This window comes from Mustelus asterias, chromosome 3 (assembly GCF_964213995.1).
Source record: "Mustelus asterias chromosome 3, sMusAst1.hap1.1, whole genome shotgun sequence".
In the NCBI taxonomy this organism is placed as follows: Eukaryota; Metazoa; Chordata; class Chondrichthyes; order Carcharhiniformes; family Triakidae; genus Mustelus; species Mustelus asterias.
Window position 1 is genome coordinate 108699459 of NC_135803.1, and position 1153433 is coordinate 109852891.

General features: G+C 42.6%; 1 protein-coding gene and 4 pseudogenes across 3 annotated transcripts; all 5 read left to right on the forward strand.

Moving 5' to 3' along the window:
• The first annotated feature begins 66008 nt into the window (after nucleotides 1-66008).
• Nucleotides 66009-66213, forward strand: LOC144492019 (U2 spliceosomal RNA; annotated as a pseudogene).
• A 22016-nt stretch (nucleotides 66214-88229) lies between these two features.
• On the forward strand, nucleotides 88230-642365 carry LOC144491523 (neural cell adhesion molecule L1-like protein). 3 transcript variants are annotated; one of them, XM_078209436.1, is made up of 28 exons: nucleotides 194414-194501; nucleotides 194791-194989; nucleotides 196730-196747; nucleotides 211862-211967; nucleotides 215132-215325; nucleotides 244527-244649; nucleotides 246791-246961; nucleotides 254367-254420; nucleotides 268340-268451; nucleotides 270256-270440; nucleotides 279961-280092; nucleotides 283009-283152; nucleotides 284638-284749; nucleotides 284914-285080; nucleotides 345212-345377; nucleotides 347370-347494; nucleotides 384799-384900; nucleotides 392772-392963; nucleotides 401538-401608; nucleotides 455693-455915; nucleotides 479064-479179; nucleotides 513353-513557; nucleotides 520157-520279; nucleotides 564747-564926; nucleotides 600311-600472; nucleotides 602121-602252; nucleotides 608924-608996; nucleotides 639287-642359. In XM_078209436.1, the coding sequence occupies exons 2-28, from the start codon at nucleotides 194908-194910 to the stop codon at nucleotides 639504-639506; spliced, it is 3690 nt and encodes a 1229-aa protein (XP_078065562.1). In that variant the 5' UTR covers nucleotides 194414-194501; nucleotides 194791-194907; the 3' UTR covers nucleotides 639507-642359. The 3 variants fall into 3 exon arrangements, with proteins under 3 accessions (XP_078065563.1, XP_078065562.1, XP_078065564.1); XM_078209437.1 differs by lacking the exons at nucleotides 194414-194501; nucleotides 196730-196747; nucleotides 600311-600472 and adding an exon at nucleotides 88230-88431 and having other exon boundaries at nucleotides 639287-642365; XM_078209438.1 differs by lacking the exons at nucleotides 194414-194501; nucleotides 194791-194989; nucleotides 196730-196747; nucleotides 211862-211967; nucleotides 215132-215325 and adding an exon at nucleotides 219510-219635.
• Nucleotides 296674-296828, forward strand: LOC144491524 (large ribosomal subunit protein eL39-like; annotated as a pseudogene).
• LOC144485552 (small ribosomal subunit protein uS9 pseudogene) lies at nucleotides 368990-369410 on the forward strand (annotated as a pseudogene).
• A 701-nt stretch (nucleotides 642366-643066) lies between the features above and the next one.
• On the forward strand, nucleotides 643067-643227 carry LOC144491955 (U2 spliceosomal RNA; annotated as a pseudogene).
• Nucleotides 643228-1153433: the final 510206 nt, after the last annotated feature.

The following is a 1153433-nucleotide window of genomic DNA, read 5'->3' on the forward strand; positions in this document are numbered from 1 at the left end:
GGCCACAACGGATGATATTTAATCCAGGCAGCGGGGTTCTTGACAGGTTGGGGTTGCCAGGAGGCTGAGCCAGGGCACTGCCCGAGCATGTCCCGCAAACCCTGGGATTATACTTACCTGTACACCCCTGGCATGGTCATCGTGACTGGTTTTTGTTTATGAAAGCCAGTAATGATTCACCAACTGGATGGGAAGATACGCTGAGGCTGGAGCTAGCGGCATCAAGGCCACTAATTATATTATAATCCTTCCTGGGTGTGAACCTAATCGCATCATTGGAGGGGGTGGGGAAGATCCCAAACTGAAATCCCCCCAGTGCAAATCACGGTCTTTTTTCTCTCGTGTGATTTAGCAGCCATTGCAGGAGTTGCAACTGTGGTTAGAGCAGCCAATAAACCGCAGCCAAGGATCTGAATTGGCAGTGGGGTGACAAGCTGTCCACAAGCTATCCCACCTCATATTCAATTGGGGACAGAGGTGGGAAGGCGGTGAAGTTTCCACCTGGCTCCTTCTTCCTCAATTAAATGCTCACCCCCGCCCTCTTCCCACCCGCACTTCCAAACCCAGCTTGGCCGAGGGCATTATATTGTACCCAATATTGCAGCTGGTTACAAAATAGCATTTTATGTCGGTTTAGCATAAATTTCTGGTTTTTGTCATCTGTGCCTCTCATTGAAATCTCAGGGACCTATATGCTTTGTCAACCTCACACTTTTCTGAGTTGATTTTCATTTGCCTGCACATTCCACAAGCCTGCCTATGTCCTCCTCAGTGTCCATTACACTTCCATATTTTGTGTCATCTGTCATCTGAACATTTCAAAATGGTGCCCCATACCCCCAAATCCAAGCTAGTAATGCCTATCCAAAACAGCAGTCGTCTCTGTACTGAACCGTGGCAAGTTCCACTATAATCCTCCTCCCGGTTTGAAAATAAGTTTCTATTCCATGACCAATTTTGTATCTATGCTTCCAATGTCTCTTTTATCCCATGGATTAAATTTTGCTCAGAAGCCTAATAAGTAGTTTTTTTATTGAACGAACACCTTTTGAAAGTTCATATGCACAGCGTCAATAGCACTGTCCTCATCACCCCATCTCTGCTCACTCATCAAAAAAATCATTCAAGTCAATTAAACTGTATTCGCCCTTAACAAATCTGTGATGGCCTTTTATCAATCCCTGCTTGTCTAACTGGATGTTAATTTTCTTCCGTTTTATTGTCCCTAAAAGCTTCTCCGCCATCGATGTTAAATTGACTGACCGTAATGTCAAGTTTTTCCTTCTCCCCTTTTTTAAACAATGGGTGTTTAATCCTCCAATTCTTTGGCAACGCCTGTCAAAGATTGGAAGAGTAGCCAGAAGCTCTGCAGTTTTGAACTTTATTTGCCTCCACAAGCTATGATGCATTCCGTCTGAACTTGGTAAGGTAGCTACTTTAAAGTATCACCAGCTTTTCTGCTACCTTTTCATTTTCTATTTTTAAATTTTTTTTTCCAATATCCTGCTGGCCTCCTTGTTTACCACAGCGTTAGACATTAAGACATTTGACATACACTTCAATGATACAAGCCTTTGTGAGCCTTTACAAGCTTCAGTACTGAGAATCACAAACTTCCATCTACCCAGCACACAGTTCAACATATGGAGAGTTCTACAAAAACTGATTTCTTCCAATTGTCTCACTGCAGACTGCTACTCATCTTTGGTGTAGAGAGCATAAATTGCTGCAAGTCTTGGCCAAGCTGACTAGGAGTACTACTTCAAGAGAAAACAAATATAAATTTTCCTGCTTGGTGTAGTGTAAATGATTGTTTTGTGGCTGATTAGATTCAGCTACATTGCTGTTTCAATTTGTAAACCAGCTGCACGGCCTTAACACTGCGAGATGCCAAAATTGCTGTTGTGTTCCTATCGCTCATTGTTGTGAAGGTATTCAGCTTGGAACATATTTGATGTTACATTTATACGACTACTGTCTCTTCTGATTATGCCCACCTCTATCTGCTATTACTTCATGGGGAAACTCTCAGAATACGAGCAGAGATTGGAGAGCTAGTGGAAAAGCTCACTGCTGCATTCCATGCACCCACCTGCCCAGAACCTGTCAAACGTGGATGGTAAATGTTTGGGACCCCTACATCTGACTCTGACCACTGGGTGATGCTGGGCTAGTGTGACCAAAGGAAAATTTAGGAGCACTTTTCACTCCCTCCATTGTCCATGATTGAGACAACAATGTGAATCAAGTTAGGTAAAATATTGGGCAGTGTTTTCTCACCTTGCCACGCCCGTCGATCGGCATGACAGGCTGAGAAATAGAGTACCAGGCTAAAAATCCGATTCGTGCCCGACGCAAAATGGATTGTGATCTTCCCAGCCCACTTTCTGGGTGCGAAGCTTATTAGCATCAGATTGACTTGATTTCCACATGATTAGGGAGTTTGGCACACATTCTTCCCCCTCGCTCTCAGATTCTTCCCACCTTTACGGCGAGATGTCATGTCAACGCAAATCATTACTGGTCGCCACTAGCAGAAACCAAGCACCATGCCACACGGGGATGATCGGAGACCACTGAAGCACCCAGGTGGTCAGGGCGATAGCCGGGCAGTGTCCATTGGATAGTGCCCACCTGGCACACTGGCACTGTCTGTCTGGCACACTGGCAGTGCCAATTGGGCACTAAGTGTGCCAGGGACAGTGCCAAGGGGGTGGAGCCTGTGTGGGTGTGGGGGTTATGATGGGGGAGGTATGACAGGGGTGCTATGATGGGTGCCTATGCACTTGGGGCTATGACGGGGAATCGCGCGGGGGTGGATTGCGAAGGTTGCCATGATGGGGGTGGGGGGCATGTTGAGGTCCATCAGGGGACCCATTTGGAGGGCCCAGATGCCCCAGTTCGCTGGCATACAAAGGTACCTAAACGGAACCCCCCCCTAGTAACTCCAAGCTCCCAGCTGTCCAGAAAAGTGATTGGATGTCGAAAGATTGTGATCCAAAGCATGCTGAAAAGACAAGCAGGGAGGACTCTAATTTTTTCACTGTTATGACACTTACCTCGAAACACATAGATTATAAGAATTATGGGCAGAAGTATGGCAATTCAACCCCTCGAGTCCACTCCACCTCAGATCTCTTCCTGGTCTCAAATCCATCTCTCTACCTGTTACATAAGAACATAAGAAATAGGAGCAGGAGTAGGCCATCTAGCCCCTCGAGCCTGCCCCGCCATTCAATAAGATCATGGCTGATCTGACGTGGATCAGTACCACTTACCCGCCTGATCCCCATAACCCTTAATTCCCTTACCGATCAGGAATCCATCCATCCGCGCTTTAAACATATTCAGCGAGGTAGCCTCCACCACCTCAGTGGGCAGAGAATTCCAGAGATTCACCACCCTCTGGGAGAAGAAGTTCCTCCTCAACTCTGTCTTAAACCGACCCCCCTTTATTTTGAGGCTGTGTCCTCTAGTTTTAACTTCCTTACTAAGTGGAAAGAATCTCTCCGCCTCCACCCTATCCAGCCCCCGCATTATCTTATAAGTCTCCATAAGATCCCCCCTCATCCTTCTAAACTCCAACGAGTACAAACCCAATCTCCTCAGCCTCTCCTCATAATCCAAACCCCTCATCTCCGGTATCAACCTGGTGAACCTTCTCTGCACTCCCTCCAATGCCAATATATCCTTCCTCATATAAGGGGACCAATACTGCACACAGTATTCCAGCTGCGGCCTCACCAATGCCATGTACAGGTGCATCAAGACATCCCTGCTTTTATATTCTATCCCCTTCGCAATATAGGCCAACATCCCATTTGCCTTCTTGATCACCTGTTGTACCTGCAGACTGGGCTTTTGCGTCTCATGCACAAGGACCCCCAGGTCCCTTTGCACGGTAGCATGTTTTAATTTGTTCCCCATAACCCTTTAACCCTTTTTTAAAATCAGAAAAATATCTACTTTTCTGATTTGGAGAGACCGCCCTCTTGATATTAGTGAGGCAGAGTAGGACCCACAATTGCACTACTGGAAGAACCAAGAACCTACCCAATTCCAAAGTCCATATTGATGGCATGTTGCCATTAAACATTGCACTGTGTGGTACACAGAATATTAAAGGAATTAAATTTGACATGACCAGATGCTGTTTAAAGCTTATCATTGTGTTTCTGTGACTTTGTCAGCTGGTTTACTGTGAGTGGTTGCATTCTGCTTCCTTCCTTCATTTAGTCAAAGCCCAGTGGATTTCCCATTGGGGATTCTACTCCATCTTTGGTCCTACTTCCAGAACGTACTTTGATGAGACCAGGCTGGTGAGACTGCTTCAGCGGTTCATGGCACCCAACTGTCAGGTCCACCGCAGGCAGCTACATTTTACCCCATTACCAGTGGGCCCTGTGGTCGTGTTAACACCTTTTATTAATGCAGCTATTTCCTGATGCAAACACACTGTTCATCCAGTCAGTAAGGCAAATGTTTTAAATGTATCACAACATTCATCAGCCCTAAATCCCATCAAAAATAAATTAAGATTATTTTTCCTTTTCTTCTCCTTTCCCTGCCCTTTGTATAGTGTACTGCATCTGTTTAAATCTGACTGTGTCTGTATTTGATAGGTAAAAGTTTCAAGTTTATTTATTTGTGTCATAAGTAGGCTTACATCAACACTGCAATGAGGTTACTGTGAAAATCCCCAAGTCATCACACTCTGGCATCTGTTCGGGTGCACTGAGGGAGAATTTAGCATGGCCAATGCGCCTAACCAGCACATCTTTCGGAGCACCCGGAGGAAACCCATGCAGACACGGGGAGAATGTGCGAACTTCACACAGACAGTGACCCAGGCCGAGAATAGAATTCGGGTCCCTAGTGCTGTGAGGCAGCAGTGCTAACGACTGTGCCACCGTGCCACCCCTAATTTAGGTAATTTGAATGGCTCAGTTGCACCTCTGGCAAGTTATGTGCTAATGAATTCGTTGTCATGATGGCCTTGATTTTCAGAATAGCTATGCCTACCTTACAAACATAAACTTGATGTAACAAATCAGAGAAAAATGTCATAATGCAAAATCTGCAGTCATTTGATGCATAACCTGTATTATAATTTGCGATGTGATGAGTGCGGGAAATTAATTTCAATCTGTTAATTACATCGTTTAGATGCCAGTGGCATTTTCTGGTATTGTTGTGTGCCTGATGCTGATTTATCTACCATCTATTTAAATAAAATGATCATGCAAGATTATTTAGAGCCCTGCAGGAAGAATCTTCTTTCAGTTTGCAGCCCATTCCTCAAGCATTTTTCTTCATTTTTAAAAAATGTTATCACAAAGTATTCAGGGCCTATGTACCAGTGGTCATGACTTAGCAATGTTTTTCTTTCTAAAAGGTTGTGAAAAACCTCAATGTATTTCCATAAATAAATCCTCATAAATCTGGGCTTTTTTAGAGAGAAGATAAAAACTAAAAAGGGGGGAGTGGGGGGAACAAGACAGACAGGGCTGCCCAAGAAGTGTTTTGTAACCACCAGATCGCAATTTACAGACTGAGCTAAGTATACCTGTAACTGTCAAAAGCAAATGTAACCCTTGTGCAGAATGCCTCTCAAATAAGTTTTGAAAGTGTGATCCCTCCCATTCCAAGCAGCTGTGGATATTTAACTCCTGCAGCATCACCTGGTTCCCCACACACCAGTTGGGAAGTTGCCGACCATTGGCATTTTTCAGATGAATAACTTGCCTCCATTATACAGGTGAGCCTGATTTCTGAAGGCCATGCGGAGTGAGTCTATTACATTTCTGGTGAGTAGGTGCCCTTCTCACACTGCCCATGTTTTGGGTCGGGCATGCTCATGATTGTAAAGTATCAGCTTGGGTCTAATGTGTCGATTTTACAGAGGCAACTCCTCAAGGAGTTGGAGATGTTAGATTAGAAACCAAAGAACGTTGAAGAGTGAAGACTACTAAAGCTTCAGTAAATAGCTTCCTATTCCCTGAAGTGCTAAATTATGCTCAGAACTGGACTGTTAATTTCCAGTTTTATCATATTAATGTCTCATTTTGTACTTGGTTGTAAAATCATGATGAAATTTCTTGGATCAGAAAAAATAGCTTAGCCAGTCTCGATGGGTGATAAATAGGATATCAACAAGACTGCCTTACCAATGAATCGACATACATGACTTCATCATGCTATGCTATATGTCACTGACCATTTCTAATGTAAGTCATCACAACTGTCGACCTCAGTGACATTATAACTGCTTTGCATGAATGCTATGTGTAAATTAATATAATGAGGGAACTAGATAAGATAACATGTCACAAGATTCCTGTTCATACTCATCATTATTTATTATATATAATTCGCAAGGTACCTTTTCAAATTTCATGACCTGAAGTTTGAAGATTGAAAATAAAAATATGTAGATAGGAACTAATTAGGTCCAACCTCATAAATTAGCAGCAAGAACATTTTGCTGCAGTTAAATGTTGCTGTTCAGAATAGTTAAATAAAATGGATATTTAATGAAGCCATTAAAAGGTTCTTGTTGTTCACTTCAAGACTAATTACTGTTAATCAGCCTCCAAATCCTTTCAGCGTTTCAAATTTTATGCCAAAGAAATAACAGATTACAATCTCATTATATTTTAAAGATTCTATTTAATCAGGTCGTGTACCTAGTTTTAGCTACTCCAAAGACTGAGATGTAGCTGAAAGGTTTTGGGTGGTATTGTTACTGACTGCTAACTTAGAAACTAATAGACAAGAATCGGAGGAAGGGGTTTGTTGATGGGTGGTTCACCAATATATTCTGGCATTGAGATATTGTGAGCAGTGTGTAAGATGTGTCGTTACCTGTCCATATTGACAGTAAGTGGTGTATGAGCTGGGAGACTGGAAGACTGAGAAGGTATATAGAAGAATTTTAGTTTGTAATAATTATTACTTAAAAATGCTTAATTAAATCCATCGACTTAATTAAAAGACTTCCATCACGCACATGCTTGTAATGGACAAGAGAGTGCACACCAAGCTTTCTGATTGATTTATAGCTATGCTGATTTCCATGGCCCAGATGGTAATCTCTCCTCTGGTTCACAAAGTTCCTGGTTCAAGTCCCACTCTAAGGCTTGAGCACTAAAATCAGCCTCAACACTTCAGACCAAGGCTGAGGGAGTGCTGCACTATTGAAGGTGTCATCTCTCAGAAGATAAGTTAATCTGCTTCTCGGCCTTTTGGCTAAGATCATGTGTAGTATGGATAGGATGCTGCGCTTGGTTGAGGTCATTAGGTTACATTGAAGCTTCATATGTTTCATATGAAGCAATTTTTAAAAAGCGGCATCTCGGCCTTTTGGCTAAGATGCAAATGAACTCAAGTCTTGGAGGAGGAACCTCCCCCTTCTCCAATCAGCTTGGCTCATGTAGATCAGGCCCAGGACAGGGTGGTTTGGTCGCTCGCCCTGTCTTGTCAGCCTGGATCTGAAATGTCTCAACTTGTTGAGACTCTGAATTGGATTTGATTTGATTGAATTGGAAAAGTATAAAATAAAATAAAAATAAGTTAATCTGCCTGCTTCTCGGCCTTTTGGCTAAGATCAAGTGTAGTATGGATAGGATGCTGCGCTTGGTTAAGGTCATTAGGTTACATTTAAGCTTCATTTTCATATGAAGCAATTTTTAAAAGTGGCATTTCGGCCTTTTGGCTAAGATGCAAATGAGATCAAGCCTTGGAGGAGGAAGATCTGCGCCTACTCCAATCAGCTTGGCTCATGTAGATCAGGCCCAAGACAGGGGTTGCAGACCCTGTCTTGTCAGCTTGGATTGGAAATGTCTCAACTTGTTGAGACTCTGAATTGGACTTGATTTGATTGAATTGGAAAAGTATTTAAAAAAAATAAGTTAATCTGTCTGCTGGGTGAATGTAAAAATCCCATGGCACTATTTTGAAGAAGAGTATAGGAGTTATTCCAGGGTCCTGACCAGTATTTATCCCTCAGTTAGCATCACACAAAGAGGCAGATTTTCTGATCACTATTATATTGCTGCTTGTGTGAATTTGCTGTGTGCAAATTGCTACATTTTCTGCATTGCAACTGTAAATATACTTCAAAAACACTTGCTGTAAAACAACTTTAGATGTTCAGTGGTCCTGAAAAGCTTTCCATAAATGTTAGTCTTTATTTTCTTTTCTTGTGATTTGTTCCAATCTGGAAGGATAGAGAAATATCATCACAAAGCACACAATTCTTATTTCAAAGCTACGTTTAGAAACTAGCAATTGTTCTTTATTTTCTGATTTTTCTCTAATTGTGTTGTTCTCTCAGTAAACAAGATATTTGGATGTAAATTATGCAGTTCATAATATAAACTTTTACATTTACTATTACATTTACAAAAGTATTTAATTTTTTCTTTAAAGTCTAGTGGGCAATCAACCAAAATGTATCCCACCATCCCACTAAGTAGCCTACTTGCTCTAAAGTTTAGGATTAATGTTTGTGCCTTTTCTATGGGTGGATTATCCCCACTGCCATTATTTTATTTTTTCAGTCAGCATGCAGCTCAATTAGAGATCAGCTTGGAGCATTCTCAATTTGGGAACATGACCACTATGTAATTTATGAATTGCATGGAACATTTCTTGTATAGATGCATCTGTCCAGGGAATTAGATGTAAAAATATAACAATATAAATGTGCAATTTGAAAGACTATTTAATATTATTTTTTTCTATTATTTTTGAATTATTCATAGAAACCCTACAGTGCACCAACCCTACAGGCTGCACCAACAACAATCCCACCCAGACCCTACCCCTGTAACCCCATGTATTTACCCAGTTAATCTACCTGACGCTAAGGGGCAATTTATCATGGCCAATTCACCTAACCCGCACATCTTTGGACTGTGGGAGGAAACCGGAGCACCCGGAGGAAACCCACGCAGACACGGGGAGAATGTGCAAACTCCACAGAGACAGTCACACGAGGCCGAAATTGACCCAGGGTCCCTGGCGCTGTGAGGCAGCAGTGCAAACTACTATGCCACTGTACCACCCCAAATTATTACACCTATTTCTTCTAATCCCATTTTTCAGCACTTAGTCCATAGCCTTGTATGCTCTGGCAGTTCAGGTGCTCATCCAAATGCTTCTTAAATGTTGTGAGGGTTCCTGTCTTTACCAGCCTTTCAGGTTGTGAATGCCAGTCTCTCGATACCCTCTGGCTGAAAAGGTTTTCCTTCAAATCCCCTTTAAATCACCTGCCCTTGACCTTAAATCAATGCCCCCTGGTTATTGATCCCTCTAGAACAGCACAGGAACAGGCCCTTTGGCCCACCAAGCCTGCGCCAACACATGACACCTTTCTAAAGTAAAAATCTTTTGCCTCTACGTGGTGCATATACCTCTATTCCCTGTCTCTTCATGTAATTGTTAAGATGCCTCTTAAACATTGCTATTATATCTGCTTCTACCACCTCCTCTGGTAGCAGAATCCTGGCACTTACCACCCTCTGGGCCCAATTTTTTCATTGCGTTGTGCCCGTTTTCAGGCGCGAAAACTTGGTAAAATCGGACATGAGACAAGCGCGATCCACACCTGCCTCCGCACCGGTTCCCCTTTTACCAAGGTCCAAAAATGGCCACGATCGGGACTGTGCCTGAAACGGGCACGACGCACTTTTAAATGCATTTGCATGCATTTAAATTGACTTAATTATCTGCATGCCCAACTTTACCGGCATTTCCCCCTTTACCACCATGTTCGTCCATCCAGAATCGACGTGAAACAGACATGCTCTATAGAAGTCCAAGTTGGGCACTCCAGTTAGTGAAAAGGTAGGTGCCTAGCATCCGCCAGCTCTCCGCTTGAGATCGGTGGTTGCGGGGGGGGCATGGGAGGTGGGTCTGCTGCTACTCTGCTTGAGATCAGTGGTGGGAAGGGGGGTCCGCTGACACTCTGCCTGAGATCAGTGGGGGCAAAGGGGGAGTCCGCTGCCACTCTGCCTAAGATCAGTGGAGGGAAAGGGGGTTCCGCTGCCACTCTGCCTGAGATCAATGGGAGGAAGGGGGTCCACTGGCACACTGCTTGAGATCAGTGGGGGGTGAAAGGGGATCCACTGCCACTCTGCCTCAGATCAGTGTGGGGGGAAGGGAGGGTCCGCTGCCACTCTGTCTGAGATCGGTGGGGGGGGGGGGGGGAGGGCCGCGATCAGTCTGGGTGGCGGGGCGGGTGGGGGGGATAAGGGGTCAGTAATGTTGTGGGGGTGGGGCAATGTCTGTGGGGGCCAGGGGGAGGCATTATCGAGCCCAGGAGGGATGTGGCAGGGGAGCAGCATGCTACCATTTTTTATTCTGCGCATGCGCAGTTGGAGGCGCCGATTGGGGCTGCAGGGTTTCGGGTGCATTAAGTCCTGCCCATAGGTTTCTGCAGCTCGATTCAGACTCACTGATATTTTTGCAGGCAGAATGTGTATGGGGGCGCCTGAGAACGGATCTAAAAGTCGGATCTGAAACACTCCTAGTTTCAAGTCAGCCCAGCACCTAGGACCAAAATGGTAAAATAAGGCCCCTTTGTGCAAAACAACTTGCCTCCCGCATCTCCTTTAAACATTCTCCCTTTTGCCTTAAACTTATATCCTCTATTAATTGACATTTCTATCCTGGCAAAAAGATTCCAACTATCCATTCTATCCATGCCTTTCATAATTTTGTAAACTTCTATCAGGTCGCCCCTCAGGCTCCGTGGTTCAAGTAAAAACAAACCAAGTTTGCCCAATCTCTCCTCATAGCAAATACCCTCTAAACCAGGCAATATCCTGTTCAACATTTTCTGTACCCTCTCCAAAGCCTCCACAAACTTCTGGTAATTTGGTGACCAGAACTGCACACAGTATTCCAAATGTGGCCTATCTATAAAGTTCTATACAGCTGCAACATGACTTGCCAATGGTTATACTCTATGCCCTGACTGATGAAGGCAAGCATGCCATATACCTTCTTCACCACTTTATCCACTTGTGTTGTCACTTTCAGGGAACTGTGGACCTGTATGCCTAGATCCCTCTGTATGTTAATGCTTCTAAGGGTTCTGCCGTTTACTGTATATTTCCTCCTGCATCAGACTTTCCAACTTGCATCACCTCCCATTTGTCTGGATTAAATTCCATTTGCCATTTCTCTGCCCATGTTTCCAGCCTATCCATATCCTCTGGCAACCCTCCTCACTATCTGCAGCTTCCCCAATCTTTATGGCATCTGCAATTTTACTAATCAGACCACCTACATTCTCTTCCAAATCATTTATATATATCTATATTACAAGCAACTGGGGTCCCAGCACTGATTCCTGCAGCATACCACTGGTCACAGATCTCCAGTCAGAAAAACACCCTTCCACTGCTACTCTCTGTCTTCTATGACCAAGTAAGAAGTCTCACAACACCAGGTTAAAGTCCAACAGGTTTATTTGGTCACAAAAGCCACTAGCTTTCGGAGCGCTGCCCCTTCGTCAGGTAAGTGGGAGTTCTATTCAAAACAGGGCATATAAAGACACAAACTCAATTTACAAAATAATGTAAAACAATTTACAAAACATTATTTTGTAAATTGAGTTTGTGTCTTTATATGCCCTGTTTTGAATAGAACTCCCACTTACCTGACGAAGGGGCAGCGCTCCGAAAGCTAGTGGCTTGTGCTACCAAATAAACCTGTTGGACTTTAACCTGGTGTTGTGAGACTTCTTACTGTGTTTACCCCAGTCCAATGCTGGCATCTCCACATCATGACTTCTATGACCAAGCCAGTTCTGCATCCATCTTATCAGCCCACTGCAGATCCCATGTAACTTAATCATCTGCATGAGTTTGCCATACAGGACCTTGTCCATGTAGGCAACATCCACTGCTTTACCCTTATCAATCATCTTTGTCACTTCCTCAAAAAAATTAATCAAGTTCGTGAGACATGACCTCCCCTGCACAACGTCATGCTGCCTATCACAATAAGTCCATATTTTTCCAAATGTGAGTAAATCATATCCCTAAGAGTCTTCCCAATAATTTCCCTACCACTGACTTAAGACTCACTCACCAGCCTGTAATTTCTACTGAAGGAAAAGTTTCTTCCTATCTACCTTATCCAAGTCCCTCATAATTTTGTACACTTCAATCATGTCCCCTTCGGCCTTCACTGCTCTAAGGAAAACAACCCCAGCCTAACCAGCCTCTCATCATAACTGAGCGCTTCAATGAAGATGTTTGGGAGCCATTCCAATAACCATATAAAAAATAAGTGCTAGATACCTATGTTCGCTCTGCTGAAATTTACTGCCTTAACCTAAAATCAGACACAAACTTAGTTACTGAAGATATATAAAATCTACTATCGTACTTCTGACTGCAGAAGCCAAAAGATGAACTCCACAGATCCAGTCCTGCAAAAGATGAGTACATTTAATGTTCCCAGTTGATTAGCCCCTGCGGATTTCTATTTTCAGATTTTTCTCTTTATCCCATTATCCCCAGGAAACTCGTTTCTCGACTAGTCTGCAAGCTGGTAGAATTTTAATCTCTCCTCTGACAGGAAAGCACAAAGCAGAGGAAAAGACTGGAAGAGCCAGGATGATTAAATACTCAAAACCATCAACCAGTTTACTCACGTGTTGCATTGTTAATCGGAATACACTGCACTCTCGCCATTTGATGAACATCAATAAAGCACAATTCAACTCCCAGACATCCTTGTTCCGCTCTCCAGCTCTTGCGTCTCCACAACATTTCACTCTCTTCTCTCCATGGGGGCGGGTTTCTGGCTCTCAGGCTGAGAAAATCTCCCTGGAATAAAACATCCAAAAATACATTTATCTCTGGAACAAAGAAAACTCCTCTTTGCGCCAGTATCTGGATTTTTACTGCTGTTATTTGGTAATATTCAGTGTTGTTAATTAACACAATTATTTTGCAAGCATTTTAAGATATGAGGCCTGTATAGAATGAAATTATTGAGCTAAAAAATATGACTAGTGTATTTATGCTGTTAGAATCTGTTAGCAAGTATTCCTCATAGGTAAGATGGAGAGAGCAATTAATAAAGCAGACAATATCCTGGGCTTCATTAATAGGGGCATCGAGTACAAGAGCAAGGAAATTATGCTGAACTTATATAACATACCACTGAGACCTCAGCTGGAGTGTTGTGTGCAGTTCTGCACACCACACCATAGGAAGGATTGCAGAGAGTGCAGAAGAGGTTTACAAGAATGATTCCAGAGATGAGAAACTTCAGTTATGAGGATAAATTGGAGAGGTTGGAACTGTTCTCCTTGGAGAGAAGAAGACTAGGTGGAGATTTGATACAGGTGTTCAAAATCATGAGGAAGATGGAGAAAGTAGATAGGGAGAAACTGCTCACATTCCTAAAAGGGCACAGATTTAAAGTCATTTGCAAGAGAAGCAAATTGCCATGAGAAAAAACTCTTTCATACGGCAAGTCGTTCGGGTCTGGAATGCACTGCCTGGAAGTGTGGTGAAAGCAGAATCAATCGAGGCAATCATGAGGGCATTTTATGATTATTTGAATATAGAAATAATGTGCAAGGGTCTGGAGAAGAGGCAGGAGAATGGCACTGAGTCAAAATGCTCATTTGGTGAGCTAGTGCAGACGTGATAGGCCAAATGTTACAATTTTGTGATATGTCTCAAAATTTATTGTTGACAAATGTGGTCGATGTTGAATGCCATTAGTGTTTTAAGAAATAGCATATGGGCGGAATTTTACAAATTTTTTTCAAATTGTTGTCTTGGGCGGGAAAAGCGGAGGGTAGCCTGTTGGCTGCATTGCCGGCCTTTCTCACTATGCATTGAAACTGTTTGAAAAAAACTGGAAGGGGCAGGTCCCATGGCATCATGCTGGCCGCCAACAATTTAGGATGCCTTGATTAAAAAATAAATAAATGATAACACAGATACCCCACAGAGTCCCCTGCACCCCCCTCCCCCCACCCTCATGGACATCCTAAACCTACCAACTGCCAGGGTGCTGTCTGGGCACTTCTCTCTTTTCCCTTTGAGCTGTACTGGCTGTGGGCCCCCAGTGGGGGTCTACTCAGCAGTTCCCTGCTTGTAAACCCTGCTGATGTGACATTACGCCACTGGGGGAAGAGGGAATTCCCTCTGTGTGAGATCATACAGTGGAGAGGCTCACTAAGTGTATGTTAATATATTTAAATTGGGATAGTGGAACCCCGTTAAGTTACTGAACAATCAAGCGGGGAAATCCCACCAGACTGAAACCCATTTTAAGACTCCCATTGATTCTCTGCCATCGCGGCCATTTCCAGCTGCTGAAATGAAGGTGGAAAACCCCCACCAGTGACTTCATGCTCATCATCCAAAGCATCATGTAATGAGTTTGCACATTGGGATATCGGGTGCAGAGGATAACATGTCTCTAGTGCATCCAGGTTCACTTTTCCATTGATTTATTTTAATGATGTGCATCGTGACATGGTTCTGATACATCTGGCTTTTGGTCGACCCTAGGTATCTACCTGTGCATGCGCAAAAAGTTTGACTAGTCTTAACGCTGTGCATCATCCTTTCCCTCGATAGAAAGGCAGCATATAGGATGCTACATCCTATGAGTATTGTCATGTTCTTCACACTGGAAAAGTGATACGTTGCAGCTGCTTAGATAAAGTAGGTCAACAACATAGGTTCTCTGTGAGGGGAAGGAAAATGCCAGCTTTGAGACCAATTGTAATTTATCTTCTGTAGCAGAAAGCTGGTGAGACAATTAGCTTACAGATTTTGGCCGGAATTCTCTGACCTCGCCCATGGCTATCCTGCTGCACTGATTTGGCGTGTGCCAATTTCTCCACTCTCGGTGGCAGAGCATCTGACATTGGAGAATTCCAGTCTTTAATTGGGGGCAGGGGAGGCCCTGACATGAGGGGAAAAGATCTGGGTGGGCTCTGACACTAGGGGAACAGATCAGGGTGAGCTCTCAAACTAGAGGACAGATTAGGGTGGGCTTAATTACTTATCGACATTGTATTCATTCTAGTGCTTAACTTGCAATGGAAAATAATTTGAATATTAGAACTGATTTTGTCAATGCGCATCAGTCAACTCATAACTTTGGCACATGTGAACATTGTCATAATCATTGAATCATAGAATACCTGCAGTGCAGAAGGAAGCCATTTGGCCCATCGAGTCTGCACCAATGACAATCCCACCCAGGCCCTATTCCTGTAACCCCACATATTTACCCTGCTTATCCCTCTGACATTAGGGTCAATATAACATGGCCAATCAACCTATCCCGCATATGTTTGGACTGTGGGAGGAAACCAGAGCACCCAGAGGAAACCCATGCAGACACGGGGAGAGTGTGCAAACTCCACACAGACATGTGACCCAAGCTGGGAATCGAACGCAGGTCCCTGGTGCTGTGAGGCAGCAGTGCTAACCAATGTGCCACACAATGGATCAGGCTGTGTCTCAGTCAATAAAAGCCAGATGTCTGTGTGGAGTTTGCACACTCTCCCCGTGTCTGCATGGGTTTCCTCTGGGTGCTCTGGTTTCCTCCCACAGTCCAAACATATGCGGGATAGGTTGATTGGCCATGTTATATTGACCCTAATGTCAGAGGGATAAGCAGGGTAAATATGTGGGGTTACAGGAATAGGGCTCCACTGTATACACTTAGTGAGCCTCTCCACTGTATGCTGGAAATTTGAAATAAAAACAAAGTGCTGGAAATACTCAGGTCTGGCAGCATCTATGTAGAGAGGAACAGAGTTAGTTTCTCTCTCTGTGAATGCTGCTCAACTTGCTGAGTATTATTAACAATTTTACTTGGATTGCATACATGCCATCCCAAATGTCTATTGTCACTGCTTTTTGCTCATACTTCTGCATTTGCATATATCATTGTAAGTTGTTTTTTCAACATTACCATTCATTTTTTTGGTATGCTAATTGTCACAACACAGCTGCATGTTTTCTTTGCGAGGTGACTGAGGAGCAATCCCACCCCACCCCAACCCCCATACTCAAAAATGTCTCTCTCAATTGTATTACCATTCTGTACATGCAAAACAAAACTTGTATTGCTCAATGGACTGTGGGCAGTGTCACAGGCAATTTAGTACATTGTACATCAAAGGTTCAATGGATAAAGAAAGAATTATAGTGCCTGGAGATACTTATGTAGTACATAATGTAGTCAAATAAAGACAGTGCCATAATGTTGATGAAGTTCAGATGCACCCGAGTACAGTATGGTTTTAATATGCTCCGCATTTGAATTTAACATGTGAATGCTGCAACCTCGGTAAATTATACCTGTCATAGTTAAGCGGTGTCCATACTTTGGAGAAAGATACTGTGAAGTAGATTTTAATCTTTCTGGGCAGTAATCTGAATTGTTAGTTTATCATCCAGGCCATGAAGAAGAAAATTAATCACTGTGTGTTTATGTGTCTATCACAAATTTATAGAGTAGAGATTCATATATCTTCACAGTCTTCCATACGATTATCCGAACAAAATTAGTTTCCAAACTCTGTGGCCTAAGGCTTGGCTCCTCCCTCTGGGAGTGGATCCTAGACTTCCTAACCCATAGACCACAATCAGTAAGGATAGGAATGACACCCCCTCCACGATCATCCTCGACACTGGTGCTCCACAAGGCTGTGTCCTCAGCACCCTACCATACTCCTTATACACTCATGACTTTGTGGCCAAATTCCACTCCAGCTCCATTTTTATGTTTGCTGATGATGCCACCATAGTGGGTCGGATCTCAAACAATGACAAGATGGAGTACAGGAAAGAGATAGAGAATCTGGCAATATGGTGCAGCGACAATAATCTCTCCCCCAATATCAGCAAAACGAAGGAGATAGTCATCAATTTCAGGAAGCGTAGTGGAAGACATGCCCCTGTCTACATCAATGGTGGTGAAGTGGAAATGGTCAAGAGCTTCAAGCTTCTATGTGTTCAGGTCACCAACAACCTGTCCTGGTCTGTCCATGCTGACACTATAATTAAGCAAGTCCACCAACGCCTCTACTTTCTCAGGAAGCTAAGGAAATTTGGCATGTCCGCTATGACTCTCACCAATTTTTATAGATGCACCATAGAAAGCATCCTTTCTGGATATATCGAAGTTTGGTATAGCTCCTGCTCTGACCAAGACCACAAGAAACCACAAAGGGTTATGAATGAAGCCCAGTCCATCAAGCAAACTAGCCTCCCAGCCATTGACTCCGTCTACAATTTCTGCTGCCTTGGAAAAGCAGCCAACATAATCAAGGACCTCTCGTACCCGGACATTCTCTCTTCCACATTCTTCCATCATGAAAAAGATACAAAAGTCTGAAAACATGTACCAAATAACAGCTTCTTCCCTGCTGCCATTAGACTTTTGAATGGATCTACCATATTTTAAGCTGACCTTTCTCCACACCCTAGCTATGGCTATAACACTATATTCTGCACCCTCTGTTTTCATTCTCCACTATGCACTCTATGAATGGTATGTTTTGTCTGTATCGTGCACAAGAAACAATACTTTTCACTGTATCCCAATATATGTGACAATAATAAATCAAATCAAATACCTTTGCTGTTCTTGTGTGTGTCTTTCACATTTTATATGCCGTTGCTGCTCAAAGAATATTTTTCTTGTGAATGACAACAAAGTTGGTCAGTGTTTTGTCATGCACAGATCAGCAACACTGTTTCTGGAAGAACCTGATCAACAAGTACTTTGTCAATGTGCATGGTTCTAATTGAAACAAGCAAGTATAAGACCTCAGTAGTCAAACTGCATTCAGTAAGAGTAACCTGATCTGTCTTTGGACTATGTCTGAGAGCAAGTTGGTTCATTTAATTCTGTTCAGACTGGAAGTGAACCCAATACAAGTACAGACTACTTGTTACAATTGCAAAATGTAGGTTGAGCTTTATTGTTCATATTGTCACACTGTAATGTTTTAATGCCTAGGGCGGCACGGTAGCACAGTGGTTAGCACTGCTGCTTCACAGCTCCAGGGTCCCGGGTTCGATTCCCGGCTCGGGTCACTGTCTGTGTGGAGTTTGCACATTCTCCTCGTGTCTGCGTGGGTTTCCTCCGGGTGCTCCGGTTTCCTCCCACAGGCCAAAGATGTGCGGGTTAGGTTGATTGGCCAGGTTAAAAATTGCCCCTTAGAGTCCTGGGATGCGTAGGTTAGAGGGATTAGCGGGTAAATATGTGGGGGTAGGGCCTGGGTGGGATTGTGGTCGGTGCAGACTCGATGGGCCGAATGGCCTCCTTCTGCACTGTAGGGTTTCTATGATTCTATGATAAATGGAGTGACCTGATGAATGTCCTTTCTTTCTACCAAGTTTTTGGATTCATTAATCCAAGTTAACTCAGTATGGTGCCGTCTGCACCATCTAAATTGCTGAAATAGTTTTAAAGTTGGTTGAATACCCTGGGTGGACATCCTGCATAGAGTGCTTTCCTCACCTTCTTCCTCTTCTACCTGGCCTCTATTCATTCTCTAAGTCATCCAAGGGAAAGGGCTACTAGTGCACCCAGGTCTGGGAGCAATTGGTTTGTGCAGAAACCTTGAAGCTCCCCTTCCACAACACTCCTCAAGAACATTGGTAACTTTAAACGTGTATAGAACACACCAAACAGCAGTAGAACTGAAACAATAGCCAGAAGAAATCAACCAGCAACTAACCTGTCAGTAACACTCGTGGTGGTGGGGTCCTTCCTCCTAGTGAAACCGTGCACACGATTAAGATGTAGAAAGTGCATTAACTGGAGTTTAGAGCTCCAAGATGGCACCACTGATATCAAATCAGCACAGATTGCCTTGTTGTGCCTGCTCTGCACACTTCCAGCAGCTATTCACTGTCTGCCTGAATGTCTTCTCCGGTATGACATTTATTGAGACTTGCCACAAAATTATGCAAGTGCACCACACCCATCTTTTGGATACCGAACAGCACCTGTGGTGCCCAAACAAGAGATACTTCCAGGCCGAATTATCTACTGAATGTTTTTACAGTGCACACAAAACTTCCTGAAAATTAACTTTGTTCAAACCAGATCAGATGTCATTGCAGCTGAAGACTGCAAGCCTCAATCTTTACAGTTGGTGCAAAGTGCTTCAGGAAGAAATAAATGAGTTATTCAGCAACCAAGCATATTGACATCTTGGAAGTAATCGAATTGACAGACTTGTTTCCGCAGATATTGGAATAAATTCAAGAGTACACATTCTTTCAGGCAGGCTCTTTTTTTTTGTTGCAACTGCATCCATTCTTCGTATCATTTTAATTAACTTATCCAGTTTAGCCTTTTAACATAGGGCATTCAAGTTGTACGACCTAATACTGAATGTGCAGAATGGGGCTTCAAGATAGAATGATGTTGTGATGGTTAGCTTTCCCCAATGTACATTTCTTCCCTTCCTCCTGTACTGCCACAGGAACTGCATAATTCCTTTCTTAGAGCAATTTCCAGTGCATGGAATTTATTTTCACATAGTGATGCTTTACTGTGTAGTGCATGGACTCACCCACCAAGTGATTTGCATGGTTGGTGTGAGATAATTCATGCAACTCAGCATAAACCATCAATTGAGAGTGGAATTTGTTTTGCTTTTAAAGAATAAAGTAGTTTTCATATGGTCCTGATGCAGTATATTTAGTTTTTAAGCAGGAAAAAGTTGTGGGATCTTAAATGGGGTAATTGTTTCACCATTGAGCAAATATAGTACACAATCATAGAACCATAGAATCGCTACAGTGCAGAAGGAGGCCATTTGGCCCATCGAGTCTGCACCGACCATGATCCCACCCAGGCCCCATTCCCGTAACTTCACATATTTACCCTGTTAATTCCCCCTGACTAGGGGGTGAGGGTTAATTTAGCATAGCCAATCAACCTTACCCGCACATCTATGGACAGTGGCAGGAAACCAGAGCACTCGGAGGAAACCCACGCAGACACAGGCAAGGAGGAATTGGTAGGGCTAGGGAACCGTGGTGCACCAAAAAAGTTTCTTTGTTGGTTAAAAAGAAAAAGGAGGCTTATGTTCGGATGAGACGTGAGCACTCGGGTAGTGCACTAGAAAGCTTTAGATTGGCTAAGAGGGAGTTGAAGAGCGAGCTTAGAAGGGCTAAAAGGGGACATGAGAAGACTTTGGCGGATAGGGTTAAAGAGAATCCTAAGGCGTTCTATAGGTATGTCAAGAACAGAAGGTTGGTTAGGGCAAGTTTAGGGCCAGTTATAGATGGCAGAGGGAAGTTATGTGTGGAACCGGAGGAGATTGGTGAAGCATTGAACCAATATTTCTCTTCGGTGTTCACGCAAGGGGACATGAATATAGCTGAGGAGGACACTGGGTTGCAAGGGAGTAGAATAGACAGTATTACAGTTGATAAGGAGGATGTGCAGGATATTCTGGAGGGTCTGAAAATAGATAAATCCCCTGGTCCGGATGGGATTTATCCAAGGATTCTCTGGGAGGCAAGAGAAGTGATTGCAGAGCCTCTGGCTCTGATCTTCAGGTCGTCGTTGGCCTCTGGTATAGTACCAGAAGATTGGAGGTTAGCGAATGTTGTCCCATTGTTTAAGAAGGGGAACAGAGACTTCCCCGGGAATTATAGACCGGTGAGTCTCACTTCTGTTGTCGGCAAGATGTTGGAAAAAATTATAAGGGATAGGATTTATAGTTATTTGGAGAGTAATGAATTGATAGGTGATAGTCAGCATGGTTTTGTGGCAGGTAGGTCGTGCCTTACTAACCTTATTGAGTTTTTTGAGAAAGTGACCAAGGAGGTGGATGGGGGCAAGGCAGTGGACGTGGTATATATGGATTTTAGTAAGGCGTTTGATAAGGTTCACCATGGTAGGCTTCTGCAGAAAATGCAGATGTATGGGATTGGGGGTGATCTAGGAAATTGGATCAGGAATTGGCTAGCGGATAGGAAACAGAGGGTGGTGGTTGATAGTAAATATTCATCATGGAGTGCGGTTACAAGTGGTGTACCTCAGGGATCTGTTTTGGGGCCACTGCTGTTTGTAATATTTATTAATGATCTGGATGAGGGTATAGTTGGGTGGATTAGCAAATTTGCTGATGACACCAAAGTCGGTGGTGTGGTAGACAGTGAGGAAGGGTGTCGTAGTTTGCAGGAAGACTTAGACAGGTTGCAAAGTTGGGCCGAGAGGTGGCGGATGGAGTTTAATGAGGAGAAGTGTGAGGTAATTCACTTTGGTAGGAATAACAGATGTGTTGAGTATAGGGCTAACGGGAGGACTTTGAATAGTGTGGAGGAGCAGAGGGATCTAGGTGTATGTGTGCATAGATCCCTGAAAGTTGGGAATCAAGTAGATAAGGTTGTTAAGAAGGCATATGGTGTCTTGGCGTTTATTGGTAGGGGGATTGAATTTAGGAGTCGTAGCGTTATGTTGCAACTGTACACAACTCTGGTGCGGCCGCACTTGGAGTACTGTGTGCAGTTCTGGTCCCCACATTACAGGAAGGATGTGGAGGCTTTGGAGAGGGTGCAGAGGAGGTTTACCAGGATGTTGCCTGGTATGGAGGGGAGATCCTATGAGGAGAGGCTGAGGGATTTGGGATTGTTTTCGCTGGAAAGGCGGCGGCTAAGAGGGGATCTTATTGAAACATATAAGATGATTAGAGGTTTAGATAGGGTGGATAGTGATAGCCTTTTTCCTCTGATGGAGAAATCCAGCACGAGGGGGCATGGCTTTAAATTGAGGGGGGGTAGTTATAGAACCGATGTCAGGGGTAGGTTCTTTACCCAGAGGGTGGTGAGGGATTGGAATGCCCTGCCAGCATCAGTAGTAAATGCGCCTAGTTTGGGGGCGTTTAAGAGATCCGTAGATAGGTTCATGGACGAAAAGAAATTGGTTTAGGTTGGAGGGTCACAGTTTTTTTTTTTAACTGGTCGGTGCAACATCGTGGGCCGAAGGGCCTGTTCTGCGCTGTAATGTTCTATGTTCTATGTTCTATGTTCTATGACACAGGGAGAACGTGCAAATTCCACACAATCAATGACCCAAGGCCGGAATTGAACCCAGGTCTTTGGCGCTGTGAGGCAGCAGTGCTAATCACTGTGCCACCATGCCACCCCTAAAACTGGAAAAAAATATTTTTCAATAGGATACCTCATTCACAGTCAATGGTAAAACTAAAACATGCATACATTATTACGTTAAAAATGTAGGGATCCAGAAATAGAGGGCCCATGCATTAGGGGTCAGATGCAGATTCCAACCATACATTATGTTGGGAGCAGTTGCCTCGTAGTGATTTACTTTTTGCTTGCTTGTCCAGTTGGCGGGTGCCCTCATCATAAAGTATTTTAGAAGTGCGGAGAAGGCAACTCAAGATGGAGATGGTATGGAAAATAGGCTGGTGGTGGAGGCAGAGAGGTTAAGTGATGCTGAAGCAATGGAACCATCCCCCACCCCCCTCTCACTCCCTCCAGTTCCGCCTCTCAGATGCTGCCTCAAGGCAGCTGCTGTTGTGCCCCCAGCACTGTGGAGGATCCATAGGTCAACTGGAAAATTCCAGTTAGCCTCTGATCAATGGTTTTTATTGGCCTTTGCAATTATCTTAATGAGTCACCCATTGTCTGTTGGCAGGTAGCTATTATCTGGCATTCCTGATAGTGCCTTGGGGATGGTATCCTGCTGGTAAACTGGCTACTGGCCATCAGCAAAGAAATTGCGCACCTACATTTCAGTTCTCGCCCCCACAGCCTCCAGAAATTCTGCCCAGAGTCTTCTATACACTGTCACCTCGTGCCGTTAAACCAGAAAAATATTCAATAAACAGAAGTGATCTCAGTAAAATAGAGTTCTGTGCTTTAATTATGCAAATAGAACAACAAGGAGTACATTTTTTACCAAGCCTAATGTTGTAATTTTGAACTAGTAGTGTTTGAGGAGTAGCCAATTTTAACAATGCATTTTTTTTTCTGCAAGATTGTTTGAAAGGAAAGTAGGCCAGCTTGCTTGGGTAAATACCTCATCCGAACTTTTAGGGAATGCACAGCAGTTTTGGAGCTAATTGAATGAATTGAGTGAGGGACTAAATGGCTGGCTGAAGTAACAGTCGGTCAAATTGGAATTTGTCATTTGTAGTAAATGGCCTTGCTTGTAGCAATCTAATGTAGTTGTCCTGATATATTTTTATTCATACAGTGCCTAACGTTTTATAAATATGCATGAGATACAAAAGAATGCAGCTACAGTTACACAATTAATGGATTAATTAGTAGATAATAAATTAACTGTTCATACTAGACCATTAATTGGATTTCATTCCACACATTAAGAATCTGCTCAAAGCAAAGCAGTCTTAGAACATTTTAAGTACGAGATATTCTTCACATGTAATGTTTACATTTGTTGAAGAATAAAAGATTAGTACAAAGGGCCCAATACTAAAAGATATATACTTCTCCTGTCTCAGTAATGACAACCCTGTGATGCCATGTTTCTTTTATTCAGCTGTTCCCATTATGTAAACATGGCAGAATGTCTTGTTTAATTAATTGATCAATTTTATTTATGCTCCATCTCTCAGATACATAAATTTAGCCAGAATTCTTAAGAATGCAGGAACTTTATAACAACAGGGCAATGCACAAGGCAGTGGAGAATTTCATGTCTTGCTGTTGACCCTGATGAGAGGGTGAACAATTTACTTTGCTATCCTGAATGCACATTGTGATTTTTTAGGTCACATACCGCAAATTCATGGCACTGTGTGTAAATGGGATTGCTATTCACCATTACTGTCTTGCAATCTCTGCCTACACCTTTGGTGTTTAGGCCTCCTACCAAAGTGCCACCATTTCCAGCAGTATCAAGTAAGCAAATTAATAAGCTGTCTATTTTTTTTCTTTGAAGTTTATGATGCATATGGTTGTAGTGTGACGATATTGTGCCTTTAAGAAATATATTTTAATGATGTTTCTCTGCAGTTTTTTTTAAGCTGGCCTGGCCTTTTTGTTTTGTTGCCATAATGTTTGAGCTGGTGACCTCTAATTGTTACTGAAGTATTATAATGGACATCTTGTTTATTTTGAATCTGGTCTTAAGCAGTGTCTTGGAGTTTTATGACCCATTTTGGAATTGATGGGTGGAGAATGATTGACAGGTAGGGTGATGCCTACATGGACAATTTTTATTCCCGCAGGAAAAATCCGAGGTTTTAGTTTCATTTTAGTCAGAAGCTGTTTGGACTGCAGACTGAAAGCAGTGTTTTTTGTCTCTTTCCCTGGTATTGAAAATTCTACTGTCTGTGAGTTGCTAGCTAGAAACTAGAGGCAAATCGTGTCTCTATCTCTCTCTTGAGGTGTGCTGAAAGTTCCAGGCTTGGGAAGTCTCAGTTGCAATCCAACATTTCAAAGGACCAATTTGCAGCAGGTATTACAAAGCTGCAAAATCCAGCATCACCTGAGCATACTTGTTGTTCTGTGCCAAGCCTAGAGAGGAGTGTATGTTTGTAGGTGTTGTTTGATTTGGAACCATATAGTTAGCTGTTAAGGTTTATATAACATCATGATAGTTTTTCTGTAATTGGTCAAAGTCATGCTATCTTTTCTTATTATATGTTAACTGGTACTCTTAATTAAAATTTGTTTGATAAAAGCTCCCTAGTGGGTCACTTGAATCACACCTGGAATGAAACACCTTATGCTCACCCGTGTCAAATTCAAGGTACAAAACCTATGGTCGAGGTTAACTTGACAAAACACCTTGGAGTTTCTGGCCTGGATCGTAACAGTGGAAGCAATCCTGTCTCTTGCCAGAGCAATTTAGCTAGTCCCACTCCCCACTCTATTATTTTTCCCATAGCCCCACATGCTTTTCTCTTCAGGTATCTACTTATATTGAATTCCCTTTTGAAAGCCATTCTTATAGGCAGGGCATTCCAGATTGTAACCACTCATTGCATGAGGAAGATTTTTCTTTCTTGCGCTTCCTTTGATTCTTCTCCCATCCACTGTAAATATGTGTCCTCTGATTCTTGACCTTCCACAACGAGGAACAAATTCTCATAATCTAGCCTCTTCAATCTACCCAGTCCAGACCCTTGTCACTTGGCAATGCCCCTTTGCTTTTGAAAATATGTTTTCAACTTTCAACTGACTGGAAATTTTGCAATTTGAAAAGAGACTGAACAAACTACTGAAAAATGAAAGGTCGCCTTCCAAGATAAAGGAGAAAAAGCAAACAAGGCACATTCAGGGGGTGTGAAGAGAGGGAAATTTCCTTTAATTCTGTGCTTCAGTTGGGACTAAACCAATGTTTTATAGAATTTCTTCGCTTTTATATTCTGTGCTTCTATTAATAAAACCCGGGATCCCATATGCCCTTTTAATTACTTCCACAACCCACTCTGCCGCTTTCAAAGATTTGTGCACACATATCCACAGATTTCTGTTCTTACACTTACTTTTGAATTGTACCCTTGAGTTCACATTGCTTCAAAACACTGGACCTACCTATAGATCTCTCTGTTACATTCCCTTTTGAACCGTTCCCTTCGGCCTTTATTGCCTGAAAAGACTGCACGTTATCCTTTGGCTCTTTTTGTCCAATCTTTCAACTGAGAAACCAACGATTGGATTCTCTTTTAAGTGTCTATTATGTTTGTGTTATGTATTCATTTTAATCTTCACAATTGACTTTGTGCTTAAAAAATCCAAACAAAAACACTCTGGCCTTTTGTTCACTTAATAGGTCTTCTGTTTTTGTGTGAAGCAACAATATTTTTGTAGTCCGACGAAAAGAAATACTTGCGGTAAATACTTAATATTGAATATCTCTGAAAATATGTTTAATTTATTCATATTTATGAGACAATATGAATTTAATGTATTTGATTAAAATTATTTATTGAGAGTATCGTGCTCAGTGCTTTAATATTTTAACTGTTTAACTTGTTTTGTAAGATGCTTAAGTTGTTTGCCTACGAATGCATATAAGACAACTAGATGTTTGTTTTCTTTCTTTACAATTCATCTAGGTCTAATTGTGAATTGTGAAGTAATTTTGAATATCACACCACAAGTAGCACTCTGTGTTTACCCAGGTTTAAACCAGTGTTGCGATTTTTCTTCCATCCCCTCCTTCCAGTTCCCTTGCATCAAATCGTGCTGGTCAAGGTTCACAGTGCATGTCCTCCAGTGCCCTGCACCAAGTGACAGTTACTCATGTGTGGGCCCGGACAGGGGTTATCGGAAGGTCATTGGCTCTTGGGCAGGGAACATTCTGTTGGACCTGATTTTAGAATTGCCTTGTGCTTTTGAGCACTTTCCATCGGAAGTCAGTGAGTCATTGGTGAACAGCTGCCGAGCGATGAATTATGTTCCCAACTCCACCCTACTTCTTTGCCCAAGAATTGCTTGTTATGACTTGACTGCTACCCACACAGAGAACATGCTGTTCAGCTCACATTTGAATTAAACATAACCACTTTGTGGTCTCTGGTTCAGCAGTATTTTCATCAATTAAAGCTGAGTTGCCTTATTTCTCACAAAAATCATGTTCTAAGTACATTAGTGCAAAAGGTCAAACATCTGGTTGAGAAACAGATCAGGCAGGTGTTTTATTGGAAGCATATTTGACTTTCAGGCAAAAGTTGTGTTCATAAGTTTGTGTGTGTGTGTTGATGTTAGTTTTAAGATATGGATATCAGCTTGTTACATACTGGCTGTGTACGTATGTTCCTTATGAACCAAATAGTTTCTGGGAGTGAAACTAATATATCCTGACACATCTATTTATAATTTCTGTACCTATGACCAATGTTCTATTCCATAAAACATATAGTACCATCTCAAGCTAAACTTGGTGAAATCCTTGCAAGACTGACAGATAGTTCTGCAATTATACCCTTTTGTGTGAACTGCTATCTTGCAAGAAATGAATTTCCTAAACAACGGCCCACCTCTGATCAGCCATTGTCCATTGTAAGTGTATTTGAGTTTAATTTTAAATCTTATTTCAGTCATCTCTTTATAAAGGGTTGGCACTTGATGATTATCAGTTGAGTCTCCAGTTTAAAATACAAGTATATTTGCATTTTACTGTTACTCCACTGTTATCATAGATTAAAATCCTGCTAAATAGGAAAAATAAGTGTCTGGCAGTGGGAAATAGAACTTATCAGAAGCACAAAAGTCAATTTCTCCCCTTTAATCATCAATAAGACCATGTCAGAGAGACCTAAATTTTGTGTGGTCTGTAATGACTCCATATAAATTCCTCTGGACAAAGACCTCTGTAATCCTCCTTCCTCGTCAGAACAAGGGAAAGGCTTAGAAATATTAATGAAGCAATAAATTTTTAAAAACTGCATCTTTCTTTCCAATATTAAACTCACGAAGCAGATTCTGCATGTGTGATTAGAAGTAATTTAATAATGTCAGCCAACAGTTCCAACTGGCAATAAACAGGTTCCAATATGGGAAAGTCCCTACAACAGACACGCAGACAAATGCTGCCAGAGCCTATTCTGTATATGGACACCTCCTGCTAAAGTTCTTTCCTTATGTGTTACAGTTGCAAACCTTTCTATACAACTATGTTCACACACGTACACAAAAAGAACAAATACAAACTGTACATTCCAAGAAAATAGTCTGTAGACTTGGATACAGTGACATCAAACCCCCCCCCCCAACAAGCCCTGGCAAAGTCCATGTGGGTGGTCTTCCTGAAATCAGTGCAAACATTTGACTTAGTGGAAGGGGATTCATTTTCATTGTACTTGGGGAAATGGCATCTATCTGAATACCTGAAAAGGCAATATGTTACATTTGGAAACTTGTACACTGAGATGTGTTGTTGTTTTGAACGTCTTGACATAAGAACAGCACCCAGCATTGAACTAAATTCTAAGGCTGAAACTGGGACATTGTCCTATCTCTGACCCTTCTTTAGCTTTCATGAGGTCCAGTGCTGACAATATTGCCTCATAATCTCAGGCTTAAGGCATTCTCCGACTGTTGAACAATGTTAAATAATTCACTACTATCAATGAGATCTTTGAAATGATGCTTTGCTTCAAATGCTTAAATAATGCATCAGCAAAAGATGTTAGTTTGTTCTTCTCCTGATCCAATATTATTGCACATTAATACACCAAGCAGCGGGGTATATATATAGGACATGCTGGTGTATGGCATATATTATTTGAAAGTGAAACTTATTGGGGGCGATTCTCCCAGCCCGCTGTGCTGCTCTGACAGCGCAGTGAGCCGAGAGACATACCCGGAGGCTGTTTAGCGGGTTGTGCTACAGCCTCCGCATGTCTCCAGCTCCAAAATGTTTGGAGTCATCAGCTCCACGCCGGAAATCAGTGAGGAGCTGATTTAAATATTAAAATTTGTATTTTAATTTCATTAGCGGGCCTGGGACTGAAGTTTCCAGGCCCACTAGCGTCTCCCTCCTGCCCCTCCAGGAGTGTAACACTCTAGTGGGGTTTACAACAGTGACCCATTAATGGGGAATAGGCGGCCCGATCCTGCTGGAGTGAAGAGAGTCCATAGAGGACCCTCAGGATGTTGGGGGTAAGGGGGCATGCCCCCTGGGCATTGCCAGCCAGGCAGTGCCAATTTGGCCCCCTGGCACTGCCCAAGAGGCACATTGGGGGCGGAACTAGAGGGGACTGGGCCTATTGGGGGCAGAGCATTTCGGGGGGGATTGCTGGCACTCCCTCCTGGTTACCACGTATCGTGGCAGAGGGAGAGAATGGGGTAATGGGGGTTGCCCATCCAGGTTGGGTGGAGCAGTGGGGGCCGGGGCTGCCGAGGGTGGGGGGGGGGAGAGATTGGGCCAGGCTAGTGGGTGGGGAGGGACATCAGTGCTAGTCCGGAAAGGTCTGGAAGGCCAGTGATCGGGGGTGGGGGGGGGGGGGGGGGGGGGGTGGGGAGGGTGTTGCTTGCCAAGGACAGTGATGCGGGATTGAGGACTGGCCAACGATCGGATGTCCGGCAGTGCGGGGCCACTGCACATGCGCTGACCTCCACTCTGACAGATTGGAGCACACGCAATGGCCTGCTCAGCGCTATGCTGCTGGCCTCTTGGGTGGGAATAGGCCCTGCCCATAGATTTTCAGCATGAATCTCTGAGGCACTTTGCGGTGCTCAGTGTGTGGGGGATTCATTTTGAAAATCCCACTAAAAACAATCAGTGGGAGTTACTCTAGTTTTTACGCGAATTCGGGACTCAGAATTTCTTTGGGAGAATCATCCCATTATGTTTGATTTAGATTCTTTCCTTCAATATTGTTACTTTTGAAGCATGCCTACTTCATTAAGTATTTCACTTGCATTTGTATCTTTTTGTATTTCAGTGAAACCTAAGTTGATTTGGCGAGAAACATAATTAGGGTAAGTTATTTATTCTTCATTTTTCAGAACTGTGGACAAAATTTTTACTTGTAAGTGTGGCCATTCAATTGTTGAAGTAAAAAAACATTTCCAATATTTGGTAAAATTGTTTGTTAACATTATTTTTAGAAGATGGTGACTTATTTTCTATGGAGTCAATTCTAAAGCAAATTTGTTTCTTTTGAACGGTGTATTATTTAAACAACTAATCTCTATTAACTTTCATGGAACACATTTTTATATTACATGCTGCTTAGGAATTTAAAATTCAACACATAATTGTGTCACACTCTAGGGAGCATGTATTATTCGAGTTTGTTTCAGAAATAATTCTGAATTCCTCTTGCCATTAAGTGAATCCGGACTGGAAAAATCGAAGCTTTTCGTGTGAAGACAAAATATTATTCCCAACTGTATTAAAGGAATGCGTTTGTTAACACTTCCTCCACCCCTGCAATGTGGTTGACTCTTAACTGCCCTCTGAAATGGCCTAGCAAGCCACTCAGATGTATCAATCGCTACAAAGTCTCAAAGAAATTAAACCGAACGGACCAACTGACATCGATCTAGGCACCAGAAAAGACAACGGCAAATCAAACAGCCCTGTCGACCCTGCAAAGTCCTCCTTACTAACATCTAGGGGCTAGTGCCAAAATTGGGAGAGTTGTCTCATCGACTAGTCAAGCAACAGCCTGACATAGTCATTCTCACGGAATCATACCTTACAGATAACACCTCAGACACCACCATTACATCCCTGGATATGCCCTGTCCCACTGGCAGGACCGACCCAGCAGAGGTGGCGGCACAGTGGTGTACAGTTGGGAGGGAGTTGCCCTGGGAGTCCTTAACATTGACTCTGGACCCCATGAGGTCTCATGGCTTCAGATTAAACATGGGCAAGGAAACCTCCAACTGGTTACCACGTACTGTCCTTCTTCGGCTGATGAATCAGTATTCCTCCATGTTGAACAACATTTGGAGGAAGCACGGAGGATGGCAAGGGCGCAAAATGTACTCTGGGTGGGGGATTTCAATGTCTAGCACCAAGAGTAGCTCGGTAGCAGCACTACTGATCGAGCCGGTCGGGTCCTGAAGGATATAACTGCTAGACTGGGACTGCAGCAGGTGGTGAAGGAACCAACAAGAGGGAAAAACATACTTGACCTCATTCTGATCAATCTGCAGGCTGCAGATGCACCTGTCCATGACAGTATCGGTAAGAGCGACCAATGTGAAGTCCCGCCTTCACATTGAGAATAACCTCCAACGTGTTGTGTGGCACTATCACCGTGCTAAATGGGACAGACTTCGAACCGATCTAACAACTCAAGACTGGGCATCCATGAGGCGCTTTGGGCCATCAACAGCAGCGGAATTGTACTCCAGTGCAATCTGCAACCTCATGGCCCGGCATATCCCCCACTCAACCATTACCATCAAGCCAGGGGATCAACCCTGGTTCAATGGAGAGTGCAGGAGGACATGCCAGAAGCAGCACCAGGCATACCTAAAAAATGAGGTGTCAACCTGGTGAAGCTACAAAACAGGACTACTTGCATGCCAAATGGCAAAAACAGCAAGTGATAGACAGAGCTAAGCGATCCCACAACAAATGCATCAGATCTAAGCTCTGCAGTCCTGCCACATCCAGTCGTGAATGGTGGTGGACAATTAAACAACTCACTGGAGGAGGAGGCTCCACAAATATCCCCATCCTCAATGATGGAGGAGCCCAACACATCAGTGCAAAAGATAAGGCTGAAGCATTCACAGCAATCTTCAGCCAGAAATGCTGAATGGGATGATCCATCTTGGCCTCCTTCAGTGGTCTGCAGCATCTCAGATGTCAGTCTCCAACCAATTGGATTCACTCCCCGTGATATCAAGAAACAGTTGGAGGCACTGGATACTGCAAAGGCAATGGACCCTGATAACATTCTGGCAATAGTACTGAAAACTTCTGCTCCAGAACTTGCCGTTCCCCGAGCCAAGCTCTTCCAGTACAGTTACAACACTGGCATCTACCCAACAATGTGGAAAATTGCCCAGGTATGTCCTGTACACAAAAAGCAAGACAAATCCAACCCGGCCAATTGCCACCTAATCAGTCTACTCTCGATCATCAGTAAAGTGATGAAAGGGGTCATCAACAGTGCTATCAAGCAGCACCTGCTCAGCAATAACCTGCTCAGTGATGCCCAGTTTGGGTTTCACCAGGGTCACTCAGCTTCTGACCTCATTGCATTCTTGGTCCAAACATGGACAAAAGATCTGAATTCCAGAGATGAGGTAAGAGTGAGAGTCCTTGACATCAAGGCCATATTTGACCGAGTGTGGCATCAATGAGCTCTAGCAAAACTGGAATCAATGCGTATCAAGGGGCAAACTCTCCGTTGGTTGGAGTCATACCTGGCACATAGGAAGATGGTTGTGGAGGGTCAGTCAATTCCGCTCCAGGACATCTCTGCAGGCGTCCCTCAGGGTAGTGTCCTAGGCCCAACCATCTTCAGCTGCTTCATCAATGACCTTCCCTCCACCATAACGTTAGAAGTGGGGATGTTCGCCGATGATTGCACAATGTTCAGAAACAAAAAAAAACAACTCCTAGCAGTGCTTGATTCATAACATAGAACACAACTACTTTATAATATGATCATGGGACATCCAGAGAGTATAAAACAATGCTTGTTTAAACCATGTTTAAATGTTTCATTGATTGTCCTTGAATCTTCCCGCCACATTTGCCATCTTCTCTCGCCGCACCAGTGTGGCGCGCCGCACCCTTTGGGAACGACTGACATAAACACAGTGACTACAAGAGCAGGTCAGAGGATAGGAATACTGTGGCAAGTAACCGACCTCCTGACTCCCCAGAACCTATCCACCATCTGCAAGACACAAGTCAGGAGTGTGGTGGCATACTCCCCACATGCCTGGATGGGTGCAGCTCTAACAACACTCAAGCAGCTTGACACCATCCAGGACAAAGCATCCCACTTGATTGGCACCACATCTACAAACATTCAATCTCTCCACCACTGACGGTCAATGGCAGCAGTGTGTACTATCTACAAGATGCACTGCAGCAATTCACCAAAGATCATTAGACAGCACCTTCCAAACCCACGACCACTTCCATCTAGAAGGACAAGGGCAGCAGATAAATGGAAACACCACCACCTGCATATTCCCCTCCAAGCCAATCACATAAGAACATAAGAAATAGGAGCAGGAGTAGGCCATCTAGCCCCTCGAGCCTGCCCCGCCATTCAACAAGATCATGGCTGATCTGAAGCGAATCAGTTCCACTTACCCGCCAGATCTTCAAATGACCTTTGATAAGGTACATGCACAGTGGACTCATGACCCACATCAGAGCATGAGGAGGGATGGCTAGGGAGCAGAATAGATAGCAAGCTGGCTATGAAACAGAAGACAAGACCAGAGGTTAAGGTGAATGACTCAGAATGGCAAATGAAGGAAAATGGTGATCCGCAAGGGTTAGTACTGGAACAATTTTCATAAATAATTTGGAATTGAAGATCAGAAGTACAATTTCAAGATGTGTGACAAAACCAATTTGGAATGGTTTGATTAACTTAAAGGAAGGAGGTGAACATCATCGTTGCTGATTAATGCAATGACAGCCAGAAAAATTTGGACCTGCCATGGTACAGTATTCAAATATGACTTTACTTTTCAGAAGATGTGATGTGACAAGACTCTTTATATTCTCAATGGGAGAATAGGTTATTTCACCTCTCATGTCGAAGAAGTTGCAAAATAATGTAAAATGTTGTTTCGCCCATTCGTTTGAACACTTTCACTGCATATAAATGCAACTAGCTTCACCAAGGATTGATGAGCTAGAACATCTGTTGTTGCAGTGTTTAACACTGCATATGACCCACACTTGTACTACTGGTTCCCACAGCCAGCTGCAATCAAGATGTAAATTTGATCAGACCTACTGAATAGCAGTTGAAAACACCTGCCAGTCTTTGTGAATCCTGCCAGTTTTATATTCAGTTTGCAGCTGTTTACACAAGGATCACTCTTAGGAGTTGGCAGCCCTAGTGTGAATCCTTTGCAGTGCGGTATCAGCTGAAAAATATTAATTCAAGGATACAAACCTTTTACTGGCTGGATGTGCTTGTAGGTTTACTTAAGGGAAAGGAAGTTGATAAGTACATGTGAGAAAAAGGAATGGAAGGACTTGTTGATGAAGTAGAGTGGAAGGAGGCTTAATTGAGTGGAATATAAACATCGGTGCAGACCTTGGCTAAATGGTATTTCAGAGCTACAAATTCGATGTAATATTTGGCTGTGTTTTAGATGTACAACAACCTCACAGTCTCATAATTAATTTATTTCATTCCCGTAAAAGGCTGCCTCTGCAGTTGTTAATAGTCAGAGTCAGATTTAGTGTGGGATATTTGAAATGTGAAACTCAATGGAGGTTGGAATTAACAATTTGCTGCAGCACATCAAAAAACTAACAGTCAGATCAGTTGCCTTTGTGGCACTGCAAATGAATTGAGAACTGCACCAGGAATATTATGCAAAACATTTATTACCAGAGTAAGACTGATTATTACATTTTGATTTATTATTGTCACATGTATTAGTATACAGTATTGTTTCTTGCGCACTACACAGACAAAGCATACCGTACATAGAGAAGGAAAGGAGAGAGTGCAGAATGGAGTGTTACAGTCGTAATTAGGAATTTTGTATCTTTTTCCTGACGGAAGAAGTTGGAAGAGAGTATATCCAGGGTGCATGTGGTCCTTGATTATGCTGGCTGCTTTTCTTGAAAATCAAATATAATGTGAGTATTAATGACTATTGTCCTGCTTGCAGGCTATCTTTGACAATTTGATTTGTCCAATCTATATGTAGATTAAAGGTACCTGTCATTAGTGCCATGTCTTTCTTACAAGCAGGCAATATTTCTTCCTGTATACCCCATTCTATAGTGTAGTTACTATTAGGGGACCTATGTACCACTCTGACCTTTTATCTCTGCTGTTTCTTCTCTCTACCCAAACTGATTGTACATCTTAATCTTCAGTATTAAGGTTATCTCCTACTATTGTACTAATTTTAATTAACTGACCTACCAATTGCCCTTTTCTAGCTTTTTGTCCTTCTCAAATGTCAAGTAATCCTTGAGGTCCCAGTCTTGGCCACCTTGCAGCCACTTCTCTCATATTACACATATTTTTATTTAAACTGCCAATTAATCCATTTTGTTATGGCTGCTATGTGTATTCAGACACCAAGCCTTTAGTTCTGTCTTTATACTAATTTCGCAAATTCTAGACTTACCTGCTGATGCACTTTTAAGTTTGTACGCTGTCTCCATTCCTGCCATGCTCTGATTATCATTACCCTTATTGCAAACTTGTTCTCTTGCTTTGTCCCTTGCCTTTAATCCACCACACCTTCCATCACACAATCCCTTCATTCAACTATTTTGTTTAAAGCCCCCTACTGCCCAAGTTATTAGATTCCCACAACATTGGTCCTGGCCCAGTTCAGGTGAAGACCATCTCAATGGAACAGCTCCCACTTTATCCAATACTGGTACCAGCGCCCCGTGAATTGAAACCTATTTTTCCACACACCAATCTTTGACCAGCACATTCACTTCCCTGATTTTATTTATCCTACACCAATTTGCCCGTATCTCGGTTAGTAACCCAGAGATGATTACCTTTGAGGTTCTGTTTTTTATTTAGCCTCTGCGAAAAACATCTTTCCTAGTTTAGTCTATGTCACTGGTACTTCCGTACACCACGACAACTTGATTGTCCCTCTCTAAACCCTGGCACTAGGCAGGGCAACACAACCTTCAGTCCTCTTGCTCTTGGCAACAATGAAATGTGTTTGTCCCCCTAGTCTGCACTGTCCCGATACATTCCAATTTACTGCTCCCACCTGAATGGATTCCTGTACCATTACCATCCTGACAAGGTCAATTCACTCATCCACCCTGCAGACTTCCATTTTCTAGAAACCGGTAATTTATGCTCTTACGTCATTACTTTCTTCAGCGTGAAATGATCGCTGACTTAATTTGAATATTATCTTAAAAGTTGGGTACTCCAACAATGAGCAATTTGTTCAATACTTCATAGCTTGGTAAGTTTAAATGGTTGGAGCATGATCATTGATAAAATTGCTTTTATCACAGGCAGGAGAAAAGCGGTGATGTTGTTTACGCAACCAGCCTTTGACTGTCTAAAATTTTCATTTTATACTAATAGATTTTGATTTACTGTAGTATACTAGATTAATCGGTACCTGAGCATTTTGTGTTTTTGGCGGAGGTGTACTAATAGGTTTACCATGGGAAGATTGATATTGATCACACTTGCGTCAGTAGATAATAGTACATTCATCACTCAAGTTACCATCTTTGCAACTTTTAAAAAAAATCACCTCTCAACCACTCAGTTTAAATTCCTTATCTGGACTTTCTAATGTAACTTATAAATTGATGGTTTCTTTTTCTCTTAGTATGAATGTAATTAATAACAAACATTAGGACATTGCTATTCATATGTTAATGAGTATCTGGTTGTGTTAATATTGTTTTTAGGTAGCCGTGACATGTATCTTAAGAAACCATTATCATGAATTACACTGATATTGTAGAGTTGTGTGAAACTGTATTAATGCAAAATGCTCAAAGTTGTATTGTATAACATTTTTGTATGAATGCTAGTATCAATTTTTTCTTGTAAACTATTTAATCTAATTTATTTGAATTAAGATTAGTGACTTAGGGAAGAAATTTCAGACCAATGTGTTAGACTTTTGTATGATATTTGACATTATATAGGGGGCGATTCTCCCAGCCCGCTGCACTGCTTTAGCCTTAGTCATCAGCCAGCCTGATGTAACCTACTTCAATGAAAGCAATGAGGTACAACAAAGTGACTCCACGAAAGTTAGCAATACATGCTGCGAGATTTGGTAACCCCAAAAAGCAGAGCAAGGATTGTGAATTGCAATTAACCTGTGCTGTTGCTTCGGATGCAGGCACCATGTATTGCCTGGTAACGTAAATGATTATAGCTTGCAGCCAGCACCAAGCATGCTGCCTGAACTGTGGCTGCAAAATGGTAAGAGGGGAATATGACTCAAAATTAGCCTCCATGATTTAAAACCATCCTGTATCATTTAAAGACGAGGTACATTCTGTCTGAAGAAGATGTTAAAAGTCATTCTATAACTGATCCTGACCTGTGAAAGGTACAGTAATGACATAAGATGGTGGAGACAGGACTCAAAAATCTTCTGCACTGCAGAGGAGATCTTGGTACAGGGGAATGGGAGGAGGAGAGATGTCACCATCTGTAGATATCCAGGGGACCCTCCAGACAAACTTTGGAAAATCAGTTGGCCAGGGCAGACAATGGCAACACTAAAGCTTCAAGGACTTGGATGCAGTGCAACAAGTTGTTCAATGATTTCAGATGCGTGGTTAAGGTCAGTGAACTTATCTTTAGGTGTCATATCCCAGCAGCTGCATCACACACCTCTCAGAAACTGCTGAATCTTCTGCAACCCATTACTTGCCTAGCAATCTCTATCAATCATGCCTCCTACCTAACATTCAAAGGCACCTCACTCTCGCACATTTAGCATTGCTGCAAGCTTCATATTCACATCTCACACCTTTCACATAATGTCCACGAATTAACCATAACAACGATATTACTCTAACACACTGCACCATACACATGAACACTACTTTCTCTCTCTCTTGCAGGTTAAGGTGATACAATGACAAACAGTTGCACCTAACTCGCAGGGTACAGATGTGGTCACATGTTATACCCTCATAGAGGAGATAGTGGCTGCCATCATTGGAGCAGTGGTGACTGAAGCCATAGCGAGCAGTGCAGCTGTAACTATCAAAGCTGATGGTACCCTCATACCTAATCGTCTTCCTCATGTCTCTCTCATCCCAGAACCATCTCCGATTTAGCAGCTGCAGATATTGTAAAGATGCACCTTATGTCTCCACCCCTCCACCATCCTCTGCATCCTGTGCCTTCACTACATGTGGTGAGAATCAGCTGGCAACTTGTGTGCATGGAACAGGATTGTCCATTATCCCAAAATGTTTCAGAAGAATTTGGTTTTGATTTTTGAAGTGCCATTCTAGACCATTGGGGTCCTTGAGCACTTTAAAATATAACTTTGCATTACAGTATAGTTATCTTCCATGCATCACAATATGCAAAATAACATCATTGTGCTCTGGAGTACAGTTGGTATCAGTTATACAGTCACATTTACATCACTGCAGAGTTAAAGCTGCTGTGTAGCAATGTAATTGTGATTGTACCATTACACTTCTAGATTGCTAACAATTTTAGGGGAAACTCCTATTTTGTTTTCAATTCACATTCTAATAATGTTGCAATGGCTCATGGAGGTGTTTATTAATTAAAAATAATAGTTATACTGAAACAATGAATTCAGCAGTATATAGATTAAAAAAACAAAGACTCGCATTTATAGAGTGGCTTTAATGACCTTGGGACATCCCAAATTGTTTTCGGGCCAATTAAATACTTTTGAAATGTAGTCGCTGTTGTAATTTAAGAAACATGGCAGCTAATGTGCATAGAACAAGTTCCCACAAATAGCACTGTGATTATGACCAGGTAATTTTTGACTCTTATTATTTACTTTAGCCTTTCACTAATGTTGACTAAGGGATAAATGTATGCCAGGACACTGGGGAGAACTACCTTCCTCTTTTTCAAAATAATATCTTGGGGTGTTTACGTCCAACTGAGTTTAGTATACTGCCTAAAAAATGTTGGGCAGAATTCTTGAATATTGAGACAGAATTCTTCCATTTTGAGACCAAGTGCCATGGTGGGGATAAGAACGTGAAATGTTTCCCACTCCGGAAGCTGGCAGGAAACATGCCAAATTTCTGGCCCCAATCTCATTAATTAGGTACCCAGATGTTTTATCCATATTCAGTGTCTGGGCAGGCCTGGTTCGCACATAGTCCATCATTGTGACTTGGTACCATATTGAAAAGGGGTTCAATGTCTTTGACCTACTACTGAAGAAAGAAGGTAGGCCTTCTGAAGATGAAGATAGATCTCCAGGAACATTCTGAGGCTGGATGATCGATGCCCTCCAGGACACCAATCTGAAAGGTTCACTTGCAGATTCTCCCTCAACCCAGTGCTGTGGTTCTTCAGGTCCAAGGATATGGGCTGCCCCACACTAAACTCTAGAGACAGCCCCAGGCATTGTTCAGATCAGTCCTGACATCTGCAAAGCACGTTGTCCCAAATGTTTTTCATGCCAGCGTGTTTTCCTGTGGGCATCACATACAATTGAAGGGTGGTGAGATGCAAATGAGGTTCACACCTGCCTCTGGCGGGTTTTCCGGCCCGTCATGGCATGCACCAGCAGAAGATCCCAATGTAAATTCACGACATGAAGCCAATTTCTGAGCTTCCTGCCATATTCACCCCCCTCCTCCATGCCCACCATTGCACCTACTGGTGGGGGTATGGGAGAATTCCAGCCTTGTCTCCAAAAGTGCTGGCACAAATTGCACTGGTTTTCTGAGGTGTAGTTATCATTCAAGTTTCATCCAAGCTCATTTACATAACCACAAATGTTGCAATCACAACACAATGTAATGGAACATATTCATTTTTCCTTGCATATAAATAGATTCAATGATATGTTTATGAGTGGTAACCCAATGCAGTTTTATTAAAACAGCTGGAAATGGGCTTATCACAGAAATGAAAGTTTTTGATCAGAATGTCTAATTTTCCATTTATGAGTGATATAGGGCTGCCAGGATGTTTTTCTTGTTGTATTTAAAACTATCAAGTAGACAGACAAAGTCACAAAGTGGTCCAAGCTGATTTATTGACAACCGTAGCATGACAGGACTCCGACTAAGTTATTCAGACCAGTCAGAGTGCACAATTCAAAAATGCACAAGCGATTATGGTTCCAAATTCAATTATAAGTAATTAGCATATACTAATAAAAGTAAAGAAGTTATCCCTATCAAAGTTATTGATTAAGGTTTCATTGTGCATGCATAAGGGTATAGTGTCCAATTATAATTTGTGCATGTTATATCATCAAGAAATGATACCTATGTCTCTGACCAATGGTATATCAACCTCCCTTTCCATTTTCTGTGTTCCAATGGGCAAACCTAAGTTGCAGCTGCACATCGTTCAATTAAATGGTCCTTGACTCTTATCTGGGTCTTCTTTAATCAAGACCGATGGTTTTTACATAGCTTTCGCTGTGTGACTGAGATTTTTAAACTTGAGTAACTTGGTTTTTTCAATGAGTAACTTGGTTTTTTCAATGAGTAACTTGGTTTTTTATATCTGAAACAACTTTAATATATCTACTGAACCATTTATCTGTTTCATTGGTGCACATGGTCACTTTCTCAGTAACTTAAACATTTTAATATTGAAAAACAGTTATAACATACCTCCTCGTGCTCATATGCTCATTTTGAAGAGCCTCCTCGAATGGTCACAGATGGGCAAAATCAGCAGAAACATGCCACGCTCATTATTTCAATCTAGGGATATGACCATTTTGTAGGTGAGGCATGATGTTGCTGAAACAGTGTTATTGATCACGGACATCTTTGTTAAATCTCTCCTGGCTCCCACCTACCCCTGACCTTCAAACAGTTTAAAATCCATTACATTTTTCATGCTCTTTATCTCTGAAGAAGAGTCATACGGATTCGAAACATTAATTCCGATTCCCCCTCTGCAAATGTTGCCAAGTCCTACTGAGTTTTTCCAACATTTTCTGGGGTTTTATTATTCATTCATCGGATGTGGGCATCACTGGCTAGGCCCATCCTTAATTGCCCTTGTTCAGAGGGCATTTCAAAGTTATCCACATTGCTGTGGGTCTGGACTCCAGGTAAAGATGGCAAATTTCCTTCCCCAAGGAGCATTAGTGAACCAGATAGATTTTTACAATAATCGACAATAGTTTCATCATCTTTATTGTACTTTTAATTCCAGATTATCATTGATTTCAAATTTCACCATCTGCCATGGTGGGATTCGATCTTGGGTCCCAGAAGATTACCTTGAGTTTCTAGATTACTAGTCCAGTGATATTACCACTACGCCACCATCTCTTTTATATTATGGAAACTTGATTTATACTCAACTGAATTTGCACTTAAAATTCCTTGGTATTTTATGTTGGGTAGACCAATTTCAGATAAATTACCAGTGGAAATTCTAGGCCATGGTGAATAATTCAGCGTGCTCCAGCTGCCTTTTTACTAAATTTAACTCCCTCCTACATTCTGCAGCATGATACATCAATCTGGATTTCACCGTCAGTGTTGAAACAATTTGCATGTCACAGAACTTGGAATAATCTACCACAAAGATCTAGTGATTGCTTTGGCGGGAATTTCTCCTTTTCTCACGGTAGTTTAAATCTGGCATCAACCCAAGGGAATGTTTTGGTTTGCAACAGCAGTGACATCAGCAAGCATGTTGGAAACTGATCAAAGTGATGCATTCACAGTCAGCGGCCAAGCAAGCTAAAAATTCTTCATGTTTAATTTACATTTTCACTTCAAGAAATATATGCATGACTGAGCTAAGATAGAAGCTGAAATAAAAATCAGCAGTCATTTTTAGAAAGTCCCTTATTTTTAAAAATATACAGGATCTTTTTTGTGAAGAAATTTGAAATTCCATAAATATCAAATTGGCTTTTCAGAGCCAGGAAAGAAGTCTGACAATAATTATGTAGTTAGTTAAAAATGTTATTCTGGATTATTTTTCAATGGGGTGAACAGTATTAGAGTGAGTTCTGGTCAGTTCATGATTACAATGGAGATATCTAGAACACCCTACGGAGGAGAGTTGTCTTGTTGACAGCAACCTCTGGATTTCCACATTACTCTGCACTGTCTGAACTTTTTCCAAAGTTACTGCCAGTTTCAGTGGATGAATGGAGGTTAGAGTTGACAGATTCAAAGTCATTACCACAGCAAAATCCAGGTCATGAAGCTGCCAGGAAACTGCCATGAGAAGGAAGCAACATCAAAAAATGCTTCTTAATTTGAACTAACCACAAATAATTTGCCCAAGCTTGTCCGGAAAGTCTTTTGTATCTGAACAGTGATGCAAATTCATAAATTCCTGAATTGTGATACTCACTATCCGTGAAGTGAATGCAAACTGGGACATGTTATGATCAATATCGTCAAACTACTTCTTGTGCTCTCTGCCAGAAGGCAGGTCCTTGCTGATTATTTGCCAACCTGTGGCAAAGTGTTGCGATTTTCTTTACTACGAATAGGGCGATGAGGCAGGCCCTTAGTCTACTTCAGCCGGAACTGGCATTGAACCCCATGCTATTAGCGTTAATCTGATCCACAAACTAGTCATCTAACCAACTGAGCTAACTGGATTTGAAAGGAGTAAATGGGGTAGTGATATTGTTGTAATAATGCTAAGACAGTAAAAGCAATAATGTAATAATAGCAATAACATGGTAACAGCAATGTAAAATGCAAGAGACTGATAACAAAGTAAGGCACAAAGTAAACTTGTGTAGCTTCATATACGTTGGATGGGGAGGTGTTGTATAATGGTCTGGCACATGCAAGGTTAATAAGCGGCACAGTGGCACAGTGGTTAGCACTGCTGCCTCACAGCGCCAATTTCAGGCTTGGGTCACTGTCTGTTTGGAGGCTGCACGTTCTCCCCATGTCTGCGTGGGTTTCCTCTGGGTACTCTGGTTTGCTCCCACAATCCGAAAGATACCATGCTAGTTAGGTGCATTGGCCATGCTAAATTCTCCCTCAGTGTAACCGGACAGGCGTCGGAGTATGGCGACTAGGGGATTTTCACAGTAACTTCATTGCAGTGTTAATGTAAGCCTACTTGCGACTAATAAACTAACTAACTAATATTGGACTGAGTACAGTACTGCCATGCCATGATGTAAGAAAGCACATGACCCAGACCCAGGGGTCAGCTAAGGAGAGGTAGAAAAAGACTTAAACATGGAGATAGCTCCTCGCTTGTACTCTTTATACCTTTGTAAATAGTTGTACACAATTAAGTATTTGTTGACTACTGGAGACTATGAAGACTCCTTTAAGAAATGTCATTCTGTAACTGACACCCTCCCAACACCCAGTAACTTGTAGCTTACCTGGTGGTTGTGTGTGTCTCATTGAGTGAGGCGGGGGGGGGTTTCTTCTTCTCCTCAAGGACTTTAGCTCCCTGCGCCGCTGACAGATGAAATGGCAGGGTTGAGGTGAGAGAAAAGGGATAAAGCAAGAGATGCATGGAAACACCATCTGCAGATTGTGGGCTGAGTGTGAAGTAGGAAGTGAGAAGGTGGATAAAGCAGAAACATGGTTATGTTTTCAACACGGATACAGGCCATGACGTCAGCGAGGAGCACTCCAGTTATTTCCAACAGCATCTCCCCCCTTGGGCATGATGACATGCCTGTTGCCTGCTTGTTAGGTGCTGCTGCCTCTGATCATGGGCCACTTCACCCTGCAAGAGAAAAGTGCCTATGAGCGTGGTGAATGTGTTTGGGTGATGTACCTGCCACAATTATACAACTGGCAGTGTGTCCAAGTTATGAGATGCGATGCTTGCAGCAGTGCTGAGCAGGTGAGGATGAACTGAGACGATGGTGTATGTTTTGAAACAAATTGTTAGTAAGTGAACATGTCAGTATGTGAGGTTGATAGAACAGGTGTCAACAGAAAATACATAAAAGTGCATTTAGTGACTGACCATTCATATAGTCACTAAGCCCTTTGTGCTGTAGTCAAGTTCTCGAGGCCAGACTGCTGGCATTGATCACAAAGGCTATAGCTCCCACTGCTTTCTTAGTATCTGCCTGGGGCACCCCTGAATCCCTGAGGGAAGAGATTCTCTCTCCTCCTGTGCATTTCCTGAACCACAGGCTCCAGCTCTGCCTTGGAGAAACTGTGGGCACCTTCTCAGGCCTGCTACACCATTTCAGTGGGTTTTTGCTGCTCTTATCACTTTCATCCCCGCTGCATCCAGAATGCAGTCTGCTTTCCAAGGCCCAGGCAGGTTTTAAGTAGTCCAGGTAGCCTCACATATACTTGGAAGGCTGTATGCTTCAGCAGGGAGCCCAACTGTTTATCTGCTGCATGCATCATTTTGAATAGGTACATCAATTTTGGTGTTAACTAAGTTAGCCCCTTTGCTTTTATGTTCACTATGCTTGGGACTTAGCAAAGCCCTCTTAGTTACTTGTATTTAAAGAGAAGACTTTTGGTATTTTGGTGATGAAGTGAAATGAGGAAGTATGGTTGTTAGAGTGCATTCCCTTGTTACTCATTTGTGTGTAAAGTTCTCTGGAGGTCAAGGTTTAGGTTTTCTACTTGATACCTGATTATCTTTTTGACTTTTCTGAGTTAAATGTCCTTTCCCAATATTTGCATAGCAGCTACAAAAGGGATAAAGCAAGAGGTGCATGGAAACACCATCTGCAGATTGTGGGCTGAGGGTGAAGTAGGAAGTGAGAAGGTGGATAAAGCAGAAACATGGTTATGTTTCAACACGGATACAGGCCATGATGTCAGAGAGGAGCACTCCAGTTATGCCACATGTTGTTATCAAAATTTGGCCAGTACCAAGAAGAAATTTTTGGCAACAGAGGTAAAATTGCAAGAGTTTGGGCTTTCCTCTTTTTAAAATTGGTATTACTTCGATATGGCCCCAATGATGTATGAGGGATGCTTGAATGATTTGGAGGGTTAAGATTTCCTACCTTGAAAATGTTTCATTTTTTGAATAATAGCAACCCATGTACTCCAAAATTACCAACAATCATGCTTTCAGACCTTACTGGGTTCACTTGTTTTGTTCGATGGATAGGGACTATTTAACAAATGACATTACAGGGTAGAATCATAGAATCCCTCCAGTGCAGAAGAAGGCCATTCAGCCCATCGAGCCTGTATCAACAACAATCCCACCCAAACACTATCCCTTTAACCCCAAATATTTACCCTGCTAATCCCCCTGCCACTAAAGGGCAATTTAGCATGACCAATCAATCTACCCCACACTTCTTTGGACTGTGGGAGGAAACCGGAGCATCCAGTGTATACCCACGCAGACATGAGGAGAATGTGCAAACTCCACAAGGAGAGTCACCTGAGGCCAGAATTGAATGCAGGTTCCTGGCGCTGTGAGGCAGCAATGCTAACCACTGTGCCGCCATGCCGTAGTGTAGGTCAAAGAAAGATTGAGCTATCTCACATATCCCGGTCATTGTAGAAGAAGGGTTTATTTGGGAAATGAATCTGATGAAAAAGGGACAAACAACGTTAGGACTGGAAAAGTTCCAACAGTGAATGAGGAATACTGTAAGATAATATGATTTCTCTTGTGCTTCTCCTGCATCCATTAATCTTATCAAAATGCTAAATTATCATGCCGCTCCTATCATGGTGAGCAGCAGACAGCTGCTTTATTCAAATTATGTGGCTGTTCTAAACAGTGTGATAGGAATCAAAGGGATGTGGATCAATTAAATGGATAAACCAAGGAATGCTAGTTACATTGGAACAGGAATAAATGATGAAGAGCTGTCCATTAGCAAAGTTGGAAAGAGGTTTAGCAACAGATCAATGACTATTCTTTGAAAATATTCATGCATTGTGAAGCTGTTGTCAACAAAATTAATTATACACTGGGACATTTCCCAAGGATATTTTAATATGAATTGAAGCTATTTATTTTAATCTTGTATGGATCATTATGCAATTTTGGCCACCTTATCTTCAAAAGGATATTGATGTTTTAGGAAATGCTGTGGGTTATGGAATGTGACTCAGCATTGAACAAAACAAAATAAAATTGAGAACAGAATATGATACAAATTTTTAAAATGCTGAGAGGAAGCGACACAGATAGATGATTTCACTTGAATTGAATGCAAAGTTACAAAACATAAGAACATTACAAATCTTAAACCAAGACTGAGATTAAAATAAATGTTTTGTTCTAGAAAGTTGTGAACATATGATATAAAACTTAGAAATAAACAGAGAGAATAATTTGATAAGGATACAACTATTGATTGTAAGAAAAAATACAAGTAGAGCATAGTGTGAAAAATATTCATCTTCATTCATGCAGCACAAATCTATGGACCATTTATGACATTAAAATGCATGTCCAGCAACTTGCACATATCTCCACCTGCTAATATTCACAGTTATGAATATTCAGAATTATCCCACCAGTGAAGCATTGGATGAAAATAGAATCTTCCAAATCACCACCCCAGGAAATTTAGACAAGAAAACCAGTGGAGTGATCAATTTAATTCTATATGGTAACTGAAATATCTGGACTTGTCAGGTTGAATAACCAGGGCTCATGAACAACTTGGCACTTGAACCATAGTTTCAACATCCTAAATATGGAATAGTCAAATACTCTCTGCAGCATAACAGTTCAAATGCTTCTAAAACTACAGAAGTGTTACAACTGATCAATGAAAAAAACAGCTTGTATTTCGATTCCACTTTTGATGTCTTAAAATGTCACAAGGTGCTTCACAGGAGCATTACAAAACAAAGTATTGCACTGAGCCACAAGAAGATATTAGGTCAGATGACTAAAAGCTTGGTCAAAGAGGTGTGTTTTAAGTCTTAAAGGAGGAAACTAATTAGAGAGTCAAAGAGGTGGAGGGAAGGAATTCCAGAACTTGGGGCCTCCGCAAAATAAGGCATGGCCATCAATCATGGAAAAATTGTGATTGGGAATGCACGAGGTCGGAATTAGGGAAGCGTGCATATATTGCAAAGGATTATGGGGCTGGATGAGATTACAGAGAAAGGAATGGTCATGGAGAGATTTGAAAACAAGGATGAGAATTTTAAAATCAAGACGTCCCTTGACCAGGAGCTCACTGAAGGTCAGTGAGCACCAATCTCCACAGAGGACAATTATTTTATAAAAGATATGTGAATGTCAGTGACAGAAAATGTCACACAGCAAGATTTCAAGTTTTAAGACTTTTACTGTGATAAAAAAATACAAGCAACATTGACTAACACTGTTTTTATACCAATTTATACTCCATACTATAGAAGAGACCCCTTTATGATTCTTGACATGACCAGCAACCCGACACTTTAGCCACAATTTTAACAAAAAGAAACTAAGGGTACGATCTTACGAAAAATAGTCTAAATGCCGAACGAGCAAGAAAACAGGAGAGAATGGCATTGGTTATTTTGGCCAGCTGCGAGTCAGAATCTTATGGCACTCGGGGTGGGGGATCCTAAGCTTGCCGGTGAAGCTGGCTACAACACTGGGTGTGATCCGGTTTGCGCCATTAGAAAGAGACCGGAATGATTGTAAACTGTTCAGCGCCAGGCGTGAAACCGATTTTTAGATCCGCACTCTATTTTCTGGGATTGGCACGATTTGTGCCAGGTGTGGTGAGGCCGGAGAATCACTTCCTTGGTCTCTTAAGTGAATACTTTATTCTCCCGGAATTAGTCCAAAGCTTTACTTTGCTCCCAATAGCCTACTTCATTTTTCCTTTCATAGACTGGTAACCTTTAATCCCCAAACTGACTTTCATGTTATGGGTTATGCTGGGTGTTCCTCCCTCTCGCCATAACTAGGCAAATCTTCCAGCCTCTATTTTAAATCATGGTAAACCTAGTCTGTTCAATCTGTGTGTGAGCTCCCACCTGCCTTCTGTTGGTTAATAATAAATACAACATTTTATCCACATCAGGTGCAGAAATGTCTGTCTATATCTCTCTGCTATCTCGCTCCCATTTGCACTTGCTCTGTCTTGCAGGCTGACTTGTCCCTGTCAGGTTCAATGATATCTTCAAAACCATTGTATTACAATGGCTTTCTATGGACTCTTCCTCTCTCAAAGCCTATCTCCATGGCAATATAAATCACATGGGCCTTATACACAACTAGAAATGCTAATCAACTATCTTCTAAACCCCCAATTTGATTATACCCTGGAATTAAATAGGCAGTTTATAACCTTTTATGCAACCTGATATTCCTAATGCCCCCCTGTAAAAATTGAAAGTTGGGAAATTCCTCAGCTCAGCATGCAAAGCTGGGATTTTCATTCTGGTGAGGGGGTGAATGGAGGAAGGACTGGACAGCCAGTGGCGGGTCCATGCTGGAGCCAGGCTCATCACCTCTAATACTGTGGAGTGCTGAGGTGGGCTGGTTAAAAGGTAGAATTCAGTGCTCTGGGACTTTGCTTTAGTTGTTTTAATTATTAGGCTCGCATGCCACCATCTCTCTCACCCCTGCACACATTTTTCATTCTCCAGCAATGCTATCCCATTCCCTCTGATGGTCCTTGATACTCTCCATGCCAACCTCCAAATTGCTGCTCCTCCATCCACCCCCACAATTCCCACGCCAACTCATGGCACTTCCATGTCAATTCACCCAATATGCACTTCGCACAGAATCAATTAACCCTATAGTAACAACGGCATATATGGAAAAGCTTTTAAAAACAGGAATTCATCCATATCATTTTTTAAATAAAATGTCTTTTAATACAGCTGAGCCAAAAAGTGTAAGTCACGCAATGATCTCCCTTTGGTGCAGCTGTTTCAACAGACTAATGAATGCCTGGGTTTTCAGCCAGGCCTCATTATGCATAGTGGAAGAAAATACAAAACACACTTCCCATAAAATTCCCACCTAACACAAATGAATTTTAAACTATTATCTGAAATTCAAAATGGGATAGGTAAATAAATCTGTAATTTTGCTTTATTTTAAAATTTTATTTGCAAAGTTCCTTTTCATTTTAATATTTTTCAGTAAAAATATATTTTTGATTTTTTTCACCTTCTGACTATAACCGGGAAAAGTACATGACAAAATGGAATGTGAAAATATAAAAATTTTAGCCATGTGCTGATATTCTTAGAGAATACGGGAGAATTATTTGAATTAGGAAAAATATCCATATTATACAATAAAAAAACAAAATTCCGCTAAAAAATACGAGTAATTCAGTCCGTTTCTATAAGCTTGCAGAAGGCTTCTGTAAGACTGTTTAATTTTGCTGATATATTTTGCTGTTTAGAGTTTCAGAAAACCACAGTTAGTAGTTCATGGTTTAACTTTAACATCTTTCATCTTTTTAATTTCCAGGCTTTATATACAGATATGAAATTGAAAGAATGTTCAGTGTGAAAGATAATGTTAGGATATTACTAACATTTCACAATAACTGTGAACAATAGAATCCTGACAAACTCTTTAAACTCAACATGCTTAAGAACAGAAAAAATACTTATTCAATAAGCTATTTCACTGGTATAATTAAACTTAAAAGTGGGGAAATCAGGATATGAAAATAGATGAAAGCCGTTATAAGGAGCAGTACTGTATTAATTATTGACAATAATGTTTTCTGTAATCATCTTCTTAGATATGTATTCAAGAAGAATATATTCTCAATAACAGACGGATCTTTGAAAGTTGAATTTAAGTAGGTGCTGGTTGCAATGGAAGTGGCTGCAGTACATTTGCATTTCAAATCTTGACTTTTCTCCTTTCAGCAATAATTTACATTCTTAATTTAGAAAATCCAAGCGTACAAATGTCTAGTGAACTGCCAGCTCTGGGAACTGTGAGCTAGCAGTGATGCCAAGGCAGTTCTCCCTCTATACATAATAAAATTGGACCCCATTTGTCTATTAGCGGTGCTGCTCTCACACATTCACTGAAGATCGATGTTCGTCTATTCCTGGGAGACCTAACTACTTGGACAGGAATCAAATGTTGATTGCAAATTGTGGACTCAAAGGCAGAAATAAAATCCAATGGGCTTTATATGTTTACACCTTATTACCAATTAAGAACTTAAAGTAGTGGAATCAATTCTGAATGAAGAAGGATAGGCATAAGTGTATTAAGCAAGACACCATCAAAATTTTAAGTATGAAAGAGGTCACTTGAGAGTTGGTGGTTAGTCGAGACCAATTTATTTAATTTATTCTTGAAATTTGGGCATTTGTGAAAATGCTGACATTTATCACCCATCCTTGGTTGTCATTGACGAAGTTCTGCTCTTTGAATGGCTACTGTTGATGTGGTGAAGGTGTTGGATGGGAAATTTCAGTGATGAAGGAACAGTTATATATGTCCAGTCTGGTTGGTGTGTGACTTGAAGGTGATGTCCCATGAACCTGTTGCCCTTGCCTTTAAGGTGGTAGAGATGGCAGAGTTTGAGATGCACAGTTGAAGAAGCCTCAGTGACTTGCTGCAGTGCATCCTGTGAAGTATGTACATATTAATACTGCAGCCACAATATGCTAGTGGAGCAGAGAGTGAATATTTAAACTGGTGGATGGGGTGGTGATTTTGCAGCTGCACCCACCATTGCAAGTAGTGTGTATTCTATCATGGTCTTGTCTTGTGCCTTGTTGCTGGTGGGAGTGGCTTTGGTGAAACTGGAGGTGAGCCACTCGCTGCAGAATACCCGGCCTCTCACAGCCCAACTAATGCAAAAGGGCGATTGTTGAGCTCTCTCTTGTTGGAGATTGTCATTCAAATCTTTCTTGCTATTTAGCAGCTATTCTCTGGATATTGACCAAGTCTTGGTGCATGTGGGCATTCATTACCTGAAGATTTGTGAATGGGGCTGAAAATTTAGCAGTCATCAGACAACAGCATCACCTCTGACATTATGTTGTGGAGAAAGACATTGATAAAACAGTTGAGGGTAGTTAACCTTGGGTGACTGCTCTTAATAACTCCTGCACTGATGTTATGAGTTTGAACTGATTTGCCTTCAACACCTATTAGTTACCTTAATTTGAGCTAAACAAGACTATCAACTGCAGACTTCCTCCAATTCCGATTGACATCAGTTTTATTAGGGGACTTTGATGCCTCACTAGGTTGAATGTTGCCGTCACGCCATGGACAGTCACAATCTGTGAATGAATGATAGAGAGTGAAGATATGGAGCCAACTGATCCTGGCAGAACCCAAACAGCATCTGTGAGCAAGCTTTGGTGAGGATATGCCAGTTAATTGCACTGCTGATGATTCTTTTCATCACTTTGCTGATTGTAAGTAGGTTGATAATTGGCTGGTTAGATTTGTCTCTCTTATGTGGTCAGGCCAGATATCAGCAATTTTCCACATCGTTGGGTCAATGCTTGTGCTGTTGCTTTATGGTTCAGCATAGCCAAATGTGCGGTTAGTTCTGGTGTGTTGATCTATAGCACTGCATGCAATCTGGAATCATAGCTTTTGTTCTATCAGTTGTTTATTGATTTTGTGTAGAATGTGATCAAAGACTGGCATCTGTGATGGTGAAGGATTCAGGAGGATGCCAAGAAAGCTCATCTACTTGGCACTTCTACCTAATAATGATTGCGAACACTTTGACCTTGCCTTTTGCACTTATTTTATGTTCCGCTGTTATTGAGGATGGGAATCTTCATTGAACTGCCTCCTGTTATTCATGATGTGGTTTACACTGTTTCAACATGACCTGTTAGTTGTGAAATCATTTTGCTCTGTCGATAGCATGCTGCTTTCACCGTTAAGCACTCCTGTAGTCCTTTGATATAACTTGATAAACTGGCATCCCAGTTTCAGGTATGATGTAGTGAGGGATATGCTAGACCATGTGGTTACAGATTGTGGTGAAGTACAATTCTTTTGGCGCTGAAGGTTGACAATCCTCATTGCTACCAAGTTTAGAGGTGATAAATCTCTAGTCATTATCCCACTTGGCACAGTTGCCACTCCTATCAATACCATCATGGGTAAATACATCTCTGGCAAGTAGATTGAAGAGGATGTGGTCAAGTAAATTATTCTTTTATGTTGGTTCTTTCATCACCTTCCACAAATCCTGTGATTGTACTACTGATTAATACTTGATGATGGATATTGAAGTCCTCAACCTGGATTATACTCTGCAACTGCCTCCAATTAAGGCTTCTTCTAAGTGATGTTCAACATGGAAATGTATTAATTTATCAGTGATGTGATAAGCAGGAGGTTTCTTTTCCCTTGTTTGACCTGAAGTCATGAAGCTTCATGAAATCTGAAGGCAGTGTTAAAGCCAACTAGGGCTATTGCCACCCACTACACTGTACATTCATCTCTGGGTTCTGGTTTGTCCTGTTTGTTGGACTGTGTAAAGCTAATGTGATTTATGCTGTCTATATATAAACAAATGTTAGTAGTTTCTATGAACTTCATTAGACCAGAGGCTGCCCAATCACATATTGTCATACTTATGTTTAATGTTTTTGTATGTAATTCATCTCTTTGTTATTTGAACAGAGGCATTAATCTATTGTCATGTGCAAACCTTACAAGTTGTCTTCTACTGTCCGTGATCAATATATTTACATGCAAGGAAGTGTGTACTTTCTTGCCCTTGTGCGATTGTCCCAATTAAATTATCCTACCAACAGGTTTGAGAGTTTTAAAAATAAAGGTTATTTATTATCACAAACTTGCCCCAGATGTTTACAACACAATGTCACACGCACTCATCTCACACACTCTATCACACGTACAAAGATTAGGTACAGATGAAGGTGAAACAATACAATTATAATTTAAAGGCAAAATACTGTAGATGCTGGAACCTGAAACAAAAACAGAAAACAGAGCTCTGATGAAGGTCATCCAGACTTGAAACGTTAGCTGTATTCTCTATCCACAGATGCTATCAGACCTGCTGAGTTTTTTCAGCATTTTCTGCAATTCTAATTTATGATTGTCTCAGTCTCTTTCATCTTGGATGAGTTGATGGTTTAGTTAAAGTGAATTTCCTGTAAAGCAGATGACTCTGAGTTAGCTGTGATGCTTCTTGTAGTTGAATATTCAGGAGACTAGTTTTTCAGCTGAATTCAAAAGTTAGAAGAGGTTGGGGATATCCTTTTCCCCACATGCAAGATATTGTTGTTTATTACCTTGGCAATTAGTTGATGGCTTCCTGTTAGAACCCTGTTTGCAGAAAACAAAATGGCTTCCTCACCATGTGACTTGTACAGGTTCAAGGTCCTTTCGCCAAAATTGGATGGTGTGTTGATTACACAACCTGTACTGTCATTTGACACCTTGAAATTCACTCAGTATTGTTTGCATAAGGGACCATCATAACACAATGGAAAGTTAATGGGATCTATTTTCATGAGCCTAACATACATTTATTTTTAGTGTTTCTTTTGTCCGTGGTGAAACCGAAATGTTGCTATTAGGAATGCAACATTTAATTTGTTGTTGGTCCATCCTTAAACAAAGGGATGTGTGAATTTCCCAGATGGCCGTGAGTATCCATATGTAATTCGATATTTTCTTGAGACTCGGGACTGTCTGAAGTCAAAATACCGAAGATCACATGATTTGTAGCAGCCATTTTAATAGTCTGTGTTCAAAATGTTAAAGTCTTAACTGAAGGTTCTAGAATATATACTGGAATGTGACAATATTTAAAATAAATATGTTGATTCCATTGAAAAGCATACAAAACAAATACATTAAGCATTTGCACAATAATGCACAGTGTAATTTCCCTTCAGATGGGTGACATAAAATGTGAACTCCCATTATTGGATCATTGTTTGGCCAATGGAACATTGCAGAGAAAATATTAAATAATAACATGAATTCTAGATTTTAATCATTCTGATCATATATCTCACTTCATTACTAAACTAGCAAAAAAAATGCTTTGCTTTTTGCTGTTTGTATGTGCTGGTACTGAAAACCTACAATCTGGATTTCAATCCCCAAATTGTAATGATTTTAATTATGTATGTCAATACCACATGTTGTGCTTTCAAGTATAAAATGTGCTTCATCAGAGATGTCGCACCAACAATTTCAGGCTCAAATGTTGATGGGCAAAGTCGAACCAATTTCAAAATTTGCTGGAAAATATTTTCTCACATGCCAGATGACTGGCAAGTACTTGTACTGGTTCTGGCTACTTTTGAACAACATCTGTTATTTATGCTCCATTAAACTATACACATTTGAGGGAATCAGCTGAATTCTCTTTCGGGTGATAAATGTGGCTTGTAATTAGCCTTGCTAAGTCTAAATCCAAAGAAATTTCCTCCAATTCCAGTACTCGTTTTTGGCCTGTTATGAATGGCTGACAAACATATTGACAAGATCCTAAATGTAGCCAGAATGCCATGTGAGGGGGACATATGCCAACCACCTTGCGCAGGATTATCTGTAAAGCTCTTGTGAAACAAAGGAGGCAATTAATATCAGTATCATTATAACTAAATGCTGAAGTAACAATACTACTCACTAGGATCAAAACTCCAGTTGTTACTTATTCATGGTTATCTTTACTAAACCATACTGTATAGGTTATATTATACCAACTATGTAAAAATGTCTGACTTTGGGGGTTACTTTTGTGTGTGTGCGCGTGTAGGAGGTCAGTCAGTTGATGACCTTCTTGATGGGCAAAACAGTTAAGAGAAGAAAAAGATAGGACAGAAACCCAGAGCAAGCGTGAGGAGATTAAGACAACAAAAACCTTGGTAAATATCAAACACAGTAAGAAGTTTAACAACACCAGGTTAAAGTCCAACAGGTTTATTTGGTAGCAAAAGCCACACAAGCTTTTGGAGCTCTTAGCCCCTTCTCTAAGCGCTCCGAAAGCTTGTGTGGCTTTTGCTACCAAATAAACCTGTTGGACTTTAAGAAGTTTAACAACACCAGGTTACTGTGTTTACCCCAGTCCAACGCCGGCATCTCCACATCACAAATATCAAACAAACAGAGACAGGATGCAAAATAACAACCAAAATTTCGGACACATCGAACCAACCTCTATGAGGCTGTTGAATTCAAGTACACACAACAAAACAACAATAAAACGAAAATAAATCCAAAGAAATACGCACCTCTGCCTCAATAATAACATGGTCGCCTAACAACAGAATATAAACATTTGACAAAGGGTCGTCTGGACTCGAAATGTCAGCTCTTTTTCTCTCCTTACAGATGCTGCCAGACCTGCTGAGATTTTCCAGCATTTTCTCTTTTGGAATATAAACATTAACGAGCAGATGAAAAACTCACAGGTTGAGAGAAGAGACACGCCAAAGGTGGTCAGTGGAAAAACGCCGAGCAGTAAACCTGTGCTTTTTCTACACTTATACCTCATCCTCCTTCTTCCTACACAATAGGCAGTTTTATAATGATCTAATTTCCAATTTCCTGGTCACAAGTTTGTCACAGTGTGAAGTTGAAAATGATTTTTCTTTTACTAAACTGCCATTGCTTTATCATGACAGTTTAACTAAATAACTTCTGTTTAACTTCACTCACAAAGATGCTTCCATAATTGAACTTGAAAATACTGAGGCCTGGATTTTCCACTCCCTTTCACATGAGTTGGGTTGGGCAGTGAGAATGGAAAATATCACAAGGAGGCCTAAGATTCATTTCACGTTGACATAAATGCAGGACGCGATCATCCCCTCCCCTCCATCAGTGATGGGTCACTGTCAGAAACCGCATTGTAATAAATTAGCATGTCACTATCGGACCCACACTCCAGGATTATACCCCCATGTCCCGACTGCGCTGCATATCCGGCACTCGGACATGCACGCGCGGCGGGAACGCATGCACAAATCCCGTGAATCGGCCCACACGCAATTCTCCCGGCCCACCGTGCTAAAAGTTTAGCGCAGCACAATGGAGAATCGCTCCCTATATCGCCGTTGGCGGGCTCAATGCCACTCTTCCCGCCCGACATCACAGACGAACCGGCAGAATATCCCGTCCTTTATCTTTCTATATTTTATGATTCTGCTTTTTAATATCTATTTCTTGTATTCCTCTCTGTTCACTTACCTTTATTTCAATCTTTTTTCATTTTCTGGCACTTTCTATTTTTAATTCCTGTTTTTCCTCTTTATATCCTAAACTTATCTTATATCTTAAAATTTCCCAATCTAAAGGTACAATTCCTCTGAAGTTCTAGAAAATTATGACAAATGAACTAGTTTATTTGAATACCTTGGGTCGAAACCCTGAGGTCCTGCAGATTTGTCCATCCCAAGTAACAATTATCATCAAAATTACCACGTTGTCACTTAAAGTTTCTATTTTCCACTTTCTTTACTTATTTTCTCTTTTCTAGTTTTGACTTTCCTTTTTTTCCAATCTCCTTTTTGGCCCTTCTGCTTTCCTTTGTCATGTCTTCTCAAAGCCTATAATAGGCAACATCCTGAGACAGATCTCAATCCACCATGCTGGTGACCTCTTCATAAATTTAACTAGACAAATCAGACATGATCTGCCTTACTTAAATCCTTGCAGACTCTCTTTGATAAGCACATACATATCCAATTGCTCAGCCACTCTGCTTCAGATGGCAGTTATCAGAATCTATCAAATGTAAAATTGTACACAATTGATATCAAACTGACAAATCTTTAATAATGGAGTGACGCTTGCAATTTTCCAACCCACAACTGAATCGTAAGGCTTCAGAAAATTATGACAAATGAACCTGTTTATTTTAATACCTTGGCCAGAAACCCTAATGTCCGACAGATTTGTCCATCCCAAGTAACAGTAATCATCAAAATTACCATGTTGTCACAAAGTAATTCCACCAAGTTCCTCCCCTTGACTGACTTTTTGTTTCCATTGTATAGCTGGTATTTTCTCTTCATGTTTCATTGTGAAAACAGACGGAAAGTATTCATTTAACACCTGCCATTTCCTTTTAATGGATATATCCAAACCAGCATATGCCAGAGTCCTGTTTATTAGGGCTGATGATATTGCTGCTTTCATTAGTGCATTAGCCAACTACTTACTGGCTAACTATAGATTGTGCAATAGTTTCCTGCACTATAGTTTGGGAGATAGTCTGTACTTGATGCAGTCTAAAACACCCCAGATAACTCTTGTGCTCCTTACTCCTTGTTCTGAGTGGTTGGAATCAGGCAGAAAAGTTCCATGTGAACAGGCCTGGTAGGGCAGTCAGTACCTTTCTTATGCCCCAACTCTGGATCTCAGTACATAGCTGGTGTCACAATAAGTACACCAAGCACAGGAAAGCCAACAACCCTCAAACAGTTAGATACTGTAGAATCTAACCAGCCAGAAACTTGGCAGTAAGCAGCAGTCCGCATCATAGAACAGAAAGGCAGATTTACAAAAAAATGTACATTTGCTCTAAGATATTCAGTCTCATTTTCATTTTTTTGTAAATGTGTTGGAGGCGGTCAGAGGAGCTTTACTATATTAATATCTGGGTTGTCTTATGAGGATAGGCTGGGCTTGTTTCCATTGAAGTGAGGGGTGACTTGATTGAAATATAGAAGATCTTGAATGGTCTTGACAAAGTGGGCATAGAAAAATGTTTTCTCTTATGGGTGAGTCCAGAACTAGGGGGCACTGTTTCAAAATCAGGGATCACCTGATAGGACAGAGACGAGGAGATTTATTTTCTCTCAGGGAATTGTTCAACTTTGGAACACTGGCTTGAGAAGGCAGTGGAAGCAGGGTTACTAAATATGTTTAAGGCAGAGGTGGATACATTCTTGTTAGGCAAGGGAATCAAAGCTTACTGGGGGCAGATGGGAATGTTGAACTCGAAACAAACTGATCAGCTATGATTATAATGAATGGCAGAACAAGCTAGAGAGGCCAAATGGCCTAATTCTGCTCCTTCGTCATATGTTTTTATATTTGAATGTTCATACTTTCAAAGCTAAGAGAGTCTGTAATGATGATGCATCTCAGTTACCCATGTAAAACACAGGCAACTTGGATTGAATGACTTACAGTTCTTGGACTCAGGTTCTTTATTACCAGGTCGGCAAACAGGTGATTGATGGCTTAAACAATTTGAAAGCAATTTATGGAATTCAACTCTAATCTATAGCGCATTAAATTACCTTTTATTATGCAATACTATAAAATTCAGCTCCTGGCATTAACTCATCATTTTTATAGAGACCAATAACCTTTAAAAATAAATTTGAACTTTCACTTAATAGCTGAAAGGATGACACAAAAAAATTTCACATTTTAGGACCGTTATTGTAACAAAACATTAAGAGATTCTCGACTAAACACTATCTTTGGAGGCAACTTGTACTTTAAACCACAAAACAGAATGTTCCCCTTTTCCTTTTAGTCCAATTGAAAATACACTTCAAAAATATACTTTACACCGTCCTTTAAGTAGACATTCAATTATCTTGAAAGCAGTCCAGGGTGATTTTTAGCTCCCGAGGTTTACTTCTATTCTTTTACTTTCCCAGCCTGGTAGCTTTTAATCTCAGAACCGTCTTTCACGCTTTTTTTTCCCCTTGGAGATTCTTCCTCTTGTAGCAGGCAGGCAAATTTTCCAGCCTTGTTTTAAATGCTTATGAATTCGGTCTATTTATCTTACTGCCTAAAGCTACTCTCCCTCTCCCGAATCCCGGTAGACTAACCTTGTCTTGTGTGTTTTCGGGGGCTATCTTAAACCCTTCCGCTCTCAAAACCCATTTCCGTGGCAATGTAATTCCCAGGTATCCAGATAGAAATGACAATCAGCTCTTTTTGAGGCCCCCCAACTCTCTTTTATTTTGGAAGGAAATGGATAGTTTAAAGCACAAATTCATACAACTCAACATTATTAACACTTTTTAGGGACTTGAGACTCACAGTCTATCCCCCTGTTACCACACTAGCTAAACAATGTAAACAATGTGCATCTTCCCAGTAAAACAATCTGGGCCCTCTTTAATCTGTAACAAGCAACCTTCCCAGCCTTGTTGCAAGGCTGGCTTCAGAACAAGTCACATGACCCCTTTCATTTGCTCTTAAATTAAATATACTGTCCCAAAATATCTTTTAAGTTTCACAATTGTAATAGCTCCCATCTGCAAAACTGTTGAATGTTACCCGTCCTCAGTGGAACTATCCCCAACTGTTCCTCTGCTGGCAACAAACAAGTAGTTTAAACTGGTTGTAATATTTTGCAAATAAGTCAAACAGGAACCCATCACAATTCTGAGTGATGCATTACACAAATTGAGTGCAACAAATTTCATTAAAGACGTATTGTAATATTTGTCGCTCACTTACAAATCACGCTGCTTCAAGAATTTTCAACCATTAAGAAGGTAAGTGAATGTTCACAGTCTCAAGTGCGAACTGATTAAAGCATTATAGTGAGTTGAATTTTTTTTCTTATAGTAGCCACAGAAATAACAAAATATCTATATCTAAGTCAGATATCTGGCCAAGGCCTCAGATGTAACAGCGTGGATATCTTGTGGGCTAACTGCAAATTTTCTCTAAGAGTAGTCTTTGATACGCTTATGATTTGAATTGGACCTCCACAGACACGTGAGAATGCTTTTATTTTTCACCTCTGGACAAGGTGGCAATGTCTACCGTGGCTGGTTTTGAGGCCATTAATGTTTATCTGGTAATTGCAAGGAAGATTTGATTGTTTAGATTGTACCAAACTTATAGAATCCTTCTTCAAAGTTCTTCAAAACATTATTGCATTGGTCATCAAGGTGGTTGGGGAGGCGGTGGGGGGAGACAAGTCACTGAATGGCTTTGGCAATGCTCCAAAATGGTCTTCCATGATGACAGTCTTTTCTTAGTTATTTGATCTTGGATCACAATTAAACACTGCTTCAAGTGGATAAATCATGACAGGATACATGCACTGTTTCCAGGAATGAAAGCACCTTAAATAATTCTACCATTATTATTAATCACACATAATGTGTGATTGCCTTTTCATCCTGAGTAACAATATTGAACTATTTTGAGATGCAACTGTTACATTTTAGGTTTCACAATTCACATAATCTCAAAATCAACTTCCCGTAGCAAATCAAGTTGAAATAATGCAGTATCAGAGTGGGGATTTTCTGCGTTGTTATGAGCCTGGACCAGCCTCCCTTGTTCTGGATACAATCTGATAGCTTTGTGTTTAAAGTAGACAAAAATTGTGATTCAAGACAGTTGCTAAGGGAATAAAGCTACAAAATTCCACGGATTTTGCATAAACAAAAATAAACTTTACAAGGTCAGCAAGATAAAACAATTTATAACATCCATTTTATACTCTAACATTCCGTGTTAATAGGAGGTATTTGTGAATAACAGGTAAACTGTGGTTGAACACAAGACATTGCACATTAAATGATAGATGCAACCAAGAGAGATTCCACAGATTTCTCAACAATCCACCCAGACATCAGTAAACACTGAGTCAACCAATCTCATTGAAACTCTGCCACTTTTTAGGGCAGCACGATGGCACAGTGGTTAGCACTGCTGCCTCTCAACACCAGAGACCCAGCTTCAATTCCGGCCTTGGGTCACTGTCTGTGTGGAGTTTGCATGTTCTCCCCGTGTCTGTGTGGGTTTCCTCCAGGTGCTACGGTTTTATCCCACACTCCAAACTTGTGCGGTTTAGGTTGATTGGCCATGCTAAATTGCCCCTTAGTGTCAGGGGGATTAGAAGGGTAAATAACTGGGGTTGCAGGGATAGGACCTGGGTGGGATTGTTGTCGGTGCAGGCTCGATGAGCTGAGTGGGCTCCTTCTGTACTGAAAGTTATTCTACGATTCTCAGATTCCAGTCTTTTCCTTTGAAGATCGCACCTGGGAATTCTCTCCAAAAGTCCCGTCAACTTATACAGCCTGAAGAACAGCCTACCTTTAAGGATTTCAATCACCTCTTCGGCTTTGCTCCCCAGATTCCACATCTGTACTCCAGCACCAACTCACAAGCACAACTTCATCTCTCCAACTGCACTGAGCAGAACACTGCTGCACGAGAGGGGTACCTTTGCCCCAACGCCTTGCAATGTGGAATCATCAACCTTCTGCTGCCTTTTTAGGTCTTCATGGTTTCTCCCAAGACGCCATCACTAAAGTGTGCCAATCTTCCCTATTGTGTCTACTCCACCATTTGATCATAGCTGATATGTTTCTCAACCCCGTTCTCCTGCCTTTTCCCCGTAACCTTTGATCCCCTTTCCAATCACAAACCTATCTATCCCTGTCTTAAATATCCTCAATGAACTGGCCTCTGCAGCCTTCTGTGGCAATGAATTCCACTGATTCAGCACTCTCTGGCTGAAGAAATTCCTCCTTAACTGGGACCTCTCCTTGTCCCCTCTCCCTTGTCTGTTTCGGACTCTTCTCAATTATGGTGCACCACTCCCAGTCACATGATCAGGGGTCTCCATGCTGTTTTCTTTCCACACAGGAGCACTGCGTCTGTGTCCTCAGCCCAAAGAAACTTGAAATGCTGTACTGTGCATGCATGGAAACTCCTGAGGCCTGTTGGGGCTTGGAGTCCCTGACATTCGTTCACTGATAAAGTAAGTCAGATCCCATAACAAGGGAAGGAAAATTAAATCAAAATCTTTGGTATTCTAATCAGTTTTCATTCATACTGTCTACATGTCTACTACAAGTACGGAATTCTTCACTTTTTTCAGTTTTTTAAAAATTTGATCGCATCCTTTGCCAATGCCATTCACCACTCCTTGGGCAGAAAGGGATCATTATGCAACCAGCTCTCAGTTCACTCTGAGCATTACTCTTCAATCAGGTAAAATCAAATTGAGTTGTCCCTTCTGTATTTCCCCTCAAAAAGAAAGCCTTTACTAATGGTTTCTCTGTTATAGAGTCATAGAGGTTTACAGCATGGAAACAGGCCCTTCAGCCCAACTTGTCTATGCCACTTTTTTTTTAAAAAACCCCTAAGCTAATCCCAATTGCCCGTATTTGGCCCATATCACTCTATACCCATCGTACCCATGTAACTATCTAAATGCTTTTTAAAAGATAAAATTGTACCCGCCTCTACTGCTACCTCTGGCAGCTTGTTCCAGACACTCACCACCCTCTGTGAACAAATTGCCCCTCTGAACACTTTTGTATCTCTCCCCTCTCACCTTAAACCTATGCCCTCTAATTTTAGACTCCCCTACCTTTGGGAAAAGATATTGACTATCTACCTTGTCTATGCCCCTCATTATTTTATAGACCTCTAGAAGGTCACCCCTCTGCCTCCGACGCTCCAGAGAAAAAAGTCCCAGTCTATTCAGCCTCTCCTTATAACTCAATCCACCAAGTCCCGGTAGCATCCTAGTAAATCTTTTCTGCCTTCTTTCTAATTTAATAATATCCTTTCTACAATAGGGTGACCAGAATTGCACACAGTATTCCAAGTGTGGCCTTACCAATGTCTTGTACAATTTCAACAAGACGTCCCAACTCCTGTATTCAATGTTCTGACCAATGAAACCAAGCATGCCGAATGCCTTCTTCACCACTCTGTCCACCTGTGACTCCACTTTCGAGGAGCTATGAACATGTACCCCTAGATCTCTTTGTTCTGTAACTCTCCCCAGTGCCCTACCATTAACTGAGTAAGTCCTGCCCGGGGTTCAATCAACCAAAATGCATTACCTTTACGAAACTGTGAACTTTTGCACAAAATCGCAAGTCGTGTGTTGTTCAGTGTAACACATTGCACTGTTGCATCAATACATTGCTGCCTCAGCATCCCTATGATAAAATAAGTAATATTAAAACGTGCTTTAAGTAGTTATGTTGTCCTCTTTGGTTCAGCTGGTTTAAGGCAGTTACAGACCTGATTGGCTCTGGTTATTTGATCACAGTTGAGGTGTAAATGATGCCATTGCCCGAAGTGACCTTGGGTTAGGAATGGGGGAACAAATCAGTTTTCTGCCCTGATTGCTTTTTAGCTTGCCTACCAGAAAGGTGCATAGCAGACATTAGATGAAGACAAGGTCAGGCCCGAGTGTGAATGATCCTAATGGTTGATAAGGCTGCAGGCAATCACCATCTAAACTCACATAATCAGAAATGATTAATTGGGTGAATTGCTGGAAGATGAATGGCATAATCCAGTGTAATCCAATCAAAGGAGGCAATAATGGTGGTGAAAGATTAGAATCAGCTCTGTGAATAGATGTCTGGAAGAAAATTGTGTAACATTGTAAAACATGTGCCAGAATGTAACTATGGGAAAACAACTATGAATAAAAAAGCTCTTTGAATATGTCAATTCCAGTTTTAGTGTAAGGATAGCCATAGTTTGATTTTGAACAGTTTATAAATTGTCACAATTAACAATGTGGCTCACTAGGAATAGCCATAATTATGGCACCATGCAAGGAAAACAGAATGAAATCAAGACAGAAAACAAAAACTTGCATTTATTGCAGTACATTTTGTGGCCACCAGACATCTCCAAGTGTTCAAAATAAAAGCAAATTACTGCAGCTGCTGGAATCTGAAACCTAAAGAGAAAATGCTGGAAAATCTCAGCAGTTCTGGCAACATCTGTAAGGAGAGAAAAGAGCTGACGTTTCGAGTCCAGATGACCCTTTGTCAAAGCTAAAAGGCATAGGAAATGGGAGATATTTATACTGCAGGGTGAGGGAATGAAAGATGAGCCATAGCCACAGAAACCAAGGGGAAAAGACTGCTAATAGCTGTCCACAGGGAGAATAAAGGGTGCGAATGGCCAAATGGAGAGAAGCTGTAAACTGCGACAGATGAAGATGTTGGGGGAGGGGGGGAGATGGGACATAGGTAAAATGTAGAAAAGGGGAAGTGGGGGGGAGAAAAAGTAAGGGGAGGGGATAAAGTAGGAGAAAGAGTGGGGGGGGGGGGAAGAAAAATGAAGAAAGACAATAAAGAAATAAAAGGTAGAGAACAGCAAAAAATTAAATAAAATAGAATGAAAACAAAGGGGGCCGAGGTGGGTTAGAGCAAATCATCTGAAGTTGTTAAATTCGATGTTGAGACCGGAAGGCTATGAAGTGCCTATACTGCACTAAAGAATACTGCACTAAAGTGCAGTATAAATATCTCCCACTTTCTATGCCTTTTAGCTTTGACAAAGGGTCATCTGGACTCGAAACGTCAGCTCCTTTCTCTCCTTACAGATGCTGCCAGACCTGCTGAGATTTTCCAGCATTTTCTCTTTTGATCTCCAAGTGTTCTCTGCCAAATGAAGTACTTTTGAAATGTAGTCACTGTTGTAATTCTAGAAAAAGCAACAGTCACTTTCAGCACATCAAATTCTCACAAACAGCGATATGATAATGATCAGATAAACATTTTGTGATGTCGTTGAGGACTAAATATCGATCAAAACACTGGAGATAAGAATGCCATGGGATCTTTTACCTTCACTGAAGCAGGCTAGTGGGGCCTTGGTTTAATGTCTCATTCAAAAGATAGCATTTCCAATTGTGCAGCACTCCTTCAGTACTGCACCGGAGATTCAATCTGAGTTTTGTGTTTGAGCCCTGGAGTTGAACAACCAATCTTGACGAAAGGTCATTGACCTGAAAGGTCTCCCTCCACAACTGCTGCCTGGCCTGCTGAGTATTTCCATAATTTTCTGTTTTTCTTTCCAATTTCCAATGTACACAGTATTTTGCTTATTTATCAGGAAGCGGAATCAATTGACATTAATTTGTTTTAAATTTGAGAATGTGGGTGTAATTTCTGTTGCTTGCCTCCAGATGTTTGACACCCATTAAACCACTGGATTACTGTGATTTTCACTTTCTGTCAGCAAGTAATCAATTTTTAACAGTAGTCAATCAACCTTGTTTCTGCTTGATGCTAAATTTACCTCTAATATTGTTTGTAGAGGCTAATAGAAGGTAGCATCGGTTATGAGCAGAATATAACTGAAAAGATCTTTGACCATGCATTATCAATCCCTGCCTGTGAGAAGGGATACTTGAATGATACAATCTATGAACATTTTTCATGTATTTAGATCTTAGTATCAACAGGATATTGTTGTACAAGAAAGGGAAACTCCATTGCACTTTCTGAGCAACATTATAATTAGTTTCAACATAGCATTTACTTTGCCCTACTAAAAGTGCGACAGAAATTGCTCCTGTTTTGTTATAATTTTTGTCTACATTCTTGAGCAGTATATTCAACAAGTAATTTTAAATTTAACTGGTATATGTGGACTGGAGGTGTAGAAGGTTTTAATATTGTAGTAGCATATTCAATGAAATCATATTTATGGTATTTGGACATAATTATTTACTGAAATTAGACCTGAATATTTTATCTATTTATTAAAATGGAAGACTGAAGGCCTTTATTTTAAAACGTTAAGCTTCTTAAATTGATAAGCTCGATTGCTTTTCCAATTTGGTGTAAGGATGATTCACATTATCACCAGTTACACGAGTTTTGTTGCTTTGCAAAGCATAATTACAAACTAGTATATGAAATATGTGTAAGTTAAATTTCCTGTGTTGTGCAACCGGCTTTTCTGAGTGGTGGAATCGTGACTGGAGTGGCTATAAACTATAATGAAGGCAACTGAAATAGTTCTACCTTTGTTATCAATCGCGCACGAAAGATGATGTGATTGATTTTCTTGCCCTTGGTGACAATATTGCATAATTTGGCGGGGTAGGGGGGGTGGTCAGTTCATGGTAATACAAGTCAACTGATGGATGTAAATAGGGTAGAACTTTATCATGTCTCATTAAAAAAAACAGTAAAATATACCTTGTGTCTTTAAGATTAAAACATGTTTTAAAATTGACTAATTGTGTCTTGTGTCTTTAAAATTAAAACATGTTTTAAAATTGACTAATTTTATTCTTCAAAATTATTTTTTACTTTAACGAAGTAAAATCATGAGTAATCTGTTCGAAGATAGCTGTTGATTTGGGAGGAGGTAGCTAGTCAGTTTGCAGTAGTACCTTTTCTTATGTGTACTTAAAAGTTAATTGCATCAATAGTTACCACACTTTTCTAAAAATAAATGAGAGATACAGACGATTTTAAAACTGTCGGGTCGTTCTCAATCAGTTTGATATGCAGTTCAAGTGTGAAACGGATGTGAAACCAACAATTAACAAGAGGATGTTGTTTCTACACTTCAGTAGTACACTGAATAGTAGAAGTGATTAATAACGTAATTGCTTTCCAAGTGGGAAATCACACTTTTGACCTTGTGTGATATATTCTGCTGTACTGATGCAGAAAGATAGATTTTCCATGTTTTGTCAGCTTAGCGCTCAATCTAGCTTTTAGCTATGTTTCAATTTTTGTAGTTGACACTTTGATGTGTGGCAGGCAGGAACATCATCTTAGCCACACATTACATTACATCATGAAATTTATTTACAGATATTTGTTTCCTCCAAAATATTTGTAAATCATTGGACTCATTAGGTATACATCGGGAGAAGATATTTATGTGTTTGTAGTTTTACTCAATCCATTTTGTTTTATAATTATTCACAGGATGAGTATATTGTGGCAGCATTGTGCTCCTTAACAGATGTATTTTAAGAGTGGACAGGATTGAATGGTGAGCAGGCCATAAAATTTCTGATGCACAATATTGTGATTTTAATATGTTGTGATTTATCGCTTCTCGGCCTTTTGGCTAAGATCAAGTGTAGTATGGAAAGGATGCTGTGTTTGGCTGAGGTCAGTGGGTTACATTTAAGCTTCATTTGAAGCAATTTTTAAAAGCGGCATCTCGGCCTTTTGGCTAAGATGCAAATGAGATCAAGCCTTGGAGGAGGAGGACCTGCACCTACTCCAATTAGCTTGGCTCATGTAGATCAGGCCCAAGACAGGAGTGGAGACCCTGTCTTGTCAGCTTGGATCGGAAATGTCTCAACTTGTTGAGACTCTGAATTGGACTTGATTTGATTTAATTGGAATAAAAAAAAATATTGTGCTTTCAAAATAGTTGGTAATATTGTGGCGTGATACACATTCCCTGCCTGCACAAAGATGGTAAATAGATAGTCGCTGTCTGAATACTCCTTCCATATTCTAAAGGGCAATGTTACTGCGTAGGTATGGGAGCAGGGAGTGTTTCCAGCTGCAGAGGCTGATAGGAAACCATGCCATATTTCCTGGTCCTGACCTCATTAATTGTGCATCCAGGGGTATAGTGGAGGGGTGGGCTTGATTGTGTGTCACTGTCATATCTAGGTACCATATTTAGAAGGTAACCAACATCAGGACCTCATGGATCTCTAAGAACACTGGAAGCACTGGAAGATGACTCTGAAGTTGGAAGGTTGGTCTAATTAATGCTCTCTTCCCCACACACACACTGTTGTGGTGTTCCAGGGTCGCTGGTGGCCTCCATTATGAAATCTAGAGGCAGCCCCAGACATTCTTCAGGTAAGTCCCGACTGCCATGTTTTCCCACTGGCATCACAGACTATCAGGTGTGGGAGGAGGATTGGGCCTTCATGTATATCGCATTAGCGGGGATGTAAAGCAGTTTCACGATGCCCTTCAGTCGGTCTCTGGTCTTCCGTTCTGGAAGCACATTTCTCCTCTATTCTGGATGCACACTGTTCCAAGCCAAGCTAAGACACACCTGCTGATGATATTACAGGTTTATTTTAAGTTTATTTATAACTGTCACAAGTAGGCTTACATTAACACTGCAATGAAGTTACTGTGAAAATCCCCTAGTCACCACACTCCAGCGCTTGTTTGGGTACATTGGGGAAGAATATAGCACAGTCAATAAACCTAACCAGCACATCTTTGGACTGTGGGATGAAACTGGAACACCCGGAGGAAATCCACGCAGACAAGAGGAGAACGTGCAGACTCCGCACAAACAATGACCCAAGCTGGGAATTGAACCTGGGTCCCTGGTTCTGTGAGGCAGCAGTGCTAACCACTGCACTAATGTGCCGCCCTGTACTATCTTGGACATCGACGTATTGGAACAAAGGGGCTGAAACCTGATCCTTGAGTTTGTTAAATGAACTGTTGCGGTGCTCCTGATAACACCATTTCACATCCTGGTGGAGAAGTTAGCGGAGGAGTGCAATCACTTTGCTGTAGCATGGAATGAACTTTGATAGGCCATTTGTTATGCCGAGGAAATTCTGCAGCATATGTTTGTCACCAGGAGTGGGGATTTGCCATATAGCCTTTGTTTTGTCTGGGTCTGGCTTCACACCATTGGCAGTCAGCAGGTGGCCCACATTGGGCACCTCACTGACTGCATCTGTGTTTGGTAGAATTGAGCTTCAACTGCATAGTTCTGATTCATTAGAGGACCAAGCACAAATGTTAATCATTGTCCTCCACTGTGCACCCCAATTTAGAATGTCACCAACGATGATTTTGCAAAGTTGTCCTGTGGAGAACTGTTCCACAGGGCTTTGATGACCTCACTACCAGTGGAAATGCCATAGGGCATGTGCAGGAATCTCTGTCTACCTACTGGAGACATGAACATCGTAAGCTTTGAGGATTCTTCTTCAAGCAGGATTAGCCAAAATCTGCATTTGCATCCAAGATGCTGAACACCTTAGGCATGCCTGCTATGATCTGTTCAGCTGCCTTCATTGAATGATGAGTTCTCAGAAGTGTTTTGTTTAGGTGAACTGGGTTGATACAGATTCTGATTGTGCCATCTTTCTTCACTGCAGCTACTATCGCAGAGACCCATTCCGTGGCCTCATGTATGGGGGCTATTACATCCTGTCTTGTCATCCTGTCTTGTTCATCTTCTGTTTCCATAGAATTCCTACAGTGCAGAAGGAGGCCATTCAGTCCACCGAGTCTGCACCGACTCTTCAAAATAGCATCTTATCCAGGCCCAGAGTTTAGCCAAGGCTATTTCTAAATCTTAGCTTTAAATTTATGTCTCCTCCAGACCCTCAACATGACTGTTTCTAGTTTTGTTTCCCATCTTCTCATTTTAAAAGGATGTGCAAAATTAACTGTTAATCTATTTCAACAAAAATAAATGAATTTTGCAAGTCTTCCTTCTTGCTCATGTTAACTGGTACTTGTGATTTGAACATAAAAAAGGGTCATTCATTCCCTCGAGCCTGCGCTACCATTGAGTAAGACCATGACTGAATTCTGCCCTGAACCTTTTTATTACATGAAACACAAAGATATGCCACTAGACACTTCTCCAATTACTGACTGCTTGAAAGCTAGTTAATAGTTATTTTCAGCTAATTTTGCACTCTGGGGCTAAAACCATTTGGAGGTGAAACAACATTTCGTGAATGACTAACAAGTCCCCACTAATTGTGCTCTGCAATACCGCATGAGAGCTGTCTAGTGGCCACTCTTCATCTCATTTTCCTTTTGTGCAACAGCAGTGTAGCTGAGATTAGGAACACGAGTGAGTTGAAAACTAGACATGAATCTCACCATTCTGAAATATGCATGTGCTCATTGACTTTTAGTTCATGTGAACAGCAGTGCCCTGCATCATCTTTACATTCACGGTTAGTCGAGCTTAGTGGTGCTGTTGAGGCAAAATTTGAACAACATTGTTTCACAAAGAATAAAGTTGGTGACATTCCACATGCACTTAATTCTCTTTCAAGAAGCACAATAGCATTATCTTGCTTTTCAGAGCCATGGTGAGCTGCATGGAATTGACTCTTGATATCAGGCAACATCACTACTTAAGGGAATTCGTCAACCGTAATATTATAGTTGTAGGTTCCCCTGTGCAGTCATATTTACCTGATAACTCTGTACGGAATCAAGGGTGGATGAAGTAGTCAGAATCATCATTGAGGGTACAGAATTTGACAGAGATCTGAAATTAACTAGAATCCTCATGCTTAAAGATTAATTGATAGATGGAAGGAGTGAGGGAAAAGGCTGAGCTTTGAGGAGTTGTAAGATGATGGGTTACATTGCGATTTGCACATTAATATTCCTCTTTAGTCATTGTTTGGAAATTTTGGTAATTCGATAAATTGGATAACATGAATTACAGAATCATGATTTTAAAAATCTAAAGTATAAAAATGCTCAGCCTTTTAAGAATACTTCAAGTCAATGGCCTGTCTTACTGTATTCAGCTAGAAATAATATCCAAGCTTCCAATTTAAAACAAAAGAGTAAGTGCTGGCTGGCTTCCCAATTGGGAGTGTTAACTTCCTGTTGTCTCTGAGGCTTCATGCAAAAAAAATGTTTTATTTATTAACTATGCATTTTAATAACCCCATGCTGATTGTATTTTAATGCTATTTTCATATGAATACTGAAGCACACAGTCACAATTGAGCCTTATTGTAGGAGGCTCAAATATTTTAAAGAATTGAGTCAATTTTGCAGCAGCCCTCTTTTCCATTTGTTGGATTGATGAAACTTGCAGTTGATGATGTGAATATTTTCACTGCTGAAAAACAATTAAAGCCAGATCCAACTTACTGTAACCATTAAAAAAAAAACTATCATTGGCTTTTTTCATGGGTTCTGTTCATTATTAGAATAAGAATAAATTAAATCAATTGTTGTGTTCTTAAAATTTTTAATTCCATTTTATTTCTATTTAAGCGTCACCAAAATTGCTCTTTTGCAAGTTGCGCCACAAATTCTGTTCTTTTCCAGATGGCAGATCGATTTTCATTTAAAAGAAATGAATTCTTCCCACATTTGTCGAAAACTAAATTTATTATATTAGTGTTATCTGAGAATCAGATTCTAAGTTATGCATACAGAGCTCGCCAACATCAGTATGCATATTGGGTGCTGTGCGCAGAGAGATAACATTGTTCAAGCCAATGCACACATGTCTGGGCATAGCTTTCATCCAGAAATCTTAGAGGTTGGCTGTTTGTATGGTAATTGCCATTCACGGCAGGTTGCTGCTGGACTGGACAAGGCAGCATTGACAAATTTTTGTAATCTACCTGACATATCTACAGCATGGTGGAGTCACATTGTAAGTCCATGAGTAATACATTGGAATTAGCTGGGCGCTGCAGCTACAATAAAATATGCCGCATAAGCATCAATTCTTCTGTCGATTATATGGTTTAATCATTGGATTTTTTGAAATAGTTGTTTTAAAGGAAATGGTCAGGATCTGTAAATAATTGCAAGTTGTATTTTCAACTCTGTCCTTTTCTAGTCATTTTTTTTTGGATTTGAACAATGTCTAAAGTGAATTATTATTTTCTTCTTCCAATTTTATCTGAACTTTGCTCATCTTTTTTAGGGTGGAGATTTTCCCCCTGATTTTCTCCCAATTTATGATAGACCAAAAAAAAAATCCTTACAAAACCCATAAAACATCCATAGTTTTAAACTGGAAATAAAAAGCAAATGTGGTGATCCATATTCATGGTACATGTAAACTTTGACTATCGATGTTTCATTATGGGTTATTTTTAACTTTTGCAATCGTGACACAGATACTTCACAAGATGAGTGTGTTGATGACCACATCTTGTAACAGTTGATGGGATGCTGAAGGGATTAAGATAAATGTATTACTCTCCCAAACTTTAGCGGAAAATACTTTAGAGTTTGTTTGTTTCGCATATCTTCACCCCCATACTGTTTTTTACCCTTTGGGGAATAGTGGTGAAAGGATTTCTGAGCTGATTATCAGCCTGTTGAAATGTATCAAATGCTCATTCTGCCTTCATGACCAACAAGTCCTGACATTAGACTCGAACCAGGACTTTCTGTTCAGCGATAGGGATGCTATCACTGCGCCACAGGGCCTCCTATACTTTAGGGTGCTGAGATACTTCAGTGCTTCAAATGGTTTTAAGTAGAACCCTAACCCTAATGTTGATTCCCAATTTTCAAGTTGGCCTCCAATGTATACTGCAAGTGTTAATTTGTTGGAAATTTCTTCTGCACTAGAGGCATGTGGTTCAAGTGTGACTTCAGAATTCCATCAGAAATGTAAACTTAAAATTTAGTATAACACGCAAAGCATGCTCTACTATCAGAGTGGTCACTCTACGGATGAGGTGTTATGTTTTGTTTGCTTGTTCTGATGCTACAGGTGAATATTACACGAACTTATATCATTAACACGAACACGTAGCTAATAGTCATTTGTTTTCTGGTGTTCGAGAATTCACAGTACAGAAGAAAGCCACTTGCCCACTGTGGCTGTGCCAACTGTTCAGTTGGAATGGTTTATTCAATTCCATTTCTCCATTCTTGTTCTTCCATCCAAATATGTTCTTTCTATCCAAGTACTTATCCAATTCCCCTTTGAATTATGTCCTGGCCTCACCTAATGAAGGAGCAGTGCTCCGAAAGCTCGTGATTCCAAATAAATCTGTTGGACTTTAACCTGGTGTTGTGAGACTTCTTACTGTGCCCACCCCAGTCCAACGCCGGCATCTCCACATCATGACTATCTTTGAATTATGTTATAGTTTCCGTATCAAGTTAAATCTGTTAGAATGCGTTCCATCTTTCTTGACATGAGCAAAATTATTTGTAATTTTTCCTGTTCTGGTGATGACATGGAGTTCGCTTGTTATTGATTGATTAACCATGGAAATTGATTTCTTTCATTAACCCTCTGAACATTCAATCAGTTTGAAAACTTGTCACAGGCCTTCCTTTAACCTTTTCTGTTCCAGTGTAGTAGAGAATTATTTAGCCTTTTGTTATAATTCAAATTTTAATTTCAAAATAGGAATTTATAATTATCTAGCACTTCCTATCATCTCAGGACATCCCAAATTGCTTTATAGTTAACAAGGTATTTTTTGAAGTATTCCCACTTCTGTAAAGTAAATAAACATGACAGCCAAATTGCACAGAGTAAGCTCTTACAAACAGCACTAACATCAATGACCAGGCAATCTTTTTAATGATAAAAGCAAAATACTGCGAATGCTGGAATCTGAAATAAAAACAGAAAATGCTGGAAAATCTCAGCAGATCTGATTGCATCTGTGGAGAGCGAATAGAGTCAACATTCCCAGTCAGGATGACCCTTAGTCATTGCTAGGAACTGAGATTTGGGATCTTCGAGAAGCATTTCCTTCAAATTTATTGGGAAGTCTTCAAGAGGCTTCTGGCACCTTTTACCTGTGCTCAGGTGGTGTAGTAAATACCTTGCTGGATTTAGCAGGTTGGCAGTAGTGAGCAACTTCAATTGGGATATCACTAAAATCACAGCTTCTATATTTAATAACCCCAACCTAAACAAATGGGGAGGAGTTAGTGTTGGAAAACTAAGTCTGACTGTTTCTGGAGTATTCCCTTTCTTTGTTATTTTTCCCAGTACTAATCTGGTCACTGCACTGACCTGTTTACACTGTCATTTAATTCCCAACATTCATCTTTACACTTTTGAGGGGTGTGGCAAACTTCAATATAATTGTTCCTCCATTTATATACAAAACTGTTCTACAAACAGTGGGGCACACTATTATTCACAACCTGCCAATCTCAGAAATATCCTGTTCCCCATTTCATTGCTTTTTGCTCCCAAGACATCTCCTAAATCATGCTCTGACGTAGGGTCATCCAGACTCAAACCATCAGCTCAATTCTCTCTCCACAGATGCTGTCAGACTTGCTGTGATTTTCCAGCATTTTCTATTTTGGCTCTTGATTATGCGCCTATTTTTCCTTTAATATGTGTGCCTTACTTTTCATAGAGGGACTCTTGCATAAAAGCAACAAAAAACTACAGAAAATACATACATTCAAAACCCATTACATTGTCTTCATTCCATACACTGCATGATTTTCTTTAAAATTTCAATTAAGTATAGCCTGCACACTCTACAAAGCACCAGTTTCACCCTGCATTATGAACTCCAGAGTTTAGTTCCTAACAGCCAAGGTAAAACTAATAGGCACGTAGATCCCTGTTTTAGTGAGCAGGTATGTACAACTTGTTATTCTCTATTCCTTTAGTACAATTCCCATTTACAAAAATGTTCATAAACTCTGATTTGTGCCTCTGTGAACTCATTCAGTATCCTGAGATGTATGTTATTTGGTGCTGCTAACTTGTTTTTCAAACCGTGTTCTTTTGCATACATATCACCAATCATGCCTCTTCCTCACCTTTTCGACTGCCCCGTCATCCTATTTTTACCTTCTCGGTAGAGACTGATGCAAAATACTTAATAAGTATTTCCTCCATTGCCTGACTCAAGTATAAGATGCCTCCTTCATCTTTAAGTGGTCCTGTAGACCAGGTGGTCACGTGGATACTGGCATGGGACACAGGCACGAAGGGGGTGATGTGTTGGGAGTGTAGGAGTTCTCCCCAGACGGTGGGCAGACATGCAGTATGTAAGGGCTGCTCAGAGTTAACAATAAACCTTTTTGTTCTAAGGCCTTGGTCACCATTCATTGCAACCTTGTATTTCTATAGATCCAATCACTTCATTAACAAAAAATTCAATTCTTCTGTGCTTATAAAAACACTTGCTGTTTTTGTTTATAATTAAGTGGATCTCCTTTCATTATTCTTCTTTGCTTTCACTTAGACGTTGTCTGATAGTATTTTTACCTCACATCTTTATCATATTCATCTTTTAGGATGATATTTTTATTCTAACCTGCAACTTATCAACCGCATGTTAAGGTTTACCTCACTGCTGATATGCTGTTTGATGTGCCATTCTTTCAACTAATTAATTTGGGTTGATGCCACTTAAATCAACTAATTGGTAGTCCAAAGGTTGTTATGTTCATTTATTTCCAATGCAAACCTAATTAGCTGATGGCCATTATTTCTGAAATGTTCTTGCTTCGAGTAATTTACACGTCCTGCTTCATCATCCAGACCAAGATGAGGAAAAGCAGCCTTTTTTGTTGTACATGCATCGCACTGATTGAGGAAACTAGGTTAATTAAATCCCCCAATAATTCTAATTTTATCACAGTAAGCCTCTATAAATAGCATGCATCTAACATCATACCAGTAATTTTACCTATTCTTATCCATATACAAGCACACTTGTGTTCTAAGTACCATCAATAAAAGGGCATCTTTTCTTCATTCACCATCACTCTGAAGATTTTATTGCTGTTTATTGTAACAATGACTTGCATTTATATGGCAGTCAAACATTTCTAGTGGTTTCACGGGAACATTATCAAAGTTTAACACCAATCAACATAAGAGATCAGAAAGTGGAAGCAGTAGGTCACAGAATCACATAGTTGTTACTTGCATAAGGACAATTTGGCCCATCATGTCTGCACGGGCTCTCCAAATGAGTATCATGACTTAGTGGCATTCTTCTGTCTTTTCTCCGTACCCTTGCTCATTGTTTCTATTCAAATAATCATATAATGCCTTCTTAAATGCCTCGAATGAACCTTCCTCCACCATACCTTCCAGGCGGTGCATTCCAGACTCAAACCATTTATGTGAAAAAAAAATTCTCATCACATTTGCTTCTTTTGCAAATCACTTTAAATCTGTGCCCACTTGTTCTTGGTCCGTTTACAAGAGGGAGCAGTTTTTTTCTATCTGCCTTGTCCAGCCCCCTCATGATTTTGAACATCTCAATAAAATCTTTTCTTGGCCATCTTTTCTATAAGGAGAACAGTCCCAACCTCCACAATATATGCTCAACTGAAGTTTCTCATCCCTGGTTTAAATGAAAACATTCTGAAGAAGGAGAGAGTGGCAGAGAGGCTTCAGCAGGAGATTGTGAGACTAGGTTGTAAGCAGCTGAAGATATGGCCGCCAAAGGTGGAGAGCTTAAGACCAGAGATGGGTTCTTTGCCACAATCTGAGGACTGCAAAGATCTGTGAGCTTCAGCTCGTAGGGAGGTAGGACCGTCGGGAGATGTAAAAACATTGATGAGAATTTTAAAATTGAAGAGTTGCCAGAAAGGGAAGCACAGGGGTAATTAGTGGAAGGCACTTGGTGTGAGCTGGAATGCAGCCAGAGTTTTAGATGAGGTGAAGGATATGCACAGTGAAAGATGGAAGGCCGACTAAGAGAGCTTAGAATAGTCAAGTTTAGAGGTAACACAGGCATGGATTAGGGTTTTGGCATTTTTTTATTCATTCAAGGGTAGTTGTTGGCTGGGCTAACATTTATTGCCTATCCCTAAAAGCTCTTGAAATGGTGCTGATTAGCTGCCTTCTTCAGCTGCTGCAATCCTTATACACTTTATACTCCTTATGCACCTATGACTGTGTGTGCAAATTCCCCTCCAATTCGATTTTCAAGTTTGCTGACAACACTACCATAGTGGGTCGGATCTCAAACAATGATGAGACCGGAATGAGATAGAGAATCTGATGAACTGGCGCAGTGACAATAATCTCTTCCTCAATGTCAACAAAATAAAGGAGATGGTCATCGACTTCAGGAAGTGTAGAGGAGAACATGCCACTGAAGAAAGAGTCGAGAGCTTCAAGCTTTTAGGTGTTCAGATCACCAACAACCTGTCCTAGTCCCCCCATGCCGACACTATAGTCTAGAAAGCTCACCAACACCTCTACTTTCTCAGAAGACTAAGGAGATTTGGCATGTCAGCTATGACTCCCACCAACTTTTACTGATGCACATAGAAAGCTTTCTTTCTGGTTCTTTCAGAGTTTGATATGGCTCCTGCTCTGCCCAAGACTGCAAGGAACTACAAAAGGTCATGAATGTAACCCAAACCATCACGCAAACCAGCCTCCCATCCACTGTCTCTGTCTACACTTCCCGCTGCCTCGGCAAAACAGCCAGCAGAATTAAGAACCCCACGCACCCTGGACATTCTCTCTTCCACCTTTTTCCGTCGAGAAAAAGATACAAAAGTCTGAGGTCACATACGAGTCAAGAACAGCTTCTTCCCTGCTGCCACCAGACTTTTGAATGGTCCTACCTCGCATGAAGTTGATCTTTCTCTACACCCTAGCTATAACTGTTACACTACATCATGCACTCTCTCCTTTCCTTCTCTATGAATGGTATGCTTTGTCTATATAGCATGCAAGAAACAACACTTTTCACTGTATGCTAATACATGTGACAATAATAAATTGAATCAAATGAATCCACCTGGTGTAAGTACACCCACAGTGCTGTTAGGAAGGGAGTCCCAGGATTTTGACCCAACAACAGTGACGGAACAGAGATATATTTCCAAGTCAGGATGGTGTGTAGCTTGGAGGAGAACTTGCAGGTGGTGGTCTTTCCATACATCTGCTGCCCTCATCCTTCCAGGTGGTTGTGGGTCTAGGACCCTTAAAAGGTGAAGGGAGAAAAGTTTGTGCGGAACCGTTAGAAATGGCGGAGCTGCTTAATGAATACTTTACCTCGGTATTCACGGTGGAAAGGGATCTGGGTGGTTGTACTGCTGGTTTGCGGTGGACAGAAAGGATCGAGCATGTGGACATAAAGAAAGAGGATGTGTTGGAACTATTGAATGGCATCAAGGTTGGTAAGTCGCCGGGACCGGATGGGATGTACCCCAGGTTACTGTGGGAGGCGAGGGAGGAGATTGCGGAGCCTTTGGCGATGATCTTTGCATCGTCGATGGAGACGGGAGAGGTTCTGGAGGATTGGAGGATTGCAGATGTGGTCCCTATATTCAAGAAAGGGAACAGGGACAGCCCGGGAAATTACCGACCGGTGAGTCTAACCTCAGTGGTTGGTAAGTTGATGGAGAGGATCCTGAGAGACAGGATTTATGATCATCTAGAGAAGTTTAGTATGATCAAAAGTAGTCAGCACGGCTTTGTCAAGGGCAGGTCGTGCCTTACGAGCCTGGTTGAGTTCTTTGAAAATGTGACCAAACACATTGACGAAGGAAGAGCGGTGGATGTGGTCTATATGGACTTCAGCAAGGCGTTCGATAAGGTCCCCCATGCAAGACTTCTTGAGAAAGTGAGAGGGCATGGGATCCAAGGGGCTGTTGCCTTGTGGATCCAGAACTGGCTTGCCTGCAGAAGGCAGAGAGTGGCTGTGGAGGGGTCTTTCTCTGCATGGAGGTCAGTGACCAGTGGAGTGCCCCAGGGATCTGTTCTGGGACCCTTGCTGTTTGTCATTTTCATAAATGACCTGGATGAGGAAGTGGAGGGATGGGTTGGTAAGTTTGCTGACGACACCAAGGTAGGTGGTGTTGTGGATAGTTTGGAGGGATGTCAGAAGTTGCAGCGAGACATAGATAGAATGCAAGACTGGGCGGAGAAGTGGCAGATGGACTTCAACCCGGATAAGTGTGTGGTGATCCATTTTGGCAGATCCAATGGGATGAAGCAGCAGTATAATATGAAGGGTACCATTCTTAGCAGTGTAGAGGATCAGAAGGACCTTGGGGTCCGGGTCCATAGGACTCTTAAATCGGCCTCGCAGCTGGAGGATGCGGTCAAGAAGGCGTACGGCGTACTGGCCTTCATTAATCGAGGGATTGAGTTTAGGAGTCGGGAGATAATGCTGCAGCTTTATAGGACCCTGGTTAGACCCCACTTGGAGTACTGCGCGCAGTTCTGGTCACCTCATTACAGGAAAGATGTTGAAGCCATTGAAAGGGTGCAGAGGAGATTTACAAGGATGTTGCCTGGATTGGGGGGCATGCCTTATGAGGATAGGTTGAGGGAGCTTGGTCTCTTCTCCCTGGAGAGACGAAGGATGAGAGGTGACCTGATAGAGGTTTACAAGATGTTGAGAGGTCTGGATAGGGTAGACTCTCAGAGGCTATTTCCAAGGGCTGAAATGGTTGCTACGAGAGGACACAGGTTTAAGGTGCTGGGGGGTAGGTACAGAGGAGATGTCAGGGGTAAGTTTTTCACTCAGAGGGTGGTGGGTGAGTGGAATCGGCTGACGTCGGTGGTGGTGGAGGCAAACTCGTTGGGGTCTTTTAAGAGACTTCTGGATGAGTACATGGGATTTAATGGGATTGAGGGCTATAGATAGGCCTAGAGGTGGGGATGTGATCGGCGCAACTTGTGGGCCGAAGGGCCTGTTTGTGCTGTGGCTTTCTATGTTCTATGTTCTATGTAGGAGGTGCTGTCTAAGAAGCCTTGCTTAGTTGCTCCAGAGCATCTTGTAGATGGTACACACTGCTGCCATTGTGCATCAGTAGTAGAGGGAGTGAATGTGTGTGGAAGGGATACCAACAAGTGTGCTGATTTGCCCTGAGCCGAAGCAGAGAAGTGCAGTGAGTGAGGTGGAAGTAGGTGATTTTGGTGACAGAATGGTTATGTGCTCAGAAGCTCATCTCAGGATATGATGTCAAGGTTGCAAATATTATAATGCAGCTTCAGATGGTTGCTGAGGAAAAGGAATGGGTTTGTGGCCACTGAATGGAATGTGTGGTAGGAAACTGAAAATAAGTTCTTTGATTCATCCAATATTTTGTTGGAGAAAATATTTGTCCATCCAGGTCTGCGTGTCAATCCAGCAATCTGACAAATAAGAAACAATTCAGTTTGCAGAATTATCCTGACTGGAGCCAAGTTTTGATCAAGGTTATAATATCATATTCCTTCATTCTTAATTGCGTTTTTGGTTCCCTGACTTTATTTCTGAACTTTACATATTCTCAATATTCCTTTGCATAAGAACCTATCATTAGAAATAGGAGCGAACAGTAGACCTTACAGTCTTCAAGCCTACTCCGCCATTCATTAGGATGCCTGCAACCCTTGACTCTCCTGGTTCAATGACTCAATCCACAGATTCCAGTGGGTAGAGAATTCCAGAGATACGTGATCCTCTTAGAAAATAAATTCCTTTCCTATCTCTGCCTTGAATAGGAGGCCCCTGATTAAGGAACAGTCACATTGCTGGGAGTGTTCTACGGGTCCCCTAAAAGTCCAAGAGAAAAAGAATGGAGGCAATTTTCAGAGAAGCGTAAAAGTAATAGGTTAATGATGGTGGGGATTTCAACTTCCTCAAAATTAACTGGGGTAGTTACAGAGTGAAAGTTTTAGAGGGAGTGGCATCCCTTCCACAAACATTCACTCTTTCTACTACTGACGCACTGTGGCAGCAGTGTGTACCATCTACAAGATGCCCTGCAGCAACTTAGCAAGACTACTTAGACAGCCCCTTCGAGACCCACGATCACTACCATCTAGAAGGATGAGGGCAGCAGATGCATGGGAACACCACCGCCTTCAAGTTCTCTTCCAAGCTACACATCATCCTGAATTCTTACAATACATCCAAGAGAACTTTCTAACACAGTACGTAGAAGGTTCTGGACTTAATTTTAGGTAACAAAGCCGAGTAAAAGGTTGAAGTATCAGTGGGGGAACATTTTGCAGACAGCAATCATAACGTCAAAAGTTTCAAGATTGTTATGGAAAAGTACAAGGATGGATCTGAAATCAAAGTTCTAAACTGGGGGAAGGCCAATTTGAATAACATCAGATATGGGCGGCACGGTAGCACAGTGGTTAGCACTGCTGCTTCACAGCTCCAGGGTCCCGGGTTCGATTCCTGGCTCGGGTCACTGTCTGTGTGGAGTTTGCACATTCTCCTCGTGTCTGCGTGGGTTTCCTCCGGGTGCTCCGGTTTCCTCCCACAGTCCAAAGATGTGCAGGTTAGGTTGATTGGCCAGGTTAAAAATTGCCCATTAGAGTCCTGAGATGCGTAGGTTAGTGGGATTAGCGGGTAAATATGTGGGGGTAGGGCCTGGGTGGGATTGTGGTCGGTGCAGACTCGATGGGCCGAATGGCCTCCTTCTGCACTGTAGGGTTTCTATGATTTCTATGATGATTTAGCCAAAGTGGACTATTGGCAGACACTTTTAGGTAAATCTATGACAGAATAGAAGGAAATAGGGACAGTACAGTGTCAACATGTTCCAATGAAGAAAAAGGGTGAGAACAATAAATCTAGTGAACTTTGAATATTGAGGGGTTTACAGCACTGGATAGAGAGAAAAAAGGAGGCTTATGGCAGATATTGAGGGCTAAAAATAGCAGAAATGCTAGAGAAGTATAGAATGTGCAAGAGGGAACTTAAAAAGAAAATTAGGAGAGCAAAACGGGGACATGAAAGGATACTGGCAGGTAAAATAAAGGAAAATCCGAAGTTGTTTTACCAGTACAATAAGGGTAAAAAGATTGCTAGGGAAAGAGTCGGGCCCATTAACGACCACAGTAGTAATGTGTGTGGAGCCGGAGGATTCTAAATGAATAGTTTGTATCAGTGTTCATGAGTGAGAGAGATGATGTGGATATATAAATCAGGGAGAAAAACTATGATACAATTAAAGAAATTAATGCAGGCTAATGAGTGGTATGGCAGGCTTAAAAGTAGATGAATCTCTAGGGCCGTTTGCTGGTCGACCAACAATCTTCACATTTTATGGCATTTCTTTCAATTGATACCATCCCTCCATTGCTTAGTCAGCCACTGATGATTCATCCTTCTTGTAGAGTCTTTCTTTCTCAACTGAATATTTCTTTGTTACCAATAATGAAATAATTCCTTAAATATATACCATTACTTATCTACCATCCAGCCTTTCAATTTATTTCCCAAGTCCACATTAGACCACTCTGTCAATTCCTTGTAATTGCCTTTATTTAAGTTTAAGACATTAGATTCAGACCCAAACCTCTCACCTTCTATCTGAATGTGAAATGTTACCATTTTACTAGAGTATCCTTTACCATAAGAGCTTTGATTAATCATGTCTCTTTGCGCATTACCAGGTCTAAAATAGCCTCTTAATTTGATTAATTCCACAGTTTGTTCTAAGAAACAGTCCCCAGTTTGCAGACTCCCTTCCTGATAATTGGTTATCCTCACCAACATCACGACCTTACTTTGTACTTTCTCTTGAACTTTCCAAATTTGCCCTCCCCTGAATCCTTCCCCCCACAACTATTTCGTTTATCTATTGCTGCAGAATCTTTCTTATATGTCCCTGTTATTTCTTGATTTATACTCTGCCCTGCAATGCAGCTACTATTGGAGGCCTATAGACTGCTCCCATCGGTGACTTCTTTCCCATGTATTTCTTATCCCTGCCCAAATTGATTCCACATGTTGATCTTCGGAGCCAAGTTCATTAGAGTACTGTATTGATCTCATTCTTCCTCGAGAAAGCCACTGCACCTCGTTTTTCCTTTCTGCCCATCTTTTAAAATGCTGAGTACCCCTGGATATTAAGTTTCCAGTCTTGGTCATCTTGCAACCATGTTGCTGTAATGGCTAACAGATCATACCCATTTATTTCTATTTATTTTAGGCGGGATTTTGACTTAGAGGCGTTCAGTCATAATCCTGTCTCTTTTGTCATTCCCACTCGCTCCCTTCATCTCTCCCCTGACCCTTCTGTTTCCTCCTATCACTCCAGCTTACCCCTGTCTTTACTTTATTATTTTGTGCTAGTTTGTACCTGTACTATACCTATTCTGTGCCCCCTTCCAGTCATTTGCAAAACAGCTGTTGCCATCAATTCATCTATCTTGTTATGCATGCTGTTGCATTCTGATAAAGAGCCTTTAATTTTGACTTTTTACTATTTTTCCCTCCCCGATCCTATTTGCAGGTATTGTTTTATGTTTGTACATTCTGCCCCATTTTGTGATTCTGGTTATCATTACCAATATTGCTACCTTGCTTTGTCCTTTCTCTTTTAACTTTCCAAATTTCCACACCTGAATCCGTGTATAGCTCTAGTTATTTGATTCACCAGAATGGCAGTTTTGGCATGATTTAAACCCTTCCCAACAGAACAGCTGTTACTTTTTCCATCTAAATTTCTAAATCATTTCTTCAGTATCTCCTGTTGGCCTTTCTGTGGCTGGCCCTCCCCTGTTTCTCTCTGGCCCCACCCACTCTGCTCCCAGTCCCCACCCCTTCCACCCCACCCCACCCCATCCGCCCGGCACTCTGCCCCTTCCATTTCTCCCCCTCTCCCATTTCTTTTCTCCTCTTCATCTCTTTTGTCTCTCCCACTCGCTCCCTTCATCTCTCCCCTGACCCTTCTGTTTCCCCCTATCACTCCAGCTTACCCCTGTCTTTGCTTTATTATTTTGTGCTAGTTTTCACATGTACTATACCTATTCTGTGCCCCCTTCCAGTTGTTTGCAAAACAGCTACTTTGACCTTTTACCAGTGCTATATCCAGTGTCTACTAAGTTGCTTCTCTTATTTTTTTCTTCTTTGCTCTCTGTCCTCACTCCCCAATAGCAAAATACATGAGGAGTGGAAAATAGCATTTCAGTGGTATTTCCCATGACCCATTTTAAACGAGAACATCCAAATGAGACAGTATGCATTACAAATTAAATGAATGAATCAATCATAGGTTTATGAAAAATAAAGAAACATGTCTGGTGTAATGTTATTTTCCCTTCAACCCATTATTGGGTTTGTAATTTATATTGTCAAGTATTACATGGGTTTATATCTCATAAACTAGTAATCCCCATTTTTCTATTTACATTGTATTCACATTCTGGAGTGTCTTCAGTTCTGTTTACTTGAGGCTTTCATTGAGACTTTTTGTAACAGATTGTCTACACCCATATACTACTAAAGAGATAGATTTGCACTGTGATGTTGAAGAGATGAGAAAGGGATGATTGAAGATACTAGTCTATTCAGGTGCATTGCCAGGAAACCACACAGGCTGAGAGATAGGTGTAAGGTATGACTTTGGATTCCAGTTTATAGTCTATAACCGCTTAAAGGTGGTAAATGAAGAAATCCAAGAGGCACCAAAGATTAAACCTGACAAAAAGTCACTGAAGCAAACTTTGGCTCTCTTCAGTTGCTTTTTGTGGAATAAACCTATCTTGCTTAGCCAAAATTAGATTGCAGTATCGATGTCCAGTCTTTATAAGTGCTTCCTTGATATGTTGCTAAGTTTACTGGTGACAAGTTAGCATTACCTCTCAAATACACCCTTCCCTCCAAAAGGACGGGCAGATTTACACAATTGTGCCAGCTTTATTCAGGAGTTTTCTTCCTGAATAGTTTCACAGAAGTTAACAATGTCCTCTAAGATCTGAAATCACTTGGCATTTCAATAATCTGCCGTGTACTCATCAGTTTGGTGTTGCGTTAAACACAAATCGTCGGTCTCACAGGCTAAAGCAGCTGACGTACTTATTTCAAATTACACGTAATAAGAAAGTAAACAAATTGATTGATACCGCAGTGCAATGATAAAATGTGGTTATGGTGAGCATTTAAAGTTAATGATTTGTTTTATTAACTGCGCACTGATTTTGAGAATGTCCTTCAGCGTTAATGGCCTCCAAATGGGTAAATACTGCTTGATGTTGTTGTCTTCCATCTTTTGTGATACAGAATGGATTTTGAAACATAATCTATAAAGCACCAGCTTTATCATGATTGTGTTTGCCCTCCTGACTCAGCCTTAGAATTCAAAATGAACCTCAAGCGCAGCAGAATAAAATCAATTTTAAAATCTGAAATACATTTATTGTGAAGTGATGGCTAACAAAACATGACTAACAGAGGATATTGTTTTTGGATTCTTGAAGAGCTCTTTCCTGGACGCAGGCATGTGACAACAACAACGTAAATTCTACAGCTTGTACACCTTGGGTGTTTTATAAGGAAAGGAAGGATTGTTGAGCACACTGCAGCAATACATGGAGATTGAAAGATAATCAAGAAAAGAGTGAAAAATACTGGATTTTGGGAGACTGTTAAAGTTAGGGAGAGTAGAGAGCAAGTCATGTAAGTTCCAGATAATTTGCTAATGTAGGGATGATCATTTTAACAATCAGAATAAATACATATAAATTTGTCAACCTGTAGAAAACTTAACACGTTCCATCCAACAATTTTGTTCTGCTTACTAATGTTTCTTGCTTGTGCAGTCTTTTTTGTAGAGTGTGTCTCGCCCTTTCATTCCCACTTTCTATCATTGCCTGACCAAAATTGCTTGTGGCTCTCAGAATTTGTTTATTTTTGTGGTTCCTTCTCTGGCATGTCATTTCCTTTATTTTGCATTTTGTCTATGTCTTTTGCGTTGCAAGTAATGGCTGGAGCCCAGGGGATCAATCCAGACGAATCCGCAAAGGTCATAGGTAGGGGCAGATTCTGGCCAAGGTGCAATGGAACATTGGAAAGCAATTTGAAGAAGGAGGCTTTCAAATGGTTTTGCTAAATGTCTGATCCTCCAGTCCTGCATTGAATGTCCTCCAATTTAATGATGGAAGCTACCTTCCCAATGTGCCCACATGGTTGTCTTTTCCTTTTGATTTTGATTTGATTTTTTATTGTCACATGGATCAATATACAATGTATTGTTTCTTGTGCGCTATACAGACAAAGCATTATGTTCATAGAGAAGGAAAGAAGAGAGTGCAGAATTAATGCTACAGTCATAGCTAGGGTGTAGAAAAAGATCAACTTAGTATGAGGTAGGTCCATTCAAAAGTCTGATGACAGCAGGGAAGAAGCTGTACTTGAGTCGGTTGATACATGATCTCAGACTTTTGTATCTTTTTCCTGATGGAAGTAGGGTCCTTGATTATGCTGGCTGCTTTTCCGAGGCAGTGGAAAGTGTCAACAGTGTCAATGGATGGGAGGCTGGCTTGAGTGATGGACTGGGCTTCATTCACAGCCCTTTGTAGTTCCTTGCGGCCTTGGACAGAGCAGGAGCTATACCAAGCTGTGGCACAACCAGAAAGAATGCTTTTTATAGTGCATCTGTAAAAATTGGTGATGCTTCGAAGCTGCTGTCATATTCTGACTGATCTGATCGCCTGTCTGTACCTTGCTCCTTGTGCCCCTCCACTGTTCACAAATCACTAGATCTCTTTCCCAGTTCTGACTCTGGGGATTCAGGATCTCAGATCCTGGAAACACTTCATCTGGTTCCCCTGAGCCCATCTTCCTCTGTAATTTAACATATTCTGTGCTATTTGATACATTAAAATGTCCCATCAGTGCAGAAGGAGGCCATTCAGCCCATCGAGTTGGCACCGATTTTCCAACACAGCATCCCACCCAGGTCCTTTCCCTGTAACTCACACATTTTATCCCGCTAATCCCTAACCCATACATTTGGGACACTAATGGACAATTTAGCATAGTCAATTCACCTAACCTGCACCTCCTTTGGACTGTGGAAGCAAACCAGAGCACCCAGAGGAAACCCACAGAGACATGAGGAGAATGGGCAAACTCCACACAGACAGTTACTCAAGGCTGGAATTGAACCTGGGTCCCTGGTGCTGTGAGGCAGCAGTGCTAACCATTGTGCCATCATGCAGCCCAACTCTTAATCATGCTCTTTTTAAGATTAAGTCAACATAGGAGTGACAGTATTTATTATACAAGATAATCAAAGGATCTTTTGAATGACTTTGTGCATTTGGATGATTGTTGTTAAAGTAAAGCACAAAATTGTGAATGCTATTGATTGCAGATTTCATTTCCTTTTTCAAAAGGGCTCCCAAAGAAGTCATCAGTTAATTAAATTGCCTTTTGTGACACTTTTGGAAGTCATATGTATACAAAAGGTTCCTTTGAAGATTATTTGGCAAAATATCTAGCATGTGCATAAAGTCACCTCCAAGATTACTTCTTCACCATTCCTGTGGCAGACTCTGCAATTGAGACAACCCTTGTCTGATGTTGTGAATTCTATCTTTCTGGTCAATGTCAGTTAAGACCTGATAATAAAGTATCAGATTACTGGTAATAACATTGCCAATGAACTATAGAAGCAGCCTTTTTATCTACTCTGTGAAGATGTGTGTGTGTACGTGATGGGATTGCATTTTAGATGGTGTACATACACTGATATTCTGTTACGCAATGTTTTGAGAAAGATCCTTTTATTATCTTCCATTTTTTTGCAGTCATTCAGAAATTGGCGTCATTACAAAGCAAAATTGCCAGCAATTATTTTAAAAATGTCAAACAACTCATCGTTAATTGTAGTTTCATGTATATATTTTCATTGTCTCAGAATGAACAACTTGCATTTACATGGTACCTTTAACATCTCCAAGAACAATTGGAGGAGTGAAATGCTTGAAAATTCTCTGATCTTTTTTATTTTGGTTCGTGGTCCAAGTTTATTTGAATGTACAAAACCACAGAATAATTCAAAGCCCGTATTATTTGTACAAACTAACCTAGTGAATGAAAAAGCTTTGGCTTTCTTAAAAAGGGAAGAAAAAACCTTAAACAAGAATCAGTTTTAGAAAGCAAGGAATATTTAATGTGCAGCTGGTCCTAAAATGATACATTTTCAGAGCACCATATTGTCCACAAGTACAATTTTAAGTCATACTTGAACATCTTTTCCTGCTGTATAACTTTTGTTAAATTTGCAGATAAAGCAGTCAAGTAAAGTGGGTGCAAAATATGCTTTGAAATATATCGTTTATGCCAGTGAGCAAACATTTATAAGAAAGGATTTCAATGCATCAAACAGGTTGCATCGCTGAACAGTTCTTTGTGTTGTGCAATGAATAGCAGTTCAAGGAGAATTAAAATAAACATGACTGAATACAGTGTGACAGTGCTCTTGATGAATCGGGGATGTGATGCTCCCTAATAAGGGTCCACTGAGCTTTGATAGAAAACATGCCACCTTGTCGAAGAACAGTCTGGTATCATTTCCTCCCCAGCGACACAACTTCTATCCCTCTCAGTCACTGATGCCAACCACTTGAGAGTTGTGTGTACTTGCCTCCTCCCAGCCTCCAAACAGAACATTAAAGCATTTTCTCTGCCAGCTGCACAACAGTGTGATTGTTGTGTTGTTTTTAATCTTCTTTATTTCCTGAGTCATTATGTTGCTGAAATAAATTGAGTTTGACTATCAGAAGTGGATGGCTGTCTGCCACTTTTCCTCTCCCTTCACTTCTTTCCTATATTCCACTCAGCCACCTTTTCCCTTTAGCTCCCTCTTTCTCATTTCTTCCTTCATGTCTCTTGTTCCCACTTTTCCTCCTCTTTTTCCCAATGGTGTGTTATGATCACCATCTACTCACTATTCAGGGAAAGGATTAAGGGAGGGAGCAGTTCGAAAGGAAGGGGGTTTTCAACCTCAGCAGAGCTGCTCTGCAATCGGCAAAGGGCAGCCCACAAAGGTTAACTCCCTCCTTTTTTTTCTCCCTTTAATCATTTGAGATTTTTAAAAAAGCAGGTTTCCTGCTCTCACACTTCTGCCCACACCAAACATTTTATGGCATGGGCAACATATTATCAGGGTCAGTTGGCTTTATAACAAGCCTAATTGACCCTTAATTGTTCATTTAAATATGGTGGGTAGGTGCCAAAATCAGCAGCGCACCAACCCATTTTATGAGGGTGAGCTCGGGGATGGCTGGGATGATAGTGGGATGGATGACCACCCAGTAGTGGAGAGCTAGATTTGTGTGCCATCTACAGATATATAGAACATGGCACTAAAATAATGTTGCTAAGGGGCAGAATGTAAGTGGGAAAGCTGAAGACTGATCTTTGGGGGATTCTTGAGTTAATGGCATGGGGGGTGAGAAGAGGTTCTCTCGCTATGATTGAATACATACAAGTGGGAGTATTCCATTCAGCTGGAATATGGAAGTGAAGCACTGGAAGATTTTGATATGCTTGACCAAGTCAAATGCTGTCGAGAGGTCGAAAAGGACTTGTAGAGATGGAGTACTATGGTCACAGACACATAAGGTATCATTTAATTTGGTCTGTTTTAGAGTTGTGATGGGGTACACAACAAATTATTTTCATCTCCAACAAATATAGTACAGTGCCTTGCCAATTTTTCTTTTAAATCCCATTTAGGTAACATAAAATGTGCTTTGACTGGTGACTCAAAGGTTAATCTTGCACGCTACACCCGTCCATAACATTTGCCCAATTGTAGATTCTTAGACTGTGTTGCCAACACCCATTTTCCAACATATAATGAATTCATTCATACGGAAATGTTTTCTCACTCAGAAGCATGAAGCACAGTTGCAGAGCTTAGTGCAACTTTCAGAGGGATTTTACATTTACGGCACTATAAATTGCAACACATCTCCAGAGGAGGCAAACAGCAGGAGGAAGGAAACAATCTCAGTTTATGAGTCTCCTGGTCTTTTTATCTGGTTGCGTACAGATAGAGGAAAATTGATTTTACAGCAGTCTTAAGGTAAATATTTATTAAGTGTACTTTGCAGTATTAGACATCGAATCTTGGCAGCCTTATCTATTTTCAAACTATGTGTATACAGAGGCTTCAGTGTAATAATCAAGGTCATTGCAAATAGCACTTACTACTTAAAGGTATGTAGTAATGATCAAACACTCATTGTGGTGTCTGGGCAGGCCCACATTCGCACTGCTTTGATATGTATGACACTGTTTTCCTTTGTTTTATTTCACTAATTTCCCCACAGTGGTCGACTAACCACCTCATGTCAAAAACTTCTATCTTTACAAGACCTATCCTCATCAGTATCCTTCTAGCAAGCTTCCAAGAGCAATAAAGCCCACCCAACCTATTTTCCATGTTGAAAACCATCACTGTCTCCCACACCAGTGCAGTTGGGAATAGAAACTTGGGGAAATGCAGTGATCTAACCAGCATCCCATCACTACTTCATGTCAGATGAACATTGCTATTCCAATACTTGCTAAGGGGAAGAACTTTATGCTAACATTGGGGTATCTGAAGGAGAGCCTGCTTCTCGTCAAAATTCAGTTTTGCAACATATATTAGTTGCATTCACATTCTGGTCCGTAGAATTTTGTTGAGCATTTTAACAAGCTGCAGGGGAAATTTAGTCACTTCAATAACATTTTCAAAATTTGTTTTAAAAATAAATTTCACAATTTAGATTTTACATCTTATCTGTTAAACTTTGGAAAACAAAGTTAAAATGCTACATAAAATAATTTAAGAACAAGTGGAATAGAATACATGATGACCTAATCCTATATGAATGAAAATCTTTAGAAAGTTTAAAATTAGCCTTCCAAAGTGGCAATATACAACACGATAAAGAATTTCCTTTTTCTGTTCCAAGAATTTCAGATTGATTCTGCATGGGAACTGCAGAATGGTGGGTTGGCTAGGTATTTGCTACAGCTGATCTAAGAAATATTCACAATAATTGTCGGTGATGTATGAAATGTACCAGAATGTTCATGTTCATTTAGATTTTATCCAATCAGCCTTGTATGATAACAATGACTTGATAGACATTGCAGGCATGCCATCCTAAATGTCTGTTCTCTGCTTACAATTCCAATTCTGATGAAGGACATTGTACGCAAACATTAAGCATACTTGCTTTGCCTTATTGAGGAATGGTTTAATAAGAGCTGTCGGAGATTTCGTGACTCAGTAATTGAAAGAAGCACACAACAAGAGTACATTTTGTATGAAGGACCGAAACGCTTGATATTAGTGTGACTGCTGCAAAAACCTATAATCTGTTAAATCCCATACACAACTGGAAAGAGAAAATAGTTGGGGTTGCTTCATTTGCAGAGATGTTCCACAGCTTGAGGCAGTTCAAGCTGTAACAACAGTACATTTGGCATCATAAACAAGTGCATACTGTGCCTTCCACTTGTGCTGTGCTTCTCTTTGTGTTACCCGGCATTCCCATGAGTGCATTTCTACTATAGGAGTTCAACTGTTAAATCTTGTCCACAACAGCCTTGCTTTGAATAAGGTTAAATTCAAGTATTTTTTTTCAGCTGACATGGTGACTGCTATTTTTGTATAGCTGAAGGTTACAACAATAAGAAACCCTTGTGACGAATCCATTCAAGAAAATGAAACTTCTGGAGTTAAAACTGTTTGCAACATTTAAAGTGTCTTTAAAATAATATGCCAGCAAATACATTATTTCCCAAACTGTAATTAATGTATAGCTAATGTTAACATTTCCACATGCATGTGGTTTGCAGTGACAAATTTAATAAGTTTTAACAGAGGGAACAATTAGAGCTTATTAAATTGGTCGTTGACAGGTGCTTTTGAAGCTGGTATAACAAGTTTAACATATTTTGTATTTGAAAGGATTTAAAAACTTTTAGATTAATCTCACTAATCCAGGCCTCGTACTTGTAACAAACAAAGACTGGAGGCTTACAGTGGAGCAGACCTAATGCTGAAACAGATTCTCTCTCTCCCTACAGATGCTGCCAGACCTGCTGAGTTTTTTCAGCATTCCCTGTTTGCTTTAATGCTGAAACCAATCTGGTTTTAACCAGGACAGTCTGCATTAACTGGTCATTGCACATCACTCACTTCTGACCTCTGTTGATCAGATTATACAAAACAGATTGATAAATGACAAATATCAGAGTAACAACTATTACGTGATTAATAAACCTCGCCCAAAGCCAAATTTTGTGACATCATTTGCTGTGATTTTGTAAACAGTCCTCTCAAGTCAGAAGATCACGCATGCCTGATTTCCAGGAAATCCAATTGTACCAAGTGATTTGAGTATAACAAGGCTGCACTATTAGGCATGTGCGGCCTCGTTTGAAATCTACTTTTACAGTTGGGGGATGTTGAATTTTGCATCTATTGGATTGTACCCAGCGTGTGCATAGTAGAAATGGATTTTAAATTGCACATGCCGTGTCAGAACCTGATCTACTAAAATTGGTGTCACGGTGGCAAAAATAATGTTAACTCCTTCTTTTCCTGATCCATTTGGTTTTCTTGGAATTTCATTGGGTTTTGTTGTAATTTCATTTTTAAAATCTTCCAATAATACTTTGCTTCATTATAGCCGGTCATTGCTGGCTTTGTCCTTGAACCTTGCTTAATGCTGAGGTTAGGTATTTTAGCCCTATGACTCCTGCAGCTTTAATTGATATGAGGAAGATTAATATGTAATGGTTTAAGAAATATAGACGCAACATCCTTTTGAGTGTGTTAGCCAAACCCATTACTATCCCAGGACTTGTACTTGTGTGTATCATAGCAGATCCGTCTTTGCGACTTGATGAGACAGGCTGCCATTGAGTTATGCATTCTGCTGGATAATTATTTGTATCTAGCATCTTGATCTGAGTTGCTTATAGAACCTTGCAGCACAAAGGAGGCCATTCAGCCTCTTATGGCTATGAAGGAGCTCCTTCTAATGTAATTAAAGGCTACAACAGCAGGAAGATTGCGTCCTACTGGATCCTTCAGAGCCACTCAGGAAACAATTAGACTGGCAGTATGCATTCGAGAAGTAATCACTGCAGTGTTTGAAAGAGGAAACACCTTCCATTGTAAAAACAAGGCAGCAGGAATGCCAGTCTTCCCTTTAGGACAAGCAGTCATAATTGGGGATCCCAAATTACTGGGAGTCTTCATTAATCACCCCATGGCCTTCACTTACTAGGTAGTGTAATTTTCAGGTGGTTTCTGCAACATGACTTTATTATGCACATCATGTGCTATCATTGTGAGGCAATAGTGTGCAGCCTATTTGAAAAAAATGAAGATCAAATGAACTTTATCCAATATAAAGTGAATGAAAAGAATAAAAAAGGCACAAAAACAACTGAGACATTTGTAAAGAGAGCAGCCAGAAAGACTGATTTCTGTGCAGATGACCCTTTGTCAAAGCTTTGACAAAGGATCATCTGGACTCGAAATATTAGCTCTTTTCTCTTCTTATGGATGCTGCCAGACCTGCTGAGATTTTACAGCATTTTCTCTTTTGGTTTCAGGTTCCAGCATCTCCAGTAATTTGCTTCTTTACTGATTTCTGTAATGTGGTCTTGCTGTTTTTGGTGTTTCTATCACTGGTAAAATCATCTCTGAACAAGCCCTTGGATCAGTTTCTAGCCACACTCCGTCTCTTCCGAAACTCACTTCTTTCTGTCACCAAACTTGGAAAAACTCTTGTCCAAGTAATTTACCTGTGCACTCTCAAATTCCTAGCTATCTACTTTTTGGCTGTTAATTCATCCTGATGGTCTGGCAACTATTAATTCAGATAATTATATGCTCTTTGCCATCTTTGTACTTGTCCCGACTAGAACGATTACTTTTGCCACTCTAATTGTTGCCCTGATGTATACCCCTTATCCCTGCCCTCTTCAGTCCAAGGGACCCTGACTTGGACACCTTTGATGAACATGTTTGCTAGAACAGCTAGGTCACTGAAAGCATTAGTGGGCTATGATCTCCTTTTCATTGTCCACTATTCAAAGATATTGAATGCAAAAATGACACTTGGCTTCTTTTTTCAGTGCTAACTGTCTTCTTAAACCACCCACCTTGCCTCCTCCACCATAACCTCCAATAGTAAGTTCAGTGAGATCATGGACTTTGATACAAAGATTGAGAGCCTGCAATATGGTGCCTCTGCATTTTTCCTTAATGGATCTCACTCTTCAGCTACTGCCTCCCTTTTTAAAGAGAATCATCATTCTCTTAAAATAACACTTGGCTCCTCCTTCTTTGCAATCCATTATCCGTTCCAAATCCCCATTTTCTTCTCCAAAGTCCTTGAGTGTGTCGTCACCTGCCGAATCTTTGCCCATTTTTCTGGTAACTTCTGGTTTCAATCCCTCCAATTAGATCTTTTACCTGGTCATGGTTCAGAAAAGGCTCTTTCCAAAGTCACAAATGACATACTGTAACTGAGGAAAACTATGCCTTCTTGGATGTCTTTCATGTTCCCTTTCATTGTTATCGTGTATCACAAAGGCATTACCCTCCATCTCTCCTCAGAAGATGGCTCTTGTCAGCCAAGTCAGGTTTTATACTAAAATATTGAACAGGTTTTACTTGCAGATGGCACTATTTACGGAAGTGAGAAGTAAAAGTTGATAATTTGCAATAAACATAACCGGGAGTTAATTCATTTGAGATTAAAACAAAAACCAAGAGTCCTTTCAAAATGTATTTTTTACAGGACAGAAAATAAAACAAATGGTCTTGAGAGACTGGCGATTGTGTGCTTCCTTACGGACTCAACAGGATACAGGATTGGATTTTTAGACAGGTGTGAAGGTGGGACTGGAGGTGAATGTGCCCACTATTTCCACCACCAGTGGACATGTTTCCGCCATTGGGCCATTTTCAACCAATCAAAGTGGGACAGGGGGTTCATGCTTACAAAGGCTACTGTGCAGATGTCAACTGAAATGTTCCATTTACCCGTCAGCCCTCCCCACAGTTGAGGCTGAATCACAGCCGATGAATGGGGGCGACCATCTGTCAACAGATTGGGGTGCTTCAGGCCCCATTTTTTTTTAACCTCTGCCTGTGGCCACAGGTTGAGCTGTGACCTCTTTTTATTTTTGAGTTGTTGGAGTGTTCTTGGAGGGTGCCTTCATCTGGAAGTGCTCCTTTTCTCTCTCTTTCCTACATTGACAGCAATAACTTTGACGGTGGACACAGTAAGAAGTCTCACAACACCAGGTTGAAGTCCAATAGGTTTATTTGGAAACACGAACTTTCGGAGAGCTGCTCCTTCCTCAGGTGAGTGCAAGTTAGTTCACAAACACGATATATATAGATAAAAAAGACACAATTGCAAGATAATTACAGATTGGAATGTGAAGAATGGTTGGAATATGAGTCTTTATAGGTTCAAACAGTGTGTGGAGAGAGGGATAATCACAGTTAAAGAGGTGGAAACATCAGTTTCAATACTAAAGGGTCTCCTATTGGCTCTCCAGCTTCAGCACTCTGCCTGCCTTCCTTTGTTGGATGGCTGGTCTGCCCTTCAAAACATCATGTCAGGTGTTAGGTGCAAATGTGACATGCATTCGGGTAAATGCACTCCATTTCAGGACCCCATCATACAGAGATGTATTCGGTTAAAGCTGCAGTATTCCTTTTATGTAATTCTGTGGGCAGATTAAATAAACTGACCAATTATGGACAGTTTTCAGCCATGCATGTCCATGGTTGAGCACTGGTCTAAAAGTGGTTCATTGCGCGTGATTCTCAGCAGTGAATTCTTATGAGATTAGAAGGCGAAAACATTTATTGAAAACCAGCCAAACAAGATTTCAAGTAACATCCTGACAGATATAATTGGGCTACTGTGCAAATAGAAACTAAGAAATATTTTGTAGGGCACCAACTCTTTGTAATTAAGATGTTGTAGATATATCAGTGCTCCTGTCTCTGGCATGGCACTCAACAAATTAACTCTTAAAGAGTGAAGAGCAGTCATTTAAAGTATTGGCAGTTTAAAATAACCTATTTTAAATTAAGGGACAATAAAATAATTCAGACATCAACAAAATATTCCATTTCAACACAGTTGTATACTTAGAAAGTAGTGTACAATTTGGGACGGTGTATGTGTTGACCGTGCACATTTTCAAGTTGTTTTTTGTGCAGCCAGTTTAGAGTATGTGGTGAAAAGCAACATTGTTCGGTAAATTTTCAGTTTAAATCCCAAGGAAAAAGTTACAGAACAACTTAATGTGGGTTGCAGTCTTCAATTAGTTTTGAAAATTGTACATAGGTGGTGAAATAACAAATCAATAATTTTAATCCAATTCTCAACCTGATCTCTATTTAACTGTGTATGGGATGCATAAAAACACTAAGGGCAGTTCATTTGCCTCTCTGTGTGAACTGTGACAGGAGAAGGGTCTGCTTTGCTTCAAGTTGCAAAATATCAGTTATATTTTAATCCTATTAATTTTAAATGAATGGAGAATATTTTAAATTATGTTGAGGGGACTTAGGCATTTGGTAATATTGGGAGGCAAACAGCTCTGAGAGGCGTTCTGTAGTTTAATATCACAGAAAGGGAGCTTTTAGCCAAGAGGAATTCTGAGATTTCCAAAATACATTTTAAATGAAATGAAATTTAAAATTACAAATTCCACAATAACCCGATGAAATTTACTCAACTGAATTACCATATATGCCTTTTATACCTGCAATTCTTTTCTAAACTTAAAGGCCCCAACTGTCTCAAAGTCAATGTTCTGACAGCATATTTTACCCAAAAAACGGAGAAAGATTTAAATAACTTTAATGTATGCTGACTATGAGCAGCTTGCAAATTTCCCAGCATACTGACTGTGCATCAAATGAAGTTGAAGGTTAAAAAGTTATGTGTGTTCACCCTTTGAAGATTTAAGAGTCTCTTTGTCCTTTCCGTGAATATTTGGAAAAGACTGGAAAATTAGTTTTTCAGATTTTATTTCAGGCAAATAATGACACATCTATCACAGTGAAAAGCAATGAATTAATACCAATTGCAGCGATTGAAATGTGGAAGAGATAATTGATCCATTTCCCGGACAGAGGAAGGGGTTAGAGTAAGAGAGAGAACGGAGAAGAAGGGAAGGGTGGGGTCAATATGGGAGATGGAGATGCCGGAGTTAAGATGGGGAGTAGAAGGGGGTCTGGAAAGCTGTCAGAGATTGGGTTGGGGTGGTTCCTGCTCTCCTTACTTCGATATGAACTGGAATTCCAGCTCACATGGGGAGGGGGCTTACAGTGAACTTCTCTTAACTCCTTCAGATTCAGATTTTAATGACATTCCAAAGCACTCAGTGACAGCATGGAAAATGAAAGCAGTAAAGATTGCATAAAATCAAGAGGGCCACATTTACATTTACACACGTTGGCCTGTGATTGCTGAAGTTCTGTAATGATCCTCAATGAAATAGTCAAACTGCATCATGGTGGGTTTTAAATGGATGAGTGTGATGAGTGCAAAACTTCTTGCTACCCTGGCCTGTGATATTTTAACATCCCCTTTTATAGCTGCATTTTTAAAAAACTTCAAAGCCCCATGGATGTGTTTGCCGATGGATATTGAAACCTGTCCACTGCTGGAGTGCATTTTCCAGCAGGTCAGACAGAGACCTATTATAGCTTGAATTCATTTTTCCCTACAAGATTACTCCATTTCATTGCTCGAAAAGGAAATTGCTTCAAAATGAATTGTAAGGCCCAGGTTCCCTTGAGACGTTTCCACAGATCCTACTGGAGAGTGAGGAGGCTTGTTCTCTTTCCAGCCAGTGCTGGAGGGTCGCAGCACACCAAGGCGACAGGGTCTGGAGAGGGATTGCTAAAATTGTCTGCTTCAGAAGCATCACTTTCAGAACTTAGATTCAGTGTAAGAAATGCTTCAGTTATCTGCAAAAGTGGCGTGACTTTCCTTCCATTCTCTCAATAACACATGGCATCAATCCTCCATCATGTTTTTCACATGCCTGCAAAAGGCTGCACTGTTCACATTATAAACACACACTCTGCTCATTCTTCCTTCTTCCACTGCAGCAATAAGCACCATTTTCTTCCCACTAACTTTGCACAATCACCAATTCTGATTAGCGTGCTACATGTGAAGCCACAAAGAGTATTTTTCCCATTTTCCTCCATGTCTCCTACTTCAATATTAAAGGTCAAAATGTACTTCCCATAACTGTGTCATTTTACTGTTTTGAAAATTAGTTCAATCCAAATAAGTTTATTTGGGTAATTATTGCCTTTGTGTATCTGTCATTTCCTCGATTAACCCCATCAGTGGTGTATGGTATTTGAGAAAAAGCAATTAACAAAAGGGATTAACTTTATCATTTTAGCTGAATTTAAACTGAGCCATATCTGGGCAATTTTGAAAATCATGAATAAATTCAGAGGGGTCAAGTTCAAACCACTTTGAATTTCAGTCCCAATTTATGCTCCTTCAGTTACTGCCTGTATGATCGTAGCTACTTTTAAGTATGGGATTTTCATGGTATTTTGAATAAAACAAAACTGCTTTATACATTATAGCCTTCTTGGCGCAATCATCATGGAAAAGTGTTTTCAAATGTTTTCTTTTCTGAAGGAAGTTGCAGTGTTATTAGGTTTTAGTAATGTGGTTTGATACGATTTGTGACATTTTAACTTAGTTATAAAAAATAAAATTTGTCAATTTTTATTTATGAAGACAATACCCCTTTGAGGTTTCAGTGCTGAAAATTATCATAGAAAAGAGAATAAGGAGTTCAGTAATGAGGTTTCTTTTTGCATCTTAGTCTTTGAAAAATGTGATGAATAAGATCTTTAAAATAATTTATGCCATAGTGTGGAAATAGGCAACCGTGTTCTCTTAATCTGCCTTTGTGACATCTCTGTTGCTTTCTCTTTCTCTGTGTGTTTCTTGTTATGTCTTGCTATCACCAGGATTCTATATTTGTCACTCTTTAGGGTAAATTTAACATATATAATGCCACCCCCCCCCCCCCCCCCCCCCACTCACCACACCACTGTCCCCTGTGGGAAGAATGTGGGAGGGGGTTATGATGTATAAACCTTGCCTCCAGACCCCACCACCCCAACCCCATTTATCTTTGGATTTAAATCAGCCTGAGCTGAGCTCCGCTATGTTTACAGTTAATGCCTCTTTCCGACTGGAGCGCAATCACATAGTGGGTTGCTGGTTGGCATTTACGGTGTAATATTACGGTATGCATTTTCTTGTATGCATGATGTGGATTGAGAAAGACAACTTTCAACAAGGGTTATAATTCAAATGTTCTCTGTGGTCCTTACTTGAAGAGTAGTATCTAATCTGAACTAAATGATGGGTCCTCACTGTGTTTGTAATTCCGGTCTTGAAGTGTTTCAGTGACATGTAAACATGATGCTACATATCAAACTGAATCACTGTAAACTTTGGCACCTTTAAATTGTTTTGAAATGATAAATGTTTTGGACTATAATTCTATTAACAGATCCATTAATGAGTAATGCATGATAAAACAAGATGAAATGAATGACCTGAGAACCACCAAGCATGAAGTAAAAGCCTATCAATTACAGTATCGGTAATAAAATATAATTAGATAAGCATTAAAATATTATGTGAGCAATAATGGAAAATATAATTATTGCAGAATATACAATGAGAAGCATCCGATTTTTCATTTTCACTGAGGGACTGTTAGAGGAAATTGACTGAATTGGATTGCATTGGAATTCCAAAAGGAATTCCCATAATGAGAAACTGATTGTAACATTCACAGTGGTCCACTGAGAGTCTTTTAAGACGTAAACTGGAAAAAAAGGAAACTGAGACTTTGATTTGTAGCTCTCCACTGAAGAGATACATTATGTGATGATGAAAACTGACTTAGAACCCAATAGCTTTTGAATGTAGGCATTTGTGTTCTGGCCATGCTTCAGACGGGTTAAACTTAACCAATTACATGGTGGGGAGTCATGCATCAGAAGTACGCTCGAAATGTGGCAGTCACCAAATTGGTTAATACAAACCAGGTGGCTACCCGAAATTAACACTATCTAACTGAAATTAACACTGCCTAATGTAAATAGATGTAATAGGGTGCTGCACATGTAGTAGGACCTTTTAGGAAATTGGTGCCTCGGAGTATTTGCTTCACTCATTCTTAAGCCTGTTTCGAAAGACATGGTGCAAACATTTAGCAAGGAGGTGGAAGCAAGTGTATTTAAAGGGATTAGTTCAAACCCCATAAGTTTAATGGGTTAATTAGTACCTTTGTGTATCTGTCATTTTCTTGATTAACCTCCATCAGTGGTGTATATTGAGCTTTGACAAAGGGTCATCCAACTCGAGAAGTTTCTCTCTCCACAGATGCTGTCAGACCTACTGAGACTTTACAGCATTTTCTGTTTTTGTTTCAGATTTCAGATCCCCATTTCAATTAAGCTAAGTCTCAGTGTAATCATTCTTGGTGGCTGGAGATTTTGGCGCCAATTTTTGGTTGCTTGGTTGAATTTGAAAAGTTTGGCAGACTGAATAGCTGTTGGTTAATTGCTTTTTGGCTGCAATTTGCTATGTCACTTCAGTGGCTGCAGTAGTACTAGAAAAGATGGCAATATTGCTTGGATTGCCATTGAACCTGCAACAGCAGAACCCAACATGGCAGCACAGATCTTCATAGGCCCCAACAGATGACAAAGGAGGATTTGTGGATTTTGGCTTATTTTGCAACAGGATGTCTTATTTCAACATAGTAAGAAGTCTCACAACACCAGGTTAAAGTCCAACAGGTTTATTTGGTAGCAAAAGCCACTAGCTTTCGGAGCGCTGCTCCTTTGTCAGGTAAGTGGGAGTTCTGTTCACAAACAGGGCATATAAAGACACAAACTCAATTTACAAGATAATGGTTGGAATGCGAGTCTTTACAGGTAATCAAGTCTTAAAGGTACAGACAATGTGAGTTGGGAGAGGGTTAACTCTCTCTCAACTCACATTGTCTGTATCTTTAAGACTTGATTACCTGTAAAGATTCGCATTCCAAACCATTATTTTGTAAATTGAGTTTGTGTCTTTATATGCCCTATTTGAGAACAGAACTCCCACTTACCTGACGAAGGAGCAGCGCTCCGAAAGCTGGTGGCTTTTGCTACCAAATAAACCTGTTAGACTTTAACCTGGTGTTGTGAGACTTCTTACTGTGTTTACCCCAGTCCAACGCCAGCATCTTCACATCATTATCTCAACATGACAGAGGAGCAATGTATAAGAAAAGAATGCTTCAGCAGGTTGGGTAGCCATGTCCCTATGTCACTTGTTGCAGCAGAAATTGGAGACATGCACCAGGGCACACAAAACACTGTTTGTGAGAGGTATGGTGACACTCCTCATCCAGGCCGCAACAGATGACGAGCAATATTTGTCAGTTTTTTATCCACAAGACCATTGAAAGCTGAGAAATTAATTCTCCTGTGGTTCTTGTCACAGTGGGTTGTGTTGCTCCTGCAATATGACTTCCATATGATACCAACTTGAGTTGTTTCACATGTCAAACTTTAATATAGATGTTGACAAATAAAGCTATTACTCTGAGCCAAACATATTATGTATGTTAAATGAGATACAAATACTGTGGGTGTACCTACATCACACTGACTGCAACAGTTAGAGAAGATGAGGACAATAAGGAATTGCCAATAAATGCCAGCCTCACCAGTGACACCCACATGAACACAAAAAAAGTACAATCTGGTCCTAAGGCTCAGAGCAATCAGCTCTAAATCTTTTGACTGGCTGCTTGGCTATGATTTTCATAGAGTCATAGAATCCTACAGTGCAGAAGGAGGCCATTCGGCCCATCGAGTCTGCATTGACCACAATCCCACCCAGGCCCTATCCCCATTCCCCCATGCATTTACCCTAGCTAATCCCCCTGACACTTAGCATGGCCAATCCACCTAACCCGCACATTTTTGGACTGTGGGAGGAAACCGGAGCACCTGGAGGAAACCCACACAGACATGGGGAGAATGTGCAAACTCCATACAGACAGTGACCCAAACCGGGAATTGAAGCTGGGTCCCTGGCGCTATGAGGCAGCAGTGCTAACCACTGTGCCACCCCCTTTTCAACTGTCCCAAGATTAATCTAACATTCAAAAGAGAAGGAAGTTCTATCTTTATATTATTCATCCAACTTAGGCTGCATGTACACATCCCTGCTCTTGTGTGAATGATCCCATCTGCATTAACTAACTGATGCACAGCTTCAGCTCTTCATTTGCCTGGAAGTACAGTCTGTGGCCCTCTGGAATGTGTAAGACTATGTTAGCAAAGTATTCAGTACTTGATGAAAGTCAAATCCCACAAGACAGAGTAGTTTCCCAAGTCAGGTGCGTGAGTCTACAGGCTTTCCCCAGATAATAATTACTTCTTAACATGGGAATTATAGCCAAGCTGCTTCGAAGTTTCCAAAGCAACAAGATCAAAATTTCCCACTCCTTCCTTCATGTTTGCCCTAGCTAAAATGCAGCAGCAAAGTATGCTGGAGTACTTGACTATTTAAACCATGTTAAAATATTAAACCAGCCATCAGCAGGTGATGACTACTTTCTTCACAATGAAACAGCTAATATCTGACCTTCCAAATGCAAGTTAATGATCAAGAGGAAAGAGCTTTTGAATTTTCCCATCACTGTTATTTCCCGGGTACAAGGTATCATTGTCTGCATTTACATTGTCTTGCATTGTCCCCAGCCTTAATCCCCCATGTTTGGTAACAGGAAGTGGTTCCGGTCCCTGAAAGCTCAACTGCTCTGTGAACACAGGCAGTGAATAATATAGGTCTGTGCCTAGTTTGCTGGCAGTAGTCTTGATGCCTTTATACTGTGCCAACCTTAATCCGCCTTGTCTTTTACCTAGACCAGCATGTGGCAGGCTGGTTCCTGGGAAACAAGGGGTATTCCCTCTACACTTGGCTCATGACTCATGGCTCTGACCCAGGCACAGATGCTAAGTGCTGATATAATGAGGATCTCACACAAACCAGAGCTTTCGTTGAACAAGCTGGAGGTGCCCTTAAGCAGAGGTGAAGTGGTTGGCCCAATCTGGAGATATATTGCAACATAACCCAGTGCAGACCTCTCCCTCCTATACTCTAAAGTACATGTCATGCCAGTGTCTGTGCTTGTGCTTGTTGAAGTAAGGTTGAGTGAAGTTGTTGTCTTTTAAATCTTTAGTTGTTCAGCACTTTTCATAAAAAAGAGGCATTCAGCAATAACGACTAACAAATACGGATGATTGGCTGCTGAAAGCAGCTGCACTTTGTCAGATGCAGTGAGAGATAGCAGTTAAATGGGTTAAAGTCTGAGATGATGCATCCTCCACCTTGCCACTCCCCACACACTTGTTGTCTCATGCCACTTAAACTCCTGTCAAAATCATGTTCAACTCCTGTGCAGTGTCAGAGCAAATTCAGAAAATTCCTCTGGGCATCCTGGGAGTTTTATGGACTTGGGTAGAATTTCAGACTCATATTTTGGGAAAGCAGACACAACTACTGGTGCAATCTGAATATTAAAATTGTACTAGTTGGGAGCAGTGATTTGCCTGTACATAAATCATATATGCCTGCTGCCCTTGGACTGCCAATGCACTGGAATTGCAACATGAGATACGTTACTTGCTGTACACCTATTGAACTGTCAAGGCTTAACATGATGAAAAGTCAAAAGTTATGATTTATATCCCACAAGGAGATAATTCAAATGCTGAAGTTATAACCCAGTTATGTTCAGAACCATAAATCAGGTAGTGATCATATCTCATGACTGCTTATCAAATGTCATGCCTACATTGCATAACATATTCGTAGTCAAAGTTGAAGAGACATGTTCGAAGCACGTACAATGTAAACAAAAACTTGGACGATGTGTAGAATGTATAATGGTTGGTATGAAACAAGGTTATTTCGTAGTGCCATCTTTAATCAATTATAATATTAGTCCCATGAACAAAGGAAACTATTTTCTAAACATGGCTCCAAGCAAATACTATAAGGTATATGCATTTAACTAGTTCACTTAACAAATCTATTATAAGCAGTTTAGAGCAGTGCTAATTTGTTATTGTAGGTTATTAAATTTTAATTTACAAATGTTGATGTGGGCAATACTGATATGACCAATGATATTAATGCCTTCAAAGTATTTGGCTTGAATCAGTATCCATTTTGTGTTTAGTGGTAGTGCCAAAATACATAATAATGATGTGCTTTTGGCCAAATACTGATTTTTAATCCAGAAGCTGGAATCCTGAATTGGACTTTTAAAACAGACAACACAGACTGACTTGAATTCACAGCCGAAGATGGATAATCCCAATTAGCATTACAAATATTCCATATCTTAATTAATTGGAGTCGAGTCAGTCTGTCTGCCAAACCCATCAAAGACAATGGCTGGGATTTTCCAGTCTCGCCCAGACAATCCTAGCAGCAGGCAGGATTAGAAAATCCCACCCAATGGCTTGAAGGGATTGTGAATGACTCGCCTTGCTAATGAGATAGGAGATGCATCCATGGTGATCACCAGAGATATCCAACTGTTGGGGATGAACCATTAAGACTAATCGCTTGGGCAGTGGGACCCTGGCCAAATTAACTTCCGGGCACTAACCACTCAAGTCACCTTTTGAATACACGGACAATGTATTTTGTTTTTGAATCCCTGGTAGGTGTGGAAAGAAGGTCACATGACAAGCCAACCCTTTGTACATCTTAAGCAGATGTTTTCTTAGCAGAACTGGGAGCAAGCAGTTTAGAGAGAAGACCTAAGTGGGGACCCTCCTGCCTTGTTTTTATTTCTCCACCCCGCCTGGTAAGCTTCCAGCTCTGTCTGCATACTGTGATCATCCAGGGATGTCCTGCTGCGGGGATTTATTTAAAAATCCTACCCACCACTCCTGTCTCCTGAAGAACAACTAACTTAAGTTATCTATATTGTTAAATTGGATGCATGGAGACCATCAAGTTCAGCATGAAGCCAGTTGAGTCACCAGGTGACAGACTGTATACTTTTTCATGGTCTCTAATTTGGCCAACCTACTCTTCGCCACTCTGTAATCTGTATTTGCATGTGTGTGTGGACATCGAGTGTATGTGTGTGTGTAAGTCGGTTTACATGTAATTAAGCTAACCTTTTTTTTGATAAACTGGGACGGTATGGTGGACTCAGTGGTTGGCACTGCTGCCTCACAGATCCAGGGACCTGGGTTCAATTCCCGACTTGAGTCACTGTCTGTTCTCCCTGTTTCTGCGTGGGTTTCCTCTGGGTGCTCCGATTTCCTCCTACAGTCTGAAAGATGTGCTGATTAGGTGCATTGGCCATGCTAAATTTTCCCTCAGTGTCCCTGACCAGGTCCCAGAATGTGGTGACTAGAAGATTTTCACAGTAACTTCATTGCAGTAAGCCTACTTGTGACAATAATAAATAAATCTAAATCTGTCCTATTGGTTCTTTTCTGATCACAGCGACTATACAGTTAAGTACTTACTCATTTGGCAAGTATATCCTCTTCAATCAAAAAAATCTGTAGGTATCAGAAGAGGAGAGAGCAAAATGTGTGTCCCCCTCATCTAATCATAGAAATATGGCGGGGGGGGCGGGGGTGATTCTCCCAGCTTGCTGCGCACAATGGGCCAGGAGACATCAGTGGAGGCCATTTTGTGGGCTTCCTGCTGGGTGCCACAGTCTCCGCGCATCTCTGGGACCAAGATTTTTAGCATCATCAGTTCCGCGCCAGAAATCAGTGTTGAGCTGATTTCAATATTTAAATCTGGATTTGCATTTGATTAGCGGGCCCAAACATATGTCCCAGGACCCGCTAGTGTCTCTCCCCCACGCCAGGAATGGTCCATTCCAGCGGGGTTTACAGTAGCTCTACATGAATGGGGAACATATGGCCGACCCCACTGGAGGGAACAGAGGCCACTGAGGCCAACACCGCCCACCCCCCTCCTCCCCCCAGTGGGTCGAGAGTAAGGGGGGTAGTCTCCCCGACACTGCCCAAGGGGCAAACTAGCAATGCCCAAGGGGCACCTTGGCACTGCCCACCGGGCATCAGGCAATGCCAAAGGGGTGGGGCCAGAGGGGCTGGGGCCCATTGTGGGGGGGGGGGGGGGAGGCGATCTTTGGGGATGGGGGAGTCCTGCTGAAACTCTGCCAGAGGATCGTAGGTTGGGGGTTGGTGGGGGGGGGAAGTACAATGATCGTGGCTGGCCATTAGGCTGGGGTGGGTGTCAGAGCTGCAGGGGAGTTCGGCCTGCCGGGGTGGAGCGTTGGGAGATCGGGGCTGGCCAGGGGGTGGAGACATTGGGGCAAGCCCGGAGAGGTCCGGGAGGACAGCTTTTGGGTGGGGTTGGAGGGGGAGGATGGGGGGTTTTGGGGGCAGGCCAGCGTTCGGGAGGCCAACAGTGCAGGGCCACTCTGCATGCACTGATCTCCGTGCTGTACTCTAAAGTACAGCACTGTTAAAAAAAAAGCGGGATTTACTCCCATTTTCACGCGAACTGGGGGCTTAGAATTTTTTGGGGGAGAATCCCAGCCATGATCTGAGAAAGAAATAACACTTCCAAGTTCAGATTAAATATTTTCTTCAACCTTCACCTTCCTCCATACACATTCCTTCCATGTGTGTCATGGATAGTTGCATGGGTTACCTGACTTCTGCTGATGATGATTTTAACATGGCTGTTCGTGCACAAGACTAAGGCAGATTGACTTGCATCTCATCCTCTCAAGTTTTTTCTACCTCCCCCTATATGTAGGAAAGGAGCTCATCCTGTTTGTCCATTTGGCAAAGAGTGGGCAATGATTGTTTTGGGAGTCATGGATGCAGATTCATAATCCATTTTTCTTTTCCATGAGTCACCTTAATCAAGAGGGTTTTCCTCAATTAACATTTTAATAATTCATTTTAATAAAACAAATGAGGAAACGCAAAAGATCTGCGTGAATTTGGTCTCCAATTTGTTTGGTGGTAACCTAAGGCTGAACACTACATATACAATGGTGTATCTCACACATTAGTTAGCAATCAACCTTAGCAAAGGACAAAAGGCAAGTTGAAAATTACAGTTACAATAAGCTATACATTATCTCTAAATTGTAGCATGAGTAATTTGGAGTTGTATCACTTGACAAATGTTTCAGAGGTCTAATGGCCTTTTTGAGGGCCAGTTAGTAATTAATTTTGTGGCTTTACAAAACAATGTCAAGTGAGTACTGAACAATCAAGCGTGCCTTCCTTTTAAATCGGGAATTGAATTGAGTATATGGGCGGGATTTTATGGCCTCGCTTGCCCCGAAACCATAAAATCCCGCCCAAGGTCAACGGACCTTTCCATGATCTGCCCTTCACCTGCTCCGATTCCCATGGCGGGCGGGACAGTAAAATTCTGGCCAATGTCTCTTTGTCCTGGTGAATGCTAAGCAGCACATCTCTGAAAGTAATTGTGAAGAGTGGTGTAATGGACATCTATCGCATTTTGGCATACTATTCCCCCAAAATGAAGTTTTAAGTTGCTGTATTTTTTTGGCTCAGCATGATGTGTAAGAACATTAATCGAAATGGGTCAAAATCCTCAAATAAGTAAAGGAAAATATGCTAATTTTGTGATCCCAAAAATCTTAACAGCACACTGATATTATTTCCCGAACCACCATCTGTGGTTGGAAAAGGAACAGTGTACAATGATACTGGAATGAATAGAACTTTCCTTATTTTCCTTTACAATGATTAAAGGGCTGCTTGTTTTGCCAGCATGGTGTGTAAATAGATATTGATAACATTTACCCGGGATGATATTTTATTGTCAGGCATGCGGCAGGTTATATTGTATTATGAGTTACTGATGAGTGAATTTACATTTATTGCCTTTTTTAAAAACTATTTACCTTATGTTAGCAATTTGTTTAACAAGGTTGTTTGCACATAATTGCACTTGTAAATGATAGCACCTCGTTAAACTATGACAATAAAAGTACAACATGGAAAAACAGAATATTCTCAGTCTGTAATAATTAGCTTTTCAATTGATTTGCTTGTGCGAATTAATAAGCAGAAATGTCACTCGTTCTGTGACTGTCCAGTGAGTCAAGGTCCTGCCTGATGTGTGTCATTAAATGAAAACCATGAGGTTCCAGGCTCAGCGACTTTGGTGCTGTGTTGTCTAATCTCAGTTGCTGTAATAATATAGAGACCACAGCAGTGCGGCCGAGGCTCCCCTAACCCCGGAAAACAGGAATGAGGACACCAACAACGTCCAAGGCGGAGACCGGCCTGCAACCCCGGCACCAACCGAGGGCTACAAAACACCAACGATGTCATCCAGTCGTGGTGGGGGACCAGAGCCAGGGTCGGACTGCTACCTCAGCCCTGCAGAATTTTGTCGGTGCCACAGGAATGCAGCACCTGGAGCAGGCTGACTGAAAGACGTGTAAGAACTGTCAAATCTTTTAAATTTTAAAATGTCTCTAAAGTTTGCTTCTATAAATGTAATGACGTGGAGATGCTGGCGTTGGACTGGGGTAAACACAGTAAGAAGTCTAACAACACCAGGTTAAAGTCCAACAGGTTTATTTGGTAGCAAAAGCCACTAGTGGCGTTTGCTTCCAAATAAACCTGTTGGACTTTAACCTGGTGTTGTCAGACTTCTTACTCTATAAATGTACACAGCATTAAAGACGGTTTGAGATGTGCGGCCAGCTTATCCTACCTGGCCAATGTCAACGCTGACCTGCTGTTCCTGCAGGAGTGTGGGATACCTCACCTCAGCAGCGACAAGCATCGGTCGAGTGTGTGGTCCCACGGACCGTCCATCCTGGTCAAGTGGGAACGACTGCCGTTCCTCCGGCCTAGGCATTCTGCTGTGAGGAGGCAACTTCACCATCACCGAAGTTAAGGAGGTGGTGGGAGGACACCTCCTCGTAGCAGACGTCACCTACAAGAACTGCCCTCTCAGGCTGATTAATGTGTATGCCCCAGACGTCAAGACCGAGTGACTGGCACTTTTTGAACAGCTGCCACTGCTGCTCACCACCTCCAGGTCAATCATTCTGGGTGGGGATTTTAACTGCATTATTGACAGGGCCGGCCGATCCAGCAGGACTGAAAACAAACTGGATGCTACGTCCAGAGCCCTGCTGGAAACAGTCAAAGATGCCAAGCTGCTCGACGTCTTCAGCAACCCAGCAGATGGAGGGCAGCGTAGATACACGTCGTCGCGGCCAGACAGGTCTCCAGGATCGACTTCATGTTTGCATCCCGCGCACTCACGGTCAGGTCCACTGATGTCAAGCTGGTGTTCTTTTCTGACCACTGCCTCCTGCTGGCCGACTGTCAGCTGAAGGAAAACCAGAAAGTGGGCAGGGGGTCCTGGAAGCTAAATGTAAAACTGTTGACCCCAGAGAACCTCGAGGAACTCAAAAGGGTTTACCACGGTTGGAGAACCGTGAAACCTTCTTTGAGTCTCCATCGCTCTGGTGGGAAACCATCAAGGGCAACATCAAGAGGTTCTTCATCCGCAAAGGGGTTCAGAAGGCCAGGGAAAGACGGGGGGAAATGTCCCGACTCCAGAAAAGGATACAGGAGCTACTCCAACTGCAGTCGATGGGGGTTGATGTCAAGGAGGATCTCCGGGAGGTGAAGAGCCAGCAAGCCTCGCTCTTTACCTCGGAGGCCTCCAAGGTTATCTTCCGGTCCAGGGTCCGCTCCGTGGAGCAGGACGGAATGTGCTCGCGTTTCTTCTTCCAGGAGGTGCACCGAGAAACCTCTGTGATCAGCAACCTGAAGGAAGAAGATGGCTCTGTAAGGTCTTCGCAGTCTGACATTCTGAGGATCTGCAAATCCTTCTATGCTGGACTGTATGACCTGAAGCCAACAGACAGCACGGCCTCCCAGTCTTTCCTGTCGTCTATCACGCAGGTCTTAGACGGCGGCGAGCGGGAGAGCCTGGACAGACTGGTATCTCTGGATGAGCTGACAAAGGCCATCGAGTCCATTCAGAAGGGTAAAACTCCCGGAAGCGACAGCTTACCGACTGAGTTTTACTCGGCGTTGTGGGACTTGACGGGCCCGGACCTCCTGGAAGTATACGAGAGTATGCTTCTGGAAGGCAGCATGTCAGAATCCATGAGGAAAGGCATCATTACCCTCATCTACAAGCAGAAGGGGAAAAGGGAAGAAATTAGAAATTGGCGACCCATTTCACTATTGAACGTGGACTATAAAATTCTGGCCAAGGTCATTGCCAACCGGGTCAAGTCTGCTCTGGGGTCAGTGATCCATCCTGATCAAACCTGTGCTGTACCCGGCAGGAAGATCTCTGATAGCCTCATGCTACTCAGGGATACGATCGCCTACGTGCAGGACAGGCAGGTGGATACCTGCCTCATCAGCCTAGACTAGGAGAAGGCGTTTGACAGAATATCGCACAGCTACATGATGGATGTGCTCTCCAAAATGGGCTTTGGGGAGGGAATCCGCAATTGGATCCAACTGCTCTACACCGACATCAGTAGCGCAGTTTCAATCAATGAGTAGGAATCAGATAGGTTTCAGATCAGGTCTGGAGTCAGGCAGGGCTGCCCTCTCTCCTCCGTCCTTTTTGTGTGTTGCATTGAACCCTTTGCCGAGGCAGAAGCGACCCAGGCATCAAACGGGTTACAATCCCAGTCAGCGGAGGGACGCAGGTCAAAGCCTCCCTGTACATGGATGACGTGGCTGTCTTCTGCTCTGACCCCTCGTCTGTTCGCAGGCTCCTCCAAGTCTGTGAGCAGTTCGAGCTGGCCTCGGGAGCCAAAGTCAACCGGGGTAAGAGTGAGGCCATGTTCTTTGGGAACTGGGCTGACAGATCCTTTGTCCCCTTCACCGTCAGGGCAGACTACTCAAGGTGCTGGGGATATGGTTCGGAGCGGCAGGGGCATGCGCCAAAAACTGGGAAGAGCGCATCGCCAAAACCAGGTAAAAATTGGGCTTGTGGGAGTAACGCTCCCTCTCGATCACCGGAAAAAACCTGGTCATCCGGTGCGAGGTACTGTCCGTGTTGTTGTACGTGGCACAGGTGTGGCCTATCCCAAATCCTGCGCAGCAGCAGTGACCCAGGCCATCTTCAAATTCATCTGGGAATCAAAGATGGATCGTGTTCGGAGGGAGGCGATGCACAAATCTCCAGAGAACAGAGGGAAAAGCGTTCCCAACGCCACCCTCATCCTGATGGCCACTTTTGTGTGCGGCTGCATCAAGCTGTGTGTAGATCCTCAGTACGATAACAGCAAGTGCCATTACTTTTTGAGGTTCTACCTGTCCCAAGTGTTGCGGAGGATGAGTCTGGCCACACTGCTGCGGAATGCTCCAAGTAGTTGGACCGTACCGTAACACCTGTCCTTCATGGAGAAATTTTTCCGCAAGCACACCTTTGACCACATGGCGATCAAGCAGTGGTCAGCACGTAATGTCCTTGAGGCCCTGAGAGAAAAGGAGATGGCGGATCCTGTCAGATGGTTCCCTGAGCAGACTGTCAGTGTCATCTGGCAGAATTCCTCATCACCAGAACTCACAAACAAGCACCAAGACCTGGCTTGGCTGGTGGTGAGAAGGGCACTCCCCGTCAGATCCTTTATGCACGCTCAAGGTCTCAACATCACCGCATGCTGCCCTCGAAGCGGCTGCGGGGGTGATGAGACGGTCGCACACCTCCTTGTGGAATGTACCTTTGCAAAGAAGGTCTGGAGTGAGATGCAGTGGTATTTGTTGAGGTTCGCCCCGAGCAGCTCGGTGACGCAGGACTCTGTGCTCTACGGGCTGTTTCTGGGGACGCACACCGAGACAAATATCAACTGCTGCTGGAGGGTCATCAACTCGGTGAAGGACGCACTTTGGTCTGCCCGAAACTTGCTCATCTTCCAGTTGAAAGAATTGTCCTCGACCGAGTGTTGCAGACTGGCACATTCCAAGGTCCAGGACTACGTGCTCAGGGACGCGCTCAAGCTTGGGGCAGCCGCCGCAAAGGCACAATGGGGAAAGGCCACCGTGTAAAGCCTTTCAACCGAGGCAGACCGAGGGCCGGGTAACTGCAGAATACCCTCGGCCTGCGTAACTGTGTGCCAACCTGAAAAATAACAGCACACAGTAAACTCTGATGTATGTACATAGTTTAAGTACTGAAATGTAATTAATGTAATGTGTAAATAAGCATAGTATTGTACTGTAAAAATGATTCTTTTTTGCACTGTTTGTAATTTTAGGATCTGTCATTTTGCAATGGTTTATTTGAGAGTTTTTTTAATGAATAAAGTATATTTTTGAAATAAAGAAATATCGCGACCACAGTGGGCTAAAGTCATCCAGATTTTTTGTACTTTGTTGCTATCCTATGACTGCTGATGGAAAGTAGAGATGTTGGGCCAAACTCAGTGGACCATGTCCAGCATAATTTGACCAAGTATTTCTGTGCACTATGTTAGACATAAATTCATATAGCTGGTTAGGTGAATCTGTAGATAGACCAACACATTGTGATTTTGAAAATTGAGGATGGTCAAGCGAGGTGAAACCACATCCCTTTTTAACAGTACTCACTGCTGTATAAGCTTAAAAGTCCCAGCTAGGAAGAAGGTAAATGTGTAAGGTAAGTCGATGTGGGGTTATGGTGGTTGAGGGGGCGGAAATTTGCGAAGTTTTGTGTGTATGAGTTGCGGGGGGTGGGGTGGGTGCTGGAGGTGTGTGCGGGGGGTCGGATGGTCAGGGGAGGGGGTTGGAGTGGTTGAGAGTGCGGGCAGGTGGTCGGGGGTCGGGAGGGTAGTCGGCAAGGTGGGGGGTTAGTGGTGGGGTAGTTGTCAGGGGGCTGTGTATTGGGGTGTGGGCGGGCGCGGTGGTGAAATCCAGTGGGACTAGTAGTATTGTTACCCAGGAGTTAAGGGTGGCTTTACTCCTTCTAACCTTTCCCAGGTAACTATTCTTCCAAGATATTCAGACCATTCAAGTTCTGTATGGTTCATGGTGCAGGGTATTTGACCATTAACAGGTTAAACTTCATGGGCGATTTTTGTGTAGTAGTCCTTGCATGGGTCATTCTCGGGGCGGGGGGGAGCGATGGAGGGCAGTGCATCATCTGGGGCACCTCCAAAGTATAACCTCGGAGGAACACAAGTTCTGGGCCATTGGTGAAGTGTCCATGAAGTTCCTCTGTTGTTCTCCAATTCTCTCAAATCTTTTCATTATGTGATTCTCTTTCTCTTCCCAGTAGCTCTCACATGCATTCTCATGTTTAACACTGCACCTATTTTTTAATGTTCTCATGCTCTTTCTGCTTGCTCTTTCTGTAAGCCTGATCCATGGCCTGTCCCCTTACTCATCTGCATGTTTAATGTTGTTTATGGATGCACTTCTCATGATCAACTAATTATTACCTAATTTCTAAGTCGTGCTGCTTTTGAAAAAGACCTGTTGCTGCTTGTTTATATTTTTAATTTTTGTCTTCATGGTAGTTCAGGTTTGGTTGCTGATGTCAGATAATGTTTAACAGTGGATTCAGCCACAGATAATTTGAAGACATATAAACAGCACACATTTCAGTCTTAAATGCCAGCATCTTTAAGGGGTGATTAATTTTGAGTAATTGGCTGGTGATCACACAGTAGGTATTGCAATTAATGACAAATTGCTTAATTAAGCCATGAGTTATGCTTTCAATTTAATGCAACTGCTTATAACCTATTGTACTATTGTTCAATACTGTCCAACTTGTGAATGCTGGGGACCAATACATCATTTTGTGTTATTATAACCTGACTGTAACCACAATTGTTATTGACTACATGAAGAGCTGCCCATAATTTCTATTGTGTTGCCACAGATAGAACAGAACATAGAACTGTACAGCACAGAACAGGCCCTTCGGCCCACGATGTTGTGCCGAGCTTTATCTGAAACCAAGATCAAGCTATCCCACTCCCTATCATCCTGGTGTGCTCCACTTGTATTCTTGTGTTATACTGATTTTTATCATTATTTTGTGTCTTTTCAAATAACTGAAAATCAGTTTGCAAACAATTTATTCTGTGATAAATGGACCCTTAAAAGATTGTTCTTAGTTTGAGAATAGAATCAAATACATTTACTTCAGCAACTCAGGGGCAGCATAGTGTACATTGGGAAGATTATTTCACAGCAGTATTTAATGATAAGATGGTCTACAGTCTTCCCAATGCACATGTTTGGAAGATGAAACAAAAAGATGGTTTTATTGGAATAAGTTGCATAAATAACAACATTTTGAAGATAAGAGGGCTGAGTTAACACAAACAAAAGCTGAAAATGCTGGAGAAACTCAGCACATCTGACAGCACCTATGGAGAGAGAATAGAGTTAACGTTTTGAGTCAGGATGCCTTTCTATCAGAGCTGACTGAGCTAGCTGAATACTCCACAAGCAATGGTGAGACAAAAGGAGATGCACAGAGCATTTACCTTTGGGAGATATCCTAATATGTCGATATCAATTAAATCAGATTTCAAAATTTCAGTGGCTGCTTGTATGAACCTAAGCTAAACAAATCTTCAATGGCAACCAGGCATAACTGTTGCATGTTTAAGCAGGATACTCCCTGCTAGGACAGCAGAAATGATGATCTCATTTTGGATATTTTGCAATCTTTGACGCATGTTTGAGGGCAATTTCCAAAGCAAAAGATCGCTGTTCTGATGATAATCATTAACTTGATGTGCAGAGTTGAAAGGCAACCTGGATTTACAAACTGGTTTCACATATCATGGTAAAAAAATAATAATTGTTTTTCTTGGGAAGTTGCTGCCCTGAAGCTATTTTAAACACCCTGAGGCATTTTAACATTTTATTTAAAAATATTATTACAAAAACAAGGCAGTGATACTAAAGATGTACAAGATACTAGGCCACGGTTTGGAGTTCTGTGTATGCTTGAAGGCACCCTGCTATGGGAAGGATATTCAAGCAATAGAAAAGCAGCAATGCAAACTGAATCCTTGAATTAACATCATGGATGACAGGATACAGTTATGACCGATGAAGACAATGCATCCTTCACTGGTTCATCACTATCAATGGTAGTCATGATGTGGAGATGCCGGCGTTGGACTGGGGTGAACACAGTAAGAGTTTTAACAACACCAGGTTAAAGTCCAACAGGTTTATTTGGTAGCATCGATATCATTTGCTCCATCTGACGAAGGAGCAGCGCTCCGAAAGCTTATGGTATTTGCTACCAAATAAACCTGTTGGACTTTAACCTAGTGTTGTTAAAACTCTTCCTGTCATCACTATCAAGCCAGGAGGGCAACCTCTGTTCAATGTGGATTGTAGAGGGAATATCAGGCAAAGCATCAGGTATATTTAAGAATGAGGTATAAGCCAAAGAATGCGACTACGCAGGATGCTACTACCTGCATGCTATGTAAAAAGATACCAGGCTGAGTAAAGTGATCCCACAATAAATGCATCAAAACAAAGCTCGGTAGAACTGTAACATTCAATTGCAAATAGTCATGAATAATTCAAAATTATAAGAGTTAGAGCTTCCACAAGTATACTTAACCATGGTGGAGCCCAGCATGTGAGTTCAAGAGGCATCTTTGCTAGTGTATTCAACCAGAATTGCTGATTGTCTGCTCTTAATCTTGAGGTCCTGGCAATCATTGATTCCTGTGTCTGCCACTTCATGTGATGTTAAGTGTCTTGAGTACACTAGCCTCAACACAGTCTCTGGGCCCTGATAACCCACTGTCTACATGCGTGCAGCAGGGTAGCCGTTGCCGAGCTGTTTTGAAACAATCATGATAGGGCTTCTGTCTAATTATACAGGAAGCTTCCCAGCCATGTCCTATTCATAAAATAATACAGTATGACCTGGCCATTTAGTAGGCTAACAACCTCTTCCCAAACATCAGTAAAGTGTTGTAATGAGAACTTACGCATTGACACCATTAAGCAATATGTAGCTATCAATAATCTACTTATTGCCCTTGACATCAAGGCAGGATTTAACTGGGTATAGCATTGAGGATCCCGAGCAAAAGTGCAGTCACTGGGATCCAAAGGGCCACATCTCCAGTGACTGCTGTCATGTCTGATACAAAGGGAGACACTTATAACTGTCAAATGCTCGTAATAGCAACGCAAGAATAACACTGCAGAACTTCCTCAGGGAAGCATCCTCAATCCAACCATCATCAATAGCATTCCTTCATCATAAATTGAGTATGTTCAGCTCCATATCAATATGCGGCAGGACTTAGGTAACATCAAGACTTGGGCTGAAAAATAACAGGCAATATTTATGCCAAATATGTGCCAGGGAATGACCATTTCAATAGAAAACCCAGCCATCTCCCTTTGGCATTCAACAGTGTGACTATCACCACCTCCCTCACCAGCAATATTTTAGTGGTCTAATGACTAAAAACACAATTGGAACAAACATAACACCAAGAGGCTTGTGTCTCGGTGCACTGTGATACAAGATTGATTTCTCTCCATCGGAAATTGATGACAGGAAGGCTATGGCAGGTGAGAACGTAGAAACTATCATTATCACGAAAGAGGTAGTGTTGGGCAAGTTAATGGGGCTAAAGGTAGACAAGTCTCCTGGTCCTGATGGAATGCATCCCAGGTTACAAAATGGAGATGGCGAGAGAAATAGCAAATGCACGAGTGGTAATTTATCAAAATTTGCTGGACTCTGGGGTGGTTCCCGCAGATTGGAAAACAGCAAATGTGATGCCACTGTTTAAAAAAGGAGGTAGACAAAAGGCGGGTAACTATAGGCCGGTTACCTTAACTTCTGTAGCAGGGAAAATGCTTGAATCTATCATCAAGGAAGAAATGGCGAGACATCTGGATATAAATTGTCCCATTGGTAAGATGCAGCATGGGTTCATTAAGGATAGGTCATGTTTGACTAATTTGGTGGAATTCTTTGAGAAAATTACATGTGCAGTGAACAATGGGGAACCTGTGGATGTGGTGTATCTGGATTTCCAGAAGGCATTTGACAAGGTGCCGCACCAAAGACTGCGACATAAGATAAAGGTGCACAGTGTTACGGGTAATGTATTAGCATGGATAGAGGATTAGTTAACTAGCAGAAAGCAAAGAGTGGGGGTAAATGGGTGTTTTTCTGGTTGGCGATCAGTGACTAGTGGTGTGCCTCAGGGATCAACAAAGACCAAAGAACAATACAGCACAGGAACAGGCCCTTCGGCCCTCCAAGCCCGTGCCGCTCCCTGGTCCAAACTAGACCATTCTTTTGTATCCCTCCATTCCCACTCCGTTCATGTGGCTATCTAGATAAGTCTTAAACGTTCCCAGTGTGTCCGCCTCCACCACCTTGCCTGGCAGCGCATTCCAGGCCCCCACCACCCTCTGTGTAAAATATGTCCTTCTGATATCTGTGTTAAACCTCCCCCCCTTTACCTTGAACCTATGACCCCTCGTGAACGTCACCACCCGACCTGGGGAAAAGCTTCCCACCATTCACCCTATCTATGCCTTTCATAATTTTATACACCTCTATTAAGTCTCCCCTCATCCTCTGTCTTTCCAGTGAGAACAACCCCAGTTTACCCAATCTCTCCTCATAACTAAGCCCCTCCATACCAGGCGACATCCTGGTAAACCTCCTCTGTACTCTCTCCAAAGCCTCCACGTCCTTCTGGTAGTGTGGCGACCAGAACTGGACGCAGTATTCCAAATGCGGCCGAACCAACGTTCTATACATCTGCAACATCAGACCCCAACTTTTATACTCTATGCCCTGTCCTATAAAGGCAAGCATGCCATTATAGTGTTGGGACCGCAATTGTTTACGATTTACATAGATGATTTGGAGTTGGGGGCCAAGTAAAGTGTGTCAAAATTCGTAGGTTACACTAAGATGGCTGGCAGAGCAAAGTGTGCAGAGGACGCTGAAAGTCTGCAAAGGGTTATAGATAGTCTAAGTGAGTGGGCGAGGGTCTGGCAGATGGAGTACAATGTTGGTAAATGTGAGGTCATCCATTTTGGTAGGAATAACAGCAAAATGGACTATTATTTAAATGGTAAAAAATTGCAGCATGCTGCTGTGCAGAGGGACCTGGGTGTCCTTGTGCAGGAATCTCAAGGAGTTGGTTTGCAGGTGCAGCAGGTAATTAAGAAGGCAAATGGAATTTTGTCTTTCATTGCTCGAGGGATGGAGTTTAAAAACAGCGAGGTTATGTTGCAGCTGTATAAGGTGCTGGTGAGGCCACACCTGGAGTGCTATGTACAGTTTTGGTCTCCTTACTTGAGAAAGGATATACTGGCACTGGAGGGGGTGCAGAGGAGATTCACTAGGTTGATTCCGGAGTTGAGAGAGTTGGTTTATGAGGAGAGACTGAGTAGACTGGGGCTATACTCATTGGAATTCAGAAGAATGAGGGGAGATCTTCTTGAAACACATAAGATTATGAAGGGAATAGATAAGGTAGAAGCAGGAAAGTTGTTTCCACTGGCAGGTGAAACTAGAACTAGGGGGCATAGCCTCAAAATAAGGGGGAGCAGATTTAGGACTGAGTTGAGGAGGAACTTCTTCACACAAAGGGTTGTGAATGCCTTCTTCACCACTCTGCCCACCTGTGACTCCACTTTCAAGGAGCTATGAACATATACCCCTAGATCTCTTTGTTCTGTAACTCTCCCCAACGCCCTACCATTAACTGAGTAAGTCCTGCCCTGGTTCAATCTACCAAAATGCATCACCTCGCATTTATCTAAATTAAACTCCATCTGCCATTCGTCAGCCCACTGGCCCAATTGACCAATCGGAGATAACTTTCTTCACTGCCCACTATGCCACCAATTTTGGTGTCATCTGCAAACATAGGAAGGAACTTGTTAGTTTGAACACTGAGGGTGGAGAGAAGGGAATGAATGATGGCCATTTTGAGTGTTACGGGGAGCTGTCCCCAGTGGAATGGAACCATTGATAATGTAAGCTGGAAGGAGCCCAGGAAGGGAAAAGGATTTAAAAACAAAATTATTCATTGGGATGTGGGCTTCACTGGCAAGGCCAGCATTTATTGCCCATCCCTAATTGCCCTTGAACTGAGTGGCTTGTTAGGCCATTTCGGAAGGCTTTTTAAGAGTCAACCACATTGCTGTGGGTCTAGAGTCACATGTAGGCAAGGAAATGCTCAGCAGTTCAGGAAGCATTGCTGGAGAAAAACAGTTAATGGCTGGAATTTCCGGTCTGGCCCAGAATTCCCATTAAAGGACAATGTGCCAGATTTTCTATTTGGTCCGCGATAGCTCCTGTCATAGATAGGATCGGAAAATCCCAGTCAACGTTTCAGCTTGAGGTGACCTTTCATCAGAACAGGAAGGGAAGTTGGACTAGAAATTTAGTGATCACCAGATCAAGGGGAACAGGATGTAGGCAACATGGACGTCATGAAACTCAGAGAGGAAAACAGGAGAAATGTGAGAGTTCAGGATTTTGACAAAGAGATGGTGAAGGAATGGTGATACCTCTCTCTCGCAGATCCTCAAAGTAAGGAGGACACTTGCAACAGAGCTTGTGTGAATGGTGTCTTTTAATATGGAGATTTTGTTGAGTTGCAGCATCACATGGTTCTGGTTGACCAGAAAGCTCTTACCCTTGGTGTATCAGAAAGATTTGCAGTTAGACCATCAACCTGCTTGGTCATACCATGGGTGGCACAGTGATTAGCACTGCTGCCTCACAGCACCAGGGACCCAGGTTCAATTCTGGCCTCTGGCCACTGTGTTCATGTGGAGTTTTCACATTCTCCCCGTGTCTACGTGGGTTTTCTCTGGTTGCTCCGGTTTCCCCCCACGGTCCAAAGATGTGCGGATTAGGTTGATTGGCCATGCTAAATTGACCCTAGTGTCAGGGGGATTGGCAGTGTGAATATGTGGGGTTACAGGAATAGGGCCTGGGTGGGATTGTGGTTGGTGCAGCCTTGATGGGCTGAATGGCCACCTCCTCCATTGTTGGGATTCTATGATTCTATGAATGATGGAGCAAGCTCGAAGGGCTGAATGGCCTACTCCTTCTAGTTTCTATTGAGCACACTTTCCATGGGCACCAAATTCTGGAGTGGAACTCAAACCCAGAGCCTCCTGGCTCAGAGACAGATGTTACCCCATGCACCAGAAGACCTCCTGGAATGGTGATATATATTTCAAGTCAGGATGGTTTATAACATGGAGGGGAACTTAAAGGTGATGGTGTTGCCATGCACCTGCTGCCCTTGTTGTTTTTGGCGATAAAAGTCATGCAGGGGTGGCAGGGGAGTGTGTTTTGGGGTTGGGAGATGTGTGGCAGCAGGGAGATTTGGTTCAGTGTGTCAGTGGCAAGAGGAAGCAGTAGAAGCAACAAGATAAGTGAACTCCAATTTAACAACCAAGAAGTTCATGAGCTCCCAGTCCAATGCCGTCATCTCCACATCATCTCCTCACAATTGTCAGAGGTTCAGGGGAAAGTGGTCAGGAGGATAGTTGATGATGCAGGAAAGAAGCCTGGGCCCATCAAATTGCAAGACAAAAGACTTGTGAGCTATGGGAGCAGCCAGAAAAGTGGACCAAAGTCAGTCTTGATCTTATTGAATAGTGGAGCAGGTCTGACAGGCGAATGGTCTGCACTGATCCTATTTCTTATGATTCTATGTTTTGAGATGCATTAGCTGATATATTACATATTGAAACAGGAGCAAGAAGAAAAAAATCTTGGTAACACAGGCAAGGAAGCTTCATATAAGGATGGTGCACAAACTGCTGTTTCTACCTCCCTTTGTGTTCCAGTAGAAATTACAAATAGATGTTTATCGATTGCAAAGAAATACATCCTAACTGTTGAGTACAGAGAATCTAGGTCCAGCTTAAAAAGAGAATGATGCTGGTCCCTTAGTGACAGCAGCTTCAGTGAGATTAATATTGCCTCACTTCTCAATAGCTTCACAGAAGTTGTGGGTGGGGGGAATGGATCAGAATGAATCCCTGACATCCTCCCGCTTGAGGGCAATTCTCCAAATGGCAATCAGACAGTGGGATTGGGATCACACTGGCCGACGGCAGGCAGCTGATCGACCATGATAGACGCGGGTTTTACCATTTGCCTCAGGGTGCATGGGTTCCACAGAGTGTCAGCAGCTCACTTGCTCAAAGGTGGTGAGAGCCCATCAGCAGGCAAGTGTTGGCTGCAAGTAGCTGTCATTTTGTTCTTCAGCTTGCAAGTCGACAGGCTCAGGTCAGGGAAAAAATGGTTGGGGCCTTTTTTTGGATGGCAGAGTGTGAGGCCATAATGGAGAACTCTCAGTGAGGAGGTGCCTCCCAGGTCCGCTGCATGGAGTGCAGGAAAAGTGGAGGGAGGTCAGCATTTGTCTTACCATCAAGCAGTTGAGGCTGTCCATCAAGTCGAGGATTATTTTGAGACAAGCCTCCAGAAACTTCAGACATGTATTTCTTGACTGTTTGAAGGCCCACATGCCCTCCCATTTTCTGGAGTGAGCCAACACTTGGAAATTGTTTTTCTCTATGCCATTTCGCCTACCCGTCACTCAGTACAGCCCAAAGGTGAGGCTAAACTATGGAGATTGCACAACACCTGCATCCACTCAGTGGTCTGCTGCATGCATCTCTCCACTCTCTCAATGGAAGAGGCCATGTACTCAAATGCCAGGGACATGGCATTGATGGACTCCTCCATTATACACCCATAGGAGCCAACAGCCTCTGGGAATTCTGACTAATGTCTGCGCATTTCACACTGCTGCTCCAGGATCTGCCACTTCAATGAGTACTCATGAGGCTCAGCTTCTGCAGGAAGCTGAGCACCATAAGGCTTCAGTACTCCGATGGGGAGCGGCTGGCAGTGTCACTGCCTGTCACCTGCTTCCATGCACGTTTGCTGTGCTCAGAAGCTGGTGCCACCCACTGTAAAAGCTAATTAGTGTCCCCTGACATGGGAGTATCTGTGCTGCAGGAGGTGCTCTGGATTGACATGATACTGCTTCCTCAGATGGAGGCTCCCCCTCTGTCTCATTGTTCAGAAGCTGTTGGTGGATCCTTATCCTCTATTGGCACTAAGGGGGTGATTAATGCTGCTAACAGCTTCTGCATCCACCCATATCTTCCTGCCTGTACTTAAACTGTAGCTTCCTGTGGAGCAGGGAGCAGAAAGGTGCCAGTGCTAATACTCCATCAGAAGGTTTAGTGCTTGTAACCATCGCTTTTTCCACTTTATGGGCTTCACAGCTGCCTTACCTTCTGCATTAGGCTCGCATGCTGCAACCCATCCTATCTTCATTGTGTCCTCCTCCAAAGTGTCACCATGGTGAGCAAGGCACTCCAGCTCCTGTGCATCTTGGCTGCCTTGCATTATGAGCTCCCTTCTCCTGGACAACAGAAATACCATGTCTCACTTATTTCATGGCCCAGTTGTGCTTTAAATGTCCATTGCTGCACCACTCATAGGGCGGCTAAAGGCAGCCGTTAATCCTGTTCACTGTGGCAAACATCTCTGACAGATCATGGTCCCTCGGTGTGAGGCTACTTTGCTGTGGTCTCTGGTCATTCCCTATGCAAGGGGCAGTCACTTTGTCTCACGTTTCAGGGACACTATGTAAGATTTGCAGACTTTGCCACTTTGCCCTTATGCATGCCCACAGCTTGTCCAGGTCCAGCATTGCACCAGTTTCGTACTGCAGACAGCCTTAGCTACCTCTAGCCATGCTTTCTTCTCCTCCTTGTCCATTGGGAACAGAACTGTTTCTAGTCCCTGGCTGCTTGCAGGTACAGCTCCAGGGAAGTGCTACTGAAATGTGGAGGAACCCTTTCTCCCACTGTAACCATTGTCCACACTTCTGCTGCACCCCTTTCCTCCGTCTTTATGCATGTAGGCTGGTTGAAGATTGCAGAGTGACCTTTAAATATGACAACAACTAACTACATGACAGCACTAGCTCCCACCTGCAGCCTTTTATTGGCTGGCCTGGCTCTCATTGGCTGCATAGCAGGAGATCACTGGTGAAGGCCTGACACTGTTCATGGACCTGCAAATGACCCCAGCATCATTACATTGACTTGTTTGGTAAAATCTAGTCCAACATGATAAAGTAAATGTTAAGAGGTCATGGCATGTCACAAAATGGTATTTTTTTTTGCAGTGGGGTTGCATATGCCCAACTTTACTCTTTATATGTAAAATAGATAGTGTTTAAAAGACAGGTTGGAGCCATCTTCTCTAGTGAGCAAAAAGACTTGCGTGAGCAATACGATCCCTAATATTAACAGGTCAGTAAGTGGGAGGTAACATCTGAAAAAGGTAGAGATTTACTGGGCCTAATGATTATCTTATCCCTAAAAATTCTTATTTGTCAAAGTTTATGGATTAGGATGTCCAGCTAAGAGATTAAATTGGGAATTGAGGGGCAAAGTTTAACATTTTCCCTCTATTAATTTTAATCTTCGGAAAACAGTGCTGATCTCTGCACTCAAACATCTAAAATTTACCCCAGTTTGCACATTCACTCAATTATCTTTTACACAGTAGGAACACCTAAGTGCCAGCAGGCTTATGACTGAGAAAGCTGCATCAATACACACTGAAAATGGTTGATTTTGTTTTTTTGCTTGAATCATCCAAAATTAATTCCTTTTTTAAAAATCAATGTCCTCATGTAATTTTAGTGAATTATACTTAATATCAGGTTTCCATTCTCAATGCTTTCAAATGTTGACTTTCATGATGGTTATGTGACAGTGAAAAGTGTTGTGTTCCTCTAATTGTTACTCCAGCTTTCATGAAAGGCTAGATTATAATGCTTAGGGAAGATGTTAGTTAATTTAGGAAGGTAATAAGGGTACAAACCTGCAGAAAAATAATGTAGTTTGACATATCTGAGATTTTGAGGCTTTTGTGACAAAATACAAGAAATAAGATAAAACAATGCGTCTTAAAAGGGAAAATAATTCTCATAGTTGTCGACTGTTGCAGAATTTTAATGTCCATTTGAAGAATAACAGTAATACAATTTTTCATCTCTTACTATTGTTGCGCATGCATGTCATTGTGATTGGCAGCCCAGGAAAGGATATGAAAGTGGTTCTTTTCAGTGCTTTCAGAGTGCAGAAACCAATCTATGGTTGAATAAATGTATATTTCCTATAATATGAAATAAAAACAGAAATTGCTGGAAACACTCAATGTCAGGCTGTGGAATCTGAAACCAGTTCAGCATTTCAGGTCGATGACCTTTCATCAGAACAGAAAGATGTTGGAGATGAAGAGCTTTAAAGCAAGGAATGGGTGTTGGGGGGGGGGTGGTGGGGGGGGAGGTGGGGGGGGGGGGGGGGTGGGGGGGGTGGGGGGGGGTGGTGGGGGGTGGGGGGGGAGGTGGGGGGGGGGGGGTGGGGGGTGGGGGGGGGTGGGGGGTGGGGGGGGGGTGGGGGGTGGGGGGGGGTGGGGGGGGAGGTGGCGGGGGGGGATGTGGACACAAAAGAACAAAGGGGCAAGATTTGTGATGACGCTGATGGGCAGTCGTACATAAAAGAGCAAAGGAAGGATGATGCAAGGCGAATTGAGAAGTTGATGGTACAGATAAAGAAATAACGATAGGCCTAAAGGACATTTAAATGGTTACTTCAGAAAAGCAGCAAGGAAGGGAAGTGTGGAAAATTTGGCAAAGCAGAGAGGGCTTATGTGGCCCAGTATTGAGGTGGAAGAAAGGCAGGTAGACCCCAGGAGTGTGGACCATTCCTGCTAACCATGTACTATGGGGGCTCACAATACCAAACACTGGCCCTCACCTCCTCCACTCTCAATGGTTCTGGTACAGCAATCCTCAGTTATTAACACCTTTTGTCCAAGAGAAAATGGGAATAGTGATTAACAAAACCTTCTCTCTGATGGAATCGTCATTTGACTCTTTTAGTTATGTAGCTATTTCTTTTCTGAGCACACTAAATGCCGTTTTTACAATCAACAACTGAAAATTGCACCTTTTCTTTTTGCTGAGCTCAGAAATTAAGCCATTTTTGTTTCCTCAATAGCTGCAGTACTGAACCATTTAGTGCTGAATAGTGCAAAAAAAAGTCAATGCTTCGCGAAGGTTGAAATTATTCCTTGTTGTCGTATGTGAATAAAATTGTTGGGTTTAATTAGCTGTTAAGACCTGTAGTTACAATAATGCAGTTTTGAAACAAATTACAGTAAATGCTTGTTACCTCGCGCTTGATGAACCATTTTGTTAATCACCCTGCCAGATGATGCTTGGAGGGATAGCAGTTATTTAAAGAGTTAAATGCTTTACTGGACATTCTGTGTAAACTGATGGATTCGGATTTTGATTAGCTGATTTTGTTGGTAGATTCGCTGAGAATTGTAAGGGATCCAAAATAGTCTGTCTTGTTGGTCAAAGATGTCATTTGCACATAGTTGATAGAGACTGTTCTCCTGTCAAAAACCCATCATGGAACACCTGTATGTAGATTTTGCTGAACCGCATCCTGTGTTTACTGCGGTTTTTTTACTCTGGTGTCATTTTTAATCCATGAGTAAGATATGAGGGTAGATATTCTGACAGCTGTTCTGCCACTGGAGGTGTGATGGAGTGGTACTTCTGACTGCTTATGTCACCATGAACCTATTTTAAAATCCTGAGTTCAAGATTATTACCATAATGAGACAGAACCCTGCATCCTTAACAGTGCCATAGCAATGTCTAGTATTAGAGTCGGTGGCACAGTGATTAGCATGTTGCCTCACAGGGACCCGGGTTCGATTCCCTGCTTGGGTCACTATCTGTGCGGAGTCTGCACGTTCTTCCTGTGTCTGCATGAGTCTCCTCCGGGTGCTCCCGGTTTCCTCCCACAGTCCGAAAGATGTGCTGGTTAGGTGCATTGGTCATGCTAAATTCTCCCGCAGTGTGCCCGAACAGATGCCGGGGTGTGTCGACTAGGGGATTTTCACAGTAACTTCCTTGCAGTTTTAATGTAAACCAACTTGTGACACCAATAAATAAACTAAACTAGGGTCAGTGGGATTTTTAGAGTGGTGCCTTGGCTCTCCCTCCAAGAACGGGAGCAATGGACAATGTTCGACAAAATAAATAACATGTTGAAAGACTCTTTGAAGAGTTTGCAATGCTGGGAAAGCCTCAGAGCAGGCAGCAGTTGATCCCTCTGCTGCTCAGAATGGCATATGAATCTACTTACTGTATATCCTATGGGACTCATAGTGAGCCTGGGCAAACCCGCCTGTTTCTCTTTCCAACCACCCCCACCCCCTACCCCTTCCCCCCACCGCAATCCTCCACTTTTCAGGCAAGTATTTTATAAAGATATTTGAGTCAGATGGTTATAAATTAATTCGCCTTGAAACAAATATTAGCCTATCAACAAATATGTCAGGTCATGGGAGGCATTTGTGGTTGAATGCAAAGTCTGCTGTAAAGCCAGCAGATGTGAACTAATGGAAACTGGGATTTGCTTGTCCATTCGTTTGCTTTAGAGTATCTGATGTCCAGATGTCAGGGTGGGCAGGCACTGCGTGCACCCTTCTTTTGTTGCAAATTGTTGTTCCTGAATGCTGGAGCTGGCTTCCAATCCAACTATTGATCCCTCCATCAGCCTCACACTGAATACTGCCCCGAAAAGCAGCAGATTTTAAGGATGCTTTTAATGAGATTATTTCAAGGAGATTCAAATAAACAATTTTACATTGTTAAAATAATCTAGCAAACTCAGTTTCCTAATATTTTCATAATTTTGTAAATTTTGCAGATGTTTGTGCAAAATAACAATGAAACCTTGAAATATAAAGGTAAAATAATTATCTTAACTTTTACCGCAATAGCCATTCACAGATCCAGAAAGCACCAGAATGCTGTCCGTTCCATTTGCTAAAATGTTTAATCTGGATTCTAGTCACACTTAAGCAGCTCTAACTTGGCTGACACCAAGCTCCGAGATTCATCATCAAAGTACTTTGCTTTGATTTTTCTATCTCTATTTCTTACATATTGGTGGCAACTGAGAGTCATGTGCGTGAAGCGAATTGAGAGGCTACAGTCAGGAAATAAGGGGCTGTCTTGTAGTATTGCTGCATGTGGAGAAGAAACCATGTCAGACATCACTGAAAGGGAACAAATCAGCTGATATGACAAATCTGGCAGATAGTAAGGTTCCACAGCTTGCTCGAGCGGGCATCTCATAAAGTCTTTGAACCAGATGGGTGGAAGCCACTTTTGTGTTTAAACGAATAGTCGTCTGTCAGCAAATATGCTGGGACCAGCAATGCATTTGTAGAAAAACCTAAATCTGTGGTGATGCTAGCAAATGTGAGATAATATGCACTGGATCCTGCTTGTCCTGTTCTTCGGTAGTGGAGCATATGTGGAAGATTGCAAGTTAAGTGTATGCATATCTTGGGGATTGAAAAGCTTTTTTCATTATATTTGGTAAGTCAGCCTAAAAATACCATGCAGTGTTGTCTTTTTTAATATAAACAATACAATCCAACAAGCCCCAAGGCTTAGATACAGTAATATTACGACTCCCTGTCCAAGGCATTTGTGATATTTTGCAGATAAGATTACAATATTCCACATTGAAAAAAAAACCTCTCAAACCCAGTTATGTGACTGTATGTCAAATGTTAGCTTTTACTTGAAAACTGCTTGGACTGTTCTTTGTACGAACCATCCATATTTCACAATGAAAGCCAATTGTGGGGCATATGTACGTAAGATGCAAAAAAGTGCCATTGAGACTTGAAAAAGTGCGTTATTCATTAAAGTGTGAAGTGCATTATACGTTTTTATATGAAAATATACGTCTCATCAATAAACAAGCGTGCAAACATAAATAACATAGACAAGTGTATTAATCATTTAAGAGTTCTGAATTTAAAAAAGTAATCTTTCTAGATTACATTTTCACAATGTGATAATGCCATTTGATAATGTCATGAATTTGGACTTTAATTAGCTGGAAACTGGCCTTTAGATGTGCATGTTGGCTCTGATTCTCCGGCACATTCTAGCATGTTTGACAGGTTAGTGTGAAAGCAGCATAAGAATAACAATAGTTGTCATAAATTTAGTATCACGTCCATTTTTATACTTGAGGTGAAAGGAATTCCAAATCACAATGTTTGCTGCGACCTAATTGTTGCCACAGAAGTGAACAAAAACTGTAGAGCATTTGATTATAATCACTTTGGCATTCACTCATTATTAAATGTATTTATTATTTAAATTTAATGTTTGGTGTTTTCTAGCATTTTCCACTCAAAATGTTTTTTGAGAAAAGAAACAACTCCTTCATACAATCTGTATGGTTCTATTGAAAAATATTGTGGCAATCTGTGGTTTATCAGATGTTAAGCAGTCAGTAATTGGATCAAATTGTGGCACAGAGATATTTAACAATATGAACTTTTAATTAAAATTTGATGATCTATCATTACAAATGCCATGTCAATTTCTAGCAATATTTTTCAGCAATTTAAAGTGTAATTAAAATGTAATTTATAATCTTGATCTTTTGATGGCTCGAGAGGGTAATGATGACTGAGAACAGAATTATGCTAAGTTGTGTTTCACATTGGTGCAAATTTTATTATTTTCCAATGAAACCTTGAAACCTTTGGTGCTCGATGTTTGCTGCCGACATGGGCAGCTCGAGTCAGGACAGTTCCTGGCTTGGCACACCTGCCGAGGGGAATAAAGTGCCCAAATGGTGCATTTTCACTCCGGGAGGTGAATATTTCAATACACAATGTTTTGTGGAGTGAGAATATAAAATCAGGATAGAAAGCAATAAAATCCCAACAGTGCAGAAGGAGACATTCAGCCCATCGAGTCTGCACCAACTCTCTGTAAGAATATCTCACCCAGTCCCACCTCCCCACCCCAACCACGTAACCCCACACATTTACCAAGGCTAACCCAGCTAACCTATATACCTTTGGACATGAAGGGGCAACTTAGCGTGGCCAATCCACCTAACTTGCACGTCATTTGGACTGTGGGAGGAAACCGGATCACCCAGAGGAAACTCAAACACAGACATAGACAGTCGCTCAAGGCTGGAATCAAACCTAGGTTCCTGGTGCTGTGAAGCAGCAGTGACAACCACTGCGCTGGCCACATATTGCCAATAGGTTTTTCTTTGTACTGAATGCATCCAATTTCAGAAACTAAGTACCCTGGAACTGACTAATAATAGATGCATGGGAAGCCTCACCTTCTGCACATTGCCAGCATGAATCCATGTCGCGCATCTCATCTCTTTAAATTAGCTGGATTAAAACCAAAACTATTCAGATTTTTTTATGTTCAAAGAGCTTTAGAAGCTGAGTTTCACTGTCTTCTTGTACAGCGTCAATGATCATGTTAAATATCAGTTGAATGATTGACGGACTATACTGCCTGATAACTGTGAATGCAAACTGGTTGTACCCTGCAAGGAATTTATATGGGAGGGATGCAGAGTAATATTTCCTTTCCCTAAAATGTGAGGAATGATAAAGATCAAACCCAGAGCTATCCTTGAGGGAACATTTCAGTTACAAATAATCAGGACCTTGGGATCTGAGGAGGTCAGTATCCCACTTTGAGTTCAACTGTGCAGAGCTCATTATTAAACATGCTGGCAATTTTTAGTTGCACTGCTACTCCAATTTTAATGCGACATTCTCTGTTCCTCCCTCCCAGCCACACTGCGACCTGATGGACAAATCGTTTTCATCAGATCTTTCAGAGAGAACTGAATTTGCATTGACTGGTTGAATGGAAATGCTTCTGTCTGACTGACTTGTGAACTTTAATTCAAAAACTCTTCCTAAAGCCATTGTGGATTAACTGTAGATACAAAGCCCAGACCATGTAAGTTAAAAATGTTAACAGTTTTTAGATACAATGTTGTGTTGTTTCAGCTCCTTAGTGGCTTTTTTTTATCACTGTAAATGCCATTTTGATTCCAAAATGCTTCTGCAGAATGCACACATTTTGGGTATTTCACTAATCTGCCAGGGATGGGCTGGAGTAGGGGTGGGGGTGCGGGAGTGGGGGGGCACATCTGTAAAATGGCCAGAGAAGCTGGGGATAGAGTCCTTGCTTTCCCGTTGTCATGACATTTCACCAGCAGCTGGGAAGGTGACGGATGACTCTCCTGTCCACAGGCAATTGAGCCATTTAAGTGGTCAATTAAATGCCTCTTCCCACCACAGCTGGCATTTCACCGATGGTGGATAGGGTCCTCTACTGCCTGGTAAACCTGAGTGGCCTCCCTGCAGGCTCTGTGGTGGGGAGGGAGCATATTTAATTCTCTATTGCCAGTGGGATGTAGCAGCTTAGCCAGGATTGTAGGATTCCCTTTGGTGCAGGGTGCCATCCATTTGATTTGTGGGTACCACATATCAACTCTGAGATGTACCTCAATCGAAACAGATCCCACTTCCTCAGTGTGCAATTGATGTGTGGTCACATGCAATGTATCATTCAGATCAATGACCAGTATCCAGGCAGCAGTTATGATGCCTTCATTCTGTGACAGTTTACCGCACCATGTACATTTGAGATATCACCACAAACCAGAGTGGCTAATGACCGACAAGGGTTATTCACTTGGATCAAAACTCCGGTGTGCAATCCATATGGTCAGCAATGCATCTGATGAAAGTTGTGCCGTCACAAGGAACATGGTTGAGTAGATCTTTTGTGTGCAAGAAACAATGCTTCTGCTGCCTGTATTCCTTTGGAGCATTGCTGTTGTACACTGCAGAGTTCAAGTCAAAATTCATCATGATCTGCTGCGTATCTTATTTCCGATTGCAACGGGATCTTGATCAATTGGGCCAGTTGGCTGACGAATGGCAGATGGAGTTTAATTTAGATAAATGCGAGGTGATGCATTTTGGTAGATTGAACCAGGGCAGGACTTACTCAGTTAATGGTAGGGCGCTGGGGAGAGTTACAGAATAAAAGAATTCTAGGGGTACAGGTTCAGAGCTCCTTGAAAGTGGAGTCACAGGTGGACAGAGTGGTGAAGAAGGCATTCGGCATGTTTGGTTTCATTGGTCAAAACATTGAATTCAGGAGTTGGGACATCTTGTTGAAGTTGTACAAGACATTGGTAAGGCCATACTTGGAATACTGTGTGCAGTTCTGGTCACCCTATTATAGAAAGGATATTATTAAACTAGAAAGAGTGCAGAAGAGATTTACTAGAATGCTACCGGGACTTGATGGTTTGAATTATAAAGAGAGGCTGGATAGACTGAGACTTTTTTCTCTGGAGCATAGTAGGCTGAGGGGTGATCTTATAGAGGTCTATAAAATAATGAGGGGCACAGATCAGCTAGATAGTCAATATCTTTTCCCAAAGGTAGGGGAGTCTAAAACTAGAGGGCATAGGTTGAAGGTGAGAGGGGAGAGATACAAAAGTGTCTGAAGGGGCAATTTTTTCACAGAGAGTGGCGAGTGTCTGGAACAAGCTGCCAGAGGTAATAGTAGAGGTAGGTACAATTTTGTCTTTTAAAAATCATTTAGACAGTTACATGGGTAAGATGGGTATAGAGGGATATGGGCCAAATGCGGGCAATTGGGAGGAGCTTAGGGATTTTTAAAAAAGGCGGCAAGGACAAGTTGGGCCAAAGGGCCTGTTTCCATGCTGTAAACCTCTATGACTCTACCTTCATTATCATGAGGGAATGGTCTTCATCAGCAGTTCTGTGGTGATTTGCTGAGAAGAATGAGGAAGGAAGGACACAACCAAAACAGTTCGTTTCTGACTGGCTGTCCCTGACTGGCTCATTCGATTGCCTTCCCATTAAATGTAACCCCAATTTGCCATTCACCAACACTCCCACACCTTTTCTTTGTAACTATTAAAGTGTCTATTTTCTGAATCCAAAAATAAAAGCCAAAAAAAGTTACAAATTGATGAAGTAATCCAAACCATGTTGCAGTACAAATGTCAACTAATCACATTTGTGCATTCCGTTAGTGCCTGTGTTCTGTGTAGCTTTACCTAGTTAGCTGCACAGTATGGCTGATGGAAGGATGTTGACTGTTAGTGGAAAAGACTGCAGATGGTCTTTGAGGATGTTCTTGAAAAGCTCTGGACCTGGAAGGCCTAGCAGCAGACTGCACCATCGGAGCATGAGCAGCATCAGTCTGGGTAGTTGGTTGATAGGCGGGCACTGGCAAAGGGCAGGAAGATGAATGTTGTCATCCTGAGAGCACTTCTTTGAACAGTTGTATTCCTTGCTGCTGTCAAACTTTTGAATGGACTTAACTTGCATTAAGTTGATCTTCGTCTACACCCTAGCTAAGACTGCTACACTACATTCTGCACTCTCTCGTTTTCTTCTCTATGAACGGTATGTTTTGTCTGTGTAGTGCGCAAGAAACAATACTTTTCACTGTATGTTAATACGTGTGACAATAATAAATCAACTCAAACAGCTGTGAAGACAATCATTTGAGCTTGCAGTGCAATAAGGTGACCGGACATGACATGCTTGAGCTTGACTGGGGTATTGGTTGGGGGTGGGGGGGGGGGGGGGAGGGGGTGGGGGGCATCTGTAAAATGGCCAGAGAAGTTGGGGGCAGAGTCCTTGCTTTCCCGTTGTCATGAAATTTCACCAGCAGCTGGGAAGGTGACGGACGACCCTCCTGCCCAAAGGCAATTGAGCCACTTAAGTGGTCAATTAAATGCCTCATTGTGTGTCTTTTGATTGCTCATTTTCCAGGACGATCAAAATGAGTTCCCAAGGTTCAGGATGGGGGATACTGATGGAGAAATAGGTACTGTTATCGCAAATGAGTATTATGCTTCCAAAGTCATTAATGGCTAATTTCAAGTCTCTTATTCCACCACAGAAAATTATGTTACCCTTACAAGTCTCTGACATAATTAGGATATATTGTCCTCCACGGTGCTCACAATTTCAGCTTGTTTGTCAAGAAGATTGTAAAGAAACAGCTGTGTGGAGGATTAATGTCGTTGTATCTGGGTGGTGAATCAATAATTGAAGTGTGTGTGATTTGTATGTAACTAATTGCTGTTGACAAATTGCCATTAAAGGAGCCAGGATAAAGTGATTGATCTGACTCCCTTCTTGGATGAGGGAAGTATGTAACAGGGAGTCACTTCATATGGGATAGGGAAAGATTTCTAATATCCAGTCAATGAAGAACACAGGGCAGAATTTTCCAGAATGGATAAAGTTAACCAACATCACCTTGTGCAGAGGAGTGAACGGCTGGTATTGCTGCTTCTTCTTGAGAGAGAGTGAGAGATATCAGTCAGACTTCTTGCTGCCAATCACTGTCAAGTACGCCCTTCTCATTGTGTGAGAAGAAGATGAAGCTTGGTTGTGAATTGATCCAGAACAGACATAATTTAAGTGAGTTGTAGATAGGTCAGAAACGGCAACCACCATTGCCATGTGTCCAGTAGATACTCACAGTCAAGATTCAGATGAAGAACGCTCGAATAGGTACGCTTAGAACAGTGCACTTTCGGGTTGGATGGGGAGAGAATTGGTGAAATAATGAACGATAAAGGAAATTACAAAATAATATACATTTTTATAAAGTATTACAAAAAACTTAGGGATTGTTTGAAAATGGAAACAGGTGAAATAACATTTATCTCTAGTTTGGGTGAGCACTCCATGAAATGGAGAGAGATAAATTATTACAATATCTTCAATTGATGCTCTTCAAATTTCTTGTGGGAATAAGTAGGGATATGAGGAATCATGTGTTGATAGCTTGCACCTTAAGTTAGCAAATATTTGAGTAAATCCAAGTGCATAGTTACTAGAATGCTCTCTGCTTCTCTGAACAGCCCAAAACTCTGGTATAACGAAGAAATGCCACTTCCACAAAAGGGGAGGATTCTTCTGTCCTGGGACCCATGTCTGGGCCTTGTGTTAAAAGGCAAGGCAGTAAAGAAAAACCCAGCTGCTAACAACTAGCAACGAGGCTTTCTAGCTACTGATGAAGAACAGTGCCTAGAAAGGCTTGAGGACTGCCAATGATTCAGGTGCTGACACTCTCCTGTCTGGTTTCTTCAGGTGCTCCAAATGTGTCCAGTAGTTACCCAGTGAATCAAATGAGGCCAGAATCGAGGCTAACTCCCCAACCCATCTCATGGCCATTGCATTATTGAACCTGTGTAGACACTATGGAACAGGCCCAATGGTGCACTGTTGAAGCTGTAGGGGAAATTTCTAGAGATCTAATGTCATGGGCCAAAACCTTCAAGCTGCAGGGTGCTGTGTTGGAGGTACCCCAAAGACACCCAATAGACCAGCTGGGGACCCCCCCTCCGTCCCCCTCTCCCCCGGTCAGATGGTTCTGACTGTGTTACATTTTGAGGCGGCATGGTGGCATAGTAGTTAGCACTGCTACCTCACAGCGCCTAGGAACCCGGGTTCAATTCCTGGCTTGGGTCACTGTGCGGAATCTGCATGTTCTCCCTGTGTCTGCGTGGGTTTCCTCTGGGTGCTCGTTTCCTCCCACAGTCCGAAAGACGTGCTGGTTAGGTGCATTGGCCGTGCTAAATTCTCTCAGTGTACCCGAACAGGCGCTGGAGTGTGACAACAAGGGGATTTTCACAGTAACTTCATTGCAGAGTTAATGTAAGGCTACTTGTGACACTAATAAATATACTTTTAACTTTAAAAATAGTGACCCAGAAAGGCAAAAACGTAGAAATATGAAAACCTGTTTTAACTTTTGGGTAACTTTTCCACAGACCCAACCAAACTCACACAGGGCACTCCTCTGACTATCCCCACCATCCAGCAAACGGGGACACTTCCGCCCCCTCCCCCTACCAACTCAGGGCTCACTCCCCCCACCCCCATCCGCCAAAAGATTCAACCCAACCCAAACCCCCTCACTCTCAAATCTTAACCACTTATCTTCTCCTTGGCCTGTCTAGAATCTTTGAACTTGGCTGGACCTTGAACTTAACAGGTTTACAGAGGCTAGTGCTGTTTTTTTAAAAAAAGGACATGACCTCCTTACCTCCAACAGCTGTCCTCGATGCTAGAGCCCAGGAATATTCTGCACTATCCACATCTTGGCTGGCCTCAGTCGGAAAGTCAAGTGACATAAAGGTAACAAACTAAGTTCAGAGTGACAATGCGATTCGTGGGAGTGGGGTGTTCTCATGAGGAGGGGGTAAAAGTCCCATTGGGATGGGGAATCCCATGGCAGGGGTATTTGGGCAGGGGTCGTAGTTGGGGGACTGGGGGACCAATGGGTGTGGGTAGTCGGGCGATGGGGTGGGATTCCCTTGGGGTAGGTAGTCAGGGGTGGGTGATTCTCTTGAAGAGTGGTAGTCAGGGGATGAATCCCCTGGTGTTTGGGCATGGCGGGAGGAGTCCCCTGGGGGTTTGAGGTGGTAGTGACAGGAGTCCCATGGCAGGGAGCCAGTGTTGGTCTCTACAATAGTCACCCAGAAGGTTGAAAAGTTTGAATTCTTCTAAATCATTTGGACGGCGCGGTGGTACAGTGGTTAGCACTATTGCCTCACAGCGCCAGGGACTTGGGTTTGATTCTGGCCTTGGGTGACTGTCTGTGTGGAGTTTGCACATTCTCCCCATGTCTGTGAGGGTTTCCCCCAGGTGCTTCGGTTTCCTCCCACAGTCCAAAGATGTGCCGGTTAGGTGGATTGGCCATGTTAAATCGCCTCTTAGATGTGTAGGTTAAGGGTATTAGTGGGGTAAATATGTGGGGTTATGGGGATAGAGCCTAGGTAAGATGTTCTGTCGGAGAGTCGGTGTAGATGCGATGGCCTGAATGGCCTTCTGCATTGTAGAGATTCTAGGTAACTATTGCTGTAACACTGTCAGAACCATCTGAAGTTTGTGATTTAAGTCACATTTTCAAATGGTTCCTTGTGAAGGGCAATTGCCCACTGGAAGTTTGCACCTCTCGGCAATTAGTGAGCAAACCTTTGCACATCCTGTAGATTAATTGCATTGCTGCCACTTTGAAAAAATGGTCGAGGGAGTGAATGTTTAGGTGGATGGCTCAGATGCTGATCAAATGGACTGCTTTGTGTTGGATAGTAACTAGATTCTTCAGTGTTGTTTGAATCAGGCCTTATCCAGCTAAGTGGAGAGTATTCCATCATACTACTGACTCCTGCCTTGTAGATGGTGCGAAGGCATTAGAAAGTCTGAAGATGAGTTACTCACTGCAGAATATTTAGCCTCAAACCTGCTCTTGTAGTCACTGCATTTATGTGGCTGGCTCACTTGAATTACTGGTCACTGATCGCCCACATCATGTTGGTGGTAGTTGATTTGATGATGTCAGGCAGAGGTGACGAGGCTCTCTCATGTTGAATATGTCACTGATTTACATGTGCATGGCATGGATGTTATTTGCAAATTATCAGCCCAAGTCTAAATTTTGCCCAGGTTTTGCTGTGTGCAGTCATAAGTGGCTACATAATTGAATAGTTATGATCGTAACAGAATGCTGTGCAATCATCAGTGAACACCTTCACCTCTGCTTGAGCAAAGGTCACCCATGAAATAGCTAAAGGTGGTTGGACCAAGGACACTGCACTGACAAACTCCTACAGTGATCCCTTGGGGCTGAGATGATTGGCCACAACATCTTTCATTGTGCCACGTATGACTCCAACCAGTGGAGAGTTCTTCTCCTGATTTCCATTGGCTTCAACTTTACTGATGCGATATTTGACCAAATGCTACCTTGATATCAAACGCTTTCACTCTTGCCTCATGTCTGGAATTCACCACTTTTGTCCATGCTTGGACCAAGCTGTAATGAGTCTGGAGCTAAGTAACCCTGATAGCATCCAAATGAACATTGGTGAGCAGGTTAAAGCTTATTGGCATTTTATCGCACTGTCAATGACACCTTCCAACACTTTGCTGATCTTTGAGTGTTGACTGGATGCAACAGAACTGCTGAGTTTTGATCTGATCCATTGGTTGTAGAATTGTTTAGCTGTTTTGAATGCATGTGATCTTGTGTTGTAGCTTTACCAGCTTGGCACCTCATTTTTAGGTACGGCTCCTGACATGATGCCTGTACTCCTCATTGAACCAGGATTTATCCCTGACTTGACAGTAAGAGTAGAGTGAGGAATGTACCAGGCCACAAGGTTTCAGATTATGGTGGCAAACAATTGTACCACTGTGGTTAGTCTGCAGTGCCTTGTGAATGGTAAGTTTGAGCTGCTGGATCTGTTCTGAATCTATTCCATTTGTCATGGTGGTAGTGCCACACAGCACAATGGAGGCTGTCCTGTGTGTAAAGACGGGATGTCGCCTCCACAAGGACTGTACAATGGTCATTTCTGCAAATACTGCTATGGAAAGATGCATCATCAGCAAGTGGATTGAGAACAAGGTGAAATAGGTTTTTCCCTTCATGTTCGTTCTCTACCTGCAGTTGTGGCAGTCAAGACTTGATCAGCAGTACACCCGGAGCTGATTTTGTTTCTTGCTGCTATTAGTGCTTCTTCCAAGTGGCAGTCAACATGGAGCAGCACTGATTCATACAGGATGGCGGGCGATAAGTGGTAAGGAGCTGGAAGTTTCCTTGTCCTTGTTTGACCTGGGTCCATGAGACTTCATGGTGTCTGGAATCAATGTCTGGTCTCCCAGGGCCACTCCCTGTGCTGCTTCGGCTGGTTGTCTGCCCTACCAGTGAGACAGGACATGCCCAGCGATGATGCTGGAGCAGTTTGCGACATTTCTGTGAGAAAGACTATATGATTGCTGCTTGACGACACTGTGGGATAGCTCTCCCAATTTTGGCATGCATTACACGTTCCAAGAAATTAGTGAGAAGGACTGGGAAGAGAGAACAATTACAGGAACTGAATCTGATGCTTAGGTCAAAAAGAGTGATGTATCTGGTTTAATTCTTATCATACTCTGTCTTATATGTTTGGTTGAACCAAGTTGCTTTTGTTAAGTCATCTTGGAGAACAGTTGAGAGTCAACTGCATTGCTATGGCTCTGGAGTTGTATATAGACCAGACCTGATAAGAAGGACAGATTTCCTCCTTGAGAGGACAATCTGTGAAGCAGATGGGTTTTTATTACAATCCAATAGCTTTATTGCCACCACCAGTGACACTGGCTGCTGTGATTTAGATGACTTTGTCAGTAGCCAGTTAGAAAAACTGCACCATTTATAAAAGTCCAATGATAACCTAAATGCAAAGAATGTTTGTACTGATGATCTAAATGAGTAAATGACAATTCAGAAATGGTATCAATCATTTTTAACATTTGGCAGAAGGTGATTGTGAATGCTTCAGTCTTGTCTTCAGTGTTCATGCTGGACTCGGCTAATGTTGAAAATCGGAATCTTCTTTTTGCCACCTCCTTCCAGTAATTGAATTGTTCTCCACCATTCGCAACTGGATGCATTTATTTATTTAACATCAATCTAAATTTAATCAACAATAAATAATAAAGCTTCTTTGATAGATCTTCTATTTAGAATTTTCATATTTAAATTGAGAAAAAATACCTATTTAGCTCCACCCCCTCTCTTCAACAGCATAAAACACGTCACATTTCTACCTCCCTTCAGGCTCTGATGAAGAGTCATTTGGACTTGAAATGTTAACACTGGGGGGAATTTTCCATTCCAGGCTTAAGTCCTGTGGCAGGGTGGGGTACTGGGAGTGTTTTCCGCTGCAGAGAACGGTGGGAATTTGCGTTGAATTGTGCAATACAGGCCTAATTAATTATGCAGTTGGGAGTTTTCCAATGCATTGCATGGCAGGGTGAGCTCAGTGACATGCCTTCCCACTGTCATATCCAGATCCCATAATCGAAAGGTGTCCGGACATCAACCTTTTTTGTCTATCCACCATTGAATGAGGAGATGGCCCGCTGATCCCAGGGAGCTCCAGCCGATCTTCAGTGGTGCTTCCCTCAAAATTGCAGTTGAGGCCAGGAGTGGGTGTTCTGTACCCCGAAGATGGAAGAGGAGACTGGGCCATGTGACCAGCATTGCATGGGAAAACATCACCAGGCTGGTGGTCAGTGCCCACAGTCTTCCCTGGAGGGCTGCACCTTCCATTAGCACAGAGAGACATACCTCGGTGCATACTAGACACGGTATAGGCAGGGTCTCATAGTCTGGGGCACCTCAACCTCATTTCAGGTGCCCCTTCTCCCCAAGGAGTCAGGCAGGGTCTCTCAGGAGGAAAAGAGGTTGTTGGGCACCCCTGAGGCCTCCACTAAGGGCTTCCAAATCCCATTTGCCTGTAACCCCTTCAGCTTTGTTCTCTGTGACCACAGACGGAACAGCTACCCCATAACAGAACAGCTAAAATCAGCTGGGGTTCTCCAGGCCTCTGGCTCCCAAGGGTCATCCAAAACAACAGAGCAATTGGTCAGCAGGCTGCCTCCACTCTTGCTGTGAACACTGGGAGAGAATGCAAGATGAAGAAGATATGATATCACATGTGCGGTTCACCATGATTGTTAATTATATGATAAATAGACTATACTTGCAATTTAATGAGGTCTGATGTTGTTTAATTATGATTCATAGTCTTTAAGCCTGTGCACTGCCTCCACACCCCCTCAAATAATCTTAAGCAGGACACCCCAGGCTGGGTCTATGACCTCCAGAATCATGCAAGTGCAGGGAGGCTAGAACATTTTGCTAGGGCCCTTGTGAACCATGTGCAAGAAGCCCCCCGCACACTGTTGAAATGCTTTAATATTGTCAATACTACATGCTGGGGTTCCTCTTCAGTTGTCCAGTTGAGCTGACGTGCTTTTCTGTCCATCCCTGTTGACTCAACTCTCATGCAACATCTCGTGATCTCCACCTTGAGGTTCTGGATAGTTGCAGGTGGCTATTGTGTGTGCGACTTTTCAGATTTAGTCTAACACCTTCCTCCCATTGACCCTCCTGCTGTGGCCTTGTACCTCTCCACAGTCTCCATCACCCTCCATCTGGTGCAGGTGAATGTCCATGTCCCCTATCTTCCCGAAGAGCCCAAAACCTGTGCCAATGGACATGCCTCCCCATCTCATCCTCTACTTCCAGAACCTGGGTTTACTTCTATGACCCCACCAACAACCCTCAATGTTCCTTTATCTTTCATCACAGGACCCTTACCCTTCCATTCCAGGGGGAGAGTTTTCCCATCCTGCCTGCCAGGTGAATCGTAATGGGCAGGGGGGCCAGGGGGGTGGGGGGCTTTGCGGCCCATGCAAAGGTCCGTTGACCTCTCGTTATGGGCCAGCATGGCTGGAAAATCGCGTCCTAAGTCTCCCATTGCCCTTTCACCCTCACTGACCCTAACTCTCAACAGTTCCCCCAGTATGTCCCCAGGACTCATCAGTTGACACCGCAGACCTCTCCTTTGAACTCTTTCCTCCTCTTTCCTCCTCTTCCCCCCCCCCCCCCCCCCCCCCCCAATGTCCACTTCCCCTGCATGCCCGATCATAGCTGCACAACTGTCATGGCCCTATCTGCGCTCCAACTCCATACCAGCTCACCCATTCCATCACCCCCTGCAGCATCTCTTCCCCCCCCCTCCCCCGCCCCCCTCCACTCCCCCGTCACCAATACAGACCATCACCACCCAACTGTACCTCAGGCAGCTAGCCACCTACAGCTTGAAGATCCACTTCACCCACCCATTGCTGCAGGTGTTCTAGGGTTCAAGGTTGCTGGAGGTTTCCATCTTAAAATCTCTGCAAGCTGCCCCAAATCTTCTTCCACATGGGTCCCAACATGTTCATGCCATGTTGGTGCGGATGTGTCCCGGAGCAGTAAGGTATCCCACTGGCAGAGTGGATAGTTGGATAGCAGGGGGACAGTTCTGGCCAGGGCATCATCTGTATCCCATTATTGGGATGCAAAACAGCTTCATGTCAGCCTCTTGTGGAAATGGCGCATGTTCCCATTGTCATTTTATGTCGGCAGGAAAATTATTTTTTCGCTCCTGCCATAGTAGGGGTGGGGACGGACCAGGAAACCCTGGCTTTGTTTCTCTCAATGTGGAGATGCTGGCGTTGGACTGCGGTAGACACAGTAAGAAGTCTAACAACACCTGGTTAAAGTCCATCAGGTTTATTTGGTAGCAAAAGCCACTAGCTTTCGGTGCGCTGCTCCTTCGTCAGGTAAGTGACGACAGTCCTGATGAAGGAGCAGTGCTCTGAAAGCTCGTGGCTTTTGCTACCAAATAAACCTGTTGGACTTTAACCTGGTGTTGTGAGACTTCTTACTTTGTTACTGTCACCACAGATCTTGCCAGAGCGACTGAGTTTTTCCAGAATTTCCTGTTTTTATTCATAATAAAGGTCAGTTGGCCAACTCATTGATCCAGGCCTTCTGTTGCTTGGCCACCTTTTGTTCAATACAATGTCACATGAATCTTCATGGTTTTAAAAAGGTTTATTTAAATGGTACCCAAATAACACAAAACTTTTAATATTTTGTTCTAAATTTACAGAACTGCAATTTGGCAGGATTATTTTTTCAGCTGACAAAATATTGACAGAATTTTGCATGAAACATGATGATAGGGTATTAAAATATTTCAGTTCTGTTCAAAAGCTATAATGTTGAATTAATCCAGCATCAAAACCTGGCAGTCAGAGTGCTTTACCATGGACCCTGAATAGATATTTAACCATTGGCTCTTGACCTTTAGGGAACAAAGTTGATGCCAATCATGGGAAAGGTTAACAGTGACTTACAATTTAAAATTCCCATTTAAGATCCAATGCAACTGAGTCTACAACACAGACTGTCCCCAATGAATCGCTTTCCCTCGGGGAGCTGCTGGCTAAAGGTTTCAAGAATTGAAATGTCAGATAATGTTGCTGGGGTGTCCTTCCAATATATGATTTGGGCTGGATGAAACTACACGTATTATCAGGTGGCCTTAGAGAGGTGCTGGAGGAATGTCTCATTCTTGTCATTTCTCTGTCAGCATAGAATAAGCTCAAAGCAACAGCAGCGGGGCTGTGCAGCATCTGTGTCTTAAGGCCATAAGATCTGAAAGGTGAAAATTATTCAGCACTCATCACTGCTGAGAGTGAAGTTACGGTTGAATCTTGTATGATATTGCTGACATTATGTAAGCTAACATGAACAGCACTGTCACAATCAAGTCAACTCAATCTTTTTTAGTAACTATTCTTTCTATTGAGCACAGTTTGTATGATAAATAAGGTGGAAACAAGGGTGTTAACATACCAGATGGAAAGCATATGCTTTTTGGTAAAATGAACTTAGATAATTAAGGTATTTGCTTGTAGTTTACCTTGATTTATTTTTTGCTAAATTATTTATTTTCTCTTTGCTACCTTCAAGTCAGTTCCTCATAACGACCGTCACCATCCTCATTAAGTGAGATGGCTTAAGCCATTGACATGTGGAGAAATGCCATCAGAGCCACTTTTTGATCACTCTACTGTGACATGTGCCAGAAAGTTGTAAATAGGCATCTCTTTAGCAATCACCATTCATTTCTCCTGAATAATCCATCAAGGGTTGCCATAATTCAACTGTAAGTGGAGCCTTGTGTGATCTTTCCATTTAAATTTCAGAAATCTGTTGTTCTGGCAGTGCTGTTGCTTATATTTCAACAAAGGCTAGAATAGCTTTAACCATGATGTTATTGGAATTGTGTATGAATTAATTCAGTTTAATTTGCCTTAAAGGATGTTCCATTCATGTAACACAAACTTTCTATTGCACCCTCAACATGGAAATGTCCCAATGTTACTCATTTAAAACAAATGGATGCCAAAAGATGGTCAAAGAATTAGGAGTGATAGTGTGTTTGAAAAGCTACATTTTGAGAGAACTTTTGAAAGTAAATGAAATATAGCACAGTGCACAGTTTTATGAAAGAAGTTAGATAATTGCGGAGGTAGTTGAAGTTTCTACCACAAGTGATGGTAATAATGCTCTTGATACTCTGTCATCTTCTGTATATACATCAATCTAAAGAAGGTCTGATCTTGGAAAAAGCCATCCAAGTCGTCGGATAATTGGAAGTCCACCAGCAAAACCAATCCATTTTGCGTGGTGAAGTTAAACTCTGATACAGAGCAACCCCTACAGTCCAACTCATAAAGCAACAAAAGGGCAAGGAGACTCCAGGGTAAGGAAAGCAATATCCAAGCAAACAAGATGGTGGCAGATTATATCTATGCTGTTGTGCCAAAAGACCTCATAGGCAGGAGTACTGTTCACCAATGCTGTGCAGACCTTTCACTGCAACCGCCTGGGACACTTTGGAAAGGTGTGTAAGTCCAAAACCTGAAGACATACGGAGGATCATCAACATGTCCATGAGATAGATGAGTCACGCCAAGAAGCCCAACAATATGAGGGAGAAATTATGGATCCCAGATTCACATTTCGGAGTGCTGACGTATTTGTAAATGGTCACTTGATGAATTTCAAGTTGGACAGAGGAGCCAGTGTGATGGTCTTGTTGGAACAAGAACCATGGCTAAAAGAGCTCTGGCTGCGGACAGACACACCATAGTACAGTCCCAGAGGGATCCCACTACTGGCCGTAGACATGATTTAAGAGCCGCTCTGGTATGGGCAACAAATATTCAAAATCCTGTATGTCGCCCATAATCACCCTCCTGAGCAGAGATGCTTGTGTTGCCCTCAACCTCTTGAAGATGTCAAAACAACCACTGTAGTCGACTGCGCCGAATTGGAGACTCCCAAGCATTCAATCAGCACTGGTGATCTCGACTGAGACTTCAGTTCAGAATTTCTTCCCTTTTGCAGGGGCAGACATTCCAGTTCCTTTGCAGATGGCAGAAAGTACTCTTCTTGGTTAAGACCTGTCAAGCTTCCAGGTGAGCACCAACATAATTAAAACATAAGGAGCAGCAGCAGAAAGTTTGAACCTGAGCTTCAAACAGTTGCTGTCACAGAAGCAGGAAAACAACAGCAATGCAGCTGGATGGAGCTTCAAGCTCACGCGCACAACATGAAGCTGATCCTGGAGCAGGAGGGAGAGCAGCCATTAACTCGCCAAGACAAAACTCAGGGAAGCACAAGTGCACACGAAGAAACCGAGTGCAGCATTCGAAACTAACTGCAGATTGGGCTCAAAGATGAGGAACATACAAACATATAGGATGGAAACCTTCAACATCCAGGAAGAACCTGGTGAACCCCATTGGAAAAGAAAACCTGAGTCCACTCTATGAATAGAATGGATAAGTCCATGATATCAACCAAGGAAGAGAAATTATTGACAAAGATAAACACAATGCTAAGGAACATACGAAGCAAACCAAGTGTTGATATCTGAGTATTTGAAACACCAAATACTACAACTTCAACTCCAGATCAACAAAGTCAGCCCAGGGCAGTTGAGACAACCACTCCTCCAAAAAAAACAACATCTGGAAGAGTCATAAAGCATTCAGACTGTCTGAATATGCAAAGTCAGAAACTTTGGGGAGAAGAAGTAACAGCATGTAAATATTATTGTAAATACATTTGGGAAAAGATTGGACAGTATTGTATTCGGGTGTTTGGAACTGTATGGGTTAATGTGGGACAGGGAATATAGTACTGCCCACATTATGGTGTGAATGGTCACGTGGGAGTAGTAGAGTGTAGTGTTGAGTCTCACAGATGTCAGCATAAGAGAGCACCTTGTCAGCACTGTATAATTTTGGTTATGTATTATTAATAAAGAGTTATAGTTCCACCATATGAGCTTCCAGAGTTCTTCATGAGCCAAGTACAACCGTACAACAGTTACAACATCCTCAACTTAGGATCAAAACACAGCATAACTGTGTACTGCAAAGACATGAAGTCAGGATCGAGGGTAAGATGTTACTCATGTTTCCAATTTACAGCAAAAGAAAAAACATACAAAGTGTTGAGGATTAGTGGGAAACCAGAGAATTGGGAAGCCTTTAAAAGCGAGCAAAGGACAACTGAAAAAGCAATTAGGGAGAAGATGAAATATGAGTGTAAGTTAGTTAGTAATATGAAAGAAGATTGGAAGAGTTTTTTTTAATATATAAAAAGTAAGAGAGAGGCAAAAATAGACATTGGACCACTGGAAGAGGGGGCTGGAGAAATAATAATAGGAAACAAAGAAATGGCAGAGGAACTGAATAGTGACTTTGAATCAGTCTTCATGGTGGAAGACACCAGTGGGATGCCAGAGCTCCAGGAAAATCAGGAGGCATAGGTGAGTGTAGTGGCCATCATTAAGAAGGTTCTGGGAAAACTGAAAGGATAAATAACCTGGACCGGATGGACTACACCCCAGGGTTCTAACAGAGGTAGCTGAGGAAATTATGGAGGCATTGGGTGGTGATCTTTCAGGAATCACTGGAGGCAGGGAGGGTCCCAGAGGACCGGAAAGTAGCTAATGTAACACCGCTGTTCAAGAAGGGAGGGAGGCAGCAGATGGGAAATTATAGGCTGGTTAGCCTGACTTAGGTCATTGGCAAGATTTTAGAGTCCATTATTAAGATGAGATTGTGGAGTACTTGGAAGCGCATGATAAAATAGGACTGAGTCAGCACGGCTTCGTCAAGGGGAGGTCATGTCTGACAAATCTGTTAGAGTTCTTTGAGGAGGTAACAAGGAAGTTAGATAAAGAAGGACCAGTGGATGTGATCTATTTAGATTTCCAGAAGGCCTTTGACAAGTTGCTGCATAGGAGACTGTTAAATAAGTTAAGTGCCCATGGTTTTAAGGGTAAGATCCTGCCATGGATAGAGAATTGGCTGACTGGCAGAAGGCAGAGAGTGGGGATTAAGGGGTCTTTCTCAGGATGGCAGCCGGTGACTAGTGGTGTGCCTCAGGTCAATGCTGGGACCACAACTTTTCACAACATACATTAACGATTTGGAGAAAGGAACTGAAGGCACTGTTGCTAAGTTTGCAGAAGATACAAAGATGTGTAGAGGGATAGGTAGTATGGAGGAAGCAGGGAGGCTGCAGAAGGACTTGGATAGGCTAGAAGAGTGGGCAAAGAAGTGGCAGATGGAATACAATGTGGAAAAGTGTGAGGTTATGCACTGCGGAAGGAAGAATGGAGGCATAGACTATTTTCTAAATGGGGAAATGCTTAGGAAATCAGAAACACAAAGGGACTTGGGAGTCCTTGTTCAAGATTCTCTTGAAGTTAGCGAGCAGGTTCAGTCGGCAGTTAGGAAAGCAAATGCAATGTTAGCATTCATGTTAAGAATGAGCTAGAATACAAGAGCAGGGATGTACTTCTGAGGCTGTATAAGACTCTGGTCAGACCCCATTTGGAGTATTGTGAGCAGTTTTGGGCCCCATATCTAAGGAAGGATGTACTGGCCTTGGAAAGGGTCCAGAGGAGGTTCACAAGAATGATCCCTGGAATGTCATATGAGGAACAGCTGAGGACTCTGGGTCTGTACTCCTTGGAGTTCAAAAGGACGAGGGGAGATCTTATTGAAATTTGCAGGATACTGCGAGGCCTGGATAGAGTGGATGTGGAGAGGATGTTTCCACTCGTAGGTAAAACTAGAACCAGAGGGCACAACCTCAGGCTAAAGGGACGATCCTTTAAAACAGAGATGAGGAGGAATTTCTTCAGCCAGCGAGTGGTGAATCTGTGGAACTCTTTGCCATAGAAGGCTGTGGAGTCCAGGCCATTGAGTGTCTTCAAGACAGAGATAGATATGTTCTTGATTAATAAGGGGATCAGTGGTTATGGGGAAAAAGCAGGAGAATGTGGATGAAAAAAATATCAGCCAGGATTCATGAAGGGGAAGTAATGTTTTACTAATTTACTGGAATTTTTTGAGGATATAACGAGTGCGGTTGACAGAGGGGAACCGGTGGATGTGGTGTATTTAGATTTCCAGAAGGCATTCGATGAGGTGCCTCACAAAAGGTTGCTGCATAAGATAAAGGTACACGGAGTTGGGGGTAAAGTGTTAGCGTGGATTGAGGATTGGCTATCTAACAGAAAGCAGAGAGTCGGAATAAATGGGTGCTTTTCCGGTTGGCAATCAGTGACTAGTGGCGTGCCGCAGGGATCGGTGCTGGGGCCTCAACTATTTACCATATACATAGACGATCTGGAGGAGGGGACTGAGTGTAGGGTAACAAAGTTTGCGGATGACACAAAGATGAGTGGGAAAGCAAATTGCGTGGAGGACACAGAGTCTGCAGAGAGATTTGGATAGGCTAAGTGAGTGGGCAAGGATCTAGCAGATGGAGTATAACGTTGGTAAGTGTGAGGTTATCCACTTTGGAAGGAATAATAGTAAAATGGACTATTATTTAAATGGTGAAAAATTACAACATGCTACTGTGCAGAGGGACCTGGGGGTCCTTGTGCATGAATCACAAAAACTCAGTTTGCAGGTGCAGCAGGTAATCAAGAAGGCAAATGGAATGTTGGTCTTTATTGCGAGAGGGATGGAGTATAAAAGCAGGGAGGTCATGCTGCAACTGTACAGGGTACTGGTGAGGCCGCACCTAGAGAACTGTGTGCAATTTTGGTCCCCTTATTTAAGAAAGGATATATTAGCTTTGGAGGCGGTACAGAGAAGGTTCACCAGGTTGATTCCAGAGATGAGGGGGTTAGCTTATGAAGAGAGATTGAGTAGACTGGGCCTGTACTCATTGGAGTTTAGAAGGTTGAGGGGAGATCTTATGGAGACATATAAGATAATGAAGGGGCTAGACAGGGTAGAAGCAGCGAGGTTATTTCCACTTACAATGGAAACAAGAACTATGGGGCATAGCCTCAAAATACAGGGGAGTCAATTTAGAACAGAGTTGAGGAGGGACTTCTTCTCCCAGAGGGTAGTGAATCTTTGGAATTCTCTGCCCAATGAAGCAGTAGAGGCTACCTCGTTAAATGCATTTAAGTCACAGATAGATAGATTTTTAACCATTAAGGGAATTAGGGGTTATGGGGAGCGGACGGGTAAGTGGAACTGAACCCACTATCAGATCAGCCATGATCTTATTGAATGGCGGAGCAGGCTTGAGGGCTGGATGGCCTACTCCTGCTCCTATTTCTTATGTTCTTCTGATTGAATGGCAGAGCAGGATTGATGGGCCGAGTGGCCTAATTCTGCTCCTATGTCTTACGGTCTTAATGTTGAAAGTTGACTGCAATCAAAATCCTTTTTTAAAAAAAAATCACATTTTTAAGTTTCAACTGAAATCTATGATGGGAACCTTTCACTGTGGAAGATAAATGGGTCGAAAGGATGATGCACAGTGCAGTAGTAGAATATTCCCAATGCAAGTGTCAATAATAATGACGTTTGCAAAATAATTCCACCATGCAATTAATCAGAAAAAAGGATAGAATTTATTGAATCGAAACTTCTGCTGATAAAATGGTTCTGGAAGAGCATGAAATGGAACAGAAGCCATTAATGTTTGTATAAAAGAGAAGTACAGCTCAATTCATTGCTTTCCAAAGTCACCAAGCAGTTTACAAATAGGTCTTCCCTTTCGCGCAGAGCATTGCTGATTTGGTATGATTCATTACTTTGCTAAGGAGTCATGTACGCAATTGCTTTTTTCCATTTTAATTAAAGAGACAAGAGTCTTGTATTTTTTTGTAAGGCAATGAGATGTAATTAATGAAGAAAAGCTGCCAAATTTTTCTTCAGTGCCAGGGTGCAACTGTTTCTATGACGACCAGTTTTAATTGCTGGTAGCTGGGCCTTCTGCACATCTGACATGTGTCAACATGGTATTATGCGTCAGGTCTTACAAAATCTACTTAATTTCTGATGGCTGGTCATATTGTTTGATGTGGCTAACATACAGAAGATTTTTATGGTCCCACAGAATTAATTTTGGTTGAGTGAGACTGATATTCAGTGCTGAAACGTTGCTGGTCTTCTGTGAAATTTGAATGACTACAGGAGTTAATCATTTTAAAAATGAGGGAAGGAACAAATGGAAAGTACAGGAGATTTAGGCACTGGCCTTCACCTCCAGAGCAAGCTTGACTCTGCATAGCGCTAGTAGATTTTCATGGAGGCAGTGGGAATTGGAAAGAAGGTTCATTTCCGGGTCGTGGACCTGATGCAAACTGGGAACTGATTGGCAAGGGGACCAGCCTGCTGGCCAATTAGTGATTGGTGGGGTTCAGTGGGGAAGGGAAGAACAGCAGGGAAGCAGGCCATGCTCTGGCTCGACTCAGCAGCTTTTAGTATGGCTGCCACCTATTAATGATTCGTTATTAACATAAATGTGCCCAATTTATGATGATGGGGACTTCACTTCCTCATCCTCGACCCCACACACATGACTGTCAGCAGGGTCAGGAACCGGGATTGCATACCATCAGTGCCATTCTTTTTAGTCATCTGTCTCCATGATGACCTAGTTTGACATCCAAAAATCCAGCTGGGAGTGTCTGAATTAAGAAATCTCAATGCAAACACCCTTCACCTGGATGAAAACCAACAAAAAAAAACATACACATATGAAATAAGCATTAGAATCTGTGTAAGGTTTCTCAATGAATTCCTTCATAAGAATGCACAACCTATTGGATTAATTTTTTAGGTGACTGTGATTATTTTTCATAATGTAAAATAAATGCAAAGTCAATATTGTTTGAATAAAATGGAACTACTACTGTGTGAGGTCTAATGGATTAACACTACGGCCTTGGTTATAATGATAGGCGATTGTAATTTTCCAGGCATAAATCAAGACTTGCAGGTGAAGACAATTTATAGTCATACATGGACTTATTAAAGTACGTCAAGGATCTTGGCTTAAGATGGTGAGGGAACCCAGAAACAAAATGTATTATTGAATTTTCAATGAACTAGTGGACAGTGAGGAAGGTTTTCAAAGCTTGCAGAGGGATTTGGACCAACTAGAAAAATGGGCTGAAAAATGGCAAATGGAATTTAACGCAGACAAGTGTGAGATATTGCACTTTGGAAGGACAAACCAAAGTAGAACGTACAGGGTAAATGGTAGGACTCTGAAGAGTGCAGTTGAACAGAGGGACCTGGGAATACAGGTACAGAATTCCCTAAAAGTGATGTCACAGGTGGATAGGGTCATAAAGAGTGCCTTTGGTACATTGGCCTTTATAAATCGGAGTATCGAGTATAAAAGTTGGAGTGTTGTGGTAAGGTTATATAATGATGTAAGGTTATATAAGGCATTGGTGAGGCCGAATTTAGAGTATTGTGTACATTTTTGGTCACCTAGTTACAGGAAGGATGTAAACAAGGTTGAAAGAGTGCAGAGAAGTTACAGAGAGAGATTAAATAGGTTGGAACTTTATTCCCTGGAGCGTTGAAGAATGAGGGGAGATTTGATAGAGGTGTATAAGATTTTGATGGGTATAGATAGAGTGAATGCAAGTAGGCTTTTTCCACTGAGGCTAGGGGAGAAAAAAACCAGAGGGCATGGTTTAAGGGTGAAAGGAGAAAAGTTTAAAGGGAATATTAGGGGGGGCTTCTTCACGCAGAGAGTGGTGGGAGTGTGGAATGAGCTGCCGGATAAAGTGGTAAATGCTTTTAACATTTAAGAAAAACTTGGACGAGTTCATGGATGAGAAGTGTGTGGAGGCATATGGTCCAAGTGCAGGTCAGTGCGACTAGGTAGAAAAATGGTTCGGCACCGACAAGAAGGGCCAAAGGCCTGTTTCTGAGCTGTAATTTTCTATGGTTTCTATGGTTCTAATGAGGTTGGAGGATAAGCCATATTGAAATAAGGGAATATTTGGGGTCTCATAATGATTAGTTTAATTTGAAGCTTGACATAAGGACAGAGCAACTATAGCAGTAAGAAATTTTATATCAGGAGAGCAGATTCGGGTTAAAGCGCTGCATAAGTCAAATGGAAAGAATTACTTATCGGTAACAATGTGAAAGTAAATGTGCTTGAGATAATTATTTGCAGTCATTTTGGACCCGATTCAAGGCCAAGGGCAGTGAAAAATCTGGAAGTATGTGTTTCTCAGGGTAGCCTTCTAGAGTAGGTGCATTGTTTCAGCCTGTAAGTGGTCTGTTCTATGACAATTGGTGTGTGGCAGCATAGCTTTCACTGTATGCATGCTGATCTAATGTTACACTTCAGAATCATTGGCTATCACATCAGCAGATCGCCTTTTTTTTGCCCAGAAGCTAACCCTTTCTTTGGTGCTTCAAATGCAGTGAACTGTGGCAGAATGAGGGCACTGTGGCTGTGTAGGTTAGGGGGACTAGTGGGGTTAATACGTGGGGATATGGGGATAGGGTCTGGGTAAGATGCTGTGTTGGAGTGTTGGCGCAGGCTTGGTGGGCTGAATAGCTTCCTTCTGCAGTGCAGGGATTGTATGGCTACTGTCATAAATAACCTGCATGATTCTCTCTGTGTATGATCACACATCAGCTGGATCTAGAGGGTGTATACTCCCTTTCATTTTGATATAGGACAGAGTTGGCATGAAGAGCCCACAAACAATGTATTTGCAATGGCACCCTGCACCATGGGAGGCCTGCAATTGTTGCCAATCTACAAGCTCATTTCACCCACCCATTTCCAAGAGAAAATGAAACGTAATTAGCTGTGGCTGAGTAGACAGTCAGCATCCTCCCATACATACACTTGTGGATGAGATGTTGCAAATATTTCCAGTTTAAACTTGGAAGGACCAGGTACATAAAAGTTTATGGCCATGGTCACCTTCACAGCCATTGACAATGCAGTAAATGTCTTTTTCTGAAGTTGCAATTGTGGCAGCAGCAACTGGCAGATTTAAATGAGGACTTTGCTATTAAAGTGCAGATGATCACCTGTTGTTTTCATTGAGATTCAAGTAGGAGATTTGTTCCCTGGACACCATGGGCAGGTACGACCATTTCTTAAGATTCCTTCTCCTTTTCCCTCTCCTCCCTTGCCCCAATAGCCAGTCCTGTTCTGCCAGCCCTTTGTTCATTCTCAATATCATGCTGTAATCTAAGGGGACTGACTGACTGCAGCTATGCCTGGGAGCAACTGGCTTGTATGAAAGCCAGGAAAAACATCCTTTAGCACCTGCACTAACACTCCCTGTTATATTTTGCAACTTGAAGCAACTAGACACAGCACCAAATATTGATTTCTTCTGGCGATTGCTTAAATTCTACAATCAACATCTAACTTGTAAATAGTTGACAATCTTTTAAATAGTGCTAGCCGTCCTGCTACTGAATGCATGTTCAGCTCTGTGCTGAATTTGCTGGAGCATTCAGCTCCAAAATGGCATCACGAGCATCAAATTCGCACCACATAGTAATTGATATCACCATCTTCCTGCTCCCCATGCATGTCACCCATTAACGCATAAATGTTAATTACCTCACCAATCTAGTGCCCACAGTGATTCACCGTAAAAATATGCACGAATGTCGAAGCTGGCATTTTTGTGGCTCTTTGAAAACTTTTTGCACCCAAAAACTAGTACAAATGATCTTAATTTTTCACCCACTAGCATTAGTTACAGTGGTGTCAGGTAGAAGCTGAAAAGAACTCTTGTCATCTGATGACAAAGATGAATTTAATTTGTCTTTCAAATCTTTCTTAAGAAAGCTTAACAAATAAAATTCTGTAGCATTTCCTGTTGTTCTTTTGGAAGGTGGAGAGCTGATGGAGGATTCAACAAAGCTTAAGTGTGCTGAAACCTTAGCATGGTTTATAAAGCACTTTTGTGTCTGAAGAGCAGTGAAGGAACGTAAGTGATCGCCGTGGGAGGTAGTGTAGTGCAATAAATATTTCACATTGGTGCCCAGGGGAGACTTGCAGATTGGGGAAAATGAGGAAGACTATTTTAAAAACATTTGCATCTCCCTGGTTCTGTGTTTGAAGTATTTTTCGTATGCTGTTGTATTTCTGTTTTTTGGCTTTCAGAATTTTCTTCACTTATCTGAATCCAATTTATTTTACCTTTTAAGTGCATTAATTTGCAGAGTTTATATTTGATTGGATTGTAATTGCTCAAACTCTACAATCAGTAAAGGTATCCTTGGCAGGCTCCAGACATGTGCAGCATGCTGGAAGTATGGTCAACTGCATCACTCAGCTGTCCCTCTTCTCCTGATCTATCGTCGGATAGAATCATTACAGATGAAGTGGAAACACAGAAGGTCTGAGAGGTGTTGATAAAAACACTTGTAAAATAGTCCTCAGAGAGATCTAATTTATCACCAGCTGGGGATTGAATTTGAATGGCTCACTGATTCATTGAACAATCGTAACTTTGGGCGATAGTGTACAATGAGATCAGATTGACCTGAAAGGAAATTAGGTGTGATATAACCTTAGCTAATTTTACACCATAACTCAATTTACTCCATTTCCCAAAGCTTTCCTCCACTGATATTTGCAATTTAATAAGAAATAATAATCAAAGTAATTCTTCACAAGTATGTCTGCTGCTATATCGAATGCATAAATGTGTTGGTAAGTGACAAGATATGATCTGCAACATGAAATCTCCACAATAAATTCAAGGGAAACAAATTTATTTGCAACCTAATTGCAAGACAACATTTGACCAATAAGGATTCAAAGAACCTTAGCAAAATTGAAGTCAATGGGAATTAGAAGGCTGTGGGTAGGTGGGAGTGGAGAAACACACTGTCTACCTGCTGGAGAGATATTTAACACAAATGAAGAAAGTTGTGGTAGTTTGGTACCAATGATCTAGGTCATTGCTGCAGGAGTTCTGCAGGTAGTGTCCCAGACCCAACCATCTTCAGCTGCTTTCATCAATGAGACCAGAAGTAGCGATGTTTGCTGATGATTGCACAATATTCAGTATCATTCAAGACTCCTCAGATGCTGAAGCAGTCCATGCCTCTGAGTGCAACTTAGGAGCAAAGAGAACAAAGAACAGTGCACCACAGGAACAGCCCTTTCGGCCCACTGAGTCTGCACCAATTACATTGTCCTATCTAGACCAACCGCTTATATCTCTCTATTCCCCGCCTGTTCATGTGTCTATCCAGATAAGTCTTAAATGTCGCTAACCTAACTGCCTCACTTGGCAGTGCATTCCAGGTCCCCACCACCCTCTGTGTAAATATCTTCCCCGACACATCTCCACTGAACCTTTCCCCCCCTTATCTTGAATTTGCAATTATCATTTCTGCCCTGGGAGAAAACTTCCAACTGTTCACCCTATCCATACCCCGTATAATTTTCTAAACTTCTATCAGGTCGCCCCTCAGCCTCCATCTTTCCAGGGAGAACAATCCCAGTTTATTCAATCTCTCCTCATAACTAATACCCTCCATACCAGGCAACATCCTGGTAAACTTTTTCTGTACTCTCTCCAAAGCCTCCACATCCTTCTGGTAGTGTGGTGACCAGAATGGGACACAGTATTCCCAATGTGGCCTAACCAACGTTTTATATAACTGTAATATAATTTGCCAACTTTTATACTCAATGCCCCATCCAATGAAGACAAGCATGCCATATGCTTTCTTCACCCCTTTTCCACCTGTGCTGCCACTTTTAAGGGTCTGTGGACCTGTACTCCCAGATCTTTCTGTGTGTCTATGCTCCTGATGGTGGACAGGAGTGGACAGCATTCAGGTTAGGGTGATGATGTCAAGTACCATGTATGCCTCATAGATGCTAGGCAATAACCACCTCGAAGAAGCAAAAATCTAATCACCACTACTTGATGATCAAATAGCATTGCTATTGCTGAATCCTCCAGTATCTACATCCTGGGGTTGATAAAAAACTTAACTGGACTAGCCATGTAAATACTGTGGCTACAAGGTCAGATGCTGTGAATTGAGTGGTTAGCAACTCGCCTCCAGACTCCCCAAAGCCATTCCAAGGTAAAAGTCAGGAGTGTGTTGGAATTTACTCCACTTGCCTGAATGAATGCAACTCCAACACTGATGAAGTTTAACATCATCCAGGACAGAGCAACCCATTTGAGACACACCCCATCCACTGCCTTAAACACCCATTCCCTTTACCACCAATTTACAGTGGCAGCAGTGTCTTGCAGAAAGTTACTAAGGCTCCTTTGACAGCATCTTCCAAACCAAAGAACTCTGCTACCTACAAGGACAGGGCAGCAGATAGATGGATTCACCATCATTTGCAAGTTGCCCTCCAAGCCACACAGCATCCTAACTTGGAATTATATTGTTGTTCCTTCATTGTCGCTGGGTCAAAATTTTGGAGCTCTCTTCTTAACAACATTGTGTGTACCTACACCACATGAACGTCAGAAATTTAAGAAGGCGGCTTTTCACCACTTTTTCAAAAGGCTATAAGGGATAGGCTACAAATCCCGGCCTTGCCTGCAACATCTATATCCCATAAAGAAAAGTTGACCCCATAGAGCACATATCAGTCTTATCCCACTCACTTTCACTTTCTACCACACAAAAACTCATTAGTGTGATGATACTGTACCTTGAAGAAATATATTTGCGTCATGTTTCTTGTGATGGATTTTTGTCAGTTCTATTTACCCGGTGCCACTTTGTCTATAATCAGCAGCCCACATGTTGATACTGCAGAAGCATAATTAATCCTAATTGTTGTTGGAGTGTTTGTTTTAATCATTTTTGTTATTTTAATGTTTTCCTCTTCAGGGTAGGGTTTGATTAGGTTGATTGACAGGAAAATTGTGACTGGGCTGAACTAGGCTTACAGAGAGAACCAAGCACCCAATTATTGTTTTTTATCTTTACAGCACAGTACAGCTCTCTCTCTCGCTTGCTCTCTTGCGCTCTCTTTCGCGCTTTCATAGGAGATTGGTGTCTGGAATCTGCCTGAACATCGGTCCCTTTCTCTGAAGTTCTGCTGTTTGATGATAGATATTTCTCTGGAGGCTGCTACCTGGAATCAAAAGACAGGTATCTCTTTGTATCTCTGTCCAGAGGTGTTAAGAGGCTGGGAACCTAGCACCTCACATAAGCCTGTGTGTTTTTGCTAACTGATTCTGAAGAGGGGTTTATGTCTCTGAGGATATTGCTTAAATTGGAACTATATAGAGATAGCTAGCACTTAAGAATTGTATCTTGTCACGTTTAAGTACTTCAATTGGTAAAGCTTATGCTAATTCTTCTTGTTATATTTTAATGGTGCTGTTAAATAAAGTTTGTTTTAATAAAAGCTTCCTAGTGAGTCAATAGAAATACATCTTGAGCAAAACACCTTATGCTCGCACTAATGCCAGAATCAAAAAGGTGGGGGACTCGGCTAACTTCATAATATATCTTAGAGTTTCTGATCTGGTCCCTATCATGAGAATAAATGAGAACTTATGGAACCTACAAATATTTCACTGCCTTATCATTACTAAATGTGTTAAGATACCAAAGTCTGAGATATGTACCAACAGACTCAAGAACAGCTTCTTCCCTGCTGCCATTAGACTTTTGAATGGACCTTTCTCGTATTAAGTTGATCTTTCTCTTCACCCTATGACTGTAGCACTACATTCTGCACTCTCTCCTTTCCTTCTCTATGTATGGTATGCATTAACTGTATAGCGTGCAAGAAACAATACTTCTCACTGTATACTAATATATGTGACAATAATAAAGCAAATCAAATTTATATGTCAATTATTTTCTTAACTTATAACTAAATTATTAATTCATGTCAGAAACAAAAGTATCTATATTCTAAAATTAATAGATATTGATACTACAAGAGTACCTGTTTCCTTGAACCATTCTAATGGCATAAAACAATCACAATAATAGTCTTTTAAGAAACTAATACTTTGCTGCATCTATGTTACCAAACAAAATCAACAGTAACATAAATCTTGCCTATAAAACTACATTATTGTTGCTGTGTTTATGATAGCTCATGCCATGGATGCAGGAGCCAATCTGGTTGTCTGATGTCATGGTTGTGATGGTGTGAGGGGTCTGGCCTGTTTGTACAAATAGCCTCAGCTGCGGCATTGCACATCAGTAACTTGCATTTTAGACCAGCCCGCGCATTGCACTTTGAGAACCACTTTTGTTTCTGACAAGGTTAGTCATAGCATGAATCAATTCCAGCCTCCTGGATTGCCTGGCTCCACTACAGTTCGACTACCACCGCAGTAGGTCCACAGGAGATGCCATCTCCCTGGCCCTGCTCTCAACCCTGGAACACCTAGATAACAAAGCCACCTATGTCAGACTCCTATTTATTGTCTACAACTCAGCCTTCAACACCATTATTCCCACGAAATTCATCTCCAAACTCCGTGACCTGGGCCTCGGCTCCGCCCTCTGCGACCGGATCCCGAACTTCCGACCTCACAGACCACAATCAGTAAGGATAGGCAACAACACCTCCTCCACGATCATCCTCAACACCGGTGCCCCACAAGGCTGTGCCCTCAGCTCCCTACTGTACTCCTTATACACCTATGACTATGTGGCCAAATTCCCCTCCAATTCGATTTTCAAGTTTGGTGACGACACCACCGTAGTGGGTCAGATCTCAAACAATGACGAGACAGAGTACAGGAATGAGATAGAGAATCTGGTGAACTGGTGCGGCAACAATAATCTCTCCCTCAATGTCAACAAAACGAAGGAGATTGTCATTGACTTCAGGAGGTGTAGTGGAGAACATGTCCCTGTCTACATCAATGGGGATGAAGTAGAAATGGTCGAGAGCTTCAAGTTTTTAGGTGTCCAGATCACCAACAGCCTGTCCTGAGCCCCCCATGCCGACACTATAGTTTAGAAAGCCTACCAACGCCTCTACTTTCTCAGAAGACTAAGGAAATTTGGCATGTCAGCTACGACTCTCACCAACTTTTACAGATGCACCATAGAAAGCATTCATTCTGGTTGTATCACAGCTTGGTATGGCTCCTGCTTTGCCCAAGACCGCAAGGAACTACAATCCATTATGCAAACCAGCCTCCCATTCATTGACTCTGTTTAACTTCCTGCTGCCTTGGAAAAGCAGCCAGCATAATTAAGGACCCCAAGCACCCCGGACATACTCTCTTCCACCTTCATCTATCGGGAAAAGATACAAAAGTCTGAGGTCACATACCAACCAACTCAAGAACAGCTATTTCCCTGCTGCCATCAGACTTTTGAATGGACCTACCTCCCATTGAGTTGATTTTTCTCGACACCCTAGCTATGACTGTAACACTACATTCTGCACTCTCTTCTTTCCTTCTCTTTGAATGGTATGCTTTGTCTGTAGAGCACGCAAGAAACAATAGTTTTCACTCTATCCCAATACATGTGACAATAATAAATCAAATCATACCAAACCACTGGTATAAACGACTCGAGCTTTTCTATCATGGGACAAGCTCCCGTAACACTTGAAATGTCATCCGCTGACACATTCCCAATCATGATTTCCTCCTTGTTCTTATTTCAATGTTTGTTGCAAAATTATTTTTTTAGCATGTTAGTAGTGATGAGCTACCACTAGCTGCCAGCACAGAAGTGGGAACACGGAGTACACTGATGTAAAGGGCGCTTATTGAAATGTATCAATATGTATGGTTGATTTCTCACAATAAACTGAATAATTTGAATAGCTGTCTGATTTTTCTTTGCTTGAATGATTGCCAGGGGTATAATGTACTTTCATTAGGCAAGTGGCATGCAGAGAACATATGTTACCTGATTGAATTCCATCCCTGTTGACTAGTCATGTGGTGTTGTTCACTTGAAAACTGGAGTCTTTGACCAATTTTGGCTGCTGTGGCTGGGGCTGAATATTTTATGACAATAGAATTGCAATTGAAAATCAAAGGGAATTTTAAATCAATGTATAGTGAGGTATTGAAGACTTAAGCTGATGTTCTGACAGCATCTGTTGGCGAGTTTACTCAGTAAGATTTTGAGTGCAGTCTATATTTATTTTGAGGCTACTTAATCTGATACTCCAACCAGGAACCATACAAATTCGCAATCAAAATAGCCTCTGTATTTCTGGGACTTAACCACTGTAAAATGAATCCGATCTGATAGCAATAACCCAAATTAAAACAATTGCTGAAAAAGAGACCTGCTGTCAAAAGCTTTTTGTCACAGTGTGGCTCTCTTAAGCAGGCTAGAAGCCACATACATTCATACACATGGTCCCGTCCCTATCAGACAAAAGAAACATGTCCACATATTGTACCTTTTTCAACTAAACAGAAGCTTAGGTAACAGTCATTTCCTCCTCGTCAATGCCTTCACCAGAGTCGACCTGCCTGGTTTGAATTTGAACAGAGCTGGGCTGTTAACTGTTCCATGCTGCATTCTCCATGGCCACGCCTCCATCAAACAGAGTCCACTTGCCAACCTATCAGCACTCTCATGCAGTATAAATTGTTATTTTCCACGTTACTGTTGGAAAAGTGCAGGATGAAAAGTTTTGATCACATCTCGCAGTAAGTTCTGGATGAGCAAACAACTAATTAAAACAATCCTTTCCAGGCCAGATAGATGAAGTCTCAAACTATTCATTACCTCTAAGTGTGAGACTGAAACAAAATTGGAATGAATATATTGAATAGAGGGAGGATAATACTGCATAAACTGCAATGGCTATTATGTGCAATATATAGGATGAGAGATGTGGGCCGTGATTCTCCCATTGTGACTACAACTTTTCTGGTAGGTCACGGTGGGAGACGCGCGTCGCTGGCCTTGTTCTGGGATTTGCGCATGCACTGGGAACGCATGCGCATCTCCCAGAGCCGGCGAACAGTCGCCGGTCAGGCCACGCTGGAAACCGGCGGGAAGGCATGTAAGTCATTGGAATCTTTTTTTAATGTGTTTTAAATGTTGTTTAGGAGTACTTCATTCCGGCGGGGTTTAGACTAGCTCCCCAAATTCGAGGAACTAGCGGGAGACCCGGAATGAAGGGGAGGGGTCGTGCCCCCTGGGCATGGGCACCATGGCAGTCCCCTGGCACCGCCCAAGGACAAAGCGCCCATGCCCAGGGGGTACCTTGGCACTGCCCACTGGGCATCGGGCAGGGGGTGGGGCCTACTATGGGCAGGGCCTAGTGGTGACCGGTGGGGTTGAGAGGTCCCACTGCTATTCTGCAGACAGAATCGGTCTGGGATGGAGGGAGGACAGCGATTGGGACGGGCTGGGGGGCGGGATGGCCTACTGGGGGGGAACCTGCCTCTGTGGGTGGGGGGGGAGGGGTTGGTGGTGAAGGGGGGGGTCTGATCCAGGGGGCGTTAGTTGGTGGGGGGGGATCACCACTGCTGCGGGGTGGTGGGCTGTACATCAGGGCGCTCTGGGACAGGACGAGGGGGAGAGGGAGGGGGTGGTGAGGGGAGGTCAGGGCTGGCCCGGGAATTCTTGTCGGGGCCGCAATCGGGCCGTGGGGGGGCACTGGAGGGGCAGCACTGCGGGGGTCCCGGGCTGGCCAGCAAGTGAGCTGGCCTGTAAATGGGGGGTCTGACAGATCGGGGCCTCTGCGCATGCACAGAGATCCAGAACTATCCGACTCCTGCACGAATAGGCGCCGCCACCCTGGGTTTTTAATGAGATTCACGACTGGGACCTCTGCAGTGTACAGAGTGCGGAGACTCAGGTCTGAAGCTGCACTGCCAAAACAGTCAGGATCTAGAACAGTTTTCCCACCAATTCAGTGCTTTGCGGCAATGGTTCTGATTGTGGAGTTGAAAGTAAGGTTTTAAGTTCTTAGTGATCTGCATTGTTTGCACCTTTTGGGAACGTGGAAGCTTGCACCGACTAGATGTGTCTATCAATAAGAATAGATAGAGTAGGTGTGCACACAAATAAGCTGAAGGTAGGCTTGCAGTAAAAGTGTACAAGAAAATCAGGAACATTCAGAGGACACAGCAAAATCATGTACATTTTAATTGTGGGAAGATAATGCTTAAGAAATCACTGTTAAGGCAAGGAAGATGCAGTAGAGGAAAATAAGTTGAGAGTAAAGATTGAAGGGTACTGTTTGAATGCTGGAAGTCCAAGATCACAAATGGCTAAATTAGAAGTAATAGTGCACACTGACTGTATGGAAATAATAGGTCTGATGGCAATTTGGTGGGAAGAGCACAAACCAGGTACGACACTGTAATGTTATAAACTAACTTGAAGTGATAGTTGTGGATGTGCAGGGCCACATGAGGGATAAAGTAGAGATTTGCAATTAGTGTACTGGAAAGGAAACAGGATAGACAAAATCTTTCTGGATACAGCGAAACAAGAGTGATAAAAGGAAAGTGTTGGGAATTTGCTACACAATTTTCAGTGCCTACATCAAGAGTAAAAGGCCAAGTGTTTCTGTATTTGTCTTGTAACCTGCTTTCCTAGATACATTATACACAAGATCATAAAGCGAGTGCTTAGCAAGGGAAACTTATGTTGCATTCACCTCAGAAACGTAGCTGGAGTCAGTCCCAAATATGACAATTCTAAATTTGTACATTCTGTGAAAGTGTTATGCAAATTGCAGCAGAAACATCTCCAGTAAGCTAGTTTTGTCAAAAGCTAATTGTCAGCAATTAAGCCTATGATGATGGTTGTGGAGTGTATCGTGAAGTATGTTCTTCATTAGGATATCCTGAAAGTGGTGAATTAACTTATAATGAAAGTATGATGTTGATGAACAGTAAAGGAACAAAGAAAATTGACTCACGTGAATTTACAGATGATCACATTATTATGTTTAGATTCTCAGTATTAATGCAACTTATCAGATTTGTAACGACAAAAAAGTTTCTGAACCACTTTCCAATTTTGAGTTATGAACTCCTGTGCTTTTCGACCTATGAATTTCTATCCCTAAAGTAAATGGGAGATTAGTTCTAACGAAGAGTCACCCAGACTCGTAACGTTGGTTCTATCCTCTCTCCACAGATGCTGTCAGACCTGCTGAGATTTTCCAGCATTTCCTGTTTTAGTGGGAGATTAGCCTCAGGTTAGGATTAAGATACATGTGTAATTTATTCTTTTTGCATGCATATCTTGGCTGTCAATCCAGACCTGAGACCTGTACTCTTATTCTTTTTATTGGCCATTCCTGGACTCAATTTGACTCAATTTTTCTCAGTTTTCCTCTTCCACTCACCTGACCATGCTACCTTCAATCTCCCCTTCAGCAGGCTCTCCTGAATCACTTATCTACCTTTTCTGATTATACGTCAGACTAAATGTCTGATGAATGTTCACCAGCCAGTGTAGACTCTTTGTCCCTGAGAACGTTCAATTAAAGATCCATATTAATATCTTTAAATTCCTCCACAGTCTTGAACCCACCCAAGGATTGCAATGTTATCCACCCTTATATTTAATGCCCTAGCCATCCCGCTTTCAGCTGTTGTCGTTTTTATAATTATGGATTTTAGTGGTATTCATAACTCTTTGAGTTGTCGAGTGGAATTTTCCCATCCCGCCCATGGCAGGTTTGGTGGCGAGGACGAGTGGAGAATTTAGTGGCAGCCAAAAAGTTGGAAACCTGCCGGCGTAAAATCACATTGCAGTTCTCCTAATGGTGGGTCAGTCTTCCCGCTGGTTGGTGGCGCGAATATTCATTGTATTCATTTGCATCTCATGCATGCTCATTAAAACAGCTGCCTGCCAGAATCCCATAAGGCCAGTAGGAAATTGTATTGGTCTAAAGCCAGATTGTTAATGAGTGGCGTGCACAAGACGGTCCTCAGTTTGCCTGCGACTTCGGGATGAGTGCAACAACTTTCTGCCATGGTGTTGCACTGCTCCTAATTCACCACTCTTTCAGGGCAGTCCGGTTCCAATCCTCCATCTTCATGTCAAGCTGGTCTTGATGGACAGCATCATTGTGCTAGACCCATGGACCCTCCTGTGTCACTGTCTTGGTTCAATACTGCACCTGGGGTTGGGAGTTCAGGGGTCTCCTTCCCCTAGGTACAGATAAAAACAGCAGTGTTTATCTGGAAAGCACTGTGTTGTGGGACTCAGGCAGCCCTCGCAACAAAGGTCCAAAGATTGAACTGGGATGGAGTATGAGTCAGGGACAATGACTAATGGAAGGCAGAGGGAAGACTGATGGGAGGGAAGCTGAAACCCAATTAGGCTGCATGAAAAGATCACAAATCAGATGGTCAAAGGGATACCACATCGTTTACTGGAAGGGGATGCACAGACTCCAGATGTAATGGGTGGAGGTCAAAGTGGGGCATGGGCACTCTGCAGGTAATGGGCTCAGGAGGACCATGGTTGAATCAAGGAACAGATGTCCTCTTGAGGCTGCTAGCCTTTTTTCTCTTGGTTGTTGACATCTTGCACAGTCTGGTGAAGACAGATGAGCTGGAGAGAGTGAGATGTGTGTGCTAGACTGGTATTTAAATAGGGTGCCAGGACCTTCAAACCTTCCAGTTGAGGGCAGGCAGGTGAATCAGTTGCCAGCCTGTCAGGTGACCCTTGGGTGGCATGGTGGCACAGTGCTTTGCATTGCTGCCTCACAGCACCAGGGACCCAGCTTCAATTCTGACCTTAGGTGACTGTTTTGGGTGAGTTTGCACATTCTCCCCATGTCTGCGTGGGTTTCCTCCAGGTGCTCCAGTTTCCTCCAACAGTCTAAAGATGTGCAGGTTAGGTGGATTGGCCATGCTAAATTGCATCTTAGTGTATGTTAGATGGATTAACCATAGTAAGTGTGTGAGCTTACGGGGATAGGAAGGGGAGAGGGCCTGGGTAAGATACTCTGTCAGAGAGTCAGCGCAGACACGATGGGCTGATTGGCCTCCTTCTGCACTGTTGGGATTCTATAACATTCTCTGTACACAATGAGCTTCCAAGTGCAGGATCTAGCACATGATCCTATCATTCTAGCCAGTGGAAAAGGCACCATTGGATTAGTTTCCAAATGGGACCAACTTTGCCATTTGTAAATGACAAAAAACTCATGACATCAAATTAATGTGCAGTATTGCTTCTACTTTCTTTGGCTGCTCATTCTGTTTGTTCTGTCCTTTAATTCTGAATGTTTTTATCACTTTGCTCCTGTCATTTTGTTGAAGATAACAGACTGCGGAAGTGGTGACATCTTAAATTCCATAAGAATCAGGATTTTGAATCAGTTACAAATCCAGAATATACCCAATTTTACGAAAGCAAACACTTGGGTGCAGCTGAGAGGTTTTCACCATGTAATATTTATTCCTCCCTTCCCCCAGTACACAGACAATAGAAATAAAATGGCCAGCCTCGTCTTTTATTCTTGAGTGACATCTGTGCAACAAGTAATCAAATTGCCACAACCCATGAACCCGAAGGGAGAATTCAGATCAGCAGGCTTTCGCACTAGATAAAATAATTCCTCAAGAAGTGTGTCTCCTTCGACTATGTGTCATTTACTAGAATCAAAATGAGCTAATGTTCTCAGAGCAACATTATTCAAGGCACCAGAGAATAGCTTTCTGCTAATGCCCCAGGTTATTCAAAATGCAGACTCTGGCATCAGAGGCTGCGCTAGGGAGGTAACTGCTTGATCAACCTGCCTGAAATATCTGTGCTAAATGACTGAAGCTTTTGCATCTAACAGTAGTAGAGAGAACAAAGGGGGGAGAAAATCATGGGTTAGAAACCAATACTTTGTTTGATGGTGGACAGTTTGCACTTCAATATTTTGGTTCCTTTTATAAAATGTGTACTAAAATAGTTACTTGGATTATAATTGATCACAATGCTTATTTTTAATTAAAAAGGAACTAAATTTTATGCTAAATTAATTCACCAGAACACAAGGTAGATACTAATGAATGCGGCCATATAGTATTTCATGGCTCATTCTTCAAAAATATTCCACTGCCTGCCCCCTCCTCCCCCATCACATTATTGAACTGTTTCTTCAATCAATCCAGAGTTTGAAGCATTCTGCATTACCCTTGATCACATTGGTAAAAAGAAGAGTTTCCTAAAATGGGTCCTGAAGTCTTCATAGTTTGAACCTGTGCCTGGTTTTCCTCTCATCATGTTTGCACAGCTGTGCATACTTTTCCTTTTGATACAGTGATTATATACGAGATAATAAACACTCCTTTCAAAACTAAAAAGCTTCTTCAGTCTTTCCTCATAACCCAGTTTGGTAATGCCATTGATTAGTCTTGCGATTCGTCAATACATGCAAGGGTTTGTGAGCTTGTGGCTTGGTCAAAACTAGGCTCCGTATTCAATATGGGATCTGAATACGCGTAACTTCCTCTAATTTGTACTTTGCTAATTTGGTTTGGTTGAGTACGTCTTTACAGTGATGGGACAAATTGAGTGAAATTTTTAGAATGCTTCAATTTCAATGTTAGCTATTTTGACAATAATCATAGTATGCACATGCCTCTCTTCCCTGTCTGCAGTAAGTGCACAGTTGTTTGTATTAATTTTCACCTACCATTCCTCTTACCTTTATTATTTAGTTCATTTCCTTTCAGGCATGAACATCCCAGGTTTTCCATTTGTTTTTTCATCCTCTTCTCTTCTGATACTCAAGTTCAGTTTGTGTCCCTTTGAATACCTTCTTTCTGCCTCAGTAATCAGAACTAGATGCAGTACTCTAGCTGTGGTCTGATTCAAGTATGATATAGTTTCGCCATCTTTCCCTCTCTCCCACTTTGGACTCCATTGTTTCCATAGTTCAGAATTCTGTTTTTTTTGGTGATACTACAAAAGGCCGTGAATGTAGCCCAATCCATCACGCAAACCAGCCTCCCATCCATTGACTCTGTCTACACTTCCCGCTGCCTCGGCAAAGCAGCCAGCATAATTAAGAACCCCATGCACCATGGACTTCTTCCATCGGAAAAAAGATAACAAAAGTCTGAGGTCACGTACCAGCTGACTCGAGAACAGCTTCTTCCCTGCTGCTGTCAGACTTTTGAGTGGACTTACCTTGCATTAAGTTGATTTTTCTCTACACCCTAGCTATGACTGTAACACTACTCATTCTGCACTCTCTCATTTCCTTCTCTGTGAATAGTATGCTTTGTCTGTATAGCATGCAAGAAACATGTATGTTAACACATGACAATAATAAATCAAATCTAATCAAAATTAAATCAAATCAAAAAAGATTGCTGCAGTGAATAGGCATATTGTGTGTCAGGAAGATTAATGCCTCTAAATCTTTTAACAACATTTTGATTCTGACATTAGAATTCTGCCAGTTTAAATATTACATTTATACTGTTTGTTATGGGAAAACAGCAAAATTCTAAGGCAAAAAATATTACAAGTTCTTTAGACCTTGAATGTGGTGGCATTCATTCCATTTTTTGAAAAAACTGAGCGTTACTAAGAAAACATTACTGTGCTATATTTCTAGAGGAAGAATTGAAAAGTTGGGAGGTTATACTAAACTTGTATTGAACTTTGGTTAGACTACACATAGATTACTGCGTGCAGTTCTAGTCATTATATTACAGAAAGGATATAGAGACACTGGAATGGGGTACAGAGAAGATTTGCAATGATAATGTTAGAGACGTGTAGGTATCAATATCAGGAAAGGATTTGCAGACTGAGTATCTTTTCTCTTGAAAAATGAAGACCGAGAGGTGACCTTTAAAGTTAGGAGAGGCTTTAATGGAGTGTATACAGAGAGAATGTTTCCACTTGTAAGCAAGAGCATAACTAAAGGCCATTAATATAAAATAGTCACCAAGGATTCCAAGAAGGAATTCAGATGAAACTTGTTTACACTAAGCATGGTGACAATAATGTGGAATTCATATTTAAGGAGAAGGTAGATAAGCATATGGTGGAAAAGGAACTAGAGGGTCATGATGACACATTTAGATGAGGACAGATGGGAGGAGGTTCGAGTGGAACATTAACAGTAGCATGGACTGGTTAGACTGAATGGCTTGTTTCTGTGTCAAGTATGCTATGTAAACCCCTGTATATAAATGAAAAAGGTATCAGTTGAAGCGTTTATTTGAAGGGAAAGAGTGAAGTTTACATATGTTAATAATGACATTTGCTTAAATATTAGACATAAATGAAGTGTACTATTTACACTTGATGATGTATGGTTTGAAAAGTGTGGTGGCAAAAATAAAACACAGCCAAAAAAATCAAAGAAAAGTGAGATGACACATCACTAGATACATTCTGTTCAATGCTGTTGTTTCCGGTTTTAAAATGAATATCAGTTCTTCTTGATATTAAATCTGTTGTGATAATATTTAGCTAAGGATTTTAAATAGAAATCTGTGTCAATCAGATACTGATTGGCAGAGGTGTTACACATTGTAGCAGGCTCATCCATTAACAGTGCATTCCTATGAGTCTCATGAAATATTCATGCAGTGTGATTGAGTTGTTTTACCAATTTAACACAGGAAAATGTGTAAGTGAATACTGAACAGCTATGAAGCTTCATGCTGAAAAGAAAGGTTAACACTCTGCATTATCAACTTAATGTTTAGATATTACTGCAATGTGCCTGTGTGTACATATAGCTTGGATATATAACAGGGCTATTTATTACTTGTAGACCAGTTTTATTTTCAATGATGTTTACCTACCATTGAGGATGCTTGTGCTCCATTTCCTTCAGTTTCACCCCTCGCCTTTCTGCTCTTCTTCCTCTACGTTGTATTTTAAACCTCTGTCAATGCCAGTCATGGCTAACCACTGCAAGGTATGTGGCAGCAGCCAAGTGCTGACTTCTCATTCGATTACCTCTAGTCCATAGGAAATGACAGCTTCTGCCTCGTCCACATTGCAAGAATGGAGAATTGAATCTGATTTCCAACGCTTTTTGCTGGCATGCAATGGTACATTGGTGCACAGTGCTACTGCTCTATCTATTATGCCTCATGTTTTTCAACAGTAGTTACTACTGCATGAAACATATTTGCACATTTTATAATACATGCAGAAGTTCTAAATTTGGATAATTTCACTCAGTAGAGCGAATGGAAGATAGGACTATTGTAATGTAACTAAGACATTATTTATTTACCCATAACCTAAATAATGTCATATTTTCCAAATGTTCTACCTTTAGGTCAGTTTCTTGTATGCTTTTTATGTACCCTTGTTGGACACATGATGTCGTCCCATTTGGAGTATTTTTTTATCTTACCTTAGATAAGTTTAAGCTTTCCATTATTACTAGCTTAATGTCATTGTAAATATAAAAATAGATTTTTTTTTCTTGGTCTAACCTAACCAAAATCCATCTGACCATTATCATTAATAAAGATTGGAATTTCTATAGCTTGATAAAGGTCTTAATAATGCCATTCCTCTCTTCTCCATCTCTCTTGGAAATGTTATAGTCTGGCTTGATTCGACTATTTCCATCAGAATTATATTATGCCCCCCCCCCCCCCCCCCGCCTTATAATTAATGTCCTCAATCCCGTAATATTACTTCTAAGCATTGCATGCTTCATTCTAAGCATCATTCCACTTGTATACTTTTCAATACTTTCAATACTTTTCACTTTTTCTTCCTTTATCTTCACTTTCCTTCTCCCCAACTCTTCTTCCATCCATCCTTCAGTCTGTCTACATTTTGATTTGATTTGATTTATTATATTGATTTGATTTAGTATATAGTGAAAAATATTGTTTCTTGCATGCTATACAGACAAAGCATACTGTACATAGAGAAGGAAAGAAGAGGTTGCAGAATGTAGTGTTACAGTCATTGCTAGGGTGTAGAGAAAGATCAACTTATTACGAGGTAGGTCCATTTAAAAGTTTAATGGCAGCAGGGAAGAAGTTGTTCTTGAGTTGGTTCGTACGTGACCTCAGATTTTTAATTCCTTTTCCCAGTGGAAGAAGGTGGAAGAGAGAATGTCCAGGGTGCGTGGGGTCCGTGACTATGCTGGCTGCTTTTCCGAGGCAGCAGGAAGTGTAACAGAGTCAGTGGGTACATCACCTTCATCTTTCGATTTTCGACAGATTTTCCTTTTTGCACCTCTTAATTCTTGAACACCCACTTTCCCATATGCTTTAACACTTAGCTTGCTTATCACGCTGTTAGTTATTAAAATACATATGGAATTTTAACTCCAAGCCAATTATTTCAAATCCTCTCTTCTTGAAAGAAAGGAACAGACTATCAGTTGTGCTCCCTGGTTACTGTGAGCCATAATTTTCTCCTGTCTTTCACTGGGACATAAATAATCTCTGCCTCCAAGGTCGGTGCAAATTGTTCCTGATTGACATTTACAGAAGAGTCTATACTTTGTCTGAAATCTGTCAGCTAGTATTTTCACCATTCTGTAATTTTAGCCAAAGAAATGTTCTTATTTTGCATGTATCTAAATGCTATGTCAGGAATCAGAAGAAGCTTTAAGTGATTTATGTTTGCATTAATATGGTATAGATGTAAGTGAGTTTAACTTTGTGTTCCTGTGCATGAAAGGGGAAACCTCTGGTTAGACTCATGTTAAACAAAGGTGTTTGCTTGGGGGTTTTTGGTTTCATTTTAAACTATGTCTCTCTTGTGATAGAAAGTTTATGAGGTGAAGAGCCAACAAGAGCTTAAAGAAATAAGGAGCCGTTGCTTAGTAACCACTGGGCACCTTTAGGGAAAAAAGACCTTAGGGACAACCTTACCAAAAAATTTCTAAGTGCCAAATGAACGTAAAAACAGAAGATAATGTGTCCTATGTTCTGTACAACAGAACAAAGAGAGCTGTCAGTCCCCCACTCCCACTTTCCTTCAGACACCTGCCCCGACTGATCCACCACCCCCACACCTGCCAATCCAGGGCTGGTGAGATCGTGGGAGGCAAGAAACCAGGCATGAACCCGGCTCCTTGCATCTCTCATTACCTTACCGGCTCGCCATGCCGATCAACTGGTGGGATGAGCTGATAAGATTGGTCCTTTTGAGTTTAGTTTAAACTGAACGCAGGGCAAAAGGAGCTTAACAGCTAGAGAGAGAACAGCTCTCTCAGCTCTGCCAGAGCATAACAATGGAGTAATGGTAAAGAATGCAAGTCCCAGAAACTATAGGACAGTGAGTTTCAGAAACCAGGGAATGAAATCAGGAATTCTAGGAAGTTCAAACTTAAAGGAGCAAAGGAACTGGAATTGGGACAGGGTATTGTTCATTGAAGTTAAGGACAGAGCTGAAAAATACAGACCCGGTGAAGTTGGCTAATGGAAAGCCAGATATCTGAAGAAGTCATAAAGTTGGTGATATTTTGCTACAGTCTCCCTGGAAAGATGGAGAATGAGGGGAGATCTAATAGAGGTGTACAAGATTATGAAGGGGATAGATAGGGTGAACGGTGGGAAGCTTTTTCCCAGATCAGAAGTGACGTTCACGAGGGGTCATGGGCTCAAGGTGAGAGGGGCGAAGTATAACTCAGATATTAGAGGGATGTTTTTTACACAGAGGGTGGTGGGGGCCTGGAATGCGCTGCCAAGTAGGGTGGTGGAGGCAGGCACGTTGACATCGTTTAAGACTTACCTGGATAGTCACATGAGCAGCCTGGGAATGGAGGAATACAAACGATTGGTCTAGTTGGACCAAGGAGCGGCACAGGCTTGGAGCGCCGAAGGGCCTGTTTCCTGTGCTGTACTGTTATTTGTTCTTTGTCTGTAAAGCAATTGGTGGCTGGATCCCTGAGAGATCATGTGAAAGCTTTAAAGCTCGTGGCTATTCAAGACAAAGGAATACTAAAAGGAGAGTTAGAAATCCTGGAAGTAAATCCTTGCTGGGAACAGTTGAGGAAAGACATTTTTGAAAGAAGATTCTAAGTTACATCTTTTTGAGAGTGGAGTGTGGAAATGTTCATGCTGGAAACTGGAGTCCAGTGAGATCAATTGGCTTGTGGTGTAATAATCATCTGGGGGCAGCAGAGTAGATTGGGTGCCATCTACCACTTGGTTTCAGAGTGGAGTGTCAGGTTACGGGAACTGTGTGTTAACTGAGAACATTATAGCATAAGATATATTTTGCACCATGTTATCTTTAAAATCTCTGTACGTTACTGAAGTTAAGTGGGGGTGAAACAGTATTGTATTCTCGTTACACTTGTCAAGTTGAATAAATGTTATTTTTGTTGTTTAAAGCTATTTGGCAGCCCTGTGATTCTGTTCATCCACATTTTCTAAAAAAAAGTGAAATCTATGGTCTTCTGAGACAGGGTTCCATTCTGGGATTTTCCCATCAACTGGGATTGAAACAGTTCACAAATATGAAAAACGGAATAGAATATATCTCTGTATAGCTCAACATGTATCACTCATTGATAATTCTTTGGGTTTAGATTTTAAGTCGCTGTCAGGAAACAGGTAATTTTAAGTACAGAGGTAGAAAAAAAAACAGAGAAAGTGCTCTGAGTTTAAAGTTTTTTTTAAAGTTTACTTATTAGTGTCACAAGTAGGCTTACATTAACACGGCAATGAAGTCACTCTGAAAATCCCCTGGTCGCCACACTCCAGCGTCTGTTTAGGTACACTGAGGGAGAATTAAACATTGCCAATGCACCTAACCAGCGTGTCTTTCGGACTGTGGGAGGAAACCGGAACACAGGGGGAAGCCGGGTGCTCTGGGTGCTAACGTTTCAAGTCTGGATGACGCTTTAAATATGAATCATCTGGTTCAATGGGGGCCATCAGGTTCCTATCTGCCCTGCCTTGATTTAATGATAAAACTCTCAACAATTGTGTTTGTTAGTTTGCAATGTTTGTATTGGCGAATTCTTCACATTGATAAATGCATTTTATAATTCCAGCAAGGGGTAACAATCAGAAGTTTGGCGTCAAATAGAATTCTCCGATTTTACACAATAAATAAACAACATATGTTTTTATTATTGAGCTGCTGTTTATGGCCCTATTTTTAATATTAACATTTTGATTGGAATTTATTCTGAGATAACAAAGGCATGGTTATTCAAACGCCATTTTTGGGATCAGCCTTTGGTTAATCCCCAATTTGTAGTTTGAGGCTAAAAAGGTATTAAAATATTTTATACTTTCATGCCATTGACAGTAATTTAGGAATTGGCTGGAAAATGTAACTGTGTTAATCTTATTGTGAGCATTTTCTGGTTCTCCAGAAATAACTAACCGCCTTTCTGCTATGAACCAAATCACAGCCCAGGCTTTAGGAGCAGTTTAAGAGGTCGCTGCTGTGATTGACACTAACATATTCACAGAGTACAGATACTCTCCTCACTGGGTAGAGCAGCGAATGTGAAAAACAAATTGGTACAAGGGATTTGGTTGGAAACCTCATGACATTGTGATCAGGCCAAAAAGGAAAGTGATTAGTTTGCTGACTTTTAACTTATTTTTCTTCCCCTGCTGATTGTTCCAGTGCTATTGTGAAGTTCCTGTATGCCACGCCAGTTCTCACTTTCCAATATCCTCGGCCTACTTTCATTAGACTGGACTCGGCTTCTATTCTCCACAGCTTAAACTAATTTTCCAATTCACGCTGTTCCTCATTAATTGGCAATTTTAGAATAATAATAGTGATTTGATTGATGTAGAATGCTTTGGGATTCCACCACCCGCCCCCACAATTATCATTGACTCCATTGGCTGTATTTTTGTAATTGGGGCGACTCAGTGCAGGAATGTAAATGGCAGGTGGGACCTGAATCCCAGAATCTTGACCCCATTTTTCACCAGTGTCATTTAAGGGTGTGCACTGGTTCGATTCTTGAACTCACATCCGATGCTCCTGGCCTGGCTGGCCCTAATCCAGGCTTAGACATGTCCTAGTCCTCTACAATTTTCATGGAATTGGACCAGCTTTTAAATGACTCATGGTCCATGGCTCCCCAGAGTTGGCGTGAACCAGAGTCTGAAGGAAAAACCTTTCACAGGTACTTTCGAATTGTCTTATTCATGTCCTCCATCGCCATTCATACCCTCCATTCCAAACTATGCTCCTCTATTTACCCCATGGCCCAAATAACCTCCATGCCAAGCTATGGGCACTTCCAGGCCCATTCACCCACTAGATAGTCTGTATAAAACCAATTACCATTTATTACTTTTGTTACATCCCAATAAAAATGTTAATTATCCAAATCCTTTAAAGCATCAATTGCAGAAACTGAAAGCACTTGAAACCTTTTTAACATGTGCAAAAATAAATCAATAGAATAGACCAGAGATCAAGATCTGCCAATCAGATCCGGGGCGCAGCTACTTCAACAATCGAAGATATGTCTGGCCTTTCCACCAAGAATGCATAACAAGACTTGCGGGATATGACAGGCCTTGAGGGTGGGTGGGGAGAGGGATGCATACCATGACATGGGGGACAATGAACTTAAATTTGACATTAGTTGTGATTAGGGTTAGGGAACAGAGGTGGGCCTATGAAACAACCTGCCTCACCTCTTGCCAGCCCCTGTGGCTGCCTTTGATCTGTGTCTGGAGGTGGCGGGCGTGATTTCCTCCACCCCAGAGCGAAAATCACAAAATTCGGGGCACTTTTTCCTTAGGCAAGTGACATGAGCAACCTGCTTTGATGGTGAAAATCCTGCAAAGTGTTTTAGTTAGAAATTCAAATGTTTAGTAAGGGGACAGAAACTGCTCTTCAACTTGTGGCAAGATAAGTTTAAAACGCACACCCTGAAAATTTTGCATAACGAGGTTTGACACTGATCTTAAATTTGATGCAGTATCAAGACACGTTCCTTTTCTTTTTGGAATGCACAGTAATTTAAAAAGGATGACTTGTGTGTGGCCCAGGTGTGGATTTTTGGATTGCCATCCACTGCCTGGCAGCGTAGAAGAGATGTTGGTATCAAATCCAAGTGGACTGAGGTTGTCCCACTGGAGATGGCACTTTGCACCATAAACACGTCTGGGACTGGAGAAAAAAACATGAGTTTTTCTACTTCAGAATGTCCAAAATCATCATTAGTCAATCACATACTTTAAAAGTATAGTTACTGTTCAGCAAAAAGCCAATAATAAACTTGATTTGGAATCAAATCTCATTTCATTTTTAAAATGATTTATGGGCCAGTGTGTAAAAAAAATCCAAAAGGATTGTCCCAGACCTGAGAGTATGTATTTAGCACCAGTCTTTTCAGCCTTTTCTGATTTCTTCTCTTGAAAAGAGAAAATTGTAACCTAATAGTTGTTATGCGACACAGTGGCACAGTGGTTAGCACTGCTGCCTCACAGCGCCAGGGACCAGGGTTCGATTCCCGGCTTGGGTCACTGTCTGTCCAGAGTCTGCGCATTCTTCCGTGTCTGCATGGGTTTCCTCCAGGTGCTCCCAGGGCCTGGGTGGGATTGTGGTCGGTGCAGACTCGATGGGCTGAATGGCCTCCTTCTGCACTGTAGGATTCTATGATTTTATGCTCAGTAAATACATATTGGCTGGGATTTTGCATCTGTTTACCACAAATGGTGACGTGTAAACAATATCCAGCAATACTCAAAAAAATGTGAATCTTGCAGGCAACATCTCACGGCTCGATTGTTCCCATCCCTCGCCATTGGCATGATGAGGGTCTCACTCAGAAAGGTCGGGAACCACATTTAAATAAATTATAATATCAATTAAGGACTTCCCCACAGCATCGCCATTGAAATCTCCCGTCACTTCAGCAAGGCTTACAACACGTTATTAAAAATGGGAACCAGGTGAAGGGAACCCATCAGGTTGCGCAAGTAAGTATAGCTCTGGAGCGGGGGAGGGGGTGGGGACATGCCAGGACAGTACCCTGGAACTAGCCGCGTGACATTGCCCCAAAGCACCCTGACTGCCCCTGGCACACTGGTAGTGCTGGGGGTTGGGGGTGGGGAGAAAATCCATTGACGGGGGGGCTTGGTGGGTTTCCCGTGAACACATGGGGGGGTCTCACCCATATGCGTAGAGGGGAGCTGTGTCTCTTTTATTGGAGGTCGAGTCGTCGGCTTTTCCTGATTACTCCCTACCAGCACGGTGATGTGGGCCATGCCTCCCAATTTGTTTTCATTCAAGTGCGCATAATACGCCCAGAAACGTTAGCTTTGCAGCTGGTGAACTGCACGCATCTTTTCTCGCCTGGGCTATCACTTGGATAGAAAGAGGGAAAATTCCACCCATCATATTACAAACTTTCAAGATACAAACTTTTGTTTTATTCATTCATGGGACATGGGCGTTGCTGGCTGGCCGGCATTTATTGCCTATCCCTAGTTGCCCTTGAACTGAGTGGCTTGCTAGGCCATTTCAGAGGGCAATTGAGAGTCAACCACATTGCTGTGGCTCTGGAGTCACATGCTGGCCAGACCAGGTAAGGATGGCAGATTTCTTTCCCTAAAGAACATTACTGAACCAGATGTATTTTTCCAACAAGTGACAATGGTTTCATGGTCATCAGTCAATTCTTAATTCCAGATTTTTTTTTATTGAGTTCAAATTCCACCATCTGCCATGACGGGATTTGAACCCCGGTCCCCCAGAACATTGGCTGAGTTTCTGGATTAATGGTCCAGTGGTAGTACCACTAGGCCATCGCCTTCCCAATATTTAACACGGACTGTTTAAATTTGTCCACTTTTTCAAAGAGAAAGGAAAGTTAATGTACTGCAAATACCTGTAAATTCAAAAAACTGAATCACTGGCAGAATTCTCCCATTTTGAGACAAAGTGCTGTGGCTGGAGCAGTAATGTGGAGTTTACCATTAACAGGATGCAAATGAGACTCACGTTTTCCTCCGGTGAGTTTTCTGACCCCGTCACGGGGGCACCAGTGGAAGATCCCATTGTAAATTCATACTGGCATGAAATTGATTTCTGGGCTTCCCACTGTATTCTCCCCTATGACCGCCATTAAACCCACTGGCAGCGGCTTGGGAGAATTCCACCCACTGTCTAACAGAGGCAAATGCTTAGATTTGTGTCCCCAGTTTGGGTTTGCCGAATCCTGACCTTTAAATATATTTGCCCACAAGTGGGATTGAGGTTGAGGGCTGGGGGATGCAGTGGGGTGATGTTTCGGGGTTCTAGTGAGCGCACTGAAAAATCAGTTATGGTGAGAGAATGAATGAATCCACAGGCTGCAGGGTGTAGAGGTGGGCTGTATGCAATGCATACCCCTGTGCTTCAGCAATGTGTTGAAATATATTTAAAATAATAAAAAACATACAACTCCCCATCAACCCTCACACACTCCCTATGCCAACCCATTCCCTCATGCTTCATATTGCCCCCACACCCCTATGCCAGTTTAGTTACCCGCCACCCCATACCAACTTGATGTCAATTCATGCCAACGCATGCACACCACCACCCTTTTCCCTTACCCCTTCTGTGCCAACTCATCCATATCCCTGGACAGTTCTTTGAAAGCTTTGATGCTCACTAGGTAATCTTGACTTGGCAGCTTTGACATTTGCTCGATAACTTTGTCAGATTTGACAGCTGTACAGTCAGAGTGTTCTTGGACAGCCGTACAGTTCCAATGAGTTTGTGCATAAAACATACATAATGATGTTCACGTTTAACAATTCCAGAGGGCGCTTTATCTCTTGTAAATGGTGTCTTACCTCTCTCTGAGATCTACTCAGACCCTATCTAAAAGGGTTATCCATAATAATCCACCAAATTCAGACCTCCTCTTAGTTTTTCTAGATTGCACACACTCCAGATTCCACACTCCTGCTCTTTCAATAGTCCCACTTCAGTGAAGGCAGCTGGTGATCTAACAGGCCAGCTGCCTCTGTGAATTACACATGATTGGACCCTGGCCCAAATCCAGTATCATATTCCGCGTTCGGGGGCAGGATTTAGAATTTTTGATAATTTCCCGGAGAGGCTGTCCGCTGTGGGAAGAATCCAGGCCTAAAGAAGACATCCCAGATGAAAAGGTGTCAATTTACATGCATTTGTGAAAGCTTCAGAAGACATCCCTGAATTGAAAGGTAATTGTCTTAATGCAATAACTCAGAATGTGGCCAATCAACCCAAAACCACCACCATTTTTGAAAAAGGAACTATGAGAAGTCACATGGTGGCACAGCCATGTTTGTCTTTTTGTTTAATCTTTAAATGTTGACTGCAGAAAATAGAGATGCAAACCCCCAATTCCTTGAAGAACAGTTGGATGTAACATTGTAACATCTCCCAGTCTGTTTCTTTTTGAGTCCACCAATGCAGCAAACTAACCAGCATGTACAGAGACTGCAAGTAACTAACTTGTGATCTGCAGAAGGTCTATGGGCAAATTTTTAAAATTGTATCAACTAAGATGGAAAAAGTGGGGTGAGCCTGTTGCCTTCCCTGCCAACATTTCCTGTTACTTTCTTTTGAAACTTAGCTTGAAAACATTTCTGAACGCTCGTCCCATAATGTCACACTAGCGGGTCAGGCTCTGAATGTACCCATTCTGTCAGCAGCCTTGACCTTCTAACAAAAATGAAAACAAATATTCCCCCCTCCACCCCCACCACGGACCTCCCCAATGGAGGAGGCAGTGTCCTGCCTGGGAATGACTCTCTCCCCCTGGAGGCTGTACTTGCCTATGCACTCCTTGTGGGGATCGTTTGTTGGGTTCCCATTTGACAAAACCTGTTGTCAGCCCTTCCGCCGTGGGTGGGTGGAGGGACGGGGGGGACAATACAACAGGGAGGCCCGATAAGTATTTGATCATGTATGGGGGGAACCGGGGACAATTGAGTGGGGGTATCACACCAGCATGAAAGCCATTCTGGGACTCCACTTAGATTCTCCCTCTCCACTACCATTCCTGCCTGCCAAAAATGAAAATGGAAAATCCCCCCCATGTCTTTGAGAGAAATCTGAAAATGACTGGCATTTGACTTTGCCTGTTAAATTCACCTAAACTTCCCTTCAGTAGTGAAGTCGTCATCTTCATCAGGTCTACAACATGTGTTTTCCAGAATTAAGTGAATGATGAACAATTCTTTTGCCTGTCATCAGTAGAAGTATGCTATTTTCAACTGTACTTTCCATGAGTGTATTTATGTGTGTGTGATTTATGTGGGTGAGTTTTATAGTGTTTGATTTGGGGCAAGTGCATAAATAAACAATCCCTTTTCTTTATTTAAACCCACAAAATTTGCTCTCAGTTCTCAAAAGCTTCCTGATTACAGACAGTTGGGAAGGGAGCAAGGATTTCAGTCGTTCTCTCCCACTGTATCTGTAACACAGTGATCTTCAAAATTATGAAAGTGTTTGATAAGGACATAGAAAGCTGTTTCCACTTGTCAGGGACTCCAAACGGAGGGTCATAAGTAAAAAGTGTTCACTAATAAATCACCATTGATTTCAGGAGAAACTTCTTCACCCAAAGCCATTATGAAAGTGGAACTCACTACCAGAAGTCATTGTGGCCAATGATATTTTTCATTTTAAGGGGAAGCTATATTTATTATAGGAGGGAGAAAGGAAAAGAAAGTTATTCTAATTGGATTAGATAAAGAGATGTGGGCAGTGACTCATCACCATCTGCGTAGGTTGGCTGGGACAGGTGGCCTGTTTGTAGATGTGTACTTAATCCTTCTGCTTAACATTAAATTTCATAAATATATGCTAAATAATGTCAATCATTTAATGCCCATCCCCCAAAGTAAGAACCAATTTCAGAGACAATATAGCAAATAAAATACTCTCCTTCCAAGCAAAGTTGCCAAAATCAGCAAGATTGGTTGCCATTGTTCGAGAAATCTGTTGAATTAACATTGCTGAGGGAATTTGGGCTGTTTAAAAAAAAATGCAGAAAATATATTTCCCCCTCAAAATGTTCATTTAGAATTAGATCTATTTCAGAAAAGTGAAATCATCATGAATGTGTCCTCACCTTGAAACATACCCGATAACAGCGATGAATGGTTAATATATTTCCACTGACTGAAAATAGGGAGGTTAACTGGGTCAGAATGAAATGAAGATTGTTTGTTTGTTTATTATTCAGTAACTCTCAGATGGAAGTGAATGTGTGGGCAGGAAAGATAAAGCATTCAAAGAACTGTACTTCAAACGCAAAAGGCTTGTGGCTCTTGAGATTTCATTTGGCTAGCTCTGGCATGAGTTGTCATTTTCAGCATTGGGCAGAAGAAAAACCTTTGGATAGTTCTTGGAATTCTGTGCCAAAAAGACCCATCAAAAGCATACTTTTTGGTAGCATCAGCATCAGGGTAAATGATAGCATTAATCTCAGTTCATTTGGAGTCTGACCTTCCTGAACAAGGATTTAAATACTGAAGAAACGTAAATGCTCTTTAGGGCACTCGGTCAAAGGTACTAAGTGGCAGATCATCTAGCATACCTAGAACTGAATTTCTTGCCAATCTAGCTGGGAAAAGTCCTCACGGGCTGTTGTAAAGTTATTACACAAGCAGCTTAATTACTGTAACATCACAACTGAGATGTAATTCATTCTGATAACATAGCTCATTGATTCAAATGGGTTATGTACTCCATGCAGCCTTGAAATGATAGCAGTGTTGCTGAACATGTTTTGATGATAGAGGGAGGATCTACATACAATTTCCTCTCATTGTTCATGGGATTAATGGAGCAGTGGCAGAATGGTTGTGGAATTGACTGGGACAGAAAACAACGTAGTGTTGAAGTGGAGGAAAGTTTGCAGTCGTGCCTCTAGGGGTCAGTGTTAAGACCACTGGTCTTTTCATAGGTATTAATGAAATGGACCTAGATATAATTTTACCATGAACCTCGGAAATGCAGTAAATAGTGAGCTGGAGAGAACCAACCTGAAGGAAACAGTATGACAGGAAAACAGATAGAAGTGAAGAGAACCCGTGCCAGAGTAAGGGTGGGGAGGGCAGGCTTGAGAGAAAATAGTGTGAGAGGACAACACATTGAATTGGGAGATTCAGCTCAGTGAGTCAGTGAGAGAAAGCGTGAGGGGAAACAGAGTCAGATTGCAAAGAAGGCGGAAAGCTGGGAAAGAAATTTGAAGGTGACATTACTGTCGTGAAGTGAGTGGATCAGTGAGTCACAGGAAAGTGTATGTTTTGTTAAACTATCCATTTTTCACTGTTGAATTTCATTTGATTGTAGGGTGCATTGTGTTTGAGATGTAATTTCCAGTGACTTTAGTGCACCGTTTGCTATTTTAGTATCTGTCTTTTGGAACTGAATTTCTTTGAATTTCGTTGGCCTTAGATGTCAATTTCTTACATTGTAAGTGTTCAGTGTTAGGTCTTTTAGTGGTCAGGATCTCGGTGACTTGGAGCAGTCCAGCTGGAACCCTTTGCCTACACATCAGGTTCCATGTGAAAATTCCAGGACACATACATCCTGGATAACAATGTATGCAGGAAGTGCTGCCTGTTACTCGAGCTCAAGCTTTGAGTTTCCAAGTGTGAGGAGTGACTGGAGTCACTGCAGGGCATCTTGGAGTCAGAGTTTCCTCAACTCTATGTTTTGGGATGTGGCTACTCCACAGCAACAGAAGATGCAAGAGATGAGGTAATGGGTGCCCACCAGAAATGGCAGGAAAACGATGCAGATAGTGTAGCAATCCCTCAAGCCAGTGGAACTCACTGACCACTTATTAATTTTGAATACGCAGTAGGACGAAGGCTCTTTTAAGGAATGCTGTAAAAATCAGACATCCGGCAGTATGGGAGATTAACTGCGCCCAGGGCAAAAAGAAAGAATAGAAATGCAGCCTTCAAAGGGGATTCAGAAGACAAAAGTTTTTGGAATCACAAACATGATTCAATGCATGAACTGTCCCTGATGCCAGGGTGGAGGGTACCATTGAGCAGCGATAGGATATTCTGCGGGCAACTAGATCATGATCCAATGGAAATAGATTAAACAAGTGTTGAGGTCTTTCAAGCAGCATTTTAGGAGTTAGGAAAAAAATGTATACTGACACAAACCTTGGCTCACAGGCACAATTTCAAAGTTTGCGATAATAGGAAACTTGACAGCATTGTGCAGTGTGAGGTGGATAGTGAAGAATTTCAAAAGGACATAGACAAATTGGTGGCATGGGCAGACCGGTGGCAGATGATGTTCAATCAGAGAAATGTGAAATGATTCATTTTGGTAGCAAGAACATGGAGAAATAATATAAAATAAAGGACACAATTCCAAAGAGGGTGCAGGAGCAGAGGGATCTGGTGTATATATGCATAAGTCATTGAAGTTGGCAGGGCAGGTTGAGAGTGCGGTTAATAATCTATACAGTATGCCAGACTTTCTTAATAGAGAGATTGTGTGCATGAGCAAGGTGGTCATGTTGAACTTGTATAAGACACTAGTTCAGCCTGAACTCAGAGTATTGCATCTAGTTTTTAGGAAGGGTGTAAAGGCATCGGAGAGAGGGCGGAAGACATTCATGAGAGTGGTTCCCGGGACAAGGGACTTCAGCTATGAAGACAGATTGGAGAAGTCAGGACTATTTAAGAGAAGGTTGAGAGGAGATGATTTGATGGCAGCTTTCAAAATAATGAGTGGCCTGGACACAGTAGATGGAGAGAGAGGATCAAAAGAGAGGGCACAGATTTAAAGTAATTGATAACAGAAGCAAAAGTGACATGAGGAAAAGCTCTTTCACGCAGCAAGTGGTTGAGTTCTGGAATGCCTGAGAGTGTGGTGGAGGCAGATTCAATGGATTTGTTCAGGCAGGAATTAGACAGTTATCTGGAAAGGAAGAATGTGCATGGTTATGGAGAAAAGGCAGGAAGATTGCACTAAATTAATTGCTCATTCAGAGAGTTGGTGCAGACACGATGGGCTGAAAGGTTTCCTTCTGCACTGTAACATTTCTGTGATTCTTTGATCTTGTGATGAGTAAGCAAGACCCCAAAGTTACTAACACAAGAACACAAGAAATAGAAGTAGGAGTACGCATGCCACCAGGCCCTTCAAGCCTGCCCACCAATCATTCTGATCATGGTTGATCTAAACCAGCCTCAACTCCTTTTTTGTACCATTTCCATGTAGCCCTCTACTCCTCGATCTATCTAATATTTATCCACCTCTATTTTAAATACTTCCGCACTTTAATCTCAGGAATACTCCGTGTGATAAATATTGAGTATACCGTCAGAAAGACAGTGCAGATGAATATGTGGCTGGAACAGTAGAGATGTTTACAAATTCTTCAAGTATTGGGGCTGTTTCTGGGTGGAAAGGGACTTGTACAAGTTAGATGGGTAACTCATACTGTTAGTGAAGATTTGAACTATTTTGGCGGAGGTAAGGGAAATGGAGATGAGCAAAAGTGAGATCAGACAACAGAGAGATATAAACAGAAGTAAAATGAGAAATGTCTTCACCTGGAACCTTTCTGATTGTGGAAATAACAAAAATAATGAAGGAGCTAATAAATTGCACACATGCCAAAGATTGTAGTATCACTAGAAGGTTGGTGAACTTTGGGTGTAATTTGCTATGTGAGATTAAGACAGCGCTCAAACATGGTCAGGAATGGGGGGTTATTAATATTCCTGATCATCAATTATTCAAGAATGATAAAGAAGGAAACAGAGAAGTGTGCCAATATTGATGAAGGATTTAACTATTTTGAATAGAAAAGATTTAGAAGACGGTTTGAGATCGAATCTATTTGATTTGATTTGAAGAAGAGTGGGAGTTGTTACATTGTTGGCAGCTTTTTTAGAGCTCCAGAAGTGAGAAAAATGAGTACATTACAGTAGATAGTCATATTAGGAGACTTTAATTATTTTAATAAAGATGGGGGGACAAAACATTGTGCTAATTGTAGGGGCTGGGGGAGTGGATGGAGATGTGTGCAAAGGAGGACTTTTAGAATCTGTTTTCTGAGATTGGTTCCAAAAGTAGGTCCTGACTCCACTGGTAATGCCTGGTCACATTTGTGTGATCTTGAACAAAGGTGGCCAATTAAGAGGCTGCCTTTTGGATGACTGTTAAGTATAGCAATTAAGGACAGCAGATGGAGCAGGTACCCATCTGAACCAGTAGGTGGGTTCTCATTGATTTCCTGCCAGCAATCCCACTGGGAGAGATAGGTGCTGCTGTGGCAAACAGGAGCATGCGAGGGTGTCCACGGAGGATGTGTGAAATTAAAAATAACTATTTGAGGAGCAGCTTCCAGGTCATTCTTTCAGAGGGGAGTCACCTTTGAAAATATGGCCTGTGACCACAGCTGTGGCCCTGTGGTAGAAGAAGTTCCAGGGGGAGGTTGTGGGTGGGTGGGCGGGGGCGGGGGGTTGGGGGGACAGATAACTAGAAGAGGCTTCACATACCCCCAGTCTATAGCTGGGAAGGCACCATCGGGGATTGATTCATAGACTGTTTCATAGAATCCCTCGAGTGTGAAAGGAGGCCATTTGGCCTATCAAGTTTGCACTGATCGTCCAAATGAACATTTATACCGAGGCCCACTCCATCCCTGTTACCCTGCAAGTTGATTATGGCCAATCCACCTAACCTGTACATCTTTGTACTGTGGGAGGAAACCGGAGCACCCAAAGGAAACCCAAGAGGAGAATGTGCGAACTCCACACAAGGCCGGAATTGAACCTGGGTCCCTGTCGCTGTGAGGCAGCAGTGCTAACCACCATGCCACCGTATCACCCTGCCAGACTTTGTTCAAGCATGAGAACTTTCTGTCGCTGGTAAATTCCCAGCAGTGTCCTCAATCTGACCCAATGTGGCCAGTTAATTGGCACAAATTGGCTACCTGCTGCTGCCAGGTGGATAGTTGTTTCTGTTACTCAACTGCCTCCAGCAAGATCTCCCAAGCATGGGAATGTGTCAGGTGGCTGAGCCAACGTGCTATTCTGCAAATTTTTCACCCCTCCCCCGCTCACCTCGAAAGCTGCCTCTGTGCAGATGGTAAGATTCTGTCCAATATTTCTCCAGTCTAAAAGCAGTTTTGGATCTGGTTCTGTGAAATGGAAGAGGACAGATGGAATGTGTTACAATCGGAGATCACCTTCCCAACATTGGCCACAACATAATTTTGTTTCTATTTGGGAAAGAGACTTGAAAATATCAAATGTAAAAATGCTGAACTGGAAATGAGCACTAATTTCAGTGATCTGAATATAGGGCTGAACGCAGTAGATGTGGGAAGGCAATCTCAGAGTAAAGCAACAACAGAGCAATGGAGGGCATTCAAGGAAGAGATAGTTCAGGTACAAAAAGTTGTGGTAAAAAGTTGAAACCACCCAAGTCTGTCAGTTGCCGTAACTGAGACTTTATTCAGAAACACAATTGAGAGACATAGCCCTACAAAGATATAGCTGTTTGTTCGTTCCTAATTTCTGTTCTCTGTGGAAACCACCATGTTATCATATGTTTCAGATTAAACTGAGGATATGTCTTCCTAAGATGTTAAATTAGATAGAGGCAAAAATACATTAGACAAAGTAACAATATAGTACTTGAGTTACTATTTCAACTGTTTTTCTGAAAGCAACATATTGGCGATCTGATTCCAAGTCTTACGAGTAGCTTCATATTGGAAGCTCATGTCTCAGTGGTCAAGTTTTGCTTGACCAGATTCATCTGAAAATACATGAAATGAAATGGACACCAAACATGCAGGATGAAAGCTCTAATATTCCCATCAAACATTTTGCAGTAGAGGCTCTTTAAGCTTCTCTCCCTCCTCTAATTCCAAACTGGCTTCCTGTGTCGCAGGTGCTAATCCTTCCTGGCAGTATACCACCCAATGAGTCAGCTCATCGAGATAATGATGATCTCATTCCAATGGTGACAGGGTTATATGGATTATCCAGGCTAATCAATCATTTTTGAACTTCTTGACAGTGAAAGTAAGAGAACTTGCATTTATGGCTTTCAGATGCAGCCAATTATGCTCTTTGGAAATGTGGTCACTCTTGTAGTAAAGGACATACTGCAGCTAATTTGTGCATAACAACGTCCCACACAACATCAGTGAGATAATAACCAGCTCATCTGGGTTATCTTTTTTTAAAGTCAATTTTGGTTGAAGAATGAATATTGACAGGAATGCCTACTCTATGTTTTGACATACTCTCGCAACAAGATAAAAGACCAGATCATTTATTTTTTCATGTTATAAGTTGAGGGATAAATGTTGACCGGGACAGTGGAAAAACACTCTTTTTGAATAGTAGCTGAAAACCGTTCATGCTCACATGAGAGGGAAGGTGGGCCACCGTATAATAACTTAGCTAAAAGTTAGCATCACCAACAGTGCAGCAATCAATCATGAATGCAATGACATTGGATTATGTGCTTAAGACTGTAACGTGGGACATTAACCCCATAACTTGTTGCGTGCTGCCATTGAGCCACAGATGAAACAAATAGATCTATTCCTTTCGCAATAAAGTTGACACAATTGTTTGGTTTGCAAGTTGTTTCTGTTTCGTGATGATATATCTGACTTTAGTTTCATTGTGCAGTATTTCCCTCTGGCATGCTCAGACTAAGAAAATCACCAAAAAGCTGCAATCACTCCAGTCCCTGCCCTCCTTTTGATTCTTCTTGCCTCAGAAGCTGATACAGTTAAAATTGTCTTTGTGTACTTTTTTCTTTAATACTAAAACTCTGAGGCCATAACCTATATTACAGCCTATGGCTGGAGTTGATATTCTTCCTGAACCTATCATTCAGTCAGCTGTAGAAAGTTGTGACTCAGGTGCTTGCAATTTCCAGGATGTCAGTTTAAGCATGTGCACCATGGCTTTACCCTGTACCTGCAAGACCCTCTTAATGTAACACATCAAAGAACATCCTTCCTGAGGCTTTAATGGTTTGTTTTCCCACAGGATTTCGAAACAATTTGGAACATGAACTTTGGAACTTTTTTCTGAGGTGAACTTTGAGAAGAAAGCAGTTTTTAGATGCATTGTTTTTGGCTTCAAAAATGCAAGTTGATTTTAAGTGTCTATATGAGCTAAGCATCCTTTCTGTTTATGTTGGGAATTCAACATGAAGCTTTCTTGACAAGAAAAATTATTTACCAAACTTTCATTACAAAGTCCTTGGTTGTTGAATCTTCTATGAACAGCAAGAACAAAGATCATGGAATCATCCTCCACTTTCAGTGACTTCCTTTCTCACAGCAGTGACTTATATTTATATAGCATCTCTAAGAAACCAGAAGTGTCGGTGCATAAATCAATCTTTGAAACCTCAAAATATCCCTCCAAAAAGGGGATAACTTATTAACAGAGAATAAAAGTGATTGGTGGATATATGTGGCTGTCAGTTTGAAATATCATTAATACCCAACACAAAGAGTGGGCAAGTCTTAAACTCCCATGCATTTCTTTTCTCTTTATTCTTTCATGGGATGTAGGCATTGCTGACAAGGCCAGCGTTTGTTGTCCATCCCTAATTGCCCTTGAACTGAGTGGCTTGCTAGACTATTGCAGAGGGCAGTCAAACACATTGAAATGGATCTGGAGTCATATATAGGATAGACTGGGTACGGATAGCAGATTTCCATTCCTAAAGGACATTAGTGAATCAGATGGGTTCACTAACAATCAAGGATATGTGTTGCCTTGGTCACCATTACTGAGACGAGCTTTTGTATTGCAGATTTATTAATTGCATTTGAGTTCCACCAGCTGCTGTGGGGGGACGTAATCCACCCCCACCTTCTCTCTCTCTCTCTCTCTCTCTCTCTCCCCTCCCCCCCCCCCCCCCGCCCCGCCCCCAGCATTAGCCTGAGCCTCTGGATCACTAGTCCAATGATAATACCTCCATGACACCATTGCTTCCTGTGTTGCATCTTCACAACACAGTCCCTGTTGCCTGTTTGACCCCTTGTATCCAGTTTTAAGGAACCATGCATGGGTGGGGTGAAAAATTGAGGTTGACTACTAATGCGAGTATTGCATGTTGTGGTTGAAAAGAGGGAATCGGGTTATATACTGAGTATGTGCAAGAACATAATTTTTGGGGTTGGAAAAATTGGGTCATCTTATCTGCTAGGTTGACTTATTTATTGTGCTTTACAGTAATGAAATGTTCCAAGAAGCATTACAGAATATGACACAGAGCCACATGTGTAGATATTAGGTTGGAAACCAAACATTTGGTCAAAAAGAGAAGTTTTAAGGAGTGTCTTCAAGGAGAAAACATGAAGTGGAGAGGTGCAGGAAGTGTATTCTGGAGCTTGGGGCCGAGGCAACTGAAGGCACAGCCATTAATGGTGATTACAGTGGGGGATGTTCAAGAGGCTAAAATGAGATGAGTACATGCACCCTGCTGGATGGAGTTTACAGAGATAGGAATGGATAAGACTGTGGAGAGATTTGGAGAGTGTTGGCTGATGAAGTGCAATGTGGGAAAATGGGAGGATACTCACTTTGGCAGGAAGAATAAAAAAGCAGAATTAAAAGAAATGGAAGGAGACTGCTGAATGCTGTGGTACAAAGGTATCTGGGTGTCCTTGTATATGATTCACAAAAAGTTAGCATGAAGGTACAGCAAATAATTAGGAAGGCAAATGGAATGTTAGTCTTTATCGCAAAAGAGATGCAGTATAACAGTGGGTAAGTCTTGCTACAGCTGTACTGGGCATTGGTGAATATGATGAATTTTGGTCTCCTTACTTAGGGAGGGATACACTTGCATTGGCCTCAGTCCAGAGAAGATTCACTAGGCTGACTCCTGGGATGAAGGGTTTACCTTATGAGGAAAGGTTGAGCAAGTTGGACTTTTCAGAAATCTGTGCTGGCTATCATTAATTATCTCAAAGCTCTCCAAATGCCTTTTTTTTCTTGAATTATTGTTTCTTAAACATCACCCACCACTGACAATAAACTGACTGACCTGTTGGTACGAGGGTGGCCCTTCCACCCTTTCTTGAATAAGGGTGTCATATTTGCCACTCCAATCATCTGGGACCACCGCTGTGTGTGCGGAAGATTGTGGTGTGCCCTTCCACTGTCTTCATCCCCACTTCCTTTAGCAACCTGGGATTCAAGCCACAATAAGGATATTCAGCATTTCCAGTACATGCTTCCTCCCAATTTTTACTCCATCCATTAACTCACAGCCATCATTATTAGCTCAATAATTCAAAATACTTAAACCCACCTTATACCTAATACCTTCTTAGGAAACCATGTAATTCAGTCATTTTTCTGAGAAGGATAGGATAAAATGCTGATTTTATTCATTATTCCCTCCTCCTATTCCCTGTCTTCCATTGAGTTCACCCTGTCAGCCATGAAACATGAAGGGGCCAGTTTGTTTATTTGGGATGAAACGATTAAGAACCCGACAGACTCTATAACGTGTCTGTTCTATTTCTGATCAGCATTGAACAGATTTATCTTAAAAAGTTATCTTTTTACAAAGCTGTTTCTGTTTGAATTATTGATAATCAAACAATTTGATTTATGATCATATTCCTGGCCATTTAACTTTAATGTAAGTTGAATTTAGATAAAGCTCCTCTTCTTCATCCAGTCACATGCAAAATTAACGAAGAATAGTGGAACTCTGACATCTGTACATGAGAACCATCCCTTCTATATTTATTTTAATCCTTATGTGCATTGTTCTCAGACCTTATCTATTACAAGACTGTGCACAGTAGTTAACATCAGTGCAAAGCTAAATGGGAATCTAAATACTGTGTAAATCCTGTAACTGTCTTGCATCTCAATGTTTATGATGTCGTATGTTTTGTGTGTGAATGCATTTGAAGACAAACTTAAATGTAATGAATAGCTTGATAATGTCATCATGAGCAGATACTGAAAATAACGATGTGGTCATTTAAATTCCTTCTGATAGGTCTCAGTAACCTTGTATTAGGGAGAGGTAAATTAGCTAGGGATCTTAGTCCTGATTAATATTCAGCAACCTAGCTGAAAGTGTGCCAGTATAGTTGTCAGATGAGAACAGGATTGAGCTTGACAGTAGAGTGTTTGCAAAACCTGCCCACACATATGCTGGGTAAGATCATACATGAGTAATGGCCCTTGAGTGGGGCATCAGCTAGGCCACCTGTACTTGAAAGCACTGAAGTATTTTGGGGAGAGGTAGGGGAACTCGCTAGAAAAAGATGAAGGAAAAAAACAGTTACTGACTTTTCTCCTGCTTCCTCTCTCTTCCCATTGTGAAACATGAGGGCAGATCCTTGTCACTGAACAGATCTTTTTCCTTTGACAAATAAAGCTTTATGGTTTTTTAATTTAAATTTATTTATTAGTGTCACAAATAAACTTACACTAACACTGCAATAAAGTTACTGTGAAAATCCTCTAGTCGCCACATTCTGGCACCTGTTCGGATACACTGAGGGAGAATTTTTAGCATGGGCAATGCACCTAACCAGCATATCATAGAAGTCATAGAAACCCGACAGTACAGAAAGAGGCCATTCGGCCCATCGAGTCTGCACTGACCACAATCCCACCCAGGCCCTACCCCCATATCCCTAAATATTTTACCCACTAATCCCTCTAACCTACACATCTCAGGATACTAAGGGGCAATTTTTTTAGCATGGCCAATCAACCTAACCCGCACATCTTTGGACTGTGGGAGGAAACCGGAGCACCCGGAGGAAACCCACGCAGACACGAGGAGAATGTGCAAACTCCACACAGACAGTGACCCAAGCCGGGAATCGAACCCAGGTCCCTGGAGCTGTGAAGCAGCAGTGCTAACCACTGTGCTACCGCGCCGATATCTTTGGGATTGTGGGAGGAAACTGGAGCACCCGAAGGAAACCCATGCAGACACGAGGAAAATGTGCAGACTCGATGCAGAGCTTAGAGATGCTCCCATTTTCTGAAGGCAATATAGTGAATGCATAAGCCCTAACGCCAGTGATATTCCACAATAATAAAGCAGGAAAGGCGATAATTACACAGCAGATCAATCAGCTTCCCAGAAAGAAAGTGAGTTTAATCTTTTAGCCACGGTGCTGTGAAATTCCAGCCTTTTCCACTTTAAAAAAAATTTCTGATTCTCATTTGATCTCTGGTAATTGCATGGCACTGTCAGATCTGTGCAATCATTACCACTATCTTAGCTCAGAGTGAAAATAATCCTGGAGTCCAGTGAATTTTAAACCAGTTAGATTTTGAGAAAATATTTCAACAGCCCATCATAAAATTACAAAGAGAAAATGGTGACAGACTTCAAAAAGACAGACTCTGGTAAGATGTTCCATGAACTGACATGGACACTTACACCCCATGTCATAAAGGAGCTCATTATCATAAAAGGATGGAGAATAAACTGTGCCGAATAATAAAACAGATTATTGTGAAAATGAGTTTTTATGAAGGTCTTTCTCACGAGATTTGAATTGCCTTGTGGATTTAAATGTCAGTATTTCTGAATGAGTTTGAGTGCTGAAAAATGATAATGCAGCTTGTGATATTAGAGCAACATACCAAATTTATTAAATTAATTATTCAACAGTATTATAAAGGACAGAGCTGGGAGAGTTATGTCCTGCAGAGAGACATGGTGACTCTGTAAGAAATTTGTTTTTTTTTTAGCCCCTTTATACTTTAGATCTTTTGTGTATTTAATTGAATCCAAATTACATAAAAAAACAAATAATTATGTAACTAATAGGATTAAGAGCTGTAACAAAAACAGAATATGCTGGAACACTCAGCAGATCAGACAGCATCTGAGCGAGGAAACGTTAATGTTTCAATGTTAATCACTCATCAGAACTGTATGAAGGTACTACAAATGTTAAATCTTGGACGCACAACAATAATATGTCATCAGTATAGGTTTGAGCAGTAAATCTATTGCAAATGCTTTGATAATTCCATCTTAGTCTTATCTATAGTGTGTTATATTATAGAAAATAAATCATGGACTGGAACTAAAATCTTGTGTATGAATAAGTTACGCACATATGGACATTTGAATTAGAAGCTGTAGAAGGCCATTCAGCCCTTTTAGCCTGTTCTATCATGCAACAAGATCATAGCTGATCTGATTTTAATCTCAATCCCACAATCCTCTCCCCTGATAAATGTTCATCCCTTTGCCTATCAAGGATCTATCTATCGCTGCCTTAAAAATATCCAAAGATTCTGCCTTCACCACATTTTGAAGAGAGGTCCAAAGAGTCACGACCCTCTGAGAGGAAAACAATCTCCTCAGCTCTGTCTTAAATGGGCGACCCTTTATTTTTAAGCAGTGACCCCTAGTTCTAGATTCTCCCACAAGAGGAAACAGCTTTTCCACGTCCACCCTGTCAAGGCCCCTCAGAATCTAATATGTTTTAATCAAGTCGGCTTTTACTTGATGAAACTCCAGCAAATACAAGTCCAGCCTTTCCTCATTAGACAACCCACCCATTCCAGGTCTTAGTTTCGTCAGCTTTTTCTGAGCTGCTTCCAAAGAATTTACATCCTTCCTTTAAATAAGTAGACCAACTCCAGATGTGGACTCAGCAATGCCCTGTATAACTGAAGCATAACCCCAATACTTATGCATTCAATTTCCCTCACAATAAATTATAACATTCTATTTGCTTTCCTAATTATTTGTTGTACCTGCATACTAACCTTTTGTGATTCATGCACTAGGACACCCAGATTCCTTTGCATCTCAGAGCTCTGCAATCTGTCACCATTTAGAAAACATGTTTCTTATTATTCTTCCTGCCAAAATGGACAATTTCCCCACATTGTACTCCACTTGTCAAATCTTTGCCCATTCACCTAACTTATCTATATCTTTTTGTAGCCTCCTTATATCCTCTTTACAAATTACTTTCCTACCTACCTTTGTATCATCAGCAAATTTAGCAACCATACCTTCAATACCATTATCCAATTTATATAAATTGTAGAGTTGAGACCCCAGTACTGATCCCTATGGCACAGCTCTCATTACATCTCACCAATCAGAAAATGACCCATTTATGTCTCCCCTCTGTTTCCTGTTAGCTAGCCAACTTTCTATCCATGTCAGCATGTTACCCCTGACAACATGAGCTTTAATTTTGCATAATAACCTGTGATGTGGCTCCTCATCAATTGCCTCTGAAAATCGAAGTACAGCACATCCACTGGTTCCCCTTTATCCACAGCACATTTCAATTCAGCATCACCACTGGATTGAGTACCTTGAAATGGAGTTTTACATGCTAGAGAAGGAAAGACTGTTAGAGGTAGAGATTTTCATGGAGAAAACATACTAGCTGGATGGCCATATGTAGATATGGAAGGAATAAAATGGGATGTGAAAATAAGATTGAAAGTAGAAATGCAGGTGTGATTGAAATTCTTTATGTGAAAGCAGTCTGCGAGTTGTAAAGCAATTATGTTATTCTTTGTTTTTTGCAACTACATCCGAGATGTGGGCTGGGATTTTATGTTTGCTTGGGACTGCTATTGCCCACACATGTATAAAATCTGGAATGGTGATGTTGGGTCATGTGTCCCATGTCAGCACAATGATTTGCCATTGTGCGATAGGAAGGTGGGCTGCGGATTTTGGTGCCTACCTGCCATTTAAAGAAAATAATGAATGGATAATTGAGCTTATTCACAAGTCTATTGACCAAAGTATTACACAACCCATGCCACAATGCTGTTGGTCTGCTGTTTCAACATAGGAAGTTAAAAATGGGAGAGAAGAGAGGGTTACATGTTCTTGGGGCAGGAGGGAAGGGGCAGGGTGGAGTGGTGAATGAGGTGCCCTGTGTGCATCTAGGACATCTCCTCCATGATCATTGCCTCTCCGCCTGGCCTCCCGAACTTTCCCATCCATCCCCTTACCCTGATCCCTCCCCACCCAAAGATCCTGAATCTACCCGATGCCAGTCTCCAACTTCCCTCCACCATGGGACTGCCTGTAGTCCCAGCAACACCCATTACTGAGCTCTGGTGCTGCTGGGATTGTTGGAGCTGAGGGCTTGATGTTCCATTCTCAGCTTGTTTACACCACCTGCAGTATATTAACGTTAGTTTGCAACTGACTTTTCCAACCAGGTTATGAACAATCCAGCCCGTAGAATTAAAAATGTCTTACAGTTGGACACATTACTGGTCGGACTGCATTGTTCTGTTTCCAAATACGTGACCTAACAATGATTTTTTAAAAAGCAAAACACTGCAAACGCTAGAAATCTGAAATAAAACAGAAAATGGTGGAAACGTTCAGCAGATCAGACAGCATCTGTGAAGAGAGAATTAACGTTAATATTTCAGGTTGAAAGTGAATCTGACAATGAATTGGTTATTTGCGTTGGTTAGTTTGTCAACTTCTGAATGTTAATCATTTGTTTTGGTTTGTGAAACTTTCATTCCTTTCCCTCCTCCCAGCAATAAACATCACTTTCTTTTCCAACCTTGAATCAAATCAATTATCGAGATCCACGAACAGTTGATGAAACTGAGGTGTTGGAGATAGCAACACATATATAAGTAGGAACTGATCATGTTAAAAATGACAGGATTATTGTAACCTTAAAATATGTTGCCTGAAAGAAATTGGCGACTTCCATACTATTTTGATTTGTAAGTTATTGGAACAGACCCAGTGTGAGTACAAAAAGAGAATAGAAATGGGGCAATATTGCAAAATGAACAATAGATATCAAGAACTCCCAACCAAATGGTGAGCAGCACAATTTATGATAAAACATGGTGCTTCTGACTGCTGCGTGTTCGGACAATGTGCCAAGGAAATGTTGATTCCACCAATGGGTGCAGAGTTTCAGCAGCAATGTAACCTAATGATTGTGGGCATTGAGCTTCAGCCAAATGAACAGGTGTCCTCGTATTCCTTTCTAGGGTGTTGTCTTGGAGTAGCTGATGACCCAATTCTCAGAATTTTCCTCTTACCTATACAACCATCATCTGTTGCCAGCATGGTGTCAGGGCTGCATGCTGTTTTTTCTGATGTTCTACATGTCTGATGATGTGTACATAAGCTAACTTATCATCAGCTGTTTAAGATTGTCGTGCCAAGTGGCTTTGACAAACCTGCAAACTGCCAAGGTGGTTGACTTCCACTTCCATGGAACAATCCATTTGGTACAAACTGCCATTACCCTTCCTGGAAATATTTTAACTTAAAATATACTTCACAGCCTGGTCCTCGATCTCTCAAATTAGCAAAGGAGTGCCCTCCCATTGCATGTCCAGGAGTTCTGAACCTTTGAGGAGAACTGTTTAGTTCCCAGCCTCGTCACCTGTACATGTGATCTGCAATGTGACTTTGCTATTGTTGAAGTAGGATATTGAGACCAAAAAACCCAACTGGACCTTTGTTGAAGCATGAAAAAGAGAGACTTAATTAAAGGGGCAGAAGTCCTCTGATGCTCATGTGAGAAACCAAAACCATAAATATAAAACAGTTAACAATAAAATCAAATAGGGAATTCAGGAGAAACGTTTTGACCTCTTTTGAATGTGGAATTGAGTACCACCAACTTATTGAAATGAACAGGACAGATGTATTTAAGGGAAAAATAAGATCAACAGATGAAGGCAAAATAAATGGGAAGGTATGCTCTGAGGATTAGATGAAGAAAGATGGAAAGCTGTTTATGTAGGGCATAAAGTTAAAGTTTATTTATTACTGGCTTACATTAACACTGCAATGAAGTTACTGTGAAAATCCCTTAGTCGCCACATTCTGGTGCCTGTTCGGGTACACGGAGGGAGAATTTAGCATGGCCAATACATCTAACCAGCACATCCTTTGGACTGTGGGAGGAAACCGGAGCACCCGGAGGACATGGGGAGAATGTGCAAACTCCACACAGTGACCCCAAGCCGGAAATCGAACCCAGGTCCCTAGCACTGTGAGGCAGCAGTGCTAGCCACTGTGTCATTGTGCCAACCCCGTGCCGTGCCGTGCCGCATACAGGCATGGACCAGTTGGACCTAATTATTGTACATTCTATCTGAATTTGTAAAAAAAAACACATTACTGGTCTTGAAAAAACCCCCAAAAAGAAATAGGCAGCCTGAAGAAAGGAGAAGTACCCACAACTAGATCTTCCCTCCAATCAACAAAAATAGAGCTCGGAGCAATGTTATTGGTTAGGATTTCCCCAGCAGCATTGAACCAAAGCACAGTCAATGTGGTGTCGGCAGTTGTGGACCCCTGCCTTGGTGGAAGCATTGTAAAGTTTATTACAGCTTTGGTGAGATGAGGATGCAGCAATAGGCCTCTGTGTGAGATTTTTCTTCATTTACTGCTGGTGGACAGCACAATTTTGTTTCATAGCTTGTGATCACATTAAGATGTCCTCACTCTGTACACAATACAATTTTCCAGCCCCCATGCAAATGGGCCTCTTACCATAACCTGACAGGTCTGACACCAACTCATTATAATTCTCTCTCCAGAGCCCAAGGAGGTTGTTGAGGAGCACCAGACTTGTCAGTCATGGCCATTAGCCCCAAGGAACCTTTTTAACCATGACTGATGGCAGATTTTAGCCAATTGTAAATTGATTTCGGATTATTTTTTCTGTAATTGCTCACCATCGTGGATGAACCCACTGATCCTGCTTCATTTCCCTAATGAGCTTCTTAGCCTGACAACGTGCTGCATCATAATCTACCTTTGGAGCAGCTTTTGATTAGTGTAAAGAGGTTTCAAGTATCATTCTAAATATCCTTTGTTTCATCTAACAGTTCTCCTTGGCTTGTAAACTGAATACTTTGAATACTAATCACATTACTTTCATAAATTGCGACCAAAGTTATATTCCTGATGAAGAAAATTATAATCCAGCCATAAAGAATGTCGGGTGTCCACAAAGAGTTTGAACTATCATTCTATGAACTTCAATGAAAAGTCCATCAGGTGCAGTGGAAAATTGGCTGCTAATTCGCTACAAGCCTATTTTATGCTGCTATAGTCGATCAGTTCCACCCCCTCCCTTATGTCAAATGTTGTTCTGGTAATAGTGATGAAATGTTTGCCAAGGGCAATAGGAGGCATCAAGTGTTTGTTGTGGATCATTTTTTTGAATAAACAGTTCCTAAAGCCCTTCTTTCCACTTGTACATAAAATTTATTTAATCACCTTTGTGAATCTTTTGTTCAGAACATCTGAAAAGTGGGATCCCCTCCAGTAATAAAAACAAATCCCAGAAGGACCAATGTGAATTATTTTCCTTATGGTATCACTCTGCTGTCACAGTAATCCGATTGCATAAAGTTCAATGTTCTGTTTGTCTCCATAAAATCAGAACACGCAGAAATCTGGACTTGCTTTTACAGATCTCCTGTGGGATAAAGTGGATGTGAGAGACACATACTGCATCATATTTACTATTCTAAAATTATGTATCTCCTGAAGAGAGAAAGCACTGTTCGGATTACATCATGTCTTTGAGTTTACTTCAATTTAGTTGTCTTGTAGTACATGTAGATTTAACTGATTAATTTTTACCTTTTCTACCTCTCCAGATTCTGATCAATGACTCATGGCTGCGCGCTGATTTAAACTGAAGCTCAGTGAAATCACACAGAAGAAATCTTAACGTTTCCTTTTGGGTTGTGTTTGATCTTCCCCCAGTGCCGAAGATGGCACTGAGCACGAGAACTTTGCTGTTATATTTGCTGTGTTGGGCCAAGTGGAGCTCATCAATGGAGATTCCAGAAGAGGGTAAGACAAGATGATTTGAAACTTTGTTTTGTACGTTATGTTCAGAAGATTTGCTTATAGTTATATGGGCTCGAATGTGATACAGGTATTATTCCCCTTCCCATGCGCTCAAAATAGGTCCGACCATATTTAATTTTAGAAAATGTTTGCAAAATTGAATGCTGTCTGTCTGTATCTCTATTATCTAGGGCAGCCCCTTAAATGGTGCATCTGGAAATTATTTACATGAAGAACTGGTTTGAATTTGCATTCACTGACATAATAGTAATTGTCTAGCCTTTTGCACATACTCAAAATGTTTGTAAATAGATGTAATTGCTACATTAAAAATCACTGCATGTATGAAATAAAATTTATTTAGTAATTAGAAGTTAAAGTGGTTTAAAAAAATCCTCCCATTTTTGCAAAGAATTTTGCTGCAGAATCCTATCGGGCTTTTGTCATTTTGTGATCCAGTTACAACCAGTTACTGACATGCAATAAATTATTGATGAGACTTGATCCATTATTCAGGCTTTTTAATGCAGCTGCTGGGCATGGCAGAATAAATGTTCATTAACAGGTCTCACCGTATATGCAGTGTAAAAAAAACAAGCCATTTATAATGCGAAGAATAACTGATCCAGTAATGAAGTGGTGGTTTCATAGATATAATGTTGCCATTGAGTCATTCAGTGTATTACATCCAATACTAATTGGTGGATTTGCTACTAATAATGTTTGAGTTTCTTTTTACCTATAAAGATGCAAACATACGAGAGAAAAATAAGAAAGCCAGTGCTTTGTAGAAATGGTTGAATAAAAAAGATGGCATATGAGTGAAGATGCCCAACTTTTTTAAATAATTTACTTTTTAATTTTAATAAATTAATGTTTATGATAGGAGCAAACCTGTGAAGAGTGTCAAGTGGATTAATCACTCAGCTGCTTGCAGCGTTGAGTCTGATGGATCTAATATTTGTATGAAGTGGTATTATAATGTAATTAGAGGAAATTAAATTAAATTTTAGCTGTTAAATTATCAGATTACTTTGAACTGCCAACCTAAATTTTACAGCATTGGTCTACCTTCCATTCCACAAAACAAGGATTTTTGACTTCACTGCAACATATTTTTCAAAGTAGCTTTTAAGGGGGGAGGGGTTCCACCAGAAGCCAAACTGTTGGCACCAGACTTGTCAATTCTGTCATTTCATGTACAACATGTTTTTATATTGTCATTTGTCAGGTCTCAGAATGCAGGCTACATGCACTTACTTTCCCTGGAAGTAAAATAGTGAACCAACAAATTCTGATAATGCTTTCCACCAGAAAATAAGGAAAATATAAGTCCTTGAATAAGCTTTGTTAAAAATCAAGTTCTATTTACAAAAATAATTAAATTTTAAAATGATTGACAATAACCATTGTATTTTAAGCAGGAAACCCTTCACAGATTTCATATGAATTTACATGAAAATACAGGATTACAATAATTGGTTTAGTTGCAGCTTGAAGTAACTGTATCCAATGGGGACAATAAACCTGCCTATTACCATACAAGTTTCCATTAATTTTAGGGGTAGCACATCACCACGTGCATCTGGGATGTAGTCTTCAATTAATCCATTGCCTCCTTACTTTTGCATTTTACAACTGGATATGATGTTCATTGGTTTGAAATGCTACATAATATGTAAATTGGTGATAGAATGTAACATTCTTGTTTCCATTTTCCTTTTGCTTACTCTGGATCTAAAGCTTTTGTTCAAGAAAGAAGTAAGTTCACCAAGTGCAATTACCATGTTGAACATTTGAAAATGTGATTGTGTTTTGCCTGTAGCACTTCCAATCCCTTTATCTGCACACAAGTGCTGAATTTGAGGGGATTGATTTGTTTTCTCTAATCCAAAAATTGTTCTGAATAGAATTTGTGTATAAAATGCAATCCTTTAATTTATAGTTAGATTAAAAATTATGAAGGTTAGGAGGTTCAGATGCATACAGAGTGAAGCTGAAACAATTTAAGTGATCTGCATCCCAAAATGAAGTCATAATTACCTCATGGCACTGTTCAAAATCCCTGAAATTGGGATTGCACAACACAATACACTTCTTCTCTGATAATCGATTCCCCTTCTACCTCTAATCTTTTCCACTTTGTTCTCTCACTTTCTCTCTCAGCATCCTCAGTAATTTGAAATCAAAAGTCAGCACACCATTTCCTTACTGCGACTCTTTCCTTCAAAACAGCTCTGATTTCTGAAGTTCACTATCTCTGTCAGCTTTTACTTTTGCTAGACTTGTTAACCTTAACTTGATAGCACCTAAGCATGCTTCCTGATATACCACATATTCAGTCTGTTTCAACCTCAGTGGCTTCCTGTACCATAGGTTTTAACCCTCCAGTTGGAGTCTAAGGTATCTTAGTGGTGACTAATGTGAAGGATTAGTAAGTGCCAATAACCATGCACTCACATCACTCGTCACAGATCAATAAAAGATTCTGAAGTCATCACCCTAATTTGGTTGTAGATTGTAATGAGCACCTATTTAAATACATGGTGAGCAACAAAAAAAAACAGAACAACTCCACTGTGTTCAGCAGTTGTTTGAAAAATTCTCCTAGAAAGTGGTCAAATTACTTCTCAGTGAAGAATTGCAGGTAGAAAGAATTCTTCTGTCAATATTGATCTGTGTAACCCTTCGTTCAGGTTAGCAAGGTATTAGTGATGCCTTGCAGAAGGGAGTTCTATACCAGGGTGCAAGAATTGGAAGAAACCAAATTGAGGTTGGGATACCTGCCATGAAAATTAGAAACTGGAAATGGACATGTTTTGCATTGCTTTATGAAGTAAAGCTGTTGAGAGCCCTGTAATCTTACCCATCAATATTTAAGAGTTGTATTTATTTTTGAAGAATGCCAAACTTCAAAATGAAGTGATTATTAAGCCAAAATGAATGACTTTCATTCCTGATGATTGACATTCTGAATCTTTGTAATGCTGATCACAAACTGCAAAAGTCAAAGACTGAAATACTTTGCTATGTTCCGTGAAACTGCACTTAACAATTTGAATACAAAGTTGTTGCTTTTGTATCTGCATCACAGAAAATTGGGAATTAAAATAAAATTGACTAGATACTGCTGCTATACAATAACTGAAAATAATAAAATTTAAGTGTATTCTTTCTATGTTTGAAAAGTATTGGATAAGAATGACAAGATGTTAGACCCAAATGGGAATTATCGAAGATCTCTGCAGTTTTGGAGGTTTTTTAAAATTCCTTCCCCATTCCCAGGAGGTAAATGGTGATTGAGTCTGTTACTTTGGTAGAAGTGGAAGTCCATCAGCTTTTGGGGAGGTTGATTTCCGGTAAAGCACCTGGACTCGACTTCCTGTAAATGATTATGTGTCTCCGAGATAAACAATAGAATAGCAAAGGGGCAAAAATAAGTTAATTATACGATGAGTGGATTGTGGGTGTGGTTCTGTTTGTTAAAGTTCTGACCTGAGTCTTGGAGATGGTGGAGAGGCTTTCAAGGATCAGAATGTGAGCCTTTTGTTTTAGTCTCTGCCCTACTCTTATAGCCATTGTTATGGCGTGGCTAGTCCAGTTAATTTAGTTTATTTATTAGTGTCACAAGTAGGCTTACATTAACATTGCAACTAAGTTACTGTGAAAATCCCCTAGTCACCACACTTCGGTGCCTGTCCGGGTACCCTGAGGGAGAATTTAGCATGGCCAATGCACATAACCAGCACATCTTTTGGACTGTGGGAGGAAACCAGAGCACCAGGAGGAAACCCACACAGACTCAGGGAGAACATGCAAACTCTGCACAGACAGTGACCCAAGCCGGGAATTGAACCTGGGTTCCTGGTGCTGTGAAGCAGCAGTGCTAACCACTGTGCTACCCATGGTTAAGCTTTAGTTAGGGCTATCTCCTTTCTGTACCTGTCATACCCCTCTCCTGACCCAACAAGATGATAGCCACTGGGAACTTGGTGATGGTGGTGCCATTGAAAGTCAGTGGGAGATGGTTGGACTTTCTCTTCTTTGAGATGTTATCTATCTTTCTGTGATGCCAATGTTACCTGTCAGTTGTCATTCCAAGCCTGAATGTGACTCAGATACCTCTGTAAGCTACTTCAGTATTGTCTAATATGTATTAGTATCATAGCTGGGCCAGCTTGGCCAGGGGGATCGCTAGCTCTGGTTCACAACCAGTGTGTTGTCAAGGCCTATAGCCTTTTGCTGTCTCTGGTGCACTAGATTGTTTGTCATGTGGAACAAACCTCCTTGGTCAGGTAACGGAATATATGATGATAGGGATTTTGGAGGAGGCTCAGTATAATCATCCACTCTACAATTTTGGTTGAAGACACTTGTGAACATTTCATCTGCAGGTTCCACACTCACATGCTGCACCATGGTTGAAGATTGAAATATTCACTGACCCATCTCCAGCTATTAGTTGCAGCCTGGCGCTTAATTCTGTCTTATGCAGCTTCAGTTAGTATCTTCCATGCAAGTAACCCTGAGTGGTAGCATTATTAGATACACACCAAATTTTAAGATTGATTCTGTTGCTGTTGGCATGCTCCTCCGTACTGCATTGAAGAATGGTTGATATCAAGGCTTGATGGTGGTCAAGGAGTGTGGGTTGTGCAAGGTTGAGATTACATATAGTTCTGTTGGTGTAAGCCATAGTGGCTTATGAATGCCTGGGTTTGGGCTGTTAGACGTTGGTCCATGTCATGTAGCAAGATGGTAATAAGATGCATGATGGTGAATGTGTACAGAGCGGGGAGAAGACTTTGGGCAAAATTTTCCCATTTTGCGAATAAGTGCTGTGACAGGGTGAGCACATGGAGTGCTTCCCGCTGCAACGGCCAGTGAGAAAACACACCAAATCTTCTGGCCCCGACCGCATTGATTATGCACCCGGGTGTTTTACACCGTAATGAGTGGTAAGCTGGACTTGGATGACACAAATCTGCCGTTGTGTTATGGTGCCATTTTAAAAAAGGTGTCTAACATGACTGACCCACTACTGAAGAATGAAGTGGACTGCCTGAAAATGAAGATAGATCTCTGGGAACATTCTCAGGCTGGCAACTGGATCCCTTCCAGGACACCTAATCTGGAGGTTCCATCTTCAGATGCAGCTATAGCCCAGTGCTGTGATGTTCCAAGGTCTAGGTGACCTTCATCCTCAACTCCGGGGACAGCCCCAGGCATTGTTCAGATGAGTCCTGACATCGGTGTGCCATTTTGCTCACGAATGTGTTTCACACTGGCGCCTTTTCATAGAATCATAGAATCCCTATAGTGCAGAGGGAGGCCATTTGGCTCATTGAGCCTGCACCAACAACAATCCCACCCAGGCTATGACCCTGCCAATCCCCCTGACACTAAAGGGTAATTTAGCATGGCTATTCAACCTAACCTGCATATCTTTGGACTGTGGGAGGGAACCAGAGCACCCGGAGGAAACCCTTGTAGACACAGGGAGAATGCGCAAACTCCACACAGGCAGTCACCCAAGGCCGGAATTGAACCTGGGCCCTGATGCTGTGAGGCAGCAGTGCTAACCACTGTGCCACTGTGCTGCCCTTTTCCCACCGACACCATGGAGAATCTGGCAAGGGGAGTCAGGCCTTTATCTGCAACCCATAAAACCGATGCAAATGAGGGTCACAGTGACCTCCAGGGTTTTTTTTCCCACCATGGTGGGTACCAGTGGAAGATCCCAGTGTAAATTCATGCCGGCCAGAAACCAATTTCTGGGCCTCGCACCATATTCTCCAGCCATGAAGCGCATTGGCAGGGCCTTGGGAGAATTCTGCCCTTTGTCTTCATGCAAACTGTGTTGTGCTCACATCTACTGATGCTGTCATGTTTGCAATAAGTTATTTTGAAAGAGGTAAAGTAGGTTGCTTCTTCTTTAGTTACTTCACCATCTGATGCAGACTCAGTTAGTGGATATTCAGAGTATGTTTTGTGCCCATTTGTCCTCCCAAGTTCAACATGAAAGAGCATAACTCAAGTGAGTCATCAGTTGAACGGGGAGGGAGTAGATGGTGACCATTACGACTTTATATTTTCCCCTAGGTTATGTTGGGAGGCCAATCTCCATACTGGAAAATTTCTTGCTTGTTTATTTTGCTGCTAGCTCATAAGTTAGCAATTGAATTCATTTTCACAAGTTCCTGATATGGGACTTGAACTCATGACCTCTGGATTGTTCACCCAGTACCATAACAAGTAGGCTGCCATATCGTGCGTTCCCGTCATGACACGCATTTCTGATTGGATATGATTAGCATAATGGTGACATTAGTTTGTGTGGCAAAAAAAGAAAAAATTGGTTTAGTCATGGTATCCTATAATTATAATGTGGAAGATTGTGTTCTCGCAATTTTTTGATTGGTTATTATGGCGTCACCAGTATATTATAAGAACCAATTGTGCATCTTGATTTGCAACAGTCAATGAATCAAATGGTTTGAAATTAGATTATTCTGAATTTTTATTCCTTTTCCTTCAGCTGAAGGCAGCTGCCTTTGTACAAAGTTCAGCATTACGGCACTGCAGACTGAGCTCCATTGGTGCCATCTCTGAGCTGAATTTAAACATTAGAATTACTGGTGCCATTAATGTGTGAAAATTACAGCAACAGATCTCCAATATATTTCCTTTTTCCAATAATTGCACCAACCAATTTCCATAATTGGTACCGGTATGGATTGAATATTACCACACTCTATCACCACATGTATTATCCATACTGCATGTTGTTAAAATGCTGGGAAAATTTCGAATGTGAAATTTCACCTTTCCCCGAACAAGGCAAATTAGTATCAGGTCTTCCCCGTGAAGGACAAACCTTTTATCTAATGAATGCCTGTTTGGAAGTTGCATGCTGGAAATTGGCCTTTCTCCACAGCTAGAAATACATCGGATCTGGGGCAAAATTCAGGTACAAGTTTTCAGTTTACTCGCGCTACATTCCTCTGGCTTTAAGCCCATGTTAGTCCTATATATGGTGTAGTGTAAACCTTTAAGAAATGCACTGATTGCAGAATTGCACATTTCTCTCTTTGTGCAAGATTTGTTAATTGCCCTTGTACATTTTAAAAGGGTATTTAACAAATTTAGACTGATTTAACTGAGTGGTGCGTGGACTAATTACCGGAACCCATGTTGCCCCTTTAAACTGATTGAATCTGACAGAGGTGTAACCATCAGAACGCTGCGCCATCCCAAGATCCAAAGTGACAGAAATTTGCCTCTGTCCCTGGCCCAGTGGAACTATCATGATCTCTGCACTGACTGGAATCTTGTCTCTGTCCCCGAAGATCTAGACTGGTTTCCCTTCACTTGGTATGCATAACAAGATAGTTCCCGTAACCTTTTTTTTACCAAAAAAGACGTGCCACCCTACCTTAGCCATGTTTTTGGAAATGGCTAAATGGTCAATAATATTGCAACCAATTTCATTAGTTCTGGCGAATTGCATATATTGCCTTACACTTAGCACAACTGGTCATTTTAAGATGTATTCCTTTTCTTAATGCCTTTACAAGTATCCCATCGATCAGACTAAGACTGAGCCAGCCAGTGTGTTTTTGATAGAAAGAGACCCACAGTTCAAATTCTTTCCTTCCCAGTTTCTCTCCAACAGCAGTTTTACACTCTACAGTGAGGTTCTAGGGGAAATAATGAACTATTGATCATTAACCTATCCTTCAATTTACAGTGCAACTGGAGGTACTTCTCATACAAAAAAGCATATTCTGCAAAGAACTAACATGATCAACGCACCATGTTATGTACTAATAAGTGGACATAAAATATGCCAAGTTGATGCTGTTAATAATTCTACCTCAACTAAACGAACCCAAATATAGTACAATATACTACGGGAGCTATTTTCAACCCGGGTTAAAATTCATCCTGTAGTCTATAAGTTTTAAGTTTATTTATTAGTGTCACAAGTAGTCTGACATTAACACTGCAATGAAGTTACTGTGAAAATCCCCCAGTCGCTACACTCCGGCACCTGTTCAGGTACACTGAGGGAGAATTTAGCATGGCCAATGCTTCTAACCAGCATGTCTTTCGCCCATCTGGCAAGGGGAGTCAGGACTTTATCTGCAACCCATAAAACCGATGCAAATGAGGGTCACAGTGACCTCTACAGGTTTTTTGACCCACCATGATGGGCACCAGTGGAAGATCCCTGTGTAAATTCATGCCGGCCAGAAACCAGAGGAAACACATGCAGACACGGGGAGAACGTGCAGACTCCGCACAGACAGTGATCTGAGAATCGAACCTGGGTCCTTGGCGCTGTGAGGCAGCAATGCTAACCACTGTGCCACCGTGCTGCCCTTTAGTGCATAACATGGTGAATTGATCATGTTAGTTCTTTGCAGAATATGTTTTATTGTATAAAAAGCATCCTGATGATAGAAGTGGTCAAATTAACCGAGTATACCAAACCCTACTAATAGAAAATCTATAATCTAAGCCAGTTTACTCATGTGACTGAAATGTATTCCTGGAGCTGGAGTAGCCTTTCAGAGACATCTCAATGAGGCTGGATGTTGCAAGGAAATCGGATTCCTTTACAATTACATTGGAGCATGTTTCTAATAAACTACTTTGAAATTCCCCTTTGTGGTTCAATAAAAACTGCAATCTGCAATTTCTTCCCGTATAAACAAGCAGAATGACAGTCTTTTCCAGTTAAACAATCACCCACTGCTAACAATTCAATTGCTATATTCTGCTTTTGCATCATCAAATCCATAAAGAATGGAATATATCCCAATTTCATGTGCTGTGCATCTTCCCTCAAATCACTGATGTCTGCAGTGATGGAACTGCATAGCAATATTTTTAAGATATTTTTGATTATAGAAAATAATCTTAGAATTATTATCCTTTTTTAAAATCACCCTGGAGAACAGAAGAATCCATGAGTGCAGCGTTTGTGGCATTAATGAACCAATGTATTTCCTTGCTGCCTATTCCTCTTTTACTTCTTTCTACTCTTTATCCTTTCATTGATCATCTTCTCCTCTCCCTTTGCTCCTCTTTCGTTTCCATGCCTACCTTCCCTTGTTCTTCCTCTCTTTGTCCTTGTCACTTCCTTTGCCTTTCCCTCCCTCTTCCTCCTCTTCCACTTTCTCCCCATTCTCTAAATATTTCTGCCTTATGCTTCAACCGCATGGTCAGGATTCTCCCAAAAAAAACCTAAGTGCCCAATGGACGGGAAAATGGGAGAGTTTCCCGACCGTTTTTTGGATGTACTTAGTTTAATGATCTCTGGCACTGTGCAGCACAGAGTGCCTCAGGTAGTCGGGTTGGGCCTTGCCAGGGTAGGGGGTGTAGAGTTTGGGTCAGGTTGAGCCTCAGGGGTTGGGTGCTAGTTGGGCTTTGGAGAGGTGAAGGGATTGAGAATTGGGAGCTGACCGTCTGCTGGGGTGGAGGTAGAGGTCAGGTCTGGGGAGATGGGCTGAGAGTCAGGAGTTGGACTTTGGGAGGCTTGGAGCTGAGATTTAGGCCTGATGGGGATGAGGGTAGGGCTGAGGGGGGAGTGGGTAAGTGTCCAGTTTGGTGGGGGGTAGTCACGGAGCAGGAAGTTATGTGGGTGGCGAATCCCTGGCAGGGATAGTTGTCAGGGGGAGTGGGGGTGGGGGTGTCCCGTGGGATGTGGGTAGTTCCCTGGGGTTTGGGAATGTTGGTGGAGTCATGTGGAGGGTCAGTGTTGGTCTGCACAATAGTTATCCAGAAGTTAGAAGTGGCTTTAACTTTTCCAACTTTCTCTTGGGATCTATTGATGCAACAAAGTTAGAACCATCCAAAGTTTGAGATTTAAGTTGCATTTTATGATGATTCCCAGGCAATTACCAGGCTGATTAGATTTACCAAGTTGGTTCCGGGGATGGCGGGCCTGATATATGAGGAGAGATTGACTCGGTTAGGATTATTTTCGCTGGAGTTCACATGAATGAGGGGGGGATCTCATAGAGACTTATAAAATTCTAACAGGACTAGACAGAGTAGGTGCAGGGAGGATGTTCCCGATGGTGAAGGGAAATTGGGAAAAGAGCAGAGGCGTTAAGTAAACGGTCTCAATCTTAGTGATTACAAAATCAATGAGTGTTTAAATTTGTCACTGAATGCAAGGGTGAAGCAAAAAGAGCGGGGGTGGGGTGGGGGGGGAAGCGGGCACAGGGAGCTGTCAGGAAGCAGTTACTGATTTTATTTCCATCCCTAAATACAGTTGAAAAGGTGGCGGTGAGACGGTTTCTTGAACCGCTGCAGCCCATGTGGTGTCACTACACCCACAGTGCTGTTAGGGAGGGTGTTCCAGGGTTTTGACCCAGTGACAGTGAAGGAACGGTGATATATTTCCAAGTCAGGATGGTGTGTGGCATAGAGGGAAACTTGTAGGTCGTGGTGTTCCTATGCGTCTGCTGCCCTTTTCCTTCTAGGTAGCAAAGGTCACAGGTTCGGAAGGTGCTATCAAAGGAACCTTGGTGCGTTACTGCAGTGTATCTTCTCGATGGGGCACACAGCTTCTATTGTGTATCGGGGTGGAGGGACTGGCTTTTGAAGGTGGCGGATAGGGTGTTAATCAAGCTGCTTTGGATGGTATTGATCCTTTTCAGCGTTGTTTGAGCTGCACTCATCTAAGCAAGTGGAGACTATACATCACACTCCTGACTATAAAGCGTGAGACTTTAGCAGGGAGTGTAGGACATAAACACGCAGGACATCGTGTGTGTAGGACATCACACTCTGAGTGCCCAGAACCAGGGGTCACAGTCTGAGGATTCGGGGTACATCATTTAGGACAAAGATAAGGTGACATTTCTTCACCCAAAGAGTGGTGAGCCTGTGGAATTCATTACCACAGGAAGTAGTTGATGCCAAAACATTGAATGTGTTCAAGAAGCGGCTAGATTTAGCACTGGGATCAAAGTTTATGGGGAGAAAGCAAGATTAGCCTATTGAGTTGGACAATCAGCCATGATCATGAGAAATGGCGTAGCAGTCTCGAAGGACCAAATAGTCTCCTCCTGCTCCTATCTTCTATGTTTCTATGTTAAACCTTAGCCGGGAACAATGAGGGGTGGTTTCCCCAGTGTATCTTCAGGCTACCTCCCCAGTTACACTGCCATGGAATTGGGTGCTATGGTTCATTATCTCTGTAATAGTTCAGAAAAAAACTGGCACAAAACCAGTATAAACATATTGTAAATGCTAATTTAAATTGTGAGCAGATGCACATTTTCATTTTTTAATTATTTTACTGAAACACTTAGGAGATTATTGCCAAAATGACAGCACAATCATTAATTGTTACAGGTGAACATCACTTTTGAGAATATTACAGTTAAATAAAGTGCTATAAAGGCAAGTGACCATTACAGGTGGGAGCTCAATTATTGCAGACCATTAAGTTTCTTTACAAGTGACTTAATTTCCAAATGTACTTCTAGGGGCATCTGCTGTTGAGCTCAACTATTTCTTAACACCACAAGGAACATGAGACATGCTGGATTCTGAGGCTGGAGGAAGAACTGTGTTTTACCACTAGAGAGACTCTTAACGCTTAATGCACCCCTTCTATAGCCACTCACTTGCTTTCCATCTCACAGATCCTTGTTTGTGTTTATTTCTTAGCCGTTTAATCTTACCCAAGAAGAAGCAGCTTAATTCTGGCGACTGTGAATTTCCTGAAAATAATTATAGCCCCACTTCATCTCTTTTAGCATTTGCTAATTCGACGTGTCCTCCCCCCAAAGGTTCTGTTGATCTCGCTCTCTTTGTTGGTTTGATTTATAATTAATACTCCAGTCTTTTCTGTTGATAAACATGCCTACCCTCGTTATGTGCTTTGAGGTAATTAGCTAGTCTCCGTGGCGAGAGCAGAACTAAAGTGTATTATTTTTATTATTTGTTTCATTGCACAAATGCACAGATACAGAATAATGGAACTCTGTCACTATGAAATATAGGGGCCGATTTTGAGTCCACTCGGTGTGCAGGAATGACAGTGTGTGCTCAAAATCCAGAGAGTGCGATTCATGCCAGCAAGTTTCCGAGTTCTGATCTTCCCATCCCTCACCGGTGGAGTGGCGTGAAATATGCTGCGGGACCACAGAAAGCTCATTTTAATACATTAGCATGTCATTAGTGGGCACGTTCTCCGCGATGTTTCCTCCCACCTCCTTATCGGATATTAAGTGGGGTGATGGTGTGATGTCACACCGGTGCCATTTACAACAGCTCTACATAAACATGAACCTGACGCCTTCATCTCTGGGGGGGCTGGATTTCGAAGGTGGGCACTGAGGTAGCCAGCTTCCTCCACTGGTCTGCATTGGTCTGTGACAGCACCATCTCTTTGGATAGAAGGCAATGGTACTTCTCCAATTGGATTTGCTGAGGAGGGATGCTGTCATCCCTTCCTTATACTCGTGACCCTGCCTTTGCAGCTCCAGCAGCTGTGGGATGACCTGGCCTAGGGGCACATCATTGGCAAGGGGCTCAGCAGAGTCCTGGCCTCTGGCATTCCTCCGAGTGCTGGTTCCCTGCTTCCACTTGCTGTGGGCCTTCAATTGTGAGGTGCTCACCAATGACTGACTCGGTTGTGGGTGACAGCTGTGTTGTCTCTTCTATGGTGGGGTTGGAGAAGTCCCCCTCAACTGCTGGAGTCCAGTGGATTCGGAGGGTGCGAGGATGGCCTGGCCTGTTCTGCTGGTCAGCTTGCAAGAGAAGGGACGCAGCATCAGTGCATTACAGGCGATATGCAAGCAACATTGATTACTCACTTGAGATTTGAGGAATGTCAGCATATGTGTTGAGGATTCTCACGTTTCTCTGCTGCCCCCACACCACCAGCAGCACCAGCTCAGTCTTTCTCCTCCCTGGCCAGATCGAGGGCTCGCTTCTCAAAAGGGTGAGGGTTCAGAGCTCAGGCATGAATAATTTTTGAAGGTAGGATGTTGTGAAGGCATTCCTGAAATGAAAATACCTAGATTTAAGCAATCATCAACATAGATGGATTAACAAACAAATTAAAAGCAAAATGAAGAGTAAAGGAAATGTCCTGCTCCAAACCAGTCAGAATCAATGTTGGAAAAAGTGGAAACAAATTGAAAGGGAATGAGATGGAATTCCTAAACAGTCTCATTGGGCTGAAGACAAATAAATTAGTGGATAATCCACTAGTGTTATTCTAATCCACTAAACAAACAGATTTTGTCAATCCCATGATTTAGATTACGGGAGAGACAATCATTAGGAAGAGGTCATTAGACACTGGAAAGTTACTAGAAGAGTAGGAACAATAAAGTATCCATAATAAAAATAGTGATGAAACATTCCTAGTCAACTAGAGATCATGGGCAGACTTCTCCCATGCCCCACCAGTGTGTTCGATGATGGAGTGGTGGGGGGAGAATATGGTGGGAGGCCCAGAAATTGGTTTCACACTGGTGTGAATTTACCGCGGCATTTTCTGGTGCCCGCTATAGCAGGTCAGAAAACTCACCGGTTCCCACCTTGAACATCATTTGCATCCTGTTGATGGGATGCAGATGAATGCCTGACATCCCATGTCAGATTCGCCATAATGCCGGTGGGAAAACACGTCAGCTTGAAACACGTTCACAACAATGTGGTGTGCGGATGTCAGGACTCATTTAAAAATGCCTGGGGCTGCCTCTGGAGTTTAGGATAGAGGCCTTCCATGACCATCGACCCTGGAACACCACAGCAGTAGATTGGGGGAGCATCTGCAGATGGACCTTCCAGATTAAGTGTCCTGGAGGAGGTCCAACTTCCAACCTCAATTTTCCTTGAGATACATCTTCATTCAATAGTTGGTCAGTGATGTTGGCTGCCTTTTCAATATGGCGCCCAGACATGATGGCAGACTATGCACCATCAGGCCTACCCCGTCACTGAATATGGTGAAAACAGCCAGGTGCACAACTAATGAGGTCAGAGCCGGAAGATTTGACCCATTGCACCTGATGGAAATGCTCCATGTTCCTGCCCTGCCACAGCACTTGGTCTCAAAATGGGAAAATTCCACCCATCAGCCTGACTTCCATTCAATGGAAAATAATAGATTTGATTGTTGGAGTAAACTGATGTAGCATCAGTGAGTCAGTGTGGGTTCACATGTGGAAATTCTCCCTGACCAGCTTCATCAGGTTGAGGAAGTGACACTCAAGTGGACTGTACTAAGCTTCAAGATATCATGTAGCTCAACATCCAAAAGGTTTTTGACAGAGATCTGCACACAAGGCTATCCAAAATGTTAGCATGTAAGCTGAACCCTGGGAATGGGTACAAAATTGCTTGGAGAGTAGAACAACATGCGTACTTGTGAAGAGTTCCACTCGTGTTACGGGTGCACTCAGTGGGATGTCCCAGAATTCAGTGCTGGGGCCACGACTGCTTATCATTTACACACATGACACATAATCAGAAATTCATGGTCTTCATGGACTTGACACTAAACTACATAACCAAAACAATGGAAGATAAGCAGATGATCGTGATCAAATTTTACTGAATTCCAATCAAACCAGACCCAGAATATTGCCTTCAGTTATGATTGCCAAGAAACGAGAGAAATTCAGTTACTGAAGGTCGTGCAGGGAAAAGTTACAAAGGTGATCTCCCAGCTCATCAGTATGAATTATGAGAAAAAGCTGTAGAAATCCACACCTCAGCCTGGAAGATGAGGTGACTGAGAACTGACCTCGTAGCAGTGCATGAGGGTACAAAAAAAATTAAACTACTGGAATAGACCGAGCAATTCAGATGAGGACATCTATCAGGAAAATCTTCCTTGTACAAAGAATGATGAACAGATAGAGCTGTGGAAGCAAAAATTCTGGAATCATTTGAAAAAGTTTGTTACAATGGGGGATGTTCTGATCTCTCTGGATGAATGAATCAAGTTGGGCCAAGTGGCCATCCTAATCAGTAATTGCCTTGTGATCTGCTGAATAAAAATTTTCAGTATTAATTCTGTTGCTCATATTTGCTCAAGGAGAAGTATGAACTTGAAAAGCCTGTGTCAATTTTAAATCTTGTTTTATTTGTCCCATATGAACCAGAATGAAGCTGTATCTTTATTGCAAATGCTGCAATATTTCCTTTCTGGTGGCTACAAAACTGTACCTTAACACTAAGAGCACCAGTCTAGTTTCCATTCTCTAAACATGGAGCTGGGATAATCTTTAACACCCAAATCTTTTAATCAGTTAATTAAATAAACCTTTACCACTGCTGTCTCACAGCGCCGAGGACCAGGGTTCGATTCCCGGCTTGGGTCACTGTGCGGAGTCTGCACGTTCCCCTGTGTCTGCATGGGTTTCCTCCGGGTGCTCCGGTTTCCTCCCACAGTCCGAAAGAGGTGCTGGTTAGGTGCATTGGCCATGCTAAATTCTCCCTCAGTGTGCTCAAACAGGTACCAGAGTGTGAAGACTAGGTGATTTTCGCAGTAACTTCATTAATGTAATTGATAATGTAAGCCTACTTGTGACTAATAAACTTTAATTTTAACTCTACTTGAACCTTTTGTTGTGAAAATTGCAAATCCTATTTTCTAATCGTCACCTCTTTTCAATTCAGATGTAAAAAAAAAACTGATTCACTTTTCAGCAATTTAGTGATACAACAGCAGTAGTAAGTCATGCCGGGTGTACATGTTAGCGTACAGTTATGGGGCTCTGTCATTTCCTCTGTCAAAATGTAGCTCAAATAACAGTACAACTAATATGAGACTGGACATTTTGAATACAATGAATATCCAGGGAATTGTTTGGTGGTCCAGAACATGAGTATTGTTGAAAAACTGTCCTCTTTTATTTGTTGAGGCTTTAACTATTCCAATCAGAGCCAGGCTGCTGGGTTTAAATTTCAAACAATGCTTGGCAGTCAACTATCAGTCACCATCAACTGGTGCATTCTCCATGGCAATGGAGAGTCTACTTGCCAAAAATTCAGCACTCTTCTCAGACAATATAAATTTGTTGTTTCCTCTGACATTGGTATCCTTGCGAAAGACCTGATGGCCAGAATCTTACCACCGCTCACACTTCTGGGATTTTCCCATCCTGCCGCACTGAACGGAGATTTGGCTGGCCACCAGATTCTCTGACTTCGCTGCAGCGGGAGTGTGGCGTGAATGGCAGATAAGATCACGTCCGATGAGTGCAAGACCGAAAGCTTTGCCAAAATGTCTCTCTTTTTCAGCAATACTCATTCCTGACTTGTTGGTATTCTAGAAGTATGAAATCAGTTCTTGTACAAAAACAGATGAAATAAAATTGTGATAATAGGTCAGACTGGTCTATCAAGCTCTCTTGTATTAAGCTACTGCAGTGTTTCATGCTACAAGTATTATGTAGATCATGTTCAGACACTAAAATTGAATATTCCCATGAATCTTCCCTACCATAATCTTTGGTTTTAAATTTAAACCCAAGAACTAATCTTCAACTTTGTCGTCACTCCAAGGAATAGTTATGAGAATTATAGTAGTAATCTTACAGGTAGCTGCTTCAAATTATTTTTGCGCATCTATAAGATAACTCTGGGAAATGGGATGTTGAAAATGTTCATTAAAACTTCATGACTCCATTCCAGCCATGAAAGCAGCTTGCAACTTAACCTCTAATACCTCAATTATATCCATGGTATTTAAATTCAGTTCACGTAAACCTTCTTAGAGAAGAATTATTTCGCTGTTAATGGAACCGGTTAACTGATTTTGAATTATGGTTGATCTATTTATTTCATTATGGCAATGTGATAATTACATACTCGAAAATATTTTTACAGTTCAGCAGCCTCCAACTATAACAGACCAATCGCCCAAGAGGCACGTTGTATATCCAACAGATGATTTTGTTATCAAATGTGAAGCCAGAGGAAATCCAGCACCTCAGTAAGTATTTCCATCAGTGCATTTGAGTTTTGGCTGTTATTTAGAACGTTGAATTACCAGTAAACAAATTTGCGCTGATTTTGCTGTTAGGCTTTTATCCAATTAAAGGCTTTTTGTACCAGACACATTCCCAGTAGACCTGGAAAATTGTCCCACCTAAATATCAGCAAGGTTTTGAAGCATGCGAATTAATTAAATTTAACATTCAGTAAAGAACAACCCAATAATTAAAAGTGAAAATGCCCTTTTTTAAAACATTCCTTCAAGGATATTCAGTGTTGTTTCTGTTTTCTTGGTCGCTCTCCATTTCCAATTTGATATCAACACTGCTCTCATTGCAGTCAGTCCTAAACTTTACAGTTCAAAATCTCTCCTCCCTTCTTGTCATATTAAATGACTAATATGGCAAAAAAAGGTTTTGATACCTAATGTTTTCATTTCTCTCCATGTCTTATTGACTTCATATGACTTCAATATGTGACTTCAACAGAGAGAGATGAAGAGAACTAATAAAATGATGGAATATGAACAGTAAGATTGAGAGGGCTGCAAAAAATTGGGAATATGGATAGAACGAGAGATGACTTTGGGAGACATACTGACACATCACTCTGTGAGGCAAACCTACAAGCGATTAAGGTGCCAACTCAAAATGGTGTCATTTTCCTCAGTTAATGGAGCTCATATTGGGCTCTGCATTTATTGGATTGTACTTGCACATAAATTACATGAGAATTCATGCCAGTTTCCCTGTTGAAATTTCTGGTAGAGTTGGTTTATTTGCCCACAAGTGTTAAACCAGCATCCTAAAACTGTGCCGCCAAAAGTGGTAATGAAAGTGGGCTGCTGTCTTCTGTGATGTCTCTTTTATTCTTTATTCTTTCAGGGGGTATGAGCATCACTGGCAAGCCCAGCCTTTGTTGCCCATCCCCAATTGCCCTTGAACTGAGTGGCTTCCACAGATCTGTACATTCCACAGAATCCCTAAATGCAGAAGAGGCCATTTGGCCCATTGAGTCTGCAGCAACTCCCCAAAGGAGCATCTTACCCAGGCCAAGGGCACATTACCATGCACCACACTATTTCAGAGGGCAGTTAAGAATCAACCACATTGCTGTGGGTCTGGAGTCACATGTAGGCCAGGCTGGGTAAGTTTTGGCAACTTTCCTTCCCGAAAGACATTACATTGGTGAACCAGTTTTTGCAACAATCAAAGATAGTTTCATTGGCCGTAACCTCCCAACACCCCAGCGTTGGATTTGGGGGAAATACCCCAAAGATGCGCTGGGGAATCCCTCTTGGAAGTTCCCAGGTAAGGGTTTACCCGGCAATTATCCAGAAGGGCTAACTTCCCCTGGATAATTGCACTGCACTGGGAATCATCCAACAAAATAGTTTAAATTGCTAACTTGTAATGGTTCTGCTAGTTTTACATTCATAAGTATTCAGAAAGAATTAGAAGGGAAAAAAAGCACTTCTAACTTCAGAGAAACTATTTTAAACACCCAGGCCGAGGCCACCTGGGACAAGACCCTACCACACTGAGCCCCCCACCCCACAGAGGACAAACTGCTTTAAACTCACCTGCATTACAGCAACCAGTGTTGTAAAACAGCGGAGTGTCCTTCTTAGCTGCACTTCTTTTATAGTAAGAAGTCTCACAACACCAGGTTCAAGTCCAACAGGTTTATTTGGTAGCAAATACCACCATACAGTTTATAGCCCACTGCTGGAGCTCCTGAGCCGCTTTGCTGCTTCACTTTCACCCGGCTGGTATCAGGAAGTTGGTTCTTAGCTCTTGTTGCACTGTAGCCATCATGAAAATTCCAATTCACGACAAAATAGGTTCAGCTTTTCTACTGCCAACATTAAAAGCCTGCTAATGTTCACAGGGCTTCTGCAGGGCTACCAACACTGGTGGAACTGCATCGCAACATGAGATATTAACTTTAGAAAAGGAAGAATTTTCTCTTAAAGGCAGAAATTTATATCTATAAACACTAAGGGGGCGGCACGTGGCACAGTGGTTAGCACTGCTGCCTCACAGCGCCAGGGACTCGGATTCAATTCCTGCCTTGGGTGACGTCTGTATAGAGTTTGCACATTCTCCCCGTGTCTGCGTGGGTTTCCTCCGGGTGCTCCAGTTTCCTCCCGCAATCCAAAGAGGAGTAAATTAGGTGGATTAGCCATGGTAAATGTGCAGGGTTGTGGAGATAGGGTGGAGGGAAGGCCCTGGGTGGGATGCTCTTTCGGCGAGTCAGTGCAGACTCGATGGGCTGGATGGCCTCTTTCAGTACTGTAGGGATTCAATGGTTCTAAGGTGAAATAGTTGTTTACTCGGTGAATCAAACCAGTCAGGGGAAGGATAAGCTCTCCAGATTTCCTTTCAGGTCTGTTACTGACATTTTTGTTTTTATAATTTGGCCAATATATTTGTGCAATTTGCATGAAAATTGTTTTCAAATATATGTTTACTTCTACATGTTTAGTGTCAATGGAAATAAATGTAATTCTGCTGTTTGAATGGCTTTAATTACTCTATCAAAGATATTTTTAGCATCAGGCTTGAGCAGAAAACAAATCCGGGGATTATAAATTTCCTTGGAGCTGTAACAGTATACAAGCCAGGAGCAGGAGTAGGCCACCAGCCTTTTGAGCCTGCTCCGCCATTCATTAAGATCATGGCGGATCTACTGATTACTTTTCACTTCCTTGTTATTCAAGAATCTATCTAGCTCTGCCTTAAAAATATTCAAAGACGCTGCTTCCAGGCTGGCAGTGCCAGGGAGTGGGGCCAGGGTGACAATGGGTGGGAGAAGATTGCCGGGGAAAATCGATGGATGGGTGGGATGGGGCTGAGATTGCCAGTGACTGTGAATGGATGGGGGTTGTCCTATTGTCCGTTGGCGGAGGAGGGCCTGTCTCTTAACATTGAGATTGGGGCGCCCTTTAAAGATGGCGACCTGATCTCTGTGGAGCTGGCCTTGCCAGTGTCTTTTAAGTCCTGCCCCTCAAGAATGATGGTACATTCTATGCTTACTATGCTTTCTTTTAACAATATGCCAGAAGATCTAGAGTGAAAACCTGGTTGTGTTTCTGGGGAAGACAATTCCGCCCAAAGTGTATACATCAGAAAATTCAATAAATGCTTCTTTTTATTTTAGGTTTACATGGACTAAGGATGGCAAAGAATACGATCCGTCACAAGATCACAGAGTGACCATAGCCAGTAACTCAGGAACATTCACAATCAAAAACAGTAATGGAAATTTGAAGGCTTTTCAGGGACGATATCGTTGTTACGCCAGCAATGATCTGGGGGTAGCAATATCTGAAGAAATTGTTTTTATTACTGCAAGTAAGTTCTTCATGATTTCAATTGTTTGGTTTAGTTATTGTGTGAAAACCCAAGAGTTGAAAGAATTGCTTGGAATTTGTGTTGTGATCTATATTGACATACAAAAAATTATTTGACAACCTATAAGTAATGTCACTTTGTGCCCGAAATGGCTCTGAAACTATGCAATTGGTGAAAAGAATTTGGAAACAAGTCAAGCCTCTGCAGTAAATTTGTTAATCTGACAATCTGAATCAGGTTGGTCTGCAGTATTTTAGGGCACTGTTAATAATAGACCACCAGGTTAAAGTCCAACAGGTTTATTTGGTAGCAAATAAACCTGTTGGACTTTAACCTGGTGTTGTGAGACTTCATACTGCGTTTACCCCAGTCCAAGGCCGACATCTCCACATAATAATAGACCAGCCATCCTAGCCAATTAATGGATTTATTCCACTCACTTTGAATCTTGAGGAATGCACCCATCCTCAGTGTATTCCTAGCTAGAGAAGCAACAAAAGCAGTTCTGATAAGCTGCATAGCTTTAGTGATTAGAAACCAGGACACACTGGAAAGGTTCCCAAGCCTTGGCCTTTGCTTATCTTCATCAAAGTTTTCTGAACACGGGTAAGTTGAATTACCCAATGGGAATCAATGTTAAGCAAACAAAATTTTCCCCATAGCTGACGTGCAAACTTTCATTGTTTCTGCATATGTCACACACCTGACCAAAAAGAAATTGATAACTTATATCACTATTTGAACAAATATGTACGTCTTACATGTGCTTAATATTGCCTCTTGAAAAAACCTTTGAAAACACAAGTCTGTAAATATCTTGGAACACATTTTTCCAGTAATCAACCAAAGCTATCCTGATTTTGCTTGACAATCTTGCCTGTGAAGCTTGTGCTTAAATTTTCTGCTGAGCTCATTTACTTGCATTGAAATTAAAAAATAACTGGGATAAAGTAAGTGCAAATGCAGTGTTACCAATAGTGGTGCTGGCAAATGGTTGCTGTCATCTGCCTTGTACGCCCTTCTCGGAACTGCTTGCCTTTCTCTATGCCTCCTATTATCATTCGGAACAGCGGTACACTCATTGGGAAGACCATTCATGCTGCTTAGTTCTTCTGAACATGCTAAGGGTGAATGAGGGTCCAAATGATTTTGGCTGCACGGGGCTGAGGTAATTTGGTTAAATCTCGGATACTTACATGAACAAATCTCTTGAATGCGGAACTGAAATTTGTAAATAAACAGCAGAGGTTTTCGGCAAACTTATCTCAGATAAAACGTAAACTGTCAAAGAAATGAGTGTGTAATGGTATTTCAATATAAAACCAATAAAACTCAGTCACATCAGTATATTTTAAGAAAAGAATTCTGCAGTACCACTCTTTTACATAAAATTGTGCTTAAACTTTCCAAGAAATTCTGGACCAAAATAATATTTTATGTAAATTATCTATTTTAGTACTGTGCAAACTTTTCAACAATTTGTTGTTCAATAGCAGCTACATGGATTGACATGCAGTATACCAATTCAGAAGCACAGTGTCAGTCTGAAATGTCACAATGAGTATCCATTGGGCTAGTTAAATCCCAAAATGTGCATTAACGAAAAGTAATTTTGTTTCTACATCTAATGAATCTTCATGGACCACCTGGGAATCTCCTAAACCAAATGTTGGATTTTTGATATGAACAGTGAATTTTGTTACATTGCGTGCAATGTGTGTGTGTCACGCCATCGGCCACTGGGGGGATCTGCGGGTCTCACCAAATACAATGGCCATTTGCGTTACTTTCAGCGGGATGGGAAGATCCTGCCGGCGGGAACGAGTTTTCCAGTCTTCCCCTGACAGGGGTTCTGGAGTTTAAGTTGGCTCACACTTTAAGTAACCACGTTATCACACGACCACTCCGAACACATCCTCACCATTTCAACTGGGACCACCTGTGGTACTGAGATGTAAGAAGTTTAACAACACCAGGTTAAAGTCCAACAGGTTTATTTGGTAGCAAAAGCCACACAAGCTTTCGGAGCTCTAGGCCCCTTCTTCAGGTGAAGAAGGGGCTTAGAGCTCCGAAAGCTTGTGTGGCTTTTGCTACCAAATAAACCTGTTGGACTTTAACCTGGTGTTGTTAAACTTCTTACTGTGTTTACCCCAGTCCAACGCCGGCATCTCCACATCGTACTGAGATGTAACAGTGTGCATGAACATTAACTGTGTGCAAACAAGTTTATACCATACAGATTGAACATGTTAACAATACATAACTATTTACATAGGGTGAAACACAGAGGAAGCTTTTGCAACTGCTGCATAGCTCCCCCCCCCCCCCCCCCATTTTGTTGTGTAAAGCAGAAAGATGAAGGTCAGTTGTAGACTGGTCCATTATGTTGTCCTAGAACCTGTGTTTGCTTATACGTCCTGAGCGGATGTCATCAACAATGATTTTGCGGGGTTGGCCTGCAAAGAGTTGCTTCATGCACTGCTGGAAGACCTTACTGCCAGTGGCGATCCTATAGGGCATACAAAGAAAATGATATCTGCCTACCAGAGATATGAATGTGGTAAGTTTCGAGGATTTGCCAGAACCTGCATTTCTCATCCAGGATGTTGAAAACCTTAGCATTGGGCATGTCTGTTATCACCTGTTCCACTGTCTTCAGAGGGTGAAGAGGCCTGAGCAGTGTCTTGTTCAAGTGCATTGGGTCAGTGCATATCCTGACTGTGCCACCTTTCTTTACTGCAGCCACCATTGCTGAAACCCACTCTGTGGCCTCATCTATAGGAGTTATGACACCCAGTGTTGTCATCCAATGCAGCTCATTGACTACTTTCTGCTTTGTGGCTATTGGTATTCCTTTTGGACCACAGATTGTTGGTGATACTCAATCACCAAACCTCATGTGCTATATTACTGATAACTTATAAAAGAATTCGCAATTGAAGAGGTCATTTCTGGGGCCTCGTGTTGTAAACAGTGTACTTCTGGACCAAGGTGGATGGGCCCAGTGTGATGCAGTCCCAAAGACCAAGAAGTGACCTTATGTTTTGGTCAACTCTATGAAACTTGAAACTGTCCTGTGTGCAATGGAGCATGGCCACACCTTTGGTGTGGATAGTTTGGCTGCCATTAGTCATGAAGTCCACCTGGGTATCCGATGCTGCATATGGGTCTAGTTCCTGCAGCATTTGCCCGGACAATATATTATGCTTTGCTCCAGTATTAGTCTTTACCCTTAGTTTTGTGTTCTTCAGGGTGGTGAAAATCTTACTTTTCTCTGTGATGATGTCGACACCCCCACAGTGTTAATGGAGGCACGGTGGTTTGGTTGCACTGGTTGAGTTCATTTACCTTGCTCACACTCTTAAACTTGGAGGACTGACTGGCTGCAATGTGGCTGGTAGCAAAGAAAGGCTCTTGCGGTTTTGATCTGCAGGATTTTGCAAAATGGTTCCACTTGCCACATTTATTGTTGTGTTTACAAAATGCCAAACATGCTTTACTGTTCAGAGGGTAATGACCGTCGCAGTGGGGACAGGTCATGCCCTGTACTGTGAAAATACCTGTTTCCAGCCTAAACTCCTTGCTGCGTTTTTCAGACTGTTCATTTAGCATGCAGACACTGATGGCTGCTTGCAGTGTTACATCTTTCTCTCATAGCAGCTACTTGCAGAAAAGATCACTGTGGACCCCACAGGTCACACATCCCTGACTAACTAATTGGTAAGGGTGTCAACACACACATCATTTTCTAAAACTTTTAAAGTTGCAGCATATGACTGTATCTATTGATCAAATCTTTAGTTTGTAGTGTTAAACATATGCCTGTCAAGTATTATGTTCTTCACTGCCAAGCAAATGTTCTCAAATTTTATTAACAGCATCCCTGAATCTTCCTCCTCCATTTGAAAGGCAACGTTTCAAACTTCTCGATGGCCTTGAGGCCTGTAGATTTAGTAAGGTGCAAGCTTGTACCTTTTTTAATTTGTCTGATAATCTGGCACTGCAAAAGATATGCCACTCCTTTTCAAACTTGGCCCAGTTGTTTGCATTGTTTTTATCGATCACAACCGGGTCGGTGCAGTGAGATTCTTGTGTTATACTGCCAACTCCTGACACTTTGTTGAAGTGCTGTGTTCCAATGACTGATGACCAAGGGCTAATAACAACAATAGTTTATTCAGTACTCTGAGCAGTTCTTACATGCTTCTACTCTACTCGCAGTCTGTGGAGAACTTCGCACTACCGTCACGTGACCCTTTAAGGAGCTGCACCATCACATTATCACGTGACAACTCGGTCCCCAAAAGAAGGTCAGAATTTTATGCTCCCAACCTATCTACTCACCTTCACTTGGATTTGATTCATGGCCGGGGAGATATCAGGCTAGTGGTCTGCCAGGCCAGTCCTAGTAAAACCCGGGCCTAACTTTATGCCGAGGTCCATGGTGTTGCTGCGCCTGCCGCACAGTCTGTTTTAACCCTAATACGGTGGACAAAGAATTGCGAGTAGACTTAAAGTAAGGTTAAAAGTAAAATTTATTTATTAATCACAAGTAGGCTTACATTAACACTGTAATGAAGTTACTGTGAAAATCCCCTAGTCGCCACACTCCGGCGCCTGTTCGGGTACACTGAGGGAGAATTTAGCATGGCCAATTCATCTAACCAGCGCGTCTTTGGACCTTGGGAGGAAACCGGTGCATCTGGGCAAACTCCACACAGATAGTGACCCAAGCCTGGAATTGAACCCAGGTCCCTGGAGCTGTGAGGCAGCAGTGCTAACCACTGTGCCACCATGCCGCCCTTTCTTGTTAACACAACAATATTTATTTTTACACAATTATTAATCACCCACCTAATCAACAATAAGTTATCTTACAGAATACTAAAGTTCAAATCCAATACTAGACCCTGATTTAACTTTTGCGTGACTGGCAAGTACCCAGGCAGATATTGGCCTTTATCCGCGTGTTGGTCTCCGTAGACCCCTGTGTAGTCTGGCCCTTTGGTCTGGTCTGACACTCTGGCTCTGGTCTTCCTTCCTTCTTGAGTGTGGTGGTTCTCTTCGTGCTGTTCGTTGCTGGTGATGGTCACCATTGTTGGCGTTCATTTGTTGGGGGAGAGAGAGAGATTCTTCTGTTGCGCAGCACTCTTATTGATTTTTGCACCCTTTTTGGCCATCGCCAATCCATCGATCACTCTGATCGATAAGGTCCAATCAGGTGTAGCCGCACTGATCTCTGGGTGTGTACCCAACAACCATGCCTGTTGGCGCTGGAGGCACTTGGGTCACATACCTCCTTCCCAAATAGGTTAAGGTGCCCCTATGTCTGGTAAACAACCCAGTTTGACCAGAAAGTGTCCTTTGTTCTGGAGATGGCCTAATATCCTGTGTATTACAGCGCCTGCAGCTGCAGACTGTTTATCTCTGTCAAATTTCTTTTGAGGCTGCAGCTTGCCTGTGGCCCATTTGGCCACAGTCCCTCCTGTTGATCCTGAACGCCAGGTGTGATGGATCACAGACTCAGGACCAATATCTTTCAGGAATTCCCCAGTCACTCAACAGTCAAGCAAGGCCCAGGCATTGGCATACACAGTAACAAATCCCTACAACATATTTACATTTCAGAAGCCACACACAGCAAACATTCTATTGCTACAAACAACCACACGTTCTAAAACACCATCGTTACAATAAGCCAATTACAAACCAAAACATTCAAAACAAACATTACAATAAAGCATTCATGAATCCAGGGTACATTTCAACTGTCCATTAGTGCAAGTAGTAATCCGGCAGGTTTCCTATAAACATTGCTCTACTGAATTAGAGGGAACCACGATTCGAGGGCTAACCCTATGTCCTGCCTCCGGGTGATCCTCATTTTCCATCGGCTGAATTGAACTGTGAGGATGATGAGATATATCAGGGTGAACAAAATCAGCAATACCGCTAGGTGTGACATTATGCGAACGAATGGGTAGATTTGGATGTTTGAGCCCCAGTTCCAAAGATCATTCCACCTTAATTTCTTTAATTTTCCTTTTCACCTCTTGGGTCTGCTGTATTACTTTGGTGAAGGTTCTGTGGGCTGTAGCCAATTTTATCTGAATCTAGTTTAACTCCTCTGGTAGGGGCTTTAGGCTTGTGTCATATTTCTCATAGTACTCCCCTAGAGTCTGCCGGAGCTCGTCAGTGGTGTTCAAATCTATCCTCTCCCTCTTATGAATATCTATTAGTTGAATAGACCCACCCTGGCTGGTATGTCTGATTTAAGTAAGAGTTTTAACAACACCAGGTTAAAGTCCAACAGGTTTATTTGGTAGCAAATACCATTAGCTTTCGGAGCGCTGCTCCTTCATCAGATGGAGTGGAAATGTGCTCTCAAACAGGGCACAGACACAAAATCAAGTTACAGAATACTGATTAGAATGCGAATCCCTACAACCATTCTACTCCATCTGACGAAGGAGCAGCATCCGAAAGCTAATGGTATTTGCTACCAAATAAACCTGTTGGACTTTAACCTGGTGTTGTTAAAACTCTTACTGTGTTCACCCCAGTCCAACGCCGGCATCTCCACATCATGTCTGATTTAATGCAGAATTTAGTGTTAGTGATGTCGCAATGTGTCGTGCCATACTGATATTGTTTCAGGGAAGTGGTGAGTCAGTATTTCCTTACTCCATTGTAAGCTACCCGAGTTATGTCTGTGTCCAGGCAATGAGCGTCTACTGAGCAATTAAGCTAGTGTTTGTTCTGAAGCCACGTAGTGCATGCTTATTTAAATAAACTGCGTATGGGCGTGCGATTATTACGTCAGTTTGCTGAAATCTGTCCAGAGTGGTGCCTTTGAGTCTCCCTTCTTTCTCCACTGCATATGTGGTAAAGTGCCGTGATACCCTATCCAGATATCCTCATGGATAGTCCCTATATTCTCTACTTCAAAAACCCTCAGTCCAACCTGGTTGTCAGTGATTATGGGGAGCCTTAATATCATTCCCAGAGCTTTCCCTGGAGTCCCTTTGCAGTCGTCATTGAACCAGACATTGGTCAACTGTCGCATCTGGCAGCTAGATAACTTTGGGTGTTTCTTATGCGGTGAATAAGTGTTCCATCTGCTCGTCACTAATCCAAGACGGAACGTGTCCACTGCAAACCTGCTCTAGGTTTCCCTCAGCTGCTCTATCATCCACTGTCCATATGTACTGCATAAAGTCTGGTTCTGTTGTCGGTCATTATCCTCCAATTTTTCCCTCATAATTTGCTTGATTGTCTTAGCAGGTCCTTCTAATACAGCGACCATGTGGCTGCCGGCTGCTTTTCCAGTCAGCTCCCCTTCAGCGCCTTGCTGATTGTCCTCATTAATGGAATTTAGTGTCTGTTTAACCTGTTGGGTCAGAATCCTAAGTTTATTGTCCAGGTCGGCTAAATCAAGGGCGTTGATGGTTGCTACTCCTGTATGCTGTGGCCATGTCATTAACTAATGCTCTCTTGGATCTTTTCTGTCTCTCATCCATTCCTATCTTCCGTCCTAACAGTCTCCTAGTCAAGTGGATGTATAGTCTCTTAAGTTGGGGAGAGCACCACTCTGGCAGTTGGGCCCCAGCTATATCCAGCACCATAGGTACCAATTCGTGGTGGATGTTGTCATGTCGGGTTTTCCCTGTGTTTTAGTATCAATCCATTCTGTGGTCCAGGGGTGCCTACAGGACAAATAGAGTGGGATGGTTTTGGGGTTGGCTTCAGCCCATTTCTTATTTCATGCAGGGCAAAATTCCCTTCTATGAGTGTCCCGGGGCACTGCTGCCCGAGCTCTAATCCTTTCTCTGGGCTGTTAGCCAGACATCCAATTTCAGGGCACCCATTATTTGAAAATCCCCACCAATCCCCTGCTACAGTGACACTTAGATAACATTCAACTGAACTGCCATTAGGTTTTTTGTATATCAGCCGCTGATTGTTACTCCAAACATTATGCTCTTATCAGGATGCACCCATAACACACCATCCTCACATTCCCCCGCGTCAGGTGGGGCAAACCATAAATAGCCGGGATACAAAAAGTTAATCTTGCTTGGGGTGGCCTGCGTGCTTATCCTGATGATGAGTCCGATGAAGTAGATCCCAAGCTGCATCTTTGACATTGTCCGTCGTTGTCCTGAGGAGATCAATGATTCTGCTGTTATCATGTCTAATATTTGATGTATAGACATGTATTTAAACTGTCCATGCCCCCCCCCCCCCCCACCCCTCACCCCCGTTTTTTTTTTAACACTATCGACAGTGGTGTGGTCAGGAGGACCCGAGTGTATCAATTTTCACTTACGTTTGTTTTTTTTTCTTCCAATTGCAAACCACTGCTGAGCAAACTTTTGTTCAGATCGAGACGTGTATGAGTTGTGGAGTGGTCGGAAAAGAGCTTGTTAAACTGGCCAGCAAAATCAAAGCGGCCTGTTTTATTTTAGCAGCAGTCACCATTGGCCCTAGGGATTCAAATAGCATTGGAGTCAGTCTGTCATGACTTGAAGTTGGCATCGATATGTTCTGCGGGACATGGATCAGATAAGATATCCGTTCCATGAGTGCCTTGCGGGTTTGAAGGCAGAATGAATTTAAAATTTAGCACAAGTGCCTGTATGAATTTAAAATGTAGCTCAGTTGTCTTGACGATTTTAAAATATAGCACTGTTGCCTTGATGATTTTTAGAATTTAGCACCATGGCCTTGATGAATTTGAAAGTTTAGCGTCGTTTGGCTGGAAGTCTTGTCTTAACTAGAGGAAGATGGCCAAAGAACATGGCGTCAGACTATGTAGGTAACCCAGTTAATCATACTAGCATTATACGGACGGCATGGGGATGAATTGGTTGCATTTAACCATGGACATTTTGATGTAGATCGATCACGGTGGACCTGCAGATTGAGGGATTTGTAAGTGGGCGTTTCCATCAGAGATTCTTGTACCTTGCACTGGTCGCATTGTAGGCTGAATTTCATCATTTGGAGCACCTTAGATTTCATCATTCAGCATTTCCATTAACAAATTGCCCAACAGTGATTCATCCTCTGAATCATTGGTCTCATGGGGCTCCATCATTACCTCCTCACCTGGCCTCCATACCCGTGTCTGTTTGTTGGACTGCACTGTGGGGTCTGTTTTGGTTCTGGGTTTGGGGGTCCTTTATCCTCACCTTCCATTCTAATCAATCTGTGTCTGGTCCCTTACCCAGATGGGGGGTGCAGCATCGGGTGTACCCATCAAAATAACCCGGTGTCTTTAGTCAGGGCCTCTCTGTTGGGTCTGGGACTAGTAAGGCTTACGTTTATGGGGGAATCCATAATGCTGCAAGGGCTGATATCTAGCGAGTCGCGCCAGTCCTCTAGGGTGCGCAAGTCTCCTGTGATGTCCAGGTCAATCAGTATACCTAGGGGCACTTCAGGTGTGGAAGAGGGTTTTGGCTGTAGCGTGATGGGATAAGGGTTTGGTTTGAACCTGGAAGTGGATGAGAAGGTGTCTGGGGAAATACATTTACTGCGTGAGGCCATTCCGGTTGCCAAATGTCATCCTCCCTTATCTCTAATGTGAGATGGTGGAAGTGATTATTCTGAGTCCCGTAAGCTTTTAGTTGATTTACGTGGAACTAACCAGTTTTCCCCTTGGCAATCAGGACCTTATACACTGAGGGGCTTATTTTGTCAGTGATGGTGTGCGGGCCTGCATATCTTGGGGCAAGAAAGAACTGGGATTGTAGAGGGAAATCATTACCTGCTGGCCAACTGTATATTCTATGGGGTGTACTCTTTTATCAAAATATGCCTTGCTTTGTTTCTTTTTAACTCCAAGCCAGTCAGCTACAGCTAACTGGGCTACTTTAATGTTTTCGGTTATCTGCTGGACGGCTTTCTTGTGGGTGAGTGCTGTGATAGCAGGCTCAGTTAAATCAAATCCCAATAAATATTCAGCTCCCCTCATAGGTCGGCCAGTAATTCATGTGGGGGGGGTGAATCCAGTCGAGCTGGAAAAGGTGTTGCGTACCAGCATGAGAGCAAAGGGAAGCACTGTGTCCCATGTCGTGTTGTTTTGCTGCACAGTTTTCCTAATGATCCCTTTCAGTGTTCGGTCCATGCGCTGTACAATTCTACTGGATTGTGGATGGTAGGCGATGTGGAATTTCTGCTTGATGCCAAACCTAGCCATAGCGTTCTGCATCACCTGCCCAGTGAAATGTGCCTCTTGGTTGGAATCTGTGTGGTGGGGAAGACCCCATTATGTAAATACTTATTGGGCTAATATTTTCACGGTGGCCTTAGCTGTGTTGGATCTAGTGAAGAATGCCTCCACCCATTTGGTGAAAGTGTCTATTATTACCAGGACGCTGGGTAGTTTGAGAGCGAGTTATGTTAGTGGCTGTCCCTGTTGCTTTTCCGCATAAGTGCCACATCCTGTGATCCTGGTCCCATCCTCTATGGTGGATGGACCGTCTACATAAATTCTTATGGCTGAGTCTGTCTGTTGGGTGGCTATCTTTTTTGTCCCTGACAGTGCCTCCTGTTGTTCCGGAATAAACGGACCTGTGGGGTCCTTTATGGCTATAACCTGACACTCATGTGGATCTCCCCCATAACTTAAATTATCTGCCAAGAACGTGGACACTTTGGTTCGCTTTACTGTGATGTCCCTACCCTGCAGTAGTAATGTCCAACAGGCAGCATGGGCCTGGCTTACCGAGCCATCTTTAAGCTGGGTTGGGGTGTGTTTGGTGAGAACTGTTATTGTGTTTAATCCGGTAATATATGTGAAATGCTGCACAGCCCAAAGTATCGCGAGCAGGTGTCATTTAGATCCGGAGAAGCCTTGTTCCACTGCGTCTAATACTCGTGAGGTGTGGGCTACTGGGCCTGGTCTATGATGTCATTCCTGTAATAATACTGCCGAAAGTGTGTGGCTGCAACCTCTAAGGTATAGATCTGGGTCGGGGACGAGTAAGGCTGGCGCTGTGGGGAGGGTGCTTTAAATCGGTTACTGCAGCTGTGTGCTGCGTAGTCCATTTCCAGGTCGCCTTTTTCTTTAACAATTTGGAAAGTGGGGCTGCTTTGGTGGTGAAACCATCTATATGATTCCGACAGTACCCTACTAGACCTAGGAAAGTTTGGAGGGCACTCACATCTTGGGGCAGTGGGAGGTGCACTATGGAGTCTATCCTTTTCTGTTCGATCTCCCTCTTCCCCTGGGTAATCACTGTACCTAGGCATATGACCTTGGGTTGCAAAATTTGGGCCTTTTTCGGGTTGACTTTGCAGCCTAATGAGTGGAGCAGTGCAAGCAATTCATCTAATAATGTTACATGCTCCTCTTTGGTGTTAGTCTGTAACAATGCGTTGTCTACATATTGGACCAGACACTCAGGTTGGGAAAACTTTCCGAGTCCGGTAGCTATTCATCTGTGGAAGATGGACGGGGAATTATGGAAACCCTGTGGTAGACAGGTCAAAGTATATTGCTGTCCCTGGAAGGTAAAGACTAATCTGTACTGACAGAAGTGATTTAAAGGGATGGACCAGAAACTGATATCCAGTACCATGAAAAACTTTGCCTGTTCTCCTTGTCTCATTATGGTGATGGGGCTTGTAGCTACAGTGGGAGCTGTGAGTGGGGTAACTATTTAATTCCCGATAATCAATTGTTAATCTCCATGATCCGTCTGTCTTTTTTTACAAGCCATATCGGCGCATTGTTTGTTGATGCCACCCGTCTCAACACCCCCTGCTGTAATAGACTATCAATTACTTTGGCCACCTCCCCCTTTGCCTGTCTGCGGAAACCGTACTGTCTCTGTGGTTTCAGATCCGGCCCTTCAATTGACACCTCCCCAGGTATCTGGCCACAATCATGCTTGTGTTGCATAAACACCCCTTTGTTTCTTTGAAGCACCTCCCTGATGGCTGGATCACTGCTAATTGTTAAGGAGTCAACCAGAATTCCCCTATTGTGCTAACCCTATTAGTATACATCCCAACTGGAATGATTGATGGCGTTCTGCTAATCATAGCCATCTGCCAAATGCATTGATTAGCTGGATCAAATGAAAGATTACATTTGTTCATGTAATCGGACCCAAAAATGTGTTCAGCGTTTGGAGGAACATAAGAACTAGGAGCAGGAGTAGGCCATCTGGCCCCTCAAGCCTGCTCCACCATTCAATAAGATCATGGCTGATCTTTTCATGGACTCAGCTCCACTTACCCGCCCGCTCACCGTAACCCTTAATTCCTTTACTGTTCAAAAATGTATCTATCCTTGCCTTAAAAACATTCAATGAGGTAGCCTCAACTGCTTCACTGGGCAGGGAATTCCACAGATTCACAACCCTTTGTGTGAAGAAGTTCCTCCTCAACTCAGTCCTAAATCTGCTCCCGCTTATTTTGCGGCTATGCCCCCTACTTCTAGTTTCACCCACCAGTGGAAACAACTTCCCTGCTTCTATCTTATCTATTCCCTTCATAATCTTTTATGTTTCTATGAAATCTCCCCTCATTCTTCTGAATTCCAATGAGTATAGCCCCAGTCTACTCAGTCTCTCCTCATAAACCAACCCTCTCAACTCCGGAATCAACCTAGTGAATCTCCTCTGCACCCCCTCCAGTGCCAGTATATCCTTTCTCAAGTAAGGAGACCAAAGTCAACCACCGGATGGTCACACGCCATGTTGGCTAGGCGGATCTGTACAGGGGCTGTAATGCGTCCCCCCTGCATGTATCCTGTGAATCCACTGAGTGTGATTGAACCCGTAGTTAGCCAAGAGATGTCTGTCTTCAATTTTAATATATTCAGGGTAGTCCGGGAGCCTCCAGTATCCCAAAGGAATTCCACGAGGTGGCCTCTTACTTCGCCGTTAGCTAGGGGTCTCCCTGCGCTATCCCACCTGGTGCTACAGACCCAGGCTGGAGAGGCCAGACACCATCAATCGAAGGTTCCACAGGCAGGGGCAGTTGGATATAGTGGTGGGTTAGCGCTCACGGTATGCATGGGGTGACTGGGACCTTCTATTGGTGGCTGGTGGTGTTCTCTCTCGTACCTAGGAGCTGGCCTAACTGGTGGAACCGGTGGTCCTGCTTGTCTCGGGGACCGTGTATAGGGTGGTGGGGGTCTCCTACACTCTTGGGCGAAGTGTCCTGGCCGCTTGCAATTAAATCATGTCCTTCTATCTCTCCCGGGGCTGCTGTGTAGGGTGGAGCTGTACCTCTTTGGTGTTGGTGATCCTCTCTACCCTCGTTCCTCCATACTGGACCCTGGTTAACCCTCATTGGAAGCATTCTCACTTCCCTATCTGACCGTGTCGTTGGGGGTCCCTGAACTTCCTGTTCCCAGACTCGAGCTAACCATCAGAGAACCCATGCTTCACTGTATGTGGTCTCTGCGGGGTCAAAATTAGCACAGGCTTACTTGCCTTCCCCTGTGGTGTGTGACACTAATGTCCTAGCCCATCTGGATGAATCGGCTTCATTTAATCTAGCCCAATCTAATTCCCCATACACTCCCGTGAAGTGGATCCATAAATGACTGGCAAAAGCAGTCGGATGTTCCTCTTTCCTCTGTCTACATTTATTTAACCCATCTACAGGGTCCCCTTTATTAAACCCTACCACAGTCAATATCTCTTCCTTGATCTCGCTGAAGGCTCCTTCCCCGACATTTTGAGGGGCTGGCAGGGCAGAGCATACAGACTTGCTTAAGCACATGACTATTAGCTTTACTTCCTCCCTTTCATCTAGCCTATGCATTATCTTTAACTGCATAACCTCCTCAAAGAAACTGTGTGGGTCAGCCGATGGCTCAAAAGTTGGGATTTTATTTGTGATTTGGCCAATTGTGCCACCGTAAACGGGGCCGTGTATGTAACAGCTGGGCCCTGAGCTTCTCCTACTCGACGTTCAGTCGTCACTGGGTGCTTCGGTACTGGAGGTGAATCTGGGGGCGTGGAGGGTACGACTTCCCCTGGGAAAGATGGTGGTGGACCCCAATCCTTGGTTCGCATAACGTATAGTTTAGCATTCTCTTTTAACTCTCCCCAATCTGCATTCTCTATCTCCTCTTCCTCTACTGTCCCGAAGGTTCACGTAAATCCGTTTTGAACCGATAACAGGGATTCCAGCCATGAAATTTCTCACTGGCATTTGGAGTGGTCAGCGGTTGCCTGTCTCTGTTCTTTACTGGCTTGATGTAGCGCTTTTATTGCCGCCTGCAGATCGGTGCACTTAGCTTCCAATCGTGCTACTGCCTGCTCGGCTTCACCTTTGGCCAAGACAGCATCTTGGTAGGCTCTCTCATACTGGGTCTGAAAATTGCCCAGATGTAATAAATTTGCCTGGTTTGTTCTTTTTAGTTCGTCTCCCTCTCTGTCCTTCTCTGCTTTAATTTGTTCTATCCTTACCTGCTGCTGTTCCTTTAGTTTCTTTACCTCCTTCTCCTTTTCCTCTCTCCATTTCCTAATCTCTTGCTCTTTCTCCTCCTGTACCTGCTTCGATTCCTCCAGTTCCCTGCGAACTGTGTTTAATTCTTTTTCTGTTCCTAGCAACTGTCCTAAGCAGCTCACAATGGCAGTCGCTTTCTCACGTTTGACTGCCCGCTTTCCCTGAAGTTTCCTCAATTCGTCCCAATACTTCTGTCCTAGGGATCCCGGTCCCGTCTCAGCATTGGTACAAAATTCTGCCCATAGGGGCCACCCTTTCTTCTTAATATATTCCCTGATTTTCTTTCCCATATGGGACACTTCTCTGTCTCTTACTGTTTCCTGCCATTCTATATTCAACAACAAGAGCTAGGGAGTTGATCGGATTGCGGGTACAGCTTTGGTCTACATTCCGTTCCTAATCCCTCCGGATTCTCATGTAAACCTACGGAGTTTACCTTGTCCTCTTGTCAGTAACAACGCATGCACAATAAACAATTTCCCGAAAGCAGTTATTTGTCCAATAAGGAGTTTACACCTGTTGGCTCTGAGTTTTAAGTAATTGTTCAATATAGACCTTCCACTCCCTTCGATTTACTTGAAATCCTGGCCGTCACGTGGAGCATTTGCCATCTTAATTCAACCTCAGGCTAAATCTCCAGGAATATTAGGTTCTGTGGGATTCAAGATTGGAGCAACAAAGTTATTTCTTGTCGATGTCCCACCAGAGTTGCCAGTTTGTTGTTGCGCCTGCCGCACACAGTCTGTTTTAACCCTTATACAGTAGACAAAGAATTGTGAGTAGACTTCTTGTTAACACAACAATATTTATTTGCACACAATTATTAATCACTCACCCAATCAACAATACGTTATCTTACAGAATACGAAGATTCAAGTCCAATACTAAACCTTGACTTAACTTTTGCGTGACTGGCAAATAGTCAGGCAGATATTGGCCTTTATCCGCATGTTGATTTCTGTAGTCCTCTGCGTAATCTGGCCCTTTGATCTGGTCTGACACTCTGGCTCTGGCCGGCCTTCCTTACTTCTTGGATGTGGTGGCTCTCATCGTGCTGGTCATTGCTGGTGATGGTCACCGTTGTTGTCGTTCGTTCGTGGGGTTAGAGAGAGTGCGAGCTTCTTCTGTTGCGCAGCACCCTTTATACCTCATTGGTTTTCGTGCCCTTTTTGGCCATTGCCAATCAATCGATTAGGACTTGATCACCCTGATCAATAAGGTCCAATCAAGTGCTCTAGGTGATCTCTAGGTGATCTCTAGGTGTGTATCCAACAGTCATGCCTGTAGGTGCTGGAAGCACGTAGGTCACATACCTCCCTCCCAAATAAGGGGTTAAGGCGCCTGATGTCTGGTAAACAACCCAGTTTGACCAGAAAGTGTCCTTTGTACTGGAGATTACCTATATATATCTTGTGTATTCTGTCTCCTGCAACTGCAGCCTTTTTATCTCTGTCCAATTTCTTTTGAGGCTGCAGCTTGCCTGTTTCAGTGCTTGTCCCCAGCGTGCTCTTGCAAACCACCATCCTGGGTGGCCCGTTTGGCCACAATGGCACCTTACCTTGTCGGACTGCCAGTATTCCCAGTAATGGCCAACATTCCCGGTGGCACCAATGGGGCTTTAGAACTGCCAGCCATTTGATTAGGTGGCAGAATTTCCTTTTTTACAAGGGCGTAAGTCCCAACCCAATAGCTGTTAAATGGCTGTGGAGCACCCAGGCAAGGTGGAGCTGGGCTCGCCCCTGACTTTACAGCTGGGGAATTGCAGGGCAGGGGTGAGTGGGCAATAGGGTAGGGGAAAGGTCCTCGGTAAGCTACTCTGTCAGATAGAGTTGGTGCAGAGTTGATGGGCCAAAAGGCTTCCCTCTGTGCTGTAGAGATTCTATGAGGCAATGCCACTGGCTGTGCATAAAATTCTAGCAATCCGTTACCCTGATGTCGGCTTAACAAAATGCAGATCGTAATATGTTAGAAATACACTTGAAATATAAGTCTTCAGATAGCTTTCAGGAATAAAATGCACTGAGGTATATACTCGAGTAAATAGGAAATAATATTTGCTCTGCTTGATACAAGAAGAACATTGCTGTGCTATCTATTCCTGAATATGTTTCTTAACAAGAAATGTTTAATGTTGGATAACACCCTGCAGGGCACAAAATTACATTTTTAATCTAATTTGAGATGACTGAAGCGTATTTGATTTGGCATTTTAATTTCTTTGGACAAACATTATCATTAGGTTGAACCGATACAGATGCGTGTATTTTAGTTTCTCGACATTCTGTTCAATATCTTATGTTGTTTAAGCTGCAGAGGGTTGTAATAACAACAGCTTGTATTTGCATATTGCCTTCAACATAGGCAAACAGCCCAATCTACAGCTGGACAATTAGCAGAACGCAATAAAAACAGAAAATGCTGGATAAACTCAACAGGTCTGGCAGCATCTGTGGAGAGAAGCAGAGTTAATGTTTTGGATCTAAATGATGCTACTACAGAAAGGTCATTTCGACTTGAAACATTAACTCTGTTTCTCTCCACACATGCCTCCAGACCTGCTGATTTTATCCAGCATTTTCTGTCCTTATTACAACTTCCAACATCCGCAGTATTTTGCTTTTATTAGCAGTCTGCGTTTGGTAGTAATTTTCCAGACATCCCTTGACTTAGCATAATTTGAATGTCACCAAATTGAGAAGTTCTTAGTTTATGTACTATAACTAAGTGTAATAAATGCACTAAAATATAGTTTTAAGAATCTGGATTGCTCTTCTTTCTTCTTCATGGTTATAAATCCAATATCTATAAACAGTTATAAATCCAATATGTAGTGCCATACTAAGATGTTCGAAAATTTATTTCTGGTCTCTGCTGTGATGACCAACTTAAATGACATGGTGCGTCATTACAGTTACATGGTGCATCAGTGTACCTAAACTGGGCTGGGGTTGAGATTCCCGTTCCTGATTTCCCTTACTAAATCAAAATGGTTCCTCTCTATGGGGATATCCAGTCAGGGGAAACTGCTCTTGGTTCTTTTAGCCAGTTTCAGTCATGAAGAATGGCAAATTGGGAGAGAGACCAACTAGTTGCATCTATCTATTGGACGTTAGCTTTCCACCATTCATGATATTGAGCAATCGAAAGGTTAAGAAGTGGGGGAAAAAGATCAGAGGAAACATTTATGAAGCAGTCAAGGAAAGCTGGAGCTTCAGTGATGCTATAAATAACTCGGCCAGAGCCAATATTTGAATAGTTTGCAGTCACTTGAATTAAGGCATGACAGAACATCTTCAAACTCAGTAAGTTGGAAAAATCCAAGTTTTGAATTGAGGAGTGGCATGGTTAGAATGCAATGTGATAAAGAGATTATATTACACTCATATTAATCATTCCTATGCAGGAGGCGGTTAGTTAGAATACAACGTGAATGCAATAATTATATGATATCTTTACGACATAAGTCTATGGATTTGTCCTATACAAATCAGTCTCTGAATGTATTTTTGGTATGTGTGTGACATTGGCAAAACTGCAGTTGTTGCCCATCACTGGGTATTCTGAAAAGATGAAGGTGGGCCATTCATTGAATCCTTATGGTGATGGTATTAGGTAAAAATTCCCTGGATTCTAACCTAGTAATGATGACGGATTGATGGATGTCAGGTGTCCAAGTCAGAATGTGGAGACTTAAAGGCAATCTATGAGAAGGTGACGTTTGTACACATTGGTGCAAATGACGTAGATAGGAAGAGCAGGGGGATCCTACGAGAGCAATTCAGGGAGTTGGGAAATAGACTAAAAAGTAGGGCCTCCAGGGTGGCCATCTCTGGGCTGCTCCCAATGCCTCGTGCCAGTGAGGCTAAGAATAGGGAGTTAGTACAATTGAATGCTTGGCTAAAGGACTGGTCCAGGAGGGAGGGCTTCATTTTCCTAGATCAATGGGAAGTTTTCAGGAGAGGATGGCACCTGTACAAGAAGGACGGGTCACAACTAAGTTGGAAGGGCACGAATATCCTGGCTGGCAGTTTTGCTAGTGCAGTTCGGGGGGGTTTAAACTAGTATGGCAGGGGGGTGGGGATCAAAATATTAGATCTACAAGTGTAGAGGCTGGGGACGAGCTTGGGGCTGGGACAAGGCTGGCAAAGAAGAAGAGCACTCTGGGGGAGGATGACCTCACTGGGCCTGGAGGTCTGGAGTGCTTATACTTCAGTGCAAGGAGCGTAGCAGGTAAGACAGACGAACTTAGGGCCTTAATGCTCACGAGGAATTTGGATCTGGTTGCGGTGACAGAGACTTGGTTGAAAGAGGGACAGGACTGATAGCTGAATATTCCGGGGTACAAGTGTTTTAGGTGAGACAGAGGAGGGGCCAAAAGAGGTGGGGGAGTAGCAGTATTAGTTGGAGAGCATATTACAGCGGTGCAGAGGGAGGACAATTCAGAGGGGTCGTGTAACGAGTAATTCTGGGTGGAGCTTAGAAACAGGAAGGGCGCAGTCACTATGTTGGGGGTATACTACAGGCCCCCCAGCAGCCCAAGGGAAGTGGAAGAATGGATATGTCAGGAGATACTGGATAGGTGCAGGAAAAATAGGGTTGTTGCCGTGGGAGACTTCAATTTCCCTGGTATAGACTGGAAATCGCTGAGAGCTGGGACTCTGAATGGGGAGGAATTTGTAAAATGCGTACAGGAGGGTTCTTTGGAACAATATGAAGATAGCCCGACTAGAGAGGGGGCTATACTGGACCTAGTACTGGGGAATGAGCCCGGTCAGGTCTTCAAAGTTTCGGTAGGGGAACATGTAGCAAATAGTGACCACAATTCTGTTAGCTTTAGGATAGTGATGGAAAAGGATGAGTGGTGTCCCAATGGTAAGGTGTTGGATTGGGGGAAGGCTAACTTTAGTGGGATCAGGCAGAAATTGGCAGCTCTTGACTGGGAGAGGCTGTTTGAGGGTAAATCCATATCTGGCATGTGGGAGTCTTTTAAGGAACAGTTGTTAGGGCTGCAGGACAGACATGTGCCTGTAAAAAAGAAGGATAGGAAGGGTAGGATTCGAGAACCGTGGATAACCAGGGAAATTGAGGGACTGGTCAAAAAGAAAAGAGAGGCGTATGTTAGGTCCAGGCAGCTAAAAACGGAGGGAGCTCTGGAGGAGTACAAAAAAGTAGGAAAGAACTCAAACGGGGAATTAGAAGGGCAAAAAGGGGTCACGAAATGTCCTTGGCAGACAGGATTAAGGAGAATCCCAAGGCATTTTATTCGTACGTTTGGAACAAAAGGGTTGTCAGGGAAAAAAATCGGACCTCTCAGGGACAAAAGTGGGGAATTATACTTGGAGCCCAAAGAAGTAGGGGAGATCCTAAATGAATACTTTGCGTCGGTATTCACAAAGGAGAGGGGTGTGTTGACTGGGAGTGTCTCGGAGGGGAGTGTTGAACCGTTGGAGAAAATCTCCATTACAAGGGAGGAAGTGTTAGGTTTGTTAGAGAATGTAAAGACTGACAAATCCCCAGGGCCTGATGGAATCTATCCAAGGCTGCTCAGGGAGACGGGAGATGAAATCGCTGGGCCTCTGACGTAAATCTTTGTCTCGTCACTGGACGCAGGTGAGGTCCCAGAGGATTGGAGGATAGCTAATGTGGTCCCGTTATTTAAGAAGGGTAGGAATGATAACCCGGGTAATTATAGGCCGGTGAGCTTGACGTCCGTGGTGGGGAAGTTGTTGGAGAAGATACTTAGAGATAGGATATATGCGCATTTAGAAAGGAATAAACTCATTAACGATAGTCAGCATGGTTTTGTGAGAGGGAGGTCATGCCTCACTAACCTGGTGGAGTTTTTTGAAGAGGTGACCGGAATGGTTGACGAGGGAAGGGCCGTGGATGTCGTCTATATGGACTTTAGTAAAGCGTTTGACAAAGTCCCTCATGGTAGGCTGGTGAAAAAGGTTGGATCTCATGGGATAAAGGGGGAGGTGGCTAGATGGGTGGAGAACTGGCTTGGTCACAGAAGACAGAGGGTGGTAGTGGAAGGGTCTTTTTCCGGCTGGAGGCCTGTGACTAGTGGTGTTCCGCAGGGCTCTGTATTGGGACCTCTGCTGTTTGTGATTTATATAAACGATCTGGAAGAAGGTGTAACTGGGGTGATCAGTAAGTTTGCGGACGACACAAAATTGGCAGGACTTGCAGATAGTGAGGAGCATTGTCAGAAGCTGCAGAAGGATATAGATAGGCTGGAAATTTGGGCAAAGAAATGGCAGATGGAGTTCAATCCTGATGAATGCGAAGTGATGCATTTTGGTAGAAATAATGTAGGGAGGAGCTATACGATAAATGGCAGAACCATAAAGGGTGTAGATACCGCAGAGGGACCTGGGTGTGCAAGTCCACAGATCCTTGAAGGTGACGTCACAGGTGGAGAAGGTGGTGAAGAAGGCATATGGCATGCTTGCCTTTATAGGACGGGGCATAGAGTATAAAAGTTGGGGTCTGATGTTGCAGATGTATAGAATGTTAGTTCGGCCGCATTTGGGATACTGCGTCCAGTTCTGGTCGCCACACGACCAGAAGGATGTGGAGGCTTTGGAGAGAGTACAGAGGAAGTTTACCAGGATGTTGCCTGGTATGGAGGGGCTTAGTTATGAGGAGAGATTGGGTAAACTGGGGTTGTTCTCCCTGGAAAGACGGAGGATGAGGGGAGAGTTAATAGAGGTGTATAAAATTATGAAAGGCATAGATAGGGTGAACGGTGGGAAGCTTTTCCCCAGGTCGGTGGTGACGTTCACGAGGGGTGATAGGTTCAAGGTGAAGGGGGGGAGGTTTAACACATTTATCAGAAGGACATATTTTACACAGAGGGTGGTGGGGGCCTGGAATGCGCTGCCAGGCAAGGTGGTGGAGGCGGACACACTGGGAACATTTAAGACTTATCTAGATAGCCATATGAACGGAGTGGGAATGGAGGGATACAAAAGAATGGTCTAGTTTGGACCAGGGAGCGGCACGGGCTTGGAGGGCCGAAGGGCCTGTTCCTGTGCTGTATTGTTCTTTGTTCTTCTTCTTGTGTCCATGACACTGCTGCTGTTGTCCTTCTTAGTGATAGAGGCAAGAAGGATGAAGTTCCTGTCAAATTAATCTCAAGTGAGCTGCTTTATTGTGTAGATTCAACATTTTACAGCCACAAGGCGTTATTGATGGAGGCAGTGAATATTGAGTTAAGTGGTGGGGACATTGATTAAATAAATTGCTCTGTCCTTGATGATATTGAGCTTCTTGAGTGATGTTGTCACTGTGCACATCCACACGTGTGCTGAGTATTCCATCATAATACTTATTAAACCCTTGTATGTCAAAGAGAGCAATTTGGAGTAAAAGTCAAGATGCTAATTCTAGTTTTACCCAGCCTATCCTATGCCCTTGTAGCTAGTGCTAATATGCCTTGTCACTGAATGCTGATGATGTGGGTCTTAGTGATGGTGGTATCACTGTAGGTTAATGGAAGACATATTGGCTGCTTTTTTTGGTAATGATCATTACTTGGAATATTTCTGGCACAAATATGATGCCTTTTGAGAGCCCAAGCCTACTGGAGGAATGCAAATGGAGTGAACACTATGGGAATATTGACAAATGTTTAAAAGGCATTTAGAAAAGTACATGGATGGGAAAGGATTAGAGGGATATGGGCCAAACACAAGCAATTGGGACGAGCTGGGAGGGCACCATGGTCGGCATGGACCGGTTGGGCCGAAGGGCCTGTTTCCATGCTGCATTGCTCTATGACTCTAAACAGCACAACTGCTGACTTTCATGAATGAAGGAAGGTCATTGATGAAGGTGGTTGAGTCAAGAATGCCTGCCTTATGAGCTCTTGCTGGATGACTGTGCTCTGAAAGCCACAAGAACTTTTCATTGTGTCAGATATGACTCCTTCTACTGAAAGGCTTTCTCTTTGGCCTTCAATAATGGTCTCAGTTTTGCAAGGGTTCTTCAGTGCGATGTTCAGTCATGGGTTGTGCCAATGTCCAGGGCAACTAATGGCACCATTGCTCTGGCATTCAATTCTCATTCTGGGTGAAGGCTGTGATAAGGTCTGCAACTGAATGGTTCTGATGAAACCCAAACATCGGTGAGCAGGATATTGAATGAAAAACTATCACATGATGGCATTATTAAAGACTCTGTCAAGTTGTGTGCAATGTGACAAGATATGTGGTAGAGTAACTTTGTGCCAGTCATGGTTCACAACTCACCAAGGATGCCTTGGTTTGAACTGCTATGTCGATCTTTAATCTGTTCCAGGATGAAGGATGTTCTGAAGGTGGTGACATCGGGAAATATAACCTGGTGGAGTGTACATTTGAGTATAGATGTCATATAGATGGAGGGTTAAATCAGCAAAAATACAAGCATGCCGTGTGCCAGCTCTAACCTACTGACTGTCACCATCAATATGTGGTGAGCTGGTTGTATACGATCACCTCAGGAGAGTCAGGTTGCCTAATAACAAATGGTGATTATTAAATTGCAGTGGTGTTTTCAATATACTTTTAAGTTCAACATTGCATCCATTGGTTTCTTGCACTTCCTGAAATTTCCCATTGTAGATGTAGAAGGATGCTTTCTTCTGCCTGGGTGCATGTTATTCAATATAATTATTTAATATCAGAGGTGTAATTGGATTCTATTTAATTAGTTCGGTTAGAAATATCTAACTACTGAGCAACAAAGTGGAATGATTAATCAACAGAGGTCTTCACTGTCAGTGAGGAGTGTTGGAGTCCTCAGGTGTCTCTGTGCAACACCACTTTTAAGAGGCTAGAGGGCAAGTACTGAATGGTTCACAGTTGTATCTGTGTTTAAGTCTGAATATTCTGCCACTTTCTACTCACTACAATATATTTTCAATGTCTACAGTGCAATACAACTTAATCATATTTCAATATCTCAAAAAACTCATAAAAAGCACTAAGGTAGGGTGGATAATAGGTAATTGGATAAAAGGACAAAATTGAAGTCAATGGAAAAGATTCTTGAGAATCATGTGCTACGTAAAACAGATTACTGATTCACTATGAGCCCATTACACATTTCCATCACTTGTCAGTTTGATTACATGCTCAAATATGTAGTGAGCTTTGCATATACAAGCTTCTGACTCGAGAGCTAATAATACTGCTCTTGAGGTAAGCTGTCACTTGGAATGCATCTGTTACAATAAAGTTTTGGACTAAAATCAAATATTTTTTGACGTAGGGAAATGTTTCTAACATCCTAATATGCTAAACCTTTCTGATAAACATTGCCACTTTAATTGTAATATATATTATTTGGTGCCAAATTCTTTCTTTACATTTTTTAGGTGATTGTTGTTTCAGTTCATCAAGTTGTGAGATAATAATGAAAAATATAATACTTGTTTCTGACAGTGTGACAGCATCAAGTAGCTCAGGCCAGCAGGAGAGAAATCGTTTTCCCTCTTCCAGAACGAAATACTTGAATGCTAACCTCCAGAGAGGTTCACATTCTTCTGCTTCATGATGAGTCCCGCAATAATTTTCTCCCCCAATTCCCTCACTAAATAATCTTGTAAGGTGATCAACTAAGTGAGATTTGGTCTTACATGTAACATGGGAACCTTATCCTGTTGTGTCACAACTACTGGGAACTGGATTAGGCTTCGTGGAGGCAATTTTACAGATAGTATTGGGAAACAAAGAACAACTTAGCAAATGTTTGGGCAGGATTTAATCAGCATTTCAGAGATGAAAGCATAGGTTGCAAATGCACAGCTACTGATGTCATAATTCTCACTATTTAATATAATGCTTATTACATTCTTGTATAATGAGAAACATGATAAGTTCCAAAATGCCTCCTCAATTAGGAGCTGATAATTGTCTCTGCACTTGTTTGTACTGTTGGAAAAAATGCAGCAGAAAGACTTACATTGAAAGTAGCTTATATTCTCAGAAATTTCTAAATCATCTTGTATATATTGCAGTACTTTTTTTGTAATGATAACTCAACTCAACAACAACCCAAGTGTAATAAGTCCTCGGACGCGAAACTCTCATCACCATAATTCCTTTATTTACAAGATCCAACAATACTATACAGAGTGCTCTACCCCACCTCAGCCCCCTTTGTTTTCATTCTATTTAGTTTAATTTTTCACTGTTCTCTACCTTTTATTTCTTTGTCTTTCTTCATTTTTCTTCCCCGCCCCACTCTTTCCCCCTACTTCATCCCCCTTCCCTTCCCTTTTCTCTCCTCCTGCCGTTTGGCCATTTGCACCCTTTATTCTCCCTGTGGACAGCTATTAGCAGTCTTTTCCCCTGTTTTCTGTGGCTATGACTCATCTTTCATTCCCTCACCCTGCAGTATAAATATCTCCCACTTTCTATGCCTTTTAGCTTTGACAAATGGTCACCTGGACTTGAAACGTCAGCTCTTTTCTCACCTTACAGATGCTGCCAGACCTGCTGAGATTTTCCAGCGTTTTCTCTTTTGTTTCAGATTCCAGCATCCACAGTAATTTGCTTCTATACAGAGTGCTCTCAGTCTACATCAGGAGTGCAAAAGAACTGACACTTCTGTTTAACTACAGAGCCTGGGGCTCCCTGATTGGATCATCAATTAGGCCCTTTAAATAGGACCATCTTTTTGTGTTCAATCAGATAAATAAAATCAACTTAACCTCGGGACAACTCAAAAAGGGCAGCTCCCTAAAAGGAGGGGAACCGCCCAAAATAAAAGACAAAGCGGAAAGGAAACTTAAAACATCAAATTCAAATGTGATTAAAGAGGTCAGTAATACACCCCAGTCCCTGCGGTGCCCAGCGGGCTCGGAAGGCGTCAACTCATACTGCATGCTCCCTTTCCAGGGACACCTGGCCGCGAATGTAGCTTCGGTAGAGGGACAGACAGTCAGGTTGGACAACCCCTTCGATCACCCGCTGCCTGGGCCTGTAGATGGCATGCCTTGCCAGGCCTAGGAGCAGGTTCACGAGGAGGTCCTCCTCCTTCCCTGCCCCCTTCTGCACCAGGTGTCCCTTTAAATAGGGAGTTCATATTCAAGCAGGCTAACCTCAATTGCCTGGTTAAAGTCATTACGTGGACACAACTCCCACTCACCTGATGAAGGGGCAGCACTCCGAAAGCTTGTGCTACCAAATAAACCTGTTGGACTTTAACCTAGTGTTGTGAGACTTCTTACTAAAGTCATTACACCAAGTAAAACCAGGTGAATCCCCCATGATTCCTTCAAGGCACCCATGGGGCTTTAACATTCACCAGAAAATAGAGTTGGGATCTTTAATTAATGGGGGAAATTTTATCAGTTAAAAATTAGTACGTTGGGCTTAAGTGAGGTGTTACTTTTTTTTCAATATCTTCAACCCGACGACAATTCACCTCCACCTACTTGACAAGGTTGTGATAACAAATGGGAGCCAAACATATCCCAGGAGGAAGATTGGGTTTTGAATTGTTGAAGTAAGGCTGGCAGCCTGAGATTTAACCTGTTTTTGAGGATGTTCGATGACCTGTCAGCTCAAGTAAGGTAAAGACACTTTTTGGGAGAGGTTAAGGTGTCAAAGGACGGCACGATGACACAGTGGTTAGCACTGCTGCCTCACAGTGCCAGGGACCGAGGTTTGATTCCCGGCTTGGGTCACTGTCTGTGTGGAGTTTGCACGTTCTCCCTGTGCCCGCGTGGGTTTCCTCCGGGTGCTCCGGTTTCCTCCCACAGTCCAAAGATGTGCAGGTTAGGTGAATTGGCCATGCTAAATTCTCCCTCAGTGTACCCAAACAGGCACCGGAATGTGGTGACTAGGGGATTTTCACAGTAATTTCATTGCAATGTGAATGTAAGCCTACTTGTGACTAATAAATAAGCTTTTTTCAGCACTGCTTATGGGCCAGAAGGAACAATAGTGCTTTTCCCCCTGAGCTCAAAGCCTGCCTACCTTACTTTGGTTTAACACCCCCTATCAGCTCTTCCTTCTAAGTGAAGAATACCCTCTCCTGGGGTTTGGAACCACCATCCACCCTACCTCCCTGAGCCAGGGATCAGACTATCCTGCCCCCAGCAATCTTACTCCCACTGGCAGCTGCAGGCTTTTTACATGCATCTGCAGCCTTGTCCAGAATGCGTCCCACCAAACTGGAAACTAAACTTGATGGGTAAGCTGCCTTTCCAGCTGGGGGATCCTCCTGCAAAAGAATGCATTTTAGATGCCAACCCTGCAGATTATCAAACCTGCCCCCATTTGGGGCCAATGTCTTCCGTAGCACTGTAATTCGCATTCCAAATTAGTAACATCAGCTAAGATTATATGCTTTGACTACTCAACTTGTGCTCAACAAAACCCAAGTATAACCAAATGAATCCTCCATGATTCTTTAAAGGCATCATGGGGTTTCAACATTGACAGACACCTCGACTGGTGACTGTGAACATGAGAGCAAAAGTTTTCTTCATTACCACTGTCTTCCACATCTTCCACCTCTTTCTTTTCCACAATTGCCTGCCAAGTTGCAGTTTCCCTGTATCCAGAAGGAAAAGGCACAACAGTGCCAAAGAGAAAAGATCAATGCAAGAAATGCTTTTTTTTTTACACTGTAGCTTCGAGATCGGAAGAAATTGAGGGCTGAAGGGGAATTAGAATGTGAAGAGGATTCAATATAATATGATCTTTTTCAATAGTTTCAGTCCCAGCACTGGCCCCAGTGATGGCCACTCGTAATGGTGGCAGTCATCTTCTCCATTGGAGTACAGACATGCATTTGTGCCTGTCCTCTGCCAGTTAATACCTGATGCCTCCATTTATGTGCCAACTTGTCGTGAAAGAGTGAGGAAAGTATCCTATTGAGTGTGGTGCAATGTGTTCCGATGATATGGCTGCCCTGGTTGAACAGTTAGCAGTGCATACAATCTGAGAGATGTGGGCGCGAGACTTGCAGCTTTGCTAGTTATAAGATGAAGTTACAAGTATTCAGTTAAATGATTGTTGGGAGGTGGTTAATGAAGATGTGATGCATTGAAGAATGCTTCAGCATTGTGATTCAGTTGGCGGAATATTATATTTGGAATTTACTGATCTTAACTGCTCATGTGAGTTCTTTGACCTTTTTGCAGCATGCATCTAGGTCTTCAGGGCTATATTTCTGGCATTGACTAACATGGCTATCTTGATCCACTGTTCAGAAGGTTTGTTTGCAGAACTTCATGGCCCTGTGGGGAGATCACATCTCTCCTCTTTGCCCCCTCATTCACTAAGACATGCAATACATCCATGGAAATTGTCGCATCTTAATTAATTCTCCTTCCTGCTGGCATTCTCTTCCAGAACAATATTCCAGCATCTGTCCAGCTGTAATGCTGTCAGATGCAGGCTAGCTTTAAGTGGTGTGTCTCGCACAAACTCGAGCCCTCTGCTAAGCTGTACATCCACTCAAATAAGTGTTTCCTTTATTATTTTGTGAAAATGGGCAGCATTTGTTACCTGTCTTGTCTTGTCCTTGAAATGAATGGCATGCTCGGCCATTTCAGAAGGTAGCTAAGAGTCAACACATTGCTGTGGGTCTGGAGTCGCATGTAGGCCAGATCAGGTAAGGACGGCAGATTGCCTTCCCTAAAGGTCCTCATTGCAGTAGATGGGTTTTTATGGCAATCGATGATAGTTTTGCAGTCACTATTGTTTTTATATTCCAGGTTTTTATTAATTGAATTGAAGTTCCACCAGCTACCATGGTGGGATTTGAACCCCTGTCTCCAGGGGCCTCTGAGTTACTCATCCAGTGACAATGTCACTATGCCACCATCTCCCCGGAGCAGATCTCAGGTAGCAATCGTGAGATTAACATGCAGCAACAAATTTTCATGCTGCCGGCACCAGAATGCACAGGTCAATTGTGCATTGCAGTCCCTGTGCCTTTTTCAGGGGCTGTCCAACCTAATCCCCTCAGTGTCTGGAACAGAATTTCTAAAGAAAATATTGCATGAATATAAGAAACCAATTTGCAATTTACATCTTAATTCTTCACTTATTCTGAAAATTAACCTGGGATTGAAAACATTTAAAATTATAATTTTCTAAAATATGAAGCTATTACAGCAAGGCACAGTGCTGATATTTAATATGTTGAACATTGACTGATGGATGAGTGAACAATATATTCTCTGCTTTTTCACTTTGTATTTTAAAAATTATAGCATGAGGAATAATTAACAATTAAAGTAAATAAGAAAGTGTTGAGCGTCAGGTAACTCTATTCTGGGTTACCAAACTGCATGAGCCAACCATATATTTTGTGACAACTAGGTATTACTTTAGTGTGCAGCAGTGAATCTAACTTGAACAGCTACTCTTAAAGTTAACAGTCAATAGTTTTCTTTCTCTTGAGCAGTTACCTTTGATTTGGGTTTATGTGTTAACTTCGGCCAAAATTTTCCTGTCTCTTCCACCGCGGGAATCATAGCAGGCAAGACAGAAATTTTGGTGGATCATTTAAAGGTTCATTGAGCTCGGGTGGAATATCTGGTCTTGGGAAGCGCATGGATGGAGAATCCTGCCCTTTGTTTTTCAAGTTTTATGCTCTCTTGCTGAAAATTTTCTGTCTGGCTTGTGCTCTTATTCCATTATTTGATATCTGGAGAGAGCATGTTTCATTTGTTCTAACTTTACGTATTATGACTGATGTTCTTGTTCTTTTTCCAGCTATCCCTCGATTTCCAAAAGAGAGTGCAAAGCGTATTGAGGTTGAGGAAGGGGATCCTGTGGTGTTACCATGTAATCCTCCCAGTGGGCCACCTCCATTAAATATTTATTGGATGACCAGGAGTAAGTACTGCCTATTATATATTTATGATGGCCGATTCCATCTAGCTGTTAAACTAAATTGTTAAATTCAGTCTGTATGACACTTGGCAATTACCCTTTATCATTATTGGCCTTGATGGTGTTTGCTCATTGTGAGATTTTCACCAACGCCCGATAAAAATACTAAAATGTTAAGGGAAAGGTCACGGAAGGTAATCACTTTTATATTTTGCAGCCCTTCTGCTGTAAAAAGTGTCATTGTAAAATTGTATTGATGACTTAATAGACTCTGTTAGAGTATGTAAAATATTACAGTGTAGAGGCAGGGTATACACAGATTCTTTTGTCAAGTAAATCTTGAAGGTGTGAATGCAAGGACTGAGACAATATAACTCTAAAATGTAAGCACACTTTCCACAAAATGTTAAATTTAAATTGAAGATTGACTTTAGTTAACCAGAAATATTAAGGAAAATGGAGCGAAAGTGGATGCATGCAGGCAGGTTGCCGATTAGCTATGATCACATTAAATGGTGGAACAGGCTGGAGGAGCTGAATATCCCTACCTGCTCCTGTGTTCCAATGTTCCAATTTAAAAGGCAATACCTATTTCGGGCACAGTCTAGTTCACACGTCATAACATTATAGTTATTTCAATGACAAGATTCTGGAAGCAACTGGTAACAATTAAGAACATGGGATTTAGGAGCAGGAGTAGACCACTCAGCCTTTGGAGCCTGCTCTGCTATTTGGTGAGATTATAGATTATATCATTTCAACTCCCCTTTCCTGTCCACTCCTCCATATACCTAAACTTCCTTGTCTATCAAAAATGTATCTAACTTGGTCTTTAATAGATTCAATAACCCAGCCTCCACTGCTTTCTGGGGAAGAGCATTCCTCAGACTAAATTAATGACCCTTTGAGAGAAAACATAATCTCCTCGTATCTGTCTTGAAATGGGGAGCTCTTACTTTGAAACTCTGCCCCCAACTTCTTACATCCCCACAACTTCAACATCCTCCTGGTGTTTACGCTCTTGAGTCCCTCCCAGGATCTGATGTGTTTCAAGATCACCCCTCATTTTTCTAACCTTCAATTCTGCCAAGCCCCAGTCTGTTCAACCTTTCTGCATAAAGTAAGCCCTTCATCCCAGGAATGAGTCGAGTGGACCTCCTTTGAACTGCTAATGCAGTTTTTTTAAAAAAACCCTACAGTGCAGAAGGAGGCCATTCGGCCCATCGAGTCTGCACCGACCACAATCCCACCCAGGCCCTACCCCCACATATTTTACCCGCTAATCCCTCTAACCTACGCATCTCAGGACTCTAAGGGGCAATTTTTAACCTGGCCAATCAACCTAACCCACACATCTTTGGACTGTGGGAGGAAACCGGAGCACCCGGAGGAAACCCACGCAGACACGAGGAGAATGTGCAAACTCCACACAGACAGTGACCCGAGCCGGGAATCGAACCCGGGACCCTGGAGCTGTGAAGCAGCAGTGCTAACCACTGTGTTACCGTGCCGCCCCTTATATAGTTATATATCTTTTTCAAATAAGTAGACCAAAACTGCACACAGTATTCCAGAAGTGGTCTCGTCAAGGCCCCAATACAGCTTCTGTAAAACAACTCAAGACAATTGAATACTGTGATTTTCTATTTGATTTAAAAAGACATTGGTTACCTACTTTTTTGATCTTGTCATCCATTGTATATAACAAGCAAATTGTGTTTAAACCAACATGCTCATTTGGAGCTTGGCTTCACCTAACATAATCATTGGAGTTCTTCAAAGTGTAGCTGTATGCCATGATGAGAGCGTACCAGAGGGATGAGCTTAATTGACCAAATGGCATTTATTGTTGTTGACTTTCTTTTAACTGTATAACTAGGCACCAGAATAAACAACGCTAGATTTGTATAAATATTGTGTTTTAGAAAATTAAACTTAACCACATCCATAAAAATGAGTTACTTTTCATGAATTTTGGTTGTAATTCATTGATATTATTTGTATAATTGTATGATCATTTATTGAGATGGAAGAAATAGGTATGTTATAAATTGTCGAAAGGAAGTTAGAAAATGTTGCACTTTGTTCACAAATCACTGTTTTCAGTAAAAATTATGATTTCATAGAAGTTCTTTATTTTTCAGAGATACAACGCATACAGCAGAGCAGCAGAGCTTCCCAGGGACTTAATGGAGATCTTTACTTTTCAAATGTTCAGTCCAGTGACAGCCGGAATGACTACCTTTGTTTTGCACATTTTTCCAGAACAAGAACAATTGCACAGAAAGAACCCATTAGTCTGATTGTTAAACCATGTAAGTTTACATTATTTTCGTAACTAAACATAAATAAATAACAATACATAGATCTATCATCTCAAAACCAAGTATAAGGATATAGCTGTGGTTATTAGGAAATGAACATTAACAAAAAAGTTACAAGGCGGAGATATCAGAAATGCCAACTTAGTCAAAGATAATTGTTAATAAAACATTGTGCTCTCCATGAGTTTTCATGCTATCGGTTCTTGATGTCTTGTAGAACTGCATACATTCTGTCTTGAATACATTATTTTCCTTCCATCTAGACCATTCATGAAACCAGTTGACACTTACATTCTATTGTATTTCTTGAACCTGCCCAACACTCAGCACATCTGCTCTCTTATTGAGTCATCCTGAAACTCCTTTTAGCACATGGCTATGAGAATGATTTTCAGTTGTTGAGAGTTATTTATTTTAGACTCAAATGGACTGATGTCTTAAGTGGGCATAAATGGTCCCTAGGACTACTTGGGGCAGGGATTGGAAATTACACTATTTCCACAATTATTTCCAGTCAGTTCTTCCAGACCTTTGAGATACAAAGGCAAGCTTTTAACATGCAAAAGGGTGACTTCACCATCATTATATTGCCTGTGCTTGTGTGTGCAATCTGTGTTTTTCTATGCAACCTATTGTCCAGCATACCTCTCCACAGTACCTTCTACGCGATAACTTCAGGACAACCATCACACACTAAAGAACTTATTGGCTCACTGGAATCACTTTTTCTTTGCTCTTGTGTCATTGGACCATCCTCTTCCTCCAAATGATCCCTGTGTAAAATCCCATCCACTGCATAATGACGAATGCTTTGATTGTCCCAGTTTTTAGACGGTTTTTAAAACTTCTACATTGCTTTTATCCAGTTGTTATCACTAATTTTAGGATAGGTAAGTACAGATTTTAGCCTCATCGCTATATATAACATATTTATTATATGTATGTGTGTGTATATATATGAGCAATAGAGATAACTTCTCCCTGCTGTGACTCCAGGATATTAGTCTTTTTAATTAACCCGGTAAAATTGTACGTTTGAAAGTTACTATTAAGAACACTGTGATCTCTCATCTTTAGCAAGTCAGCCAAAAATGCGGTAAAACTTGGGATTAACAAGCAGTGGAACTTTTTTGCTTCACCAAATGTCACTTCCAGAATATAAGTTTTATCTCTTGAAAAGAAAACATCCAAGCCATTAGTGGTTGCTTTTCCCCACCATAAGTGCTCTCTGCATCTCATTTATTCCCAGGTTCCCACTAAGCTGTACAGGTGCACAGCCCCCCAATAACCTAAAGGTAACACACACTGGAAGAAATGGGCTGTGCAGAACAATTGCTTTTTATTGGGAACATTGGTGAGGATTTCCTTTCATGCAATATATTCACCAATTTGCAACTCCGGCTATTTGAAAAAAATCAGGTAGCAGATGAAGGATTTTCTTCATGGGTTTTTTTTTCGTTGCCCTTAAAATGCAATAATTTCCCTCAATTCTGTAAAGCAGGATTCAATTGACTGAATTCTAAAGAACCAGATTGTTTTAATGGTTTGTTCACCTCAAAGTAACCAATCATTAGAATATAGCTTTTCTCTACATGTCTACTTAAACGCAGCTGGAGATCTCCGGCCCCCACACATAGATTACAAAAGAGCCTTTCCAGTCACATAGTGACGTGATCAACTTCATCCAAGAATGTTTTACACTTCCACCAGGGAACATTACACTAACCAGTATGTCTTGCTGCAGCCTGCAATTGCAACATGTCCAGCTTTGCATATGGAACAGTGTGACATGCGTCGTGTGCACTGTGAATAAACTAGAGATGTTTTCAGCATTTAGACCTTCTTTGTTCCTTCCTACCCGCTTCTACTCCAGGGACACAGAGAAGAGAATATCTTATCTGATACTCTCTCAATCTTTTATCTCACTCTTTGTCTGCATGTAAATGCTGGGCATCTTGAAACCAATTCTAATCCTTAGGGGAAAAAAGGGGCTGTCCATTTTAAAGGCATCTGCCGCTAGATATCATGCAGTTTATTGACCTGTTTCACTTGAGGACTGAGAATCATTACAACAAAAAATATTTGGTACAATTACATTTGATTTCTCTAATCTTTGAATCTGAAGTACTCAGTAAAGATTTCTCTTTCTTGATTTAACATACTTCCACCTTGAGGGGGGAGAAATCTCAGGATCTTCGATCTTTTTCTTCTTTTTCAGCCAAATAATTCTACAATTGATCAAAGTAGACTAAATCCAGTTGTCTAACATTGTACTTTTATTGCTGCATTAGCTTATAAGTCTTCATTCTAGATTTTCCGTTGGAGTCTTGTGCCCATTAATTTGCTGAAAATAAATTTTCCTTTTGTAGCCTTACGTTTTAGAATATGTTATCCTGTACTTTCCCTGTGCCCTGTATTGTTGCCTCCCTCATCAGCACAATTACCCTGCTGCTAAACGGACACCACAACAAAGGTTGTCATATCCTGCTTCTGCCAATAATTGGCATGAGAATTAACCTTAATTGCTGGAAATAAAAGTATTTCTCCTAATATTTCCATTGCATGATTGTAATGAAATTTCATATCTGTAAAATAATTATGTCCATCTTATCAACTCCCTGTTTTCTTCCGTTACCTTTCCATCCTGACAATACATTAACTTCTGCCCTCAAGCAAGTCTGTCCCTGGAGGGCTTGCGACTTGAAGTATTAATCTTCGACACCATGCACAATTGGTACATCTATTATCTCACAAATATGAAATGTGTTAGTCCAGGATAAGATGTGGCCTTTTCCATTTGGGTGGTAAATGTTTCTGCTGGCTGGCAGCTGCACGGAGGAAACTTCATCAAGAACGTTACAGAGAATCAGACTAATCAATACAGAAAACAATCTTGTTCAAACAATAAACCATTAGGTCAGCTATGTTCACTGGTTCAGTGAGCTTCATTTAAATCTGTAAAATTTAATTCCCTGCTGAAACTCTAACAAGTTCCTTCAGACTCTGTTCTCACTCAAGCTGTGTCAGTGCCCCCAAGTATCTGTCGCATATCCTGCTTCAAACATTTTCCTCTGTTGCAAGAGATACAGTGCTACAGTTCTGGCATGGCAGCCAGAGATGCAATTAGAATCCTCTTGAAATGCTGGGGAAAATATGGAGATCTTGGGTGATTTAATGCACCAAATATATTTAGAGGATTGCTGCTTGCTTTTCAAAACAGACATTTGGTGAGGAAACCAACCGTCTTTTCAGCTTTACATGGTGACTTGTTTTTTGAGGTCACATGGCTTCACTCCAATAATGTGATCATCTTTGTCAGAAATGCACTCTGTCATGGGGCAAAATCAAATGATCTGACTGTTCAGAAGTTGATTGGTTTAGTTTCCCAAGATACCTCTGCCATGTTTATTTGAAGCTCTTTATTGTCACCGCTGGTTGTTTTAGCAATTAGCACAATTTAGATAATCTGCATAATTATTTGCATTTCACTGATCACCATATGAGGCTTGCTATATTGCTCAGTAACAACGAGACTGGGAATATCAGTGGAGAGATCGGCCTCTATGTTTCTCTCTGTACAATGCACGTGTATTGCAGTGCGAAAATGAGGTCTCAAGTTCATAATCAGCTTCTTCACTTCTCATGCAGCATCATTTTCCAATAGAAAATCAGAAACATAATACAGGGTGACATTTTACCTGGAAAACAATGATGAGACCACCAGCGCTTACCTGATTTGTGCAAATTCCTGATGACCGCACGTGTACTTAAATATAAAAATCCAGAAGTTGCAAGTACTACTTGGTGCTAGAAATGTCGGTCAGTGGGGTTAAGTGCTACACTTGTGAGATGTGGGAGATCCGTGACGCTTCCAGCATCTCGGACGACCTCATCTGCAGGAAGTGCACCCATTTGCAGCTCCTTACAGACTGCATGGATAGATTGGAGCAGCAGTTGGATGCATTTAGGAGCATGAAGGTGGCGGAAAGCATCATAGACAGGAGCTTTAGAGATGTGGTCACACTCAAAGTGCGGGCAGATAGATGGGTGACTGCTAGAAGGGGCAGGCAGCCAGTGCAGGAATCCCCTGTGGTCGTCCCCCCCTCTAACAAGTATACAGTTTTGGATACTGTTGGGGTGATGGCCTATCAGGGGATAACAGCAGCAGCAGCCAGAGCAGTGGCACCACGGCTGGCTCTGTTGTTAAGCAGGAAGGGACAAAGAGGACTAGAGCATTGGCAATGGGGGACTCTATAGTTAAGGGTGCAAATAGGTGCTTCTGTGGATGTGAAAGAGACTCCAGGATGGTATATTGCCTCCCTGGTACCAGGGTCCAGGATGTCTCTGAATGGGCAGAAAGCATTCTGAAGAGAGAGGGTGAACAGCAAGTGGTTGTGGTACATATTGGTACTAACGACATAGGCAGGAAGAGTGATGAGGTCTTGCAGGAGCAGTTTAGGGAGTTAGGTAGAAAATTAAAAAGCAGGACCTCTAGGGTTGTAATCTCAGGATTACTCTCTGTGCCACGTGCCAGTGAGGCTAGAAATAGGAAGATAATACAGCTTAACGCGTGGCTAAACAGGGAGGGTTTCAGTTATGTGGACCATTTGGATCGCTTCCGGGGCAGGTGGGACCTGTATAAGAAGGACGGGTTGCATCTAAACTGGAAGGACATAAATATTCTGGCCGGGGGGGGGGGGGGGGGGGGGGGGTTGCTGCTGGCAAACCAAAGCAAAGGTGAATTAACTGAAGGGGAACCAGAGAGTAGGGCCAGTAAGACTCAGAGGAAGAGCAGGCAGGGTGTGGTTACTAATTAAAGAGGGTCAGGTGGACTGAAGTGCATTTGTTTCAATGTGAGAAGTGTAACAGGTAAGGCAGATGAACTTAGAGCTTGGATTAGTACTTGGAACTATGATGTTGTTGCTATTACAGAGACCTGGTTAATCGAAGGATGAGATTGGCAGCTTAACATTCCAGGATACAGATGTTTCAGGTGGGATAGAGAGGGATGTAAAAGGGGTGGGGGAGTTGCACTACTGGTTAAGGAGAATATCACAGCTGTACTGCGGGAGAACACCTCAGAGGACTCATACAGCGATGGGTGTTTACCATAGGCTGCCCAACAGCCAGCGGGAGATGGAGGAACAGATATGTAGACAGATTTTGGCAAGGTGTAAAAATAACAGGGTTGTTGTGGTGGGAGATTTTAACTTCCCCTATATTGACTGGTACTCAACAGTGCTAGGGGTGTGGATGGGGCAGAGTTTGTAAGGAGAATCCAGGAGGGCTTCTTGAAACAGTATGTAGATCGTCCAACTGGGGAAGGGGCCGTACTGGACCAGGTATTGGGGAATGAGCCCGGCCAGGTGGTCGACGTTTCAGTAGGAGAGCAGTTTGGGAACAGTGACCACAATTCAGTAAGCTTTAAGGTACTGATGGATAAAGATAAGTGTAGTCCTCAAGTGAAGGTGCTAAACTGGGGGAAGGCTAATTGCAACAATATTAGGCAGGAACTGAAGAATGTAGATTGAACTTCTGTGGTGCATAGATGTATAGAGTGTCGGATATTCATTCTGAAAATCACGCAAATTGGGGATTTAGGATTTTTTTGGAAGAATCCCGGCCAATATCTCAGTCTAGCGTCCAATTCAGTTGCATTCAACAATATAAATTTCCTGTACTGACATTGTAGATATGGGGTAAAATTGCCGTACAGCATTCCTGCCTAAAATCCTGGAATAAGTCTTAATTACCGCCAGACCGCCTTTCTAACACTGAATATTAACTTTTTCCAAGTTCAGAATCTCATCCCTCTGTCTTTAAATTAAACTGGGGATTTAAAAAATGAGTTGAAAAAAAAATCAGCCTCTTTTAGTTTATTCTTATTCAATCTTCCCTCAATTTTTGGCTTTCTGTACCTGATTTGACATTCAATTAGCTATTTGAATTTAAGTTCCCTGGTTCAACTTTAATCATATTTTGCAATTTGATGTTTAAAGGAGATACACAGTTACATGCTGTGTGTTCACATAGGCCCTGGATGCCCAGTATAGGGTGTCATGTCATTTGGATGTTCTGCTCACAGTAACTTGCACTGAAAAACCTACAGGAACTCTGGGTGCAAGTGCAGGTTGAATGAATGGTTGTTGTTGTTCATTCGCTGCAGAGATTCCTTCAGTTATTACTTGATTGATGCTGTTCTGCATTATTGAGAAGCCACAAAGGCTGATATTGGACCCTGCTGTTAGCTGTGAAACCTGCTATCCATTTTGGAGAGGCTTTGCAAGGCCTTCATGTAAGTTTGTTATTCTGCAAACACCCTTCCATTCACATTGACACCCTGATATCATTCTTCAAATGCTGTAGAGCCAAGGGTTGTCATTTACTTGGCCTCCACTTGGGAATACTCTTCACTTTCACTTTTTTCTTTGGTTTCCTTGTATGTTGTGCAGTGTTAAGTTTCCCACACCACATCAAAACTATCCATATCCCTCCATATGATAATTTGGGCTGTTCAGAGTGAAGATAAATGGTAATGGGGTGAATTTCAGCTATTTGCCCATTCCATTAAAGACTTTGGTGTTGACTCATTCTCTCCTTCTGCTGTTTCTACCCTGTTTAAAAATCCCTTGGAGGGAAAAATAATTTCATGCTAGCTGATGTTTCCTTACTCTTGTAATGGGTGAAAATGTTCAATTAATTTGAACCCTGCTGTAGGTCAGTATGCACAAGATCCTCTTGTGTTTTTCCTGCTGGTATTATTTTGCTTTCTGGTTGTAAAAGAGTGATTTTCAATGGGTTTAAATAGTTAAATTTATAGACAGTGCAATTATGAACCAGCCTTCCCAAGACATGATCTGGTACTGACCACAACGTGTAGAAATAGGTCCTTATTCTTTCTAGTTTTAGTTTTCCAAGCTGGAATGACTATAGACACGTGGCTTCTGTCTCAAGATTATTGAGGAGATAAAAATCAGTTCCCATTCCCACTTTTGATCACTATTCAGTGATCTCTTTGAAGCATAAGCTAAGGTTTAATGATAATATTCATCGCAACTTTGACATTCGTATGATTCTGCAGTTGCTGATATTCATTTGCTCAGTTTATAGGTAACGAAAGACCGAGCAATATGACAAGGATTGACATTGATGCAAACATTCTCTAGCCTAAGCCATTAGGAGAGACACATTTGAAATGTTGATAACCAAGATTTATTTTACAAAGTCTGCCTTTACAATGAGCTTTATATGTCTGTAGTCATGCATGTTGTGTGTACAAATCATTTTTCTGTTAATCATTTTTATTCCCTACTTAAGTTTTTAATATATTAAAATTACTGTTTTTTCTGTTACCTTTTGTTTTTATTTTTTGTTAATATTGTTTTATTTGTTCCAGTTGTTCTTCCCAATGACACAGAGTCACCTGGCAGTGACATTGATTTGTCCGCTGGTGAGTTCTATTAAATATTGAGTGAGGCCGCTTGAACACTACTTCTAATAACTGCATACTAACAGCTGCTTATACTTCCAGCTTTGTACACTGTGCATTAAATGTTATGACTATATCCGTCACTGAGAATTCAGAACTCGCCATCAGGAATAATGTCATCCATCTGGCTTTGAAACTTTGATTTAAGCTAGGTTTAACACAAAATCAGGCATACTCAAAACATAGAGGCAGTACAAGTAATGCCTGTTGAATTATAAATCTGGAAAATAGACTGTGATGGTGCCATTCCAGGGTGTTTTTTTTTTTACTACAACTGTTCTACATTCTGTGCGTTCCCAATTTATTGTCCCACTTTATAATAATTTTCCATAATGGTTATGGACGGTCCTCCTTTTTTTAATTCTTGCCTTATTGACATTTATCAATATATTCAGAAAGCGTACCAACTATGTTTTGGTAACAGAGTAGCTCTTTAATGCAGCACACTAACTCCTTCTGTACCACATTGGACCAAGAACACGGAATCTCAGCAACGTTCACAAGGCATTGCTAAATATTTCATGAATGTGCCTCTCCGATTCCTGTGTTCTCCATCATTTAATCGCCAATATAAATAGTTTCCAATGACCTCATCTTCTTCTGAGAAATTAATATAATAGCAAATGGCAAGTAGGTTTTCATAAACGTTTTAAACAAAGATTACAAAGATACTTGCAATCTATTTGGTGACTTTGTTCAGCTGCTAGTCCAAACTAACCTGGGATAATATTCCATTATATAATGTATTCCCAATTATTCATCACTTGATGTATAATTGTAGTACTTGAGAATTTAGTTGAGAATAGTAATAATTGAGAATGACCAGAATAATAACTTTTTTGTCTAACCACTCTTATCACTTGACTGATTTAACCAAGTATGTTAATAACATTTATTGTCATTGGTGATAGGATGTTCTCCCAATAACATGCACCATTTTTGTATTGTCACTAAGTTTGGTTGATGTTTTATGTTTTTTTGTGCGTGAAATATCTTACAAAAATATTTAACTTTAGGCTGCTAACAAGTAAAGCCCTTAACTGTTAAAAATGCAAAAATAGAATGTTATCTTAAATATTCAACACAAATACCATCTGTCTGTGAGTGTCTCTGCTATCCATGTTGAAAGTTATACATCTCATTCCTAGAATTTAACATCTTTTTGCAGGAGATAACACATTTTGTGTTTAAGATTCTGCATAGCCTAGGGAATGCTTTAAACAGAATTAGAATAATTACAATCCCTGAGTGTGCATGTAAGATGCTTTCGTATGAGCATGTATAGCCTTCGGCTCAGAAACGATGCTTGCATTTGCCAGGGTCTTACACAAGGAACAGTAGAGGGGAGAAGCGAGTTACATTCTTACATTTTTTAACTTGTTCATCCAGTAACTAGCGTGTTTCTTGTGTAGATCTGAGTATTTTTAGAGAGCCATAGAACATTACAGCACAGAAACAGGCTCTTTGGCCCTTCTTGGCTGTGCCGAATCATTTTTCTGCCTAGTCGCACTGACCTGCACCTGGACCATATCCCTCCACACCCCTCTCATCCATGTACCTGTCCAAGTTTTTCTTAAATGTTAAAAGTGAGCCCGCATTCACCACTTCATCTGGCAGCTCATTCCACACTCCCACCACTCTCTGTGTGAAGAAGCCACCCCTAATATTCCCTTTAAACTTTTCCCCCTTCACCCTTAACCCATGTCCTCTAGTTTTTTTCTCCCCGAGCCTCAGTGGAAAAAGCCTGCTTGCATTCACTCTATCTATACCCATCATTTTATACACCTCTATCAAATCTCCCTTCATTCTTCTACGCTCCAGGGAATAAAGTCCTAACCTATTCAACCTTTCTCTGTAACTCAGTTTCTCAAGTCCTGGCAACATCCTTGTAAACCTTCTCTGCACTCTTTCAACCTTATTAATATCCTTCCTGTAATTAGGTGACCAAACTGCACACAATACTCTAAATTCGGCCTCACCAATGTCTTATACAACCTCACCATAACATTCCAACTCTTATACTCAATACTTTGATTTATAAAGGCCAATGTACCAAAAGCACTCTTTACGACCCTATCTACATGAGTTTTGTCCAGGTTTAAGGACATTAGGATTGATTTTACAGCTTGCTGTCAACATATTTGAAGGCGGCGGGCAGTGAGGAGGTTTGCAAAATTAAACAGGTCTGCCCACCATCATTCTGTCTCCCATGTTACTGTAGGCCAGGAAAATGCCAGGCAGCCTGCCTGCCCTTGGGCCTATCAAAATCCTTAAGTGGTAAATGAATGGCCACTTAACGGCATTGTTCTGCCTCCATCCTATATTACATGCCGCAGGGGAAGGCGGAGGCAAGGGAGGCAGCCTGGTAGCTTTCACTCAACAGGCTGCAGCCAGGCAGGAAGGTTGGGTCCCTAAGAGCCAGCCACCCACTCTCTCCCCTCCCCAGCCACCTCGCTGCCAGGCAAGTCTGTTTCAAAATCCCTGAACTTGCTGGTGCTTCCTCTTTCGGGCCTGCCTGTAATCCCAGCAGTGGCCACTACTTTATTCATGGTGCTGCTGGAATGGGACTGGATGGAGGCCAAGGTCCCAATTTAAATCTTGCTGCAGGCCACCTGGGTTTCAGGGAGGTGTGCTGCTGACGAACGTTACAGTCGGGGAGGCAAAAGACCAAGTTGCTCTGTCAAATTCAGCCCATTGTGTAATTTGGTGTAACATTGCAATTTGTTTTGATGTCAACACATTGAATGAAAAAGAAACATCTGTTCACCAAATTCACTGTCTTTGTGGTAGTTTTAATAACATAATGATATTTCTGGGGTTTTTTTATGCATTATTCTGAACCTTCAGAAATGATCTTGTAATAGGTAAAACATTTTTAAATTAGCATAGTCTTGCAGCTATTCTGTTAAGCAATCATGCCAACATGCATGCAAGCATAATGATGCTCAGCACACCTGCTGTTCACATTCACCATCTCTCTAAATAACAGCTTTTAAAATATTCAAAGGCAAAGTCAATTTACAGGAATACTCTAACTTCCAGTAAATTGATGTTATCATTAATGATTGTCTGGTACAAAAATTAGGAACAACACAAACACTTTATTTTTAAAAAGCCATCCCACAATGCAGCTAAATATTGCTGTGCAGTGTCAGATTATTGTGTCATTGTGAAACACTGTCTTAGAATGTGAAATATTAGTGGTGAAGTACTACTGACTCAATATTTTCTTTGCCCTTGTAAACTATTTGCATTGTGAACAGTGCACGATAAGGTTAATTTTCTTAGCCGTTGTTTTTATCTATTTTAATCAAACATCCATTATAACATGAGTAAAAAATCTAAAGAACCACGGGGGCGATTCTCCCCAAAAATGTCGAATTCGGTAAAAACGGGAGTAAATCCTGCTGGTCTTTTCAGTGTGATTTTCAAAATGAATCTCCCACACTCTGTGCACTGCAGAGAGCACTAGCATGAATTTCACAAAACAAAATCAGTGAGCGAAGCCTGTTTCCGCTGGAGAGGCCGGCAGCATAGCGCTGAGCGGGCCACTGGGCATGCGCAATCTGCCAGCGCCGAGATCAGCGCATGCGCAGTGGTCCCGCACTGCCAGCCTCCGATCGCTGGCCAGCCCCACAAGCCCACAACGTTGTCTCTCTGACCCCCCCCCCCCCCCACCCTCCCCCCCCCATGGCCCAATAACTAGACCTCCAAGCATGTCCGGGCCAGTCTCGACACCCCTCCCCCCCTTACCCTCAGCCCACCTTGATTCCCCCCCCCCCGCCCCCAACGCCCTGCGCGGCAGTCCTGATCCCCCAAGCCCGCTAATCAGATGTAAATTACATTGAAATGAACATTTAAATAATTTAAGCAGCTCCACGCAGATGCTAAAGCAGCGCAGCAGGCTGGGAAATCACCCCCACATCTTTGTTATTGCTGAAAAGAGAGACATGTCACTGACATTTTTCATCTTGCACTCATCAAAACAAATGCAAAATGCCAAATTTCAAATGATTATAACAATTTATACGATAGGAGAAAAGGGTGATGATTGGCTAGTCAACTCTGATTGACTAAGGTGTTGCCATGGAGAAATCAATGGTGAACTATAGCCTTCTCAAGCTCCCCACTAATTCAAAAAAATGCAAGGCGTGAACATATTCCTTTTGTTTTCAGAAAACGGGTCCCTGCTAATGAATGTCTATTGCTTCCAGCAAGTGTATATGAGCCACATTGTGAACTTGACTGATTATCTTTCATTTTTTGACTCTCAAAGTAACTTGATTTATTGAAATTCCTTTGAACAAAATGCTTGACTCACAGAAGAGCAAGGACGTTGTTGGCAGTGACTGTGAAGTCACCATGGCAAATTTTTTAATGTCTGGCTCCTTCCGTTCCTGGAGCTGGAGATATCGGTAACATCTCCCAGTTTGCCATCCACTGTTGTTCAGGGAAGTTCACTGAGGCTTTTTAGTAATTGAGAGCTTGATGCAGATCAAGTGAATGGCTTCGCTTAGATTGCAGGCTTTGCCTCGACAGAGGGCGTGCACATGTTACTTTGCGCAGGCAGCGTGGCAACTCTGCCCAACACAAGAACCGAAAAGGATTGGACACTCTCAACATCCAGGTTGTGTGTTTCCCAAAGCATTGGTGGCATGTAAAAGGGATAATTAGACATGGGGATACCATTATCTTTGGTTCAGCCCTGCCTTAGCAATGGGCACCTCAGTAGTGAGTAGTACTGACCTCTCCTTAGAGGTTCAGACCAATCAGAGCTGTATCTGTCCCACTCTGATTAGCTCCAGCTGCTTCCAGTTGTGTAGTGCCTCATCCTGCAAGCAGAGGGAAGTGAGAGTTGTGTAATTTATTTGGGAAATATAAGTGTCCAAGTTGAAAATAATTGTACAAGCTGTCACTTATGCATGTGTGGGACACAGTGGGTGCGATTTTACCCCAAAAATCAATGTGCCAACGGGTGGGAAAATGGGAGATCTTCCCGCCCGTCTTTTGGGCATACTTATAGAGTCATAGAGGTTTACAACATGGAATCAGGCCCCTTGGCCCAATTTGTCCATGCCGCCCTTTTTTTTCAAAAACCCCTAAGGTAATCCCAATTGTGCGCATTTGGCCCATATCCCTCCACACCCATCGTACCCATGTAACTATCTAAATGCTTTTTAAAAGATAAAATTGTACCCGCCTCTACTACTACCTCTGGCAGCTTGTTCCAGACACTCACCACCCTCTGTGTGAAAAAATTGCCCTTCTGGACACTTTTGTATTTCTCCCCTCTCACCTTAAACCTATGCCCTCTAGTTTTAGACTCCCCTACCTTTGGGAAAAGATATTGACTATCTACCTTGTCTATGCCCCTCATTATTTTATAGACCTCTATAAGGTCACCCCTCAGCCTCATACGCTCCAGAGAAAAAAGTCCCAGTCTATGCAGCCTCTCCTTATAACTTAATCCATCAAGTCCCGGTAGCATCCGAGTAAATCTTTTCTGCACTCTTTCTAGTTTAATAATATCCTTTCTATAATAGGGTGACCAGAATTGCACACAGTATTCCAAGTGTGGCCTTACCAATGTCTTGTACAACTTCAACAAGACATCCCAACTCCTGAATTCAATGTTCTGATCGATGAAACCAAGCATGCCGAATGCCTTCTTCACCACTCTGTCCACCTGTGACTCCACTTTCAAGGAACTATGAATATGTACCCCTAGATCTCTTTGTTCTGTAACTCTCCCCAATGCCCTACCATTAACTGAGTAAGTCCTGCCCTGGTTCAATCTACCAAAATGCATCACCTCACATTTGTCTAAATTAAACTCCATCTGCCATTCGTCAGCCCACTGGCCCAATTGATCAAGATCCCGTTGCAATTGGAGATAACTTTCTTCACTGTCCACTATGCCACCAATCTTGGTGTCATCTGCAAACTTGCTAACCATGCCCCCTATATTCTCATCCAAATCTTTAATATAAATGACAAATAACAGTGGACCCAGCACTGATCCCTGAGGCACAGGCCTCCAGTTTGAAAAACAACTCTCTACAACCACCCTGTGGCTTCTGTCAAGAAGCCAATTTTGCATCCATTTAGATACCTCACTCTGGATCCCGTGAGATTTAACTTTATGCAACAACCTACCATGCGGTACCTTATCAAAGGCCTCGCTAAAGTCCATGTAGACAACATCAACTGCACTGCCCTTATCTACCTTCTTGGTTGCCCCTTCAAAAAACTCAATTAAATTTGTGAGACACGATTTTCCACTCACAAAGCCATACTGACTGTCCCTAATCAGTCCTTGCATCTCTAAATGCCTGTAGATCCTGTCTCAAAATACCTTCCAACAATTTACCCACCACAGATGTGAGGCTCACAGATGTGAGGTTTTTTCCAAAACCGAAAGTAGGCTCAGGAGAAGCCTGGGAAGGTTTTTGGAGGGTTTAAAAAGGGCTTACCTTGGAGGTTTCAGCCTCATTGTTCCACAGGAGCAAGCTGAGGGTAAGAGAGTTTGTTTCTGCATTTGATTTATTTATTTATTTTTCAGTGATTTTTGTGTTAAAAATCGGAGGTTTTTCCCAAAACCGGAAGTAGGCCCAGGAGAAGCCTGGGAGAGTTTTTGGAGGGTTTAAAAGCAGGCCGCACTTTTGAGCAGGCAGCGTCGGGAGCGGGCAGTGGAGTGAGCAGGGAGCAGAGTGTGAGCTGTAAGGGCTTTGGCTCACAGGGCTTCGGCGGATACGAGGAAGGTTGTTTGTTTTTCTTCTGTTCCCCCTCTTTTTGTTTGATCTTCCAAAAACTAAAAAGGAAATGGCAGTTATGAGTGGGAGGCCAGTATACTGCATTCGGTGTGAGATGTGGGAGTTCCTGGAGATGACTTGCCTCCTGGAAGTCCATATCTGTGCCAGATGCGTGGAACTGCAACTCCTGAGGGATCGTGTAAGGGAGCTGGAGCTGCGGCTCGATGACCTCAGTTTAGTTAGGGAACATGAGAGATTAATAGATAGAAGTTATAGTCAGGTAGTGACACCAGGGTCTCGGAAGGAAGACACGTGGGTCACAGTTAGGAGGGGTAATAGTCAGAAGGGTGATGTGCCAGAAAGTACCCCAGTGGCAGTCTCCCATAAAAGAAGGGGATGGGCAACAGATGGGATAAGGGAAGGGAGTGTGAGCAGTCTGTGGAGGGATCCCCTGTGGTTGTCCCCCTCCAAAATAGGTATATTGTTTTGGATACTGTGGAGGGGGATGACCCTCCAGGGGTAAGCCACGAGGACTAGATCGCCTGCACGGAGACAGGCTCAGGGGTCCGGAAGGGAAAGAAGGGGTTTAGGAGAGTGATAGTGGTGGGGGACGCAATGATTAGAGGCACGGACAGGCGGTTCTGTGGGAGCGAATGAGAATCCAGGATGGTAGTCTGCCCCCCTGGTGCCGGGGTACTGGATGTCTCTGAGAGGGTAGGAAGCATATTAAAAAAGGAAGGTAGTCAAACAGACGTAATTATACACATTGGTGAAAATGATGTAGGTAAGAAGAGCAGGGGGGTCATACGAGAGAAATTCAGGGAGATGGGTGCTAGGCTAAAAAGTAAGGCCTCCAGGGTAGAAATCTCTGGACTGCTCCCGGTGTCTAGTGCAAGTGAGGCTAGGAACAGGGAGATTCTACAGTTGAACGCATGCCTAAAGGACTGGTGCAAGAGGGAGGGTTTTAAATTCATAGATAATTGGGAAGTCTTCAAGTCAGGATGGCAGCTGTACAGAAAGGATGGGTTACACCTTACCTGGAAGGGAGCAAATATCCTGGCTGGGTGTTTTGCTAGAGTGTTTCGGCAAGATTTAAACTAGTGTGGCAGGGGGGTGGGGAACAAAACAGTAGGTCAGTAAGTACTGAGGCTGGGGTTGAGCTGGGAGCCAGGGCAAGGCTAGCTAAGAAGAGGTGCTGTCTGGAGGAGGATGACCTGAGTGAGCCTGGAGGTCTGGAGTGCATCTGCTTCAATGTGAGGACGAACTTAGGGCCTTAATGCTCACGCGGAATTTGGATGTGGTTGTGGTGACGGAGACTTGGTTAAAAGAAGGACAGGACTGGCAGCTGAATATTCCGGGGTATAAGTGTTTTAGGCGAGACAGAGGAGGGGCTAAAAAAGGTGGGGGAGTAGCGATATTAGTTAGGGAGCATATTACCGCGGTGCAGAGGGTAGACAACTTAGAGGGGTCATGTACTGAGTCACTGTGGGTGGAACTCAGAAATAGGAAGGGTGCAGTCACTATGCTGGGGGTGTACTACAGACCACCCAACAGCCCACGGGAAGTGGAGGAAAGGATATGTCAGGAGATTCTGGATAGGTGCAGAAAAAATAGGGTTGTTGTAGTGGGGGACTTTAATTTCCCTGGTAGAGACTGGAAAGTGCTTAGAACTGGGGTTCCGGACGGGGAGGAATTTGTAAAATGCATACTGGAAGGTTCTTTGGAACAGTATGTAGATAGCCTGACTAGAGAGAGGGCTATACTGGACCTAGTTCTGGGAAATGAGCCCGGTCAGGTCGTCAAAGTTTCGGTAGGGGAACATGTGGCAAATAGTGACCACAACTCTGTTAACTTTAGGATAGTAATGGACAAGGATGAGTGCTGTCCTATGGGCAGGGTGCTAAATTGGGGGAAGGCTAACTATAGCCGGATTAGGCAGGAATTGGTGGACGTTGATTGGGAGAGGATGTTCGAGGGTAAGTCCGCGTCTGGCATTTGGGAGTCTTTTAAGGAACAATTGATAAGGCTGCAGGATAGGCATGTGCCTGTAAAAAGGAAAGATAGGAAAGGTAGGATTCGAGAGCCGTGGATAACCAGGGAAATTGAGGATCTGATTAAAATGAAAAGAGAGGCGTATGTTAAGTCCAGGCAACTGAAAACAGATGGAGCTCTGTAAGAATACAGAGAGAGTAGGAAAGAACTCAAATGGGGAGTTAGAAGGGCAAAAAGAGGTCACGAGATGTTCTTGGCAGGCAAGATTAAGGAGAATCCTAAGGCATTCTATTCGTACGTGGGGAACAGAAGAGTTGTCAGGGAGAAAATCGGACCTCTCAGGGACAAAGGAGGGGAATTATGCTTCGAACCCAGGGGAATGGGGGAGATCTTGAATGAATACTTTGCATCGGTATTCACAAAGGAGAGGGATTTGTTAACCGGGAGTGTCTCGGAGGGAGGTGTTGACCCGTTAGAGAAAATCTCCATTACAAGGGAGGAAGTGTTAGGTTTTTTAGGGAACATTGGAACTGACAAAGCCCCAGGGCCTGATGGCATCTATCCTAGACTGCTCAGGGAGACGAGAGATGAAATTGCTGGGCCTCTGACGGAGATCTTTGTCGCTTCTTTTGATGCAGGTGAGGTCCCTGAGGATTGGAGGATAGCGAATGTGGTCCCATTGTTTAAGAAGGGTAGCGGGGATGGCCCGGGAAATTGTAGGCCGGTGGGCTTGGCGTCCGTGGTCGGGAAGTTGTTAGAGAGGATTCTTAGAGACAGGATGTATGTGCATTTAGAACGGAACAATCTCATTAGTGACAGACAGCATGGTTTTTTGGGAGGGAGGTCGTGCCTTACAGATTTGGTGGAGATTTTTGAGGAAGTGACGGGAATGGTTGGTGGGGGAGGGGCCGTGGATGTCGTCTATATGGATTTCGGTAGGGCATTTGACGGAGTCCCACATGGCGGGTTGGTTAAGAAGGTTGGGGCTCGTGGGATACAAGGAGAGGTGGCTGGATGGGTGGAGAGCTGGCTTGGCCATAGGAGACAGAGGGTAGCAGTCGAAGGGTCTTTTTCCGGCTGGAGGTCTGTGACCAGTGGTGTTCTGCAGGGCTCTGTGCTGGGACCTCTGCTGTTTGTGATATGTATGGATGATTTGGAAGAAGGTGTGACTTGTGTTATCAGCGGGTTTGCAGATGACACGAAGATGGCTGGACTTGCGGATAGTGATCAGCATTGTCGGGCAATGCAGCGGGATGTGGATGGGCTGGAGAGTTGGGCGGAGAGGTGGCAGATGGAGTTTGGTCCGGATAGATGCGAAGTGATGCATTTTGGAAGAAATAATATAGGGTGGGGTTATACGGTGAGTGGCAGAGCCATCAGGTGTGTGGAGACACAGAGGGACCTGGGTGTGCAGGTCCACAGGTCCTTGAGGGTGGCAACACAGGTGGAGAAGGTGGTGGAGAGGGCATGTGGTATGCTTGCCTTTATAGGACGGGGTATGGAGTATAAAGGCTGGAGTCTGATGATGCGGCTGTGTCGAGCGCTGGTTGGGCCGCATTTGGAGTACTGCGTCCGGTTCTGGTCGGCGCACTACCAGAAGGACGTGGAGGCGTTGGGGAGAGTGCAGAGAAGGTTTGCCAGGATGTTGCCTGGTATGGAGGGTCTTAGCTATGAGAAGAGATTGGGTAAACTGGGGTTGTTCTCCCTGGAAAGACAGAGAATGAGGGGAGATCTAATAGAGGTGTACAAGATTATGAAGGGGATAGATAGGGTGAACGGTGGGAAGCTTTTTCCCAGATCAAGAGTGACGATCACGAAGGGTCACGGGCTCAAGGTGAGAGGGGCGAAGTATAACTCAGATATTAGAGGGATGTTTTTTACACAGAGGGTGGTGGGGGCCTGGAATGCGCTGCCAAGTAGGGTGGTGGAGGCAGACACGCTGACATCGTTTAAGACTTACCTGGATAGTCACATGAGCAGCCTGAGAATGGAGGGATACAAACGATTGGTCTAGTTGGACCAAGGAGCGGCACAGGCTTGGAGGGCCGAAGGGCCTGTTTCCTGTGCTGTACTGTTCTTTGTTTTTTGTTCTCACTGGCCTGTAGTTCCCAGGCTTTTCCCTGCAGCCCTTTTTAAACAAAGGCACAACATTTGCCACTCTCCAATCTTCAGGCACCTCACCTGTGACTATCGATGATTCATATATCTCGGCGAGGGGACCCGCAAGCTCCTCCCTAGCCTCCCACAACGTCCTGGGATACACTTCATCAGGTCTCGGGGATTTATCTACCTTGATGCGCTTTAAGACTTCCAGCCGGGATACTTAGTTGGATGAATTTGCAGTACTCTGTGCATCATGGAGTGCTGCAGGGGCATTCACGCTGGTAAGATGGGGGTGGGCGGGGGGGCCTTATCCCAACCGAAAGGCTGGAATTAGTGTGCTGAGTGGGCCACTGCGCCTGCGTCGATCTATCAGTGGGGAAATCGATGCATGCTCAGGCCCCCCATGGACGGCCTCCTAATCACCAGCCTCCACGATCACCTGCCTCTCGATTGCATCCCTGCCAACCCACCCATCACCCCAACCTCATTCCATGGCAAGCCCCGACTCCCCTTCCTCTCCCATGACCGATCCGATCTTCGATCCTTCATCTCCCACTGGTCCCTAATGCAGAGTGCTTAGCGCCACCCCCCCCACCCCCCTCCATACCACCATTGATTGGCCCCTCCCCCTTGGCTGCCCATTGGGCAGTGCCAGGGTGCCAGGCTGGCACTGCCTCAGGGGCACCCCCTTACCTCCAACATCCTGGGGCAGGGGCTTCAGTGGCCTCTGTCCACACCAGTTGGGTGATGACGCCTGATCCCCATTGATGGGGACCAGCTTTAATCCCGGCTGGTGGGAACCTCTCCTGAGGGGGTGTGGGGGGTCACATTAGCCTACTGCAGTTACAGGACAATTCTCCTTTTTACCTCCTCCGCCAAGATGTCCAGTGCAACATTTGAAAATGTTGGAGCCTGATCTCTGCTATGTTGTGTCCCTGATCAGATACACTTTCTGCAATACTGCTGGCACCTGCGTCAGCCACAATGGACCTCCTTTAAGAGGTGCTGTCTAGATTAAAGTGGTGCAGGTTAGCTTTAAATGGTGCTAGCCTCTCACAATATTAGCCCCTGTCAATATGTCGAGCTAATAAGCAGCAGAATCAATGCTGACTGTACACAGCAATTGTTGATATAAGCAGACACAACGAGGTTACCTTCCAGCCTGAGTTGTGATCGAATGCTGCAGGTTAGTTGTGCATCATGTTTTATGCACACATTTTCAGGGGCTACCAAATTTACTGCCACTTAGTTAAAATAGAGACAAAGTACGATTAAAGGTTTGAAACACAAAATGGTGGAACGCAATGCTGCACATGGTTTCAATTGACATCTGAAGGTACTTATAGGAAAAAAGATACATTATAAAGCGTGGGTTAGTTGGTCTGAGGTCATTCCAATGATGTTGGGCTGGTTGAGGCGAGTAAACTTAACCGCTTTCAGAAGTGTACGTAATCTTGTGAAAGATGTAAAACTGTTTTGTTGCGGTAATATACCTGAATGAAATCATCATTAGTCAAACTTAGCTCATCATTTTAAAATGGCATGTTTGTTGTTTAGGAAGGAAATCAGGATGTCCTTTTCCACAAATCTAGAATTCTCAACCATAATGGACTGTGGATTGGAGCTTCAAGACTGAGATTGCTTATTTTTCTTTTAGTAAGGGATACGGCGCTAAGGCAGGTAAACAGGATTAAGGTACAGATCAGCCATAATCTGATTGAATGGCAGAACCAAGCGGCTGAGTTGCCTGCGGTGTTTCCTACTTTCCCATCCTTTAGCTGAGGTGTTAATCCAAATCCGCCTGTTCCAGTAGTTTGATGGGTGTTAAAGAAACATTTGTACCGTATAAATATAATCATAATTCATAAAGCTCAAAACTTGGTATTTTAAAATGTATTCCTATTTTTGTCCTCAGTTATATTTTCAAGATAATGGGTGCCATTTGCACAATGCATCACTCATTTGCCAAGAAGGAGAGCATGTGAAAGTTTTTCTTATGATTCTGATCCTGCTTTTTAAAGTTGATTTGGCATGGTGTGCATGGCTAGCTTCGTCATTTGAAGCCTCAGCTCTGTTTTTACTTGGATATTTCTGTACATGGTCAGAGATTCACCGCAACAATAAGTCCAGGGAGATAATTTATGTCCCATTTTTTCAGGGCACGTTGCACTTCAGAATTATTATATACCAAAACACCAAGACCACTAAAGCTGCCTTTATTTTTTCAATGTAAGAATATGTTCATGCTTTAGCTAATGGTCCAACTGTGACAGAATTTATTCCTACTTGTCAGCGTATATATGGAGCCTGACTTTGTCCTGTACCTTGATTAGTGGTCCCCTGTTATTGACTGAATGTACTGACATTGACCGGAATTCTCTGGCCAGCTGTTCACACCTGGCTGCTACTGCTGGCGAGACCGGAGCGAGACCGGAGAATTTTGTGCTGAGCAGAACCTCTGTTTACTGCAGCAGGATGGGAGAATCCCAGCTGTGGGTGAGGTGGGAGAGGCCAGCCCATTATAATGATACCCCTTGTGTCCCACTCTGAACGCTGTGAAGCAGGGATGTTCTTCTTTTGTAAGTTTAATGTAACACTTAACTGTGGGAAAAGGCATATAATACTGCAGGTTGACTTTTGCTGGTATAGTATGCATCTGGTAAGTGTCCTTTATACAATGACACATACACTGTTTAATTGTAAATTCAAAGTTAGTCAAATAAAATTATTCCGCTACTTTTGAGGGTGATATATATAAAAAAAAACAATATTCTAATACCATACAAATTTGGCAGAGAGCAAATTAATTTTTAACATAAGAGCCTCAGGTTGTATTGATTTATTTTCATATCTGTTCTTCTGAAATTCTTAGTCAAGCACTAACCAAATTAACACACATGACTTGCCACCTGCTTTGACTTTTGTTTAATTTGTTGAGCTTCTTGTCCAAGTCTTGCCATGGCTATCAATAAAAATCAACATTTATCTATTCACCCAAAATCAAATTCAAATTCAATTCCCTTTGTTTTGTAGCAAATTCAATAAAGGATCGGCCGCCAAGATTTCTGACACCTTCTGGCAGCAGCTCAGAGATTATTGCACTGCGAGGTGAAACTCTTGAATTGGAATGCATTGCTGAAGGCCTGTGAGTAACAAAGAAATAACACTTGAAGCAATTGATGACCCAAATTGACAGTACAAAGCAAACAGAGATATTTTAGTCTCCAAAAAAAAGGTCTTGAGTGGAAATCTAACACATGGAAAGTATGAATGCAAAGCTGAAAATGTATTTGATACAGTGAAACATGCCTTTTCTGTTACAGTGAAAGGTAATGGACCAAGTCTGCCCATTTTATTTCTGTCTAATCTACTACTGCGCAGCCAGTCAATGCTGTTGTTGGCAGAATTTCTGCACTTGCTTATTATTTGCATTTAAAGTTGTTTCTGTATTAGGTAATTGCAATATAAATAGTTGTCTGGTGGTACAAAACTTGAGTATTGCTTTTCATCATGCACTCATCAGGCCAATACACAAGAATACCAAATCTAAAGGGAACAACAATTTATTTGGTATGAGAAGAGAGTGTGATTGGTTGGCGAGTGGATTCTGAATGGTAAAGGCATTGCCATGGAAAATGCATCGGTCAGTTGACTAACAGTCAACTGCCAAGCATTGTAAGAAATTTAAACCTAGCAGCTTGACTGATTGGTCAAATATTGCCCTGAGGAATGAGCCTGCGAATGGCTGTCACTTGTTTTGTTTAGCGGAAACCAGTGCCAACCAATCAGCACTTTCTCCACATATAGAACATAGTAGAACATAGTACAGTACAGCACAGAACAGGCCCTTCAGCCCATGATGTTGTGCCGAGCTTTGTCTGAAACCCAGATCAAGCTATTTCCTCCCTATCATCCCGAAGTACTCCATGTGCCTATCCAATAGCTTCTTAAATGTTCCTAAAGTTTCTGACTCCACTATCCCTGCAGGCAGTCCATTCCACACCCCAACCACTCTCTGAGTAAAAAACCTACCTCGGACATCCTTCCTATATCTCCCACCGTGAACCCTATAGTTATGCCCCCTAGTTACCGCTCCATTCACCCGAGGAAATAGTCTTTGAACGTTCACTCTATCTATCCCCCTCATCATCTTATAAACCTCTACCAAGTCTCCTCTCAACCTCCTCTGCTCCAAAGAGAAAAGCCCAAGTTCCCTCAACCTTTCCTCATAAGACCTACCCTCCAAACCAGGCAGCATCCTGGTAAATCTCCTTTGCACTCTTTCCAGTGTCTCCACATCCTTCTTGTAGTGAGGTGACCAGAACTGCACACAATATTCCAAATGTGGTCTCACCAAGGTCCTGTACAGTTGCAGCATAACCCCACGGCTCTTAAACTCAAACCCCCTGTTAATGAACGCCAACACACTATAGGCCTTCTTCACGGCTCTATCCACTTGAGTGGCAACCTTTAGAGATCTGTGGATATGAACCCCAAGATTTCTCTGTTCCTCCACATTCTTCAGAACCCTACCTTTGACCCTGTAATCCACATTTAAATTTGTCCTACCAAAATGAATCACCTCGCATTTGTCAGGGTTAAACTCCATTTGCCATTTTTCAGCCCAGCTCTGCATCCTATCTATATCTCTTTGCAGCCTACAACAGCCCTCCACCTATATAGCATAAAGTGTTGCACCTTTTACCATTGTGTATTCTTGCAAATTGTCCTGGTGATTGCAAGACAAAAAGCTTCAACAAAAAATGTTTTTTTTTCAACAATAATCAAATCTAATATCTTCAATTATAATTCAGTAATTAGCATAAAAAAGATAATTAGTACGCTGGGTGAATTGTTAATTTAGTCCGATATATTCAGACTGTTTAGGACCATGGAATTCTGGTTTGCATGATCAGATTACCTCCAACCACTTGCTGTTTTCTCCACAGCCCCACACCGCAAATCTCCTGGACTAAGATAGATGGTGACATGCCTAAACGAAAAGCAACTGAAGAGAACTTCAACAAAACTTTGAAAATAATTAATGTGACAGAACTCGACGACGGAAAGTATGAGTGCAAAGCTGAAAATGTATTTGATACAGTGAAACATTCCTTTTCTGTTACAGTGGAAGGTAATGGACCAAGTCTGCCCATTTTATTTCTGTCTTAGCACCTTCAGTTTGATCACTTTTCAATAGGACAATGCTGTTTGCAAAGCATTTCCTCAGCAAATAGTACACCAATCAAATTGAATAAGATTTTAACTGTAACCCATTGAAAATATTTAACCTTTTGTGGTGAACCATAGATGGTTACCACTATGGGTACTTGTACATATGTTACTCTTGTTACTGTTGGGGTTAGGGTTTGGGTGTTCCACCTGTTATTATTGTTTATGTGGTACACTCCGTTCGGCTCCGCCTTCTTACAGGAGTATAAAGGTCACTGCTACTTCCTAGTAGCCCTTAGTCTGGGATAATATTGTTAAGTAGTGTGCTCCAATCTTGTTGTGAATAAAAGCCTTTATTCCCGGGTACGTCCTAGCCTCCCATGTGAATCAATCGCGCATCACCTTCCTAGAAACTTGCATGATCTAATGTGTAGTGTCAGCCATGGTTCAGTTTGTAGCACTTTTGCCTCTGAGTCACAGGGTTCTGGGTTCAAGTCCCACTGTAGGTTTTGAGCACAAAATATCTTCACTGACACTCCGGTGCAACACTGAGGGAGTGCTGCACTGTTGAATTGTGCCATCCTTCGGATGAAATATTAAATTCTCACCATCCGCCTGTTTGGGTGTTTGTCAAAGGTCCCATGGCACTATTTCGAAGAAGAGCTGATAATCATCCCTAGTGCCCTGGCCAAAATTTATCCCTCAATCAGCATCACGGTCATTATCGCATTGCTGTTAGTGGAAGTTTGCTGTGTGCAAATTGACAAATGCAAAAGTGCTCCATTGGCTGTAAAACTCACTGGGAGGTCTGGTAGTTGTGAAAAACTATATACAGGTAAGAAGTTTTTTGCTGTATGTTTGCCTTCTGAATAACTTCTAGTACAAAAACAATCAACACACTCCATTCAATTAATTCTTGTGTAAAAAATAGGCAAATCTTTGGAAAATGAAGCAAAACCACACAATTTCTAGATTAGACCACTAACTAAGTTAATTCTGTTTGGACTTTGTTTAAATGCTGTGAGAGCTGCTCTTGAGTTCTCTGCCTGCAGGCAGGACCAACCACAATGCCACAACATCCACCATGTGTAGGGTCAGCAAGCAGATCCTGAATCCACCCCACCCTAGCCAGAATGGGGATCGAACCCCATGCCATTGGCATCAATCTGATTCACACTGGCTGTCCAGCCAATTAGCCCACTGAGGAGTCAGAGTTGCTGTGGAAAACATACACATTTACCCGCGTGTTGTAGTTGTAATTAGTGATGATAGAGGCTCCAATTTTCTTTCTATCACATGGCTGACCAGGAACCCCTCTCACTCTTATCACCTGCCATTGGTGTAGGAAGGAATTTCAAGTTAACATGGCCAAACAGGTTGAGTATTAGCAAGGCATCTTTCTTGGCCATCAAGTCCTGGAGCTGGACTTGAACCGGAACTTCTGGCTCAGAGGCAGAGACAATGCCCATTACACCACAAGACCTCCTTCTTCCATAGCTGAGAAGATACAAGCTAAATCAAAAATGAGGACAGCTCATTAAGGTCCAATAAGGTCAATTTTGCCTGATGAGCCAAGTATTAATGATATTTAGAAATAGACATGTTACTTAACAAGATCTATTATTTAATTATTTTTGATGCATTATGCAACTGCATAAATTTGTGTATATGCAGGTTAAAGATGATCAGATAGTCCACAATAATAACGTAGATTGCACAATTAACATGGGTGCAAGTATCTTATAGCTCAATTGGTTTGAGTAAGTCTTATCTCTCGTACTTAGCACTAGTGAAAGGCCTCTGCTGTAATGGTTTCAGTATATTTAAGAATCATGGGTATGAAGTGTTTTTAAGATTTGAGAGAAGAGGAGAAGACCATATCTTAGATATTCTGTTCTGCTGATACGAAGACATGGGATAGAATTATGTCATTAAAAAAAATATTTATGAATCACATGGGGAATTTCAAGTTCAGTTTTGACTTGGAATCATTCACCTGCTCCAAGTGTTTGGTCACACCTGACCTAGATCGCAGCATTACCTATAAATATCAATATGGAAATGCAGCTCAAGTTCTGCCAGTTTCTCTTGTAAATCTCCCGGAAATATTCAGGAAACAGGAGATCAGTGAAAATGAAGAACTGAAAGAAATTTGCATTAAGAAAGAGGCAAAACTCAAAAATTAATTGGATCATGGTTGATAAATCTCCTGGACCAGATGAGTTGCATCCCAGAGGGTTGAGGTTGGTGGCTATTGAGATAGTGGATGCATTGGTAGTTATCTTTCAAAAGACTCAGCAATGGTTCCTGAAGACTGAAAAGTAGTAAATGCATTCCCATTATTTAATTAAGGTGGGAGAGAGTAAATGGAGAACTGTTCAAACTTGCTAGTTTGACATCAGCAGGAAAGAAAATGTTAGAATCTATTATAAACAATGTGATAACTGAACACTTGGAAAATAATGATATGATTGGTCAGAGTCAATATAAATTTTCTGAAATGAGTTTTTTGAGGATGTTGCTTGTTGCATAGATAAAGGAGAATTGGTGGGTGGCACAGTGGTTAGCACTGCTGCCTCACAACGCCAAGGACCTGGGTTTGATTCTGGCCTTGGGTGACTGTCTGTGTGGAGTTTGTACTTACTCTTCCCTTTGCATGGGTTTCTTCCGGGTGCTCCAGTTTCATCCCGCAGACCAAAGATGTGCAGATTAGGTGGATTGTCTCTTAGTGTCCAAAGATGTGCAGGTTAGGTGGATTAGCTATGGTAAATGTGCGGGGTTATGGGGATAGGGCAGAGAAGATATTGTTTTGGAGAGTCAGTGCAGACTGTATGGGCCAAATGGCCTCTTTCTGTATGGATTCTATGGATTTTATCAGTGAATATGATTTATTGGGATTTTCAGAAGTTTTTTGATAAGGTTCTACACAGAAGATTAGTAAACAAAATTAAAGCACATGGGATTGGGGTAACGTACTGGTATGGATTAAGAATTGATTGACGGAGAGAAAACAGAGGAAGAATAAACAAGTCATTCTCAGGATGGTAGGCTGTTACTAGGGCGCATTGCAAGGATCTGTACTTGAGCCACAGCTGTCACAACCTATGTAAATGTCTTGAATGTGGGGACCAATTGTAATATTTCCAAATGATGACACAAAACTAGGTGGGAGTGTAAGTTGTGAGGAGGATGCAAAGAGACTCTCGGGGGATTTAGGTAAGCTTAATGATGGATGATGCAATATACTGTGAATAAATGTGAAATTATCCACTTATAAAGCATACAGAAAAGCAGAGTATTTATCAAATGGTGAGAGTTTGAGAAGTGTTAATGTTCAAAGAACCTGGGTATCCTTGTTCAAAAATCACTAAAAGTTAGCATGCAGTTGCAGCAAGCAATTTTGAAGTCAGCGGTATGTTAGCCTTCATCACAAGGGGATTTGAGTACAGAATGTCATGCTTCAATTGTATAAAGCCTTAGTGAGACCACACCTGGAGTCTTGTGTACCACTTTAGCCTCATTATTTAAGGAAAGATATACTTGCCTTAGAGGGATCCCTGATATGTGAGGATTATCTTATTAGGAGAGATTGATGAATCTGTGCCTGTATTTTCTGGAGTTTCAAAGAATTATCTCATTGAAACTTGCACAATTCTTACAGGGAATGACAGGGTAGGTGTGGATATGCTACCTTTGGCTGGTGAATCTAGGATGACGGGATACAGGCTGGAATTTTAACGGCCTGCCCGCCACAGGAGCAGGTGAGGGGCGGAGCATGGGAATGCCCATTGATCTTGGGCAGGATTTTCCAGTTTTGGGATGAGCGAGGCCGTAAAACCCCACTCACAACCTCAGAATAAGGGGTAGACTGAGATCAGGGGAAATTTCTTCACTCAGAAGGGTTTAGTCTTTGGAATTCTCTGCCCCAGGGGACTGTGGAAGCTCAATCATTAAGTATGTTCAAGACAGAAATTGAAGGTTTCTGGATACTAATGACATCAAACGATAGTGGGAAAAAATGGTGCAACAGGTAGAAGATCAGCCACGATCTGTTTGCAGGGTATAGAAGTCACAATGGGCCAACTAGCCTATTCCTGCTCCCATTTCCTGTGTTCCAAGCTACAAGACAGTAGTGGGGAGCAATAAATATGCCAGTTAGCTCAAAAGAGTTCTCAGTCATTGAATGAATATGATTTGATCCTTTCCATTATCAGGTAGACAGTGGTAGGAGTAAGATGGGAAGGGAAATGGACCTGACCAAAGCAGTTATTTCCCCCAAAAACTGCTGATTGACCCTTGAAATACTGACTGTCAGTGTGAAATGCTGGGTTAGGGTTAGGAAGGAGGAAACCCACACAAACACAGGGAGAACATGCAGACTCCGCACAACAGTGACCCAAGCTGGGAATCGAACCTGGGTCCCTGGCACTGTGAGGTAGCAGTGCTAACTACTGTGCCACTGTGCTGCCCCAGAAGACTATCATCAAATCCATTCTAAAGACCATAGGCCTGCCGTATTGGAGACTAAAGATCATAAATCAGAGACTGAGATAACTAATCTTTAAAAGTGCAAGAGATTTATTTATATCCATTCTTTGTAAGTGTGGACTTTCTGTTTAATTCAGAGTAGATGAATGAGAAGAAATAACCTTATTTATTTTTAAACTCAGCAAAGCTTGCTGCTGAATTATTTAATTTTAATACACATTCCAGGGTAAGGAAGGACACATACAAAACAGATATTGAAAAAGTAAATACATTCTAAGGGTGACATTCAGTGTATGACTTTGGTTTTCAAAATCCTTGACTTCCCTGATTTTAAGTTAAAGTGCACCATCTAGTGGAAGTCTTTGAGAATGGTTTCGTAAATCTATTTCAAGACAGTAAAATTAAGTTTATTGATTACTGTCACAAGTAGGCTTACTAAATGTTGATTTAGTCAATTCAAATGCAAATCCATATGAGCTTCCCAGGCATAACTACTTGTAGGCTGTAAAATCTAAACCTGTCAGAGAATAACATGATATTAATTGATGGTTTACCAGAAAAAACAGTATAGTGGGAGCTCCTTCATCACATAGATGGTTTACTTGGTTGTGGTTCCTACAGTCCTATATGGGACAAAGGGCAACAAGACTCTGCTATCTGCCCTAGTCATTGCAACCTCTTATGCTAAGGCTAGGTGGTGTCTCACTATTAGAGGTTCTCCTTATGTGTACATCACTAGTCTTCGTTGGCTGGTGCCATTGTCTTCTGTCTCGTAATGACCATTCTACTGCCACGCAAATGGGGGATAGGTCCTGGAGACAAAATATATGTTCTTTCAGCCACCATCTCTCTATCTCAATGTCCCATCGGTGCCTCTGATCAGTCCTCTATCGCACTTCTCCATTGGTGATGCTGTGTCTATGCATGTAATGCCCAGAGTTTTACATATGCAGCGCTGGTGAAAGGCATCTAATTATGTGATCACACATTTGCTGTTCTCTTCCATGTCTTGCTGGCATAGATTGTAGTTAGTACCACTGTGGACATATAGAATCCCAGGCTCACAACCGTGTTGATGGTATTGTTGGATAACTAGATTGTTTTGGAAGACCAATGCTGCTTTGTTCATTTTTGTGTGGACTACATACCCTTCATGGAGATGTTGCTTCCTAGGTAGGCGAAGTGGTCAACGTTCTCAATTACTCAATGTTGATGGGTGGGCCTTGTTGCCATCCAGAGTCTTGTTGGAGCTGTGGAAAGGTCCATGAGCTCTGTGTGATGGTGTCCTTGTCATGTTTCAATAGCTGTGCTGGTGTTGCACCAATCTCAGCTGCTTTGTTGTTCGTTAGGCTCTAGATGGCTCTTGCATAATCAATTTTGAACATGGAGCTGTAGTTGGGATGGTTGAGGATCTCCTGAAAATGTTCCACCCAACTCGCCTCCTGCTCCTCATCAGTCAGTAGCATCCAGTCATCCTTGCCCTTGATTAGGTTTAAGTTTACTTATTAGTGTCACAAGTAGGCTTACATTAGCACTGCAATGAAGTTACTATGAAAATCTCCCAGTCGCCACACTCCGGCGCCTATTCAGGTACACTGAGGGACAGTGGCGGATTAACCATTAGGCTGAGTAGGCTTAAGCCTAGGGGCCCAGAAGGGAGGGGGCCCCGAGAGCAAAACAAATCACTAACTGTTCAGGTGAGTGTTCATTTTCAGGGAGGAGGAATGTGCAGACTTCACAGACAGTGACCCAAGCCAGGAATCAAACCAGGTCCCTGGCACTGTGAGGCAGCAGTGCTAACCACTGTGCCAATTGATTGATGCAATGGTGTTATGGTGTTGCTTCCCACACCAGTCAGTTCTCGTATGATCCTGTGCAGCATCTTGGAGTCATTCTGATTTGGTGCTTCTTGTGCCTCTCTGTTTTTAACTTGATCCATTCTTGTTTGGCTTTACTGCAGCTATTCTTCATAGCCCTATCCAGTCCTCAGGACTTCTTATGGTCTTCTTGTCTTTGTTGAATGTCCTTTTCCTGGTCTCTGTTGCTCTTTGCCAACATTCTTTCATCTATCAACTTCCACATTGAATCAGTGATCTCATCTTCTTTGTTGGTTCCTCTTCTCTGCCCAATGTTGAGTTCTTCACTCTCGATAAACCCTCTCTTTGAAGATTTCCCACTGCTACTCAATGTTACTTGATCTCAGTAATACTTCAATTCTGTTGGAGAAAGCCAGCCAGAAACTGTCCGATAAATCCTTGTCCATCAGTTTCTCCATTGCAAGTGTCTGTTGTGACATTGTCATCATTGCCTTCTTCAGCTTCAAGTGGATCTTGCCTAACACAGGACGGTGGTGATCCTACTTCAGCACCTCGACGAGTGACATCTTGTACCCCTTCTGCAGCTGGTACAGAAATATAGTCAATCTTGTTCATGGTTTCATCATCTGGGATCTCCATGTCTTTTTATGGATGTCCTTGTGCTTGAAGAATGCATTCCCAATGCTGAGCCCATTGCTGTTGCAGAAGGCCAGCAGACATTGGCCTTTCTGTTAACCTTTGGGGCCCAGTCATACTGGAAAGTCATTGCTAGTTTTCTTTGAGTTTAGTATGGAGGTCACCAATCGGTAGCTTGATACAACTGGGTGCCTCATCAAGCGTGAACTGTAATTGGTGGTAGAACTATTTTTTTTGTTGTGCCTGTTGGTGCATAAACTTGCAATGACTTTGGTGTGCCTTGAGTGAAATCTGGTGACGATGCAACAATTTAATGGCTTCCACCCAACTAGCACTTGTGCTGACCATCTACTGAGTATGAGTCCAACTCCATGCATGTACTGTTCTTCGTTCCGAGGGTACAGGATCATTGCACCCTCATCACTGTTTGTCCTGTCCACTGCATCTTAGTGATGCTGAACATGCCAAGTCGATTGGTACCAAAAGAGAAAATGCTGGAAAATCTCAGCAGGTCTGGTAACATCTGTGAGGAGAGAAAAGAACTAACGTTTCGAGTCCAGATGACCCTTTGTGAAAGAGTCATCCGAAATCTGGTGTTCGGAGACGCTAGCGGGCTGGGACGCCGAGTGCAAATCCTGCGCATCGGGCACTGCTGGAATCTCCCAGCCCGCTGTGCTAAAAAATTAGCGCAGCGGGTTGGGAGAATCACCTCCGATATCGTTTGGAGTCAATGTCAGTTTTTCATTTGAAATAGCTTTGCTCCAAAAGTTACTCATTTATTTTGTATGATTTATTTTAAAACCTTTTTTTCCTTTAAATACCTTTCGCTGTCTTTTATTCTAGATATTGCTGTTTGTTAATAAATTAGCATTGATGTGAAGGAAACACCATCTCCAAGATATTCACATCTTATGCTTAACTCAGATGGAAGTTGAGCTTCACTTTACAGATATTTTAAGCCAGAATTAATGGTTTATATCGGATCGGATAAAACAACTCATTCCTGACACTGATCTTTGTATATACAGAGTAGATTTGGATTCAATGTTATGAACATTTTCAGCATTTTGACAGGTTTACAAGAGTTCCTAATTTCCGAGACCAACCCTAAAGCTGTCAACAAGACTTTGACAAATAGCTTCCAGTCAGCAACAGTCTCATTGCCTCTAACCTTTATAAGAGATGGATTTCTGCTTTTGAAAATGTACGATTTTGCATTTTATTAGTCTCAGGGTGATGCTTTCAAATTGACGCATCTTCCCATCTGGAGCATAGTCGCATCAGATTTAGGATTGAACAGTTTGCTGTCAGGAAATTAATTTAGGCTTGGTGCCTGGATTCAGCAACAAAGGAATTGGAGCCAATTCCAGTGATTATAATGACCTCAGCACTAGCTCATGCGGTTATGTTGCAGATGTCCTGTTCTGGTCATTGTCAAATGTCAACTGCTCTTTCTTGGGGATTATATTAAGACCCCAGAGCTTTTAAATCTGAGTCATTGGTGAATTCTGACAAATTAATTAATGCTGGAAGAATAGCAGTAACCTACATAGAAAATAGAAGCAGGAGTGGGTGGGACATTGGTTAGCACTGCTGCCTCACAGCGCCAGGGACCTGCGTTCAATTCCGGCCTCGGGTGACTGTCTTTGTAGAGTTTGCACATTCTCCCCGTGTCTGCGTGGGTTTCCCTCGGGTGCTCCGGTTTTCTCCCACTGTCCAAAGATGTGCGGGTTAAGTTGATTGGACATGCTAAATTGCCCCTTAGTGTCAAGGGGAGTGGCAGAGTAAATATGTGGGGTTACTGGGTTAGGCCTGGGTGGGATTGTTGTTGGGAGAGGCTCAGTGGGCCGAATGGCCTCTTTCTGTGCTGTAGGGATTCTAAGATTCTATTCTGTGAGTAGACCATTTGGTCCTTTGAGCCTGCTCCTCCATTCAATTTGATCATGGCTAATCATCACATTCAATATCCTGATCACACCTTCCCCCCATATCCTTTGATCATTTTTAGCCCCAAGTGTTACATCTAATTTCTTCTTGAAATCGCACAATGTTTTAGTCTCAACTACTTTCTGTGGTAGTGAACTCCACAGATTCACCACTCTCTGGGTGAAGATATTTCTTCTCACCTCAGTCCTAAAAGTTCCTTATCTTCAAACTATGATCACTCATTCTGGACTCTCCCAACTGTGGCTGAAGTTGCAAATATTCAACCTTGTCCACTTGCCTTTAGCGTAGTAGAAGAACATCCAGAGTGTACATGCCAGGCTCAGTCTGTGTGAAATGAAGTGGAGGGAAACTAAATCAGTGGTTAGGATAGAGTGCCTGGACAAAACTGGACAGGGTTAGGTATCAAAGCAAAGAAATGGAACCTAAAAAAGAAGAAATGCATTGAATCTGCAGTCTTATTTGGAGGGAATTCTGAGTTCTCGACTGTTCTCTTGCTCTTTCCAATTGATGCAAGTTACAATGTTATAAATGGAGAATGAGAATAACTATAATTCTTCAACACTTCTTTTAATTTGCAACTTTGTTTTTAAACAGCTGCCCCTTACTGGATCAAAAAACCCAGAAGTAAAGTATATTTCTCGGAGGAGAATGCTGAATTAGAGTGTGAAGTAGGTGGTCAGCCACGGCCACAGGTTCAATGGAAGGTGAATGGGAAACCTTTGAATGGTAAGAAACATTTGCAGACAAAAGAAAAGAATTATTTAGATAAATAAAAAGCATGGTCTAGTATCAAGATTAATATTAAAAGTAATCTATCATTATGATTGGAAAGCGGTTAAAGGGGGGATTTAACTGGCCTTGTGCATAAATAATTTTGGAAAAATGGGTGGGTTGGAGTTCATGAGATCAGCGATACGCACTGACTGGAATCACAATCTGTCTACTCTGTATACGTCTGGCACATGCTCTCTGCACCTTTACAAAGATGCAGATCAGCAAGGAACGCACCAGAAGTGTTGCACATGATGCAGACATTGTTTGCGATCTGAAATGACACCCAAAGCAACAAAACTACATGTGCTATGCAACCAAGATGTGCAGTGCTTCTTTGTTACATCTGGCTGGATCCAATCTCTAAATATGCAAGAGGAAAATAAATGTTTGCTTAAAAATAAATGCTTTCACAGATGGAAAATTACAAGACAATCTCTGTGTACAAAGCTTCTGCCCGCCCCTTTCCTCCCTTTCCCATTTCCTTCTCCTCCCCATTTCATTCCCTTCCCCATCCCCTCCTACCTCTCCTTCCCTTCCCTCCACTCCTCTTTGCCCCAAAACTCCCTCTCCCAACAATTCTCCTTCCCTGTCTCCACCCTTCCCTCTCACTCCCCCATTGGTCCCTCTCCATCCCTGTCATACTCGACCTTGATAACAATGAGCCTGGCTTTCCTTCAAATTGCTTGGCTTTATTTCATAAGATCATAGAATCATACAATGCAGAAGAGGCCCTTCGGCCCATTGAGTCTGCACCAACACGCGATAAACAACTGATCTCGCACCTAATTCCATTTATCAGTCCATAGCCTTGAAAGTCATGATGTGCCAAGTACTCAACTAGGTAGTTTTTAAAGGGTGTGAGGCAACCCGCCTCCACCACCCCCACAGGTAGCAGATTCCAACTATCACTACCCTCTGGGTAAAAAAGTTTTTCCTCGTATCCCCCCTAAACCTCCTGCCCCTCACCTTGAGCCTATGTTCCCTCATGACTGACCCTTCAACTAAGGGGAACAGCTGCTCCTTATCCACTCTGTCCATGCCCTCATAGTCTTGCACACCTCAATCAGGTCTCCCCTCAGTCTTCTCTGTTCCAACAAAACAAGCAAAGTCTATCCAACCCCTCTTCATAACTTAAATGTTCCATCCCAGGCAGCATCCTGGTGAATCTCCTCTGCACCCCCTCCAGTGCAATCACATCCTTTCTATAATGTGGTGACCAGAACTGCAAACAGTACTCTAGCTGTGGTCTCTCAAAGTTCTATACAACTCCAGCATGGCTTCCCTTCTTTTGTAATCTATGCCTCGATTAATAAAGACAAGTGTCTCATATGTCTTTTTCACCACCCCACTAAAATGCCCTTCCGCCTTCAGATATCTATGGGCAAACATACCAAGGACACTTTATTCCACAGAAGTTCCTAGTATCATGCCATTCATTTACTTACCAATCCTACCCATTCAAACTTACCAATCCTACCCCTCACATCGTCATCTATGACGTTTATATAAATGACAAATAATAGGGGACCCAGCACAGATGCCTGTGATATGCCACTGGATACTGGCTTCCAGTCACTAAAGCAGCCTTCTGTCATCACTGCTCTGATGAAGGGTCATCCAGACTCCAATTGCTGTCAGACTTGCTGACATTTTCCAGCGTTTTCTGTTTTTGTTTCTGTCATCACTCTCTGTCTCCTATTTTGAACCCACTTTATCAAATTACCCTCTTACCCCCTGTGCATTGCCGCCTTTGAGTCTCCCCTGTGGGACCATGTCAAAGGCTTTGCTGAAACCCGGATAAACTACATCAACTGCACTATCCTAATCTACACACCTGGTCACCTCCTCAAAAAATTCAATTAAATTTGTTCGGCATGACCTCCTTCTGACGAAGCCATGTTGACTATCCCTGATCAAACCTTGCCTCTCCAGGTGGAAATAGGTGTTCTCCTTCGGAATGTTCTCCTACAGTTTCCCTACCACTGAAATTAGACTCATTGGTCTGTATTTTCCTGGTTTATTTCTACAACTCTTTCACATGCGATTAAGTGCAGATATTGTATTGACTCGTACTTTTCTCTGCTTAATAGCCTCAAGGAGGGCAGTGGATTTCCTTGAGATTGTTATCATCCTTTAACCTGTTGTTAATGTGGCCAGTCACTGTGATTCAGATGGATCATTTTCCTTTGGCACCAGATATGGCAGAGGCTAGATAAGGCAATACAGATTATCCTGTAGAATTGCACAAGGAATTTTTCAAAGCACTTTTCAAAACAAATGCCAGTGAAAATCTGGCTAACCTGAGGTTACTATTATTTCTGCAGGATTGTTTCAGGGTTCCTGTATCATTAAATGTGGCAGGATCCTAGTGATTGATCTGTATGATTTCAGCAGAGGGAAGAAACTACACTGTATGTTCAGATATGTGGTGGGAGGGTGTTGGAGGGATGGTGGGAATGTAAATTCATTTGAAAGCTAGAACCTGGACCTGACTTACTACATGGAGATTTTGTTCTGAGTTATTTTCTTTTGTGATGAATCAGTCTTCTGATTCTGATTTATATCACAAAGCAAGGAAAAGTACTTTGAAAGCTTGAACAAAATGTGTTCAATAATTGAGGGCTGCAGTGGTGGATAGGATTCTGGAGGTAGCTCTTATGGATTGAAACTGATGAACGAAGATGAACTGCATTTACGTTTCAAACATACCACCTTCTTGACACCTTCCTGAGAAATAATTGAAGTCACTGAATGCAGTATATTTCCTCGCCACTCTTTGTCAGCAGAAATCAATAGCAGTATAAAATGAAAATTGCATTGTAACAAAATTGGTAACTGTTAATAAGGAAGACATTTTGTATATTACAGAGACAAAGCCTACTTTTAATCGCAAGATTTCTCAAGGCGTTATCACTCTTACAAATCTGCAGCTGAATGACAGCACCGTCTATCAGTGTGAAGCTTCTAATGAGCGTGGATCCATTCTTGCCAACGCGATTGTCAATGTCCTGAGTAAGTATCAATGTTAAATAATTGATTTGTTTATTGTGCTTGTTATGGCACAAGCATGGGCCCAAATGGGATCAGAACCTTTATTCCCAACTCTAATCAGACGAAAAAATTACTCACCTCCCTCCCTCCGATTTTTCTGGATAATCTTCCGATGGATGATGAGTCCAAACTGACTTAGTGCAGGAAACCTCAGAGACATCAGTGAATTGAATCCATGCAGAAGTCCCGCCCCCCGCCATTTTTACAGCACTAAATGTAGCATTCCCAACACTTTGCACCTTGTTTAAGAGGTAAAAATGCATTGTTAAAATTTTATGAATTAATCTGATGTATGATCTTTAAAGCTAATTTGAATGGTACGTGTGAAATTATGTAATACCTATAATCCTCAAAGTTGCTAATAGGTTAAATTATTTCAGTTTACTGGAAAAGTTACCTCATTTAAATGTGCCTTGTGTTTCATGGAAGCTGAAAATTGTGACCAGTCACTTTAATGTCTCAATAGCGTCATATTTCAGTGATCTTTCACACATTTTAATGAATGAATAATCTTCAGAATAGAATTGGAGCAACTAAACACAGCCATTAAATAACCTGGGACCCATTTTGAAAATCTACATTGGGTTTGAGCCATCAAAATAAAATGGGGATGGAGACAGAAGGCATAGTTGGGCAGTGGTTTGCTAACTTTAACATCCTTTAGAGTCAGTATTGCAGTGAGTGGGAGCAGTTTAGAGTTTTCAAGCTTCCAATCACAATTCTCCCATTTGAACTGTTCTGACTGCAAAAATAAAACCTTTATTTGGTAACACGAAACTGTTGATGTGTCCACCTCCTGATATCTCAACTTCTATCTCACTTCTATTAAATGATTGATGCATGGACCCGCAGTGTGGTTTTCTGTTAGACTGAGTTGTTGTTTCAATGGCACTTCACAACAGTCACTGTAAACGTATTTCTACTCTTCTGTGCAGGGAGGATGAAGCAGCATTGAGAAAAATAGATAGATAGGGATCTGTCTTTCCATGAATGCAGTGTATGATTGGATTCCAATTTCTTGTGATTCTATGAAGTTCGTGTTTAGCAAATCAGCTGATTTATGTGTGCATTGCTGTTGACATCTGAGTAGTCCACCCCATTGCTTTGCCAAACATTGCTCTTACTTCGCTGACAGGCACGCCATCAAGTTAAAAAACTATGAAGTCATTGGATAACCACCCCCCCTCATTGTCAACTGAGTTGCAAGTTCCTAAAACTGCATCACAAATTTTTTTTAACCATACATTTTAACTGTCGCAGTATGTGAGCTGTAGCCCTGAAGACAATACTAATTTGGCCTGGCAGAGTGTCAAGCAATATTGGCATGATAAATTATCAGCAGAGTTATTAATGTAAAGCCAAGCATCAAACATTTGAAGTCCCCGACACCCACTGAATAAACAGAATCATACACCGTGTTTAATTTTTACTGATATCCATCAACAGATCTCGCGCCAATGATGCTGACTCCTGATGATCAGAAGTACATTGCAGTTGAAGGAAAAATAGCTCACCTGCATTGTAAAGTATTTGGCTCTCCTTCGCCCACAGTATTTTGGTAAGAATGTGCTTAATCGCAAACAAGATACATATTGCACTAATCCACTCTCAATTCTGCTTGGAAATCTATTATGGATTATAACCTCAAATATTTACGCGGCTGCATTATACAGTTTATATGTTCTAAGTTAAAAGATAATTTCTCGTTTTGTTTTTCGCTAGGTTAAAGGAAGACATGGAAACTGCACTTGAAGGCCAGAATTACTTTGTGCATAAAAATGGCACTTTAGAAATAAAGGATGTCCAGAGGGAAGATGGAGGATTCTATACTTGTTGGGCAACCAATATATTAGGCAATGGCACTACGACCAGTATGTTAGAAGTTAGGGGTAAGTTGATCCCGTCTTCTCACTGTGATATTTTTTTCCAATTCTATGATATGAGCAAAATCATTCCTGAAAATGATTTTAAACAACAATGAAACTATTTTAAACAATAATGGAACTATTTGCACTGATCTTGGTTCCAATGATATTAATTAAGATTTTGCTTATGATGCTTTCCCAGTTCTATTGATAACAATGAATTAATTATAAACTGCTTGTGTAATGTTTTAATTAACCCATGCACTGAATTATATATGGCAACAGGTATTGATAACATAATTATAACATCTGCTCTAGTGTCTGGTGCACTTTTACACTTGTGGAATGCCCTTCTATTTTCTTCTAAGTGCAATTCATTTTGTCATAAATTCAGTATTGGTAATATTTTCTGAATGGAGAAACAATATACATGACAGCATTCTTAGTCAAGCTCTGCTACGAATCTATACTAAGTATTTAATTCTTCTATATAAAAAGGTTAACTGTGATCACTATTGCCTACATGATTTCCAATTCTTACTTCTCCAATCTGTGCTGGTTCATTCACCAGGACACAATCCAACAATTAATCTTTTTTTGTTGGACTTTTATATAGTGAACAAAAAGGAGTTCCATGCACACCATAAAAACTTAATCCTCTTTTCTCCTTCCCTACTTGCTTCTGTCAGTTTATTTGGAGGATGGTTTAAATTTCCCATGATTATTGTTCTATGCCTGCTACTGACTTCAAAGATTTGCCTGCATACTTCTTTCTCCAATTTGCTTCCATAACTGTGTGACCCTGCCGGAGTGATGGATCCTTTGTTATCATTTAATCTATAAGGATTGCGTATTGATCTTACTGCTGCTTCTATCCTTTCTTTCTATCACTATTATGTTATCTTTAACTAATAAGGCCTTTGACATTCAATGGCAATACCATCGCTGAACCCCCACTATTAACATTCTGGGGCTTACCATTGACCAAAAATTGAACTGGACTCGCCATATAAATACTGTACAAGAGCAGGTCAGAGGCTAGGAATCCTGCAGTAACTCACCTCCTGACTCCCCAAAGCCTGTCCACCATCTGCAAGGCACAAGTCAAGAATGTGACAGAATACTCTGCACTTGCCTGAGTGCAGCTCCAACAACACTCGAGAAGAGTGACACCATCCACTTGGAAGTTCCCCTCCAAGCCACTCACCACCCTGACTTGGAAATGTGTTGCCATTCCTTCACAGTCGCTGGTCAAGATCCCAGAATTTCCTCCTTAAGAGCACTATGGATATGCCTGCACCTCATGGACTGCAGTGGTTCAAGAAGGCAGCTCAGCACCACCTCTGAAGGGCAACTAGGGACGGGCAACAAATCTTGTTCTAGCCAGCAATGCCCACATCCCATAAATGAAGTTTTAAAAAAAACTACATGTCCCCTCCTTCCTTTCTGTTCCTTAATAAATGTATTATATCAAACAAGATTTAGTTGCCAATCTTGTTCAATACCTAAAATGGACAGTTCTATTGGTTTGGAGAAAACTCCCAACAAAACCTTCAACCTCTCCTGTTCTATTCATTTACCACAGCTAAGGGTGGCAGGGTGGCACAGTAGCTAGCACTGACTTTATAAACCCTTGCAAAACTTGGGTCCATGGGAACTGAGGCGAAAGCTATTAGTAATTGGAATCATTCTGAGCACAAAGGAAGATGGTTGTGTTTGTTGGAGGACAACCATCTCAGTCCCAGATCATTGCTGCAAGTCTACAACTAGGGGACATGGTCTAAAAGTTAGGGTCAGACCATTCATGAGAGTTGTTAGGAAGCACTTCTACACACAAAGCGTGGAAGAGGTTTGGCACTCTCTTTATATCTTGTTGTCCTCAGTGAAGTCTCATTCTTTCTGCCCCACTCATTTCAATGAAGTCTCGCTCTTAATATCCCACTGTTCTCACTGAAATCTCGCTCTCTCTGCCCTACTCTCTTCACTGAAGTCTCGCTCTCTATACCCGACTGCCCTCACTAAAGTCTCACTCTGTATACCCCAGACCCCTCACTGAAATCTTGCTCTTTATACTCCACTGTCCTCACTGAAGTCTCACTCTTTATACCCCACTGTCCTCACTGAAGTCTCACTCTTTATACCCCACTGTCCTCACTGAAGTCTCACTCTTTATACTCCACTGTCCTCACTGAAGTCTCACTCTTTATACTCCACTGTCCTCACTGAAGTCTCACTCTTTATACCCCACTGTCTTTATTGAAGTCTCACTCTTTATACCCCACCATCCTCACTGAAGTATAGCTCTTTATGTCCTACACTCCCTGCTAAAGTCTCACTCTTTATAGTCAGGAGTGTGATGTATAGTCTCCACTTGCTTAGATGAGTGCAGCTCACACAACGCTGAAAAGGATCAATACCATCCAAAGCAGCTTGATTAACACCCTATCCGCCACCTTCAAAACCCAGTCCCTCCACCCCGATACACAATAGAAGTTGTGTGCCCCATCGAGAAGATACACTGCAGTAACTCACCAAAGTTCCTTTGACAGCACCTTCTGAACCTGTGACCTCTGCTACCTAGAAGGAAAAGGGCAGCAGACGCATGGGAACACCACGACCTACAAGTTTCCCTCCATGCCACACACCATCCTGACTTGGAAATATATCACCGTTCCTTCACTGTCACTGGGTCAAAACCCTGGAACACCCTCCCTAACAGCACTGTGGGTGTAGTGACACCACATGGGCTGCAGCGGTTCAAGAAACCGTCTCACCGCCACCTTTTCAACTGTATTTAGGGCTGGAAATAAAATCAGTAACTGCTTCCTGACAGCTCCCTGTGCCCCCCCCCCCCGCTCTTTTTGCTTCACCCTTGCATTCAGTGACAAGTTTAAACATTCATTGATTTTTTTATCACTAAGATTGAGACCGTTTACTTAACGCCTCTGCTCTTTTCCCAATTTCCCTACAAAGCCACTGCTTTTCTGAGTCCCATTCCTGATCTTTCTCCGGTTTCTCCCCACATCTCATTAATGTGACCTACTTTTTGTACCTTCGACCCAATTGTGTTAAAATTATCATCGACCAGCTTCCCTTCCTTTCCCACGATTAGCCAACAGACTCAATGGTTACCATTGCGCAGGCATTTTCCTGTACTTTCTTGAACAAATGAAAAAGATTGATGAAAGGGAAGTTGGTTGATGGAATTTGAAAATGCATTTGATAAAACATCCACATAGAAGACTTGTTAGCAGAATTGAAGCCCATGGGATTAAATGGGCAGTGACAGCATGGAAATGAAATTGGCTGGGAGACAGAAAGCAGAAGGTAGCGGTGACCATTATTTGTCAGACTGATGGGAAGTATGCAGTAGTTTTCCCCAGCAGGCATGACTAGGGTTATTGCTCTTTATGATCTATGAATAATTTCAAATTCTGCAGATGATACAAAACTCAGAAATGTGGTAAACAAAAGGACAGTAATAGACTTCAGGAGAACATAGACAGGCTGGTAAAACATACAGTCACAACGGAGATGCAATTTACAGCAAAGAAATCTGAAGTGATTCAATTTAGTAGGAAGAATGTGGAAGAAGCAATGCAAACTAATTGGTACCATTTGAAACAGTGTGTAGGGACAGAGGCACTTGTGGTTTGCTGTCATAAATTTGACATCCCTTTGGGCTACTTTTCAATAGTTCAAAGCTAATTCCATGGATCAAATTCTCTGCTCTCCACATTACTGGAGACATGACCCAAAGATGTGAGTCGGAAAGTTATGATGTACGGATCTAAGTGAGAATTCTCTGGGAAGTTTAAATTCCAGATGGAGAATTTTCCACTGTTTGGGACCGGACACAAATGTCCCTGATTCTGAGTTAGAGCTGGAGGCTTGGAATGAATCCACGCGGCTTACCTTGATAGTTACCCTGAACTGGTTAAACAGATAAAACCTGGTCTAACACCTGGATAACTCCACAACTGACCAGTACCTCCCTACCCAATCAACACACACTCCTACCCACCTACATGTTTACTCACTCACCCATCCATTCATCCACTCGTACATTCATTCACTCATCTGCTCACTAACATTTATTAAAAGATTGCAACTTCAAATATCTGAATATGACAGCTAGTGCCATTAAAAGGGGGCATTTTTATCTCCCCCACCGACTACTACATTTTGATTGAGTTCCCCAGGGGATTATGTGCTCTAGGTTTCTTTGACAATGGGATTGACAATGTGCAGTAGCATCGGACAATTTTTGCAGACAGCATACCAGGAACCGGACGATTCAGGCCCATATTACTAACTGTTATAAATTTATTGAAGTATAAGTGAGACTAAATATATTAGAACATGGGAACAGCAATTTACAAAGAACAAGTGAGAATTGCATTCACCATTACTCTACTTTGAGTACTAGGCATGCTCATTTTCAGTTCATTCTATAAACAGAAACATCTACACCTGTCTAGGATTCTTGGTCCCACTAGAATGAGAATGACTCGAGCCATCTAGGATATCGTCAGAAACTGGAACTGTTGGGAAGTCTATTCAGTCATTGGCACAGCAAGTTCGGATACAGGCTTTGGACCTCTCCTTATCTGCTTTTATCCTTAGTGTAAACCTCCTTAGTGACTGTTTTCTGTTTCCACGGTGATTATGATAACCAGCAATTTGTGTTCAATGAATTCTAATTGTAATTAAAATCTAGTTTTTCTTGCAATTCTAATAGAGGAGAAATGAGACCAAATGAATAAAACTATACTAAAAACTATCAATGCAATCAAGAATTAGTTAAATAAATTTGTTTGGTTATGTTTCAGTGACTTTTCAGAGTTCAAACATTCCCATTGACGTAAGGAGATGAATGATAAAAGTAGAAACAGCTTGTCTTCTTTCCCACACTTTGCTAACAATAACAGAAGTGTTTTTGTAAAACATAAGACCATTTGTGACGCACCTAGCACCTCCAGTCATTATAAAGGCATGTCTTTCTTTAGAACTAAGTTCTTAAAGAAATATTTAGGGCCATCTATTTTTTTTATTACTCTGAGGAGCTCCTGCAGTGATATCCTGGTGCTGAGATGAGTGACCTCCAGCAACAACAACCACGTTCCTCCGTGCTAGGTGCAGAACTTCCACCCACCACCTCCCCCTCCACCAAATCCCATTGACTTCAATTTTGCTCAGCGTCCTTCATACCCTCAGTCCAGTCATATGCTGCCTTGATGTCAAATGCAGGGACTTTCACCTGACCTCCGGAATTCAGCTCTCTTGTCCTTGGTTAGACCAAGGTTGGAATGTGGCCCGGAGCCGAGTGGCCCTGACAGAACACAAACTGAGCATTGATGAACAGGCTATTGCTGAATAAGTGCCAATTGATAGCACTTCCAATGATGCATTCCATCACTTTGCTTATGATTGTAAGTAGGCTGGCGGGATGGTTATTGGCTGGATTGGATTTGTCCAGCTTTTTATGCACAGGGCACCTGGGCACTTTAACTTTTCCACATTGTCAGGTCAATGCCAGTGTTGTAGCTGTGTTGAACAGATTGGCTTGTGATGCAACTAGTTCTGGAACACAAGCATTCAGCACTACAGCTGGGACATTGGCAAGGTCTGTACCGTTTACTGCATCCAGTGCCTTCAGCCGTTTCTTGATATAACAATAAATCAATTTGTCTGTGATGCTGGAGTCTTTAGGAGGAGGCTGAGATGGATGTCTAATTGGCACTTCTGGATCAAGATAGATACAAATGTTTCAGTCTTATCTTTTGCACTAATGTGCTGGGCTCTGCTAATGTTGAAGATGGGGTTACCTGTGGAGCTACCTCCTCACATTAGCTGTTAAATTGTCCACCACCGAACACAATTAGATTTAGCAGGACTACAAAGCTATGATCTGATCCATTAGTCATGGGATCGGGTAGTTCTGTAGCTCGCATGCTGCTTTTGCTGTTTGGTATTCACGTAGTTCTGTGTTGTAGCTTCACCATGAGCAATAAGTGAAGACCTAGCCAGCAACGCCTACTTCCGTTGAATGAGTAAAACATCTCATTTTTTTGATATGCTTGGTGCTGCTCCTACCATGCTGCCCTGCATTTTTCATTCAATCATGGTTGATCCCCTGGATTGATGGAAATGGCAGAGTGAGGAATATACCAGGCCACGAGGTTACAGACTGTGTTGTAAACAATCTTACGGCTGCTGATTGCCCACAGTGGCTCATGAGTGCCAAGTTTTGAATTGCTCAATTTGTTCTGAATTTATCCCATTTAGTATGGTGGTGGTGTCACACATTGTGATGGAGAATGCCCTCAATATGAGGTGGGATATTGTTACCACAAGGACTGTGCACTGGCAACTCCTACCAATGCTGTCATATATCACACCGCTTGCTGCAGGCCCAGTCTGGCAGATATGTCCTTAAGGATTTGGCCAGTTAGGTCAGTAGTGCTGCTACTAAACCATTCTTGGTGATGGACCTTGAAGTCCCATCCCAGAGTACTTCTGTGCTCTTGTCACTCTCATTGCTTTCTTCAATTAGTGTTCATCTTTGAAGGGTACTAATTCATAAGCTGAGGAAGAGTGGACAATTGAAACTTTCCTTGCCCCTGTTTGACTTGATGCCATGAAACTTCATGGAGTCCAAAGTTAACTTTAAGAACGACACCCTCTTCACTATTTCTTGTTCTTCTTGCACTCCAGACTCCAGCACTAGTTTTTGACCAGATGGCAATTCTTGATTATTTAAAAGGATAAAAGCAGGAGGATAGTGTTATCATGAAGGAAGGGGTGGAGGAGCATGGTTACACCATCTGTAACTCGTAAATCACAAGGAATTAGGGGATGAAAGGAATCTGGGTGTGAAAAGGTGGATTGGGTAGGAAGATACTGTTGGATAGGAACATACTGTTATTCTCTATGGTTTCTGCCACATCACTGGGCTGGACCTCTGATGATTGTCTCTTTCACTGATGTAAGAACATGTCCCTGCTGGTTAGCTGCTGCTGCACCTGATCATGGGTCATCTTGTCGCGCATCAAAAGAGGGAATTCTTGAACCAATTCCAACAGCTACTCTGGCCAAAATTCATCTCACCTTTCAGAGGTGCCAATTGACTTTTAGTGGTGTGAACTTCACACACATGGACGACCTGCTGTGAGATGTAGTTTCTTAGCAATTTCACCCATGCTGGGCTGCATGCCACTATAATTTAAATCAGCAGGCAGCACGAAGTCTTCATGCTACCTGTATCACCATAAGCGAGTGCAGGTTAATCGCACATTGTGATCCCTATGCCTGATTATTGGCCTCATCCAAATCTTTAATGGTTATGATCCTTTACTTGATTGTAAATCCAGGCTAGTGATGTGTTAAAAAATGAGATTTCTTGTCATATTAAGTGAGACAAGCAATAGGATTGTGGGAATGTATCAGCATTTTAAAAATAGAATGAGATTCGCATTAACTGAGTGGGATTTGACAGATATGTAATCTTAGTACCTAAAAGTGCATAATAAACTGGCAAGTGCACACTACAAGAACATAAGACATAGGAGCAGGAATAGGCCATTCAGCCCATTGAAGCTGCTCCATCATTCAATAAAATCATGGCTGATCTAGTTGTGGTCTTAACTCCACTTTGTGCACCCCGCTCCCCACAATAATCCTTGACTCTTGTATTGATCAAAAATCAGCCGAATTTAGCCATGAATATTTTTAGCAACCAACCTCCTCTTGCTGTCTGTGGAAGAGAATAGTCTGAGAGAAGAAATTCCCCCTCATCTCTGTCTTAAATGGATGACCCCTCATTTTGAAACTGTGTCCTCAGTTCTAGATTCACCACATTCTTGCAAATTTTACCCTGCCAAGCGTTCTCAGAATCTTATATATTTCAATAAGATCAACTTTCATTCTTCTAAACACTAATGCGTATAGGCCTAACCTGCTTAACCTTTCCTCATAAGCTAACCCCTTCATCCCTGGAATCAGTCCAGTTAACCTTCTTTGAACTGTTTGCAATTTAAATGTATTCTTCCTTAGGTAAGGAGACCAAAACTATACATAGTACTCTAAATGTGGTCTCACCACTGTCCTGTGCAGCTGCAGCAAGACTTCCGTACTTTTATTCTCTATCCCCATTGCAATTTAAGCCTGTGGTGTAAAAGGTTAATGTAAATATGTAAATGAGACAATTCACATCATCTTGGGGAGGTGATGTAAGGTACCATCATGATCACATTTTCTCTTGCAGCTTTGTGGCAAAGTTGATGTTAAACCCTACTCTAACAATAATAATTAACAACCCCTCAAACATAAGCATGTTAGAAAGCTAACGTTCCATTTGCCTTCCTAACTACCTGCATGCTAACCTTTTGTGATTCATGTATGAGGACATCCTTGGTTTGGTAACATTTTACAGTCTCTCTCCAGTTAAATAATATTCTGCCATTCTATTCTTCTGCCTAAGTGGGCAATCTCACATTTTTTTCAAATTATACTGCATATGCCAAATGTTCTCCCACTCACCTAGCCTATCTATGTCCCTTTGCAGATTATTTGTGTCCTCTTCACAACTCACCTTCCCACCCATATTTATGTAATGAGCAAATTTGGCTACATTGTATTTGGTCCCTTTATCCACTTCATTAATATAGGTTTTAAATAGTTGAAGCCACTATTGGTGAGCAGGTTATCTTATTTCAAATAAATTTGCATCAAAAAGCAATTAGTTGGAATCACAACAAATGAATGTTGTTTCTTACAGAAACCAGTGTCCTTCTATTCCAGCTCTAAATTATTAATGATTAAATAGACATAATTATGTTGTATTTTAAGTAACTGAACAAAGATACTCATGGTGGGTAGTTAGTAAATGGCATTCTGTGTCCGCCTTTAAAATACAAATTTGTCAAGGGTCACTTTCTCCAATTTTGTCATGCACCATGCAAGGTGGCACAGTGGTTAGCACTGCTGTCTCACAGTGCCAGGGACCCGGTTCAATTCCCGGCTTGGGTCATTGTCTGTGTGGAGTCTGAAGATTCTCCCTGTGTCTGAGTGGGTTTCCTCTGGGTGCTCCGGTTTCTCCAACAGTCTGAACGACGTGCTGGTTAGGTGCATTGGCCATGCTAAATTCTCCCCCAGTGTACCCAAACAGGCACCAGAGTGTGGCGACTGGGAGATTTTCACAGTAACTTCATTACAGTGTTGGTGTAAGCCTACTTGTAACAGTAATAAATACATTTTAAACTTGAAAAAGCACACAGACAAGTGTGATATCTGGCTCCAATAGTCTTGCCTGTGAGATTCCTCCAGCTGGTTTATATCCAGGAACCATCTCCATCATAAGAACAGTGCGTTACTTTGTTTATTAGAATTAACTCAAATGGAAAAATCTCATTTTGAGAATGACCTTCAACAGCGCATGACAAAGCTGCTGTTACTTCAGTACATGTGCAGTTAACAGTAATGCAAATGAATTGGAGCAACATGATATCCTGTGATAAATCCTGTTACCTTCTGCACTTATTGTACCTGTTGGGTTTTGCTGTCCAAATGCAAAAAGGAAGGGAAAGTAAAGAATATGATTTTAGCAAGCAGAAATATAGGGAACATTAATGTCCCAAGGGGAGCATTGAAATTTCAGGAAATCCTCCGTAAGAAGTGAACTAAGTAAAGGAGCTTGTGTGGTTAGTTCTTGTGTGAGATGGAGATACTGATGTTGAACTGGGGTGGGCACAGTAAGAACTCTCACTACACTAGGTTAAATTCCAACAGATTTATTTGGAATCATGAGCTTTCGGAGCGCTGCTCTGAAAGCTCTGAAAGCTCGTGATTCCAGATATACCTGTTGGACTTTAGTGCGGGTGAGACTTCTTACTAATACTTGTATGTAAGGCCTGCAGAATCACTAGAAACCTGTAGATGGTGCTGTTGTGTTAAATAGACAATGCAAATGCAGCAGAGAATCTGTGGCACTATAGTGCTTCATAATACATTGACAGGAATTAATGGAAAATGCTGATTGTACACAGGTGGTCTGCCTTCCTCCAGGAAGATAACAAAAGTTGTCTCCATTTAGGGAAAGATGATATATCGTCACTCCGATAAAGATAAATCTTATTTCTAACATGCCGTGATTGCTTAAGAGAGTATCTACTTGTAGATTCTAATTAAGGCAGCAGCACATAGACAAAGCCTCTCTTGAACTTTCTCTAAAAAGTGTAGGGAGATCTTGGATTTATTTTTTGGTCAAGCCCATCCATTCAGCTGCTGTTACTTCCCATCTTCTGTGCATTAAGCCAAATGTCTCCCAGTTTCCCCCTTCGACCCTAGACATGATCCTACATCCTACGTGGGGTTATGCTGCAACTGTACAGGACCTTGGTGAGACCACATTTGGAATATTGTGTGCAGTTCTGGTCACCTCACTATAAGAAGGATGTGGAAGCGCTGGAAAGAGTGCAGAGGAGATTTACCAGGATGCTGCCTGGTTTGGAGGGTAGGTCTTATGAGGAAAGGTTGAGGGAGCTAGGGCTGTTCTCTCTGGAGCGGAAGAGGCTGAGGGGAGACTTAATAGATGTTTATAAAGTGATGAAGGGGATAGATAGAGTGAACGTTCAAAGACTATTTCCTCGGGTGGATGGAGCTATTACAAGGGGGCATAACTATAGGGTTTGTGGTGGGAGATATAGGAAGGATATCAGAGGTAGGTTCTTTACGCAGAGAGTGGTTGGGGTGTGGAATGGACTGCCTGCAGTGATAGTGGAGTCAGACACTTTAGGAACATTTAAGCGGTTATTGGATAGGCACATGGAGCACACCAGGATGATAGGGAGTGGGATAGCTTGATCTTGGTTTCAGATAAAGCTCGGCACAACATCGTGGGCCGAAGGGCCTGTTCTGTGCTGTACTGTTCTATGTCTATGTTCTATGTCCATCTCTTCTGTCGTCTCTCCCATTTCATCTTATATTCTTTCCAAGCTCAACTTGCTCATGCGACCTTTCACTCTCCTATTAAAATGCTGACCCCTCATCTTCCATCCCAATCTGTTACTCTAGTCAGCATTGAAAATGGTTTCCTCCTCTCCTCAGACGTCATCATCCTTTCCTTTCCGAGACTGTTCAACATCCCTTTGCTGCGAAGACTTAGGGGGAGTTTTACCATTTTGAGTCTAAGTGCCGAATCCGGGTGTCAAATAGATCCGAGCCTGGAATCCTCTTTCCAGCGCCCCCATACGTGTTTTGCCGGCTCCAGCCCGATCCGCGCTGTGGGCGGGGCTTAGCGCTGGCGGACCGATCGGAGCTCTGAACTGTGCAAGCGCAGTTCGAAAAAAATCTGACAGCGCGCCCGGGCGCGAAAAAAAGGAAAAACAGAAAGCGGAGAGAGTGGCTCTCTGATGATCATCCTCTGGGTCGGGGGTGGGGGGTGGGGGGGCGCCGGGGGGGGGGGGTGACCAATCATCCCCTGGGGGTGGGGGAGGAGAGGGGGTGTGACATCTCATCCTCTTGGGAGGGGAGGGGGTGTGACGTCTCACCCTCTGGTCGGGGCGGGTTCTGCTGTCAGTCTGCGGCCGATCCCTCCTCCCGGAGTGGATGTGCGGCCATGCCATCCCACAGAACCTTCAGGAAGAAGCGATTCCTCACTTAGAAGATGAAACAGAACCGGCTGATTCCACAGTGGATCCGCATGAAAACCGGCTACAAGATCTGTACAAGTCCAAGAGGAGAGACTGGAGAAGGACCAAGCTGGGCCTGTAAAGGGATACACCATCGCTGGTACACTACCAGCCACAGATTACTCTTCCCTGCAGGGGCAAGAGACGTCACACCCCCTTTCCTCCTTACATCCCCCCCCCCCCCCCCCCCCCCCCGCAGTCTCTGACCCCCCCCCCCCACCAGTCTCTGACCCCGCTCTTTGGAGGCTGCAGCAGCGACTTTGGACTTTTATTCGGCAGGTCTATTACAGCGCGGACGCGGATCGGGCCAGAAGACGGTAAAGTGGGATTTGGCGGTAGAGATGGGCGCGCGGTTCTTTAAGTCGATTTAAATGCATGCAAATACATTTAAATCGTCGGGCCGCCCGATTCGGGCGCAGGCCGGACCCACGCCCGAATTGGGTGTCGGTAAAGCCGCGATCTGCTCGGATTCGGGTGCAGATCGCGTTAAAGGCCCGACGCCCAACTTTACCGTGATTTCGTGCCCGAAAACGGGTGCAAAGGTTTGATAAAATCAGGCCCTTAATTTTGACATCTCTCTCTTTGCTATACAGCCCACATCCTTGAACACGTTGCCATCTCTCTCCTTTATGTTGAAACATCTACAAGCAAAGCTAGAGAAAGTGACATGGTAGAGGAAGGAGCAGCTTTAGCTCTCGACGATGAAATCATTTCAATGATAAGGGAGGATAGGGTGTGAGATAATCAGATAATGAGGAGAATAAAGGAATTAAGACTGTATTGGGAACTGTGTATCAGTGCACTGGTAGTTACTGAACTGTGAAGTAGGTTCTTTCATGAGTTGTGGGCATTGCTGGCAGGGACAGCATTTGTTGCCCACCCCCAATTGCTCTCAATTAAGTGGCAGTTAAAAGTCAACCACAATGGTGTGGTCCTGGAGTCACATGTAGGCCAGACCAGGTAAGGGCAGCAGATTTCCTTTTCTAAAGGACATTAGTGAACCAGAGGCGTTTTTAATGACAATGATCAATCGTTTCATGGTCATCATTCGACTTATAATTCCAGATTTTTATTGAATTCAAATTTCACCATCTGTCATGGTGGAATTTGAACCTGGGTCCCCAGAGAATTACCCTGGGTCTCTGGATTACTAGTCCAATGATAATACCACTGCGCCACTGCCTCCCCCTGTGTAGAGAATATATGCAAAGATTAGGTAAGGATGCAGTGGAGGTAAAGTGGTTCTAACAGGTGATTTTAACTTGTATATTGATCGCGATAAACCAAAGTAGCACGTCAGAAAGACAGTGAATTTCTTGTGTGTGTTCAGAATAGTTTTCTATAACAAGAGGTCATGCAATCATAGAATCATGGAGTCCCTACAGTACAGGAAAAGGCCGTTCGGCCCATCAAGTCAGTACCGACCTAATTCCCAACCAGGCCCTATTCCTGTAACGCCACACGTTTACCTACTAATCCCCTTGACACTAGGGTCAATTTTAGAATGGCCAATTAACCTAACCCGCACATCTTTGAATGGTGGGAGGAAACCAGACTACACGCAGGAAACCCATGCAGACACGGGGAGAAACTGCAAACTCCACACAGACAGTGACCCGAGGCCAGAATTGAACCTGGGTCTCTGGCGCTGCGAGGCAGCAGTGCTAACCACTGTGCCACCATGTCACCCCAATAAGCATGAGGCATGACAGTAAGTTGGGTAACAGCTGAATGGTGAGTGAATGCTTATCTCAAAGTAATCATCATCATAATATAGAATTTGAAAGAAAAAAATGCAAACGCACTCCTGAGATTCTGGTACTTAACAGTGATGAAACAAAATGTTCTCTGAACTGGGTCCGTCTGCTAATAAATACAGTGACAAAGTATCAGTGTCAGGTGCTCATAAGATAATTTATTGTGACACAGAACCAGTTTATACTATTAAAGGACAAGAACTCTATTTACAGGGGAGTCGAGGGTTATGGAGGGCAGACAGGAAAGTGGAGTTAAGGCCACAATCAGATTAGTCATGATCTTATTGAACGGTGGAGCAGGCGCAAGGAGCCAAATGACCTCCTCCTGCTTCTATTATGATCCTACAAGATCATAGAAGATTAAAGAAGTAGGAGACAAGATAAAACATACAAAGTGCAAAAAACAACATATCCTGCGGAATGGCGGGGGTGGGGGTGGGCGTCAGATACAAAGGTTAGCAATCGATGATAAAATAGTTACAGCAAGGAGTATGAAACTAAATTCGCAAGGAATATCAAAATCAACACATTTTTTGCAATCATGTTAGAAAAAAGGATGGTCAGGAGGGAACTAATGTTGAATCAAGGAATACTCACCAAATATAATGTAAGAAAATTAACAGTAATGAACAAAAGAATGACACTAAAGAATATCTCATCCCGAGGAGCAGATGGTTTCTATCATTGGGCTTGAAGAAAAGTCAGTGAGAACATTGCAGATGAACCTGGAAATGTTGTAAATTGTGCAGAGACTAACAAAACTAAGGAGGTCTCAGACAGAGTGGCCTGGTGGCACAGTGGTTAGCACTGCTGCCTCACAGCGCCAGGGACCTGGGTTCGATTCCCAGCTTGGGTCACTGTCTTTGTGGAATTTGCAAATTCTCCCCGTGCCTGCGTGAGTTTCCTCTGGATGCTCCAGTTTGCTCCCACAGTCCAAAGATGTGCTGGTTAGGTGGGCTGCCCATGCTAAATTGCCCCTTAGTGTCAGGGGACTAGCTAGGGTGAATGCATAGGGTTATGGTATAGGGCCTGGGTGGGATTGTTGTTGGTGCAGACTTGATGGACCAAATGGCCTCCTCCTTCTGCACTGTAGGGATTCTATGAGAGTGATGAATGACTGGCACATAATAGAAAACATTTAATGCAGAGGAATATGAAGCGATTAATTTTCGTCGGAAGAATGATGAGAGGCAATACAAACTCAATAGTACAATATTAAATGGTGCACAGGAATACAGAGACATGAGGGTGTATGTACCCAAGTCTTTGAAGGTTGTAAGGTGCATTGAGAAAGCTGTTGAAATCACATATGGGATCCTTGGCTTTATAAATGGAGGCATGGGGGTAATTTTAACCCGAGAAACTGATCTGTTTGGGTTGGGGTGGAGGGCCTGATAAATTTGTTTCCTGATCCAAGCAGCTGCCCGTTTACTGCTTTCCTTGAGGCTGGGAATGGGCAGATAACCAATCTGCTCATTGATGTTAGGTTGGAGCCTTAAATATGATAACGAGGCTGTGAGCTACATTACCTTTCAAACTTTCAACGAACATCGGGAAAACTGGCAGCCTCATCAAGGGGAGGACTTGCTGGATACAGGAGGTAAATGTTTTCAATACTTACATCATGGAACTATGTGCCTGCCTTCGGAGCTTTATCAATTGGGTAAGCCTTCTGCACCCCAACAAGTTTCCCCGAGGTCTCTGATCCCACCAAGAAGCCTCAGATCTATCCCCACCCAATCTGATACCATCTGCCAAGCCCTGTTCACTTTCCCACTCATTTCCAGGCCTGCAATTCTTGCACACCCGCTGAGGCATCTTATCCAATGATGCCCCTCCCTCAGGTTTCCCATCTCCTTATCGACCCAGGATTTACAGTGCACCTGATCAACAACCACCTTCTTCGAACCCCCTCCCCCCAATTCCCCACACGGTTTCCAATAAGGGGCTGGAACCAGAGGACAAAGATTTAAAATGGTTGTTAAAAGAATGAGAAATTACACGCTGAAACATTTTTTTAACTCAGTGAGTTGTTGTACTCTGGAATGAAAAGGTGGTAGAAGTAGATTTAATAATAACTTTCAAAAGGAAATTGGATAAATACTTGAAAATGAAAAATTGTGGGGGTTTTAAGTAAAGAACAAGGGAGTAGGACGTTATCTATTCCATAAGTGTAACTGTGTCAGGCTGTTGCTTGACTAGTTTGTGGGACATCTCTCCCAATTTTGGCACAAGCCCCTTGATGTTAGTCAGGGGGACTTTGCAGTGTCGACAGGACTGTCTTGCAGTTGTTGTTCCTGGTATGGGAGGCGGCTTGTAATGTGTAATGTTCTGAGACTGTGACTGAAGCAAGTTGTAGCTACAGTGTGGAGTGTGTTGGCAGCATTCCGTCTATACAATCCTTTACCCAATCAGGACTATATAATGTTCACACTCACTGGTAAAAATTTAGATGCCTTTCACCCAGTAAGTAAGTTCTTCCATTCATCACCTTGATGAAATAAAAATGGTTTTGGGCAGAAATTAACTGTTATTTAAATAATGAGCTAAAAACAAATCCACAACTGCTCCTGTCCAGAAATCTCCTGTTTGGAAACAATAGTTGTCCAGAAATGTTTTGAGCAGAGCCCAGCAACTCAGGGACTCAGAACTCGACTGTCAAGTGCAGTACTTTGGCAGTGGAAACATGGACGATACAGTATCCGGATGAGTAAACACTTTTTTTTTACTGCTTTGTAATGTTTTATCACTTTATGTTTCAGGTAAATATGAGGTTTGGGGTTTTCCAGTTCTCGCGCTTCTGATTAAGCATTTTAATTTCATTCTCTAATCCAGAAAATGCCTTTATCCCAAGTCACCCAGACTAGAGAGGTTATGATGTATTGTCCTAGCAATAGTAGTCTGAGGTTGTTGTCATTCAGAGTGAGGATTGGTTATGTTTAAGGGTATGTGTGAAGGCAAGGAGGTTGCTTTCCTGAAAGTGTTGCTGACTCAAATGGTATGACATATAAGTTCTGACAATGCAATTTAAATGTAAATTCGTCCATAAAATAATACAGTATTCAGCATTTCTGGACGAGACTCAGTTGACATATTCCTGAATGTAACTTTGGACAATGGTGATGCTTTTTCTTGACAGTTTTCCTCACAAGTTATACTTTAGGGTGCATTTTCACTTCACAGTGATGCTGAAGTTGCAATATAGCTGTGAAAATGGGGATTTATATACTCGGGAGGGAAATGATGTGACAATCCCTGAAGGAGACTGTATCATGCAGATTTGATGCTGCATGGATTATAACTCAAATGCACTATCAAACCTAATTTACGTAATCTCAGAGAGGATCCTTGGACCTCTTCGACTCCAATTAACCTGCCTGCAGTTAATCTAAATATTCAGAGATACAGACACCGTTTCCTCTGGCTCCCAAATTATTCATATTGTAATGACAGAGCTTCCTTCTGGGCAGCAGTTCCAACTGGGCAGTGCAAACCAGTCTCAACTCTAAGTGGAATGTAAATGAAGCACACAAGATATATTTTATCTGGAGCATGTTTTGCTTTTCCTTGGTTGCCTCATTTAGAATCTGTTCAAGGCAGAACAATAAAACATCGGACTGAATGATAACACGGTGAAAATAGGCCAGTATCCCATCCACACTGACATATTGTTAGGTGCAATGACGTTGGGTCACATTCCCAACGTTATCATGCCAGAGTGTAATAGTACACTAGGCAGCCAGCCCTAGACATTGGGAGCCTGCCACCATATCCAACTTGTTTAACATTGGGTTGTTAAGCTCAGGCTGACTGTAGTAATACACACTGGGCGCAATAAAACTGTTAGGGTAAAACATGCCAGGTGAGAATATTGTTTTTTGCACTGAAAAAGGGTGGGTTTAAAAGCAGCAGCTAGGTTCTTTGTTTGACCTCCGCAGCTCAGGTGCTGTGAGTGCTGTTATCATTCACTATTAAAGATGTGGTTCCAGGGCATCGCAGTGGTTAGTACTGCTGTCTCACAGCACCAGGGACCTGGGTTTGATTCATGGCTTGGGTCACTGTTGGGTCAAATGGCCTCCTTCTGTGCTGTAACAAGTCTGTGATTCAGTTGTGCCTCCCCGACGTCCTATGAGGTTCCAGGGCCTGGCTTAGTGTCCAGGCTTCCAGGCCACCTGTCACCCTGGCTCTGGTGCTTGGTACAGAGATAAAGGATGTACACCAGACCTTTCAAGCTTCCCCTTCCTTCTTGGAGGCTGGTGTCGGTCCTTCAGGGCTTGAGGTGTAGCAGATGAAGGTTCACAGAATCAGAACAATCAGAACAATCAGAACACAGGCATCAGGGCCATGAATGGTGACTTTTGTGCATGATGCTGTCTCAGACTTCAGAGATACCCACAAGTCCCTTATCGAGCCTTTCCTATACTTTCCATCTACACCAATAGACAGAGAGTGCAGACTGACTCACCCTTGCAGATGTTAAAAAGTCATTTAGCCTCTTCTACACTGTGTCCAGCTTCAAGGCACCATGCCAACACTGTTGACCTCTGCAAACCAGGCAGTTTGGGACTTTTTCTGCTTCCTCTCCACACATTCCCTTCTCTTGGCCACCTGTGGAGGAATACACCACTCTGTCTACCTATGACTCCACTTTCAAGGAACTAAGAACCTGTACTCTGAGATCTCTTTGTTCTATAATCCTCCCCAGCACCCTACCATTAACTGAGTAAGTCCTCCCCTGGTTCCATCTACCAAAATGCATCACCTTGCATTTATCTAAATTAAACTCCATCTGCCATTCGGCAGCCCACAAGCCTAATTGATCAAGATCCCTTTGCAATCCAAGATAACCTTTTTCACTGTCCACTATGCCACCAATCTTGGTGCCATCTGCAAACTTACTAACCATGCTTCCTATATTCTCATCCAAATCATTAATGTAAATGACAAATAACAGTGGACCCAGCACCGATCCCTGAGACACACCGCTGGTCACATGTCTCCAGTTTGAAAAACAACCCTCTTCAACCACCCTCTGGCTTCTGTCAAGAAGCCAATTTTGTATACATTTAACTACCTCACCCTGGATCCCGTGAGATTTAACCTTATGCAACAACCTACCATGGGGTACTTTGTCAAAGGCCTTGCTAAAGTCCATGTAGACAACATCAACTGTACTGCCCTCATCTACCTTCTACATGATTTTCTACTCACAAAGCCATGCTGACTGTTCCTAATCAGTCCTTGCGTCTTTAAATGCCTGTAGATCCTGTCTCTCAAAATACCTTCCAAAAACGTACCCACCACAGATGTGAGGCTCACCGGCCTTTAGTTCCCAGGCTTTTCCCTGCACCCCTTTTTAAACAAAGGCACAACATTTGCCACTCTCCAGTCTTCAGGCACCTCACCTGTGACTATCGATGATTCAAATATCTCTGCAAGGGGATTTCCTCCCTAGCCTCCCACAATGTCCTGGGATACACTTCGTCAGGTCCCAGGATTTATCTACCTTGATGCGTGCTAAGATTTCCAGCACCTTCTTCTCTGTAATGTGTACACTCCTCAAGACATCACTATTTATTTCCCCAAGTTCCCTAACGTCCATGCTTTTCTCAACAGTAAATACTGATGAGAAGTATTCATTTAGGATCTCGCCCATCTCTTGTGGATCCACACGTAGATGATCTTGTTGATCCTTAAGAGGCCCTACTCTCTCCTTAGTTACTCTTTTGGCCTTTATGTATTTGTACAAGCTCTTTGGATTCTCCTTTACCTTATCTGCCAAAACAGTCTCGTGTCCCATTTTTGCCCTCCTGATTTCTCTCTTAATTCTATTCCTACACCCCCTATACTCTTCAAGGGATTCACTTGGTTCCAGCTGCCTATGCATGCCATGTGCCTCATCCTTCTTCTTGACTAGGGCCTCAATATCCCGAGTCATCAAGGGTTCCCTACTTCTACCAGCCTTACCCTTCACTCTAAGAGGAATGTGCTTATCCTGAACCCTGGTCAACACACTTTTGAAAGCCTCCCACTTACCAGACGTCCCTTTGCCTTCCCACAGACTCCCCCAATTAACTTTTGAAAGTTCCTGCCTGATACCATCAAAATTGGCCTTGACCCAATTTAGAATTTTAACTTTTGGGCCAGACCTATCATTCTCCATAGCTATCTTAAAACTAATAGAATTATGGTCACTGGTCCCAAAGTGATCCCACACTAACATTTCTGTCCTTGCCCTTCCTCATTTCCCAAGAGGAGGTCAAGTTTTGCCCCCTCTCTAGTTGGGCCATCCACGTACTGAATGAGAAATTCCTCCTGAATACACTCAACAAACTTCTCTCCATCCAACTCTCTAATACTATGGCTGTCCCAGTCAATGTTGGGAAAGTTAAAATCCCCTACTATTACCATCCTATTTTTCTTGGAGCTATCTGTAATCTCCTTACGTATTTGCTCCTCAATTTCCTGCTGACTATTTGGGGGCCTATAGTACAACCCTATCAAAGTGATTTCCCTCTTATTTCTCAGTTCTACCCATATAGACTCAGTGGCCGAACCCTCGTATATATCCCCATGATGTTTTCCCTAATCAAAAGTGCAACTTCCCCTCCTCTCTTACTTCCTATTCTATCTTTCCTATAGCATCTGTACCCTGGAACATTGAGCTTCCAGTCCTGTCCCTCCCACAGCCATGTTTCAGTAATTGCTCGAATATCCCAATCCTACATACCCATCCATACCCTGAGTTCATCTGCCTTGCCTGTCAGGCCTCTTGCATTGAAATAAATGCAGTTTAATCTGGACTTCCCTTGCTCTCTGCTCTGCTTTTGCCTGATCTGTCTGGTACTAGGATTACTGACACTGCCTTTACTACTTAATGTGCTCTCTTAAACTTCTGTGCTGTCCTCAACCTTCTCCTCTGTCTCCCTACTGCTCTGGATCCCGCCCCCTGCCAAACTAACTTCAAGGCAGCTTCAAGGCACCATGCCAACACTGCTGACCTCTGCACCCACCTCCAACCAGGCAGTTTGGGACCTTTTCTGCTTCCTCTCCACTTATTCCCTTCTCTTGGCCACCTGTGGAGGAATCCATGTTATAACTATTCAGCTGCTCAATACTCAGACCATCACAATATGCAGATGATAAGAATGCCTGCCATGTGTGTTACCTGCCAAAAGCACTTACTTTCTAAACCTCTGCAGAATTCCACACATCATTCAGCTGAATTAAATTTACTTAAGTCAATGCTGCACAATTCAAAAACTTCCTGCTTGATTTCAAGTGCAGTAAATCACCTGACACTGTCCCATGCCAGCTACCCTTTTAAATTAGGAACCACGATCTCTTTCTGGATCAATGTCTACAAATTAGGCCACTGGACATCCCACGCTCTGACTCCGATCGGGCAGGGAAATGACAATTTAGTGACGCTGCAGTCTGCAAATCCACCCTGCGGCTATTAATTGGATGATTGCCGTGTTATATGGCGGAAGATGATGGGGGGGGGGGGGGGGGGGGGGTGGGAGATGGGGAGCCACCCATTTCCAGGTGTGAAGCCTGCCCACCGAAGTGTGTCGCAATATTCAGCCCATAGTTTTAAAGAGCATATTAGGTTCATAATATAAAATGCAGCAAATTGGAGGAGTGTTATTGTTTTGAATAGAATTTGACTTTATCTTGTGAGGGACCAGACCAGAAACTCTAAGGTATGTTATGCAGTTAGCCTAGACCCCAACTTTCGCATTTGATTTTGGCATTAGGGTGAGCATAAGGTGTTTTGCTCCAGGCAATTGACCCACGAGCAAGCTTTTATCAAAACAAACTTTATTCAAGAACACAGTTAGAATATAACAAAAAGAATTAGCATAATTTTTACCAATTAAAATACTTAAATATGTCAAGTATAATTCTTAACAGCTAGTTATCTTTCTTGTTTGAATTTAGCAGTATCCCCCATAGACGCAAATCCCTTCCTCAGAATTAGTTAGCACAAAAAACATGTATGCTCACATGGTGGTAGATTTCCAGCCTTTTAAGTCTTCTGGACAGAGATCCAGATAGCAGTTTCCAGAGAAGGATATATCCTCAAAACAGCGAAACTTCAGAAACGTAAACCTAATCTCTGGCAGCTCCCAGTCTCCAAACTTCAGAGGGGTGAATAGAGAGGCACTGCTCTCTCTCAACTCAAAAGCAGCATCTAAGTTTGAATATTCTGTGTAAGCCTAGCTCCACTCAGTCATATGACCCTACCTGTCAATCAACCTAATCAATTCCTACTCTGCAAAACTCCAGGGGAATTCTCAAAAATAACAACCCTGTACTAGTCCAGATTAAAATGAACATTGTAGCAATTACAATCAATTATGCTGCTGCAGTAACAATCCAGGATGTCCTCAACCTTCTCTTCTGTCTCCCTACTGCTCTGGGTTCCACCCCCTGCCAAATTAGTTTAAACCCTCCCGAGTGGCTCTGGCAAATCTCCCCACCAGGATATTAGTCCCCCTCCTGTTCAGGTGTAACCCGTCCCTCTTGAAGGTCACACCTTCCCCAGAAGAGATCCCAATGATCCAAAAATCTAAATCCCCGTCCCCTGCTCCAGCTCTCAAGTCCTGCTCAAAAACATGATGAAAATATATTTCTTAAATGCACAGTATCTTCACAGTTTTTGAAACGGACACTGGTTTAGCAAGAATCTCATTTATTATCTTATACGATTCCCGCCTACTCTTAAAGACTTTCTTGATATATTCATTTACCCAACATTTGGCTCAACTTCATCATTCTGAAGTAATCGAGCATAACACCAACTGCAAATTCAAATGCCACAACTCTCACATAGCTAACTTTCTTTTTTATTCATTCGTGGGATATGGGTGTTGCTGGCTGACCAGCATTTATTGCCCATCCCTAGTTGCCCTTGTTCAGATGACAGTTGAGAGTCAACCACATTGCCGTAGCTCTGGAGTCACATGTAGGCCAGACCTGGTAAGGATGGCAGATTTCCTTTCCTAAAGGACATTAGTGTACCAAATGGGTTTTTCCGACAATCGCCAATGGTCATCAGTAGATTCTTTTTTCCAGATATTTTTTATTGAATTCGAATTCCACCATCTGCCATGGCGGGACTCCAACCCAGACCCCCAGAGCATTAGTTGAGTTTCTGGATTATTAGTCTAGCGGTAATACCACTAGGCCATCACCATCAAAGTTAAACAAATCAATATCGTCCGGATGAATGTTAAGTCTTTTCAAGAGCACAACTGGAAAAGATTTGCTGACCAGGTGGCATAGGTGCAATGTCTCTCCAACGAACTAGCTTTTCCAATGCATTTTATCTTTTGGAAGTTGTGCAACTTTGATTTGATTTATTATTGTCACGTGTATTAGCATACAGTGAAAAGTATTGTGTCTTGTGCGCTATACAGACAAAGCATACTATTCATAGAGAAGGAAATGAGAGAGTGCAGAATGTAGTATTACAGTCATAGCCAAGGTGTGGAGAAAGATCAACTTAATGCAAGGTTGGTCTATTTAAAAGTCTGACAGCAGCAGGGAAGAAGCTGTTGTTGAATTGGTTGGTACTTGACCTCAGACTTTTGTATCTTTTTTCTGATGGAAGAAGGTGGAAGAACGAATGTCCGGGGTGTGTGGGGCCCATAATTATGCTGGCTACTTTTCTGAGGCAGCGGGAAGTGTAGATAGAGTCAATGGATGGAAGGCTGGTTTGCGTAATGGATTGGGTACATTCACGACCTTTTGTAGTTTCTTGTGGTCTTGGGCAGAGCAGGAGCCATACGAAGCTGTGATACAACCAGAAAGAATGATTTCTATGATGCATCTGTAAAAGTTGGTGAGAGTCGTAGCTGACATACCAAATTTTCTTAGTCTGCTGAAAAAGTAGAGGCGTTGGCATCAGTGCAGCTCCTTTGCAGGCAATTTTATCAGTTGTTACTCAGCTTTGGTTAGAAGCCTAAATTCAGAGTTAACAATCACTTGCTGAAGCAGTGCCTTAGGCTGTGAGAAATCTGTTCATTTGCTTCCCCAGGACAGTATTTTCAATTCTTTATGTCTTCACTGCAACTGTGAGGATTAATTTTCTGAGACAATTGGAATGGCCAGAATGGGTTCCATCTGCACCCTGTTGTCATATAACCTAATTAAAGAAAGGCATTTTCGACACGCATTCTAAAATTTTGACAAATATTTTAGCTGTTTCCTTGTATTTGGCTCTGGGGAGTATGATTACCCCAGAACAGTTGGACTCATTAAAAATAGATGAGACATTCAAGCAGAATTCTGCTCTTCATTAAAGGTAATTTTAGTGCAGGGTAATATACGAAGAATGATAGCATTTACCTCCATATCATTTTTGTGCAATTAAACTGCTTCCCTCCATAAGGGACACCTTATGTGTCTAGTTTAAGTGCAGTGAACAACTGGGATGAATTGTGGCAGGTGGAATCTATTTCACTTTCATTATTGACGAGTTTACGGCCTGTCCTTGTGCTGCACATGCTATCATCCTAGCTTACCGCTTCTGTGGCCCAGAATATGAAATATTTAAGCAAGGTGTTATTTAGGTTTGTAGCGATAACAACATTTTATTACAAATTGAGTGGGAACTGCCTTTGAACATTGGAACGGTCTGCCCAAGCAGTAGGCTGGCTCAATAAAGGACTCGACTCATTTTCTGTCCTCTGACGCTCAGTGAACTGCAGTGGAGCAGCCAGTTCACTCTGAAGCTATATTCACTGAGGCACGAACCAAAGAATGATTTCTGATGCCCGCAGGGGGTGGATGGCAGGAGCACTTTATGTTCATTTTGAGCGGATGCGGAATATCTCCCATGTAATCATGATGCTCACTCTGTTACGCGGAGTATATGTAGCAATAGAGCTCATTTGTGGTCCCATTCCTTTTGAAGTTAATTGTAAGCTGATGTGCACCACTATTCCAAATATGTCAGAAAAGTATATCAGTGATTGCTCAGGAGAAGCTTAAATCATGTGTACAATGTGAAAATAAGAAAGGGCATAAAGATGAGCTTGCGCAATGCAGGCTAGTGAGTCAGAGACACGTACAAGCTTAAAAACACAGAAGGTCATCCTGAAGGAGGTCATCATGCTCATATGGGAAGAAATGTATTGACTGGAGTTTTGCAGGGAAACAACAAATATGTTGAACAAAGAAGAGACTATAGGGGGAATTTTTCCACCCCGCCCGCCATGGGAATTACAGCGGGCGGGGGGGCGGACCATGCAAAAGTCAGCTTACCTTGGGCGAGGTTTTCCAATTTAAGGGCGAGCACACCCGGAAAATCCCGACCTTTGGGTGGAATTTTCCCAAAATTTGTCAGACTCCGCCTCTGAATGAAAACTGGTGTGTATCTCTCCAGATGCACTGCCAAGTTTTCAGACAGGATCTTCAACCAGGGTGGTTTACTTTGGCAAGGCGGGGCCTGATAGAACAGGCAAGGCTGGCTCCATACAGATCAGGGCACCATCTTTAAATTGTACCTCGACGAAAGCTAAACTTTCTGACCGCACAAGTATAGGGATCTCTCTTCTCCTCCCACAACGGTATCATGAGCACCCTCCCCCTCACAGGCAAATCATCCACCGCCCCATTCACTGGAAAGTTCCCCCTTCAAACGCATCAGCCTTTTCTCTTAACCCTGGCACCATACATAACGGGAACTTCCCCAATGGGGCTCCCCAGAGAGACCACCCCGGCACTGTCCCACGCACATGTTGGCACTGCCAGATGGGTACTGTCAGGTTGGGGACAGTGCCAACCTGTGTCGGGGACAGTGCCAACCTATGCCTGAGGCAATGCCCAGGTGTGTCCCTCTCCCCCCGGGATCTATATTTACCTCGGCACCCCAAGTGGGAGCCCCTCGACTGAATCTCGTTCTTCTGAAGCTGTTGTAAATCTTGCCAAGGTGACCTCATGTCAGCGAGATTTGAATATTTAGGTAGGGGCAATCATGCATCAGGAAGGCCCGTTAATAATATTAAAATTTATTAAAATCCATTAAAATGAGTAGGAACTTTGTTATGTCACCGACGAAGGGCAGGGAAAATTGTGAAATGAGATCTCACCGGTGAGAATCTCATCTCCCATTTCTTGCAAGATTTAGAGCCTGCTTTGCTGTTTACACTTGCAGCGAATGCAGGCACAATATCGCCCCCTACAAGTTTTGAATTAAATGCATTTCAGGATCAAAGAGCCAGTGTAGGTCAGCAAGGATTGAAGTCATAGACAAACTGAATTATGTGAAAGACTGAAAGCAGCCTGCTGAATTTTGAACAGATTGGATTTATGGAGGATGTAAAACCAGCAATGAGGGCATTGGAGAAATCTATTAGCATGGTAAGAGATTGGCGTCAGTGAGGTTGGAATGTAGGCGGATGATATTGCTGAGGTGGGAGTTATCTGCCTTGCTTATAGATTGGATGTATCATTAGCAGTCAGCTTTGGTTTATAGAGGATGTAAAAGTTCAATGAGAAAACATAGATGAGGAAGAGGATGAAAGGGGCCAAGGAAAGCTCCTCTGCAAACACAGAATAACTGTACCGGGAAGAGACGAGAAGCTGTAATTTGAAACAATAATAGTGACCATGGTGAATTGTCCCTTCATAGAATCATAGAATCCCTACAGTCAAGAAGGAGGCCATTTGGCCCATCAAGTCTGCACCTACCACAATCCCCCCTGGTCACTATCCCCATAACCCTCACGTATTTACCTCGCTAGTCCCCCTGACACTAAGGGTCGACTTAGCATGGCCAATCAACCTAACCCTCACATCTTTGGACTGTGGGAGGAAACCGGAGCACCCGGAGGAAACCCACGCAGACACGGGGAGAACATGCAAACTCCGCACAGAATGCGACCCAAGGCCTTAATTGAACCCGGATGCCTGGCACTGTGAGGCAGCAGTGCTAACCACGGTGCCACCCCATGATCTCCTCAACCTCTCAGTGATGTTTGATATAGTCAGCCACACCATTGCTTCACCTCCATTGTCCAGTTTGAAGGGACAGCTCGCTCCTGCAGTATTTAACCATTTAATTCAGCAACAGCTTACAGTTTTAAATGCCATTTGTGTGGAGAAGTAAAAAGTGACACGGGGTAAGAGGGATCAGCAGTGGGTACTAAGGATAGCTGATAGTCCCTGAGACTTGTGATACAGGACTTGCAATAATTGATCAAACCCAGCAATATTAGAAAAGACAAATAGAACTTGGTTTATAGAGATGTAAAAGCAGAGCACAGCTCTCAGGAAGCACTAACAACCTGCCTCAGTACGCAGAGGGCCCGATTTTACCATTGCGTCATGCCCGTTTTCGTGGTAAAGTCGGGTGTGAGGCCATTAATGCGATCCGTGCCCACGTCTGCGCAAATGGACACATTACCGAGACCCGGGAATGGCCGCGATCCGATTCGCGCCCGAAACTGGTGCAACGGCGATTTAAATGTATTTGCATGCATTTCAATTGAATTAATGAGCTGCCCGCCCAACTTTATCAGCATTTCTCCCTTTATCATCGCGTTCGCCGATCTGGAATCGCGCCGAAATGGACACGCTGAATAAAAGTCTGATTCAGGCGTTCCAGCTTCTGAAGAGGTAAGTTAAGCGCTTCCAACGGCTCTCTGACTCAGATTGGTGGTGGAGGGTGGGAAGGGACGTGGGTCAGATCATTCTCTGGCGGGGGGAGGGGGGGGGGAGGAGGGAGGCCCGATTGTTGTCTGGTTGGAGAGGGGGGGGAGGGGGGCAGATCGTTGTCTGGTTGAGGGGGGGGAAGGGGGCAGATTGTTGTCTGGTTGGGGGGGAGGGGGCAGATCGTTGTCTGGTTGAGGGGAGGGGGGGCAGATCGTTGTCTGGTTGGGGGGAGGGTGGCAGATCGTTGTCTGGTTGAGGGGGGGGGAAGGGGGCAGATTGTTGTCTGGTTGAGGGGGGGGGAAGGGGGCAGATTGTTGTCTGGTTGGGGGGAGGGTGGCAGATCGTTGTCTGGTTGAGGGGAGGGTGGCAGTTCGTTGTCTGGTTGAGGGGAGGGTGGCAGATCGTTGTCTGATTGTGGGGGGGGGAGGGAGGCGGGCCAGATCATTCTCTGGTGAGGGGATGGGGAGGGAGGAGGAGGCGGGTCAGATGTACATTTGGGGGAGGGGGGGGGGAGGGGAGTGAGGCCAGATCATTCTCTCGGGCGGGGGGGGGGGGGGGGGAGGCCAGATCATTCTCTGAGGGGGGGGGGGGAGGGGAGTGAGGACAGATCATTCTCTGGGGGGAGGGGGGGGGTGGAGTGAGGCCAGATCATTCCCGGGGAGGCGGTGGGGGAGGGGGGGAGGAGGGAGGCAGGTAAGATGTATCTCTGATGGGGGGGGAACGGGAGGTCCGCTCTGTTGGGGGGAAGGGGGTCGCGATCAGTCTGGGTAGCGGGCTGGTGGGTTGATAAGGGGGACAGTTTTGTTGTGGGGGTGGGGTGATGTCTGTGGGGGGCCATCGCTCCCGTTTTCGCTCCCGAGCTGCTTTCTCTGCTTTCTGCGGCCTGGGAGCGATCTGACACGGGTGCGCTTTTTCAAATTTTTTTCTAACTGCGCATGCGTAGTTCACAGCGCAGATCGTTTCGCGCGTGCCAAGCCCCGCCCACAGCGTGATTCAGACTCGCGATTGTTTTTTTCAGGCTAAGTGCTAATGGGGGCTCCTGAAAGCAGATTTCTAAGTCGGATCTGAATTGCGCCCAGATTCAGCACTTAGAATGAAAATGGTAAAATCGGGCCCAGTGTGTACTGCACTCGAGATGTAGGCCCTGATTCAGTGGTCAACAGAAAAGTGATGACATTCGCCTCTGACCTCGACTGAAGCTTCACAAAGGGATTGAGTGATTTTTGTCATGAGAACTTTACCCCTTCGCAGTGTAACTGAATGCAGAGCTAGGCTGCAATTATGTCATTGAGCTGTCCAAGCAGCCAATCACATGAAAGAATTTTCATTGGTAGTTTTAAAGATTGGCGTACACAAACAGGATTAATATGGCAGCTAAGGTTTCATTTTTTAAGAAGCAGCATAGCCGAGGTGAAACAGTGAATGACAGGCCTCAACATCAGGATTTTCGCATTAATCTGCGCTTGTGCGAAATCCTGAAATTGTATGCAGATTCCGAGGAGTAATGATGTAGAACAATAACAATTCACTGTCAAAATCCTGAAAACCTTGGCTCATCCTGTTGGAGATGACACTGCAAAGGGCAATTAAATCAATTTCTTCAATTTGGCATTTGAGCTACAGAACCGGCAAAAATTTAAATTCTAGAAAGTGAGGCTCAGTTATAATTTTACCAAGGTGTTCAAGATTTGAAGGACAAAGATACACTGAATAGTGGGATAAAGTCTAGATGTAATGCTTTAAAAACTGGCCTTTCACCTTGCAAGAATTTCCCAGCTTGCTTTTGGAGTTTTACAGGGTTTCTTGCCAACTTAATTTATATTCTACTTATTTTAAAGTATGTTCCCTCATCCGGTAATCTCACTGACTGAATGGGAATCTAATGCCTTCATTACTTTAACAGTCATAGTCATACGTCCTCTGAGCCTATATTTCTCTCATGGAAATTATCTCAACTGCTTGAAACTATCCTGAGGGTCTTATATAGTTTAAGTATTGCGTTCCTGGTTTTATATTGCATTGTCCTACAATACCCACTGGCCTCATCACATTTCTTGTGGACCTTCAGTAAGTTGCCACTTATGATGCTCAGGTCTTTTACTTGTTCAATAAACGTTAGCAGGAATTCCTAAAGTCTCCCAGGCCCACATGCAGAGCATACTGAAGGCTGTCTGCTACACAGGCCCACTCTCCTAACTAAACCCTGAGGTCAGGCCACAGAAGAATTATGATCTCACTAATTGAAAGGCTTAGAGGGCCCATTACTGTTCCTATTTTCCAATGTTCATAGTAATGATCCTACTGTAGAACCCTGGAGACTGCCAATCAACTCCCACTGATAATGCACCTCTGCCTGTGAACTTCCATACAATGATTTTTCTAGTCCGATCACAAATGTCGTCTGATGAAATCTGTCTTCAGCAGTTGTCCATGTGACAGTTCACTGAAGGCTGTTTTGAAATCAGGATAAATTATTTCTACTGCTGTCCAATTGTTCAGGGTGGCACAGTGATTAGCACTGCTGCCTCACAGCACCAGGGACCCGGATTTGATTCCCAGCTTGGGTCACTGTCTATGTGGAGTTTGCACATTTTCCACGTGTCTGCGTGGGTTTCCTCCGGGTGCTCCAGTTTCCTCCCACAGTCCAAAGATGTGCGTGTTAGGTGGATTGGCCATCTAAATTGCCCCTTGGTGTTGGGGGGGGGGGGGGGGGGGGGAGGGGTCAAGCTCAGGTAAAATACATGGGGTTATGGGTATAGGGTCTGCATGGGATTGTAGTCGGTGCAGACTTGATGGGCCAAATGGCCTCCTTCTGCACGATAGGATTCTATGATTCACTAATTTGATCACTTCCTTGAAGAACATATTCAGTTTCTGAGACAGTGGCTGAGAGCTTACTAGCTCACTGGACATGGGTTGGGAGGTGGAAGGGCTAGTAAAATTGTGATGGAAGGTATTGGGCTAGAATCCCAACTTCTTTCCACTACTCGGGAAGAATTCAAAAGCTGGGAATGACAGCAGCCCAGTCACCAGCTGGCTGGAGGTGGGCAGCCATTTACTTCAGCTAACGGCCCCTTGCATGGCTAGTTACTACAATGCCAGGATTTTGTACTGGCCTTGGAATGGCCCACTGCCAGGGGAGGCTTTCAGCTCCATTGAGATGATTTCTCAGGGAAGGCAAAACCATCCTTCCAGCAAGGGTGACATTGGCTGCCTTTATGTTCTGACACTCCTGCTGGAGGGCGCGACCTCTGGTCACTGGCCGCTGCTTGCCTGGCCTCAGCACATCAGGAAAGTTTCTTATCGGCCATCTCAATTTGGCTAGACCTCCTTCTTCTTGCAGCCTCAGTGGTGGCCACTCTTTCGGTGACACTGCCAAGGATGTTGAGCTGCCAGCCCTCTGGGTCAGAAGCTTGGAGATGCAGGTCACCATCTTTAATTGGGCGGTCATCTCAGTGGTGGCTTCTTAATTGGCAAAATCTTCTCCACAGCTGTACATCTGTGCTGTCTTGGGAGCTGTGTTTGCTCCCTGTGGCAGAAACCACAGCCTGCTGGTAAAGTTCCAGCCAATATCTCTGCTTCCTAAAGCAATGCTGCAAATGTCTAATAACTTCTAAATCTCCTAAGGTGATTACCAATCACATCCCTTACAACACTTTCCAGAATCTTCCCTACAAAGGCCACCAACTATACAGGACTACAATTAGTATGGTTTCTTCAAAAGCATGGTTTCTTTCCATTCAGTTTTGAGACCGCATGAGCCTTCCTCGGAACTGATGGATTTCAAAGAGTTATTAAATATATGAAGTAAATAAGCTTAGAAAATAACTCATCCATTTCTATCAGTAGTTTTGGTAAGTATCATTGAGCCCTATAGACCAATCAGCCTTATTCTTTGCTAAGACCATTTGTCACATTTAGTTGTATATATTTAATATTAACAGCACCTCAAAGCTGGCACTTAAGGATCACATTTTAAGGATTTTTAAGGATCGCATTCAATCATAAAAACAGAACCAAAATATCCATTTAGCACTTCAGTCCTTTTTTGATTTTCCCAATTATTATGTATAGTCCGCAATCATTTTATGATTTCTGATATAACTAGAAAAGAAAGTTACCACTTTTTGCTGGAGTCAACCACAGTGCCTTTTGTCTGGGTGCCATTTTAGCATTTCTAATAATGGGTTTAATTTACCTTCAACTATATTTTGTCTCTATCCCAATTTGCTGACTATTTTCTCCAAACCCACCCCCCGTATCATAAAATGTGGGCTGAAAATTATTTTACTAAGTGTCCTGTCTTTAATCTATGTTTAATATTGCTTGAATTCATAGTTCAACTCTAAATTTATTTATTTCCTTCAGGGCTGGTTGGAATAAAATTATTTTACTGAAGGAAAATTGGTCTCTGAGGTGTCTTGGAAGAGGAGGATTTAGTTTTAGGGAGGAAGACAATTTGTATTTTATGGTGTGGGGCGTATCAGAAAAATGTTTCAAAGAGCTAGTGATGAAGGAAAGCTTGTCTCCCAGCACGTTGTGACATTAAGGAACGGTGTTGCTATTCTTTATTTCCCAGAACTAGAATTCAAACTGATGAATGTTATAGACAAAGAACACTGAAGTTACATGTTTCTGATCTTAATGAAGATACCATCAGCTCACCTTTCTCGTGGACCAATAATGTCAATAATTTCACCTGGTTGGGGATGTGATTTTTGCTCAGTATTTTTAAAAAACCACGAGCTCCTAACATGTGACTCTCTTCTCTCACCACACTGGGAAGAATATTTTAATTGTGGAATTTTTCTTTATTCAAGTTTTTTAAAACAGCAATTGATTAAAGATTTTGGATGGAGTCAGTTTTGAGGATGTGACGTCTTTGTTACCTGTAAATTCATATAGTTGTCTATCTGTGTCGTGTGTCTATTTTCCCCTTTCTCCTCTTTTCATGCAGGAGGTGAGGGTTATCACAGCATAATATGGTGGGAAAAGGAGATGCAGAGAGCCTCAGGTCACAGTACTCAGTAGCATCTACTGAAAATTGTGGTCTAGAACCCTCAACACATCACTTCCCAACTTCTACCTCTACCATTTTTGCATTCACTTCATTTAGTTCCAAAGACGCCACATCCTCAAAACTGACTCCATCCAAACTCTTTAACCAATGGTTATTTTTTAAAAAAAGCTTTTGATGTCTTGAATACTTGAATAAAGAAAAATTCCACAATTAGACAATGGCCAAGGCAGGATTTTCTGTGACTGGGATGGAATGCAAGACCAGGCAGGCACCTGACAAAGTCTGTTGGACTGACTGCTGAGCCTTGTACACCCTTAACTGGCAGAAGTAACTGGTTTTATTTTCAGCTCTTGCACTCTGATGCTGAAATGAGCATCAATAACAGTATTGATCAACTCCGCGGTGGCTCCACAAGCAGTGACTGTTAATTACAAATGGCATTTTAACCCTTGTGTGTAGCTTGTATAATTTATGCATTTTTAGAAAATGCTTAAGAAAAGCCACTTATGAAAGATCCTTGACAGTGTAAACTTTAAACTGAATTAGATTGAACGAATCAGCCCATGCGTGCTCTATAATCTCGTGCATGAGTTTAATGAAATGCTGTTGCAGCTATACTTAGCTTCAAGGATTCTCTGCATTTAAGTTGGAGTGTCCCATGGTAGCCATTTTTGTATAATTTTCATTTGCCCTTGGTTATGTCCGATCTGTCCTATGAAAACTCATCTGAAAATCTGAAGGTCATTTATTGCTGGTTTATTCCATGATGTGGAGACTAGGTGGCTGTTACTATTTGTTTTTTTCTAAAAATACATATAATCTGGCAAGAAATTTATTGCCAAAGATTTAAAGGTATTGCCTTCCAGTAAAAATATAACACTAATTTGTTTAACTTTAATGTTCATTACATTTCCATTTCATTACTTGGTTAAAAAGCCTAATAAATCCATAATTAAAAAAAGAGACTAATTATAACCATATTTTGACCGAGGGCACATTGATATGCATCAAATAAGTCATATGTGAATTATTGTAAATGCATAATAAATGTATTGCTATGTACAAAAGCATAGTTTCAAAGTAAATTTTGCTAGAAGAAAAAGGCTGAAAAAGATGTATAAGAACATTCGAAGTAGGAGTAGATGATATAGCTCATCTTCCCTACTCTACCATCCAAATAAATCACACATAAACTTTCCCATCAACTCTACTTCCCTGCTGTATCTCATATTCCGAAATTCCGTTTTTTTTAATTCATTCATGGGACATGTGCATCGCTGGCTGCCAGCCCAACCCTGGTTACTCTTGAGAAGGTGGTGGTGAGCTGCCTTCTTGAATCGCTGCAGACAGCGTGCTGTGGGTTGACCCACAATGCCGTTAGGGAGGGTATTCCAGGATTTTGACCCAGCGACTGTGATGGAACGGCAATATATTTCCAATTCAGAATAGTGAGTGGTTTGGAGGGGAATTTGCAGGTGGTGGTGTTCCTATGTATCTGCTGCCCTTGTCCTTCTAGTTGGAAGTAGTCATGGGTCTGGGAGGTGCTGCCTAAGGATTGTCTAGGATGCTATCAGTAATGCTCAAAAGATTCTCAATCTTAGTCTTTACTATACTCATACTTTGAGCATCCCAATCCCTCTGCTAGGGTAGAGAATTCCAATGATTCACAACCATCTAAGTGAAGAAATTGCTCCACATCTCAACCTTGAATGGTCTAACTGTTCAACCTGAGCCTAGTGGCCCAGTGGTTAGCACTGCTGCCTCACAGCACCAGGGATCCAGGTTCACTGGATCCCTGGGGCTGGATCCTCGGGTCACTGTCTGTGTGGAGTTTGCACATTTGCACGTTCTCCCTGTGCGTGCGTGGGTTTCCTCTGGGTGCTCCGGTTTCCTCCCACAGTCCAAAAATGTGTGGGTTAGGTTGATTGGCCATACTAAATTGACCCAAGTGTCAGGAGGATTAACAGGGTAAATGTGTGGGGTTACGGGAATAGGGCCTGGGTGGGATTGTGGTTGGTACAAACTCAGTGGGCCGAATGGCCTCTTTCTGTACTGTAGGGATTTAATTATTCTATCTGACTTCTAGTTCTACACTCCCTAGCCCAGGGAATAGCCTCTCAACACCTGCCCTGGGAAGCTCCCTAAGAATGAGATCTCCTCTCATTGTTATAAGTTCCAGAGAATCTTTCCTTTTCTCCAACCGCAATATATTTATCTCCTGCACGTTTCCAGATTTGACTATTCTTCAATGTCTTGTGAAAAGTAAACTTATTTCACTTCACTCAGCAGTGTTGTACTTGTCAGATCATTTTAAAGATTGTTTGCAACACCCTGCCTGGTTCTGACAATTATTAATGATGGTGACATTTTTCACAAGGCATTCCGGACTGCATTTCACAGAGAACAGAATGGTGGAATAAATTATTTTAGCATCACAGTATCAAAGGCATAATCAACTAGTTTCCAAACATCATAGCGACATTCCTCAAGAATGAGGAAGCTAACTTAAAGAGCAATTTAACAGACTGCACAATAACTTTGAAAGAAGAAACGAATGTGGCCCATTTGATTTAATTATTTGACAATATCCTATCATTCCATCCTGATGAACATATAGCTGTTTCTTAAATGACTCTATTCTGAGTCTGTGATACCATTCTTGAGAACCCATTCTGGCCACTGAACACCCTCTTCGAACCTGTTGCCCAAGCATGCTCAAAAGTATTGTTCTGGGTTTCCTTACTTCATTCTCTTAAATAGCACTCATTTCAATAAGATTGTGTTGGAGACATTGGGGGCAATTCTCCCAGCCTGTTACACTGCTCTAGCAGCGCAACGGGCCAAGAGACATCAGCGGAGGCCATTAGTGGGCCGTGCATCTCTGGAGTCAGGATTTCCGGAGTGGTCAGCTCCACACTGGAAATCGATGCAGAACTAATTTCCGCATTAAAATTCCAATTTGCCTGTCATTAGGGGCCTGGGACTGAAGTCTCTACTAGCCCCCCTCACCCCTGCCAGGGGTGCTTCACTCCAGTAGGGTTTACAACAGCTCCCCACTAACGGGTAACTGGCGGCTAACTCTGCTGGAGTGAACAGAGACCATTGAGGGCCCTCCAGGAGGTAAGGAAGGTTGGTCCTGGGCATTGCCAGCCTGGCAGTGCCAACCTGGCTCCTGTCACTGCCCAAGGGACACCTTAACACTACCCACTGGGCAGCAGGCAGTGCCAAGGGTGTGGGCAGGGCCTGTTGGGGCAGGGCCTACTGGGGGCAGGGCCTATGGGGGGAGATCAGTGGTGGTAGTGAGGGGTGGTCCCAATGCCACTCTGCAGTAGAGATCAGAGGGAGGGAAGAGGCTGATCGGGCCTAGCCATTAGGGTGGGGTTGTAGAGGGATCGGGGAGATCGGGATTGCAGGTGGGGGGGGGAGGGAATCGGGAGATCGGGACTGGGGGGGGAGGGCATTGGGGTTTGCTTGGAAATGTCCAGGAGGCCAGCGATCAGGGATGTGGGGGGATCGGAGGGGCAGCGATGTGGGGTCCTGGGGCTGGTCAGCAATCGAGCTGGCCAGTGATCGGGGGCTGGCAGTGCAAGGCCACTGTGCATGCGCGATCCCCGCTATGACAGATCGGCTCATGTGCAGTGGCCTGCTCAGCACTATTCTGCTGGCCTTTCCAGCAGGAATCGGCCCATCCCCGAATTTTCATCGTGATTCATGCTAGGGCACTCTGCAGTGCTCAGAGTGCGGGAGATTCATTTTGAAAATATCGCTTAATAAACCAACGGGAGTTACTCCCATTTTTACGTGAATTCGGCACTTAGAATTTTTTTGGGAGAATCGCCCCCATTACTTTTCAAGGATGTCAAACCTCAGGTAATTTTTTTTTTGTATATAATTTATCTCCAAAATCAATTTATATTTGCTGTGTTCCACCCAGGACCTAGGTGGCTTTTTATGCCACAACAACCTGAATTGCAGTTCTTGATGCAGCAAGTGCTGCACAACTTCAGTATAATTGCTTGGCATTGAATCTACCTGCTTTGGACAATCTTGCATCCCATTCAGTTTGTGTATTTCTGCTGTGTGTACTTAGAAAATTCTATCCTACTCATGGATGTCATATGACTCTTATTTTTCTTTCCATTAATTTCTTGCATTTGTTCCTATAGACCTTGATTGCCTACTTCTAAGCCCAAGGCATCCTTTAAATCCACAATCTCCTTTGTGTGGTGTTATTGATGGATTTAATTGCCTTGCATAAAGACTAGGCCATTCCAGAAAGCCAACTAAGTAGTGGAGAATGATAAACGCAAAATACTGCGGATGCTGGAATCTGAAACAAAAACAGAAAATGCTGTGAAGTCTCAGCAAGTCTGACAGCATCTGTGGGAAGAGAATAGAGCCAACGTTTCAAGTCTAGATGACCCTTCGTCTCAGCCCAATTCAGTTCTGACAAAGGATCATCTAGACTCGAAACATTGACTCTATTCTCTCCCCACAGATGCTGTCAGACCTGCTGAGATTTTCCAATGTTTTCTGGTAGTGAGGAATGATATTGGAGCCAATCTTTACTCAGTCTTACATTTATTTACAGAGTAAAACATTACAAGCACACATGTGCTAATTTAATCACAGCACAGTTTCAGTAATTGATTTGATTTATTATTGTCGCATATATTAGTACACAGTGAAAAGTATTGTTTCTTGTGCATTAAACAGACAAAACATACCATACACAGGGAAGGAAAGGAGAGGATACAGAATGTAGTGTTCCAGTCATAGCTAGGGTGTAGAGAAAGAAAGTTTAAAAGAGTTAGAATAAAGTTTTAGAAGCATAGAACGAGAGAATAAGAAAGAATTAGAAGATGTGTTGGGCACAGCTTGCAAGAAGTCGCCAGTGGCGCCAGTTTACTATATGTGCTTGTATGGAAATCCAATTCATGGTCTCTTGAATATAACTAAACACAATTGATATCCAGTTAACAAGTACTGACAGTGATGTTTGTAGTAGTTTACTGAGTAATTAATCTCCATCTCCATTTAAATTAATCCCCTGAACGTTTGGGAATTTTTTACACCTGACTGGTAATCTGGCAGAGTGGATTGCATTGGTCAATGTGGAAATCACTGCACTTTCATTCCATTGATGTGAAAACTGGAGGAAGCAAGATGAGACTGCCAGGGGAAAAGTTGTTTGGAGAGATAGAGGGGGAGAGCAAAAGAGAGTCAAGGAGAAGGGAAGGGAGGATAGGGAAATGGGAGGTGTACAGCAGATAGTAGTTGAGTGAGAACTGCAAAGTTGTGACTATGTTTGGCTGGGAGGGGGAGGCACTAGAAAGCAGCAGGCAACAGCCATAGTTCTGCTTTCTGGAGCAGTGGGGTAGGAAAAACACAGGGGTGATGATGGTATGGTCAGCATTAGGAAAGCTGAGCCTTGCTGCTATGTTGGGCATAATGTTTGTAATTGGGCTGTGATGAATGAGCTCATCTCCGGCAGTGGAGTGTTGGAGGTCAAAAGATTCTCATTGGGGAATCATTGATTTGACCAACAGCAGTGGTTAGAGATTGTTTGCTATCCAATGGGACAGGGACCTGTTTCAGCTCTAACTTCTGAAATTTTAAAAAAGTATTTTTGGAATTATGGCTGCGATTCTCCCATCGCGACCCGCAACTTTTCTGGCGGGTCGCAGTTGCGCATTGCCGGCCCTGTGCTGGAATTTGCGCGTGCACCGGGAGTGCATGCGCATCTCCCAGAGCTGGCGAACAGTCGCCGGTCAGACCAATCTGGAAACCAGTGGGAAGGCAGGTAAGGAATTTGAATCTTTTAAAAATGTATTTTAAATATGTTTAGCAGTTCATTATCGGGAACTTTCAGCTCGCGATTGAATCTCCCACCCCGCCAGGAGTATTTCATTCCAGCTCCCCACGTTCAGGGAACGAGCAGGAGATCCCACTGGAATGAAGGGGGGCACTCAGGGCCCCTCAGGGGGTCGGGCAGTGGGGAAGGGGGTGGTGCCCCCTGGGCATGGGCACCTTGGCGGTGCCAGCCTGTTCCCCTGGCACTGCCGAAGGGGCACTTTGGCACTGCCCATCGGGCAGTGGCAAGGGGGTGAGGCCTATTGTGGGCGGGGACTAGGGGCGATGGGTGGGGGTGGGGGGCCCTGCTGCCACTCTGCAGACAGGATCGGTCTGGGATGGAAGGAGGGCAGTGATTACGGCGGGCTGGGGGAGGGGTGGTTTGCTGGAGGAGGGGGGGGCTGCCTCGAGGGGGGGGTGAGTGGGGAGGGTGTCTGCCAGGGTGAGATGGATGGGGAGATCGCCACTGCTGGGGGGGCAGGGGGGGGGAGTGGGCTGTGCATCGGGGCGCTCTGGGATGGGGAGGGTCAGGGCTGGCCCAGGAATTGTTGTGGTGGGCCGCAATCGGGCCATGGGGGAAGGGCTGGAGGGGCAGCACTGCAGACGTCCCGGGCTGGCCAGCGATCGGGCTGGCCAGCAAACGGGGAGACTGACAGTTCAGGGCCACTGTGCGTGCACAGAGTTCCAGAACTGTCAGACTCCGGCACGAATAGGCCCCGCTCCCCTGGGTTTTTAATGATATTCACGACTGCGACCTCTGTAGTGCACAGAGTGAGGGGATTCGGGTGAGAAGCTGAACTGACAAAACAGTTGGGATTTAGAACAATTTTCCCACCAATTCAGCACTTTTGGGAGAGTCACGGCCCATGTTTCTGATTGGAGTAACATTTACCTCAAAATAAAAGTGATTTTGGATGCTCAGTGGGGTGTGTGCATTCAGGATCATGCTGGATGTGAGTACATGGAGCTTGATGAGGGAAGCTTTATTTGCTGGGTGGAGAACACAGTCAGAATGGAGGATGGGTGACAGGAAGCCTTATTAAGTCATAACTTCATTTACTCATTGATACAAACATAATTTCTAGCTCAGAGAATGTTACTTCAGAGAAATGGGGTTTTCCATAGATTCCAGCTTATTTTAACCATTAATTCCAATATTATAGCTGTGGTAATTAGTGACATAGGTGACATTTAACAAAATGAAAATGGCACGGTAGCACAGTGGTTAGCACTGCTGCTTCACAGCTCCAGGGACCTGGGTTCGATTCCCGGCTTGGGTCACTGTCTGTGTGGAGTTTGTACATTCTCCTCGTGTCTGCGTGGGTTTCCTCCGGGTGCTCCGGTTTCCTCCCACAGTCCAAAGATGTGTGGGTTAGGTTGATTGGCCATGCTAAAATTGCCCCTTAGTGTCCTGGGATGCGTAGATTAGAGGGATTAGTGGGTAAATATGTAGGGATATGGGGGTAGGGCCTGGGTGGGATGGTGGTCAGTGCAGACTTGATGGGCCGAATGGCCTGTTTCTGTACTGTAGGGTTTCTATGATTTCTTTCTATGATTCTAAGCCAATATCACTTGTCAGTCTAACTGCAATCACAAGTTCCTAAATCCATTTTCCTATTGACAAAGCATTTTTCATTGGGTTTTCAAATGGAGTGTGTGTGTACTTGCGTACATGTGTGCGTGCGTGTCAGGCATCTCATTCACCCATACACCAACATACATACACAGTCACCCACACTCGCAGGGTGAATGAGGCAGCACCTTTTCACACTTCAATGATCATCTATTTATTACTCATTTGTAAAAAAAAGATTATCAATTTATTGCTGTGACATTTTTTTCTCAGAATGTTGCTTCTTTTCATCCCTCAGCGTTTCAAAAAAAAAATCATATTTAATATTGTACCAAACCTTATCTTTCCAAAATTTGCTCAGTACTTCAAGTCGGGTGGCACGGTGGCACAGTGGTTAGCACTGCTGATTCACAGCTCCAGGGACCTGGGTTCGATTCCCGGCTTGGGTCACTGTCTGTGTGGAGTTTGCACATTCTCCCCGTGTCTGCGTGGGTTTCCTCCGGGTGCTCCGGTTTCTTCCCACAGTCCAAAGATGTGCGGGTTAGGTTGATTGGCTGTGCTAAATTGCCCCTTAGTATCCCAAGATGTGTCGGCTAGAGGGATTAGTGGGTAAATATATAGGGATATGGGTATAGGGCCTGGGTGGGATTGTGGTCGGTGCAGACTCGATGGGCCGAATGGCCTCTTTCTGCACTGTAGGGATTCTATGATTCCATGATTCAATTACTTGAATAGTGTTTAGGTCACACCAAAAACCAATCTAGAAAGGAGATGAATCATGAGACTCCACAATCTATTAAGTTAAGTTGAAAATTAGTGCTAAATTAACAAACTCTGGGTCTTTGCACTTAGATATTCCTAATTTATTTTCAGAAATGTCTTCTTGGGATTACTTTCATATTCTTTAACACTCTTCAAAACTTGTCATAAGGTAAAGAGACATTCTTATTTTAAAGTAAACAACTTACTTTGGTCTGCCTGTTTGCAGAAAATCCCACTTACTGTCTTGGCCGTTTTCCAGTGAAATACCCACTGAGAGAATTTGATGTTATGCTGGCTCACTAAGCAAGTCGCACAAGTGTCTTTTAAATGTAACAGAGTGTTCACCTCTCCCCCTGCTCTACCTCGCCATCCAGCTGCTTCGCTCTTACATAGGTTTCATGGGTTATTCAGATATCTGTCATTGCTACATCTTAACTATCAGTGGTCAATCGTGTCTGCAGATCAGCCAGTAAGACTGGAATTGTCCGGCTGTTCACGCCAGCGGGATCTTATGGTCCCGCCGGTGGCGCATGCCCATCACGGGTTTCCGGTAGTGTGGGGTTCAATCAATGGGAAATCCCGTTGACAGCGATGGCACAGGAAGATCTTGCCACCAGTGAATAGCCTGCCACCATGGCGGACCACGAGAAATAGGTTGCGGGCAGGACAGCGAACCCTTCTGCTAAACGTACATGCGAGAAGCAATCAAAAATGTCAGGAACAAAGTGTAATCTTTGCTCTTTTAATCATTTTGAACTCCTGCTCTTATGTTTAGCTGACGGAATAGTTCATCTGATGATGTATTCTTCACTCTGTCATGTTATGTCAGTCATTCCATTTTATCTAACCCCATCTACCCTCCTCCCATTGAATTTAAACAGCGCTCGAGGTAGCAATGTCTTTGTTCTCAAATAGCTGTTGAATGTTACGCTGTTTAGTCAAATCCAATCACTCGTGTACCAGCTCTTATTCAGAAAACAAGTCCCAAATCATTTTTTATTATTCTTGCACCTTTCAGTTTGTCAGTTGCTCATATTTTCAATTTCCTTGTCAGTTCCATCTGCCCTCACACTTGTCTAACACTGGAAGGATTCTAGAGAAAATAATCTCTTCTGTATTTTATTCTTAATGTGCTGGATTTGGAGATAAGAGTCCCTTCTGAGTTACGCTGGTATCCCCAGAACAGTTCATCCAGAATTGGCCGAATCAACACAAAAGCTTGTGGAGTTTAGGGGCGGCACGATGGCACAGTGGTTAGCACTGCAACCTCACAGTGCCAGGGATCCAGGTTCGATTCTGGCCTCGGTGGCTGTGTGGAGTTTGCACATTCTCCCCATGTCTGCGTGGGTTTCCTCCAGGTGCTCCAGTTTCCTCCCACAGTCCAAAGATGTGTGGGTTAGGTGAATTGGCCATGCTAAATTGCCACTTAGTGTCAAGGGGATTAGCAGGGTAACTATGCAGGGCGATGGGGATAGAGCCTGGGCGGGATAGTTGCCGGTGCAGGCTCGATGGGCTGAATGGCTTCCTTCTGCACTGTAGGGATTCTATGATTCAGGCTCAAGCCCACAAATTGTGTTCTTTTCTGGCATTGGTTTTACAAAAACATTTTATGGGAATCTTACCCCGTCCATGCCCCAGATCGACTTAGTCACCATGTCAGGTTTCTGAAGTTGTGTTGGTTGCAAACCTCCAAGGGAGCTCCTGAATTAAATTTTTTTTTCTTAAGTGCAAGAACATAAACAGGAACTTTTATAGAAGCTTTCAAATTTCAATATAAATGACTACTGTACACCAATGAAACCAACAAATGTTTCTATAAAGGGAGGCAATGGCATAGTGGTATTATCACTGGATGAGAAATTGAGGGACCCAGGGTAATACTTTGGGGACCCGAGTTCAAATCCCACTATGGCAGATGGTGAAGTTTGAATTCAATAACAATCTGGAATTAAAAGTCTAATGATGACCATGAAACCATTGTCGATTGTTGTAAAATCACATCTGGTTCACTCATGTCCTCTTCCTTTCGGGAAGGAAATCTGCCATCCATACCTGGTCTGCCCTACATGTGACTCAAGATCCACAGTAATGTGGTTTACCCTTCACTGCCCTCTCAAGGGCAATTTGGAATGGATAATAAATGCTGGCCTAGCATACTGGGTGGCATGGTGGCACAGTGGTTGGCACTGCTGCCTCACGGTGCCAGGGACCTACGTTCAATTCCGACCTCAGGTGACTGTCTGTTTGGAGTTTGCACATTCTGCTCGTGTCTGCATGGGCTTCCTCTGGGTGCTCCAGTTTCCTTCCACAGTCCAAAGATGTGCAGGTTAGGTTGATTGGCCATGCTAAATTTTCCCCAGTGTCAGGGGATGATCAGGGTAAATATGTGGGGTTATGGGAATAGGGCCTGAATGGGATCATGGTCAGTGCAGACTCGATTGGCTGAATGGCCTCCTTCTGCACCGTAGCGATTCTATTATTCTAGCTGGAGATGCCCACATACCATTAATTAATTTTTAAAAATGATTTTTAAAGTCATTTTCTTTTATGCAAAATCAGATTATTCATCAATTATGAACTAGAGATTTGTTAAAAAAAAATCTTTTTTTATGATAAACCCATTTTCAACGACATTAATGAAAGTTCACCAGTTTCCAACTGCAGGCTATCTTCACTGGATCAGTGAGTACCCAAACCCTTGGTAACAAGTCTATCTTCCAGATTTCATTATTGAGGGTGTGGTCAACTTTAGCAGAAATCAAAAATCTAAAAATGCAGAAGATGCACAACTGTGAAAAATACTACACAATGTAAAGTGGTAGATGTGAAAGCAGTTATAGAGTTATCTCTTGAATTATCTTGATTACTGCTGTGTTCAAAAATTAATGGACAATCACAAATAGGAGCAAAAGTGAATTTCAGGATTATGAAGGAAACAGTTCTTCAATTCGCTGAGAAAACTTGTATCAGCATATTCTTGACATGTAGCTGTAAAGAACTCTGCAGTTTTTCCATATTTGCCATATTTCCCAGTAAATTGGATGTTGCTTGAAGAGTGAGACCACGTGAAGACACAGACTGTCTCTTTACTCATTGTCTGTAGGGTACGTTACTGCTGTGATTTCAATGTGTGACTCGAACTTGCAAACTTTAAGTGTGTAACATATACATAACATTTTAAGCTCATTACATTCGTTTCTTCAAATGCATTGCATTTTTCAGTCGAACTATTGTTGCATGCTTGTTAACTAAGAAATTATCACCGTGTTCTGTGTAGATTATTCATTTCACCTACAAGCTACAAATCTGAAACGCAAGGTTGGCATCACGTTATTAGTATTTTCCAATCTGACTTGTATTTTCAATATTAATGGTGTCATGTTCTATGAATCATATTCCTTCACCTAGGTTTCTCAATAATAATTTAAACAATTGCTTGTACAAAACTTCAGGTTGCTGACTGCTTCCTCACTCACACAAATCCCATTCACTTGTGTTCACTGATCTAGATTGGCTCCCCCCATCCTCCAACCACCATCTCCGTGAACTCCTCCAGGCTGACACTTCTTAAGATATTTCTGCTCCTTGAATTGCAGCATTCTGAGTATCCCCAATTTTAATCACTTCACCATTCGCAGCCTTGCTGCCAAGGCCCCACCTCTGGAATTCACTTCCTAAACTTTGCCACCTCTTTTTTTCTTCCTGTAAGACACTCCTTAATTCCTAACCCTTTGACCATGCCTTTGATCACTTGCCTAATAACTTCTTATATGATTTAGTGTCAAATTTTGTTTGATTTTGCTCCTACGAGACACTTCGAGATGCTTTGTTACATTCAAGATTCAATATAAAAACAGTTAAAAAGTTCCATATTTTGGCTGGGAAAACCAGATTCTGAATCTATTTATAATTTTGATTTGATTTATTATTGTCACATGTATTAGCATACAGTGAAAAGTATTGTTTCTTGCGCGCCACACAGACAAAGCATACCATTCATAGAGAAGGAAACGAGAGAGTGCAGAATGTAGTGTTACAGTCTTAGCTAGGGTGTAGAGAAAGATTAACTTAATGCAAGGTAAGTCCATTCAAAAGTCTGACAGCAGCAGGGAAGAAGCTGTTCTTGAGTCGGTTGGTACGTGACCTCAGACTTTTGTATCTTTTTTCCGACGGAAGAAGGTGGAAGAGAGAATGTCTGGGGTGCGTGGGGTCCTTAATTATGCTGGCTGCTTTGCCAAGGCAGCGGGAAATGTAGACAATGTAATTTATTTAATGCATGAATTTTAACCTTGCTCACCCTATGTAAACAGTACGGGTGGAGGAAGTGGGGTTTAAAATTGCAGTTTGAGACTCCATAGGTCACATGTCCAGATGTCTCATCGATATTCAAAAGTCTGGGCCCTGGGACACAATTTTAATAAAGAATTAAAGTTGCAACAAAAATTCTAACTGATTTAATTCGACTGACCATTCCCATGGGCCTCCTTGTGCCCAAAAGTGTACTCCCATCCTCTGGCCTCCTACAGTCATTTATGACAAGTTCAGGTGGGAGCCAGAGCCAATGAATTTAAATGAGGCGTTAGAGTTAAAATGGTCCAGCCCTCACACTGACCCTGTCATGGACACTGCCCATCTGTCCCACCTCCTGGATGACTACTGTCTCAGGTTAAAATTAGGCCTTCTGATTGTCAACAAGCTTTTGAAGCAGAGCAATAAAATAATGGCGAGATCTTACCAAAAAATGGTAGTGTTGTTTTTAGTGAGAAAATAGGCGTGTTTCTCTCCAGGGAAACAGGTCAGTTTTCTCTCTGGGTCTTACAACACACTGCGAAAAAAAAGTCAAGGGGAGCTCTTTCACGCTGTCATATGGAGGGGACAGGGCCTTAATATGCTGGCAAAACCCCACCGCACAGAGATCAGGGTGCCATCTTTAAAGGAAGCCCTGGTCAGAACCTGAGTAAAGCCATTCCCCCAGCCCACCATAGTGGTCTCAGGGACCCCCTTCCCCACCGCAATTGGAGTCGGCACTTCTCTAACCCCCCACCCTGATCATCGTCCCTTTCTCCCCCGCCCAACCCCCCCCAACCCGCTGCCAACCTGGCAGTGCCAACATGTACCAAGGAGCAGTGCCAGGGACATTGCCAGGCCTGACCAAGTCCCTCTCCTCCAGGGCTGTACTTACCTTTACAACCCCAGGGAGACCCCCACCACAGGTTCACATTGAGGTGAACCTGTTGTAAAGGGCTCTGGCATGAAGGCACAGTGACGCCCACTGAATATCCAGTAAGGCAGGAGCAGAAGTACTGGAGAGAGTGCTCACTAATATATTAAAATCAGCTTTCCGCTGTCCAGCAACATGTTTTACGCAACTGCACTGGTGAGGGGCCGCTAAGATCGGATTTCGGAAACTTGCTGCCGCAAACTGCACTCGCCAGATTTTGAGCATGCGCTGCCATTCCCCCAGATTGAGAGTGTGGGCTCAAAATCGCCCCCGTGGCTTGAAAACCTCAGACCCAGTAAAGGAACCTGTGATACATCAGCTTGGCCACTGGTTTGTGCTGTTGTCTACCTTATCTTAACTGCCTTGAATTTCTGGGCTGTAATTATAAACTGAAAGTTATGGTAGCTATGATATTAAATACATCCTAAACATTGTTTTTATTTTAACCAGTTCTATGTTAAAGCTAAAAAGTTTAATTTACACAGAGGGGAAATTGCATTCTTAGATTTTTTTTATTTGTCGCTTTAATGTGGTGTTGCTGGCATCTTTCATTTCTGTAAGGTGATGAAAATAGAGCAAATCAAATCTGTTGGGCATGGGGTAGCTTCATATGGTGTACCTCAGCTGATTGCTGAAGTGACCAATCCATGTGAGGCAGGTTCTGCCATGAGTGCCGCGTATGACGTGGTTATCAGGCGTCATTGTGGGTTCTTGTCTTCAGTGTTGGTTATTGCCAAGACACTGTAGCCACTGATCAACATCGTGGAGCATGCCAGCCAGCTCACAGGTGATGACGCCGTTTTCCTTTGTCACTTAATGTCTCCCAGGTGCAGAAATCGATTTTAGGGCCTTCATGTCAGGCTTGCAAGGATCCTTGAAACAGAGTTTTGCGCAACCCAGTAGTCTTCTGGCTCCAGCCACCTCACCATACAGAAAATCCTTGGATGCATGTCCATCTTCCAGTATGTGCACTTGCCCAAGCCAGCAGTGCTATCTTAGGTCGGTTGAGTGCCAACATCCCTGGGAGATTTGCTTTTCCCAGAAGAGAAAGCAGTAAAATGGGGAGATGGAACACCAGTAAAATAGGGGAAGAAGGACACTGATTCCAACTGTTTCTTTCCTTCTGTGTTGCAATGGCTTTCCTGATTCTGTCCTTCCATGAGATGCCCAGAATGCATTGCAAACAACAAAGGTGAAAGTTGCTGGGGCGGCATGGTGGCACAGCGATTAGCACGCTGCCTCAGAGTGCCAGGGACCCTGAACCCGGTTCAATTCCTGGCTTGGGTCACTGACGGAGTCTGCATGTTCTCCCCGTGTCTACGTGGGTTTCCTCCTGGGGCTCTGGTTTCTTCCCACAGTCTGAAAGACATGCTGGTTAGGTGCATTGGTCATGCTAAATTCTCTCTGTGTACCTGAACAGGCGCCGGAGTGTGGCGACTAGAGGATCTTCACAGTAACTTCATTACAGTGTTAATGTAAGCCTACTTGTGACACTAATGAATAAACTTTAAGCTTTAAAATCTTTATCCATATTTCACAGCCATACAAGGTGTTGAGAACACAGGTCTCATAAGCCAGCATCTTGATCCTAAGAGTCAGCTTGATGTTTATTTATGCGCATTTCGTGAGTCGACCAAAGATGGTAGCCTGCCAAGAGACAGACTGTTTGTCACTGTTGACCCAAGGTAGCAGAATTTGCTAATCACTTCAGTGGGGTGTTATTTAGAGTGATTGAGGGTGGAGATGCGGCATCCTGCCTCATAAACACATTTTTCTTGATGTTTATATGAGGGGAGAACAAGTTACAGGAATGGGAGAAACAACCCATGAATATTTGTGGCTGAGTCCCATGTAAGCACCTACTGCAGAACCATCAGTGTAGAGGAGTTCTCTGATCAGGACATGCTGTCCTTTTGCCTTCGCTTTTAGTCTGGACAGATTCAAGAGCATGCCATCTGATCTAGAATGCTGGTAAATTCCATCCCATGTCTTCAGGGAAAGGAAAGGTCTGGAGAACAGAGAAGAAAATACCAAACAAAATGGAGGCTAAGACACAAGCCTGTTTCACTCCATTCTTCACCTGAAACAATTGGAAATTGTGCCGGCAAATTGTACAGTACAGTGCATGTTGGTCTCTTATAGCCATTGATGCACCATCAATCGAGCAAAGACTAGTTTGTATGCAAGAACAAATAAGCTTTTATTAGCAAAAGACTTGGAGCACACCCATGCCGATGAACTGGTCCAAACTGAGGCAGCGGGGTGGGGAGCAATCGCCTTTATACCTGGACCGGGGGGGGGGAGGAGTCTCGGGTAGGGCCGGCAGGGATGTGTCCAGGCATGTCACATATACAGGTTATAAGCTAACAGTGGTTTACCACAGCCATCCTATTTATGTTAAAAGTCCAGTTAAGTTCCCTGGCCTTGCACAAACCAAGAGCCAGCTGCCTGGAGAGAGCCCTGAATTCCAAAGCAAAGCCAATGGTCTCCATATGCTTTTCCTTGCTGGAGTTCATCTTCTACAGCAACCATGGAGAGGAATATTAAGGATACTGGTGCAGTGGGCTTTTGGATAACCTTTCAGTCAAACTTTCTTTTAATAACTGCTTTTGCCACCATTGTTAATGTAATATTTTGCCCCAACTTTTTTAAATTTCTCATACTTTGCTCAAATCTGGCATACTGTACCTATCTAATAAAATAATTTTCCAGCAGGCTGCACATTATCTGGAGACAACCGTTATAATTTATTTATATTTTAAACCTTATCAATATTTTAGATATGGGGAATAAGTTGCCATCTTCAGCAATGCCCAAACTGCATGAAAGAGTAATGAAGACAATTCAAATTAACAGTTGACGTAAGTTGCTGAAAATGTGATGGGCATAGACATTCCTTTGCAACTGAAAATTTCAAATAATGCAATTGATTCTTTGATACATAATGTCAATATTGATTAATTTTCATCTGTAGGTATATGTTTTAAAATTTATTTATTACTGTTACAAGTAGGCTTATACTAACACTGTAATGAAGTTACTGTGAAAATCCCCTAATCGCCACACTCTGGTGCCTGTTCGGGTACACTGAGGGAAAATTTAACATGGCCATTGCACCTAACCAGCACGCCTTTTGGACTGTGGGAGGAAACCTGAGCACCTGGAGGAAACCCACGCAGACACGGGGAAAACGGGTAGACTCCAGACAGACAGTGATCCAAACCAGGGATCGAACCCGGGTCCCTGGTGCTGTGAGGCAGCAGTGGTAACCACTGTGCTGCCATATGTTCTGGCAAGTGGAAGAGGTTTAAGGAGAATGGGCTGGATCCTTGAGGCATGATGAAAGCAGGGAAAGGCAGGTGGACTCAGAATTTCCCACCCACAGCTGATATCAGGTACAGTTCTGACCGAAGCCATTTTGGGTCAAAGATAGAAAGGTTACCCACCTGCATCCAGTAGGTATTAATATAGCCCCCTGCCAAATGACCTTTTTAAATGCCCCCCTATCACCTGCCTTGCAGCCCATAATGTGATGGGTAAAGTTATATCACCTGGCTGCCCTGTGGGGGGAGATCTCTTTCCGTGAGGACAAGTTTTTCTATTTTAACATTTTTAAGGAAGTATCTAGAGAATGCCTGAGGATGAAGGTGCCCTCTCTCTCTCCTCTGTACACTGGGAGCCTCACTTTGGATGGTGAGGCTTCTGATGTGTCATTGTTGGAAGGTCTCCGACTTGGCCCTTTAGCCTCGGCAGCCCAATGACCATCCTTAATTGGACAGCAAATGCACACTCCAGATGTGAAATGTTTCAGCACTGAAAAATCTCCTTGAGGGTCTGCTTCCAATATGCTGCAAGGTGGAGACACAGAATTTCTCCAAGTGTTGGATTCCTGATCCCAGCTTGATGTCACGGGGAATCTAGTTAAATTGTATTGACATCATAAAGTCCAAAACTGAACAGGAGGCTTCTCTTTCTGAACTCATCAATACAGGGCAAATGTAGAAAATACTAGCATGAGAAAGTGGGAATAATCCAGCAAGGTGGTCCCCTGCCTATTATCATTTTAAAGGAAGCTTTTCGCATGGTAGCAAATTTTTGGATCAAGTTGAATTTTTGAAATTGCCCGGTTTATCCCACCCCGTACGAAAAGAGTTCTGAAATGGATCATATTTTGCAGTAAATATTTTCCCTCACTGCAATATCTAATAGCTTTTCGTGTATATTAATGGCCTGGGTGAGGATATAGTAACTGCCAAAATATGTGAGTAACAAAGGCAGTAATGTGTGGGAGAGGATAAGGAAGGAACTGAAAAAGAAGACATAAACATTGAATGAAGCATTGTATAGTGTGGAGATCAAGGAAGGCGATCTAATAATTATATTGCATTTATGTAACAGCTTATAGTGCCAAACATCTCAAGAGTGCATGACACCATTACTTTTTGAAATGCAGTGACTTATATGGTTTTGTACAGCAGTATCATGCACCAGTCAAGTCAAACAGTTATAGTGACAAATCTATAAAAATGTCAGTTCAATACTGATTTGCAGTAAAAAGGTTAATGAGATGTGGAGTTGTATTAATAATGGGAAAGGATTAAAAGAAAAGGTTACATTGCTGCTGTTGGCTAAGAAAGTCTTGGATACGATGTATAATTCATGTTACCTAATCCTAAAAATGTTCTGAGTCTCAAGAGAATACAAGAGTGGACGATGAAGGTGATTTCCAGGTTTGAGGAGAGGTTAAGAAATTTTGCTGTTTTCTAGTCACGGAATTTTCAAGATTAATAATGTGATGAAGAAATTGTTAATGGTGATAATTAGTACAAATATGGGGCACAGGTTTAAAAGTAATAAGTTAGGAATGGAAGATAAGGAGGAATTTGCCTTTATATTGGATTACATAGGACCTACAACACAGTAATGGGACATTCGGTTGAAGATTTTTGTACTCCACTCAAGTCTCCTCCCACCTTTTCTCATCTAAATCCATCATCATAACCATTGAGTCCCTTCTCCCTGAGATGATTGTTTGGTTTCCCCTTCAATGGATCTTTATTTAAAACACTCGCTGTGGTAGTCAGTTCCGTATTCTTACCACTCTTTTGAGTTCTGAATTCCCCATTGGATTTTTTGGTGATTATCTTATGACGACCTCTAGTTATGCTCTTCCCCATGAGAGATAATATTCTATATCTATTGCATCTATTAGGTCACAGCTCAGTCTGGTATGTGTTTTTAGTAACATCCTTGTAAATCTTATCTGTGTCCTCTGCACTGTCTCTGTCTTTTTCCTAATATGGTGCCCAGCCCTGCACACAGTAAGCTGAGTATAGTGTAGCCAGGTTTTGATGGAGCTTTATCATAACTTTACTACTTCTCAATTTGGTTTGCTTTTGTTATGGGCTTGCTAATTTTTAATGCTTGATATATTTGTACTCTGGTCCCTTTGTTTATCTCCTGACCGAGACTTGAATCTTCCTAATAATAATAAGTGACCTCCCTGTTTCTCCTGCCAAAGTGAACCACTTCACATTAATCAGAACAAAGAACAGTACAGCACAGGAACAGGCCCTTTGGCCCTTTGGCCCTCCAAGCCTGAACCGATCATGATGCCTGCCTAAACTAAAACCGTATGCACTTATGGTTTTACGGAGCCCATATCTTTCCATTCCCATCCTATTCATGCATTTGTCAAGATGCTCCTTAAATGCTGCTATCGTACCTGCTCCCACCACCTGCCTGGGCTGCGCGTTCCAGACATTCACCACCCTCTGTGTAAAAAACTTGCCTTGCACATCTCCTCTAAACTTTTCCCCATGCACCTTAAACTGATGTCCCTAATACTTGACTTTTCTACCCTAGGAAAGAGCATCTGACTATCACTCTGTCCATGTCACTCATAACCTTGTAAACCTCTATCATGTCACCCCTCAACCTCCGTCGTTCCAGTGAGAACAAACCGAATTTATCCGACCTCTCCTCATAGCTAATATCCTCCTGACCATGCAACATCCTGGTAAGCCTCTTCTGTACCCTCTCCAAAGCATCCACATCCTTCTGGTAGTGTGGTGACCAGAATTGGAAACAATATTCCAAATGAGGCCGAACTAAGGTTCTGTACAGTTGCAGCGTGACGTGCCAATTTTTATACTCAATGCCCCGACCGTTGAAAGCAAGCATGCCGTATGCCATCTTGACTACCTTTCAGTGATTGGTGGACATGTCTCTGCCTGTCAATACTCCTAAGGGTTCTACCATTTACTGAATAATTCCTACATGCATTGGACCTTCCAAAATGCATTACCTCACTGTTGTCTGGATTAAACTCCATCTGCCATTTCTCTGCCCAAGTCTCCAACTAGTCTATATCTTGCTGTATCCTCTGACAATCCTCTTCACTATCTGCAACTCCACCAATTTTTGTGTCGTCTGCAAAGTTGAACTTCATTTGCCAATTATTTACCTATTCTGCAAGTTTATTGCCTGTCCTTTCCTGCAGTCCTCCCCCATATTCATTATGCCCTCCCCTAAACCCCCAATTTTGTGCCACTTGCAAAGTTAGAAACTATGTTTTTGATTCCAAAGACTAATTCATTAATGTAAATTGTGAACAGCAGTGGTCCCACCACATCTTGTCTTTGGCCACTTGGAATAACTGACACCACCCATAGTTATTCAACTCCGAACTTTCTGGAAACTTGATATTCCACGTTGAATAAGCAAAGATCACCTGACCCCTTGGAACCATCTTAACAATTCTTCAGCAAACAAATAAAAGACAACCCCTTAAGTTTCCAGACAAGCGAAATCCATGTGTAAAGTTATGAACATGACATTCCTTTACTGGATATGACAAGAGGAATATATTTGTAGAGAGATACCACTCAAATTATTTGCCTCTGGAGTGTGATGGAATGAATGATGCAGTGACAAGTTGGATACACAAAGCTGGAGCTCATTAAAGAAAGAGCTAATCGAATTTAATTGCCTTCTTCTGTTGTTAGCAATAATTAGTGTCTTTCAGTTGTTTTTGTTTTCCTTTTAATAATCTTCTTCCCTCATCACACTTGCCTAAATTGCTGATTACTTGCTGTGGCGCGAGTCTGCAGGAGCGACCTAATATTTGGATGATTTTTCTTCAAATTATCAGTTTAATGTGCTTGCAGACAGGTGCATTTTGAACGAGTTCTTAAAATGAACAATTATTATGTGTTATTGCATGAGGAGGATCATAAGAGGAAAACCTATTCTTTAGCCCCCAAGTGCAGTTTGAAAGTGCGAACTGCTTCATTCAGTTTTAAAGTTGATTTTGTCTGTGAGTTGAGTTTGCCAAAGTATAGATAAGAACTGGCAAAGCTTATGTACCAGGAAAAAAGGCTTACAGACACCTTTGTTTTGAAAGTCTTAACTTTTCTCAGGAAAGGTCAATTTTAAAAGCATCTGGTTGTACATGCATGCCCCTGACCTGTGCGTCTTGTCCAGGTTCCTCGCTGTGTGATTGGCAGGAACCTGGGGCTGAGTCCAAAATCTAGAAGCTGTGAAACAACTTCCATTCATAATGGATGACATCAGGGATACATTTTTAACAAGAGGGCTTCTTCAGTATTTGCAGGAGAAGAAAAAAATTTGATCAGAAGTATAAGGCAGCGGAAGTTTTACTTGCTAAAACAAATGGGTTACGAGTCAGTCCTTGTCCTAATTTGTGCAGTCTGTAAATTGTGGCAGAATTAAAGAGATCGGTCCATTTAGACATTCACCTCTCATGGATATTTCTGTGGCATCAGCTCCAGCTATCTAAAACAATGGTGCATGCAGGAGGGAATACAAACACCCACTATAATTTCTCTGACTTTTTTTAACTGAACCGACTCCTTTCAAAATAATGTGGCTTGGACAGGAACATAGTAACGAGCCAGCCATTTAGCCCTTTGAACTTTCCTGCATAGTCAATGAAATTATAGTTACTCTGTGATCCAGCGCCACATCCATATTCCTTACATTCCATTCCCACATATGTTTCTCCCTCCTCGCCACAGATGATGCCTGAAATGCTTTTCCAGCATTTTCTGTTTTTATTCCTTTGTTAACAAAAATCTATCAATCCCAGATTTAAAATTTGCCATTAATCTAGCATACTTGCAAACCCTCAGCACCCTTTATGCGTAGAAGTATTTTCTACTTTCATATCTAAAAGCTCCGGCTTTGCTTTTTAGACCATGGCCACATAGTCCTGGCCTTCATAATGAACAGAAATAGATTGGGGGAAGAGATCTGTTTGCATAGCACTGTTTCAGGAACAGGTAACATTGTGGGCTGCTATTGAGGAGCTTATATGACATCTTCAATGATATCGCTAGGTGCAGCGCAGCTAATAATGTGGGGAAAATCATGCAAGTCTGTGGGGTGGCCTGCGCTACATGAATCAATTTTTCCCCAGGTTCTCTCTATTTATCCCATTTGTTCTCTTAATATCTTGAAAATGTTAACCAAATCATCGCTGAACCTTCTAAATTCCAGGGACCACAACTCTTATTTGTGTAATTTGTTCTCGTGCTTTAATCCAGCTAACACAGTGGTAAATCTACAATACATGTCCTCAAGGCCAGTATTTACCCTTCCAAAGGGATGGTGCCCAGATCATTTGATATAAAACAGGGCGTGTTAGTCATTTAGTCCAGCCAGTGTAAATTGTGTATTACTCAATTTACACTGGCTGAACTGAACTTTACACTAAGGGATTTGACCATTTTAGCAGAGACGGTCCACTTCAATTGCTGGAGAAAATTGGCTGCCCACCAGAGCTGTTCAATGTGTTTTCCTCTTTCCGTGGCAATATGTCAACTAATTCAAGGCAATATCGGAACACCTTGAAGTCCACACTGGGGTCAAACAGACTTTTGTTTTGGCACCGACACTCTTGAGCATCTTCTTCTCTTTGTTGCTGTCATGTGCCTTCAGAGATTGAATCTACTTTATGTATCAGAACTGCCAGAAAAATTGTTCAGCCTTGCTCACTGGAGATAAAAGTTTGCAGCATGGAAACAGGCTCTTCAGCCCAACTTGTCCATGCCGCCGTTTTTTTCAAAACCCCTAAGCTAGTCCCAATTGCCCGCATTTGGCCCATATCCCTCTATACCCATATTACCCATGTAACTGTCTAAACGCTTTTTAAAAGACAAAATTGTACCTGCCTCGATTACTACCTCTGGCAACTTGTTCCAGACACTCACCACGCTCTGCGTGAAAAAATTGCCCTCTGACCCTTTTGTATCTCTCCCCTCTCACCTTAAACCTATGCCCTCTAGTTTTAGATTCCCCTACCTTTGGCAAAAGATATTGACTATCTAGCTGATCTATGCCCCTCATTATTTTATAGACCTCTATAAGATCACCCCTCAGCCTTCTACACTCCAGAGAAAAAAGTCCCAGTCTATCCAGCCTCTTCATATAACTCAAACCATCAAGTCCCGGTAGCATCCTAGTAAATCTCTTCTACACTCTTTCTAGTTTAATAATATCCTTTCTATAATAAGGTGACCAAAACTGTACACAGTATTCCAAGTGTGGCCTTACCAATGTCTTGTACAACTTCAACAAGACGTCCCAACTCCTGAATTCAATGTTCTGACCGATGAAACCATGCATGCTGAATGCCTTCTTCACCACTCTGTCCACCTGTGACTCCACCTTCAAGAAGCAATGAACTGCACCCCTAGATCTCTTTGTTCTGTAACTCTCCCCAACGCCCTGCCATTAGCTGAGTAAGTCCTGTCCTGGTTCAATCTACCAAAATACATCACCTCGCATTTATCTAAATTAAACTTTTATCTACCATTCGTCAGCCCACTGGCTCAATTGATCAAGATCCCGTTGCAGTCCAAGATGATAACCTTCTTCACTGTCCACTATGCCACCAATCTTGGTGTCATCTGCAAACTTACTAACCATGCCTCCTATATTCTCATCCAAATCATTAATGTAAATGACAAATAACAGTGGACCCAGCACCGATCCCTGGGGCACACCGCTGGTCACAAGTCGCCAGTTTGAAAAACAACCCTCTGCAACCACCCTCTGGCTTCTGTCATCAAGCCAATTTTGTATCCATTTAGCTACCTCACCTTGGATCCTGTGAGATTGAACCTTATGCAACAACCTACCATGCGGTACCTTGTCAAAGGCCTTGCTAAAATCCATGTAGACAACATCAACTGCACTGCCCTCATCTACCTTCTTGGTTACCCCTACAAAAAATCAATCAAATTTGTGAGATCCAAGAGAAAGGTATGCCAAGTCTTCATCAGAGAGCTACTTTACTGTGATGATGCTGCAGCAACTGCCCATACTATGGAAGACCAGCAGTGGCAAATGGACGGACTCTCATACCAGTAAAGGGTTTGGTTTGACCATGAGCTTCAGCAAGATAAATGTCATTGTCCAGGCTGTTGCCTCACCACCATCTTTCAGCATTACCAATGTGACACTGAAGCTTGTTGATGGCTTCAGATATCTAAGCCTCACGATCACCAACAATCTGTCACTTGATGCTGAATCCAATACACACATAATGATAACTGCAGCTGTTCTGTCCAAGCTGAGTAAGAAAGAGTGTGGAACACCTGACTGAGAATGCCAAACTGCAAGTCCACCAAGTTTGCATCCTCAGCGCACTCTTCTACAGTGGCGAGGCCTGGACAAACATATGCTAGGCAGGAGAAGAGGCTGAACAGTTGCCACCTTCACTGTCTCAGACCTCCTGGGTGTCATGACATTTTGGATGTTCATACCTCTGTTACAAGGGCACCTGCAAGTGAGAAATAAATGTGGCAGATATTGACAACTAACAAGACAGTTGCTGATGGCTGTGATCTTTGAAGACTGACTGTTTGGAAGACGACAGCAAAAATGAAAATCTTAGTTGATCAAGAGGGGCCAGAGAAAACCGAAGTCAGCAAGTTATGTACCTTTTCAGCCCTGTTTCTTTCCTCCGTAACAAATGCGGCAGGCTTGGCCTTGCCAGATTGGGGCTCAGGAGTCACTTCAGGTGAAGTTTAACACAGGGTTGACCATCCTGATGCAAACCACCATCTTAGTCAGACTGCAATATGTAGGCTGCTCTTCCAAATGTTCACTAGGAGATTAGAGTAGTAGCAAAGCTATTGATAAACTAGTGATGCGTAACATATTGTACTTGTGCTTTAGAGTTTTAGTTCGATGAGACTGTTTTTCTTCTCATTAGTTCAACTAGCTATTCAAATAAAAGCAAAGAGGTTCTACTTGAAAGTTTTGTGAAATTCCAATTTTGAAAATTAGAGCTTTCAATGTAGCTTATTTGGTCTGGTAACTTCATTTTCAAACAGAGCATCTGTCCCCACCTCTTCTTTCTCTCCTGCCCCCCCCCCCGCCAACCCCCCACTTTCCCCCCACCCTGAAGAAAATGTTACCCATTCCAGAATGTGAAACATTTAAGGAAAATAAACAAAAATATTGGACTATATGCATCATTACCAAACTGCTTTAAGTGCCGTTCAATAGTATGTTGTTTTGCCATTTAAACACCATGGGTCAACAATGATATGTCTGTTGGCTAATCAACGAACCAATTGATGGCACGCAATGCATTTTTTTAGCAGCTGGCCAAATTCTATTCAGTTAATCATATATTATTCTTCAATATTAAATTGTGTATGATGGTTAATCTAGTGCATTGTGATTTGGTTGCTGTATACGTCAGAATCTTTAAAAAAAAGAATTTTAAAATGACATTAAATCAAAAATGATATTATGTCCTGCCCATGAACATTGTTGCACCAGCCCTGGTGCATATCCAAAGAACATTATTTTCTTTTTTAAAAAAAACTTTAATCAAGCTACAAGTGTTTACCAATTAAATAATTAATGGTCAAACATAACTTTCCTGGGCCACGGCATGGTCAACATATTCTAATTTTCTTAGGCAAATATCTGAATTGATGGGCTGGCTTTAATGCCCCACCCCCGTCCTAACAGGTGTCTCCCATTTATAGGGGAGTGGTGGACGCATTGGGCAACATGTTCACCCTTGGGCCTATTGAGGGCCTTGATTGGCCAATTAATATCTATTGAAGTGCATCATCCTGCACCCCAACTGCCCCACCGCTATTTTACCCGCAGCAGTGAAGGCCTAGGCCAAGTGTATAGGCTGGCTGCTTTTAGTTGGTGAGCTGCTGTGAGCAAGCGAAGGGAGAACCTCTTTTGGGGTGTCCCTGTTCCCATCAAAGGTACCTACCCAAAGTCATATGCCCACTTTAACCCTTCCCGACATACCAAAAATAGATAGTTATGGGACTGTAGGGGTGAGGACCTTAAAACGATCACTATTACTAAAGAGGTAGTGCTGGGTAGGCTAATGGGAATAAAGGTAGACAAGTCCCCTGGTCCGGATGGAATACATCTCAGGGTACTAAAAGAAACGGCAGAGGCAATAGCAAATGCATTAGTTGTAATCTATCAAAATTCACTGGACTCTGGGGAGGTGCCAGTTGATTGGAAAACAGCTAATGTAACGCCACTGTTTAAAAAAGGAGGCAGACAAAAGGCAGGTAATTATAGGCCGGTTAGCTTAACATCCGTAGTTGGGAAAATGCTGGAATCTATCATAAAGGAAGAAATAGCAGGACACCTGGATAAGAATGGTTCAATCAAGCAGACGCAGCATGGATTCACGAAGGGAAAGTCATGTTTGATTAATTTACTGGAGTTTTTTAAGGATGTGACAAGTACGGTTGACAGGAGTGAACCGGTGCATGTATTGTATTTGGATTTCCAGAAGGCTTTCGATAAGGTGCCTCACAAAGGTTACTGCAAAAGATAAAGGTGCACAGAGTTGGGGGTAAAGTGTTAGCGTGGATTGAAGATTGGCTATCTAACAGAAAACAGAGAGTAGGTATAAATGGGTGCTTTTCTGGTTGGCAATCCGTGACTAGTGGCGTGCCGCAGGGATTGGTGCTGGGGCTTCAACTATTTACCATATACGTAGATGATCTGGAGGAGGGGACCGAGTGTAGGGTAACAAAATTTGCGGATGACACTAAGATGGGTGGGAAAGCAAATTGCGTGGAAGAGACAGAGATTCTGCAGAGAGATTTGGATAGGTTAAGTGAGTGGGCGAGGATCTGGCAGATGGAGTATAGCGTTGGTAAGTGTGAGGTTATCCACTTTGGAAAGAATAATAGGAAAAGGGACTATTATTGAAACGGTGAAAAATTACAACATGCTACTGTGCAGAGGGACCTGAGGTCCTTGTGCATGAATCACAAAAACTCAGTTTGCAGGTGCAGCAGGTGGTCAAGAAGGCAAATGGAATGTTGGCCTTTATCGCGAGAGGGATGGAGTATAGAAGCAGGGAGGTCATGCTGCAACTGTACAAGGTGCTGGTGAGGCCACACCTAGAGTACTGTGTACAGTTTTGGTCCCCTTATTTAAGAAAGGATGTATTGGCTTTAGAAGGGGTGCAGAGAAGGTTCACTAGGTTGATTCCGGAGATGAGGGGGTTGGTTTATGAGGAGAGATTGAGCAAACTGGGCCTGTACTCTTTGGGGTTTAGAAGGTTGAGGGGAGATCTTATAGAGACATATAAGATAATGAAAGGGCTAGACAGGGTAGAAACATCAAGATTGTTTCCACGTACAATGGAAACAAGAACTAGGGGGCATAGCCTCAAAATACGGGGGAGTCAATTTAGAACAGAGTTGAGGAGGAACTTATTCTCCCAGAGGGCAGTGAATCTTTGGAATTCTCTGCCCAATGAAGCGGTAGAGGCTACCTCATTAAATGTGTTTAAGTCACAGATAGATAGGTTTTTAGCCAATAAGGGAATTAAGGGTTATGGGGAGCAGGCGGATAAGTGGAACTGAACCCACTATCAGATCAGCCATGATCTTATTGAATGGCGGAGCAGGCTTGAGGGGCCAGATGGCCTACTCCTGCTTCTATTTCTTATGTTCTCATGTTCTGATGACATACCTTTGGTGCAGTTTCCATATTACAACCCTGCTGAGTGTAAAATGGATATGAGGCAGGCAGCTTTCTTGGGTGGGTGGGGGGGGGGGGGGGGGGGGATGGGTTCAGCAACACAGCATCCCATTAAATCCAGCCCAATATATTTTCCTTCTAAAATGTTTCAGAACCATTGCTTACCTGAAATTAGGGTAGTAATTTCTGCTGGCTTACTTTCCTTACTTAGGAAGACAATATAGTTCTTAATTTTTCTTTTTGGCATTCTTTTGTTTTCATTTATTTTATTATACTTTGATACTCGTGTAAATACAAGTTCTTTTACATATATGAAACAATGTTATTTTATGCTGTGCACTGCATCTTAAATTTAAAATTGATCAACCAGCAACAAAGCAAAAGCACAGATAAGTTAGATTTAGGAAGTTGCTTCTTCAGGCATATATTATACAGGGCAATTGATGGTCTTAATTATAGCTGTATAATGGTTTAAATGTCTGACTGCTTTCATTGCTAACATTCATGTATTTGAAAGTCTTCTCTTCTGTTTTATGCATTTATCTATTATTGTGGAAATTGCACTAAAAGTATTTTTGATCCTTTGTATCTCTTTCAGTTGCGACAGAAATAGTGGTTCCGCCTGAGGATTTGATGATACAGAAGTCCGCAGTGGCACAGTTTAAATGTCATGCTGAATATGACTCTGCTTTTGAAAATGACTTTGAGTTATCATGGAAAAAGGATGGAGACGAAATTTACAGTGACCAAACCGAGAATGACAGGTAAGAGTTTATAAAATGGACAAGGGGCGCTCCACTTCAGTCATCATTATTGTTAATGTCAATCTGCCACCACCAAAACCATCCAGAACAAGAGCTGTCACAATAGTGGGTATCCATTTCTTAGGTCGATGGTCTTTCAGTGCATGATAAGAATTTGTTTTTTGCGTGTTTACACCGTATTCATATTTTGCACGGGCACACATATTACATTCTTCCTTTGTTATTGTCCGTTTCTGATTTTTTAGTGAAAAAATTGTGATCATGTTTTGCTAAATAAAGTCAGGATGTGGAGATGCCGGCATTGGACTGGGGTGAATACAGTAAGAAGTCTCACAACACCAGGTTAAAGTCCAACAGGTTTATTTGGTAGCAAATACCATAAGCTTTCGGAGCGCTGCTCCTTCGTCAGATGGAGTGGAAATGTGCTCTCAAACAGTGCACATCGACACAACATCAAGTTACAGAATACTGATTAGAATGCGAATCCCTAAAGCCAGCCAGGTCTTAAAGGTACAGACAATGTGGGTGGAGGGAGCATTAAACATAGGTTAAAGAGATGTGTATTGTCTCCAGACAGAACAGCTAGTGAGATTCTGCAAGCCCAGGAGGCAAGTTGTGGGGGTTACTGATAATGTGACATAAATCCAACATCCCAGTTTAGGCCGTCCTCATGTGTGCGGAACTTGGCTATCAGTTTCTGCTCAGTGACTCTGCGCTGTCGTGTGTCGTGAAGGCCGCCTTGGAGAACGCTTACCTGAAGATCCAAGGCTGAATGCCCGTGACTGCTGAAGTGCTCCCCCACAGGAAGAGAACAGTCTTGCCTGGTGATTGTCGAGCGGTGTTCATTCATCCGTTGTCGTAGCGTCTGCATGGTTTCCCCAATGTACCATGCCTCGGGACATCCTTTCCTGCAGCGTATCAGGTAGATAATGTTGGCCGAGTTGCAAGAGTAGGTACCGTGTACCTGGTAGATGGTGTTCTCACGTGAGATGATGGCATCCGTGTTGATGATCCGGCACGTCTTGCAGAGGTTGCTGTGGCAGGGTTGTGTGGTGTCGTGGTCACTGTTCTCCTGAAGGCTGGGTCGTTTGCTGCGGACAATGGTCTGTTTGAGGTTGTGTGGTTGTTTGAAGGCAAGAAGTGGGGGTGTGGGGATGGCCTTGGCGAGATGTTCGTCTTCATCTGCACTGTTTGAGAGCACATTTCCACTCCATCTGACGAAACAGCAGCGCTCCGAAAGCTTATGGTATTTGCTACCAAATAAACCTGTTGGACTTTAACCTGGTGTTGTGAGACTTCTTGCTAAATAAAAACAGAGGATAATACACCTCTTATGCTCTAAACCTACAATATTAGGTTTAAAATTGGGCACACTTCTACGTCATTCCTGACTTTGCACTTTCTCATGAAGGTCTGTCTGTTCTTGTTTAGAGTCTATTTATTCCTTTCTCATTTTTCCTGCTTGCCTGACAAGCAATGCAGCTCATGATCCACCTCATAAGCCTGATTGTAACTTGTTGGTGATTCTTTTGATGTGGAGATGCTGGTGTTGGACTGGGGTGGGCACAGTAAGAAGTCTCACAACACCAGGTGAAAATCCAACAGGTTTACTTTGAATCACAAGCTTTCGGAGCGCTGCTTCTTCATTAGGTGAGTCACACCTGATGAAGGAGCAGCGCTCTGAAAGCTTGTGATTCAAAGTAAACCTGTTGGTCTTTAACCCGGTTTTGTGAGACTTCTTACAGTGATACTTTTGGAACACAGTAGAGAAGGAAATTAACAGAAACCTGGCAATGTGTTTTTCATCTGTATTGGAATTCTGGCATTTTGTGCTACTGCATCGCAATTACATTTTCTTCTTGTTAATTACATCTTTAAACTGGTATCTGTGGAGGTTTTCATTGGTAAGTGCTGTTTCTAATATAAAGAATCATGAAAATAAATTCTACCTCAGCAAAGTTGGTGTACCATTTTAATTTTGTGACCCTCCAGAATTGTAATGGATGGCGATATCATTCAAATTATTAATATAAGCGAAGATGATGAAGGGGTGTACACCTGTGTCGCAAGAACCTCCTTGGATGTCGTTACAGCAGATGCAAAACTTGTTGTCATTGGTAAGTGTTCCTTGAGAAGTAACAGTGCTGCATTATATATGCATTTGTTAATTGCACTTATCGTAAGGCTAATAGCTAACTCTGACTGACTTCGGTATTGAGCAATGCAATCTGCCATGCATGGTGGAATGTCAGTTCTGATTTACTCTCAGATAATTTGAAGTGCTACATATCGATGGTAATTTCAAATTAGCAGGCCCAGTGGTGTTTTACAAGAAGGTAAGATGTGAAGAGGTTAAAAAAACAGATGAATAATTTTCATTCCTCAATGCTGTAAAAGCAGTTGGCAACCTGTGTTAACACCCTTGTGCTATTTTGCAGTATTGTACAGGATTTATTCACACCCAAATGGCTGCTACTAATTTCTTTATTTTCTGATCACAATTATACCAGCCTTAGCTTTGGGCATCATCCTACCCAATGATTTTCAGCAGGATTGCTGTGATTCAGTTGAAGTGTGTTCTAAAGGGAATGTTTAGTTAAATTCAAAGAGGTTCTGGAGCATCTACTTAGTTTACCAGGAATTACATCCGCCTTGATGTTCATGAGCTGACCCTGCCAGGTGTGCACCTGTACTGGGGTGCCTATCATTGTGATGAGGCGAGGCTCCAGTAAATCTCTGCTGTTGTAAGAATCTGCCACTTAAAACAGTTAAAAGAAGCTATCCACCACGGTAGGAAGAAATCATTTAGCATCTGCTAGATCTGATATGAACTGCCCAGGAGAGCAATCAAACAGATCATCAGGTGAGCGACTGGACTCTGTAGGAATGATATTTTGTTTTTGAAAGGTGTTGATCATCCCAGCAATTGTACACATCAATAATGTGCTAGCAGTACAAGCTTCCAACACTGGTAATCTGTGGAACTAATATCTAATGTCATTGCCATTTCCAGCCAAACTTGATTCTGTCCATCCTCTTTGGGCAGGATTTTCTGATATCTGGTGGATATGACATTAAAAGGTCACTCACTATAGGATGCATTGTTGCTCAATTTTCAACCCTTGTCTCCCAAGTTGCATTAGGCAAACATTGTAACTCAGCAGAATAGTCTTCGCAAGTATCTTGGACAAGAGATAATCGTAGATTAATCACTTAGTTCAAACTTGTTTATCTCAGCATTGTATTAATATTGACACAACAATGAACTCCCGCTTCCTGTTCTAAATATTAAGTACTTTATGTATGTCAACATCAAAATAATCAATGGCACACATGATGTGATTTTTAAAAGGGTAGTGAAGGCCTTTTTATAAAGCCATGTAGTTTGACTCATGTCATCACATGTAAATCTGTTGACTTACCATCCTTCCAATCATATACATGGGTGACATAACCTTGTTTTTAAGTGCAGGCTGTACAAAGTTCATTCAGTCAAGGAACACCCACAGTGGGGGTAAACCATGTAAATCATATGTTTTAACATATGTCACTACCAACATGGCAACATAACTGGAACAGTTAAGCTATAGGTTCTGATAAGAAAGCAGAAAAGAAAATAATTTATTTAAAAACATAAACTATCTAACAAATGTCCAAATGAGTGCAATGTTTTATTGCAGAAATCAATTATGTCAACAACATTTGAATAATCTCAAATCTGGAGACTAGTGAATAGGACATATAATGAGCCAGGTTTTAGGCCAGGTGTGCATACATATCTTCTGTAGTCTGTCTGATCTTAACATTATAGGTTATTTGGATGAGAGTGGGTGTGGGGAAAGGTTTGGGGATTGGAAGCAGATGGGACTGCCAGGAGGGGAGGACAGAGATGATGAAGGGACAAGGAGCGACGAGAGAGAGAAGAGGGACAGAAGCCAAAGAACTGGATTTGGTGGCAGCAATTGGAAAAAACAATAACTAGGAGAAGCATAGAGCCAGAGAACAACCAATTCATCAATGGATCAGAGTTAGGAAGGAGCAAACTACTATTTAGTGAGAACGCAGGTGATTCTGTTTTAATGCAACAGCCAATATTAACAACTGTCAGATTTAAGTAGCATCTTATCACATCTGCAGGATGTCTCATGGGCAAGTAATTATTTAGCAAAGTCACTTTGGTTACATACACAAATGTGGCAGTCAGTTATGTATGAGGGAGAATTGCTTATTATTCTAAGTCAGGGGCAAATTTGCCTCAGATTGAGCTACATTGACACAGTGAAGCACAGACTGGGGAATTGGCCCTGTAACCTGTCGAGCCTGTATGATTAACTTACTCACTAAAAACATACACTGAGCCTTTCAGGAAGCTATTAACAGTTGATTTTTTTCCCTGAAGTTTACATTGGTTCAGATTGTGGTATTATTATACACTTTGGTTTTTTGTCATGTCAGGGGAGCATACATTAATTCGGTGAATAATGCTTACATTTTTAAGAGATTTGACGCTGAAACTATTGTTGAATAAAATCAGGTGGAGCATGAGGACAATTTTGAAATCCCATAAAGCGATTTAGATTGGCTACAATATTGTGCGGAACTGTACTTTGTTAGAGAGGAGGACATTTCGCTCAATCAATGAGCAGTGTAAGTATTCGATGATACTTAGTTAAATGGAGTACAATTCAGTTTGTGGTTGGCTTGGATATGCTGTCTCCCCTTGAAAGATAACTTTAATACTCACTACCTATGCTCAAAAATGAATGGTGGGCATTTGGTTAAGTATAGGCCACCCATGGCCCAAACAACATGGAACCGTTCTGAAGAAAAGGAATAGGAGAATACTGGGAAATAAAGAAAGAGATAAAAAAAACAACCTTTATATCTTTACCAGCTCAAAGGTAGCCGATTAATTTAAAAACTAGCAATGAAATTAGTACGCCAAAGCAGTTGTTAGTAAGTCAGAACTGAAAATGCCATGTGATTCCATTTGTGTGTGTTTGTGGAAGGTGTCTCATTGGTGATCATGTCATTTTGGAGCTGCTTTCCTTGTTGTGAAAGGTCTGTGATTCATGAGTATGAGAGATGCAAGTGACTGATGTTCATCTTCTGCATGGGTGAAGGAAGGTCTGCAACGTAACTGTCACAAGATGAAGTATTATCTGGCAGCTGACTTTCTAAGGTGGCCTTTCAATTAAATCTGGAGTGTTTTACTATCTGTCAACCATTTTTATTATTGTTTTTATTTCCCCCTGGCTGGAATTATCACTCTACTGAGCAGTGAAATTATAAATTGCTGTTCAGTCCACCAGGAAGATATCGAATAATATTGGGTTGGAGAGTGTAAAACAGTTAAGGCAGCCTTTGAACTTTATTTGAACTCTAGTTTCTGTTGTAGTTCAAAAGCTCACTGTAGGATGCCACATAAACGAGTGTGTGTTAACAAGCCTGCACATTGAGGGGTTCCAATGATAACATGAACTACAGGAATGAATCTCAAGTGGCTTATTGATGTCATCTGTACACTTGAGGTGAATTCTTTTCTTTTGACCTATTCCATTCTTTGGTATGTCATTGCTCAAAGGTTTATTCTGCAGACCCTTTATTGTTGCTAACTGCTATGTTGAACAGTGTGATCATCAGATTGCTTCCACATTCCCAACAAATGGTTTAAACTAATGTCCTTCTGTAGAAAAATGATTTGAGCCACAATAATAAGTTTCATTTCACTATGTTACAGGTAAGAATATACAAAATTATAATTCCATGCTTTCAAACAGTATCATCAAAAGCTGAAATACTCTGTTCTCTGCTGCAGATAAGGTCATAAAATAATTTTGGTTGAGAATGGCCAAAGTGTTTTAGTTCAACTATACACGAAAATCCTAACAACATCCCCTTTGTAGCATTTGATTGTTGCTTAAGTTATATACCAGCTTTTGCTTCAATCACCCCATCTGAACGTTCAATCCATGCGTTTGGTGGTTTTTATGTGATGATATATTTCCTGGTATCAGCTCAACGATTCATTTGAGTAAATGGAAATGCATGTGTTCTAGTCATATTTCTATTGTTGAATTATAGTTAAATTCTTTGTAGACCTTCCTATACCTGCAATTACTGTGCATAGCCTACTCAATTCACCTCCGAGTCACCGCCTGCCTCAGCTGAAAAGCCCAAGGCTGAAAAACTCAGATGCATAATGCCTATATTGTGGGTATCACTAGTGGCCTGTGAGGTCCAAAATGCGCCCACGGCCTGCGTACAAGCTTCTGGTGTGAATTGCACTGGATGCCATATTGGTGAGGACGTTAGTGTCTGTTTAGTTTGCATCCACCTGAAGTGTGCAGAGTAGGCGGATCATGTCATTTATCAGTCTGATTCTTATTTGCAACACAGGACTCCACAGCCTTACAGCAGTGTTATTGAAAGGGATCGTCACATAATTATAGGCTGGTTGCTGGTTGAGTTTTTTGTCTCTGGTTGTTCCTACAATTCTGCAAGTGTTTGGTGTTTTCCACAGTTGTTTTGAGTTTGAGCAGCGACGTGTGCACATATTGTTAAATCACTCTTGTAAATTTATTCAGTGAATGTGTCTTTGCCTGGCCTAGTGTTCCTAAGCAGTGGTACCCCTGCGGCTGCAGCGTGACTGCTGGAAGGCTGCTGACTATCAGTAGAGGAGACGGGAAATGCCTTGGACAACATTATGATTGTGTTGGACGGTTGTTATGGTTCAAAAGTGGATCAGATATGCAAACCATGAGATTTGTCTGTAAGGTTTGTAGTAATGGTAAGTTATGGAGTAATATATGAATGTCAGGTATGGGTCATTAAAGGGATTATTGGTAGGTGAGTGATGGGTGTGTGGTGCATTGAAAAATAATTGAAACTAGTGGTGTCATTGGTGAGATATGGCATTTGAAGATGCATTAACTGAACTTGATCATGTCTGGTAGGTAAATTATTTTTTTGTGTCATTGCATCAATCTCCACAGGACTCCTGGCATTTGCTATCAGCTCCCATTGCCTTTTCAGCATGTTTCTAAAGGCCTTCTGACTCTGCTGTGGACACAGGACTGTCCCTCCTCAAACAAGTGCAATGTTCCAACATGTTGGAGCCCACACTCTCCCATGTTGTACCATTCTTGAGTCTTTCCTGGAGAAGAATTGATTATCGAATGACTTCCTGCACATGTTCTAACTGTAGTGCACCTCCCCTTTGAGAAATACAGGCTGGCTTTAAGTAGTGCAGACTGGTACTAGCCTTTTAAAGTTTGGTCGCTCAACTGCAGGGTTAGCACTGGTTGCATGCTCTGATCATTGCAGTGAGCAAGCTGCACCGCTTTAGAGTACTGCCTCCATTGGAACCAACAGGTGCAGGGTAAATATGCATCTCAATTCCCATTTCAATTCTTTGCGGCTTGAGTGTTTTCCTTGTTTCTTAGAAACTGGATGTGACGAGAACACTATAAACCTGATCACAATTTTCCTGTTCTGGACTTGCTGGCTTTGCTGTTGCTGCTCTGTGTTTGTTGAGCATATTCAGCATTGAGTCGACTAAGGCTCCAAGTCTGTTTTTAGGCTTCATTCGCAGTCACTCCAATAGCATTAATGGAGTAGGAAAATTGTCCAATTTTGCTTTCTGCCCTTACGGTAATAAATTTTCAACTGACATTGTCCTGGCAATTTACATATCTTGTCCAACTCTTTGGGCGCGATCTTACCGGCCGTTCATGCCACGCTCCCACTGCAGCGAGGTCGGAGAATTTGGTGCCCAGCCAAATCTCCATTCACTGCAGTGGGATGGGAAAATCCCGCCGGCATGAACAATAGTCACACTCCGGCCATTGTGAACTTTTTGAGCTTCCTCTTCCAATACTTTTGCCCCTTCTACTTTGATATCATCATCAAGGGTAACCGCTTTGCATTGTGCATCGGAATCTAGGTCATTTATATAAATAAAAAGCAGTACTGGTCCCAGCAGCAAATTTGAGCCTGCCACCCTACCCCTGCATTTCAAAATAATTTCTTTAAACAAGTACTCATTTTCTGCGCTTGAAGCAATTTCTTATTCTGCCCCAGAATTTACTCTGATTCGACATCATGATTTTGCTCTGAAAAGGACAGTAATTAGTATGTCAGTGGTAGGATGAGGAACACATCTTAGCGGTCATGATAAGAGGTTCACTGTGTATTCTGTTGTGTGAAATTAAAGACGAGTGATGCAAGAAATCATTTACTGGGTAGCTCTAGAAAAGAGCATGGTAATTAAATTTCAAAATAACACAAAATGGCGTGTGCTATTCCATTGTACCATACTATAAAATAAAAAAAATAATGTCACTGCAGTTCACATCACATGAAAGTATAAGTCACTTCATTATGAAACAAAAATAGGAACATTTTTGACTTTGCCATTTACAGCTCACTTGGATGATTCTGACCTGTCTGAATTGTGGAAGTAAACTATTTTGATGAAATGATGAAAGAATATTTGTCTGGTTCCTATGCCAACCATGCATTAGCCATCAGGATAGCACTGAATAGGAGCACCATGCCTGACAAAGACTCCCAGGGGATAGGGACTGAGAGAGTGCATAAGGGTGTTCAGTTGTCTTGTGATTGGAATTTTAAATGTTTTGTTGAATGAAACTGCATGGTTTCGCTGGCTTTTATTTCAGCATTGTGGTCAAGACAATGCTGTGCTGATATGTAGCAGAGGCGTGGCAAGGTTTGTGACTGTTTGTGCAATGGGTATCTGAGGTTGTATTCATAGCAATCAAAATAAAATGCCGTGCTCACAGATAGCCTGGTTGGAGTACTGACGTGCTGCCTGCCTCCTTTATTCCTCCTCCTCCTCCTCCTCTTCCCCTCCCCTCCCTCCATCCTTCTCCTCCCCCTCCTCATTCTGAGGATCTTGTCAAAGCCACGGTGCCAAGGCTGTAATCTCTTGATGGCCAAGTTGTGGAGAATGTAGCAAGCCGCTAAGAATCAGGGCTTCTTGAGATTGGTCTTGGCAATAGAAATTTGGCCTCAGCATCCCAGTGGTCTGCTGACTGAGATTTTCCATGACTCTCAATGTAGGGATTTTGACCACGTGTGATTGGGTTATGGACTGGAGTCATGAGCCAGGTGAAGAGCAGATAATCACTAGCCACCCTCTGGTTTGATCTGGTGACTAAAAGATGAAGGAAACAATGCACTGGCACAGAATCAAATCAACAGCATTGCTGCTGGGGTAGAGAGCATTCACCTGTTAGATATGCAGGGAATGGTCGCACACCATTGCATGTTCAGTCAGTAGTAACCTTTGCAGTTCCAGCACATCTTAGCATTGAGTGGAGGTGCCCACAAAGCCATGAACGTTCAGTCAGTGGCATCTTGCAGCACAGGAATTCCCTCTATCCCAGTAAAAAAATACATTGTGCATCGCACCAGTTTCTCTCTAGTCAGAGAGAAGACAATGAACTCCCCTCTCCTGGTATAAAGAACCACGGATGCAGCAATGTACGGCGAACTGGTAGATGTTGCTTAAATCACCTGCTCCAGTCTGGAAGGATTCATGTGCAAAGGAATTCAGGTCCACAGTCACCATCACAGCCATTGGCAGCAATGTCCTTGCCTTGTTGTGTGCTTTCGGGTCTGGTCAAAAGAGTTGGCACAGTTCTATGAATAGCCTTTTTGTAAAGTGTAGACAGCACAAACACTGCTCGTGGCTTAGGTAAAGATAAGACAAGTGTTTCCAGATGATCCAAGGTGGATGAGGCCTCCTGCTGAAAGGTCTTCTCCTACTTTCTCACTCTGTGAAGAGCTTGTTTATGCTCCATCTCTCCCTCATGCTGTCAACAAAGGGCAATTGCACTTGTAGCAGCCATGACTGCGAAAAATTATGTATCCAGAGCACTTGCAGTCACAGTAAAGGACTTTTCCATATGTTGCCCTGCAAACTTCATCCATTTTAATCAACTCTTCAAAGCATCTCACAAAATCAAACAGAGCTGGTAGAAAGTCATGGTGACACAGTGGTTAGCACTGCTGCCTCAAAGCACCAGGGATCCGGGTTCAATTTCGGCCTCAGGTGACAGTCTGTGTGGAGTTTGCACATTCTCCCCTGTGTCTGCGTGGGTTTCCGTCGGGTGCTCCGATTCTCTCTCACAGTCCAAAGATGTGCGGATTAGGTTGATTGGCCATGATAAATTGCTTCTTAGTGTCAGGAGGATTAGGACTGTAAAAATGTGGGGTTATGGGGATGGGACCTGGGTGGGATTGTTGTCGGTGCAGGCTCGATGGGCCAAATGGCCTCTTTCTGCTCTGTAGGGATTCTATGATCCTATTCAGCAACTAATCTCCATGATGTTCGTGATTCATTTAAATAGCGGGGGGCCATCCTGTAGCTGAACACGTCCAAATGTTCGCGGATAAACTAGGACATTAGTGCCAAAAGCAGATGAAACAGCTTCTGTGGAGAGAGAAACAGAGTTAACATTTTGAGTCTGTAAGATTCTTCTTCAGATGCTGCTAGACCTGAGTATAAAATCATAGAATCCCCACAATGCAGAAGGAGGCAATTCGGCTGATCAAGCCTGCACTGACAACAATCCCACCCAGGCACGATCCCCATAACCCAAGGATTTATCCTGCTAATTTCCCTGATACTAAGGAGCAATCAACCGAACCCGCACATCTTTGGACTGTGGGAGGAAACCGGAGCACCCGGAGGAAACCCCCGCAGACACAGGGAGAACGTGTAAACTCCACACAAACAGTGACCCAAGGCTGGAATTGAACTCGGGTCCCTGGCACCATGAGGCAGCAGTGCTAACCACTGTGCTGCCCGGTATGAAGGGAAAACATTTATTGAAAAGTGTGAAATAAATTCACCTCAAAAATATAATCTATTTTAAACACACCAACCGATGGGAGCAGTCGAGAACATCAACCAAAAAAGATTTGAATTCGCCCATGAGCAAAATATAACCTTTAACCACCACAGTAAATGTTTCTATTTTACTGGAGAGTTTCTGAAAGAACTGGAGGGAGTATAACACATATTGTAGAATCAGATCTGTTAAAATTCAGACCATATTCTGTCAATTGCACATTGTGTTCTGTTATAAGACGAGAAGCACTGACAGCTTATCTTGCTTATAACCAACAATAACAAGTAAGTCAATTGAAAACATAGCTACTATTCATAATAACAGCCCACTTTTACTACAGGTTTTGTATTATCGTTGCTGTCGAATCATTTTGAACAATAATGGTTTAAAGTGGTTGTGTGTTTCGCAGTTTGATTATTTCTGGTGCTGTTTGGAAGCAAGAAGTTTGCAGCGCAAGTCAGTATGCAGTTGTAAACTAAAAGTTGCCTGATGTGCCAAGTTGGTAAATGGAATTCGTTTTTTTTCTGGACAAAGAGCAGTATTGAAATAGAATGCATGACTTGGACGACACTTCGAGACAATGGATTGATCATATAGCTAGACAACTGAAGTAGCAAATCTCCAAGCATTAGTAAAATTATGATTTTCCTCATTCAGACTGCAAATACATTTAAACATGTAAATACTATATTGAGCTACAGCCATAAACAGTTACCTCAGTGTTTTGCAGTTTAGAAGCACCAATTATGTTACTTTATGAAATACTGGGGGCGTTTCTCCCATCATGACACACAAATGTTTTGTTGGGTCGGGTTGGGAGATGCGCGTATCGGCCATTTCATGGGTTCCCTGAGACCCGCGCGCATCTCCGAACCGGAAAAAATGGCGCCGCCGGGACCACACTGAAAACCAGCGTGCCACTGATTTGCATTACTTACCGTACTTTAGCATGGAACAGCCTGTGCCGAAAGCTAGTGGCTTTTGCTACCAAACAAATCTGTTGGACTTTAACCTGGTGTTGTTAGACTTCTTACTGTGTTTACCCCAGTCCAACGCCGGCATCTCCACATCATGACCTCAGGGGAGGGGCAGCCACCTGCTCTTGACGTGAAGGTTACGGCTGCCCTGAATTTTTATGCCTCCGGCTCATTCCAGGCACCCAGTGGTGACCTAGCTGGGATCTCCCAGGCCTCCGTGCACAGATGTGTGCAGCAGGTCACAGATGCCCTGTATGCCCTGCAGGTAGTACGTAAATTTCAATGTGGGCCGTGTACAGCAGGAGGCCCAGTGTCTCAGCTTCGCTGCCATTGCTGGGATTCGCAATGTCCAGGGAGCAGTGGACGGGACACACATCGCCTCTCGGCCCCACATGCAGGGCCACAGCAATTTTTGAACAGGAAGTGGTTCCACTCCCTGAATGTTCAAATTGTCTGTGACCATCTCATGCAGATGGATGCACGCCATACAGGGAGTGTCCATGACAGCTTTGTCCTCAGGCAGTCGGACATCCCTGGGCTCTTTGAAGACCAGCCCAGGCTCCCGGGATGACAAAGGATACTCGCTAAGGTCATGGCTGATGCCATGATGCCAAGGTAGGGCAGGCCTCAGACTGAGGCGGAGACCCACTACAACAAGGCCCATGCAGCCACCCGATCCAACATAGAGTGGTGCATCGGACTGTGAAGATGCGGTCCCGCTGCTTGGACCGCTCTGGGGGGGCCCTCCAGTATGACCCTGTACATGCTTCACACATCGTTAGCTGCGCTCTTCACAACGTCGCCCAGCAGCGGGGAGACCAGCTGGAGCAGGAGGAAGAGGAAGAGGAATGGCGAGAGGGCAAGGTGGACGTCCCGCCATATGAAGAGCCCGAGGAAGGAGGGCGGACGGCGATGGCAGGTGTCCGGCAGAGAAGGGCAGCAAGGGACGCCTTGATTGCAGCCCGCTTCACCCAGCTGGTGCTGTGCAGTGAGGGGGGTGCAACCAACACACATCCACCACACCCCAGGAGCAAGTGCAGCCGCTATTCCCCCTCCAAATCAAACTGGGCCCTCAAACCACCACATCACCCTTCCCCTGCTCCTGTCATCCCACACCCTATCCCCCAGAAACATCCAAACCTGTTAATGTGCCTGGGCTGGCAATGGTTGCGAGTCTTGGTTGAAGGCTGGAGGATGATGACGACTCGCTGTTGTGCACACTGGGATCCTGCCCCTGATGCCACTCAAGTCTGACTCCTACCTGTACTCCGAATACACGCTGCCACCCTGGCCCACGTAGCTGTGAGGGTTGGGGGGGACATGTTTTTTGGCCAATGTGGGGAGCAGTGAGGGCTTGCACCAAGGGTCTGGTGGATGTTGGGGAAGGTAGGGCAGGCACTCTGTAACATGTGGCTGAATCTCCAAGGCACAACAGACAGCACCTCTATGCATGGGAATGGGGCCCGCTCAGCTCTCTGGGGTGGGGAGGGGAGAATCAGAGACACATTAGTCACAGCTGTGAGGTGCAAATAAAAGTTCATTGTATTCTTAACGTTAGTGATGAATAAACCCTAACTACTGGTGACCTTCACCCGTGCCCTCTTAGAGAACTACAGCTTTCTAACTTTCTGCGGTCTACTGCTTCTTCTAGGTGCTACTCCAAGATGAACGTTGGAGGTGGAGGTGTCCAGCTGTGATGCACGCCCCATTGCCTGTGATGCTCTTGGCGGACGTCCTCTGGGTAGCCAAGACCTGGAGGGCCCCGGCTGACTTGCGGATGGCACTGTTTCGGTGCCACCCTGTTCATCTAGCTGGCCCGGAGATGCCCCGGTGTGAGGAAGGGGGGCGGAATTGGAAGGTCTCCTGGGTGGAAGGCCCTGGCATGAGCTCAAGCCTTTTCTCCTCCTTTGGGGTGCGTAGAGGCCCCAGGGGCACTCCATGGGATGCCAGGGCAACTGGACTGAGCTCCAGAAGCTCCGGCGTCACCTGGTTCTGCTTGTCCTGGAGGCCTAGATGTGTCTGCCCCATGATCTGTGATCCCTCAGCCCTGGCCCTTTGAGACTGGGCCAAGCTCTGGAGCCCCTCTGCTACAGCATTCTGTGAGCGAGCCAGGCTCTGGAGCCCCTCAGCAGTAGGCCTCTGAGCCTGGGCTAAGTTGTGGAGGCTCACAGCCACGGCCTGCTGTGTCTCCAGAATGCCAGCAAGGGTCCCAGCCATGGCCAGCAGAGTCTCCCACATGCCCCCGACACCCAAGGCCATGGAACGCTGTGCCTCCTGGATGCTGGAAACGCACTTGCCTGTGGCCCGTTTGTCTCCAGAATGGCCTGGGCCCCGTCATCCATGAGGACAGACCCCTGAGCCAGACTTTCCACTGCGGTTGCCAGCCTTGCAGTGTTGGCCTGGGTCTCACGCTGTGTCGGCACCACCTCCTGCAACAGCACTCTGTTTAACTCCCCTAAACAGCCTTGCAGTCACAGCATGGTTGCTGACAGCCTTTCCACAACTCCCCGGGTTTCCTGATGCATCTCCATCAGCCTTGGGATGAACAAACCCCGAGGCCCGGCATCTGGCTTGGCGACAGCTGAATCCTGGCCTCCGGCAGACATCCGTGTGCCCGAGCCCTCGGATGTGCATCAGCGGCTGTGATGTGCTCACCAGTTAGCCTCAACACTAAAGGTACCCACCGTGGTGATCGTCTCCGTGTTGGTTGGTTGTGTGGTACATGCCAGTGACGCTTCAGTGGTGCTGTCCTCGGAGGATTCTTCACAGCCTCCTTCCAAGGTGTCATCCAGGGGGTCGTGAGCAGTTTGCTCCAGAGCAGCAGGGGTGGCACCAACACCTGAAGGGCCGGGTTCCTCTGGGTCTAGAGCTGCAATCAAGAACACACATTTGGGGAAGGGAGGTAAAACATTCTATGTAGCATCGCATGTACTTCGAGGAGGATCGAGGTTGGGGGCTACGTTTCTGCTCACTTGCATGCTGGATGCCAACCTGGCTGTCCATGACCATTCTGGATGACCCATAACCCCCTACCAGCTCCATGGCATGCTCCTCCATGCTGGTCAGCTGCCACAGGTCAGGCACACCACCACCAGCCTGTGCAGTTTTGCATATGTTGTGAATGTTTTTCTTCTGTGGGAACATAAGGTGTGTAGCAAGCATTAATATATTGCAGTGCATGGTGTGCTATGCGTGCCTGTGTCTCAGGCGTTGTGCTGGCAGTTTCGGGGAAAATGGTTACCACTGAGGGGTGCTCATTGAGGGGTGAGGGGAAGGGGTTAGATTCTGTTCCTGGGGGAAGGGTCACTTGTTGCATGCCCTTCAGGTGTTTAAGCAGGGTTTGGGGGTGCGGGGTTCCAAGTGGGATGTTCACTCACCCTTGCTGCTTGAAGAAGGACGTACAGTTTTTTCCGACACTGCTGGCCAGGGCGTGGTGTCAGGCTCCTGGAATTCACCGCTTCTGCCACCTCCTCCCACAATGCCGTGGTGGATGCACCCCTTGGGTGAGGGTCCTGGCCGGGGAAGATCCGCTCATGCCTCTCCCCAATGGTATCTAGCAGGTGCTCCTGTTGGCGTCAGTGAATCTGGGAGCTGGTTTGCGTGCAGACATCTTTGTGGCGTGATTGGCTGTGTGTCCATTCCTGCAGCTTATATTCAGCTCTGGCTTATTAGGGGAGTGCAGGTGCAGTGAGTGCGGCCAGTTAAGGGCCCGTTGGCAACAAATCCTTGTGAGAGATTTTGAAGGCTGCATTCAGTTGAGTGTCATTCATCCCTCAGGGTGCTGATTGGCTGCCATTTAATAGGCAGCTGTGTCCGGGGGGGGGGGGGTGCAATACTCAGGGCTCCCATTCAAGAGAGGGAATGATCACGCAAGCTCTCTACAGGGCAGCAGTGAGGTCAGTATGTTCAAGGGATGGTGTATCCACATTTTCCGGATCCATGGGGGCATGGGGTGAGCGCGTAGCCATGTCTGTGTGTTGGGGCTGTGGGAGCCAGCAATGCAGACATCACTGCCCCCCACATACAAACATCACTGGCCCCCACAGTCCCCCCACAGACATCTTTGCCTCCCCTCCTGTAGGTGGGGGGGGGGGGGAGAGAGAGCGATGTCTGTATGCGGAGGGGAGACAATGATATCTGTGGGGGGACTGTGGGGGCCAGTGATGTCTGTATGTGGAGGGCAGTGATGTCTGCATGGGGAGGAGAGGCAGTGATGTCTGTGGGGGGTCTGTGAGGTGATTGTGGGGGCCAGTGATGTTTAGGTGGAGGGCAGTGATGTCTGTGGGGGGACTGTGGGGGTCAGCGATGAGGCCAGCGATGTCTGTATGGGGGCGGGGGAGGCAGTGATGCTGTCTCCTCTGCCCATACAGACATCACTGCCGCCCCCCCCCCCCCCCCCCCCCCGCCCCCGCCATATAGACATCGAGGTCATTGCTGACCTCCACAGTCCCCCCACAGACATCGTTGTCTCCCTTCCTCATACAAACACTGTCTGTGGGAGGGTTGTGGTGGCCAGCAATTAGGCCAGCGATGTCTGTTTGGGGGGGAGGGGGGGAAGCAATGTCTGTATGGGGAGGGGAGGCAGCGATGGTTGTGGGACGCCAGCAATGTCTTATGGGGGGGGGCAGAGATTTCTGTATGGAGAGGGGAGGCATCGATGTCTTTGGTGGGGTTGTGGGGCCAGCGATGAGGCCAGCGATGTCTGTGGGGGTTGGATGGCAGTGATCTGGATGCTGGGTGGTCTTTTCAGTGGTCTCCCAGCGATGTGCACATGCGCTGGTTCCCACTCATCCTGCCCATTTCAGGCTCTTTGGCGCGAATAGCCCCCGCCCCCCCGAGCGTTTAATGATATTCACGACTTGGACCCCTGCATTGCACAGAGTGGGGAGAGTTGGGTCTGAAGCTGCACTGAGAAAACAGTCGTGATCTAGACCAGTTTACTCACCAATTCAGCACTTTTGGGAGAATCGCCCCAAGTGTTTCAAAATAACGCTTTGCCTGCGATGTTGCCACAGACTCCTGGCATGATTCTGTAGCAATTGTTAGCTCATCAGTCGTGAGATCTGGCAATCCATCTGCAGCTCCGGGCACAGTGGTGATGGTGGGAACACAGCTCTATTTAATTGGGGCCTATGTGAAAAGGTTTAGTAAACTGCAGTTATGATCTGGTGTAACATAAATTGATTCGAACCCGAGAAGTATCAATTTCAATGCTCCTTATTGGCCAACCTCCCATCTTTAACCACCCCTAACCTTGAGTTCATATAAATATCTGCTGCCTGAGTGCGATCTTGCAGTGGGCCCTCATTCACCTATTAACCCCGTGCTTGATCAACTGCACTGGTCCCAGATCAACAACCCAATTTTAAAATTGGGTTGTTTTCAAATTCCTCTGTAGCTCTGCCCACTCGTGTCTCTGTCTCTTCAGGGGAACAGAAAGGGTAGACTGGAAGTTACAGTTTCCACTAGTTGTGGAGTCTAGGACTGGGGGAGACCTTTCGGAAATGCTTCTTCACTCTAAAGGTGATAGAAATTTGAAACGTTCTTCTGCAAGCAGCAACTGATGCTAGATCAATTGCTAACTTTAAAACTTCATCTGGGATGGGTGAGTCACCAGCAGGGAGTAGAGGGATTGTGGTGGATGGGGGTTGATTACAAGTCAAGTTGGAGGAAAGCACTCGTGGTTGTCTTGGTCCCAGGCAGGGTGGGCTGTAGGTGCGACAGAGACAGTGATTTGATTGGATAGCTAGAACTTGGTGCGGAATAATTCCAATAAATTGGTTAAACATAATTTCCTTTCCACAAAACCATATTGACTTTGCCTGATTGCCTTGAATTTTTCCAAGTGTCTTGCTAAAAAATCTTTAATAATGGCTTTCAACATTTTTCCTGTGAAGATGACTGACCTTTCAAAGAATCAACAGTGCAGAAGAAGGTTAATTGACCCATCGAGCCTGCACCGACAACAATCCCACCCTGGTCCTATCCCTGCAACCCCATCTCCTAGTCCCCCTGACACTAAGGGGCAATTTAGCATGGCTAATCAACCTAACCCACATATCTTTGGAGTGTGGGAGGAAACCGGAGCACTGGGAGGAAAAACACGCAGACACGAGGAGAACGTGCAGACTCTGCACAGACAGTGACCTGAGACCTGAATCAAACCCGGGTCCTGGTGCTGTGAGGAGAAAGCTAACCACTTTGCCATTGTGCTGCCCAGCCTTCCAGCTTTTGGTCTGTAGCACTGTCTGAGCTTTCCTGCCTCTACTGCCTTTTCAAGCAGTGAGTTCCAGATCCCCACCACACTTGGGTGAAAACATATCCCCTCAAATCCCCTCTACCTCTTCTCTAAATCTATGCCCCCTGGTTATGGGCTCTTCAACCAAGGGAGTCTTCCTATCCACTCTATTTTGACCCCTCATATTTCAGACACTGAGGGTGGGATTTTCCAGCCGCACTTGCTCCAAGACAAGGAAAATCTTGCCCGAGGCCAGTGGACCTTTGCATGGCCTGTGTCCCGCCCACTACGTGGCAGACGGGACAGTAAAGTTCCACCCTTAGGTTATTTTTCCCTTCATCTTCCTCTGTCCAAAAGAAAACAACACTAGCCTATCCACACTTTACTCTTGACTGTAATTCCCCAGTCCAGGTGACATGCACATAAATCTCCTCACTATCCTCTGCATTGCAATGACACCCTTCCTTTGGTGCAGTGACCAGTACTGCAGCTGTGGCCTAATTAGTGCTTTACAAAGTTGAGCGCAACGGTCCAGCTCTTATGCTCTGTGCCTCAGCTAATAAAAGCAATGAGGGGAGGCTATGGCCTCGTGGTATTATCGCTAGAATATTAATTCAGAAACTCAGCCAATGTTCTGAGGACCCCGTTCAAATCTCGACATGGCAGCTGGTGGAATTTGAACTCAATTTTAAAAAATACCTGGAATTAAGAATCTACCGATGACCATGAAACCATTGTCAATTGTTGGAAAAACCCATCTGGTCACTTATTTCCTTTCGAGAAGGAAATCTGCCGTCCTTCCCTGGTCTAGCCTACATATAACTCCAGAGACACAGCAATGTGGTTGACTCTCAAATGCCCTCTGGACAACGGCAAGTGGGGATGGGCAATAAAATGTTGGCCAACCAGCGATGCCCATGTCCCACGAGTGAATAAAATAATCCCAAATGTCTGCTTGATCACATTTGGACAGTTGGACAGCTCTTTCTGCGAGGAGGTGTGATGCAGATCCAGTTGATTATTTTTCCACAGTGCAGAACAACATATACTCTAAATTTATTGTTTCTATGCTGCTGTGCAATGCAGGAACCTACCGTCTGCAGCTTGGTGAATAGATTACTTCAGAAGAATGCATTTGGAGTTTGAATAATTAGCTTTATATGAAAATAAAATTCTGAGATTATATACTGTAGATACAAAGTCCACATAGAATGCCTGTTTAAGCAACAAAATATTTATAGACAGAGGCTGGAATGTTACGGCTGTTCACACCGGTGGGATTTTCCCATCCTGCTGCAGTGAATGGAGATTGGGTGGACGCCAAATTCTCCAACTTCGATGCAATGTGAGCGTGGCATGAACGGCCGGTAAACTAATCCCCAGAGAGTTTAAGGAGTGTGGGATGAAGTGTGCCAGGTTAAATAGCAATAGAGAGATAAAGTATGAAGCAGAAGGGTTGGACAAAGAAAGTGAGTTTAATGAAGGGTTGGGGAGTTAGATGGGGTGCAAAGTCTCAGAGATCTGGATCTATGGTGGGGGAAGAGATGCAAGGAAACTTTGAAAAAATAATGAATGATTGAAGATCTAAATGTCCCTTTGTTTTTTCTCTCAGATCAAAGATCTATCAGTTTTGATTTGTAAAAGTTCTTAATTTATTTTTAGTTTTTGTAACAGAAATTAAAAATTTTATGGGAGATGATGTTTCCAGACCCCAACCAGAAAAGCACACTCAATTTTATCTCTTCAATTCTTGGTTGCCCTCTTATGACTTTCTTGTAGTGTTATGTACCTGTAGTTAAAGTTATAAAAGGCATGTAACCATTTGCTTTCACACATTGTAGGTTTATAACCCAAACTGTCAGCTTTTTTGAATTATTGGTTAGCTTTTGCAGGTTTTCTCTACTGCCTCATGCATACCATGTTGAGACCAAATGACTTGCTAAAGAATTAATACAAAAGCATGCCTAACTATTCCATTATCTGTAGCCATCGAAGGTCATTTTCAACTTACTGCTGGAGGCAAAACCAGCATTGTGGGACGTGCACCCTTATAAAAACCACGCAACTTTGCTTTCCATTGATTTCAATTTTACACTCCTGTGCAAAGTTGAAAATCCTCCCCACCAATCTTAATGCCAATGAGACCATGGTCAACTTGGACGATTGGCTGACACGACAGTTGTTGGTCATTCTTTTCTTAAGATATAAAGTTCCATGTGGTTTTTGGCTCCCAATTATGAATGTCAATTTAAGAGTTATAGAAAAGACTGGAAATAATAAATGTGTCATGTTGATTCAATAGAAACTATATTGATGGGATTGAGGAGTTTTGGCAGGAAGACTAATTTTGACACTGACCTTGTTCACCGTTCTTACTAGATGCCTGCTGGAAAATTATCCATTCTCTGGCAGTCATTTTTCAGTTCAACACAGAAAAATTACAACAAAAAAACAATTCCACAACAGATGCATTGAGGACTGCATCCATTGATGAATTTCTATTCACATCTTTGGTATGACAGTATACACGATTTTAGTTGTTAAAGCCTTTGTGTATATAGTTTGATAATTTGTGCTTTAATAGTCGTGCCTCTATTGAATGTATTCTCATTTCTCAAATCTGACATTTTAAATCTGTCAGTTGGAGTAATTTCAGCAGATGTTACAAATCTACATAAATTTAATACATGGCTTTATTACTGAGTGGTCTTACAACACCCTTTGGCCTTATCACAATTCCCAGTTGCAATATCTACGTTATTAATTTCAGTGGTACTTCTGAAAACATCTGTTGCGTTGTTGTGTTCACCAGATTTTTTAACCAGATCTTTGGGAACAGCTATCCCTAAAGTTGTACATAAAATCAAAACTATGAGTATATTCCACACTAATTATTATAATTGGCAACAAATGCTGTTGTCTTGCAATGGTGCAAGTATTCGTATATTTTTACACAATAATATAATTACCGTATTCAGCAAATAATTTTATACTCACTCTTCTGAATTGGCTTGGCTAATGTGAATTCTCCACAGAGTTGTCAAAAGCAACAGATGGCCTACGTCTGCATATGTCGCAGGCCACAGCCACTTGGAATTTTATTCAAACCTGCTGCTTTTTCAGTTTAATGGCCATGCAGGTTAAAATAAATTAGTTAGCACCGCTAATTGCTTATCATAGTTAATGCTGTGGCAAAATATTCAGTTTTCTTTTTCAAATGAGGTGCAAGAGGAGCACACAGTGTAGTTGGATGCACGCTTCTTATACACTGTTACTGATTTGCTGTGTTGCTCAGTTCCAGATCTCAATTAGGATAGGTGAGAACTGAGGCCTTGCACTTCCTTCGTCAGCCAGAAAGTCACTTTGAAGACACACTGTGGTGAAGTCCCAGCAGTTGGCTTGGAATGGCAATGTGTTAACCTCTGGGAGAGTAGGGTAATGCCACTCATGGTTCCAGTTGAACCATAGCCCAGAGAGACAGATGGAGAGGAAATAAAGGAAGTTGATCTACATAGAGAGAAAAAAATGAGTCAGACTTGGAAGCTGGAAAGTCTGATGTTAAACCAACAATGCAGTACCCATTTGATGATCCCATTAAATGCTGCAAATAGAATGTATGACTTTCTGGGGAGGTATATGCTTGATTAAACAGATATATGAGCTTGCAAATTTTCAGTTTAATTGAATGGTTCAGCTGCAGTAGTGGATCTTACTTTGTAAATAAATATTAATGAGAACCCTCTCTCATTAAACTGACCCAGTTGTGGAACTCTTGTTAGTATAAACTCTGCAGCCTTTAAATCTGCTTCTGTTGTGGAAGATTCGTTGGAAGTGCCAGCTTGGGACATGATTTTGAATGTGGATCATGTTATGAAATGTTAGTGAATCTCCGTTTATAGTTTAACATCTGTGTCCATTCTGATAAATTTAATAGAAAGTCTGTTGCAGAAGGTGATTGTTTTAAGAAGCAACAGCTTACATTGGTGATCACAATTCGTAAGTGGTTTAGGAGCTGAAATATATTTGAGCTGGAGGCAAAAGCCCAGGGACAACAATGACAGCTTTGAATTGTGTGTTATTTTTCTGTGCTGAGGTTCTGCTCTTTCCTTAGCCACACTTTGCTGCATATGGCAAGCCAAGGAGCAGCCTTCGGCATGCAGCCCGAACAAAATCAAAGTCAGTTAAAATCAAGGGGGAAGCCCTCCAGTGGTTGGCACATATGTAACATAAAGGAAGATGATTGTGGTTCTGGACGCCAATTATTTCAACTCCAAGACATCACTGCAGGAATTCCCCTGGGTAGTGTCCAAAGTCCAGTCATCTCCAGCTGTTTCATCACTGACCTTTCCTCCAACATAAAATCAGAAGTGGGGATGTTTGCTGATGTTTCTTTTTCTTATTCATTCACAGGATGTGGGCATCCTTACAAAGCTAGTATTTAATGCCTCATCCCTAATTGCCCTTGAGGAGATGTCAACTGATTGCAATTAAGTGACTTAAGAGTCAACTACATTGTGGTTCCAGTTCCATTCACAACACCTTTTATACTCAAATAGTCTAAACCTGCAAGTAACAGGCTTGGACAACATTTAACTGGGCTGATAAATGACCAGTGATGTCCCTGCCACTGAAGTGCCAGGTACTGACTACCTCTAACAAGAGAAGATCACCCCTTGAAATTCAGCACTGAATCTGCCACCATCAAAATGCTGGGGTGTTACCATTGGCCAGAAACCTAATTAGACCAATCATATAAATACTATGGCAGCAAAATCTGATCAGAGCATGGGAATTCTGAGGCTGTGAACTCACCCCCTGACTCCCCAAAGCCTGTCAATCATCCATAAGGCACAGGGCAGGATTGTGATGGAATTTTCTTGCCTGGATGAGTGCAGTTCCAACAAAACTCAAGAAGCTCAACCCTGATGTAGGACAATTAAGTCACCACCAGAAGAGACTCAGAAATAGATTTCTAAGCTTTATTCCAACATACACAGGAAGAGACAGCATTAGGCAGTCCAAGACTGACTTTAAATGTGCACAACAGACTCACATTTTTATACATAGTTAATCACATACATATACCATTAATCACTTCTAATCATGTCACTTACAGTCATGTGCGAAACATATGTCTCAGGTTTCAGTTACTTGCTTCCCGTGATTATACACATTAGATATTGTTCCCATCCATGCAGGACCCCATATCTTTCCCTGACCTTGTTCTTCTGTTCCAGTAGCTTGTTTGTCTCATTTCTTATCTTGACTAGAGCGCATCTGCTACTCATCAGTTCTGCCTTTTCCCTGTTTGGTAGTTTATTTTACTAAAGAGCATTTTTTAGCCAAAACTGTTTTAACCCTTCCAATCCTATCCAGGACAATGCAGCTCACCACGTTAAATATTTACTCTGTCAACCAGTGTGACACAGTGACCACTGTGCACTGTCTAACGATGCGCTGCAACAACACATCGAGGCTCCTTCAACATTACCGGCTCCACTTGGTCAGAATAGGGAGATGGCTGCAAAAGGTTCTTTGCAATCGGTCCAGACTTTTGGGCTGTGGCCCACTGTCAAAGAGGAAATGGCCTGATCAAAGTAAATGGAAGGCCTCTGGAACAGATTGAGCCAAGAACCTTACAGTACAAACTGTTGGAACCAGTTCTGCTGTTGGCAAGGAAAGATTAGCCAGATTCAATATTAGGGTTTCTGTGAAAGGCGGTGGTCATGTACCTCAAGTTTATGCCAACCGTCAATCCATTTCTGGGGCATTGATGGTATCCTACCAGAAATATGTAGATGAAGCCTCCAAGAAAGAGATCAATTCTAGCCTCATACTGTATGACAGGACCTTGCTAGTTGTTGATCCACACTGTTGTGAGACCGTGAAATGTGGTGGATCTGGTACCCGTACCTGTTACCAGAAATCTTACTGTTAACCCTTTTATTTAATTGTTGCAAATAAATGTGTAACTGTCAAAAAAAGTACCTTCCAAACCTGCAACCTGTTTACCACCTAGAAGGATCAGAACAGCAGATGCATGGGAACACTGTCTCCTGCAAGTTCCCCTCTATTCTACACATAATCCTGACTTGGAATGTTATCACCATTCCTTCACTGTTGCTGTGTCAAAATCCTGGAACTCCCTCTCAGTCAGTACTGTGCCTATACAATAATGAATAATAAGACCTTGTCAACAATGCTCACATTCTAAGATTAAAAGAAAAACAATGATCAGAGTTAGTTGGCAACTATAGCCTACAGCAGCTCTAATTCTGCTGCGCTGAGCAATAAGGGGCCATAACTGGGAGTGACGATTGGCATTGGATTGTCACTCCTTGCCTATTTAGCTGTACCAAATTTCTTCCGTACGTGTCTCACCCGACCTTCCAACTCAAGCCGGGCGAGTTCCAGGCAGCACAACGCATCCTCAAGGCCCTGCGTCGGAGTCTCGGAGAATTGGAGTGAAGGAGGCCATGCTCCCTTTTTAATAGCACTGGCTGCCATAAACCAGCAGTTTAAAGATCCCATTGAAATTGACAGGCCAGGGAGAAAGTAACTGTCTAAGGTAAGTGGATAGAATTTGGGGGTTGGGGGAATTAAATGTTCGGAGGGTTTGAATATTGGGGGGTTTGGGCAGTGTAGTGGGGTGGGTGCTCAGACGGTGGACTGGGGGGGGGGGGGGGGGGGGGGTTTGGACAGTTGGTCCAGTCGGGTTGGTGGGAGTTGGGTCAGAGAGGGGAGGGTCTAGCTGGATTGGTGGGATTGGAACATCTATTCTCTCCCCATAGATGCAGTCAGACCTGCTGAGATTTCCCAGCGTTTTCTGTTTTTGTTTCTGATTCCAGAATCTGCAGTATTTTGCTTTTATCTTGGTGGGGATTGGGTCAGGGAGGGTAGGGTCGGGCCAAGTTGGAGGGTGCTGGGTCAGTGAGGAGAGGGTTCTGCCAGGTTGCTGGGGTTAGGACAGGGCGTGGAGGTTCCAGTCGAGTCAGCAGATAGCGAGGGTGGCTGGTCCCACATTAATGGACTAGATAGCAAAATAATGTTCTTTGTACATTTTACTTATGGTGGGAGTGAGAGGAAGCATCTTGGTGTAGAGTTTTGCCTTTGGGCACAATGGCAATCAGGGCCAAATTGTATTTGAAATAGTGCTAGTTTTCTGAAGTGAAGTTGTGGTTCATATTTTGACTCAAACTCATTTCCATATCACCAACCAAGAAATCCTCTCTGAACCGGTGTAATCCTGGAGAACACCAGCACTTAAATATCGAAGATGGGAACTGCAACAGAGACTGTGACTGGGATTTTCTGCTCCTGTTCCAGTTGACCGGGGTTAGGAGACGAATATTACAAGAAGGCCAAAGTCACAATTCATATCAATGCAAAATCAGGAAGTGGTCTCTCCCTCCCCCTATCAGTGGTGGACCATGTTTCCCACTGTTGAACTTCGGGAACCTCATTGTAATAAATTGGCATCTCATTATCAGGCCCATACACTAGATTCATACCAACATGTCACATAATGTGTACATGGCAGCCTGATGGCATGAAGCCTGACAGGTCTCAGAAGGTAGTACTCCCAGGGGAGCTCAAAGGTGAGTGCAGCATTCAGGGGTGATGCAGGGGTTGCCAAGATAATGCCAGGGCAATACCAGGATAGTGCTGAGGGGTTGCCAGTTTGATGCCAGGGTGGTGTTAGAGGGTGTATGTGGCTGAAGAATGTTTCTTGCTGTGCGCTGGGGCAGCCTTTAAATATGGCACCTGAATCACTGAGTTGATGACGAGGCGAATCAGATGCCACCAGCTGCAAAATAACATGGCCCTGCCTGCGTGCCTTCTTTTTCTTCAAAGTCCCATAACACATGGTGGAAAAACTATCATTGCCTTCGGCGGGCGCCCTCAACACTGCTTTTCCCGCCCAACTCCAAAGATGCGCAGATTAGGCGGATTGGCTCTGCTAAACTGCCCCTCTGTGTCCTAGGATGTGTAGGTTGCAGAGATTAGTGGAGTAAATGCATGGAGTTACCGGGATAAGACTTGGGTAAGATGCTCTTTCGGAGAGTCAGACATGATGGGCTGAATGGCCTCCTTCTATGCTGTGGGAATTCTATGATTCTATGAATGTCGGCCTTTACCAATACTGGAGAAAATTTCACCCTATGTCTGAGAGAATATTAATTGAAATCATTAATGACCCAGGTCATTAAGAATGGGATGGCCATTATAGCTTCAAGCATCAGCGATGTCCTCCAGAAGTACAAGTGGAGCAGCCCGATTACCAAAAACACACTCTCCTTTAATTGGAAACTTGCAACCTGTTCAGGAAAAGTGACCAAATTCAAATGTATCTGCAATGTTTTAGAAGTCCTATATCTGTCCACTGTATATGACAATTGGCTAATTATTATGACGTTATTGTCAGCCTATTTGCCAGTTTTAGTCCTTTAAGAATTCCTATCGGTAAAAAATGTATCATATTTTTGCAGTGGGGACACAATAGGCAGGATGAATGGTAATGAGGCCGTTGGCAGTTTCGTCTGCTGTATTTTTAGGGTAATGGAAATAAAGGTTAAGGGGCAGGTGCCACAACTAGTGGGGCAGATGCGCTCTGATGCAACCTGCTCTGCGGCAACTTAGGGCTGAATTCACCCATTTTTTATTTTCAAAGTGTGAGGCTCTGACTGAAAACTGGCACGTAGCTCTCCAGCTGCATAATCTAGTTTTCACTCCAGATCTCGAGCCTCAGAAAAAAAAAATCAGTGGGTGGGGTTTGCATCATCATCCTGGTGCGGAAGGGCCTGATAGTGCTGCTTAAGCTGGCTCCACAGAGATCGGGTTGCCATCTTTAAAGACAGCACCAGCTATGAGTCTAGACATGGGGGTATTTTCTGGTCCCATATTCGGGGTGGGGAAGGGGCGGTTCACACTGGTGGGAGTGGGAAATCCCTCGGGGCACCCAAAATGTGGTTTATGCTGATGGGATTTCCCATTCCAATTGTCCCTGCCAATGATGTAATGGGAATTCCAATGCTGAACATTAGGGTGGAGACTAATTGTTACACTGTAATTGTACCCTCTCAGCATTGGTGTCCCTACATATTCTGTCTTGTTACCCAGATCTGCTACCAGTGATGGCACAGTAGTTCTGTCTTCTTTGGTGACTGCAGAATCCTGGGCTTGCCAGCACACAGTAGGAAAATAAAGTAAAAATGGGGAAATGAGAATACTGCTCCGAACTGATCTTGGTATTCCTTAAAATGGAACACTGGTGGAAACTGGGATATAAGAATATTAGTCTGATTTTTTTTTCTAGCTAGCTTCCATTGTTCCCTCCTCACATTAGGCTACATTACCCCAGACCTTGATTAAAAAATGACACCAGTCATCCTTGCTTTTCCCAAGTCCCGACAGAACTGCATGCTCCAAATTGTTTTAAAGAACATCAGGTGTTAATAATCCGACTCCGGTCTGCAAATCTCCAAGTTCAAAAAGAATTTGTGCTTTCAATTAATGACCTGATTCTGAGCTCGATACTCCAAGTTCCAAGTTGTTACCAACACCTGAAGGATGCTGCGGTTATGAAAGACAAAGTAGCCAGAAGTAATTTGATTGATAAATAATGTCAAATAAAAATGTTTCAAACTTGGTTCTTAAATATCAATTGGCACCTGTTAAACACCCATCTTTTTACATAATTTTGTCTGCCACGATCCTTTAGCTCCATTTCAGTTGTGTGATGTTAATCAGCTACACCAAACCAACGTTGGTGATTAGGCTATTCCGCTCCACATGGAAGCAAAATGATGGGATAACTCAGCAGGTGTGGCAGCTTCTGGAACCTGCTGAGCTTTCCAGTATTTTCTGTTCTCCAGCATCCGCATTATTTTGCTCTTAAGCTCCTCTCAACCCTTAGCAGAAGATGCTGAAACGGCAGCAGTGACAGAAGCTGGGCAACCATTCAACCGGTTTCATTGTGGCAGCATTGGATACTGACTAGAATCGGGAAATATTCAAGGCAGACGCAATGCCAGGGTTACCTGTGTGTCAGAGAGTGATAGGGTAGAGCATTTGTAAATTAGGGGAACAGACAGGTGTAGATATGACTGCAGGATTGTATCTTGCCTCCCTGGTACCAGGTTCAAGGATGACACAGAATGGCTGCAGGACATTCTTATTGGGGAAGGTGAACAGTCAGAGGTCGTGCTCCATGTTGGTACTAACGACATAGGTAGGAAAAGGGATGAGGTCCTAAAACCAATTAAGATTTAGGACCAATTAGCAAAGGAATTAAAAATGGGACCTCAAAAATCTCAGGATTACTCCTGTTGTTAAAGAGCATAGGAATAGGAGGATTGAGCAATTGAACACTTGCTGGAGAATTGGTGTCGGATTTCTGAGGCATTTGGACCAGCCCTTAGGCAGGTGGGATCTGTACATGATGGACAGATTTCAATCCAGCAGGACCAGAACTAACATCCTCACAGGGAGATTTACTAGTGCTGTTGGGGAGGGTTCAAACTAGATTGACAAGGGGATGAGAATCTGAGGGAGAGCTCACATTGGAGAGAAGCAAAACTGGTAACAAGTAGAAAAATCAGGAGCAAAATTAGATGGCAGACCCAGTGAAAGAAAGCATCAAATAGGATCAGAATCAGGAATAATATTAAAAAGACAACGTTAAGGGCACTCCATCTGAATTCTCGCAGCATTTGCAACAAGATAAATGATTTGAAGGCACAATAGAGGGAAGTATGTATGTTTTAATTGTCATTAGAGATGTGTTCAAGGATGACTCAGACTGGGAACTGAATATTCAAGGATATTTGTCATTTAGGAGGGATAGGAAAAAAGGTAAAAGGAGGTGGCGTCGCGCTGTAAATATTGGCGCTGACCATATCAGTACATTAGTGAGAGGGAATCGTAGATCGAAGGTTCAAGATGTGGAATCAGTTTGGGTGGAGCTAAGAAACAGCAAAAGGCAGCAAACATTGGTGAGAGTAATTTATGGGTCTCTAAACTGCAGTGTTGGACACAGTACAAAGCAGGAAATTAGAACTGCATGTAACATGGGTATAATGGGTGACTTCAAAATACATATAGACTGGGTAAACCTAATTAGCACTAATATTTCTGAGGATAACTTCCTGGAGAATGTATGAGATGGGTTTCTTGAGAAGTATGTTGAAGAACCTGTTAAAGAGTATTATGTAATGAGAAGGGGCTTTTATAAATAACCTTGCTGTAAAGGAGCCTTTCAGAAATAGGGACCACAATATGACAGAATTTTACATTAATTTGGAAGTTATGTAGTTAATTCTGAAACTAGAGCCTTTAGTCTTAATGAAGGAAACTGTGAAGGTATGGTGGATTGGGAAAATACGTCAAAAAGAATGATGGTAGACAGGTAGTGGCTCATATTTAAAGAAGTATTATGTACTTTATGTTTGGGGGGAAATGCTGTTGGGGGAATAGTGTAATATGCCTTAAGGTAAGAGCAGCACGGCATCACTAGAGGGTAAGTGATCTAGTCTCAGTTTAATTTTCGCCCGTGAGCAGTACGCAGCACATACAGCTCTGCTGCTGATGTCTTCAAGCTTTATACCATGTACATCTGTTCTTGTATGCCTATCTCAATAAATGAATCAGAGCATGTTCCCTTGTGAGTGATTGGTGCCTTTAGATCATTATAAAAATATATATTTCTAAACACAAAAACCTAACATGAAAAGTGAATCAACTGTGGCTAACAAAAGAAGTTAAGGTTTGCAATAGGTCAAAGAAAGTGGCTTAAACAGTTGCCAGGAAAAGTGGTAAGCCTGAGGATTAGGAGCAATTCAGAATCCAGCAAAGGAGGACAAATAAACAGATAAAGAAAGGGAAAAGAGAATATAAATGCAACCTCGCAAGAAACAGAAAGGTGAACTGTTAAAGCTTCCTTAGGTATTTGAAAATGAAAAGATAAGCAAGGACAAATCAGGATCTGTTACAGGTGGAGACAAGAGAATTTACAATGAAGAATAGGAAAACGATGGAGAAATTGAAACAATGAATTTGTTTCTGCCTTCACAAAGGAAGATACACAAAATTTTCCAGAAGTATTAAAGAGCCAAGAGGCTTGTGAAAATGAGGAGCTGAAAGAAATTAATATTTATAAAGGGGTAGTACTCAAAACATTAATTGGATTGAAGGTTGATAAATACCCTGGACCTGATGAGCCACGTGCCAGAGTGTTAGAAACCATACAGTGCAGAAGGAGGCCATTCGGCCCATCGAGTCTGCACCGACCACAATCCCACCCAGGCCCTACCCCCACATATTTACCCGCTAATCCCTCTAACCTACGCAATTTAGGATTCTAAGGGGCAATTTTTAACCTGGCCAATCAACCTAACCCGCACATCTTTGGACTGTTGAAGGAGGTGGCTATATAGTGGATACATTGGTGGTTTTCTTTCTAAATTCTATTGATTCTGGGAAGGTTTCTGCAGACTGGAAAGTAGCAAGTATACCCCATTACGTAAGAAGGGAGGGAGAGAGAAAACAGAGCACAACAAAGCTATTACTTTGACATCAGTGGTAGGAAAAATATTATAAAGGATATTAGAAATATTAGGAAGGATGTGATAATTAGTCACTTAGAAAATAATGATATGATTGGGTGTAATCAACATGGACTTTTAAAAGTGAAATCATGTTTGACAAGCCTGTTAGTTATTTTTGAGGATGTTATTTATAGCACAGATAAAGGAGAACCAGTGGGTGTGGTGTATTTGGATTTTCAGAAGGCTTTTGATAAGGTCCCTCACAGGAGTTTAGTAAACAACAATGGAGCACATGGGATTGGGGATAACATACTGCTATGGATTAAAAATTGGTTAACAGGCAAAAAACGGAATAGGGTCATTGGGTTATTCTTAGTATGGCAGGCTGTAGTAGTGCGGTTCCACAAGGGGCCCTAGCTGATCACAATCGATATAAATAATTTGGATCTGGGGGCCAAATGTAATATTTCCAAATTTTCAGGTTACACTGAACTAGTTAAGAATGTAAGTTGTGAGGAGGATGCAAGGAGACTTCAAGGGTACTTGGACAGGCTAAGTGAATGGGCAAGAACATGACAGATGGAATACAGTGTAAATAAGTGTGAAGTTATCTATAGTAGAAAAAAAAAGGCAGAATATTTCTTAAATGGTGAGAGATTGGGAAATCATGATGCCCATAGGGACCTGGATGTCCTTCTTCATCAGTCACAAAAAATCAATGTGCAGATGCAGCCAACAGTTAGGAAAGCAAACTGTATGTTGACCTTCAAGTGGATTTGAGTACAGGAATAAAGATGCCTTGCTGCAAATGTATAGAACCTTGGTGAGACTGCGATTGGATTGTTGTGTATAGTTTTGATTTCCTTACCGAAAGAAGGATATACTTGCCATAGAGGGAATGCAACAGAGGTTCACCAGTCTAACCCCAGGGATTGTTGTATGAGGAGAGATTGAGGAAACTGGGCCTGTATTCTCTAAAGTTTTGAAGAATGAGAGGTGGACTCATTGAAACTTATAAAATTATTCCAGGGCATGGCAGGGTAGATATAGATAGGATGTTTCCCCTAGCTGTGAATCTTTGGCATTTTCTACCCTAGAGGGCTGTGGAAGCTCAATCATTGAGCATGTTCAAATCAGAAATCGATAGCTTTCTGAAGACTAAATGATATCAATGGATATGGGGATAGTATGGAAAAGTGGTATTGAGGTAAATGATCAATCAGGATCCAATTCAATAGGGAATGTTCTTCCCAAAAGAATTCTAGGGCCAGAATTTTACAACAAAATTTCTGAGTGCCTAACGAGCCAGAAAACGGAAATTTGAAATATAATCTTATGACACTCAGTGCAAAAAAAGTGTCAGGATGCAATTCTCATCAATGGGGGGAGACTCAGGTTGCCTGGAAAGCTGACTGCTCAGCTCTAGGGGCGCCATTGCACAGGTGCCAAGATCTCCCAGTGTACTGGGAGATCTCCTGCCTCTACCCGCCCCACCATGGACATTGGGAAACGCCCTCCCCCATGCACATCAGGACCCCCCCACCCACAGATACTGCCCCATGGGTATTGCCCGGCTCTGCCCCAGACCACTTGGGGGCTTCAGAGGCCTCTGATTTCCCCCGTTGGTGGGACCATACGGGATTCTCGTCAAGGAGGTTCTTGGCCGGTGGGGTGGTAAAGATAAGTGAGCCCGGACGATAGCATGCAGGACTTGTTAATAACATTCAAATTATGTCATTAATATTGAAATCGGCTTTGCTCCCGCCGATTTCGCTGGCAAAGCAGTGCTGGTACGATCGGGGAGGCGAAAAACCGAGTGGGACCCTGATTTTTCCCTTCCTGCCCGATCTTACCATGCCACCTCGCCAAAAGTCGGCCGGGACAAGTTCATAAGATTACATCCACAGTGTCATAGACGTCTGAAAACTGGAGTGCTCCACACCGTTTTTTGGCTCGGCACTGCAATCTTTCCACAGTTAGTTCTTTGACAGTTGGGAAATTTGTGTTGGTAATGGGAGGCAAGTACGCCTGTGAAGCTGGCTTCAGACTGGCAAAACAGGGCTGGGAAAATTCCATGCGAGGGCAAAGTGTTGATCTTCCGATCGACTGACACAGCGAGCCGATAAGATTGTGCCCTTGGAATTTGTTTTTGGAAAGATTGCACCCAAAGTCATTTTTTTTGGGAAAATTCTGTCGGACATATTTTTGATATTCTAAGTCGAATTTACTTCACTTGCCTATTTTCTACCTTTCCTGAAAGGTTTTATGGAACAGAGTCACATAAGAACACAAGAACTAGGAGCAGGAGTAGGCCATCTGGCCCCTCAAGCCTGCTCCGCCATTGAATAAGATCATGGCTGATCTTTTTGTGGACTCAGCTCCACTCACCCGTCCATTCACTATAACCTTTAATTCCTTTACTGTTCAAAAATTTATCTATCCTTGACTTAAAAACATTTAATGAGGTAGCCTCAACTGCTTCACTGGGCAGGGAATTCCACAGATTCACAACCCTTTGTGTGAAGAAGTTCCTCCTCAATTCAGTCCTAAATCTGCTTCCCCTTATTTTGAGGCTATGCCCTCTAGTTCTAGTTTCACCCGCCAGTGGAAACAACTAACCTGCTTCTATCTTATCTATTCCCTTCATAATCTTATATGTTTCTATAAGATCTCTCCTCATTCTTCTGAATTCCAATGAGTGTAGCCCCAGTCTACTCAGTCTCTCCTCATAAGCCAACCCTCTCAACTCCGGAATCAACCTAGTGAATCTCCTCTGCACCCCCTCCAGTGCCAGTATATCCTTTCTCAAGTAAGGAGACCAAAACTGTACACAGTACTACGGGTGTGGCCTCACCAGCACTTTATATAGCTGCAACATAATCTCGCTGTTTTTAAACTCCATCTCTCTAGCAATGAAGGACAACATTTCATTTGCCTTCTTAATTACCTGCTGCACCTGCAAACCAACTCCTTGAGATTCCTGCACAAGGACACCCAGGTCCGTCTGCACAGCAACATGCTGCAATTTTTTACCATTTAAATAATAGTCCATTTTGCTGTTATTCCTACCAAAATGGATGACATCACATTTACCCAAAATGGGTGACCTCACATTTACCCAAAATGTCACCGTGCTCATGGGATCAATAGTGATATTGGCAATAAATATTGGCAAACTGTTCAACTGCAGGAAACATCAGAACCATAGAACATAGAACAGTACAGCACACTACAGACCCTTCGGCCCTCGATGTTGTGCCGAGCTTTGTCCGAAACCAAGATCAAGCTATCCCACTCCCTATCATTCTCACCCAACATTTGTACATGCGAATTCCAGCAGGGGTCATCCACTAGCAACATGGAACAGGAATTCTGGCTAATTTTCTGTTCCCTCACCCAGGGTACTAAAGTAAATTTATTCCTAAAGGCACTCCAATTTAGATCAGGTAACTCAACACATATATGTTTCAATTGAAAAGGTCTTATGTGAAATTACAATGCAATGCTGAAGGATTGCAAAATGTGCAGGAGAGTAAAACAGCAATACTGCTCGAGAGAAATGTACCCAAATTGTATTATAAACAGTTCTTCATTTTCTCTTTTCTATTTTAGGTGCTTTTATCTATACAGTGTAAATTATGCCCTAGAACTTGTAATATTTAATGAAGCTTCAGAGGAATAGGCAATTGTATATTCTTTATTCAACAATTTAAATTGTATGCCAAGAACAGATATAAAAGCACTCTTGACTTAGAGCAAAGCCAGTGATGCAGACTGAGGTCTCCACCACAGCTGGTTATAAATAATTACTGGGCCGCACTGCTTTAACATCAATCAGAAAGGTCAACACACAAAGCTGACTCCCAAGCAGTGAAAGTTTAATGTTCGAAAGAAGTGTTGCTTTCCCATTGCATAAAAAGATTGCAACATAAGTTTATCAATTCCCTACAAAACCTCACTTCAAAAGCATGTTTGTTACCCTTGTGTTATACTGCTGCTCTCTGTGTTGATGCACACACATTGTATCAAATTACAAAATCACAGCATTTTTACATTGGGGGAGAATTTCTCCGAGGAGTATCATTCCTTGTAACCACTATTTATATGCTATTTAACATTGATGCTCATACTCTGTATGGTGAACTGTGGACTTAACTGCCTGATTTTTCATGTGTCATTTTACTCCGCTTAGCTGGACTGTCATGGGCAGAGATGAAGCAGAAAACTATTATTCAGGGAATAATTAGATGAAATGAGTGTGCAAAACTGTGGTAGATGGAATTTAGTGGGAGAACCTGCGAAGCCATCCATTATGCACCTAAGGAAGATGGATCAGAGCACCTTAGCATGTGAGAAGATTGGAATTGTAGAGGAGCAGCGATTTAGGCATTCATAGAACATAGAACATAGAAAGCCACAGCACAAACAGGCCCTTCGGCCCACAAGTTGCGCTGATCATATCCCTACCTCTAGGCCTATCTATAGCCCTCAATCCCATTAAATCCCATGTACTCATCCAGAAGTCTCTTAAAAGACCCCAACGAGTTTGCCTCCACCACCACCGACGTCAGCCGATTCCACTCACCCACCACCCTCTGAGTGAAAAACTTACCCCTGACATCTCCTCTGTACCTACCCCCCAGCACCTTAAACCCGTGTCCTCTCGTAGCAACCATTTCAGCCCTTGGAAATAGCCTCTGAGAGTCTACCCTATCCAGACCTCTCAACATCTTGTAAACCTCTATCAGGTCACCTCTCATCCTTCGTCTCTCCAGGGAGAAGAGACCAAGCTCCCTCAACCTATCCTCATAAGACATGCCCCCCAATCCAGGCAACATCCTTGTAAATCTCCTCTGCACCCTTTCAATGGCTTCAACATCTTTCCTGTAATGAGGTGACCAGAACTGCACGCAGTACTCCAAGTGGGGTCTAACCAGGGTCCTATAAAGCTGCAGCATTATCTCCCGACTCCTAAACTCAATCCCTCGATTAATGAAGGCCAGTACGCCGTACGCCTTCTTGACCGCATCCTCCACCTGCGAGGCCGATTTAAGAGTCCTATGGACCCGGACCCCAAGGTCCTTCTGATCCTCTACACTGCTAAGAATGGTACCCTTCATATTATACTGCTGCTTCATCCCATTGGATCTGCCAAAATGGATCACCACACACTTATCCGGGTTGAAGTCCATCTGCCACTTCTCCGCCCAGTCTTGCATTCTATCTATGTCTCGCTGCAACTTCTGACATCCCTCCAAACTATCCACAACACCACCTACCTTGGTGTCGTCAGCAAACTTACCAACCCATCCCTCCACTTCCTCATCCAGGTCATTTATGAAAATGACAAACAGCAAGGGTCCCAGAACAGATCCCTGGGGCACTCCACTGGTCACTGACCTCCATGCAGAGAAAGACCCCTCCACAGCCACTCTCTGCCTTCTGCAGGCAAGCCAGTTCTGGATCCACAAGGCAACAGCCCCTTGGATCCCATGCCCTCTCACTTTCTCAAGAAGTCTTGCATGGGGGACCTTATCGAACGCCTTGCTGAAGTCCATATAGACCACATCCACCGCTCTTCCTTCGTCAATGTGTTTGGTCACATTTTCAAAGAACTCAACCAGGCTCGTAAGGCACGACCTACCCTTGACAAAGCCGTGCTGACTACTTTTGATCATACTAAACTTCTCTAGATGATCATAAATCCTGTCTCTCAGGATCCTCTCCATCAACTTACCAACCACTGAGGTTGTACAGTGATCACCAAATACTACTGGACAAGTGCAAAAAAAAACAACTAATGGAGTGACACCGGTGGGCAAAAGAATGAAAATTATAGTACAGCTGCATAAAGATTGCAATAGAAACTTCTGATTCAATGCAATTCTGACGCCACATAATCCTACTTGGCTGGAGTGATGCCCATTCTCCTTATTTCGCTATGCAGGCTGAAGCTATAAATGCATACATCATTCACCAAGGATCAGGTGTTCCACTGGAAAATGGGCCCAGTATGAGGGTTATTTAACAGGCCACTCAACAGGTTGCATGTGAGGTACTATTGACTGATTTTGTTTGAAATGAATTTGTGGTTGCACTTTGCTGGGTTTTGATCTATTGTTTTTTTTCACAGTTGGTGTTTACAGTCAGCAAGTGCAGAGAAATGCTTGGCCAAAAAGGGGGGCAGTTATTGTTCTTTATATTGGTTGGTAATGTAACCAGGGCATGCAGCAGAGGATGCAAAGAAGGGATCTTTGTGAGGAGAAAGGAGGATGAGAGCTCTCCATAGAAAGCCATATTCATCAAGTGTTTTCAGAAAGCAGTTTTTCTGTGTCTGACTGACCCAGAAACAATGGGTTTCTGAGATGAAAATGTGGCACCTCTTGCAACATGATGTGATGCCTCCCCAGAGTAAGAATGCCCTGACAATGGCTGTCAAAGTCAGTGTCACCATCAGCACTTGCACTTCTAGATTACCTAAAGAGGAAACTGGAGTCATTGCCAACATTTCCCGGTATGCTTCTGGTTGCAGCACCCAGGAAATGATGAAGGCTCCGAGGGAGGGAGTTCATCATCTCCTCACTCAGAAGGAACAAACAGGGACTTTGTTATAATAACAGCATTCTGGATGGTTTGGGGTCTTCACACGCATGGCTCTCTAAGCTCCCTGCATCAGTGGATTGTGATCACAAACTCTAGAAGACACATTCCTTTCAAGGCTTCCAAAACCCACACCAACACACAAAATTAGTGAGGAAGGAAATATAATTTTCCTGTTGTCCTCACAATAGGAACTTCAGAAGAGGTGCATGTGTGTTTTGCACCCAAGGCCTTCCTGACTTATGAAAAAAACATACAAAAATGGCTAGGTGATGGAAAGGAACAAGAAAATTGTTTGTCTTGCAAAAAGAAAACTATGTTCTGGTCTTGCAAGGCAATTCCCACCTCCATGAGGGGACAGAAATCTGGAGATTTTTCCCATCTTGTTGGAAGTGAGTTGTCGAGGCCCACAGGGTTCAATTCTTGGACCATTATGTTGACTGTGTATAGCAATGACTTAAATTTAAGCATAAAGAGTGGCAACAACATTTGCAGGTGTTACTTGTAATTATAGTTCATTCTTTAAAAGAAACAAAGGATTGCTGTATAGCAATATGAATACAATGGAAGGATAGGTTAAAATATGGCACACGTAATTCTGCATCAGTGAATTTGATGTGATGTATTTTGGCAAAAATGAAACAGCATACATTCACTGAATACAAGTAATATTGGTGCTGTGGAAGAGCAGAAGAATTTGAGAGTACAAATTCATTGGTCATTAAAAATGGCACTTCTAGTTATTGCAGGGTCCAGAATATAAAAGCTAAGAGCTAATAATGACCATGTACCAACATTTATTAAAACTTCATTAAGAGTACTTTGCGTCAAGGGATATATGAACCATAAAGGGTTTCCATGTAATAAATGTGCAATTGCTTATGACCATATAAGCCCTTCGTCTTAATTAATGCATTTGAAGATGTCAACACATTTTACACTTCAATATCAGAATGCTCCCGCCTCCTCAGCAGCTTCCCTCAGTGATCGTAAACTCTCTGAGGGGGCACATCAGTTTTGGGCTCCACTGAGACAAAAGATGTTGGCTATGGTTATTTTTGAAAGGCAGTAATGAGAAGACCAAAGATGGTTCTTCATGTCAGTAGTTTGAAGCATGTTAAAGGATTACTTTCTTGGGAAAGTTTGGGTTGTAATTAAAGGTTTCAAGGTTGTGAAGTGAATGGGCAAAATAGATGCAGTTCATTATGAAAAGCATTTCAAATATCAAAGGACAAAGCATTTAAATTTACAAGTTAGGAACAAGAAAGAATGGAATTATATCACCCAAAGAAATGTAAAGTTATGAAATTTTTAAATTCCCAACAAAGTTGAATGGTACGAAGAATTCCAAAGACATATAGATGCATTCCCGGACATAGAAGGAATATTATGAGAAAGTGGGTAAGTAGCGTTGATCTATGACTTCAGAATAGATTTCTTTGGGACCTAAAGGCATTTTCTTGTTCCAAAAACTGTTGTTCCTACCTTGAGAAAAGAGATTTTTAGCAATGTAGCAAAGGTAAAAGTAGCATTACGTAGTCGTGGAAAAACAATAAACAATCAAGTATTTATTCATGAATTTTGTGAGCAAGCAAAAAAGTATTTTGTTAGATGTTGAAGGATTAATTCAAATTCAACAATGTTACCCTGCTAACTATTTTCAATTTTCCACAAATAAGTACAGGATTGTTGCTTTTATTTTTATGCATGTATGTTTATACACACATATATAATACATAATATATATTGAATATATTTCTTGTACAGGAATGTTAAATTATGGTTTTGTGACATTCAAGGAAGAAAATTATATTGACTAATTTTCTTCAAATTCTTTGTTGTTAGCTGTTGGTTGTTTGTGAAACTGGAAAATCCATTCCAGCATAAGGCATTGCATTGATTTTTGTAAATCACAATACGTCTGTAGCAGCATGACACAGTAGCGCCATAGATACAAACTGCATGAAGCGACCAAACATATAGGATTGATTTTTGTTATGCTACTATTGTTGTTTCTTTGTTATTAATGGAAATTTATGGAAGTTTTCATTATTAGCTTTAAATGGCATGTGTCAATGTTAATTTATTTTTGGGTAAAACACGTTCAATGTTTAGCAGCTTTTTGAATATGGTGTGCATTTGCGGAATGAAATGACACTTCAAAATGGTGTTTTCTGTTAGATGTTCCCGGATCACCAGAAGATTTGGAATTAAGAATCCTGACTAACCAGAAAGTTAAATTAGACTGGCAGCCTGGAGATGACCACAATAGTCCCATAACTAGTAAGTAATGTTTAGTATTTCACAAATAATTATTTCCTCCTTCATTTTTTTTTCAAAGTGGTGCTCAAAGAAGGATAATGGTCAATAATTGAAAAGTTGGATTTGATTGTGATCACGGATAAACAAACATAGATTCTCTGATTTGGATAGCTCTTACAGTGGTATATGGTAGAAATCTGAATGGATCTTAACATAAAACACAGCAATTCTTTTAACTGGGCACCAAATTGGTTGAAATAAAGGAGCAAAAAAATGGTTTGAATGATAGAAGGAATGTTAAAGCAAAGGGTCAGTGGCAGCGCAGCTAGTAGCATTCTTATTTCTGAGTTACAAGGTTCCAGGTTCAAGCCTCACTCCAGGGCTTGAGCACAAAATTCAAAGCTGACACTCCAATGCAGCACTGAGGGTGTGCCACACTGTTGGAGGTGCTGTTTTTCAGATGAGGCATTAAATTGAGACCTCCTGTAACTGGTCTTACTGAAGCAAAAGATCCGATGGCACTATTTTGAAGAGCAAGGGAGTTATCTCTGGTGTTCTGGCCAATATTTATCCCTCAGGCAACATCACAAAAAAAAACAAATGACTGGTCTTTGGACATTATTGTTTGCAGGGGTTTTCTGTGTGCAAAATTGGCTGTTTACTTCCTACATTACAAAAGTTATTACATTTTAAAAGTACTTCACTGGCTGCAAAGCGCTTTGTCAAATGGTCATGAAAAGCGTTACATAAATTCAAGTATTTATTTTCCAAAGATCCTCTTCTGAGTTAGATTGTTGGACAGAGTTTTGCCCGATATCTAATCTGTTCTATAAATTAAACTAGGATTGCAAGGAGAAGGGAGAAGACATTCCGTGTTCACCTAACAATATCCTGTTTCCATCAGAATTTATAGACAGATTTCCAGCCAGAAAAGAAAACTATGCCAAACAACGCCTCATTAATCATATAACATCAGAGCCAGTTAAATCTATTTTTTGATGGAACAAATATTTTCACCGCAAAGAAAAACACAAGGGTGGCAGTGGTTAGCAGTGCTACCTCACAGTGTCAGGGACCTAGGTTTGATTCCCGGCTTGGGTCACTGTCTGTACGGAGTCTGCACGTTCTACCCGTGTCTGCGTGGGTTTCCTCTAGGTGCTCCAGTTTCCTCCCACAGTCTGAATGACATTCTGGTTCGGCGCATTTGCCATGCTAAATTCTCCCTCAGTGTACCCAAACACGCACCGGAGTGTGGCGATGAGGGGATTTTCACAGTAACGTAATTGCAGTGTTAATGCAAGCCCACTTGTGACACTAATAAAATTTTAAAACAGTCCCTTTGAACTTTAAAACATATTTGTTTTACATCTGTGGTGTTTCGACATATCCTTTGTATTTGATGAAAATGCTGCAGATGTGTATATTTTTGAAAATGAAACTTCTATTTTAAACTTCTATTTGTTACCCGTGCCACGTGCTAGCAAGGAGAGGAATAGGGAGAGAGAGCAGTTGAACATGTGGCTACAGGGATGGTGCAGGAGGAAGGGATTCAGATACCTGGATAATTGGGGGTCATTCTGGGGTAGGTGGGACCTCTACAAACGGGATGGTCTTCACCTTGACCAGAGGGGTACCAATACCCTGGGGGGGGGGGGGGATTTGCTAATGCTCTTCGGGAGGGTTTAAACTAATTCAGCAGGTTGGGAACCTGAATTGTAGCTCCAGTGTACAGGAAGTTGAAAGTAGTGAGGTCAGGAATAAGGTTTCAAGGTCGCAGGAGTGCACCAGCAGGCAGGAAGGTGGTTTGAAGTATGTCTACTTCAACGCCAGGAGCATCTGGAATAAGGTGGGTGAACTTGCAGCATGGGTTGGTACCTGGGACTTTGATGTTGTGGCCATTTCGGAGACATGGATAGAGCAGGGACAGGAATGGTTGTTGCAGGTTCCGGGGTTTAGATGTTTCAGTAAGATCAGAGAAGGTGGTAAAAGAGGGGGAGGTGTGGCATTGTTAGTCAAGGACAGTATTACGGTGGCAGAAAGGACGTTTGATGAGGACTCGTCTACTGAGGCTGTATGGGCTGAGGTTAGAAACAGGAAAGGAGAGGTCACTCTGTTGGGAGTTTTCTATAGGCCTCCGAAAAGTTCCAGAGATGTAGAGGAAAGGATTGCAAAGACGATTCTCGATAGGAGCGAAAGTAACAGGGTAGTTGTTATGGGGACTTTAACTTTACAAATATTGACTGGAAAAGCTATAGTTTGAGTACTTTAGATGGGTCAGTTTTTGTTCAATGTGTGCAGGAGGCTTTCCTGACACAGTATGTAGGTAGGATTTGGTACTGGGTAATGAACCAGGCCAGGTGTTAGATTTGGAGGTAGGTGAACACTTTGGTGATCGTGACCACAATTCGGTTATGTTTACTTTAGCGATGGAAAGGGATAGGTATATAGCGCAGGGCAAGAGTTATAGCTGGGGGAAAGGAAATTATGATGCGATTAGGCGTGATTTAGGATGCATGGGATGTGGAAGGAAATTGCAGGGGATGGGCACAATTGAAATGTGGAGCTTGTTCAAGGAACAGCTACTGTGTGTCCTTGATGAGTATGTACCTGTCAGGCAGGGAGGAAGTGGTTGAGCGTGGGAACCGTGGTTTACTAAATAAGTTGATCTAGTGAAGAGGAAGAAGGAGACTTATGTAAAGATGAGACGTGAAGGCTCAGTTAGGGCGCTTGAGAGTTACAAGTTAGCCAGGAAGGACCTAAAGAGAGAGCTAAGAAGAGCCAGGAGGGGACATGAGACGTCTTTGACAGGTACGATCAAGAAAAACCCTAAGGCTTTCTATAGGTATGTCAGGAATAAAAGAATGACTTGGGTAAGATTAGCACCAGTCAAGGACAGTAGTGGGAAGTGTGCGTGGAGTCCGAAGAGATAGGAGAGGCGCTAAATGAATATTTTTCATCAGTATTCACTCAGGAAATAGACAATGTTGTCGAGGAGAATACTGAGATACAGGCTATTAGACTAGACGGGATTGAGGTTCATAAGGAGGAGGTGTTAGCAATTCTGGAAAGTGTGAAAATAGATAAGTCCCCTGGGCCAGATGGGATTTATCCTAGGATTCTCTGGGAGGCGAGGGAGGAGATTGCAGAGCCTTTGGCTCTGATCTTTATGTCGTCATTGTCTACAGGAATAGTGCCAGAAGACTGGAGGATATCAAATGTTGTCCCTTTGTTCAAGAAGGGGAGTAGAGTCAACCCTGGTAATTATAGACCAGTGAGCCTTACTTCTGTTGTGGGCAAAGTTTTTGGAAAGGATTATAAGAGATAGGATTTATAATCATCTGGAAAGGAATAATTTGATTAGGGATAGTCAACACGGTTTTGTGAAGGGTAGGTCCTGCCTCACAAACCTCATTGAATTCGTTGAGAAGGTGACCAAAGAGGTTGATAAGGGTAAAGCAGTTGATGTGGTGTATATGGATTTCAGTAAAGCGTTTGATAAGGTTCCCCACGGTAAGCTATTGCAGAAGATACGGGATTGAGGGTGATTTAGCGGTTTGGATCAGAAATTGGCTAGCTGTAAGAAGACAGAGGGTGTTGGTTGATGGGAAATGTTCATCCTGGAGTTCAGTTACTAGTGGTGTACCGGAAGGATCTGGGGCCACTGCTGTTTGTCATTTTTATAATTAGAACATAGAACATAGAATAGTACAGCACAGAACAGGCCCTTCGGCCCACGATGTTGTGCCGAGCTTTATCTGAAACCAAGATCAAGCTATCCCACTCCCTATCATCCTGGTGTGCTCCATGTGCCTATCCAATAACCGCTTAAATGTTCCTAAAGTGTCTGACTCCACTATCACTGCAGGCAGTCCATTCCACACCCCAACCACTCTCTGCATAAAGAACCTACCTCTGATATCCTTCCTATATCTCCCACCATGAACCCTATAGTTATGCCCCCTTGTAATAGCTCCATCCACCCAAGGAAATAGTCTTTGAACGTTCACTCTATCTATCCCCTTCATCATTTTATAAACCTCTATTAAGTCTCCCCTCAGCCTCCTCCGCTCCAGAGAGAACAGCCCTAGCTCCCTCAACCTTTCCTCATAAGACCTACCCTCCAAACCAGGCAGCATCCTGGTAAATCTCCTCTGCACTCTTTCCAGCACTTCCACATCCTTCTTATAGTGAGGTGACCAGAACTGCACACAATATTCCAAATGTGGTCTCACCAAGTTCCTGTACAGTTGGAGCATAACCCCACGGCTCTTAAACTCCAACTCCCTGTTAATAAAAGCTAACACACGATAGGCCTTCCTCACAGCTCTATCCACTTGAGTGGCAACCTTTAGTGACCTGTGGATATGGACCCCAAGATCTCTCTGTTCCTCCACAGTCTTCAGAACCCTACCTTTGACCCTGTAATCCACATTTAAATTAGTCCTACCAAAATGAATCACCTCACATTTATCAGAGTTAAACTCCATTTGCCATTTTTCAGCCCAGCTTTGCATCCTATCTATGTCTCTTTGCAGCCTACAACAGCCCTCCACCTCATCCACTACTCCACCAATCTTGGTGTCATCAGCAAATTTACTGATCCACCCTTCAGCCCCCTCCTCTAAGTCATTAATAAAAATCACAAAGAGCAGAGGACCAAGCACTGATCCCTGTGGCACTCCGCTAGTAACCTGCCTCCAATCCGAACATTTTCCATCCACCACCACCCTCTGTCTTCGATCAGATAGCCAGTTATCTATCCAATCTGCCAACTTTCCCTCTATCCCACACCTCCTTACTTTCATCATAAGCCGACCATGGGGGACCTTATCAAATGCCTCACTAAATTCCATGTATATGACATCAACTGCCCTACCTTCATCAACACACTTTTACCTCCTCAAAAAATTCAATCAAATTTGTGAGGCACGACTTGCCCTTCACCAATCCGTGCTGACTATCCCGGATTAATCCGCATCTTTCTAAATGGTCGTAAATCCCATCCCCATGGACCTTTTCCATCAATTTACCAACCACCGAAGTAAGACTAACCGGTCTATAATTACCAGGGTCATTTCTATTCCCTTTCTTAAACAGAGGAACAACATTCGCCACTCTCCAGTCCTCTGGCACCATCCCCGTGGACAGTGAGGACACAAAGATCAAAGCCAAAGGCTCTGCAATCTCATCCCTTGCCTCCCAAAGAATCCTAGGATATATTTCATCAGGCCCAGGGGACTTATCGACCTTCAGTTTATTCAAAACTGCCAGTACATCCTCTCTCCGAACATCTATTTCCTCCAGCCTATTAGCCTGTAACACCTTCTCTTCCTCAAAAACATGGCCCCTCTCCTTGGTGAACACTGAGGAAAAGTATTCATTCATCACCTCGTCTATCTCTACTGACTCCATACACAAGTTCCCACTACTGTCCTTGACCGGCCCTAACCTCACCCTGGTCATTCTTTTATTCCTCACATAAGAGTAAAAAGCCTTGGGGTTTTCCTTGATCTGACCCGCCAAGGACTTCTCATGTCCCCTCCTAGCTCTCCTAAGCCCCTTTTTCAGCTCATTCCTTGCTAACTTGTAACCCTCAATCGAGCCATCTGAACCTTGTTTCCTCAACCCTACATAAGCTTCCCTCTTCCTTTTCACAAGACATTCCACCTCTTTCGTGAACCATGGTTCCCTCACTCAGCCATTTCCTCCCTGCCTGACAGGGACATACCTATCAAGGACACCCAGTATTTGTTCCTTGAAAAAGTTCCACTTTTCATTAGTGCCTTTCCCTGACAGTTTCTGTTCCCATCATATGCCCCCTAATTCTTGCCTAATCGCATCATAATTACCTCTCCCCCAATTGTAAACCTTGCCCTGCCGTGCGACCCTGTCCCTCTCCATTGCAATAACAAAAGACACCGAATTGTGGTCACTATCTCCAAAGTGCTCTCCCACAACCAAATCTAACACTTACATAGAAACATAGAACATAGAAACCCTACAGTGCAGAAGGAGGCCATTCGGCCCATCGAGTCTGCACCGACCACAATCCCACCCAGGCCCTCACCCCACATATTTTACCCGCTAATCCCTCTAACCTACGCATCCCAGGACTCTAAGGGACAATTTTTAACCTGGCCAATCAACCTAACCCGCACATCTTTGGACTGTGGGAGGAAACCGGAGCACCCGGAGGAAACCCACGCAGACACGAGGAGAATGTGCAAACTCCACACAGACAGTGACCCAAGCCGGGAATCGAACCCGGGACCCTGGAGCTGTGAAGCAGCAGTGCTAACCACTGTGCTACCGTGCCGCCCCGGTTCATTTCCCAGTACCAAATCCAATGTGGCCCCACCTCTTGTCGGCCTATCCACATATTGTGTCAGGAAACCCTCCTGCACGCACTGCACAAAAACTGCCCCATCCGAACTATTTGACCTACAAAGGTTCCAATCAATATTTGGAAAGTTAAAGTCCCCCATGACAACTACCCTGTGACCCCCACACATATCCATAATCTGCTTAGCAATTTCTTCCTCCACATCTGACCTGGATGAGGGCGTAGAAGGATGGGTTAGTAAATTTGCGGATGACACTAAAAGTTGGTGGAGTTGTGGACAGTGCGGAAGAATGTTACAGGTTACAGAGGGACATAGATAAGCTGCAGAGCTGGGCTGAGAGGTGGCAAATGGAGTTTAATGCGGAAAAGTGTGAGGTGATTCACTTTGGAAGGAGTAACCAGAATACAGAGTACTGGGCTAATGGTAAGATACTTGGTCGTGTGGATGAGCAGAGAGATCTCGGTGTCCATGTGCATAGATCCCTGAAAGTTGGTACCCAGGTTGATAGGGTTGTTAAGAAGGCGTACGGTGTGTTAGCTTTTATTGGTAGAGGGATTGAGTTTCGGAGCCATGAGGTCATGTTGCAGCTGTACAAATCTCTGGTGTGGCCACGCTTGGAGTATTGCGTACACTTCTGGTCGCCACATTATAGGAAGGATGTGAAAGCATTGGAAAGGGTGCAGAGGAGATTTACCAGGATGTTGCCTGGTATGGTGGGAAGGTCTTATGAGGAAAGGCTGAGGGACTTGAGGCTGTTTTCGTTAGAGAGAAGAAGGTTAAGAAGTGACTTAATAGAGGCATATAAGATGATCAGAGGATTAGATAGGGTGGAAAGTGAGAGCCTTTTTCCTCGGATGGTGATGGCTAGCACAAGGGGACATAGCTTTAAATTGAAGGGTGATAGATATAGGACAGATGTCAGAGGTAGGTTCTTTACTCAGAGAGTAGTAAGGACGTGGAATGCCCTGCCAGTAGTGGACTCGCCAACATTAAGGGCATTTAAATGGTCATTGGATAAACATATGGATGATATTGGAATAGTGTAGGTTAGATGGGCTTTAGATTGGTTTTACAGGTCGGCGCAACATCGAGGGCCGAAGGGCCTGTACTGCGCTGTAATGTTCTATGTTCTATTTATGCAAGACAAAGAAACCACAATTCCATTGAATATGAAGTCTCAAATCCCAAACTTTGAGCAATTTTGTGTAGTACATACCTAGGGAAGATTACGGGTGGGATTCCCCACCAATCTTGTCTGTACCCACCCCGCTGCCAGCAGGAATGGAGAATTTGACGCACAGCCAAAACTCCATTCATTGCAACGGCCCCGGAGAATCCCATCCGCAGACGCAGTCAAAGGTTTTTGGCATAAGTTTAAACATCTGCTGTTCAGTAAATTAATTGCTGCATCGTATTCATAAACAACATCAAAAATAAAATTCAAACAACAGATTATTAATTTGCATCTCCTGACAACAGGAAAGTACTGAATTTTCCAGCTTATTTTATGAAATTAATAACATCGGAAACAACTTCAATTTTATATAGACTTTATCGTGGAGGAAACAACATTTGAACCTGAAAGGTGGCATGAAAAGAGAAGAGTTGATGGGAATACAACTTCAGTTATATTGCAGCTCTCGCCGTATGTGACTTACCAGTTTCGTATATCAGCTCTGAATGAAGTCGGCAAAGGTCATCCCAGTATGCCTTCGAAAACGTTCACAACAGAGTCAGCAGGTACGTAAATAAAAATTACAAGTCTTCCTTTCCTCTCAAAATAAGCCTTTTAAAAAAAAATCAGACTCTTGATAATAAGAATAACAACAACAATAATTGGTTCAGTGTTATGAACCCCGCTGATATTGCGTGCAAGGGTGTCCCAGAACCCAGAAGGGTAATCATAGAATCCCTGCAGTGCAGAAAGAGGCCATTCGGCCCATCAAGCCTGCACTGACTCTCTGAAAGAGTACCCCACACTCGCCCTCCTCTTCACCCTATCTCCATAACCCCAGCATTTACCATGGCTAATCCATCTAATCTACACCTCTTTGGATTGTGGGAGAAAACTGGAGCACCCAGAGAAAACCCACACAGGGAGAACCTGCAAACACCACACAGACAGTCATCCAAGGCCAGAATCGAACTAGCACAGTGAGGCAGCAATGCACTGTGCCACCATGCCCCCCGTTACTTGGAACCCCAATTCTTAGTAGTGTATGTTTCTTCTTGGACAATTTGAGGAACGATATATAACCCAGTGAGAAACAGTTCAGTCATTGTGTGAATAATTAAAAAAGAATATTTCTGAATATAAAAAGAAAAACAAAAATCACACACGACAAGAAGGACTATAATACCTAGTACACTGATAACTATACACATATAAGTTTACATGAAACTATCCCTTGGTCCCAATTCATTACGTTATCTGAAATCTGAGACACCCCTTTTCCAAAACAACACCCAGTGTTAAATAAATTTATGAGCTAAATCCAGCAAGATAATTACCACATGCAGGCTAAGGAAACAGTTTAGGAAACAGTATTCCAGTTCAGCAAAGTGGGAAAATGGCTACGTCTTTCGGAAGCTATATCTGGGAGAAAGGAGTAATTGAGGAGGGAAAAAAATCTAGATCAATTATCAATTGATTGATGGATGTTCTATTATTCTTACAATAATTGTATCTTTAATTGGCCAATTAGCTCATTACTTCACTGCTAATCTTATTGCCCTTGACCTAAAAATACTTGATTGCCCTCACTGCGTGTCTAGAATGGAAAGTGTTCCCTTACCTTGATGAGCAGGAAATTGACCAAAGAGAGAAACCGTGGTAAATGATGTTGTTTTACACTGTTTACACCACTTGTTCGTTTACAAGCTGCTACTGAGGTTGATTTGTAACTTTCAATTGGATTTGGGTAACCTTCAGTTTTTCTTTCTATCCATTCCCCAGGATTTTTTAAAATTAAAATTGCATCGATGCTGAATTGCTTTTTATTGAAGTGTTTGGCAAATTTTCATGCTTTCCAAAAAGTCTTGATAAAATTGCAATTTGTTATTTTAAAAGCACCAAAAATATCTTGGCTGGCATTTTCTGGTCCTGCCTAAAGACCAGATGGTTTTTACCCCGACCCCAACGGGTCCCACCCTGGCCCTTGTTTCAAGTTGATGGCTGTTCTTTGAGCAGCATAGTTTGTGGTCAAATGTGTAGTAGAATAAATCTGCTATGATCTGAGATCATCTGGCCAGCCAGTGGCAGTAATATTTCCTGTTGATTAATTAATTATTATACCAGAGCGTTCATACCTTAAAGCATGAACTATTAGAAGCATAAGAACGGGCGTAAGTCATGGAGCCCACAGCTTTTGTCTCCAAAGGAGGTTGTAGCATTTGAATTGTAATTCTCAGCCCTTTCTCCATATCTTTAATTCCCACGCAAATATCATGTTCCTTTTTCGGAATCTCAGTTGGTTCAATCACCATGTATAGCTTTCTAACCAATTTCTAGTTAAATATAACAAAAAATCTCAGGCTTAAGAAACACTTGCCACGGATTGCCAGATTATCAGAATACATCACTCACTGTGTTGCAGTTTTCCTCATTTTTACCAGGTCGATTGCACTCAAAAGCTAACATGTCATTTCACTTAGAATAGTTGAATGAGCAGCCCTCTATATAAAAAACACTGTTGAGATGTTTATACATTTATTTGTATTTCACAAGGTTCAAGAACAACAATAATGTTTTAGCTGAGTTACATTTCAAGATAACTGGATCTCTAAAAATTGTTGCTCATTGCATTCAAGACAGAACACCTTCAATGAATCAAACTAGCCCAGCCTTTGTGCTAAGCTATAAACTGTAAACCCACCAACTGGGCTCAGCGACTACAGATAATCCCCAATTGGGGCTTCTCACTACATCAAAGATCTGTTGTCAGGCAATCACTCTGCACCTGCTCACAGGTGCAGACACGGCTGTCAATCAAAACTTTTGCCTAAGATGTTTGATGCTTTTATCTGTGTCAGAGGATTTCAGAAAATTGTTTCAAAATTCTGTGGCGACACGTCAAAAAAAATGTATGAACAAACTAAAGTATTTGTAACTCAATATTTTGGCAACCATTTTATGGCATTCAGTCACAGGCAATGTTGGACCATTGGAGCCAGCCTGAAACACATATGGTTCAGAAGTTCTGAAATAGAATGCTTAGACGATTAGGCAATTAACATAATAGCCACTCTACTATGCAGTAAGAATCATAAATCAGCTAAGTATTAGTTGATTATAGCCTGCCTTTTCAAAATATGTATTCTTGAACTTGACAATTAATAAAGAGATCATCTTGTGTGTTCTGTAAACAAAAATACCGAAACCAATCAATAAATTAGAACAGATAAACATGCTTCATTTTGGTCACAGATGCATTAATTCCACCATTGACAGGGAAAATAAGTTGAGTTCCCCAGGTCTCACGTTTGACAGGCACATATCATCCCCCTCAGCTGATGAATCAGCTCTGCTCCATGCTCCACTTGGAGGAAGGACTGAGGGTGACAAGGGCACAGAATGTACTCTGGGTGGGGGACTTCAATGTCCATTACCAAGAGTGACTCGGCAGTACTACCATGGACCAAGCTGGCAGAGTTCTAAAGGACATAGCTGCTACACTGGGTCTGTGGCAGGTGGTGAGCGAATCAATAAGAGGGAAAAACATACTTGCCCTCATCCTCACAAACCTGCCTACCACAGATGCATCTATCCATGACAGTATTGATAGGAGTGACCACCGCACAGTTCTTGTGGAAACGAAGTCCAGTCTTCACATTGAGGATACCGTCCATCATGTTGTGTAGAACTACTACCATGCTAAATAGGGTAGACTTCGAACAGATCTAACAACTCAAGACTGGGCATCCTTGAGGCGCTGTGGCCATTAGCAGTCACAGAATTGTATTCAGCTTCAATCTGTACCTCATGGCCAGACATATCCCCCACTCTAACATTACAATCAAGCCAGAGGAACAATCCTGATTCAATTAAGAGTTCAGGAGGGCATGCCAATACCTACACCAGGCATAGCCAGAAATGAGGCATCAACCTGGTGAAACCACAGCACAGGACTACTTGCATGCCCAACAGCATGAGCAGCAAGTGATAGACAGAGCTAGACAATTCAACAAACGATGAATCAGATCCAAGCTCTGCAGTCCTGTCACATCCAGCCACGGTACTGGACAATTAAACAACTTACTGGAGGAGGAGGCTCCACAAATATCCCCATCCTCAGTGATAGAGGAGCCCAGCACATCTGTGCAAAGATAAGGCTGAAGCATTCATAGCAATCTTCAGCCAGAAGTGCTCAGTGGATGATACATCTTGGCCCCCTCCAGAGGTCCCCAGCCTCATCGGTGGCATGTTGTAGGGTCTGTTTTCTTCTTCAGAATAAACTTGTGCATGACTGGTTCGAAGTAAATACTCCGTTATTTAAGCGTTTTTTATAAGCATTTTACAGACAGTGAAATAAGGATAACTTAAGAGAGAGAGAAAAAGCAAAAGCCAGCCAGCATTGTGCTGGCCAAAAACTCAAAACCTAGTCTGGATCAAACTAACTAAATATCAATCTGAGTCTACAATATAACTGAATACTTATCTTGTTTTATTAAAGAGTTGGGCACAAGCAGTCTCCAACTGCATCAACAATTCGCCTCTGTGGCCATGTAAGCTTCTGCTTATCTTACATTGTACTTTCAGAGAATGAAGCTAAGTTTCAAGGCTGGACTCAGAATTCCAAACTGATGTGGCCAAATTAGCTTAAGTTAGTTTAAAGCATAGCACAATTAGTTATGTTAGGCAGAAATACCTTAACATGAAGTTTTTTAACTGGGCAAATCATATAGAGGATCCCACACATGTCTTCAGCCAATTTAATTCACTCCATATGATATCAAAAATGGCTGAAGACACTAGATACTGTAAAGGCGATAGCCCTGACAATATTCTAGCAATAGTCTAGAACTTGCCATGCCCCTAGCCAAGCTGTTCCAATACAGTTATAACACTGACATCTACCCGGCAATGTGGAAAATTGCCTAGATATGTCGTGGACACAAGAAACAGGACATGGATGATGGTGATGGTAGTTGGGGGTCAAGCATCTCAGCTCCAGGACATCACTGCAGGAATTGTCCAGTGTAGTGTCCTAAGCCCAACCATCTTCAACTGTTTCATCAATGGCCTTTCTTCCATCATAAGGTCAGAAGTGAGATATTCGCAGATGATTTGCAAAGTTCAGCACCATTCGTGACTCATCACATACTGTGTCCATGTTCAAATGCAGCAACACTTGGACAAATCTAGGCTTGGGGTAACAAGTAGCAAGTAACATTTAAACCGCACTAGTGCTGGGCAATGACCATTTCCGACAAGAGAGGAGCTAATCATCACACCTTGAAATTCAGTAGGATTATCATGGCTGAATCCCCCACTATCAATATCCTGGGGGTTACCATTGAACAAAAAGTGAACTGGACAAGCCATATAAATACTGTGGCTACCAGAGCAGGTCAGAGGCTGGAAAATCTGTGGCGAGTAAGCCTGTCCACCAGCTGCACGGCACAAGTCAAGAGTTTAATGGAATACTTTCCACTTGCTTGGATGGGTGCAGCTCCAACAACATTCAAGAAGGTTAACACCATCCAGGACAAAGCACCCGCTTGATTGCTACACAAGCAATCAATCAACATCATTGACAAACAGTGGCAGCTGCCTGTACCATCTATATGATACACTGCAGGAACTCAGGAAGGCTCCTTAGGCAACACCTTCCAAACCCAGACCACTACCATTAGAAGGACAAGAGCAGCAGATATCTGGGAACACCATCACCTGGAGGTTCACCTCCAAGTCACTCACCATCCTGACTTGGAAATATATTGCTGTTCCTTCTCTTTTGCTGGGTCAAAATCATGGAATTCCCTCCCTAACAGTACTATGGGAGTGCCTACACCTTGGGGATTGCAGCGGTTCAAAAAGGCAGCTCACCACCACCTTCTCTCCGCATCTCCCTCTGCGACTGGATCCTGAACTTCCGAGCTCACAGACCACAATCAATAAGGATAGGCATCAACACCTCCTCCGCGATCGTCCTCAACACCGGTGCCCCACAAGACTGTGTTCTCAGCCCCCTACTATACTCTTTATACATCTATGATTGTGTGGCCAAATTCCCCTCTAATTCGATTTTCAAGTTTGCTGATGACACCACCGCAGTGGATCGGATCTCAAACAATGATGAGACAGAGCACAGGAATGAGATAGAGAATCTGGTGAACTGGTGCAGCAACAATAACCTCTCCCTCAATGTCAGCAAAACGAAGGAAATTGTCATTGACTTCAGGAAGTGTAAAGGAGAACATGCCCGTCTACATCAATGGGGACGAAGCAGAAAGGGTCGAGAGCTTCAAGTTTTTGGGTGTCCAGATCACCAACAACCTGTCCTGGTCCCCCCATGCTGACACTATAGTTAAGAAAGCCCACCAACGTCTCTACTTTCTCAGAAGACTAAGGAAATTTGGCATGTCAGCAACAACTCTCACCAACGTTTACAGATGCACCATAGAAAGCATTCTTTCTGATTGCATCACAACTTGGTATGGCTCCTGCTCTGCCCAAGACCGCAAGGAACTACAAAAGGTCATGAATGTAGCCCAATCCATCATGCAAACCAGCCTCCCATCCATTGAGTCTGTCTATACTTCCCACTGCCTCAGCAAAGCAGCCAGCATAATTAAGGACCCCATGTACTCCGGACATTCTCTCATCCACCTTCTTCCGTCAGGAAAAAGATACAAAAGTCTGAGGTCTCGTACCAACCGAATCAAGAACAGCTTCTTCCCTGCTGCTGTCAGATTTTTGAATGGACTTACCTTGCATTAAGTTGATCTTTCTCCATGCCCTAGCTATGATTGTAACACTGCATTCTGCACTCTCTCATTTCCTTCTCTATGAACAGTATGTTTTGTCTGTATAGCACGCAAGAAACAATACTTTTCACTGTAAGTTAATACATGGATAATAATAAATCAAATCAAATCAATTGAAGAGCAACTGGTGATGTACAATAAACGCTTGTCTAGCCAGCGACGCCCACATCCCGTAAATGAATTTTTAGAAATCTGATGGGCCCGGAGTTACTTCTTTCTCTCTCCCTTCTTAAATAGGGAGTGGACATTTGCAATTTTCCAATCCAATTCACTTATTCAAAGTGAGAGTGTTTGTTTTAGTTTCAAAATCTAAACTATTTTGAAGAATATCTGTGAAAAATACTCCCATTTGTTTTGATGGACTGAATTTCAAACATTTCTCCAGTGTTGTCAGTTCTGCACAGGTAATATATTCACACCAGGTCAGGCTCAGAATGCGATCTGTTTTCTACCTGTACTTCAAAATCATGGGCAGGATTCTCTGGCTGTTCATGCCACAGGATTCTTCCGTCCTGCTGCAGTGAACTGAGAGTTGGCTGAGTGCCAAATTCTCCGTCATCTCTGGCAGCAGCAGCAGGGCATGAATGGCTGGAGAATTCCGGCCTATATCTGATCGAAAATGAGGTGATTAAGTTTATTTAAGATGGGGGTCAAGCATGGATAACTCCAAAAGTTATTGGTTTTAATGCAATTGAACAATCGCCTACTTCTGCAAAGTGAGAAACTTATTGTACCACAATCACTTTTGATTCAAAATGGAGTGCTTGTTTGGATGGTGAAATGAGAGGAGGTAAAAGGGCAACATCCTTCAGCAAGGCACCAAACGCTCTTTCCAGGTGAAGCAGCCATTTATATGTACTCCTGTCAAGATAGTCTACCGTATTCGCCAATCACAAGGTGGACTTTTCTACATTGAGTAGACCTACCACAGATTGGGTGACTGATTTGCAGAGCATACCTGATAAGTCGTTAAGCATGGTCTTGAACTTCCAACAGCCTGCCGTTTTAATTCTCCACCTTATTCTCATGCTGACATCTCTGCCCTCAGCCCACTGCCGTGTTCCAATGGAGCTCAATGCAAGCTCAAGGAATAGCACCTCACCTTAAGTTTAGGCACTTCACAGCCTGTTGCACTCAAAATTGAGTTCAAAAATTTCAGACTCTAATCACTGCTCCCCCATTTTGTTTGCCTCGGGTCACTGTCTGTGTGGAGTTTGCACATTCTCCCTGTGTCTGCGTGGGTTTACTCCGTGTGTTCGGTTTCCTCCCACAGTCCAAAGATGTATGGGTTAGGTTGATTGGCCATGCTAAATTGACTCTAGAATCAGAGGATTAGCAGGGTAAATATATGGGGTTAAGGGTAGGGCCTGGGTGGGATTGTGGTTGGTGCAAACTCGATGGACTGAATGATCTCCTTCTGCACTGTAGGGATTCTATGATTCTGAACATATTTCAGTCTTAATTTTGTACTTCTCCTATTTTTGTTTTCAGAAGACAGCTGTTCATAATTCTGCCATTCACATCTCCTCTGGAGCTATCTTTTGTTTTGTTACTTGTCCCATCACTACTCCCTTTCACTCTCCCTGACCAACATTTTTGTGATTTAATGTCTCTTGTCTTCCTATCACAGGGCATTCCCTTTTGTTCTTAACTCTCCCCCATTTCACCTTCATAATAGCTATCATATTTTTACCTTTTCCCAGTTCGGATGAAAGGTCATGACCTGAAAGGTTAACACTGTTTCTCCCTCCACAGATGCTGTCAGATCTGCTGAGTATCTCCAGCATTTTCTGTTTTTAATTCAGATTTCCCGCTTCTTGCAGTATATTGGTTTAAAAAGGGATCTTGTGCCTGTAGTGCATGATGGGATCAACAGAGTACTTCCTCAGGCAAAAAGGCTTAAGAATTGAGAAATAACAAAATAGCAGAAAATGAAATAATGTGAATTAGAGTCAAATCACATGCAGGAAGGTACGAAGAAAAGAGGAAAATAAATATATGTGATGAAGAGCTGAAAAAAAGAGACAAAGGGAAAGTAGGAAAAAAATTAAAATTAAAATTTGCAATTTTTACAATTGTATTTGAAGAATTTACTACATACAAGAATGATATTGAACAGCTTAAATTGTTTCCCTTCGTGTACTAGATCGTTAGATTACCTTTAAATTGATAATTTTCATGACAGTGAGAAAGCTTATGCTTGATCTTAAGTGATTAATTTGTGTGAAATTTGTGCAAGGATTAAACAAACCTGTGAAAAATGCAAATGATTTTCTAATATAGTGAGTTTTCAGTTATTCAGTTCATTGTTTTTGCTTTGTTTAGTTCCGGAGAAGAATCCAAAAAATGTAAGAGGAGAAGGAACAAACATTGACAATATGAAAATTTCATGGGAGGTAAGAAACTTGGCTTCTTTTCATGTCTATGTGGAATTTACTAGTGTTTTTGAAAATCTCCAACACTACCTTCAAATACAAATTTGGCTATTATAGAATTCTAGAATGTTAACAGCTCAGAAGACCCTTCAGTGCATCATGTCTGTGCAAGCTCTTAGCAAGAGCAATTCCCTTAGTCCCATTCCTCAGCAGCAGTGCATTGTAATATTGAAATTTCTTTACCAGCTCTGTATAATATAGTGATGTATAATGTATGGTGACTTCCAATCGGACCATTGCAGCAGCAACAAGGTAAAATAGTATTCATTTATATAATTAGTTTATGTTACCAGAAAGTGAAAGATGTTTCATTTTGTGTTGGAAGTTGACTGGAGCTCTACTCTTTATCCAGGAATACAGATGTATATTGTTAAGGCAATTATTTTGGATACAATGCTTCCAGCCAACCAATTTTTCTTTGTTGAATGAATGATGGGGAAAAAGAGGGTCCACAAGTCAGGAGCACCCTTCATCCAATTGTCCGCTCCATCATCAAACGAACCATGTCTCTGCAATAGGACTCACAAAATTTATGAGAGTGAAGATAGAATGCCAAAGGACGTGGCATGTACAAGAGGGATGGACATTAAAAAGATTAAGGGTGTTGAGAATTCATAATGTAAAATTAGTGATTATAATAATATGATGGTATAGATTAGAAAAAAATTACATTTTTGGTCTGATGGCGCGAAGTCGTGGTAAAGTTGGGCGTCGGGCCTAAAACGCGGTCCAGACCCGACCCAAGGCCAATCACGTCTTTACCAACGGCCAATCCGGGCACCGATCCGGCGCGTGCCCGAATTGGCCAGCGGGCCGATTTAAATTCATTTGCATGCATTTAAATCAGCATAATGAAGCCCGCGCCCAACTTACCCAAGGATTCCCACTTTACGAGGATCCGATCCGATCGGCGCCCACGCATTTACCGTGTTGCTGAATTCAAGTCCGATAGGGCTTCAGCTCAGCAACTGAACCGCCGAACCGCCCCCGCGAACCACCCCGGCAGCACACCCACCGCCCCCCCCCCCCGAACGGACCACCCTGAGACGCAGGCCCCGCCAGCAGCCCGCCGCCCCCCGGGATCGGACCCCCTGGGCCCCCGACCTACCTTGATCACTGGTGCCCATCGAAAGCATCTTGCGATCCTGGATCCTAGCCTTGCTCCGGGGGTCCTGATGGGTAGGATGATGTTTCTTCACTGGGGGGGAGGGGGGTAGGGGGGGATGTGACTTCTCTGCCCCTGGGGTGGGCGGAGACGTCACATCCTCCCCCACCCACCCCCCCCCCTCCCTCAGGGAAGAGACTTCAAATCCCCCCCCTATGCCCCCCCCAGGGAAGAGACGTCACATCCCCCCCCTCCCTACCCCCCAAAACCAGGGAAAGTCAAAGGCAGCGCAGACAGCAGTGCTGTCAGCGCTGCCTTTGACTTTCGCGCTGAGTGCTATCGGGTCCGAACTGCGCATGCGCAGTTCGGTGCTCCGACAGATGCAAATGTGCTCGGCCCCGCCCACTGGACCCGCGCCGATAAAAGGCGTATGGTGGCGCTGGAGCGCGGCTGCCGGGCGTGGGTCTGATTTACGACCGCATTCGGCACTTAGAGCCGATTTGGTAAAATCGGCCCCTTTGTATTTTGGCTTTTTTCTCAGGTCTCACACTGTGTTATTAGTCAGATCTCAACTGATAGAGTAGGGAGCAACCTACTTGTAGGTCTTTGCTGAAACCTTTTTTTTAAAGGAGGCAAGTGAGAATGCTGTTAGTAGACTATTCCTCTGCCTCTGGTGAATCACATTGCTTCCATTCAGTAATCTTCTGAGTTGAGCCAGATGAGATTTCAAACTCATTGGTGGAATTTGCAGACAAACCGTTATGTCGCTCTCTATAACAGAAGATTGGCACATCAATGCTCTGCAGAATTAAGCAGCCTGAAAAAGATATTATATTCTTAAAAGGATTGATACATTAGCACACCATCCATTGATCCTGAAAATCTCCTTCATACAATCTCCAGACCACTGGAGATTGCAAAATCTTTTTTATTTGCATAAAAGCAGAGCAATTCACCACATTAAAATTCAATTCCAATTTCATGTTCCTTACAACTCTAATAAAGAGATACCAGTAGATTCATACATTCTTTCATCCTGATCCAATGAGATTCTTGGTCTTTCTCCTTTCGTCCTGAAATACGACTTGATTATCACCCCCATTATTAAAGCTGCTCCATAGATTGTTCACTTTCCATTTCAGCATTTGAATGCTTTTGATTCATTATTGAGATCGTAAAAGGCAATTTGTTTGTAGATATTTCATAAACATTTAACTCTTATCCCTCTCTCTCTTTATGAGCCTTTATAAACTGAAGGTTGCAATCAAAATAATTGGGGTGCGAAGGCAGATGCTATTAGAAGCCTTATTGTAGCAATATGTGGTCTCTTATACTGGCATATACACTAGGATTGCCCCTCAAAGGAAATTGTTCACTTCAAATAAGTGTTCTTGAATTTTGAACTTGAATTCACATCCGTATTTTGGCACTGTCTCATATAGTTCATACATTTTTTACTGTCACTGGGTCAAAATCCTGGAACATCCTAACAGCACTCTGGGTGTACCTACCCTACATGGACTGCAGCGTTTCAAGAAGGCAGCTCACCACCACCTCCTTGAGGACACTTAGGGGTGGGCAATAAATGCTGGTCCAGCCAGCGACATCTACATCCCATGAACAATTTTTTTAAAAGAACTATAAGATTTTTAGCACAATGCAGCAGGATAGTTGGTGGAAGAATACTTCTTCACTCTGTACTTTTCAATGAGGCTTTCATTTCTTCAACATGGAGAATGTCACTTCTGGGGATTTTTTTTTTCATTTATTGAGAAGCCAAGCAGCAATGCAAATGTTCATATTGTACAAAACCACTGGACATGAAAACAGTAAAGCAAATTGAGGGCAGTTAGTAAATCGCGATAGTGATAGGTTAATGTTTTTAAGGTTATAAGAGGGGAAAAAGGAATGATGAGGAAAGAACAGAGACAATGATAATGTAATTAGAATTTATTTCAACACAGTGAAAATGTAGACACAATTGAAAGCAGTATTCAAATCTTATTAATCCTGGGCTTCAGAGAGAGTAGCTTTATAGTTTTTGTTATCTCCTTGCTGCTTGTGGCTGCATAGTTTTCACACTGAAGCCCTGAGCTATGCCATCAAAGGGTAACCCTTGTCACCCAGCAGACATCCTCTGGTTTCTGGTGGTGTCTCAAATGTAAATGGTACAGCAGACTGCGACAGCATGAAGGCATCCCAAATGCTGCCAGGATACCAGGCAGGATACACTGTTTATGGTCACACACCAGCTGGACACTCAGGTAATGGAATCCTTTTCGGTTACAGCGCATCTGGGAATTGACATATGGGCCGGAATTTTACTGCCCCGCCCACCATGGGAACAGAGCAGGCGGGGGGGCGGACACATTGACCTTGAGCAGGCTATTACAATTTTGGGACGAGTGAGAGGATAAAATTCTGCCAATGGTTGCTGGTAAAACATTATGCGTACAGTCAGTGGCACACTGCACTGTGAGAGAGCCTGCAATCCTCACAAAATTATGTCTCATTCCACCTGCTTCTCTCAGGCAGTCAGAATGAAACATATTCAGTTTTTTTTTGCGAGTTCAGACACTCCATGGCCTCCCTTAGACAATTGTGGACAGAACACTGTTGCAAACATTGCTTGATACAGCCTGGAAGGATTGAGATACATTGAAGCTCATAGCCATGGTCACCGCACCCACTGGCAATGCTGTCTTCGTCTGCTGTGAGACTAATTGAAGCTGCAGTCGCAGGCACATTTCAGTGAGAATGTTGTTGGTGAAGTGGAAGCCTCTAACACGCTGTGTCTCCACATAAGTTCAGGCAGGCAGATTATTCCTTGAACACCCCGGGGGATGTGGTCTCCTGCTATAAATCCTTTCCTCCATCTGTCTGCTCCCTCCTCTGACAGGGTGCCACCTCTGCTCATTCTCCCTGCCATGCTGTAGTCCAAAGGGGATGCAAACTATTGTAGCGATCTCTGTGAACAAGTGGTTTGTACAGGATCCTTTACAGAGTCCGATTGCGTGCGCCACATCATACCACCATAACACTTCAGCAAATTCAAACAACATGAACTCTTGTACAATCATAGTAAAAACCAGTAGGAAGTCAATCAGCAGCAGATATATAAGAAGTTGAAGACCTTTTTAAATAGCACTGCTGGTGGCCTTTCTGTGATTGAATGTAAGCTCAGTCAAGCATAATTAAGAGACGGCATAAACTGGAGTGTTGAGCTTCAAAATGGCAGCGTTGGCTTCAAATCGGCATTACACATTGATTAATGTCACAAAATGCTTTATTCTGCTTATTTCCAGTGGGCCTCATCAAAGTGGCATCTGGCCTGACTCAGCACCAAAAGTGTGCATGTATGCCATGATCACCCTTTTGGAGACTAAAGGAGCATTTATACTAAGGGGGAAAACTGGGCTATCAAGCAGAATTTTGATGCCAGTGTTCAATTCATCCAAGTTAAAATTTAGAAGAACAAAAGTTACTAAAGGGCCACTGTGGTAACTGAACTGCCATTTAATTCTACTCATTTTCAAGGTAGATATCTTCTTTGACAGTCTCTCAGGAGCACAAATGACTTGCTTCCACTCCAGTTTGAAAGCAGTGTACTGAAATTCTATAGTCATTTCTCGTTCATATGCTTTCTGCTTCATAAACTATTCCACCCTTTGTTAATTCGCTTCCATTTTCAGATCCTCACGAGCAACAGAATTATTGAAGGACACTCTCAACCACAGAACATCCAGTTCCCATGGTACCTTTCAGCAAAGTTCTTGGGGTCAATTTATAAACTAAAATTATCACAACACTGCATGTTGAGAGTCCTTTCACACATCGGCACCACTTACTTATCTCCTCACAGTTCCGGAGTATTAGTGAGGGACTTCTGAAAGTGCTCTCAACCTGGAGATAAGTACCTTTGAATGTATCCAGAAAATAAATTGAAAACTGCTCATCAGTTGTTGCATGTCGGTAAACCCCTTCTTTGGAATTTTGCCTGTAATCATATCATTGAACCTAGTGCTTATATGAATGTGGAATGTTGCTTAAATTATCTTCCATTTACAGGACATAGCTGCCTTGCTTTTAAAAACATGATACACATGAAAACCTGATGTAATCACGCAGCTCCTGTTATCTATTGGCATTGTTATGAGTTACATTTGCCTCACCTGACCTCCGACACTGCCAATGTATTTGTCACGTTGGCTCAGAAATTTTGATTTGATTTATTATTGTCACATGTATTAATATACAGTGAGAAGTATTGTTTCTTGCGCACTATACAGATAAAGCATAATGTTCATACAGAAGGAAATGAGAGAGTGCAGAATGTAGTGTTACAGCCACAGCTAGGGTGTAGAGAAAGATCAACTTAATGCGACGTAGGTCCATTCAAAAATCTGATGGCAGCAGGGAAGGAGTTCTTTTTGAGTTAGCTGGGACGTATTGTATCTTTTGTATGTTTTTCCCAATGGAAGAAGGTGGAAGAGAGTATGTCCAGGGCACATGGGGTCCTTGATTATGCTGGCTGCTTTTCCGAGGCAGAGGGAAGTGTAGACAGTGTCAATGGATGGGAGGCTAGTTTGAGTGATGGACTGGGCTTCATTCATGGCCCTTTGTTGTTTGTTGTGGTCTTGGGCAGAGCAGGAGCCACACCAAGCTGTGATACAACCAGAAAGAATGCTTTCTATGGTGCATCTGTAGAAGTTGGTGAGAGTTGTAGTGGACATGCCAAATTTCCTTAGTCTCCTGAGAAAGTAGAGGCAGAAAGTTGCATCTTTTCCTCATGATTTTGGTCTTTTGACTCAAAGCATTATTTGGGAGGCATTCATATTTGTTAACATTTTCAAGATAACAAAAAAGTCACAGGCCACAAACTTGGTCTCTGTAATGCCTGCATTTTTGATATCAAAACATTAAATGCCACATGTACACGCCACTTTGGACATCATGGGGGCGATTCTTCCAAAAAGTGTCGAATTCGTGGAAAAACTGGAGTAAGTCACGCTGTTTTTTTCAATGAGAGTTCACATTGGAATCTCTCACACTCTGTGCAATGCAGAGGCCACCAGCCTGAATATCAGTAGATTTCAGGGGCGGGCCTATTCACGCTGGACAGGCTGAAACCAGGGGGACTCTGCGCATGCGCATTGGCCCCGAAGTGTCATCCTCTCATTTGCTGGCCATCTCGCTTGCTGGTCAGCCTGGGACCCCCGCAGTGCTGACCCCTCAACCCCCCCCATCACCCTGTCTATTTGCGGGCCAACCCTGACAACCCCCTCCTCCCATCCTGGCCTGCCCTGGTCTCCAGCCCGCCCCGCTAATAGCATTTAAATAATATATATGATGAAATACTATTTAAATGCTAGCCCCGTCTCCCAGCCGATTTCCAGCGCCGTGCAGACGCCACCGGAAATCCAGGCCTGGGAGACACAAGCACGTCGCAAACGCTCGCAGGAATCCTGTGAATCAGCCGACGCGGGATTCTCCCAGCCCGATGCGCTAAAAAATTAGCGCAGCAGGGTGGGACAATCGTGACCCATTTTTGTAAGGGTGTTAGTGTGGGCAGTAGGATAATGTGCAAGAAATATGCAGAGTAGGTAGATAGTCACAGAGTCAAAGAGGTTTACAGCCCAACTTGTCCATTGTGATGTTAGTTCCTGCACAACACTGATTTAACACCAGCATTGCCATTTTCAACATCAACTCTCCAGTTAATGCCTTCATTTAACATGCATTTAGAAGAATGTCCCCTGTATAAAGAGATCAACACCTACTTTTTGTTAGTTGCTGGTTGACTTCTCTTAGGTTGCAGGTGCAGTAAGTTTTCTGCTGCGATATTAAAGTTGGTGTAATTTAGCGCAGTAATGTTGCACATGGTGAAGGCCTTCATTCTGACTTTGAGTCCTGCTCAACCCACCAGTGAGCAGCCATGGATGCTGTCGGTGTCTTCCTCCATAGCCTGCAGCATGACAGGGAGATTGAGCAGAGGCAGCAAAGGAGAGGGTTAGAGGAGGAAGGAAGAAGGGCTCTCAGTAGGAGGCATTTATCCATCCAGGGCCTCCAGGGAGCATTTTTCTTACCTTTCGAGATTCGAGAGCCGTGGATAACCAGGGAAATTGAGGATCTGATTAAAATGAAAAGGGAGACGTATGTTAAGTCCAGGCAACTGAAAACAGATGGAGCTCTGGAGGAATACAGAGAGAGTAGGAAAGAACTCAAACGGGGAGTTAGAAGGGGAAAAAGAGGTCACGAGATGTTCTTGGCAGGCAGGATTAAGGAGAATCCTAAGGCATTCTATTCATACGTTAGGAACAAAAGAGTTGTCAGGGAGAAAATCGGACCTCTCAGGGACAAAGGAGGGGAATTATGCTTAGAACCCAAGGGAATAGGGAGATCCTAAATGAATACTTTGCATCGGTATTCACGAAGGAGAGGGGCGTGTTAACCAGGAGTGTCTCGGAGGGAGGTGTTGACCCGTTAGAGAAAATCTCCATTACAAGAGAGGAAGTGTTAGGTTTTTTAGGGAACATTAAAACTGACAAAGCCCCAGGGCCTGATGGCATCTATCCTCGACTGCTCAGGGAGACGAGAGATGAAATTGCTGGGCCTCTGACGGAAATCTTTGTCGCTTCTTTGGACACGGGTGAGGTCCCTGAGGATTGGAGGATAGCGAATGTGGTCCCATTGTTTAAGAAGGATAGCAGGGATAACCCAGGAAATTATAGGCCGGTGAGCTTGACGTCCGTGGTAGGGAAGTTGTTGGAGAGGATTCTTAGAGACAGGATGTATGTGCATTTAGCACGAAACAATCTCATTAGTGACAGACAGCATGGTTTTGTAAGAGGGAGGTCGTGCCTTACAAATTTGGTGGAGTTTTTCGAGGAAGTGACAAAAACGGTCGATGAAGGAAGGGCCGTGGATGTCGTCTATATGGATTTCAGTAAGGCATTTGACAAAGTTCCACATGGCAGGTTGGTTAAGAAGGTTAAGGCTCATGGGATACAAGGAGAAGTGGCTAGATGGGTGGAGAACTGGCTTGGCCATAGGAGACAGAGGGTAGTGGTCGAAGGGTCTTTTTCCGGCTGGAGGTCTGTGACCAGTGGTGTTCTGCAGGGCTCTGTACTGGGACCTCTGCTATTTGTGATATATATAAATGATTTGGAAGAAGGTGTAACTGGTGTAATCCGCAAGTTTGCGGATGACACGAAGATGGCTGGAATTGCGGATAGCGAAGAGCATTGTCGGGCAATACAGCAGGATACAGATAGGCTGGAAAATTGGGCGGAGAGGTGGCAGATGGAGTTTAATCCGGATAAATGCGAAGTGATGCATTTTGGAAGAAATAATGTAGGGAGGAGTTATACAATAAATGGCAGAGTCATCAGGAGTATAGAAACACACAGGGACCTAGGTGTGCAAGTCCACAAATCCTTGAAGGTGGCAACACAGGTGGAGAAGGTGGTGAAGAAGGCATATGGTATGCTTGCCTTTATAGGGTGGGGTATAGAGTATAAAAGCTGGAGTTTGATGATGCAGCTGTATAGAACGCTGGTTAGGCCACATTTGGAGTACTGCGTCCAGTTCTGGTCGCTGCACTACCAGAAGGACGTGGAGGCATTGGAGAGAGTGCAGAGAAGGTTTACCAGAATGTTGCCTGGTATGGAGGGTCTTAGCTATGAGGAGAGATTGGGTAGACTGGGGTTGTTCTCCTTGGAAAGACGGAGAATGAGGGGAGATCTAATAGAGGTATACAAGATTATGAAGGGTATAGATAGGGTGAACGGTGGGAAGCTTTTTCCCAGGTCGGAGGTGACGATCACGAGGGGTCACGGGCTCAAGCTGAGAGGGGCGAAGTATAACTCAGACATCAGAGGGACGTTTTTCACACAGAGGGTGGTGGGGGCCTGGAATGCGCTGCCAAGTAGGGTGGTGGAGGCAGGCACGCTGACATCGTTTAAGACTTACCTGGATAGTCACATGAGCAGCCTGGGAATGGAGGGATACAAACGATTGGTCTAGTTGGACCAAGGAGCGGCACAGGCTTGGAGGGCCGAAGGGCCTGTTTCCTGTGCTGTACTCTTCTTTGTTCTTTGTTCTTAATCTCAGTGAGGTTGAGTATCTGCTAACTTGGCACTTTACGAAGGCAGTAGCCACTGAAATCTGCTACCTCTTGTAGATAGAACCACAGAAACCCTACAGTGCAAAAAAGAAGCCATTCAGGCCATCAAGTCTGCACCAACTCTCCTATGCCCTGTCCCTGTAACCTCATGCATTTACCATGGCCATTCCACCTAACCTGCACATCTTTGGACTGTGGTAGGAAACTGGAGCACCCGGAGGAAACTAATGCAAACATGGGGAGAACATGCAAACTCCATACAGACAGTCACCCAAGGCTGGAATCAAACCTAGGTCCCTGTCGCTGTGAGGCAGCAGTGCTAACCATTGTGTCACCATGCAGCCTCAGAGCAGGACGAGAATGGAGCTGGCAGTGGCTGTGAATTAATTCAGGTTAGAAACTTTCCAAGCTGGAGCTGACAACAGGGGCGATTTTACCATTTTATGTCTAAATGCTCGGCAGACTTGAAACTGCCCAGATCCATCATTTGGGCATATTTTCAGGCTCCCCCATACGCACTCTGCCTGCAAAATTCTGAGCGAGCTTGATGCTTGCTACATAAGCCTGTTGGTGGGGCTTAATGTGCCCAAAAGCCTGCAGAGGGAGGTAGTGCGCATGTGCAGGCCCCTGATGCTGCACATGCGCATTAGCAGTAGCTGGGATCTGACAGAAAAGAGAGAGCTGTCAGGCCCCTGCTACTGCAGGCAACCTGAAGCAGCTCCCCACCCCCACAATCACAGGGGCCCGCGGCCGAAGATACAGCCCCCACCGACCCCCTCTGCTGCCCTGACCGATTGTGGAGCCGCTCCCTCCCAGCGGGGCCCCTACCACCATTAACTCTGCCCACACTGGCCCTGCCCCCTGGGACTGCCTGGTGGGCCCAGGTGCCAGGGTGGCATTGCCCAGGTGCCAGGGTGGCACTGCCCAAGGGGCAAGCCCCTTGACCTTGGCCTCCCTGGGGGGCCTCATTGGCCTCTGGTTCCATCGGCGAGGCCAAGTCGACTGCTCCCCGTTCACGTACTGGTTAGGTGCATTGGCCATACTAAATTCTCCCTCAGTGTACCCGAACTGGCATCGCAGTGTGGCGACTGAGGGATTTTCACTGTAACTTCATTGCAGTGTGAATTTAAGCCGACTTGCGACACTAATAAATAAACTTTAATTTTTTCACTAATTCGCTATATGAATAAAGATGATTTTTTGCACCATTTCCACTGCAGAAACTGATGTTGTTGCAGCAGTTGGTTCCAGAAGATCAGTACCCTGCTTACAGTGCCAAGCTGTAACACCACATTTCTGACCAGCCTACACCGTTGACATCCCCCCCCGCTCCCCCCCCCCCCCCCCCCCCCGCCCGCTTTCAGGAATGCAACTGCCACATTCCTCAGGTAGTCCTTTAACAATCTGTACCTCTGTTCTGCCATTGACACATTCCGATCTCTCAGCCTTCATCAACACCATTTACTTTTCCTTTGTCCAATTATCCGCCCCCCCCCCCCCCCCCCCCACCCTCATAGTATAAAACTTGTCTGATTTTCTTTGCTCTGGGGTCACCCAGACTCGAAATGTTGGTTCTATTCTCTCTCCACAGACACTGTCAGACCTGCTGAGATTTTCCAGCATTTTCTGTTTTTGTTTCAGATTCCAGCATCTGCATTTTTTTGCCCTTATCAAAGATTCTCACACCACTAATGTCTGCCAGTTGTTTAAGCCCCCCAGCTGTGGATTTAAACTACAGTCTGTGCTGGTTGTGAAAGAAAACTGTTTTACACCTATGGTAAAATTGGAACATAAATGCACCCCAAAATCAATTTTAAGGTTATGATATAAAGATAAAGCTTTACACTCCTCTCTTCCAAACAGCAGGGGGGAAAGGATTGGATAAGGTGCAAAAACAGGCAGAGCAATTGCGATGTCGGATTAACCCACAAGGTAGCGTGCAAACATGCTGCCTACTAATCTAAATGACAGCGACCTGCAGCCCAATGTTAAGTGTGCTGGTGAATAGTTGCACACCTCAGGGGGTGGCCCAAGTTCCAGAGAGGAAGTATCACTTAGAGCTGGTCTGCACCTCTTTAAAGGAGGGGTGCATTCTGGCTACAGCAGGTGCTACAAGTAGTTGGGGAAACTTTCTGAGCATGAAGAAGAGCGACCATAGATTCTGTAATGCAGCATTGGAGGCATTGATGATGTGGACAGGTGGAGAGGGGTCCTCTATCTAGACAGGGTCAGGAGGCCCTCCAGTATAGAGTGAGCAGGCTGCTATCACAGTCAAGGCCAGCAGTGTAGCCCAGAGGATCTTGATGCAGTACAGCAAGAAGTTTAATGACATCTCACAAATGATCAATGTCATTAAATAGCAACTTCAAGTGCAAATAAATCACCAGCCTCACACATTGTTCAATTTGCCAATCCATCTTCACTTAGCAACAACCAATTCCTATGATTCCTGTAGAGACAAATAAACCAAAAGAACCAAATTTGCTGAATGACCCCAATGGAAAACACCAATGCATCAGAGTTCACTTTGTTTTATAGCTTTTACTTTCAACAATCAAACCAAAATCAACATAAATTAATGGGCAAATTACAGTCAATTTAACCATAAATTATACTTAAATAGCAGATGCAAAGATAGATGTCATAGATTTACTAGTCAGTCCACTCAGAATAAATGGGACTAATTTCAGCCACAAAATCTTTCGAAACTCTAAACTTTCTCTGATGGAATTCCAGTTCCTTTTCCTCAAGGATTTAGTCTGATCCCCTACCGACAGCAACACTCAACCATCCACATTCTATAAGCACAATCTTCACGAAAAGACCACATGTCTGCAGAAACTCCTCAACATTGTACATAACAGTACTGATAGTGTGGACCCACCCATGTTATCTTTGGAGAACAGGAACAACTACAGAAACTGGATTTTTGCCTATTCCCACGTCATAGATCTAGCCTCTGATTTATTCAGCTTGCCTATGTTGCACGACTGGGATTTGAGCTTTTGTTCAGTTTCTTTTTAATCTTGTTTCAACCTGTACAGTTTCCCCAGAAACATTGGGTGGGATTTTTCAGCCACGCTCACCCAAAACTGGAAAATCTCGTCCAAGATCAATGGATCTTTGCATGATCTGCGATTTCCAGGTGGGCGGGATGGGAAAATTCCCCCCATGAAGTTTCCATTTTCCTAGAATGTTCAGTTTTCCTTTCAGCTAGCTGAAGTTTTGGTTTCACTTTATGCAGATGGTGCAAATGATGCAGCTCTTCCTTTCTCTACCTTCCCTTCCCGTAAGTTTATTCTTGTGCCTTTCCTCTTTCAAACACCAAAAAACTGTCAGTTGTCTAGATAGTTATGACATTATACTGTCTATGTTCGGTGTTATGGGCTTTAAACAAAAATAAAAGATGAAACCTGTACAGAGTAGGAAACAAAACTAAAGCAGGAGCCTGTGCAACACCCCAAAGACACCACCGTCAAATCATGTGACCAGCTCTTAAAGCAATCATGCAGCCACTTAAATACATAACAGACAGTGTTGCTGGATGGGGAGCCCACCCTCCCCGCCCCCTCCCCCATTTCCCTTGATCCCTTTAGCCCCAAGAGCTGTATTTAATTCCTTCTTGAAATCACACAATGTTTTGGCTCAACTACTTCCTGTGGTAGTGAATTCCACAGATTCACCACTCACTGGGTGAAGAAATTTCTCGTCATCTCACCCCAAAAAGGTTTACCTTTTATCCTCAAACTATGACCCCTAGTTCTGGACTCCTTCACCATCCGGAATATTCTTTCTGAATCTACTCTGACTAATCCTGTTAGAATTTTATTAGTTTCTATGAAATCCCCTCTCACTCTTCTAAATCCCAATGAATATAATCCTAACCAATTTAGTCTCTCCTCATATGACAGACCTGCCATCCCAGGGATTAGCCTGGCAGACCTTCACTGCATTTCCTTTATAACAAGAAGCGGGAGTATCATCGCCAACAGTGCCACATTGGATGGTGAAAGGGCAAAAGCAAGCTTACCATTTGGCAGGCTCACCCACAGGCCTTGGAGAGAACATGTAATTTTTATCTCAAAATAAAGATCATAGTCTACCAGGCCTTGGTTCCCAACATAAGCTCAACAGAGCCAGATGGTTCATATGGAGAATTCCAGCATACCAAAGATGGCACTCTACTGCGAGCTGAGCATGGGAGCCCACAGCAGAGGATATCCCAAACATTTTGTTAATTTATTCTTTCATGGGATGTGGGCGTTGTTGGCAAAGTGAGGATTTGTTATCTATCCCTAATTGCCCTAAAAGTGAGTGGCTTGCTCAGCCATCTCAAGCCAACTAATGACCCACATTGCCATGGGTCTGGATTCACTTGAACTTGCTGCTTGTCAGCCCAAGCCTGATTGTTGTCCATGTCTTGCTGCATATGGACACAGACTGTATATTTCAGTACTGTGAATCGTCAGGAAACATTCCCACTTCTGACCTCATGATGGCAGGTCAAGGAGGTCAAGAGCAGAGAGTCTTGGGTCTATGTGCACAAATTGTTGAAAGTAGTTGGTCAACTTTTTTAAAAAGTGATCCTTCGCTTTATTAATAGAGGAGTTGAATGCTAAAGCAAAGAAGTTATGCTAAACCTTCATAAAACACCTTTCAGACAGTAGCTCATCTTATGTCCAGTTTTGGGCAACCCTCTTTAAGAAGGTATTAAGATCCCCATGGAGTAATGGTAAGCTGAAAATAACCAAACATGCTGAATGATCCACAGGATGTGGGAATTGCTGGCAATTTGTTACGCATCCGCTGGTGAGTCACTGCCTTGAATTCCTTCAGCCTATTTGTTACAAGTACTCCCACAGTGCTGTTAGGTAGAGCGAACAAAGACATTTCCAACAAGATTCTATTTTTTGTAGCTTTTACTTCAACATTAAACAGAACAAATGCAAATTAACAGGTAAATGATACTTCAAGTAAAGAGATAAATTCAATTAATTGTTGATAAAACAAAGGTACATCTTGCACTACTTCAAGCACTGGTAACACTCCCTGGGATGTGGCACCATGTGCAGTTCCAAAGTTCTCTAACTTGACCTCTCTCATTTTTCCCCTCCCCCTTTGGCTCTTGAATCACCTTCCTTGGCATCCATATGTCCAGGGTACCCAGAGATGGTCATCAAACAAATGGCACATTCCTGCAGAACTTCCTTAGCTAGGTTCACGACAATCTTGATGACACAGTTTCCTGAGAGACTCCTTGATCCACTCCATGAATAAAATCCTATAAATGGTCTGGTCAGCTTTGGCAAAACTGAGCCAGCAGCAGTAAATTGCTGCTTTGACCTGGTCTTCTCTTTTCTATCCAGTTTAGCTGTATCACACACAGCTCCTGTTACATGTTCCTTCTCTGTTACCCCCTCAGTGCTCTTTTATGCCTGACCACACGGCATCCATATCATAATTTCAGGTACTATTTTCAGGCCATGTGCCACCAGGTCACTTGAACCAATCTTTATTACTCAAGAGTATTATAATTGATGCCTTTACAATTGATGCAACTGTTAAAAGTCCCTTTTAAACATTCTTAAAAACAATTACAGGTTCTCTATCATTTGACAAAATTACACATTTTCCTTACTGTGCCGCTTCGGAATCAAAGATTGTCACAAGGGTTTTTAGGACCTTGGCAGAGATGAGGGTCTGTAGTTGTGTGGAGAGACTGAAGAAACTTGTGTTGTTCTCCTTGGATTAGGGAAGGTTAATGATAATTCAGCTGAATTGTTCAAAATTATGTTGGTCTTAATAAAGTAAATAATGTGTCTGTAACTAGAGACAGTAACAGTTTTAACAACACCAGGTTAAAGTCCAACAGGTTTATTTGGTAGCAAATACCATTAGCTTTCGGAGCACTGCTCCAGTCCAACGCCGGCATCTCCACATCTGTAACTAGAGAACAGGGATTAAAAGACCACTGATGTGCAAGTGTGATTGTTCCTTTAAGGGCAGCACAGCAGAAGAGAGTCACCTGGCTTGAGGGACCAATTGGGACTGAGAGTCGGTAATCACCCCAGGGGGTAGAGTCCTTTTGTAGAGAGTGGGGCAGCCAGGGATCTGCCAGCGGGACAGTTTTTCTATGTTAATGCATACCTTTTGTGTTCTTCACAAAGTCTGTGAGCATGCATCAGTACAGCAAAGGAAAAGAAACTGTGCTATAAAGGCAAAATACTGTGGATGTTGGAATCTGAAACAAAAACAGAAAATGCCGTGGAAACTCAGCAGGTCTGACTGTATTTGTGGAGAGAGAATAGAGCCAACGTTTCAAATCTTGGTGACCCTTCATCAGAGCTGGAAGCAAAGAAAATTAAGCAAGATTTATACTGGTTTGGGGGGGTCGTGGGGGGGGGGGGGGGGGGAGGTCGCGCCGGGGGAGATGCTGGGGGGCGGGAGTTGTGGGGGGGTGGTTTGGAGACAAGATGGACAGCGACATTTCAGAAGTGGAAAAATAGATGTAAGAATGAAAAATGATAAAAGTAGATGAATGAGTTGAAAAGAAGAAATGCAATGAAATAAATGGAAATGGGGTGAAGGAGGAGGGGAGAGTTCATGCTCTGAAGTTGTCAAACTCAATGTTCAGTCCAGAAGGCTGTAAAGTGCCCAATCGGAAAATGAGGTGCTGTTCCTCTCGTTTGCGTTGGGTTTACTCGAACATTGTGGAAATGGCATTCGACAGGAAGGTCTGGGTGCTGCTTGTGGACAGACTGTTCTGCAAATCTGCGTTTGGTCTCTCTGATGTAGAGTACACCACATTGGGAGCAACGAATACAATAAACCAGATTAAAGGAGGTGCACATGAAGCGCTGCTTCACCTGAAGAGTGTTTGGGCCCTGGGATGATGAGAAGGGAGAATGTAAAGGGGTAGGTGACACCTTCTATGATTGCATGGGAAGGTGCCTTGGGCAGGTTAAAGTTTACAGTTTATTTATTAGTGTCACAAGTAGGCTTACATCAACACTACAATGAAGTTACTGTGAAAATCCCTTAGTCGCCACACCCCGGCACCTGTTCGGATACACTGAGGGAGAATTTAGAATGGCCAATCAATCTAACCAGCACGTCTTTCGGACTGTGGGAGGAAACCGGAGTACCCGGAGGACACCCACGCAGACACGGGGAGAACTCTGCACAGACAGTGACCCAAGCCAGGAATCGATCCCAGGTCCCTAGCGCGGTGAGGCAGCAATGTTAACCACAGTGCCGCTGGTGAGGTGTTGGGTGTGATGGAGGAGTGGACCAGGTTGTCCTGGAGAGAATGATCCCTGCAAAATGCTGACAGGGAGAGTGAGGGGTAGATGTTTTGAGTAGTGGCATCATGCTGGAGTTGGCGGAAATGGCTGATCCTTTGAATGTAGAGGCTGGTGGGGTGAATCTGTGATATGTTGTGATCTGAAATGTCCTGCCTGAAAGGATGGTGAAAATCAATTCAAAATACCTGAAGGAAAAAGAAACTGGTTTATGAAGAAAGACAGGGGATTAGAATTTATTGTATGGAACGACCCAAGAACCGACATAAGCATGATGAGCCAAATGGCCTTCTCATGCGTTGTGTCATTCTGATCTCCTAATTATATTTAAGCTACATAAAAACCCATGCATATTTACTAATTTACAGGCACCATTTTAAATGTCCCTCATGTCTTGAAGGTACATTCCCTGCTCTTTAGCCTCACTGCCATTCCAGACATCCCATGAAGCCTGACCCTGGCACATTTTAAACAAAAAATTGCTTAACATGGAGACACTCTCTCCTCTTCCCTGCAGCCTCATCAGCAGCTACTTCTATTGTAGGGAGTGCCAAGGTGCCAAGCTGTCTGTCCACAAATGGGGCTGGCAGCTAGGGAAGGCTGGGCACCTCCTTAATTGGACGGCGGAACTGACACAGACCATTTTGTTGATCACCACCAGTAAAATCTCCTTCAAACTTCCACCATCTGCCTGCGAGGACTCAGGAACTGCTTTTGGTCTCACCTGTGGGACTACCTACCTACCTCTTGGGAAGGTTTAGCCCCTTATGTGAAGTCTGGGAAAGCCTTGAGTTATACATATATAATAGGCAGCATAAAATAAAATGAATAATGTATTTTGTATAATTGACAGAACATTTGCACAACAAAGCATCTCAACACATTTGTTGCTTTTTCCATTTACTTGCATTTTTTTTTCCATATTGCTGGATATCGAAGGCAATTTTCTTCAGGTGTTGCCCAGAAAATGCAAGATGTTATATTTATTGTTACAGGAGTTCTAAACAAAATTCACTAATAGGCAAAAGTAACTGTCCAAAGTCTTTTGCAATCAACATTGGCTATGCAGCTGAGGTTTGAAGCAAATAAAGCATTGAACCTGATTTATTCTTCACCAAAGGTGTGCGGGTTAGGTGAATTGGTTATGCTAAATTAACCCTTGTGTCAGGGGCATTAGCAGGGTAAATGAGGGTTACGGGAATAGGGTCTGGGTGAGATTGTGGTCGGTACAGACTCGATTGGCCGAATGGCCTCCTTCTGTACTGTAGGAATTCTATGATTTTCTATGCACCCAAAGGGATGTGGGATTTCCTTTTTTTTCCAGTGGTTAACACATGTCCTCCAAATAGATGTAAGAGCTTTCAACGTAATGTATTTCACAGCTCATTTAGGGCAAAAACACAGGTTCCTTTTCCTCTCAAAATGAGGAGTGCCTTCACTTTGCTATCGTGCATCTTCACAGCAGATCATCCAATTATATTTTATTTATTGTTCCCGTAAGAATTTATGTTGTATTGTGTGACGACTTCAGGAAAAGGATGTGCGTTATAAATTGTCTTTCTTGATAATTGGAACAACCACTGGCTTTGTTCAATTCTTTGGAGAAAATTGTGTGTTTTTCCCCTTATTGTTTGATGCCCGCTGGTAAGATTATATCTCATGGTCTTCAGCTACTGTTTGCCTTTTTTTTAATCCAGCTTTTGCGCTGAGTTTTGTGGTTGCATTCGCACGTACTATAGTATTTCATTCCCTGTGGCCAGATGGTGCTTTACTGTCTTTTTTCATTTAGCGACAATCCCAAAAGGCTTATGTCGCTTGGTTGTTCTAGTGGAAGAAATAGAGTGACCTCAAAAATAATTGCTTCTTTTGAAATTCAGCTGTTCTTGCTCTGTAAGGTTCTGAAGTCTAAAAATAGAATTTATTATTCAGCAACTAATAAGCATTCCCCATCACCAAACCTTCTCCCCTACCCCACACCCCCAAGCTTGGGCACAATTTATGTGAAATTGAAATAAAGTTAACACTTGTGAAAGACGTTTGGATATTTTAGAATATACATGGTGCTCTGTGCTAAAAGATTATAAACTCTTGTAGTTTTCCAAATGTCAAATACATACATACACAAAATGCAAGGTTGTAACAGAGTGGAGTTATTCAGACAACATTGTTAACTTTTGAAAGCTCGTATTTCAACAATTTGTCCTCTGATCCTTGATACTGTCCTGTGGATTTCGATTCACTCTAACTCTGCACTTTCTCATGTATATTACAAGTAGTTATGTTATTTTTGCACCTGCAAATGTACTCTGGAATTTTCAAATTACCCAGAGCAGTAGGGAACAATATATAGTATCGATGGGTTTTGAGAGGCCTGCATTTGTGACAGGGATACTTTAAGAAATTATGTAAAATGCCAGTATTAGTAAAACAAGGAGGCACAGCTTTAAAAAATATTTAAAGGCAGTTGAGGTCCATCAGGAACATCTCCCAGCCTGGAAAGACAAAAGGCAGGGAAATGGTTTAGTTGGGTAAAGACTAGATAGGAAGGAGTTCATACTGAGAATCTGTGTGCTGTAAGCTAATCCGGGTTTCTGTTTTGTTCATCAATGTATTTCAAGACACAACTGGTATGGATGAATGAACTGCCTAGTTTTGAACATTAAGCTCTAGTCTGCGTGTCTAATTGGCCACTCGGTCCTGAACCAGCTCAACTTCTTACATCACTACATTTGTCATCTGAAGCTTGAACAATTGTCACATTATGTAAATTAGCACCTTGTGTTTATGAAATTTATTTATTACTTATGATACTGGAACAACATACATGAAAATACCAGTACAAAGTATAGAATAGTGGGCCAAAATTCCTGCCAAAATAATGCCAAGACAAACAGCAGTCATAGAATCATAAAATCCGTACAGAGTAGAAGGTCCATCGGGCCTGCATCGACCACAATCCCACCCAGGCCCTCTCCCCTTAACCCCATGTATTTACCCTGCTATTCCTCCTGACACTATGGGTCAATTTACCATGGCCAATCAACCTAACCCACACATCTGTGGGAGGATACCGGAGCACCCGGAGGAAACCCACGCAGACACGAGGAGAATATGCAAACTCCACACAGACCTATCACCTGAGGCTGGAATTGAACCCGGGCCCCTGGTGCTGGGAGGCAGCAGTGCTAACCACCGTGCCACCTTTTTTATGTGAAATTTCAGGTCAGGGCAAATGTATGATGGAGTGAGTATTTGAGAATCTCTTTGGGAGTAAGAGAATGGATGGGATTTTACGGCCTCGCTGGACCCAAGACCAGAAAATCCCATCTGAGCTCAATGGAGTTTCCCCATTGTCCGCTCCTCGTCTGCTCCAATTCCGCTGGCGGGTGGGGCAGTAAATTCCAGCATATGTGTGAGAAAGTGTCTGCAACATTAACCATGGTTCAACATGAAAAATAAAACATTGCTGTCCATGATATTCTGTTCCATCATAAGGCTTTGTGGAAACAGCATTTTGTTTCTGGCTCCTAAGTCAAATGCTTTGAGATGATGAAGTTCATCATCTTGATTGACAGACAGAAAGTAAACTCACCGCCAAAAGTCATATGGGAGTGATTCTCCCAAAAACATTCTAAGTGTCGAATTTGTGTAAAAACTGGAGTAAATCCCTGTTTTTTTCAGCAGGAGTTTCAAAATGCATCTTCCACACACTGTGCACTGCAGGGAACCCTAGTGTGAATCCCGCTAAACATCAGTGGGCAGGGCCTATTCCTGCTGCAGAGGCTGGCAGCATAGCTTACGGGTTTTAAAAAAAAAGGGCGGCATGGACAAGTTGGGCCAAAGGGCCTGTTTCCATGCTGTAAACCTCTATGACTCTATCTATAGCGCTGAGCGGGCCACTTCCCATGCGCTGATCTGTCAGCACTGAGATCGGCACATGCGCAGTAGCCCCGCACTGCTGGCTTCCCGACCACTGGCCAGGTTGACTCCCCAGCCGCAGGCTGGCACTGCCAATCTGGCACTGCCAATCTGGCAATGCCCAGGGGGTATCCCCCTTCCCCAGATCTCCTGCAGGGGCTCCATGGCCTCCCTTCACTCCAGCGGGTTCCAGCCGCCAGCTCCCTGCCAGTGGAGAGCAATTGTAAATCCCACTGGAGTGTAACACTCCTGGTGTTGGGGGAGGGGGGACGGGGTGGTGGTGGGGGAAGAGAGGCTAGCAAGCCCTGAGACTTCATTAGCGGGTCTGTTAATGAGATGCAAATAATGGTAACATGAGGATTACCTTAATTTATTCAGCTCCGCGCCGACTGACGACGCCAGAAATCCGGCGCCTGGAGACTCGCAGAAGCCTTGGCGCCCAGCTGGGAACCCACTAAACGGCCTCTACTTGAATCGCCGCATAATTTTGCGTGCCCTTTTAACAAAGTGATCATTGTTATTTTCTGCCAGTCAACCTCGAGCTTTGAAAATTAACTATTTGAAGTAGGGAATATCATTCCTTTAGTTTTAAATTATTGTGGGTAATTTAGAAAAGAATTTTAACTTGTCTTTCCCTATTTTCTATGATTTTAATTAAATCTTTCATCCCCTCTGGTTTTATTTTTCTGTGCTTGGTTTAATTATTCTAACTTGCACTCTATCTCACTCTTTGTGGTGTAATTTTCACAATCATTCAGTCTATAGAGAGACATTCAGTTGCTTGCCTTATTCACTCAGATCATTGATGCACTGCAGAGGATACTGTGATGTTTGCATCCCGCACTTCCAGCAACTTGCAATGCAGAATGGGTAAACTAAGCATGACTACCATGTGTTGACCTTTTATAAGCTAATTTGAGATATTATAATTTTTTATTTTAATTTGAAGAAACTTAACATGGGGATCCTGGTGAATTCTTGGTGGTCATGATGTGGAGATGCCGGCGTTGGACTGGGGTAAACACAGTAAGGAGTTTAACAACACCAGGTTAAAGTCCAACAGGTTTATTTGGTAGTAAACGCCACGAGCTTTCGGAGCACTGCTCCTTCGTCAGGTGAGTGGGAGATCTGCTCATACTGTTTGCTGTGTATGAGCAGATCTCCCACTCACCTGACGAAGGGGCAGCGCTCCGAAAGCTAGTGGCGTTTGCTACCAAATAAACCTGTTGGACTTTAACCTGGTGTTGTGAGACTCCTTACTGAATTCTTGGTGAACATGACTGGAAGGGTAGTTATTTACACAGATCACTACACCAGTTTTCCATATCATTTGTGAATCTGTTTTCATGCATTTGAAATAAATCAAATATAATATGAATAGTGTCCACATATATATTTATGTGTATATGTGGGATATATATGCATGTTATGTGTCATATATATATTTCTCGCTGGTTTTGTGTTATTGAACATAAGCAGTATCCAAACTGATATATTTTTAAAAAAAGGTTTCTGGAAATGTCTTTGACCCAGTAATATTAGAGTCCATTCATTCTCGATAATGGGTCGCTAATGGATTTGAAAAATGCACAGTAAATTTGAATACTCTTTTAAAATTTAAATCCCTCCTTCCAGCCCTCATTATTGTTCGTAGTCATGTGATGAATCAACCTACCAGATAGAGTGCTCCAGGTCATAAGGCTTCATTTTTGCTACCATTGCTACACAACACTAGGATAAGCAAATACAGATAAAGATGTCCTTGCAATTTATGATAGGAAATGGCAAAAAAAAAGCATTGAAATTCTTCTGCAGTACTCTTGGAACCTACAATGAAACTCGCAATATCGCAGATGGGAATCTGGGAATCTCTGGGCTCAAATCAAATAGCTTCTGGATTCTGACCATGTGGCATGTCATAACAGAAGATCCTGTCCTAATGTTTGCATAAGAACTTCAAGCAGGGATAATTCAGAAGCAGGAATTGCGGCTGAATTTCTCTTTGCTATGTAAAGTATGGATTGAGAAGAATTTATAGCATCACAGCACTTGTTGAGGAGAGTGATTTCCTGTCCCAAGTGACTCCCAACAGCAGAGCACTAATATGGCACAGCACATCGCCTATCTATCAAGAAACCACCCAGTTTTCAATGGAATGAAAATAGATTCGATTACGGGTGTGTAATTTGATCTGCTAGTGAAGATGAAAATTTTCTTCAGTGTTTTAACATTCAGAGTTCCCACAGTTAATGAGAGAGTAAATGTGTCATACACGTGGTATGGGACAGAACTGTGTAAGAACCGAAGGTTGTGATTCAAACACTGTTCTGGAAGGTGCAGAAGGGGCAGAGCAACTCCACAGTTGATCTTGGAATTCCCTGTAATTGAACAGGGAAAACACTCAGGATTCTGGTGAATATCAGATAAGGAAAGAATGCAAATTAATCATGAACCTTCCTCTCCCAATAATCATTTTTATGGCCTAGTCTCATCAAATAAGGTTATTTGGTTGGGTACGAGAAGACTGCTTCTTGTTACCGTTGGCATTCTGAGGAAGGGGAAGAATTGCTCTCTGGTTAAATTAATGAACTAAGAGTAGGCACATATCTGACAAAAATACAGAGAATGTTTTGATGAATGAGCTGTTGATTTAAAAGTAATCTGCTTTTCACATTCAGGCAGTTACATGAGTCAAACAAACAACTTAATGCGTTCTATCATAAAATTGCAAATATTTAAGGATCCATTTTGTTGATTAAATAATTTAATCAGACAATTTCTTAACAATAGTTCTGTTTAATTTGGTGACATACTTGTTCAGCTCATCTTTTATGTGTCAACGATTTACTTGGTACAAAAGACACATTGTAAAAGCACCATAGTGGTTAAAACATAAGGCTGCAGTGTATTTGGTACTTAAATCAGAAAATATTAATATATGAAACAGAACTGTCTTTTGTTTTGATTGCAGCAGGTCAGTTGCCATTTTGGACAAGGCGGTGGCGTCGTGGTAATGTCACCATGCTAGTAAATCAGAGACCCAGCTTCATGCTCTGTGGAAATGGTCCAAATCCCTCCACAGCAGCTGGTGGAATTAAAATTAAGTGAATAGATCTAGAATTTAAAAAGCTATTCTAGTAATCATGAAATGATTGTTGTAACAGCCTATCTGGATCAATACTGGCCTATGTGTGACTCCAGACCAACAGCTAGTTGGTTGACTCTTAAATGGCCTAGCAAGGCATTCAGTTGTCTTAAAATTGCTACAGTCTGCAAAAAAGAATGAAATGAAAAGAATCACCAAGCATTGACCGAGATATTGGAAATGACAACAGCAAATCCATTCCATATTGACCCTGCAAAGTTCTCCTTACTATCATCTCGGTGCTTATGCCAAAATTGGGAGATCTGTCCCACAGACTAGTCAAGAAACAGCCTGACATAATCATACTCACGCAATCATACCTTCCAGGAAATGTCAGTGGGCTGACGAATGGCAGATGGAGTTTAATTTAGACAAATGCGAGGTGATGCATTTTGGTAGATTGAACCAGGGCAGGACTTACTCAGTTAATAGTAGGGCACTGGGGAGAGTTACAGAACAAAGAGATCTCAGGGTACATGTTCATAGCTCCTTGAAAGTGGAGTCACAGATGGATAGAGTGGTGAAGAAGGCATTCAGCATGCTTGGTTTCATTGGTCAAAACATTGAATACAGGAGTTGTGGATGTCTTGTTGAAGTTGTACAAGACATTGGTAAGGCCACACCTGGAATACTGTGTGCAATTCTGGTCACCCTATTATAGAAAAGATATTATTAAACTAGAAAGAGTGCAGAAAAGATTTACTAGGATGCTACCGGGACTTGATGGATTGAGTTATAAGGAGAGGCTGAATAGACTGGTACTTTTTTCTCTGGAGCGTAGGAGGCTGAGGGGTGATCATTTAGAGGTCTATAAAATAATGAGGGGCATAGATCAGCTAGATAGTCAATATCTTTTCCCAAAGATAGGGGTGTCTAAAACTAGAGGGCATAGGTTTAAGGTGAGAGGGGAGAGATACAAAAGTGTCCAGAGGGGCAATTCTTTTACACAGAGGGTGGTGAGTGTCTGGAACAAGTTGCCAGAGATAGTAGTAGAGGCGGGTACAATTTTGTCTTTTAAAAAGCATTTAGATTGTTACATGGTTTCGATGGGTATGGAGGAATATGGGCCAAATGCGGGCAATTGGGATTAGCTTCGAGGTTTAAAAGAAAAGGGCGGCATGGACAAGTTGGGTCGAAGGGGCTGTTTCTATGCTGTAAACCTCTATGACTCTATGTCCCAGACAACATCATCACCTTCCCTGATGCACTGTGGGCCATCAGTGCCAGAGGTGGCAGCACAGTGGTATACAGTTGGGCGGGAGTTACTCTGGAAGTTCTCAACATCTCAATGTAAACTCTGGACCAATGAAGTCTCATGACACACAAAACACACACACTCACACACACATCTTCCATGTTGAAGACCACTTGGAGGAATTGGTGAGGGTGACATGAGCACAATGTGCGGGACTTAAATATCTATCACCAAGAGTAGCTTCATAATTCAGCTACTGACCAAGCTGGAAGCTGGCCGAGTCCTAAAGCACATACGTGTAGACTGGGTCTGTGGCAGGTGGTGAGGGAAAGGATAAGAGGGCTCCCTGTCACAGATGTATCTATCCGTGATGTCATTAGTCCTTGTGAGATGAAGTCACATCTTCATATCAAGGATACCCCCCTCATTTTGTGTGGCACTACCACCATGCTTAATCGGAAAGATTTCAAACAGATCTAGCAACTCAAAACTGAGCATACATGATGCGCTATTGGCCATTAACAGAAGCAGGATAATATACAACCAAAATCTATCCCCCCCCCTACCATTATCATCAAGATGGTATATCAATATAGAGTGTAGGAGGGCAAACCAGAAGCAGCATGCAATAGACGAAGCTAAGCAATTCCATACCCAATGGATCAGATCTCAGCTCTGCAGTCCTGCCACAATTAGTCGAGAATGGTGGTGGACAATTGAACAAAGCACTGGAGAAGGGAGCTTCACAACTATCTCCATTCTCAATGATGGAGGAGCTCCGCTCATCAGTGCAAAAGACAAGATTGAAGCATTTGAAGCTACCTTCAGCCAGAAGTGCCAGTGGATGATCCATCTTGACCTCCTTCTGAAGTGCCCAGCATCACACGATGCCAATCTTCAGCCAATTCCCTACTCTCCACATGATATCAAGAAATGGTTGAAGGTACTGGATACTGCAAAGACTATGGGTCCTGAAAATATTCCAACCATCGTACCTAAGAGTTGTGCTCCAGAACTTATTGCGCCATGAGCCAAGCTGTTCCAGTACAGCTACAGCATTGGCATCTACCCAGCAATGTGCAAAATTCTCCAGGTGTGTCCTGTCTACAAAATGCAAGACAAAGCTATATCCCAGCTAATTATTGCCATCAATCTACTCTTGATCATCAGCAAAATGATGGAAGAGGTCATCAACAGTGCTATCAAGTGGCATTTACTCAGCACTAACCTCACTGATGCTCAGTTGGGTTCCACCAAGGCATTTCAGCTTCTGGCCTAATTACAGCCTTGATTCAAATATGGACAAGAGAACTGAACTCAAGAGATGAGGTGAGAGTGATTCCTCTTGACCTCAAGACTACATTTGATCGAGTATTGCATCAAGGAGCCCTAACAAAATTGGAGTCAATGGGAATGAGGGAGAAAACTCTCCACTGGTTGGAGTTATACCTGGCTCAAAAGAAGATGGTTATGGTTGTGGGAGGTCAGTCATCTTAGTCCCAGGACATCGGTGTAGGAGTTCCACAAGGTCGTGTGTACTGCCCAACCATCTTCAACTGCTTCATCAATGACCCTCCCTCGATCATAGGGTCGGAATGGGAACAGTCACTGATGATTGCACAACGTTCAGCACCATTCACAACTCCTCAGATGCTGAAGCTGTACGTACCTAAATGCAGCAAGACCTGGACAATATCCAGGCTTGGGCTGATAAGTGTCAAGGAACATTCACGCCACGAGTGCCATATAATGATAATTCCAACAAGAGAGGATCCAGCCCCATTGACACTCAACGGCACTACCAGTGGTCAATCCCCCATTATCAACATCCTGGGGGTTACCATTGACCAGAAACAGAACTGAACTAGCTGTAAAAGAACCTTCACTACAAGAATAGGTCAGAAGCTGGAAATTCTTTGGAGAACTCACTTCCTGACTTCCCCAAACATGTCCACCATCTACAAGGCACAAGTCAGGAGTGTGATGGAATAATCTCCACTTGCCTGGTGAGTGCAGCCCCAATGACACTCAAGAGGCTCGACCCCATCCAGCCTGGTTGATTAGCATCCCATCCACGACCTTTTAACATCCACTCCCTCCACCATCAATAAACAGTGGCAGCAGTATGTTCCATTTACAAGATGCACCACAGCAACTCACCAAGGATCCTTCGACAGTACCTTTCAAACCCCTGACATCTACTACTGAAAAGGGCAAGGGCAGCAGATGCATGGAAACACCATTGCAAATTCCCCTCCAATTCACACACCCCCTTAATGGAACATCCTTCCTAACAATACTATGGGTGTACCTGCACCATATGAACTGCAGGAGTTCAATAAAGTGGCTCACCATCACTTCTCAGGGGCAATTTGGCATGGGCAATAACTTCTGACCTAGCCAGCAACAACCACATCCCATGAAATTATTATTTTTTTAATTTAAAGGCTGCAGAGGGGAGGCAGTGGTATAGTGGTATTGTTGCTGGACTAGTAATCTAGCGACCCAGGGTACTGTTCTGGGGACCCGGGCTCGAATCCCACCATGGTAGCCGGTGAAATTTGAATTCAATAAAAATGTGGAATCAAAAGTCCAGGAAGCCAATGTCGATTGTTATAAAACCCATTTGGTTCACATCATAGAATCATAGAGTTCCCTACAATGCAGGAGGTGGCCACTTGGCCATCGAGCCACCCAGGCCATATCCCCATAACCCCATGTATTTACCCTGCTAATCCCCCTGACACCAAGGGACAATTTAGCATGGCCAATCCACCTAACCTGCACATCTTTGGACTGGAGACGAAACCGGAGCACCCAGATGAAACCCACACAGACACAGGGAGAACATGCAAACTCCACACAGACAATCGCCTGAGGCCAGAATTGAATCTGGGTCTCTGGCGCTGTGAGGCAGCAGTGCAACTACTGTGCCACCGTGCCGCCATCATCCTTATCTGGTCTGGCCTACATGTGACTCCAGATCCACAGCAATGTGGTTGACTCATAAATGTCCTCAGGGATGGGCAGTAAATGCTGGCCCAGGCAGCAAGATCCACATCCCATGAATGACTATAAAAAAAAGATTCTCCTGCAAACACTTCAGAAATGATTCGAAATTACTTCTTTTTGTTCCTGCTATGATGCAGACCAGATATTGTGGCAGAATTTATTCTAACAACAACTTTACTTTTGGCTAATTTGATCTGCAAGTAAATCTAATTGCAAACTTATATCTTTAAAACATTTGCTAACAAAAGGAAAATAAAACTCAAAACTTCAAGCCTTTGTCCTTGAATCCTTTGAGGGACTGGAACAGCATTTTAATCTCTCGATAATGCTTAAAAAATTCACCTGGTTATAGTTTATTTAGCAGGAAATCAAAAGGCAGAAGAACTGATTATTCCAAGGCAGATCACTTATAAATTATGAACATGATGTAGATCTGCAGCTTGCCCTAGCTGCTCAGTGATACCAATAGTTTGTAAAGTTAACATTCTAATCAGTGCAAGGTTTCAAAAAACACTGTTGGGCATCTTATGTATGTTTGCAGACGACTTGAAGATACTTAAGAGCGATTACAAACTATGATCACTTCAACCGAATCCTGCCTCTGCATTTCATTTGAGCAACTAGCATGCAAAGCAGCAGCAGAGTGCTCCCCTACTGTGCCACTGAACTCAAACACAAGGGCTTCTTAAATTGACATTCAGTGGTTCTGGATTTTATTTGAGCAACCAGCATGTAAAGATTCAGCTGAGCGCTCCCTTCTTTGGCACTGCATTCAGAAATAAGGACTTCCCAAATGACCCTTGAGTGGTTCCGGAACATACTCTCACATGTTGTCAACATCAAGAAAAAGACTAGGGGCAGAATTTTATATCTTATATGGAAGAGTGATGAGGTCCTGCAGCAGCAGTTTTGGGTTAGATAGAAAGTTTTAAAAGCAGGACTTCTGGGGTTGTAACCTCAGGATTACTCCCTGCGCCACGTGCCAGTGAGGCTAGGCGTAGGAAGATAGTACAGCTCAACACGTGGCTAAACAGCTGGTGTAGGACGGAGGGTTTCAGATGTCTGGACCATTGGGATCTCTTCCGGGGCAGGTGGGACCTGTACAAGATGGATGGGTTGCATCTAAACTGGGAGGGCATAAATATTCTGATTGGGAGGTTTGTTAGTGTCACACGGGAGGATTTAAATTAGTTTGGCAGGGGGGTGGGAATTAAACAAAGGTGAATTAACTGAAGGGGAACCGGTGAGTAGGGCCAGTAAGACTCAGGAAAAGAGCAGGCAGGGTGTGGTTGCTAATCAAAGAGGGTCTGGTGGACTGAAGTGCATTTGTTTCAATGCGAGAAGTGTAACAGGTAAGGCAGATGAACTTTGGATTAGGAACTATGATGTTATTACTATTACAGAGAATTGGTTAAGGGAAGGACAGGGTTGGCAGCTTAACATTCTAGGGTACAGATGTTTCAGGCAGGATAGAGGGGGATGTAAAAGGGGTGGGGGAGTTGCACCACTAGTTAAGGAGAACATCACAGCTGTACTGCAGGAGGACACCTCGGAGGGCTCATACAGCGAGGCAATATGGGTAGAGCTCAGGACTAGGAAGGGTGTAGTCACAATGTTGGGGGGTTGCCCAACAGCCAGCGGGAGATAGAGGAACAGATATGTAGGCAGATTTTGACAAGGTGTGAAAGTAACAGGGTTGTTGTGGTGGGAGATTTTAACTTCCCCTATATTGACTGGGACTCACTTAGTGCTAGGGGCATGGATGGGACAGAGTTTGTAAGGAGCATCCAGGAGGGCTTCTTGAAACAATGTGTAGGTAGTTCAACGAGGGAAGGGGCTATACTGGACCTGATATTGGGGAATGAACCCGGCCAGGTGGTCGACGTTTCAGTAGAGGAGCAGTTTGGGAACAATGACCACAATTCAGTAAGCTTTAAAATACCAATGGATAAAGATAAGTGTAGTTCTTAAGCTAAGGTGCTAAATTGGGGAAAGGCTAATTACAACAATATTAGGCAGGAACTGAAGAATGTAGATTGGGGGCAGATGTTTGAGGGCAAATCAACATCTGGCATGTGGGAGGCTTTCAAGTGTAAGTTGATAGGGATTCAGGACCAGCATATTCCTGTATGGATGAAGAAAAAGAATGGCAAATTTTGGGAATCTTGGATAACGAGAGATATTGTGAGTCTAGTCAAAGAGAAAAAGGAAGCATTTGTCAAGGCTAGGAGGCTGGGAACACATGAAGCAAGTGTGGAATACAAGGAAAGTAGAAAGAAACTTAAGCAAGAAGTAAGGAGGGCTGACAGGGGTCACGACAAATCATTGACCAGCAGGATTAACGAAAATCCCAACGTTTTTTATACGTACATAAAGAGCAAGAGGGTTGGCCCACTCAAGGACAGGGGAGGGAATCTATGTGTGGAGCCAGAGGAAATGGGCGAGGTATTAAATGAATACTTTGCATCGGTATTCACCAAAGAGAAGGACTTGGTAGATGATGAGGGTGTGTAGGTAGTTTTGAGTCATGTTGAGATCAGAAAGGAGGAGGTATTGGGGTTCTTGAGAAACATTAAGGTAGACAAGTCCCCAGGGCCTGATGGGATATACCCCAGAATACTGAGAGAGGCAAGAGAGGAAATTGCTGGGGCCTTGAGAGAAATCTTTGTATCCTCACAGGCTACAGGAGCAGTCCCACAGGATCGGAGAATAGCCAATGTTGTTCCTTTGTTTAAGAAGGGTAGCAAGAATAATCCAGGTAATTACAGGCCGGTGAGCGTTACGTCAGTGGTCGGGAAATTATTGGAGAGGATTCTTCGAGACAGGGGTTTTTTTCCCACTTGGAAATAAGTGGACGTATTAGCGAGAGGCAACATGGTTTTGTGAAGGGGAGGTCGTGTCTCACTAACTTGATCAAGTTTTTCGAGGAAGTGACGAAGATGATTGGTGAGGGTAGGGCAGTGGATACTGTCTACATGAACTTCAGTAAAGCCTTGGACAAGGTCCCTCGTGGCAGAGTGGTGCAGAAGGTGAAGTCGCATGGGATCAGAGGTGAGCTGGCAAGGCGGATACAGAACTGGCTCAGTCATAGAATAAGAATCATCTTAGAATCATCGACACAGATCATAGAATCATAGAAACCCTACAGTGCAGAAGGAGGCCATTTGGCCCATCGAGTCTGCACCGACCACAATCCCACCCAGGCCCTATCCCCACATAGTTTTACCCGCTAATCCCTCTAACCTACACATCCCAGGACTCTAAGGGGCAATTTTTAACCTGGCCAATCAACCTAACCCGCACATCTTTGGACTGTGGGAGGAAACCGGAGCACCCGGAGGAAACCCACGCAGACACGAGGAGAATGTGCAAACTCCACACAAACAGTGACCCGAGCCGGGAATCGAACCCAGGACCCTGGAGCTGTGAAGCAGCAGTGCTAACCACTGTGCTACCGTGCCGCCCTGCCATCATCTCACGTGAGAACACCATCCACCAGGTACACGGTACATACTCTTGCAACTCGGCCAACGTTGTCTACCTGATACGCTGAAGGAAAGGATGTCCAGGGGCATGGTACATTGGGGAGACCATGCAGATGCTACGACAACGGATGAATGAACACCGCTCGACAATCATCAGGCAAGACTGTTCTCTTCCTGTTGGGGAATACTTCAGCGGTCACGGGCATTCGGCCTCTGATCTTTGGGTAAGCATTCTCCAAGGCCACCTTCATGACACACGACAACACAGAGTCGCTGAGCAGAAACTGATAGTCAAGTTCCACACACACGAGGACGGCCTCAACCGGGATCTTGGGTTCATGTCACACTATCTGTAACCCCCATGACTTGCCTGGGCTTGCAAAATCTCACTAACTGTCCCGGCTGGAGACAATACACATCTCTTTAACCTGTGTTTAACCCTCTCTCCACTCACATTGTCTGTACCTTTAAGACTTGATTACCTGTAAAGACTCGCATTCCAACCATTATTTTGTAAATTGAGTTTGTGTCTTTATATGCCCTGTTTGTGAACAGAACTCCCACTTACCTGATGAAGGAACAGTGCTCCGAAAGCTAGTGGCTTTTGCTACCAAATAAACCTGTTGGACTTTAACCTGGTGTTGTGAGACTTCTTACTGTGTTTACCCCAGTCCAACGCCGGCATCTCCACATCAGTCATAGAAGACAGAGGGTAGCAGTGGAAGGGTGTGTTTCTGAATGGAGGGCTGTGACAAGTAGCATTCCTCAGGGGTCAGTGCTGGGACCTTTGCTGTTTTTAAATAAATAAATGATTTGGTGGAAAATGTAATTGGTTTAATTAGCAAGTTTGCGGACGACACAAAGGTTGGTGGATTTGCGGATAGCGATGAGGACCATCAGAGGATACAGCAGGATATAGATCAGTTGGAGACTTGGGCAGAGAGATGGTAGATGGAGTTTAATCCGGACAAATGTGAGGTAATGCATTTTGGAAGGCCTAATACAGATAGGAAATATACAGTAAATGGCAGAACCCTTAAGGGTATTGATAGGCAGAGGGATCTGGGTGTGCAGGTACACAGGTCGCTGAATGTGGCAACACAGGTGGAAAAGGTAGTTAAGAAGGCATACAGCATGTTTGCCCTCATTGGCTGGGGCATTGAGTTTAAAAATTGGCAAGTCATGTCGCAGCTTTATAGAACCTTAGTTAGGCCGCACTTGGAATATAGTGTTCAATTCTGGTCACCACACCAACAGAAGGATGTGGAGGCTTTGGAGAGGGTACAGAAAAGATTTACCAGAGTGTTGCCAAGTATGAGGACATTGGCTATGAGAAGAGGTGGAGAAACTTGGTTTGTTCTCACTGGATCAACGGAAGTTGAGGGGCGACGTGATAAAAGTCTACAAGATTATGAGGGGCATGGACAGAGTGGATAGTCAGAAGCTTTTTCCCAGGGTGGAAGAGTCAATTACTAGGGGCGTAGGTTGAAGGTGCGAGGAGCAAGGTTTAAACGAGATGTACGAGGCAAGTTTTTTTACACAGAGGGTGGTGGGTGCCTGGAACTCATTGCAGTGGAAGGTAGTGGAAGCAGAAACGATGGTGACTTTTGAGGGGCATCTTGACAAATACATGAATAGGATGGGAATGGAGGGATATGGTCCCCAGAGGGTAGGGGGTTTTAGTTCAGTTGGGCAGCATGGCCGGTGCAGGCTTGGAGGGCCAAATGGCCTGTTTCTGTGCTGTAATTTTCTTTGTTCTTTATTCTCCCACCAGTGGAATTTTCCACTCCTGTCGCAGTCAATGGACTTTTGAACGGCTCGCTGCATTTTCTGGCTCCGTCCCCACGGCAACAGGGCCGTAAAATTCTGCCCCAGAATTAACTTATACCAAAAATGAGTTGGATCAAGATAAGAAGCAAACATTTTGGATGTTGGTCCTTCTTTGCTTGGTCGCTGAATACGCTGCAGCAGCTTGGGTTGGAAGCACAAGGACAGATTTTGTTGATGTGCGATTCAGCTTCTTTTGAGAAGCATCATTGGAATTTTGAAACTGGCAGCAATAATTTGATTCTCTGTTCTCGTATATATCTTACCGTCCATCCTCTGAAGAAAAGCAGAAATAATCAGAATACAAGCGGGCCTGAACAATCTGCCTATTGATGAAGATCTCCAGAAGCTAGCTGCCCACCAGTCAAATCTCTCTCAACCTTGGCATTGCCACCTAAAGATCAGTGGATGTGGGTAAGCAGTGAGGTGAAGAATTAAGACTTGATTGCGTACTGCAGAATTAACCACATGACTGCCCCATCCAATGTAAAAAATAGGTCACTGCAAAATGCATCAGAATGTCATATGTGCATTGTAACTACCCTCTGCTTGAAGTCAAGATAGAAGTGTAACACAATTTGTGACTGTAGAAAAACTATACAAACCATGGTACATCTTGTGATCCAACTCAAAAATACTGACTTTCATGCATTTTATATCGCAAGAGGCCATAGAGTGAACAAAGAACTTGGACATCATCACTTAATGTTGCTTTTAAGCTGGTATATCAAAGAAGATCACCTTTATATGTAATGATGAATGGTTTAACTCTTGCAAGAAAGAAATATATATTTTCTAATTATAAATTTGAGCAACAAGCAGACAATTTTGTTTTACACAAATGGCATCTCCTTAAAGGAACCCAACTTGAGAGAGAGGGCATAGTTAGCATGCTTCGCATTAGAAACGCACAAATTAAGCTGTATATTAGAAAGATATTTAGAAATGTCTATGACCCAAACTACATAGTCAGGAAGTCTAAAACAATTTTCTTCCAAAATATAAAAGTAAGATTGATCTTCATCCACGCAGATCATAAATGGTAGACAAAAGAGATGAAAGAATTGGCTGGAATAGAGTAAATGGCTTTGAATCCTTTTAGTTTTCAGAGGGTGACAGAGACTAATATATACTCATGTTGTTTTTATTCCATGGCAAGTTGTCCCTTACACCTTTTGTATGAAGTGAGAGTCTGCACTAGCAAAGGTTAAATCAGCTCTTATAACTGACGGTGCCATGTGTCCATAATGGATGCATTTCTGAACCTGCATTCTAATTTCATTTTGATCCATATCATTTGAGTGGTAATCTACCACTATTAATTGTTTCTGTTTGTTACAGAGGAACAGAAATCATACACATGCAACATCATTGTTCCAGACTTCAGCACAAATGTACACCTACCTGCGTTCTCTACCACTAATACATTAAAATCACATAGCAGTTCATGAACTAAATTGCAATTTTGTCTTTGAGAAAATGAAGCAGGGAATTTTAACCTTTGTATACAATTATCAATTGTTTATTTCCATGTAGTATTGCATTCTGAATGCCATTAGATTCAGCAATATTTTCTCTTGAATGCTATAGTTAAACCTTTAACTCAACTTGATATCATTTAACATTAATAATCTACATACATTCATAAACTCTTAAAGGAGATTGGAATGGAAGTTGTAACCAATAATTATTAAAATGTGCTTTATTGAGGGGAGATTCCAGATGACTGAAAGTGAACTAAATTTGAAAATTTAGGGAATCATTAAAGAATATGTCTGAAAATCATCAACCAATAAGTTCAAAATTTGTTATCCTCAAAATGATTTTGAGAAATCGAATGGAAGAACACCTGGAAAAACATAACTTATTAACAATAATTCAACACATTAGGAAAGGGAGGTCATATTTATTCACAGAATTGTTACGGTGCAGAGGAAGGTTATTCGGCCCATCATGCTTGCACAAGCTCTCCAAATGAGCGTCATGATTTGGTGCCATTTCCCTGATTTTTCTTCGTAATTGTGCACTTTGTTTTTTTTTAAATCTTCTAATGATGTCCTCTCGAATGCCTTGATTGAACATGCTTAAAGGCAGTGCATTCCAGACCCCAACCACTTGCTATTTTTTTCTCACATTGCATTTGCTTCTTTTGCAAATCACTTTAAGTCTGCGTCCTTTCATTCTCGATCCTTTTACAAGCATGAACAGTTTCTCACTGTCTACTCTGTTCAGCCCCTTCATGATTTTGAACATGTGTATCACATCTTCTCTTAGCCTTGTCCTCTCCAAGGAGAACAGACTCAACTTCTCCAATTTCTCTTTGTAACTCTAAGTTCCTCATCTTAGGAACCATTCCTGTAAATCTCTTCTTCAGTCTTTCCAATGTGTTCACATCCTTCCTGAAGTATGGTGCCAAACAAAATACACAATACTCCAGCAGGTCCAACTAGTTCAGCATAACCTCCTTGCTCTCGTACTCGGTGACACTATTAATAAAACCAAGGATACTCTATGCATTATTAACTGCTCTCTCTACTTGTCCTGCTACTTTTCATGACTTATGCACATATATATCCAGATTCCTCTGCTCCTACACACCCTTTGGAATTGTGCTCCTTACTTTATATTGTCTCTTCATGTTCTTCCTACCAAAATAAATCACCTCACACTTTTTTGTATTGAACTTCATTTGCCACCTATTTGTATATTCCACAAATTTGTCTATGTCCTCTGAAGGTTTTTGAAGATGTTACTGATGTGCTGCATAAGGAAATATAGTTGATTTCTACTTGGGTTTTCAGAATGTTCTTAAGAAAGCTTGACATTGTGAATGTAATGAGTCAGTGAAGATGACAGACAGGCTTGCATAGAATTTCTCAGATTGAAAAGGTAATAATTCACATGGTTTGTCATGGGATTTGTGCAATTATTTACAGAGAATTGTTGACTTTTACAAGAGTTTAGTAAATAAGAAATACCACATTTGCAGATATCAAGATAGGAAGTGGGGAAATAATGAAAATCAAAAAGCAGCTGCACTGAGATCAGGGTGCCATGTTTAAAGGGTGCCTTGATCATAACACCAATAAACCTGTCCCCAACTCACTATGGAGGTTTCAGGGGTACCCACCCGACCCCCAATCGGAGTTGGCATTTCCCTCCCCCCTTCCCCTGATCATCGGTCACTTCCCCCCTTCCCCTCAATTTATCAGTCCCCAAACGGTCATTGCCGACATACCCTGCTCTTCCGTCCGCTTCCAGCCCACAACCAAATCTGAATGAACCCCCCCTGTTTCCCATGAGGCTCCCACTGGGGTCCGCTTCTTGGAGCAAGTAGTCACAGCCAGGTTGGCATGGGCGTAGTTCCAACCTGGCAGTGCCAATATGTGCCAAGGTGTAGTGCCAAGGGGCATTGCCAGGACACTGCCTGGCCATGTCCCTCTCCCCCAAGAGCTATACTCACCATTACGCAGCTGGGGAGTCCCCCACAACAGGTTCACATCCAGGTGAACCTGTTGTAAGTGGCACCGGTGTGACGTCATACTGATGCCCGCTGAATATCCAGTGAGGTGGGAGGGAGGAGACCCAGAGAGAGTGCCCGCTAATGCTAATATATTAAAATGAGCTTTCTGGGGTCCTGCGGCACATTTCACGCTACTCTGCCGGCGAGGGGGCTTGAAGCTTGGAACTTGGAAACTTGCTGGTACAAGTTGCGATTCCTGAGTCTTTCTGGATTTAGAGCGTGTGCCGCCATACCTGTGGATGGAGTGCATGGGCTCAAAATCGCCCCCAACAAGTATTATGTTTTAAAAAGAGTTGTAGCTTGCTAAGAGCTGATCACATGATTGGATGGTGATGTTGTTAGGGTGTTTGCAGAGGTTGCTGTTTTACTTTCAGTTTTGTACTGTGCAGCGAAGAGAACAGCTCCATCGATAAAACCTGTTGTATGTTACTTCGAATCCACGTATGCAAACCCCATTTTTTTTCTTTTTCTGCTAAAACCCACAGCCCTAACATAGTTAGGACATTACATTAACACTTTGATGCTCATCAGTACATTTAAGTTCTGTTTTTTGAAATAAAATGTTTCCTGTTACAATGGGAAGATGTACAGTTTTGAGAATATAATTGACAAGTGGCTGATCAGAAAGTTTCCCAATTGAGAACTCTATCTGCCTAATTCAATTTGAATGAAACTAAATGTGCATTGAAGCTATCTATTTGTCGCTGAAGTGGAAATTCCTAACAAGAGCTAAAACATCTGTGGTGCCCTGTCCTCTGAGCAGCAGTGTGTTCCGAAATACAGTGTATAAACTTCAATGTCGCACCTGCTAACAGATCTATGCAGTCTGGCTCTGTAACCTGTGCTGATTACAGATGTACTGGCAGATGGAGTGGAAAGAAATTGGCTATGATAAATGGGCTAGAAATTGTCCCAAGTCTTTGTTCAGCATAATACAGAAATCTCTTGAGGACAATACTGCATCGGCTCTTGATGAAAGAAGGGTATATTGTGTCCATTATTGTGTAATTCAACTAAATTGTGTACTTGTCAACTAAAATTTACTTCATAAAAATAAAAATGTAGCTGCCTGCACTGCTATGAAACTATAGAGATGGTGAGGAAGGTGCTTTAAAGCATGGGGCTTTCTTTGCATTATTGAGATTGATGGCATTACTTATTGAAATACTGGAAATTTAGAGCACTTTCTCATTTTAAAGGTGGGTTTCCAGAATTCCATAACTTCTTATTCTTTCATGGGATATGGGCATCGCTGGCAATCCCAGCATTTACTCTTCATCCATAATTCCTCTTGAGAAGATGATGGTAAGCTGGTTTCTTGAGTTGCTGCAGTCCATCTGGGGCAGGTACACCCAAAGTGCTGGTAAGAGAGGAGTTGCATGTTTTTAACCCAGCAACAGTGAAGGAAGAACGATATAGCTCCAAGTCAGTATGGTGTGTGGCTTGGAGAGGAATTTTTAGGTGTTGCTATTCCCAAGTGTCTGCTGACCTTGTCCTCTGAGATGGTAGAGGTCGTGGATTTGGAAGCCCCTTTGGGTGGGGGCACTTTAAAGTATGTACTGTTGCCACTGTGCATCAGTGGTGGGAGTAGTGAATGTTTAAGGTGATGTGTTGGCATTGAACTTCTTGAATGTTGTTGGATCCGCAATTATCCAGTCAAATGGAAAGTATTCCAGCACATACCTAACTTGTGCTTTGAGAACAGCAGACAGGTTCTGGGGAGTCAGGAGGTGAGTCGCTGACCACAAAAGTTCCAGCTCTGACACACTCTTATAGCCATAGAATTTATGTATCTAGCCCAGTTATGTTTCTGGTCAATGGTAATGCTCCCAGGATCATTGAACCATAGATTCATTGACTCCTTATAGTGCAGAGGGAAGCATGCAGCCCATCGAGCCTGCACCAACAACAATCCCAACCCAGGCCCTAACCCATAACCCCATGTATTTACCCTGCTAATCTGCCTGACATTAAGGGGCAATTTCACACGGCCAATCCACCTAACCCGTACATCTTTGGACTGTGGGAGGAAACTGGAGCACCTGAAGGAAACCCACACAGGGAGAATGTGCAAACTCCACACAAGTCACCCAAGGACAGATTTGAACCCAGGTCCCTGGTGCTGTAAGGCAGCAGTGCTAACTACTTGATAACAATAGCTGATTAGTTCGCAATATGCATCAGTATGTTGATATTTAATCCCATTATAATGAAATGTAAAAGTGACATTTTGACTATAATGGAATAGAAATCGCAGTGTTTCTTGAATAAAATTAGCAATAAAGATTGATCGTGAAATATTTCATAAAAAGTATTTGTTTGGCCTTTATATCTTCAGATGCCCTTCTTTTCCACATCTAAGGACATAATTCGGTTGTACATAATGCATTTAAGATGTATTTCTGAAATTACTTTGAACACGAAAACTGTGAAATACTATTAAAATTTATTTCTAGAAGGAGAAATAACAGAGAGATTAATAGAATCCATTTGATTTTAATGTAGGTTGCTGATTTTTCATGAACGTGTAAAAACAACCTTGCCAACAAACATGAATTTTTAAACTATCTTGTTCCAAATAACATGTTTGTCAAACATGTTATGGGTGCATTAGCTATAAATTAGCCATATTTTTTCTGTAATAATCTTGTAATGAGGCACAGATTATACATTCTGGGATAGTAGTGTACATATGCTTTACACTTTAGTCCATTAATCATTAATAGGTTAACATCAGTGTTAAAATAGCAGAGAGGCACATTTCAAATGAACATCAAGTATTCAGTGGCAGCCATTTCATGGCATGATTTGGGTGACCAAAGGAAAATTAGTTCAAAAACTTAGAACCTAGTAAATAGTTTTTTTTCTATCTGCATTATTACATTCAGTAATTAATGTTGTTTTACTTTCGCTTTGCTAGAATACTAATAATGGCCAGGACATGATTTTAAAATCTATAGATCTCGTTATATTTTTGACTCAAGTGGTTATTGCACTTAAAAATATGATTTGCCTTTATAATGTAGACGGAAGGTCTTTCTTTGATGTGATTTTGTTTTCCAAGACAATTGAAGAGCGACTACTGCTTCACAAATTACTTTCAACATTGTCCAGCCAAAGAAATGCAGAAAGCGTTAATAATTTTATCATCACCTCCAGTAGTTAGTATATTTGAAGAACAGGAATGATGAAAATGATCACTATTTCAATTTAATTAATCTCCACATCAACACATTTTCAGTTAATCTGTTCAATTAATCTCTTCAAAGCCTGGGCGTTCTTAGAAAATAGATTTTTTTTTTAATTATCGCCATGTACCACACAGAAGGTAGTTCAATCCCTTGCTGTTTCGCCATAGCCCTATAACATCTTGCCGTTCAAATATTTACCAACTATCTTCTGAAAGTTACAATTTAAACTTATTTCACCAAACTTTCAGGCAGAGCATTCCAGATCACATCTGTTTTTCTTGCCCCTCGTGTTCTTTTGCCAATCACCTGAAATCCATGTCTTTTGGTTACTGATGCTTCTGCAACTGGAAGCAGTTTCCCTTTATGAACTCTATCAAAACAGGATGTTAAACACCTCTATCAAAGTTTCCATAACCTTCTCTGTTCTATGGGTGACAATCCCAGAGCCTCCTGTCGCTCCACATGATTAAAGCCCCTCATCTTTGGTAGTATTCCAGTGAATCTGTCCAAATCCCTGTCTTATGCTTAGCCTTATTTTGAAAATGGATGCCCAAAATTGAATGCAGTAATCCAGCTGAAGCATAACCAGCATTATGTCATGGCTTAATATAACTTACTTGCTTCTGCATCCACACTCCTAGTTACAAAAACAAGGATCCCTTAAAAACATTCTCACTAGTTCTGCCATCTTTAAGAATTTGTGTACGTTACACCCCCGATATTTCTGTTGTTTCTGTTATCTCTCCCCAACCTTCCGATCAAAATGAATGAGTTCATCCTCCAATGCACTAAACTTCATTTGCCATGTACATGTCCATGCATTGCACCAGTCTTGGCGGTGCCTGTTTTGTATCATGTGCAAACTTTAATTGCTTTGAATACCCAAATCTGTGTCAGTGGAGCTATGGCCCTCATAACCCCAGGGGAGCATCACTGTGTACCTACATCAGTCTGAAAAACAACTGTCCACTATTGCTCCCTGCTTTCTGCCGTTTGGCCAATTTCATTGCTTCCCTTTCATTCCACAAAAGATTAATTTTATGAACAAGTTTATTATGAGGTATTTTATCAACTACCTTTGGAAACTCCATATACCAGTGGTGGGCAACTTGCAGCCTGGAGACCACATGCAGCCCATCCAGCTTCTGTGTGTGGCCCACAAGACATTTTGTTGACCGTTGCCCACACCCTTTCCTCCCTCAGTAACAGGTTTACCACATCATTCTGCTCATTTCCATCCGCGTAGCTTTTTTCCTACCGGGAATGAATGTAGTGATACACATATAAAGCAAGGACAAAAGAAGTGAGGTGCATGCTGATGGCACACAACATTGACTATGAGAGCCGTGCGTTCCATCTGCTTCCAAAGTGTAAATATTTATTTTGTTTTTACCATTTGAAGTTGATGGTAGCTCTATTAATATATGAATGATTGAGCATTTTCTATAATTCCTTATGAAATATTTAGCATGTATTTAATCCAATTCATGGAATCTTGGTTAGTGAACAGGCCTGATTTCAATCTTGTGGTCCACTGAAATGAAGGAGGGCCACTTGTGCAGCCAACTCACGAGCCCAGATTGCCCAGCACTGCCATATAAACATCCAACACACTATCCTCACCATCCCTCTCTGTTACTTCATCAAATGACTCAATCAAGATAGTCAAACATCATTTGTCTTTGGCAGACTTGTGCTGACTTTTCATTTAATTTTGTCCTCGATTATCATTTCTAAACGTTGCCCCAGCATTGGTCTGTAATTGTTGGCTAGACATCCTGAGTCATTACATTGGCAACAAGGAACAAGTAAAGTTTCAAACAGCCTTGCCTTTCAGTAAACCTGGTAAGATATTGGAAGATATAAGATACAGGAAGATATTGAAAATGCCGCTGTTTGCGAAACTGCAAAATTATGATGCAAGTGCAGAGGATTGGTCCCAGAGATATTTCTTCCAGGTAAATGGGATAGAAGGGGATGACTGCTTGTGGGGCCCCGATTTAACCTTAACTTCAGTGGACAACTTTGTCCTGGATGGTGTCAAACTGCTTGACTGCTGTTGAAGGTGCATTCATCCAGGCAAGTGGGTAGTATTTCATCCTGACTTGTGCCTTGTGGACAGGCTTTGGGGAGTCAGGAGGTGAGTTAGGCTCTGCAGAATTCGCAGTCTCTGACTTGCTCTTGGCACAGCATTTACTGGTCCTGTTAAGTTTCTCATCAGTAGTAACCTCCAGGAAGTTTAAAGTGGGGGATTGAGTCATGTTAATGCCTTTGAATGTGAGATGTGGTATTCACAGAGCATGTACACATTATTGGGGCCATATTGATCAGAATGTAAACTGCATACAGTGAACAGCCACTGCAAATATACAGATTATCAATTGGTATGCAGTGCTAATTTGATGACAACAGTGCCATTTTGGAGCTCAACATTCCAAATATGCCTTCTCTTAACCTTGCACAAGTGAGCATGTATTCAGGAGCAGGATGGACCCTCCCGCTCGCACAGCCACCCCTTCCCCAATTCCCAATCAGCATTATGAAAAATGGTAATCAACTATTTACAGGTTATTTGCGAGTTGATTTCTCTTTGATTTATTATTGTCACACATTAGTATACAGTGAAAATTGTTTCTTGTACGCTATATAGACAAAACATACCATTCATAGAGAAGGAAACGAGAGAGTGCAGAATGCAGTGTTACAGTCATAGCTAGGATGTAGAGAAAGATCAACTTCATGCAAGATAGATCCATCCAAAAGTCTGATGGCAGCAGAGAAGAAGCTGTTTTTGAATTGGTTGGTACGTGACCTCAGACTTTTGTATCTTTCTCCCAACGGAAGAAGGTGGAAGAGGGAATGTTTGGGGTGCGTGGGGTCCTTAATTATACTGGCTGCTTTGCCAAGGCAGTGGCAAGGGTAGACAGAGTCAATGGATGGGAGGCTGGTTTGCATGATGGATTGGGTTACATTCATGACCTTTTGTAGTTTCTTGTGGTCTCAGGCAGAGCAGGAGCCATACCAAGCTGTGATACAACCAGAAAAAAATGCTTTCTATGGTACTTCTGTAAAAGTTGGTGAGAGTCATAGCTGAATCCAAAATTTCCTTAGTTGTCTGAGAAAGTAGAGGCATTGGTGGGCTTTCTTAACTAAGGTGTCGGCATGGGAGGCCAGGACAGATTGTTGGTGATCTGGATACCTAAAAACTTGAAGCTTTCGACCATTTTTACTTTGTCTCTGTTAATGTAGACAGGGGCATGTTCTCCACTACGCTTCCTGAAGTCGATGATAATCTCCTTTGTTTTGCTGACATTAAGGGAGAGATTATTGCCATTGCACCAGTTCACCAGATTCTCTCTCTCATTCCTGTACTCTGTCACATCATTGTTGGAGATCCGACCCACTATGGTGGTGTTGTCAGCAAAATTGAAAATTGAGTTGGAGGGGAATGTGACCACACAGTCATAGGTATATAAGCAGTATAGTAGGGGGCTGAGAATACAGCCTTGTGGGGCACTGGTGTTGAGGATGATCGTGGAGGAGGTGTTGTTGCCTATCCTTCCTGATTGTGGTCTGTGGGTTCTTTCGGCTGTTGCTACAATTTTACAAGTGTTTGATTTTTTTGCATAATTTTATAAATTGGCAAAAGTTAACAGGGAGTTGCTTGCAGGTGCTGAAGATTTCTGTACAAAGCAGTTGCTCCCATACATGGGTACAAGAGGAGACATTCTTGGAATACAGCATGACTTGGAGAATGAGCAGATGGAGCACAGAGCAGGACAAGCCACTGGAAGAGGGAGAAGGGGTAGAACAGCTCTCAGCAAGAGGCCATATTTGCCCAGAGTGATCAATTCTTTTACCCGAACCATGAACAATGAGTGAGACAACAGCTTTGCTGCAAGAATGTCCTTCCTGAAAATTGCTACCTGGTGTAATCACAACTGCAAATGCAAAGCAGGGCAAGAATTACATTAGCAGTGACTGTGAAGGCGACTGTGGCGATGAACATCTATGTGCCTGACTCCTTTAAGGCTGGAGTTGCAGATATTTGCAAGATCTCCCAGTTTGCTGTCCAGCTTTTCATACTCAATGTCACTGAGGCTCTGTGCTCAAATGAAAACAAACTAAATTTAATTTGCTCCTGTCAGAGAACAGGACCCAGATTGAGCATGTGCCTTTATTAAGATTGCAGGCTTCCCCATGGTGTAAGATGACAATGGATGCCAAGATTTGTTCTGGCCTGTTACCTCAACATCATGAGGAGACAGCCCATTTCACTAGCTATACAGCAATGTATAGGAACAGGAGGAAAAGGAAGGAAGGAAACAACGGACAAAGCGGGGTTGTCTGTGAAAAGATCATTTTAGTGCAGTGCCTGTAACTGCAAACCAAATTCCCCATTCACCAACTACCTCACACTGTCACAGCATCTTCTTTGTCACAATGCCAGCATTAATGTCAACACAAAGTAAATATTCCAAATGAAATGTATTAAGTGAAATCATGCCACTTGAGTGGCTCCCGTGCACTGCTACCCCAATGGTTGAGGCATGGCTGGTGGGAGGCTGCTGACTTTCAGTGGGAGAGGCTGCAGATGGCCTCCAAGGATGATCTCAAGCATCTCTGGTTGTAGAGGACTCAGATTTGAACTGCACCATCTCGCTGTGGGTAGCTGCAGTCTGGGCTGGCTTAATAAGACCCCAATGGAAAGGCATTGGCAGGAGTTACAATAATGAGAAGACAATTGCTGTCTTGATGAGACAGCTCCATGGACTCACTGCCCCTCCTCTGGGTGGCACCTCAGCAACCAGGCAATATGTTAACACCCTAAAAGCTCTCTTAGCATTAAAATCCAGAACCATTGCATCAATCTGACCTTCCGTTGCAATACCTGGATCATGGGTGTCTACTGCTTGTACTGCATTGGAAGCTGTAACACTGGCCATCAAATGTTGCATCATGCTTGGAGTCACAAGTTGTGTTAATGAGTTGGCTATCATTTCAATCCTGGAAAGGATGGACTCAAAGCTCTCTGAGCCAGCCAAGTGGGTCGACTCGTTCATTACATAGACCACAAGCTTCTAGCCAATTTCCCAATACACCAGCTATTTCATTGTATCAAACCTTTAGTTTTCTTCTGGAGGCTACTCTAAGGAAGTGTTTGTTGTGGGAGTTAGTTACATTTCTATAGGTTTTAATGACGTCTTTGTCGTCTGAAGTAGGATAACTGTAAATATTCACTAATTACCGGAACTATTTCCAAAGATATCTGGTACAAACTAGGAGTTGTCTCCATGTTTGACTCTATCTAACACCACATTGACCCCTCGGTGTGTGTCATGTGTTCTCTTTCATCACTGTGCCAGACCCTTACAGTATTCATCTGAATCCTGTGCAGCAACCTGGTCATCTGGCAAGCTGGTACATGCACCATCTGTGTGCCCCCTGTCTCTATTACAGACTAGTTATGCCTAGCTCCCACAACATGTGCAGATCCTACCTCCATGCTATTGTCAATTATGCACACTGTTAATATCTGAGATGGTGGCTCCCCCATAAATGAAGTCAAGAAATGGTGCTGCTTCATCAAGATTGTCTTCTTGCTGTTCCTTCACTACCAGGTTATGTTACATTTCTTAGATATCTGAAAGGAGCAAGGCACAGAGTATGATTGTGATGCATGTATGTCTGCCGGTGAGGAGAGGTGATGACGGTAGCAGATAAGTGAATGAGAACTGTATTCATACTCAATCTTCAGCTTGTAAATCAGAAAAATAGTGTGGAATGAAAGGAAGATAGGATGTGGGAAAAGAAGCATTAGGTATGATGTTACCATCATCAGTCCTACCATTGGTCACAAGCTCAGCAGTGGGCGTCCCAGTAATGGCCATCACTGTCTACTTCATAGGACTTAGGATATGCAGGAATATCTTTCTCCATCTGGTTAGCTTCTGTTGCCTCGGATTGTGTGCAAGAGAGGGTGACGTGTGTCATTGACTCTGGTGCAGTGTGTTTGGCCGATGTTGCTGTCATGATAGAATAGCTGGTAGTGTGTGCAAACTATGGGATGTGGATGTGAGGCTTGCAGCAGTGTTAAATGTATGAGGGTGTGGTTAAACAGTAGAATGTTAGCAATGAGCGGGGTGAGGTGTTGTGTGGTGATTTTATCGAATTTTATAGCACAGAAGGAAATCATTCAACCCGTTGTGACCATTCTAGCTCTCTACAAGAACAACTAGTCTAGTCCCACTCATTCATCTTTTCCCCATAGCGCTGCAATTTCTTTTCTCTTAGATAATGATCCAATTCTCTTTCATTGGGCCTCAGTTGAATCTGCCTCCACCACAACTCATAGAACATAGAACAATACAGCACAGAACAGGCCCTTCGGCCCACGATGTTGTGCCGAGCTTTATCTGAAACCAAGATCAAGCTAACCCACTCCCTATCATCCTGGTGTGCTCCATGTGCCTATCCAATAACTGCTTAAATGTTCCTAAAGTGTCTGACTCCACTATCACTGCAGGCAGTCCATTCTACACCCCAACCACTCTCTGCGTAAAGAACCTACCTCTGATATCCTTCCTATATCTCCCACCACGAACCCTATAGTTATGCCCCCTTGTAATAGCTCCATCCATCCGAAGAAATAGTCTTTGAACGTTCACTCTATCTATCCCCTTCAACATTTTATAAACCTCTATTAAGTCTCCCCTCAGCCTCCTCCGCTCCAGAGAGAACAGCCCTAGCTCCCTCAACCTTTCCTCATAAGACCTACCCTCCAAACGAGGCAGCATCCTGGTAAATCTCCTCTGCATTCTTTCCAGCGCTTCCACATCCTTCTTATAGTGAGATGACCAGAACTGCACACAATATTCCAAATGTGGTCTCACCAAGGTCCTGTACAGTTGGAGCATAACCCCACGGCTCTTAAACTCCAACCCCCTGTTAATAAAAGCTAACACACTATAGGCCTTCTTCACAGCTCTATCCACTTGAGTGGCAACCTTTAGAGACCTGTGGATATGGACCCCAAGATCTCTCTGTTCCTCCACAGTCTTCAGAACCCTACCTTTGACCCTGTAATCCACATTTAAATTAGTCCTACCAAAATGAATCACCTCACATTTATCAGGGTTAAACTCCATTTGCCATTTTTACTCAGGCAGTGCATTCCAGATCCGAACAACTTGTTGCATAAAACAATTCTTCCTTTTGCTTCTTACTCATTGGGCCCGATTTTACCATTTTGATTCTAAGTGCTGAATCTGGGCGCAATTCAGATCCGACTTGGAAAACTGTTTTCAGCGGCCCCCATAGACACTTAGCCTGAAAAAAATAATCGCAAGCCTGAATCGCGCTGTGGGCGAGGCTTATCACCCCCAAAATGCTACAACTCTGATTGGAGCTTTGAACTGTGCATGCGCAGTGAAAAGAAATTTGAAAAACGCTCCCCAGTCACATCACTCCTGGGTTTCAAAAAGTGGATAAAGCGGCCTAGGGCACAAAGCGGGAGCGATGACCCCCATAGACATCACCCCACCCGCCCAACATAACTGTCTCCCTTATCCACTCACCCGCCCCCGCTACCCAGACCGACCGCGACCCTCTGCCCCACTTTCCCCCCACCGATCACCCACAGAGTGGCAGCGGTCCCCCCTGTCCCTGCCCCCCGACCACCAGGGAATGATCGGGTCTCTCCCTCCTCCTTCCCCCCACCCCACCAGAGATACATCTGACCCGCCCCCCCCTCCTCCTCCCCCAACCACCGATCTGAGTCAGAGAGCCGCCGGAAGCTCTGAACTTACCTCTTCAGAAGCTGGAGCACTCGAAACAAGACCTTTGCCGAGCATTTCTGTTTCACGCTGAATCTGGACGGGCGAACACGATGGTAAAGGGGGAAATGCTGGTAAAGGTGGGTGGGCAGCCCATTAATTCAATTTAAATGCATTTAAATCGCCGTTGCGCCCGTTTCAGGCGCGGTTCGGATCACAGCCATGTTTGGGCCTTGGTAAAGTGGGCATCTGCGCGGACGCGGGCGCAGATCATGCTAATCGCCTCATGCTCAACTTTACCAAGTTATCGCGCCCATAAACGGGCGCGACGCAATGGTAAAATCGGGCCCATTGCCTTAAATCTCTGTCCTCTGGCTCTTTATCCTTCTGCTAATTTAAACACTGGTAATTCTCCTGTAGCTTCGACAGCGACGTGAGGATAACAGGTCGATAAAAATGCAAACAGTGTTGTGGAGCAAATGATAAGCATCCTGAAGTTACTCAATAGTTGCCTGAATAATACACTGCGGTACAACCCAGCCAGATAATTTCTGCATGTTGTGTGCTACATGATATTGCTTTGCTACTTCTGGAACTTGAAGCTGATAACCCGAGAGAAGAAAGTTTTGAGCCCCAAAGTATAAGAGCAAGAGCAGGGTAAGGAGGAAGGGGAAATTGAACATTTGAACCAAATGTCAAAGTAAGGAGAGCAAAACTAACAGCGTGTGGATTTCGGAATATATTCTCAAAGGTTCTCACTGTTCAAGATGTGTGGTAACTTTCTTTAAATGTCAGATTTCCATTTCCCTCATCGTCATCCAACTCCCAAAAAATGAAGGCATACAAAGAAATGAAATGTTTTGAATAATCTGCGTTTACTTTAAACAAATATTTTCATCATAAAGACCCACTCTCCCAACCCTAATCCCCACATTTGCTATCAGTCTCTGATGTTCCACATTAATGATGTCCAATATCTGTTCCCTACCGTTCATACATAAGGAATTGTTACAATCCCAACTGATAGCACCGAACAAGTCAGATCCCAGCGTGAAACCTGACTTAGTAGGTCCTAACTTTTTTTTAAAAACTGTGGCAGTAAGTAACTGAACAAATTCACAGAGGTTTGCTGGTAAACTTTTAACACAAAGAATAAAGTATTTATTAAACGGGAAAAATGAATTATATTACACTAGGTATTGGTTACCTCAATACAAAGAACAAAGAAAATTACAGCACAGGAACAGGCCCTTCGGCCCTCCAAGCCTGCACCGACCATGCTGTCCGACTTGACAAAAACCCCCTACCCTTCTTGGGACCATATCCCTCTATTCATGTATTTGTCAAGATGCCCCTTAAAAGTCACTACCGCATCGGCTTCCACTATCTCCCCCGACAACTATTTCCAGGCACTCACCACCCTCTGTGTAAAAGATCTGCCTCATACATCTCCTTTAAACATTGCCACTGGCACCTTAAACCTGTGCCCCCTAGTAATTGACTCTTCCACCCTGGGAAAAAGCTTTTGACTATCCACTCTGTTCATGCCTCTCATAATCTTGTGGACTTCTATGAGGTTGCCCCTCAACCTCTGTCATTCCAGTGAGAACAAACCAAGTTTCTCCAACCTCTCCTCATAGCTAATGCCCTCCATACCAGGCAACATCCTGGTAAATCTTTTCTGTACCCTCTCCAAAGCCTCCACATGAAAATGATCCAAATGTTCACTATTCCTTTGCCCCAGCTATATCTTTATAGTCGCAATAATTGGAAAACATAAAACAGTTTATCATATCCATCAGGTACTCTAATATTTAGTCTAAGTACTCAGTACATGTGAACCAACTGACGAATTGTGGTCAGACTCACCACACTCCAAAGTAAATTACGATGCAACCAAAGCAGATTCTGTGGATTTTTCAACAACCCACTCAAACACTCGTTATGCTGTAGGCAACCAGTCTAACTGAAACTCTGGACAGAATTTTCTGCGCAACTGCCAAGTGTTTCACTGTGGTGGTGGTGGCTCACCATTGGCCAGCAGTGGTATCTGCTGGTACTGCCATTGTCAACGGTGGTTTCCATTGAATGCACCCCTTTGTCACCAGTAAACTCATGGCGGAGAAGCCCCATCGGCAGGACCAGTTATTCCTACCAGCGTGAATGGCTTCAAACTTCCGGCCTTTGTCTTACTTACAAAGGTTTCCAATCTCGATGTTTGAAGAACTTTCCTTCGAATTCTCTTCAAATGTCACTTCCATTCAGATGGTTCTAACAAGAATCCATCTCCATGGTTTGAATTTTGTCTTTTGAGATTCTTTTCTCCAAATTTCCACGTACCCTCAAGCTTCATTTTCCAAGCACAATTCCAGATCTTTGGCTCTGCCAAGCTGAACACCACTGCTTCACAGCCCTTATGGCCCACAGCATGGAGACACCAACTTTCAGCTGCATTCTCAGATCTTCAAGATTTCTCTTGAACTGATTTTGCTTCAGGTATGTTCCCCGCATTGCTCTGTCTCTTTCATTTGGATCCTATTGCTCTGCTCCTTTTTCTCAAAAGGATCTATTTCTGATCTCTGTCCTTGTCCCTTATCTGGGGCTATTTTTTTGGGACCTGTTTCTGTCTCGCTCCCTTTTTGGTTTGGATCCTCTTCTTGTCCCCCCTCCCCATTTTCTGCTCCCTGGAACATCTTCTCTACAATGGCACTCCCCTTCAGGTCACCTGGCCTGCACTTTTGTGCTGTTTCACTTTTCTTCTGTGTATATGTGCAGAGTCAGTTCCTGACTGAAGAACATAAAAATCGATGAATGATGCATGTGCCGCCATCTCTTGGCTGGCATATTTGCAGAAGACAAAAATGGCAAAAGGCTCAAACTGCACAAGTGCAGCCAGTTCCTGGCCAGTGCACATGCAGAAGTCTCGAGGCCCGCTGGATTTTCTGAACTCCAGCTCAGTTTTGAACTTCTCTTTCTTTTTTCTGAAATAGAATGAACCCTGTTTGCCCAAAAATGGGTTTGCCTGAATTTCTGGGTCACTGTCTCAGTTACCACCCTCCAGACAGGCTGTATCATTCACTTATGGGGTTTTCAGCCCTCAATATCCATGAGATTCTTCATCTTTTCCCTTGTCTTCTGCCAGTGGCACTTCCACAGGTTTATCTGAACACCTTGTTACTACGGGTGCATGCAAGAATACTGTTCCATGTCGCTTTTGTGTAGCATCTAAATCTGCAAACATAAGGTGCCCTTTCAATTGCCTGCAGTTCAGCTGCACCAAAACTGTGTTTTTTTCCCTGCCAGATACAGTAAAAAAACAATCAACTTTCAGGAAGCTTGGTGGAGGATATATCCCTGTCTACCTCTTGTCTGGAGACAATACACATCTTTTTAGCCTGTCTTGATGCTCTCTCCACTCCCATTGTTTTGTTTCTTAAAGACTGGATTAGTTGTAAGTATTCGCATTCCAACCATTATTCATGTAAATTGAGTCTGTGTCTTATAAGTTCTGTTTGTGAACAGAATTCCCACTCACCTGAAGAAGGGGCTCAGAGCCTCGAAAGCTTGTGTGGCTTTTGCTACCAAATAAACCTGTTGGACTTTAACCTGGTGTTGTTAAACGTCTTACTGTGTTTACCCCAGTCCAACGCCGGCATCTCCACATCATGACCTCAATAGGGACAACGCTATAGTTAAGAAAGCCCACCAATCCCTCTACTTTCTCAGGATGCTAAGGAAGTTCGGCATGTATTCTATGACTCTCACCAACTTTTACAGATGCACCATAGAAAGCATTCTTTCTGGTTGTATCACAGCTTGGTATGGCTCCTGCTCTGCCCAAGACTGCAAGAAACTACAAAGGGTCGTGAACGAAGCCCAGTCCATCAGTCAAACCAGCCTCCCACCCACTGACACTGTCTACACTTCCCGCTGTCTCAGAAAAGCAGCCAGCATAATTAAGGATCCCACACACCCCAGACATTCTCTCTTCTATCTTCTTCCATCAGGAAAAAGATACAAAAGCCCAAGGACACGTACCAACCGACTCAAGAACAGCTTCTTTCCTGCTGCCATCCGACTTTTGAATGGACCTACCTTATATTAAGTTGGTCTTTCGCTACACCCTAGCTATGACTGTAACACTACATTCTGCACTGTCTCCTTTCCTTCTCTATGTATAGTATGCTTTGTCTGTATAGCGTGCAAGAAACAATACTTTTCACTGTACAGTGATACATGTGACACTAATAAATCGAATCAAAATCAAATAATGAGGATTCTGATGGATAATAGTAGCTCGCTGTTCAGTGGTGTTTCACATTGCTGGGCATTAGGAAATAAAACGCCACAGGTGCAAGCTTACCTGCCATTCACACCACATTCCTGCTGTAATAATGTTGGAGCATTTTGTGACCTGCCAATTCTCTGTTCCCTGCAGTGGGATGGGAAAATCCCACTGGCATGAGCAGTGATAAGATTCAAGCCCACATCTCCACCAACAGGGGGAGCATTAAGTTCATAGCTTCAGAAATACCAAAGGATAATTCATACTTTTTATTCACAGAATATCACCTGAACATCCATTCACCACATACCCACCTGTTTTTCAATATACATACATAGAAAAATTGAATTGCTATCTGTTTAATCATTCAATCATTCATTCACCTGTGCTTTGCCTGAAGATAGGTCCTTAGCTCATTGTCTGCTGATATTTCACCCTGAGCCATATTCTTGGCATTTTTCATTTGTCAGTGATGGGTTGCCATTGCTTTCCACTCTTGGGGCAGGGAGGCAGCTCCCAAGTCTACCTCAGCTGAAACAGGAATTGCATCCATGCTGTTGGTGCTAATCCGATCTGCATGCTAGCTGTATAACCAACTGAACTCCCTAGCCCCTTTAATGGTTTATAAACTGCCACAATTAGCTCACTAATGGCTGCCCACACGTAACTGATGTAAATTAAGCTAAAAGTTGCCAAAAAGCTAAATCACTCATGCTAGAATAATAGCACAACAATGAACAAAGTGTAATTAACTTCCACTTGATGGATTCATCAAAGATGAATGTATTAACTAAAGCTACTTTATTTAACACCATCTATGATAATGCCATAACAAGATTAAGAATTGAGGATTATATCAAGTAATTGGCCATGTGCTATTAATTTGATGGAACGCAGATCAGCATAGTTGACTATAGTTTACACACATATTGCAAAGTCTCAGCAATAGCTGTGTTCTGTTTTCTAACAGTATCACAGTTATTACAATCTCTAGAATTGCAGTATGAATGAGCTTATAGTTTGTATTTAAACCTCCTAATATGTTTCCAATATTGAGATTGTGTATCCATAACATGATCAGATATTTAACTTTATTCATTAATTTAATTGCCTGCTATAGCATTGGGCAGTCTGCTTTCCTTTACAATGTTGGTGCTTCAGCTTTGGGGATGTCTGTGGCCAGTCATCCACTTCTGTTGTCTTTTCTTTTTTGGCCACCTCCTCATCCTCGGTCACCAAATCTTGCTTGCCTATTATTTTCCTTTTCATTGCCAAATTTTTCTCAGTGGGTTTTATTCCTGTCAAGTTGAATATAATAATGTCTCTTTAGCTTTCACTTCCATTCTTTTAACTTTTGGCTTTTAGAGGCCTTTTAGAAACAGGCCACTGGGATAAGCAAAATTTTCTTAAGTACTTTAATCATCAGAAAGGAAGTGCCACTCCAAATAAAGGAACTTTTGGCGATCAACCAAGATGATAATTAAATCACATGGATTTTTCTCCCTGGCGTAATTCAGCTGGACAGTTATCACATATTGTAATTAGCATCATAGAATTGTTACAATGCTGGAATAGTTTAACAAGGAACAGATTTTCAATTAAGTATCACACTTCGTTCCTCTGTCAAGAACTCATATCATGATAAGGAAGATAATTTATCATATCAATAGTTTTTCAAGAGCTTTTCCAGCTTATTAATTTTATCAGTTTTAGGATCATAGTACTTTCATCTGTCTTTTGGTTTGCAATCTTATACTGTTGAAGCTGGCATGAGTCTTAATTAGAAATATCTCAGTTCTCATGTTTGAACCATTTGTCTATTTCCAGGATCTCCATGTTAACCCTTTAACAACCCAGAATGTTTGTAAATTTTCCAGAATGCTGTTACTCCTAACAATACGTCCATGATCTTGTTTTTTTTGTTTCCAGTGCATGTTCTGCATTGCTAATAAAATATTCTCTCTTGAATTTTGTCGACTCCGTTGCTGCCAGTCCTGCTGAGTATTTCCAGCATTTCCTACTTTTTTTTATTTCAGATTTCCAGCATCCATAATATTTTGCTATTGTGTTACTCTGAATTGGGTCATAGTTGTATCGGTGTAACATTTTCATAATTGATTCACAGACCACTAACATTTTCTTTGTACCTATTTTGCAGCCACTGAAACCCATTGACTGGAATGGACCTGGACTGAGATATAGCGTCAGCTGGAGACGGCAAGGGGTTAACGCTACTTGGAATGAGCAAATAGTCAATAAGCATCACTATTTTGTAATGAACACCTCCACATTTGTACCTTATGAGATCAAGGTGCAAGCATTAAATGATATGGGACCAGGCCCTGAACCAAAGATAGTAACAGGATATTCAGGAGAGGATAGTGAGTATTTTTGACATTTATTAAGATGTAATTTCTCTATCGCAGCAATGCTGTAAAAATGTAATTTTTGTTCGAAGGTCTGTTTCCTTATCACCCATGCGAGTTTCATTCTGGAAAGGGCTGTCATTAGAGATGCATCAACATTGTAGGTAATGGGAGATATTTTGGATAATTGTTATAATTGTGAAGGTAATTGCTTTTATATTGAAACATAAGATTAAAATGCGCATATATTTCAGATGGTTTTTCACACCTGAAGAAAATTTGAAAATAATGGGTTGACTGTTTAATGGATGTAGCAATCGAGTGGTTATCGTAATGGATCGGTAACCAAGAGGTTGGGAGTTCAAGTCCCATAAAGGCAAACTGTGGAAATGAATCCAATGAATCTGATCATTTGTGGACTAAAACTATAATATGACCATGGAACCTGCCGATTTGTCGTAAAAAATACATTCAGCTTATTGTTGTCCTTCATAAAAGACAACCTATTCTGGCTTGCATGTGGCTCCAGTCCCACACTTTGTGGTCAATTCTTAATGCGCTCAGGGAAATTTGAGACGGACAAAGTATATTGGCTTGCCACTATCATCCACAACCAAAAAAATAACTACCAATTGGTAGCAGCCTTCCATCTCATAAGACCATAGTTTGAAATAAAATACCAATAAAAATGTATTTAATATTATGTTCCCCACAAGTAATGAGTGCGCATATATCTGTAAAATGTCCAACCACACATTAACCTCATACATTGGTTCACTTGCCTTTCAACAATTCTTCCCAGTGTTATCATTTGGAATTCAGTTCCTTCTGTGCAGAAATTCAGATGAGTGATTTTTACACAGAGGGTGGTGGGGGCCTGGAATGCGCTGCCAAGTAGGGTGGTGGAGGCAGGCACGCTGACATCGTTTAAGACTTACCTGGATAGTCACATGAGCAGCCTGGGAATGGAGGGATACAAACGATTGGTCTAGTTGGACCAAGGAGCGGCACAGGCTTGGAGGGCCGAAGGGCCTGTTTCCTGTGCTGTACTGTTCTTTGTTCTTTGAGTGTCCTGATAATATCTACAAGGAGAAAGGGAATAGTTTGCTGGGTGGGGAGAGGGAGCGGGGTAGGGGTTGGAGCAAGGGAGGGAAGCTGTCAGGAGGGCAGGTTTTCGAGGGAGAGAATCAGGTATTGCAGGGAGGTTGGGAAGAGCTGGATATACAGGATATAGGGGCAAAAAGTCAAATATCGAAAGGTGGAAGGGGCGAACATTGGATATTGCAAAATGGCTGGCAGAGTCAGATATCACAGGGTCGGAACGCATATTGCAAGATTCTGAAAGAGAGAGTTGGAAATTGCAGGGGAGAGATGGAGGAAGAGAATTTGGAATTGCAGGGTGCTGGAACAGAGAGTTTTAAAAAATTATTTCATGGGATACGAGTGTCAGTGGCAAGACCAGCATTTGTCGCCCATCCCTAATTGCCCTTCAACTGAGTGTATTTCAAGGTCATTTTCATAGGGCATCTAAGATTCAATCGCATTGTGCATCTGGAGTCACATGCAAGACAGACCAAGTAAGGATGACAAATATCCTTCCCCAAAGGATGTTAGTGAACCAGATGGGATTTTAATGACAATTTAACATAGTTTCTTGGTCATCATGACTGAAACCGGCTTTTATCTTCCAGATTTATTAATTGAATTCAAATTCCACACTGCTGTGGTGAAATTTGAATACTCTGTACCCAGAGTATCAGCCTGGGTGCCTGGATTACTAGTCCAGCCACAGCCACTGTAGCACCCTCTCCCCACACAGTCAAATATCACAGGGTGGGAGGAGAAAAGTTTGATATGGGCTGAAGAGAGAGAATCGGATATTTCAGGATTGGGCTGAGAGAATCACGTGGAAACACCACTATTTGCAAGTTCCTCTTCAAACCGTCCAGCATCTTGAATTGGAAATTTACCATTATTCCATCACTTGTCGCTGGGTCAAAATCCAGGAAATCTCTTCCTAACAGCACTGTGGGTGTATCTACACCACAGGGACTGCAGCAGTTCAAGAAGGAAGCTCACCACCACCTTCTCATGGGAACTTAGGGATGGGTAATATATGCTGGCTCAGCCAGCAAAGCACATATCGCTTGAATATAGTTGAAGAAATATTGGCGGAGAGAGTCGGATATCTCCATGTTCGACAAAGAGATTAGGATTTTTCAGAGCTGCAGTGGGGAGAGTTGGAAATTGCAGGATCGTGGGGAGAGAGTTGGATATTGCAGAGTTGGTAGGAGAGAGGGTTGGATATTGCAGGGTTGGTGGGAGAGAGTTGGATATTCCAGGGTTGGCGGGAGAGAGAGTTGTATATTCCAGAGTTGGCAGGAGAGAGCATTAGTATTTTAGGGTTGGCGGGAGGGAGAGTTGGATATTGCAGGGTTTGTGGGAGAGAGCTGGATATTGCAGGGTTTGTGGGAGAGAGTTGGATATTGCAGGGTTGGCGGGAGAGAGAGTTGGATATTGCAGGGTTGGCGGGAGAGAGAGTTGGATATTGCAGGGTTGGTGAGAGGGAGAGTTGGATTTTGCAGGGTTGGTGGGAGAGAGAGTTGGATATTCCAGAGTTGGTGAGAGGGAGAGTTGGATATTACAGGGTTGGTAGGAGAGAGTGTTGGATTTTGCAGGGTTGGTGGGAGAGAGAGTTGGATATTCCAGAGTTGGTGAGAGGGAGAGTTGGATATTACAGGGTTGGTAGGAGAGAGTGTTGGATATTGCAGGGTTGGTGGGAGAGGGTTGGAAATTGTAGGGTTGTTGGGGGAGAGCTGGATATTGCAGGGTTGGTGGGAGAGAGAGTTGGATTTTGCAGGGTTGGTGGGAGAGAGTGTTGGATATTGCAGGGTTAGTGAGAGGGAAAGATGGATATTGCAGGGTTGGTGGGAGAGAGTTGGATATTGCAGGGTTGGTGGGAGAGAGTTGGAAATTGTAGGGTTGTTGGGGGAGAGCTGGATATTGCAGGGTTGGTGGGAAAGAGAGCTGGATTTTGCAGGGTTGGTGGGAGAGAGTGTTGGATATTGCAGGGTTAGTGAGAGGGAAAGATGGATATTGCAGGGTTGGTGGGAGAGAGTTGGATATTGCAGGGTTGATGGGAGAGAGTTGGATATTGCAGGGTTGGCGGGAGAGAGAGTTGGGTATTGCAGGGTTAGTGGGAGAGAGTTGGAAATTGTAGGGTTGTTGGGGGAGAGCTGGATATTGCAGGGTTAGTGGGAGAGAAGTGGATATTGTAGGATTGATGGGAGAGAGTTCAATATCGCATGGCGGAGCAAAGAGAGTTAGATATCACAGTTGAGTGGGGAGAGAGTTAGAAAGCAAAGGCTTGATGGGGAGAAGAGTTGGATATCAGAGGGGTAGGCAGGGAGAGAATTGGGTATAGCAGGGTTATGGGACAGTGCAGGTGTTGCGGGGGGCAAGGGAGAGTTGGATATTGCAAGGCACTGTAGAGGATAGTCAATGATCCTAGGATGAGGGGAATGGATTTATCTGATAGTGCTTATTTGGGAGGGAATCTGATAGTGTGTAGGGGTATACATGGCAGGTTGAGTTGTGGAGAGGGAAGAGCATTCAATCTCTGGCTGGCAAACTGTGTTATAAATGTTAAGTTTTTGCTAATGGCTCCAGCCCGTCATACCCCTCTTCAGCTGTCCTTTAACCCGAGGCTCAGGAAACAAGCCTACAGGTCTAAAAACTAAACGTTAAGTAAATTGCTTCCATTCAAACCAGAAGGGGATGGATTGCTCATTTTAACATTTTCAATAAAAACAGAAAGTGCGAATAAAACTCAGCAGATCTGACAGTATCTGTGGCGAGAGAAACAAAGTTAATGTTTTGAGTCCAATATGATTTGATTTGATTTGTTATTGTCACATGTATTAATATACAGTGAAAAGTATTGCTTCTTGCACGCTATACGGACGAGGCATACCATTCATATAGAAGAAAAGGAGAGGGTGCAGAATATAGTGTTACAATCATAGCTAGGGAGCAGAGAAAGATCAACTTAATATAAGGTAGGTCCATTCAAAAGTCTGATGGCAGCAGGGAAGATGTTTTTTGGTCGATTGGTACGTGACCTCAGACGTTTGTATTTTTTTCTCGATGGAAGAAGATGGACGAGAGTATATCCGGGGTGCGTGGGGTCCTTGATTATGCTGGTTGCTTTTCTGGGGCAGTCGGAAGTGTAGACAGAGTCAATGGATGGGAGGCTGGTTTATGTGATGGACTGGGCTTCATTCACAACCCTTTGTAGTTTCTTGCAGTCTTGGTCAGAGCAGGAGCCATACCAAGCTGTGATACATCCAGAAAGGATGCTTTCTATGGTGCATCTGTAAAGGTTGGTGAGTGTCATAGCGTACATGCCGAATTTCCTTAGCCTCTTGAGAAAGTAGAGGCATTGGTGGGCTTTCTTAACTGTAGCATCAGCGTGGAGGGACCAGGACAGGTTGTTGCTGATCTGGATACCTAGAACTCTTCTATAGAACTTAACTTCTATAACCACTCCACCCACTCCCCACCACATTTCTACCCAATTAAAATCACCCCAAAAGGAACCAGCGATATTGGGCTGAAAGAGTTGTCAGAGCAGGCAGTGGGGCATGGGAAATTAGTGACTTTTTTTTGTGATACCCTGGAACAACTTCTTCAATTCTGTCCTGTCATTGCAAGTTTCAAATTTCTGGGATGCTATACCCTTGCTAATTTACTGTTTTGCAAGTAAAAATAGAAAAATGACTGACTTAATCTGCAAACAAAAACACATTTGCATGGTTTATCTCACAGAAATTATAGTATGCCTTTAATATGGAACACAAGTAGCTTTAGGAAAATTGTACAATTGTAACTCAAATGGCTGCTTGATAATTCAGATTTAAGGTTTTTCCATAAAATATGCTGTTTGCACAAGATGGTATCATATTTTCATGTAAACATTGGTAAATCCAGAGGGGTAAAATCACTGCAGGGCATCTGGAATTCAGTTGTAGTGAACTTTCTGAAGAAATGTCGAACATTAATAGTTTATTTATAAAGACCAAAAGAAGACAGAGACATGCTGCTAGACTGGGCAGACACATGGCAAATTAAATTTAGTGCAGAGAAATGTGAAGTGAGAAATTTTGGCAGGGAGAATCATAGAATCCCTCCAGTGCAGAAGGAGGCCATTCGGCCCATCAAGCCTTGCACCGACCATTATCCCACCCAGGCCCTATTCCCGTAACCCCGCATATTTACCTTGCTAATCCCCCTGACACTAGGGACAATTTAGCATGGCCAATCACCCTAACTCACACATCTTGAAAGAGTGAGGCGAGGCAAGATAAAATAAAGGATACAATTCTAAAAGAGCTGCAGGAGCAGAGGGACCTGGGTGCCGGGTGGGTATACGTACACAAATGAGTGGAGATGGCAGTTCAGGTTGAGAAAGTGGTTAACAAAGCACATGGGATCCTGGTTTTATAAGTAGAGTACAAAAACAATGAGTTTGTGGTGAACTTTAAAAAAGAAACATTGTTTCAGCCTCAACTGGAGTACTATGTCTAATTCTGGACACCGCACTTTTAGAGAGAGCATGCAGAAAAGATTTACAAGATTGGTTCCAGGGATGTCAGTTACTTTAATAGATGTGAGAAGTTGGTGCCGTTGTCCTTGGAGAAGGGAAGATTAAGAGGAGATTTGGTAAAGATGTTCAAAATCATTAGGGGTCCGAACAGAGAAGTTAGGGAGAAACTGCTTCCATTGGTGGAAGGGTCAAGAACCAAAGGACACATATTTAAGATAATTGGGGTAATAACCTGAGAAGACTTGAAGAGAAAACTTTTGCACAGGGGTCAGGATCTGGCATGCACTACCTTAAAGTTAGGTGGCAGCAGATTCAATCATGGCTTTCGAAAAGGAATTGGAAAATAATCTTAAGAGAAAAGAATTGCAAGGCTGCAGGAAAAAGCCAGGGGAATAGGAAGAGCTGAATAACTCTTCTGAGATCTGGGATGGGCATGACGGGGCTGAATGACATCCTTCCGTGCTGTAATCATCTCTGATGCATTTCTATGATCATCAACCCCCCAGCACCCCTGCGCCAACCTCTGCCTTGCTCCAATTTGTAGGTGGATTGCTGCATCTCACTACATATGAGCTGACATGTTTGCAGGATTATGGTGGGAGTCTGTAGCAACTTGTAAGCATAAACAAAATGCTCTGGAAACAGTATTTTGACAGAACATAGCAGTGACTGGTGCATCTTAGTACAGAGTAGGGACGACAGACCATTGAACTATAGTCACAAAATAATGGATGTCTCAACATTGCTGAGTGGTATGAATGATATTTGCTGTCTCAGTGAGAAAAAGCATAATTTTACTAATGCTCCAGGTCTGGTATTTCAGTTGTCAGTTATACTATCAAAACATTATCTGTGAATTTGACCTATTATGCCGCTTCCACATTATTCTCTGTGCAGAAAAAACAAAGGAGTTCCATTTACCAGCTTCCGCACGTGAGCTAACTTTTAGTTTACAACTACACAACGACTTTTGCTCCAAATTTCTTGCTTACAGGCACCTCAGCTGTTAGCGTAGAAGGATGTGCAACCTGTAGTTCTGCTGCAGCCACAGGGTATCACCATACAGAGTAAGAAAAGGAGGAAAAAATACTTTTAGCTGGAAAAGTGGTTTCATTGCGACACTGATAATTTCAACCTCATTATGCATACCAATGTTCCAGTGAATATAGCACTTTATTACAAGCCTCCATGGTCCAGTCATCTCCATTGTTACTTGCCACCTTTCAAATAGACATTGGTGTTTAGGAGAATGGTATGGCCAGAATGGAAGATGAGTAAAGGTGCAGATGAGATGCAGAGATAATTGACTCTGGGAATGATTTGTATTGATGGCAATGGAGGTGTAGTTGGTTCAATGTTATTGTGCCTTTACATACTCAAGTTACTGAAACCATCCTGAGAGTCCAGCAGTTCTCTGGCAACGAGGTGAACACCCTGTGCATATCAGGCTCCTCCTTACCCTGTTCCTCTTCCTCTGAGGATGCAGAGTGGGCATCACCATTCTTCTGCAGTTCCAGTTCACTCTGCAAGGTAATGTTATACAAGGCACAGCAGATCCAGATCCCTGTGCTGCTTCATGCTACAGGGAACCCCTAGATCTGTTCAGGCACCTGAATCACATTTCCAGTAACCCACTGGATTGATTGCTCCATGAGTGTCTTTTATGGACATATGGCTCTAGTTGTATCTTCCATCTGCATCTATGGTTCAGGCTCTGCATAGGTTTCATCAGGTAGGGCCTTTAAGGGAAGACCCCATGTTTAAGGAGCCACCTGGTCATTCTGCTTGGAGGTATGAAGACCTTTGGGATATGTGGCAGGCACAGAGTGAAGGCATTATGGCAACTTCCAGAATTTCCTGCGCAGATATGCATGAAAACCTTATGGTTTCAAGCTGCTTTTATACAGCAGAAACACAAGTGATATTTTTCACTAACAGATGCTGCCGTCAAGCCAAAGAGATGTTCTGCCTACCACACAAATGAGTAATGTGGTATATGAATTTCAGTGCTGGTGCAATGCCAGTCACACTCTCCCAACGACTGGCAGATCATATTAAACAGCATGCACTGTAGGCTATCCGCATTGACAGAGTAATGACTCTACTCAACTTGTCTGAGCTTGCAAAACACAGAACATAATGTCTAACTTTAGATGTTATGTTGAAGAGTTTAACAATACTTTTGGGGAGTGCACGGTGGCACAGTGGTTAGCACTGCCATCTCACAGCACCAGGGTGGTTGTCTGTGTGGAGTTTGCACATTCTCCCCGTGTCTGTGTGGGGTTCTTCCACGTGCTCCAGTTTCCTCCCACACTCCAAAGATGCGCAAGTTAGGTTGATTGGCCATGTTAAATTGCCCTTTAGTAGGGTAAATGCATGGGATTACGGGAATTAGGCCTGGGTGGGATTGTTGTTGGTGCAGGCTTGATGGGCTGAATGACTGCACTGTAGGGTTTCTATGATTCATTTGCTAAACAATGCCGAGTTTGCTAAGAATTAGATTAGCAACCTATTTAAGATTATAATTTGGGCTCGCAATGTAGCTCACTTCAACTTTCTAGAAGCTACATCTTTTCAGTGCTACATATCTTCACATTCAATCAATCAGTTTGCTTTTCTCAGGTAGCATGAAGTGTTGTACCCTTTGAAATGTGGCATTCCTGTGTCTATAATGAATGGAAGACAAATAGCTTTGACAGCATGTCTTTTTCAACAATACTAAAGTAACAAAAAAATGTATTTCTTTTCCAGTAGGTTAGTCCTTGATTGTTCAAATCAGATTTTGCATCAGAGTAACTTTTGCACACACTTGTGATCACTGATAAAATGTAGGTAGCCAAAAACCAATCCAGTTCCACCATTCAACGTGATCATGACTAGCTGTATCCTAACTCTACCTATCCACCCTCATTCCATATCCCCTGCTTTGCTTGACTAACTGTGGCGGTTGTCCCTTTAAGGATCCATCTACAGAGTAAGGGCCACATGATCTGGGGAACCTATCGGGAAAACGCAGTAAGAAGTTTAACAACACCAAGTTAAAGTCCAACAGGTTTATTTGGCATTTTAACCTGGTGTTGTTAAACATCTTACTGTGTTTACCCCAGTCCAACGCCAGCATCTCCACATCAACCTATTGGGAAGCAGGGTTTCTGTTCCAGAATTATTAATTACCTAACTGGTGAACAGAAGTTATTACTTTGGTTACAAGGACAAAAGAAAAAGCAGTCCCAAGATCATGAGTACAAAGTCATGTAGAAATTCAGTTCAAGTTGAGAAGCAGCAGATTGTTTGCAGATCTGCCCCTATTTGGACAATTAGATGTTTTTCATGTCTTTGTGGAGGATGGGACACAATACATTGAACTTTTGGGTGACTATGTTCAGGCCAATGGAATAAAGGAGGAGGGGGAAGAGGAACTTATCCTTCTGAGCATGTGTAGGACCCAGACCTACAATTTAAGCCGCAGCCTCACATCCCCAAGCGGCCCGACTCCAAGTCATTCGCCGAGACAGTTGAATTGGTGAAAACACACTACCACCTAAAGCCATCAGTAGTATTGCAGCACTCCTCGTCACAATGGATGTCTCGGCACTCTACACCAGCATCCCCCCATGATGATGGCATTGCTGCAACTGCCTCAGTACTCAATGCCGACAACTGCCAGTTTCAACATGCAATTTTAGAACTCATCCGCTTCATCCTGGACCACAATGTCTTCACCTTCAACAACCAGTTCTTCATCCAGACACACGGAACAGCCATGGGGACCAAATTCGCACCTCAATATGCCAACACCTTCATGCACAGGTTCGAACAAGACTTCTTCACCACACAGGACCTTCAACCGATGCTCTACACTAGATACATCGATGACATTCTCTTCCTTTGGACTCATGGTGAACAATCACTAAAACAACTATATGATGGCATCAACAAGTTCCATCCCACCATCAGACTCACCATGGATTACTCTCCGGAATTGGTTGCATTCTTGGACACACGCATCTCCATTAAGGACGGTCACCTCAGCACCTCACTGTACCGCAAGCCCACGGATAACCTCACGATGCTCCACTTCTCCAGCTTCCACCCTAAACACGTTAAAGAAGCCATCCCCTACGGACAAGCCCTCCGTATACACAGGACCTGCTCGGATGAGGAGGATCGCAACAGACACTTCCAGACGCTGAAAGATGCCCTCATAAGAACAGGATATGGCGCTCGACTCATTGATCAACAGTTCCGACGTGCCACAAGCGAAAAACCACACCGACCTCCTCAGAAGACAAACACGGGACACGGTGGACAGAGTGCCCTCCGTCGTCCAGTACTTCCCCGGAGCGGAGAAGCTACGACATCTCCTCCGGAGCCTTCAACATGTCATTGATGAAGACGAACATCTCGCCAAGGCCATCCCCACGCCCCCACTTCTTGCCTTCAAACAACCGCACAACCTCAAACAGACCATAGTCGCAGCAAACTACCCAGCCTTCAGGAGAACAGTGGCCACGACACCACACAACCCTGCCACAGCAACCTCTGCAAGACGTGCCGGATCATCGACACAGATGCCATCATCTCACGTGAGAACACCATCCACCAGGTACACGGTACATACTCTTGCAACTCGGCCAACGTTGTCTACCTGATACGCTGCAGGAAAGGATGTCTGGAGGCATGGTACATTGGGGAAACCATGCAGACGCGACGACAACGGATGAATGAACACCGCTCGACAATCACCAGGCAAGACTGTTCTCTTCCTGTTGGGGAACACTTCAGCGGTCACGGGCATTCGGCCTCTGATCTTCAGGTAAGCGTTCTCCAAGGAGGCCTTCACAACACACGACAACGCAGAGTCGCTGAGCAGAAACTGATAGCCAAGTTCTGCACACAGGAGGACGGCCTCAACCAGGATCTTGGGTTCATGTCACACTATCTGTAACCCCCACGACTTGCAAAATCTCACTAGCTGTCCTGTCTGGAGACAATACACATCTCTTTAACCTGTGCTTAATGCTCTCTCCACTCACATTGTCTGTACCTTTAAGACTTGATTCGCTGTAAAGAATTGCATTCCAATCATTTTTCTGTCAATTGAGATCATCGCAACGGTACATAATCAAACATTCAACTGACTTAACTGGTCTGCATTGAATTTTAGCTTACTGATATCAGCTACAGCTCAAATCAGTCTATTTTTAAAACTAGATTACTATGTAACATACTTTAATTCTTTTTTTGTGAATTAAGGTACATAAAACAAATATAGCTGCAGCATTTAATCTTGAACTTTGATGAAGTGCATTGAATTTTAGTGGTTCAATACTTTCATCTAAATGACTTTCTCAAACTGCATACCATGGGATGGTTGATCCTGCCAACTGTATATATGAATTTAAATCTTGGTCACAAATTATATTGGAAGTTGGGCTTTCAAGAGAGGCCCACTGAATCCAAGGATGAAAAGGGGAAGGTCTGCAGCGCTGGAATAAAGATTCTGACGAGATGTGATGTGATTCCTCAGCTGAACTGTTTTGTCCACAGTTAAATAGTGAAGACAAGAACAACAGTGCATAATCTTACATTTATATGACTTAACTGGTCTGCATTGATTTTTGCTGTACTGATGGCAGCTTCAAGTTCAAATCATTTTGAGACTATTTTTAAAACAGACTATTGTGCAGCATACCTTAGCGTGATGACAAGGGAATAGAGTTTGCCACAGAAGTAAATCAGGAAAAGATTGCATCATTTATCTTGTGAATTGCGATAAACAACCTCAAACACCAACCTTTCATGTGTTACATGGAGATAGCGATACTTCGATTGAATTAAGAGTTTTTGTCAATTCAGGCAAGACTTCCATATGAAACCAAACCTTACACATTATAATCACACAGATTTTAGTGCATATTGTCTTAAAGTGGAGCTTCCATTTGTTCCTTCATTGCAGTGAAGGAAGGGATGGAGAAGTGTTGAATCAGCTTCTTGAGAATTTGTCTCAGAAACACCTGGACTCTGTTTGCATGCATTCAAAAAGCATTACTGAAATATTCACTGGCATTATTGCCACCAACTCGTCCAGCATCTATGACCAACCTTCTGGTTACCTTGGCATGAGCATCTGTTTGCCCCTTCAGAGCAAGTAGTTTACCATCATCAGTTAACTTGTGTAGCATCCTACTATGCACAACTCACTGTAACGAGAAAGCCCTGGCAAGCCTTTTCAGGAGCAGATGCATTATTCTGCATCAGTTCAGCCTCAATCCACAGCATTCCCATGTATTTGCATCAAAATTGAAATATAACCCAGCTTGCAGATAAGGTAATTTAGACTATGGTACGCCAACTTAGAGCCAGCCTTCTCGAAGCTCCTTGAAAGTGACCACAAGCCGTCTTCTGGGTCTGCCAATACAACTAGCATCTCAGTGTGTAACCGCATCAGTGTACTCCTGGGTGCAACCCAATCAAAGGCGTCATCTGAGTCCATTATAGCAGAACCTATCTGTGACCTTGTTCTCCGATGAGCTGGCACAATAACCATTGGTTCTCCCTTCCTTTGCAGAAGCCCACTTGTGTCTGAGGACTGTCCACACGCAGATCTCAACTCTATATTAACCACTAAAGCATATGCAGTGCCAATATCTGAGCTGATATCTATGACTATGAGAACAAATGACGTCAGTGCTGTGGTGTCGCTCTCTTTCCTCCTCCTGAGGCTGCTATGGCGAGGCAAGTGGGAGTTCTTGGGTGACTGAAAGCAGATAATAGAGGGGAAGTTTGGGGTGAAATAAGGGTATTAGGGCGGGGAGCAACAGATCCATGATCACACCATCGGTGGCTTGGAGCAGTTCATCTACATAGCAGAGTGAGGGTATACTGGGAATTGAGAAGAGACGTAAGACAATAAAATATAATTACCCTCAGTTTTCAGCAATGCCTGAGATTATTGAGTCTGATGCTGCCAGCTCCATATTGCAGTGAATCTTCACCTCTGTAGGCCTCAGAAATACCGGTGCCCTTGTTCATCACTCGTTCTGCTCTTGTGGTAATCCTGTCCTGCAGAGAGGGAGAGGGTCAAATGTCAGTGACTGTATTGCATTGTGTTTTGGTGAAATGTCTGCCATTACTAAACATGTTTTAGTCTGAAATCATTGGAATGTGTGTGAAATGAGGGTGAGGTGAAGCGCCTGAATGTTAGGCCTAAGTCCTGAATAGCAGAAAATGATGCTATGTGAATGATAGGGATGGAATGTAGTGAACAGTATGAGTGGCTAGTAGCGATTTGAACTAATTATGAGGCAAAAAAAGGTGCATGTTCTTCCTGGTTTCCTGACTGAGAATATTTCAATATGATAGGCTGCTTACCTTGGCTTGGTGACTTCATTGTTGCTGGACTCCTGGAGATCTCCTTGACTTGACTCCAGGTTCAATCTGATGCATGTAAGGGGAAGTCATGACAAGTATCATCTTTGGGCTGGATTTTGCCATCTCTCGGTCCTTAATGGTCCAGATGTCTGACAGGTGAAGATAAGGTGGAACATTGGAATATTGTGTTTACTTACCTACAATTTATGGAATGGTGTACTACAAGTTATGCTATAGTGAGATGATCAGTCCAGTTATTTTGTTAAAAGGCTGTTAAAATGTCTATTCCACCACCAACTACCTTTGATGTTAGTTCTCAGGGAGCAAAGACTAAGCCAATAAAAATGAATTAATGAGTGCCCAAGATAAGAAAAAATAACTTGCTTGGCCTGTTAAACTGCCTGACAGCAATGAATCAAATCCCCCCACGAGGTGGATCTTTTTTGGCACTTAGGGAGTCTTAACATGCAGAATCCATCCTGGAGATATTTGAGATAATTGAAACTACTTTGATCAGTATGATCTAAGCAATCTGTAATAGGCTCTGTAATGCATTTAATTGGCATTTATGAGCTTGAGCCAAATATATTTCTGTCTGCGATATTACTGATTATTTTCAAACATTTAGGCTGGAATATTCCGCCCCCCGCCAAGGCGGCCTCCCTTACGGCAGATGCGGCAAGCCATTCAAATGTCCATTGACTTTGGCAGAAAGGAAGATCCCGCCAGTGGGAGGGGCCACAAAAGTCTGTCCTTAGGCTGAGAAATTAGGGTCAGTACTACAGCTGGAGTTGGCACTATGGAATCCAGAGGCCCTCTGAATCGGGCATGTAGCTTTTCCAGTCAATTTGATGTGCCCCCATGCTGGGAAAGCAGCTCACATAGGTGTGTGCCATGCATGCACAAGAAGCTTCCTGACTAGCCAGATTGTGGCATCAAGCAGCCGTACTGTTGACGTGATGCAATATGTGCAAACTGGGATTGTGCAGGTCCACTCACCAAATTCACTTGTCATTCCCCAAAATACGATCAGACAGCTGCACGGGGGGCCCACCAGTAAATGTTCAGTCACCCAACTTGTAGGTAAGGTGATCTAAACTAATTATCCATGGAGGTTCTCTGGAGTGATTTTGAAGTTTCCTTTTATTAATTAATACAATGTGGGTGTTGATGGCTGGGCCAGAATTTATTGCCCATCTCTAATTGCCCTTGAGGAGGGGACGGCGAGCTGCCTTCTTGAACCGCTGCAATCCATCTGGTTTAGGAACATCCACAGTGCTATTAGGGATGGATTTCTAGGATTTTGACCCAGTGACTGTGGTGAACCATCGTTGGTTCACCACTGGGGTTTGTTACCATGTTACTGTTGGGCTAGGGTGTTATTACTGTGGGGGTTGTACTATGTTGTTGGGTTAGGGTGTTTACCTGTTATAAGTGTTACCATGGCACATTCCAGTGGGGTCCCGCCTCCGGTGGCAGGGTATAAGACCCCCTGCTCCGGCAGGACCCCTTCAGTCTGAACTGGTGTATTCGTGTTAGTAGTTTCATTGTTACTGTATTAAAGCCTTCAATACTAAAGCCTTGATTCCATGTGCTCATTGACGCGCATCAATTTAATACAGTAAACAGAGAGTATGGAACAGATTCTAAAACCGGATCGTCTGACACTGGACCCACGTGCGGTCGGTGCAGCTAACACATTCGACCATTGGTGGAAGTGCTTTGAGGACTACCTGGCAGCCTCGGTAGCTATCACTACGGACAGTGATAGACTCCAGGTCCTCCACGCGAGGGTAAGCGACACGATTTACCTAGCCATTCGTGCAGCTCCCACTTACCAGGGTGCCGTCGAGCTCCTAAAGAATAGGTACATTACGCCACCCAACGAGATACATGCTCGTTACCTCCTCGCTACACGACGTCGGCAGTCGGGCGAAACCATAGAGGATTATGCCAATGAGCTCCTGCAGCTTGCCAGGGGTTGCGACTGTAAGGACGTCTCCGCCGAGCAGTACATGTACGACCTCGCCCGAGACGCGTTCGTAGCAGGGGTAGGGTCCTCGTACATCAGGCTTAAATTACTAGAAAAGGGGAAACTCAACTTGACCCAGGCAATGGGGATGGCCGCGAGGTTGGAGGCGGCGTCGAAGAGCTTGGCGCTGTACCCCGAGGACCACGTGCAGTCAACGTGGTTGGAGCAAGCTCTGCTCCCTCCTCGCCCCGCGAACCCGCGCTCCCAGATCGATTCGACGACGGCGGCAGCTCCAGGTGGCCAGCGATGCTATTTTTGCGGTGGGGCCAAGCATCCACGGCAACAGTGTCCGGCAAGAACGGCAATCTGCAGCCAGTGCGGTAAAAAAGGCCACTACGGCAAAGTCTGTAGGTCCAGACCTAAAAACGGCAGTGCAGTTTGTAACCCTCCAGAACGGAGACCATCTCTTTCGGCGTTGCAGTACCCACGAGGTCCGACCACGTGCGATCTCAGGACGGCGCCATCGTGGCAAACAGAGGAGGAGGAAGACCACCAGGAGTCGCTGCGCTTGGCGCCCTCACCCACGTGCGATTCATGGGGGCGGCCATCATGGTCCACGACGACTAGGAGCGACCAGCAGGGGTCCTCAGCATCCACATCGGCAGCATGCAGTGACGCCCAGGGGCCAACGGTGGCGTCGATCTCTCTGGATCAGACCAGGCATTACAGACTGGAACATTCTATGATGGAGGTAAAGGTTAGTGGCAGAACTGTGAATTGTCTGTTTGACAGTGGGAGCACCGAAAGTTTCATACACCCTGAAACTGCTAAAAGGTGTGGACTCCGGGTTCTCCCTGCCAAACAGACAATTTCCATGGCATCACAGTCCCGGTCTGTACCGATCCAAGGACGATGTATGGTAACTCTTGAGGTACAGGGCACAGTTTACGAGCAATTCAGGCTCCTTGTGCTACCTCACCTTTGCGCGCCAATTATCCTCGGACTAAACTTTATGGTCCACATGAAGAGTGTGATCCTACAGTACGGTGGGCCACTCCCTTCACTGGCAGTAGGGAACCAGCCGCAGCCTCCAAATTGCCCAAAGCGCCCCGCGTGCAATCTATCCATCCTGAAGATCACGACACCATCCCTTTTTAAAAATCTGGTACCTGGCTGCAAGCCCATCGCTACTAAAAGTAGGCGTTACAGCGCTGAGGACCGGATCTTTATTAGATCTGAGGTTCAGCGGCTCCTCAAGGAAGGGATCATACAGGCCAGTGCTAGTCCGTGGAGAGCGCAGGTCGTGGTAGTCAAAAGCGGGAACAAACCTCGGATGGTCATCGACTATAGTCAGACCATTAATAGATACACGCAGCTGGATGCGTATCCTCTCCCGCGCATTTCTGATATGGTCAATCAGATTGCGCAGTACCGAGTGTTTTCTACCATAGACCTTAAGTCCGCCTACCATCAACTCCCCATCCGCCCAGAGGACCGACAATATACGGCCTTTGAGGCGGATGGTCGTCTATACCAATTCCTCAGGGTTCCATTTGGTGTCACCAATGGGGTCTCGGTCTTCCAGCGTGCTATGGACCGAATGGTGGACCAGAATGGGTTGCGGGCTACCTTCCCGTACCTGGATAACGTCACCATCTGCGGCCATGACCAGCAGGACCACGACACGAATCTCCAACACTTTCTGCGCACTGCATCTCGCCTGAATCTGACCTATAACAGGGAGAAGTGCGTATTCCGTACGCGTAAGTTAGCCATCCTCGGATACGTGGTGGAAAACGGGGTCATTGGCCCTGATCCAGACCGTATGCGCCCACTCACTGAACTTCCCTTGCCCGCTAGCACGAAAGCACTGAGGAGATGCCTCGGGTTCTTTTCGTATTATGCACAGTGGGTCCCCAACTACGCGGACAAAGCTCGTCCGCTCATTAAGTCCACGACCTTCCCACTTACGCCGGAGGCCCAATTGGCCTTCAAGGTTTTGAAAAGCGACATCTCGAAAGCCACGATGCACGCGGTGGATGAATCCATCCCTTTCCAGGTGGAGAGTGATGCATCTGACTTCGCCCTAGCCGCCACACTAAACCAGGCAGGCAGGCCCGTCGCGTTTTTTTCCCGCACCCTTCAAGGCCCAGAGATTCGGCACTCAGCGGTGGAAAAGGAGGCTCAGGCCATTGTGGAGGCAGTCAGGCACTGGCGCCATTACCTGGCAGGTAAGCGGTTCACCCTGATCACGGATCAACGATCCGTGGCGTTTATGTTCAATAACACGCAGAGGGGCAAGATCAAGAACGATAAGATCTTGCGGTGGAGAATTGAGCTCTCCACCTATAATTACGATATTATGTATCGTCCAGGGAAGCTCAATGAGCCCTCGGATGCCCTCTCGCGCGGAACATGCGCCATCATGCAGGAGGACCGCTTGAAGGCTCTCCACAATGATCTGTGTCATCCTGGAGTCACCAGACTCTACCACTTCATCAAAGCCCGCAACCTGCCCTACTCGGTGGAGGAGGTCAGGTCAGTAACTAGAAGCTGTCGGATTTGCGCAGAATGCAAACCACACTTTTATCGACCAGACCGGGCACATTTGGTCAAGGCCACTCGCCCTTTTGAGAGGCTGAGTGTGGATTTTAAGGGCCCCCTTCCCTCAACGGACCGGAATGTCTATTTTCTCAATATAATAGACGAATATTCCCGGTTTCCGTTTGTTTTCCCCTGTGCGGACACGTCAACTGCCACCGTCATCAAGGTTTTCAGTGAACTTTTTACCCTGTTCGGGTACCCCTGCTATATTCATAGCGACAGGGGCTCGTCGTTCATGAGCAACGACTTGAGGCAATTCCTGCTCTCATTCGGGATTGCCTCTAGTAGAACCACGAGCTACAACCCTAGGGGTAACGGACAGGTGGAAAGGGAGAATGCTACAGTCTGGAAGGCTGTCCTACTGGCACTGAAATCCAGGGGCCTTCCAGTCTCCCGTTGGCAGGAGGTCCTTCCAAATGCGCTCCATTCTATCCGCTCCCTCCTGTGTACGGCAACCAATGCTACTCCCCACGAGAGGATGTTCTCATTCCCTCGGAAGTCGTCCTCGGGGACCTCATTGCCAGCCTGGTTGACGTACCCAGGACCCGTCCTTCTGCGGCGCCATGTGAGGGCTCGCAAGTCCGACCCCTTGGTCGAACCGGTCCAACTCCTCCACGCCAACCCTCAGTATGCCTATGTGGCATATCCTGACGGGCGAGAGGACACTGTCTCCATTAGAGACCTGGCGCCCGCAGGGGACGTAGCAACCCCTGTCGCTCCTATTCCCCCAGTCACAAATCCACTACTCCTCATTACTTCCCCAGACGTGGCGCGGTCAGCACCGGGACCAGTGCATAACACTTTTACTCCCATGTACAGCTTGCCTGAGACTCGGAGATCGGCGCCACCATCATCACCACCACCACCACTACCACCAAACGTTCCAGGATCCCCTGCACCATCGCCTCACCAGGGCCGGCCGGCCCGGGAGTCCTTGAGGGGACAGCCACACGTTACTTGGAGAGAACCACTACAAGCACCTGCTCCGGTTTCGCAACCGGTGTTGAGGAGATCGCAGCGTCGGTGCGGTCCTCCAGACCGTCTGGACTTGTGAATCCTGTGATTTTTTTTTTTTTGTTATTGTCTGTTTTCGTCCACCCCGCCACCTTTTGTTCTTAAAGGAGGGGTGAATGTGGTGAACCATCGTTGGTTCACCACTGGGGTTTGTTACCATGTTACTGTTGGGCTAGGGTGTTATTACTGTGGGGGTTGTACTATGTTGTTGGGTTAGGGTGTTTACCTGTTATAAGTGTTACCATGGCACATTCCAGTGGGGTCCCGCCTCCGGTGGCAGGGTATAAGACCCCCTGCTCCGGCAGGACCCCTTCAGTCTGAACTGGTGTATTCGTGTTAGTAGTTTCATTGTTACTGTATTAAAGCCTTCAATACTAAAGCCTTGATTCCATGTGCTCATTGACGCGCATCAGTGACAGTAAAGGAATGGAAGATATTTCCAGGTCAGGATGGTGTGTGGCAATGAGGGGACCTGGCAGGTGATGGTGTTCCCATTCATCTGCTGCCCTTGGCTTTTTAAGTGATAAAGGTTGCAGATTTGGAAGGTGCTGATAAAGAGTATTGATGAGTTGCTGAAATACATCTTGGAGATGGTACACCTAGTCTAGCAGCTACTCCGCATCAGTGGTGGAGGGAGTGAATGTTTAAGGTGGTAGATGGGGTGTCAATCAAGCAGTCTCCTTTATCCTGGACTGTGTTGAACGTCTTGAATGTTTTTGGAGCTGTACTAATCCAGACAAGTAGAGAGTATTCCATCACACTCCTGACTTGTGCCTTGTAGATGGTGGACAAGCTTTGGGGAGTCAGAAGATGAGTTCCTCGTCGCAGAGTTCCCAGACTCTGACGTGCTATTTATATGGCTGTCCAGTTAACTTTCTAGTCAATGGTAACCTCCAGGATGTTAATAGTGGGGAATTCAGTGATGGTAATGCTTTTGAATGTCAAGAGGAGATGGTTAGATCCTCTCTTGTTCATGCCTGGCCCTTGTGTGTCATTCACTCCTACTGATAATGTCACAGACAGATTCGCCTGTGACAGGCAGGTTGGTGAGGATGAGATCATAGAAACCCTACAGTGTAGGAGGAGGCCATTCGGCCCATCGAGTCTGCACCGACAACAATCCCACCGCAGGCCCTATCCCCACAACCGCACACATTTACCCCGCTAATCCCTCTAACCTTTGCATCCCGGGACACTATGGGCAATTTAGCATGGCCAATCAACCTAACCGGCACATCTTTGGAATGTGGGAGGAAACCGGAGCGCCCGGAGGAAACCCACACGGACACGGGGAGAACGTGCAAACTCCACACAGACCGTGATGCAAACCGGGAATCAAACCCAGGTCCCTGGAGCTGTGAGGCAGCAGTGCTGACCACTGTGCTACCATGCCGCCCTGAAAGTTAGTTTTTCTCTCTTTATGCTCTTTGGACCTAATCAATTCATTCTGTGGTGGTACTACTAAGCTACTCTTGGTGATGAACATTGAAGGCCCCCACCCAGAGTACATTCTGTTTCTGCGTCTTTGCTACCCTCAGTGCTTCCTCCAAGTGCTGTTCAACATGGAGGAGTACTGTACTGATTTATTGGCGGGGGGAGGATTAGCAGATGTTTTCCAGATCCATGTTTGACCTGATGCCATGAGATTTCATGGAGTCCAGAGTTGATTTTGAGAGCGTCCAGGCTAAATAACTCTTGAGTATATACCATGGTGCCGCCACCTCTGCTGGTGATGGTGGTGTCTGGGACATTGCACATAAGTTATGATTCTGTGAGTATGACTATGTCAGGCTGTTGCTTGACTAGTTTGTGGATCAGCACTCCCAAAATAGGCACAAGCTCCCAGATGTTGGGAAGACCATAAGACATAGGAGCAGAATTAGGCCACTCAGCCCATCACGTCCGCTCTGCTATTCAATCATGGCTGATATTTTTCTCATCCCCATTCTCCTGCCTTTTCCCCATAGCCCCAATCCCTTTATTGACCAAGAGACTTTGCAGGGTTGAAAGGACTTTGATTTGCCATTGTCGTTTCCGGTTCCCAGGTCAATACCACGTCATCCGTCTTGTTTTTGTGGACTTCATCGCACTTTGGTACAACTGAATGGATTGTTAGGCCATTTCAGTGGGTATTTAAGAGTCATTCATATTCCTGTGGGTCTGGAGTCACATGTAGACTAGACCAGCAGATTTCATTCTGTGAGGGGGATGACTGAACCAAATGGGTTTTTATGACAATTGACAGTGGTTTCATGGTCATAATTACTGAGACCAGCTTGTTAATTCCAGATTTATTATCTGAATTTAAATTCAGCTGCCATTGTGGGATTTGAAAACATGTCCCAGGGCATTAGTCTGGGCCTCTGGATTACTAATTTGGTGACATTACCACAATGACACAAACTCTCCTGAAGGTGTTGTGGTGAGTTGCTGGATTTCACAGGGAATACTGCAGCCTCCTCACTGGGAGGGCAGAGGATTTGGTGATCTGTATGCACAAAAGTTGCAAAGAGTATCGGGGATGTGGTTAAAGTGCTTCTGGATTTACAACATGTCAGGGAGATGGGGCTGTAGAGAGGGAAAGCTCTATGCAGTGTCTTTTGCCAAGTTAGAGCTGGATTCCTACATAGTAACAGGAGGCTGCATGTCCAGCCAGCCAGTGCACCAAACATCTTGGTGCACATCCTCATGAGTGTTCCCCTGTATACTAACTCAGTTTATCTGAGATCCTTGTAGCAGAAAGTGTCTGCAGCCTCATCCTCCATTGAGCTGGAAAACATTCTATCCTTTCCCCCCGGGCTTGGCTGCAGCCTCCTTGTGCAGATCCCAATTCCAAACTAGCCTTTAAGGTACACGCAGTCTTAGTATCCAAACTGGAGGCTACAAATGTCAGAACAAGTGACAGGGCCTCTTCATCCAGTGCTGAGATGATGCTCTTTTTCTTCCTCCTTGGGCTGTCATGGTGGAGCAGACAGCGGTTCCTCAGTGTCTAAAAGCAGAAAATCAGAAAGGGGAAGGTTAGGGTGGTGAAAGTGAATGGGATGGAAAGCAAAAAGTCCATGGTCACACTATTAGAGGCTTGTATATCATTGCCAAATAGCAGAATGGGGGTGAACTTGGAGTTGTGAAAGGGCATTAAGCAAGAACATACCATCACCCTCAGTGTGCTCAGTGATGCTGGAGGCTTTGGGCTTTGTCACAGTTGACGCCATGATGCAGAGAATCACTTTGTCCATCGGGCATAGGTACCTTTTTGGCCCACTGGTTCTGCTCTGCTCCCCACAGCTGCAGGGACCCTGTCCTGCAAGAGAGAGAGAGAAAGAAGGATGTTAGTGACTGTGTTGCACTGCGTTTGGGTGATGTTTTTTCAAACATTTTTCCAACCAGGAGAAAAGGTCACAGGTTTATAAAGCATCACCAAGGTTCATTAGACTGCAAATGTGTCTATCCCCTGAAGTATATCTTGAAGTACACATTCCAGTGGTGCATTAGTCTATTTAGTCTGTCAGATGAAGTAAGATCACATTTCCATCAGGGTGTTTTTTGGAATACAAGGAACATGGAAGAAAATGCCAGCAGGGGTTCATTCAAATAAATACCCTGTCTGTCGGCAGAAAGCTATGGATGTTTGAAGTTGTTTTCATTGTCAATACTTTCTAAAGAATCGAAAATCCTTTTATAAACCCAAATGAAGGATCATTTCAGTCTTGAAAACATTCCCTCTACGGTAAATGTGTATGTTTTCAATTGATCACCAAAATGGACTTTTTCTCGACAACCAGTACAAATCTGAACAAGTTTTTTTAACTTTAGTGATTAATGAGGAAATTTTAAAAATGCAGCAGTTAAAGTTGGCTGTTCATTTTATTTAAAAATTTTTCAAACTACAGTATTTTCATCCTGGAGTAGCAGTTCCCGATAAAACAATCCTTTTGTTTAAAAGGAAATTTTCCTCCAATCTAAATATGCCTGTTTTAATGGAACTGCAGTTCCCTTTGCTTTTTTAAAGTCATACAGAAAGCTCAAACTAATTTTATGACATGCTCCACAATTGAAGAATTGAACATAATTTATTAATTCATACATCTAAGGCCAGTTAAGGCATTTGACAGAGTGTGAATAGGGAGTCGAGCTTTATCTGATGAAAATCTGTGTTTAACCCGTCAGTACCTCTGGCAACAGCTCGTTACAGCAGTAATTTGTCCCATGAGGCAAGTAATTGTAGTCAGCCGAAGATGAATACGCTTGAAGTCAGATATATTTTAAGCTTTACACTTGTATTTTCTTTAAAATTCCTCATGGCATATGCTTAGTATTTCAATAATACTTAAGCAATGAGGACAGGCTGAGAATATAAGCTTCACTGTTTGCTTAACCTCTTGTTCAACTATCATTGTAAGCTATTTTCAGCAATTTTAATTTCAAAAACCAATATGAGTTTATTGTTTCCTATCTTTAACTTAAATTCTGGACTTTCATGAAGTTGCACTAACTGTTTTCGAAGAACTGAAAGGAAAGTAAAACAGACTATATAAAAATGTTGTCTTATTTTAAAATGCATTAAAATAATCATGAGACCTCTCTATTTTACCAGTTCCTGACGCTGCACCTTTGAACGTTGCTGTTGAAATCATGAACAGTACTTTAATTAAAGTTACTTGGTCAGAAGTACCAAAAGAGAAAATTCGTGGCCATCTGCAAGGTTATAAGGTAAAATAATCTCTGCATTATTGAAGAATGTTGCTTTCTATGAGCCGGTATTGTATTTTTATTATGAAGTAAGACAGATACCAATTATTCTTAGTTATTATTGAATATGTTTTTAAATTAGCATTCCTTCTTGAAATTTTGGTGACAATAAGTCTTGGATTTCATACCAAGATTTTCTATTTATTAATGTTAGTAAAATAATGGTGCTATCTCATGTCCAACAGCATGGGACATGGTGTTAGATCAGGACCAATCACAAATTAAAAATAAAGTAGTTAGGAATGTGATGGGATACTCTCCTTGCCTGAATGAGTGCAGTTCCAATAGCACTCAAGAAGCTCGACACCAATCAGGATTAAGCAGCCCACTTGATGGGCATCCCATCCAACACCTTCAACATCCAGTCCCTTCACCATCGACACACAGTGGCAGTGGCGTGTACCATCTACACGATGCATTGGAAATCAGACATATCAAGCTCCTAAGTTGTGAAAGTAACATTCAAAATTATGGAAATTGTCTCCAAAGAGTGTAAAGTAACCTCTCAGCACAAATGATGAACAAAGACATTTACACAATTGAACAAAAAAGTTAACTGTGAAGTTTCAGTACTTTTTTGCATGTCTCCCTGTCATATCTTCAGGCCCCTCAATTGCTGCCTCGCTTTCACTGGTAAATTCTAGGAAGCCAAGGTAATCTATGGATCTGCAATTAATTCCAAAACCCATGTCAATGTCACTGTGTGCAATTCAGTTCATAGGGGGAGGCAATGGCCTAGTGGTATTGTCACTAGACTATTAATCCAGAAACTCAGCTAATGTTCTGGGGGACCTGGGTTCGAATCCCGCCACTCCAGATGGTAGAATTTGAATTCAATAAACTGGGATTAAGAATCTACTGATGACCATGAAACCACTGTCCATTGTCGGAAAAACCCAGCTGGTTCACGAATGTCCTTTAGGGAAGGAAATCTGCCGTCCTTACCCAGTCGGGCCTACACATGATGCCAGAGCCATAGCAATATGGTTCACTCTCAACGGCCCTCCTAGGGTGGCTAGGGATGGGCAATAAATGCTGGCTAGCCAGCGACATCCACATCCCACGAATGAATATTTTAAAAAATAAATCTGTTTAATTGGATTACTCCATTAATTATTTTTTCAAACCAATTTTACAGAAACTTATGAGTGCTGTGTGAAAAGCAGATTTATTTTGTGCAGCATCTAAGGGGAAATATAACCAAATAAATAGCTATGCAGAAAAATCAGCATAAACATTGGAATATTTCCTTTTTCCAAGGCAAACCTATGTAACTTCAACAATGATTTAGTTTTGCTAGCTCTGTAATAGGACTATTACTGTTTAAAAGATTAGTGCAGCCATTTATAATGGCTTGTGGATAGAGCTTTAGAGCAGAAAAAAGAGGTAGTTCATTTAGGTCACAAGGAACTAGTTTATCTTCTTTCCAGCAATGAACAGGTACTTCTTAGCAGTTAATTTGTTATACAGTGGTTCACATACCTCAATAGACCAATCAAATATTGTCTTTAATATAAATTTATGATATAGTGATGAAGTTTTGCTTTTTAAGCACTGAACTCCCTGCAAATGGCTTAGAACATTATTGTTATTGACTGAAAGCAGCACATGTTGGGTGATGGGTGATGAAAACATGCCTACAGAAATGATTAATGATGCTGAATCTAAGAAAACGATCTGAAGTGAGAAATTTGGATAACTTCCAGTTTTCCAAGCAAAAACTGGACATATGGTATATTCATTATTCTTCTGATGCCCAGTCAAAAGCCTTTCTTTTGCAATACTCCGAGAAGTCTATCTCAATCTATCTCTGGACACCTAACACACAACCTGAAAGAGCTAATTTACCTGCCTTATGTAATCCCCTAACAAGATCTGCACTTCAGGCTCTGCACTAATTTACCCAGGTTATCTCTACCCAACAACAAAAACCAAATAATAAAAGCTATATTCAAACTTCAATCCTGACACCAACACCCCATTCCTTCCAAAAGCACTCCACCACCTCATAAAAATTCCCCACTCCAAAACATCCCCACCCTAATTACCTGACCCTGCCGCTTACAAATCAAATCCCTCGTTACACCCCCAACTGCAAATCCCCCAACCCCAAAATCTCCTCCCAAATAACACCAACCCAAACACCCACCCTAAAAACCCTGATTGAAATCCCTAATACCCCTAATAATGCCAACCTTAATAACCCTAATACCACGAATAACCTGAACCGTAAAACCCTAATGCCCCGATAACACCAGTGCTAATAACCCTAACCTTAATACCCCTAATAACTCTAACAATTATAATCCTAATACCTCAAATAGCCCTCAAAGAATTAAACATAAGTACATAACAGAGTACAGGAATGAGATAGAGAATCTCGTGAACCGGTGCGGCAACAATAATCTCTCCCTCAATGTCAACAAAATGAAGGAGATTGTCATCGACTTCAGGAAGCACAGAAGAGAACATGCCCTCGTCTACATCAACAGGGATGAAGTGGAAAGGGTCGAGAGCTTCAGGTTTTTATGTGTCCAGATCACCAACAACCTGTCCTGGTCCCCCCAAGCCGACACTATAGTTAAGAAAGCCCACCAACGCGTCTACTTTCTTAGAAGACTAAGGAAAGTTGACATGTCAGCTCCGACTCTCAGCAACTTTTACAGATGCACCATAAAAAACATTTTTTCTGGTTGTATCACAGCTTGTATAGCTCTTGCTCTGCCCAAGGCCGCAAGAAATTACAAAAGGTCGTGAATGTAGCCCAATCCATCACGAGAACCAGCCTTCCATCCATTGACTCTGTCTACACTTCCCACTGCCTCGGCAAAGCAGCCAGCATAATTAAGGACCCCACGCACACCGGGCATTCTCTCTTCCACCTTCTTCCGTCAGGAAAAAGATACAAAAGTCTGAGGTCACGTACCAACCGACTCGAGAACAGCTTCTTCCCTGCTGCCATCAGACTTTTGAATGGGCCTACCTTGCTTTAAGTTGATCTTTCTCTACACCCTAGCTATGAATGTAACATTACATTCTAAACTCTCTTGTTTCCTTCTCTATGAACGGTATGCTCTGTCTGTGTGCACACAAGAAACAATACTTTTCACTGTATGCTAATACATGTGACAATAATAAACTAAAACCAAATCAGAATGTAAAACACAAGAGAGGATCCATCCCAAATGCACCCCCCCCCCCCCCCCAGCCCCCTCAAACCTCCATATATCCTGGTGGGCATTTCCATTTTTCCTTTGATTATCCTAATATGCATGTAGGTACCAAGAAAGATATCAGGGAACATAAAGACAACAGGGGGTTGGAGGAAATTGGGATAGAAGGGACCGGGGGGTTTGGGGGGGGGGGGGGGGGCGTTGGTGTTGGGGGGTGGGGGGAGTTACAATATGTGGATCAAGGTGCAGGAAAAATTCAAAGAGACAGGGTATTGTTTGGAGATATATATATATATATATATGTATATATAGAAAGAGACTATGAGGAATAAAGAAAATGAGAGAGTGGAATAAACATTTTGGAGTTAAGAGAGAGTAAAAGAAAGATTGTTGAAGCAGGTGAGAAAAGGACTACTTCCAGGAGGATAGAGAAGATCAAAGAGAGGGAGAGCAAGACTAGTGGAATGCTTGAGTCACCTTGAGCCGTTCCAACAGAGATCTGCTGAAATAATGCATTTGTGGTTTTGCATAAAGAAACACTTCCTGTGGCTAACATCACACATCTCACAGCAGGTTCTCTGAACAGAATAATATGTTATTTGTTAATAACTGCCTTATTATGTTAATAAAGCATATCCTCTATTCACCATGAGCAACACTGAGAGATCTGCTGTTAATATTTTAGAAGTTAAATATAATGCACACATCATGTAAATTTCGCACTTACTGTTGTTGTTGTACATTAGTATATGTTTCAATTCACCATAAACAATGCCATGGGACACCTAATCGGAATAATACAAGAGTATAATGTGAATATAATGTGTGCATATATTTTCATCTTATTGTCACACTTTCTGTGTTACATATAAGGGTAGCCATATTTATTCTAGGTACATTTCATACAGCTAACTTGTTTAAATGCACATTTATTTTACCAGAACTATTTTAAAAGGCTGTTATTTAGAGACACTGCATGAAACTGCGCAATAGCTTGCTCACATTAGGGTCATGGGTTTGGGCATTATGGTTTTAAAAAACCCTTAGTAATCATATTTAAAAATAAAACCTAAGGGAGGTCTTTTATCCTAGGCTGTGCCTGGCAGCTTCAAAAACATTTTGAAGTTTAAGGTCACCCTGCATGGTATTCTATGAAACAATGAAACTCTACCTGGTCTGAGGCGTGATTTGCATAAAGGGATATAGCTGTACCATAGCATACAATAATACATTTTTAATGATATGGTATACACATTGAATGTTTATCAAAGTTAGGTTGTCTCGATAGGAATTTTTGGATGACATTTTAATTTGAATCAATTGGCTATTGAACTGCCATGGACAGCAAAATCACAGAATGGTTACAGCGTAGAGAGGGAGGCCATTTGGCCCATCATGTATGCACCAGCTCTCAGAAGAGCATTATGGCTTAGTGCCATTCCCCTGCCTCTTCTCCAAACCCCTGCATATTTTTTCTATTCAAATAATCATTGAATGCCCTCTTGAATGCTTCAATTAAACTGACTCCCACCACACTTCCAGGCAGTGCATTCAAGACCCAGACCAATCGAGTGAAAATGTTTTTTCTCACATCGCTTTTGATGTGAGAAAGGAGTCCAATACTGAGACTTAGGGGAACACCATTACAAACCTTCCTCTAGCCCAAAAAATATTAAATAACATAACTCTACTTCTTATTCAACCAAATTTGTATCCCTTTGCTACTGTCCCGTTTATTCCATGAGCTATAACTTTTCACACAAGTTTTTCTCTGTTGTGTGGCACTGCATCGAATGCCTTCTGAATGTTCACTTCCACCACATCAACAGCATTACCATTATCGACCCCTTCTGCTATTTCTTCAAAAAAAACAGCAAGTTAGTTAAACACAATTTCCCATTTAGAAATCCATGCTGGTTTTTCCTAATCAACCCACATTTCTCCATGTGACTACTAATTCTGCCCCAAATAATTGTTTCTAGAAATTAGCCCACCACTGATGCCAAAATGACTTGGCCTCTAATCGTTGGGGCTACCCTTACAACCTTTTTGAACAAGGGCATAGCATTTGCAATTCTTCAGTCCAGTGACACCTTCCTTGAGTCAAGAAGACTGGAAGATTATGGCCAGTGACTCTGCAGTTCCATTCTCACTCCCTTCAATATCCTTGGCTGCATCTCATCTGGTACTTGTGCTTTGTCAACTTTCAGTACCGACAGTCTATTCAGCACTTACTCCTCATCAATTTTGAACGCTCTTGGAGACAGAGTTTCCTTGTCTGTCTCAATGTCCTGGCTAGAGTTTCCTAGTCTGTCACCTTGCTCTGTATAGCATCGACCTCCTTGTTAAAGACAGATCAAAATGTTAATTTAATACCTTAGCCATGCCCGCAGTCTCCATGTTTAAATTCCCATTTAGGTCCCTAATTGACCCTACTCCTCCTTTACCACCCTTTTACCATTTAATTCCCAAAGAAAACTTTGGGATTCCCCATTATGATGGCTGCCAGTCTTTTCTAATAATCCCTCTTCACTTCTCTAATGTGCTTGTTCGTCTCCCCTCTGAGCCTTCTGTATTCCTCTTGGTTCTCAACTGTATTCTCCTCCTGACGCCTGTCATAACCCCACTTTTTCTTCCTTCGACATCCAATTAATCAGCAGTATGGTTAGTGCTGGCTGAATGCTGCAGTCATTTAAAACAACAAAGTTGTAGGTTAATCAAACAGCGCAACCCCTGCCCTCATTTTGTGTTGCTATCAAATTTAGCCCCCATGGAATTGCTTTTAATTTTAAGAGTGACATGTATCAGTTGTGATTTTATAAATTAATTCACTCATATAATTGATATCTGAAAAGTCGATCTCTGTAAGATTGACTGGTTGGGATTTGCTGCAATGCCACAATGCTTGGACGTATTGAAAGACTTGCAGTGTTACTCAACTTACACTTGCTAGAAGCTACATTTATTCATATGCAGTGAGCTGTCCTGTGCAAAAAGAAAGAACATACCCAGGCAATTGTGCCTCTTTTGGATTCAACAAAAGCATGGGAATAATCGCATCCTGGTATATTCTCCATGGCAACGCCTGGACCGATCAGAGTCAACTTTCTTATGCAGGATAAATTGTTGCTCTCTGTGAAGTTTGGCATTCTTGCATCTGTCCCTATGCGTGCAAGGCACAAAGCTTCGACAACACATCTCTTTTTTCATTAATACTCATCTATTAATGAAAGTTACCTGTTTGACCCTTTCCTCATTACTTACTATCACATTATCTTGCAAATCTCAAATCAAGCATGTATCCTATTCCAGGTGCCTCTATCTTTAACAATCACAGTACTTGAGTATTACCCCTGCCTTTACTGGAAATTGCTTTTCTGTCAGAAACCATGACAACATACTAAGTAATTCAGGATGCACTATTCTTTGCAAAACAGCAGTCGATCCTAAAATCCAAGATATTCAAATTATTTTTGGTACAAAGTTAGCAGTCTTTGGAACCTCAGCCAAATAGGGAATAATATTTAATGTTGTGTTACAAGTTGCTTTTGCAATTAAATGGTTGTATAAATCAAGGAACAAAGGAAAAAGTAATTGAGATTCAAAGTCATAAAGCATGCATTTTAAAATGCATTTCTTATATCCTGCATTTTCCAAAGTAACATCTGCATATAGGCAATTAAAACATGTCAAATGTATCCTCATGGGTTGCAGTCTTTGTAGCTGCTGCCTAGGGAATACTTCATACAGATGCCAAGCTACATATGTTAAATTTATTACTGCCATCCATTCTGATGGTATCATCCTTCTATATCAATCAATATTCAATCTAAGTTTTGAAGCCTCTTAGAATATTTTATTTATTACAGCAAACCTGCCTTTTAGTCTGATGTGCTGGTGGACAAGAAAGGTTGGAGTCAATTAATTTTGTTATAATCCTGAACTCCTAGCGTTTGGATTATGACTAGACCTATAGTAAACATAGTACCTTCTCTAAATGTGTTGGATGCAAAATTTACTCCAGGGTTGGAGATTAGAGGTGGGTGGGGAATGGAGGGTAGACAATGGAATGAAGTGACTATCGCTTTCCAAACACTCTGCTATTCACGCTGCAACGAGGAAGGTCAAGGATGTCCAAAGATGTGCGGGTTAGCCATGCTAAAATTGCCCCTTAGTGTCCAGGTGTCCAGGGATGTATAGGTTAGGTGGATTAGCAATGGTAAATGTGCAGGTTTACAGGAGGGGGGCATGGGGGTGAGCGATTGGGATGCACATTTGTAGAGTTGGTGCAGGCTAGATGGGTGGAAGGCCTCCTCTGCACTTTAGGGATTCTGTGATGGCCTTCTCATCCAGAGGCCACTTCACACTGTTAAGTGACCAATTGAGGGGCATTTAAAGGTTTTTCCCACCACAACGGGTGGAATTCCAGTAGTGTTGGGAGGCCATCCGCTGTGTGCTAATAGGTGGTGGGGGGAGGTTCCTAATTGGGCACCCTGCAGCATGATGCTGCTCCTGTCCAAGTATTTTTCTAGTGATTGTCACTGCACCCAAAGGTGCCACTGGGACTGAAGAGCTACCTGTGCTCTGATTGGCTTGCAGCTATTGGAGCTGGGGCCTCCACTCTTAAAGGAATAGAATCACAAATGTCAGATACTTAATTGCCTGATGGTCACATAATTAGATTGGGGATCTTGGAAAAAGCTAAGTTGGGACACCGTCATTTGTCAAAATTCAGCTCTGATTGTCAGCAGCTTGTTTACCGATGTGAGCATCACAACAGAGTTAGATCCTGTCTGGCCATTCACATTTCACGGGTGGAAGAAAGAATGCACTTGCAATAATTATAGCATTTTTGATTTAATTTGATTTATTATTGTCACATGTATTAGTATACAGTGAAATGTATTGTTTCTTGCATGCTTTACAGACAAAGCATACTGTTCATAGAGAAGGAAAGGAGTGGAGAATGTAGTGTTAGAGTCATAGCTAGGGTGTAGAGAAAGATCAATTTAATGTAAGGTAGGTCCATTCAAAAATCTGATGTGAGCAGGGAAGAAGCTGTTCTCGAGTCGATTGGTACATGATTTCAGACTTTTGAAAATGTTCCCGATGGAAGAAGGTGGAAGAGAGCATGTCCGGGGTGCGTGGGGTTCTTGATTATGCTGGCTGCTTTTCCAAGGCAGCGGGAAGTGCAGACAGTGTCAATGGATGGGAGGCTGGTTTGAGTGATGGACTGTCCTTCATTCACGGCTCTTCGTAGTTTCTTGCAGTCTTGGACAGAGCAGGAGCCATACCAAGCTGTGATACAACCATAAAGAATGCTTTCTATGGTCCATCTGTAGAAGTTGTTGAGAGTCATAGCTGACATGCCAAATTTCCTTAGTCTCCTGAGAAAGTAGAGGCATTGTTGGGCTTTCTTAACTAAAGCGTCTGCAAGGAGGGACAGGACAGGTTGTTGATGATCTGGGAACCTAAAAACTTGAAGCTCTCAACCATTTTTACTCTATCCCCATTGATGTAGACATGGGAATGTCTTCCATTACGTTTCCTGAAGTCGATGAAGTCAATCACTTTTGTTGTGTTGACATTGAGGGAGAGATTATTGTCATCACACCAGCTCACCAGTTTCTCTATCTCTTTCCTGTACTGTGTCTCATCGTTGTTTGAGATCCGACCCACAGCAGTGGTGTCAACAGCAAAGTTGAAAATCAAATTGGAGGGGAATTTGGCCACACAGTCATAGGTGTGTGGTCAAAATGCGAAGTGATGCATTCATGTGTGTAGTCATAAATGCAAAGTGATGCATTTTGGAAGAAATAATGTAGGGAGGAGTTATACAATAAATGGCAGAGTCATCAGGAGTATAGAAACACAGAGGGACCTAGGTGTGCAAGTCCACAAATCCTTGAAGGTGGCAACACAGGTGGAGAAGGTGGTGAAGAAGGCATATGGTATGATTGCCTTTATAGGACGGGGTATAGAGTATAAAAGCTGGAGTCTGATGATGCAGCTGTATAGAACGCTGGTTAGGCCACATTTGGAGTACTGCGTCCAGTTCTGGTCGCCGCACTACCAGAAGGACGTGGAGGCGTTAGAGAGAGTGCAGAGAAGGTTTACCAGGATGTTGCCTGGTATGGAGGGTCTTAGCTATGAGGAGAGATTGGGTAAACTAGGGTTGTTCTCCCTGGAAAGACGGAGAATGAGGGGAAATCTAATAGAGGTGTACAAGATTATGAAGGGGATAGATAGGGTGAACGGTGGGAAGCTTTTTCCCAGATCAGAAGTGACGTTCACGAGGGGTCACGGGCTCAAGGTGAGAGGGGCGAAGTATAACTCAGATATTAGAGGGATGTTTTTTACGCAGAGGGTGGTGGGGGCCTGGAATGCGCTGCCAAGTAGGGTGGTGGAGGCAGGCACGCTGACATTGTTTAAGACTTACCTGGATAGTCACATGAGCAGCCTGGGAATGGAGGGATACAAACGATTGGTCTAGTTGGACCAAGGAGCGGCACAGGCTTGGAGGGCCGAAGGGCCTGTTTCCTGTGCTGTACTGTTCTTTGTTCTTTGTGTATATGGAGTATAGTAAGGACACAGTTTTGTGAAGCACCGGTTGAGGATGATCATGGAGGAGTATCGTTATTGACTGCAGTCTGTGGGTTAGAAGTCTAAGATCTAGTTGCAGAGAGAGGAGCCCAGCCCCAGGCCACGAAGTTTGGAGATGACTCTCGCAGGAATAATGGTGTTAAAGTCTGAGCTGTAGTCTTTGAATAGGTGTCAGATTATAGGTGTCTTGTCACAGCTTCATCCAAAGACTTCATATCCATTTCTTTTTTTTAATGTAGTTATTGTAGTTATTTGGGCCAGCAAGTGAACATTTCAGAGAAGAGGTGCTGGATGGATTCCCTGTCACTCACTCCCCCAACACACCTTCATTATCCTTAACCAAATAAAATTGGAATAGTTTTCTATTATCACCTTTTGGCATCAGTAAACTCCGTATTCGTGAGAATTAATCTTGGGATTTTGCTAGTCTCCATGATTCAGCGCCACCCATATTTTTGAAAGCACAGTTGATATGATACAATTGGGGGTAGCCACAAGAGTGCAATATTTTAAGGTATTTGGTCATCATCTTTAAATTAAGCCGTCCATAAAATAGTAACAAGGAGCGTAACTCAGTACTCAGAATTTGAAAATTCAAACTTGCTTGGAACCCAAAGTAATTTCACTTCTCTAGCACTCTTCGGATACAGATATACTCCAATAGCACTTTCCCAAGGTCAGCAATATTTTCAAATAGCATGGCAAAAGGTAAACTTTTATTGGTAAAAGTTCATTATTGTCTTAACCGTGTGTGCTAATATTAAATTTCATATGAATCAAATGTATGCTCTTGTCATTCCGGTTGCACGACAAAATAATATTGGATACACCTAATTGAATTCTTATAACATGCTGTTTTAATAATCAGTGTAAGTGAACACATTAGATAAGTGTTTTTGGTAAAATAATAGTGACTTTTTAATATTTAAATTGTCCGGCAATTTTTGATGTGAAAGAGATACACAATGACTTGCGAAGTGTCACAAATTGCTGGACAATGTACGCTGCTCAACCATTGGTCTTGTGAAAATAGCATGATATTCAAAACATTGTTGCACTTGTATCTTTTTATTAGTGAGTTTTATTTTCCTCCTGAACACCACTGCCTCTAGAGTGCAAATCGTTGAAACTGTGAAGTCTCATTCTGACAGGTAGTTAATTGTTGTTGGGATTTTTAAAATTTAAAAACTCTTATTATTCCTGTCTGTCTCTTTCTTCCTGATCCAGTTTTTTTTCCCCTATTCTGATTCCCTTTTTTATTCCTTTATTATTGAACTCACCCTATTTCCTTTTCTCTTTCCTCGGCATAAGATGCCCTGCTCCAGGAAATTATGCGCTGATGATAAGCCATCCACATCGTATTCTTGCTAAGGATGAACAACTTACAGCAGGATGAAAGGTTAACATAGAAGTCCTGTTGTTCGAAGCACTCACCTTGTTTTGGGCTTAAAATATATTGCAATGAATGTTAAAGCTAACTGTTCAAAAATGTAACTTGCTGACCTGACAAAGACCTGCCATTCTGAGTTTTTACTTCTCTCTTATGACTCCAATTATTTTCCTGACTGTTGGCATTTCAAATCAGATTGGAAGATAATCCAGATCTACCTCAAAAAAACACAACAAAAGCTCAACCTGCCCCACAGACAAATCAAGTAGCAACTTGGTTGCAACAACTTTCAAAAAGTCCAGGCCGGAACAGCTCATTTGACTCCCTGACACTTAATTCTGTCCCTAACCTGTGATCTGGTCTCTCTTTCGCTTTCTCACACTCTCGCTGTCAATGGCAGAATATAAATGAGGGCCAGAATGAGCAGCAACAGCTCTCCAAGTTTATTCCAACAGCACTTCCTTTTCTGCGACCTCTACCACATGGGAGGCTGGTGTGAGGGGAACACTTTTTCTTTCAAGTTACACATTAGCCTGACGTTTCTTCATCATCACTACTTCAATATCCTGGAATTCCTATCCAACACATTTGCTGGAAAACATCAATTTGGCTTTTACAGTGGCTATGAATATGCAGTGTTGCAACCAGGTTAGGAGGGACTAATTGACTTCTCTCTTTGTCCCACTCCCAGTTTGGCTAGTTTGAATTCAAAAAGGAGGTGATGTTGTGAGCTCAATATACCGACCATATAGCTCAGTGTAAGAAATAAGTCAGCCAGGTCCCTTCAGTTAATAAGTAAAGAGTTAGTTTTATTGCTAAAATTCATTCAGGTAAAAGATGCAGAAATTAACAAAAGGTTTAAAATGTGCAAAAAAGGTTTAAAATGTCCAAGTACTCACTAACACACTCACAGACAACCACCCCTGTTCCCAAAGCATGCAGAAAATAAATAAAACTCTATAGAGTATCAGATCTTTAAACTTGGGCACATAAAAATTAAAATCATAGAGCAAAATAGTCACAGATTGTCCTGATGCTTGTTTGAAGCTGCTGGTATTTGGAATTCTTATTGGAGTAGTCATGGCTGGTTGATTTTCTTTTCTCTTGGAAACAGTGGTGCTGATCCAAATTTCCCTTTTAATGACTCTTGATTTGCAGCAATGAGGTACTCTGGTGGGATTTCAAATCACAAGCAGGTCAGCTTTGATGAGAGGTTTCAGAGCAGGCTTTCAATGATACTGTTAGGTCAAGTCTAGTATATTTGTATGCAAGAGTTGAGTCACGTGACCTCTCTCTGGTTTTGATCTGGGCCTACCTTAGCCACCATCTCTGAGAGCTCCTTAGACTCCCTGGGTGGGAATTTCCTCCCTCTCCGCTGTGTATTCTGCAATAGAGAGAGGCGGTGCACTGCTTGCTGGTGGTGTGATCTTATGGTCCTTCTGTTGCCAACAAGGTTTCCAGTTGAACGTACCCCTCACCACTGGGAAACCCATTGGCAGGAATGCGCTAGCCGCAGAACCGTAAGATCTCACCAGCGCAAACACCAGCATGAATTTGGCATCTGTCTCCATAAAGCAGCGTGTGTCCTTCACGAGTTCAATATAGTAGCTGCTGGAGGCCAGTGTCCTTTGCTTAGCAAACGTAGTTCTTTTTTAAAAAAATACAATACGATACTTATATCCAGCCAATTATTTTATAAATCAATATTTTACATAACATATTGCCATAGCAACAGTAAAAAGTATATAAGTGGACTTTCATAACTTTTTTCAGACAAACCTGAGGAGTACTTTAAAGAACTCACCTTTAAATTTCTCTCTCCATTACATTAGATCACTTTGCAAAGTAGAGTCACATTTATTATGACTTAGTCGGTGGAGATTAAGGCCTGATATGAAAGCAATGTAAGTGGATGGGTTTTTAAACTAGGTCCGACGTCTCTGCTGCATATTATATACACAGACAAGGGATTAGAGTACGTAATTAATTAGTCTCTCACGTGAGTGCTGCCTTTGACATATTAATTTTTCCTAATTTTTTATTTGATCTTGGGTAATGCTGTTGAGCCAATGTTTATTGTCTATCCCTAGTTGCCCTGAGGTCATTAAGATTCAGCAAGGCGAGTGGAAATTTTGTGATATCGCAACAATCCAGAAGCTTTCAGGATTATTTTCTGTTGCCATCCAATAAACTTATTAAATTCAGTTTCATGATATGGTGGGCTTTGAATTCAACCACTGAGCTGCTAGCCAGCTACTGTCCCTATAGTTTATGCTCTATTCAATAAATAAAATGTCCTTCCAGCCTGGCTGAAAGTCAGTGAATAAATGTACCGTATAATGTGTTGTTTCATCAAACAGACCAGTGGGGGACTCCAGGTTTGATCATTGAACCATACTGAGTGAACTGATCTCATCAGGGACAGCAGTGATGTGCTACAATTGGCCTAAGTGTTTGTGGAGTAGAGAGGGAAAGAAGAGGAAACAGATCACACAGGGTTCCAGTGTGCAATCACTGTCCAGCAATCAATGCTAGAAAGCTTCTATTTTTGGATACTGTGTGGAAACATGTTTTGGCCCTGCTGTGATGCCCTTGACGATTTAGTAATTCCCTAGCATGCACTGACCTAAAAATAAAGAACAGCTATTCCTGTTAGATACTGTTAACAAGGAAAATGAGTCGGGTCTCCCACATTCAGAAAGAGAAAATGACCAAAATTTTATCACCATTCACTCCAGCAGGATTTTCCCATCCTGCTGCAGTGAACGGAGGTTTGGCTGGTTGCCAAATTCCCCAGCCTGGCTGCAGCAGGAGCGTAGCATGAACAGCAGGTAAGATCGCGCCCAAAGTATTTTAAGAGAAACATAGATGATATGAAATCACCCAAAACATTCAGCACATCTTATATTTGACAAGATTGCATTGAAATGGTAAATATTTTATAGTAACCAGGCAATTTGTAATTTAAAACATGAATTTAGTTATCAAAAATAACAGTTACTCTTTTCCAATGCATCCAGAAATAAGTATGTGCCCTATGGAAATCTTGCTGTGAAATATGCTCTCTTCAACAAGGGTTGAAGATAGACAGCGGCAGACATGTGCAACGATATTTGGAAATTTACTACATCAACCTATTACTTCAATAGGCAAAGCATTGAAACAATACACCTGAATCATTTTTCTGATGAAGAAACTTCAGGTCCTGTTATTTAGAAATCAGTTAAACACATGTTGCCTGTTTGCCCCATGCCATGTAGCATTCTCAATTCCTACCAGACAGAAGTAAGAATTTCTTCCCAGATTAGAACATACTATTGAGGAGCATCGACAGAAGCAATGTTACTTGCCTTTTGGAGTTATGCTTCCTGTTAATAGCTCATGTTGACCTTTACAAACCAGTATGATGTTTTGATAACAAACATCCAAGTCGACAACTGTATGCTCCAGGGTGTGGTATTCAATTCAGTGATTTCACGCTGTTCCACCATGAATCAGTTCTTAACTTGACAAGAACTGAATTAACACTGAGCAGATGTGTGATTTTATTTCCTAGTGGAATCAATTTGAGTAACACGAAAGAAAAATTTACCATGACTCCAAAACATTTAGAACATTTGCAAATGTGCACAGAAGTGAATATGCATCTGATCTAGTGATTAGCATCAAATTTGTGCGGCACGGTAGCACAGTGGTTAGCACAGCTGCTTCACAGCTCCAGGGACCTGGGTTCGATTCCCGGCTTGGGTCACTGTCTGTGTGGAGTTTGCACATTCTCCTCGGGCCTGCGTGGGTTTCCTCCGGGTGCTCCGGTTTCCTCCCACAGTCCAAAGATGTGCGGGTTAGGTTGATTGGCCATGCTAAAAATTGCCCCTTAGTGTCCTGAGATGTGTAGGTTAGAGGGATTAGTGGGTAAATATGTAGGGATATGGGGGTAGGGCCTGGGTGGGATTGTGGTCGGTGCAGACTCGATGGGCCGAATGGCCTCTTTCTGTACTGTAGGGTTTCTATGATTCTATAAAATGAACTGACATGCTCATTGCAGCCTACTTTATGGGCGGAAGGGGCTGTAACATGTTGCGATTTGTTCAACCGTCCACTGACTTTGGCAGGACCGTAAAATTCTACCCCATACCTGTACTTAAAATATTGTCTGTTATAGACCCAATTACATTTCTTTGGCGTCTATGCATTTATAGGGGGTGCTTTTGTGCCAGCATTCGCCATGAGTGCAAAGGCTAATGTGGGAGCTAAATCTCTTGAGAATCGCAAAATAAGATCCTCGCTGGTGAGATATCATTTTCTGATTTTTCCCGGCCCCTCGCCGGTGACGTCTTGAAGTTTAATTTTAATAAATTGAAACATTTGAAGGACTTCCCTGCCATATGTCCCCTGCAGGTTTAGAATTCCCTTCATGTTGGCGAGGTTTAAAAGAGGTAATTAAGAACATGAAACAGTCGAAGGGGACCCACCAGTACAGCCCCCAGGGGAGTGTGGGGGATGGGAGGTGGGGGGGAAACCTGGCACCCTAGGACTGCCACTCAGCACAGCCATGCCGGGGGGTAGTCCCAAAGGGGGCAACGCCAAGGGGGCCGCAGTGGGGAGTTCCATTTGGGGGAGGGTGGTTTCCCCTTTAAATGGGGGCGGGGGGTCTTGCCCCAGTGCTTGTGTGGCAGTGGAGGAGGGAAGGGGGTTCCCCGGTGTTTGTGTTGGAGGGTTTTCTCTTATCCGTGAGGTGGGGGGTGTATTTTTGCCGGCTGTATCAGCCCCTTGCCCACTTGCAAGACTGCGGCAAAGACTTCTGCAGCAATTTTTTCACTAAGTGCCGCAGTATCTGGTGAGAAAAGCTGGTACTGCAGCTGGGGATCTGCACACTGGATTTCTCGCCAACACTTAGAGAAAGAAATTGGAAATTTTGCCCATGATATCCAACTAATTAGAAAATATGATTTAAAGCAAAAAGGAAAGTATCAATGTGTTTCTGCCAATTCTTATTGTCAAGAACCTTCAGAGTTTTTAAAGCGTCTTCACACATTGCTGATATATTATGGCAATAATTTTAGCTTAGATGTAACTACAAGTATTTCAACTATCATACCATCAGCCCTGAGGGAAGTAATTATGATTTTTGTCCTTCGTTTGAATTTTATCACCATCAAAATATGTTATGTGAGATTGGGACAAGCTGTTGCAGCTAATGACATAGTTTAAGAAGTGAAAGAGCGAACAGTATTTTTCCTGAAAAATAAAGTTGAGTTCAGAGGTAATCAATCCATTTGATGGTGCATGAAAATTAATACCTGATTCTGTCCAAGCTACACTACATTATTGCACACCTCTTTCCTCCCCGATCAAAGGTTCGACCCACATCCCGTAGGGCGGCAGTGGTTAGCACTGATGCCTCAAGGCTTCAGGGACCCAGGTTCGATTCCCGGATTGAGTCACTGTCTCTGTGGAGTTTGCACATTCTCCCCGTGTCGGCGTGAGTTTCCTCCGGGTGCTCTGGTTTTCTCCCACAGTCCAAAGATGTGCGGATTAGGTGGATTGGCCATGCTAAATTACCCCTTCGTGTCAGGGGACTAGCTAGGGTAAATGCATGGGGATTGTGTGGGTAGGGCCTGGGTGGGATTGTGGTTGGTGCAGACTCGATGGGCCTCCTTCTGCACTGTAGGGATTCCATGCATCACACCTTTCAGACTTTCTCAATCTCATAACAAACACAATGAGAGATGCATTTTGACCACAGTGTTTTCAAATAGGCTGACTTTTTTTTGTTTCTTCTGTTAATTTGGTATTTTATCGGGTAAAGACCACTCGCAGCATAATTCCTACTGCCACCAGTTTGTTCTTTTGCTACAGGCAGTGATCACCATGGATTTTCCATTGCTTTTGCAATGACTGTCCTGGATTTACAGGTGATGTGTTGAAATGACAGGTACCTGACAGTCACCTTAGTTGTTTTATTATATACCATATGACCAAGGCAAAATGACTTTGGTGTGAAATATAACTTCCTTTGCTGCCTTCACTTTAGCTGGAAGGCATTGCAACGTATACCAAATACCTAAACATGATCTTCAGATGACATTCAGCTCAGGGTGGACAGGTCAATTGTTGTTAACATTATCTCTCTTTGAACTTTTATGGAACTGGCTCATTGCAAGGAACTACCAGTGATACTTGTTGGTTAAGTTAGTCTTTTGGACATTGAAGCATCATTCAGCTCACTGGAGTCATGTTTGGCAATAACAATTGGTTTTCAGTTTTCCAGGAGAAAACAGCTGAAGCGACTCAGCACAGTTTTATTATGAGCAAATCGTATTTAAGATATACAAAAGCAACATACTGCAGATGTTGGAAATCTGAAATAAAAACAAAAATAATAATTATATTATATTTTATATATGAAATAGTCAGCAGGTCAGGCAGCATCTGTGGAGAGAAACAGAGATAACAGGTGGCATTTTCCACACGCCCCCATCCCCAGCCGTGTGCTTTTTGGCAGGGGAGGCAGCCCATCGTCGGCTAAGAGCCAGATTTTCTGGCCCCCACCAGCAGAGTTTCCCATTGTTTGTACCATTCATTGCTGGCAGAACCGGATGATCCCGGGGACAGCTGGAAAACCCTGCCCAGTGTACCGGTTTGATGACTGACCTGAATCTGCACAAATAATCAGGAAGGCAAATGGTATGTCAGCCCTTTATTGTAAGGGGGTTGGAGTATAGTAAGCAAGTATAGAAAACATCCTTTCTGAGTAGGCTTGGTATGGCTCCTGCTCTGTACCAAGACCGCAAGAAACTACAAAGGGTTGTGAACGTAGCCCAGTCCATCACGCAAACCAGCCTCCCAACCATTGACTCTGTCTACACTTCCCACTGCTTCAGAGAAGCAGCCAGTATAATCAAGGACCCCCACGCACCCCAAATATTCTCTCTTCCATCTCCTTCTGTCGGGAAAAAGATACAAAGTCTGAGGTCACGTACCAACCGTCTCAAGAACAGTTTCTTCCCTGCTGCCATCAGGCTTTTGAATGGACCTACCTTGCATTAAGTTGATCTTTCTCTACACCCTAGCTATGACTGTAACAATACATTTTGCACCCTCTCCTTTCCTTCTCCCCATGTACTCTATGAATGGTATGCTTTGTATCACGTTCAAGAAACAATACTTTTCACTGTATACCAATGCATGTGACAATAATAATAAATCAAATCAAATCAAAAGTTGTTACAGGGTTTGGATGAGATCACATCTGAGGCATTGTGTATGGTTTTAGTCTCTGTACCAAAGCAAGGATGTTTAATGGAGCAGCCACAGATGTTCATTCTTGAGATGGAAGGGTTGATTTATGAGGAGCGATTGGGTAGAATCCACTTGTACTCTGTGGAGCTGAACATAAGAGAAGTTACCTCATTGAAATGTATACGTTTCTGAGAGAACTTTACAGGGTAAATCCCAAGAGGTTGCTTTGCTTGCTGGGGAATCTAGCACAGAGGTGCAGTCTCAAGATAAGAGGTTAATCAAATAGCATTGAGATGAGGAGAAATTTCTTCAATCAGCGAGCAGGTTGTGAATCTTTGGAATTCTCTACCCCAGAGGGTTGTCGATGCTCAGCTGTTGAGTATAGTCAAAGCTGAGATCGATAGAGTTTTGGACACTAAGCAAATCGAGATTTAGGGCTCAGGTAGGAAATTGGAACTGGTCAAAGATCAGCATTATTGAACATTAACGAATAATGGACCACAATCGAGGGGCCATGAGTAGTACTCCTATTCATTATGCTTCTAATAGACTTCAGAAAGACACAGACAGACTGGTGGAATGGGTGGAAAAAAGGCAAATGAAATTCAATACAGTAAAGTGTGAAATTATATAATTTGATAGGAAGAGTGAGGAGAGATAATAAAAGCTAAGCTGTACAGCTTTTAAAGGTGAACAAGAACAGAGCTATCGAGAGATGTTTGTGTACAGATCTGAGAAGCTGGCATGAAATGTTAAATCAATTGATAATCCCAGGCTTTATAAATAGAGGCATCAAGTGCAAAAGGCAGGAAGTTATGTTGGACTAATATAAAACTCCAGCCCAATTGAAGGATTGTGTTCAATTCTAGGCACCACACTTCAGGAGGGCCATGAAGGCCATGGGGAGAGTACAGAAGCAATTTATAAGAATGGCTACCGTGATGAGGGATTGCAATTATGTGAAAATACTGCAGAAGCTTGGGTTGTTCCCCTTGGAGGAGATTTGATATGTTTAAAATCATTAAGGGTTTAGAGAGAGCATGTAAAGGGAAATTGTTTCCAGTGACTGACAGCTAGAGCTCATAGATTTATGGTGATTGGCAAAAAACCCAAGATAACAGGAGACACCGACTCAATAGGGTGGATGCCTGTGCTGCATTATATAATTATTCTATACTCTGGAAATCTGGGAACATTTACAGAGGTCTTTAAAACTGAAAATTAATTTGTTGGTTAGTGTTCACAATCAGAGAATTTGCACATACACAATGCGCACTGGATGGATGAAATAGCTCTTTTTCATTCAATTTTTCTTTTATTCTTGGAACTGGCAAGCTCTTGCATTGCTTGTGATTACTGCATCAGAGATGCTCCAGTGAGGATATTTGAGGAACACTTAGTTCTTTCTTTTCAAAAACAAGAAATATTTGTCATCGGTATTTCAAAAAAAGTCGAACGTCATACAATAAAATAGCTGCCTTCAGATGTTAGAAACCTGTGAAGCTGACAAATCAGGTACTTTGCATCAGCAGGAGAGAATAAAATATAATTTTGCTCGGTCATTACAGTTTTGTGAGCAGCACCAAATGAGCACTTTCCATGTTTGTGCTTCGGCTTACAAAGTTAATGTCTGCACTCAGAAAGGTTTGCAAACACACAGCTGCATTTGAATGTATCATTTTGGTATTCAGAAAATCGCTGAGGTAGTATTCACAAATCTATTCAAAAATAAATTAGAAATACTAAAGATCAACATGACAGTTCTGCAAATTATTTTGTCAAAGTTTGTTGAAGAATACAAAGATACCAACATGTAAAACTTTTAGTCCTTGTCTCCAAGTTGTCCAAAGTGTCACAACTCTCCTTTGTTCCACATATTTGTGAGTTAACTTAATTACATATTTCTGAATCAACAAAGTAGTTCAACATTTTATACAAATGCAAGTAAACAGTCGTATGTTAATTTTATTTTTATAGTAAAGGATAAAGGATTTTGAAAATTATCTGTGCTGAGTAATATGGATCAGGAAAGTGAGTTTTTCTCCTTGCACAGGTATGGATCTTGCATTTGAGTGCATGATTGGAGGTTACGGACACTGGTATAATCACACATTTTGATAGGGCATTGTCTTCAAAAGAGAAAGCAGAATACTTAAAGTACCCTAGGAGGTCACAAAATAATTACTGGTAGGTTCAGCACAGCAGAGGCTACCTGACCAACAGTGGCAGGTAGCCAATTAGATCCATTTTTGGGCCAATTGGAAGAGATGTTGCTAGCATTGGGATCTTCCTGACTGTAACTGAGCCCCCCACTGAGCCTGGAATTGAATTGGAAGCAGCCTCTGTCGGCAGGTTTGGGGGAACAAGCACGATGGGCCTGATTTTTACCATTGCGTTATGCCTGTTTTTGGGCGCAAAAACTTGGTAAAGTCGGGCGATTAGCGCGATCGGCACCCGCGTCTGCGCAGGTGCCCACTTTACCAAGGCCCGAAAATGGCCACGATCCGAACCGCGACCAAAATGGGCGCAACGGCAATTTACATGCATTTGCATGCATTTAAATTGAATTAATTGGCTGCCCGCCCAACTTTACCAGCATTCCCCCCTTTACCATCGCGTTCGCCCACCCGCATTCAGCGCAAAACAGACATGCTCAGCAAAGGTCTGTTTCGGGCACTCCAGCTTCTGAAGAGGTTCGTTCAGAGCTTCCAACGACTCTCTGACTCAGATCGGTGGTGGGGGGAGGGAGGCGGGCCGGATCATTCTCTGTTGAGGGGGGGTGGGAGGAGGGAGGCCCGATCATTCCCTGGTGGGGCAGGGGGGAGTGGGTGGAGGGATGGTCAGATGTATCTCTGGTGGGAGGAGAGAGGAGGGAGGCGGGTCAGATGCACCTCAGGTGGGGCGGGGGAGGAGGGAGACCTGATCATTCTCTGGTGAGGGGGAGGGAGGAGGCCAGATGGTTTTCTGGCGGGGGAGCAGGAGGGAGGCCAGATCGCTCTCTGATTTGGGGGAGGGAGGGGGGGGAGGGGGTAGTGCGGGAGGGGGGTGGCAGAGGGAGGCCCGATCATTGTCTGGTGGGGGGGTAGGGAGGCCAGATGGATCACTGGTGGGGGGAGGGCAGGGGGGACTACTGTCACTCTGCGGGCGATCGGTTGGGGGTAAGGGGGGCAGAGGATTGTGATCGGTCTGCGTAGTGAGGGGGGTGGGTAGATAAGGGGGCAGTTATGTTGTGGGGATGGGGTGATGTCTGTGGGGGCCATCGCTCCAGCTTTTTGCTCCCGGGAGCGATGTGACAGGGTCGATTTTTTTCAATTTTTTTTTTCACTGCGCATACGCAGGTCAAAGCTTCGATCGGAGCTGCAGCGTTTTCAGGTGTGATAAGCCCCGCCCACAGCACAATTCAGACTTGTGATTTTTTTTTCAGGCTAAGTGCGTATGGGGGCGCGCCTGAGAGCAGTTTTCTACGTTGATTCGGAACTGCGCCCAGATTCAGTACTTAGAATCGAAATGGTAAAATCAGGCCCTATGTCTCCATCACCTCGTATGGACTCACTGGGATGTGATGGCCACAGCTCATCCGGTGGTGAACCTGACAGAGCTGTGGCCTTGAAGAATTTTTAACTTTTTACAATTCTGAAAGGAGTATCTCCATTTTGAGGCAGCCTTGGGGTCTCCTGCCTGCTCCCACAGTACCCACCTCTCCCAGTGGGACTGCCGGCCGAACATCACAATGGCTCTTCTGAGTGGCTGTCCCTCTACACTGGCCTACCTGTCGTCCTTACTCAGGGTGATTTGAAGACAGTTTTGTAATTTAATTCTTCTGGAAAGATAGTCTTTAATCCTTCTCAAATTTTGAATTCTTCCCATAAAGTCTCGACTACCTGCTTAGCTCTTGTTGTATCCTGTCTCAACATTGAAGTGAATTCATCCTTAATGACTAAGGCTACTTCTCTCTATCATTTTCCTCATCTTTCACGTAGACCTTATAACCTGATTTGCAGTCCTGACAATCTAGCAGCCATGCTTTAGTATTCAGTACCGTGCCAGGCCCCCAAGTTGATTTTGTGTCTACAGTTGATTCAACTTGTTCCTTATACTGCATGCTTATTTGGGACACATTCTAACCCGACCTTCTGCCGTAATGTTTTATTCATACATTTCACATTTCTCTCTCCCAGCTAAATTACTTTTTAGGTTTTGTCTTTGCATAAAGCACCTAAAGCACAATTTCTGACTGGTACCACATTCCTTCCCCTTATATTTGTTTCTGAACTATTCTTTATACTCGCTTTTCCAACTAAACCCTTCTCCCCACCCTTCACAAGTTGCAAGTTTAAAGTTCTTAAGATTGCCCTCTCTTTCCTTTTCATCAGGACCCTGGTTCCAGCCCAGCCCAATAGTACCGAGTACTGTCTGTCACAGTGCTGTGAAGTTTCTTCGGTCTGGTCCAGGCAGCAAATGCTATTTCATGTGTTAGCATGGCTCTTCGTATGTGCCTGGTGCCCATGAGAGCATGGGATCCACCCTTGAGTCCTGAGCCAGGTGGTCAGCAGATAGCCCTTGTCATCCAGTAGCCAATCCTCTGGTCTCTAATGGCTAAAATCCTGATGGAATGGCGCTGAATAAAGGAATCATGACAGCTGCCAGGATACTGGGCATTGACCTGCATGATGCACTGAGTATCATCACACCAGCTGCATATTAGGTGTGTGAAGACATTTGAAATACTGTGGCAACCTGTGATTCTGAGCAGTAGAGTAAGGAAAATGTTTTAATCTCTTTAAAATGTCTATGGAATTTGTAATTGTTGTAAACAATGTTCACAAAGGACTTTTGCATGAATTGTTGAGGGGTCAACTGTAATTAACTTGGATAATAAAATATACTGGTCCGTGTGATCTGCTGACCCTTGATCTGGAAACAGTACCAACAAGAAATAATTTTTAAAATAAGCCATGTGGCTGGCAGACACAAAGGAGAGTTGCACGCAGAGTAGCTGGATTGTGAAGACACAGATGCAGACACAAAGAGGAGCTGGACACAGAGAAAGGAACACCAAATTCTTGTGAAAAGAAGCATGTTTTTCTCAGGATTTTGTGTCTGCAATTCCGATTGGGATCTTCCTGACTGTAACTGAGCCCTAGAAAACAGTTGTTCTGTTTGTCAGAAAAGGATACAGGAGCTTTTAGAGGCACTGTGCAAGTTGGCTAAGGAGGTCCAAAACCTGGAAATCTGTGTAAGTAGCTCAAAGACGCTAAAGAGTTTTCCCAGAAGTGACCGGATCGTTAAATTCAGTGTTATTGGCAGGTTTGTTGAAATGGAACTCTGGAAAACTTATGCCCTCAGCATTGACATGACCTGATGAGGGAGGGTTTGTAGAAGTGTGCATTGTTGATCGTAAGAATATATGTGCAACTCAGAGATGAAAGCTGTTGTCGGACAAGACTCCTGGCCTACCTTGGATGAATAAAGAACAGCATATTATGGAGCTGTGTAGCTACGTAATGCCATTCATGTTGAAGGCGATGCTTGTGTTTGTGTAAGAGATATCCGTTGTATCGACTGTTGTAAGTGAAATTTGCCTTTTAATTTGAAGAATCATTTGCTTGTGAATTCATGTTTAATTTGCATTGATTCTGAATCATGCTAAAGTAAAAGCTACAAAAAGTGTAATCTTGCTGGCAGTTTCTTCATTTAGTGGTCCTTTAGTAAACTTGGTTACTTTGATTTATGGCTCCCCCACAGGGTTTGTAACAGAATTCTCTGAATTTATATGTGGTAACCATAAAGTGATGCCCTCTGCACTATGGAAACACCTGACAAAGCCACTCCACCTGCTTCCCCCTAGGAGAAAAGGCAATGAATTTCCTTCTCTTTGCATGCAGAATATTGATGAGCTCCCTTACACAGCAGTGGACAACGAACTGTCGGCACCTGCATCAGCCTGGAAGGATGCACAAGTTCATAGCCACAGTCACCTTTACAGCCACTTACAATTCCATCCTCGCCCTGTTCAGAGACTGCTGGTCTGCATTGGGCACCTCCTGAATGAAGTAGAGATGTTGGTGCACACTGTTTCTATCTGAGTCTGAGGAAGGGTAATTCATACCTATGGACCCTTGACCTACCACTGAGAGCCCGCATGCAACTTCCCCTCCTTACTCTTTGAGCAGCTTGTCATCCTCTTGTGATGCCCTGCTCACTCTCTACTTATTGTTGAGTATTTCAGGGAAACTAAATCACCCTTGACTGGAGAAATTAGTTCTGAGCAGAATCCTTGAAGCGATGGCCATTGCCTTCGCCACTCCATGTTGATTTTAGCAACTTCAACTAGCACTACAAATGTCCAAACATTTTAACTAACTTAGCAACAGCCAGTAGAAATCAGTCAGTAACTAACCTGAGAGTAGTTGATGATCTCCTTAAATAATGCCGAGCCTGTCCTTTCTGCTGTTGAACGCATGTTTGTATTCTTCGGGGGTTTTAAGAGGAGGCATTAGCAGAAGCATTCAATTGGGAAATGGCACTGCCTGAGTCGAATCAGCAGGGCAAACTGACTGACACCACACGGTAGCACAGTGGTTAGCACTGCTGCTCACAGCGCCAGGGTTCGATTCCTGGCTTGGGTCACTGTCTGTGTGAGTTTGCACATTCTCCCGGTGTCTGCATGGGTTTCCTCCGGATGCTCTGGTTTCCTCCCACATTCTGAAAGACATGCCGGTTAGGTGCATTGACCCGAACAGGCGCCGAAGTGTGGAGAATAGAGGAATTTCACAGTAACGTCATTGCAATGTTAATGTAAGCCTTACTTGTGACTAATAAATAAATAATAAACTGTCTACTCTTTGTACCCTCGCCACAGGTCATAACACCTGTGCAAACAATCTTACCGAAATAGTGTCTGACATGATTCACACCAGAAGTGTGCCTTCAGTATGGACAATATTTTGGACCCAAAACAGCAATGGTAGCTCTGGAAATGTAGGCATGGCACGACTAAACTGTGCAGCGAATATTTCCAACATTAAGCCTCAAAATTCTCCTCTGTCTGTTCTATTCTTCTTAATAATTATTTAGAGTGCTCAGTATTCTCGAACGTTTTACATTACTTCTTTTGTGGGCAAAATATTGGAAAGGATTATAAGAGATAGGATTTATAATCACCTGGAAAGGAATAATTTGATTAGGGATAGTCAGCACAGTTTTGTGAAGGGTAGGTCGTGCCTCACAAACCTTATTGAGTTCTTTGAGAAGGTGACCAAAGAGGTGGATGAGAGTAAAGCGGTTGAGATGTGGTGTATATGGATTTCAGCAAAGCGTTTGATAAGGTTCCCCATGGTAAGCTTTTGCAGAAAATACGGACACATGGGATTGAGGGTGATTTAGCGGTTTGGATCAGGAATTGGCTGGCTGGAAGAAAGCAGAGGGTGGTGGTTGATGGGAAGTATTCATCCTGGAGCTCAGTTACTAGTGGTGAACCGCAAGGATCTGTTTTGGGGCCACTGCTGTTTGTCATTTTTATTAATGACCTGGATGAGGGCATAGAAGGATGGGTTAGTAAATTTGCGGATGACACTAAAGTCGGTGGAGTTGTAGACAGTGCGGAGGGAAGTGGCAGGTTACAGAGGGACATAGATAAGCTGCAGAGCTGGGCTGAGAGGTGGCAAATGGAGTTTAATGCGGAAAAGTGCGAAGTGATTCACTTTGGAAGGAGTAACAGGAATACAGAGTACAGGGCTAATGGTAAGATACTTGGTAGTGTGGATGAACAGAGGGATCTGGGTGTCCATGTGCATAGATCCCTGAAAGTTGGCACCCAGGTTGACAGGGTTGTTAAGAAGGCGTACGGTGTGTTAGCTTTTATTGGTAGAGGGATTGAGTTTTGGAGCCAGGAGGTCATGTTGCAACTGTACAAAACTCTGGTGCGGCCGCCGTATTGCGTACAGTTCTGGTCGCCGCATTTTAGGAAGGATGTGGAAGTGTTGAAAAGGGTGCAGAGGAGATTTACCAGGATGTTGCCTGGTATGGTGGGAAAATCGTATGAGGAAAGGCTGAGGGGCTTGAGGTTGTTTTCGTTAGAGAGAAGAAGGTTAAGAGGTGACTTAATAGAGGTGTTGTAGGTAAAAAAAACCTCTGACACTATTAGTAGATCAAAATGCAGGTTTATTTTCACAATTGTGGGAGAAGTGAGGTTCCTAACAGTGGACCCCCAGCCTTCTCATCGAACACAAGTAAGAACAGAGTTTATATATGTCCCTGTTCCCGCCCTCATTACATTGCAATTCTCTAAGATGTCTGTCATTGTTCATGGTGAGATTCTTGTTGTATTAGCAGTATCTTCCTCTGCGTAGTTTGTTCGATCTCCAAGGCCACGATTGTTCGTCATTTATATCCTTGAAACAACATCACAGGTTTTGCACAAACAAGTTAACTAATATACATCCAAGTTTGTTTAATACTTTATATCAGGATAAGATGAATAACGTATGATAATTATATATATATATGAATCTATGGTTATACAAAGACAGAAGGCATACATGTCAACTCCATCATGTTAAACAAAGGTACATGAAAATGGAGACTGTTTAGCTTATTTCGAGCTGGGTTATTAACATTTCTAAATAACAAGAATAGCTATTCCTCTTATCTGGCACAGACATGAAAAACACCGAACTCTGACGAAAACATGAACTCTGCAGTGTTCTCAACAAAATCACAGAGTTTGGGTCTTAATGCTTAAGTGTGACAAAGTTCATTAACCCATTCCCGACTTCAGAGGCTTACAAGATGATCAGAGGATTAGATAGGGTGGATAGTGAGACCCTTTTTCCTCGGATGGTGATGGCTAACACGAGGGGACATAGCTTTAAATTGAGGGGTGATAGATATAGGACAGATGTTAGAGGTAGGTTCTTTACTCAGAGAGTAGTAAGGGCGTGGAATGCCCTGCCTGCAGCAGTAGTGGACTCGTCAACATTAAGAGCATTCAAATGGTTATTGGATAAACATATGGATGATATTGGAATAGTGTAGGTTAGATGGGCTTTAGATTGGTTTCACTGGTCGGCGCAACATCGAGGACCGAAGGGCCTGTACTGCGCTGTAATGTTCTATGTTCTATAAATACAATGGCTGAAATTATTTCCTAAATTGCAGAAGGTAATGTGGAAAGAAGCAAAATTCATTAATATTTATGGTTGATTTGTGTTTCTGATGTGCTTGATGATGTGCTTATCAAGGAGAGAAGACTTTGATAGCAATGGTTGGCAACTCTAGTGAAGGAATCAATAAGCAGTGCAAGATTCATGTTTCTGGCTAGTTCTTCTTCTGACCTTGAATGGGAATAAGAACATTTGCTTTTGGATTGTTATTCAAGAGTATAATTAATCCTGTAAGGATTGAGTCAATGGCAACTTGTGATAGTTAAATTAACATTACAATCAAATCCTTTCTCCACTTTAAGGAGACAGCTTTGACAGCAAAGCCACTTCTTTTCTGCTGTTCATTGATGTTCCCACTTTGTAGATTATCTACTCCACCATTTTCTTTCATGAATAACTTCTGGCGAAAATGAGTAAATAACGAGATTTCTGAGGACTGCTTGCAAATATTTTCTGAAAATCTTGTGCGACGTAATTGATGCTTTCAAAAAATCAACATTTGGTTTCGAGGGGAATTTATTAGAAGCCCTTATTTTTTCCAGGCTCTGGGCATGTGTTCACATCTTAACTGCAGGGCCTGCACGAGCTGATTAGGTGGTTTAAATGCTGCAGTTGTGCAGTGTAAACAGCGCATGAATCCACAATTAGAATACGACCTGACACTGAATTGAAGAAGTATAAGACTCCCTGGCAGAGTGAATATCAGTCTGCTTCCATTCACTTTTTTGTGACTTGGAATTTACATTTCACATGTTTATCATTGCTTCAAAGCTGAAACTTCGTTACATTGAGACAAAATTTGTCATTTAAATGCTATAAGCTTCAAATAACATGTGGTTTTAAATAGCAGGGGTCTGTGTAACTCATCAGATTAAATTATATGTCCTTTATGAGCTGCATTGGACGTTTCGCATTGGAAATAGTTCAGGGGTTACAGCATACCTACAGAATTCTCTGGTTTTCAGCTTTCATTTAAATAGGAGGTGAAAATATATATTTTGTGGGGGGAGGGGGGTTCCGGTACGCTGTGCACCACAGAGGCTGTCAGGGGATTTATGCCATAGGGAGGGGGTGGGGCCTAATCCCACCCAAAAGGCCGGCATCAGCATGCTGAGGGGAGCAGTGTGCAGGCACTGATCTACCAGTATACTGGGAGATCAGTTGACAAGCGGACCCCCACCCCTGCTCTTGGTCGGACCGGGCCTCCGATCGCCAACCCCGCCACCAGCCCTACCCGCAGCCCTACCCCCCCCCCCCCCCCCCCCCGATGTAGAGTTCCCCCCATTTCCTCCCCTCCTTCCTCCCCCCAACCCAGGTCTGGCTCTGCCCACATCTGGCTCTGCCCCCCACCCCCATGGCACTGCTGGGCAGTGACAAGGTGCCCAGTGGGCCGTGCCAGAATGTCAGGCTGACACTGCCAAGGGTGCCAGGCTGGCAGTGTGAGGCTGGCACTGCCTGAGGAACATCTCCTGCCCCCCTGCCCTTGTCCCCCCCTCCCTGGTGGAGGCCTCAATGGTTTCTAGTCCCACCTCAATGATGGGGACCATACGTGATCACCATTGGTGTGGATCTCCACTGGCGAGGTCAGAAACTTTACTGAGCCTGGATGATTGAAGCAGAGCAGCTTCTGAATATTGTAATTAGCCTTGTGTTGTTCCCTGGCGCAAGGCTGATTACGTCGAAAAAAATGGCCTGGGAAGATCAACACCAGCTGCACACCAGTCGCCATTCCCGTTTTTGGCCACCCACTGACATTTCCCGGCCCGCTGTGCTACTCAAGCAGCGCAGCAGGCCAAGAAAATCGTGCCTTATATGTCCAATGTATTTTTGTTTGAAAATTGCAGCTGAGACAAGTAATCTAAAAGAGATAAAATGCTGGGATTAAGCGTCAAACCCACGGCATGTTCTGCAGTGCTGGGAGACTGCCCACCATTTGCCTGCAGCGGGATTCTCAGCCTACCATTGCCAACAGGGTTTCCTGAAGAATGCACCCCTCGCCGCCCTGAAACCATGGCAGGGGTGCACCGTTAGCAGGACTAGAAGATCCCGCAGGCATGAACAACCTAAATAATTCAAGCCTAAATAACTGATTTTTCTCAAATATCAGCAGCCAGATTTTCAGCACCCTGATAATTAAAGTAAACAGTTAGATTAAAGTAGCAACAGTAGCAATTGAAGCAATGAATGTAAATCATTGAGTGTAGAGCAGTAAAGACAACTTGAACAGGTGTAGATTGAGAAAGATGAAACCTTCAGAGAAAACTGGAACATATAATCAATGTTGGAGCTACCGTTATTATTCATTACGTTAAGGAAAGTGTCAGATGTTTGCTGAAAGGGATTAATTGAGAAGAGCGTTGTCTAATTTATTTACAATGCATCATTTGTGTGTAATGCCAATGTGCTGAAACATTGACCTGCCTGCAACCTTTGACATTAACTCCACTCTGTCAAGCAGCTGCATGTCATTGGCTTTGCCTGATTTCATTCTTATCTATTGTGACACAGCCAAAGAATCATCCATATACACTATTTATATGTATACTCTGATGGCACGAGCTCCCCACTCTCTCTCTCTCTCATCCCTTCAGCTGTCCTGAACCGTCACACAGCTTGCTTTCCAACATCCAGTAGTGGATCAGCAAAAGTTTCCTCTGGCTAAATATTGGAAAGATCAAAGCCATTGGGTTCAGACCCCATCACAATTTGTAACTCTACGCCTTTCTGGGCAAATATCTGTTAGTATGTACCCAGTGGGTAAATATTGCAACTTCACATCCAAAGATGTGCCAGTTAGGTGGATTGGCCCTGTTAACTTGCATCGTATTGTCAGGGAAGTTAGCAGAGTTAATACGTGGGGTTACAGGAATAGGGCCTGGGTGGGATTGTTGTTGGTGCAGACTCAATGGCCGAATAGCCTCCTTCTGTACTGTAGGATTCGATGATCCTTAATTTTATTCTGGGATACTCAGTGCAATGATTCAATGACGCAGAGGAAGAAAGAACAAAGTTGCTGGTAATACTGCAAAGGCGGATCATTTTTCACAAGCAGCACTTTTCTTTCAAATTGCACTGTGAAATATAGGCCGAAATTCTCCCATCCCGCCCGCCTCTGGAATTTTAGCGGGCAGGTTGCGGAGAATGTGAAACGCCATTGACAGTCGGGCAGGAATTTCCGACTTTCAGACCAACGCGGCATGTCATTGGCATTTCTAAATTACATTTAAAAATGTAAGTTTGTAAGTATACATTCCGACACAACATTAAAAGTATGCACAACAATCACAAACATAAGAATTCTTAAGGTTAAAGGCAGGGAGGACTTGACAGTTTATTTCTTCACAAATGCTGTCCATTGTGTGAACTATTATACAAAAGGTTGCAGCCCTTTGGCCTGCTCTCACCATTCTGAGCTGGTGCAATTTCAAGCCCCACAAACCAAAAAGCCCAAAACATTAGAGAGAAAACTGGAAGAATAAAACATGAGGGACTAGATTCCACTAGCTTGCACTGGTATTTTCCTTAAGCAGATTTCACCCACAATTGGCCAAAACATTGCAAATGAATTCTAAATGCATATTATGTTCAGTGCAAATTGAGTTTCCAAGCTTATCTGCTAGGTTTTGTTTTAAATGTTACTCTGTGCCAACTGTGCCCCCAAAACTGACCATGCCCCTAGCATGGATAATGGGCATTGAACACTTAGCTAGTTGTGCTAATTTCCAGGTCTGAAAGACATGCTGGTTAGATGCATTGGCCATGCTAAATCCTCCCTCAGTGTACCTGAACAGGCACCGTGAGTGTGGCGACTAGGGGATTTTCACAGTAACTTCATTGCAGTGTTGATGTAAGCCTATTTGTGACAATAATAAACTTTACTTTTACTCCAGAAGGCTCTTGAAATTAAACAATTTCTTCTGGGCACAAAGAAATGCAAAATAATTTTCTTGGCAAAAAGATTTTAAATCATAGAATGGTTATTGCACAGGAAGAGGCCATTCAACTGTCAGATGTGTACCCATTCTGCGCAAGAGCAATGTAGCTCGTCCCATTCTCCCATCCCTGGGGGTGGGGGGCAATCGGGGCCCCCAGAAGGTCAGGCGGTGGGGGTGGGGTGTCCCCCTGGCCATTGGCACCCTGTGCCAGCCTGGACCCCTAGTATCGCTCAAAGGGGAAAGTGCCAATTCCCAGGGGGTACCTTGGCACTGTTTATTGGACATCGGACAGTGCCAAGGGGAGGTGGGACCTTTGGGGGATGGGGCCTGCGGGGGCGTGGCCTGGTGGGCCAATTGGTGGAAGTGGGGGGGGTCCCGCTGCCACTTTGCAGACAGGATCCCTCCTCCCCCCCTCCTCCCCCCTCCTCCCCAGAGAATGATCTGACCTCACCTCACCGCCCCCCCCCCCCCCCGCGTCCCCCCCAGAGAACGATCTGGCCTCACTCCCGCCCCTCCCACAGAGAACAATCTAGCCTCACTCTCCCCCCCTCCTCCCCAGAGAGTGATCTGGCCTCGCTACCCCCCCCCCCCCCCAGAGAATGAACTGGCCTCCCTCCCCCCGCCACCCCCCCCCCCCCCCCCCCCCCCCCCCCCCTCCCCCCCCGAGGTACATCTGACTCGTCCCCTCCCCACCCCCTCACCAGAGAATTATCTGGCCTGCTTTCCTCACCCCCCCCCGAACCAGACAACGATCTGCCTGTGGTGACCCACTGTAACTACGTATTACATGCCTGGACACCCCTGCTGCGCCTGACCCGAGACTCCTCCCTTTCCACCTGATCGAGATATAAAGGTAACGGTTCCTCCCCTCTGCCTCAGTCTGGACCAGGCTAGCTACAAGGGTGTGTTCCAGTTCTTTGTGATTAAAAGCCTGTTTTACTTCACACTCGCTATAGTCCTCGTGAATTTATGGTGCATCACTTTTAATCACAAAGAAAACAAAAATCATAGGATGGAACAAATTTTGAAGCCCAACAAATTAGACCTGGACCCTCAAGCTGTAGGAGCTTCCAACAGCTTCGACCACTGGCTGAAGTGTTTTGAAGCCTTCCTCGAAGCCTCCGCTGTCGTCTAGTCCAAATCAGACAAGCTGCACGTGCTCCACGCCCGGATAAGCGACGTGGTTATTCCACCATCCGTGATGCTGAGACGTACAGGGACGCGATAGAGCTCCTAAAGTGCCCAATTTCTCGTGAACTACGGGTACTCGGCAGGGCCTGTAATTGCAAGGCTGTATCCGCTGCACAGTATACGGAGGACTTAATCCGCAATGCCTATGTTACGGGCATCGCGTCCAATTACATTCGGCAGCGACTGCTGGGGCAGGGTGGGCTGGGCCTACCGAAAATAGTGGCGCTCGCAGAATCTTTAGAGGTGGCCTCCTATAACCTCGAGGCTTACTCACCCGGCCACACGGTTGCTTCGTGGGCACCACGGCCGCTGCCACCCCAGTATCTAGGAGGGCCGCAGACGTACGCCACACCACGCCTCACCAACGACTCGACTGCTGCGGCTGTTGCAGGTCCAAAGTGTTATTTTTGCGGCCTGGGGAAGCACCCCCGACAACGCTGCCCGGCAGTTACAGTGGGTCACCACACTGTCCCGTCCCCCCCCTCCCCCCCAACCAGACAACAATTGGGCCTCCCTCTGCCCCCCGACCCCACCCCCCCCACCAGAGAATGATCTGGCCCGCCCCACTGATCTGAGTCAGAGAGCCGTTGGAAGCTCTGAACGCACCTCTTCAGCAGCTGGAGTGCCCGAAACAGACTTTTATTCAGCATGTCTATTTCGACGCGATTCTGGATCGGCGAACGCGGTGGTAAAGGGGGAAATTCTAATAAAGTTGGGCGGGCAGTTCATTCATTCAATTTAAATGCATGCCTCACACCCGACTTTACCATGTTTTGACGCAATGGTAAAATCAGGTTCTTTGGGAGAATTCTGGCCAAAATTGTGTTTTTCTATGGAATTTTCTCCCTTAATCCTATATGCCTCACTTTTTATGCAGAATGATGTAAACATCATTTACTTTCCTTGCATTTTATTCTTGCTTTATCTTGTCTGAGAATTCTCCAACCTGATTGGCTTGTTGACCTCTGCTACTTACTCTGAGCTTGCAATGAAAGCCACAGCTCTCCGGAAGAAGGCACCAAATGTAAATTAGTGTCAGAAAGAAGGAAAAGTGTGCATTAGAATGGGCAAATTTATTTTTCAAAGTGAACAGTGACCATCATCCTCAACTGCTGGTGACAAAATCCAGATTATTGCACAATGACAAGGAATCAAAATTTAAAAATATATTGTGTTCGAATAAATAGATGTATCAATGTGAACCACAGAGTTGTCCAAACAAAAGACTTTTTGGATGTAATTTAGCCTCGCCCCTTCACTTTTGTATGTGTAATATTTGATTTGATTTAATTTGATTTATTATTTGTCACATGTATTAGTACACAGTGAAAAACAGACAGAACATATTGTCAACTGATCATTTATTTTATGCAGTGTGCTTTTTTCTTAAGTAGCTAATTTACAGGTAACACATTTGCTTCTTTTTTCTGTAACAGATTGTCTACTGGAAAACAAGAAGTTTGTTGGAGAGGAGAAAACGATATGTTGAAAAACATGTCCTTACTTTCAATGGACAACGCAGTCATGGAATGGTTCCAGGTCTAGAACCCTACAGTGAATATGGTCTGATCGTGATGGTCTTTAACAGAAAAGGTGACGGGCCACAAAGTGGACCCATCCACTTCAAGACTCCCGAAGGAGGTAAAGCATAAGCCTCCCACACTATCAATCATGAAAGGTTTAACAAACTTAATTACAATGTAATTCCTTATAAGTTGCTGCATATCAAAGTGTCATATGTGGACACGATGGAATTTCTTTCTAAACAATATAGCATTTCGTACAACTTCTGAGCCCTTTGCTAAACGTGGCCAGAATTCTCCAGCTATTCACACCAGCAAGATCTTCTGGTCCTGCCGAAGGCACACCCCCGCCATGGGTTTCCCAGGGGCGTGGGGTGCAGTCAGTGGCAAGTCCCATTGACAGCAGCAGGACCAGAAGATCTCACCCACTGCTCTGCTACCTCCTGCTGTGAGAAACACGCTGTGGGGAGGCCAGATGGTTACCCCCCACCCTACCCGCCTTATTAATTTCATAAATTATGTCAATTTGTATGTAATACATGCAAAAGTGGAAATTATATTGGATCGGATTTAGGACATCACTGAATAATGCAGTTACCTTGGGGATCCATGTAGAACATTTCCTTTGCAATTGTGCTATAAAATGGGAGATAAAATAATCTCTTTAGAATATCTATTAATAATACTTGCAAAAATTGGATAATAGAGTTCAAGAGTGGATAATGATGCTTTACATATTTTATTTTACATACTAGCAGTCTGACACTACGAACTATTCCTGCCGATTCTGCATATATACATAGCTACCAACTGTGCCATGGTCTGTATGAACAAGCAGAAGGAGATAGAAGAATCAAATAGTTTGTTTTCCCTTATCACTTCAGTACTATAATTGACCATATTATGACTGAAGTGAAGATATGGAAAATAATGGAGCAAATATCAGTGGAGCTGTCATGAACAATTTGAATTTGGCTGCCAGTTGAAATAGAGAAGGACATGCAAAGTTCAAATCATGCTTTCTGGAAATCAGCAAACCCCTTTAATCAGTTTTGTGATCAAGATTGCCAAATGCTCAATGGGAGAGTATTTGGCAAGGTGACTACCTTTGAAGTAGCTAGTGAAACAGGAAAATGATGGAATTCCAGCCTGTCAGTCTGCCTCAGTTAAGATGGAAATATAACAACATATAATGTAGTCCAAACACCATGTCCTTCCTCGGTGCAGAAGTTGGAGATAATCACAGGGTAAGCATTGCAGGCTGTACATTGGTGTTCTGAGAGGCACAACGGTGTAATCCTTGTGTCACAAGTTATTTGATATCATTCAATTTAGTTATTCCATATTATTGCAAATGCGAGAGAAGCCTTTACACTAGACCTTTTCACAGACAGCACCAGAATTAGAAAAGGAGTTGTATATATCTTAATGCCCAAGAAAAGAAATGTATCTTTACTTCAAAGCACTATTCAGCTGATGCACCAATTGGCAAAAACATCAAGTAAAACTCTAGTTACCACTGTAAGGAAAAGTAGCAGGTATAGGCCCAGATAAGAGATTCCAGTGCTGCACTCGATAAAGAACAAGCTTGACAGTCTCCATTTTGACATCCATAGAAAACTGGGACTTCACATTAAGTATGAACAGAAACAAGAGAAAAAAAAGATGAGTATTTTCAGTACTCATGCATCATATAAGCTTCCTATTTTCTACAGTAGAATGACACCCACTGATGTAACTTGTCATTTGTTTTTTGTTATATAAAAAATTAATTGCCTAGACTGGAGATATCAACGGAATAAACTAATCATTTGTCAGTTGATGGATTAAGCAAGTCATTTATGCCTTGCTTGTTTAAACAGCCAAATTCATCTCTTTCCCTCTTGGCAACACAACATGAGTGGGGTATATCACTGTATTGAGCTTTAGGATTCCTAAAGATCCAGGGCATTTTCAATTAGACCCATGTGACTAGAAGTTTTCCCTTTGCACAATGATAGTACCTGTGCAAATTTGAAAAGATTCCATTCTATTAATAATGTTCAGTTCGTTAGCAAGAAGCATTGCTGGATAATGCAAGACAATACTTGTTTCTGAGACAGCTATCACGAAACCTTTTTAAAGTGATCTATTGTGCAATCTGTATTTACCCTCCATGCTATAATGGCAAAGTGCACTTCACAAATACACACCATATTGTTAAACTCTTCAAGAAACTTCTGAATTTGTTCATGATAGCTGTTCAAGCACATGACAAAATGTTAGCAAGGGCACCGTCTGGGAAATAGACTGTTTCATTATGGCAAACATTGTTTAATGTGAGGATCGTTTACTACATAGCTGGGAATTCCTTACATACAAAGCCTTTAGCACTAAATTATGAAGCATTTAATTTGTGCTAATTTCAAAGTACCTCAAAGCTGAAATGTAAGAGCAAACAACTTTTAACAACCTTACATGCCTATTTTGTAACTTTCACAGTGCTCAGCTATGGTTGCAGTCAGTGACATATTCCAGCATTTTATTGAGAGTGCCACCCCAGGAGCAAGTGTATGAGACAGGAAAAGATGCTGTGTATCCATGAGCATCTTGGGATTGAGGTGGCCTTTGCTCCCCAGCAATTGGGTTGTAAGATGGGCCAGTTATTCAGTCTGCCCACTCCATAACTGTTGGGATAACCTAACTTTCCGCATAAAATGGCCCAGATTTTCTGGTCTCCAGATGGTCATATCACGAATGTACCCTGAATGATGCACTGTGGAAGTTTTGTTTTAATTCATTTTAATGGGATGTGGGCGTCACTGGCTAGGCCAGCATTTGTTGCCCATCCTTTAATGCCCATCCTTTATTGCCCTTGAGAAAGTGGTGGTGAGTGCCCACCTTGAACAGTTGCAATCCATGTGATGTAGGTATATCCACAGTGCTGTTAGGGGGAATTTGAGGATTTTGACACAAAAACTCCACTGGAATTGGCTCAAAGTTTCAACTTCCAATGGATAATTCCCCTGAATCTAAAAATCTTTGCCTGTGAGGGGGGGAGAGAGCTGAGCCTGCGAGTTGGGGTGTTGGGTTGGAGGCGGGGGGCGGGGGGGGGGGGGGGGAACGGGGCCTATGAGTTGGGTGGGGGGGGGAACGGGACCTGTGACCTGTGAAGAATGGGGATGAGGTTGGCCCATGGGAAAGGAGAGCGGAGTGTGTGCGTATGAGTGTGTGCGTGAGAGGGGATGCGCTTGTGTGCGAGAAGGTGTGTGCGTGTGAGGGTGTATGTACTATGTTTGTACTTGCTGCATGAAAATCACTGTTTGTGGTTTGCTCTTCAACACAATAGAACATAGAACATAGAACATAGAACATTACAGCGCAGAACAGGCCCTTCGGCCCACGATGTTGCACCGACCAGTTAAAAAAAAAAACTGTGACCCTCCAACCTAAACCAATTTCTTTTCGTCCATGAACCTATCTACGGATCTCTTAAACGCCCCCAAACTAGGCGCATTTACTACTGATGCTGGCAGGGCATTCCAATCCCTCACCACCCTCTGGGTAAAGAACCTACCCCTGACATCGGTTCTATAACTACCCCCCCTCAATTTAAAGCCATGCCCCCTCGTGCTGGATTTCTCCATCAGAGGAAAAAGGCTATCACTATCCACCCTATCTAAACCTCTAATCATCTTATATGTTTCAATAAGATCCCCTCTTAGCCGCCGCCTTTCCAGCGAAAACAATCTCAAATCCCTCAGCCTCTCCTCATAGGATCTCCCCTCCATATCAGGCAACATCCTGGTAAACCTCCTCTGCACCCTCTCCAAAGCCTCCACATCCTTCCTGTAATGTGGGGACCAGAACTGCACACAGTACTCCAAGTGCGGCCGCACCAGAGTTGTGTACAGTTGCAACATAACGCTACGACTCCTAAATTCAATCCCCCTACCAATAAACGCCAAGACACCATATGCCTTCTTAACAACCTTATCTACTTGATTCCCAACTTTCAGGGATCTATGCACACATACACCTAGATCCCTCTGCTCCTCCACACTATTCAAAGTCCTCCCGTTAGCCCTATACTCAACACATCTGTTATTCCTACCAAAGTGAATTACCTCACACTTCTCCGCATTAAACTCCATCCGCCACCTCTCGGCCCAACTTTGCAACCTGTCTAAGTCTTCCTGCAAACTACGACACCCTTCCTCACTGTCTACCACACCACCGACTTTGGTGTCATCAGCAAATTTGCTAATCCACCCAACTATACCCTCATCCAGATCATTAATAAATATTACAAACAGCAGTGGCCCCAAAACAGATCCCTGAGGTACACCACTTGTAACCGCACTCCATAATGAATATTTACTATCAACCACCACCCTCTGTTTCCTATCCGCTAGCCAATTCCTGATCCAATTTCCTAGATCACCCCCAATCCCATACATCTGCATTTTCTGCAGAAGCCTACCATGGTGAACCTTATCAAACGCCTTACTAAAATCCATATATACCACGTCCACTGCCTTGCCCCCATCCACCTCCTTGGTCACTTTCTCAAAAAACTCAATAAGGTTAGTAAGGCACGACCTACCTGCCACAAAACCATGCTGACTATCACCTATCAATTCATTACTCTCCAAATAACTATAAATCCTATCCCTTATAATTTTTTCCAACATCTTGCCGACAACAGAAGTGAGACTCACCGGTCTATAATTCCCGGGGAAGTCTCTGTTCCTATTTATGAAAGTGTTCCTATTTACTTTCAAGTAGTTATACTAATGATTACAATTAGTCCATTAAATGAAAATCATTTTCTGAAATGTACTGTAATGTACAATAAAAATTTTGACCGGCACCCAATACATTGAAAAGCTATTTAAATGTCTCAAACCGAGTCACTGTGTTAGAAAATGAAGACGTAGCAAAACATGACAGCTAGTGCAGTAGAAAGGGGCCATAGTTTGATTTCCCCTGATGATGCAACCCTATGAAGAAGGATTCCAAGAACAGGTACGCTCTCCATTTTTGAAGAGGCCCAGTTTAGAGTCCGGGCTAGCAATGTAGAGCTCCAGCATTATGCAAAAAAGTAGGAGTGGAATGGCAATCTCACTGTGCTTGCCATTCCTCGGTAGATTAGCCCAATGTCTAAGCATTAGACTGGGCTGCTAGGAGCGCCTGAGCGCTTTGCAATTCTGACAGACAGCCATGACCTGTTGTTGGGAACCATATCATCACAGTGAGAAATTGACATGAGAGCAGGACTAGTGGCACAATGGATTGATTAAATACGTTCTCATAGGTTTGTGTTTGCTAATTGCAAGCCTATGAAAGCTAGAATAAGTGTTGTGTTTGACTTGAACCCCTAAGCCTTTATAACAGCAGTGTGAGTCTTTGTGGAAATGGCAAGTGAGTGTTACAGATGTCCTTGGAATTGCCCCAGTGCAGGTTGCAGTGCTGCAGCATCTCCAAGTTTCCTGCCCATCAATATCTGAGCTTCCAATTACAAGCATTTTCAATGCTGGCACCTCACCAATGTTATGGATGGGCAACAATGATGTTTGCCAGTGATTTTCACATCCCATGTAATAAGAAAATAAAGCTGATTCCAACAAATATCTGCAAAATTTACGAAAGGTCAGCCATATGTGCTTCTCTTACTTTCCAACATTCCAGTTTGAGGGAATGCCTGATAAGAAAATCTAAACACCTTACAACTAGTAAATGCTCTCAAAACAAAAACAGTTGTCCAACTAGAATGACTCCCAACAAATAAAACCATTACAGAGTGATCATTCTGAAAAACAAAAAAGCTTACTGTCTGAGATATAGATTGTTTCATTATGACAAACATTGTTTAATGTGAGGATTGCTTGCTACAGAGCAGGAGGTCCCATATGTGTGTAACTAACTGCTTCATAGTTTAGCACTAAAGGCTTTACATATATGTGCTATCTTCCAAATACTTCAAACGGGAAGAACATATTTCAGTTTGCTCACAGTTCCTCCCGTTTAGCTGTAAAAATGATACTTTACTGATTACCTCTCCCTCTCCAATGATGGCTTTAAACCCCAAAATCAACTTTGCACTTTGATGTTTAAAACTAATGAATTAATATTTAATCAAAACAACTGGTTGAGAAGGCATTGGCCCATTAAAAATATATTGGCCCAGCAATCGCCAGAAAAGTAACGGTGAATTAATGATGCATATCATTAGTGAGTAAAATACCCAGCAATTTGTCATGAAGAAGGGATCTACCACCAGTTCCAATTCTCTGCAAATTGCTGGACAGTTTACACCACTCTGGCATGAACCATGCCAAAACCCTTAATATTACCATCTTGCCATAAAATTTCTCATTGTCTGTCATGAAATTGCTGGATTTATGCTATAAATAATAAAATAATTTTGTCACAGACACTTAGGGCTATTAATTCACAGTGGTAATGAGATTATTTATGAAGTTAGGAATGCCACAAATAATTCTCCACTGTTCAACGAGAAAGCAGTATTTGGAATTTTTATGCATTAACACAAATGAGCTCATCAAACTGAGCTTAGTATCTGGAAAAATTGTTACTTTTGGCACAATCATATTTTCTAAGTTTTTGTTCAGTCCTGAAAATATTATGGGGATTAAGGTTTGCAATGTCTTTCCTTTTCTTATATAAACTTAAAACCATAATTTAACAATGTGTCTAACATTTTTTTCCCGACAGTCCCTGAGCAGCCTGCTTTTCTGCAGATTGCCAACTTTGCGAAAAATTCTGTGACTCTGATATGGGGACCTCCGGCAAAACCTAATGGCTTTCTTACTGGTTATTTGCTTAAGTACCAATTGAGTAAGTAGAAAACACAGTTTAGTGCACTGGATTGCTGATCTAGTTCATGTGCTTTCTTTACTTTGATATTGTACTGTTATGATTATGTTTCATTGTGCGTGAAAGTTTGAAATTTTGGTTAGGGTTAAGCTTCACTCTATAAAGAAAGAACTTGAAATTATATATCAACAAATCCTGAAGTATTTTATAGCCAATGGGATACTTGTGAAGTATACTCGCTGTTCTAATGTAGGAAATGCACTAGCCCATTTGCACAAAGAGCCCCCAAACAGCACTGCAATATTGGTGGCCATGTGCTTTATTGGGGGCACGGTTGGATAGATCTGAAAATATTCCTGAATCACCCGCACCCATCATTCACCTGCAGACAGCAAGCAAATTTTGCATTGCTTCCTCATTTACTTGGTTTGTAGCATGCAATCAATGCCAGACAAACTGGTGAATGACTGCATCTTTGAACAGAAGGAGCAAAACTGTGAAGCTAGCCTGCACTAAAAGCTAGCGTACATCTCTGAAAGGGTAGTTGCATTTCGGCTGAAGCAGTGCTGGAAATCTTTCTAAGAGTATGGGCATGGAAAGTTAGACATTTGGCACAACGTAGCAGAGAGCACGGTTATCTAATGCAGCACTTGGAGGCCTTAGTTCAAGGATTGGACAGGATGACAGAGAATTTTAACCCAAGGGGACCAGAAATCCCCATAAACAAAGTTTATTTGTTTATTTATTTATTAGTGTCACAAATAGGCTTACCTTAACATTCAAATGAAGTTACGGTGGAAATCCTCAAAGACAGTGTGCACAGATAGCCAATGTGGTCAGTACCAGAAATGGAGCCCTGAGGATCTAGATACAGTGCCTCAAAAAGTTTATTGACTTCATATAAGTGGTCATAATTAGTGAATAAATCTTCAAATACCGGGGGTGATTCTCTCAAAAGTGCTGAATTGGCGGGAAAACTGTTCTAAATCCTGACTGTTTTCTTAGTTCAGCTTCTCACTTGAATCTCTGCACTCTGTGCAATGCAGAGGTCCCTGTTGTGAATATTAAAAACCCGGGGGGGGGGGGGCCTATTCGCGCCGGAGTTTGACAGTTCTGTATGTGCAGTGGTCCCGATCTACCTTCGGAGCATTAACATACAGAGGGATCTGGGTGTGCAGGTCCACAATTCCCTAAAAGTGGCAACACAGCTGGCCAAGATGATTAAGAAGGCATATGGCACGCTTGCTTCATCAGCCAGGGCACTGAGTACAAGAGTTGGGAAATCATGTTGCAGGTATATAAAAAACCTTGGTTCCGCTGCATTTGGAGAATTGTGTGCAGTTCTGGTCACCACAATACCAGAAGGACATGGCAGTTTTGGAGAGAGGGCAAAGAAGGTTCACCAGGATGTTGCCTGGTCTCGAGAGTGTTGACTATGGAGAGGTTGAATAAACTAGGATTGTTTTCACTGGAAAGATGGAGGCTGAGGGGGGACCTGATACAGGTCTACAAAATTATGAGGCATAGACAGGGTGGATAGTCAGAGGCTTTTTCTTTGGGTGAAAGTGTCAATTACAAGGGGGCACAGGTTCAAGATGAGAGGGGGAAGTTTAAGGAAGATGTGTGGGGGACGTTTTCCACGCAGAGAGTGGTGGGTACCTGCAATGTGCTGCCAGAGGAGGTGGTGGAAGCAGGCACATTAGCCAACATTAGGAAGCATCTGGATGGGTACATGAATCAGGAGAGAATAGAGGGACACGGACCGAGTAGGGGGCAGAAGGTTTTTTTTTAGTTTAGTTAGGGTATCATGCTTGGCAAAAGGTTGGAGGATCGAAGGGCCTGTTCCAGTGCTGTACCTTTCTTTGTTCAATTCATGAGATCCTTCCCATCACCTTCCAGAAATCTGTCATCCAAGTCTCATACTTACACAGGATACATATCATGGAAACAGGCCATTCAGCCCAACCGGTCCTTGCTGGTGATAATGCTCCACTCGAGCCTTCTCCCATCTTTTCTCATCTAAATTTACCATTGTATTCCTCTATTCCTTTTTTATTCCCTTCTCCCTCATGTGTTAGGCTCCCGGACCAGAACCCCAAATTACATTAGAATGCCAAACTAGAACTCAAAAACTTTTCCATTTTGACATAAATGTGAGGAAAGGATATTTCCTTCCAGGAATGATTCCACTGACAAAGTAGGGAACTTTTATAGTGGAACAAACTTTATTTAATAACACAGTTTTAAATTTAACTCTAACAAATGAAGCAGGTTATCTATTAATTGCTAAACAATATTTAAAAATGAAAGGAAGCAACTTTACTTTCTAGCTTATGACTATTTCAGTTCCAAATAAGCAGCATTTCTCTTACAAATGCCACTTTAAATACAGTTAACAACCATAAATACACTTGCTATAATGAGTGGAGACAGTCTTGAAGGTTTGCAAGAAAGATACAGTGCCAGTAGCCTGCAAAATCCTTCTAACTTCAACGAGGCTTCAGCTGCATACTAAACTAATTTCTGCAAAAGCCTTTTTGCTTTGCTACAGACCAAGGACTGCACATAAACCACATCATCACATGGCAATCACTCCGATCAGAAATCCCAGTGGAGCTTAAGTAAACAAAAGGCCATTAACTCTATTTAAAATAGCCACTTGCAAGACTAAAATGAGTAATTATACTCCTCTCCCAGCATCTGAGTTACATTCTAACCAGGCACACTGACTGCCAATAGCATAAAGCTGAAGTTTTAAACTGTACCCTTATATATCTAATCCCCTTTAGCGCGTGTATATTATTCACTTGATCCACTTCTTGTGGTTCACATTCTCACTTTTTCTCATACTCTGCTTTTTCTGAAGTTTTTTTCTGAATTCCCTTTGGAGTTCTTGGTGACTATCTCATATGAATGACCTCTAATAACGTTCCTCCCCACAAGAGGAAACATTCTCTCTCCAACAACTCTTAGTGTGCCAAGTCAAGGTTTGTACAAGTTTAGCATAGTTTCCCTACTATTCAGTTTAATTTCTCTGGAAATAAAACTTAGTGCTTGGTGTGTGGTCTTTAACATCATGTTGTACAACTTTTTGTGATGGGTGCATTTGTACTCTGATAACTTTGTTTCTCTACCTACATTTTTATCTTCCAAGTAATAAATGACTTCCCTATATTTCCTTCTAAAATGTACTCCCATTTAGCTGTGTTAAACTTAATTTGCCAATTAATTATCAATGTCCTCCTGTAATTTATTGCCGTCCTCCTCAGCACTGACTATCCCCTCCCCACAAATTAGGTGTCATCTGCAAAATTCTAATTGTGTTTTTGATTCCAAATTATAGGCTGGATTTCTCTGGCCATTCATGTTGGTGGGATTCTCTTGTCCCATTAGTGGCACAAGTTCAAGTCTAGATGACCCTTCGTCAGAGTTCAACACAGCTCTGACGAAGGGTCATCTGGACTCGAAACGTTGGTTCTATTCTCTCTCCACGGATGCTGTCAGACCTGCTGAGATTTTCCAACATTTTCTGTTTTTATTTCAGATTCCAGCATCTGCAGTTTTTTGCCTTTAGATTAATCTTGTTTCTGTCTGTCCTTCTCTATCTTCAACTTAAAGTGTGTTCTTTAATGGTCACTATTACCTAATTGTTCCCCTGCTTTTTTACTAATCTTATCTGCTCTGGCCCATTCCCCATTGCAAGGTCCAAAGCTTTCCTTGTTGAGCTTTCTACCTATTAGATTATGAATGAGGCCTGTGCATATTGAAGAACTCCATTCACTTATTCCCTTTTACTTATCTATTTTATTCAATTAATATCTGAGTAGTTAACATTCCCATGATTATTATTTTATATTTTTTACTCAATTCCCTAATTTCTCTGCGTACTTCTTCTTTCACATCCCTTCCACTATCAGGTCATCTATAGACTATTGTACCTTTTATTGTGATTGATCCTTTATTATCGTTTTTTCTCTATTGACATGGATTCTATTTTTATCATGCTAATAACTGCATACCTTTTTTCTGTACTGCCATTAAATTGTCTCATATAATTACAGCCTCTCCACCTCCCTGTTTCCCCCCTTCTCCCAATCTTTTCTAACTACGTTCTTGCTTGCAATATTTACTTCCAAATCTTGATTTTCTGTAGCCATGTCTCAGTAATCCTTTCTGTGTCTGGTTCCTCACAAAACATCATTGCCTCCAGCTCTCCTGTTTTATTCCAGACATTATATGCATTGATGTACAGGCATTTTAATAGCATTTCCTCTCATTCTAACTCCTTTTTAATAGAATTGCCTCTCATATTATGTTTAACTGTGTTTTTAGATTCCAGTTCTTAAATGCTATTTGTTTCCTTGCCATCATTGCCATCAGTGTCTTCACTTACTTATTCTTTATGTTTCCTTGCCCTGTTTGCATTTAGGCTACTTAAGTTTTTTGTAGATCCTTCCTCCACTCCCTTTAATTTAAAGCCTTTGTCACTTCCCTGTGCACCAGGATGCAGGGCCCATCCAAGTTCAGATGGAGCCCATCCCATTGGTACAGCTCCTTCCGCTCTAAGAACTGATTCCAGCTTCCCAGGAAAAGGAACACCTCTTTCCCATACCAGCCCAGGAGCCACATTTTAATTCTCCTGATCTGAATTTTTCTTTGTCAATTTGCATGTGGCTTGGGCAATAATCCAGAGGTCACTACCATTGAAGTCCCGCTTCTTAATTTGGAACCTAACTCTTGATATTTTTTCACCAGGACATTCTCCCTGTAAATACCTATGTTGTTTGTTCCAACATGGACTATGGTCACCCTCCATTTCCAAATTCTTCCCCATCCATCATGAGATATTGCTTACCCTGGCACTGAGTAGCCAACACACTCTTGAGGATTCCTGCTCTTGGCATTCATAGCTCATTGATTAATAGCTTCACTTCCCATGGTGCAAGCTCTGCTGCAAACCTCCCACCACATTTCGCACTGCCAGTTGTGGCAACCACAACAGGTACAAATCGATCCACACTCACAGATGTATTTCCCCCTCTCTTGCAGAGCAAGGTGGCACAGAAACACAGCGACAAGCAGCATCTACTGGCAGGCAACAGCAGCAGTTACACATCCTAATCCCAAATTAGATTAGGAGGTGGGGTGATGGGAAAGGTATTGTATTAGGTAGGGGGGAGAGTGTGGTGGGTAGTTGAATCTGAGGATTTAGACAGGAATATACAGAATCAGCTAGATAAGTAAGCAAATGGTAACAGATGAAATTTAATGAGACAAGAATCAAGTATTGCACAGTGGGAGAAAAAGAATGTGACAGAATTATGAGATGAATGCTGGACAAATTGCTGGACATCAAACAGGAGGGAATGATATGTACCAGTGGACTCAGCATTCTGAGGTACTGAACAGATTTAAAATAAAACCATGACACAAGAGCAAATGCATATGGTTCAAACTAGGCAAATTTGTGACTTGTATCAAGAAGCTTGCGCAACGTTTGGCACGGCTGTTTTCACCCTCTTGGATGCTTTACCCACCTCCCTCGACTTTGGCAAGGCATCACGCCGATGAAAATCACTACTGCTCCACAATAATGGAGACCAGGCATCATGGCCACGCCATAGGGATCAGACCGTTGAAGCTCCGCGTTGTTGGAAGCTTGGCCAGGCAATGCCCACCTGGTACACTGGCAGTGCCTGCCTGGTGCCCTGGCGGAAATTGGGGCACTCTGCGCAATGGCGCCCGAGCGCTCTGAAGCCAGCTTTACTAATGTTTTTAGGCTCTGCCTCCATCCCCCTACCAAAGATGTGCGGTTAGGTGGATTGGCCATGCTAAATTGCCCCTCAGTGTCAGGGGGACTAGCTATGGTAAATGCATGGGGTTATGGGGATAGGGCCTGGGTGGAATTGTGGTCGGTGCAGACTCGATGGGCCTCCTTCTGCATTGTAAGATTCTATTCTATGATTCTACCAGTGCAAAGCTCCCAGCTGTCAAAAAAATTGACAGAGTGCCAGGAGATTGCAACGTCAAGCTCGCCTTTTCACATTGTGCAACTTAAAATGAACATTACTGCCTATGGCCAAACTCACACCAAGTCCCATTCATCCATCATCCTTTTGTTCGCTGACCTACATCAGTTCATGGTCTGGCAATCCACAATTTTAAAATCAACAGTTGTTTTCAAATGCCTCATTTGAGGCATTTGAAAATAAATGCACAGTGGTTAGCACTGCTGCTTCACAGCTCCAGGGACCTGAGTTCGATTCCCGGCTTGGGTCACTGTCTGTGTGGAGTTTGCACATTCTCCTCGTGTCTGCATGGGTTTCCTCCAGGTGCTCCGGTTTCCTCCCACAGTCCAAAGATGTGCAGGTTAGGTTGATTGGCCATGCTAAAAATTGCCCTTAGTGTCCTGAGATGCGTAGGTTAGAGGGATTAGTGGGTAAATATGTAGGGATATGGGGGTCGGGCCTGGGTGGAATTGTGGTCGGTGCAGACTCGATGGGCCGAATGGCCTCTTTCTGTACTGTAGTGTTTCTTCTAAGATTGACTCACCGCTCCCTATCTCTGTAACTTCGTCCAGCCCTCAAACCTCTGAGACGTATTCACTCCTCCAATTCTGGCCTCTTGCGCAATTCTAATTGTGCTCCACTATTGATGGTCATGCTTTCAGCTGCCCAGGAGCTGAACCCTGGAATTCTTTCCCTAAACCTTTCCATCTTTTTACTTCTGTCTCCTTGAAGGTGCTTCATAAAATCTACCTCTTTGTCCAAAATTTTGGTAATCTATCCTCATTCTCCTTATGAGCATACATTTTGTTCAGTAACGCTCACTTTCTCAGTCTTGGAAAGTGAAACAGCATTCGAGATGCTGCTTAAATGTAGTTCTACGCAAAGGAAGGTTATCATATACCTAATGATTAAATGTAATGCTTGCATTTGTGAACTCTCTGTGATCTTTTGCGCCATTAAATGTCTTTTGAGACTGTAACGCGAGCATAGGAGAAATCTGTCCAATCATAGCAGTTACTAATTATGGAGGTTGTTTTTAAATGTATGAATTCCTTGGGTAAATTTAATTATATTTTACTACTTCAGATTTCGGAATATTATAATGGGAGTCTATAATTTACTTGTCTTTCAGAAACTGAGCACATTCTCGAGCAAACAATGCTGAATTGTTATCAGTTTACTCATAATTTTGAAAACTTAAACAATACATCCAGACATATATCTTGCCATGGTAATACCAATTATTTGTTTCTCTGATTTTGTGATTAGTTGTTTGGGGAAGTGGCACTACATTCAGCTATTCACAAAAATTCTTAATGCATATAATAAGTGGATTTGATTATAGATCACCTAAGGATGTTTGCTAAATTAGTGCGGAATGGCTGCAGGGTGAAATCAAGTTGCAAGCAAATAGCCTAATTCTCCAGCTGTCACTTTCATGCAAAACGTTATCCACAAATAATGTTATTAAACAGGACAGGAACTTGGACCAATTTGTAACACATGCATGAAAAGCTGGCAGTCTGTATTGACCAGTTAATTTTGTTTCGTGCAGCTTAGGCTTTGTGACATATTTTTGACAGACGCTTATCAGCAGAACATTACAGCAGTTGCAGTGAGGATCATGAACAGCTGAATGCATGAGAAAAGAATGTGGGAGTTGTTAGGTGAAAGAAAGTGCATACGCATGGTTTATGCCTAATGAGGATGTTTTCAATTGCCCTTTGCTGTAAGCAACAGATATCTAATTCATGGCTCATGTTAATATTTTAGAGATAATGTTTAGTTCCGGGGACATTGTTGTTGTGAAAGTAAGTTAGTTAAAGCACTGAGCTTTAGAGAGTGCCAAACACCTAAAAGAAAATAGCAGTTCTGAAGGTTACCTGTGTTTGAGAGTCAGAATGGAAGAGATGGAGCTTTAAAATAGCAGGTGGTCTTATTTATCTGGAGAGCTAGAAATGTGGTGTCGACATTACTTGCAAAAAAGTGTGGTCCAGGAAAATGTTTTGTTTTGGCAGTTAGAGTTAAATTCATGAAAAGCATTCAGTGAAACCTGTTGTCATGGAAATGAGTTGAGCTTAAGAAGGTTTTCTGGTTTCAATTCATCTGTGCATTTGTTGGGAGAGGGATTGGTTGCAGTTCGAACCTTGTGTGATTTGCAGTTCTCAGTGAAGCCCTGGGACACTGTGACAATTAGGGCTCAGAGAAGTCCTGGGGAGCTGATAACTTGGCAGCAGGCCATTGGTTCCGTACTACACAGTGAGGACTCAGAAGGGTGGCACAGTGGTTAGCACTGCTGCCTCACAGCGCCCATGTTCAATCCTGGCCTTGGGTGAATGTGTGGAGTTTGCATGTTCTCCCCTGCGTGGGTATCCTCCAGTTACTCTGGTTTCCTCCCACAGTCCAAAGATGTGTGAGTTAGGTGGATTGGCCATGCTAAATTGTCCCTTGTTGTTCAAAGATGTGTAGATTAGGGGAATTCGTGGCGGAAACATGCGGGGTCATGGGGATAGGGCCTGGGTAAAATGCTGCCAGAGAGTCAGTGCAGACCTCAATGGGATGAATGGCCTACTCCTGCACAGTAGGGATTCTATGGTTTGAATTCTGAATGTTCAAGTAGAAAATAGATACAGTAGACTGTTTTACTTTGCTGACTTTGTATTGTAAAATTTATTTTGTTTGTTTAAAAACCACGGAATCTTTTGGCTTTATTCTGAGTAAGTAACATTTCAAATTTTTTCAATTTCAAACAGAAAGTTAATGGTCATTTAACCGGGTGATAACAAATAATACATCTCCAAAGCACTATTAGGATTTATGTACCCAAGATTTGATGTGCAATGTGTTGAATGTTCTATAAGTCTTTGGGTTCCAACAATTTCAAGGAAGTCTGAGTTAGTTCTCACAGTGCCTCCTATTTTGGAGGTCTGCTGTGTTTCTTTCCCCGAAAGGAAATGATTAAAGCTTGCATTCTGAATTTTAGATCAGTGAGATATTTTAATTTTACTTGACAACCGTATTTTTCCCCTTTGCTTCAAATTGTTAGATCTGTGTTTACTTTGATTAATCTTTACTCATCTATTGTAATGACAGCCTCAACTATCTTTAACAACTGTCATTACACGTGCATGGTGTCATCTATCAGCACTGTGAGAAGTTTCATTTACTTAGCTCACAAAGGTGCTGAAACAACATTATACATGGGGCAGATAATTTCACTTGTACATTTTCTGGCTATTAAATTCTCTTTACCCTGATGTAGTTTATGGGTATTACTGTGGGAGCGGCTGGATGATAGGTGGATTTATCCAAATTAACAGGAACCTTATCCAAGTATAAACACCAATATTGCATGTGTGCTTTGTGACTATGCTGTTGTTCTTCTTTTTGAGTATTTATGAATATTTGAGAAGTAATGATATTGGCTTGTCATTGTCCTTTCTGTAATGTTATTATGAAAGGTTATTTACTGTAGAAAAGTAATATCAATTATTTGTAAAGAATCATTACCAAAAGTAGAACATAAAAGCTACTTAGACAGCAGAATGGTAATGCATTACTGGTTATATTACTATCGCATTTCCAAAGTAGCTGAACGTCTGCAAAGTGCTTTTCAGCTTATATTTGTATCAACCGTATCCTTGTGCCACTTAGTTGCATATCTCCTTGGTTTCAAGTTCTTGTATTTCTTTTTGTGACATCTCCAGTACAAGACCCCCACCAGAAGCATTGGTGTCTTATCTGAACACATGAGTATCCTTTTACATAAGCCAAGTATAATTAGCTCCTTTGATTCAGAATGGCACAAAGTTTTCCTTATGCCTTTGAAATGGCTCAATGCATTTGCATTTTTTTGACAAGAGTTTTTGTTTCAGCTAATGTGCACCGTTTCCAGGAAGTGTATTAAAACACAACCAGGAACTTAAGGGTTGCTGAACATTCAGATTTCAACTGGACAGCCCTTATTTTGAGCAGGTTGGCTTTTTTAAAGGAAAAATAAAAGTGCACAGTGAAAGTCTGCAGCTCTTGCGGGAACTGTGTCCCCTGCATGCCTTCTGTACCTATGCACAGGGAAAATCATTGGTTCAGTTCCCACTTAGATTAATTTGTTTAATGTTTCTACAACCAGACTTGTTCCAGTGAATTAAACTCTGAATTTTGATTATGAGCCTTGAAAAGCACTCCAATAGTCTGAATTTTACTGCAGTACGCTATGCAACGTAATGCAATGTTGTTTGGATGACACTTTAAATCAGGCCCTGTCAACTCTCTCAGGTGAATATAGCATAATTTTGAAGGAGAGAGAGGAGTGCCCTGCTCAATATTTATTCCTCAACCAACATCACTTAATTGTTGCGTAACTGTTTTTGGGAAATTACTCTGTACAATTTGGCAGCTATTTGCTCCCTTTCAACAGTAGCTGCTTAGAAGTCTGCAGTTAGCAACAGAGCTCTTTGGGCTGTTCTTACCAGTTTTAAATGCACGCTATTGTGGCAATAAAGGAGACTTAGTTCAAAAAAAGAGCAGGACTGGATACTTAATATTCCTGGAAACAAAAGGTTGGATGTTATGGCCCCCTGCCAGGTATGTGTTCAGTAGTCATAGAATCATAGAATCATGGAAACCCTACAGCACAGAAAGAGGCCATTCGGCCCATCGAGTCTGCACCGACCACAATCCCACCCAGGCCCTACCCCCATATCCCTACATATTTACCCACTAATCCCTCTAACCTACGCATCTCAGGACACGAAGGGCAATTTTTAGCATGGCCAATCAACCTAACCTGCACATCTTTGGACTGTGGGAGGAAACCGGAGCACCCGGAGGAAACCCACGCAGACACGAGGAGAATGTGCAAACTCCACACAGACAGTGACCCAAGCCGGGAATCGCATCCAGGGACAGCTGTGAAGCAGCAGTGCTAACCACTGTGCTACCGTGCCGCCCTGGAGGGGCGTGGGGGAGGGGGGCATATAAAATATGAAGGGTGACTGGCCCACCAATATGCCACTCAGCCCTGACCTCAGCAGGCGGGCGCCAATAATACACCCAACCTGCCATTTTGAAAAAAAATGAGTGGGTTTAACAAGCCAATTGCCCCAAATATTATGCTGTTTATACCATAGTACAGTTGGCATGGGCAGTGGCTGGGAGTTGGCAAGCAGTTTCTTTCACCCAGCTGCTTAAAAGATGAGAATGAAAGGAAGGCACATCGTTCAAGGGAGTTCCCTGTGAGCATTGGGGGAACCCTTTCCCCACGAGATGACAAGCCCCTTTGTCACTTTCTGCCAAGCCATCAAAACCCACGGACCTCACCTCCCTCACTCTGCTCCCCAGAACCTTCCCTGTTCAAAACCCCAGACTTGCCTCCCTGCAGAGGCCATGTCGTCTTCATCCTGGAATCGACCTGTATTTCCAGCAGTAGATTAGTGAGGAAAGTGGGAGTAGAAACTGTGGCCATAATCTTCCAATCCTTCTTAGGTACAGTGGTGGAGAATTGCAAATGTTGCACATCTGTTCAAAACAGGGGATAAGGAGAAGCCTAACAACTACAGTCCAGTCAGTTTAACTTCAGTGGTGGGAAAGCTTTTAGAAACAATAATTTGGAACACACTTAATCATGAGTTCATAAATGTGATTAATTATCGAAAACTTGCTTGGATTTGCAAAGGAAAAATCATGTTTAACAATTTTCTAACTAAGCTAACAGCGAAGGTTGATTAGGATAATGTGACTGATGTGATGTACCAGGACTGATAAAAAAGGCATTTAATAAAACTTCTTGTCAGCAAAGTTGAAGCCTATGGAATAAAAAGGGCAGTGGCAATAAAGATATAACAGAAAATGGAGAGTACTGCTGAAAGGTTATTTTTCTGGACTGGAGGTTAGTAGATAGTGAGGTTCCCCAGGGGTCAGTGTCAGGGCCACTGCTTTTCTTGATCTTTATCAATGACCTAGACTTGGGGGTGTGCAGAGCACAATTTCAAAATTTGCAGATGACACAAAATTTTGGAACAGAGTGAACTGTGAGGACGTTAGTGATGGACTTCAATAAGACGTAGATAGGGTGTTGGAATGGCTGGACATGTGGCAAATGAAATTTAGTGCAGAGAAATATTGAATGATGCACATTGATATGAAGAACAAGGAGAGGTAACATAAAATAATGGGTATAATTCTAGAGAGGGTACAAGAACAGAGAGACCTTAGGGTACACGAATCATCGAAAGTGGAAGGGCAGGTTGAGAAAGTGATTGACAGCCATGCAGGATATGGACTTTATCAATAGATACATATAGTACAAAAATATAAAAGTTATATCGAATGTTTATAAAACATCTCAACTGGGGTATTGTGTCCAATTTTGGGCACCACACTGTATGAATGTTGTGAAGGCATTGGAAAGGGTGCAAAGGTTTATGAGAAGCGTTGAGGGATTAGAGACATCAGTTAGGTTAGCTGGAGAAGCTGGGTTTTCTTCTCCTTAGAGAAGGTTAACAGGAGGCTTGATGGAGGTATTCAAAATTTATGAGTGGTCTGTGTAATGTAAGTAGGGAGAAACTGTTGCCAATAGCGGAAGGTTTGAAAACAGAAGAATACTGTTTTAAGGTGATTAACAAAAGAACCAGAGGCAACATGAGGAAAAACATCCTTAACAAGTGGTTAGGATCTTGAATGCACTGCTTTAGACTAATAGATACAACTCTTGCTTCCAAAATGGAATTGGATAACTATATGAAGAGGTAACATTTTGAGGGTTATGAATTGTTCACTTAGAGAGCCAACACAGACACAATGGGCCAAATGCTTTCATAGAAATCATAGAAACCCTACAGTGCAGAAAGAGTCCATTTGGCCCATCGAGTCTGCACTGACCACAATCCCACCCAGGCCCTACCCCCATATCCCTACATATTTTACCCGCTAATCTCTCTAATCTACGCATCTCAGGACTCTAAGGGACAATTTTAGCATGGCCAATCAACCTAACCCGCACATCTTTGGACTGTGGGAGGAAACCGGAGCACCCGGAGGAAACCCACGCAGACACGAGGAGAATGTGCAAACTCCACACAGACAGTGACCCAAGCCGGGAATCGAACCCAGGTCCTTGGAGCTGTGAAGCAGCAGTGCTAACCACTGTGCTACCGTGCCGCCTTCTCTAATGTTATCATTCTATGACTTTAAGGCTGCACAATTACTGCTGCACTCCCAACTGTGTAGCTTACTTCACCAGCTGCAAGCCCAATGTAAATTGCCTAGGACCAGCTACAAAATGTGTTTGCAGAAACTGGCCTTGGCTTGAAGAACCCAGCTGTACTAACATGGATCTCACTCAATTATAAATACACCCAAACAAAAAGCAAACAGTTGCATTTATGTAGCACTTTCACAATCTCAGGATGTCAATCAGGTGTTTTTCAATCAAGGCAGTTATCTTTAAAGTGTAGTGATTGTTGCAATGTGGAAAGCAAAACAACCTAGGTGCACACAGAAAGGTCTCACAAACTGCAATGTAATAATGACAGGATATGTTGTTTTGCTGATGATTTGATCTGAAAGATGGCACCTCTGACAGTACAGCCTCCCCACAGGATTGCACAGAAGTGTCAACTGGGTTTTTATGCTGAATGGCAGCCCGTCTACCACCTTAAACTGTCATTCTCTTTCATCACCAGCCCTCTGTGGCTGCAGTGTGTATCATGTACAAGATGCATTGCCGAAACTCTCCAGGGCTTTTTTCACTGTGCATCCCAAATCCATGACCTCTACACCTAGAAAAACAAGGACAGCTGGCATCACCAGCTCCAAGCCTTCCACCAAGTCGCACACCATCTTGACTTGGAAATATACTCTTGTCCTTTCATTGTTGCTGGGTCAAAATCCTGGAACTCCCTCCAGTACTGTGGAAGTATTTTCTCCATAGTGCAGCAGATCAAGGAGACAGTTCACTATCACCTTCTCAATGGCAATTAGAGTGCGAAATAAATGCTGACCTTACCAGTGATGCCTTTGAAAGAATGAGTTAATAAAAAAGAGGGTTTAATGTTACTGTCTTTAGGCAATAAAGATAAAAATGCTGAATTTTAGAGAATACCTGGCACATGTCTGAAATTTTGTTTTATTCTTACGAGTTAGTTGTCCTAGTACAGGGCACTTAAAACAATAAACTAAATAGCTTAAACCTAAAATCAGAAAATGCTGTAGGTGATGCAGCAATTTGGTCAGAACCTGTAGATAGAAAGCATACGTTTCCTCCCACATTCTGAAAGACATGCAGGTTAGGTGCACTGGCCATTCTAAATTCTCCCTCAGTGTACCCGAACAGGCGCCGGAGTGTGCCGACTAGGGGATTTTCACAGTAGCTTCATTGCAGTGTTAATGTAAGCCTACTTGTGACACTAATAAATAAACTGAACTAAGGTTATGGCCTTTCAATCTTGTTTTCTGATGAAGACACCTCAACTTAACTTTGCACTTTACGGATATGAATTGACCTGCTGTGAATTTCCAAAATTTTCTGTTTTTATTCTATATTTCCAGCAGCAGTTTTCCTCTTTTATTCAGCTAAATTCAGTCCGAGTATGCTGAGGATCTGCTCCATTTCTGCTTTATACTTAAAGAGAGTGACGGTTGAATCTTTCAAATCCTTCTTAAGAATTGTTAATTGGAAAAGGAGGAACAAAATGGAATACAATTCCCCTTAATTTTGATGGCTGTGGCTTGCCATTTTTTTGAGCTGAGAAAATGCAGATCAAAACAATATAATCTTCAATTCCATCCTAAGAATCAGATGAAGAGTAAAGCCAACATCAAGTCTATATGGAACAAAAAAAAGAACATTCTTCATGTAAGCTGGAATTGTGGACAATAGTCACATTCAGCAGCTCGAGGTGAAATTCTTGAAGCAACAGAGCTCCATGGTTGTTAATAATGGGATTAAGCTTTTTAACATCACACAATGGAATGTCAAGTTAATGGCTGTATAATTTGCTGAAGAAAGAAATCTTGCGTTTGGCAGCAGCCTGTGATGCAGCCTTTCTTCTTCATGGCTTTAGGGGTTTATTGTGTATTGCACTGGAATCCATGTAAATAAAATATGACAATGCTGCAACATTCGGCTCGCTTTCCTACTGTTAACAACCATCTGTACAGGAATTTCTGTTTGATCACAATTGTTGGTTCAGCATTTTCTTTCATCTCTGCAATTTTCTTCCTTCCCCTGTAAAGGCCAAAATTCCCGATGTGACTGGTAAATCTGTAAACTCTGTGAGGAATATTAATGAAAAGACATAACCTCAACTCTGCATCAGGGAACTGACTAAAAATGTGCCCTCGTGATGAGGGCCATGGTATGCCAAAAGATTTGTTCACCTTTAAATTCTCACATTACCTAAGGTTTTACCAATAAGTCCACACTTCACGCGCACACAGTTTTGTGGGCTTCCCAGATCAGTGAGGAGCAACACTGCGACCGCAAGGGTTACCACTCAGTCAGTGTGAAATTGGTGTCCAACCATTCCAACAACTTGGGAGTCGCAAGCAACACTATGGAACAAGTATTGGGTGCCCGAAGGAGAGATTTCCCCATGCAGATCACTTGGAGATCTCTGCAATAGACGCCCAAGGTCTCCATGTTTATGGTGATGTGCAATTATGAAGGCCCAGCCTCTACCCCCGGAATCTGGAGATAATGGGATCAGGGTGAGGAGGAGAGAATGAGGCAGGAAATATACCATATATACCACATCTAGTAATAATCCTGTAGGTACTGTCCTAGCCCTCTGATGCAGTGCTACCCCGTGACTGCATTACAGCAGGTGGAAGGTTACTGACTTTTCCTGAGAAAGACTTCAGATGGTTTTGAAGGACAACCTTGAGCAACTGTGGGCTTTGAGGCCCAGCATCAGACTGCACCACTTTAGCATGGACTACAAAATAGTTTGGACTGACTGACTGAAAGGTGACAGTAATGGCACTGAGTGGCAGTGGTGGGAGCATGACTGCTGTCATCCTGAGAGAGGGAAGCAGATTCATACTCCAAAGAGCCAATAAAGCTCCCACTGGCAATTCATCAACTATTCTCAGAATCTGCTGGAGCACAGATTACTGGATTGCTGTGACTGCGAGTACTGAGATCCGCGGCCCTGGTGACAACTCTCTTTGCCTAGATGGTAGCAGTCTTAACCTGCATACCAGTAGCTCATGATCAAATTTTTATCCTTGGGGTTGGGATGCGAGATTTGGGAAGATTCCCGGTTCAACCTACCTGCTTTGGGAGAAAGTGCCAGGAAAGATGGGATTTTCATTGCAGGAGGGCTGGTGTAGGCTGCAGTCAGCTGACCTCAGGAAAAGTCTGGAGGCATTCAGAGGGGTCGCCAGGTGCTGAGGTGGGCTGTTGAAATGAAAAAAATAAGGCCCTCCAGCTCCAGCTATGCCCCCCCATGCTAAACGATAGAACTTCCATGCCTCTTCCCTTACTTTGCACTGCATAGAACTAATGAATTCTATTGTAACAAGAGGATGTATTCGTAAAAAAGCATAAAAAAACAGTCATTCATTGATAACCTTCCACTTTCCTTACAAATTTCCTTTTTGCTATGGGACAATAAAGACCATTTAAAGTATCAATAGTCGAAAGTTCAAGCCTCTATCTTGTAGAAATAAACATTGTGCAATTGACAGAAGAAATCAAAGAACACGAATGATCAATCAAGCATGTTTCCCCTCTGGTGCAGCTGTTTTAGTACTCTAATGACTCTTGGTCAAACCCCATTATGCATGCCCTGGTCTGGCAACAGTCCCCTCAAGCCTGGTGACTCAGCAAGTACAGATACTGCCTCTAAACTGTTCTTTAACATTCACGCTGTGTAAATATGTGAGCTGGTAGCTGCAAATATTAAGTCAAGTAATGCTGCTTATTCCTGAGAGCTCTCTATCTTCTCTTGCCCTTCTGTTTGATGCTACAGAGCTGGAACTATTGACAGTCATGGCTAACTGAAAGCTTAGAGGGTTAAGGGAAGGTGAGGGGAGGATTGAGGGAAGGGGGGATGGGGAGGAAAGCATGGAAATCCACAGTCATTCCAATGGCACTTTCAATTTCATGACACCTTTCAAGTTGAGGGGCTGGTGCAGGAGGTCACATGTATTAGTATACATTGAAAAGTATTGTTTCTTGCGCGCTGTACAGACAAAGCATACTATACATAGAGAAGGAAAGGAGAGAGTGCAGAATGTACTGTTACAGTCATAGCTAGGGTGTAGAGAAAGATCAACTTAATGCAAGGTAGGTCCATTCAAAAGTCTGACAGCAGCAGGGAAGAAGCTGTTCTTGATATATAGCAGCAGCTTAACATCATCCAAGTAGTCAGATGCCAGGGCATGGAGTCGATGGCTTTTCTTGTGTTCATTAATGCGATGCGAGTGTTGATGGCAAGGCCTGCATTTATTGCGCATCCCTAATTCTCAAAGGAGTTTCGGGATTGGCAACAACTGTTGGCCTTGCAAGTAATACTCACATCATATGAAAGAATTATAAACATGTGTGTGCGCGCGCCCGTGAGTGCGTGCGTGCGTTCGTGTTCGCATGATGGAAAGGTGTGAATGGGTATTTCACGCACATCAGATATTTATCCAGTTTGTTTTTTGAATTTTACTGTTAATTCTGCCTCTTCCACCTTTTCACATATTGCATTCTACATCATAACAGCTTCTGAATAAACATTTTTTCTCATCTCCCCACTGATTCTCATCTTATTATCTCAAATGCATGTCACCTGGTTATTGGATCACCTGCCGATAGAAACAGTTTCTCCTCATTTACTCTACTGAAACCCTTATGAACTTTGAATGACTGCACTAAATCATTAACTTTCTCTGCTCTAAAGGGAACAGTTGCAGTTTTACTCACCTCTCCATGCAGCCAAAGTCCCTGGCATAATTCTAGTAAGTCACATAGAAACATTGGAAATAGGAACAGGAGTAGACCATTCAGCCCATTGGTCTGCCATTCAAACAGATCATCTCTATCTCAATGCCATTTTTCCCCACTAGCCCCTTATGCCTCAATGTCATTCGTATCCAAAACTCTGTTCACCTGTGTTTTGAACATGAACATAGAACATAGAACAGTACAGCACAGAACAGGCCCTTCAGCCCACGATGTTGTGCCGAGCTTTATCCGAAACCAAGATCAAGCTATCCCACTCCCTATCATCCTGGTGTGCTCCATGTGCCTATCCAATAACCGCTTAAATGTTCCTAAAGTGTCTGACTCCACTATCACTGCAGGCAGTCCATTCCACACCCCAACCACTCTCTGCGTAAAGAACCTACCTCTGATATCCTTCCTGTATCTCCCACCATGAACCCTGTAGTTATGCCCCCTTGTAATAGCTCCATCCACCCGAGGAAATAGTCTTTGAACGTTCACTCTATCTATCCCCTTCATCATTTTATAAACCTCTATTAAGTCTCCCCTCAGCCTCCTCCGCTCCAGAGAGAACAGCCCTAGCTCCCTCAACCTTTCCTCATAAGACCTACCCTCCAAACCAGGCAGCATCCTGGTAAATCTCCTCTGCGCTCTTTCCAGCGCTTCCACATCCTTCTTATAGTAAGGTGACCAGAACTGCACACAATATTCCAAATGTGGTCTCACCAAGGTCCTGTACGGTTGCAGCATAACCCCACGGCTCTTAAACTCCAACCCCCTGTTAATAAAAGCTAACACACGATAGGCCTTCTTCACAGCTCTATCCACTTGAGCCTTTAGAGATCTGTGGATATGGACCCCAAGATCTCTCTGTTCCTCCACAGTCTTCAGAACCCTACCTTTGACCCTGTAATCCACATTTAAATTTGTCCTACCAAAATGAATCACCTCACATTTATCAGGGTTAAACTCCATTTGCCATTTTTCAGCCCAGCTTTGCATTCTATCTATGTCTCTTTGCAGCCTACAACAGCCCTCCACCTCATCCACTACTCCACCAATCTTGGTGTCATCAGCAAATTTACTGATCCACCCTTCAGCCCCCTCCTCTAAGTCATTAATAAAAATCACAAAGAGCAGAGGACCGAGCACTGATCCCTGTGGCACTCCGCTAGCAACCTGCCTCCAGTCCGAAAATTTTCCATCCACCACCACCCTCTGCCTTCGATCAGATAGCCAGTTACCTATCCAATCGGCCAACTTTCCCTCTATCCCACACTTCCTCACTTTCATCATAAGCCGACCATGGGGGACCTTATCAAACGCCTTACTAAAATCCATGTATATGACATCAACTGCCCTACCTCATGCTCAAGGATTGAGCTTCCACTGCCTTCTGTGGTAGAAAATGACAAAGGTTCACCACCCTCTGAGTGAAGAAATTCTTCTTCATCTCAGCATGTCACGGTATGACAGCACTGGCTAAGTTGGCAGCATTTTTGCCTCCAAGTCACAAGGTTCCAGTCTAATTCCTACTCTAGAGCCTGAGTATAAAAAGTCAGCAACACTCAAGTGCAATACTGACAGGATGCTGGAGGTGCTATCTTTCAGATGAAATGGAAAACTGAGTGTTTTATCTGCCTGCTCAAGTGGATATAAAGGTGTCATGGCACTATTTCGAAGAAGAGTAGGAGAATTATCCCTGGTGTCCTAGTCAATATTTGTTATCACAGAAAAACAGATTATTAGGACATTATCATTTGTTATTTGTGGAAGCTTGTTGTTAACACATTGGCTGCTGCATTTTTAAAAATGTATTTGGATGTGGACATCGCTGGCAAAACCATCATTTGTTGCTGACCCTTAATTGCCCTTGAGAAGGTGGTGGTGAGCCACCTCCTTAAACTGCTTCAGTCCATTTAGAGTAGGTACACTCACAGTGCTGATAGGATGAGAGTCAGAATTTTTGACCCATTGACAGTAAAGGAATGGTGAGTTCCAAGATAGCATGGTATGTGGCTTGGAGGGTACTTGCAACCAGTGCAAGTTCATTACAAGAGTGACTACACTTCAAGAAGTACTTTATTGGCTACAAGATGCCTTGAGACATCTGATGGTTATGAAAACTGCTGTGTAAATGAATGTCCTTTTTGTTTCCCACCTTTCTCCAAAGCCTTGACATCCTTTCTAGTGCGTGTGGCTCAAAATTCAACACAATACTCCAGCTGAGTAAAAAATATGGATGCCAAATCAAAGTCGGAGATAGAATCCCATAATCTTCAGCAAATGCACAGAGCAGTGCATAGCTTTATGGGAGATTAACTACATGCTGCATACCATATATTGACTGCTGGTATAACTTGTTACATCTATTATAGATGCCAATAGTATAAGAGCTGTTGGAGTTGAGATTCTACAACTCATATATTTTAAATAATTTTTCATTTAGCTTTAGTCTTGTTTAATTTATGAATTGGTGTTGATTGCAAGAAATGTTTACTGACAAGGACATCCTGAGATATTCAGAAAAAACTAGATACCAGGAACACTTTTGCCCTCAGATATCTTATTGTCTTGGTAACAAGTTTTCAGTTCGACAATCAAGAGGAAAAACTTGAAGATCATAGTTCAAGCATAGAAGAGACAAAAGGAGAAGTTGCAGAGGAACTCTGACCACAAGAGAGAACAATAAAGAATGCTTGTGATGAAGAGAGAAAGGTTTGATGCTGGAGGTGAGACAGTGATTAACCTACCAGACAATAAATAGCTCCAAGTGTGTGAGAGATGTGCTAAAAAAAACCTTGTCAGATATGGAACCAGTATTCGAATCATGAAGACCTTGAACTTTAGAGATTTGTTCAGGGAAATGAAGTGATTCATAATTAAGTTGCAAATGAAGTTCGTCAAATGTTCCTAAAAACGAAGCAGTAAAAGATGTCAAACATGCCAAGCTGCATAAAAGAGTAATACAGTGTTATATCTCTGAACAAACTAATTTTGAGCTATTTGACAGAAACATTAATTCATGATTGTTCAAGCTACACTGCTGCAGTTATAGCTTGTTTTAGCTGAATGCACAAGAGATGGTAATCGTGACCAAACACTCCCAGAAAATTGGAAGCACAGACAAAAGTAGGAGGAACCCATTAAACCATAAATTTGACTGCTGAAATCCAAATCAGAATGTTCTTTTTTGAATGAATGTATTTGCTCATTGTGCTAATGGATTTCAGTACCACCAAGCGGAATACTTCTTCCCACTTTCATCAGCCAGAACCAGCAACAAGCATTATCTTATCAGATAAATCACAGGCAAGGTGTAAAGAAAAAGCTCCCTTTGTTCTGTCCCAGCATTGTACCTGAACCCAAGCCTCAGAAGAGCAACTCTGCTGCAGGCTGAATATTCTCCAGGGCACACTTCAATAATTTCTATGGTCTCTCTGAGCGAAATTTCCAATTAGTTCTGAATTATGGGCAGTTCCTGCTGTGTTCACTTGGATCTAGGTTGCGATAACACAAACTCAAGTCACTGAAGACCTGCAGAAAGAGATTTTCAGCGCATTCAACCTGGGTTGTTTTTTGACTTGGTTTACAGAGTGAAACCAATTCGTGCTATTCCACTTAGCCACTAAGCTTGACTTGTCATAGTTATTTATGCAATTAGCAATGCAAAGTTTACAAAGAAAGCTCCTCACTAAATATGTACTTTGTTGCATGTTATTGATAGTGGGAACATTAATAAAAGAAACTTTCTTTGAAAAGCTAAAGTATAATCATTCATCATTTTCCTGGGTGTAGAAAGTTTTTAAATATTCTAACGATAAGCAAATACACCCTATACCAGACTGCTTCTTTATGAAGTATTGAGGATATAGGTAACTTCCCCCAGGAGCAATGTGCCAGGTACCTTCATTTCATTAAGGAGGCATCTCAGAACCATGTCACCCACTGCAACTACAACCAGAACATCAAATCATGGCATGGATGGCATTGCCTTTGGCTGTCAGGGTCACCATGCCTCTTTACTTTTATGCCACAGAGTCAGTCCAGGTTGAAGCAGTGTGACATAAGTAATATTTCCCAATTTGCTGTTCACCATGGTACCATCAGGGAGGTAAATAAGTTTCTTTACACCAGGAAGAAGATGTACATTGTTTTTAGTAGAAAGAGCAAAGTCTGACAAGAGAGCACTGCAGGCTTCTTCATGGTGCAAGGTATCATAAACTGTACCCACATCACCTTGCTTGGCTCCCATCTCCATCCTAGCATCGTTTTGAATAGAAGAGGATTCCAGTGCTTCAAAATTCAGCTTATTTGTGCCTCTGGGTACAGCATAATGCAAGCTTATGCCCCACTTCCTATTCTCAATTCCTTTTGAAATTGTTCTTAAACCTGTTTCCACCACCTTCTCATTCAATCTGTTCCAGATCATAACACAGCGTGCTAAATTTCTCCTCATTTCCTCTCTGGGCCTTTTGTTAATTGCCTTAAATCTATGTCCTCTGGTGCACTATCTACTTGCAAGTGGAAATAATTGCTTTCTATTTACTCTATGAAAATCCCTCAGGGCTCACTATGTTCCACAGATGCCTCGCACTGTATGTAACCCAGCTGTGTTTGATGCTTTAAATATCAAAGTACAAAAAAAAAATCAACTCCCTCGCAGTGGCGAGCCTCACCTTGTTGAAGACAAAGACTGAATAAGAAAAATAGCAATTGAAGAAAAATCGAACCTACATGGACTTCGTGTGTGGGCACAAAGCTTCCACATAACCTTGAAAGACGATACTGTATATCAGAATAACAATGTTTCTTCCACATAGAAATCAAAATCTAAACTTGGCTGAAATCCAAAAGATTGGAACCAACCAATTAGACTTTTGGCCACTAAGTGTCCTTAGAGCTTCAGAGTGGTGGCCACAGCACACGCTCTTCCGGTGTGCGAGGTGCTGAAGGGTTTTTGCAGACTTCAAACCAGTTGCTCCCAGACATATACGCACTAGCAGGCATTCCCCTTGGAATACAATGTCTGAAAGAATGATCGAGGCAGGACAAGGTGTTGAAAGAGGGAGGAGGAGGAAGAGAAAGTCTTTCAGCAGGAAGCCACATCCATCCAGAGTGTTTGGGGTGTAATTCCACAGCCTGAACCTTAGTGGGGAGCAATGTGTGAGATATCTGCTTTGCAGTAGCAAGGTCCTCACTGAAATCTGTCACCTGCTGCAGCCACAACATCAAACTCGGAGCAGGGCAAGGGTTGCACTGCTAGTGATTGTGAAGGTGGTCATAATGATGATGAAGCTTTATGCATCTGGGTACCTCCAGGGTGATGTGAAAATATTTGGAACATCTCCCAGTTTGCCCCCCAGTGAGTAGGGAAGCTTACATTAGCGCACCACCCAATGAAAGCTAATTACATTTGATTCTCCCTTGCTGGAGATACACAGGCAGAACAAGCATGCTGCTTCACTGGGACTGCAGACTCCCCCATGATGCAAGATGCCACTGACTGCACGTGCTTCTCTTGTGGCAGAGCAGATCAGCTCAGCCGTATACCAGAAATGATAGAGATCCCACTCCCTCAATGTGTGTAACAACAGGCTGTTAATTACATCGATTAATGCCTGGCAATAGTTATAATGCCATTATTCTGCAACAGTCTGAAATTCCAGCTTAATTTCAGCCACCTCAACAAGCCAGAGGGGGGGTTACTGAATGAAAAATTACCACCGGTGGTATGGTTAAGGACTCTGGTGCACAATCCTCACACACACACATATGAAGCATTCTTACAATAAAAGTCATGCTGCCACATGAAATATAACGCAGAGCATTGACATATTAATATGATTTTGCTATCTGGCAGTTCTGGTGGAACCCTGCCATACTTGGCAGAGTTGGTGTCAAAACTCACAAGTGTCTGCTGCATGTTACACAACCTCGCCTTAATGAGCAGACAACCCTTGCCTCCAGCTACACAGTGAGCAGCTGAGGAGAGGAGAGGAAAGGAAGGGAGGAGGCAACTTTGGCAGCCCCTCTCAGCCTGGCTAGATGTGAAGAATTAATCTGAGTGTGAAACCAGTAATGCATGCCCAGGGTGAGAATGGCACTGCCAATAGCTGTGAAGGTGGCCATGATCATGAATGTCTTTGAGTAAGGCTCCTTCCAGGCTGGAGCAGGCAATATATTCAACATCTCTCAATTCTTCATCCACTGCCATATAAGGAAGGAGATCACACGTTGTGTGCGAAGAGAGAGGAATACATTGCCTTCTCCCTGTCAGGAGAGGACATGAACAGGGCTTTGCCGGGGTAGCAGACTTCCCCAGTACAGGATGCCACTGACTGCAGGCTACACATCTAAATTAAGACCTGTACCATATCTGTACCTGTACCACAAGAGTGGGTTCCACTCTTCCACTGTGCAGCTGGTGTGCAGCTTTGCTCAGTGCATCATGTAGATCTCTACTGATGCCAGTCTTGTTTGCTTTATTTTGTACCAGTCCAATTGAGCCACCACAAGAGTGGCAACTGGGTAACAAAAACTATCCACTGACCACCTCACTCGTGACTCTAGTATGAAACCCACATACACTTGGGCAGGGGATATATAACAACAGTCATGCTGCCACAAAAAATGTCACTGATCAGACCATTGGGTTGTTCAAGCAATGCTTCTGTTGCCTGAATTGCTGTGGAGGAGTCCTGCAGTACGATACGGAGTGTGTGTCACAATGTGTGGTGCATCCTGCACAATCTCACCATCATGAGGGTATGGACTTTACCACCAGACATACAGTGAGCAGCTGAGAAGGAGTAGTAACATAGCCCATTTCCAACCAGCGTGTCAGTGATTGATTCAAACACAATCTCAGTAGCCTAATCACTAATGCCTTGCCTTCCTGTCACTGACCATTGCAGTATTCACTTGGTCTCACAACGCAAAGATAAAAGACGCTCTAACATAAACATTCCAAACTGAATTTATAAATAGAATCATGCCTTATTACATTAAAAAGTCAACTGGTCGACTTTGCTCATTCCCTTTTCACTATGCAATCCTTTAAATTACATGCAGTGTCAGTATCTGAGCTGATGTCTGTCACAGTGAAATCATTGCCTGACTGGTGTTTTGCTGTGCCTCTACTGCTTGGTCAGATTGCAGTTCAGGGGAAACTAAAAGGAAAAAGGCACAAGAATAAGGCTGTGGAGCAGAGAGGGAGGAAAATAAGAGGGACCTGTTTATACCATCTACAACTTGTAAATCTGAAGAGTGTGGAGGGGTTGGACCTGAGAAAGAGCATAATTTAATAAGTTACTGTCATTTGCTGCTGGCCATGGTGTCAGCATTGGATATCCCAATACTGGACAGCAACATCTCCTCCAGTGCTCTTAGGACATGCAGGCACACCTGTCACCATCTGGTTAGCTCCTGCTGCCACCGGATGTGCATCACCTTGTCCAGAATGATCTATGCGAATGCCATGCAATTTGTTTAGTTGATGTGTCTGACGTGGTCAAACAGCTGGAAGTGTGTGCAAGCTGTGAGGTATGGTTATGTGACTTGCAGCAGTTTTGGGTCTGCGAGGGTTTATAGGGCATATAAATGTTAGGTATGAGTCCTGATTGATAGAGATTGTTAGGAGGTGAGTGCTGGTAGTCTGGTGAACTGATCAGTGTCTGAGGCTAATGATGCAGGATATAACATTTGAAGGTGCACTTATAGACCTTGACCACTCGAGTCAGATCATTAAATCCCTTACAGCACTGCATCCAGGTGCTTGGGGTTTGCCTCCTGACGTTGATCCTCTGACGGGTGGCACAGTGGTTGGCACTGCTGCCTCACAGCGCCAGGGACCCAGGTTTGATTCCCACTTAGATCACCGTCAGTGTGGAGTTTGCACCTTGTCCCCATGCCTGCATGGGCTTCCTCCGGATGCTCCAGTTTCCTCCCACAGTCCGAAAGACGTGCTGGTTAGGTGCATTAGCTGTGCTAAATTCTCCCTCAGTGTACCTGAACAGGCGCTGGATGTGGCGACTCGGGGATTTTCACAGTAACTTCATTGCAGTGTTAATGTAAGCCTACTTGTGACTAATAAATAAACTTTGTTTCATAGCTAACTGCTCCCGAAACCTTGGAACCTGCACTCTCCCATGTTGTACCATTCTTCAATGTTCCCCAGGTCAAAGTCACTTTCTGCAGGCCCCTCAGCACCTGTTCCAGCCACAAGGCACCTCCCTTTAAGGAAGTGCAGATGTACTTTAAGTAATGGTAGCCACTCATAATATTGGCTCCTTGTTTAAGCATTCAGATACTCAACTGCCTGCATTTAAATGCATGGATAAGGATCAATGGTGCATTGAGATCCTGTACCTCTTTTAGGGGTTATCCAACTGAGTCCGCTAAATATCTAATAGATACATAAGGTAGGTTAGTTTTAAAGCAGAGATAGACGCAAGGGCTTATCGGAGCGAGTCTGTCTCACACATGATAAGAAGTGTCCACTGTACCCAGGCACTTCTTTCTCTTGGCAACATTCCTCTTTGTCAATGGCTCCACACTTTTTTTCTTCTGCTTTGCCTTAATCTTCTCCCCTTTTCAGACATTGAGCAACATTGCTGATGCGCTACTTTAGATATAAACTGAAAGAGCATAATCAAGGGCAAGTTTATAAAGGGTTCACTCAGTGCATTGAAAATTAATGAAAACATTGATAATACTTATGTTTAGCGAGTATGTTATCAAGCCAGAACATCTCAACATTGCTGAGTGAATTCATTTGAAATAGTGTAGCTATCATGTTGGCAAATGTTTAGAATATTAAACAGATACTCGGGGTTATGCCTTTGATGTTTAATCCTATTTTAGCTATTAAGAAAATTAAGGGATACATCTTTAATATTTGCCATAAAATTACAATCATGCTTTTAAAAAAAAATGTAACCTCAGGCTGCGATGGTACTCGGCCAATGTAACAAGACTTTCATATTCAATAGGCCTGGTCGGTGTGCTGTTAGCTGTCAAAAATGTTAATATTGCACCATGAAAAATTATTTGAAACTTATTAATATTGAACTTTACTGACAATTCTGATTTTTACTTCTTGAATGTTAGGATACAGTACCACAGGTTCCATAACTTTTGACAGAAAAGATGAATTATCTTATTATTGATGTGTTCAGTAACAAGCCGTCAATCACCACACAAGGCATTCGCAGTCTTATAAAGACTGCAGCTCTCAAATGGTACTGTTTATGTGACCTTAGCCTCACTTTCCAATCTGTCTTATTGGCAGCAGTATTAATATTTGTAACCACTCCTCTCCTACCCAGTTTTAGAAAAGGGTTATAATCATGTTTTCACACAGTTTGTTAACTACAGCTGTGAGATGCAGTTATTTTCTGAGCCAGAAACGGTTCAGAACAAGATGGATTATTGTGCCTGCCATCTTTTGATGTGACCATCAGTAAATCTGAATTTATGTCTGATGCTTGTCTGCCAGGGAACAAACACATTCATTCCTACGAGACCACCAGGGCTGGGTGCATGTGTGCAATCTCTAAGAGCGGTTAAACTATGACAACCGCTACATTTCATGAGTGATCAGTTATGAATTTGGCACCCAATAGTGTACCAACATAAATACAAACTAAAAATATAGCATTCTGGAAATACTCAGGGAGTATGGCCGCATCTCTAGAGAGAAAAACAGAATTAACATTTTGGATCATCAGAACTAGATGCCAGTTCTGACAAAGGGTCATCAACTTGAAAAATTGGCTGGAGTTTTCTCAACTTAGTCCATTGATGGGACCATTAGTGGATCAGAAACTCATCAATTAACTTAACATAGTATTAACACAACACTTCTGGGTTCCCTGATCAATCTGAGAGGGTGGGAGGGGCAATGAACTGAATGAGGAAGGATTTCTAATCAAAGTGACCAGCAGTGATCATGATGGTTCATCTAGACTTGGATTTGTTGATGCTATAGCAACTCAGGAATGAAGAGGGGATCACAGGAATGTGTTTCTCAGGCCTCTCACTCTTAGCTGGAGGTCCTGAGGGACTGAGATGACCTCCGCCTCCACTAAACTGGCTCCTGTGTTACCCTTTCCCACTGTCTGGACAGCAGATCATTTGCGCCCATCATGTACAGATCATGCGTGTGTGTAACTTGAGTGGAACCATCAGTTCTTCTTTCTCTAGCGTGGCATTCATTGACTTGACCAAAACATTTGACTCAGTTAATCAGTAGGCTTTGTGTATTGTGCTGGAAAGATTTGGATGGCCAAGAAACCTCATCACAATGCAGCAACTGCTTCATGATGATGTGACTGTAACTGTCTTGATTGCAAGGTGAGAAACATACACCTTCAAAAATCCAGGCCAGTGTCAAATGTGATGGCTGTCATACTATTTCAAACCTACCTGACAGTGGCTGCTCACCTCATCAAAGATCACCTGTCCTTTGGTGTTAGCTAATTGCCATCTGCAAGGAAAGCTCTTTCATCTCAGTCACCTCTGTGCCAAAACTAAATTGATCACTATAGATATACATTCTCTACAGGATGACTGCAGTGTTATTGCCTACTCTGTACCAGATTTGCAAGCAACTCTTGGTCCCTTCAATTTTACATTCTACAACGGAGAAATTTCATCAGCAAAACCTCCACTGCATTCTCCACTCCAATGGGAGGACATCAAACAAACACTAGTATGATTCTAGAGGTAGCAGAGGACATCAAACAACCGCTAGTATGATTCTAGAGGTAGCAGGATCGTCGTATTAGGAGAGATTGGGTCGACTGGGCCTGTATTGACTAAAATTTCGAAGCATGAGAGGGGATCTAATTGAAACGCTGGACAGACTAGATTCAGGGATATTGTTTCAAGAGTCAAGGGGTCACATTATCAGGATACAGGGTAGACCATTTAGGACTGAGATGAGGAGAAACTTCTTCAACCAGAGGGTGGTGAACCTGTGGCATTCTCTACCACAGAAGACTGGAAGCCAAATCAGTGAATATATTTAAGAAGGAAATAGATGTCTAGACACTGAAGGTGTCAAAGGGTGTGGGGAGATCATGGAAGTCTGTTGTTGCAATCGAGGATCCACATGCATTGAATGGCAGAGCAGAACTCAAAGGGCTGAATGGTCTACTTCTGCTCCGATTTCCCAAGTTTCTGTGTCCTTCTTAAAAACAGATCCACAAACATTCAGGCACAACAAAGAAAAAAATCAACTTAGATGGACTGGATACTGTGGCCAGATGGCTGCAAACCATCTCCCCCATAATGTCCTGTTTTCTCAACTCTCAAATGGCAACCATTCCAGGGGAGACAAAGAAAACTCTTCACAGGCATTCTGAAACTCTCCTTGAAGTACAGAAGCATTGACATTAATGACTGCGAAGAGCTTGCCATCAATCAAAATGGCAGCAATTTTTCCGTCAAGCTGCTTTGTGTCTCAACATCTTACTGATGATGCAGAATGGTGGCAGAGAAGGGAAGAAAACAATGTTTTTTGGCAAAGGCAGTCTGTGCTTAAATATGGGTAGTTTTATTTGTACATATCCTCTGGATTATGTGTCTGTAGGTTTTTTTTGATGTTTTTTATAGTTGGGGTCAGATAGTTTTGTGAATGAAATTGGGGGCTTTATGTCAAGGGTCACTTGGTATCTCCACTGTGCTTATTCCTGCAGCAGTATCCATTGGGCAAGCCAGCATGTATTGATTTTGATGATCAGTTATGATCAAATAGAATGGCAGAGCAGGCTCGAAGGGCCGAATGGCCTACTCAGCCTTCTATTTTCAATGTTCCTATGAATGTGAATGTGACGATGAACTGTGGTTAAGAAAGGCAAGAAAAACTTGCATTTATATTGCATCTACCATGATATCAAGATCTCCCATAATGCTTTACAAATAATGAAGTGCTTATGAAGTAGTCACTGTTGCATTGGGGACAAACATTAAATATTGATTAATCATAAAAATTGCGCTGTTACTGCAACGATTAAAGGAACTTTTAGCTAACAGGTCTTAAGTATGAAGCGGATGTATTTTAGAATATGATTTATAAAGACTAATTGAATTTATTTACAATTCCTACAAAGATTTATCAGCCAATATATGAAATACTGTTGAGTTAGTTACAGTTCCCTTCTATCATTAGGAAAGTTAATAGGAAAAAATGCAAATTAAATGTCAGTTTACATAGTGAGTTTCTCTTCAAGGCATTGCAATGTTGAGAATGCGCAAACTCTAATTGATTATCCTGCATCCTTTGAGTGCTGAAGACAAACCAGCCAGTCTATGGCAGAGCATATCTGGATGTATTGATACTATCTATTTTCTCCACGTATATGAAGAGAGCATTTAATTTTCCTCTGCAAATATATTGTTGTGGTAATGAGATTAAATGAAAAAGATTATTTGCTGCAGGAGTGATTTTCCAAGGTATTCAATCAGGAAGCCAAAACTCTTCCATAATTTTAAAGTGCTCCATCATCTAATTAGTACATTGAAACAGGGCATAATGCTAAGATTGTGATTGGTGAAATCATCATTGTAAAACAGCCCTTAAATTTCTATCCAATTATGACATTAATATCTATTATTAACTCGTGAATAGATATTTTCTTTTCATAATTGGTGTTGTAGCTTCAACGTTCTGCTTAAAAAGTAAGGCAGTGTAAAATCTCATCCATTTCATCAGTCGCTAATCTCTATAATTTTGAACATGTGGAAGCTTAAATCTGATATTAGATCATTGTGACAGAAGTCTCGAGCCTGAGTACTGGCTGGTACAACATTGTAAAAATCACTGTCATATCTACTTGTATAAAATGATGCCAGGAATCTTGCAGCACTAGCTTGGCCTTGCCTCATGTCAAAACAGTCAAACATGGAGTGAAATGTGAAACCTCTGCTACATGCATGCCCCTTTGTTTATTCTAGCCCAATTATATTTTGATGTAGAATATGCAAACATGCTAAGATCTCTTAGCCTTTTTGTAGAAAATGCTGCATTTAGATGAGAAGAATTGGAATAATTCAATCGTAAACTCTTCAGCATACTCAAATATTGCCTTTGGGTAGCCTTGTCCTTGTTTTCATTTTTGTTACACAGTTTCACCATTGCAAGAAATTTCCGAGCAAACTGTCCAGATTATTTATGTGATCTGTGACAAATGCCCCATTAGCAGAAATTAGTCCTTTTGACCGCATGTCACACATGCACCACTTACATTAGTTACTCTATTGCTAGTAATCTGCAATAAAAACAGGAAAATGTTTTTAAAAATCAACAGGTCAGGCAGCATCTGAGGAGGGAGAAATAGTTTATGTTTCAAACTGATTAATCTTCAGAAAAGTTAGATGTTTCACATGTTATAACCAAGCATAGAGTTGCTGTTGGGGGAGGATTTAGCTTGTGTAGGATTTTGCTTTTGTGACAATAGTCAGTATTGAGGCATGATAATGAATAACTTTTCACCATTACTGACATTGATCTGTTTATTCATTGTGATCTTGTAAATTGGACTGTAAAAATGTCGAGAATTAAACAAATCAATCAAGAGAAAACAACATGTATAACCCCTGTTTCAGTGATTTTGGAGGCTTATTTCATGGAATGCATATGCTGGAAGAAGTTTTTCTTTACTAATCCTATGAATATTTGTAATGATTGTGGATGGAAATTAACTCCTTTTCCACATAGCTCTGAATTTCACTTTCTCCACTTGGTGGTGCATTTCCATTCCTTTTAAGAGCTCTCACTGAAGGTTCTGCTGTTAGCTTCGATTAATTGCTCTTCTTATCAGGAACCACATGTTTTTAACAATTTCATGGCCCCTCAATTCTGATACATTTTTGCAATAATTGGTGTTATTTTAAGAGTCTATTTTCCTTGACCGAAGAACGTATTCATTCTAACTTACCATAATATAAGCATATTGATGAAAACATAGCTCCTGTCTCCTTGCTGGTTGCAAACTGAGAGCCGTGGAGCTGAAAAGGGGTGTTTTGTGTTTATGTTAGGTATTATCCCAGCACCATGTGTGTAGCCATTGTTCCCCCAAAATAGGCAGGGCGGTGACTTGAGGATATGCCTTCTGTATTGTTAATCAGTAATGAAGCACTTGGATGTGCGCTGCTGTGACCAGGATTAGTTCTCCCTCTAACAAATCCAGCATGAAAATACTTTTTTATTATTTGGGAAGGTGCATGATCATAAACAATTGTTATAACAATAACCTATCAACAGAAAATTGCTCTTCCAGGGTCATCTTTATTTAGTGGCAATCATTAGACAAGACACATACACATGAATGCTTCATGAAACTTTAAACAACTAATGAGGGAAAAAAAACTTTACAGTAAAGTGGAGGGTCCAACTTAATCAGGTGGCCCCAACTGTGGGCAGGAAAATTGAGGGCAACCTCATTGTAACTGTTTCAGGGAGCTCCAGCACAAACTATGCCAAGTAAGCAATAAACTGGTATCAAGACCTCTGTCCTGCTAAGGGCAAAGATCATGCAATCCTACTGGCCAATTGAAAGGCTCATAGCTCTTCAAGCTCAGTTGTGCCACCAACAGTGGTGGCTAGCCATTGCTGGGGTTAAACAAGCAGAAAAAAAAGAAAGACTTGCATTTATGTAGCGCTTTTCATGACCATTGGGCATCTCAACGCACATTACAGCCAATCAAGTATTTTTTGAAACGTACTCACTGTCGTATTGTAGGAAACCTTGGTGCTAATTTGTGCCGGCAAATTCCCACAAGGGGTGATGTGATAATGACCTGTGATGTTGATTGAGAGATAACTATTGGCCAGGTCAATGTGCTCACTCCCCTATGATGGCAAGGTGGCACAGTGGTTAGCACGGCTGCCTCACAGCGCCAGGGAACTGGTTTGATTCCCGGCTTGGGTCACTATGCGGAGTCTGCACATTCTCCCTGTGTCTGGGTATGTTTCCTCCGAGTGCTCTGTTTCCTCCCACAGTCTGAAAGATGTGCTGGTTAGGTGCATTGGCCATGTTAAATTCTCTCTCAATGTAATCAAACAATCACTGGAATATGGCGACTGGGGATTTTCACGATAGGTTCATTGCAGTGTTAATGTAAGCCTACTTGGGAGACTAATAATAAATAAACGTAAACTTTACTCTTGTTCAAAATAATGTTGTGGGCCCCTTTGCATGTCCCTGTGCAGGTAGATGACACTACAGTTTAACATCTAATCCAAAAAATAGCACCTCCAACTGTGCAATGCTCCGTCAGTACTGCATTGGAGTGTCAGCCTTGATTTTTGTGTTCAAGCCTCGGAGGACACAAAGATGGGAAATGTATGGTGTGGGGCTGAGTGCGTCAGCATGGTCAACCCTTCTTTTTGTGTGTGGCCCTTCTTGGGCCAGGGAATCTGATCAGGTGAGCCTCCCACCACTGAGCTGGCAAGGAGGATGCCGACCTTTCCTAGTCGGCCTTCCCAAGTGACATAGGGGCACCCAAGGTGCTGGTAGATTATCAGCAGCAGCAGGTTCTTAACTGGCTTTTAATTGGCCACCTGCAGGCTCCACTTGGCCTCTGGGTGGGAAGGCCGTGCTTAATCTCGCTGCCCCTGACTGACTGCAGGGAATCAGAAAGAAAATGGGTGCTCCTCCCCCACTTTCTCTCAAAATGCTATACTCTCAACCTCTCCGCCCACTCTCATGGGGTGGATTAAATTCTGCCCTTAGTCCACTTCACAGCAGCAAAGATTATTTTTAAATTGAGACTGGAAGGGGCAACATTGAGGGACTTAAAGATGTTCTCTTTAACCTGTGCTTAACGCTCTCTCCTCTCACATTGTCCGTACCTTTAAGACTTGATTACCTGTAAAGACTCGCATTCCAACCATTATTTTGTAAATTGAGTTTGTGTCTTTATATGCCCTGTTTGTGAATAGAACTCCCACTCACCTGATGAAGGGGCAGCGCTCCAAAAGCTAGTAGCTTGTGCTACCAAATAAACTTGTTGGACTTTAACCTGGTGTTGTGAGACTTCTTATTGTGTTTACCCCAGTCCAACGCCGGCATCTCCACATCATGTATATTTTATAGTCAGAGCACTTAAACAATTGTTAAAAATTTGATTGGATTTATTATTGTCACATATATTGTTATATAGTGTTTCTTGCGTGCTATGCAGAGAAAGCATACTGTTCATAGAGTACATGAGGAGAACAAAGGGTGCAGAATGTAGTATTACAGTCACAGCCAGGGTGTAGAGAAAGATCAATTTAGTATAAGGTAGGTCCATTCAAAAATCTGATGGCAGCAGGCAAGAAGCTGTTCTTGAGTCAGTTGGTACATGACCTCAGATTTTTGTATCTTTTTCCTGACAGAAGAAGGTGGGAGAGAGTATAACCGAGATGCGTGGGGTCTTTGATTATGCTGGCTGCTTTTCCAAGGCATCGGGAAGTTTAGACGGAGTCAATGGATGCATAATGGATAAACAAACTGAATTGGCAAGCAAATTCTTAAAATAAAACACCTATTGAGGTACAAAGTGGGAACGGCTTCCAATTCTCATCTAACAAGTAATAGGATTTTATTTGTCAACCTTTCCCTAAATTATCCTGGGACCCAACTCTCCATTTACCTGGGCCACTTTGAAGATGAAGGTATTCTCAATTATTTACAGACCACAGACAAATGGCAGCCACAGCAGTGGCTCTTCATTCAAACCACTTTCTTGTGTCCCATTTCCATTTTCGTTCTCCATCCAGTAATTAAACAACAACCCCTTCTCTCAGGGTATGAAGACCTCAGCACCACTTCACGACTGGAAATGGAGAGATGTTCGACTCCAGTGGGAGTACTGGGAGTCAGCTCATTCACATCCATGACTTAGTGTATGAATTGAAATACTTTCCTATGTGGTCCTGAGAACTCAAAGCTTTTAATAATGATTTAATGGAATTGAGATACAGATCAGCCATCATCCCTTCGAATCATGAAATAAACTCATGATATATGATGGCTGCTATCTAAACACTGGCCTGTATTTTGTAATGAACTCTGATCGAGCTCTTGGGGTATAATTATTTTCTACAATGAAAACTATTATGGTGCAATGATTCAAAATTATGTTTACATTGTTTATTGCCTTAACTGTTTGATGTTTAAGAAGTCCCACTTGGACCTTAAAGCTTTTTTACTGTATCTTCCTCAATATATTCCAGTTTTTGGTTGTGACCTTTTTATTTTGGTTTACTCAATTTCCGAACCAAATTTTCATTGAATATTTCACAGTATCTTTTCTTTTCTCTTGATGCCTTTTTTTTTACCCCTGACCTCATGGTTGGACATGATGTGGAGATGCCGGCGTTGGACTTGTTACTGCTTTAGCAAGCTCGGTTCTGAATGTAACACTTTCGAAACTTCTTCAGATAATTGCAAAGCTAGTGGCGTTTGCTCCCAAATAAACCTGTTGGACTTTAACCTGGTGTTGTTCGACTCCTTACTCATGGTTGGATCCAGGTTTCATTGGGAATATTCTAACCTGGGAAGAATTCTGTTTCCATTAGGTTGCTTTTCACCTTCAATATTGTTTATCCATTTATCTTCCAACTTTTTTGTAAAGCAATTGAATCACATTTCGATTTCTGATTGAAGTGACACTTCAGACCCAGAGAAAATTCTTTCATGGATTTAACATCACGCCTTCAGAATAACAAAGGTTACTGTGATGAATCAGACTTCCAAAATCCTTCTGATATTTGGAGATACAATAAGAGTGTATTTTCTGGCTGGTGTTATCTGCAGCTCAAGGATAGAAATTGATCTTTATCAAATCAGATTAGAAGTTATAAAAATGCAAGATATGGCATATAAATTCATTTATAATTTATTTTAAAATTTCTAGAGATAATGCAATTATCTGAAGAACTTTCGAAAGTGTTACATTCAGAACCGAGCTTGCTAAAGCAGTAACAAGTTTTACTTGTTCAATCTCCTGGCAGTAATCAGTTTCCAATGTCGTATTTGTAATTACTGCTGGACACCATCAAACTGGAAACAAACATTCACCTTCAGTGTTGTGCCAGGGCTTGCAACAAAAATATCTGCTCAGGTGAATGACCTCTATGCTTTACACTTTACAACTGCTTTACACTTTAGAAATAGTTCCAATAGCCACGCTGGACTCAGCTGCACATCAAGCACTGATTAGCACCTCCTGCCTTCCCACAGCTGATGAATCATTGCTCCTCCATGCTGAACTTGGAAGAAGAACTGAGGCTGGCAAGGGCACGGAATGTATTTTGGTTGGGGTCTTCAATGCCCATCACCATTGGCACCAACACTCTTTGGCTTATCCTTCTCTTTGCTGCTGTGATATGCCCTCAGGTCATCTACAGTATATGTCTCCTTACATACAAGAGCTGACAGATAAATTATTCAGCTTTGCTCACTGGAGATCCAAAGGCAATGTGTGCCAAGTCTTCACCAGAGAATTGCTCTATTCTGATCATATCACTTCAACAACCCATACCAAGGAACAGCAGCAGTGGCAAATGGATAGACTCTCTCAACCTGTAAATGTTGGACTTTATTTACCACCAGCATCATGAAGATAAACGCCATGATCCAGGACATTGCCACACTGCTATTTATCAACATCAACAATGTGACACTGGAGGCTGTTAATAACTTCATATATCTAGATTCCATAATCATCAGCAATCCGTCACTTGATGCTGAAATCAACACATACATCACAAAAGCTGCAGCTGTTCTGTCCAAGCTGAGATAGAGAATGTGAAATAACAGCACATGACTGAAATCACCAAACTGTGAGTCTGCATCCTCAATGCACACCTCTATCATCATGAGACCTGGCCAACATATGCTACGCAGAAGGAAAGCCGAAACAATTTCCACCTTCACTGCTTCCGATGTGTCCTCAACATTTCTTAGCAGGACAAGTTCACCAAATCGAGGTCCTCAAGCATGCTGATTCCATCAACATGCATTTATTACTAAGCCATTGACATCTGTTTTGGCTCGGCCATGTTCTTTCGATGAATGGTCAATATACAGTTGTACAGTGAGTTAACCATTGGGTCATCATCACCTGGTTGTCCTTATTTCAACTGAAAGGAAACCTGCAAGCAAGAAATGAAGATGGTGGATATCAACACTGACAACTGGGAGACAGTCATTGATGGCTCTGACCTCTGGAGGCTGACTGGAAGAGCATTGGAAGAAGTGAGCAGAAATTATGAACTCAACTGGCCCAGAGAAAACAGCAGCCAGAGAATTGTGCACCTTTTTGGTGACAAATGTTGCAGAGAAGTCGGGCTCCAAAGCCACAACAAGTAATGCTTAACAGAGGGTTGGGCATCTTGGTGCAAACCATTATCTTAGGAAACAGAAGGCTGCCACCATTCTTGCATGCAGCAGGACCTGGATGACAATCAGGCTTGTGCTGATATGTGGCATGTAACATTCACACTACAAAACTGGTGATAATGTCCATCTCTAAAAGGAGAGCATCTAATGACCTCCCTTTGACATTCAATGGCATTACCATTGCTGAACCCCCTACCATTATTATCCTAGGATTTTCATTGACCAGAAACTTAACTGGATGGCCATAAAAATACCATGGCTACAAAAACAGGTCAGAGCTGGGAATCCTGTGGTGAATAACTCACTTGATTCGTCAAAGCCTGCCCACAAGTGACAAGACACAAGTTAGATGTGTGAAGGAATCCTCTTCAATTGCTTGCAAGAGTGTGACTCCAACAATGTTCAAGAAGGTCAACACAATCCAGGGCAATGCAGCCTGCTTGGATGGAATCCAATCTACTACCTTAAACATTCACTCCTTTCATCACCACGCACAGTGGTGGAAATGTGTACCAACTAAAATCTTTCATCAATGCTCCTTCGACAGGACCTTATAAACACACAACCTCTACCAACAAGAACAAGGGCAGCAAGCATATCAGAACACCACCACCTGTAAGTTACCCTCCAAGTCACGCACCATCTTTATTTGGAACTATATCACCGTTGCTTCACTGTCACTGGGTTAATATCCTGGAAATCCCTTCCAAACAGCACTGTAGATGTACCTATACTGCATGGACAGCAGCGGTTCAAGATGGCAGCTCACCATCACCTACTCAAGGACAAGGAGGGGTGAAAAATAAATGCTGACCATTGCCGGTGAATGACACCCCCACAAAAGATTAAACAAAACTGTGATTTAGAATTGAAACCTGCAGGACTTGCTTTGAAAAAAAAATGGCATCAAACATATAACACAACTGATGGAATGTTTCCTTTTCTCATCCAAGTGCTGGCTCAGATGAGAAAAGTGGCATTGAGCACGCCTGCTGTCCACCTGACTTTTCTCGCAGCACTTGGATGAAAAAGAAATCAGGAGGTGTGGCCAATGCTGTCATTCTGGTGGGGTGGGACCACTAAAAGCCAACAAAGTCGGGAATGACACTCCAACCTACAATTTAAAAAAAGACTAAGGGCTCCTTCTCCCAATGCACATGGAGACCCCTCACATGCATGGGCTATCCATGTGTCCCCCCGTGTCCCACATCCCCTCCCCCCACAAACATGGTAACCCCCACCATGGAGCTCCCTACCAGGGCTTCCCTGGCACTCTGCCTGCTGTCACCGTCCCCGGCATCCTGGCACTGCTCGTCCAGGGTCCCCAATTTTGTTGTGAACCCCATTGATGTTCAATGCGGGAGCATCACAAATCCCAGAATAGAAACTTGGACTGCTGATTCTTAACATTTTATTTTTGCGGTTTGGTAAAAACTGCAAGAAGAGAGATGTAACCCGATGAGGAAAAGGATTCACCTTGTTCGCAATCACATTGACATCTAGCCTGCGTTCCCCCTCATCTTCCAATTGATCTGGTCTACCTGAGGATGACAAAGTTCAGACACTTGCCACAAATGACAATGCTTCCCCTTGAACACAGACATTATGCCCTGGCAAACTGCAACAGGCCTGGACAGCATGAAGCCCTCAAGGTTACGTTTACTTGATAATAAGAAGCATATATCAGGTTCACTACATCCTCACTCGTATCCCATTGTTTCATAAGAACATAAGAAATAGGAGCAGGAGTAGGCCATCTAGCCCTCAAGCCTGCTCCGCCATTCAATAAGATCATGGCTGATCTGATAGTGGGTTCAGTTCCACTTACCCACCCGCTCCCAATAACCCTTAATTCCCTTCATGGTTAAAAATCTATCGATCTGTGACTTAAACACATTTAACGAAGTAGCCTCTACTGCTTCATTGGGCAGAGAATTCCAAAGATTCACTACCCTCTGGGAGAAGAAGTTCCTCCTCAACTCTGTTCTAAATTGACTCCCCCGTATTTTGAGGCTATGCCCCCTTGTTCTTGTTTCCATTGTAAGTGGAAATAACCTCGCTGCTTCTACCCTGTCTAGCCCCTTCATTATCTTATATGTCTCTATAAGATCTCCCCTCAACCTTCTAAACTCCAATGAGTACAGGCCCAGTCTACTCAATCTCTCTCATAAACTAATCTCCGGAATCCTCTACATCTCCGGAATCAACTCTGTGGGGCAGACACAGCCTCTCCGGCCTGTGGAGCTGAAGCTGATGGAGTCTCAAGAAAAGGGGATTTAGATTGGCAGGACATCCCCAGAGTCACCTGGGTGGATGGCCCTGGGGTATGAACCTGCTGATCCTTTTCCCTATGGGAGCCGCAGAGCCCTTCACTGATTCCTCCAAGAGACAGGGTAGCTAGAGTGAGATCGAGTTGACGGATGCCACCTAGGGCTACTATGAGGAATGTTGCCTCAGCCACTCTAACAATCTTTGTGTTCACTTTTTAAAATATAACTTTAATATTTTAATTCCTTCATGCCTGAACAGGATATAACAATACACACTAGTTAACTTCCATATTCCAAAAAGTATCTTACAGTTTGCAGCATTCAGTAATTTTTACTTCACTTTGCAAATTCTCTCTTAGTCTCACAAAGCATGGTGGTTAAAAATGTGGTCAAGTTACAGTAAAAGTCTGTATTCTTCCACCAGAGTTCCCCTGTTAGAAAGTGAACATGTTTTGAATCAAGTAAGAGCAGAATAAAAGCTAAAAGCATAGTGCTGAAAATTGGAAAAGAGACAGGAAATGCTGTAGACACTCATCAGGTCTTGCTCCAAGATGAGTTACGATGTAGCAAAATTGTCCTGTAAGGCTGTGTAAGTAAGTAGCCATCTGTACCACCTAGCTTATCACATCCACTAATGAATTCACCAACTGTCAATATTCAGGTAGCTTTACTTTAAAAAGCACCTCACGACATTTTAATAAATGCCTTGGAATGTTTTAATACTTTAAAGGTGCTGTATGGATCGAGGATTTGTTAGCTAAGAGGAAGCAGAGAGTAGGATAAATGGGTCAGATTAGCAAACTGTAACTACATGGATCAGTGTTGGCGCCTCAACTATTCACAGTGACTTGGATGAAGGGATGGAATATATGGTCGCTAAATTTGCTGATGACACGAAGATAGGTCGGAGTGTAAGTTGTGAAAGGGACATGAGTTTGCCCTTTGCAAACTCATGGTGAAGTGAGCGGGCAATAATTTGGTAGATGAAATATAATGGGAGGAAAAGTGAACTTGTCCACTTTGGCAGGAAGAATAGAACAGCAATATACTATATAAATGGAGACAGAATGTAGAACTATGCAGTACAGAGGGATCTGAGTGTCCTGGTACATGGATCACAAAACATTGATAGGCAGGTAAAGCAAGTGATTAGGAAGGCAAATGAAATGATGGCAATTATTGCAAGGTGAATGATGTATAAAAGTAAGGAAGTTTTTGTTACACTTGTATAGGGTGGTGGTGCGACCACATCTGGAGTATTGCATACAATTTTTGTCTCCTTTGGTAAGAAAGGATATGATTGTATTAGAAGCAGCTCAGTGAAGGTTTGCTCAACTGATTCCTGAAATGAAGGAGTTATCTGATGAGAAAAGGTTAGACCTGTTGGGCCTGCATCCATTGAAGTTTAGAATGATGAGAGATGATTTTATTGAAACAAATAAGAGCCTGAACTGACTTGTCAGGATGGATGCTAAGAGGCTGTTTCTCTGTAGGAGAGAGTAGAACTAGGGGATACAGTATAAAAATAAGAAGTCTCACATTCAAGACCGGAGATGAGGAGATTTCTTTTTTATTCCTGGGGTCTCTAGAATGTGAAATTCTCTTTCTCAGAGAGCAGTGGAGGCAGGGTCATAGAACCATAGAATCCCTACAGTGCAGAAGGAGGCCATTCATCCCATTGCATCTGCACCGATTCTCCAAAAGAGCACTTTATCAAGGCCCTCCCCCTGCCCTATCCCCGTAACCCCGTTCATTTACCATGCCAATCCATCTAACCTGCACATCTTTGGTCATTGAATATTTTTAAGGCAAAGTTAAATAGATTCTTGATTAACAAAGCAGTCAAAAGTTATTGGGAGTAAACAGCAAAGTAGAGTTGAGACCATTATTAAATTAGCCATGATCTTATCAAATGGCGGAGCAGGCTTTAGGGGCTGAATGGCCTATTCCTACTCCTAATTCGTACGTATGTTCATAAATGAAGATCTCATGAGGCCCATGTCGCCAAGCTGTTCAAACAGGACAGGTGAATGAGCTAGCTCTGCAGATGAAAGATTCCCTTCCCTGTCACTGAAACCTGTCCTGGATCACTCATGCTTTACTATACCCTGTACACTCCTCTCCAGCATACAGTTTAAAGTACACAGTGTGGACGTATCTGGGCCAGTGTTTGAGCAGGAATGAATAAGTGATAAAATGTGCTATTAACTCCTAGCTGTTTGAAAAAGTGATGAAAAGAACGTAACTGTGTTTGGAGCATTCAGAGAAGGTTCGCTTGACTGATTCCTGAGTTGAAGGGGGTTATCTTATGTGGAAAGGTTGGACAAGGTGGACTTGTATCTACTGGAGCTTAGAAGAATGAGAGGTGATTCGGTGAACCATTTTAATGACCCTGAAAGCAACTTGACAGGATGGATGCCGAAAGGATGTTTCCGCTTGTGAGAGAGACTGGAACTAGGGGACACAGTTTAATATTAAGAAGTCTCCCATTTCTGATGGAGATAAGGAGAATTTGTTTCTCTGCTGTTGTAAGTCTGTGGAACTTTCTGGAGAGCGGGAGAGACAGGGATGAATTCTTGACTAACAGGGGGAGGTGTGAATGCAGCGATGCGGTCACAATGAGATTAGCCATATTATTATTGTTATGATACTATATGATGTTGCAGAGCAGGCTCGAGGGGACAAATGGACTTTTCCTCCTAACTCATACATTCATATGGAGCAGCCCAACACTCACATCAGATTTCACGTGTAGAAGTAGGTCAAATAATAGCAGACGACTGTACTGGGTCCCCTTCCTTGCAAGTTTAAGGGTAAAGAAACAGAGGAAAATGGAGAAGGAGTTAGGGTAAAATAAAGTGTAATAAGGTACAGAAAGAGGATAAAGTGAGGGAAAGAAAAAGTAGATTAAAAGAGGGGGGGAAAAAAGCGGAAAGGAAAAGTAAAAAACAAAATACATTGTAGACTTTAAGATCTCTTAAACTACTCAGAAATGAGATACAAGAATTAAATAGTTCCATTTCTAGGGCAAATTGGTTAAGTAACATTGTAAGAATATAAATCTCTTCATTAAAATTATTATTACATCATTAAATACTAGCTCTAATGTTTAATTTCTGTGGAAATGCAGCAATTCTTTGAGACATGGGGAGGTTAAGGGCAAACTCTCACTTTCACATGTCTAATGGATAATTGTAGTGATTTGCAGCTCATGGGTTTGTCCTTCCTCACTAAAGATTACTTTGTGATTAAAATGTAAGTATCAGTGTGCATTTACACTTTCTGCTACTTTCCCAGCAAATTCAGAGACGCGCCTTTCAAAACAGTGGCCTGTGCCTCTCTGCCTCCTCAAACCATCATTGTTACATCCAGTGGCTTCCAGCAATTTTGGATTCCTGTTTTGCATGGCTGTTTGAAGCCTGAGTGCATATCTGCAATAAACGCTAGGAAGAAATGAGAACATTGATATCCCTTCATTACAATACTGAAATAAAATTTTCGCCACATTCCATCAAGAACTATCTTCATTAGTGATCATTCCCGTCCAATACATGCATCCTGAACATTATGAGCTGCGATCATTATCTCTTCCCATATTTGCACCCCATTATGCACTAATTAATGGGCCATAATGGTGCTGAAAATACCAGCTATATAGTTCAATATCTGCTTCAGCAGCATTTCAGTGACTTGAAAAGCACTATATCACACAGATTGTTAGGCAACATTTACTGTGTAATGACCATGAATTAATGCAAGGTTATTACTTAAGTTATGAGTCTTTGTACCCGCTGTATTATTTGGTCACTTTGTACATTGGGATTTGAGTTGTTTCTCACCCCACTTTGAACTGTTGTAGATCTGCATGATAAGACTTTAATTGGTTGAATTTTGTGGTCAGCAACTTGACAATGTTACTTGCCACTGTACTCAAAAGAAGCTGCCAATAAAGATTTAGCATTCCCAGTGGCCTGGAATGCTGGTCCTGTCAAAGGGATCACCACGTGCCCAGCAACAAAGGTGCAATTAATTAGGGTAAGCTGTCAATCAGTTGAAGTATTCTCACAGTCAGCAAACCAGGTTGTAAAATGGACTGAATTTTTCACTTTTTATTAAAATTTTGTAGTGAGCAAAACAAGTAATTAGGACAGACCGATGGGGTTAAGGTAGAGCTAAAATGTCATAATTAAGTTTTAAGATAGTATAGTATTAAACATGTGTTTTTCTTTATTATCATAGAAAAATATGAACATTCTACAAATGTAAAATTAATTTTTCAGAAACAGTGTATCTGTTCAACAATTTGAACTTGTATGCTGTAAAAAAACCCAGTTGCACTTCAGTCAATAATTTATTTTTGCGTTATGATCAATAGTGTAAAAAGTTATCATCAAATTAGTGATTTCTACTTGATTGTGGAAGGGATAGGAGCAGGAGTATGCTATTCAGCCTCTTGGTCTTGTTCTGTCTTCGATAAGATCATGTCTGAGCTGATTGTGGTGTTAATTCCACTTTCCTACCTGTTCTGTCAGAGAGTCGGTGCAGACTCAATGGGCCAAATGGCCTCCTTTGACACTGTAGAGATTCTATTATTCTATGATTCTAAGGTGATCCTTTATTGTCACTGGATAAATAAAACTTTGCTTTAAGAGAAGGTATACAGTAACCAACCTACTGGGAGAGAAATAGACCATTACTCTAGTCATTGCACACATTTTTTAAAAAGTGAACATCAAAAAGTGGTGTCTTTCTGTAACTATTCATTTACTTTATTTACTTGTTGAACTAACAGTGGGAATTCTTTTCCTTGTATCTGCCAGATACAGACCCTGAATCACAAAATAGCTAAGTCTCACAGTTACTTATTTTATTTTACAGTTAATGACACAGAAGAAATTGGTGCCTTGAATAGTATTAATATTACGGATCCTGATGCAACCAAGATAGTAGTGTCTGACCTTGACACCAGCAGTAAATATAAGTTTTACCTGAATGCTTACACTCGAGCTGGATCTGGGAAACTTATAACAGAAGAAGGAACAACAGTGATCGATGGAGGTAAGACAACTATGTTTGTGAATTGAGTCTGTAGTTGCAGGTTATTTCAGAATTACAATATTGTGTAATCCAAGGATGTTTGAGTTGTTGATTATCAAAATCATAAAGATCCCTGTGGTACATCAAATGTTAATCTTTCTACATAATTCAGAGCAGTTGGTAAGGACATTGATTTCTCTGTACACAGAAAGTAAATTATTTATACTTGTTTCACTCATTTTGGTTATTTTATAATTCTGTTAAAAAAAATGGCAAATGAAAATATATAAATTTAAGCCTAAAAAAATAAGTTAAAATTGTGAAACTTACATAAAGAATATAATTGTGAAAAATCTGTTCCACACTAAATCCCAAATTGTAACCACCAATTATGAACATATATTCTGTAAATGGTAGTATTTTTTAACCTGTTTGCAATCACAACAGTTTTGCAATCTGCACAAGTACTACCTATAGTAAACAACTACCACCTCTGAGCTTTGATTGCATCTTGCAATTAGGTTGTGGAACTTAGGCTGAGTACTTCGTAGCCATTTTAATTGAGGTGGAGCACAAAATACCAGCTGTACAACCAGCCATAAAATAAGCAATCTTTGTGGATTTAATTATATCTGGAAAAAAAAGGAAATGATGAAAAAATAATTGAAATTAACACAGAAAATGCCTGGGCTATGAAGGTTTCCATATCAGGGTATTAAAAGAAACAGGTGAAGAATTGCAAATTAGTCATTATTTTCCACAGCGGTCTAAATTTAGGAATTGTGTCTTGATGAAAAAATTGCATGTATCACTTAATTATTTAGAAAAGAGGGAGAAATCAGCTAACCACAGACCTATCAATGTAATTGGAGTGAGTAAACAGCAGAACAAGTATGAGCTGATTAAAGAGGCTCAGTCTGGATCTATGAAAATTTGATAATGCATGACCAATTTGATTTTTTTTGAGGAGGTCACTAATATGTGATGGATAGAATAGTGAGTATGGAGGTATTCTACTTGTGCTTCCAAAGACATTTGGCAAGGTTCTGCACTAGAGGTTATCAAAGAGTGCACAGAATTGTAAATAACCTTGTGACATGGGTTAGTCTTTGGTAGGAAATTAAGAGTAGGGATAAGAGTTTGTTCTCTCACTGGCGGATGTGTTGAATGCTATTTTCTAGGGATCTGCGCTGGGCAGCTTTCACCAGATATATCAATGTCTTTATTTACCATGTTGCAGAAGGTAAGAAATTAGTAAATTGAGTGGGCTAGAATAGGCCATCACAGGGACAGTGAGCAGGTAACATTATAGCCAATGGAATTCAATTTAGGCTAATGTGAGGTTATTTATTTTGCATTTGAGAAAGTAAAAGCGGAATATTTTCTCCATAATTGTAGCTGTAGAAAACCGAGGGATTTCCAAATCACTAAAAGGTACTGCACAACTACAAAAAAATTAAAAAGCCGACTGGAATGCCATCTTTATCTCAAGGGAATTAACATTTGAGGATCAGGAAGTTTTACTTAATTTTCACAGAGCATTGGTCAGACCCTAGCTGGAGCTCTCTGTTCAATTTTGGACACCAAGGACTGGACTTTTGTGGCGTTGGGAGGATTTTAGAGTAATTTTAAAGTGGCAGATAGTCATCCGATTCCTGTCCCCATTCCCGGCACCCCCAGTTTTTGCTGGCATGCGATAAGGATATGAGTAACAAGCCCACATCCTGAACTCCTGTCCTGACCGGCTCCGTTGCGGTGGAAGATATCTTCGAGCCCTTCACAATTTTCTTAGAGTCAGGCTAGTTTCTCCATGACTCATGGTTACATATATATGAACATACACACTAGGAGCAGGAGTAGGTCATTCGGCCCCTCAAACCTATTCTGCCATTCAATAACATTATGGCTGATCTGATTGTGACCCCCAACTCCACATCCCTGTTTATACCCTGGCAACCTTTGACTCCCTTGTTGGTAAAGAATCTATCCACCTCTGCCTTAAAAATATTCAGTGACACTTCCTTCACTGCTCTCTGGTGAAAACAGTTCCAAAGACTCATGAGCCTCAGAGAAAAGAATTCTCTTCATCTCCATGTTTCACAGATCTCAGAGGAATTGTAAACCTCAGTCTGGATTCATGAACTTTTGAAAGGTAACTGAAGGGAAATCATGTTTGACAAATCTACTGGAATTTTTTGAGAATGTTAAATATAAAGATGTATAAACACGGTGGCACAGTGGTTAGCACTGCTGCCTTACAGCACCAGGAACCCAGGTTCAATTCCCAGCTTGGGTCACTGTCTGTGTGGAGTTCGCACATTCTCCCCATGTCTGCGTGGGTTTCCTCCGGGTGCTCCGGTTTCCTCCCACAATCCAAAGATGTGCTGGTTAGGTGCATTGGTCATTCTCCCTCCATATACCCAAACAGGTGCCTGAGTGTGGCGACTAGGGGATTTTCACAGTGACTTCATTGCAGTGTGAATGTAAGTCTACTTGTGACTAATAAATAAACATTACTTTAACTTTATGTAACTAGCAGAATTGACCGAGGAGAACCAGGGGATGTGGTTTATTTAGACTTTAAGAAGGCTTTTGACAAGGTCTCACATAACAGACTACTATAGAACATAGAACAGTACAGCACAGAACAGGCCCTTCGGCCCACGATGCTGGATGAGTAACAAGCCCACATCCTGAACTCCTGTCCTGACCGGCTCTGATGTTTACTATGTAAAGTTAAAGCACATGGGATTGCAGGCAATGTCTTGAGATGGATAGAAAGCTGGTTAGCAGATAGGAAACGGCACGGTAGCACAGTGGTTAGCACTGCTGCTTCACAGCTCCAGGGTCCTGGGTTCGATTCCCAGCTCGGGTCATTGTCTGTGTGGAGTTTGCACATTCTCCTCGTGTTTGCGTGGGTTTCCTCCGGGTGCTCCGGTTTCCTCCCACAGTCCAAAGATGTGCGGGTTAGGTTGATTGGCCAGGTTAAAATTGCCCCTGAGATGCGTAGGTTAGAGGGATTAGCGGGTAAATATGTGGGGGTAGGGCCTGGGTGGGATTGTGGTCGGTGCAGACTCGATGGGCCGAATGGCCTCCTTCTGCACTGTAGGGTTTCTATGATTCTATGAAACAAAGAGTTGGCATAAATGGATCTTTTTCTGATTGGCAGTGACTAGGGGGTTCAGCAGGGATCTGTGTTAGGACCCCAACTGTTCACATTATTTATTCATGATTTGGAAGAGGGAACTGAATGTACTATCTCCAAATTTGCAGATGATATAAAGTTGGGTGGGAGGGTGAGCTGTGAGGAGGTTGCAGAGATACTTCAGCGTGATTTGGACAGGCTGAGTGTGTGGTTATCTACATGGCAGATGCAGTATAATGTGGATAAATGTGAGGTTATCCACTTTGGTAGCAATAATAGGAAGAAAGATGATTACTTGAATGGGTGTAAGTTGAGAGAGGTGGATACTCAACGAGACTCTTGCATCAGTCGCTGAAAGTAAGCGTGCAGGTACAGCAGGCAGCAAAGAAGGCAAATGGTATGTTGGCCTTCATAGTGAGAGGATTTGAGTGTAGGGATAGGGATGTTTTGCTACAAATGAATAGGGCATTGGTGAGGCTAAATCTAGGATATTGTGAGCAGTTTTGGTGTCCTAATCTGAGGAAGAATGTGCTTGCTATAGAGGGAGTGCAGTGACAGTTTACCAGGCTGATTCATGGGATGGCAGGTCTATCATACGAGGAGAGACTAAGTCGGTTAGGACTATATTCACTGGAGTTTAGAAGCGTGAGAGGGGATCTCATAGAAACTTATAAAATTTTAACAAGGTTCGACAAGATAGATTCAGAATGAATGTTCCCAATGGTGGGGGAGCCCAGACCTAGGGGTCATAGTTTGAGGATAAGGGTAAACCTTTTAGAACTGAGGTGAGGAGAAATTTCTTCATCCAGAGAGTGGCAAATGTGTGGAATTATCTACCACCGAATGTAGCTGAGGCCAAAATGTTGTCTGGTTTCAAGAAGAAATTAAATATAGATCTTGGGGCTGAAGGGATCAAAGGATATGGGAGGAAAGGGGGAGGGATCAGGTTATTGAATTTGATGATCAGCCATGATCAAGATGAATGGTGGAGCAGGCTCGAAGGGCCAAATGGTCTACTCCTACTTCTAGTTTCTATGTTTCTGTTTCTATAACATCAAAGGTCTTTCCCCATACTCCCCCAATATGCCAACTGGTGTCCGCAAAACCATACTCATAGCTCTGACAGCTCACGTGCTAACTCATGCCTCACCACCCTTCATGGCCCCTCATAACTTCCATGCCTACTCATGGCCATTTCCTGCCCATTTACCCAGTATACAGTATGTACGGAATCAATGAACCTGATAGTAACAATAGCATAGAAAGAAACACCTATTCGTATTATTTTTAAAAAACTGATGTTCCTACAATTCTAATAAAGGGTCAATTAAGCACACCATTCAGATATCAGTAATGGAAATTTTAAGTATTTGATATTTCTCAACCTTGTGCAAATAAACATTGAGTCACTGACAAAAGAGAGGACAGAAAATTAACCCGCTATAACCTAATGCTGATGTCAGTCAAGCCAAATTAACACTTCTCTGTGCCTGTGTAAACTAAATCACACAGATACTGATGTGCCATTGTAATCACGGGGTTCATTGACTCTGTTCATGTATATTAGATGAATGAGCATGGAGGATATGAGGGACAATTGGGAGTGGTTACGGGACATTATTTGGCATGGGAGCTGTAACGAGCGATGGGAGTTGATGGAGGGCATTAGTTGGCATTAAGTTGGCAAGGAAGTGACGTGAAGAATGGATGGATAGGCTGTGATGGTCTTTGAGGTCTCAGAGAACTGCCCAGAGGCCTTTTAACCAATCCACCTTGGCACTTAGTTTTTCCTGTAGCGACCTGACTCTACCCTATCCCCATAACCCCAGAGTGAAAATAACGTGTAAGGGGGCATGTTATAAAAAGGCGGGTTTGCCAAGTCAGGAAATCTCCCAATTCAAACTATCTGCCTTGGGAGCAAAAATCTAGCCTCAAATGTCAGTCAGTCTTTGACCACAAGTGTGCTTCCAGAGGACTGGAGGATATCAAATGTTTTTCCCTTGTTTAAGAAAGGAATCAGAGATAATCCAGGAAATTATAGGCCAGTAAGCCTGACTTCAGTGGTGGGGAAGCTTTTGGAGGAGATACTGAGGGACTGGATATATGCATATTTGGAAGAAAATGGACTGGTTAGTGACAGGCAGCATGGTTTTGTACAGGGAAGGTCATGTCTCACCAACTTGATTGAGTTTTTTGTAGAGGTGACAAAGATAATCGATGAGGGAAGGGCTATGGATGTAGTTTATATGTTTTTTAGCAAGGTGTATGACAAGGTCCCACATGGCAGACTGGTACAAAGACTAAAATCAAAATGGATTCAGGGTGGCCTGGCTAGATGGATACAGAACTGGCTTGGTAATAGAAGACAGGGAGTAGCAGTGGAAGGGTTTTCTTCAGAATGGAAATCTGTAGCTAGTGGTGTTCCGCAGGGATCAGTGCTGCAACCTCTGTTGTTTGTAGTATATATAAATAATCTGGAGGAAAATGTGGGTGGTCTGAATAGTAAATTTGCAAATGCAAAATTGGTGGAGTTGCTGATAGTGCCAGGGATTGTCAGAGGATACAGATTAGATTGGAGACGTGGGCACAGAAATGGTAGATGGAGTTCAATCCAGACAAATGCGAGATGATGCATTTTGGAGGATCAAATTTAGGTGTGAATTATACTGTAAATGGCAGAACCCTTAGGAACATTAACATACAGAGGGATCTGGGTGTGCAGGTCAACAGTTTCCTAAAAGTGGCAACCCAGGTGGCCAAGGTGATTAAGAAGGCATATGGCATGCTTGCCTTCATCAGATGGGGAATTGAGTACAAGAGTTGGGAAATCATGTTGCAGCTGTATAAAACCTTTGTTCAGCTGCATTTGGAGTATGGCATGCAGTTCTGGTCACTATCAGAAGGACGTGGAAGCTTTGGAAAGAGAAGGTTCATCAGGATGTTACCTGATCTTGAGGGTGTTGACTATGAGGAGAGGTTGAATAAACTAGGATTGTTTTCACTGGAAAGACTGAGGCTGAGGGGAGACCTGATGAGAAGTCTACAAAATTATGAGAGGCATAGACAGGGTGGATAGTCAGAGGCTTTTTCCCATGGTGGAAGTTACAAGGGCGCACAGGTTCAAGAGGGGAAAGTTTAAGGGAGATGTGCGGGGGATGTTTTTCGCACAGAGAGTGGTGGATGCCTGGAATGCCCTGCCAGATGAGGTAATGGAAGTAGGCACATTAGCAACATTTAAGAGGCATCTGGATGGGTACATGAATAGGGAGGGAATAGAGGGATTATGGACCAAGTAAGGGCAGAAGGTTTTTTTTAGTTTAGTTAGGGCATCATGATCGGCACAGGCTTGGAGGGTCGAAGGGCCTGTTCCTGTGCTGTACTTTTCTTTGCTCTTTGTTCTTTATAAATTCTATTAATCTTGGAAAGAATAAAGTGCATATTTATCAGAATGATATCAGGGCTGAAAGAGTTAATTTATTAGGAAAAGTTTCATAAACTTGGTTTGCATTCCATAAGACCATAAGACATAGGAGCGGAAGTAAGGCCATTCGGCCCATCGAGTCCACTCCACCATTCAATCATGGTTGATTTCAACTCCATTTACCCGCTCTCTCCCCATAGCCCTTAATTCCTCGAGAAATCAAGAATTTATCAATTTCTGTCTTGAAGACGCTCAACGTCTCGGCCTCCACAGCCCTCTGTGGCAATGAATTCCACAGACCCACCACTCTCTGGCTGAAGAAATTTCTCCTCATCTCTGTTCTAAAGTGACTCTCTTTTATTCTAAGGCTGTGCCCCCGCGTCCTAGTCTCCCCTGTTAATGGAAACAACTTCCCTACGTCCATCCTACCTAAGCCGTTCATTATCTTGTAAGTTTCTATCAGATCTCCCCTCAACCTCCTAAACTCCAATGAATATAATCCCACGATCCTCAGACGTTCATCGTATGCCAGGCCTACCATTCCTGGGATCATCCGTGTGAATCTCCGCTGGACCCGCTCCAGTGCCAGTATGTCCTTCCTGAGGTGTGGGGCCCAAAATTGCTCACAGTACTCCAAATGGGGCCTAACCAGTGCTTTATAAAGCCTCAGAAGTACATCCCTGCTTTTGTATTCCAAGCCTCTTGAGATAAATGACAACATTACATTTGCTTTCTTAATTACGGACTCAACCTGCAAGTTTACCTTTAGAGAATCCTGGACTAGGACTCCCAAGTCCCTTTGCACTTTAGCATTATGAATTTTGTCACCGTTTAGAAAATAGTCCATGCCTCTATTCTTTTTTCCAAAGTGTACTCCCTTGAGTTTAGAATGTTGAAAGACCATCTAATTGAGTTGATGAAACTAATGATGAAGAGATTCTATGGGGTTGGCATGACAAAAAAAATATTGTGAGGATTTCGGGCACAAGATGTCACAATCTTATATTTTGAGCTAGTCTAGGTAACGTCAGAAAGTACTATTTCTCACAAAATGTAATAATTCTAGGTCCATTAAATTTTAAAAAAGAATTGATTTTTTATTTACTAAGTAATGATATCAGGGGCTGAAGATCAAAGGTAGGTAAGGGAAACAAAGTTGAAAGTACAGATCAGGGGATTAAACAATTGACTGGCAGAACAGAATTGAGGAACTGAATGGACTGCTCGTGTTGCAGCGATGTATTGAAGTGAAATGTCCTACCATGCAGAAAAAACAAAATATCACTGGCTTCATACACAATGACAAAGACTCTCACACAGAGGGAAGAAGAAAAGCAAATGCTGGCCAATGTACAATAATTAAAAATCACATTCAAGTTCTGGTTGCAATTTTAACATGGATTTTGTAATACATTGAATACCTGGCAAATCAGTTTACTACTCAACCAGCACTCAATTTACAGTCGGTAAATCCAAGTTTATATTCTACTGAAAACTTAACGTCTCATATTCTTCAGTGGACTAGTGCAGCTCTACTTTGGAACATGATAATCTTCTTTTAGGGAATGCTGCCTTGAGTGAACACAGTTCCTTGGAGCGTGCATCACCTCATTCAACTCAAATGGAAGAGAGATGCAACAGAAATGTAGGAGTTGTATAGTAATCAAACTACTGCTCAAGGTTACGTGAACAATTAGTGCATTAACTTCAGCCTCCTAATAATGAATTGGAAAACAGATTTGCCAGTAGTCTTCAGAAGTATATTCCCAAGTAATTACTGAAGGGAGGATGTTGTGAATTTCTGCCCTTGCACTTTGGTTTGATAATTCTCCAGTGCTGGAATCATTAAATACAGTCCATTATATTTAATTATCTGGATCAAGCATTCAACCTTAATGAATGAACTTTAAACACTTTAAACAAGCCAGCCTAGTTAGGCAACTGATGTGAAGCAGGCTAATTCCTGGTATATCACTTGATGTGATCAGCCCTTTCAAATGGTTTGTTCAAAAATAAAGTCAAATCAGGGTATCTCGTGGAAGTGCTTTTCTGGCTGTTACTCTATTTAACAGCAGCCACTTTGTGAAATGCTGTTTCTCCAGAGAAAATTCAAATATTGTGTGTTCAAATATAGAAAACTCTGTGCATACCTAATCCTGCAAGGTGATCTATGATATTGTTTCCATACTGTTGCTTCTATCTATGTTAATGGGAGCTGGGCACAGTTTTTCATGTTGAGCATTTACAACCAATAGGCCGTGATTTCTTGGTTCATTTAAGACTGAGCATAAAACACTTAATACATTTTTATCATCTTTACTGTAGTTTTGTAAATTCTAATGACTATTTCATTCCCTTTCAGCACTAAAGAAATACTGTTGCACATTAGATTAAATGGCACAGAACATTCCAGATGAGATTTTGAAGATTATGCCTTTGTTCCAGTTAAATTATTGTGAAACCAAAAGCATATCCATTATTTGAAATATCAGATCATTTTAAAAGTAATAAATGGCAATTATGTAAATATTTTCACTTCACGATATAACAAAGGTCCATACAGTTGGAGGAAGGAGGACTGTGTCAATTAACCAAGTTCTCTTGGTTCATCTATTGTCTTTGAAATAAAACAGGCAAAAATACATCAAACCCCATACTAAGTCGAGCGAAATCAAGAAAATAATTATTCCTCAACTTGGCAAGTGGTCTCTGAACTGTGGATAGAACCTATTTTTCACCCATAAGCTTGCAGTAAAACAGAAACCTAAATAAAAATAGGCAAAATCTTTCCTCTAGTCATCATTTATTTGGAACAAGCCTAACATAATTGGAAGACTTTCTGGGTTATTTTGAGGAGTAAATTATAGCAGCATTTGAAAAGAACACATGCACGTTTTTGTTAAAGACAGAGATTGGAGGGAATTTTCCCATATAGAAAATTGTTTGCCTGCCCTCTATCCGACAACTGTAAAAATGATAAGGTGTTCACTAAAAGTTAAATATTATCCCCTTGTGATTTGGGGTATAGATTTCCCGAGTTTTTAACCATGTTTTGGATTTTCAGAAGCAAGTGAGAAGTAAATATGCATTAAACACCATGGGCAGAATTTTCCCAAAAATAATGGTGAAAAAGATGGGGTGATCTCGCTGGTCTATCGGGTGCGCTCCAACACTCACTTTATTGGAGATTTGGGAGTTTCACGCTGGGTTTGAGGTGGGGAATAAATATGCCAGTGAGCCTGGTTTCAGAGAGCTAGCAAAGGCGCTCCAACCTCTCAGTGCAGTGGGACATCCCCTCCCTACCCCAACGGCCATCGGGACCCCTCCACTACCCTCCCCTCCATCCGCAGCACGTTCCCCCACCCCCCCACTGACACGGGCCACCGGCATTAGGCATTGGGGCCCTGCTGACATGCCCACCCCCTATTGTAACCCTTGACATGATCCACCCCTGCATGACCCTTCACCGCATTGCATCCCCCCCTCATAGCTTCCCTGCATAGCTTCCCCTACCATAGTCCACACTCAGGCCCCACCCCCTTGGCACTGTCCCTGACACATTGCTGGTGCCCAACTGGCAATTATTGATGGTGCCCAACGTGCATTGTCCAGTGGCCACTGCCTGGGTGTCTGGTGGCCCCCTGACGGGCACTGCCCATTCATATCCCCAACTACCCAGGGGCTTCAATGGTGTCCAAGCCCCGGTGTGACCATCGTGCCAGGTGTCCGCTCGTGGAGACCAGTCATGATTCTCACCTTCTTCGCGCTGTGCCCATAGGCCGGAGAATTCCGTGCGTTGAGATTGAAACAGGCTGTGCATGTTTAAATGGTTCTTTAAATATGCTAATTGGCCTTGTGCCCCTTCTAGACATGATCCATTCGCACCACCAGTAAGGGGCCAGGAGGATCGCAAACTGTTTGGCGCCGCGTGCGAAACCGATTTTTAAGCCCCCATGCTATTTTTCCAGATCAGCATGATCTGTGCCAGGTGCAGCAAGATGGGAAAATCACGCCCCCCACCCCATTATTTTGCATCATCATGTAAAATAGTGTGTTATTAAGCAATTTTCGTACCCTGTAGTATAATGCTTACCTCAAGATTCTTTGCTCTCATTAGTGCACATCTTTATGATCCATCCTTGTCATCGGCCCGAGCAAGTAGCGAAGGTGACCATCATATAGCAAAAATCAAAAGCAGTCTCCTAACAGAATAGACTTGTTCCCAGTTCGGAAATTGCCCAACAAGCAACATATACACTACAAGGCAAGGAAGCACTGAAGCTGATATTAAAGAAAAAGTGGGTGGTTTCGCAAATCATAGGTTAATTACTTTTAGTGAGTCAGGAGCACCATAACCAGTGATGTTGATAATGTGTAATTAACAATAGAGATTGAAGAATAACAAATATGCTGAGTGAAAAACGCCTGTTGTCGAAAGTGAATTCTGTGTTAGTAATCATGGTGAATGGCACTGCTGATTATGGAGAAGTTAGCAAATTTACCATTGAGGAAATTACAGATTTCCAAATTTCTGTAGTCTGTTTATTGCACAGTCATTGACAAACAATAAACAAGTTCAAAAATACAATGAAAAAAATGCACTCCCTTAGGTCTAGTGGAAACAATAAGCTGTTAAAAAGCCAAGGCCAGGGGACACTATGGGACAACGTGGTGTTACTAACATAAACGCAAAATACTGTGAATGCTGAAATCTGAAACAAAAACAGAAAAATGCTGGAAAATCTCAGCAGGTCTGACAGCATCTGTGGAGAGAGAGTAGAGCCAGCGTTTTGAGTCTCGATGACCCTTTGTCTGAGCAGCTCTGACGAACTTGCAGATCGGGTCACCCGCTCTAGATAGAAGCTGCATCATTTTCACATAGAGGAAATATCAGGCATGTTCAATAGTAGGGATGGTATAGAGGTGTGAAAGTGAAAATTAAACCCCACCTCACCCCCTTTGTACCACAGAGGAAGATTCGTAGTGAAAGATTGGTAGTGAAAATGTTTTACATTCCCATGTTCATTTGTGAACCAGGAGATAATATGTGGAGAATTTGTTTTTGCAACCGTAAGGAAATATTGAATGACACTGCAGCACTGTCTCTTCAAACACTTCTATTAATGTAAAAAAATCAAATTAATTTGCTATCTGTCAGCAATTTTTAAAAAATAGCTGCTTGAAATTTTTCAAAACAGTGTAAGGGCTTTTTGTGTATTGATAAAGCTCAGATTGGATGGCAGCATAGATATTAGATGTGGCTCAGTATCCACTATTGAACAAAGGTTTTGACTTGACATTTACATGAAGCAAACAGCTGTGTAATATAAACCTTAACAACTTATGTTCTCAAAAAAACAGGCTATAAAATTCAGTTTCCAATCCTCACCACTCTTGGCATGACAGAAGCAGGAGAATAATGTTGGGCAGCCTGCTCTTGGACAGCCTGCACCAATCAGTATATTTTGAATGGCGATAGGATGTGGTTTCTGTGTGTATTCCGGAAGTGAGCAGGGTGTTCAGATTATGACATCAGTCAGCGTTTAATCTTGACTTAACACACCAACTGCCATTTTGCATTCAGCTGTAGGAGGGACTCTCTACCAGTGCTAATTTAGCAGATCATCATTCAACTTTCAGGTCTGGTACTATTGACTTTCCTTTGCTGCCATAGATTTAGATGAAAGAGTGTGTTGTTGGAGGAGTTGACAGAAGTTATATCAGTTAGAAGGGGCCTTTAAAGGAGTAGTCTAGATTTGAAAGGCCTTTGGATGCAACACATGCTCCCAGTCATGAAGGCTGTAGTTGCAGTTCCTGTTGGACTGAGGCATGGCAGGGAGTTGCAGCAGACAAGTGAAGCTCTGTTCAGGGTGAGGTGGATGAGGGGCTCTCAGCAGAAGGTTGACTTTACCTAGGGTCTTCAGGGAACTCTTCTCTGAGCTGACCCTCAGTCGGGAACGGCAGTGGCCATGCTTCACTAAGGAGCTGGTCACTCAGCTGCACCATGGCCTTCAACTGGACATGCAGCCCTGCAGAGCAGAACAAGGACTTCACTGCCAGTGACTGAAGGCCATGGTGGCCCTCAATTTCTATGCCAACAGACCCCTCCAGGCTGGAGCTGGCAACACCATCAGCACTTCTCTATTCATCCACTGGGAGCTTATGGAGCTCTCCATACATTCAAGAGGAGAAGTCATTATTTTCCCTCTAATCATAGAGAAGCAAGAGCATGGCAGGATTTTCATGATGCAGAGATGCTTTGACTACACGCACATGGCTCTTGATGCACTGCATTTCAGTGAGGAGATGTAATGGAACCTGAATATCCACTTGATGTGCAAGCATGCACAGATCAATTCCGACAGTAATTGTCATTCTACTCATCTTGTGCCAAGCAGCTGATGATGCCATCTTCGAGCTACCAAGTTGAGCCAAAAGTTGATTGCCCGAAATATGGACTACCTGCTATGCAAGTGGCACATGTATCCTCTCTGCCAGCTGATCCCTTGTGGTCAGTGTTCCTACAAGGGAGCCACACCACAAATAGGAACATAGGAACATTGTGAAGCAAATCAGCATCCTGAAACAATGGACAATTCAGGGGAAGACCTCCAGTCGTCTCCTGAGTGTGCCTCCCAATTCATTGTGGTTTTCCACATCTTGACAATCCTGAGGACACAGCTATTGTAAGGAAGGCTTAAGCAACCACCTCAAGATGATGAAGGGTGTAGGCAGATAATCGCTTCAGACAGGCTGTCCATGGACATCCCATCAGACTTCAGTACACATGAAATAATCCACTGTAGCTGCCCAATTCCCCATTTCTCCATCTCTCTACTACAGAGCATCACAGCACCACCACAGCCAAAATCCTGATCTCAGAAAGACCACAAGCCAACCAATCCATACCAACTTTAACATTTTCAATAATTCAATAATTTTCAATAACACAGAATCACAGAATCTTTACAGTGCAGAAGGAGGCCATTCAGCCCATTGAGCCTGCACTGGCTCTCTGAAGGAGCATTTTACTTAGAGCCACTCCCTCATCTTATCTCCATAACCTTGCATATTCTTTCTTTTCAGATAGCAATTCCCTTTGAATACCTCGATCGAACCTGCCTCCAACACCCTCTCAGGAAGTTAATTCCAGACTCCACCCGTCCGCTGGGAGAAAACAAAATCTCACATCACTTTTATTTCTTTTGCCAATTACTTTGAATTCTCTGTCCCCACTCCCAATCTTTGTTGATGCTTTCTTGAGTGGGAACAGTTTCTCACCATTTACCTTGTACATAGCCCTCAGCATTTTGAATACCTCTACCAAGTCTCCTCTCAGCCTCCTTTTCTCAAAGGAAGACAGACCCAACCTCTCCAATCTATCCTTATAGATAAAGCCCTTTATCCCTGGAATCATTCGTGTAAATCTCTTCTGCATCAATGAAGAATTCTGTAATACCTGAAATCTCAATTCGCCCTCATCCCACGCTTTGCTGTTATACAAAAACTAACGATGGTTTAACCATGCACCTCGTTCTTTCCATTCTCCCTCCTTTCCCTTAGCCCAAAACTCTCCTTGAGCATTTATACCTTCATATACTCAAGACCTGCCAGTGACACTATACGATAACGGCTTGGAGGAAGAGCACACCTCCGTGAAAGAACTAATCAAAGAACAAAGAACAGCACAGCACAGGAACAGGCCCTTCGGCCCTCCAAGCTTGTACCGATCATGTGTTCCTAACTAGACCATCCGTTTGTGTCCCTCTATTCCCAGTCTGTTCATGTGGCTATCTAGATAAGTCTTAAATGATCCTAGTGTGTCTGCCTCAACCACCTTGCTTGGTAGTGCATTCCAGGCCCCCACCACCCTCTGTGTAAAATACGTGCCCCGCATATCGGTATTGAACCTTGCCCTCCTTACCTTGAACTTGTGACCCCTTGTGTTTGTCATTTCTGACCTGGGAAAAAGCTTCCAACTGTTCACCCTATCTATGCCCTTCATAATTTTATAAACTTCTATTAGGTCGCCCCTCAACCTCCGTCTTTCCTGGGAGAACAACCGTAGTTTACTCAATCTCACCTCATAGCTAATACCCTCCATACCAGGCAACGTCCTGGTAAACCTTGAAGACGGGAATGGGTTAATGAACTTTGTAACGCTTAAGCATTTAGACGCACCTCTGTAATACTTAAGAGATTCATGAGGGGTACTGTAGAATTCATTGTTTTTGTTAAAATTCATTGTTTTCGTACATCCAGACCAGATAAGAGGAACAAATAACCCTGCTGTCTCCACTTATCGTATTCAGGAATGCAGCTAACACAGCTCAAATAAGCTAAGCTAGACTCCATTTTTTGTACCGTTGTTTCACACGATGGAGTTGACATGCATGCCTTCTGTGATCGTATAACCATAGATTCATATATATATTCATCATATGTTATTCATCTTATACTGATATAAAGTATTATACAAACTTGTATGTATATCAGTTAACTTGTTTGTGCAAAACCTGTGATGTTGTTTCAAGGCGATAAGTGACGTGGCCTTGGAGATTGAACAAACTATGCAGAACAAGAATCTCACCATGAATAATGACAGACATCTGAGAAAATTGCAATGTAATAGAGGCGGGAACCGGGATATATAAAATTCTGTTCTTACTTGGGTTCGAAGAGAAGGCTGGGGGTCCACTGTTAGGAACGTCACTTCTCCCACAATTGTGAAAATAAAACTGCACTTTGATCCACTAATAGTGTCAGAGGATTTTTTTTTACCCACAACAACCTTTTCTGCACTCTTTCCAAAGCCTCCACATGCTTCTGGTAGTGTGGCGACCAGAACTGGATGCAGTATTCCAAATGTGGCCTAATCAACGTTCTATATAACTGCAACATCATATGCCAACTTTTATACTCTATGCCCCGTTCAATAAAGGCAAGCATGCCATATGCCTTCTTCACCACCTTTTCCACCTGTGCTGCCACTTTTAAGGGCTCTGTGGACTTGCACACCCAGATACCTCTGTGTGTCTATACTCCTGATGGTTCTGCCATTTATTGTATAGCTCCCCCCTGCACTAGATCTACTAAAATGCATCACTTCGCATTTATCTAGATTAAATTCCATCTGCCATTTCTCCGCCCAATTTTCCAGCCTATCTACATCCTGCTGTATTCTCTGACAATGTTCATCACTATCCGCAACTCCAGCAATCTTTGTGTCGTCCGCAAACTTACTAATCAGACCAGCTACATCTTCTTCCAAATCATTTATATATATCACAAACAGCAGAGGTCCCAGTACAGAGCCCTGCGGAACACCACTAGTCACAGACCTCCAATCAGAAAAAGACCCCTCCACTGCTACCCTCTGTCTTCTATGGTCAAGCCAGTTCTGTACCCATCTAGTTAGTTCACCTTTGATCCTGTGAGATTTAACCTTTTGCACCAGCCTGCCATGAGGGACCTTGTCAAATGCTTTACTAAAATCCATGTAGACGACATCCACGGCCTTTCCCTCGTCAATCATTTTTGTCACCTCCTCAAAAAACTCAACCAAATTTATGAGGCATGACCTCCCTCGTACAAAACCATGTTGTCTATTGCTAATGAGACTATTCAGTTCTAAATGTGCATAGATCCTATCTCTAAGAATCTTCTCCAACAATTTCCCTACCACGGACGTCAAGCTCACTGGCCTATAATTACCCGGGTTATCCTTGCTACCCTTCTTAAATAACGGGACCACATTTGCTATCCTCCAATCCTCTGGGACCTCAGCTGTGTCCAATGAAGAAACAAAGATTTCTGTTAGAGGCCCAGCAATTTCATCTCTTGCCTCTCTCTGTAATCTAGGACAGATGCCATCTGGCCCTGGGGATTTGTCTACCTTAATGCTTCCTAAAACACCTAACACTTCCTCCCTTGTAATTGCGATTTGCTTTAACGGGTCGACACATCCCTCTGAGACACTACCACTCAACATGTCCCTCTACTTTGTGAATACTGATGCAAAGTATTCATTTAGGATCTCACCTACTTCCTTGGGTTCTAAGCATAATTCCCCTCCTTTGTTCTTGAGAGGTCCGACTCTTTCTCTGACAACCCTCTTGTTCCTAACGTATGTATAAAATGCCTTGGGATTCTCCTTAATCCTGTCTGCCAAGGAAATTTTGTGACCCCTTTTTGCCCTTCTAACTCCCTGTTTGAGTTCTTTTCTACTTTCTCTGTATTCCTCCAGTGCTTCATCTGTTCTTAGCTGCCTGGATCTTATGTATGCCTCTTTTTTCTTTTTGATTAGACCCACAATTTCTCTGGTTATCCACGGCTCCTGAATCCTACCTTTCCTGTCCTTCCTTTTTACAGGCACATGCCTGTCCTGCACTATCAACTGCAGCTCAGACACTAATACGACCGCGGGTAACACTGAGGCAGGATCTGCAGATAGTAAATTACCAGGCACAATTGGGCTGCAGAAAGGCTAGGAGGAAGGACAGTTTGTGGGCCAGCTATTCAGAGGAAGAAGTAACAGATGCATTTTTTTGGAGAAGACTCAGAAGCGGACTTGAATGGAGCAGTGTACAGGGAGCTGTTGATGGGCATGCACACACAAAGGCCTGGTGCATTGGCAGGCGAGTTGCAGAGCCTACTGTTATTGTCAAGTAGCATGGTGGTGTACTGCTCCAACTTGGCGCAGGGCTTCAAAGAACTTGGAGACCATCTTTTTCAACATGGAAGCAGTGGCCAACTGCATGAGAATACTTGCAGACCCGGCCAAGATGCAGGTTTTGAGGTTGATGTTGGCTTAGATTGCAGCACAGGCAGAAGCCAATAAGTATCTGAGTGTTGTAGTAGAAGGACAAACTGAGGCCATGTGATCTCCGCTGGTTGCCATGTAAGCCCAGCTTGACGCCTTGCAGGCTCAGTTTGGCTGCAGATTACAGTGCTCAAAGTTGCTCGCAGGGTCTTCCAACAGCCCAGCAGGTTTGTCCTCCAGTAGATGATGAGGATTGCTGAGGCACCCACGATCCCCCAGAACCCTAATAATGTTGCAGTCCTGGATGAGAACCCCAAATTTTGTTAGGATCCCATTAGGAAACTATAACTTTTATTGTAAAATATACCAGATTTGAAGTTGCAGGGATTTACTAAGAAAATAAAGATATATGGTTCCATATTCTTAAACAGTCACAAGAATATTTACTATACAAGAGTCAACAAAGCAAGCAATCAATACTCTCTATCTTGTACTGTAGCAGACATTATTAGCAGGCAAACTGTGTTTGAACAGACCACAAATTGCATGTTAAATGATAGAAACAACCAAAACAAGTTCCACCTAGACTTCAGTGATCAATGTGAATCACCAAAATCCTTTAACACTCTATTTTCCTCACAAGAGAATTTCAGCTCCTCTCTTTCAAGGATCAAGCCTCTGATTTCTCTCAACCTCCACTCCACTCAGAGTGTCCCAACTATTGCTCACCTCCCAGTTGTACAATCTCTTCTCCCGAGAGTACATCTCCCTGGATTCACAAGGCTGCATCTCAGCATCTAATCACTGGCATTATCCCAGCTCTTTGGCTGCTCCAAGCAGAACACCACTGCTGAGCCCAACTCCTAGCTGCACTGAGTGATTACTGCAGCAGGTCTTGAGTACATGTAGGCATCAATCAATAAGAATGCTGAGCTGAGGGAAAGGACCGAGGATGGAAAGAAAGAGGTGTATGGTTATATCATTCCGTTTTTGTATCAGGGAAAACTGTGGAATGAGGGTGATTTGAGATTTCAGGTGTTGCGGACACCTTCATTGATGCTGATTGTCATGAGCTCAGTGATAGTCATGCAAATAATACCAAGTAGAGCCTTCTCCAAGGAGTTGGGAACATGCAGTTGTTTTTCTTAACTGCTGTAATCTGTTACCAGAACATCACTGAATGTATTATAATATGTTTGGGTGATATATCTGTCGTAGCTCAAGTGGAAGTATATGGAAGCTGTGAAGTGTGGGTGTAAGGCTTGCAGCTACAGTAAGCCTGTGAACAGTAGTGGGGTATTTGAGTGTTTGGCATGAATCCGGATTTCTAGATATTGTTAAAGGGTTAGTGATGGGTAGTGGTCCATTGAGAACCATACATTCAGTGTGTAATGTTGGTGATATGGATGGTGGGCGATGCATTCACTGACCTTGGCTACTCATGTGAGATCATTGAACTTTTTTCAGCAGTGTATGAAGGTTTCCAAGGACTCGGCTCCTGTCATTGATCTCGGTGGCTATTTATTCCCAGTGCCTTCAAGCTGTATATCCAGAGGGCCTAGTAATGATCCCTGTAGGATGGTAACCTCTTTCCTTGTATTTACATGCTGTACTAAAGCTTCCAGTGCTGTATCTCAGATCCTGCAAGCCTACTCTTTGGCCTGCTACTGAAGGATATTCAAGGTCAGACACCTTTCCCCAGCCACTTCTAGCAAAAACTGTGGACAAAATGCATCTCCCATTTTAGAGCTGCCACCTGAATTTAAGAAGTGCAGGCAGGCTTTATATGATGCTAGCCTCACATAAACCTGGGTCCCCTGATGAACATGGAGACTCTCAGCAGCACATTTAGCATTGGACTGCAGGCCACAATCACAGACATGAGCAGGCAGCCCAATGTTTGTGTGCTGCCTGCATCACTCTGACTGGATGCGGGGTAATCATGCAAAGTGATTCCTCTGCCCGTTAAAGGGCTTTATTTTTAGTCCAGAATTTCTTTACATTATTAAAAAAAAACAGTAAATCAGTGCAGAGAAAAAACCTGCTATGTATGGCTGGAGAAAAGCGCATTTTTATTGGTTTAAAAATAATGCAGAATTATTTAGTTAGTATTGTCTTTGTCCATGAAGCATGTGTTGAACCATTAGTATGGTCACAGGTATGGGCAATGTCTGCAACTTAATCATTAATGCTTGCGAACATTTTGATATATTTAATTATTGGAAACTTCAGGAATGTACCTGATCGGTACATTATGAGAAGCTTTATCATCAGAGCTTCCAGCTGTGTTCAATATGAGAAACATTCAAAGCATCCATTTTTAAAATGCCTTTTGAACATTCTAGAGTTGTATCAGATCAGCAGCACATTTCTATTTACATGTTCATTTGAGAGGTAATATGCCACTGCATCTGCTCCTCCCCTCAGTTGTTAAACAAATAGTTCCTTTCCTCGATTCATGATTGATAATCACCCACAATTGATGATTGCACAATTCGTGCAAAGAAATGTGAATGTTCAATTCTACCTGGATTTCTGTAGAAAATAAGAGTCTGTAGATCTCAGGAATTCAGTTGCAACTTATATGTTGTACATCTTGAGTTGCAAGTTGGCAGGGACCCTACGGTTTCACAATAAGAAGCAAACCACAATGAAAATGGAAGAGAAATGCAAGAAGGGAGGGAGGACTGAGATTGAATACAGGCTTTTCAGCGAGATAAAACAGTCAGATACAAATGTCTATGATGAAATTTGGGAAAATGTTTCCGGTAATTACATGAATTTGAGCTCAACATGAGCATACTTTTTCAGCAGCAAAATGCTGCCGCTGCTGGAAATAAGAGATAGAAAAAAGTTGGAAATACTCGACATATCTGGCATTATGCATTGAGGAAGAAACAGGGTCTCCAACCTTGAAATGTGAACACTGTTTCAGAATTCTGCCAGCCCTCTGAGTATTTCCATCATTTGTTGGTCATATATAAAATTGTTTTGTTGGTTTCCATATTTTTGAGTATGTTTACATTTCTGTGCACACATGAACATATTCTGGGAAACAACCAGAAAATCTAATCTTGGAGGATAGACAGATGTAGTTTATTCAAATGAGTTAGAAATTAACAATTTTGATTCCAAATTAGCCAGATATTTTTAAAAGTAGTTGTGCCTTTTTAAATCAACCATAATTTGTTGGTTCAATATATGAGACATGAAGTTCAGCAAGGCAATATTACTGGTTCCACAAGCCAGAGGCTCATATCACATGACTCCCACCTCTCCACACTGTCTTTGACAAAGGGCATATACCCCTCATCTGGGCCAGCTAAATGTCTCAACCATTAAGAATTCAAAAGAAGATTTCAGGCCCTCTGTCTTAGCAGGGTTGTGAAATGCAATTGACCTTTATATAGCTCTTTTTGAATTTGGTCTGTGCAGCCCAGAGGGCCCATTAGTGGCTGTTCAAGGATAACAATGTATGGGTTTCTCTGATACTGTTAGGTAGGATCTTTTATTTGGTGTCATAGATTCAGCTATTTTAGATAGGTATCCAGTTTGACATTTTTAGGGATAACAACCAACATAGCTCTATATATTTCATTATATATATCTTAGTCCCTCACACTAACAAAACATTAGTATGAGTTATTAGGATGTTTGAAACAATCTGCTGAAAGTTGTCAGTTAACTGAGGGCACATTGTTGAACTCAGACTAATTGCTGTCTTCGCCAGTAGTATGCTCTGTAATCAGCTGTTTCAACAATCTTCAACAATGGGCTCTTCACTCTTGCCCTATAGATGCAAAATTTAAGAGACACTTTGAAGTGAATTTATTTAAATAATTCAGCCTTTGTGGCCATGGGTTTTAAATATTTAAATATCAGTGCATAGTGCAGTGCTCAAAAATACTGCCTCCTTGAATTAAATCATTTAAAATCAATAAACACACAGGTTGAACTCTCATAGTCTGCCATATAATTAAAGCTTTGCATCTGCCATGGTTCTGACATGCCAATGCAGCACAGTGAAGTAGCTGACATGTTCATTGGATATGAAATGTACTTGCTGGTGCATATCACTTATTCATCAAACATTCCTGTTTATAAAAATGTGACAATAATATCCCTAAAAAAAATAAGGATGCCTTTTGTTTCCCATCCTCATTTTCTCTCTTTGAGTCTTCCCCTTTCTCCTGGCATCAAAATGCTGATTCCTCAACCTGTTCTGCCAATATTGTAGTATTTCATATTTGAACAGAGGTCCTTTTATCCTCTTCATAGACCTCCTTCTTCGAACCAGATACCAATGTGTGTTTTGTTTTATTTCCAGGGTTACCATTATTGAATTAGGCCTTCTGACATGTTGGGGTGTGGACCATCGCAGACTTTCAAACTTTCTATGTTGCATGCAAATACAATTTGCTTTGGCTAACTATCAATTCTTCAGTGTCCCTTAGTCTTAATCTTTGCCCCACAGTAACAAGAACAGTAACAAGAACAGTTATGTTCTTATGCTCAAAAGTGTTGGAGATTAAAAAACCGTTGAGGTGACAGAGCAAAATTATTAAAGGAGATGGCAGGTAGCAAGACCAAAGATGTGGGGCAGGATTTCACAGTCTCACTCAAGTGAGACTGGAAATTCCCACCTGAGGTCAACGGACATTTCTGTTATCTGCCCTTCACCCGCTCCGATTCCGTGGCAGGTGGGGCGGTAGAATTCCGGCGGAGGAGTGAGTGGATGAGGAATTTAAGTTTAGAATACTGACGTCAGAAGAAAAGAATGAAACCAGAAATTAGAGCATCAAACAGGACAAATAGAATAATAAGAATACAGATCCAGAAGTTAATAAAAGAAGGAAACAGTTATGTGGAGGTAAAAAGAGGAGTGAAAGATGAAAAGTAAAGCTAAACCAAGATTACTGATTCATTGATGCAAAGGAGTTCAGAGTGCACATTAACTGGAAGGCAGTAATCTATTCCACTGCACATTAACACCAAATAGTACAATATACGGTCCACCCTATCTTGTTTGCACATATGTCAGAGTCTTTTCATTCATTTGTTCAGACTCCAACAATTATTCAGTACACTGTTGCCAGTTCCTGAGTTTTGGGCCACACTTCAGAGTGGGAACAGAAATTCTGTCAACCATGAAAATATCAGAAGCTGTGTGGTGAGCCTGAGCCAACCTATGAGCAACCTCACACAGAGCTAAACTAGATTCTTTAAACAATTTGGGACTGAAAAACTACATAAGCAGGTACATGACAGGATACCCACATAGAAAATATCTGTTGGGGAATGTATGGTCAGGGAGATTTGTTTAAGGTGGCACCTTTTACCTCCCACCACCCAGGAAATATGTGTAGTCTATAATATCTTCAGGGGTCCCATACTTGCATCCTGAAGTGCAGATTGCTTCTGTTGGTCTCGAGTATTTCTGCCTGTGTGTGCTTGGCAGACAAGCCCACCGTCAGATTTCCAAAGCAGGAACAGGAAACCTCTCAGCCTGGATGTCCACCACACTATCGCAGACAAGCTTGCTGTTGCTTAGGGTGTATGCAGATTCTGCCTGAAAAAAAGATTCTACAAAAAAAAAACAAGGATTCCAAATCCCAGACAAAGTTTCACTTGTGCTGCATTGCTGTTCGGCTAAAGGTGGCTGTGCACAGGCTGGGCTATGGATTTTCACTCCCTTTGACTTCAAGGAGATGAGTTTCCTCTGAGCACCTTTTCTAGCACACTGGTTAATGTACTTATATCAAATTCCTCTTTGTGCTACTTTAATGAGATGATTAACCTTCGTAATTTTAAGTGGATTAAGAAATCTGTTATAACAGGTCACAGAGGAATTTCAGACCTCTGCTGTCTTTCAGATGTTTTTTCATGTGCCTGAATGATGAGAGGGTATTATTGAAGACTAGCTTACTCCAGATTTCTCCAGAGAGTGGAGAATGCTTTGTGGAAAGTCTCCGGCAATACATTCTCAGTTCATCAGGTGTAACTTGCAACTTAATTTAAGACATCTTGACACCCAAGCATGAGTTTAACAGATAGCAATGCCATGCCCACAATGTTTTACTAGTTCTAGGGGGGAGAAATTCATTTGTATGCCGCTTCTTCAGTCAGTTGGCAAAATTGTTAACTTTTCACCAATTCATTGTGTACATAATGTTAATCTGTTAGATGGCACCTTTCATCACAGTAGTTATGTGCAATACAACTAAGTGTAAATGTATCGAACTATCAAATCAACCATAATGGGGTTCTGCTGGTTGGTATCGATATAATTCAGTTTTGATTCTGTCAGAGCGTAATAGTAAAAAAAATTAATACAAAATATGCTACTAATTGAAGGTTTGATCCCCAGATATGAGTGAGGTAGGTGTGGGTGGACATGGGCATGGGAGCAGTGGGGTGGGACTAATTTAAACTAATTTTCAGTGCAATAAGTAGAGATATTTGGGTCACCACCCATTTTACACTTCGAACAAACAGGCAGAGTGTAAAATGGGTAACTGATCCAATCCTGAGAGCTTCTGCTTGGGCAAGTTAGGTTAAAATTGCCCCATGTTTTAATGATTCATGCCTCACTTTAAATGGTACTTGTTATGATCCCAGTCGATGTTACTACTGGACAAGAAGATCCCAGAATGGAAGCCTGGCTCTTTAGACTGTAATTTTTACTTTTTCAGAAACGTGGATGGACAGAGTCACAGGACTGCCTGCTTTTAGCAAAAGAATAAAACATTGACTATAATACACTAGTTCTTCACCACCTGCATCTAGACAAATGTACACAGATTTTTAAGGATATCACAAGTTACAGAATATATCTTATGCTATATTGTTCTCAGTAAGTACACAGCCCCTGTAAACCGACAGGCCAACTATGGCCAGACACACACCATTCTGAAACAAAGTTGCCCTCTTTTTAGGTCAAACCAAATAAACAAACTCAGATTAAGTCAGGACAAAGTAAAAGGGGCAGCTCCCCAAAAGGAGGGGGAACAGCCCGAACAGAAATCAAAGTACAAAGGAAACTTAAAAACATCAAATTAAAATGTGATTGTCAGGGTCAATAACGCACCCCAACCCCTGCGGTGCCCAACGGGCGCGGAAGGCGTCAACCGCGCCAGCTTCCACCCAATACAACTTCTGTGGATTTCTCATCAAATCTCCCCAGATGATTATCACACTGTGAGCCAACTGAGCTCACTGGAACTCTGGCTTTCACATGAATGTTTCCAAACTCTAATCCTGAAAAAATTCATCTTAGAATCTTCCAAGGATTTCTCTCAGGTGCTTCACCACAAATCCATTTCCAAGATTTCAATCTCTCCTTTCAGTGTTCCTCTGTCTTGGATTGCCACATGCATTCAAGCTTCCACACAACCTCTCAGGTACCCAGACATGCCTACAGAACACCACTGTTTCACAGGCTGTACTAAGGTCACCAATCGTAGGGTGTCTGGATTCTCTGCTTTAAAGCTAGTTACTGCAGCCATCTCTTTAATTCAGTGCAAATTTTCTGCTGTTTGTTTTAACTTCATCCCCAGGACACTGTCCAAATTCTTGTTCTTTGTTCCTTTGACTTCAATCTTCCTGAGACGTTCTTTTTGTCACAATTCCCTGGCTTCTAGAACTATCTGTTCTTTAGCTTTTGGTACTGGCTTTCTGCAGCTTACTCAATAGTTCTGCGTCTTCTTCTGGCAATGTCTGTGAGAGACGTTCCTTCGCCAGCCACCTGGCCCCAACTGCCTTGGGTAGAACTTAAAATGAAACTCAAAAGGTTTCAGTTAAAGTGGCTGCTGGTTGCTGGAGACAACAGCCTCATCTTTCTTCGAACTCTTGTTTGTTTTCATATCATAAGCTCTCTGATCACAAGGCAGACACAGTTTGAAATTAAATCAAACTCCCTTACATGCAAACATATTTGTTTAACGTGAACCTAACTAAAGTTCAAACCCTTTCTTACACAGAATTGCACAATTAAACTTACCTTCTATACCTTGGCTGGAACTTTCCAGCGGTTCATGCCCGCGGGATCTTCCGGTCCCACCGACAGTGCATCCTGCTGTGGGTTTCATGGTGGCGATTAGCGCATTCAATGAGAAACCCTGTTGACAATATCGAGGCTGAAAAACCCCACCACCGGCCAATTTCAGGCCATCTCCCTTGCGCCGGTTTGGGCGGTAAATCCTGTCCCTTGTTTCTAATACCCAAAAATACAAATATAAATTATTTAAAGCTACCTCTTTTTACTGATATTATTATATACTGTTCATAAGGTTACTTGAACAACTGGACCTACTCAAAATTAGCTGTGAATTTTTATTTAAAAAGTAACCAGCCTGAGAATAAGTAAAGGTTAGATCAGTAGTTCAACCACGTGGCAACTGGAATCTTTGGCTTTCTAATCCTCACCTGATCCTCATTAAAGAGTCTACTTAGCCCAGTTTTCATCAGAATTTTCCTGTCTTCAACCTGTAACATTGAAAATCTACAACATCGCATCTTCCTTCATCTGGGAAATAATGATCATCCTTTTGGATTTAAAACTCTCCACTGCCTTCATCAGTAGCTTTCCATAGACTCCTGAGAGGAAATGGTGCTTCTGTGAGGCTGAATGTACCATCTGATGTTAAAAGTGAGAAAATAAAAGAAAATATGAGAAAGTAATGTTTAGGAAAGAGGTCAAGAAAACTAGGATGGAGTTTTAGGAGAGAATGACAAGGGAATTTTAAAAAGTGCAATACACATCTGACATACAACAATGTAAGAAGATAAAAGTAGGAATAGACCATTGAAGCAACCTTCCACACACACTGCCGAAGCCAGCTCTGTCATTCAGTACAATCATAGCTCATCTTCAGCCTCGAGTCCATTTTCCTGCTTTCTTCCAGCATCCCTTAATCTTTCTATCTCCACCTTAAATATCCTCAATGATGGAGCATCTTGTACACTCCAGTGTAGGCAAGTTCAGAGATTCACAACCCTCTTGAGTGAAGAAATTTATCTCATCTTTGCTCTAAATGATCTTCTCCTTATCCTGAGACTGTGCCTTCATGTTTTAGATTCCCCAGCCAGTGGAAACAACCTCTCAGCATCTACCCATTCAAGCTCCTTTAGAATTTTGTATGTTTCAATGAGATCACCTCTGATTCTTCTAATCTCCAGAAAGTATAGGCTCAATTTACTAAACCTCTCTCATCATAGTGCAAATCTCACATCCCCAGAACCATCCTAGTGAGTCTTCACTGTACTGCCCCCAAGGCAAGTATATCTTTCCTTAAACATGGAGACTAAAACTGTGCATAATACTCAAGGTGTGGTCCCATCAAAGCCCTGTACAATTGTAGCAAGACCTTCTTAGAATTGTATGCCAATCCCCTTGTAATAAAGGCCAATATTCAAATTACCTTCTTAATTACTTGCTTGACCTGCGTGCCAACTTTCTATGTTCCTTGCACAAGTGCATTAAGTCTCACACCTGTTACACCTTTAAAAGAAATGTTCAGCTATTCTGTTCTTGCTATCAAAGTCAATAAAGTTACATTTCCACACATTATATTCCATCTGCCACCTTGTTGCCTACTCAACCTATCTATATCTCCTTGCAGCATTCCCTGCCTCCTCACAGCTTACATTCCCAACTAGCTTTTTAACATCAGCAAATGTCGATACATTGCTCTCGGTCTCTTTGAATCATTAATATAGATTGTAAGAAGCTGAGGGGACCCTTGTGGTGCTCCACTGGGTACAGCCAATCAACATGAAAATATCCTGTTTATCCCTACTTTTTGTTTCCTGTTCTTTAACCAATCCTCTATTCATGCTAAGATATTGCACCAAACCCCTTATGACCGCGGGGGATGATCTTACCAGAATTTGTCCCAAGTATCAGGTTGAGTCAAAAAACTGGTGTGAAACCCTCCAGTTGCACAGACCAGTTTTCTGTCCTGATTTTAAGCCTCTTTAAAGGAAAAAAGAGTGGGCAGGGTTCACACTGTCACTCTGGTGGGGCAGGGAATCTTAGAGCCAACAACAGTGTCATTTAGTCATATTCTTGACCCAGGCATCAGGAAAGCAACTTTCTATCCTGGATTCACATTTTTGGGTGCAAAAACACCTGTCTGTTCCCCGTAAGTATAGAATCTCCTATCATTATCATTACTCTGGTATTCTTTGCTTCCTGTCCCCTACCCCCTATCCTGTATAGTTGATCGAGCCACGCTGCCATTGACTTGGCTCTGTCTGCACTCCCCAGATAAATCACCACTTACATCAGTATTCAGAACTAATTATCTGTTGGAGTGTGAGATGCACTCAAGGCATTACCTGCCTACTTCTCTTTGACTGAGTGGTGGTCACTTATGCTCTCTTTCTCCCTGTATAAACATTCGTTTTCTGCAGGGTTAATGCATTTGTAAATGTGCTATCCACAAACCTCTCAACCTAGCAGATGCAACTCAGTGACGCCAACTGTTACTCAAGATCGAAAACCCAGAATTTGATTTGCTGCACCTGACAATACTTCCCACGCATATGATTACCTGGTCTGGACTCCAGATCCACAGCAATGTAGTTGACTGTTAATGAAGTTGCAGCTGCCACCCAATACAACTCCTGCGGATTTCTCATCAATAAATTCTGGCCCAGCCAGTGATGCCCATTTTTATAGTTTCCCCATGAATAAAGAATTACATCTGCAGAGTATGGATTCCATTGATATGTAAATAAAATAGGAACTTGAGTCTAAATAGAATGTTACAATCAACATAATTTGGCCAAATTTTCAGTTGGCTGAAATCTTTGGACAAGATCAGTATTCAGCTAGAGCAGTTCGATACACTTGGATTTTGTTTGCAATATACCTGTTAACTGAGTGGTCTGAAAATGTTTTTTTCTTCCTTGCAATTAAGATTTTTAAGGCTAACCCAAAAATCCAAGAATCAATGCTTCAATTGTTCTTGGTTGGAAATGTCACAATTTGAGATTTTCTGTAGTTCTAAAGTGTTTGCAGATTTTGAACACAACTGTTTCCAAGAAAAATCCATCCATTTTTAACAACAAATGTTTTTTTAAAAAATGTTTTTGCTTTCTTTTCTTTCAAAAGATTATTTTCTTCAACCCACAGAGAAGACAGGTGATGGAATACAAACATGTTTTAAATAGCATAACTAGCAACAACGAACATTCACTACAATTAGAGATGATTTGCTTCAGGTAACTCTAAGTAATTGAGAAATGAAAGCCAATAATTAGCTGTATTGTTTGCAATCATTAAGATGCTGAGCCAGAAATTGCTGGCAAGTCACATCATTAAAATAGCAAGCTAATGTTACTCCCCACTATTAGTTTTTTTTTTAAAGTCCAGAAATTCACAGCTCAAATAAGGTGGGATGCCAATGATAAGCGTAAAGTTCCAATTAATGTTGTTATCTTAAAATCCATCTAGTAATCCCATTAACAGTAGTTTAATATGTCCATGTTCACTTTTCATTCTGTTGTGAAGATGGGTTCTCATAACCCTTTTGATGTCCACTAAATATTGTTTGGAGGAGTGGCTTGTGCATGAATGATGACTTTATTTGTTGTTTTATTTCAAACCAAATATGCATCCATAAAGTAAGAGTGACTTATACACAGATGCTACAGTGTTTAATGTGCAAAGATTTTTTGTATGATACTTGAATTTCATCCAGTACTAAATCATGTATCTCTTTGACTTGATTTTGGATATTGTGGCACAGTGGTTAGCACTGCTGCCTCACAGCACCAGGGACCCAGGTTCAATTCCAGTCTCGGGCCACTGTCTGTGTGGAGTTTGCATCTTCTCCCCATTTCTGCATGGGTTTCCTCTGGGTGCTCCAGTTTCCTCCCACACTCCAAAGATGTGCAGGTTAGGTTGATTGACCCTGGTGTCAGGGGGATTAGTAGTGTAAATGTGTGGGGTTACGGGAAAAGGGCCTGGGTGGGATGTGGTCGGTACATATGCGATGGGCCGAATGGCCTCCTTTTGTACTGTAGGGATTCTATGATTGTATGAAAACATTTCTTTTCAAAACAAATCTTCCTAATTGATTGCAAGTGATTTTTCTGCAGTTTACAGTCTGCCAAAAGGTTACTAAGTAGTCATTACAGATTTGATCAATGTTTGTCCCACCTTTTTGTTTTTATATTCATTTTCTTTTACATCAGATATTTTGAGGATAAGCATCTCAGTCAACTTTCACTCTCACCTTTGTTCTTACTCTGAAATATTATTTCTTGCCTCGATATCTAGAAATATTTGTTTCAGCTAATTGGTTCTATTGCATCTGCTACATGTTCATAGATTTTATTCGGTGGCAGAATAATATTACATCTGGCTGTGACTTGGGTTCAATGAAATTAAGCACACAGTGAAGATTCAGTCAACATCTGACATAATGCTGTTGATTTTGCTACAGTTTTTAAACTTACTTATCTTTCTAAATACATAAAAAATACTAAATAGAAGCAAGGACATTGCAAAACCATGGGTAGATGGCAGTCTTTGTTGTCCTTTATAAAAGCCACCTGATCTTTGTTCTATTAATTCCAAATTACCATTTGTGTATCCTTACAATGTATGTTACACTCTTGTAGAGTTTTTTCTTTCTCGCTGTCTGTAGAAGTTTCATAGCCTTACTTTCCCTCTGCAAGGCTCCAGAATGATTTTTACCCGACAGCCTGAAAAATATTATCCAATGAGGATTACAACCAGGCAAAGCTAAACATAAAAGCAGAATATTAAAGTTGCTAGAACTTTGAAATAAAAATCAGAAGACAGAAATACTTGGCAGGTCAGGCAGCATCTGTGGAGAGAGGAACAGTGGCCCAGATATTTGCTCCTGAGTTGAGTGCGCAGAGACAGGCTAATTTGCAATACTGCGAGACTGACCTTTAAAAATGCCTGCCCACAGTTCTGATTTTTGTCCCGGGGGCAGGCAGGATTCAAAGTTGGGCTTGCTGCCCTCAGTTTGAGTGCGGAAGCAGGCTAGGTGGAAGACCTGTCTCTGAGCTTCAACACTTTGTTGAATCAAATGAAAATAAGATTGAATCAAAAAGCAGGTCCCCCAACCCTCACCCCTCACCACAATATTAAAGCAAAATACTGCGGATAATGGAATCTGAAACAAAACAAGAAAATGCTGGAAAATCTCAGCAGGTCTGACAGCATCTGTGGAGAGAGAATAGAGCCAATGTTTCGAGTCTGGTTGAACCTTCTCACCCCTCACCTCTCGCACACACTCCATGCCCCATCATGCTATTACGAAACCCCACTGATGTTACGTCCAAGAGTGTTCCAATCTGAAACACCAGTTTCCCATGGTGTACTTTTTTTATATTAGTGAGAAACATTTGCGGGAAAAGAACTCAGACCTCTCTTTCGTTAAATAACAAATAGAGAATATTTATTAACGTAGAAGGAAGATAAAACATTACAAAGAACAATGTTATACTTTTGCAAATTAATAGTAAGCACTTAATCATTCAAAGACTGAAAACCCAAAAGTATCTTTCTCCCGTAATCCTAAACTCTGCTGAGACCTCGATTGCCCAAGCAACAGCCATAAACCTATTGGTCAATCTAGCGAGTGACTACCACACTTAAGCTTAAGTGACTAGGACTTGGGAATGGTGTTCGGTTCAGCAAAGAATATTATTTTTTGCACAAACTGGCTTTTGCCTTCAGCACTTCATCTCTAACTGAATTGTTTCCTGAGGATGGCTGCCCGTCTCCCCTACTCTTCTGCTGCCTCTAGCCCCTAATCGCTGGCTGAACTGGTTCCTCGGGATGGCTGCCTCACTCTTTCTTGTTGCTGCTTCTTCAACACCTCATCTGTGTCTAAACTACTTCCTGGCTCACAGCAATCTGACCACTAATTGTATCAGTTGCAAAGAACACCCTGTTCCCTATTCTTTCATTTTCCTTCCTTTCTCTTAGTTGCTGCCTCTACATGGTTTACAAAATATATCGCGGTTTGATTTTACTTGTGCAAAAAATAATAATTTTAATAGCATCCGACCATTTCATGACAATATCAATCTATGCCACATCATGACTCCACCCACCTCCCCCATGGCACCTCATACCCTCCAAGCTCCTACATCCCATGGTCTTTTAAAGCCCATATGTTAATTTAGCACCAACACATGCCAACCAATGCCCCCAACAGCCACTCTTTGCCCTTATCCTCTTCATGCCAACTCCCCTAGTATCCTTCAACAGATTTTTAGCAGTTTGACAGTTCTGTGACAGTGTGCCGGTCTTCTTTTACAGTTCTTTGACGGTTCCAATTAGTTTATGCACTTTTATTTTACACAATCATGCTTTCTTTTAACAATCCAAATTGTACCCTACTTCTTCCAAGGGGTGCTTTTCCTATTCCAAAGAGTGTTTTATCTATCCCAAATTGTCCCTTATCTGTCCATGAGGGGTACATTGCCTCATTCAAAGCCTTACCCCTGCAAAGGGATACACTGGTTATCCAAACTACTCCACCAAGTTCACACACGCTCCAACCTTGTCCAATATGCACAATTTAAGTTTCACATCCCATGGCCTACCAAAATCCCACTTCAATACAGAAGACTGGTGATCTAAGTAGCCAGCTGCCTCCATAAATTGTGTATGTGTGTACCCTGACCCAAATCCAGTCTACCCCCCCCCCCCCCCCCATAGAAATAGAAAGTGCCGTGTTTGGGGGTGAGACTTCGAATTTCTGGGTTCACCCACGATTACACGACGTAATGAAGATCTGCGCCAGTATTAATAGTTCAGGTTGATCATCTTTCACTCTATCACGGCTTTGTCTTTTGTTCTCTATGACCACTCCCACTCTCATCTCTCTTTTCAGCCTTTAGCTGTGTAAACTTGTTGTATCTCTATTTTTTCCAGTTCCAACGAAAAGTCATTGACCTGAAATATTACCTCTGTTTCCTGCTCCACACTTGCTGCCTGACCTGCTGAGTATTTCCAGCTCCTCTGTATTTGTTACAAATTTTAGTAAAAGTCTGAGTCTCAAAGCAATTGTCAAACACATATGTATTTAAAATTGATCCCACAAAATGTTTGCATTTGAATCAGCGGTACTTGCTTGAATAGGCGGAGGAAACAACAGTCCTGTCGTTATTGTATCACAGATAGATAAAAATATGTTTTCTATGCATGAGGTTTTTCACTCGTAATGTACTGTGACAGAGAAAGAAGCAACCGATCCTGACAGTACATGTATGATAAAAGTGTTTCGGTTTTTCTCTGCATGCTTTGAAATCTCTCCATTTGTGCTGAAATCCAAGCAAGTGAGAAGATGCTTAGTGTGATTGTGTTAGCAGTTTATATGGAAATGACCTTGACTTTGCAATGATACAAGCTCTCAATTGGGGTCTCTATTCACCAGTGCTTGGCCTGAGGAGGCATTTTTATCTGGAAGAAACATTTTGGAATCCTGGTACTAAATACTTGTTACTAATGTGGAGCAGAAAACAGTATGATAAAATGCCTTGGATGTAGTAATAAACCAATATCACATCTTGGAGAACAAAATATGTGGGCACCAAAGTAAAGATTAAGCCTAGTTTGTATCTGTAGGAACCAGGAAGCTCCAAACCAAACAATTAATAGTTAGTTCTGTTCTCAGTTTTTGAATTACATTACAAAATTAACACTATTTTGTATGTGTATTTGTAGTTTTACACAATAGAAGAGTATTGTGTAATGTAAATTGTTCAAATCATACCATTGTTCCCTTTGTGTTCTTTCCCAGTACCCTTTGACAGTTCTGTAAATTCTCATGTGTCTATTTCTGTGCTTTATTTTTCAGGATTCTCCTCCACTTTCTCTATTCCAACTTCTTCCCTTACCCTAGTTGCCAATGATTCTCTGTCTTCTATAGGTATTTCATATTCAGTTGTATAATAACCTACGTTTCAGCAACATGAATTCAAAGTGGCGTATCATAGGAAGCTGAAGTTGTGAAGCTTTTATTCCAGTAGACAACGGATTAGCATATTGAGATTTTTAAAGTTCTCCCTGCTGTGTCTACATCTGTTTCCACAGTTGAAGTTTGCCATCAGGGACACAGTAAAGGAATACTACCTGCAATTATGTTGTGTGCCTTTGCAAACTAGGACATACAAAATACACAGTCGAATGACATATCAATGGACATTCTTTTTACCAAAAGAAAATTACCTGATTCGAAACTAAAAATTTGCCATTTTCAACACTTTTCAAATGTACTTGCTTTGTGTCATTTATCACAAAACTACATGTAGATTGTACCCATCTGACAGGAGATTGTATTCAATGAGCCATCGTGATATTTTCCATCTCTGAAAGTGGCTTTTACACCAGTCAAAACAAACTATTTTATATGCAGAAAAATGTAAAATAATCATTCTGACTCTCAAAAAATGGGGGCTGAAGATGCTTGCACATAAGTACAATTTTGCTCCAGGCAATGCTAGGTTCTAGCAGTCGATTATGTGTAAAAGCTTACTGTAACTGATTCACACTTAGCTAGAAGCCGTGAGTTGGAGATCTATTACAACATCTGGAAGAACCTGAGTTAATTCCTTGTAGCCTGTGACAAATATAAGTACATATAAGAGTATGCAATTGAAACAGAAAATGAACAATTTATCAACATTCTGCTCTTGAGTTTAATATTGAGTCATTTTAAGATGACCTTGAATTGTATTGAAGGCTGAGATACCAGAAAACAATATGCTTGGCCTTTTTGTCATGAGGTGTTGCTTAGACTAAACAACTGCTTAAATTGCATTTCTATCAGTTACCATTCCCTTGTGCTCATGGAATTCTTGCTCTCTGCAGCATCTAACAGCAGTTCTGCAAAGCCCTAAGTGAGAAGCTTGGTAATACTGAATATTATTCCAGTAACAGTGTTGCAATACTGATGGATAAAAACTTTGTATGTTTCTACAATTTTGCCTGTGCAGATTCGGCTTTTTATTCAATTACTATCTCATTATCTTTTCCCAATTTGTCTTAATCTGTATCCTCGGGGCTTAGCTAAATCTTTTCTTAACTGACAAACTAATAAGATTGAAGTGACAGTGTTTCCTCTTGCAGAGCCTACTGTATTCTGCTGCCTTACTGCAGATTGGAACATGATAGAATTAGCTGCTCTGCCACTTCAACATTCCCAAAGAAAATATTTGAATTGGATCTTGTATCAATTAGCTATTTACTAACATTCATTCCTTATCAGTCTCTCTGTAAGACAAAATTAAAAATTAATTTGCAAAAATGAAACATTTATCATTTTCAACTCATCTTGATTTCTTGTTCCACCCTGCAGTATGATGGGGTTTGAAATTAATAAACATGCCATTACAAGCATGCACTTACTGCTGATTGTGCAAACCAGAATTTAATCAGTCACCAACAGTCAGCCCGGCATTTGTTTAACTGGATCTTTAATTACAAACCCTGCAATGTGCATGCCGTTGGGAAAGTTGTAATCTAACCCTCCTTTTTCCTTACCTATATCTGCAAATAATGATGCTGCATTAATGCGATATTGCTTGTCTTGTTACTTATTCAGTAGTTCCAGTCTTGCTGAACATCAGTTCTTCTGTAAGTGCAACATATGCAAACATCAGCTGGATTCCAGGAATGGGACATGCAGCTTCTGAATTTTATGTTGCATACATGAATAACCGTAAGCTGTTCTCGCTCTCTAATTCTTGCAGAAATTGTAATGAAATCCCCAATGGGCCTGTTAACGTACCTATTCCACTAGCCCCACTAACTATGATTAATGAAGCAGATCAATGCAGTTTATTTCTTTATAACTCACTCTCAAATTAGCACCAGCCATAGGCAACTTTTGTTATAAACACCAAATTATATTGTCATTGTATAATTTGTATTGTTATGTAGTTTCCAATTATCTATTTCCATTGACATTTTAAGAAATAAAAAAATCTAGTGATGAATGTGACCCTAATTGTGCTTGAGTTGTTTTGGGATTCAAATCTGAACCAATGTGTTGGAGTTAATTTTCTTAATGCAATTTTCATAGGTAAAGGTAAATGGAAGATTTCAGACGCAGTAAATGTTTCACAAAATTTCCACATCTTAGAAGGGCTAGAACCTGGATCTGAATATACAATCCGTCTTATGGCTAAGAACTGGTTTGATAACACTAGCATTTTTGAAGATGTTATAGAAACAAGGGGAAAAGGTGAGGCGTGGTCCCATTTAAAATCTAGTGAACATAGTTTGCTTACATTAAAAGTCAAAATACTGAAAAAAAAAACAAAACAGTGGCGGAGCGAGTGGGAGGGGGTGGGTCATCACTCCCACACCTTGCCTGTTTAACCACCAAATTATCCTGAGATCAATCACCATTCCTTTGGAGCACACTCTCCAATTCACTCAGAGGCACTTCTGTCTCTGCTTTTAGCCTTCAGGTTCGGCCACCAAGTCAGTGCAGTTCCTGACCCAGCCTTTATACTAGGTTTGGGAAAGTTTCCCAGTTACCTACTTGGATTCTTATCCTCCAATTTGGCCAGATTTCAAGTTCAACAAACCAGCCTACTCACCTCCTCCACCTCCCCAACCCCTCATCTTCCCCCCACCACCTACCATGGTGGCCAAACCATGCTCCGCCACTGAAATAAACATTATTTGTTCAGAAGTATTGTTGATATGGAAAGGTATTTTCCTAAGATTATAAGAATAAAAACATGTTTCAGTATAAGTCCCAGAAAAACATACCCGGATATTATAATCTATAGGAATTATTATATTGAGACAATGTGCACATAATGTTCAGTTCCTTGGGATTCTTTACACAGTAGTGATTAGTTGTTATCTTGACGGTTCAACTTATTTTTTCTTAATTCATCAGTATTGTTTGTGCATGGGCTACTGATGCTTTTGCTATTGCTTAACTGGCTCTTGTTACCATGCTTTATAATTTACTCATGACTGGTATATCAAGCCAAAATCATACATGATGAGATAACAGTGAATGAATCAATCTAATCAGTATCCATGCACACACTGGTAATTTCAGGTTCTTTTTGAATTTCAAAGCTATTCTCAATTCCCTGAATAATTTTATGTATTTGTTCAGCAGATGTCAAAAACAATTTGCTTAAATTTTAATCTAATAGAGAAGAAATGGTTATTACCCACAGTGTTACTCATAATTGTGTTTTCAGGATATAACTATGACAGATTCCTTTGTTCAGTTCATCTGTGGCTTCATAGATAGCTGAAATGGAGTTTATGAGGCAGGGTCACATCCAAGAGTTGATTGGCATAAAACCACTGTTACAAAAACAGTATCCTGAGAATTTCATGAAATAGTACAGGAGACAATAGTTAAGACCAACATAAAACATTTCACAATCTCTGAGGTATTTTTCTATAACATAGACAGGTATGTGCTTTTTATAGGAAATCCAAAATTGTACAAGGCATTTTTTAGTTTTGGCACCTTTTAACTTGGTCATTTCATGCATCCATTGTGCCAAGTGACATCAATGAGAAGTGTTCTTTCAGACAAACCCTAGTTCAATGGTATAACGTCACACAACTAAAGCAAATAAGGTTTTTTTTCTTGCAGCTCTTTACCAGGTGAGATGTGTCTTGCATTTGTTGGAAAATAAATAATCAATTTCTAACAAACAAGTTTAAATATCTAAAATGCTAGTAATTATTGATATTTAGATAATGTGCATGAGTAAAAGTGATGTATGATGTATTAATTGTATAACGTTGTCACAATTTGCTTTATACTGTATCTTTCTGATGGTGAAAATGATGACTTAATTTTACTAACTGCTGCTCTTCTTAATTATTAATTATGTGGCCTACAACAGCTTATGCAGGAATTCATGGAGGAATATCTACGCAAGGATGGTTTATTGGCCTGATGTGTGCTGTTGCTCTCCTTACCTTGATTTTACTAATTGCTTGCTTCATAAAGAGAAACAAAGGAGGAAAATACTCTGGTAAATACTTCTGTTTCATTTATTGAGTGTATGAGAAAGTATATGACAACTGAATATAAATGCATATTGAAATAAATAATGTTAGTTCTGATTGAATGAATGTAAGCACAATAGGAAAGAAAATCATTTGTTCCTGATGGTTAGACTTGCATTTAAAGTGTATGTCAATGCAAAAATCCTGTATCAATGTTTCCAATATAAATTGCTATACCCTCATTTAGAGTGGAAACTGCAAATTTGTCTGTGTGACAGAGATATTCCTCTATAACAACTAACTCTGTATCTTTGTATCTGAAATTGCCAGAAATCTTTCAAAGGATTTCATAAATATAAAGACGGTATGAATGCAAATTATTCCATTACCCTCACCCTCTTATCTCTTTTCACCTGAAGAAAACACTTAATCTAGATCCCAATGTAAAATATCAGAGGAGTTAGGCTAGTATTGCTAAAAAGTCATGTGCATGCATTTCACTTCCTGCCCTATTTTCCTCTGTCTTGATTTATGGGTAAACTTTTATACAAATCGTTTTTCCATTCTTTCATGGGTTATGAGTGTCACTGGCAACATTTGTTGTCCATCCCTAACTGGTGGAGGTCAGCGAACACTTAACATTCAGATTGTCGATGTTAATGTTTAGAATTGAAATACTGCATGTAAAAAGTTGTCTTTCATGCTTTAGACTCTATAGGTGTTATGGGTGAGTTTCTGAAGTGTCTTTCCAAACTCAGTCAACACTATGTGTTCAGGAAAATCTATGATGATCAAGTAATCATGGGCAGAATCACTTTCCCAATTCTCTTTGAAAATATAATCCAAATGCAGAAATCATAAATTAAATTACTTAACTTGGTTTTGCAACCATCCAGAATATGAGCAAAACGAGTTTACTAACAGGTTATTTCAAGTTCAATTTCAGACCCACCTTTTATTCAATATACTGTATAATCAGCATGGTATTTAATGGGAAAAACCATCTATCTGATTTTTTCCATAGGATAAATAACAATAAATATAAGTATTAGTTATATTTTTGGGTGCTTATTAACAGAACATAACAGCAGGAAATGTTATTGCTTTATGTTGATCATGGTTCAATGATGAACAAGTTTGGCAGCATCTTCTAAATCCATGGCTGCTATTATCTAAAAGGACAAGGGCAGCTGCTGAATAAGAACACCACCTGGAAGATCCCATCCAAGCCACTCACCACTCTGATCGGGAAATACATCATTATTCTTTCACTGTGTCAAAGTTCTGGAACTCACTCCTTTACAGCACTGTGGGTACCTGCACCGCAAGGACTGCAGCGATTCAGAAAAGCAGCTCACCATCACCTTTGCAAGGACAATTAGGGATGGGTAACAAATGCTGGCCAAACCAGCGATGCCCAGATTCCACGTATGAATAAAAAAAGTTCATTAACTTGCATTCTTAATTCAGCTTAAAAATAACAAAGGCCTCAAATACTCTTAACTCTGGAAAATGTGAATTGTTATCTCAATAGACAAAGTAATAAACCTTTTCTTTCTATAGAAGCTGCTGAATCCGGCTTGCTGTTAAATCTTAATTGAAAATACTTTTGTTAGAAATGTACTGAAAATACATTTTTCCGGCTTCTCCCCTTGTGTTCCACAGTCAAGTCTAATTTCTTATTACCAGCCAACTTATTTATATTCCGTGCATCAAAACAACTCTCAGCCCAATATCCTGATGTGGATTCCTTATTCATCTTGTCTCAAATGCACAGTTTTCTGAAACCAGTCCAACTCTCATCTGCTCCAGTTTGCTAATTAGATTCCTTTCATTATCGAGACCAAAGACACATTTGACACTTTTCCAAACCCAAATAATAAATGTAGATTGGGAAAGAGATTGGTATCAATATTATGAATTAGCACAGAACCTAAAATCTCTGAACTGGTTCAAACTGGCTAAAATAAGTGTGCACATATATATATGCAGTAAACAATAGGAGTTGGTGTGCATCAGAGTTTAGTATCCAAATAAAGGAATAGTCAAATAGTTAGGGAATGCTGCCAGTATAGCCAGAGTTCTTATCCTTATGATATGCTATTCTGAATCCTCATCTCCAATCCATTATATCGATAAATCTAGAATAGCTTTTCTTCTGAAAATTGATTACTCTTTCTGGTTAAAAGTATTCAGCTTTCCAGGCCAGTGGCTCATTTGCTGTGACCTTTAAACTCTGATTCTTCAGATGATGAATCCAAGTATCTCGGAGTACATTAGTTGTAAAGTTTCAATTTAAATTAAAACTGAAGAGTAATGGGATCTTCAGTGTCTGGGATTAAAATACCGGCATGTGACCCAATTGTATAGTATTTGAAATAATAACAAAAATAATTCTACTTAGCAATTTAAAAGGTTTTTTTTAATTGATATTTTCACTTCGCTTTCACTTAACTACTTACTCCAATTCAGGGACGTGGGGAATCAGAGCCTGTCCCTGTAGACATTGGGCGTTAGGCAGGATACACCTGGGACAGGATGCCAGTCCATTGCAGGGCACACACTCACACTAAGGGGCAATTTACCACGGCTGGTCCACCTAACTCACACATTTTTGGACTGTTGGAGGAAACCGGAGCACCCGGTGAAAACCCATACGGACACAGTAAGAACATTCAAACTCCACACAGACAGACGCCCGAGGCCAGAATCAAACTCGGGTCCCGGGAGCTGTGAGGCAGCAACGCTAACCACTGCACCACCATCCAACCCAAAATTGATAACTAGTAAAATGTAGAGTGAAAAATATTGAGTAGAGTAGGCTCGACCAGGTGAAGATAGTAGATTCCCTTCCTGTACTGAATGTTTTAATTTATAATATCCCTATATTAGATTTAGCTCATCACCAATGTTCCCACCAAGCTGCATGAGTTCACAGTCAAGAAGCTGCTTACAAGGTACTGTGCAGGGCTTACGCTGTGATAAAGAAAGTGCTGTTACAATCCCTACAGATACTGGTAACTTTTTAAAGATGATTTCAATTCCCAGTGACTGACTCGAAGGATCACACAAGATTTCACATGTTTGAGACTTTCACTGTAACAGACTAAAATGAACATTGACTAAACATTACAGTAGTACAGTAGATTGCAGAAAAAATATCCCCCTTTTCTTCCTAACATGACAGAGACCCACCAGTATGATGGTTTGAACCATGCCTCCAGACTTTTTTTTTCCCCAAAGTTTTTAAAATATGGCAAGAAAAGCTAGCAGTGCAGCCAGTAAATTGCACATCGGTTTTCCCACCTGAGCCAATACTTTGGAATAAAAAGGAAAATTCCGTGGAGCAAGTCTGCACACAACATTTTCTTCTTTCTTTCTGTTCTGGTGTGAAAGCCAGCACCTCACTTTCAGTAGGACTTGAGGCCTCCATGGCAGGCAGAACTCGTAGGCAATGACATGCACCACCCCGCTATTTTATTTTATCCTGAATTAAAAGAAACAGTTTAAAACATAACCATCTTACAATGTCTAGCAGACACAATAATGTGCATTTGGAGACACTGGGGCAAACCCCAGATGTCAATGAGCTAAGATCACCCTTCATCACATCCTTGACTATCAGCAAAGAAGATTTTCATCGAACCTTAATACCTATATCTTTTGACTCTGCTATGCACTGAAAGGGGCCCAACCAAAGCTTTGGTAATGTCATTTCTTTTTTTAATGAAATAAGCACATTAGGATATGGATTACATCTGGTATTCTGTCCATTATGTACCTGATGGAAAGTGAACCTATTTTTGGTTTGCTACGTTGTCTTGTTGGATTACATGCAATCCATCTTTCATAAAGACGGAAAAATGCAAGTGGTGGTGAATATGATATTACAGTAGCTGATATGAACAGCAAGTTTTTTATTTCACAAACCATGGGTCACAGTGTAATCTAACTAGATATTGGACAGTATGTTGTACACTTCAGGCCGAAATTCCGTCTGGGTTCAGAGATGCGAATGGCCAAATGCTTTTTTCCTTCTGGTTTTCTTCCACCTTCCTGACACTCTGCCATTTTTCTCTGACCTTATGGATGCCTGGGGGAGTGGATGGGAGCATGGGGAGGGGGGAGCACTTGATCAAAGACACTCGGAGAAGTAGAGGGACTGAGCATCAGGAAGGGAGATCCAGTGCTGACCCTTTGCCCTCTCCCCGCGACCTCCACCCTGTGGAACGCTGCTCCTTCCCTACTTCCCTCCTCTCTCCTGCCCCTCTCCGAACATTACTCACCAGTAGCCTGGATTTCTCTGCAATCCTGTTGCCTTACATCAAGCAGCACTCATGGTCTTCCCAGTGGTGTTACTGAGCACAAGAGCTGCCAGTCTGTGATTGGCTGGCAGTTCTATACAGGCGGGACTTCTAACCCCCAGAGTCTTGATTCCTGGGGGAGGCCAGTCATTGACCTCACTATTCCCTATTTGGCTTGTGGTATGGCAGGCCTTCCTGAAAATAGATAATGTGGGCATCTTGCCAGCATCCCGAATCCCTCAACAAGATTGCATCCCCCAGTGTGCAAAACATGTACCTGCCTCCACTGAGGTTAGCTTCCCCATTTTAAATGGGGACGAGAATCAGATTTCCTCCCCTACATCACTTTCATCTGATGGTGCAGGGTTTCCAAAGCCTATTAAAACCACACTTTCAAATGTCACTATTGAGTATGTATTGTAATGTTTGTGTATTTCTGATGCAATAATTCATCATAGGGCTGTGCCCTTTAAAGGTACGTTGAGCCTGACCATTGACCAGCCTGTGTATATTTATTTGCTGGTATTACAGTGCTTTTTCAACAGAAAAAAAACACCATCCTGCAATAAAAAATGCTTTACGGTGTCCTGTCGGCCTGTACTGTCATTTTTTTACTGTGATTTAAATGGCACTGTCTGATTTTTTAAAATGGTTTTGATATTTAAAAACAAATCTTTTCCCTTACATTGATTGACAAACACTCTGCTTTGAAATTGAAATGAACTCCTGCTGCTCTTTCTTTTCCAGAGAGTTGTCTATTGTTTAGACAGCTGGGGTTATTATCAATGCTTGACTGAGTTTCAAGTGCTCATGGAATACAGCACAATGGGTGTCTCATTCATCTGAGAATGAATGACAGTTTCAAGAAGTTGTAATAACAGATAAACGGTTCCTGGTTTCTTGACACAAGTTAGAACGACCACAAGTGTTGCAAGTTTTTTTGCAATTGGTGGAATGCATCTTTTCATCCGAATGATTTGGAGACTTTTGACATGGAGACTTTTGTTTAGGTGGTGAGAAGATTATTTTCCTCCCAAGTAACGTGAAATATTTTCCATAGGAATTGCATGGAACCTGAGGACAGTATATAATGCATACTGAATTGAGTGGTAATGGGGCATCATGGTGGTGAGAAGTGGCATGGGTGATCTGAAGGGGTCACGGAGGATACTTAGGAAGCTTAGAGAAGGCATGGGTGATCTGATGGGGCATGGGCTAGCACAGGGGTTGGGCAGGGTGTAATGGAGATGAGAGTGAAGATTTGGAGACCATTAAACACTGTCAGAAGCTGGGATACTGTGTTGGAGATCCAAGGTGGGCTTTCCTACCAGCCTGCCTCCATGCCCATGCTCCTTACACACTTCAGTGTGGCTCACAATGTGGCTGCAAAAGTGCATAAGTCGGATTTTCTCAAGCTCAGAGGAAGGTTGGGCCACAGAGTTTATGGGACATGAAGTCCACTGACATGCGTACCAATTGCATTCAACCCAAAATAGTATTTTATGCAAAACTAAAAATGATTTGAAACTCTTATTTCTTTAGCCTAGGTGCTACTTGGCTCTGAATGAAATCTTGTATCTGATCTCGCTAATGCTCCACTGGTAAACCCAGTCCTGAAAAATAACTTCAATGTAACACATGAAAAACCTCTTTGAGTCATCCAAAACTATTCATTGTAATTTATCTATAATTTTACACATATATGATAGGCCTGATAGACATTTTGGCTTGTTGTAATTTAGGCAAATTTCTGCCAAATCTTGCGCAGATACAAAAGAGAGGATATATATTTTGTGTTAGTCTTTGATGTGATGTACCATTTCATTCAGAAGCATTTACAAAAAAGTCCACCTAATTTTAATTAAAAATTCTATACAGTTGTCATTCAACTGCAAATGTAATAAAGGGATATCCATATTAAGCTATGGGCACCTTTCTTTACCTTCTTTATTACTGTGCTAAATATCTTGAGAGTTGTCTATCAAAGGCAACTTGGCAACAGGCATTCTGTGAAGTAATTCTTTCCTGTCACAGCACCAAGCAAAATACATTTAAAATATGTTTAAGTCACTGATGAGGAATTCTGCTTTTTGACTGTCTCCAAGCAGTTGTATGAAAACATGAAATATAGGATTGCTGAATGACAGAAACATTTTTTAAAGTTGTGTAGTCATCAATAACATTTAGGGGTAAGTGGCGTAGGGGAAGTGGTGATTCAACTATTTACCTTTGCCCTTTGAAGTATGATGCAAAAAGGGTGAATAGCAGTTCTTTTTTTTTAGATTTTCTTCAGTACATTATCTCTGATGAACTCAGGGGCTAAGGTCTAGGACCAAGAAGCAGTGGCTAAGTTTAATGCCTAATACCATTGTGTTATTCATTTTCCGGTGCAGTTAAAGATAAAGAGGATGCTCGTGCAGATCCAGAGGCCCAACCAATGAAAGAAGAAACATTTGGAGAATATGGGTAAGCATTTTTAAATTTATGAAACTGATTGGAACAAATTAGCGGCACAGTAGTTAGCAATGCTGCCTCACAGCACTAGAGACCCAGGTTCGATTCCCGGCTTGGGTCACTGTCTGTGTGGAGTTTGCACGTTCTCCCCGTGTCTGCGTGGGTTTCCTCCAGGTGCTCCGGTTTCCTCCTATAGTCCAAAGATATGTGGGTTAGATGGATTGGCCATCCTAACTTGCCCCTTAGTATCAGGGGCACTAGCTAGGGTAAATACATGGGGTTATGGGGATAGGGCCTGGGTGGGATTGTGGTTGGTGCAGACTCGATGGGCCGAATGGCCTCCTCCTGCAGTGTGGGATTCTATGACTCGATGACATTAATTCTTCTCCACACGTATAAGATAAAGATAAAATACTGCGATGCTGGGATCTGAAACAAAAACAGAAAATGGAGAAGCATTGCAGGTCTGATGGCATCTGTGGAGAGAGAATAAGCCAACTTTTCAAGTCTGGATGACCCTTCAATGAAGGGTCACTGTCTGTGTGGAGTTTGCACATTCTCCCTGTGTCAGGGTGGGTTTCCTCCTGTTTTTGTTTCTTCTCCACTCTTTCGTCTTCAGTAATACTCTATTTTGTTAATTTAAGTTCAGCCTTGCAGGCATTGTTGCAATTTAATAAATAATTTAACATTATTTACTAAATTCATATTTTTAATTTTATTTGTATTGTTTCTAAATCGAACTGCATGCCAAGATTTTAGAAAGAAAGTTTTATTTATTCGGAATACACTTAAACGGTTATACTTGTAATTTCTATTTTAGTGACCTTGTAAATTACTAATCTTGAGCATGTAGCTGAATAGGTTAGAACATTTAACATTCCTTTAGCGTTTTACTTTGGGAACAATAACCTCTTGCACCCGATTGAAATAATAAATTACAACATGAGGCATGTCCATGCTGACTCTCTGCAAGAGCAACCTTGCTGGTCCTGTTTCCTCACCCTTTCCTTGTAGCCCTGGAAATGTTTTTCCTTTGCATTATTATCCAATTCTCTTTTGAAAGCCATGATTGAATCTGCCAGCATCACCCTCTCAGGCAGTGCATTCCAGATCCTAACAATTTGCTGCATCAAAAGATTTTTCCTCATGTCACCCATGGGTTGTTTTGCTCTTCCCCTTAAAACAGTGTCCTCTGGTTATCAACCTTTCAACTGACGGAAACAGTTTATCCCTGTCTAGACTCCTCATGATTTTGAACACTTCGATCAAATCTCCCCTCAACTTTCTCATTACCTTAGAGAAAAGCCCCAGATTCTCAACTCTATCCATGTAACTGATGTCCCTCATCTCTGAATCCTTCTTTTAAATCTTTACTGAACCCTCCTAAAAGGCTTCCCATTCTTCCTAAAGTGCGGTGTGCAGAATTAGACTCAATACATCACTGAAAGGCAAACCAGTTCTTTATAAAGATTCCCCATAACTTTCTTTCATTTGCATTCCATGCCTCTATTTATATTACCCAGGATTCCTGTGTGTCTCATTAACTACATTGTCAATCTGCCTTGCCACCTTCAAAGATACACCCAACAGGTCCCTCTGCTCCTACTTCTTTTTAGAATGGCAATCTTTCTTTTATATTGCCTCTCCTGTCACAATGGATCAATTTAAACTTTTCTGCGTTAAACATATTTGCCATTCATCTACCCATTCCACCATCTGGCATATATTCTCATGAAGTCTATCACTATCATCGTTCACAAGACATGCAAATTTGTGTCATTTGCAAATTTTGCAATTGCGCTCTGCAATTCCAAGTCTTAGGGCACTAAGGAATAGCAGTGGTCCAGATGTCGACCCCTGGGGATCCCAGTTTGTAACTCACTCCTGTCCGATAAAGAACCATTCATCACAGTTCCCTGTAACTCTGCCAACATCATACTGGCATTGCTCCTTTCATTCCGTGAATGAAGTAATATGGTGAATGGCCAAAATTCTACAATCAGTGGTGAAGGAATGGCACATACTGATGTTTGTCTTTGGCATATCTTCAACATTAATTAGCTTGTGAAGGAATTAGACACCATTCTTGTAAAATTAATTTTTCAAACCCAGATTGTTTGTTTGGCAGTAATTATCATGTTAAGAACTCACTTACCACTAAATGCTGCAGCCATAACTTTGTCTGCTATTTTTAGTGGGGAGCTACTGGTCAAGAACCCCAAGTTTGCACCATTGTTTTGATTTTGCTGTCAAATCTCTCAGTGAGGACTGCAATATTGCAGCTTGTGGAGGAGTGGGATATCTCTGACAGCAACATTCTGGATGTGTGTGGTTAACAACGCATGTCCAGGTGCCAGAACCTGCTATACAATTTATCCTATTATAACACTGAGCACTGTTAACTTTCACCATTTTTCTTATTTTGAAATCCAGCTCAGTGAGCTTTTACTAAGCTGAAATTGAACAAACTTTTTTTCCCGGTAAAACCTTACTTTAAAAACTATAACTCAGTGACATCTTTTAAAATTCTTCCATGGGGTCTAAGTGTCACTGGCAAAGCCAGCATTTATTGCCCATCCCTAATTGCCCTTGAGAAGGTGGTGGTGAGCCACCTTCTTGAACTGCTGCAGTCCATGTGGTGTAGGAACTTTTAGGGAGGGTGTTCCAGGATTTTGACCCAGTGATAGTGAAGGAACAGTGTTATATTTCCCAGTCGGAATGATGTGCGGCTTGGAAGGGAATTTGCAAGTGGTGAGGTTCCCATGAGTCTACTGCCCTTGTCCTTTTAGGTGATAGAGAGATCATGGTTTGGAAGATGTTGGAGGGAATTTTCCCAAAAAGTAGGGAAGTCTCAGGTTCTGACTGAAAACTGCTATGTTTCTCCCAGGAGAAATAGCCAGATTTTCTCTCCAGATCTTCGAACATGTTGTCAAAAGAAAGCAGGGGAGCATGTTATGTGCCGTCATTCTTGAGGGGTGAAGCCTAAAGATGCAGGCAAATGCGACTCCGCAGTTATCAGGACACCCTGTTTAAAGGATGCTCTGACCTTAAGAGACAGACCCTCCTCCCTCCCCTGACGATCATCATTAACATTCATCATCATCATCAATCTCCCCACCCCCCCCATTCATCATTGCTGGCAATGCCCCCAACCATTCTTCATCAATGCAACGGTGGTCATTGCAGCCTTGACACTCCCGCCCCCTGGAAAATGTCCCAGGGGTGGAATGAATCCAGGGACCAGCACACAGGTCCTACGGTGCTATTTCTAGCACCTACTCACCTCCATGCCTCACTCTTACAGAGGCTGAATACCCAACCCATGGTTTTGGCAATTTGTTTCCAGGTTCCATGATAATCAGTCATTGAATTGTCCATCTGCTTTGGAAACCATTATATATGTTTTTTTCTTTATTTTGTACTTGACCCGTGGATTATTAATGCTAAAAGTCTATTTATTTGAGTAGAACCTGAGCGGGTGAATGTTATTTTGAAGAAAACTTCAGTATTTTCTGCCAAATAGGTTTCACACCTGCTCTTCGTATATTCATAAGATGGTCCCAAATTCATCTTGGTGCAAAGCTCCTTGAATTGCTGTTTCAATTTGAATTCAACTCATTGCTATTTCTTAACACTGCGACAGCATAATATTACTGACTCTTAGTTCTATCCCATAAGCTGTAAGAATAAATGAGCAAGACATTTTTAATTTTCTTTTGGATAATTAATTTGAACATAATCATCAGGATTTATGCATACATTTTTAATCATAAAATTAGCTGGTGAGCAGTTCAGATTACCTGTACCATATTTTAATAATTTTGATAATCAGCAAATTTTGATGGAAAGTGGGACAGCAGGATCGTTAAACAGAAAGGTCGATGAAATGTTTTGCTGCCCCCTGTAATTTCCATTGTAGGAATGAGTATGATATTGATTAATTGTGAATGATTTCCCAGCCCCGTTAGCCACTAATTATGGCCCTAACTCTGGCAAGAGGCCAAAAACAAGATTAGCGCTGGCAAAACTCGGAATGTGTATATCCCAGGTCCTTCCTGCATCTGAATGCATTTCAATCTCATTAATAAGATTGAAGTCAGATGTTCCGGCCTCATGGAATCTTGCTGCCCACCAGCAGGATGTCACGCGGGCATCAATTACTAATGGTGTATAAAAACATGAACCAACTACCATGGACTCTGAGAGGGAGGAAGGACACCTGCTCTCCATTTAGAGCCAAGGTGCACAAGGGGAAAGTAACTGTTGGTCAGATGCCGAGGGGGATGGTCCTTCAAGGGGTCTTGGGGGGGTGTCAGGCTGGGAGTGAAGGGGCCAGGTCAAGGGATCTCCCTCATAGTGGGGGTTGCAGTGGGTCTGTGTAGCATTGAGGCATGCTGTCTTTCAGGTTTAAAAGCAGTGCATAGCACATCTGCATGCTGTCTATCCTAGAATCTTCTCACAGGAAAGTGCAATTTTGCAACTTAGCCCTTGGAGAAGCATTTCTCACCCCATGAAGTTCGAATAGGCTATGAGGTTTCACTGAAGCAGTCTGTTTGCATTGATACTATTGCAGTTGTTTGTTTATAGTGGATTTCACCCCATTACCTTTTAGGAGCTTTGTAGTTAATCAGCTGGTGTCTGCCTGCATTGATCCTATTGAGATTGTTTGTTTATACAGCATCCCCCATTTTTATGCCCCATTAACTCTCAAGAAGTTCTGCAGTTGCACACCTACAATCTGGCTGAACTCAGTTTTTTTAATGGCTTTTTTTTTTGAAGCTGAATAATATCAGAACATTGAGGCTTGTCGAATAGAATTTACTTCATCCAGGCAGCTGGCTGCATTCAGAGATTAGAGTGCTAAGGTTCTTGAATGATGACCTTTTGACAGCAATGGTTGAATGTTCAGGTTGTACACCAGAGAATTGAGCAGAAGCTCTCAGATTTTGCTGCCAATGGTCTGGGGGTCTGGTGGAATGGAGCTCATGATTTGGGGGAAGTATTAAGACTGAAGGTTGCCAGCTTAAGGGGCTGGCTGTATGTCACCGCGAGAGAGAAGGGGTGAATACTTGCATTGGGAGGGGAAAGGAGGGGATAACTGCATAGGATGGAGGGGGGGATGCCTCAATTGAGGAAAAAAGGATGAGTGGAGATAACTGTGTTATCTTTGATTTCTCATGAGCTAATCACAGGAGACTCAGAACAGATTATGATAATTTACTTTTGAGCACATGTAGGGAGAGCGCCACATCAGAGAGGTCTCTGGAGAAGACTCTGGAGTTTACATAAAAGCTGCATATGTTTATACCATGTTTTGCACATACATAAACATTGGGTGAAATCTTACCAAAAAATGGCAGCGTTGTTTCCAATGATTTTCTCTACAGATCTTACGATATCCTGCCAAAAAAAGAAATCATGGGGGCATGTTTCACACTATCGTACAGGGTGGTGGGGCCTCAACACACCAGCAAAACCAGACTGCACAGAGATCGAGGTGCCATCTTTAACAGGCGCTTCGATCAGAACCTGTGTAAACCTCCCCCCGCGCCAATCACAGTGGTCTCAAGGGCCACCTTCCCAACCCCTGATCGGAGTCGGCACTTTTGTCCCCTATCATGAGCCCCTTCTCCCTGACCCCAATCGTTGGCCCCTTTCTATAAAATTCTATAAATTCGCACCCCCTCCGATCATTTGTCCCTTCTCCCCATGTCATCAAACCTTCTCCCACCCATTCATTGGCAGCATCTTCCCGCCTTCCCCACCCACCCCAAAGTCTGAGCCGGACCCACCTCGACCACCCCTTCACCTCAGTGGCCGTCGGTGGCATCCCCAGATACTCCGATCACTCCTGGTGACCCACCACATCTGATAAATATATGCCCCCCTGAACTCCATGAGGCTCCCACTGGGACCTGCCCCTTGGCAGAGTTTGGCACTGCCAGATTGGCATGGTGTCAATCTGGTAGTGCCAACCGGTGCCAGGGAGCATTGCTAGGCCACAGCCTTTCTATGTCCCTCTTCCCCAGAGGCTTTACTACCATTGCAACCCCAGGAGACCATCACGATAGGTTGATGTCAAGGTGAACCTGTTGTAAATGGCACTGGTGTGTCACCATGCCAGCGCTCGCTGAACATCCAGTGAAGGGGTGGGGGGGAAGTCCCAGAAAGAGTGCTTGCTAATGACATGCTAATATATTAAAATGAGTTTTCTGTGGTCCCGTGGCATGGGGCCGGTAAGATTGGAACTCAGAAACATGCCGGTGTGAAACGTGTTCTCCAGATTTTCAGCATGTGCCACCACTCCCGCAGATGGAGAGTGTAGGCTCAAAATCACCCCCAATGTTTAAATTTCGATCGAACAAAACATACAGGTTTTAACAAAACTGGCGCATCTTGTACTCATCACATTTAACCTTATCCCCATTGCTGAGGCTCCTAACTTGTGCCTATCATGCATCTCTAGCACTGTTTCGCTGTCTGATTCCATAACTTGTTGTTGCTAAGAAGATCGGCTTGCACAGCCCTTACAAGCTGTACAAAGGTTCTGACATTTGTAACAGAGAGGAAGCTGTTTTTTAACAAATAATCTGTTACCATTTTTCTATTATTTTCTTATTAAATCTTAAACCTCACTACACGGTCATATTAAAACCTCAACCGTTGTCATTTTTATTCCCTCACCCACAACAACTACATTGTGGGGTGGGGGGAGCACTGAAGGCCCGAAGCTGGTGATAATGGGGGAGGGAGATCTTTAACTTCAATGTGAGATCAGGGCACCCTTTAAAAAGAGTGCCCTGAACTCTGTGGAGCTGGGCTTGCCAATGTATTTAGGCCGTGCCCCTTAGTAATTATGGCGCAACACACGCCAATCCCCCCCTTCCCCTCTCCTTTTTATGTCAAAAGATCTGGTGAGAAAGCCTGACTTTTTTTCTGTGGAGAAACAAGCCAGTATTCAGTCAGAGCCCGACACTGCCAGTTTTTGGGAAAGTCCCTCCCACTATTTCTGCCAACCATACCTTCCTGTAGAACAGGCATTCCATGTTGTAGAGTAATAATATCATCCTCCTTGTGGGATATTAATATTCCACTGAGTTTGCCTTTATCCTACCTATAGATTGATACAACAAAAACAGAAAACAGCATCTTTTCCATTTTGTGTCAAGAGATTTGGAGACCAAGTTTGTTGCCATCATTTTTCTTATTCTTTCGTGGTTACCTGGGTATCACTGGCAAGGCCAGCATTTGTTGCCCATCCCTAATTGCCCTTAAACTGAGTGTCATGCAGTGCCACTTCAAGGGGGCAGTTATGAGCCAACAACATTGCCATGGCTCGAGAGTTGTATGTAGGCCAGAGTGGGTAAGGATGAACATTTGTTTTTACTTCAATTAATGCCATGGTCACCATTACTGATCTGGCTTGAGATTCCAAATTTATTAATTGAATTTAAATTCCACCAGCTGTAGTGGCGGGATTTGAATGCATATTCTCAGAGCATTAGCCTTGGCATATGATTTATCAATCCATTGACATTACCACGACAGCACCATTTGCTTTATGTCAGTTTTTAATATTCTGCATAGACTACGTAGTATCTGATCAAACAAGAAGAGTGACCGGCATCTCAATTAGTTTAATTAGCGAATTCCAATTGTAATTGTTTTTGTTCATTGATTGCCCCCTCCCTGACTACCCCAGCCTTTCATCGTAATCCAGACCTGTGACTGAAGATAAATTAAATTGCTCACTATAAGTTACATCTTTAATATCCATAGATCTTGTAATTGATGTTATCTTCATGACGGTATTGCCGTTCCAGTGCAGAAGAAAAGGAAAATCAATTGAACACATCTAGCGATATTGATTCAAGCATTAAACTACTTAACAATTGTGACCTGATTAATACAGAAAAGATTGTGTTATTACTCAATCAAAGGTATGCAGTAGAAGTTGCTGTCGAAACCAAGACAGAGGTAGAAATTGATGTACTTAATACTGGGTTTGCACATGCAAATTCAAGATTAGAGAGATGAATTTTGGAAGCCTGTATCCTAATTGGCCACAGGCAAATTCTGTAGGCCCAGGTGCCTGCTTAAAACAAGTATCCGACTAATCAGGAACTGAAAGCCTCCGAGGACAACAGTGCCAAATTCAGTAAAATTTGAACATAACGTCTTCCACTCCATTTTTCCAGCTCTATGGTAGCATGAACAGTGGTCCCTTAAAGCATTCAGCAAACTTCAAACCATCTGAAAGTCCAAACAATACAGTCTTAAGACCAAAATCAGACTCTACAATCGTAATGTAAAGTCAGTCCTGCTTTACAGATCTGAATGCTGGAGGATAGTAAAGACAGACATGGGCAAGGTCACTGCCTTTCATAACAGTCACAAATGTGCAATCTGTAACATCTACTGGCCAAATAAAATGTCCAATGTGGACCTGTATAAGAATCATAGAATCACATGATGCAGAAGAGGCCCTTGCGCCCATTGAGTCTGCACCAACACCTAACCTCCCACCTAATCCCGTTTACCAGCACTTGACCCATAGCCTTGAATGTCATGACATGGCAAGTTCACATCCAGGTACTTTTTAAACTATCACCCTCTCAAGCAATGCATTCTAGACTATCACTACCCTCTGGGTACAAAGATTTTTCCTCACATTCCCACCTAAACTTCCTGCCCCTCACCTAAACTTGTGTCCCTTCGTGACGGACCCTTCAACTAAGGGGAACAGCTGCTCCTTATCCACTCTGCTCATGCGCCTCATAATCTTGTGCACTTCGATCAGGTCTCCCTCAGTCTTCTCTGCCCCAATGAAAACAACACAAACCTATCCAACCGCTCTTCATAACTTAAATGTTCCATCCAGGCAGTATCCTGGTGAATCTCTCCTGCACCCCCTCCAGTGCAATCTAATCCTTCCAATCATGTGGCAACCAGAACTGCACACAGTACTCTAGCTGTGGCCTCACCAAAGTTCTGTACAACTCCAACATGACTTCCCTGATATGGTAATTTTTGCCGAGATTGATAAAGGCAAGTATCCCATATGCCTTTTTCACCACCCTACTAACGTGCCCTTCCGCCTTCAGAGATCTATGGACAAACACTTCAAGGTCCCTTTGTTCCACAGAACTTCCTAGTGTCATTCTGTTCATTGAATACTTCCTTGTCGAATTTCTCCTTCCAAAGTGTATCACTTCACACTTTTCAGGGTTAAATTCCATCTGCTACTTTTCTGCCCATTTGACCATTCCATCTATATCTTATTGTAGCCCAAGACATTGAGCCTCACTGTGTTAACCACCTGGTCAATCTTTGTGTCATCCACAAACTTACTAATCCCACCCTTATGTACTCATCTATTTCATTTATATACATGATGAATAATCAGGGACCCAGAACAGGTCCCTGTGATATGCCATTGGACAGCGGCTTCCAGTCACCAAAGCAGCCTTCTGTCATTACCCTCTGTCTCCTACAACTGAGCAAAGTTTGATTCCACTTTATCAAATTACTCTGTATCCATGAGCATTTGCCTTCTTTACAAGTCTCCGATGTGGGACCTTGTCAATGGCTTTGCTGAAATCCACATAAACCACATCAACTGCACTACCCGTATCTACACACCTGGTCACCTCTTCAAAAACTTCAATCAAATTTATAAGGCATGACCTCCCTCTGACGCAGCCATGCTGACTATCCCTGATCAAGCCTTGCTTTTCCAAGTGGAGATAGATGCAGTCCTTCAGAATTTTCTCCAATAGTTTCCCTACCACTGATGTGAGACTCACTGGTCTGTAGTTCCCTGGCTCATCTCTACAGCCGTTCTTAAACAGCGGAACCACATTAGCTGTTCTCCAGTCCTCTGGAACTCCCCCGTGCCCAGAGAGGAATTAAATATTGGGGTCGGAGCACCTGCAATCTCCTCCCTTGCCTCCCACAGCAGCCTGGGAAACAATTCATCCGGACCTGGAGATTTATCCACTTCTAAGCCTGCCTACACCTCCAATACCTTATCTTTCCCTACGTCAATTTGCTCAGAACCTTGCAGTCTCTCTCCCTGAATTCCATGCCTTCATCCTCATTCTGTTGGGTGAAGACGGGATGTGAAGTATTCATTCAACGCTCTACCAATGTCCTCCTGCTCTACCCACAAATTGCCCCCTTGGTCCCTAGTGGGCCCCACTCTTTTCCTGGTTATCCTATTCCCATTGATAAATATATAGAATATGTTGGGACTGGATGCCACAACATTGTTCTTGAGGTCAATAACTGTTGGATAAGATGGCTTGGACACATGCTAAGGATGTCCCAAGAGGAAATCCTGAAGGTTGCTCTAAGATGGACAGCGGCTGGGAAATGTAAATGGGATCAGCCACAAACAACATGGTGTAGGACTGTGGTGACTGAACTGAAAGAGATGGGGTTTACATGGGGTGAGGTACAAGCCACAGCACAAGACTTGGCCATATGGGGAACATTGTTGCGGCATTATGTCCCACCCGGGACAAGGAGGATAACTAGCTAACTAATGGTGACATAATCAGCGGTCCCTTAAAGGGACCTGCTGGAGTCTGCTGAAGACGAAGCAAGTTAGTGTTTTTTTAAATTCTGAATGTGGAACCATGAGGAGCCCTCCCAGCCCATGTTCACCCCTTTCCCATTCACCATACCCTACTCAGCAGGACCTATGTAAGCGCTGTTTCTAGTTTCCCGGATGGTCAAAATAAATTATTTCCAAACACCTGATAGGCACCACATTTGTTAAATGCAAATTCAGCACACAGGGAAGACTATTAAACATTGGAATCATTCACCTTATAGTCAACCAGAATGAAAGACTTCTGCTTACAGGATTACATCTGGCAGCTTGAATTCACAATGCTAAGTGTCAATTTCAACTTTTTGGGAGTTACTTTCAAATGCCTTGGTGTATATTAACCTTCATCTTAACTCCGTGCTGTGTCAGCCTTCACTGCAGTATGGAAGCAGTCTATACAGCAGAAGGCTGGACCTCTGATAAGAAACAGTGGAAATAATGCCAGCAGCAGCCTTCTTGTGAACCATATGCTGCCCAACAGGGCAGACGGGATGGACACAGAAATTCATTTGTAGGGATCTAGAATCAGCTCTTTAGATGTGACTGAGCACCAGTGCGTCAGGAGGCCCAGACTTTTACAGCCTCCAGCACAAGACCTCCTTCCCAGTAGATAAGAGAGAGAGACACACATTGTCAGTAGTTATCAAAGTGTCTGTCCCTGGAGGGCCACCCCCTCACCAGCCCAACTTACCCACTACAACTGCCTGCAAGGAGAGAAAGTAGAGGCTGGTACAGTGCGTTGGAATGGCTTAGGTGGAGAGGAGGGGAGGACAGTATTTGTGAAGGGTGACTGTGTGGGTGATAGTTGAGGGTGTGTTGACTGTGCAGAAAGGAATGTGGGCAAGTGCCTGAAGAGAGGGATGAGTGCAGCTGCAAATTATGTTCTTAGGAATTTATTGCAGGACAATGGGGCGATTCTCCTATCCCACTGCGCTGACATACAGTTTAAATGTCATTAACGAGCCCAGGACTGAAATCTCCTGGCCCGCTTGCTTTCCTCCACCCACCACCCCCCATCGGGCATGGGACAGTGCCAAGGAAGGGGTGAGGCCTGATTAGGCGATCGGTGATGGTGGGAGGAGGTGCATCCCGCTGCCACTCAGCAGTAATGGTGGGGTAGGGAGGGAAGCCAGTGACCGGGGCTGGCCATTGGGGTGGGAAGTGTGGGAGCAGCTTTCTGGGGGGGCTGTGACTTCAGCTGGGGGGGCGGGGTTTGGGACTGCCGATTTGGGGGGGAGACAGTGGGAGATCGAGGCGGACCGGGATGAGGGCAAGGGCGGTTGCGGCTGGCCCGGACATGTCCAGGAGACCAGCGATCTGGCCAAGGGGGGTTCGGAGGGCTGGCATTGTGGGGATCACTGGCCAGCAATCGGGAGGCCGGTAGACAGGGGCCACTGCACGTGCGCTGATCTCGGTGCTGACACATCGGCGAATGCACAGTGGCCCGCTCAGCGCAATGCTGCCGGCCTCTCCAGTGGGGATAGGACCCGCCCCAAGCTTTTCAGCAGGATTTACGCCAGTGCACTCTGCAGTGCACAGTGTGGGAGATTCTTTTTTAAACCCCCACTGAAAAAGCCAGTGTGATTTACTCCAGTTTTTACACAAATTCGACACTCAGAATACTTTTTGGGAGAATGGAACTCGACACTTGAAAGCTATGTCATTCACTTTTTTGCCCTTCTCCAGTCCTGGATCCCCCTGCTGCACTTTCTCTCCATTGGAGGGACAACTGCTGACTTTGTTGATTTGAGAGGCTGGCCACTGCTTGGGAAACATCATCTAACTTCAACCCCTCAGATCCAGAGTGACCAACTATTCGATATTTTAAGAGGTTATCCCTTATTTTGAATGTTTGTCCCATGTCCCTTTTGTCCCGTATTTCCTGAGCAGTCAGACTGACTCTGGGCATCTCTAGGGTGATTTTGAGTGATGCAAGTGGAGTGGACACAAGTGAGTGAGTCAGCCAGAAGGGAGGTGATAATGTTCTGACTCAACAAGATAACTTGTAAGTTCTAGTTATTCATGACCAAACCCCATCCCTCGTTATTATGATATCGAGACCCTCCCCATCCACAACCCCAGCTCTCACAGTCACCAGAACCCCACTGTACCAGATCCACATTCAGAGTGTTCCTTATTTTATGTCAGTCTGGCCAGCCTGCTCAGATCCCACAGCAGAACTCCAGGTCAGAGCATGAGATCAGGGATAGTCTTTGCAGACATTTTTTTATTGTTGCTGCAGTGTCAGGAATCCAAGTTAATATTGGTCATTCTGACCCATGCCAGGGTCCCTTTCATTCGCAATCCTTCCATTAACAGATTTGATTTTGTCATCCCACCTGCCCTCATTGGTCGGAAAACCCAGAAGCTAATACCGTAGCTCAGTTATAGAGCTATTGAACGTGACTTAATATCAAACAATGGCCATTTATGTTCTTTAACAACTGGAAAAGAAGCTCACTTGGAATTTTTCCCAGATCTTAAGACAATTGTTTTACAAGGCAGACTTTCACCTGTTCCCATAGCAAATCTATTTTCCTGGAACAGGTTGCTAGCCTGTTGCCAGTGGCTTAAAGCTTGAGGGGACTACAGTATGCATCAAGCATGGCTGACTAGAGGTCTGTCCTGCTCTTACCACCTGCCATTGGCGTGTTGGAAGGATTTTTGTAGGTTGCTACCTCGTCTGTTTTGTCATTTTACAAATGCACCTTCCTTGGCCATCAAGTCCCGGGGTGGGACTTGAACTGGAGCTTTTGTCTCCAAGGCGGGGATTCTACCCACTGCGCCACAAGACCCACCTTAGGACTGAGACTGAATTTAAACTTTATCTGCATTTTGTATTTCCAGTTTAACTAGCTGCACCCTGCACTGTAATAATTGCATGTTAAAGAGCATACAGGTTAGGTTTATTACTTGATCTGGGGCTCCTGTTAGATGTTCATACTTTCCAATCATAATGGATATTTACATACCTGTGTTAAGTAAAAGAGTTACTATGTTGCTAAAGTGATTTCAGGTGCACCGCTTTTGTTACCTTGACTCTAATTTGTTGCATATATAATATCTAATAGTAGAATAACAGTCAGTTGCAGTTTGGCAAGCAGACAATGCCAAATGCACTTAGATTTATGTTAAGGGAAGGAATTCTGTCCTTGAGCTGTCACAATATGCCACTAGTCAAACCTCCTTTCACAACACTGTAGTGACTGTATGATAGTTGCTTCATAGCCTTGCACTTGAGCTGACCAGGAATTGAATTGTACACAAAAAAAATTAAGTTGGACATAAAGCTTTCTTTTTTTGGCAGCGGTGCATCTAATTATCCTTGCTATTCGTGTGTATTTAAAATAAAAAGAACAAGTACTTGGGTCAACCAGGGCATTCACTTTCAACTTTAATGTTATCACTGTGATTTCCAAAGTTGTCTGTCACTCACCTCTGGTGGGTTCAATTAAATTGCATGAACTAGTGACTGGACTGGCCAATGGCATTTGCTAATTATGCAAATGATTGACGGAAATGTTTTGGGTTTTGAGACATCTCTTACAATTGATCATGAAGTAGCATTGACCACCTCAGCGATAACATCCTTCAGATTAGACATAAAATCAATGTCCACTCTGCCTTTTTCACAAGTTCAGGGAGAGATTCAAGATCTCCAGACTCTACTCAAAGAGTTCTCTCACTTCCTGGCCAACATTGCTTGCTCAGCCAAAACTACCAAAACAGAGTTGCTTGTCATTCATCTGTTTGTTGTTTGTGAAATGTTGCTGTGAGCGCAATTAATTCCTGATATGTGAAAGCATTTGAGATTTCCGTGAGAGTCTCGATCAGAAATTGCATCTATCTAAGTCTTTCGAAACGGAGGTTCTGCCTCCTTAACATTTAGACAACACACATAAAATATTGAAGAAAAAAAACTAAGGCCTAGAAAATTACACACAAATATCCTACTTATGAAATTCGTATTGTGCTTATAGTGTGTTTATCAGCTAAATATACTTCGCAACAGTTAGCTCTGCTCCAGACCAAGCAATTCCTATAACAGGAGCAAATGGAAGGGAAATGATCCTCTTGTTGCTGCAATAAGCTACAAAGAGAATATCAAAAATAGTTGCACAAAGATAAATTATACAACTGTTGGATTTTTAAACCATAATTTAGTTGCTAGAGCAGGTCATAAACCAGTGAACTATTTTACTTGCACATCAAAGAGTTTTATCTTACTGTATTATATGCTTTGATTTTATGCTAACTGCAAACGGGCACAGATCCTTGGAAAGGTAAGACAAATTCGGTATTTATGTTCTATTCGTTGTGCTTTGATTTTTTTTGTATTTTTATTGATGGTTTCATTTTGTTCCTCATACGTCAATTTTGTGTGCTGTCAGTGAGTTCTTGAAGGAATTACCACATTTTCCTGTTATAATGTCTCCATTTCCATTTGTAAAATTCCTATTTGTTTCACTATCTGAATGCTAAGTTCAAACACGATACAGCATGTTTTCATACCGCAGCTAATTAACTTCAAAATCCATTTTGAATTTTTAAATGTGATCAATAATCCAAAGGCTGCGTTTGCTGATGCTACAAGCAGCAGAAGGTGCATTCTACACACATGCAGTGTCAGTGCCTGTGAGGTCACACACAGTGACAGTCCAGGCAGCTGCCTGCAGTAAAGGTGGTGAAGGTGAAGCAAAGACAGAAAAGAACACACAACACTGACCTGGCTCCTTGTAGACACTCTTACCATCTGTTTTTAGACTGCTTGCTGGTTTGCTCACATATTCTAATTTCTCCCTCAATTTTTTTTCTGACTCATTCTATGCTGGTGTGACTGACTTATGAGAGGGATAATGGTGAAAGGGGGACGTGGGGTTGTAAACCCCACTCAAATTGCTTGCACTTTTCACCCATTGGCTCACCTCCTTTAGCCAGTACCCAAGTACCTGGGCTGGATGGGATTTATCCTAGGATTCTCTGGGAGGCTAGGGAGGAGATTGCAGAGCCTTTGGCTTTGATCTTTGTGTCGTCATTATCGACAGGAACAGTGCCAGAAGACTGGAGGATAGCAAATGTTGTCCCCTTGTTCAAGAAGGGGAGTAGGGACAACCCTGGTAATTATAGACCGGTGAGCCTTACTTCTGTTGTGGGCAAAGTATTGGAAAGGATTATAAGAGATAGGATTTATAATCACCTAGAAAGGAATAATTTGATTAGGGATAGTCAGCACGGTTTTGTGAAGGGTAGGTCGTGCCTCACAAACCTTATTGAGTTCTTTGAGAAGGTGACCAAAGAGGTGGATGAGGGTAAAACGGTTGATGTGGTGTATATGGATTTCAGCAAAGCGTTTGAGAAGGTTCCCCATGGTAAGCTTTTGCAAAAAATACGGACACATGGGGTTGAGGGTGATTTAGTGGTTTGGATCAGGAATTGGCTAGCTGTAAGAAAACAAAGGGTGGTGGTTGATGGGAAATATTCATCCTGGAGTTCAGTTACTAGTGGTGTACCGCGAGGATCTGTTTTGGGGCCACTGCTGTTTGTCATTTTTAATAATGACCTGGATGAGGGCGTGGAAGGATGGATTAGTAAATTTGCGGATGACACTTAAGTCGGTGGAGTTGTAGACAGTGCGGAGGGAAGTGGCAGGTTACAGAGGGACATAGATAAGCTGCAGAGCTGGGCTGAGACGTGGCAAATGGAGTTTAATGCAGAAAAGTGTGAGGTGATTCACTTTGGAAGGAGTAACAGGAATACAGAGTACTGGGCTAATGGTAAGATACTTGGTAGTGTGGGTGAACAGAGGGATCTGGGTGTCCATGTGCATAGATCCCTGAAAGTTGGCACCCAGGTTGATAGGGTTGTTAAGAAGACGTACGGTGTGTTAGCTTTTATTGGTAGAGGGATTGAGTTTCGGAGCCAGGAGGTCATGCTGCAACTGTACAAAACTCTGGTGCGGCCGCATTTGGAGTATTGCGTACAGTTCTGGTCGCCATATTATAGGAAAGATGTGGAAGTGTTGGAAAGGGTGCAGAGGAGATTTACCAGGATGTTGCCTGGTATGGTGGGAAAATCATATGAGGAAAGGCTGAGGGGCTTGAGGTTGTTTTCGTTAGAGAGAAGAAGGTTAAGAGGTGACTTAATAGAGGCATACAAAATGATCAGAGGATTAGATAGGGTGGATAGTGAGAGCCTTTTTCCTCGGATGGTGTTGGCTAGCATGAGGGGACATAGCTTTAAATTGAGGGGTGAGAGATATAGGACAGATGTTAGAGGTAGGTTCTTTACTCAGAGAGTAGTAAGGGCGTGGAATGCCCTGCCTGCAGCAGTAGTGGACTCGTCAACATTAAGAGCATTCAAATGGTTATTGGATAAACATATGGATGATATTGGAATAGTGTAGATTAGAGGGGCTTTAGATTGGTCCCACTGGTCGGCACAACATCGAGGGCCGAAGGGCCTGTACTGCGCTGTAATGTTCTATGTTCTATTGCCTCATCTCATGAAGGCTGAATCTGTCCTTGCACAGATGCAGGTTGCGCAGTTTTTGGCAGGGCCCTCACAGCCTCCAAAATGGTCACCAGCCAAGAGCATCAGAACAGATGATCTGAGCAACCTGTGCTGAAATCATAGGGATTGCATCAGATTGGAGAGTTAAGAAAAGGAACACAAAAGTGTTATAGTTGCAAAAGGGAATGCTCACTGAAAAAATATTCTGTCGTCACAAACTTTTTGTCGCAGAATCAATTTCATTTTTTTGCACCACTTTCACCATCTTGCCAATTCTTGGTTGCTGGTTGGTATGACACCTTTTAACTTGCTATTGAATTGAAAAATGTGTATTAATGGGGCCCATTAGGGGAGATGTGCAAGGGGTTATGGACTGCTCTGTGTCAGTCAAATGTGATGTGGAGATGCTGGCGTTGGACTGGGGTAAACACACTAAGAAGTCTAACAACACCAGGTTAAAGTCCAACAGGTTTATTTGGTAGCAAACGCCACTAGCTTTCGGAGCGTGCTGCTCCTTCGTCAGGTGGGAGATCTCCCACTCCACCTGACGAAGGAGCAGCGAGCGCTCCGAAAGCTAGTGGCGTTTGCTACCAAATAAACCTGTTGGACTTTAACCTGGTGTTGTTAGACTTCTTACTCAGTCAAATGTGACAGAAGAGGTGGTGGGAAAAGCACATAGTTCTAACATGGCTCCATTGATGCAACATAGGCCGCACACGAACTGCTTACTTCTTGCGAATGCTCCCTTTGCACTCGAATTCCCTCATCCATATGGCATCCAGCTGAGGCGTGCACAGGATATGTACACAAGTGCAGCTGACCCCATTTTGGACACAGAATTGCGCTTGTGCTGAGAAACTGGCGGCTGTTGAGCCAAATGGTGCAGCCAAGAGCCCTGATTTTTCAGGAATAATAAAGTGAAACTTCTAGTTCAATAATAAAAGCAAAGTACTGCAGATGCTGGAATCTGAAACAAAAACAGAAAATGCTGGAAAAATTCAGCAGGTCTCTCCACAGATGCTGCCAGACCCACTGAGTTTATCCAGCATTTCCTGTTTTTGAAACTCTAGTTTGTTGGGATCTGAAGTAATTATGTTTCACATGATATCCATCTCTGCTGACAGCCCAGTTCCCAACTAAATCTAATGGAGCTTCTGATATTATTAGCCCAACCTCACTCACTAGTTCGTGCTCAGGTCTGTTTCATGCATTCACTCCTCTAATATTCTAGCATTTTATCTTGTTTGAATTGGAAATGCATAACATTCAAAAAGAAGCAGGCAAACTGAACAGACATACTAAGAAATAGCAGATGGATTTTATTACAGGTACATACTTAGGTTGTACACATTTTGATTAGAAAACGTGAAGCATTAAAATAGTCCATGAACAAATGTGTGGTCAGGAAGTTGAAAGTGACTTCTCATCACTCACTGAAGGCTTCTTGAAAATCTTAAGTTTAAATCAATTAATTTAATCAAATAAATACCATATTGATGTTGCATCATTGACGGTATATGTTATAAGAAGTTATTCTTGCGTCATATCAGCCATTTTTATCACTGGTGATGACATTTTGAATACTGTGTGCATGTGTGAGGACCCAGCCTTCAAGAAGCGGTGGCTGAATTGAATTGCTCAAAGAACAACACCAGGAAAGATCTAGGATTGAGTTTTGTGGGTTAGGCGACAAAACTTATTGAGCCTCAATTGTTTTAACTGGGGGAAAGATGATGGAAGAGGTTAATTTTAATGCTTTCAGTGTTATTGCTGGGACTGTACAGAACAAATGGTTGACTGTGCAATGTCATTGATATTTTACTCTGCATCCCAAATTTTTGTTAAATTGACCAATCAATAAAGCTGTTAGGCACTTAATAAGCCTTAACATCTCTGGCAAATGTGATCAATGGAATAACTGTGAAGAGTAGAAAGAAAAGAGTGAGCATGGCAGCCGCGGACAGCACTGGACTTGTCACTGAAGTACAAGCTTGGCAAAGCAGGAATCACTTTACCATGTCATGTCCCTGGAGTAACCTTACTTGCCTGGTGTATATGCTACACATTAATCACCATTTCCCATGAGGTTATATCTACAATAATTATTACTTGCCTTTCTGTCATTGTTACATCAGGAAGTGTGAGGAACTGCTGTCATCTATGTTGCCTTTTAGTTAGTCCTCAATATCTCTGCTTATGCACTAAATCTAGATGCTCAAATTGCTGCTTACAATGTAAACTCCACTCTTGCTATATTGGCTTCAGTTCAGGATAAGCAATGTCTGGGGCATTCAAGTAGAAATCAGTAGTGCAAGTGGAAGGAGTAATGCTACAAATGGGCTTCAATTGGCCTTTAAGATTTTAACAAGGATCTGGAGCCAATGTAATATCTGAGGCAGCAATTGGTGTTCCAGTATCACTTCTGGGTGTTTTCCACTAGGAAGCTAAGCCTAAGGGGAATATGATCCAAGTCTTTTAAATGCTGAGAGGCAAATAATAATTTAACTTGTATTTTGGCACAGAGTTAAAAGGCATATTTGGTCATGGAGATGCAACATGAATTGCCAGGAAAAACTGTTGACACTGCCAAATAGCTTCTCAAAAAAAGAACCTGATAATTATCTGGCTAGGAATGATGCTAAAGGTTATTGGGCTAGGTGGAGAATGAGATTTGTTATTTTTGCTTTTTGCATTTTGAGGATTATTTATACACAGGTTTGAGGCAGGAGGTTAAATTGTCAGGAACAAGTTTTGTCCTGATGTCCCACATGATCTATTGTTCATTCTTTCTCAGCTTAGTTTGGTAAACTCTAACTGCTCCCCCTCTTCTCTCATTTCATGTTCTTACTTTTAGAACTCTTCCCTTACCTCAGCAGATCTCCTGCTGGCTCTCACCTCCTCCTGCTCCTCGAGGAGATTAACTGTCAGATGCAAGTTGTCTACGGCAATTCTTGATCTGAAGAAATTGCTCAGGCAGAGTGTGCAGCAGAGTTCAATCCCTTTGAGCGACAACAGGAGAAAGAAGTCCAGAAGCGTTGCTGATTATTGGCACACGAGCAGTTTCTGTCCCAAAATCGCTGACTGTGTGCAATGCAGACAGTTGGCATATGCTGTTTTTCACAATGTGCTACTTATATCTACAAAGTTAATTGAGAGGCACAAATGATCATTAGAAAAGGTGATTTATTGCATGTGAGTTGAGATCACTAAATTCCAGAAAGAAACAGCATTTTCTTTATTCTTTCACTGGACATGGGCATCACTGGCTAGGTCAACATTTATTGCCCATCTTTAATTGACTTGAGAAGGTGGTGCGAGTTGTTTTCATGAATTGCTGCAGGCAATGTGATATTGGTAGACTCACAATGGTGTTAACAAGGAAGATCCAGGGTTTTAACCCAGTGACAGTGAAGAAATGGCAATTAAGTTCTGAGCCAGTATAGTGAGTGGCTTGGAGAGGAAAATGTCTCCATGCATCTGCTGCCCTTGTCCTTCTAGGTGGTAGAGGTCGTGGATTTGTCAAAGGATCCTTGGTGAGTTGCCGCAGTGCATCTTCTATTTGGTACCAACTGCCCCCACTGTGTGTTGGTGGAGAGAGTTTTAGGTGATGGATTGGGTGTCAATCAAGTGGCTGCTTTGTACTGGATGGTGTCAGGGTTCCTGAATGTTGTTGGAGCTGTTCACAGGATCATAGAATCCCCACAGTGCAGAAAGAAGCCATTCGGCTCATTGAACCTGCACTGACAACAATCCCACCCAGGTCCTATCCCCGTAACCCCACATGTTTATCTCCCTGACACTAAGAGGCAATTGAGCATGGCCAAACAAAGAACAGTACAGCACAGGAACAGGCCCTTCGGCCCTCCAAGCCTGCACCAATCACGTTGTCCCATCTAGACCACCATTTATATCCCTCTATTCCCTGTCTGTTCATGTATCTACCCAGATAAGTCTTAAATGTCGCTAACGTATCTGCCTCAACCATGTCACTTGGCGGTGCATTCCAGGCCCCCACCACCCTCTGTGTAAAAAGTTTCCCCCCCACATCTCCACGGAACGTTTCCCCCCTTATCTTAAACTTGCGCCCCCTTATAATTGTCATTTCTGCCCTGGGAAAAAGCTTCCAGCTGTTCACCCTATCCATACCCCTCATAATTTTCTAAACTTCTATCAGATCACCCCTCAGCCTCATTCTTTCCAGGGAGAACAATCCCAGTTTATGAAATCTCTCCTCCTAGCTAATATCCTCCATACCAGGCAACATCCTGATCAACCTTTTCTGTACTCTCTCCAAAGCCTCCATGTCCTTCTGGTAGTGTGGTGACCAGAATTGGACACAGTGTTCCAAATGTGGCTTAACCAACATTTTATATAACTGTAACATAATTTGCCAACTTTTATATTCAATGCCCCAGCCGATAAAGGCAAGCATGTCATGTGGTTTCTTCACCACCTTTTCCACCTGCCACTTTTAAAGATCTGTGGATCCGTACTCCCAGATCTCTCTGTGTGTCTATGCATCTGATGGTTCTGCCATTTATTTTATAGCTCCCACCTGAATTGGATCTGCCAGAATGCATCACCTTGCATTTGTCCGGATTAAATTCCATCTGCCATTTCTCCGCCCAATTTTCCAGCCATCTATATCCTGCTGTATTCTCTAACAATCTTCACTATCCGCAACTCCACCAAGCTTAGTATCATCCGCAAACTTGCTAATCAGACCAGCTACTTTTTCTTCCAAGTCATTTATATATATTACAAACAGCAGAGGTCCCAGCACTGATCCCTGCAGAACACCATTAGTTACAGACTTCCATACAGAAAAACACTCGTCCACCACTACCCTCTGTCTTCTATGGCCAAGCCAGTTCTGAATCCATCTAGCTAGAACATCCCTGATCTCTTGTTATCTAACCTTTTGCACCAGCCTGCCATGAGGGACCTTGTCGAATGCTTTACTAAAGTCCATGTAGACAACATCCACAGCCCTTCCCTCATCAATCATTTTTGTCACCTCCTCAAAAACTTCAATTAAATTAGTGAGACATGACCTTCCTCGTATAAAGCCATTCTGACTGTTGCTAACAAGACCATTCAGTTCCAAATGTGTATAGATCCTATCTCTAAGAATCTTCTCCAACAATTTCTCTATCACTGACGTCAAGCTCACTGGCCTATAATTACCCAGGTGATCCTTGCTATCCTTCTTAAATAATGGGACAACATTGGCTATCCTCCAATCCTCTGGGACCTCACCAATAGCCAACGAGGAAACAAAGATTTCTGTTAGAGGCCCAGCAATTTGATCTCTTATCTCCCTCAGTAATCTGGCCCTGGGGATTTGTCTACCTTAATGCTTTTTAATTCACCTAACATTTCCTCTCTCGTAATGATGACTTGTTGTAAAAGTTTTACACACCCCTCCGAGACACCATCAAATGATGTGTCCCTCTCCTTTGTGAATATCGATGGAAAGTACTCATTAAGGATCTCGCCCACTTCCTTAGGTTCTACACATAATTGCCCTCCTTTGTCCTTGAGTGGACCAACTCGTTCTCTAGCTATCCTCTTGTTCCTAATATATGTATAAAATGCCTTGGGATTTTCCTTAATCCTGTCTGCCAAGGACATTTTGTGACCCCTTTTTGCCCTCCTAACTCCCTGTTTGAGCTCTTTCCTACTTTCCCTGTGTTCTTCAAATGCTTCATCTATTTTTAGTTGCCTAGACCTCATGTATGCATCCTTTTTCTTTTTGACTAGACTCGCAATTTCCCTGGTCATCCATGGTTCCTGAATCCTGTCTTTCCTATCCTTCCTTTTCATAGACACGTGACTGTCCTGCACTCCAATCAACTACTCCTTAAAAGACTTTCACATGCCAAATGTGGATTTATTCTCAAACAGCCTCTCCCAAACAATCGCCTCCAAATCACGCCTAATTCGGTTGTAGTTAGACTTCGCCCAATTTAGCATCTTAACCCTAGGACAACACACATCCTTTTCCATCAATATCGAAAGCTTATGGAATCAACCTAACCTGCACACCTTTGGACTGTGGGAGGAAACTGGAGCACCCGGAGGAAATTCACGCAGACACAGGGAGAACATGCAGACTCCACACAGACAGTGACCTGAGGCTGGAATTGAACCCGGGTCCCTGGCGCTGTGAGGCAGCAGTGCTAACCATTGTGCCTCTATGCCACCCTAAGAAGTGTGGAAGTGGAGAATATTCCATTCCACTCCTGATTTGTGCCTTGTAGATAATGACCAAGTTTTGGGTTGTCAGAAGAAGAGTTACTCTCCACAAAATTCCCAGCCTCTGACCTGTATTTGAAGGCAGAGTATTCATATGACTGATCCAGTTCCGTTTCTGGTCAATGGTAACTCCCAGGATGTTGAAAGTGGGGGGGTTTAATGAGGGCAATGCCATTGAATGTCAAGGAGAGATGGTTAGATTCTTTCTTGTTGAGATGGTCATAGCCTAGCACATGTGTGGCATGAATGTTACTTGCCACCTATCAGTCCAAGCCTGAATGTTGCCCTGCAGTAGATAGACACTGGCGGCGTCAGTATTTTCATTACCTGTTAGTTAGCATCAAATTCAGCTCAGAATATGGGAATGGATACAACGGGGGAAATATGTAGACAAAAAGAAAAGGGAAGGAGTGAAAATGGGGAAGTGGATGAAAATGTTGCAGCATGTACACAAGTCCTTTCTGATCCAATATGTAAGAAATCCAATGAAGGTGGAAGCACTGAGAAATCTAGGAATGTGAAATGAATAGAGCAGAAAAGTAAGTGGGAGAGTGATAACAATATAAAGATTCAAAGTAATGATAGAGGGAGATAAACACAGCATAAAAACCAAAGGAATAGATTAAGGGAAAAGTCATCCATGAGAATTGAGGATGGAGTTTCGGAAGGTAAACTGGAGAAAAGTAACGATCAAAAATAAATCAAGATCAATTAAGCAGAGTTTAAAAGGGTTAGGAAAATATATTCCACTAAAAATAAGAACAAAGGAAACCATATAGAGGCATGAATCAAAATGAACCTAAGGAAAGAGGCGGATAGAAAGCACTCTACATAAACACTAAAGGTTTGGATGGAAAAGATAATGGTTGATTTTAGGGAAAATGTTAAACAGATAGTGAAGAAAGTGAAAAGAATACATAAAAATAAAAAGGAATAATAAAGTGTTCTATAGATGCAGAAGTAATAAAAGAGAATTATGTTAGGGAGAAGGTGGTTCAGAGATGATCAAATTAAAATCAATGGGGATGATTCTGAAAAGAGATACGGAATAGGTAACTAGCTGCAGATGTAACTGAAGCGAGAATATCAACAGTAGAACAAGTCATGTCAGATATTACAACAGCTAAGATAAAACACAAGGCGATATATACAATCCAAAGATTGCAGAGGTATTAATCTGTACAAAACTCAATGGGGAAAGGAATAGTGCCAGAAGGCAACTGGACGACACATTTAATTCATATCTATAAACTGAATGTCAAAACTGGCCCAAGAAACTGTAGACAAGTTAGATGAATGTCAAGAGCAAGAGAATTACTAGAATGTGCAAGATAACAAAATATCTCGTGACAGAGCAGGCTAAATCCGTGAGCAGCTGAAAACAGGTGTGGGAATTGTGATGCATGATTATCTGTTCAATGTGATTCAGACAGTACACAAACTTGCTGCTGTCCATTGATTAACATGATTGCAGTGTGCAGCACTGCTAACCATTTATTAAATGGAATAAACATGCATTGGAGGCAGCTCAGAGAAGGTTCACTGGGTTAATTCCTGGAGATGACAGGGTTATCATATGAGGAAAGGTTGAGCAGGTTGGGTCTATACTCTTGGAGTTTAGAAGAATGAAAGGTACGGCAGGATTTTTCGGATGGTGAGGTTTCAAGCCCCAAAGTGCCAGTGGGAAATGCGTTCCCACCAAGTGCAGCTGCACAACAGCCGTTTAATGTATGATGGGGTGCCGAGACTTGCAAGACTTCCGCCCACATCTGGGGTGGATTTCCTGTCTTAGAGAGGTGGCTGGACAATCAGATGGCTGGTACTCTATAGTCCCTTCAGCACCAGGGTTGAACAGTCAAAACTGCTGGGTCTTGTGGCAGTCCCTGAGGAAGAGGAGCGAATGGAGGCCAAACTGAAGGTAAGTCCAGGATATTGGCAGGGCCTGGCTGGTGAGCCTCAGAAAGGGGAGTGAGGATGTGGGAGGAGCAGGTTTGAGAGGCCAGGGGAGGAAGGCTAAAGTGGGGGAGGTGAGCTTTTGGAGGGGTTTCCTCCAATGGGCACAAGGAACTCCCATAGGAGATGCTCCCCCCTCTCCCCCTGCCTGACATCAGATTGCAGGGCTACTCATTTGGCATGGACCCTCACCTGCCACTGGTAAAATAGTAATGGGTAGATAAGGCTGTTAAGGAGCCATGAATTCGCCACTTAAGGGCCTCATTAGGTCCAAGGATGGACAGGCTGCTTGATACCTCCACTGCGCCACCCCCCACCCCCGATAAATGGGAGACAGGTCAGGAGTTGGCAGTGGGCAGAATATGTGCTGCTTTTTACAAGCCCCCTCATATTCAAAGATGGATTTTTCATCAACAAGAGAGTTGGGGGCGATGGGAGAAGGCAAGAAAGCAGAGTTAGAGCTACAATAAGATAAGCTATGCTATTATTGAATGGTGGAGTAGGGCCAAAGGCCTATTCCTTTTCCATTTTCTTGTATTCTTATGAGCTATCAACTCTGCAAGGTGTCCAAAATTGTGAAGGGCTTGCGCCAGTTAAACACAATAATTGTGTTGTTATTGCACAACACAATAAGCAGACCATATCTCTCAAAGGGAAGGTGCACTGTGTTTGGAGCAGTGCTGTCCTCCCCGCCCTTGCACCAAAAGTATATCTTTGTACCTTTCTCTGTTCAGGCACCCTAGCCAGGTGGTGAAGGGCAATAAGGTGAGAGTTGTTTGCTTGATTTAGCACTCCCAGTTACCATGAGTAATGCCAAGTGGTCTCAATATTTAATTTCACTGCCAAAGAGGCAGGAATTGCACGTGCTGAGATACTGGGCATGAGCGGTTTGCAGCCAAGTCACAGAGCAAAAATAGCAGAGGTGCCAAGGACAAGTTTGCAAATGGGTTCTGCTGAGGAAAACTCAGATGGGCACTTCAACAGGGCAGATGGGTATGCTCAATGAAAAATGTATGGTGCATTGGGAAGCCTGAAGTCAATCTCATAAAGCATGGAAGAATCTGGACCAGGTTGGCTTTGCACAGAGCCTGGAGCCTATCCTTTCAATGAAACATGGCCAATCAGCTCAACCCACACATCTTTGGAGTGTGGGAGAAAGCTGGAACACCCAGAGGAAAGTCACACAGACACGGGGAGAACGTGCAAACTCCACAAGGACAGTCACCCAAGGCCGGAATTGAACTCGGGTTCCTGGCGCTGTGAGGCGGCAGTGCGAACCACTGTGCCGCTATGCCACCCATTCAACCACATTGCAATGGATCTGGAGTCACATATGGACCAGACAAGTTAAGGATGGCAGATTTCCTTCCATAAATGACATTAGTTAGCCAGATGGGTTTTTGCAACAAATGATGATAGTTCTCTGGTCACCATTAGCTTTTCAATTCCATGTGGAATGCCATGGTGGGATATGGACTAATGTCCCCAGAATAAGGCTGGGCCTCTAGTCAAATGATATTGCCATTACACCACCATGCATCTCTCTCCTTTACCTTCCTGCAGCCCCCATGCTGTAGTTAACACTGACAGTGATATTGTTTTGCTTATAACTGATTCTAATGAACATGATAAGGTGTTGTCAACTACAATAAGTCCTTGCTTAATGTTGACTCATGAGACTTTAGGGGTGATTCACCGGGACCACTAGCCTCTGGTGTCAATCGCGAGGGCCCACTGAATCAGGTGCAGGGCTTAGAACTGAATTAATGCTGGATGGCTAACCCATCGTGCTGATTGTAACCCACCTCGCTGACCTTGATGAGATGAACATTCAAAACTGTTCATATGCATGTAATTATCAGGCTGGAAGCCTGATTCAATGCCTTCCCATGCTTGCATGGTGCTGGGAGTGTGGGTTGAGATGGCCCATTCTTTTAGTTGTGGGGAGGAGGATGCCCCTCTGTGCTGAGGTTTGGGGGTGCCCACTTGTCATGTTGGCTGTAGGTGAGGGGCCTGTCTCTCAACTCTGAGAGATTGTGGGGTCTTTTACAATTGGCGCCCGAATATCTGTAAAGCTGGCGTGTTGCAGGTTATGCATATTTTTACATGCTAAAAGTGGGTGAATTCCACCTAACAGGGAGTGCAGATGGGTAAATTGCACCTGTTGTTTCACTTTAACATTGCTAATCAAGTGGTCTCAATATTTAATTTCACGTTGTTAATGTCGTTTGCCACAAAACCCGTCCCTCATCATTTCTGCTGTTGCACCCAGATCTCTCCGCCCACACAGCTCCCCCCTCTGCTGGCCTTGACTTGCTACCTCCACCCTCCCCCCCCCCCCCCCCCCCCCCCAGCCCCCTCCACAACTGACCTTTACACCCCATCTCCCAGCTTCACCTCTCGCCTCCTTAACCAACCCCCACCCTCTGGCCTCATCTCCCATCCCCATTGTCTCTACCTCCCTGGTCTCTACCTCTACCTCCCTGGCCTTGCCTTCTGCCCCACCATCCTCGCCTTCCGTCCGTCCCACTTTCCTCACCTCTCGCCCCTCCTCCTCCTCCTCCCCCCCCCCCCCCCCCCCCCCCCCCCCCCCGCCCCAGCTTCACTTTCCACCCTTTATTCCTGTTAAGCCTGAGCTCTGTTCTTCTCCTAGCTGCTCTCGCTGCAGTGGCCTCTGCTCCTGACTGCACCAGTCCTGAACTCATTGCCTCCATCTGGTGACATACATTGGTCAGTGCAAGTACATCTGAACATAAGAACATGCATTGGAGCAAGAGGAAACCACATGGCCATTGAACCCCCTCCAATATTCAGCACATTCATCTCTGATTTGGGCTTCAACTCCATTTTCCTTCTCACTCCTCGCATCCCTTAATTCCTCAAGAGGCTAAAAATCTGTCCCAGTCTTAAATGTATTCAATGATGGAGCATCCACAACCCTCTGGGGTAAGGAATTCCAAAGATTCACAGTGCTTTGTGTGAAGAATTTCTCCATGTCTCAGTCCTAAATGAGTCTTAGCGTGGAGTCTGATAATTGCACTGACCAACTTCTGCCACTAGGTTGAGTCAAAAACTTGATACAGTATCCAATGAAAAAATAAGCTCACCAGACAAGTACAGGTATTTGTCATTGGGAGTCGCACAGTACAGGTACTTGTCTGGTGACTTTATTTTTTTATTGGATACTGTATCAAGTTTTTATATAATTAGTGATGTATTTTATTTTGCAAGTCATTTCAGCCAGGAATGCTCAGCACTGCATGTGTATGGTACAGTATTTCAACTTGTACATTGATTTTTTTTTTGGACGCAAAATATCTGAAGGAACCCAACTCTGGCTTTAACGTTGATTCCTGTGGGAAGTTTGATTCACTTAAGGTTGTTTCACACAAAGTTATGATTTTTAGAAATGCAACCGCAATTTCAATGAGGACTTATCAATTTACCAGTCAGTGAGCCATAACTTCCTTGGAATGGCAATCGGATGCTGATTGCCACTCTGTACTCACTTACCTGCTCTAAATTACTTCAGTGCCTGTCTCACCTGACCCTCCTGACTCAGGCCGAACAAGATCCAGACAGCGCAACGGATTCCTGGGTCTCAAAGTCTAAAAGTAGCAGAGTGAAGAAGGGCACCTCCCCTTTTTTTATGGCACTAGCTGTTGTAAAGCAGGTGAGTTTAAAGGTTCCCTTGAAATTGCAGGCCGGTGAGAAGGTAAGTGGATGGGATTTTGTGGGGGGGGGGGGGATTAGATATCAGGTGGGATTGGACATTAAGGTGTGGGGTTTGGCGACGTTGGACATTTGGGGGATTTGGGGGAGGGGAATATCAAGTATTCGGACATCAGAAGGGAATTGGAGGGTTGGACATCATGGGGGTAGTGGGGGAATCGGACTTCCAGAATCGAGGTTGGAGGGATCAGACATTCAGAGAGGCTGGACATCAGGTAGTCGGACATGGGGGAGTGGGGGTGTTGGACATGGGGGGGTTTTGGGAGGGTCAGATATTTGAGGGTGGTCGGACATCTGAGGTGGTTTAGGGGGATTGGACATTTGGGTGAGTTGGACATTCGCAGGGGGTTGTTTTGTGGTTCACACATCTGGGGGGCTTGGGGTTGTTTGGACATCTGAGGGGTTTGGAAAGGCCGGACATGGGGTTTTGGGGAGATCCGGACATCAGGTTGTTAGACATCAAAGGGGGTTGGGGGGGTTAGACACTGAAGGGGTGGGAGGTCGGGCAAGGGGGTGTGGAGGTCGAGTCAAAGGGTCATGTCAGGGGAGGTCAGGGTGGGGAATACTGTGGGGGCATGTGCTTAGCGAGTGGTGGGAGTGTTGGCGGGGTGCTGGGGGAGTCTGTTGTGTGATTGGGAGTGTGGGGGGAGTCCCGTTGGTATTTAAAATAGCTATGCTGAAGTAACAAGTGGTTTTAGTTCTTCTAACTCTTTCAGAATAATTATTAAACACTGGCAGAACTATCTGAAGTTAGTAATTGAAATCACATATGGTTCCCAGTGCAGCCCAATTGTATGGGGGAACTTGGCACTTCTAGAGAATTGTGGAGCAAAACCCTTACTTGGGACCTTCAAGAGGAATTCCCTCGTGCCTCCTTGGGGTTCCCCCAAATCTAACACTGGGGAGACAGGAAGTTATGGGCCAATATGAAAGTACATAGATACTAATTTAACCTCTGAGAAAGGTACTGTAATCATAGATTTAAAATTCAATTGCTGATAATGTCCGGTGGTCAGCGATTGTATTACTGAAGTATATATATGAAAGGTTGCTTATGTGAAAGTATTAATGTACGTCAAAATTGTGGCACTCCTTTAATTTAAAAAAATCAAGGATGATAAGATTGTTAAACAATTCATCTCAAAGGAGCAATGAGGCTCAAAATATCTTCCAGATTTCCATCACCATGGTGCCAAGAGCTAGATTTCTGACAGCACATTATTTCTTTTGCCAGTGATAATGAAGACAAACCTTTGAAAGAAAGCCAGCAAACACTGAATGAGGCAATGAAGCCAACAGGAAGTGACGACAGTTTGGCAGAATATGGAGACGGCGGTTCGGAAGGACAGTTTAATGAAGATGGTTCATTCATTGGACAGTACAGTGGCAGTAAAGAGAAAGATGCAGCAGATGAAAATGGAAGTTCAATAGCCACCTCTCCGATAAAAGCATGAGTAACCACGTTTCATAAACTTCACTTACTTTCTTAATAAATTTGTGATACAACTGAATATTTGTTACATTTGACTTAGCTCAGATTGGCAACGGGCTTCAAAGTGAAAATGTAATGGACCAGAAGGAATGCTTACCTAATGTACAAAAGATTGACAAAAGATTAAAATGCATGGGACATTTTGTTGCAGTCCACTTTTCATTCTAAGGGATATATTGAGAAAAACTATGTAAAATACAAGTGTCTGCAGGTTCATAACAGAAATAGCTTCTCGTTGCTGTCAGAGTAATAACTTATAACCATTTAAATCCTTGCTGCTTTTAGCAGATTTGAGTCCCTATAGTTGCAGTTTGTTTAAGTGGCTTTGTGACCCTACATGTTTAGAAGCTAAGAACCTCCAGGACAATGACTGATAGTATGTATGAACTTAAGGAGACCAACACCTGGTGCGCTGATGCCTCTTAATGCAATGACTATGGCAGCTGAAGGGACCAAGAATTTTACTCCTCTGTTTTTTAACCAATAGAAAATCTCACAGAATACTATAGTCACATTTTGCAAATTAAGATTTGTAGCTACAGGAAGAACATGATAAATTAGATATTTACATACAGAGCTCTATTCAGCAAACAGTTCCAGAATGCTCCTCTCAGTTTAAAGTGATAATTTGCAGTGGGAATCTGATTTGGAATTGAATATTTGTTAATGAATGGCATAGAAAAGGATGAAGAAATGTACGCTTAAAATGAACACATACTTGTTCAGCTGGCAGCTCTGGAATGGAACGGTTGAGTTGTCAGAACCAGAAATCATTGTATAAACTGTTGCATCATTAGGTATGCATAAAACTGTACAATCCTTGTGTCTTATTTTTCTTCAAATATGCTCTTTACCCAAAGTTCTGCATTAACAATTGTATTCAGTCATTTAGCTTTGTTGCTATCAAGACAAAACAGTACAATGTATGGGTTTTGTAATTAGGCATGAATTTAGAATTTGGGGAAGAACTGCTGAAAAGTAATTCTCAGCAAATCAACAGTGTCTTTAAAAGAATATTCCTGCTACAAATTCTGGATGAGCACCTTGAAGCATCACTTTTGTTGACTCCGCCTAAGTGTCATTAAGAAGTAACTAAGTGTGTGATTTATATTGTGTATAAAATATGTAAAACATGATATTGAACTAAATACACTACATGTCTCCACCTCAGAAAATTTGTATACCTCGAAGAATTGGAGGTTCATTTTTTATATTAGTGAACAATTGTGTGAAGTTATCGTACTTGTGTCAAAGTTTTTTACCACTTTAGTTCCAATATGTTTTATGTTTGTTTCTTGCCTAACAGTGCATGGTAAAGTTTTATTTTAAAGGTATTTCGAATTGCAACATTTTTGTAAAAAAAAAGGACAAATAATATTCATATTAACAATTTGGAGAGTATTTGCCAACTCCTGCAACCGTTGCAGAAACCTTTACAGTACTTATAATGGCAAAAAGCTGACCATCTTAATACAAATGTGTCAAATGTTCGATGTTCATTTTTTTGCAGTAGTCTGGTTTGTAAGGGAAAAAATGAAAATTAGACCTTTTCATTGGTAAAGACCTAAAGTATTGTATCTTTTCATTAGCATTGTTAAACGTGCTTGCCATGCAGATTGCAAATTTACAACTTTTTAAAGTATGGCAACATTTTTAAGCGTTGGTTCCTACTTGGCTGTGCATCATTCTTCCATCTTTTATCAAGATTAAATGTATTCTTAGAACTGTTATTTTATTTGTGTAGCTAAATATTTACTGCATATGAATCATTTTAGTATTTGTAAATGACAGACCTTAATCATGCAAAGATTTGTAGGAAACAAGTGTTCTAATAATCATCGGATTCAATAAAATTACTCCCAATGCAAAGCTGTTTCTGTATTTTCTGTAATAAGGCAGTAGGTTTGTAGTTTGGCATGCTTTTTTTGAAATGTTGATGAACCAAAGTATAATTTCTGATATGTCGCCTTATGTTTGTACGGTATGTTTCATTTTATTACACCTTTGGACTGAAATGTTGCACAATTGGCATAATGGCCATCACATGCAAAAACTAATTCTATTGCCAACCAACACCCTGAAGCACAAATCATGAGAACAGGTATTTGCTTTTGAAATAAATTTGAGCCCAAGGGTATAATAAACCAAATACTGACTGCAGTTTATGCAAATATGCAGATATTTGTAAACTATTACTCCTCAAGTTACAGAGGTTATCTTCAAATGCATGATGTTGTTACCTCTTTCCCCGTTTGACAGGCTTGATCACTCGGTAGCTGTTGGCTCAATTATTTACCAATATAGTCGTCAATTCGCAATCAGTAACTGTGTGTCATTCTATGTCTTCGCAAAAGAAAATTTGAAAACTTGTATCAAGTTTAACTGGACAATTTTTGTTCAGTTTGTAAACTGAACAATAGTTTGTACGCTTTCACAGATATTGTAATATCCCCTCCGAGAATAACTGTTAACTTGTTTAACTTGTGGTGCTGTGATGTTATTCAAAAACCTGTATGAATATATAGTAGTTGCAGTCACTGTATTAGTTAGAAAGCTAAAATCATATCATTTGATGATGAATGTACTTTATAGTATATGATCATTTTTTAAAAATCAGATACGCCTTCAGGTAATACAATTATGTTTTTTCATTTAAGAAAATAGTCATGTAAGGTATGCAAATCCATGTTTTCTACCTGTGTATTATTCTTGTATTATATGAGATCATCATGGAATGTTTCAACTACTAATATGTGTTGTGTAAATGATCTTGTTATCTTTCCAAACATGGATGCTTGTCTTATTAAACACAGTAACAATATTTTATGTCTCTTGGTTTTTACACATACTATGCTCTCAAGCAGTATCATTTAAACCTGTCTGCGTTGGTGTCCTTATGAAAGTATTGGCACATTCCCAAGTTTTCTGAAATATTAAAGTTCTTCTGAAAATCCTTATTACAACTTTGGAAAGACAGTCTCATCTAACCAAAAGAAAGCAAGGCCATGTTTCAGACTTGTAAAGAAAAAATAGTGTGTAGCAAAAGAGATGACTTGCTAATAAATCATTAAATAAAGAAAAATACTTGTTTCTGATTGCCATCCAGTGGCTCCAGTCAATATCATCTGAAAATACAGTCAAATTCCACATGTAGAATAGCAATGCCCAACTCTACCTCTCTACTATCTTTGTGTTGTGTCTTGACAAATCCTGTGTGAGCTGTAATTTTCTCCAGTTATGCGTTAAGAGAAAGACCATTGGGGGTGAAATTTGCCTCTGTAGCACTCATTCATTCATGCAATATGAGGTTTCTTAAAGTAAGAAAATGGTATTCATGATGTGTGATTACAATCCAGTGTGTTTTGCTGATTTGATGCCATGGGTTTCATTTTATAGTTCCACCCTCCAACAGACAACCTCACTAAACACAATAGGAAACAACATGAAGGAACTTCCGCCATCAGCATTATTTAAAAGATCATCCACTACTTGCAAGTGAGTTGTTAGAATATTTATTCTGGTTTTGCTTCTCGGCCTTTTGGCTAAGATCAAGTGTAGTATGTGGAGGATGCTGCGCTTGGTTGAGGTCATTAGGTTACATTCAAGCTTCATTTTCATATAAAGCAATTTTAAAAAGCGGCATCTCGGCCTTTTGGCTAAGATGCAAATGAGATCAAGCCTTGGAGGAGGAAGACCTGCGCCTACTCCAAACAGCTTGGCTCATGTAGATCAGGCCCAAGACAGGGGTTGCAGACCCTGTCTTAGCTTGGATCAGGGTATGTCTCAACTTGTTGAGACTCTGAATTGGACTTGATTTGATTGAATTGGAAAAGTATATTTTTTTAAAAATTATTCTGGTTTTGGTGCAGTTCTACCCTTTTTGAGTGTTCGCCCATACATCTTTCAAGTTCCATAGTCAACATCTGGTTGGCACAAAAGTACATTTTGGTTACTGAAACACATGTGCAAACAGTTCATTCCAGCCATGGGTGGCTCAGCAAGGCTTTATCTTGGGATGACTGGGAGAATAACCAGGGGCCATGCAAGGTAAAGGGTGCTAGAAGACGGGGGAGGAGATGGAAAATGATTGTCAGCAATGCTCCTTACCATAGTGGGAAGCACCATCTCCTCCATGAAGATTAAAATTGCAGACACATCTTCCTCTCCCATTAACTCCCCTGGACTATGTTCATGAATTGAACAGTTGATGAGACTAAGGGTCCTGTGATAGGATATGGCTTTGAAAGAACCATTCCCAACCTTGATAGTTGATGTGAGATCACTAAACTACTTTCTGCACTGCTTGAGGCGACTTGGGGCTACATTCCACTGCTTTCTGAGCATGTGGCTGGAGGGCCACCAGGTCACATTTCTACTTCTTTCCACTTCTTCCTCCAGTCCCTCCACTGCAGAGTTCCATAAATCTTGATGTACTGGGCGGAATTTTCTCGTCCCCCTGCCACGGGAATTGTAGCGGGCAGGAGCGAACCATGCAAAGATCCAGACAGGATTTTCCGGTCTTGGGGCGAGCGTAGCCGGAGGATCATGCCCACTATGTCTCCCATGGTTAACCATTGTTGATTCTTCCACAGCACAATCTTCAGAATGATCTCAGCACCAGCCTCTTTCAGAGGTTCAGAGTAGCTTTTGTGCTGGGCATTCACAGTAGTTGGCTGCCCTGCTAATCTATGCAGCCATTGAACAGTGTGGAGCATTGACACAGCCATCATGGCTGTCTTCCTCTGTTGCAATAAATAGGGGTGAATTTCCCACATGCTCATTTAACCCTCATTGACTCTGGTTTCTGCCACAAAATCCATGCTCTTGCCGTTCTCATCATTATCCCTGACAACTGCCTTGGGTTCAAACAAACATTTGACATTGGAATTGTTAACATTAAAGGAGTTAAATTTCTGAAGAGGTTTTCTGGATTGCTTTCAGTGGAAGAAGTGAGAGTACTTCAGAGGAACAATGTAATTTTATGTTATTTGCAGTTTTTGACCCTGAGCTGATCTTTTGATCCCATAGTCCCATTTTCAAGACCCCCGATTTTCAGCTCAGTTACATTTTCCTATCTCTGCCCCACCTCACTACATGTACTACTGTAACCTGATCTGTACCTTTGCTCTCTGGAACCTTATCCAAAACTCTGATTAGGATTTTACGACCCTGCTCGGGTGAAGAAGCTCGTAAGATCCTGCCCAAGGCCAACGGAGAATTCCGTTCTGCGAGTCTTACTCACCCCGATTCCGGGGCAAGGGTGCCGGTAAAATTCCAGCCTCTGTGTCCATAATCCAACTTGAACCAAATCCTGTTCATCCACTTACTGTGTTTACTGAGCTGCATTGGGCCCCATTCCCTTAAGCTCCAAAGACTGAACTTCTTGTATTGTGTTTAGCTCCTTTATGGTCATGCTCCTTCCAATCTCTGTTGCATCTTCAGTGCTACAACTTTCCAATAACTTCTCTCCCTAGTTCTATGTCTCTTTATCTCCCTCTTCTCCTCTTTGACCAATCTTTTAACCATACTTTATATCTATTCTTGGCTCATCATTCATTTCTTTGCTTCTTTACACCTTCATGAAACACTTTTGTAATATTTTCTACTTAATAATTGTCAATCATTGCCCACCAATACTGTGCACTTTAAAAGGACAATGTTGTTTTGAGTTTTTAATGAGCTAATTTGCTTTATATGTTCATATCAGTAATTATGTTTATGATGTTACTTATGGCACTTCTGATTTAGTGTCTTCAGTATCTTAAGCAGTTCATTTTAATTTATTCATGTAACAGACTACCTTTTCATGAAAAGTTACAAGACCATAGGTGACTACAATTGAATCAGTTTGTCTCTCATACCTGTGAAATCATTGATATTGCTATTAAAAATCATCAGGTATATGCAAAATTTGACCTTATTAAGTATCTATTTTGGTTTCCAATCCAAATGCTTCTCCTGAATTTGCATGGCTTCAAAGCATTTGGCATGAAGGTGATCTATAGATTTAATTGAGTGTCCAATAAAAATTACTTTCACTTCTGAAATGGTATTTAAATGAGAATTACTGTTGATTCTAGTAGAAACTGCAAGGACCAGATAATGCTGGATTGGTTCTAAAAGGTAATAAAAGGTAATTATTTTGCTGATTGTTTTGCAGTTGGAACTATGCCAACCTCTTAGTAGGGCAATAAAATTAAATGGCCTAATACTACAATGGATGCAGAGACAAAGAATGCTGGGCTAAGGCAAAATTAAAGTTTGCATTTCATGTTTCCCTTCCCCTACCACTGAAAACAAAAATGTGCAAGATGTACACCATTAATTCTAAACCCAATTTGCCAAACACTTATATAATACTCACTGGACTGTGTCCTCCCCTATCCTGAACTTAGTGTACTAAATTAGGATGTGTTTGGTCCAATAAAGCACACTGTTTTATTTGCAGTATTGTGTTCAGGAGAGATGATTTTGCCTATTCTAATAAAACTGAAACTATCTTAAACATCACAGACATCATCTTGTTAATTTGATATAAATTCTGAAGTTTGCCTAATCATTTATCCAAATGACTTACCATCATTTTTTTGTTATAGAATTTGATCACAATACCATTGATGTACCATATTCTCACCACCCCATACTCACATAACCAAAAGAGAAAATGCTGGAAAATCTCAGCAGGTCTGGCAGCATCTGTAAGGAGAGAAAAGAACTGACATTTTGAGTCCAGATGATCCTTTGTCAAAGCTAAAAGGCATAAAAAGTGGGAGATGTTTATACTGCAGGGTGAGGGAATGAAAGATCAGTCATAGCCACAGAAACCAGGGGAAAAGATTGCTAATAGCTGTCCACAGAGAGAATAAAGGGTGTGAATAGCTAAACGGCAGAGAGGTTGTAAGCTGTGACAGATGGAGATGTTGGGGGAGGGGCGGGGGGAAGTGGATGGGACCGAGGTAAAATTTAGAAAAGGGGGAGAAAAGGTAAAGGAAGGGGGAAGGGAAAGAGTGGGAGAGGGGGTGGAAATGAAGAAAGACAATAAAGAAATAAAAGGTAGAGAACAGTAAAAAATTAAATAAAATAGAATGAAAACAAAGGGGGCCGAGGTGGGGTAGAGCAAATCATCTGAAGTTGTTGAATTCGATGTTGAGACTGGAAGGCTGTAAAGTGCCAAGCCAGAAGATGAGATGCTGTTCCTCCAGTTTGCGTTGAGCTTCACTGGAACATTGCAGCAGGCCAAGGACAGACATGTGGGCATGGGAGCAGGATCGTGTGTTAAAATGGCAAGCAACCAGAAGGTCAGGGTCCTTATTGCGCACAGATCGAAGGTGTTCAGCGAAGCGATCACCCAGTCTATGCTTGGTCTCTCCGATATCGAGGAGACCACATTGGGAGCAGCGAATGCACTACTCCAAATTGAAAGAGATGCCAGTGAAACACTGCTTAACCTGGAATGAATGTTTTGGACCTTGGATGGTAAGCATAGAAGAGATAAAGGGACAGGTGTTACACCTTCTGCGATTGCATAGGAAGGTGCCAGGAGTGACGGGAGAGGTGTTGGGTATAGTGGAGGAGTGGACTAGGTTATCCTGGAGGGAACAGTCTCTGAAGAATGCTGATAGAGGGGGTGAAGGGAAGATGTGTTTGGTGGTGGCATCATGCTGGATTTGGCGAAAATGGCGGAGGATTATGCTTTGCATGCAGAGGCTGGTGGGATGAAATGTGAGAACAAGGGGGACTCTATCCTTGTTCTGGGAGGGATGGGAGGGGGTGAGGGTCATGAAGGGGGTGAGGGAGATGAACTGCATGCTGTTGATTTTCCCCCCTCCTACAACATCTTCATCTGTGACAGCTTACAACTCTCTGCCGTTTGGCCATTCACACCCTTTATTCTCTCTGTGGACAGCCATTAGCAGTCTTTTCCCCTGGTTTCTGTGGCTATGATTCATCTTTCATTCCCTCACCCTGCAGTACAAATATCTCCCACTTTCTATGCCTTTTAGCTTTGACAAAGGGTCACCTGGACTCGAAATATCAGCTCTTCTCTCTCCTTACAGATGCTGCCAGACCTGCTGAGATTTTCCAGCATTTTCTCTTTTGGTTTCAAATTCCAGCATCCGCAGTAATTTGCTTTTATCCCATACTCTCATATCTCAGCAAAATTTAATGTCACTGTCAGTTTGTCCTTTACTGCACATTGGAATTGTTAACATTAAAGGAGTTACATTTCTGAAGAGGTTTTCTTGATTGCTTTCAGTGGAAGTGAGAGTACTTCAAGAACAAAGAACAAAGAACAATACAGCACAGGAACAGGCCCTTCGGCCCTCCAAGCCCGCGCCGCTCCCCGGTCCAGGATTGAATCCTGAATCCAGGATCCCCGCCCAATTTTCCAGCCTATCTACATACTAATATCCTATCCACCGAGTTGTCCCTCACAGCTACGATGCTTTGTTCATCACAACCTAGTAACTCACCCCCACCCCCCCATTCCAGACCATGTGATCTCCAGGGAGAGGCGAAAACCCAGAGTGAAAACCCCAGGGCCAATATGGGGAAAAAAAATCTGGGAAATTCCTCTCCGACCCCCTGAGGCGATCGAAACGAGTCCAGGAGATCACACTGGCCCTGATCGGAAAATGCTTCCCAACCCTATTCATTTCCACTTCCACGAACACCATATGAATTCCCTGCCCCCGAGACAGGTTCCCAACTATCCGCAGTCTCGCTCTGTACTGGCACCAGCAAGATGATCATAGAATGAAGCCTTGAAACGAGAAACAAAGAACAATTAGCCCGCGCCGCTCCCTGGTCCAAACTAGACCACTCTTTTGTATCCCTCCATTCCCACTCCGTTCATATAGCTGTCTAGATAAGTCTTAACGTTCCCAGTGTGTCCGCCTCCACCACCTTGCCCGGCAACCCATTCCAGGCCCCCACGACCCTCTGTGTAAAATATGTCCTTCTGATATCTGTGTTAAACCTCCCCCCTTCACCTTGAACCTATGACCCCTCGTGAACGTCACCACCGACCCGGGGAAAAGCTTCCCACCGTTCACCCTATCTATGCCTTTCATAATTTTATACACCTCTATTAAGTCTCCCCTCATCCTCCGTCTTTCCAAGGAGAACAACCCCAGTTTCCCCAATCTCTCCTCATAACCAAGCCCCTCCATACCAGGCAACATCCTGGTAAACCTCCTCTGTACTCTCTCCAAAGCCTCCACGTCCTTCTGGTAGTGTGGCGACCAGAACTGGACGCAGTATTCCAAATGCGGCCGAACCAACGTTCTATACATCTGCAACATCAGACCCCAACTTTTATACTCTATGCCCCGTCCTATAAAGGCAAGCATGCCATATGCCTTCTTCACCACCTTCTCCACCTGTGACGTCACCTTCAAAGATCTGTGGACTTGCACACCCAGGTCCCTCTGCGTCTCTACACCCTTTATGGTTCTTCCATTTATCGTGTAGCTCCTCCCTACATTATTCCCACCAAAATGCATCACTTCGCATTTATCAGGATTGAACTCCATCTGCCATTTCCTTGCCCAAATTTCCAGCCTATCTATATCCTTCTGTAGCCTCTGACAATGTTCCTCACTATCTGCAAGTCCTGCCAGTTTTGTGTCGTCCGCAAACTTACTGATCACCCCAGTTACTCCTTCTTCCAGATCATTTATATAAATCACAAACAGCAGAGGTCCCAATACAGAGCCCTGCAGTACACCACTAGTCACAGGCCTCCAGCCGGAAAAAGACCCTTCCACTACCACCCTCTGTCTTCTATGACCAAGCCAGTTCTCCACCCATCTAGCCACCTCCCCCTTTATCCCATGAGATCCAACCTTTTTCAGAGGAACAATGTAATTTTATGCTATTTGCTGTTTTAGGGAATGGCCCGCCAAAGTTATGGGAGAAGCACTGAGGGAAATTAGTGGAAAAATGCTTGATTGCATGCACTTTAAGCAATGCAACGTAGAAGCTTGAATAGTTGAGTACACTTGGATGTAGAATCATAGAATCTCTACAGTACAGAAAGAGGCCATTCGGTCCATCGAGTCTGCACCGACCACAATCCCACCCAGGCCCTACCCCCATATCCCTACATATTTACCCACTAATCCCTCTAACCTACGCATCTCAGGACACTAAGGGGCAATTTTAGCACGGCCAATCAACCTAGCCCGCACATCTTTGGGCTGTGGGAGGAAACCGGAGCACCCGGAGGAAACCCACGCAGACACGAGGAGAATGTGCAAACTCCACACAGACAGTGACCAAGCCGGGAATCGAACCCAGGTCCCTGGACCTGTGAAGCAGCAGTGCTAACCATTGTGCTACCATGCCGCCCAATGACAATAGAGTCACTAAATGTATGACAATAGAGTATGACAATATAATAGAGTCACTAAATTTTTTTTGCTGTTCTCAGGATGTGATTGACACCAACTGTATTTACAACCCCACACTTCTGAATTAGGGTCATGTTTAGCGGTGGCATGTTTCCATCCCTGTAAACCCAATTAGGCTTTTTGTAGTAATTTGACAACCCTCTTTTTTTTATTTCTGGTGTTGTTCCACTAATTTAGTGATCTTATTACAATTTACTAGTGTGAAATTATAAACTTATCAGCTTTGGGATGATCGTCCAGCAGCATTAACCACTCAGATACCATGCTGTTTTCAGATGGATAAAACTAACGTTTGGCTTTGACCAGATCCCTGAAGAAAACTGGAGTGAATTCGATGAAAATGAATGTCTGACCACAGATGATCAAACAGCCTTTCAGAAGTTAAGGGAAAGCTTGCTGGTATAGGTTAGTGAGTGGTGGCAAGGAAAAGTTTGCTGAACAAGACCAAACTTATTTAGGTATGACCATAACCTAGTGGAAAATGGGTAGAAATCTGTTGTGCTGGATTTCCTTCCATATATTGAGCCACTCAATTTTGTTGCATTTTGTAGCTTGTTACATTCAGATTTGGTCTTGATAGTGCAATTCAGACATCTAGATGATTTCCTAGGATGTATGCTAGTACAGTTCTCATCATCAGCCCTTAATAGAAAACATCTAGACTTATATTGCTGAAGAAAGCTAATTTTAAAAGCCAAAGTATACTACTTGCAGCAATATTTTCAAGCTGGCCTTGAATTTTTTTGTTTTTTCTCCTGTTTCCACTGACTTGATTAGTAGGTTTTGCACCACATGTTCTTGAGCTGCCATCTTCATAGAATCCTTAGAGTGCAGAAGGAGGCCATTCAGCCCATCGAGTCTGCACCGACAACAATCCCACCCAGGCCTTATCCCCATAATCCCACATACTCCCTCTAACCCACACATTCCGGGGACAGTAAGGGGCAATTTAGCATGACCAATGCATCTAACCCGCACATCTTTGGACTGTGGGAGGAAACCGGAGCACAGTTTGACACATTCACAATATTGGAACAATTAATTTCCACTGGGAATCATTCTTTTGTTATGTCAATTGGGTGAAGAAGAGGAACAGCAATGGAGGGATGTTAAGCAGGTTAAGATTCACTATGCTTACTACTTGTGTGAAGGATAGTCTTGACCAGGTTCAAGATAACATTGATATCTGTATGAAAACTCGGCATCACTGCAGGAATTCATCGTTGGTGCACAGACAGTCTCTCTGAAAATTTATAAACCTGCTTCAACTTAATTTAAGTGTTTGCAGAATAGGGTTCTCCACTGCATATGGTTTTGTAAATGTACATGGCCATTCATGTGTCTGGGTAGAAAGAAATGACCCAGATCTTCTGTGGAGCAATAATCATCATTGGATTACCAATCCACTTGAATGTTTCCCCTTCTTTGATACTACTCCACATTTAGACCAGGTCTTCTGAGCCTGGCTTGACCAGAAATGTAGAGCACAATGTCTGTCAGAGAGCTCTGTAAGAAGTCTAACAATACCAGGTTAAAGTCCAACAGGTTTATTTGGTCAGTTCGTGAGATTTCGCAAGCCCAGGCAAGTCGTGGGGGTTACAGATAGTGTGACATGAACCCAAGATCCCGGTTGAGACCGTCCTAATGTGTGCGGAACTTGGCTATCACTAACTGTCCTGGCTGGAGACAATACACATCTCTTTAACCTGTGCTTAACCCTCTCTCCACTCACATTGTCTGTACCTTTAAGACTTGATTACCTGTAAAGATTCGCATTCCAACCATTATTTTGTAAACTGAGTTTGTGTCTTTATATGCCCTGTTTGTGAACAGAACTCCCACTTACCTGATGAAGGGGCAGCTCTCCGAAAGCTAGTGGCTTGTGCTACCAAATAAACCTGTTGGACTTTAACCTGGTGTTGTGAGACTTCTTACTGTGTTTAGCCCAGTCCAGCGCCGGCATCTCCTCATCATGAAAAAGGGGAAGACAGCATATGCCTGTTGCCCCCTTTTTATTGGTTCCATAAGAAAAGTTTAAATGTCCATTGTGAATGTTAGTGAATGAATGAGTAAGTGATGAGACAGGTGGGTGAGATAAGTGGGTAGCATGGTACGTGGGTGAGATGGCAGGCGGATACAGTGCAGATGGGTGGGGTGCCAGGTAGGAGAGATAGAGATGGAAGGTGGGTAAGGTGGTAGGTGGGTGAGCCAGTCAGGAGATAGTTGGGTCTGGGGCTAGGTAGGTCCGGTGGGGGGGGGGGGGGGGGGCGGTGCGGGGGCAGGGGGATGGTGGGGGGGGGGTTCAGGGTGCAGGGGTTAGCCGAAAGGTGGAGGACAAATAGGTCTGGTTGGGGGAGTGGTCATGGGTTAGAGGGGGATGAAGTCGAGGAGGGTAATTGGGGGGGTGGGGTCAGTTCCATAGTTATCCAAGAGATACAGTAGGACTTTTATGCCTAATATTTCCTGGGTGACTTTGATTCTGGTTTATCCCACAGAACTGTCCAAAGTCTCCAACTCTAGGTTGGAGTCAGAGAAGCAAGGGAATTGCCTATCAGAAGTTCAAATGTCCTGAGCAGTTCCCACAGAGGTAGGTGCTTCAGGACATCCCTGAGGTCCCAACGTGCATCTAGGGTTTTACGCCTGGTCTCCAACAATCCAGAGAATGGGATGGCTGGGCCAATAAATTCTAGGCAGACAGCGGCCAAGTATTATTAACCAGTTTCTTTCTGTCTGGTTAGAATCAAAATTTCAGCGACTGGTTATGGCTGCAGGGCAGATGTGTCTTTAGATGATACTGAGATACAAGTTCTTTTCAACAAACCCAGTGCAGGTCCTGAATTTGAGGGGTTTTAAATGTGCTGCTATTTTTGGTTACATTGGCATAATTTCCTTTTTGTGTCATGTACCATTGTTGTACCTAATTAATTCTAAGTTCAACTTCAAACCATTCAGTAAAGGCTGGATTCATTGTTCCTGAATCTCATGCCAGTAGCTTTACATTCCAACATTCACATTTCAAAAACACATCTCCCTTTAGGGCAGTTTTGGAGGGAGCATTTTTTAATATATACAGAATATCATGTTATGCCCCTGATTTGTAATGAGGTCTGTTTTTTTAACAAAACAGCCTTAGGAACAAATTAGCTTTCTAATCATTTTGTGACTGATTTGTTCAATTATATTATGAATGTAAATTTATTAATTTAGAAAATGCCTGATGGCAAGAAATTCTTGCCACCTCAAACCTGTTCAATGTTGTTGTGCAGCCGTTGCTAGGTGTCCATAAATATGCAATTCTATTAAATATCTGGCCCAAATCAGTGAAATAGTGTGATCTCACTGTCCTCTGCAAAAATGCTAGATCTTTGGCTTTGGTCCTTTCTAAGATTGCTAGGCCCAAATAGCCTGCTGCTGATTCCTTCTATGGAGTCTGCCTTGAAGTGTTAAGCAACAGAACCAAATAGATATCAGCAGCAAACATTCCAATGCTTATGTCTGGTGATGATTTTCTTCAGCTGTAGCCTGTTCCTGCGAGCAGGATGAATAGGCAAAAGCTACTTATATCTTCATTCCTTCCTAAATTTCCCCATGTTGCCTTGCTGTCTTCTTTTATTCTTTCGTGGGATTGATTGTCCCTCTCTAATTGCCCTTGAGAAGATGATGCTGGGCCACTGCCTTGAACCACTGCAATCCATCTTGTGCAGGTACCCCCACAGTGCTGTTAGGAAGGGAGTTCTAAGATTTAGATCCAGTGGAAGGAACTTAAACGTGGGCGCAAATGGTGACATGGGTGCAAAAATCCCACAAGAGTCAGAAAACAAGAATCTTGCTGGAAAGTTCTCATTTTCAGAGGTTTTACAACAGGTTATCAAAAATAAGAATCAGGAGGAGGGAACCTACTGGGGCTGCTCAGGTAAATGTAGTTCTCAGGGTGGGGAGTAAAACTTGCCAGGGCAGTACCCTGGCACTGTCCCCTGGGGGAAGTGTCAAGGGGGGACGCCCCTCTGGGGAGCTCCATTGGGGGCGTTTGCCATATTTGTAAGAGGGGATTTCCCTTGAGTATGGGGATGTGGACACTCTCCATGTGCATGGGAGGAGGGGAGTTCTTTGTTTCTTACCAGAGATTTGGCACCCCAAACTATGGATTCCCAGTGTTGCCAGCTTTTTCCAACACCGCTCCACCAACGTGATGATGAGGGCTATGCCTGCACAGTGCTACAGACCAGTTTTGTTGCCTTATCCAACACTCTGTGCAAAAAACAGACATTTCTGGCTGTAGCTACAAGTCACTGTGATTTGCAGGTAATGGTGTTTCCATGCATCTGCTGCCTTTATCCTTCAGCATGGTCGAAATCACAGATTTAGAAGGTGCTGTTGAAGGAGACTTGAGGAATTGCTGCAGTGCCTCTTGCAGATGGTACACACCGCTACCAGTGATAGAGAGAGCAAACATTTAAGTTGGTTGATGTGGTGCTGATTAAGCAGGATGCTTTCCCCTGATGTCAGGCTTCTCCTGTGTTGAAGCTGCGCTCATGCAGATAAGTGCAGACCTTGGAAATGGTGAACAGACTTTGAGGTGTTAGGAGGCGTGTTACTCGCTGCAGAATTCCAATCTATGATCCTCATATGGCTGGTCCAGTTCAGTTTCTGGTCAATGGTAACCTACAGGATGTTGTTTGTGCAAGGTTCAGCAGTGAGAATGCCATTGAATGTCATGGGGAGATGGTTAGATTCTCTTTTGTTGGAGATCCTCACGCAGAAGTGCTTCACGCAGAGAGTGATGGGAGTGTGGAATGAGCTGCCGGATAAAGTGGTAAGCTTACCCGGATAAAGGGTCACTTTTAACATTTAAGAAAAACTTGGACGGGTTCATGGATGAGAGGGGTGTGGAGGGATATAGTCCAAGTGCAGGTCAGTGGGACTAGGCAAAAAATGGTTCGGCACAGACAAGAAGGGCCAAAAGGCCTATCTCTGAGCTGAAATTTTCTATCGTTCTATGGTCATTGCCTTGTATTTGTGTGGCATAAATATTAGGTGCTCCTTATTAGCCCAAGTCTAAATGTTGTTCAAGTCTTTCTGTACATGGGCATGGGCTATTTGAATATCTGAGGCGTTGCAAATAGTACTGAACATTGTGCAATTCTCAGCAAAAATTGCCACTTCTGACCTTGTGATGGAAGGTCATTGATGAAGTAGCTGAAGATGGTTGGACCTAGGACACTACTCTAAGGAATTCCTGCAGCAATGACTTGGGCCTGAGATAATTGGCCTCCAAAAGTCACAACCATTTTCCTCTGTGCTAGGTTTGGCTCCAACCAATGAAGAGCTTTCCCCAAGATCCCTATTGACTTCCATTTAGTCAGAGCGCTTTAATGCCACACTTGATCAAATACTGCCTTGATGTCAAGGACAGTCACTCTCACCTCACCTCTTGAGTTCAACTATCTTGTCCAAGGCTGTAATGAGGTCCGAAGCTTACAGACCCGGGTGGAACCCAAACTGAGCATCAGTGAGCAGGTAATACTGTCTAAGTGCCATTTGTTTGCATGATTGACACCTTCCACCCCTTTGCTGATGATCGAGTGTAGATTGTGGGAGCAGCAATTGGCCAGGTTGGGTTTGTCCTGCTTTTTGTGGACAGGACATACCTGGACAAGTTTTCAAATTGCTGGGTAGATGCCTGTGTTGTAACTGTACTGGAACAGCTTGGTTAGGTGTGGAACTAGTTCTGGAGCACAAGTCTTCAGTACTACAGTCAGGATGTTTCCAAGTTTCATTGTCTTTGCAGTATCTTTTGCCTTCAGCCTTTTCCTGATACTGTGTGGGATGAACCGAATTGGTTGAAGACTGGCACCTGAGATGCTGGGGACCTCAGGTGGAGGCCAAGATGGGTCATCAATTCATCAATTCTGGCTGAAGATAGTTGCAAATGGCCTTGTCGATTGCACTGATGTGCTTGGCGCTGCCTCCTCCATCCAGTTAGTTGTTCAATTGTCTACCACCTTTCAGGACTGGATGAGGCAGGACTGCAGAGCTTTGATCTGATCTATTGGTTGTGCGAGTGTTTAGCTCTGTCTATTGCATGCTGCTTCTGCTGTTAGACATGCAAGCATTCCTCTGTTGTTGATTCGCCAAGTTAACATCTCATTGCTAGGTATGCCCAATGCTGCTCTTGGCATTCCCTACTATTCTCTTCATTAAACTCGGGTTGACCCCTATTTTGATGGTCATGTTAGAGTGAGAGATATGCCAGGCCATGAGGATACAGGTTGTGGTTGAATACAATACTGTTGCTGCTGATGTTTTATAACATCTCAAGTATGCTCAATCTTTAGTCAGCTTGGAATCTATCCCATTAGATTAATTAATGAGAACAAGGTCCAGTAGGTTTTTCCCTCTTTTTGGTTCCCTTACCACCTGCTGCAGGCCCAGACTGGCAGATACATCCCTGTGGATTTGGTCAACTTGGTCAGTAGTGGTGCTACTGAGTGATTGTTGCTGAATGGCATTGAAGTCCCCCAAACAGACTACATTCTGTGCCCGTGTTACTTTCCGTGCTTCCTCCAATGGGTGCTCAATATGGAGGAGTACTGACTCATCAGCTAACGAAGGGGAGTGGGTTAGGTGGTATCGGCAGGAGGTTTCCTTGCCCACTGTTGTAAAGTGAAAGATGGGTAAATGTACCCTGACAAACCTTGACCAGTTTGCAGTAACCATTTTTAACTCAGGCATGTTACACAGTGAGATGGGCCAAGAGGAAGGTCCAAAACAATTTTATTGAACACTTTATTAAGGATAAACAATATTTATCAGACTCTACTACTGTACTTTAATTAAACTCAATCAAACTTGATCAATCTATTCATAGGACTCTTCAGTAAACAGTCTTAAATCTCTTAGTAAACAAACAGTCTCAAATCTACAGTAGCTACCTACTTCTGACATGCTTCCGAGGATTCACTACATCCTATCCACAGGCCCCTAAAACCGTATATGAACTGTTTATGTGAAAAGACTCAAATTTATCTGGAAGGACAGACAGAAAGGAAAAGCTGGTGAAGTTGTATTGTTGATCAAAGATGATATTGAGGAAAGATATTAGCATAGATAATGTGGAATCTGTATGGGTCAAATTAAGAAACAACAAGGAGCAAAGAATATTGTTGGGGGTGGTATATAGACCACCAAACAGTAGTGGTAATGTTGGGAAAAGCATTAGACAGGAAATCAGAGATGCATGTGTTATAGGAACATCTGTGATTATGGGCGACTTTAATCTCCATATAGATTGGGAGAGTCAAATTAGTCATAGTACAATAGAGGAGGAATTTCTGGAGTGCATATGGGAGCAATATGTTGAGGAACCAACAAGGGAACAGGCCATCTTGGACTGGGTTTTGTGCAATGAGAAAGGATTAGTTGGCAATCTAGTTATGAGAGAACCCTACGCGACGAGTGAATACAATATGGTAGAATTTTTTGTCAAGGTGAATTTTGATGTAATTGATTCTGACACCAAGGTCCTGAATCTCAATAAAGGTAACTATGATGGTATGAGGCATCAATTGGCCATGATGGACTGGGAAACATTACTGAAAGGAAAAACAGTCGACAGGAAATGGCAGGCATTTAAAGAATGAACAGGTGAACTCCAGAAGTTCTTTATTCCTGTTTGGTGCAAGAGTGGTAAGGGAATTGTGGCCAATCCATGGCTTACAAGGAAAATTAGAGAAAGTATCAGATTCAAGGAAGAAACATACAAATTGGCAAGAAAAAATATTATGCCTGAGGATTGGGAGCAGTTTAAAATTCAGCAAAAGAGGACCAAGGGATTGATTAAGAAGGGAAAAATAGAGTTTGAAAGTAAGCTAGTGGGGAACATAAAAACTGACTATAGGTTTCGAGAGGTATGTAATGAGAAAAAGATTGGCAAAAACAAATGTAGGCCCCTTACAGTCAGAAACGGGAGAATTCATAACAGGGAATAAAGAAAAGACTGAGGAATTAAATTGATACTTTTCTTCAGTTTTCACAAAGGAAGACATGAATAATGTCCCAGAAGTTCTGCTAGAAACAAGTTTTAGTGAGGAGCTGAAAAAAATCAGCATTAGTAGAGAAATGGTTTTGGGGAAATTGATGGGATTGAAGATGGATAAATCTCCAAGTCCTGATAATCTTCATCCCAGAGTACTTAAGGAAATGGCCCTGGAAATAATAGATCCATTGGTGGTTATTTTCCAAAATTCTTGTACTCTGGACTGGTTTCTACAGATTGGAGGGTAGCTAATGTAAGCCCACCATTCAAAAAGGGAGGTAGAGAGAAAACAGGAAACTATAACCAATAAGCCTAACATCAATACTGGGGAAATTGCGAGAGTCCATTATCAAGGATTTAAAAATTTAGCGTTTGGAAGGCAGTGGTATAATCAGACAAAGCCAGCATGGATTTACAAAAGGGAAATCATGTTTGACGAATCTATTGGAATTCTTTGAGGATGTAGCTAGTAGAGTTGACTGAGGTGAACTAGTGGATATGGTTTATTTATACTTTCAGAAGGCTTTCGACAAGGTCTTACATAACAGACCACTATGTAAAGTTGAAGCACATGGATTGCAGGTAATATCTTGAGATGGATAGAAAGCTGGTTAGCAGATAGGAAACAAAGGGCCTGATTTCACCAATCGGAGCCTAAGGGCGGGATCCGGGCGTAAAACGGATCCGAGCCTGGAATCCTCTTTCTAGCGTGCCCATACATGTTTTGCCGGCTCTGGTCCGATTCGCGCTGCGGGCGGGGCTTAGCCCTGCCGGATGATCGGAGCACTGAACTGCGCATGCACAGTTCGAAAAAAATCTGAAGCAACGCACCCGGGCGAAAGAACAAAACAGCAGAGAGAGCGGCGCTCTGACATAGACCATCTTGGGGGGCCGGAGGGAGGGGGGGGGGGGGGTGGGGGGGGGGAAGGAGAGGGTGTGTGACGTATCATCCTTCCGGTGGGGGGGGGGGGGAGGGTGTGACGTATCATCCCCTGGGGCGGGGGGGGGGAGGCACTGCCACTCTGCGGCCGATCGGTGGGAAGGGAGGGGGCAGGGGGTTCCGCTGCCACTCTGCGGCCGATCCCTCCTCCCCACTGGAGGAAATAATCCCTCCTTTCCGGAGTGGCCGCATACTTCAAACACCACGACTGTCATTATTCACCTCAGCGGAACCCCCTGCCCCCTCCCTCCCCACCGATCGGCCACAGAGTGGCAGCGGCCCCCCCCACAGAGGATGATACATCACACCCCCACTCCTCCCACCCCCCCCCCCCCCCCCCCCACCAGAGGATGATCGGTCACACCCCCTCTCCTCCCACCCCTCCCCCGGGGGTTGACCGGTCACACCCCCTCCCCTCCCACACACCCCCCCCCCAGAGGATGATACGTCACACCCCGTCTCCTCCTCCCACCCCCTTCCTCCCCCCCCAGAGGAGGAGCTGGGTCAGAGAGCTGTTGCAGTCTCTGACCCTGCTCTTCGGAGGCTGCAGCGGCAACTTCGGATTTTTATTCGGCAGGTCGATTAGAGCGCGGATCCACATTGGACCAGAAGACGGTAAAGTGGGATTTAGCAGTAGAGTTGGGCGTGCGGTTCATTAAGTCGATTTAAATGCATGCAAATGCATTTAAATCATTGAGCTGGCCCGCACCCAAATCGGGTGTCGGTAAAGCTGCGATCTGCTCGGAATCAGGTGCAGATCACGGTATAGGCCCGACGCCCAACTTTAGGGCGCGAAGTTTTGGTAAAATTGGGCCCAAAGAGTTGGCATAAATGGGTCTTCTTCTGATTGGCAGTCAATGACTAGTGGGGTTCCGCTAGGATCTGTGCTATGACTCCAAATTGTTCACATTAAATATTATGATTTGGAAGAGGAACTGAATGTGTTATCTCCAAATTTGCAGATGATACAAAATTGGGTGGGAGGGTAAGCAGTGAGGAGGATTCCGAGATGATTTAGCGTGATTTGGACAGGCTGAGTGTGTGGGCATCTGCATGGCAGATGCAGTATAATATGGATTAATGTGAGGTTATCCACTTTGGTAGCAGTAATAGGAAGACAGATTATTACTTGAATGGGTGTAAATTGAGAGAGGTGGATATGCAGCGAGACCTTGGTGTCTCCATGCACCAGTCGTTAAAAGTAAGCGCGCAGGTACAGCAGGCAGTATAAAAGACAAATGGTAAGTTGCCTTCCTAGCGACAGGATTTGAGTATCGGGATAGGGATGTTTTGCTGCAATTGTATAGGGCATTGGTGAGGCCACACCTGGAGTATTGTATGCAGTTTTGGTGTCCCTATCTGAGAAAGATGCCCTTGCTCCAGAGGGATTACAGCGAAGGTTTACCAGGCTGATTTCTGGGATGGCAGGTCTGTCAAATAAGAAGAGACTAAGTCGATTAGGATTATATTCACTGGAGTTCAAAAGAGTGAGAGGGGATCTCATAGAAACTTATAAAATTGCAACAAGGTAAGACAAGGTAGATTCAGAAAGAATGTTCCCATTGGTAGGGGAGTCCAGAACTAGGGGTCATAATTTGAGGAGATGAGAAATTCCTTCACCTAGAAGGTGGTGAATGTGTGGAATTCAGCAGCACAGAATGTAGTTGAGGACAAAATGTTGTCTGATTTCAAGAAGAAATTAGATATAGCTCTTGGGGCTAAAGGGATCAAGGGATATGGAAGGAAGGAGGGCTCAGCATATTGAATTTGATGATCGCCCATGATCAAAATGAATGGCAGAGCAGCTCGAAGGACCGAATGGCCTATTCCTGCTTCTAGTTTCTATGTTTCTATGACTGCTAATACCCGTTCAAAAAGGCTAGGACAAGCTGTTCCTCAGTCTTTGAGGGTTGGCTGATGTTTCAGGATCTGCAGTCGTTGATTTGGACTTCCCCTCTCGTATAGGGTTGGTTCTGGTCTTTGGGTTGTCTCACCTGGGTGGTATTCTGGGTCTGGTCAGTCTGATGATGCTTGCCACGCTGTGCTGCTCAGCTGCTCGTCGAAGGTGCTGTTTGGAGATGCCATTGAAGAAGATGCAGAAGCAGAGAGATCTTGGGCTCAAGGTTGCCCCTTTTATCCCCCACTTTGTGGCCTTCTCAAAGATTCTGTGGCCTGTGTCCAATCCTGTTTGTTTTGAAACAATATGGCCATCTGCACCTGGTGAGGCTGTTCCAGGCCTGTCTGGTTTCAATGGGAAGTTGAATATCCAAGTCCTGGCTGCATAAATACTGTCTATTCCAGCTCTGCAATTTGCAAATTTGCAGAGTCTGGCTAGGTTTAAACTTGGCTTCCACATTTCGAGTTTTGATCCATGCTCATGAAAAATATCAATCTTCTGTAACAATCCTAGAAGTCATGGGTCACCTGACCACATTCCCTCCAGTTGATCCGGTGAGCATCAAGTGAGTTGGATCACAGTGCTGCTCAAGCCATTGCACAGGTAACTACCAGGTTTCCAGGCAAAGGGTCCAAATACCTAATGCTACACTATCTTACGATAAAACTGTTAATAAAACAGCAATAAAAAAACAATGAAGAGAAACATTCATTGGTTGATTCATAAATATTGTACAAGTAACTATACACAAGGTAATTTGGAGTCTATAAATCTCTGGTGATCAAATTATTTACAGGTTGCCCAGGATCCTATACATGATAAATTACAGTACCCAATGTTGGTTATGCATCGTTTCTACATTCAGGAACTCAGAGAGTTCTCGTTTCCACTTAGAAACTTTAACTGCTGGGCGGTTATATACATTAAAGCAAATAGAACAAACAAGACAGTGAGGTGTGACAGGAGGCGAACCCAAGTGTGGATTTGTACATTTGTACTCCCATTCCAAAAGTCATCCCATCAATTGGTGACTTCAATTTTTAAAATGTATTTTTGTATTTGTTCTGTCTGTTGGACTACAGCAGCGAAAATTTTATGTGCATTAGCCAATATTGTCCGGACCTGTTGTAATTTTTCTAGTATGAGTTCAATACCAGTGGCATATTTTTCCAAATAATCTCCTAAAGTCCGTCAGAGTTCATCACTGACATTAACAAATATCTCATTTCTCCTGTGTATGTCTACGAGTTCAATGAGGCCTACTCTGGCTGATATGTGGGGCCTAATGCAGAAAGTGGTGTGGTGGTTGTCACAGCTAAAGGTTCTGTATTGATAATGTTTTAGGGAAGTTGTGATGCAGTATTCTCCCTCCCCGCTGTGCACTACTGGGATGATGTCAGTGTCCAGGGTCTGGATTTCTATGATACAGTTTAAATTGGGTCTGGATTTCTATGATACAGTTTAGCTTGTCCAAAAACCACGTAAGGCATGTTTGTTTGAACACACAGGATAGGGACACACAATTACTTGTTTGGTTTGCTGCTTTTTATCCAGAGTGGTATCTACAAGCCTTTTTCAGCAGCATACGGTGGGGTGCCATCATATTCTAACCACATTCCATGTTGGATAATGCCGATAGTTCAACCTCCAAGACCTTTAACCCATTTTTGTTTAGCATTATGGTTGGGATCCCTAGTACCTGGGATTTCCTTCCAGTCATTGTCAAACCAGACCTTGGTTAATTGCTGTAACTGACAATTAAAAATGTTGGGGTGTCTCTTCCCGTGGAACAAGTGCTCTATTTGCTTGTCACTAATCCAAGACGGGACCTGTCCTTGGCTAGCCTGTTCGAGGTTCTCCCTCAACTGTTCTGTCACCCACTGCCCATAGATACTACACAGGGTTCGAATCTGCTGCCTGCTGTCATCATCTGTCTTTCCTTGAATGATTTATTTCATTGTCCTGCCATGCCCTTCTGGCACCATTGCCCAGTGTTGGCTAGCCTGATTCTCCTTTAATTCCCCTTCAGCATCTTGCCAACTGCCTTGATTGATTTTATTCAAGGCCTGTTGAACTTGTTGGGGTAAAATCCTGTGGGCACTCCTGCTCCCTAAGCTGTTGTCAAATTGTTAATTATATCTCTTTTACTGCGTCCCGCTGCTGGGATTTGGCCTTACCCATATCAATTCCCATTTTCCATCCCAGTAATCTACATGTTAAAAGTACTTACAGTTTCTGAAGTTGGGGAGGGCACCACTCTGGCAGTTGGGTTCCAGATATGCCTAACACCACAGGTACCAATTCATGGCGGCTGTTGTCATACAGGATTTTGACTGTGTTTTAAGACCAGCCCATTTTGCGGTCCCAAGGTAGTTCTCGGACAAGCACGGAGGGATGCACATACAGCTGGTTTTGGTCCATTCCTTATGTCATCTACTAAGTATATTTCCAGCGCATCTTTGACCTAGCTCCAGACCAATGGCCAAGCATCCTATTCAGTGCACCAGTTGGTGTAGAATCTGCACCAGTGTTCAACACTTGTATAACATGCCCTGAACTTCCATTTATTCTCCTCTACACTGCTCAGTGATACATCCATACATTACGGTGTGGTCTAGATGGACCCAGAGAATATCATCATCGCATTCAACCACTGTGGCAGGAGAGAGCCACATGTAGCCAGGGTAGTTCTCCCCTGGTTTGACTGATCTCCCGAAGATGAAGTAGACAATAACAAGAAGGACTGTCCATTGCCTGCCACTTGATTCCTGATAGAGGTCAAGATGTGGAGATGTCGGTGTTGGACTGGGGTGGGCACAGTAAGAAGTCTCACAATACCAGGTTAAAGTCCAACATTTTCTCAGTGCAGTCTATGCTGTAGGTCAACTTGAGTGGGTTCATGATCTGTAGTCCTTTTGGGATCTTGTCTGCTTTCTTGCATCTTTGTAGAAACTTGATGTCTGTGTTGATATGTGCGATCTTCTTGGAGATCCTCTCCACTTTGAGCTGGCGGTTTGCGCTGTCGATGGTAGCCATGATGTGGAGATTGTGGGTTCGATTCCAGCCTCGGGTGACTGTCTGTGTGGAGTTTGCACGTTCTCTCCGTGTCTGCGTGGGTTTCCTCTGGGTGCTTCGGTTTCCTCCCACAGTGCAAAGATGTGCTTGTTAGGTTGATTGGCCATGCTCAATTATCCATTAGTGTCCCAAGTTGCGTAGGTTAGGGGGAGTGGCAGGATAAATACATGGGGCTATGGGGATAGGGCCTGGTAAGATGCTCTGTCGGAGAGTTGGTGCAGGCTCATGGGCAAATGGCCTCCTTCTTCATTGTAGGGATTCTATGACTGGGACTGGCCCAGAATCAGGATCTGGGGCAGTACCCAGGACTGACACTGGATCAGAAGGGGCCACAGGATTAGAATCGGGTCTGCTTCTTCCAATTCTTCTAAAAATAGGTGGAACTGGTGGTTATTGCCCTGGCTCCATATGCCCTTAATTGGTTCATATGATACCATTCGGTCTTCCTGGAGTCCAGTAACATTTTATACACTGATGAGCTTGCCTTACCTACAACAGAATAGGACCTGAATACCTGGGGACAGCAATGTTCTTGGTTGAAAGCCCTGCAGCTTGACCCACTGCCCTACATAGTATTCTATTGGGTTCACTTTCCCATCAACTAAGCCTCTCTCTGCTTCTTTCTTTTCACTATTTTAACAGCTGCTGCCTTCTGTGCAGCCTGTACATTGTTGAGTAGGGTTTTGTACCGTTTTCTCATGACTAAGGACTGTGGCTTCGGATTCTATCAAGTCCAGTCCTAGTAGGGATTCGATATCTCTCATGGGGCATCCAGTCATGGAGTGAGTCCAGTTGAGCTGGAGGGTGAGTTCCGTAGGATCATGAGGAAAAATGGTAGGACTATGTTCCAGGTTGAGGTAATTTGTTGTACAACCTTTCTCAGCCTCCCTTTGAGGGTACAGTTCATCCTCTCTACACTCCCACTGGACTGAGGATAATAGGCAATATGAAATCTTTGGCTGATGCCAAATATACTCATCACCACTTGCATTCCCTAGGCCATGAAGTGGGTACCCTGATCAGATTTTATATGACTGGCAAGACCCTATCTGATGAACACATGTTGTATTAAAATGTCCACTGTAATTTTAGTGGTATTAGTCCCGGATGGAAAAGTTTCTATCCACCTACATCTTGGTCATCATGGACACTTTTAGTATTTTTACCCACTTTACAGGGTGGTCGGGGGCCGATGTAATCTACTTAGAGGTTGGTCCACGGTCCTGCCACTGGCCTAGTGTGTCCTAATTCTCCTTTGTTGACATATTTGTCGGGGTTGTTCTGAGAACAGATAACACAATTTTCAACATAATGTTTTATGTCTTTACTCATTTCTGGCCTGATTCTGTGGCCTGTGTCCAATACTAGCATTGGTTGGGGGCAGGAAGATCCAATGAGATGACTACTTTCCATATTTGGAGGTCATACAACATGGTCTTTACCCTTCAAATGTGAAGTTCTGTCCTTGTCATGCTATGCTTCTGGCAGAGTTTGGCTATATCAGGCTGTTGCTTGACCCGTCTGTGGGGCAACTCTCTTAATGTCGGCACAAGTCCCCAGATGTGCATAAGGAGGACTGTGCAGGATTCACAGGGCTGGTTTGTCATTTCTGGTGCCTATGTAGATGCCAGATGCTATGTGCATTTATATTCCTTCTTGACTTTTCTGTCGCGGTTTAGTACAACTAAGTGTCTTGCTAAACCATTTCAGGGGGCAGTTACGAGTCAGCAATATTGCTGTGGGTTTGGAATCACATGTAGGCCAGACCAGGTAAAGGATGGCAGCCTTCCATCCTAAAAGAGCAGTAATGAAATAGATGGATTTTTTAATGACAATCAATAATAATTTCATGGTACAATTACTCACTGAGATTCCAGATTTATTTAATTAATTAATTGAATTTATTATTTTAATATAAATTCCACTAGCTGCTGTGAAATGATTTCAACCCATGTCCCTAGGGCATTAACCTGAATCTCTAGAAAACTAGTCCAGAGACTTTGGCATTGCACTTAGATCTTCCCCTCTCATCCCCATAGTTTTGCTTATAGATCAAGTAACGCATTATTCTATTTGAATTTCCTTGACAATCAATCTGACCAGTGAACACTCCAACTAGGTTAATTGTGGTTTCTCACGAATGGGTTGAATTTTATATTCTCTCACTGATGCCGCGTACCAACTTCTCAGGATCATAATCCCTTTATGCAGGGTGACACATGTAAGATCTGTCTTTCAACCTGAAGAACAGAGAATACTTCATCAGACTGGAGTCTTTGAAACATCCAGTGAATTGAATTGAACTGAATTAAGTTGAAGGCAGCAATTTCACGTTGAGTTGGGTGTTTAGTGCAGCTGACTTGAACTTACTGCTTTCCTCAGTTCCATAAACGACAAAAAAGCAGCACTCAATCAGGTGCCTCCTGATAGCAACTCTGTTGTAAAAAACAAGATTGCAATCCATGCCTCTATTTAGTATTCACTATGCCTGCCAATAATTTGAAGCAAATTCAACAGCTAGTCTTGCATCCTTTACTCAGCTGTTTATTTATGGAGCTCTGTTACTTAGTATTAATGAAATCCCAGTAGATTTGGTTAGGTATTCACTGTACTTCACCATTTATTTAATAGGCTTGTTTATATAAGCTTGAGTCTCACAAATGTTGCTGCTGGTTAGAAGCAAATTAATTGGCATAAGCAAACAGTTGGCAATAATTTCCATGCATACCGTAAATAAAATCCATGTGATATCAAGATGCGAATGTTGACTTGGCTCTTTCACCTATTATGTACTATTGTGAGAAAGGTTATAGGGGGCCATCTTACCAAAAAGATTCTAAGTGCCGAACGAGCATGAAAATGGGAAGGAATTGCACCCATTTTTTGAGCATGCTCCCAGACACAATCGTACGACACTTAGAGAACAAATGAGGCAAAGAGTGATTCACGCCAATAGGGGGAGTGGACAGTGCCTATTCACACTAGGAAGCCAGCTGCAGACTGTGAGGGGCACTATTTGTGCATGCGCCGTGATCTCCCAGTGCACTGCGTACAAGTGTACACAGTGTACTGGGAGATCTGTCACTTCCTCAACCTCCCCCCCCCCAATCATTGCCCCTCTCAGATTGCCCCCCCCCGCCCCCCCGCCCCCCTTCGTGGACATCATACCTTGATATTCACCCCCCCCCCCCCCCCACCAACCACTAGCCAAAATATCCCCCGATCAATCACTGGCCCCAATTTCTCCCCCCTCCCCGACTGATCCCCAAAGCAGTGTACACCACCCTGGTCTCCCTGTCATGTCCTCGCCCCCATCATGGACCTGCTGCTTCAGGCCCCACTCCCTTCAGGCCCTGCCCCTCTTCTGAGGCAGCACCATGGTGGCCAGTGTGCAGTGCCAGGGTGCCAGGCTGGCAGTGCCAGGCTAACACTGCCCAAGGGGCACTTCCTGCCTCTGTCCCTGACCACCTGAGGGTTTTAATGGCCTTTGGTCCCACTGACGAAGCCATTACATCAGATCCCCACTGGTGGGAACCATTTATGATGCTCGGCACTGAGGACCTCCACTGGCGAGGCCACAGAGGCAAGTGAGCCCGGATAATTGCATCTGGGACTCAATAATAATATTAAAATGACTGAATAGATTTTTAATCAGCCTTGTTCCTGCCGGCAGAATGGGGCCGGTAACATGGTGAGAGGCGAGAAACCAAGTGTGAACCCCACAGTGTCCAATCAAAATTTAACTGTGGACTCTGATACATGTGGGGCTGGGTTTTGTATTCAGTAATGATACAGTGGAGCTTGCCACTGATCTTGATGAAAGCTGCTCACGAAGGTCAAATGAGGGCTGTGGGGTGGATTTCATTTGGTCCCAACAATAGTTTGAATCCAGTGCCAAGTCAAAGAGCTCACGAGACATCCAGGAGCAGTAATGACAGCAAACAGGTAAACAGTCAACTACCTTGCAGTATTCTCACTGACAACATACAGCAAGTTAAAAAATTTAATATCTTTCACTTTTTAATTTAAATTTGCAGTTAGTGAAATAGATTATTTTGGTTAGATTAAGATAGGAACTAGAATAAAGATAAAAAAGCATTGAAAAAAATCATAACATAGAAATTTTACCTCACATAAATATAAAATTAAATTTTCAGCATGCTGTCAAAAAGTTATGACTCACTCAAGGGTGTGTAATATTTTCACGGGCTTTTACAACATTACTAACAGCGGAAGAATAGAAACTTGCACCAATTCATAGATTTCCCACTGATTGCAGTCAAGCGAAATCCTCAACAGTGCAGCCTCTGGAGAAACATTGAACCATGGGCAGCAACTTCTGGATGTCTGAGTTATACTGCACATGTACAGACCCCAGAAGTTGCAGTCAATGGGGTAATGGCAGTGAATCCTGACTGTATTCCTGTCATTACCATCGTAAAATCCCAGCCCATTATGGGTCTCAAGCATTTTCACTCGGGCACAATGTTAAACTTTTTAAGCTTACTCTAAAAATATATTAAAAAAGGATTATGTTAAAGGAAGCTTGACAGTTCCCAGGAATATTGAAAAAAATTTCTAGCAATCAAAGACTATTCTCGTCATAACGATGCCAAGCAGTCAAGAATACTGGGTTAAATGTAAATACAACAAGGCAAATGCAGCTGTGCATGCAGAGAAATCCATGGAGTTACTGCATTCTTCATGCTGAACAGTAGTTTCAATTAGCTGTTTGCAGGACTGCACCACTGGGTATCAACCTCTTTCAGCAACATCAGCCCAAGTGTCCTTCCAAAGAGCTAAAATTTGGCCTGTACTTGACTTTGGGCACAAGTATTTTGATTCTCAATCAACATATGGACAGTGCTCTTGAGGCAGAGAGTGCTTTAATTGGAGCCAAACCAAAGGAAGTACGAGGGGACAGATAGGGGACACAATTTTCTCGGCCTGCTGTGCTGCTCAAGTCATGCAATGGGCTGGGAAATGTAAGCGGGAGGGCTGAAGCGGGATTCACGACTGGTGTTCAGCCATTCACGAGTCTCCCAGGCCACTTTTTATGATGTAATCAGCCTCGCGCCAGAAAACAGCAGAAGGCTGATTACAATATTTAAATCACCATTTCCATCTCATTAGTGAGCCTAGGATGTTATTGTCTGGGCTCGCTAATGTTTCCCACCCCACTGGGGCAGGTTCCCACCAGCCGGAATTAAAGCTGATCCCCATCAATGGGAACCAGGCATTATGACCTTGCTGGTGGGGGTAGAAGCATTTGAGCTTCTGGAGGTCAGGGGCAGGGGGGTGCTCCTTAGACAGTGCCAGCATGGCACCCTGGCAGTACCAGCCTGACACATTGGCACTGCCTACTGGACAGCCTGGCACCACCACCGGGAAGGGGCAATTGGGGCTGGCCATTTGAGGGGGGGTCAGGTTGGGCATGGGGGTTGGGTCAGACTGGCATGAGGCAGTTGAACTGACCATGCGTGGGGGGTTTTGGATGGGCGTGGGGAGGATTGGGTTCAGGCTGGCCATGGAGTTGAAGAGGGGGGTGGTTTCAGGCTGGCCAGGGGGGGACGGGGTTTGGGTTGGCCATTGGGGAGGGGGGATTCAGCGATCAGGGGGTTGGTTGGGGAAGCCATCAGGAGGCTGTCCATCGTGGGGAGGTGTTGGGAAGTGATCAGGAGGCTGGCAATTGAGAGGCCGACGATGGGGAGTGTGCCAGTGCGTATGTGGCCCATTCAGCGTGCTGATGCCAGCCTCTCAGGTGGGATTACGCCCTGCAAACCGCCCCCCCCCCCCCCCCCCCCCCCCCCGCCCTTATCGGCATGAATTGCCCGGTGGACTCGGTGAAGCACAGTGTGCCGGAAATTCGGAAATTCAACTGACTAAGTGCGCCCAAAAGCAGGCAGGAAAATCTCCCGTTTCCCTGCCCATTGGCCATTTCATTATTTTTCAGGAAATTCGTCCCCAGAGAGTCCAGGTTAAGAGACGTAGTACTGCATGACTGAATCCCAGAGGTAGACGTCCCACATTTCCACAGGGAACCAGGAGGCCATCAAGAAACATCCAGTAAAGGGAATGGAAGCAGATGGCAAGGGGTATCAATGTCAGGAATTTGGCACTGAGGATCTCACAGCAGGACCATTAAAAGTTCAATGACCTCACAATTACGGTCAAGTGAAACTTCATCCCCACCATAACATTATGCTGCTCAATGCACACCTCTATCAGTCACCCAGCAGCCCCTAACAGTCCAGATGCAGGCCTTACATTCACAACCTCACCACCACAATAAATCCAGTGATGCCAACCTAAAACCTACCTCTTGCTGCCTCCATGTACCTCCAGCTATTTACTTATAGCAGGCATGTCACCCAAATGCATCACAACACAATCATTGACAATTTCCCTTCTCTTTTGGAGGAGAAAGTGCAATGGCATAGAAAGAAAATTTACAACCCTTCCTATCACCAGCCCTATGGAAGAGAAGATGCTCTGCATCGTAGGACTGGTTGTGAAAGAGCCAAATAACATTCGGGATGAAAATATGTGACAGTCTTACGCTACTTCTCACTTTCAGCTTCATTATCATCCTGCAACCTGGCATGAAATGCAAGCTGCCATTCAGAGCCTCCAGTTCTGGTTCGTAAAGAATTGGAATCAGCATGTGATGAGTCACTGAGCACAAGTGGACCGCAGCCAGGTCAGGGGGGAAAGGATGGTGTGCTTGTCAATTCACAGGAAGGCAGGGTGCCAGATGAGTTCTGCTGCAGGAATTCAGATGAAGACTTTTGAAGGGGTGGCAGACAGGACAGTGCTGTTGAACATGCACATCGAGAAGCTTGATTCATTGAGAGGCCTGCCAGACAACCTCTTGTAAATGAGCCTGACTCCAATGTGGCACACAACATTATACTGAGTTTGGAACTCATCCTTTCTAGCATGGAAGTGGAGGCCAACTCCGTGGCTGCACTTGCAGAACCAGCTGTCTAGTTGTCATTGTCTCAGCTTCCATTTTAGCACAGGTAGAAACCACCCAGGGTCTCAGCGCTGTAATGGAAGCTCAGGCAGAGCTTATGAAATCTATGCCCCCTGCCCTATAGGCTCAGATTGCTGCCATTATGGATGCAGAATCTCAGTGCTCATAGGAGCGTACAGGCACTCCAGCATTCTGCCATGCAACAGTTGACTGGGATTGTGGAGGTGCCATCCCGGAGAAGTGCACCATGAAGCATGAACCTGCTGCCCTCTCTGAGAATAACATTATTCATTCTCCCACCACTGGCCCTCTGCTAGTGCCCTTTCCATTGCCTGTCAGTCAGTGAGTCAGTCCAGACTGCTGCTACTGATGCTGAGATGGTGTATTCTGAAGCTGGGAGCTCAAGGCGCAGAGTTGCTGCAACAAAATGAGAGGCACTGGGTCGGAGCAATAAACCAGGCAAAGACACCCACAAGGTAGTCACTAAAAGGTGAATATTATAGTAAAAGTTGTTTCATTGGATGTGTTATTGGATAAAGATATTATGGAACGGCTTTAATTGCTGTATTTTGTTATTGGAATCTGGTCAAAAAGACTGTGATGGGGCATCCCAGATGGACAATAAAGAGGGGAATTGTGAAGCTAGGATGGTGAAGGGAAGTTTTCCTCAAGGAGCCTGAGCAGCTTCTCTCAGCCAGTCCATTCAAAGTGACAGAGTCCTGGATGTATTGACCTTGCCTCCTCTTACTGAGGAGGCCTTCAGAATCCTGGTGGCAATAGCTGCTCCATCATTATAGTAATAAAGACACAAGTAAACTAACCTGAGCATTTAGACGCTTGGGTCCCAAACTTTACTGAGGCAGGATTTTCAAATTCCAAGTTTTCTTGAGCATTGAGGAGTTTATTTTCAGCAGAATCCCCAGCTGTAAATCAGCCTGATCACCAAACTTGAGTGGCACGGAGATTTCTAGGTAGGTTGGCAGTTGGGGCGACATGGATTAGCTGTGGCTTTTCAACATGCACATGCCACCCAGTCCAAACCCATCCATTTTGGGGATTAAAATTCTCTCTTGAAACAAATTCCAGGGATCAATATTCCCGTGCTACCTCACTTTAAACTTCTGAAGAGTATGTTGATTTTTACTTTCACTCAGTTCCAAATGAACTTTGATACCTATCCTCTGCAAATGATTGAACATTTTTAGTGCAGCATGAAAAGAACTGAATTAGTGTTTCTATATTTAGGAACATCTGAACTGAGTGTTGCCAGAAATTGCATTTTAAAAAAGTATTAAATGGTGATATGCTTCGTATGGCAGACTGAAGGACATTCCTTAATTGGAACTTTGAAAGCAATTTGGTACATTTTCACAAGTGGCCAGAGGTTTTAATTGGATATTGGCTGAATAACTGACAGGGTTTAAAGCAAGACAAAATGTACATTTCTCTCTCGTGAATAAAGGATAAGGTGTACTACTGTAATTAATGAAACTCATTTCTAATGCCAGCGGAAAACAACAACCTCACAAATTGTATGATAAATCTCGATGACAATATGATAAAAATTTAGCTTTCAGGACCATTTTCTTAATGCATAGAACCACAGATGGTAAAAATGGTGCAGCACAGAAGGGTGCTATTCGGCCCGTCTTGTCCATGTCGACCCAAAGACTCCCAAGTGCCCTTTCTAATCCTATCTTCCTGCACACAGCCCATAACCCTGCAATTTACAGCACTTATGGTGCAGATTCAGATACCTTTTAAATGAGTTTAGAATTTCTGCCTCCACCACCAACACAGGCAGCAAATTCCCAACACCTACCAACCTCTGCATCAAAAAGTTCTTCCTTATGTTCCCATTAATCCTTCTGCCACTTAGCTTGAATCTATGACCCCTGGTTTTTGAACTCTCTGCCAAGGTTTCTCCTGTCTACTCTCTCTCTACTCTTCACAATTTTGTATACGCCTCATGTCATCTCTCAGCCTTCTCAGTTCCAAGGAAAATAACTCCAACCTCTCCAACTTCTCCTTGTAGCTACAATTCTCCAGCCCTGGCAACATTCTAGTAAATCTTCTCTGCACTCTCCAGAGCAATTACATCCTTCCTGTAATGTGGTGATCCGAACTGCACACAACACTCCAGTCGTGGCCTCACCAGTGTCTTATACAGTTTCATCAATATATCCCTACTTTTGTATTCTATGCCTCTGTCAATGAAGGAGAGCATTCCACATGCCTTCATTACAACCTTATCTACTTGTACTACTACTTGTGCACTTGCACGCCAAGATCTCTCACTTCATGTAACCCTCTTAGAACATAGAACATAGAACAGTACAGCACAGAACAGGCCCTTCGGCCCATGATGTTGTGCCGAGCTTTATCTGAAACCAAGATCAAGCTATCCCACTCCCTATCATCCTGGTGTGCTCCATGTGCCTATCCAATAACCGCTTAAATGTTCCTAAAGTGTCTGACTCCACTATCACTGCAGGCAGTCCATTCCACACCCCAACCACTCTCTGCGTAAAGAACCTACCTCTGATATCCTTCCTGTATCTCCCACCACGAACCCTATAGTTATGCCCCACGAACCCTCTTGATATATTCCTGTTTATTGTGTATACCCTTTAACTGTTTAACATCCCTAAATGCATTGCCTCACACTTATCAGAGTTGAACTCCATCTGTCACTTTCTTGCCCACTCCCCAACCTATCTATACCATTTTGGAGCTTACAACTAACCTCCACACTATCCACTTCACAACCAAATTTTGTGTCATCTGCACATTTCCCAATCATGCCCCCCAAATTCAAGTCCAAATCATTGATAAATAAAACAAACAACAGGGGTCTCAACACCGAACCCTGCAGAACATCACTTGAAACAATATATTTGTGGCCGTTCTTACTGTTTGGTATCTGTGCCTGTGATGTAAGGGTTATCTAAGGCCATTGCAAAAATCCACCTTGTTCAATATTGTTGCAACTGACAACAGTTGTGTTGTCATGGCAGGTTGTGATCAATATCTTGCAAATTCAAGTGAACTATTTTCTTTGCAATATATCGAATCCCTACAGTGCAGAAGGAGGCCATTCGGCCTATCGTGTCTGCCACGACTCTCCGAAAGGGCATCATACCCAGGCCCATCCCCGCCCTAGCAACATATCCCCAAGCATTTACCCCTCTAGTTCCTATAACCTACACATCTTGGGACACTAAGGGGCAATTTAGCATGGCCAATCCTCCTAACCTGCACATCTTCAGAATATGGGAGGAAACTGGAGCACCCGGAGGAAACCCATGCAGACACGGAGAGAACTTGCAACCTCCACACAGACAGTCAGCCAAGGCTGGAATTGAACCCAGGTCCCTGGCACTGTGAGGCAGCAGTGCTAACCACTATGCCCCAATATGCTTACTTTGATGCAGAATCTTTGATCAACATCAAATTACCCACTCTATGCCTGTAATTCTTTTTTTCAAATTAGGTTGGAATCACACCAGTGCTATGTACATCAATTATGTAAATCCCCTGAAAGGAATTCACAGTGGTATCAATATCACTAACTGTACTGGTAATGGTGGTGAACCATGCAGGGAAGTTTGATAAACTCTGACACAAGGAATAACATCCCAAAGGAAAACAGCAAGGCTTTAGCAATTAAAGCAAAAGAAAGGCCTTGTGCCCTTTGCAAACTGAGGATATCTTGACATTATGGCCAATGAAGTGCTTTATAAGTGCAGTCAATATTATAAGAAAATGGAAATCCTTCAGCTATTGAAAAAGTGTGCCACTGATCCAGATCTTCACCCAGATTTTGAATACCTCTACTAAATTTCCTTTCATCCTTTTCTTCTGCAAAGAAAACAATCTTAAGTTCTACATGTTTGTCTTATTGAAATGAATCACTTCACATTTCTCCACATTGAACTACACCTGTTCACCCATTCCACCAAGATGTATGTAGATCGAGTGGTCATGTGATGCAGTGATGATACGGCTACATATGTGTCATGAGCGTGAGAGATCTCCCCAGAGTACGGGTAATGTTACAGCATGTAAGAACAGTTCAGAATACTTCCAAATTGTTATTGTTATTAGTCCTTGGTCACCAGCCATTGGAACCCAGCACTTCTACATAATGTCAGGTGTGGGCAGAATGGCACAGAAACTTTACTGCATTGACACTGCAATGAAGTTACTGTGAAAATCCCCGAGTCACCACACCCGAGCTCCTGTTCGGGTACATTGAGGAGAATTTAGCATGGCCAATGCACCTAATTAGCACATCTTTGGCGTGTGGGAGGAAACCAGAGCACCCGGGGGAAACCCACATTGACACGGGGAGAACAGTCCAACTCTACACAGACATTGACCCAAGCCAGGAATTGAATCTTGGGACAGTGGGGCAGCAGTGCTAACCACTGTGTTGAGAAGTTTGAATCTTTTGTCTTCCAAATAGAGAAAGGGAAAGAATACCCCAAGCTACTATTAAAAATGTTTGAGAACATTTGCTTGCCAGTGAAGATAATACTTGACAGGCACACGTTTAACATGATAAACTAAAGATCCAATGAATTGATACAGTCCTAGACTGCCAGTTCAAAAATCTTAGCAAAATAAAATGTGCGTTTGGCACCCTCATCGATGAATTAGGGATTGCAGTCTTTGGGGTCCACAATAATCTTGTCTACAAGCAGCTTTTTTGTGAGAAAGATCTAACATTGCAATCAGCATCTACATGCTGAACGAGTAGTCAGAAAAAAACAGCAAAGAGTTAAGCTTGGAAACATAAGTTTTTGCAGTTCAGTGCACACTCTATCCCAACTGCAATGGCCATCACCCTCAGAACAGAACAGTTGGCTTTCCCCCAGTGTTCTCCCACTTAAATTTAATCCACTGCTCCACCTCATCCCAAGAACCAGATACATCAGTGCCTCCTCTCTCATTGGAAACATATTGTTGTCAAATCTTTTTGTAAAGACACTCTAGGAGGTTTTGTCCCTCTTTGCCCTTTGCACTACTATTATCCCAGTCTATATTTGAATGATTAAAATCCTCCATTATGACTATTCCATAACTCTTGCACCTCTCTGTAATTTCCTTGCAAATGTGTTCCTCTCCATCCTCTCCACTACTTGATGGCCCATAGCCCACACTGAACAATTGTGATGCTACTGTACCTTTAAGAAATGTATTCTTAATCATGTTCTCTGCAGTTATAAGCAGGTACCGAGCTGCCTGACTCAATGTCCTTTTTTTGCTGCTTAAATGATTTAATGGGTTTTTAGTTACTTTTAGTCTGGGCCTAATGCACTCTCTTGGAGTTCACAACTTTTTGGAATTATTGGGGGGAAGAATGATTGACAGGTCAGGTGGGACAGTTTCTTCCTGACAAGAGTTCTTTTAATTTCAGCTTTGGTTGTTGGCTAGTTAGAAAGAGTTTGGACTCCAAGCTGGATGCCGTGTTTTTGCTCTCTCCCTGGTATTAGAAATTCTGCTGGCTAGTTGGAAACACTGGCCGCGATTCTCCCAAAAGTGCTGAATTGGCGGAAAAACTGTTCTAGATCATGCAAGTTCTGGCAGGTCAGCTTCCCACCCGAATCTCCGCACACTATGCAATGCAAAGGGCCCAGTCGTGAATCTCATTAAAAACCCAGGGGGGCGGGACCTATTCGCGCCAGTGTTTGACAGTTCTGGAATTCTGCGCATGTGCAGTGGCCCCAAACTGTCAAACACCCGTTTGTTGGCCAGCTCGATCACTGGCCAGCCTGAGTTCCCCGCAGTGCTGCCCCTCTAGCCCCCTCCCCCTCCACGGCCCGATCGCAGCCCCCACAACAATTCCCAGGCCAGCCCTGACCCCCCTCTGCCCCAGAGTGCCCCGATGCCCAGGCCCCACCCCTCAGCAGTGGCGATCCCCCCATTCCCATCACCCCGGCAGACCCTCCACCCCCCGCTGATCTCCCCCCCCCAGGGTCGGACCCCGCCGGAGGCAGACCCCCGGCAGACCACCCCCTAGCCCGCCCCAATCGCTGCCCTCCCTCCATCCCAGACCAACCCCAATGCAGAGTGGCAGCGGGACCCGCCACCCCCACTGATTGTCCCTGGGCCCCACCCACAATAGGCACCACCCCCTTGACACTGCCCGATGCCCGATGGGCAGTGCCGAGGTGTCCCCGGACATGGGCACTTTGCCCCTTGGGCAATGCCAGGGGGCACAAGCTGGCACTGCCAAGATGCCCGACCCCCTGGGGGGGCCCTGATTACCCCCCCCCTTCATTCCAGCGAGATCTCCCGCTAGCTACCCGAATGTGGGGAGCTAGTCTGAACCCCGCAAGAATGAAGTACTCCTGGCAGGGTGGGAGATTCGATCGGGACTTGACAGGTCCCGATAATTAACTAATCTACATATTTAAAAAAGATTTTTAAAAGGTTTAAATTAGTTACCTGCCTTCCCACCGATTTCCAGTGTGGTCTGGCGGCCGACTGCCCGCCGACTCTGGGAGATGCACATGTGTTCCTCGCGCATGTGCAAATCCCCGTTCAAGGCCACAGACGTGTGTCTCCCGACCAGACCCACCAGAAAAGTGGTGGGCGCGGATGGGAGAATCGCAGCCACTCTTTCTTACTTTTCTGGAGTGAAAATTTTGCTGTTGATGGTTTGCTAGCTAGAGGCAAGCAGTGGCACTATCTCTACCTCGAAGTGTTGGGAGTTCCAGAACTAAGAAGCCAGAGTTTCAAAGTTCCATTCAAAGGATTAATTCACAGCAGGAGTTGCAGAGCTGAAAAATCGCGTGAGCATTCTTATTTTCTGTGCTAAACCTGGTGTAAGTTTGTAGAAAGGCTTGTTTGGTTGGAACAATACATTGGGCTGTTAAGTTTATACAATATCCTGTTTTTCTTTCTTGTTTGTAATTGGTAAAAGTTATTGCTAATTTTCTTTCTGTGTGTTAATTATATTCTTAAATAAACTTTGTTTGATAAAAGCTTCCAAGTGAGTCATTTGAATCATACCTGGAGTATGTTTACCCGTGCCAAAATTCAAAGTGCAAAACCTATGATCTAGGCTGACTTCATAAAACACCTTGGAGTTTCTGACCTGAATTAGAACACAATGTAATTGCATCTTTTTGTTCCTTAGCTCTAGCCACTTTGACCCCTATAGAAAACCCTCTTTGTCCAATACCACAATTCTCTCCTTAAGTCCTCCACCTCTCCCCCTTTTCTCCATTTTCTCCATTCTCCTGTTTTTCCTGTATACATGAATATCTAACACCCAATCCTATCCTTCTTAAACTAGTTCTCTGTTAAGGACAAAACATTGTATTTTCATATCTCAATCAGTACCATAACTCACCAATCTTATTTACCACACTCTATGCATTCACATACATGCACCTTAACTCTGATTTAGATCTTATTAATCTGACCCCACCTAATAATTTACTGTTCCCTACTCAAGTGCTTTCCATCTCTTCTAGTATTCTATGCACCTCAGTATTCCTCTCTAATAATCCCTCTTGGTTCCCAAACCCTTGCCAGGTTTGTTTAAACTCAATGGCACTGGTCAGTCCCAGCTCTATTTAGGCACAAACCATCCATCTTGAACAGAACACATCTCCCCCAGAGCTGGTCCTAATGATCCAAGAATCAAAAGCCCCCCTTCCTGTAGCATTCCCCAGCCACACATTCATCTGCTTCATCCTTCTATTTTTTTAGACTCACCTGTGCACGGCACTGAGCATAGTTTGGCGTTCACTACTTTTGAAGCACTACTTGCTAATTTCCTACCTAGCTCCCTAAATTTTGACTGCAGGACCTCATTCCTCTTTCTGTCTATGTTGTTCATTCCAATATGTACTACAACTGCTCGCTGTTCACCCTCTCCCCTCAGGGTGCTCTGCAGCCATTCAGTGACATTCTTGACCCTGGCACTAGGGAGACAATACCCAATCCTGGATTCACATCTACACCTGCAGAAAGGTCTATTCATTCCCTTAACATTTGAATCACCTATTGCCATTGCTCTTCCAGTCTTCCTTATACACCACCTCCCCCATCCCCCCGCCCCCACCCCCCCCCATCCCCCCGCCCCCACCCCCCCCATCCCCACCCCCCCCCGCCCCCCCACCCCCATCCATACAGCTGTAGCCTGTAGTGCCACAGCCTTAGCTGCATTCCCCAGATGAACCATCACTCCCATCAATATTCAGAACTGAACATTCGTTGGAGAGTGCAATGCACTCAGGGAAATCTTGCACTACCTGCTTGCTTCTGCTTGACTGTCTGGTGGTCAGCCATTCACTACCCTTTCATACTCTTAATCTGTGAGGCAAACACATCTTTAAATGTATTATCCGCAAAGCTCACAACCTCACAGTTATACCGCTGCTGCTCAAGTTCCAAAGCCCATGACTCGAGCTGCTGCAACTGATGGTACTTTCCACACAAATGGTTATCCAGGACATGGGAAGCATCCTTGAGTTGCATCCATGTAGCACAGGATGTGTACTCTGGATGTTGGTTCAACTCCACCACTCCTCTACCTTTTAGTTAATAAGTCTTACCACTGATCACAAACATTCACAAATACTAATAAATCTTGCTGCTATTAATAAACGTTACCAATTCTGCTAAATCTTACTAATACTGATAACACCCAGCACAGACTTGGTGGGCCGAAGAGCCTATTCCTGTGCTGTACTGTTCTTTGTTCTTTGTTCCCTAATAATTCTGAATACACCTGACTACCAGTAGTAAACTTTACTTTAAAAAGATAAGACTCGCTGGTTTATTTCCTAGTTTAGACAAGAAAATCGGAAACACTCACTAGCCAATCACCTACTTACTCTGTTGTGATTTCACACCTCAACTTTTTTCCTGAATGGGTCGGTGTTAAAGAAGTTAACATTTCACCAGTAATTGTCGAATTAAGCAATTTTAAAAATTTGCAGTTTTTCATTTATAATTTCTGATTTTTTTTACTTGTTTGTGTCATGTACTTTCAAGCAACTTTCAGAAAAGCTCAATTTATAGACTGATTCTAACAAATCTTAAAGAGCCAGTTGTGAATGGCATTCAAAGTTTCCATAATTGCAGTTTATGACTAGGAGGAAATGGAATGAGCCTTCTGTACAATCATTTCCAAGTGGCTATAGAGGGGATTTTACTCGAGAGGAGATATGTGAGTGGGGGCTTAAAAACAGGGCAGAATTGTCAGCATTTCAGGGGACAAGCTCCAACCTGTCAACGTAATTTGAGAGTGTTAAGTTGATTGTTACCACCCCCTCAGGAAAACAGCTTGCCTATTAACAAATGTTAATCACTCAATTAGGGGGACTTTTCAACTCATTTTCAAATTTATGGCAAGCCCACAGATTTCCTGAAGTTTGCCACTGAAGACAAGTCGAGAACACAAGGACTATTAGGGAGGATCTATCAAATTTTGCAAAATACTGCAAAAAAACTCTCAGTATTCACTACTGCTTTCTTACTTGAGGTTTGGAAAGGATTTGTTCACAGTATTTTCACTGAGAGGTTAATTAAATTTCTACATTTTTGGACATTTTCTCTATCACATCAGGATGGATGGTGCTCTGGCTGGTTTTAATTGGACCTCAGATGCGGAGAAGTTGATTATGAAGGAATAGCACAAAATACCCGAAGGGTGATAGTGGGTGGGAGTGTTGGATGGATAGTTGGAATCTAAACAAGTGCAGAGGAAGTGCAGAGTGAAGAATGGGGTTGGCATGCAGTGTAAGTGAGTGTGAACAGTGATGTGCTAGTGTAGGCCTGGGAAAACAGAATGAGGGGTTGAGACGGCGCGCACAGCGAGATAGAATCCCTACAGTACAGAAGAAGGCCATTTGGCCCATCGAGTCTGCACCAACTCTCCAACAGAGCATCTCACTCAGTTCCTATCCCCATAGCCCCACATATTTACCCCACTAATACCCCTAATCTAAACATCTTGGCACAAAGGTGCAGTGGTTTGCGCTGCTGCCTCACAGCGCCACGGACCCCGGTTCAATTCCTGGCTTGGGTCACTGTCTGTGTGGAGTTTGTACCTTCTCCCTGTGTCTGCGTGGGTTTCCTCCAGGTACTCTGGTTTCCTCCCACTGTCCAAAGATGTGCGGGTTAGGTGGATTGACCATGCTAAATTGCCCCATAGTGTCAGGGAGAATGGCTAGGGTAAACATGTGGGGTTATGGGGATAGGGCCTGGACAGGATTGTGGTCAATGCAGACACAATGGGCCAAATGGCCTCCTTCTGTACTGTAGGATTCTATGATTCAGTAAGGGTCAACTTAGCATGGCCAATCCACTTAACCAGCGCATCTTAGCACTGTGGGAGGAAACCTACGCAGACATGGGGCAATGTACAAATTCCACACAGACAGTCACCCAAGGCCTGAATTGAACCTGGGTCCCTGGTGCAATGAGGCAGGAATGCTAACCACTGTGCCACCTTGGGGTGAAGGTGATCTTGCAACTGTACTCATTAAATTTTAGTGCAGCTTTTAAGTATCCTGCTTCTAACTTCAGGCTTCTCCAAATTCCAACCTTGGGCTGGATCTATAAATCTTGGATTTGAGCTTGTGTCATGCAGGTGCTCATCACTCTCCCTGCTGCAGATTGGACAGAAAAACTGGAAGTAAAATGATCGAGATTGCTGTATTGAAACATGGAAAGATATACTGAGCATATTTCTGGGTTCCCACGGGGATGTCAGGCCATGCCCTTCCACTTAGTGAGTGTTAGATCAGCCATGATTTAATAAGGGGATCAGGGGTTATGGGAAAAAGACAGGAGAATGCGGATTGAATGGCAGAGCAGACTCGATGGGCCTAGTGGCCTAATTCTGCTCCTAGGTCTTATGGACTTTTGATCTTATTAAATGGTGGAACAAGCTCAAAGGGCTGTACGGCCTACTCCTGTTCTTATTTCTTATGGTCCTTCATTCTCTAACCTGTTCCCAACCCATGAGTAAGTAAATATTGGATCCTCATTGTCTTCAGTGGATAAACCTAATATTAAGTCAAATTTGGGGTCTCAAACATATTATGCTATGGTAAGCATATATCATACCCTAAAATACATATATCAAATGAAATATACATGAACTATCCAGTGACAATATCCATTGTGATTGATTCAACTGGATATTAAACCTGAAAGTTAGAAAATTTAAAAATTATTGAGCAATTCTCTGAGAAGCATATTGCATGTTCAGCGTGGGCAGCATTGAAATTCAAACTAATAGGGATTATCAAACAGCAGCAAGACACAGTACTCATCATCTAACTATAACATGAAACCATGAACTGAAGACTTAATAGCTATGGTTTATGTGATACCGTTATAAAAGTCATGTCTACAGATTTTGAATTATAAATGTTCAGTGATATCTCTCAGCTTGCTTTCAGATTTGGCAGCAGGATTAAACACGTGGATATTTTAGAGAAAGTTAAAGCAATCATAATCTGTTTTCATTAAATTGGGGAGAGGATGTGACTATTTTGACAAAGTGGCCACAAATCTGGCTCTGTACTGCTGGTGGTTTTGGCTGTTTCTGTACAAAAATAGCGCACTTGCTGGTTCTGCACGATTTTAGTTTCGCCGTGCTGAAAGCCACCTTCATGAGCACCAGAAGGATGCAACATAGGCAGCTTATGATATCAATGTGTCAGCACTGGTCCACACGCTCTCGTAAACACTTGCAACTTAACATGTGTTCATCAACACAAAGGATCCTCCATGAGTGTCATTTAAAGGAATTATCTCAACTTGTACTTTATCTGTTGATTTTTTTCTACTGATTCTGAGCTTGTGGAAGTCCTGAGTATTTTGACGAATCGCTTGTAGTTGGTGAAGTTGGCAGGAACTGATGCTGCAGCTGGGTGCTTTTGTAAGGGTGCTGAGCGCACCCTTGCCCCCAGTCATCAGGCTTATAGTCACAATCCCCCTCAGGCAGTTGTATGAGAGGGTGATGGTGCAGAGGCAGCAAATAAGAGGATAGGCTGCTCAGAGAGAGAAGATGAGGAGGAAGAAAAGGATGTCATCATGAGGCCTAATAAACTTAGGGTCTTTCATAAGTACATCTACTGCCTCCACCTCACCATCAGCAAGGCGTTCAGCATCTGCAATTCACCACTGAGGTGCTGACAGAATTCTACCACCTCTTGGAACCAGACCTGCAGCCTCAAAAAAGGTAAGGTCAGAACTCTTAGTGTCAATGAAGGTGACTATTGGCCTGAAATTTCATGTCTAGATCCTTCCAGGCTGGATTAAGTGACATATTTAGCATCTGATAGTCTATCATCCATTGATGCAACTAAGAAGCGACAGGGTTCTTTATGCACGGAGAGGGGCTTCATTATCTTTTCTTTGAACAGCGAAATAGATGGCGTGAGCATGCGACTTGGCAAGGATAACTGAGTACCCATGGTGCAAGGTACCATTGACTATGCACATGTGGCGTTTTTGGCTCCACATCTCAATAGTGAGGTGTTTCACAACTGCAAGAGTTATCATTGTCTCAATGTGCCATCGCGCTCAACACATTACACTGGTGAATGCTTGTTATCCTGTTAGCTGTGTGCTTTCATTTTATGCCAGTCTGCTGTTCCATCCATTTTTCAATCACCATCCATTGGGCTGTTGGGAGACGAGTATGATCCACTCTACACCTGGAGTGTGATCCACTCTACACCTGGAAACCCAAATAGCACTCATATGCTGAGAGCTAAGCTGCCACAAGAAAAGTCATCGAGCAAGTGACTGGATGCTGAAGCAATGGTTCTCCTGCCTGGACCACTCTAATGAAGCAGTCTACTACTTGCTAGAACAGGTGTCTCACTTTGTCATGGTATGTTGTAAACTCCATAATTTGACCATCATGAAGGCACAGCCCTTGCCAGCAGGTATTCATCATCCACTTCAGGAAAAGAATGAAGAGGAGGAAAAGACAAGGCAATTGGCACATCCTCACCCCTGAGGCTGTCCATGAATGCATCATTCAGTTCCAATTCTATGAACACAGTCCCAAATCCTCATTGTACTGTAATCGCACACCTTATTATCTCTGTTATAGATCAAATCAGAGTTCTTTTGGCCCCAATCCTGAAATAATTGCCATGGCAAAATAATCATTCTGTACCAACTTTATTCAATATGAATCCAATATTCCATACAGAAGTCAACTAATCACCCTTCTGCATTCCCATAGCTCCTCTCTTCTGGATGCCTTTGGCTGTCCCAGTGTACCTGTGCAATGCTATCCCAGTGGTTGAAATATGGCTTGTGGAACACTGCTGGCTTTCACTGGAGGAGACTGCAGGTGGCCTTGGAGGACACTCCAAATGAGGGGTGTGTGTTTGCAGATTACAAGGCAGAAAGATTGTGGAGTAATGTGGGACTGGGATTTGAGAACGTGGCTTAGGTTGGAAGATTCATCAACCTCCATGGTTTCAGCCCCAACATGGCTTCATTCATGACCAAAGAACAAACAAAGAACAAAGAACAGTACAGCACAGGAAACAGGCCCTTCGGCCCTCCAAGCCTGTGCCGCTCATTGGTCCAACTAGACCATTCGTTTGTATCCCTCCATTCCCAGACTGCTCATGTGACTATCCAGGTAAGTCTTAGAACGATGCCAGCGTGTCTGCCTCCACCACCCTACTTGGCAGCGCATTCCAGGCCCCCACCACTCTCTGTGTAAAAAACGTCCCTCTGATATCTGAGTTATACCTCGCCCCTCTCACCTTGAGCCCGTGACCGTCACCTCCGACCTGGGAAAGAGCTTCCCACTGTTCACCCTATCTATACCCTTCATAATTTTGTACACAATTAATGATTACCAGTTAATGATTTCCCACACAACCTCTTCCATTGGACTGAGGACATGGGACCGTGGTATTCCCCGACCTGTTAGGTGCTGCTGCCTCGGTTGTGGGCCATCATGTCCCGCAAAACAGGGGGAGATGTGTCAGGTGTGCATTTGGATGATGTGTCTTTCACAGATGAATAGTAGGCAGTGTGAGTAAACTGTGAGATGTGAGTGTGAGGTTTGCAGCAGTGCTAAGTGCATGAGATAAATCTTTGATTGTGAGGTATGAGTATGGTTGTTGCTGAGAGGTGAGTGGAGCAAGTGTGGTGACTTGAGCAATGTGTGAATTTTGAAATGTGGTTGGCTTGTGAAGATGCATTCACATGTATTGACCACTTATTGTCATTGAACTTCTTCCTGCATTCATCCAGGTCCTCAGCATTACACTGCTGATGTTGGTAACAAAGGTTGCCTGCAGCCATTGCCTTCAAAGTGTCTGCAAGAGGGCTTCCTGGCTCCCTGAAGGCAGAGATTCTCTCCTTTCCTGTGCACCTTCTGCACCAAGGCCTCCAGCACTGCATCATAACACACCAGGACATATTCTCTGATTAGTTGCACCATTTTTCTAAGTTCTTCCTAGTCTCCAACTCCTTTCTCATCACTCCCAGCCTCTGGTGCAGCCAGAAGGCATCTCATCTTTAAGAGGTGCATTGTGGCTTTAAATAGTGCCAGGCATGTCTGGATTAGAACCCTCTGCTATGGTGTCCAACCACTCAATAGCATGTTTATTACCGAGCTGCACACCACAATCATTATAATCAGCAGGCAGCGTGTAATTTGTGTACTGCCTGCTGTACTATGAATGGGCGAAGATATTGATCAGACACTGCGATCCTCTGCCTGATTTTGGAGGCATCCAATTTTGTCCACAATGACGACTTATCTTTTAAAAAGTGAATTATTTCTTCTACAGCTCTAACTGATAATCTGGCAATTATAATTATCCCACAACATGCAAATACAGGAAAACTAAATGCTGCAAATTGCAGACTTCAACTCCTTTGACGTTGAATTCCAAAATCACTATAATTATTAAATCATTTAATGGAGTACATATGCATTTCCTCTGTTATATATGTGAAAGGGCTATGCTGTGAGCAGAAGTTTTGTTTGTACCTTCTGAGATACATCTCTTTGGTATTATTTTCTCTTCTGTAATTATTTTGAAATTTGAAACCTATCATAAATTTATAATGCATATCTCTTGAGTCCACAGAGCCATTTTCACACTTATTAAGTTTTAAATGTTTATACTGTGCCCACCAGGAATGATAATCGGTTTAAGTGATTTACAGAAATAAATTTGAATTTTAGTCTAACTGTCCCTGAGCAATTCTGTCTTAATGCTGAAGGAAGCTATGATAGTGATACGCATTTAAACCTCCCCTTTATATGAGCTATAGGCAAACTTAAACCCTACCTAAGGAAATAAAATGTATTATAGGCCAATCCCCGGCCCAAGGGGATATTCTTCTGCTTCAGAAATGCAAGATTGTTCAGCACAACATGTTGTTTATGATTAGAAGAAAAATGCTGTTACTATACAGCATAAGAATATTAGGGTATACATATTGCAAATTATGTTCTGTGTGACTAGTGTAGATATAACAGCAATTTACATAGATTACTTCAGAGGATCAAAACTTTCAAGAGAAATTTTTGAGTGTTTTCTCGATGCATGGCTTGCTAATAAAAAGCAATGGACTTTATGCCCTCTGCTAAAGGATTGGACAGTCCACCCTCTCAGAGATGGTGAGTGTAAAATATACCAAAGAAACACATTCATACAGTTATGTTAAAATGCTAAAGGCAGCATTAAAAGACTGGGGTGCTGTGATGGAAGGAAAAAAAAGGTCATGAAGGACTTTCATTTATCTAGTGCCATACTTGACCTCACAGTGTCCCAAAGCGCTTTGCAGCTAATGGAGTACTTTTAAATTGAAGTCATTGTTGTAATGTAGAAAATACAGGATTTGCACACAGTAAGTTCCCACAAATCATAATACAATAAAATGACCAGTTAATTTGTTTTTGTGATATTGATGATTATAGTGGAACTAACTCAATACAGTTATAAATGTTTACATCCTGCCAGATTAGACCAATCCTAATTTCAGACATGGATGGTGGGACTTTACAGCCTCGCTCTTCATGACACCGTAAAATCCTACCTGTGGTCAACAGACCTTCCCATTGTCTGCCCCTAGTCTGCTCCAATTCCCGTGGCAGGCGGGGTGGTAAAATTCCGGCAGACATGTGGTTCCACAGAATGTTTATGGACTATTGACTTTAACATTGGGCTATTAAAGCCATTTATAAAAATCCAAAGTAAAAATACATTTTTAAAAATTATTTGGAAAAGAGTTCTGTTTCAGTTAATGTATCGTCACCAGAATATTCATTAACTTGTCAGTCCACATCAAGATTGTTGGCACTCATCTTGTAAAATAAATGCCAGTCAGTGATTTATTTTATACATACAGTTTTGGTTTTGTTGTTCAGATTATAATATAAAATCTGAAGTTTCCATAATGCCAGATACAAATAAGGCTGAAAAGATCTAAAGAGATCTAAAAAGAAGTATCAGTTAGGTAGCGTAAAGTTTCAATTCTAAAATCCTGAGAACTGTAAGAAGATGAGTAGATTAAGCATCATATGTAGTTCCACAGTTTGGATGTTTTTTCTTGATCAAAACATTAGCCCAGATTTTGCTGCACTAATACCAGTGAGACTGTCACTATTCACTGTTATTACTGAATGAAACTGGTAGCAACCTTTGGCAACTGCACATGTGTAGATAAATGCTGAAATCTGGAAGTTGCTCCTCTACAGGTTACACTGAAAGCAATATTTATAATGGAATCTGCATGGAAACCACTGCCACTGAACTTGGAATAATTTCCCACTCATCTCGCAGTAAGGACAGATGAAAATGTTCCAACTTGTTCAATTAAGAATAAATGAATTTTTAACCAAGTAATATGTGATAACTGTAGTTGAACAACCTCTCTGACCCTGAAAAGATAATTTTATAAATTTTATAATTTTATAAGTCTGGAATTATTAATCTACTGATGACCATGAAACCATTATCAATTGTCGGAAAAACCCATCTATTTCACTAATGTCCTTTAGGGAAGGAAATCTGCCGTCCTTACCTGGCCTGGCCTACTTGTGACTCCAGAGCCACAGCAATGCAGTTGACTCTCAACTGCCCTTGGGCAACTAGGGATGGGCAGTAGATGCTGGCCAACCTGTGACGCCCATGTCCCACGAATGAATAAAAAAAAATATGGAGTCTAATTTGCTCAGAAGAAAATTTGGTTGGAATTCTCCCATTTTGAGACTAAGAGCAGTGGTGGATGGCTCTAGCGGTGCTTTTCCCGCTTGCTAGAATGGCAGGATTCCACGCCAGATTCTGCACTTGGAAGCTCGTTAATTATGCACAGGCAAATTCTCTTCCAAGTCACCTGCCAGGCTGAAACCTGATTCATCCACCTGCTGTCAGGTTAGGGGTTCGAAGGTCCTGGCAACATTTTGAAATACTGGTCTAGCACACTCATATCATCCTCTCCACTTCACCTGTCTTCACCAGATTGTGCAGGATATCAGCAACCCAGAAGGAAAAGGCCTAGCAGGCTCAAGAAAAAGTTTGTTCCTCGATTCAACCCCCTCCCCCCGCCCCGGCCCATCACCTGCGGGGCCCCAGTTGGACCTGTACCCACTGCATCTGGAGTCTTCATGCATCCCATTCCAGTAAATTATGTGGTATCCATTTGACCCCCCATTGTGAAGTTCACATGCAATCATGTTGGGGTCCCTTGGTCTTCCCTCTGCCTTTCATTTTTTGTCATCTTCATCAACCCACTTGCCCCTCTGCATGTCATTGTGAGCCCTCCGCAATCCCCCTGACTTGCATAGCATTTCTTCCACATTGCCCTCCACCCCCATCTTTGTCAGGCCACTCCCATCATTTCCCAACCTCACTTTGCACCCTGCCCCCATCAAACTTCTAACCTTTGTTGCAGTGGTTGCATGAGCAACAGCTCATTACTGTTCAGATAGACACTATTATGATTTTTTAAATGTCATGTAACTACTTCCTTAATAATGGTTGCATTATTTTCCCAGTAATAGATGTTAGATTAACTAACTTATGGTCTCCTTCTTTCTGTCTCCTTCCTTTCTTGAATAAAAGATGACAAATGAATGGGCGGCACGGTGGCACAGTGGTTAGCACTGCTGCCTCACAGCACCAGGGACCCGGGTTCAATTCTGGCTTCAGGTGACTGTTTGGAGTCTGCATGTTCTCCTTGTGTCTGGGTGGGTTTCCTCTGGGTATTCTGGTTTCCTCCCACAGCCCAAAGATGTGCTGGTTTGCTGGATTGGCGTTGGTAAATTGCCCCTCAGTGTCAGGGGGATTAGCAGGGTAAATACATGGAGTTATGGGGATAGGGCCTGCCTGGCTGTTGTCGGTGCAGGCTTAATGGGCCCGATGGCCTCCCTCTGCACTGTAGGTATTCTATGGAGTTTCTATGAATTCAGTAATAAGAGATTACCACATTGTTGGATGTGCCAACTTTCAGGTGAAACATTAACTTATCAACCTGTTCAGTTAGATGTAAAAGAAGGCATGATTCTTTCTTGGAAGAGCAGGAGTTGTTGCTGCCTAGGACATCAATTCTCCCTCAACCCCACCCACCAAAAACAGGTTAACCGATCATCTTGTTTCCTATTTGTAGAAGGTTGTTGTACACTAATTAGTTTTAATGCTTGCACATATGCACACCTCAAAAGTAATTCAATGATTGGGAAGCGCTTTGTAACGTCCTGAGGACCTAAGGGTTATGTTTAAATACAAATGATTTTGTTCAAATAGTGGTACATCTGGTACAAAAATATTCAGATGGCAAATATGGGCTATATTTTGTCACTTAAAATATCATTGCTTTGAACTGCCTCTTATATTTCTTCCATCATTCCAATAAATCTTGTCCGTAACCAGAATCTCTTGGAATCATTTTGTGGGAAACATTCACCATTATAATGTGGCACTGTGCCACTGCATGTGCTGAATTTCTTCTCTTCACAAATACAGCAAATAGGTTATAAAAGTAATTACTCAGGCAACAACCACTATGATTAGGAACACAAAGTAATACTTTATCTCTAAAGTGATCAAGTAGTGTCGATTTTTACCTTTCCCCTGAGGGATGTTGAACTGGATGCTGGCCTATTTACTGAGGAGAAATGAATCATTCTCTTCCAAGCACTGGTTTAACCTCACCACCACAACCTCCTGAGCGAGACAGGGAAATAGTCACACCAGGCGGGCCCACACTGGCAGGCTTCAAGACCAGGATAAACAATTTAATGGTACAATTCAATTGCAAAAAATGTGAACAGTTTTATCTATGTTGGAAAACACAGAGGATAGAGGAAGAGTGTCCCTTTGTATTAATTTTAGTTAAATGGGAAAAATTATAAATAGTCAAATTAGCAATAAGTGTTGAGGAACTCTATAGAAAGCGATGCATCTTCAAAAATCTTGTATTTGTTTTGATTTGTAAACAAACATCTAACAACAACGTAAAATTTGTCAAAACATACACAATGTAGACAAATGGATTGGGAGTTAAATTTATGCCTGGGTTTATTAGGTGATGCCTAATTTGGCTCTTGTGTCAAAACTGGCTCAATTACAAAGAGTCAGGTCATAACCTCTGCTCCGACTTTTGTAATATCTCCTGCCTTTTGCCTGTCACAAACTTTCCCATTTCTTCTTTGTTTTCCTGCCTTTCCTCATGCCTTTCTGTGCCTGCTTAAAAACTGATGAATCATTCCAGATATGATGAAAGCCATTGAGCTAAAACATGTTGATGGTTTCTCTCCCAAGGGATGCCCCCAGACCAATGGAATTTTCTATTTTTATTACAAAGGTGCAGAACCAGTAGAGATAAGGATGTCTGCAGTCCCTCCAGCAAAGATTGTTCTCAACGTCATGGAGCTGGTGACAATGGATCCCTTGACATCCAGCGCTGCTGGGAACATTGAGCATGATAATATGATCCAAATCAAACCCCACCACACCAGCTAAGACATGTTGACTAATCATCTCTGCAAGGGAGCATTCCATGGGACTCCTGGCAAGGCCATTTCAGATGCATCCTTTCTAGAATTGTACAGGTCCAATTGAGTGTAATGATACTGTGCCTTTAAGAAATGTATTTATATCATGTTTCTTATGAGGGGTATGCTTAAGTTTCAGCTTTGTTTACGCGGTGCTGATTTGTCTGCACCAGATATCTCATATGCTGAGAATGCAGACTAATGATTGATTTTCGCCAGGCATGTAATTGTTTTGATCTGAATTAATTGATTTTTGTTTATTTTTGTTTTTTCCCCCTGGGGTTTCAGAGTAGAATTTGATTAGATTGATTGACAAGAGATAGTCATGTGCTAATGAGAAGCGCTAAGCTTACAGGGAAAAACTGGCATGAAAAGTGATTCCCATTGGCATTTCGTCATGCTGGCAGGGGGACAATACAGCAAACCTGGAAGGTAAGGCTGTTTAGATATATTTATATCTACTAAAATTGATGATATGTATCTTGATGATTACTTCACCCCAGAAGGCACAAGGACATCCTATTCTGAGATTTCCTGTCACAAATCCCGTTATGTTTCTTACATTTTGCCATCTTTTTGATTAAGGACTTTATATTAAGATTTTTCCAATCCACCAGAACCATTCTCATATCTAGGGAATTTTGGAATATTATAAGCAATGGATCCATTATCTCCAATGCCACCTCCTTCAAGACCCTAGGCTGTAGCCATCAGGCCTTGGGGACTTGCCTGCCTTCAATCCCAATAGTTTGCTCAGTACTTTTTCCCTAGTGATGATGATAGTTCTACATTCCTCCCTTTCCTGCATTTCTCGAGTTTTTCTGGCCATAACAGGATTTGCACCCATGGTGAATGGGCCCAGAAAATCCCACTCGCAAATTCAACATTGGTTGTTTTACAAAATTATTGTGTTGGGGTGTATATTGAGCTAGTCAATAGCTCCGCTGTTTGGAAGCAAAATATGACACGTTGTATGAAGCCATTTTTTCAATTTCTGTATATGAGTGACCGTATGTGTACATGCAGCATATAATACCTCTTTGCATTCCAAAGAGAGAACAATACACTGGAAATAAAATCATTATGCACTTGGAGTTAATTCACAAGTTTTTAATTTTTTTGTTGGAAACAGTTTGGTTCAGTATTCAAAAACTCCTGGACAATTGAATCACGGGGTGACCAGAGAAAAATAGCAGCAACACATTTGCAAGCATTGAACTCAGGTTCCCTTTAGCCTGTGCAGCTTCTGCAGCAGATGTTTCCCCTGATGTTACATGCTGTCCCTCACAATACACTGCTGTTTTCTATCAATGCCATGTGGCTGAGTACTGCAACTCTGGAGGTGGTAAGTTTTTAAAATATTCAATACTGAACAAATTTCAAGCATTTTGATTCAAACGGGGTATGCTGCTTATAATTCTACATTATGGATTATTGCAATAGTGTTCCTGACAGTCTACTTCCGGTGAGACAAGTTTTTAAAACAAAAAGCCAGTGCTTGGTGCATTAAGATTTAAGACAGAATATGTCATATTTTTCTGTTTCCTTCCCATTCTCCCTCACTGCCCCCTGTACCTTTCCCCTCTTTCTTTCTCCCTCTCATCCCCACTCATGTAACAGAGAGCAGGACAGAGTGATTTTGTGGTGGGGGGTGGTTTGATGCAAAGCTTGTATGGCTTGGATTCTCACCATGTTAGTTTGATTTGGGAGGCCATTAAACATGGCAGGCATGTCCTGATTTTGGGATTGACCCCGTTCTCAGGCTGTCTGACCTTTGGAAAATCATTTAAATGTTGTGGGCTGGTTCCTGTCAAAAGTCCGTGTCTGGCACTCCCAGCCTGATCAGCTCCATTGTGGAGGCATATCCTTTCTATTGGGCCATCATCACAATCAGAGGATGTCAATGTATGGAAGGATTTTCAACCTAATCGCCTTCATGCTTATTTATTAATGACTATCTCTCCATCAGAAAGTCAGGTAGGTTGGTGTTTGCTGACTATTCCTCAATGTTCAGTTCCATTCACAGCTCCTCCAATAATGAAGGTACTCATATTGGTTTAAAGCAGGATGTGAATAACATCAAAACTTTGTGACAAGTAACATTTGTGCCACATAGATAAGACGTAATGGGCATCTTGAACAACAGCAAAGCTATGCCCCCAAACCTTCAATGGTATCACCATTTCTAATCCTAGGAAGGGTTGTTGGATCACCACTGATCAGAGGCTGAACTGGATCAGCCACATCAATACTCTAGACACAGTGGAAGTAGAGAGACTGCGTGTAAGAACAATGATCTGGTTTTACATAACTTTTATTTCTAACAAAAAAGAACAGTAGTGTACACAGAATTCTTTAAATCATATCTCAGAGGTTGTCTTTAGTTCTCCATGATACTGATAACATACATGAGTTTAAAAGCATATTCTTTTCATCACAGCAGGATTTAAGTGTACGGTCAGGAGATTATTGCATTATGAAAGGCAATATGCTAAGGTAAAACTTGCAGCAAAGATTGCTTGCAACAAAGCTTTGGTTCTGAAAAAAGTAATGAAAGGAAATAACAGTATGATGGTCTTGTGGCACAATGGATAGTGTCCCTGCCTCTGAGCCAAAATCTCTGGGTTCAAGTCTTATTCCAGGGCCAAGGAAGTTGTGTTCATAATGTGGCAAAAGGCTGTTGAGTGTCAACTTGTGAACCCTTCCAATAAATGCCAATGGCAGGCAATAAGAGTAGGAGTGATTTCTGGTCATTCCTGTGATGGAAAGAAACTGGAGCCTCTGCCATCACTATTCATAACTCCAGGTTGTAGGATGCATGTACAAGTACTGGCTGGGGTGGATTTGGGATCTGCCTCTTTACCCGACTCGTAGTGCAGGTTGTGGCACTATGAGTCGGACTCTCCTTTGGTCAAGAAGAACAGTCTTGTGTGAAAAGACATGGAACCTCTCATTAACTGAATGGTCATAAACATCAGATAGTATGTATCCAACAGGAAGAGGACCAGAGGAAAAAATGGCACAGGGATGCCATGTTTTTATTCAGTAACAAAGAAAGACTCTGTTTGTGATCTGATGTAATGAATAGGCCCAGAGAATCCACGTAATGAATAGGCCCAGAGAAGCCATCTTCAAGGGTCCTCATTAAAATCCATGCATGTGGGTTTGGGATATGGAACTAATGTTCACTGCTCATTATGGTTGGTCAAGGTTTTTTAAGATTAATGCTTTGTCAATGATAAATGAAGTAGATTTTCAAACATATTGATGCTTCTAAATTTATTGAAAGGGTAAATGATTTATTCAACATTTGGTGAGTTATGCAGGAAGGAAAAGAGGTCATGAGTTGTCTTACTAATGATAATCGATGGTTCAAGGTGGGACAATATTTATCTGACAGATTGTTACACTCAAAAACATCAATTCTTTCAATTTCTGGAAGTGACATAAAGGAAAATAAATTAACATTCAGCAATTATTGTAATTGAATTGCAAACCAATGTGAAAGAAAAAGTGTAAAATCCCATATGTGACAAAAATAAATTGGGCCGGGATGACTTAATGAAATGTTTGAGACAAGGTGAAAGACCAAAAATGATAGTGATTTACAATTCCGAAATGTTCCCATTCTGTTCCATTTTCCTTTTGTAACTTTGCATGGTGATTTATCTAATTGCATGTATGTAAAATTTAATCATATAATGCTACGAGCATTGTTGTAGGAGCATTGTTACAGAAGTTCAACCATGATCTTATTGAATGGCAGAACATGGTCAAAGGGCCATATAACTATACCTGTCTTCATCAGTTCCCATGTTCTATGATCAGGATTTCATTGTGCTCAATTCAGGAAGAAAATCAGGTAAACTAAATGGGACAAATGGTAAAACAATACAGGAGATTTTATTTCAGAATGACAAAGACTACTCAGAACAACTAACCTGAAAGGTTAGTATGTATGGAGGGGTTTTCTCCTTTCAATAAAGCCCCAAAGGGGATACAAAATTTTATACTTGGGCTAACAAGTGAGAATCGAGAAAACAAATAGGAATATCGTTTATTGTGGGCTGCAAAGATTCCTATGTGTTATACCAGCAAGCAGGTTGATAATAGCCGTGATAATATTCTGTGATAGTAGCTACCTGTGTAATCTATTAATATAGAATAGAAACAATTAACGTGGACTTGACAGACTTGGAAAATGATATGTGTCAAGAGTTTGTAAATTATTCATAGGCAGTAGCTGGAGGGAATGACAGAGACTAAAAAGCCCTAGATACCTATTCCTGTTCCAGGATAGATGGTGTCTGCCCATGCTGCTCTGATGTGCTGCAACATTCGTCATTAGTGTGTGGCCTTACGTTAGGTGAAGAATCTCCAAACTTTGCTATACATGTTGATTGTTGGAACTCAAGGAGAACTAATGTTTGGAGGGGGGATGTGATTGTGTTATACACCACATGTATGAGCTGGTGAACAACATTCTGCCTTGCAGCAACCAAAGCAAACTGAATTTCATAATAAAATATTGTTGACTGCAAGGATGCGGAATGTTACAGAAATTAATCTCAAGCCTTGTGAGCAGTTGTACATTTTTGGTGATCAGAATCTGTCCTTTCTTGAGTATCATTGTTATGCAGCAGCGCAATGAAGGTATTGAACAATCACCCCACTGGGTGACCATGAATGATGTGAGGTAGTACAAAGCATTTCCAAATAAGAACAGGCTCCTCATTTCTGATGGTAACACTATGTTTTATTGTGCTGATGGCCCTTGCAATAATGGTTTGCTTGATTTTTAAAAAAATTACAGATCTTGAAACAAGGTAAATAATGGGCTAATACAATAGAAATATTCGGGAAAATATCTTTGTGAGCAGTGTTTTCTAGCCTTGAAGTGGGGAATGTAAATGTTGATGCCTTTATTTTGAGTTTGTAACAAAGACTGATCGATAATGCAGACAGAATTGGTTTAAGTCATATCCTCAAAACCCGTCTTTCCCTCTCAATGTTGCTGATAATATAGAAAGAGAATTAAACATGATTGTCCAGAAAAGCACACTCACGATCACGATATGTGATTAACCTGCACCAATTGATTGTGATTCGGGTAGCATGCTGACTTTATGCTGTCTGCTCCAGTTCAATATTTTCAGTGTCCAGCCAGTTCAAAATATGTTGACGATAGGCTGGACACATCAGCAGAGGACCAATATTATCAGTGATCACTACCACTTAAAGTTAGCTTGCAAAGCTATAAGCCATTCTGCACTTCATAAAGACGACGTGTATTTGGCTGGAGCAGGTTGCTGGCAGAAACACAGGAAATTATTATGACTCGAGAAAGATCGAAGAATGATGCGGGAGCCTTTCCTTTCCAGAATGGAAGTGATGACCAGTTCCATTCACAAAAGTTGTGGACTCAATCATGATGCAACTTGGCACAGCTTCCATTTCAGCACAAGCAGCAGCCACTCAACACCCGAGTGCTGCCTGCAAGCTCCGAGGACCACCATAATGGCTTGCACAAATTCCACAACATTCCAGCAATTAGTTCACCATCAGATTTCTAGGGTTGCTGAGTCACTGCCAGTGGAGTGGCAGTGGCTCCATGGCACATGAACCTCCTGTCACCTCTCGGCAAGATTCATCCGCTGCTCACCACTGTTATTCCACCACTGCCCTTGTTGTTGCCTCTCAGCCAGTCAGTCAGCCAGCCAACCAGCCCAGTCGAGGTGGTGCACTCCATAGTGGTGCATTCCTCTGGGCCCAGAGCAGCTCAATCTTCGAAGGCCATCTGCACTCTCCTTCAATTAAAGTCACAAACCAGCCACCAGCCTTGATACAACCACTGAGGCAGCAATGCGGTGGAGAACTTGGATAAACGAAAACACATGGATGACAGGCACTAACTGAACACGAGTGGATGATCAGTTTTACATTTCTGTGCAACGTGATATGATTTTATTGATAAATTTATTTTGGAATGTTTATTTTGTCTTGCTTTTTAGTTTTGCACTTTGACCAAGTGGTTATTGTGACAGCGGGAGGGCTAAGGTGTAGGTCTGTTGGTGAAACTGGAGTTGGGTATACGGTTACTGGTATTTCACTCCAATGGGCCCTTCACAGTCAACCCTGTCAGAAAGAGACTGTCTGGATTGTCTCCCTTCTTCTTCTTCCATGTCCTCATGCAGCTGATCCTTAGCTGTTCGCCTTTCAGCCCGTGACCAATCTCGACACCGTCAAATACTGCAAGACTCCTGCAAAATGATCTAGGACTCTGGAAGCATTATTCAATGCCAATGGTATGCTGTATTGCGTTTTTTGTGGCAACATGGCTTTCATTGTGTACATGGTGCACACATACATGTATTTCTGCATTCTCTCTTGAAGTACACCAGACTCATCAGACATGTAATCAGCAGATAGTCTTAATTGCTAAGTAGCCACCCTTTGATTTACTATTGTGGTTCAAATACAGCTGGCACAATAGACTGCCACACAGTAAACTAACATGTCTGTTGATAGAATGCTGTTTACTGACATACATGAGTCTCTGCATATAGCACTCACCATTTGAAAGTGGATAGAGTGGAATTCTATTTGGTTGTGTTGTAGAGCAGAGTTAAAATGCTGCACTTTCAAATTGATGTGTACAATTTATGACACCCTGGGGAAACCACGTGCTCAGTGCACCTACTTGTCACTGGCAAGAGAGAATGATCTGTAATTAGCTCACTGAGAGAGAGGCTCAGTGACTTTGTTTGTGCAATGGTGAAGAGCAAACTGTGAGATGATCCAAATATCTCCAGCTCCAGCCTCGGAGGACCCAAATGCATACGCGTCCAGTTCTACATTGTCCTTCACAGCTGCTGGCAATCCTGTCATTACCCTGCTCTGAGGTTGTATTTGTGGCTGCCATCAGCAGCAGATTTCAGTGAGGGCATCCTTAACAATATACTATTGTCCCAGACATTGGCTCAAATCTTTCAGCCGTTCCCGCCGATGGGGTCTTCTAGTCTCGCTGTCGATGATCCCCTCGCCACAGGATCCCTGGTGGTGACAGATGCGAACAACAGGATAACCAGTTGACAGTGGCGGGCCCGTAAGATCCAGCCACCGGCCAATGCCAATGCAACCACAAAAGATGCCATGGAGGGGCTCAGAAAATCCCGCCTTTTTTTTTCACTGATGTTTGGCTCTAAGAAAATTGCTCCATAAACATTCTGGTGGATGTAAACTCTTGCTGTGGGCCCTCCTACCTCTCCGCCTACTCTATCTTCCACCTATGTCACTCAACCATTCCAGCTGGGTACAATCCCTGTTCATTCCCCCAAGTCATGCTGTATTCCAAGGTGAGCAACACGTTCATGCAGCAGCTTTGAAGTCAGGGAAAGCTTCTTCAGCATCAGTCACTCCACTCTGTTAGACTTTTGCAACATTAAATAATTAGCAAAAGCACCAAACTCTTGTAGATTTGAAGCAACAGTTAAAAGAGATCAACCGACAGTTAGCCTGTAAGTTGTTGATGATCCTTTTAAATTGTGCTGGTGGGGACCTTTGCTGCTGCTGAACACATGTCAGCTAGAGGGTTAGAACATTGAGGCATAAAATAGCCACAATGGCACCAAATCAGCATTGCAAGCAAACTGGTATCCTGCACACCTCCTGTGCAAAAATCTGGCAGCCATTGACTGCACCTGGACCAGTGCATTATCTAATAAGGCATTCAGCACAACCTGCCCCAAAAATGTGTGTGTGCATCAGGGATGCCGGTTTGGAATTCTAATGGCAATCGTAGTATCCAAAAAAGAAGGCATAAACAATCCCAATTTCTTATCATCAGACTTTTAAAACACATTTTTTCATAAGAGGTGCCAGTATATGGGAGTAACATTACTGCAATGGAATGAAAGAAATGCAGGAGTGCATTGGAGGACAATGCAGAGATAAGATAGAGGGAATTGTGACAATACTATGCCTTTAAGAAATATATTTTAGCCATGTTTCTGTGCTGGATGTGTTTACTTGTCCCTTCCATTTTATCAGAGCTGTTTTGCCTGGATCCAGCAGCACTGTATTGTTTCTGCAGCAGCATAATTGATATTAATGGCTGCAATATTTGTTTTAATCTGACCTAATGCAGAGTTCTGTTGTTTTGTGTTTTCCCCTGGGATATTGTAGAGTGGGGCTTGATTAGGTTGATTGACTGGTAAGGTCATATGACAGTGGAGGCTAGGCTTCCACAGAGAACCCAAGGTAGTCTGTTTTTTGGACTTTTAGAGAGTGGTTGCTTTCTCTGTATCTCTTGTTCTGTCTGAGGTGGAGAGCAAAATCTGCCAAGAAGGTGTCTGTCTGGATCATTCTCCAGAGGTGTCAAAAGGCTGGAAATCTAGAACCAGCGTAAGCATCTTTGGTTTCTGTGGTAACTTGTTCTAAAGAAGGGGCTCAAGTCTATGGGGGATACTGCTGAATTGGAACAATAGAGATAGCTAGCTATTAAGCATTATATATATTTTTTATTCATCTGTGGACATGGGGCGGCATGGTGGCACAGTGGTTAGCACTGCTGCCTCACAGTGCTAGGGACCTGGGTTTGATTCCTGGCTTGGGTTACTGTCTATGTGGAGTTCGCATGTTTTCCCTGTGCCTGCGTGGGTTTCCTCCGGGTGCTCCGGTTTCCTCCCACGGTCTGAAAGACATGCTGGTTAGGTGCATTGGCCATGCTAAATTATCCCTCAGTGTACCCGAACAGGCACCGGAGTGTGGCGACTAGGGGATTTTCACAGTAACTTAATTGCAGTGTGAATGTAAACCTACTTGTGACTAATGAATAAACTTTTAATTTTATGGGCGTCGCTGGCTGGCCAGCATTTATTACCCATCGCCAGCTGCCCTTGTTGAGAGGGCAGTTAAGAGTCAATCACATTGCTGTGGCTCTGGAGTCACATGTAGACCAGACCAAGTAAGGATGGCAGATTTCCTTCCCTTAAGGACATGAGTGAATCAGATGGGTTTTTCCGACAATCAACAATGTTTACATGGTCATCAATAGATTCTTAATTGCAGATATTTTCTATTGAATTTAAATTCCACCACCCGCCATGGCAGGATTCAAATCCAGGTTCCCAGAACATCAGCTGAGTTTCTGGATTCATAGTCTAGCAATAATACCACAGGCCATCACCTGCCTGACATGTTTAAGTCTTTTAATTGGTGAAAAATATGTGAATTATTTTTATAATATTCTAACTGTGATCTTAAATAAATTTTGTTTTGGTAAAAAGCTTCCTAGTGGGTCACTTGAATCATACCTGGAGTGAAACACATTATGTTCATCCTAATGCCAAAATCCAATGTAAAAGTTAGAGTCGAGGCTAACTTCATGAGATACCTTGGAGTTTTTGACCTGGTCCTTAATAGAATATTGAGAAGTAATTTGATAAGGAAGACAAGGAGTTTAAATTTTGGGGAACAGGAAGCCCTTATAAGCCAGGGTGATGAGGATAATGAGCACGTGGGAATTAGTGCAGGGTAGGAAACAGGGAGGTTAAAATGTCTTTCAAATATAATTTTCATAAAAATAGGAGTAAACATTTGAACTTCACAAATGAAAATGATTTGGAATTTTATTCTATAGCTCCCACTTGGACATTCTAAACATTCTAAATTGCTCTGTGCTATCTGTTTTACTAATTTCAGACCATTTCACAATTGCCTTTCAATAGTTTGCCTTTGATTAGTTTTTCTTCTAATGGGGTGGATAAACGTTACAGGGGACAACTTTCTCCTCAATTATTGTACTCATGTACCAGTGAAATAGCTTCAGGTGGGAGGAATTAATCAAATTACCAAGTGAATAGCAACATTTTGTTCCGTTATCTATTAAACAGCAAATTATATCGCCGTTAAGTGTCTTTGCTAATATCTCCCGTCTGGAACATTTGCAGTAGTACACAGTATAACAACCTAACAGACCTGCAACATTAACCAGGCTATTAGAGAAAATGGAAACAAATCAGGGTGAAATGCCAAATGGTTTGATAAAAGACAAAAAATAGATGATGAATGAAGCATTTATGGTGCCCATAGGGCAGGCGATTCATAAGCAGCTTAATTCTCCTTCATTCATTTTTGGCTCCATACTGAAGGATGTACTAAGATATATATAATGCCTGTGAATTTTTTTTAGAGTTGATAATATGACATAGCAAGGACAGTGTCTGTGTGATTGAAGTGGATTATAACTCTAGCCCCATTGGGGACTACCCCAGATCAGGAGAACTCTCTCAATATCACCCTCACTTGAGTTCAAGATAGTCACTTCACACAGATACTTATTCTGGATCTGAGAAAGAGAACCACATCTCCTCCAAGGAAGGCAACTAGTCAGAGGTATTCTTCTTCCAGATAGCCTGTTAAATAGTTTATCAGCCATGTTATAGCTACCCGGTTATTATAAGTGTCCAGGGGCTACTTCAAACATTTGTATCTTCTGACTTTCAGAAAATACAACAGAGGTGGGCTCTTATACAGCATGCAGAAGACTGCAGGAGATGTTACTTAATAATTCATTCACAAGTTTTTTAAACAGAACGACTTAACCTGTAATACACTTTAAAGTGGATATGTACACTGCAACATTGATGACTATGAAAGATAACAAAACAGTCTCAGCTCTTATAGAGAATCCCAATAAAAGGCTCAGATACAATATTACAGATAACTTCAGTTATGGACATCCATCAATATTCAAAGCAGTGTTAGCTGAACCCCCGAGTTAATCAGTTGTTGGGCAGTTGGATATAAAATCTGTCGGCTTTCTGACATCCAACCCCTCGACAACTGGAGAAGTATTGAGTGGGTTCTCAGCACTCTCTAATTTTAATACCTCCAACTATACCTCTAATTTTTGAAAGGAAACTGGAAGGTTTAGACCCTTCTAAACCAGATTTCTTACTTTTTAGCAACAACGATTGTTGCCTTCTTAAGTAAATTCCTTTTAAATGTGTTCTTATTATTCAATGTTATTTAATCATTAACATGTTTTATTATGTTTTACTCTGTGAGCCTGGTATCTGGTCATCATATACTTATAATATGTCCTTAACACCTTTTCTGTTTATCTCCAAATCCTTTTTCATAAAAGTGATTTTAAGCTTTTAGTGGAGAAATAGGGACTTTTATGGTCTGTTTTTCTAATTTACAGTAAAGGTACATTCCTATGATCATGCCCAACACTGATTTCCTGAGCTAAGTTCTAGAAATGTCCTCTCAATAGATAAGGAGAAATGGAAACAGTTTGTGTCATCATAAAATTCCTTTGAAAGTGAAAAAGGTAATTAAGAGAGAGGCCCTGGCAATACCCTATGCATGGTACGGATGAGGTCTGTCTAATGTCTGATGGACACAGTAAGAAGTCTCACAACACCAGGTTAAAGTCCAACAGGTTTATTTGGTAGCAAATACCATAAGCTTTTGGAGCTCATCAGATGGAGTGGAAATGTCACTTCACACAGATACTTATTCTGGATCTGAGAAAGAGAACCACATCTCCTCCAAGGAAGGCAACTAGTCAGAGATATTCTTGACATTTCCACTCCATCTGACGAAGGAGCAGTGCTCCGAAAGCTTATGGTATTTGCTACCAAATAAACCTGTTGGACTTTAACCTGGTGTTGTGAGACCTCTTACTGTGTTCACCCCAGTCCAACGCCGGCATCTCCACATCATGTCTGATGGAACCAGAGTTGTTAAGCTAGCATTGCCCATTTTCTAGGTAAAGATGACTATCCATGAATCTGTGTCCATTTTCTCAATTATACAGTACAATGTTATAAAGATATATGAATTCTAACAAATAGCCATGTATTTCCTTCACACGACTACCTTCCTGAAGTTGAGGGAGTTATTTTCTCTTGGTCCTTGATCTGTGTTCCACTGTGGGGAAGTTCACTCTGATTTATCAAACTCCAAATTTGTTTCTTGATCATTAGAGGTTATGGATGCAATTTTAGCTCTGTGGATTTTGAATAAGTTAAGACCATCTGATAATTTTGCAAATTTGCCATTCTGAGATCTGGAGCTTTTTCTGCCAAGTGTGCATTTTGGAATTTTGCATGAACCCGTTTTGATTTTCTGATAAATGTTTTGGTGATGCATTTATGGATGTGATAGCCAATCTTTTGTGTGAAGTGTTTTCAATGTTTCACTGTGGCCATAATGACTGAGTCACTGTGAATGTTCCTCTGATGATTTTTTTCTTGTTTGCTTTGGTGATCAATTTAGTTCTATTCCAGTCACATCAGTGTCACAAATGCAATGGGTGGTATTTAATGGAGGCTGGTGAGAACCCTTCTGTTGCCTCTTTTAGGGAAGGCTCATCGAATTAAATGCCATTCAGGCACTAAACTGAATAGTGGCAACCCCTCCCCAGGATCAAAAACAACCAGGGTGAAGAACCTTGAGAGCTGCCGTCTAATCAAAGCCTGTTAGGATAGATATGAGGTTGGTGCAGAGGTGGTCATTGCCACAGAGGTTCATTAGGCAATCGCCCCTCATGCTAGAGGGCCCACCTGCCACTGGTAAAATGCCATGGGCGGACGACAAAGCCCTTAACTGACAATGTATGTAGCTCAATTGGCCTCTGGAGAGGAGGGTTATACACCACCTTCTCCACCAATGGAAAATGCCATGTGGCGAGAAGACAACGGGCACACCACCTTCCTCACCATTTCACAGGACCGTCCCACCCCCATCTATCTCTAGAAGATTGCCTGTGAGCGCAGGATGCTTTATTTTAATATAAAAATGGATAACTGAAATGATGTGTAAGCTTATTTTTGTTTATCGAATCCTGACAGTACAGAAGAGGCCATTTGGCCCATTGAATTTGCGCCAACTCTTACCTAGGCTTTCTTCCCCCACCTTATCCCCATAACCCCACACATTACTCACGGCTAATCCATCAAACCTACACATCTTGGGACTGTAGGAGAGAATCAGAGCACCCGAAAGAAACCCATGCAAATAAGGGCAGAATGTGCAAACTCCACACAGACAGTCACCCAAGGCTGGAATCGAACCTGGAGCCCTGGAGCTGTGAGGCAGCTGTGCTAACCACTGCACCACCGTGTCCCCCACGTGCAATATGAAGAAGAGTCGACTGGTCAGATGCCATTTTGAGGAAAGATGGTTTGACATGTATTTGATACTGTTAAAATTTTTTGAGAGACTAAAGAAACAAAATTATCAGCTACTTGGAACGATAACATTACTTATTAACCAGAGTATTAGGAAAAATAGATGCAGAGGAGTCCAGGTGCAATGTTATAAGCTCTTACTGTTTCCATAATACAGCAGCATGTGGTTGAGAAGAGAAAAAAAAACATAAATTGTGTTTATGAGGAAACTGATGACATTTATTTTCTTTTAAATTGGGTTGAGTTCCACTGAAAGGAGCCAGCTGTGCTCTGTTGTCCCATATGGTTTGGGGACAATATAATAAAAAGTAGATTGGGTCGAATGTGTGAAATCGTGCAATCAAAATCAATCCATTTACCAACAATGTCTGGATTCATACTCAGTCTGGAATGATACAATTAAAGTCTCCTTCTTGGGATCCTCTTCATGCCCCTTAAGTTACCATTCCTTAAGAGGGCTTTAACAACCATGGACTTCCACTGGGTTAGATTCTGCTTGCTAACGTACTGCAGTGATTTTTCAGTACCTTCTGCGCATGGCTGACCAGGAAGCTCTCCTGTTCTGACTGCCTGCCATCAAGCATCAGAGAAAAATTTGCAGGCTGATAATCAACCTGTTTGGCTACATTATGAGCACATCTTCTATGGCTAACAAGTCCTGAAGTGGGACTTGAACCCAGAGGATCTGCCCAAAAGAAAGGGGGAACAATATTGCACCAGAAGACCTCCACCATGAGGTGGCATGGTGGCACAGTGGTTAGCACTGCTGCCTCACAGTGCCAGGTACCCGGGTTCAATTCTGGCCTTGGGTGACTCTCTGTGTGGAGTTTACGCATTCTCTCCGTGTCTGCATGGGTTTCCTCTGGGTGCTCTGGTTCCTCCCACTGTCCAAAGATGTGCAGGTTAGGTTGATTGGCCATGCTAAATTGTCCCAGGATGTGTGGGTTAGGGGGAATTAGCGGGGTCAATACATGGGATTACAGGGATAGGGCCTTGGTGGGATACTCTGTTGGAGAGTCAATGCAGACTCGATGGGCCGAATGGTCTTTTTCTGTACTGTAGGGATTCTATGATTCTAAGTATTGTAAATTTAGCTTTGGCAGTTACAATCGAGTTCCTCAATACAAAACTGCCAAAATCCAGATATATTTAGCATTGAGCCCACTGTCATAGAATGTGGACAATGTGTAAATTCAGAAAGATAAATGTTTTGTAACTTTATTTTGTAAATCCTGTTGAAAACTGGGAAAAATCATAAGAAGTTGAACTTTTTCCTTTTCTTTTTTCCAAGCTCCTGGCATAAAAACTGAAGTATTTCATAGTAAACAAGCCCTGGGTATGAATCCCATTAAGAGTTATTTTTTCCAGAACTGAGTAACTCTATTTGTAGAGGGAGTGACACACACAGTAACATTTTGTAACAATGGTTGGCACATTCTTTCTACCCAACTCAGTAGGAATAATGGACGCAATTAAGAAAAATGAAAACAGTACATTAAGACGCAAGAAGCCAGGTTATCAGTCAATTCAACCAACCCTCTTAGTATACTGAAAGCTGTCTCAACAATACACACAATTAGGTCTGTTTCAGCAGGCTGTACCTTGCAAGACAACATGAATCAAATAAACATTTTTTGTATCCAATAACAATGCGAAAGGGTAGTACTGGAAGTGAGTACCTTACACGTAAAAATCCCTTTACTGTAGTCACATAGATGGTGCATGATAAATGGAACATGGAAATAATAATACATCAATGTTGGAAGCAGCCATCAGGTACAACTAATGGCACCAATGTACAAGTTGGAAACGTCTTCGTGATAATCCCAAGGACTTTAAACTTTTGCAGACTTTTGTTTTGCCAGTTGTGACTGCCAATAGGAGATCTGCATTGGTACGCAAGCACTGTGGCAATAGATGTATGATCCAATTTAAAAAGCAGTTAATATGGTGCACGTCAACCATGAGTGCTGTGCAGAAGGTAGTCATGCGCATGTGGTTGTTACATTAGACAAAAATAAATGTCCAGCATGTCAATGTCTGCTACGTGGTATCTCTCCTGCAACTGAAGCCTTTGTCTCCTAGATGGTCGAGGCCATGAATTCACAAGGAGCCGTTGGGGCTCAGCAGCACTGCATGGTTGTCACACACTCTGATACTGGGTGCCATTGGTAGATGGAGAATGTGGAAGATTGGTGAAGATGTGGCAACTAAATGTGTGGCATCACCCTGCACAATGTGTAGTTGCTGCAGTACTGTTGACACATACAATTATATCTGCAATTCATGTGTCTTAAGTCATACTTCCTATTGACACTCTTGGCATGGTAGGTAGGCATGGTTACACTTCACACAAGGTGAAGTTTTGTCTCGTTCTTTGATGACTCAGATTTAAAATGTGTATAGTCCTGGTTGTAAAGGATTTCTTGCGGTGTATCTCTATGTGAGACCAAAAGTAGCTATGATGATGATTCCAACTATGATGATACCGACTTTGAATGTGTACTGTTAGTTTTCTCTGTTGTTGGGATGGGTGTTTCCCTGAAGATGTGTGGCTTCCTTGTAAAAGGCCAATTATGTGGATGCTGTTCACTGGGGACTGGCTGATAAACTTGATTCGTGCAATAATTTGTGGCTAGCTGAATCCCTTCTTTATTAAGAGGTTTTTGATGATTAGCCTCCCCTGTGATGAATTGGCCTTGGGTACATCAACCTATCCTTCAAGTGGTCTCCCATTGCCACCCTCCTCCTCCTCTGTGTCATCTCCATCACTTTAAGTGTGAGCGTCCTCCTGCACCACCACCTCCTCCTCTGATGAGCTAACTCTAGCACTGGCTTCTGTCCCTCTTAGTTATGGAGCATATAGCAAACCACCACTATTTCTGAGACTCTTTCAGGCTAGAGTGCTCCTCCAGAGTGGCCACGTTATCGGAAGTGCGTCTTCAAAATGCCAATAGCCTGTTTAATGCTGTTCCTGGTCTGCATATTGCTTTTTGACCTCCATCTGCAGCCATCTAAATGGGGCCATCAGCCCCTTCTACAGGAGTATCCCAAAATCCAACCACAGACCTGTGCTGGGCACTGGAAAAACTTAGACATCTGTGAATTTCTTAGTATAAACGGGTCACAGCTGCTTCCTGGAAAATGTGCGTTTGTGTGAAGGAACACTTTATTGTCACACACCAAATGGACATTCAGTGAGTGGAAGGATTTTCTGTTAATTAAGGTATTGAGCTGACAAACTGGTGCCCTTAAATTGATGTTTGTACAATATACTTGCAGGAAGTCTGCTATGTCATCAAAGCTTCTGGCAAACCCATATTGATGCTGATGCGTCCAAGGGAAAGTTTAACTGCTTCCCGCAACTAAGCAAAGAGTACATCTGTGAGGGCCGTCATGCAGCTGTGGGTGGCTGATTAGGGAATACTGTAGAGGTCTGCATCAGCCCTCTGGTCGGCCACAACTCTCTATTTGTGCTGGTGAACTTGCTATGTTACCTCATTGAGCTTATTGCCCTCTCCAAAATAAAAACGCATATTTCCAGAGACCATCGAAAATATGGGTTCTTTCACTAACACTCATAAAAACACTTTGCTTCACCTCAGCTCTGGATTCAAATGTCCTACCTGAGTCAGGAACTATGCATGCTTAAAAACATGCCTCGCCCTTGATCCCCTCCCCTTCCTCCGGCGGATATGGAGGCGGGACCTCTGAATCCAGGGTCCATCCACCATTTTGTAGTCTCTGTGGAGCCTCCACAACTCTGCAAAAATACAGACTATAGTAATGAAAAAGATCAAAGAAATGTACCTGAGAAACATCCTCCTCCCTGCCCTTTACACTGTTGAACTGAAAATATTTAAAATTTCCCATTATCAATGCTTCAGGTTTTCTTGTCAATCTTTCCTCTATTTTGTGGCCTATAGAATATCATCAGTAATCTACGGTATCTAACCAAATTCTGTTCTCAACACCCCTGGGAGATCCTTTCTTTCTAGCACTATCATTATTCAGTATTGCCAACACACCTCCCTTTACTTCGTTCCCTATCTTTCCTGAATATTTTCTATTCCGGAATATGTAGTCCCCAGTCAGCTTTCCTTATTGCCACATCATATTCCCAGATGGGTTAGCTGTGTCTCTAGCTCATCAACCTTATTTACCATGTTTTGTGTGTCTACAACAGGCACTGTAAATCTAGTTTGGACCTTTATTACATTCTCTCTTAGTCTAATTCTAATTCTACCTAGCATGTGAATCAGGAAGGCTACGTCACACAATCACATAAGTATCATGGTACAGAAGGAGGCCATTCGGCCCATTGTGTCTGTTCTGGAAACATGGGAAATAATGGGTCATGGTGGAGTTGGAGGGGTGGTAGACGATGGCAGGCAGGCAGGCACAGGTTGGAGAAGCTGGCAACATTAAAGACTGGAATGCAGACACAGTAGGGGGTGAAATGGGAATGGGAACAGAACTGCATGAGTATGTGGGGGTGTCCACTGGCTCTAAAATATGAGGTGGGAGCATGGGGGCATTATATTAGTGTAGCACAAATGGGTAAGGCATGCACAGAGACTCCTGGAGATGGGGTTGGGGAAAGGCTTGCACATGAGTGCTAGTTTGCACAGAGGCAGCAGTAAAGAAGGAATCATAGAATCCCTACAATGTATAAGGAGACCATTCAGCCCATCAAGCCTGCACCAACAACAATTCCACCCAGGCCCTATCCCATAATCCCACGTATTTACAATGCGAATCCTCCTGACACTAGAGGTCAATTTTAGCATGGTCAATCAGCCTAACCTGCAAACCTTGGAATGTGGGAGGAAACCAAAACACCCGGAGGAAACCCACACGGACAGGGGGAAAATGTGCAAACTCCACACAGAGAGTCACCCGAGGTTGCGGAATCGAACCCGGGTCCCTGGCGCTGTGAGGCCGTAGTGCTAATTACTGTGTCACCATGCCACCCCGGAGAGAATGGGAGGGATCTTGAAAGAAAGCCATGGTTCCTGGTCTACTGGTCTGAGAGCGAGTAGTCAAGGTGTGAGAGTAAAGGCAGTACTGGGGCAAAGTGCATCTTTATCGTCAGAGTGAGCAAGAAAGGGCAATCAAGGAGTTTTGCGAGTCAAGTCTCTCTCCAGGGCGAGGCAAGCTCAATTGCGAAAAGGCAAATCTTGGTATATAGGGTGTGGTCATGGTCTTGTCTTACTAGTCTGGACTGTAAATGGGATGGTTGAGGTTAGGAGAGCATTTGCCACCTGTAAAGGGGAAAAACGTAACAGTGAGGGGGGTATTAATAACTCCCAGGAATGGGATCTTTGTTTGTGACCATGCACACAGGTACAAGATGGGGAAGAGTGAATTCCACAGTGGGCATCAACAGTTATGGGTTCAGGTGGCGGGGTTGGAATATTGACCACAATTACAATGGTGTAGAAGGGAATTTTAAATCAGTTAGTGAGATTCACAGACAGGTGTAGTCTTTTTAGTGACAGGATAGCTAGAAGAGGTTAAATGATACTTTATAACAAGTTAATATGGATGGTGTGCTCTTATGTGAATGCAGTAACAGTATTAAAACAAATGAATATGATCTTAGAACATTGAACATAGAAAAGCTACAGCACAAACAGGCCCTTCGGCCCACAAGTTGTGCCGAACAATTTCCTTACCTTCTAGGCTCATCTATAACCCTCTATCTTACTAACCTCCATGAACCTATCCAAAAGTCTCTTAAAAGACTCAATCGAATCCGCTTCCACCACCACTACCGGCAGCCGATTCCACGCACCCACCAGCCTCTGAGTGAAAAACTTACCCCTAACATCTCCTCTATACCTACTCCCCAGCACCCTAAACCTGTGGCCTCTCATGACAACCATTTCAGCCCAGGGTAAAAGCCTCTGAGAATCCACTCTATCAATACCTCTCAACATCTTATACACCTCTATCAGGTCACCTCTCATCCTTCGCCTCTCCAAGGAGAAAAGACCTAGCTCTCTCAACCTATCCTCATAAGGCATGCCAACTAATCCAGGCAACATCCTCGTAAATCTCCTCTGCACCCGTTCTATGGCTTCCACATCCTTTCTGTAATGAGGCGACCAGAACTGGGCACAGTACTCCAGGTGGGGTCTGACCAGGGTCCTATACAGCTGCAGCATTATCTCCCGATTTCTAAACTCAATTCCTCTATTGATGAAGGCCAGTATTCCATATGCCTTCTTAACCACAGCCTCTACCTGCGACGCCGCTTTGAGCGTCCTATGAACCCTGACCCCAAGATCTCTCTGTTCTTCCACACTGCCAAGTGTCTTACCGTTAATATTATATTCTTCCATCCTATTCGACCTGCCAAAATGAACCACCATACACTTATCTGGGTTGAAGTCCATCTGCCACTTCTCCGCCCAGTCTTGCATCTTATCTATGTCTCATTGCAACTGCTGACATCCCTCTACACTATCCACAACACCTCCAACCTTTGTGTCATCAGCAAACTTGCCAACCCATCCTTCCACTTCCTCATCCAGGTCATTTATAAAAATCACAAAGAGCAAGGGTCCCAGAACAGATCCCTGGGGCACCCCACTGGTGACCGACCTCCACTCTGAAAAAGACCCATCTACAACCACTCTTTGCCTTCTGTGGGCAAGCCAGTTCTGAATCCACAAAGCAACATCCCCTTGTATCCCATGCCCCTTCACTTTCTCCATAAACCTTGCATGGGGCACCTTATCAAACGCCTTACTGAAATCCATATGAAACACATCTACCGCTCTTCCCCCGTCTAAGTGTCTAGTCACATCTTCAAAAAATTCAATCAGACTCGTAAGGCATGATCTGCCTTGGACAAAGCCATGCTGGCTACTTCTGATCATACTATTCCTTTTGAAATGTTCATAAATCCTGCCTCTCAGGATCTTCTCCATCAACTTACCTACCACTGAGGTTAGACTCACCGGTCTATAATTTCCTGGGCTATCTCTTCTCCCTTTCTTGAATAACGGAACCACACCCGCCATCCTCCAATCCTCTGGAACCTCTCCCGTCTCCATTGACGACGCAAAGATCATCGCCAGAGGATCAGCAATCTCTTCCCTCACCTCCCACAGTAACCTGGGGTACATCCCATCCGGTCCCGGCGATTTATCTAACTTGATGCTTTTCAACAGCTCCAACACATCCTCTTTCCTAATGCCCACATGCTCAATCTTCTCAGTCCACTGCAAGTCTGCACTGCAACTACCAAGATCATTTTCCACTGTGAATACTGAAGCAAAGTATTCATTGAGTACCTCTGCTATTTCAACCGGTTCAATACAAACTTTCCCACCGTCACATTTGATAGGTCCTACTCCTTCACATCCTATCCTCTTGCTCTTCACATACTTGTAGAATGCCTTGGGGTTTTCCTTCATCCTGTCTGCCAAGGCCTTCTCATGTCCCCTCCTGGCTCTTCTAATTTCACTCTTTAGTTCCTTCCTACTAGTCGTATACTCTTCTAGATTTCTAACATTACCTAGCTCCCTGACCCTTTTGTAGGCTTTTCTTTTCTTCCTGAGTAAAGCTGTTACAGCTTTCATGCACCACGGTTCCTGTAACCTACCATAACTCCCCTGTCATACCGGAACATTGCCGTGCAGAGCTCCAGACAAATTTTCCTTGAAAATTTGCCACATTCCTTCCGTACATTTCCCTGAGAAAACCTCCTTCCAATGTATGCCTCTAATTTCCTGCCTAATAGCATCGTAGTTGCCCTTACTCCAGATAAACACTTTCCTAGCTCGGCTGATCCTATCTCTCTCCAATGCTAGTGTAAAGGAGATAGAGATATGATCACTATCCCCAAAAAGCTCTCCCACTGATAGAGCTGACACCTGCCCATGTTCAAATCATAATATCAAATCAAGCACAGCCTCTCCTCTTGTAGGCTTATCCATATACTGTGTCAGGAAGCTCTCCTGAACACACCTAACAAACTCCTCTCCATCTAAACCCCTTACCCTAGGGATGTTCCAATCGATATTTGGGAAATTAAAATCTCCCATCACGACCACTCTGTTACTATCACATCACTCCAGAATCTGCTTCCCAATCTGCTCCTCCACATCTCTGCTACTATTGGGCGGCCTATAGAAAACACCCAGTAAAGTTACCGACCCCTTCCTGTTCCTAACCTCCACCCACAGAGATTCCGTAGACAATCCTTCCATGGCATCCATCTTTTCTACAGCTGTGACACTATCCCTGATCAACAATGCCACTCCCCCACCTCTTTTGCCTCCTTCCCTGTCCCTCCTGAAACATCTGAAACCCGGCACTTGAAGTACCCAGTCCTGACCCTGAGATAACCAAGTCTCTGTAATGGCCACCACATCACACTTCCAAGCAGCGATCCACGTTCTAAGCTCATCCATTTTGTTCACTATACTCCTTGCATTAAAATAAACACACCCCAACCCTTGAGTATATATATCCCCCAGTAATCCTGAATCCCATTTGTAGTGGGGGATTTCTTTTAAAAAGGTGGTCATAAAGGTATATATATAAAAGTATTGAATGTATTTTAATATATAAAGTGTATTGTTCGTCCCAGTCAAAAAGAGCAAATGCTGCAGCGTAATGTTAAGCTCAAAGGGTTAGAGCTATAAACTGGGAATCCATTAGTCAGCAAAAGTAAGCATTAGAAAGTTTCAAGTTTTTGGGATAAATGTTGTCATTTTATAGTGGCATCATTGTCCAGACATAAGACAATGCATTTTTAGGGCCCAGAAATCACGTATCTCTCTGTCTTGGAAATGCGCCAGTGGGAAAGTTTCATCAATGGAAAACTTCCACCGTTACATCACAACCAGGAAATGGGTTTAGCCAAAATGGGAGGATGTCCGGATTAAATGGACTAATGAGATATCATTGTACTGAGTGACAAATTGCAATTGATTGAGATACTTGTCAAAAACTGGACTGACATGTGAAGATTAAATGAAATTGATTTTAAGCTAATGAAGATGCGTATTTTAGATAACCAAAGGTATAGCTGTTCTGTATTTTGGCTGAGTGCCTCAGATCTTTGGAGAGGTTCACAGCCCTGAACCTGAGCTGTCTAACCCTTTGGAGATCTTCGAACGGCCATACGTTAATGTATCTTTTGTCTTGTTTGATTTTTGTGTTTTAAATAAATTTTGGTTATGTTTTTGGTTACAAAGACTTTGCCTTTTGTGAATTTTTGAATTGAGTCTAAGTTTTTAGACATTGACCACCTTTTTAAAAGAAATCCTCCACTACAAATGGGATTCAGGATTACTGGGGGAGGCTGGAAAATAATGGGAGGAATTTCTACCTGCACACTGTGGGGTCGAGGAAGATTGTGGGGAGACAGAAACTCACAAATGGAGAGTTGAAGCTGGTCTCATGTGTGAGAACCCTGAGCAGTGTAACCCTTTGAGTACATGATCCTATGATGAGAGTGAGAGATTGGAGTGAGCTGAAGGTTCACATACCGTGATGGAGCAAACAAGATATTTCCTAATTGAATGCCGTTTCTTGGGGTTTGCTTGATGCATTGACAACCCTTGCAGTGGTCTCCAAGTCTGGCAAGGCGAGGTTGATGGGATTTTTCAAGACATCCCTTGAGTAGATGATATCCTGGTGTCACCGCACACCACTAATGAAAACCTCCAGGGAGACGGTGTTAAACTTCAAAATATCTTCTTCTGAAAGCTCAGTTGGAGAGAATGAGGGTGATGTTTAAATATGGTAACTTATTAGGTGATAGTGAGGTGGGGGAATCAGTTCCTAGCCCACCAGGTGATTCAGAGAGAAACTCACTGATGTATAATTAATTAGCTCACAGCATGAAATCAGGTACAATTTCCTGCCATGCCACCCAATGGAAAATGTGACACAGAACCGGCCTTCCATAGCACTTGGTTACAAGAGTGGAAAACTCCAGCCTTCATTCTCAGTTATGCATATTGCACTGTGAGTGACTACAGAAAACCTACAGTCTGCGGATGATGTCCACATTGCACCAGATTTTGCAAGTCATTCTTGGTCCCTTCATTCTGCACATAAATTGGGCCTTGAATTTTGTTAAAACAAAACTCATACATGAGACCATAACTGGTCAGCCAAATATTCCACTTTCCATTTATGTTGAAGGAGAGGCTCTGGAATATTTGAGCACTTCCCATATCTTGGAAACCACCTATCTGAAAAGGCTCCCTTTGAGCAGGGGATCATCAGCAATGCCTCTGCCATACGCTCCACATTCAATGGGAGGGCCGTTAAACAAATCCTGGTGTCCTTTTTGAAGCCAGGTCCACAAGCATTCAGGCCAATCCCTGCAAAATCAAATTTGATGAACTGCCTACTGTGTGTGTTTGGTCAAAAATTGTCCCCCACTCCTGGCCCTGTTCTGTCAATTCTCAAATGGCCACCATTCTAAGGTAGGGTGAATAAAATGCTTCACAAACCCTCTGAACCTGTCCTTGACCTCAATGACTGGAAGGAGCTTGCTACCAATCGCTCAGAATGGTGACAATTGGTCCATCAGGCTACATCACGTTTCAAGTATCAACACCTTGATGGTGAGGTGGAGTGGCAGGAGAGAGAGAGAGAAAAGGAAGCAAGTCCCGTACTCCCTAACCCACTATCTTGTGGAACCTCTTGCCCCAAGTGCACAAAGATCTATGGGTCAACAATCAGCTTGCTTGTTCACATGAAGATATCTTGCAAAAACTCACAATCCTGAGTAAATGCCATCCTGGAATCATGGGCAGTCAAGGATGATGACAATGGTGGTAGTAAAGATTACAACCAACCTGAATTTCCATGTTATGGGTTCAATTCTGGTTCCATAATGGGTCATCATTAATATGCTTCATGTTGGATGGTATTGAACTTGCATGTAGAAGCACCCATCCAGACAAGCGGTGAATATTCCCTCTCATGGTTGTCTTGAGCCTTGTAGACGTTGAAAAATCTTTCATGGGCTGAGCCATTCATTGCAGGTTACTCAGCCTCTGCTTTATCATTGTAGCCACAGTGTTGATACGGATACTCCAGTTTTGTCTGGTCTCAAAAGACAGTAGTTTTCACCTCTTTCATTTGGGGAGGAAGCACCTGTTATGGAAACCCTTTGATTTTTATTTCCATTGATTTAAGTGGAATTGAAAAACCGCTGCTTTCTACAGGCAGAAGATTTGCCCTATCAGCTTTACATGCAAATTATAAAAATAAAAATTAGCCTCATAGATTCTCTGATGCACTGTGCATTCACAGATGGAGGTCGGGTTAATTGGTGTTTGCTGTTACATGTTGCACACACTTCATTTTCAACTTATTCTATGAAAATATGGTTAAAAACAGCTTGCCTGAAGCCAAGATTGCCAGCCATTTGACATCAGTGATTCAACTGACATTGAAAGCAAAACAACCCTATGCTTATAAATTAAACTTTAAGATGACACAGGCAGGTATCTGATTTAGTTTGAATAGGGCTCTTGATCAATCATCTTTTGGAATAGAGAAGGTGACAGGTAAAATTCATTTATTGCAACAATTTAGATTATCAGGGCCTCATAGTCAAGTAGGACTGAATAGAAAGTGTTACAAATGTCAGATCTAGAAATATTTAATATGGAAAAGAATCCTTTATTTCATATAAGAATGGGAATTTAATATTGACATTATAAGTTATTGATTTCTCTTTTTGAGACAGAACAAAATAGCTTGGCTGGATGAAATTCAATTTTCAGACAGAAAACCAGTGATACTCACCATATACATCTTGTTGAACAGTACGACAATCATTGACACAGCTGATTTCCCAGAAGAGCTATGATCCACAAACAGAATAGTTGCAGCACTCAGAGCCATAGCTCTTTGATACTATTAAAATGTTGATATTATCAAAAGAAAAGCATGCTCAGAGAAAGTCCTAACATCCATGTTTTTTAAAATGTATTTTAATGGAAACAATTCTTATTGTTCACACGTTATGTAATCAAACTTCATTTACAATTTCAGCTCAACACAAAATACAATCACATTTTGGTTTGCAGTGGTCCCGCTATTTTTCCATTTTACTGGAAGGAACTCCCTGGTGGGTAATGGAAATTGACAGTTAATCATGGCTCCATGAACTTTGACCTTACACATATGGTACAGTAATACCCTAGGCAGGTAATGAAGGCAAGTACAGTCCAAATAACCAAAGCAGTGTTATGTTATTTTACTCACAGAGAAAAGATAAGATGTAAATTGCAATGAGACAATGCCTTGAGTATGATTCGAGCCTGTAAAAATTCAGGTGGATAATAGGAATACAGGTTATGTAGATCTCATCAGAATTTTGAACTCTTGCCTTTAGTAAGATGATAATGATTTAATTATCAGTTTTACTTTCCAGTTTTAACCAACAAAATCAACACATAACCTAGGTTGACATTCAATATAAGATGGGGAGAATATGACGCTGTTAGATAAGCCAATAATGACTTTGTCCAGACACTAAAATGACACCTCATCTGCCCATTCAGATAGGTGTTAACAGTCTCATGATATTATTTAAAGAGTAAGTTATCCCAGTGTCCTGGACAATATGTATTTCTTAGCCAGCACCATTGATTAATTGTCATTCAATCATTTGCTGTTCGTGAGACAGTAACAGTACTTTAAAAGTAATCTATGGGTCATAAAGCGCCTCAGAATTCCTGAGGTCATGAGAACACTCCATATAAATACAAGTTCATTCTTGCCCTTTTTAGCAATTCATTGAGGCAATCTGGGAGTATGAAGTGAAACTTCATCTTAATTATTGCTTTTTCCATGATTAATATCTATCAGAGCTAATCCTAACTATTGTTATTGGAAAATGGAAATAAATTGCATGCTACACAGTGAGTATAATTCGCTTCTTGCTTGACACACTAATGCATTCTTATTAGTGGAAAGCTTCAAGCTTCATTTTCTGGCATAACAACACCAAAATCGCTACTGAAAATGATCAAAACAAATTCATTATCCTGAATCATTCTTGCTGCCAAATGATGCATGTTTTGGAGAATATAATTTTACGGTTTGCTGCTAACAATTACAAAGTGCACTTTTGAACATGTTTATGAAGAAGCACTATGCCTGGAGCCTACAGCTTGCATGTTTGAGACTACATTTTGCATTTTTAAAAAGTTGTAATGACAAGTTGCTAATTTAAAATTAAAACAAAATGGGCATAGCAGCAATTACATATCTGGCCATTTTGCATTTAATTTTCTGCCGATTTGCTCATTATCAAATGTTTCAAACTATAACAATGCCCTGCAGTATAGCTGCTATCTTTACAATGAACTTTAATGAATTTTTTACATAATAGAGGTGCTGCTGACAGCTGCCATGTCTTTGGGGAAAGTGAATTTGTGTTCAGGAAAGTATTTGCACTTATGTACCATCAGGGATTTGACACGGTTCGGCATAAGAGTTCATTAACAAAAATGAGAGCCCATGGAATTGGAGGTTACATGACATGGGCCGATAATTGCTTGGGTGATAGGAAACAGAAACTAGTAATGCAGGGTTCATTCTCAGCTTGGCAGAATGTGACAAATGATGTTCCCCAGCAATGAGCATGAGGATCTCACATTTTCACCGCATGTGTTAATGACTTGGGGCAAGAAAATGAGAGTACTCCATCAAAGTTGCAGATGATGCAAATTTCAGGGACATAATGAGTTGTATGAATGGTGGTAGGCAATTGCAAATGGCCACAGACAAACTGAGTGAGTGGGAAGAACCATGTCAGATGGAGTCCCATCTGGGGAAGTGTGAAGTCATCCACTTGAGGTACAGATCAGGCATGATTTAACTTAATGACAGAAAAGGCTTGAAATGCTGACTGGCCTACTACTATCTTGATGGGTGGGATTTTGGGGCACGCGCCCCAAAACCTGAAAATCCTGCCCAAGGTCAACGTACTTTTCCCTCGTCTGCCCTTGGCCCGCTCCAATTCCCATGCCGGATGGGATGGTAAAATTCCAACCCATGTCTTTTTATGTTCCTGACATAATCTGATGGTCTCAGAAAGCACTCCACCCCAAAAAAATGTTTTGAAATATATTCACTGTTGAAATATAGGGAACTTTCTTCGGCCAATTTGCATGCAGCATAACAGAAATGAAATAAGTGGTTTGTTCAGTGATGCTGGTTACAACCCCTACAATGCAGAAGGAGGCCATCTGGCTCATTAGGTCTACACCGACTTTCCAAAAAAGCATCTTACCCATGCCCAACCTCCCTGTCCTATCCCTGTAATCCCGCACATGGCCTATCCACCTAATTACACATCTTTAGACATTAAGGGGAATATTTGTATGGCCAATCCACCTAACCTGCACAAACCTGGACTATGAGAGGAAACTGGAGGAAACCTATGTAGACACGGAAGAACATGCAGTCACCCAAGGCCAGAATTGAACCCGGGTCCCTGGCGCCATGAGGCAGCAGTGCCACTGTTAAGGGATAAATGATGGCCAGGTCATCAGGAGAACTCTCCTGCTCTTCTTGAAAAAGTGTCATGGGACCTTGTATGTCCATCTCAGGGAATGGATGGTTTCCAGTTTCCTGGCCCTAATGGCCTCTTTTTCATCATGCATGTTCAATCTTTCTATACCTCTATTCCTCACCTGAACAATCTAAGGGTTCTACAGTTCTTCCTGGAATAAAGGGCAAACCAGTTCCCCATCCACCTCCACCAGGGTGAACTTTTCTTACATTAAGCATCTTCTCCTTGAATCCACACATTTCAAGTAAAAAGATGTAGCTATGGAAACCCATTAGGATCCCAGCAATGCCTGTCTTTCTGTGGGACATGGAAAACATGTATTCCAGTCACAATAGATTAGTAATTTTAAATGGTGATTTTTAATTAAAATCAATCATTTTCAGACTAAGGCAATGAGACCAAAGGAAGCCATCTTATAAGTAACATGTGATTCCTTGATAGGAATCATTTTTTATTTTGTTACACTGACAGCAAATTAGACACGCCGCCAACAGATGATTATAGGATAGCGAATCTGAATTAATCTTAATTGAAGACATTAGATGAATCAATAGTTACTATAAAAGGCTTGATGAGATTTACCCCTCTTTGAAAATAAGTCCTATAACAAAATACATGACACTGCAATTTTGCAAAATCTCTGTTAAGTTCAACATAACTACTGCATATACCTTACAGTGATGCAGTGTAGGTCTATGTATTCAAACGTATGCCAGTAATATCAACATTTCAAGCAGTATGCCTTTTAACAGCAATTTTAACCTTTGATCATTAAGTAAACTGGCATTATTAGTTCACTTTGATAGGTATAAAAGGGGAGATGGTGGCGTAGTGGTATTGTCACAGGATTAGTAGTCCAAATACCCAGGATAATGCTTTGGGATCAGGTTTGAATCCGTTAAGGCATATGGTGAAATTTGAATTCAATAAAAATTTGGAATTAAAAGTCTAATGATGACCATGACACCATTGCCATAAAAACCCACCTGGTTCACTGACATCCTTAAAGGAAGTAAACCTGCCATCCTTACTTGGTCTGGCAAAATACTGTGGATGCTGAAACAAAAACAGAAAATGCTGGAAAACCTCAGCAGGTCTGATAGCATCTGTGGAGAGAGAAGAGAGCCAACATTTCAAGTCTGAAAGGTCGTCCAGACACAAAACTTTGGCTCTATTCTCTCTCCACAGATGCTGTCAGACCTGCTGAGATTTTCCACCAGCTTCTGTTTTTGTCTTACTTGTCTGGCCTGTATGTGACTCCAGAGCCAAAATAAATATGGTTGACACTTAACTGACCTCTGAAAATGGCTAAGCAAGCCACTCAGTTCAAGGGCATTTAGCAATGGAAAACAAGTGCTGGCCCACATCCCACTAAATAATAAAAAAATAATAATTCCAGTTGAATTATATCACTTTATTTAAGTCTTTACATTGAAATTAGAAGATTAACTCACTAGAATTACTTCTGCAGTTTAAAACAAACAAGGCAAATCTGCATTATTAGAATGTACATAACTATGAAAACAACAGATAAGGACCACTGGCAGCTGACACCTTGATCCATCAACTCACATGAATAGTTGGACTCCAGCCCAAAATTAAGATTGAGCCTCAATTATAATTAAAAACTATTAATTAGTTAGTAGTTTTATCACAAGTTTGGTTTTTGAGCTTATACAGGTTAAAACTAGGTAAGTTCCTAAGAAGAATTTATGTTTGTAAAATCTTCTTACAAAACTTAAGTTAAGATGTGGCCAAAAATAGCTACAAAATAATGTATTTAAATAAGATTAGGAGAAAGCTTAGAAACCATATTTTTAGAAAATATCAAGTTGTATGTCTGAAAAAAGGTTAAAAGAACATATTGAACAAGTAATTAACAACATAAATACATGGCGAGGGAGGATCTTGAACTTTCTCCAGGGATTAAGCATCTAATCCCCAGAGACACCATTAACTAGCTGTATTCTGACTGAAGATACCTATTCAAATAAAGGAAGAAGATGCACACATTTGTGGAATTGATCACCCATCGAAGGTCGTAGGGGTCTTATGAATGAGATGAGTATACTCCATTGGGTTACCCACTTGAAATCAAGTTTATTGTAAAAAGAAGGCAATGATACTTATGGGAAAGTTTAATTGTATGAATGCATGTTTCCTGTATATTTGGATTTAATTAATTCTGTTTTTAATCCCATAATTCTACAATACAACTCTGTACTAATTTATAAATCCTCTTTGGATTCTTTATCTACAGGGTCACGTCTTACCTGATGGGTTTAACGTCTCATTCAAAACTTGAAATTTGAAATGAATTACCAGTGAATTGAATTTATTCCAATTGGAATCCATCCAAAAAGTCAAATAAATACTTAATGGATGACTGCTTTGGGGAGCACGTCTGTTTAGTTTGCAAGCATAATCCCAATCTTTTGGTTGCCTGGTATCTTAATTATCCAATGGTAAATCGAAACAGAAAATGCTGGAAATACTTAGCAGGTCTGGCAGCATCTGTGAAGAGAGAAACTGAGTTACTGTTTCAGGTCATGTCTTCATGAGAACTGGGAAAGGTCAGGAATGTCATAGCTTAGAATAACTTTATTTTAATTTTGCTCTCCACTCCCACTCTGATGACTTTGTCCTTGGCTTTCTGCAATGTTCCCGTGAAGCTAAGTGTAAGTTTGAGGAACAGAACTGTAGTATCTTAGAAGGAGTGGCATCACCAAGGAGAATAACAACAAAACTAATTATTAACTCATAGAATCATGGAAACCCTACAATGCAGAAAGAGACCATCTGGCCCATCAAGTCTGCACCGACCACAATCCCACCCAGTCCCTACCCCCATATCCCTACATATTTACCTGCTAATTCCTCTAACCTACACATTTCAGGACACTAAGGGGCAATTTTAACATGGCCAATCAACCTAACCTGCACATCTTTGGACTGTGGGAGGAAACCGGAGCACCCGGAGGAAACCCACACACGAGGAGAATGTGCAAACTCCACACAGACTGTAGTAACTATTTACGGAGCATAAGAATGATGATATCAATTGCTTCTACTCCAAATCCTGGACAGCCAGGGAAAGCCCACCCTCAGCCCCAGGATTCGCGCTCTTTGACCCAATTGACTGAACAGGTCACATGAGCCTCTGAAAATATTTTCCCTTAAAGGGCCTCACTACTACATCACAATATCACATAGAAGAGGTTCTTCGGCCCATCAAATCTGCACTGACACCATGAGAAACACTTAACCAACCTCCATAATCCCATTTACCAGCACTTGACTTGCCTTGAATGTTATGATGTGCCAAATGCTTATACAAAACCTTTTTAAAGGATGTGAGACAATCCGTCTCCACCACCCTCCAGACCGCCACCACCCTCTGGGTAAAAAGGTTTTTCCTCACATCCCTTCTAAACCTCCTGCCCCTCACTCTGAACTTATGTCCCCTTGTAACTGGCCTTTCAACTAAGGAGATCAACTGTTCCCTATCCAGCCAGTCCATGCCCCTCATAATCTTGTACACCTCGATCAGGTTGCCCTTCAGTCTTCTTTGCTTCAGAGAATTTCCTCTGTCGTTTGGAATGATGCAGTTCAACAAGAGGTGCCTCCTCACATTTGGTTTCACTTGCAGAAATTGGATTTCCAATTTATAAAATTACATCAACGCAGATCCAGTTCCCATTGGAATACTGCTCAATCCTTCCTCAGGCAGATTTGTTTCTGTACTGCTTTTAGCTACAACAGCATCACTGGTGGGCATAATCGAAGTGGACTGCCCCACTGGTTCTCTACATGACTCGCTTCTTCTCAAGTGATCATAGAATCATAGAATCCTGCAGAAGGAGGCCATTCGGCCCATCGAGTCTGCACCAACCACAATCCCATCCAGGTCCGATCCCCATAATCCCTTGCATTTACCCTAGCTAGTCCCCCTGATACTATGGCGCAATTTAGTATCATGAAGAATCATGGGGGCGATTTTCCCAAAAAGAAATTAAGTGCACAACAGGCAGGAAAACGGGAGATTTTCACTCCTGCTTTTGGATGCATTTAGTCTGTTGAATTTCCGGCACTCTGTGCTTCACAAGGATTCATACTGGTAAGGGGGGGGGGGCCTAATCATATCCGAGAGGCCGGCATCAGCACACTGAATTCAAGGCAAGGACAATTTCTTGTGGAACTGATGGGGGTGGCATACTTTCCAACAATGGGTAGTGGCTCAAGGCTTCTGCATTTAATATTTGCATCCCCGGTCTGTGTTGGAGGATATACTCATAAGCGGCAAACAATAAAGCTGCTTTCTGTTCGCAGAAACTATCAGAGGGATGGCTTTGTCTTCTCTATGTAAGCCGAGCAGGGGTTTATGATCAGTAATTACAGTGAAATGTCGTCTGTAAACATATTGGTGGAATTTCTTTTTCCCAAAGATGATGGCCAACCCCTCTTTCTCAATCTGTGAGTATGCCTTTTCTGCATCAGTTAGGTCCTTGAAACATAGCCTATGGGCCTTTCTAATCATCCTCCATTTTATGTGACAGGACAGCTCCAATTCTATAAGGAGATGCATCACAAGTGAGAATGATTTCTTCTGAAGGATCAAAATGGACTAAAAGGCAGGACGACTGCAGGGCTTGTTTCACTTGTCTGAAGGCTTCATTTTGCTGTGTCTTCCAATATCATCTTTGGTATCTTTTTAATAATGTATGTAGAGGTGCCAACATAGTAGACGAGTTCGGAATAAACCTTCCATAGTAATTTACCATTGCCAGAAAAGATTTTAACTTTGACATGTTCTTTGGGGCTGGTGCTTCTCAAAGGCCTTAATTTTATCTTCCATTGGGTGCAACCCTTGTGTATCTATTCTAAACCTCAAATAAGTCACCTCATTTGCCTTAAAGGTTCATTTCTCTCTCTTTGATCTTACTCCAGCTTCTTTGAACTTTTTTAATACCTCCTCTAGTTTGGTTAGGTGTGCCTCTTCTGTTGTTCCTGTGGCACATCATCCAAGTAAACAACTACATTAGGTAAATCTTGCAATAGGCTTTCCATTGTGCGTTGAAAGATTGCACAAGCCGCTGAGACTCCAAATGGCAGTTTGGCGTGCTGACAGAGGCCCTTTTGTTTGTTAATAGTGACTTGCTCCCTGGATGCCTCATCCAACTCCAGCTGCTGGTACGCATGACTCATGTCTAACTTGTCAGACCTCCAACTAACTTGGCGTACGGGTCCTCTATTTTAGGTATTGGATACCTGTCCAATTTTGCCACCTGATGACCGTTAATTTAAAACCCCCACATATTTGTACAGTTTTATCTGGCTACTGGATAGGTACAATGGGCACCGCCTACTCTGTGAACTGGACAGATTTGATAATGCTGAGATCTTCTAATCTTCTAAATTTGGTTTCCACCTTGTCATGCAGTAAATAGGGTTCGGATTTTACTCTGTAAAATTTATCTGTAGCTTCTGGATGGAGGTAAAGTTTGGCTTTCAAGCCACAGATATTTTCCTGATTCTTCCTGAAATACCTCCTGATATCTCCAGAAGACGTTATGTCAGTCCTCTTCATTCATTTTGAACATTTCTTGCCAATTCAATTTTATTTCCTTAAGCCAATCTCCTCCCATCAAGCTTGGCCCTTGGCCCTCAACTACAATTACTGGAAAATGGGCAGATTGCTGTCTGTAACTGACAGGTGTTGTTGTTCCCAAAATCCATATAGCCTCCCCATAAACATCATCAACCTAGTTGCACTGATTTTTAATTCGAAGGATTGGACCCTCCCCTATAGGCATTGGTAAGTTTGTTCTCCTACTACTGTGGTAGAGGCTCCTGTTTCTATCTCCATTTGAAGCAGACTACCATTAGCCATCAATACGGTGATAATGGGAGCCACTTTGTCCACCTTAATATGATTCAACCAGTCTACATCTGATCCTTCTTCAGAATTACACTCTATACTGTGCTGGAGTTGGGATTTATTTCCTCCAGCACTGGGCAGGTTCTGTTTAGCCTTAAACTTGTCTTTTCTATGTCCCTTCCTGCCACTGGCTAACATGTAACTTCTCTAAACCTACACTTCTCCTGGGGGTGAGCTCCGCCACACCAACAGCAATCTTCACCGTTCTTAGTTTGCAGCCTGTATCTCTTATACCTCTGCACGCTCTCTGGTTCTGTACTTCTTTATTTGTCAAGCTCTGCGCCTACTTCACAGGTCTTACTGCCATTTGTAGTTTCCCTCCAATCTTGGTGGACTCTGCCTGCTTGCACACTTTGAAGTTCGATCGTGCCTTTTTCAGCACTTTCCATAGCCAGGGCAAATTTCTAATGCCTTCCTCAGGGTTATTTCTGATTTTTCCAACAGCTTTTTCTGTGTGGCCATTGTGGTAAACCACTGTTAGGTTATTACCTGTATATGTGACATGCCTGGACACATCCCTGCCGGTCCTACCCGAGACTCCTCCCCCCCCCGCCCACCCCGGTCCAGGTATAAAGGCGACTGCTCCCCACCCCCCTGCCTCAGTCTGGACCAGTTCATCGGCATGGGTATGCTCCAAGTCTTTTGCTAATAAGAGCCTATTTGTTCTTGCATACAAACTAGGCTTTGCTTGATTGATGGTGCATCAGCCATATTACTCACTCCACAGCCTATCTTGTCTCTCAGCATTTCATTAAGGACAGACCTATATTCACAATGTTCAGCCATTTGCCTCAACTTCGCAATGAAAGCTGCAATCACCTCCCTGGGGGCTCCCTGTCGATTTAAATGTATATCTCTGCATAGTCAGGCGATAATGCCCTTTTACTATTTCTGTGAGATCCTTAAAGGATTTAGTGTTGGGCATCCGGAGAAGTAAAGCTCCTTATCAAGTTATGATTTTGGGCATCACAGGCTCCTAACAGAATTACCCTTTGCTGTTCCTCACCGCTACCCCCCCTGCCCAATTTTGTTTGCTGTGAAGAAGCATCACATGAGTTCAACGTATTGAACCCAGTCCTTTGAATTAGGGCTGAATAGCTCCAGCTTCCCAAACCACGGCATTGTGAAAACTCACTGGCTGCTGAATAGATGTGCTTCCAATGACTTGCACACAAGGTCTGCTTTGCTGTTCTCCGTGACAAATGGAAAGCGCTCTGTTGATCCTCGTCACTAATGTCGTATCTTAGGGGTGGAGGTAGAGGTGGAGGAGTGGCATTGTTAATCAAGGATAGTTTAACGGCTGCGGAAAGGCACTTCGATGGGGGATCTGCACACTGAGGTAATATGGGCTGAGGATAGAAATAGGAAAGGAGCGGTCACGTTGTTAGGAGTTTACTATAGGCCCCCAAATAGTAATAGAGATGTGGAGGAAGAAATTGCTAAGCAGATTATGGATATGTGTGGGGGTCGCAGGGTAGTTGTCATGGGGGACTTTAACTTTCCAAATATTGATTGGAACCTTTGTCTGTCAAATAGTTCGGATGGGGCAGTTTTTGTGCAGTGTGTGCAGGAGGGTTTCCTGACACAATATGTGGATAGGCCGACAAGAGGTGAGGCCACATTGGATTTGGTACTGGGAAATGAACCGGGCCAAGTGTTAGATTTGGTTGTGGGAGAGCACTTTGGAGATAGTGACCACAATTCGGTGTCTTTTGTTATTGCAATGGAGAGGGATAGGGCCGTACGGCAGGGCAAGGTTTACAATTGGGGGAGAGGTAATTATGATGCGATTAGGCAAGAATTAGGGGGCATAAGTTGGGAACAGAAACTGTCAGAGAAAGGAACTAATGAAAAGTGGAACTTTTTCAAGGAACAAATACTGGATGTCCTTGAGAGGTATGTCCCTGTCAGGCAGGGAGGAAATGGCCGAGTGAGGGAACCATGGTTCACGAAAGAGGTGGAATGTCTTGTGAAAAGGAAGAGGGAAGCTTATGTAGGGATGAGGAAACAAGGTTCAGATGGCTCGATTGAGGGTTACAAGTTAGCAAGGAATGAGCTGAAAAAGGGGCTTAGGAGAGCTAGGAGGGGACATGAGATGTCCTTGGCGGGTCGGATCAAGGAAAACCCCAAGGCTTTTTACTCTTATGTGAGGAATAAAAGAATGACCAGGGTGAGGTTAGGGCCGGTCAAGGACAGTAGTGGGAACTTGTGTATGGAGTCAGTAGAGATAGGCGAGGTGATGAATGAATACTTTTCTTCAGTGTTCACCAAGGAGAGGGGCCATGTTTTTCAGGAAGAGAAGGTGTTACAGGCTAATAGGTTGGAGGAAATAGATGTTCGGAGGGAGGATGTCCTGGCAGTTTTGAATAAACTGAAGGTCGATAAGTCCCCTGGGCCTGATGAAATGTATCCTAGGATTCTTTGGGAGGCAAGGGATGAGATTGCAGAGCCTTTGGCTTTGATCTTTGGGTCCTCGCTGTCCACGGGGATGGTGCCAGAGGACTGGAGAATGGTGAATGTTGTTCCTCTGTTTAAGAAAGGGAATAGAAATGACCCTGGTAATTATAGACCGGTTAGTCTTACTTCGGTGGTTGGTAAATTGATGGAAAAGGTCCTTAGAGATGGGATTTACGACCATTTAGAAAGATGCGGATTAATCTGGGATAGTCAGCACGGATTCGGGAAGGGCAAGTCGTGCCTCACAAATTTGATAGAATTTTTTGAGGAGGTAACTAAGTGTGTTGATGAAGGTAGGGCAGTTGATGTCATATACATGGATTTTAGTAAGGCGTTTGATAAGGTCCCCCACGGTCGGCTTATGATGAAAGTGAGGAGGTGTGGGATAGAGGGAAAGTTGGCCGATTGGATAGGTAACTGGCTGTCTGATCGAAGACAGAGGGTGGTGGTGGATGGAAAATTTTCGGATTGGAGGCAGGTTGCTAGCGGAGTGCCGCAGGGATCAGTGCTTGGTCCTCTGCTCTTTGTGATTTTTATTAATGACTTAGAGGAGGGGGCTGAAGGGTGGATCAGTAAATTTGCTGATGACACCAAGATTGGTGGAGTAGTGGATGAGGTGGAGGGCTGTTGTAGGCTGCAAAGAGACATAGATAGGATGCAAAGCTGGGCTGAAAAATGGCAAATGGAGTTTAACCCTGATAAATGTGAGGTGATTCATTTTGGTCGGACTAATTTAAATGTGGATTACAGGGTCAAAGGTAGGGTTCTGAAGACTGTGGAGGAACAGAGAGATCTTGGGGTCCATATCCACAGATCTCTAAAGGTTGCCACTCAAGTGGATAGAGCTGTGAAGAAGGCCTATAGTGTGTTAGCTTTTATTAACAGGGGGTTGGAGTTTAAGAGCCGTGGGGTTATGCTGCAACTGTACAGGACCTTGGTGAGACCACATTTGGAATATTGTGTGCAGTTCTGGTCACCTCACTATAAGAAGGATGTGGAAGCGCTGGAAAGAGTGCAGAGGAGATTTACCAGGATGCTGCCTGGTTTGGAGGGTAGGTCTTATGAGGAACGGTTGAGGGAGCTAGGGCTGTTCTCTCTGGAGCGGAGGAGGCTGAGGGGAGACTTAGTAGAGGTTTATAAAATGATGAAGGGGATAGATAGAGTGAACGTTCAAAGACTATTTCCTCGGGTGGATGGAGCTATTATGAGGGGGCATAACTATAGGGTTCGTGGTGGGAGATACAGGAAGGATATCAGAGGTAGGTTCTTTACGCAGAGAGTGGTTGGAGTGTGGAATGGACTGCCTGCAGTGAGAGTGGAGTCAGACACTTTAGGAACATTTAAGCGGTTATTGGATAGGCACATGGAGCACACCAGGATGATAGGGAGTGGGATAGCTTGATCTTGGTTTCAGATAAAGCTCGGCACAACATCGTGGGCCGAAGGGCCTGTTCTGTGCTGTACTGTTCTATGTTCTATGTTAGAAGGAGTGGCTGTCACCAAGGGAAGTAATAACAATACCATTTATTAACTATATTAATTATTTACAGAGAGTAAAAATGATGATACCAATTACTTTTACTCCAAGTTCTGACTGCCAAGGAGAACACACGCTCAGCCCCAGAATTCATATGCTTTGGTCTGAATGGCCAAATGGGTCACATGACCCTCTGAAAGCCTCACCTCTTAAAGGCGAGGTTATCTTTTGACTGGGTGCTTCATAGTCTTCACATTGAGTTCAACAATTTCAGTTCATTACCTCTAATTCCATTTATTTTTTGGCTTTGTTTTTTTGGGAACTGCTGATGATGATTAAGCATTTTACCATCAGAGGGGCGTAGGTGGAATCCCATGTATTTGTGTGCACGTTCAGCTGGGAGTGATTATGAGAGAGTGATAGGTCTCCAAATTAACATATTATTCGTCAAATCAGCAATGGAGTCTATTTGGCATCAGAATCTGCCCACTTTGCATGCTTCCAGCACATGCATAGTACATCTGCGATAGTGCATTGTCAGCCAGACTGTGCCGCAGGTGCTGTGCGGAGATGGCTGGGAGCATTCTGGCCACTAAAATTTCCTTTTATGAATTCTGTAACACTGGCACCAGCAGTGCTATGGAACCCAATTTTGCAGCCCAAGTCTTTGGAATAAGGTTTGACCCCACAACTTTTGGCCTCAGAAGCAAGAGGGCTGGAGCTGAACCAAGGCTGACATGTGGTTGAATTACTCATAGAATTGGGATACTGAAGTGACCAAATCTGAATAGGATTTGCCTAGTCTTTCAAAAGTACTTTGATCTCTCAAAGGTGAGTAAGATGATATTTTGAGCTAATAGCTAGCTTGTAACTAGCTGAACAGATGAGGGGAACCAGGGGATGTGTTGGATTTAGATTTTCAGAAGCGTTCCATAAGGTCCCACATGGGAGGTTAGTGAACAAAATTAAAGCATATGGGATTGTGTGTGTGGGTGTGTGTGTGTATGTTTATGTGTGTGTGGGGGGGTTGGGGTGGTGGGAGGGAATAGACTGGCATGGATTGAGAATTGGTTCACATCAAGGAAAGAGAGCATGAATAAATGGGTCATTCTCAGGTGGGCAGACTGTGATTTGTGAGGAATTGTAAGGATCAGTGCTTTGGCCCCAGTTATTCACAATCTATGTTACTAATTTGGATGTGGAGATTAAATGAAACATTTCCAAGTTTGCTGATGACACAAGACTAGGTAGAAACATAAGTTGGAGGATGCACAGAAGCTTCAAAGGGATTTGGGCATGCTTATGAGTGGGCAAGAACATGGCAAATGGAATATAATGTGGGAAAAATGTGAAATTATTCACTTTTGTAGGAAAAACAGAAACGTAGAAATGTGCAGGTGCAGCAAATAATTAGGAAGAAAAATGGCATGTTGGTCTTTATTGCAAGAGAATTTGAGTACAGGAGTAAAGACTCTTATATAAAGCTTTGTTGAAGCCATACCTAGAGTACCTGTATTCAGTTTTGCTCTACTAACCTAAGAGAGTATATGCTTGTCATAAAGGAAGTGCAACAAAGGTTCACTAAACAGATTCCTGAAATGGCAAGATTGTCCTATGAGAAGATGCAGAGACTGAGCCTACATTCTCTAGAGATTGAAGAAAGAGAGGTGATCTCATTGAAGCATGCAACAGGGTAGATGCTGGCTGGGTGGAGGGTGGTGGTGGTGGGGGGGGGGGGGGGGGGGGTGGCGGTGGAGAGGCAGGAGGGGGTGTGGAGTGTGGTTACAGTCTTAGAATAAGAGGTAGGCCATGTAGGACTGAGATGAGGAAGAATTTCTCTACTTGGAGGATTCACTATCCCAGAGGGCCGGGGTGGCTCAATTATTGACTATATTCAAAGCAGAGATGGATAGACTTCGAGATATTAAGGACATCAAGGGATATGCGATAGTGTGGGAAAATGGTGTTGAAATACAATATCAGCCATGGTCTAGTTGAATGGTGGAACAGACTCGAGAGGCTAAATGAACCACTCCTGCTCCTATTCCCTATGTTCCTCTTCAGAAACATAATTCAATTAAGGAGGTGTGAGCAATCATTGAATGAAGATGAGACCTATATTGAAGACATTTGTAATTACAATATATACTTTTGACTTGCCAAATTTACATTCCTAGGTTAACAATAAGGTTATAATGCTGAGCAGAATTCTAACGACATGTTTTTAAAAGCAGGCAACAGATTGCAATTAAAGTAGGAAAGAAAATGGCAGCAGAAGTGCAACAAACAGATGATTCGGGGCGGCACGGTAGCACAGTGGTTAGCACTGCTACTTCACAGCTCCAGGGACCTGGGTTCGATTCCCGGCTTGGGTCACATTCTCCTCGTGTCTGCGTGGGTTTCCTCCGGGTGCTCCGGTTTCCTCCCACAGTCCAAAGATGTGCGGGTTAGGTTGATTGGCCATGCTAAAATTGCCCCTTAGTGTCCTGAGATGCGTAGGTTAGAGGAATTAGTGGGTAAAATATGTAGGGATATGGGGGTAGGGCCTGGGTGGGATTGTGGTCGGTGCAGACTCGATGGGCCGAATGGCCTCTTTCTGTACTGTCGGGTTTCTATGGTTTCTATGATTGGGTTAAATGTAGACAAAAAACAGGTTATCTGACTATAATGAATCAATTCTATAATCTTATAAGGACTGGTTTATTCCAGCATGTCCCATGATAAGAGTGAGCAGGGAGTTCAGAATCACCACTGGGGCTCCATGTACCATTCCTCTCCATCACCATTTTAACTTAACAGTTTTTGACTTTCCATCAGACACCTGATTAAAAGGTAAGAGTTGCCCTCTGTTGAGGACATACCTGCTCCTGCTATGGGCCCAATTTTACCAAAATTTTGCACCCGTTTTCAGGCGCGAAGTCATGGTAAAGTTAGGCGTCGGGCCTAAAACGCGGCCCAGACCCGACCCAAGGCCAATCGTGCCTTTACCAACGGCCGATCCGGCGCGCGCCCGAATCGGCCAGTGGGCCGATTTAAATGCATTTGCATGCATTTAAATCGGCATAATGAACCTCGCGCCCAACTTACCCAAGGATTCCCACTTTACGAGGCTCTGATCCGATCGGCGCTGCGCATTTACCGTGTTGCTGAATTCAAGTCCGATAGGGCTTCAACTCAGCAACTGAACCACCGAATCGCCCCCGACCACCCTTTGCAGACCGCCCCCGCGAACCACCCCGACAGCCCACCCCCCCCGATTGGACCACCCTGGGACACAGGCCCCGCCAGCAGCCCCCCCCCACCCTGGGATCGGACCCCCGGGGCCCCTGACCTACCTTGGTCGCTGGTGTCCGTTAAAGGCATCTTGCGATCCTGGATCCTGGCCTTGCTCCGGGGGTCCTGATGGGTAGGATGACGTTTCTTCACTTGGGGGGAGGGGGGGGTTGTGACATCTCTTCCCTGAGTGGCGGGGGGGGGGGGGGGGGGGGGGGCATGTGACGTCTCTTCCCTGAGGGGTAGGTAGGGGGGGATGTGATGTATTTTCCCTGAGGGGGAGGTGGGGGGGGATGTGACGTCTCTTCCCTGAGGGGTGGGTAGGGGGGGAATGTGATGTCTCTGCCCCTGCGGGGGGTGGAGACGTCACATCCCCCCCCCACCCCCCTCCTCAGGGAAGAGATGTCAGATCACCCCCCTACCACCCCCCCCTTGCCCCCCTCAGGGAAGAGACGTCACATTCCCCCCCCCCCCCCCCCCCCAGGGGAGAGATGTCACATCCCCCCCCACCCCCTCCAACTCCCCCACCCCCCCCCCCTCAGGGAAGAGACATCAGATCCCCCCCCACCCCCCTCCCGCCCCCCCCCCACCCCCCTCCCGCCCCCCCCCAGGGAAGAGACATCACATCCCACCTCCCCCCCCGCCCCCAAACCAGGGAAAGTCAAAGGCAGCGCAGACAGCAGTGCTGCCAGCGCTGCCTTTGACTTTTGCGCTCGGGCGCGCTGAGTGCTGTCGGCCCCGAACTGCGCATGCGCAGTTTGGTGCTCCGACAGATGCAAATGCGCTAGGCCCCGCCCACTGGACCCGCGCCGAAAAAAGGCGTATGGGGGCGCTGGAGCGCGGCTGCCGGGCGCGGGTCTGATTTACGACCATACCCGGCACTTAGAGTTGATTTGGTAAAATCGGCCCCTATATTTTAATCTCAAATCACGAATACTCCTCCCAGTCCCATATTTAGCAACAAAACCTAATAGGATTCATCAGTTCCAAAAACAGTATAAAATTAGGCTCTCAGATGCAACTCAATGGATTGTAGGATCTTTTGCTGTCTGATTTGCCAAGAGAATGTCCAACATCTGCACAGCTACTGTTACTCTCTTATTGCGCCATAACCCTTCAATCAGCTTTCTCTGCTTACTATGAGAACCGTTCTTATTTCTTTGAGTGAGACAGAGCAAGGTCAAAGGGAAGAGGGACAGCCAGTAGAACCACAGCCTTTGCTGTTGGAGTCGCCTGCATTTCTCCAGGCAGGCAGTTATTGACCTCTGCAGACTACTGGAATGGAATTTGATGTTTACTGGGCGAGGTGGCATGCTATAACCATGGACTTGATTTTTCTTGTCCCTGGAACTTTCATTCTGCTGCAGGGGTCATCAGTTACATCGGCCAGACTGCAGGTGACCAATGGCATCTTTGCCAGGCATGACCAGCATGTCATCTTACCTAGTGAACTCAGCAGTCAGCAGGAGAGACATCATAGCTATGCAGCATTGGCGCAGGGTGTGAATGATTATATGGTTGTGGTCATTAGGGAACCTGAACGTAAGTCAGTAACATTGATCAACAGAAAGTGATACCCTCTTCAATGTGCATCTATTAGCTGATCATAGGGCCAACATCATGCAGGACTGTGCTGGATACCTAGAAAACTACCATCATGCTTCAAGAACTCTATTATCTCACCACTATTCGACTTTATGTGGAATATGATGGGGGAGGGGGGTGGGGGGTGTTGGTGGGGACGAAATATCCTTTAATGATGTGCCTGACAATATCCCTACACAACATTGTACTCATCCTTCCCGAGCAGCATTGATACAATCAAAGCCAGGGTACAACAAGGATTCTTACAGAGCACACAAAAGGAATATTCGACCAGGGACTTGGGTAGCTGGACCACTTGGCAGACTCCCTGCAATATATTACAGAGAGAGTGTAACAAGTCATTGTGATCTTCTATATCCTGTACAACATGGCATTACCGATATTTGGAGGAAGGAACAGAGCAGCAGTCATTGTCAGACTTCATGGGAAGGAGCACCTTGCAGACAGAGCTGTGCGGGATTATATCGATCCTTATGAGCTGAGACAGATGCAGTGTGACCCCAACAACTTTCATTTTTATTGCGTCCTTACAGTAAAAATGCATCCTGAGGTTCTTCACAGTCACGTGATTAAAAATAAATGCTGAGTCAAAAAAGGAGGTGAAGGTGAAGTGACCAAATGATTACTCAGAAGTGGGTTTCAAAGGAGGTCTTAAAGAAGTGTATCAAGACGGTGAGGCAGAGATATTTAGGAAAATAATTTCAGCATGATTCTTGAGTATGGCTGAAATCACAGGAAAAAATAATTATTTTCAAAACCATCAAGGCCACTGCTTTTCTCTCGAGATTACTAATACTCATGAATATCCTTCCATCCAAAAACATCAGTACTGCCTGCATAACTCAGATATATCTGATAGAAAATAAAGTGTCCCCCGATAGGCTGTGACTTGTTAGATCCTTAAAAATAGCTCTTTCATTCTGTGGTTTCAGGCGTACACATCAATTATGCTTTCAACACCTGCTATTAAAATGCAAAAACATACAGTGGGATACAAAAAAAGGAAGTATCATGGGAAAACGTATTCACCTGAAATCAGCATGAGGAAAAATTTGGCATTTGTAAATTCAAATACGCCAAGTCTGAATTTCTTTTAGATGATGACAAGCTGCACTGAGATATGATTCCACAGGAACTAACTTCCTTTCAGTATCTCAACCAAGTTAAGGACACTTGTGTGCGGGCCACGGTGGTGAAAATTGTGGTGTGCATCACAGACGAGTCTAGTCCTAAACTAATATCAATAGATGCATGTTTCCACAGAACAAGAATACCAATGTGATGCGCGATTAATCCACTCGGGAGGCTAGATCGTACTCGGGAATAAAGGCTTTTATTCGCAACAAGAATAGAGCATACTGCTTAACAATACTATCCCAGACTAAGGGCCACTAGGAAATAGCAGTGACCTTTATACTCCTATAAGGCGGAGCCAAACGGAGTGTACCACAGAACAATACCAACAGGTGGAACACCCCAACCCTAACCCCAACATTAACAAGAGTAACATATGTACAAGTACCCATAATGGTAACCATCTATGGTTCACCACACAATGTGAAATTTGAACACCAAAATAGGGGGGGGCAATTTTCCCAGCATGCTGTGCTGCTCAAGCGAAGGGCATTTAGCGGGCTCCCCACTGAGCACCATGGCGCCCGTGAATCTCCAGCAGCCGGATTTCTGGTGCCATCAGCTCCACGCTGGAAATCGGCACGGAGCTGCATGAATTCTTTTCATAAAGATTTTAATATATTTAACATATCATTAGCGACCTGGGACTGAGGTCACTGGGCCCGCTAGCCTCTCCCTTCACCCCCCCCCTCCCCCCCACCCACCACCCGGGGTGTTTCACTCCAGCGAGGTTTATATTAGCTCCCTACCAATGGAGGACTGGTGGCTTGACCCTCCTGGAGCACTAGGGGGCCCCCCTAGAGGGTCAGGCTCTGGGGGATGTGCCCCCTGGGCATTGCCACCTTGGCAGTGCCAGCCTGGCCCCCTGGCACTGTCCAGGGGGCAAAGTGCCAATTCCCACCGGGCATTGGGCAGTGCCAACGGGGCAGAGTCTAATGGGGGCAGGCCCTATATGGGGCAGGGCCTATTGAGGGGAAGATTGGTGGGGGCAGGGCATCCCGCTGCCACTCTGCACTGGGATCGCGAGCAGAGGGAGAGAGGCCTGGGCATCGGGATGGGGGAGGCTACGGGGGCTGGGGGGGGCGGGGGGGGGGGGGGGGGCAGGAAATCAACACAAGCCAGTGGGTATGGGAAGGTTCAAGGCTGGCCTGTACATATTCGTAGGGCCAGCGATCAGGCTATGCGGGTGTCTGTATGCTAACGTTGCGGGGGTGGCGGAGCTGGCCAGTGATCATGAGGCCAGCAGTGCGGGCTACTGCATGTGGTGAACCATAGATGGTTACCACTATGGGTACTGAACCATAGATGGTTATCACTGTGGGTACTTGTACATATGTTACTCTTGTTACTGTTGGGGTTAGGGTTGGGGTGTTCCACCTGTTGGTATTGTTCTGTGGTACACTCCGGTTGGCTCTGCCTACCTATAGGAGTATAAAGGTCACTGCACTGCCTAGTGACCCTTTAGTCTGGGATTGTATTGTTAAGCAGTATGCTCCATTCTTGTTGCTAATAAAAGCCTTTATTTCCCGGGTACGATCCAGCTTCCCGAGTGAATTAATCGCGCATCACTGCACATGCACCAATCTCCGCTATCGGCAGTGCACAGAGTGTCGGAGATTCTTTTTGAAACTCCTGCTGAAAATACCAGCAAAGTTTACTCCAATTTTCAAGTGATTTCGACACTTAGGGTGGGATTCTCCGGCTGTGCTTGTCCCAAAATTGGAGAATCCCACTCGAGGTCAGTGGATTTTAGTGTGGTCCATTACCCTGCCCGCTGCTACGATTCCTGTGGTGGGCGGGATGGAAAAATTCCCCCCTTTAAATTTTTTTGGGAGAATTGCCCCCATGTTGTCTGCAGCCTTACCCAGGCAAATTGTCACACTCTCAGAACCTCCCTGGTTCAGATCAATCAGCGCAGTCTGCTCTGGTCAATTGGGCTATCAATCATGTTGTTGAGGAAGCTCTTCACTGTCTTGACATTGCCTTGGTTTTTGGAGCTGTTCCAAATAATACATGAATTCAATTTAAATTAAATGGGTAGAAATATATTGAGGCTAAATTATGTGGGATGCCACTTTTAACTATAGATATGACTGGTACATCATAAGCTACAAATTACATTTTAATTCAATGCAAGTTGACAATTTCCCCCAGATACTCTGGGCACTAAAGAAACTCCAAAGTGGCCAAAGTGGGGTTTAGATGGTTCAGCACAAGAAACCAAGGGCTTGAGCGAGACTGAAAATTCCCGCCTGAGGTCAACAGAAAGTTCCGTTGTCTGCCCCTCGCCCACTCTGAATCCATGGTGGACGAGGCGGTAGAATTCCAACGCAAGTTGGTAAAGGAGTTGAAACTTGTATGAGGAATGGTTGTCCAGAATATTTATAGCAACTGATTGCCAGTTAAAATTCTTGCTAGTGCTTCTTAAGGAGGCTGCACAACATATTGGTGGCGAGAACCTGAATTAACATATTTTCCTCACAGTGACCAACTGATTGGGATTAAACATGGGCCTGAACTTTGCACCGATTGGGCGTGGTAAAGAAGCAGCCACGACTTCCGCTTCTGACTGCAAACATCGAAACAATCCATTTCACACTGGCTGGGCAATTAAGGGCTGGTCCGTGTGAAACGCGTCCCCACATTGGAGAAGGGCTGCCAGCAGGGATGGGAGCACGGCAGGCGCCAAGCCCATGGGGACTCAGCGGGGGGTTTCAAATCAGCTGAGGCAACAACCTGCAGGCTGCCAAGAGTTCCAGAGGAGGCACAGGGGACTGTCCAAATTGAAATTATGGCATCAGCACCAGCTGAACACACCGAGCAGGAGAGCAATCCAGGTGGGCACTCTGCCCCTCTATTTCTCGGACAAGTGTCTGCAGTTTCATGGAGGCAGTGAGTGACAGATGGGACATCCGAATGCCACGGGATGGCAAGAGGAGATTCAGAGTGATTTGAGAGCAGGTGATGCTCACTGAGGCCTATTTTTAAGAACTGGGTTTTTCCCCAGTGGGGGAGTAGCTTCTGGACAGGGAGAGAGGATCCATAGGGGAAGAGTGGTGTGGTGAACCATAGATGGTTACCACTATGGGTATTTGTACATATGTTACTCTTGTTACTGTTGGGGTTAGGGTTTAGGTGTTCCACCTGTTATCATTGTTTATGTGGTACACTCCGTTCGGCTCCGCCTTCTTACAGGAGTATAAAGGTCACTGCTACTTCCTAGTAGCCCTTAGTCTGGGATAGTATTGTTAAGTAGTATGCTCCAATCTTGTTGTGAATAAAAGCCTTTATTCCCAGGTACGTCCTAGCCTCCTGTGTGAATCAATCGCGCATCAATTTTATTCACAACAAAATACCGAAAATTTTGTTTGAGGAAAAAATGGAGCAGATGCTGAAACCCGATCGGCTAACCTTGGATCCGCGTGCCGCTGGGGCATCGAATACTTTCGACCATTGGTTGAAGTGCTTTGAGGATTACATTGAGACCTCGACAGCAGTCCAGACCGACGCCGACAGATTGCGGGTCCTCCACGCCAGGGTGAGCGACACTGTGTATGCAACAATTCGCGATTCCCAAAATTACAAAGATGCCATCGAATTACTCAAGAAGCTGTACAATAAACAGCCGAACGAAATTCATGCTGGTCACCTATTAGCCACTCGACGGCAGCAGCCCGGCAAAACTACGGGACAGTACCTGCGCGAACTTCAACAGCTAGCCAGAGCCTGCAACTGCAAGGAGGTGTCGGCTGTTCAATACCTTATTCGGGACGCGTTCGTGGCGGGAATCGGCTCATCCTATATTCGCCTGCGGCTGCTAGAGCAGGGTAACTTGGACCTGGCTAAGACGGTAGAATTGGCCGATGCAATGGAAACGGCCTCCAGAAGTCTTGAAACCTACCCACCGACCACGTGGGAACAGCGTGGCAAGCACAGCCACCGCCTCAACTGTAATCGGCGGCTCCTCGGAATTGCACAATAATGCTCCCAACTTCAGACCTGACGGCTGCGGCAGCTCCTGGAGGCCCACGGTGCTATTTCTGCGGATTGGCGAAGCATCCACGCCAGAGATGTCCAGCCAGGACGGTGTTTTGCTCCGCCTGTGGAAAGAAAGGGCACTATGCAAAAGTGTGCCGAGCAAAGACCCCTTCCAAGCCCAGCAGTGCTGCATGTGACTCCCCAGGATCCATCTCCTCGTCTCCGGCCTCGTCGATGTCTTCAGCCACGTGTGATCCACGGGCGCCGCCATTTCCTACGACGACGATGCAAGCCACGTGCGACCTGCGAGTGCCACCGTTTTCAACATCATCAACCACGTGCGATTCGTGGGCGCAGCCATTTTGCTCGACACCGGCCACAGAAGACCAGCAGGGGTCCTCGCCGTCGGCTATCTCAGCTGCCTGCAGTTACACTCGGGATCCAACAGTGGCGTCAATCATCCTGGACCAGGCCAAGCCTCACAGACTCGACAAGTCCATGATGGACATAGAGGTAAACGGGCGCCTGGAGCATTGCCTGTTTGACAGCAGGAGCACGGAGAGCTTCATCCATCTGGATACAGTGAAACGGTGCGCTCTCCCGGTGCAAACTGTCAGGCAGACAATCTCCATGGCGTCGAGGTCCCGATCTGTCCTCGTTCTTGGGAGCTGTGTGGTAACCTTAACGGTGCGGGGCACAGTCGACGCGAACTTCAGGCTCCTCGTGTTACCGCACCTTTGCGCTCCAGTACTCCTGGGGCTAGACTTTATGGCCCACCTGAAGAGTGTGACCCTGCGGTACGATGGGCCACTCCCTCCACTTTCAGTGGGAGAACAGCAGCCTCCAAATTGTCCAGCGCGCTCCACATGCGGTCTCTCAACACTCAAAATTACCCCGCCTTCCCTATTCGAAAATCTCGTGCCAGGCTGCAAGCCCATCGCAACTAAGAGCAGGCGTTACAGCGCTGAGGATCGGATCTTTATTCGATCTGAGGTTCAGCGGCTCCTCAGGGAAGGGATCATTCAACCTTGCACTAGCCCATGGAGAGCACAAGTCGTGGTGGTCAAGACTGGAGACAAGCCCCGGATGGTCATAGACTATAGTCAGACTATTAATAGGTGCACGCAGCTGGAGGCGTACCCTCTCCCGCGCATATCTGACATGGTCAACCAGATTGCGCAGTACCGGGTGTTCTCCACCATCGACTTGAAGTCAGCCTACCACCAGCTCCCCATTCGCCCAGAGGACCGCAAATACACGGCCTTTGAGGCGGATGGCCGTCTCTACCACTTTTTAAGAGTCCCTTTCGGCGTCACTAATGGGGTCTCGGTCTTCCAGCGTGAGATGGACCGAATGGTGGACCAGAACGGGCTACCTTCCCGTACATGGACAACGTCACTATCTGCGGCCATGACCAGCAGGACCACGACGCCAACCTTCAGAAGTTTTTACGCACTGCGGCTCTCCTGAACCTGACCTATAACAAGGAGAAGTGCGTATTCAGCAAGCACCGCCTAGCAATCCTCGGATACGTGGTGGAAAACAGGGTCATCGGCCCCGATTCAGACCGTATGCGTCCCCTCCTTGAACTTCCCCTACCCACTAGCATCAAAGCACTGAGAAGATGCTTAGGCTTCTTCTCGTACTATGCACAGTGGGTTCCCAATTACGCGGACAAAGCCCGTCCGCTCATAAAATCTACCTCTTTTCCCCTGACAGCAGAGCTCGCCTAGCTTTTGAAGGGATAAAAGCCGACATCGCGAAAGCCACGATGCATGCTGTCGATGAGTCCATCCCCTTTCAGCTGGAGAGTGATGCATCTGATTTTGCCCTGGCTGCCACACTTAACCAGGCGGGCAGGCCCGTTGCCTTTTTCTCTCGCACCCTCCAAGGCCCTGAAATTCGGCACTCCTCTGTGGAGAAAGAGGCTCAGGCCATTGTGGAGGCCGTACGGCATTGGCGCCATTATTTGGCTGGCAAACGGTTTACCCTGCTCACGGACCAGCGGTCCGTGGCCTTCATGTTCAACAACACGTTAAAGGGAAAAATTAAGAATGATAAAATCTTGAGGTGGAGAATCGAACTCTCCACCTACAACTATGATATCATGTACCGTCCGGGGAAGCTCAATGAGCCCTCAGATGCCCTGTCGCGTGGAACATGTGCCAGTGTGCAGGAGGACTGGTTACAGGCCCTCCACAATGATCTCTGCCATCCGGGGATCACTCGGTTTTTCCATTTTGTAAAGGCTCGCAATCTGCCCTACTCCATAGAGGATGTCAGGTCGATAACTCGAAGCTGCCAGGTATGTGCAGAGCGCAAGCCGCACTTCTACCGGCCTGACAGGGCACATCTCATTAAGGCTACTCGCCCTTTTGAACGACTGTGTGTCAACTTCAAGGGCCCCCTTCCTTCGACAGATCGGAATGTGTATTTCCTCAACGTGGTTGACGAATATTCCCGATTTCCCTTTGCCATCCCCTATTCTGACATGTCCTCTGCCACGGTCATCAAAGCCCTGCGGAGTCTTTTTACCCTGTTCGGCAACCCCAGTTATATCCACAGTGATAGGGGTTCGTCGTTTATGAGCGACGACTTGAGGCAATACCTGCTCTCTAAAGGAATTGCCTCAAGTAGGACTACGAGTTATAACCCCAGGGGTAACGGACAGGTCAAGAGAGAAAACGCTACAGTCTGGAAGGCTGTTTTACTGGCGTTAAGGTCTAGGGGTCTTCCAGTCTCCCGTTGGCAAGAGGTACTTTCTGATGCGCTCCATTCAATCCGGTCCCTCCTGTGTACGGCAACCAACGAGATTGTCGCCACCTCGAGGTCCACAGGTGTGTGAGGAACTGGAGGAGTCACTGGACACCACCTCGGAGAGAGGGTCGTCACCACGGTCACCAGAACCGGCACTGGAGCCAGTGCTGCGGAGGTCGCAGAGACGGTGCGGACCTCCGATATGGCTGAATTTGTGAACATATGGACAGTTCGTATTGTCTCCTTACCCCACCGGCCTTTGTTTTTAAAGGAGGGGTGAATGTGGTGAACCATAGATGGTTACCACTATGGGTACTTGTACATATGTTACTCTTGTTACTGTTGGGGTTAGGGTTGGGGTGTTCCACCTGTTATCATTGTTTATGTGGTACACTCCGTTCGGCTCCGCCTTCTTACAGGAGTATAAAGGTCACTGCTGCTTCCTAGTAGCCCTTAGTCTGGGATAGTATTGTTAAGTAGTGTGCTCCAATCTTGTTGCGAATAAAAGCCTTTATTCCCAGGTACGTCCTAGCCTCCCGTGTGAATCAATCGCGCATCAAGTGGAAACTGGTATTTGTAGTGACCTATAGTCCAACAATAAAACAGTTGTGAATCACAGAAAGTCTCTGATGCCTGATTTGGCAAATGGATATCCACCTATTAAACATGGCAGCAAAGGATTGACCTCGATCTTTTCAGGTGGGAAGATAAGGAAACAGAAAGCAATCCTTCTTTCTGACAAAAGCGAAGCTTCTGGTGCTTTTCAAGGTGAAATGGCTGAGTCACACTGCAGGATCATTAAACTGTGAGAACTGACCAGTCTTTTCAGAATTGCAACCATACAACCAATGGAAGAATGAGGTGGAGATGTGGACTTGGGTCACTTCTCTAGCTAAGAGGAAGCAAGGAATGGCTTTGGTCTTGTCTTTACCAGGAAGAAGTAAGGTAAGAATTAAAGTATTTTCAAAACTGAATATAACTGACTTAAGTACCGAAGAGGGATTGTCGATTCTACTACAATTTATGCAGAAAATGTACAAAACTATTAATTTGTTGGGAGCCTACAAGACATGGGAAAAGTTTGATAAATTTAAGAAGATACACAATCTGAATATGTCATGGATTTTGAGAGGTTATATAAAAGACTAAAGAAATTTGATCTAGAAATTCTGGATCTGATAACTATGTTGTGCACAAATCTCACACAAGGATAGACTTTTGGGGCCTGATTTTACCAAAACTTCGTGCCCGAAAACAGGCACGAAATCACGGTAAAGTTGGGCGTCGGGCCTTTGACGTGATCCGCGCCCGAACCCGAGCAGATCGCGCCTTTACCGACACCCGATTCAGGCGCGGGTCCGGCGCGTGCCCGAATCGGGCAGCCCGACGATTTAAATGCATTTGCATGCATTTAAATCGGCTGAACGAACCGCGCGCCCAACTCTACCGCCAAATCCCACTTTACCGTCTTCTGGCCCGATCCGTGTCCGCGCTGTTACCAACCTGCAAAATAAAAGTCTGAAGTTGCCGCTGCAGCCTCCGAAGAGCGGGATCAGAGACTGCAACGGCTCTCTGACCCAGGTCATCCTCTGGTCGGGGCGGGAGAGGGGCGGGAGAGGGGCGGGAGGAGGAGAGGAGGTGTGACGTCACATCCCCTGGGAAGGGGGAGGGGGGGTGGGAGGGGAGGGGGTGTGACGTCTCATCCCCTGGGGGGGCGGGGGGGGCAGTGGGGGGGGAGGGGAGAGGGGGTGTGACATCTCATCCTCTGATCGGGGGGGTTCCGCTGCGTGTCTGCGGCCGATCCCTCCTGGCACCATCACGGGTACACTACCAGCCACAGCCATCTCTCCCGCTCTCTCCCACCTGCAGGGAAGAGTAATCTGTGGCTGGTAGTGTAGCAGTGATGGTGCCAGGAGGGATCGGCTGCAGACACGCAGCGGAACCCCCCCGACCAGAGGATGAAACGTCACACCCCCTCTCCGCCCCCTCCCCCCAAGGGGAGGATCGGTCACAGCCCCTCCCCTCCCCCCCCTCTCCCCCGCCCAGGGGATGAAACGTCACATCCCCCCCCCTCCCCCGACCAGAGGATGAACGTCAGAGAGCCGTTCTCTCTGCTTTTTTTTTCACGCCCGGGCGCGCTGTCAGATTTTTTCCGAACTGCGCATGCGCAGTTCAGAGCTCCGATCGGTCCGCCAGCACTCAGCCCCACCCACAGCGCGGATCGGGCCGGAACCGGCAAAACGCGTATGGGCGCGCTGCAAAGAGGATTCCAGGCGCCGATCTATTTGACGCCCAGATCCGGCACTTAGACTCAAAATGGTAAAATTCCCCCCTTGGTTTTGACTGGTGTTCTATTTCATGGCGAGGACTCTCTTTTTGAACAAATGACTATTGTTCTTAAGAAATATCTGGAAAAACAGTCATTTGAACTGTCTTTGTGAGGCATGTTGAAAATTCTGTAGTGATTCAAAGAATGGAGGACACCATGATTACTGACTCTGAAAATCAGCTTTCTCAAACCAGCCTTTGCCGGTGTTGTATAAAGAAGGAATTGCTGGAGGATGTTCTTAGGTGGGATGTACTTTTAATAGATTTATGAATCTCAGAAATACACAGGGAATATTTAATGGGTGTTTCCAGTCTGATTTTAAGTTTCTCTATGTAGGGAATTATCCAAAAGCCAGGAATTAAATATGAGAAGCAACTCATGAAACAGATGATTCTGATGGTGAAAATGTTGAGGATGAATGGCAAGAAAATATTGTACCCGTGGGCGAAAACGTAAAGTCGGCTCATGAGTATCTTGGTTGCTGATTCAGTTAATTGTGCTGTACTACATAATGGCTGTACCTCAGCGGTTTGTGGGTCGATTGGCTAAAGTGTTACTTGGAAATCATGGGAAAATCAAATAAAAATGAATCAAAGAATGTGAAAGCACAACCTGCTTTTGTTTCAGGGACGTTAATACAGTAATATCTTTAAAGAGATTGGTCCTTGCATGTGTCACTTTGTCAGCAGTGATATGGTTCAGAGTGACATACCATTATTGCTGAGTAAGTCTTTGATGAAGAAAACAAAGATGTGTTGGACATGGAGAATGACGGATAGTTGTCTTTGGTGAAGCAAGTGGACTTACAGTTCACTGGATCCGAACATTATTGTATTCCTTTGAGGATACCAGGAGTTTCTCGTCAAGAAGATCAAGATGTATTATTAACCTCTGGAGATAAGAGTCTGGTAAACAAGAAGATAATTCTCTGGACTTGGATTGGCAGCAGGGTGTACAAGAGTGGAGAGCAAGAAAACAGCTGAAGGTTATGTATTGATTCAGGACATATATTCAGGACGGGTTTATTCAGCCTTTTCACTTGTAGATCCATATTTCCATATTTTTCTCACTCGGGACTGAAGAGCAAATTTTGGAAAAATAAAGTTCGGCACAACAATAAACTGATTTAAGGCAAAAAACACTGGCTGAACAAATGTAAAGCAATGTCATGGCAATACATTGTTGAGTTCAAAAACAATAAGCAATAAAAATGAATGGAGGATCACTGTTTGTGGGTGAGGATGTGTGGGTGCGTCCATGTATATATGTTAGTATGTAGCAGTGAGAATGAGTGAGAAAACTGAGATTGGACACGAGGCAGATTAAACTCACCCACAGTAACTCACCCCCACCCACTTCGTCACTTACTCCCACATACACCCGCTCAGTCACTCACCCCCACATACCCACCCACTCACTCACCCTCACACTCATAGAGTCATAGAGTGATGGAGGTTTACAGCATGGTAACAGACCCTTCGGCCCAACTTGTCCATGCCACCCTTTTTTTGACCCCTAAGCGAGTCCCAATTGCCCACATTTGACCCATATCCCTCTATACCCATCTTACCCATGTAACTGTCTAAACGCTTTTTAAAAGACAAATTGTACCCGGCTCTACTACTACCTCTGGCAGCTTGTTCCAGACACTCACCACCCTCTATGTGAAAAAATTGCCCCTCTGGACCCTTTTGTATCTCTCCTCTCTCACCTTAAACCTATGCCCTCTAGTTTTAGACTCCCTTACCTTTGGGAAAAGATATTGACTATCTAGCTGATCTATGCCCCTTATTATTTTATAGACCTCAATAAGATCACCCCTAAGTCTCCTACGTGCCAGAGAAAAAAGTCCCAATCTATCCACCTCTCCTTATAACTCAAACCATCAAGTCCCCGTAGCTTTTCTACACTCTTTCTAGTTTAATAGTATCCTTTCTATAATAGAGTGATCATAACTGTACACAGTATTTCAAATGTGGCCTTACCAATGTCTTGTACAACTACAACAAGACGTCCCAACTCCTGTATTCAATGTTTTGACCAATGAAACCAAGCATGCCGAATACCTTCTTCATCACTATGTCCACCTGTGACTCCACTTTCAAGAAGCTATGAACCTGTACCCCTCGATCTCTTTGTTCTGTAACTCTCCCCAATGCCCTACCATTAACCGAGTAAGTCCTGCCCTGGTTCAATCTACCAAAATGTATCACCTCACATTTATCTAAATTAAACTCCATCTGCCATTCGTCAGCCCACGAGCCCAATTGATCAAAATACCATTGCAATCCTAGATAACCTTCTTCACTGTCCACTATGCCACCAATCTTGGTCTCATCTGCAAACTTACTAACCATGCCTATTAAATTCTCATCCAAATCATTAATATAAATGACAAATAACAGTGGACCCAGCACTGATCCCTAAGGCACACCGCTGGTCACAGGCCTCCAGTTTGAAAAACAACCCTCGACAATCAACCTCTGGCTTCTGACATTTGGCTACCTCATTCTGGATCCCGTGAGAGTTAACCTTATGCAACAACCTACCATGTGGTACCTTGTCAAATGCCTTGCTAAAGTCCATGTAGAGAATGGCAACTGCACGGCCCTCATCTACCTTTTTGGTTACCCCTTCAAAACACTCAATTAAATTTGTGAGACATGATTTTCCACTCACAATGCCATGCTGACTGTCCCTAATCAGTCCCACCCAGTTACTTCCTCCCACACCCACCCACTCATCCATGCACCCCCACACACCCAGCCACTCAGTCACTTACCCTCACATATCTATCCACTCAGTCACTCACTCACTCACTCCCACATATCCATTCAGTCATTAACTTATTCTCTCCCGCACACCCACTCAGTCAAGCATTCAGACACTCATTCCCACACACCTACTCAGTCACTCACTCCTGCCAAAAATGGTCCTGCCAAAATGACAAAATTTAAACCATGATGTGGAGATGCCGGCGTTGGACTGGGGTAAACACAGTAAGAAGTCTAACAACCAGGTTAAAGTCCAACAGGTTTATTTGGTAGCAAAAGCCACTACCTTTCAGAACAGGCTGTTCCTTTGTCAGGTGGATGGGAGTTCTGATCATAAACAGGGCACAAAGACACAAACTTAATTTACATGAATAATGATTGGAATGTGAGTCTTTACAGCTAATCAAGTCTTAAAGATACAGATAATGTGAGTGGAGGGAGCATTAAGCACAGGTTCAAGAGATGTGTATTGTCTCCAGACAGGATAGCTAGTGAGATTTTGCACATCCAGGCAAGTTGTGGGGGTTACAGATGGTGTGACATGAACTCAATATCCCGGTTGAAGCCTCCCGAAGATACACAAGGCAAACACACGCGGCCATCCCATCGTATCGGGCAATGGGACCCTGTGCGAGAACCTCTCCGGCTATGTCGAGGGCATCCTGAAACCCATTGTACAACGAACCCCCAGCTTTTGTCGCGACAGTACGGACTTCCTACAGAAACTCAGCACACATGGAGCAGTTGAACCAGGAGCACTCCTCGTCACAATGGATGTCTCGGCACTCTACACCAGCATCCCCCACAATGATGGCATTTCTGCGACTGCCTCAGTACTCAACGCCGACAATTGCCAGTTTCCAGATGCAATTTTACAACTCATCCGCTTCATCCTGGACCACAATGTCTTCACTTTCAACGACCAGTTCTTCATCCAGACACACGGAACAGTCATGGGGACCAAATTCGCACCTCAATATGCCAACATCTTCATGCACAGGTTTGAACAAGACTTCTTCACCGCACAAGACCTTCAACCGATGCTATACACTGGATACATCGATGACATTTTCTTCCTTTGGACTCATGGTGAACAATCACTGAAATAACGATATGATAACATCAACAAGTTCCATCCCACCATCAGACTCACCATGGACTACTCTCCGGAATCGGTTGCATTCTTGGACACACGCATCTCTATTAAGGACTGTCACCTCAGCACCTCACTGTACCACAAGCCCACGGATAACCTCACGATGCTCCACTTCTCCAGCTTCCACCCTAAACACGTTAAAGAAGCCATCCCCTACAGACAAGCCCTCCGTATACACAGGATCTGCTCAGATGAGGAGGATCGCAACAGACACCTCCAGACGCTGAAAGATGCCCTCATAAGAACAGGATATGGCGCTCGACTCATCGATCGACAGTTCCGACGCACCACAATGAAAAACCGCACCGATCTCCTCAGAAGACAAACACAGGACACGGTGGACAGAGTACCCTTCGTCGTCCAGTACTTCCCCGGAGCGGAGAAGCTACGACATCTTCTCCGGAGTCTTCAACATGTCATTGATGAAGACGAACATCTCGCCAAGGCCATCCCCACACCCCCACTTCTTGCCTTCAAACAACCGCACAACCTCAAACAGATCATTGTCCGCAGCAAACTACCCAGCCTTCAGGAGAACAGTGACCACGGCACCATACAACCCTGCCACAGCAACCTCTGCAAGACGTGCCGGATCATCGACACGGATGCTATCATCTCACGCGAGAACACCATCCACCAGGTACACGGTACATACTCTTGCAACTCGGCCAACGTTGTCTACCTGTTACGCCGCAGGCAAGGATGTCCCGGGGCATGGTACATTGGGGAAACCATGCAGACGCTATGACAATGGATGAATGAACACCGCTCGACAATCACCAGGCAAGACTGTTCTCTTCCTGTCGGGGAGCACTTCAGCGATCACAGGCATTCAGCCTCTGATCTCTGGGTAAGCGTTCTCCAAGGCAGCCTTCACGACACACGACAGCGCAGAGTCGCTGAGCAGAGACTGATAGCCAGGTTCCGCACACATGAGGACGGCCTCAACCGGGATATTGGGTTCATGTCACACCATCTGTAACCCCCACAACTTGCCTGGATGTGCAAAATCTCACTGGCTGTCCTGTCTGGAGACAATATACATCTCTTTAACCTGTGCTTAATGCTCCCTCCACTCACATTGTCTGTACCTTTAAGACCTGATTAGATGTAAAGACTCACATTCCAATCATTATTCATGTAAATTGAGTTTGTGTCTTTGTGCCCTGTTTGTGATCAGAACTCCCACCCACCTGACGAAGGAACAGCCTGTTCCGAAAGCTAGTGGCTTTTGCTACCAAATAAACCTGTTGGACTTTAACCTGGTGTTGTAGACTTCTTACAAAACTTAAACCACCCAGGAATGATGCAATGACTGCTAAATTACACTGGCAACATAAACCTGCATTCAATTGCCTGAAGTGGCCTATTAATTGTTGGCGGCTGCACTTCTGACTCCCCCACATGCCTGCGAACCATAATATTGTGCCAGTTTGTGATAATGAAGAGTGCCCAACATTTTGTCATGAGAATTTACGCTCCTTCAAGTCAGGCGTGTACCAGCTGCTACTGTGTAAAATTGTGGCCATGGTGTAGCTGGGGATTTTGAGTGTGTCTTAAACATGTTGTTACCTGATCATATACTGCTGGAGATTTGAACAGGTCTTTTTAGACATTTTGGGAGACTTTCTGGAAAATTACATCAAGATTCCAATCTATCGACATTTGTTCTAGAATTGTTCTGAGGACTTCATCTAAAAACCGGAACATCTCTGCTACTCCACTTTATTGGACACCTTCAAGAAAAAAGAGAGTGCTTGATGAAGGGCATCTTGCACGGGATCTCCTTTGGTCTACAGGAGGACTGGGAGAGAGATATGAGGACAGACAGGACAGAGCAGCATTCCATCACCTAAAGAAGAGTAGAGATGTGATCCAGTCTCAGTTTCATTTTAGACTGTAAGCAGAAAACAACAGACACAGCCCAGCTGTTTCTGTCTTCAAGTTTTCTATCCATGTATCTAGGTCCTGATGTGCCTCGTCTTAATAACTGAACCCACAATGTGTTGACCCAATGTTTTACGACTGATTGATACTGTTATATCATTATAAAAACACAACTTGGTGTTCAGCAGTGGTCAAGCAACATGTCAGCAAGAGACAGATAGAAAGAGTTTCTATGGATATTTAAATAAGGAAAGAGTTGGGCAAGTGAATTCAAAGGTGAATGAACAGTGGGGAATATTTAAAGGAACGATTCAAAGTCTTCAGCAAAAGTATGTATTGTTGAAAAACAAAAACTCAACAAGACTCATCTGTGGCTAACTCAGGAAGCTAAGGATAGTATTTCATTAAAAGAAGAGGCTTACAATGTTGCAAAATATACGAGCAAGTCTGAGGATTGGAAATGTTTTAGAAATCAGCAAAGGGCCACCAAAAAGTTGATTAAAAAAGCGAAAAATTGGAATATGAGAGTAATCGAGCCAGAAATATGAAAACAGATTGTAACAGCTTTTAGAAGTAGAAAAATAGGAAGACAGTAGCTGAAGTAAATATAAATATTAGAACCAGAGACAGGAGAAATTATCATGGGGAATGAAGAAATAGCAGAGGCATTAAACAAATATTTTGTGTCTATCTTCACTATGGAAGATGCAAGTTTCATACCAAAATAGCTTGTAACCTCAGGGCTAAAAGAATGAGGAAATTAAGGAAATTAATATCAGCAATGAAAATGTATTGGCAAAACCTGACGGACTAAAATCTAACAAATCCCCAGGTCTTGTTGGCATGCACCTTAGTGTTCTAAAATAGATATCTGCAAAGATAGTGGATGTACTGGCTAAGATTTTCCAAAATTCCTTCCATTCAAGAATGGTCCCATTAGGTTGGAAGCTGGCAAATGTTACACTGCTTTATAAGAAAGGAGAGAGAAATATAGTGAAATAGGGGCTGGTTAGCCTAACATCAGATGTTAGGAGAACACTGGAATCTATCATGATTTTATTGAGGGGAAATCCTGTTTGACAAATTTATTAGTTTTTGAGGAAGTAATTCGTAGGGCAAATAAAGGGAAACCATTAAATGTAGTGAAGCTAGATTTCCAAAAGGCATTCGATAAGGTGACACATAGTAGATTATCTGGCAATAATAATGGAGTTGTGAGTGCTATTTTAGCATGGGTAGAGGAATGGTTATCAGAAATCAGAGAGTGGGCATAAGTGAGTGTTATTCAAGTTGGCCGGGAGCAAATAGAGGACTATTGCAAAGATCAGTGCTGGGTCTCAGGTACTTATGATCTATATTACAGACTTAGATGAAGAGCAGATATTAATGTATCAAAGCTTGCTGATCAGACCAAGCTAGGTGGAAAGGTAAGCTGAGGAGAGGACACAGAGAGGCTGCAAGATGATGTAGATGGGTTAGATAAGTGGGCAACAAGATCGTTGATGAAGTATGATGTGAAGTTATTCACTTTGTTTGATAAATAGAAAAGAACATGTTTTAAAAGGTATGAAACTTGTAAGAGTTGGTGTTCAAAGAGACTCGAGTGTGCTTATAGGAGGAATGCAGAAATTTACCATGCAGGTGCAGCAAACAATTAGGGAGGCAAATGACACGTTGGCCTTCAATGCAACAGCATTGGAGTACAAGAATAAAGAGTCTTGCTACAGTTGTACAGGATTTGGTGACACCAAATCTGCAATACTGTACGTCATTTTTGTCTCCACATTTAAGGAAGGATATACTTGCATTGGAAGCAATACAGTGAAGATTCATGAGATTGGTTGCTAAGATGAAGGGCTTGTCCTTTGGTGTGAGATTAAGTTAACTGGGCTTGTACTCTCTGCAGTTTAGAAGAATGAGCAGCAATCTTACTGAAACCTACAAAATTCTGAGGGGGGTTTGATAGGGTAGATGCAGAGAGATTGTTTCCACCAGTTGGGAAATTAAAACACGGAACCAGGGTTCAGGGTAATGGGAAAATCATTTAGGACTGAGATGAGGAGAAATTACTTTACTCAAAGGGTGGTGAATATTTGGAATTTCTACCCCAGATGGTTGTGGATACTTCATCTTTGAGTATATTTAAAGTCTGTGATAGAAAGATTTTTGGCTTTGCAGGGAATTAAGGAATTGGCAGAAAAATGGAGATGAAACCCAAGGTCAGCCATGTCATATTGAATGACTGAGTAGGTTTGATGGGCCAGATGGCTTCCTCTTGCGCCTATATCTTGCGTTCTTGTGTTTCTTGATTCAAGTGTGGCTGAACCAGACAAGCAAGCCATCAACATTTGCCTAGCATTTGAGAATGAAGGTCCACACAGGCGAAGACATCAGGATTAACAGAGGAAGAGCTGAAGGATCCCTGAGAGATATGAACTATATTGGAAGACCCAGTTCAGTATCAGGTTAAACTTCTCAACTTGCATTCATGTCATTTTGACAACAGCCTTCAAAATCCACAGACCACTTCATCAGCAGGTTAGTATTGTGATTTTTCAAATGCAGAACTAATAGACAGAATTGTTGAGTTGCTGATTACATCCACTCCGAATCTAGAAGCACTCCAAGAAGATCTGCTAGAGAAGCCCAAAACATATTGTGATTTTAGTGTACCTTTAAGAAAGTTTATTTAAAAATAACATGATTTCTGCGGCTCACAGCTTCAGTGATGTCATTGTTGCCAGCTTAACTGCAAATGTCCTTTTATTGTTATTTAAGTGGCTTGAATGGGGTTGTTTGTGTTTACTCTGGGATTAGTTTTACAATCTTGCATTGCTAAGAGGACTGTCATTTGTTTTTGTACAGCTTTTTTTCAGTTTCAGCTTGGAGCTGCAGGTTTGAGTTTTAGATTTTAGAAGGGGCAGCAAGCTATAAAGAAGTGTTTTCCCTCTCTCCCTGTTGTTTTGAAAATTCTGTAGATTGGCTGAAAACAAGATCTTGTTTTCCTGAATGGGGAAAACCTGCTGTTGTTGGGGGCTGGACCAGAATCTCTCTGGTGTTTTGGGAAGCTGTCTTGTCTTGAAACTGTTCTGAGTCTCAAGAGTATTTGACTGCAGAATTCAACTAACAGCCTCGATTCCAGTATCACGTGAGCATTAGTCTGTGCCGTGTTAAACCTGTGAAAAGGGTCTTTTGTCAATGGAGCTTAGTTTTGATTGGGACAGCTTATATATATTCATTAAGAGTTATACATTATCATGATTGCTTGTTTCTTGTTTGTAATTGATAAAAGTTCTTGCTAATTTTCTTACTATACATGTTAACTATATTCTTAAATAAACTTTGTTTGATAAAAGCTCCCTAGTGGGTCAGTTGAATCATATCTGAAGTGAAACATCTCATGCTTATCCTAACCAAGTTCAAAATGCAAAACTCATGATTCAGGCCGGCTTCATAAAACACTTTGGAGTTTCTAATCTGTATCATAACAATATGCATCAAAGAGCTACTCAAGAATGGGCATAAGTACGAAGTGATCATCGCAGATCAATGAAGCTTACAAATTCTAAATACAACCCCAATTATTGATGTACTCACTGGAGCACCTAAAACTAACAGGACATGATTTTTTTTAGATTTTAGTGGCATCAAGGGGTATGGGGACAAAGTGAGAATATGACATTGAGATGGAGGATTGAACGGTGGAACAGGCTTGAAGGGCCAAATAGCCTACTCCTGCTCCTAGTTTCTATGTTTCTATGTGAAGGCTTGGCCTTCTGCATGCACCAAAGAATTCAATTCTGTAAGGTCTGTGCGAGATAGGGCCATTGGCAGCAACAATAATGCAATAATCGTTATAGCTACGATTGTAGCTATAAAGTACCATGCACTGATCCAAACAGACCATAGGCAACATGGGAGGTAGTAGAGTAGTGATATTGTCACTGAATTAGCAATCCAGAGACCCAGGATAATGCTCTGGGACCTGAGTTTGAATCCCACCATGACAGATGGTGAAATTTGAATTCAATAATAAAAAAATAAAAAATTCAATAATAAAAAAATCTGGAATTAAAAGTGGTGACCATGATACCATTGTCGATTGTCATGAAAACACATCTGGTTCACTACTGTCTTTTAGGGAAGGAAATCTGTTGTCCTTACCTGATCTGGCCTGTATGACTCCAGACTAAGAGCAATGTGGTTGACTTTTAAATATTCTCAGGGATGGGCAATAAATGTTGGCCCAGCCTGCGATTCCCACATCCCATGGATGAATTAACAAAGGTACCTTCTAACAATGTGAATGACCAATGTGAATGACCATCGGAAAATCATCACTGATTATGGTCTGATTCAATTCAACATTTTCATGAACATGTGAGACCATTTTAATCTGCTGGATGAGATCGGCATCTCTCAGGGAGTCATTTTAAAGGTTAAATCTTTGTGACCTGATGCTGTTCAATAACTTCAGTACTCACAGAGGGCCTAGATTGGATGAAAGGACTTATAAGAAAGACAGTCTTTTGGCCACGTGTGAACAATGACAATGAGTCAATGTTAATAAATGTGAGGCATGTCAAGATTACATGCCAAACTGGTGCACAGAACCAATGATTCCAAATGAAGTTCCTGCTCATCCTTGGTCGAAAATCGCATCCAACCTCTTTCATGGTGTTGACTTCACTATTGCTGTCAACAACCAAGTACCAAATATTCAACATAATATGTCAAGCACAATTGTCGTGCACATTCTAAGTATTATTTTCCGTTTATTTAATGTGTCTAGAGAGATCATTACAGATAACTGTCTGCAATTGATTGATAAGTCATTTCAGTTTAAGAAATGGAATATCGATCACACTACTTCTACTCATGACCCCAGATCAAACATACTATCTGAATGAATGGTTCACATAGTTAAATCCCTAATTCTCAAATGTAGACAGATCAAGCCAGATCCACACATTGCAATGTCGCATCTGAGAGTGAAACTCTAAGTGCAACTATTCCATTATTGGCAGAGTCCATGTTTGGCAAACCAGTGCGTACCAATTTACCTACTCATACCCATTCTACTTCCCGAGAAACCAGATGAAAATTTTTAAACTGGAAGAGAAGATGTCCAATGTACACTTTAAAAATGCAGGCACAAAATTACCAAGTTTACAGTTCACATCCAGGATCCCACAGAAGGTACACTGCAACCATCTGAGGTGTGAAAGATGTGCTCAAAATCAAGCTCCTATAAAGTCATTACACACAAAGGCACAATGATGAGGCATAATCAAGAACATTTGAGATCCATTCCAGCTCCTCAACCACCAAACAGTCCGATTGCATCGAGGATAAGATTCCAAATGCAACCAGGAACAATATCAAAGATGATGTTTGCTTCTTGCCTCCACCAAAGCCATCTTCTTTCCTGTCCCTCAACAAACAGATCACCTCCCATCCAAAATCAACTCACTTCTGAGATCAGAAAACCCCACCACTACAATCAGGTCGGGCTTGGATCTCCACATTCCTACTCGCAACTACAGGTTCCTACATGCAGTTTACAGCTTGCTCTAGACACTCCTCACCTGACTGGAAACTGAGCCTGTCAATCAGGCTGGCTACTAGGCAGGGTTTCTATAAACAAAAAAACACACCGGTTAAAACCCCACACCTCTTCCCCCATGCCTTCAGCAAACACACCTCTGTCAATCTTGGGACTTTAGGTTCAACAGAACCTTTCAGTTTGAAGGATTGAGACTTTCCAAAACATATTTTACATCCTGTCACACCAGCTCAATCTCATGATCCTCTGAATTCAGTCTTTAGGCGCAACTTCAAACTTAACAGGCTGCATAATCAACAGGAATGCAATTGTCTGAGTCGGATCACTTGGCTACTGTATAGCCTCTGCTTCAAACTCAAGTATTAGGTTAGGAAACTACATTCATCACACAGAAACCCATAACCCATTACAGAAGCCCATAATACAGACCGATCTCTCTATGTTATAATGGTGTTTCTGTTGAACAATTTGTTATTGGGAATCAAAGGTCACTCGGTGCATTGAAAAGATTGAAAATGAGAAATCACAAGTTGCAGAGAAAAATAATTGAGAAATTTATGTACATCTTTAGGGATACAAAATACATTATTTGTAAATCTTCCATACCTTCATTTGAGTGCTAATTTGAAAGCAAATTAAAGTTACGAGTGGAAGTTTCAGTTTGCATTATATAAAGCATATAATATAAAATGAGAAATGGTCATTTTGCTGTCAAACCTGTTTTTTCCCAACAGGCCATTCATGATTTGTGCTGTCAAGGACTCTTCCCCACCTGATTAATCTTCTGAAGGAGGTGAATCACCACAGGTGAAATGTTCAAGAAGATTAAACCCTGAAATTTCTCTCAGAGCTGTTATACTGCAGATTTTTCATTACTTCAAAACAGTTTTATCATCATTGACTGTAAAGCACTTTGAGATGTCCTGAGGTTATGAAAGACACTGAACAAAAATATATAAATTTATATATAATAAATGCAAGTTCTTTCTAGCATGGCCAACAAATTGTGCTCCATGTTGCATTTGATTTCAGCTATAGGAATGTCTCTGAAAACTGGTGCAAATTCAAATTTAATAAGCAGTCAGGCAGTCTCCTCGAGATTGTAAGTGGCCATGGAAATAATACCATGGAGTAGCAACATACCAGCGATTAACATATTTAGATGCAGTTCCTTCCTGTGGTATTTAGATAGAGGAATTAGTCTATTCACATACAATGAGTTAATACCTTTGTTAAAATAGCAGAGGAAGAAATTCTACACGAGCATGTTAAGTGCTTGTACACTAATGTGTCATAGTGTAATTTTGAGGACAGAATTTCTGATGTCAGAAAGAGCTAACAAGACAGGCAAAGATTTCGAAGGCAAAGGGGGCTGAACTCTGTGCACGCTTCAGATTTGCAAGTATTGTATTTGGCCAGTCTGCTGCCTATTTGTCTAATGTGTCTGTACATTAAGCAGTTATATGTTCTCAAATTCTTATGGGTGAAAAAGGGGTAGGTACCGTATGCAAAGTGACCCAAAGGAAATCAAACGTAATCTAATCTTGCTCTATATTTATAATTGAGCTCTGGTTGCATTAATTTTCATAGCTCCTTCAGGACTGTGATCGATAGTACTCCATAAAACACTCGATATTGTGTTTATACTTATTTTTTAAATGTTGGACATGATTTTATAAGAGGGACTCAACCAATTCTTTTATGAAAGGAGGAGCGTATTTCCTTGCAAAAATACTGGGGAAGAAACCTGGAATCACTAAACAAAAAGGACAAGGTTCGAGTAGGAGCTCACCTTTGATCAGCCTAGTAGTCACATGATGTAATGATAATGGAGTTGTTGATGAATTCTAACAGTTAATTAGTCTAGCCAATGAGGTAAAACCGAGGCTTTACCTGATGCCGTTTTTTGGCTAAGATGAAGCATTAAATCAAGCCTGGGAGATGATGCAATGCCTCATCCTGTCAATTTAGATCTTGTTTCATTGAGCCCAAGATGGGATGCAAAGTCGTGTCTAGTCTTGTCAGCTTGGATCTAGTTTGTCCCTCATGTGGAGATCATGATTGGACTTAATTTGAATTGGCTTTTTTGATTAGAATTAAAGAACTGAAGGGTACCAATGGAAAAAAAGTCTTGAAAGGACTCAGAAGTAATATGATGAAAGCTGCAGTGGTGCAGCGCTTTGCAACCATACTTCCTCTCAAGCATGTCACATTTAGCATGTCATGATTCAAATGACTTAAGTTATTTCAAATGTATCCCAAAATATCTCTTTCTAAAATAAATATATTTTGCATTTCAACAAATCAATAACAACTCCTTGAACATCAACTAAGGAGTCTGTCCCATAAATTGATGACACTCATTAAGGGAGCAAAGTGGTTGTTTTATGGTTGGCAACTCCCAAAGAATATGTTATCTTCAGGCCCAGCCAAACTTAATGGCAGGACTTGAATAGTATGTTTTGTCTCTATTTCCTGGCCACAGCCAACAATGATGAGAGGCTGGTTAGCTGTTGGGTAGGTAAGCCAGTCACATCCAGAAAGCAAAAAGAAGGGAGGGAGAGATTGAAAGGAGATTACTTGCCTTGAGTGTGCTATAAGAAACTGCAGGGGCTGTGGAGGAGAGATCAGAAGTGTTGGCAGAGGCGGGGAGATGGGAAGCACTGGCCAAGAGGGGGAGAAGTTTGGAAGGCTCAGCTTGGGTAGGTCCAAAGGATCAGGACCGGTGTAGGTAGCAGGAGATTGGATAGGTTGGTAGTGGGGTAAGTTTGGAAGCTTCACATTGGGGTCGATCAGAAGAGACGAGAGGGGATGTTGGGAGGGTCAGGTATAAATTAGAGACAACAGCTGAGGATCATAGAGAAGGGAAAGATCAGAATGACCATGGGGGAATTAATCTGATTGGCTCATTGAGAGATTGTGCCTTAGGGTCTGCCTGATCACATGGAAGAGGAAGCTGGATGTAGCAGGTAAGTAGAACCAGAAATCCTCACCTCCATTTAGCTGCTGAGTTTCCCTAAGGTCCCATCAATCATCCAGCCAGTTTTAAATTTGAAATAGAGATTAAATCTGAGGCAGACATTTTCATTATAATATTTCATTGCCCATCCAATCACCTGGGAACAGTTTGGTTGCTTGCCTTTTTCCAAGTCTCCTTTACAAGCTGATTGAGTGAGTTGGAGGCACTGGGTTTGAGATTTTTTAACATACTACTTGACCCAATACGACCTGTTTTAGGTGATGAGTATTTGCCTTATTGTTTCCACAGATTCAGTTTGAATTATCCCTTCTCAACATAAACTGTGTTCTAAGGTTCTGTGCTTCTGGACAAGATGAAATAGCTTGCTATGGTCTACGTTATCCAATCCCTCTAGAATGATACAAAAATGGCAATCATATCGCTGTTCAATCTTCTCTTTTCCATGAAAAGGTCATGCTCTATTTTCATAATAAGAAAGAAGGGGAATTCTTGTGAGCACTATTCTTAATCATACCCGTCAACTTTTCTGAATTCTCTTTGGTGCATCAATTTGTTTTTGAAACAGGGTGTCAAAATGCTTCAATGTCCCAAACGTAGTTTGCTCTGCAGATTATAGAGGGATTTGAAGACTTACTTCAATTTTCTCTTCATCCCAGATGCAACCCATTATTTATTTGACTGGACATATTTTATATATTATTTTATAATCAGAAAGAGAACTAAAAAAAAAAGTTGTGTATTGCTAAAGCTTGCCTGTACGTGTCCCACCCTATGTGTAAAATTAAAGATCACAAATGCTTTAAGAACAAAATCAATGTTTTCTATTCCAAGGAAACAATCCCTTGATCCTTGCAGTTCTTGTGAATAATTAGAATGCAATTTCATTCATGAGGGCATCATTAAACTACACCAGAGGAAAGTCCTTGCTCACGCAGAGTGCATTTCACAGAACCTTTATTCTTGTTTCTCTCCCTGTGCAATCTCAGAAATTCAGTGTCATTTTGCATATGATCCAGAAAGGCACTAGCACTCCTCAAAAGAATGAACAGTGAAGGATCGTCTGATTCTTTCTTGTGATCAGTCACCGTATGCCAATGAGGTTATAATAAATTGATAGCTAAGGGGTTAAAGTTGAAACCTATGGTGTAATTGGTCCGAGGCATTTTCCTTCTTGAAAGTGCAGCTGAATCCTTTCAGGAACTGGAGGAAAGAAGTCTGAAGTTATTGATTATTCACATGTTGCTTCTCTGGTTCCACTGAAGGGTGCAAATTTTTTCAGGAATAAAAGCAAGAGGGAGATGAACACAAGGTAAAATAAACTCAGTTTTATCTATTAAGTTAAAGGTGAATTTAACGTGAGTGGACAAATAGTAGAAAAAAATAAATGTTTTGTTTTAGAAAAAAAATCACAACTGGATACAAAGTCATCGAGATAAATACTTTGGGGAATAAAGGGTATTAACAGTGAATAATGGTATATAACCCAGTTCATTAACTGACTGACGAAGGCCTTGTTATTACAAATAATAAAGTCACCAGCGGGTTATTGTATCCTTTTATTTATGGAGCATTTTAAGTTTCAACTGATATCTCCTGTTTATGTGACACACGAGAAAACATTTGTTAATATTTCATAAAAACAGTTTCTTACTTTTGTAAATCAGGGACACTAACTCCTCTTAGGTAATGCCTTTTGTTTTGTCCCTTCGATCAAACAAATAGTTTATGTCAGAGATGCATCTCATTCATTCAAATCAATGCGAATGAAACTTGGGGAGTGGTTGGGGAGTATTCCATAAAGGAATAAGGACCAGAGTTCCCATGTTACAAAAGGTAACTTTAACTCTTCTAGAATTGTATTTGGAATCCATTTTAAGTAGTGAAAGTATGGGATGGGATGGGGTGGGGGGGCGGTGGTGGAGATGGTGAATTATATTTGTAAATATAATTTCAAAGTTGCATTGACATAAGTAACTGGCTTAAAATGTAAAAATACACCAATTTATCAATAACACCAGTCAGATAACTATATTTGAAAACCTGACAGGAAATAATTAGGGTGGTGAGGAAGTGTGGACAATATCGCAAAAAATATTGTTCATTGATTTACAAATGTATTTTTTTTCAAACATTATCAACTTAACTGTTCCACTGCAGAAGATTTGATACAAAGTATCAAGCTTAGAAGAATTCTTTCCAGGTAAGAAGATTTCTCTGTCATAGAAGCGAAGATGAAGTCGACATGCTTCACAGCCTTCAGGCATAAGGACTCCTTATCCTGCCAGTGTGCACATGGTGATCAGGTGCTGTAACCTGATCTTAAGTCACTTTCTATACATAGATTTTGATATATTCTAGGTAATTCAAAACAAATTTCAGTGGATGCAGCTTCAAAATTGAAAATATGGGTCCAAGTGGCTTTTAGTAAGCCTGAACTAGGTGCAGTTGAAATAACATCAGCTAACACCCCATAAGCAGCCCTCTGTCTGGTTCAATTTTATGCAACAAGAGAATGTATATTGGTGGCAAATTTATAAAATGCAATTTTTTTCCTATCTTGTAAGACAAACACACTGTTTTTGTTCTAAGAATATGGCCCATGGTTTGTAGACCATAATTGTACATAGGTTCAGTTGATGATGTTACTGGATGATTCGATTTAATTAATCAAGTAGTCAGAAGTAGTACAGGGCCCTTCAGATTTGATATTGGTGATATTGTCAACGAAGATAGGGAAATGGTGGACATGTTGAATAAGCACCTTGCATCAGTGTTTACAGTTGAGGAAGAGTTGAATATCCCAAGGAAATTACTCATGACAGGAACACAACAAAGTAAAGATGTAAGCAAAGAAACAGGCATCAAGAAAATAAGGAGTGACAAACAGCCAAGACAAGTACGTTTGCACCCAGGATCTTAAAGGAAGTAAATGAGAAGAATGCAGATGTCCGAACTACAATCTTCCAAAGTTCTCTCAATTCTATATTGCGTGAGATTGAAAAAATGGCTGCAGCCTTTGTGGTGTAGGATTGCTGGATGTTTAGTGGATGAGGGTGCAGAATGGCCTTGGAGGATGACCTTAAGCAGCTCTGAGATTGAAGACCTGGCTTTATCTTGCATCACCTAACTGGCTACTAGACAATAGAAGGGGGTTGGTAAAGTCGCAGATAAAGGATGAATGCTGTCACTCTGAGAGAGGACAGCATTCAAATTCTGTGAAGTCACTGCCAATTTTCTAGGTTAGCACCTCAGTAATCCTAGTCTTCTTTTGGAGAACAGACTTTGAACCGCTGTGAGGTTTTTGAAGCCTCTTTAAATACTGAAATCCTATTGTTTATCCACTGAAATTAAAACAACTAATTATGTTGCAGCTGGATTCTCTCTGTACAATCCCAAGGCCAGATAGTTGAGAGTTAAACGTTTGAATCTGTAATGGGGCTAAGATCTCACACTCTACATTTTTATAATATAACCTCATGGCTAATTTCTGAAGTTTTAAAACTGGGCAACTATCTTTTATAATGGCTAAATCTCTGTCTGTCTGTGACTCTTGAATAATAGGAGCTAATCTGGCAGTATCAGTGAAATTCACACCTTGCTATCGCTGAGGAGAACCTAATGACCCTTGTGGGCTACAGAGAACAAATTGAAAGGGAATTATATATACCAAGGCCATTTGTATTTTATAACCCAGGTGGCCAACTACTAGTGTCACAAGTAGGCCTACATTAGCAATGTACAGGTTCTTAGATACAGCACTGACAATCTAGAAGAGGACGGCTATCTAGTTTAGTTTATTTATTATTGCCACAAGTAGGCTTACATTAACGCTGCAATGAAGTTACTGTGAAAATCCCCGAGTCGCTATACGCCAGTGCCTGTTCATGGAGAATTTAGCATGCCCAATGCATCTAACCAGCACGGCCTTTGGACTGTGGGAGGAAACTGGAGCACCCAGAGGAAATCCACACAGACACAGAGAGAATGTGTAGACTCCACACAGACAGTGACCCAAGCTGGGAATCAAACCTGGGTCCCTGCTGCTGTGAGGCAGCAGTGCTAACCACTGTGAAGTTAGTTCTACTACAAAAGTGAATTATCCAGCATCAGTTCAGCCTGCCGGCCCCTGTGAAAGAATACACCATTGTATTTTGATTCTGGCCTCTGCACTCAAGTGAAACAATAATTTATTTTCTCCACGGTCTTTGCCCTGTAAATCTTTCTTTCCTTCCTCTCTCTTTCACTGTATGAATGAAATGGAGGCAATGGCCTTTTCTTGTAGTTTGAGTGCGTGCAAATAAACTAACCCTCTCAGTTCATCCCATCATGAATTTGCTTTGGGGTTATTAATAGAAATTGTGTCACGCTGAAACTGAGGGTTGGGAAATATGCTACTGCTTATAAGGGGGGAAGCAAATCAAAAAGTTCTTGCCATTTACAAACAAATGGTGAATGTAAAAATCAAAGCTGTTTAAATTAAAACCCCCTCCAGTATGTAACAGATCTGATGACAGCAGATCAAGCTTGCAATGCACCAGCCAAACCTTTGGTGCAAACTGCAACTTGGTTGCAAAGAAAGCAGAGATATTAGCCATTAGACTCTGGATCAAGGTTGGTTCCTCATTCATAGCTGTAGATAACCACCCATTTTTTAATAGAATCCAAGCTCCGTGCTGAGCTTGAATCAAGTTAGTGCTGGACTCTTTTCTGCTCCATGATATTGTGTATTGGCCTTCTTTCATACTTTCCAGTGCACTAAGCAATTTGCTGTGTACACCCATTTGCTTACTGCAGGAGATTGGCTCATTGAACTGTTTATCTGAGTTCACTGCTACAGAATTAGAGTTCAGTATCACCCTCTGGCAGGTTGGTATCTGTGCTATCCTTTCCCTACACTCTGGCTGCTGCACACATGTGTCTAGTATATCACCAAGTGTACATCTCTTTACTCTCTCAGCCTGTAAAAAAAACGCTCAGCATCAGAATCTTAACTGCTGCCGTGAGTGTAAGATTGAGCGACAGGGTCTCTGCAACTTCGGTGCCTTTATCCTCTTCCTCCACTGACTGGTCAGGTTCTAGTCCTTGAATATACAAAATGAAAAAGGACAAAGTTTAGGTGTCGAGGAGAAAGTTAGGAATGTGTGAGTTTGAAATGGAATGAGGAAATGAACACTGTAAATGTGGATGCCGTCGCTATGAATTGCTTCAGTGCTGTCAATTCGAGAGCCGGCCTGCCATTCAGAATTGGATAGGAAACCCATCTCCATGTTAATTAAGGGCTTATCAACTTGAAAATCTTAACTTTAATCCGTTTCTCCATGGAGGCGAGTTTCTTACTGAAAACAAACCTGGCTCCTGCCTTCTGTCTCCATGTTAAAAGTTCTGCCCCTATTCATGGCAGCAGAAACAGTTTCGTTGACAACCAGAGAGAGAGAACTATTTCCATTGTTGTTAAATCATTTCTTAATATTTATAATAGGCTATTAGACAACCATTCCTTACAAAGGGCACTTATCCTCCTTCAGTTGTGCAATATGATTGGGTGACGTGGCTGCCATGGTTGGTTGTGTGCTCACTGTGAATTGTGTGTGTCAGGTTTGCAACATTATTATGTGTGAGAATAAAGAAAGTATGTGGATGTTAGAGTGGAGTTTTGATTGATTTGATTTATTATTGTCACATGTATTAACATACAGTGAAAAGTATTGTTTTTTGTGCGCTGTACAGACAAAACATACCGTTCATAGAGAAGGAAATGAGAGAGTGCAGAATGTAGTGTTACAGTCATAGCTAGGGTGTAGAGAAAGATCAACTTAATGTAAGGTAAATCCATTCAAAAGTCTGACAGCAGCAGGGAAGAAGCTGTTCTTGAGTCGGTTGGTACATGACCTCAGACTTTTGTATCTTTTTCCCGAAGGAAGAAGAGAGAATGTCCAGGGTGCGTGGGGTCCTTGATTATGCTGGCTGCTTTGCTGAGGCAGCGGAAAGTGTAGACAAAGTCAATGGATGGGAGGTTGGTTTGTGTAATGGATTGGGCTATGTTCACAACCTTTTGTAGTTCCTTGCGGTTTTGGACAGAGCAGGAGCCATACCAAGTTGTGATACAACTGGAAAGAATGCTTTCTATGTTGCATCTGTAGAAGTTGGTGAGAGTCTTAGGTGACATGCCAAATTTCCTTAGTATTCTGAGAAAGTAAAGGCATTGGAGGGCTTTCTTAACTATAGTGTCAGCATGGGGGAACCAGGACAGGTTGTTGGTGATCTGGACACCTAAAAACTTGAAGCTCTCAACCCTTTCTACTTCATCCTCATTGATGTAGACAGGGGCATGTTCTCCTTTACACTTCCTGAAGTCAATGACAATCTTCTTCATTTTGTTGACATTGAGGGAGAGATTATTGTTGCCTCACCAGTTCACCAGATTCTCTATCTCATTCCTGTACTCTGTCTCATCATTGTTTGAGATCCAACCCACTACGGTGGTGTCATCAGCAAACTTGAAAATCGAGTTGGAGATGGATTTGGCCACACAGTCATAGGTGTATAAGGAGTAAGGTAGGGGGCTGAGAACACAGCTTTGTGGGGCACCAGTGTTGAGGATGATTGTGGAGGAGGTGTTGTTGCCTACCCTTATTGATTGTGGTCTGTGAGTTAGGAAGTTCAGGATCCAGTCGCAGAGGGAGGTGCCGAGGCCCAGGCCACGGAGTTTGGAGATGAGTTTCGTGGGAATAATAGTGTTGAAGGCTGAGCTGTAGTCAATAAATAGGAGTCTAACATCGGTGTCCTTGTTATCTAGGTGTTCCAGGGTTGAGTGCAGGGCGAGGGAAATGGTGTCTGCTGTGGACCTGTTACAGCAGTAGGCAAACTATAGTGGATCCGGGTAGTCCGGGAGGCTGGAATTGATTCGTGCTATGACTAACCTTTAGATAGAGATTGGTGATAGGTGAGTGATGGGCTACAGTGAATCAAGCAGTGGATGAGACTGTCAGTGCACTTAACTACAAAATAATTCATAGAAAATCTAAGTATTGTATAAAAATAAGGACATAACTCTATCTCCTTTAGGCTTGCATTGGAAAAAGAGAGGATCAGGCAAGCTAGGAAAGTGTTCATATGGAGTAAGGGGAAATATGAAGACATTAGACAGCAAATTAGAGGAGTAAATTGGAAGGAGGTATTCTCGGGGAAATGTACTGAAGAGAGGTGGCAGTTTTTCAAGGAATGTCTGTCGAGAGTTCTACAGGACAACGTTCCGAGCAGACAGGGAGGTGTTGGTCGGCTAAAGGAACCGTGGTGCACGAAAGCTGTGCGGGATCTAGTCGAGAAGAAAAGGAAAGCGTACAAAAGGCTCAGAGAGCTTGGCGAAGATAGGGATTTAGAAGAGTATACGGCTTGTAGGAAGGGACTAAAGAAGGAAATTAGGAGAGCCAGAAGGAGTCACGAGAAGGCCCTGGCAGGTAGGATTAAGGAGAACCCTAAGGCGTTCGATAAATATTTGAAGAGTAAAAGGATGAGACGTGACGGAATAGGGCCTATAAAAGGTGAAGGCGGGAAAGTCTGTACGGAAACAGTAGAAATGGCAGAGGTGCTCAATGAGTATTTTGCCTCGGTTTTCACAGAGGAGAAGGACCTGGGTGGATGTACTGCGGGCGTGCGGTGGACTGAAAGGATTGAGTATGTGGACTTTAAGAAAGAGGTTGTGCTGGAATCTTTGAATGGCATCAAGATAGATAAGTCGCCGGGTCCGGATGGGATGTACCCCAGGTTACTGTGGGAGGCGAGGGAGGAAATTGCAGAGCCTCTGGCGATGATCTTTGCATTGTCGATGGAGACGGGAGAGGTGCTGGAGGATTGGAGGATTGCGGATGTGGTTCCTATTTTCAAGAAGGGGAATAGGGATAGCCCAGGTAATTACCGACCGGTGAGTCTAACCTCAGTGGTTGGTAAACTGATGGAGAAGATAGAAACATAGAAACATAGAAACCCTACAGTGCAGAAGGAGGCCATTCGGCCCATCGAATCTGCACCGACCACAATCCCACCCAGGCCCTCCCCCCACATATTTTACCCGCTAATCCCTCTAACCTACGCATCCCAGGACTCTAAGGGACAATTTTTAACCTGGCCAATCAACCTAACCCGCACATCTTTGGACTGTGGGAGGAAACCGGAGCACCCGGAGGAAACCCACGCAGACACGAGGAGAATGTGCAAACTCCACACAGACAGTGACCCGAGCCGGGAATCGAACCCGGGACCCTGGAGCTGTGAAGCAGCAGTGCTAACCACTGTGCTACCGTGCCGCCCCTGAGGGATAGGATATATGGGCATTTAGAGAGGTTTAGTATGCTCAAGAATACTCAGCATGGCTTTGTCAAGGGCAGATCGTGCCTTACGAGTCTGGTGGAGTTCTTCGAAAATGTGACTAAACACATTGACGAAGGGAAGGCGGTAGATGTGGTTTATATGGATTTTAGCAAGGCGTTCGATAAGGTCCCCCATGCAAGGCTTCTAGAAAAAGTGAGAGGGCATGGGATCCAAGGGGCTGCTGCCCGGTGGATCCAGAACTGTTTTGCCCAAAGGAGGCAGAGAGTGGGTGTAGATGGGTCTTTTTCTAAATGGAGGTCGGTCACCAGTGGTGTGCCCCAGGGATCTGTTCTGGGACCCTTGCTGTTTGTCATTTTCATAAATGACCTGGATGAGGAAGTGGAGGGATGGGTTGTTACATTTGCTGACGACATGAAGGTTGGTGGGGTTGTGGATAGTCTGGAGGGATGTCAGAAGTTACAGAGGGACATAGATAGGATGCAAGACTGGGCAGAGAAGTGGCAGATGGACTTCAACCCAGATAAATGCGTCGTGGTCCATTTTGGTAGGACAAATGGGATGAAGGAGTACAATATAAAGGGAAAGGCTCTTAGTACGGCAGAGGATCAGAAGGACCTTGGGGTCCGGGTCCATAGGACTCCACCCCGCAGGTGGAGGAGGTGGTTAAGAAGGCGTATGGTGTGCTGGCCTTTATCAATCGAGGGATTGAGTTTAGGAGTCCGGGGATAATGATGCAGCTATATAAGACCCTCGTCAGACCCCACTTGGAGTACTGTGCTCAGTTCTGGTTGCCTCACTGTAGGAAGAATGTGGAAAAGATTGAAAGGGTGCAGAGGAGATTTACAAGGATGTTGCCTGGATTAAGTGGCTTGCCTTATGAGGATAGACTGAGGGAGCTCAGTCTTTTCTCCTTGGAGAGATGAAGGATGAGAGGAGACCTCGTAGAGGTGTATAAGATGTTGAGAGGCATAGATCGGGTGGACTCTCAGAGGCTTTTTCCCAGGGTGGAAATGTCTGCTACGAGAGGACACAGGTTTAAGGTGTTGGGGGGTAGGTACAGGGGACATGTTAGGGGGAAGTTTTTCACACAGAGGGTGGTGGGTGAGTGGAATCGGCTGCCGTCAGTGGTGGTGGAGGCCAACTCAATAGGGTCTTTTAAGAGACTCCTGGATGAGTACATGGAGCTTAATAGGATGGAGGGTTATAGGTAGGTCTAGAAGGTAGGGATGTGTTCGGCACAACTTGTGGGCCGAAGGGCCTGTTTGTGCTGTCGTTTTTCTATGTTCTTCTATGTTTCTAAAATATGACTTTAAAAGAGCGGCTGAATTACATGGGTGTGTTTTTGGTCCATTTATTCCCTGCTTTCTAACTGCACTTCACTTAAATACCAAACTTGGTCTTGACAATGCATGTGCAATGGCATGGAAGATTGACTAATTTTATTTTTGAAACATAAGATTTTAAATAGATATGAAACTGTAGAATTCATTTTTTTTCATGTCCTTTAACAAGTTATAATGACATCAACTTTGTAAAGCATGTACTAAGAAGCAATATAAATTGGCATTTCTTTGCTATGTGACACTCTGAACTTAACTGACAAATGAATAAGTGATATCTAACCGTGCTGGAAATGACTCTTCACAGAGTAAAGGATGACCTATAACATGCTGACACTAACATCAAGTGATTTGTGACCAAGTAAGTACTCACACGTGACCAAATGATACTGAACTCAATTGATACATAATGTGTGATTCTGTGATACTAATGTTAAGTGATGTGTGACCAAGCGAAGACTGACATGTGTCTGAGTGAGATAGAACTCAAATGATGCATGACTACGCTCTCTAATAGCTTAACCTGCCAATTGAGGTGCAAACTATGTAATGTGACAATTAGAACATAACGAATGCTGGGAAGTATGATTGACCATTAAAAGGATTCCATCATTCAGCTCCCACAGCTTTTTTTCAAGTTCCCTTTCATCTCTTAACTCTTGCATGACTTACTGTATTGACTTCTAAACTAACTAAAGAGCTTGCTGATATTTTACACACATATACTCACAGATAAGTTGTTGCAAGACACCTATAACTAACAGATAGTCATGTGAAAAGTGGCAAATCATAGAGAAAACCTTAATTCACGCATATTGGAACTGAATGAGCAGTTTCCTGCATTTCAGTAGAATTAATCACAAATCATATAAAAACAAATATTGACCAATTTGTATTCATTTTTGGTGTGGCTTGACAGAATGAAGAACAGCATATATTTAAAAAACACTCATTTCAAATCCTCTGGAATTAAGTTACAAGATGCAAGTTCCATACATCTGACACTTAAAGGTTATAGGTATATATAGGTAGGTCTAGGAGTTATAGGTAGGTCTAGAAGGTAGGGATGTGTTCGGCACAACTTGAGGGCCGAAGGGCCTGTTTGTGCTGTAGTTTTTTCTATGTTTCTAAAGTGTGGCCAAGTAAGAAACCAGGGAGGCAACTTTTGTCAACCAATTCAGATGCTAATGATTCCTCCAGGTGATGAAGAGGGGATCTTGAGCTGAAATGCTGGTTTATCACAAGTCACCACTTTGATTAAGCACTGTGACCAGCTGCCCAAAGGCTTGATCCTTAATAGTTCCTTAAAAAGCTTGCTAACACTCATTAAGGATGTTGCATGGCATTTTGGTGGTGACTCCTTGTCTGAACCTGCTCTCCGAACAGTCACCAGCTGCTTGAGAGTAAACAAAGTACTGATATGAATTTCAAGCACTATTTTAAAGGGATACTCATCATTTCATATATACTCACTGCTGAAAACTGAATGTGAAGAGAATCACTGAAACACAACCTGAATTAGGTGCATTCTACTCCTATTGTAGGAACCAGATAGCAGTGCTCTTCCAAATTGTCAGTGCTGTATCTAGGATTCTGTTCTTGCTCGCCCTTGGTCCCTGAACTATTTGCAAAACGTTGCTGTATGCTAGTCAGGCCACTCCATGCCTTCAGTGGACTGTGAATGACAAATTCACATCGACTGTTCCATGAGAATAGCATCAAATCAGTACTTGAGTACTAAACCTGCAAGCTTGCTGTTTATCTCCTCTGGGCAAATTCGTATTATGCTAAGTTCAAATTATTAGGGTTAAAAGTGTGTGCAGATTCAAGACTTACAAGGAGGCTGAATTAGAGAAGCACCAAAAGGCCACCATCCCCATCCTCCCCACTCCCCCATCGAAATTGCAGTGCTGCCTACTAATGATTACAATTGCTACGTGCAACCATCTCCAATTCTACTTTTCATTGACTGCACCCATCAGCGGAGGGTCAGTTTAGTTATTTGTCAGCACTACTTAAAGCTAACCTGTACCTCTTAAAGGAAGGGTGTATTATGGCTGCTGGTAAGTATTGACTGAATTCAGAATAGTGCTGTGTGGTGGCCGGTTACAGTTTATGAGTCTGAATTACTGTGGCAACATTGCACAGTTATAGTCTGGAGCTGTGGTTTGTGTTGATAGAGTTTCTAGCTTTATTTCCATCACTGGCTGACCAGAATTCTCTTAGCATCTATCATTGGCATGTATTGGAAAGATTTGCAGATTGATGTTCAATCTGTTTGGCCACATAATGAATGCATCTTGGAAACATAGAAACAGAGAAAAACTACAGCACAAACAGGCCCTTCGGCCCACAAGTTGTGCCGAACATATCCCTACCTTTAAGGCCTACCTATAACCCTCCATCCTATTAAGTCCCATGTACTCATCCAGGAGTCTCTTAAAAGACCCTATTGAGTTTGCCTCCACCACCACTGACGGCAGCCGATTCCACTCGCCCACCACCCTCTGTGTGAAAAACTTCCCCCTAACATGTCCCCTGTACCTACCCCCCAGCACCCTAAACCTGTGTCCTCTCGTAGCAGACATTTCCACCCTGGGAAAAAGCCTCTGAGAGTCCACCCGATCTATGCCTCTCAATGTCTTATATACCTCTATTAGGTCTCCTCTCATCCTTCGTCTCTCCAAGGAGAAAAGACCGAGCTCCCTCAGCCTATCCTCATAAGCATGCCACTCAATCCAGGCAACATCCTTGTAAATCTCCTCTGCACCCTTTCAATCTTTTCCACATCCTTCCTATAGTGAGGCGACCAGAACTGAGCACAGTACTCCAACTGGGGTCTGACGAGGGTCTTATATAGCTGCATCATTATCCCCGGACTCCTAAACTCAATCCCTCGATTGATAAAGGCCAGCACATCATATGTCTTCTTAACCACTGCCTCCACCTGCGGGGCCGATTTCAGAGTCCTATGGACCCGGACCCCAAGATCCTTCTGATCCTCTACCGTACTAAGAGTCTTTCCCTTTATATTGTACTCCTTCATCCCATTTGTCCTACCAAAATGGACCACGATGCATTTATCTGGGTTGAAGTTCATCTGCTACTTGTCCGCCCAGTCTTGCATCCTATCTATCTTGCTTGGCCATCAAATCCTGGAGCTTCTGGTTCAGAGGCAGGGTGCTACCCATTGCACCACAAGACCTCCTCATAGTGCTGTGCAATGAAGATAAATAGCTCAGCACAAGAGAGAGCAGGCACCAAGGATTTCTGACACTGCACTGGAGGTCTTGTTCGAGGAGTTAGAAAGGATGAGAGATGTCCTGTCTCCACAGAGGGAGACAGTGGTAATAGGGATTGGGTGGGGGAAGTTACTGGCAGACACCAGGCCATCCAGATACATGCCTGGAAGGCAGTGGCAATGGGTAACAATGGAGGTCGATGCCAGGAATCAACTTCAGTGACCTTACACAAGTTAATGTGTCTTAAGATTTGAGATGCATATCCCACCAACAGCACCAGTCATCTCAAACAGGACTCAACTCACCATACCCGCATTTCTATACTTAGGACTCATACATAACATGAATGAGCTACAGTGTGAAGTCGGTAAAAATACCTCTGAGGCTAGTCTGAGTCAAAATACAGTAAGGCTTTATTCTCACAAGCTTGCGGGAGAACCTGACCCCTTGAAAGCAGAAGCCAAAGTTCTCGCTGAACACAAGAAGCGTGGACATTTATACATCAGGGTTCCCAATACAAGCCATAAAGCAAAGTCCAGTTAACAGTCCTTGATCATAAATTATAGTTCCTTTAACAGCTTCTGATACACTCTGGTTTATGGTTAGAGACTATCTGGTATCCTTGGGTCATAAAGCACAATTCTTCCTGGTAGTTGTAGTCAAGATGCAACCTCTGGTCCCCTGCTCTGCCCACGGCCTTTCCTTTGAAGTGACTGTGTGCGATTGCAGCTGTCCCAGTGGGAGTCCTCCTTCAAACGACCATTCTCGCACTCTACCATTTGGTAGCTGCTTCCTTTGTTTAAATCATACACAAGCCTATTGGAAAAGTAAGACTTACAACCCAACATTTATATTTAACTGTCTGTTTTATCAGAATGATATAAACAAGCGAGGGAACCATTAACAAATGGCTTATACTACTAAAAGTTAAAGATGAAAGACATGAACAAATGGCTTATGCGACTAAAAGTAAAAGATGAAACCATGAACAAATGGCTTATACTACTACCAGGAGCAATATAAACAAAGGGGAGACTAGCCATAAGGAAGGGTTATGTTTGTGATACATTCCAGGTACAAAGTTCAACCTTTTAGGTACAAAATACATTAAGTACAAAAAAAAACATTAACCCTTTTCCTTCTTCAAGTGCATTCTCACAGACTCTGCACTTTCACAAGACTCACACATACATATCTTGTAGCTTGTACACCTTTCCAGCTACTCAACCATCTCAGTCACATTAGCCAATAAGATTGCATAACACTCACTGATACATTTCCTCTCAATTGTAGGAGGAGGTGCTTCACAACCAAAGGCAGCAGGAATGAATGGTTGGGCCTGCATACTTTAGCCCCATGATGTAGGCAGTGCGAGCCACAATCAGAAAGCACTTACAAGGCTGTAACTAGTGGCAAGACCTGAAGATGATGATATTCTCATTCCTAATCCTCTTTCTCACTTGCTATTTCCCTCGCATCCCACAACCTCTTCTGACTTCGGAGCTGCCAGTGGGGTAATCATGTTTCTATTACTTCCCCTTCTCCCCTCATGACAACCGTACCCTTATCCTTTTCCTTTTCAGATGCCCAAGAGGTGCAACCTGGCCAGACTGTAGAAAATGATGTAGAAGACAGTGATAATGAAGACACACATTTACCTGATATCTCTATCATCAATACCAACTCAGATGCTGAGTTAGAGACAGCATGGTGACCTTATTAGTCCATGGTGAGAAACTGGGGGCACAGGAGGGCCTGCAGCCAGTGCAGGTGGCAAGGGTAGCACAGATGCCAGCTCGTTGGAGGGCAAGATCATGCATGACATTTGTTATAGAGGACTCAGAAAAGGACACCGAGGAGCCAGGGTACTGAAAAATGCTGATGGGTCTACGTAATAAAATGGCTGGTGCAGTGGGAAGCCTGCTGAAAAGCCTGCAATTTCAAGGAGAATGGATGAGTCCAGCACCAACTTGATGCAGAGATTTGTGCAGGGCTTGCAATCCATTCATTTGGCATTGAGCTCTTGCCACCAACTCCATCATCATACCAAGAACTATGGTGCAACTGATGGCCAATGTCCTAGCTTCCAAGGCAGTACACGAGGCAGCCACCAAACGTGTGAGTGCTATAGTGGAAACTTAGATTGCTGATATTATGTCTGTGAATATCATTGTTTAAAGGAACTTCCAGTTTCTTCACAATCTGTCCGGCAGTAGATTACTAGGATTGCTGAGACATTGACCCATGGGGGACTGACAGTGATACCATAGACTATTAACCTACCAACCCCTCTCAGGCTGACAACATCCATAGAATCATAGAATCCTACAGTGCAGAAGGAGGCCATTTGGCCCATCAAGTCGGCACTAAGTACAATCCCATCGAGGCCCTATCCCCACAACCCCATGCATTTACCCTAGCCAGTCCCCCTGACACGAAGGGGCAATTTAGCATGGCCAATCCACCTAACCTGCACATCTTTGGACTGTGGGAGGAAACCAGAGCACCCAGAGGAAACCAAGGCAGAATGGGGAGAATGTGCAAACTCATCACCGAGTGCAGCCCAAGCCAAGAATCGAACTTGGGTCCCTGGTGCTGTGAGGCATCAGTGCTAACCACTGTGCTACCGTGCCACTCATGATGCCATCCGTCACTCTACCAGTGTCCTTTCTGTTGCCTTTCAGCAAGCCGACTCAGATTGTTGCCGCAGATGCCAAGATGAAGCAATCTGAAGGCACAGGCTTTCAAATTTTAGTTTTGCGTAACCTGCTGAAGAATGGGTATGCATGAGATCACAAGCTAGTTACAGATGAGGCAGGCCAGTAAATCCATTTTAATTCATTCACCTCTGATCAGCTTTTTAATATATTTCCGTCTGTTCCTATGTTCATCACTAGCTTGTATAAACAGGGCTTAAGATATTTCTTTTAATACTCAAAGGTTATCTTGCTCAGTGAATGAAAAGCTCTGAATTCTGATGAGAAAAGACTGCAGAGTATTTAATGGTGAAGAACAGCATTATGTAAAATTAATAAAAGAGAAAATTCATGTGTTTGCCAATGAATAACCACTGCTGAAATTTTAATTTCTGTGTTTGAAAAAACATTAAGCATAATTGGGGCACAAATCCTCTTTTTAAATTTGAATGTTAAATTATCCCTTAAAGGGAAATTGAGTGGGGAACCTGGGACACATTTAACTTATTGGAGAATCAGGTGTGCTCATTGCAGGCATGAAATCCTCCCCACCTGATTTGTTAAATTATTTAAAACTCAATCACAAAAATGGGAAACGCTGTCTTATCATCTGTCCGGTAAAGCATAGGACACTTACAAAGGGGAACCTACTGACCTTTCAAGCTTTACTCAATTGAGATCAAAATGTAAAAATGCATTCCAAATATTTAAAGTTCACCTTGTCATATGCCTGGACAAGCTTAAAAAAGTTCCACTACTTTTAAATATAAATCTTATTTCTATTTCAGATCAACCTTCTACGCCTCTGAGCATGACCTATTTGATAGAGTTGCGGTCATCCTTTCTGAGTAATGGGTTGTTTAGATCTGAAGCTAAATGCATTCCTTATTTGGAGTTTTGTATATTAAATGAAGAAATACAACACATTAAAAGAATGTTGCACAGCTGCTGGAGGTAGTCAAAACTCACTAATTCAGTATGAGATCAAAAAAGGAAGCTTTCGCAAAGACATGTTTATTGTATGAATGACGGTTGGTGTTTTAAAACTAGAATTAAAATAAGAAAACTAAATCAAGACTGTATCCATTAATACAGTGTCAATTTACTCAGTTAGGATTGTTTTGTTACATTGTAGCTACTATGAAATGTGGCCAAATGGGCCACCTAAGATGGTGGTTTGCATCTTAGTTGGGATAGTTGGACAAGCGCTGGAACAGACAGGCTGCAGCCTCAAAAGAAATTGGTCAAAGAAAGACAGGCTGCAGCTGCAGGAGCCAGAATACACAGGATATGGGCCATCTCATAGGTAACTGGCTATCTGATCGAAGACAGAGGGTGGTGGTGGATGGAAAATTTTCGGACTGGAGGCAGGTTGCTAGCGGAGTGCCACAGGGATCAGTGCTTGGTCCTCTGCTCTTTGTGATTTTTATTAATGACTTAGAGGAGGGGGCTGAGGGGTGGATCAGTAAATTTGCTGATGACACCAAGATTGGTGGAGTAGTGGATGAGGTGGAGGGCTGTTGTAGGCTGCAAAGAGACATAGATAGGATGCAAAGCTGGGCTGAAAAATGGCAAATGGAGTTTAACCCTGATAAATGTGAGGTGATTCATTTTGGTCGGACTAATTTAAATGTGGATTACAGGGTCAAAGGTAGGGTTCTGAAGACTGTGGAGGAACAGAGAGATCTTGGGGTCCATATCCACAGATCTCTAAAGGTTGCCACCCAAGTGGATAGAGCTGTGAAGAAGGCCTATAGTGTGTTAGCTTTTATTAACAGGGGGTTGGAGTTTAAGAGCCATGGGGTTATGCTGCAACTGTACAGGACCTTGGTGAGACCACATTTGGAATATTGTGTGCAGTTCTGGTCACCTCACTATAAGAAGGATGTGGAAGCGCTGGAAAGAGTGCAGAGGAGATTTACCAGGATGCTGCCTGGTTTGGAGGGTAGGTCTTATGAGGAAAGGTTGAGAGAGCTAGGGCTGTTCTCTCTGGAGCGGAGGAGGCTGAGGGGAGACTTAATAGAGGTTTATAAAATGATGAAGGGGATAGATAGAGTGAACGTTCAAAGACTATTTCCTTGGATGGATGGAGCTATTACAAGGGGGCGTAACTACAGGGTTCATGGTGGGAGATACAGGAAGGATATCAGAGGTAGGTTCTTTACGCAGAGAGTGGTTGGGGTGTGGAATGGACTGCTTGCAGTGATAGTGGAGTCAGACACTTTAGGAATATTTAAGCGGTTATTGGATAGGCACATGGAGCACACCAGGATGATAGAACAAAGAACAAAGAACAGTACAGCACAGGAAACAGGCCCTTCGGCCCTCCAAGCTTGTGCCGCTCCTTGGTCCAACTAGACCAATCGTTTGTATCCCTCCATTCCCAGGCTGCTCATGTGACTATCCAGGTAAGTCTTAAACGATGTCAGCTTGCCTGCCTCCACCACCCTACTTGGCAGCGCATTCCAGGCCCCCACCACCCTCTGTGTAAAAAACTTCCCTCTGATATCTGAGTTATACTTCGCCCCTCTCAGCTTGAGCCCGTGACCCCTCGTGATCGTCACCTCCGACCTGGGAAAAAGCTTCCCACTGTTCACCCTATCTATACCCTTCATAATCTTGTACACCTCTATTAGATCTCCCCTCATTCTCCGTCTTTCCAAGGAGAACAACCCCAGTCTACCCAATCTCTCCTCATAGCTAAGACCCTCCATACCAGGCAACATCCTAGTAAACCTTCTCTGCACTCTCTCTAACGCCTCCACGTCCTTCTGGTAGTGCGGCGACCAGAACTGGACGCAGTACCCCAAATGTGGCCTAACCAGCGTTCTATACAGCTGCATCATCAGACTCCAGCTTTTATACTCTATACCCCGTCCTATAAAGCATACCATATGCCTTCTTCACCACCTTCTCCACCTGTGTTGCCACCTTCAAGGATTTGTGGACTTGCACACTTAGGTCCCTCTGTGTTTCTATACTCCTGATGACTCTGCCATTTATTGTATAACTCCTCCCTACATTATTTCTTCCAAAATGCATCACTTCGCATTTATCCGGATTAAACTCCATCTGCCACCTCTCCGCCCAATTTTCCAGCCTATTTATATCCTGCTGTATTGCCCGACAATGCTCTTCGCTATCCGCAAGTCCAGCCATCTTCGTGTCATCCGCAAACTTGCTGATTACACCAGTTACACCTTCTTCCAAATCATTTATATATATCACAAATAGCAGAGGTCCCAGTACAGAGCCCTGCGGAACACCACTGGTCACAGACCTCCAGCCGGAAAAAGACCCTTCGACCACTACCCTCTGTCTCCTATGGCCAAGCCAGTTCTCCACCCATCTAGCCACTTCTCCTTGTATCCCATGAGCCTTAACCTTCTTAACCAACCTGCCATGTGGGACTTTGTCAAATGCCTTACTGAAATCCATATAGGGAGTGGGATAGCTTGATCTTGGTTTCAGATAAAGCTCGGCACAATATCGTGGGCCGAAGGGCCTGTTCTGTGCTGTACTGTTCTATGTTCTATCTCCAGGACAGTCAAACTGGGTTGTTTACCAGAAATAGGGGCGCCTTAACCCCTTATTTGGGAGGGAGGTATGTGACCTACATGCCTCCAGTACCTATAGACATGGCCGTTGGGGACACACATAGGGATTGGTGTGGCAGCACCTGATTGGGCCTTATCGATCAGGATGATCAAGTCCTGATTGATTGATTAGCAATGGCCAAAAAGGGCCTGAAAACCAATGGGGTATAAAGGGTGCTGCGCAACAGAAGAATCTCTCTCTCTCTCTAACCCCATGAACGAACGACAACAACGGTGACCATCACCAGCAATGACCAGCATGAGTAGAGCCACCACACCCAAGAAGGAAGGAAGACCAGAACTAGAGTGTCAGACCAGACCAAAGGACCAGACTACACAGAGGACTACGGAGACCAACATGCGGATAAAGGCCAATATCTGCCTGGGCACTTGCTCGTCGCGCAAAAGTTAAGTCAAGGTCTAGTATTGGACTTGAAATTTAGTATTCTGTAAGATAACTTATTGCTGATTGGGTGGCTGATTATTAATTGTGTGTGTAAATAAATATTGTTGTACTAACAAGAAATCTACTTCCAATTCTTTGTTCACTGTCTCAGGGTTAAAGCAGACTGTGTGGCAGGCGCAGCAACAGAAATGATAGAAATGTATCCAAGTCCAAATGGCACCTGGCCCCAGAGCAAAATTGATGCAGGGCGTAGGAAAATATCTTTAGGATTGATAAGCCATTCGCTAACAAGCAATCAATCAAAAATCATATTGTGCATTACTTCAAATGTCCCATTCAGTTATAAAATGCATGAATCAAAAACATCTATTAAAAATAATCAATTATGTTTCTTTATATTTCTTCTAGCCACTAAAAAGCAACAATAAAGAACCACTACAAAACAATCAAGTAAATACCTGAAAAGGAATCAATATTATTTCAGTTGCTAAGTTGATTCCTCTGCTGTGCATGCCTAAGATTAACAATTATAGCATAAGTAAACAATTCTGGAAAAGAAAAGAATTTTATTTGTTCCTCCAACTGTTTTTCTTCACAAAAGCCTTTTCTTTGCTGAAATGTTTGTTTTTGCTTGAGATTGACATTTTCTATATGTTCTAGCATTTGCTATTCCTTGTCTTGTCTGATGAAGGCAACCTTGATCTCTCTAGTGATTTAGCTGGTTCCTCATTACCACAATGGTTCAACCATCTCCTTTCAGCACCCCCATGTTTCCCTCACATTTCCCCTTCCCCCAGCCAATGGCTGAGGTGATTCAGGTGCCCTTTCCAGCGCTTCCAAAGTTCAGTCACCCCCAGAACTGCCAAAACTAACTCCAAGGTCCCGAAAATCTCTCCTCTATGCCTGTAAACATGCATTTACCAAACTCAGATCCATTCCACTTAATCTCAGACTCAATGTTCTCTCTTAACAGTGGCTATTGCAGCATGCCAGTCAGGCTCCCATCTATCTGAACCGAGAACTCACTTTAAAACCAAAGTATCTTCTTGTATCCCCTGGACTTAAAAAAAGCATGATGTGGAGATGCTGGCATTGGACTGGGGTGGGCACAGTAAGAAATATCACACCACCAGGTTAAAGTCTAATAGGCTTATTTAGAATCACGAGCTTTTGGAACGCTGCTCCTTCATCACTCACCTGATGAAGGAGCAGCACTCCGAAAGCTTGTGATTCCAAATAAACCTATTGGACTTTAACCTGGTGTGAGACTTCTTACTGTTTAAAAGAAGCATATTGGGATAATATAAAAACATTGCCAAAGCATAGGAATGAAAGAGAGGAAGGAAAAAGATATCAGGCAGTGTGAAGAACGAAAGACATGCATTTATACAGCGCCTTTCATAACTTCAGGGTGTCTCAAAGTGTTTTACAACCAATGAAATACATTTGAAGTATAGTCACTGTCTTGGCGTGAAAAACAAAGAGCCGATTTGCACACTGCATGCTCCCACAAACAGCGATCGCACATTAATCAGATGTTTTAATGCAGAATAAATATTGGTCAGGTCAGCGGGAAGAACCTTCTCGCTCTTCTTCTAAATAGAGCCATGGGAGCTTTGACACTCGCTGAGACGCGTCCTGTGTTACCTTCCCTGCTGAAAGACGGGGATCTGAGAGAATTAAGGAGAGGTAGAGAGAGAGATTGGAAATGATCTCGGTGAGTAGTCACGAGGGATTACCTGAAAACATGTAAAAAGACACTGAGAGGGGCAAGCTTCCGGAATTTTTTTTTGACTGTGGCACCGAATTCATTCTGTGTACAAGGTGAAGCCTCACGATGGCAGCGCAGCTGTAGGGAAGGAATGAATTTCAGTTTCCACTGCACTTGACAAATAGGATTCCTGGTTTAAAGAGACAATTATCTGCACAGATTACGTTGAGAGGCACAGACTAAAATGTTGTCACAGTTTGTAATTTAAATACATAACTGTAATGTATATTTGTACATGGTACAACGAATTGTACACGAATTGAGTACTGCAGGGAGTCAGGCGGCTTTTGGGTTCAATTACCTTGTGCCCGTTTACCAAAATGTAACATGCTGTGATTTCCCCTTCTGTCCTTAAGTGGAATAGTGGAGTTTTCAATAATTTTAGGACTCATACGCGTTTGGCTTTATGGCGATTTGTGCCTTTGTTATAATCATTAAATTACAGAACTGTAAACGTTATAAGACAATATTTGGATCTTTTAAATCAGTGTGTGCTGATTACACTTGTAGTGAGTGCCCCGTCCAAACTGCATTGCAAGCAATCCCAGCCATGTTATACTATTCCGCACGGAGAGTTTAATTAGCAAATTTCAAACTTCTTTCTTTGCATAATACTTTCATACTTCGCTGGACACTTTATTCCAAGCGATCACTATGTAAAGGTTTTACTGGGATAATAGAATGTAATTGTAAATACTAATAATAATGGCAATCAGTGTTGCGTTTAATTGCTACAGCAGTCTTTGCTTTGCAGATTTTAAAAAAAAATGCTGCAAAGAACTGTGTGCCAATGGATGCAGTCGAGAACTGTATAATTCTGAAACGCACTTGCCATGCGACCAACATACTCGGGTTCGCCACATTCAGATTTGGCCCCGCTAAAGAAGGAGGGAGGGGTGGGGGGAGGGGAGATAGTTGCCTGATGTTTAAGGTACACTATGTGAGTGTTGGTGGGATGGTGGGGAGTGAGGTGAGACATCAGGAAATGTGTTATGTTGCAAAACTCAGTTTCCTCGATATTTATGCAGTACCTCCTATTATTGACTTTTAGTAGGTCACAATATTTGTGGATACGAAGAACTCAGGTAGATGTTCAGAACTGATTTGTTGACTAATATTATAATTAAGAGAAATCGTGCGATAGGAAAATCAATTGTCCGAAAGGCCGTTTATGGTCAATGTGAATGCCCAACAGCCCCCACCCCCGGCATTAACTGGAGTTTGTTTTAAATAGAGCAAAACACGCGTTCTTTCCAGAGCTCTTAGCTCCTTTCACCAAATGAGAAATGATTCCTCTGTTGGTCCAATAAAAGATGGCACTCCGCTCAATCCAATGTAATTTATCACCAGCTCTGCTGGATGTGTCCTCACTGGAAACAAGGTTAACGGAGGAATCAGTTCTTTTACATGTTGTAATAGCGTAATGTTCATGTGGCGGAAGGGAGGCAAATAATAATTGCTGCTTTCGCGGGGTCTTGTTGCTTGAATAAGAAGGAAACTGGCTTTCAAAGTTTGTCCTCATACCGTTACAGTGCGGTACCAATCAATCGGTGAAAGCTTTTACACATCGCCGCATCCCGAGGGAGAGAACGGTGTCCCGTTTCATAAGGGTTTCAACTTAAAGTTTCCTTGATTTCTGGGGGCGGTGGGGTGGAGGTAAGTTTATTTTTCGGGTTCTGGGAGAAACCACACATGTCAATTTGTCTGCTTTTTTAAAAAAAAAGTCCAAAGATTGCCAGCCAGTCAGTGAGAATGTACAATGTGGTCTGCCAATGGGCGGGGAGGGTGAGGAAAGGGATGCTGTCCACCGCACACATCACACACTTTTATTGAGCTGCTGCAGTCTGTTGCAGAAGGTAAACAGCGGTGTGATGTTGACATCAGCTGGCTGCTCACAGCACTTCCAGCCGATGTGGAATTTATGATTGTTTAAAATATAAATATATATATATATATATGTGTGCGTTATTTCCGCCCTTTCCTTCCCCGAAAAGCCTTTCTCGGCAACTTGAGACTTTCTGAGGGGAGGCTACCCTGTGGGGAGGTGGAGGCTGGAACCCGGCACCCAGATGGTGTCACTCACCCAGAGTGTGTCAGTGACCCAGAGGATGTCACTCACCCAGGGGGTGTCAGTCACCCAAAGGGTCTGAGTCACCCAGAGGATCTCAGGCACCCAGAGGGTGACCCAGTGTGTCAGTGACCCAGAGGATGTCACTCACCCGGAAGGTGTCACTCACCCAGAGGGTCTCAGTAACCCAGTGTGTCAGTGACCCAGAGGATGTCACTCACCCAGAGGGTCTCAGTGACCCAGAGGGTGACCCAGTGTGTCAGTGACCCAGAGGATGTCACTCACCCAGAGGGTGTCACTCACCTAGAGGGTCTCAGTGACCCAGTGTGTCAGTGACCCAGAGGATGTCACTCACCCAGAGGGTATCACTCACCCAGAGGGTCTCAGTGACCCAGTGTGTCACTCACCCAGAGGGTATAACTCACCCAGAGGGTCTCAGTCACTCACACATCCACTCTCTCTCACACACACACACAGACCTTTCACTCAACCCATCAGTGGCTAATAAAGCGGATCAGCTCCCTGGGTCACCTTGTGTCGGCGGGGTTCAGTCAGCTTGCTGGTTTGAGGTGTTGTGGAGACAGGTTCCCCATCCTGAGGTGGGGGGGAGATGATGATGAGGAGGATAATAATGATGAGGGGAGGTGGAGAAGCCACGCATTCCGTGGGCTGCTGACGCGCGGCGTAACGAGGCAGAGCTGCTGGGTTTGATGAGGGTTTTTTTTTTGTTATCCCCTCCCCTCCCGAGGCGGATAGACACACACACAAAATAAAGTGGAGGTGGGCACTCGGTGCCGAGGCGGGCGGGGTGGGAGGGAGGGAGGGACAGCAGTGCGCAGCCCGCGGTGCTGAGGGGACGGCCAGCTCCTTGTGCCTGTGTCGGGAGCAGCGGGGCTGGAGGAAGGCAGCGTGCGGAAAGGGGGTAAGACTCGCACACTCTCCGGACTCTCCGCGAATAGCCACTGCCCTGACCTTTATACCTTGTTGGACATCTCGGTCAGCTGTTAAGCGGCTGCGATTCGACACACGGAAAGTAAGCTGCTGTCACCTCTTGTTTATCCCTTCCCAATTTGGGAAGAGGCTGACTGGGTGTGGGTGGAAATAGGGGGGGGGGGGGGGGTGAAGTGACCCGCTTCCCGGTGGAGAGAGAAGTCTTCCGTGAGGGGCTGTGAGCGCCTCAGAGGGGCTGATCTGCTCCCCGCTTTTGCCGCCAAGAGCTGCCTGAATCCTGACTCGATATTTGTGGGGGTGCGAGGCGGCTTTCCCCCCGGCCAGAAGTTTCCTTACCCTCCCCTCCGAGCTGTCTTGTTTCCCGGGGAGGGAGATGATTCTGTGTGTTGACATGTTGTCGAGCATCCCTCCCTCTCTCCCCGCTTCTCTCTCTCTCTCAACCTTTCACCAAAAGCGTGTTTACTGTGCGTGAGGAATTGTTGACATTGATTTGGATTTGTGGGTGTATTTATCGCGCAATGTGTGCCCTTGTGTGTTTGTTTTATTTTCTTGTTTGAATATAAAATAACCCGGGCTGTTATTCCGATTCGACATGATGTATTGGTTGGAGCATCCAGCAGAGTGGTAACCTGGTTTCATTGCTGTCTGCCTCAGTGTCCAGTAACTGTTCAGAAGTAAAGCAGGAGATTCATTTCGGAGATGTTCCCATTTCATGGTCCCATTCATCGCCTTCATGCTTTGGTTGCTTTTTTTTTCTGAGCGAGGCTCACAAGTCTCCAAGTTAGTTTTATTTTGCGGAGGAGGCTGCAGTGGCATTTTTGGTCCCGTCAAAACCATTCGAAACACCAACCATTCTGACTCCACATTGTAAATCAGACGTGTGCACCTTTTAATTGTTTTCTGTATTGCTCAATTTAATGCGCTAACTGATTTTTGTAAAATCTCCAAGACAGAGAATTGCTTATGCGTGTGTGTGTGTGTGTTGAAGACGAGTTGGCATAGAAAGTGTTTTCAAACAACCTTTTTCCAAATCTCCTTCTCTCGGCTGGATGGAGGTTAGCGGCTCCAGTTTCTGCAGTGGAGCCCTGGCCAGTATTTGACGTCCAAAGGCAAATACACAATCACTCTGGTCTTTACAGCGCAGGTTCATGCAAAAAAAAAGTTACAAACGTTCACTGGATCTATCGTCATCCTTTTATATATTTTTTTCTGGAACCTCGAATAGTCCAGAATGCAGGTCACACTGTCCTAATGGATAGACTGCTTCCCCTTAATATTGCTGTCCCCCATGTTAGCTTCTCCACAGCACTGATAGACCACTCACCATTTCCTCACTTACACAAATGACATGATTGTTACTTGCAGTTCTCGCTCTCTCTGGGGAAAATGTCCAATCTCCACACTTTGCCTGTCATCATCATTGGAGGTGCAACTTCTCTCTCAACCTTCAGTGATCTGAGTGTTAGTCTACTAATGTCATATGAGGAATGGCTGAGCTGTATCCATGGGAGTTTAGAAGAATTAGGTGCCCCTAGAGGAGGACTTGACTGGGTGGATGCTGAGGGTATCTTCCCCACATGGTAAATAATCTCGAATTTAGGGAAGACAGTTTAAAAATAAGACAAGAGATGAGGTGAAATGTTTTCTCTACAGGCTGTTAGTATGGAATTCTCTTCCCCAGAGAGCAATGAGGGCAGGGTTTTTTTAATGGCAGAATCAGATAGATTGACAAGACAATTAAAGGGAAGACAGGAAAGTACAGTTGAGGCCACAGTCAGATCAGCCATGATCTTATCAAATGGTGGAGCAGGCCTGAAGAGATGAGTAGCCTACTCCTGCTCCTAATTCATCTATCTCTTTGAAGTAGACCACACGTAAAAGCCTGGCTCATGGAATTTGTGGACTTTATTTCCTCGAGTTGTTTTCTGCTTGGATTCATTCTTTTTCAGTTTTCAATATCATAGAATCTCTACAGGACAGAAGGAGACCATTTGGCCCATCGGGTCTGCACCGACTCTCCGACAGCATCTCACCCTAGTCCTGTAACCCCATGTATTTACCCCGCTAATCCCCCTAACTTACACATCTTGGGTCACTAAGGGCTAATCCACCTAACTTGCCCAACTTTGGAGTGTGGGAGGAAACCGGAGCACCCGGAGGAAATCGACGTAGGCACAGGGAGAATGTGCAAATTCCACACTGTCACCCAAGGTCAGAATTGAACCTGGATCCCTGGCGCTGTGAGGCAGGAGTGCTAACCATTGTGCCACCGTGCCATCCCGATATGTCTACTGTTCATTTGGAACAATGATAAATGCAACAAAATCTTATATTCTGCATCTTTAATATAGAAAACATCTCAGAATTTTTCTCCGAAAGGTAAGTGGAAAAAATGGACAGTCAGGTGATATTGTGAAGAAGGGCAAACTAAGGCTTGGTTGAAGAGATGGCTTAAAGGAGGATGTTAAAAGAGAGGAAAATGGAGATTCCTGGAGCCTAGGTGACTAAAGGTGTGGCCAACAATGGGCAGGTGAATAGGATTTTCAAGGGAACAGAATTCTGCATCAGGAGAGGGGCTGCTGCCGGAGGGTTCAGTGGAAGGAAGGAGAGAGGGCATGAAGGAACTTAAACAAGTTTGAATTTTTATTTGATTTCTTTTTTGATTGGATTTGATTTATTATTGTCACATGTATTAGTATCCAGTGAAAAGTATTGTTTCTTGCATGCTATACAGACAAAGCATACCGTTCATAGAGAAGGAAAGGAGAGAGTGCAGAATGTAGTCATAGCAAGGGTGTAGAGAAAGATCAACTTCATGCAAGGTAGGTCCATTCAAAAGTCTGATGGCATCAGGGAAGAAGCTGTTCTTGAGTCGGTTGGTACGTGATCTCAGACTTTTGTATCTTTTTCCCGACGGAAGAATGTGGAAGAGAGTATGTCTGGGGTGCTTGGGGTCCTTCATTATGCTGGCTGCTTTTCCAAAGCAGCAGGAAGTGTAGACAGAGTTAATGGATGGGAAGTTGGTTTCCGTGATAGACTGGGCTTGGGAACTAGGTGCCAGTATATGTCACCAAGAACAGGAATAATGATTGAAGAGGACTCAGTGTGGGTTAGGATATAAGCAGCAGTGTTTTGCTGGATGAAATTGTGGGTCATTGAGTGGCACAGTGGTTAGCAATGTTGCTGCACAGCGCCAGCGCCTGGGTTCAATTCCGACCTTGGATAACTGTCTGTGTGGAGTTTGCACATTCTCTCAGTATCTGCGTGGGTTTCCTCCAGGCGCTCTGGTTTCCTTCCACAGTAAGAAGTCTAACAACACCAGGTTAAAGACTTCTTACTGTGTTTACCCCAGTCCAACTCCGGCATCTCCACATCATTCCTTCCACAGTCCAAGGGTGTGTGGGTAAGCTTGATTGGCCATGCTAAATTGCCTCTTAGTGTCAGAGAGACCAGTAGCTGGGGATAGGACCTGGGTGGGATTATTGTCAGTGAAGGCTCAATGGGCCGAATGGCCTCCTTCTGCACTGAAGTGATTCTATAATTCTATGATTCCAATGTTGGATAAGTTGTCAGAGGCATTGGGAGGATCCCAAGCAATCATGAAGAGATAGATGGATGTTGTCAGTCCAAAACCTGTTTAAACATACATTTCATAGTTGTTTGCTGTTTTGTTTATAAAACAACTCACATTTGGAGTTATAATTTTTCAGTTGATTCCATGAAGACAGCATAATAAATAGCTCTGTGTAGCACTTTAACAATACCCTTTATAACCATCAAAATAACATTATACTGGAAATAAACAACACCCACTTCCAAAATTTTGATCAGAATGTTGTACTTGACAAATAAGATTGTAGGTTTTATATACAAGGAGATTGACTATAAATCTAAGGAATTGATGTTGTATTTGTACAAAACATTGGTTTGGCCACTTTCAGAATAATGCGTGCATGTCCCGGCACCCTGTTATCAGAAACAGATTAGAATTATGGAAAGGGATCAGTGAAACTTTGAATGATATAAAACATATTCAGTTAATGGCTGTGAAAAATGTTTTTTTTTATGTTCTTTACATCCGAGAACAGGGAAGATGAAAGGGAATCAAATAGAGGTCTTCAAGTAGTGAATAATTGTTTCCCTGGTTAACAAATCAATAATAAATCAAGGCCTAGGTTCAGGATTATCACTAGAAAACCCAAGGAGGATGCTCCAAGATGGCTTTCATTGAGGGTTATTTGACATCATTAGCTTTAATATGGCTATAACATGATATAAAATGAAATTGGTTAGGTATTTGAGAAAGATATGTGCAAAAGGAAACAAAGTTGAATTATAATAGATGCCTCCAGGTAAAAAACAAGCACCAGGAAATGTGTGATGGGATAAGTAACCTCGTTGTGCTGTAATTTCTCTGACGTCAGGCATTGAAGTTGTTCTTTAAGAGAATATTAGACCAATGGCACTTAAAAACATTGAGAGAACAGGGCCGAGCAGTATGACTTTATGTGACATCTTTAGGATGCTTTCTCACCAATGTCATGAGCTACAAAAGGAGACATTCTAACTGTGAAGAAATCAAATCTCTGAAACTCAAATTGGGTTTAGAAAATCATGAAAGAAAGTTGGTGCTTGTGGGGTGGGAGGAGAGGTCTAATCATGAAAAGATGGTGTCAGATTAAAGGGAGAGAAGTAGGTTGGATTTGTGGACAAGGGGGAAGCCAGTTTTCTGCTCCTGGCCCTTCTTCGGCATTAAAAGTTCTTGTCTCCCTTTAGCTGCCGAGTTTGCTGAGGCCCTGGAAACTCGGGTTAAAGCTGAAAGATGATGAAATCTGAGACATGCAGACTCCTTAAAATATTTAAATGAGTAGTCTTTATTCTGAGAGAGGGTTTGGTTGTCTGATATAAGTCCAATTCCCCTGCAGCATTCTTTATCCTATTCGGAGGCCACATTGTCAGCAGCCTGGCCTCTGGGCTGATCACCTGCTGGGGAAAAAATAGGCACTTGAGGTTAAAATGCCACAGTATTCACCCAGAACTTCCCCAAATCTGGCTTGGAAACCCCACCCCAGTAAAGAGTGGGGCAATTATTTCCAACTGTCATAGCTGGTCAAAACTATCTTCATTCTAGTCAGTTTCCCTGGGTCATCATATATTCATTACTGTTCACCTAATTGGTCAAAAGTCTGACTTCCAGCCATAATAGAGCAAAAATTGAGTTTCACTTCCAACCTCATTCTTTCATTCAATCTTGCACCAATCAACATAACTAATGACTGAAACACTACCAGTAATATTACCAGCCTGTTAGTCAATCAAATAGCAACCAATTGCGCAAACAATCTCGTAAGTCCATTATTCAAAGTCTTACTAGCTATATTATTGGTCCATTTAGTCACTTAAACATGAATGTACCACAAATCTTAGTCATGCTGAAATAAACTGCCAGCAACAGTATTAGTCTCTCAGTCAAATATCTTTGCCATTACTGCTCACATTATAGTACTATAAATTACATACAGTTAGGTTGGAATTGATTATTTGAGTTTTTAAAAACTGATTTGAATTACTCCTGTCAAAATAGTCATTTTTGTAACAGGAGTAAAGTGTATTTTCTATCTAACAGTTGACAAAATTGTGTTTTTTGAGACTTGTCAAATAGCCTCCCTTTCAAGCAAATTATTTTTGATTCAGGAGGTAGAGATGTTGGGGGTGGGGTAGGGGGAAGTGAGGGGGAGGTGTGGTGTTGTGCTGCTTCGAGGTGTTTTTTTTGCCAAAATCAATCAAACCAGTGCAAGTGATCAAAAAAGTTTAAGGAAAAAATTATGTCAAGTACGAATTGAGATTGTGGGGTTTTTTTTGCACTGGTTGCAACTAATTCTGCTGGGAGCCATCCCCACCTACAAAATTGGTCGCAACCCCAGCTTGAACTCATCACGTATGTCGAGTTTCTGCTAATGTGACCATTTGCGGACCTTTCAGGAGGCTCTTAAAATGAAATTATTTTTCAACACCAAGGGCATTTTTAGACACCTTTAAAAAGCTTTTAAATATTTATATCTAATTTGCTGAGGAACTGATGAGCGTACACCAGTGAAACTAGTGATGAACCTGCCTCTGTATAGTTCTTTAAGCGGTTTTCAGTTCTTTAAAATCAGATTACTTGCAGGCACTGAACTGGACATTGATTAAAATGCTTATGTTTTGTAAGCATCCCATTTCCAGCTGTATTAATAAAATTGCATCACATTATCACTCTTAAATTTACTTAAGTAGATTTGCTATACAATTATTTTTTGCTGGTGGAAAATAAAATAAACGTTTGTGTTCTAAAACAGTACTCAGTTGCACTGGTTCATGGAAGATTTTGTGTTCAGCGATAAGCAAATGAATTTGACTGGAAACTTGAGCAAAATAATTCAGAAAACTAGCCTAATTCTATGCGAAAATTGCTGATTGCAGCCAAAGTATAGGTGGCACAGTGGTTAGCACTCACAGCACCAGGAACCCAGGTTCAATTCCCAGATTGGGGTCACTGTCTGTGCGGTGTCTGCACATTCTCCCCGTGTCTGCGTGGGTTTCCTCCGGGTGCTCCGGTTTCCTCCCACAGTCCAAAAGACGTGCTGGTTAGGTGCATTGGCCATGCTAAATTCTCCCTCAGTGTACCCGAACAGGCGTCGGAGTGTGCAGACTAAGGGATTTTCACAGTAACTTCATTGCAGTGTTAACGTAAGCCTACTTGTGACATGTAACATACTTTAAGTAGTAATTTTGCCCTCATAAAATGTTTAACAATGATCCAGAGAATTTTTCTGAAGTCTGAACTGCTACAACACATTTATGGCAAATACAAACACATCTGTGAAGGAGGATGCTGTGTAACCAATTACAATCATCTAAAAACATATTTCCCAGTCACAGAAATAGTATTACACAAGGTTGAAATGGAGGGATGACTGATGTTCCGGTGGTTCAGTGAATTTATTGAATATGTAGTTGAGGCGTGAACTAGAAAGATCCAAAGTTAAGTTTCCATTGGCTGTTGCAAGTGGTTTCGATGCAGTGCCCTTGGATTAGAATGGGTGAAATCAGCCAGCGCTCTGCTCTTGATTTTCAGCCGGGTTACTGTACTGCAGAGTGGATGTCAACTGAGGACGGGATTGGGCTCACCTGTAAGGACTCTGCAAACCAACAGCTGACAGGGTACTTGCCAAGACTGAGCAGTTAATACTGAAATGCAATACCTGTAGAATTACAGCATTGTAAGGAGTCAACTCATTCAGTAGAAGAGCAAATTAACACCAGTGGAAGGGTGGAACTGTGCAGAATCACGAAAGAATGGACTATCATTTTCAGTGCCTTGGCGATGATCAGGTAGGATAGATAATCCACTTGAGTTAGATCCTGCCTGATGTTCATAATGGAATGACTAGCGAGCAGGTTCAAATAAAGGCTTGAGATGTGCTTAGCAAAATTATCGCCCAGGCGTTGGAAGGCGAGAATCTACTTCAAGGTGCTCTTCACTAATCTGTCGCATCTAAGCATACAACCTGCTCATAGCTTCCAAGTCCCCAGTGTAAAATAATGATTTAGTGAGAAGTTAAACGGATAACTTTTGTGACTAATTCAGCATGGAGGTATTCAGTATTTACCTTGGATCCAGGCTGTCATTTATTCTTTCCAATCTGTTGTATTAGTACCTGATTCCACACATGTATTTGTCTTGCCCTTGCATCCTACTCTGTGATCACCAGATGTTTTCAAAGTGTATTAAGCTAATACCACAAGGCAATAAACTACCTTCATTTGATTTGCAGATAGCTTTAATCTTCTTAATGGTGTAAATGTTTATTAAATTAAAAGAAAATGTACAGTGAAGGGCATTAACTGGCATTTGCTTTCACAGGTACTGTTTTGTGTTCAGTCAATAAAATGTTCCATCTGTACTGCATTTACTTAATAGAATTTCATTACTACAAACTCATTGCTAATCCATTTAGATGGCTTGAATCATTTTAAGGGAAAGAGTTGTGGAAAGGTAAGGGATAAATCTTTGGCAATCTTTGCAACCATGTAAAGAGAATCATCTAACTGTGAAGGCACCAAGTTAAACAACAAAGTTGTCAATGTTAAACAATCAATGAATAAGCTCTATTGATCAACAATAACATTATGAACTTAAAACAGTACTACAGACACAAGGCATTATATGTTTCGGGAATGATCATAGAGATTGAAAAGAAATACTTCCTTTCTTCTGTTGTCACTTCTGTGATTTTGCACAGGATGTGACAGCTGAGGTTACATATTTGGGTAATTGTATGCAAATGATACGTTACAAGAATATATCATTGCTCAGTGTATGTGTTATCATGAATCTCTTCACAATGTTGGACATCAGATTTCTGGTACCCAGCATTGCAAAGGCAACAGAGAGGGCATTAAAATTTCAGGAGCAACTTTTATTGAAGTCAGTTGGTCATACTAGACAAGGCATGTTTTGTAAAGATTTTTATGAAGCCGGCTACAGACATCTCTAAAAACATGGTAGATCATGGCAGGAACCACACCGATCTCCCTCCCTGCCCATTTCCTTCATCTAAGGAGGTGCCCTCAAGTTACTGGACATGCTGCTGGCAGATCACCACATAAATTTGAATCAACATAATCCAAGCGAATCTGCCCAGAATCACTGCGCAGCGAGATTTGCAGGTGCAAAGTTTGCATTGCCACAGATCTAATGGGGTTCTGTTGGATTTTATCACTTAGGCTAGAGAGCTCATGGCAGGCAATTTTTAAAAAATGGTTTCAATTGGTGGCACAGTGGTTAGCATTGCTGCCTCACAGTGCCAAAGACCCGGGTTCAATTCTGTATGGAGTTTGCATGTTCTCCCCATGTCTGCATGGATTTCCTTCGGGCGCTCCAGTTTCCTCTCAATCCAAAGATGTGCAGGTTAGGTGGATTGGTCATGCTAGGTTGCCCTGTCAAGGGGGCTAGCAGAGTAAATACTTGGGGATAGGGGCTGGGTGGGATTGTTGGTGCAGGCTCAATGGGCCAAATGGCCTCCTTCTGCACTGTAGGGATTATATGATTCTATGAGTGCCAGAAAGCTATTTTACAAATCACATAAAAAAATAACTTGATTATAAAAAGACAAACATGTATTTATTTGTGAGAGGCATTGGCATAAATGAGCCTAGTTTGTTTTGAGAAGATTTGATTTCCATCATTCTTATCTTTATTATTGTGGGAAAGTGAGCTAATTTCATGGATAAACCTTTTTGGACGTGCCTACATTTTGTAGTTGATATGTTTTGTGTCCTGTATCTGTCTCCCACTAAATAGTATTTGTTTAGTATTTACAGGAGCGACGGCGGCAAAGCAGCCAAATGCAAATCTGAATCAGGAGTCCCAAGTTCGGGAAAAACTGGGCCTTAAACTTGTTACTTTTAATTGTACCATCTACCGGTCCCTGTTACAGACACCTTGCCCAGCTGAAGAAAAATTTTGTGCTGAAGTCAAGTCCCAAGATTGGGCTGGCAGGGCAAGACTGCTTATCTGACATTCAGTACCGAATGAGCAGAAATTTCTTCCAATTAAAACTGTGATTAAAATTAAAGTGACCAAATTGGTCTTAATTGTGAGAATATTCTGGGAAGGTCAATAGACTAATAGTGGCTCATTGAAAGCTAAATTTAATGAAACTTCAATTTTCACTAATTATCTGCATTAAGTGCTGCAACACGACTTGTATTTATGTAGAATTTCTAACATAATAACATAACCCCAGGTGTTTCACAAGAAAGTTAAAAAATGACATTGAGCCATGAAGGATGTATTCGGGCAGATGACCAAAAACTTGTGTGAAGAGATAGGTTTTAAGTAGTGTCTTAAAGAGGGAAAGAGAGGTTGATAGAGGCATGGGAGAGACTTCCAGTCCCTAAGCCCATGGCACTTAAGGCATGGCACCAATGGTGGAGAGACCCAAAGCGGGGATGTTCAAGAATTGGAAGAGTGCAGCTATCCCAGAAGGTTGTAGGGCTGGACAAGAGAAAGATTGAGACTGTGGAGGGATTTGAAAACAGGAATGAAAATTTTAAGATAGAGGTGTTGCTTGGGAGCCAATTATAGGTCAGCGAGAATGAGGTGATGGGTGAATGAAACTTGTTGTGAGCAATGGACACATGGAACAGAATTTTGGATAACATCAGGTTTACATAGGGTAGAATGAGAGAGGACAGTCAGGAGTTTGTTGGAATAGCCAAATCTGGAGACAACAAAGGCATGAATGAGGGTTTCAGCAGCGGATGAGCTGAGGCAGGGGAGGAGTCAGCCAATGTTTCCATGGTGGAAATAGGTGGTCTTAGTAACGGTGGGATATGCGGTCAGAAAACTAGTTCTGGGTCAAAAAATGGCACCAACCTTTAGCCAAAGACGGTTACTAGGGAGAAGGGTGGATTCGACGAAGAGATGGAGTCTGAGGTGGGGATTGAAGACAATGGTTTCAGCCTTCACAATGCTTTGAGGAACATTTTTGCTCATTCAGTACTGCATTAGCAAGGCCATCTTATCAGAAGCAGTGTCAGAAGATCTGGCAGAAGGCTGTAAATAAACAAAAAAAAAGAAATATGGCAATAGGCCGAGGAAACTTAGTGTAAAAATGTGATTAAACACTGGACTGCATTCTAATGTAGGTCCATTTGTTCTACCGACTTATCTTTGCCAAAACCAATAATTTTTGATAATTATATGACACCTGTATTGAAGAATGCATATTGAGAACACATTGATAAACAAAGCACAATTACGCAGCTGTGGTTTTGATGCTATCTCATTATAAGGAAGCAAGATGTCAAATAGACTTATGTTGCTATTTTTATGATCAACAATTGGATTTTCGTGTGCCAAATAATAAGCCCAAAAGGGGAGTGGGTCCAAGGAGGAAGTTAATAATATCCATAAATCATGGGTAGAGGAAATCTTTGTTAAGCACTGCATTGAGACCATGAAGCTTTATTGTTGCAGGGATATCTTGGGGGAATATGTAATGGATACTGAGAAGAAAAAATGGAAATGTTGAAGTGATTTGAAAGATTCTGAAATGCAAAAGAATATTCAATAATTGAACATTTGTGCAAGAGAAATAACACTGCTGCAGCATAGAGTGAAATGACCTGAATATATAGTAATATGTTACCATGTAAGGCTAGAAAAAATATTTTTCATAATTGTCATTTAGGGCAACCAAGGGGCTCAATTTTGTCTGCCTATTCTGAGAATCATCTTTGTATGTAATGGCACAGTGTTCTATTTGTAACTCCTCAGATAAGCAGTCCATACAATAAGGCCTAGATAACATTCAATCTCGTACTGGTAAATGACAAGAAGCATTTGTGCCAGACAAGTGTCACACAATGACTATTTCAACAAGAGAGAGTCTAACCACCTCCCCATGACATTCAACTGGACCAGCCACGCACACACACACACACGCTGTTGCTGCAACTCAGGTAAGAGATGGCTATTCTGTAGTGAGTGATTCACATTCTGATTCCCCAAAGCCTTCCTAACACTTGCAAGGCATAATTAGTGTGATGCTAACTTAATGGATGAAACAATACTAATAAAACTCAGCACCATCCAGAACTAAAAGCTCAATTGATTGGCACCCCATCCACCACGTTAAACATTCACTCTGTCAACCACTGGTGCATCGTGGCTGCAGGATGCATTCTAGCAACTTGCCAATGTTTCTTTGACAGCTCCTCTCAAACCCATGACTTCTACCACCTAGCAGAACAAGGCGAGAGCACTATCATCTCCAAGTTCTCTTCAAAATGATATGGCATTCTAACTTTAAAAATTGTCACCATTCCGTTATTGTTGCTGGGTCAAAATCTTGGAATTGCCTCCCATCAGCTCTGAAAGAGTACCTTCAGCGGTTCAAGAAGGTGACGCACCACCATCTTCTTGAGGGCAATTTGGGATGAGCAATTTCCTTGGCAATTTCCTTGTCAACAATCTCATGAATGAATTTAAAAAAGGGTTTCTTACAAGTTGAATTCAGTGGCTTCCAGTATATGATCACAATCTGTTGGGTAAATGTGGAATTCCAGTGATTTTTAACAATCAAGAAAATTTCAACTAAATTTGACATTCCTCACATTATAAGAAATTGCTGCACATATAAGGAAAAATGATGTGTGTTGCAATTGGACTGGGTGAATACAGATGAGGATGAGTTCAGTGAGATGCATATATTCTCCATGAGAAAATTAGTTTTTAAAATTCATTTACAGGATGAGCGTCGCTGCCCATCCTAGCTGCCCTTTATTTCTGAGGGCATTTACAAGCCACCCACATTGATGTGGGTCTGGAGTCACATGCAGGCCAGGTAAGGATAGCATATTTCCTTCCCTAAAGGACATTAGTGAACCAGATGAGTTTTTACGACGATCAACAATGGTTTCATGGTTATCATTAATTCCAGATATTTATTAAATTCAAATTTTACCACCTGCCATGACAGGATGTTCTTAGGCAACTGTGGCAAAAAATTCCCATAGAAATTAAAACAATTCCGGAAACAAAGCTCAGAATAATCACATGAAGTTCTCTCGAACATGTTGGAGGGCAATCACTGTCAGAATCAGGTTCTTGAGTTTCATTGTGACTTACACCCTTGGCAATGAGAAGGGCATTAAATGCACAAGCTCCAAAGAAAAGGTGTTTTGTTGTGCCAAGCAAGCAGATCTTGCCCTGGGTCTCTGGATTGCTAGTTCAGTGACAATACCAATACGCCACTGCCTCCCCTCTTGGATACAACATCCGCTGAAAGACAGACTGGAGTAGGTGTCAACTTGGCAGAGCAATGGCATGTTCATCTTTCAGTTACAGAATCTAGATTGACAATCCAGTGAAATACTTGGTAATTGTTCAGTGTCAATGGTGCTGTCATTCAGATGAGGTCTTAAATTGAAGCAAAATAATGCAGATGCCGGGAATCGGAAGAAACAGAAACTGGAAACTGGCCTGCTCAGTATTTCCAACATTTCCTGTTTATATTTGAGATCCTGCCTCTCTCTTTAAAGAATAGATAATGTGTTTGTTTCCTCAACAGGATGCTTTTTTAAATTAACATAGTTTGAAAAAGAAGCATATTAGCTCACCCTTTGTCTAATGTATCATGAAATCTTGTCTTTGCAAAATAGTTGTGGCAGTTTCTGCACTAAACTCAATTGAAGTGTTCTTGGAAAGTGATAAGGTACAATATAAATTGATTCAAGTCTTTCTTATCCTTGGTGAAAGGCCAGAACTGGCTGTGGGTCTTCCAGCAGTGATGAAAAGTTAATACTTGAGAAGGGACATGGCAATACTTTAAAGGTGGGATTGGAACGAAATATGGTTTTAATTAAAGGGATTCAGAGAGCTGTTTCGGGTGCTCATTGACAGTTGCAGTTGGCTGGATGCTCCGGTGCCTGTTACAGGAGTTGACTTGATGGCTGACCACAGTATGGAATTGAATTTAGAAGAAATAACAGAGATAAAACATTGAAGCTTTAGAAAAGGGTAAACATCTGTGAATATTAAAATTAGCAAATGATGGTCAGTTTTACTTTAGCCATTGTTCTTCTTGGTAAGGGGAGAGGAAATGTTTCCGAATCCAGGCCCTATACTTGTCTGACAGTAATCAATTTGACTGTGTTGATACATCACAACCTTACATATTTGGCCTCAATCTGTTAATTGTCTGAGAATCATAGTACCAATTGTTGCCCACAATTTTTGCTGGAGTAGCAATGATTTAAGCAGGACAGAGACCCTTCCTCGTTAGATTTGTGCCATTTATTTCGCTTTGACAGTAAACAGTGTTACATTTGGTATTTGTAAAGGCAAGACTCTATGATAATTTCAACAACAATGAGCTAATTTGCTTTTTATTTCAAAACTATGTTAATTAAAAGAAGCATCTTGCTGAGGAAACTGTACTCATTGTGCAGCATCGGGGAGGGGTAATCATCCATATCTTTCAGCTTCAGGGACCATGTATTCAGGAGAACTGGAAAGTAAATAGATGTGGTCTTATCACCACAAAAGTGCATTGTGGCTGCCCAATTGATTCATTGTTGAATGCATTGTGTGGTTTGGTGCTGAGCCAATGCACATCCAGAAGGTCTTAGGGCAAATCTGTGGTCTTTGTTGACTTGGCTGATTTTTAAACTAGAGCAGCAATGAGACACCACAATTACCTTTAGCAACCCATAAGGAGGCAGTAAGTGTTCCTGACATCTATTGAGGGATCAATGTTGTAAACTCTCTGCATTTGGATTTAGGTCCAAATTTATGATGCGAGTTAGGGTCAAGTTGATGTTCACCATGTTGCCTTTGATGTGAAGAATGACCACTTGAAATAAGCCACTGCAGGGTTGCAAGTGTTTGTAAAGTTATAGTATTCAAGAGTAGAGGATAATTGCATTAAATTGTCATGAGTTTGCTTAAGTTTGACTGCAATACATCTGCATGGCTGGAATTCAGTATCAGTGAAGAGCAGATTCTGAGGTCTCCCAGTGACCAAGGGGATGGGTTTTTCATTGTGATGATCTGCCAATTAGCTCTTCCTTCAGTTAAATCATTCATCAAGATGGTAAGATGTCTCCCATCAAGTGGACATGTTTATTTGAACTTAGATGGCATTGCTTGGGGTTGAAATCAGCTTGCATTGTTACATAACTATTGAAAATAATATCAATTGGCTTTAATTTCCATAGCAAAGATCATTGAAACAATTTTGCCAAAGCTTTATTTTTTTAAACCAAAACATCTCGAAAACCCTACATCAGTTACACTTTATTCTTCGCTTGATTTTTGACTTGAATCTTTTTAAGGATTCAACAATCTCACAAAAACATTTTTCCCATTGACCTCAACTGGATTTGAACTAACATCCAGCTTCCTAATAACCACATTCCCCCATCCTGCATGCAACTCTTGGTTCCTGTTCCAATGTACAGTACAAAGTGCTGTCACTTTGGTCAACGCTGTCAAAAGGAACTTAATGGAGGATATTACAAGGTATTTGTAAATTTTGTTCCCTTCAAATGAACTCTCACAATAGATAATAATAATACCAATAAGTTGAATGCAAAATGAAAGATGAAGGCTCAGATTTGAAATAAGCCAGTGCAGTAATTGCAGTTTGTACCTTTTGAGGATTGGCAAAAAAACCCATGCAGAATGCATATTGTCATAGTAAGAAACATACTGCGGGGTCTCATGTATTTGTTTCCCATCCCAAAAATATCCTGTAATTGTGCTACAGTGAAAATGCAATGTCTTTGCCGCATAACAAGGATTTTCAAACCGCAGCAGTTCTGCTTTCTTAATATCACTGATGTTTCAATCCCTACAACAAATGATATTTATGTTGTAAGCAATACCTTTGATATTTTAATCCCTCATTCCGGTAGAAGTGAATTGGAAAGAAGTTATGGTGCATTCTCTCTCTGCTCCTGAATATCATCTTGTCACATCAATAATTTAATGCTTCACCGGATTTAAAACTTCTAAGTGTCATTTTCCTTATCAAATGCAGAGCCGCTTTCAAAAATGGTCATGCTTGAGACTATTTGCATGTCTGTATGAAGCTATGTGTCATTTGAATTAGTTCATCTTAAAAAAATGATTCTCATGAACTTGACAAATTCGATGTCCTTGTCTGACCAGAGCTGAACTGGAAAAAGCTGTCAGTTCATGGAAATATATGTGCACTTTCTTTCACATGATTCAACTGCTGCAGTTTTTGGTGTTAGTGAACCAGATATATTTTTCCAACAATCCACTAGTTTTATGGTCATCTTTGCTGATACAAGCTTTTTACCCCATATTTATTTAATACACTGAATTTTAATTCAGATGAGATTTGAACTCTTCTCTGGATCATTAGTTCAGCAATATAATTGCTATGCAAATGCTAATGCAGAATTATACAGACTTTAGCTACAATGCAGCAGTAATGGAGTTGCTGGATATTAAGTCCAGTTTCAGGTGATGATCATCTGCCTCCTTCTGCTATCTCCTCTGATGTTGTACCAAATCAGATGATTAGATCCATGGTTTAAGCCTAGTAGATGATGGAAGGTTATTAAGGAGTCAGAAAACAAGTGACACCAGAGAGTTCCCAGTCTTGTGGCCAAAGCATTGATATGACTGTTCCAATTGCTGCTCATTAGGGATCCCCTAAAATGTTCATTTTGGGGAATGTGGTGATATTGGCGTTGCTTCTAATCTAAATTGGCATTTCTCTTACTTGTGATGTTCATTGCCCTGCATTTGTATAAAACAAGTGTTTCTACACTTGGACATTGCCCTGGACTTGCTGTGGATTGGCATGATCAGAGAAGCCTTGATTGGATCTGGGCATTGTGGAAGTATCAGCAAACATCTTTGCATTTAACCTTATCGAGGAGGGAAGGTCGGGAGCTGTCCTGAGGGACAGCTTCAGTGACATCCAGAGTTGGGATGATTGACTTGCAACAACCATGATCGTTTTGTGTCAGAGTATGACTGGAGTTACTGAATGGTTTTCCTTCTGACATCCATTTACCTCAGTCAGAGCTCCATGGCCTAATTTCTCATGTTATCAGTGGATACTTATGGGCGAGGAAGGCCATCAATTCCTCCAGACAGAAAGATTCTAAAGTACATCCATTGTAGAACATAATCTTACTTAAATTCTTCCAAAATTTTTGTCCACACTGCTCTCTTTGGAAAGCTATACTATTGGCAATATTTCTGTGAAGAATATTTTTCTGACTTGAGTCCAAACCTTATGGTTTATTAGTTTGAGCCCATGTCTCTTGTCTTACACTTGCAATTCAATGTCATATTCTGGAATGACTTTTTCAATACCCTAATTATTTTTGTTTTTGCTAGATCACAACACTTGTGTCCAAGTTATTCATGCTTCTTGGCTTATTTCTGTTTGGGCAGGACATGTAGCTCTTGTGTTTCTTTGTGAATACTTGGAAGAAGAGTTGCATTTATTATATTGTGACTATGTTTTGAGCTTGTTTGAATGCTGCATGAATTTTAACCATCTTCGACTGCCTTTTTATGGTTGTGCTCTGAAATAATGCTTTTGTTCTATCTGAAGAGCAGTTTCTCAGGAACCTGGATATCTCCAGTATTGAGAAGGTGACCAGTGTCCTGTTTGCTTGGACAAAACAGGACATCACCTTGCTCATTGATCAGGAGGGAGTCAGGAATTTGCAATGGTGCCTGCCTTCTCTTTTGCCCATGGCACCCGCAACTTAGTATCGGGGTATTCGTATACAAGCTAACAGCATTTGTGAATAGGGAAGGATACCATGACATTATGACCTGCTTGAGTCTAATCACAGAAACAGGATTATGCATGTTTCTGCAAGGTGTCTAGGCAGCTGTTGTAATGCTATTATTCAAACATCTCGTGTGGAGATGCTGGCGTTGGACTGGGGTAAGTACAGTAAGAAGTCTCACAACACCAGGTTAAAGTCCAACAGGCTTATTTGTAGCAAACACCACTAGCTTTCGGAACAGGCTGTTCCTTCATCAGGTGGGTGGGAGTTCTGATTACAAACAAGGCACAAAGACACAAACTCAATTTACATGAATAATGATTGGAATGTGAGCCTTTACAGCTAATCAAGTCTTAAAGGTACAGACAATGTGAGTGGAGAGAGCATTAAGCACAGGTTAAAGAGATGTGTATTGTTTCCAGACAGGAAAGTTAGTGAGATTTTGCAAGTCCAGGCAAGTTGTGGGGGTTACAGATAGTGTGACATGAACCCAAGATCCCGGTTGAGGCCGTTCTCATGTGTGCGGAACTTGGTTATCAGTTTCTGCTCAGCGACTCTGCGCTGTCGTGTGTTGTGAAGGCTGGCTTGGAGAACGCTTACCTGAAGATCTGAGGCTGAATGCCCGTGACCGCTGAAGTGCTCCCCAACAGGAAGAGAACAGTCTTGCCCGGTGATTTTCGGCGGTGTTCATTCATCCGTTGTCGTAGCGCCTGCATGGTCTCCCCAATGTACCATGCCTCGGGACATCCTTTCCTGCAGCGTATCAGGTAGACAACTTTGGCTGAGTTGCAAGAGTGGGTACCATGTACCTGGTGAATGGTGTTCTCACGTGAGATGATGGCATCCGTTTCGATGATCTGGCACGTCTTGCAGAGGTTGCTGTGGCAGGGTTGTGTGGTGCCGTGGTTACTGTTCTCCTGAAGGCTGGGTAGTTTGCTGCGGACAATGATCTGTTTGAGGTTGTGCGGTTGTTTGCAGGCAAGAAGTAGGGGTGTGGAGATGGCCTTGGCGAGATGTTCATCTTCATCAATGACATGTTGAAGGCTCCGGAGAAGATGTCGTAGCCTCCCCGCTCTGGGGAAGTACTGGACGATGAAGGGTATTCTGTCCACCGTGTCCCGTGTTTGTCTTCTGAAGAGGTTGGTAAGGGTTTTGTCTGTGGCGCATCGGAACTGTCGAGCGATGAGTCAAACGTCATATCCTGTTCTTATGAGGGCATCTTTCAGCATCTGGAGGCGTCTGTTGCGGTCCTCTTCATCTGAGCAGATCCTGTGTATACGGAGGGCTTGTCCGTAGGGGATGGCTTCTTTAATGTGTTGAGGGTGGGAAGCTGGAGAAGTGGAGCATCGTGAGGTTATCCGTGGGTTTGCGGTACAGTGAAGTGCTGAGGAGACCGTCCTTGATGGTGATGCGTGTGTCCAAGAATGTAACCGATTCCGGAGAATAGTCCATGGTGAGTCTGATGGTGGGATGGAACTTGTTGATGTCATCATATAGCTGTTTCAGTGATTGTTCACCATGAGTCCAAAGGAAGAAAATGTCATCGATGTATCTAGTGTTTAGCATCTGCTATACACTAGATACATCGATGACATTTTCTTCCTTTGGACTCATGGTGAACAATCACTGAAACAGCTATATGATGACATCAACAAGTTCCATCCCACCATCAGACTCACCATGGACTACTCTCCGGAATCGTTTACATTCTTAGACACACGCATCTCCATTAAAGGCGGTCACCTCAGCACTTCACTGTACCGCAAACCCACGGATAACCTCACGATGCTCCACTTCTCCAGCTTCCACCCTAAACATGTTAAAGAAGCCATCCCCTACGGACAAGCCCTCCGTATACACAGGATCTGCTCAGATGAGGAGGATCGCAACAGACACCTCCAGATGCTGAAAGATGCCCTCATAAGAACAGGATATGACGCGCGACTCATCGATCGACAGTTCCGACGTGCCACAGCCAAAAACCGCACCGACTCCCTCAGAAGACAAACACGGGACATGGTGGACAGAGTACCCTTCGTCGTCCAGTACTTCCCCGGAGCGGAGAGGCTACGACATCTTCTCCGGAGTCTGCAACATGTCATTGATGAAGATGAACATCTCGCCAAGGCCATCTCCACACCCCCACTTCTTGCCTTCAAACAACCGCACAACCTCAAACAGACCATTGTCCGCAGCAAACTACCCAGCCTTTAGGAGAACAGTGACCACGGCACCACACAACCCTGCCACAGCAACCTCTGCAAGACGTGCCAGATCATCGAAACGGATGCCATCATCTCACGTGAGAACACCATTCACCAGGTACACGGTACATACTCTTGCAACTCGGCCAACATTGCCTACCTGATATGCTGCAGGAAAGGATGTCCCAAGGCATGGTCCATTGGGGAGACCATGCAGACGCTATGACAATGGATGAATGAACACCGCTTGGCAATCACCAAGCAAGACTGTTCTCTTCCTGTTGGGGGACACTTCAGCGGTCACGGGCATTCGGCCTCTGATCTTTAGGTAAGCGTTCTCCAAGGCGGCCTTCAGGACACACGACAGCGGAGAGTCGTTGAACAAGTTCCGCACACATGAGGACGGCCTCAACCGGGATCTTGGGTTCATGTCACACTATCTGTCACCCCCACAACTTGCCTGGACTTGCAAAATCTCACTACCTTTCCTGTCTGGAAACAATACACATCTCTTTAACCTGTGCTTAATGCTGTCTCCACTCACATTGTCTGTACCTTTAAGACTTGATTAGCTGTAAAGACTCACATTCCAATCATTATTCATGTAAATTGAGTTTGTGTCTTTTTATGCCCTGTTTGTGATCAGAACTCCCACCCACCTGACGAAGGAACAGCCAATTCCGAAAGCTAGTGGCGTTTGCTACAAATAAACCTGTTGGACTTTAACCTGGTGTTGTGAGACTTCTTACTGTGTTCAAACGTCTCCCCAATATTTGACCCTTCTAGGAACACAGAGAGGATAACTGTTTCAAACGTGACTCATGGCAGTGCTCTGTAGAAAAATCTACTAAGGTGCTTCATTGGTGTGTATCAAACAGAAATTGATACTAAACAAAACAAAGAAGTATCAAGACAGATGATTGAAGCTTTTTTGAAGGTAAATTTTAAGAAGCATCCCTAAGCTGGAGATGTTTAAGAATGGAACATCAGAGTTTAAGCCTTAGATGCTGAAGCCATGACCATCAATGATGGGGTAAAGGGATTGGGGGTTGCATAAGAGATCAGGATAGGTGGAATGCTGAGCTCTTGGAACATTATAGAGGTGCAGGAGTAGGGAAGTGATGACTTGTGAAGGGATTTGAACACAAGAATGAAAATGTTTAAATCAAAGTATTGGTGGACCAGGAGCCCAAGGGTGATAGATGATCAGTGCTCTTTATAAATAAGGATATGATCAACAGATTTTGAATGAGTTCAAGTTTATGAGGGGTGAGGGTTTTATTTTAGCAGCAGATGAGCTGAGGCAGAGGATATGGATGATGATTCAGAGGTGGAAGAAGTTGGACTTTGTTCTGGAGAGGATCTGGGGTCAGAAGCTCTGCTCAGGCTCACATAGAATAAAAAGGTTGCAATGGTCGGCTATGAAGTGCTGCTCATCTACAGGCCTCAGTAAGTGGGTGGAAGGTCGTTGTTCCTTGTGTCGGGATTCTTGAAATGTATGTAGCTGGTAATTTTTGAGTGCTTGAACCTGTAAATGTTCAGCTGCATACTGTGACATCTTGACTGTTTCTGAAGAAATCTGTGACCGTGTTGGCGACCATGATGTCATGTGAGGTGATACCACAAAGGCTGAAAGTGGATTTGTCCAAACTGTTCCGGACAGGAAGGGAGTTACTTTAAACAGCCTGATTTCCCCTCTCATTACCCGTCTGTAAAGAGAAAGGTGTTTTTAAAAATTTTTTCCCCCTTTTATAAAGGGTGGCATACTTTTCCCAACCCTTAAATTTGGAGTGTTCCAATCCTCTATGAATAACTTGCACAGCAAACTCAAGGTAACATAAAGTAAAAGGGATTGGTTTATTTCACACAGAAACATAAAACATTCGTAAGGGGTTTGCAATGTCTGTCCTCACAGAGTAAAAGAAAGGAAGGTGGTTCAGGGCCAGTCCACAAAAAAATACAACTTAAGGTTTTAAGCGTGTCCAGAATCAAAAGCCGAATGGAATGTTTCTTCAGATGGGAGGTTGATCATGGCAGGGTGATTTGTCTTTCCAGAAACAGATGGGAGATGGACGTAGAGTTAAGTTAGTGTTAAAGGCACAAGTTTTAATGTTCCAGTGGTCTCACAGTTTTCTGCTGCCAGCTGCTTGATGGTAAGATGGTAGACAGTCCTGTTCACTTCAGATATCAAACAATATTTGCCTGAGTTCAGGTCCACAGTGCAATATTACAAGTTCCAGCAGCTTGGGGGAGGTCATGAGACATACCTTCCATCACCCATCCGAGGTGTTGGACGAACACTGTATTTTTCTATAACTTGGATCTTGAGGTGTTTAATCGGAGTCAGGATTCTTTTCATTGGAACAGGTAATTAGCACCAGATTGGAGACCAGGACCGGGATTTTACCATCGTGTTGCACCCGGTTTTGGACACGACGCGATCGTAAAGTGTGGCGTAAAATGATTAATGTGATTGGCGCTGATTTTCGCGACTGGTGCCATTTTATGAGCGCAGGATTTCTGGTACGGTCAGCCTCTAGCTGGAAATGGGTGAGGGGCAGGTTAATTTATTGAAATTTATTTAAATAAGCAATTCAATGTCATTATCAAGCCTGGTGATCAATCGTCCAGGCTCGCCTGCCTTTATGACCTCGTCGGGAAAGGTTCTCGCCAACGAGGAACAGACATGCTCCCTATGAACAGGGAGCAGTTGACTTGGCCTTGCCGGTGGAAACGGAGGCCATTCAACCCCCCCCCCCCCCCCCAGGGAGGCCGAGGGTGGGGGGGGTGCCCCTTGGACAGCGCCAGACTGGCAGTGCCACTCTGGCACCTGGGCAATGTCAGTCTGGCACCTGGACAATGCTCACTGTGCATCTGGACACTGCACACCGGACATTGCCGGGGTGGGGTCCAATGGGAGAGGGGCCGGTGGAGTGGAGGCCCGCTGGCAGTCTGCAGTGATCGGTGGGGGAGAGAGAGGGGGCGCATTTCTTCTCTGCAGCAATCAGTGGGGGCAGGGCAGCGGGGCCACGATCGGTGAAGGTGGGAGGGGGTGCACGTTCGGTCGGGGTGGCAGGGCGATTGGCGGGGGCTGCATCCATGTCCGCGGGCCCCTGTGATTTCAGCGGGGGGGGGGGGGGGGGACTGCTTCAGGTTGCCTGCAGTAGCAGGGACCTGACAGCTCTCTTTTTTTCTGTCAGATCCCTGCTACTGCTAATGCGCATGTGCAGCATCAGGGGCCTGCACATGCGCACCACCTCCCTCTGCAGGCTTTTGGGCACATTAAGCCCCACCCACAGGCTTCTGCAGTGAGCAACAGGCTTGCTCAGAATTTTGCAGGCAGAGTGCGTATGGGGGGGAAGGGGGCTAAAAACACGCCCAAAAGACAAATCTGGAACTCTCCCAGTTCCACACCCGCTCAGCACTTAGACTAAAAATGGTAAAACACCACCCTAAGTGTTACAAACAGTTGTCTTTGTTTATAATTGGCTGGGATAGACAGCTCATCTGCGAGACCATTGTGTTGGCTTGGCTGAAATGTTTATGCAATGCAACAAGTGTGAGGTGTGAGGTGTTAGGCATTGTTCATTTTCAAACCGCTCAGAAATTTCCAGAAGCTGGCACATGATCAGCTGGAGCCATTTTTATCAGCCCAGCAGTTGTTTATTTTGAAACAAAAACAGCTAATTTAATTTTATAAACTAGTCCAGCTGACAGAGATATACATATACATATATAGTATATATAATTCTTCCCACCTCAACCAAATTAATATGCTCAGCCATAGTTTAACAATATCGAGTATAGATGCTTCTCAGATGCTAACAGATTCCTTCTTTATTGGGAGTCATGAGATCTGTCTTGAGGCAGCTCTTTAATTATATTTTGTTATAACTTCTTTATTGATCATGACATTCTGTACAGAAGTAGTCCTTTTATATTTTATTCTGCCACATTATTATCTTTTTAAATATCCGTCTATCTATATCCGTGTGCCAATTTCTCTTTCCTTCTCACCTTGTCTAGCTTAGTCTTCATCTTTTTAAATCTGGCATATCCCCATCAATTGGTGGAGGCCTTGTGGCACAGCGGGTAAACCAGAAGGTCCAGGTTCGAGTCTCATCCCAGGACTTGATGGCGAAGGAAGGTGCATTCATAAAGCGGCCAACAGGTTGAATGTTGGAATATGTTACGGGTTATGGGTTTTTCACAGAAAGAAAATACTTTGTTTTCATGTGTAGATTCAATCTAAATTACAACAGGTTCATTGAAAAAGATGTTCTCTGCTCTGCACAGAATACAAAACAGCAACCTGAGGCAACACCCTAATGACATCACCATCAAATCATGTGATCAGCTCTTAAAGCAACCTGCAACCCTTTTAAATTTATAATATATAACAAATGTCAACCTGTAAAATCCTTCCCAACATACCAATGGCAGGCAGTTAGAGTGGGACAGACTCTTAGTCAGCAATGCTTGGTTGGAGTGGCACTTCTCAAGCTATAAGCCCCTGACGACAGACTAGCGACCTGCTTCAGATAAAGCTTGCTATGGAATCAGATGAAAGTCTGCTGTGCGCACCTCTGGATGTGGGAAGAGAAACAAAAACATCCCTTGTTAGTTCCTTTGCGAATAGCCAATGGGCAATATGGGAATATTAGAATTGTCATATATAGGAAATAGACATTTTTAAATTGATTAAACCACAAATCATGACATGAAATCTCAGTTTTGAAGTGAAGTGTGAAGCATCAATTATAGAATTTATGCATATTAAGTAAAAAAGGAAGATCTTGCACTTATACAGCACTTGCTCAGGATTTTATAACAGCTGAATGAATGCATTGAAAGACACACTAACCCGGATTTTGCAGTGAAAATAATACTGAGGTTATCACAACTCGCCATTATGAAGGAGTAAATCAGACAGTAACTTCTTACAGTAACTTACGGGGGGCACGGTAGCACAGTGGTTAGCACTGCTGCTTCACAGCTCCAGGGACCTGGGTTCGATTCCCGGCTTAGGTGACTGTGTGGAGTTTGCACATTCTCCTCGTGTCTGAGTGGGTTCCCTCCGGGTGCTCCGGTTTCCTCCCACAGTCCAAAGATGTGCGGGTTAGGTTGATTGGCCATGCTAAAATTGCCCCTTAGTGTCCTGAGATACGTAGGTTAGAGGGATTAGTGGGCAAATATGTAAGGATATGGGGGTAGGGCCTGGGTGGGATTGTGGTTGGTGCAGACTCGATGGGCCGAATGGCCTCCTTCTGCACTGTAGGGTTTCTATGGTGACTGTCCATGTGCAAATAAATGCAGAAATCAGATAATTGCTGGCCGAGTTGCCTTGTCCACCACAGACTAACTGCACCTAACCAAGAGATTTGGCATTAAAATACATGGAGGGCTTGAAATTGGGCTACTTACCCACTAAACAGTAGGAAAAAGAAGAAATCTGTACATAGAAAAGCTAAATCAATTTTTAATGGTACGATAAGTCTGATTTGATACTGAAAAAAATGTCACTGGCACTCTGACTCTGAAATATTAACTTTTGCAAGCATGGAGGCTGGAGTTCTTTAAATTTTACTTGTTGATGTTTTAAGAATTTTTTTTGTTTTTTTTCATCTCTTATCTTTCTCTTTCAATCTCATTTTTTCCCTTGTTATTTTGGTTTCAGTACATGTTTTACATTCAATAACTTCACCTTGGTTTCAACTGAGAAGGGCCTAAAAAGGGGTCAACTGAGAAGGGCATTTTAACTCACACAAACAAATAGGTTTGGATTGAGTGGGATTCAAAAGTTTTTAAAAATTTCAATTCCAGTGGTTAGCACTGCTGCTTCACCGCGACGGGGACCAGGGTTCAATTCCGGACTGGGCAGCTATCTATGTGGAGTTTGCATATTTTCCCCGGGTTTCCTCCCACAGTCCAAAGATGTGCGGGTTAGGTCGATGGGCCATGATAAATTGCCCCTTAGTGTCAGGGGGATTAGCAGATTAAATATGTAGGATTAGGGGATAGGGCCTGGGTGAGATTGTTCTCACCCAGTAACGAACAGCACGTGCAGGCTCAATGGGCCAAATAGCCTCCTTCTGCTCTGTAGGATTCTATGATCAAACACAAAACACATCAAATTTGCACTCTGGTTTTAATAGAGGAAAGTTGGGACCAAAACCAATAAGTTCCCAGGAGTTGGGTGACTCATTTAAATATTTTAATGAGGCTATTTGTCTCATGTTTAATCAGTTTTCTGAGTTTAGCTCTGCCCAGCATTTTCTGGGCAATTAAAGGGAGACAAGGACCGCTGCAAGAAGTGTTACGTGTTTTTTTTCGGCACTGCTTATGGGCCAGCAGCAGGAGCAGTGCTTCTGTTCTATCCTGCACCCATTTCCTGACCCACCAAGCTAAACTAGGCCTGTCTCTGCAATTGGACACCTCACTCCATGACCAGCACCCCAGCGATCACCAACCTCATCCCCTTGGTCAGTGGTTTTATCTTCATCTCCATGTCTGCTCCCAATCTGGCTCTGACTCTTCAGTTCTTACCCAGCCCTCCAAATCATGCTATATACCCACCCTCTCTGATCTCTACACAGTAGTAGAATTGTAGTGGTAACCTTTTGTAGTGTCCTCCCATCCAACGTGGAGTCAAGCCTGTCAGTCAGGCTAGGTAGAGATTGTGTTGGGGAGAAAGCCCACACACGCTGTGTAGTTAAATCTCCACACTTCATTGCATTTGTCAAAACCAGACTGCAGAGTTGATTGACCAGAGCTCATTCATTTGCTGTTGATTGCCAAATCCAGGCCATTCAGATTTTGTGAATCAAATTGGTTAAACCAAGAAATGTGTGGTGGGATGATGATCAGCATTGACAAAATAACATGGGTTCACTCATTTTTATTTACATGAGATGATTGGGACAGATTCTTGGCTAAGTGGAAAACTTGTATCACTGTAATGTATCATTTATCACTGCTTGGCTTTCATTACTTTGGAAGGCACTGTATATTCAGCCTTTGGTTCTGGCTACTACAAGACCAATATATTGAACAGCAAAAAGATAAATGAACAGTAGCAAAAAACAAAGAGTGGATTTGCAGTAATTGAAGACTTCACTATTCATCCTTTGGACATAGGAGACAGCAGAGTTTTTCCTCCTGCACTAAATGCTAGTAAAACTCAGTTCTGAAATATGGACCATGACTAATCATGTGTGGCAGTTTGCTGCTAAACTGATAAAGTCTCTGGCCTTTTCCTATCTCTGATGGCTTCAGAATAATTGCAGACTTGAAACAAATCAGGCCAAGGTAAACTTTCTCAATACCTTGTTGATGATAGTCCAGAACAATTTTTTTTAAATCTCTCAAGCAGAACTGCAATCAAACCTCTCCTTTAATCTGCCTGGTGTTCAAAATGAATGAATTGGTCCCTTCTTGGGAACACACAAATCTGTTCCAGAATAATTTAGACATCCTGTCAGATGTGTTCCTATCCAAGAACAATCACAGCAATAGAACTTTGCATATCATCCACTTGCTTGAACTGCATCTTCATCTGTCCTGTCATACTCTGTATTTTCTGTATTTTTGTAATATAGTAGTTTAATAAGAAAGAAACAAGAAACTCAATCCACAATTGTCACAAATGTTTGCCTTCATCAGAATCTTCCTTTAATTTAAAAAAAATAATTCTCTGTTTGTCGATGTCACTGGCATCATTTTTTGCCCATCTACAGTTTGTTTTGTACAGCTTGAGAGTTTACTTTAAAGGGCTATTGATATGAACATCCAAAATTGGAACAGAAGTAGGCCATTTGGCCCTTCATGCCTGCTCTGCCATTCAATAAGATCATGGATGATCTGTTTGCGTTGAGTTCCACATTCCCCATCTACCCCCGATAACCTTTGATTCCCTTAATTAACAAGAATCTATCTACCTCCACCTCAAAAATATTCGGTCACCCTGCTTCCACCTCCTTGAGAGGCAGAGAGTTCCAAAGATGCACAACCCTCTGAGAGAAACAAATTCTCCCCGTCTCTGATCTAAAAGGGCAACACCAAATTTTAAAACAGTGCCTCTAATTCTGGACTCACCCAGAAATCCTTTCAATGTCTGTCTTGTCAATAGTGGTCAGGATCTTATAAACTTCAACCATGTTGGTGCAGGACAGGAGTCAGACTGGGTCACGGCGGCAGCTATGCTTACATTGGTCAACCTGTTGCATTTGTCGGACAATCGGCAGCTTCAAGATAACTTTTACTGATAGCTGCTTTTGAAAAACTGAATTTAATCTAAACTGCTACATGCTCATGTTCTCTGGATCTTTAGTCTAGGTATCTAGTTTACTCGTTACACCCTCTATCAAACCATGGTATTTCCTGTTTTAAATTTTCGGATTGATATTTTAGATGGTGCAACATTATTTAAAGGAACATCTTTAGAATGCATAGTTAATCTTAAATGCAGTGAAAACAAATTTTAAAAAACTGCTACAGTAAGTACAGATTGTTCTGGAACTCGATGTACTTTTCAGCAACAAGCTTCAGTAACCATACATTTAAATGGTCCCTATTATAAAACAATCTGTGAAACAGGAACATGTTACTAAGTGCATTCTTTTCTAGAAGTGAATGAACTTGATACAATTATGTCAAAAGTTCAAATGAGACATGTATAAAGTTATGACCCTTTTTTCTTTTGGCAATTAATACTGAATTGGATGGATATAAAGATGAAATGAGCATGAATCTTAAAAAGTGTGTGTCCCTCAATTTTTTTTTCTCTGCTCCCCTTTCCTAAAGGATGTCAAATCCTTGGAGTATGATTCCACAGAAAGCCATTCATATTGGCCATTCTTCATGTGGCATCATAGACAGTGAATGTTGGTAGATTATTTGTTGGAAGTGCGCAAAAAATAGAATCTGACCCTGTCCTCACTCAGACCTCACATATATTTCCAGGAGGGGTAGCTGGATGGCATTCATGGCCAGAAAGCTTATCAGATTATGTTTCTCTCCCTTCTTAGCTCAGGCTAATTGTGGGGTTACTTGCATTACCCTATCTACTAGTAGCTAACACAGCACATACTGTGGATTGAACCGGAGACCTTTATGGTTTATAGAGCTCATCCATTCAGTAACTTAACCAACTAGGCAACTGGTGTATTCCAAATATTAATTACTACTGTCTCAACTGCATATTGCAGCTTACCATCTGGGTTTCTAGCTGCCCAATATTAGAGTCCATTAGAGACAAATAATAGCTCAGTGATTTATTTACGTATCTGAAGAACAGACGGTGACATCAGTAACTCCTTCCTGAATCATTTAGCGATAAGTGCTATTACCTCATTTTACAAGTATCAAATCATATGAGATCTAGGGCTATCTCGAGGGATAAACAAATTGCTTAACAATCAATAGTGTACTGTTTCAGATGTTTTCTCCAACCATCTGTAATCATATTATTCAATGTATCTGTACTGCTATTGATGCGTTACACTAAATCAAACAACAGTTATGAAAAAAAAAATTGTGCTTGTTTATTTTCACCTGTTACTCAGTAATTTTGCCCACTTTAATGCCCCTGAGAATTTCATGAATTAATTTGAAATACATTTTTGTCTGCACTAGGTTGGACTGTTATCTTTCAGTTCAAAGAGTTTTCGGGGAAGGTGGGGAGGCTGTGATGCTGACATGTTAGAGCTTAATCAGGTGGTGACATATTGTGGTTGTGGGGTTGAGTGTGTGGGACTGAAGTGGGTGTTAACTTTCACTCAAAATGGATAAAAAGTCAGAGGAGTGGCTGGACTGCCTACCCAAAATCGACATTCAGGAAACTTGAGCTGTTTTTAGGTTGGGGCCCGATTTGAATGTAACCAGAAAGCCATGGCATCAAATGGTTCAGGGAGGAGGGAGCCAATCTTGGATAGGGAAGCAGTGGGCTATAGAATTCTTGTTTTCCAGAAAGAACACTTCCAACTACTTCTAGTCCAATATAAATTTCTTTGCCTTTCTTTAGCCCTGCTACCTTAATTCCTTCCGAGGACTAATGCTCACAGCCAGGTGCAAAAGCCTAGTTGTACCCAAAAATTAACAATGAAGAAACTACAACTTCCGTCACAACTCAGTTAGCATCTGTAAGCCTGAGACAGTGGCATGCAGCTTTTCCATTTACTGGCCTGTCAGACAATTGCGTCAAATGTGCCCTGAACTTTACATTCCAGGAAGTCAGTTGGTGCAGACTCGAACTGGAGCCAATCTTCATGTGCTTCTCTGAGCATTTGTTTTCAGAACTACACATTACAACATGCACCTCCGAACCCAACAACCACAGTTTCCAACAATGTCTGTGTATAGTGTTTTAAATAATTGAATTAACAAGGAAAGAGGCCAAATTAACAAAAGATCAAATGAGCAAATTAAAGGGGCAACCCCTTCAAGGGAAACTGCACTGTCTGTTTATAGGGGCACAAATGGCTCCCCAGTAAATGTCCACCACCTGCATACAATTAAACTCAATTAATATACAATTAACATTGGGAATCCATGGGCAGCGTAGGTGGTCCCTGATTTCCAAATGCTTGCTGCATGTTTTTCAGATGAGGAGTGAGCAGCCAGTAGTTTAGAATAGCTGTTGTGTTCGGTGTTATTTGCATAACGATGATAATCACAGCATGTCAAAAGGTGAAGTACTTACAGATGTTTTTATACAGAAAGATGCCATACAATTCTCAGTTGGTCATGCTAGTCATCCAGTCGTCCAAGCAGCATCTGTATGCAAACCTGCCAAGACCACTCAGTTTGACATATGTGTGACTTCAGATTTTAGCAATATCTCTGATATTTGTTTTTCACTGCTGGTGATGCAAGATGAGTAAGTACGTCCATGCCTAGATAGATATTCTTGATGTAGATCCTTCATCAGAACGCAGTTGTGTTGTGTTGATCTTTTTGGGACTCATATACTCACATTTCAGTTCCAATAGTTTCAGATTTATTTTTATCTGAAACAAATATAGGAAATGCTGGAAAATCTCAGCAAGTCTGAGAGCATCTGTGGAGAGAGAATAGAGCTCATGTTTTGTTGGCCAACGATGACCCAAGCGTTATCCTGACTTGAAATGTTGGCTCTATTCTCTCTCCATGGATGCTGTCAGACTTGCTGAGATTTTCCAGCATTTTCTGTTTTTGCTTCTGTTTCTGTTTCCATTTCAGGCTTTGTTCTTTTGCAAGCTTTCCACTACTATTCCCCTTCATTTTCATTTGCATGTTCACCTTGTCTTACCCAAGAGCACTCTTTATTTTGAGTCACAAGGTTGCAGAATTGTAGACCCACTCCAGAAACTTCAGCACATAATCCAGACTCCAGTGCAGTATTGAAAGAGCATTGTCAAAATTCTGTCCTTCAGATGAGCTGCTAAGTCAAACCTGTCCCCTGAGGTGGATGTGAAGGATTCCATGGCACGACTTTGAAGAGAGCAGGGGAGTTTTCCCAATAATTGTCCCTCCATCACCATCAGATGATCTGCTTGTTGGCACAGTGCTGTTCTTGTAACCATGCTGTGTAACACTTGCTGCTGTGTTCTCCTATGTTATAACAGTGACTACACTCCAAATCTACTTCATTGAATGTAAAGAGCTTTGGGATACCAGAGGGTTGTCACAGCACTTTATAACTGCAAGTTCTTTCTTCTTTGTCTATGCTGCCGTGTTTATTACCTATTCTTCTTGTGTGGAACTGCCTTTTTCTAAGTTAATTCTTTTGTTTCTTTAATGTAATTATCTTACTGGGAAGCTATTCACATCATCTCTTATGTCCTACTTTTCTTGAGGGGAGTTGCAGGTTATTCAATCTGCTAATTGGTTTCTGTGATTGGATTATCTGTTGCTTCATCCCTCTTTTGTTTCAACTACAGAAAAAATTGTGCTGTTTTGCACTATTATAAAAACCTTAGGACTATATTGACTGGGATGTAACATAATTTACAAGGAGCAAAACTGGATGATAACATTGCATTTGTGATTGGAATTTAACACTTCGCGCATGGGAGAAAGGTGATGGACATGTGTAATTTGAAACATAGTGATTTCTTGTACACCTTACTGTATGGTTGGTTTTTTTTGATCAACCAGTTGTCTAAAATGCATCGAAGCCTAAAACTTGCTTAAGATTCTCTAATCCAAACTCCGGAGAAATCTTTTAAAATACCTTCTTCCTGATAAGGTGTGCAGTCACCCATAAGGATATATCCTCCTTATCTAAACATAGGGAATTTGGATACAGGCTAGTGAGAACCAATGCATTTGGACACTGGTGATGTTCAGTCACATAAAACTTTTTACACAACACTTAATCTGCTTGCTCCATATCTAGTTAGGACCAGTCTAATCCTTAAAATACTTGTTAACAAGGTTATCTGCGGCTGCGTGGAAAGAATTCTTGTGACGAATATACTCCTGAGTCCCATTCATGAGCAGAGCTGAGTGGTCAATCACAGGAAATTGAGTGAACTGGCCATACACATATTGTAGCTACAGGGCATGTTAGGGATTTGGTTTTCTGCAGTGAGCAGCTCACCTCCTGACTCCCCAAATCCTTTTTACCATCTCCGAGTTATAAATGTAACGGAATGCCTTTGAGGTGCCTGGATGACAGCAGCCCCAATAAACCTTTTCAGTACCCCACCTTAAACATTTGCTTCCTCCACAACTGACGCACAGTGGCAGCATGTGCACCATCTGCAAGATGCACTGAGGCAATTCAACAAAACTCTGAATTAAAAAAAAATTAATTCATGGGATGTGGGCGTCACTGGCTGGGCCAGCATTTATTGCCCATCCCTGAGGACATTTAAGAGTCAACTAAATTGCTGTGGGTCTGCAGTCACATGTAGGCCAAACCAGGCAGATGGCAGATTTCCTTCCCTAAAAGACATTAGTGAACCAGATGGGTTTTTATGACAATTGACAATAGTTTCATAGTCACCATTAGACTTTTAATTCCAGATTTTTATTGAGTTCAAATTTCACCATGTGTCATGGTGGGATTTGAACCCAGGTCTCCAGAGAATAACCCTGGGTTGCTGGATTACTAGTCTAGCGACAATACCACTACACTACCACCACCTCCCTATGGCATCACAAGAAACTATGATTTTTACCTCCATGTAGTACTAGGAAAGTGGATGCATGAGAAAACTCCTAAATTACACACTATATTGGTTTGAAATCAGATCACTTGTTCATCATTGTTGCTGGGACAAAATCCTCAAACTCCCTCCCCAACAGAACCTTGGGAATACCAATACTACACAGACTGTAGCGGTTCAAGAACGTGGCTTATTACTATCTTAAAGGCAATGAGGGATGGGCAATAAATGCTCGCCTTGCCAGTGAAGCCCAAATCCAATGATTTTTTTTGAAAAAATCACTGCCCTCAAGAAATCAAGGTCAATCTCAGTAATGGAGTTGGCTTTCCTATATTTTTGATCAGAACCCTTTTTAAAATCCATTTTCTTTGACATTTTGCACTGAACTGCTGAGAATACATATCCCTTTGGTTGAAGCTAAATGGACTGAAATTGCTAACATCTCTTAAATTTTCCTTCCGAGATGATTGCACGACTTCAATTTTAATCAGCTTAATTCTCTGAGCAGTTTGGGAGTGTTGCCCTTGTGTCTATTCCAGTCACTGTCAAAACAGTGTGAAATGCTAGTCATATGCTGCTGCATTCATGGGTTACTGAGGATTCTGCTGCAGTCACTGCACTGGATAATGTTCCGTGCAATGTGGTCTCCACTGCAGCCAATCGTGATCTAAGGCGCAATGTATTCCTGTTGCTAAACATTTTCAAGCATCATATTGCCACCTAAACTTGGCAGGTGCATGCCTTCCTGTGGTCACCTCAATAACTATCAATTAAGTCCATTGTGTACTCAAACAATATTGAATTCTACTGTTATAAATTAAAGTGGGTTATTTTCTTATCTGTCAGGTTGCTGCATGCTTAGATATTAAGTGTCAGTGATCTCCAATGTTGCTTGCTTGGTTTCATAATTCTAAATTTTCTAGTCACCTTATCTTTCTCTTGGAAAATTAAAATATTGCCGGAAACTTTCCTCTAATTGATAGCCCAAAATTCTACAAATTGCTTTTTAAAAAGCCCCTATCATTCAGGCCACCCATGGACTCTCGCTTGGCTTCAATATTTAGAACATAAGAACATGAGTAGGCCATCTAGCCCCTCGAGCCTGCCCCGCCATTCAATAACAGAACTGAATAATGGAATTTAACTCTTGAATTTGATTCCAACCACTGTATTTCCAATTGAAATATCAGTGACAATTTGCTACAAGTTGGACTGCACCAATGGTGGATCAAAATTTCCTTTTGCATAAATTTTAAGTGCTCACTGATTATGGATCTGAGGGAGGCTGAGTGGGGTGAGCAACTAATTTTGTCTTCTAAATGTTCCTGAGTAAATCTATTGATCATAGAATCACAGAATCCCTACAGTGCAGAAGGAGGCCATTCGGCCCATCGAGCCTGCACCAACAACAATCCCACCCTGGCCCTATAACCCCATGTATGTACCATTCTAACCCCCTGACACTAAGAGACAATTTAGCATGGCCGACCAACCTAACCCACACAAATTTGGACTGTGGGAGGAAACCAGAGCACCCGGAGGAAACCCACACAGACACTAGGAGAACGTGCAAACTCCACACAGACAGTGACTCAAGACCAGACTTGAACCTGGGTCCTTGGCGCTGTGAGGCAGCAGTGTTAACCACTGTGCTACCGTGTCGATCTATGGAAAGGATTCAAGTAGGATGAATCGAACATTGGACTTGTTCAAAGTTGGCATCAAAAGTCACAGCTCGCTCTAGGATCTTGTTTTGACTTGAATATTTGCAAGTTGTGAAAGTATGGGCTAATTTCTATGCCTGATTTTAGACGTTTTTAACTTCCAAGGTGTTATCATGACTACATGAATGGAGTGGATCCTTTCCATAGATTAACAGATTTATTCAGCAACATATAATATTAAGAGGTAATATTAAGAGCCCTATATTGGTACTTTTTAAAATTCTTGCTTACACTAAGCATGGATTAAAATGTTAATTTATTGCCTTGAGCATCAGTTACAGATTGATTGGATTGCTGAATGATCTTCAGACATGGGATGCAGAAGTACTGCAGAGTGGGATGAATTGCTTTGATCTGAGATGCTTTTTTCTGGTTTGTGTGCTGAGATGCTTTTTTCTGGTTTCTGTGGTATGCTAAATTTGATGGGATTAAAGGTCATTTGATCACATAATTTTTGTCACAACGGTCACCTACTCTGCACCCTAAATGAAGTTGCAATTTAATGTGGCTCTGTAAATAGAATGTCTTTTTTACTGTTTTGATTTATAAGATTCATAAGTATTTAAGCACCTGGAGAGGTATTATAAATGGAGGAAATGTCCTGCTGTGACAGCAAATTGCTGATTGTAAATTTGTGAGAAAATGTAATCAAATTATTATTTTCATAGGTGAGGAATTGCAGGAGGTACCAGATGGAATCCTTTTAGTAGGAAACATCATGCTGGAATCTTGTGTTCCGGCCAGTGAATAGGATCACAGTAAAAGCCTATCCTCACCTTACATCCCAAGATTGTTCCAGTCGTTCTTTGGGTAGGGGTTGCAGGGAGAAGAGGCGGGGGTTGGAAGCAAGGGCAGGGGAATAGCTGTCAGTGGCTACTCTCCTGCCCCATGTTCATGGTCTCGACCATGCACATGTGCTGATTGAGGGACCACACCCCCTCCAGCTGACAAGTAGCCCACACAGTTTAGCCAGCAGTGCAGGCCACTGTACTGCAGGTGCTGCAGAAATTGCAGCGGAGGCAGGAAAAGGCCCGTAAGTGATCGTTAATTGGCCACTTCAGGGTTTCAAGCGGAGGTGGGCGTGAAAGTTGACCATGGTCTTCCTGCCCAGAACTTACTCCAGGTGGAGGGAGGAAAAGTCTTGATGCCAACCCCCTAAATTTTCAAGCCCTGCCGTCTTTTACCTTGCATCTTGTAAGGGGAAGAGTATTCCATAACCTGATCAGAAATAGAGATATAGGCCAGAATTCTCCCAAATAAATTCTACCTGTCGAATTTTTGTGAAAACTGGAGTAATTCACCTTGGTTTTTTCAGTGGGTGTTCAGAGAAGAATCTCCCCCACTCTGTGCACTACAGAGGCCACCATCGTGAAAAGCATTAAAAATTTGAGGGCGGGGCCTATTCCCGCTGGAAAGGCCGGCAGCATAGCGTTGAGCGGGCCACTGCGCATGCGCCAATCTGTCAATGCCGAGATCGGCACCTGTGCAGTGGCCCCATACTGATGGCCCCCCAATTGCTGGCCAGCTTGATTGCTGGCCAGTCCCCCGACTCCCGCATTGCCAGCCCTCCCTCCCTCACCAATCCCAGCTGCAGAGTGGCAGTGGGGCCCTCCAGCCCCACCAATCGCCCCCCCCTCTCCATATGCACCCCCCCTCTTGGCACTGCCCCATGCCGAGTGGTTAGTGTTAAGGTGCCCCCCTGGGCATTGACACTTTCCCCCTTGGGCAGTGCCAGGGGCACAGGCTGGCACTGCTAGGGTGTCAATGCCCGGTGGCACCCCCCAGCGCCTGACCCTCTGGGGGGCCCTGATGGCCCCTCTTCATTTCAGCGGAGTTGGGCTACGAGTTCCCTGAAAGTGGGAAGTTACTGTAATCTCTGCTGGAGTGAACCACTCTGGTGGCGGGGAGGGGGGGGGGAGAGGGGGAGGAGGCTAGCGGGCCTGGAAACTCCAGTCCTGGGTGCACTAATTGCATTTAAAACATGTGCAAAATAAGATTAAAATTACTATCATGCCTCCCTGTCGATTTCCGGGGCGGAGGAGACACCGCCGGAAATCCAGCGCTGGGAGAAGCTATCGCAGTGGGAACGCATGCATGAGTCCCATGCATTGCCCACCAGGAGATTCTCCTGGGTTGCTGCGCTAAACAATTAGGGTAGCAAGATGGGAGAATCAAGGCCAAACTATTTCTTCTCCTCCTGGCCCTAAAAGGGGGAAAATAATAGTAAAAATGACCTTTATGGGCCTCTTTTGATCCAATTTGCTTCTCGCTGGGAATCAGTAAGAATCCCAATGACACCGTCAGGCTTCACCTATATATGGTAATCAGCATCGTGCTTGCCTTATACAGGAGTTCTTGATACCTGTCCAATGGGCAAAATTACAAAAGGTCAGCCTCTTGTAGATCCATGTTGAGTAAAGGACTTGGCTGATTTTAATGTCTAACTGGTCCAATCTCTGCTAGTTTGAGTCAGGCAAATGGTGGAGTCATGCCCAATACAGGGATGAAGATATTATAAATTTTAAAGCTACATTTTAAAATGTGGACACCAAAAACCACTTAACATGGCTGTAACATATCATCTACTTGACAGCTTTGAGCTCCAGACAGTCTTGAAGTGCAAGCAAATACTGATTTAAAATATGAACAATCACAGCCACTTGTGAAATTCATACATGCCTTTCATAAGGATGCAGAGTCAACAGAAAACATTCTAACATACCAGCCTATTTGTCTTTCTACTGTGGCCAATAGCGACATCAAGGGTGGAATTTTCCCATCTTGCCCACCACAGGGATCATCGCGGGCAGCGGGGGGATGGATCATGCAATGGTCTGTTAAGCTCGGGCAAGATTTTTTGGGGGAAGCACAGCCGGAAAATCCCACCCCAAAACTCAATGGATGTTAGACTAATATGAAATGCATCTCACCACCATTTCTTGTATGGTGTCAGAGAGTCGGTGCAGACCCGATGGGCCGAATGGATCTTTCTGCATTGTAGGTATTCTATGAAAAATATTCAGGTGCTCTACAGACATCCTGTTGCACTTTGAGGGGCTTCAGTACAGTCAAAGAAACATTACAGCCATTTCAAAATGGTCATTACAAATGGTGCAAAGGTATTTAAGTTGTCTCCTGTCAAAGTTTTGCAAAGCAACAGTAACAAGTATTTTGAAAAACGCTGAAAGATAGGAATCTGCCTCGCAACAGGAACAGCCAGCATTTCCAGGGGGCCTGTAAAAGTGATCAAGACATTCCAGAGGCATGTGAGCATCTAAAGATGACCAGGTGCGGATTGCTCTCGTAGTAGAAGCAGATTACTTAGATGACAGCTATAGGAATGTTAAGTTCCGCAAGCAGAAACAGTTAACCTAAATGATCGGGTGATTCAAGGCTATAGAAATGCTAAACTCCATCAAAGAAATAATTTGATATATGTTTAATAGCTGAATCTTGAGTTTGGAATAACAGAAGCGGAGGACAGTCCACACCTTACAGTCATACAGCCAGAAGCCAGTCCATAACTCAGGAGAGCTAGGAGATTGAGACCCATTTCTCAACATCTTTTACTTCTCAGAGATGTGATAGTGTTGCATCTAAATCTTAGAGCCAAGGCATTGCAGGAATTCTTTGTAAAGGTAGTTTAAATATCTTAGCTGGACCAGGCAATCATTTCCCAGCCCTGTATTGTGTGGTAATTATGGGCCGAATTTGACTTATAGATTTATTTAATTTGGATGTTGTCTGGGGGAGGGAAGTCTTAGTGAGATCAGGGATTGTTGATATATTTTGGAACAAAGGGTAATTTCTACATAAAATTGTGGCCGGTTCACGGGATTCGTGCATGCGTTCTCGCCTCGAGAGCTCTGGATTTCCGACGGCATCAGCTCTGCGCTGGAAATCGGCGGGGAGGTGCCAAGACCATTTAAATGTAATTAGTGGGCCTGGGACTGAAGTCTCCAGGTCCGCTGACATCTCCTCTTCTGCCAGAGTGGTTCACTCCAGTGGGGCTTACAGTAGCTCCCCGTTAAAGAGGAGCTAGAGGCCCAACCCCGCAAGAGTGAAAGGAGGGCAATTGGCCCCCCCCCCAGAGGATCAGGTGGCTGGGGGTGCCCCCTGGACATTGGCACCTTGGCAGTGCCAGCCTGGGCCACCTGGCACTGCCCAAAGGGCAAAGTGCCAATGCCCAGGGGCACCTTGGCACTGCCCGTCAGGCATGGGTGGGGACCAGGGTATGGGGCCTGATGGGTTTGGGGCCTGGTGGGCCAATTGGTGTGGGTGGAGGGTCCCACTGCCCCTCTGAAGACAGGATCAGTGGACGAAAGAGGGAGGCCAGCGATTGGGGCGTGCTGGAGGTGTCAGCCTGCTGGGGTGGTCGGGATTGCGGGAGTGGGGTCAGGACTGCGGGGCTGGAGATCGGGGTGGGCTGGAAGGGGGTTGCTCGGCACTGGCCCGGGAATGATCAGAGGGCCAGCGATCGGGCTCTGGGGGAACGGAGGGTCAGCGATGCAGTTGTGGGACTGGCCAGTGATCGAGCTAGCCAGCAACCGGGAAACCCTGCGGTGCGGGGCTACTGCGGATGCGTCGATCTTGGCACTGACAGATCGGCGTATGTGCGATGACCTGCTCAGTGTTATGCTGCCGGCCTCCTGGGCGGAAATAGTCCCCGACCACTGATTTTTGATAATATACACATTAGTGACCTCTGCAGTGCACAGAGTATGGGAGATTTTTCCCTGAACTCCCACTGGAAAAGCAATTGTGAATTACACCAGTTTTCATGCAAATTCAACACTTAGAATTTTTGGGGGAGAATTCTGGCCTGTGTTTTTAGTCATTCATGTACTTAAGTGTCTTAAAATATTGTAGTCCTTTTCATGTGTATTTTTATTTTCTTTTAAGTGAATAAATCTTCTTTAATAATTGTTGTAAACTTTAAATAATTGTCATACATCTTTTTCAATATTTGTTATCTGACAACTGGACTGGTTCCTCACTGGGGTTTTAGATGACTCCTTACAATATTCAAAAAAGAACTATACACCACCATGAACCAGTGTTTCAAGTTGGGACACCCCCACAAATAACATCAGCATGGTTGGTGACACTACATAAATTAGGCTGCACTTTTAGGTGCTTCCATGCTTTTAATATTCACTGTATACATTCAATGTGAGTCATACAGCCTTTTAGGTACTTGATATTTTTGAGTCAGACTAAGAGCTATATGACATGACCACCAGTGCTGCACTTTATTTGCAATCTTGGCCCATTAAATTATGTTCCTCTTTCATGCAGGCTAACTGCAGGACTAAATTAAGTACCACTATCCAATAGAAACAAACTTATAGTCTGAGCCATTTCAATTTCTTCTTCAAGGTGAACATTTCACAATTTTTTATTCTAAATATACTTTTTTTCATTTTCAGTCATTATTTTAATTGCAATCTTCAAATTATATGACATAAAAGATATAAAGGCGATTAGATGGGGGTCAGACAGTGAATATTTTTGAGAAATGTACAATCCTCATCAGAATCTCAGCACTTGGTCACAGCTTTGACCATATTATTTATGTACTTCCAGCAAATCATGTAATTCAGAAAAGGATATAAGCAATTGGTTTTGCAGTGAACTTAATGGGTATTTAATATGTAGCTACCCTTCACAGTATATTTTGACTGACAGTATCCTTTTGGCAAAGCAGCATTTCTTCATGATGTTGGCTAATAAAGTATGGCACAAATCCTATCACCTTGTTAAATTATCTGGTAGAAATGAAGTATAGCTGAATGCAAAATTGCAGTCGATGATTCCTATTACTACTCACTGACAACCCCATTATGCCACCCTACCCCACCCTACCCCAACAGCCTCCATATTCATTTAATAAAAACAGAGTTAAGTATATTGGCTATGAAATCATTGGGTTGGGAAGGAGATAAATCACCACTTAAGCCTTTGTGTGGTTAGTAATTTGTTCACTGTCTGTTCTGTTTCCACCCTTGGAGTACCCTGGTATGAAATTTATTCTATTGCTGGGTGAGTTCACATCCTCAGTATATTCCAGACTTAGGATGAGTGACATCAATCTAACCTACATTCCTCAACCTTCTTCTTTCCTGCCCTAGTAAGCTTGTGCCATTAGTTTAGAGGTGTAGATCGCTAAGATCTGTTCATGAACCTGGAAGTAACAGAAGGCAGCTTTATAGGCAAAGCCTGCCATAAGAAATAAGGAGCAATTGAGAGAGCAAGGAACGTTTAAATTGTTGGTTGTAACTGAGTTCCCATTCACAGCACAACCCCTCATCATGTCTATGCCTTAAAGTCTAATTGAGCTCCCTTCTCCCCCCCACTCCCCCGACTCCATTTGGCCACCTTTGCACTGGACGGCAGGTAAATGTCCATCGGAAGCTTGATTGGGGAAGGAGGAAGCAGGCCACCTGCTTTCACTGTGGAAGTCACTTTTTCAGTAGTGTTGACTTCACACAAAGAGATAGGTACACAGAGATGAAGCTGTCTTGCAGGCGATGGTACAAAAGCTCCATTCGAAGTAGTAGAGATGCTAACAGGTATTCAATCTGGGCATAGCCCCCTTTCGGTGCTGCGGCTTGTTGATGTTAAAATGGCAGACTGTATTTTCACTACATCAGAAAACTGGTTCCACTGGCTCGAGGTTCATGTTACATGAATCTCACCTCACCAATCTGGCTTTGACAAATGTGTATCCCTTTCCCTGGGCTTGTGGGATGGTTAAATGTTGCAACCATAAGGACTTGAAAGGAAGGTTGCAGGGTCCTTCGCCCTAGCAGACAAATAGGCTCCAGTTGGTCAGACCTGGCTTTTGAAATGCAGATGGCATCTGTATAGTTCTCTTTGAATTTAGTTTCTGTAGTCCACTGGTGTCTCTTCAGAGATAATGAGGCACAAGTCTCTGCGATACTGCCAGAGAGCTCTTTTTGTTCAAGGTCGTAGACAGGTATAGCTTCAGCCATTTGTAAAAAAGATCCTCATTCAGTTCTTTTAAATTTTAGAAATTAGCCATGAGGATATCTATATATATTTTATTTTGCAAAATGCAAGGTCTTAGTCTCCTGAATATATTTAACTTAAAGATCTCATGTTAATTATTTTTAGCTACCTGAACTATCACATTCAGAAATTCTTCCAGACCAATTTCTCATTCCTGCTTTATGTAACTTAAACAAAAACTATCCGTCAATACACCTGCCATTTGACCTCTAGATTCTTGGACAGCCTGTAAAAAGTATTTTAGCCATTAACTGTTACTCATCTGTATATGTGAGCGAACAATGCTTGTATGAGTAAATTTGACACCATGTTCCTATCTTTTGTGATCGGCCACTTTCAAAGATTACCACTTAGCAAGAAATGATAGTAGGATGATTCCATCATTAGTTTTCAGCTGTTCTTATCTGTACACTGATAATATACTGCCTTGACAAGGTGGAGGATATTTGATTTGGCCAGCCCATGTATGGCATTTTGTGAAAAGTAAAATACTTCTCTTCCATGTTGGTTCTGGAGGAATAGAGTTTGAGTCATTATTTAGAATGGGGAGGATGAGAATAGCATAGTCAGGGAAAGAGGAAGTAGGATCCTTTCAAATGTTGACTCCTTGGGTTGTGCATCCAGATGGTGTTAGAATGTGAACTCTGTTGAGGGCTCATCTTTAGTTAGGTACATAAATGCCGGTAACTTTCTGATATTTTCAATGATAAAGATACTATTTTACCTCCATCCTCCTGCACAGTGCTGCTGAGGCACAGAACTTGAACTTGAACTTCACTGGTCTTTTGATTCATTGATACATTGTACATTTCTTCATAAGCATCTGTTTGCCAGTGGGAATTATATAGTGAAACTATATTCAAATGCAGTGTTGGCAGCACTTTCAGAACTTGTTCATCAAAGTAATGTGCAGGATTTGTTGAGATGGGCTCAATGAACATTTGTCTTCTACTTGGTTTGGCTTCAGGGATATACAGAGATACTATTACTTAGCTACTCATTTATGAAATTGAGTATTCAATAATTTCCAGATGTGTTAATATATGGTTGATAATAGATTGGAGGGTTTGATGAAAATGACAGTGATGTAAGTGCAAAAGTGTCAGTGAAGAAAGTGTAACATTTATCGATTAGATAGATAGATTGGAATCTCATCATGTGTATATTTATTCATTCAAACATTTATTAAAGGAGATTGTGTTCATTCAATATTATTTTATTCTAAAAAATTGTTTCAAGTGTTTAAGTGTATGCAGATGATTCATCAAGGAATGGCAAATGATTTAAAATCTTTAGATCACCACAATTATTAAACAGCCCTTTTAGTTCACTGGAAGTGATAATTAAGGTTGGGAGACTGAAATGTATGTACTCCTGGATAGTCTGCTTTGAATGAATATCTGTTTTAAATGTTTTAAATTCTATTTTTAATGTTCTAAGTATTGGCTGGTGCAAAATTAAAGGGAAAATATTAAATTGTAATTGCCAGTGAAACAAATAAAACACTATTGAAACAGTAATGGAGAAGCTTGGAGTTACTCAACAGGTCAGGCAGCATCCATTTGGAAAACATGAGCCTGTTGACATTGCTAATACAGACCTGTTTATAAATGTTTCTATTCGTAAGTGATTTGTATTTCCTTGGTCAAAATAGAAACCAAAAATGGTAGAAATCCTCTGCAGATTGGGCACGGAGTTAACATTTAAAATTGATGCCCTTCTGAGCATCGACTGAGCATTTGTTTCACTTCCAACAGTAGCAGTTTAGCATTCTGCTTTTTATTCTTAAATCCAAAGGGACAGGTGGATTTATGGCAAATATAAATATTGTTAAATGCACGCTTCATTTAAATAGGAGGAATAAGGTTGACACTTAATGCTTTAAAGGTAAGAAACTAAGTGGGGTGGAGGAGCAAAGTGATCTGAGAATACAGATATGTGTATCACCAAAAGCAGCAATGCAAATTGATAAGGCCGTGCAGAGTGCTGGAGATCATATTGAGATGAATAGAATGCAAAAGCGGGGAGATAATGTTAAATATATATACAGAATTTTGGTTAGACCTCACATGCAGTTTTCTGTGCCTTTCTGGCTCAGTGCGACAAAAAAAAGCGTATAGAAGCACTGAAAAATATATGGAAAAGATTTCTAAGGCTGTTTAGCAGAACTGAGTGAATGCAACTATCGGGAAAGATTGCACAGGTTGGGTTTTTTCACTCAGGGAAAGAGCCTCTTGATGGAGGTCTTCAAAATTATAAAGGGATTCAAGCAGATGGTGGTGGTGAAACTGTTTTCACTTGTGGGTAAATCCAAATCATCATAAAGATAAGGTATCCACTGACATATATAGATCCGAGGAGGTATTTCTTTATATAGGAAATGGTGAGATTGTGAAAATTACTGCCACATTGAGTGGTTGAAGCTCATATCATTGATGTATTTAAGGAAAGGCTTGATTCATACATAAGGGATACAAAGGCCTGACTAGGAAGAGGCAATTAAAGATAGAAGAGGTGGCCATAAACACTGACATTGCCGTGTTGGGCTGAATGGCCATCTTCTGTGCTATAGATTCTGGGAGAAATTCACTGAGATTTTGTTAAATTTTGACTTTAATATTTGGACATTTTGATATTAAGATTCTTGCCAATCCTAATGTCAGGAAGACATGATGTGGAGTTGCTGGCGTTGGACTGGGGTAGGCACATTAAGTAGTCTCACAACACCAGGTTAAAGTCCAACAAGTTTATTTGGTAGCACGAGCTTTCGGAGCACTGCCCGTTCATCAAGTGAGTGTTAGGCACTTACTGTGCCTACCCCAGTCCAACACTGGCAACTCCACATCATGGCTACCACCAACACCGCACACTGCCAGCTCAAAGTGGAGAGGATCTCCAAGCAGATCGCGCATATCGACACACACACTCACCTGATGAAGGGGCAGTGCTCCGAAAGCTCGTGCCTACCAAATAAACCTGTTGGACATTAACCTGGTGTTGTGAGACTACTTACAATATCAGGAAGAAACTGTGTTCTGGTGGTTTGGTCTGACTTATTCTATATGCTTATTATTCTTGTGATATTTAGAGCTGTTTTTATTAAACATTTTGTGCACAGTTGGAAAACTTGGATCTACCAATGTTGTTGAAATAATATAAAACAAGGATGATATATTGGTAATCAGGTGGGAGCATCCTAAATGTTAAAAATCCAGCCCCCTCAATGATCCTACAGGTCTGATACTTGGGTGAAGACCTAGAAACTGATACTTATGTGATGGAACCTGAGTTACTACTATTATGAAGAGACCAATTTGGGGAGGTGGGAGGGAGCCACTGAAAACCTTTTCTATAAATAGAAAACATTTTAGGTGGAATTCTGCCATACTCCAGCTGGTGGGATCAATATTGTGTGGGAGGGTGGGGTTGGGAAAATTCAGCGGGAGGCCAAAAATCAATTTCATGTTGGCGTGAAGTTACAGTGGGATCTCCTGATGTCTGCCACCATGGCGCATCAGGAATCGCACCGTGGCTGGCATGAAACCAATTTACATCCTGCTCATGGGATGCAGATGAAGGCCCCACCAGAAATCAACTCTCCCCCGCCCACCCCCCAACACCCCCTTGTCCTCCACACCTGATTCTCCTCAACATCAGTGGAAAAACACACCGGTCCAGAAAACATCTGGACGTGTCTGTTAGGACTTCGCTGAAGGAATCCTGGAGCTGTCTCCAGAGTCCGAGATCGATACTGTCAGCATCACTGGAGCCTGCAACACCACTTTGAGGAATCTATCTTCTTTCTTCATTGGTGAATCAGTGATGATGGGCGGCCTTTTAAATATGGTACCTGCCACGGAAGACAGCGCGAATCCACCAGATACATAATTAATTATGCCAAGCATGGAAGATGTGGCCTGGTTTCCCATCGGCCTCCACTGTGGGAAACACTCGCATCCCTGCCCCCATTGCAGGACTTAGTCCCAGATGGGAGAATTCCGCCCTTTGTTTCTGTTGGCATATTCATGAAAACTAATTTCAGGTGGCTAGAAAAATGTACAAATTTGAATGTTAATTACCTTTCTATAATTCCTTGTTGCTTTTCAAGCAACCACCTTCCATAATAGCTGAATTTAAAAAGAAAGCATAATTTGTAACCGTTTTTAAGGAGAATTATGTGAGGTATTATGTTCTGGCATCATGTTTCAAAGTCTCAGTGTGAGCCATTTCATCATTTATATCTAGAGACCTTTTCGCATTTGACAGTAATTATATTGGGGCTCTCGATTCCACAATATTAAATGACTGCTTATGAAATGAATATTTAAAACCTGCAGGTTCTGGTGACATGCTGACGTGTACATCGTTTATAATTTGACAGTGCGTACAATAGCATGTCAAAGTCTGTTTATAAAAAGCATTTTGGAGATATTCATCAATGTTGCATCATTTCTACTGGCAAGACCACGTTATGGCGGTAATTGCAATTGTGCCCTAAAATTCCCATTTCTCATTACCCAGCATAAGTAAGTTTTACATATGTGACAGGGTGAAAACTTGCTGTAATCTCCAAAATAGACCAACCACTTCAGAGCCATTATTAGATATAGCGGTTTGGGAGTTTCAGTGACAATATCAATATGTAAAAATATTGCATCCCTGAGGTCATAATTTTGTGTTCATACAATTTTGGGGGAAAAAAATGTACAGAATCAGAGGGTAGAATGTTTAATGTGTCATGATAGATTATTTCACTTCCACTTCCCTTGAGAAAGTCCAATTGAAACAATTAAGCCATGTGTAAGTATTTGCATTGGACACGTGAAGAAATATGTGCTCGACATCTTAAGAAGCAATAAAAATGCAGGAGTTAATTGTTTTCTACCATCTAGATAATCTGTATGTTTTCCATCAATTTTGCTCTATTCAATCTATGCGAGAGTAAGTGTTGATACATAGAGATTGGAAATTTAATTGAACTACAGTGTGTGCTATTTATTTGATAAGGAGATTAAATTACTTGAGTTTTGCGCATAATTTTATAAAGTGACAACAACATTGGGGAATGGAACAACAGTGATTGGGATGTCCTCTGCAATGAATCGCAACAGCCTTCCAAATATATGCAATGATTTTCTGAATATAAAATCATAATGTCACAGCTGAACATCTAATAAATGCTCAAGATGTTCTTGTTACTTGGTTTTAGAGTGTTCAGTAATTGTGCACATGAAAACCTAATTGGACTTATCGTCTATGGGAAAGAAAGGATATGAAGATTGGCAATATGGAATACAAAGCTGTGATTCATTGAATGGGTTTTTACACAAAAAGCCATGATGGACAATATCAAAGAAGAATTATTAGCAATCCTCGTTTATGTTCTTTGTTCAAAAGATAGATGTTCTGACTATCCGTAGTTTAAAGATGTATGTGAAGTGTGATAGCATGTGAGAATGAGACTGAAATTTCTCTGGGATCTGCCAGTTTTCCTCCGTTACTCTGACAGGAGACCAGACAAAATGGTGCAGACCCAATTGTTCTGGACCTCTGTTGTTTCCTGGAATTTTCCGTATGCTCGCTAATGTGTGTTCAGAAAATGACATGGAGGAAAGTTGGGGGCAGGGACTCTTTATGCCTGGAGTTCCCACTCCTTTTTTTCACGCAGCAATGGACGGATGCAGAGATTCATAGGTTGAGTGCTTGAGGGGTATCAGTGTCCATAAAAGACAATATGAGTTCTAAAGAAAAGTTATTTTTATTGTTGAAAACCTTTAACTTCCCAGGTTGTAAGGATTGTGGAAACACCCCCTTACCAACCACCATCCCACCTCTGCCTTTTCAGGTGGACAGTGGTTCAGAAATGCTTCAGGATTGAGATCTGTGGATTCTCAACCCTGATGCCTCCAATTTGAAATGTGTGCTTTTGTGGGATGACTTAAATATTCATTTACAATCTCACCTCAAACCCTCCCCCTCTCTGGGTTGTGGTGGGGCAAAGGGTGGAAAAAAACTGCAAAGTATTTCAGGAAAATCTATGCAAAATTCCTCTAACTCCCTCATTACAGCAATCTAACAAACTCACAGAGACCATAGTTACATGTAATATTAGATTAGGATTGGTATGACAAAAGAAAAATCTCTTTTACAAACTCTGTAAAAATAAAAGACAGCATTCCATGTAAGACAGTCCTCCTCCAAGACCCCAACTATTTCTTTGCACATACACTTCCGATATTACACAATTAGACGAGCCTGTGACTAATGCATTCATCACAGGATTAAAACCAGTATAATCTGTTAATATTCACAGTTATCTTCATCCTCTTGCTCAGAACTATTTGCTTCATGCATCATTTCAAAGACCATGCCTTTTCGTTCTGGGCAATTTGCCGCATAGGGCCCGATTTTACCAAACATTCACGCCCATTTTTGGGCGCGAAATCGCGGTAAAGTCGGGCGCGGGCCTTCAACGCGATCTGCACCTGAATCTGAGCAGATCGCGGCTTTACCAACACCCGATTCGGGTGCAGGTCCGGTCCGTGCCCGAATTGGGCGGCCCGACGATTTAAATGCATTAGCATGCATTTAAATCGACTTAATGAACCGCATGCCCAACTCTACCACCAAATCCGACTTTACCGTCTTCTGGTCTGTTCCGGATCCACGCTGTAAGCGACCTGCAGAATAAAAATCCGAAGCGGATTTCTATTCTGCAGGGGAACCTCCGAAGCCCATACTCCTTGACCATCCTTCACAGACCACCACCCGCTAACCACCCTGGCAGACCCCCCCCCCACCCCCCCCCCCACCCCCGGATCAGACTCCCCAGGAGGCAGGCCCCCCTGGCAGACCCCCTCCCCCGGGATCAGAACCTCCTGGGAGGCAGGCCCCCCCAGCAGACCCCCCCCCCCACCGGGATCAGCCCCCCCCTAGGAGGCAGGCCCCCCCCGGCAGACCACCCCCCTGGTATCAGACCCCCCCTGGGAGGCAGGCCCCCCTCGGCAGAGCACACCCCCAACCTACCTCGATCACTGGTCTCCCTCCAGCATCCTTCCGACCTGCAGTCCTTTGAGAGTCTGCAGCACCTTCCTGGCCTTCCTCTGGTGTCCGCCGGAGGAGGGGGGTGGGCTCAGATGGATCTCTGGTTGTGGCGGGGAGGATGAACTTGGGAGAATCCTGCAAACTGAAAATTATGTAGCATCTTCTTTGTGCTGCCTAATTATAAAATATTTCAAAATATGGATGGGGGATATATATTTTGAAATATTTTCCCAAATTTTTGACAGTCAGGTTTTTAGTTCCTGCGATTATAATTTTGACATTATCTTCCAAAGGGAATTCCTCTAATTCTGTGCAATGTTCAGATGAAAACAAGATGAAAGAAAGGATCCAAGGCTGCTCCAGAGGCAGATTAGCTGCACCCAACATTGCCCATGCAAATCACATTCATAAGTAGGGGCACATCTGCCATGGAATGTGTGAGAAGAGTTGCCAGTACAAACTTCTTTTCACTATGGTTGATTTCCCAGATTAAGTCATCTCCTTGAATCTTATTTCCAACCAAATTCCACCACGGGGACAATTCTTCCAAGTTCACCGCATGACTCCGAACATTTGAACACATGGCTCATGGCTACAGGGACATCAACAATCCAGTTACAGATCACAAATGTATTATACAGGTCACTAATTGCTCACTAGGACACTGTAGTTTAATTACCTTTCCCATAGATAATTAGGCAGCACAAAGAAGATGCTACATTATTTTCAGTTTGCAAGATTCTCCCAAGTCCACCCCCCCCCCCCCCCCCCACCCCGCCCACCCCGCCCCTCTCTGCTCTGTCTGCTGTTTTTTTCTTTCGCGCCCGGGCACGCTGCTTCAGATTTTGTTTCGAACTGCGCATGTGCAGTTCAGAGCTCTGATCGTTCCGGCAGCACTAAGCCCCGCCCACTGCGAGGATCGGACCGGAGCCGGCAAGAAGCGTATGGGCGCGCTGGAAACAGGATTCCGGACTCGGATCTGTATTACGTCCGAATCCAGCCCTTAGACTCCAAATGGTAAAATCGGGCCCATAGAGTTGCATCTAAAGCATCTATCAACTTTTTCTTGGGCATTCCTGGAATTCATTTGACCATTATTATTGTTCCATTTTCTTCTTTCATATATCTGATTTGCTATCCGTCTTTCATCACCATTCTGTCAGTCTTTAATCCTTCTGTTCCATTGGCTATGCATTCGATACTTGAATATTACAAAATCTGGTAACTATTGTGCCTTCTATTCTTTGTGTCACTGTGGAATGCCTCATTTTCCCCGAGAAAGCTGAGAGAATGTTACCCCAGGAATTTTCTTATGACTGCAGACATCTCATCCCACAAAGTCTCTTGGAGCTGCATGTCAGTTGAGACCAGTTGTCAGTCCTACAGACACCTTGGCATATTCTGGTAATTTTTTAAAAATAGCACTCACCCAGGGTTCCCCAACTTGAACTTTGACATAAGCTGACAAACCCCTTAGATTCTTCCATGGACTGATTGTCCATTTTCTGAAATTTATGAATTCTGACCAGACCATCATTCTTGTATATTTGATCCAGTGTCCAAACCTTTGCTATCTAACTGAGAGCTATCCACGTTAGAAAATACCTTACTTCTGGTTTTACTTGGCGTGAGATGCGACAATGCAAAAGGCATTCTTTTTTGTAGAAATAATAAACCCAAGATATATTAACCTTATTCTTTCACTGATCATATAGTTCAGAATACAAGGTAGTTGTACCCTGAAACGGTCTTTTTGCCATTTTTCGCAGTGGCCGCTAATATATTTCATGTCTGAAAAAAAGTAATATTATTGCTTTCAATTTTAGAACATAGAACAGTACAGCACAGTACAGGCCCTTTGGCCCTCGATGTTGTGCCAAGCTTTGTCCGAAACCAAGATCAAGCTATCCCACTCCCTATCATTCTGGTGTACTCCATGTGCCTATCCAATAACCGCTTGAAAGTTCCCAAAGTGTCCCACTCCACAATCACAGCAGGCAGTCCATTCCACAACCCAACCACTCTCTGAGTAAAGAACCTACCTCAGACTTCCCTCCTATATCTCCCACAATGAACCTTATATTTATGCCCCCTACATCCATCCGAGGAAATAGTCTCTGAACGTCCACTCTATCTACCCCCCTCATCATCTTATAAACCTCTATTAAGTCGCGTCTCATCCTCCTCTGCTCCAAAGAGAAAAGCCCTAGCTCCCTCAACCTTTCCTCATAAGAACTACCCTCCAAACCAGGCAGCATCCTGGTAAATCTCCTCTGCACTCTCTCCAATGCTTCCACATACTTCTTATAGTGAGGTGACCAGAACTGCACACAATATTCCTAATGTGGTCTCACCAAGGTCCTGTACAGTTGCAGCATAAACCCACGGCTCTTAAACTCAAACCCCCTGTTAATAAACGCGAACATACTATAGGCCTTCTTCACGGCTCTATCCACTTGAGTGACAACCTTCAGAGATCTGTGGATATGAACCCCAAGATCTCTCTGTTCCTCCACATTCCTCAGAACCCTGCTGTTGACCCTGTAATCCGCATTCAAATTTATCCTACCAAAATGAATCACCTCGCACTTACCAGGGTTAAACTCCATCTGCCATTTTTCGGCCCAGCTCTGCATCCTATCAATGTCCCTTTGCAGCCTACAACAGCCCTCCACCTCATCCACTACTCCACCAATCTTGGTGTCATCAGCAAATTTACTGACCCACCTTTCAGCCCCCTCCTCCAAGTCATTGATAAAAATCACAAATAGCAGAGGACCCAGCACTGATCCCTGTGGTACACCGCTGGTAACTGGTCTCCAGTCTGAAAATTTTCCATCCACCACCACCCTCTGTCTTCTATGAGATAGCCAGTTACTTATTCAATTGGCCAAATTTCCCTCTATCCCACACCTCCTTACTTTCTTCATGAGCCAACCATGGGGAACCTTACTAAAATCCATGTATACGAAATCAACTGCTCTACTTTCATCTACACACTTAGTTACCTCCTCAAAGAATTCAATCAGATTTGTGAGGCAAGACTTACCCTTCACAAATCCGTGTTGACTATCCCGGATTAAGCTGCATCTTTCCAAATGGTCATAAATCCTATCCCTCAGGACCTTTTCCATTAACTTACCGACCACCGAAGTAAGACCAACCGGCCTATAATTACCAGGGTCATTCCTATTTCCTTTCTTGAACAGAGGAACAACATTCGCCACTCTCCAGTCCTCTGGCACTATCCCCGTGGACAGTGAGGACCCAAAGATCAAAGCCAAAGGCTCTGCAATCTCATCCCTTGACTCCCAAATAATCCTAGGATATATCCCATCTGGCCCAGGGGACTTATCGACCCTCAGGTTTTTCAAAATTGCTAATACATCTTCCCTCAGAACATCTACCTCGGGTTCGAATCCCGGCTTGGGTCACAGTCTGTGTGGAGTGTGCACATTCTCCTCGTGTCTGCGTGGGTTTCCTCCCACCGTCCAAAGATATGTGGGTTAGGTTGAATGGCCATGGTAAAAATTGCCCCTTAATGTCCTGGGATGCGTAGATTAGAGGGATTCGCGGGTACAATATGTAGGGATATGGGGGTAGGGCCTGGGTGGGATTGTGGTCGGTGCAGACTCGATGGGCTGAACGGCCTCTTTCTGTACTGTAGGGTTTCTATGATTTCTATGATCTACCTCCTCCAGCCTATCAGTCTGTATCACACTCTCATCCTCAAAAACATGGCCCCTCTCCTTGGTGAACACTGAAGAAAAGTATTCATTCATCGCCTCTCCTATCTCTTCTGACTCCATGCACAAGTTCCCACTACTATCCTTGACCGGCCCTAACCTCACCCTGGTCATTCTTTTATTTCTCACATAAGAGTAAAAAGCCTTGGGGTTTTCCTTGATCCGACCCGCCAAGGACTTCTCATGCCCCCTCCTAGCTCTCCTAAGCCCTTTTTTTGAGCTCATTCCTTGCTACCTTGTAACCCTCAAGCGACCCAACTGAACCTTGTTTTCTCATCCTTACATACGCTTCCTTTTTCGTCTTGACAAGACATTCAACCTCTTTCGTGAACCATGGTTGCCTCACTCGGCCATTTCCTCCCTGCCTGACAGGGACATACCTATCAAGGACACGCAGTATTTGTTCCTTGAACAAGCTCCACTTTTCATTAGTTCCTTTCCCTGACAGTTTCTGTTCCCATCTTATGCTCCCTAATTCTTGCCTAATCGCATCATAATTACCCCTCCCCCAATTATAAACCTTTCCCTGCCGTATGGCCCTATCCCTCTCCATTGCAATAATGAAAGACACCGAATTGTGGTCACTATCTCCAAAGTTTCATCATTAGGTACCAATGCTTTGCTACCATGTAAAAACTTGGAAAGCCAGGCTGTAAAGGATAGAATACTGGAGCCTAGCCCTTCAATAGCTACCAGCTTTTATTTACAGAGAGACATAATTAAGATCATGCACCTCCAGACAATGTTTCCCCCTTTCAGCATGTTGAGATGAGCACAGGTGCTTCCCTAATTATTATCCTGTCCTTTCTACAGTTAAAACCCAATTGGTAACAACTAGTTTTAGGAGGTTAGTGTCGATGTTTATTTTTGTTTTTAAATGCATGTTCTTCTTTATTATGTCGCCATAATTTTTTTGAGAAAGAGCCTGTTAGAAACAATCTGAAAGGAATGTTTCCCAGGATCTTTTTTTTTAAGGCAGCAGACATTTAATCTAGTTTCCTTCTTCCAAGAACTCCATGGCCAGCATTCCTTGAGCAGTTATCAATGATGTATTATATTCAACCTATTATTTATTTCAATTGTGGTATTAAAATGAGTGATTAGATTTCCTTAATATTTATGTGAATGGCTTTATTAGGCCATAATGCTAAAAGCCCAAAAATGCCTTTCTTGAAGTAATTCCTTCTGAAAAATAAGAAAGTAATGAATTACCATACCTATGCATGCTAACACAATGTCAATGAAAGATAAGTACCCATGTATTGATCCCTGAGGGTGCGCAGTCACAAGCAACGCACTGGATAAAATATGAGCTCTATCTGTTATGCACGATGCAAGTCATTGCACTGAAGAACTCCTGAACCTGTGGTAACTGGCTTGATGAATGAATGACCTAAATTATTGTGTCAGAGGACATATTATCAAGGTCATTCTTGAGTGACTCACAACTGTGAGTGGGTGAACTAGCCAATGTGGTGACACTAATCGTCAACATCATTCCTTACCACAGGTCCTCGCTTGCAGCTTTGCAGGTGGTGTCAAGAACAATATCATTGTTGGAAATAGGATGACTGCATATGATTCTTGAGAACACACAAACACTTGGATGATACCTGGAACTGATGTCCAGTAGGAAGGCACTGTGAAAATACTAATTTTGTAACATCCGATCAATTGCATTTTCATCTAAATGATTAAATTGTGATGACAGTGCCTTTGAGGGATATTTGCTCATGCCTGGAAACTTGTAAATATCCAATTTCTGAGTAAAAGTGCTGCTTCAACTGAATAGCCATTTTTCAGATCGTAAATGTCACCGCTCTCAATGACTTTTGCAAGTGGTAAAGGAAATAAAATTATCTGAAGTGAAATAATGCCGTTGCAAGCTGAGGGCACGATTAGTTTTAAAATCCATCATTGTCCATTCTCAGTACTGAATTAATAATTTTACATTTTGATTTAATTAGAAAAGGACCATTTTTAAAATAATTTGAAGAAAAGGGAAATCAGTGTTTTTGGGTTATGAAGTAGGAAAGTAGTTATGAAGTAGGAAAGCCAAATTCTCTAATTATTTATACTGGATATTCAATAATGTCAGCACCATTTGGAAAAAACAGGCTATCTAATATTGGGGACTTGTTGGTCGGGATTCTCTCAGAAAAATTCCAAGTGCCGAATTTGCATAAAAACGGGAGTAACTCCTGCTGGTTTTTTTTTAGCAGGATTTTCAAAATGAATCTCTCACACTCTGAGCACTGCAGAGTGCCCTAGCAAGATTCACATTGAAAATCTGGGAGCGCAGCCTATTCTCACCCAAGAGCGGCACGGTAACACAGTGGTTAGCACTGCTGCTTCACAGCTCCAGGGACCTGGGTTCGATTCCTGGCTTGGGTCACTGTCTGTGTGGAGTTTGCACATTCTCCTCGTGTTTGCGTAGGTTTCCTCCGGGTGCTCCGGTTTCCTCCCACAGTCCAAAAATGTGCGGGTTAGGTTGATTGGCCGTGCTAAAAATTGCCCTTAGTGTCCTGAAATGCGTAGGTTAGAGGGATTAGTGGGTAAATATGGAGGGATATGGGGGTAGGGCCTGGGTGGGATTGTGGTCGGTGCAGACTCGAAGGGCCGAATGGCCTCTTTTTGTACGGTAGGGCTTCTATGTTCTATGTTATAAGAGGCTGGCAGCATATTGCTGAGTGGGCCACTGCGCATGAGCCGATCTGCCATAGTGGAGATTGGCACATGCGCAGTAGTCCTGCACTGCTGGCCTCCCGATCGCTGGCCAGCTGAATTGCTAGCCAGCACAGCAACCCTCCATCGCTGGTCCTCCGACCCCTCGATCGCTGGCTTCCCAGGCACCTCTTGGCCAACCTCCCCCCCCCGTCCCCCCCCGCGTCTCCCACTGCCCGTCTCCCGCCTCAATCTCTCCGAGCCCCCCATCCCAGCCTTTTAACTTGAATTACCTTCATTCCTCATAGTACGCACATCATAGCACATAGAGTAGTGAGTCAGTTTTATTGATCAACTGTGCTGTTGATGTTCAGGGGCACCAGGTCCAGGAGGTCTGGTCTGTACAACTGCATGGACTAGCTGTATCAGTGCTTGGTGGGCTGCGGTGGGGGAGAGGGGGGGAATTGGATAGTGGTGTTGATATGTGTAAAGGGTCACCTTGCAGTAATTTCTTTCCCATATACAAAAGGTCTGTCATGATATGCATAGTCATGATGTGGAGATGCCGGTTCCGGTTGGACTGGGGTTAACACAGTAAGAAGTCTCACAACACCAGGTTAAAGTCCAACAGGTTTATTTGGTAGCAAAAGCCACACAAGCTTTCGGAAAGGTGGTGGCTTTTGCTACCAAATAAACCTGTTGGACTTTAACCTGGTATTGTGAGACTTCTTACTATGATATGTATATCCAGAAAGTTGCCCATTTTACTTTCCAAACATTAAGCAATGTGGAGAAATGATGACGCAGCATCCTATGAGTTTTGCAATGAATTGCTGATGGTTTGATGGATATCACTTTTTGCATGTAGAGTTTGATCCTTGGATATCATTTATGCATTCCACATAACAATGTGGACATGACATTCAGCTCCAGGTTATATTTGTACAAGTGGCCATGCATGTTGTATGCCTTGAAGTGAATGTTAATTTGCATGTTTCAATGTATTGCCATTTGAGCCCATGCTCACTGTTTAGTCAATTGAATCCTAATTGATATCTGGGCACAGGGAAGGAACAAGTTAAAATTGCTCTAAAATAATTATGGGGAATACATTGTGATTGATTTTTTTTCGCAACATGCAGTTGTTTTTCATAAAATTAAGTTTTCAATGTTCTGAGTCCCTTTGGTTGAAAGAAAACCTTTTGAGAGTTTGGTCATCACATGGGTGAATTTTTTTTTCCAGATTTGACCTGCAATGACATGTGGGCTGTAAACTTTTTTAAAAGTTTTCTTATTTGGCATAGCTGACTTCAACATCTCCAATCTCTTTGAAATAGTTTCCAATTCTGGAGGTCTGAAAGAAGATGTTCCTTGATTAGTAGGTTTTGATCCATTGGGGCACATCTTTACGAGATATTCAAATTTGGAAATCTGCTTTCCTGGTGTGAAGTTACATTATTTATGCAGAACATATGAACTAACCTTGCCACAGAAAGCCAGGTTCTGTGATTTAAAAAAAAAGTACCCTTCCAATGATGTGATAACTATTAATTACTGCCCATCAACCTCAGATACTGAAAATTAAACTATTAAAAACTATTAAATAGATTTCACTTTTTTAGGCATTAACTATTGCTGGACATTTTTTAAAATGCCAAGAATTATTTTTGGCTTTAATCTTCCTTTCTGTTTCTTCCCTTTCTCTGAATCCAATCTTCCTTCTCTATTTATTGTTCTGCACCTGATTTGACATTTAATTCATCCACTATTCCTTCTCTGTTGCTCTTCTCTTATTTCACAAACCTTCAATTTCAGCTGATGTTACTTACTGGACAAGACAGATTCCAGAATGGAACCTGGCTTGTTTGAGCCTAACTTTTATTTTTTGTTTTGAGAGGTGATAAACAGTCGAAGGACTGCTAATGAACTTTTTAACAAAAGTACAAAACATTTATTAAAAAAGAAAAGATTAACAATAATACAGTACTCCTTCATCCCAACTATGCCTTCAAAGATATGTAAGATTTGTAAGCATAACATAAGTCACAGAATCTGTCTTGTGCTCTGATGTTCTCAGTAAGTACACAGTCCATGTAAACCAATAGGCAAACTGTGCTCAGACACACTGCACTCTGAATGCCATTTCTGTGGATTTCTCAATCTCCCCCAGATGCTTGTCTTATTAGAACTCTGTCTTCCACACGGGGGTTTCCATTCTCCACTCTCGAAGAACACACTTTGAAATCTTCTCCCACATAATGCTTTCTCTCAGATGCCTTCAGCAAGGATCCATGTTTAGGGTTTCAATCTCTCCTTTTGGTATTCCTCTGCCCTGGATCATCATGTGCATTCTAGCTTCCATGCAATCTCTCCGGTAGCCAGACACGCCAACAGAACACCACTGCTTCACACATTGTATTAAAGTATCACCAGCCTTAGGATCACCATGGATGTTGAGCTTCTTGCTAGATGATGTCTCCAGATCTGCACCAGAAGACCTCCACCAGGTCTTTATCTGGGAGCCTCTCCTTATTTTAACTTACTTTGACTTTACAGTTTTCCCGAGGCTTTCTTACATAAGAACATAAGAAATACGAGCAGGAGTAGGCCATCTAGCCCCTCAAGCCTGCTCCACCATTCAATAAGATCATGGCTGATCTGATAGTGGGTTCAGTTCCACTTTCCCGCCCGCTCCCCATAACCCTTAATTCCCTTAATGGTTAAAAATCTATCTATCTGTGACTTAAACACATTTAACGAGGTAGCCTCTACTGCTTCATTGGGCAGAGAATTCCAAAGATTCACTACCTTCTGGGAGAAGAAGATCCTCCTCAACTCTGTTCTAAATTGACTCCCCCGTATTTTGAGGCTATGCCCCCTAGTTCTTGTTTCCATTGTAAGTGGAAATAACCTCAGCCCCTTCATTATCTTATATGTCTCTATAAGATCTCCCCTCAACCTTCTAACCTTCTAAACTCCAATGAGTACAGGCCCAGTCTACTCAATCTCTCCTCATAAGCTAACCCTCTCATCTCCGGAATCAACCTGTTCTTCTGTCCCATTCCCTAGTTTCTGGAATTTACTGATATTTAGCTGTCCCTGGACATCGTCTTGCCTGTTCTAGCAGTTTCTGTGGAATGGTGCATGCTTCTAAGTTACCTGGTTCCAAACTGAAACATAAGTGCTTCTGCTTTTCAACATTTCAACTTTATGTATGTGATGCACGTCAATCGAACTCAAGACACAAGGCTTCGGTAACTGAAGGCTTTTATTGCCTAACAATGGAACTCCTAGAACGTAAGTACACCACCCCAGACTGACGAGGTCCCGCCCGAGCAGGGGGTCTTATACCTCTCCCAGGAGGCGGAGCCCGACTGGGATGTGCCACAACAGTAACAACCACAGGTGTATTAATCCCACCCTAGCCCAACAACAACATTAGAACAATCCCACAGTGTGAACACCCTAGCCCAACAACAACATTAGAACAACCCCACAGTGGGAACCAACGATGGTTCACCACATTCACCCCTCCTTTGAGAACAAAGGCCGGCGGGGTGCGAAAACAGACTAAAAAAAAGTCAACAGATTATAAATCCAGACGGTCTGGAGGACCGCACCGTCGTTGTGACCTCCTCAATACCAGCGGTGACACCGGAGTAGGTGCTTGCGGTGGCGTTCTCTCCAAAACAGCGTCCGGCTGTCCTCTCGCGGACTCACAGGCCGGTTGACCCTGATGAAGCGGTAGTGCAGGGGATCCCGGTACATTCTGCGATGGCGCCGATCTCCGGGTCTCAGGCAAGCTGTACATTGGGGTATAACTGTTATGCACTGGTCCCGGTGCTGACCGCGCCACGTCCGGGGGAGAAATAAGGGATAAGGGATTCGTCACTGGGGGTATGGGAGCGACAGGAGTTGCTACGTCCCCTGCGGGCGCCAGGTCTCGGATTGAGACTGTGTCCTCTCGCCCGTCAGGATATGCCACATAGGCATACTGAGGGTTGGCGTGGAGGAGGTGGACCTGTTCGACCAAGGGGTCGGACTTGCGGGCCCTTACATGTCGCCGCAGAAGGACGGGTCCTGGGTACGTCAACCAGGCTGGTAAAGATATCCCCGAGGACGACTTCCGAGGGAATGAGAACATCCTCTCGTGGGGAGTAGCATTGGTTGCCATACACAGGAGGGAGCGAATGGAGTGAAGCGCATTTGGGAGGACCTCCTGCCAATGGGAGACTGGAAGGCCTTTGGACTTCAGCGCCAATAGGACAGCCTTCCAGACTGTAGCATTCTCTCTTTCCACCTGTCCATTGCCCCTAGGGTTGTAACTCGTGGTCCTACTAGAGGCAACCCCGTATGAGAGCAGGAATTGCCTCAAGTCATTACTCATGAACGACGAGCCCCTGTCGCTATGTATATAGCTGGGGTACCCGAACAGGGTAAAAAGATCACGGAATGCCTTGATCACCGTGGCAGTCGACGTGTCCGCGCAGGGGACAACAAACGGGAACCGGGAGTACTCGTCTATGATGTTAAGAAAGTACACGTTCCGATCTGTTGAGGGAAGGGGGCCCTTAAAATCCACACTCAGCCTCTCGAAGGGGCGAGTGGCCTTGACCAAATGTGCCCGGTCAGGTCGGGAAAAGTGCGGTTTGCATTCCGCGCAAATCCGACAGCTCCTTGTCACTGACCTGACATCCTCCACCGAGTAAGGCAGGTTGCGGGCTTTGATAAAGTGGTGGAGCCGAGTGACCCCAGGATGGCACAGGTCATTATGGAGGGCGTTCAAGCGATCCTCCTGCATAGTAGCGCATGTTCCGCGCGAGAGGGCATCCGAGGGCTCATTGAGTTTCCCTGGACGATACATGATATCGTAATTATAGGTGGAGAGCTCAATTCTCCACCGCAAGATCTTGTCATTCTTGATCTTGCCCCTCTGCGTGTTATTGAACATGAACGCCACGGACCGCTGGTCCGTGATCAGGGTGAACCGCTTCCCTGCCAGGTAATGGCGCCAGTGTCTGACGGCCTCCACAATGGCCTGGGCCTCCTTTTCCACCGCTGAATGCCGAATTTCGGGACCTTGGAGGGTGCGGGAAAAAAACGCGACGGGCCTGCCTGCCTGGTTTAGTGTGGCGGCCAGGGCGAAATCAGATGCATCGCTTTCCACCTGAAAAGGGATGGATTCGTCTACCACGTGCATCGTGGCTTTCGCAATGTCGTGTTTCAATGCCTTGAAGGCCAATTGGGCCTCTGGCGTGAGTGGAAAAGTCGTGGACTTAATAAGCGGACGGGCTTTGTCCGCGTAGTTGGGGACCCACTGCGCATAATAGGAGAAGAAGCCTAGGCATCTCCTCAGTGCTTTTGCGCGAGCGGGCAAAGGAAGTTCAGCAAGGGGGCGCATACGGTCGGGATCAGGGCCAATGACCCTGTTTTCCACTACGTATCCCAGGATGGCTAACCGGCGCGTACGGAATACACACTTCTCCCTGTTGTAGGTCAAATTCAGGCGAGATGCAGTGCGTAAAAAGTTCTGGAGATTTGTGTCATGGTCCTGCTGATCACGGCCGCAGATGGTGACATTATCCAGGTACGGGAAGGTAGCCCGCAGCCCGTTCTGGTCCACCATTCGGCCCATAGCACGCTGGAAGACCGAGACCCCATTGGTGACACCAAATGGAACCCTAAGAAACTGATACAGATGACCATCCGCCTCAAAAGCCGTGTAGTGTCGGTCCTCTGGGTGGATGGGGAGTTGGTGGTAGGCGGACTTAAGGTCTATGGTGGAGAACACCCGGTACTGCGCAATCTGATTGACCATATCAGATATGCGCGGGAGAGGATACGCATCCAGCTGCGTATATCGATTAATGGTCTGACTGTAATCAATGACCATCCGGGGTTTGTTCCCGCTCTTAACCACCACGACCTGTGCTCTCCACGGACTAACACTGGGCTGTATGATCCCTTCTTTGAGGAGCCGCTGAACCTCAGATCTGATGAAGATCCGATCTTCAGCGCTGTAACGCCTACTTTTAGTAGCGATGGGCTTGCAGCCTGGTACCAGATTCTTGAATAAAGAGGGTGTGGTGATCTTTAATGTAGAAAGATTGCATGCGGGGCGCTTTGGACAATTTGGAGACTGCAGCTGGTCCCCTACTGTCAGCGAAGGGAGTGGCCCACCGTACTGTAGGATCACACTCTTCATGTGGACCATAAAGTTTAGTCCGAGGAGAATTGGTGCGCAAAGATGCGGCAACACAAGGAGCCTGAATCGCTCGTAAATTGTGCCCTGCACTTTCAGAGTTACCACACAACGTCCTTGAACAGGGACAGACCGGGACCGTGATGCCATAGAGATTGTCTGTTTGGCAGGTTGAACCTGGAGTCCACACCTCTTTACAGTGTCAGGGTGAATAAAGCTCTCAGTGCTCCCGCTGTCAAACAGACAATAAACTGCACGACCATTTACCTTTATGTCCATCATTGAACAGTCAAGCCTGTGGTGCTTAGCCTGGTTCAGGGTGATCGACGCCACCGTTGGCCCTTGAACGTCACTGCAGGCAGCTGAGGTTGATGCTGAGGACCCCTGCTGGTCGCTCCTGGTCGTCGTTGACCAAAATGGCCGCCCCCATGAATCGCACATGGTTGAGGGCGCCAAGCGTAGCGACTCCTGGTGGTCATCCTCCTCCGACTCCGTCGACCACAATGGCGTCGTCCTGGACTTGCACGTGGACGAACCCCGTGGGTACTTCGACGCGACGGTGATGATCCCCGTTCTGAAGGGTCACAGGCTGCACTGCCGTTCTTGGGCTTTGATCTGCACACCTTCGCGTAGTGCCCCTTTTTACCGCATTGATTACAGACCACCGCTTTAGCAGGACACTTTTGTCGTGGATGCTTGGCTCCTCCGCAGAAGTAGCACCGCGGGCCGCATGGGGCTGCCGCCGTCGTCGGGTCTACATGGGAGCACGCCATAACACTGCACTTCGAGCCCGTGGGGCGAGGAGGGATTTGTGACTGCTCCTGCCACATTGTCTCCACGTGGTCCTCCGGATACAGGACCAAGCTCTTCGACGCCGCCTCAAGCATTTCAGCCATCTCCATAGCTTGGGTCAGGTTGAGATTCCCCTTTTCCAGCAGCTTGAGACGGATGTACGAAGACCCTACCCCTGCCACAAACGCATCTCGGGCGAGGTCATACATATACTGCTCAGCCGACACAGCTTTGCAGTCGCAGCCCCTGGCAAGCTGCAAGAGCTCATTGGCGTAATCCTCCATGGTTTCGCCCGACTGCCGACGTCATGTAGCGAGGAGGTAGCGAGCGTGGATCTCGTTGGGAGGTCTCGTGTAGCGCTTTTTTAAAAGCTCGAGGGCCCTCGGGTAGGTGGTGGCCGCACGGATCGCGAGGTAGACAGTGTCGCTTACCCTCGCATGGAGGACCCGGAGTCTGTCGTCATCTGTGATGACCGCTGCAGAGGCTGCCAGGTAGTCCTCAAAACACTTCAGCCAGTGGTCGAAGGTGTTAGAGGCGCCCACCGCACGTGGATCCAGCGTCAGACGCTCTGGCTTTAAGATTTGTTCCATACTCTCCTTTCCGTCGAGAGCTTAGTGTTAGGCAATAAAATTGATGCACGTCAATCGAACTCAAGACACAAGGCTTCGGTAACTGAAGGCTTTTATTGCCTAACAATGGAACTACTAGAACGTAAGTACACCACCCCAGACTGACGAGGTCCCGCCCGAGCAGGGGGTCTTATACCTCTCCCAGGAGGCGGAGCCCGACTGGGATGTGCCACAACAGTAACAACCACAGGTGTATTAATCCCACCCTCGCCCAACAACAACATTAGAACAATCCCACAGTGTGAAAACCCTAGCCCAACAACAACATTAGAACAACCCCACAGTGGGAACCAACGATGGTTCACCACAGTATGGAACTTGCATTTTTGAAGATAGGTCTTGCATTATTGCAGAATGATAATCTGGCCTGCTCATGTATCTGGCTCATGACTCCAAATGTTTGGGCAGTCCCTCTTTACTGTATGTAAAGCCTCATTCTGATTCTGTACTTCCTCAAACATTTGCCAGTCTTTGGCCTATGGCAAAAACTCCTTCAAAAAAGACAATAATTTATTTTGCATTTTAAAACCTATTTACAGTGCAGGCAAGTCTAAAGTGAAGCTGAACCTATAGACTCCTTTGTTTAACATGAAGCTAAACTGAAGTTATTACTTTTTCTTACCATACAGAAACACTCTTTATGCCTAAACTTAAAGTTATACCTCATTCCTAACAATTAATACAAATGTAACTTACTTAAACTATTTCTATTTCCTAACTGGAGTATAAAAGATACACAGTTTCTTGCTCTGTTCACTCATGTCCCAGATACCCTATTTGTCGTGTTGTAAGATTACCAGCTGTCACTTTCAGCAATTTGAAATTGGAAATTTGAAAAACTTAAATAGGCCAAAAGGAAGTTAAACTTATGGCAGACACCATTAGTTGGCCTGCTACAGCAAACTCTATGTCGCTGCGTTAAACACAACCACCTGAAAGTCGCCTTCAAGTCACTCACCATTCTGCCTTGGAATATATTGCTGTTCCTTCATTGTTGCTGGATCAAAATCCTGCAAGTCCCTTTTAGGCAGCACTGTGAGTGAGCTGTGGGTCAAGAGGCAGCTTACCATAACCTTCTCAAGGGAAATTAGGGATGGGCAATAAATGCTCGTATAGCATCCCATAAATGAACCGATAAAAGGATTGCAAATAGGGAGGCAAAGAGAGCACCAAGAGGGCCAAAAGAGAAGGAGTGGGAAAATAAGGAAAGAAAAATGATGAGTCAGACAAATAGATTCTGGGAGTGGAAGGGAAAGATGAGAGGAACATGAGGATGGAGGCACCTTGCACAACCAATCTTTGTGTGTGTTTGGGGAGTTGGTGTGGGTAGGGGGCATTGGAGAAGAATGGATGTCACATTTTATGAACTAGGTCTTGCATTATTGCAGAATGATAATTTGGCCTGCTCATGTATCTGGCTCATCACTCCAAATGTTTGGGCAGTCCCTCTTTACTGTTTGTAAAGCCCCATTCTGATTTTGTACTTCCTCAAACATTTGCCAGTCTTTGGCCTATGGCAAAAACTTCTTCAGTACCATAAAAAATTGACTCATCATAGTCCACTCATGATCTCAAGTGCCTTCCTCTTTTTATGAAGTTTCTTGCAGTTTAATCTTTATTGCTCAGCATCAATCACATTTGGTTTCACATTCATTTTAATTGGATATTGTATTTATCCTTTAATGGTTTTCAACTGAGGCAATTTAGGCAAATGATACCTCTGTTGTTTCGCAATTGAACCTCGATACTGTCAACATCTGGTTTAAAGAACTATCTATTTGTTACAGCTTTCTACTATTTTGTGATTCCAATATACGTTCCGATACTTAGACTTTTCCCATAATCTTCCGAAATCTATAGCCAGCTCGAAAGAGCTCAGAATACTTTGGACTGACTGGTTGACATGTGATGTTGGGACAGAGGACAATGTTACCGGCTCAGTAGTGACACTAACATTTTTTTAAATGGAAGAAATTCAAAGCTCCAGTTATTTACTAAATTCCATGGTTTAAAAAGAAAAGGATGTTCAGTGAAGAAGAATCAAACAAAGCAAACACTAATAACCCACAACCCAGAATCACAGTAAGTTAAATAAACTTGAATCAGCAGGCAAATTGTGGTTGATTATAGACCGTGAATTATACATTCAATCATGATACCACTAAGACAGATCTTCCAAATTGGCTCAGCTGTCCACACAGTGTTAAACTCACCTGTTGCTTTAATGTGAAGATTGTGTTTGATTTTCCTTAATGAGTAGCACAGCTTCTGTCATAAACTCCAAGCTCCATTGGTGTCCCAACGCAGGGGCTCAGCCCCTTCAAACTTTGAAAGAGGCCCAGGCTCCAGCCCAGGTACAGCCTTGAACTGGGAGTTGGCCAGAGCCTTGGGTTGTTGACTGCATTGGGGTGGTTTGGGGATGAAATAGATTGGGAAAGGAGAGGGAGAGAGAGAATAGAAAAGGAAAACAAGCAAAAGTTGAGCTGAATTTTAGGAGTGCTATGATTGAGACACCGAAGCTGTGCTACTCATTAAGGAAAATCAAACTCAACCTTTACATTAAGGCAATGGGTGAGTTTAACATTTGCTCTTTCAGAAAATAAATAAAGTTGATTTTTCTGTGTGCGTGGCCCGCGATTGATTTTGTCTATGTGTGAGTGGCCCTTGATACGAAAATGGTTCCCCACCTCTGCCAGCACTACAGGGGGCAGTCATGGCCTTGATGGGCCAAATGGCCTCCTTCTGTGTTGTAATGGTACTATGGCTGGAATTTTACCATCTTGCCTGCCATGGGAATCGGAGCGGGTGAGGGGTAACCATAGAAATGTCCGTTGACTTCGGGTGGGATTTTACAGTTTTGGGACAGCGAGGCCGTAAAGTCCCGCCCTATGACACAATGACATAAGTGATTTTCACCAACAGGAAACTGCTAGGATGGTTCTGAAATGAGTAGAAAAGTTGCCTGGGTACCAGTGGTTCTAGTAACACAGTAACCGGTATCTATTTCTTTAAAAAAATAGTTAATTTCATTGAGCACAATTTTAGGTTATCTTCAAATCACTTTGTTATTTTGACAAGTTTGGGAGATTTATGGTGGCACGTGGCACAGTAGTTAGCACTGCTGCCTCACAGCTCCAGGGACCCGGGTTCGATTCCCGACTTGGGTCACTGTTTGTGTGGAGTTTGCACCTTCTCCCTATGTCTCCGTGGGTTTCCTCTGGGTACTCCGGTTTCCTCCCACAGTCCAAAGTGTGTGGGTTCAGTGCATTGGCCATGCTAAATTGCCCCTTAGTGTGCCGGGATGCGTAGGTTAACGTAGAGGGGAGCTATACGATAAATGGCAGAACCATAAAGGGTGTAGATACGCAGAGGGACCTGGGTGTGCAAGTCCACAGATCCTTGAAGGTGACGTCACAGGTGGAGAAGGTAGTGATTAAGGCATATGGCATGCTTGCCTTTATAGGACGGGGCATAGAGTATAAAAGTTGGGGTCTGATGTTGCAGTTGTATAGAACGTTGGTTCGGCCGCATTTGGAATACTGCGCCCAGTTCTGGTCGCCACACTACCGGAAGGACGTGGAGGCTTTCGAGAGAGTGCAGAGGAGGTTTACCAGGATGTTGCCTGGTATGGAAGGGCTTAGTTATGAGGAGAGATTGGGTAAACTGGGGTTGTTCTCACTGGAAAGACGGAGGATGAGGGGTGACCTAATAGAGGTGTATAAATTATGAAAGGCATAGATAGGGTGAACGGTGGGAAGCTTTTTCCCAGATCGGTGGTGACGTTCACAAGGGGTCATAGGTTCAAGGTGAGGGGGGGGAGGTTTAACACGGATATCAGAAGGACGTATTTTACACAGAGGGTGGTGGGGGCCTGAAATGCGCTGCCGGGCAAGGTGGTGGAGGCGGACACACTGGGAACGTTTAAGACTTATCTAGATAGCCATATGGACGGAGTGGGAATGGAGGGATACAAAAGAATGGTCTAGTTTGGACCAGGGAGCGGCGCAGGCTTGGAGGGCCGAAGGGCCTGTTCCTATGCTGTATTGTTCTTTGTTCCTTGTTCCTTGTTCTTTGTTAGAGGGATTAGTGGGGTAAATATGTGAGGTTGCGGGGATAGGGCTTGGGTGGGATTGTTGTCGGTGCTGACCCGATGGGCCAAATGGCCTCCTTCTGTGCTGTAGGGATTCTATGATTCTATTTGTGAAAGTTCAAGAAGATCTATTCAAGCAAGTATCATTTTTCTAGCTTTATTGTGCAAAATATTATTGTTTTCTACAGAGGAACCAATTCAAATGCATGACAAAGGTAAAGCTGACTAGTGTCAAGCCTAACAAAAATTATAAAAGGCATATTGTGGTAAACAAATAATTGAATCATGTTGAGGATTTAACACAATGGTTGGCTAATTTATGTTGACTTGCATAAGTTATTTGATGGAATACATTACAAGAGCTCTTTGGCTGAACTGTAGGGAAATAAAAAGGCACCGCCAACTAAATAATGGTCTAAATAAAAAGAAAGAAAATAGAAGTGACCAATGCCAAGTTGTTCTTCTGTCCTTAATTTTCTCATCTGGCTTCTCATCCTGCATCTCCTCTCCAAAATTCTGGGACTCTCATTTCAAAGCGACTTGTGACCCTTACAGTATCTGGCACGTGTAGACATGGAAATATGGGAGCAGTGCAACAGAGAGATATCCATGTAATCTGATATCTACTTGTATAGTTTTAATAGGTTTTAGTCCTGGAATGCCATAGCTAATTAAAGCCATATTGTGTAGCTGCTACCAATTGGTAGTACTCTTGCATCTGAGTCACAAACCCAGGTTTGTGTCTCACTCCAAGACTTGAGTACAAAAATCAAGGCTGACACTCCAGTGCAGGATGCAGGGAGTGCTGCATTGTCACAGATGCTTTTTCAGATGAAATGTTACATCAGGGCTCCTTCTAACTTCTTGGGTGGATGTAAACTACCCCGTGGCACTAATTCAAAGACAAACAATGGAGTTATCCCTGGTGCCTTGGCCAATATTTATCCCTTAATCAACATCACAAAAAAAACCAAATTACCACCACATTGATACAGTGTACATGGATTGCCAAAAGATGATAAAGTGCCACACAACAGACTTCTGAGCTACAGAAGGGACAGTAGCAACATGAATGCAAAAGTGGTTGAGTGACAACAAACAATATGGCCGAAACCCTACCACTTCTCCCATCCCAATTCCAGGGCGGGCGAGGTTTTCAGAACGGAAATCTCCGTTAGCCTTGAGCGGGATTTTAGGATCTCACCCGAGCGAGGCCATAAAATCCCGCCGTACGAATGATTGTTTATTGCACTGTTGGAAGTTTTATAATGTAGTTCTCCTACTCTTTCTGATGTATCTGGTTGATCTAGACCTTGGTGCATAGGGCACAATTTCAATGTACGCAAATGATATAAAATTTTGAAGTACTGTAAACTGAGGAGAATAGCATGAAACTTCAAAAGGATATAGATCAGCTTCCAAGTAGCAGCCAAGGGTGTTGTGTGAATGATCCAGCCTAGCCTCCTCCTGAGGTTTCCACCATGGATACCACTCTTCATCCCAATTGATAGACTTGCATGCAATTGGAAATGTGGAAATGGAGCTCTTGTTTCTCCAGGGTCCACATTCTGGCAAATATTTAAATCTAATTTTTTTTGTTGGCAGTCCCTTAAATGTTGCCAGTTTGACCCACATATAGAATAGACTATCCTGAATACAGGATACCTGGCTGTGACTGCATTCAGAGCAGCCCAAGTGTGGGAAGTGACCCTGAAACAGGTAAAAGCTTGATGCCAGGCTTGTCTCTTGATACTTATAAATCAGCCTTTGTCAATATGGTGGGTATTGCACTTTCATTGCAGAATTGTTATCCGTGCCCGCTACCCTCCAAGCTAAATGCTTGCATATCTGTTTAACAGTTGTAAAATAACATGGCATCCATAGATTTTCAGGCTGCTGTTAGCCAGGACATTATTTACCCCAGGGTTTCTGACAAAAGTCGTCACTCTTCTGCTATGGAGAATTGCATATAATATATAGCATTTGTGAAACTGAAATGACTTGTGTTTTCTATTCTTTAATTACTGTAATTCTGAGCATTATGACCTTTCTCCTCTGGACATGATGTAGATTTCAGTAGGTGGAGGAGCTTTTCATTGTATGCTGCTGTTTGTAATTTTTTTCAGCAAAGATGGAACTCCTTGCCACCAAACAAAATCTATGTTTTGACTGAAAACTGGAAGGACTTCAAAGCTGCCTTTGTTATGCATAACTGGTTTGAGAGGTTCTGTTCTCCTGACCTTTTTGTTTCATTGTGAAGCCTTTTACTGAAACAACTAAGTACCCTCAGTGGAAACACTAACATATCCATCAGTGGAAGCACTATTTTGTAGGGCTTTGGAAGGTCAGCTAGGTTTTGGATATAAAGTCCCTTGGGAATGGGCATGCTTTGATTTTCTTATTCACTGTGGTAGACAACAGTAAATGATAAACACCACAGCTGAAGCCGATTGAATAATAGTGAAAAAGCAAGACTGGTTATGATGGCTGGGGGAGCTATGTCTGAGACTTAAAGTGAAATAACTTTACACAGTTGTTTGGTGAGGGTGAATTCAGGTGGTGGGGATGAAAATCCATAGATGCCATGTTATTTTACAACTGTAAAACAGATGTGCAAGCATTTAGCATGGAGGGCAGTGTGCACAGATAAAAATTCTGCAATGAAAATGAAATACCCACCATATTGACAAAGGCTGATTTATAAGTGTCAAGAGACAAGCCTGACACAGGCATCTAGCTTTTACCTGTTTCAGGGTCACATCCCACAATTGGGCTGTTCTGAATGCAGTCAGAGCTAGGTATGCTGTATATAGCCAATTCTATATGTGGATCAAACTGGCAACGTTTAAGGGGATTGTAGAATAGGAACTTCCTAACAGAGACAAATGACTCATCCATGCTTTATACTTACTGGCTAGAGTCGGGTCTGGTAACTCAGTTATTGTGCCCATCTCTATCAAAGTATTCATGATGGCGAAAGTTGCACATCAAAGAAAAGGTTGGAGTTACTTTGAACTTTAGAAATATTTTTCAAGAATAGTACTGCACTTAATCACTTCTTTTGAGTGTTACTTTCTCGCATCAGTTAATCCATGTTGTTAACAACAGCAGCCTCTTTTTTTCTTGTTCTCTGCACTTAGGGACTTAGGTTGGTTGATTAATATACCAGATACATTAAGTGGAGTGGATAGCATAAGATCAATGAAGGCAGTGTAAGCATCATAGATCAGAAATGAGAAATGGAACCACTGTGAAGATCAGAGTCCAAACGACGGTGGGCAGTTCTTCGATGATGAAGATTTCACTGTGTAGCCTATGCAGGGAGTCTTTTGCAGTGTGTGCATAAGAGTTTTGGATGTTTGGTTGTTGCTGCCAATAATTTTTGGTGTTCTTTCCATGTAAATATATTTCTCATTGCTGTTGGTGCTGCTTTGCAAATTTTCCATTTTTTATTGCAATTTTAAATACCACCCTGAAGGACAGCATGGTGGCACAGTGGTTAGCAATGCTGCCTCACAGCACCAGGGACTCGGGTTTGATTCCCAGCTTGGGTTACTGTCTGTGCGGAGTCTGCACCTTCTCCCTGTGTCTGCATGGGTTTCCTCCAGGTGCTCCTGTTTCCTCCCACAGTCTGAAAGACGTGCTGGTTAGGTGCACTGGCCATGTTAAATTCTCCCTTAGTTAACCCGAACAGGCGCCAGACTGTGGCGACTAGGGGATTTTCACAGTAACTTCATTGCAGTGTTAATGTAAGTAGTGTAATGTAACACTAATAAATAAAGTTAAACTTTACGGTTAACTTGGATACACATTTGAAAAATGTGCCATAATGGGTATTTTATACAATTAGAACACGAGCTATATTTGAAACAAATTAAGGGTGAAATTTGTTTTGGTGAATAGTGAATTAGCCACCCAATTTTACATTCTACCTTCAAGTCATTTTAATTGTCTTCAGTAGAAAAGAATGTAGACGTAGTTTAAAATGAATGATTTATTCAGTTTAGTTAATGAGAGTGACAGAGTACCAGGAAATTTTTCAGCTGAGTCAGCATGGATTTGTAAAGGGTAGAAGATGGTAGCAGTAATGGAAGGGGTGAAAATGGATAGGAAGACTGGCTATGTTTCATGTGAATAAATTGCCTAGTCTGGATGCCTTGCAATCTGACTTGCTAAAACAAATTGGAGCAGAGATGGTGGAACAGCTCACCATAATCTTCCAATATTCCCGAGATACGGAGAAATGCCAGTGGGTTGGGGAGTAGCAAATTTGACTTGATTATTCAAGCAAAAGGCTGTAACAATATTCCTAGTACCGACTGGCCAGTTAGTTTAACATCAGTGATGGATAAAGTTTCAAGAACAATATTCAGGGAAGAAAATTGGCAGACACTTTAAGAGATACAGGTTAATTAAGGATAGCTAGCATAAATTTGTAAAAGGGCAAATCGTGTTTGACTAAATTTTTGTTTAAGAAAGGAGGTTGATGAAGAGAAAGCAATGGATATTATTTATCTGGATTCTAAGAACACATTTAACATGCTGATTGAAAATAAATTGAATCACTGATTCGAGCGTGTATTGTCAGCTTGGGTAAAAAATTAGTCTGGGGAGGGAAACCAACAAATCATGGGTGTTTTAAAAATTATTTTCCATCTTGCTTCCCCCCACCCCACTAGAGCCATCTGTTACATGTCTCAGGTTGTCCTTCGACACTCTGCTTACCTTTGTTCTGTCATTTACACATTCTGATATCTTAATGGCTGCTATCAGCACCCCTCTTCGCGATGATCACCATCATTTACATTCCCTTTGCCTTTTTGTCAATGACATCTTTGTAAATAACCCCCCACCCAGCCCACTCTTACAAAACAAAAGCAAACTACTGCAGATGCTGGAAATCTGAACTAAAAACAGATTAACTCAGCGGGTCTGGTAGCATCTATGGAGAATGAAACAGAGTTAGCATTTGTCATGACAACCACGAAGGACTCGGGGGGATTATCAATGGATCTACCCGTGGGCTTCGTGGAGTATGGGCTGCCTTATTGAACAAGCAGAGGCTCAGCCAATGGGAAGCAGCCAGCCGGGGGGGTGGGGGGTTTATGCCTATAACTTTGCCAGGACCAGAGTTGTAGGTCCTGAGGTGAAGACTACCTGACTGTGAATTGTGGGACCGGCTTTTTCCTTCGATGAACGATAAAGGATGTTGGTGATGGGAAACTGGCATGTGGCTGAATTACTGCAGTGTTGTCATGGACAGGAGGGGGATTAAATTAAACAGCCCTGATTTCTCCTCTCAGCCATAAACAGAAAGGTGTTCTTTGATTTTTATTTCCTCCTTCATAAGTGGTGGCGTATTTTCCCCAATCCTTCAGTTTTGGAGTGATCCAATTGTTTATTAATAACCCCACAGCAAACTTGAGATAGGGTGTAATCAGAGGGTTGGTGTAAAGATACACTTTCATAGACTTCATTTGTGAATACAAAACTGTGACTATTAAGAAGAACACAGCAACCTCATGGCTGCAGCTCGCTCCCTACGTATCTCCTGCCTAAGAGAGGACTCCGTCCCCTGGGGTGATTGCCCACGCTGAGTCCCAATTTGTCCCCCAAGCCAGGTGCCCTTAAAGGGAAAATCACCACAATTCACCATAGTTGGTTTATTTTATCCGGGAAGGCAATATCTGTCCCTTTTTGCATTCGTACAATAAAAGAGGGATGAGGGAAAGTCCACAATAAAATTTAGGGGTAGCACAATGGCGTATTGGTTAGCACTACTGCCTCACAATGCCAAGGACCCGCGTTCAATTCTGGCCTGGGGTCACTGTCTGTGTGGAGTTTGCACATTCTCCCCATGTCTGTGTGGATTTCCTCCTACAGTCCAAAGTTGTGCAGGTTGGGTTGTTTGGCCATGCTAAATTAACCCTCGTGTTGGGGGATGAGCAGGGTAAATATGAGGGGTTACGGGGGATAGGGCCTGGGTGAGATTGTGGTCAGTGCAGACTTGATGGGCCAAATGGCCTCCTTCTGCACTGTAGGAATTCTATGATTCTATGAAGAATTATGGTTTTACATGAGTCCAGATTGCAGTAGGCTAGTGTCCAATGAATGTTCTTTCAGGTGGCTTTGACCAGCAGAATTCCTGGTCCTGGTCCTAGCAAATCAGTTTGAGGTTGATTCCATTGAAGGTGCAGAAAAGTATTCTTATATCCTGGAAATTAGTTCACTCTGTAGGCAAAACACAGGGTTCTTTCGAGAGTTGAGACATTGAAATAGATCAAGGTCAAATGCAGACTGCTAACCCAGAGTCCGGTTCTCTTCAGAGATTGAACCACAACTGACTATTGAGTTCTAAAGGTGAAAATTGAAGAAAAATTCAAATGGTTCAAGTCTTGGTTGTATGATAAGGAGGTTTTGGATTCAGCTATTCAGCCAACGAGGTCCCTTGTTAAAACCCGTTGTATTTTAAGTAGGTAACTATAGCACCATTGGCACAACATTAGAAATGAGGAGTGACAAATAGCTCTGCCTTTGTCCACAGCTGACAGGTGCAGATGTCTAATCCACTATCCTTTGTGTTGGTTGGCTGGAATGTTTATACAGTGCAAGGAGTGTTACATTCTAGAGGCTTGATGTGTTAGCCCTATGTCCATTTAAAACTGGTCAGAAACTTCCAGCACTACCATCATGTGGTCTATGGTGGCCATTTTGTCAGGCATGCCATTTGTTCATTTAAAAAAATAATTTTATCAATTAGACAGGGTGAAGTAGATGTAGATATATTTTGTTTCCTTCCTGTTTTCTGGATAGGACAGCGTTTTGAGTCCAATATTAGATGAGGAACGTTAACTCTATTTTTTCTTTCAAAGATGCTGCCAGCCCTGAGTTTTTCCAGCATTTTCTGTTACATCTGGAGTACCGTAGCGTTGCAATGCATTTTAGATTTATCAGAATGATACCTGGACACCAAGTGATAAGTTATAAGGAGAGATTACATGTACTAAGATTATATTGCCTGGAATTTGGAAAGTAAGATGTGATTTGATTGAAGTTTCCAAGATAGCAGAGGGAACTGATAACATAGTTGAAATTATTTTTTCAGCTGGAAATCCTAGACTTGGGGGCATAGTGGAAAAATTAGAAGTAAAGCATTCAGGGACAAAGTTAGGAAACACTTAGATAGGTGGGACGGCATGGTGGCACAGTGGTTAGCACTGCTGCCTCACAGAACCAGAGATCTGGGTTCAATTCTGGCCTCGGGTGCCTGTGTGGATTTTGCACATTTTCCCTGTGGATTTCCTCTGGGTGCTCCGGTTTCCTCCCACAGTCCAAAGATGTGCGAGTTAGGTTGATTGGCCATGATAAATTGCCCCTTAGAGTCAGGGGGATTAGGAGGGTAAATATGTAGGGTTACAGGGATACGACCTGGGTGGGATTGTTGTCGGTGTAGGCTCTATGAGCAAAATGGCATCCTTCTGCACTGTAGATTCTATGATTCCATGATTCTATACAAAGGGTGGTAGAAATTTGGAGCTAAAATGACAGTTATTCAATTTTAAATCTGAGATTTATGGATTTTCATTCATCCAAGGTATTAAGCAATATGTGATAAAGGCAGGTATACAGCGTTAAGTCACAGACTGACCACAATCGCACTGCATGGCGGAACAGGCACCGAGGGCTAAATATCCTTTTCCCATTCTTGTTGTCTAATTTTTCATTTGCATGACCAACCAGTGACAAATTTCTCGAACTGTCAGTTAGAACAAAAAAAACACAGGTGAAAAATTCATCTTTTGTGTTTTGGGCCCTCAGATTTCCAAGCATGGCATCCATAGTGTTTATGGCCACTTGTGGAGTGAATCACGCTGGATTCCATTTTGTTGTAAACTTTGGTGCGTGCAGATACATGCAGTGAATGTCCACCAGAAGCACACAAGCAGAATACAACCTCAATCAATGTACAAGGCTGATTTGAAACCATTATGGGCATATTGGAGCTCAATGGTCCGGCTAATGTCCTCTCTTAATCTTGCATAGCTGACCATGTTTTACTTGCAGAATGGACTTACTCACCAGAGCTATTTTAATCCATTAGCAATGATCTGTGGGATATTTGCTGATTGATTTCTTCTGGCTGTTGCCACCATTGTTTAAGTTATTTCAAGTTGCAGAAATTGTGCAGGAGTTGAATGACTTCATTGCTTCTGCACATACGTGTTGTTCCCAACCATGGTGCATTAGCAGGCTTTCCCCTTGCAACATAGCGTGAGTTTGAGAATGAACAGAGCTTGTGCAGAGTAGGACAAGCGACTGGAGGAGGGTGGACATGGAGAGGGAGAAGGCGCTTCAGCAGTAGACCATATCCAGTTCAGGAAACTATTCTCCGACATGAAATCTGAGGAACAATGTGTAAACATTGTGCTTAATTAGACTCGATGGGCCAAATGGCCTCCTTCTGCACCGTAGGAATTCTATGATTCTATGAAGAATTATGGTTTCACATGAGTCCAGATTGCAGTAGGCTAGTGTCCAATGAATGTCCTTTCAGGTGGCTTTGACCAGCAGAATTCCTGGTCCTATCAATCCCTGAAATCTGACACCTGTTTCAGACATAGCTGCCACATCAGAGCAGGACTGGGAAGGTGAATATTTTGTTCGAGGCTGGATCAGGAGATTTCTCAATTTGTCAGGCACTGTACTGAAAGGTAGGTGACAGAAGCTCCCTATTCAAGGAGAAATAAATACATTTCATTCTATCTTGCCAAAGACTAGCAGGCAGGGCAAACACATAACTATGGTGAGGTTGTGCAAGATGACATTGACTACACACAGTGCACTCTGGAACTCCATATGTTAGTGCTGCCCTACACCAGAACTGAAAGGGATTTCAGTTGCTCAGACTCAGCTGGTATGTGACCATAGGCAACAAATCATACTGGCACCTTGGCAGCAGTCATGATGCATTCATTCTGTGGAAGCCCACTGGGGCCAGCTGCATTTAAACCATCAGGAAAATCCAAAAGGTGGGTAACTGGGTGATGCAGTCTATCCATTGATCTGGCTTTGGTGTGCAATCAATATATGCAGCATTTATACAATGAAAACTATGCTGCCGTATAAAGTGTGAGTGAGCAGAGCATTTGGGTGATGCAACAATGGCTCTGCTGCCCAGACCGCTCTGGAGGATTTGTGTTGTACCTTGCAAGAGTGAGTGTCATCATTTGTGATGATTTGCTGCATGCCACAAAACCTGAGGGGACAGCCTTTGGCACCAACTAGCTGGCAAACAGTTGAGGAGGAGGAAGAGAGAAAGTGCAGAGGCAACCTAGACAGCCCCTTCCTGCCCATGCTGTCTGTGAAGGACTTATCCAAGTGTCATACCAGCAACTGCAACCCCAATTCCTCCTGTCACAGATGGGTCACAATGCAACAATAAATGACACCTCAAAATAAACACTTCAAATCAAATTTAGAAATGAAATTAACCTGTGTTGCAGACAGAAATCAGCTATTCACTTTTGTGCATTCCATTAGAACCTGAATTCCAAAAGAGTCAGATTTGATTCATTTCATTAACCCCTTTCTCTCTCCACAGGTCTTGTCAGACCTGCTGAGCTTTTCCAGCATTTTCTGTTTCATTCCATTCAAGCCTGTATTGTGTGTGCCTTTGTTTCTCTCCATGCTGCTACGCTGTGCTACCCCAGTGGCTGTAGAATGGCTGCTGGCTTTCAGTGGAGCAGACTGCAAATGACTTTGGAGAATGTCTTCAAGGAACTGGTACAGACATTGGCATTCTGGAGGCACATTCCAGGCTTATTGATTGTTCTGGGAGAGCTTTCCAACTATTACCATTTTATTAATAGGATTGTACAATCATTGCAATAATATGGAATCACAGCCAGGCAGGAATGTCCCCTCTAACACCCCCCACTGGACCCAGTGATGAGGTTTTGGTTTTCAGGTTTGCCTAGCACATGTGACCAAATGATTCAACAGAAAGCAGGTTGGTGCTCCCTCATGCTGTTCCAGAGAATAGGAAATAACTTTCTTCAACTGGAGCTCTGGTCAGATGCTTGTTCTTTTAATATAGTATCTACCGATCCTGAGTGACAGAGCAAATTCACCCAGAACTGCCATCTTTGAGAAACAGGGGCATTTTGTCATATTTAGCCGCTTGCACAAAAGTCTTTTTGTGTGGCAAAATTTGATGAGTTCTTGTTAACCTTGTATTAATCATCCTTTCATTGATAAAGATATATTCCATGTGACATAGCTGACACACTCATTGTTGAAGTTTATTTTCTGGCTTCACATCCCCCACTGAGTTATTTACCAAGTAAGAAGTCTCACAACACCAGGTTAAAGTCCAACAGGTTTATTCGGCAGCACAAGCCACAAGCTTTTGGAGCACTGCCTCTTCATCAGGTGAGTGGGAGTTGTGTTCACAAACAGGGCATATATAGACACAAACTCAATTTACAAGATAATGGTTGGAATGCGAGTCTTTACAGGTAATCAAGTCTTAAAGGTACAGACAATGTGAGTGGATTTTACCAAGTACCAAGTGGTATTTACCAATATTTACCAATATTTACTTATTTACCAAGTACATTACTGCCAGCTGCATGAAAACTAGCTGGAAATGCTGTGAAGGTGATTCTGGTTTGAGTTTAGCCCAAGTACGCTCACATCTATTTCAGTTTGGAAGGGACAATTCTAAACTCCCCAAGATGTACAGTTGCTCAGAAAATCAAATTCATTTCCAAGAGGCACCAGGCAAGCTCTGCCAGGTTAATCAGCTGGCTGTCCGTTCTTGCGTAAAGTAATGTTTAATATGTTGTTTGGTGGGGTAGATCCATCTACTACAACTGATGTAAAAGCAATGTAGAAGAATGTAATGTAGATGCACAGTGGTTAGCACTGCTGCCTCACAGTGGCAGGGACCTGGGTTCGGTTCCAGCCTTGGATGACGGTGTGGAGTTTACACCTTCTCCCCATGTCCTTGTGGGTTTCCTCTGGGTGCTCCGGTTTCATCCCACAGTCCAAAGACATGCAGGTTAGGTGGATTGGCCATGCTAAAATTACCGAGATGTGTAGGTTAGGGGGATTCGTGGGATACATGTGTAAAATTGTGAGCAATTTCAGGCGCCGTATCTAAGGAAGGATGTGCTGGCCTTGGAGAGGGTCCAGAGGAGGTTCACAAGAATGATCCCAGCAATGAAAAGCTTGACAAATGAGGAGCATTTGAGGACTCTGGGTCTGTACTCGATGGAGTTTAGAAGCATGAACGGGGATCTCATCGAAACTTACAGAATACTGAAAAGCCTGGATACAGTGGATGTAAGGAAGATGCATACATTAGTAGGAGAGACTGTGATCCGAGGGCACAGCTTCAGAGTAAAGGGACAACCCTTTAGAACCGAGATAAGGAGGCATTTCTTCAACCAGAGGGTGATGAATCTATGGAATTCATTGCCACAGAAGGCTGTAGAGGCCAGGTCATCAAGTGTATTTAAGACAGAGATAGACAGGTTTTTGATTGGTAAGGGGATGAAAGGTTACAGGGAAAAAGCGGGAGAATAGGGTTGAAAAATTTAACTGCCGTGATTGGTGGCGCAGACTCGATGGGCTGAATGGCCTAAATTTGCTCCGATAACTTATGGTCTTATGGTTATGGGGGATAGGGCAGGGGTTGGGCTTGGGTAAGGTGCTCTTTCTGAGAGTTGGTGGAGACTCGATGGGCCAAATGGCCTCCTTCTGCATTGTAAGGGTTCTATGATTCAATACAAATAGGTGAATGCATTCAATTCCTTTTTAAATCCATTAAAAAGCAACTAAGAAAACATCTAACATCCATTTGCTTTGGATTAATTCACTGATAATGTCTGTGCCCTCTGTCACAAATGGCGTTTAATATAAAATCGCAGTACAAAGGCAACAAATTCCTGTAGACTGCTGCATGTACCATGTCAACAGATCAATTTATTAAATTTAATTACACATATAAACAATTAGAGAAACAAGACACTCTCCAGACCTAGCTTTGTGTGCAAGAGATAAATAAGCAAGCACAAATAAATACAGATGTAATTGCAAAGTCACACTCAAGTATCTGCATACCAATACTAACATGCATGCAGAAGGGCATTTTAGTATATATATTATATAATTGGCCCTTGCCTTATTCTAATCTAATTTCAGATTTGCTCTACTCTATTAACGAATGAATTTGGTGTTTAATAAATATTAGCATATGGTTTGATCCTTCAGCTAAGATGCATTGCTAAAGTTCAGGCAAACATTAATAGATGCATAGCCGTGACTGTGGCTGTGTGAAAAAGATTCAAAATATGACTTCATGTTGAAGGAAAGTGGCAGATTTATTCATGGATATTGAATAGTTCAGTTTCTCTGTCACTCACAGTTTCCACAGCCGCTCAAAACTCCTTTAAAGCATTGTAACTTTAAGAGTTTGTGTATGGCCAGTGAACTGACGTTTGTTCTTTGGCAATTTGAACATTAATTTCAAATTGAGTTGTTGTAATTTTTCTGAGAACCTGTTGCCTCTTTCGGGTCTGAGTCTAGGTGAACCCCACCAGCCGGTACGAAACGTGGTAGGTTCACATCAGTTGCTCATTTTATACACAGCTTGATTTTTATTCACTAGTGGACTTTGACCTGAATTTGATCTGTGAGTTAATATTGTGGTTCTAGTTTCACTGATAGGTGCAAATTATATCCACATCTGTGTTGCTGCCATTTGGTCATCTCAACTATTTGCAGACCAAATTTAAAAAAATATTTTGGGAAAATCTAGAAAGACAATGAAAGTGCCCCTTGCTTTCTGAATTTTATCTCTTGGGATTGAAACTAAAAATGGTCAAGTGCCTTTAATTCATGTTGTAAAAATCATCTATTTATGAAATAGATGAAATAAATATTTAAACAGTTTTAAGAAATTCAAATAGAACAACAAATCAGTTCCACAAAGTTGGGTCAGTGGGATTTTTATAGATGCATATAGTTTTACCCACTTATTGGTAACCTGCCCTTTTCCATAGCTCTGCCAAGTTCTTGACAACATCTACCCATTTAGATGCATCCAACACATTCATCAGGGTTTAAACAGAAGGGAATCTTACCAAGAAAATGGCAGAGTGTCGGTTCTGGTGAGAAAAAGACTGGTTTTCTCTCCAGGTCTTAACACACGCTGCCACAAAAAAAAGGTTGGCGTGTTTCATGCTGTCAAGTAGGGGGGTGCGGATTCAGAGCCCGGCTGCACTGAGATTGGGGCGCTATGTTTAAAGGGTGCCCCAATCAGATCAAACAATGACCCTCCCTCAACCTACCATGGAGGTCTCAGGGACTCTGCGACTCAACCTCCGATTGGATCTGGAGTCTGTTGCAGCCACCCCACCAGAACCCGCCCCCCCGCCCCCCCAAACATCGGACTCCTTCTTACCCATCTCCCCCCACCCACACAGTCAATGCTGGGAAGCAACCCCACCCCCAAACAGCATGGTACCAATCTGGCAATGCCAACCTGTGCCTAGAGGCTGTGCCAGGGCACATTGCCTGGCAATGACCCTCTCTCCTGGGGGCTATACTCACAATTACACCCCCAGGGGGATCCCCATGACAGGTCCGCATCTGAGTGAACCTGTTGTAAACAGCGCCGACATGATGTCACTTTGGCACAATTTGAATACACGGCGATCGGTTAATTTCTGACAAGGGGTCTTTAATTATATTTAAATATATTAAAATGAATGTAAATCAGGTTCATGCCCATGATGATAGTGGACCTGATGACATCACTGATGAGGGGCAGCAAAAATTGGAAGTCACGATTTTGCTGGCGAGATGCACGACTTCTGAGATTTGGCCTAATCTTGAGCTCCCGCCGCCATTCACACAGACGGTGAGAGTGGGCTCAAGATCGGCCCCAGTGTATTTGCAAGATAGGCTTTATTTTCAAAGAAGTATCTGCTATTGCAGATTCAGAAGAAAGATACTCTGCTTCATGGATGTTGATAAATATACACGCACTGACAGATCCATAGTTAATCTGGTGAGATCATTAAACTTCTTCTGGCATTCAACTGTTGTGTGTGGGTTGTGGAAGGTGACTTTGGTTGCCAAGTCCATCTCCTTCTTCTGTGCCTGGATCATTTCTTCACTTGGCCGGCTTCCCTTGTTGCCATGCAACTACTCATTATTTTCCCTTATTTAGGTCTATAGAATCTTGATGATGGAGATTGAAATTCTTGATCTCAAATATGCTGCTCTTGGTCCTGATGTTTATTTACGTATGCATTTTGCCTGTCAATTCAGGCATGAGTCTATTACATTTGTCTCCAATTTTTTTTCTCGTAGCATCACTCTGCTGTCTGCTCCATTAAAGCCAATGAACCATGACATCTTTCATTACTACATACTTTTCCTCCTGTAACAAGTACCCCAACCAGTCATTACCCCTCTGCTTTCCTGTTATGTCAGGTTTGAATTCCTGTGTAAGTTCACAGTGACCCTTGATGCACATGTCTGCATTGTAGTATTAACATGCATGCAGTCAGGTATTTTAATAGACATATTTATGAAATATCTCATTTTAACTCAGCTTTTCCCAAAGGGTGTCTCAAGACATGTTGTCACTTCCACCTTGGGAGCATCAATTTCAGATGTTCCAACTGCCTTTCTTGGCTTTTTTGTCCAGCACATCCATCAGGATCCAGCCTTGCTAAACTCTTTACTATTCCATTCACACCAGCCACTCCTCCTCCGGTGATCTCTGCCATTTGTCCATAACCAATGTCCCTCTTTGCTTTTCCATCTAGAACACCTGCTCATTTGGAAACAATTTCATCAATGACATCATCATGAATAATTACATTTGCAACCCCAGCAGAAAATTTTGAACTAAGTTGATATAATTTGACTTCACTCAACAGCATTCATTTATACTCATATGACATCAGTTACTTTGAAAATTACTTTGATATGGCCATCATTTGACATCAGTTGTGCTTAAAAGCAATCATTTAGCTATCATTTGACATCACAAGTTGTGATCAACTGAGATCATTGTCATCAATTGCCGTCAAATCACAGCACTCAAACATTGACAATTAGCAAAATTATTTACCTTAAGCATTCAGAGACTAAAAACTATCATAAGTTTGTTTTCCCTATTTCTGAAACTCTGCAGCTCAAATATCCTAAAGCTAACTTTAGAAAATGATGTTTTAACATATATTTTAAAAATCTAGTTATACGTTTTTCTTCATAACCGATAACTAGTTGTAGCACACCCCTGCCCCCGCCTACCCCAAGATTGCAGCAGTTTTCCTTCCTCTCCTCCCCACACTCTTGATCCTTCCCACATTCTCTCCCCTCCCCACATTCTCTTCCCCCTCTCCACATTTCCTCTATTTCCCCCATCCCCTCTCCTCCCCCCTTCAAGTTAAGCCTTCCCCTCCCCTTTCTACTGGTGGCTTGGTCGACTTCGTACATCTCATCTTTTCCAGTCCCCACCTCACCTTGTTGTTCTCATCTGAATTCACTGTTCTCTTGCTTTCTTAGATCTTTCCCACTATATAAACCCATTCTACAGATCACCAGACTCTTGATGTCTTGTTCTTGTGAGGTTGCTCACTGACATTCTCATTTCCAAGCACTTCCTTAGAACTGTCACCACCAACACACCAACTACACTTTAATTCCACTCCCTTCTGTGTCCATCCATGGATGGACCTCATGAGATCCGTGGACCCTCCCTGATTTCACAAATAACTGCTGTGTGAAATGCCAGCTTGCATTGCCTTTTGGCTGCCGTTCACCTTGATAGTTCTGAGGCCGTTGATTTGCCCATCCAATTCTTCACTTCCACTTTTGATGTCGATTGATGTTTTGGCTTGGAGTGATTATTAGAACTGTAAGTCATTACAGATGAACAGATTTAAAACAGAACTGAGTTCAAGGCAGAGAGTGGAGGAAAGAAAACAGTTGTGCTTTGCTGCCAGCCAGACAGAGTTTACATCACTCCTGGGAAAGATTTTTATTTTGCATATTTACAGATTTTTCACGCTTAAAACAAGCACAGTTGTGTAATGATGCAGTTCTAACAATACTGTATCATTTCCTAGCCTAACGTGGCAGATCAGTAGCAAGGGCTTACTTCCCACACAGGACATTAAACCCGACAAAGGATGCACAGGATTTTTGTACAGAATGAATCTTGCCATTCCAGAGGAAAGATTATGAATTAATTAAAGTGATAAGAATATTGATGTGCTTGCAGTTGTTATTAGACTGCACTGTTGTGACTGTGCTGTTCTAACTTCCCTCACTATCATTCATGGGCACAGATATCACCAGCTATCAGCTGTCCCTTTTCACACACGCATCCTATTAGTGATATTCCTGGAAGAGGTTTTAAATTTCCAGTAGTCTCGAGAGGTGGATTTTATTGGAAACCTGGGAGGCTATCAATAATTATTGCTGAAGGAAATAAATATTTCTCCCTGAGCTGGATTTAAGGTCTAATCTCCAGAGATGAGGGACAGAGACTTGGTCTGTCGTTGCAGACAGCTGAGTCCTCGCTATTTTAAACAAGTTCAATTTTTACAAGCCACCTTTTAAATCCATAATTGCTGTGCAGATTCTAATGTCTAAAAGCACTATGTAATCTCAGCCATTTGTTAGCAATTCTCTTCAAGGTCAAATATAATGCGATATTATGATATTAAAATGGAATTTTGTTTTGTTTCCATGACTAGGGTAATTTTTGAAGTGAATGGAAATAAAAATGGAGAGCAGCAGAAAATGGGTTGCCGACTTGCTGTCATACATTTTATACTCGTGCAAAGTCAGAATCTATCCCACTGAGTTGAGTGTGTTTTAATGGTTCTTTACTTTCTTCAACTGCATAATGTTTGAGGCAGAATACAAATTCTTGGGTGTTGATGGGTATAATTTTTGATTTAAAAGCAACAATGAAAAATTGCAAGGTACGACCACAAAGAAAATGAGGTTGGTAAATGCGTTCTTTTTGGCTGGATCGGGTGGTGAATCATTTCTCAAACAGTTTCTGATCCGGCTCCCCAGTTTACCAGAATGGAGTAAAATCATCACATGCCTAAACAATGCACAAGCTTAAAAATTTGGATGCATTTTATCGTCCGACAACGTCAACATTAAAAATCATTTAATTCAGCCTAAAGGAATTCTCTACTGGCTTTTTTATAACTTAGAATCATAGGGGCAGCACGGTGGCACAGTGGTTAGCACAACTGCCTCACAGCACCAGGGACCTGGATTCGATTCCCTACCTGGGTCACTGTCTGTGTGGAGTTTGCACATTCTCCCTGTGTTTGCGTGGGTTTCCTCCCACAGTCCAAAGATGTGCAGGTTAGGTTGATTGGACATGGTAAATTAATCCTTAGTGCCCTGGGATGTGATAGGTTAGAGGGATTAACAGTGCAACTAAGCAGGGATAGGGCCTGGATGGGATTGTTATTGGTGCAGACTCGATAGGCCATATGGCCTCCTTCTGCACTGGAGGGATTCTATGAACTTGACTTGCATGACTAATACCTGGTGCATGTTAATATTTTAGAAGTAATGTTTAGTTCTGCAAATATAAAAGTTTGACTGTAGAAAATGGGATAAATGCGACAAAGCAGCTGGGAGTCCATTACATTTAAAAGGTTGGGGCCATGTTGATTTTGAGGATTAACAGCTAGAAAGGTGAGAGCCATAAAACACTGGTAATTTTACTCAGCTCGAGAAGTGATGTCCGTACTGCTTACAAAGAAGTGCAGTCCAGAGAGATGTTTTGTTTTAGGAGTGAGAGATAAATGAACGTTCACGCAGGCAGGATCTTCCAGTCCTGCCGATGGCACACCCCCACTGTGGGATTCACAGCAGCTATGGGTGCATTCAACAAGAAACCACATTGACCAAAGGCGAGACCAGAAGATCCTGCCACCCCTCAATGGCGGGCCATCTGTTGCATGTGGTTGCGCTGTAAATCCTGCCCCTTGAGTTTAAAAGCATTCAGTGAACCCTAGAAGTGTATGTCACCATGGAGATGGTAAAACCTAAGAAAGTTTCTGGGTTCAGATTATCCAGATATTTGCTGGGAGAATGAGTGTTCTGAATCAAAGGAAGAGGCTGGATACTGAAAATGTGCTGCTGAGAAAGTGGCAGAACAAACATAGAAGCAAAGAAACTAGAAGCAGGAGTAGGCCATTCAGCTCTTGAAGTCTGCCATTCATTTTAATCATGGCTGATCATCGAATTCAATATCCTGATTCCCCCCTTGCCCCGATATCCCACAGAAGGTTGTTTGTTCCATGCTGGAGACAGTTTGAGCTCAGGACCCTGGGAGCTATTTATAGCTCCGTGCAGCTCAGAGACCAGGATCAGGAGCAGTGCCATCTTATCGTAGCTAATGGTCTGCAAAAGAGCTGGAATTGTGTGAGTAATTAAAGGCAGGAGCACAGTTTTGTGAATCCTATGGGATGCAGTCTTGGGGAAGAGATTGAATCATGGGGCAATGAGCAGCTGTTGAGGCAGTCAGAGTCAGAGTGGCTTTTGGGGGAATTCAGAGGCTAGCTCTTTCAAAGTGAAGAGTTTAACTCCCTCCTCAGAGGGACAAAGTTTTAACAAGATTTAGACACAGTAGTTACTGACGTTTCGTTGGGTTGCTGAAAAATCCATGGGATCTGTCTTGGTTATATCTGAAATTTACTGTCTAGTATGGTTTGTTCAGCAGTCTCTGTTAATTCATATGTTTCTTGTTTTCTTGTTTCTCTTCTCGCACCTAGTGGTGCACAAGGCAGATTTTCATCTGTTCCCATTGTGAGGTTTTTCCTGAAATAACTCACTAGCCTGTCACGAGAGGCTTACAGCTTGTGAGCCGTCACTCCTCATAAAGCATGGCTAACCAGGAGTCTCTCCTGCTCTTACCGTGCGCCATTGGAGTGTTTTGGAAGAATTTGGAAGGTTGATACTCAACCTGTTGACCACGTTATGAATGTACCTTCTTTGGCCATCACGTCCTGGGGTGGAAATCTTGGGTCAGAGGTGGGGATATTACTCATTGTGCCACAGGACCTCCTCAATTCATATGTACCTCATGTTAAATCTGAATGCTAGAGTGTAAGTTAGATATTGTAAAATGTTTTATTTTTCAGACTTTCTATCGTAGCAGTTATTTTGTTTGTTTAAAACCATAGAATCTTGTGGCTTTATTCTCCTACTGGGTTACTGCGATTTCAAATTTGTCCACTTCATACAATGAGTTACTGATCCCCAATTGGATTATAACACTGGGAAAGGGTTAAACCCTTTTGATATGTGTTGAAATGCAGCAATCTGTACAGCAAATGCACAAATTTGCTCGTTAATGAGTCATATTTAACCTGTTGAAAAGCAGAGACTAAGACTTCTAGCTAAAGGCTGTGATAGTTTATAGAATTATAATAAATGGTTGTGATATTTCTTTATTATTTAAGTTTGTGTAATGTGCAGTATTGTGGGGGTTACTTTTTTATGCAGCAGATGTGCTATTTTGGAATATTCAAGAGAATGTCCTCTTGGTATTTACAAATAAATCCAAAGGGTACGTAATTAAACAAATCAATGTCCAGTCTATTGAATAATTAAATGTTATCAGTGTTTTATAATTTTTTGATGTTATCAATTTGCTTTCCTGTTTTAGATCACAGTTGGACATTCAGTCGATGTGGGGGTGACTTGATTTTCTTGAAACCTGGTTATTTCCAAATATTTAAACATTTAGCTCTGGAGCTGTTACAGGATCTTTAGCTTGAATGCTCATGTTTCCATTTCTTCCTGATTCCTTTTGACAGATTCTATTTAAACTATTACATCTTGAATTGCAGGTATTGTAAAAATGGAAATAAGTTATTACACTGGTATTTTATGATTTTTATTTGTTGAAGCATCCAATATTATGAATGAATTTTTCTCCTGTTTTTGCATTCATGCAGAATCAGTGCTCTGGGAGTTTGCTTCCAGCTCCACTGCAAATGATTAAAAAAATGTCACCAAACATCAAGTTTCTATGTGAAGTCCTCTGTTGAGATTTAAGTGTATTTAAGACGGACATAAATAGGTTCTTGATTGGTAAAGGGATCAAAGATTACGGAGCAAAGACAGGAGAATGGGGTTGAGAAACTTACCAGCCATGACTGAGTGGCAGAGCAGAGTTGATGGGCCGAATGGCCTAATTCTCTTCCCATATCTCATGGTCTTATGGAGATATTTATGTCAGTAGATGAACCCACTGTATTAGGATGAAAGTGCCTGACACAACGTAAACCAAAATTTTCACTCTGCAATGATATTGTACCAGTAGCCGATAGAGAGACAGGACATGTCTTATTTAGAACAATTCAAATATATTACGACCAAAAGCTTAAGTCTTCGTCAACAAAGTGTGTATTAACTGCACACTCTCACTTAGGACCTCTGATTCGACTGTGCCCATGTTGGATGCAGAACAAGTTATGGTGGGAATACATGACATTAACAACTCGCCCCCCTCCCCCCCCCCCCCCCCCCCCCCCCCCAACATGCAAAAAAAACCCCAAAAATTGGAATTCCAGTTGTAAAAGACAACAGCCTGTAAATGGCAACAATTAGCCAGGTGAAGGTAGAATAGTTTGCGATGCTTGATGGCCCAATGTGGCTATAAATTAGCTTCAGTGAGCTGTATCGAGCACTATCAGAGAGCTAGAGAGAAAAATCTGCCTTTGTTTGTCTGATCGTGGCTGATGAGCAAAACAAATACATTTTTGACAATTTTGGATGGCAGAGTTTGGAATGTTAGTGTAGGAGCTTTTCATGGACCTATGTGTTAATGCTGGCTTTCATGTGAGAGATTCCTCTTTATTAATAATAGCTCAATAAATACAAAGAACTCACGGAGACAGTAATTTTGCTTGAAGATGTACTTTATTGTTGCCCAGCAACAAAAACAGAAAATGCTGGAAAATCTCAGCGGGCCTGGCAGCATCTGTGGAGAGAGAATAGAGCCAAAGTTTCGAGTCTGGATGACCCTTCGTCAGAGCTAAAGAGTAGTACTTCTTCAGGGAAGCATTCCGAGAAGAAGAGTGGCAGTGAATTAAACACTAAGATACATGCAAATACTGCAGAATCTGAAACAAAAACAGAAAATGCTCAAAAATCTCAGCAAGTCTCACAGCATCTGTGGAGAGAGAATAGAGCCAACGTTTTGAGTCTGGATGACCCTTCATCAGAGCTTTTGTTTCAGATTCCAGCATCCACAATATTTTGTTTTTATCTTATTGTTGCCCAGGCCTGGTCCAAGCGTGTGGGAGAATGATATTTGGGAACGTGCGTGGGGGGGGGGGGGGGGGGAGAGAGGGGAGAGAGGGGGGGAGCAGTCTAAATTGCATTGTTATCAGTAGTACAATTATACATTTTCAAAAATCATCTGCCCATCTCTTTGCTCATCCTAGCCGAACGTGAGCCAATCATTTTAGGATTAATCATTTACATTGGAAAATAACATTTCACTCTCTGGCAGCATGAGAATACATAGGTTCATAGAGTTCGAAAATTCTTTTCCCACTGTCTCCCAGCAACCCTTTATCAGAAAGATTGAATTATTTTAATCATTCTACTGTCTGGGAAGCTTGTACTTTCTAAAGCTGATAAAATAGTTCTTAGTAGCTGTATTGTTTTCAAGGAATGTGGTCCTTCTCGCTCAGCTGTATCCCATCATGCCCTAGAGTGTCATTAGCCAAGGTGTATGTCTTTAATACAGAACACAATATGTTTTCAGAAAATACATGTTTAAAATCTCTAACAATGGTTATATGTCTTCCTATGCAAACTGTACCTTTGCAACTCCAGATGCTTTGTACTTTTTCTATAGTAGATTCACTCTAAATTAGTTAATCTTAATCTATTAGTCTTTTTAGTCCCAGGTTATCATAAACCCCTCCAACAGTTGGTAACTTGACATTTTTTATTTCAGTTTCACTCTTTGGATTGCTTAATAAAGAGCATTACCAATGGTTCACATCGAGGGCATTGGACGTTTGAATTCAATATTCCTGATCAAATAATTGTTTGATAAAAGATGTATCTGCTGTTTAATGAGATGCTGCTCTGTAGTTGGATAAAAGTTCAAATGGTTTCTTCACCTTTTGTAGTGGAGATTGTTTTCTATAATGTACTCATGAAGTACATTTTTATTATTTCATGGGAGATGAGCATTTCTGGCAAGGCCCAAACTTGTAGTCCATCCCTAATTGCCCTCGAAGGTGGTGGTGAGTCACCTTCTTGCCCTGCTGATGTAAGCACATCCTGTTAGGGAGGGCATTCTGAGATTTTGAATCAGTGACAGCGAAGGAATGGTGATATAATTTCAAGTCAGGATGGCATGTTGCTCCGAAGGAACTTTACACATGGTGGTGCTCCCATGCAGCTGCTGCGTGGTCTTTCTAGCTGACAGATGTTGAAGGTTTGAAAGTGTTGTTGAAAGAACATTGATGAGTTGCTGCAGTGCATCTTGTAGATGGTACACAGCTGCCACTATGCATCAGTGATGGAAGGGTGTGAATGTTTTGATTTGATTTATTATTGTCACATGTATTAACATACAGTAAAAATATTGTTTCTTGCATGCTATGCAAAGCATACCGTTCATAGAGAAGGAAACGAGAGAGTGCAGAATGCAGTATTACAGTCAGAGCCAGGGTGTAGAGAACAATCAACTTAATGCAAGGTAAGTCCATTCAAAAGTCTGACAGAAGCAGGGAAGAAGCTGTTCTTGAGTAGGTTGGTACGTGACCTCAAACTTTTGTATCTTTTTCCCGATGGATGAAGGTGGAAGAGAGAAGGTCCAGGGTGCATGGGGTTAATTATGCTGGCTGCTTTGCCGAGGCAGCGGGAAGTGTAGACAGAGTTAATGAATAGGAGGCTGGCTGGCGTGATGGATTGGGCTGCATTCACAACCTTTTGTACTTCCTTGCTGTCTTGGGCCGAGCAGGAGCCATACCAAGCTGTGATACAACAGAAAGAATGCTTTCTATGGTGCATCTGTAAAAGTTGGTGAGAGTCGTAGCTGACATGCTAAATTTCTTTATTCTTCTGAGAAAGTAGTGGCGTTGGTGGGCTTTCTTAACTATAGTGTCGGCATGGGGGGACCAGGACAGGTTGTTGGTGATCTGGACACCTAAAAATGTGAAGCTCTCGACCCTTTCTACTTCGTCCCTGTTGATATAGACAGGGGCATGCTCTACTTTACGCTTCCTGAAGTCGATGACAATCTTCTTCATTTTGTTGACATTGAGGGAGAGATTATTGTTGCCGCACCAGTTCACCAGATTCTCTATCTCATTTCTGTAATGTGTCTCGTCATTGTTTGAGATCCGACCCACTATGGTGGTGTCGTCAGCAAACTTGAAAATCGAATTGGTGGGGAATGTGACCATACAGTCATAGGTGTGTTAGGAGTATAGTAGGAGTATAGTAGAAGTTCAGGATCCAGTTGCAGAGGGAGGTGCCGAGGTCCAGGCCACAGAGTTTGGAAATGGGTTTCATGGGAATAAGGGTGTTGAAGGCTAATCTGTAGTCAATAAATAGGAGTCTGACATAGATGTCCTTGTTATCTAGGTGTTCCAGGGTTCAGTGCAGGGCCAGGGAGATGGCGTCTGCTGTGGACCCGTTGTGGCGATAGGCAAACTGTAGTGGATCCAGGTAGTGCTGGAGGCTGAAATTAATTTGTGCCATGACTAACCTTTTGAAGCATTTCATAATGATGGATGTCAGAACTACTGGCCGATAGTCATTAAGGCACGCTGCTTGGTTTTTCTTAGGTACCAGGATGATGGTCATCTTCTTGAAGCAGATACGGACCTCAGATTGTTTTAAAGAGGCTGAAGATGTCTGCAAATACTCCCACAAGCTGATCCGCACAGGATCTGAGTGCTCATCCGGGTACCCCATCCGTGCCAGTTGCTTTGTGTGGTTTGACCTTCGAGAAAGCTGTGGTGACCGCAGATACTGGTTCATCCAGGGCTTCCAGGGTGGAGGGCATGCTCTTGCTGACTCTTGCTCAAAACAGGCTTAGAATGCATTGAGCTCATCATGGAGGGGTGGATTGGAGCCGATGATTTTACATGCCTTCATTTTGTAGCCTGTTATAGAATGTTAACGTCTTGAATGTTAATGTCTTGTAGAATGTTAATGTCTTGAATGGGGTGTGGGCTACTTTGTTCTGCATGGGGTTCAGAGTTGCTCAGGGAGACGAGAGATGAAATTGCTGGGCCTCTGACGGAAATCTTTGTCGCTTCTTCGGACACGGGTGAGGTCCCTGAGGATTGGAGGATAGCGAATGTGGTCCCGTTGTTTAAGAAGGGTAGCAGGGATAACCCAGGAAATTATAGGCCGGTGAGCTTGACGTCCGTGGTAGGGAGGTTGTTGGAGAGGATTCTTAGAGACAGGATGTATGTGCATTTAGGACGGAACAATCTCATTAGTGACAGACAGCATGGTTTTGTAAGACGGAGGTCGTGCCTTACAAATTTGGTGGAGTTTTTTGAGGAAGTGACAAAAACGGTTGATGAAGGAAGGGCCGTGGATGTCGTCTATATGGATTTCAGTAAGGCATTTGACAAAGTCCCACATGGCAGGTTGGTTAAGAAGGTTAAGGCTCATGGGATACAAGGAGAAGTGGCTAGATGGGTGGAGAACTGGCTTGGCCATAGGAGACAGAGGGTAGTGGTCGAAGGGTCTTTTTCCGGCTGGAGGTCTGTGACCAGTGGTGTTCCGCAGGGCTCTGTACTGGGGCCTCTGCTATTTGTGATATATATAAATGATTTGGAAGAAGGTGTAACTGGTGTAATCAGCAAGTTTGCGGATGACACGAAGATGGCTGGACTTGCGGATAGCGAAGAGCATTGTCGGGCAATACAGCAGGATATAGATAGGCTGGAAAATTGGGCGGAGAGGTGGCAGATGGAGTTTAATCCGGATAAATGCGAAGTGATGCATTTTGGAAGAAATAATGTAGGGAGGAGTTATACAATAAATGGCAGAGTCATCAGGAGTTTAGAAACACAGAGGGACCTAGGTGTGCAAGTCCACAAATCCTTGAAGGTGGCAACACAGGTGGAGAAGGTGGTGAAGAAGGCATATGGTATGCTTGCCTTTATAGGACGGGGTATAGAGTATAAAAGCTGGAGTCTGATGATGCAGCTGTATAGAACGCTGGTTAGGCCACATTTGGAGTACTGCGTCCAGTTCTGGTCGCCGCACTACCAGAAGGACGTGGAGGCGTTAGAGAGAGTGCAGAGAAGGTTTACCAGGATGTTGCCTGGTATGGAGGGTCTTAGCTATGAGGAGAGATTGGGTAAACTGGGGTTGTTCTCCCTGGAAAGACGGAGAATGAGGGGAGATCTAATAGAGGTGTACAAGATTATGAAGGGGATAGATAGGGTGAACGGTGGGAAGCTTTTTCCCAGATCAGAAGTGACGTTCACGAGGGGTCACGGGCTCAAGGTGAGAGGGGCGAAGTATAACTCAGATATTAGAGGGATGTTTTTTACACAGAGGGTGGTGGGGGCCTGGAATGCACTGCCAAGTAGAGTGGTGGAGGCAGGCACGCTGACATCGTTTAAGACTTACCTGGATAGTCACATGAGCAGCCTGGGAATGGAGGGATACAAACGATTGGTCTAGTTGGACCAAGGAGCGGCACAGGCTTGGAGGGCCGAAGGGCCTGTTTCCTGTGCTGTACTGTTCTTTGTTCTTTGTTCTTTGTTTGTTTGTTCTTTGCTGGAGCCAGACTCATCCAGGTAAGTGGAGAGTATTCTGTCATACTCCTGACTTGCGTCTTGTCGATGGTGAACAGGCTTTGCGGGGGTAGGAGGTGAGTTACTTGTTACAGAAGGCCCAGCCTTTGACTTGCTCTTGTAGCCACAGCATTTATATGGCTGGTTCAGTTAAGTTTCTGGTGAATGGTAACAATGTGAACATTAGTGGAGGATTCAGTGATGGCAATGCTGTTGAATGTCGAAGGGAGATGGTGAAATTCTCTCTTGTTAGAGAAGGTCATTGCTTGATGCATAAATTGCAAGTAACATTGTGCCATGGATCAGCTCAAGTCTGAATGTTGTCCAGGTCTTGCTGAATAAGGCTTTTGAGCTGATTGGAGATGCCATTAAATGCCGAGACCCAAGTTAGTATATAATTATTTTCATGTAATTGAACTCTGAATTATCAGTTTAAACAATGCACATTGCTTCTGAAATATTCTGAGCATATTTTGTGTTTACAGCTGCAGATTTCACTATGCCTATTATAGTATGTATGCCTCGAGTATTCATCATTTATAACTTGGATAAAATACCCAACACGAACAGATAAAGCAAAAAACTATATTTCTTTTCGTTCTCCGAATGCTTTCCACTCCACATTATCCACAAATGTTGATACCACTTTGTCGAGCACTATATCCAGCTCAAGGTTCATTCAGTAATTCTGACATTTCATGAAGTTCAGTTTTGTTTCTGGGTTTATTGTGGAATGCAGGTAGTGATCAATTCTTCCATATACTTATCTGCTCCATGTTGGATTTGAATAAACTGAAATTCAATTTTCTTGGAATAACTGTCCAGTTTTCAGAATTCTCTACACATTCTCTTCAAAGCTACTGCTTGGCGAGTGAAGAAAGGACAGTGAATTCTGCATCTCTCAAAAATCTCATTGTGGTCTGTGAGACCAATCGAGATTCAATCACCCCATGTTGAGAGAGGTTCCGAGGCATAGAAACATTTTGGGAGCAATCTACAGCCGTGAGGCTGCGATACAATACTTATTAATAAATACCTTTTGTGTTCACGAATAAAGTCTAAGAAAGTGCACCTTTATATTTGGTTTGGAGCCTCTGCAGCTCTTACCATTGTGGAGATCTCCTTTAAGTTGACCCTTTCAGGGCCTATAATTGCCATGCATTCCTATGTAATTGTATGACTTGCACTTTATGTCTCTCCCTCATTTCCTCCCGTTATAAACTTGTTACTTGCAGGCACAGCTAGCATATAGAGTTATGTTAAATTCACTGCCAGCATGGGTGGAGGAAGTGGAGATGATCAGTGATTTCAAAAGGAAATTGGATGGGCATGCAAAGAAATTAAACTTATCGGAATAGAGAAGGGGGAATGGGAGTGAACCAAATGCTCCCAGAGAGTCTGCATGAACATGATGTTCCGAGTGGTCTCCTTGTGTGCTGTAATGACTTTATATATAAAAACAATGGTAAGGAACCAAGTTTGCAGCTTTGACTTTCAAAACATGCCAAAATAATGCAGATGGAATTGACTTGTTCTGAATAGCACTTAGTTGCTTTATGTATTTGTTAATTCTGTTTCCTTTTCAATTTTGCTCTTGGTGTATGATAGAAGGTGTATAAAAGCACTGACTGGATGGCAGTTTGGCTCAATTTTAGCACCTTTTCCTGTGATTCAAACACCATGACAGGACTTGAGCACATTATCAGACACCATTTTAGTGCTGTACTTGGGGAATGCTGTATTATTGGAAGTACTGTCTTAGGATAAGTTACCCTGAGACCCCGTTCAGATAAATGTAAAGAATGCATCGGCATTCCCAATCAATCTGTGCTGGTGCTTATCCTCTGTGCAAACAGTGATCCTAATCCTTTTTCCCTGCTTTGTTCCCATATCCCTTTATCCTCTTTTTTTCTTTAACAACCTGTCGATTCTACGTTGATAGAAAAAGAACGGGGTTTTTTTTACCTGTGGTCCTGGCCAACAATCCTGAGAATAGAAGAAATAGTAACAGGAGTAGACCACATGGTCCATTGAGCCTGCTCCACCATTCAATATGACTGTGGTTGATTTTAGGCTTCAACTCCATTTTCCTGCTCATTCTCCATAACTTTAAATTCCCTGAGAGACCTCCCTTCCTCGGCCACAGATTAATAAATCTCCTTTGCTAGTTTTGGGATCTAGATGTCCCCAAGTTGGCTGCTACATTTGCCTGCATCATCACAGCATTAAAAAAATATTTAATTGGTTATGAAGCAGTCTGGGCCATCTTGAGGATGTGAGTGATACTGCATAAATACGATTCAATTCTTCTTCTAATCATAGTGCAGTTTACACAACTTGCAAGGTGTCTCTTTGCAATATAAATGTTTATGCTTAAGTAGTTTGACCAGAACATGAATCTACAAGATGTATTTACCACAACTGGAGGTGGATAACATCTTTTGCACAATTTAATTATTGTTACCCTTCAATTCAATTGAGGAAGAAGTGACATTTTATTTGTGCCTCAATGCTGATCTGCCATAATAGTATCCTTAAAGTGCATGCACAACCAATGTTGGGCCATAACTTCCTTGGAGTAGCAATCAGCATCTGTTTGCCACTCTGTACCCACTTACCTGCATGAGATTTCTTCAGTGCCTGTCCCGCCCGACCTTCCTGACTCAGACTGGGTGAGATCCAGGCAGAGAAATGGGTCCCTGTGTCCAACAAGGAAGTAAGAGTTTTAACAACACCAGGTTAAAGTCCAACAGGTTTATTTGGTAGCAAATACCATTAGCTTTCGGAGCGCTGCTCCTTCGTCAGATGTACTCCATCTGACGAAGGAGCAGCGCTCCGAAAGCTAATGGTATTTGCTACCAAATAAACCTGTTGGACTTTAACCTGGTGTTGTTAAAACTCTTACTGTGTTCACCCCAGTCCAACGCCGGCATCTCCACATCATGTCCAACAAGGAATACAACGAAAGAGGACACGTCCTTTAACTTGCAGCACCACTGCCATGAAGTAGGTGAGTTTAAAGTTCCCATTGAAAATAACAGGCCAGGGAGAAGGTAAGTGGATGGGATTTGGGGCGGTGGGGGGAATCAGACATTGTGGGGTGGGAGCAGGGGTTCCAGCCGCAGCTTGGCTCGGTCAGGGAGTCAGGTCAGGGTGGGGTGGACAAAACAGTGGGGGGGTTGTGGGGACATAGGGAAGTCCTGAGTGGGGTTTGGTCTGGGTGTTTAAAATAGTTACACTGAAGCTAGAAGTGGTTTCATTTCTTCAGAGCTAGACCTGCAGTTGATGGTGAGAGGTCTTCCAGCCACTTCTCCATTCCTGTGGTTGTTGCAGCCTTAACAGTCCATGTCTGTTCAGCCATTCTGAGCCCTGCAAGGACCCTTTAAATTAGAATTCCTTAATTTGATCTGGGACCTGGTTGTGGTCATCCCCCCTGGCTGGATAACCTGGAAAATGGACATTAATGCTTGAGTTAAAGGGCCACAGCAAAGTGCATTTTTAATTCTTTGTATTCCTGACCAGCTGGTGATCTGAGTGTTTTGTAAGGGACAATAGCCTGAAGTGTCCCTGATTTCCCACATATTGCAGGAGGAGCATTCCACGGGGCCAAGTTCGCTTGTCATATGCTTGAACTGAGTTCTTAGCTTCTCCCTTTCATTTAGAGTACGGGTTATGCTGGGAACCTTCCTCTACTTTATACATTACCTACTCCAAACTAACGTCGCTGAAAGAGTTAAGGAAGGGAAGAAATAGCCACCTGATTTTTACTCAAAAATTAGCTGCCTCCGCTGCTGCATGTCACTTTCTGAAAAGGTGGTGTCTACCACAGTTTAGCTCGGTCAGGGGTCCGGTCGGGGTGGGGTGGAGAAAACAGTGGGTGGAGGTAGTGGGTGGTGATTAGTGAGGACATGGGGGAGTCCTGTGCAGGGTTTGGTCTGGGTGTTTAGAATAGTTACATTGAAGTTAGAAGTGGTTTCATTTCTTTCCACTTGTTCTGGAGTATAAAATTGGCAGAACCATCCGAAGTTAGCGATTTAAATTGCTTTGTCAGATGGTTCCCAGTGCAGTACAATTGTCCAGGGAAAGTTAGCATTTCCAGACAATTGCTTCAGAGACCCTTACCTGGGAACCTCTGAGACAGATTCTCCAGCGCAACTTCGGGGCACCCTGAAATCCGATACTGGGGAGCTAGAAAGATATAGGTCGAACTGTCATTAACTTTAGTGCTACTTTATTGTAGAGATTAAAAATAACATCAGGGTCCCGATTTGGCGGAACAAGGCATCTAATAGTATCTGCTGCAAGTTAATTTTTTATGAGTTAAAGTTGTGCTTGTTTATATTTTAAAGAATTCTCAGTTGTAAAATGCTGAAAGTTCAAGCTGATAATGGTATTGTGCAGGAAACATGGCCAGAGGGACCTATGTGAACAGGGCAAACAACTGTATAACCAGTCAGATTGAAGGATTGCAAAGTAAACGGGAAGAGCTGAGAAGGAGTATACAGTATAGTCGGTGAATTCAATGCCAGAAAAGATACAGAAAAATAAATAAATGGGACCATTGTCACAGGCAAGGAGAGGCAAGTTTGGATGCCTGTGAGGATCTCAATCTCCTCAAAGTAGAGGAATGGTGGCACAATGATTAGCAGCACTACTGCCTCACAGTGCCAGGGAACTGGGTTCAATTCTGGACTCGGGTGCCTGTCTGTGTGAAGTTTGCACATTCTCCCCATGTCTGCGTGGGTTCCCTCCAAGTGCTCCAGTTTTCTCTCACACTCCAAAGATGGAGTAAACTGGATTGGGCATGTTAAACTGCCCCTTAGTGTCAGTAGGATTACTGGGGTTACGGTGATAGAGCCTGGGTGGGATTGTTGATGGTGAGGGCTCGATGGGCAGAATGGCCTCCTTCTGCAGTGTAATGATTCTATGATTCTATGAAAGTAATGCCGGATTGTGAATGCAGCATCATCCGATCCTCTTCCGGGTTTCATCCAGGCAGGTTTGAAGGTGAGCTCTCTTGCACGTGGGAACAACTTATTTTGCACCTCCAACAATGGGAGTGGCAACATCCACACCAATGCCAGCAAGAGCAGCAGGAAAACCATCAAGAGCGGCTGCCTTCTTTACAGCACAGAGAGGATAGTCACAGATATCCCCCTGCAAGGGGGTGAGACCATCCCCACACCCCCACCCGCACCCGAACAGGTAAAGGATTAGCTCTCTCAGTACATGTAAGCCTACATGTCTCAGGAGGCTCAGATTCTCATGACCAGTCATTACTGACATCTGCAGCCTCCTGGAACAAGACCTCCTTCCCAGGATTAGGTTCAGTCTTATTGTGGTTGTTCAGATGTGGGTGTGAGGTGCCCGGATAGAGGGAAATGAGTGGAGCTACAAGATGCATTTTTCTGAGGAATGCTGTGCAGGAGAATGCTGGTAAAATCAGTGTGGTGACTTGAGAGCTGTAATTGCTATGCATCCCATGTGATCCAGAGGTCCTGGATCTGGGTGCACTGTCTCCAGGTTGGAGGGATCTCACTCCTGTTGTTGACATCCTCTGCTACCTCTGTGCATACCTGTTTGGTTGGAGAGGCTGTCCTCTTCCTCCCATCCTTTGTAAAGACCACCTCACTCCAATGCCTCAGATCCCATAGCAAGACTTGCAGATGATAATGAGAGGTCGAGGAGACCATCTTTCCAGGTCCCCTCGTCAATCCTGTGCTTGCGTCAGACTGAACAGATATGTGCAGTTCAGCCATTCTGAGCACTGCCAGGATTCCTTAAGTTACAATTCCTTCATTTGACAGATCTGGCACCTGATTGCGGTTATCCTCTCTGGTCGGATAACCTGGAAAATGGACACTAATGCTTGAGTTAAAAGGCCACAGAAAAGCCCATTTTTATTTCTTTGTATGCCCGACCAGCTGGTGATCTGAGTGTTTTGTCAGAGACTAAGAATTGAAATTGCCTTGCAAATGGAGGGAAAGAAAGATTGGATGAAGAGAGAGAGGGGGAAAATGACAGAAAGGAAACGTTTTTGTTTTATTTGAATGTTTTAAGCCTGACATTTTAGATGTCCAACAACAGCTTGTACAGGTCCTATCTCCCCAGAAACTGTCCCTTGATCCAAAAATCTAAAGCCTCCCCTCCTACAACATCTCTTTAACCAGGCTTTCATCTGACCTAACTTCCTGTTTCTATACTCCAATAACACTTCCTCCTCTGCTGTGCTAGCAGAGCAAATCGCTGTGTCACAAACTTAGCTGTAGCTGCTTTTCCCTGAAAGGCCAACCAACCTCCTGCCCCCCAACAGTATCCAACACGGTATGCCTGTTTGAAAGGGGGATGACCACAGGGGATTCCTATACCACCAGCTTACACCCACTGCTTTTCCTAATGGTCACCCAATACTTTTCTGCCCATGCAGCCATTGCTTGCGTTGTGGCCAGCTCGCTAAATGTGCTATCCACAATGACCTCTGCATCATGGATGCTCCATAGTGAGTTCATCCGCAGATCCAGTCAGGTATGTGGTCATTCAGGGCTTGCAGCTGGACACCCTTGTCACCAGGGACACTGCAAGTGTCCCTGATTTCCCACATATTGCGGGAGGAGCATTCCATGGGACCGAGTTCTCTTGCCATATCCTTGCACTGTGTTCTTAGTTTCTCCCTTTCATTTAGAGTATGGGTTATGCAGGGCGCCTTCCTCTACTTTATACATTACCTACTCCAAACTAATGTCCCTGAATGAGTTAAAGAAGAGAAGAAATACCCACCTGATTTTTACTCACCAATCAGCTGCCTCCACTGCAGCACGTCATTTTCTGAACTGTGATGTTACTTTGAGCTCTGCCACCGGCTCACCTCTCTGTTTTTGTTCTGGAGTGTTCTGCTCTGTTGCTGCTTCCTCACAGGTCAGCTCCCAATTGTGATCTTACCAACTGCAAACAATAAGCTAGTTGCAGTTACTCAACCTTGCCTACTACTCACCAAACCAGTTCTCTTTTGGCGTTTATCAAGCTCTGCTGCACTCCTCTGTTGCCTGGATTGAGGTCTGCACTCAGTCTTTCAGCTTCACATTCTTCCTGTTTCAAATAACTCCCTGTTTTCGCCCAACCCCAAAACACTCCCGTTTAGCCTTTGTAGATTTTTGTATCCCCCTCACAACTCGCTTTCCCACCCATCTTCCTATCCTCAACAATTTTGGCAGCATCATAGTCAATCTCTTCAGCCAAGTCATTGCTGCAGATCGTAAATAGTTTAAGCCCCAGCATTGACCCCTGTGGCCCTCCATGTTGTGTACGTGCTGTCTGTCCCTTTAAGACAGCAAGGCAGAAAAATATCCTGACTTGAGGAACCTGACTTGAGGAACCTGACTTGAGGATGGCTGGACTTGCGGATAGCGAAGAGCATTGTCGGGCAATACAGCAGGATATAGATAGGCTGGAAAATTGGGCGGAGAGGTGGCAGATGGAGTTTAATCCGGATAAATGCGAAGTGATGCATTTTGGAAGAAATAATGTAGGGAGGAGTTATACAATAAATGGCAGAGTCATCAGGAGTATAGAAACACAGAGGGACCTAGGTGTGCAAGTCCACAAATCCTTGAAGGTGGCAACACAGGTGGAGAAGGTGGTGAAGAAGGCATATGGTATGCTTGCCTTTATAGGACGGGGTATAGAGTATAAAAGCTGGAGTCTGATGATGCAGCTGTATAGAACGCTGGTTAGGCCACATTTGGAGTACTGCGTCCAGTTCTGGTCGCCGCACTACCAGAAGGACGTGGAGGCGTTAGAGAGAGTGCAGAGAAGGTTTACCAGGATGTTGCCTGGTATGGAGGGTCTTAGCTATGAGGAGAGATTGGGTAAACTGGGGTTGTTCTCCCTGGAAAGACGGAGAATGAGGGGAGATCTAATAGAGGTGTACAAGATTATGAAGGGGATAGATAGGGTGAACGGTGGGAAGCTTTTTCCCAGATCAGAAGTGACGTTCACGAGGGGTCACGGGCTCAAGGTGAGAGGGGCGAAGTATAACTCAGACATCAGAGGGATGTTTTTTACACAGAGGGTGGTGGGGGCCTGGAATGCGCTGCCAAGTAGAGTGGTGGAGGCAGGCACGCTGACATCGTTTAAGACTTACCTGGATAGTCACATGAGCAGCCTGGGAATGGAGGGATACAAACGATTGGTCTAGTTGGACCAAGGAGCGGCACAGGCTTGGAGGGCCGAAGGGCCTGTTTCCTGTGCTGTACTGTTCTTTGTTCTTTGTTCTTTGAACCAGTGGAATCCGAGAGTGTGATCATCCCAGAGGGTAGAGTTCCCTCAAGGGCAGAATCTTTTGGTTTACATCATAGGAACTGGAACTCTGCTCCAAGACAGCCTAGAGCTGCAACTCCTGTATCTAGTTTATCTTATCAATAAATACTTTTCATTTCTAACTAAGTCTGAAATCTCCTGATGATGCCACAATGTGCCATGACATAACATTCCACTAATTACAGTTTGCCATCCTGAAAAATTATACATTTATTCTGACTCTGCTTTCTGTAGGGGATTTTCACAGTAACTTCATTGCAGTGTTAATGTAAGCCTAAATGTGACACTAATGAATAAACTGTAAAATTTTAATTAGCCAGTCATCTGTCCATGCTAATAAATCACTGCCAGCACCATGAACTCTTATCTTACATAGGAACCTATTAAGTGGAATCATATTGAATGCCTTTTGGAAATTCAAGCGCACTACTGGATCTGCTGGCTCACATCCTTGGGTCTTAAAATAAGTGGTTGCAGAGATAGTGAATTCCAAAATTCCCCAGATCCCGTTCCCAGTGAACTGGAAAATCGCAAATGTAACATCTCAATTCAAGAAAGGTGGGAGACAGAAAGCAGAAAACTATAGGCCAGTTACCTTAAGATTTGTCATTGGAAAATGCTGGAGTCCATTAATAAGGAAGTAGTATAATAACATTTAGAAAATCATAGTACAATCGAGCAAAGTCAACTTGGGAGATTTTGCTGTCATAGTCCCAACAAGCCTGTAAATACAAGAAAAGGCCACAGCCAAATAGCTTTGACAGACAAATACCATAATACAACCTCGGGATAGGACTGGAAGGAAAAGTCCTCATGATCATGAAGTTTTGGTCATTGCCAATAAAGTGGAATATAAACTAATACCAGAAGCAAAACAAGGTGGTGATATGCAGAAATGGACATGGGAAGGCAGAGTGGAGGGTGCTTCTGGTGATGCGCAGATCAGGATGTAGTTGAACGTGCCATTGTACTCAATTTTCCTTCCCTGATTAGTTCATTTAACCTACTTCTGGTACTTTATGGTGGTATATAGGTCAGCATTTTGTTCCAGCTTTGTCAGTCTAACCAAGGCCTTCGACATCATCAGCCATGAAAGGTTCTGGGAGATTATAAGCAAGTTTGGATGCCAGGACAAATTCATTCAGATTGTTCTACAGTTCCACGATCTTATGCAGGCCCCCGTCATTGATGATAATAAGACTTCAGCCCCCTTTCCCCGTTACCAATGGACAGTATATTGATGCCAGCCCTCTTAAGCATCATGTTTTCAACCATGCTCACTGACACCTTCCAGGATGTGGACCCGGGCATAGATATCAACTACTGAATACTTGGCAAGCCTCCAGGCCAAGACCAAGATCCTTGCTGATACACTGTGTGACTTTCTGTTTGCTGATGACTGTGCACTAAACACTGGAAGTGAGGTAAACATGCAGCACATTATAGACCTGTTCTCTGCATCCTGTGATGACTTCAGTCTCACCATCAGCACAAAGAAGTCAGTAATCAAGTTCTAACCTGCTTCAGGAAAGCTCAATCAGGAGGTGACAGTGAGAATAAATGACTCAAAGCTACTTCTGCGGACAAGTTCACCTGCTCAGGCAGGACTCTCTCACACTGTGTTCATATTGATGACAAGACTGATGCCAAAATTGCCAAGGCCAGTGTGTCCTTCAAAAGACTTTGTTATTCAGTATGGGAACGTAGAGGTATAAACCAAAAAACCAAACTCAAGGTCTATCGAGCAGTCATCCGCTCCACACTTCTCCATGCGAATGAGACCTGGACTGTCTACCAGCGATATATGCAAAGAAACTCAATCACTTCCACCTTTGCTGACTCCACAAGCTCTTCAACATCAAGTGCCAAGACAAAGTCCCATACACTGAGGTCCTCAGGAGAACCGGCATGGTCAGCATCTTCACAATGCTATGACAAAAACTGCTCTGATGAATGAACATGTCACCAGAATGCCTGACCCCAACTGACCCCATAAGCGAATATTCTACAGTGATTTGCAGAACAGAGCACAATCCCAAAGCCAGAAGAAACTCTTCAAGGGTACCCTGAAGCCACCCGAAAGGACCTTAAAATTGACCCTGCATCACTGAAGACTCTTGCCCTCTACTTAACCTAAAGGAATGCAATCATCGAAGGCGCACCAGTATTCGAGGAGCAATGGATCGTGACAGCCCAAAACAAGGGCAAAGCATGTAAACACTGTGAGAAAAGTGTTTCTAATTCCTTACCAGCCTCATTGTCCTGTCGTCACTGCATTAGAGCTTTGTGTGCTAAGATAGGACTTATCAGGCACCTTCGCACACACAAAGCCCAACACCTGAATGACAAATTATGATCTTCTTCAATACTGAAGGATGAATGACAACTTTATTCAGGAGTGTGACATCACATTCCTTCTGAGGCAGGCATTTTGCCCTCATTGGCAGGCAAGAGCATTTTCCTGCAGGCCTTTATACACCACAGCATTATGTCTCAGGATGTAAATGTGAGCAGAGGCATAGCCTTGCTATGTTGCATCATCTATTGATAAAGTTCTATCCTCTGTTCCCCCACTTGCACAGTCCTTCAACAGTCACTTTCACACTTGCAGCTGAAATAGACTCCTGAGGGTTTTCTCCATGATGTGGATTTGCTACCAAATAAACCTGTTGGACTTTAACCTGGTGTTGTTAAAACTCTTACTGAGTTTTCTCCATGCCAGCTCTCACATGTTGGTTGGGAAATAGTAATGCCCAATGCAAATGCAGTGGCTGGGTTAAAACATTTGTGGTAAATGTTCCAGAAACCTCTGATTTCACTGTGTGCTACCTGACATCCCCACTCTTGGTACGTCAAAATGTTAAAATTCGATCCATTTTCCGAAGTAATAAGGGAGTGAAGATGACATTAAGATATCCAAAATGCTCAACAGCCAGTGAAGTACTTTTGAATAATAGTTACTGTTATACTTCAGAGAAATATGGGCAGTACGGTGGCACAGTGGTTAGTACTGTTGCCTCACAGCACCAGGGACCCGGGTTCAAATCTCGGCTTGGGGCACTGTCTGTGCGGAGTCTGCACATTCTCCCCATGTCTGCATGGGTTTCCTCTGGGCGCTCTGGTTTCCTCCCACAGTCCAAAGGATGTGCTGGTTAGGTGCACTGGCCATGCTAAATTCTCCCTCAGTGTACCCGAACAGGCGCCGGAGTCTGGCGACTGGGGGATTTTCACAGTAACTTCATTGCAGTGTTAATGTCAGCCTACTTGTAACTAATAAATAAACTTTACTTTTCTTTTACTTTACTGCTGACAATTTGTTATTACAATCTCCATTGAAACTGTTACATTTTTTAAAAGAAACTTAGATATCCAATGACCTACTGAAAGAACGAAGCCATAAGATTCCATGGTTTAAAACTAGCTATTTTACTAACACGAATCAAGTAAAGCAAATACAACAAAATAAGCAGTTTCTTAGGTAATTATTTTTATCGCTTGGTAGTAAGTAAGTATTACTGAAAAAAGATATGTTATTGCCACTTTTTGACTTGCATGCAGCAGGACAATTTGCAGGAATACCAAATTTAAATGGAACAACAATTTATACTTCATGAGCATTCAGACTTCTCATGAAGTATAAGGTTTTCCCTTTACATGTGGTTTTCCTGCATATTGTTTTGATGAGTATGAACAGTTTTGACAACGTCTTTTTTCAGGAATTACTTTACATTAAAAAACACAATCAAATCAACCACATATACTTGAGACTAAAATCCTCAATTGATTATTGCTTTTTCTCTGATGACTTCACCTCAATTGTATTTGGCTACATATCAGGTTCGAGATGGATATCCACTTTCTTGGCATTAACTCTGAACTTATCTGGCAGGAGTGAAACCATGATCAAGCAGGTGGTTCACCCAGGACGAGGTTAGCCCATTGCACTTGGCATGTGCTGACACCTGCGATTGTGGTTTGCCCTGGCTAGGGTAGAGTAAATGATCTGGGTCGCCAATGAGGTTAAACCGAGGCTTTACCTGATGCGATTTTTCAAAGCCATCTTGGCCTTTTGGCTAAGATGAAGCATTAGATCAAGCCCGGGAGGGGGTTCAATGCCGCTTCCTGTCAGCTTGGATCTTGTTTGATCAAGCCCAAGATGGGATGCAATGTCTCATCCTGTCAGCTTGGATCTGGTTTCCCCTCATGTGCGGACCAGGGTTGGACTTATTTTGAATTGGCTTTTTTTGATTGGAATTAAAGTACCGAAAGTTATCTTTTAAAAAAAACTCTGAACTTTTCTATAGCTGTCTTGTAAGGTCTGGAACTTTTCAGGTCAAGCTTGAACTCCACTTGCAATTCCTGTGTAGTGACCTAAATAGAAACTTAGAAAACCCCTGGTTTCTTCTAGCTCTATTTTCCTGCATGGTTCTGTTAGATTCAAGAATTCACTGACACCTCGTAGGTCTTGAACAAGTTTATTCGGAGTTCATTCAAGATGCACTCCAGCTTTTCAGTATTGCTCGCCCACTCCCTCCCTCTCTCTCTAAAGATGTCACCAGTCTCTCTCCTTTCTATTGTTCTTACACAATATTATTATTCATTACTCCAGAGAATGCCCATTTACATTCATTGGTTAATTAAACACATCACGTAAGGTGGTCAATACTGATTAGTCTGGACCTCTGATCATGCATTGTGCAGGAGTTAGTGGTCCTCTGCCAAGGTTAGCTAAATCACACTGTGAGTACATGATGAGCAGAGCAGCACATGTAACATTGTAACATAATCCCAGCATGAGTGAAGCTTTCGGCAGGGGTTATCCCGTGTGAAAATGTTATATAAAATAAGTAACATAAAAGAGTGGCTTCCCACAGTCCACAGCTCTTGGCAAATTCCTTTCCTTGCCCTTTGAACCTACACACGTCAACTGGGTTACTGCCAGGTCCAATCTCAAACCCTTCTGAAATTCCACAAACGAGTCCAAAGATGTGCGGGTTAGGTTGATTGGCCAGGTTAAAAAAAAAATTGCCCCTTAGAGTCCTGGGATGCGTAGGTTAGAGGGATTAGCGGGTAAATATGTGGGGGTAGGGCCTGGGTGGGATTGTGGTCGGTGCAGACTCGATGGGCTGAATGGCCTCCTTCTGCACTGTAGGGTTTCTATGATTTCTATGACATCCCAGCATCCCAACCCAGTTGTGTAATTAATAAAATTGGGGCCAGAATATTTGATGTGCTTTCCTGCCTGTCCCCACAGCAGGAAACACTCCATGTTCTGTCTCCACAATGACACTTAGGGCCCTACTTTACCATGTGGTAAAGTCAGGTGAGACGTCATTATCGTGATCCACACCCGCATCCGCGCAGATTGCCACTTTACCGAAACCCGGGAATGGCGGCGATCCGCTTCGTGCCCAAAGTGGGAGCAACGACGAGTTAAATGCATTTGTATGCATTTAAATTGAATTAATGAACTGCCCGCCCAACTGTATCAGCATTTTCCTCTTTACCACCACGTTTGCCAACCTGGAACCGCGCCGTAATGGACCTGCTAAATAAAAGTCTGAAATGGACGCTCCAGCTTCTGAAGGGCACGTTCACTGTCTCCAATGGCTCTCTGACTCAGATCAGTGGTGGGGGGGAGGAGGGAGGCGGGTCAGATCATTCTCTGGTTGGGGGGGAGGAGGAGGAGGCGGGTCAGATGTATCTCTGGGCGGGGGGGCAAGAGGGCCGACCATTGTCTCATGGTGGGGGGGAGGGCTGATCGTTGTCTGGTGGGAAGGGAGGAGGCGGTGGGTCAGATGTTCCTCTGGAGGGAAGGGGGACAGAGGCCAGACCATTCTTTGGTGGGGGGGGGGAGAAGTGAGGCCAGATCGTTGTCTGGGGGGGAGGAGGAGGGAGGCAGGTAAGATGTATCTGGGGGGGGGGGGAGGCCCGATCGCTCACTGGTGGGGGGGGGGGGGCAGATGGATCTCTGATGGGGGGGTGGGCAGATGGATCTCTGGTGGTGGCGGGGCAGATGGATCTCTGGTGGTGGGGGTGCAGATTGATCTCTGGTGGGGGGCAGGGGGATCCACTGCCACTCTGTGGGTGATCGGTGGGGAGGGGAGGGGGGCAGGGGTGGCGATTGGTCTGGGTAGTGGGGGGGTGGATAAGGGGGACAGTGATGTGTGTGGGTAGTGGGGAGGTGGATAAGGGAGACAGTGATGTGTGTGGGTAGTGGGGGGGTGTTGATAAGGGGGACAGTGATGTGTGTGGGGACCCTTGCTCCCGCTTGTCGCTCTTGAGCCGCTTTCTCTGCTTGCGCGGCCTGGGAGCAATCTGACACGGGTGCGCTTTCTCAAATTTTTTTCAAACCGCACATGCGCAGTTCTGAGCTCCAATCGTTTCGGCCGCGCTAAGCCCCACCCACAGCGCGAATGGGACTGGAGATGACTGAGAGCGTATGGGGGCGCCTGAAAGCAGATTTCTAAGTCGGATCTGCATTATGCCCAGATTTGGCACTTAGAATGAAAATGGTAAAATCAGGCCCTTAGTCTCAAAATGGGAGAATTCTGCCCACTGTCTCCAGTTCTCCAGCTAAATGCTGTTTTGAGGCCCTTTCCGTCCACTCTGACCATATTAAATAAACACAGGGTCATTCTTTAAACTTCCAATCGTTGGCCTGGCAATTTCGTGAGTCCAGAATTTTACTTATCTTACTCGTACAAATTTAATCTCAAAACTAAAAGTTACCTCTATCATAAAATAAAACCGGACACTAGATAATTATCACATTGTACACAGCTCCCACAAACAGCAATACAATTAATGATCAGATTGTTTGTTTGTGTAGCCGGTTGAGAGATGAATATTGGTCAGGATAATTGGTCAGGATAAGTTAAGGATGAAGCTTAACATCCCACTCAAAAGCCAGCACTTCTGATTGTGCTGTCTCTCCGGTATGCACTGATCTGTCAGACAAATTGTTTATTCGTCACTGTGTTTAAGTTTCCGGATTGAAGCTTGAACACAGAACCCTCTTACTCAGAGGCGGAAATGCTCCCACTGAGTCAAGGCTGACATTTAATCACCCAACAACAGTATAGTGATTATCTCGTTTAGATATTACAGGTTTCTTGAAGCAGAACAATTGGAGTACGTGTAAAGCAACAGGGATGTATTCAGTTTATCACAACATTTGCAATTTTTGGTCCATGTGGACTGATTATGGAAGTGACTTTTTCAGACTGTTGAATTTACAAAGTTCAGTGATAAGTAAAATTGCATTTCTTTATTTGGAAGCTATCACTAACATATAATTGTCGTCTAGCTTCAGTTTGCACATCAACACTCCTGTGGGTGTGCAGTGAAACCAACAAGGAAGTACACGAGGAAAAGCCTTAATACACAGTGTAATCTTAGAATCTTGTGGATTGTTTATTGACTTTGACATGAACTTGCAGTTGTATCATGTCTTAAACGTGGTAAAGTGCCTCATGTCACTTAATGGAAATAATTCAGACAATTATCACGTAAAGTTTAAAGTTTATTTATTAGTGTCACAAGTAGGCTTACATTAACGTTGCAATGAGGTTACTGTGAAAATCCCCTAGCTGCCACACCCCGGCGCCTGTCCGGGTACACTGAGAGAGAATTTTAGCATGGCCAATGCATCTAACCACCATGTCTTTCGGACTGTGGGAGGAAACCGGAGCATACATATTTGTGATACTGCAAATCATCATGGTAGGAGAAAAAGTATTATATTCTCAGTATGGGATTGTACAAAGAGTTGTGATGCACAAATTATTTCTTTAAAAAGACAAAATATTTTCTCTATGAAACACATTTTAGGAAAATAAAGAGTATATCAGCACTTGCGTTGTCAGCAAGGTTGAAGCAGCCATTCATGTGGACTGAAATTTCTTACTTGTTAACAACTCAGGTTAGTCTTTAGATTAGTAACTCTTCATCGTGTTGTGCATCGTCCTTTCATCAGTAAACTTCTTTGTGAAATAGGTGACTGCTCGGTTCTGCACTGGAAGCAGTAACTTCCATCCTTTTGCTCTTCTCTGCACCCACTGTACTTATCGTATAGTCATTTTCTACATGAACAAAACTACTGTGGTCCTCGCAAAAATGGTGAACTTCCTCATTGCAACCTGTTACAGTTGATGAATATTCATACTTTCTATGAAAAAGCACTTGAATTAAGCAATAATGTGAGCAGTAATCTTCTATTCTTTAAGAAGCACACTGATCATTTGTAGGATTTAGATCATTGTTTACTTAGTCTTAAGTTTATTAGATATCTTGTGTGGAGAAGTTGGGCAAACGTTTCCCTAATCCTTTTCAAATTATTTTTGTGGCAGACTTGAATTGATTTATGATGAGGATGCTGGAATTATTCAGGTGTGTCCAAAGACTTGAGCTTAATACATTTCCTTTTAGCTTCCAGCTAACTATCTCAATTATTTACTTCATTGGTGCACCACTCTATCTCTTTTATCCTTTTCACACTGTTCCTATATAAAAGCTTTCACAGCCAGGTATGAAGTGAGATTGTAAAGAAGATTTTCTATGCAATGATCTTCTGTGCTGTATTTTCTACAGTAAGAAGTCTCACAACACCAGGTTAAAGTCCAACAGGTTTATTTGGTAGCAAATACCATAAGCTTTCGGAGCACTGCTCCATAAAATGGAATTGCAATCATTTCATTAATAAATATGCTGAAATTCCCAAGGACATTTTTAAACTCACTTTTCCAGAGCTTTTAGATTTGGTAAGAAGTGAAAATGGATGGTTGAGACTGCACGTCTTTCAAATCCTACCTGGGAGTGTGACTTCCAGGAGTGGAAATCTGACGAAGGAGCAGTGCTCCAAAAGCTTATGGTATTTGCTACCAAATAAACCTGTTGGACTTTAACCTGGTGTTGTGAGACTTCTTACTGTGTTCACCCCAGTCCAACGCCGGCATCTCCACATCATGACTGTATTTTATAGACAGGATAAAAAACCTGATTTAGTTCTTACATGTGGTATATGTCTATACTGCTCGAAGAAATAAGAAAGGAAATTTACAGAGCACTGGCCATTGCCATTAACGAATCATTGGGCCCTGGTGAGGATCCACAAAAATGAAAGAAGCAGACATGCTACTTATTAAAAAGTACAACAAATCAAACTCTCGCAAAGTATAGGTGCAGCATCAATAACTGGTGTAAAAATAAAGAATGGAAACTTAACATTTTCGATTCCTCCCAGCATTTTAGTTTGTAAGAAAATAAAACGCAATTTCCATTGCAAACCTGGGTCTCTGAAGAAGTGAAATGCATTTTGCCCTGCATGACATGAATGGGTTAATTAGCCACAGGATGAACAATTGCCCTTTTATTTCACCACCACATAGAGAAGGCAATGGATTGAATCCTATGTTCCGACTATATGAGCGCAAATCGCAACCATTGCTGGGTCCCAAGCCTTCTCTGGCTTTAAGGGCATCTGTCTGGGAGATCTTTCCAGAAGCATGAGAGTCCTGCAGCCTAGGAACGGTGATGCTCACTACTGGAGGTGGGTGCTTCCATTGAGTGCCTTTAATTGTGGCGCACTCTAAAATGGTTTGGGCACACCTATGGCCAGCTGATGGCTGTGGCTCTGATGGGGTGTTTGAAGTCCTTGGCTTTATGGACACCCTGAGCCAGCCACAGACACCGTCAGGCTTGGCCCTCAGTGGGAATCCATTCTGCTACTGAGAGGTTCCTGACAGCGTGCCTTGGCAATGTGCCTAATCAATCCATAAATGGTGCTGATTGATGACCCACTGCTTCTGGGTGGATAGTCTCTGAAGGGAAAGACATAATCCCGTGAAGTGTGTTGGCCCACTGACCAGGTGCCAACCTCTGTAATTCCTCCTGGCCCTGCCTTCAATAGAAAAGATTCTGTCCAGTGTGAGCTGTCAAGTTGTCCTGTCCATTCAAAAGGATTGTAAATAGGAGCCGCATGGTGGCACAGTGGTCAGCACTGCTGCCTTACAGCGCCAGGGACTTAGGTTCAATTCAAACCGTGGGTCACTGTCTGTGTGGAGTCTGCATGTTCTCCCCGTGTCTGTGTGGGTTTCCTCCAGGTGTTCTAGTTTCCTCCCACAGTCCAAAGGTGTGCGGGTTAGATTGATTGGCCATGCTAAATTGTCCCTTAGTGTCAGGGGATTATCAGGGTAAATAAGTGGGGTTATGGGGATAGGCCTGAGTGGGATTGTGGTCAGTGCAGGCTCGATGGGTCGAATGGCCTCCTTCTGCACTGTAGGAATCGTATGATGATTCTATGATCACACTACCAGGCTTGTATATATCATTATTTAAGATAATTGCACAGTAGCAAGAAGGTGTTAGGTACCAATAACACTTAGTCAACAACAGAAATGATGAGTTTAAGAATTTAAATATTTGCAAGTTTTAAAGTCTTGTTTGGAATGCATTTTTTTACACAGCACTGTAAGACTTTGAGAGAATGATTTGTGTTGACTTCTGGGGCAACATTTACTTGTACCTGGTTAAGGTCATATTTCTGGCTGCTAATTAGAGGTCCTGCTATTACATTTGGGCAGAGCAACAAACAAACAAAAGTTGCTGCAGATTGAGAAACTTGGGCCCTGAAAAAAATTCAACCAATTGAGTGAGAAGCCGTAATGATACATTTAGCGCATAGAATCACTTGATGAATTGCTGTTCACACCTCGTCACAGGCCTTTCATAATTAATTAATGTTTTTAATCTGATTAGGTAAAGGATGATTTGTGATGCCATGGATAACTGCAGATCTAAAGGCTGGGAAGTGTTAGGTTGAGGAGACATTGTGAGAGGATTTGCACAGGAATCAGTGTTTTGAGATTTGCTGTTGAAAATGTGAACAAATACCCTAGATACAAAATCCAACTGTAACTGGTTACGTCTGTGGACAGCAATAAAATGCTGCGAGCAGTGCAGGGTACATCTGTCAAAGTTTTATTAATGGATATGGATAAATTATGCAACTGGGCAGACAAATAGTAAATTAAATGTGGTAGTGGAAACTGAAATATTGCAAATTGGGTGGATAATGCATGGCATGGGGATATAGAACGAACAAATAGAATTAGCACAGAGACTCATAAAGGGATGTGGAAGTAGTAGTCAACTCATCACTTTCACCACATCATACACCCATTGAATCAATCAAAAAAGCATAATCACATCAGCAGACTGCAAGTCTGCAGAGGAAATGAGAATGTTTCACAGTGCACCGACCAGGCACCACAATGTTCTGTTTTGGTTATCAGATTGCAAAGGGGCATGTGGACACTAGAGATGATAGCAGAGAAAAGAAATGTTCCTAGGAGTGTAAGCATGAGGAGAAATTCAAACTGCTGTTCAAGTTCCAGACTTCACCTGATCATAGTTTATATAATCTATTTAATAGAATGGGTGCGTAACCATTTGATATTTCTTCAGAGTGCTCAGGTTACAAGATCAATCAGACATCTTAGTTAAAATGAAATACTGAAATAAATATTAAGAGCTTTCACGTGCAGTGCTGAGAAATGTGAGCTATATCTGTCATGCAAAACATTAGAGACAAAAATATTTGTTGCATTCAAGGTATGACTCAGTGTTCAATTGGGGAAGTTTGGATATCAAAGGGATGATCTTCAGTGGACCAAATACTTTTTCCCATCTTTGACTGTTACCATGTCCTTCAAAGAAATCGCAATAACTTTTAAATATTAGATTATTAGAATAAATATGGATTTATGGAACATTAATGTGTTATGCAGTGGTTGGCAGGTTATGAAACAATAACTTTAAAAACTAGCTCAGTTTTCATCCTTTCACCATGTCATAAGTTCTAGTGCCTGTCGAAGGTCATTTATCTCGGTCTTCTTCCGTACTGACTTCCAGCAGCAAGTCCCACTCCAGCAACTTCCCCTGGCTATGTCATGGCAAATTCCCCTGTGTCCTGAAATTTCGACAGGTTCTGTCACTTTGACCAGAGAGCGGACTCCCACCCGCATTTTGCCAGGTGGCTAACAAGACTTGCTGTTTCCCTGTCACTCTTTCTCCAGGACTCATTCACTTTCTCCCTCTATGACACCAAAGCATTTCCAGCATCTGTTGCATTTTGCTTTTGCAGCTATAATCTCTTATTCATGCAACAATTCCAGTAAATCTCTTCTGCACTCTCACTACAGCTTCAATCCCCTTCCTTAAGTATGGGACTGAACTAGTATTTTATATAAGTCTATCTTCCTGGCTTTTGTATTCTATTCTTAAAGTCTAAGATCCCATTTGCTTTACTAACTGCTTTGTACCCAGGCCTGTCACTTTCAAAGATATATGCATAAACAGCTGCAACCCCTTTACATTTCTACCATTGAACTTGTATTGTTTCTTCTCATTTTTCTAACCAAACTGTTGTACTTCACAATTTTCTGTGTTAAATTTCATCTGCTATCTACGTACACATTCCACCATCCTTAAAGTCAATTACTGCTTACTATATTTCCAAATTTCATTTTTCTGCAAATTTCAGATGGTTCCAAGTCTCCCCAAGTCCAATTTAGTTATTAATGTATGTCAAAAATGGCAGTATTCCAATTATCAAACCATGGAGAATGCCATGGCAAGCAGTCTGCCCAGTCTGAGAAACAGACATTTAACCCAACTTTTTGCAAAATTGACGAATGAATAGAAAACTCCAGCTGACTCTTTCATCCCACAGGTTGAATTTTGCTGGCAAGCCAAATATATGTGGTGTTTTCTCAAACTCCTTTTCAAAGTCTGTAGACACGATATCAGCTGGACTGCTTCATCGACCTTCCCTGTCGCCTCAGCGAAATACTCAATCAAGTTACTGGAAATGCAATTGTGCTCAACATGCAAAATTCTATAATTCGGAATGTACCATCATTTTGATTCCATAAGGTCTATGACCATCAAACAAAAGTTTTTATTTGTAAAATCTAGAATTGTTGACCATTGTAAGTTTGAATGAGCAACACGATCATATGGCATTCTGTACCTAATATTTTAATGATGAACTTCTCTTCTTCCTAGTTTTCTCCCCTTCCCTCTCCCACTTTCCTTGAAGTCATTCAGAATTGTATTGAATTACAGAATTCATGTTAGGGAGCAGTAGCAGGTTATTTGACATAAAATGTTTGAAGGGTGGAATCACAATCTGACCTCATCTGCTAATCACCTTTTTTGCATGAAACTGCAACAGGGTTCCAACAGGGTTCATGGTCAGCACAAGTAAAGCAATTCTCCCAGGCCAGGGATACCAAGCTCATTTGGAATATCTCCAATGTTAACTTTGATTCCAATCAACACAGACTTATGATTAAACATGAAACTTCCATGGTCTGCAAGGATCTTTCTGTCAGAAATTTCAGGTGGACATTTCGATTTTAGAACATCTGATGTATATGAACTATTTTTTTAAGGATTGAAAATGTGCTGTGGTTGTACCAAATGTAATGCGCTTGGGTTTCTTTGCTTGATTTAATTAAAGATGACTAATTTAGAACCTGGCATGAGATGCTTGGATAAGGGGCCTGATTTGAAACAATTATAATTTGATATGATTGCTCTTTAAGTAATCAAGAACAAGGTGCAGAGTGGATTAATTGTTCTGAAAATCATAACTGGTGCTGTTGACAACTGATGAGAAAAAAAAAATTACAGATTCAATAAATTGGATTGATCCAATTCCATACATATCAGGTGTATATTCATTATCAAATGTTGAGAGCAGCCTTTGATAAGATAACACATGGTAGGTTGTTGCAGCCTTTGACAAGACACGGCATGATAGGTTGTTGCATAAGGTTAAATCTCACGGGTCCAGGGTGAGGTAGCCAAATGGATACAAAATTGGCTTGATGACAGAAGAAAGAGGGTGGTTGCAGAGGCTTGTTTTTCAAACTGGAGGCCTGTGACCAGTGGTGTGCCTCAGGGTGTGCTGGGTCCATTGTTACTTGTCATTTATATTAATGATTTGGATGAGAATTTAGGAGGCATGGTTAGTAAGTTTGCAGATTGGTGGCATGGTGGATTGTGAAGAAGGTTATCTAGGAATGCAACGAGATCTTGATCAGTTGGACCAGTGGGCTGATGAATGGCAGATGGAATTTAATTTAGATAAATGCGAGGTGATGCATTTTGGTAGTTCGAACCAAGACTTACTCAGTTAATGATAGGGCATTGGGGAGAGTTATAGAACAAAGAGATCTAGGGGTACAGGTTCATAGCTCCTTGAAAGTGGAGTCACAGGTTGGCAGAGTGGTGAAGAAGGCATTCGGCATGCTTGGTTTCATTGGTCAGAACATTGAATACAGGAGTTGGGACGTCTTGTTGAAGTTGTACAAGACATTGGTAAGGCCACACTTGGAATGCTGTGTACAGTTCTGGTCATCCTATTATAGAAAGGATATTATTAAACTAGAAAGAGTGCAGAAAAGAATTACTAGGATACAACCGGGATTTGATGGTTTGAGTTATAAGGAGAGGTAGAACCCAGAACATAGAACATTACAGCGCAGTACAAGCCCTTCGGCCCTCGATGTTGCGCCGACCAGTGAAACCAATCTAAACCCCCTCTAATCTACACTATTCCAATGTCATCCATATGTTTATCCAATGACCATTTGAATGCTCTTAATGTTGACGAGTCCACTACTGCTGCAGGCAGGGCATTCCACGCCCTTACTACTCTCTGAGTAAAGAACCTACCTCTGACATCTGTCCTATATCTATCACCCCTCAATTTAAAGCTATGTCCCCTCATGTTAGCCATCACCATCTGAGGAAAAAGGCTCTCACTATCCACCCTATCTAATCTCTGATCATCTTGTATGCCTCTATTAAATCATCTCTTAACCTTCTTCTCTCTAACGAAAACAGCCTCAAGTCCCTCAGCCTTTCCTCATACGATATTCCCACCATACCAGGCAACATCCTGGTAAATCTCCTCTGCACTCTTTCCAACACTTCCACATCTTTCCTATAATGCAGCGACCAGAACTGTACGCAATACTCCAAGTGCGGCCGCACCAGAGTTTTGTACAGTTGCAGCATGACCTCCTGGCTCTGAAACTCAATCCCTCTACCAATAAAAGCTATCACACCGTACGCCTTCTTAACAACCCTATCAACCTGGGTGCCAACTTTCAGGGATCTATGCACATGGACACCCAGATCCCTCTGTTCATCCACACTACCAAGTGTCTTACCATTAGCCCAGTACTCTGTATTCCTGTTACTCCTTCCAAAGTGAATCACCTCACACTTTTCCGCATTAAACTCCATTTGCCACCTCTCAGCCCAGCTCTGCAGCTTATCTATGTCCCTCTGTAACCTGCCACTTCCCTCCGCACTGTCTACAACTCCACCGACTTTAGTGTCATCTGCAAATTTACTAACCCATCCTTCTACGCCCTCATCCAGGTCATTTATAAAAATGACAAACAGCAGTGGCCCCAAAACAGATCCTTGCGGTACACCACTAGTAACTGAACTCCAGGATGAAAATTTCCCATCAACCACTACCTCTGTTTTCTTACAGCTAGCCAATTCCTGATCCAAACCACTAAATCACCCTCAATCCCATGTGTCCGTATTTTCTGCAAAAGCTTACCATGGGGAACCTTATCAAACACTTTGCTGAAATCCATATACACCACATCAACCGCTTACCATCATCCACCTCTTTGGTCACCTTCTCAAAGAACTCAAGGATTGTGAGGCATGACCTACCCTTCACAAAACCGTGCTGACTATCCCTCATCAAATTATTCCTTTCTAGGTGATTATAAATCCTATCTCTTATATCCTTTCCAAAACTTTGCCCACAACAGAAGTAAGGCTCACCGGCCTATAATTGCCAGGGTTGTCCCTACTCCCCTTCTTGAACAAGGTGGATAGACTGGGACATTTTTCTCTGGAGAGTAGGAGGCTTAGGGGTGATCTTATAGAGGTCTATAAAATAATGAGGGGCATAGATCAGCTAGATAGTCAATATCTTTTCCTAAAGATAGAGGAGTCTAAAACTAGAGGGCATAGGTTTAAAGTAAGAGGGAAGAGATACAAAAGAGTCCAGAGGGGCAATCTTTTCACGCAGAGTGGTGAGTATCTGGAACAGGCTGCCAGAGGTCGTAGTAGAGGCGGGTACAATTTTGTGTTTTAAAAAGCGTTTAGACAGTTAGGTGAGTAAGAAAGCTGTAGAGGGATAAGGGCCAAACGTGGGCAATTGAGATGAGGTTAGTGGTTAGAAAAAGGGGCGGCATAGACAAGTTGGGCCAAAGGGCCTGTTTCCATATTGTAAACTTCTATGACTCTATGACTCTGAATGAAACATGACCTGAATGTACATTTGAGTGGGATATATATATAAAAACAATAAATATCTCACAGCTTACAATAACATTTTCAATTGTTAGTGGCTAATTTATATCAATGAGAACAATTGTGGACATGACACAAGAACAACAGTGGAATAGAAACTGTTCCTCTCTGACACTTCAAGATCCAAGGTCCAAGTCATCTTCCTGAAATAGTGAAACCATTTGTGTTAACAGATTTAGCTGAAGAATATTTGCGAACAGCATAATTATTGATAGAAACATGTGTTAGCCATCGGCCTTTAATCACACTTGTATTTGTGAGATTTAAGATAAATAACCTTTGCGAGAGTAGAGTCTTGGAAAATATACAGATTGGTGGAGTCAAGATGGAACTGCTGTTAAAGAGGGAAATTGTAGTTCTTAAATTTTAACTGCCTGTTTGCTTCACTTGTGACAACATATGCTTCATGTACTGGAGTGAGGTGTTACTCCTTCTTTTCTTCAAGTAAATTGAAGAACCTAACAGAATACAGGAGAAGCCACATAGGCTCACAAATTTGAATAAAATGTCAAGGGAACCAGAAAATTGATACATTTGCTTGTAACATGCTCCAAATATGTTTCCTGAAGTGGAAAACGATTAAATCCAGCCTCTGAAAAGGTATTGCAAAAATAATGACACACATAGTGAATACTTGTATGTCATATTTTCTACATGTAGCAACAGAAATATTTGCTACTTGTGTCTCTTAGCACGTTTTATTCTTTGTGTGAATGTCTCTGAACAATTGGAGTTGCGAGTATGTAACAAATCTGGGCAAAATGCTTGAATGATTTTGTGACAAAAATCTGTCAGCAGACATTTGCTTCTTGGTTACAAAATGGATTCCCCAAATGTTTCAGTAGGGGAATGCATTGCATGGTGTGGAAGCACTATAGTTCATCTCTGAGAGGAGGAAGAAAATGATCTTCGATGCCCTACTTTGAATTAGTTATCCACTGACTCCCACTAGCAATTGTGTGTTACAGGATGAGGTGAGGTTGACATGGGACTGGGTTGTGAGATCTACGTGGTTAAATACAATGCCGACACATGTTGTCTAGGCCCCTGCATGTGGAATGAGGTACTGAAGATTGTCTAGGTTTGTGGAACTGTATCCTGAATGAGTTGTTTTTCAGGAAAAGAAGATAAAGGATGGTGAATGGAGGGGAATATTTTAAAATATGTACATAAATGACATTACAAATCGAGGCATATTACACTCAACTAGCTCAGTTGGCCTTTACTCTCTCCAGTGCATTTCTCCAGTGACCACAGTGATGGGCCCTCTGAAGTTTCAAGTCTCATCATGGTCACTTCTGTTTCTAGGATTTATATTCAGAATAGCTGAGCATTTGGATTATAATATGGCGTGGGAGCATAGCTTTCTGACCACATTTTCTTCAGCAGATGGATGCAATATGTAAAGCTTGTCTTGTTTGCAATGAATGTAACACATTTTTGTTGAAAGGTTTTTAAAATTTGTGAATGCAGATACATTTGGCAAGTGCTGTATTCTGTTACTGTGAAATCTGACTTTGAATAGTTTAGTGTCTGGGGATTAAAACAAAATATCCATATTAAAATTGCATTTCAGCAAATTGCTTGGAACTGTATTTATCCCTGGAACTGCTTTTTCACAGATCTATTTTACAAGGTATTAACACGATACAACTTTCTGAGCAGAGTGCAATCAAAACTGAGCAGCAAACATGACTGACATTGAAACAACTGATAATGTGCTGCAAGTACATCGGATCTACGAGTGTTAAAATTGATTGAGTTTGCCTGAAGCAAGTGCTCTTCAAAATGAAAGCCTTAAAGTGTGCATAAGTTTTGAGGACAATCTTTTTCTTGGATGTTACAGTTCATGGTGTCAATAATATTCTTTTCTGATCAAATATAAAGATATCCCTGGGGGGAATTTCAAAATTTACTTTTCAGATCAACAAAAAATTTTCTTTCACAATCATCTGGCCTGGGAATAAAGTCCTTTTTCCTTTTTCTTTTTCATTCTTCTGCCTCCACCTTCTCCTGTTTTACGTTGAGTCACCATAATATTAGATGATCACCCTGCCCTCTGCTTTCAAGTCTCTTATCACTGCACCTTTCCATCTGGTCTTTGACATTCCTCTACTCCTTCCTGCCAAACCTAGCTCCACCATTATTCTCTCTTTATCCTCTGCAATGGATTTCTAAGTAATCTCGGCTACTTACTTTGCTTCCACAATCTTCACTGTCCCCCTGATGTACTGGTTTCTGATCTTGTCCACACATATGTTTCAGCATCTGCATTTCATTCGTGTCCAGATATTGTTCTGCTCTTCCTGATGTTGCTCATGTTTCTGCACTATATTAAGAGACTGATTTAACAAATGTCTTATATTGCTGAAACTGAAAAGAAGAATCTACTTTTCTATTGCACAGCACTCTACTGACGTCGCCCAGTGAATCCAACCAGAGTTAATCCATTGCTTAATTTCCATTCTCATACTTCCAGCTTCTGCCACTACTGACCCCAGCTACTTTAAGCTACTCACTGTCTCCAGGTCTTCACCCATAATCTTTACCCTTTCATTTCACTCCTCTTCCGAAGGTTAAACTGATAGTCTCTATATTGTGTCTTTGATCCATAGATCTTCATACCCTTGTCTTCCAGTATCTTTTCTCCAATACTTGGTCATTTTCTCATCATTCCCAATACATAGTTCAGTGTCATCTGCAAACATCATTGATGTGGTTCTGTCTCACTTGCTCAGTTAGAACATGTATGCCAATCACGGTGCCAATCATTGGAGCAAATCAACTTGGACATCTAAACTGTCACTCTCCTCCTTGTGCATGCATTGTAATAGTCGTACATATTTCTCAGGCACTCCATTAGTTCTAGCATATATGCAGACTTACACGCTTGGCAACCAGTCAACGACTTTCTCCAGATTGATGAGTACAATCTTCATGTTTGATTGGCCTTCCCAGTATTTCTCCATCACTTGTCTCAAAACTGGTATCTCTGGTGCTTCTTCTGGGCATGAATCTGACCTTAATGGATTTCCACTATTTTTCTCTGTCTCTAGTTTATGACCCTATCCCATATATTGAGGGCACATGGTCAGAGTTTAATTCCATTGTATTTTTGGTGGCCTGGCAATAAATACTTCAGTACATTCTGCCATTGTTTTGCACTGTAGGTAGGTTCAAGAAAAGTTAGATTGCAGTTGGGGAAAGTCTTCAAAATCATCTCTTCATCAAACTAAATACAGGATTAATATTCACTTGGAATTTTGTCATGAAGACCATATTTTGATATGTTGTTCAACACCTTTATGTAATTCTTATTTTGAACAGATGGCTCCTGCTGCTCATCTTAGTGCATGTACAATTTAAAAGCACCATGATGCTGTAAGGATAAGAACATAAAAGCGTACAAATTAGGAGCAGGAGAAGGCCACTCAGCACGTCGCTCCTGCTCCACCCTTCAACAAAATCTTGACTGATCTGATTGTAACCTCAACTCCACATTCCTTCCTAGCCCCTATAACCTTTCACCCCCTTGCTTATCAATAACCTATCTACTTCTGCCTTGAAAACATTCAAAGACTCTGCCTCCACCACTTTTAAGGAAGAGAGTTCCAAAGACTCATTACCCTCTGAGAGCAAAGAAAATCTCCTCATTCTCTGTCTTATATGGGTGTCCCCTTATTTTGAAATAGTGGCCCCTAGTGCTAGATTCTCCCACAAGAGGAAACATCCTTTCCACATCCACCCTGTAAAGACCCCTCAGGATCTTATACATTTCAATCAAGTTGCCTCTTATTCTTCTAAACTTTAGTCGATACAAGTTTAGCCTGTCCAACCTTTCCTCACAAGATAACCTGCCTCTAGGTATGAGCCCAGTTGGCATGCCTGTCCTTCAAACTTAAAATAAATCCTTTACAAATTCTGAGTGTAACAATTATCAAATTTAAAGGGAACTGATATTTCTTTTGCAGTATTGTGCTCCTATTTAATTACCAGCAAGTTTGTTTGTAAAGATCAGGAAAGAAGTTCCAATCTGCAGGTATTTTGCTACATTTCTTGATTCTATTAATGTAAACAATACAGTCATGTCCAGTATTAAACGTTTGAATTAGTTATTCCTTTTGTAATAGTGGACAATTGACTAACTGCACAACTTTGCTTATCAGACTCTGCTTCATTTTCTTTAATTTTTTGCAGAACACAGTTGATTGCAAATGGGACTTTTAAAAAGATTCAACTCCAAAAGGGAGCATTTTAATGCTACATAATGCAGCTGTCTTTTATATCACACAGAATAAAAATATCCCAAAGTGACTTGTGCTCTTCTGTCATCCTCACCCCAACATAGGAAGATTACTTCCTTCCCATTTAAGATGTCAATTTGTCATTGCCTATTGTAAGAAAATTCTGGCAAGTGCAGTACGAGGTTATCATCTCCCATTGATTGATTATAATTCGATCAAGATGGCTTTGCAGTCAAGGTCATTGTTAACATTCAGAACCTAAATGATGACATCCGTCAGTGTCAATTGATAAGTTACTCCCAGTCATTTTAGGTGTTGATTTCTAAACGGAATTTTATGTTGACTCCACTGACTCACCTTGGTTCTGTAAACCTTAATACCTTTGCCTAGCAAATAACCTGCAATTTCAGTTTTGAAATTTGTAGTTCATCTCGTGCCTTGAAATTGCTTTTGGACAATACTTCCCTAAATTACCTCTTGTTGAACCTGAGCTGAAAGCAATTTCTGTTGAACAACTAACTCTACCTCCAGTTCTTCTAGGTTAGAATCCACATCTCAGTTGAGGTTTCAACTGAGAACATCAGTTGAATTTCATAGAATTTTGAGATGTTGCAAATTAAGGAGACAGTTGTTCCAAATATATTATTTGTTTCAGTAGCTTTCAATCAGTTTCTCACTATTAAGTTTGTTCATGTGCATGTTATTATTTTTTGTGCAGTTCCTCATGTGCCCTGACCTAAGCAATTGTCGATCTCTCCACTCCCATTGTTTTGTTTCTTAAAGACTTGATTAGTTGTAAGTATTCGCATTCCAACCATTATTCATGTAAATTGAGTCTGTGTCTTTATAAACTCTGTTTGTGAACAGAATTCCCACTCACCTGAAGAAGGGGCTTAGAGCTTCGAAAGCTTGTGTGGCTTTTGCTACCAAATAAACCTGTTGGACTTTAACCTGGTGTTGTTAAACTTCTTACTAGGCAAATTGTACAGTCCTGTTTCTTTGTATTCACTTTTGTCCTAAGTATAGCACAAATAACATTTAGTAGCATTTGAAATGCTTCAAAGTTTTAAGATAGGTGGATGTTGCATGCATCCACATTATTACCTTAAGGTGAATTAAATAACCTTTCATGTATGATTATTGGAAAGTTCTGCTTCCTCACTTTAAGTTCAAAAGCATAAGAGAAACAGAGATTTCCTGGAGTCTCTTGAATATTTTTGCACTTTCTTTGATGACTATTTTGAATGTTTGCAATTGGTTCTTTGAGATATTTTATGAATAAAGTATTTTAAAAATCCTGGATTCTTTGGTGTTAAGTAACAGTACTTAACTTCCAATTAAAGCAGAGTTGTCAGGAAACAGAGGTAGTTTTAGATAATCTATATTTAGAGTCATAGAGCAGTACAGCCATGGAAACAGGCCCTTCTGCCCAACTGGTCCATGCTAACCATGGTGCCCTCCCAGCTAGTCCCAATTGCCCGCATTTGGCCCATATCCCTCTAATCCTCTCACACCCACGTACTTATCCAAATGCTTTTTAAATGTTGATATTGTACTTGCCTCAACCACTTTCTCTGGCAGTTCATTCCATATACACACCATCCTCTGCGTGAAGAAGTTGTCCCTCAGGTTCCTTTTATATCTTTCTGTTCTCACCTTAAAATTTGTATTTGTGAGTATTAGAAATAGGGTACATCTTTAAGTAAGTTTAATTTTGTGTTTCTGTATCTGAAACGCTTAATGACTTCAGTTTGGTTTAGATGCATACTTGGTTATGAGGGTTTACAATGTGAAAACAAACAGGGCTTAGAGGAAAACTAGGCTGTTGCTTAACAACTGGGGACACCCTAAGATTGAAAGAATTTTTGAGTTAGTTTTAAGTTGGAGCCAGGAGAACTTGGACAGGACAGGACAGGAGAGCTGCAGAAAGCAAATTTCCTAAAAGAACAAAAACAAGTTCCAGGAACCAGGAAATTGGGACAAAGGTATGTCTCAGGAAGGCAGTTAAGTTAAAGGAACAATGAACAAGAAGTTGAACAAGCTCAAGTGGAAAGCAGAGAAAGTGCTGAGTTAGAGACAGCTGCAAGAACCGGACTTAAAGTCAACTAGGTGAGAAGCCAGACATTCGAGGTAAATCAATAGTTTGGTGGCATCTTAATGCAGCCTTTGAAGTAATAGTGTTCTATTGGCATGGCTGGGTACTTGAGAGATTGTGTGGAAGCTTGAATACACATGGCAATCCAAGACAGAGGAATACTGAAAGGAGAGTTTGAAACCCTGGAAGTGGATCTGTGGTGAAGAGAAAGCATTGTTTGGGAGAAGATTACAAAACATGTTTTTTGAGAGTGCAGTTTGAAAACTCTCGTGTAGAAGTCAGAGTTCCAGTGAGACCAGTTGGCTCATAGTGTGATCATCATCTGGGGGGGATTTGATGAGAAATCTACAGAAGGTTTTTGATTTGATTTATTATTGTCACCTGTTAGTATACAGTGAAAGTATTGTTTCTTACATGCTATACAAACAAAGCATACGGATCATAGAGAAGGAAAGGAGAGAGTGCAGAATGTAGTATTACAGTCATAGCTCGGGTGCAGAGAAAGATTAACTTAGTGTGAGGTAGGTCCCTCCAAAAATCTGATGGCAGCAGGGAAGAAGCTGTTCTTGAGTTGATTGGTACGTGATGTCAGTCTTTTGTATTTTTTTCTGATGGAAGAAAGTGGAAGAGAGTATGTCCAGGATGCATGGGGTCCTTAATTATGCTGGCTGCTTTTCCGAGGCAAGGAAAAAAGCTGGAAGTGTAGACAGAATCAGTGGATGGGAGGCTAGTTTGGTGATGGACTGGGCTTCGTTCATGACCCCTTGCAGTTTCTTTCAGTCTTTGGCAGAGCTGAAGCAATACCAACCTGTGATACAACCAGAAAGAATCCATGGTGCATCTGTATAAGTGGGTGAGAGTTGTAGTGGACATGCCAAATTCTTTTGTCTTCTGAGAAAGTAGAGGCATTAGTGGGCTTCTTAACTATAATGTTGGCATGGGGGGACCAGGACAGGTTGTTGGTGATCTGGACATCTAAAAGCTTGAAGCTCTTGACCCTTTCTACTTCATCCCCGTTGATGTGGCAGCTGCCAATTGGTTTCAGAGTGTGTTGTTCTAACCACAATTAGCTTGTTGGTTTATAGGGACTGTGTTCTTACCAAGAATAGCATAGTATAAAATATATTTTGTAACCTGTGTTATCCTTAAAAACCTTGTACATTTGTATAGATATAGGTGCGGTGAAGGAGGAGTGTATTATGGTTAATTTTGTTGAATAAACGTTTGATTCTTTCATTAAAAGTTTATTGACAGTCCAGCGACTCTGTTTATCTACACCTTAAAACAAAAAATAAAAGTCACAATCAATTGTTCTTGGGTTCCATTCTAGGTCCTAACTGTCCACTAGTAACAACAGCTGGGATTGTAACAAAGTCCCTCATATTTCCTTTTACTGATAATCCTTGGTTGATTATAAACCATTTGCAAAGACTTGTAGCTTGCATTCGTAGGAATGTTTTGATTTTATTGTTGAGCTCTGTATATTTACTCAATCAGAGCACCAAATATACTCATCAGAACCAGTATCTTGAACACCCTGGGGGTGAATTTGAACATGGTGATTTGTACAAATGTTGAGGGAATGGGAAAGATCATGGTACACTGAAGCCCATCCATGAATTGCTGCAAAGACCTCCTCTCACCTGTTTCTCTAACTCAACAGCTGCAACACTTAACCTTAACTCATCTTTGTAACCCTGCACAGTTTTCTCTTCTGAACATTATATCCAATTCGCTATTGAAAGTTACTATTGAATCTGCTTCCACTACTCTTTCAGCCAGGATATTCCAGGTCTGAACAAATCACTATGAAAAATATTTCTCCTCATCACCCTTCTGGTCCTCCTGTCAATTATCTTAAATCTCTGACCTGTGGTTACCAATCCTCCTGCGAGTGAAAATAGATGCTATTTACTCAAATCTCTTCATCTGTGGACTAATAGTACTGCTGTCACTGAAGAACGCATTCTCAGAAGTAAAGGAGTAATAATTCTCTGATAATGTGATAAAAATATGACTGTTGAATAATAGCCCAGGAGTATGGAAACTCAAACACAGGTTTCATACATTTAAAGGTAGCATTTTTCAACTGTATGAAGAAAACTAATTAACAGTCACTTTGCGATCAACTTTATTTTTGAAGGTATTCAAATTATAACCTGTGCTATTATAAATATTAAATTAAAAATGTGCCATGAGCAGAAATCTTTTTGGGACATGTGAAGAAGCTCAGATTTTGTGTCATTGGTGTTTTGTTTGCATTATCAGCTTACCCTTCTGGTGATCAATCTTTGAAGAATATTTTTTTATAATGGAACACAATTTGCATCAAATGTAATGGGAATGAACTTCAAGGGGCATAATAATTTATTTAACTTGCATGATTCGAAGGAAATAAAGGGCCAGAAGCTGTACTGTCACCAGTAATTTGGCTCAATACATGTTGGTCTGACAAAGGCCATGATTTAAACTCAAGAAAATCTGAATCATAGAATGGATGAATTATTTCCACCTCGGTTTTCCACACGCAATTTTCAGACTGCAAAAATAATTTTGTTCGATATTTATCTGGTAGAAATGCATAAGATGGTATATAAAAAGTTGACTTGGTTATTGGCTTATCTTTTACTGGACAGAAGATGTAGTGGCATTTTAATAGTGCATTAAGGCAGGAAAACAAACAAGGGAGTTCTCAGAGGCACAATCGGGGAAATTTAAATGCTTGGGCTAAACTTAATGGCTTGCATCAAAAGTAGTCTTACACTGATGTGCTGAAATGTTTATATAGCAATTAAAGCCCTTGTTTGGATATGATTCAATTTGTGCTGCTGAATTTATTAAATATATATTTGCCACAGGTCCTTCTTTTTCTACTTGTTCTTTGGATATGAACATTGCTGGCAAGGCTGGCATTTATTTCCCATTCCTAATTGCCCTTGAGAAGGTGGTGATGATCTGCCTTCTTGAAGTGATGCAGTTCATGTGGGATAGATACATCCATATTGTCATTTGGGAGAGATTTCCAGGATTTTGGTCCAGGAGTGCTGGAGGAACAGTGATATAGTTCCAAGTTAGGATGATGAGTGACAACATAAAGAGACAACACCAGTTTCTGTATCTGAACAGGAGCTTTATTTACAATGCTTCTATAATGTCTGCAGCCAAATGCTTCTTACTTCACCAAGTTTAACTAACAGCACACAGAACAGAGTCAACATGTGGATGTAATCAAACAGTGACTAATTGAATACTCCAGGAACGAGATGCAGCAAGCCACCACATATTTTAATATAACTTCAGCTTAGGACTGTGGAGCTCTTGCAGAAGGGTCTGAGCAATGGAAGCCTTGCATGAGAACGCTGATGTTGTGTTCCATAATCCTCATGATAAAATGGTTCCGGTTTGTCTGAAGTGCATAAATACATGGATTCTGGACCAGAGTCATGAGTCACGTTCAGAGTGGATAACGCTCGTTCCCCCAGAGGTGAGCTTTTGACTTTCCAAAATGGATTAAATACAGATGGCACAGAGGATTGCCACAGAGTGAAGGAATTGTGACTACAACCAGGTAACTGGGTATGATGCACTGCCTCTGGCCACACACCAGCAGATTAAGGGAGGGGAATGAGTTCTTTTGGCTCATGAAAATGGCATACGCAAGGCAACCTGCTGACAGCAGCATCCTGAAGTGTGGTGAAGCCTGCAATCTGGAAAACATTGTGCTTGTTCTGACTGCTTGTCTCTGGCAAGAGGGAATGAGGTTAAACTGTTCCTCTGTGTATAGTGAACCCATTTGTTGTCCCACAGGCAGCATTACATTTCTGATATGTTGATTATATCTCCAGCAGTAGCCAGGAAGGAGCCAAATGCATAACAGGAGAGAACCATGGTTTCCATGGCAGCAACAAGCAATACTGCGCTTGCCTTAATCTGAGGTTGCAGTTTTGGCTGATTTCAGTCACAATCTATTTAATGAAGTGAAGATGTCTAGGAGATTGGGCCTCACTGACGTTTATGTCAGAGAATGGTGTTGGCTGATTCAGCATCAAAAACTGATGTACTAAGTAAGTACTTTGCCATTGTCATCACCATCAAAGGTTTTGTTGCTAAAGTTAAGGGAGAGATGTAACTGAGACACTGTATGGTTCCAGATTGATAAAGAGAATGTATTAGAAAGATTGGCTGTGCTTTAAGTTGATAGGTCACTGGGACCAAATAGGATGCATCTGATGGAAGTGAGGGTTGAAATAGCAAAGGCACTGGCCAGATTCTTCCAATCCTCCTTTGATATGGGTGATGGTGGCAGAGGGCTGGAGATTGCAAATGTTACAGGTTCATTCAGCAGAGTGTAAGGATAAGTACAATCACTACATGCCAGTCTGTTTAATCGTGATAGTGGGAAAGGTTTCAGAAATGATAATCCAGGACAAAATTAGTAGTCACCTGAACCAATAAAAGATTAGTAAAGGAAATCTAACGTGGATATGTTAAAAATAAGTTCTGTTTCAATAATTTGATTCAGATTTTTTCATGAGATAACAGAGTGTTGATGAGGGAATACTGTTGATTTGGTGTCTATGGACTCAAAAAGGTGTTTGATGAAGTGTCACATAGTAGACTTGCCAGCAAACTTGAAGTCCATGGATTAAAAGGAACAATGACAGCATGGGTACAAACTTAGTTGAATGACAGGAAATTGAGAGTAATGGTGAATAGGATCTCTGCTTTACCTGGGGTCTTCTCTGATTTTCCTGTCCCTTTGTCTTTTGTTGTCCTCCTGGGATCTTTTATCGTTGCCCTCCTTCTGGGATATTTTGCCAGTACCCTCCTTCTGGGGTCTTGCATTGCTTCCCCCTCTCTGGGGTTTTCAATGCTCCTCCCTTTTCTGAGTTTTTTACTGCCTACTTTGTGTCTGGCATTGCCTCTTCCTTGAGGGCAATTTTAAAAAGGGTTTCTAAGCAAGGAAGAGATGATGCTAGAGCTCAGAAGAGAGAATAAGTCCTTGAAGGAGATGCAACGCCAAATCCAGGGTAGGCAGTAAAAGACCCCGGAGAGGGGGAGCATTGAAAACCCCAGGGAGAGGGACAGCATTGAAAGACCCTGGAAGGAGAACGCCAAAAGACCCCAGAAGGAAGGCAATGATGAAAGACCCCAGAATGAGGCAATGACAAAAGACACTAAATGACTAACAGAAGAGCTGAAGGCAGCAAGACTCAGTTTTGTCCCATCCTTTTGTATTGTAATGAGAGATTTCTTGAAAGTTTTCACAATGAACTACAAGCGAATAATAAAGCTGTAATCAGTCAGGAAGTAAAGCAAGCCATAGCAGAAAAAAAAGTAAGAGTGAAAAGAGTTGGATAAACTTAACTGAAAACTGCAGCAAATTGAAAATGAGGTAAAAGTTTATGACCACAATTTAAATGAGAAGCGACCCAGCAGTAGCAAAGCCAAAAAAACAAGCACTGTGAAAAAGGTGGAAGTAGCTAGGAAATTTATTAGAGCCAGTAAGAAACAGTAAAACATTCATCAGCAAATGGTGAAGGAACTGGAGCAAAAGCATTAAGAGGTGAATAAAAGATTACAAAAAAGGTTGAGAGAAAAAGCACAAGTGGAATTCAGCAACAGAGGTCATAGGAACTCGAGAAGTGCCAAGGAAATCCCATGTCATGGATGCTATCAGTTTTGTGATGGGCGAGAGGACTGCTAGTCTCAGAGTGAAACGCATCAAAAATTTGATCCATGGCACTCATATAGGGGACATCCTGTATCATCTACTACAAGGGTCACCATGCTGTTGATGCAGAAATTGGAACAGAGCCATTACTCTGGCTAGGGCCACTATTGGAAATTCTTTAGAGATCCAATTGAATGATCGAACTACCAGCCGTGTGAAATATTCAAATCATCTTGAGAAATTGACATTCTACAAAGAAGCAGAAACTGTCTGGTATTTGAGGGTGCTGTAAGAGGACTTAGCAATGGACAAACCCAAAAAGAGAATACAACTGTTGGAACAAGTTAGTAATTCAAGAGAATGGTCCAATAAATAAAATAAGAAGAAGGAAGAAATGTTGAATGTAGAAGTAGAGTTTGGTGCAACTATAACAAAAGGAATATGGAAGTTGTCTGAAAACATGCTTGTTATCAAATGTTGTTAGAAGAGAATGATGGATTCACCTTGGAAGAAACTCAGAAATGGATGCACTGGGTGAATTTCAAAGGCAGAGAATGGACTGAAGAATGATTGTGATTCTCTTTGACAAGAGAACATTATTCTCACTGAAAAAAACTACAGTAATTTGAGGGAGAACTCCAATGTGCTCAGCAGTAGAGCTTTAGGCTGAAGAAAGATACCAGTGGGCTGGAAATTTCTCGCAAAGAGCTGGAAGTTGAAGTTTGAATGTTGAAAGAGCAATGTTTACAGGAGACAATGTAGAATAAGCTGAAATCCATGGAAAAACAACTAGAAAATAAGAACAAGCTCAGTGAAGAATTGAACCAATAGAATAAGGGCTTGAAGAAGAGAAGCTTGGCAATGATAAATTAACTGAAGAGATTAAAAAAAATTGACAATGACAGCAGAATCATACATAGTTCATCTTTATCAATAAATACCTTTTGTTCCTGATTAAATTTGAAGTGTCTTGATGATGCCAGAAGTGTGCCACACTGTTACACTGATATATATTAATGAGCTACACTTGGATACACTTGTATCCAAGTGTAGCTCATTAAGACTTGGAAGCATTTTGAACTGTGAGGAGGAGAGTCATAAACTGCGAGTGGGTGTATATAGGCTAGTGGAATGGGCAGACAAATGGCAGATGAATTTAATGCAGAGATGTGTGAAATGAAACATTTAGTTAGGAAGAAGATGTAGAGGCATTGGGGGGATTTTTTGCTTCCATCTTTGGGGTGGGAACGGTGGAGGGTTTGGAGAATCAAGCAAGAGTCCAAAAATGGTAGTTATGCCTGTGGGATTGTACCTGGAGGAAACCCAGACACAGGGAGAATGTGCAGATTCCACACAGACAGTGACCCAAGCCAGGAATTGAACCCAGGTCCCTGGCACTGTGAGACAGCAGTGCTAACCACTGTGCCACCGTGTCAGATTGGAGAAACAGGGGTTGCTGTCCTTACAGAAGAAAATGTTGCAGGGAGATTTGATTGAGGTGTTCCAAATCATGATGGGCCAAGACAGAGTAGGTAGAAAAATGTTCCCATTGGTGGAAAAGGGGAGATATTGATTTCTTTTAATCTTATTGGAAATGTTTTCACAGTGAGTGGCTAGGATTTGGCAAGCTCTGCTTGAAAGTGCAGTGGAGACAGTGCAGTGCAGTTGTGGCTTTCAAAATTGAATTGAATACACCTGAAGAGACAATATTTTCAGGGCTTTGGGAAAAGGACAGGGAAGTGGGACAAGCTTGCTTGCAGGCTGAATAGCCTTCTTCAATGATGTAACCATGCTATGATTCTATGAATAATGAAGAGTTTTAGCAAATGAGAGGAGGATCTGATAGCGCTTTCTGGAAGTGAAGGACTAAACCAATTGTCCACCACATCTGTTCAAGTCTGCATTCCTGGAGATAAGGGAGTGGAGATGAGGACTGTACAGCGCTAGGGTTAGAGAGGATAATGGCTTTATTAGAGACTCGGGCATCGGAAATACTGTGATCAAATGTAAAGTTCAAAAATAGCAGCTCTTGTGTCAATTAGCATTAAAAACTGATGAAGGTCATAATTTTCCTACTCTGCATGCTGCCAGCTGCATGCTGCCAGCAAAGTCCTTGACCAAAATGGCTTCCTCTGCACTTCCCATCAGAACTGTGCACCTCAGTCCCAATTTTCCAGCATTAGATGTTTGCTTACACCTAAACAAATCACTGAACTGTTACGGCACAGAAGGAGGCCATTGGACATCATTACTTAGTGCCATCCCCTTGCCTTTTCCCAGTAACCCTGCCGTCTATTCTTTTAATGGCACACAACAGTGAAAATTAACTGATTTTTGTTTAAAAACTACAATCAGTGCCTACTTGGTTGCTTTCAATTATTTTCATCAATTGGGCATACTTAGCCTGTCTTCTGTGAATCATTCCTAATGGGGGTAACAGTACAGGGTTGCTGCAGTTGGGCCCATGCTTTTTGACAGTGGTTGACTAAAATCAGATAGAATTTTGCATTGTATTTGTTGTAAACGCTTCACAATGATCCCTGCTGATAAAATAAATATGTGGATGATGGACAGATGTAAAATCAGGCTAAGTGGCATGTCTAAAGCAAACATCCCACTGTCACTCATTGTCTATGTTTTTACATGAAGAGCAGCCATTTTGAGGAAGTAACATTTGAGCAATTCCATCCCCAACAACCATGCCAGGTAAAAAATAGAAAAAGTACATTATTTTGATGTCGGACAATTAATACAAGGAAGCATGAATACACAATTTTGTTTATGCTTATTAATTACTGATGGAATCATTATTTTTTGACCTAAAAGCAAATACCTTGGTCAGGTTTAAAATTGTGTACAGGGTTGAAGGAACTGATGCCATTTTAAAGATACCCATGGTATTAACAGAGTATCCTCCAGAATTGAAAATAAAGAAGCTGCATTTTTTCATGTCCTCAGGACATCTCGAAAGTGCTTCACTACCTGTTGAGTTTTGACATTTCTGACAGCCTACTATGAGAGGATTTTGGTCTGATTCACATTAAGGATTCCACTATTATGTTAATTATAATTCTCAAGGGATTAAATTTACAGATCAGCAGAGCTGGGAAGTTTAGATTAAAATTGAGAAGCAGCTTCTGAAGTAGAATTCTACAGATAAGGGAAGCCATTCCAGTGAACATCTCCCCTTTTATCATTGAGATGACAAACTCATTTGAACCCAGGATTGCCTGCCTGCTAATAATCCACTTTATTTTGCAGTCTTGAATGGGTGGGAAAAGAGTTTTATCCATCTTATTGACATAGCACTAAACAGGAAAGATGTTGAAGGGATAGCCCACCACTTTCCAGTGGTTAGAAGTAACAAAGCACAGAGAGAAACGATCTTGAGGATGTATCGTAGGGCCTGTTGGTCCTCTAAGAGATTCCAGTTCAGCATGAGAGATGTCATCATAAACTGTTCAGAATCTGGGAGAATTTAAGTTAGTCTATTCATGTTATCTTTTGTGGCATGTCTTCTTCATCAGAAAAAAATTAAAAAACTGCATCTGTGATTCATAATTCATTTATCCCTTGCAAGGAGGAGCTTGACAGTAAATAGTCTGAGTATTTCAATTATAACTCTCACTCTATGAATTCACTCATTACGTAAAACAAAAATGCAGTTTTTGTGTAAATAGTCTAATCTCACTAATTGTTTCATTTGGTTGGTTATTGAAATGCAGACAACACTCACAAAACAATATTTGTTCCATATCCCTTGTTATTTTGATAGCATTAAAACGGAATCATTTATTTTGGAGATGGACACACATGGATAGTACCAGAAAGTAGGGCAAGTACCTTCATAAAGCGATGAGACTTTTTTAAAACAACAATCCATTAACTTTTGTGCTAGTTTTATTTTATGGCATCACGCCACAAATTCTCTAGTTTAGTGAATTCAGGTTCAAAGTTCATTGTGATGGGATTTGAACCCATGACTTCGAGGTTACTCAACCAGAACTAAAGCTATGAGACACCAGACAGCTACTTAAAGACTAGAAAACTGCAAATAAGGGTATTTGTAAAAAACATGGGGCTGAATCCACCCCCCAAACCCCCCCCCCCCCACCCCACCACACCCCCCTGGCTAATTCCCAGAGGAAAGATCAGGGGAGCAGCAGGGACATCTACCCACAAGAAACAGGTAACAAATTCACTCACTGAGGGCCAGAAAAGGCCAAATATTGGAGGTCGGAAAGGACCTTTTCCAGCTGGCTTCCAGATCATGTTAGGCAATTGGGGACAGTGCAGTTGTTTGGGGGTAGCCTCCCAGTGACAGATGAGGACAAACCAGCACTCCTCCAGGCAGACTTCAAGGCAGCCATGTGAAAGGGTTCACCCCCCACAAAGGTGGCCCAGTTGCTTGATATTTTATTTTTACTTTAAATTTCAAAATGTTGGAGAGAATGTTGACTCCATTTTGGGGTGCCCTCTCTCGCACTTACCTGGTATCCTCCGGATGCTTCCAAGCTACTGCATCTCCTAACAGCTCTCCAGCCTTGAGTGCTAGTCCTTAATTGGATGCCGAACCCATCCTTTGTTCACTAATTGGCCAATTTATAAAAAATCACAAGTGACAGTTTCCTCAGAATGCTGGCTTCTGACCCCCAGTTGAGACTGATGGCTGAGTTCAGAAGCCCACAGGGAAAATCCAGCCTTCAAGAGCCAGTTCAACTTCAAGAGGATACTGTTGTTTTCTGCTGAGATTACCCTGGCTATGATCAGATATTATGGAGCTTGAACACATAACGGGGCCAACTTGTTGGAGTGATCTGAATGCATAAACTTGACAGAATACCTATGGTATTGTTGAAATTTATAATGCAATCAGAGAAGTATTTTGAAAGTTTAGGCAAGTATTATTTAGGTAAATATAGTAGTGATTTGCATATAGCAATATTCTATAAACTGTAAATAAGATATTTGACCATCTTATTTGTTTATTCTGGGGTAGCTGTTGGCTGAGGATGGAATATTGACCAAGACATGGGGAGAACCTCCACTTGTTTGAATTGTCCTAGACCTAACTATCTTCAGTTACTTTGTCAATGGTTTTATTCCCATCATAAAGTCAGAAGTGGGATGTTCACACTGATGATTGCACATTGTGCAGTATAATTATTGCCTCATTAAAAACTGAAGTCCATATCCATGTGCAGCAAGACTTGGACAACATTCAGCCTTGGGCTGATGATTGGCAAGTAACATTTATGGAATCATAGAATTACACAATCCTACAGTTAAGAAAGAGGCCATTCAGCCCATCGAGTCTGTACTGACCACAATCCCACCCAGGCCCTATTCCAGTAACCCCACACATTTACTCTGCTAATCCCCCTGACACTAGGGTCAATTTAGCATGGCCAATCAACCTAACCCGCACACCTTTGTACAGTGGGAGGAAACCGGAGCACCGGGAGGAAACCCACGCAAACATGGGGAGAATGTGCAAACTCCACACAGACAGTGACCCAAGGCTGGAATTGAACCTGGGACCCCAGCACTGTGAGGCAGCAGTGCTAACCACTGTGCCACCCTAAATGCCACTGAATTGCCAAGCAAGGACCATTTTCAACAAGACAGAATTTAACCTCCTTCTCTTGACATTCAATGCCACATCATCGCTGAAACCCCATTCACCAACTTCCTGGAGGTCATCATTGACCAGAAATTGAACTGGGCCAGCCATATAAATACTGTGGTTACAAGAGCAGGTCAGAGGCTGGGAATTCTACTGTGAGTAATTCACCTCCCAAGTCCCCAAAACCTGCAATGACCTACAGGGCACAATTCAGGAGTGTGATGAAATGCTCTCCACGTGCAGCTCCAATAACACTCAAGAAGCTTGGTATCATTCAGGACAAAGTGGCCTGTTTCATTAACATCCCAGCCACCGTCATAAACATTCATTCCCACTGATGCATTGTGGCAACAGTGTGTATACCATTTTACGAGATGCATTGCAGCAACCCACCAATACTCTTTTGATAGCACCTCCCTAACATGTGACCTCTACCACCTAGAAGGCCAAGGGCAGTAGATGCATGGTAAAACAACCACCTGCAATTTCCCCTCCAAGTTACACACCGTCTGAACTTGGAACTATGCCATCATTCCTCACTGTCACTAGATAAAAATCCTGGACTGCCTTCCTACCAGCAGTGTGGGATACCTATAACATATAGATTCATAGAGTCATAGAGGTTTACAGCATGGAAACAGGCCCTTTGGCCCAACTTGTCCATGCCACCCTTTTATTTTAAACCCCTAAGCTAGTCCCAATTGCCCACATGTGGCCCATATCCCTCGATACCCATCTTACCCATGTAACTGTCTAAATGCTTTTTAAAAGACAAAATTGTACCCGCCTCTACTACTACCTCTGGCAGCTTGTCCCAGACACCCACCACCCTCTGTGTGAAAAAACTGCCCCCTGGACATTTTTGTATCTCTTCCCCCTCACCTTAAACCTATGCCCTCTAGTTTTAGACTCCCCTGCCTTTGGGAAAAGATATTGACTAGCTACCTTATCTATGTCCGACTATCTACCTTATCTATGTCCCTTGCAGCGATTGAAGAAGGAAGGACACCATCAACTTCTCGGGGTGAATTAGGGATGGGCAACAAATGATGGCTTTGCCTGTGCGATTCAAGTCCCACAAAAGATTTCGAATCAATTCTTATCTTTCACTGAACTCAATGTTTTAATCCCTCAAATTGTCTTTCCACCCCTGGCCACAGCAATGAAATGGCTTTTGTCAAACTCACAAAATTCATCATATGTGGTTGTGACAAAGATAAACTTATTCCCTCGTCCTTCTTGATCTGTCTTCTACCTTTGATGTGGTTGACCACACCTCTTCCTCCAACTCCTCTCTACTGTCATCCAGCAGGGTGGCACTACACTTTCCTTATTCAATTCTTAACAAACTAATCACAGTGAGAGTGTCACTAGCAATGGCTTATTTTCCCATTCTCGCGCTGTTACCTTGGTGTTCCCCAAGGATCAATCCTTGACCCTCCCCTATTTCACATCGACGTTCTGCCCTTTGCTGATATCATCCCAAGGCACAGTGGTAGTTTTCACATGTACACTGAAGAGTTCGAGTAATACCATCCCAAAAATTATCTTGACTATTGTGGCATTAGTGTACCTTTAAGGGATTTTTAAGAAATCATGTTCTCTGCAGCTCTCAGCACTCATTGCTGTCGAGTTGTCTGCAGAAGTCCTTTTATTGCTACTTAAAAGGGGATTGTTTATTTTTACTCTGGGATCTTTCATGACCCTGCATTGTTCGGAGGAAGGTCATGTGTTTTGGACAGTTTTGTTTCCTTCCGAGGGAATTTAAGGTTTCATTTTCTGTTTTGGCTGACTGCAGTATTTTAGTTTAGAAGGGACATCAAGCTGAAAAGAAGTGTTCCCGCTCTCCTTGGTTTTGGAAATTCTGCTGGTTAGCTGAAAGCAAGGCTTCTTGCCTTCCTGGAGTAGAGAATATGCTGTTGGTGGCTTGACCAGTGTCTCTCCCTGGTGTTCGAGGAAACTGTTTTGACTTCAAACTGTTTTGGGTGTATCCAGAGGACTGCTAGCAGTTACAAAACCGAGAGGTCAGGGTTTCAATTCTCCAACCAAAGGACTCAGTTCCAGTATCCCGTGAAAATTACTCTTAAACCTGTGAAAAGGGTATTTTTTGTCTATGGGAAGTTTTGTTTGATTGGAACATTTTAGATATATTTGTTAAGGGTTATACATATTGTGGTTGTTTTGTTTCTGTTTGTAATTGATAAAGGTTATTGCTAATTTTCTTTCCATATATATTAACTATATTCTTAAATAAATTTCGTTTGATAAAAGCTCCCTGGTGGGTCAGTTGAATCATATCTGAAGTGAAACATATCATGCTTATCCTTGTCAAATTCAAAGTGCATAATTTATGATCCAGGTGGCCTTCATAAAACACTTTGGAGTTTCTGACCTGAATTATAACACTACTCTAATGCTTTTAAATTATTACACTACTTGCCCGACATCCAGTACTGGATGAGCAGACATTTCCTCCAATTCAAATATTGGGAAGACTGAAGCCATTGTTTTAAGTTCCAAACTTCATTCCCTTGCTGGTGAATCCATGCCTCTTCCTGGCAACAGTCTGAGATTCAGCCAAATTGTTCACAATATTTCTGTAACATTTAGTCCTGAAACAACTTCCAACTGCACATATGAACATATGAATTAGGATCAGGAGTAGGCCACTCGGCACTTTGAGCCATTCAATAAGATCATAGCTGACCTGATTGTAATCTCAACTCCTCATTCCTGCCTACCTTAATAACTTTCATCCTCCCCCTTGTTAATCAAGAATCTATCTAATTCTGCCTTAAAAATATTTGTTTGATTCCCGTACCGGCTGAGGTTATTCATGAAGGCCCACCTTCTCAACCTTGCCCCTCGCCTGAGCTGTGATGATTCTCAGGTTAAAATCACCACCAGTCAGCTCTCACGCTCAAATGGAAGAGCAGCCTTAAGTAATCTGGGGCTATGGCGACTTTACTCCTGGCTGGATACCACATTCTATGCTCTATAAACTTGAGGTCTTTGAAAATTCCGTCTCCCATGCCTTAATTCACAGAAGTTCTGTTCTTCTCTCCTACCTGCACTCACAGACCTACTTTGGCTCCCAGTCAAGCAACATCTTAATCTTAATATTCTCATCCTTGTTTTCAATTGTTCCGTGAACTTGCTCTATATCTGACCTCTTGTGCATTCTCAATTATAATTTCTCCTCCATTGGTGCCATTCTTTCAGTTGCCTAGGCCCAACCTCTAGAAATCCCCACCTACACCTCTTCACCTCTCTTCCTTATTTTCATCATTTAAGACACTCCTTAAAATCTCTTCCTTTGCCCAAGCTCTTGGCATTGACCAGCTATTTCCATACATAGGTCAGCGTCATACTTTGTTTATAATGCTCCTATGAAGCACTTTCAGGTGTTCTATTGCATTGCATGGTGGCACAGTGGTTAGCACTGTTGTCTCACAGCGCCAGGGAACTCGGTTCAATTCCAGCCTTGGGCAACTGTCTGTGTGGAGTTTGTTTGCACATTCTCCCCAGGACTGCGTGGGCTTCCTCTGGGTGCTCCAGTTTCCTCCCACAGTCCAAAGATGTACGGGTTAGGTTTATTGGCCATGCTAAATTGCTCCTTAGTGTCAGGGGGATTAGCACGGTAAATATGTGGGGTTATGAGGATAGAGCCTGGGTGGGATTATTGTTGGTGCAGGCTCATTGGGTTGAATGGCTTCCTTCTGCACTGTAGGAATTCTATTGTATAGATGTATAAGAAAATTTTTGTGAAAATATTTGAAAAAACTTTTGCTTCACCACGGATGCTGAGTATTTCTAACGTTTTCTGCTTTGGCTTCAGTGAGTGTTGGGTTTTTCAGTTGCTGCAGCAATGCCTGGTACTGAACTGACTTGACACCTACAGAGTTTTAGCAGAGGCTTCTGGGTGATGATCGGTGTTAGTGATACCTTAATTCCCACAAAGCTGTGAGGGATGTTCTGATGCTGGCATGGCTGGGACCCAGTGTCTCAGAGGCCTGTGAATCTTGCTGCCCTGGGCTGTACCGAGTACTGGTACCTTCTGGTACAGAAGATGAAGTCGCATGGGATCAGAGGTGAGCTGGCAAGATGGATACAGAACTATTTTTAAAAATAATTTAAAATTATTAAGGAAAACCCGAAGGCGTTCTATAAATATGTGAAGAGTAAAAGGATGAGACGTGAAGGAATAGGGCCTATAAAAGGTGAAGGCAGGAAAATCTGTACGGAATCAGTAGAAATGGCAGAGGTGCTCAATGAGTATTTTGCCTCGGTTTTCACAGAGGAGAAGGACCTGGGTGGATGTACTGCGGGCTTGCGGTGGACTGAAAAGATTGAGTATGTGGACTTTAACACAGAGGTTGTGCTGGAATCTTTGAATGGCATCAAGATAGATAAGTCGCCGGGTCCGGATGGGATGTACCCCAGGTTACTGTGGGAGGTGAGGGAAGAGATTGCAGAGCCTCTGGCAATGATCTTTGCGTCGTCGATGGAGACGGGAGAGGTGCCAGAGGATTGCGGATGTGGTTCCTATTTTCAAGAAGGGGAATAGGGATAGCCCAGGAAATTACCGACCGGTGATTCTAACCTCAGTGGTTGGTAAGCTGATGGAGAAGATCCTGAGGGACAAGATTTATGAGCATTTAGAGAGGTTTAGTATGCTCAAGAATACTCAGCATGGCTTTGTCAAAGGCAGATCGTGCCTTACCAGCCTGGTGGAGTTCTTCGAAAATGTGACTAAACACATTGACGAAGGGAAAGCGGTAGATGTGGTTTATATGGATTTTAGCAAGGCGTTCGATAAGGTCCCCCATGCAAAGTGAGAGGGCATGGGATCCAAGGGGCTGCTGCCCTGTGGATCCAGAACTGGCTTGCCCAAAGGAGGCAGAGAGTGGGTATAGATGGGTCTTTTTCTAAATGGAGGTCGGTCACCAGTGGTGTGCCCCAGGGATCTGTCCTGGGACTCTTGCTGTTTGTCATTTTCATAAATGACCTGGATGAGGAAGTGGAGGGATGGGTTGTTAAGTTTGCCGACGACACGAAGGTTGGTGGGGTTGTGGATAGTCTGGAGGGATGTCAGAAGTTACAGAGGGACATAGATAGGATGCAAGACTGGGCGGAGAAGTGGCAGATGGACCCCAACCCAGATAAATGCGTAGTGGTCCATTTTGGCAGGTCAAATGGGATGAAGGAGTACAATATAAAGGGAAAGACTCTTAGTACTGTAGAGGATCAGAAGGACCTTGGGGTCCGGGTCCATAGGACTCTAAAATCGGCCCCGCAGGTGGAGGAGGTGGTTAAGAAGGTGTATGGTGTGCTGGCCTTTATCAATTGAGGGATTGAGTTTAGGAGTCCGGGGATAATGATGCAGCTATATAAGACCCTCGTCAAACCCCACTTGGAGTACTGTGCTCAGTTCTGGTCGCCTCATTACAGGAAGGATGTGGAAAAGATTGAAAGGGTGCAGAGGAGATTTACAAGGATGTTGCCTGGATTGAGTGGCATGCCTTATGAGGATAGGCTGAGGGAGCTCGGTCGTTTCTCCTTGGAGAGACGTAGGATGAGAGGAGACCTAATAGAGGTATATAAGATGTTGAGAGGCATAGATCGAGTGGACTCTCAGAGGCTTTTTCCCAGGGTGGAAATGTCTGCTACGAGAGGACACAGGTTTAAGGTGCTGGGGGGTAGGTACAGGGGAAATGTTAGGGGGAAGGTTTTCACACAGAGGGTGGTGGGCGAGTGGAATTGGCTGCCGTCAGTGGTGGTGGAGACAAACTCAATAGGGTCTTTTAAGAGACTCCTGGATGATTACATGGGACTTAATAGGATGGAGGGTTATAGGTAGGCCTAAAAGGTAGGGATATGTTCGGCACAACTTGTGGGGCTGAAGGGCCTGTTTTGTGCTGTAGTTTTTCTATGTTTCTAAAACTTGTTGTTGAAAGGATTAAAAGAGATATCCACCTGAAAAGCCAGGTGATTTAATGTTTTCAGCAAAAACTGGTACCTTACAACAATGCCATCTGGAATATCCTTGAGAACAACTGCGTAGCCACGATTCGATGGATAGAATTTCAATCTATGTTCTGGGGAATGTTTGCACTTTGAGCACAATTGCAGATTTCCAGTGCAAACTTCACCCATTTTGAATAGTTATATGTCCCCCAAGTTTCCACTTAAACTCACATATTGTTGATCACAATCTGCCATGAACCACAACAACCGGGCAGTGCTTTAAAATGTGAGTAATTTTTTTCAATTTTGGTTAAAATCTTCCTTCATATACCTTAAGGTAGTTATTGGTGCTGCCTACTGCTAAAAATAGGTTTATTACAAAAGTGAATGATTTTCCACCACTTCTCTGAAACCTGATTTTAAATTGCTGAACTTTGCTTTTGAAGAAATATGTAAAGCAATTTCCTCAATTCTCAAGTTATAGTGAGGTGTGTTGATTAGTTTCTCAATAAATTAATACACCAATCACATTTTAAAATGTTTCAAATGTGCCTTTAGTGTTCTTGTGCTAATGCTGGCCAAATTTCTCACCAAATAAAGGAAAATCCAGCTTGTGTGTTCAAGTTCTGGAATGGGGTTTGAGCCTAAGTACTGTTGACTGAGAAGAGTGCTACCAACAAAGTCAAAATTTCACTGCCGCACTGTCTACATATGCTAAGATATCCTCGGGGGTTGTTCTAGTCAGATACCATAACTTCAGATGATTGGAGGAAACCACGGCTACACAGTTGTTCTCAAGGATATTCCAGATGGTGGATGCAGTGTTGTAAAATTGTTCATTTGAAGCTGCCATACAGAATTTTACCAGAAGAAATCTCCAGACAGGAGCAGAGAGTATGGAGGAGCTGTTGTAATAACAGAGAGCTAGCTTTGCTCAAGCACATTGAATTCTGAGCTGACCCTGGCCATTTCAAGTCCCAAGAAATTTACTTTAGCACCGAGGATGATGCAAAATAACAACTAGTAGCCAAATGCAAATTTGGCAAAAGTGAACAGGTTGAAAGGGAAATAAAAACACAAATAATCAAAGGGTCTCTCCAGCCAACTATGCTGGAAAACACTGGAGAAAGACAAAAAGCTCTCAGAGCATAATCACTCAAGAGTCCTGAGTTATGGATGTTGAGACTGCCAACACCAAATTCCAAGCTCAACTTCTTTGAAGACTATCCACCACTCATGGGCCAGCAAACCAACAGCCATCTGACAGAGTTGTGACATGTCCAAACAATGCTTTCACTCTGGTGGTACTTACTCACACTGGACAGAGAGTCCTGCTACCAATAAATGGTGCAAAACTTATGGGAAATCCAACCACATTGCTGGTGTTTCTCATTCATCAGCAGAATTAACCAGCAATGGAAAGGTACTATGTATGCGTGTCACAGTAAAAGAGCAAGTGAATGCAGCCAGAGTACGGAAAGATGACCCTGAACAAACTTTTGTGCTTTCTTCCAAATGCAGCAACCGGCCACATGTGACAGCGACCAGTGGCTCCTCAGATGTAGATGCTCTCACAGATGCAGGAGCATCTGTCAATGTCATGGGAGACAAAATGTTCTAGAAACTTCAGGATTAACTCATTCTCTGCAAATGGGAATACAAAAAAATCCCTTACGACAGAGCCATGTTTACTCATGCATTTTGATTTCTGAGCTGTCGCTGGCTGCTACAAGTCCCAAGAACCTCACAGTGGAATAAAAGTGAACAGTGTCTTGGGTTAGATCACATTACATTATGTTGCTACTAATTGACAATGACAGCTTTTGAAATTTCTGTCTATAACTTCAGTTGTCATAAAGTAATATGATTAACTGCACAAACAAAGCCAACCGTAGAAAATACTAAATAAATTTAACTCATTATTATCCTTTTTTACATAATTTTCTCGTTGCATGACAAAATTGTATGGATAGACATAGAGGAATTTGATATTCCATATAATTATGCAAAAGACAGAACTATGCATTTCTGTTGAACATTATATACTTGCATAAATGGGTCTTTGTCTCATTGGCAAGTGAAGTTTCACAAAGATAGATAGGAAAGTGTGTTGTGAAGGACTATGGAGTTTACAGATTGGTTATATAGATTGGTTGAGTGAGTGAGTGGACAAAAATCTAGCAGATGGAGTACAATGTGGGAAAATGTGAAATTGTTCACCTTGTCAGGAAGAATACAAAAGCAGATTTACTTAAATGGAGGACAACTGTCGAATTCTGAGAGGCAGAGGGATCAAGCCGTTCTTGTGCATGAGTCACAAAAAGGTAGTGTGCAGGTGCAGTATGCAATCAAGAAGGCTCGTGGAATGCGATCCTTTATAACAAGAGGAATTGAACATAAAAGTAAAATTGTCATGCTTCAGTTATACCGGGCTTTGGTGGGACCACATCTCAAATACTCTGTAGTTTTGGTCTCCTAATGTAAATGCGTTGGAGGAAGTTCAGAGTAGGTTTGTTAGATTGATGCCTGAATGAGTGGGTTGTCTTATGAAGATAGGTTGGACAGACTAGACTTATTTCCACTGAAGTTTGGAAAAGTAACGGGTGACTTGATTGAAGTGTATAAGATCCCGAATGGTCTCAACGTGGACGTGGAAATGATCTTTCCTCTTTTGTGGGTGCATCCAGAACTAGGGGCACTGTTTTAAAATTAGTGATTACACTTATAGGACAGATATAAGGAGAATTCTTTTTCTCTTGAGGGTTGTGTAACTTTGGAACTCTGCCTCAGAAGGCAGTGGAGTTGGCAGTGGAATTTTCCCAAATAAATGCTAAATGTCACAACAGCATGAAAATGGGCTTCTTCCATGCTGGTCTTTTGGGCAAATTGTGCACTCTCATTTTTTTTGACAGCTGGGAACTTTGTGCCCCCCCCCCAACATCATTGGCGGCATTGCTACCCCCACACCAACACGGGTTGCCGGCATCGGGGCATCAGAACCCTCCTGATGAGGTCCCTGGCAGATTCCCGACAAGACCCTTCCATTAAAACCCCTTCTGCAGCCCATCTCTGCATGGCCTCCCCTGCACATACTGCCCTCCCTGCAAGCTCCCTTCCCTTTGCACAGTTCCCCCTTACTGACCCCCCCTCCCCACCCCCCCCCCCCCCCCCCCCCGCCCACCCCCCCACCCCTTGCAGAGCTCCTCTCTTGTCAACCACCCCACCTTGCAGAGCTTCCCCCTTGCCGGCTACCTCCCTTGCAGAGCTTCCTCTTGCATAAGCCCCCTGTTATTGTGCAAACCACCTCCCACCCATCATAGACCCTCCTCACTGAGGCCCATCCCACTTAGGCCACACCTCCTTGGCACTGCTCCGGTACACTTACGGTGCCATGTGGGCATTGCCAGGGTGCCAGGTGGGCTCTGCCATTCCAAATCCAGTTTAAATGTAGTCAATACTATGCGAATAGGCTTCGTGCCCTTTCTGGGTGCATAGCCATTCTCACCAGCAAAACAGGGCCGGGAAGATAGCAATCTGATTCACGCTGGGTGCACATCAAATTTTTGGCCTTGCACGCTATCTTCCCGGCTCGCTTTGTAGATTGACCGGCACAGCGAGCTGGTGTGATTGTGCCCGTGGTCTCTGGGTATTTTTAAGGCAGAGGTAGATAGATTCTTGTTAGGCAAGGAAATCAAAGGTTAGTGGGGATAGATGGGAATATGGAACTTGAAATACAAACAAAGCAGCTATGATTTTATTGGGTGGTGGAACAGGCTCAAGGAGCCAGATGACCTACTTCTGCTTCTGTTCGTATACTACTCTGTCCATAATTTCAGGATCTTTGAATAGTTGTGATATGTAGTGAGGCAAATCAATAATGAACACACATTTAAAAAATGGATTCGTTCTTAAAATTCAAAAGGAGGTTTAAGGTAAGATTAAAGCTAACTTCTGTAAAATCAGTGACAAAAACACCCTGACAATTTATAATTTGGCAGCATGGATTTTCCAAATGTTGTCTTAAGTATTCTTTAAAACAGTTTGATTAAAGGCTAAGCTGAGAAGCTAAATAAGAAGTCAACATTTTCAAGTGCAGAAAATCATATTACATGGAAGATAGTATTTTACAGAATGTATAATTTAACCGCATTTTTCATGGTGATAGGGTTGTTGAAATAAAATGAAAATATTCATCATGAATTGGTGATCTAACTTTTGAGTTAGGTGCTGGTAATGAACCCTTGTTTTTGGTTGGAATATTGATGTATGGGGGATGAAGTAAGAAAGGACAGCAGGTGACTGGTGTGTAGAAACAATGTCAGAGATTAACCCAATGTCCTTAAGCAATTCTGAAATGTTTGCTTCTGCTTTTGGAAGTCTGTTGAATATGCTGTTTGCTTGTGTTAAGAAGAATTTCCACACAACAGTCTTATATTGATCTTTCTCAAGATTAAATGCGTCCTCTATCTCTACTTATCCAATTCAATTTTAAATAAGATTCCAGGTTAACACTTTCCGGCTCTTACCAGTCTGACATACCTTTATAAGAGCATGTCTTGGTACATGACAAAAAGATACCTTTCTGTAGCATTTGTTGTGGTGCAAAAAACATTCATGTTTTTTGAGCTCATCAAAATGAGTGCTGGGGCAGACATCATTTTCGACTTCAAGAAAATGATATCTGCTTCAAGTATTCACAAATTTTGATTGGACTTATTATAAGTATACAGTGGAAGGTATTGTTTCTTGCATGCTGTATAGACAAAGCATTCCGTTCATAGAGATGAAAAGGAGAGAGTGCAGAATGTGGTGTTACAGCCATAGCTCGGGTGTAGAGAAAGATTAACTTAATGCGAGGTAAGTCCATTCAAAAGTCTCAAGGCAGCAGGGAAGAAACTGATCTCAAGTCGGTTGGGACGCGTCCTCAGGCTTCTGTATATTTTTCCCGACGGAAGAAGGTGGAAGGGATTATGTCCACGGTGCGTGGGGTCCTTAATCAAGCCGGGGCAGTGGGGAGTGTAGACAGTGTCAATGGGTGGGAGGCTCGAGTATTGTATAGTTAATCAGAAAGTAACATTGTTTCTGCTCCATCCCAAATACACATCTCACTTCAGAAAAGAACCGGCTACTGGTGTCTCTTTTCAGTTTTCCATTCCCTTCACTTTTTATCCCGTGTTAAAAAAAAAGCCAGTTTGTTTTGAAATTGGGAAAATCGCAGCTTGGCTCCCCATGCACACTTGCTTGCCTATTTGTTGGGCCACGTCTCAAATGATACTTGGCTTTGAGTAACTTAATCGCCTAACATTTTGTGAATGTCACTAACACCTATCACTGTATTGCCAAAAAAAGCTGAAACTTCTATGATTCAGCCAGAGGTGAGTATATCAAGAAACTGAATTTAACTTACAAGTTGCCAATTCTTTTGTATTTCAGTTAGGTAACTCATCATGTGCTGAGGTTTCTTCCCCATCCCAGAAGCCAATGTTCTTTCAACTGATTGCTACTAATGCTGCTGGTATGATTCAGCTCACCTACCTATAAAGATAAGCGAAAAGGCTGATTTTAAAAAAACATGAAGGAACAGCTATAAAGATTTCTTCATTACCACTGAACATGACAAACCCTTGGTGGATTCGATCGTTAATCATCATTGCTGGCCTCACGCCAATCCCTTGTGGCTTTGTACCACTGCAGAATGTCAGCAACAGAATTTAGTCATTCAGAAGGCAAGTTATGAAGAGTTGATTTTAAATGGATGCTCCCTTCTGGCTTAATTCAAATCTGATGTATGGAGTACTTGCTGGATCTACGGTTGATAGAGAAGTGTCAAAAAGAAAGACAGATTGTGATGTGCATTAAATTCAACAGTCCTCTGATCTGATTAATTGGTGAATAGCCTATATACCATTCATCAGTACAGCTCAGACATTCACCGGATTTTAATGGTCAGCAACAAGGTATTTGTTGCTCACTGTGCTGAGAACGGCGAGTTCATTGGTTGCAGTGAGAATTTCAACTTCCTGCTGCAGGGAGGTCCAGAGGCAAAAGGATCAGCAAGGGTGTGCAGTAAGGTGCATTCTTAATGAATGCCATTGTCCCTAATGAGGGCAGGAACTGAAGACATGTCATTGAGTTCAGTCTTCAGCTCAAAGTGTTTTACAGTGATTTTAAATACCTTTGAACACTTTCAAAATCTTTGATAAACTTTGAAATATTTTAAGAAACTTTGACTCAGGCAACAAACTGTCTTTGTTGAAAAAAGGAGCTGCGTGACTAATGGACCATTGAGTTTGCAATACTTTGCTTATAAAACAGAGGCAAGAGCAACCGGTGTTTACATAGGACAAATTCAGACCCCATCTCACACAAATAGCATCAACGCCCATCTCCGAGTCTGAAACTGTCCCGAATGATTGTGAAGTCTCTTCCTTCACATATTTCAAATATGTGGCAAGAAAGGATATGCAGAAACTAGTATCTGAATCCTCCTTACAGAACAAACACACAGGCCCCATTTTGATTCTAAGTGCTGAATCTGGGCGGGATTCAGATCCGACTTGGAAACCTATTCTCAGGCTCCCCCATACTCACTCAGCCTGAAGAAGAAGTCGCGAGTCTGAATCATGCTGTAGGCGGGGTTTATCGCGCCTGAAACGTTGCAGCTCCGATTGGAGCCTTCAACTGCACATGCGCAGTAAAAGAAATTTTGAAAAATGTTCCTCTGCCACATCGCTCCCGGGCCGCAAAAAGAGAATAAAGCGGCCAAGGAGCGATGGCCCCCACAGATATCGCCCCACCACACAACATAACTGTTCCTCTTATCTACCCATCCCCCCCCCCCACTATGCAGACCGATCGCTATCCCCCACTTATCTCCCACAGAGTGGCAGTGGACCCCCCCTTCCTCTCCCCCCCCCCCAACCAGAGAATGATCGGGCCCTCCTCCTCCCTTCCCACCAGAGAATGATCGGGCCTCCCTCCTCCCCCTCCCCACCACCAGAGAACGATCTGGCCCACCTCCCCCCTCACCCCCACCAGAGAACGATCTGGCCTTCCCCCCTAGCCCCACCACACCAGAGAATGATTAGACCTCCTTCCTCCACCCCCACTACCAGAGAATGATCGGGCTCCTCCTCCCTATCCCCCGACCACCAGAGAACAATCTGACCTCCCTCCTCTCCCCCCCCCCCCCCCCCCCCCCCCACTGATCTGAGTTAGAAAGCCGCTGGAAACGCTGAACTTACCGCTTCAGAAGTTGGAGCGCCCGAAACAGATCTTTGCTGAGTATGTCTGTTTCGTGCCGAATCTGGATGGGCGAATGCGATGGTAAAGGGGGAAATGCAGGTAAGTTTGGGCATCCAGCCCATTCAGTCAATTTAAATGCATGCAAATGCATTTAACTTGACATGGCGCCCGTTTTGGGCGTGGCCCCGATCACATCCATTTTTGGGCCTTGGTAAAGGGGGAATTGGCACGGATGGGGGCGGGGATTGTGCTATTCACCTCACACCCAACTTTACCTAAAGTTTTTGCGCCCGAAAACGGGTGCAACTCAATGGTAAAATCGGGCCCACAGTGTTTTCTTTAGACGAGGACCATATTTGTAATTACTGCATTTGGAATTTGCATGAGACTTCATTATCCAATTTGGATGTCTTCTTTCCAAATAAGAGAGAATCAAGTCAACATTTAGGCTGACATAATGCAACCTCTTCACATACTCTACATCGCCCTTTGTATTTTTCCTAATTATGTGTTGAACTGAGCAAGGGACTTTCCAAAGTTGTATCTCCATTGCAGTACCTATCAATGAATCATTTTATTCCTGGCTGAAAATTTGAAATGCTTTCTGAGAAATTGCCTCTACTGCCTTGGGATGAATATCATTTCAATTGAATCTTTGGGATTTAATGGAATTAGGGTTTCTGACTTCCTTTTTATTGAATCATTAACCACTTGTCTGTATTTCTTGGTGAAAGAAGGAAACAGCAGTGGCACTGAGGGAAATCACTCTGATCTATCCTTATTTTGTGTACTTATTTTAACTGCAGACCTAGTACCAACCTAAAATTTCCTTCCTACGATCTCAATTTGTCTCAGTATGTTAACGTTTATATGTGTTCATATATATTTTTTGAATACAAAAAAGAAAAACCAGATTATTTAGTAGATTTACTTGTTTTCTGATATGGTATTTTAATAGTTACCATGAATGCAAAATTTATTTTTAGTTCGGGCATCATGATCGGCACACACTGGGAGGGCCTGTTCCTGTGCTGTACTGTTCTTTGTTCTAATTGATGCATTTATTGAAAAGAAAATGTGAATTATTTGTATGTGGTAAGTAGTTCACCACCTTGTGTTGGGTTCAGCTTGGCAATGGCAGGTGAATGGTGTAAGCTGTATGATTAGTGCACAATCCATTTGGACAACTGTTATTTATGAATCAAGTGAGGTCAAAACAAGCATTTTAGGTTAAGTTTCAGCTGCGTCATCAATGATCTCTCTCCAATTGCATAATGTTCAGCACTATTTATGACTCCTCAGATACTGAAAAAGTCTGTGACCATTTTGCAGTAAGACCTGCACAATGTTCAGGATGAGTGGCAGATAACATTCATGTCACACAAGTGTCATAGAGCTTTGCAGCACAGAAAAGGGCCTGTTGGCCCATCGTGTCTGCACTGGCCATCAAGCACCTACCTATTCTAATCCCATTTTCCAGCACTTGATCCATATCCTTGTATGCTATGGTGTTTCAAGTGCTCACCTAAAGACTTAAATGTGAGGGTTCCCACCTCTACCACCCTTTCAAGCAGAGTTCCAGATTCCCACCACCCCCTGGCTGAAAAGTTTTTTCTAAATTTCCTCTCCTGACCTTAAATCTACACTGCCTGATCTCTCTACTAAGGAGGAAAGTTTCTTCCCATCTATGTCCCTCATAATTTTGTACACCTCATTCATAATTTTGTATAGCTCATTCACTCCCCCCTTAACTTTCTCTGCTCTAAGGAAAACAACTCCAGCCTAACCAGCCTCTCTTCATAGCTGAAATGCTCCAGCCCAGGCAATATCCTGGTGAATCTCCTCTGTACCGTTTCTCATGCAATCACATTCTTTCTATAGTGTGCTACCAGAACTGCACACAATACTCTAGCAATGTCAGGCAGTAACCATCTCCAACAGGAGAGAATCTAATAATCTCCCCATGACATTCAATGGCATTACCATTGCTGAATGCCCACTACCAACATCTTAGCGGTGACCATTGACCAGAAACTAAATAACAAATAGTGTGGCTACAAGAGCAGAGTCTGGGAATCCTGCGGAGCCTAACCTACTGACTCTGCAAAGCCTGTCCAGCATCTACAAGATACAAGTCAGGAGTGTGATGGGATACTCTCGCCTGGATGAGTGCAATTCCAACAACACTCAAGAAGCTTGACACTGTCTAGGGCAACTGCTTGATTGGCATCCCATGCACCACCTTCAATATTCACTTCCTCAACTGCCGCACAGAGGCAGCAGTGTATACCATATTTTAAAATTCATTCATGGGATGTGGGCGTCGCTGGCTTGGCCAGTATTTGTTACCCATACCTAATTGCCCATAAATTGAGTGGGTACTAGGTCATTTTAGAGCACAGTTAAGAATCAACCACATTACTGTGGATCTGACCAGGTAAGGATGACAGATTTCCTTATTAGTCATTAGTGAACCAGATGGATTTTTATGACAATTATCAAATGGTTTCATGGTCATCATTGGACTTTCATTCCAGATTTTCATTGAATTTGTATTTCATCATTTGTCATGGATTACTAGTCCAGTGACTATGTCCACTATGCCACTGCCTACAAGATGCAATGCGGTAACCTACTAAGGCTCCTTTGACAGCATCTACCAAGTGGCCTCATGCACCTAAAAGTACAAGAACAAAGAACAGTACAGCACAGGAAACAGGCCCTTCGGCCCTCCAAGCCTGTGCCGCTCCTTGGTCCAACTAGACCAATCGTTTGTATCCCTCCATTCCCAGGCTGCTCATGTGACTATCCAGGTAAGTCTTAAATGATGTCAGCGTGCCTGCCTCCACCACCCTACTTGGCAGCGCATTCCAGGCCCCCACCACCCTCAGTGTAAAAAACATCCCTCTGATGTCTGAGTTATACTTCGCCCCTCTCAGCTTGAGCCCGTGACCCCTCGTGATCGTCACCTCCGACCTGGGAAAAAGCTTCCCACTGTTCACCCTATCTATACCCTTCATAATCTTGTATACCTCTATTAGATCTCCCCTCATTCTCCGTCTTTCCAAGGAGAACAACCCCAGTCTACCCAATCTCTCCTCATAGCTAAGACCCTCCATACCAGGCAACATCCTGGTAAACCTTCTCTGCACTCTCTCCAATGCCTCCACGTCCTTCTGGTAGTGCGGCGACCAGAACTGGACGCAGTACTCCAAATGTGGCCTAACCAGCGTTCTATACAGCTGCATCATCAGACTCCAGCTTTTATACTCTATACCCCGTCCTATAAAGGCAAGCATACCATATGCCTTCTTCACCACCTTCTCCACCTGTGTTGCCACCTTCAAGGATTTGTGGACTTGCACACCTAGGTCCCTCTGTGTTTCTATACTCCTGATGACTCTGCCATTTATTGTATAACTCCTCCCTACATTATTTCTTCCTTCCAAAATGCATCACTTCGCATTTATCCGGATTAAATTCCATCTGCCACCTCTCCGCCCAATTTTCCAGCCTATCTATATCCTGCTGTATTGCCCGACAATGCTCTTCGCTATCCGCAATTCCAGCCATCTTCGTGTCATCCGCAAACTTGCTCATTACACCAGTTACACCTTCTTCCAAATCAAGGGCAGCAGATGCATGGGAAGACCATCACCTGCAAGTTCCCTTCCAAGTCACCTCCCATCATGGCGTAGAACCATATTGCCATTCCTTCGCTGTCGCTAGGTCAAAATCCTGGAACTCTCTTCCTAACAGCATGGTGGGTTTTCCTACACGACATGGATGTCAGTGGTTCAAGAAGACAGTTCACCACCACCTTCTCACTGGCAATCGGGGACAGGGAATAATTGCTGGCTTACCGAGCAATGCCCACATCCCACGAACAATACAAACAAAGGTTCACACAGTGTTAAAGGACTAAGTGAGCCCCATTGCTGGTATACATGTTAATAACTTGTGTATAGTTGTGTAATTATGTCACTACTCCTCATGCTTCTTCTAAAAAAGGCAGCTAATAACTCCAAACTCGATGAAGCGAACAGAGCAGTGTTTATCTCCTTCAATTAAACATCTCCGTGAATTCACTGAGGACAAACTACAAGCAGGTGAATACCAGAAGTTATACTTCACAAATAAGCTTTATGTAGACATGTGGGAAGTGTCGACAAGGCAGCATTTTGGGTAAAAAGAAAATTATGGAGCCATTAATATTTACTTTGTGAAGCTATCCTGTTTATACATATTCTTGTCCTCTGAATTTGCAGCTATCTTTGTTTGAAAAGCAAATTATAAATGTCATGATTTTGTTTAGAACATTACAGTAATTTAAAACTAAAATATAGTGCCATTTCATAAGGCATTGGCGAAGCTTCTAAAAGCAGGAAAATTATCTTCATTGTGGGAAAAGGTTAAAAGGGACTATGTCTAAGTAGGATGCCAAATTCAAACTAGAGATTAATCACTGTTCTTTATTTTTAATAAATTTGGTGCATTTTGGACATTGGAAAGAAATAGTTTGCAATTTGACTGTTCAAAATTCACTGGAACACTACTTCATTTATTAGTTTATAATTCATTATGGTTGTACTCCTTTGATGACCAGGATAAAGCATAACGTTGCTTGTTCCCCTTCTACCAAACACACATACAGGAGAAGAGAGGTATGATTATTTTGGCTGTGATTGGAAGTGAAGAAAAGGTTGGGAATTTTTTTTTGCATCTTCCAAACATGGTTTTATTCTATTTTCTGACACCTTAAAAATATTGCACTTAGAGGTTTGCATTAAAAAAATACTATGCAGTAAAGCTTTTATTTAAGAGGGAATACGGAGTTTGATTCGTCAGATCAAGATTCTTAATGTTTAGACTTCAGCGTAATCTCCATGTGCTGTAATGGCTGATCTGTGTATTTCAATTAGAACTAATATTAGCAGGCATTGTATTAAATCGAGTGTTACTTAGAACAAAGAAAATTACAGCACAGGAACAGGTCCTTCGGCCCTTCAAGCCTACACTGGCCATGCTGCCCGTCTGAACTAAAATCCCCTACCCTTCTGGAGTCCATACCCTCTATTCCCAATTTATTCATGTATTTGTCTAGACGCCCTTTAAAAGTCACTATTGTATCTGCTTCCACTACCTCCCCGGCAGCGAGTTCCAGGCACCCACCACCCTCTGTGTAAAAAAATACTTGCCTTGTACGTCTCCTTTAAACCTTGCCCCTCGCACCTTAAAACTATGCCCCCTCGTAATTGACTCTTCCACTCTGTGCAAAAGCTTCTGACTATCCACTCTGTGCATGCCCCTCATAATCTTGTAGACTTCTATCAGGTTGTCCCTCACCCTCTGTCATTCCAGTGAGAACAAACCAAGTTTCTCCAACCTCTCCTCATAGCTTCTGGATAATCCGTACAAATTCTCAATGAACAGGTCTCTGTCATTTTACAGAACGGTTTAATGGGACCATCAGTGGATAGTCAGGAGAAGCACATTGATTTGCAATGCATCTTCCAGTTTTTGATGCAAGTGCAAGCATGTCAGCACACCAGAAGTTGCTTTACCATTTCAACCCTCAAGAGGCATCGGTGCTATCGAGGTCACCAAATCTGGGCCGTTTGTTCTCCCCAATTAATCAGGATGGAAAGTCTAGGATTGGTCTAATTCTTGGACTAATCCAGTGACTGAATCACATTGGACAAAAGGGCATTCAGTGCTGTGCTGCATATCAATCCTGAGCATTTGTGACAAACACCTTGGAAAATAATGACATGAAGGGAAACATCTTAACGGTTGTCATCAAAGGAAGGCCCAGAATGGTAACAATAATGGGTATTGTAAATGCTGAAAGTTAGCATCAGTAGAACAATGGACTGCCATGACTAGAACATAACTTAGTTCACATGTAAGACATCCATCTCAAAAAATGTCTACTTGTGGTTTTCCAGTTGCACGATTGCTGTGCCAGATGTTGGATTGTTCAACTTCTCCTTGACCAAACCCTTCTGTCCATTGCTAACCAGCTCCATTGTCAACAGAGTTTCTCCCACACTAATTGTCTCACTTTCTTGTTGTAAAAAAATTGCAGCATGGTGATTTTAAATTAAAGCATGCTGTCCATTTATCTGTGTTCAAATGCACAATCTGTACATGGCCATTGCAAAGTTTTGCTTTTTACCTGATGTGCATTTTAAAATTCATTGCCTGGTGAATATAAGTGCTGACTTTTCAGGTTTCAAACAATTAGCCTTTGCAATACTTGTTAAAAAAAGATTGAATGCCATTTTTATTTACTTTCACTGAGAGATCTTCCATGGCATTGCCCAAGAATGTGTCAAAGTTTCTCATGTTCACCCTGGTCTTGTTCAAATCTTTAAATATGACTGTGGTTTTCTCATCACTGTAATACAGCACATTTATTCATCATATGACTGATTCAAAGTAAAAAAAAACTATGTACCTTCATAATAAAGCCACTCATTGTCTTGGTTTATTTGTGAAAGGCGGCCATTTAAAGAAATCATTGTCAGACCATTATAGCTCTCTGTGTTCAGGACATGTGTTAGATAGAAAGTAAATATTTTTAATGCAGGACAAATGATACAAAGAAAATGGTTTCACAATTTGTTGTTTTTGTTTGTTTATTACTAGTTAGATCATTAATTTTTAGGCGGGTGCATTGGTTAGGTTTTAGAATTTTGTACACATTTCAAGTAACCAATTTGATTTTAAAATTAATTGTCAACTTAGCGCATGAACAGAATATAAATAAAGTGCTGCATTTTCTTGGGAGATTTGGGATGCCACTTTTTACAGCACGACAACCGTTGCAATATTCATAGAGGCAGCCCCCTAGTGGGTTACCTTTGTGTCAAGGTCCCATTAAGCATTGTGAGGAGAGGGCGCTTTTATACCCAGCAGCAATCAGAGGGCAGGCAATTCTGGAGCCTCGGCAGCCTCACTAAGAGAGAGGTGGATGTTGCTGAGACAGGTACGAGAGGTACAATATCTCAAGAACACCTCAACATTGAGGCAGCCTCGGACATGTAAAGTTTAATAATGCAGAGCGGAAAGATGGAATGCCCTGCCAAACAAAGAACAAGAACAAAAAATAGTATTGCACAGGAACAGGCTCTTCAGCCCTCCAAGCCCATGCCGATCATGATGTCCTATCTAAACTAAAAAAACCTTCTGCCCCTACTTGGACTGTATCCCTCTATTCCCTTCCTATTCATATACCCATCCACCACCTCCTCTGGCAGCGTGTTCCAGGTACCCACCACTTTCTGCATGAAAAACGTCCCCCACACATTTCCCTTAAACTTTTCCCCCTTCACCTTGAACCTGTGCCCCCTTGTAATTGACAATTCCACCCTGCTAAATTGGGAGTGGGGGATGCAACCTTTGCTTCCTGTGGCCCCCTCAATAGGGCACAGATCGTCCTGCTCCAACAGCTCTACATCCTGCTTGTGGGGTCGCTGCCTCTGTTGAGCTGGTAGCAAGGGCCCACTCCTCCTAACTGGGGCACTATGTTTAAATTGCCTGCCCACTTCCTTGGAGTGTCCAACCAATCCATCTCCTGGTCTGCCCCTGAAAACCTTACCTGGTGGTGGGAATGTATAGAGGCACAATCCTGATGCTAATCTCCCCCCCCCCCCCCCCCCCCCCCCCCCTGCACCCCGCACCCTACTTACTGCCAGCCCCCAATCTGTCTCCATGGGGCCATGAAAATTGTGCCTTGGCAGCTGCACTTTGCATTCTCGGAACATGTCATAAGTGCTTCACTACCTGTTAAACGTTTGTATTTCTGATAATCCGCTATGAGAAAATCTTAGTATGATTCATATTAACAATGCTACTATTATGTTGAATATAATTCTCATGGGATTAAATTTGCATATCAGCTGAACCGAGAAATTTAGATTAAAATTGAGAGAGTATTTGGATGAGGGAAGTTCATCATTCCAGTGAATATTTGCACCTTTAATCATTGGAGTGACTAACTCATTTGAATCCAGTTATTCTTTGATATGATGTAGGCATCACTGGCAAGGCCAGCATTTGTTTCCCACCTTTAATTGCCATTGAGAAGGTGGTGGCGAGTCTTCACCTTGAGCTGCTGCAGTCTATCTCTTGCAGGTACACTCATTGTGCTGTGTTAGGGAATTTCAAAGCTTTGGACCAGCTATAATGAAGGAATGGTGAGATCCAGTGTGCTTCTCTGCTGATAATCCACTTTTTTCTGTGGGTGTGCAGGTGGGAAGAGAATTCCGAACGTTTTTATTGAGAGGGTATTAGCAAATCACTCAGCAGAAAATGAGATGGGAGACAGGCTGCTCCTTTTCCATGCTTAGTCACAAGCACAAACGGTATTAACAATCTGGAGGATTCGTCAGTCCAATTGGTCTGCTAAAATAGCCCAGCGGAGCACTCGCACTGCGGGGTGGTCAGTACTAGAGGATTGATCTGCAGAAGTTAAATTATTTTTCACCCTATTTTTCCTCAGGAACATTTACGTTGAAATGCAGTGTTGAAAAAACTATATTTCAGAGAACAAACAATTTTCCCATTTAATGTTAATGTCTTCCTTTGAGATTTAAGCCAAGTGTGCGCCTCTCCCAAAAACCATGGCTTAGATTTCATCATTTTGTCCAGATCATTAACTTCATTCGACAGTAGATCAAGACTCTTTAATTTGCAAATATATTGGTTTGCTTTTCTCTTGATCTCAAGAATATTTGATTGTTTTTCAAAAAATATTTTGAAAGGATAGAGGGCAAATTGCAAAAATTATTTTTCTGGGCAAATTGCAAAAATTCTTTTTCTAGGCAAATTTATATTCCACGAGGGATTATTGGGCATGCAAACTCCCATTTCTTGGACACTACAAGGTCCCATAGCGATGGTGCATGTGTACACATCTGATGGGAAGCACACCTGAAGTTAGAATGATCAAGAGGTTGGTGTGGCAGCATTTCATGTCTGTTGGAAGCCTGCAGATCATGACGTTAATCAGCGTTCAATGCTGATGCCAGGTTAACAAATTGGAAGCTTCACATAACACTCTATGCCTGCGCTTGACAGCGGGTTCACCAGTGTGACTTTAAGCAACCCAATTGCTCCCCCACCTGGACCTCAGTGATGACCAGTAGTTGAGACAAATGTGCTTCACAAAGGAGTTTGTCATTGAAATCTACCAACTGTGGAAGCCACAACTGCAACATCAGAGTCGGGCGAGGACCTAATTTGCAGTGGTTGGGAGGGTGAGCAGAGTGACAAATTTAAAGAACTGGCTGCTTCCAAGATCATATTGCAGTTTGCAGCACACTGTTGTATACTGAAGATCTTTGAGATTCTTTACTCAGAGAGGACTACATTCCATTCCACCTTGTCAGAAAGAAGATGGTAGATGAACATGAAAGATTGCATTGCTTTGGAGTTTCCCCATGTTGCAGAATGCCACTGACAACATTTATTCTTTGATATGATGTAGGCATCACTGGCAAAGCCAGCATTTGTTTCCCACCTTTAATTGCCATTGAGAAGGTGGTGGCGAGTCTTCACCTTGAGCTGCTGCAGTCTATCTCTTGCAGGTACACTCATTGTGCTGTGTTAGGGAATTTCGAAGCTTTGGACCAGCTATAGTGAAGGAATGGTGAGATCGTTCCAAGTCAGGGTGGTGTGTGGCTTGAAGGAGAAATTACAGATGGTGATGTTTATGCACATTGCTTTTTCTGCCTCGTGAATTCTGCCCAAAGGGATTCCACTTCCTCAACATGCTACTCATGCATGACCATATGCACTGCATCATGCAGGTCAATGCCCAGTATCCTGGCAGCATCCATAACCAATTGTTCTCATGAAGCTGCAAAATAGCTCGGAAGTTATTGCACAGAACTTGTTTTGTATTAATATGAAAAAAATGTGAAGGTGCCGTGCACTACAAAAACTAGCTGCACAGAACAATTAAACACTCTAAAGGGAACATCAATCATTATGTGTTCATTCTGCAGCAGTCTGCTTTGCCAATTGTATTTCAGCCATCACAATAATCTGTTGGGTTGTTGCTGAGAAAAATCTGTTCATGACTCCACTTTGCAACCCAGATACACATGCACACTATGCACACAATGAGTGCCATACTGCCACAAGAATTGTGATGGAGCAGACGATTGGCATGCTGGAGGTGACTGGCATGTTCTGACGGAACCCTTGCATCATCTGTCCCTCAACTTGAGGACATCTGCTCAGAGTCCTAAATTTCTACCATGGGTTTTCATACGATTGAGCAGGCTGATTTTCGATCCATTAATCTTTGAGCACATGGGGCTGGATGGCCTATGATGTAATGGGATTTAGAGTACAGGATTCACTTCCTTTTCTTTCTTTCTCTGCTGCCATTCTGCATTGTCATTAAAGTGTTTGCAATCAAAGTATGAAGCAGCCTGATTGGTAAATTGGTGCCACTTTGAATGACTGGCAGCAAGTTCCTTTGTGTTTTTAATAACCCAAGGCTGCCACACATCATGGAGAGCTTCAGAGTATCTTTGAAGCATTTTCTTTGTCCCCTTGGAACTCTGACCATTTTGAGTTGCGAAAACAGGCCATGGCAGAGAGATGCTTTCCACCCAACTGAACAGCGTCCAGTTCTAGCATGTTTATTTTGCATATATCTTCCCTTGTTGCTTGTGAAGCTGGCTTCAGGAAGGACAATAGCATTTGTTTATTCGTCCTTCCATTGAGGATGCAATGGAGGCATTGCCAGTGGATTTTTTCTAGCACTCTTACTGATGTCCAGTTCAGGTCTCACTGCAGTACACATGTACACTTTTTCTGTTGACATGCAGAGGTCTTTCTTGATAAACACTTGTTGCTTTAATTTGTAGTAGGCTGAGCTGATGCAGCAGATCAGGTATAAAAACAGAAAAAGCTGGATAAATTCAACAGGTCTGGCAACATATGTGGGGAGAGAAACAGAGTTAACGTTTTGAGCTTGTGTGACCTTTCTATAGAACTGAAGAGAGGCAGAAATGTAACCAATTATATTGTTGGAGAGGTAGGTGGATGAGGTGGGGCAGAATAGAAGGACAGGGATAGGTTGGAGTAAAGGAGAGATTGACAAACGTGTCACAGGATAGGAAAAAGTATGGTGTTCTGGGCAGACCCGGGGGCGATTCTCCAACCTCACTGCACCGTTTGCAGATTGCGATGATGCCAGAGAATAGTGTGTGGGCCTAAAAATCCTTTTCGCCCCTGACACCAAGCAGTTTGCGAGCCTCCCAACCCCTTCCTAATGATGCAACTAGATTGTGCCTAGAAAGGGCACAAGTCTGATTAGCATATTTAAAGTAGCATTTAAATATGTATAGCCCATTCAAACCCCAGTGTGTGGAATTCTCCGGCCTTTGGGTGTGGCGCGAGTTACTACTTGACTCTATTAGTGGAAACCTGGCATGATGATCACGCCAGGGGGCCTTTGAAACCCCAAGTGGTCAGGCGCATGGATGGGCAGTGTCTATTGGGCAGTGTTCACCTTGTATTGCCCAACTGGCACACTGGTGATGCCTGGCAGTGGCCACGGGAGAGCCCAGTAGTGCCAGTTGGGCACCACTAGTGTGCCTGAGTGGGGTCGTGATGAGGGGGTTATGTCGGGGGTGGGGGGGGCTCTGACAGGAGGGGTTGTGCTGGGGTGGATCATGAAAGCGGTCTTGATGGGAGGGGGGAGATGTCAGGGGTCGGGCAAGGGGACCCATCGGGAGAGCCCTGATGCTGACGACCCTTATCTGTGAGGGGGGTGAGTGGTTGCCTTTTAGAGAGTGAGATAGCTGCTAAGGTATCAGAAGTGCTCAACAGGTTCCAGAGCTTCCCCTTCAACAGATGTGGGAAGTGGAATATTTGACTGACCAGATATGGCTGGAATTCTCCAACCGTTCATGACAGTGGGATTCTCTGGCCCCGCTGCAGTGAATGGAGATTTGGCTGAGCGCCAAATTCTCCGTCCTTGCTTGCAGTGGCGGTGGGGCGTGAATGGCCAGAGAGTTTGTCCTGTGAGTTATGTTTTGGCAACATTCATGTTCAGGCCAAGTCTCATGTATGCAGAAGTGAAGAGATTGAGAGTGACTTGGAAATCTGGTGTGGAGTGGGCAACAACGCTGCAGTCATCTTCAAATGGCAGATCATGTATATCTCTGATGGTCTGTTTAGTTTTGACATGGAGGCGACTGAGTTTAAAAAGCTTTACATTCAGATACTATTTCACACTTGCACCAGAGAGCAGATGAGGTGAGTAGATGGGGGCAATCACACAGCCTTGCTTGACAACGGTCCGGATTTGAAGGCATCCGTTTCAGATCTCCTGCTCAAGACAGTTGCCGTCATATCATCATGAAGTAGTTGCAGAAATCTTTTGGAAATGTGTCCAAGATTCTATGTCATTCGAACCAATTTTGTGGACTCGAGTGTCATTGTCAACCTGTCCTTTCCAGTAGGAACTGTATTCCCCTGTTTGCTTCTTCAGCTGCCCCTCCCCAGGAAGGCGGGCCTCCAGCTGCCCCTTCCCAGGAAGGTGGGCCTTCAGCCTCCCCCCCCCTCTCCCCCAGGAAGATGGGCCTTCAGCTGCCCCTCCCCAGGAAGGCAGGCCTCCAGCTGCACCTCCCCAGGAAGGCAGGTCTCACCGAGGGTGGCAATGTCAAGTTTGGTCTTGGTAGCTCACATGATATCATTCCAAGTTATAAATTTAACATTTTCTTTCTTTGACTAAGGAAATGATGATCCCACAGAGTGTTGTTTCTCCAGCCAAGAGAAAGTTGGAAAGCCAATTTTTAGGGTACCTTTTTCTAGCCCCTTCACCATTTTGGGTGAGCAGAGGATATCTTGAAGAGGACTGTTTAGTCACAGGTACTGCTGCACAAGAACACCTCTGCCCCAACACAGATGCCCAACAACCTTCATACATTGGCCACCTGTGTACAATTTCTTGGCTTGGGACTTCCAGGTTCATAGTGATGTTCCCATTGCCAATTCTTCATCTTCACAGGACTTAGCAAATAGACCTGGGTAGAAGCGTGTGCATGAGATACAACCTGACCACCATGAAGGAACACCTATCAGGTGAGGAGCAGCACAGGAGGCTGTAACCTAAACAGCCCTTTCTGCCCAGTTGTACATGAATAACTATTTGAAGTGCTGTACCAGTAACCTCAATCTCAGCTCATCAAGGGTGAATTAATGATTAAGGGCAAGGAGAAAGTAATAGATGCTTATACCATCTGTTTGTAAGTTGGAAGAGACTGAGTGATGAGGGGGTGTGTGTTATGAGAAGGAGGATACCGTCATCTTCAGAAAATTCAGCCCTGCAGGTGGCTGTGACCTCAGCAACAACCATTCCTGCAAAATGTCACAATGAAGTTTGCACAGTGTCAGTATCTGAGCCGGTGGCTGTATGTGTGAGATTGATTGAAAATGTCTGTTCATCATCACCATCTTCCTGTTCTTCCATCTACTGCTTTTTCACCACTGTCTGACTTGGTGGCAGTTCATGTGTTTCTGAAAGGGGAAAGGCAGAAGGGTGGGGTTGTGGTGAGGTGATGGGTGTAGGCTTACACCATCTGCAGCTTGAAACTCAGTGTGGCATAAAAGTAAAGTGGGATGTAAAGAAGAGAGTTAAGTATGAGCGTTCTGTCTTTTTCGGTTTTAGCTGTGCCAACGGCCACAACCTCGGCCATAGTGGCTCTTGTAATGGAGAGCATCATTTCCTCCAGTGGCATATCCACACGACCACTTCAGTTATCTCCTGTTCGATTAGCCCCTATTCTCTCTACTCCTGTCCCCCCCCCCCTTCAGTTAGCTCCGCTGCCTGCATCTGTGCACTATTTTCTCCTGTAAGATTGAGAAAACTGTGTCAGTGAGTGTGATGCAACATATTTGGGTAATGTGACTGACATGGTTGAACAGTTGATCATTTGTGCAAAGTTAGTGTTTTTGAGTGTGAGGGCGGAAGCAGTGTGAAGTGTGTATGACATTAGTTACTCAAATGCTTGTATGAGCTGTGCTTGACAGTAGGTAAGGTGTTACGGGGTTGTAAATTGTTTCCCTGTCTGAGGTTACTGCTGTACTTAGTGGGATATGGCATTTGAAGATTTATTCACTGATCTCAACCACTTAGAGTCATAGTCATAGACCAATACAGCACTAAAAAAGACCCTTCAGCCCACCTGATACATGCCAACCGTGGTGCTCTGCCAGCTAGCCGCAATTGCCTGCAATTGGCCCATATCCCTCAAAAGATACTCTGCATGTTTGCTTCTCGTTCTGCTAACCAGCAAGGTTTGCAGGCTGCTAGCTGGACTCTGTGCCTCAGGCTGCTAAATGGATATTGTCAATTGCTTCCACAAAAAGATTGCCAATTATATCATTGTTTCCCTTTGAAAATCTTCTCTGAGCACCACCAAATTATTGATGTATGCAGCACAATGACTCAATCCTCAAATCATTCATGAACAGCTGAAAAGTCGTGGGAGCATTCTTCATCCCGAATGGCATTACCTTGAATTGATAGAGTCCTTGTGATGTTACAAAAGTGAGATCTCCTTTCCCTTTCAGTCAAAAGTATTTGCAAAAGCTCTTTAGCAAGTCGATTTTAGTGATAAATTTCAATCATCCAATGCTCTCAATGCAGTCTTCCAAACATGAAATAGGGAACAAATCCCTTTTTATTACAACATTCACCCACCTGTAGTCCATGCACAGTCTCTGGGTTCCATCTGACTGGGGCACCAGAACAATAAGGTAGCTCTAGCCACCAGAACTTAATTCAGTAAGATCATTTCGGAGCATATACTCAAATTCCTTCTGTGTCTGCAATAACTTAGCTGGACTTAACCTAGAGGGATGTTGTTTGATTGGAGCCGTGTCCCCACATCTATGTCATATATTGCTAACGCCATTCTGCCTAGTTTATCCCTGCAAATACGTTTATAGACCTGCAGTTGTTCCAATTCTTATCTGGGAGATGACTTAACCACTGGTTTAAATTTCCCAGAACTTCCTCAATTCCCAAATGAATTTTAGGGAAGTCACTGTCACAATTTTTCCCCTCATCTTCCCCTAGCTTTGTGACTGACAAGACATCATGCTTGTTCTCATGTCCATAGTCACACTCAAAAATGCCTTGAGCTTAGAGTGCTGGATAACGTGGTTTTAATTATGAGTCACACTGCTGTAATTCAATTAACCTCTTTTAATTGAACTCATCAGTCTTACAGTCTACGTTTGTCTCATTCTCATTTAACCTACTAAAGGTGGTATCAGATAACCTGATCTTTGTCCTCGCCCTGGGCTCGCAACTCCTCCCTGATTTGTCTTAGCTGCTGAGCCTGTGATTGCATCACTACGCAATCTGGAAAAACCCCAGGGTGGTCTGTTTGTAATTTCTCTGTGGATGGATTTTCTACCGGCTGCTCAACTACAGTAGGCATCATGACCATTTGTGATGCTGCAATATCATTCTCCAAAATGAACTGAGTGCCTGCAATGGGTAGGGTTTTCATCACGCATAAAATGACTTCTTCTGTCTTCATGCTACTCTAAGCTTACTTTTATTAAAGGTATTTCTTTTGTTTCTCCATGAACGCTGCGATTTAACACCTCCTCTTGTAACAATCATAGAATCTCTACAGTGCAGAAGGAGGCCATTCGGCCCATTGAGTCTGCACCGATCACACTCCCACCCAGGCCCTATTCTCAGAACCCCACATATTTACCCTGCTAATCTCCCTAACACTAGGGTCAATTTAGCATGTTCAGTCAACTTAACCCTTCCTTCTGGACAACAAATCTCTCTATCCCATAACATTAAGGATTAACTCACACCACTATCCTATAATATTTTAATATCTTTTCTCATTCCATCCTGCCCACATTGAAATATTCTTCTATAACGCTCAAACTTTGAATACATCCACCACCTACATGTCATTCTGTCCCTGTGGTACACCTTGTCATTCTTTTTGTCTGCTTTGGCACTTGGTGTATCAATGTGACTGGCTTTTCTGCTTGCCCAGTTTTTAAGTTCCCTTGATCCTGTGCACGATTGATTAACGCCAACAGGATGACCGTTTAATCTCTAGCATACTGCTTAGGTGTGGCCCAGTTTACTGCAATGCCAACATCTGACTCTTTTCATATCCCTCACCCCTCCGGCAGACTCGGGTTTATTTTGAGAGGAAAGCTTCTCGGAGCTTCCTACTACTCCCTCTCTTACTGGTCTGTCCTCTCTCGCACCTTCCTAGTTTCCAGTTTTCTCTGATTTAAAGGTGGGTTTTAAGAAATAATTCAGTATGCGAACCAACCCGTAATCGTCTGCCAACTCTGCAGTTTGTCTGGACGTTCTAACCTTTTGTTCCTCAACGTGCATTCTAATCATTGTGGGCAACAAGTTTTTAAATTGCTCCAGCAGAATTATCTCTCTAAGTGCTTCATAGCTCTCGACCATTTTCAGTGACCGTATCCATTTATCAAAGTGACTTTGTTTGACCCTTTTAAATTCAAGGTACGCCTGCCCAGACTGTTTTTTTTACAGCTCTAAACTGTTGTCTGTCAGCTCTGATACCAGCTCATAAGCACTGAGTATAGCTTTCTTCCGAGTCTCCAGATCTTTCCACAGACAGAGACGCATGTACTTCACTAGCCCAACCCACAAATCCAGTCTGTACGAGTAGGGTCCAAATGTCTTTGGCCACGTCATCTTGTCTAGCTATTTTTTTTAAAAGCACAAAAGAAAGTCTTGGCTTCCTTTTCATCGAATTTTGGGAGAGCTTATATATATCTGAACATTTCCTCATGGATTTCCTGCCTAGAACTACTTTCTTCCTCATCCAGCTCTGTACCTGCTGCCATTTGTTGCATTTTAATTCCATGCTCCCTCTCTCTCCCACCCTTTCTTCCATTGCTACCTTCTGCATTTCCATTTCCCTTTGAAACTCTCTCTCTTTGGCTCCTTCCCTCGCTTCTCTTTCCTCTCATTCTCTCTCTCTCTCCGAGCACTGAGAAAATGTCTGCTTGAGGCCCATAATCAAACTCCAAATTATGCTTTTACATGTAAATAGGGTGCACTTGCATCCAATTTGTGTCAACTATTTTTATAATTAATTCCTGCACTTGGTACTGGGAACTAACTATGTAAACATATCACACTGCATTTATACCGTTCCTCCAATAAATGTATTGCAGTTGCAAGAGCATATTGTGATGTTACTGTGCCTTTGAGAAATGTTTTTGTGCAGGATTGGTTTTAACAGTCCGTTCTAACTGGTGCTGCTTGGACTGTCAGCGGCAACCTGTGTTGTTACTGCAGCAGCACAATTGCTCCTAATTGCTGGAATGTTTGTTTTAATTTAAACTAATGCTGTTCTGCTGATTTTAGTGATTTCCTCTGAGGCTTTGCAGAATAGGGCTTGATGGGGTTGATTGATAGTAATATCAGGTGACTGGGTGGAACGAGGCTGAGAGAACTGAAGCTGCTTGGAGTTGTCAGAGAGCAGTGCCTCGCTTTTCCTCTCTGAAGTTGGAGACTGGAATCTGCCAGGAAACAAATCTCTCTCTGAGCTTCTGTTCATGTTGTTTGGGAGTGGATCTTTCTGTAAGATTCTGCTGTATGAGAATCAGAAGACGGGTGTCTGTCTGGATCTCAGTCCCGAGGCATTAAAAGGCTGTAAATCAAGCATCCATGAGAGCATATTTGTTTCTGGTGCTAAGTGGTCTGAAGATGAGATTTATGACTACAGAGATACTGCTAAATTGGAACAATAGAGATGGCTAGCTATTAATCGTTATACTTTGTCATGTTTATGTATTTTAATTGGGAAAAGTTGTGCCAATTCGTTTTTATGTTCTGTGTTCTTAAATAAAGTTTGCTTTGATAAAAGCTTCCTAGTGGGTCAATTAAATCATACCTGGAGCGAAACACCTTAAGCTTACCCTAATGCTAAAATCAAAAGGAAAAGTCAGTTTCTCAGCTAACTTCGTAATAATACCTTGGAGTTTCTGATCTGGTCCCTAACAATATGCAATTGCAGTGTGAGGATATGGAAATGTATCCTGGGATGATACAAAAATCAAGACAGAATGTATGTCTTAAAACTTATTCTATCTCACCTGTCCACCCTTGCCCCATAATTTTATGTCTTCCAACTTTTACTTCACATGATGACTACACATGATCCTGACACCCAAAGAGATTAACTAATTTTACAGAGATGTAAATAGATATATCAATATTCTATATTCACTGGGGTAACTTATGGTGTCATCGAATATTTTACGTTCAAAACGAATACACTTTAATATTAAGCAAGATTTCACTTAGCATTTTCAACCCATAGTTTTTCTTCAAGCAAAAAGGCCCAAATTTAAATGAAAATCCACTGACATGTTGAAGTAATAAAATCTTGTGATAACATTGTACCACCTTCGACATGAAAATGTGTATAGCCTGGAGATCTAGATTATATTTTAAATACTAACAACTCTACTAGAATAAAGACAGCTGGAAAATTTACATCTCTCTTCAATCGTTGAGAGCTAGGGACAAAGTTAATTGAACCTCAGAGCTAAATGAGTTCAGCTATTCAGAAAAGCTGGATTTCACTTCTATTTCTCTAGTGTTTTAGAAAAAAAGTGAAGTGGATATATCTCTGAAGAGATTTTTATGCCCATTCTGCCTCCAACAATGTCATTAGGCCTCAGCTGAATTCCCTGCAAAGCCATATTTTTCTCTCATCAATAATGTGTGTGTTAGAATTATTATCTTTTGTGGTCTTGAAGAATGTTGTGACGAAACTATCAGATGACCCTCACCATTCAAACCTGGGCAGTATTAACAGTTGGTAGCCCTTTCAAGATTCATGTCAGGTCACATATATAACTCATGATTTTTTTTTTATTTGTTCATGGTCTGTGACTGTCGCTGGCAATTATTGTCAATCCCTAATTGCCTTTGAAATGAGTGGCTTGCTAGGACATTTCAGAGCGCAGTTAAGAGTTGACCACATTGCTGAGGGTCTGGAGTCACATGTAGACCAGACTGAGTAAGGGTGGAAGATTTCCTTCCCTGAAGGACATTGGTGAACCTGTTGGGTTTTTACAACAATTGACAATTGTTTCATGGTCATCATTCGACTTTTAATTCTAGATTTTTAAAAATTCAATTCAAATTTCACCTTCTACTGTGGCGGGATTCAAACCACGGTCCCTAGAACATTATCCTGAATTACTAGTCCATTGACAATACCACTGCCTCCGCCTCACCTAATGTTTGGCGGGCAGTATTTTCCCTCCCCCAGCGTCATGTTTTCCGGCGGCCTCTGCCACCCACCAGTGGCTGCTAGCAGGATCTTCCAGTCCTGCTGATGTCTATGGCATTTTGCATGGCTCACCCATCCCATGTCCAGGAAATCTGCCATGGCTGGGGGGGTGGTGGGTGGGGGAGTGTCGCCTTCGGCAGGACTGGAAGAACCCGCTGGCGAGAGCCTGGAAAATCCCACCATGTTTGAGCCAAACTCTGAGCTGAAAAACACATTTTAATTTGTCAGTTCTTTGGGACTCTGCATCGTATCTTGTATATAAAAATGGCTCATTTCTAGCCTGGTTTTCAGAAATTTTGAAACAATTTTTTTCCCCTTATTCATTGTAAATAAAGTCTTGTGTCACGGATGGTAGTCCAGGAAACTAGATCATGAGGGCCTTTTAGCTTACGGTTCCTGCCTTTGTGGTCCATACATTGAGGGTGACAAAAAACACCAGTCACGTCCTCTTTCTCTCTCCTAAGCAATTCCAGGGTTTTGGCCACCATTGCACTGTTCAGTGATCCATTCCATGCGTTGATAATTTCTTTACTAATAACTTTCTGCATCTTTTCTAAATTCACCTTTTGACATTTTCCAAGTTGTCACCTTTTGTTGAAAAAGGAAAGAAAGATTTGTGTTTCTACAACAGGATTCATGACCTCAGGACATCTCAAAGCTCTTCAGAATCAATGAAGTAATTTTTGAAATGGGGTCACTGTTGTAATGTGGGAAATACAATAACGAATTTGCAAATAAAGAACAAAGTGAAAATGACCAGAAAGTCTCTGGTTTGTAATGTTTGAGGGGTATTTGTTGGCCAGAGCACTGTGGATAACTCTCTTGCTCCTCTTCAAAATATTGTCATGGGACCTTTTCTGTCCACCTTAGAAGCAGATAGAGTCTCGTTGAGATATCTTAGATGGCAGCCCCACAGTGCAACATTACCTTTCGTATTACAGTGGAGTGTTAGCCCAAACATTTATGCTCGAGACTTTGGAGTGAATTTGACAATGTTTCTCCAGATTTACTATTTCTAAGCCATTTACTATCCTGCATGCTTTTGTGAGGTTCCTTTTCATTTCAGGGAGAACAAGTGCGACCTTCTAACTTGTGATGCTGGGGAGTAGTGTACTATTGTCTTGCTGCATTCCTTTGGGGCTTGATCATCTTTGTCGTGGTAAGTAGAGTTGGACACAATGGGGCGAATTTTACCATCCCACCCGCCACAGGAATCAGACAGGTGAGGGGCGGACCATGGAAAGGTCCATTGACCTCTGGTGGGATTTTCCTGTTTTGGGGCAAGTGAGGCTGGGAAATCCCACCCAATGTTTAAGATATGGTCTTACCAGAGAAACTACACAGACAAATATGGCTTTTTGCTGACTTGCATGCTACAGTTTTGGCTTTATGATCAGCATTCTGTCTGTCAGCTTTGTTGATCAGTTCTTTGCAGTTTGATGCTTACTAAATGCTAATTCTACTCATACCCGGAGGTTGCTTTGAAATTCAACTCCGTGTTTGCTGCCAGTCATAGAATGATTATTTGTGTGATTATCTGTGCAATATTTCATGTAATATTGCAAAATATATGGAATATAACAAATTAATATCATTTGCATTAATACTTTACATTTCATTAAAATGACCAATTATATTCTAATTATGAGAGTTACTTTGTTTAGTGTATAAATATGATATTTTACTGATAGAACTAGAACCATTCCTTTTCTGAAAATTTCACTCATCATCTGAAGTTATAAATATGTCTTTTTAAATATTTATGTTGACAGCTGTGCCCATGATGTTGAAATCTGAACTCATCATATAATCTGAAACAAAAACAGAAAATGCTGGATAAACTCAGCAGGGTGGCATCCATGGAGAGAAAAACACAATTCTGTCGCAGTGTTGTATAGACTTGAAACATTGGCCACAATTCTTCCATTGCGACCCGCAACTTTTCTGTCAGGTCGCGGTGGGAGACGCGCGTCTCCGGCCTTGAACAGGGATTTGTGAATGCGCCGGGAATGCATGCGCGTCTCCCAGAGCTGGCGAACAGTTGCCGGTCAGACCATGCCAGAAACTGGCGGCAAGGCAGGTAAGTAATTTAAATCTTTTTTGCATGTATTTGAAATATGTTTATTAGCTCATTATCGGGACCTTTCAGGTCCCGATTGAATCTCCCACCCTGCCAGGAATACTTCATTCCAGCAGGGTTGAGACTAGCTCCCCACATTCGGAAAACTAACAGAAGACCCCGCCAAATGAAGGGGAGGCAAACGGGGCCCTCCAGGGGGGGTCGGGCAGTGGGGGTGGTGCCCCCTGAGCATGGGCACTCTGGCAGTGCCAGCCTGTCCCCTGGCACTGCCCAAGGGGCAAAGTGCCCATGGCCGGGGGCACCTTGGCACTGCCCATTGGGCATTGGGCAGTGCCAAGGGGGCGAGACTGATTGTGGGAGGGGCCTAGGGGCGATCGGTGGGGGTGGGGGGTCCCGCTGCCACTCTGCAGACAGGATCGGTCTGGGATGGATGGAGGGAGGGCAACGATTGGGGGGGGGGTCTGCTGGGGGGGGCGGTCTGCCTCCAGGGGGGTCTGACCCCGGGGGGTGCGGGGGGGGGGGGTCAGCAGGGGGGTGGGGTCTGCTGGGGTGAGGGGGGGTTGGAGGAATTGCCACTGCTGGAGGGGGGTGGGCTGAATATTGGGGCGATCTGGGGCAGGTGGGTCAGGGCTGGCCTGGGCAATATTGTGGGGGGCCGCAATTGGGCCGTTGGGGGGCTGGAGGGGCAGCACTGCGGAGGTTCCAGGCTGGCCTGTGATTGAGCAGAGCATGCGCAGAGTTCCAGGACTGTCAAACTCCGGTGCGAATAGGCCCCGCCCCCTGGGTTTTTAATGAGATTTCAGACTGGGACCTCTGCAGTGCACAGAGTGCGGAGATTCAGGCGAGAAGCTGAACTGACAGAACAGCCGGGATTTAGAATGGTTCTCCCACCAATTCAGCACTTTTGGGAGAATCACGGCCATTATTTTGCTTTCTCTCTTCACAGATGCTGCCAGACCTGCTGAGCTTGTCCAGCATTTCCGATTTTTATTTCAGATTTCCCACATCTGCCGTATTTTGCTTTGTGGACCACATGACAAAAAGTGCTTTCCCATTGTCTGTGCCTATTTTTGTTTAAGTATGATATGGGAAAACACTTATTTACTTGTCAACATGCAGTGTGTCAAGAATATTATTTTTAGTTAATGGTTTTGACAATAACTAATGTGTGGTGGTGACAAAAGTGCAAAAATCAGGTTGACAGAACCTGTAACGAAAATACTGCACCATATCTGGGAAGATCTCAAACAGTTGCCTTAGAAATCATTTTCAATAGAGATGCTCCACTTGCACATCCAAGCAATACTCCAGCAAATATGCTTTGAATAACAAAGTCATGCACGTTGTGATGTAATTTAAATGTGCTTTCTGTAGAAAAATAATTTCCACTCTGTTCTGATTGTTCAGATGTTTCAGGAACCAATTAAAATACACTGCCGCAACCCACATAATTCATTGTCACTCACCTCATTAACGTTCACCAATTGTTCCAAACCAACATGACCAACTCGAGAGGCAATCTATTTGTTTCAATAAATTCCTCGAAAAAAATACAAGATTTTTATTCCCTGGAATAGGCCCTGTACCTTAATGGGATTTCACAGGCACTATGGTTTCTCTTTTCAACAGCTAAATAAAATCTGGCTCATACTGCCTCCTGCTCCAAATGCTTTCTTTTACAGAACCTGTTTTGACGGCAGGTCAAATTACTAATTTCCCATTGTAACACTACATAATTTGAATGGCTTCATTTGGTAGTTCAATTTGCCACTGACCTTTAAATTAAGGTGTGAAAGAAGTAGCAAAATGCATGATTAGCACTCCACTGGTAAATTATATTAGTTTTCTCTCTCGCTTTCTCCATATGTATATCACCGCAAAAATCTTAATGTTTTTGTGCTTGATTCTGCTCCCATATGAGTCCCAATATTTTCTTAACTGAAGAGAGATCTTAGAAACTACTCCACAGCCCTCTCTCAGTGTTACCCCTAAGCTACAGAAGATGCACATGAGCAGCTTGTGTCTTCATCCTTGGATTTCCCACCTAAGTCTGGAATCAACCACTACAGTTTAGTATTTGTTTCACTATTTTGATATCTGCTATATTGCTGGTTGTACACAGTTCTTTATACCATATTGCAATATGTATATTAGCTGGATTGCCAGGCAGAAGTTACTTCAATCAAAAATTAAATTGTGTCCTGATGCCATGATCATTGTATTTATTGAGTTTAGAATTGTGTATATATACAATATTTATTTTTAAAGAATTCAAGCTCTGCACTATGTTTTCCATTGGTTTGGATTCATTGAATGTTACATTGTGAGATGGAATGCTATGCCTGAGTTAAGCCTTGTTCTCAGAATGGTACCAGGTCTTGTATTTTTATGGACAAACATACTTGCCTTGATATGTAAGGACATCAAAACCTCTTCACAGCCAGATTTATGTGGAAAAATGCAACTGCCAAATGTGCACAGCCAGGTCTCATGAGCAGCAACTACATAAATGACCAAATACATGGCTTTGGTTGAAGTATAAATGCTGACCAAAAGACCAGGAGAAGTCCCATGTTCTTTTTGGAATAGTGCAATGGGATTTTTATGTCTAACTAGAGAAAGATGGTAGGACCTTCTAGTTAAAGAATTCCAATAATGCAGAATCTCACTGCAGTGTCAGATTGTGCGCAAGTCTCTGGATAGGGAGAAGTGGGAAAGTGTCAGTGTAACTTTGTGTGAACTCTTTTTATTCAAGTTAAATGGAGCAGTTGTTCAGTAAGGAAAATGAGGAATTTTGCTTAGGTCAGGATTCAGATATTTGTGGCTCAGAACAAAGTACCTTTACTTTCATTGTCATTTATATAATTTTCAATCTTTCAGGTGGCCTTCCTTTCTGCAAATTTCTCAGATTTTCCTTAAAAGTTCTTTTCTCAATCCAGATTTACAGTTTGATCATCTACAGTTTTCAGAATTGCCACCTATCACCCAGAAATCAGAAGGGACCCCTTATGCACCAACTCAAGAGATACATATTTACCTCACTTATTGTAATAGTACCAGATGTGATTCCGTGTAGTGTCCACAACACATGCAGCTACCACAACACTAACTGTGATACAGTGGTACACCAGTTGTACACCAACTTATGTATACCAGTGTTAGGATGCAACCCTTGAAATTTTTCCATTCAAAGCAGAAATGCCATCCTTGGATCAATGTCAACCATACAGCCTACCGACATAAAAACCAATGGTTTGGTGACTCTACTGAACAGGCACTCTCCATCATTCCCATACAGAGTACAGTCGCAAAATAGAACATATTTTGAGACATCATCTACTATTCCGCACATATTGGAAGCAAGAATGGAAAAATACACACTGATTCAAGCCTACCAGAACTGTGATGGAACCCGTCACAGAAGCCAAGACACGTGGAACGCTAGGGGCATGTATGAGGGATCAAATGGCCAACAGGGCAATCAGAGAAGAAAATGAACCACTTAAAATGAAGGCGGGTGGGAGGGGGGAGGTGGTACTTCTGTCATACAACCATCTAGAAATCGAAAGGTCTGGGCCATTGTATTAAGCCATGTACTCAAAATACCGCAAACCTTTGAACCTTTACACACACATCACAGATCTATCAGTGCTCTAATGTGGAGAAAACTCCAGGTCACAATACAGTTATTTATAATGCAAATTTCCAGGTCTTGCATTGAGGGAGAAGTTAAAGATTGTTTTTTATAAAAATCTGTATGTACTGATCCAGCACATTGAAATTTTAAATTGTTATGATCCCAGCTAATGTTGGGACCAGACAAGTTGGATCCCAGGGTGGAACCCAGCTTCATAGATCCAACTTTTATCTTGTTTAGAAATATGGAGGGTGGCTGCTGAACAGTGTGACGGAGGCTGCTGATTAACTTTATGGCAAAAGAATAAAACATTTGTTAAACAACAAAAGATTGACTATATGACACTACTCCACCCAAACTATACCTTTACAGATGTATACGGATTTGGAAGAATAAGATAGATTTTGTAATTTGTGTTATGTTTAATGTTCATAGGAAGTCCACAGTTTGTGTAAACCAATAGGTGAACTGAAACCAAATGGCAGATGACACCTAAAACAACTTCTACGGAGTTCTTATCAACTGCCCCCAAGACATTTGTCTGACTCTTGAGCCAACTGGAATTCTGTCTTTCATATGAGTGTTTCCAATTTCTGCCCTCAAAAACAGTTTCTCTTGGATGTCTTCACCAAGAATCCTCCAGGGTTTCAGCCTCTCCTCCCAATATTCCTCTCCCCTGGATCACCATGTGCATTCAAGTTTTGCCTCCCATGCACTCCATTAGATATTCAGCCATGCCAACAGAACACCATTGCTTCACAGGCCCATAGTAAAGGATTATCAACCTTTGGCTGTCTCCTCTGATTTTCTGGCTTCTTGCAAAGCTGTTCTGCTTTATGTCTGTTTCACCGTTTCCACTTCCATGACGTTTTCCAGATTCTTGAGCTTTCCCGTTCACAAGAAGGTCTTCTTGGGACTTTTCTCCTTCCCTTGGGTTCGATTCCCGGCTTGGGTCACTGTCTGTGTGGAGTTTGCACATTCTCCTCGTGTCTGCGTGGGTTTCCTCCGGGTGCTCCGGTTTCCTCCCACAGTCCAAAGATGTGCGGGTTAGGTTGATTGGCCATGCTAAAAATTGCCCTTAGTGTCCTGAGATGTGTAGGTTAGAGGGATTAGTGGGTAAATATGTAGGGATATGGGGGTAGGGCCTGGGTGGGTTTGTGGTCGGTGCAGACTCGATGGGCCGAATGGCCTCTTTCTGTACTGTAGGGTTTCTATGTTTCTATGGGACCTGTTTCCTGCAGTTCCCTCTCCCAGTAGACTGCTGACAATTTGGTATCTCCCTTGAGAACCAGAACACTCACAATATTTGTTACAATCCTAGTTGGTGTTACTAATGGATGGGAAGAATCCAACACGCTCAAAAGATCACAACTTTTATGCTTTCTAGAAAACATGGAGGCACAGAGTCTCAGGACTGCTCGTTAATTTTAACAATAAGAAAAAAACATTTAACAAGCATGAAACGTTTGATTATAGTAGAATGCTCCTTTACTCCCCCTTAATTTCACAAATGCATACAATTTTCAAAGATAACACTCCATTCTGAAACCGATTCCAATCAACCGATCTTCCATGGATTTCTTCTCTTAATCCCTCGAGATGATTGTCACATGAGTGTTTCCCAACTCCACTCTAAAATGTCACACTTTAAAATCTTCTTTCAAACAACGCTTTCCATCAGCTGTTTTCATTAAGAATTCAGTTCCAGGTTTACCAGCTACCCTTTCAAACAAAGCTTCCACTGCACTGTCTTGATAAGGATCCAACTCCAGGTTTTCCATCTCTTCTTCATGGCTTCTTTTGTCTTAAATGCTTTACACAAACTCTGAGATCCAGATACTGATTTCCACAATTATTTCAAATAATGCCTCAAAATGTCGTAAAACCTCACAAACTTGGGAACTACTTCAGATATCTTTCTCGCCTCATGGACCAACTTCCTTTCAGCTTTATTTGTGGCTTTACTAAATAGTACCCTGCTCTTGTTCTAGTTTCCTCTGTTCTTTTACTTCAGTCTTCTTGGAAATCTCTTTTAATTTCTCTAGTTTCCTCAACTAGGTGTTTTTTGTTTCCTCTGTAGCTTGCTTTTGTGCACATTATTGTATGGCATTCCTGCTTCTAGCAATGCTGAGAGCTGTTTAATCTTTTACTACTGAGCCCCAACTGCTATGAATTCAGCTAAAGCTACATTCAAAATGTTTTCCTGCCCTAAAGGGGCCCTGGTTGCTAAGCAATGACATTTTACTTATCTAAACTTGTCTAATTTTCATGCAGTAACCCTCTCTGAGCACAACAGAAGCACTGACCAAACTCCCACATATACTACACCACTGTCCAGCATGAATCTAAGTAGAATTTTACTCCTCTTAGAACCACTAAATTAAACCCACTTAAATCCGAACCTTATTCCTAATATTTAACAATATAAATATAAATCCCTTAAAACTACCTCTGCTTTCCTGACACATTCATTGTTACTTTAGCTTTGGAGCAACTTGTCTAACATTCTTAGATTTATTTTCCTCAGCAATCTGTTGTGCGTCCAGTTAGAGAGGTGTAAACTGCTCCCTTCACCTTAGAACATAATCACCAACTGAATTAAAAACTGCTGTTCTGTATCTGTGAGTCCCCCTCTTGAGACACCTGTTGCTAGGCAACAGCACACCTTTTTCTACCTTGTATTTGTTTTAACTTCCCTTCAAGAGTAATAAAACCTCATTAAAATGCGGGTCCATAAACACAGCTTCAGACTTGCAGGCAGCTTTTTAAAGTGAAACCAAAATTCAAGTTCACCCTTTCTTCTCACACACGTACAGAAATTCAAGTTAAATTTAAAGAGCTTTTATTGTTCCTAATTTCCACAAAATACAAATCTAACGTATTTAAAACAATCTCTATTTCCTCACAAAATTGAAATCTAAATATCAAGTGAAGTTATTCACCACCTCCCAACCCTGACACTCAATGTATTGTGTTAGATACATCAAAATATATCACATTCTGTAACTTTAACTATTAAAGTATGAGTGGTGAGTTGGCAAAGGTTGATTCGGAAATAAGATGATAGTAGAAAAGCAATGATGAACATTTAAAGACACAGTTCATAACTCTCAATGATCATACAATCTCCTGAAGAATAAAGACTCATGCATGTAGGTAATGAGGAAGAGGTGAGGAAAAAATTAGCCACAAGGCAGAGACTAGAGAAATTATAATGGAGAATAAGGAAATGGCAGAGACATGAAATAAATATTTTCTGTGTCTTCACAGTAGAAGACACAAAAGCATATTGCAAATAGTGAAAAACCAAGGATTGATTGGGAAGTACGGTTTAAAAAAAAGGGGGAATAAAAACCAGCAAATCCACTGGGCCTTGACATAGAGATAATAGAGCACTGTGCACAGTTTTGGTCTCCTTTCCAAAGGAAAGATATATTTACCTTACGCAAGGTGAAATGAAGGTTCACTAGATTGATTCCTAGGATGAGAGGGTTAGCCTTTGAGGAGAGATGAAGTAAAATGCATTCCCTGTGTTCTCTGGAGTTTAGAAGAATGAGAGGTGGTATCGTTGTAATGTATAACATTTTTAAGAAGCCTGGAAATGGCAGATTCTGAGAGGAGCTTTCCCCTGGCTGAAGAGTCTGGAATTAGGGGTCATAGTGTTAGTATAAGGGTGAGCAATTTAGGACTATAATTGTTGTGTTTTTATGAGATATAAAGGCATCAATCACTCATCAGGGATTGGGTAAGCACATTATGGGCTTATTTATTTAAACCAGGCACATAACAGCTATAGAAAGGTAGAAATTTTGAAGACATCAGCAACAGAGCTGTGAGTGCTGTTTTCAGCTCATTAACCAAACTGAGACTGGGTCACACGACACACTTCCCCTTTAGCGATGGCATGCTGCCACCCATTAGTGGCATATTACAGTAGCGATGAGGAAAAATTCCTTCACTTACAGGGTTGTGAATTTTGGAATTCTCCATCCCAGAGAGCTGTGGATGCTCAGTCATTGAGTATATTCAGGACTGAGGACAATAGGTGTGTGGACATCTCAAGATATAGCTCTTGGGGCTAAAGGGATTTGGGGGTAAGGGGGGAAATCAGCATTTTGAATTTGATGATCATAATGAATGGTGGAGCAGGCTTAAAGGGCCGAATGGCCTGCTCTTGCTTCTAGTTTCTTTTGGGAACTGGTCAGGAAAATGAATGTGAAGCATTTTAGTTGTAATCTTATTGATTTGGGGTTATATAGTCTGTGATATACTTCTGCTCCTATTTCTTACATTATTTATATGTATGTCAACTACGATGCTTCAAAACCCCCACCAAATACTGGTCATCAGCATTCTACAAATGAATGTTTGTAACTTGTTTTTCTAAGATGCTTTGTAAATGGCAAATATGGAAATAAAGTGAGGTCACACTCTTTAAAGGTGTTCAGCTGAGGCTTTAAAGTGGCAGGAGATTTAGCTGTATTAATTGTTTTAGCTAATTCCTTAAATATCTGTTTATGGTGACACCTATTGCCTAGGTTAGAGGTGGTGACAGCCTTCCATCACACATGAGGATAGTTTGTGGCATGATGGTCAACTCTACATTCAGCATTGTTCGGTGAAGCTCAGAAGCTTCTCTCTAACAGCTCTGTTGCATTTGCTGCGGAGGAGGACAGTTGGCTGACTTTTAGTTTGTTTGCTTAGTGCAATGGATTCTATCCACATGTGAGTGTAGAAGCTCCAAGCACCCGCTGAAGCAATAGGATCCTGGTGGGTCAATACCTTACTAGTCAGGCTATCTAAGTTGAATTGGCTGACCAATGGGACACGCTGGTCCCTCCCACCATCAGGGACAGCCCATGGCAATCATTCTTTTTGCCGATCGAGTTGGGCTCATCTACTTGTAACTATTGTCCATGATATTTTAATGTTCTGCAGCAAAACTGCAGTGTGCCCTTCAGGGCACAAGGCTGGACAAAGTTTATGTAGACCCTGGTCTGTACAAACATCAGGATCTTCCTCTCAACCTTCCCATTTGTGCCGAAAGGAATGCAAAGCACTACGTTTGGCACTGGCTTGGTTACAGAAGTTGCCAGAAAAATGATGTAATTCGACATTGGTCTGTCTTTGGACTGCACTCCAATTTTTTGTCAAGGTTTACTCTCTACCGTCAACTCTCCAGAGGTATTGACAAGGCAGTGGGGCTGTTCACCCATGGCTGATAGTTTGATTCCTGAGTGCCAGGGCATGTCCACATGCTCGTGGGACTGTACATGTCTGGGGTAGGCTGGTCAAACCTCCCACAAGTTCACTCTGGTGTTGCGAGGGCCCAAGTCTTTACATGTTACCATGAGGAGGCACAGCTGAGGACTTGTCAATTGAGAGGCTGTGCACTGACATGGTGAGACAGTTGGCATTGTTTTTTGCATTGATGCGAGCTCGTGGGGTAGGCTGAAAATAAGAAGCCAAATTGGCACATCAACAGCAGAAGGCATGCGAATTCACTTCACCCACACACACTAGATGTATCACATCAACCTGTTGGACACACTAATTTTTTTTAATGAGTTGTCAGTTATTGCCCCATTGTGTTAAAAATTTTCATTTGAGTTAACAAGTACTCCTATTGCTAAATGGTTTGGCAATATTTCATGAAATTAATACTGGTCCAGCAAAATTAATGGGAGACTTATCAAGAGTGGATTTGTCAGTCTTGAGTACCTTTGGGAACAAATTAAATTCTTCTTGCTGCTCATGGATTGTTGGAAAATAGGCACCTCTTCAACCAGTGCAGTTGCGACTCAAATAATGCAATTAAACTTGGCAGACCTACCAAACACTTAAGATGTACCGAGTGCTATAATGAGTAAATGAAGCAGCCCCTCTTCTAAAGATCATGTAAGTGTGAGGAGCAACATTAAATATCTGAAATTGTCTTCCCTTGATCCCTACCCAAATTAATTGGACAAGTCTAGGCAATTACAGCAGGCTTGGACTTGCACCTAAGGACATTCCTTATTTTTAAAAAATAAATATCTTCCGCCAAAAGCAACTACAATTGTGAAATAGTGATATCTACTGTTTAAAATCTCTTGTTTTTCCTCGCATGTTCATCCACAAGTTACTAATTTGAAAGGGTACAACCATTTTTAGGAATAATATGCTGGGCATAGTTGAATTTGATCTGAGCTTTATTCAATATACAAATGTTACAGTGAGGCATAGTTCCTGTTCACTCTGAAAAATCCACCAAAACGTATTGGACAATATGAAAACAAAGTCCATGTTGTACAGGTGACATTTACAATTTCAGGTGACAACATTAAAAGAAGCTTGGCTGCCATATCTCATGGAATGATGCACTCTTCAACCAGGCTGTGCACATTTTAAACTAAATCATGTCAGTGCTTATATTCGTCCTCCATTCTATAACTTTGTTAGATTATTCAATTTCTCTGCAGTTGTGGCTTCTGCCTGTGACATTCCTTGTTCTGTGGTTGAATGGAGCAGATGGAAAAGCACATTGGATCCTTTTTCGAACTACTCTTGAACCAAATAGAACAAATGGAACACCTGATGATTACCCCAGAGCGTACAACCTGTAAATTGAATCAAAGAGTTGTATGGTGGGAACAGCTTTTATCGTATTAATTGGCTGCCCAGGCGATTTAGTAGCAGAGAAAGTCTCTTTCTCTCTCAAGCAAGTTGAAGGTTTATTTAGGCAAAAGATCGTTCAGCTTGCAGAAAGAGATATTGTCAAGATCCGATTAGCATGTGGACCAAAGTATGTGTTCAGTCATACATTTTTAAATTGTGCTTTCTGTTCATTTTGATGCAACCTCAGCCCGTGCCCCCCTACCGACATGGTGGCACAGTGGTTAGCATTGCTGCCTCACAACGCCAGGGACCTGGGTTCAATTCCCAGCTTGGGTCACTGTCTTTGTGGGGTTTGCATGTTATCCCCATGCCTTCGTGGGTTTCCTCTGGGTACTCAGGTTTCCTCCCACAGTCCAAATATGTGCTGGTTAGGTGGATTAGCCATGCTAAATTGCCACTTAGTGTCAGGGGGACTAGCTCGGGTAAATGCATGGGGTTGTGCGGATAGGGCCTGGATGGATTGTGGTCGGTGCAGACTTGAAGGGCCAAATGGCCCCCTTCTGCACTGTAGGGATTCTATGAATAAAAATCCTTTTATAAAATGGCATTTAAAAGTGATCAACCCAATAACTTCTGGCATCTGACTGGAATGCAGTTAATTACCCTTTTGGATGACAGCTTCAACGGAGAGTTCTCTGTTAGTGCTGATTTCAGGCAGTTTTTTGTTAAACCTGTAAAAGCTTAAAAAAAACATTGAGTCTAATTGTAGAAATAATCATGAGAAATGTAATGGATCACACTTTAGAACTGAGAATGGATTGATTGCAGAACTCAATCTTTGAATGTATGTTCCGAGTTGATTTGCAGAATCTTCAGTTTTGGTTGAAGTTCAGTAAGTATGCAGGATTGAAGGACATAAAGAATTTTAACACTTAGCATACATTATAAGAGTATTTGGAAATCTTTGGAAGAATATGTAGTTCATATTTAATATTTAGATGAACTGAAGACATGTCAGTACAAAGTAATACAAGGAATATACTGCTTCAATACTGCCAAATGCAAAGTATGAACAGCCTCAATAATTTTCCTTTTTAATGTTAAATATTTTTTAGATTAAGTGTGCTACATGATTTTAAGAGCTTAGGTAGATAGGTAGCAGGCCAACATCTTTTTAGGAAGTAGGTGGGCAGGGAGGATGATTCACGTGAGCGGTATCCCTTAACGAAAGGGTGGCACAGTGGTTAGCACTGTGCCTCACAGTGCCAAGGACCCAGGTTCAATAGCCTTGGGTCACTGCCTGTGTGGAGTTTGCACTTTCTCCCCCTGTCTGCGTGGATTTCCTCCCACAATCCAAAGATGTGTAGGTTATGTTGATTGGCCATGTTAAATTTGACCCTAGCATCAGGGGGATTAGCAGGGTTAATAAGGGGTACGGGAATAGAGTCTGGGTGGGATTGTGGTCGGTACAGACTTGATAGGCTGCATGGCCTCCTTCTGTACTGTAGGGATTCTATAATTCAATGAAATTGAGATAATATCCTAGTAAGTTGTTCATTGACTTTTTTTAAATAAAAATTGTTTAATTTCCCACAATTTCCTCTACTCTGTTTTTCTCTCTCTCTCTCACTCTGCTTCATACAGTCACTCATTCTTGCCTTTGTCTGACTCGGCCTTTATCACTGTCTCTAGTTCCTTTCCTGTTTTCTGGAAATCTCCCTTTCCTTTCTTTATATTGCCACCTCTGTTTTAGTTGTTTTGAATGTCTCTCATGATGGGATCTGAGGACAAAGTGACGTACACACACACAATCCTCACAAATTTTTTTCCAGGACTTGGTGCCTTGAAAACTATTAACAATGAAAAACTGCCAACAGTGACAACTTATCTAAACAAGCACAGAAGCCTATTTGTGCATCATTTTGGAGCGTTCCTGTACTTATTTATATTAAACTTAGGATTGGTTGATTGGGCAAATTCATTTGAGTTCCAGATGGCTTCAATGAGTTTTCAAATGATGAATCCCGAATTGCCTCTCTTAGTACTTATCAATTGCGGAGATGCATTGTTTAATGGAATGCATAATGGTATGATGTTCCACTTAATATTATGCCTTGCCATGGTACTCTGAAAATAAATCACAATTGTGGTGTCGTGTTAATGCGAGTTGATTTGTGCACTCAGGGGACAAATGGTTTAAACTAGGGTTGGAGAAACTGGGTGGTGGTTTCACCAAACCAACCTTCTCCATAGTTTACAACTGACCTTGCTTGGCTGTTTGGAAGAAATCGCTCCAGCTTAATGTCCTGGAGCCAACATATTTCCCTCGATATTGATCTGCTGGAGAAATTTGGAGAACTCTGATTTTGAAATTGCGCTGCTGATGGGAGTTGATGTTGGTCTGTCTGTGGATGATGATAGGAAGGCATGCTGTCTGCAGTCACCTGTGACTACTTAGAAAATTGTATGTTGCCATGTTTCTGAACATTGCACCTCACAACATATTCCTGTCATTGATGTACTTTGGAATCATTCATGTCGTCTCTTTCCAGTCAATGCATTTAAGATTATAGCTTTGCACTAGGCAAAGAAAAATCAGTATAAATTCTTGTGAGAATCACACATTCATTTGACAATGTCACTCTTAAATTGGGCATATAACAGAGTTAAATTACAAGATTTTAAACATGGCCCTCTTTGTGCTTCATCTGGAACATGAGCTTAGACCATTTATTTTCATTTGCGAGCAATGCCATGTGGATTTTTCTTGCTTTTACATCAAAATTTACTTGACACCATGAGTGAAGTACATTATGTGACACCTCGATTACACCAAATATTAAATGGCCAAACACAATCTGACACTTCAGTTTTCTATGAAGCACTGAATCATACTTGCTGAGAGTTTTGAGTTGTTTATACGTTTGAGCATTCCAAGTTTCAGGAACACTACCAATTATGCCTGTCGCCAATGTGATCTGGGCATGCTTGCTTCTTTTTCCACTAGCCTGAGGGACCGAACATCTGCTATTTTGAGTTCTCTTGGCTCAGATGTACATCATAGTGGGAGCTATGTTGGATTCGGATGTTATCCTGTTGCCCAGAGGCAACACAAAGTTGCTATGTTGCTGGATCACAAAGTTAGATGGTTCCCAATGCAGTCATTGTATCCAAGATGGAGGATAATTTATAAGTGCAATGAAATGTATCCATTGACTGAGCCTGTCTGAATCTGTTATGAAGGATGTGATAACTGGACACTTAGAAAATAATGATCTGACTGGGCAAAGTCAGCATTGTTTTATGAAAGGGAAATCATGCTTGACAAGCCTATAGAATTTTTTTGAGGACATTACTAGTGGCATAGATGCAGAGGAACTTGTGGATGTGATATATTTGGATTTTCAGAACTCTTTCAGTGAGGTCCTACAAAGGAGGTAAGTAAATAGAATTAGAGGACATGGGATTGGGGGTAAGGTACTGCTTTGGATTGAGAATTGGTGAACAGACAGAAAGCAGAGAGTGGCAATAGGTGGGTGATTCTCAGGTTAGTAAACTGTGACTAGTGGGGAACCACAAAGATCAGTACTTGGCCCCAGCTGTTCACAAGCTATATCGATAAATTGAATGAGGGGACTAAATGTCACATTTCATAGTTTGCGGATATTATGCATTGTAAAGCAATGCAGTGCTGTGATTAGTCACATGATGTGCTGTGACATCACTGGAGGGATCCATTGATTTGTTTAAGTAACCCATGGTGTGCCACCTCAGAAATCTGTTTTCCTTGTTGTCAAATCTTACAGAAACAATTGCACTTACACAACAGTGGATGACACAAAATGGTGGAATGTGAGTTGTGAGGAGGGCTCAGAGGTGTCAAGGGATTTGGGTCTGTGTCGTGAGTAGACAAGAACATGACAGATGGAATACAATGTAGATACATGTGAAGTTATTCACTTTGGGAACAGGAATGGAGGTTCAGAGTATTTCTTAAATGGTGAGAGATTAGAAAGTGTCGCTATCCAAAGCAACCTGAGTATCCCTATTCAGAAGTCACCGAAAGTAAACATGCAGGTGCAGCAGCAATTAGGAAGGCAAATTGACTCTTAACTGCCCTCAGAAGGCAAATGGTACACTGGCCTTTATCACAAGAGGATTTGAGTACAGGAGTAAAGATGTCTTGCTGCAATTGTACAGAATCTTGGATAGATCACACCTTGAGAATTGTGTGCAGTTTTGGTCCCCTTACCTAAGGAAGGACATACTTGTCAGAGGAAGTGCAGCGGAGGTTCATCAGACTGATTTCTGGGACGGCAGGACTGTCCTCTGATGAGAGATTGAGGAGACTGGGCCTGCATTCTCTCAAGTTCAGAAGAATGAGAGGGGATATCATTGATACTTATAAAATTTTTAAAGAGTTAGACAGGATAGATTCAGAAAGTGTGTTCCCCCTGAATGGGGGTTCTTGAACCACGGCACACAGTCAGATGGTTAATTTTTGGAATTCTCTACTTCAAAAGGCCGTGAAAGCATATTCTTGAGGCAGAGATTGATAGATTCCTAGATACTAATGAGATCCAGGGATAGGAGATAGTATGGGAAAGTGGTGTTGAGATAGATGATGAACTATCATCTAGTTGACAGACAGACAGGCGCGAGGGGCTGAATGGCCTACTCCTTTTTCTATGTCCCTGCCTCTAGATTATCAGGGTGCTTTTCTGACATGTGGTACGTGATGAGTAGACATTTCTTATCCATGGGCAGCATGGTGGCACAATGGTTAGCACTGCTGCCTCACAGCACCAGGGATCCAAGTTCGATTCCGGCCTCGGTTGATTGTGTGGAGTTTGCACTTTCTCCTCGTGTCTGTGTGGGTTTCCTCCCACAGTCCAAAGATGTACAGGTTAGGTGGATTGGCCCTGCAAATTTTCCCCTAGTGTCAGGGGGATTAGCATGGTAAATACGTGGGGTTAGGGGGATAGGACCTGGATGGGATTGTTGTTGCTGCAGGCTCAATGGGTCAAATGGCAGCCTCCTGCACTGTAGGGATTCTTTGAACTCAATGAATAAACTTAACTTGGAAACATGAAAGCTATTTTCTTGGGTTGCTGTCAGAAGTCCTGTTCCCTTGCCACTCACTCCATTCCTCTCCCTGTCAATTTTCAAAGGCTAAAGCAGCATGTTTGCAACCTTGGACACTTGACCCAAAAATGAGCTTCTGACCACATATCCATGCCATCACAAAGGCCACTTATTCCAACTCTGTAATGTCACCCTATCGTAGCTCATCAACTGCTGAAATCCTCATCCATGCCTTTGTTACCTCTAGACTTGACGACACCAATGCACTCCTGGCTGATCTCTTACATTCTGCTCTCTGTAAACATGAAATCATTCAAAACTCTGCTTCCAGCATCCTAATTCCCACCAGGTCCAGTTCCAGTGTGCATGCTGACCTCCTGCTTGAGCATCACCTTGATTTTAAAGTTGTCATACTTGTTTTCAAATCCCTCCATACCCTTGCCCTTCCCTATCACTACAAATTATTCAAGCAATACAATATTCCAAGATATCAGTTCTCCATCACTTTTATTCTCTTAAGCATCCTGAATTTATATTGCTCCCACATTGGCATCCATACCTCCAGTTGCAAAGGCCCTAAACCCTGGGATGCTCCCCAAACCTTTCTGCCTCGCTGCTTTCTCTTTCCTTCTTTGAGATGCTCAGCAAAATCTACCTCTTTGAATAATCTTTTAGCCATCTGTACTAATATTTCCTTATGTGACTCTGTGTCAGATTTTGCGGTGTTAAAAGGTACTATATAAATGGAAGTTGTTGTTGAATCTGCACTATATTTTATTTCACTGGTAGATTAAATTCAGCATGAAAACCATCACAAATATAATGAAGAATCAAAAAAAGCCTTTGGGCAAAACTGAAGTCTAAAATCCTGCTACTGACCTGCTGACAAATGAGCAGGGACCCATTTTCCATTTCAATCAGAGACACAATTCAATCCACATCACTGCATGTATTGACAATATCCATCCTTGATTTAGTCTTATTGTTGCTTTGACTTTCCTTATCACACTGCACTGCTCTAGATGCACAGCAACATGGCCTAATTCGCTTACTAAATTTCCACTTGATTTGCCGACAAGCAGACTGTGAAATATTACAAAAACTGTTGCATCTTGTTGTGAATGTTACCAAAATGATAGATGGTTCGAGTCGATAATCCGTTATAGCTGAGCTCATCCAAGAAGTTTTTTTAAATTGAACTGCATTCAATTTTTGATCCTATTTAAAAGTTCCAGAAATATATGTTTTTAAAAGCTGCATGATTTTGTTTCGAGCTTTGTTTCTGTTCATTTGCTTCTCTTGCTAAGGAAGATTAAATCTGTGCACATGAAGCAGTACTACAATAATCTGTTGTTGCTTTTTTGATTACATTCTTTGCTTAAAAAGATAATCCATTAGCAGATAAGTTTTTAACAAAATTGTTGTGGTACCTCTTTGCTATTCATTCAGTATACTTCAAGATGTTTGATTAACGACTCATTTATTGTAACAATGATGACAGAGTCAATGTGACTGCTGAATCATGGAGTGTGCCAATACAGAAGGAGGCCAAATAACTCATTGTGCCAATGCTGGCCCATATCCAATTAGTTCCAATCCCCTGCCCTTTCCCCATAGTCTTGTAATTTTCTTGTTCAATCGTTGGTCCAATTCTCCTCTGAAAGTTAGTGTTGAATCTGTTTCCATGACCATTTCAGGTAGCACACTCCAGATCGTAACAATGTCACAACTCCCCTCTCATTCTTTTCTGTCATAAATCTGTTCCCTCTGTCCCTGGAAACAGCTTCTTCTGATTTACTCCGTCAAAATGTAATGAGTTTGACCACCTCTATCAAGTCTCCCCTTAACCTCTTCTGCTCTAAGAGCAACAACCCTGGCTTCTTTTGCTTCTCCATGCAACAAACACTCTACATCCCTGTTACTATGCTAATAAATTTTCTCTGCACCCTCTCTAAAGCCATGACATTCTTATGGTACCTTTTTGGAAGGTCACATGCATGACAATGACTGCAACATCTTCATCAATTCTGTCCATTACTTCATCAAGGAGCTCCATCAAGTTAGTCAAAAATAATTGGACTTCCTTGCTGTCATTTATTAATTAATTTTTCCAAGTTATTTCAACATTACAACAGCGACTATATTTGTGCAGTACTTCATTGTCTGTGAAGCATTTCGAGATGTCCTGTGGTGGTAATTAACATTATATAAATGCAAGTTTTTCATTTTGTGGATGATTACTTTTGCCTTGAATTGTTATCTCAATCGGTTTCTCCACTATTGATGGGATGGCTTGCCTGCAGTTGCTGTGTTTATCTTACTTCATGTTTTTGTAATCCCTCTGGCACTGCCCTCGATTGAAGATTGTGGCTGGAGCTAATTTCTTCCCTCCCCTTTTCTTCCTCAGCAGCCAGGAATGCATCCCGTCCAGACTGGGTGACATTTCTACTTTGAGAACTGCCAACTTTTTAAGTTACTCCTCTTTATCTGTTTTTGTTTTATCCTATTGTACAATTTTCTCTTGCTTTACTGTGGAATTGGAAGTGTCCCCTTCTTTAGTGGAGATAGGTGTCAAGTACTCGTTTATCATCTCAGCCATAGCTTCTGTCTCTACAAGAAGAAACCTTTTAATCCTGAATCAGCCCACCGTTCCTTTGTGATATTTATATGTTTATAGAAGGCTTTTGGGTTGCCTTTTCTGTTACCTGTTAATCTTGTCTCATACACTTTCTGCTTACTTTAGATTGTTTTGTGGGAAGGGAAAGAGTTTGAATGTATCAACGAGTTGGTGCATTTACGTGCAGTGTTTATTTGGCATTCCATATTGTAGACAAGTGATATAGATCAAATTCACCTTCGCAGCTTGAAAATCTATAAGACATTTTTGGACCTTGCTCCAAATTCTAACCAACAACTCCTTCAGCCTAAATTGCAGCCGTGACGACAATTCAAAAATACTTGATTGATGGCAAAGCTCTTTCCTCTTCTTTCCTTCTTCCCCCGACCCCCCATCCCCTTTTCTTCCCTCCTTCACTCCTTCTCACCCACAATTGGTAGTAAATGGAGGGAAGTATCTTGTTGAATTTGCTCCTCAAATGAAATGAACCATGGTAGTAGATCTAAGACGGAGAGCATTGGAAGGTCAACAATTGACCTTGATATCCCCGACTATGGAGGGACAGAATCAACCAAAGCTTCTAATTTTGATGATTACTGAGGAACTGTCACAGTGTTATGTCTTTCCTTACTGTCTGTGATCACTGTGTTTTGTATGTGAGGTGTATGTATTTTCTTACCATCAGAGTAAATGTCCCAGAGGCAAGGCAGTGGTGTCACTGGACTAGTAATCCAGAACCCCAGGATAATGCAGATGGTAGAATTTGAATTCAATAAAACAAAAGATCTGGATGGCTATGAAACCATTGTCATAAAAACCCATTGGGTTCAGAAAGGAAATCTGCTTTCCTTGCCTGCTTTGCTCTCCATGTGATCCCAGACTCACTGCAAAGTGATTGACTCTTAACTGCCCTCAGAAATGATTGAGCAAGCCACTCAGTTCAACGGCAAGTAGGGATGGGCACAAATGCTGGCCTTGCTAGTGACATCCAGTCATCCACATCCCATGACAGAATTTTAAATAATTTAACAGTCCCAGCAGCAAGCCTTTTTGTAAGCTTTAAAATAAAGATGACTATTTATCATCCAACAATTTTCCTGAAGGTTTTGCCATGCCAAGAAAACATAAAAGAAAAGATATATATCTATCGATATCATCCTCGCGACTTTCTAAAATTATTATTAAAAAACTATATATTGGACAAAGGCTGACTGAAGCCATGGCTGAGTAAGACTCGCACATATGGAGTTTCTAGTCTCCAGAAGACCGCAGCAACTGAAGCAACCACAGCTCTGACGAAGAGGCATCCAGACTCGAAATGTCAGCTCTGGTCTCTCTCTACAGATACTGTCAGACCTGCTGGGATTTTTCAGCATTTTCTGTTTTTGTTTCAGATTCCAGGGGCCTGATTTGACCATTTTCATTCTAAGTGCTGAATCTGGGCTTAATTCAGATCCGACTTGGAAATCTGCTTTCAGGCACCCCCATGTGCACTCAGCCTGAAAAAAATTCACAGGTCCCATTCGCACTGTGGGCAGGGTTTAGCGCGGCCAAAACGATCGGAGCTCTGAACTGCACATGTGCAGTTGGAAAAAAAAATTTGAAAAAGCACGGCCATGTCAGATCACTCCCGGGATGCAGAAAGCGGAGAAAGCGACCTGGGAGCGAAAAGCGGGAGCGATGGTGCACACACACATCACTGCCCCCCTTATCCACCCCCCCTACCCAGACTGATCGTGAACCCTGCCCCCTTCCCCCCCACCAATCGCCCGCAGAATGGCAGCGGACCCCCTGCCCTCCCCTCTCCCCCCACCAGAGATTCATCTGCCCCCCCCACCAGTGAGCGAACGGGCCTCCCACCCCCTCCACCAGAGATACAACTTACCCACCCCCTCCCTCCCCCCCCCCCCCCCCCCCCCCCCCCCACCGAGAGAACAATCTGGCCTCACTCCACCTCCTCCAGAGAATGGTCTGGCCTCACTCCCCCTCCCTCCAAGAGGAACATCTGGCCCACCTCCTCCTCCCTCCCCACCAGACAACGATCGGCCCTCCCCCTCCCACCACCAGACAGCGTTCAGTCCCCCCCCACCACCAGACAATGATCAGCTCTACGCCCCCACCACCAGACAATGATCAGCCTTCATCCCCCCCACCACCAGACAATGATCAGCCCTCCTCCCCCCCACCACCAGACAATGATCAGCTCTACGCCCCCACCACCGGACAACGATCAGCCCTCCTCCCCTCCACCACCAGACAACGATCAGTCCTCCTCCCCCCCATCACCAGACAACGATCAGCCCTCCCCTCCCCCACCACCAGACAACGATCAGCCCTCCCCCCACCACCAGACAACGATCAGCCCTCCCCTCCCCCCACCAGACAACGATCAGCCCTCCCCCCCACCACCAGACAATGATCAGCCCTCCCCCCCACCACCAGACAACGATCAGCCCTCCCCTCCCCCACCACCAGACAATGATCAGCCCTCCCCTCCCCCACCACCAGACAACGATCAGCCCTCCCCTCCCCCACCACCAGACAACGATCAGCCCTCCCCTCCCCCACCACCAGACAACGATCAGCCCTCCCCTCCCCCACCACCAGACAATGATCAGCCCTCCCCTCCCCCACCACCAGACAACGATCAGCCCTCCCCTCCCCCCACCACCAGACAACGATCAGCCTCCCCTCCCCCACCACCAGACAATGATCGGCCCTCCCCGTTCTCCCCCCCCCCCCCCCCCCCCCCCCCCCCCCCCCCCCCCCCCCCACCACCAGACAACAATCGGGCCTCTCCTCACCACCAGACAACGATCGGGCCCCCACCTCCCCACCAGAGATATATCTGACCCGCCTCCTCCTCCTCCCCCCCTCCCCTCCCCAACCAGAGAATGATCTGACCCGCCTCTCTCCTCCCCCCCACCACTGATCTGAGTCAGGGAGCCGTTGGAAGCATCGAACTCGCTCTTCAGCAGCTGGAGCACCCGATTCAACATGTTCATTTCGGCGCGATTCCGGATCGGCGAACACGGCAGTAAAGGGGGAAATGCTGATAAAGTTAGGCGGGAAGTTCATTAATTCAATTGAAATACATGCAAATGCAATTAAATCGCCGTTGCGCCCGTTTCGGGCGCGAATCGGATCACCGCCATTCCCGAGTTTCGGTAAAGTGGCCATCTGCGCGGACATGGGCGTGGATCGCATTAATGGCCTCACTCTCCGACTTTACCACGTTTTCGCGCCCAATGGTAAAATAGGGCCCCAGCATTCGCAATAATTTGCTTTAACCACAGCCAGCTTGTTTTCTCTAAAAAGGTGCTAATTCCAATTTGACTACAGAAATCAAATTCCAATGAAACACATAAAGGCCCCTTTACATTTCTGAGGTAAAACCTGGGCCAACAGAGATGATCCATCTGTGAAGTCAAAGGACTCAGCAATTTTGAAGAGATTGGCTAGTTTTGGAGAACAAGTTTTTCAAACCTGTCCAAAACTGTTCAGTACCCAGTGCCTTCAACAAATTCATGATATCAAGTGGAGTGAATTGAATTGTCTGAAAACTAGCATATGTGCTCATAGAATCAGTGAACGTTTACTGCACAGCAAGAGGTCAACACATGTAACCAACCACTATTTTAGATCTTGTTTTGTGTAATGAGACACGGTTGCTAAGTAATTGCATAGCAAGGGATTCCCTTAACGAGTGGCCATAACATTATAGATTATTACATTACGTTCAAGAATATTGCACATTCATGCATACAGTCCTACAATTAGACTATTAAATAAAGCAAATTACATTGAGTTAGGTAACATTGATTGGAAAATGAGATTGAAAGTTTTCAAAGCAGATGAGCAGTGGTAAACATTTAAAGAAATATTCAATCTCTCAATGAATATGCATTTTATTGAGAAATAAATACTCCACATGAAAAGTGATCTCCCTCTGGCTAAATAAAGAGGAAAGGATTATATTATGTTCAAAGAAGAGGCTGATCATATTACAAAGGAGAGTAATAAACCTAAGATTTGGGCAAGTCTTAGAATCCAGAAAAGGATGACTAAACATTAATAATGAGGGGGAAAGGGAACACAACAGTGAATTAGCAAGACATATTAAAATGCGTTGTTAGAGCTTCTACAAGTATGTAATTAAGAAGTGTAGCAAAAGTAAACATGGGTCCCTTAAGAGACTGGAGAAATTATAATGAGGAATAAGGAAATTGCAGAAAAAATGAATAAATATTTAGTATCTGTCTTCACGGTAGGAAACATATAAAAAAACTCAGCCTAATAAGTAACTTAAAGTTTTTAATATTAGCAAACTTAAACCACTGGAGAAATTAATAGGATGTAAAGTAAATAAATCTCCCAGACCTGATGTCCTATACATTTTTTGGGTTCAAAACAGGTGGTTACCTGTATTGGTTGCAGTTTATCTAAAATTTCCTGGACTATGGAACAGTCCCAGTGCATTGGAAGGTGGAAACTGTGTACCGCTATTTGAGAAAGGAGGGAGAAAGAAAATGGTGAACTACAGGCCAGTTAGCCTTTGACCAATTGTCAGGAGAATGGTGGAATCAATTATTAAGGAAGTGGTGAAAGGGCATTTGGAAAATCATAACATGGTTAGACAGAATCAACCTTGTTATAGAATGGAAAATTATACTTGAGTAATCTAGTCCCGTTTTTTGAAGATGTAACCAACAGGGTAGATAAAGGGAAACAAATAAATTGCACATAATTAGATTTTTTAGAAGTCATCTAGTAAAGAGCCACATGAATGATCATTGCACAAGATAAGGACTTGTGAGAGTGTGGGGAGATATTATTATGGATAGAGGATTGGTTAAAAGACACAAGAACAATAATAAGCAGAACATTTTCACTTTGGTAGGCTTTTGCTGATCAGTGCTGTGGCATCAGTTATTTACAAACTATATTCATAGCTTAGATGAAAGGATCGAACACATTCAATTCTGCTGATGCTTAAGTATGTGGGAAAGAAAATTGTGAGGATGTTACAGACAAATTTAGTGAGTGGGCAAGAAGGTGGCAGATTAGAACATTGTGAGAAAATGTAAGGCTTTTTATTTTAGTAGGATGAATAGAAAAACAGAATACACTTTAACAGTGTGAAACTACCATAAATTTTAATAAGGTTTCCAAATGTGATACTCCATTTCTCATGAGTGAAAAGTCAAATTTTGTATAACATGCACTGAGACTTTAGCAATATTGTGCTTGAAGTGACCATTTATTGGCAAAAATAGTGAACAAAACCCAACTAAGCTAAAGAGTTCATTCTCACTCTAGATTGCAAATTGACTGGCAACTAGGCCCACACACAATGTGTGACAAAGGAGACTGAGACAGCAGCATTTATCGATCAACCAAATGCAGCATGTGTGAGGTATTCTTCATACTAACAGTTAACACGGCAGAGAAAAGACAAATTTCACAGCAACCTTCAGCCTTAAGATGATAGATGTTGCTGAAAACCATAGCACAGAAATTCCATGTTGGATAAAGAACATGCTAAATTTCAAAGGCAAGTAAACCTAGGTACTTGGATGTGGGAAAATGGCTCCGCAGAGAGCGTAGAATCTTGGAATTCCTACAATGCAGAAGTAGGCCATTCGGCCCATCAAGCCTGCGCCCACAATAATCACACCCAGGCCCTATCCTCATAACCTCATGTATTTTCCCTACTAGTCCGCTTATGCTGAGGCGCAATTTAGCCTGACCAATCAACCTAACCGGCACATCTTTGGACTGAGAGGAAATTAGAGCACCCAAATGAAACCCACGCAGGCATGGGGAGAACATGGACACGGACCTGACCCGAGGCCAGAATTAAACCGGGGTCCTTGTCTGTGTGCAATTTTTTTCACCAATGTCAACTAAACGGATGTGCAGTCAGCACTGTAGAAATGCATATGAAATCCCTTTTTAATCATGAGAGGTTTGGATCTGAATCGCATCTTCAAAACATCTCTGAAGTGATGCTGCCTCTTCAAGCAGGAGTATGACATAATCGACGCACTTCAATCATGCAAAGTATGCATGAGAATTTTGAAAATAGACTGAGAGTGCTGGCATTTTATGATGAGGCTTTTTATTTATTTGTTCATGAGATGTGGGTGCCATTAACTAGGACAGCAATTATTATCCATTCCTAATTGCCCTTGAGAAGATGGTAGTGTGCTACCTTCTTGAACTGCTGCAATCCATGTGTTATAGGAACACCTGCAGTGCCGTTAGGAAGAGGCAGTGAAAGAATGCTGATGTAGCTCCAAGTTATGACGATGTATGACTTGGAGGGGAACGTGCAGGTGTTGGTGATACCATACATCTGCCTCTCTTGTCCTTTAAGATGGTAGAGATCATGGGCTTGGAAGGTATTGTCAAAGAAGACTTGTTGAGTTCCTCCAGTTCATCTTGTAGATGGTACTTGTTGCTGCTACTATGCATTGGTAACACAGGAAGTGAATGTTTAAGGTGGAGGATATGGTGCCAATCAAGCAGCTGTTTTATCAGGGATGATGTCCTGTTCTTGAGTGTTGTTGGAGCCTCACTCATCCAGCAAAGTGGAGGGCATTTCATCACACTTCTCCCTTGTGTCTTGAAGATTCTGGACAGACTCTGGGGAGTCAGAAGTTGAGTTACTTGCCGCAGTATTGCTGACCACTGCTCTTGTAGGACAGTGTTTATATGGCTGGTCCAGTTCTGTTTCTAGTCAGTGGAAGCCCTGTGTTGCTGAATTCACTGATTGGTACTGCCATTGAATGCCATGTGGTGATGGTAAGATTCTCTCTTGTTGGAGATGGTCATTTCTGGTACTTGTGTGATGTGATGTTACCTACTACTAATCAGCCCAAACTTGGATATTGTCCAGGTCTTGCTGCAGATGGAAACAGACCACAAAAGCAACACCAGTATACCGCCTCTGCTATTGCCAACATGGATCAAACACCAACACATTTGTCATCCCATTTCATCAACCATGACTATCAGAGGAAATAAATTGATCTGCTTACGATGAACTGGCAATGAAAATAATTGTTTCACCATCATGTTTGGGACATAATGTGGAGATGCCAGCATTGGACTGGGGTAGGCACATAGGGATGGGACAATGATCCTGCCATATCCACTCTTCAAATTAAAATCTCTCTCAAGGAATATGATATGGCCACAAGGCATGATCATCTGTGGACATAAAAAAGGGTAGATAAATAAAGGTTCGAACAGAGACTGGCTGGGTGGTGTGAAGACCACTGACAGAAATGTCATGCACTGTTCCTTGGTGGAACATGCTCGAGGGGCTAAATTGCCTACTCCTGCTTCTAGTTCTTATGTTCCTTAATGCTTTAAGTGTCATCGAAATATCAGGAATGATGGATATCCTAAATGATAAACGCACAGGTCTTATCAGGACAGGCCATTTGCAATTGATGGACGTGACCTGCAACCTACCATTGAAGCAGTCGATGTGCCAAAAATAGAATGAATGGCTGTACCCTGGAGCACCGACATTTACACTGTTGGACAACCTGAGGAAAATGGACCTTTTGTTCATTGTCAGTTGGATCAAAGATGCCTGGGATGCTGTTGATCCATGTTTGATCTAACGTGGCCGTAAGAAGTGCTGTTTCACAAATGGCATGGATGTTTCAAAAGTTCAAACATTGCATTTTGAGGCTTCTATATCTGGAGGTAAGTGTAAAGAATCTGAAGAATTAGCTTTTGGGTAATTTCAAAAATTAGGTTTTATAATTACTGGCTGCAAAAAAAACTCATTATACTTGGTAACAAATCACAATATGCACATCAGCCTCTGGGTAAAATTTTAGGGGAAAATATGTATTATGTTTAGAAAATTTTAGCAGTAAATATCAGAGTGATTTGGGTGTCTTTGCACGCAAAACAGTGAAAATAACATGCAGGTGCAGCTAGCAATTAGGAAGGCAAATGGCATATTAGTCTTCATTGCAAGGAGGTTAGAGTACAATGATAATAAAGTCTTGTTGCAATTGTAGAATGCTTTGAGGAGACTGTCTGGAACACTATATGTAATTTTGGTCTTGGTTTCAAAGGAAGAATATGCTTGTGTTAGGTGGGGTGCAATAAATCTTAGAAATGTTGCAGGACAGAAGGAGGGGCAACTGGCCTATTCCATTTGTGCCATCTTTCTGCCTTCCCCTGCCTTCTCCCTGTAACCCTGCAAATTCTTCCTTGTCAGATAATTAATCCAATGTCTTCTTGACTGCCTCGAACGAACCTGCCTCCGCCACACTCACTTAGGCAGGGCATTCCAGATCTTAACCACTCACTGTGTGAAAATGTTTCTCCTCATGCCTCCATTGCTTCTGTTGCCAAGATTGGCTAGACTGATTCCTGGAGTTATGGCGGAGTTACTCTGAGGAGTGATGGAGTAGACTGGACTAATACTGTCTGGGTTTCAGAAGGATGAGAGGTGATCTCATTGAAAAGTACAGTATCATTTGAGGGTTTGACTACATAGATGCTAAGAAGCTACTTTCCCTGTCTGGACAGTCCAGAATTAAGCATCACAGCCTCAAAAGAAAACAATTATTCTGAAAAAATTAGAAGAATTCTGAAAAATGAGTGACACTTGAGTTTAAAAATGTTGTGGATTTTTGGAATGCTCTATCCCAAGTGCTCTGCATGCACACTTATTTAGTGTATTCAAACCTGAGATCAATAGGTTTTTGGACTCGTAGAGAATCAAGGAATATGGGGATTGCGTGGGAAAGTGGAGTTGAAGTTAGAGATCATCCATGTTTATTGAATGGCGGAGCAGGCTTGAGGGGCTGAATGATCATTGGATGGCACCTGCAACAATGGAAGCCATACTGATATTTTTTAATTTTGTGAACAATATTTATCAATACCTCTTCGTAACATCAAATTAATGGTCTACATAACACTTGCAGGAAGTAACTACATTACATTAGAATGTTTCCATTGGCTTGGACTGAGAAATATGTGAGCATTCAAAGTTTTTTGTTCATTACCTTCAAATACCTTTCTTTTATGTCAATGCTCCTTTATTTCAGATTTTAATATGCTGTTGATTATTGCGTTCAGTAAATACTTTACACTCTTCTCATATTTTATTCAAAGAGAACATCAACATTGCCTGTTTTTTGCATGTCAGAACAGATGCACCATAGTATACATGATTGATAATAGCTCATTTTTTGGGTTAGATGTTTAGAATCTCATGTTGAGGCACAGATTCTTTAAATTGCACTTTGTGAGATAAGGGTATGAACATTTAATTAATTCATTTTAGTAAGGTTAACATCTCCAGTGAAAAAACACAAAGCAATTTCTGAAGCACGCATGCATGTTCATTTGCTGTTTTATTGTTGCTAAGTGAATTTCCACTTTGTGTCGAATGCTAGATATAGTGAGATATATGGACCTCCTAAAGTCTTTGACATTATAACCAGTCAAAGTCCCACTCTAATAAAAACTAAAAATGCTGGAAATTCTCAGCACATCTGGAAGCAAGAGAGAGGAAGAGAGTTGACGTTTCAGATCAAAGTTCTGATGAATCTTTATCGACCTGAAAAATTGGCTGAAATTTTCTGGCTCTTCCCGCCAGTGCGACTTTCTGGTCCCACTGATGGTGACTCCTCGCGGTAGAGGGTGTGAGCCATGGAAAAAACTGTTGACATTGGTGGGACTGGAAGATCCCACAATTGGCCAATGCTAGGCTGCCTCCACCACCGCAAAACACACTGGGTGAGGAGGGGAAGAATCCTGCCCATTAACTCTGTTTCTCTCACCCAGATGCTGCCTGACCTGCTGAGTCGTTCCAGCATTTTCTGCTTTCCACAATGTTCTGCTTAGCTCACAACACTAAGTTTGCAATTTAAATGTTTTTGTTTCATTTTTTAAAAAGTATAATGCTGCATATATTACAGTGAATGAGCTGAGCCTAATGTGCAGAAGGCTGATCCTTCTTCGAGTGCACACTTTACTGAGTCTGCCCAGCAACAATATTGAGTGACAGCTGCATTCCCATTTTGGTACATGTACAGAGCTCCACTATTGTAGCCATCACATTTAATGTTGGGGAGCATTGGTATGAGTCCCTACTTTGTTCTGACATTAAAAGCAGTACAGTGTTCCACCTGAGTACTTCGGAAAAGGAGCTTTCCTTGACTGGAGTTATGCTGAAAATGGTGCAAGATATCCACTTGGACCCAAACAAAGAGGTCACAGAAAATCTATGTAAGGGAAATGTTGATTTGTTTGTTTGTTGGCAACTCCTCCAAGGTCCTTGGGCAAATCTCAACCAAACTTGGCAGGATGAAACCTTGGATTAAGGGGCATGTTGTCGGGGAGATGACATCTCACCATCCCCACCAGAAGTACTTTGTCTTCCTCGCAGATGGTCCTCTGATCCTGTCTAAACAGTGTTTCCATGTATACCAGAATTCAGACATGCTTCAACCAACCTTAAGCATTAATGCGAGACAGAATGTGACAAATTCACATCATACATCTGCACCTTTCTTTCATATTCCATTTGCTTTTCTCAAATTTTACCTGTTTAACGTAAGTAATTTTCTGCGATGCTACATGTTATTGCCTGGGAAGGTAAGGGAAAGCAACAGGGAGCACGCAGAGCCAGGGAAGATTAAGTGACTCGAGCAAGAGGCAAGAAGTTGATAGAGAGAGACAGGATGTAAGAAGAACCAGTGTCAGTAACAGGTCAAGACTCTTGAAGGAAGCTTTTTGTTGTGATCCTCATTGTAATTACGAGTTAGATCTTGAATATGATATTGGCAGTAGATCAGGGGTATATGAATATTGTGGTACAAAACAAGTGGAAAAAGAACCATCTTCAATGTGTTGTTCAAATAGTCAGGAATGTTGGTCAACATTACCCGAGCCACATGACCCACTATTCTGCCAGCAACATCAAATTCAAAACACTTCTTGAAAAACATCAGAAAATATAACAGCTGATTATGATCATCAAGAAATGTCTTTCTTTTGGCTCAAGAAGAAAGAACTTCTTATGTGGTCTTTATGAAATATTTAATGTTCCACCAAAGTCTGAAAGTGCAGACGTTGACACTGAACAGGCGGAGAGTGATACTATAGTGATGTTACAGACATTGATGATGAAATATTCAGAGTATTAACAAGCATTGAAGAAATAGGTACAGATATAGATTTTGATCCTGAGGATTTTGAGAGTGACACTGACTGCGTATGTGGAGAATGATAAACAGAAATCATACAGTAAAAATTGTAAATCTAATTGAGAGGCAAGCCAAGTAAAACAAATAAAAGTGAATTAATTGTGGAAAAAAATGTTTTGTCAAATAATGAGCCATAACTTTCTCAGAATGGCCTTCAGCATCCGATTGCCAGTCTGTGCTAAATTTCTTCAATGCCCATCTTGTCCAACCTTCCTGACTCAGTCTGAGTGAGATTCAGACAGTGCAGTGGGCTCCTGGATGCATAGGAATCACAGTGAAGGAGGACGCACCCTCTTTTGTACAGCACGAGCTGCTGTAAAGCTGGTGAATTTGAAGATATTAAGAAGTCTCACAACACCAGGTGAAAGTCCAACACAAGCACAAGCTTTCAGAGCACTGCCCCTTCATCAGGTGAATGGGAGCTGTGTTCACAAACAGGGCATATATAGGCACAAAGTCAATTTATAAGATAATGGTTGGAATGCGAGTCTTTACAGGTAATCAAGTCTTAAAGGTATGACAGTGTGAGTGGAGAGAGGACCAAGCACAAGTTAAAGGGGTGTGTATTGTCTCCAACCAGGACAGTTAGTCAGATTTTGCAAGCCCAGGCAAGTCGTGGGGGCTACAGATAGTGTGACATGAACCCAAGATCCCGGTTGAGGCCGTCCTCATGTGTGCAGAACTTGGCGATCAGTTTCTGCTCAGCGATTCTGCGTTGTCGTGTGTTGTGAAGGCCACCTTGGAGAATGCTTACCCGAAGATCAGAGGCTGATGCCCATGACTGCTGAAGTGTTGCCCGACTGGAAGAGAACACTCCTGCCGGGTGATTCTCGAACGGTGTTCATTCATCCGTTGTCGTAGCGTCTGCATGGTCTCCCCAATGTACCATGCCTCGGGACATCCTTTCCTGCAGCGTATCAGGTGGACAACGTTGGCCAGTCGCAAGAGTATGTACGTGTACCTGGTGGATGGTGTTCTCATTTGAGATGATGGCATCCGTGTCGATGACCCGGCCTTCAAAATGTCATCGATGAAGATGACCATCTCACCAAGGCCATCCCTACACCCCCACTTTTTGCCACCACACAACCTCAAACAGACCATTGCCACCACACAACCCTGCCACAGCACTTCTCCAAGACATGCCGGATCATCGACACGGATGCCATCATCTCACGTGAGAACACCATCCACCTGGTACACGGTACATACTCTTGCGACTCGGCCAACGTTGTCATATGCTGCAGGAAAGAATGTCCCGAGGCATGGTACATTGGGGAGACCATGCAGACGCTACGACAACAGATGAATGAACACCTCTCGACTATCACCAGGCAGGAGTGTTCCCTTCCAGTCGGGGAACACTTCAGCAGTCACGGGCATTCAGCCTCTGATCTTCGGGTAAGCGTTCTCCAAGACAGCCTTCACGACACATGACAAACCAGAATCGCTGAGCAGAAACTGATAGCCAAGTTCTGCACACATAAGGACGGCCTCAACCGGGATCTTAGGTTCATGTCACACGATCTGTAACCCCCACGACTTGCCTGGGCTTGCAAAATCTCACTAACTGCCCTGGCTGGAGACAATACACACCTCTTTAACTTGTGCTTGGCCCTCTCCCCACTCACATTGTCTGTACCTTTAAGACTTGATTACCTGTAAGGACTCGCATTCCAACCATTATCTTGTAAATTGAGTTTGTGTCTATGTATGCCCTGTTTGTGAACACAACTCCCACTCACCTGATGAACGGGCAGTGCTCCAAAAGCTTGTGCTGTCAAATAAACGTGTTGGACTTTAAACTGGTGTTGTGAGACTTCTTACTGTGCTTACCCCAGTCCAACACCGGCATCTCCACATCAGGGTTTGAAGATCTCATTGAAAATAACAGGTCAGGGAGAATTGAAGTGTCTAAGGTAAGTGGGTGGGATTTCAGGGGTCAAACATGCGGGCAATTGGATAGAGGGTGTTGGACATGCGAGGAATGGTGGGCATGCAGGGGGGCAGACATGTGATTGGGGTGGGGATGTCAGACATGCAGGTCAGATGTGTTGGGGGGTGGAGTGGGGAAATACCATGAATGGGGCCACTGCCTGGGTGGGGATGGGGCTGTCCCTGTGGGGTTGGGAATTGTCAGGGGGGGCTGCCCATGTGTGGATCAGTCTGAATGTTTAAACTAGTTATATTGAAGTTAGAAGTAGTGTTATTTCTTCTAACTCTTTCAGAGTAATTATTAGTGTAACACTGGCAGAACCATCCAAAGTTAACAATTTTAGGTTGCTTTGTGGGATGGTTTCCAGTACAGTGCAATTGTTCAGGGGAAGTTAGCCCTTCTGGACAATTGCCACATAAACCCTTGCCAAGCAACCTCTGAGAGGAATTCCCCAGTGCATCTTCGGACAACCCCCAAAATCCAGTGCTGGGGAGCTAGGAAGTTACAGGTCAATGTTTTTGAGTACAGTGACTTTGTGTGAATTTAGGGATTTGTTTCATATATCTGGGGTTAGAATTATTAATTAAAATAATTGAGTGAAATAAGGTAATTAAGTGAATGGTTGAGTGAAATCTGTTGGATACGAGAAATGCTTTAACTTCATAAAAATATTAATGTGGTCTGATTTTCAGCTTTAATGTCTATCTTATTCAGTCCGTATACCCATCAGATGAACATCTCAGCTTATTAGTCCATAAAAACATTTTCATTAACTTATTTTTTAAATCTTATTTTTAAACCTTCATCTCTTTATTTCCCAGAAATAGGGTGAGTAGCTCAGCTTGTCTGCAATAAAATCAGAAAATGTTGGAAACACTGAGTAAAGCAGGCAGCATCTGTGGAGAGAGAAACAGAATTACTGTTTCAGAGAGACCAGCTTTCAACAGAACCTGAGGCACAAAATATTTTTGTATTGGTTCAAAAATGTACTGTACATACATTGAATTTCTGCAGTGTGTTTGTGGGTGTTTCAGCATGGCTAATTCTGATGTAAGCCACGTCCAAAATGTGTATCCATTTTTCTGTGTCAAACGCTGACTGAATTGATGTACATTACCATCCTATTTCTGTTGTTTTTTGTTTCAGAAAATTGTTGTGTTCTTTGTCAGCTATCACTTTAGTGGCGGTGGATGTTATGTCATTGTTTTTGTTCTCTCCTGAGAATATGCATTATAATTAAAGAACAATTAGGAGAAAACACAAGTGTGAGTGACTTTGAGAGTGTGAAAGGAAAAAGATAGAGTACTGTTCGGAGTTGTTTACTTTTGAGCATTGAAGGTAAGCTTAGCAATTTTATTGTTGATTTTCATCACTATAGCTAATTGGAATCAGAAACAGAATGCACCACATTCACAGAATCTAATTTGTGAGTAACAAACTGTATTGATGGATCCTCTTGGGAGAATTAAGGTACATGTTCCTGATTTTCTTTATCCAAGTGGCCTTTATGACTGTATAGATCGAGTGCTATTCTTACTTCTGTCAAGAATCACCTTCATATTTGTTCAGTGACATTCTTGGGTGAAACATCACTGTTGAAGGGCATAGGCCACCTCTCACAATAACTCAAAGCTCCTGCTGATCACTTGAGATTTTGCTGACATAAGAAGCTGACAATATGGTTTTATAATAGCTGAATCAAATAGTACATGACTTCAATAGTTGAGCCTTTGAATTTGGCTGTTCCAGATAGATAAATCAACATAATTGAACATTTTTGCAAGTTATAAAAATACAATATATTTCCATGACTATGTTGCCATTAAAAATATTTGCCATCACTGTATCGTAACATTGAATCAACTTTGAATTAAGACTTGCAGCAGTACGAAAATACAAGATGGAGTGAACGATCGAATATTTTCTGGAATCGTTTCGCAGAATTTTGTGGTCCGATTTAAGAAAGCAGTTGCCCAGAAGTGGGATTTGGTTTGAGTTGCTGTAAGTAGTCAATGAGTTTGGTGGCAGGACCATGGCAAATTGGTCCTGTAACCATATTCGGTTGTGGCGAGCAGACCAATTTGGGGGCCCAGTTGCAGCCATAGGGCAATCTGGCATTCCTAATGGGTACACTGTTTGTAGACTTGTGGGATTATAATGTAAGTCTGATGGGTGGTGCTGCTGGTGAGGACAATCAGGAAGGGGACAAGTATTGGTTTCTTCTGCAGAGATTCCTTCGATTGTGCACAGTGTACAATTGTAACTCAGACATTTGTAATTGTACACAACACTGCACCAGCGTAAATGTCAAATATTCAAGATGACAAGATTATAATTAATTGATTTTATTGTTGTCAATTTAGTAACTTGCTCATCAAATACTCAACACCATTTTCTGGGACCTTATGACTGATTTAAAAAAAACCCTGCTGTCTTTTAACATATCAAATTTCAATTGATGTGATTTTTGCATCTGATAGATCATAAGCACGCCAGATATACTGCAGTTACTGAACATAACTGCTGCAGAAGATTGAGGAATCTTCATGGCATCTTACCTTCAGTACCACTTGAGTCTCTGTTGACCTTTGTGCGAGTTTTAAGAACAAGTATCTTCTGAAGAAGATTTTGCTCATGAAACTAGCTGTGTCATCAGGGTCAATTAATCACCATTGTGAGTTTTCACTCGTTGCACTAGTTTGTGAGTCTTTGTGGAGGCACTAAAAATTAAACTGATTCTTTGTGGCACAAGGACATTAATGGATATGTTTCAAACCTTTTAAATGTAATTTATTTTCTGGATTTATGATAAAGCATTTACTCTACCAGACATACCCAGCTGGTTCTGTATATATTTTAAAGTCATTTTCCATCATTTAACTCAAGTTACTCATAGATTGACATTGCAATAAATATGATTTTTGTGCTAAATCTATTTTTATTTACAGTAATGAAACTACACCTATTTATCACTCATAGTTCAAGGTATAATCTTTGAACAAAATTTAAGAAAAAATGGTTCAAAATGCTGCCAGGTTGTGCTGGATGATGCCAGTTATTGGTTGTGCCCCATTTGGTGTGGCTGAAATAGAGTCTGGAGTGCAAAATATCATGGGAGTCAAAAAGAGGAATTTACGATGGTGAGATTTCCCGTAGGCTTGATATGGTTTCCATCCAGGGAGGTCAGGAACCTCATCTGAAATCATTATTGTATCATTAGTGGGCAGTCCCGCAGTAACCTCCCCTGATGCTCGATAACCCATGCCTGACATTGTGACGTCATGCTAGTAGGTTTTACAACAGCTTTTAAAATATGGGAATCTGGTGACCTCACCTCAGAAAGAATGGGCCACCAAGGACTTCAAGTGGAAAGGATCCACAGCAGAGGTGGAGGCAGCATTCCATCCGCCATATCCAGTTGTCTGTGATGACCTTGGTGGGTGTCCTCTGGAGTGTTGGGACCTGCAGGGCTCTGGCATGTTTTCAGGTGCTGTTGCATGGTAGTGCCACCCTCTTTGGTGTACGAGGCTGGAATTAGAATGGTCACAGAAGGAGGGGAATCAGCTGCGCCTGACAGTCACAGAGTCTGCTGGGTGTAAGGCCCAGGGCTATTGGCCAACTTCTCTTCTTCCCTATGTGTGCTCAAGAGTCCTGGCTTCCTCTTTGAGATGGAGGGATAGCTGGAGTGAGGTCCAGAGCCTCACCATCCTCTGGCACTGGCACTCGTGGATGCTCACAAGGATGCTCCAATGATGGAGTTCATGCCGTGAAGGACACGCCCTTCACTAGTGCGTGGTAGACTTCCTGTGCCAAGGTCTCTACTGCAGCCGCCACTCTACAGTGTTGACCTGGCTGCCTCAGAGTATCGGTCTAATCTCCTCAGACGGAAGGCATTGGGACTCCTCCAGTTGGCCTTGAAATCCAAGTGATGTGAACTTCACTTTGTGATGTTCCCTTCTCTCCGTTCGGAGCTCTAACAACTGCAGGATGACCAAGCTCAGAGGCATATCATCTGACGGGGCTGATCAGAGTCCCGGCCTCCACCAGTCCTCCGAGTGCTGGCTTCCTGAGATGTCTCTGACTCCACCTGATATGGAATCAGAGAAAGTGAGCTGCTCACCAGTTTGTGACCCTGAAGCCTCTCTCCTACTAAGCCCCAGCAAAGGGTGTACTTCTGCACTATTGGAGGGTGCAGGTGAAAGTTGCGAGGCCCCTTCCATGTGCCTGTCTGAGAAATCCTCGGAGCTGCTATGGGGCCTGCTGTCTTCAGCCCTGCTTTTGGAAGGGTCTGGCTGCTCCCCTCCTGTGCCTGCAAAAATAGGGAGATGAGAGTGTATGGATGGGGCATTAGGATATAAGAGATAGAACTCATGTGAGTTTGGAGAGATGAATGATATGTTGAGAGTCCTTAATTTTTTATCGTGCCCACCTCTCCCTCAGTGCAGGAGCAGTCCTCTTCCTCCCTGGCCAGCAGGAACGCAGTCTCTTCAAAATGAGAGAGGATTTTTAACTTGGGCGTTCCTGCACCTACCTGTGCTCTGTTCCACCTATTGAGTGCCAGCTTGTCCTGCAAGAAAACAGTTAGGGAGTGTGTAAGCAGCCGATGTGTTGGGTCAGATGGTAAGGATGTCTGACGTGTGTGGCTAGGGAGAGAGGAGACGCATGAGAGATGAGGAAGTGCAAGTGGCGGTGACCCTTGAGATGGCCGAGCTCCCAGTGGAGGGGCACAGGGTATGTGAGTGGGTGAGCAGAGATTGAGAAGAGTGTCTCATCCTGGCTGAGCAGAGGAGGTCATTCATTCTTTTCCTGCACTGCACTCCTGTCCTCTTATGCAGGGAATTGGTGCTTACCGGCACTGCCACCGCCTCCCATGCTGGGTTGGTTGCTGGCCAGTCGGTTCCCCACCTGAGGCTGAAAGATATGGAGCCTCTTCTCCACCACATCCAACATTCTGGTCAGGTCTCAATCTGCAAATTTTTGCCACAGCTTTCTAGCTGTGGCCTTCAAAGTGGTGCTGGGAGGTGTTTAAATGGAATTCCACAGTAATTAAAGCGCTTAGCCAATGGCAGGATGGGTGAATCTGATTCTGCCCTGCATGGAGACACTTTTTGTTTTTTCAAGTGGCTAAAAATACGACGGGTAAACCCGCCAACACTGCTGGTGGGCAACACACCAGTTTCCCAGTCCCAGTTGACATTTTGCCAAAAAAATCGGAAAATTCTGTCCTTTGTGTTTCATGATATGCAAATGATTTTGGGCAAGAACTGGAAGAAAACAAAACAAGTATAATTTTGGATATGGTTTTGGTCCACTGCGCACAAAGCAGAAACCCTACCCCTATGCAGGTCATGATAATGTAACAGTTTAGGCTTTCGTTCTGTTTGTAGTGTTCAATGACTGTTGATGGAATGAACAAGCTTGATTTTGTACAATGGGGGTCAAGGTATGTTTTGATGTACTTTGGTTGTCATTGCGGGATCTGCTTCACCGGTTCAGTAATGTTACCAGTGTAAACTTGACTGGTTTTTCATGATCAGGCCACATTTAAAAACAGGAGGTTACCTTCCAAATGTGAAACTTGGAGACATTTTTGCAGTGCGAGAGGGTAGGAAATTTGATGTGGCAGAGACTGCCTGAAACGGCCCCTTAACAGAGAGGATCTGGACAAAGATCCGCAGGTGATCATTGGAATAACAGATTTAACCAATTTGAGCAGCAGGGAAATGTAAAGAACACATGAAGCAGCAAGATGATGAACTTAAGAGAGCTGTCATCTTGAAAAGCTGCAAGCTGTTTGATACAACTGAGTGACTTGCTGGGCCACTCTATAGAGCAGTTAAGATTTAACCACATTGCTGTGGGACTGGAGTCACATAAAGGCCAAATTGCCCAAGGATAGCAAGTTTCCTTTCCTGAACATTGAGACAAATAGCTTTTGTATGATGGCAGCTGAAGTAAGCTTCAGGTTACAAGAGCATTAAAAACCCCTTACAGTGAGCTCATTTTTATTGTGACAGACGTTTCAATATCAGGAGCTGATAGCCAGCACGGGAAGTGCCTCCGGACATTCGGAACATTTAACTATAAGAAAGATTTCATTTTAGTTGAGTGCCTTTGCTGTAAAATATTTCACTATAATGTTAACTTAACTAAAATCAAATCAAACTTTAGTTGATACTGTACATACTCTGGTAATAGTAATAGTACATACTCTGGTAATAGTCGATCTCATGTAAAATTTGATGTTTGGCCAAAATAAATTCTTCATTCTTCTACATACTTTGTGCTAGTTTTGGGAACAGGGTTGGTAGGGACAGAACTTTTAGCAAGTGGGTCTTTTTCCCAGTTGCTCTTTATTCATTTAAACTGTCAGAAAGGTTCGGGGCAGCAGTTCCCTGTTAAATTCAGAACCATGGCCAGCAACCACTGATGTGGAGATGTGATGAGCAACCACTGAGAGAGGCAGCCATGATGTGGAGATGCCGGCGTTGGACTGGGGTAAGCACAGTAAGAAGTCTCACAACACCAGGTTAAAGTCCAACAGGCTTATTTGGCAGCACTAGCTTTCGGAGTCTCAAGCTCCTTCATCAGGTGAGTGAGGACTTGTGTTCACAAACAGGGCATATAAAGACAGAAACTCAATTTACAAGATAATGGTTGGAATCCGAGTCTTTACAGGTAATCAAGTCTTAAAGGTACAGACAATGTGAGTGGAGAGGGCGAAGCACAGGTTAAAAAGACCTGTATTGTCTCCAGCCAGGACAGTTAATGAGATTTTGCAAGCCCAGGCAAGTCGTGGGGTTTACAGATAGTGTGACATGAACCCAAGATCCCGGTTGAGGCCGTCCCCATGTGTGCGGAACTTGGCTATCAATTTCCGCTCAGTGATTCTGCATTGTCGTGTGTCGTGAAGGCCGCCTTGGAGAACATTTACCCGAAGAGACGCTTACCCAAATGCTTACCAGATCTTGAGGCTCCGAAAGCTAGTGCTGCCAAATAAACCTGTTGGACTTTAACCTGGTGTTGTGAGACTTCTACAGAGGCAGTTTCCAGGGATTGGCATGGAGTTCAACCCCTCAAAAATATTTCTAAAGTCTAAATCAACCACCTTTTGCCGAAACAGTTCTCAAAAACCTGACGTTTGAGTAAAAAATACACTTCATTTGTTTTTTAAAAAATCTTGTGTAAAGTAATCATAATCCCAAATGACCACAGAAAAGGACCATAGGTGAAGGTCACCACACCTCAGGTGAGGAGCAAGGTCCATGAATAGCCTCAGTTGATATGGGAATCAAACTCATGCTTTGTTAGTGTATCTCTGCATCACCAACTAGCCGTCCAACTAACTGAGCTAAACTGATTCCCATCAGTAAATTGGAATGTACATTGTTATGTAAAGCATAAACATTTCTTATTGGAAACTGTTAAGAAAGTCAAGGCTTTATATAATGTTTCCAAAAGGAGGAAGCCTCCTACTCAGGATGCCGGAAAGGTCTAGACTCTTTCCCGTGATGCTTCCCGTACTTAAAACAGAATTCAGTTGTCACATACTGAAGATAAAAATACTTTGAAGGGCGTTTTATCCATCAGGCTCAAGAGATCTTGTGTTTGGCTGTATCTTTAATGTCTTCACTGTGCCACAGAAAAGAAAAATGGTGATCCTGTGTGTGCTGTCAGTATGAAGACCTTCAAATATTGTAAGATAAATATGGATGAGGAAGGTCACTGAAGTTCCTTTGACTCATCCATCTAGATAAACCCACATTCCCATCACAATCCCCAGCTATCTCTTAAATAGCTGCACAATTCTTGCCTCTACTGTCCAACACAGAAATTCATTTCAAGTGTTAATCAATCATTGTGCAAAGCAGAGCTTCGTAACATTAGTCAGAATGTGAGCCTCTTGTCCTACTTTTATGATACACCTTGATGGGGAACTTCTCGGGATGTATCTTTCTTCTAGTGTTTGATTTCTTTCACCTCTCTTATTCACTTTATTTGCAAGCTGAGAAATTCCACTTTCTCAAGTTTTTTCACGCAGGATTCACTCTTCGGAATTTCAATGGTTCGGAATCGCAAAATTATTACAGTGCAGAAGGAGGCCATTTGGCCCATCATGTTTGCACTGGTTCTCCAAACGACTGCCATCTCTTAGTGTCATTCGCTTGCCTTTCCCTCTATTCCTACACATTCAAGAATCACCTTGAATGTCTCAATTGAATCTGCCTCCACACTTGGTGGATACAACTTGGTGGATCCACACAAGGTTGATACAAAACTGGCTCGGTCAAAGAAAACAGAGGGTAACAGTGGAAGGGTGCGTTTCTGAATGGAGGGCTGTGACAAGTGGTGTTCCTCAGGGATCAGGACTGGGACCTTTGCTGTTTGTAATATATATAAATGATTTGGAGGAAAATGTAACTGGACTGATTAGTAAGTTTGCGGACAACACAAAGGTTGGTGGATTTGCAGATAGCGATGAGGACCATCAGAGGATACAGCAGGATATAGATCAGTTGGAGACTTGGGCAGAGAGATGGCAGATGGAGTTTAATCCGGACAAATGTGAGGTAATGCATTTTGGAAGGTCTAATACAGATTGGAAATACACAGTAAATGGCAGAACCCTTAGGAGTATTGATCGGCAAAGGGATCTGGGTGTACAGGTACACAGATCACTGAAAGTGGCAATGCAGGTGGAGAAGGTAGTCAAGAAGGCATACGGCATGCTTACCTTCATCGGCCGGGGTATTGAGTTTAAAAATTGGCAAGTCATGTTGCCGCTTTATAGAACCTTAGTTAGGCCGCACTTGGAATATAGAGTTCAATTCTGGTCACCACACTACCAGAAGGATGTGGAGGCTTTGGAGAGGGTACAGAGAAGATTTACCAGGATGTTGCCTGGTATGGAGGGCATAAGCTATGAGGAGAGGTTAGAGAAACTTGGTTTGTTCTCACTGGAGCGACGGAGGTTGAGGGGAGACCTGATAGAAGTCTACAAGATTATGAGAGACATGGACAGAGTGGATAGTCAGAAACTTTTTCCCAGGGTGGAAGAGTCAATTACTAGGGGGCATAGGTTTGAGGTGCGAGGGGCAAGTTTTAAAAGAGATGTACGAGGCAGATTTTTTACACAGAGAGTGGAGGGTGCCTGGAACTCGTTGCCGGGGGAGGTAGTGGAAGCGAATACGGTAGTGACTTTTAAGGGGCGTCTTGACAAGTACATGAATGAGATGGGAATAGAGGGATATGGTCCCCGGAAGCATAGGGGGTTTTAGTTAAGTCAGGCAGCATGGTCAGTGCAGGCTTGGAGGGCCGAAGGGCCTGTTCCTGTGCTGTAATTTCCTTTGTTCTTTGTTCTTTGTCCTTTGTTCCAGGCCATCCATTGCAGACCCAAACTATTCATTGTGGTTTACTTCTTTTGCAATGATTTTAAGTTTGTGCCCTTTCATTCTTGATCCTTTTACAATTGGGAACAGTTTCTCTCTAGGTACTCTTTCCAGCCCCCTCATGATCTATCAAATCTCCTCTTAGTCTTCTCCTCTCGAAGGAGAACAATCCCAAACTCTCCAATCTATCCTCATGATTGAAGTTTATCAATCGTGGAACCATTCTTGTAAACCTCTTCTGCACCCTTTCCAATGCGTTAACATCCTTCTGAGTGTGGTGCCCAGAAGTGTACAAAATACTCCAGCTGAGGTCTAACTAGTGTCTTGTATATGTTCAGCATAACTTCCTTGCTCTTGTACTGAATGTCCCTATTAATAAAGCCCAGGATACAATATGTTTATTAACTGCTCTCTCCACCTGTCCTGCTTTTTTCAATGATCTATGTGAATACCAAGGTCCCTCTGCTGCTGCACCTCCTTAATTATTTTTACCTCTTATTTTGTATTATCTCTCTGTTCTTCTGACCAAAATGCATCACCTCACACTTCTCTGCATTGAACTTCATCTGCCCACTCCACCAACTTGTCTATATTGTTTTGAAATTCTACATTGTGCTCTTCACAAATTACAATTCTCCCAAGTCTTGAGTCATCTGCAAACTTTGAAATTGTCCTCTTGGACCCACTCAAAGTGGGAGAGGCTGACAGCGATTAGGAACTAGCAGGATTGTGGGATGTATTTTCACATGGCTCTTAAATTGAACCTTGGCAGTAGCATTCTATTTGTGATTTTTTTTTCCATCCCATTGGAGCAGGTGGGCATACTCATAACCTGTGTCTGACTATTGAAGCCTCGGTATTTGAAGTGTCCAAGTGAGGGACAGAATCAACTCGTTCAATAAAGACAGCAACTCAACTTTTGAAGTCTCAATGAGAGAAGACTGTCATTCAGGTTCTCTGAAACCTTGCTGGAGATCACACTGTGGCCTTTAAACGTCTGCGGCAAATGTTGTTTGGAAAGAAGAAGGCTGCCTCACAAACCCAGCTAGCATGCTGGCTGAGGAGGTGAGCTTCTGGAGTGCAGGCCTACCATCATGGATAGATCGCTGCAAGAGGTTTAAAGGCCTCATCAGGGCAGGAAAGGTAAGCGGCACACCTTGGTAGGGTCTCCAAGGCAAATAGTTGTTGCATATTGAATCGAACATTGCATGTAAGCAGGGATGGGTGCTGGACACAGGGCCAGCAGTGGAGTGTTACCATTGGATGGTGCAGGACCCCAACTCAACTGGAAGTTGATACCAAGCTTTAGGACTCATTGAAAAAGAGAAATATTCTGTTGTAGCAGCCTATCCATCATGATTTTGAACACCTCTAATAAATCTCTGACTCTTCTCTTCAAGGAGAACAACTCTCTGCAGTGTAAGAATAGCACACATTCTGTGCACTCAACTGATTTAGGAATGAAATGTTGTAATTTATTTGTTTTTGTAACTGCTGTCCACGGTGAGCCTGGATTAAATGCTGGGTTCACTAACGGCTCTCAGTGTATTTACCATTAAATACTTGGATATCATTCAAAGTAAATGTAACCCACTCTTTCTCATTCTGGCATACTTCACACATTGTTGGAACTAATCCCAGCTCTGTTTGTTCTGGGGAAATCATGTGGTTAAACCTGCTTCTATGATTGGCGTCATGGTGAAGACCACCTATACTTGAATAATTCAAACCTGGAGGATACGGATATTAACTCCAAGTTCTGTGGCTAGAAATATGAACATTTCTGTGTGCAGTGGTGTAATTTCTTGATTATTGTGACCTGCAGGTTCTGCTTTTATCTTGGAAAAATAAGCTTCTTTTTAATGTATTTTCTGCCTGATGATTTGAGTTGTTAATTGTGTTCTTCTATCATGTTTCCTTTCAGCATTAGGCTCCTTTTAATGCACTTGATGTGGGCTGGTTTGAAACTGCTAGGTTCAGGTATGCCTAGTAAATCTCGGTTTAATGAAGAAGACTTGAGAAGTCTGTCTTTCTTCGTACCCTGTGGTAAATGCTATTAATTCCTTGGGTGTTTCCTAATTTGGAGCCTTGTGAGTCTATCTGGGAATTCCATATTATTAATATCAAAGTCAGTAATCCTACTTGTTCTATTGATTGGTGATTGCATTCTTTATAACAAAACTAAGGTATGTTACTCATGACTGGATCATTGGCAGGCCCATATTTAGCAATGAAATAGTTAAGCAAGCTAATGGTGTATATTTACATCATTTAAAATTGTTGCGTATAGTTCACAATTGAAAGTAACATTGTGATGGGAGCCAAAGATTGTTGTGGTGGGTTCTTCTGTTTTTTGTTGTTCTCCTTCAATGTGAGCTCATATGACACCATGGGTGGGAATCTCCCAATGTTCTCCCAGTTTGGTGGTGAGCAGGCATGTTGAACCTGGCAGGAACCAAGAAGTCAGAAACCGGCTGGCATAAAATGCTGTTGCAATTGTCTCAATGCCGGAGCACTCTTCCCACTGACAGGAGATCCAAATTCTATTTGCAATCATTTGCATCTCGGGAATGCTCCTTAAAACAGCTGCCAGTGGAATCCCAGCAGGCCTTTCAATTTTGTGTCACGTCAGTGGGAAATCACGTCGGGGTCAAACCTGATTGCTATTGAGGGGAGTGCACAGTCTGGCCTTTCGCCAGAGATTTCACTGTGAATGCAACAAGTTTCTACTGTAGTGCTGTGCTGCTCCAGATGCGCTCTCCACCACTCTGCCAGGGCAGACTGATTCCTGCTTCCAGCTCCATGTTGAGCTGCTCTTCATGACCAGCACTGTGCTGCTAGACCCATGGACCCTCCTGTGTCCCCATTCTTGGATCAGCATTGCAACTGAAGCTGCTGAGTTCAGGGGTCTCCTTTCCCCTTGGTGCCACACACCAGTGTCTATCTGGACAGCACTGTGCAGTGGGACTCTCACAACCTTTTGCAACAAAGGTCCAAGGTTTGACCAGTGTGGAGTGCGAGGTGAGGCTGTAGGGACTGAGGGGATTGTGGCCTAATGAAGACAAGTTAGGTAATGTGGAAGGAGAGCCATGCAAGGATGAGGGGGAAGCGCGAGGGCTTACAATATGCAGAAAGCAAGAAGGTGGATGAAGAATGGTAGACAGAGGGAACACTGAGATGAGAGAAGCTGAACCCCACAAAAATCTCACAAACAAGGGGATCAAAAGGATACCACATTGTTTACTGGAAAGGGATACACAAAGATTCCAGATGCGGTGCGTGGAAGTCCAAATGGGGCATGGGTGCCTCAAAGGCGATGGGCTCGGTGTTGAGTCGAGAAACAGACTTCCACTTGAGCTGTTAGCCTTTTTGCTCTGGATTGCTGACATCCTGCACAATCTAGTGAAGACAACTGGGTTGGAGAGAGTAAATTGAGTGTGCTGGACTGGTATTTAAATATGGTGGTGGGGCCCTCAAACCCGTCAGCTGAGAGCAGGCAGACAAATCAGCTGCCGGCCCGATAGGAAAATCCGAGGGGAATTTGTTTGTGCAGAATTAATGAGGTTCTAAGTGCAGAATCTGGCGTGGGATCTCGCTATTCTGGTTGGCAGGACAGGCATTGCCAGTCGCCCACCACCACATACAGGGTGGAATTCTCCCAATTTGAGACTGGGTATAGTATTCCCCATCCCAATGTTTGAATTTTGCTTAATCTGAGTGAGATTTTTGACCAGGTCCCTGAATTCCCACTGATCCCAAAATTGCAGGTTAAAAGAAAGAAAAACTTGCATTTATATTGTCCTTTTCTTGAGCAGCAGATATTTCAGAGCACTTTTCGGCCAATGAACTACTTTTGAAGTGCAGTTCCTGCTGTACTGTAAGAAATCCAGCAACCAATTTTGCACACCGCAAACTCTCACAAACAACAATGTGATCATGACCAGATTTGTTTGTGTGATGTTGATTCGGACTAAATATTGGCCAAGGTTTTGAGTACAGCTCCCATGCTGTTCTTCGAAGTAGTGCCATGGGAGCTTTTATATCCACCTGGATAGGTAGATGATGCCTCAATTTAATGTCTCAGCAGAAAGACAGCAGTTCCAAAAGTCCCGTGCCGCACCCCCTTAGTACTGCACTGGAATGTCAGCCTTGATATTTATGCTGAAGCCTGGTGATGAATTTGAAGTAAGAAGTCTAACAACACCAGGTTAAAGTCCAACAACACCAGGTTAAAGTCCAACAGGTTTATTTTGGTTTATTATAAATTTATTATAAATTTATTAAATTACAGTTTATTATAAATAAACCTGTTGGCCTTTAACCTGGTGTTGTTAGACTTCTTACTGTGTTTACCCCAGTCCAACACTGGCATCTCCACATGATGAATTTGAACCCAGACCTTGTGATTCAGCAGTGAGAGTGTTACCAACAGTGCTGCAGCTGACACTGCTCCTACATAAAACAAAAAACTGCTTGAAAAACTCAGCAGGTCTTCCGCCATCTGTGGAGAGAAACAGAGTTGATGGGTGGGATTTTTCCGGCCTCACTCGCCCTGAAACTGGAAAATCCCATCCGAGGTCAACGGATCTTTCCATGGTCTGCCCTCCGCCCACAACGATTCCTGTAGCGGGCAGGACTGTAAAATTCCAGCCAGTGTTTCAGGTCAAGGTGCGATGAAAGGTCACTCGACCTAGAATGTTAAATCTGCTGCTCTCCACAGATGCTGTCTAACCCCTGCTAAGTTTTTCCTGCTATTTGAAAAAAACATTTCCAGCATCCGCAATATTTTCCTTTTTTGCAGGTCTTACATAGCTGTTTAGTTTTCCTTTTGCAGAAACCTGTCAGTTTGCAGGAAGCTTGCAACTAGTTACAAATCCAATGTTTGTTTAGTCATTATTTTGGGGCACATTTAACTGGGAGTGTGTGCTTTTTAAAAAAAGAATTACCATTTTTATTGTTTGGCAACGGAGAAACGAGAGAAACCATGTGATGTTGCAGCCATGGAAAATAACCCATTGTCCTCAGAAAAGTGGAACAAATGGATTTATTTGGAGAAATCTGAGATCATCACATGGAGGAATCTTCAATCTTGACTGAATATTTTCATTATCACAAGAACAAAGCTGAATGTTGAAACCTCTCAGGCAGGTTGCTGAGTTCTTGAAACTTTAATGTTAACATTTTTAATGATAGGAAAGAACAGACTGTTCTGAACAAGAGAAAAACAAGCACAATCGGTTGGATGGCAATGAGGAGAGTATGGTACCTGCATTTAAGTACGCATGAGTGAACCTGCATTTTCGCAGATTAGTGCTGCATTTGAGCACTAGTTTTATTCTGCCAACTAGCACTGCTCTACAAATAGTAAAGCACATCATTTAAGTGCAGCTACTGGGAAAGAATCAAGTCTCAAGTTATTCCAGAGAGTTCTTCAACGTCTTTGCTCAGAGAATGGATTTGGTCTGGAATGTGCAGTCACAAGGAGTGGCTGTGGTGACCTTTTACTCATTCACAGGACGTGGGCATTTCGAGCAAGGCTGACATTTATTGCCCATCTCTTGAACTGAGTGCCTGCTGGCCTTTTCAGGTGGAATATAATTCGTCATATTCTCTAGGTTATTAGTCCCGTGACATAATCACCATGCTACCAGTAACCACTATGCATTATTATTTATGAATCCACATTTTAGTAGCATAGATGCATTAAGGAGAAACTAAAATAAATATATGGGGTGAAATTTACTGTTCTGCCTGCCATGGGAATCGTAGTGGGCAAGGGGCAGACCATGGAAAGGTCTGTTGACTCGGGCAGAATTTTCCTGTTTTGGGGCGAATGCAGCTGGAAAATCCCACCCATAATGGAGAAAGGATTAGAAAGGTACATTGATTTTCAACGGGACTCGGGAAAGGCCAGCTATATTGCCCATCCTGAATTTGCTTGAGGAAGAGGTGATAAGCTGCCTTCTGGAACCATTGCACTTCCTGAGGTGAAGGAACACCCACAGTGCTATTCGATAGGGAATTCTAGGTGTTTTTACTGAGTAATGAAGGCTTGGCGATACATTTCCAAATCAGTATGATGTGTGACTTGGAGGGGAGCTAGGTGAAGGATGGGAATAGGCTTATGTGGACCATAAACAATGGCAAATTGTCCCAAAAGGCTTGGTGCTGTCTTGTAAATACTATGTTACAGTGCAAACTGTTTCACTGGCTGTGACTATAGCAGAGTTGGGAGTAAGCCATTCTTGAAAATATCAAGAAATAATTTAAAGAACATTGGAAAGAGTGTAAGAGCGTGGGACAACTTGAGAAAAGACACAGGCACAATTAGACAAATGGCTGCTTTCTGTGCTGTGTGATTCCATGAAGCAAATGTTTTCAGCCCACTGACAACTTGAAAAAAAACAATTGGGGCTTGATATGTACATAGTAGCCAAGAAACAAGCATTTAAAGTTTCTGCATTTCGGTGTGGCCAGAATGATGTGTGAATTCTCATCAACAATCTAATTCAACCCAGATAATGATTGAACAGGGAGATAGAATTAGTAATAATGGTAATAACTTACAGTAGGGGCTGAAGGCAATGTTTACATTATTTAATCACCGGCATTGTTCTATGCATGCTTCTATTACTCCAGTTGCACCAACAGGAACCAATAATTGCTCCAGTTGCACCAATAGGGACAGGAATAGGCCATTCATCCCCTCTAACCTGTTCCACCATTCAATGAAATCATGGCTGATCAGTGGCCTAATTCCATAAGTCTTTGTCCCACATCCCTTAATATCTTTGCTTAACAAAAATGTATTTGTCTCAGATTTAAAATTAGCAACTGATCCAGCATCTATTACCATTTGTGGAAGGGAGTTCCAATCCCCTACTACCCTTTGTGTGTAGCAGTGCTTCCGAACATCTCACCTGAACGGTCTGGACCTAATTTTTAGACTATTCCCCCTAGTTCTCGAATCTCCAACCAGTAGAAATATCTTTACCCATGTCTTTCCCTGTTAATATCTTGAAGACTTTGATCAGATCACCCTTTAACCTTTTAAATTCAAGTTTCACATAGCCTCTTTTCATTTTTATTGTTCTTCATCAAAATTCATGATCTGAAGAGTCACTTTCCACCCTGCAATTTTATTTGCTTTCATGAACATCTAATTTCACCTGAAAAGAGTTTTCCCAAGTGTAGGTGATTGGCCTATTCAAAAAATGGAAGGTTATTAAAAAAACATTACAACCAAATTTTTCCACAGAGTTACTTTGTTTCCTCCTCCACAAATTTTTATTCTTTTTTCCATAAAAATGGGGATACAATAAATGCCTATAACATGAAGAAGTCTTGGCATGAAAAAGAAATACTTCTATGCTGAAATTTGTTCTGCTTTTGTTCCATCTAATGTATTTATGAGCATCCATTTTTACTGTTTCTTTTTCATCACTTTTACACAACTTAAGTTTGTGGAACATTGATTCCTCCAACTCTACAAAATGTATTAATGGCTTTACACAGAAATTTCCAGCCTTAACTTTATCATTATATCCTAAAAATTAGAATCTCATGCAAGGCTGCTTCTTAAAATACAAAACTGACATATTTTCCCTTTCATTTCTTGCATGGATTAAAAGTTTTCTTTCCCCTTAATAAAAGTTACTTTCCATTCATTTTTTTTGCTTACACAGCACTTGGGCATCCCCAATCAAAACATGTGACATCCTTTGTGACCAACCATTGTTACATTATCTCTTCTCATCCATATCAATCTCTATAAACTGTTTGTTTTGACACACCACAGTACTCTCCTCTAGCTTTCTGGAATGGTCCTTGTTTGGTTTCATGCTTGACTATCTGACCATAGCCAAAGACTCTCGAGCAATGGCTTTGCTGCTTGCTCCCACATCATTATCTCCGTTGTCTACTCAGGATCTGAATGTCGCTAGTTGATGTGCTGTGTCAAGTGTTTTAGCATACAGAATGGTACATAATCGTTAGTCTGCTTGTTACCTCTTGCTTTCAGCTCTCACCACTGGCTACAGGACAACTGTTGCCAAAAAGAGAGCTGAGCTTTCCCTGCTAATATCTGTACATCAGCAAGCCCTATATCATGCCTCCCTGTTGTGATATCATAAACTGGGTATCTCATCGTACCAGTCTAAACTACAGGGGACTCAGAAGAGGTCTGCCCCCCCAGGCGCATGGCATGTAGGCCTGCCAGTATGTGAATATGCCCTGGTTTCCACAAACCAGACCCCCATCTATGGGTAAATAGCCCCACTGCTTTGAGAGGACAAGACAAACTCAATGAAGAGGATGCCAGTGTTTTGCATTGCAAGCTGATTATTAAGGACCATGCATCCTGGCCCTACCGATTCCCTTCTGCAGATTGATGTCATGCCAAAGGCAACTGAGATTGGCAAAGAACTTGCAAGTCTCTACACGGATATTGCTGCACTGCAAGAAACTAGGCTCAATTAAAGTGGATCCGTTGTAGAGAAACTCCTGGAAGGTGAAAGCTCAAGAGGGATTCACAATAAATAACATGACTCACAATGATTGGGACCTCACTCCCCTGCAGTAGGCTCAAGGACCTCTTACTCTTCACAAGTGTGGGCCCAGTTAATGAACCAACACTCCCCTCAACCCCATTGTCAATAATCAATTCTGAGACATTTGACACTGCGATCTTCAGAATTCCTAGCATCAAGGAAATGCATTTTCCATGGGGACTTCAACATAAATGTGAGCATCAGCTATACAGATTGGCCAACATATATAGGGCACCAGGGAATCAGCAAGGTAAACAAAAATGGGCACACTGTTGGAGCTGGTGAACTGGTGCGATGACAATAATCTCCCTCAATGTCAACAAAACGAAGGAGATAGCCATCGACTTCAGGAAGCGTAGTGGAGGACATGCCCCTGTCTACATCAACGGGGATGAAGTGGAAATGGTCAAGAGCATCAAGTTTCTAAGTGTCCAGATCCCCAACAATCTATCCTGGTCCCTCCATGCCAATGCTATAGTTAAGAAGGCCCATTAACACCGCTACTTTCTCAGGAAGCTAAGGACATTTGACATGCTCGCTACGACTCTCACCAACTTCTACAGATGCACCATAGAAAGCATTCTTTCTGGTTGTATGCTTGGCATGGCTCCTGCTTTGTCCAAGACTGCAATAAACTACAAAGGGCCATGAACGAAGCTCAGTTCATCACACAAAACAGCCTCCCATCCATTGTCGACACTTCCTGCTGCCTCAGTAAAGCAGCCAGCATAATCAAGGACCTCACGCATGCCAGATATACTGTCTTTCCCCCTTCCATCAGGAAAAAGGTACAAAAGTCTGAGATCACGTACCAACTGTCTCAAGAGCAGCTTCTTCCCTGCTGTCATCAGACTTTTGAATGGACCTACCTCCTATTAAGTTGATCTTTCTCTACACCCTAGTAATGACCTTAACACTACATTCTGCACTCTCTCCTTTCCTTTTCTATGTACGGCAAACTTTGTCCGTATAGTGCGAAAGAAACCATATTTTTCACAATATACTAATACATGTGACAATAAATCAAATCAGCACTGCTGTTACCATGGACTCTGTAACAGCCAGCTACTTCCAGAAGGTGTCCTGGTGACATATAAAATCACACCACTTGTAACAGATAGATCTCATCATCATCACCCTCCACAGTATCCTCATGACATGTAGCTATCACAGCGCTGATTGTGCCCATTTCCCAGGTCAAATTTCAACCAAGGAAACTCTACCACTCCAAGAAGAGAAGTTACTCTCGGCCCAACACTTGCCATACCAATGATAGAGAAAGAGCTCAGGAGTTCCTCAACATCTTCAAGCAGGCTCTTTTGGACAAGTTTGCCCACGTTAGAGTGCAGTGTCAAAGTGGCATCATCTATTCATCATCACCCATAACAAAGAACAAAGTAAATTACAGCACAGGAACAGGCCCTTCGGCCCTCCAAGCCTGCACCGACCATGCTGCCCGACTTAACTAAAACCCCCTACCCTTCCGGGGACCATATCCCTCTATTCCCATCTCATTCATGTACTTGTCATGTACTACCATATCCGCTTCCTCAGCCTCCCCCGGCAACGCGTTCCAGGCACCCACTACTCTCTGAGTAAAACATCTGCCTCGTACATCTGTTTTAAACCTTGCCCCTTGCACCTTAAACCTATTCCTCCTAGTAATTGACTCTTCCACCCTGGGAAAAAGCTTCTGACTATCCACTCTGTCCATGCCTCTCATAATCTTGTAGACTTCTATCAGGTCTCCCCTCAACCTCCATCGCTCCAGTGAGAACAAACCAAGTTTCTCCAACCTCTCCTCATAGCTAATGCCCTCCATACCAGGCAACATCCTGGTCAATCTTCTCTGTACCCTCTCCAAAGCCTCCACATCCTTCTGGTAGTGTGGCGACCAGAATTGAACACTATATTCCAAGTGTGGCCAAACTAAGGTTCTATAAAGCTGCAACATGACTTGCCAATTTTTAAACTCAATACCCCGGCCGATGAAGGCAAGCATGCCGTATGCCTTCTTGACTACCTTCTCCACCTGCATTGCCACTTTCAGTGACTTGTGTACCTGTACACCCAGATCCCTTTGCCTATCAATACTCCTAAGGGTTCTGCCATTTACTGTGTATTTCCTATCTGTATCAGACCTTCCAAAATGCATTAGCTCACATTTGTCCGGATTAAACTCCTTTTGCCATCTCTCCGCCCAAGTCTCCAACTGATCTATATCCTGCTGTATCCTCTGATGGTCCTCATCGCTATCCGCAAATCCACCAACCTTTGTGTCATCTGCAAACTTACTAATCAATCCAATTACATTTTCCTCCAACTCTGTGCACACTGTACAGAAAATAGAGCTGGTTTGAGGCTTGTTGGGCTAAAATGGAGTCAATTACTCCAACCAAGAGGAGAGCCCTCATGAACTACAAGCAGGTCCCCATTAAACAAAACCTAGGTGCTCTCACAGCTGCTAGAATTAAGTTGTAGCGACTGCTTGGCACTGCACCAGTCAATGCTTGTGAAATCTGCAGCAGCAGCACAATCTGGTGCTGAATCCAGAGATGCTAGAGGAATGTATGAAGGAATCATGAAAACAACAGGCCCAACAGTAACCAAATTAGCTCCTTGCAGTCAAAGACAGGGATGATCATCACCAAACCTAGCAAGCAGATGGAAAGATGGATTTAATGTGACTTCAAACTCTATGCAACAGAGAGCGTTAACACTGAAGAAGTTCTTAGCTTCATTCTGGATCTTCCTGTCTTGGAGTCCACCATATTAGAGGTGAACACGGCCATTCACTGTCTTGCCAATGGTAAAGCCTAGGAAATTACGGTATTGCATCTGGACTCATAGAATCCCTACAGTGCAGAAAGAGGCCACTCGGCCCATTGAGTCCACACCGATTCCCTGACAGAGCATTCCACCCAGGCCCTATCCCCTTGACCCCACATATTTATCCTGCTAATCCCCCCCCCCCCACAACCAAAACATCCTGGGACACTAAGGGGCAATTTAGCATGGTCTGCACATCTTTGAACCGTAGGAGGGAACTGGGGCACCCAGACGAAACCCACGCAGACACAAAGAGAATGTGCAAATTCCAGGTAGTCACCCAAGGCCAAAATCGAATCCAGGTCCCTGGTGCTGTAAGGCAGTAGTGCTAACCACTGTGCCACCGCACTTGATGGAATCATTAAAAATGGAAAACTGGCACTGCTGCAGTATCTTCATGAACTGCTGTGTCTGTATGGAAGGAAAGATTTGTGCCTCAAGACATGTGTGACGCGAATATAGAAACAAAGGAGATCACAGTGACTACAATTACTGAGATATCCCCTGGTTATGTATTGTGTGGGAGGTTCTTTGCATGCGTTGTGCTGACCAGATTGCACACACTGGTGTCACTGCAGTCACAGGAGGGATGCCCTGAACAGCATAGATCTCACTAAGGCCCACAATCTCATCAGCAGAGAGACTCTTTGAATTGCTGCACAAAATAGGTTGGACTTATGAGGATCATTTCTGCTTTCCATGAGAATATGTACAGTTCTGCCAATTAAAATGAAACAACATTGGACATTTTCATGGTCAGCAGTGCATTAAAACAGGACTGCATCCTAGCACCAAGTCTCTCTGCCATATTTTCTCCATGTTGCTATTGTACACTTTTGGCAACCCAGTTGAGGGTGTCTACCTGCATGCCAGAGCTGATGGCAAGCTGTTCAACTTGATAACACTGACACCAAGACCAAAGTGTGTAATGTCCTAATCCGAGAGTTGCTGTTCGCTAATGATGATTGTGCTGGCACCCCGCACTGATGTTCACTTGCAACAGCTTGTAGATTCTCCAGGGTCTGCAAGGAGTTTGGACTGAATCTGTTATCAGGAAGATCAAAGTTATGGACCAGCACATAGAGACTCAACCCTTCATCAACAACCTCACTCTGGAGGTTATTAACAGCTTCATATATCTTGTATCAACAGTTACCAGCAACCTAGCCCTCCATGCCGGAATCAGCACCAGGACTGCCAATGCTGCAGCTGTCATGTCAACATTAAGACGTTCAATAATGACCATTCGCAAAGTTATCAAAAATACAAAACTGTGTGTGTACCGGGCTTGTGTTCTCAATGCACTCCTGTATAACAGCGAAGCATGGGCAACTTATGTAAGCCAAGAAAAGCAGCCGAACAGCTCCACCCCCACTGTCTCAGGTGAGTATTGGGCACACTGATCGGACAATGTGCTAATTATGGAAATACACTAGATCCCCAGCTTGTTTGCCCTCATGAGTCAGCAGTGACACTCTTGTCTGGGTCCTGTCAGTTGAATGAGAGACCGCTTCATCTCTAAAGACATGCTCTATGGCAAGCTTAATATCGCTAGGAGACCAACAGATTGCCTACAAGACCTCAAGTTGACCTGGATTGGAGGTGATGCACGTGAATTCCTTCCTGCTGGCAAAAGTACTTGAAGATAAGCAGTCAGGAATGGCATGGAAAAAGCAGGGGACAAAAGAAATGAGCAGAAGGCAAAAAATAGAGCCTGGCAGAAGGAAGAAAAGATCAATCAACCTTGGGCCAACACTATTCATCTGTGCCAGCAACAGAAGGATTTGCTACTCACAAATTGGCCTCTGCAGCCACAACAGACCATGTTCAATACAGAAGTGACATACACCCCAGGCGCAGTCCGTCATCTCTAAGAATCTGTATTTGGATCATTTTCTTTTCAGTGTCCACATGCTGCTCCTTGGCAATATCATCTGCAGACATGGGGTCAGCTTTCACATGTCTGACAACCAGCTGTATCTGTTGGCTCCTCAGACTGCTGGTCTGACATCCTGGATGAGCCAACACTCTCTTCAGTTGAACATCAGCAAGGCCAAAGCCATCATCTTTAGCACCAACCACAAACTCTGTGCTGATGCAACAGTTCAGTTCCTTTGCCTGGCAGTGTCTCGGGCTGAGCTGGACTATTAGTTGCCTCAGTATCCTATTCAATACAAGGTGAACTTGTAACCTCACACCCTCTCCATGACAAACAGTGTATTCTTTTACCTTAGCTTATGTACAGCTGAAAGCCATAGCCTGGCCTTTATTAGATTCCATACTCAGCTATTAAAAGATTTCCTGACCACCTTCCGATTCTGACATCCATGAACTTTAGCTCTATTGCCTTTGATCTAACGCTCACCAAGTACCATACAGTTTCAACTCATGGTTTATTGTAAATCTCAAGAATTAATAATTACAGGTTTAAAATATAGGTACAAGTGATAAACCTTGGCCGTTCTTTTTGGAAAAATATGAATATTTTTCAGATTACAATATCCAGAATAAGAGTTTTCCTCTTAATGCATTAGCTCATTCAGTGAGACATACACCTAGGAAAATGCAGTTGCAATCAGATTGAGTGAAGAAAAGAACTGCTGAACTACTGAGAATAGAAATACTAGTGTCTTGGAGGAAGTGAAACCATCCAGTGTTGTGTTAAATTTAGAGGACTTGGTGGCAGGAAAACTGGCTACCTATTTCTCTGCCACTAATGAGCTCTTAAACCCATTAAAAGGGAGTATGATTCAGTGACAGCCATGCAAGAAGTGCCAGCCAGATTAGCGGTATGTTTCCAGCTTTGGATACAAATCAATATTCTGGCAATTAAAACCGATTTCGGTGCAAAGCTTTGCACTTTCAGCATGGTATTTGGCAAAAAGGTCAGATGAATTAAGTCAGCGTTCGATGTATTGCAGAAAGTAATAATAAATGAAAAAGATCCATGAGCAATATACGGATCAAAATGTTATATCTGAACTGAACAAATTCAAGCCATTTAAAAGAAAAAGTTGTGGTTAACAGTTCATATCATTCCACAGTTTCTAATATCAGCAAAGTGTATAGATTTTGCGCATTAATTGAAAGCAATTGTTAGAAAGGTGCCTAGATGTTGGGTCACAGGTGAATCTTTTTGGCAGTAGTTTGATGAAAACAGAGTAACACATGAATAGCTATTCAAAATGACTAATTACATGAACGTTGAAGGGAAATAATGTTTTTAAAATCATTAATCAATCACTGGAAATGGAAAAATGCAAGGAGCGAATAAGAGCACTTGTGTTAGCCGCAGATGTCAGAACTGATGGATGAAATGACAGCTAAATGTATAATATGGAGCACACAGTGAACATCAGACTGAAGAATTTAAAAAATCTTAAGTATAGGCAAAGGATAAAATGTCAAGTAGGTTACTTAAATTAGATTTTTTTTCTCTCCACAGAAAAACACACCAATTGCTTGCATTGCCAGAATGACAGTTTGTGTAAGGCTCTAAATAGAGTGTAGAAACTGGCAGGAGTGAAAAAAACAAGTAGCATCTTGGTTCAAATTGGTGACATGGAGAGTAGTGTAGAGGGTGAATGTGGGAGATCTCATTAAGGTGAAAATAAATTCTGACAGATTTAGAGACTAGTGAGGTGAATCCTTCACACAATTCTGAAGAAAGGCGATTGAATCAGACAACGGAGGGATGTCAGAGTCATCTGACCATGATTAGTATAGCCAACCGTTCTGAAATTATGGATAGCGACCCCAGTTGGGGTTGCGGAAACATAAAAGTGGGTGAGGGGAAGTAAAATCACATTAACCTCCCACTCCCTCATTTATTTCCCAGTTGTGGGAAGTAACCAGTGACAAGACAAACTTCCAACATTGGGGACTTGGGCTGTGAAATCTCTAATCGTCATGTTGTGCATGGAACTATGCATCACCGTAAATACTTCAGAGGTTTCCCAAGCAGCAGCACTGGAACCAGGTGCAGATTTAGAGACCAGATTTAGCCACCAAGGGTGTGGGATCTACATCACAGATTCTCATAATTATATGATGTATTAATTAGTATATGTTGCTCTATAATATGCAAACTTTAACAATTAATTACTGGATGTTACTGAATGCTGCTCTATTGCTCTTTGGTTTTTATTGACAAATGGGTTTGTATTAACTTTCAAGTGTTGGGAAATAGTTGGAAAAACACTGGCATGAACCGAAAGAATTGTATGAGTCAATAAGTTATTGCCACAGCTCTCAGTATCTGAATTCTGAAAAAAATAGATTTTTGATTTGATTTATTATTGTCACATGTATTAGTATACAGTGAAAAGTATTTTTTTTGTGTGCTATACAGACAAAGCATAACGTACGTAGAGAAGGAAAGGAGAGAGTGTAGATTGTAGGGTTACAGTCATGGATAGGGTGTAGAGAAAGATCAACTTAATGCGAGATAGGTCCATTCAAAGATCTGGTGGCAGCAGGGAAGAAGCTGTTCTTGAGTCAGTTGGTACACGTCCTCAGACTTTTGTATCGTTTTCCTGACAGAAGAAGATGGAAGAGTGTATGTCTGGGGTGCATGGGGTCCTTAATTATGCTGTATGCTAAATAATAATGTTTTCAATAATGAAATCATGCTTATTCGTCTCCCTGGTGTCAGAATGTGTGTGTGGGGTGGAACAGTGGATATATTATTTTGCATTAGATGTTCTGCAGCAGTGACTCTCACTGTCAGTGTTTTGTTCATTGATGAAATACAGTGACATTTGCACCAGGGGCTTAACGATCAAAGCGCAGAGCTTCCAAGTTTATGAAATGATGTACAATTGACTAATAGGAAACTGATCTGTAGCTTCACATTTTAGGTACTTGAATTTTTCTTGTAAATATTAAAAACTTTCTGGGTCTAATTACAGTTGATTTATTGCGACATCATATTTTTGACATGAAATCCAATGCAATTTCAAGATCCTGTCGATGTTTTTTATTCTTTCATGGGATGTGGGTGCCACTGATTAGACCAGAATTTATTGCCCTTGAGAAGCTGGTGAATTGCCTTCTTGAACTGCTGTAGTCCATGTGGCATCAATATGCCCGCAGTGCTGATAGGGAGGGAGTTCCAAGATTTTGATTTGGTGACACAGAAGAAACGTTGTGTGGCTTGGAGGGGACTTGCAGGCAGTGGTGCTCCCAAGTGTCTGCTGCCCTTGTCCACCTCGGTGATAAAGGTTTGTGGGTTTGGTATTGTCACGGGAACCGTGGTAATTTGCTGCAGTGCATCTTGTAGATGGTACACATTGCTGCTACTGTGGGGTGGTGGTGGAGGGAGTGAATATTTAAGGTGGGGGATTGGATGCCAATCAGCAGTCTGCTTTCTCCAGGATGATCTTGGAGTGTCGTTGGAGCTGCATCCATCCCGGCAAGTGGAGAGTATTCCATCTGCCTTGTGCCTTGTAAATGGTGGACAGGCTTTGGGAAGCCAGGAGGTAAATTACTCACCACTGAATTTTCAGCCTATAACCTGTTTTTGTTGCCTGGTCCAGTTTAATTTCTGGTTATCATTTAGTTTAATTTGAAGATACTGTATCAATCAATCTTTAGTTACAATAATTCTTCAGAGCTTCTCCATTTAGAAATGTTGATTAGACTGTACTGGGTGACGTGGGGAGTGTTTGTTGAGGATACTCAATTGCAAATAACCATTAATGTTTAATAATGAGTTTCTGTACAATCAGTTCTCATTAATTACAAAATATTCTGCAGCAGGTTACTCACTAAATAGCTGTAAAACAAATGAGTGGAAAGTATAAATGAATTATCCAGTTTAGCAATCCAATTAGCACACTGAAAACACCAGGAAGTTTATTCAAATACGTGTTTAATGGTAATCTTAACAAAAAGAACATATCATGTCATGGAATCACAGAAGCATCATGGCCCGTTTGGCCCATCATGTCTGCACCAATTCTCCAAATGAACAATTCACTTAGTGTCATTCTCCCACCTTCTCCCTGTAACCCTGCACATTCTTCCTTTTCAGATAACTGTCTCATTCTCTTTTTAAAACTTCAATTGAACCTCCATCGACAATGCCCTCAGAGAGTGCATTCCAGACCGGAACCATTTTTCCTTATGTTGCTTTTGCTGTTTCTGCCCATTAGTTTAAATCTCTGCCCTTTTATTGTTAGCCCTCTTATTGTTGACCCTTTCAAGAATGGGACAGTTTCTCCCTAACTGCTGTGTTTTTGGCATTGCAACTACATTAAGGGCTATTGTTTATGGTGGGGTTATCTACTGAAGCAATGTTGCGGCATAAACAGATCATGTCAAATGATGAAAGAAATGTGCGCACCTAAGACCAAGTGCAGTGTCGGGTACAGCATAAATTAGCAACTCTATAATCAATCTTTTCAGTCTCATCTTGCATGAACCCTCACTCAATCATGGGACCACGTCTCACTTTCGCATTATTGATACATTTGGGGCGGCAGAGAGGTTAGCACTGCTGCCTCACAGTGCCAGGGACCCAGGTTCGATTCTCGGCTTGGGTCACTGTCTGCGCGGAGTCTGCACATTCTCCCCCTGTCTGTGTGAGTTTCCTCCAGCTGCTCCGGTTTCCTCCCACAGTCCGAAAGATGTGCTGGCTAGATGCATTGGCCATGCTAAATTCTCTCTCCCGAACAGACGCTGGAGTATAGTGACTAGGGGATTTTCACAGTTACTTCATTGCAGTGTTAATGTGACGTGAATAAATAAACTTTAAAACATTTGGGAACGATGACTGGCACAACCTCAGGTTTAATACACTCTTAGAGAAATTCAATAGATAGCTTACCTGTTTTTAACTGACCTATAAGTCAAGCTATGTTGTTGATATCCCGAATTTGCTCTTTGTTGTACCTTTGTCATTTGTAGGTACAGAACTTGAGTATTGTTGAAGAAGACATTTTGTACCTAATTACATTCAGTAATTACAAGTAACTGGAAGCTGCATTGCTTATTTGTGTATTATGTGAGCAGCTGACAAAAGTAAATATCAATGTAATAAGAATCGCTGAACAAACTACTGTTGAATGTTTCCCAAGAGAAGAAAAGAGCCACCTTCACACTCGTGGTACAAAAGTTCAAACTCAAAAAAGGCTGCTTTTGCTGAAATAGCTTTATTGTGTTGGAGACCGGGGGTGGGGGGTGGGGGGGAGGGGGCGGGGAGCGCTGGGGAGGGGGCGGGGAGCGGGTGGGAGGCAGAGGGTGATATTATTTGAATGGCAGTTATAATGGAAACTGGTTGGAATTTATGAGCATACTAAAAATAAAACTTGGAGAATCAATGAATAGATAATTTTGAAATGTCTTGCGATCATTTCTTTGAATTATTTTTTAATCCTCTCAAATAAGTAAATTTTGAGAGAAACTTCAGTGATGGTGAGTCAAGTGGCTTTATTAGAAGTAACACATCTGCAGCCATATTTCTTAAATATCATTTTTAAAGAGAGTGGCAACAAAAACCATGCCAGTGGTAACCAATAGAGGCAGAAGTCGTGGCCTGACACATGAGAATTTGGAAAAACATCAGAATTGGCTACAAAGATTGAACAAGGCAATTTTTCTGCATCAACACGGATGGAGGACTGGCTAATTACAGGAAGAAAAGATTTGGGATAAATGGGTTACTTTCAGGTTGATAAACTGTAACTAATGGAGTGACACAGACATGAATGCAAGGCCTCCACCATTTATGATTTACATTTCATGACTTGGATGAAGGGACTAATTGTATCATAGCCAAATTTACAGATGATATAAAGATAGACAGGAAAGCAAGTTGTGAAGAGGATACAAACACAAAAGGGGCGATTTTACCATCACGTTGCACCCGTTTTCGGGCGCAATGCGGTCATAAAGTGGGGCAAAAAGCGATTAGTGTGACTGGCACCGGTTTTCGCGACCGGCGCCATTTTTACGAGTGCTGGATTTCCGACGCGGTCAGCCTCTCGCCGGAAATGGGCAAGTAGCAGGTTAATGTATTGAAATTTATGTAAAGAAGCATTTACATGTCATTATGGAGCCCAGTGCTCAATCGTCCAGGCTCGACCCTCTTTATGGAGTCATTGGGAAAGGTTCTCACAGGCAAGGAATAGACATGCTCCCCATGAACGGGCACAGTCGACTTGCCTTGCCAGTGGAATCTGAGGCCAATGAGGCCCCCCTCCAGGGAAGGCCGAGGGCATCGGGGGGTTTGCCCCTTGGCCAGTGGGGGGGGGGGGGGGGGGGCTAGTGGAGGCAGGGCTAATGGAGGAGTGGACAGTGGCGAGGGGCCAGTGGGGGCAGGGCTAATGTGTGGAGGAGGCCCACTGCCAGTCTGCAGCGATCGGTGGGGGGAGGGAGGGATGGAGAGGGGTCCTGCTGCCACTTTGCAGTGATCGGGGAGGGCCGCGATTGGTGGGGGGAGGAGGGAGAGGGTCCGCGATCGGTTTGGGCGGTGGTGGGGGGAAGGTGGTCGACAGGGGCTGTATATTGGGCAGCGGGCCCCCGCAAATGCAAGGGGGGGAGCTGCTTCAGGCTGCCTAGATTATCAGGGGCCTGACAGCTCTCTCTATGTCTGTCAGACCCCTGCTACTGCTAATGCGCATCTGCAGCATCAGAGGCCTGTACATGCGCACGACCTCTCTCTGCAGGCTTTCGGGTGAGTTAAGCCCTGCCCACAGGCTTCCGCAGTGAGCAACAGGCTCGCTCAGAATTTTGCAGGCAGAGTGCGTATGGGGGCCCTAAAAATGCGCTCGAAAGGTGGATTTGAAACTCTCCCAGTTTCAAGTCCACCCAGCATATAGACAAAAAATGGTAAAATACCACCCAAAGAGTCAGCAAACAGATATCAACAGACTAATTCAGTGAGAAAGAAATTGGCAGAATGTGGAAAAATGTGATTTTGTCCATTTTGGCAGGAAGAATAGAAAAGCAGAATGTTATTTAAATGGAGAGAGACTGCAAAATGCTGAAGTTTAGAAGGAATTTGGTTTCCTTGTACATGAATCACAAAATGTCAGCTATTGGGCGAGGCGATGGCCTCGTGGTATTGTGACTACACTATTAATCCAGAAACTGAGCTAATGTTCTGGGGATCCATGTTTGAATCCCACCACAGCAAATGGTGGAATTTGAATTAAATAAATAATATCTGGAATTAAGAATCTGCTAATGACCATGAAACCATTTTCGATTGTTAGGAAAATCTATCTTGTTCACTAATGTGCTTTCGGGAAGGAAATCTGCTGTCCTTACCAGTCTGGCCTGCATGTGACTCCAGAGCCACAGCAATGTGGTTGACTCTCAACTGCCCTCAGGCAACCAGCGATGGGCAATAAATGCTGGCCAGCCAGCAATGCCCTTGTCACATGAATGAATAAAAAAAATTAGGCATAACAGATAATTAGGGAGACAAATGGAATGTTGGCCATTATTGCAAGGGGGAGGCAGTATTAAATTAGGGAAGTCTTAGTAAAGGGCATGAGTGAGACACCATTTGTAGTACTGAATACTGTAGAATTTTGAAGGAATACTTAGAGGGACATAATTGCATTGGGAAAGATTTCAAGAAGGCTGATTACTGGGATGAGGATAGGCGTAAGAACCTTTGCCATTGAACTGCATGGTCTGATTATGCATGCTTGGATGAGACCCCAGACTCAGACAATGGTTATCTCAGTCAGAGGTTCTGATTTAGCAACTGGAGAGAATGGTTGACTTTGCTTGATTGATATCTTTAAGTAGTTATAATAAATTGTTCTTTTAGTCAAGTGGTATTATGAAACTTGAGTTATGTGAAAAAAGGATTTTTAAAATCAAAATCAGTGCAATTTCCATGGTAACACCGTTACTAATCAGAGTCCACTTACCAAACAATCAGGACTTTCTTCTCATACAGTATAAATTCGTTGATTTCCCTTATATTGTATTCTTGTCTATGTCATGATGAGGGCAAGGTGAAAGGCTTCAACAAAAAAATCTCTGTTGGTAAAAAATGTCTCTCTCTTTCAGCAATACTCGAGTTGTTTTTTCTGTGACTTATTTTATCAATGTCGGAATATAGGAACGTAGGAACATTGCAACATGAGTAAGTCATTCAACCCATCAAGTGCACTCCACCATTCAATAAAATCATGGCTGATCTGTGGCCTAACTCCATGTTCCTACCCGAGGCCCATATCCCTTGATACCCCTGCTCAATAAAAAATTGTCCATCTCAAACTGAAACCTAGCAATTGAAACAGCACCCACCACCATTTGAGGAAGAGAGTCCCAAACCACCACCACTCTCTATGTAGAAGTGTTTTCTAACATCTCTCCTGAAAGGCCCCTGGTTCTAGCACCTTCAACTAGTGGAAACAATTTACCCTTATCCACCCTGTCCTTCCCTGTAAATATTTTGTAGACTTCACATGCAGCACAGTGGCACAATGGTTAGTACTTCTGCCTCACAGCTCCAGGGACCCAGATTTTTATATCATCACCAACAGCGATGAATCTTCAGTCTTTAATGTTAATGCGTTTGGCAGAAGGAGACACCAATAGAAATGTAAAGGCAAACTACTGCGGTTGCTAGAATCTGAAACAAAAACAGAAAATGCTGGGGAAACTGAACAGGTCTGATGGCATCCATGGAGAGAGGGTAGAGCCAATGTTTTGAGTCAGGATGAACCTTCGTCAAGGATTGGCATAAAGAACATGGTGGCATCAGAAGTGGGTAGGGAGGTAAGAGGTTGTGAACAGTAAAGGCTAAAGAACCTAACAACTTTCAATACAAATGGGACAAACGCCCAGATAATTGAAGGAGGTCTTCTTACCAGCCAGCCTTGGTACTTGGCAACCCCTATACTCTGGAGTCACCTATACTCTGCATCTGGACAAAACTCCATGCCACATCTACCCAATCCCTGCAACCTCCAGTTTGAAAATTACAGCATTTGGGGGCTGCTGTACCAAAGTAAGTCCGGCAAGTCATGAAATTGACAAATTGAGTCACCTTCCCCAGGAGTGAAAATTTGAGTCTTAGTGAGTAGGGGAAACCCAAGACAGAGCAGTTAGAGTGCATGTTGATTAGAGGTGGAAGATGAGCATTAAAGTAGTTGGAAAAGTTTCTGCCTGATTTTTGCTCAGATTCCAATCTAGGTGCAATTGCCTGAAGCAACATTAAAGATTGGGTGATCTATAGTACGGCCAATATCTCTGACACTGGTGTTTTCCTGAATCTTATATACTCGTTCAAACTTTAGTTTTGTCCAAATCAGGTCCTGCCCACAAAACTGGTTGTGCCCAGTTTGAAACTCTGAGATGTTGCTGATTTCCCTTCCATTGATTCCCGTGAATGTGCTGATGAGGGCAATTTAACCAGTTTGATCAAATGGTCCTTGTTTCTTAGGCACCCAGGCACATGTTCCAAAGTTCTTCACATCCAAAAATACTAACTTAATACAAAACTGGCCAGTATACACCAATAAAACGACAAAATGATCCAGTATAATTTTCTGAGCCATGTTTAATCTTCATTTCTCACAGACCCAGGACAGTCGGCCCTTATGAAAAATGTTGAAAAACCCAGTTTCAGCTATCATAAAACTGCAACAGTTTTCTACTCGAAAATACATCAATGAATACTTTTCTTAATTATCTTCTATTTGACTGCCCTGTTGTGTTGGTCAATAGAAAAAGTTCCACTGTCAATTACAGTGAATTTGAGTGCAAACATGAAGCAAAACCTTACTAAGAGCAATTTTAATTGTATTTTGCATGCATTTTCTTGATGGCAAAGTGGAAATGCTATCCTGTGTGCAGATGTACCGAAAGTGCACAATAGTTTTAATAACAGTGGCATAGAGCTCAGCAAACTAGGGTTATTTTAGCTACATTGTTCAACATTCAATTTGTTTCATTTCAGCTCCACAGTGCTTTAAAAGAGTTGGAATCTTATCAATATTTTCAGGTACCAATGTTCCCCTTTAATTTTTCTTCTTTTTGGTAACTGTACTCCCCTTACTAAATGGTCTTTTCTGGTAGCTGTGTTCAATTTGGTTATATATGGTGTATGAGATTTATCTCCAGAGGCAGTATCATTATCACTGACCAGTCTATCTGATTTGTAGCTGGAAAAGCAATCTGGCAGCAGAATAGTATCCTTAAATCATCAAATTGCATTTCATGACCTAAGGAAAGATGCTACTACCTTCCTTCAGACTAACTGAAGCATCAGTTTGTTGCATGCATTGTAACTTGGCTTTCACTTCAAAGAGCAGCAGTGAAAGAGAGACTTATTAAGTGATGTTCTTGATTAGAAATGCAGAGTACAGGAAATGTAAGATTTTAAAATGCTACGGTTCATAAAGGGCTAATTGAAAAACCTTGGGGATGAGATGTTTAGCACATTGCTTTCCATTCCGCCATGCTTATTGGATTCAGTGATGGAATTGGTGGTGAAATGGATGTCAAGTGCCTTTCCATTATCTTAACAGTACTTCATCTTATATTTCACTTATATTAAATCTGTCATGCTGTCACCAACTGCAACATATCCAGGAGAGCTGAGATAGTCAGACAATATGCAATACGAAAGTACATGGATTTTAGTATTATCACCAACAGCGGTGATGCTTCACTTTTTAGTGTTAATGTGTTTGGCAGAAGGAGACACCAATAGAAGTATATCTATCTATGCACTGAGAAGCTAAAACTGTGTCAACTCTTTTAAAAAAAAGCAAAACAGTTTTAGATTTGGTTTCTGTAGAAACTTTTCCCATTCAGTGGGCATTGAAGAAGGCAATAGTTCACAGCCAATTTAGGAGAGTTACATGTGCAAGTTCATGCGTATGCAGTTGTTGGGGATGAATTTTCCTGTTTTGCCCGCCACGGGAATCATAGCAGGCGACGGGCAGACCATGGAATGGTCCGTTGACTTTGGGCGGAATTTTCCGGTTTCGGGGTGAACGTGGCCGGAAAATCCCACCCAGAATGTTGATGCGGCCACTGCAGAATTCCCATGCACTATAAACTGGGGAGCAACTGGACTTGAAAATCAGCACAAAATAAACTTTAGAAAAGTTAGCATTGCATTGGGGTTTGGGGGCTGGAGGAGAATTGACAAATTACTGGATGATGTTTCAGTGCAAAGAATATTTTCAAGAGCAATATCAATACTGAGAGGATACAAATATCATGAGAATACTGAAAAGACTGTGACTTTTTTCTCTCGAAAAAAGAATTCAGAGGTGACTGGATAAATATTTCTAAGATTTATGAAGTGGTTTGAAACGGTAAACATAGAGAAGCTAGTTCTACTTGTGGTGAAGTCTGAAACTAAACACTATAAAGATAAGATAATCATGAAGCTCCCAGCTGATATTTACACTGGACAAGTCAGATCCCACAGTGAAACCTGGATTGATTGATCCTAACTTTTACTTTTTTTGAAACTGTGGAGAAAAGTTACTGAGAAAAAAAATCACAGGAGTCTGCTGTTAAACCCTTAACACAAGAAATAAAACATTAATTAAAACAAGAAAAATGAACTAAGTTGCACCAGGCAAAAAGGTTGGAAGGATCTCAATATCAACATGTGAAAACGATTCAGTTCGCACTAATGCTTTACCGCAGCAATATCTTAAATATGTAATATACATGAATTAACAAACAAACTGTGGTCAGACACCCCACATTTCAAAGTAAATAACAGATGAGACCAAAGCAGATTCCATGGATTTATCAATCATCCACCCAGATGTGCATCACACTGAGAGCAAACTGGTCTCACAAATCATCATCTTTTTTATGAGGATTTCCAAACTCCACATGTAAAGATCTCACCTTGGAATGCTCCCCCAACATCGCTCCCACTTGGACGACTTCAACAAAAACCGACCTCCAGAGTTTCAGTGTCACCTTCTGAGATTTCTTGCTCCTGGATTTCTGAGTATGCCCATGCTTCATCTTCCAAGCATAATTTCAAATCTTTAGCCAAGCCAAGCAGAACACCACTACTGCAGGAGGCCCGCAGTAAGTCACGAACCTTCAGCTGCCTCCTTGAATCTTCCAGGCTTCTCTTGAGCCCAGTATGCTTTACGCTTGCTCCTGACAGCTCTGTCTTTAATTCGGAGCCAATTGCTCTGCTCCTTTCTCTCAACTTTACTTAACAGAATCTGTTTCTAATTTCTGTCTTTGTCCTTTCCTGAAACTTTCTTCTGGGTTCCCTTTCTGTCACATCCCTGGTTTGGGACCGTACTCTTGGTTTGAGATTGTCTTCCTGCCCCTTTCCCTGTGCCCTGCTCCTTGGGACACGCTCTCTGCAATAGTGCTCCAGTTCAGGTCACCTGAACTGCAGTTTTGCACTGTTTTATTTTGCTTATTTTCTTGTGTGCAAAACGTGGCAAACATTGACTGTGCATTTGTGCAGGTCTAGCTCTCAGCCTGAAGAATGGAAAAACACTAACTGTGCGTCCCCAGCCCGGTGCATGCGAATTGCATAACTCTCGGACTTTCCTAATGCAATCCAAAAATAACTCGTGGAAAGAATGGTGACAATGTGAAACTTAGTACCACATGGAGTGATTGCAGCAGAGCTGCATATAAGGGGAAGATGGATAAATACATGAGGGAAAAAGAAATGGAAGGATAAAGTGAGATAAAGTAAGGTGAGAGGAGACTCATCTGGAACAGAAACATTGGCTTAGTCCTTTTAGGCTGAATGGCTGTTTCTTTACTGTGTGTTTTTTGTAATTGTCCCTCTGGGAGGTGGTTGAAAAGGTGGGGAGAACTGGCATCATTTAGTTGGTTTTTAAATACTGTTCACTTTCTGCAGCTTTTAGTTTGGCCACAATTCTTTGGGAAATCAGAGCAACAGTTCTCCCATATTCATACCAGGCATGCACAGCTTATCCAGTGACCACATCAAATCCCTGCAGGAGAGAAAGAAGGAAATGTGCATTTTGCAGAATGAGCAAGAATGTCTGACAGGGTCGGCTGTGAGCAAAGGATCACAGCACAATGCATTTACCATGAAATGGGATTTATAAAGTCTGGTCCATTTAGATTAGGGTATTAGAGTTGGCAAGGCTGCTGCTTTGACATCTGACTCCACTGATTCACCATAAGCTGCCAGGGCTGAGGACAGATACAACAGATGTCGCCAGTGATTAAAGGGTTAATTTATGAGAACAGATTGCTTAAACTTGGCATGCTTTGCCCAGCTTGAGCTTCGAAGGTTGCTGGGTGATCTAATCACAGTCATTAAAATGATTAAGGGATTCAATAGGGTAGATTCAGAGAAGGCATTTCATCTGGTGGGCAATTCAGAACAAGGGGGCACAAAATTAATATTGGAGCTGCACCATTCTAGAGTGAAAACAGGGGAAATACGTTTCTGTATCCATCTGGAATCTTTTCACCCAAATGACAATGGATGCTGTTAAATAAGGGAGGCACGGTGGTACAGTGGTTAGCACTGTTGCCTCATAGTGTCAGGGGCCCGGGTTCAATTCCAGCCTTGGGTGATTGTGTGGAGTTTGCACGTTCTCCCAGTGTCTGCATAGGTTTCCTGCTAGTGCTACAGTCCAAAGATGTGCAGGTTAGGTTGGGTGGATTGGCCATGCTAAATTGCCCCTTTGTGTTCAAAGATGTGTAGGTTAGATGGATTAGCCATATCAAATGTGTGGGGTTACGGGGGTGGGGTGGGCCTAGGTAAGATGCACTTTCAGAGAGATGGTACAGACTTGATGGGCTGAATGGCCCCCTTGTGCACTGTGGGGATTCTATGGATATCATGAAAGAAGTGTTAAGTAATACATTTTAATAAAAAGAACAAAGAGATTCAATTTAAAATGAAGATCACAATTCTAAAGTTGGGAGGAGGGGGGACGCGGGTCAAGGAACAGGCAGACATGAAGGCATATGTTCACAAATTGTTGAAGATAGCATCAAAATTGTGAACATGGTTAATAAGGTGGAGAGATCATGGACTTTATTGGCAGAGCATAGAATACAAAAACAAGGATGTCACAGTGAACAAGGACATCTGTATGAAACATATGATCAACTCCTATTTCTTTAAGGTTGATTTTCACTTGGTGGAAGAAGCTACTGGTCTAATGGTTATTCCCTCATTACAGGATCCTTAAAGAATTCTCCATAAATTCGGCACGGTTGCACAGTGGTTAGCACTGCTGCTTCACAGCTCCAGGGACCTGGGTTCGATTCCCGCTTGGGTCACTGTCTGTGTGGAGTTTGCACATTCTCTTCGTGTCTGCGTGGGTTTCCTCCGGGTGCTCCGGTTTCCTCCCACAGTCCAAAGATGTGCGGGTTAGGTTGATTGGCCATGCTAAAATTGCCCCTTAGTGTACTGGGATGTGTAGATTAGAGGGATTAGCAGGTAGGATATGGGGGTAGGGCCTGGGTGGGATTGTGGTCGGTGCAGACTCGATGGGCCGAATGGCCTCTTTCTGTACTGTAGGGTTTCTATGATTTCTATGATAAAGTAGAAAGTTGTACATGTAAGAAACAGGAGTAAATTATTCAGGCCCACTCAACTGTGTGCTATTCAATTAGATCATGGTCCATCACTACCTCATTCTATTTCTGAGGGGAAGGCAAAGGTCAGGGGCATGGAGAAGAAAGTACCAAAAGAAAGGGCCTGAGGGCACAACTCTTTCACTCTATCCCTCACCTGGAAATTGGTGAAAAGTGAGTTGTCAAACTGGACAGCACAGTGCATGTTCTCATCAAAGGAGACTAAGGAGCTTTGGGAGACAGCCAATTTCTTCCAAAACCTTGGAGAACATAACTGACAGTGTTGAATGCCTTTGTGAGATCAACAAAGCATGGTCGAGAGATGTATCCTATTCCTTGCACCTGACTTGTAGCTGGCAAATGATCACTGTAGGTTTGCTAGCACAGAAACCACACAATGCTTCTTGATATACTCGGTCCGCATGTTAACCAGAGTCTTTAAAGTATGACCTTTCCAGGCCATCCTTGTGATGTTGAAGGATGAGGTCACCTTGTAGTTATTGCAATTTCCTCTGTTGTCTTTGCTATTGTGCAATGTGATGTCTTTAGGATCACAGATGTCTTGTGGAATTGGATCCTGCCCTCCAACAGAGAAGTAGCAGCTCATGAGGTGTGACAATAGATGTGACTAAGTGTGCTGAAGTTGTTTGGCTGGAATCCTACCCTGACCAGGTCCCATTCTGTTTACTAAGCAATCAGTACCTTTTCCAGCTCAATTATTGAGGGTTAGGTGTCCAACTCAATCATAAGAGAAAGCTGCAGGAGACCACTAAATGTAGACTGGGTCAGTCTCATGGAAGTACAGCCCATGGTTGTATTCATCTTCGCAGATCATGTTTTCAGTCCTGTTAGTGAGTAACTTCAGTAAGAAGTTTAACAACACCAGGTTAAAGTCCAACAGGTTTATTTGGTAGCAAAAGCCACACAAGCTTTCGGAGCTCTAAGCCCCTTCTTCAGGTGAGTGGGAATTCTGTTCACAAACAGAGCATATAAAGACACAGACTCAATTTACATGAATAATGGTTGGAATGCGAATACTTACAACTAATCAAGTCTTTAAGAAACAAAACAATGTGAGTGGAGAGAGCATCAAGACAGGCTAAAAAGATGTGTATTGTCTCCAGACAAGACAGCCAGTGAAACTCTGCAGGTCCACGCAACTGTGGGGGTTACAAATAGTGTGACATGAACCCAATATCCCGGTTGAGGCCGTCCTCCCAACCGGGATATTGGGTTCATGTCACACTATTTGTAACCCCCACAGTTGCGTGGACCTGCAGAGTTTCACTGGCTGTCTTGTCTGGAGACAATACACATCTTTTTAGCCTGTCTTGATGCTCTCTCCACTCACATTGTTTTGTTTCTTAAAGACTTGATTAGTTGTAAGTATTCGCATTCCAACCAATATTCATGTAAATTGAGTCTGTGTCTTTATATGCTCTGTTTGTGAACAGAATTCCCACTCACCTGAAGAAGGGGCGTAGAGCTCCGAAAGCTTGTGTAGCTTTTGCTACCAAATAAACCTGTTGGACTTTAACCTGGTGTTGTTAAACTTCTTACTGTGTTTACCCCAGTCCAACGCCGGCATCTCCACATAGTGAGTAACTTACCATCTGCTGATTTCAGAGGGGTAACTTTAAGCTTAAGCATCTTCTTGATCCCATCACACATAACACAAATAAATATGTTTATGGCATAGCACATTCAAGTAACATGATGACAGAAATTGACAGGTTAAAACTAACATTGTAGAAGAATACAAAGGTGAAAAGCACTTTTGCTGCTTTCACAAAATAAACACCAACAGATATATTCAGTCCAGAATTAAGACCATATGGAAGAAAATAAATGCAACTACTTGTCAAGTATTATAATTATGAGGTTTAAAAGATTATTTGGATTGGGTCTTTGAACTTGGATTAAAATGACTTCAACCTGATAACAAACCTGGCTTAGTCAAAGGAGTAGCTGAGCAAATTTCAAAGTTCTCACACATGGGAATAAAGGGAAAATGCATCTGTGTTAACAGTAAATAGACCTGCTGCTCCAAGCTTTTGGTACACAAGAGAAAAGAGAGAGAGCAGAAGAACAACAATTGGTGCGGTCAGCAGAGAAAAGAGGCGACAGATACCAAAGCCAGATTCGGGAGGGAGATAGTTTCTAGTTAGTGGAATGTATTTTTAGCAGCCATCGAAGGAATCTGACAGACTCGTCCTGGCATGACCAAGGGGAGGAAGAATCTTTGGAGTGGGCTACACTGCTGGTAGTGGATTTGGAAAACTCTCTGAACATTGAGGGAAGTGCAGGGACATAGCTTCTCCAAGTTACTATTCAGTGAAATGGGAAAATGTAAATCCGTTGGAAGCTGGAAGTGACTGTGTGCTGTTTGCTGTAATGATTGTAATTCTGTGGAGAGTGCGATGTGATAAGCATGAAAGAAGTGTGTTCCTTTCTGTAGTATAAGGAATTAGTTGCCTACAAAAGTAGTATTTAATTAATAGTGTTTTTAGTCATTTGTTACAGTAAAGATCTTAAAAAGTGAAAGCTTGTATACAAAGTGAAATACTGCAGATGTTGGAAATCTGAAATAAGAACATAAAGTGCTGGAAAAATCATCAGGTCAGGCAACATCTGTGGAGAGAAAGTAAGTTAATATTTCAGGTCAATGACCTTGCATCAGAGCTTGTTTGCCATCCTTTTCAGCTATTAACTGGAGATTTGAATTTCTTCTCAAATGTTATCGTCTCTATTGGGATCGAAACCCATGTTCCTGAATATCATTTCATTGTATTAAAGTTCTGATGTTGTGATGAGTCCTTGAAAACTTGTAGGAATTTTCATGAAAGATTTATAACCATCACTTGTAGACAATCTATAATCTCTGCTTTGTATTTCAAAGTTATAAAACAATGGTTAAAACTGACATGAATTTGGATGGTTTCCAATCTGAAATGATAATCGAACGTGGAATTGAAATCCATTGCAGCCACACTAAATGTTGGAGTTGTTTTGAATTATGGTTATAATGCAATGTGTTTAATGTTATAACCATATTTCACCCTTCAGGACACAATTAAATTTGGCAATAAGAGTAGTGTCTAAATTGTTTAATAGCTTGTTTAGATTGTTTTATATAATTAAGCTTTTATTATGAGGAACTGGGCTTTCTGCTTCCACTTGTGTTTTATTCTGAGGCTAACAGGGGCCAATGTTTAAAACCTTCCCTGCAGAGGAGTTCTGTTTATGAAATGCTGTTTCTACCTGATGAAATCTCCTGTTAAAATGCTGACCTTGATTCTCTTTAAAATCAGATCATTTATTATTTTGAAGTGTTTTCACCACCTGCATTTTGATCCCAATCAACAATTGAATATCACATCTCCCTCTCCTTGACCCAATATTTACTGACATCGTCTGCTATCACCATTTTGCTCTTCAAGAATCCCATCTCGCCCTTACCGAGGACCTCAATCCACTCCGTGCCCAACTTTCCCAGTGTTCCACATTCAAAATCATTTGCTTTCGTTTCCATTTTGTCCATAACTCTGAACACAGAAAATTCATCAAAATTTCCTTTTTGATTGCAACCATGGTGCACTGTCCTGCTACATCATCCTCTTTCTGTCATTTGACAAGGTCAACTGCTCCATTTTGTTTCATCATTTTTCTTTAAAATAATCTGCATTGAAGCCCTTGAATCCAATCCCATTCTCAGGTGCTCACTCAGGCTGAAGCTGACTGTGCACAACCTCCGGCTCCTATTTGATCTTAAACACGCAAACCACATCTTACCTATCACAAGGACCACTGCAATTTATTTCCAAAGGTTGCATATTTCCACTCCTTGTCCCTCCCACACATGGTCATTAACTCCAATGCTTTCTAAACTGATCTCTTGACTTCAATTCCAGTTAAACTATAACCCTGCTCTTCTAGCTCCAGCTTCTTTTGAACAATTCCTATCTCCTCTTCACCTTCAGTATCAGAATCTTTTACAATCTTGACCCTCTTCTTAGGGATCCCTCCACTCCATCAAACCTCACCTCTTCTTCAAAATACTCCTCAAAGCCTTAATCTTTTGACCACACCTTTGATTCTCTCCCTTAACTTTTTCCTTCATGACCTTCATTTCTATGTGAAGTTATTTGGGATACTTAACTACATTACCTCTTTGTCCTTTGCAACATTATCAGTGATTCACATCTCTAGCGAGACTTCAAGTGGGAGCATAGTCTTATTTGAGGAAGCCATTGTTGGTTGAAGTGAGGCCACCATAGGTTGTCATTCACTGATGCAGGGGCTGCTGTTGCATGCTCTTTCTACAGGGGACATATATCTGGTAGATATCGTTCTTCTAATTTCTGTGCTTCAGTTTGGAAACTTGGATGGCAAATGCTTCTGCGATATGCAGACTGTTTTCAGTTGTTGAAGTCAATCTGGCATGAAATGATATTTCGCTTGCCTGAAGGATGTGGCCTAGCCATTGTAGTCAAAGGCATTTGGGCATTGCCATGACATTTTCTGAGTTAGAAACATGCGGTACTTCAGTGTTGGAGACTCTATGCTGCCAATCAATCCCAAAGATCTTTCCATAGAATCCCTACAGTGCAGAAGGAAGCCATTTGGCCCATTGAGTCTGCACCGACCCTCTGACTTGACCTTGGCTCACTCCTCCACCCTATCCTTGTAACCCTTCACATTGATCATGGCCAATCAAGCAATACATAAAACATAAATTCAATCTATGTTCTTGCTTCTGATATGTAGTTCTAATTTCAGCACTATAGAGCAATCTACTTAGTATGCAAACATTGTAGATTCTTAGTTGCATGGCAGTTGAGAGTTTGGGATTTTCCAGACTCTTGCCTGAAGCTTTCCAAATGTTACAGCAGCATTGCTAATATGAGCTCATATTTCCTCATCAAGCTTCCTTTCACTTGGGACCATTTACCCCAGGTTCCAATTCAGTGTTGTTTGGTTGTAATGCTGCTTCAGGTTGACCACCTTGTGTCATTGTTACTGCCTTTTGTGGGCTGGTTGTGACCTCCAAATCCCTCTGCAGTAATTGAGAAGGCACTGAGAATTGACTGCTTGTCTTCCAGCTGAATGTGCCACTAAACTTGCATCACCAGCAAAGAGGAGTTCCTGTATCATATTCCACTTTGGTTTTTACTGTCAATCTAGGCAGGTTGAACAGTGTTGCATCTGATCTAATATGTCGAAATACTCCTCTGAAATGTTGATCCGAGGAAGCATACAAGGGGATGTGAATAAGAATATGCCAAGCAGCATTGTTGCAAGAACATAGCCTTGCACTAATCTACTCAGGAGCGGGAATGACTCTGATGTCATTCTGTTGCAGATAATTCTTTTTGATTTGATTTATTATTGTCACATGTATTAGTATACAGTGAAAAGTATTGTTTCGTTATTGCGCGCTGTACAGACAAAGCATACCGTACATAGGGGGAAAAGGAGAGACTGCAGAATGTAGTGTTACATTCATAGAACATAAGAACATAAGAAATAGGAGCAGGAGTTGGCCATCTAGCCCCTCGAGCCTGCCCCGCCATTCAATAAGATCATGGCTGATCTGATAGTGGTTTAGTTCCACTTACCTGCCCACTCCGCATAACCCTTAATTCCCTTATTGATCAGAAATCTATCTACCTGTGACTTAAACATATTTAACGAGGTAGTCTCCACTGCTTCAATGGGCAGAGAATTCCAGAGATTCACTACCCTCTGAGAGAAGTTCCTCTTCAACTCTGTCCTAAACTGACTCCCCCTTATTTTGAGGCTGTGTCCTCTAGTTCTTGTTTCCTTTCTAAGTGGAAAGAATCTGTCTGCCTCTACCCTGTTGAGCCCCTTCATTATCTTATATGTCTCTATAAGATCTCCCCTCAGCCTTCTAAACTCCAACGAGTACAGGCCTAATCTACTCAATCTCTCCTCATTAACTAACCCCCTCATCTCCGGTATCAACCTGGTGAACCTTCTCTGTACTCCCTCCAAGGCCAATACATCCTTCCGCAAATAAGGGGACCTTATACCATAGCTGGGATGTAGAGAAAGATCAACTAAATGCGAGGTAGGTCCATTCAAAAGTCTGATGGCAGCAGGGAAGAAGTTGTTCTTGAGTCAGTTGGTACGTGACCTCAGACTTTTGTATCCCAACGGAAGAAGATGGAAGAGAGTATGTCCGGGGTGCATCGGGTCCTTGATTATGCTGACTGCTTTTCCAATGCAATGGGAAGTGTAGACAGTGTCAATGGATGGGAGGCTGGTTTGAGTGATCGACTGGGCTTCATTCAGGACCCTTTGTAGTTTATTGCGGTCCTGGACAGAGCAGGAGCCATACCAAGCTGTGATACAACCAGAAAGAATGCTTTCTATGGTGCAGCTGTGGAAGTTGGTGAGAATTGTAGCAGACATGCCAAATTTCCTTCATCAAGTAGAGGAGTTGATAGGCTTTCTTAACTATAGTGCCCTCATGGAGGGACCAGGACAGGTTGTTGGTGATCTGGACACCTAAAAACCTGAAGCTCTTGACCATTTCTGCTTCGTCCCTATTGATGTAGATAGGGGCATGCCCTACACTACACTTCCTGAAGTCGATGACTATCTCCTTTGTTTTGTTGACAAAGAGAGATTATTGTTGTCACACCAGTTCACCAGATTCTCTATCTCTTTCCTGTACTGTGTCTTGTCATTGTTTGAGGTCCAACCCAAGACGGCGGTGTCATCAGCAAACTTGAAAATAGAGTTGGAGTCAAAGGTGATTTCATTTTCATTTCACAATTAAAATATTTCACGACCTGGAGTGATTTTAGTGGTAGCATCAGATTTTTTTTTGAGGAAGGGAGAACAGACCATCTCTACTCACCAGATCAAAGGCTTTGATCCACCCCTAAAAGGCAACAGCTTTTGCTGTTCTCTGCACTCTTCTATCAGTTGTCTCATGATAAAGATTGTATCTGTGATTCAACAAGCAGCTTTGAACCCACATTAACTTTCTGGATAAACGTCATTTGAAGAGATTGGAGGCAGCTGACAACTATATGCAACAGCGAAATGCCACAATAGTTGTTACAATCTGACTTGTCACCTTTAATCTTGTACAGCATTATGATTTGGGCATCTCGCATTCCTGGGCAATATCTTTTCCCACATGCAGATGATAAGCAAAAACAATTCATGAAGCTGCATTGGATCTCCCAGTTTATAGAGTTTTTTTTGCAATCCATCAGCATTCGCTACTTTACCCAATGGCATTTAACTCAATGGCAATATCTTCCATGATGTGGCCACATCTAGTTCATCTTTAGCTGGTTGGTCGGAAAAGCACAATGCCTCCTCACTTGCGATACTTTGTCTATTGTATAGATTCAGATGATGCTATTTCCATTTTTTCTTTAGAAGCAATCATGATTCCTGTAGTGATGTGTGGTGGAGCAGATCCGGTGACAATTAGGATGCACTGCTTTAAGTCTGGCAAATACTCTAGGGCCCGAATCTTACCATCGTTCGCGCCGGCGGGATTTTCCCATCTCACTGCAGTGAATGGAGATTTGACTAAATTCTCCAACCTTGCTGCAGCAGGAGTGTGGCATGAACAGCAGGTAAGATTGCACCCCAGGTGCATCACCATTTTCAGCTCTGGATATATTGAGAGAGATTAAACCAGTATTCTTTCACATATCTAACCCTTGTTGGACATTTTGGGATTCTTCCCTCATTTGCAGTCTCTTCGCTTTGCGAGGGATGTCCAAGTACATCACTCATGCCTTCCTCTTTTTCAATCGCTGGAGTTAAGTTAGCTTCATAAGCTTGAAACCTGTCGGCATCATTTCTTCTCTTTACACCAAGAACTTGTGTTACCACTCTGCATCCGCAGTGCCTTCAAGTGATGTTCACTCCTGTTTTGTACTTTGATGTTAATCTGGAATTTTCAGCAAAGGCGTCAGTTTATGCTTGCTGAAACCCCCCTTTTGCCTGTCTTTGAGGAGTTGCACTTGTACCATTAATGGGCTTATGAAGGTGCCATATAAATACAAATCTGGTCATCTGAGTCACCGACTATCAAACAATGTCACAGTCCAACAGCTGGGGCCCCGACCCTGTAGAAATAGGAAATGCAGACTCTGTATTTCAAAGCAAACCTGTACAAATGATTGTCTTCCAACTTTATTTGAAATCTTAACTGAATTACTAACCTGTTTATTTTAAATTTCAGATATGTGTATAGTCTGGACTTAAATATTTTGAATTGTTTCTCTTTTTTTCTCTTGTGAGTGCAGCATTATTTTCACCTGAAATTTTATCTGATTTACTGAAAACTTTTTCATAAAACCTGTGACTGAAGATCTTCTCTAAGTGATTCCAGAACTGTGTCTTCTAGCCTCTTCAGAGTCAGATGTTAATGATTCTTGAAGTCACATTGCATTTTCTATTTGCTTTCTGGTCCCTCTTTTTTTCTTCAGGTTCTGTTTCCTTTCCATCAACCTCTGTCTTATTATTTTGTTAAAAGCCTGGAGGTGAATTACTTTTAAGTTATCTTTTATCTGACTCTTTCCATTATTGTTATTTGTCTTTTATTTCTCCTGGGCACAGTTAGGGAAATTATTCTGCTTGAGTAATCTATGTGACTTTTCTCCCACTTGTCTTTTCTCATTCAATTTCTGCTTTGTTCAATTTTCTACTTTTAGGTTAATTTGTATGTCTCTCCAATCTGCCTTATCCCATGTCATGAGAGATTTGACATTTTCATACTGTGTTCTAATGCCATTTTTAATTTCTTTGTCAGGCTGACTGAGGGCTGTTTCTGCACTACCTCCCACTCCCACCAGCCATTTTGAAAGGGTTTAGCCTGGAAATGGCTATTGTGAAAGCAAATGGACATTTTAATGTCGTCTGGCGGCAGTCCTCTGTCTCTAATTTTAACTGAGTCACTAACCTGTTTATTTCAATTTGGGTTACCACTTCCATTAGCCTATAGACAATGGGATGATATACTAATATATTAAGCATCTGAATTTTGCAAGGACTAATTTCAAGTTAGGTTTTCACGTACAAATAAAGCAGATGGCTTTGGCATGGTTTAAAATTGGCAACAAGTCAGAAAGTCAGCTCAGGCCCCATCTCCTTGGCACTGCCCGGTGACCAATGGGTAGTGCCAGGCTGGCACTGCCCAAGCAGCACCCTCTGCCCCCCACATCCTGGGGGGGGGGGCATTTGGCACCTGGTGGCACAGTGGTTAGCACTGCTGCCCCACAGCACCAGGGACCTGGCTTCAATTCTGGCCTTGGGTCACTGTCTGTGTGGAGTTTGCACGTTCTCCCCATGTCTGTGTGGGTTTCCTCCGGTTGCTCCTGTTTCCTCCCACAGGCCAGTGAGGTCATCATGCCTACTCCTTGTTGATGGGGACCAGCTTTAATTCCCGCTGGTGGGAACCTCCCCAGCGGGGTGGGGAACGTTAGTGAGCCCGGACGATACCGTCCAAGGCTCACCAGTGACACTGAGAAGTGAATTTAAATATGGTAATCAGCTTCACGCTGTTTCCCAGCGTAATGGCATAATCAGCCTCATGCCGGGAAAGTTGAAATTGGCTAGATGCTGGTCACACTTCCCGTTTCAGCCCTCCCACCAGTATTTCCTGGTCCGCTGCATTACCCAAGCAGTGCAGCAGACTGGCAAAATCATGCCCGTGGTCTTTGTATCTAGAGAAATAGGACACAAAGGTTTGAAGTTATGCTACAGGATTATGAAGATTACACCACACCTAGAGTGTTGTAAGCAGTTGTGAATGCCACACCTCAGGAAGAATATATTGGCCTTGACAGAATGATAATGTAGATTTAACAGAATGGTATTTAGACTCGAGGGTAATAGAGATTACACAAGGCTAATGGAGATGATTGTATTTCTGAGAATTTAGAGGATTAATGGATGGTTTGATTGATATTCTCGATATTAAGCTAGATAAAAAGAAAGTTTCTCTGCTGATTTGAGAAGTCTAGGTCATGGTGACATCATGTAACAGACTTTTCAGGACTGATGTTGGGAAAATTTCTACATGTAAAGTTTGATAGAAATTTAGAACTCTCTTCCGCAAATGACAATTGGTGTTGGACCAATTGCCAACTTTAAATCTAAGATTGATAGATTTTTGTTAACCAATGACATTAAGGAATATGGAGCAAATGTGGGCATGTGGAACTAGGTGACAGATTAGCCATGATCTCATTGAAAGCTAGAACAGACCTTAGAATCATAGAATCCCTACAGTGAGGAAGGCAGCCACTTGATCCATGAAGTCTGCACCGATGAAAATCCCACCCAGGGACCCCCATAACCCCATGTATTTACCCTGCTAATCCCCCTGACACTAAGGGGTAATTTAGCATGGCCAGATACCTAACCCGCAAGTCTTTGGCCTGTGGGAGGAAACCGGAGGAAACCCACACAGACACGGGGAGAACGTGCAAACTCCACACAGGCGGTGACCCAAGCCGGGAATCGAACCCGGTTCCTGGTTCTGTGAGGCAGACCACTATGCCACTGGGCCGCCCAGGCTTGAAGGCTTTTTCTTCATTGAAGGCTTTTTCTTAAAATCCTGTTGTGTTACCCTTACCTTGCCCCTTTTTTTGTTACTTCAAACTGTTCAATAATATTATCAAGCATGACCTTATTTGGAATTCGTGTTGATTACTCGAGATTGTTTTCAGCATCTAGATTATTTTTATTATATATTAAAGTAAGGTTTCCATTACATTTCCCACCACCAACGATGAGCTAATTGTTCCATAGTTCACTGGTCTTGCTTTAAAGCTGATTTCTAAATATAGGAATCACATTCTCTTGTTTGTTTGTTCTCTGATACTATTCCCCGTTTGAATGAATTTTTGCATACATGTAATCACATTTCCACTATCTCATCTCTTACTTATGTTTCAGCAGCATAAAATTAAATATGAACTTGGCAGCAGCATTTCCGATGCAACATAAATGTACATATCGTTCTCTCCACAGTGCAATGGAAATTCAACATGTTGAATAATTATTTTGAGCAGAACGAGACCCAAAATGCCCTGGCAGTACAATTGTTGATTAAATAAAACACAGCGCACAGGAATCTCATTTTTACTGCAATCTTCACAATGAACAATACTCTTTAACCCTTAATTTTGGTGTCAATATCTTTTTTTCAGTTGTTTATGGGATGTGGATGTCACTGATTAGGCCAGCATTTACTGCCCATCCCTAAGTGCTCTTAAGAAGATTGTGGCAAGCTGTTTTCTTGAACTGCTGCAGCCTGTGTGGTGTGGGTACACCCACAGTAGTGTTAGGGAGAGAGTTCCAAGATTTTGACCCAGTGACAGTGAAGGAGCGGTGATAAATTTCTAAGTCAGGCTGGTGAGTGGCTGGGAGGGGAACTTCCAGGTGATGGTGTTCCCATGTGTCTGCTGCCCTTATCCTTCTAGATGGTAGTGGTTGTGGGTTTAAAAGGTGCTGTCTAAGGAGTGTTGGTGAGTTCCTGCAATGTATCTTGCAAATGGTGCACACTGTTGCCACTGTGGAGGTAGTGAATGTTTGTGGATGGGGTGATAATCAAGTGGGCTGTTTTCTCCTGACTGATGTTGAGCTTCTTGACCGTTATTAGAGCTGCAGTCATCCAGGCAAATGCAGAGTTTTCCATTACACTCCTGACCTGCCTCACAGAAGGTAGAACGGCTCTGCGGAATCAGGAGATGAGTTACTTGCCACAGGATTCCCAGCCTCTGACCTGCGTTTGTAGCCACAGTATTTATATGGTTGGTTCAATTCAGATTCTGGTCAATGGTAACCCCCAGGATGCTGATAGCGGGGGATTCAGTGATAGTAATGCCACTGAATGTCAAGAGTTGATGCTTAGATCCTCTCTTGTCGGAGATGGTCATTGCCTGGCACTTGTGTTGCACAAATGTTATTTGCAACATGTCAGCTCAAGCCTAGATATTGTTCAGATCATGCTCCTTTTGGACATGGACTTTTTTTAGTATCTGAGGTGTCGCAAATTGTGCTGAACATTGTGCAATCTCGGCTGATGAAATGCAAGTCATTTGGAATGAGTTTCAGTGTGCAAAAGTGAGTACTTAACCTCACCGAGAAATATTTCATTGATTAATCAGCTACCGAGGAAAATATACTTTGCTGCTGCACCTTACAGCAAGTGGGCTCTGAATCTCTGGTTGTCTGTCTGATATCCACTCTTTTAGAGTTAAAAAGGAGCATTAAAAAGTCTCTTCAGGATGAACTCTCTTCTACTTTGTATTCATTTACTATTTCTCTGGTATGCTGATCGTATAATAATTGTATATGCAATGATGTTTTGAAATCTTGAGCGGTGTTAATTTGTGCCAATAACTGGGCCTGGGCCCTCCCAGAGTACAAAGAACAATGCAGCACAGGAACAAGTCCTTTGGCCCACTAAGCCTCCACTGATATGCGGTTTCTATCCCTCTGTTTGTCTCCCGTTCATGCGTCTATCAAGATACACCTCGAACGTTCCTAGCATGTCTGCTTCCACCATCTCCACTGGCAGTGCGTACCAGGCACCCACCACCCTCTGTGTGAAAATCTTTCCCCACACATCTCCCCTAAACTTATCACCTCGCACCTTAAACCTGTGCCCACTTGTAGTCGACCTTTCCACCTTGGGGGAAAAAGCCGTTGACTATCCACCTTTTCTATGCCTCTCATAATTTTGTAGACTTCTATCAGGTCACTCCTCAGCCTCTGTCTTTCCAGTGAAAACAATCCGAGTTTATCCAACCTCTCCTCATACCTAAAACCCTTCAGACTAAGCAACATCTTTGCACCCTTTCCAAAGCATCCATGTCCTTCTGGTCGTGTGGCAACCAGAACTGCGTGCAATATTCCAAATGCAGCCTAACTAAAGTTTTGTACAGCTGTAACATAATTTGCCAACTTTTATACTTGGTGCCCCGGCCAATGAAGACAAGCATGTTGTGTGCCTTCTTGACCACCTTATCCACCTGTGTTGCCACTTTCAGGGATCCGTAGACCTACACGCCCAGATCCCTCTGTACACCATTGCTGTTAGGGGTTCTGCCATTAACTTTATAATTTGCACCTGAATTTGATCTTCCAAAATGCATCACCTCACATTCAATATTTCAATTTTATAGATAGAATGCGGAAATTAATCTCCTGATGAATATAAACTCACAAATCAAAGAATGACAGAGTTATGTGGCCTAGTGTTCTGAGTGGATTAGTTTATATGTTTCAACAATCCATGGTATCCAATATATCTCGTATAGAAATGAGAAAGACAAAATGTATCAGCTAGTTAAATATGTGTTCGAGAAAATTATAAGAAATGGCAAATAATATTGTGGTTTCAATTGTTTGTGGATCTGAATATAGAATGTCAGCACTGCTGCTTATCACATGAATACCTTTTTTTCACAAATATTTTATATTGTCATCCATTTGGCTTTGTGCTGTTTAAACAAAAACTGAAAAATAATCAAAAATATGGAAGTGTTTTTTTCTGGCTTGGTGGATTTTGAGGAAATAATTTCCATTCACTTGAAATTTCATATTGAACTTGAGCCAGTAACACTGGTGTGAGCAATCTAAGTCAGTATAAAAGGAACTTCTGGGTCAGTGACTCTGTATCTGTGCTGTCAGAATCAATCTCGTAGTGGGTGCACGTTTGATCCAAATAATTTTTTATGTTACAAGTTGCCCTTTTTGAGTGCAACAAACGATTAAGCAATAATTTAGCACTGCCTTGAAATATAAAAGAAGTTGCCATGCACTGGTCCTTTTTTTGGAGCTATTTTTCATCCTTTGGAAAAGTGTTTGAATGGATGTGTGGCTGTGGTGCTTGTAAGCTTGACCTTTCATTCATACCATAAGTCCCGTAAGCTATTGCAAAACTGTTTTCCAGTGAACATCTTCATTGGACTTTAGCCCGCTTTATTGAAGAGTGCAAGGGTGGTAGAGACGGGAACCCTCACAACGTTTAAGAAGCATTTAGATGATCACTCGAAATGCCATAGGATTCAAGGCTATGGACCAAGTGTTGCAAAATGGGATTAGAACAGGTAGGTGCTTGATCCCCAGTGCAGACATGATGCACTGAAGGGCCTGTTTTTTTGTGCTGTAAAACTCTGGGGGAGATTCTTCAGACCCACTAGTTCCGATTGCGGATCGTGATGGCCCGGAGAATCGGGCATCGGGGCAAAAACGAGTTTGGTGTTGGGCACAAAACCCATCGCGATTGTCCTGCAGGCCCTGATCAGGTTCCTGCCAATAGCAGGTGGGAACCCAATGCATATTCAAATTCACTACTTTAAATATAATTAGTGGACTTCAAGTCCGATTCAAATGGCTCCCGCTATTCACCCACCTCCCCAGTGGGATCTGCACCAGCATGTCCTCACAAGCGAGGACCTGGCGTGTTGGACCCCGGGAATCGATGAAGCAACACCAACCCCTTAGCAATGAGAGGCATCCTCCCTCCACCACACTATACAGCATAAGGTTTATGCAACCTGATCCCCCACTTAGCCTCCTTCCCCCCTCAGATCCCCCTACACAGCCCCCCTTCCCTTCCAGACCCATCAATCAGCCTCCCTTCCGGCCAACAGTGCACTGGCCCCTGGCACTGACACTCTGGCCTGCTGCCTTGGACACTGAGGGGGCTCAAAGAATTAGGTCCAGTGGACATTTGCCCATCTGCTGCTTCCAGACTGCAAAGGACAGGCCCCTTAAGAGTCCTGGGGGTTGGGAGCGCAGGCTGGGGTCAAGGGTTTGACCTCACCACTCTCTGCCAGGATGGAGGTGTTGTGGCTGGACTGCCCCTTCTAACCCTGGCAGACCAGAGGATCACCCCTGGAATGGTGATTTCAGGCAGCCATGTGATCAACATCTGCATTCCTACCTGTCAACTGTGTGAATTCTGAAGCTGCAAGGTCACCTCAATCTCCGTGCCCCCTGGGCAACTGGTAGGATTTTAAATCATTACAGCACTCCATTCTGCAGCAGAGATTTCCCTTTCTTCCTGTCAGAAGCTGAAAGTGTGAGCGACCCATAGAACCATAGAAAATTACAGCTCAGAAACAGGCCTTTTGGCCCTTCTTGTCTGTGCCGAACCATTTTATGCCTAGTCCCACTGACCTGCACTTGGACCATATCCCTCCACACCCCTCTCATCCATGAACCCGTCCAAGTTTTTCTTAAATGTTAAAAGTGCATTTACCACTTTATCTGGCAGCTCATTCCACACTCCCACCACTCTCTGCGTGAAGAAGCCCCTCCTAATATTCCCTTTAAACTTTTCTCCTTTCACCCTTAACCCATGCCCTCTGGTTTTTTTCTCCCCTAGCCTCAGCGGAAAAAGCCTGCTTGCATTCACTCTATCTATACCCATCAAAATCTTATACACCTCTATCAAATCTCCCCTCAATCTTCTACGCTCCAGGGAATAAAGTCCCAACCTATTCAATCTCTCTCTGTAACTCAGCTTCTCAAGTCCCGGCAACATCCTTGTGAACCTTCTCTGCACTCTTTCAATCTTATTTACATCCTTCCTGTAACTAGGTGACCAAAACTGTACACAATACTCCAAATTCGGCCTCACCAATGCCTTATATAACCTTACCATAACACTCCAACTTTTATACTCGATACTCCGATTTATAAAGGCCAATGTACCAAAGGCACTCTTTATGACCCTATCCACCTGTGACGTCACTTTTAGGGAATTCTGTACCTGTATTCCCAGATCCCTCTGTTCAACTGCACTCTTCAGAGTCCTACTATTTACCCTGTACGTTCTACTTTGATTTGTCCTTCCAAAGTGCAGTATCTCACACTTGTCTGCGTTAAATTCCATTTGCCAACTTGCAGTGTCTCAGCTCAATGGATATCTATCATCCTCCAGCCACCTGTGTTTATTTTTATTTCCCTTCACAGATGAATGCACCTCAATTACCCATTGATCTTGACCACAATGTTGACAGAGTCTAAGCCTGATTGACAGTCTGAGGTTTAACTTCCTTTTGAAGTGTCTATAAAATGGACCACCAACCCAATTTCTGTCAGTTTTCTCTGGAGTCGGTTCAGTTTAAATTGCTATTCTTCAAATGAAAAGCAAAGCTAAGCAGTCTCTGGCAAACTGAATTAAAAGTACCTTTGACAGCATCTCCCAAACCCACAACTTCTGCCACCTAGAAAGACAAGGGCAGCAAATGCACGGGAACACTACCCACTGCAAGTCACCCACAATCCTGACTTGGAATCATATCACTGTTTCTTCACTGTTGCTGGGTCAAAAGCCCATCCTCTGTATTTCCAGTCGACAGTCACTACCATCCCCTCAAAGAAAACATACACTTGACTCTCGTCTGACCTAACCAACTAAAGCACCATTTTGAACCTAATTTTTCTCTCCGAGATACATGAATATGCTGTTACTTTGCAAATATGTGCTCTCCTCTTTTGTCCAGCTGGCTGGCATTGCCCTTATCTGGTATCATCCCCATCTGTCTGTTTTATTGCAATGATTTCTCATCCCACCCCAGTACAATGAATTCTGGTGTTTCCCCAGCATCTGTCCTTGACCTCCCCTATTTCTCATTAATGTTCATCCCTTCAGCAACATGATCTGAAGCCATGATGTCAGGTTCCATATGTATCCTTCTGGTACCCAGCTCTACCTTACTAACACCACATTTCACCATTTGAAAAATTAATTGAAATAGATCAGACTTGAAAACAGGCAATTGCGCAGCATATTGGCAATGCTGCTGTGAAGTGATGTGACATAACGCGGTCGGGCACTTAAGGAGAGTGAATTTGCTTTTGGCTAGTTTGTTCGTTATGTTAATTAAAGACTTGAAAGCTAAAACAAGACAAGTTCACTTTTCCGTCAATGGAAGGAAGATGTTAAAAATGGATATTGACTCAGCCTGGAGGCAGTTATCTTGTCTGCCATCTGACTTTGTTATCTGTAACTTCATTGATTTCAGCCATCCAAATTTGCCAGCAATTTGTAGGTGACTAAATCAAATTACTTTTGCTGTGCGTGACTCAATTAAAGCAAAAACAGTACTCTTTGGGTAGTAGAACTTTAGTAAACTTATCAAAGAAAAAATGTATATTTAATAAGTCAAGGCACTGACTCACTATTTCGTCCAGGTGATCAGTCCATTGAAGCACAAAATTTTCAAGATTCCTTCTTGGTTACAATCTCAGTGTCAGCAATGGGCACACAGTTCCTGCCTTGGGAGTCTTCAAGTGCACAGAATTGAATCACAGAACCATAAAATCTCTACAGTGCAGAAGGAGGCCATTCGACACATTGAGCCTGCATTCCCACTCAGGCCCGATCCCTGTAACCGCATATATTTACCCTGCTAATCCTCTGATCCTAAGTGCAATTTAGCATTGCCAATCAACCTAACCTGCACATCTTTGGAGTGTGGGAAGTAACCGGAACACCCGGAGGAAACCCACGCAGACAAGGGGAGAACATGCAAACTCCACACAGGCAGTCACCCAAGGCTGAATTGAACCCAGGTTCCTGGCGCTGAGGCAGCAGTGCTAGCCACCGTGCCGCCACATGGTTAGCAATGAATACTTATGGAATTTTTACTTTTACGACTTTGATGATCATCATGCCAAGCCAGCATCAGATCATTGTTAGCTCAATGATTGTTGTTTGGTAAATGTAATTGGTCCTTAATTCTATCTTCCAGTTGATTCCCGTGTCCAAGTGGACCACAATGGCCAGGATTTTCTGCTCCCGTTCATGTCGGGTGGATTTGGGAATGAGAGCGGAGAATATTGCGAGGTGGTCTTAGTTGTGTTTCACGTCAACATAAAGGCAGGACATGCATTCAGTGACACACTGCATTTCCCACCATTCAACATCAGGAACTCATTATAATACATTAGCATATCATTATTGGGCCCATATGCTGGAATCTTTCCTGCACGTCAAATAAAGAGTCCATGGTGCCATGATATCAGAGGTTTCAATGTATGACTGGCCTCGCTCCCTGTCTTCAGGGGGGAGGAGCAGAAGTAGCCTCAACAAACAGTATGCACAGCAAGTGAGGTGGACAGGGGGCCTGTTCTCTTTAATTATACCTTATTGGGCACAGCCTATTTGTTGCACTATATAGTCCCTTTAAGATTATTGCACGCAAACATCTTGAAGGGAACATTGCGTCTTTGTGGCCTGTTAATTGAATTGCATAATATGTTCCAGAAAGCTGTGTGGTCATTTAGAAGGAACATTGGTGGGGCTTCTCGTAGAAAGACTTACTCAGCCCATGGGGCATCTGGGTCAAGAGGCAATTCCTTGTAGCACTGCCACAGGAGACTGTGCTTCACAAGGCTGGCTGCTGCTAGTCAATGTAGCATCCGACAAAATGACCTACTGCCAGCTGGCTCAAGTGCCCATTCTTTTGCCTGTGGGTTTAAAAGTAACAACCCATTTAAAATTATTTTTGCTTTGGGTTCCTTCCAAGTTTTTACAGGAGCTATCACCTACATCTCCCAGTTTGCAGCCTGCAGCCTAATTAAGTAGGTCATCAAATCCCTCTTTCCAAGGGCTGGCCAAAAAATACGTCACCTTTCTTATGGATGCCAACAAGTAAAATGAGCAAGTGTTAGGATTCGCAGCAGCGACTGGATTTCCACTTGTCCATGCAGCAATAGACTGCTCTCAGGTAGCTATCATATCACCAGAAACAGAGTCTACAACTTCAGTATTTATTCATGCTGAATTAGGTGAAGTAAATCAAAACAGAAACAAATATTTTCCCATGGCGGGGGGGAATTTTCCACTCCCATTTTGGGGTGGGGCGGTAGGAATAGTGACAGGGGCGTAAAATCCTGTGCAAGTCACAATATGCCTTTTATACTAACAGGATTTCCCTCATCATTTACCCCCCCACCAAGTGCATAATGGGAATCCTGACTTTGAAAGTCGGAATTTCCATTTGCATAGGTTTAAATATCATGAGTAGGCCTTTATACTTGATAGTTTCCCCCAGCCCTTGGATTCTCCATGTTAGGGCGCTCCAACATGAGTCACGATAGGTCCCTCACAATGTACAGCTTGTGAGCGGAACCTGCTGGAGGCGTACAGGTCAGTGCAGCCCCCAGAGGGGAAAGAGCCATGTTCAGACAGTGCCCTGGTGCTGTCCCTTGGCACTGCCTGGGCATTGGGGAGTTCTGTGGTGGTGGACTGGAGTTCTGTTGGGAGGGCAGGGGAGTTCTGTACAGGGACAGTGTTTAGATTTTCCTTTTCGAAAATTGGACAGCTTTTTTTAAAAGGTGCCTTGATCTTCAAGATCAAAGTTGCTGGAATCTGCCCCACCTGTGTTAGGTCGCAGAATCTTCAAGTGTTTTTGGACTGAGTGATAACAATAGAACTGAAGAAGCCATCCTTGTGGCTACGGCTTCTTCCTCATTTTTCCCACCCGCTGTGCCACTCTGTAATGTAATCAGAGTGTTCCACCCATTGTTGCAAAGTCCCATGGAAATGTGCTAAGCACAATACATCTGACTCTGCAGCTTGAGTGCCTTTTTACGTAAAGGCCAGAACTTTCCAGCTGTTCACGCCAGCAGAATCATCTGGACCTGCCGATGGCGAACTTCTGCCATGGGTTTTCATGGGGGCAAGAGGTGCAATCAATGGGAAACCCCATTGACAGCAGCGGGACTAGAAGATCCCACCGCTGGCCAATGGCAGGCCGCCACCTGCCACCACAAAACACATGGTGAGTTGGGTGGTAAATCCTGCCCAGTGTTTTCAGTGAACCAGTTAATAATTGAACTAAATCTCCCATTTGTTCCACGTGAACACCAGACACCAATGTTGAAATCCTTGGGCCTCTTTTTATTAAAAGAAATATTGTTTGTTTACAGCCTTGGGATGGTAGATGCCATTGTTTTAAGTGTGGAGAGTTGTCAGTAGAGTTGTTAATGTGCAAATATTATTGCATGAATTTTCCAAGAAACATATGAAACATGTTCTATAAAGAAGTCTGAAGATGATGTGGCAGACATATTAGATGTCCTCGAGGGACTGTATTTTTTATTAAGATTGTTGAAGAACATTTATATTTCATGGCAGAATCAAGTTTATCTGTGTTGCACAATCTCTCAATCCCTTACCTTTTGGTAAAGATGGATTGAAAAATAGATTTCTTGGGGACTTGGTCATGCACAGCTATTTTCTTCACTGTTAAAGCACGAATTATTAATACTTGGTGCACAGAATCCTACTGGCCAATGTGAAGCTTTCAGACAGTCTTAGTTCCTCAAACAGACGCCTATGAATTCTGCTCCAGCTTCTTTTATATGTGCCTGTGCTCAACAATCACTAAATCTATTGTAGCATGGATCTCCATGAGCTCTTCAAATTAATACCATTACTGATCAAAGGCTAAAATATTACACATTGGACAGATGTTTAAAATACAAGCAATGCAATGAGCTCTTTGAATTACTGTGGGATTACTGGACTTCCTTCATCAAAATGGCTGCAACTGATCATTTGTCAATTTTAAAAAATTAGTCAATAGAGGTTTAATATCATTAGAACATGTTAACGGACTATTTTGCTTATTTGATACATATGACCAAAAAAGTGAGAGGAAGAAATGCTGATGTATTTGCTTGCATCTTAATGTTATGCAGGATTTATCCTGCAGAACCATGCCATTTAAACTTATTCCAGATCCAAAATGGCATTCGCATGGTTAACAAGTGGAAAGATCTTTAAGAATTGTCACATAACTCAAGGAGTAGACAGAAGGGGGCGATAATGAACCTCCTCTCCTATAATAGTTTAAGTTTGATATGGCATCACTCAGCAGCACTCGTACAGGTTTGACGATAGGTTATTTAACATGTTTCATGGAGAGAGGAAAGGGTACTGCCGGAATTAGAGCAGTGAAATGAGATATCTGAGACCTCTATCCAAGAGAAAGGGTGTGTGGAGTTTGAATGAAAAATAACAATGCAAATCGATTGAGGAAAATAATTCTAGTGTGGAAAATGTGCTAGGTGAACTCGCTGCCATCAATTGTCCTGAAAGGACACATTCATTAGGTGGAGGATGTATGTTGGGATGGAAAACTGGTCAAGATTGTAGAAACCATAAAGGGATTTTGAAGGAAAGAATTAAGAATTGGAAGTTGCTGCCTCAGAGCCCGCCTCATCAGCATGACATCGAGGGACATGCCTCTTGGTTTTAGTGTCTAAAACATATGACGGGAAAATCTGGCAATGCGATTGGCAGGCTACCCTCCGCTTTTCCCACCAGAGATGATACTTTGCCAAAGAAAAGGCAAAATTCCACAGAGGGTAGTCATTTGGTGGTCATCTTCCAGGATTCTATAGATGCTGGAACGGTCCCTATAGATTGGAGCATAGCTAATGTCACTCCACGATTCAAAAAGGGAGGTAGAGAGAAAACAGGGAATTATAGACCTGACAGCTTAATATCGGTAATGGGGAAAATTCTCGAATCCATTTTCAAGGACTTTATAGCAGAGCATTTAGAAAGCAGTGGCATGATCAGACAGAGTCAGCATGGATTTATGAAGGGGAAATCATGCTTGATAAATCTGTTGGAATTCTTTGAAGATGTACAAGGCGGGTACAATTTTGTCTTTTAAAAAGCATTTAGATAGTTACATGAGTACGATGGGTATCGAGGGATATGGACCAAATGCGGGCAATTGGGATTAGCTTAGGGGTTTAAAAAAAAGGGCGGCATGAACAAGTTAGGCCGAAGGGCCCGTTTCCATGCTGTAAACCTCTATGACTCTATGTAACTAATAGAGTTGACAAGAGGGAGCCAGTTGATGTGATATATTTGACTTTCATAAAGCGTTTGACAAAATTTCTTGTGCGGAACTATCGTGCAAGATTAAAGCACATGGGATTGGGGGAAGTGTATTAAGATGGATAGAAAACTGGTTGGCGGAGAGGAAACAAAGAGTAGGAATTAATGGGTGCTTTTGAAATTGTTAGGCAGTAACTAGTGGGGTGCTACAGGGATCGGTGCTGGGACCCCAGCTATTCACAATATACATTAATGATTTGGATGAGGGAACAAAATGTAACATCTCCAAGTTTGATACCAAGTTGGTGGGAGGGTGAACTGGGACGAGGATGCAGAGATCTTTCAGAATGATCTGGACAGGTTGGGTGAGTGGGCAACTCAATGGCAGATGCAGTATAATTTGGATAACTGTGTGGTTATTCACTTTGGAAGCAAAAATAAGAAGGCAGATTATTACCTGAATAGCTGTAAATTGGGAGAGGGGAGTATGCAGCGGGACCTGGGTGTCCTTGTGCACCAGTCACTGAAGGTAAGCATGCAGGAGCAGCAGGCGGTAAAGAAGGCAAATGGCATGTTGGTCTTCATTGCAAGAGGTTTCGAGTACAGGAACAGGGATATGTTGTTACAATTATACAGGGCCTTGGTGAGGCCACACCTAGAGTATTGTGTACAGTTTTGATCTCCTTTCCTGAGGAAGGATGTTCTTGCTCTCGAGGGAGTGCAGCAAAGGTTTACCAGGCTGATTCTGGGGATGGCGGACTGATGTACGGGGAGAGATTGACTAGGTTAGGATTGTTTTCGCTGGAGTTCAGACGAATGAGGGGGGATCTCATAGAGACATATAAAATTCTAATAGGACTAGACAGGGTAGATGCAGGGAGGATATTCCCGATGGTGGGGAAGTCCAAAACCAGGGGTCATAGTCTGAGGATTCATTTAGGACCAAGGTGAGGAGACATTTCTTCACCCAAAGAGTGGTGAGCCTGTGCAATTCATTACCACAGGAAATAGTTGATGCTGGATATAGCACTTGGGACGAAAAGGGATCAAAGGTTATGGGGAAAAAGCAGGATTAGACTATTGAGTTGGACGATCGTAATGAATGGCGGAGCAGGCTCAAAGGGCCAAATGGCCCCCTCCTGCTCCTATCTTCTGTGTTTCTATGGGTGTTTGTTTAATGCCTACTATCTCCTTATTGCCTGTAATGATTTTACCTGTCTCTGACTCTATGGGATCCACATTTCCATTCACTCATCTCCTCCTATCCACATACTCATAGACACATTTCTAATCTGCCCCCTTTCATATTCACTCTTCGCTTACCTTATCAATTTCTTGATTCTGCTTTGCTAAAAACCACCCGTACTCAGCATTGCTCCTCTTTTTCTGACAATATTAAAAGCCCCATCCTTTGACCGAAGACTAACTCCTCATGTTAGCCACAGTTGGAGCACTTTTTAGGTGGAGTTTTTTTGCCTTAAAGGAATATATATTTGTTGAAAATTATTTATCCTTTAATTGCTAGCCAGTGCTTGTCCACCTTCACATCTTTTTAAGGTCATTTTTCAATATACCTGAGCCAGCTCCTCTTTTTATGGAATTGGTATTTTTCGAGTAAAAACACTAGTTTCAAACTTCACTAAATTACGCTCAAACTCAATTTAAAATTCTTTCATGTTAAGGTCAGTCGTCCACAGAGACCCTTTTCCGACAATGTTATTGATTAACCCTTTCTCAAAAATGGCCCCCTTAATTTGTTCTTAGGTGTACTGATCTAGAAAATCATCTTGCATACATTTCATGAACACACTATTAATGCAATATCATGCTGATACTGAGCTAAAAATAGAAGCCTGTCATCCAAGACTTAATGATGGATTGACACTCAAATAATAGCTATATAATCAAGCATGGAAACAGAGTGGTATTTAGCTATCATTCTGACAAATGCAAAACAGTTAGTCTTGTTTTGATTTTGTTTCTGTTCCTGTAAATCAAACAAAATAGAATGATATTTGAATATAACTACTCATAGTCTCAAATCTATTTTTGTTACATGCTGTTTGTTTCCTTGGTTTGCTTCGAGAGAAAGTCTGATGCAAAATTACCAAACATATCACAACTTGGCCTGAACAACTTGGCCTGTACTTAACATTGAATTTAACAATTTCAGACCATTAACTTTTTCCTCCCCCTTGACCCCCACCTTCTAACACTTTTTTGCCCCAGCGTCACCACCATGCCTCCCCCCCGCTCCTTTCCCACCACCACCAAGGTCATCTGTCATTTGTTCTTCTGTTTTGCTTTCTCATAGTGCATACCCTTGTTCTTTTATTAACACGTTCTGCTATCTTTCCTTCATGTCACTGTCAACACCTTTGTTAGTCTTTAACTCTACCATTAACACTCCCTTTGTCACATATTCTATGACAGCTTTGTCAGATCTCTCTTTGCTCCCACCTATCCCTGACTCATTTTGCTCCACCCCTCTTAAGCAGTGTAAAATCACATTTCTCCCTCTCTTTGGCTTCAAAGAAGAGTCATAAAGACTCAACACTTTCACTCTGTTTCTGTCTCCACAGATGCTGCCAGACCTGCAGAATTTTTTGAGCATTTTCTGTTTATATTCCAGATTTGCAGAATTTTGCTTTTATCCTAACTTTGTAATTGGTGAATGTGACAACCATTATTTTTTGAACAAGGCTTGTAGTTACACAATTATAATGAGTTCTGCAAAAGGTTATGAGCTGTAAAAGGAATGGATGGCTAATCCTTAGAATTAACAAATTGAGATCTTCACTGGGGGTGGAAAGATTGCAGGATGACAAGAAAGAGGTGAGTTGTTATGTAACAGTTGTTTATAGAAACCCAAGTTATTTAGAATTGTGCTCCTTTGCTTTTTACCTTTGCGAAAATTGGTGATAGCATGTAATGTACATGGACAATTGTTGATACATATTCATTTGTGCTCTGTTAATATAATAAATGTAGTTGCTTTAAAACTGGACCAAGGTCAGATATGATATTCAATTGCTTGTTGGTGATGGGAGATAGACACTCTGGAGGCATCAAAATAATCATCTTAAAAGTAAGGAACAGATCAGGCTTTTATTACCATTGTCCCAGTGGTTTTAAAACAATTTGAGGGTGATCTTACCAAAAACAATTCTTAAGTGCCAAACAAGCTTGAATAGTGGAGAGACTAGGAGAGAATTGTGCTTTTTCTTTTGGGGAAGGGTGGGGGGGAGTTAAAAATTGAATCTTACCTGAGTTAGAGGAAAAAATGAAGCAACATCTGTTTCCTGCCAGCTGGCGAAGGGGCGGAGTCTAAACTCACCTTGAAGCCGGCAGATTGCAGCAGAGGGTGCCATTGCGTGTGTGTAGATCTCTCTGTTCTGTACAATAGCATAGAAAGAGAGATCTGGCAGGCACCTTTCTCCAGCTATTGCTGGGCTCCATGGCTGATTGACAACCCCCCCCCCCGACTATCACGGGGCTCCACGGCCAATTCTTCCTGAACCACCGCACTGATCGACCGATTGTCCACCCAGCCCCCCACATGGACCAGCTGATCCTGGTTGCAGAATTGGCAGCACCTGATACTCTCCCACTGATCCAAGTTGCAGAGTACGCAGCGTCCCTTGCCACCAGTGGGCACTGCCAGTGTGTCAGGCTATCATTGCCCGAGGGGCATCCCCCTTACCCCGACCTCCTGGGGTGGGGGGGGGGGGTGCCTCAATGGCCTCTGGTCCTACTGGTGAGGCCATCACAACAGGTCCCTGTTGATGGGGACCATACATGATCCTCACCAGTGAGGACCTTCACTGGCGCGGTCGCAAGGGCAAGTGAGCCCAGATGATTGCATCCCGGGCTCACTAATAATATTCAAACCACATTTAAATTTGATTTAAATATTACAATCAGCCTTGCGCAGGATATCCGGTGCCGATAAGATCGCGAGAGGCTAGGAATCAGGCACCAACCTGATTTTTCAGCTTTCTCGCGATCTTACTAGCTCACCATGTCCATCAACTGCAGGGCGAGAAGGTAAAATCACCCCCTTTGTATCAATGGTAATGCTAGTAAAATTACTTTTGAAGGTGTCGGGAATTGGGTCTCACTCACAAAAATGATTCAATATAAAAGAGGTGAAAAAAATTAATGAATAAGGATGGAGAATCCTAGTGCTGAACACATGCACTAATTTATTTCTTGATGCTAAACATGAGTTAGAAACAAAAGTATAAGTTTGTGAAAATAAATCTGGTTTCCTGAAATCATCCATTATATCGAGTTACTAAACAATTGGGAACTGTAGGTTATGAATTTAAAATAAGTACAGGGTTTTTCAACGTATGTTTTCCTGTTGACATTTTCTAATGACATTATCTACATCACTCCTGCTCCTTCTAGATCCATTCTGTACTTCACAAAAATGGAACACACAGTTGAATGATGCTTTTTCATAGTCCGGGTAAATGTAAATTTGACCAAAACTGAAATGTCTGCCTTTAGTTTTGTTCAGTTCAGATGGCTCAGATTTAAAGTGGAGGTGCTTTACCATATAAGTGCACAGTAATGAACCAGAGGTTCTGGTCAGTTAGCCCAGTTTGTTGCAATGGCTAAATGTACTGATAATTATTGTGCCTACAGATTTCTTTAATAAATTACTTTATTGACAGCATTTTTCAATGTTTAACTTATCCAATATCTGATTTGACAGGAGATTCAGTGAGCATTTGAATTTGTTGATGGGGTAAATTGACCCGTGGTATGCTAACTTTTGACAAAATTCAATTTGTGATAAGCTCAGAACCAGAATTCACTGAAAAGTATAACTGCGTGTAAATGATGCATGCCGATGTTAATGCGCAAATCAGAATTGGGAGACAAGTCCAGAGGATTGAGATAGCCATGAAATCTGAATCTTGCAAACTTGCTGGTCAATTTATACTACTCTGCTCAATTACAACTTGCCCTTAGCCTCCCTATTATTTTTAAAGACTTGCTGGATTTGCACACTAAACTCATCATAGAAAGCTATTCTGGTAATTAACAGTGTAAGTAATATTTCAGTGATGAGATAATTACTAACAACAATCAATCAACCTCTCTGGCATGGAAAGTGAATAGTTTAAGCTGAGGAGCCTCATTCCATTAGACAGTGAATTGTTGGAGCTTTTATAAGTATCAAACTTAAAAATACATTTACCACTTTTACTTGTCTCTTTTTTCTCTCTCAATTCAATCCAACTTTCGCTCTCTTCATGTCTCTTAAGCCTGATTTGACTACTTCACCTTCCTTCTCTAAGGTTCCTCATTTTATTTCTCAATTCTAAGGACTCAGTGGTTAGACAGCCATATTGTTGATCCCATCATTCATTCTGAGGGCCCATATGCACCATTGCCCTCGCTGTCAGCTCTCACTTGCAGTCAGGGTAAAAATAACACATTTTTGATTTGAATATGACATTGTCTTGAGATGTCCCACTCCAGCAAGTTCTGACCTTAGCTCACATAACAAAACCATTGAAAAAGAGTTGTCACAGTTGAGACATGAAGGAAAAATAAATATATATATGTTCATCAGCTGGATGGTCGGCCTACTCCAGCCAACTTCATACAAGGCCAATCCTTCATGGACTCTAATCTCCAATAATGGTGCCAGTGGTGTAAGCATTAACTATTTGAACACAATGGTTTCAACACGCGGGCCTGGTTTAACAACCTGAAACCAGTGTCTCCAAGAATAACAGAAATCCAGATTCCTATTAAACACCACAAGGTTCCAGCCATGGGAATATTCCTTTTTCCCACATCAATAAGAGTTGGCGAGAGGTATGTCACATGACCTCTCCCAAGCTGTGCTGTAATATTGTCTGGTGGAACTGACCTCCAGCAGTTGCTGTTTGACCTCCAATGTGAACAAAACTCCAGTCTGCCTGTGCTGTCTATCATCAAGGTAGTGGCAGCAGAAAGAACTCTGACTCTCATTTTAAACTGCTAGAACGTTGGAACTCGTGCCTTCAGGTTAACTCACTCTACATCCTTTCTCCCATCATGTAATTCTCATTCCGGAAAGACAAATCATCCTACAATTAAGCCAACCTCCCCTCCAGAAGAAACCTTCCATTAGATTTCTGATTGTGGACTCTGGACACATGTAAAACCCTAACTTGTGTTCTGTGTGGTCATGTCCTGATTCTTTTTTTCTTATCCTCTGTTTATAGTATGAATGAAAAAGTGTGAACATTGCAAAACCCCCCTTGTGTGTCTGCGTGTGGTTGAAACCTATACCTTGAAGTTGCTGTACAGCCTAACCATAGAGGATTGGAACACTCCAAAGTTAAAGGTTGTGGAAAGTGTGCCACCATTTAAAAAGGGGGAAAATCACAATTTAAAAAACAACACATTTCTTATTACGGACAGGTAGAGAGTGGGAAATTCATGGCAATTTAAACTGAACCCATCTCCTGATAGAGTTGTCAGTGGCAAGAAATCCTGAATGGTCATGGCTGCACCAGTTCAACACAAATATTTAGAACTGTACTTCATATGAACATTGCCAGAATTTTTGTTTGCTCACTAACCAAGAGAGGCAGTTGAGCTTTCACTTTGCAATGGCTTGCATTAAAATAATCATATGTATGATGATACATTGTGTTGATAAATACGTCTTCACTATTCAATGTGCCCATTTTATATATCTGTTGAAATTGGTGATTTTTTTCATTTCATTTGTCCTGGATTTATAATAGTCATATCCATTCAATATCTTGCAGTTAAGTTTTGAAGTATTTTATCAAATAATGAACATTTCCTTTACTATAACAAGGAACCAATAAAAATAGCCATCACAATCTGAGTGTAACAGCATTTCTGATGTTATTAACACAGTCTTGAGTGTCATTGGTTCCTGCTACTATTATATATGCATTTCCATGTATATCTATTTTCCATGAAAGATTTATGATATTTTCTTTACAATACAGATTTATTGGCCAATTTGTGATTGTTTTCCTTCCTTAAAATGAACCATACTCTTATTTTCCACCACTAATTTATTTGGATGAATGTTCCAATAATATTGTTTACGATTATTTTATGGAATCTATGACAGCTAGCAGAGTCAGATGTTTCACTTCAAATTTGTATGCTTGGCTGTGCAATTTGTAATCAAACAAGACACAGCAACTTGTTAAAATTCTGAATAACATGAGTGCTATTTTAAGGACACCGTTGTACATTGTCGAACATATCACCCAGAGTAATGATTAAACAACAGTAATGAAAAGGAATAATTCCTGTACCTTTCCTGGGTATTGGTCATCACTGAGGGAGGCACGGCATTGAACAGCAAATTCTCAAAGCTCAAATCATCCTCATCAGCTTTGATGATAATAAGATTTAGTGATTATATTCTAGATATTAACAATTCGCCATTGTGTAATAAAATTCCTTCTGGAGCCTGTTGTACATACACTTAACATAATCCAGACAAAATCTGCTTATTGTCAAAGCCTAAGACGTACAAATTGTCTATGGCATAGTAACTTAAGTATTTATGGGAAGTATACATGAAAATGCCATATCACCTGATGCAACACAATGGGAGGGGTGATTTTATTGAGGTCTACAGGTGATGGGCAGAACCTTGACATCCCCCATGATGTATTTGGGAGCAGGGCACATGGTGAGTAGGGACCTCCACCACCTTAGGTATATAAGTGACCTTCCTGCCCTGTTACCAACTGAGTCTATAAAGTCCATATCACACTGTTGCTGGTATTAACCAAGTAGTAAGAGGGGGTGCATGCCATGCAGCATGCACAATATGCAAGCAGAGCCTGGCATGTTTGCTTGCCAGCCCCCTATAGTGGGTTCAATGCAGTTTCAATAGTAAAGCTGAAAAGAGAATACCTGATATGGAAAAATGAGGAAAGAGCAGATGAGTGAGACTGGTTGGATGGCTTCTTCAAAAAGGCACAATGAGCTGAGTGGCCTCCTTCTGTTTTATTTCATTCTATTCTGTGATTCTATAAGATGTCGCGAGTTGGTTCTTTTCCAAATAATTGTGGATATCTAGAATAGGCCGTCAGCCTGTTTGCTGAACTCTGATTTCCTGAATTCTTCAAACAAGAACTATGTCTGTTTCTACCTGGAATGGACATGAACTTGTACAAAAGATCAGTACTTGATAGCAGTAGCAGGGCCAACTAGAGAGCTTGGACTCGTTTCAATTAGCTAAGATGGCGAGAGAAGAATTCCCAGACTTTTTGCTACTCAATTGATCAGAGTTTCTATCGTTTCTTTGCCGCTCCTCCCAAGAAGTCATCTAACTTCAGGCAAGACTACAACTGTTGCTTATAACTACTCCTCTCAAAAGATGTACTGTCATGTTATGCCACACTTATCTGTTTTGCACCATCCTCACACATCCACTGTAGCACATTTACAACCACTCTGTGATGTCCGTCAATGAACAATGCCTAGCTTGACCCTCCTTTTGCTTCCCTTCGTATTGCCCTCTGGAAGGGATGGCGTTCTCTTGTATGTTTGTGTACGCTTGAGCAAATATCGGGTCTTGTCTAAAAATCGGTATTTTCTCAGTCAGTATTGATCGTTTGTCCATCATAAAAGCACATTCCACAGCTAGACTGACAAATCTTTAATATATATATATTATACATCAGGTTAGTGGCTTGTTAGCTGCTCGGAAATGTCAAAGGGTCATTGTTCCACAGGCAACATGATTGGCTGCATTGTTTTTAAAACCTTACTACACATGGAAGCTCAATTCTCATGAACTGCATGTTTTAAAATAATGTGTTTTCAGCAAGTCTGTAAATGGGTCATGAATTGTACTGAAGAGCTGGCATTTCATCCACTTTTCAAAGAGAGCCAAAAATGTAGGCTGAAATGTCTTCGAAGCCACTGTACTGTGCTGATGTTGTCCCTTTAAATTCATGTCAGGAAAATCAATTCACATTTCCAACAGAAATTTTACTGCTGCATGCACAAAACAAAAACCGCTGAATCAGAAAAAAAACTGACTGGAAAAACACTGCTGCGACGTCTAAACAGTTCATCATTGATTAGATCTTACAATATTTAGCAGGAATGCCATTTGAAAATCTCCCTTAGAAGACAGATACAAATGTTGAACCCACAATGAGTAAAGGTGTCGACATTCAACTTTGTAATTATCAGGCAGTCTGCCCATGAGGAATTAATGGGCTGTGTGGGTGTTTGACTCAACCCATTCTTGAGGCTTTCTAAGCAGCACAGACGCCTTTGCAATTCATACACATATGTAAATTCTTTCAAAGTCTTGGATTGCAATTATAGCTTTCCAAATTCTTGGAGTACAACAGCAATGGTTACATTGTCATTGGGGTAGCACAGCCTTTTAAGTTCTCTGTCAAAGGCACAACTCTTGGACCCACTGAAGGGAACAATGTTACTTTGCTCACTGGATTATCACCAACCAATACTGAGGCTGCTTGCTGGCTGAGAAATGTTAAATGATCATTGATTGTTCATCTCACTGTGGTCCCTGCCGTTTTTGATGGAAAATAGATTAATAACAACTGAGGAAAATGCCTGCACAAAAATCTGCACAATCGCTTACTGTGTATTGTATTGGCTAAGGGGTGACGCACCATTTCATGTGCACACAGTTCTGAGGTAGTAGAGTAAGGAGAAAGAAGCATTAAATTGTAAAGAAAATTCAGATGCAGAAGAGATTGTTCGATCGTCCCTTGGCGATTTCACTAGTTGCTTCTGCACATGGATCTGATATCATTGACAAGGAACTTCTGTTCACGACCGATGTGTCAATTATGAACCAGAGTGACAATGCACATTAATCATGAATCTGAGCCACTACACTTGTTCACTATTTTGTCAAGCAGTAATGTAATAGATATACAACTGCTGTTACTAACAGTGAAAAACAAACTTAAGATAATGCAAGGTGAGCAATTGTATGAACTGAACAAACAGGAGAGGTTAATGAGGATGTGTTCCTGGCAAAGAACATTAAAATCTGATGAATATTTATTTGTATGCATGAACTAATTTGGAGAATCAACTATAGGGATTGTTGTGGAAAAGAAACTCAGCTTGCAGAATTGACAGTTTGTATCCTACCAATGTTTCTTTTTCATAACTTTCTGATCTTCTAAGAAATTCCCCTGGTTTGTCCCATGATGGAGCAGCTCCTTCTTGTACTGATGTCCTCGGACATGTTTGCAAAATTTTGATCACACTTAAAAATCAGTCCGAGGATAACCAACACTAGAGATGAGAGTATAGGTCAGATTCAGATAAAGTAAAAGATGAGGGAGTGAACAAAACCACAAGCATTAAAGAAAAGTTATTTTTAAATGAACGACGATTAAAGATGAATTAAATGACCTATACAATGCCTAGTGTGGTGTTTATAGAATGCGCTGTCATGGAAGAATAGCTTGTGAGCAAGTGAGGATAGGAGCTGAAGCAAAGTGTAGTGAATGTAGGAAAATGAAGAGAAGTGGGAAGGGAATTGTAGTGTGGCTGCAGGTGGAGCAGGCATTAGAGGAGATTGAAGTACGTTTCACTATAGATATAGCTCTTGGGGCTAAAAGGATCAAGGGATGGGGGGGGAAGGCGGGCTCAGGACATTGCATTTGATAATCACCCATGATCAAACTGAATTGCGGAGCAGACTCAAAGGGCTGAATGGCCTATTCCGCTTCTCTCTTCTATGTTTCTATGTAATAGAACATAGAACATAACAGTGCAGTACAGGGCCTTCAGCCCTCGATGTTGCGCCGACCTGTGAAACCAATCTAAAGCCCATCTAACCTACACTATTCCAATATCATCCATATGTTTATCCAATGACCATTTAAATGCCCTTAATGTTGGCGAGTCCACTACTGTTGCAGGCAGGGCATTCCACGCCCTTACTACTCTCTGAGTAAAGAACCTACCTCTGACATCTGTCCTATATCTATCACCCCTCAATTTAAAGCTATGTCCCCTCATGCTAGCCATCACCATCTGAGGAAAAAGGCCCTCACTGTCCACCCTATCGAATCCTCTGATCATCTTGTACGCCTCTATTAAGTCACCTCTTAACCTTCTTCTCTCTAATGAAAACAGCCTCAAGTCCCTCAGCCTTTCCTCATAAGACCTTCCCACCATACCAGGCAACATCCTGGTAAATCTCCTCTGCACCCTTTCCAATGTTTCCACATCCTTCCTATAATGCGGCAACCAGAACTGTACGCAATACTCCAAGTGCGGCCGCACCAGAGTTTTGTACAGCTCCAACATGACCTCATGGCTCCGAAACTCAATCCCTCTACCAATAAACGCTAACACACCGTACGCCTTCTTAACAACCCTATCAACCTGGGTGCCAACTTTCAGGGATCTATGCACATGGACAGCGAGATCTCTCTGCTCATCCACACTACCAAGTATCTTACCATTAGCCCAGTACTCTGTATTCCTGTTACTCCTTCCAAAGTGGATCACCTCACACTTTTCCGCATTGAACTCCATTTGCCACCTCTCAGCCCAGCTCTGCAGCTTATCTATGTCCCTCCATAACCTTCAACATCCTTCCGCACTGTCCACAACTCCACCGACTTTAGTGTCATCCGCAAATTTACTAACACATCCTTCTACGCCCTCATCCAGGTCATCTATAAAAATGACAAACAGCAGTGGCCCCAAAACAGATCCTTGTGGTACACCACTAGTAACTGAACTCCAGGATGAACATTCCCCATCAACCACCACCTTCTTACAGCTAGCCAATTTCTCTTCCAAACCGCTAAATCACCCTCAATCCCATGCGTCCATATTTTCTGCAATAGCTTACCGTGGGGAACCTTATCAAACGCTTTACTGAAATCCATATACACCACATTAACTGCTTTACCCCCATCCATCTCTTTGGTCACCTTCTCAAAGAACTCAATAAGGTTTGTGAGGCACGACCTACCCTTCACAAAACCGTGCTGACTATCCCTAATCAAATTATTCCTTTCTAGATGATTATAAATCCTATCTCTTATAATCCTTTCCAAAACTTTGCCCACAACAGAAGTAAGGCTCACTGGTCTATAATTACCAGGGTTGTCTCTACTCCCCTTCTTGAACAAGGGGACAACATTTGCTATCCTCCAGTCTTCTGGCACTATTCCTGTAGACAACGACGACATAAAGATCAAAGCCAAAGGCTCTGCAATCTCCTCCCTAGCCTCCCAGAGAATCATAGGATAAATCCCATCCGGCCCAGGGGACTTATCTATTTTCACACTTTCCAGAATTGCTAACACCTCCTCCTTATGAACCTCAATCCCATCTAGTACAATAGCCTGTATCTCAGTATTCTCCTCGACAACATTGTCTTTTTCCAGTGTGAATACTGACGAAAAATATTCATTTAGCGCCTCTCCTATCTCTTCGGACTCCACGCACAACTTCCCACTACTGTCCTTGACTGGCCCTAATCTTACCCTAGTCATTCTTTTATTCCTGACATACCTATAGAAAGTTTTAGGGTTTTCCTTGATCCTACCTGCCAAAGACTTCTCATGTCCCCTCCTATCTCTTCTTAGCTCTCTCTTTAGGTCCTTCCTGGCTAACTTGTAATTCTCAAGCACCCTAACTGAGCCTTCACATCTCATCTTTACATAAGTCTCCTTCCTGTTCACAAGAGATTCAACTTCTTTAGTAAACCACGGTTCCCTCGCTCGACCACTTTCTCCCTGCCTGACAGGTACATACTTATCAAGGACACGCAGTAGCTGTTCCTTGAACAAGCTCCACATTTCAATTGTGCCCATCCCCTGCAGTTTCCTTCCCCATCCTATGCATCCTAAATCTCGCCTAATCGCATCATAATTTCCTTTCCCCCCAGCTATAACACTTGCCCTGCGGTATATACTTATCCTTTTCCATCGCTAAAGTAAACATAACCGAATTGTGGTCACTATCACCAAAGTGCTCACCTACCTCCAAATCTAACACCTGGCCTGGTTCATTCCCCAGTACCAAATCCAATGTGGCCTCACCTCTTGTTGGCCCATCTACATACTGTGTCAGGAAACCCTCCTGCACACATTGGACGAAAACTGACCCCTCTAAAGTACTCGAACTATAGCGTTTCCAGTCAATATTTGTAAAGTTAAAGTCCACCATAACAACTACTTTGTTACTTTCGCTCCTATCCAGAATCATCTTTGCAATCCTTTCCTCTACATCTCTGGAACTTTTCGGAGGCCGATAGAAAACTCCCAGCAGGGTGACCTCTCCTTTCCTGTTTCTAACCTCAGTACTTTCTAACCTCATACTACCTCAGTAGACGAGTCCTCATCAAACGTCCTTTCTGCCACCATAATACTGTCCTTGACTAACAATGATGTGGAGATGCCGGTGTTGGACTGGAGTGAACACAGTAAGAGTTTTAACAACACCAGGTTAAAGTCCAACAGGTTTATTTGGTAGCAAATACCTTACTTGACTAACAATGCCACACCTCCCCCTCTTTTACCACCTTCCCTGATCTTACTGAAACATCTAAACCCCGGAACCTGCAACAACCATTCCTGTCCCTGCTCTATCCATGTCTTCGAAATGGCCACAACATCGAAGTCCCAGGTACCAACCCATGCTGCAAGTTCACCCAACTTATTCCGGATGCTCCTGGCGTTGAAGTAGACACACTTCAAACCACCTTCCTGCCTGCCGGTACACTCCTGCGACCTTGAAACATTATTCGTGACCTCACTTCTCTCAACCTCCTGTACACTGGAGCTACAATTCAGGTTCCCATCTCCCTGCTGAATTAGTTTAAACCCTCCCGAAGAACATTAGCAAATTTCCCCCCCCCCCCAGGATATTGGTACCCCTCTGGTTCAGGTGTAGACCATCCCGTTTGTAGAGGTCCCACCTACTCCAGAATGAGCCCCAATTATCCAGGTATATGAATCCCTCCCTCCTGCACCATTCCTGTAGCCACGTGTCCAACTGCTCTCTCTCCCTATTCCTCTCCTTGCTAGCATGTGGCACGGGTAACAAACCAGAGATAACAACTCTGTTTGTTCTAGCTCTAAGCTTCCACCCTAACTCCCTGAATTTCTGCCTTACATCCCCATCCCTTTTCCCACCTATGTCTTGGGTGCCTATGTGGACCACAACGTGGTCCCCCTCCCCCTTAAGGATCCCGAAAACACGATCCGAGACATCACGGACTCTGGCACCTGGGAGGCAACACACCAACCGCGAGTCTCTCTCGTTCCAACAGAGTCTCCTATCTGTCCCCCTAATTATGGAGTCCCCAATGACTAATGCTCTACTCCTCATCCCCCTTCCCTTCTGAGCAACAAGGACAGACTCTGCCAGTACACTCCTTCGACCTGTTAAGTCGTCCCCCCCAACAGTATCCAAAACGGTATATTTCTTATACAGAGGAACGGCCACAGGGGATCACTGCTCTGACTGCTTCTTACCCCTTCTAACAGTCACCCACATCTCTTCATTTGTAGGAGTAACTACGTCCCTGTAGCTTTTATCTATAGCTGTCTCTGCCTCCCGAATGATCCTGAGTTCATCCAGTTCCAGCTCCAGATCCCTAACACGGTCTTCAAGGAGCTGGAATTGGGTGCACTTCCTGCAGGTGTACTCAGCTGGGACACCGGTGTCCCTCACCTCAAACATCCCACAGGAGGAACATTGCACTGCCTGCACTGACATCCCTATTAACTTCCCTTACTAAGAAACGAAAGAGAAAAAAAAGCTTACCTGCTCTCACTCCGAGTCTTTTTTTAGGTTAGAGGAAGGGGGAGGGTGGGGGACACTACACGTGTACTGTCTCGGGTTTCCTCCCCATTCAAATTTATTGGGCAAAAACCTTCCCAGGCCTCTCCGCGGCCTACTTCCAGTTTCCTGTTTCCTGCTGCTCGGGAAAAAAAACTCTGAAAAAGTAAGTTCAAAATCAAAGTCTCTTACCTTCCAGCTCTCCTCAAAAGAATCGCTCCCCTCTCTGCTTGCTCCGGTGGAACAATGAGCACACAGCATTCAAAATTAGAAGGGAGAATTAGAGGCAGCAATCTATGGCAAGGAACCATGTGTAGAAAAAGTAAAATGTGGCTCAATGAAGAACAGGATTGGCAATAAAGTATTGAAGGTTATAACATGATCAGAAAGGATAGGAAATGGTGGCAGAGCCACATTCATTAGAGATAACGATAGCAATAGAAAAAAGGGCTGACAACTCACAAAGTTAGAAACAGAATTTGCATGGATTGATAATTAAATGATAAGAATAGATTGTTCATGTAATAGTGCAGGCTTGTCCAACCTTTTTGTGCAAGGGGCCACATTTTAATTTCTTTTCTCACTCCAGGGGCCAATGAGCAATTTTCAAAAAGCTAAGGTTTGGCACAACATTATACATGAATTTCAATGAACTATTGAGTTGTGAAGAAAAGAAACAACTTGCTGAGCAAAGGTAAAGCAACAAATTGTGAATTTAAAATAATGAGTAAATAATAAACATAGAACAGTACAGCACAGTACAGGCCCTTCGGCTCTCGATGTTGTGCCGAGCAAAATAATGCTCGGCACAACATCGAGCAAAATAATGATGACCATTAGAGTATGAGGGGGTCAAATTTTGTTTAACCAGCGCACACTCAGTCTCAGGATACTTATTCACTCACCCTTATCCACATCTACTGTGAGAGTTAGGGCCCGATTTTACCAGGGCACGAAAACGTGGTAATGTTGGGCGTGAGTTCATTAACGTGATCTGCGCCCACGTCCGCGCAGATGCCCACTTTACCAAGGCCCAAAAATGACTGCGATCCTATTCGCGCCTGAAACAGGCGCAATGGCGATTTAAATGCATTTGCATGCATTTCAATTGAATTAATGAGCTGCCCGCCCAACTTTATCAGCATTTCCCCCTTTACCATCGCGTTCGCACGTCCAGATTCGGTACGAAACAGACCTGTTCGCCAAAGGTCTGTTTCAGGCACTCCAAATGCTGAAGAGGTAAGTTCAGAGCTTCCAATGGCTCTCTGACTCAGATGGATGGTGAGGGGGGGGGAGGTGGGCCAGATCATTCTCTGGTGGGGGGGCGGGAGAAGGGAGGCCCGATCATTTTCTGGTGGGGGGCAGGAGGGGAGGAGGAAGCGGGTCAGATGTATCTCTGGTGAGGGGGGGGAGGGAGGACAGATCACTCTCTGGTCGGGGGGGGGGAGGGCAGAGGGAAGCCAGATTGTCGTCTGGTGGTGGGGGGAGGGGAGGTGGGCCAGATCATTCTCTGGTGGATGGGGGTGAGGGAGGAGTGAGCCCCGATCATTCTCTGGGGGGGGAGGGTGACGATCATTCTCTGGAGGGGGGAGGCCAGATGGATCTCTGGTGGTGGGGGAGGGCAGGGGGTACCACTGCCACTCTGCGGGCGATTGGTGGGGGGGCAGGGGGTCACGATCGCTCTGGGTAGCGGGGGGATGGGTGGATAAGGGGGACAGTTATGTTGTGGGGGTGGGGGTGATGTCTGTGGGGGCCATCGCTCCCGGGTTGCTTTATCCGCTTTTTGCGGCCTGGGAGCGATGTGACAGGAGCGCGGTTTTCAAATTTTTTTCTCACTGCGCATGCACAGTTCAGAGCTCCAATCATTTTGGGCACAATAAGCTCTGCCCATAGCGCGATTCAGACTCGCAATTTATTTTTCAGGCTTAGTGCATATGGGGGCACCTGGGAACAGATTTCCAAGTCGGATCTGAATTGCACTTAGAATGAAAATGGTAAAATGGGGCCCTTAGTGTCAGTGTGTTAGTGTGTATGATTGTGAATCCTGAGAGCGAGTGAGCCAGACTCATGCTCTCTCTCTCTCACATGCACACACTCTTGTTTACACATGCACACACTCTTGTTCACATGCACACACTCATACACACACCTCTCTCTCTGTCACACACTTTCACACACACTAGCAGCCAGTCTCTTCTCTCCCACCCCCTACCAGCAGTCAGTTACTCCTCCCCCAACTGCAGCCAAGTTCTCTGCCCCCTACCAAAGACAAGGTGACAAGGTATAAGTCAATGTTGTGTACAATTGGCATGCACCTCACTTCACCTGCACTTGCTTTAAGTGCATATCATTTCAGTTATACCAGTCGGTGAAAAAAGCTAAGTGGATGGAAATCAGCAGAATGTGGCAACGCTGTGCATGGACAACAATCAACAAAATGTCTCGTGGTCCGCGCTGAGCCTAAATGGGCTGCATGTGGCCCACGGCTGTCGATTGCCCAGAACTGACTTAGGGGTGTTGTGTATTGGAGGCATGATAGGTGGAACAGACTTTGGTTTGAAACAAATCTAGTTTTATTAATGGTGTGTGATCTCTTCCATGGCGGCTGCTTCTCTGTTTCCTGTGCCAGGTTTATTACATAATTTCCGGTGTATGCATTGAAAGAGCAGAGCTCCAGTGAGCCAATAGGGATAAAGATGCATAGGTAACATTTTCTCCCAGTTGAACGCCCCCCAAACAAGTTCAACATGAACAGTAATCAATAAGTCACTCACAATTAATAAGTCAGACAGTCTGGAGATCATCGCTCACTTCCGGACATTCCCATGGATGCAGTGTTGCTAAAGGCAGTAGATTGCTTAGCTTTGCAAAAGAAGACTATGTTCTAGCTTTCTCCTCAATTTCTGAATGGCCAATAACTTCTTGCTATTTCCTTCATCCATATAACTCCACAATGGCCCTCATTTCGCTTCTATAAAAATGCTTCCTCAATGGTGGCAGGATGATCACTCTGAGCCCCCGTATAAGATATCCTGACTGTACTGACAGCTCCATTCTTCCGGAGTAATAAGATTTCAGGTTAGGTATTAGTTCCAAAATCTTTCCTCGTAAAACCATCTCCATCACTTCTGAGAGCACAGGATCACTCTGAAGTGCAGTCTCTTACTTGCCTGGAAGTGACAGATGTGTTGTCTACTTGTTCAAAGTAGAAGATATTCCCCTTTGGGCAGTCCTAAGAACTGCCTGATTCTGGCAATCTTGAAAGTCCATCCATGTTACAATGTAGACTTAACTGTCAGTACTCATTGGTGTAAATATGTGCAGACAAAAACAATGCCCAGCTCTGCATTCTGCTTGCCGGAAATGATGGAATTCCCATGTGTGGTCTAAAAATGATAATGAGTGGACAATGGTCCATCAACACTATAAATTCTGTCCCACACAATAACTAAGGGAATTTCTTTGCTCCAAAAATGACCCCCATTGCTTCCCATTCAACCTGAGCATAATTACTTTCAGCTGTGCTTAAAGTTCGAGAAGCAAAAGCAATGGGGCTTTCTTCACCCAATGACATAATGTGAGAGACCACCTACCAGAGTAATGTTCCTTTGGCTCGTCTGAGGTGTTATTGCATTGTTCCGACTACTTCCACAACCTGTTCTGGCACATGAGGTTATGTAATGGTTTCAAAATTGTTGACAAGTATGGGACAAATCTTCCAAAACAATTCAACAATACCAGGAAGGAACATAACTGATTAATATTCCTGAGGTGCAGGAATCTCTCTCATGGCCTTAATCTCAGAACAAGATTTATGAAGGCCAGTGGCATCAACCACGTGTCCCAAATACTCAACGGAGGATTGGAAAAACTTACACTTCTCCTTAGATTCACAGACCACAGTCTTCCAGTCTCTGGAGAGTGGCATCCAAATTTCAAAGATATTCCTCTTCATCTCTTCCAGTGACTAGTATGTCAACAAACTCGCTCTGGACTCCGTTTGGTCCAATCAGGATCTGATTCACAGCCCTTTGAAACAATGTAGGAATAGATGTGATACCAAACTGCAATCTTTGGTACCGGAACAAGCCTTTCTCTGTTACAATTATCAGACGTTCCTGTGACTTCTTGTCCACATTCATCTCCAAGTAGGCCTGGCTCAGGTCAATTTTTGCTGAAATTTTGGCCTCCTGCCAATCCTGCAAACAGGTTTTCAATACGTGGTAATCAGCACATAAAACTGGATTAATGATGACCTTATCCTTACAGATTCATCTTATTTGATGACATTCACTAATGCTGACAGGTTCCAGAACTCCAGTCTTCACCAGTCAACCCGTCAGCCTCCACCTTCGGCATAATAGCATTTGGTACAGACCTTGCCTTCAAGCATTTCACTTGCCTGCTGTCTAATTTTCAGTTTGACCGTAATGTCCTTCATGCTCCTGAACTCTCCATCGAAAACAACAGTGTGTTCCTTTAAAATTTTTGTGAGGCCTGCTTCTCCATTGGTCATCAGGTTGTCTCCAGCCCAGTTCTGTTGAATCTTCCCCGGCCATGTACAACCCATCAACTCTGAATAGTTTCCATTCAGACCGTGTAGCGACAAATCTGCTGTTTGCCCATTAAGTTGCACAACCACTTCAATGTGGCTCTTCAGAGGAACTACTTATGTACATCTTCAGCGCTATCCTTGATGGCCTTAAGGGAATGTGTTGGAATTTCTCATTGTAGATAGTCTCTGGTGCCAGCAAGACGGCTGCCCAGAATTAACTTCCATTCTTGCTGGCTGTTCATCCAGCAGTGGAGTGACCCAGTATCCATATGCAGTACTAGCAGTGGCTAGCACATTTATTGATAACTTCTCCTCTGACAGTGAATCTCTTCACCCTTTTCGACCCTGATGTACAGCATTGATGTTTCTCCTTTTGTTTAAATGCTGTCTTGGTTTGTTCATTTTAATTTTATTCACAGCTTTATTTTTCTTCCTGCAGGTACACTCAATGTGACCTTGTTTTCCAAAGCTTCAGCATTCCATATCTTTACACCAACATTCAGCAGCAGAATGCCCTGGCATTGCACACCGGTAATATGCACAGGTTTCGGTAGCTTTGGGTGTCGATTTAGTGACTATTTTGTGTATTTGAGTACAACAACTTAATTGCTGGCCTTCCTTTGCAGCCATTTCCATAGAAACAATGATTTCAATGGCCTTCTGCAGAGTAAGCTTACTCTTAGTTAACAGATGTTTCTGTGTTACTTCACTCTATAGACCGCAAATAAATCTGTCCTGAATGCTGTCCTTCAGTAGGTTTCCAAATTCTCAATATTCTGCAAGTCTTTTAAGCACCGTCATAGATTGCATGATTGACTCCCCACCTCTTGGTTTCTTTTATGGAATCTAAAACACTCTGCAATCACCAGGGGTTTCAGTGAAAGATGTGCTTGCAGAATGCCCATGATCTGGGGGTCCGTGATCTGGGGGTCCATGATCTGGGGGTCCTTGTGCATGAGACGCAAAAACCCAGTCTGCAGGTGCAACAGGTGATCAAGAAGGCAAATGGGATGTTAGCCTATATCGCAAGGGGGATAGAATATAAAAGCAGAGATGTCTTGCTGCATCTGTACAGGGCATTGGTGAGGCCGCAGCTGGAATACTGTGTGCGGTATTGGTCCCCTTATTTGCGGAAGGATATATTGGCCTTGGAGGGAGTGCAGAGAAGGTTTACCAGGTTGATACTAGAGATATGGGGTGTTGATTATGAGGAGAGACTGAGCAGATTGGGTTTGTGTTCGTTGGAATTTAGAAGGCTGAGGCGGGATCTTATAGAGACCTATAAGATAATGAAGGGGCTGGATAGGGTAGAGGTGGAGAGATTCTTTCCACTTAGAAAGGAAGCTAGAACTAGAGGGCACAGCCTCAAAATAAAGGGGGGGGTCAGTTTAGGACAGAGTTGAGGAGGAACTTCTTCTCTCAGAGGGTGGTGAATCTCTGGAATTCTCTGCCCACTGAAGTAGTGGAGGCTACCTCGTTGAATATGTTTAAATCACGGATAGATGGATTCCTGATCGGTAAGGGAATTAGGGGTTATAGGGATCAGGCGGGTAAGTGGAACTGATCCACTTCAGATCAGCCATGATCTTATTGAATGGCGGGGCAGGCTCGAGGGGCTAGATGGCCTACTCCTGCTCCTATTTCTTATGTTCTTAAGTATGTTTTTGTGCCTGGTTTGGCAGGTTGCATTGAACTATGGAGGAGAGTAAAAGTTTTCCCCCATCACGCTCAGGAAAGTTGACACCAAATATCTCCAGCTATTTAGTTTGCTTGCGCAAAATTAGTCGAGACACTTGCTATAAAAGCTCCATTACTCTCCACTTTCATCAAAAGGTTCCACGATGCCTAAAACTCCTGCCATTTATTCACTTGGCAGGTTTCACATATGCATACTTTGCAACCGCATTTCCAGCAACTATGCTGAGTTTTTTTTTTACACACGAGGCATCTAATTGAGCTTCAGCCTCTTATTTATCAGAACCAACTCTACAATCTGCTTACAGAGTATCGTTTACTCCTGTCCACTAGCTCATTAGTTTCTGCAGCACATGCAAATGTTTTCTTTATTCTTCCTTTTCCTCAGTTAATTTCATCTTTCCGGGTAGCTAGCAAATGCACGTCCATAGTCCTCATCGTCAGTTTTGGTTGGAACTTTAATGGTGTGTGATCTCTTCCATAGCTGCTTCTTACTTCCCACACGAAGTCTATTACATCACTTCGAGTGCATACATTGATATGGCAGAGCCCCAGTGAGCCAATAGGAATAAATACAAAAACAGAAAATGCTGGAAAATCTCATCAGGTCTGACAGCAGCTGTGGAGAGAGAATAGAGCCAATGTTTAGAGTCAGGATGGCCCTTCATTCGGGTCGGACAAAGATCGGGGTGTTTTTTGCTACACTATAGATATGGTAACCAGATTCTGCTTATTCGCCATAATATATGGTAAGGACAAACAGACCATTTTTGATAAGGTTTTGGAATAATGAGTGAGAACAGAATTAGGAACACCAACAAAATTCCTGACAGATAATGGTGGGGAATTTGCCAAAGGGGTATTTCGAAACATGTGAAAATTTGAATATTGTACTTGTGCACACTGCAGCTGAGAGCCCGTTCAGTAATGGTCTGTGTGAAAGGAGCAGTGCAATGATAGATGAAATATTGGCTGATCAACCGGATTGTAAATCGCAAGCAGTGCTGGCATGAGCAGTACCTGCAAAGAACTCTGCAAATAGTTAGGGGTTACAGTCCATACCAGTTGGTGTATGACAGGAATCCAAAGTTGACTTTGGTCCTATCGGATTCTCCCCTGCTCTAGTTGTGACTAGCACTAGCTCTACCTTTTTCTGCTCATCCGAATATTTTGTATGCAAGCAGAAAGGCTTTTATTAAAGCTGAAGTTTCACAAGAAATTCAGTGAGCTTTATGGCATCGCATAAGGCCAATGGGAAAGCAGTTTAAACAAGGAGACCTGATATATCACAAAAAAGGGCACAAAGAATGGAAAGATCATGATGAAGTGATGGGCAGTGAAAGAAAAGTAACAATTTCAAAAGACTTTCTGATATTATATTGTTGTGACTAAGATCAAAACGTGGAAGCAGGAGAGTTGGCCACATAATATAATAGAGAGTGGGGTTTGAATGCATTTATTTTGTCTGGAAAAGATGGGATCAGTGCTGGAACCACTGTTGTTGTTCATGTTCAGGATAGATTTGCATTTGGGAATCAAAGTACAATTTCAAAATTTGTAGAGCACAGACATTGGTAGTGTCACTATTGCACAGGAGGAATGCAACAGAATACAGGAAGAATGGACATGCAATTGGTAAATTAATTGAACTTCAGATGAATGTGAGGTGGTATATTTTGTTAGGAATAATAAGGAGGCTACATTTTTCTTATAAAACAAATGGATTAGATGAGGGAGTGATCTGAGATAGAGATTGTTGTGAATGTCTGATTTTACAAGTCCTATGTTTTCATTTTCAAACTGGATTCATTTTAATGCAAGATAAATGGAAACACCTGATTGAAACCTGGTAAACAGCTCTGGTGTGACTGAAAATCAAACAAGCCAAGGTTAATTACAGTTATGAAGTAACCTATGTTTGCTCAATAATGTCAGAGTTGGGAGTGAGAAATGTAAGCAATGGATGATGTAGCGTTGAGCTTTGGTAGAACCCAGATGTCTACAAATATTCCAGTGAGGGATTTTAATTATTCATGTATGTCCAAGATCAAAAGAAGTTGAATGCAGCTTTGTAAAAATGAGCATTTCTTGATAGAGAGGGCAATCATTATCATTTGAGATATAAATTATTCTGGAAAATCCCACCCAAAGAGTTTTATTTGAAGCTAAATGATATAAATTTTCATATTTGTTTGGAGCATCCCAAAGCATGTCATATTGCCATGGAGATGGAATGTGGGGTTAGGGAGATTCTTTTTGTTTTCTTTTGCAGTCAGCAATTAGTTTTAGATGTGGGCAAACAGTGACACTCACATCCCATAAATAAAAATAATAGAAACACTTGGAAACAGTCAGCTTGAAGCAGGCAGAGAGATAGTATTTGCCAGGAGATATGAACCAGCCATGGGACTAGGCCCATTTGGAATCAATTTTTAAAACATTTTAATTTTTTTTTAAATGCCATTAAGCAAGAAGATAGTGCTGCCTGTGTTTGAATGGAGGAGTCCATAGTTATGTGTTCTGTGGATTGCTTAGCCACATGCTAATGGAAGGACCCCCCCATGACATCTTGTACCTCAAGGAATAGCTGGAACTTTGAGGAGAAACCAAAGTGAATTCTGGAAGAGCTATGGCTTTGTGTTGGTCCTTGAAGAAGTGAATGAACTTTCACGATTCTTGGAAAGTATAGGAGAACTCTTGAGGGTGGGGGGGAGAGGAATGAAGTTAAAAAATAGAACTGGATTTATAACATTAGTAGTTATAATCAATGATGTTAAGTTAGTAATGTCCGCTTTGTTTTATTTTATATTGACAGTAACATTTATTATTGTTTAAAAATTTGAAATCTTGTGGCATAGTTCTTAGAATTAATCTGGGTGTTGAAATATCTCTTGAAATGCGAACAGGTCCCGAGCAGGATTGCAACTGGATCCATGGTATAGGTTAATAAGGCCGTAAAGTAGCAAACAAAATACAGGGCTTAAACTTGTATTGAAGCTAATTAGATCACACGTCTGGCTTCCATTATGTAAAATGGATATGCAAGCACCAGTGGAGGTTCAAACATGAGTTACTAGCATGACACCAGAACCGAGAGATATTCAACAGGAAAGATTGAACAGGTTGGGACTCTTTTCTCCACAAGGGATAAATTAATAATAGATGACTTTATGATTATGCAAGTGTTTATTAGAATAGATGAGAAGATGTTTTCACTCGTGGGGGAGACTAGAACTAGGGGCAATAAATGTAAGATAGTTGCTAATAAATCCTAAAGGGAATTCAGGAGAAAATCTTTTACCCACAGACTGTGGAAAACACTACCACTTTGAGTACTTAAGGTGTTCATTATAGATGTGTTGAAGGGGAAGTGCATTAAGCAAAAAGAGGAAAGGTAAATGGATTTTGTGGGTAAAGAATGAGGGGAGGCTTCTGTAGAGCATGAACCTTTTGGATAAAATAGACTTTCTGTTCTGTAAATACAATGTAACAATGTGAGTAGAATCTTCACTTTTCGAAACATCAAAACTAGAAGCAGGAGTGGGCCATTCAGCCCTTCAAGCCTGCTCCGCCATTCATTTTGATCATGGCTGAACATTGATTTCAATATCCTGATTGCCCCCCTCCTTCACCAGTCCAGAGTCCAATGAATATTGGAAAATGACCACCAATGGATTTACTATTTCCAGGCCCACTTCCTTGAGTACTCTGGGATGAAGATTATCAGGACCTGGAGATTTATCCACCTTCAATCCCAACAATTTCCCCAAAACCATTTCTCTACAAATGCTGATTTCCTTCAGCTCCTCACGAAAATGTGTTTCTCTCAGAACTTCTGGTACATTATTCATGTTTTCCATTGTGAAGACTGAAGCAAAGTATGAATTTAATTCCTTGGCCTTTTCTTTATTCCCCGTTATGAATTTTCCTCTTTCTGACTGTAAGGGGCCTACATTTGTTTTTGTCAATCTTTTTCTCTTTACATATCTAATAGAAACTTTTACAGTCAGCTTTTATGTTCCCAGCCTACTTTCGTACTCTATTTTTCCCTTCTTAATCAATCCCTTGGTCCTTCTTTGCTGAATTTTAAACTGCCCCAAATCCTCAGGCCTATTGTTTTTTTCTTGCCAATTTGTATGCTTCTTCCTTGAATCTGATACTATCTCTAATTTCCCTTGTAAGCCATGGTTTGGCCACAGTTCCCTTACCACTCTTGCACCAAACAGGAATAAACAACTTTTGAAGTTCATAGTCATTCTTTAAATGCCTGCCATTGCCTGTCCACTGTCTTTCCTTTCAATAATGTTTCCCAGTCCATCATGGCCAACTCATGCCTCATATATCATGGTTACCTTTAATGAGATTCAGGACCCTGTTCTCTGAATCAACTACATCATTATCCACCTTGACAAAGAATTCTACCATATTATGGTCACTTGTCCCCAAGGATTCTCTCATAACTAGATTGCCAACAAATCCTTTCTCATTGCACAACACCCAGTCCAAGATGGCCTGTGCCCTTGTTGATTCCTCAATGTATTGCTCCAGAAAACCATCCTGTATGTACTCTGTATGTATCCTCCTCTGTGACTAATTTGACTCTCCAAATCTATACCTATAACAATGGCTAAATCCAATGCATGAATAAACTAAAGTAAAAACTGAACCAGCTTGTGACTTTTTCACATGTAATATCTGTTAAGGTAGCAAGCCCATAATAAAATGCATGCTTAGATCTATTTCTAATTGACCTAAGAAAAACCAAGCAGCATGCCTCAATGACTATCGTCCTGTGGCTCAAACATCCATCATTATGAAGTACTTTGAAAGGCTAGTCATGGCACAAATCAATTCCAGCTTCCCGGACTACCTGGATCCACTACAGTTTGCCTGTCACCACAACAGGTCCACAGCCGACGCCATTTCCCTGGCCCTGCACTCAACCCTGGAACACCTAGATAACAAGGATTCCTATGTCAGACTCCTATTTATTGACTACAGCTCAGTTTTCAACACTAATATTCCCATGAAGCCCATCTCCAAACTCCGTGGCCTGGGCCTCGGCACCTCCCTCCCTCTGGATCCTGAACTTCCTAACTCACAGACCACACTAGTATCTGGGGAATTCTGCCAAAATTGGGAGAGATTTTGGAAGACTTGTCAAGCAATAGCCTGATCTACAGTCATATTCTCAGAATCATACATTACAGCTGTTGTCCTAGACTACTTCATCACCAACAGAGAGTCAGGACAGAACCACCAGAGCTGGCAGCAAAGTGGTGTACATTTGGGAGGGAGTTCCCTGGAAGAACCTTCAACATTAAGTCTGGATCCCATAAATTCTCTTGGCATTCGGTCAAACATGGGCCTGTTATAGATCTTACCCTACCATCATCATTAAGCCAGGGAATCGAGCCTGGATTCAGGAGTTCAGGAGGGCATGCTAGGAGCTGCAACAGATGAGCCTAAAAATGAAGTGCCAACTTAGTGAAGCTACGACACAGGCCTATATGTATTCTAACCAGTGGAAGAAGATCAACACTTTGCAATCCTCCTGCGTCCAGTCATGAATGGTGGTTACCAATTAAACAACTGACTGGAGAATGTGGCTCCATAAATAACCAATTCTCAATGATGGGGGAGCCTAGCATGTCGGTGCAAAAGACAAACATTGAAGCATATATAACCATTTTCAGCCGTAAGTGCTGAGTGCATGATCCATCTTGGCCTCCTCCCGAGTTCCCCAGCATTACAGATGCCAGTCTTCAGTTAATTCTATTCACTTCATATGCTATCACAAAATGGCTGAAAGCACTGGATACAACAAAGACTATGGTCCTTATGACATCCTAAGAGTAGTGCTGAAGATGTATGCTCCAGTCAAGCTTTTCCATTTCAGCTGACATCTAACTGACAATATGGAGAAATTGTCCAGGTGTGTCCTGTCTTCAAAAAGTGATAGAAACCAATCTGGTCAATTATTGCCCCATCAGTCTTCTCTCAATCTTCAGCAAACTGATAGGAGGTGTCGCTGACAGCATTATTAAGTGGCACTTATACAGCAACAACCTGCTCCCTGATGTTCAATTTGGGATCTGTCAGCACCACTAGCTCTTACCATGGACAAAGAGCTGAATTACAGCAGTGAGAGTGTCTGCCCTGAACATCAATGCAGCATTTGATTGAGTGTGACATCACAGAGCCCTGACATAATTGGAGTCAAGGGGAATCAGGGAGGAAATGCTCCACTGGTTGGGGCCATTCTTGATGTTATGGACCGAGGAGGAGAGAGAAACTGAAATTCCCATTTCCCTTCCCTTAATGACCACTATCAGTGTGATTGTTTTGGAAAGGTAGGTATTGTTTTTATCCGAGTCCCCGATAGCATCTGGTCAATTTAAATAATCAGCAGCATACTTTGGTGAGCCTAAAAGAAGAAGATCATTTATCCACACACTCACTATGAGTCTAATCACTACACCAAACACTCAGTACTCTCGCACAAGCACACAAGAAAATAGAGTTAAAGAAAATAATGTATATGTTCAAGCAGTAAACAAAGGAATAGTTTATAGTCCATGGGGGCGATTTGAGCCTGCATTCTCCATCTGCGGGAATGGTGGCTCGTGTTCAAAGTCCAGAGGGTGCAATTCGTGCTGGTGAGTTTCCGAGTTCTGATGTTAGCAGCCCCTCGGTGGTCGAGAAGCCTGAAACATGCCATGGGATTGCAGAGCACTCATTTTAATACATTAGCATGCCATTAGTGAGCACTCTCTCTGGGACTTCCCCCCCCCCCCCGCTCACTAGATATTCAGTAGGCAATGGTGCAATGTCACACCAGCACCATTTACACCTTCACCGCCTAGGTGGATTTCGGAGGTGAACGCTCAGGCAAGCAGCACCTGCCGGGAAGTGCACTGCTCAAGGGACATGAGAGAGGACTCTGGGGACATGGATAGGTTCAAATGGGGGTCCCAGAATCACCATTTCAGAGAGAGAGGTCGGGAGAGATCACTTGCAGGCCTTACCTACCTTTCATGTCAGGGCTTTAAAGGGGTTGTGAAGGCTGATATGCAGGCAGTGCTTCCAGTGTCGTCCTTCTTGGGTTTCTGTCGATATCACAGCTGAGGGAGTGCACTTCCTTAGTGGAGCCTGGCAAGAGGGTGGGAGGGACATAGCACTGTCAGTCTCTCACTCATGATGTGGAGATGCCCGGCGTTGGAATTCCCACTCACCTGAAGAAGGGGCTTAAGGCTCCGAAAGCTTGTGTGGCTTTTGCGACCAAATAAACCTGTTGGACTTTAACCTGGTGTTGTTAAACTTCTTACTGAGTCTCTCACTCCACAGGGATGAGGCGCCGGGTGAAGGCGGTGGTTCCCCTAAGCTTGGTGGCATGAACATTCAGGGTGGAGGCTCTGTGGGTGAACAAAGTGAAATTTATTGACAAATATTCAGAACAAAATGTTGGCCTATCTGCAATAGTGCCTATTTTTGCATGTGCCCACTAAGTAACTACAGTTTCTTAATTTTCCTCAGCCTCCCACTATGTCTAGGTATATCCCTAGGATGCACAGCTGAGGCTGAGATTGCCTGCTGACTTCCAGGCCCTTTTGCTTGAGCTAACGTGGGCAAGTGTCCTCTAGGGGGAGGGACCTTGAGCGTCCAGGCCTGCTTTTGGACAGCAGGGATGTTGGACTGCAGGCCTCCTCAGTGTCAGATGGGCCAGAGATGCCCCAGGTCCCCTGTCTAGAGGGCCCAGGCTGTACTCCTGCCGACCCTCTTCCCTTCGGGTTCCCCTGACCCCCTGCTCCTCAATGGGATGGAGGAGCAGCTGAGTGTGATCCATTCTCTGGTGCTGACACTTGTTGATTCCCCCAGTGCCTGCACCATGCAGTCGAAGCCCTGCATTGTGGCGTAGACATCTCCTGCCATGGAGTGCAAGTCCTGCACCAAGGTCTCTGCTGCCGACACCAACCTCACAGTGTTGGCCTCAGTGCTCTGCGGTGATGGCACCATCTTCTCGGAGAGAAGACAATGGGACTCCTCCAATCAGCTTTGCAGTCCGAGGAGGGCTGCTGTCATCCTTTCCTGAGACTCGCGACTCTGCCTCTGCAACTCCAGCAGCTGTGGGATGACCGAATCCAGGGGCACATCATCAGCCTGGGACTCATCAGAGTCCTGGACTCCGACATCTCTCCAAGTGCCGTTTCCCTGGGACATCCCTGCCTCCGCCTTCTGAGGATCTTCAGCTGTGAGTTGCTCACCAGTGAATGACCCAGAAGCCTACATTCATATTTAATCCACTGAGGTGTGAGAATCTGAGTTGGGATAAGTTCAGGTGGCTGGAGCAGGATAGCAGGATTATTGCAGAATTCCGCAAAGAGATGCCTGTTCAGCAGGTCAGGAAGTTGGGCACTTGTGGCTTTTGTACCAGAAAGTCCAATTTTTTTAACAGGTGGACTTGAATCTAGGAATCAGCTGGAAAGCTTTTAAAATCATTTTTAAAACTTCCTAGCTATTAGCATGCTAGAGGTTACCATTGGTAAGCAACGGAACTGGGCCAGCATATAAATATTGTGGTTACAAGAGCAGGTCAGAGACTGGGAACTCTGCAGCAAGTAACTCTCCTCCTGACTACTGAAAGCCTATCCACTATCTACATGGCACAAGTCAGGAGTGTGATGGAACACGCTCCACTTGCCTGACTGAGTGCAGTTCCAACAATACTTGAAGCTCAACACCTTCCAAGACAATCCAGCCCACTTGATTGGCACCCCATCCATCACCTTTAACATTCACTTCCGAACAGCATTTGTGAGTGTTCCGGTAACACATGAACTGCAACAGTTCATAAATGTGGTTCACTACAATGTTTTCAAGGGGTGCACAACAATGCTAGCCTAGCCAGGGTGCTTTCATCCCGTGAACAAATAAAAAATAATTCTGAAAGCACAGTGGCATAGTGGTTAGCACTGCTGCTTCACAGCGCCGGGGACTTGGGTTCTATTCCCGGTTTAGATCACCGCATGTTCTCCCGGTGTCTGCGTGAGTTTCCTCCAGGCGCTCTGGTTTCCTCCCACAGTCCAAAAGATGTGCTGGTTAGGTTCATTGGCCATGCTAAGTTCTCCCTCAGTGTACCCAAATAGGCACTGGAGTATGGCGACTATGGGATTTTCACATTGCAGTGTTAATATTAGCCTACTTGTGACTAAGAAATAAACTTAAACTTGGAGGATGGAATTTGCAATGGCACTGGCCAAAATCTTGCCGTCGCGGTTCAATAAAAAGCGGTTTCAGAGGATTGGAGAATTAACGTTGGTGGTGAGACAAACAGTAGAATCCTGACTAAAGGGGAAAATATAGCAGAACATCCAGAAACAAAAACTGTAAAGATGAATAGTCAGTATGAATTTCAAAAGGAAAAATCTTGCTTGAGCAACTTTATTCAATTTTTTTAAGACCACAAAGTGATTAGACAACAATCATGCAGCAAATGTAATTGATTTGGATTTTCAAAAGGCCTTCAATAAGTTGTCACACAATAGACGAATGAATAAGATCAGAGAATGTGGGATCAGAGAGGCATTAGAGAATATTGAGTCCATGTTGCCGGTCATCATAAATGGCGATACAGGCCCAAGATCCCACCAGAGTCGGGAAACAAAATTCCCGCCAGCGAGATATGGTTTCCTGATTTTATTTTTCCCTGCCCTTCACTGGTGATGTAATGTAGGAACCTCATTTCAGTATATTTTAATAAAATTTCCATATCATTAAAGGGTTTAGCAGCAAGGTTTACAACAGCTATATAAAGCAGGAATCGGTCAAGGAGAACCCGCACTGGGTGCCAAGGTAAATATAGACTCTGGGGGGAGAAGGATATGCCTGGGCAATGCCTTTGCACCCCTGCCCCTGGCACAGGTTGGCACATCTCCAGCACACATTGGCCCTACCCAAGCACAGGTTGGCACTCTTGCAGTGCCGGGGTGGGAAGTGTTCTCCTTATGTGAGGTGGAGGGTGGAGAGCAGAAGCCTGTGAGCTGTGGGTGGCAGTGAGGCCCGATTTCTGTTATGTGGGTTGACGGGGGGGGGTTTGGGAAACAGGGCAAGGGCCAATATTAGTATGGTAGTGGGTGGGAGGTCAACCTGTACTTGAGGGGGGGGAGGGGGCAGTTTCCTTGCGGTGTTGATCAAAGCGCCCTTTAAAGATGGCACTCTAATCTCTGTGAACCTGGCCTTACCGGCTCTATCAGGTTCTGCCAGAGCAATGGCATAAACCACACCACAGATTCTCTGTGCGTTGAGTGCCAGAAAATCTGGTCTGTAAACTCGGCTGTGCATTTGAAAAATACGTATCAGTCTCCAGCTTGAACCTGTCAGTCTGACAGATTTTGGTAAAATTCCACCCCAAGTGGCAGAACAGATTGCTAGCTAGCTTTAAGACCAAGAGTGTTCCTAGGTTGATCACGGGGATGAAGGGATTCTCTTATGAGGAGAGGTTGAGTAGATTGGGACTGCACTCATTAGACTATAGAAGAATGAGAGGGGACCTTATTGAGACAGGTAGGATTCTCCGGGGCTTAACAGAGTAGATGCTGAGAAGTTGTTTCCCCTCATGGGAGAGTCCAGGACCAGAGGACATAATCTCAGAGTAAGAGGTCACCCATTTAAGGCAGAGGTGAGAAGGAATTTCTTCTCTGAGGGTAGTGAATATGTGAAATTCTTTACTGCAGAGGGCTTTAGAGGCTGGGCCATTCGATATGTTCAAGGCCGAGATGGACAGATTTTTATTCAGTAGATGAATCGAGGGTTGTGGGGATAAGGTGGGAAAGTGACGTTGAGGATTATCGTACCAGATCAGTCATGATCTCATTGAAAGGCAGAGCAGATTTGATGGGCTGAATGGTATACTTGTGCTCCTACATTTAATGGGAATAACAGGTCGTTATTCAGAATGGCAGAATGTGGGAAGTGGCATTCCCCAAGAATCAATGCTGGGACTGCTGTTGTTCACAATTTACATTAATGATTTGTGCTTTGGAATCAAAAACACAATTTCATGACACCAGGTAGTCAATACTGAGGAGGACTGCAACAAATTCCATGCAGACATTAATAAACTTGTAGAATGGGTAAATAATTGGCAAATTAAGTTCAACACAAATAAAAGTGAGGGTACATTTTGGTGGAAGGTCACTTATCCCTTGGAAGGTGCATGTCTAGTTGAGGTAGATGTACAAAGGGATTTCAGAGTGCAAATACATCCATCCCTAAAGGTTACACCAAAGGTTATCAAGGCAGTAATGAAAGTGAAGCAAACACTAGATTTTATTTCTAGATAAATGGAACTGAAAACCTGGGTGGTTCTGCTAAACCTGTATTGAACAATGGTTAAAGCACACATAAGGATGCTGCATTTATTTCTCATTGCCATCTTTCCTGCAAATGAGGAGTAAGTTTATCAAGAAAAACAAAAGAAGAAAATAATCGTGGAGTAAGAAAATTTAAATCAGAATGAATAAAAACAAGATGCAAGTTGAGACGGTTTGTATGAGACTGCCAGAAATGATGTACCTACCTTCAGTCTGCATATTCCACATGGACCTCAGTTAGAAAGAAGAGAATTGCCCAGGTTTTCTGCTCTTGATTGCTATGCAGTGATCCCCTACTGGGTGAGTGTAAGGATAGGATCCAGCTTAACTCTGATTTTCCCCCCTCCATACTGCAGTTAAGCAGACTGCTAACATTCAATAATAAGGCTGATACATGAATAATGGCTACATCAGCAAGTTACCAGCAGTGCAGAGTGCCCAAGGAACTGTATTTCAGTGAATCATTAACACCTGCATATGAGGAAAGTGGGAGAGAGGCGAACATTGGGGAAAAGAACAACTGGGTCAAGGTATATAAAATTGCTTTCTTTTTGCAATGTTAGCTGTTTCTTCAAAAGAAACTTTTCACTGGGCTTTACAATGTGCTGTCCTGAGTTTGCTTCCTGACAATATAAAACAAATTGAACTTCCCATAGAGATGCATCCAAGTATGTGAAGAAAATATTGATTAGCAAGGAAATATCTTTTAAAAAGTGAAATGTTTGAATATTGTCAGCCAACATGGATGCAAACAATGTGTCAGAGACTGCATTTACATGATTACTGGAGTCTTTCTGAAAGGGCTTTGCAAAGAAGTTGTAAATACATGCTCTGAGGCCTTGGGCTGCTCGTGGGGTACTCGCACATATCCAGCCCTCATTAGAAAATCACAGCGAGCAATCCACAATGCTCCCATCTATTGAAATACTAGGAAAGCGAAAGCTCATTACTCAATCTTTTCTGTCCAGGAGTGTGCCCATTATTTTCTTATGTGCTGGCTGTGTAAGGCTGCGCCAATGATGCAGAGCCTGGTAACATTTACCAGGAGCGTAAATCTGGAGCCAGGGTCTAATGTGACTGCACAGTAGAATGGACTGAGACTGCTTCCTTGGAGTGTAGCATAAATGCTATTGAATAAAGCAGAAAATATCTGCGAGAAGCTGTGGCCAAAATATTTTGCACATTTTTTAAAATTAAAAGGTAGCATCCATTAGATGAATTTCAATTTCATGAAGGAAGGTCAAAAATATGATTTTGGATAACCATAGGCACAGTAGTTTCACATTTCTAACAGGAAACATCCTGATATTCTGCTTCATAAGCATTTGGAGCACTGCAGATTTTGTTAATTAATCACACAGAATTACAAATCGTTTAAATGCTTCCACTTGACCTTGAATTTCTTTCAGTGTATTTGGCTGGGGAAAGTTTTGTCCTATTATTCCACCCTGCTATACTGTTATTTAAGGTGGAGGGTCAAAATGTGGACGTATGTAAAAAGGAAGCAATCTGGAGAAGTATGTGACTAACAAATGATCAAATCTTACACATGGAACAATCCTTGGCAAACCACCTCCAGTCAGAAACTAATTGAGTGGCTAATGGAGTATAGCAAGCTTCATTATGAAGCAGTTGGGTGGACTCATCAGGGAAAGTTCATGCTTAATCAGAGTGATAGTCACCTCCTGGGACCAATACTTCACCAATTCATGGAAGAGGAAATGACAGTGCTAGAATTCTCTTAATTTTTCTGTTTTGATTTGCATTTTTGGAGTTGAGGCAGAGGAGGATGACCTTTTTGCTGCTCAGATTTTCTAATCTATCCATCCACCTCCTCAAGTTTTGATGCCTCATCTAATGATAATATATTTTGAAATTGCCTTCTGAAGGTTCTGGTGCAGATATTGAGCCCAAGTCTACAAGGCCTAAAAATTAAGAAAGTAAGGTTGCTTAATGGATATACTGTAATCCCTTTCCCAAAATTTTGGTTCATCTGCACACTTTACAAGTATGATTGAAGGCAGTAGCTCAGAGACATGAAACAGATATTTATAAAGGGCTAATATTGGGGGTAGAGAGAGGGGTCAACTCCACCATGAAATGTATACACGTGAATGCCTGAAGCATTATGAGTAAAATGCCGGAGGCAGTACAGTAATGTAGCATATGTGAAACATTGCCATATGGTAATAAATACAACATAATGTGCTGTAGACTGTTTAGGAAAGGGCAGGCCTATATGGTGGGAATGTCAGTAAAGTTGAAGAAATTTACAACAAAAAATAACCTGTATTTTTCTGGTGCTTTTAACGTAATGAAATGTCCCAAGGTGCTCCACACCGACATTGAGCCACAGAAAGAAATATTAGGTTAGGAGACCAAAAGCTTGGACAAAAAGGTAGCTTTTAAGGAGTGAAGGAAGGAAAGCGAGTTGGAGAGGTGTAGGGAAGGTATTCCAGAGCTTGAGGCATAGCTGTCAGTGGTGGAACAATTTAAACTGGCAATGCAAAAGAGGTCAAATTTAGCTGGGTGCAGATATTTTGCAAGAGTCATGAAACTGAAGGAGATTACAGAGATAGAGGGATTTCAAAAGCAAGAAGTTGGTCTGTTTACACCAGGGTGGTAAGTTAATTGGACTTAGTGTGAATTAAGACACAGGCAACAGAGTTTTGAATGAACTCAAGGTAATGGGGGATAGAACCTGTTACCAACTTGCATTGAATTAGTCGGGTCTAGAGGGCATGAAAGCCGATGAGCTGAGATGGAGTGAAGCCAGACGATGTTATGAAAATTCAAATAGTCAACCCTCAGTGATGAATAGGAGGTAGGAAGCTCAGCTCAGGGCCAAATGTGACATCAAGCTGCGAACAGGCTGGTTTAATCTCAGACTGTTGCCAGGGAGAGTGCTGGAGTTGGTAGCTAGGGAACAGAGTTTGGAACAGGGGACTGAAAATAATGACTGCAGTCTTCCTAATAATTAATTGGAAGAAATTTCTGCTCGTCAGGTAATGGACAGTGAATAACTAGTCTGATAATTCATCAATTGTGCAAGAATCGGAGGTGGTGGTGGTGAGGTGGAGCTGGGTGTCTTCAGAGCAGTTAAGTAAAATCTACTGTTGTACCTTTCATGATGTCACAGCGTGCAGCACGTAGATGTGAGATAGGCAGCAGCCAATGAATAGATCCCTGTGGGACACAATGCTGTTGTGAATGAAGGAGCAAAAGATAAACAATTGGGATTTTGCAAGTGCAGCTTAAAGTGAATTTGGGGAGATTTTTTTTCCTGTGACCTGTTATACAGCTTTAATTTAAACACCTTCCAAGCATTCCAGTTTAATGAGACAAACGAGGACATAATTCAATTATTTCTTTATTTAACATTTCTTGTACCAACTCAAACATAAACAGTCACAACTCATTAACTCTTTACTGAACTTGAACTCTAACTGAACATCAACTTTAAATATTTAACTGAAAATAGACACTACCGAGTTTAGGAAAACTTTGGCCAAGAAATATCCTCGATGTAGAATCCATCTTCTCCTTCTCTGAAGTATCCTTCAGGACATAAGTCTTGCGATGGTTGGCCTCTTCAAGTTATCACTGCCAAACAAAGGACTCTTATGTCTCTTTATCCACAATTCTCCACTCGCTTCCAGAAGATTCTCTGTCATCCAGCCAATGAATTGATCAGAAACCCAATTGCATCGTTCAATTAGGCCAATCAAATGCAGCCAGAATGCATAGTGAAAAAACAACTTTAACTTGTTAAATCCTTGTTGCAGCCCTTCTATTTCCATCCACAGACTGATACAGAAGAACATACAGCCGTGGCAAGGAAAGGAGATATGGTTAGCGTTATCTGTTCTTGATGTGAAGGGACTGGCAGGTGAGATGGGGGTGGCTCTGAATATGGATTGGGGAGTTTATATAGAGAAAGATATTCAGGCAGGAAAGTGGAACAGTGAACTGAGAGGAGGGAGCATGAGTTGAGATGGCGGTTGAAATCATTGAGGATGACATAATTAGAGGCTGAGCGAGGAAAGCAGTGAATCTTAGCTCGGATTTTTTTTCTATTGTAGTTGGGAAGGTGATTCAGAATTATGATTTTTGAAAAGGAATTGAGAAGGGTGCAACAAGGTGAAATGCTTAAAGGAGGAGATAGTGCCAGAAGAATAGGGGCATAGACCAAGGTATGATCTGGTGATGGTATTGACAGGGTAAGAGGTGGAAAATGTAGCCACTTAGGGAGGTCTCATTTTGGGGAAAGGTGTCATCACACTCAGTGAGGTTTCTGTTAAGGCTAACCTTTGGGAGATAGAAAATTATACAATGAACCACTCTACTAATTTCACCTTGATGTAGTAGGGTGGTGCTGCAGACTCGGTTGGAGAAAATATGTAGGTGGACAGAGAACTGATGTATGAAATTTGATGGACACATTGCAAAGTATTGCAAATAGGAGGAAATGGGTGATGCAATTGCCTCTTTCTTTTTAAAAGGAAGCTAAGGGCCTTAGTGTATTCAATGCTCAAATGCCCATCTACTCCTCCTTAAGATACTATGCACTAAGAGGGCATTGCCAACTGTGGACTTCCTTTGGGTTGATCCATGGTTATGCTTGGCAAAATACTGTAGTGATTTGACATTGCCTTCGGTAGTTTGACTGACCTGGAAACTCTCCTGTTTTTACTATCTGTTATCATGTATATTGGAAAGACTTACAGGCTGATAATAAACCTGTTTGGGCATATTATAAACACCCCTTACATAACCATCAAGTTTTGAAGTGGAATAACCCCTGGAGATAATGGGCTAGAGTTAGGAATGCTATCACTGTGCCACAGGCTTCCTGGACCCATCCACTATGAATCACTGATTGACAAGGCAATTAGAATGTTGAGTTATAAAGTAAAATAATTGCACACAAACCAATACTGCTGTATCAGACTTGGCTTTGAGAACTGCCTATTTCTGGTCATCGAGACACAAGGTATCATTTAGGTTGAGGACTATGCCAAATATTGCTGAAAGGTTGGTTTCTAGTCTCAGAGGTTTGAGTTATGAATGCAGAGAGAATAAATTGATCTTTTCAGACTTAAAACAAGACATCTGAGAATTGACCTAATAGAATTACACAAGGTAGCAAGCTGCATGAAAAAGGTACATTCAGGTTTAAATTAGCAATTTAGGATTAGCACCAAGAGTTTCTTGACATAAACTTCTCAGCACATGGAATAGACTTGTGAGTAAATGGTGGAGGCAAAGACCTTCAAATTAATGATGTGAAATATAGATAGCATAAAATGGCGGGCCTTCTGGAAGGTTGTGATTGTTGCATGGCCGTCTTCCTCTGTATTTCCTCCCCTATAACATTGCCCGACACCTCATCTGCTGAAAATCGCATTTGTACCTTTGTTAGCTATAGAATTAACTATTCCTGGCTAGTTTCCCACATTTCACCCTTCGTAAATTTGAAGTGATCCAAAACTCTTCATGCGCAGCAAGTCTCTTTTCCTATCACCTCTATGTTTGCTGATCTACACTTGCTGGTCAAGCGCCATCTTAATATTAAAACTCTCATCCTTATTTTCACATTCCTCCATGGTTTTCCTCCTCCCTATCCTGTAATGTTCTGCAGTTCCATAAACCTCTGAGATAGCTGCAAATTCTGGCAACTTGTGCTCCTGCAATTTAAGTTCTTTGTTTATTGGTGGCATGCCTTCAGTTGCCTAAGCCCTAGGCTCTCTGCCTCTCTACCTCACTTCCTTCTTTTGAGACACTCCTCAAATCTACCTCTTTCACCAAGCTCCTTATGTAGCTCAGTGTCATACTTTATTTTATAATGCTCCTATGAAGTGTCTTGAGACTTCTTATCATGTGAAAGAAACTATCAAATATAAATTATTCTTGTATTTGTCTTTACATAAAAATATGATGGCGTTGCATTGATCCTCCTCCTACTATCCCACACCACGCCTGTTCCCAACTCCCGAACCCTGCTCTTTGTGATTCCTTCACATCATATGATTAATTGACTAAGTATGAATCTCATCAAGGAGTCAAAACCAGGGTAGTTGATTGTTTTTTTAATTGTCAGGCCCTTTCTCCAACCATAGCAGTAGGCATTGAGTGTTTCATTCTGCAGGCTGGAAGATGCCTAAGATATGACCTGTCACCAATATGGTATCCATCCAAAGACATTGTTGACTAAATGCTTGGTGAAAGAGGTCAGTTTTTAGAAAGTGGCAAGGCAGAGAGATTTGGGAGGCGATTTCAGAGCTTGTGCACTGACGGCACGCCAGCTAACAGTGGAGCAAAAGAAATTAGGGATGCGCGAGAGACCAGAATTGGAAGGGTACAGAGATCCTGCCGCAATTTAGGGTTGGAAGAGAATAGAGGTGGTGAGAGAGTGAGGCCATTGAGAAAGTTTCAAAACAAGGGTGAGAATTTAAAATTCATATTGGAAACCAATGTAGGTCAGTGAGCACAAGGTGGCGGGTGAATGCGACTTGAAGCATGCAAGAACACCGACAGAATTTTGGAAGGGCTTCAAGTTTATGTAGGGTAGAATGTGGAAGCTGGCCAGCAGTGCATTGGAAATTTAGAAGTAGCAAAATCAGAAATGAGCAGATGAAATTAGGAAAAGGTCGGATGTTACAAAAGTGAATGTAAATGGTGATGGAGATGACACGGAGCTTAGCTCAGAGTCATATTGGATGTCATTGCTATGAGCAGTCTGACTAAGCCTAGGGTGATGGTCAGGGAGAATGATGAAGCTGGTGGCAAGGGACTAAAACCAACCACTCTGATGGTCTAAATATTTAATTGAGGGAAATTTCTGTTTGTTAGACAAGCACAGTGACAAATAGAGGGCAGTGGAGGAGTCGAGAGATGTGGTGAGTTAGAGTCAACAGTGTATATGTGGAACCCATGACGTTTTTTGCCAGGGCCAGCCTATAGATGAGAAAAAGGAGGGGGCCAAAGATAGATTCTTGGGGGATCCCAGAGGCAATGGTGTGGGAGTGAAAAGAAATGTTGTTGCATATGAACACTTGGCTATAGTTTGATAGAAAGGAATGGAATCAGGCAACTGCACGCTCACCCTGACGGAAGACTAAGGAGAGGCATGAGAGAAGGATGGTGTGAGAAAGTCTGTCAAAAACTGCAGACATATCAGTGGGGCCAAGTTTCCTCCTTTAAAACGTCAATGCTGAAGGTGGTTGAATAGGTCTTTAAAAATTAAGGATTTCTGATCAACTTGACAGAGAGAGAATGTTTCCACTTGTGGGGAAGAGGAAAAACTGGAGGCCATGAATATAAGATAATCACCAAGAAATCAGGGAAATTCAGAAGAAACTTCTTTATCCAAAGGGTGGTGAGCATTTGGAACCACAGGGTGTATTGAGGTGAATGGCATTGATGCATAGAAGGGGAAGTTACATAAACAGAGGGCAAAGGGAACAGTGGGATATGCTGAAAGAGTTAGTGAGTAGAGATGAGAAGGGGCTTACATGGAGAGTAAACACTAGCACGGACTGGTTGGGCCATATAGTCTGTTCTTATGCAAGTGTTTTCAATGTAAATGTAAGATATCAGCCTGTTAAAATTCAAGAGATTGCACCAATGTGCATTTTTTACAAAACTTTTGGAATCATGCCCATTATCAAAATCATTTTTTTCATATTTCAACAAACATAATTCCTGAAAGATTTTATCTGACATCTCGCTCATCTATTATTTATAGAACCTCTCCATGCAGTAGGTTATCTCCAAGCACTCTGATTTTCTTGTATATGGTGCACACTGTTGCTACTGCGCATTGATGAGGGAATGAAGTGAACATTTTTGTTGGATGGGCTGCTTTGTATGGATGATGTCGAGCTTCTTGAGTGTCGTTGGAGCCAAACTTGTCCAGGCAAACAGAGAGAATTTCATCCTCTGCGACTTGTGTTTTGTAGAAGCCCTGTGATCCCAGCCTTTGTGGATTAAGGAATAACAATTGTGTTAAACTTCAGGCATTTTGCAAACATTTTAGTAAATGGCCTTCCTAGAGGGGACCCTTTGTCAAAACTTTGACAAAGGGTCGTCTGGACTCGAAATGTCAGCTCTTTTCTCTCCTTACAAGATGCTGCCAGACCTGCTGAGATATTCCAGCACTTTCTCTTTTGGTTTCCGATTCCAGCATCTGCAGTAATTTGCTTTTTTCCTAGAGGGGGTTTTGTTCATTTGCTCCTGACCTGCCTCCTTCAAAACTGGAAGAGGGAGGGTTTGGGATGTGTCCCGAATTTGAAATTCTTTGCCTTCCCCCTTACTTGAGAGTTGAAATGATCTCTGTGCTTTCCACAAACTTTGTGACAATTTTCCAGAATTTTGTTTTCCAACTCTGCACGCTCAGGTACCATTTCTCACCCTTCAGAACAGCTGCTTAGGAATGTATTGCAGGTGACAGCAGATCGTTTGTACTCTTTCCGACTCACTGAAGTGCCCAGCCTACAGACTGCTATTCCAGTGAGCTGTGAGATGTGACATTTTGGTCAAATTGCTGAGCCTGAAATGTTGGCTAAGTGAATGCTGATAGATGGGAAAGATTGCTGAATCTGCAAAGCAAGTCCACACACAAGCACTGGTTTCAGCCCTGTCCTGTTCCCCAACTCCGAAATCTTAGAATAGAATAGAATCACAGAATCACTACAGTACAGAAGGAGGCCATTCAGCCCATCGAACCTGCACCAACAACAATCCCACCCTTGCCCTATCCCCGTAGCCCCATGCATTTACCCAGCAAAACCCCCTGACACTAAGGGGCAATTTAGCATGGCCAATCCATCTAACCAGCACATCTTTGGACTGTGGGTGGAAGCTGGAGGAAATGCATGCAGGCACTGGGAGAATGTGCAAACTCTACACGGATAGTCACCTGAGGCCGAATTGAACCCAGGTTCCTGGCGCTGTGAGGCAGCAGTGCTAACTGTGGTGCCACCCTGAAATTTGAAACAGTTATTCATCTGGAACTGAAACAGCAGCCTTACTTTCTAATTGTGTTGACTCCCTTTCACCTCCTCAATCAAAGCCCCTCCCCACCAGGTCTGATAAATGAAAGAGAATATGATTGGAGTTGAGAAGAGTTTAAAAGATGGGGATGGGTGGTAAGGATGACATTAATGGTGGACCTCTGCCAACAATTATTGCTTCAGCAATGTTCTATGAAACAGGTTGATAGAAAGGTGCGGAGTATGCTGACTGCTGAAACTGGGCCACGCCTGCAACCTGTGAGGAGTACAATCATTTAGACAACAGCAACTTGCAATAAAAATAAGCTTACTGTACTTTATGATGTTGACGTAAATAGGGTGAGCTGTTTTTAGAACTCAAAGCATCATATATACAGCACCTGACTACTGCACTGTGAGAAGGAAACCTGCATGTGAAGCAATTGCACATTCCTTTGTGAGTCTGAGCTGGCTGAGTCTGCAGCATCATCCATCAACCCTTCAGCTTGCAATCCCCGCTGAGCGGGATTGCAGAGATAGAGAGCTTTACAAATGCACCAATGTTTATTATCTGGTGATTTGTCAATTTAACCTGTGAATGAACACCTCCATGACAGTCATTCCACTATTACAAACCCCGAGATAGTCTCTTCAGCATCTCACTTTTTAATTTCACGCATTTTTGCTATTTTTTTCCTACTGTCACAATTTATAATCCATGGAATAATAACAGTCTTATCTGTAAATTATGGGGAAATCAAAATCCAGTAAGATATTATTTTGATGTACAAGCACAAGAAATTGTTTCTATCTTTAGCGGCTTTAAAGGGAAGAGCGCTGCTAAGGAAAATATTTTAGAAAGTTTCACAGTGTCAGGTTTGAGAGAAGCGTCCATTGGAAAAGTGAGCAGTATCTGACGGGCTGCTCCTCAGAGGCAGACCAGAAATAGCATTGTCTGCTTGGTGATATTAACTAGTGTATTCTTCTTCATATATGATGATGACAAGCTGCCATTTTCTTCTATTATTGAACCTTGTCCTGTGGAAACTTGCTGCCCTCTGATTGAGAGAAGGGATGTGTTGGTGTCATAAGCAACATCTGTCTCACAATCCACAGTCACACATATGTGAAAATGCCTAAGACGATCATTGGTCTATCAATTTTTAATTCATTCATGGGAGATGGGTTTTCTTGCTAGCCAGCATTTTGTTGCCCATCCCTAGTTGCCCTTGTTCAGAGAGCAGTTGAGAGTCAAGCACATTACTGTGGCTCTGGAGTTGCATGTAGGCCAGATCATGGAAGGCTAGCAGATTTCCTTCCCTAAAAGACATTCGTGAACCAGAAGGGCTCACTAAGTTGTAGTCCAGTGCTGTTCAATATGTTCACTGATCTAGTCCAGTCATTCATGTGTTTGCTTGGCGCATGTATGATATCCCTGAGTCACATTTGTTGATCGTGTCCTGTCTAGATCAGTCTTGCCCAATAGGAGATTAATGCTTGTTAACTTTCAGTGGCATAGTGGTTAGCACTGCTGCCTGACAGTGCAAGGGACCTGGGTTCGATTCCTGGCTTTGGTCACTGTTTTTTGTGGAGTCTGCACGTTCTCTGCGTGTCTGCGTGGGCTTCCTTCAGGTGCTTTTGTTTCCTCCCACAGTCTGAAAGACATGCTGGTTAGGTGCACTGGCCATGTTAAATTCTCCCTCAGTGTGCCCGAACAGGCACCAGAATGTGATGTCTCGGGGATTTTCATTGCAGTGTTACTGTAAGCCTACTTGTGACACTAATAAATAAACTTTTTAAACCTTGTGGCAACCAGGTGACCGTATCAACCACATGAAACAAAATATATGCAATATTAATAAACACATGCTCAATCTTTTGAAATGAGATTTGAAACTTTAAACTGTCAGTTAGCAGGACTGATACATTCACTGCCAGAGCCAGGAGAACTGCTTCAAAAGGGATTTGCAATTCAACATTTTTGCAAAGCAAACCTGCTGTGTACACTTTCAAAGGGTGGTGACAAGTTATTGACTGTTGCGTTCAGTTTCTGACACCATGCTTAAGTTTATTTTTAAAAATGGACTTATTCAAGGGTAAGCTACTTTATCAGAATTGATGTACTAGGGGACTCAGGGAGGGAAAAGTTACAAATCTTGGTGTATTGGTTTCTGCATTCTGATACATTGCTTATGACCTGTCATCTGCTATTTCTGAACAGTGTGTCCAGACTTTTAGTAGATGCTGGCTTATGGCAAACTTACCATATCTACAGTGCGAAAGGAAGCCATTCTGCCCATCGAGCCTGCACCAACAACGATTCCACCCAGGCCCTATCCCCATAACCCCATGTAATTACCCAGCTAGTACCCCTGACACTAAGGGACAATTTAGCATGCCAATCTTTGGAGCATGCGAGGAAACCAGAGCACCCAGAGGAAATCCACACAGATACAGGGGGAACATGCAGACTCCGCACAGATAGTCACCCAAGACCGGAATTGAACCCGGGTCCTTGGCACTGTGAGGCGGCAGTGCTAACCACTGTGCCACCTTGTAACCTTTCTTTTCATGTCCACAGTACCCTATTCCTTACAATCACTCATTTCAAAACAACATAACTTGAATTTTCAACCCATTTGGATGTAGTTGCACTGGCCCCACTTGCCAAAATTGCACACTTCAACTCTGATTGTCCACTGCTCACACAACTCAATTGAGGAAACCAGCTAAACAAACCCAAGTTCTTTAGTTAGCATCCCCTGTGTCACTAAATTCTTCAAAAGTTATTTCAACAGCAATTGGACCACTGTTCTTTCAAAGGCCAACATTGTTTTCAAAGCACTTCCCAGAGCAAATCTAAATGTATTATTCTGGGGGCACGCAGAGAAACCAGGAACGGTGAAGGTAACAAATGGTGGACCATTTTACTTGTTTCATTGAATAAATGACCCTTCAGTGTCCCGATCCCCCAGAAATATGATGATGGCTATATCCTGATAAAAGCAGAAAATGCTGGAAAAACCCAACAGGTCTGGCAGCATCTGTGGAAAGAGAGAATAGCGGCAATGTTTCAAGTATGACTCTGCTTCAGAGATAGGTGTGATGCTGTTTGTGTTTCAGATCCCAGCATCCAAGTATTTTGCTTTTATGTCCTGATAAATATAGTCACAATCTTTTGTTCCTTGCATGATTCGGGACCCACAACAAATAAGGGTCTCGCAAGTGATAACCATCCTCATATGTAATAACTGTGTGGTTTAAAAAATGAACAGCATTAATTTGCCACATATTTGTGACCAATTTACCACACGTGGCGAACGTCTTGGACAATCCTTGATTAAATCCTTCTGAAAATCCGTTAAAGATTCCACCATTTGCCAGCCACCTTAATAAGTGAAAAGGGCAACTTCGATGTACCAACTAACATAATAATGAGAACATATATTGGGAGGAAATTACGGGTGTACATATAGAAATACAAGTCTAGGCTTTTTATCCAACTCATTTCACTGGGGTGCACCCATGACTGAACAGGGTTTCCTTTGATGCTGCATGACCTCAGCTTAAATACAGAATTGTGGTCACTTACGTGGAATTGATGTGCTCTCCAATTTCCTGCAGGGAATCATCAGAGGGTAGGGATAAAAACCGAAGGAAAACACATCTTATGAGCTGCCTGAAAACATTTAACGTTTAATTGTCTTCAGCCATATATCATTGCACTCTTGAGTGCTGAACCACAATGCACTCCATTTTTTATTCTGATGTCCCTATTCCAAACCACCTTTTCGGTGCTAGGACCCAACAAGGAATCCTGGCGTTTAGTGCGGGATCGATGAAAACATCAGAGCCATGAATTTACGCCAGTGAGATCTTGTTTTCCTATTTTCCTTGCCTCTTGCCAGTGACGTAATGAGGTTCCAACCCTCATCTCCATAGATTTCATACATTTTAATATAATTAGATGACATGGCAGGCCCTCCTTGCCAAATCATCCTCCCACTTTTGGAACTCGCGTCACTGAGGTTTACAACTGCTTTTAACAAACATGAAGCAGTCAAAGTTACTGGGAGCACACATGTACGTATACCCTGGAGGGTAGAGAGATTGACATGCTCAGGCTGTGCCAGTGGCAAGCCCTCTGGGCAGCTCCATTTGGGGAGGTTTCCCTTTTACTGGCGGGGGGTGGGGTATTTAGTTCAGTTGGCTGGACAGTTGGTTAGTGCTGCAGAGTGAAGCCAACGTTCAATTCCCATGCTGGCTGAGGTTATCATGAAGGTCCGCCTTCTCAACTTGCCCCTCACCTGAGATGTGGTGATCCTCAGGTTAAATTATCTCAAAGGGGCGGGAAGCCTGTGGTCATCTGGGACCGTGGCAACTTTACCTTTAATTCCGTAACTTGTCTACTGATGAACTATTGGCAGTCAGATGGTGTGTTACATTTAAAGACCAATACATTGCTCCCATATATATGTTTAAATCCTTTCTATGATCAAGTCCAACCCAAACCTGGAATGCTGTGGTTTTCCAAACATACCTAACTAGTCAAATTTGAATCTGACGTTTTCTTTAAATCATTCCCTGTTTCATGATTCCACCCAGTGAGCTTGATTTTATGATTCTGTTTCTCGTATCTGAAGATGCTGTTGAACACCATCCAGTGTTCATCCCTGGACTACGACCTGGTATTTTTCTACCATTCCCGCAGCAATCTGTATCAGATTTTTATTTTCACTGTCAGATTCTTGGTCAGGAGAAGCCAGCTTTGTTGAATAAGGAAATCAACCTGCTGTCACTAAACCAACATTCAGACTGTGTCACCTTTGCGGAAGACGGCATCTGTGCATTAAAATTAAATTATGTATCATTTGTTTGTGATTGTGATTCATATCTTTAATTTATGTAAGGATGCTGTTTGGGTAATGCATTTGTGCTCTAATTTTGGAAAGAAATGCTCAGAAGATATTTGTTTAATGAAATATATATGGAGATAGTTGTTTACTTAAAAAATATATTCTTCAACCAGCAACAGAAAGCAAAAGTTTTTTTTTACTCGTACAATTATTTTCCACATGAGAACTGCTGCAGGTTTTCATATTTGCTGATACTGTGTTTCTGCGTTTTAACATGTTGATATGAATTCATCGGCTGTCTTAAGTAAAGGTTTTGAGAATTATTTTGAGAAGTCCTTTGAAAAAAAACAAGACACTTGCACATCCTTGCAGATTAGACATGTGCCTTTTGAATGGGAATACAAGTCATGCTATTTTTAATAATATATAGATCTGCATCAAATGTAATTCTACAAAGGCGAGGCTGCTGTACATAAGATCAAACTGCCACGAGTAGCAAAAAAACCTCTGAAATCATGGGATTAAAGGATTTTAAAACTATTGTTTCCAAATATATTAAAATAGAGCCTGAAAAGAGTTGCTTTATTTTTAATCACGAATGGTAAAAAATCAACTACAGCTTTAAACTTACAAAAATACTTTAGCTAACAACACTGTATAAATAATAAGAAGCAATCATTATACTGCGGAAAATAGCACACAACAATAAGGCATTAATGAAGTAAAGGGTTGTATAAAAATACTTTCTGAATCCCTGGAGCATCCTACTTGTGACATTTCATGTAATTAAGTAAAATACTGATATCTCACACTTGAAGTCATCAGTCAGGTTATACAAGTTCCTGTATTGATCATATTATATCTGCAGCTCAAAACAATATACAGTGGAGAGTTGAAAGGTATGAGTTCTTATTTTGCTGAATTACTGATCTTAATTGCACTATGTTTGAGGTACATAAATCTTTGTAAATGCATTGTGTAAATTAGTAAACTTTAGTTTCTATGGCCCTTAAATAACTGTAAGAAGTTTAACAACACCAGGTTAAAGTCCAACAGGTTTATTTGGTAGCAAAAGCCACACAAGCTTTCGGAGCTCTTAGCCCCTTCTTCAGGTGAGTGGGAATTCTGTTCACAAACAGAGCTTATAAAGACACAGACTCAATCTGTACAGAGTCTGTGTCTTTATAAGCTCTGTTTGTGAACAGAATTCCCACTCACCTGAAGAAGGGGCTAAGAGCTCCGAAAGCTTGTGTGGCTTTTGCTACCAAATAAACCTGTTGGACTTTAACCTGGTGTTGTTAAACTTCTTACTGTGTTTACCCCAGTCCAATGCCGGCATCTCCACACCTTAAATAACTACCCATGTTTCTCGCAGGCTATTCCAAGGGCTGGATTTTCTGGCTTTCCACCGCATATTTGAAGTTGGGGAGGGGCTCATTGAACTAAAGAGGGGAGTCTTCCCACCAGCTTCCTGCCCACTCCGACTAGTCTTCCCTATTGTAGGTGGGGAAAATGTCAGGCAGCCACCGCACCCTGAAGCCTTTTGAGAGCCTTAAATGGCTAATTAATGGCCACTTTAAGGTCACATTCTGCCTAGGCCACTGTTTCTGTGTGTCAGAGGCAAGGAGAGTAGCCAGAAGCTGTCACTGCCATGGAATGCTATTAGGAAGAAGGGTGCACCTCCTTTGGGTAGTCCCCTGTGCCCATCTGAGGCTCCCTCCTCAAGATCGTATCCCCTACCTTTAACTTTCGCTCCTCAATCAGTCTTCTTCCTCAGGGACAGCCTATAGTCACAACAGTGGCCACCACGCAATTGTGGCACTGTTGGGTCAACAGGCACATTGTTCATCTTTGGACAGAATTCGCCCAAGCCCCTGTTGACGTGTTTGATGGCTGAAGTGAATTTACAATGGGATCTTCCAATGGTTCTCACCATAAAGCCCGCCAGGGGCTGGTGTGAACACATCTGCATCCATCCCCACACCAGATTCTTTGTAATGTTGGCGGGGAAACATGTTCAGAACAACATGGCATGCAGATGTTGGGACATCCACTGTCTCTGGGGTTCAGGATGAGGCCGTCTGCAACCCAAGACCCCAGGTAAGTGGGTCGGGGCTGCATCTGTAGTTGGAGCTTCCAGATCAGGTGTCATGGAGGAGGTCCATTTTCCAGCCTCAGTATATTCCTTGAGACCCAGTCTTCATTTTCAGGAGGTCCACCTTCTTTCTTCAATAATAAGTCAGTGATATTGGATACTTTTTCACTATGGCATCCGGAGACAATAGTGGACTACGTACCATCCAGGCCGACCCTGCCACTGAATGCAGCATGAAACACCAGGGAGCAAAAATAATGAAGTCTGTGTGTCAGATGATTTGGCGTGTTTTTCTGTTGGCCATTGCAGCGGGAAACATTCAATGTTCCCACCCCCGCCAGAGACATTGTCTCAAGATGGGAGAATTCCACGCTTCATCTTTCTCATGAGGGTTTCAGATCTCCACTTTTGAAGATTTCCCCTTAGAATTTTCTCAAATTCGCTCCTTCTCAGACAGTTTCACCAATGACCCACTTCCATAGGGTTTCAATCTCACCTTCTGAGATTCTTTTCCCCTGGATCTCCAGGTACACTCGGGCTTCACATTCCACACCTGATTTCTGATCTTTGGCCATGCCAAGCAGAATACCACTGCTGAAAGGGCCCCAATGGCCTGCAGCACTGAGTCACGTCACCAACCTTTGGTACCTTTCCCGATCTTTAAGGCTCCTCTTGTGCCCACTTCAATTGAAGTCTGCTCCCTGCAGCTCCTTTCATCATCTTCACGAAAAGAAACGTATTCCTGCCCCTTCACTTTATCCCTTACCTGGAACGCCTTTTTGGGACTTCTAATTGTCACCCTCCCTGGTTTGGGACATCCCTGTCTCCACTTGAATGCGAACTTGTAAGGAAACAAAATTGGAAATAAAAGCCTTGCAAAGCAAAAAGAAATAATTCAGCAACAAGAAAATATTAATGTACTCATAAGAATTGCAAATAAGATGTGTTTAATAAGCCCAAAGGAATTTGCCAGCCAACAATTAGAAGACAATTGCTGAGCCCACATTAAGAAACCCATTACCACAGGTCAAACAATTAACACATTACTGTGTCTGTTTCATAAGGGGGAAAATGCCATTGGCAAGGAGATGGTGAGAACTTTTTAAAGTCCAACAAGCTATTTAAACTCTCTGCCAAATCCATGTTTGAAATAAAGCTTTATTAGTGCATAATTTTTTACTTCTGCCAAAAACGAACACGGGCCTGGATTTTATGGGGTGCCGTATTCCCCACATCCTTGATCGAAAAGTCAGCTGTTAGCTGGCTCACCTGAAACCCAGCTGCCCCGCAGTGTTGGAAGCAGCCATGATTGTTTCAGAGTGGGACTTCTGCCCTCATCTGGGAGGAGGATGTGCGCTGCAGGCCAATCTGGCTCTCGCCCCAACAGCACCACGACCGAGTAGTGGCCACTGCTGGGAGTACAGCCGGCGTCACCACATCAGTACAGAGAGACCCGAGGAAGAAGAAGACTGATGGAACCCAAAATGAAAGGGTAAACTTCAGTGAGCGTAAACCAGAGATTTTGGAGTGCATCTGTGTCATGCCTCAATGCATGCTTCCTTCTCACTTCACTTTGTCTGACACTTGTGCAGGCAATCACCTCTGAGTGGGCACATCCCATTCAATTTGAGCTGCTTTTCCACCTGCTGACCAATTAACTTGTCTATTGACACAGTGCCTAGTGTGCATTGGGAGCTTATGCCAATTACTCAAATGATCTGGTCTCGCAGTCAGCACAATGTGAAACCAGGCAGCAACCATTTGACACACATTTTGTTTTCGGTGCAAGAAAATTGGAACTAAAAAATAAGCATTAAATCAAATGCTTATAATATAATGCATTTGATATGGTATTTACAACATTTTACTTTTAAATTTTCTTTAAGACAGTGCACAAAATAACTTTCCTTGTCCCTTAAGCAAAACATGCAGAAACTAATTGGGCAAAGCAAAGGTCTGGTGATTGCTGGCGGCACATAAATAGAGGAAAAGGTGAAAGACTACTGTTTTAAAATGAAAAGAAGGTTACTGTCATTTTAGTGGGCTATTCATATCTTAGTGATATACGTAGGTTTTGCAACAGTTGCTTAGCAATATATGAAAAAGCATTTAAAAGCAATTTGACAAGTTCAAGCACAAAGATGTTGCCATAAATGTTAATGATTCTGCCACATCTTCACATGTATTTTCCCCAAATCCATTGCTTCTATATCCCTGTATAACGTGGCTGTCCAAAAGTCATGGATAGAATGTTTTGTCATCATCCAGGTCAGAAACTCCAAGGTTTTTTATGAAGTCAGCCGAGACCATAAGTTTTGCATTTTGAATTTTGGCAGGGGTAAGCATAAAATGTTTCACTCCAGGTATGATTCAAAGGACCCACTAGGGAGCTCTTATCAAACAAAATTTATTTAAGAATACGGTTAACATACAATAAGAGAATTAGCAATAACTTTCACCAATTACAAACAAGAAAAGAAACACCCATGACATTGTCTATACATTAGCAACTTCATGTACTGTCCCAACCAAACGAACATGCTGATAAGCATCCACCCTGCTTTCTGTTTAGCACAGAAAATAAGTATGTGCATGTGATGCTGGATTTTGCAGCTTTCCAACCGCCTTTGCAGTTCACTCCTTTGGATAGTGAGTTGAAGACACTGAGGCTTTCCAACCCTGGAACTTTCAGCACATTTCAAGAGACAGAGGCACTCCTTGCCTTTAGTTACTAGCGAGCCAGCCACCAACAGCTAAATTTCCAATAACAGGGAGAAAGACAGAAACACTGTTTTCAGTCTGGATTCTAAACAGTTTTTAACTAGCCAAATTAAAAGTAACTCTGGATTTTCCTATTAAGGAACCACCTGACCTCGACCTGTCAATCAGTTGTAAACCAGACAATTCAAAAGGGTCGTAAAACTCCAGGACATCGCATTAGGCCCAGGTTAAAAAAGCATTGCTGCAATTATCCTGCTGCCACAAGCATTAAAAAAAACAGTGCAAACAGTTTGGCAACAAACACAAAAGGCCAGGCTGTCTTAAAAGAACTGCAGAGAAACATTATTAAAATACATTTCTTAAAAGCGCAGTAGCGTCACAGTTTATGTTCCTTTACTGCCCATAATCGACATGTTTTGTGATGGATGAAATGCCTTGGAATGTGGGTCCCAATTAGATGATTCCAGGAACAAGCTTTTGTGAATTTTAAAATAAAGAAGATTATCCTTTCTCTCCCTTTGACCCCAAATTATACGTGCCACCTCGCATACTCTCTCTCATGCACAATGATTAGATACAGGTGAAAGTAATGTATTGTGCTGTTATGGTTTACAATTATTTCAGTCTCTGGTTTATAATTTCTGCTCCAATGTGGCAGGCCACATTCCTTGGATGGTTTTGATGCTTTAATGTTGAAGCATGAATCTTGTAAAGCAAAATATTCTCTGCAAGTTGTGATGTTTCTTGTAGTTGGATTTCTAGGAGCTTGGTTCTTGTGTGAACTCAAAGTGTGAACAGATCGGGGAGTCCTTCTCTCTGGTGGATCTCCCATTTACAATTAAGGTACTGTTGTTAATTACCTTGGTTGCTTAATTTACTTGCAGTTAGTTTGATGGCTGTAGGTGGAGCAATCTGTAAACAACTTGTGCTGACCTTTGAAAAGCAGACAGAAAGTTTGGCTGCCTCATTGTATGACTTTCTACAAGTCCAAGTCCTTTTCTAAATTAGAGTTGTGTTTGTGTTGATTCTAACATCCTGTGTTGTGGTTTAACACCATGAGGATTTGAGACAGTCATTGGGCGAACTCTTGAGCCCGGATTTGCTGTCTGGCGGGGGTTCAAGATCCAGATGTTGCAGTTCTCTCTGGCGAGAATGCAATTTTGGATCTTCCTCGCCCCTTGCTGGCGACTTCATCAGGTTCACACCTACAGCAGACATGAACCTGCTTTGTATGCATTGGCATTCATGTCCACACTATTAACCCACCACCACTGGATCTTGACCCCCCCCCCACCGGATATTGGTGCCGTGCTGATGTGTCATCATGTCAGTATGGTTCACAACAGGTTCACACAGATGTGAACCTGTCGTGGGGATCTCACCAAGAGTGTAAAGGTAAGTATAGCCCCTGGGGAAGAGGGACATGGCCAGGCAATGCCTCTTGGTACTGGTTGGAACTGCCAGCATAGCAATGCTAATCTGTGCCAAGGGATGTGCCCCAGTGGAGGTGGGGGAGAGAGTTGATGCTACGCTCAATAGTTCCTAGTTTAATAATAAGGATATTATTAAACTAGAAAGAGTGCAGAAAAGATTTACTCGGATGCTAACGGGACTTGATGGATTGAGTTATAAGGAGAGGCTGAATAGACTGAGACTTTTTTCTCTGGCGTGTAGGAGGCTGAGGGGTGACCTTATAGAGGTTTATAAAATAATGAGGGGCATAGACAAGGTAGATAGTCAATATCTTTTCCCAAAGATAGGGGAGTCTAAAACTAGAGGGCATAGGTTTAAGATGAGAGGGGAGAGATACAAAAGTGTCCAGAGGGGCAATTTTTTCACACAGAGGGTGGTGAGTGTCTGGAACAAGCTGCCAGAGGTAGTAGTAGAGGTGGGTACAATTTTATCTTTTAAAAAGCATTTAGATAGTTACATGGGTATGATGGGTATAGAGGGATATGGGCCAGATGCAGGCAATTGGGATTAGCTTAGGGGTTTAAAAAAAGGATGGCATGGACAAGTTGGACCGAAGGGCCCGTCTCCATGCTGTAAACCTTTATGACTCTATGATTCTCTGCTCTGTTTGTGGGCTGGGAATGGCCTAATGAAGAGGGGATGCCGGTAATGACCATTGCAGTGTCTGGAACAAGCTGCCAGAGGTAGTAGTAGATGCGGGTACAATTTTATCTTTTAAAAAGCATTTAGATAGTTACATGGGTACGATGGGTATAGAGGGATATGGGCCAAATGCAGGCAATTGAGATTAGCTTAGGGGTTTCAAAAAACGATGGCATGGACAAGTTGGGCCGAAGGGCCCGTCTCCATGCTGTAAACCTTTATGACTCTATGATTCTCTGCTCTGTGGGCTCGGAACGGCCTAATGAGGAGGGGGTGCCGGTAATGACCATTGCAGGGGAGAGGGGGAAAACTGATGATCCCCAGGAAAAGGGGTGAGCGGTGAGTAGAGAAGGAGCTGATGATTACAGTGGGGATGGAGGGAAGAGAGAAGGCGCTGATGATCAAGGGATGGGGATAGAGAAGGAGCCAATAATCGTAGGGCGGTAGGGGGAGAGAAGGGACCAATGGTGGTGGTGGCAGAATGTGTTTAAGCCTCACCCACCTCTAACAGCATGTTTCAGGCCCCTTTGATTTTCTTTGGTAGACTGTGGTAGAATCCAGAGAGAAAATAAACTGGTTTCATTGGAGAGAAACATGCTGGTTTTCTCATCAGAAACAACAGTTTGCCATTTTCTGGTAAGACTTTGCCCAAGACTTTTGATTGTTTGATTTGATAATCCTTTTGGATTGATTTCAGGGAAGGGTATGTGAATCTAGGATTTCACTTCATTTCACCATCTGCCATTGCTATTCAAATGTTGATCACTGGTCAAAATGTACAAAATCTTCCTGATATGAGTCCTAATTTGGCCGTTCTCTAATAGCTGCTCCGAAGGTCTGGTTTTTCTAACCTTTGATCTTAATTCAATTCTTTAACACTAGTGAACAGCATCGCAGCTCTCTTCTTCATTGCCTTTTGTTGTTGTGTACTGGAATTTTCAGAAGGGTTTTGATAAGATCCCACACAGGATATTAGTGAACAAAATTCGAGCACATGGGATTAGGGGTTATATACTGGTATGGATTGAGAACTGGTTAACAGAGAAAAAACAAAGAGTAGAAATAAATGGGTAATCCTCGGGATGGCAGGCTATTACGAGTGGGGTATTGTAAAGTTCAGTGCCGGGGGCACAGCTGATCACAATCTGTACAGGTCATTTGAATGTGGGAACCAAATGTAATATTACCCAGTTTGCTGATGACACAAAACTAGGTGGGAATGTAAGATTTGAGGAGAATACAGAAGGCTTTTAAGAGGATTTTGGACAGGCTGAGTGATAGCAGATGGAATACATTGTGAATAAGCGTGAAGTTATCCACGTTTGCAGAAAAAACAAGAGAGGCAGATGATCTACTATGATCTGTTTGAACGTGAAGGAGGCTCGATTGGTTGAATGGGCTACTCTTGCTCCTGTGTTCCTATTCTGATTCTATGATGGCTGCTGTTATCTCGTATCTCATACAGGTAATTTTAAAGTTTGGTCTTCATGCCTAAATCTAATGATTTAGCAGCTAATAATGCAAGAACATTGTGTCTGTAATTGACTGAATCAGATGTATCCCCTTCTTGGAATATGAATACTATATTAGCTTGGTTTTATTCTAGCAAGACATGCTCAGCACTCAGTGATTCTGTCAACATCATTATCAGTATGTCATAAATCTCACCCCTGTCACATGAGTACACTGGGGATAGATAACATCTCTCCCCTAAGATTTGTTTTTTTAAGACTTGTAAATTTACTTAGATTATCATTGTTGATGGAAATCATGTAACTGTTGCCTTCTGTGGTAATTACTTGGAGGATGTATTCACGAGGTATATTAACTATTTGCTCTTTATAATCTATTTCATCCCATTGGCACCTTTAACACCCTTGCCACCTACCTGACAATCTGCTTACTGTCACAAACTGAAAGATCTTTTTGCTGTCATATTTAACACCTGATGCAATGCTCATTTTCAGTTACCTCTTTGATTCTCTGACCATCTGTATCTAATGGAGAGATATCTTCGCAGTGTTTGGGGGGGAGGGGGTGGTGAGGGAGGGTGCAGGGTGGTCTGGTGCACTGTTAAAACAATCTCTTTCCATCAGTTTGTTCCCTTCCTTCATTGCCACAAGACTGATGTTTTCAGAGTTCCCTCAGCAACGCTGAATCCCAAATCATGTTAAGCCTTCTCATTTTGTGATTGCCATTGCCCAGCGATGCTACAACTTGTGTTCCCTCTGCGCTTTCAGGGTTAGTTATCATTGCAAGGTCAAGCTGAAACCTATTTCTCATGGTTTTCCTTATGCACTGGATCATGAAGCAATCAGGCGTTACATTTACCTATTTAGACATGAGCTTTCCCAATTTATTGTGTGGTTGAAATCACTCATTAATATGATCCGCCTCTTTTCAGATATTTTTCTGTTTCTTTTGATTTTTCGATGGTCTTTCACACCTCCAGTGTTCTTTTTTGCTTTCTTGAGGTATGTAAGAATAGCCTGTGTTAACTCTTTTTGGGCACCTTCCTTCCATTTGTGGCTGCTATTTAAATTGTTGAAACTGAACTGGCGATGTAAAAAATTGTACGATTGCCCTCTCTTAATCTATCTAATCTTTAATAGTAATTTGAAGATACATGTCTAATTCCTGATATAATTTTGTCTTTTCTCTGCCTGATCAAAATTTCCAGTAAAATTTGAGTATTAGTGAATTAACCAAAATGGCTGTGTTACTGCAATGTGAGGAACTCTTTGGGAGTGAATATGAAACAAATTTTCAAATGTAATGTTGATAACGGAAATACACCGTGCAGATTTGCTGCTGTGTTTGTCTACAAACAATAGTAACTCAATAGCAATTTATTAATTTTGCAGTACTGCATGTGAAAGACATTAAAAATGCAAGTTCTATTTTAATGCTAACATGATGGCAAGAGAGATGCTGCTGGGATGTTTTACAACATTTCTTTTCAAAATACTGAGTACATTATAGTACTGTTTGATTAGGTCTTCAAAAAACACCATGTCGTAATTCTCACCAGGATGTGCGCTTATCATTGCCAAATAAATGAAAAACTAATTCAAAACTGTCAAGTGTGACTGATTTAATTACTGAATTTACAAAGTGGAACAAATTAGTTTCATTTATTCTGTATAGTGAAGTTTTCCTTTTTCATAAATTGACAGTATAGTTATTAGTGCCAAAACTCTTATTACATTGACTAAATCATAGAAATTTAAACTAATAAACTGTTGGAATACAAGGGAAAAAGGTAAACCGAAAATGCTTTCAGAAACGTTCCCTCGTGGGTCACGTTACTTGATGATTTATTTTGCAGACCTCCCTCAATTTAAGAACTTAATCGATGGGATGTGTATTTTTTCTCAAGTAGAGGACACAACCTCATTCTTCAGCTGACAATATTAAGACTATGGCCGGAACTCTATCACCTCGCCCACAACGGAATTGGCATGGGCGAGGGTCCGACAATGGAAATCTCCATTGACCTCAGGTGGGAATTTCCAGTCTCGCCCAAACGAGGCCGCAAAATTCCGTCCAATATTTCAGTCCTCAACTAATTTCCAAGGTTTCACACCCTCTCTGCTCCTTTAAGTTAATACATTATTCATGCAGGAATGAAAATATTTTTGGTAAATGTTTTTCTTGAAGGTTCTACAGAAGTACTTGCTCTTATGTTTAGTTTAGTTTCTTTATTAATATCACAAGTAGGCTTACATTAACACTGCAATGAAGTTACTGCGAAAATCCCCTAGTCGCTGCATTACGGTGCCTGTTCGTTTACACTGAGGGAGAATTTAGCATGGCCAATGCACCTAACCAGCACGTCTTTTGGACTTGGGAGGAAACCAGAACACCCGGAGGAAACCCTTGCAGACACGGGGAGAATGTGCAAACTCTGCGCAGACAGTGACCCAAACTGAAAATCGAACACTGGTTCTTGGCACTGTAAGGCAGCGGTGCTAACCACTGTGCCACCATGATGTATACTTTGTTCACTGATTCCATTGTCTAAATTTTCAGATTGTTCTTCCGAGGTAGTAAAACCTTAGGAAAATAGGTGTAGGCCAGATGGGCCCTCGACTCTGCACCACCATTCAGCAGGGTTATGGCTGATCTGATCTTGGCCTCCTCTTTCTTACCTGTCACCCTTAACAATTAACTGAAGAACCTGTCTATTTCAGCCTTAAATATATTGATTGATCCAGCCTCCACAGATCCCTGTGGTAGAGATTCCAAAGATTCATGACGCTCTGAGAGAAGACATTCCCCCCCATCTCTGTCTTAAATAGATAGATCTAGACAACAGTTCTATAGACAATAGATCTATTGTAAAACCATGCTCCTTCGTTCTAGATTCCCTGACAAGAGGAAACATTCTCTCAGAAGAAACTGAGATGGCTTGGCAGGATAGATTCTATGTTTCTATACAATCACTCCTCATTTTTCGAAACTCCAACTTTTCTGAAGGCAATAGTTTCATCTCAGAAATCAACATAGTGAACCTTGTCGGAACTGACTCCAATGTTCTCCTGACCCAATGCCCAGTTGTAACATGACTTCCCACTTTTATACTCCTTGCTGCACCTGTATGCTGACTATTTGTGTTTCATGTATGAGGACATCCAAATCCCTCTGCAGCACAGCATTCTGCCATCTCTCTCCATTTAAAAATATTTTGCTTCTCCATTCTTCCAACCAAAATGGGTAACCTTCCATCTTCCCACATTATATTCCATCTCCAAACTTTTGCCTATTCACTTTAACCTAATCTATATTCTCGTTGTTTCTTCCTCATAACTTTTTTCCCCCCAAATATCTTCGTATAGTTAGCAAATTCAGCTACAATACACTCAGTTCCTTCACCCAAATAATACATAATGTAAATAGTTGAAGCCTTAGCATTGTTGCCTGTGCACCCCACTGGTTGCAGCTTGCAAATCTAAAAATGTTTCATTTATATTGATTCTCTTTTTTGATAACCAATCCTCTGTCCATATTAATATATTCCTGACACCATGACCTATCCTTTGCTGTTAATTTTTATATGGCACATTTTGGAAATCCAAATGCACCACATCTGTTGGTTCCCTTTTCATCCTGTTCATTATATCCTCAAAGGACTGTTACTAAGCCTGTCAAATGTGGTTTCCCTTTTTTAAAACCATTTTGACTCTGTTTGATTTTATTATGATTTCCAAAATGTCCTCCTCTAACTTCCTGAATGATGGATTCCAGCATTTTCTCAATGGCAGGTGTTTAGCTAACTGGCTGATAGTTTCCTGCTTTTTATCCCTCTCCTTTCTTGATTAGGGATATTACATTTGTGGTTTTCCAATCAACTGGGACATTTCCAGAACCAAGGGAATTTTTGAAAATTACAATCAAAGCATCCACCATCTGCAGCCATTTGTGATGCAAGCGATCAGGTCAAGACTTGTCTGCCTTTAATCACAATAATTTGCCAAATATATTTTCTCCAGTGTTAAAGATTATTTTGAGTACTTCTGTCCCTTTTGCCCCTTAATTTTCAATTATCTTTCGGGAGGCTTTTAGCGTCTTCAACCATGAAGGTAAACAAAGAATTCTTGTTCAGTCTTTGCCATTTCCTTATCACTGGATCAACAGAAGTTTCTGCCACTGAACACTAGACAGACTGACGGCATTGCCTTTGGCATCCCATCACAAATTCTATTCATCAACCACCAATTTGTCCCTTCCTGGCAACTCTCTTGAGGCTGAACTGAACTGTCGTCAAAGTTAGTGGCATAGAAACAGAGAAAATAGGAACAGAGGAGGCCATTCAGCTCTACGAGCCTGTTCCACCGCTATTCATTATGATCGTGGCTAATCATCCAACTCAATATTATCTGGTTCCCTATGTCCTCTAATCTGGTTTGCCCCCAAGTGCTATATCTAATAATTGGTCCTGAGATGAGCTGTTAGCCACAAATCTGCTCCATCACCAAGATTGCCTACTTGCAAAACCATAACATCATTCAACTTCACTCCTGCTTCAGCTCTTCTGCTGCTGAAAACACCAATCCAAACATTTGTTACCTCGAGACATAATGCACCCTGGCCGATCTCTCATCTTCCACCTTACAAAAAATTAAACTAATTCCAAAACTCTGTGACCAGTGTCATAATTCACACCAAGTCCTGTTTAATAATCACCCTACTGCTGGCTGACTTACAATGGATTAAGCAGTGCCTCAATTTTAAAATCATCATCCCCATTTTAAAATATCTCCATGGCTTTGCCCCTCTTTATTGCTTCAACCCGTGTAGCTATTGTCGCTTCTCCAAATTTGGCAATTTCAGTTGCTCCAACTTTGGCAGCCGATAAGCCTCTAAGTTCTAGAATTTCTTCTATATACCTTGCTGCCTCTCTACCTTTCCTTCCACCTTTAAGCTGACCCTTAAGACCAATCTCATGGACCAGGCTTTTGGCCTTCCTTAATGTCCTGCTATGTGGCTCAGTGTTGGGTTGTTTGAAAAGCAAGGAGTTTGATGGGAGTTATTGGTATTTTTTCTACCTAAATGTACAAAATTAAATCATGTTTCTGCCCAGGAAACTAGTTATGTATAAGAATTCCTTCAATAGGTGCAGAGGCTTATGAGAGATACCGGGGATTATCTATAAGAGAGCACTTGGGATCTGAAATGAAGGAGCTCTGTGATTGTGGAAACAGAATAAAAATAGGAATTCTTTTAGAATTATGGCAGAATTTTTATGATTTCTCCTACCCTTGGTTTGGAAAGCTCATATACTGAAAATACAGTTGTATTGGACATGCTAAATTCCCCCTCAGTGTACCCGACTAGGCGCCGGAGTGTGGTGACTAGGGGATTTTCATAGTAACTTCATTGCAGTTTTAATGTAAGCCTACTTATGACTAATAAATAAACCTTACAGTAAAGTTCCTCAACATATATTTGGAGTGTTAATACCATCCAAAGAAAAATATTGCTTTTCTGTCCGACAAAAACTTTTGAAGCACTATGTACATTATTCTTGAGGTCAAATCAAAGCCACACTTAGTCAGTTTAATCTAAATCATGAACAGTCTGAATTCTGGGCATAATTAATCAGTGATTTAGATACACATGTCATCTACCTTTCCCCACCATCTTAATGCAAGATATTTATCACTGTGGACTTCTTCATTACCCACAGTCGCTTCATTGACTCGCTTCTCCATAGAATTGCCGTCAGAGATTCCTACTGATTTAGTTTAAGCTGCATTCAACCATACAGGATACAAAAAGAATCATTCAATCTGTAATTCACAAGGATGCTATTGACTGAAAATGAGCACACTTCTCGTGCAGTTCAGACTCATGACACAACCATTTGCACCAGTTCTATTGCAGGGAATGGATGCAAAGCCAAGGAAGTTTGTGCTGAATTGAAACACAGGTGGTATAATGGAAAGTGCTGCTAGTTGCTATTATATTCACTTATCAAAGGGTGAATGTGATGACACCTGGTCTCTGCTCAGCTTTTTTCCTCAACAACTTTCAAAAATTGACCATGACAACCTCATGGGGATGACAATCAACAAGATTAATGTGAAAATTCTTGTGAAATTGAAAGCCTTCAGCAGCCAAGTGCTGTTATGATTCTGTTCTATTATAACCCAAGAAGCATTTAGATGCTTCAGAGGTATTATTTACCCTGTGAGGCTGTCAATAGAAGGTAATAAAGATGGGTTCTTAGTGTAGCTTTACTTGGTATTTGCTCTGTAGTTGAAGATATAATGATTTTAATGTCCTCTGAAATGTCCTGAGTTTCACATATGGAGTTTATAGATTCAAAGATTCAATACTTAAGAGAACTCAGCAGTTAAGATTCAATATTTAACTATCTTTTTGCACAGTGGCTTGGCAGGTCTGAAGAAAAATTACTGCATGGCTAGGTTATTCGAAGGCTTTAACAAACAATCTTATTTTAAGGCATACTTTCAGAATTTGGGATTTATAATGCAATCCTTTTCCACGGTTTCCAGCATTGTAACAGTCAAATGCATCAACCTTAAATTGATTTCTCTATTTAGAATCAGACAAAGATGCAGTACAGAGGGAGGCCATTTGGCTCACCGTCATAAGGCTGACTATTTTGTGAAGCTATTAAATGAGTCCTACTCTACTGCAGCTTCCCTGTAATACTTCCTCTTCAAGTATTTATCCCCCTTCTGAAAGTTTCAATTGAATCTGGTTTCTGGTTTAAAGGCAGGAGAATGGGGATGAGAAAAAAATCAGCATGATTGAATGGCGGAGCAGACTCGATGGGCTGAATGGCCTAATTCTGCTCCTATGTCTTATGGTCTTATGGTCTACTACTCTTTCAAGCAGGGCAATCACAACAAGTCACTACGTTAAAAAAAATCTTCATGTTGCCTTGAGTTCTTTTGCCAGTTGTTAAGTTTTGTGATTCCCAGAAGGTCAAAATAGATTTAAGTCGCAAATACTGGAGCTGACATTGTGTATTTCTCCAGATCACACCTTGTGCTGCAGAATGATGCACTGTTACTTTGGTACACTGACTGTAGTCTAGTGGTGAGTGATGCGGTACTCTGACTCCATATATATACCTGTGCATGACAGTACACTTCCAAAATCATTTTGGAAAAGTATAACATCTGTATTCTTTGATTATTAATTTCTGCAATTTCCCATTACTTTATCAAGACTGTACATAAGTTTGAACAGCTCTATCACATTTCATAGAAATCATAGAAACCCTACAGTGCAGAAGGAGGCCTTTCGGCCCATTGAGCCGACACCATCAATAATCCCATCCACGCTCTATCCCCTTAACCCCATGCATTTACCGAAGCTAGTCCCCCTGACACTAAGGGGCACCTAACCCGCACATCTTTGGACTGTGGGTAGAAACCGGAGCACCCGGAGGAAACCCATGCAGACACGGGGAGAATGTGCAAACTCCACATAGACAGTGACCCAAGCCGGGAATCGAACCCAGGTCCCTGGAGCTGTGAGGCAGGAGTGCTAGCCACTGTGCCATCGTCCCGCCCCTATGTGCTGCCTGCCTCTTAAACCTTTCTGTTCTAAGAATAACATGTCTCCCGCTACATAGGGAGTGGGATAGCTTGATCTTGGTTTCAGATAAAGCTCGGCACAACGTCGTGGGCTGAAGGGCCTGTTCTGTGCTGTACTGTTCTATGTTCTATGTTCTATAAGTCCCTCATCCCTGGTATCATTCTAGTAAATGTCTCTTTAATCTTTTTATTCCCTTTTTCTAGATCTCCTTTGTACTTGCTATATTCAGCTTGATTGACTACTTTGTCATGAGCCTCCATCTCCTGTTTTATTTTAATCCCTATATGTCCGGTCATCCAAGGAGCTCTAGCTTTGGATGCTTTTGCTTTCCCCTTATGGCAGTGTGCTTACTCTGTGTGGTGAACCATTGTTGGTTCCCACCAGGTAGTGCTGAGCCATGGTCTGGCCAGTACTATGAGTCTGTATATAGGTTACTGTTGGGGTTAGGGTTGGGCTGTTCTACCTGTTAATATAGTTGTTATGGTACACCCCAGTCGGCTCCGCCTCCTGGGAGAGGTATAAAGGTCACTGCTCTGCCTGGTGACGCTTTAGTCTGGGATCGTATACTGTATATGGTAGCTCTGTTATTGTTGGCAATAAAAGCCTTTATTTCCCGAGTTCATCCAGCCTCTCGTGTGTTATATCGCACATCACTCTGTACCCAAGCAGTTCCTCATTGAAGTGCTCCCATTGTTCATTGCTGTTTTCTGACCAATTTTTAATTCAAATATACCTGGGCCAGGTTCTTTGTCAGCTCATTAAAATTAACCCTCCTCCAGTTAAATATTTTTACCCTTGATTGTTCCTTATCTTTTTCCATAACTATTCTACACATGATATTATGATCACTCTTTTCCAAATGCTCCCCAACTATAAAATACTCTTTATTGCCCAGAACAAGATCTGTATCCTTCCTCTTTTAGCTGGAAAAACATTGATCAAGAACGTTCTTCTTTTTATTGCAACAGTCTATCTGACGATAATTCAAGTTTCCCATTACCACTACTATGTATTTCTTTCATGTTTCAGTAATTCAGCTTCAAATTTGCTCCTCTATCTGCATCCTACTATTTTGTGGCCTATGGTATACATCCAATTGTGTAATAGCTCCTCCACCATTCTTTCATTCCAACCACACCCTATTCTTGACGCCTCAACAACCTAATTTATCTCCAGTGCTTTATGTATTTCTTTAATCAGTCCTGATTACTGATTCTGCCGGTGATTGGAGGTTATAGGCCAACGTTCATTGCCACTTAACAGCTCAAGCCTGAATGTTATCCAAGTCTTGCTGTGTGTTCGCATTGACTCCTTCAGTATCTGAAGAGCTATAAATGGTACTGAATACAGTGCAATCAGTGAATATCTTTACTTCTGACCTTCAGATGTAGGGACAGTCATTGATGAGTCAGATGGAAATGGTTGAGCCGAGGAGCCGAAGAACACCTGCAGCAATATCCAGGGGGCTGAAATGATTGGCTTAAAATGACCATAACATCTTTCCTGTGCTTGGCATGTCTTCAATCAGTACTGAATCTTCTGTCTGATTTCCATTGAAGTTTGCTCGGGTTTTTTGATGCCACACTTGCTCAAATTCTTCCTGTATGTCAAGGGTTCTCACCTCTCCTCTCAAATTCACCTATTTTACCCCGTTTGGACTGCGGGTGTGATCAGGTATGGAGAAAAGTGACCCTGGCGGAATTCAAGCTGTGTATCGGTGAACAGATTAAGGCTCTGTAAGTACAGCTTGATAGCCCTGTCAATGATACTTTCCATCACTTTGCAGATTATTAAGAGTATAGACCGATGAGGCACTAATTGGATAGATTGGACTTGTCCTGCTTTTTGTGCACAGTAAGAAGTTTAACAACACCAGGTTAAAGTCCAACAGGTTTATTTGGTAGCAAAAGCCACACAAGCTTTCGGAGCTCTAAGCCCCTTCTTCAGGTGAGTGGGAATTCTGTTCACAAACAGAGCATATAAAGACACAGACTCAATTTACATGAATAATGGTTGGAATGCGAATACTTACAACTAATCAAGTCTTTAAGAAACAAAATATGCACAGGACAGTCATGCTTCACATTTTCAACTTGATGCAAGGGTTGCAACTGATCTGGAATAGCTTGACTAAAGACATGGTTAGTTCTGGGGCATAGGTCTTAATACTCTTGAGTGTCAGGGCCCAAAGCCTTTGCTGTATCCAGTACCTTCAGCCATTTCTTGCTATCATGTGGAATGAATAAATTGGCTGAAGACTAGCATCAGGCAGAGGCCAATATGGATCATCCACCCGGCACTTCTGGCTGAAGATGATTGCAAATGTTTCAATCTTGTCTTTTGCATTGATCTGCTGGGCTCCCTCAACATGAAGGAAGTGAAGCTTGTGGAGCCCCCTCCTCCGATTAGTTGTTTAATTGTCCAGCATTCACAACTGGATGTAGGAGGACTGCTGGGTTTTGATGTGATCTGTTGATGGTGGGATCACTTAGCTTTGCATGATGCCCCTGCTTTTGTTTGCAGGCATGCAACCCTGTGTTGCACCATGTTGGTACCTCAGTTTTAGGTATTCTTGGTGCTGTTCATTGCATGCTCGCTTGCACAATTCCTGAACCAAGGTTGATATCCTGGCCTGTAATGGTGGTGTGATAGATATGCTGGACAATGAGTTGAATATAATTCTACTTCCCCTGATGGCTCACAGTGCCTCATAGATGACAATAAAATTGGTTACACCTGAGATCCTTTTGAAAATAAACTGGTTGTGCTGATTAATGTATTTGATATAGTAACGTTCCCAGTAATTTAGATGAAAGATTTTGTTGTTATTTTTTCTTTGTGTTTTCCCATCATCAAAATTGTCTCACAGCTGGACGCACACTGTTCATGAAGGCTAATTTGTTATCTTTGGTTCCATGGCTAGTTGGAGGAATTGCTTGCACCCCCTCCCCTTCCGTTAGTCATTTTATAATAAACCTTTACCTATGAAAAAATTGGAAAGTTTATTTAATAAAATGAATTACTGAACTTGTTACTTTGTTACTGGTTGAGCCTACAGAACAATGGAATGACTCCTGGGAAGATTGAGATGGGACCATTTTGTACTTGTCGTTTGGATTAGCATTTTTCCCAATAAATCTCCAATTAAAAAAACATTTTTCATCATTGTACAAGATATGATAAATAACATGTTACAGATTATCATGACTTAATGGAAACTTAATGAATTGATGAATTTGATGGTGATCTTTGATTAATCAAATATTGGGGTTGTTTTACTTGGAGCAGAAAAGACTGAGGGCTGTCTGATTGAGGTGTATAATGTTATGTGGGGCATAGATAGGGTGGATAGGAAAGAACATTTCCCCTTAGCAGAGAGATCAATAAGTGGGCATAGATTTACGTTAAGGGGCAGGAGGTTTATAGGAAAAGGCCTTTTTACCCAGAGGGTGGTAGGAATCTGGAACCGACTGCCAGAAAGGGAGGTAGAGGCCAGATCCTTACTAGGACCTGCCTCCATCATTTTCTAATTCAGGGAAAATAACCCCAATATTTGAATACGTGTTATTTATCACATCTTGTACAATTTAGATAAGCACTTGAAATGTCATAGCATACAAGGCTACGGGCCAAGTGATAGAAAATGGGATTATAATAGCTGGATGCTTGATGGATGGGTGTATACAATGGGCCAATGGGCCTCTCTCTGCTGTAAAGCTTGATGACTCAATGACTCTAAGCCTGAGGTGTTATTGCCTTTGGTATTTGGGCAGTGTTATGATTCTAGTCGGTATTAATACTGGATGGGAAGGAATGGAACCCTGGCTCAGAATATTGTAGTGTTTTACTTTTTTTTAGAAATTGTGGAGGAACAGCGTCGAAGGAATGCCAATTAGCTTTTAATAACAAATAAATTATTAAACATGAAATGTTTAACTATAATGCAATATTCCTTCACTCCCACTTATCTTCATAAAAGTACACCGATTTCAAGGATTACATCCACTCTGAAGCTCAGTGACAGATGTCATTCAATCGATCTCCTTTAGATTTCTCCTGAAATTCCCCTAGACAATTGCCACGCAAGTGTTTGCAAATTCCACCCTCAAAAAGACATGCGTTCAAATCTTCTTTCAGCCAAAGCTTTTCCTTGGCTTTTTTCAGCAAGAACCTGCCTCCAGGTTTTCCAACTTCCTTTCAAAGAAGGCTTCCTCTCCACTCTGAACAAGATCTGCCTCCAGATTTTCCAGTTCTCCTTTCAGTATTTCCTTTGCCTTGAATTGCCACAGCATCCAAACTTCGACACAAAACCTCAGATACTCAGTCCCCAACAGGTTTGTCCCCAGTCCCCAGTTGTACTCAGTCCCCAACATTGTTTCCCAAGGCTGAAATAAGGACAACAAATTTAGGATTGCTTCTGACCTCTGGCTTTTCCCTCACCAACTTCACCCTGGTCTGTACTTCCAGCTCTGGCTTTAGCTTCAGTGATGTGGAGATGCCGGCGTTGGACTGGGGTGAAAAAACCTGGTGTTGTGAGACTTCTTACTGTGTTTAGCTTCAGTGACCAGTGTCCTGTTCCAATGGCAGTTTTCTCTGTTCCTTTAACTTCAGTGAACAGTAGCTTGCTTAAACCCCAGTTTCTCTTCATTCCTTTGACTTCAAAATTCTTGGAGCGTCTTTTCCGTTCCCTTGTTTCAAGAACTCACTATCCTTTAGCTTCTTGCTTCTTCTTCTAGTTTTCTTGCTTATCACTTCATTGTATGGCTTTCCTGCTTCTGGTAGGGCTTGTTCCTCTCTCACTGCAATGCTCCTTCTACTCTGACTTCCAGTAAAACTAATCGCAGAAAGGTCTTTTCCCTAAAAGTGGTCTCTGGTTGCTACACAACATCTCATCCTTTCCCCATCTCTTATTTATTTTGCATGTCATAAATATTCAGTACAATGGAAACACAGTTTGAACTGAAACTAAAACTCCCATACACACAAACACCTTTGTTTAACACAAATCTGATCCACAGTTTTACCCTTTCCTACACAAAAATACTCAATTAAACCCACTTAAATCTACACCTTATTTCTAATATTTAACAGCACAAATGTAGACTACCTCTGTTTCCTGACAGCTGATGGAGTAGGAAATGGAGGAATAATTGAATGTGGCAGATCTATTTGGTTTTCAGCCTGTTTAGAGACAAGAAATAAATGTTTGCATCTTGATAATGCACTTCAGTTCCATCTGCAGAGAAACCTTTGACTGCTGAGACTGCTCATGTAAGCCAATGTCCTGTATTAAATAGTTGGAGAAAATACAATGAAGCTTCTTGTGGAATTATATACACAGGTAATAGAACAAATTGAGTTGACTTGTAATTCCTTTAAAACTGGAATTAGGGGTGAACATACATGCTAAGGCAAAAACAAATATTATATCGGAGAATTGAGACAACCTTGTCATTGATATAAAATTAAACAGCTAAAAAATAGACTTCCTTCTACCAAAGAGCCAGCAATGTATTTTAAGGATTTCAAGAATTGATAAATATTTAATTGGAAAAAGACTCATTATAAATATCTCAATATTATCACACATAACTTTGGCACAATTAGACTAACTGTCACCTAAGCTGACTTTCGACCTCACAGGGAGCTGACAAGATATAGTTTGTGAAAATAATAATTTTTCTTTTTTTATGTAAGAATGGGCAATGAAGCAAAATGCAAGTGCACATCCTATTGAAACAAATTTCATAATAAGATGAAATGTAATCACTTTGATTAACTGTAGATTTCAATCAATTGTTGGTCACTGCAGGTCAGGCTATTAACACTGAAATCTTGTAACTACAGGTGCATCTGTGCCCAAGCCACCCACCACCCCTTCCCCCAGTATGGGCACATTGGGCAGAAACTCTCCTTTTGAGATATATTAATGACCTAGACTTGGGTGTACATGACACAAAACTTGGAAGTAATGTGAAATGTAAGAAGAATGATGATAAAGTACAAGTTAACATTGATGAGTTGGTGGACAGACAAGCGGCAGATGAAATTTAATGCTGAAAAGTGTGAAATAATTCATTTTGGTAGGGACCAACTAGATATTGACACAATAGGAAGCTGTTATCAAAACAAACTTTATTTTAATAATACGGTTTAATTATAACACATGCTTTAGGTTAACTTTTACCAATTGAAGTACTTAAACATGACAAAATACAATTCTTAACTGCTGATCTATTGTCATTGGTTCCAATTCAAGCAATATTCCTTTTATAGACTTAAGCACCTGTTCAAACTCAGTTAGCAAAAAACATGGGCTTGCGCAGTTTTCCTTGTTAACAGTCTTAGAGCCCTTGAACACTTCTGGAGAGAGGGATGGAGAGACATTTGTCTTCTGACACTTAAACAGCAGTCTCCAGAGAAAGACAGAAACGCCTCTTGCTTCTTTCAGGATCATGCAGAAACTGCTTGCTTTTCCTGTAAGCTTAGCTCTATCCATTAGCACATGACTCTGTTTCTTGTCAATCATCCTAATCAAAAATTCTGAAACCCCAGAGGGAAGAAACAAAGCTAAACAAAAATGCATTAACTCAGATTAGAACAAACATCCCATGAACTAATATCAATTATTAGCCCGCATTCTCAGTATGTGTGCTAGCTGGTGCAGACAAATTGGGACCATGTAAACAGAACTGGATTCTCAACATACCCCTTAAAAGAAACATGATAAAATATATTTCTTAACGGCACAGTATCATCACAAAATGGTTAATAAAGCGCACAGGATCCTGGGCTTTATAAAGAGAGGCCTATAAAGAGGGGCATAAAGATAGAGCAAGAAGTTATGATGAAGCTTTATATATTGCACTCTTTTGGCTTGAATTGGAGTGTTGTTGAAGTTGAGTGTTGGAGAATTGAGTCCAATTCTGGGTATCACACCTCAAGGAGGATATGAAGACTTTAGACAGAGTTGAAAAAGAGAATACTTCCAGGGATGAAGGTCTTCAGTTATGTAGAAAGAATGAAGAAGCTGGGGTTGAAGAATGGATGATTGAGAGCAGATTTGAAAGACGTGTTCAAAATGAAGAGTAGACAGGAAGGTTGGAATTCTCCGAAACTACCTGCAGCAGGTTTTGTGGGAGTGGAGAATCTAATGGCCAACAGAAAATCGGGAACCCACTGGTGTAAAAACATTTTTCAATTCTCCCAGTGACTGGTTAATGGCGGGTTGCTTATCCCGCGTTGTCTGGTGTGAACACCACTTGCATTCATTTGAAATTCATGATTACTCATTAAAACAGCTGCTTGCCGGAATCTCCGAAAGTCTTCCAATCTAGCATCACACCAGCGGAAATTACATCGACCTCAAACCCCTTTGAAAATGAGTGGTGTGCATACGCCAGACCTCAGTTCACTCGTGCCTACCTGCCATAGTGCTGCACAACATTTGTTGCATTGAGTGCCACATTGCTGGGTCTGAATGATTGGTGCTCTCCTGCTGTCCTTACTGTTTGTAAGGACAGCTCCGTGGCACGGGATTCATGCAGCCCAAACTTTCAGACACCGACCAGTACTGTGCCCATGGTTGGAAAATACAGGGGTCTTCTGCTCCCAGTGCCTGACACTGTAGTCCACAAGGAAAGTACTGTGCTGCAGGTCTCATGCAGCCTCCACTTTGACCAATTCAAAATTCAATTGGGGGTGGGGCTGAGGTTAGGTTCAGGCTGATGATGACAAACAGGGCAATAGGGAAGGCAGGCTATACAAGGAGAGTAGAGGGAAGGGCATATGTATGGGGGCAAAGGAGAATGAAGGTTGTATAAGAGCAACCTAATATTTTCAGATTTATTTATATGATTTAAAGGAAATGGTCTTTGCCTGATAATTTCCTCCTTAAACAGCATCCTTCAGGGATAACCAGGCAAAGGACCCTCTAAGAAACAGGATGCCCTCAGATTCTGGAATAAGTCAGGCAACCAATGATTTAAAATCACTTTTATGAAAGCTTTCATTCAAATTTCTGTCCTTGTAAGAAATGTTTTGATTTTCTTACAAAGTGTTTTAATATTTCGGAGGGAAGCTGTAAAAGTGGAACTGTTTCCTATCAGAAGTTTTCAGGTTTAGAAAAAAAGATCTACTGCCAGAAGAAAATTTTCCTTATATTGACAAAGGGAAATAGAACATGTTCAGAGAAGTATAGAGTAGTCAGCTTAAGAGCAGGAGTAGAAAAAAATAATGAAATCCTTACAGAAGGAGAAAATGAAATAGATCTATTAACTAAAAACATAACGATGAAGAGTCAGCATAGATTTCATCAGGGGAATTATTTCAAGTAGGTAACAGAGAGAATGAACAAGGTTAACATGGTGGACATAATTTATCTAGATTCCAAAGGGCCTTTGATATGGCACTCCATAATAGACTAATAAATAAGGTCAGAGTATGTGAAATAGGGGACAAGTAGCAGAATGGATGGCTGCAAGATAGAAACCAACATTAGAAGCGAATGGGTAGCTGTGCAAAGCAGGAGAATGTGGGAAGTAAGGTCCCGTAAAGATTCGTTCTGGGGTCACTGTTGTTTGCAATTTATATTCATATTTAATCTTGGCAATCCAGAGGGTGGTGAGAACGTTGAACCCGCTACCATGGCGAGTAGTGAGGAACATATTTAGAAAAGCAAATGAGGAAGAAAAGGGAATGGAGGGTTATGCTTATAGAATGAGATGCGGAAGTATGAAAAATAACATGAGTGGATTTGTAGAATTCCCAACAGTGCAGAAGAAGGTCATTTCGTCCAATGAATCTGCACTGACTCACTACCCTGTAACCCCACATAGTTACCCCACTAATCCCCCTAACCTATATAGCGTGGGACACCAAAGGGGCAATTTAGCATGGCCAATCAACCTAACGTGCACATCTTTGTACTGTGGGAGGAAACTGGAGTGCCCGGAGAAAACACATGCAGACATGGGGAGAATATGCAAATTCCATACAGACAGTAAGCCAAGGCTGGAATTGAAATAAATGAATAAAAAGAGTGGACCCTGACACTGTGAAGCAGCAGTGCTACCATTGTACCACCATGCCAATTAATCTTATTTGGGCTGAATGGCATGCTCTGTATTGTATATTCTTTATAATTCAATGCATAGTCAAGTACAGGAACAGAAATGCGAGTGTCATTTGGAGAACTGATTTTGAATGTTAAAGGCATATTGATAAAATATTAATGGTGATGTTCTAATCCTGAAATTGAGATGTCATAGAAGATTGTATCTCACTGTTGAAACAAAGTTGTGCCACTTTTTGTGTTGATTTAATTGATCATGGTATGATACTTACTGTATCGAAGTCATAAACTTAATCAACAAGTCATTTGTGCCAAGTCCAATTCTATGCCTGAGCTCAGCCAAAGTTTGAATTATTGGATGAATGTTGTATGATGTTAATGCTCATATTGAATTGTGGCAAATCCTTTTGATTTGAATCTGTTCTAATGAGCTGCTTAAGTCAATTCAAACTTAATATATAAACTTCTAGACATGTACATCCTGATCCTGTTGCATTGTTGGGTTAAAATTGGTCGAATTAATACATTAATGAATTTTGAGAAAATATTTGTCCAAAAGTACCTCAGCCATTGATTAAAATATTTGCTATTCTTTGCTTCACAGAGCCTTTAGAAAGCAGAGCTATACTTATGCTACAAAGGACTAAGTAAAGAAAAACATTGAATACTTCAAAGAGCCATTGGGAAGTCCAATTGGTAAGTAATTCACTGAGCACTTCTCACTGCTTGATTGATCCATGCTAATTCATGTTATGTTTTTTAACCTGAATGGCAGAATGCACTTGCCTGCAGGATTTCAATTGCTGATGATCTGAAGGCACAATATGTTGGTTGCAGATTGCAGTAGAATGGCATCACAACAAAATCATTGTTCTCCATCCACACTGGGATGGAGTGTTTTAGTAAAGCTAAATGCAATAAACATCATTACAATACCTTTTGTCAAATAAACATAAGTTGGAGGTACTTTGCCCCTTGAGATGTAAATATCCTTGTTTTCTTTTAACAACTGATACAAAGCATGTCATTTCCTTTTGTGTCTGTTATTAAATTTGAAACAAATTAATCTTCATGTCTCTCTTTCTCTCCCCCTCTAAAAATATTATACATATAGAATTTCAGATTTCACAAAGTATTCAAAGTCACAATATACTTGATCCCACTTAGTTTCAGATCTTGTTAAATGACAAAACCACTTCAGAAGGAAAAATGCCATTTGACAATTCAGAAGGGCACCATGCATTAAGTAACCACTTTATTAGATGTACAAGTTAACCTGTGACAATTCTGCCTTGAAGCTGAAGGCATAATTTAGTTTTTGTCTGGTGAGTGTGGGAAGCTGTTGAGAAAGATTTAGTTAACCCTTAATATAAAAGAAACTTGTATTCTTACGCAATGATGTGTGATTAATCCACATCCATTGATTGTAATAAAGGCAGCTCATCAACTTTTGTGCTGTCTGCTCATTTGAATGATCTCAGAATCCAACCAATACTCACCAAATAGACTGAACTTCTCAGCAGGGCTGAGTAGGGTAATAGGGGATGTACATTGTGGTTGAAAGAACTGCTGGGGGATTCATGGTTTAAGAGAATCTGATCTGGAAAATAGTGAGCATTTACACTACCTGGGAAGCATGGGCTCCAAGACTTTTGGATGTTGCTCTGGAGGCCACGGTGGAGGGGATGACAAAAAGTGGAAATGTCTTGAGTTGTTAAGGGGGGGGTGGAGGAGGAAGGAAGAAATTTAGATTCATGGTCAAAAGACAGTGAGCAATCATCAGTGCCAGGATTTAAATCTTCAGAACTAGGATAGAGTGAATAAATCCCTATCTGCAGCATTGATTCACCTGTCTGGTTGAAATGGATGCCCATGAAATACGCTTCTTTCCAAACCACTATTTGAACGAGACTTGACCTGCTTGGCAGTCTGCCAATTTGCAGATGGTAATCCAGTAATTGGTTACATTAGACTGGACATTTTTGTTTCGAACCCAATTTCTCAAACTTTCATATTCTTAGCTCTACCTTTGTTGGCTCTAACTTGGAGCACAGCAGGTGAACCTTCCGCACCTCCACACTCCAGGGCATTCTCCAGCTTGAGGAGATGTCCTAAACCCTTGCACAAGTCAAGCAATACAACTTTTGGAAATTCTGGTCCTGGTTTCAGTATACTATATTACCTCTTACCACTGTTGCGTTCTTTTTTATTCACCCCCAAATGAATGGTCTCCTATACCATGATGCTATGGTTGACTCTGCAGTCCTTCTTCTGATTCACATGGACAACAAGCACCTCATTCTATAGGCTGCTTCACAGCTCCAAGGACCTGGGTTCGATTCCCGGCTTGGGTCACTGTCTGTGTGGAGTTTGCACATTCTCCTCGTGTCTGTGTGGGTTTCCTCCGGGTGCTCCGGTTTCCTACCACAGTCCATGATGTGCGGGTTAGGTTGATTGGCCATGCTAAAATTGCCCTTAGTGTCCTGAGATGCATAGGTTAGAGGGATTAGTGGGTAAATATGTAGGGATATGGGGGTAGGGCCTGGGTGAGATTGTGGTCGGTGCAGACTCGATGGGCCGAATGGCCTCTTTCTGTACTGTAGGGTTTCTATGATTTCGATGATTTCTATGACAATGGCAAGGTCTGAGGCTCCACTATTATTAAACCTTGGACTGTCATACATGTCTGACCACCAGTCACCTGCCTCTGACTATCAACTTACTCTGAAGGCTAATTAATCTAAGCAGTGTGATTGTCTCCCAAAAACAAAGTGTCCAGCTAACTCTTCCCCACAGTGTCTGCAGCTCGAATTGCAGTGCAACAACTCTGAATCCAAGTTCCTTGTGCTGCAGACATTTAGCATAGTTGTGATTGTGCAGGTTCATAATGCTGTCCCAGGAACTCCCACAGGCTGCATCTATGGCACACCTCCCGCTCTGCCATGTCTATTTAAATCTTCTGGTTTATTAATTAATAAGGTTAAAGTTAAGTAGTAAGTTAAAGATTTCTAGCTCAGAGCTTGACACATCTCCCTAGCTTAAAGAGCAAAAATAAAACAGTTTACTTACCAATCAAAATCTACCTGGCGAGGCCCCTTAATTTTTGTTCATTGATGGTCCATTTTTGAGCTGTCTCAATCCTCTGGTCTCTGTCCTGTTTGTGGATCTTCAGCTCCTCCCATAATGCTCCTGCCTCTGGCCCTGTCATGGGACTGTTTCTATATCCAGAGCCCTCTTCCAAACCATTCATATGTCCTCAGTCTTCTCAAGCAATGCACTGGGGTCTGTGGGAATGTATAAGGGCGATTCGTTGACTTTTGTGTGCAATATGATGATTTACTTTATAAATTTTGGATTGGCATGCCAAGACAGTGATGGTTTTTATATTTGCATTGTAGCCAAGAAGACATTTTGATGGTCAGTGACAGAGGGGAAAGCAGTGTGGAATTGTTGGTTAATGGGAAATTGAGTTATGGTTACTGATATTGCACTTGGATCAGTTTTTTATGGACAGCCACCTGGATCATAAAGTTTGCCTCCTCCATTCCTCTTCCTTCACCTCCGTCTCAATCTCCTGATGACAATGGCTGTCTCCTCGTAATGACAAGATTGAGAAGCATGCATGAAATCACCATGAATTGTGGCATTGACTGCTGCAGGGCTCCTTCAGATCTGCTCAAGTAGCAGAAAGGTTGTTTCAAAATGTTCGTGGTCTGTTTTGCATTTCAAGTGGCAGATTGACACTCTCTATATATTTTGTTTATATATATACAAATGTGTGTGTATGTATATATATATATATATATATATATACATACACACACATTTGTATGCATGGTTCTACACAATAGGCATCAGCCATGTTATCAGTGAATAGTCATTGATGCCAAGTAGCTACCCTTTGGGTACAATTGCAGCTGGCATAGCAGCATATCAAGGCATCTGACTGCTGGCAGGCATGATTCTGGACATTGATCTCTATGATTCTTTGCCTATTGCCATGAAGCCATGCTTAATGAAAAAATGACTTTATGAATTTACTGGCTGAAACCACTTATTCAACTTTTGGAAAGACGAGAGTCACAGAGTCATAGAGGTTTACAGCATGGAAACTTTCGGCCCTTCGACCCAACTTGTCCATGCCGCCCTTTTTTTTTTAAACCCCTAAACTAATCCCAATTCCCGCATTTGGCCCATATCCCTCTATATCCATCGTACCCATGTAACTATCTAAATGCTTTTTAAAAGATAAAATTGTACCCGCCTCTACTACTACCTCTGGTAGCTTGTTCCAGGCACACTCCACCCTCTGTGTGAAAAAATTGCCCCTCTGGACACTTTTGTATCTCTCCCCTCTCACCTTAAACCTATGCCCTCTAGTTTTAGACTCCCCTGCCTTTGGGAAAAGATATTGACTATCTACCTTGTCTATGCCCCTCATTATTTTATAGACCTCTATAAGGCCACCCCTCAGCCTCCGACGCTCCAAAGAAAAAAGTCCCAGCCTATTCAGCCTCTCCTTATAACTCAATCCATCAAGTCCCGGTAGCATCCTAGTAAATCTTTTCTGCACTCTTTCTAGTTTAATAATATCCTTTCTATAATAGGGTGACCAGAATTGCACACAGTATTCCAAGTGTGGCCTTACCAATGTCTTGTACAACTTTAACAAGACGTCCCAACTCCTGTACTCAAGTTTCTAAAACCACGTTCCAATGACTTGAAATGATCATCAAAGATGGCTGAAAAATTGCTTCACTGTACCTTCTATATTAAGTGAAGCCTAATTTAATAGCCCATGAAAGAAAGTTACCTTAGGAAATGTGAATGGACCACATCTCTTCACAGGAGATCCAGACTCAGCTGTGTGGGGCACCAGCATTGGACATAAACAATTCAGACAAAGGTCTCTGGCTGAGAGAGAAACTCCTAGCCATTATCTAATCAAGTTATAACTGAAATATGCATTCCATAATCATATTTGGGTCACTGATTAGTTGGAGAGAGAGGGTCATGTGACAAACCAGCCAACCATTTGTGCGTTTAAGCACCTGTTTACTCTGCACAGCAGCACAAGCACTTGAATAGCTGAGGATGTAAAAATACTGTGTGGGGTCTCTCTATCTCTTTCCAAACAAGTTGCAAGGTTTGAACCCTGTCTGCTGCTGCTTGACTCTTCATATGCCTCAAACAGAGATTAAATAAATAAAAACTCAATCCTGCAGCTGCTGTCTTCAGAAGAACAAATAAATTGTCCACCAGTATCTTCAAACTGCCTCGGCACCAACCCAGAAGGACCACGAGCCAAGCAACCACCCTTTAAAAAGCATGTACCCCTTTAAGCTGACAGGAATTTAAATTGCTAAATCTATCTTCACACTCTGAAATCTGTTTGGGTGTGTGTGAACTTTGAGTGCGCGAGTGTGAAAGTTGGAGTGTTTTTATTATTTTTCTTAGACTGGGTGAAATACAGTAACACCTATTTACTTTCTATTTTTAAAATGAAAGGAAACCTGTCTGTTTGTAGCTTTTACAGTCACAGCATATAAACATTAACTGCGGGTGGCAAAATGCGAGCTATTTCAAATATCCCCTGTCCTACCCTGGAAGGAAGCATTAAATGTTCATTGCCCAGACACATTCCACACAATGTGGACTTCACTCTGCTCTGAGATTAAAAATTGCAGTTGCAACAGGTGGCTGATTTCAGTTAACTCATCCTCACTGAAGAGAAGGTTCCTCACACATTGTTCCTCAGTAAATTTTATGTGAGAAAACTGTTATGGGCAGATATAGTCTTCTGCTGAAAAGCCTTCTCCTAATCCTCCCATTTAAGGCAGAGATGAGGAAAATGTTTTTTTTCTAAGGATTGAGAGTTTTTGGAACTCTGTCCCTCAAAAGATAATGGAAGCAGAATCTTTGAATATTTTTAAGACAAAGCTGGATAGATTCTTGATTAACAAAAGGGGAAAAGGTCATTGACTGTAGGCAGGAATGTCGGATTGAAGTTACACTCAGATCAACCATGAGCTTGTTAAATGGCTGAGCAGACCCAAAGGGGCACAGTGGTTAGCACTGCTGCTTCACAGCTCCAGGGTCCCGGGTTCGATTCCCGGCTCGGGTCACTGTCTGTGTGGAGTCTGCACGTTCTCCCTGTGTCTGCATGGGTTTCCTCCGGGTGCACCGGTTTCCTCCCACAGTCCAAAGATGTGCGGGTTAGGTTGATTGGCCAGGTTAAAAAAATTGCCCCTTAGAGTCCTGAGATGCATAGGTTAGTGGGCTTAGCGGGTAAATATGTGGGGGTAGGGCCTGGTTGGGATTGTGGTCGGTGCAGACTCGATGGGCCGAATGGCCTCCTTCTGCACTGTAGGGTTTCTATGATTCTATGATTTCTATGATCGAGTGGCCTACTCCTGTTCTTAGTTCGTATGTTCACATGTATGCATGTTCAGATGTCCATTTTCCAGCACATGCTCTGCGCAATTTCTTTCTATTCTCCAGGTTTTACTGTATTCCAAGGGGAATATCCATTCCTGCACACATGTCTCTTAATGACTGACTGTTCAGAAGCCTTGAAGTCAACAAAAAGCCCTTCAGCACCTGCCATGTCACTCCCTGTCGACTTCTGCAACTTGAAATAATTAGACTGTTATGATGGCCACAGGGATTCATCAGTAGATCTCCCTGTGGGCCTCGTAGAATATGAGCTCTCCTATTAGGTAGTCAAAAGGCTCAGGGCTGACCTGCACTCTGTAGCTGCTGAATGGCATTTCGAACATAGTGTAAATAAAGGGTGATTGGTGACGGAAGACAGGCCTCAGTAAGATTATTACATAGACAAAGTATCAAACACTTGTGCAATTGTAGCAACAGCTAAAATAAATGAACAAGCAACAATTCTGTAAGCAGTTAATGATCCCGAAAATAGCACTGGTCATAGGTCCTTCCCGCAGCTGAAAATGTGTTCAGTTATTCAGATAGATAGGAAAGTAAGTAGTGAAGTGGACATAAGGAGTTTGCAAGGGAATATAGATAGGTCTAGTGAGTGGGACAAGATTTGGCAGATGGTATATAATGTGGGAAAATGCAAACTTGTCCACTCTGACAGGAAAAACATAAAGCAGACTATTATTTCAATGGAGTTTAGAATGTATCCATTAGAGTTAGAAGAATGAGAAGCAATTTTATTGAAACCAGAGGCAGATTTACAGATAGTGGGGCCTTGTGTTCTCCTTAATTTCTGTGCACCCCATGCCAAACCTCACCCCTCCCCGACACCCACACCCCAAAGTGCGCAAAGGCGGAAGCCACAAAAATACAGATTGGTTACAGCTTTTTCACCTTTCCCTGTGTGAATGATTGCCTTGTTGAAAGCCAAGCTTGTCAGAATGATGGTGAAGGTGGTCAATATGGTGACGTGAGTTTTGAGGTGAGCAAACATGGAACTTGCTGATGAGCAACGAGATAGAAAAAAATCACCCAATTGCATCACTGCAGCACAGACCTGTACAGCTCATGAAAACATTGCCGAGCAACTCTTTACTTTCAAGATTCATACGTCACAATTAGGATTTCTTCAGAATGAGCCAGTCCAGTGCAGGAGCGAATATTCCAATCAACAAAATGCATACACTGCCATTCTAATTTTAAAGTTTATTTATTAGTGTCACAAGTAGGCTTACATTAACACTGCAATGAAATTGCTGTGAAAATCCCTGAGTCGGCACACTCTGGCACACTGAGGGAGAATTCATCATGGCCAATGCACCTAAGCAGCAGATCCTTCGGACTGTGGGAAGAAACCGGAGCACCCGGAGGAAACCCATGCAGACACTGGGAGAACGTGCAGACTTCACACTGACAGTGACCCAAGCCAGGAATCAAACCCGGGTCCGTGGCACTGTGAGGCAGCAGTGCTAACCACTGTGCCACCATGCCGTCTTTCACAGAGTCTCATTCAGTTTCAGAAATAAAAGTTAACTTCTTCTCACAAAATCCAAAAGTTATGACCACATGAGTGGAGTCCAGTGAGTCCAAGTCCAATATTAGGTGGTTTTGTGTGGCAGGATTCCGACTTCCCGACAGCCAGTCTTGAGAGCGATGGTGGTTAGAACTACGAGCAGGTGACCAGCTGCAACCATTATATTAGCCCTGCATTGGTCCATTTTGAAAAACAGAATTTATACAAGGGAATATGGAAGGAGGACAGAGTTTTGAGATTTTGTTGCTTCATCCCTTGTTGGCATGGCAATTTAGATAGCTTTTTTTAACACTTTAAAAAATCAAGTACATCATCATAGGTAATATCTTGTAAACATGCACATTCAATTGTCAATATTGCGAAACTTAACAAATGTTCCTGACTTATCATACTTCGCAAATAACTTTTAACTCTTTACAACACAGAAAAATGATCACTGGAAGCATTTGTGATAGATATTGTTAAAAATATTTTCAGAATGGTTTTCATATTTGGAAAGTTTGCTTGAAAACCAACACTTCTCTAGTCTCTACAAATCAGCCGGTGATCTCAAAGCACAGAACTCATCATTATTGTTAAAATGAATGAATTGTTTCACTTCATCTTCAAAAAGATTTGTGCTTATGTCCTGCCAGTAGAATTCACGAATTTCATACTGCAGTGGCTTTTAGCATTTTTGTCCGTACCTCTGTCAAAATGCACACAAAATAAATCAACAGTTTTCTTCAGAGATTCACTTCTACTCTGCAATTGCACCATTATTGTCACACATGATATTGATGGTCTCAATTATCATCTTCTCTTTCCCTTTTAAATTGATTTAATTGTCTCTCGCTTTATCAAAAAATAACTTCCTGCGACTTGTATGCTTCTCATCAGACATATCAAAGGAATCGATATTCTTTGTTAACGTGAGTGCCTCTGCTCCATATATATAGTCTGCTCCAGCTATAGTCATTTCGAACTTCCATGACAAAACTTTTAACTGAGGCTAACAACTGTGCAGCATTCAATAAATTTTAATCAATATATTGCAGTGATTTTCTGATGGCATTAATTCTTTGAAGTAAGTGGTTCCACAAAAGAGTAAAACAGCAATATCATACTTTTGAAACTCATTTCTTAAGGATTTTGCTTCAGTTTTAACATGTGGTTTTTCTGAATTTGATGCGTCTATGTCTATGTCTGGCAGTTCACAAACCTGCCACCCTAATCGCCCACCAAACAACTCAACCACTAGCCACCCTTGCCCCCTGCCACCTCACCAACCTGCCACCTCACTCATTTGCCACCTCACCCATTCTACTCAGTTACCCACCCGTACACTTACCTCACCCACCTACCCATCCTGCCACTCTATGCATTTACTCATTCATCCATTCACTTACTCATCCATTCATCCATTCACACCAGACTGGACTGGAACTTACTGTATGGCATCAAGTGCCATAAAAGGGAGGCATATCATGTCTTCCCCCCACCCCACGACTCTGCAGAACTTCTGACAGAGCTCCTAGATTGATCCTGCGCTTCCTAGTAAAGCTGGGCTCAGAAGACCCAGCAAGAAATGCAGAACAATTTCGAGGTGGGTGAAATGTTTGAGTAGATCAGCAATCTGATGATGATTGCTATTCCTGGGAATATCCCATTGTGTTGTTTATATTAATCATTATCTCCAACTGTTCACTCTCCCACAAAAAAGTTGTGAATTTTCAAGCTGCCATCTTCAGGCAACTGATGTATGTAAATGAGGAGAATTTTTATCTATTGCAATACAGGTCAGAAAGTAATAACTTCCACCTTTAACAGACTCAAATCTCTATTAGCAATTCCACTTCATCAATTAATGTGATCTTTTGCCATCGTGATAAAATATAATGAACCTGAGCATCAATTTGAACTCTTGAAAATTATCTGACATAAATCCTATTTTGTAAAATGCTTGTTAAGTAACTTCATCTGTAAAAGTATAAAAATAGTCCACTAATTCTTGACCTAGAATTTAGTGAATTTAGTTTCCCCATAGTCGACGATGATACATAGCGATATGCCATGTATGAATTTCAAAGGCAATTTGATATAGGGAGATGATTAATATTTATAATAGTTCTAATGTGAAATTCTAATTGTTTGCTATTCAGAGACTTGTAATTGGCCTATCTGAAGAAGAATAAAAGCAACTTTGATAACTTGATGATGAGTAAAATTGCACTATCTGATGAAAAGAACAAAAAGCTTGTATTTTAATTTCTTTAATTTGTTGGTTCGCTATATGATGAATATATTGTGCTTTGATACATTTGGAATTGGGCTGATAATGTTTTTGTTAAAAATAGGATAAAGGATATGAAATTTGTGTCCATTGTGTCACTAGTGCCAGTACTACGAAAGGCCCAAAGGCCTCAAATGGCACTAGTCATGTTCCTCGTCAGTTTTAGCATGGCCTCTGTACAATGTCCATGTTGTGCAGGAGACTAGTGTGAACTAACAGTATGGGTAGGGGTCCATTTATGATGTCAAATAGTTGCTCGTTACCTAATTTGGTCTGAGCATGTGCACCGAATGCCTGTGACAACTACTCACAGATGAACAACCATTTGGTATGAGAAACCCCTATTAGTGTAATTAGAGATCCATCCATCAACTTGTAGGCAATGACCTTTTGACATACTTCTGCTTAGACAAGAGTGACCCCACTCTGTATAAAGTAGGAGGACTGGAGATGCAGTGCCTACAAAATGACCAGGAAATGGAACAAAGGCTGCAGAGAGGGGAAACTTTGTGAAGAGGGAGAAGGAAGAGAGCGCTAGGCAGGTGGGTGCTACCCAACATGGGTTTTTTGAGACTACTTCTCTTATCTCCGCCTCACTGAGAAGCAGTGCCTGAGACAGAGCGGGTGATCACAGAACCATGCCATCGCCTTCAGCCCAACCTGCAGCCTCACAACAGGTTATGGACAGTGCCTATAGTGGCCATAAAGGTTATTCTGACATTGAAAATGTGTGTTCTGAATATTTCCAGGCCTTACATTTCAAACGCTTCCCGTTGTTCTGTCTATCGATGCATGCAAGAGGTGACAGAAGCTATCTATGCCAGGAGAGACAAAACATTGTTTTCTCCCTCAGCCAGAAGAAGCAGAATGAGCAGGCATATGGTTTTGCCCTGACACCAGAATTCCAGATGGTGCACAGCATGATGTCAGTGGTGAGATGTACAGGAAACTCAAGGGCTACTATTTTGTCAACATGTGGCTGCTGTGGGACTATGCCCAATACATCATGCCAGTCAATGCCTGTTATCCTGACGGCAGCCATTATGAGGCAGGCTACTATTTCTCACTCTTTGTGCTTCTGTGAGGAACCAGAGGCTGGCTTCTCAGTGCAGAGGCCCCTGTACACACGATCCTGACCCCGCAGTCTGTCACTTGACCAAAAGCAAGCAATGCATGCCGAAGAAGAGCCAAGAAGCACCTCAGAACATCATGGAGCATACATTCTGTATGCTCAATCAATGCTTCTGAATCAGGGCCCCTCCAGTACCCTTGGGTGAGTGATGATTGCATCGTCATAGAATCATACAACGCAGAAGAAGCCCTTCAACCCATCAAGTCCGCACCAATACAATAGAAACACCTGAACTCCCACCTAATCCCATCTGCCAGCACTTGGCCCACAGTATTTATTTTCATTCACGTCCTCAGATCCTGAATTAGTCTGTGCCGACATGCAGTAAAACATGGATAAAATGCAGGTCTGGTCTGCATTCTGGGTTGAGTTGGCTGAGAGGTACAATGAGAGAGGCAAGCTCAGTGACTTTGGTGGTTGCATGAATGCTGTTATCTGGAGAGAGGACAGCTGCTTGTTCTCCACAGAGCTATTGCCATACCTACATGGTGACACCTCAGTAATCCTCGTGATTTGCTGAATGACAGATTGCTGGACTGTGATGAGAGCTTGCAAGCCTTTTACCTCACTGAGGTCCATACCTGTTTTGGCAGCTTGAGCCTGCATGAGGCAGGCATTGAGCTCATTGGGTTTGGGCTAAGCTCCCATTACTGCACTGCGATTCTAGGTTATTGTCACCTGTGCTGCTGAATGGAAGCAGATTGAAGGAATTGGTGCTTTGATCATGTGACTGAATTGACCACCTGAAGCTGAATCATGGGTGGGTCTGCTAGTACAGTCAAGGAGTTGGTCAACACTGAGGTGCTGGAAAGTATGGGCTCAAAGCTCTGCACAAACCCTTGTACTACATTGGAGGCTGCTTTGACAGGCCTGCCAATGCATCCAACATCATCTTATTCTCATCAGTGTCCTCTTATATGCCGCCCCATCAAAGTACTCATCCAAGAACTCTGGCAGAAATTGTGTGCAATCCAGTCCTTCAATGAGCTGATGCACAAGCTATTCTTACCCCTTGGCTTGGCTGTAGCTCACTCATGCCTGGTGACTAATGTCATGCAGATGCTGACACCATAATGCTCAGCTTGGGCCAGGCAGACCCAATTCTACCTTGTTGCTTGCTCCAAAAACAAGTTCAAATTGAATCCAATTCATGGTCCATACAAGAAAGACAAACAAGATCCAAGCTGACAAGATGAGGCATTGCAGCCCATCTTGGGCTTGATCCCTCACTTGATCTTAGCCAAAAGGCCAAGAATTCTGAAACTATACTAGATTTTAAAGCTCTATAGAATAAGAGCTGGTGGCTGTGAGGATCAGATAAACTGACAGTGCTTCTTCCTTAGAGGTCTGGGGCAGACATCTCTCTCTCTCTTCCACTTATGGTTCCTGCAAGGTGGGAGTTCCTGGTTACCTGGAAAGCATGAAATTAAAACAGTGCATGGATTGTAACACATGAGGTCTGAAAATATAGCAAGCTGAAGCTGAGATAGAAGTTGAGAATTGGCAATAACACTATGTTCCTAAATGATCTCGGTGATGCTGGATGTTATGGGCTCTGTTACAGCCAAACTCATGATTCAAATCACCAACTCCCTCACCAGGCTCAAGAGATGGAAGCATGCTGGCCATGTGCCAGTTCTCTTCTACACCCTTCTACTGCCAACAAGATTGTTCTGCAAAAGAGAAGGAATAATGTCAGGATTGTACTATGCTTGAGTGATGTGGCTGCCATAGCTGAGTAGGTGGAGACAAGCATCATTGGGACGTTTGTGAGGATGAAGTAGAGTATTTTAATGGCAGGCATGAGTCCTGAATACTTCTGTTTAAGAGAGACAGACTGCCTTTAAGAGCTGGAGGTGAGCTGAAATATGTACTAATCATTCAAGGTGTAGCCACTCTGTTGTGTGTGCAGCTGGCTAACAATGTTGGCTGTAGTGGGTTGCATGTAGAAATCATGGAAGTGATGAGGCAACACAGTTTTTGTGCTGAAGGACACAATATATGTAAACGCAGGCATGGGCAAATAACAAGTTTTGATTTCCCGTGCCCAAAAGCGGATCCTAGCCATTTTTCCCAAAAACTCCTCAACTGGAAACTTTGCCATGACAGTCGTAATTTAATCACTTCAGTAAATTTAATTTCAGTTGCTTGAAACATTAAAATTTTATTATTAAAGACAAATTTAAATTTCTCGGTCTTTTAAGACAGGGAGGCAAATAGTGATACTTTAGGCAATATATGCTTGATTCATTCCATTTTATTAATGGATTTCATGCTGAATTAGTTATTAGCTGATTTTTGGGGTACAGAGAAACTTCTAAAGGGGAAATTGTAAATACTTCTGGATCTCTTTGCTTATTTTGTAGTACGCAACTCATCTTGTATGTAGTGTGAATATTTTATGGTAATCCTTTGATATGATCCCAGTTTGTGTTCTAACTGTACTGGAAGATCCCAGAATGGAACCTTGGCTCAAAAGACTGTAACTTTTAGTTTTTCTATATAAATGTGGAGGATCAGAGTCACAGGACTGCTAATCAATTTTAATAATAAGAAAAAACATTTATTAAACAAGAAAAAAATGGATTATAATACAATACTATTTTACTCCACAACACACCACCTCACCCCACCCTTAACTTGACAATGATACATAGGTTCTAGGATTGACCAAGTACATCTTAAGCTACAATGGTCTCATTAACACACAAAGTCCCTTTTAAGAACACAAGATGACTGTGGTAGGACACACTCCTTTCTGAACCCAAGTGATTGTGGATTTCTCCTCAAAATCCTCCCAGATGATTCCTATACCATCAGCCTCCTTGTCTCACTGAAATCCCAGCTTCCATACTAGTGATTTTGAATTCTGCTTTCAAAAGTTACACTTTCAAGTCTCCTTTTAAATTATGCTTTCCCTCTGCTGCTTTCATCAAGGTTTTGCTTTTGGGTTTTGCAACTCTCCCTTCTAGTTTCCTTTGTCTTCAAGGCGTTTATACACACTATGAGGTCCAGCCACTGATTGGCATAATTATTTCAAATAATTATTTCAATATCCCAAACTGCAGCAATTTCTCATAATCCTTAGCACTACTGCAGCTATCTTTCTGGCCTCTCACGATCCAATGTTTTTTCAACTCTCTGTAACTTTTCTGATCAGCTGTTCTGGTTCCCAGTTTCCTCTGTTCCATTAACTCCAGATTTCTTGGAAACTTTGGTTTCATTTCTCTAGTTTCCTTAAGTAGCTGGACTTTAGGTTTCCAGCATCTTTCTTCTTAACCATTACTCCAAAATATGGCTTTTCTTCCAGTAAGGTTGAGAGAGATGCTTCCTAGTTAGCCTTCTGCTTCCAGCAGAGCTGTGAGAGCTGCCTTCTCTCTCACTACTTATCTGCAACTGTAATCAATTTAGCTCTCCCAGATCTCAGGCCCCATTTCATGAGCAACCACTGCTGGTTTATTTACTCTTCACGCCATTGCCTTCTCTAAACACAATAGCATCGCAGTTCAAATTGAAACCAAGCCCCACACATACAAACACCATCGTCCAGCATAAGTCTAACTGTAAATTTTACCCTTCCAGGCAAAGAAATGGCAGATTAAATCCATTTAAAAACTACACCGTGTTCCTAATGTTTACCAGTGCAAATATAAATCCCTTCAAGTGACCCTTATTTTCCTAACACATAAAGGATGGGATTTTTCAGTAAATAAAAATAATTATTATTTTTATTTACTGAAAATAAACTATTTATTTAATTTATAAATAATAAAATAGGAAATTCTGGAAACATACAGTGTGCTCATCAGCATCTTTCTTTTTAAAAAGCCAACTTAACATTTCAAGTACCCTTCAAACAAAATCTGGTACACGTTGCAAGCATTAGCTTTATTTTCTCTTCACAGATGTTTTTTCAAGATTTTCTGTTCCGATTAGAGCTTATGTCTAGACAGGAGCAATAAGCTAGCACTACTGCCAAAAGTATAATTGCACAATGTTTATAGAGAGACATAGAGATGCCATCAAGGCTCTGAGAAGAGGACGGGTGGGTGCTGAGGAGGTAGTTTAGCAGCAATCTCAATTGGAAACAGTATTTTTGATTGGCACACTTCTTAGTTATAAATTAAACAAGTGGAAATTTGGGCCTGGATTTTATGATCACCCCCTCGGTGGTTTTGAGGCTCCAATGGAAGCTCCCATTTGATAGGAAGCACCCTTCTCTCATGGACTGGACATGTTCAGACCTCTCCTTGTCCACACCACCAGTAACTCACCAGGGCATCCCCTACCTTCCCCGGGACCCCTGTCAGTTACCATCGCACTGGCTCCCTGTGCTTAGTTCCAGCCACTGCGGTGCTATGCTTGGATGGGCTGGAGAGCTGTTGGCCAATCTGATTGGCTGTCAGCTCTCCAAGGCAGGACTTCTGCAGTGATGCACACTTCACAGACTTCATCAGGAACACACATGGTTAATTAAGTTCATTAATCAGGAAAAACTACAGAGGTTGGCAGCACACTGGCTGCCCCAGTCTCCACATGTCTTCAGACTGTCTTCTGCCCGAGTGAGGACATTACCTCCTGAGGTGATTACTCACTCTCATCCCAATTGGTCCCTCACGCCAGGTGACCCTCTTCTGCTGTGTTGCCCTTAAAGGGACAATCACCACAACTTCCTTCCAAGTGAGGATGGAGTTCCCACCTGATGCCAATTAATGCTCATTTAAGGGTAAAATGGCAGCACATCGTTCAGAGTCAATGGATGCATTTCCTGCTGACTCTCCAGACGTTGGGGGCTCAATCCATAAAATTCAGGCCTTGGGATATCTTTTTTAATGCTCACTGTTGGATAGGGGAGTTCAGTCACATGATTGTTATTTATTGCCCATGCTAATTTGCCATGCCGCATTCAATCATGAGATTTATTTGTCATGCTTTCATACAACTAAGCGACTAACAGAGTCACATCGAACAGAAGTTAAGAGACACCACATTGGTTATGGGACTGGATTGAGTAAGGACAGGAGGTTTCCTTCCTTGAAAGGTATGATTGAGACAGTTTTTGCAACAATCTGGCTGCATCATGGTCACACTTCTGGTACTAACATTTTATTTTCAGGTGGGTTGGCTACAATCAAACACCTATAGAAGGGGACTCCATTCTATTCTCTCAGTTCCTTCACCTTCGTCGCATCTATTCTGATGATGCCACTTTCCAAAATGGCTCTGCTCTTATGTCTTCCTTCTTCCTTAATCATGGTTTCCCACCCATTGTAGTTGACAGGGCTCTCAACCGTGTCCGACCCATCTCCCATGGCACTGCTCTTACGCCCTCCCCTCCCTTTCTGAAACAGGATAGGGACCCTTTGTCCTCATTTTTCACCCCACCAGCCTTCGCATTCAAAGGATCATCCTCTGTCATTCCCGCCAACTCCAGCATGATGCCACCTCTCAACTTCCTCCTTCAGCAGACTATTCCCTCTGTGACACCCGGGTCCACTCCTCCATCACACCCAACACCTCAGCCCCTGCCCATGACACCTTCACATGCAATTGCAGAAAGTACAACATTACCTCTTTACCTCCTCCCTGCTCACCATCCAAGCGCCCAAACACTTATTTCAAGTGAAGCAGCACTTCATATGCACCTCCTTTTATCTAATCTGTTGCATTTGCTACTCTACATGAAGAGACCAAACGCAGACTGGGTGACCACTATGTAGAACACCTTCGGTCCGTCAGCAAGCAGGACCCAGACCTTCCTGTTGCTTGCCATTTCAACACACAATCCTGCTCTCATGTTCACATGTCCATCCTTGGCCTTTTGCAATGCTTAAGTGAATCCCAACACAAACTGGAAAAACAGCACCTCATCTTCCAGTTAGGCACTTTACAGCCTTCCAGACTTAACATTGAGTTCAACAACTTCAGAGCATGAACTGTCCCCCTCGCCATCATCCCATTTCAATTTGTTTTATTTTATTTCATTTGATCAAACTTTTTTTCATTTCATCCGTCATTTAATTTTTCCATCTTTTTAAATCTCGCGATCCATCTTTTTCCATCCACCACGGTCTCCCCTCCCCCCACTCCACTGGGACCATCTATTACATGTCTCAGGTTGTCCTTTGACATCCGGCTTATCTTTGTTCTGCCACTTACACATTCTGATCTCCTAATAGCCACTATCAGCACCCTTAGCCATAATCACCACCATTTACATTTCCTTTGGCTTTTTGTCTATGCCATCTATGTCAATCCCCAGCAGCCCCCCCCCCCCACCCCCCCCCCCCCCCCCCCCCCCCCGGCCAGGATAAATATCACCCTATTTTCTATTGTCTTCAGCTCGGATAAAGGGTCATCCAGACTCAAAACGTTAGCTCTATTCTCAAACGGGCTGAGATTTTCCAGCATTTTCTGTTTTTGTTCCCGATTCCAGTATCCACAGTAATTTGCTTTGAGATACAGAGATGAATAAGACCATACATGCTCAGAAATGCAACCTGTCTAACTGGAAAGTACTACCCATTATAACAAAATTTGGGAGACATTCAATTCTCCATGAATAATACTGCATGAGCTCATGTGAAACTCAAAAAGATTTAGTGTATGTCGAGATACTTAATGTGCTCAATCACTGTGAATCAGCGTATCAAATAGAATGCAGCATTTTATACAAATGGCGTGTGATTTGGAGGATGTTTGAATAAAGTAGTCATGATGTGGAGATGCCGGCATTGGACTGGGGTGAACACAGTAAGAGTTATAACAACACCAGGTTAAAGTCCAACAGGTTTATTTGGGAGCAAATACCGTGATTTCCACTCCATCTGACGAAGGAGCAGCGCTCCGAAAGCTAATGGTATTTGCTACCAAATAAACCTGTTGGATTTCAACCTGGTGTTGTTAAAACTCTTACTGAATAAAGTAGTGCAGTACTATGATCCTATCATGTGGAATATAAAATCACTCTTGGAGGTGCAGGAGTCATGAAACTGCAACCTAGTATTTGAAGGTTAAAATATGAGGATAGACTAGAGAAACTTGGATTTCAGAATTGAAAGGAGAACTTCCAGGAATATTTATGCATTTGAGAGAGAAAAATCAAAAACCTAATTACTTTGAGATACACTAGAAGAAGTAAGAGAAGGGGACCTCAGAATATAACTGGTGAAAAGTGAATATGGATGGATTTGAGGAATTTCGTCATGTGAATATTGATGAAGACCTTAGCAGCATAGTGGGCCTGGAGACTCAAGCATAGGTTGTGTAACGGGCTTCCCACTAGGCACCACAGCCTCAGCGAGTCTCTGGCTGCCGGATTTCCAGCGCCATCAGCTCCACGCCGATTTCTCTATAACATATTCAAATGGGTATTTAAATCTCATTAGCGGGGCCAGGACTGGTGTCTCCGGGCCCACTAGAGTCCCCCCCACCCTCACTTGGAGTGTTTCACTCCAGTGGGGTTTACAACAGCTCCCCACTAATGGGGAGAGGGTGGCCCAACCCTGCTGGAGTGAAGGGGGACCATGGAGGCCCCCCCAGGAGGTCGACGGGCTAAGGGGGTGACCCTGGGCATTGCCAGCCTGGCAGTGCCAGACTGGCCCCCGGCATTGGGCACCAAGGGGGAAAGTGGCAATGCCCGAAGGGCAGTGGGCAGTGCCAAGGGGCTGAGGCCTAATGGGGCAGGGCCGAAAGGGGGACGGGGCCTCTTGGGAGGAGATGGGTGGGGGGGGTGCAGGGGTTGCCAATCGGCAATCAGGCTTAGTGGCAGAGGGATGGAGGCCGGCGACTGGGGCTGGCTAGCGAGGTGTTCGGGGGGAGGCATTGGCCTGCCGGGGGAGTCGTGACTGTGGGGAGGGTGGAGGTGGTTTGGGGTTGGGGGGGGGGGGGGGAGGAGCTGGGAGTGGAAGGGGAGATCAGGACTGCTGGGGTGAGGGGGGGGGAGAGATTGAGGCGGGCTGGGGAGGGGCAGGGGTTGAAACTGGCCAGACACGTCCAGGGGGCCAGCAATCAGGTCATGGGGGGATTGGAGGGGCAGTAATGGGGGGAGTGCTACTGTGCTGGCCAGTGACCAGAAGGCCAGCAGTGAGGGCTACTACACACGCACCGATCTCGGCACTAACAGATCAGCGCATGCACAGTGGCCCACTCAATGCTATGCTGTCAGCCTCTTCAGTGGGAATAATCCCTGCTCCCCACTTTTTAATGAGATTCACGCTAGTCCACTCTGCAGTGCACAGAGTGTGGAAATTCATTTTGAAAATCCTGCTGGAAAAAACAGTTTTTGTGTGAATTCAACATTTAGAATTGTTTGGGGAAAATCCCACCGTTGGTCTTAAAAGAGCATGGAGACAAAAGCCTTGCAGCTTTTTAAAGGACTGTCAGATATTGGTGATGGCAGGACAATACTTTTGATATTGTGATTTGTTTAAAATGATGTTTAAGAAAAGTTAAAATTCTTGGGGGGGAGTGAGATAGTCATTCTTAAATTGAATTGTGTTTTGGTTAGAAAAATACCTTACTGATTGGTTCTATTTGGCAAAGCTACAAGTAAACATTATAGCATGGGGTTCAAATGTCTTTGTTTATGACTAAGCAGTATGGGTTTTGGATTCAATCTCTCAAATGTATTTTTCTAGTAAACCACACTTCATTGATTTTTTCTTAAAACAACAACCACATTTAGAAGATAAAATAAAATTTCTTCCACACTTGTTGTTGCGAGGTCCAAAATGAGTGCAACATCGACCATACACCAGCACGACATTATGTACCAAAAGCCTGTATCGCACCGTACTGGCATAAAATTCGATAAGTGTCCATAGCAGCATCCTGCAAAAAGCACAGGATGCATTTAAATATTGCAATAAAATCTAGCCCTTGAATCAAGGTCCTTTTCATAAATTGTTATCAGTCCATACTTACCACTTCTCTAATCCTGCCCAACTAATCAATATTGGAGAAATCAACCATTGGCTTTCACATGTGGTAATTAAAGGGTTCCTCACTCTGAATCTCTGGGTAGTCATTTTAGGCTGCCAGTATGCTTTTGAGCATACTGACAGTCTTGAGTTAAAAGACTGTTTTAACAAGTCTTTCTCTCTTTTGTATAATATTGAACTCTCAGTGTCAGGGACCTGGGTTCAATTCCGACCTAGGGTCACTGTCTGTGTGGAGTTTGCACATTATCCCCGTGTCTGTGTGGGTTTCCTCCCACAGTCCAAAGATGTGAGGGTTACGTCGATTGGCATGCTAAATTGACCATAGTGTCAGGGGGATTAGAAGGGTAAATATGTGGGGTTATGGGAATAGGGCTTGAGTGGGATTGTGCTCGGTGCAGACTCAAAGGGCCAAATGGCCTCTTTCTGTACTGTAGGGATTCTATGAATATATATGGATATTAAGGACTGTTGCACAGAACCTGTTTGTTCTGAATTACTGAATGGGGGAATGCTGCTGGACTGACCATTAAGGCGCCCAATTCATGAGGCAGTGCAGCAGCAAGAAAGGCAGCAAAGACCTTCACCGGTTGCACGGCGCAGGAGGCCATATATCATGTAGATTTGCAAGAACAGACCATTATCACAGAACCTTAGGAGGTTTTGAGCAGTTGCATTTCAATAGAATGTCAGTCACACACCTGTGCCAACTGTTACAGTGAGATTTGAAGCTCAACACTGGGATGTACGCTGCATTTACTGTGGCGGTGAAGGTCTCTGTGGCTTTAAATCTTGCCAAACTGCTTCTGATGACATCATTGACATCAATCAGTTTACTCTGCAGACAGCCATCTGGCAAGTCACTGATTATCTGTGAGGTGTCAGCAGTTCATTACCTTCCCCATGGAGACTGACAAGCAGGTAGAAAGATTTGTTAACATTTTCTGCATGCTCCACGATCTTACCATTCAAGGACAAGCCTCTTTGATGCTACTACGGGAGAAAGAGGTGGTCAGGAAAAAGAAAAAGTGAACAAGGAGCCGGTTTGGTGCAGAAGACCAGGCCCAGTAGGACAGTGAGTTGCCAAAGCTGTAAGCTGCAAATTATTATGAGATTCTCCTGAATAATTCCTCTTCTGCCCAGAGCATAAACATCCTCTCCTTCCATTATGCCCAGTCTTGACACTCACCATATCTATACCCTCAATCCATACAATTTAATGGATGTTCCAATCACATCAGTAAGATTATGAAGACTAACAGATACACCACATCTTCTGTTATACGTGTCATCATCCAGGATCTTCACTGGCTGACAGTTGCCTGCAGCCAAAGTGCACCTTGCCTTTAAGAGATGTAGGCTGCCTTGAAATGGCATCCGCAACGTGCAGAATTGACAGCCCCAATTAGGTAAACTTGAAAAGTGCTGGCATTTATTTAAATTAATGAGGTAGGCATGAATTTAGTGCTTACCTTGTGTTTATGTGATTGGACACGTGGTCCAAACATGGCACCCATTCTGCACTCATAATGTGCTTACAGCAATGTACACACCTGCATCCGTATAATAGAAAGTAGAAAAACATCCTTTAAAGCATGCATTCATCTTACAATATTAAAACTCAACTTTTGCAAGATCAACAGTGAAAATATTGCACAGTTCTGAAGTTGTTCCATGGGTTTGATTATACCAATAAGATCAGTTGCATTATCTGATTGTTAAATAGCATTGGGTTGACTAAAAATGGCAAACTGTTTCATTGGGTTTAAATAATCAAAATGTTATTTTTGATACATGTTCATTGCTATATTTAAATATTGAAATTTTTGAATGTCATAAGATGGTCACCTTTGTATCTTTGCAAATGGTTTGCTTATTTTTCAGAAATAGTTTTAACATTAGTGCTTGAGTAGAATGGTAAATGTGGTATCTAAAATACCTGGACTCGCAGTTTTCCGGTAAATGACCTGTGTATAGAGGGTGCAGGTAATGGTGCCAAAATGAATAGATAGTCTGGCCTTTCATGATAGCTCAAACCTTAAATCTCAGCAACAGAGAAGAATTTGATTTATGGTACTACTGCTGTTAATGACTATCTTTCTACTAGCATTGGAAATTTCTCTCATCCCTCCACTGTCAGTTTGCTCTGCTTCACATAAATTTTACAGACACACGAGATTCTATTGGGAATTCGAGACCTTTTTGTTAATGGGGGAATTTCTGTTACTGGCAAAATTTTATATGTTGCTACAAACAGATAATTGCACACTTGCTGTTAACTTGTTAGGAAATGGGCTGCATAATTATTTGAGTTAATTTTAATTTGCTGTAACTATTTTTCATTTTGTTTTGTATTATGAACTGCAGTTAAACTATCAAATGAAAGAAAAGCAACATTGGCGAGGAAAAGAAGCTGTTGTCCTTTTCAAACAGCATAAACCAGTGGAAAGAGGCCAGATTTTGCTTTTTAAAAAATAAGACTACAATATTAATACGTGCCTCAGAAATTTGGTTGAGTTTTTTGAGGAGGTGACAGAAACGATTGACGAGGGAAGGGCAGTGGATGTCGTCTATATGGATTTTAGTAAAGCGTTTGACAAGGTCCCTCATGGCAGGCTGGTGCAAAAGGTTAAATCTCACGGGATAAAAGGTGAGCTAGCTAGATGGGTGGAGAACTGGCTTAGCCATAGAAGACAGAGGGTAGCGGTGGAGGGGTCTTTTTCTGATTGGAGGCCTGTGACTAGTGGTGTTCCGCAGGGCTCTGTACTGGGACTTCTGCTGTTTGTGATATATATAAATGATTTGGAGGAAGATGTAACTGGTGTGATCAGTAAGTTTGCGGCTAACATGAAGATTGCTGGAGTTGCGGATAGTGATGAACATTGTCAGAAAATGCAGCAGGATATAGATAGGCTGGAACATTGGGCGGAGAAATGGCAGATGGAATTTAATCCAGATAAATGCGAAGTGATACATTTCGGTAGATCTAATATAAGGGGGAGCTATACGATAAATGGCAGAACCATCAGGAGTATAGACTCACAGAGGGACCTGGGTGTACAAGTCCACAGATCCTTAAAGGTGGCAGCACAGGTGGAGAGGGTGGTGAAGAAGACATATGGCATGCTGGCCTTTATTGGACGGGGCATAGAATATAAAAGTTGGCATATGATTTTGCAGCTGTATAGAACGATGGTTAGACCACATTTGGAATACTGCGTCCAGTTCTGGTCGCCGCACTACCAGAAGGACGTGGAGGCTTTGGAGAGAGTACAGAAAAGGTTTACCAGGATGTTGCCTGGTATGGAGGGTCTTAGCTATGAGGAGAAACTGGGTAAACTGGGGTTGTTCTCCCTGGAAAGACGGAGGATGAGGGGCGACCTAATAGAGGTGTATAAAATTATGAAGGGCATAGATAGGGTGAACAGTGGGAAGCTTTTTCCCAGGTTGGAAGTGACGAACACAATGGGTGAGGGGGGCAAGGTTCAACACAGATGTCAGGGTGACGTATTTTACACAGAGGGTGGTGGGGGCCTTGTGGTGAACCATCGTTGGTTCCCACTGGATAGTACTGAGCCAGGGTCTGGCCAGTACTACAAGTGTGTACATATGTTGCTGTTGGGTTAGGGATGGGTTGTGCTACTTGTTGCTGTTGGGGTTAGGGTGGGGTTGTTACACCTTCGTATTGGAGTGTTGTGGTACATCCCAGTCGGGCTCCGCCTCCTGGGAGAGGTATAAAGGTCCCTGCTCTGGCTGGAGCCCCTCAGTCTGGGATCGTGTATATAATTGTTAGCTGCTTTGTTACAGTAAATAAAAGCCTTTATTTCCTGAGCATCAAGCCTCGTGTATGATAACGCGCATCAGGCCTGGAATGCACTGCCAAGCAAGGTAATTGAGGTGAATACGCTGGGATCGTTTAAGACTTATCTAGATAGCCACTTGAACAGACTGGGAATAGAAGGATACAAAAGAATGGTCTAGTGGGCACATGAGCGGCGCAGGCTTGGAGGGCCGAAGGGCTTGTTCATGTGCTGTATTGTTCTTTGTTCTTTGTTAAATGTGTTCTCTGCGTTGATTGTCAATCAACTGAGCCAGATTTCACATTGAGGCAAATGTTGAAAGATGCCCAAGTCAGGTTTGAACTAATAAGTTTATCAGCCTTGAAGATGCATTTAAAGGGAAGCTGGATAAGTACATGAGGGAGAAAGGAGTAGAAGAATATGCTGATGGGGTTAGCTGAAATAGAATGGAAGGAGACTTGTCTGGAGTATTAGCAGCAAATTTGATCAATTGCACCAAAAGGTCTGTTCCTGTGCGACTAATTTTATGTAAAGATAAATTCATCCTCAGGCATTCAGGGGCAATCCAAACACACTTAATTTAATTTTCCATTTAGAATTTAGCTTTAAATGCCACATTATATTATCTTATTATGTGCAAGAAGTGTTATAGAAATAATAGCTGAAAATATCCAACCCATACAATTCTTGATTGCATCCTAACTGTCTGCAGAATGAAAATTGGAAAGTATCCACAAGAAAGGTTACAAATTTACTCAGGAAGATTGCTTTAAGTAAGCTGAATCTCAGTTGAACAAAACTCACAAACAATAAGGAAGATATTCCAATGCTTTACACAAGCAATGGCAACATATCACCCATGTATACTATCCACCAGTGCATGTAATGGGTAACTGAGCTCTTATCACAAAAATTGGTCAAATGCTGCACCCACGGACAATCAGCAATATAATTGTGTGATGGAAACTTTGTGGATAACAGGATTAAAACCAGTCCAGAGAGTCGACACGTGGCCCTACTAAATGCTGGGCCACAACCTGTGCGGTACAGTGGCTCAGTGGTTAGCACTGCTGCCTCACAACTTCAAGGACCTGGGTTCGATTCCCAACTTGGGTCACTGTCTGTGTGGAGTTTACACATTCTCCCCGTGTCTGCGTGGGTTTCCTCCGGGTGCTCTGGTTTCCTCCCACAATCCAAAGATGTGCGGATTAGGTGCATTCACCATGCAAAATTGCCCCTTAGTGTCCCGGGATGTGTAAATTAGAGGGATTAGCAGGGTAAATATGTGGGATTATGGGGCCTGGGTGGGATTGTTGGTGGTGCAGACGCGATGGGCCAAATGGCCTCTTTCTGCACTGTAGGATTTCTATAATCTTTATGCTGACTTGAACAGGAAGGAATTTGTCACTGCAGCTTTCGAGTGAGTGCAGAATTATGCTTAATTCCTCCAATGCAGCAATCACTGTAACTTCAGCTAAATCTAATGTAAGGTTTCCTTGATTCCTTGATTAACAAAGAAGGTAATCTTTATCTGAAGTGTTGAGTCTCTCTCCTTTCACAGATGCTTCCTGACGTCCTGAGTATTTCCAGCGATTCCTATTTTTATTTCAGATTTCCAGCATTGGTGGTGTTTTGTTATGGGATACGATGTATATTGATGCATCACTTTAGATTTAAGGAAGTTCAGAAAGATTTAAAATGGTCTTTATTACAAGCTGATGCTGGACGTTCTTTTGACAAAACAGGAAATTGGTATGTTTAGGAGAAAATTGTTGCCCCAGCAAGTTGGAACAATAAGGGAATTTGTTTTCTGATTTCAGATAATTCCATAATCATTCCCTCATGATGTCGGGGTTGGGGAGAGGGGTGGAGGAGCGGAGATACATCATAAAGTGGTCTAGTCAGGCCTCCAACTAGGGTAATGGAAAGCGAAGAGCAGTAGCTGCTAATTGGAAGGTGAACAGACCAACTAAGATTGAATTAAAATTTATAATCTGTTCTGTAAATAAATTGATGTAACATAGCTTTTGTTAGAGAAAGGAAATAAGAGCGTTAAAATATGCACAAAGAGCGTTCCATAAGAATTTGTCACATGCTGACAAACTGAGGCACTGACTTTTTCTGTTCAGGATTCTCTTAAGGCTAATTTGCAGGTTGAGTTGGTAGTTAGGAAGGCAAATGCAATGTTAGCATTCATTTTGAGAGGGCTAGAATACAAAAGCAGGGATGTGTCACTGGGGCTTTATAAGGCTCTGGTCAGACAACATTTGGAATATTGTGAGCAATTTTAGGCCCCGTATCTAAGGAAGGATGTGCTGACCTTAAACGGTCCAGAGGAGATTCACGAGAGTAATCTCGGGAGCGAAAAACTTGACATAGGAGGAGTGTTTGAGGTCTCTGGGTCTGTACTCGATGGAGTTCAGAAGGATGAGGGGGGATCTAATTGAAACTTGCAGAATACTGAAAGGCTTGGGTAGAGTGGACATGGGGAAGATGTTGCCGTTAGTAGGAGAGACTAGGATCCAAGGGCACAGCCTTAGAGCCTTAGAGTAAAGGGGCAACCATTTAGAACTGAGATGAGGAGGAATTTCTTCAGCCAGCGGGTGGTGAATCTATGGAATTCATTGCGACAAAAGGCTGTGAAGGCCAGGTCATTTAGTATATTTAATACAGAGATAGATAGGTTCTTGATTGGTAAGGGGATCAAGGATTTTTGGGGAAAGGCGAGAGACTGGAGTTGTGAAATATTCCAGCCATGATTGAATGGCGGAGCAGACTCGATGAGCCAAATGGCCTAAATCTGCTTCTATATCTAACAGTCTTATTGTCTTAATAGGACCGATAATTCAACAGTTCAACTTGCCTGCTTTCCCCAGCTCTCTTTCCCTTGCTCAATCACTGCTTTTCCCACTATGCTTCCTCTTTCAACAGGAATAGTTGGGAATATGATTTGATTCATTCCAGGTATCAGTTGCATCTGATGTCTGCTGGTCACAAGGTTTACACTCTGGCTACTTAATCTTAGCATATTCTCTCTTAAAGCAATGTCCTTTGTTTGGAGTGTTTATGGTTCATCTAAAACATTCAAGCTGTGGACCCTGAACCACAGAGAGTTTTTGAGGAAACCCTTTGGCTCCTTGATGTCTTCAGATTTCTGTGTTTTTCTATTCCTGTTAACAAACTGGCATGTTATTTTTCTTGGTATAAAATCATAAAACATAATTTTTCTCTTGGTTAACTGGCCTTGTGTTCTTTTTGAGAAGGATTCAGATCTGCAATTGTTTCTGTCAATATTTGAAGATTTCCTACAAAATTCTAAACCTAGTTGTGAAGTGAGGGCCTTTTGACACTATCTTGTTCATAATTATTGAAACTTGCTCTTGTGCTGGAAGTTTAGTGATGTCGGCAATGCTCCTGGTATTAAGACACTGAAAAAGCTCATTTTTATTCTCCTTCCTGATGTAGAATGCCAGCTGAAGGTCAAATGAACTATCTGGTACCATAACTCAAAGTGGATGGAATTCACCAAATCACAGTAAATCAGAATGGTTGGGACATGTGTTTGGCACCTGATGATTTAAATCTTTTTCACTGGGTCCATTAAGTTCATTGTTGGAATTTTTTTCTTAAATTGTTGATGGGATGTGATTGTCACTGGCTGGGCCAGCATTTATTGCCCATCCCATTGCTGTGGATCTGGAGTCAGATGTAGGTCAGATCAGCTAAGGACAACAGATTTCCTTCCCTTTTTTAAAATTCATTTGTGGGATATGGGTGCCACTGGCTGGCCATCATTTATTGCCCATCCCTGGTTGCCCAAGGGCAGTTGAGAGCCAACCACATTGCTGTGGCTCTGGAGTCACATGTAGGCCAGGCCAGGTAAGGGCGGCAGATTTCTTTCCCTTAACAGCATTAGTGAACCAGATGGGTTTTTACGACAATCGATTTCATGGTTATCATCAGACTTCTCGTATTCCAGATTTTTATTGAATTCAAATTTCATCATCTGGGATTTGAACACAGGTCCCCTGAGCATTTTCCTGGGCCTCGGGATTATTAGTCCAGCAACAATACCACTGTGCCACTGCCTCCCCTTAATATGTGAAATGGGTGTTGTTTCGATAAGATGTCGATAACCTCTATTTAGAGGTTGTATCAGAATGTGGGGAGCTTCATAGAAACATAGAAAAACTACAGCACAAACAGGCCCTTCGGCCCACAAATTGTGCCGAACACATCCCTACCTTCTAGACTTACCTATAACCCTCCATCCTATTACGCTCCATGTACTCATCCAGGAGTCTCTTAAAAGACCCTATTGAGTTCGCCTCCACCACCACTGACGGCAGCCGATTCCACTCGCCCACCACCCTCTGTGTGAAAAACTTACCCCTAACATCTCCCCTGTACCTACCCCCCAGCACCCTAAACCTGTGTCCTTGTATATAATTCATGTTTACATAATTTGGAAATGCTTAAATGCAGACTCTGGGTGCCAATGGTAGAAAAAGGTATTGGTTTGTTTTCTACCGGTGTCAGCTCTCTGTATTGCTGAACCAAATTAAATAGCACTGGTGCTGCCTACTAGCACCACCATTCTGCAGCTGCACACCATTCTTGTTTATCTACAGCTTGATGTCTACTTCCCAGGCAACAGTTGGTTTCGCAACAGGCTCGGTTGATTTGCATGCTTTCTCCCTCCTAGATGACCCATATGTCAGGTGGAAGGTCAGACCTGCTGAACTAAGGATGAATTCCCTGACTATCTTAATGTGAAACCAATCTTACTTTTTAAGTGATCATTGAATTTTTGCCAGAATTTCTTTTCAAGAAATACAAACGGCTCCTTTGTAAAGTAAAAAACGTTTTAAGCTTTTTCTTTTCCTGTTCCTTGTTTTCTCTTGGGCATAAAGTAAAAGTCAGTGAAACTGTGTAACAGCTTGCATTTTAAATATTTTAAAAGATTGAGTTCTCTGGGATTTCAGACTGCAAATTAAAAAATTCTTATTGTAAATAATGGATTTGTTTTTTTTCAATCGTTCATGGGATGTGAGTGTTTCTGGCAAAGCCAGCATTTGTTATCCATCCCTAATTGCTCTTGAGGTGGTGGTGAGCTGCCTTCTTGAACTGTTCCAGCCCATGTGGTAATTATCTGAGATAGTAACAGGAATGCAATTCACATACCATTTTGTAATATGTTTTTGAAGATTATTATAGCACAGTCTTGCCTGAACTATTTTAAAAAATGGTAACTTGCAACTTAAGCTGCTATTCTAAACAATCACTGCACCATCAGTTTTTCCAAACTTTTCTCCTGGTCTACTAAGTGTTTTTCAGATTTGTCTGTCTCATTTAATGACGATACAAAGCTTCTGTATTCATCAGAAAATTTCAGTTGTTGAGAATTACCTTTCAAAAAATGGCTGGTTGATATCCAAAATCTATTTGCAGCTCTGTTGGCTTGCATTTAGTTTATGCAGATTATTTTCACAGCATTTTGTTCAGATGCAGAATATTTTATTTTGAAAACAAAAATTATAGACAGATTTAGCTCAGTGTTGTCCAGCGTGCAAATTTCTCAAACAAATTCAGGCTTAGTATAGGAAAAGCTTGATAAGATGGATGTACTCAAGAAGGTGACATGAATGATGCATTCATTTGCAAACAGTGGCAAGTTCATCCTTTTAGATTATCAAGTTCATCCTTTTCCCAGAACACAGATTCCAAATGATGTCTTAAACTTATTCTTAACAATGCCCCTCCTGTCTACAGGAGAATGGATTTGTAGAATAGAATAGTTATATTAATGAGTGATGTCAATCATAATGTAACAGAGACATCAGCACTCATGTGCTCAACACCCAGATGAGAGGATGGAACAGTCTGCACTCATGAGAGACGTATCAGCTGGTATTTTACAACCTCGCTCGGGCGAGGTTTGTAAAATCCTGCCCGAGGCCAATGGAGAATTCCGTTCTGTGAGCCGCGCCCACCCCGATTCTGGGCAGGCATGGCAGTAAAGTTCCGGCAATCTACTTTGGAACCTCTCTTATGCAAAGTGTTAATAAACCAGCTAGAAGTAACTGCCCAAGTCAGACTACCATCATGCTGGATAAGGTCGGCAATGCAACCAGTATACAAAACACAGTTCCAATTTGAAATACATTTCCCACTTTCTCTTTAGGTCACTGCCCACCATTCGCCAACTTGAGCACATTTTGTGACTCTGTGAATGGATGTGTTGGAGAAAAGTGATAATAAAGTTACCATCTATTTTTTCCTCCTATATCACCTTACCTCTCTATTTCTCACTTTAGCAGATGGTCCAGCTGCAGCTCAAGAATGACTGCAAAGGATGAGAAAGAATATTCTATTTTCTGTCAGTGTTTATTTTGCACTAGACAAATGTGGAGAATCTGTATTTGTAACCTATTCCCAATTTTACATACAACACACAATTACTTCACACTTCACTTACTGTGTCATGATTTGTCTACAACACGACTACCATCAGATCTAGGTGTCATACTGTGTTTAAAATGTGTTTACAAACTTTTTTTTGATAACTGCCAGACTGACTTTTTTAAAGGTACTCAGTTCTTGATTAAGAGACCCAGTGTGGGGAATGGGGGACCTGGTGAGACCTTGCCCTTGCTGCCTCCCTCCCTCCCCACCATACCCCCCCTCACCCCTTTGTACCCTATAAGTACAAGGACCTTACTTGTGTCTGGGTCCTAGCTGTCAGGTGGGTACAGTACCTGTAGCAGCCACCACCTCCAATGCCACTTTGATTGGCTGGCAGTTCTCAGCAGGCAGGATGTTTACTCCAGGTCCTTGGTCCTAGAGAAGACTCATCACTGCCACTCAAGTGCCTGATCAACACTTAGTGCAATGGGCTTACCCCAGAGGAGCTGACATAGGACTCTTGGCAGCTCTCCAGACCCCCATTGCCTCAGTGTCTATGATGTCATTAAATACCAACCTCAGTGTATATGATGTCTGAGGAAACCTAGTTTTATGAGAGGGGTTTAATCTTTTTTGATTGTGGTATTCAGACAAATCACAGTTCACTTGGCATTTTCACATTAAGATAAAATGGCAATAGATAACGATCAAACAATGATAGATTCTTCATTGTGCCTTAAATCTTGGATTAATACTCTGAAGTAGAGTTTTTTGACTGAAGGTACCCTAAAGGAATCATACTGAGTCTGTTATCAGTATTTAATATGTCATCTTGCTCCACTCCTCTCAGTTCCACCTTTCAAAGACATGTCTTGAGTGACACCTTGGAAATGAATCTGTGGAACATTGCTGATTGGTTAGGCTAACTCGTTGCGTTTTATTTCTGGTTGCTCAAGATATTTTGTGTTTTACTCTTTTGATCAATGCATTTTGCTTTGGAGACTCTTCCTTTTCTTTCTGTTTCGCCTGGATATTAAGAAAGTATTAGCAGCATAAGTGTTCAGCACTGAAATAACATTATATCATAGTCAATAGGGATGTTTACAGTGGGTGTCTATTCACTTAAATTCAAAAGGCACCAACCAACTTGAGAGCTCCAATTGTCAGTGAGGAGAACAGGGCCGTGAATGCTACAATTGGACTGTTATCCACTCTGTACTTTTTATCTTCATGGCACCAAGAGACATCCCGAACACTGGAGGCCGACCACATGTAAGAGATTTGAGACTTAAACTCATTTAAGATCTAGAATATAATCATAATTATTATTTATCATTACTTCGCAAACACAGTTACTTCTGGAATGTTGCGACGCTTGGTTCTATTTTTGTTGTACTCACATGATTTATATTCTATTATCGAGCATTAACTTGTTTTACAATCATGTGAGGAGGGGCTGCATGGCTCCCTTCTTCCACGAGTAAGACTACCTTATTAATAGATTCCAGCATTTTCCCATTGACTGATTTCATGGCAACTGACCTGTCGTTTTTTGTTTTCTTTCTCCCTCCTTCCTGGAATAGTGGTGTTACATTTGCTAGCTTCCAACCTGCTGGGAAAATCATAGCCAGTGCATTCACTATCTCTGCAAATATGTCTTTCAAAATCTTAGGATATGGGCCATCAAATCCTGGGAATTTTTTAGCCCTTCGAGATTCTCTGGAACTTGTTCTCTGCTTATAATAATTACCTTAATTTTCTCACTGGTATTCACCCTTAAGTTACCCTCTGTTTCTGGCATGCAACTTATGTCTTCTACTGTGAAGACAGGCACAAAATATTTGTTTCTGCCATTTCTTCATTCCTCATAAGAATTTATCCTGTCTACTCCTGAGAAGTCAATGTTTATTTTAGCTACCCTCTTGTTATATCCTTGTAAATGTCCTTGCAATCTGTTTCTATGTATATATGAATATATATATATATATTACTGTCATATTGTATTTTTCCCTTTCATATCAACTTCCTGATGGACCTTTGCTGTTGACTAACACTGGCCTAATCCTTAGACTTACTATTATTCTTTGCAATGATGGAAACCTTTGCTTGCATTTTAATTCTATCCTTAACCTCCTTTATAAGCTGCATTTTTGTTATTCAATGGAGTGTATTTTTGTTGAATATTTTGAATTCTTTCATTAAATGTTTCCACTGTTTGTTTACTACCATACCTTTTATTTCATTTACCAAATCAAACTTATCCAATTGGTTTTGTTTGCATTTAAGATACTTATTTGTGATTGAAGAATATTATCTTCTAACTTAATGTGGAATTCAATAATATTATGATCACTATTTCCCAGAGTATCTTTTACAGTGAGGTTATTAATTAACCCCTGTTTCATTGCACAATGTTAATCTAAATTATAGCTTGAGAAAAACTTACCAGAGGTATCCTAACTGCATCAAATTATGAACGTGTTGGCCTTGTAAATGACACCCACGTCCTGTGAGCAAATAGGAAAACTTAACTTCTGGTGAGGCCATTCAGAATAAGAGTGCTCACAGATTTGCTGCTCTGACTGAATTCCAACAGATCCCAGTATTTATAGATTGTACTCATCTGGCAATCAAGATGGCCTCAGGAGTATGGGTCAATCAATGGGATTCCACTCCATCAGCATTGAGCATGTGTGTGACCACTGTATTCAGGCATGTCTGTGCAAGGTTTCTTGGAAGGTGCTACAATGTCTTTGTTTTGCGTCAGCTACATATCGTACAGATATTTACACATCCAACCAGAATTAGTGTAAGGCTCCTTGGAGACCCTGGGTTACCCTGTGAACACAGTAAGAAGTTTAACAACACCAGGTTCAGAGCCTCGAAAGCTTGTGTGGCTTTTGCTACCAAATAAACCTGTTGGACTTTAACCTGGTGTTGTTAAACTTCTTACCCTGTGAAGACATGGCTGGTGGAACCTGTGAAAATATCCGCTACTAATGCAAGAGAAAGGTATAACCAGAGTCCCAAGAACACAAGAATCGTAATAGACCAAGTTGTTGGATTGCTGAGGATGTGGTTCAGGTACCTGGACAGATCTGGGGGCATTGTTCAATATAGTACCAGCGAGTGTGTCCAGAATGGTAGCATAACTAGTCCGACATAAATGCAAGTCTTACTTTCTTTTGCCTGCAACATAATTCTGCAGAGAGCACTGGAATGCAGGAGGAGGGAGGGGATGTTTGTTTTGCCTCATCCTCAGAGGAGGAAACCAAGAAGCAACATGAGGAGGAGGAGGAGTCTGATATGACTCGGGCTCCCTGCAGCTGCTCATTGAGCTGCCAGAGATGGCTATGCTAGACTAATTCATGCAAATTTCAGATAACCTGAGTATGTGAAACAGTGGCATATTAATTCGAAACAAACCATTTCCACCCCCTATTCCCAACTCAAAACATTCTCACTGTCAATAGTTCTTCTCATTGACAGCCATTGCTCATATTTTACACTGGTAATGCTGTTTTCCTTGAGGCTGATTGCCATTTGGCAGGTGAAAGGCAACAATGAAGATGACTGCACAATGGAGAATTGAAATCAAGTTTATGGTTCATTCACATTGATAATAAAATTGACACTGTGACGGACTTGTAAACACCCTAGCTATTCCTCTTGTGAAACTACAAAGTCTTTCTCTTCCTTTTCATGTTATTTCTGCATGGTGTTACCCCTGTGGCTTAAGCATTCCCCTGCTCTGACAGCTGAGATATGGCAGATAGTTGGACTGTTTTCTTCTTCTACTTTCATTATTTAAACAAAGAAATCAGTCGTAACAAGCGCAGAATCAGTTTGCTGTCTTTAATGAGCTCATGTTACACAATCTGACATGAGTGCTCAATCAATAATACAACCTAATTCCATTTCTATTATTCTTTATTATTGAGTTCAGTATTCACTACAGAACCCGGTTACTAAGCATTATCATTTTAGACTGACCACAGCAGTTTCACCTTTTGATCTCTACTTTCCATGCACACTAACTTGCAATACACTAACTGACATACAATGCGGACAATATAATAACCATGGAGCGAAGAAGACACACTCATATTCATCAATCTCTCCCAATGATTCCATTACCTTGGCTACAAGCACTTTATTACTATGAACAGTGACCAACAAATGTCGCAAAACCTTAAGACATAGATGAATGAGTTTCCCACCTTTTCAGCATCACATCTGTTCAGCAGAACTGAAAGTTGTTTTAACCCATTCTGTGCTGATGTCACAAACAGTGATGTACATTGAAATACATGGGTAGTATTAACTCACATTCACATATACCTGTGTAGGGGCATGCCATGCCATTGAAACAGGACATAGCAATGTGGTTTTCTGACTGAGGAGGAGTAATCAGAGTTCCTTGAGCAAAGTACTCATTTCCACATGTCCGTTCTGCATTTCCTCTCTCATGGCCACACTTTCCAGCCAGCCAAGAGCTGAAGAGCACTTTACTGCACTTCAGTTTGGTGCTGAATAGCCAAAGCAAGATTTCCCTCCATTATTTAAACTGGCATTGTGAGTGTGCAGGCCTCAGCATGTACTTACTTGATGCATCTAATGCTCCATGCAGGCGTCTGTAATTTTCATGAGTGTGTCTATCAGGCAGTAAATTCCTCAAAGTGGCACTCTGCACCGGATTGTTACTGTGTGCCCAATTACTGATGTGATTTTTCTGCTGAGCCTTTCTCACCTGACCTTCTGAATCAGGCTAGATGAGATCCAAGAGAATGGAGCTCCCGTTGAGGTGTGTGAATCTGTGCTGGTGGTTGGTGTTCATTAGTCATGTGACTCAGATTTTTTGATTTGACTTGATTTGTTATTGTCACATGCATTGGGATACAGTGAAAAGTATTGTTTCTTGCGCGCTATACAGACAAAGCATACCGTTCGTAGAGTACATAGGGGAGAAGGAAAGGAAAGTGTGCAGAATATAGTGAACATTATTAGAAAGTTTAAAAGAGTTAGAGTACAGTTTTAAGAACATAGAACAAAAGTAAAAGATTGAATTAGAATGTATGCTGGGGACAGCTAGCAAGAAGTTGCCTTGCTTCGGCGCCATTGTTTATTTTGTGGAAGTTTTCCAAGGAATCCGTGGTCTCCTCCTGCAACAATTCCCCCGTGATGCTTGAAATAGCTGTGGGAGTTGAAAAGCAAAAATTAGAATTGACAAGGGGAAAATTTTCTATACTTTAGTCAATGGTGACAGCAAATCAACATGAGTGAAGGCTGTGTGCTATGTGGCTGTGTGGTACCAACTTTCCATTGCAGTCCACCATTCTGCTGATCTTCATGGCCTCTTCTTCTGCAGTGGTCAGGGTGGATTTTCCTGGCAGGTCAATCCCAACTCCCCCCTCTCTCCATCCTCTTTCTCTCATCCTTAAGTTCTATACTCTCCTACGAGGAGAATTATGAGTGTGAGAAGTTAAATTTTTGCAAGGATGGAGTGACAATATGGAGAGAACAAGGGATGATGTGCCATGACAATACGATGGGGGTGAGTCTCAGTGCTGACTGTTCTGGGGGTGAGTCTCAGTGCTGACTGCTCTGGGGGTGAGTGTCAATGTTGACTGTTCTGGCCAGGGTGTGAGGTGATGCCTTGAGAGGGAGGAATGGGTGGACCTGCAAGGTATGTTGATCTGAGGAGTGTTGTGCTGGAGAATGTTGGGTGGGTCAGAATGAGGGAGTTAGCTCTTGAATGTGGCATGATGCTCACCTTTGTTGTCCTGATGTGGTCATTGAGCATTTAGTAGCACAGTTTTCATTTGTGAGGACAGTACCACACTCCTGCCGCTGGCCTTCTCAGCCATTTCCAGTCATGCCGATTTTGTTTCTGAGGCTGCTTACTTGCTCCCATCTGCTGGGACCAATTGTTTCCCTGCAGGCCCTTAAAGCCCAAAGCATGATCTCCAGAATTACCTCAGAGGACTGGGGCAGGGACAGCCTTCCCTAGTTTTGCTGCCATTCTGACCTGAGTCCTGGCTTCTTTAAATTGAAAGCCTTAAACTGACAGGTGCAATTTGCCATCATACCTGTCCACTCTGATCGATCAGGAAGATTGAAGGTGAAATGTTAAAGTTGTCGCTGAGTTTGAAAAGTGCCAGCCACCCCTTGTGAGTGGGCTAAAAGGTAAAAATTCTGCCCCATGTGTCTGCCTTGGTGTTTGACATTCCAGCATATGAAAATGTAGTTGAACTTTGCTCACTGATGTCCTTTCTCAGATATTGATTGACTTGGTGAGGTTATTAATCAACATGTCCAAATAGAGTCATAGTCTGATGGAAGCCAGTTTAACACAGATTACGTTTAGCAATGTTTCAATACAGTTCTCTGGGGTTGCTGAAAACCTGCATGATAATAATGGCGCATCAATTATGTGACATTAACTTGGCACCAAGGTTCCATGAGGTTTTCTTTTGAGTGTCATATTGTTCCATTCCAGAATATCTTGGTACTATGTAACTAATCCTCACAGAAAATAAGAAGAAAGTAACTATAATAGCTCCCTCCCTCTAAAAAAAAATCAATGTGATTGCTGTATTTAAGACAATCTTCATGCCACTATCACTGAGAATGAGAAATAATGAAGATAGAAATCTGGCAGTGGCACAAAGTGTTTGTTGGTTCAAGGTTTGATGTAGCAGAGGTCTCTTTTCTCCACATGGTGCACTATTATCCACATTCAGTGCACACACGACCAATTTGAAAAAAAATACCCAGAACCATTACCATAAATGAATCACGGTTAACACTTCTACAGGAGCATAGAATTCATCTCAGCAGCCAATAAGTCACCAATGGAGTACTCTCAGTAAGATGCATAATTTTGCATCTTAATCATTCCTATTGTAATAAGCGTTTGGTGTAATTGACTAATTCATGTTGCTTTATTCTTAATGGGAACTGCACCCTAAAAAAATGGTATGATTCGATGCAAAGGTTCCAATTGATTTCGTACTGCTACAAATACATGTTGGTATTGGTGAGCATGGGTTTGAATTGGTCATACTATATGGCCATATTACTGACCTCTGAATACAGCACATACAAGCAAGTGAGCATAGAACGATAAGTAAGTTCCAGGTATGTAGAATAGTGTCTGCCTTGAAAACATAATCGTAATAAAGTTTCACTGCATAATAAAATGTGAGTGCCTCAACTTCTCCATTCTACTGATTAAGTAGAGTCATGAAATCTGCCTAATAATTCTCTGATGGCTTTTAAAGACACATTCAAAAGTGAACGCTGCATTGACTTATTAAGATTAACGTTAGGATATCACGACATGTTCTTTTACAGGTGATCCTTGACATGGATTTGACATTAAAGAATGAACAGATATCGAAAAATCTTTGCTGAAATTCAGGAAACTAAGCTTGAATGCGGTTTAAATCTAACAATATGAAAAAATATATAATGAAGAGTTTAGAAAATTATATATTCACACAGCGGATGATTGGAATATGGAAATCTCTGCTGAAACTATTGTTAAAATAAAGAACATAAATTTCTTTCAAGAAGGTATTTGATTGTTGCCTGGAAAAAGAAATATTAAAAGGTGAGTGGAAGAACAGGACTAGACTCGCTAGTTTATGGAGAAAATCATTGGTCCTGAGTTAATGGGCTAAATAGTCTGTTCTGATGTTGTAACATTCTATGACTAAAATATTCATGTTTTAAGATACTTCCATCTGTTTGCTGGGATGAAGATGAGGGGGCTGCTTTTCCCCATTGAAGTAATTTGAGACACTGTTGTAATTTATTTAAGTCAGAATTCCCTTGCACGCTTCATATGTATGAACTTGTAACTGACTTTTTGTTTTAGGATTGTCAGTAAAAACAAAGAAAAACAGAAATCATCTGTCCACGCTGTTTCTCTGATTTTGAAGTGGTCTTTGTGTGAAACTTCAGCTGAAAAAATTAAAACCATCTTCTGATTGGTTTTCAAATAATTTTGAACTATGTCACCAGATTAAAACACTCATTATATGCTGAACAAAGAAACTGATTTACTTTTCAACTGATAGAACTGAATATGAGTTGGTACAAATTGTTGTTTTAGTATCTAAATACAAAAGGAAACACAAACACAGGTTATCCTTGTGTTGTTTCTGCGTGTGCATGTGTTTCTACTTTTGTGTTTGCCTGTCTGTTTTAAATAAAAATGAAGCTAGTTTAAAATGTGAAATGCTGGATTAAAAACACACTTCAAATTTGATCTCCAATTTACTTTTAGACTTTGAGAAACAAATAAATCTCCAATCTTGGTAAAGCTTGAGTGAAGCGTCATATTGATCATGCTGAGAAATATAACGTTGTGGAATTTGGGGATTTGCAGGCACAGGATGCAGTTGGGTAATGAGGAACGCTTCCTGCAAACATAGGGGTTTAAGTCTGGAAATCATATCCACATCAAGGCCACGCTTCTGAGCAAGGCTGTGACCAAAAGTTAAAAAAAATTAAAGAATATGCATTGATTTTGTAAGTACGTCCCATTGTAAAATATTATTTTAAATTATTTATTTCAAACCCATAGTTATTTAAATTTGAGGGGACAGAACAAGGTTTTCTGAAACAGCCCTTTAGTAATTAGATTGTTTCACATTTTCATTGGGCTATCTTCATAACTGTTTCATTTCTGCTCTCCACTTGCCAAGTAGACCCTTGTGACATTTCAACTTTTATGAATACAGCTATCAGTCAACGTGTGTGTGACACAGAAATTTGAATATGTTACAGAATGATGGGCAAAATGTAATACAAGCAATATATTAGACAACAGGAAATATGGGCAATTATATTATCTTTTACCATACAAATATTTGTGGATGGCATTAAATACTCGGATTCTGGAGCACAATTTGCAAAGACATTTACATTCCCTTTGTCCTTTCGTCTATGACATCTTGGTCAATTACACAGCCCCACCTACCCTTAAAGTATAAATCTCATCCTATTTTCTTTGTCTTTAGCTCTGACGAAGGGTCATCCAGACTCGAAACGTTGGCTCTATTCTCTCTCCACAGAAACTGTCAGACCTGCTGATATTTTCCAGCACCTTCTGTTTTTGTTGCCAAGGCTTTGCAATGGCTGTCGGATTCAGGAGCACAGTTACACTGATCACATAGCTGGTTGTTGAGTTTTTGGCAGTTACAGGACCTTCTGAAGGGGGAAAGTGAACAGCCAGTGGTCATGGTACAAATGGTACATGGTATGTTCTTTTGCATGGTACACAAATGGCATAGGTAAAAAAGGAGTGAGGTCCCAAAAGCAGAATATAG

Excerpts from the sequence above, each read along its gene's own strand:
- LOC144491523 (XM_078209436.1), top strand. The coding sequence starts at position 194,908 with ATGGCACTGAGCACGAGAACTTTGCTGTTATATTTGCTGTGTTGGGCC. Across the intron at positions 211,968-215,131 it reads AGAGGAAATCCAGCACCTCA|GTTTACATGGACTAAGGATG; the intron begins GTAAGTATTTCC and ends TTTTTATTTTAG. Across the intron at positions 280,093-283,008 it reads GAATGGGAAACCTTTGAATG|AGACAAAGCCTACTTTTAAT; the intron begins GTAAGAAACATT and ends TGTATATTACAG.